General features: G+C 33.0%; 38 protein-coding genes, 9 long non-coding RNA genes, 3 other non-coding genes and 1 pseudogene across 137 annotated transcripts; 26 read left to right on the top strand and 25 right to left on the bottom strand.

Moving 5' to 3' along the window:
* Positions 1-1,975: 1,975 nt before the first annotated feature.
* On the bottom strand, positions 1,976-6,743 carry LOC141451759 (uncharacterized). Of its 2 annotated transcripts, none has more exons than XM_074123407.1 (2): positions 6,143-6,743; positions 1,976-4,580 (listed from the first exon to the last, which is right to left on the bottom strand). In XM_074123407.1, the coding sequence occupies exons 1-2, from the start codon at positions 6,593-6,595 to the stop codon at positions 4,569-4,571; spliced, it is 465 nt and encodes a 154-aa protein (XP_073979508.1). In that variant the 5' UTR covers positions 6,596-6,743; the 3' UTR covers positions 1,976-4,568. The 2 variants fall into 2 exon arrangements, with proteins under 2 accessions (XP_073979508.1, XP_073979507.1); XM_074123406.1 differs by having other exon boundaries at positions 1,976-4,660.
* Positions 6,744-6,952: 209 nt separating this feature from the next.
* LOC141451771 (uncharacterized) lies at positions 6,953-14,413 on the top strand. The gene is made up of 3 exons (XR_012457101.1): positions 6,953-7,090; positions 10,141-10,209; positions 13,900-14,413. It is a non-coding gene; the product is annotated as an uncharacterized lncRNA (long non-coding RNA).
* On the bottom strand, positions 7,199-17,030 carry LOC141451747 (uncharacterized). Of its 2 annotated transcripts, none has more exons than XM_074123377.1 (9): positions 16,618-17,030; positions 16,308-16,538; positions 15,645-15,967; positions 14,790-15,051; positions 13,318-13,809; positions 13,075-13,221; positions 12,198-12,342; positions 11,502-11,756; positions 7,199-10,671 (listed from the first exon to the last, which is right to left on the bottom strand). In XM_074123377.1, the coding sequence occupies exons 1-8, from the start codon at positions 16,768-16,770 to the stop codon at positions 11,584-11,586; spliced, it is 1,926 nt and encodes a 641-aa protein (XP_073979478.1). In that variant the 5' UTR covers positions 16,771-17,030; the 3' UTR covers positions 7,199-10,671; positions 11,502-11,583. The 2 variants fall into 2 exon arrangements, with proteins under 2 accessions (XP_073979478.1, XP_073979477.1); XM_074123376.1 differs by having other exon boundaries at positions 7,199-10,675; positions 16,618-17,028.
* Positions 17,031-17,339: 309 nt separating this feature from the next.
* LOC141451760 (protein LSM12-like) lies at positions 17,340-24,923 on the top strand. The gene is made up of 5 exons (XM_074123408.1): positions 17,340-17,526; positions 17,979-18,112; positions 21,533-21,642; positions 23,076-23,205; positions 24,446-24,923. Exons 1-5 carry the CDS (start codon positions 17,406-17,408, stop codon positions 24,683-24,685), a joined length of 735 nt encoding a protein of 244 aa, XP_073979509.1. The 5' UTR covers positions 17,340-17,405; the 3' UTR covers positions 24,686-24,923.
* Positions 24,924-28,548: 3,625 nt separating this feature from the next.
* Positions 28,549-32,694, bottom strand: LOC141451757 (uncharacterized). Its single transcript, XM_074123405.1, has 6 exons — positions 32,522-32,694; positions 32,248-32,405; positions 31,903-32,162; positions 31,648-31,824; positions 30,365-30,477; positions 28,549-30,284 (listed from the first exon to the last, which is right to left on the bottom strand). Exons 1-6 carry the CDS (start codon positions 32,613-32,615, stop codon positions 29,980-29,982), a joined length of 1,107 nt encoding a protein of 368 aa, XP_073979506.1. The 5' UTR covers positions 32,616-32,694; the 3' UTR covers positions 28,549-29,979.
* A 927-nt stretch (positions 32,695-33,621) lies between these two features.
* On the bottom strand, positions 33,622-122,148 carry LOC141451749 (protein gooseberry-like). Of its 8 annotated transcripts, XM_074123393.1 has the most exons (12): positions 121,334-121,404; positions 121,002-121,167; positions 119,782-119,931; positions 75,458-75,533; positions 67,700-68,018; positions 61,414-61,470; positions 56,776-56,885; positions 44,622-44,818; positions 43,479-43,659; positions 41,942-42,105; positions 41,168-41,321; positions 37,092-41,070 (listed from the first exon to the last, which is right to left on the bottom strand). In XM_074123393.1, the coding sequence occupies exons 5-12, from the start codon at positions 67,918-67,920 to the stop codon at positions 40,826-40,828; spliced, it is 1,329 nt and encodes a 442-aa protein (XP_073979494.1). In that variant the 5' UTR covers positions 67,921-68,018; positions 75,458-75,533; positions 119,782-119,931; positions 121,002-121,167; positions 121,334-121,404; the 3' UTR covers positions 37,092-40,825. The 8 variants fall into 8 exon arrangements, with proteins under 8 accessions (XP_073979489.1, XP_073979494.1, XP_073979496.1 ...); XM_074123395.1 differs by lacking the exons at positions 119,782-119,931; positions 121,002-121,167 and adding an exon at positions 122,127-122,148 and having other exon boundaries at positions 121,334-121,407; XM_074123394.1 differs by lacking the exon at positions 119,782-119,931.
* Positions 59,517-59,588, top strand: TRNAM-CAU (transfer RNA methionine (anticodon CAU)). Its single transcript has one exon. It is a non-coding gene; the product is annotated as a tRNA-Met (tRNA).
* Positions 63,744-114,927, top strand: LOC141451767 (uncharacterized). Its single transcript, XR_012457095.1, has 3 exons — positions 63,744-64,738; positions 71,192-71,317; positions 114,609-114,927. It is a non-coding gene; the product is annotated as an uncharacterized lncRNA (long non-coding RNA).
* Positions 122,149-122,312: 164 nt separating the features above from the next.
* On the top strand, positions 122,313-194,355 carry LOC141451742 (uncharacterized). Of its 12 annotated transcripts, none has more exons than XM_074123348.1 (40): positions 122,343-122,595; positions 125,541-125,642; positions 126,255-126,370; positions 130,064-130,135; positions 135,946-136,068; positions 136,506-136,636; positions 136,749-136,958; positions 140,806-140,933; positions 145,203-145,299; positions 149,629-149,856; positions 152,041-152,221; positions 152,868-153,197; positions 153,529-153,776; positions 154,947-155,468; positions 155,852-156,059; positions 157,962-158,057; positions 161,678-161,870; positions 162,149-162,386; positions 162,885-163,046; positions 172,427-172,590; positions 174,060-174,384; positions 175,076-175,318; positions 175,520-175,645; positions 176,533-176,738; positions 177,589-177,776; positions 179,511-179,815; positions 180,534-180,781; positions 180,854-181,127; positions 182,703-182,930; positions 183,623-183,891; positions 184,490-184,684; positions 184,908-185,061; positions 186,001-186,129; positions 187,921-188,321; positions 189,206-189,437; positions 189,745-189,831; positions 190,352-190,504; positions 192,252-192,399; positions 193,172-193,758; positions 194,113-194,355. In XM_074123348.1, exons 16-39 carry the CDS (start codon positions 157,979-157,981, stop codon positions 193,738-193,740), a joined length of 5,316 nt encoding a protein of 1,771 aa, XP_073979449.1. In that variant the 5' UTR covers positions 122,343-122,595; positions 125,541-125,642; positions 126,255-126,370; positions 130,064-130,135; positions 135,946-136,068; positions 136,506-136,636; positions 136,749-136,958; positions 140,806-140,933; positions 145,203-145,299; positions 149,629-149,856; positions 152,041-152,221; positions 152,868-153,197; positions 153,529-153,776; positions 154,947-155,468; positions 155,852-156,059; positions 157,962-157,978; the 3' UTR covers positions 193,741-193,758; positions 194,113-194,355. The 12 variants fall into 12 exon arrangements, 11 of the variants coding, with proteins under 11 accessions (XP_073979449.1, XP_073979446.1, XP_073979450.1 ...); XM_074123345.1 differs by having other exon boundaries at positions 149,629-149,847; XM_074123349.1 differs by having other exon boundaries at positions 149,629-149,842.
* LOC141451769 (uncharacterized) lies at positions 151,548-158,089 on the bottom strand. The gene is made up of 4 exons (XR_012457099.1): positions 157,726-158,089; positions 155,495-155,638; positions 154,455-154,657; positions 151,548-151,832 (listed from the first exon to the last, which is right to left on the bottom strand). It is a non-coding gene; the product is annotated as an uncharacterized lncRNA (long non-coding RNA).
* Positions 163,864-171,826, bottom strand: LOC141451755 (uncharacterized). 2 transcript variants are annotated; one of them, XM_074123403.1, is made up of 3 exons: positions 171,005-171,826; positions 167,461-167,876; positions 164,256-164,525 (listed from the first exon to the last, which is right to left on the bottom strand). In XM_074123403.1, the coding sequence occupies exons 1-3, from the start codon at positions 171,698-171,700 to the stop codon at positions 164,513-164,515; spliced, it is 1,125 nt and encodes a 374-aa protein (XP_073979504.1). In that variant the 5' UTR covers positions 171,701-171,826; the 3' UTR covers positions 164,256-164,512. The 2 variants fall into 2 exon arrangements, with proteins under 2 accessions (XP_073979503.1, XP_073979504.1); XM_074123402.1 differs by lacking the exon at positions 167,461-167,876 and having other exon boundaries at positions 163,864-164,525.
* Positions 194,356-194,423: 68 nt separating the features above from the next.
* Positions 194,424-326,744, bottom strand: LOC141451744 (anoctamin-7-like). Of its 14 annotated transcripts, none has more exons than XR_012457080.1 (26): positions 326,673-326,744; positions 326,051-326,154; positions 262,600-262,708; positions 229,062-229,373; positions 228,829-228,939; positions 220,403-220,539; positions 217,688-217,856; positions 215,406-215,565; positions 214,542-214,799; positions 214,233-214,453; positions 213,444-213,639; positions 212,433-212,599; positions 212,208-212,336; positions 211,187-211,277; positions 209,898-210,103; positions 209,583-209,807; positions 209,350-209,481; positions 206,444-206,869; positions 203,881-206,293; positions 199,696-199,775; positions 199,358-199,603; positions 199,112-199,243; positions 198,817-198,958; positions 198,363-198,546; positions 197,781-197,984; positions 194,424-197,218 (listed from the first exon to the last, which is right to left on the bottom strand). XR_012457080.1 is itself a non-coding variant. In XM_074123370.1 (18 exons), exons 3-18 carry the CDS (start codon positions 262,705-262,707, stop codon positions 206,462-206,464), a joined length of 3,030 nt encoding a protein of 1,009 aa, XP_073979471.1. In that variant the 5' UTR covers position 262,708; positions 326,051-326,154; positions 326,673-326,744; the 3' UTR covers positions 199,826-206,461. The 14 variants fall into 14 exon arrangements, 1 of the variants encoding a protein (XP_073979471.1); XR_012457077.1 differs by having other exon boundaries at positions 203,881-205,830; positions 206,141-206,869; XR_012457083.1 differs by having other exon boundaries at positions 203,881-205,435; positions 205,653-206,869.
* Positions 280,662-280,733, top strand: TRNAH-GUG (transfer RNA histidin (anticodon GUG)). Its single transcript has one exon. It is a non-coding gene; the product is annotated as a tRNA-His (tRNA).
* TRNAH-GUG (transfer RNA histidin (anticodon GUG)) lies at positions 301,518-301,589 on the top strand. Its single transcript has one exon. It is a non-coding gene; the product is annotated as a tRNA-His (tRNA).
* A 244-nt stretch (positions 326,745-326,988) lies between the features above and the next one.
* On the top strand, positions 326,989-351,082 carry LOC141451798 (uncharacterized). Its single transcript, XR_012457105.1, has 4 exons — positions 326,989-327,366; positions 332,596-332,714; positions 347,145-347,423; positions 350,885-351,082. It is a non-coding gene; the product is annotated as an uncharacterized lncRNA (long non-coding RNA).
* Positions 328,721-351,219, bottom strand: LOC141451774 (NACHT and WD repeat domain-containing protein 2). Of its 2 annotated transcripts, XM_074123427.1 has the most exons (31): positions 351,079-351,219; positions 350,109-350,197; positions 347,297-347,413; positions 346,430-346,633; positions 346,201-346,345; positions 344,932-345,157; positions 344,654-344,852; positions 344,160-344,402; positions 343,865-344,065; positions 343,481-343,620; positions 343,181-343,391; positions 342,625-342,869; positions 341,918-342,064; positions 341,721-341,826; positions 341,131-341,303; positions 339,588-339,611; positions 336,955-337,174; positions 336,664-336,876; positions 335,597-335,757; positions 335,346-335,510; positions 335,119-335,249; positions 334,277-334,499; positions 333,398-333,509; positions 333,134-333,240; positions 332,014-332,160; positions 331,700-331,908; positions 331,051-331,250; positions 329,964-330,133; positions 329,720-329,878; positions 329,142-329,331; positions 328,721-329,051 (listed from the first exon to the last, which is right to left on the bottom strand). In XM_074123427.1, the coding sequence occupies exons 1-31, from the start codon at positions 351,179-351,181 to the stop codon at positions 328,881-328,883; spliced, it is 5,151 nt and encodes a 1,716-aa protein (XP_073979528.1). In that variant the 5' UTR covers positions 351,182-351,219; the 3' UTR covers positions 328,721-328,880. The 2 variants fall into 2 exon arrangements, with proteins under 2 accessions (XP_073979528.1, XP_073979529.1); XM_074123428.1 differs by lacking the exon at positions 339,588-339,611.
* Positions 351,220-355,098: 3,879 nt separating this feature from the next.
* LOC141451772 (transformation/transcription domain-associated protein-like) lies at positions 355,099-398,848 on the top strand. Of its 4 annotated transcripts, XM_074123423.1 has the most exons (73): positions 355,099-355,220; positions 355,310-355,640; positions 357,433-357,543; positions 357,656-357,844; positions 357,924-358,127; positions 358,208-358,380; positions 358,829-359,064; positions 359,150-359,354; positions 359,848-360,027; positions 360,117-360,205; positions 360,280-360,434; positions 361,879-362,085; positions 362,167-362,480; positions 363,070-363,209; positions 363,313-363,479; positions 363,557-363,702; positions 363,903-364,047; positions 364,348-364,499; positions 364,612-364,706; positions 364,798-364,902; positions 365,183-365,352; positions 365,454-365,651; positions 366,192-366,374; positions 366,466-366,664; positions 366,895-367,184; positions 367,518-367,701; positions 367,783-368,015; positions 368,093-368,240; positions 368,471-368,604; positions 369,081-369,242; positions 369,322-369,579; positions 370,164-370,446; positions 370,519-370,724; positions 371,637-371,807; positions 371,906-372,076; positions 372,218-372,529; positions 373,294-373,416; positions 373,508-373,703; positions 374,413-374,564; positions 374,646-374,821; positions 375,419-375,657; positions 375,739-375,881; positions 376,585-376,617; positions 376,686-376,877; positions 376,965-377,095; positions 377,170-377,332; positions 377,981-378,231; positions 378,775-378,946; positions 379,570-379,737; positions 380,264-380,515; positions 381,018-381,297; positions 381,700-381,911; positions 382,346-382,510; positions 383,420-383,542; positions 383,623-383,662; positions 384,070-384,197; positions 384,773-384,947; positions 385,033-385,258; positions 385,356-385,449; positions 386,000-386,215; positions 386,345-386,533; positions 386,629-386,772; positions 386,865-387,006; positions 387,665-387,861; positions 387,955-388,098; positions 388,654-391,074; positions 391,681-391,943; positions 392,053-392,178; positions 392,786-392,925; positions 393,451-393,565; positions 394,257-394,360; positions 395,129-397,300; positions 397,960-398,848. In XM_074123423.1, exons 2-66 carry the CDS (start codon positions 355,497-355,499, stop codon positions 388,729-388,731), a joined length of 11,403 nt encoding a protein of 3,800 aa, XP_073979524.1. In that variant the 5' UTR covers positions 355,099-355,220; positions 355,310-355,496; the 3' UTR covers positions 388,732-391,074; positions 391,681-391,943; positions 392,053-392,178; positions 392,786-392,925; positions 393,451-393,565; positions 394,257-394,360; positions 395,129-397,300; positions 397,960-398,848. The 4 variants fall into 4 exon arrangements, with proteins under 4 accessions (XP_073979524.1, XP_073979525.1, XP_073979526.1 ...); XM_074123424.1 differs by lacking the exon at positions 355,099-355,220 and having other exon boundaries at positions 392,869-392,925; XM_074123425.1 differs by lacking the exons at positions 355,099-355,220; positions 392,786-392,925.
* LOC141451796 (cytochrome c oxidase subunit 6A, mitochondrial-like) lies at positions 396,915-398,886 on the bottom strand. Its single transcript, XM_074123469.1, has 3 exons — positions 398,721-398,886; positions 397,705-397,853; positions 396,915-397,066 (listed from the first exon to the last, which is right to left on the bottom strand). The coding sequence occupies exons 1-3, from the start codon at positions 398,884-398,886 to the stop codon at positions 396,980-396,982; spliced, it is 402 nt and encodes a 133-aa protein (XP_073979570.1). The 3' UTR covers positions 396,915-396,979.
* A 1,181-nt stretch (positions 398,887-400,067) lies between these two features.
* Positions 400,068-404,193, bottom strand: LOC141451788 (RNA-binding protein 48-like). 4 transcript variants are annotated; one of them, XM_074123455.1, is made up of 7 exons: positions 403,863-404,193; positions 403,576-403,680; positions 403,385-403,495; positions 403,063-403,256; positions 402,201-402,374; positions 400,743-400,824; positions 400,068-400,624 (listed from the first exon to the last, which is right to left on the bottom strand). In XM_074123455.1, exons 3-7 carry the CDS (start codon positions 403,490-403,492, stop codon positions 400,469-400,471), a joined length of 714 nt encoding a protein of 237 aa, XP_073979556.1. In that variant the 5' UTR covers positions 403,493-403,495; positions 403,576-403,680; positions 403,863-404,193; the 3' UTR covers positions 400,068-400,468. The 4 variants fall into 4 exon arrangements, with proteins under 4 accessions (XP_073979556.1, XP_073979558.1, XP_073979559.1 ...); XM_074123457.1 differs by lacking the exon at positions 403,576-403,680; XM_074123458.1 differs by lacking the exon at positions 403,576-403,680 and having other exon boundaries at positions 403,385-403,532.
* Positions 404,192-407,258, top strand: LOC141451785 (uncharacterized). Its single transcript, XM_074123451.1, has 4 exons — positions 404,192-404,395; positions 405,361-405,803; positions 406,412-406,645; positions 406,893-407,258. Exons 1-4 carry the CDS (start codon positions 404,262-404,264, stop codon positions 407,066-407,068), a joined length of 987 nt encoding a protein of 328 aa, XP_073979552.1. The 5' UTR covers positions 404,192-404,261; the 3' UTR covers positions 407,069-407,258.
* A 660-nt stretch (positions 407,259-407,918) lies between these two features.
* On the bottom strand, positions 407,919-411,543 carry LOC141451786 (uncharacterized). Its single transcript, XM_074123452.1, has 6 exons — positions 411,388-411,543; positions 411,265-411,317; positions 410,298-410,399; positions 408,843-409,024; positions 408,318-408,579; positions 407,919-408,212 (listed from the first exon to the last, which is right to left on the bottom strand). The coding sequence occupies exons 1-6, from the start codon at positions 411,416-411,418 to the stop codon at positions 408,102-408,104; spliced, it is 741 nt and encodes a 246-aa protein (XP_073979553.1). The 5' UTR covers positions 411,419-411,543; the 3' UTR covers positions 407,919-408,101.
* A 936-nt stretch (positions 411,544-412,479) lies between these two features.
* On the top strand, positions 412,480-418,205 carry LOC141451781 (BTB/POZ domain-containing protein 1-like). 5 transcript variants are annotated; one of them, XM_074123442.1, is made up of 9 exons: positions 412,483-412,521; positions 412,742-412,810; positions 413,185-413,301; positions 414,663-414,805; positions 414,974-415,178; positions 415,275-415,440; positions 416,213-416,454; positions 416,542-416,628; positions 416,706-418,205. In XM_074123442.1, the coding sequence occupies exons 3-9, from the start codon at positions 413,194-413,196 to the stop codon at positions 417,060-417,062; spliced, it is 1,308 nt and encodes a 435-aa protein (XP_073979543.1). In that variant the 5' UTR covers positions 412,483-412,521; positions 412,742-412,810; positions 413,185-413,193; the 3' UTR covers positions 417,063-418,205. The 5 variants fall into 5 exon arrangements, with proteins under 5 accessions (XP_073979542.1, XP_073979543.1, XP_073979545.1 ...); XM_074123441.1 differs by having other exon boundaries at positions 412,480-412,810; XM_074123444.1 differs by lacking the exons at positions 412,483-412,521; positions 412,742-412,810 and adding an exon at positions 413,036-413,110.
* Positions 418,163-420,099, bottom strand: DCTN6-p27 (dynactin subunit 6). The gene is made up of 5 exons (XM_074123463.1): positions 419,958-420,099; positions 419,712-419,882; positions 419,510-419,631; positions 419,294-419,436; positions 418,163-418,801 (listed from the first exon to the last, which is right to left on the bottom strand). The coding sequence occupies exons 1-5, from the start codon at positions 419,972-419,974 to the stop codon at positions 418,712-418,714; spliced, it is 543 nt and encodes a 180-aa protein (XP_073979564.1). The 5' UTR covers positions 419,975-420,099; the 3' UTR covers positions 418,163-418,711.
* Positions 420,100-420,294: 195 nt separating this feature from the next.
* On the top strand, positions 420,295-421,653 carry LOC141451791 (tRNA wybutosine-synthesizing protein 3 homolog). The gene is made up of 4 exons (XM_074123462.1): positions 420,295-420,477; positions 420,573-420,740; positions 420,979-421,119; positions 421,192-421,653. The coding sequence occupies exons 1-4, from the start codon at positions 420,295-420,297 to the stop codon at positions 421,291-421,293; spliced, it is 594 nt and encodes a 197-aa protein (XP_073979563.1). The 3' UTR covers positions 421,294-421,653.
* Positions 421,654-421,926: 273 nt separating this feature from the next.
* Dbp21E2 (putative ATP-dependent RNA helicase Dbp21E2) lies at positions 421,927-428,328 on the top strand. The gene is made up of 12 exons (XM_074123437.1): positions 421,927-422,274; positions 422,353-422,487; positions 422,563-422,712; positions 422,829-422,948; positions 423,411-423,608; positions 423,706-423,856; positions 424,527-424,633; positions 425,100-425,210; positions 425,299-425,456; positions 425,985-426,168; positions 426,239-426,391; positions 428,136-428,328. Exons 1-12 carry the CDS (start codon positions 422,182-422,184, stop codon positions 428,220-428,222), a joined length of 1,647 nt encoding a protein of 548 aa, XP_073979538.1. The 5' UTR covers positions 421,927-422,181; the 3' UTR covers positions 428,223-428,328.
* LOC141451775 (uncharacterized) lies at positions 426,402-583,423 on the top strand. 3 transcript variants are annotated; one of them, XM_074123431.1, is made up of 25 exons: positions 426,402-427,872; positions 430,011-430,105; positions 567,141-567,265; positions 569,673-569,950; positions 570,838-571,309; positions 571,437-571,690; positions 572,813-572,973; positions 573,062-573,186; positions 573,267-573,505; positions 574,118-574,221; positions 574,610-574,767; positions 574,853-574,959; positions 575,061-575,195; positions 575,542-575,791; positions 575,883-576,044; positions 576,135-576,228; positions 576,403-576,518; positions 576,611-576,754; positions 576,867-577,140; positions 577,232-577,372; positions 577,563-577,719; positions 577,816-578,042; positions 578,714-578,979; positions 579,551-579,700; positions 580,538-583,423. In XM_074123431.1, the coding sequence occupies exons 3-25, from the start codon at positions 567,150-567,152 to the stop codon at positions 580,737-580,739; spliced, it is 4,332 nt and encodes a 1,443-aa protein (XP_073979532.1). In that variant the 5' UTR covers positions 426,402-427,872; positions 430,011-430,105; positions 567,141-567,149; the 3' UTR covers positions 580,740-583,423. The 3 variants fall into 3 exon arrangements, with proteins under 3 accessions (XP_073979532.1, XP_073979531.1, XP_073979533.1); XM_074123430.1 differs by lacking the exon at positions 426,402-427,872 and having other exon boundaries at positions 429,674-430,105; XM_074123432.1 differs by lacking the exons at positions 426,402-427,872; positions 430,011-430,105 and adding an exon at positions 539,229-539,604.
* Positions 583,424-586,745: 3,322 nt separating this feature from the next.
* LOC141451780 (uncharacterized) lies at positions 586,746-605,034 on the bottom strand. 2 transcript variants are annotated; one of them, XM_074123439.1, is made up of 9 exons: positions 604,750-605,034; positions 604,535-604,649; positions 599,625-599,715; positions 596,739-596,856; positions 596,024-596,663; positions 595,209-595,402; positions 595,012-595,093; positions 594,499-594,932; positions 586,746-590,046 (listed from the first exon to the last, which is right to left on the bottom strand). In XM_074123439.1, exons 3-9 carry the CDS (start codon positions 599,710-599,712, stop codon positions 590,016-590,018), a joined length of 1,587 nt encoding a protein of 528 aa, XP_073979540.1. In that variant the 5' UTR covers positions 599,713-599,715; positions 604,535-604,649; positions 604,750-605,034; the 3' UTR covers positions 586,746-590,015. The 2 variants fall into 2 exon arrangements, with proteins under 2 accessions (XP_073979540.1, XP_073979541.1); XM_074123440.1 differs by having other exon boundaries at positions 604,016-604,649.
* LOC141451776 (uncharacterized) lies at positions 590,290-594,096 on the top strand. The gene has a single exon (XM_074123433.1). It carries the CDS (start codon positions 591,268-591,270, stop codon positions 593,284-593,286), a length of 2,019 nt encoding a protein of 672 aa, XP_073979534.1. The 5' UTR covers positions 590,290-591,267; the 3' UTR covers positions 593,287-594,096.
* Positions 605,035-605,129: 95 nt separating the features above from the next.
* LOC141451784 (uncharacterized) lies at positions 605,130-615,650 on the top strand. Of its 3 annotated transcripts, none has more exons than XR_012457102.1 (5): positions 605,130-605,432; positions 605,506-605,573; positions 605,702-605,953; positions 606,787-607,582; positions 608,984-615,650. XR_012457102.1 is itself a non-coding variant. In XM_074123449.1 (4 exons), the coding sequence occupies exons 1-4, from the start codon at positions 605,405-605,407 to the stop codon at positions 607,510-607,512; spliced, it is 1,074 nt and encodes a 357-aa protein (XP_073979550.1). In that variant the 5' UTR covers positions 605,131-605,404; the 3' UTR covers positions 607,513-615,650. The 3 variants fall into 3 exon arrangements, 1 of the variants encoding a protein (XP_073979550.1); XR_012457103.1 differs by having other exon boundaries at positions 610,974-615,650; XM_074123449.1 differs by having other exon boundaries at positions 605,131-605,432; positions 606,787-615,650.
* Positions 615,651-616,348: 698 nt separating this feature from the next.
* ArgRS (arginine--tRNA ligase-like protein) lies at positions 616,349-621,813 on the top strand. Of its 2 annotated transcripts, none has more exons than XM_074123434.1 (13): positions 616,349-616,510; positions 616,616-616,762; positions 617,606-617,828; positions 617,904-618,156; positions 618,875-618,995; positions 619,112-619,304; positions 619,405-619,509; positions 619,596-619,777; positions 620,428-620,596; positions 620,697-620,857; positions 620,932-621,093; positions 621,176-621,320; positions 621,603-621,813. In XM_074123434.1, exons 1-13 carry the CDS (start codon positions 616,478-616,480, stop codon positions 621,710-621,712), a joined length of 2,004 nt encoding a protein of 667 aa, XP_073979535.1. In that variant the 5' UTR covers positions 616,349-616,477; the 3' UTR covers positions 621,713-621,813. The 2 variants fall into 2 exon arrangements, with proteins under 2 accessions (XP_073979535.1, XP_073979536.1); XM_074123435.1 differs by having other exon boundaries at positions 616,361-616,510; positions 616,590-616,762.
* Positions 621,814-623,151: 1,338 nt separating this feature from the next.
* Positions 623,152-624,353, bottom strand: Pomp (proteasome maturation protein). The gene is made up of 4 exons (XM_074123465.1): positions 624,215-624,353; positions 623,996-624,093; positions 623,763-623,823; positions 623,152-623,530 (listed from the first exon to the last, which is right to left on the bottom strand). The coding sequence occupies exons 1-4, from the start codon at positions 624,215-624,217 to the stop codon at positions 623,267-623,269; spliced, it is 426 nt and encodes a 141-aa protein (XP_073979566.1). The 5' UTR covers positions 624,218-624,353; the 3' UTR covers positions 623,152-623,266.
* Positions 624,354-624,489: 136 nt separating this feature from the next.
* Positions 624,490-626,491, top strand: LOC141451787 (pyridoxal phosphate phosphatase PHOSPHO2-like). 2 transcript variants are annotated; one of them, XM_074123454.1, is made up of 3 exons: positions 624,490-624,631; positions 624,716-625,122; positions 625,902-626,491. In XM_074123454.1, the coding sequence occupies exons 2-3, from the start codon at positions 624,716-624,718 to the stop codon at positions 626,122-626,124; spliced, it is 630 nt and encodes a 209-aa protein (XP_073979555.1). In that variant the 5' UTR covers positions 624,490-624,631; the 3' UTR covers positions 626,125-626,491. The 2 variants fall into 2 exon arrangements, with proteins under 2 accessions (XP_073979555.1, XP_073979554.1); XM_074123453.1 differs by having other exon boundaries at positions 625,922-626,491.
* On the bottom strand, positions 626,415-630,372 carry LOC141451782 (uncharacterized). 3 transcript variants are annotated; one of them, XM_074123447.1, is made up of 6 exons: positions 630,237-630,372; positions 629,289-629,896; positions 628,963-629,150; positions 628,277-628,417; positions 627,603-627,753; positions 626,415-626,780 (listed from the first exon to the last, which is right to left on the bottom strand). In XM_074123447.1, exons 2-6 carry the CDS (start codon positions 629,734-629,736, stop codon positions 626,461-626,463), a joined length of 1,248 nt encoding a protein of 415 aa, XP_073979548.1. In that variant the 5' UTR covers positions 629,737-629,896; positions 630,237-630,372; the 3' UTR covers positions 626,415-626,460. The 3 variants fall into 3 exon arrangements, with proteins under 3 accessions (XP_073979548.1, XP_073979547.1, XP_073979549.1); XM_074123446.1 differs by having other exon boundaries at positions 630,205-630,275; XM_074123448.1 differs by having other exon boundaries at positions 630,201-630,273.
* A 104-nt stretch (positions 630,373-630,476) lies between these two features.
* LOC141451790 (RWD domain-containing protein 1) lies at positions 630,477-633,220 on the top strand. The gene is made up of 5 exons (XM_074123461.1): positions 630,477-630,748; positions 631,626-631,828; positions 632,329-632,472; positions 632,548-632,731; positions 633,043-633,220. The coding sequence occupies exons 1-5, from the start codon at positions 630,679-630,681 to the stop codon at positions 633,132-633,134; spliced, it is 693 nt and encodes a 230-aa protein (XP_073979562.1). The 5' UTR covers positions 630,477-630,678; the 3' UTR covers positions 633,135-633,220.
* Positions 633,221-636,531: 3,311 nt separating this feature from the next.
* Positions 636,532-644,498, bottom strand: Sirt1 (Sirtuin 1). The gene is made up of 13 exons (XM_074123436.1): positions 644,311-644,498; positions 643,097-643,133; positions 642,559-642,716; positions 641,044-641,174; positions 640,808-640,930; positions 640,533-640,726; positions 640,340-640,446; positions 639,502-639,642; positions 638,919-639,080; positions 638,708-638,825; positions 638,186-638,284; positions 637,252-637,454; positions 636,532-636,758 (listed from the first exon to the last, which is right to left on the bottom strand). Exons 1-13 carry the CDS (start codon positions 644,453-644,455, stop codon positions 636,658-636,660), a joined length of 1,719 nt encoding a protein of 572 aa, XP_073979537.1. The 5' UTR covers positions 644,456-644,498; the 3' UTR covers positions 636,532-636,657.
* Positions 644,499-644,777: 279 nt separating this feature from the next.
* RpS24 (ribosomal protein S24) lies at positions 644,778-648,305 on the top strand. 2 transcript variants are annotated; one of them, XM_074123466.1, is made up of 6 exons: positions 644,778-644,925; positions 645,075-645,143; positions 645,239-645,448; positions 645,531-645,647; positions 645,777-645,819; positions 648,184-648,305. In XM_074123466.1, the coding sequence occupies exons 1-5, from the start codon at positions 644,923-644,925 to the stop codon at positions 645,786-645,788; spliced, it is 411 nt and encodes a 136-aa protein (XP_073979567.1). In that variant the 5' UTR covers positions 644,778-644,922; the 3' UTR covers positions 645,789-645,819; positions 648,184-648,305. The 2 variants fall into 2 exon arrangements, with proteins under 2 accessions (XP_073979567.1, XP_073979569.1); XM_074123468.1 differs by lacking the exon at positions 645,777-645,819 and having other exon boundaries at positions 644,779-644,925.
* A 642-nt stretch (positions 648,306-648,947) lies between these two features.
* LOC141451793 (uncharacterized) lies at positions 648,948-652,341 on the bottom strand. The gene is made up of 3 exons (XM_074123464.1): positions 652,134-652,341; positions 649,317-649,470; positions 648,948-649,233 (listed from the first exon to the last, which is right to left on the bottom strand). Exons 1-3 carry the CDS (start codon positions 652,194-652,196, stop codon positions 649,019-649,021), a joined length of 432 nt encoding a protein of 143 aa, XP_073979565.1. The 5' UTR covers positions 652,197-652,341; the 3' UTR covers positions 648,948-649,018.
* On the bottom strand, positions 652,136-659,580 carry LOC141451789 (uncharacterized). Its single transcript, XM_074123460.1, has 7 exons — positions 659,091-659,580; positions 657,463-659,009; positions 656,121-656,292; positions 655,856-656,053; positions 655,701-655,768; positions 655,497-655,617; positions 652,136-652,678 (listed from the first exon to the last, which is right to left on the bottom strand). Exons 2-7 carry the CDS (start codon positions 657,535-657,537, stop codon positions 652,602-652,604), a joined length of 711 nt encoding a protein of 236 aa, XP_073979561.1. The 5' UTR covers positions 657,538-659,009; positions 659,091-659,580; the 3' UTR covers positions 652,136-652,601.
* A 187-nt stretch (positions 659,581-659,767) lies between these two features.
* LOC141451797 (uncharacterized) lies at positions 659,768-660,584 on the top strand. Its single transcript, XR_012457104.1, has 2 exons — positions 659,768-660,165; positions 660,262-660,584. It is a non-coding gene; the product is annotated as an uncharacterized lncRNA (long non-coding RNA).
* A 6,891-nt stretch (positions 660,585-667,475) lies between these two features.
* On the top strand, positions 667,476-776,335 carry LOC141451900 (uncharacterized). Of its 21 annotated transcripts, none has more exons than XR_012457169.1 (37): positions 667,487-667,990; positions 734,397-734,498; positions 736,195-736,327; positions 737,067-737,230; positions 738,260-738,415; positions 738,911-739,039; positions 739,870-740,067; positions 740,576-740,730; positions 741,422-741,563; positions 741,741-741,947; positions 742,754-742,891; positions 742,969-743,118; positions 743,217-743,357; positions 744,835-744,990; positions 745,123-745,221; positions 746,632-746,829; positions 747,571-747,754; positions 750,463-750,564; positions 752,688-752,819; positions 754,157-754,262; positions 758,063-758,131; positions 761,657-761,875; positions 761,954-762,114; positions 762,200-762,402; positions 762,484-762,688; positions 763,309-763,498; positions 763,584-763,719; positions 763,827-764,009; positions 764,618-764,762; positions 766,866-767,060; positions 767,298-767,488; positions 768,337-768,499; positions 768,790-768,891; positions 770,393-770,657; positions 771,894-771,951; positions 774,002-774,064; positions 774,181-776,335. XR_012457169.1 is itself a non-coding variant. In XM_074123686.1 (37 exons), exons 1-36 carry the CDS (start codon positions 667,892-667,894, stop codon positions 774,018-774,020), a joined length of 5,334 nt encoding a protein of 1,777 aa, XP_073979787.1. In that variant the 5' UTR covers positions 667,488-667,891; the 3' UTR covers positions 774,021-774,064; positions 774,181-776,335. The 21 variants fall into 21 exon arrangements, 16 of the variants coding, with proteins under 16 accessions (XP_073979802.1, XP_073979801.1, XP_073979788.1 ...); XM_074123686.1 differs by having other exon boundaries at positions 667,488-667,990; positions 770,393-770,596; XM_074123685.1 differs by having other exon boundaries at positions 667,488-667,731; positions 667,828-667,990; positions 770,393-770,596; positions 774,002-776,335.
* LOC141451911 (uncharacterized) lies at positions 743,202-748,195 on the bottom strand. The gene is made up of 3 exons (XR_012457175.1): positions 748,056-748,195; positions 745,904-745,995; positions 743,202-743,340 (listed from the first exon to the last, which is right to left on the bottom strand). It is a non-coding gene; the product is annotated as an uncharacterized lncRNA (long non-coding RNA).
* Positions 774,979-778,985, bottom strand: Had1 (beta Hydroxy acid dehydrogenase 1). The gene is made up of 6 exons (XM_074123718.1): positions 778,723-778,985; positions 778,439-778,636; positions 778,158-778,356; positions 777,928-778,085; positions 777,697-777,839; positions 774,979-777,591 (listed from the first exon to the last, which is right to left on the bottom strand). The coding sequence occupies exons 1-6, from the start codon at positions 778,758-778,760 to the stop codon at positions 777,386-777,388; spliced, it is 942 nt and encodes a 313-aa protein (XP_073979819.1). The 5' UTR covers positions 778,761-778,985; the 3' UTR covers positions 774,979-777,385.
* A 2,465-nt stretch (positions 778,986-781,450) lies between these two features.
* Positions 781,451-828,988, bottom strand: LOC141451902 (uncharacterized). 6 transcript variants are annotated; one of them, XM_074123702.1, is made up of 19 exons: positions 828,508-828,988; positions 823,253-823,453; positions 822,922-823,118; positions 822,528-822,754; positions 818,205-818,367; positions 813,137-813,225; positions 810,464-810,550; positions 804,975-805,211; positions 804,793-804,879; positions 801,250-801,357; positions 800,784-800,855; positions 793,191-793,305; positions 792,928-793,101; positions 792,381-792,448; positions 792,145-792,295; positions 790,889-791,070; positions 789,487-789,748; positions 785,307-787,067; positions 781,451-782,303 (listed from the first exon to the last, which is right to left on the bottom strand). In XM_074123702.1, exons 6-19 carry the CDS (start codon positions 813,203-813,205, stop codon positions 782,113-782,115), a joined length of 3,564 nt encoding a protein of 1,187 aa, XP_073979803.1. In that variant the 5' UTR covers positions 813,206-813,225; positions 818,205-818,367; positions 822,528-822,754; positions 822,922-823,118; positions 823,253-823,453; positions 828,508-828,988; the 3' UTR covers positions 781,451-782,112. The 6 variants fall into 6 exon arrangements, with proteins under 6 accessions (XP_073979803.1, XP_073979804.1, XP_073979806.1 ...); XM_074123703.1 differs by lacking the exon at positions 828,508-828,988 and adding an exon at positions 825,409-825,424; XM_074123705.1 differs by lacking the exons at positions 810,464-810,550; positions 813,137-813,225; positions 818,205-818,367; ... (2 more) ...; positions 823,253-823,453; positions 828,508-828,988 and adding exons at positions 807,248-807,362; positions 809,249-810,354.
* Positions 793,658-796,628, top strand: LOC141451912 (uncharacterized). The gene is made up of 2 exons (XR_012457176.1): positions 793,658-794,005; positions 796,443-796,628. It is a non-coding gene; the product is annotated as an uncharacterized lncRNA (long non-coding RNA).
* Pkg21D (Protein kinase, cGMP-dependent at 21D) lies at positions 823,884-863,987 on the top strand. 3 transcript variants are annotated; one of them, XM_074123710.1, is made up of 15 exons: positions 823,884-824,028; positions 847,693-848,318; positions 854,321-854,499; positions 854,720-854,862; positions 855,051-855,188; positions 855,280-855,449; positions 855,838-855,940; positions 857,043-857,181; positions 857,945-858,057; positions 858,933-859,143; positions 859,240-859,471; positions 860,424-860,590; positions 860,698-860,883; positions 860,969-861,035; positions 861,320-863,987. In XM_074123710.1, the coding sequence occupies exons 2-15, from the start codon at positions 847,695-847,697 to the stop codon at positions 861,413-861,415; spliced, it is 2,568 nt and encodes an 855-aa protein (XP_073979811.1). In that variant the 5' UTR covers positions 823,884-824,028; positions 847,693-847,694; the 3' UTR covers positions 861,416-863,987. The 3 variants fall into 3 exon arrangements, with proteins under 3 accessions (XP_073979811.1, XP_073979810.1, XP_073979812.1); XM_074123709.1 differs by lacking the exon at positions 823,884-824,028 and adding an exon at positions 829,158-829,346; XM_074123711.1 differs by lacking the exons at positions 823,884-824,028; positions 847,693-848,318 and adding an exon at positions 853,088-853,418.
* On the bottom strand, positions 845,214-853,026 carry LOC141451910 (uncharacterized). 2 transcript variants are annotated; one of them, XR_012457173.1, is made up of 4 exons: positions 852,855-853,026; positions 851,927-852,057; positions 847,039-847,139; positions 845,214-845,356 (listed from the first exon to the last, which is right to left on the bottom strand). It is a non-coding gene; the product is annotated as an uncharacterized lncRNA (long non-coding RNA). The 2 variants fall into 2 exon arrangements; XR_012457174.1 differs by lacking the exons at positions 851,927-852,057; positions 852,855-853,026 and adding an exon at positions 850,723-850,928.
* A 35-nt stretch (positions 863,988-864,022) lies between the features above and the next one.
* LOC141451904 (NADP-dependent malic enzyme-like) lies at positions 864,023-905,210 on the bottom strand. 4 transcript variants are annotated; one of them, XM_074123712.1, is made up of 13 exons: positions 905,110-905,210; positions 901,627-901,780; positions 874,418-874,576; positions 872,661-872,842; positions 869,108-869,288; positions 868,742-868,870; positions 868,210-868,392; positions 867,644-867,869; positions 867,285-867,427; positions 867,027-867,197; positions 866,504-866,627; positions 864,519-864,666; positions 864,023-864,444 (listed from the first exon to the last, which is right to left on the bottom strand). In XM_074123712.1, the coding sequence occupies exons 1-12, from the start codon at positions 905,193-905,195 to the stop codon at positions 864,545-864,547; spliced, it is 1,860 nt and encodes a 619-aa protein (XP_073979813.1). In that variant the 5' UTR covers positions 905,196-905,210; the 3' UTR covers positions 864,023-864,444; positions 864,519-864,544. The 4 variants fall into 4 exon arrangements, with proteins under 4 accessions (XP_073979813.1, XP_073979815.1, XP_073979816.1 ...); XM_074123714.1 differs by lacking the exons at positions 901,627-901,780; positions 905,110-905,210 and adding an exon at positions 890,710-890,857; XM_074123715.1 differs by lacking the exons at positions 901,627-901,780; positions 905,110-905,210 and adding an exon at positions 885,654-886,963.
* LOC141451906 (cytochrome P450 6k1-like) lies at positions 872,460-877,776 on the top strand. The gene is given in 6 exon segments (XM_074123716.1): positions 872,460-872,615; positions 874,797-875,685; positions 876,573-876,794; positions 877,047-877,187; positions 877,190-877,297; positions 877,466-877,776. Coding segments are annotated over 5 exon segments (1,476 nt in total). The 5' UTR covers positions 872,460-872,615; positions 874,797-874,799; the 3' UTR covers positions 877,585-877,776.
* A 2,050-nt stretch (positions 905,211-907,260) lies between the features above and the next one.
* On the bottom strand, positions 907,261-929,007 carry LOC141451909 (glutathione S-transferase 1-like). Of its 2 annotated transcripts, none has more exons than XM_074123719.1 (6): positions 928,848-929,007; positions 910,444-910,594; positions 909,870-909,928; positions 909,228-909,369; positions 908,210-908,374; positions 907,261-907,583 (listed from the first exon to the last, which is right to left on the bottom strand). In XM_074123719.1, the coding sequence occupies exons 2-6, from the start codon at positions 910,582-910,584 to the stop codon at positions 907,443-907,445; spliced, it is 648 nt and encodes a 215-aa protein (XP_073979820.1). In that variant the 5' UTR covers positions 910,585-910,594; positions 928,848-929,007; the 3' UTR covers positions 907,261-907,442. The 2 variants fall into 2 exon arrangements, with proteins under 2 accessions (XP_073979820.1, XP_073979821.1); XM_074123720.1 differs by lacking the exon at positions 928,848-929,007 and adding an exon at positions 923,893-923,904.
* On the bottom strand, positions 913,362-919,373 carry LOC141451907 (V-type proton ATPase subunit C 1 pseudogene; annotated as a pseudogene).
* Positions 917,537-920,718, top strand: LOC141451913 (uncharacterized). Its single transcript, XR_012457177.1, has 3 exons — positions 917,537-917,674; positions 919,367-919,539; positions 920,581-920,718. It is a non-coding gene; the product is annotated as an uncharacterized lncRNA (long non-coding RNA).
* Positions 929,008-933,389: the final 4,382 nt, after the last annotated feature.

Genomic DNA, 933,389 nt, shown 5'->3' on the forward strand with positions numbered 1-933,389 from the left:
TATATCGAAATAACATCACTAACTTTAATTTTATGAAGTATTATTAAAACCAAAATATTATTTTTTATTAATCTCGATTATTTAATTTAATTTTTTACTCTAGTCTGTATAATATTAATTTTTGTTATTAGTATTGTATAAGAACTTTTTATTTTGTTACCATATTTGTTTATTTTTTATCCTAATAATTTTTTTAAATTTCTTCAATTTTAAAACAAAAGTTTTTGTCAACTGAATCAGAAGCGTGATATTAATGTATAAAAGATTGTATTTGTAAACAGTTGGTATTTGTGAAGTGTTTTCAAGCAGAATAACTGAAAAATTGGATCTTCAATTGGAAATTGGTGGGTAAAATTAATCTTTACTTTTTTCTTAAGCCAAATCGTTTAAAGTCTAATGATTGTGAGTTTTGATGGGACCAGTACTTTTCTAAAACCATCACGAATTATTTCTAAGTTTATGGTCTTTGGTTACTTATGCATTTACTTCAAATGAATAAGTCAGGAAGGAGGTAACTAAAAGGAAACTTAGTGATATTAACAATAGCTGCAGAGCATCATAGTCGAATGACTTTGTCCAAAAAACTTGCCCTTTGCCAGCCTTACAACGGACGATTAGTGTTTCATTCGTGTTCATGTAGCATTTTAGTGCCCAATTTGCCTGAACACGCTAGAGGACTGAGTACGTACACGGTCAAGGATTAATATGGTATTCATACTAGGAGGTTACGCTCAGGGCGCGCTCATTTTGAACCACAATTGTTACTGTCCATGCTGAAGGACTATGCACGTATTCATTCAATGCAAAACTTTGTAAAAATACCACTTTTCCTTATGTAAAACGCATATTTTCTTTAAAAAATTAAAATCTACCTTAGAAATTGCATTAATGCAATATGTTTTCATGCTATTCCATTTATTAATATTTAAATGAAAACTGAATTTAACTTTTGAATGAAGACAGTCAAAGTAATCAGAGACGAAACTCGAGGAATAAGTGAAACTTAGAAGGTGATCCATTAGTTGGTACCCATCATATTGCACAATCCCTTTCCCCCGTAAAAATCATACCTACCATATGATCTGTAAGACATAGATCTGTATCTGCATAGCTAACTATAGTTGGTTTGCTGTCAGAGTAGTTTATTACTTACTTAATAGTGATAATTCCCTAAAAGTATTGTTGCAGAGTTGCAGATTAAGACATTAATTTAGCCTACAAAAAAAAAAGTTATATATAATATATTATATACTATTATATTAAAAATTACAAAATTCGTCCCTGCATTTTTTGTTTTTGTGTTTTTCTTTCTACTTAATAAATTGAGTAAAGATAACTTATGCCTTACACATATTATCTAGAACTCTTTATCTAATTTCTCTTTAGAAGCTAAATATTTTTATAAAAAAACATTTAACTATGCCATCCATTTGATGCCTTAGCTGATTTTAAATTTTGGTTATTTTGTTTCTAAAAAGTGTTTTTTTTTTTTTATAACTTAGCTATTTAGGAAATAAACGAATGAATTAACATATAATTCTAATTAAAGTTAAAAAAAATTTAATTTTATTACTTTAATATTTGTATGGGTTTAACTGTGATAACAGCTTGATAAACAAAAACAAAAAAAAATAAGTAAGTAAACCTTAAAACTTCTGTGTATAAGGGACAGCCCGATATGTTAACAACTATAATTCTATGGTAGCTTGCTGCATTCCTGCTTATGTTGTTAAGTAATTCATAAAGTAGCCCCAGTCCAATTAGGAGAAAAAGAACTTGACTTGCGCTTGGAGTATTGAAGGAATAAATAGAGAATAATTAACCATTTTAGCTTGGGGCACAAATTGATCACATTTATTAGAAAGATGCTACAATTGTAATGAGAGAATAAATATCAGATAAATTTTATTTCGCTTAAAAAAAAATTAAAAAATAATTTTCTTCAAATATTAGTATTAAAACTGTCCGGTAGGACAGTTGAATACGGGTTGATCGTCAAAAAGTGCACGAAAATAGTGTAACGCTGAAAACTACCCAACTTTGACAATTTTTGTTCTCTTTTTCTAGAAAAGATCCTTGTTTATTTTCTAGCGATCCTTAGCTACATATTCTTCTACCATAACTTTCCATTGCTCTTTTTGCAATTGTCCTTGGCCAGTCTTCTTTTTTTCTGCACACTTTGACTTAAGTTTTTTTTTGTTTCTTGACGGCCCCTTCTGTCGTTCGCTTACTTCTTTATTTGGTGCACTTATTTCATTTTTATATGACCGGTGAAATTTCAGTTGTGAAAGTGAGTGTTGCTGCTAAAATAATAAATTTTGTATGTGGAAAATAGCAGTAGTTCTTTCCGTAATAGGTAATTTTTTAAAAATTCATTAAAGCTAACGAGAACAGGCGCGTTGTACAAAATTGATAAAAATAAAATGATCTTGTCACTCTAAGCACTTTACAAAAAAAAAAAAAAAAAAAAAAAACTAGATAACTAGCACACGTGCCCCCAGTATTAACAGATTTATCAGTATATCAGATCGGTCGCTTCCGTTGGAAGGTTAAAGTAAGAAACACTTGAAGGCCCCTTTTAAAAAAACGGATTAAAATGCTTGACATTTTCTTTTTCTTTTTGCGACACTTGAATGTTCTTAAAAATCTTAAAGGTTCTTGAGAATCTTTCAATAATAAGCAACGCCGTTCTGCGTTATGATATGCTGTGGAAAGTTCTGTTAACTGAAAATGCATTCTGTTGTATCTAGTTTCAAGGATTGTTAAAAGCTCAACAGAAGCTATGCGGTTGAAGCTATCCATCCCCCTTTCAAAAATCTTTTTCCAATGGTAAGGAATGTCAAATGAATTTAATTTGCTATAAAGATTTTTCTGTATTTATTTATTTATGCCTGCTCTATTTGATTATCGTGAGCTCGGTTCCTGTTTCCAATAGTCTTTTTTTTTTCACCAATCCTGTCCTGTTTTTCTCCCACCAACCTTGAAGAAATATCTTTTTTTTGTTTCACTTCCCTTACATTCTAATTTATTATTCTTCTGGATCCTGTTAATTCTCTTTACTTTCATGCTTTGTATGAATTTCTTCAATACAAAAATTCTTATTTTTTTTAACGCAAAAATCTCTTCATTAGTCGCCTGCAGAAAAAGCGAATTTTGAGCTAAGTCTGTTTTTTTTAAAAATTGGGCTATCCTTTACACACTTCCATTTAGAAACAAATAATAATAAAGGCAAATACACTTGCACAAATTTACATAACCTAGTAATTTGTGGTATGTAATTAGGGGGAGAAAACTAAACCATTTTTGTTTGATTTTTTATCATTTGAATTTAATCAGCTGCTACATTTATGTCAAGCGTTACCTTCTTTTCTTATGTTACAATTTGTACGAGTATTACCACGTAACAATTTGTTTTTATGCTAACATAATGAATACTAATTATTTTTGTTAATGTTTTTTTTATTTATTTTTTTTACTTAAACAAGAAAAGTAAAAAATAAAATCTGACTGATTATTAAAAAAAATTTATATTATTTTGTGTGTTTTGTTTTTATCGATTAATAGTGATTCAAGTAGTCTATTATAGAAGATTCTGTAATAATAAAAAGTATTGTGAATTATTTGCTCTTTTCCACAATCTCCCACAGTTCCATCAAACGTTAAATTTTTTACTTTTGTAAAATTTTCTTTATTGAGTTTTCAGCGAAAAAAAAAAGTTTTGAAGCCAGTCTCCTGAGTCTCTAATAAAGTGGTCTTTAGAAAGTAATTACTTGTTTATGTTTGTGTATTATTAACTCTGGCTCACAAAACTTAAAATCGTAAGAACCTTTAAACAGGGGATTTAAGAAGATAAAATTCGAGTTCTGACTGTACGGATTCTGTGAGCAAAAACCGCAAGTGTGGAGATAGGATGCAAATAAGGAAGCTTTGCTTCTTCCGATGATGCCCAAAAGCGAATGGCAGGTCCTGTCTAGAAGTATTTGTGGGTACATCCATCTTTCTGAGGATATAAAGTAGGTATAATTTACATACATACCTCAGCACTTTATTTTAGAAAGTATTTCAGCTTCATTCTAATTTTATTAACCCCTACCAAATGAAAAACTCATTAAAAATGATCACTTTAAATCTATATTTGGATGGCAAATCATTATTTTATAAAGGACGATCACTTTTTTTTATCCGGCTTGGATTTAGTTTTTTTATTTTTCTGTTTACTTCCTTCAGGTTCTTGAAATGTTACTTGCAAGTTTTCTGATTTGTTTACATTTTTTTCCTTCTTGTCTTTCTTTGTTTTTGACGCTTCCTTTTTATTCTTTTTGAAAGGAGTTTTCCTTTTCTTTTCATCTTCTGTCATCAATTTTGGTACATTGTCAAAGCTAACTGGCAACGGAGTGTTCAATCTTTTCTCTAAATCTGTAATTCTTTGAGAAATTTCTTCAAAAGAGTTCACTTCAATAAATTTCAGAACAGTTTTGTCCAACAATGCTCTTATTGATGATTTCTGTGCAGCTGCATATGTTGAAAATTCAGAAATAGTTTGTAGAAATAGTGTCTGTTTTTTTTTCCTATTCGTCATTCTGGAAAATTGAGTACATAGAGTTGAACATAGTTCAAATGTTTCTTGCATTGTGGCACAGTAGAATTCAAGCCAAGATTTCTTTAAGAAAACAAGAGAAATAAAAATATATAAAAATCGTAACTTGGAGTTTACTCAACATATTTAATAAGAAAGAAAGAATATTGCCCATTTCAGTCACTTTTTTTTTATTTTTTGCCAACCATACGACCTAGGGGCTAGATCTTCAGAACTTATGCTATTAACACTTAACAATATTTTTTACATTGTTACATCTAAGTTGGTGTGTGTTCTGTCCTGAATGTTTGGGCGTTCCACTCTCTTTTTTGGATTAATGAATCAATCACCAAAAACGATGAACAATACAATATTTAACCATCTTCTATAATATGAGGACAGAAAAGTCATAGAGAGAAGCCAAAAAAGGAGTACCGGTTGAAGAATTTCAATGGTTGCAGTCATTTCCTGTCGTGGAATACAATTTAAATGTAGTGTTTCAGCTTTCTGGGCTAGTTTTTAGAATATTTTGTGCACACAAAGACGAAATTATCGAAAAACCACTTTTCCATACTCAAGAGGGCCTCAAAATGTATTTTCAAGTTTGAAAGATGATATCACGTAGGTGGCGGCCGTCAGCCGCGATGCACTCTTGAAGGCGAATTCTGAAGTTTTCAAACCGCTCTTCTGCACATTTCGATGGGTATTGCCGTAACTTCCTCTCTGATTCTGTCCTTAAGCTCTTCCTGGGTATGTGGACGATGTTTAAAAACTTTTTCCTTTATGTGCCCACAAAGAAAAAAAATCACAAATGCTCAAATCTGGTGAGCGCGCAGGCCACTCCACGTCACTCCTCAAAGAGACGAGGCGCTGGAGGAACAATTGCCTCAATTTCGCCATTGAAATCCTAGCAGTGTGGGATGTATCCCCGTCCTGTTGGAATCAAATGTCTCCCAGATTAGTTGCTTCACTCAATTCTTCCAGCTCAGGTTCAAAAAACTTTTCCCAACATTGTCACATAGCGCTCAGCGGTGACAGTGACGGTGCGCCCATTATCCTCGAAAAAGTAAGGGACCAATAATCCCAAATTGGGATACTGCACACCCTACAGTCACTTTAGGGGAGTGAAGTGGCCTCTGGTGAACTTAAGGATAGAATCAGAGAGGAAGTTACGGCAATACCCAACGAAATGGGCAGAAGAGCGGTTGAAAACTTCAGAATTCGCCTTCAAGAGTGCATCGCGGCTGACGGCCGCCACCTACGTGATATCATCTTTCAAACTTAATGTAATAAACTAGATTCTTTACTGAATTAAACAATATAAACATAATTTCTGTAAATTGAATTGTTTTTGTTTTACATCCCTTTAAAACCGGTTCATACCTTTTGCCCCACCCTGTAGAATACACCAGGTAAGAAGGGTCCTCTGCTTTAAGTTTTACACTGCGTAATAATTGGTATACCACTATGTCTATTCTATAGCCTACCCAATGGAAATAATTTCTGTACACTAGTGAAAAAAGTATATTCCATACTTGTTGAAACGTTCAATATGATTTTACTCACATAAACGTCCAATAGTTCAAATTCGATTTCTTTCAGTTTTTGATTGAACCACTTAGCTTGAAAAGTACTCAATTGCTCTTCGTTCAACTCTCTTTTGGTGGCACTTTTTTTTAGCTCTCGCAATTCATGGTCGATCGTATCATAGCGGAAATTATCCACACCAATTGGACCTTTACTCATTTTTTCCATAGTAGTCACTAAAGTGTCAACTTTTTGTAACAGTTGTTTAATATTTCTGTCCACTGAATTTTCATTATCAGAAATGTGTTCGTGTTTTGGTAAGGATAATTTTCGAGTTCGATGATCTTTGTAGGTAGATGGCAAAGTGTTGATTCGATTTAAAAATGCTCCTTCAGGGTTTGATAACAATGTTCGGATGTTGGCACTGAGAGCTGAGGCATTACTATTTCGAACTTCATTCTCTTCTTGTCTGAGAATTTCACTTTCAGACATATTTCTTCCACCTCTTGTTTTTTGTATTTTAAGGGTTATTTTTGGAAATCTTATTTCCGGTTGTTTTAAATACACTTGTATTCACATATTATTCAATTTTGAAATGTCTTACTTCCTTTGTTGCCAAGGTGCTGTTTTTAAAAGTTTAATTAATTAATCTCAGAAGTGAGTAATAGCTTCACAGCTGGTAACTCCATTAACTTTACTTTTTATTATTATTTTTATAATTTGAATTCTTAAGTTATTTTCGCAGAATTTACCATTTTTCTTGACAGTATACACTGTCAATATGATTTGATAAAGGTGGGTTTTCGGACATCAAACTTTGCTACCATAATGCATGCCTAATTTTTAGCTCTGGCACATAATTTCTTTCATGTTATCCAACGTAGCACGCATGTTCATTGTATTCCTGGACCAGTTTCGAACTTTTCATCTATTTATCATCGGAGATAGATTAATCAATTTGGTGTGAAGACGTCACTTGTTAACTAGGTACTGTTTTTATAAGTTTAATGAACAATTATAGCACATAATTCTTTGCAATATTTGTTTAATCGAAATTTTAACTACCAAATTAAAGGAGAAATGAACAAATATTGGTTAAATAAAAAAGACGACTAACTTTATTTCACAATACAAAATAAATTAGGTACATACGTAGTAAAATAAGTATATATAATTCATGATTATATTTATAACTATTTCTTACACGAGTATCTTTCGGAAAACGAAATTATTTTTGCATTATTTTAAGATAAAATCAATTGTACAGCTACTATTTTGTTCAATGTCCTAAATTGTATCAAGATTTATTTCAAAAATGGATCAAATTTGTAGCTGCAAGGAAAAAAAATTAAGTGAATTTATTAACGAATGGAGAAAGAGAATGATCATCGATGGTGATAGAAGAGAACTCTGTTGGAGATTATCTGGATGAGACTTGTAACATTGGGTCCCTAAAAGAGCATGAGACGGGTTGTTGGTTCAGGGCAACTAAAAGATCAAAATTAAGAATTACTTAGAAAGACAGGATAAAAAAAAAAGAAAAAAAAGTAACTAATTCAAATAAGCAGGTACTAAAGTGAAGATAAAAACTAGAAAACAGGATTGGGTTCGGACCTGATTAAAGAACAGAGAAAGCAGGGATACCGAAGTTAATGGATTAAAGCTGTTCTAGTGTAGGAGTAATATTGACTTATTCAAAAATGACAGAAAATACAAGAAAAGATATTTTTAAATAATAGCTAAAGTAATCAAATCTTTATAGTTGCACCATTATTAAAATCCTATGTTCTTTTGAAACTTAATCTTATAGACCAAGTTAATTAATAAGGCCGTATTAAGATGGTTGTCCGTTTTGTTCAAATAGATTCTTCGAAATTTTTAATTCTATTTTGAAGTAACTGCACAGTCTAACTGAAATTTTTGGATAACATAAAACATTGTCCAAGCAGTGGGTTTTGACTTTATCAACGCTCTTTAAACATAAAACTCAACGTATCATTTGTAAAGATTCCCTATTGGCTGTAATTACCTTACAATACTGTACCAATAATCATACATAAATATTTCATGTACTTTAATAATATTAATGGTAAAATGACGATAATACAAGATAAAGTATAATCAATAATTAATAATTTTTTAAAAGTAACTAGGCAGGAAATCTGTAGTATCTAGAAGATAATAAAAACGAGTAATTTTAAAATACAAAAACACTTCTAAAATATTTTTTTCAGTCAATATATATACTTTTTATATATATTTTTGTTTTCAAATCTTATATTCTTATTTACATATTCTTTTTTGTTTAATCAATTTTTTATTTCTCTGGTGGGAAATAATTATTATACAAAAATAACAATGTTATCATCTTTTTCAATTAAATTTCTCTAGTATGTATTATTTTTTGTGGAACAATATACCATAATTTTCTATCTAATAATTAATTACTTCTTTTTAATTTTTTGCGTCTCTCATGTTCATTTTTTAGCATATTAATGATAATACATAATAAAAGAAAATATGTCTTCCCTGCTGAATGAATTACTAAGATAGTTTGAAATAATGCTCGGAAATAGTACTACTCATAGTACTACAATGGTTCATACATTTAGAATGTGAGACGTAATAATAGAAAAATTCTATGAAAATATTTATATTTTCATAAATTGCACATTAATTTCAAAATTACCCATTCAATTAGCTTAATGCATGTATGAAAGCCTTAAATCTTTCCTGTTCTTTGTTCGTAGTTTTACTTTCGCTCACAAACTCGAGTAATAAATTAAAGAAATTGTACAAAAACTGTTGATGTTGACTATTATTTGAAATATTTAATATTCAATGCACGCTTTACTCGTGTTTTCCATGAAGAAAAGTAAACTTGACGTATTAAACAAGTGTGGACGACTCAGTCAAGGAACCTTCTCATAGGCAGACCACTGAGCGGATAAATAATTATTTCTAAGTGCATAAAATATAGCCAGTAAATAGCTGTCATGTGTAAAGATAACAAAAATAAACGCGAATTTTCCAACCTTCTGGGAAAACAAACAACAGGAGTATTAATATGTTATGTATATTTATACATATGTATTTTAAATGTAAACAGTTTTTTTAGACCAATATTCTATCATACGTTTGTTTGTGATCAATGTATGAAGATGTGAGGAATACAAACATTTGAACCTGACAAGTTTGATAAAAGTGTGCATACTATGATAACCATATAATTACAATGATATCTGAACAATACATATATATACTCGTATATGTAGAGATATATATATTTTATAGTACTTTGTGGAATTGATGTTATTTGTTTATTTCTGTATTATAATAGATAAAATAGAAGAAACCCAAATAACATCAAAAAATTCAGATATTCAAACGAAAGCTTAACAATAAATGTCATTCTAACTTTAATAATAATATCAATGCTTTTTGAGTTAACAGTTAAGCAAAATTTTAATTTTATACACAAATGTATAAAAACTTAATTTTAACTTCCTAATTTTATTTAGTAAGCTACATTTTTAAGCTTTTCAAATTATTTAAATCACAATTGTCTTTTCTATTCTTTTTATCTATAGCAGGGGCGCCAACTATATGAGCCTAGACATCTCTCCCGAAAAAAATAAAAATAACCCGACAGCTCCTCCGAAAATCAGAGGAAAATTACAGACAAGATGTAAGCTGACATGTTATTGGTGAAAAAGAAAGAGAGGATACGCAATAATTTAATTGATTTTATCCGTTCCAGCAAGTTTTTTTTTTTTTACAAAATTTAAGGCGCATCAACATCTGAGGGCATTGGCAGTGTTCTCTTATTTCAGACAACCCCGGACAGTGAGCTATAAGAAACTTCTAGGAACAGAATAAGGGCCAGCAGCTGAATTCGAACTCAGGATCTTCGCATGGCAAACCACTCAGCTAAGCTAATCGCCTTCCCTTGCAAAAGTTTGTTCTCCTTCAATTTGACAGGATGTGAATTTTCAACCTTATTGAGATTAGATCATCAGGTTTGTGTTTCTTTTTAGAAAAGAAAAAACACCAGGGATCACGGAATTCTTGGGTCTCAGGGGCAGACTTTTCGTCACCATACGGAGGTGAGATATCTTAGAATAGTATTTTTATTTTTTTTTTGAAGAATAGAAGTTTTAATTTCTAGCTTTTAAGATTAACTCGGCAATTTTCGAATATTGCCTTGCTCTGGGCGAATATTGTGTTCCAGCTGGCGCCTCCATCTAAATAGACCACTCAAAATTTCATTTATTTTTACCTTATCGGAAAAGTCGCACTTTCTTTTCAATACTGGGCATAAAAACTCAGATTTATATAAAATACAAATCTAAAAACTCTGATTACTTTTTCTTCAGAAAAAAAATAGATATACGTACTAAAATGGAGATTCGCTCATCTTTGACAGTACTGTTATATTAAAAAGCTAATACACCTAATCAAATTCCCCAACTCTGCTTCACTGGCCAGGCGTTGGTGACGCTTCAACTAAGGAAACTGGTACTGGTGCAAATCCTTGGGCGTCCGCAACTACAAACACCATTTCACTGCTACCTGGGCAAGGCAAGTAAAATTTTAATTAACATGGAAACAAAATAATTTGAAGAGAAAACTCATACAACTTTTTCTTATTACTATTCCTTAAAGTTTTCTTTACACACCAATTTTCTTCAATCTCTTAAACATTTGAGTTATATTTTTTTTTTCTTCATACCAATGTACAATTAGGAAAAATTGTACATTAACCTGAAATGTTACCATATAGAAAGCCAATAATACCTATCCCTTCCAGAGAAGAACTAATCAATAATTTTCAAACTCAAAAAGAACTCAAAATAATTAAAATAACTTTCTGCAATTTGTCGTTTTTAAAACATTACAGCTAATACAGATAACACATAAAAATTTGTAGGGTTCAGCAAAACCTACTAGCATATGAATCATACAAATTCATTTCAGTCTAAGTAACTTCGACAAGTAGTTGATGCTTCTTTCTACGCTACAAAACCATACTCTTCATAGAGATCTCAACATTCTTTACGTACAACAGCTCGCCAAGACAAAATGCCACACAATTCTCACAGCCCTAATCCTTGCCTAAAGCCTCTTCGACCATTCCTACAATTCACCTCGCCGACTGAACCACCTCGAGATTTCCTTCGGACTGACCTGTGTTACCTACTAGATCATTTTTACTCCTCTCCTCACATCTTACTCACTTGAATCTTTATACAGATGGTAAATTTACATATATAAATCAATTATCTATCTGATCATGCCAAATTTTAATTTTCCTTGCCTACTGACAAAAACAATATTTTATACTTAACTAATTTTTTGAGTTAAGTTTTACAAAATAAAAATCTCCATTAATAAATACCATTTGTGTTCGTTTGATGAACATTGGCTGTTGAGGTAGTTGAAGATACCGCAGGAGATGAAGCTGAGTCAGAGGCCGTATGTCATGCAATATGTTTCTTTCTATGCGACATCATTGTCGATCTTGAAACAAAAGTCTTTCCACAAAGATCACAAGAGTATGGTCTTTCTCCAGTGTGCAAACGTTTGTGTATGGCCATCGGTGAAAACTGGGTGAATCCTTGACCACAAATGTCACACTTGTACGGCCGTTCTCCTAAAAAAAAAATGATAAACGCGTAAAAATGACGACTGGCTAATGTTTCTTGCTTGTATGAACTATGATTGAAATATTAAAAATAAAGTTAAAGCAGGGTTATATACGAAGTTCAGTCAAGAGATTCACATATAGAAAACGCAATTAAATCTCTGGCAATCCGGTCCAGGAGAAATCATTCTAAGATCAGAACAAAAAGAAAAAAGCATGTATCTTATTAAGCTGGGACCATAAAAAAATCCATATTTATCGAGACTATTAAAAGCGTCTAAGATAATGATCCAGTTTAGTCTGAAAAATCGAAAGTGTGCTTGAGAAGTTCATCTCTAAATCAAAGTTATGTTGCACTTTAAACTATTAGAACAACAAAGAATAGTACTTTCGACAGTACTAGGTTACAACTTTTGTAATTAATTTTATACCTTAATCAGTTTGAAATACCTGTATGGCTACGTTTGTGACATCTCAGAGCGTCTCTTCGGGCGAACGCTTTACCGCATACTTCGCATACGAAACTTTTTTCACCAGTGTGCATAGTTGAATGTATTTTCAAGTCGACCCTTGTTAAGAAGCCTTTGCCACACACCTATTTTTGAATTCAATAATTACGTTTATTAGTCTTTCTTAACTTAAATACTAAAACAAAACTAACTTTACAAATGCACAGAAAAGAGACAAAAATGTATAAAAATTGATCAAATTGAAGCGAAAGTGGGTATAACACGATCAGTACAACTTTGACCTTTCATACAATAAATCATAGATAGTTCCATGTGGAAATGTTTTAATAGAATGCAGCCAAAGATAGATCATGATATCCACATAAAATATTTCCATTCAGTTGTAAAGACCAAGATAGAATGGAACTTCAGTGTTTATGTAAACGTCCTTACAATTCGCTTTATTATTCCTTGTAGGATCGACGAAGTCAAGCAATAACCTCCGTTTAATCAGCGGGAACGATTGCTTGCAACGAAAAACAGTACAAAATTATCTAGGAAATCGATGAGATCTTTTTTAGAATGAGGTTTGTGCTGATGCAACCAACGAATAGGACATTGGGGTAAACTTGTGATAACTTCCTTTCCTTAAAATTTTTGAACAATACAAGATAACGTGGCGTGTCTACAATTTAAATCAAGTAAGTTTGTAGTATATACATGAAATTAGTTTTGTTCGGTTCCTGTTAGTAACTCCTAAGTAATATTTCTTGAAGAGTCGCTCCTGAGACACAATAATCTCTATACACGCACTAGATTTCAATTTCTTGGAAGGAACATTGACAAAAAAAATCAACTAAAACTGAAAAAATACCTACCTCACACATGAATGGCTTTTCGCCGGTATGAATTCTCATGTGGGTGACTAGGTATGACTTGCTAACAAATAGTTTATTGCATACAGTGCATGGATACTGACGATTATCTGTTCCTGAATGTACCCTTTGATGGGATTTGCACAAGCCCTTAACAAAAAAAATTATGAAGTAAATTTCATGAATTACTTAATCGAAACTACCAATATAATGATTTGTTTGAAATAAGATCTAAATAAAACTTACCTTGGTGATAAAACCTCTACCACATGTTTCACATAAATATGGCTTAACACCGAGATGTCTATTCTGATGATCTAATAGACTCTGTTTAGTTTTAAAATTTCTTCCACACGTATCGCATGGATACGGTTTAAGATCGCTGTGTACTCTTTGATGAACTATAAGATACGATTTACACTGGAATCCTTTACCGCACGTATTACATGTGTAATCGTAATGTCCCGTATGTTTGGCCTCGTGTTGTGCTAAACCTATTTTCGAACGAAACGTTTTCTCACATGCACTGCACTTGAACGGCTTTTCACCTGTATGTTTTCGCATATGTTCAGCTAATTTATAGTTTGTCTTGTATTCTTTTCCACACTGATCACAACGCTTTCCATCGGTTTTACCTACTTTTTTCGATGGAGTTCCATTATCTACAGACGATTTCTTCTTCATAAATTCACACTCTTCGTTTTGTGCTTGTGGTACGGATGGTAGGGTGGAATTAGTCTGTAAAAAAAAATCATTTTAAATTCAATACGAAATGTAGTCCAAAATTAACGCATAGAAATTTCTCCAAAGAAAAGTTAACTGTTACAGTATAGCACGGACGAGATGAAATGGATGCCTAAACCTGCGAACACACACGATTTTCTCTTACCGCAGAGTAAAGAGCGGTTAGAGTTACCTCTCAATAATATATGTTTCCATCAAATTAAAGCGTGTCGAAGAATGGATACCATGAAACCGTATTTGAGCTTAACTTCAGCTCTACTAAAAACCCTGCTTATATAAGTTTCCTGTAAGCAGTTTCAAATAAATGTAACAGAACTTCATTTATATAGGGCTTTTTGAAAATTTATTTAGCAATTTACAAACTATATAAATACGTAAAATAAGTAAATAAGAAAGTAGTTAAGAAATATTGGTGCGTGAAGAGTAGGAGGAGAAAAACTACCCAGCGGTAGCACTCTCTACAGGATATCCGATGATGATCTTCATTCTGGACTCGGGGCCATTGACAATGTATTCGGCGTGGTGGATTGTTAGAGGAGGCGAGAGGCTGTACGAGAGGATGAGAGAAAGCAGAGAGAACCATTACGGAACTTTTGATATGTCTTGGCAGGCTGTTGTACGAACGGTATGCTGAGATCCCAATATGAAGAGTAAAGTTAATCACGCAGAAAGGAGCGTTAACTATATATCAGAGTAATTTTGATTGAAATGTCTGTACAGTTCGTGGGCTGAACCCCACAGCTCTAGTCCATACATCCACATAGGTTTGAAGATAGAATTATATGTCTATGGACAATTTGGAGTTTTAGTAAGTTTTGTTCATGCTGAGATAGCAGCTCGATCGCTAAGATTTCTTAAGAAATACCTCCTCTCGCTGCGGGAATCATAAAAGTAGCAAAGAATTTTGGCTTTTAAGCAACTGCCACATACTTTTAGCAATAATTTACTTATCATTATTACCAAACCAACTTTACCTGTCTAGGGTGTTCATCTCTCATATGATCCAATAAAGCCCCTTCATTTGCACAAGATACCCCGCAGATACCGCATTTCTTCCAATGTATTTCACAATGCGCTTGGAATTCTTCACTGTTATCAAACGGTTTACCACATATATTACAAAAAAACCATGTCTGAGATTCTGCTTGAGAAGTTACTATATAGTTTCTAGTAGGATGAATTACTTCCGTGGTAGTTGTCCCATTTTTCATCGGTCCTTCACCAAGTTCATGTAAACTTCCAATAAAAAAATAAAAAATAAATATTTGGTTCGTACAAAATATTTATAATAATGTTGGTTGTTGGATTCAATTCATACATACACCAGTAAAATCAATTTGGACGAGTATAGAGAACAACTTTGGGAGAAAAAATACTCTTATATGGCACCCTCTGGACTACTATTCATGGAAACACTTATATTGTTGGATGTAATGTGTAACATAGAATAATCCAGATAATTGCTTGATATATGTCTAATTGCTAGGTTCACACACACTATCGAAAAAATTACATCTTCAAGGATTATTTTGAGACACATTTAACAACCCTTGGTTTACCAAGAACACCCAAACACAGCGAACTCGAAGATGTTGCACTTTCACACTTAGTTGATGACATTACTAACTCACTGGAAGAAATCCTACCTAGACAATCGTCAACATTACTCTACCTCAAAAAGAGAGCCTTCTAGATTAATAAAAATATGACTTTACCAAAGATCTTTGTACAAATGACTTATTTATTATTATTGCAATATGAAAAACTCTAAGGGAGATGGTCACATTTCAATCTGTAAATAAATAATAATTTCCATAGGAGATACCTACCTAATGTCCGTGACTTCCAATCTTGAAGTTTCAATACTATCTCTGTGATCAATTGTATTAAATGGCTGCATCGTACAAGGTTCGTTTTGTTCGTGAACACCTAATGAGTCACTATCAGATTCACAACAGTCAGATTCTGTAGTAGTTTCTCCCTTGACACCACTACCTCCGGTATTGCTCCCTGTTCCACCGTTAGTTCCGTTGTCGTTCTTTATAGATGTGATATCAGATTCGCACTTAACATTATCAGAATCACTACTATTCACTGGTATTCCAATAATTGCGTCCAGATGTTCTGTATTATTATCCAAATGAACGTCAACCTACAAAAATCGTACTTATTCAAGCATTATTTAATAATAAAGTTATCAATATTTTTGACCTCCTCTTATTGCTGTTATAATGATTTCAGGTCCCTTGAGTTGGAAAGCTTGATTTAAATGTATATATGTGATCACCATAGCACTTAAACCAATAGCTGGTAGTTTAAAATTAATGCGTTGGAATTACTCCCATTAAAATTATTTTAAGACATTCTGCGAGTTGTTTGCCACAGAAAAATAATCTGTAAAATGCTGTTTTTGTATCGCTCAAGCACAATTGTTTTTCAGTTGCCTTTCCTCTCCTGCACAATAGTTTAAGGTTGAAGAATGTTTCAATTACCTCCACTGATGGTCTTATATGAAGACTATCTGAACTGATTGGAGCTGCGCACAATAATGTATCCATCTGTAAGCCAAGTTCATTGTTTACTGTAGGATTATACAAATTTTTCAGCATATTATTCAACACGTATTCGGTTTTCATACTCTTCTCACGAAAATCAAATAAAGCATCTAATTTATAAACACACTCTTCGCAGACCATTTTTGGGAGTTTATCGTTGTTGGTTACCTAAAAATTAACAGTACGATAAAAAGTATAGTATTAAAATAAAAAACAAAACAAAAATAAAGCATCAACAAGAACTTACTTGTATAGGAAGACATGCAGTAATTTTCTTATAAATTTGTCTTAAATTTCCTTCTCTTTCAAAAATATGTAATCCTAAAAGAACACTAGTTTTGGCACCACACAATCGGCACAATTCACTGAATTCTGATAACTGCATACTAACTGTTGCCATTTTTAAAGGATTACATTCAAACCCCTCCACCTTTTAAAGGCATTCAGTGAAAAAAGCCATAGACTATTTTATAATATCATTAAGCAATCCCACTTCATATTGTTTATGCATGAATCCTTACATTAAAAAAAAAAAAAAAAAAAATACATCTAAAAGATGAATGAAAACATTACATATTTTAACAAGTTAATATAGCTGCCTAAAATTATTTGAGTGGGTAATAGATCACTAACAGTATTGGTGGGGAAGGGCGAGGATAGTGAAGAATGATAAAAGTTTAATTTTTTATTTTAATATGACTTATAAAACTCCCGCAATTATTATATAACAAAAGATCGAATGAAATTAAGAAACAATTATTTATTTTTTACGTTATAAATCAAATTATTATTTTTTAATAAATAGTCTTTAATTTTTAAATTCTTTTTTAGAGTCATAACACAATATTAGAGAAAAACCCAGAACATTTATAAAAATATTTTTTATTTTTAGTACTTTCTAAATTAATTTTCTAAAAATAAAATGTATTATTTGCAGGTTATCGAACCCTATGGGCAGACGTTATCATAATGGTCTTTGCTCATAGTAGTGGCAATACGTACGGACAGCAGACAGCAGCAGTTGTAATGTAGAAAATGGCTGGCGTGAGTGAATGTTTTGCTATCGGTAGTATTGTAGCTTGTAAAACATGTTACAATAAAGTTATTGAAGGAGAAGTACAAGCCTTTGATCCGCAGACAAAAATGTTGGTATTAAGTATCCTTTAAATAATGTACTAAAAATGAATCTTATCCAATGTCACATGCCTGCCTTACTGGCTGGCATTACCGTTCCAACTTTTTAATTGATTACATTGATAAAACTAATAATTTTAAAAATATGAACATCGTTCGCGAATGCTGTGTATTTTTAAATAAGTTGTCATATTTTCTTCATTATAGTAATGTTATTTGATGTATTTTTATTCTTTAATTAAAACTATAAATATCAAATTATATGTATTTTATATCAGTTTTATACTTTTCTAATTTAATGTTTTTATGTATAAATTATTGTCATATAAGTACCACATTATAATTATTTCTTATATTTCCTTGTTAGCATTTTTTAAAAAACTAAATGCTTAATTTTTGTTATTAATTTTTTAAAAATGTGCCTATGATTGAATTTTTTCGTTTTTTAATTTTTTTCCTTAATTAGTAAATCAGAATGCCCTGCATCGAATAATAGGCCAAGTTGTAGCAATGTTTATATAGTAAATCTTTCATTAGTAAGCGATGTACAAGTAAAGAAAGAAGTTACAACGCCCCCTGAACCAACCAAACCACTGAATCTCCAGAGGGTAAAGTTGTTTTCTTAATATAATTTATTTGCTGTTTTATGCTTTTTAAAATAATTAATTTCTTTAATTTTTCCTTTCAAAACCATGCGTTGACTAGACGTTCTATTTTTCCATAAAATTTCTACCAACTAAAGGTGTCCTTAGTCGTTTCATATTACGACAGTGCGTACTATTACCTATTAGAATTATCATTGAGTAGGCGTTAATATAGGCTACATTGTTTTTTTTTTATATATATCTTTCTCTCATAACTAAGAACCTATTGATTTTAGGTACCTGTGAATGATCTGATTTGTAGGTGGTTACTTTTCAGAAATTTAGCCTTGCAGTTTACTGGCATAACTACTATTTAGTCTTAATCATTTAATCAGTGAAATTGTGATTAATTAATTTTTTTTAGTAATTTATTAATTTATTGAATGCACTTACAAGCAAAACAAAACTATTCTAAAGTACACTATCAATGTTAATGTTATGCCAACATAAACGTGGACGATTTTGAATCTGTTGAGGCTCCAACATTTTCTTTTTAGAAGGAATTATAGACACGTTTTTGCTATTTACTAGCCTGCAGGCCCTATTTTGATTTAGTAGATTAATCATATAATAAGGCGGTAATAACCTGATTGTCGATGCGCCCTTCCTCCCCCCAAAAAAGTAATTTTATGGGTATTTTTGGATGATATAAATCCAGAGCAATAGCTTTGAAGTTCTTCGAGAAGTTGGAAGCTCGGTGTATGTGCGAGAGTTACTACATCTTTCAGATTCTTCAAGATTTCAATCCAATATTTAATTCACTGGCACGTTGGAAGAACATATTTTAGAATTTCTTTCAGTCTTCGCACTAGAAATTTGGGAGCTACTAGACATTAAAAATTGAGTCTATTATTTCTCAGAATCTGTTTATTTGTTAAAAAAATGCCGATTTTAGGAAAATCTTCAAATTTTGGAATTTTTCTTGAAATTTTGTAAGAATCTTTTTTAAAAATTAAATTTCTGTACCTCCCTTTTTTAAATAGACGTAGTTGGTCGCGATTTATTGGCGCTTAATGAAATAGTCAATAAAAAAAAAATATCTTAGCCGTCATATCAGCGTTTGGGGTTATCCTTTGTCATGAGTTAGATTGCTTAAGAGTTGCAATTCCCAAGAGTTCTTTGGTCGTATTGGCATATATCTTAAGACACCTGATCGATCATCGCAGAATTAGGAATTATTGAGTTTTGGGAGTTACTCTAATTGAAAGAACTAGTCTGATATGTATGATCTTATGCTAATGACAAGACTGCTTTCGCTGTTTTTTTTTTTTTAATTCTTTGATCATGTAAAAAGTTCATTTGTTGAACACCATGTAATCTTAAAGATGATTTGCAGAACGTTCTTTAGCGGCAGTGAGTACTTTGAGTGTGGACAGTATGTCTTACAGTACTAGTACTTTGCGTTATGAATTTTGTTTTCGTTGTATCTTTTACGGTTTATTTATAAGGACCTACTTTAAATTGTTTGTAGTAAATTCGAAAGGGTTTTCAATCCGCATGTGTTTATTAAATCTACATAAAGTTAGTAAATAGAAAAATTTACAAAGTTTAGCACATGTCCACTTTTAATAATTTTTAAAATAGTTTATTACAGCACATTCATTTTAATTGACCAAAATTTCCATTTTTAAATGGAAGATGGTTGGTCATTTTTATGTTATTCAAAATGCAACATCAATGTTTTGCATTGTTGATGTTGTTATTGAATGTGCAACATTAAACTTGAAATACCAGGGCCATCTGCTTTAAGTAGAAGCTGTTTTGGTAGTATTAAATTTCATACAGTTAACAACTTGATTTTGTTTACAGGCGATCATATCGTATTTTGTCAATTATCTTTATTATCTCAATTAATTTTATTTAAATCTCAAAGATCTATCGTAGATTCATTCAGTGTTAGTATTGGTACATAGTGTGAAGTCTCTCTGTATATGTGTAAGCGTGGAGTAAGTTTAGTCGATTCGATGCGTTCACCGAATTTTCCCTTCAAAGAGAAGAGTTTCGGAATAGCTAATCAGTCGAATACACTTCGATCTTAAAAAAAATAAAATAAATTTGAAAAGGGCTTCTCTTTTTCGTCAAATTCTATTATCATATTTCGATATGGAACGATACAACGCTTGCTAGAACTGGAACCATTGATATATGATGTGACCAAAGAAGATTGGATACGCCCTTTTGAAAAATAGATACATAGCTACAGATGTATCACTGAGCTGGTGTATTTCCCTAGGATACTTCTACTCTCAGGGACGAAGAAAGAAAGGAAAAAAAATAAATATTTAAATCATTTTTCCTGCTTTTGGAATAGGGTGTGTTGAACTTGATTTAAGAATTTAAGTAATATGTCCTAATGATCAAGTATTATTTATTACTTTGAAGTATTTTATGGATGTTCTCTCTTATATGAAAAGATGGATGAAATACTAAATACTAATCTGTGAGGTAATCTGTCCAGCGAATGCAGTATTGTTGCAAAAAATATTCTCAAAACAATTATAGTGCTAATTAAAAATGACTACTTTTATTGCGGAATGCGGGGACAAAACATTGCTGAGTGATAGCTGTTGTTTGCTTGGATAATTCCGTAACATAAATTTATTCCATGCAGTGTTTCTTTTTTATTGCTGCTGAAATAGTTTTCAGTAACGTGATCAAGCATGGATACAACAGTTTATTTAAAAAAATAATGAAGTGAGGCTGCCTCACTTAGAGCTTTACTGACATACTGATAATAAATTCTGACAGGAAAACAAAGATGCTGATGTTGAAGGGTTTACAATCCACTTTCTTTTTGACTGGATGTTGTTTAAAAGTTGGTGATCTTTGTCAGTGTTTGTATTTGGAAAAGGCTAACATTTTTTATTTTTGTGTTTTATATTTTATTTGTAACAAAATGGATAGGATAACAGTTAATTGGCAAAGAAATGTTGCCTCTCAGAGGCTGCCTTGAGCACCTTTCGTAGAACTATAATATATGAATATGAATGACTGTGTATAAGCATTTTCGTCTGTCTATTCCAAAAGCATTCAATGACGTGCAAGCCTTGTTGTAAACACAACTCATTTTGTACTTCATTTTTAGTTTTAGTTTGAAAAGTAATAATTAAAAAGATATTTCGATATCTTTCTTTTTTAAATACAGATTCATAATTACAAAATAAAGCTAATTTAATGACTATTTTTCATTTATGTTTGAATTAATTGAGGTTTTCCGTGGTTATCCGGTCTGGAGGATGAATTTTGCAATGAAGTGCTTTTTTCTACATGCTTTGAAATTTAAATTTAATGTTAATAATTTTTTAAACAAAATATTTAATGACCTTTAGAATTCTAGGAAATTAGAAGCTTCTCTCATTTTATATATTTTATTCTTTTTTCCAGATAAGTAATAGAGTTCGAACGAATATCGAACAGAAGAGGTGCTTAATAGCAGCCATCAGAGCAGGTGTTACACAGGAAGGCATGATGCTCTTTAATACTATTAGTAAAACGTGAGTTCTCCTGATTAATACTTGCCATTGGTTCCGTATAAATTGAATATATTTTTCCTATATTATGACGGCATCAAATTCACCCAATTATATTCGTTTAAGTTAGTTTATGACGCCTGAAAGACAAATGTGGCAGAATGAACGAAACGCTGCTCTAACTGTAACAATGCGCTTCTTGGGACTAGATGGCATAATAGAGTAAACCACGCCATTACGAAGTCTTATTTCAGACCTTAATTAAACGTGTTCCGAAGAAGTGTACCCAACGGATGATCATGATGGTCCCCGTTATTTACGTGAACGCATTGGCTTTTAAAAAAACAACCGTACATAATCGATCCCACGGCGCAAAGCAAGGATAGAAATAGAAAAGAAATTTATTATTCTGGGACAATTGTCCCCTAAGAATAAATACAGGAACAAATAGAGGCCTTAATAGTTCGGCCTATGATTAAACAGAAAATAAATAAATAAGTATTTACAAAAAGTGAAAATATAATAAGTGAAAATGAAAGTAAAAATAAAATAATAAAACAGCAGAAATTAAGGAAATAAATTAAAACAATTAGAATTTCGGAGGAAGCTGAATAGAAAGTAGATAACTGAATAGACGGGATTTAAAGATGGATAGGGTAGGAGCATAGCGGACAGATGAAGACAAGGAGTTCCAGAGAGAGGTAGCACGTATTAGGAAGGACTTGTCAAAGGATGAGGTACGGTGAGAGAGGAAAAAGGATAGATAATATTTAAAGTAAAGCACAGCTTTATTTATTGGAAATACATTAACTAGTATCTCCCAGAGGTACAGGGAAGAGTTTAGTGAGCGCAATTTTGAGCTGATAAGAAATGATTTGAGGCTCGGAAGACTATCCTTACTTCGTCTCTTGATGTTTTCGACAAGATCAGTTTAGATCACAGTGCAATATTTAAATCGAAGAAAGAGACATTATCGATTCCCAGTTTCTACATTTAACGAAGAAATTTTGTGAATAAGTGAATTTTTAGTATGTTTTTACATCTTTTTTGAGTGACTTTAGAGGAAGAAAGATTATTGCAATTTTTAGTCAAAAAAAATTGTTTTTTAACCTCCAGGACTAAAGCTGGGCATTAAAACAAATCAGTATAATTTATGTCTGAAATAGGAAATAATCTTTCTTTCCCTTATATTTAATGTCCATATAAATGTTGGGTTTTCTTTATTAAGTAAAATTCCCTTGTGACAGATAAGTGCTTAACTTGATACAGTAGAGCAGCCCCTCTGACATTTTTATTCTTCATTTTTGCAAATAAAATGTTCCTCTCATAGAAAAATAATTTCAATTTATTAAGAATTTAATAATTCTTATGAATTTTTCTTATACCCTATTAAGGGTATATACCACTAAAATAATGTAGTAGTAGATTATAATGTTAATGCTTTTTTTTCATTTTAGGATAAACGAAGTAACTTGGCAGGGGCCTAACATAGTAGTAATGAATCAGGTAACAATCACACCTCCATATACACCTGACAATATCAAGGGGGACATTCATAGTAAAGCGTTTATCCATATTCGTAAAGTTGTAAGTAATCTTGATTTTTTTTTCTTTTACTCAATTCATTTCTTTACATAAAGTTTGTTATAAAACTTAATAATGTAAATTCTAGTTTCTCATAGTTTGATCTTTCAAGTCGCTAATTTAGCTGCAGGAAGAAGTGGTTTAGCAACTTCTCTAGGGTTATTGGCCACATAGCATTATGCTTCCCCTAAAACATACTAAAATTATTGCACTCCCTGGAACATTAAAAACCGTGAAAAATTGATAATCTCAAAACTGCTAAGAACTGAAATTGTTCTGTGGTAGTAACTCAAAAAAAGTCTCTTATTAAATGCAAGTTTAAATATTTTACTAGCATAGTATGTACATATTTGATTCTGATAGGTTAGTGATTTTTATTCAACTTCAAAAGTAGATTCATCAGTTTGAGTAGACTTCAATATAGCTTCTAACAACCCAAAAGTCATATGCTATGAAAATCTAATTGGAGCAATCTTTGAATGAGAGTGAAAACGCTCTACGAGTAAGAAAAAACACTCGTGCTTGTGGACGTCATTTAAAAAAAACTTTATTTACCTGTTTTCATTACAATTTCTTTTGAGTTAACAAAATATAAAAACAAATATAGTTACACATTTTAGACTAAATAGAGTTATTGCCTGCTCTCTGGTGGTAGTTGAGATCACTCGCTGTGGAAGTATCCCCAGGTAATAAAAACACTCACACAGGTTCACTTGGAAATTACTAGGAAGAGAAAGAAGCTACAGCCTGGGATAACCCCTCCTGCGTGACGTATGCACATTCCCGATAGATTAAGAATTTAAGAGGGCTTTTGGGAGTGCAGATGTTAATCAACAAAGTTCTTTAGAGACAATCACTTAGGAATCAGAGAGCCGAGAGATTGAGATAACCTTTCCTGGTGCCTAAACATTTCTCAAGGCAGGTTATACTCTTCTCTGTCATCCGTAACTACACATACTTTCTGAAAAAGAAGACATAATGCCTCTCCAGCCCGCGTTAGTTAGGAAAGGCTACTTACTTACTCTGAACTTAATTCCGCCAAACCCAAATAGTTCCCAGTACGTGTCAATTAATTTTTGCAGGGCCTACGTACATTGTGTGAATGTTAAGGGGTAATGTCGGTCATGTGGGTTGATAAAATAGATATTCTTTGCCAGAAACTTGAATTTTAATAGAAATATCATATTTCCACTCGTTAATTATTCACAATTTAAGTTAATTTTAATGATCATTGTGAAAACAGGTTGAGAAACATTTACGAGATACACAACTAAATACATTAAGACAACAGCAAACTAGTAGCCAACAGCAGCAAGAAGCCGGGGATAGTAGTTGCAGCAGTAGCGCTTCAGCAACAATCAATAACAACACAAACAGCAGCAACAATAACAGCAACAGTAACAACAACAACACTAGGATGACAGCTACTGTGGCGGCCGCCGGCTCAACTACACCCTCAACAGCGCTCGCTAATAGTCAGTAGACATTCACAGGATACGTATTTTTTTTTTCCTTTTTTCTTTTGTTTTTTTCTCATTTTAAGTAATAGTCGACAATATTCTTTATTTAGTCCGATGCAACTTCATACAGCTCTTTTTGTTTCGGGTAATGTATACTTGAAAGTAGTTTTTCGACACCAGCTATAATCCTGTAATCTGAACTATATTTTTTATAAAACCTAAAATTTAAAAAAAAAAAAAAAAAAAAAAAAAATTGAAAAAGTATTGAGAATTTTAAATGTGTTCTATTAGAATTTAGCTGCCAAAAGTTTTTAAAAAAAAATCACAAAATTTTGTCTTTTACACCAATTTTTCTATTAACAAAGTCTAGAAAGACTTTAAATCGAAAATACAATTTTATATTCCCCAATTTTTTGCTCAGTTCTCATAGAAAATTAAATACGTGAATTATTATTTATTTATTTAAGTCTTTTCGACTGTGAAATTGGATCACAATAATAAACTCTCTCTCAGTTCAAATATTCTTTATGTGCCAAAAGAATGGATATCAACGAAAGGCACATTTATATTTTTAGAAACCAGGTGATTTAAAAATATAAATTAAAAAAAGAAAAAGGAATAGCTTCACGAAGTGACTTGATCATTTTGTTGTCGTATTGCCATATGTTAGTTCTCAAGTTTTTTTTTTTTGGTAGGTTGTTATTTAGAGATCAGTCTAAGATCATCAACCTTTTTTCAAGTTATAACTAACACTCATTAAAATGGCCGTACTTTCAAATATGAAGCTCGATTATTTCAATTAAAATAAAAGAAAATTGCCTTAACTTTATTTGAATATTTAGCATTTTCTTCTGAAATAATTTAAACAACATCTTTTGCATTGAAGGCGTCACAGTTTTCTTATTAATATTATTTAATTAATAATTATTGAAATGAAATTAGAAAATGTTACATTGACATTTGTCTTGTTTACAAAAAAAAAAAATCAATTCAGATATTTCCAAAACTATTAATTCAAAAGTTAATTAACTCAACATGATTTTTTTAAATTACTTTTTTTCTTTACTAATTTAGATCTCTTTAATATTTTTGTAGTTTTTTTTTTTGTAATTTAAAAATATTTATCTTAATTTTTTGCCAGTACTGGTAAATAATGTGGCATTTATTCTAAGTAGTATGCATTATATGTTTCATTTAAAGTTAATTGGGTTGATCTTCTTAGGTACAAAAAATCAGTCTATTAAATATTAATAAAAATGTTTTTGTAAATTAATATATATTAAAATTATGAACTCAGCAGTAACTTTGTATGAAAACGTTATACTGCAGTAATGAATTACCAATTTTCAAATTGATGAATGATCGCCAAGAAATAAGTGAGGCGCAATTTTAATAATTCTTTAGAAAGAGAAAGCTATGTGGGCCCTTAACATTTCTTACTCCTTTTTTTAGTTCGGTGATTACCTCCTTACTCTGTTTAATAGTGACTGAATATTTTTTCAAATTATTTTTTCTTTAATGAAATCCACTGGTGGTTAAAAAAGTAGAACAGGCTGTAAAAGTATCATAAAAACTTTCTTTTACTGTAAGTTACAATTCTAAGGTATTAGCAAATGTCCCGAGCAAACGATCCATTGTGTATCATCGTCATGGTTGGGTTGGCAATCAATCGTAGACGCAAAATCAGCAATTAATAGTTTATTACATTTTTATTTTTAATTGACATTTTTTTGACAATTTGAACTCAATTGTCTAACTAAAAATTATGGCTGGTGTCGAACTATTCGATTTTCTGTTACCATTTTATTATCTTCTTTATAACAATTCAATGTTGAATAAAAATTCTATTAATTTTTGCTCTCCTCTACAGACAATAGCGTAGCCAAAAATGGAGTTCTGTGGTTTTTAGCATTATTATATTATTATTTTTATGTTATTGTTATAAAGTAGAAAAAAAAAAGAAAGAAATTATAAAAAGTTGGGTTCTTATAAGTTAAAAAGTATCGTAGTAAAACAAAAAAAAATTCAAAAAATTAATATTTAAGCAGCATAAGAAAAATGAAATATTTATATATAAGAAAGAAGAAAATCTGTAGTAACCAAGAACCCTAAAAGACATCCTCGCGAGAAAAATAAAGCACATCAAATTAATAATAATAAAAAGTGAAGAAGAGTGAGATGTGAAACGCTAAAAAGTAAAAAAAAAAAAATTGTTACCATTTTTGTAATATGTTGTAAAAAGAAAAACTAACAAACAAAATGCAGGGGTACTTTTGGTACATATAGAGACAACAAAAAAGAAAGAAAAATACTTTTTTTTTATACATTTTATAAAAAACGTATTAAACAAAAAAGCAGAAATAATACAAAATAATAACTTTTTCTTAATTAAAAAAATTAATAAACTTCAAGTATGAATTAAAGTATTTTAAAAGAAGGAATAACCGCTATGCTATCATGATATTGTAAACCGTTTATCGAAGGATCTTTACGATTTTTATATAATTTTTATTTTTTATTTTTTTTATCTCAAAAAAAGAGATATGAAGAATAAAAATCAATTTAAAAAAGAAAAATAAAGAGACAAAATTAATAAATAGGCACACTTAGGTGCAAAAGAAAAAAATAATGGAGCCCCTATTTATTTGATGTTTGCCATTATTTATCCGTCTTGAAAGGAGTCATTGGGAAAAGTATCTCTCTTAACCCTGTTTCAAAGCTTTTCATAACCGCCTGTGCTTTTGAAAGCTAGATTGGAACTCTTTATCATTATTAGATCATCATTATTTGATCCTTAAGGGTGAAATAGGCTGGATACTTTTTCGGGGATCTTGCATCCCATCGGGTGAAACTACACGGATTACATTCGATGCTTGACACCTTTCGCACTTACCCAATATATAAGATCTACAGAGGTAAGTAGTTGATATGTACAGTTAAGTTCTGACAAGGTAAATTCACTACTCACTATTGCAAGTGCTGATTTTACAATTTATATATTGAACACTGCAGAAAGCCCGACTCTTAGAGGAACTACAAAGCGGAGCTTTTTAGTTGCTCTGTGGATTTTTCTTGTATTAAGAAAACTTCCTATTCTCTGCATTTTTTTTTTTTTGCTCTTTCCAAATGAGCAAACTCCAGAACAGTGTTTCCTTTTCGGTAATAAATGAGAGGCAACATACTTGCTTAAACCGTGTTTCTCATTCAAGATTGTTGATTGAGTAGGGTAAGCTTAAAAATCAGATTTACGGATCCCTAAACGAACAATTGTGGTACCCTTAAGCACCAATTTTTGCCCCCCCCCCCAATATATGAATATGATAATATAATAATAAGCTGTGGGTCCCACATATGTACTTCAACTACCATTGCACGCCGCCCTTAAAGTGAATTGCGTCGAGTATTAGGATTTTCAAAATAAGTGTTATTCGTAGTAGACTGGGATAATATCCAGTGACTATGTCATGATTCCTCCTTCAAGATGTGGAGAGTCAGTTTTCCCTCAAAGTGTTGCCCTAAGTGTGTGAATGACGGATCGTCGCAAAAAGAAACATACATAAAATAAAACATTAACATATAGTATGTTGTAAAAAAAAAGGAAGCTATTTAAAAAGCACATAAAAGAATATTGAGAATTAATCGGAAAAAAATAATAATAAAAAAAAAACTGATTACAGAAAATGACGTATTAGGAGTAATTCTTTATCCCATATTGGGATCATCTTTCTTGGAAGACCCATTTATTTATTTTTAATTTTTTATAACGTCTTCAGTTTAAATTAAAAAAAAAAAAGAAGTATAAATTTTTTTGTTGAATGTTTTTATTTAATTTAAAAAGAAGATGTACTTCAACCTCAACCTTCAGCAATAATTTTGGAATTGTCCATTTTGTTTTTTTTTGTTTTTTTTTTTCAATTTAGTCACCACTTTTTTAAATTAACCTTACACTTTGTAACTTTCCTCAAGCAATAATTTGTATTGTTGGTATTACTTTACTTTATATCCCCTTTTTATTATTTTCCTTCCCCTTTCTATAAAAATTGTTATTTCGATCTTTATCATTTTTTTTTTTTGTAAATAAAAAAATATTATTTATGAATTGTGGATTTAAATTACAGCACTGTTAAATTTATGTTAGTTTTTATTAATGTTCTCTTCTTAATTTATTCTTTTCGTATAATCCAGGGGAAGTAAGGTCACGTTAACTAAGAGCTGTTTTTAGAAATTGATAGTTGAAACAGGTAATTAAAATTTAATATGTGTTTATTTTTTTTACGATAAATTAAAAGAAAAGAAATGGTGTCATCGCTTGCGTGTTATTTTATTGAATTTGAAGCTTATTTTTCTAATGTAGTTAGTTGGCTTCAATATTGGATCAAAAGTATCTTTTTTCAGCATAAATTTTTGTGAAAAGATTTCCAACTAAATATAAATAGTTCAAAGACACGGTCAAATAATTTGTTTCAATTTCGGAATTTTTTAACAAATAATTCTCATTAAAATTAAATTGGTGATGACTCCGTAAAATGCATCACAAGCCTTGGGCGAGTATCATTTTTAGAGCAAATGTAATTTTCAAAATTCAAAAAAAATAAACACTAGATCTTCGTAATTAATTAGCTCTCATATCTGTTTCAAATTCAACAATTAATGCCTTCAGATCAATAGCTTATTTCTTAATTATTTCAAATGATGGCTATGCCAAGTGTATCTTTTTATCAGTAAACCTAGTTTAAAAAGAAGGTAAAAATTTAAGTCAAAACATTTTAAGTAAGTAAATGTTTTGGTATTAAGATTTGTGTGCGTGTATATAAAAGAAAATTAACACAAGTTACTTAAATACCTTGTTTCACCATTTTGACTTACATAGATTCATGTTATCACGTTTTGTTTTTTTTTGTATATATATAAAGATGACTTGGTACAGCCATCCCTTGAAATACTCGTAGATGTCAAAAGAGCATAAGTTGAAAGATTATTGCTTAAAAAATAAAGAGATCGAGATGAAGTTATTTCGAACTTTGAAAATATGATTTCTATTTAATTTTAAGCTCTCAAATGATACCCTTTCTTATAAATAGGCTAAATAACATCATTATCTTTTACAAAATGTTATGCTATTTCGATTTTTGTAATGAAGTTTGCTCGAGGCTTGTTATTCTTTAGGAGTTACATTATATTATGGAAACACTTAAATGGTAGCTTAATAAGCATTATCTCGGCAAAAACGGATGAGAACATTTTTGTCGCGAATGAACTGTAGAATCAACTCCCATTCAAACATGGATATGTCAATCTTTATATACTAAGTATTAATCTATATTTTTACAAAATTAGCTAATTGCAAATTAGCCTTCTTCAGTAAATCTTGCTTTCTATGATTTTCTTCATCAGTTAGCCGATATAATTGCCTTAATAGGTCGGTTAACGATTCGTACAATCTATTCCAAGTTTTATTTTTCAAATGTTTCGTCTTTGCAGCGGTCAAATCTTTCTTTCTAAGTGATTTTTCACTTTCAATAAATTTCAACAGATCTGCCGAACTTGTAAATGGTTTGATTTGTTTCATAAGTTTTTGCTTTGGTTTTTTACTATCATTTAAACTTTCTCGAGAGATTACTTCTGAAAACAATAGAAAAATTGAAAGTTAGTTTTGAATTTATATTAATTCAAATGTTGGTAATAATTTTATAAGAATTTACCTCCCAAATCTTCATTAAAAAACATAGCCGACTTTGTTTCTTCATTTTGAACTTCTACAGCATCATCCGATTTCACTGCAGCTTCTTTACTCTCCGTTAAGGCACTACTGCAGCTACACAAAGTAAAGCAAGTTTTTTAAGAAAATTAAGCTATCCCCAAAGTTAAGTTTCAAAATTGAATTGGATTTAAGTTTAAAAAATATAGGGCCATCTTTTAATTCTGCTGCACTTCAAGAAAATTGATAAAACTCAGTTTAAAATTAAATAAAACTTCTATTTCATGACCAACAGTAAGATTCTCAAAAGCAATAACGAGACTTACATACTTTCCTGTGGAAAAATGGAGAAGTTTGAAGGACATAGAATTCTTCTGGCTGATCAAATTGCATTTTCTTATGTGGTGAAAGCCATTTTCTCAAGATGTGTACAGATACCGGAGAAGTCTGGACTTCCTGAATGCTGTTCTTCAGCAGTAATAATCTAAGGTAATATGTAGTCAAAGTTTCACAGTTTTCAGAGTATCCTTGCATCTGCTGATAAACGCAGCAATGGAACTTTATAGCTATCTTAAAGACTCAACTTAAGCAATTTTTAGATGTCCACCCAAAGTCCGTAGCGATTGTGCGTAGGCGCACATCGGTTGGTCAAGGTAAAACAAGACTTGGTTGGGTCTTCAGGGCAGGATACTATCATGCTTTTATTCTTCGTAGAACGAAGTTTTTTTCTTGTATTTTTGATCGGTTTCATCGAAGCTTAGATTATTATACAGACATTAAGGCAAGACATGTTTCAGTCACTTATCTACTTTGATGTTATGGAGAATTAATCAATGCTATTATTCATGTACAAGCATCTTGTCCAAATAGAAAATGACCCATTACTATCTGGTTAAATGAAATAAAACCAGCATTCGTAAGCCAAATTTTGTACGACACTTTAAAAATTGAATGATGTTTGCTTCGCTATAAATAATTCTTTCATGCTGTTATACGAGTATGGAGCAAATATTTAATTTTTCATGGTTACTTATCCAATACCAAATAAGTACATGAATTACTTAACTGCCTGAAACTTTTTTCACGATTAATGTGAGTAAATAATATGTAAATGTTTAAAAACAGCTTGTCTAACGCTAATTAGTCTAATCAAGTCTTGCCTTGAAGAAGTGCGCCTATCCTTATGAAGAAATCCGTATATGTAGTTAATCCGTAATTAACTTCTATATTAGTTCATTGGCAGGAGAAGTTACAGAGAAGATTCTTGTAAAAAAATAAAAAACAAACCTATTTGCAGGTTGCTGAGTAGGAGGAAATAAATTTTCGAGCCAGGTAGCTAAATCCTGAGGAAAATTATGCGAGGAAATCAAATAATTGTCTTCCATTTCATGTGCTCTTGGAATAAAACGTCCTAGTTGTTTATACCATAAACAACTTTTCTTGCGGACATGACAACTTAAGACCCTTTGAAAAAATATATATTAGTTAAATTTTTGAGGTAAGTTATATAGACTACCATTGGAAAATAACGAAATAGCTGACCACAATCGTCCTAGAACACCCAAAACAATTGAAGCAATGTTCCAGTGATGTCCAGATGATAGTTTATCGTTAAGATTGGGCACTGCAGTTGTACATCTAGCGATCAAAATATGCAACAAAGCTGCATAGCGTTGTAATGATAGCATGGCCCATTGTAGCATTTCTTTAGTAGGACCATTATTCTCATGTGTACAGTCATCAAGTTCTTTAATAGTAGAAGGAAGATTTACTTCTAAAAGACTAGTAAGGCACCTATTAATCTTAAACACATAAGAAAACTTCAAACTAATAATTTAGAACCAGAAATATAAAGGTAAAATACATCTAGTTCGTATTTTGGCTTACCTTTTGCATACTCTGCAATAATTTATCACGTCGAAACACTTTCTTCATTCTAAATATTAATCTAGAAATAAGAGCAGCATCAACGTCCAAACAAGATATTTCCTCTAAAGATCGTCGAATTTTCTTTAAAATTTTTGACAATTTTGCACTCGTTTCAGCTTAAAAACATATATTTTTCAAGTGTAGTTATATCATGGGCTAACTATCTAACGAAGTGTGAGCTGAGCTGTTATTTGTAAATATAATAAATATCAATGGGGAAAAAAAAATCTACCTGTATTTTGGCAAATTAATTGCCTGGAGATCATTGTCGGTGCAATTAATTGTTTTCTGTTCCAGTAAGGAATGTTAATTATATTTGTCTCCATAATAATCCCTTAAAAATATTTTTCACACATGGTTATATTATTTGTAACCTTCATAAACAAAACAGTGGAAGTAACCTTCCTCGTACGTACAAGTGGCCATTCGTCGTAGAGTACTCCAATAGAATGCATTGAATGTTTTTAGCGTTTTCTCGATTAGTATTCTAATTATCTACTAATAGTTTAGGGAAAATCACATTATGTTTCTACATTTTAAAAGGAAAACCAAGATGGAAAGGTATTAATTTAAAATATTTATTTTATTATAATTTTATATTCGGAATTATTGTTTTATAAGCTACACAAAAGGATAAGAATTAAATAGCCAATGAATTATGAAAGTATTTGATTATTAATAAAATAATTTTTTGCTGCTTTAATGGAGTTGATTACGAACTCATTTAAAACAGAAAGTAGACATTTTCAATGTCTTTATTTAACAAATTTTAACAATAACTTCATAAACATAATGAAGTTAATCATATTTGGTAAGTACGATTTTATGATTTAGCCAAAGATAATTTCTGAATTTAGCAAAACCTCATATAAATAGAAAATCATCTTAAGGTTTTGACCACAAATCACAGTTCTAAATGCCAAATACTTGCCCAGATAATTTATAAAAGTAAACCAAATTGACCTAGTAATTTTAAATAATAATCAACTTTTTTATGAAACGAATTGATTAAACTCGTCTATTTATAGTCGTTTTTGTAAAAGTATTCAAAGATTTCGTCCGATCTTAGAAATCAACTAAAAGAAGTTATAATTAGATTATTTTTTTCTTATTTTGGAGACTTGTAGTTTGTCTTCACATAAAAAGCTTAATGACCTAAATAATCTTCATTTGAATCTTGATGAAACTCAGAAACATATAAGAAGGAAGAAATCTCAGAAATTGTTCAGCATTGAGTCTACGTTTTAAATAATAATTGGTAAGTCAATTATAAGTTATATATTCGCATTTTTTAAATTTACTTTAATAAAAAAAGGTTGCTTTAAAAGCGAATGGAACATAGTTTGGTTGAAACAGGCTTAAAATAATTGAAAAAAAGGTTAGTTAAAAAAATGCTTAGAGCTACAAAATTACAAAAGTAGGAATTCATTTTAAATTATCATTTGAGGTATTAATTTGTTTTTTTCTCTTTGAATTCAGATCTTTCATCCCTTTGCCATCTTGAAGCCCCAGTACAGCACAGCTTTCATCTACAATGATTATTACTTTGAAGGCCCTTCTTTTCATCAAGCAATACGTCCGCTTATGTTGTGTTGAGTCGCATCCATTTCTCTTGTAGAAGATAAAGAGACTACCACTCTTCTTCAAATTTTGGAGACTACAGTCTTTGAAGCGGTTGTTCATCAGGTAGTCTTATCATTCATTAACACGTCTTAAGCATTATAACTGAAAATAAAACCATTTTATCACCGAAATTGTATCTTTCTCTTTAGAATGAGAAAAGATTCAATTATTTGAAAGAGAGTTTAAATGTCAGTTAAACCTTATGTGGTATGCATGGAATTTTAATTCATTATTGATAAAACGGTTTAAATTCTTTAATAAATAAAATTTACATATTAAGCTTGCAGTTTTAACTCAGTTACATTTAATGAATTTACTGTAATAAGTGATACCCAAACGCAGTATGGATAATTATTGAACTTTCTTCAATAATATTGCCCTAAATTAGATTTTTCTTTCAAGAAAATATAATGAAAAATTGTTTTCTTATGGCGAAACTAACATTAAATGAAAAAGTAAATTAAAATTGCTGAACAAAGATTCGTTAGCTTTTAAAAGTGATAAGTTTAATAGATAAAGCTACAGTAGCCATGTTATTAACGTAGTAACGTATACTTAGTATAATATTTAAAAAAATGTAGGGAAAAGTCACAGTCAATTCAATTATAAAAATTTAAATTGCAGGCATATGAAAATGACGATTCTTCCAAGTGGCAGAAACTATTCAGAGCGATCTACCGGCAAAGTCTACAACAACGTAAGAATAAATAGTTCTTAGTTTCTCCGCTAGATCGCATAGGTATGTAGAATTCATGTTTTGTATTTCACGAAATTCATTTTTATTATTTTTGGATTAACCAACAGTTCTTAATAAAACTTTTATCGGAACAATAAAATTTTTCATAATTTTTGATAATTATGGTAAAAATATTGTTTAAATTGATGGGTAATTTATTGTTTCCGAATATATTGAGCAAGTAACATTAAAATAATGTTTTAAGTCCTTGCAATCATTTTTTTGTTTTACTATTCAATGATTTAGGGTTACCTATATTTTCAGATAAAGTGATATTTTTAATTATAAGCTTAGTATAATAATTTGTAAGCATTATAGCTCAGCTATCTTTCGTGCTTGAAACTTTTTTAAGCGTTACGACAGAACATTACTTCAGACTTGCTGCTTAATAATATAAACTGTAAGTTTGGTTATGAAGCCCACTCAATTATTTATTTATTTTTGCAGTTCTCATCTTGCACAATTTTTTAATATTTGTTTTTTTATTATATTGTTGATTGAGGCAGTTCCGAAAGATTGTGAATATTAATAACATTTGGAACTTCAGCTTCAATGTATTAGCCTCAGTCAAAAATAGTTTCATAAAAGTAATAACTATTAATGATTAGTAAGTAAACCATAGAGTTAATGTAGTTTCCTTTTTCACTTTCAGCGTCTTCGTCTCTCGGCCCTGGCAGCCATTCGTAGTTGTCCTTGGGTACTCCTCCCTTAATCTAGCTGTACTTCTGCACTTCAGTTTTTACTTATTTTCGTTCTGGTTCATAAGAGGATCATTCAACCACTCATCCTAAAATGAATTTCAGGTAATCGCATATTATCCATTTATTATTAAGCGAATGTAATCACGTATTCTCCTGAAAAGGGTATTTCCATGAAAGTGACGTTAGAAAACATCTATCTAGCGAAAAAATAGTAAAACTTTATTATGAATTAATTTTTCCTAGGTCTTTAATAGAATTATAAAATTTGTTATTCATTTTTTATTTTATAATCTAGTTAAATGTAAGATTGTTTACTACAATGTTATATGTTTTATAATAAAGCAAAAATGTATAATTGATTGCAGAATAAAAAATAACAAATTAAAAAAACATTTTAATTTATTTCCTTTTTTTAATATAGAGTCAGTATTTTTATTAAACTTATAAAAAAAAAGTACTGTGAAAACTCAGAAATTAATCAATCACATTGTGAAGGATGAATTCAAAAACTGTTGAAATTGTAAAAATAAATTTAAATCAGAATAAAAGTAAAAATAAATAGTTCCAAATATTGCTACATGATAGCAGCACCTACTGTACTTATATGTAAAACTAGTTTTAATAGTGGCCACTAGAATGCACTGAACGTCTATTTACTTAACTGTAAGACAGAATTCCCTTCAGTACCATCTGTGTTGCGAGGGGGGATACATCTCGCTGTCGCAGCTCTCTCTAAATGAGTCTGTGATAATTGTTTAGTTCCAAAAATGTCCACCAGAGAGCAGTACCTAATGGACTTTTATTTATGAAACTATAATAAAGAATTTCCTTGAGTATCATCTGTGTTGCAGAGGAGAGTATCATCTACTCTGTCGCTCCAAATAAGTCTTTAGTTCCAAAAATGACCACTCGAGAGCAGTACCTACTAGACTTTAATATTTACAACTGTAATTAAAGAATTTCCTTCAGTACCATCTATAAGACCAGAGAGTGTACAAATCTATCTAACATGTTCGAAAGGGAGTTAAAAGATAATTAGAAAGGTTGATATAATAAACTGAGAATGTATCAAAAAGACAAAATCCCCTTTAGTATCATCTATCAATTAATGGACAGTCGCTCCAAATAATATGTTCTAAATTTAGATAAAAGTGAAGTTTAGAAGGTAGAAAGAAAATTGATGTAATAATAATTATATAGAGGATTATAACAAACATAAGGTTCTTTAATGAAATTTATGATAAACTAAAAAATAAACTAAAAAACTGAACGTCCCACCCTCCCACCCTGCGAATTAACTCACTTATATAAACTACATGTCAAAATGCTCTCTATCGAAGGAACTTTCATTTATTGCTTTTTTTTTAAACAAATACAATTTATTAATTACTAATTCTATTAGAATTCATTAATACAAACATAATACCACATAACAGAAGTTTTATTTAATTAAAGAAAGCTAATTACAACAATTAAATGAGAAAAAACAAGAAAATAAAAAGAATTCATTAGTTAGTTCATTCAATCGCACCCAGGTTGCAGTACCTTTCACATAATTTATTGCTTTGTCCATTATTTCTTTTTCTATTTTCATTTCTTTGTTCTTTATTCTTTGAATAAAATCAATGTTGAAAGAAATAAGACTTGCACTTCTATTTATTGTAAATAATTAAATAATCTATTAAATTGTTTTTGATTAATATAATATAAACATTAATGATAAGGGTTCTTAAAATACAAAATTTATATTTTGAATGATTTATTAACCAAAAAATACACTGTTTAGTCATATAATCTACATATATAAATATTCATTTTATTATAATTACTTTTTTACACCTAGTCTACTAAGAAATAAGTAGTTTCGAAAACTTTTTTTTTTTAAATAATAAAAAATTTTATTTTTACAAATTTGACATTTTTATTAATTATATTTGAAATTAATGAATACCAATTTATTAAACACTAAAGGTAAATAAATAAAATACAGTGTTTTTCAAGATAGGAACTATAAACGATTCATAATGTATGTTTTCGCACAATATGTCGTAAAAACATAAGTATTACATTTAATTGTAAAATACAATTAATCTTTAAACTTTATAAAACTTTATTTACAAGTAAATGTATATATATACAAATGGAGGAGTTTCAGATCATGTACGTACTATATATTCCCTACAAGGGCAATATTACTAAGAGTCAATTATAATGTGTAAAACTGTTTTTATATAGCCAACGTTAACATTAGTTTTCCAATCATCATCAGTACCTTATAACAAGTATACATAGGATATTTAAAATATCTGTTACATATCCAACTAACTAAAGTGATACGTCTCACATGAAAAAAAAAAAAAATGGTATCAAGTTAAATTAATTAGCTATTACTTTGAGGAATCTTGAGTTTTGGGCAGTTATAAATAAATAAAAAAATACGCAAAACTTTCAAATTCTATTTAGTTCATTTTCAGGTTTTAGAATTTTGGTTAGTATCTATCTATATGATGTAAATATTTTGTATCTACCCCAAAACTAATCAACCTTTGTAGTGGAATACTTCGTAGTCAATATTATGTGCAATTATAGATGGAATGGGTAGTATTTATTTATTTGATTTATAGGACTCATGTCCTGTCTCAAATACAATTGGGTACAGTATAAATTAATACAAATAAATACTGTTTAAATTTATTCTGTAAGTGCTATTTTTTAATCTTATTGGAAATGTGTATTTTATTAATTGTCCTAAGTTGAGCAAATAAACGTGTGTATGATATGGGTAATTGAGTAAGGAGATATTGTTGCGGGATCGAGCTATTGTTGTATAGCTGAGGGTAAAGTATAATACAAGTGGAGCTATGTAATCTATCCGAATCCTGATTTACAAGAAAGAAAGGGTCCTATATGTCCAAGTGTACCTAGGTCGTTATATGTCTTAGCCATTAGCGAAAAATCTCAAGTTATATTATGTGCAATTACTCTAGTACAATATGTAAAAGATAGGAACTAACCATAAATCTAAGCCCTTATAACTAATAAATCAGACAAAGGCACTACTCTGCCTAAGATGATATTAGAAAACAAAAATGTTTTTTGTATATTTGGGGCGAACACTATTTGAAAACAAACAAGCTATACGAATAACACAATAAGGGGTTTACATGCTGTTAAATGTAATGAAACACAATTGTTTTTGTCAAACCTACCTTAGCAACTTATGGAGACTACATAGAATGGAAGGATTTGCTAATGATGATTGTGAAACGATTTTAAAAATGCCAAGTTATTCTCGAGCATGAAATTCCAATTTGTCTGATGTACATCCCACTCATTATCGCCTGTCTTGTAAAGAGAAAATTAAATTTACTTTTACTTCCTCTTTCTGATTATTATATGTATCCAATCATTTACTTCATAAAATAAACTTTTTATAAGTTACACTTCACAATATTGGTCACTTTATTCACGTTCATATCACATCATTAATATGTGTTCGTTGATATTGTAATTTAAAACGGTGTAATTCAAACTAAACAAACAAAAATAGATCTTTCATAAATATATTTTTAATTTGTTTTCCCTAGTTAATGTTTCGCTAGATGGTATGGATACTGTGAGTAAATACTCTTGATGTGCTCCATAAATAAGAGAAACTGAAGTAAATTGGATACAGATACGTCGAAGTAGGAGTTCCTATGCTCGAGAATAACAACGTAGACTATATAATAAAACATTTCCACATTAATAACACTACTATTATTTCATGATTCAAGAATAGCAACATTTTCATGTTTTAGTTTTATACCAAATTAATTAATTACTAATAACACATTACTTTAAGTGTTTGTAGTTAATCTATAAAACATTTCTTTAACATACTAAGTAAGAAATCAATCGTCAAAAATAAATTAACCTGCACTTCGAATAATTCATCCAAGAAACCTAACTATAACCTGCGTTCTACTAAACACCGTTGCTAGGAGACAAAAAAGAAATTCCCTTCATTTCAAAGTTCACGATCAGACAAATCTCTATTTACCTATTAAGAGTTATAACTACATATAAACTGAAACTCCTTATTCTATAAACATCTTTATAAAAAGTTATAAATATTAATTAAAATAAACGATTTTTATTAGTAAATCCACTGGGGTTTAGTTGGTAACATTTTGTTTTTTTAAAGACAGAGTATAGGCACTCATTGGTTTCGTAGTACAATTAAAAATACATTATACGGTGGCAATTTATAACAGTTTGGGTATAAAAGAATGACTCAGGCATTTCTTAAATTAGACCCAGTACCTTAAGCATGCAATCTAGGATTTTACAATGTAAACACATCTTTGTTTTTGTTTATTTTGAAGTTATGGACCTTAAATACTTTTTAAAAAGATCTAATGTTGTACTTAAAAGGATTTAATAAAATCTGCATTGGCAAATATTTTAAATGACTTTTTTCTTTGTAATATTTATCAACTGCTTAATTGAATAACTAAACTACACTGTAACTATGGAAGGTCTCAACAAAGATTTACCTAGAGAATAATATCTTTCAATACGGCAGTGTGAATAGCTTGTTTTGTGATAATTATATAAGTTACAACACCATAAGAATTGTTTTTTGACTATCCTTTTTTACTGTTCGTAACAAATAGTTGTTATGAAAGGATATTCTTCCTAGTAACTTTACAAACTGATTAACAGTACAACAACAAAGAGATGTGTAACAATTGAAATGTTGAGCTCTGAAATCCAACAGGAAATGCGTTTGAACAATGTTTCAAATAAAAGTTAAATCTTTGTTTACAAAAAACAAATTAAAAATAATTTTTTTAAAGGTAGTTTCAGGGGAAGGAAGTTGTTTGAAAAGTAAATCCATAACTTTTTTACCTTAGACTACTCAGTTCATTTAAGATGTAATAAATTCACTTTCTTAATGGATGCTACAAAAAGGTTTTGGTCCAAACTAGTCTACCGGAATATCGCTTTTCTGAATTACATTTCTCAGTTTTCTTAAGGTATTCCCGAAAACGATTCCTAGGAATTTCTTAACGTTTAGTTTACTAATTGTACATAAATAGATGAATAACGTTAACTTGAAAGATTTATGTAGACAACTCAAATAAGAGTACTTCTTTGTAATTCTACCTTAACAACTTCTCTTTATAGGAAGGAAAATAAGAAAAAACAATGAAGATTTTCAAAGAATCTGTAGGAGGTTAACTCTATTTTGAGCGGACACTTCTACATTTCAAAAATGTAAAGACCTCTACTTTTAAGGCACTAAATCTCCAGTTAGGTATTCAAATTGCACAAAACTCAGGAAGAATATGCTTTAAATCAGTAACATTTTAAAAACATTTACTAGTAAGGCAATGCGCACTAACGGTTTTTTTTTTTACAGATAAACCCTATGGTGAGATGCTCTTAGCATAGGGACCTACCTGCTTAGCATGCTACTTTCAGAGGCTGGTCAGTACCATGTGTAGAAAGGCTGTGGACGATGCTGTGACGATACAAATGCAGTGGACGGAGCGTTGCTGTAGTTGGTTCCCGTGGGACTGAGTAAAGGTCCTGGACTGGAATGATGTGGTCCGCCACTTCCCAGACCAGTCGACCAGCTTGTGCTGCCTCCGTTGTTGCCTCCTGGGCTGTGCAAGGAGACCATCTCATTGCCAGAACTCACTACTAAACTATCGTTAGCACTTCCACTACCACCTGTAGAAATTACATCCATGAATTACCATCAACGTAATTTTTTACATTATCAAAAGATTTAGGAAGGAAAAAAAGAGTTGTTTTTTGCGCATCTAACCTGTGCTAGTTCCCATCAGAGATAAACTTGTTGGTACCGGAGACAGCATAGATCCAGGACTAATAGGAATGGAGTATACATTTCCAGGAGTGGTCAGTAGCCCGGGTGACACGCTGCCGAGATGCTGGCCACTTCCTCCGCCGATTGTCTGCATCTAATTACAAGATCAGGCGTAATTAAAATTGATAAAAAAAGAATTGAAACAAAATTTTCACCATTACGTCATAGTTCTCTTTCCCAACGAATGGTTTTTTATATATATGTAAAGGAGCAAACATTTTAGAGCAACTCTCAAGCCGGAGTTAAGGGGTTTGAATAGGTTTCCGTTTAAAGATTTACAAACTAAAATGTTGGAAAGAATTAATGTGGATAAAATATTCCCAGTTTGACAAATATTATTGAGTTAGAACCTTGAGAATAGCACGAGGAGTAATATGAGCGATCTGCTTTAATGTTATCACCCACAATGTAAATCAAATTACAATTGTTAATAAGTATAAGACCTAAAAATAATAGTCTCTAGATCGAAGCTTGGCAAGTAAACAAATACAAAATTACAACTGGAATTGCAAATAATCTTTCTTCCCTCTATATCTATTCAGATGATTAGTTTCTCTCAGACCCAAAAATTAGACATTAATTAAAGCAAACCCATCTGGCCAAAAGTCACGCTACATTCGGACGACCATATATAATTAACAATCTAACAGGCACGAGAGTAGAATGATTTACTAAATACTAAATAAGAGAATTGGCCGCGTGTGGCCGACTTACCTGAGATGAGAGCAGCGCTGCAGATGAAGAGCCGGTGTGCGGTGGAGGAGGAGGTGGCGGAGGGTAGGCTTGGAGGCCGTAGTTCTGTACAGGACTGGCTGCACGGTCTGAGTCCACGGGGCCCATCACGTGACTGCCCACGTAGCCGCCATTAGCTTCACCTACTGACATTCACATTTCAATAAATATAATTAATTTAATAAAACTACAATCCCTAACGTATAAAAGATCTGGAATGAATAATGCCTGGATTTTAACAATCCAGTAACTACAATAATTTTTAATTGACAAATATAATTTTATCTTAAATAGGTAAGATTAAACGTGCCATACAATACACTTCTAGTACCTGAATGTATCTGTATTATATTATATTCGGAAATCTGTTTTCAAGTTGTACTTATCGATGCAACTATGGAACTTCACTTTTTTTTGAAAATGAAAATGAACTTGCGATTGTTGGCAACAATACAAGAAATTAGCACGCCAAATTTAATGAAAATTTAGCTTTAAATAAGAATATCAGCAACTTCTGGTTAATTTATTTTCTATCATCAATGCTTATAATGCCTTCTGATACAGAACAGGCGATGAAACCGAAAATTATACTTAGTGGCACTTTTAGAGGGGTTCTTAAATGATAAAGTTCCCAGAGTACCCAACGAAAAATAATTTTTTTTTATTCTAAACTCGATTTAAACGTAATATTTTCAGCGAACTTGGAATTTTCAAAAAAATCTAGTTCCCACAATTAAAACTGTCCAGTACACAAAAAATGGTACTTTAATAGAACGTTCAACTTCCCACAAACGGAAATTTAATAATTTTGAGAATAATATTACTGAATTATACTTATAATCATTGATTATTCCCTTCATTTAAAGTTTCGTGCATTTTTAGTCTGATTTTCAAGAAAATCTCAAAAAGCTGGAAAAAATTGATGTAGTACGAGTAAAATGGTTAAATGATCAGATGATGTGATGTTCTAAATACAGCTTTTTAAGATAAACGCTGAGTCGACAAAGCCCCGCTAAGAAACCTATCAGCATGCGAAGCCTATTTTTACTCAACGTGCAGCATATCGCCGACCACTTTCGGTTGTTACATCCCAGGCAAAGTTATCCTGCCTCAATCCTGAAACGTTATTCCTAGAGCTCAGATCTCATGACTGCCACCGGTGTCGGCCTCTTACTTCGACAACATGCTTCGGTACTCAACACATAAGTGATTTAATTTTTCTCTGTTCTGCTCCACTGAGTTGCCGAAGCATATCCAAACAAATTTGTGAAAACCTATACTTTTCCTATACTTTGAGCAATTCAAAATGTGTGAATCCAGTGTAATGTCAAAATTGAAAATTGTATGATTACATAACTTTCTCAAGAGGTGAGAGAAAACAAAAACTAAATTGAAACCTCTAAATGTTTTTATTTTCTGGATGAAATATCTTCTGAGACAGAAGAACAACTGAGGCTAAAGATGATTTTAATTTACCAGAAGCTAATTAATCAAGTATCTATGTAAACGGAATGCTCACACTGTGGTGGCGGTGGATGTGAGAAGGAAGAAGGCTCTGACAGTCCTTGGGGCAGCATATAGGTGGGCGGTGCTGAACTGGACGGCGAGTAGCCCATCGGTAGCCCCATGCCAGGATATCCGCTAGTCGTATTGCTTGCCAACTGCTTTCTCAATCTGGCACGCCGGTTGCTAAACCATACCTATAAAATAAACCAGAAAAATTAAGTGATTTAAATTGGGTAGCTAAAGAAATGAATTTCCTAGGTTCATACAATTTTTCAAATTAAAAGATTAAATAAAAATAAAATAAATTTAATAATGAGGACGGTGAAGAATCTTACCTTATAAGACTAAGAAAGGTTTGAAGACTCACACATAAGGAACTGGAGTTACAACTTTTTAAATTTGCAATTCTGACATTAGATAGATGGTTTTTAACATTCAGTAATCCTCGGATTAAAAAAGTTTTAAAAAAAGAAAGAAAGGGTGCTTTAAAGGAAAGTGGATTAACAATTTTCTTTTAAGAAACGATCTGATTTAGGATTTAGTAGTAAAATAGAAATCTAACAGAACAGGGGCCAAAATATAAAGAGAGAAATCATTAATTGTAAAATTTCCCTGTTATTAACACAAGTTTAGAATAATTAGTATAACGCATTCTTTAAAATAAAACCTCATTATGCTTTAAAATTAAAAAAAATGCAAACTTGTACGTTTTTACTCTCAATTATCTTTCAAAGAGTTGGTACTTCACAAGATTTACTATTAAATAATAACTTGGAATATTTAGTAAATACTATAAACGCTGGCAATAGTATTAAGTAGTTATGGCTCCAATGAAAGTGAAAAGTCAATGAAGCTGAAGGAGGTAGTAAAAAGTAGAATGCCTTCATTAAGACATTACGACTGTTTAGCAATCATAGGCTCTCCCTACTCGTCTAGAATTATAAAACCTTCATGCACTGAGAAAGGTCATATAGAGACAATTACCGTCTCAACAGGTACAACCGAAAGTATTAATACGTTGATCGAAATGTAACAATAATTTAGGTTTCAAAAGAATTTACTCCTACATAGTACAATGCTTCGACAGTAGAATTTACTCTTACAAATAATTCGTCCATTTCATTGCACAAATCATACGTAACACATAAAAAATTACCTGTATTCTTGCTTCAGTTAATTTAGTTCTTTGTGCTAGCTCTTCTCTTGTGTATATGTCTGGATATTGGGTACGTTCAAAAGCTCGTTCAAGTTCGTCAAGCTGTTGAGCAGTAAAAGTTGTTCGACTACGCCGTTGTTTTCTTTTCAATGTAATACCTGGCTCTGAATCACAATCACTTCCTTCGCTACCTTTACCTTGACAAAAAAAAAAGAAGAGAAAATCTATAAAAATAATGTTATAGAAATGGGCAAAGAAAATATTGAATAATTTGAATTAGAAATGCTGGGCAATCATCTTTGATAACTTCAGCTTAAAATACAATTATGACCCAGTAAAATTAAAGTAATATTTTTATTTTATAGTTAAATAACCCAAACACAATAAATTTAAACAAAGTTGAGAAACCACGATATTTGATTTCTCTAAATGATAAAATTTGCTCCACAAAGCTATTACTATAAAAAATTACCTTGTGTAGAGTTTGTGTCGGAAACTATTATTATCACAAATGCGAACTGTCATATATTCTACAATATTTATGCACCAATCTCTGAAATGGGCGACATTCCGAAACTACAGATTGCAGAAAAATCAATGACTTTCTCAACAAATGCCCATGATAAGTTCATTCAAACCAAGAATTTTGATAAGAAATAAATACTAGTACTTATTTGGAGCTGTATTCCAAGAGAGGTTTCCAGTTAGGTACTGCATGTTCTATCATAGACAATAAGAAGACTGACCATTCTGAAAGACACCTAAGGTTAGGTTACCAGTTGTAACCATTAAATAATCTTACGATATAACATAACCGTAATGAAGAGTTGCCAACTGTTGGTGGATAAATTTACTAGGCAACTAAAAAGCAGGTTATTATTTTCTAGGCAATTTTTATTTTATTTAAATTACAAATAAGGCGATATTTTCTTAAAAGATAACTGTACAGGAAGGAACTAATTAAAGTGTTTAAAACACGAGACCTACCAATAAAATTGTTATTAGACTCCTTCTAAAGTGTAAAGACAAAAAGAAAAAGAAAGAAAGATTAGACGGTATAAAGTTGGGAAGGTAAAGGTTGTTGGGAAGGCGTGGCCAAAACAACTGTCGGTCCCTTTGGTGTATGAAGAGTGGCTCATTTGTCTTGTGAACACTCTTGATTCTTTTAGTGTAGCAGCGTGCTCACAGTATGTGGTGTGTTGCAAACCATATAGTGCGCTAAAGCATGCTCTCTTTCACGCTCACCCACTCTCTTTGTGTTGTCTGCACAAATTGTGCCCAGCTACTTTACTACACACACAAACATATTATTACTTTAGGTCTATATAATTTGCGGCATTACCTCTTCAAACTCTACTCGTTTGTGACTCGACTCCGACAGGGACCATTTGCCTGTCATAGCAATCTATTAAGCTTGTCCTTTTCTTATACTTACACTGTATATTGTAAAAGTAGCTTTTATAATTTCGAATCTAATCTATAATTAATTTCTTGACATTATTTAGAAGCGTATTAAAAATAAAAGTAATAATTTGGTCAACTTTTTTAGTTAAAGTTTAGATAATTCAAGGAGGAAGCAATTTTCGGCACTTAGAAACAAAGACTTTCAGACTAGAGCATCAACGAACTCATAAGGAATACACGATTCATGAAAATTCCTCACAGCATCTTTGAAACTCTTTTGGAGCCAAGTAGTGCAACTCCCTTAAACCTACGATCCCTTAATACTGTCATTGTAATCTTCAACTTCATCAAGGGTCAAACCGGCCCACTGAGTCGTCAGTGGATTTTGTCACTACTTTCTGCTCATTTCTTCTCAGCAAGTAGACATTGGTTACCCCGCCGAAAACTCATATTTTAGCTCACAAATCCTTTTAAAAAAACTTTTAGCAAATTAATTTTTAAATATAAATACATCCAAGGAGAATAAAAGCTATTCTTACTCTGAAAATAAAACGAAACCTTACTCTCCATAGAATTTCAATTTGATTGAACCGTGTAAATTGAGAGAGTGTAAACAGACTGAGTGAAAGAATGAAATCTTTTTTGGGTATCATTTCTAGTTATTTTGAAATCTCCAACAAGGAGTTTTACAACTGTCAGTATGACTGAATATCACGCTTGGTGTTGAGTTCAGTTTACTCGGTGCAGCCAAGGGACAAAGCAACTGAACGGACTGAATCTCTCGACATCTTGTTCGCCGATATCACAATATTGTTTTTGCAACATTTTAATCAAACAAACCAGTGATATCCAGCATTCAGGAATTTTATATTAAATTATTATAATAATCGGAAATGAAGTAATTCCAAAGTGAAATATCAAATTTCAGTTTTTAGTTCATTTACATAATTTGAATGACTAGCAACATATTGTATCATAATATTGTAAAAATATACTAGTGTTAAACCTGCAAATAACGTAATTTTAATGGAACTTATACAAAAGAAAAATCCCTAAAAAAACAAAATTTATTTAGTAGAGAGCAGTCCCAACTAGTGCTGCACGAGAATCGAGACAAATCTCGGTCTCACCGAGACGAGACTTGAGCAACCGAGACCGAGACCGAGACATTATATTTATCTCGTCGAGAAATCTCGGTCTCGTCCCGGTTTTTCAAATATTAATTTTTAGCTACAAAATTATAAAATTGTGTTCTTTATTAATAAATAATCATTACGGGTATTGAAATTATTATTAAAAGATACGATTTTATTATATATGTTCAATATTACTACATCTATTTGACTTCGAATTACATAAGTAATGTAAGCAAAGTAAAGTAATCGCCTATTTTTTCAGGCGGGGCTTTACGTCCAACTACCAATTAGGTGTCGCGGACGGAGGCGACTAGCAAACATACTTTACTGTAAATTTCTTGTATTAACCATTAAATTAAATCCAAGGCCTAAGACCGGGGATCGAACCCAGTACCACAATACATATTAGCTTCGCAGGTCTCGCCTCTAACCGCTCAACTACCGTGGCGCCCCCTTCGAATTACCTAATTTTTACATAAATTCACTAAATTTCACTATTCATATCATTCATTCATTCAATTTCATTAATTTCACTATTAATAATCTAATACTTTGAACTTAGATATTATTTGAATTATATTTTAGAATTAGTGAATTTGAAAAAAAAACTATTTATGCAACTAAAAAATATTGCCACAAATTTTCGTTTTTAAGATACTCTTTGCCCGAGCATTGATACATAAAAGAGCTTTTACTGAGTCAGAAGTTAGAGAAGATCTTCTATTGGTCATTATCAACGCAGCTTGCGAAAATAATCTTTCAGATGGCACTGAAGTTGAACAGATACTAAAAATATCTTTTGCCATTCTAGACAAATTTTGGTAGGAATTCTCAAGTGTTTTCCACCATTCTAAAATGTCAACGTCTACTGGTGCTTGGTCTAATTTGGTATAATTAATTATACCAAATTAGACCAAGCACCAGTATTGACGACGACGACGACGACTGCATCAATATTTTTGCACCATTTGCTCAAAAATATTGATGCAGTCGTCGTCGTCGTCAAAAGGTGAATCATCAGATTCTTTAACTTCACCAACAGCCATAACTAATGGAGCGGGAAGTTTGTTGGGAGATGTATTTTTTATTTCACTAATCGACTTGTTATAGGAGGCAGATATGTCATTTGGGTCTTTCATTTGGCGCGTTTTTAACAACTTTATGAAATTAAATAAAGATATATAACAGTAATAGTAACATATGATGCATTGAAGTGTAAGTAGTTGTCTTCTTTTACACACATTTTTTTTTCTTTATATCAATACCAATATAGAAATTAAAATAATTATTAGAAAATAATAATATTTTTTGAAAAGAGACCGAGATATCTCGACGAGACCGAGACTGCATAAAGTCTCGCCTCGTCTCGGTCTCGTGCAGCACTAGTCCCAACCAAAACTCAAATTCAGGGAACGAGGTCAAACCATAGAAAATGGAAAATAGTTTCAATTTTATGGCAGAATGTTTCAAATAATTTAAGCAGCGAAAATAATAAAGATCTAAAGATGGCGAGCCAAAGAATGAAACGTTTCTGTGCAGTTAAAATAATAAAATAAATTTTTAGAATATATTGGCTGGCGTTATTCTTCACTCATACTACACAAGATAGAATTCCAACATCAGGATTGTATGTATTATTGTTAGAAATAAATAATTATTTTGATCGGGAAGAGTGATCTTTTTTGTCGGTTTTCTTTGTTTCTATGTACTCTAAAATTGCTGAGTAAAAAGTTTCCATTGAATAGACAATCAGCTGAAGTGAAAGTGTAGAAAGTTGGCCGGAGAGGCGGAAAATTTGTTTAAAAGATGAAATATTCTAGGAGGAAAGATAACACATAAAACTGAGTCCCTTTTTTTATTATAACGGGATGTCCTCAATCTTTCTGGACTTCTTGGCTAATTCATCTGCGAAAGATGTCATAATATAACTATGAATACAGCTACTCAACATTGGTTTTCAATATTTAACTATAGGTTGGTTAAAGGTGAGGTTTCTGCATCGACCAATAAGTACCTGTTAATGATCATTTGAACTGGAGCTGTCGCAGCGTTTTAGGCTGCTATATTATGGCATCAAAGGTTTGCCGAAAAAAGGGATAAGTTCCTTTCCAAGTAACTGGTAACCCTCCAGATCTCATTACTCTTATGTTCAGCATGCTTGAGTACATATGTACCAATAATCATCAAAATGTCCATCCAGTCAGACTCCATCTCAATATCTGAGAAATATACAACCTTGGAATTGGTTTTATCTTATTATCTCAGCAGCAGAAATATCTTGCTCAGCTTGGAAACCTGTGGCCAGTTTTCCTGGTTATCTTATCACATATTAGCACATTTTCTTCTGCCCGCTTCTTCTATCTTAGAGCCATTCCAGAACCTCTCAGATTCATAAGCACATAGCGTGACTGGTAATAATTTGTTAATGTTCATTTTATAGCTAAAAAGAGTTTATGTTACCTAAATTATTTTTCTATGTACGAAAGTGATATTATTGTGAGCTAGGCCAAATAGTTGCAAAAATCAAAAGTAAAGCATTTACTTCTTAAAACCACCTTCCAGAAAAAAGTCTGCGTACGCCACTGCCTTGTTTTCCAACAGATTCGCCTTCCTCAAACGGACGTCTCTAGTTCTATCTGTGACTGACGTCAAGGATTGATGATTCACTTGGGATTTAGAATTTTAAAGCTTACATAAATTCTCGGAAAAATTAATTTATGGGATTTGTGTGACGACAGAGATTTGACTCAACAGTTACGTTCTAATTTTAATTTCCTTGCATATGTGACATGTATGTGTAGTTCTGTGGTGTAGACAAGCTGTTGGCAATGAGGAGGTAGTTGTCACTTAGCACAGCAAACCCTCCTTCTATAATAGCAGTAAGGTTTGGTATGATGTTTGGACGTGTACAGCCAGAAACGTCAACAGCCAGGGTCGGAACTCTTTTGATCAGTATGTCATCATAATTCTGTTACGGTTATTACAAGAAGTAGTCAGCCTGCATTAGATACGCTGCTTCCTTTAGTTTCTCTCACCATCAACCTCCCACTACTTACTCTTAAAAAAGACATTTACGCAGGCGCACTAAAACCTATGTCCGAATAGTTTTTACGATATGACAATATCAGCGAATGTAATGTAATCACCTATTTGTGTAACAACGGTCTTTTCTGGTAACCCAAATTATAATTCCTCCAAATATTCGTGCTATTCTAAATCATTCTTATTGAATTATTTCACTATTTATATCTGAATTAGGTTTATAGTTTTCATTGAAAACTATGGATTTTATTTGGAATTCCGTTTTTCTTCACTCACATATGATTTAAAAACTAATCTTCCTTAACCTACGACATCCGAGGTAATTTGAGCTTTTAGGAATTGTTCACCTTTCAGAATGTGAGATCAATTGCTTTAAATGTGATGAAGCGTTTATTACGGTATTTCACTAGTAAATCTCAAGTTTCAAGAAAGTGGCAGTACTTCCACAGCGTTTAACGAAACAAACATTCCCAAAATATAAAGTATCTTATTTTTACTTAAGTGTTAATATGATAGATTACCTTTATACTAGTGATTCACAATGGTTGCATGTGTGGGAAAAACTATAAAACAAATTACTAAAGAAGAGTAGTGTGTTGTTTTTGTTTCAGTAGATTAGGGGGGAAGTTTATATGATTGCAGGTTATTAGTAAATAGTAGAGTTCTCTTAATGGGAGAAGGTTGGTTATACTGTGGTAAAGGTGGCCCCCTCCCAGCACCCATAATAATGGGGGGTTTTTAGTGGTGAACTTCTGCAGGGCACCCTCGCCCGCAACTTCTGACTATGACAAATTCAACATCTCATTCCCTCCTACACACTATTACACAAACACACACTCAACCTATATTGTAGGCCCCACATTCACAGAATGCTGAAACAGCTATCTGACGGCCAGGTGTGGATGTACTTCATTACAAGAGAGGCCGACGGGTATCCCCAGGTTGTGTTAGGATTTTTTTTTTGTCAATTTTACCGAATTAAATGATTTTTTTTACCCAGACGTATGTAACAATGCAATGTTTATTATTTTTGTCCACTGGAAATCGATGTTGGAAGGCTTGTTTTACGAAACTTCTCTCGCTCTCTCTTTCTCTCAAATCCAAATTAACTTTAAGACATTTATGCTTCTCCGTGAAAGAACTAAAACTTTCCGTTTGTCTTTCTGGGCCTTTGGATTCAATGGTGTAAGTACAGAATTTGAACTGTTAGGCTCAACCAAGCGCCCCAAAATCTGAAATAATCCAGACCCTGCAGTCCGAAATTCTCCTAAAATCGTCCAAACACCCAGGTATGTAACCAATTTAAACTTCCAGACTGACCTGGATATTCCCTACATCAAAGATCTAGTCCGTTTCCCGGTACTAATTTCCATAAATCCCTATCACTCCACACGAATCCTCTTATGGTACAGCTAAACTCCCCCTCACATCCCAGGAAATCCTAGACGTCGGCTGAAACGCTGGACACCTCAAGACCTCTTCTACTGACAAATTATGGGAGATCGTCATCATTAGGAAGGCTAATCCTTTTTGATCTACCTGACAGTGATGCTGTACTAATTGTACATGTTATACAGGTGTAAAGTTCAAAGAAAAAATAATAACTCTCAGGAAATGCAACACTTGTCAGGTTGAGAAGTTTTATCTTTTTACAAAAATTGATACATTTTTCTAAAAAAAAAAACTTTCATTGCGCGTCAGCCTGGAACACGATAATTGAAGCATTTCTTGACCACACTGACCGAGTACTTCCCCCACTTCCTAGTCACCGACCAGCCATCTTGTAACCAACCTCTCAGACACGGACGACGACATTTCTTTACGCCCTACTTAATTTGGCGCGAGGTGGGGCGATGACAGTCTATCGCTGGGAAAGCCTCAATTCTCTCAGACAATGAAAAACAAAAGGCACGCAAATAGAAGTTTAAAGAGGAAATTAGACCCATGAGGGAAATGGGTTTAGTAATTTTAGGACTGTAAGAAAAAATAGATTTTCATGACTACCATTAAATTATCATTGTGCAGTTTGAGTGAAAGGGTACCTCTACGGAAGCGCCTTTAGGAAGTGCTACAGGAAGTGCGACTAAATTTGATCCGATTGTGATGCTTTCTTTTCAAAAGTAGGAGAAAGTAGGAAGTCATGATGATGCAGAGAGGGATGTTCATGGTTTTATTTGTTTCAATGTTTATTGCCGCCTCTGTTAGTATTGTTTTGGCTGCCAGGATGAGATATTATGTATAAGGGTAATAATATTAACAATTAAAAAATACTAAAGGAAGTGAGTGGTAGGAGGAAAAGAATTTTTGCAGAGCTAAGAGATGAAGGAGGAGTATGGGGGGGGCATAGGTCGGTCAAACTACAAAGCTGCTCACAGAATAGAGTCTCAGAGAGCCTGAAACACATGCACACTCTGTCGCAAAGAAGGAGTAGTAGGAGATCGCCACAGCGGTACAGACCTGCCGTAGTGGATGCTGTACAAACAGACCAACCATTTCCTCTACACTGTCTCACTTCTTCTCTCCTCTCTCTTACCGCGGGCCGCCACTTTATATAGCCATTCTTAAGTTGAAGTCGGCCACCAAGTCCCTCTTCCTACAGTGCGGACTTACAAAACTCCCTCCTGCTCGTCTAAATTCTTTATTACCGGAGACTTCAAAACTTTATGACTTCTTGTGGCCTCTCTGTTTAGTCCACTATCACCATCACACTCTTACTTCACCTATTGCCTCGCACACACACATCATTTCCAACACAACTGCACTCTTCATTTAATATCAATTACCTGCAACACACTTTAATTGTTCACCTTCAGCTTGGAGCGTACTTTTAATACTTATAAAAGTTTTTACAGCTTACTGTCTCATATTCTAAACGAATCGTTCTATTCGTAACATTTTTTTAAAAAAGTATGGTAAGAATCTTTTTGAGAACATCCAAATATATAATAATAATAAATCGCAGCATCTTCCCTTCTCTCAAATCTCGCAGAACTTTCTTCCGGTTTGTGTAACTTTCGGTTTTAACATTTCTGACAGACGGTATTCTTAAAGCTAAGCCAGTTCCAGCTAGTTCAGAAGGGTTCACAAATTCTTTGCGATAGGGAAGGAAACGTTTTAGGGAATAATTAAGATGTAATTTGCAAAATTCTAGCGATTTAGGTCAATAATCAATACTGTTATAATAACAATAATAAAAGCAATAAAAAATCAATAACATGACCCTGAGAAAAACGTAAATTTTCTTAAAAATTTTAAAAAAGAAAAGTAAACTTATTTCAAGTTTTGATGTAACCTAAAAACATTTGTGAATAGACTAGTCACTTGTTTTGGTTAGGTTAGGTTAACAGCTGATCTCAGAGCACAATTTGATGAAGGTTTTACACACACACTCACACGTACAAGACATAACTCATAATGGCCGAATGGAGTAGCTGAGAGTTAATTAATACGAACTCCTCAAAATAAATCACCTTTCAAGGGCTAGATGGGAGGATGGGGGGGAGGATGAGAGAATTAGAGATTAAACCAACAGAGCAAACATTGTTGTAAAGCTTCCCGACTGGACCATTTTAGAATCTACAGCGAAGCACACAGCTGCTCTGATGATTCTATATGAAACTGAACCATTAAGCGGTAACCTAAATTAAAAGTCTCAAACTCGTATAAATGATCATGAGTAAACCGGCCACTAGTAAATAACATTGTGTATATTTTCGATTTTGACCTTTACAGAGCTTTGGATGAGTTGGACCGTTGGTCAGCATTAATCAAAAACAGATAATCGCGGACAGATCGAATTTGATATCGATTGTGTTCCTAAGGTGCTATCAGATAATATGGTTTAGGACCAGAACTTCTGCCATATAGAAGTTCCATTTTACTCACTATATTTTTTTTTGTTTTAAAGATTTGCTCAAACTTAGGAGTTAATAAGGAGTTCCTTTCGGGGCAACCGGCCAGCAGGAATACACGATAAAATGATATCGATCGCGCTCGATCTAGACTTTTTTTTATTGTACTACAAATTGTCTTGTAACATTCGAAGTACAGTAAAAGCTCTTTCGCGGGGTATATGTTCCATAAATATGCCGCGAATACAGAAACCGTGAATACGGAATGGTAATTTATATGGGATTATAGGGGATAGTTCCTAGGTGACAAAATAAAAAAAAACATTTATATAAAAAAATCAATTTAATTGAAGTTTTTGAACATTTTAATTAATATCTTAAGGCTTAGACAATGGTTTGAAGAATTTTGTAATTTCCTCTTGCTTGGCAGTTTTTAAAAGCTTTTGTTTGCAGTCAAAGTTTGAACTTACCACTACAACTACCATCAGGTTCTTTAAAATGAGCGTAAAGATACTTTGCCTTTTCCCGGACCATTGGACCACTCAGGGGCACCCTTTTTTGGTTGCGGTCTTCGATCCATAATGACAACGCCACTTCCATTTTTTTCTATTGCTGGACCACGAACAATTTTCGCTGACAGTGAAGTTGAAGCTACAGACGATCTTATTTTATCTTCGGATTTTTTTATCGATCGTACAGTTGATTCGTTGACATTGAATGAGCGTGATATGGATGCAAATGACTCTCCAAGGCGTAAACGATCAAGCATTTCTATTTTCACTTTTAGCGGTAACACAGATTTTTTTCGTGTCGAAACTCGTTTCTCATTATTTTTAGTTGACATAAATTAGAAAAAGAGCGGTAGAGACGTGTTGATCACAATTTTTGTAACGAATGTGAAAGACGAAACAATAAAACACGCAAAGCGGCTTTTACTATAGAACGGAACAGCAACATTTAAAATACTTTATTCATCGAGTAATAAATAAGGTTGCTTTCATTCTGTGCGTTTACATTCTCAAAAACACCGATCGCGGTGAAGGCGGCTTATGTCAAAGTCCTCGGCGATATCATTTAACAACATACTTTAGGCAAAGTTGTAATAAGATCTATTTTACTCTTTTTATTAGTCCATTTGACGGCATTTACAAAGGATATTGGGTTGGATACCTATTGGAATCCTTTTATTATCATAGTGTACTTCCGCGAATATCCGCGAATATAGGAATTTGGTCGCATTTTTTTAATCCGCGAATAGTGAAAACGCGAATGAAGGAAGCGCGAATAAGGAGCTTTTACTGTACTATTACCGAGTAGAAGCAGGAAGTCACGTCTATCTCAGAATGTTCTCCTAGAAGGCTCTAGCCGGAAGCTAGGTAGGTAGTAAATACAATATTGGGTCCCTAAGCGCTCATGTTACCATTAAATAATAATAAAAATTTAAAAAGTATCCGCTAAATTGAGAAGGTCGTTTTTATTCATAGCCAGCATAGAGAATGCAAACACGCTACGATCCTGCCTGTGTTCCTCATCAACAACCCTCAGGACAGGAACTTAAGCTTAACCGCAACACCCTCCAGGAAAGCGGAACCCTCTAGAAATCGACTTTAGACTCAAAAACAAACAGTAATTCCTTTCATCATCAGTATAAATATTATTTTTGTGCTACATAATTGCAGAGTTAAACTAAGGAAATGAGTATTAAAAAAAAAGAAGAAGTTAGTTTTTCTTAAGGGTTATTTAAAAAAGTGGAAGGGCACGTTTCGTCGCGGTGCTATTGTCGGTATCATTAAGGGCGGCATCCCTTCAAGCCTCCCCTCAGCGGTGGCCGGAAATCTTTTACAAGGGTGTTAGTTTTTATAAAAATAAAATCAAAGGGAGGAGCTTTGCTCTTACGGGCCGAAACGCTCCACTCTAAAGAGCTGACAGAGAGAGAAAGAGAGAACTAATCCTGGCCCCAGTGTCGCCAAACTAATTTCACTTTCAAGGTAAAGGAAGTATTGCTATCGTATCAAATATTCCATATAGATTTCTAAACCGGAAATATCCTTTCTCTACGCCCAGAAAATGTGATTTTTAGTTAATCAATTGTGGAATATGAACACTTTTGAGTTCGTTCCCGGAAGCCGACAGAAACTTAGCGATATCAAAATATTCCAACCATTATGTACCCGTTTCATAATGTGAATCTTTAAATTATGTACCGACAGATTTTTCACCAAAGTGAGATTTATATCGGTTATCGGAGGATGGGAATGTTTTCTTCTAAAATGTTGATTTTTCGAGTACATTAAGTACGGGGTCACTTTTATGCTATGAAGGATTAAATTGATGCTTCTATTCCGAATTAAATGAAAAGTGGTAGAGGTTTGTAGAGCTAGTAGATAATCCATCTTAAAAAGTAACTTTATTGTATCCCTGACCGATTTCAGATCTTTATCCATTGTCAGAGATAGATTAATCAGTTAAAATTCTTCAATTAAAACTGGCACTTTACAATATGGATTTCTATTTTTGAAATTTTTCTCGGCACTGTCTAAAATGGTTCTCCATAGACTGCGCACATTGTTTAAATACAGAGGGATTTAACTCTCAGTTCATTTAACATATTCATAAACATATTTTGAAGGCCCCCCTAAATCTGAACGTGTATGACATATTCATTTTGGGTCATTAAAAATTAGGTTTATTCCTCTTTAGAAATAAGAATTCAAAACTTACCGTCGTGTAGTTTCTTATCAGGATCGTCAGAATCATTGCCTCTCAGCAGTCTGGAGATAGCGCTAACCGACGGGGCGTTGCCACGATCACAAAGTCCTTCTTTAATTAATCTGCAACAAGAAATACAACATATATATACATAATGTAAATCAATCGAGAGAGAGAGAAAAAATGCATTAAATTTTAGACGAAAATTTGATCAGGGAATTTTGAGGAACGGACTGTGACGTACTTCCGGATTTACGTACTTTGAATGAACAAAAACAGTTTTAAAACTCAAAACAAAATATTAAGTTTGAGATCTATACGAAGTTGATGGAAAGTATTGGTTCGAACCACGTTTTGGCGAGGCCACCTTTCTGAGTATCTCCATCAAAAACTATTCGATTTTCAGACCTGGGCTTCACAAGCAAATGATTCACTAAACCAGGTATGGTATGGCCTTTCACTCACATTTAACCGTGTTGGCGACTCACTAAACCTACATAGGATCTCGTATACTCTCATTTTACGAGGGGTTAAATAAGGTTTTCTAAACTTCTATTTCAGATATTTTAAGGTTTTACTAGTTTGGCTTGTAGTTCAGAGGGAATGTTAACAAGAAAAGTTAATAAGAAGAAAATAATTTTTGGGGCGTGATTACACTAGAGGTGGGCGTGGTTTCATTAGAAGTGGGCATGACCCGCCCACAGTCTGCCACCTTACTGCGCTGTGATTGGCCACTACTTTGAACTCAATAATTTCAATGAAATAATTAATTTAAAAATTATTTCTCAACATTTCTCCCATAGGTATTTGATAAACTTTCGATTTATGCAAGAAAAAAAAAAAAATCCTTTAAAAATACGATAAATTATATTTCTTTTGGAATAATACTTCATGTGTTATACTATTATCGTTAACAAAAACAAAATAGTTGAGAATTGAATAATCGTGAAATAGATAAAAGAGGAATGGGCTTATAGTAGACTTGTGAGCCGCCATTAAATAGGCTATAAGCTTACTTTATACTCCATCCGGTGGAGAACTCTAGTGGCAATTTTTGTAAACATAAATGCAATTTCTACATTTACATTTAACTATCTTGGAGACTCACTAGACTTTTATAGGACTGTCTTACACTCACATTAAACTATGTTAGTGACTCACAAGACTGACCCAGGTTCAACCATTTGCAAAGTTGTAGTTTAAAAATTTAACCACTTAAATTTTGATTAAATTAAAAAATTTAATCGTCCAAAGTGATAAATTTGGAATTTAAATCAATCAATTAAAATTTTGATTTTTTTTATTTTAATTTTTTGTATGATTAGGTTCCAATTGAAAGTGAATTTAATTCAATCAACTAATTTTGGCCAATTAAATTTTTTAATTCTAATCATGATTAAAATTAAATTTCGGTTTAATTCAATTGGATTTTAGTTGATTAAATTTTTGTCCATCTCTAAAACGAACACACACACACACATATTCAGAGAGCGAGAAAGGGGAACGTTCGAATTGGACCAACTTTAAAATCTATTTCGAACTCAAGAGACTTTGCTCAAGACGAATATTTCCAGTAGAATAGATTCAAATTTGAAAAGCTACACAATAACAGTTCCTCCCCCTTCTAGTCAAGGAAATGAGAGTAAACATGACCCTTAGTCCTTCATTGAGATGAAACTTGTCATCTCAGGTGATTTAATTATGAAAAAGAAAAAATCTTGTAACCATAGAAACACAATCTAGCAGTTTCTCTAGTTGGTAATAACTAGAGTGATTAAAGAGCAATAAATAATGGTAGATCCGTTTCTATTTCTAGTACTATTGTTGGTAATACAAAGCTCCATCATAGTGCAAGTGGGGAAAAAAAACTGATCTCTGGAGTCTTCACTGGCACAAAAGTGTAAGTATGGCTAATAGGAGAAGGCGATCACTTGTCCGCTTGTTTTGTTATCTACAGGATGATCTGATAGCTGGCCAAACAGAGACTGCCCCACCATAACTTCCACTTCTTCTTTATGAGAAAGGACTGACTGGCTGGCTGGCCACGCCAGCGTTACTTTCCCTAACGCTGTACACACCATTGTTCTCGAGATAAGTCTATTGTGGCACAAGCATTCCGTGTCTCAGAGCAGCATAATAGGAAGTGACTGTCGTGGTTATGTGAACTCCTTTGCTAGCGCTGTAGCTCGGAAGGAGTTTGCGAGATGGCAGCTTCTAAGAGAAGGTGATGAAGTAATTAAAACAGATAACAAACGTTTTTCGATTATGTCCAATTTTTAAAATCGATTTTTCACAAGAAATCGATTCCCATTGAGTCGGAAAAAGTGGTTTTTATAAAATATAGATTGTGTGAGTAAACAAATCTCTAGAATGAAAATTGAAACTTAACTCAATTTGGGTCCCAACAGTGGCCCTATCTGGTAACTTGGCGATCAAAAATGTGAAAATAAATTCAATATTAAAAATTAGGATTTTTATAGGAATTAGAGAGAGAGAGAGAGAGAGAGAGAGAGAGTAAAAATTAACACAACTGAAAAAGTATTTCTATTTTTTATTAAAAACAATTGATGGTATATGGATTCAATAATGTTATTCAATAATATTTAAAAAGTTTAGGTATTTTCTAACTATATTACAACTACTAGTTGAAGAGAATATTAATTAAGTAGTAAGTAACTAGGACAAATTAGTAAAACAGCGGATTCTTGTAGTACAAACTGGAGAACAGGTAATACTAGCCACCGCACAACCAAAGCAGAGTGGCGCAGTGGAAGCGTGCTGGGCCCATAACCCAGAGGTCCGTGGATCGAAACCACGTTCTGCTAGTATTTTTTTTTTTTTACTTGCGAATTCATATTTAGAAAATATGGTTACACATATACTTTTTTGAGTAAGAAATAATTTAAAGGCGGCATTAGTTGTTGCATCAAGCGCTAGGGCCTCCTTCAATGCAAGCGTCAAAATAAGTTGCAAGAAGAGAGAGGCATCTAGCGTAAGTGACCCCAATGAGTTTGGATGTGCGCCATCTCATTTTTCCTTTGTGAAATTTATCTTTAGTTTATTCAATGGTACCATTTGTTTACCTTATCCTAGATAGTTCCTAAAGCTAAGATACAATTATTGTACTACTGTGGCATGTCTCAACCAATACGTGCAACTTAAGGCTCCACTTACAAAAAAAACATTGATTAAGACGAGAATTTACTAAAATACATTCACTATGGATTCAAAAACAATCACAAAGCGAACACAAACAACAAAGCATATTCTGACAAGATTAAAAAGGAAGGAATTTGATCAAAAATTTAAATAAAATAAAAGTTACCTTCCGTCTGCTAAGAAAGAGCTATATGATTCCTCTGTGTTCGATAAATAACCATTCATTCACTGCCAATCCATTTTGTGAAAACCATTTATTCCAATTTTGGAAATCTCAAAATTGGTTGCCGAAAACTTGAACGATCTCAACACTTCCTTTTACGAGATACTAAAAATTGTCTAATCTTTTAAAGTGGACCAACCCAATAAAAATATTATAATGAATGAATAATAAAAACCTAAAAGAAATGTTAAGTATAATTATTTAGTAACCTTCCAACTATAATGAATTATGGGTAATATTTTCCTTAAACTGGACACGTCACTTAAGTCCCAATATGTTATTGGTTCAAAAGAATATATTACAAGTAGATACCGTGTTACCAACCATAGCTCCTATATCTTCTTTGCTTTCATACAACACACACACAGAAATGGAAAGAACCGTTTACACACTTGCTTCTTCTGTACAGACATTTTACCATAATACATACACTTCAATTGAGAGAAACGTTTGACAGTAGTAGTGACAGTGTGCTGTCGACTAACTGAGGACATCCATGTTCGCACAGTTAGAAAGTTCTGATTTATGGTACATACTCGGGGGGGCTGAACGACCTCTTTACAATGTTTACGCTAAAGATTCTATTCACTGAAACCTCCCCTTGCGTATAGGTTATATGGCCCATGACACGCTAGTATTTTTTTGGTTTTTTTTTTTTTTATGATACCTTGATCTGTTAAGTTGGTAGCTGTAATTTTGTTTTAAAGGTTTGGAATTAAACTTAGGTTCTAATTCATTAATTTTCTTCTAACTCAGAACATTTAAGACATATTAAATTCTTACCAAAATTGTGTAAACGAACATTTCACTAAAATTCCCGCGTTCCATTTTCGGGGGTTATAGGACTTGGATTTCTTTTGATGGCTATAATGATAAATTTATAGTAAAATATGTCTCCGTCCACGACACCTAATTTGATAGTTGGACGTAAAGCCCATCTGAAAAATCAGGCATTTCTCTCTTTTGCTGGTCCACCTAGAGATCTCTACCTAACAAATTTGAAATTTCACGAGATTTTCCATCTTGTCCCCTCGCACGACTTATCATTTTTGACATATTTTATTTAGGCACTGGGAAACTCAATATATATATATATATTTTTCTGTAACTACCGAAAAGTTTGTTTTAGAAGAAAAGTGACAGAAAGAAGAAAAACACGATTTTTTAACGTCTCTAATTTTCTCTTGGGTTTATTTATAATATTTAATTGAATAACAAATAATATTAATAAAAATAATAAAAATAAACTAATAGACTGGTTTACTCACTTGGCACTACATCCTCGGTCATTATCTATCCCTAGGGTGGTAAGTCGAGAAGGGCTTCTGTCAACAGAACATCATATTATAGTAAACCAATTTTGCGGGACTGAACTTGAGGAGGCCATAGAGTTTCTGTTAATCTTAAAAAAGTTATTTCTGAACATTTAGAAAATCGTGGGAGGGGGCTACTCACAATTTCGAAATTTTCAATATAATAACTGGATAATTAACACTAAAAAGTTAAAATATCCACCTTCATTGATGTACTTCTGCATTGATTACATTACTAAATAATCTGCCGCCATTTAATGTCACCTAAATCCAGGCGGGGCTTTAAGTCTAACTACCAATTAGGTACCTCGTGGACGGAGGCGACTAGCAAACATACTTTACTGTAAATTTCTTTTATTAACAATTAAATAAAATCCAAGGCCTAAAGACCAGGGTACCGAACCCAAGTACCAAAATACATATTAGCTTTACAGGTCTCGCCTCTTATCTGCTCGGCTACCGTGGCGCCTAAATCTTTTAATGCATTTTTTGGGGAAAAGGGGGGGAGAATAGATCGATGTAGTATTCATTATATATCGATACATATGTAGATAAAGGTAATAAAACAAATATATTAATGTCAGTTTCGTAATGACACACTACGTATTTCGATAGGGCGATTTTCTCAATCTAACATAGCATTCTCGAGGCTAAAACGAATTTTTCTAGAAAATTATTTGAATAAAACTTTTTAGAATCTTGAAATTTATTCTAGAATAGTTGCATGTCTAGATTTTTAGATAATTTTTGTCAAATTTAAAGTCAAAAGTTTGAACACGAATTTCACAGCCCCTTATCACACGCACTACCAATATTCTAATGAGGACATATTTTTGACTTATGACTCCCAAGTTCTTTGAGAGGGTCAATCAACCTTTTTTTGTTGAAAAACCGTGTAGACAGACCAAGAAGAGGGTGGGTATTTTTTTTGAGTAGGAGGTAAACAGATCCTTAAGTAGTAATATGTTACTTTCAGAGGTTTGTGGAGGTGAGGCAATAAATTTTCCGGCAGAACGGTTGATGGAAATGGGGCAGCATTGTTGTCGGTGGGTTTCCTTCCCTCTTCTTTATTTTCGGTCTGTGAGTGCGTGGTGTGTATTCTCCAGACATTCCAGTAACTCCAGCCCCTCCTCGCTGGGTATTTTAGGGGGGTAGGATAATCCTTCAGTAAATACTTTGTTATTAGACAAGCCCTTACAATGGAAATTACGAAATGGTTTGCATGTAAATATTATCGGACAGCTATATATAAATATTTTAGTTTGTTTACTAGAATGTTATTTGAGGGCAGGTGGGACCACACAAGAGGTAAAAAAAGTAAAAAAAGAGGGAAAATCCAACGTCAACACTTTTCTCTGACCAAAATACTTTTTGACAAATTTTCTACAAATACACAATTTTCGCAACATATTATCCCAATTCAAGTACCCTTCTTCCTTCAGGAACGCATCTTAAAAATCTAGATTAAGTTCTCAATATACGAGGGGGTACCCAAAAAAAACCGGAATTATTTTTTAAAAGCTATTTATTTACAAATTTTTTACAGAACAACCTTATCCTCTTCAAAATACTCTCCATTACAACTAATACATTTGTCCCACCGGTGCTTCCACTGTTCGAAACATTTTTTGTAGTCATCTTTAGAAATGGCTGACAGCTCCTTCTTCGTTTTTTTCTTTACCTCTTCAATGTTGTGAAATCGGTGACCTTTCATGCCCTTTTTCATGCGTGGAAATAAGAAAAAGTCGCACGGAGCCAGGTCAGGCGAGTAAGGTGCGTGGGGCAGCGGAACCATGCCATTTTTAGCCAAAAACTGTGTAACAGAGATGGCTGTGTGTGCAGGTGCATTGTCGTGGTGGAAGAACCAGTCTCATGTTTGCCACAAATCGGGTCTTTTTTGGCGAACACTATTGCGCAATCTTTTCAAAACTTCCAAATACAAGGTTTGATTGACGGTCTGACCTGGGGGGACAAACTCTGAATGGACTACGCCTTTGGCATCAAAAAAGCAAATCAGCATTGTTTTGATGTTTGACTTGACTTGACGACATTTTTTTGGTCGGGGTGAAGATGACGTCTTCCATTGGCTCGACTGTTGCTTTGTTTCTGGGTCATAACCATAGCACCATGACTCATCACCAGTAATGACCTTTGACAGAAAGTCTGGATCAGTTTCAAGCTGTTGTTTCAAAGCACGACGTGTTTCAACTCGATGTTCTTTTTGATTGTCAGTCAGAACTCGAGGAACAAACTTGGCAGCAACCCTACCCTTTTCATTCCCAAATCTTCCGTTAAAATTCGCTGAACCGAGCTCCAAGATAACCCACTACTCTCTGACAGTTGATCAATTGTCTGTCGACGGTCTGTGAACACCAGCTCTCGAATTTTTTCAACATTTTCGTCGATTCGGGCAGTTGATGGACGTTCAGAACGAGGTTTGTCATCAATCGACATTTCGCCATTTTTATAAACCGAGTAAACCACTCGTATACTTGAGTTTTTCCCATAGCGTCATCTTTGTAAGCTGTTTTCAACATTAAAACACTTTCAGCAGCATTTTTGCCGAGTAGAAAACAAAATTTCAGAGCTGCACGTTGTTCACTTAAACTTGCCATCATAAAAAACGAAAAAAGAACAAAACAGCGCTGGTAAAAACAATCACTGCAGATGAACAGAACAAGCCAGGCAGACAACACAGGCAGGACTGAACTGGCAAGGAATTGCGCTATACACGTCTAGCGGCAGAAATGCGTACTACATAAGCTCCATGCGCGGCAACGCAATTCCGGTTATTTTTGGGTACCCCCTCGTACAGTCAAGCTTCCTATAAAGGACACTCTCACTAGCGGCCACCTCCACTTACGGACAGTTTTTTGGATTTCCCCGTTTTACCCCTATACACTTTCTGTATAAAAGAACCTCCGTCTAACTCCTCACTCTACATAGCGACCGCGGACATTGATTTTGGAGAACGGATTATATATGTTTCACCTCCCACCAACGACCACCTTATTCTTAAAAGTTCGTTTGCCACGCTGATCAAAATAATTATCCCCTCTCAAGTTTTTCTTTTTTTTCTGGTTTTTCCTAAAGTTTCCCCATATAAGCTCATACATCTTGTACCATTTTAATCATTTTCCCAATATAACTTTGGGAACGAACTATATTATTATTTCCCGCTATGTCTCTCAAACGAAAGTGGTTTAACTCTAGAAGAGAAATTAAATGTGTTGGAAGATTTTGCAAAACCCAAATCGAGCCATCGTCAACTTGCCGAAAGGTTTGTTCTATTTTTCTAACAATAGATGATAGTATGATGATAATTTTACCATAAATTATTATTGTTATGAATAAATGTGATGATTATTATAAAAATTATTAATTAAGTCAATAATATGCAGTTTTTTGATACATTTTTTGGATAATTAAGAAAAACTTGATGCATATCATATAGCTGCAATAATTATGCAATTATGTACGTCTTTAAATCTATTAATAATAACCAATTTTTAAATAGATGTTTGGAAAAAACTTATTTTTTCATTACGGTCGAGAACCAATTTGGTCGAGAACTGAAACAATTTATCCCATAAGAAATAATGTAAACTATGTCAGTTTGTTTCGTTTCTAAACTCCAGAAATATTAGGCCGTTTTACTGGCCTAACTTTTATATTTTATGTAAAAACATGTATCTAAACAAGAAATAAGATCTAAAAGTGTAAATATAAGACACAACTCGGCTCATCTCGGGTGTTGTTCGAGTTCTAAATGTTTGTTCGAATTTCAGGACAATATTTTCTCGAATTTCTTGGTCGAATACCGATTTGTTCGAAAGTCAAGTCGTTCGAAAACCGAGGTACCACTGTATATATTCACAAAATTTAAAAACCAGCTAGTATTAATTTATGGATATTTTTATTAATTATTACAAAAATTAAAATATTTATTACATTGTACTCAATTAAATCAATAAAATAATAGCCTCTGTGATAAATTTTTTTATTACACATTTTAATTTTGTAAGGTTTTAATTGGTATATAATTTTAATTTTATGTCATCAAATCGTTAATTGTAACAATAAATTTTTTTTAAAATAGTGCCCAATCAGTTTTTGAAATTATCTATAATTACTTTTGATAATGATTTTATATATTTGTGGATTTTGTATTGAAGTTGATTATTATTGATATTTTTTTTTGTATCCGTCATGACGTAACATTCAAATTGGGGCTTTTGCTTTTCGTATTCGTATTGTAGAGCGGATGTTGTGACACCGTATAGACGGCAGAATAAAGAGCGCAGTTCAACAAGAATGAAATATAAAAAAAAGGAGCTTTGTTGTGCTGAACGGATGCCGTATTTCTTAAACGCTCATAAAAGAGAAACTGAAGCGGAAGTGAAGCGGATAAAGAAGAAAAACGGAAGAGAAAAACCAGAAAAAACTTCCTCCCGTATCCTGAATAAGTTCAAAGTACCAATTTCAAGATGCTTACCAAGAATTAGGTACTTTCAGCGCAGCCTGAACTTCCGCGCAGGCACTTATCCTGAACAAAGTTTTTACCATCGAAAAGCAATCAAGAATAACTTCGTGCTCAGCCTGGAAGACAGAGATGACCGCGCACCATGATACACGGACAGATGCTGACCTGTCTCAATGAAACCGCAACTTCAGACCTTCCATTCATTCTGGAACCATCCATGAAATGTCTTAGTAATTATCAAGTATCTTACCAGACCATCATTAATTATTTCTTTCTCAAGGCAAACCTAACTCCCTCACTTGAATGGTAAAAAAGTTACATAGGAGTTGAAGTACCTCGGCCACAAAATCTTGACGAAAGGGTCAAAAGAAGCTGATGATACAGGAAGGTGGAGAAAATAACAAAATAATCAATGATATGAATTAGATCTTGAAGAGCGAGAACAAGAAGATCAAGTTGAACACGCATGTGCCTCTTCTTACAGAGAAGCGCTAGACTAACCCCAAGAAAGCTGAATATTCCCATTATCTTGAAATAGCTTTTTGGAAAAGAAGTTGTAGGTATTTAAACTCCAGCGAGGAATTCAACACGGTTTCCAGGTCCAGTTTTAGAAGCCGAACACTCTTAAGATTATATTTTAACAGTTTTGTTACAATCACTGTCTTTTGAACCGTCCTTTAAAGCAGTACAAATACGATGAAATACGATAAAACTATGTGGAAGATCACTAGCCAAGAATTGTCCATCCACAACAATCCAATTGGTTGTCCACTTTTTAAAAGTTAATTAAAGGATAATTAAAATAGAAGATTACTTCAGTGTGTGTAAGGGGTGGGGATAGAGAGAGAGAAGGAGACAGATAGACAGTGCTACGTGCATGTGTTCGTCACATATTAATATCAGGTAGTCGAGGTAGGCTAACAAGCCAGAACGGCGTCTAAATATAGCCGAGGCGAGATTCGTCACGCCGTGACATGTGTGACGTCTACTATTTAAACATCTTTTAGAAGGAGAGAGCTAAGTTTAGCGCCCATCTCTCTGTCACTCTGCATCCAAATTGGTACTCCTCGGCTAAGGAGGCCTATAGTGCAAAAAAAGAGGCAGCAAAAGTAACAATCTCATATCTGCAGACACGATAAACAGTACGATTATGTGACGTACACAAAAAAAAAATCCTTTACCGGATATCCTCTACTAGAAAGTTATTCAGAATATCTACTACCTCGCGTTGTCGCGGGTGCCATCACTAACGCTTACCAACCCTCTCTCTTCTTCTTCCCAGGTTCCTCTATCTTGCTATCCCTGCATTTATGCCTCCATAGCAAATCCTAGCCGCTCACCTTTTACCCTTCTTTTATCAGATGTCCAAACCATTCAGCTTGCTTTCTCTCAGCATGTCCTCAATACGGGCAACAATTGTGGGTTTAGCGAACCCACAGACAAATCAATTCACTACAGCGTTCATTAACTAGTAACATTTATACTTCGCTCATTTTCAAGTCAACCGTTTGCTGAATACTAGGGTCTGACAATTAGGGCACAATCTCAACCGATTCGCTTAGATCTCAATGAAAGAGTCTGAATGAATATTCTCTCAGAAGAACCAACCAATGGGTAGTTCTCCCCTCATTAATTATTTTATCGTTCAGAACAGCTGTATTACTTATGGCAAAATTTATGAATCGTAACATTAAACAATAATTAAATCAAATTAAATTTTATTAAATTAAAATAAAATAAAATAAATATTGAACTAACCTGTCTCTAATTTCCCAGCTGAAAATTCCTGGATTTTCCCCTTTGTACTCTTCAATCCTGCGTTCAACATCCGGTGTAGCCACTCTTGGTTTACTGCCACCGATCACACCCGGACGAATACTTCCGGTCTCTTGATATCTATTCAATATTTTCGATACACATCCATGCGATACTCTCAACTGTCTGGAGATGACACAAGGGCGTACACCGGCCGCTGCCATTTCCACGATTTTCAAACGGATATGATTTGGCAAAGGACGTCCGTTGATAAACACACCTCCCAGTTGATTCACTCTTCCTTGGCCAGTCGAGCATACGTCTGTGTGATGGTGGTTTTTTTTTTTATGAAGTTGATTTATTTATTTTAAATTAAATAAATAAAGGGTAAACATTTATTTATTTTAGAATAAGAATAAATTTTGGAGGGAATTTGGGGCGCCATAAATACAAGAGCAATACCGCAATTTTTTTTTTTTTTGTTTACGTCACTCAACTTTGTGTTTAAATGAATGAAATAAAATAACCCGAAACTGTATCCGGGGGAAGAGGAGATATACGGCCATCATCATTGATAATGACGTCACTACTGTAAGCGGCGGCAAAAACTTCCTTAGAAGTGAATACGGGCCGGTATGTACAGAGCGAACCACTTAATCTTCATTCGGAGCATTCGACGAACACAAATACTCGCTTACTAATGGCCGCTCTCCGAGTTAAATTACTCTCCCCACGATCTTGTAACAAGAAATGCTTCGTTTTTGAGAAAGTAATTTTAAATAAAGTCTTTGTTAGATCTTTAAACAGGTCGACCGGCTAGATCTCTTGTCCATTCTGGATTTTAGTTAGTTCTTGATGGAAGGACATTTCTAGGTTAGCGAAAATCTTTGACATGGCCTTGTAGAAACAACAAGAAGCTAGGACTGGGATGAAATTGCATATCCAGTTCGAAACCACCTATCCACAGTACTCCATTCTAGAACAACAATCTATATTATCCACAGTACTCCATACTAGAACAACAACCTATATTCTTCTACAGAACTAAGATTCAGTCCTCCAACGAATCCATCCTTGTCCTTCTTCATTGCACTAACTCTTCGGGGGCTGAGGAAGGCCTCAGTTCATAGGGATATCCCATTTACCCACCAAATAAAGAATCAACCATACGCCAGAATGATGTCCGGGAAATTTCACAGATCTATCACAGATTCAGGAACTAGCGACGTCTGAGTAGCTCCACCTCAAGCAGATAGACCAAAGACCCTTAAATTGAAATAAGGATTAATAGGACTGCAGAGCTTGCGGATAAACTACAAAAGGACCAAAATGCTGCGCAACTGGAAGCAGGGAGATTAAGGGATTTACAAAGACTATATTTTCCTTGTCAACGGATTGATCCTGTGCATCAACTTTAACTAAAATTTATACCAGAATTATGTGATTTTTAGGTTTAATGGATTAGGTTTAATGGGATTTTTAGGATGATTAGGTTTAATGGATAGTGGAATTTAAAGTAATATACACAAAATTCTTATTTTCTATCCAATATTCATGAGACCTTCCTCCGTGTCTTTCTATGATCAGCGTTGTCTCGTCTACATGCACAAAAACAAAAGACTCTGACTCTTATAGAAATGCTCGGTAGGTCATTAATCGATATTAAGAACAAAGCTGGACATTGCTGAACCTTGAAGTACACAGAGAACCTTCAAGCACACCCGACTTGCAGCTTTAGAAGTGGTTAAAGCAGTTCTTGAAGAGTACAATTCGCTCACGGCCATGGACGCAACTTTCAAATCATTTGAGAGCTTAATATCAGGAAATTCTAGTTTTGTAAACAGGATTCAACGCGGTTAATACTGACGCATGCATTCGCAGATCACAAAGTAGATTACTAACAGCGATTTCTCCCCTTCTAAGGCCCCTCGAGCACCAATTTTTAAAATGTCTTTACCAGTTGATATCTTGTTGCCGGTACAGCGAATTACGATTAAAAAAAAAACTGTAATATGGAACAGTAAAAAGGTTCATCAGGCTCAAAAACAAATTCTCCACTAAAAGAATATCTCTTTGAGTACAAGAACAACTTTTACAGCCATTAAGTGATGAAGAAAAACACCAGTAAATAAAGAATGGTTTAGAATGTGGAACAGAGGCTTCAGAATTTGAAGAATTATGGAGGGTACAGATTGGACCACCAGTTAGATATTGGGTCCACACTGATCTTTTGCCAGAATCGTCACTTTCACTGATAAAATATTTTCATTAATAAATTAGCTACCTGAACTTGATCACAACGGTAAGCTGCACTTAACTGGCCAAGTGCAATGGTCAGTATCCTTGTAAATAGGAACTTTGGGCTACCACTTTCAGATGGTCCCTTCAGATGTAAAGAGAGCATCAAGGAATATTTAGAAACTTTTTGCCGCATTTATCCGATAAAAATAAGCCTCGGAAAATTCATTTTCATAGCCACGTGGTGTAAACATTTTTTTTAATGAAGTCAGTAGAAACGTTTTTAAGAGTGTTTGCGAATTTTCCCGCGGTTGTTGTTAGTCCGAAGCGGTTATTTCAGCAGCGATTGTTCATTTATTTTTAAAACAGATAACAGAATAATTCTAGCGCAGAATGAACTGTGAAGGTAATAGGCAATTCCGGTTGACTTGAATTAGGCGGAAAACAGCGCGTGAGATTTGCTGAACGATCCTCCACCTTCACAGGAAACTCAAATCCTGGAGGTATTTCTATTCAGGATATGATTTTAGAAAATTTGACTCCGTCATAATCGTAAGAAGCAAAATTCCACGGAATTCTGATTGCTGATTATTTTCAGCTAGAAAGCGGATGAAATTTAAAATTTGGCAACGATTAGACATTTTTTGGGACCAGATTTTACCAATTGGGTTTCAAATCTGGGATGCTTGTTATTTAAATTTTGGCCATTGTGATGGAGGAGTCTTTTAGGCTTTTAGATCTTATGCCAACAAGCTGTAGGCGATCTTCATCGACTTTGATCCCTTAGCGAAGATCCGGTAGTAGTTCTGGATCCCAGAATACCCCAACACACTATTTTTCGACATTCGACTAGCTTGTTTGTCATAAAGATTAGCGTCTTTGGTCGTAACTGTTGAGGAGTTCAGTTAAAATGACCTAGTCCCTTCGCAGGGAAACTGAAATAAAAAGCATTTGTGACCAAAATTGGCAATAATATTGCAACCCCTTGGAAAAATGAATAATTAAAGACAAAAACGAAAAATCTCAGACGGCTGTTTCGTGAGAAACCAAGATAAAGTCTTGATCTTCTTTTTCAGCAATAAAAGTTTATTTCTAAATCAATGTTGGGAACCTTTTATCTTCTATTTCTTATTTTAACGAAATTTAACGCAGTACTGGATAACGCTGATGAATCAAACCTGTTCCAATCAATTTTTCAGACAACCACCTGCCACGAACAAGTACTGATAACTAACTAATGCACAGTTTACCTTTTAGGTTGCAATAAATTTATTTTGAAAGCTATTCAAATCAAGAGAAACGAGCAAAGACAATCTGATTGTATTTAATGGACTTCAAAAACATCCAATTTATTCCGAGACTCTCTAAAAGAAATCAAATATTGTAAGTACTAGAGTGGTTTAAGAACTTTAAATTAGTTACCTAGAAATACGAGGCCCTAAGAGATCTAGCCCTGTTAACCTACCGTTGAAATTCCTTCGCCGAGTTTGTGCAACCACCCGACATGTAAGACCATTTTCTTGGAGTACTTTGTTTCGATTAACTACTTATTTTAGCCCAATCTTTAAGTAATACAGAATCTATAGTACAAATATGGTGTATGAATTTAGGGTTTAACAAAGCCTGCACTTTTTTTTTGTTCCTTTAAAACAATATTCAATTGCACTTTGAAGACTTTTTTCTTCAGTTAAGCAAAAGATTCTTGATAAATACTTCTTTCAGTTTATCTTAAGCTTCAGTTTCATCAGATCATCAAGAGAATCTACGCGATATTAACGACAGCCGGTCAAATTTTCGGACAAAGAGAAGGAAGGAGAACAAGAGAACGTTCAGATGTTCGATTTCGTTACCACCAAAACACAATTAATTTTCTGGTTTATCAGCGCGAAAAGCTAAGATGTATTGTTGGTTTAGCGGGTTCGATTTCTAGTCTAAACCTTGGATTTTATTTAAAGGTTTTAATCTTGTAAGGCGCCCCATTAGCCGAGAGGTTATAGACTAGACCCGCAAAGCTAAGATGTATTGTTGGTTTAGCGGGTTCGATTTCTAGTCTAAACCTTGGATTTTAGTTAATGGTTTTAATATTGTAAGGCGATCTTTTAGCTGAGCGGTTATAGGCTAGACCCGCAAAGCTAAGATGTATTGCTGGTTAGTGGATTCGATTCCCGATTTAAACCTTGGATTTTATTTAATGGTCTTAATCTTGTAAGGCGCCCCATTAGCTGAGCGGTTATAGGCTAGTCCCGCAAAGCTAAGATGTATTGTTGGTTTAGTGGATTCGATTCCCGATCTAAACCTAGGATTTTATTTAATGGTTTTAATCTTGTAAGGCGCCCCATTAGCTGAGCGGTTATAGGCTAGTCCCGCAAAGCTAAGATGTATTGTTGGTTTAGTGGATTCGATTCCCGATCTAAACCTTGGATTTTATTTAATGGTTTTAATCTTGTAAGGCGCCCCATTAGCTGAGCGGTTATAGGCTAGACCCGCAAAGCTAAGATGTATTGTTGGTTTAGTGGGTTCGATTCTTACTCTAAACCTTGGATTTTATTTAATACTTTAATATTAAAAATTAACAGTGAAGTATGTTTGTTAGACGCCTCCGTCAGCGACACCTAATTTGGTAGATGGACGTATAAAAACGTGTAAAAATTAGGCACCACTTTACTTTTACTTTACTTATAACAGCCGTTTAGAGTTGATTTACTGTCATTATAGATTATGGTTTAAACAATTGAACAAGGGTAATAAAAACTTCGAAAGTAAGTACCGTAATTAGGTAAGTAATTTGGCATTTTCAACTTAATCACACATCGCTAACAGTGAGTAAACCAGCGTTGCCTAAACAAAAGCTACTTATCATCAACCGGCAAACCTCGCAAGCCGAATAGCAACTTCAACAAAGTCTATTAAAACTCTTCTACCAGAAAAACCGAGTGATCTATCGTCACGATCAAAATGGTTTAGATCAGGGTAAACTAGCTGTATCTGTTTGCCGGGATGGACTGATTGGGTGGGAGCAGTGTTGCCGAGCATTTGATAAGACTACAAGGAACTGTGGATTCATTTTGAGTCATTGGGCGATTACATTCCATCTCCGCACTACCAGATTCCGTTTTTGTATGATTAAAAATGAAAAACAAAAAAATTTACTCCTTGAAGAAGGCTAAGGGGAAACCGCACAGCATCCACAATCAGCCAAGATCTTAACTTTTAAGCTTAAACAGCTTATCTCTCAGACCTTACCATCCTCTGATTAACACCCTCTTTAGGCTCAGTCTCACTATAAATACGAATGAAATTCAAAACGAGATAATCATAGTTTAAGATTGTTTCTAGAAAGATAGTTTTCTTTGTAACAGAAAGGGCCATCGAAGTGTTGGCTGGACAGATCGAGTTCACAAAATAGAAAGTGAACTACTTTTTAGAACTTTAAATGAAAAACGCATTTAAACTTTGTTAAACCCTAAAGTCGGTGAGGGCTTGGTTGGGCATAATTTGTTTAAAAATATATAAATAAAAATAATAATTTAAATTTGAATAAAAAAAAAAAATATGAAATGCAAACTTACCCATAGTTTTGTCAAGTAACAAATTGTGCATTGCCGCTGTCAGAGTCATAGTGACGATATTTTGATTGAAAGTGATTTTTACTATAGATTTACGCGAATAGTTGATTTTCAATTTAGGAAAAATTTTACGCACAATGTATTACTCTTGAAAAAAAGTCACAATTTTTTATTTGTTTACCATAAAATTGTATCATAAACACTTTAAAAACCATTTGGTTTTAAGCAATTTAAAAATCACTAGGTTAGTTACCTAATTCTTTAAGTACGCTAGAATTTTTTTCTTTCTTAAAAAAAAAAGATTTCTGGGATAAAATAAAACTTTTTTAAAATTTCTTCGAGGGGGTTAATTAATTTTTTTGGGCCACAAACGGATATCCAGTAGAAAAAATACTGGATTTATGGCGAAGCACAGCCAATTTACTGATTTATTTTTGTTTTTTGTTTTACTTGAGACGCTCACCTTGGAAAGGATATCCGGTAAAGCAGGGTCGCATCATGTCAAAATTGGTGACAGTCATCTTCCAATCAGTATCCAGTGCTGATGATGATGACGATGTGTCTAATAATGATTGATAATCGTATGATTGTTGTGGATGAAGTATTTTTGTAGAAGAAGAAATAGTAGTGGCCAATTGCCCACTATCAGCTGTGTCACCCAGTGTTGTCAACAAAAATTGAAAAAAAACAAAACAAATAACCAATGTAGCCAACTGAAGAAAATAAAATTTCGTTTTTAACTTGAAAGTGAGCTTCCCGGGTACGAGTTTTATTTTTATTTATTTATTTTTTGTTTTCTAAAATAATAAATGAAATTAAATCTAAACAAAGTTTACTCGGATTCTCTAACGTTGCAAACACTAAACACAAGTCTTTACCCAATACTAAACGTACCACCTACTAAAACCACACTGCAGGCTTAACCAGAAAAATCTTCCAGTCCAAAGTGGAGGGAGGGGCTAGGGAATATACTGACAAACAAACAAGCACAAGAAATTGAAAAATAAAAAAAAAAAACTTTAAAAAAAAAATAAAAATAAACCATAACTACTGAATCTCCTCACTTAGGTACACGCCCCCTTTACAACAGGCTAGCCAATCAAAAAGTAGATTTGGTTGTTACCTTATTGGACATCTACTCCCACCACACAGTAGAAGAAGAAGCACGCCCACTTTTATGAACCCCCATAGTATTAGGGACAGCTTGTCATCCGTAGAGAGGTCCCCCCCCCCACTGCCTTTGTGATGCTGTTCACTGATAAAATCGCTTTTCATTTAGTTCTTCATCAGAGATTAAAATATCAAATTTTGGGACCTTTATACTCGCTCTTGCTCACACAGTAAAATAGAAGGTATTTTAGGATCGTTCAAATTTTGAATTTTTTGTTTGTTGCTGCCAGAAATATTCTTTCCGTTACGTTAATCCGAAAAATAAGGCTTCGCTTTGGCCGAGCGGTTAAGGGCTAAGATGTACTGTTGGATAGTGGGTCGATTTCTGGGATAAATCTTGGATTTTATTTAATAGTTTTAATCTTGTAAGGGAACGGCTATAGGCTAAACCCGCAAAGCTAAGATGTATTGTTGGTTAGTGGATTCGATTCTTACTCTAAACCTTGGATTTTATTTAATGGTTTTAATCTTGTAAGGCGCCCCATTAGCTGAGCGGTTATAAGCTAGTCCCACAAAGCTAAGATGTATTGTTGGTTTAGTGGGTTCGATTCCTGGTCCAGGACTTGGGTTTTATCTAGCTGAGGCAGTCTTTAGGTTCAATTGCTGATCAAGGCAGGAGGCAGTTAGCTGACTCTCTACCATAAAGTTATCATGTAAACACATTACATTATAACCAAAGCCGAGTCTAGGCAATCGAACTAGTACCACAAAATACCTTATGCGACCCGAGCCTCTATATGCCATAAACTTCATTCCTCATGGTTTAAAATTGAATTTAAAAACTTACTTGCAGTAGATTTCCGTTCTGCTTCACATTTTCTTCATTTCCGCAGCGAAATTCATCCATTCCACACTCGTGTAACCTTAAACAGAAGTAATTATTAATTAAGGTTCGTCAAAGGCTGTTAGAAATAAGTTTTCATAGAAGATTTCTAATTAGGTAAGTTGCTAAGGCTCCTTTCCGGATTGAGAATAACATGGATTCGTTTACAAATTTACTAAAAGGAAATGAAGCTGAATCACGGAGTATTCTTGTCATAATTTTGGGATTATCTCCAGATTTACCATGCTTACTTGGTTGCTACAGAAATACAAGACTTGAGAAGATCGCTGAGCCGATAAAAGTGAAATTTCAAGTAAATTTAGGTCCGAAGACTTTAGACTTTTCGGGGGCGGGAAGGGGAATTTGGTTTAAGAAGTAAACGCATTCATTGTTGGTCCATCTAAAACTGTTCAGTCCATTCGGAATGCAACATGGTTTTAAGATGGGATGTTTAAAAAATAATTTGGGCAACTTGATCTCTTTTAGCTATAAAATAAACATTGATAGTCATTAATTAATTGAGCAATTTCTTTTAATTTTAACTCTGTGGTAGGTCTCGGTCGGCTCTAAGACAGAAGAAGGGTTAGGTTGCAGGGAGGATACAGTGCTAATCCGAAGTACGATCTTGGAAAGCTTAGAAAAACTGACCACCGTTTTCCAGACAAAGCTAGTTAAGTCTCTCCAGTTCCTAGAAAAGAGAGCGTAAAGCACGCCTTCTAAAGCAGAGAGCTTTAATGAGAGAACATGGTAAATTCTGTTCGGGATTCAATTACTTATTCAACCTATTGTAACTAACCAAAAACCATGAAATAATTTGTTTGATTTATTTATTATTATTATTTATTTTTGTTCCTAGAGAGCATCCGTTTTCATGAGCACTTCCGGTTCAACAAGGTCTTCTCGCTCCAACCATTGCTATTTCCGTTTTAGTTTTTGAACATTTTTTTTATTTATTTATTTTAAAAAAAGAAATCTCGAGTGAACAAACTTTTATTTCAATTATTTCAAACTTTAAAATTGTGAATAAATCATTAGTTGGCTTCAATTTTTGTGTGCTCAAGGGGCAGTTTCAAGGGAAGCTGACGTCCTTGAAACTTAAAAATTAAATGTTTTATTTGATTTAGGTGCCATCATGAGAGACTAAAATAATAAAGCTAAACGTCTGTCGCAGATTTCAGAATAGTTCGCCCTTCAAAAACCGTAGGAATTTTGCGACTTCTTTGGCCGAACGTAATCATAAGAATCTGGAAGTAAGACGCCTAACAGAAGACTTTTTTTCCCCCAGTGCCTCCGTCGGCACAAACACAAACGGACAACTTACCCAAACATTGTGTACATATAACCTCAAAAACACATTCGATTGTTTATAAATCTAGAAGGCCGGCGAAGTTCCTCTCTCTATTCAAACGGCCGAAAACAGTCCCCCCCCCCTACCAAACCATATTAATGATGTTTGCGGCTGGATAAAACACTATTTATTGAGGCCGACCCTTAATGTAGGGCACTTCACCCTACGTCATCAACCACTAACTAATTGTATCTCTAGATAAAGGATGTGTCTTCCTTTTTTGAGGGGGGTTCTAGGGGAAGTAGCCCCCTTTTCATTTATTTTATTTTTTTGTTTAACGCCTAACCTCCAAGGTGTTAACCCTGCCGGCTGAAGATGACCGTAATTCTTTTGTCGGCATCTTGCATTCTTATTGTTCACAGAAAATACGGCTGGAACAAAAGTTTTGCGGATTCAAGGGGTCGCGGTTTCACTTTGAAATTGTGTAAATCGAATAATTTTGTTCAATTTAATCAAAATAAGCATCATTAGCGGACTGCATCTCTTTGCCAATAAATAATCGATTCATTCCATCACTGTGAAAAAATAGGATATCCGAGATTTAAGGTATTCCACGAGGTTCCCCAGTAGTGAAGGTTCTATCAAGGAAGGTAGAGATCCAGTTGCTCGAAAAAAGTAATAATCCGTTGTCGAGACTATAGCGGTTAAAACAGAACTTCACCTTCAAACTGATTCGCTTAAAGGACGCTGATTTGGGAAACGGATGTCAACGGGTTACCATGCAACAGGATTGGACTCTTCTGTTGCGCCGTAACTTTAGGGTACATTTCTTCAATTTCTTGTCCCTTCTCAACATTGATGGTTTCCCTGGTTTTCGGAAAATATGTAGTGGATGACACCAGTCCACCACCCAACAAGGATACCCCAGAAACTTTGGAGTCTTATTCTTGCGCAGTAAGTTTCTTGAAACGTAGAATTTGATGGGAGAAATGGCCTTGAAAGTGCACTGACACTTCCGTTCTATCGGGTTTCTTTAAACCTATTTGAAATTTCCTGTTAAGACCGACGCACTGACTCTGTCCTGTTCTTTCATCCAGCGGCTTTTCCGCCTTTATATTCACTGTATTATCGATTCCCAACTGGATATATCTGGATTCGAGAGGAACTAACATTAAGGAGTGCAACTCAACGGGGCCTTAGAGCCATGGAATGGTTGAAGAAGTGAGCATAAACCAGCTCAATAGAGCTGCTAGCGTGTGGAGCTTCTCTTATACTTCATTAGACGCTGTTTCTGTACGAAAATTCCCCTACTTTCCATTGTGAACACATAATATTAAGGAAGTGACGTAATGGAAAGAAAAACTTTGTTAACGGATATTAATAGATTATTTTCGATGACACCTCTTTTCTTCTCAGAGAATAAATAAATATGAAAGATTGCGGCTTCCGGTTTTCTTGCAGAATCTGCTGTTCTTTTCAAACAGATTCAACAAGTGCAGGAAAAAAAGAAAAAGGAAATGAAATTAATAGAGAAAAAAGTTTCCTTTTTGTTGCCAACTTTCACAAATCCAAGGTATTCTATTGATTAGTATTATTTACTTATTTTAGTTTCCTTTAACTTCAGAATCTAATCTATAAGGCCTATCACTTTTATTGGCTTTTTTTTTTTCAATGGAAAAATGATTTTTAATCAAAGGATGCCAAAATTTAGGGCATCGGAATGAAGACTTCCTCTGAAATTGCCAATTTTTTTTCTGGCTACAGATGGCCACAGAAGTTTAGAAAGATTCGTAGGAGCTATTGTCGGGAAAAACTGAAGGAAAAAAGAGAAAAAGTCCATTCAGTGGAGCGGATAAAATCAATTTTCCAATCTAATTACTTATCTTTCTTAATTAAGGACTGCAAGCGCGCTATTGCTTCCGGGATATGTAACTGCATTAACACAATTCGCACTTCTGGTATTTTCTTCAAACTATAAATATTATTTCTCGATTCAAGTTCAGAATCAAGCTACGCTATTTGATTATAGTTTTTTATTATGCGATATCATACTTTATTTTTTAACATTCCCCGCAGTAGAGAATGATTGTCCTGTCCTATTATGTAAATAGTGTGTATCCATGTTAATGAAAGTAAGAAGTGCAGAGGAAGTGGTCTAGTCTTAAGATCCCGATGAAGAGTGGCACTTGAATGCCAAAGTACTCTTGCGGTCATGTTAGTGAGATGTTAGTCCACCAGACTCTTAATTGTTAATTACCCGTGACATTGTTTGCTAACTGACAAGAGACTACATGTTGGATGTTTTGATTACTGTTATGGCTACATTTCTTATGTATGTACATATAACCTTGTTTTCTTCTCTTTTTTTTTTGGTCACCTAATATAAACATAGGATATCCTAGAGGCATTGTAATCAGCTGTTTAAGTAAACAATAAAAAGCGCTACAATCAAGAGACAGTTTATAATTTTTTTTTTTTTACTTTTTGTTTCTTGCACAAATGAATAAATGACTAGGTAGCAATTTCTCTGTAATCTAGGTAGAAGGCAGGGAGGAAAATAGACCGGAAGTATATCGTCACTGTATAATGGAACCCGTTCCGCACTGATTAATTGCGGAGACAATTGGAGTGTTAACTGGACAATGTTTTCTTTTTTCGAAATTCGCATCAAACTTTTTTTTTCTCTTTAAAAAAATTAAATAGAAATACCTAGATGGTTTATTTGGACCCAATTTATTTAATTCCTTTGCGTAAAAGCAATCATGTTATATCAGTCTAGAAGGCTGAAAGTGTAGAAGGCCAAAGATACAGTAACAATGGGCTAGAGTTAGCCTTTCAATCATTTATCACCTAATCCTCCCGAATTGGGTATTAAAATAATCAGGAAGGACAGTTGTATAAGGATTGATCTGCACGAAAAAGCATAAAATGCTGAAAAACACCCAACTTTAACCATTTTTTTCCCCCTGTAAAAGATAAAAATCCCAAGTTGGGACAAACGCAAGAAATCGCAGAAGTCGTTTGGTTGAACCAGACAATCTGGTGGATTGCGATGACTCAGGACATTTGCACCGCTCATGGAGGAAAGACGAAAGCTCCTAAAAAAAGGTTTTATATCGAATATTCCAGGTGGGAAAAGGCCAAGACAAAGTGCTAAATGTTAGCAGGATGTACAGGACGATTTAGAAGCCTTTGGCTTTAGCAGAGATAACCACTGTTCACCCGGAAACTGCCCTGAAATGAATTTTCCTGGCGATTTTTTCCAAATAATGGTTACAGATCTATTCAGTGTCACTGTGCGAAGAATTTCCTCTTTATTGTTATTAATAATTTAACGGAATTCCTTCCTTAATCATTTTCTAGGTACTACCTTTATTTTTTTGTTCGCCTGTTCAATAGAAAATGTTCCAAGTTAGGCACATGGGTAACAGTGTTGGAGAGGTTAAAAGTAGAGAGGTGTCAGTTAAAAATTATAACAGAAGTAGTTAGGTTGTATATCTTCCTTGACTACACTACCAGATATATATAACCTATTCTTTAATAACCTTTTCTGTTTTTGTTGTAGTTGCTGTGTAGTTTGTCTTAGCATACGTATAACAGTTGATGACAAGTTTGTACTTACTAGTGCTAGTAGTGTATTGATTTACAACTTTTCAAGGACATTACTGTCTCTGTCCTAACTGAAAGTGCCCATAGATAGAGTGTGTCCAGTTTTTCCCCTTACAAAATAGGTACGTAATAAATGATAGACATCTAAGTTGTACACTAGTTTAGAAGTAGTTGGTACTACCTAGTTACCAGTAGTGCTCCTTCACTAAAAACCTTGACGAATTTTCTCTTAATAGTTAATAATTTTCCCTCCTTTTACACAGTAATTATTGAAACTTCTTACTGCACTCAGTTAACAATAAAAACTATCCTCAATATTATGTATAAAAGGAAAACTATAATCTGGAAGTTGTATAATAACAGATAACTAGATTGGATTGAAGTTATTTTCGCCTAGGACCTGATATCATTACAAAATAACTAACCTATGGGACTTTTTCATTAAATAACACCAGAAGTAATACAAAACAAATTGCAAGTGCTGTGTGGAAATTTTGGCAAACTTTAGAAAAGTAATTAAAATTGGCGGGAAATTGGAGCAGTTTTTTTCATTCCGGAAACACCTCATTAGATTTAAGCTATAATCTAGAAAAGAACAAAGGACAGGTTCCGTTCTCCAAGGTAGTGCATCCAAAAAAGACTTATTTAGGGGAAAGGGATACCCCTTTATCAAATGTAAAACATTCCCCACCTTGCAAAGTCTCAGAGACTTAACTACTAACTGGTTTGCGAAACCTCCTGGTCTTTAGAGTGCCAAAGAGCTCATGCTGCAACTTAGCGATTTAAAAACAGGGTGAGTTGAACCTGGGAGTCTGCTCAGAGTTCTGGGCCCTTCTCTGAAGAAGAGAGGCTGGCTGTAACCATCCCTTGTTGCCCTTATTGCCCACACGACTTCCTATTACCGCAGTTCACTTTTCTTTAAAACTTGAAATTAATACTAAAAAGTCAACTTTTCGTATCTTCACGCCAGGATCATATCGAACTCAAACCTGGAAGATTCCAGAGTTGAGTTTCCATTGCACTGAGACCCATTGCTTTCCCAGATTGGGAGTAAGAAAGAGCGATGCGGTCGCAGTGCACTACAACCCATTTTTTTTTTTTTTTTTTTTGTAAGCTGTCGTGTGTATATTTGTAGATGTTGTAACGCATTTATATTGCAATCAAACTGCCAAGTACTAGTTTTCCTTCGGAATCCAGGCATATGCAAAAGAAAAGCTGATATAAAAAAAACACACACACACAGACAGGCACAAAGAAAATTGAGGGTATTTTCCCTCCTCACCTCGCCCATTTGCAATATTAAAAAAAAAGAAACAGTCAGAGTGTTACCATAAGACATCAACACAAAGAAAATTGTATTAGCAGTTTTCTGGAGAGAGAGGGGGCGCAGAGGAAAACTCTTTTTTCTTTTCCATATCTCTCTGCTTTACTACACTGTTCTTTTTCGTAACTTATATTGCAAAACTCTTGAACGAACACACTGTACAGCTGATGTCAACGCAACAAGAAAACTGGTGTTCTGGCCAGGAGTCACTTCACAATCTCGGTGAGAAATATGGTCTCTCTCTCTCTCTCTCCCCGGTGGAGACTTGGTAGACTGCATGGCGCGCACAGACCGTGCTGTGATGATGTAATAGTCCGCTGACAGTTCACAATGGTGACGTAACAATATGGCCGACTTAATAGCTGGTTAGTATTTTTTTTTTTATTCTAGCATTATTATATAGAAATAGAGAGCTACAAAAAAATACTTGGATTGTGAGGGGGGGAAGATAAAAAAATGAGTCTATTCACAAAGGAAACTTGGGAATGTTGAAAGAGTAGTTCTGATTTTTCCAGGATTTTGGTTGGTACAGTGAAAACTTTAACAGGAGATGTTATATAAAACATACAACTTCATTTCGTTTAGATTTCCAAATAGATCTGGTGAATATTTCCATTGGCCAAAACTGGAGGAGATTTTTCGCCGAGGTCTTTGCAAGATATAGCGGTGGCGAAGCTTGCAGGACCCAAAAAGTTGGGAAAAGAATGTTAGTTGACGATTAGTTCAGCAGAAAAAGCTCGACCGACAGCACAAGTGCTAAGTCTCCTTTCTTTACGATGGCATTTCTGGATTTATAAATCTTTAAGTCTTTATACAAGTCTTTATAAATACTCCGATCGAATTGTACGAAGACAAGAAATCTGGAACCCTCTGACAACAAAGGAAGTTCCAGAAGAGCTAGTAAAATACCACCTACCATACTCCGGAAAATAGAAATTACAAAGCCAAGTATTAAGCTATTCAAATGATATCGTGTTAAATGCCATTATGGTGGGAAATCTAGCAACAAACGCATGGCATGATCGATATGTCTTTTTAAAGGAAAAGAGATGAAAGCAGAGGCAGTCTACCTCTGGATCATTGTAAGTGTGGTCAATGCTGTGAATAAAGAGCTATCCATCTTTGAGGCAGAACTCTTTCTTACCTTTTAGGGTAAAGTTTGGTTATAAGTAGCGTAATGTTGGTAAGAAATATGACTCAAATTGTACAGAGTTGACCAACCGTTCGAATAGTATGTAACAGAAAAAGTGTTAGTGTTTATTCAAGATTTTTTTTTCACATAATACATGTAACCATCGATATTTCGAAACTGAAAATATCGATCATACCAATTTCCTGTGTAGAAAAAAGAGAACATCAATGTTTTGTACTGATGTGTCTTCATTTTAAGGACAGTAGAGAGACCCCTGAGTTTCCCATCCCGAAATAAAAACAACTCACTTGGGCTTTGAATCATTTAAGGACTCCCACAGAGCAGAATCATTGCAGGAATCCTTTACAGATAACTTTAGGAATCGTTTACTGGCATAGAGCACGCGCATTCTCCAAGTAAGTGAAAACGGAGATCCATCTTTCAGAGCCTTAATAACTGTAATAAGAGAGATAACAGTGTGGAAAAATTTTCAAATTCAATTATGCACAGATTATTAGCTTAAAATGGCGTAAAATAAAAAACAAAAATCCCACGAGAAGAAATTAATGAAATTAGGCCAAAACTTAACAGACCCTCACCATTTAATAAATTAACCAGTACTCTTGAGATAGCATTAAAGAAAATTTGAGAGCGCGGTACATTATCTAGTTGTAAAAATAGGACGACAGTTAGCGGAATAAAGAAAGAGTCTTCGGGAAGAAGAGAGAAATTAGGCGGGCGCGGGAAGAGTGAGTGAGTGTGTTTAAGAGAGAGAAGAGGGCGCGGAAAAGCACGAACCAGACCGAAAGAGGGCGAATGGATTGGCCGAGACAGGTACCACTTGTCAGGCTGTGTAATGGGAAATTTCATGAAGGTTGGCAACGGTGATCAACAGTATGAAATTTGTGTAAACATTTGATTTGTCGGATCAAACAGGGTGGTCTTTTTATAGTTCCTAATACACACTTAAAGCTATCTTTATACTCGATTCCACCTTTAACTAGCTGCTATCTTAATCTACCACTTACACAAAGTGTAACGTCATTTCCAGTGTCGTATTTTATTATTTTATGCGCCAACTTAATAATGCGCTGTATAAATGCGCAGTGCTGCATAATATCGCTTATACTTCATAGCACGCGTGTTTTTATTTTTTTTGTGCATCCCTGACCGGTTTGGGGGCTTTCATCTTTGGGTGTTGAGAATTTGACTTCAACCAAACTACATTTTGCTGAATGGTAGTTCTGGTAGGTCACATGGAGTTTACTATAATATTATTTACAGTTGCCTGAATTTTGACCCAAGGCATGTTGTTATATGTACTTATTTTATACAATTATATTATTATTATAAGTCAACAGACTTTTGCTAAAATATTGTAGCTGTTCTGCATGTTTCAAAACCAGCTAATTAAATCTAATTTGATAATTAACCAGTTAAGCGTGGAAAATTTAGTTTAAAAAAAAAAACCAGTGTGCCGAATTAAAATCAGACAATGACGTGTATACACGTGTCGAACGCAGGGCAAAACAACCAAAAGTTTACAACGTTGTAATAGTCACTGCAAGCAACTTTTTCTGCAATTTCTGGGGAGCTTGAGATTACAGAGCATTCTGTGCATTTCAAAATCTTGCACCGCTTCACTTATACATTGTTCTAGTTAACTAGAGACGCAAGAGCTTTTACAAGTAAGAAAAGAGCTTTGAATTCTTTGCAAAATGAAACCATGCTCGTACTGAGGTCTGAATCTCTTATCTAAAAGGTAAAAACGGCATTGCACAAGGGTTGAGAGCTTCTAAATATGTGTCCGTAATTCCCAATCTCTAATGCTGAAAACCAAACATGTTCCAACCACTTACCATTTGGCTGACTCCCACCATCCCCCTTCGAATAAAATACTTGCCAGTTCTGTTGGTAAGATAAAGGAAACATCCCACCAAATATTCTTATTGTATTTTATTAAAATTTCAAATTTTTATAGTTAATGGCAATTTTATATTTTTCACGACGAGTACACTGGTTAACTGCCATTCATTTGAGTACCTATTTCTAAAAAAGGTTCATTTGAAAGAAAAATCATCAGAAGTCAAAACATTTCGTTTTACTACCTAATAAGTTTGCCGATTCCCACTCCGCTTCGTGACTGATCTACAAGGCATTCTCCTTCGCAGTTAACATGCAAGATTATTTGAAGGTAACATGTTGAGCCTGTGTCCCTGGAATTTCCAGGACATCCTTAGCAATCCTCATACTCATTGAGCTAACTGCTATAGGGGACTTGATAACCTTGTTTCTTGTATCATAATCTTAGCAGCACAAATTTACTGCAGCTAGCTGTGTCTGAAGGACTAGTATTTCTGGGCTTCCCGAGATATCACTCCTCGGCTGTGCATCGGTCAGATCGATCCGGCTACCTTCAACCAGGGAACCGTCCGAGCACCGCACTAAGTTTCAAGTTATTATTAATGTTTACTTAGGTTTCTAGTTTTTCTTGGTAGAAACGCAGCTTTTGTCTTAAATAAAATATGGATATATAACAAAATTCAGAGTTGTTTACTGAAGCAAAACTACATTCCAAGTAAGGAAGCCCTTTTGTTAACGGTTAGTAATATTATGGTTCTTTTTTTTTATTGTTTGTTCGCTAGAGAGAGTCACAACCATATTACTCTCTCTTTCCATTATTTTTTTCTGTTTCTTTTCTTTTTGTACTTCATCAACATCCATCCTTCCAATTTCAACAGTGCCTTCAATGTTCTTCATCATACCCACATACAGGTGTAAAAGAGTAGCCTTCCTTTCTTTTACTATAGATCGTCTTTTGACTTCCAAGAGAGAAAAGAAACCACCGATCCCACGCATAGTAGGCGCACTCACCGACCCCCACTACCAACCTAACCATCTTATTGGAATCTCAGAGTTCCTTTAGTTCTCTCTCTATGCCCCCCATTTATCACTACCTCCTTCACTCGGATACTTCATCACTCTTTCTACACCTTCTTTTTTTATTTATCTTCCTTCCCCTGTGAGATGATGCTGACAATGCAATAGTATGTGTACTGGAAGTATGCTCTATATACCAGATAGATATTCCTTGCATCTACACACCATCATCTAAAAAAACCTTCCTTGTAGAGGCTGAGATCCCCCCCCCCCATTACTTTGTAAGAGATGATCATCAAGTTCATTATACTTGTAGAAGAGGGGAAGACAAGGCTGTCTCCCTCCTGCCGAGCATCAAGAAGATTGGGTCTGTATAAGAGAATAACAATAGATGTTGGTAGCTGCAACAGGTTGATTCCTGATAGTGTCTAAAGTCGAACAATGGTGTCTGTTGGGTGTGAGTGAGATACATAGATAGAGCCACAATCGCTTTCACCATCCTGTGCTCTATTTCTTAGCTCCTCCCGCGTACCGCTCCACCATTATATTGTAGCTCCTAGTGCTTATAGTTTTGTTATTGTCTAGTCTTAGACTTCTATTGTACTATTATACAACTAATAAACACTAGTAGCATTAAATCTATTCCATGCTAATTACCAAACGTTAATTGATTGATAGCATTCCTCCCCATCTAACATTATTACTACTGGATCTCTCGCAGTATTATTGAAACCCGTACATCCTGGGTACCTTTTTTCCTCTTTACATTTTTTTTTATTGTATTGACACGTTCATCAATCACACAATATAATAATTAACTTCTATTTTTATATATACATGTTTTTTTATTTTATTATAATGGTACAAAATTCTTTCGAGACTTCTTGACAGTCTCTACAAACTTCCAATTCTAAACAAAATACTTTTCTATATCACCGTTAAAAACCCTATTAGCGCTGCCTCCTTAGTATGGTTTTAGTTATTAAAACAACCGGTAGGACAGTTGAATAAGAGAAGATCGCCAAAAAAGTGCACGAAAACGTAACCTTAAAATACCCACAACTTTCTACAATTCATTTTCACTTTTCCAATAAAAGATACAATTCAATCAAATTTCAAACCTTTATAACTCATTTCTTACTTATCAGATTTTAATGATTTTATTACCAAAATGTAGAGAAAAGAAAGCTGCATAAGTCGTATAAATGGCAATGTTCTACTCATGATACTTCGTGAGAAATTTATGATAAGAATTTTAGACGTTTTCTAATTCGTTTTGAATTCGTTCAAATTTCAAACGTATATATTTTTCTTCGTACTTGACCAAGTTGAATGAATTTTTCACCGAATTGTAGGAAATAGTTAGTTGTATAATTATTGCAAATAGCAATGTTCCAGTCATTGTATTTAACGAGATATTAAAGGCTAAATTTTGGATATTTTCAAATACGATCAAATTTCAAACGCTTGTAACTCATTTCTTACTTATCAGATTTTAAAGATTTTATTACCAAAATGAAGAAAAAAGAAAGCTGCATTTGTCGTATAAATGGCAATGTTCTACTCATAATACTTCGTGAGATATTTATGATAAAAATTTTAGACGTTTTCTAATTCGTTTTGAATTCGTTCAAATTTCAAACGTATATATTTCTCTTCCTACTTGACCGATTTGAATGAATTTTTCACCCAATTGTAGGGAATAGTTAGTTGTATACGTATTGCAAATAGCAATGTTTCAGTCATTGTATTTAACGAGATATTATAGGTTAAATTTTTGATATTTTCAAATACGATCAAATTTCAAACGTTAATAACTCATTTCTTACTTATCAGATTTTAATGATTTTATTACCAAAATGTAGAGAAAAGTAAGCTGTATAAGTCGTATAAATTGCAATGTTCTACTCATGATACTTCGTGAGATATTTACGAAAAAAATTTTGGACGTTTTCTAATTCGTTTAGAATTCGTTCAAATTTCAAACGTATATATTTCTCTTCGTACTTGACCGATTTGAATGAATTTTTCACCGAATTGTAGGAAATAGTTAGTTGTATAATTATTGCAAATAGCAATGTTCCAGTCATTGTATTTAGCGAGATATTAAAGGTTAAATTTTGGATATTTTCAAATACGATCAAATTTCAAACGCTTGTAACTCATTTCTTACTTATCAGATTTTAATGATTTTATTACCAAAATGAAGAGAAAAGTAAGCTGTATTAGTCCTATAAATGGCAATGTTCTACTCATGATACTTCGTGAGATATGTACGAAAAAAATTTTGGACGTTTTCTAATTCGTTTTGAATTTATTCATATTTCAAACGTATATATTTCTCTTCGTATTGAACCGATTTGAATGAATTTTTCGCCGAATTGTAGGGAATAGTTAGTTGTATAATTATTGCAAATAGTAATGTTCCAGTCATTATATTTAACGAGATATTAAAGGCTAAATTTTGGATATTTTCAAATACGATCAAATTTCAAACGCTTGTAACTCATTTCTTACTTATCAGATTTTAATGATTTTATTACCAAAATGTAGAGAAAAGTAAGCTGTATAAGTCGTATAAATGGCAATGTTCTACTCATGATACTTCGTGAGATATTTACGAAAAAAATTTTGGTCGTTTTCTAATTCGTTTTGAATTCGTTCAAATTTCAAACGTATATATTTCTCTTCGTACTTGACCGATTTGAATGAATTTTTCACCGAATTGTAGGAAATAGTTAGTTGTATAATTATTGCAAATAGCAATGTTCCAGTCATTGTATTTAGCGAGATATTAAAGGTTAAATTTTGGATATTTTCAAATACGATCAAATTTCAAACGCTTGTAACTCATTTCTTACTTATCAGATTTTAAGGATTTTATTACCAAAATGAAGAGAAAAGAAAGCTGCATTTGTCGTATAAATGGCAATGTTCTACTCAAAATACTTCGTGAGATATTTATGATAAAAATTTTAGACGTTTTCTAATTCGTTTTGAATTCGTTCAAATTTCAAACGTATATATTTCTCTTCCTACTTGACCGATTTGAATGAATTTTTCACCCAATTGTAGGGAATAGTTAGTTGTATAAGTATTGCAAATAGCAATGTTTCAGTCATTGTATTTAACGAGATATTAAAGGCAAAATTTTGGATATTTTCAAATACGATCAAATTTCAAACGCTTGTAACTCATTTCTTACTTATCAGATTTTAATGATTTTATTACCAAAATGTAGAGAAAAGTAAGCTGTATAAGTCGTATAAATGGCAATGTTCTACTCATGATACTTCGTGAGATATTTACGAAAAAAATTTTGGTCGTTTTCTAATTCGTTTTGAATTCGTTCAAATTTCAAACGTATATATTTCTCTTCGTACTTGACCGATTTGAATGAATTTTTCACCGAATTGTAGGAAATAGTTAGTTGTATAATTATTGCAAATAGCAATGTTCCAGTCATTGTATTTAGCGAGATATTAAAGGTTAAATTTTGGATATTTTCAAATACGATCAAATTTCAAACGCTTGTAACTCATTTCTTACTTATCAGATTTTAAGGATTTTATTACCAAAATGAAGAGAAAAGAAAGCTGCATTTGTCGTATAAATGGCAATGTTCTACTCAAAATACTTCGTGAGATATTTATGATAAAAATTTTAGACGTTTTCTAATTCGTTTTGAATTCGTTCAAATTTCAAACGTATATATTTCTCTTCCTACTTGACCGATTTGAATGAATTTTTCACCCAATTGTAGGGAATAGTTAGTTGTATAAGTATTGCAAATAGCAATGTTTCAGTCATTGTATTTAACGAGATATTAAAGGCAAAATTTTGGATATTTTCAAATACGATCAAATTTCAAACGTTAATAACTCATTTCTTACTTATCAGATTTTAATGATTTTATTACCAAAATGTAGAGAAACGTAAGCTGTATAAGTCCTATAAATGGCAATGTTCTACTCATGATACTTCGTGAGATATGTACGAAAAAAATTTTGGACGTTTTCTAATTCGTTTTGAATTTATTCATATTTCAAACGTATATATTTCTCTTTGTATTGAACCGATTTGAATGAATTTTTCGCCGAATTGTAGGGAATAGTTAGTTGTATACGTATTGCAAATAGCAATGTTCCAGTCATTGTATTTAACGAGATATTAAAGGCAAAATTTTGGATATTTTCAAATACGATCAAATTTCAAACGCTTGTAACTCATTTCTTACTTATCAGATTTTAATGATTTTATTACCAAAATGAAGAGAAGAGAAAGCTGCATTTGTCGTATAAATGGCAATGTTCTACTCATAATACTTCGTGAGAAATTTATGATAAAAATTTTAGACGTTTTCTAATTCGTTTTGAATTCGTTCAAATTTCAAACGTATATATTTCTCTTCGTATTGAACCGATTTGAATGAATGTTTCACCAAATTGTAGGAAATAGTTAGTTGTATAATTATTGCAAATAGCAATGTTCCAGTCATTGTATTTAACGAGATATTATAGGTTAAATTTTGGATATTTTCAAATACGATCAAATTTCAAACGTTAATAACTCATTTCTTACTTATCAGATTTTAATGATTTTATTACCGAAATGTAGAGAAAGGTAAGCTATATAAGTCGTATAAATGGCAATGTTCTACTAATGATACTTCGTGAGATATTTACGAAAAAACATTTGGACGTTTTCTAATTCGTTTAGAATTCGTTCAAATTTCAAACGTATATATTTCTCTTCGTACTTGACCGATTTGAATGAATTTTTCACCGAATTGTAGGAAATAGTTAGTTGTATAATTATTGCAAATAGCAATGTTCCAGTCATTGTATTTAGCGAGATATTAAAGGTTAAATTTTGGATATTTTCAAATACGATCAAATTTCAAACGCTTGTAACTCATTTCTTACTTATCAGATTTTAATGATTTTATTACCAAAATGAAGAGAAAAGTAAGCTGTATTAGTCCTATAAATGGCAATGTTCTACTCATGATACTTCGTGAGATATGTACGAAAAAAATTTTGGACGTTTTCTAATTCGTTTTGAATTTATTCATATTTCAAACGTATATATTTCTCGTCGTATTGAACCGATTTGAATGAATTTTTCGCCGAATTGTAGGGAATAGTTAGTTGTATACGTATTGCAAATAGCAATGTTCCAGTCATTGTATTTAACGAGATATTAAAGGCAAAATTTTGGATATTTTCAAATACGATCAAATTTCAAACGTTAATAACTCATTTCTTACTTATCAGATTTTAATGATTTTATTACCAAAATGTAGAGAAAAGTAAGCTGTATAAGTCGTATAAATGGCAATGTTCTACTCATGATACTTCGTGAGATATTTACGAAAAAAATTTTGGACGTTTTCTAATTCGTTTTGAATTCGTTCAAATTTCAAACGTATATATTTCTCTTCGTACTTGACCGATTTGAATGAATTTTTCACCGAATTGTAGGAAATAGTTAGTTGTATACGTATTGCAAATAGCAATGTTTCAGTCATTGTATTTAACGAGATATTATAGGTTAAATTTTTGATATTTTCAAATACGATCAAATTTCGAACGTTAATAACTCATTTCTTACTTATCAGATTTTAATGATTTTATTACCAAAATGTAGAGAAAAGTAAGCTGTATAAGTCGTATAAATGGCAATGTTCTACTCATGATACTTCGTGAGATATTTACGAAAAAACATTTGGACGTTTTCTAATTCGTTTAGAATTCGTTCAAATTTCAAACGTATATATTTCTCTTCGTACTTGACCGATTTGAATGAATTTTTCACCGAATTGTAGGAAATAGTTAGTTGTATAATTATTGCAAATAGCAATGTTCCAGTCATTGTATTTAGCGAGATATTAAAGGTTAAATTTTGGATATTTTCAAATACGATCAAATTTCAAACGCTTGTAACTCATTTCTTACTTATCAGATTTTAATGATTTTATTACCAAAATGAAGAGAAAAGTAAGCTGTATTAGTCCTATAAATGGCAATATTCTACTCATGATACTTCGTGAGATATGTACGAAAAAAATTTTGGACGTTTTCTAATTCGTTTTGAATTCGTTCAAATTTCAAACGTATATATTTCTCTTCGTATTGAACCGATTTGAATGAATGTTTCACCAAATTGTAGGAAATAGTTAGTTGTATACGTATTGCAAATAGCAATGTTCCAGTCATTGTATTTAACGAGATATTAAAGGCTAAATTTTGGATATTTTCAAATACGATCAAATTTCAAACGCTTGTAACTCATTTCTTACTTATCAGATTTTAATGATTTTATTACCAAAATGAAGAGAAAAGATAGCTGCATTTGTCGTATAAATGGCAATGTTCTACTCATGATACTTCGTGAGAAATTTATAATAAAAAATTTAGACGTTTTCTAATTCGTTTTGAATTCGTTCAAATTTCAAACGTATATATTTCTCTTCGTACTTGACCGATTTGAATGAATGTTTCACCGAATTGTAGGAAATAGTTAGTTGTATAATTATAGCAAATAGCAATGTTCCAGTCATTGTATTTAACGAGATATTAAAGGCTAAATTTTGGATATTTTCAAATACGATCAAATTTCAAACGCTTGTAACTCATTTCTTACTTATCAGATTTTAATGATTTTATTACCAAAATGAAGAGAAAAGAAAGCTGTATAAGTCGTATAAATGGCAATGTTCTACTCATGATACTTCGTGAGAAATTAATGATAAAAATTTTAGACGTTTTCTAATTCGTTTTGAATTCGTTCAAATTTCAAACGTATATATTTCTCTTCGTACTTGACCGATTTGAAAAAATTTTTCACCGAATTGTAGGAAATAGTTAGTTGTATAATTATTGCAAATAGTAATGTTCCAGTCATTGTATTTAACGAGATATTAAAGGCTAAATTTTGGATATTTTCAAATACGATCAAATTTCAAACGCTTGTAACTCATTTCTTACTTATCAGATTTTAATGATTTTATTACCAAAATGAAGAGAAAAGAAAGCTGCATAAGTCGTATAAATGCCAATGTTCTACTCATGATACTTCGTGAGAAATTAATGATAAAAATTTTAGACGTTTTCTAATTCGTTTTGAATTCGTTCAAATTTCAAACGTATATATTTCTCTTCGTACTTGACCGATTTGAAAAAATTTTTCACCGAATTGTAGGAAATAGTTAGTTGTATAATTATTGCAAATAGTAATGTTCCAGTCATTGTATTTAACGAGATATTAAAGGCTAAATTTTGGATATTTTCAAATACGATCAAATTTCAAACGCTTGTAACTCATTTCTTACTTATCAGATTTTAATGATTTTATTACCAAAATGAAGAGAAAAGAAAGCTGCATAAGTCGTATAAATGCCAATGTTCTACTCATGATACTTCGTGAGAAATTAATGATAAAAATTTTAGACGTTTTCTAATTCGTTTTGAATTCGTTCAAATTTCAAACGTATATATTTCTCTTCGTACTTGACCGATTTGAAAAAATTTTTCACCGAATTGTAGGAAATAGTTAGTTGTATAATTATTGCAAATAGTAATGTTCCAGTCATTATATTTAACGAGATATTAAAGGCTAAATTTTGGATATTTTCAAATACGATCAAATTTCAAACGCTTGTAACTCATTTCTTACTTATCAGATTTTAATGATTTTATTACCAAAATGAAGAGAAAAGAAAGCTGCATTAGTCGTATAAATGCCAATGTTCTACTCATGATACTTCGTGAGAAATTAATGATAAAAATTTTAGACGTTTTCTAATTCGTTTTGAATTCGTTCAAATTTAAACGTATATATTTCTCTTCGTACTTGACCAATTTGAAAAAATTTTTCACCGAATTGTAGGAAATAGTTAGTTGTATAATTATTGCAAATAGTAATGTTCCAGTCATTGTATTTAACGAGATATTAAAGGCTAAATTTTGGATATTTTCAAATACGATCAAATTTCAAACGCTTGTAACTCATTTCTTACTTATCAGATTTTAATGATTTTATTACCAAAATGAAGAGAAAAGAAAGCTGCATAAGTCGTATAAATGCCAATGTTCTACTCATGATACTTCCTGAGAAATTAATGATAAAAATTTTAGACGTTTTCTAATTCGTTTTGAATTCGTTCAAATTTCAAACGTATATATTTCTCTTCGTACTTGACCGATTTGAAAAAATTTTTCACCGAATTGTAGGAAATAGTTAGTTGTATAATTATTGCAAATAGTAATCTTCCAGTCATTTTATTTAATGAGATATTAAAGGTTAAATTTTGGATATTTTCAAATACGATTAAATTTCAAACGTTTATAACTCATTTCTTACTTATCAAATTTTAATGATTTTATTACCAAAATGAAGAGAAAAGAAAGCTGCATAAGTCGTATAAATGCCAATGTTCTACTCATGATACTTCGTGAGAAATTAATGATAAAAATTTTAGACGTTTTCTAATTCGTTTTGAATTCGTTCAAATTTCAAACGTATATATTTCTCTTCGTACTTGACCGATTTGAATGAATGTTTCACCGAATTGTAGGAAATAGTTAGTTGTATAATTATTGCAAATAGCAATGTTCCAGTCATTGTATTTAATGAGATATTAAAGGTTAAATTTTGGATATTTTCAAATATGATTAAATTTCAAACGTTTATAACTCATTTCTTACTTATCAGATTTTAATGATTTTATTACCAAAATGAAGAGAAAAGAAAGCTGCATAAGTCGTATAAATGCCAATGTTCTACTCATTATACTTCGTGAGAAATTAATGATAAAATTTTTAGACGTTTTCTAATTCGTTTTGAATTCGTTCAAATTTCAAACGTATATATTTCTCTTCGTACTTGACCGATTTGAGAAATTTTTTCACCGAATTGTAGGAAATAGTTAGTTGTATAATTATTGCAAATAGTAATGTTCCAGTCATTGTATTTAATGAGATATTAAAGGTTAAATTTTGGATATTTTCAAATACGATTAAATTTCAAACGTTTATAACTCATTTCTTACTTATCAGATTTTAATGATTTTATTACCAAAATGAAGAGAAAAGAAAGCTGCATAAGTCGTATAAATGCCAATGTTCTACTCATTATACTTCGTTGAGAAATTAATGATAAAATTTTTAGACGTTTTCTAATTCGTTTTGAATTCGTTCAAATTTCAAGCGTATATATTTCTCTTCCTACTTGACCGATTTGAAAAATTTTTTCACCGAATTGTAGGAAATAGTTAGTTGTATAATTATTGCAAATAGTAATGTTCCAGTCATTGTATTTAATGAGATATTAAAGGTTAAATTTTGGATATTTTCAAATACGATTAAATTTCAAACGTTTATAACTCATTTCTTACTTATCAGATTTTATTGATTTTATTACCAAAATGAAGAGAAAAGAAAGCTGCATAAGTCGTATAAATGCCAATGTTCTACTCATTATACTTCGTGAGAAATTAATGATAAAAATTTTAGACGTTTTCTAATTCGTTTTGAATTCGTTCAAATTTCAAACGTATATATTTCTCTTCGTATTGAACCGATTTGAATGAATGTTTCACCAAATTGTAGGAAATAGTTAGTTGTATACGTATTGCAAATAGCAATGTTCCAGTCATTGTATTTAACGAGATATTAAAGGCTAAATTTTGGATATTTTCAAATACGATCAAATTTCAAACGCTTGTAACTCATTTCTTACTTATCAGATTTTAATGATTTTATTACCAAAATGAAGAGAAGAGAAAGCTGCATAAGTCGTATAAATGGCAATGTTCTACTTATAATACTTCGTGAGAAATTTATGATAAAAATTTTAGACGTTTTCTAATTCGTTTTGAATTCGTTCAAATTTCAAACGTATATATTTCTCTTCGTATTGAACCGATTTGAATGAATGTTTCACCAAATTGTAGGAAATAGTTAGTTGTATACGTATTGCAAATAGCAATGTTCCAGTCATTGTATTTAACGAGATATTAAAGGCTAAATTTTGGATATTTTCAAATACGATCAAATTTCAAACGCTTGTAACTCATTTCTTACTTATCAGATTTTAATGATTTTATTACCAAAATGAAGAGAAAAGATAGCTGCATTTGTCGTATAAATGGCAATGTTCTACTCATGATACTTCGTGAGAAATTTATGATAAAAATTTTAGACGTTTTCTAATTCGTTTTGAATTCGTTCAAATTTCAAACGTATATATTTCTCTTCGTACTTGACCGATTTGAATGAATGTTTCACCGAATTGTAGGAAATAGTTAGTTGTATAATTATTGCAAATAGCAATGTTCCAGTCATTGTATTTAACGTGATATTAAAGGCTAAATTTTGGATATTTTCAAATACGATCAAATTTCAAACGCTTGTAACTCATTTCTTACTTATCAGATTTTAATGATTTTATTACCAAAATGAAGAGAAGAGAAAGCTGCATAAGTCGTATAAATGGCAATGTTCTACTCATAATACTTCGTGAGAAATTTATGATAAAAATTTTAGACGTTTTCTAATTCGTTTTGAATTCGTTCAAATTTCAAACGTATATATTTCTCTTCGTATTGAACCGATTTGAATGAATGTTTCACCAAATTGTAGGAAATAGTTAGTTGTATACGTATTGCAAATAGCAATGTTCCAGTCATTGTATTTAACGAGATATTAAAGGCTAAATTTTGGATATTTTCAAATACGATCAAATTTCAAACGCTTGTAACTCATTTCTTACTTATCAGATTTTAATGATTTTATTACCAAAATGAAGAGAAAAGATAGCTGCATTTGTCGTATAAATGGCAATGTTCTACTCATGATACTTCGTGAGAAATTTATGATAAAAATTTTAGACGTTTTCTAATTCGTTTTGAATTCGTTCAAATTTCAAACGTATATATTTCTCTTCGTACTTGACCGATTTGAATGAATGTTTCACCGAATTGTAGGAAATAGTTAGTTGTATAATTATAGCAAATAGCAATGTTCCAGTCATTGTATTTAACGAGATATTAAAGGCTAAATTTTGGATATTTTCAAATACGATCAAATTTCAAACGCTTGTAACTCATTTCTTACTTATCAGATTTTAATGATTTTATTACCAAAATAAAGAGAAAAGAAAGCTGCATAAGTCGTATAAATGCCAATGTTCTACTCATGATACTTCGTGAGAAATTAATGATAAAAATTTTAGACGTTTTCTAATTCGTTTTGAATTCGTTCAAATTTCAAACGTATATATTTCTCTTCGTACTTGACCGATTTGAAAATTTTTTTCACCGAATTGTAGGAAATAGTTAGTTGTATAATTATTGCAAATAGTAATGTTCCAGTCATTGTATTTAATGAGATATTAAAGGTTAAATTTTGGATATTTTCAAATACGATTAAATTTCAAACGTTTATAACTCATTTCTTACTTATCAGATTTTAATGATTTTATTACCAAAATGAAGAGAAAAGAAAGCTGCATAAGTCGTATAAATGCCAATGTTCTACTCATGATACTTCGTGAGAAATTAATGATAAAATTTTTAGACGTTTTCTAATTCGTTTTGAATTCGTTCAAATTTCAAACGTATATATTTCTCTTCGTACTTGACCGATTTGAAAAAATTTTTCACCGAATTGTAGGAAATAGTTAGTTGTATAATTATTGCAAATAGTAATGTTCCAGTCATTGTATTTAACGAGATATTAAAGGCTAAATTTTGGATATTTTCAAATACGATCAAATTTCAAACGCTTGTAACTCATTTCTTACTTATCAGATTTGAATGATTTTATTACCAAAATGAAGAGAAAAGAAAGCTGCATAAGTCGTATAAATGCCAATGTTCTACTCATGATACTTCGTGAGAAATTAATGATAAAAATTTTAGACGTTTTCTAATTCGTTTTGAATTCGTTCAAATTTCAAACGTATATATTTCTCTTCGTACTTGACCGATTTGAAAAAATTTTTCACCGAATTGTAGGAAATAGTTAGTTGTATAATTATTGCAAATAGTAATGTTCCAGTCATTGTATTTAACGAGATATTAAAGGCTAAATTTTGGATATTTTCAAATACGATCAAATTTCAAACGCTTGTAACTCATTTCTTACTTATCAGATTTTAATGATTTTATTACCAAAATGAAGAGAAAAGAAAGCTGCATAAGTCGTATAAATGCCAATGTTCTACTCATGATACTTCGTGAGAAATTAATGATAAAAATTTTAGACGTTTTCTAATTCGTTTTGAATTCGTTCAAATTTCAAACGTATATATTTCTCTTCGTACTTGACCGATTTGAAAATTTTTTTCACCGAATTGTAGGAAATAGTTAGTTGTATAATTATTGCAAATAGTAATGTTCCAGTCATTGTATTTAATGAGATATTAAAGGTTAAATTTTGGATATTTTCAAATACGATTAAATTTCAAACGTTTATAACTCATTTCTTACTTATCAGATTTTAATGATTTTATTACCAAAATGAAGAGAAAAGAAAGCTGCATAAGTCGTATAAATGCCAATGTTCTACTCATGATACTTCGTGAGAAATTAATGATAAAATTTTTAGACGTTTTCTAATTCGTTTTGAATTCGTTCAAATTTCAAACGTATATATTTCTCTTCGTACTTGACCGATTTGAAAAAATTTTTCACCGAATTGTAGGAAATAGTTAGTTGTATAATTATTGCAAATAGTAATGTTCCAGTCATTGTATTTAACGAGATATTAAAGGCTAAATTTTGGATATTTTCAAATACGATCAAATTTCAAACGCTTGTAACTCATTTCTTACTTATCAGATTTGAATGATTTTATTACCAAAATGAAGAGAAAAGAAAGCTGCATAAGTCGTATAAATGCCAATGTTCTACTCATGATACTTCGTGAGAAATTAATGATAAAAATTTTAGACGTTTTCTAATTCGTTTTGAATTCGTTCAAATTTCAAACGTATATATTTCTCTTCGTACTTGACCGATTTGAAAAAATTTTTCACCGAATTGTAGGAAATAGTTAGTTGTATAATTATTGCAAATAGTAATGTTCCAGTCATTGTATTTAACGAGATATTAAAGGCTAAATTTTGGATATTTTCAAATACGATCAAATTTCAAACGCTTGTAACTCATTTCTTACTTATCAGATTTTAATGATTTTATTACCAAAATGAAGAGAAAAGAAAGCTGCATAAGTCGTATAAATGCCAATGTTCTACTCATGATACTTCGTGAGAAATTAATGATAAAAATTTTAGACGTTTTCTAATTCGTTTTGAATTCGTTCAAATTTCAAACGTATATATTTCTCTTCGTACTTGACCGATTTGAAAAAATTTTTCACCGAATTGTAGGAAATAGTTAGTTGTATAATTATTGCAAATAGTAATGTTCCAGTCATTGTATTTAACGAGATATTAAAGGCTAAATTTTGGATATTTTCAAATACTATCAAATTTCAAACGCTTGTAACTCATTTCTTACTTATCAGATTTTAATGATTTTATTACCAAAATGAAGAGAAAAGAAAGCTGCATAAGTCGTATAAATGCCAATGTTCTACTCATGATACTTCGTGAGAAATTAATGATAAAAATTTTAGACGTTTTCTAATTCGTTTTGAATTCGTTCAAATTTCAAACGTATATATTTCTCTTCGTACTTGACCGATTTGAAAAAAATTTTCACCGAATTGTAGGAAATAGTTAGTTGTATAATTATTGCAAATAGTAATCTTCCAGTCATTGTATTTAATGAGATATTAAAGGTTAAATTTTGGATATTTTCAAATACGATTAAATTTCAAACGTTTATAACTCATTTCTTACTTATCAAATTTTAATGATTTTATTACCAAAATGAAGAGAAAAGAAAGCTGCATAAGTCGTATAAATGCCAATGTTCTACTCATTATACTTCGTGAGAAATTAATGATAAAAATTTTAGACGTTTTCTAATTCGTTTTGAATTCGTTCAAATTTCAAACGTATATATTTCTCTTCCTACTTGACCGATTTGAATGAATGTTTCACCGAATTGTAGGAAATAGTTAGTTGTATAATTATTGCAAATAGCAATGTTCCAGTCATTGTATTTAATGAGATATTAAAGGTTAAATTTTGGATATTTTCAAATACGATTAAATTTCAAACGTTTATAACTCATTTCTTACTTATCAGATTTTAATGATTTTATTACCAAAATGAAGAGAAAAGAAAGCTGCATAAGTCGTATAAATGCCAATGTTCTACTCATTATACTTCGTGAGAAATTAATGATAAAAATTTTAGACGTTTTCTAATTCGTTTTGAATTCGTTCAAATTTCAAACGTATATATTTCTCTTCCTACTTGACCGATTTGAATGAATGTTTCACCGAATTGTAGGAAATAGTTAGTTGTATAATTATTGCAAATAGCAATGTTCCAGTCATTGTATTTAATGAGATATTAAAGGCTAAATTTTGGATATTTTCAAATACGATCAAATTTCAAACGTTTATAACTCATTTCTTACATATCAGATTTTAATGATTTTATTACCAAAATGAAGAGAAAAGAAAGCTGCATAAGTCGTATAAATGCCAATGTTCTACTCATTATACTTCGTGAGAAATTAATGATGAAAATTTTAGACGTTTTCTAATTCGTTTTGAATTCGTTTAAATTTCAAACGTATATATTTCTCTTCGTACTTGACCGATTTGAAAAAATTTTTCACCGAATTGTAGGAAATAGTTAGTTGTATAATTATTGCAAATAGTAATCTTCCAGTCATTGTATTTAATGAGATATTAAAGGTTAAATTTTGGATATTTTCAAATACGATTAAATTTCAAACGTTTATAACTCATTTCTTACTTATCAAATTTTAATGATTTTATTACCAAAATGAAGAGAAAAGAAAGCTGCATAAGTCGTATAAATGCCAATGTTCTACTCATTATACTTCGTGAGAAATTAATGATAAAAATTTTAGACGTTTTCTAATTCGTTTTGAATTCGTTCAAATTTCAAACGTATATATTTCTCTTCCTACTTGACCGATTTGAATGAATGTTTCACCGAATTGTAGGAAATAGTTAGTTGTATAATTATTGCAAATAGCAATGTTCCAGTCATTGTATTTAATGAGATATTAAAGGTTAAATTTTGGATATTTTCAAATACGATTAAATTTCAAACGTTTATAACTCATTTCTTACTTATCAGATTTTAATGATTTTATTACCAAAATGAAGAGAAAAGAAAGCTGCATAAGTCGTATAAATGCCAATGTTCTACTCATTATACTTCGTGAGAAATTAATGATAAAAATTTTAGACGTTTTCTAATTCGTTTTGAATTCGTTCAAATTTCAAACGTATATATTTCTCTTCCTACTTGACCGATTTGAAAAATTTTTTCACCGAATTGTAGGAAATAGTTAGTTGTATAATTATTGCAAATAGTAATGTTCCAGTCATTGTATTTAATGAGATATTAAAGGTTAAATTTTGGATATTTTCAAATACGATTAAATTTCAAACGTTTATAACTCATTTCTTACTTATCAGATTTTAATGATTTTATTACCAAAATGAAGAGAAAAGAAAGCTGCATAAGTCGTATATATGGCAATGTTTTACTCATGATACTTCGTGAGATATTTATGATAAAAATATTGGATGTTTTCTAATTCGTTTTGAATTCGTTCAAATTTCAAACGTATATATTTCTCTTCGTACTTGACCGATTTGAATGAATGTTTCACCGAATTGTAGGAAATAGTTAGTTGTATAATTATAGCAAATAGCAATGTTCCAGTCATTGTATTTAACGAGATATTAAAGGCTAAATTTTGGATATTTTCAAATACGATCAAATTTCAAACGCTTGTAACTCATTTCTTACTTATCAGATTTTAATGATTTTATTACCAAAATAAAGAGAAAAGAAAGCTGCATAAGTCGTATAAATGCCAATGTTCTACTCATGATACTTCGTGAGAAATTAATGATAAAAATTTTAGACGTTTTCTAATTCGTTTTGAATTCGTTCAAATTTCAAACGTATATATTTCTCTTCGTACTTGACCGATTTGAAAATTTTTTTCACCGAATTGTAGGAAATAGTTAGTTGTATAATTATTGCAAATAGTAATGTTCCAGTCATTGTATTTAATGAGATATTAAAGGTTAAATTTTGGATATTTTCAAATACGATTAAATTTCAAACGTTTATAACTCATTTCTTACTTATCAGATTTTAATGATTTTATTACCAAAATGAAGAGAAAAGAAAGCTGCATAAGTCGTATAAATGCCAATGTTCTACTCATGATACTTCGTGAGAAATTAATGATAAAATTTTTAGACGTTTTCTAATTCGTTTTGAATTCGTTCAAATTTCAAACGTATATATTTCTCTTCGTACTTGACCGATTTGAAAAAATTTTTCACCGAATTGTAGGAAATAGTTAGTTGTATAATTATTGCAAATAGTAATGTTCCAGTCATTGTATTTAACGAGATATTAAAGGCTAAATTTTGGATATTTTCAAATACGATCAAATTTCAAACGCTTGTAACTCATTTCTTACTTATCAGATTTGAATGATTTTATTACCAAAATGAAGAGAAAAGAAAGCTGCATAAGTCGTATAAATGCCAATGTTCTACTCATGATACTTCGTGAGAAATTAATGATAAAAATTTTAGACGTTTTCTAATTCGTTTTGAATTCGTTCAAATTTCAAACGTATATATTTCTCTTCGTACTTGACCGATTTGAAAAAATTTTTCACCGAATTGTAGGAAATAGTTAGTTGTATAATTATTGCAAATAGTAATGTTCCAGTCATTGTATTTAACGAGATATTAAAGGCTAAATTTTGGATATTTTCAAATACGATCAAATTTCAAACGCTTGTAACTCATTTCTTACTTATCAGATTTTAATGATTTTATTACCAAAATGAAGAGAAAAGAAAGCTGCATAAGTCGTATAAATGCCAATGTTCTACTCATGATACTTCGTGAGAAATTAATGATAAAAATTTTAGACGTTTTCTAATTCGTTTTGAATTCGTTCAAATTTCAAACGTATATATTTCTCTTCGTACTTGACCGATTTGAAAATTTTTTTCACCGAATTGTAGGAAATAGTTAGTTGTATAATTATTGCAAATAGTAATGTTCCAGTCATTGTATTTAATGAGATATTAAAGGTTAAATTTTGGATATTTTCAAATACGATTAAATTTCAAACGTTTATAACTCATTTCTTACTTATCAGATTTTAATGATTTTATTACCAAAATGAAGAGAAAAGAAAGCTGCATAAGTCGTATAAATGCCAATGTTCTACTCATGATACTTCGTGAGAAATTAATGATAAAATTTTTAGACGTTTTCTAATTCGTTTTGAATTCGTTCAAATTTCAAACGTATATATTTCTCTTCGTACTTGACCGATTTGAAAAAATTTTTCACCGAATTGTAGGAAATAGTTAGTTGTATAATTATTGCAAATAGTAATGTTCCAGTCATTGTATTTAACGAGATATTAAAGGCTAAATTTTGGATATTTTCAAATACGATCAAATTTCAAACGCTTGTAACTCATTTCTTACTTATCAGATTTGAATGATTTTATTACCAAAATGAAGAGAAAAGAAAGCTGCATAAGTCGTATAAATGCCAATGTTCTACTCATGATACTTCGTGAGAAATTAATGATAAAAATTTTAGACGTTTTCTAATTCGTTTTGAATTCGTTCAAATTTCAAACGTATATATTTCTCTTCGTACTTGACCGATTTGAAAAAATTTTTCACCGAATTGTAGGAAATAGTTAGTTGTATAATTATTGCAAATAGTAATGTTCCAGTCATTGTATTTAACGAGATATTAAAGGCTAAATTTTGGATATTTTCAAATACGATCAAATTTCAAACGCTTGTAACTCATTTCTTACTTATCAGATTTTAATGATTTTATTACCAAAATGAAGAGAAAAGAAAGCTGCATAAGTCGTATAAATGCCAATGTTCTACTCATGATACTTCGTGAGAAATTAATGATAAAAATTTTAGACGTTTTCTAATTCGTTTTGAATTCGTTCAAATTTCAAACGTATATATTTCTCTTCGTACTTGACCGATTTGAAAAAATTTTTCACCGAATTGTAGGAAATAGTTAGTTGTATAATTATTGCAAATAGTAATGTTCCAGTCATTGTATTTAACGAGATATTAAAGGCTAAATTTTGGATATTTTCAAATACTATCAAATTTCAAACGCTTGTAACTCATTTCTTACTTATCAGATTTTAATGATTTTATTACCAAAATGAAGAGAAAAGAAAGCTGCATAAGTCGTATAAATGCCAATGTTCTACTCATGATACTTCGTGAGAAATTAATGATAAAAATTTTAGACGTTTTCTAATTCGTTTTGAATTCGTTCAAATTTCAAACGTATATATTTCTCTTCCTACTTGACCGATTTGAAAAATTTTTTCACCGAATTGTAGGAAATAGTTAGTTGTATAATTATTGCAAATAGTAATGTTCCAGTCATTGTATTTAATGAGATATTAAAGGTTAAATTTTGGATATTTTCAAATACGATTAAATTTCAAACGTTTATAACTCATTTCTTACTTATCAAATTTTAATGATTTTATTACCAAAATGAAGAGAAAAGAAAGCTGCATAAGTCGTATAAATGCCAATGTTCTACTCATTATACTTCGTGAGAAATTAATGATAAAAATTTTAGACGTTTTCTAATTCGTTTTGAATTCGTTCAAATTTCAAACGTATATATTTCTCTTCCTACTTGACCGATTTGAATGAATGTTTCACCGAATTGTAGGAAATAGTTAGTTGTATAATTATTGCAAATAGCAATGTTCCAGTCATTGTATTTAATGAGATATTAAAGGTTAAATTTTGGATATTTTCAAATACGATTAAATTTCAAACGTTTATAACTCATTTCTTACTTATCAGATTTTAATGATTTTATTACCAAAATGAAGAGAAAAGAAAGCTGCATAAGTCGTATAAATGCCAATGTTCTACTCATTATACTTCGTGAGAAATTAATGATAAAAATTTTAGACGTTTTCTAATTCGTTTTGAATTCGTTCAAATTTCAAACGTATATATTTCTCTTCCTACTTGACCGATTTGAATGAATGTTTCACCGAATTGTAGGAAATAGTTAGTTGTATAATTATTGCAAATAGCAATGTTCCAGTCATTGTATTTAATGAGATATTAAAGGCTAAATTTTGGATATTTTCAAATACGATCAAATTTCAAACGTTTATAACTCATTTCTTACATATCAGATTTTAATGATTTTATTACCAAAATGAAGAGAAAAGAAAGCTGCATAAGTCGTATAAATGCCAATGTTCTACTCATTATACTTCGTGAGAAATTAATGATGAAAATTTTAGACGTTTTCTAATTCGTTTTGAATTCGTTTAAATTTCAAACGTATATATTTCTCTTCGTACTTGACCGATTTGAAAAAATTTTTCACCGAATTGTAGGAAATAGTTAGTTGTATAATTATTGCAAATAGTAATCTTCCAGTCATTGTATTTAATGAGATATTAAAGGTTAAATTTTGGATATTTTCAAATACGATTAAATTTCAAACGTTTATAACTCATTTCTTACTTATCAAATTTTAATGATTTTATTACCAAAATGAAGAGAAAAGAAAGCTGCATAAGTCGTATAAATGCCAATGTTCTACTCATTATACTTCGTGAGAAATTAATGATAAAAATTTTAGACGTTTTCTAATTCGTTTTGAATTCGTTCAAATTTCAAACGTATATATTTCTCTTCCTACTTGACCGATTTGAATGAATGTTTCACCGAATTGTAGGAAATAGTTAGTTGTATAATTATTGCAAATAGCAATGTTCCAGTCATTGTATTTAATGAGATATTAAAGGTTAAATTTTGGATATTTTCAAATACGATTAAATTTCAAACGTTTATAACTCATTTCTTACTTATCAGATTTTAATGATTTTATTACCAAAATGAAGAGAAAAGAAAGCTGCATAAGTCGTATAAATGCCAATGTTCTACTCATTATACTTCGTGAGAAATTAATGATAAAAATTTTAGACGTTTTCTAATTCGTTTTGAATTCGTTCAAATTTCAAACGTATATATTTCTCTTCCTACTTGACCGATTTGAAAAATTTTTTCACCGAATTGTAGGAAATAGTTAGTTGTATAATTATTGCAAATAGTAATGTTCCAGTCATTGTATTTAATGAGATATTAAAGGTTAAATTTTGGATATTTTCAAATACGATTAAATTTCAAACGTTTATAACTCATTTCTTACTTATCAGATTTTAATGATTTTATTACCAAAATGAAGAGAAAAGAAAGCTGCATAAGTCGTATATATGGCAATGTTTTACTCATGATACTTCGTGAGATATTTATGATAAAAATATTGGATGTTTTCTAATTCGTTTTGAATTCGTTCAAATTTCAAACGTATATATTTCTCTTCGTACTTGACCGATTTGAATGAATTTTTCACCGAATTGTAGGAAATAGTTAGTTGTATAATTATTGCAAATAGTAATGTTCCAGTCATTGTATTTATCGAGATATTAAAGGTTAAATGTTGGATATTTTTATATACGATCAAATTTCAGACGTTTATAACTCATTTCTTACTTATCAGATTTTAATGATTTTATTACCAAAATGTAGAGAAAAGAATGCTGCATAAGTCGTATAAATGGCAATGTTCTACTCATGATACTTCGTGAGATATGTACGAAAAAAATTTTGGACGTTTTCTAATTCGTTCAAATTTCAAACGTATACGATATATCTCTTTTCCTACTTATCAGATTTCAATGATTTCTTTTGACAAAATGTAGAGAAAAGTTAACTGTATAGGTGGTATAAATGGGAATGTTCTAGTCATAGTAGTAAGTCTTGGTTAAGAAGTCAAAATTTAGTTTCAACTATTTGTGCCTATTCTGTAATGAGTGTGAATCACCTTTTATGTTTTCTTTATGTTCTTTCTCTGTAATCGTATAGTTGAGTGTGTCGCCGAGGAATTCTAAGTCTTTGCTTTCTTTTTTTCATTTTATTATTGTCTCGTGTTAGTTCATTCTTTGTTTTAAAATGCTGTGAAGTCAGTCCAATATACGGATAGAATGGATTGAATTTTGAATGATGGTTTTGGTTTATTTCGACCCGTTGTTGATAGATGATTTTTGGTGAATATCGAGGTGCGGTCATCAATAAAAACAACTTTTTTGTTTTATACCAACGTTTCGGATAATTTTTACTACCTTCTTCAGGGTCTGTACAAAAGAATATTACACTAATATAGATAAAATTGAAAAAATAAATAAAAATTATTTCTAAAACATAAATCTCCTTAAAAAAAACTTACAGTTTAAAAAGTTAAGTATAAGGGTTGATTAAACGCCAAAAGGTACACAAATCAGCAAGTACCCAACATTTCATTCAAGCTTAGTTGATATAATTTAAGTAATTTTGCTGCATTAACTTTTCCTTCACATTTTTTAGAATTTATTAGATGTCACAGACCCTTATGCTGGCCAGTTCGTTCATAATATTATTTGGTTATACTTATGATAAAATGTATATTATATCTTCGTTTTTAAATAGGTACTTTATTTTAACTCTATTCCAAATAATTATTATTCTTCTGATTTATCTTTAATATGCCCTTTATTCTGAAGTTGTCACATCTTATACATGCATGTTAAAGTAGAAAAAGACAAAGTTAGAGTCGGCTACTGTTTAAATTTGAATCACGGATGATTTAAAACAATATTTCAGACTTGAATTCGTCTAACCGAAATATTCGTGAGCACAAATAACACACAGTTAATAACAAGTAGATTATTCAACAATTATTCATTTCTCAATTGTAATTTAATTTTACTTACAGTAAAATACTGGAATAATTAGCTGTCCTAAAAGTATGCAATACTTATTTATTTTATATTACATAACATATATATAATAACATTGTGAGAAGAACAGCTACATTGAGAATGTAATTGAAGAAAACTATATTATTTGCGATAAAGCCAGGTAATTATTACCTATTATTATTATAAACGTTTGACTACTACATAAAGTAACAATTACTTTAATCGAAGAATGAACTTAAACAGACGATTTTTATTAAAAATAAAATAATCGAAATCATTGATGTATGTTGGTGTAAGCATTTTTTTAAAAAAGTTTTTAAATTTTGTAGCCTCGTAATTTTTTTTATTTTTTATAACGTTTTTTTTTAACCTGTAATTAATAGTTTGATTATTATAGATTAATAGATATTACAGTCAATCTACAGTGCTACTTGAACAAATTTTTTGTAGATGAAAATGGCCAGCATAAGGTTCTGTGACATCTAATAAATTCTAAAAAATGTGAAGGAAAAGTTAATGCAGCAAAATTACTTAAATTATATCAACTAAGCTTGAATGAAATGTTGGGTACTTGCTGATTTGTGTACCTTTTGGCGTTTAATCAACCCTTATACTTAACTTTTTAAACTGTAAGTTTTTTTTAAGGAGATTTTTGTACCTTTTGGATAGATTTTCATTTTTGTCTATTTTGCAAAGTTACATATCTGCTTTACTGTTTTTTTTAAATTTGGAATAAGCAATTCTAACATTATAACCTGATAAGGTGTTAAGTAGGAACCGTAACTACCACTGGAGAGATCTTTTTAAAGAATCATTAAAACTGTCCGGTAGGACAGTTGTATAAGGGTTGATCATCAAAAACTGCAGGAAAAAGCGTAACGTTGAAAAACACCCAACTTTGACAATTTTTTTCTCTTTTTCTATAAAAGATAAAATTCCCAAATTTTCTTTATAATGTAGGGCAAACCCTCCTTTATAACTGTAATTTTTTTGCAACAACCTAGATCTAATAGGTTTCGAGAAAAAAGTTGCCGAAAATGTGCAAAAACGGCATTTTCAAAAATTGTTGTTGTTCTTGTTCTTCTTGTTGTTGTTGTTGTTGTTGTTGTTGTTGTTGTTGTTGTTGTTGTTGTTACCTTTTTTGTAAACTGCGTAGCGCCTAAACGCGTGAACCGATTTTCATGAATGAGGTGTCATTCGATTCGGAATTTTATGTAGATGTGCCTTTTGGGGGTCTCGTCGCTGTACATCGAATGGGAGAGGAGTTAGCCCCCTTTATGTAAGCCCCCTCCAAAATTATTATTACTAATTACTCTGTAAATCTTGGCCCGATTTTGATAAAATTTGGTAGGATGATAGGGTTAGGGCTCCCCTACATAACATTAAAGCGACGATCTAATCTTACACTTGTTAAGGGGAAGTATAGCAATCGTTTCAAATTATCGACACGTGAACTGATTTTCATGAATAAAGTGTCATTCGAATCGAAATTTTGTACAGATTTGCATTTTAAAAGTCTCGACGCTACGCCTCATAAGGAGGGGAGTTTGCCCCACCCAAGTAAAGCCCTTTCTAAAACTATTATTACCAATATTTCCATAACGCTTAGTCCGATTTTGATAAAATTTAGCACGAAGAAGTGATTAAAGGTCCTCTACGTGGCAGTGAAGTGCCATCATGCTCTTACACCTACTAAGAGGAAGTCTTGCAACTGTTAAAATTATCAATGGGTGAACCGATTTACATCAATGAATTGTCGTTCGATTCAAAATCTTTGCCTCTTTGCCTTTTTGGGAGAAGTACTGTATTCGCAGTTTGTTTTTCTTACTCTTCTTAAAAGGAAGTACTGAAATCGCAGTTTAATTTTGCTAGTTACGTACAAATACCTTCCTATTTTATTCAAAACGCTTTCTCAAAAAAATTGTTATTGAGGATGGCAACTATAATCATTCTTTATAAAGATCTCTCCAGTGGTAGTTACAGTTCCGACTTAACACCTTTTCAGGTTATAATGATAGAATTGCTTATTCCAAATTTTAAACAAATCTGTAAAGCAGATATGTAACTTCGCAAAATAGACAAAAATGAAAATCTATCCAAAAGGTACAAAAATCTCCTTAACAAAAACTTACAGTTTTAAAAGTTAAGTATAAGGGTTGATTAAACGCCAAAAGGTACACAAATCAGCTAGTACCCAACATTTCATTCATGCTTAGTTCATATAATTTAAGTAATTTTGCTGCATTAACTTTTCCTTCACATTTTTTAGAATTTATTAGATATCACAGACCCTTATGCTAGCCAGTTCATTCATAATATTATTTTGTTATAATTATGATAAGATGTATATTATATCCGTTTTTAAATAGGTACTTTATTTTAACTCTATTCCGAATTATTCTTCGGATTTAGCTTTAATTTGCCCTTTATTCTGAGATGTCACATATATACGATATATGCAAAAGTAGAAAAAGACAAAGTTAGAGTCGGCTACTGTTTAAATTTGAATCACGGATTTAAAAGAATATTTCAGTCTTGAATTCGTCTTACCGAAATATTCGTGAGCACAAATAACACACAGTTAATAACAAGTAGATTATTCAACATTATTTATTCATTTCTCAATTGTAATTTAATTTAGACCCCCTAATTTTACTTATAGTAAAATACTGGAATAATTAGATGTCCTAAACGTATGCATATCTCATTTATTTTATATTACATGTATACAACATTGTGGGAAGAACACCTAGATTGAGAATGTAATTGAAGAAAACCATATTATTTGCGATAAAGCCAGGTAATTATTACCTATTATTATAAACGTTTGACTACTACATAAAATAACAATTACTTTAATCGAAGAATGAACTTAAACAGACGATTTAAAAAAATAAATAAAATAAAATAAATAAATAAAATAAACAAAATCATTGATGTATGTTGATGTAAGCATTTTTTCAAAAAGTTTTTGAATTTTTTAACCTGTAATTAATAGTTTGATTATTATAGATTAATATTAATAGATATTAAAGTCAATTTACAGTGCTACTTAAACAAATATTTTGTAGATAAATATGGCCAGCATAAGGGTCTGTGATATCTAATAAATTCTAAAAAATGTGAAGGAAAAGTTAATGCAGCAAAATTACTTAAATTATATGAACTAAGCATGAATGAAATGTTGGGTACTAGCTGATTTGTGTACCTTTTGGCGTTTAATTAACCCTTATACTTAACTTTTAAAACTGTAAGTTTTTGTTAAGGAGTTATAGTTGCGGTCCCCAAACCATCCTCAATAACAATTTTTTTGAGAAAGCCTTTTTATATAAAATAGGAAGGTATTTGTACGTAAAAAGCAAATTTAAACTGCGATTTCAGACCTTCCTTTTAAGAGGAGTAAGAAAAATAAACGGGCGATTACAGTACTTCTCCCTAAAAGGCAAAGAGGCAAAGATTTTGAATCGAACGACAATTCATTAATGTAAATAGGTTCACCAATTGATAATTTTAACGATTTCAGTACTTCCTCTTAGTAGGTGTAAGATCATGATGGCACTTCACAGCCATGTAGAGGAGCTTTAATCACTTCTTCGTGCTAAATTTTATCAAAATCGGACAAAGCGTTATAGAAATATTGGTAATAATAGTTTTAGAAACGGCCTTACTTGGGTGGGGCAAACTCCCCTCCATATGAGGCGTAGCGACGAGACTTTTAAAGTGCAAATCTGTACAAAATTTCGATTCGAATGACACTTCATTCATGAAAATCAGTTCACTTGTCGATAATTTGAAACGATTGCTATACTTCCCCTTAACTAGTGTAAGAGCAGATCGCCGCTTTAATGTTACGTAGGGGAGCCCTAACTCTATCATCCTACCAAATTTGATCAAAATCGGGCTAAGATTTACAGAGTAATTAGTAATAATAATTTTGAAGGGGGCCTTACATAAAGGGGGCTAACTCCTCTCTAATTCGGTGTACAGCGTCGAGACCCCCAAAAGGCACATCTACATAAAATTCCGAATCGAATGTCACCTCATTCATGAAAATCGGTTCTCGCGTTTAGGCGCTACGTAGTTTACAAAAAAGGTAACAACAACAACAACAACAACAACAACAACAACAACAACAACAACAAGAACAACAACAATTTCTGAAAATGCCGTTGTTGCTCATTTTCGGCAACTTTTTTCTCAAAACCTATTAGATCTGGGTTGTTGCAAAAAAATTACAGCTATAAAGGAGGGTTTGCCCTATATTTTAAAGAAAATTTGGGAATTTTATCTTTTATAGAAAAAGAGAAAAAAATTGTCAAAGTTGGGTGTTTTTTAACGTTACGCTTTTTCGTGCACTTTTTGACGATCAATCCTTATACATTTCTAAAACATAAAATTAAATAGATAAATATAATTTGGAAAGATTTACACTATAAAAAAAAAGGTTTGTGAAGTTTAATGTAGAGCTACGAGTATATCATCATAACTGTTGTTCAGTAAAGCTAATTTGGATCATTTGTCGAGTGGTCTCTCGATCAGTCGGTAATGTACGAGTAAGTGTCCTGTCGCTTGAGTTGGGTGTGCCAGTTTCTAGGTGATAAGGCATAGTCTGAGGTATTGTTCTTCATCTGCCGGAGAGATAAGTATGTGATTCAGATGTGAATGTGAGTAATTTACGATTGAAGGTGAAGATTAGTTGGTAAGATGGGATTGGTTGGAATAGAGAAAAAATTACGGGCTCCAAATTATGGGAAAGACAGGCCGAATCTAAACTGTATCTGGGTACCCGGAAATTTTATGTCAATCTACTACTGCTACTAGTCATGTGAGTAGTTCATACTAGACTTTTCTATGTGCAAGTCTTAAAGCGTATTGGGGGCAACCTCCAAAACGCTGAGACCTTTCTAGACTGTGAGGATCTTCTGGTGACCTCGGCACACTTTTATTTTTTTTTATTTTATTTTTTTGTATCAAGGTTTTGGTGAACGGGCCAAAGAAAAAGGTCATCTACGTCAATTCACCACTACATTCAGAATGCCCATAAATCTAGACGTCCATTATAATAATGCAAGTAAGAAAAAAAGAAGTCAACAACAATAACAGCAAAAAAAATAAAAAAAAAAAGAAATAAAAAGAAAATCTGAAAATTACCAGTAATTTTTTATCAAGATGGCCTTGCTTCAAGTTTGCAGAATTTATAGTTCACTCTTTTTTTTCGCTCTAGTAAATTATCGTATGTTTATAAATTTTAATTTTTCTTGAACACAACCTGTCTGATGGTACTTTCTTTTTTTACTTTAACGTCAATAATGTCTTTAATTTTATGTAAATAGAGTTTTATTATTATTATTATTTTCCAATTTAATTTGATTTTTAATAAGTTAATCTAATACAGAAAAAGTTTATGAAACATTATGACGTCAGGGTAGGTTTTAAACAGGACGCTAACTCAGACAATACATTGACGTCAGCTTTTATAAGTATTTTGATGTTTATTGTTAGACTATTTTAATATGAAAATACATTCCCCCTCCCCCTTTTTTTTTGTAATACACTAGATACACCAGTGCGACTAAAACTAACTTGGAACAAAAAATTGAGGGAAAAAGGGCCCAAGAAAATAGGCGGCAATGGGAAATGCTATTAAAAGCGTTTCTTTAAGGTATCGAGCAAACTATATCGATTTGTTTACTTCCACTTCCTCCCCAAAAATATGATGTGTACAATCACAATACCTTCTAGAGTTCTAACTTTATAAATTTTGAAACATATTATATTATTAATAATATTATTCAGATTATAAAAGCGCCCAATTAGAGACGAGGCCCCGCAAAGCTAAGATTTATTGTGGCACAGGGTTCGATTCTCGGACAAGGCATTGAATTGCAATTGTTTAATATGAGAACTTTACACTAAGGATACTTTACTTTATAGTAAAGTATGTTCGCTAATCGCCTCCATCCACAACACCTAATTTGGTAGGCGTAAAAACCGCTTTAAAAAAATAGGCATTACTGAAACAAGTACATTTGTGTGAAAACTAACAAGACCTTCCTCCTCCCAGAGGAGCTTTTAATAAGATTAGTCAAGAATATTTCAAATAAATGTAGACTACAAAGACTATAATATTTTAGACTACCAAGACTATAATATTTTAGACTACCAAGAATATAATATTTTAGACTACCAAGACTATAATATTTTAGACTACCAAGACTATAATATTTTAGACTACCAACTATAATATTTTAGACTACCAAGACTATAATATTTTAGACTGTCAAGACTGTAATATTTTAGACTACCAAGACTATAATATTTGTACAAAGTTGAACGAAAATTGTTGAGGTCATTTTCCAGTAAATTTTAAAAAACGAGAAAAAAAAACCACTTTTTCGGATTCATGGAAAACTTGTAAACGAATATTTCTTGTGAAAAACGACATTTTGAGTATTTGGCAAGATCGGGCAAGCTATTCTAGTAAGAGGAAGTTAAAAAAAGCGCGGTAAGAATGAGCGCGTAACATTAAACAAATTTCTAATATAAGAGAAATTAAAAAAGTAAAAAGGAAACTGGAAAGCGGAAATGAGTAAACACGATACTTCAGCTGGTGGGTGGAGAGGCGAGCTATTATTTCCTGTTAAATGTAGAGTATTATTTACTACAGCAAATTACTCGGTCATTGTTACTTCTGTTTTTCTAGTTTCATTATATATATGGGGTGAAGGGAAACAGCAAAATTACCTGATTGTATAAGTAACAGGGTGGGGTGCCACAAAGAAAAAAACAGGGAAATGCTAAGTTACGTAACTTAATTGGTGTCACCAGTTTAAAAATTTACCTGTTTTATGGAATTAGTAAAAACACAAACTTTTCTTTTTTATTTCAGAAATACTCTTCCGCAAGAAGAAGGAAGTCAACTCTAGGTACTTTTCCAGAGGTCTTAAGGTCACTGAGATAAAACTACAATTAAAAGGCTCTCTCTCTCAAATTTCAGATGATTATGTTTTAAAAATTTGTTCTTCCCTAAACACAACATTATCTACTTTAAAGAAGTCTTTTATTTATTTCCTACCAAAATAAACAATATTGTCAAAGGATGCCGAAGAAGTTGCGTCATAATCTTTCAAGTTTGGTTCTGGCATACTGCGTATTTTCTTAAGCGACATTTTTTATCCTTTGCATCATTATTTTGCCATTCATTGCCGTGGCTGTGGACGAAGAGATGACAAGAATCAGTGTTTATAGTTAGGATTCTATTCCTGTGGGCGCCTGTCAGTTCTGTAGCTACTGGATGACTATGGATGTTTTGCAACGGGGATCCTAACCTTATCTAGATCTTCATACTGAATACTCCCATACATTTGTTTTGCCATGAACAAAGTGTTCATCAGAAATCATCCAATCAATTAAAAGCAAAACAAAAAAATGCTTAAATTGTAGCAGTTTTCCCATATTGAGTTCAGCATACTGTTAACTGTTCTTTTCCAATTACCGCTTCAGCCACAAAAATATCATTTTCGAAATTAGATATTATAAAATCATACCTACGATCTGCCACAGAAAAAGTCGTGTGAATATTGATGTAGATTTTTTTGAATTACCCGGTAGATATCTACAAAAAAACAACAACTCTACATTACGTAATGCATGTATGGGGGGAATATTTATGCGGACGTCCATTGTATGGCGAGCAAAACAACAAACAACCGGAGGTATGTGACGGGATGGCAAGTCCGTCCGCCATGATGGAGTGTTCAGTGAAGCGTATCTTCAGAGCTCTCATCCAGACGCTTCACCAGCACTTGCCGCATCCATTGTATTCACACCCTAACAATAATCCGACAGGCACACCACTATTGAAGCTATACGACTATAATGTAGTCTCTCTTACATTCTACATATGTTTTGTACTATCTCCGATTACGAAAAGGGGTAGAAATATAATTACAATCAGAAAATTTCATCCAGCACCGTATGGATCAACCACCAATTTCAGGCTTCAAAATTCTCTGCTAGAAAGAAAGAAGTTTTAAAGAGGGTTTTAGGATGTGGACACCCATTCAGACCATTGCTTTATTATGCCCGCAAATGGTTGCAGGCATTTGTACGCGAAAACCTTATTTACGTATAGTTTAGACATTACCAGGTATTACCAGAACAAAATTACAGGTTTTCCTGGCCACTTTAAATCGCTTTCCAATTGTGGGGTACTGGGTTCGATTCCCGGTCTTGGCCTTGGATTTTATTTAATGGTTAAATGAGAAATAGTAAAGTACGTTTGCTAGTCGCCTTCGTCCACGACACCTACTAATTGGTAGTTGGACGTTAAGCCCCGCCTGAAAAAATAGGCGATTAATTTACTTTACTTAAATCGCTTTCCCATCATAGCGATAGTTTGTGTTACAACAGGAAAACCATAGTCTTGGGAGTATCCACACCGAATTGTTCTTTTTTACTTATTCTACTTCGTCTACGTGTAAGGAATGCAGTTGTGTAACGCGCTAGTTGCTCTCTTATGCACACCAATCTATAAACACGTGACCCTAATCCAATATCTACGTGAACAGACAGTTTGCTATGTCTTCCCCTTTTTTCTAGGGGATAAAAAACAAATCTAGTTTTTTCATGTTAGTTTACCTCTCTTGGGAGAAAAAAAGTATTACAATTTTTTTTTTTGGTATGTAGCAAAAAAATAAAGAAATGGTTTACATAATTATTACTTCACAGGTAGTTCGATTGCAACATCAAAAAGGAAAAGCTACTGGAAAAAAGATCGAGTCCAGTTAAAAGTATAATATTTAGGTTGTTTATTGATTTTAAACAGTTTTTTTCTTTACGGGAATACAGAGAGCTCTTATGTGATCTGCCTTAGGGTACGTTCACAACGGAGCTTTGAGCATAGATGATAGCGGAGATGATAGCAGTGATGCATCAGCGCTTATAGAATAACCTTGTACATTCTTATGTGAGCGTGCACAACGAAGCTTCGACTAGTGACACATACGCGCTGCTATAAACGAGCATAGATGATAGAATTGAATTTTTCATTTTTCTGCTAGCTGAACTCCAGTATCGGAGCTTCAAAATGGACGTCGAAAAATTATTTAGTGCTGTCTTTACTCATTATTTTTGGTTATTATTTTATTATTTACTTTTAAACAATATTTTGTTTTTTAAATCGTGCTTACATTTATTTTCATGTATATTTATTTGTTGTTTTTTTTTCAATAAAATCATTACTTACCTAAGAGTGATCAATAGTTTTACTTCTACGGTTATAGGATTTCCATGACAATTTTTCCAAAGTTTTCTTAATTTTGATCTTATTTTTTCTAAAATATAGCCAAATGTGCGTGGACCCATCCTCACATATTCAATAAAACGATCCGGGTAATTTCTAAGTTCCTTATATAAATAGTGAAATTCACCCAAAGTACTTCGTTTTTTATTTATGGGATGTACATGATATTTTCTAAAGCGTTTTTTCTTTAAAATATACCATTTTGTTGCTTCTTCACTACTCGACATGTTGCATGCATCACAGCTCCGTTGTGCACACTAATCAGCGATTATATTTTACTCTATCAGTTATCATCTCTGCTATCATCTATACTCACAGTTCCGTTGTGAACGTACCCTTTGGCTCAGGTTCTAAGCAGCGATGTGCTTCATGAAGCCTAATCTTCCTACATATGTACAAGAGACTGGCGATTTCCAACACCCTCTTCCTGGACATCACTTCCAGTGTCTACATCCATTCCAGGTAGGAAGTATACACAGCACATTGTCCAACTTGTACGAAGCAATTTTTGTTTTCCGGACCTCGGGTACATTAACTTCCGATGAAAACAGAAAAAAAATTGAAATTCTCCTCTATTGCAATACTTCTTCTTATTCGAAGTAAGAGAAAGTAAAAAAATTGTTACCGGAAGTATAAATTCTTAATTAAACCATGTGACTAACTAGACACGCATAGCAGCGAGTATTTTAAATGATTTATTGTTGTAATTTGTTGGGAGTGTTGCCACTCTCTCCTACAATAGAGTGTGCTCCTGAGGGGTATTTGTTCAGTAGTCAAACTTACCTCCTGTAATTGAGTGGAAACTCGCATACATACACACAGGCACAACGCTGAGCTTATGGTTTCACTATGTTTATATTTTTAACTCGTGGTGTACTTTAATTCGTCTCAGGTAAAGCATTAGTTAAAGTGCTTAAAAGAAGTACAATCTGAAGCATCTTTACTACTTTTAAATAAAACAAATTATGTGAAAAATCACTACACCAAAGATTTTCACGAATCCTCAAGAGAAACACGAATTTTCAGCGCACTTCCGGACTCTGAACAGTATTCTCTTGTTTTATAGACAATAGACGGTGAACTGTAAGAAGCTGCTAGAAAGAGAAAATCTAAGGGCCACTTGCTAGTCTCGAACCCGGTGTCTCAAAGTATGCTAACCACTGAGCTAATGCCTTCCTCTTTTTTAAATAAAACCCCCCACCTAAACCGAATTTTACTGGAGAAATTTTTCCAATAAAATTTGTAGACTACCATGAGTATAGGGGTTTGTTGCTGTGTAAAGAGAATCGATCGAGACCTTTTCGAGAAAAACTCCAAAAATCTGTCCAGTAAAAGGGTACTTCCGGTGGAAGGGCTTCATTCAATTCGTAATTTCAACAACCCATTTAATCCGCCTTAAGAATATTGAGTTAGTAGCAGACATTCTTCTAAAAATAACACTTTAAAAAGGTGGCTCCTCTAAATACCATCTCTCCTAGAAATGTCTTCGAATCATACAAACAGAATAATCTGGTTAGATAAAAATGTTCTTCAAAAATTCGGAAAATTAATGTAAATTTGGAAAGAACTTAGTGAGAAAGTCGTGTGAGTGACACACACAGAGATTTTTGGACATATTTTATTTCTTCTTTGCTTGTACACGTGTCTAAACATTTGATAATGCACTTGATCTAAGGGTCTGTTTGATAAACAACCAATATTATCCCCGGTAGATCGCAAAAACGCGTGCTAAATTTTCTGGTTTATAGTGTGAGAGTGATGAAGCCTATACTCTTGATTAGTAAGATTGTGTGGTAGATAGTAGCGGTGACGTCGGCAATGACGAGTTGCTTAGTGTGTGGTCCGACTAACTACCTTCTCACTATAACACGCTTGATCTTATCGCCGTACACACGTCATTAATTTCAGATGTTCGGCTGTTAGCTCTTGTTGACATCACTAATAAACTAATGTTTTACAGGAGGCGCTCTCTAGTTCCAACATTCATCATACAGAGATTAATACGCGTCAGCTAACCTCTCTTTACACCTAACTTCCTCTTGAACTCTTTCCTTTATACCTAATACTTGTAAACCCACCCAGTTTCACTTCCTAGAAAATAATTACGATCAAGCCTAATTTTCGAAATACAAATTTTTACAGGAAATATATGATTTGACATCCCTGAGTCTGAAAAAGTATTTTGGTGAGTGTTAATGTAGGAATAACCTTAGAAGATGAGAATTATAGGAATCAAAAACATCCTCGAGATCAAGGTACTCTAGTTAAACTCACAAACCCAAAATCCTTCTCAATATAAATATTCTGTAACCTCTAAGAACTTCCTCCTCAACCTTCCGAAGTGAAATTCCTCATTTTCCACATCTTCTTTAATCAAATCTTCTGAGCATGAACTATAATTCGCCATCTTCCCTAAACATCTTCAAACGTTGTGTTCCTAACCAAAATTCAAAATGTTTTATTGGTTGACGATTACTTTGCCGATCACAGATTACCATAGTTTCTCATGTAATGATCAACAGGATTACTCATTAAATATACTTAAGATAAGTAATCTCCTATTTTTCAGACAGTGTTATTAAATTTTTTTCTAAACTGAGAATCTCCCACTTAACAAAGTCAAGCTTCATCCACAATCACCCAGGAAACCAAGAATCTAAATCCTACATAGAATGGAAATCCCTAGAAAGTAATGAACCATTCTAGGATTTAGTATACAGGATAGCGTGCTAGAGATCAAGACAATTTTAGTACTGACCTAGCTATTTCTCCTTTGGAGCTCCATTAGTTCCAGAGGCGGAGTGAAAAGGTGGACAGCATCGGCATTGATGAAACACTGAGCAAAGACCAGGAGTGAACTGAGAAGGGACTCCGGATACCAAATGTCGCAGATTGGTGATGCGTCTGTCTAAAAAAAAAAAGTAATAAACCAAAACTTTAATCGTTTTCGCCAATTTTTGTTTGCTCAAGTAAGTTTCACGCTAAATTTTAAAATCATTTGTTTATTTAATTTTTTTTAATGATTAAGAGCGAAAACGGTCCATAAGCAAAGAGAATGTTTAAAGCGGCAGCTACGGTTTGATTGCGAAGTGAACTAAAAAAGGAAATGCCGACAACTCAACACTAGTCTCCTTCATGTTTCTCACAAATTTTAGGTAAATTTTTTTTTGTAATGTTAGCAACATTGTTTACACCTTGTTTTATGTTCTGGTCTTATGTTGTGGGTGGCCTAATTAGCCAAGTAATTAACTAAACAAATTGTCCGTTTAAGGCCCTAGAGGAATAAAGTGGGGCCGCTATGATGCCACCAGTAATTATCCCCAATGCACACTGCCGCTGGAAGGGCCTCATTAGTCGGCCCTAAACCATCAACCAAGAACTAACCAAAACCAACCTAGTACTGAGTTAACAAAAAACACATCCCCCTCCCCCTGTAAATGATTCATTTCAAAGAAAGTGCATCTAATCGAATCCTTTTTATTAGATCTATCGATTGTGAGAGGAAGTGTTGCAATCGTGTGAATTTATCAAGTTTTTTTGTTTGTCTTTTCAGGAAATATATATTATGAAATAACATTAACAGGAAATCGTTATTTGCACTATAATATCAACTAAAACGGAAATGCTCTAGAGAAACTAAGTATGTACTCCAAACAATCTCGCTCTCTTAATTTTAAACTCCATGTAATGACTTTACTATGATGTAACACAGGCAGGAAATGATATTGAATATCATAAGGCAAAGGATCAGATCAATTTTTTTGAAGTCCGTCCAAAAATTCACTGACAAAGCATGCTTTTTTTTTTATGGGTACGCTTAAAGCAAAGGCTTTTGCTGCCCAACTTCGACTTTACTATACTTATTCTGCACTTAGGGAACGAAATATAACAATAAGATTTCATGATCAGGATAATCTTAGCACTATATCTGTGTCTTTCTTTAAAAATCAACAATTATCGAACCATTATTTTGCTCACATTGTTATTTACTGCAATGTTCCAAAACAATAAAATTAACGATATTCATTATTACTTAAGGTCATCCATCATCAATTGGTTAAATGTTTTCAATGAATTTTTGGTTTCCAATTTGAACTAATTACTTATGTTGAAAATAATCACATATGTACATATATTCAGAAAACTGAAATGAAACAAATGTTGAAAAATATAGTTTTTTTAAAAAAATATTGTTTACTACTTCCTTAAATAGATTTCAATATTATTATTATTTTTAAATATATGTTACTTAACTTTTTATGATATAGACAAAGTAAGTGTTAAAATATGCTATTTGTTTTTACAAATACCTTTAAATTTTTCTTATGAGAGATAACAGTTTCCTGTACTATTGCAGAACATTCTAACACAACAGAAACACCACCTATAATTTAGGCAGACAAAATAAAAGATAAATTATTTCAAAATATTTATATATTTGCTTAATAATTAGGTAATTTTAAGGAAATTATTTTTATTTTCTAGTTGCTGTAAGTATGGTCTAATGCAATTTAGCCATCTTAAAATTGAACATATGCAAAATTGGACCATAACTTTTAATGACTAATTAAAGACACAATTTTTTTGTTTAAACTGAACAAACATGCACAATAATCAGCATGAATGTGTAATAATAATATATCAGAATTCGAAAATGAAATATGCAAAATAAATGCTTTGTTTTTACAATCACAATTAGTTAAGTAAAACTTAAATGCCCCAACCTACTTTTTTTGTAATGGCCCACTGAGTTGTTTTAGTAATCTGATCCAAAATCAGCCTTCTCAATACAGTTCACGAATCAAGATTAAATAAATCCATCTAATTCTTTTTAAAAGTACAGTATATTCCCGATAATTATATTGGATTACATGAAAAAAAGATATCTCTAAGTAGCACTTAATACTATCCTCGCCATATTTAATTTGATTAAGCCCTATTATCATCTTAATTGTCAAGAAATTATAGTACTATGTAATAAAAAAAACCAACAAATATGTACTTTAATATCAGCACTTTTTGATCCCTTCAATTAGTTTTTATAATAAACTCAATTCTTAAAATTAATCTTGATTTTAATCCATAAATTAATACTTTACTTACCCATTTGAATTTAGTTAACACGTAACGCCATAATGTAAGATTGATTGAGAGGGGGCATTGGACTAATGATCTAATCTTTTGTTTTATAATAAGAAACATTTAACACTTCATTTATATAAAATAATTTAAATTTAATTAAATTATTTCAAATGTAATTATAATTTTAAAAAATGAAAATATTTTTGTATGTAACAATTATATGTCGAAATTATGTCTTCTATCAGAGTCCTTTGATAAAGACGCCATTATGATTTGATCTCGTTTTATAAGGATTTCTGGACTTATTTCGTGTATTCGATACTTCTTATCGTGGTATAGGTGATTCCCAGTAACTTGTCTAGTAAAAATTGTGTGTAAAATTTGCAGAATTATTGCTAGTTTAATTATTATTTACAATGATTTTAATTAATTCAGTAAAACCATTCTTTTAAAATACGGTGATGACTTAGAGAACTGAACATTCTTAAGAGTATGTATACATTTCTTTTTTATTTAACTTATTGTTCTATTTGGGATTTACTATGCCATTGATCTCTTTTATGAAGTTTGGTGAACATATCTAACGTTTTTGATTGTTTAAGAAAGTAATTTTAAATTGTAGGGTCACTAACTGAAATCTATGAAGTATTGTACATATATCTTAGTACAATTGATTGATTTATCTACAAAATTATTACTTGGATGAAGTTTTTTGAATTTAAGCTCACATTATTGACCGAAAAGAAATCAGAAAACTGGTTAAAATTGAGCAGAATTTCATAAACTTTTTTTTCCTTTCTACCAGTTCTATTCCTAAGATGAGGAATTGTAACTTAAATTCATCCATGCTTATCAGTTTAAGTTTGTCATATTTCGTTTTATTGCTACCTCAATTATGCTTCTTGATTAGCCCGCAGTACCTTGTAATGTAAATGTGTCTGGATTTAAATTAATTAGTGACTATAATTAACCACAACTGCCAGAAAAACTAAATGATTGATTAGTTTGCTAAAAGTTTATTAGTTTTGCTAAAAGTGCTCATCAAACGTGGTCACTCATAAGTTCATGTGAGTGAGTGGAAGGTGTCCCAAGTAATTTTTGCAACTTCCGAACTTATTTTTTTTCTGGTTGTGTACTTTTTGGAAAACTCTTAGCCCTAAAAATGATTTTTCTGAAAATAGTAGGCGAGTAGAATATCTTAAAAATGGAATGTCACAGAATGCTATACTTGGTAATTCAGTTTTTGTGAAATTATCGTACCGCTAATAAGTTTTGGCTTCAATCCCTCAACCGAAAGTATCGGTATAAAGGTAAGGTCCTATTTCTTAGGCTTTGTAGCCAAAAGATGCTTATTGCCTTATTCTTCTTGTAGGTTCCAAGATTTCCTCCCCCAATGCCGGTCGTTCTTCTTGCTTATTTGCTTCTTTGTTCTTCAAGTTTCTAAAATCTTTCGCCAACTAGCGATTGTAATGCTTACTTGTTCTTTAAACCTGTTTTTGAACCAGGGAGTACCAAAATGAACGATCATTTTTAACAAGGTGGTTTTTAGATTCCATTCCCTATCTCCGTTTTGGGCTTTGTGCGCCTTCACTCAATAGAATCTTGGTGAACTCACACGACTTTTTCTGCATTTCTCATAGTTCGGTGACAGTATTCTAGGAATTTTCAGCATTCTTAACTTTTTAGTAGCATTTATAATATCACATCATTCTCTATAATATCATAATCTTACAATATGTGCATACATATTATAAGATTATTTTTTAGAGTACTTTTTGGTCTCAGAATAACCCAAAACGGATTTTTCGGTGCAAACACAGAAAATAAAAGAAGACCTACAGTGGATAGTTCCGCATTTTTAATGATATGTTTTTCTCAAGCTGCGTTTCTTTCTTCTAACTTTCTCTCACTCTTATAATTACTCTTGAGTTTTTCCAGCTAAAGGAAACCTTTTTAGCTTCTTGCAATTAATCGTGACTAAAGTCCTGGCTGCACTGTGGTCAGTAACGACAGGTCTCACTAGCATATCTTCGTCCCTCAGCTAATTTCGCTTTTCCGACGGTTTATATTCCACAACTACACTTCCACGTCACAAGCTTCAACTTACATTGGATTCGCTTCTAGCTGCCGCTTGAATATTGCTGTCGTAAAGCACACTCATAGACTTCTAGAATTTACAGAACCTATTTGTACTTGCTTATAAAGAAATAAACAAATAAAAATAACAATATCATAACTATATTTTCATAATAATAAAAAAAAAAAGCATATTTACAGAGTACAATACAAGTTTTATTGCATAAGTTAAGCGTTCTGATTCCCATGGGAAAATATGTCCAAGTTACGTCTCGGCAGTATAAAACTCTTCTATACAATTGGCAGGATAATCTCTAAAAAAAAAGTACATAAGAAAGCGATTATATCATTGGTCAAAAAAGAGGTGTTTTTGGTAGCTAAATTTAAATACATTGAGAGCAAAATAATGTTTTATTTACCACCCTACTTAAAATTTTATCAAATTTAAAATAAGTTCTCGGTAATTGGTTACCACCATTTTCTTTTTGTATATCTCAATACAGTTCCGGAAAATGTATTATTTAGACAATTCTGTTTATACATATTATTTCAATTTTCCATGCTACAGTAGAACTTTCTATTTTCCAGAATACTGTAAGAATACGTGTTCACATTTTCTTCCTGGTTGTATCTTCTTTCTAATCCAGGATGTTCCCAACAGTTAGAGTACTTTCTTTTGTTATTTACATATTCCATATAGAGCTAGTGTAGTTGAGATGTCAATTTTTATGACGTCTTTTCTTTAGATGTATATTTTTCTTTACTTTTCTTTTTCTATTCATATCAAGAAGTAGTGTGAGATATTTCGAAATTGAGTGGTCCAGCGAAAGTACACATTCTTATTTTTTTAAGGATTTTGGTCAAAGTATATTTACCGTAAGTGCTGCTTTAGTTCAAAAACAATGTTGAGCCCTGTCTGAAAAAATAGTCGATATCTTAATTCTACTTACTTATAACTTTCTCAAAGCTGCGATAAAGCACCGTTTAAGTGTTAGAATAGCACAGAATTCATGCTAAACTTTGCATAGTTTCATTTAAGGGTTAATTCTGTGACTTCAAGTTGCCTTTTAATTTTTTTTTTTTTTTTTGATAAATTTCTACCAATAAACAAGTTTAATCCGAATCATTTCGAGAATTAATATAAATGAAAAAACTTAAAAATAAATTCTATTCCGTAAAATTTTGTTTTTTAAAAATTATGTTTAACTAATTTTTCTCAGTCTTGGAATTCTATGTAAGCTGCTAAGCAGTTACTTGTTTTTTGCTTTATTTTATTTTTTAGAACAGTTGTAAACTTGAAATTTTAGCAGTATAATAATTTTCATTCTCATTGATTATTCATTGTCATTATTGTTACAGAATATGTGATCATACCGTTCTATTGTGAGGACTGGAGGACTAACAGAAGGCAGACCTGGGACTGAAACGATGGACCTCAAATAAGTTTGAATACTTAGTGCGGTAAGTTGACAGAAAATTGTTGATTCGTTTGCGACAAAGTCAAGAAAATACTGAATTATCTGATATCAATAATTTGAGCTGTTCGCTATGTTTTTCCATTTATAGAAACTAGGTAACAAGGGATAATATAAATACGTAATAATTTGTTACGTCATAGTTATAACATTATTTTATTATTATTCTTTTTAATTCTATCAAAACGAATGATTTTTTTTTTTTCTTCTATTATCCAAATAAAATTTAATAGATTATTTCTGGTTTATTAGTTGACAACAAAGGAGACAGGTTGGCCGGTCTCCGGCTTGTAAGTGTCGTGAAATCTCGTTAGTTACAGAGGAGATGGCGTTTAATGAAATACTTAAACAGATCAGCCACACTAAATAATCTCCAACTAAACAGCTAAACTACAGCATCTTCTTGGTCCCTGGGGGCTCACATCTCTATTAGATTTCTTCTTTTTTTTTTTTTTGCTTCTTTTTCTCCTTCATTCCCCGGTCTATTTCTGCTGTATTCGTGCAGATTTTCTATTGTGAATTTTCACAGCGGAAATACATATTTGCAGTAATAATAATTTTCACTCTAGTTTATTATTAATGCTCATTAATATTACAGAATATGTGATTCTACCGTTCTATTTTGAGGACTGGAGGAACTTTAGATGGAGCAAAAATTTGCCTATATCTTAAAACTATGGAGGTTACAGCTCTAAGAAGTTTGCTATTAGTGCGGTAAGTTTAACAAAAAGAATAGTATAGCTATTTGCGTGAAAATCAAGAAAACGTTGATCTGAGTTCGAAGAGATGTTTTTTGAAATTGGTCTGTGAGTAGTGCATAGTGTGTAAAAATCGTAAATAGTTATAAATATATTTATAAATTATCATTTTATTTTTTTAAGCATTCCTCCAGAAATGTATTTTCTGTAAACCTTGTGTGCTTACTATATTACGGTTTTCCGGAAAAATTGAATGGTGCTCGCTCACTGGGTGAGGTGCTCTTTCCTCAAAAAGAAATCTGTTAGGAACACACTTTTTTCCCTACCACTTCTTACAAGGTTCTACCTCTCTAGATTTCTGTGTGATCTGAACATTTGAAGTACATTTAATAGTTTCAAGAGATTTTACAGTTTGTGAAACTGTGCATTATTAGTGAAATGTGACCTTAGAGGGAACCCTACCTCGCCACTTCTTTGCAGGAAGTGTACAATTTTGTGGGACCTAGCAGAAATTTCGCGAAGAACAATCAAACGGAATTGTTTTTCACTTTTTCAGAAAATATAAAATTTTCGTTAGATTTGCTATATTAATTTGCTGAGATTGCAATGTATAGATATAAATGCCCAATTGTGAATGAGCGGTCAATCCAGTTACTTCTAGCCCCTGATTGCCAACTTCCCGTAATGGCCGCCAAACTAGAGCGTCCCCTTGGAAACAATGTGTACTGGCGAGAACGAACCAAGGGGGGGGAGCGGGGAATAAAAGAAACAGAGTGAATATAAAAAGTGTGAAAGTGAGCAGTCTATTGTTTGTTTGTCTGTAAATAGTGTTGCTCTGAGATTGAACAATAACAAAACAGTAACAACAGTAATAATGATAACAATGATAGTTTTATTGTTGGGTGCATGTTGGCGACCATAGTGAAACTGACATTGAGATTGTAGACCCTCGCCACTGCTAGAGCACAATTAAACTATTCTTAGAGGCGGCAGAGTGCACTATTCTGGAACTAACTGGTGCCAAATAGTTCTTGGCTATGATCTGCTTACATCGGGGGTCTAGTGTGGTGTTCATCAACGGAATGAGGACGGTCTACTAAGAACTATACAACTGGTTTGTAATGTCCTGTCGCCAGGACTGCTTTGTATCAATTCAGCCACGGGTGCCTTCTCTCTCTCTCTAAAGTATAATTTGCAAAGAATTAAATGGTACTAAGAATGAAATATCTTTTGAAAAACCCAGGTTTGAAGAAAAGGTGTTGCTGATGTGAAATGTTGGTTGCTCGAGATTTTAGTAAGAAAAAGTCAGGTGCCACGATAGCCGAGCGTTTAGAGGCGTGACCTGCAAAGCTAATATGTATTATGGTACCGGGTTCGATTCCCGGTCTTAGGCCTTAGATTTTATTTTAATGGTTAATAAGAGAACTTTGTAGTAAAATATGCTTGCTAATCGTCTCCGTCCGTGACACCTAATTTGGTAGTTGGATGTAAGGCTCGCCTGAAGAAAAAATTGTAAGACAACTTTTCTACATGACTTTGCTGCATTCTTTGTTATTGTTTGCAAAGCAATTGGTTGAGCAGTTAATGCAGATCGACATAGCATGGGTGCGGGTTGCTTCTATATCCTATCACTATGTATCACATCAGAAGTTTCCAAACAATTTATACTTACTTACGAGAATGACAACAGGTTAAAAAAAAATTAAATAAAATAAATTCAAAATATATAAAGAAATAAAGGTATAATAATAATTTTAAAGCAAAAAATAAAATAAAGTGACTTCTAAAAAAAAAAAAGACAAATAGTAAGGAGGTGTGGTAAGAATTACAGGCCTCGTGCCACCCAAACAAAGCACACAGTTCGTATATTTCGTAAAACTTGGAGTTTGGGTAAATTATATCTGCAGCACCTGTAGGACTGACGATGGTGTGGAGGAGGTAATTTTCAGGAAAGTTGCGAAAATGAGAGTGCCAAACCCACTGGCCGGGAAAATTACTTCTCCACCTTCCATCACATTTTCACTATCCACCTATATATATATATAATTGCAAAACACTTTTCCAACTGTTGGAAAACTGAATGTTGCAAGAGATGGAAATGTAAGCTTGTTGTTTTTCTGTGTGCGACCAAGCACGATGACTATTGTTTATGTGGTACATTGCACGATAGGAACAATAAGAAGGTCCTGATTCGGGATAGCCTAACTGTTTTGTGGATATTCATTAGTGCATTCATCGAAGAATCGGTACTTCCAATTGGTTGATTTTTTTTTTTTTTGGAGATTGCTCACGTTGCATTACATTTTCTAAGAAATAATAGCGATGACATTCAATGCCAGAGCTACGGGTGAAACCTTGTAATTTATAAAGCTACCCTCCTAAATTCACTTTGGTGTTATTCCAACATGGCTGAACGCTTTTGGATGATCATCTCCACCATCTTGATGGGCTACTTTGAACTGATGAAAGTCTGCGTTGCCTAGCCAAGGATAGCCTTTGAGAGTTTAGTAAGCTAGAAGGATTCACAGCATGTTGTTACGTCAGTGTGAAAAAACGTTTTCATTTGACTCTTTAGAGAAGAAAAACTCTTGCCTTTTACTTTGCTCCTTAGAATTTTATAGATTAATTTAAACAGGAGGCGGTCCTCTAAGCAATGGGTGCGTTACAGATCCTTGGCAGAGGCTTTCCAGCGAGCCATCTACTACAAAGTCCTACTTCGTGAAATTGTTTTTCCACTGATTTTGGGAAATTACAAAAAATATATATAAATATTCACTCATTTTTTTTTTTTTTTTTTTTTTTTTTTACACAAATTTCATTTCATTCGTAATCTTAGTTTTTATTTCAAGATTTTATTTTCTCCTTTGTCGGCAAGATTACATTGTCTTCGTGTTGAAAGAAAACCAGTAGATCGGAAAAATAACATACTGAAAGAAAAATACCGTGCTAAATTATTAGTTCATGTGAAAATATAATATTCTAATAATTTTATGTTACATAATAGATTTGCGGATGTGGCTTATTTTTTTTTATTCTAATTTAGTAAAATATGATTCTTATCCTAGAGTAATTGTTCTAGGAAGATTGTGTTTACACTTAGAAGAAATTAAATAAAAATCTAAAACGGAATTTCCTGTTTTTTCTTTTCATCGACATATTTCTGAAGGATATTTCAAGGAAACATGAAGCCATATTAAATAACCATTTTAACTTGCTATAAATATAAATATAATTTACATATATATATATTTTTTTAAATAATTTCTTCATAAGAGAGTATGTGCTTGTACAATTACATTGTGTTCCCTTCAGCACATTTTGTGGGCAGCAACCACAAATTCAAAAATTAAGAAGACATTTCCATCAACATGGTTGAATCAGGGAATCAAAAATCCTGCCCTGCGTTTTTTGGGGGTGGGGTGGGCGCAACGAAGAATGGAAATCGCTGATTATTATGGCTCACCTTAAATCGGCTAGCTGTAGTACATATGTGGAGAGAATGAATTCTGAATGCTGACAGAGCCCTGGAGGCACTAAGACTGATGGCGGATTTCAAACACCCAAAAATCAGCCGGATGCTCTTAAAACGTCGGTTACCTGTGAACAACTCAAAATTGAAAGTTATTTTAATAAGTGGTTCTTTTAAGTAAAATTTTATTATCTTTGATTTTATTCGTCACATGTTAATCTTAATCCTGACCTATTTCAGGGTTTCGTCCACCATCCGGAGTTTAACCAGTTGGGTGTAGAGATTTCTGCTTCACTACCTCTGAGGATGAATGTAAGTCCGATATTATCCAGCAATGAGGCACCTAGCCACGCTTTCAATGAAATTTTAAACTGTTAAATGTAATAAAGATCATAATTTAATAATAAGTACAAATTGTTTAAATTGACTGCAATATATAAAATTTAAAAAAAGTAGAAAATTTCGCGTTATGGCGGGGACAATATAAATCTCGGTGTGTAGTGGAAGTGGCGATAAACAGTTGCCGACTTGCCGGCAAGAAACCAATTGGAAACGCATGAAATTAATTTCCATGCTAGATATAAATTAATAATGCGAAGCAGATTTTTTTTACTTAGTTCTGTGGAAGATGTCTGTGTTCGCCTTAACTAGTTCTTCCTAGACGAGCTATCCGTCTTACGTTCTTACCCAAAAACAGAGCTAGGAAGTTTTCCTATGCGTTTTTCATTGTAGGTGATGCTTTTTGTTTTTTGTTTTCTTTTTTTGACATTGGCTTTCGCCATACAGCCAGCATCGTCTAGGTGCTTATCACTAGAATATCACTCACTCTCCATTCTTACTTATAAATACATTCGCTTCACTCATTCATCCCCCTACTATATACAACTATTTACATATACTACAACTAATGGATGGATCAGTACTCTGTGCTCCTGCCATCCTTATAGCTTAACCGAAATTAAAATCTCGTAATCCTTCTCCAATCGTTTTCTTCCATTCATTCTATAACTTTTAAATACATTCATGTTTCATTGCTAGCTCTGCTATAGGTTTAAGCACATAGATGTTGGTGGAGAATATTATGTCTTCGTAGCAAAATGGTGTATCTAAATACCTGTATATGACGTCAAACATTCGTTTCCTATGTGACGCATATTTTCTTTCTCGTAACGCTCTTAAAGAGAAGTATTGCAATCGTGCAGATTCCAGTTTTCACTGGAAATTTTCGAGTTTCCTGAGCGGAAGTACGAAAAATTATGATTTAGGAAATCTTTCTTCCGCGTGTCTTCAGTATTAGAAAGAAGGTCGAATTTTAAAAAACAAATATCTTCTTTTTTTTTTGGTGGAAAAATTAGTTGTTTTTTTTATTTCCTATTTTGAGTCCCTAATTCGTCGGAGACTGTGTGTAAACGCGCGAGAACGTGCATATGTGTGTGTGTGTGTTAACAGAGGATTCCGCTGAGTAATTTCCCGAGTGGGTTCCCACGCCTGTGTTTTGTCAGTGTGTGTGTGTTTTGTGTGGTCTCCAAAACTCCTGTGAATACACTACTGTATGCAGTGTACTGCCTGTTATTGTGTGCATGTGTATGTGTGGTTGTTGATGGAATGGTCCAGTCCTGTGTGAATCTTGTTCCCCCTTCTCGCACACTCTCTCTCTCTCTCTCTCTCTCGCGGACCATCCTGGTACTCCGCCATTGTTAGCCATCGCGTCAAACATCTCCCCCCACCCCCCGCGATACTCCTACAGCTAATATCCCCCTACTCTTATTCTCCCTCACAATATCTGATGACGCACATATGCACATATATGTCCATACGCGCGTCACTTAATACGATACCTGGTGTGTCAATTGAGTGCTGTAGCCTGTGTATCTCTCTCTCTCTCTCTCTCTCTCTCTCTCTCTCTCTCTCTCTCTCTCTCTCTCTCTCTCTCTCTCTCTGTCAATACATGGATATATCTTCGGCTGCTGTATTACTCACCATCACACAGGCATTACGTTTTGTAATAATTACAAAAGAGCTGCTACTGTGGTGACAGTGCTGCTACTGCAGTGGGCAGCACAATGCCTCTATGGGGTCGTCCACCCTCGCTTTGTAAGTTCTACTAAGCATCTCTAAGGCCCAACCAGATCTATCTACGTAACCTTATTTTTGACCAAATCTGCCTTCTATATCTATCGAGAAGTGCATGGAGCAAGAAGTTTTCAGTTTTCTTGGCGTTCATCTCAAGCTCAAAAAACCAAAAAAAATGTAACCATTCTTTACCCTCAGTTTACGGACTTAAATTATCTTGGAACCTAAAATTTAACTAAAAAGATAGTTGACTTCGATAGTATTTTCGTGTCCTATACTTAAATGATAGTGTTGAAAGAAGCGGGACAATCCCCAGATCGCCCCGACTTATACCTGTATTGTGCGCTGTTTAAGAAAAACTATTGTGACATCCGTTTAGACAAATTAGCAAGCTACTTCCTGTGTACTAATTCTAATCAAAACCCAGAATTTTACACACATTTGAGTGCAACTTAGGAAACGGTAATTTGGTTGAGTGCTAAACTTCGCTTCTTCCAAAAAAAAACGAGTTTTGTTACGAAAGAGAGCGTTGAAACACGCAAAAACGGGAAGCACCTGATTACCATCGTCATAGATTTGATCATCACTTTTTGAAGAGTTTCTTGTATTGTCGGACCAGATAAACTTTGGTCGAAATCAAGTAGCCGGAAGTGCCACTTTACAAAATCAGTTTCTTTCAGTTTTTGTTCAGATTTTCTCGAAAATGGCCCCTGATAATTTCCTTTAAACTGATAGAGGCTCAATTTCATTAAATAGACTTTTAGAATTGTAGGAATAGATTTTTAGAGTAGTAAATAAAGTAAAGTAATCGCCAATTTTTTTAGGCAGGGCTTAACTTCCAACTACCAATTAGGTGTCGTGGACGGAGGCGACTAGCAAACATACTTTACTATAAAATTTCTTTTATTAACCATTAAATAGAATCCAAGGCCTAAGACCGGGAATCGAACCCAGTACCACAATACATACTAGCTTCGCAGGTCTCGCCTCTAACTGCTCGGCTACCATGGCGCCCAAGTTTTAGATTAGTATTTAACTAATTTCTCGCAAATACCTGTAAAATGAACTTGAATAATTCTGAAGTAATTTAGTTTTTCTAAGTTTAAAAAAAAAAAATTAATTACGTAAAGCTACGGTAAGCGGAAGTGGTGTTCAAACTTGACTTTTTTTTATTTCTAACATGCCACGAGAATTCAGCACCACAGCCTTCGTAAATCTAAAACATACTGATATAAAATTATCCAGTTAACAGATGCGTTTAAAAAGGAAGACCCCAAACGAGCCAACACAATATAGAGGAAGCCAGTGGATCTGAGAGTTCTCGCCATTAATATCGTCTACCGAGCATAATCCGATATTATACGCTCATCTATACCGATCTTCTGCTTTTTTAGAAACTGTGCCAGAAATTATTTTAGAAAGATTATTATATTTTTCGTAGTACATTTCAACTTATTTAATAAACATAATTTTTTTTTTTGTTTAATGTTAAATTAAAATTTTTTTACTTTGATCCTTGTGTTTGATATTTGATACACGTGATTTTAAACTGTTTCTTGATAATAAAGTCATTAGTTACGGTGATAAAATAAAGCAATTAAAAGATCGTAAGAGCGCGATTAGTACACTATTAAAACATTGGAAATAAATTTGCTGTGCTGATTGAGGCTTTTTTGATTGTAGTAATCAATTTTGATTTTAGATTGATTCGATCATTACAGAAAACAACGACATTACTTCCTCAGCCACTTAGTCGAAATTGTTAGTTTCAAGGAAATTTTGAGTACGTAAACTGCGCCAAGGGAAAGTCGTGCGAGTGTGATCACACCGGATGCTGACCACTGACAAAGCGAAGTAATTTGTGAAAATCATCTTTTTCTCTTACCATTAAAGATGTATTTTTCTTTCGGGTGAAGGAAACACACAAAAAGAGGATGAATAGCTAGAGAACGTGTGCGCTATCTGGAAAAACTGATAGATAAACATTTCATGGTTATTTGACGCGACAATTAGGGGCGGTAATTAAACCGAAAAAAAATATATTCATTTCTTTTGCATCAACCGCCTCGTCCCTTCAGTGTGCTTCATTGAATGAGCCGCTGCTCTCGGTGTAGTAGGGTTAGTTGTAAGAAAATTAGGTGTGTAAAAGAGTCCGGAACCGCTGTGTACACACAATAATAAAGCACACAGAACTGTCTGTCTCTTGCCGACGACCGCTAGAAGGCGTCTAAATCTGATTTGTTCGCGCGCTTCAAAAAATGCAAATCGATTTGTACGGACAATCGGTAGCCGAGAAATTGTCCATTAGACTCATCTCACACGTACGTTCTAACACAAGTACACACACACACACACCTCTGTTCTTACATATTTCATTCATTCACTAGATCTACTTTAAACCCTTTCTCTTGAACTTGCGACGACACAACACAGTAACTTTTTTAAATATTTTATTCTATATTCTGGATCACAAAAAGTGGTAATTAAGAATTGATTCTTGTGAATCAGTTGTATGAATGCCTGTGGAGGGTGTGGTCAGCGCAACTCATAAAAGGAAAACTCACTGGACGTTCGAATTAAGTTTAAGTACGGTCATCGGATCCGATAGTAAGCATTTCATTCCAAGTTTTATATTCTACGTCTAAGTACCACAATCACGCTTGGTAATAAGGTTTTGGCTAAAAGTCAACCAACGGGATATTTAAAAACTCTAATTACAAAAGAACTTTATTAATCAGAAATAGTAATAATAATTGGACTGAGAGAAAGTGAGGAGGTTAAACTAGTGTTAATTGTGGCCAGAAGGCGGCTGCTGTAGTGTTGGGATGATCTGCTCTAGCAACTACAACATCATCAACTACAAAAACAACAAGCGCTCAGAGAGAAAACAAGCTATGACTATCTCCTGTTGGTCCTGCAGACGATTGGTTCCGCTACTGTTATTATTATTATTGTTGTTGTTGTTGTTGTAGTTGCTAACATATCCTTCTAGTTTAACTACAATGTACCACTATTATACTAGTGAACATCTATACATATATATAACTACATACATATACTCTCACGTACATGTCAGCAGCGCGGCCATGATGATTTCGTCGAACTCAGGTCGGTGTCATCACCTTTGTCCACCCACCTTGCTTCCTTTGTCTTCCAGAGTAGGTAACTATCTCCTCCTTCCTCACATGTCTGCATCAGGTAGCCGGAGCTACGTACACTCTTACCTAACTTTCATTTTCCTTTATCTCCTCAACGTAGATTCAAAACTGTCCAACAATTTCCGTTTTATTTTTAAGCCAGAATTCTCTTAGTAGTCGTTACTGTTCACTATATCATTTAGATTAAAATATAATAATAAGTGGGCGCTAATGCAATCTTAGCTTTCGATGAGCAAAATAATAATAACGGCGGACGGTCTCGTCCCAGCTGACCGAAAAAGATTCAGAGTTTCTCGGGAGCCGATTAGCCTAGAATGATTTGGAAAAATTAAGTCCGAAAAGTGCTATTGGTATCAATACACGCGTCTCAATGTTGAACTTTTTTAAAAGTACTTTACATTCGCTTAGCTAGAAGTTGTGTGCAGAGATACGTATTCCTGTTATCCTATCAGAAATGAAATGTAAGATAGTAGGGAGTATCTTCAACACGAAATATTTTTAGAAAGTGAACAAGAACTCTGCCGTGGGGACAGCGAAGTAGATAGGAAGATTCGAGGGCTGGACCATACAAAGTAAACCCACAAAAGACTTCAAGATCAAATATAACCCGAGGGAACAGATCCTTGATACCCCGCAATCTAATCATAGATTTCTTTAATAATATAAACCTTTTCTCTCGTATTATTAACAACTTGAAGTGATTTTCTTTTTTTTTAAAAATGGTAACCCAAAAGAAGAAACCAAAAACTAGATTTCTGTTGTATTGTTTGGACTGTTCTTAAAGCAGGCTAGTCGGCAAACATCACAAACGGATTTTTGTACAATGAAAACAAAATAAATGGTTTTCTGTTGGTGTCATTTGTATTTTTTTTTTTTTTTTCTTATTTACAGCTCTCTCAGCTTCTTGCCCATGGGCCTGTATTCTCTCAGCTGTTACCGCATTAACACTAGAATTGGTTGTATTGTGTTAAAGAACCATGTAGAGATGGCGCTTACAAGAACTAGCCGCTAATGGTACACAAATGTTTGCTAAATATACATTACTTCTTATAGTTAATGATGTAGTGTTATATATATATATTTTTTAAAATATTTTTGAAGATTTTTATGAGAGAAGAGAGGATAAGCTCCAGGTTTGTATGAGGATGCATGACTGGATCTGAACTAGAAACTTAATCCAGTGGTTTCCACAGGGTCATGTCGGTGATGTTAACATTTTTTTAAACTTAATACCAAAAAAGTATTTGACTTTAATATTTACACATGTACACTTTGAAGGTAGCGTTATGTAATGTGTCATGTGGCACTTCAGTTACACTTTGGTTACATAGTATTTCAAGATGTTAGTTGAATAATTTTGACCAAAACTTTTTCTGTGGGGTGCTCTCTGTTGGCACTTCATACGAAATATTTGCTCTAATTATTCTTGTGATTTTTTCTTGTTTTTAAAGTGACGGTGGAGAGTGAGAGAGAGAGAGATATCAATTTGTAAACACTGCTTTTTCGAACTCAGGGAACCTCAATGCGGGTATTCCAGTGCAAACTCAAAAATTGATGTCTGCAGGATTACAATGGATTAGAAGTGAGAAGAAGCTTATACTTATTAATTGACATTGAGTACATGTTTTCACTTGAATTACTATCTGTTGTTAAACTTGTTGTAATGATAACAATTTGTGCGTGTGTGTGTGTAGCGTTTACAAGATGACCATGACGGATGATGATGTCAAATGGACCGACTGGGCTGATGCCGAGAGAACGCGTGTGTCTAGGGTCTGACCTCAAGTTGTACAAAAGGCGCCGCTAGTTAGGGAGCTATTTGGCCGACAGAACTCCTAAACTAGGCCGCTGCTACTACAAATGTCCTACAATACTCTTCTCTCTACACTCATCTACTTTCAGAAGTAGTAGTTTTGTTTCTTTATTTATGATATTTTTTTTTATTTTCTGTTTCCCCCCCCCCCCAAAAAAAAGTTGTAGGCCTTCCAGAAGTAATGTGCAACATGTTACACATTGAAGTGGAGCACTTAATCCATGTGCTAAGTTGGTAAATCTCATGACCATGTGATTTAGTATAAGGCGGTGAATGGTTTACTTCAAACGAAATATTTTTTTTTACTGTTGATGAAGTTAGATATTTGGCTGTTGTTATGATGCATCATTCAATGGATACTTTTATAAAATTTTAAAACTTCATTTACAGTTCCTGAAGAAGGAAATCAGAGGTGTGTGTAAAACGTCGGACTGTTGGGGAAAATTTATATATTTTTTTTGCCTTGACCAAAATTGAAGTTGCAAATATTTTCTACTTTTATTTACGCTTTTTAAGAGGTATGGTTTTGTGACCATGCAGATTTTCTATTTTATCTTGAGAGTCTCTGAAAAAGAAAAACTAGATTTACAAATTGTTTTGTGCATGATGTGTCTCAAAAAAACGGAAACTCACATTTAGTTCTAATTTGATATTTCCTTTATATTAACGAGAAACCTGAAATAAGGTTTTTGGTAAACATCTTCTTTTTTTCCCCTGAAATTCCGCTTTTTCTGAATTGATTTTTCAGCATATGTACAAAGTTAACAGACGATTTCTGTGCACTGAACAACCAAAGAATTCATCAAGTCTATCAACCGGCTGCTACATAGATAGCGGTGGGGTTACGCCTCGTTTCTGGAACCAACATTTGACATTGCTATTATTATACATGTAGATCAATTTGTCATTGATCTTAATTATGTAACCCGTGATGTGCCCCCTCCCCTTAAACTCAATTTTTGTCTTGTCCCCATGGCTCCTTAATAAGATTAATTATCCAAGGGGTAAATATTTCCCTTCTAGTTCTGTTGTCTACATGCCCCCGCTGGGTTACCATTCCAGCAGCATGGCTGCAGACCATCTGGCGTGGATGATTTTAGGAAAAATATGTTTGTAGTGACGAGCACAGAGGGAAGCGGAAAGGTGAGTCTAAACAGGAAACACATAATCTATTCATCTGTAAACAGGAGCGTTATAAATGAACAATTGTTCACTGGTTAGGATGTTAAACATTGATGTTTAATCTCAGAATTTCGGGGAAGTCTTCTAAACTACTCATATCTACTGAAGTTAAAGCTATTATAGAGCTTGCTGGAAAGGAAGCAAACAATCTAAGGATAAAACATTTTCACTAACGAGGAAATAATGATTAAAGAAGAGGAAGTAAGTTCTTAGATTCATGGAGATTTTTAAGCATTGGTTGAATGAAGTGTCGCAAGATCCCAATTTCAATAGTTTTTTATTTATTTTTGCTGAGCTTTCAATCTGGGCATTAGGTCATCTTCAGCTAGGGCTTCTGATCACTGATTAATTTAAGTGGCGATTTTTTAAGTCTTTTTTTCAATCCCAGCCAGGCGTACTTTTGATGAGATTTACTCGACGATTGGAAGAACAGCTTTTAGTATCAAAATGTGTTTTAACAGAATCGATTCTGTGTGATCGATAGTAAGGGACAGGAGACTGAATATTATTCTCTGATACATTCGAGACCTCTCTGTTACTGCTGAGAGCATTCTCGTGCTGCTCCCCCACCATTTGCTTATTCGTAAAGGACATGACCGTTAGAAGGCAATCTGTCAACTCCGAATATAATAAATACAATGAAAGAAAGTCTTGAGTGGGTTTTTGTTTCACATCTCTCTTAGACGTAGTAACTGGAAACTTAGGTAGGTAACCATCAAAGCTGGAACCCAAAAATAGAAACTCCTTCGCACGGATTAGTAAAAGTAGTGAATTATAGTGACCACTCTTGGGTTTCTTGTGAAGAAATGGCCACCGTGCAACTAGCGGCGATGAAGAGTTCTCAGATTGCAGCAGTCTAGGATTGCGGTGTGCACTATTTTCAGATCTGTCCTGGCGGCTCTTTGAGCTCCTGCCGGTTGCGGCCTTTTTCACCCATTTGTCACGGCCGGCTAAGCCTATTTCTGTTGTCATCTAATTAGTCACGATAAGGGTACTCTAAGACAGCTCAACACTCCATCTTCGCCTTTGTAATCAATTTTAAGAATTATTTATATATAATTATCCGTATGGTGATAGACATAAATAAATTAATTTGTATTAAAAAAAAAATGTGGAGATTAACATTCACAGTTGCCTCATTCAATCATTCTGATATTTTTCTCCCAAAATTCCCATGTTTACTAAAAGTTGGGTTCAATATGAAGACGAAATGAACGAGTATACTGTTATAAACAAGGATATCCTCTTTATTTTAAAGAGAGTTTAAGAATGCTTTGTCATGCAGTTTTTGACGACCTTTATACAACTTTCCTTTCAGACAGTTTTATTTTGGAATATTTTTTGGAAAATTGGTTGCTAGATCATTCTAGAAGAAGGGAGATAAACTTTCCTTAAAATATCATTCGGAGAAAGATTCTGTTGTACAAAATGTCTAACGTTAAAAATGTGTTTAGGTCCTTAGTGCTGAATAAAATCAAAGATTTGTATAACTTTCATTAAGAATTAAATATGTTCTGAAATTTAGGGTTTTATAAGTATATCTTAAGTTATAACCTAGAGAATTATTGTAAGATAAAGCGTAGTGTCAACGTGGATTTTTTTTTCTCCAGAGGAGCGCAAAATATTCATGAAAAATAGCTTTAAATTGAAAATCTGCATGAATATAATGGTTCATCGTTGGTATTGTAAGAAAAAGTGAAAGAATGTAAACATTGTATGTTTATTCGACAATATCTTGTGCCATTTGCACGGCTGAGATTGTCCACAGAAAAAGTACACCCTACGTACGGCACTGCTGCGAAATAGAGAGAAAAAAAAAGTGGTATTGAATCAGAGTGCGTGGAAATTGTTGCAGAGAAGCGCTGGAGCTGTTACTTTCTTTTTCATCTTTACAAGAAATTGTACGTTGAGTGGTGCGACATTAGCGCTTAAGGAGCTTTTCTCTGGTATCAGCAATAGCCTCCTGCTCTCTTAGAGCCATGATTGACAATGAGCCACTGTTGCTGCACTCAATTGAAAAGAGAGAGAGAAAAAAATAAAAATAAGTCGCGTGTGTGGACCTGTAAACTTCATTATTGATTTCCCGCACACCATGTACCGGACAGCATACATACTGACAAAACTGTGCACACAAAACATGCACACGCTGTAACCACTCTTCTTTCTAGAGCTTCTTATTCACCATTGACAAGGAAACATCCGGTTTGAAATCCGTTGGATATGTAAAAAGTGTTTGTTTTTTTTTCTTTACAAATTGGTCTACAAATTTAACATCCAAAACTCGCTGGTAGTTCATATTTAATTTGGAAAAATTCTTTGTGTATAGCCTAGGAGTCGAGTAGAAAGCTACGCTTCTGGTTGCCACTCTAGTCAGACCACGCCACAAAATGTTTTCTATTTTTTGAAAGGTTTGCTCGAATCTTCCAGCGAATCAGTTTGCATACTTGTTGCTCACATTTCCTAAACACTTTTTCCTATCCATTTAGAGAAAAATTAGAATTTTGATGAAAATTTCGCAATTAAAGATTAAGGAATTGGTACAAATGTCCTTACGGCAACAAACTGGACGCCTGATATTTTGAAGGGATTATGTTTTATACTTTTATATATATAATGCTTCTGTGGGAACAGTTAGACGTCACGGGTGGCCTTATTCTATTTTCTTACATTCTACACAAACGTGTTATATATTATGTATTTTGGGGGAAATTGAATTATTTTATTATTTTTTTTATGTTTTTTTTTTCTTTGTGTAGTTGCCGCGCGGTGGTCCTCCAGCAGTCTCAGTTGTGATCTAGTCCAAGCTAACTGGATACAATGGCCATCAACGTCCTAACCACACAGGATCAGTTGTCGTGAGCCTACAGGTCGTACTTTTTTGACTGTTAGTTTCCAAGATTTTTATGGTTATTATGGTATAAGGTTGTGCAAGTATGTATACATGCATGTACATGTTGTATGTAAGAATTTTTTTTCTTTTCTTTGTTGTTGATTTTTGTAGTTGGTATTGAATAAGGGATCTCAGCTGTGTCAGTTTTTATCTCTATCGAAAGACTGAAATATATAAAGAATTCCAGACTTTTGCTAAAGTGTATTTATTATTCTGGATTAAGCTGATTTTGGATTATAAAAATCCGTAGACAGTCTCAAGGTTTTGACTGAGTATAGCTCTTGGGACTACTTTATAAAACTAAAGTGTTTTCTATTTTCTTAACCTTTAATTATTTCTTTCAAAACGTTTCAACGAACACGATTTTTCTTTACATTGTTTTTCCATTTCTCATAAAGCAGGTACTGGAAATCCCTTTTTGGGCTCTTTTACTTTACAGTCTCTCTTCACCAGTGATTTCACTGTAATTAAAATAACCAGCCTAATTCACGCGTAGTAAGGAGTAGAAAAATGACGAAATATACACAACAGAATAACAGTAGCTGATCCTGTTGAAACATGAGCGTTATCCAGTCAGAACAGGCCGAGAGAAATGTAGAGCGGGTAGTCTATCTACCCCAGGGGAGAAATACGAAAGAAAAAAAAACAAGTAGAGGATCTAAGTCAAGAGAAACGACCATTTTAGAATTAGTTACGCTTCTGTAATCATGGAGAAATATCACCGTCCCGCCCTCCCGCGCTGGTTTTGCAGGGCCTTATCAATCGGCTAAGATTTTTTTCTTTTTTTATTTATTCTGAAAGACTAAAGATAATTATTGGAACTCTTATAGATTTCAGTATCCTGGGAACCGTTTTTAGTTTCTCCGTCCAGAGCAAGTAATTAGCTGTACTCAATGACATAAAAGCAATACTTTGCTTAAAATATTCTGATTTATTTATTAAAAGGTTGTTTACTTTAATAATATACTTGGACCTTGTAAGAAATATTAAGAAGTTCGCAGCTTCTCCCTTAGAACCCCACCAACATAAAAAGTTTTGAACCTAACTGGGAGCCGTACGAGTAATTTGTAGACATATTTGAAGGCAATCGATTGTTCCGTTTTTGCAAATAATCACGAAGAACTATTCAGTTAGGCCGAGCGGTTAAGAGGCGAGACCTGCAAAGCTAATACGCATTGTGGTACTGGGTTCGATTCCCGGACTTTAGGCCTTGGATTTTATTTAGAGGTTAATAAAAGAAATTTACAGTAAAATATGTTTGCTAGTCGCCTCCGTCCACGACACCTAATTGGTAGTTAGACGTTAAGCCCTCCTGAAAAAATAGGCAATTACTTTACTCTACTTTTTTACTATTCAGTTCCGAGGCTTATACTTCACGCACATACTGAGTGAGAAAGAAAGAGACCAATTTGTAGACAGCACACTTTCTTGCTTAAGAGAACCTCAGATTCTCTTGGTTTTCTGGGGATACAATTTTCCTCTTTCGAGGGATAAAAGAACTTTGAAATATTTAGCGCGTACCTTCACCCGACTACTTCTTCCCAAAATTTTCCGACGTTCAAAATTCCACATTTTCATAAACGCGGAATTTTGAAACATAACTTATATTTTCTTTACAAACATTAGGCAGTAGAACCGGATGTTGCATTGAAATAACAGTTTAAAGAAAAGCAGACTCCCCATCCATTCCTCTAGAAATGCATTAAAAAGAATTTTCCTAAACAAAATGAGGAGAATAAAAGTTTTTAGATTGTGAGAAGCTTTGAGCAACTTCTCAGAACTGTTTTCAAAAAATAAAAATAAAAAACAGAAATTACCGGTGAAAAGATTAAATTAAAAAAATTATCATAATTACAATGTGCTAGTTAGAGAAAGTAAGTAATTAATAGACAGCGACAAGTGGGAGAGCCAGCGCGCAATACAGCTCACCGCACTCTCTCGACGGCTGTTTGTCGTAAGTTTCCAGTTGGTTGCATTCGACTGGGTTTCCATCTCGCAGGGATGCTGGCGTGTAGTTTTTTGCCTTTCTATGTGCTCCTTCTTACATCATCAACACTCCTCCTCTTCAGCGAGCTGGTGTTGTTAGGTTGGCCATTGCCGTAGGTTCCTATCAAGCGTCACACAGTTTTCTTTCTTTCTTTTTTAAGAAAAAAAAAGAAAAACATTGGGAAAATTTCACTAACTATTCACTGTAACAATTTTGCCTCAATTTATTTATTATTTTAGTAAACAAATGTTTATTATTAATAAAACTGTGAAGGACATTTTGTTTTTATAAACTTTATTATTTATTTGATATTATTAATGGGAAATCGTGCTATTTATATTTACTTTACATATTGCTATTGTAATAGATTTTTCATTATTTATGATAATTTTACGTTTTGAAAATGCCGGAATAATTTCTTTAGAGAGCATCAACTCTTTACCTGGGGTCTTAGATTGTGAAGATATTTGGTTTCCTTTAACCCAAAGTCGAGTGTAACAACATAGGAATTAATCTATTTTAATTTATTTTGAATGAATGTATCATATAGAGTACAGTGAGGGAGTTACAACTCAAAATGGCACATACGAGTACAAGATATCAATTAGTAATTTATATAAAACCAAACTTAATTACAATAATATTCCTAAAATATAAGAACATGACTTATCGGCTCTCTGTATAGAAGTGCCTCACTTCGCCTTCCAAAAGGTACCCAAGAGGGTTTTTAAAATTTGAAGTCAAGTTCATACCACTACTACTGCACTCAAAATTCTGAACTAAGTTCGCTGCTGTCGGCTTTTTCCAACAAATTTCTTTATTTATTTTAACGGTGCCCCCTCCTTGATCCATTGCAATATTTTTTGAAAGTGTAACTCTCATGAATCTCTCTTATCGCGATTAAATTTCTCTTGAAATTACTAGAGTTTTTACAAAAGATAATTGTCTTCATCATAAAATTTCACTCTGATAAAATGGTATTTTTGAAGTACGAGTAAGCATGACGTAACAGATCACCGAAACCCTGCATAAATCAATATTCTCTTTGAAAAAATTGCAAATCAATAATTTTTGACCGTTGATCTATCATAGCGTGGATTTTTTATCCAACCTCAGTAGAATTTGACTTGCACATGGTATTATGTTTCAGCCATAATTCAATTCTAATTCGACTCAGTCTCTACAATGTTGATTTTAATTAAACAGGAAAAGAAAAAAGAAATTGATAAATTAAAGTGAGACCTAGAGGAAAGATATTGATCAAAATCTCACGTACGGAAAGCATCATTCTTGAATTTTCAACTTTTATGAAATTGTTTCAAAATCGTGTGAGTATTTCACACCTCTGGTATAGACTTGGAAAGTTTATAATCTGGCATATCTATAATATTTATATAAGACATAATAACTTAAATTGGTGTACTATAATAAGAGTTTGACAACTACACCAGATCATTATTTTTATTACGTTTTAGTTGAACGAATCACCTAGATCTGTAGAACAATAGTTTGGTACTAGTATTACTTCATCTAACACCTATAAATAATATGAAATTATATGTATAGGTGTAATAATAATTTTTAGAGGTACCTACTGTTTCACATAGAAAATTGTTATAGTAATAATAAACGTTACACAAATTCCTAATTTGCAGTTGGAACAAAAGGCCGTCCGAAAAAAGTAGGGTTAGCGTATCATTGGATTAAAACGTGAAGATCACGAGATCTAATCCAATTGCCTACTCTTAGATTTTTCTCTTCTAAGGAGCTTCTTACAGATCACTCTCCGTCTGGAGATGGGCAGTATTGTTTGTAACGGGAGAACACTATCCGGAGGCCGACAGTCCACTAACACGAGTAAAAGCTTTGGGAAACAATGACTTTTAGACATGAGATGCGCCTTAAATTAAAAGAAAAAAAAAGAAGAAGTTTATTGGAACATTATTCTCGTTTTATTTTTTATGTACTTGCAAATTACTACTTTAAGTTCAGTACTTACTTCTATTTCAATTTAATTATTATATGGCCAGTAATCTTTGTTTTAATGAGACACTGACCGTAGAACATGCGTTGATGTTTTTGTAAGGGATTTGTATTATTTATTTTCCTTTCATGTTAATAAAACATGATCATTTTATTCTATTTATATTTGAATTGCAGGAAGATATCTGTTGTATATATATTTGGATTGCATTACTTCCGTAATATTGAATAATATCTCAATAATGGGAGAAAGTTGAAACATTTTATTTATAGAAATTATTTGTTATTTACAGAAATAGAGTCAACGCAAGAAAAAGGCCTTCGCCAGCTACTCCCACTACTGCTCCGACTCTCCCAAAAAGAAGGCGATATTTAAAAACTGAACACTGGGTAAGTGTAGTATTGTTGTATTGTCCATTTTATTGTATAACAATTACGTTTCTTACAGTAAAACATACAATTTAAAGATCATTTAAGTTAAATGAAACGTATTTAAGAAGAAAGAAATAGAGAACTAACAACAATAGAGTGTTGAGTAGAGGAGATCAAGTGGGACGAATATACAACTACCCTACTTACTGACCTTGTTACTTACTGTTTGCCGGGGATAATCCCCCTCCTGTAGGTGTATTGTCGGTGATCTCTCCCCTCGCTCCGCTAAACATTCTGACCACCCAGATTACTTGTGTCTGTCTTGAGCGATCTCTTTTCATTTCATCTACGTAAATACTTCCAGTTCTTGCCGACAAGAATTTGGCAAGACTTAGGTGATGTTTTTACATTGTATTGTAACCTTCTCTTTCTATAGTTTCCTTAATATCAAAATACAGTTGAAAAATATGAGTCAAAAAAGGCCTAAAAGCTTGGCAATAAAAACAAAATTTCTATACATATTTAATCCCTTTTAATATTATATGTAAATGATAGAATCCCACATTAAACTAAAATGGCTCGTTAGAGAAAAGAGTTCCATCCCTATTCCGAGATGTGGAAGCACACTTTTGGGGAAGCCCAAAATGAAATTCCGAGGGAAACTGTTAGAAATAATTGCAGATCCCAATATACACTGATCAGTATCCCATGATTAAGGAAGATCGTGAAGCTGTTACCGAAAAAATCCAGGGAGACTTAATATTCTATTCTGTAGGGATACACTCTTGTGGTAAAAGATGTTTCCCAAACTGGATTAGAAGCTGTGCTTTGAAAAAAAAGACCAGTTTTTTTTTTATTTTTATTTTTTAAAATAAATTACACCTAACAGTAATTCTGTCGTGGTAATAAAAGTAGAAAAGGTGTGAGTGAAAAAGCAATTAGTTGTGATATTAATGATTGGGCCTTAAAAACTACTTCTACAGGACTGGGAGATGTAAAAGAGGAGCATACAAAAGGGTCCTAACCGCAAACTATACATATACATGGACAGATGTGTGAAGGGACGTTTATAATCCCTATGTTCTCTACTGGGCCCTTCACCTCCGCCCGCAGTGGGCCAGTATTTCCTTCTACACCCTCCACCAACTTCCCCCCCCCCAAAGACAACTACACACAAATAAAAACAGTGAGCCATAGTTCCGGTTCGACGCGCTGAATTACCGTTCGACTAGTCCCGCTACATGTGATTTGTTATCTTTTGATAGGGAATAGGAAGGAAGAGAAGGAAATATGAAAACTACACATATTATGACGTTTTGAAATATATGTAGGAGCCAAAGAGGAAGCTGAGATGTGGTTGATCTGTCTGTATGAAACACTGGCGAGAGATGAATTAAGTAACAGAATGTCCCCGACTAGCTGTTTAGACAGCGGCTCTTCCGTCCTAATGATGATCCAACTGGAAGCTTGCTTTAGCTTAAATCTTTTCTCAAAGGCGCCATTTTGGTTAAGTACAATTGCTGACCCAGATAGCCATTCTGCTTGAAACTCTCGCAGGACTTTGATGATTTAATGCTAACCATCCTGCACTCCAGGCTTAGTAATAAAAGTCGAAAAGATGTTAGTGAAAAACCTAGTTAGTTGTAGCTAGTAGATAGTTATAGCTAATCCCATATTCATTCAAAAAAATTAGGCACCATGATAGCTGAGCAGATTCCGGTTTTAGACCTTGAATTTTATTTAAGGTTAAGTGAGAAATATAGAGTCCAAGTAAGTTTGGGTAGTCACCTCCGTTCACGACACATAATTTGGTAGTCGGATGTAAAAGCTGGCCTCAAAAAATAGGCATTACTTTACTTTGCTTATTCATTCTAAATCAATAATCTTCCAAATCTAGGACATTTATCTTCTTGAAACGATTTAATACTAAATTTAGGAAAAGAAGTACTAATTTTAATCTCTCCAATTGCGGTTAATTAGTAACTTTATAATTTCACATTAATTACACACAAATTTGCAAAAATCTGATGATACTTACAAATTTTCTTGGAACAATATAAATGAAATTGTTAAAATTTTTATGTAAATTGGCATTTCAAATCTATTTAGTTTCTTCACATTTGGAATAATATTTATGTATTGAATTCAGTAATGGGAAGAAAATATTTATGTTTAATTTCAAATTGGAAAAAAGAATAGAAACTGTTTTTTTTTTGGCTTTTCTTTGGAATTGGCTTCCGCCATACAGCCAGCATCGTCTAGGTGCTTATCACTGGAATATCACTCACTCTCCATTCTTACTTATAAATACATTCGCTTCACTCATTCATCCCTCTACTATATACAACTATTTACATACAAACTTACAACTAATGGATGGATCAGTACTCTATATTCCTGCCATCCTTATAGCTTAACTGAAATTAAAATCACCGTAATCCTTCTCTAATCATTTTCTTCCATTCATTCTAATCGGCTATAACTTTTCATTGCTAGCTCTGCTATCTATTGCACATAGATGTTGGTGGAGAATATTATGTCTTTGTAGAGAAATGGTGCATCTAAATACCTGTATATGTCGTCAAACATTCGTTTCCTTTCTATTACATAACGTGGACATATCATTATTATACTATGTTTGAAATCCTCCTCCTCATTGCAATCTACGCAATGAGATCTTTTGTTGATCCTGTGAAGATCAACGATCCGCACACCGCGTGGTTCGCTCTCAGCCTGCTTAGGCTGGAAACATAATGGAGCGGCGAGCCAAGCGGAGATGATAGCGAAGAGCAAAGCGGCGAAAACAAACACAAGTTAACATATGGGACCGCGCATAGTGGCGAGCAAAGCGAAGATAGAGCAACTCTATCTATTTCTAGTTTTTGTTTTTGCCGCTTTGCTCTTCGCTATCATCGCCGCTTTGCGCGCCGTTCCACTATGTTTCCAGCCTTATTGTCGTAACAACCCACTTATTAGTGATAGTTCCCTTAAACCATGGTTGTCTAGGTAACTGATCTGCCATAGTTTTATAGAATCTCCCTTTATTACCATTACTGGCAATATGTCTGGCCATTTTTGTAGTGCTGCTTTTGCAATTATACACTTGATATCGGTGTGTGTATTTCCACTTTTAATAAATATATTGTTTTTTTTTTTCTAAGCGGTTTTTTCGTGAAAAATAGTTTCAATGAAAATTTCATTAGTTAATCGTTGAAAGAGAAAGTCATGTGAGTGTTTCAGCAAACGTTTTGAAAATGTTTCTATTTTTGTGCCCGTTATTAATTTTTGCCTGGTATTGTTGATCACGAATTCTTCTATCATCTTCTTCTTCTAATCATCATTATTATTATTTATTTCATTTATCCTGTACCTCGTTGCCAAAGGCAAGGAATACTTAAATCCATTGAGGATAACAATAAATTTGAAGCAAATATACAAAAAAATTAGTCTCAGATTGTAAACAGATTTTTCTTTTTTGGAAAACCTACAAGTGTAGATAATCAAGTACAGCTATTCGGAGAATTTTTGTCTGTTTGTACGGAGTAGAGGTTTTCAGTCTGTGAATACACAGAACAGTAATAAAGAGAAGTAGTAGCCAAAATAAATGTACGTATTTGTGTATGAATGTCATTGGGTGAAAGTCAATACTTTTGAATAAAAAGAAGAACATCTTATTTGTCTAACTTTTGACAGCTAATGTACTCTTCTTTAATATACATGTCTCCTTGGAAGTGTTAACATCTTCTGAAATGTCCCCAGCCCCCAGGGGGACAGCGAAGGGGTGTCCAGTGTCCATCTTCCTTCCTTCCTTTCCCCGGGCCATTGTCAACAGCACTTTGACCTGCCACTAAATCAAACAGCTGTACAATGGTTTTAAATGGGCCCCTTTACTCCAAGAGAAAAACAAGTGTATGTACCTTGTTGTAAAACATTTACTCTTTGTTGTTATTGTACATAATAACAGTTTCCCCACCTAGCAGTTCACATAAGATTCATACATGCACACTCTACTACTGTTACAACTAACTCAACAATTCTTCATGAAATCGCAAAGAAAAAAGTAAATAAAGACCAGTAGTAAATCAGTTAGAGAGAGAAGGTTACCAAAATGGTAAGGTTTACTTCACTCCCAGTAAGGTAGAAGGTTATACATTTTCCACTACATCTCCCTTTAGTAATAGTAATGAACAAACAAAAAATGACCCAGCCCTTGAGTTCCGTTTGTTCTCCTACTTGTTACACTCCCCAGTTGGATGTTTACATGAAAATGGACTTCTTGATTTCTTTGTCTCATGGCAATTTTTTTTAAACCATTAACAATTTTTTTTTGTGCCTCTTCTTTTCAAGCTCATGGACATCGGAAGTCATTGGAATCTAGAACCAACTTAGCGTGCTCTGCCGGCTTGTGGAAAGTTTTCTCACAATCCAGACTATAGAGAAATTTTGAGGAATTGCAAGCCGAGACGTGTGTAACGCCATAGTTTCATAGCTTAAGAAAAGGTTCTGGCCGCTACATTCGAGGAATCAAAGGATGTCTAGCAGTGGGAAAGAAGGATATATTGTACGGTAATAAAAGTAATATCTTTCAGCATGTAAAACAAATATCTTTATTTCAGCATAGAAGTGTAAGAGTACAGATTGCAGCAAGTTAGTTGTATAGATCTATTGATGAGTTAAAATGAGGTTACATTGTGATGAGTGTAATGTACTCAAATGAGGTTTGAATTTTACTCAAAGAGGATGCAAAGAGGAAAATGTAGGGACCCACTCGTCCTTAGTCGAATTTTCTTAGGAAAATTGTTCAAATAAAAAATAGATTTAGACCACCATGAGTTATACAGTGTTTACGTATTGGAAAGAAAATTATTGGAACCATACCCGAGAAAATCTTGAAAGATTAAAATTGCATTCAGTAAAGTAGTACTCCGGTTGAGAGATATTGATCACGAGGCTGCAGTCAGGTCCTCCACTAGGGCCTAATCTAAATATAAAGTTTTAGCGTCCTACAATTCTAAGTTTTGTTTCATTTTCTTTTAACACACATAACGAATATTTTCTGTGGATACTCGATTTAAAAAAAATCGATGCGATCACTATAGTAAGGGAAAGTAATTATTTGAATGAAAATTTACACGATATAATTTAAAAGTAATGTTGGCCACACTGTTCAATGTTCTGGTGGTCTGTTATTACAGTTGAATAAAACAAATTTTTGCAGGAATCTAGGCCGAGGTTTTTGTAGGAAAAAAAAAAAAGAAAAAAGGTTTCATTCACAATCGATGCGTACACAATCGGAAATGATAAGAGAAGGTCATTCGATACTGAAAAATCAGGGAACTAGAGGAAAATCTATGTGGGTAAACTTGAAGCCCATCTCTCACGGTCATCGTATACATTTCCTTGCAGATCGTGTGAATTTCTATTCTCTCTTTCTCTCGCTCTCTCTCCGGTAAACTGTACTCCTTCCTGTAGAGTTCAAATATGAATACACAATACATACATGCTGGCCATACAATAACAGTGGTTTTATGATCAACTCTATAGTTGGAAAACGTCTGTTCACATCAGAACCAATACAGGTCTATCTCTCTCTTCTTAACAAAGTATAATAATGGCTACAAACTACTAACGTTACCAATCCACAATTCTCATTGATTCGATCTCATGGTGCTTTCTTTAAAAAATAGTCCATTTTTTTCGTGTGACGACACCATTCCGTTGTACTGAAGTAGCCGCTAGTTTGTGTCCTGTATTCTCAGGGAGAAAATAGCGAATATCGAGCAAACAAAACTATCACAACTAACACTAATAAGTTTCTGACTCTATAAATAATATAACATGTAAGTAGAGCTAAGAATTGATTGCCGACAATAACATTTAACATATCTACAGTTTCAACTTCGCCTACTGAGTTAAAACTTACTCCTCTTTCACTCTGTCCTTAAAAAAACCACTTAAAACTCAATTTTGCTGGTTAATATCGTAAATAATGATCCCTTCTCAGAGCTGCCATAAAACGAACTTTCTTTGGGAAAATTAGTCAAATAGAAGTTATGTGCTTTCCAAGTCATATGAAAATCGAAGGAATCATTTTCGAAAAAAAAAAGTCTCAGAGAAATGATGATTATTCACATTAAAAGTGTTGGTTCTGATCTTTGAATTTGGTTCACTAAAAAAAATTGCATTCACAAAAAGTAGCTATAATTTTTAAAAAATTATATTATATTACATATTAATAGAGAAAAACTATTTATACATGGCTGAATGATAAAATGTCAACGCCAAAAAATTTAAAAAAATCTTCTTAACAGCATGATTTTCTTCAATAAACTTGAACCACTTCTATCTAATCAAATAAATGAACTTATTGACAAGAAGTAAAAACCGAAAAAAGATCAGTTAAATGAAGTAGCAGTTTCGGCTGACCGTTTTCGGTCTCTTCTAATTAACTGATATGACTTGAGGGGTCCTGCACAGAGGGAGCCACAATAAACTCAATGATTTGCTTTAGCTTAGGCAGGACTGTCAATTCCCACGGAATCTATTTTAACCTAAACATAAATCAAATTTTTAGATTAGGGAATAAAGTTTAGAACGCAGACCAATAAATGGATTCATTTAGAGATATGGGAGATGAGAGAAAAGTAATTTAATTAGATTTTCAAAAGGAATTTCCTTAATCATTTTTGCAGGCTACATTTTAATTACTTTTTTTATGGTACATTATTGAAAAAGTTTTATTTTTTTATACATTTTCAGGGAAGTTCAACCCCTAAGCGATCTTGGATACGCCTTGTGGTACTGATAACGTCCTTACGCACTTAGTAGGAAGAAGAAACCAAGTTCCTGGTTAACAAGCCACCAAACTAACGGAATCCAATCTGCAGGAAGTAAATGATTTACATTGTCCTCCATCCGGACAACAGTCCAGTAAATTGCTGTAAGTAAAATTAAAAGAAAAGAAAAGAAAAGAACTAGTCACTAAGTGATTGGGAATACTCCGTAGGGAAGCGGTGGACATCCTGTGGGAACAGGAAACCAGTCACACGGCTGGTTATTATTTCCACAGTAGAAACAGGTCGAGGTCTTCTTACTCAGCAGGAAGTTTCCATTTTTCTCTTTAATTTTTCCACTTTTCCCAGGGTCAGAATAAAAATTACAATTTTTTTTTTTTAAACTAGTTTTTCCTCGATCCGTCCAGAAGTCAGTATTGGTAGGTTATCAATGTTTTAGGTTATAGTAATTTTGCGAGAGAATTAATTGTATTTTGTGTGTTACTATGTAATGATTATTGTTTGAAAATTGTTACTCTATCTACGTTGATAAAGCGACAATTTAAAGTGCCTCGGCGAGATTTTATCCGGGACTCTTTCCCAATTTCTTTTTATCTACTTATGCAAATTTTGAGCACAAACTGCATCTTATTCTGGAAAAATCAAATTAGAGAATTTTCAAAATTACAATACTTTCTCTTACGTCCGTAGAGTAATGAATGAAAAACAATGATACATTACTATCTGAAAAAGAAAATCCGTTCTCTTCCCCGAGCTATATGTCATAATGATAGTGAGTAAAACTTATTCTAGGAAACATAGTGAGTGAGGGGGTGGAAGAAAAAGGGCCTTTAAGAAGTTCCCACGGTCCAATAACAATAGACAGTAGCCGGAGAGCAGTCTTCTATTGTTCTTCGTTACTGGAAGACACCTACATAGTGCGTCCCTACTGGTCATTTACTTTCAACACCGCTGAACAGTCTTAGTGGACTGGCCAATGGAAGTCTGGAAGTCTATTACAACTCATCACGGCTTTCTCTTGCTGTTTGAATTTGCAGTGTTACTCAAATTTTTAAGATTTGAGTTCTGGCATCACCTTGGGTATATAAGAGTAAAAAGCTGTTAGACATCAGCCAACTGAAAGTTAGTGAATAGATTTTTCCAGATTTTTTAGGGGTTTACCCGAAAAATATACTTCGCTTTAATGTTTGAATTCATATTGCTTATATCTATATCTATATTTATTTGAAAATTAGACTAAGGGGCGCTTCAGTGCCATTTCACTCTTATTGTAGAGCCTAATCATTGGTAGCATCAAAATTTTATAGAAAGTAATGCGAAGTTGTAGAAATAATATAAATAAAATTTCAAATTTGAAGCAAATTGGCAACATTTAGCGTATTGTTTGGTCAATAATTTTATTGTGATTTGCTTATTGTTACATTATTCCAGTCATTTTTATATGTGGTTTTAGGAATTATTAGGAAGGTGAGAAATTAAATGCTCTTATAAAATGAATGCCATTCCAAGGACCAAAGGGAACTATACCTATAAAATATTTGCTATCATTAGATGTTTTGCCAAAACTCTTGATTAGGACAACATTTGGCCGAAGTACTACTGCTTAGAACTACTTATTCGAGTATTCTATCAATTTCCGAGAGTTGCAGAAGGGTCTCATATGAACTTAGACGTAACGATAGGTCCTAACACTTGGCTTTCGTAAGTTTAAATGAATTCTTAGTATTATGTGAATAATCGAAGTATTTTCTCTAACTGTAGATGTGAATTGCAAAGAAAATGTCCGTCCATGTTCCTTTTGAAGCATTCATGCCATTGCTGAAAGAAGTCAAGATAGGTACCATGTAAAAAAAAAAAAAAAAAGCTTTGGTGAATCAATACACTTCAATCTCTAGTAAACTCGAGCTTTGCGCCTCCGCATCAAACTTTGGACCATGTCCGGAGGCAGCTTTCTGCCAAAAAGAAAAATTGTAATTACGGTCAACGGAAAATCTTCTGGATCCAATATAGTGCAATACAATTTTCATTGAAATGTACTTAGAAGATTCAGCAATATGTCGAGACTGCTAACCAATTATACGTTCTTATGTCCCCTGTTATTTAGTGGAGAGGGGGAGGAAAAGAACGAGGTCGGCCAAGTGAAGGTAATTTCGTCGGAGGACACGCCCTTGTAGCTCTCTGCACATCTAGCTCAAGGAGAGCCACAAAAAAAATAATAAATACATCCTCCATTGTAGTCTTTAGGATGAACCCCTAGTGGTTAAAGCTTTCAATTGTACTCACAAATGTATGCATTTCTAAAATGGAGAGTTTACATTCCAAATTATCAATTGTATAAAATATAATAATATTAATTTTATTAATTAATTAATCATTAACCTGTACATAAAATGTTAATTTTATAGCGTTTTAAGCGCAGGTAAATTATCAAATTTATAACAAGGTTTGTCCCATCAAGAATGTGCGCTCAGTTGCCAATTGGGTTGTGATTATTCTTTATATTATTTTGAATTTTGGTTTACTTGGTGGAATAACTCTGCGCATGCTCGAAAAAGTTTGAAGAAACTTTCTTCGAAATCTTCCTACAGCAAACAAAAGAAGCAAACTATTCACATGTTGTTAACTGTTAGTAGAGATTTTTTTGGCTCTCTGGCAGCTCTAACCGAATAGGAATCAGTTTGAAGATGGTTTGGATTCTGATTGAACATCTCATTCTCATTGCGCATACTCCGTACAAATCACAAATCATTCAGAGGTTTTCATGGAACAAACCTAATGTATAATTCTTCCTCTTTGGAGAAATCGTCAAAAAAAAGTAGAGATTGATATCTCTGTATAATGTATATTATAGTATCGAAATTTCTGTTGCAGGACTTCACAACCGTGATGGGGTCAAAGAATTTAATATAAAAAATACTCCAGACAAATACAAATTAGTCCCAGCAGTCTATTTGTAAAACCCTACACACCCGAATGTGATGAGAGGAACGGGGAGACCCTATTGCTGGTGAATTGTTACTGCAAAAGCTGAAACTTCCTGCTTGGTTTCTTCAGTGACTTGAAAGTTATTTGATGTAGACATCAAAATAATCTGTTTAAAAATAGAAAATAAAACACTACTTTTTCATTAGGTTCAGAGCAAAGGGGATGGTTATATTAACATAATCCTAGCAGCTTTAGAACTCAGAAGTGCTAATGTCAAAGTTTCTGTACTAGGAAAAGTGATCAAGGAAATTGCCAAGTGAACGAAGTAGCTAAAGTTTAGCATTAGTATGTGAACATACAGCACCTGAGTTGCTTAATAAAAATAAAATGCTGGATTTCAAATGTGTCAAGAACATAAACAAGAATTAAGCCCTTCGTTAATATAATGATTGATAGGAGGATAGTAAGGTGAGTATTAAAATTAATCATACTACCCAAATTGTTGTTTTCAAATTTATTATCCTCTTATGTAAGCAATTATACAAAGAGATGGTAATTCATTTTATATTGTCATTCAAGGTTATTCTTATCATTACATTGCATGCTAGAATGCCATCTATCTTCCATAAATAAAGTACCTAAAAAGTGCTTCTATATATTATTGGGTGAAATGTTTGGTTAACTAAAAATTGATTGTTATGATAGAAAGTAGATTTCATGTCAAACTTGTCAGGTTATAACCTGGCGTCTATATAAATACTTCTATAGGTTGCTTATTTAATTTAATTGATAACTATGATGTTATATATCATCGTTTTTTTATTCTTAAGATAACAATTGTACAATTGCAGGTGCTAGAAAATCGTTTTACACCAGTTTTAATATTTCAAGCCAATTACGAGTGAGAGAGCAACGAGTTAATGATCTTAAGGATATCTTCAACTCATCCTTTACTCTAGAAACTTCTAGAGAGTACGACCAACGTGTAGAGAAGAAAGAATTAAGAGGCTAGAGACGAGCGTGAACTACGATGTTCTAGAACAAATCAATGTTAAACAGGTATTTACACGCTACAGCCTTCTGTAAACAGTTCTAGCCGACACTCTGATACATGTATATATCGTACAACATCCTATATTGAAAGTTTAAACTGTCGGTCGACAGATTGTTTTTTAATGTCTGTCCCGTAAAGCACTTTTCGCTAAATTACCAACACTTCTATTTTTTCTCTCTCTTGTTCAATTTTTCTTTCCACTTCTTTATGCTTAATTTTACTATTCATTACTACTGAGATCTGGCTTCAAAGAAATTGCAGCATCAAATTGCTTGTTAAAGTACTTAATTCTATTATATTTTATTGAAAGAGTAAATGTTTTTCATTTTCTTTCATGTTCATTTTTAAATGGCGAACAGATTAAGCAGTTATGATGGATCTTAATAGGCCTACGTTGTTTGTAAGAAGCAAAGTGATACAAACTGATAAGGGATTTTCTTCCTAATCATAACACGATAATTCATTGAACATTGGAAGTCATGTTTTTAAAAAAATGTAAATTCTATTAAGGGGCACTTTTAGGCAGCCGATTTTCTCAAAAATTTGGAAATTTAGTCCTCCTACATTTGATTCTTATTAACATAATAGGTGGCCAGTTATTGGAATTCACGGGAATGGCACATTAGAGGTACATTTAATCAAAAAAACTTGATTCAGTGAAGTGGTACTTCCGACTGGCTGATTTTGATGAAAACCTCATTGACGCGTTCTCTGTTGCTCCCTAACCGAAAATCAAATTAGAAATTTCGGCAATTTTTCTTTATCAAGACACGCTAACCACATTCTCTATAGTTATACATATACATAAAGACAAAAAAAGGCATTCTGGGGATCACTTAAGGGGGAAATTAACCAACCTTTAGTGAAAAACTCCATTTTGAAAATTTTGCATTATCCAAAACTTTCCTTATATAAAAATAGTTTGAGAAACTAAAAATTAAAGTAAACTTCTTTCAATTGAAATAGAGGTTAGTTTAAAAACTACAGTTTTTCCTTAAATGATGGCGGAGAGAGCCATCTGTGGTACTTGGGCTGCCGGGGTTGTTAACTACAATAACATCTGCGAGTAAAACTATTTGTAGTAGGGATAATTTTTATTCATAAAATATATATATATGTGCAACGATTTCACGCCACACCTGGCATTCTAACCACATATGACAAAATATGGTAGCTCCCCTACAATGTTTACAAGATATATAGCCTTTCATGTATTTTTTTCGTATGTATTAGAATTAAAAATGTACGAAAACTATTGTACTTATGCTAGTATACTAGTATTACTATTTTACTAGCATACTGGCATCTGTTTCAAAAATCTATAACTTTTACCGGAAGGGTAAATAAGGGAAATCATTTTTGGAATTTTCACAACTAAACTTGTGGATTCATTATCCGTTTGATTTGTTTTACTTCCTCTGGGTAAAAAGAGTGTTGCAATCGTACGAAGTTTTCCTGTGCTTAGTCGCAGGAATGAAAGTCACCTTGCAGCAGATGAGAGCTTTAAATAATGAGCAAATGATGTAAAAAATCTTTTAAATAGGAGCTTAAATTGCCACAAATAGGTTTGCCAATTAAAAGACTTGAATGAATCTTGGAAAATAGAAAAACAAAAACAACCTTGGAACTATAAACAAAGGACAAAATAACATGTGTAAAATAAATACGTACCTAGGTATTGTAGTTTGGATTTTTTATTTGATTGACTACTGATTAAAAAAAAGATAAAAAGTTTATTTTTTAATCCAATTTCGATTACATTCGTGTAATTAAATATTTCTCTGTTTCACTTCTTCTAATTAATTATTTAAAAAAATAAAATAAAAACCTGCCAAAAAAATTACAGAGGAACCCACCTTTTAGCTAATTAAAATATAGATAGAAAATAAACTAATTTTTCCTGTAAGGCCAATTAAAGGAGAAAATGGCAGCAAGCAAGAAATGGTGCAAAAAATTCAATGAAATGTTCCTAGATCAAAGTTTACTTGATGAGAAATGTGACGGTAAGTTTATTTTCACGACCCTAGCCTTAATATGAATTCTTTTAAAATGTAATTAAGTAAACATATGATTTTCATTTTATATTTAAAAAAATCTGGTGCGAAGTTCTCTTGCTTATTTTTCTTACTATATTTTTCAAGGTTGTTTGTTTTCCAAAAATATTTTTCCAACCTTGCAGACTAACGGCTTCCATCACTGGATGGTCATCGTACACTCTACTCATGTCCCTTGGTGCACATGCACGTGTATGATAAATGTGAATGCATACAGTATGTATGTATTGCACTATTTCACTCCCTTTCTTTCAACTCTTTTGCTTAATGTACTTGATTAATGTAGTAGCAAAATTAATACAAAAATGAAAAACTGATTTAAAAAAACAATAATTTTCTGACTCCTAGCATTGGTGTCATATTTAAGATTTATCAACAATATATAGTTTAACCGTAACCGTAATGGAATGCCATCATCATCTTAAAGGGAAGTCTGTCCCCGACACTTCTCCGAGAACTACCGTAAAACGATTTATTTTTTTCGGAAAAATGATATGAGTAAAAGTTTTAAATCAATGTAAACAGGAAGTTAAAAGAAAAGGTTAGGTACTGTTTTCGAGAAATTGGAAATCTATTGAGCACAGAGAAGGTACTTTTGGTTGAGTATTTTTGCTTTTAACTTGATTTTAGCAATACATTTTATCCGCCTTAACTGTGCACGAATAAGATCCGTTCATTCTCAGAAAAATGCACTTCATAAGGATTCGACTCCATTCTGCTTTTCCAGAAGAATCCTTATCGGATTTCCCGAGAAAAATGTTGTAGATCCTTATATGATGTAATGAGTGCTCTAAGTTGATAAACCAACAAATATTTGGAAAACATTTAGTTTTCGAGAAAATCTCAAAAATCAATCAATTGATTGGTTGGTTACTTTTGGTTGACCAATTTTTGTACCAGAACTTTATTGTTGCATCTTTTAGTTGTACAAAAGCAAATTTCAAATGTCTACATTTTGCTATTATTTTAGTTTTTTTTTTTTTAAATTAAGGTGAATATACACTCACACCACGTGCTGGTATGTACGAGTGTCTGAGAGTAGGTGGTTAAAAATCTTAAATTTTGATTGCACCCCATTAGGGGACCCGATGGGTTCTCTAACAGATAGAATTATTTCACTCAAACTTCGATTGAAAATGGCAACGTCGAGTTTCTCCAAACGTTTAATTCACACGTAGATCTGCAGCTTTTAATTTCCGTAGGCAAATTCATTTTCGAGTCGTTCTAAAGAAGGATGAGGGTAATTTCTTCTCTCTCAAATATTATTTCAGCGTATTTGTACGGTTCTACAAACCTTTTAATGTTTTTAAAAATATCTGATTAGAGCACTCAAATGTAGGGTTTTCTAAATATAACAGGCCGAGCACTTTCAGTTGGCCAACTTTGTCCAGAAGCTTATTGTCAGCTCCATGAATGGTGGCACCTCAAATGATAATAGAACTCTGTCAATTTTGTTTTTGTGTTAATCTGACTACAGACACAAAATGTAGTTCAATTAGTAAAGACCACCGTTTCCTTCGGACCTCGAAATTATATTTCCGATTTGTTTTGATGATTTTTTTATCCTATTACCGCGTATCAAAGTGTGACTTAGTTTATATGGAGGATAAAATTAACAAATATTATTGGTAAATTTTGTGCGAAAAAATTGTATTATCAAAATGTGGAATTCCAAGAATTTCATTTAGTGATTTCAACTTCCATTAAATTCTGTGAATTTAGACGTGCCCTATTCCCACCGTTGGGGAAGATAAATTGAGAGCTTCTTGTTATCCCCATTTATAAAGAAAAAAAACTTAAAAATTAGAAAAACATCCTTATATAAGAGCGAAAATAGAGACAAACTATTCTTGTAGTGTAGAACGTATACTTTTAACTATAGCCACCAGAATGCATTAATATCCAATATTGTACTACAAAATTACTTCCAGAAGTTGAGTTGTGTGCGATCTAGCGGTTGTTTCTTGAAATATCTTTCGCAAAGGTACATAAATGTACAAAAAGTATATAATTATATGTGCCGTTTATTTTGAAAGTGGGCAAATCCACTTTTTGTTATTTTGATATATTTAAGATTTTGCGTTTCAATAAATTTAAAAATATTGGTAAATATTAATAGACATATTTTTTGTATTTTGTGGTGTTAGATAATGTAAGTTTATAATCCAATAGTATTTATAGTGTTGGCTAAGAAAAATAAAGATTTATTATAACTAAATGGACTTGCCTCACTTTCAAAATTAATGAATTATTGTAATCGTTGATTTAAATGGATTTCAGTCTTATCAGTCTTTTTTAACAATAAAAACAAAGTACTAATCAATAGTTCAACTATTCTTTTTTTTAAAATCATTTTGGTTCGAATTGCCTTCGTATTCAGATTCTGATTCCAAGATTCTTCTTTTATTACCGATTGTCATCGGGTCTTATTTCTACAAACATAATAAAAATAATTAAATTACTTGCCAATGAGGATTTTATTGAAATGGCGTTATTACCCAGAAAAGCGTTTCTATTTTATTTTTGTTACCTACCAAATTCACTTTCAGATGCATCATAGTTATAATTACCGTTGTAATCGGTTTCAGCCATTTTTTTCTTTTTATAGAATAAACCACAATCCGTTATTAATTTTCAAATAATGAAACTTTTTTCGTACACCGAGCACAAAACAACACAACTTACTTGATAGCCGATAATATAAGTCGATTGTTTACAGTTTTCCAGAGCTAATAGTACTAAAATTTCCCGATGTTGGTGTTGTTATCGAAATAAAAAATTAACATGTACTTATTATTATTAAATAATGATAAATTTTATGAAATATTGTACAATCACCGATTGCCAATATCAAAGATAGATAGATAAGACATGATGTTAAACCGTCACATTTGCTTCAACATACAGCAACCGGAGTTAAATTGTGCTGTACGGTTAAATAATTTCAACCTAAGAAGGACTTGCACCATTTTCAAATTAAACATATTTACAATATTGTTAAGAACTAAAACTCCCATCTCCCAAATATTAGGATTCTGAATTTTTTTTGACTCTTAAATTGTTTACAGATAAAAAGAACATACTAAGTTTTATCTATAATTACCATTATCTTCATTTTTTTCAAAAATGGACTTGCCCCACTTTCAAAATAAACGGCTCAGTGACATGGAAAATTTCGTGATTATTTTTAATGTTCTCTTGTTTTTATTTCCTTTTACTGTACTAACAGCAGACAGTAAGTATTACATCAAGATTAAATTTTCAATGTCGACTTTACACAGGAATCCAAAAAATTGATCTCTCTCTCTCACTAATAAATATCTCAAAACCTGAAGAATTGCAGGAAGTTGAAATTTAACACTCCGATCCTGTGTCACTAGTATAAAATAAAGTTCACAAATAGTTGGAGATAAACATGAGAATGTTTAGGGATTAACAAAAATCCTGAAGCAAATTGTAACCAAAGGTTTTTTCCCCCTGGTTTGTTAGAAAATGCACAGATATTTGTTTCACAGATATTTATTTTTCTAAACTGCTTACAATACTCTGACTTATATATGTATTTACAGTGCATCCAGATAACTGGAGACCAGTTCCTTCACTAAATGAAATGATAAAGTGGAAGAAGTGGCAGAAGAGAGGAAAGTTAAGAGTGAAAAAGGAGTTTGCCCTGACGCGAGCAGCTTGGAGGAATGTAGTCAAACAAAGAAGACGTTATGTAGTGCAGATGCCTAAAGATTCAGCAACTGAGAAAGAACTATCGTTAGTTTATTTAGTTTTTTTTTTTACTTATGGTCATTAATTTTTCATTTATCTTTAAGTAAATGGTAGTAACTGAGGCGTTTTAAGGATAGTTATCACTTCTTGTGGGAGGATACTCCAAAAAAGTTATTTAGGGGGAGTAGCAAAGTTTATTGTTACTTTGATCTCTGCAGACAGGATGAAACTGGCCTGTTTGGCGATAAAAAAAATTAACAACTTTCAGAATAATTTTAAGCGAAAGTCAAAGTGAGTTGTGTTACCAGATATTTGTCTTTCAGTATACATACTGAAGACTCACAATATGAAACAGATCTCAGCACAGATGAAATATTAATTGCCGATGTTAGTGACGTCAAGAATAAGAAAGAGCTTTCTGAAAAAGTATCAGAAACTTTACTTCAACTATTGGATATATACCTTCCTGATGAAATCTATGGTGAATTCGAAGATACGGATGAGGGAGAAGAATTTCATGAACATCCGGGATCGCCAAAGGTTACGTTCACGGAGAAGAAGGTAATAATATCAAAAATTATGAGATTGGTTCTTATTATTGTATACACGATTTTGTCTTTGTATGTGTGCGTGCGTGCGTGCGCTATTTACCAAAATGTTCCCAAATTTGAGATTAGAAAATAAATTTAATGAATCTCCTTTGGTCATACCTGGTAGTTTTTTGCTAGTATATCCTGGGTTGTCCAAAATTGTAAACAAAGAGGGGCATTAACAGTAAATCAATTTTCAGTCAAATTCTGACAAAATAAGTTAGTGTAATAAAATGGTACGAAATTATGCATCAACTTAAAATCTATATTTTTAAGAATTAAATTTGAGACCAAACTTCCGAACTTGCAAGAATATTAGTTAACCCCTTCTCCCCCCCCCCCCCGAAAAGCAACTTTACTGTACGTTGTGACTGGAAAAGCTGTGCTTAAAAAAATAGAATTTGAGTCACATTATTGAATCGTAGAGGCAGCTTTAATTGTTTAATTATATACATTTCTATTTTTTTAGCATGAACCAACAGTAGAACTGGCCAAAGAAGAATTGCAATACCCAGAAACGATAGAAAGTAAAAAACGATACAGAACAAGATATTTAAATGAAGCAGAATATGAAAAGAGAAAAACCATTGAAGCTATTAAACAACGAATTGAAGAACTTAATTTGTTAAAGGTAAACATTAATTTGTGATGCTTCATTTTTAACTTAGATTAATTTAGCTTCTTATTATGTACATAAAAATTTGACTTCAGTTTTTGCTTTTTATACTTGGGTCTATATTAAAAAAAAAAAAGTTTAAATTTGTGTCCATAAAATATGAATACTAAATCCACGTAAACTAAGTGAGATCAGGATTAAATATTTGATTATCTTGGATTTTTTGACCCTCCAAATCATGTTTTGAATTAGGATAGTTCAGAAGAGGTTATATTTTCCACGAATGTATTCTGTAAAAACGTTTGAGTAAATATAAAGCAGAAAACTGTTTTTATAGAATAATTCAACTAAAAAAAAAAAACTGAAATCGTGTTTTTATAGAATAATGCAAACCCATTAAAGGAATATTTGTGCGTTCTGAAAAAAGACTAGAAAAGGAGGGTTGTTTTTCTGAAAATACAAAATTGCAAATCCCTTACGATAGGAAGAGAAAGTAAAAATTAAGGAAATCATTGAGGAATGTTAATTCCTTTAGGATTTTAATTACAATTTAGGAATGTTAATTACAGTTATATAGGTAGTCATTATTGTTATACTTATATATAGCCAAGGCTACTATTTACGCCAAAAATTATCATTAAGAACTTTAAAATTTTTTGTTCAGCATCGTTCTGACAATTAAGCCTCCTCAGAAAAAAAGTCGCCTACTCCTGATTTAGAATATTGACGATCCGCGACCTTTGAAACGAGTACTGAGGAAACAATAAAATAGTAATTGATAAACAAGATTTTCGCCAAACTTATTAAAATATAGAAATTAAAATAAAAATAAAAATATCTTTTACAGTAGATTTTATATTTGCTTTATCTAATAAAATTGTAATTTAATTTTGTTTGTGTAAAGAGGTGTTCATTTTATTTTTAAGTTTCTGTTTTTAAATTTTGATATTTTTCATTTATTATGACCATCGCTTCGTCACACGGACTGAGCTCTGTTTCGCTGGATGATTCCTCAGAATCTGGTGAAAAACTCTTTAGTGATGGACATTTTTTAGCTTTTCTTTCTTTTTGGAGGTTTTTCTTTTCAAGCATCCTTTTCAAGCATTTTTCATAATCATCTTCTTCGCCTTCTCCTTCTCCTTCTTCTTCTTCCTCTTCTTCTTCCTCTTCTTCTTCTTCTTCTTCTCCTTCTCCTTCTTCTGCTCCTTCTTCTTCTCCTTCTTCTTCTTCTTCTTCTCCTTCTTCTTCTTCTTCTTTACATTCCTCTATTTCTTGAAAGGAAAATTCCCCCAACTTTCTCACTATTGTTTCGATTCCAAATTTGTTTATTTTCTTCACTAAACTGATAGCAGTGTTTGCTAATGTGGTGGCCATTTCTTGTGAGTACATTAGTCGAGCACGACGTTTTTCTTTAAAATATTTTCCTGCACTTATTGGTTCCCAATTACTTCTCAGGTTGTATCTTCCTGGGATTGTTATGATTAAATACGTTTCCTAAAAAGAAAAAGGAAGAAAATAATGAGATAAAACTATATAAAAAGTAATAAGAGTGAGAAAAAGAAGTAAATTTAATCAATTACACAAGCACTTGAGAGGAAGTCTTGACTTCCTCTTGTATTTGTGAAACTCTAGATTTCAGAATCATATTTATTCCATAAGTAACATTCAGTACCTCCTCTAGGATATAGCCAGACATTTTTGAAATGTATTGAATTATATATATTTAATTTTAAATCGTGCCAAATTTTCATTATTGATTAAATTTTTCATCAGTAAAATACTCTATGAGATTTTCTGAGTAGGAAAGAGAGGTTTTTAGAAATCTCTTATCTTATTTCTGTCTCTCGATCGGATTTATCACTTAACTGTAAATTTTTTTTTTTTGAAACGTTCTCGAAAACAGATCGAATGATTCTTAAAAACTTGGTGACTGTTCACCGCACATGTATAGATGTATAATTTTAATTTGAAAATGCTTTCTGGAGAGATTGATTTAAAAAGTGATTGACAGAAAGTCTCATTTTTCGAGGGTTCTAGTGAGTTTCTTGGGAAGGGGTAAATTTGAGCACTTCTCCAATGTTCTGTTTAATGCACGGTTCCAAAATGACCTTGCTTCATTGCACAAAAAAAGGATAATAAACTTTATTCAATATTCAATGCCATCCGCATTAAATTTTGGTGATGAATTTCCCCAAATTCGATGAAAATCGATTTTTTCTTTAGCACTATCCGGAAGTGTTCTCAATAAGTTTTTCGTTTAATCTGAGATTATTAAGAAAACGAGTTTCTTTAAACGTGGTGTACTGATTTTTATAAAAATTTACTAACTTCTATTTGTAACATTGACCATGGAAAATTTACTTGTGGTAAAAGTGTGGGTGGATTCCTTCTACAATATGTTCCAAAAGTCCCATTACCCCCTGCAAACATCCGTGCAAAGTGTTCTTTTAACAGTATGTTTCTGTTGAGAGAAGCTTTGAAGTAGCATAAACAAATCACAACAAGTAACCATCATTTACTCCAGGCGTTGAGTGTGCACACCGTCATTTTCATGGCACAATATTATTCGCCTCCAGGAGCGATGTGAAGTACGCCGTAGCATTGCTGGAGTGATGGAAGCAAATGCTTACCGAACAGCATCTTTGAGATCTTCAGTTGTCTGATAACGAGTCTGGGTGACTTTTGTTTGATGTATCCCAATAATGCGTTATCACAGGATGTCAGATCAGGACTTCGTGGTGGCCATTTCAGAGGTACCGGTAACGCTGGCGATCCATCTGTCTCTGAACACTTCGTTTAGGTATATCCTCACACGAATTGCTAAATGAGCTAGCGCCCCATCTTCTTGGAAACCAGATTCGATCACGAAGCCCCAAACGTTCCAATAAACGGTACAAACCAGTCGCGTAGCACAGCGTTGATAAGTGTGCTCATTCACTGACACGGTCACATGAGTCTCAAGGGTCTTCGGAATGGTTGATGGTCTTCCAGAACGCGGTCTATCCTTAAAGGAACCAGTTTCAAATAGTTTCTTCTCCCAACGTAAAATTGTTGGTTTCGGAGGTGCTGCCCTACTAAATCTAACAATAAAATCATTTTGGATCTCTCTCGATGTTTTCCCAATGTGAGGTCGTTCATGAGCCGAGGTACTCAAGACGATTCATCAAAGTATCATAATTTGATTCATCAGACATTCTTTTCACGACCCAATATCACCAAGAACACAAAACATCATATAGCAAACAGTTAGATGGGGGGGTAATGGGACTTTTGGAACATACTGTATAGTGCGATTTTCAGTAATGCATTCATAACTTTTGTTTACTGCTAAAAGGGATTAAATATTTTGCTAAATTACAAGTTTAAAGGGAAGACCTTTTTGCTACCAGGATTGTTAACTTCCTCAAAAATAGCTTTTAGATTTTACTGTGCATCTATCTGTTATTTTAATGTGCAACACATAGATCGATAACTGCTGAATCTTTAATGGGCTACACATAGATCGATAACTTCTAAAATTTATCGTTTGTAAAATTCGTTTTAGGGCGGTTCTAGGAGAAGGGTTGGTCTAGTCTTACATATTTATTGGTCTATAAGGTTATATTTAGAGGAATTTACTGTCACAAACTATTTAATTTTTATAAAAATTAAATATGACTCAAATTTACTTAGTTTAAAGAAAATTAGTGAATTAGAACGTTGCGAGTAAAGTTTTTAAGTAGTAAGAGAAAGTCTAGTGAGTGTCCACACCAGCAACTTTCACTTCCTGTTACTAGTTAAGGAAATTACTTTGATCATGCCGAATTTTCCAAGTTAATTTTCCAACAGAATTATTCATTTTGATACCCTATTTTGATATTTTGATATAGTGTGTGCTTACAAAGTTACTGAAAAACAACAAAAAAAAAATCGCGATAAACCACTTTGTTACTTTGGTCTCTTTCAATTACATTCAGTTTCGTAATCAGTTACCTGGAATTGCGGTTTTACTTTGTGCGATTAAAGGGGTTTAAGGATTTAATTTTTACATTTGAAATCATACTTTTAGAGTAGCAGTGGTGGGCACCGATTGTGGCGAGCAGAATAACCAAACGTATCCACCTATTAGCTGAATATATTTAGGGCAGGACTCCTCTCTCTATCTCGTCAATAAGTTGCATTTTTTGTCAGAATTGTTCTCACAATGTTTCTGTAAAATCAGGTACTTTTTTTTGTGTATATGTTGATGAAGTATCGCTACTTTTTCTGGGCGACATTATATACGTTTTTTTTTTTGTATTCTGGTTTATCTCGATTTTAAATCTTTGGACTATCATCTCAAAAGAACTCATTATTATTTTCCAAAATTTTTATTAGGATTTAAACAATTATTAGGTTCTGTTTTTTTGTTTTTATAAAAAAAGAAAAAAGAAAAAATTAAAAGACTCACTTATTTCTTCTCATTGATTTATATTCTGATAGATTGTATGGTTTTCCTGGCTGTGGATATCCTTGTTGAGATCCAGCAGGACCCACAATTGATGCGGAGATGGGGTATGTTCCTGCGGACATGACACTACCGGGACAGTAGGCCGGATCAAGCGGAGTTAATATCCACCCTTGGGCAGGGAATGGTATGAATGGTGCTTGTTGGCTGGTCTGAGGTGTAGTTTCGTTCGTATATTTTGGCTGGCCAGATGTACGATTAAGCAACGTATCCTTTGTTGACCATTCACTCGCTTTGGAACGTACGTTACGTCTGGATAGTAAACGTTTCCTGGAGGAACCTCTAATACTTTCATCGAACAATTCTAAAGCACGATCAGTTTGTTCATCTAATTGCTGGATCAGACGTTCGAATTCAGCCTGTTAACAGTTTATTTTAACGATAATTTATTTCAATTTTAAATCGATTATTTACTTTTTCTTAACTTGCTTCAGTAGAATTGGTGGCTCATTAAAAAAGTGTGGCATTATCCCTTCCTCTTGTATAGATGAGCATGCTAGTTCGAAAAGTAACTACAAACTATTAGTTAACGTTACACTTCCGTTTTGACTATACTTTACTGCCAAGTATGATTGGGATGGGATTTCTTTAAATGGAGTGTCAGTTTCAATTTCAGCTTTTATATTTTCAATCATTCCAGCTTTCAATAATTTGTTTTTGTTAGCGGTCTAATACTTACACCAAGTTTGATACATATTTTATTGTCACGAACTATTCTGGGCCTAGAGAACTACGTAGTATCGGCGGCGTACTTAACTCCAAACTACTAGAATAAATCTGGCGGAAACTGTCACACGACTTTTACGACTACCTAGATTCTAAATCACAAAATTACTTCCTACTCAAAAATTAAGTCTTATTTAATATAACTTAACCTTCTGGGGAAACCTACCCCAACCTTCCCTGAGAACTGGAATAAAACCAATTTTGAGAAACAGTGTTTGAAAAACAGCGTTTGCTTCTTTTTTCTTTTTCAAGAAGAAAAAATCTGAGAAGTACCGAGGGTTTAAACAATGTTCAGGTGAAGAAGTATGTCATAGATTTGGATAAGAAACGTTTGATAGAAGAAATTTTATGGTTTATATTCCGTTAAAGTACTATCTGGATGCGAAAGAACAGCTAAGTGTTGTTGCATCTCTTGCAAGAAATGGATGTAAGTAAAAACTGGTAAAGCGAAGCGAAGAATTGTTCTAAATCAGAAGAATGTGGAGGCCAAAATTGAAGTAAACCATCGAAGAATCGATCGGCCATCAGACTTCCAGCAATTAACTTCGAAGAAACCATTATCAATTTTGATTCTGCATTGTGAAAGACATGATATAGGGCGGGCAATAGCAGAACGCAGAGCCGACTTCAATAAGTTATGCATCTTCTTTTCCGTTTTTACAGAGCTGTCATTGTAGGGATACCTCGTACTTCCAGAGGCAGATGCAACTGTTAGAGGTAGTCAAAAAGCCTGTTAGATCTCTAAAATATCTACAGAAAAATTCTGATAAAGATCTGTGACAAGGGATACTTTTGTCTTTAGTATATCCAAAGATTGCCCCTACAGATTCGTGTGCGTTTTTTTTTTTTTTTTTTTTTTTAAATTAATGCTGAATCAATCGTTGATTAACAATTAAAATCCGAAGAACCCGTCAGAAATCTGCATAATTGTTGAATCTGCAAACTGATGCAGCAGCATTTTCTAATTCTTGGAAAACATCATTTTGCTATCCTTCTGATAAAGGCAACAAAAGATAGATGCTAGATCATGTTATCAATTTTGGCCATGAATAACATGTAAAGTGGCGCCAACTAGGTGTTTATCCATTCCCATAATGAAACAGTTTTAGTTTTCTGAAATTATATAGTTTTTCTCCTGGTCAAAATGTTGTAATAAATAATTAATTTGCTTAAATATGAAACTGTACAATTGTTCCCACATATCGCAATAAAATAATACAATAACCAAATAATTAATTTTCGACAAATGCATAGTCTAATTGAAAAAACGCTCGTAAAGAACATCGTAACAATTCGTAACATCTTATTAGCGGAAAGATAAACTGACGAAGCCCAACTCTTTTGCTTTCAAGTTGTTTAAACCAGCGTTTCTCAACCTTTAGGTCACGGAAGCGTTAAAAAAAAAATAAAAAAATATTTAATTTCATGTAATAATTAAAAATGCATTGAATAACTATAATACATTTAATTTGATGTTCTTACTTATTCAAATCGCATATTTTTTGTTACGATTTTAGTCTTGCAATTTTATTTTTGAAAATGTTTTAACAATAATGACTGTTATTTTTCAGTAGAGGAGTGCATTGAATTTTTCTCATACAACTTTAATAAAATTTTTAATACTTTATTTTTATAATTTTAGATTGTGTTTTGTCTTAAAAACACTTTTTCAGCATTTATCAATAGAGCTTAATTAAAAATGTAAAGATTACCTTATAAAGTAAAATTATGTTCAGTAAATTGTAAGTTTGGTTTAAGGCCGAGTAAATGTAGTATCGTTCTGATATAATACCCTTTTTATGTTATATTATAAATTATATAATAATATGGTCACAGTTGGGCGCCAATAACCTCAGATGTTGACGCGCCTTAAAAAAAATATAAAAAAATCGCCGTGATACTTCAAAGAAATATGTTAGGTGTGCGGCAATAAAATTGAAAACCGGCTTTATCAATGTTACTAATTATTAACCTCCCCTACGAGTATTGGAGTAGGTACGTTCCCCTAGAGGCACTGGATGAGGGTTTTTGGCGACGTGGGAGTGGTGTATTCCAATCTACTGCCTTCCTGATCCATTATATTTCCCTAGAGAGTCTGGGATGCATTATCAGAGTTGCTGGGATGCACTCTTCTTAGAACACTCCCAACCTTTAATTTGGGGTTACTACAGTACTGATTGTTGTATCCATCTGGGGACGGTTCTGCGGGAAGGGATGCACTGTATTCCAGGGAGGTATCCCTATACCTCTAACTGTCGCCCCTTCTCTTTTCGTAGTACCTTCCTGGAGTGCTTAGTTTTTTTTTGTTTTTTTTTTTTAATCTGGGAGTGCCATCTTTAGAAGATAATCGGCATTGTTGATTCAGATGGCATCTTACGAAACCTGATTGTACTTAGTGATTTTATGAGGAGATAAACTGTTATACTCCCTGGCACGATGCCATTATTAGAGAAAGATTTCAACACCTGGGAAACTATCAGGTGCTGAAGAAGGGCATAGTTCTGGAATTCTCTCAAGATCCTGAATTTCTCCGATATCAGAGGCTGGAGAGAAGTTGTAGGAATTCGCCTTGCACCAGTGAAGGGGGCACAATAGATTTTAAAAGTCACAGCGCAGCATCATACCCCGGAAAAATTATTGGAGAAAATAAAAGTGGAAAAATATTGGCGATTGACAACTCCACTTGTGGCCATTTCTGAGGCTGGCTTAAAAATGTTTCATTGCACTAAGCAAATAAATAAGAAATAAATTATTTTTGTACTTCTCTTTTTTCTAATTCTTCATTACATTTTTCCAGTTTAAGTTTCAAAATTTTCATTTTATTTTCCAAATTTGGTTCACTCGTGCCTACATCTTTTTGTAAAGCGCTTCGCACTTCTAATATATCTCTCTTCAGTTTGATTGCCATTCCACCGTCCAATTTTAACAGACACAACATTTCATTCATACGTTGTAATATAGTTGATTTCAAAAGAACCGCCAAGGAGGGAATATTCGACAATTTAATTACCTCCCTGCACATCCCTACTAACTCGCGTGCTTCTTCCATTTTGTTTAAAGCACTCTTCCTGTTAACCGTGTCAATGATGCGTACATCATTATCCTGGAATATTGTAGTTGTCAATTGTGCTTGGAAATCTTCATCAAGGTTTTCATCAACATCTTTGGGTAATATTGCACTGGAAATTTTACGCAGTTTTCTTTCAAATATGTTGAATTTCCTTTCGAGATCTTCACTTTCTTTTTTGATCAGCGCACGTATGATAGTCATATCTCTGGCCATTTCGTGCGCCAAGACCATGTCACAGTCCATTAGATTGTTGAAAGCGTTCATGCATGATAGTATCCTATCACGCAGAAGGTCATCAATAGCCGTTGATCTTTTAGTCAGATGAATCACATTCTCCACAAGTCTGTATAGATCTACGTCTTCTAGGGCTGACGTTGTTAAAACCATTTTTGCTTAACTTTTTTGTTTAACGAATTACTATTTTATTTTTTGTTTTGTAAATATTTTAAATTTATTTGTCTATGAGGTCATGTCTTATAATAAAATGTGCATTTTATTTTTTTTTTTGGTCATATTTTATGCAAATCATATGTTATTATTATTAATTACAATAAGTACTTATCATTTAAAGTACAATAATAAACAGAAATTTATCTGATAATATAAGAAAAGAAATTATTTGTTCTAACTTAAAGAAAGTTTCGGACTGACCTTTGATTGCACGACCATTTACCAATCATATATCGTATGAGCGATCCAACAAGTTTTTAAACCAACCAAAACTTGCGTAACATTTTTTAAAAATACGAATTTTTACTAAAAACTTTGGTTGGCCTAATATTAAACAAATTCAAAGTTTTGATTACGTTTCCACTCCCCCCGAAATACTTCTAAAAGTTTTCTGAAAACAAAGTTTCAGATAAAAAATGTTTTATCTGCTACGAAAATGTTGCCAGGCTATATAAAGGTGGAAGTAGACGACATATTTCTTCTTTCGGTTCCCGTGATTGAAGGGCAACTCAAAGAGATGGCTGGGATTAGTTTTTATCCTGTGTGACAGTTTTCTAATAAGTTTTAGTCGGGAATGCCTAAGGCTAAGGAATATGTTTTCATCATAATCAGGTTAATTTAGTTTTTTTCTAATTAATCTGGAACTTATTTAATTTGCTGCAGGGTGAACTGCTGAAGCAAGACAGACTTTATAAATGTCACCTTGCTGACAGACAAAAAAAGGAGGAGGTTAGAAAGAAGAAATTTTTAGAGAAATTAGCTAAAGAAAAGCCGATGAAATTAGATATATTGACTCGCATCGGTGATAAATTATATAAAACTTATAAGTAAGTATTCCTTAATGTTAAATTTATTGTACAATGCAAATAAATTTAGAACTAAGAATTTAAATAATTGTCCCGAAAATATTGATTTTAGAGCATTATTGAGAGATGGGTACCCCGATATCTTCCTATCAGCAGAATTTAGGTTGGGTGAAGTTAAGCTCTCCTTTAATTCCAATTTCTGTGCTACTGTGTTACTGGGATTGATCCTACCCAACACGAAATATTATTTACATTATTAAATGAATCTCAAAACTTCTATTTTGGGGGGGGGGGGAGAATCTTTCAGTTCACTGGAAGTTGGAATTGAAAATGGATATTTTTGTTGCAAGTTTTCCTTAAATTTACCAGACTATCGCTAAAGATTTCATTTGAACTTTTAACGACTATTTGGGGGTTTGCTATTATTTTTCAAAACCCCGTTTTGGAGGGATTATGAGGGGGAGCTCCCTTCAACAATATTCATTTATTATAGTAAATATTATAATGTTGAAGTCAACGATTTTTTTTTTTTTTTTTTTTTTTTTTTTTACGAATGCTGTGTTTCAACTAAGAAATTAGGTAGTTTCGTGTTCAAATTGTTTTACGAGTATTATTATTGTGATAGATTTATTGCATTGTTACTACTTTATACGATAGTTTTACTCTATCTCTTTCCCCAAAATGTCCTGAAATGGATTATCCGAGGAAAATATTAAATTTATAGTCGTCTTACATCTATTGTTGATTCTCATGATGGATGTAAGCTAAATGCATGTAAAAGTGTGAACACTTGGCACCATATACGAGGGTCGTTTGAAAAGTCCGTGCAAAAATAAAAACTACTTAATTTTTTGGGGTAAACCTTTTTTATTTTTCAACATAGTCTCCTTTTAGGCTTATACACTTCGTCCAACGCTGCTCTAGTTTGTTGCAAACTCTAAATTCTTAAGTGAGGTAATGGTCTCAGGAGTGGTGGTCTGCCACCACTGGACAGAGACAGGCGAAGGAGTTTATTAAAGGCTATTCGCCGAGGCTGACTGCAGAATTAATCCGCCAAGGCCGTGGGGCTATCAGGATGATTGTAGGTCTATTAACTGGCCACTGCAGACTCAGAAAACACATGCATCGCATGGGCCTCGCAGATGATAGCCTTTGTAGGTTCTGTCAGGAAGAGGAGGAAACAGCACTGCACGTGTTGTGCCAGTGTGAGGGGCTTGTTTGGCTAAGGATGTTACTTCTCGGGGAGGAAAAACCAAGGCCTGTGAGCTTTACCCAAGAGTCGCTCTCCAGCATTAAGAGTCTAATTAAAAGGACAGGTCTGGAGGGTGAGCTTTAAAGTTAGGGAAGCCACAATAGACCCAAAGGGGTCGCAGTGGCGTAGGCCCTGAGGCCACCCAAATTTAATCTAATCTAATCTAAGTGAGGTAATACAAAATAATACGTTCATTAAGATTGATTTCATTTTTTTTTTTTTTTTTTTTTTTTTCCAGAGAAAATGTAAAGAATACAAGGAACGCTTACATGGAGTACCTAGACAAGGAAATTAAATCTATGAATTTAATATTGAAAGAAAGGTGTAGAGAACTAGACCTCAATCGTAATTTACCGAGAGAAAAAATCAGATATTCAAAATCAACGTTAATTGAGCCTCATCTGAATTTATCATCAGATTCTGAAAAGAATGAAACAATAATTAGAGAAAAAGTTCGACGTAAAGTTAAAAAGAAAATTAAAAAACCAAAGAAAATTGAAGAACTAGATGAAGTAGAAGTTAAAAGAAAACTTGAAGCAGAGAAGGCCGACGTTCCAAAAATTGTAAGCAACAAACCGGTTTTCCGGTTCCCAGAAATGTTGGGAAATACGTGCACGAAGTTCTATTATTACTAACAATTTATTGGCTTATTTACAGATTTACACTGTTCATTGTGCTCCCCCAGTGGTTTTTAATGGTTGAATTCTCCTCTTTCTATGTTTATGAAAAAAATATGAGGTGTGAACTCTCTCTCTCAACTATTCATTTACTATTCTCAATGTTTCATCTTACAAAATTTTCTTCAAACTCAGAAAGTTAAAGTTCCTTTAATTAGGAATACTCTTTAATTGAATTTCTGGGACAAATGTTTTTCAGTAAGAGTTGTAGATTAATGTGTTTGTAATCACTATTTAAGTTACTATTGCTACGACTATTTGTGCTTTGGCGTAAATGTCTTGTAAACTTTATTAAATGGGGTGTAGGCCTCCGCACTGTGCACCCTGGGTTACGCTGAAACTGAAGGTCTATTTGAATACGTCTTTCGGGCTTGTCTTCAAGTAATTTAATACAATTCATAAACCTTAAAGCTAGAAGTCCTCAGTTCCCAAGTTCTGTTTTACTGCAGTCCTTAATTTCTATGTCACAAAACTCTGTTGAGAATCCTTTGATGATAAGGAGATTCTTTAAAGGAGGAATAGCTTATGCTTGTGTTTTGCAATTCATACTTGACATGATGATATCATTGTGTTTCAGTCACAAGTTGTCGAAGAACAAAAACCAATAGAGTCGCCAGTTCTAGAATCTCTGACGTCTTTGCAACCACCATCTATGCCAAAATTAGTTTCAGTATTTGATCCAGATATAATAGACAAATTTAAGGAGTTAGATATTTTATTGAATGATGCTGAAGGCGGCCGAAATAGATGGTATGCGTCTATGGAACAGTTACCGGTGGAACTCTATATATCTACTGTTCCCAAATCCATATTGTTTGAGGTGGGTATTTTGTTTATTATATACTTTATAATTAATACAAAATGTATTTATCCTTAAGAATTTAAAAAAATCGTCCGATGCGACATGTTTGCTAATATATGTTAAACTATAGTACTAATATAAACTCCAAAATTTACTGGCGTTCGGAATAAAGATTAGATTATTGATTCTTTTTACAGTTATTATTAAATTTAATTTCAGAGTTTCATCCCATATAATATTTATAGAAAGAAGTTTACAATAATAAATGAAACTATACAAAAAATACATTTTAAACCGTTTGATGTTAAAACAGTTCCACTAACTAGTGACAGAGATTTGATCAAGGTAAGCACAATTTTACTTTTTGTTAATGAAAAAACAAAAAAAATTTTGAAAAATCTTTAGTTTCTATATAAAACTTTGTGCTCTAATTATTAAAACTTTTTGGTATAAGATGAGATGTGTATGGGTTGAGTGTCAAAAATAAAATGAAATTGTTGCTGTAGAATTATTAAAAAAAAAACTGTCATTTTTTTTCTTCTTTCTCTATAAAACGTTAAATTCCAAATTTTTCTTAATAATTGCAGAAATTGCAATTATCTTATTTTGTAAATAACGTAATGTTTCAACGCGTAAACCTATTTTCATAAGTGAAATGTTGTTTGGTTCGAAGTTAATACGTATAGATGCATCTTTCGGCTTTCTGACGATATACATACATCGTGGACGATTTAGCCTCACTTAATTGAATAAGCGCTAAAAATATTATTGAAAATAAATTACTTTAAATCTTAGCCCGAAGCTGATGGAAATTTACTAGAAATAAGAGGATAGGATTCCCCTACTTAAGTTCAAAGTTTAATCCTGTTCATGAGTTATTGCAATTTAAAATTTACAATTGATTTAATTGAATTTACGCTAACAATCATTAGTCGAAAATGAAAATATTAACATTGAAATGCGAGTATCCTCGGGTCTTCAGAAGTACCACGATTTATTCAACATGTCGGCAATTAGAGAAAACGAATTCCGTTGGCGTATTTAAGAAGAAGGATAACCAAAAATTCGTTAACCTTATTGTAAACAACAATTAAGTTATAAGTTAGCTGCTTAACGAGAAGCAATGCAGTGAGCATAATATAGATTAGATTATAAAAACAGAATTGTAAAGAATATGTTTTAATGAAGTAATGAGATTGAAAAAATTTGAATAATTAATAAATAAATTATAGGTGGAACCTGGAGATGACTGCTCTTTGTTGCCAGGGAAACCAGCGGTAAAAGAAATAATATTTTCACCATTGGCTGATACGCAGAACTTGGACGCTGAAGTACGATTTTTTACTAGACGTAGTCAGACTGATATCAGAGAATTTAAATTATTAATCAAATGTACACAACAGAGAGCTGTTCCCGTTCTCAGTACAACATTTATTAAGTTAGTAAAAAAATTTGTTTTTATTTCTTAAAGAAAGTAAAGCCTACGTGGAGTTTAGGATTGGGCTCTTAATAAATTTCTGGAGAACCCGCCTCCAGCAGAGGCTCAACACAGTCTTGATTCAACAATCATTCCAAAAACCAAAACTACCACTAACAGATAATTTAATAGATAAAATATATACTTTTCGATTGCACTGGTAAATATTATTGTACAGCAGAACTATATATTGCCCTGGAAAATTAACGATATTTTTCTTCTTAAAAAAAACAAACTTACGATAACAAAACTCATAACAGAGTTATTTATATTTATTACTAGCATGAAAGTTTTTAAAATTCTTCATGTTTAAAGTCTTAAATTTTAAATAAAACTATAGAGTTCACAGTTGGGTTTGCAGTGCAATAATGAATGGTATTGTTATCAATATAGTTTACCACTTTTAAGCGAATATTTGGCATTTTTCAATCTTGTATCCTTACAACCGGGATTAAATGATACTTTGTCCGGTACGCCGGGAGCGTACCTTCAAAACAGGACGTATGGTGGTAAGTTCGATTTTCTTGAAATTATTTAATACACTGAAACAAAAAAAAAAGTGTATGCCTAATTAAATTTTAATTTCTAAAGAAAATGGAAACCAAGTTGAGCAATAAGAGATCAATTTTGATCTAATACGCCTTAAAATGATGTCATTTTAAGAAATTAATAGAAAGTTCTTGTCTAAATTTGTAGATGATGATCTTTTAGATAGGTGTTCTTTTTTTTAAATAGATGCTAAATATTTGTAATTCCATAGTAAAATTTTATACATTCTTTTTAAATAAGATATGCTATTCAAATATTGCAGATTTCCTACACAGAAAGTATGGACAAAACAAATTCTAAGAAAAGTATTGACAATTACCAATATTGGTGGTCTACCATTTGTTGGCCATATTCATTCAGTCCACACAGGTTTGGAGGATTCAGCGTCTGAATCTATTGATTCATCTTTACATAGTACAAGTACTTCGAAGAGTACTAAATCTAATCCAGGTAAAAGTAATATATGTAAATATAAGTTTGACGATAGAAAAGCTTAATTTTAAAATAAATAATTTGAAATATCCATTTCAAGCTAAACTTTCTATTGAAGTTTGTGAATTCACAGTTCAATATTTTCTTTTACTAATAAAAACCAAAAAAAGAATAGAAGTCTTTTTATGTGTTTGTTTGCTTAAGCAGTAATTTTCTTCAGAAAAATGGACGCTAATGTTCTCGTTATAAATATAAAGGGTGAACCACGTAGCCACAGTTCCTCGGAGGTTATTTTTATGTTGAGGAATTTTCTTTATGCTCAGTAGCAGCATAATTGTTACAGATGAAAAATCTGATAACAAGAATTTTTAATCAATTTTAATTTAAATAAGTCAATTAGGAGGCAAATGTATACATAAAATAGAGTATGAATAGAAATACGTCATTTGTAAGGTGAGCGAGTGAAATTGTACTTCGGACTGTTCTTTAAGTACTACTTTAATTAAGAAGTTCAAGCGAACAAAGGCGATAAACATAGCGGCGCGTATGTGAGGAGGCAGAGCTCGACTGTGAGCAGTAAGTTACTGAAAGCGCTGTGATAAGGTGATTTCCTTTCCTTCGGCTTGGCCGGATACACCTGCAATTTTCGTTCAGAAATTGGAAAATTTCGTGTGAGTGGTAGAAGTTACCCGTGGAGGTGGACATTTCCTCAGTAACATTTCCCATTGTGGGGATTGCACTCGACGAAGTTAACTACAAGCGCAGGAAAAGCGTATGAAAAGTGTAAATACAATTTTACCCACTCGTAAACAAAGTAAAACCCAGGCCTGGGGTAAGTTGAGTATTTCTTTCTGTAGATTGTTTTGTATATAAGTTTCACGGGTTTTTCTAATTATATTTTTATATTATTGAGGTTCTCCTCATTGTAATTTTTTTATTGTTTTTGAATCCTATTAAGATATTTTTTTTGGTTTATTGTAAGAAGTGTTAAGGCCACAAGGAAGCTTCCGCCTTGTTTTTTTTTACCCTAAACAATGTTTTTTTTATTTTATTTTTCTTGTTTAAATTCAGCTACTACTTTAATTAATATATTGGATACCTTAAGTACCGTAATTATAAATGATGTTGTGTAAGAGGGTATACATTTGCCACCAAATACTTTTTTTGGTTTCTTTAATAATTTCTTTTTTTAATATACTGTTGTCTCCAAATCGCCTTTTTCTTTTATTTCTTCCCAGAACTTCCTCCTTCCAACCTATTTTATTTTTTTGTATTTATTTGCAGGCCTAAAAACTATAGTACATTCCTGGTAGGTTTCGCTGTTCCCTGCGGAACTAATTTAAAACAGCGTGGCGCCCTGAGCATATTTTCTTTTATTTTCCTCTCTTTTGCTCATTTCATTTTCTTTTATTGTTTTTCTTCCCCATCTTGACCCACCCCCTTCTCCACTGAAGCGACTAAATGGTAGCGTAACACATCACATCTTATTTATTTATGACAGATATTTATGTCATTCTTAATTGTATGGTAGTGGCGTGACTGTACATTACTCTTAGAGGGCAATTCAGAAATATGATTGTTCAATTATTAATTAAATGGAAATTCAACCAATTATTGTAATTTGACTTATAACCCATTTCATTTCTGCTGCCCAGTAGCAGTGAATTTGTCTTCTTCCGAACTTCATGTGGATACGTTAATTTTAATTTTCAAAATATTCTTAATTCTATCTTTTATTTGTTTTTTTAAAAGATTCAACTACACGATCAAGTATATTGTCTGGGAATTCTAGCAAAAGTTTAGAAAAAAGTCGATGGATAGCAAAAAAGAAAAAGAAAAATGTACTAACTAGTACAACCAAATCAATACTGGACGACATAATAAATGATGTGACCGATTATATTAGAGTACAACCAAAATATTTTCTACCAGTTCCATCAGGTGAACAGTTTAAAGTAGAAATACAGTTCTCGCCAAGCAAGGTACCATTTTCTGGTCCTTTAAGAAGGAATTATAAGTTCAATTTTGACGGGATTAATGTTGAAAACTCACAACAGGTAAGTTACTCTAGATGTGAAGAATTAGTTGTATTACAGGAGATGTAGTAACTGTAACACTGTTGATTTCAACTAAGATTCCACTAGGGTGAAACGGGACTGTTCATTAATTTATCTATTCAGTCAGATTCTTCAAATCTACTTCAAATTCTGATGGTTAATCATTGTCTGCCATGCGATTTGCCATTCATGGACTGTTAGCTTCCCCCCTATTCAAGGACAGTCCTGCCATTGTTATCATTGAATTAGAAAATCATTGATCACTGACGCATTTTTCTACTTTTTCTCCTTTTGGCTCCTTTTATTTATTCATTCTTGCCCTCGTCATATTCATTGCTCTTCGATTCTCTTTTTTGTGGTTTCTAAGCCTTTTGCTCGTTTTTTTTTTTAAATAAAAAGAAAAGAGAAATGGCAATGGATGAAATGTGGAATTTATTTAGGTGAAAATGATTACAGGCCGAAGTGATTCTAATAAATCTGCTGAAAACACTCATACAACTTTCTCTTGCTATTATTCCCCAAAGTTCGAACTCACAATTTTTTCTAAATTCTTCAAATTTTAAAATTTCCTCTTCACCGTATAGTTTTTTCGGTTTTTAAATTTTCTTTATCTTTACCTTTCAACTTCTTTTTTTAAAAAGCCATCTGACATATATTGTACAAATTAATTTTTGTCATTTATATTTAATACATTTAATTTTTATTATCTGAAACTCAGATGTTAACTATAGAAGCGAAAACGGAAGAAGGTCCATTTCAACTAGATACTGTGGCGTTGGATATGAAGACATGTGTCTCAGGTGGAGTTTTCCAAACACCGTTCAATGTGAAAAACAATGGATATTTAACTTATCAACTATTGGTGAAGATTCCAAGACAGCTTACTAACCACATGTGCGTGACTCCTAGCGCGCCAATTGTTAAACCTGGCTCAATTACGACGATTCTGGTCAAACTTGCACCAAAGTAAGTACATAATTTATAAGTTCGACTAAAAAATAAGGGATTAATTATGTTGTATTTTTATTTTATAAACAGATGGACATTTTTAATGGATCTTGGTAAATATTATGATCCAGAGACAAGTGTATTCGAGATTCCAATTAGGGTAACAAGTAAGAATGAAGAAGACACTGGTGCCCCTTTGGTCGTTCATGCTATAGGTTCTCTTTCACGTTGTATGGGAATACGCATATCGCCGAAAGACTTAAATCTGGGGGTTGTGACCACTTCGGAAACAGTCATTGCCAACCTGTATCTGTTCAACTATTCTACAGGAGCTTGCTACTATGGTTTCTTGAATTTACCTAAGGTAAGTGCGTTCCAAAATTATTATATTGAAACTCAAGAAGATATAAAGTTTACTTTCGATAGACAAAACTGTTGAACTCCATAGTGTTATATTAAACTTCGTATGATTTAGTTAGTTTTTTTTAGTTTAAATAAATAGTTTGATTTTTGGTTTTTATAAATGAAAGAAAAACCTTTATTTATCTTTAGACAGCATTTTTGTCTTTCAAAGTTATTAACTAAAATGCAAACTTTTTTTTTAAATACCCCCCCCCTTCACTAAATTGCACCAATAAGCCGCTAAGAGAACAGCAGTGCTTTTCATACTTTAATCAATTGAAAATTTCTATCAAGTTATGTTTTACATTTTGCTTTATTTATTTACATCTCTTAGTATTTTTCTGCATTATTTTCGAGATACAGGGTTAGGGTAGAAAGATGACGTTTATTATTTCATAAATTAAAAATACTATCTATTGCGAAACTCTTTTCGACTTATTTACGTCATAAATTATTGAATGAAAGAAAACTTTTCCCATAAAGGCTGATTTACAAGGAACATAAGACCGATAAAGAAGAAGAAGAAGAAGAAATAAACAAATTGTACTTAAGCTACTTTGAGTTTCAAATAAATTTTGTACTTGACTATGTATTATGTACAGTGAAATCTGCTTAATACAACATTTACCGAGTATAGATACTATTTGCCATTATCATTGCTAAAGTTAATCATACTTGGTTCTTCCATCGAAATTTGATCTTTTAAGTTCCACCTTTTCAATTTTTAACTTTTGTAATAATTTTTTCACTTAAAATTTGTATAAGACACTGCTAAATATGTTTAATTTTAAATTTCTTTAATGGTAGGAACATATAAATTTCTTTGTATGTTTAATTATTTTCAACTTCCGCAGTATATACCTTCATTATTAATATTTATTAATTTCTCCTTCTTATGGGTATTACTATCATTTCAAATTTTAGAAAATTCGAGTTTTCCTAGCAAATATCCGTTTTGAGTAGGTTTCATTGAAAATGTCCTTGCTGAATAGTTCTCATTTTACAGTCATAAAATTTTATACAGGTCTGTAATAAGTTATTTATTTATTTAAAATGACAACGGTCATTGTCCAGTGAAAAGCAAAAAGTTTAAGAAAATTAACTTCCAAGTTTAAGAATTCCAAAATGTTATAAACAAATGAATTAATCATTTTGTCTCTGAAAAGATAATCATTTTTAAGGAACTTCATTATCTTTTTGCTTTCTCTTTCTGCTCTTAATTAAGAAAGAGGGAGTGTTGTAACCTTGCAGATTTAATTTTTTGGAATTTCAACGGAAATCACTGTTTTGAAGCCTTCCGAATCTGAAAATGTAGTTTATATATATTAAGGAAAGGGTTAAAATGTTAATAAAATTCCGAGGTGGAAGAACATTTCCTTTGAAGATTGTGGTTAGATCTGTAGTGTAGGATATGTTTTTTTATCCGAGGAAGTACCTAAGTTTATTGCATCCCTTACAATGTATATATCTTAAAGATTTTTCAAAATATTCACAAGATTTTTATATTTTTATTTATTTATTTATCTTTCCTCCTCAGTTCATAATAATCCAACCAAATTATGGCTTTGGTAGAATCAACGGCAGCCAATCTGTGAAACTTCATATACTTTATTCACCAATTGTGGAACTGCTAGAGCGATCTGGACAAAGTGTACGACATGTGTTTAGCTTGTATTGTACAACTGTAGATCGTTTAGTGTGCGAACCACCTAATGTTGTCATTAGATTCGATGAGGAAGAAGAAAATAAGACACACTCTGTTTTTGTTAGTACTCTAGCTTACTATATATTAGTAACTATTTATATTTATATATATTTTTTTGTAGTGTTTGCAGGTGGAGAAACAAAACACGTTTTTAAGTCCTCTATGAACGATTTTTGTTTTAATTTTTGCCGTCTCAGTACTCTCTCTCTCTCTCTCTCTCTCTTTCATACGTGCACTTCAAAGGGTACCAAACTTGAACTAACATTATCCGACTAACATTCCTCAAGTTAAGTGACATATTAAAGAAAATTTACTTTCGTTTTACACGATTCTCTTAAAAAATGGCTAAAAACAATTTCACAGGTTTTTTTTTCGTAGGTTACAAATATAATTAAAATAACTCATCTATATTGTAAATATATCACAGACTGAATTTGATGGACGGTTAATAGTAATAATATTTTCAATCTCTGTAGTAATTAGTTCTTTGGTTGATTTCATTTGTATAATAACAGGTTGACAAATCTAAATCTAAAACTTTATACAATCTGTGACTTTTAGAATTATTAATATCGATAAGATCTTGTTTAAATCGATTGGACCTATCGAATTATCTGTTGATTCTCATAATTACATATTATAACCCTCATAATAAATTTACAAAATATATTTTGAGTAAATATTAAAAAAAAGAAGAAATAGTGATAGAATGTAAAATACTAATAAAACTTATTTACTTTGATCTTTACAAGGAAGTAAAATTTTCCGTGGAAGGATTTCAATCAACCCATCTGTTAAGTATTAACCCGCACAGTGAAAAACGAAGAAAACGAATGATACGCTCTTCTTCTGTAAATGGAATCAAATCGAAGAAGAATGTGTTTTCTCTTCATTTTCCAGACTTACATGCTAACACTTCAGGTACGGCCACAGGCTATAGTAGCGCTACTGATGTCTTAGTTAAGCAGAAAAAATCTAGGAAAGTTTTACCACCATCTGTTCGTATTGAATCTAAAAATGAGTGAGTAATTTCTTTTTAATGTGAAAATAGTTTGAAAATTGTGATGATCAGAAGGGCGAACTTTTTGGAAGGCTTCCTAAACTTATTTCACAATTTTCTTGACTCTAGTAACCATTTCAGCTGATTTCTTAAAACTTCGTTTACTAACAACTTGTGTAAATCGCTAAAATTTTGTTGGCATATTATATGCTTTATAGCGAAGTCCATAAGAACAAACTAGTTTATTGTATTTCCAAATAAGAAAAGATATGTGTAGTATGGCTAGTTTAAAAAAATAATTTTACTATCTATGAATGAAATATTTTTTTTTTTAAGTTTATAAATTTAATATAAATAAAATCAAACAACATGTGGTAATGTCAAACAATGTGTAATTTTTTACTGTAATTATTTATGTGTACGCAATGTACGTATATTTGTTATCGGTTTTCTATTTGTCTTTCTAATCTAGAAAGTTAAGGCACCTGTCTCTTTCTATTTATACAGTGAATTTTATTTTTCTTTAAACATTTTGTGTAAAGAAGCTGTTATAGCTTCTTGCACTTTGATTATGTAACTTTCATTTTAATTTTAAACTAATATTTAATTTTGAATATAGAGTTCAATTGGATAAATCAGAAGATATATCTCAATTTATCAATCCACCGACACATTGGGAAGTTCCAGAACCGTTGTATGATTCGGTAACCATAACAGCGATAATAATTGATCCATTGTGCGAACTGTCAGCACAGAAGGTTATTATGCCACCTACCCCCTACTATTCCTATAGCATGGCCAGTATTTACATCAGGTATATGTAATCTTTTTATAATAATAAAATGTATATACTTTGGGTTCACCCAAATAAAATTAACTTACTAGAATAACTAAACTGCTCTAAGTCGTGTTTCTAATTTCTATCTTCTAAGGCCACGATCTTACATTCGAGGCTTCTTTATGCACCATAAATTTATTCGAACGTATTTATGCCGTTAATTGAGATTACTTTTAATATTTTTTTAATCTTTATCTAGAGCTGTGGACTCGATTCCCTTCAATGGTTATTGTGGAAAAATAAAATCATTGCAAGATTATTCAACTTCTAATGTAATGGTCAGATACGAATTCTTTTCAAATAGAATACAATTAGAAGTTCAACCATGTAACGGAAAATTTAAATTGAATGAGGTAAGTCTGTAATTTTTCTTTGCTTTTTTTTTTTAAGTGAATTCCCTAGAAATGGAAAATTATGGCTTTTCAAAATAAGGCAAACAATTTTATTGTTTATAAAATACGGTTTTTCAGTATGTAAAAATCAGCGACGCGAACTGAACTACGTGTTATTAAGCACATGATTTTTTTTTTTATTATGCTCTAGTCATCTATTTTGGTCAAAGTCTAAGCATTCCCAAATAAAATTCGAATTGATTCCAAATGAATTCAGCGCTTTAATATTGAAATAGATAAATAATTTCTTGAATAAGATAGTCTCTGTCACTGATTGCACAGTCTCTGATCCTTGCTCAGTTGCAAGGATTTCTGCATTGCAGCTGCTAGAAAAATTTACTTGCCAGGTGCTAGGCTCAAAAAACTAGTCCTCAGTAACCTTAGAGGTGCTCTGCATAGTTAGCTTTGTTTTAAACAGGAATCCTAGAGTGGGGAGGAGCTGGCAGTAAGACCCTGGTTGGGATGGGCGATAGTTCTGACTGTGTTCTGTTTCAAGACCACACATCTTACACGATGAGGAGATACTCTTGTATGTATATATAATTTAATGATCCGTCTCTTAGCAAGAATATTGTGCTGTAGAGTTAGCAAGCGACAACGACAGGGCCGAAGCATTAGATGGAAAAAGTTTCTTACATTTCTTAAGTAAAAGTAAAAATGTAAAGTAAAGCCTATTTATTATTCCAGGCGGGATACTTTACCAAATTAGGAGTCTTGGGCGGAGGCGACTAGCAAACATGACTAATAAATTCTCGTATTAACCATTAAGTACAATCCAAGGCCTAGGCTGGGAACCCAGTACCTCAGTACTTTTTAAGTTTATCTGGGGGCCATCGTGGCGCCTTTCATTTCTACAATTACTCTTAATTTATTTATTTTCAGTTTTTTATTTTATTTTAGAGTGCGAAAATATTTTTTATTTTAAGACCATTCCTACATCCACCTGATATTGATTCGAATGCAAGGAGATTAAAAGCTGAGCGTGTGAAACAAGAATTAATTGAACAATGGAAGGAAGATAAGTTAAAGGTGGCATTTATGTATTTATCATGTACTTATTAGTTATATAAAACTAGGATTCAAAAAATAAAAATAAATACAATAAAATCTGGTATGAATAATTTAGAAAACTTTCTCTTAAAACTGTTCTCGAAATTCTAAGTTATACATTTTTTACACACCAATTCGTAAAATATAATAATTATTTCTTATATTAGCTATAAAACTACCTACGAGGTGTAGCTATTAAATATCCACCCCTCCCCTATCCTTACAACGCTCCATGCGGATTTACCATCGTTTGAAACAGTGCTGGAAGGCTTTTTCTTTGAGCTCCTGCATTAAGCGTGCCGCTTTTTCTTTCACAGTTTCAACGGACTGAAATCGTGTTCCTTTTTAATGGAGATTTGAATTTGGGGAACAGATAAAAGTCACATGGGGCCAGGTTAGGCGAAAAAGGCTAGGATGGCCTAAATCTGGGAAATTGTACTTGGCTAGAAACGTCTTCTTGACAGACAGTGCAGTTTGAGCCGGCGCGTTTGTCTTGATGGAGAACCCCGTGACTTGTTCTTCCACAAATCGGGTCGTTTTTTCCTTACTCTTTCACGGAGTTGAGCAAGCACCTCACGGTAGTAATGTTGATTAATTACAATCGATATTTTCATCCGTTTTAGGCGTGGAAGGGCGACCCGGGCGGTCATCATCTCCGACGTCTTCTCGGCCATCTTAGAAACGCTTCAAACCAATCAAAAACTTGCGCACGTAATAAACATTCATCGCCATAAACTTCTTTTAATAAAAGATAAGTTTCAGTAGCAGTTTTACCCAGTTTTATGTCTCGACAATTCACGACATAAATTTCACGACAATTCGTTGTTCTACTACATGTAGTAGTATCATGTTTTCGGCAAAACGAAACTAACACCTCTTACACAAACGACGATTTTCCGGTCAGACAGATTTTTCTACAAACACGTGTGACGCTGCAATCGAAAGAGAAGGCTTTACGCTGCACAGCTGTCGGTCGTTAGGGCGATTTGGCGCATGCATAGTTCTTCTGTAGTAGCATCACTCTCGTTATTTAATAGCCACACCTCGTATTACTCCGAAATGACACTTTTAGGAGAGAAAACTGAAAAATGCATTCAGTAATAATAATACATAGCTTTGTGTATAATTTTTCTTGAAAAATCGGAATTATAACAATACATTTAATCGTCCTTTGCACTAGACCCAGTGCCGTCGAAAGATGATTCGTACTTTTGAGGAAAGACTACCAACTCAAGAAGGGCTCTAAATTGAATTTTCCTAGGGAAAGAAGGGAGATTGGTATAATTCCCTCTGAAGTGCCATTTTTCTGAAATGTTCTGTTGCGACAATTTTAAGAAGGATGAAATGTGTGTTCAAATTCTGAGTTTCCGAGAAAAGTCTATAATCAATAGATCGTTCATTTTCTCGAAAATGGTTCCTACGCTTTTCTGTAGAGAGACAATAATACCAAGTTTTTAAATATTAGAGTCACGTGGATTATAATTTTTTTTAATCACTGATTTAAGGCAATCATTCGGGAAAAATTTGAGTTGAGGCTTCCCTTTAAGTTACAGTATATTGTAATTTAAGGTTACACAATAGTGGCTAGAATTAAATTTGACTCAAATGTTTTTAGTTTAAAGAAAGTTTCTGAGTTTTGAGAGTAGAAAGAGAAAGTCTTGTTTATTCTCACTAAATTTTATTTATTAGTCATTTAATATAAAAATCTGAACTTACTAAATTCACCATTTCCTTTTCTGAGTATTTATATTAAAAATATATTTTATATAGAAAGAAAAAATGGCTGAAGAACTAAAACAGAAGAGAGCTTCGAAGAGAGCTTCTAAGAGAATGAAGTTTGACGAAAAGGAAAAAAAAGAAAAGAAGCCAAAAGAGGAGAAAAAGGAACGTCGTGGGAAAAAGAGGAAGAAAAATGCATCAGTGATCAGTACCAAAGTGCCAAAATTTTTTTCCAAATCAGGACTGGCAATAAATGGGAAAGCTGACAATAATGATACGGCAGACAATGATGAACCACCAGAATTTGTTATAGATTTAAAGAAGCTGACAATAGACAAAAGAGATATTCTAACGGCTAAAGTTGATCTTCTAAAATCATTGGAACCAACTGGTTTTGAAGCCAGAGTTACATGTCTGGTGGAAACTAGTATGTTGGATAAACCATTCACTGTGTAAGGTTTGGCGTGGCCAACTATTTTTTTTTATACTCTTATTCCTTTTTACCTCCGATTTAATTTAGAGCTGAGGAATATTCGTTAGCCAAAAATCAGTAGTGGTCTAAATATAAATGTATGCTATAGAGCAGTATGGTTTAATAAATCTCCGCCGGTTAATTAGAGTTTGACAGGCTTGTCTTCATTTCAATGTAATGTTCGTAGTACAGGACAGTCTCTTGTCAAAGTTTAGGAGTAACTAAAAAGTATTAGGCGCCACGGTAGCCGAGCGGGTTAAGAGGCGAGACCTGCAAAGCTAATATGCAATTGTGGTACTGGGTTCGATTCCCCGTCTTGGCTTTGGATTTTATTTAATGGTTAAATGAGAAATAGTAAAGTACGTTTGCTATTCGCCTCCGTCCACGGCACCTAGTAAATGGTAGTTGGACGTTAAGTCCCGCCTGAAATAATAGGCGATTACTTTACTAAAAAGTATTACTGCAAAATTGTTGCTTTTTGCTATCTTGGCTGCTATTTGGCTTTTTTCAATTTCATGTTTATATTTTAGTTATAATTTACTCTCAATTTTGAACCAGTCTCGAAACTGTCCTAGTTTAAGAAAAAAATATTATGGTAAGCCTATTATTAATACAAATCGTATCTGGAAAATTTGATTACATGGTAGAAAAAGTCGCGTGAGCTTTTCACATTAAAAGAAATAAAATTAATCAATTCTTATTTGATTTTTATTTCCTCTAATTTTCAAACTTCATGCATCCTATTATATTACTGGCAATATTGCCAATTTCTGTGTATGTATCTGCCATTAGCTGGCCTTTACCATTAACATTCATCAGTACAAGATTTCTTGCATTTCTTCTATATCATCTTTATTGTTACAGGCGTCAAGAAGTCTTATACTGTAACGTAATATGCCCGATTACAATACCAAATATGATTGTAAGCACGGCCGAGGAAGGATCGGTTTTAAATTTTGGTGCAGTAGCTATTGGCACTAAAGCCAGGAAATGGGTTCATGTTCATAACACAAGCGGCCATACCATTTTCGTCAACAGGACTATTTTGGATACGAATGGCCTTTTCTATTGTCCATTTACGATTTCCCGTTTTGATGTAAGTCCTCGTTAACTTTATAGATTAATTTCATTTTAAAGTATTCTTAAGTTATTATTGAGGATAATAGTTTCAGTTAAGTTCTTTTTTCGTTTCATCTCCTTAAACCTAAAAAAAATGTATTTACTATTTAAGAGTAAGTGTTGATTTACAGTAAGAAACCTATATCTTGTTTTATAAAAATTGGTAGTACAAAATTTAATAAAATAAAATTAAAAGTTATTAATTTATTATTAGTTTTGTTTTAGATTAAAATATAAAATACACATTTTAAAGAATTATTTAATTTTCAATTACGATCAAACAGGCATTGAAAAATTACAGAGGTATAATGGTAGAGCCTGATCATACGCTGGAACTTCCAGTATTCTTTCAGCCTCAACAAGAGCAGACAGTAAGTACATGTCGTTATAATAACATAATGATATCTCAGTTAGAAGAAATAGTTAATAATATTTTCTAAGTGTAAAGTTCACAAGTAACAAGTCTGCTTAGCAGATTCACGGCAAATCGTGGGGTCAGTAATAGTTCCCAAGAAATGAGTTGGGAATACCTATAAGGAATTATATGAACGCTAACTGACCAGCCGAGGCAGAGTTCTGTAGCATATTTTAGATTGATCTATATACAAGACTAAGTATATATTTTTGTGTGTATATCTGGTTACCCATACATGAACATACATAAATCCAATCGGCTTATTGTACTGAAAATAATAAAGATGAACTAAAAGAAACAAAGGTAGAGTTGCATTAACCGAGTATCTAAATAATTTGACGATAGATGAAAATAATTAGCAATTTTCTGCACCTAATAAACTTTAAACTGATTGCTTAAAAATCGGAAGTAGTAATAGCCAGTTTTGGATGAAGAATTCTTTTAATTATTCTCATTTACTATCCTCCTTGTTACAGGAAATGAGATTTTTTGAACTGATCTCAGATAATACAGTAATTCAGTTGAAGGTAACTGGCAAAGGTGTGACAGCACATTATTCAATCAAACCGCAGTTTTTGTATGCTCACTTAAGCGCAGCGTTTGAAGGAAGAGAAGATCTTGTTGTAGTTGTAAGTGTAGTTATTTTATTATTATTTTCAAATCATTTTTGAAAAAATCACTGCGAGAGAAATTCATTTTACAATAAAGCACTTATACAACATAGTATGTTGTACGATCCTCAGATCTATTGCTTTCTGTATCACAAGCAGAATGTAATGCGCTATAAGTAGTTTTAGCCTGATGATCTTGCATTGGCCATCAGAAGGATCAGTAAAGTTGTTTCATTCGGTCTGTTTTCCGGACACATGTATACACTTCTCTCTTTACTCTCCAATATTTTCACTTGGGCCGTTACTAAAATTTCCTCAAAATTTGTCCCACCTGTTTTTGAGGTGTATCAGGTGATTCATATTTACATTTTCCATTTTCTTGGTTCATCTCCTTTTCACAGTGTTCGTCCTAATTTTCGTTTTGTATCATTGCTAGCAGTTCGTTTATGCAAAACATCTTAATGATGATGAGTGGTCACCTATGTATATCCTCTTTCTGAAATTTTAATCACATTGATGCTCCCTACAGCTGTCTATCTTAATAACGTTGTGGCATTAATAATTACTATTGTCATTTACAGCACTACTTTTTTCCAACTTGGATGACCTCTCATGAAGTAGGGATCTTTCAAAACTTTGCAGACTAGGTTAGATTGATTTCACTATAATTATTTGTTTATATTCTCAAGTTTCCCAAGCACTGCCTTATGAGTTTTTAGTTCGCGCAAATCTCCTTTTAAGAGAGCGAGGGAGTAGAAGTGTCATTACCGCAATATCTACAATATAAACTATTTGGCGATTTTTTGTCCCATTTGGCCCATTATGCACCACTCTTCTATCGTTTAATTAAATCGTATTTTGGCTGATTTATAATACTAAGTGTATGAGAATACTTATCATATTAAGATCTATGATGGTTAAATTATATTCCTTATTCATTCACAAAATTCTGTTAATTATTTTATTAAAGACACCAAGTTAAGATCACTGAGGTCAAAAAAAAAAAAAATGAAATAGAGATCCTGAGATCATTTATATAAATAATAGGTGTTAGTATTGTTAATGTTGCTAAATTGTAAATTGAAATGTTCAAACAATTCTTTGGAAGAGCATAGGTTACCTGGTAAAGAGTAGAATAATTCAGGCTAATTTTGTGTCTTAGTCATCATTTTTTACAATCATCTTTACTGTTTTCATTATTCATCCTATTCATTTAAGTTTATTTTAAATTCAAACCGGGCATCCGCGTTACTAGGTCATGTTTATATTCGCATTATGTTAACCAGGTAGATAATATGTGTACAAGCTCCACCAATTTCCCATAACTGTTAGCAAAGCCGTATTGTTATAAAATCTTCTTTTAAAAAAAAGATTTTGTTATTAATAATGTTCTGCTTTTTACTAGGTAACCTCTATTAAGTAAAATAATTTCATATTTGGACATAAATGGACTGTACAGCTACTACAAATTCCATGGTTTCCACAAATAGTCTGCCCCCTCGAGATAGCAGACCTTAGAAGCTTTCTTTACCAGCAGCATCGACATATCGTATGCATATCCAGGAACGGTTGCGTTCTTCTTCCCAGCTGTGTCCCGTTTCTCTGTTGCTGATCAAGAATGTAGCTTCCCATTAGCGTTAAGTGTTATTCGTTCCTCCATGATATCTTTCGAAGTTTAAAACTGAATTATAGAATAAAAAAAAAAAATGTTTTAAATGAATGCACAACAAAGCTGATTATTATTACTTTTTTTTTTGTTAAATAGATCGAGAACGATTGTGACGCTCCACTATCATTTTCGTTTAAACAATTATGCACCCGCGCAGGATATGTAGAACAGTTGGTAGTACCAGCCACAGAGCCCAGTCTTATAGAAAGAGATAAAGAAGATGAAATAGAGAAAGAAAAACAAGGTATATTTACGTAATTTCCCTTTTATTTATCTTTATTTTTCATTACATCATTGTGCTCCAAGGGAGATCGCTCTCCACCACCCACATTGGTTGACTAGGGAAGTTCAAAGAGCGATGGTAGCTGGCAGGATAACCATTTCCAGATGTCAGTGCCATTCATCCCTTAAATCTTAATGTAGAGGTAGGGGGATGTTTTTCCTTCAACGTGTGGTTAATTAACCTGGCTAGTTAATAGAGCGGATAGTCTCGGCAGTCAAAAGGTAACCATTCCAGCGTGCCTAATCTCTGCCAAGTGGCAGTGATCCACTGCTAAAGTCCCATTCTCTTCCAAGCCCACGTTAGACCGAAGGCTAAAAAAAGCTTCTCCCAGGGAAACCTGCAGCTTTTAAGCCTCCGTTGACAACACAAGTCACCTCTGTTTCATCCATCCATCCATCCTTCTGCGCGGATAAAACTGCAGAAGTATTACTTGACATGGCACTTTTATTGGATTGGGCTGTCCTAGAGTTTGTGAGTTCGCTAAACCAATAATAGTTCACACTTATCAGCTATCTCTAGGTGTAATGTGTTAGGGGATCAGTGTAGTGTATTGTTTGTGTTGCTGAGCTGAGATGCCCAGTAAGTTATTCAGTTAAGTTGCCTTTAAGAAAAGGCGTTCATCCCGTACAAAAACCTTCTTCAAAACGAATATATTTAAAAAAAAAAAAAAAAAAAAAAAAAAAAACTTTACCTTTCTACATTTAATGCATGAATTTAATTTTGTTCCATACAGGTGATAAAGAAGATAGAAGAGATACAGCTGAGAACAAAAGAAAAAAGAGGAGAACAACGATTAAAAAAGAAAAACCAAGTAATAAACATGTTGAATATTCAATGGGCATCTCAGAAAATTTGATCAGTTCAGTTGAAAGTAATTTTGAAGAAATAAAAACACCAAAACCATTATTCCTCTTTCCGGATGTAATAACTGTTCAGCCAAGAAGTAAAGAAAAATTTAGTATAGAATTTTTAGCACCACCTTTGCCAAAAGTGGAAGATCTTGGTGAAGAAATAGTACAAAAATTGAAAGAAAAAACACAACAAAGATCGAAGAAAAATAAAGGACGTCTGCACAAGAAAGGACTTCTTGATTTGAAACATGAGATAGCAATGGCTTTGGAGAAATTGGAGAAGAAAATCTATATGACAGAAATAAGATTGTATGTGGGCGACGTAAATCATGTATTGGATTGGACTGTGTTTGGTTACTGTGAGAAAGAAATTGAGGACGAACCGAAGCAATCAGAAACCTCAGGAAAGGAAGAAGCGGTGAAAGCCAAGAAGAAGAAGTTTAGGAAGTAGAATAACAATGCGTATCATGTAAGTGTACATGAACAATTACTTTGCACATTTTCTCTTCTTTAAGATCGCCTTCAAAACCAAGAGGCAAGCCTCCTCTATTTTTTTTTAAATGCTTCCACTGCACTCGAGGTCCTCTTCGCCTCCTACGACCTCTCAAGTACTCATCCTGTCCCTTCTTGTCTATTTAATCTCTACTTAAGAAATACATCTTCACTAATGCAACCTTATCGTAGCATTCTCCTTTCCATTGTTAAACTAAATAAACTAAAAACCTTATTTTTATAGAAATTTTGAAACAGATTGTCAATTTCAATGAACAAAATCATCTAAAATGATATAACTGTGTTTTTGATAAATTATATAATTTTGTAGGTAGGTAGACTTAAATGTTTGACTGACTGAAGATTGAAGGTTCCAAAGTTCAAAAATAATGCTTTTTAGAACTTACGATACAAGTACAATACAAGAACAAGAATAAAGAAGCCAAAGCTGGCAATGAAATTCACTTTACAGGGATTATTAAATTTAAGTAAGCTGTTCTGGCACTAGGGGCTGGCTTAATTTATCCTAAAAATGTACAGGTAAATCTATTGCTTTAATACACATTATACTAAACAGAACAGAGAAATTTTATTTTATGTTTTACGTAAAATAGTAATAACATTACCCTGAATAACCTTGGGGAAAAAAATCAGTTTTTTTCAAACAATTAGCAATCACAGTTCAGTTCAAGAACGTTTCTAAAGCTTTACATACATCCAAAGTAGTAAGGTCCAATATTTATTTTCCTTTTTTTAGCTTATTTTGTTTGCAGCAAAATGCCGTTCAATTTCTTTGATATTATTCGTTGTAGTAAGGCATGTTTAGAGTATTCCCTAACCGGACTCTTAACATCCTGGTTAGCATACTTATAAGAAAAGACTACAACATAGAATTCGGATTATAACAGTCTACTGGACACTATTATACATATCACATAAAAAGGTCTGTGACGTCTTAATAAATTCTAAAAAATAAAGAACATTAATGCAGTAAAATTACTCAAATGATATCAATGAAATATTAATGAAATGATGGGTACTTGCTGATTTGTGTACCTTTTGGCGTTTAATCAACCATTATACTTAACTTTTTAAACTGTAAGTTTTTGTTAAGGAGAGAAAGTTTAATAATTAATTGTATTTTACTATTAAATGGAATACTTACGTTTTTACGACATATTATGTGAAAACATACATTATGAATCGTTTATAGTCCCTATCTTGAAAGACATTGTATGTCTTAATTTCTTAATTTGTAATAACTCTACATTTTATTATTTTTCAAAAAAGTTTTCGAAACTACTTATTTCTTAGTAGACTAGGTGTAAAAAAGTAATTATAATAAAATGAATATTTATATATGTAGATTATATGACTAAACAGTGTATTTTTTGGTTAATAAATCACTCAAAATATAAATTTTTTATTTTAAAAACCCTTATCATTAATGTTTATATTATATTAATCAAGAACAATTTAATAGATTATTTAATTATTTACAATAAATAGAAGTGCAAGTCTTATTTCTTTCAACATTTATTTTATTCAAAGAATAAAGAACAAAGAAACGAAAATAGAAGAAGAAATAATGGACAAAGCAATAAATTATGTGATAGGTACTGCAACCTGGGAGCGATTGAATGAACTAATTAATGAATTCTTTTTATTTTCTTGTTTTTTCTCATTTAATCGTTGTAATTAGCTTTTTTTAATTAAATAAAACTCCTGTTATGTGGTATTATGTTTGTATTAATGAATTCTAATAGAATTAGTAAATAATAAATTGTATTTGTTTAAAAAAAAGCAATAAATGAATGTTCCTTCGACAGAGAGCATTTTGACATGTAGTTTATATAAGTGGGTTAAATTCGCAGGGCGGGAGGGTGGGGCGTTTAGTTTTTTTAGTTAATTATATTTTTCATTTAAGAACCTTATGTATGATTATAAGAATCCTCTATATAATTATTATTACATCAATTTTCTACCTTCTAAATTACTTTTATTTAAATTTAAGACATATTATTTGAAGCGACTGTCCATTAATTGATAGATGATACTGAAGGGAATTTTGTCATTTTGATACATTCTCAGTTATTATATCAACCTTCCTAATTATCTTTTAACTCCCTTTCGAACATGTCAGATAGATTTAGAGCGACCAGCGACAGAGAGATGTATGCTCCACTGTCTCATAGATGATACTATAGGAAATTCTTTATTACAGTTGTAAATATTAAAGTCCAGTAGGTACTGCTCTCTAGTGGTCATTTTTGGAACTAAAGATTTATTTGGAGCGACAGAGAGATACACCCTCCTCGGCAACATAAATGGTACTGAAGGATATTCTTGGTTACAGTTGCATAAATAAAAGTCCAGTAGGTACTGCTCTCTGATGGACATTTTTGGAACTAATCAACGTTTATCACAGACTCATTTAGAGAGAGCTGCGACAGCGAGATGTATCCTCCCTCGCAACACAGATGGTACTGAAGGGAATTCTGTCTTACAGTTAAGTAAATAGAAGTTCAGTGCATTCTAGTGGCCACTCTTAAAACTACAGTTTTACATATAAGTCCAGTAGGTGCTGCTATCATGTAGCAATATTTGGAACTATTTAATTTTACTTTTATTCTGATTTAAATTTATTTTTACAATTTCAACAGTTTTTGAATTCATCCTTCACAATGTGATTGATTAATTTCTGAGTTTTCACAGTACTTTTTTTTTATAAGTTTAATAAAAATTAAACTATTTTTGACTGAGGCTAATACATTGAAGCTGAAGTTCCAAATGTTATTAATATTCACAATCTTTTGGAACTGCCTCAATCAACAATATAATAAAAATACTTATATTTAAAAAAAAAATTATCTTGTGCAAGATGAGAACTGCAAAAATAAATTACTGAGTGGGCTTCGTGACCAAACTTACAGTTTATATTATTAATCAGCAAGTTCTAAGCATTGTTCTGTCGTAACGCTTAAAAAAGTTTCAAGCACGAAAGATAGCTGAGCTATAATGCTTACAAATTATTATACTAAGCTTATAATTAAAAATATCACTTTATCTGAAAATATAGGTAACCCTAAATCATTGAATAGTAAAACAAAAAAATGATTGCTATGACTTAAAACATTATTTTAATGTTACTTGCTCAATATATTCGGAAACAATAAATTACCCATCAATTTAAACAATATTTTTACCATAATTATCAATGAAAAATTTTATTGTTCCGATAAAACTTTTATTAAGAACTGTTGGTAAATCCAAAAATAATAAAAATGAATTTCGTGAAATACAAAACATGAATTCTACATACCTATGCGATCTAGCGGAGAAACTAAGAACTATTTATTCTTACGTTGTTGTAGACTTTGCCGGTAGATCGCTCTGAATAGTTTCTGCCACTTGGAAGAATCGTCATTTTCATATGCCTGCAATTTAAATTTTTATAATTGAATTGACTGTGATTTTTCTCTAGATTTTTTTTAAATATTATACTAAGTATACGTTACTACGTTAATAACATGGCTACTGTAGCTTTATCTATTAAACTTATCACTTTTAAAAGCTAACGAATCTTTGTTCAGCAATTTTAATTTACTTTTTCATTTAATGTTAGTTTCGCCATAAGAAAACAATTTTTCATTATATTTTCTTGAAAGAAAAATCTAATTTAGGGCAATATTATTGAAGAAAGTTCAATAATTATCCATACTGCGTTTGGGTATCACTTATTACAGTAAATTCATTAAATGTAACTGAGTTAAAACTGCAAGCTTAATATGTAAATTTTATTTATTAAAGAATTTAAACCGTTTTATCAATAATGAATTAAAATTCCATGCATACCACATAAGGTTTAACTGACATTTAAACTCTCTTTCAAATAATTGAATCTTTTCTCATTCTAAAGAGAAAGATACAATTTCGGTGATAAAATGGTTTTATTTTCAGTTATAATGCTTAAGACGTGTTAATGAATGATAAGACTACCTGATGAACAACCGCTTCAAAGACTGTAGTCTCCAAAATTTGAAGAAGAGTGGTAGTCTCTTTATCTTCTACAAGAGAAATGGATGCGACTCAGCACAACATAAGCGGACGTATTGCTTGATGAAAAGAAGGGCCTTCAAAGTAATCATTGTAGATGAAAGCTGTGCTGTACTGGGGCTTCAAGATGGCAAAGGGATGAAAGATCTGTATTCATAAAAAAAAAAAAAAAAAAAAAAAATTAATACCTCAAATGATAATTTGAAATGAATTCCTACTTATGTAATTTCGTAGCTCTAAGCATTTTTTTAACTAACCTTTTTTTCAATCATTTTAAGCTTGTTTCAACCAAACTATGTATGTTCCATTCACTTTTAAAGCAACCTTTTTTTGTAAAATTAAATTTAAAAATATCCGAATATATAGGAGAGAGGAAGGAATAGACCTAGGCCACGTGTGGGCCACTAATTACTTTATACCTCAATCCAATCTTACTTTCCGGGTTTGCACTAGTTACTTCTAAACCTATCAGTCTCGTTTAGTTTCGTTACAAATTCTATGGATGTAATAATAAGATAAGATTACCTGAGTAACAGCTCCATATGATATTGTGTTTGGTATGTAGATTTCCTTATGTGTTCCCTGACTCTAATATTCGAAGATATTCGAATCATCTAACGTTCGGGTGGAAAAGCTTCTGGTTGTAAATAATTCGCCCTTAAGGATGGCTGCTTAAGTCGGCAGAGGATTCAGATCCGAAAGCACTGAACTATACAAAAATAAAAACTACAATCAAAGTTTAGAGCTGTATTTGAACTGAATACACTCTTAAGTTAATGAAGTATTAAGTTTTTAGTTTTTTAACTAATCTTATTTAAAACGGATAAAATATTTTTTGATATACATATAAAGTACGCCTATTTCAACAAATTGAACCAATTTCACACAATTTCTTCGATAAAAGGTTTAATTTGTTCGAAAATTATTAAAATTTACTGTAATTAATTTATAACAAAGTGCAAATAACTAATTGACTTACCAATTATTATTTAAAAAGTAGACTCAATGCTGAACAACTTCTAAAATGTCTTCCTCCTTATATGTTTCTGAGTTTCATCAAGAATCAAAAGAAGATTATTTAGATCATGAAGCTTTTTATGTGAAGACAAACTACAAGTCTCCTGAATAAGAAAAAAATTAATGTAATTATAACTTTATATTAAGAAAGATCGAGTCGTTTCCAGAAATACTGCAAATAAATTCAAGAATTACTTTTAAATAAATATTTTTACTGAATTTATTAACTGATTTTAGATTTGCATTTTTATACTTACAATTTAGGTCATGAAAAAATTAGATTTCACTCTGGGTAAAGGTTGTGAATCTCTGCTTTGTCCTTAGATTTCACAGTATTGCGAGAATGGCAAATTATGATTTAAAAAGGCCTATTGAAGCCAAACTTTGTACTAAAAAGAAATTTAAAGAAATCTTAAAAAAAATAACTGAGAATGTACTATTTTCCCTTCTAGCACCTGGTTGATGTATCCCAGTAACTTGATGGGAACAATGTGTGTAGTTACCGTCAAGAACGTGAAGAAATGGCTAGTCCCGCCTACGGCCCTCATGATTCCCAGTTGCTGGATGCTTAGCCCTATAAATCACCGTTCAATGATCTTCACATGAGCCTTCCTGGTAAAGCTGCACAAGTCCTCAGTTCTAAAGCTCAGCTTTTCAATGCTATTGATGGAGTGATAGCTTTTATTCTTGCTTAATTACACAATAAGAGCTTTTCCGTTCTTGTATAGCTTCTTTTACGATACATTCATCTAATTTGATGAAGAAATTAATAGTTAATATTAGGATAGGATCAAAATCTGTTACCTAATAAGCCTACCAATGTTGAATTCATCATATCTACCCAAGGAGTTGAAGTGTCTGGACGCTAGTAAACGATTCGCTTTCCTGGACAACTGCCCCAGTCCCATTGGTGTACATTTCCTATTATACAAAAAACAAATATATGTATGTATAAATAAATCATGAAAAAGTCAACAAATTGGCCATTTATTTACATTGGAACTTTACAATATTTATTTACAATAATAAAACTTAAACAAATGAAAACTTTCTATAATTAATATATTTATCACATAACAATAATAAAATTTATTAATTAATAAACATAATTTATACATATATATATTTTTTCATATCACAGTTTGCATGCAAAGCAAAACAATTTCTTTTTGCAAAATTATTCAATTTTCATTTAAAAAATTTATTAAACTTATATTTATCTTAAAAAAAAAAAAAAGCGAAATAAAGTGAACCAAGCTTTTTAAATAGCATTAAGTATTCATTCATTTTTCAAAAAATTATATATTTTTAGGGTGAGTTTTCCAATTATTTGAAAAAATATTAACAGAACTTTATTTTGTCTTAAATACTTAATTCGTATAAACAATTTAGCTTTTTTTTTTTATTTGGATATGTATTTTAATTTGACTTAAGTCTTTGTTAATGCAAATCGAATGTGAAACAAAATGTATTTCATTAGAATTAAATCTTAAATATTAACAATTTAAAAGAAGAAATCTTTCGAAACCTGATTATAGTGTGACAATTAACGTTTATAAAATAATTTTTTTGAAAAATGTTTTGGATCAAGATGTTCTTTTTTACTCTATTAATATGAGCACGTCTTGTGTACAGTTTCTGAAAAGTTGTCTTTAGATGCTATGTGAATGACTTCCTTAAATTCAGCTCTTGTTTTGTTTGTTATTGCCAAGCGATTATGTCAGTGTAACCGACAGAGGACGATTCGAAGTTTCCGAAAATTTCCAGGTAATAGCAAAAAAAAAAAAAGCGTTCTAAGCCTGGCAAGGGGAGGAAATTAATAAAATTGAGGATTTATTTTTCAGCACGAGAAAGTATTGATTACGTACATACACCAGTCACTTCCGTTTAGCTTCATCAAGAAATAGCTCTCCACAGGAAGTTTTTCCTTTGAGATTTCTATGATGTAGTGTTTTAACGATGTGGCAGCAGGGATTAATGTTTTTTTTTTTTTTTTAAGTGAGGTTTATAACCTGTGATGCTTGCTACTTAACTTAGGGCCAATGACAACAAAACATTTGGATGAATTTGCTGAGTTTCTTAGGCAGAATGTTGGGTTCAGCTGGACTGGACGATTCTGCGCGCCTTTAGCGCGAACGCCAGGGATGTCCTCGACCTACAGACTATTTGATGCTTTGGGCTGGTTGTTTACTTTTAAATCCGGCATACTAGTTGTGCAAGTCCATTCCCTGCTAACCAACCTCTCAAAGTAACCAGACATCTGCCTATTAATGAAGTAGCATGAAATGGTCTGAATATGGCGATAACAAACGGCAAATTCAAAAAAATAAAAATAACTTAACAATAAATAAGTAAATCAGAATGTTTGAGAACGATAATATGTACAAATCATCTTGGTATTTATCAATATCATGAGTTTAACTGAAAAATAACCATCTAATACTAGTATTCTGCAATTTACAAACGTGACATTCTTATCTCGCACCTTCAAAAGTGCTTTACAATATCAACAAAGTTTGTTAAATCTCTTATAATCCTAAAATTGAAAATAATAATCCTTTTTTTTAAAAAATGTATGTGCTATTTTTGTATTTAATTCAAATTATGATATGACATATTTAAGATCTGAAATTCTTTAACGAAGTATGAATTTTAAAATGCTTAGGCCAATTAATTAAAGCATCCCCCAAAAAAACGCAAATCCCAAATTAACCAGAAACCAATCATGGACCAAGCATGTACGCTAAGGATTTTAAAAAACAACTGTTAAAACAACCCTAAAAGAAAACTAAAATAAAAAGTTCATTTAAAAAGAAGAACAAAAAATAAAAACTATATTCTTATTATATATGTAAGCTAAATGTGTTCACAATTATATTTGTGTTTCTCTATTGTTCTATTTAATTTTGAAAATCACATACTTATTCCATTAAATCATAAAGAATTAGTATACGTATTTATCTGTGCCAATAAAATTTACTTATTTTCACTTTTTCTACATCTTTTAATAACAACATCGAATAAAAATTCTAAACAATACTAAATTAGCTTATTTTAATTTATTTTCTATTCTTTCCTAAGTTTTATTTATTAATAAAATCAGCTGATCATTACAAGTGCTTTAAAATATCAACAAAGCTAAATTTCCTTGAGGCCACCGTTTTCATGTAAGAAAATGAAGTTTCATGTATACAAAATTTCAGATAAATTTTTTGAAAAACCTTTTTTTCAATTTAGTAATCAAAATATAGTTGTAACATTAATTTTAGAACTTAGATGACATAAGGAGGCATTTGCAATTGAAAATTGCAACACTGGCCAAGAAAATAATTGATAGAATGCAGGATTTGCTTAATATGTGGGCTAAGAAAAGAGGAGTAGGAAACTATCGGTTTTTAAATAGTTCCGGTTGTCCCGATTTTTGAAGCCTACGTCCACGACGAAACTTAAAACAAACAAAAATAAAAGAAATACACTATCATTAGCAAACATTCTACACTTGTTTTCTACATCACTATTATCAATATCCGATAGAATGCAAGTAAATATTTTATGATCTCAGTTTTGATAGTTTCCTTTAGACTAAATCGTTTAGTGCGATTGTTCGTAGTGGCGAAAAATTGTTCCGCGCGTTACACTAACTTTTCATTACACGTACCAAACGCGTCCCTATATACCCATCTTATGATTTTGTCCGACCAGCAACTGTGTTAAAAGGATAATTTTTTTTTTTCATCTTCATTGCACGCAGCTAAGCGACAGTAAGAAGACGAAGAAGAGGGGGGAAAAAAACCTGTTCATTCAGAAATAAACTAAAATCCATGAAGATCCACCAAATAACAGTTTAAGCTCAGGCACTTGGTTGCAAACGCGTCATACTTTGTACTGGCAAACTTCATTCAAATCCTAACTATCATCACAACCAAAGCCAAATGTTATCTTACCATTTTTTTTGTCGGCTTAACAACAAAATTACATCACAATCAATGTATCAATCTCTTAATTTATATAATTTTAAATCATATTTATAAGAAACGAATATTTTAATTATTTATATACAATAAATATTCTGGCTAACTCTATAAAAATAGTTTTTTAAAAGCTATCATATATCTTACATATATATATTTATATAAAAAAGAAGAAAAAACGTTTAAAAAACTGGAAGAAAACTTTTACTATTCTACTTAATTTGTTAATCATAATATAAAAATTAATGCTTTTTTCATTATTATTAATGTCATTTCAAAATACAATACATATATGTGTTGTGTGAGAATTAAAAAAAAAGTCATACATTTACAAAGTTAAATTTTAGGCAATATAAACATGACATTTTAATATATTATGTTTTGGAAGAATAACAAATACGAGTAATTGTGCGTTTTAATCATAAAATATATAAAGAGTAGAAGCAGAAATTTACTTAGAATTTTGGTCATCTATTTTCTTGGAACATACAATTATGGTTTTTTAAAAAAATTAAAGTCTAGTAATGAATTAATCTGCGCTTAGAGAATTAGGTCCCTTCATTTACTAATTAAAACTGTTATAATGTAACAACATAACGAGGGTATTAACAGGAGTAACCCTTATACTTATGTAAATTTGTACAGTGCAACATTGCTCGTTCTTTACTTACTGTGAGCATGCTCTGTTTTCAACAAGGTAAATACAGTAACTCATTTCAAGTAATCTACTAAAACCGCAAGTCCGCTCTTAACAATTCAGGAGCCCAGGAAAACAATAACTTATGTTTCACCTTTCAAGTAATTCTCGTTTATCTTGATTTATTAAAAGAATTACGAAGTTAATACAGATATTTTGAAATAGTAAGTAAAACGTTACAGTTAATGAATTTTACCAAATGACCACCATGAAAAAAGTAATACTAAAACAAACATACGTAAAAACGTTTTACTCAATCAATACATCAATACAGTTAAGCTTATTCATTTCATTCAGTTTCATGTAACAGTTTTAACATGATACCTTTTAATATTATAAATCAAGCTCTTTACATTACCTTTCATTCAGAGGTTCAATTGAATTAAAAGATCCTGAATAAATAACGTTCCTCTTTATACGGTTGTCACTAAACGCAAACGTTTATACGAATTAACCTACAAACCTACACCAAAGTTATAACCTTCATAGACTAACCAAAGCTTTCTGAATCAAGATCAGCCAAAACGTATACAGTGAATCTAGGTTGATAGAAATAGAAAAGAAAACGGGATGGGACCTACCTAGGTTGATACAAATTATATCAATGTATGTATGTAAAAAAAATAAAAAGATATGTATTATAATCTTCAATATGTGTGAAACAATGATCAATAATAAACAACTTTTTATGGTAGAGTACTATTACTAAATTTAATAAAATAATGGTGCAATCATAATTTTTTTTGCAATTACTTCATTTAATAAATACTATTTAAAAAATTCAAAGGAATATGTACTTTTTTTCAAGTATGTACAAGTCACATTTTACCTAAGTTCCTTTTTTAGTACCACGTTAACTTAAACTTAACAAAAGTACCAATTGAAAAATTAAAAAACGCATTAAAACACTATTCTTATTTTAACAATATATGCGTTACTTCTTTATGTCTAGAATACAATCAGTCGGATGAGTAGCATTAAAATTTATATATATAAAAAAAAGAAATATTTAAATAAATCTATTTTAATAACTCAATGGAAAGACTTAAATTGCTAGGAGTTTGACTTAAAATAACTATTAATTTGTTTTCTTTTAATGGAATATTTTTTAATTAAAGCTCAACATATTTTTATTTCAATTCTATTATATAAATTGGAAGTTTTTCTTTCATTTAAAATAAGTGTAATTTAAATAAAAATTTGTAAAAATCATTTACCCGGCTATTGAAAATGTTTAAGTCAGGAAATAATCTATGCCAAGTTCTTGAATACGTAGCTAGTTTTGCGGCTTAAAAGGGTAAAGAGAAGTGTTTAGTTCCTCAAAATCAGAGTACCGCAACTGGTGTGTCACGTCATTTTGATGGATCTTTTCTGAGTGGAAAAGGAAGAAAGAATATGGCCAATTTCAGTCATTATTTTTTGTATTTTTGCCAAGCTTTTCGACCCTAGGGACTAGGTCAACTTCAGCGCTTATCAATTTATAATATTTTTTTTACATTGTTACATGTATGGTGTGTGTCTTCTGTTCTGTCTGTTTATGTACTTTCAGTAGCACTATTGTCAACTCTGAAGATGACCTAAGCTCCTAGGTCGAAAGCTTGGCAAAAATACAAAAAATAATGACTGAAATTTGATTAATGAATTAGTCACCAAAAACGAAGAACAATAATCTTAATGGGCGCCAAATACCGAGTCTTATCTGGGGCTTTCTTGATGAGCCTGGGTAGTTATCAGTTATTGGAAAGGTAATACCTTATCTATCTAGCAGCCTTCCAGTTCCTTTCAATTCTTCAGCATTTCTTGATCAGCATAGAAGAACAGGTAAGAATATGGTGATCCCGACTGCCGGCTCTTGCCACTCTTTTTAGAGCTTTTCGAGAAGATAAAACCTGTGAGAGTTTTATCATCATCACCTGAGAAAGCAATATTATAATGGTCTCATGAATATAGGGGCTCAACAGAACTATTTTGGTCATAGTCCAGAATAGCTTGTTAATAAAAATAAATACATAAATAAAGAATCACGAAGGATAGTACCAGGATATCCCTAGTCGTGATCAAAAGATCTATTCTGGAAGGGCATTAGCCTGTCTATGTAACAATCTCAGTATGAGCCCAGTCTTGTCTAACCTGGTTGGAAGGTACAGCCCTTGAAGTTCGCTCTTATTACAAATTAGGGCTTTCATTATGTTCCAAGAAAATTTTGCCATCATAGTTTCTCAAGTTGAAAGAAAATTCAAATGGGTTCTGAGTTTCTCGTACAGTTTCAGAATGGAAATTTCAATGTCACATCGGTGATTCAGACTTCCTACGATAAACAATTATTTACAACTTCTGTAAATTTATAAAAGAATTGAAGAATTGAAATAAAAAATTAAATAATACAAATTTGTTATTATATAAAACAATATATAACAGTAAAAAAATATTTTTAAAATCTACTTAATAAAGTAGTTTTTCAAATTAGGCTTAATTTTTTTGTTTACAAATTTTTATATTTAAAGATAACATATATTGTCAATCAAATGGCCAATTACAAGCAGGATTGGCCATTACACCGTTCATGCAGTTACTTATTACTTATAGAATATATGTTTAATGCAACTGCTTAAACTCACCTTATCGTTCGCTGAAGATTAAGGTTGAAAATAAAAATGTATAAAATAGCTAAATAACCATCTTTCCAGGGTTGCTCCGAGGGGACCCATCAGTTAACATTCTATTTAAGTCATTACCACATTTATCTCACACTTTCAAACAAACAGAACATTCTGTATTAAAAAAAATATTAATTTATTTCAATTAAAAAAAAAAAAATTATAACAAAATTACATATAAAATTAAAATGAGAATAATTGTCTGTTTGGTTACTGAGTAAAGATTTCTAAGATTTATCACTATAACAGTGATAAAAGCCTTACTCAGAAGGCCGAATTGCGTCAAGAGCTCTGTCTCTTAACAATATCACGTCGTGGATTTTGTCCGCTAGTTTGAAAGTTGAAGGCTGTCGCTGAACGTTTAGGCGCTGATGTGTCAACATCGACATGATTAGCGCTAGTGTTTGCGACGGCCGCTATTTCAGAACTATCACCAGCAGAGGCAGAAGTAGCTGCAGCATCAGCTGAGGAAGTAGCTTCATTAGCAGCAGGTGTGGTCTGATTGTTGGCTCGGCTGTTCTTGCGATTCACTGTCGGCCGTGGTGGTGGTTTTATCAAAGACTCTCTAGAATTATGCGGAGTCTTGTCTGGTGGCACGGATATCTCCTCTTTACCGCTACCAACATCAGCTGTAAGATCCAATACCATGTGGCTGGATTTCTCACCAAAGTCTTCCACACCAGCTGCTACCTAGTTTCAAATGAATAAAATTATAAGCTACCAAAAATTAGAGAAACATAATAATTACAGGGGAGGAAGAAGACTGGATTTCTTGAGATAGATGAACGTATATGTGCTGGGTGTATTTGCGAGCTAAGTTTGCATGTGGGGGAGGGGCTACGTAATTTCCTACATTGTTACAAAATTCAAACACTACTGAATCAATCATCTATGTGTTGAATATTGGGTTTTTAATTTATATTCTTTGTTTATTAGACAGACATCTCGCAGGGACATCCCAGAAGTTAGAAGATCACATGGATATTGAGTTCAAGGTCCTTATTAATAATTTTATTGGCTGGATTAGGCTCAGTTAATTTTCAGTTTGTATCCAGCACTTAAGAGATTCAATTGAATTACTAGATAGAAAAGACTTAGGAAGTCCCTTTCTCTTCGGCTCTTGGAGCTTTTGGCTGAAGAGGTACTTACTTAGGCCCTGCGTGCGTCATGCCAGTCCATCCCAACTAAACTAGTCGCCTCTGTTTGTCATGCACTTGGAGATTAGTTGAGATATACGCAAAAAACGACTCGTGAGAAAAATCTGGACAATCTAGAGGTTTCTCCTTCTCTAATTTTCTATTAAACTGATCTTCTATAAAGGATCAGAAAAATAAGCCTCTTCTGGCTGCAGTGAATGGGGAGCAGACCCTCATCCTAATGTTATACAAGCAACTAAATAACATAAAAAATAACAAAGTTAAAATCTAGGGTATCTTTAATTTTCTCCTTCTGGAAGTGGAAGATCTAAATCCATAATAATGCAAATGCAATTATGGGTAATGTAGCCAAGATAAGATATTAGCTCAGGAGTCTGATAGGCTGGGGAGCGAAGTCTATCTGACGGCCCTTGGAAGTACGTTTAATAGAAGCCTCTTCTACAGGATTAGCCTTGCCTTGGAAAGGCACAAATTTTGACGCGTTTCACTTGAAAGAAAATTAAAACTGAGATGGTTTCAATACAAAAATGTAGCGCAATGGTGTATGGAGATTGTAGATCTTGAACAAATTATAGTAAGGCTAATTCAGACATCTCAGAGCATATCCCTTCGGGACTTGAGGTATTTCCTTCTTTTTTTTAAAAAACAAAAAAACGACAAGCCTAATTCTCTTCAAAGACGAGCTATCAGGGGAGAAAACTGACATGACGATTTTAATGACTGGAATGATTAAAAACTGGCCCTTTTCTAATCTTTCCTTTCTCCCGTTTCTATCTGAAAGGAGGCACGCCAAAATCAATTTTGCCAGTACAATATACTTGATTCATTTCAGATGGTATTAGTGTGAGTGGCTCCACCAGAAAAGATATGCATGCCATTATATCAATCTGATGCTTAAATGCAACGAAATTCATTCAACCTCTACTTAGGTTAGATTGAAATGAAAATAATACTGGTGATAAGAACTAAAGTTCACCTAGACATTTACTTAAGCTTTGGTCGGCATGTTACAATAGCCATTTTTTTTTGTTTTTCGTCCTTAATCTGTTCATTTCTTTTAAACAATGAAAAGTTTTAGGGAAAACTAAAGAAAAGAACTTGACTTTTACTTAATCTTATAAGGAAGGTGCTCTTCTTCTGTTGCGGCTCCATTTTCCAAGCGTTAACTTCAAAATTAAAAAAAAACTATTCAAATTTAAATTATAAGAAAGTGAATGTTAAATTTTAAGTTTACTTATTTACATTCTTTTAAATTTTAAAAACCCTTTAACTTTACTTAGTCAACACAGATTATAATTAGACTTTATAAAATAATGTCACCAAACGTATGAAGATATTGTTTCTCTAATTCTTAATTCTTGGATTAAAAGAAGAAAAAAAAAAGGTACACTAAAATGGAACATTAGAGGAAAGCCTATCCCCACTCTTCTAATAAAATAAAGCTCAAAATAATTTTTTCTAGAAATATAACATAAAGGTTTTAAAAGAAATTGCAGACATTTTGGTGAAATCTCAAAAAAATATAGAGACATTTTTTGTAGTTAGATCTTCGCTAAAAGCTTATTATCCAAGACAAAATGATAATTTAATCGATTTTCTCTTTTTGTGAATGCTGCACACAGATTATTAGCGAGGAAGACGGACATACAGACACACAAGCCAATTTGTCAAAACCACTTTTTCGTCGACAGCGGTTCTAAAAACAATTATGTACGACAAAACTGAAAACAGAAAACCTGATCGATCGCAATAATTCAACGTATATTTCAAAGTACTGCCTGCTAATTTCAGGCGGCCTATACGTTCGTCTTGGAATGGAACCAGTACGATATCTTCGCTTTCTGGTTAGCGTCTTTTATTTCTCAGGTGGTATCTGGATAAGAGAAAGTAAAACCGAAGCAAAATGACAAGGTGAACATATCTTGAAGGCCAGTGTGGGCTTTTATTCATGTAACCTTAAATTATAGATTTAATAATTTTGAAGTCATAAGAAAACATTATGACCAATCTTACCTTCATAATTGTATCCGAATCTTGAAGCGCTTGTTTAGCTAAATATCGTTCACGTTTTATCTTCAACTCCAGACTTTCTGGTATATCTGGCACCAATATATCAATCAGTCTACATACTCCAAAAACTACGTGCTGAAAAGAAATTGAATTGAACTTTTTTTTTTTTAACGGGGGGTTAGCGTCCAATTATTAAATTATTTTGAAATATTTATAGTTAAAAATAAAATAATTACCTCGAAAATGATAACAAAAGCAAACTGAACGGCTAACAATCGCCAGAAGAATGGGGTATGATTACCAAATTCATCACGTAATCCACGATATCTACACTGTTGGCTTAGCGTACCATTGGGTGAATAAGCTAAAGTGAAATTTATATAACCCTCTAAATTCCAGTTATAATCATATTGATATAATAGTTTTGGAAGAAATTCTGATGTAAATGCTATTAAAAAACCCTAAAACAAGAAAAAAAGTAGTGTTGAAAAGATGTGATATTTAGATTTAAAAAATTTTTAAAAACAGAAAAAAAATAAAAAAACTCTTACATTACTAATTACCGCAAGATGAGCAAGCATGTTCAAAATTTTGAACCATATGCCAATATTTTCTGCACGCTCTGCCACAATGCGACGTGTTTCACATACAAATTTTTGTGCATCCAATCTAATCTCAACCCAATTGTTCAAAAGTGCAAACAATGGAGCTAACGGAAATGCGGCAACAAATATTGTTATGAATCCAAATTGAAGTACTAGAAAAGGAAATGTTTAAATAACTGAAATTGATAATTAAAAGAAAAAATGAATGTTAAATTAAAATGGAAAGTGACGTGTTTTTTTTTTTCCTCTTTTGTTTTGGCATCGGCTTCCGCCATACAGCCAGCATAGTCTAGGTGCTTATCACTAGAATATCACTCACTCTCCATTCTTACCTACAAATACATTCGCTTCACACATTCATCATTCCACTATATACCGCTATTTACATAAACTACTGCTAATGGATGGAGCAGCACTCTGTGCTCCTGCCATCCTTATAGCTTAACCAAAATTAAAATCACGTAATCCTTCTCTAAGCATTTTCTTCCATTCATTCTAATTCGGCTATAGCTTTTAAATACATTCATATTTCATTGCTAGCTCTGCTATAGACTTAAGCACATAAATGTTGGTGGAGAATATAATGTCTTCGTAGCGAAATGGTGCATCTAAATACCTGTATATATCGTCAAACATTCGTTTCCTTTCTACCACATAACGTGGACATATCATTATTACATGTTTGAAATCCTCCTCCTCATTGCAATCTACGCAAAGAGGAGAGGACCTTTTGTTCATCCTGTGTAGATACGATCCGCACACCGCGTGGTTCGCTCTCAGCCTGCTTATTGTCGTAACAAACCATTTATTAGTGACAGTTCCCTTATACCATGGTTGTCTAGGTAACTGATCTGCCATAGTTTTATAGAATCTACCTTTATCACCATTATTGTAATCTGTCTGCCATTTTTGTAGTGCTGCTTTTGCAATTATACCCTTGATATCGGTGTGTGGTAATTTATAATTAGCCATTTAAGTGACGTGGTTAGAATCAAGTTAAATATTGCAGAATTATGTAATAATAATGATTCTCGAAAAAGTGGCTACTAATCCACTTCCTCATTTAAGATGGACCACAAAAATCTTCCGGCACATCATGCCTTCTACATTTTTTTGTCCAATGCATTGAAAATATATCTATTTCTATGATTTAGAAACACATTCTACGAAACACAAAAATAATTTGGGACACAATTCTTAAACATTCTTAGTTCAAATTTATAAGTATCCTTTACCCATTTCAAGATATTCTTCAAATAGACCTTCATTGTCCACCAACTGGTAATCTTCCTCCCATCTGGACTTCCTTCTTTTGGGCAGTTTCACCTATAACGTGTAACACAGATTAGATGAAATGCGTTGAAGATGTACTGCCTTGAAATGACAGTCGAACTATAATTTTCATTTTTTTATTTTGGCGATTTTGACACAAACAATGCTGGCTCAGTTAATGTTCACAATATCTGGAAATCACAAAGTGGTAAACACCCTTTATGGCTGGAAACATAGTGGAGCGGCGAGCAAAGCGGCGAAAACAAACACTCTCTATAGATAGCGTTGCTCTATCTTCGCTTTGCTCTCCACTTTGCGCGGTCCTCTTATGTTAACTTGTGTTTGATTTCGCCGCTTTGCTCGCCGCTCCACTATTTTTCCAGCCTTATGGTGTTTTTATGGAATGCTTGAGTTGAGGAGTTGTCTTATTTCCAGAGCTACCCAAACCTTGAATAAATAAAACGCTGATTTCTGCACAGAGGCCAAGGCCAATTCAAAAGCAAAATATGGTCATCTTTGAAAATATTTTACTAGTAAATAACTAGGACCAAGTTGGATGTCAGTTTGGTAAGAATGACCAGTGAAGGTCCAACAAAAAAAATTTAAGATATTCACAACAACATGTTCATCATCGTAAAATTGGTTCATATGGACACTTTACAAGAAAGTGTGATTTGGAAAAAAAAATCATTAAAAAAAAAATAAAAATTGTTTACAGATCGACTATTTGAACGGAGATGAGTTAAAATGGCCAGATCGTATTGTGGAACAAGTCAGATATCCGTGTTCAGATACCTTTTTAGCATGGAACTACCATATGTTCTAATCTAATCGCACCGATACATCCACAATTGCTAGCAGCTAGTGTACAGTTTATTATTTAGATCTTCACAGTTTGCTCTTACAGAAACTGGATCCATAAATTTAAATTAAACCAATCAAAAACCTATAACAAAACGATTGATAGAACAGTTAAAGAATTACCTTTCTGTGGTGCCACCAAGCTTTAATTTTTGGAACTAATATTTCCTGAGCATTATTTATAATTTGTTTGCCAATCATGATGACGGCCAACTGTTGTGCCAGTTCAATTAAACAGCCACCAGCACTGCACTGGAAATTATATTATTATCAACTCTTATAACTCTGGCAGAAAACTTATTTAAAAAAAAAAAGAAAAAAAAATTACTTAAATAAACAAGAACTTACATCTTCATTTCTTAATTTAACAATATGCGTATAATTGCCAGGATAGCCAACAAATCTTCCTTTAAAAAATGCTATATAAAATATGGATGAATAAAAATTTACAAACTGAAATATAAAAACTTTAAACGTTAAATTATCATCGAATTCTGTTTGTGTTCTGTGCATTTCTGTAAAGAAAAAAAAAAAGAGAAAAATATGTAGTTAAAAAGTAAAAGAATCTTTAAATAACATTCAATTAAACAAGTTAAAAAAATAAATAAAATAAAATATCCAGTAAAGAGCTGAATAATCATAGTTCATTTTAAAACTGGATTGATTCAGATCTTGATTGGAGCTACACGACAAAATTCCAGAGAAACTTACAAATATTAAATTATCACAACAAAGAAGTGCCTTTTTGAATAGTTTTGAATAAGCTAAAGTCTTAGAAAAGGAACTATTTTGTTTAGAACATTATCAAAACGGAATGGTCACTGTACGAGCACATATGTTGCAGCACAACCATATTAAAGGTCGAAAAACACACTAACTGATAATGATGAGGAAGATATCGCATGTCATGGGTCCACGTTTGAACCCTTTTTATACAATTTTTAGTAATCCAACTTGAAGGTTTGTTTTATACAGAGTAAATCAAAATGGCACCCTTTCTGTTTTGTTTTTCTCTAAGAACGAATTAGCTGAGTGGTCAGTGATTTGGACAATCCCACGTTCTAAGGGGGGGCTCCGCTAAGATTCTACTTTCTTAGACGCCACCAACAGTTCTGTTGAGGGATAGTAATGTGTATAACGAAAGAATACTGGGCAGGCTGGTAAGTAGGTACTGAAAAAGGCATCCAGGAGCACACGATCTTCAATTGTTGAAGCCCTTTTTTTTAAAAAAAAAATCTTTTTGGTTTAAACTAGAATAATCATCAATTAAAATGTATTATTCTGCCCTTTGCTCCAGAGTAATGGGCCTGTTTTTAAAAACTATTTTTCATATATTTATACACATAAACTAGTACCTACCCCATGAAGTTAATCTATAAGCCAGATTTTCATAAATTCTGCTCATCACCATGATGATAATTAAGTTCACCACAGCTCCAGAGACATTGGCAATGGCCTGAGCTTGTGAACGAAATGTTACATTTTGAAACAATGGTATAGATACCAATACCCTGTAGATTATTACTGCAACTATAAAGATTATTACCAGCGATATCTGAAATAAATATTTGATGTAAAATTTCACTTGCTAGAAAAATAAATAAAATAAAATCAAGCATGAACATTCAGACGACTTCCTTTCACTGTTAGGACCGTGCATTATAGAGACTTTTTCAAATATCTTAAATTTAAGTGACAAAGCCCTTGGTCCAGTCATAGCTTTAAATATTTATGATAAATTTTTCACATAATAAAAATTAACACCATTAAACGATCACATTTTTTTGGTCATTGAATAATAAATAATTTATTTCAGAGGCCATTTTGATTAACTACGTGCTCTAATGTACATCATTGCTATAATTCAAGTCAAATTCATGTAGCAGGCGCTGAATGATAACAGTGAATTTATATTATAAACGGAATTTTAAAAAAAACAAAGTACATTATTCCATCGCATTTCTCCACTTTTTGTTTTATGGAGTTAATTGAGTTGAACAGTGAACGGCTCATATAAAACCATTGGAGCTGTTTTCGAGAAATCCCAAGAGTAGAAAGAAGTATCTTTTCTTACTAGTAGAGTAAGAAAAATTAATGGGAAAGTAAACATTTAAAAATACAACTTTGAAAAATTGATTTTTGTTTTACCATTAGAAAAACAATTCCTAGACCTGCTGCTATTCGTTTATTCCTCAATGATTTAGGGAACGATGGCTCCTGTATTCCAGTGACTGGATTTCTTTCTAAAAAAGGCGCTCTGGCAGCAAACTCCGGCCTTGGTCTTTCAATTTCATCCTGGAATCCCATACAATCCCAGTGATGGGCTAATGAGGCTGATTTTCTTTTCCAGTATTCAAGGAATGTTACAGCTGGAATTTTTTTAAAATAAATGTAAATTCTATATTACATAAACTTACCTTTTTATCATTTATTTGTTTAAAAAAAAAAAAAAATTACCCCAAAATGAGACGAACACCGCGTAGAATACAGTGCCTGGATGATCGAATAGATATGCTAATTTAGAATAACCACAGATATCGCTTAAATCCCAATACCTGCAACCAATATTCTCATCGCATAATGGACACATTTTAAATGATCCCTGACTTTCACATACCTCTCTGGCCAGTGTGTTTGAATGCATAGTAAATACACCGTACATGAATACTAGCAGACCTACAATGGCTGCCGGCAACAACCATGCTGTATAAAAACCTAAACAGAAAATCAAATATAATGATAAGTTGATATATAAATTTTGATGCTTTAACATGAAAATTGTTTTTCGTATAATTCAGTTTAAATGGTGGTTATAAACTGTAGATCTTAGCTTCTGAAGGCCATAGCAGTGTATACGGTGTCTTACGATTGTAAGAGAGGTTGAGAGCTGAGCATACTTGAGGGTCCACTGCAACCCTACACTTTAAGTATCCCCTCTCAACTACATGCTCCATCTAAAGAAACTGTTAGAAACCTCTTTCTTAAAACTTTCCTTCTCTTAAGTAGAGTTAAGTTTTGCAGGACATCGATTAACCTCCATATTGACAATGGAGGTAACTGTGACTTATATGAAAATTGCAAACGGTTTGAATTCAGCTGGAATATTATACTCTCATTGCGCATGCTTCGTACAATCACAAATCAGTCAAGTGATTCTGGTAGGACAAAATTTTTAGAATATTTGCTAAAAATTATGTTGTCATTTTACAGAAGACATTATAACATGATGGTAAGGCATTGACATCATTACAATCAGCTGTGGAACAAACAATAACAGTTTCTGATTTAGATAAAACATGGTTTCTGTAACTACTTACTTACCCAACCACGCAAAATAGATGGCAATCTTCTCTCCAAAGTATTCCCTAATATGATCTAACGGTTGATATCTGTACCAACATCCCCATCGGGCCCAATATTGGTATAAAACTTGTCTTTGGTTCAAAGTGCAACACCTGCTCTTCTTTAGCTCGTAAGGACCCTGTTTGACCAACATACAAACCATTAATTTTAACATAATTATATAGGCAGAAAAATCACCTTCCAAGTTGAAATAAAATCTTTTAATGATCTTTTACTAAGATTATATATGTTTAAGCATTCGTACATTTGTTTTAATAGGATTCAAATCTAAGATTACGTTGCATGCACCTAATACTACTGATTCTTCCATAAATGTATTCAAAATTACAACTTAATTGTTGTTATTATAGCATTCTACAACTGTAAATTTCATCACAGATATTAATCCAAGCATTGTATTATCAGTACTGTCAGTAAAGTTGTAGAATTTATGTAGTTAATTCATTTTACCAGAAAAGTACTTTAATTTGCTCAATTTTTAAGATGAACACAACTAATTACTGTACACCTCACCCTCACCTTTCATATCACTAATGAAAAATTCATAATTACAAATGAGGAGATGTTTTCGACAATAGCCAAAGACAGTCTTTTGAAGAAATCTTTATGTTGTTCGACGTTTCGGGAACTATTGGTAGGTTTCGTTAGAAGCTTCTGTTTTTTTAAAACAGAAATTAGTACGATCCAGAATAAAAAAAAAGAGAGAAATTAATGATTGGATATTAACAAACACACACACACAAACACAAAAAAATAAAAAAACAATATGAAAAATTCACTGTCTAAATAATATAATTATGTAATTATAATTATACACGAATGTATTTGTAAAAGCAAATACAATTATAGCAAAACAGATTAGGTATTGAATTTTATAAAAAAAAAACTTCTCAGTGTTAACGTGCTCACACAGACTACCTGGAAAACCCAGTTCTCTATTTTTCATGCGAATGCTATAATGAAGGCAAAGATTTGCCTTTAATCCGGGTTGGACAAAAAGTAAATATTGTTCCTCATCCATGTCAGCCGAAGAAAAAAAAAAAAAAACTTCGAACACACAAAATAAAAGTCTTAAATACATAAAAGCAGGATTTATAAGTAGAGAATTTAAAGTTATAACTCTTGATATTGACACGAGTTATAAAGAACCACAGCAAACACATTTTTAGACCGTAGAACTGGTTTTAATTCATTTTATCTTTCCTCAGCTTCAGTTCTTTGCAAAGAACGTGAAAATTTTAACGATCAGTCATTCGATATCCAAAAATCCAAAGTTTTTTTTGCTGCCTTTATCGATTATTTTCTGGTTTATGGAGTGATTTAATGACTCGCAAACTACAATAACTTGTAGTGGTTCTTTCTACTTATGAAATTTAGGATCAGGACACTAAAATTCCACAATAACAAACCAAAATGAAATCACAAATTCTTCAAAGAACAACTTACATATTGCATTGAATGAAGAAGAAATAAAAATGACTACTTTTTCATTTTATTTTAAAGTTGTTTAACAAGTAGCTTTGTTTTTAAGTTAGTTTTTAAAACTTTTATTTTCCTATTAAAAGGTTAATCTTTATTTTAGATCGCGGAGATGAGAAAAGGAAAGATAAAGTATTACGATCGCGTAAATTTACGAAATTTTTACTGAACAGATCAGTATTGAGGAATACAAGTTAGAAAAAATGTTTAAAAAAAAATTGTTCTATTTATGAGTGGGAACAGCATTAATTCAAAAAAAGGAAAATCGTGAAATGCACCTAACTGGGAATTTATAAAAATCTACAACAGAATTCCGTACGTTGTATGACTTTATAATCAAGTTCATTTCGTTTTGAAGAAATGAAACTGAAGATGGTGCAAAATAGCTACGTTAAATGCAGAGAATTACTTTTTTGGGGGGGTCATCTTTTAGCTAAAACTTTTTATTGAAACTTCTTTCCAGGGTGTTATACCAACTCACAATCCAAGCCAGAATTCAATAGAAATAGGTAATGATTAAGATAAGTTATAAATAAAAAAGTTTGAGTCTCCTAAAAGTCAAGTGTGAAAGACTTACAATTTTATGAAAGAACAACTACGTTACTCAAAAGTCAGTATATTAACCGTTTGCGTATATTAACTATTTATTGTCTAGCTACTTAAACCATCCGAGTTGACCCAAAAAACTGTTCACTTTCCTAAACACTTTCCACTGAATCAAAACTGAAAATCAAATCAAAACGAAAACAACTATTACTTACATCATGCAATGGAAAAGCTGTAGAAAAGACGCCTTCATCGATCAAACGACAAATACCAACTTCTCCTTTTTTCTTTTTACCAAACATACACGTCGATAATATTTCATATACAATTCTACTTCTTTGAGTGTCTGTAAAAAATGTCTCCCTGTTTTCACTACCTAAAAATCTGTAAACAAATTTAACAGTTTTAAAAAAATATCTGCTTCGCTACACACACATAAATAGTACTTATTATAAAATGAAATAAAAATTAAGCTGTAAAGAATGATTTCTACAGTGATTTCATGATTGCAATCTTTTTGAGACTCAATTGATAAGATATTACCCAAATCTAGTTTGATAAACATAGGAACGCAATCCAGAAAATTTAACGAAAAGGTTATACGGCTTATGATCTTGTTATCTGCTTTAAACCTCCAAAAACTGCTATAAGTATGACGTTATTTCATGTTTCTTATAACTGTTTTTGTTATTTACCTAATTTAGACAGTCAATCATCCCTTTGATAAAAAAAAACTACCCTCTAATTTCAAACTAACTCTATTCTAGAATTAAGAACAAATTTCGCTTTGCTAAGAACAAAATAGTAGCTGTGGACATTAAATTTTGAAGACCATCTCTGGAAAAAACTAAGAATATTGTCATTTGGGGTTCTAAACTAAATCTAAGCCAGTAATGCCTTAAATATGGGTAAAATCATTCTGTACTACGCAACAGCAGTATATTTTGTCTTTGGAGGATTTAAGGAGCAGTTGGTTATTTAACTACTTTTTCATGCCAAAATAACATTGGTAAGAATGCAGAATTCTTATCTAAAGTTCTCGGTGTTACGGCTCTCCTTAGCTTAACAAAGTTAGCATTAAGAATTTTAATTAAACGTTTAATAAGATACTTTAACTGAAGCCTGATTCATGAGAGGAGATCGGCGATACGTACTACCAAGTCGGAACGAGATCATCAACCTGAAACTAAGAACTCCAGCACCCTACGGTTTTATAAAGGAATAAAAGGAAGTAAAAACACTGCAATAAATTTAAATAAACAAAGGAAATCGTTCTTGAAGAGTACCATGATTTATAAGAATACAAGACTAGGTAGACAGGTACTTCTAGTTCGAGGGGGTTGTGCCCTGTAATATGCAAACTAGTTGAGTACATCCTGGCTGACCTCCCTAACAGAATTATTTAATGGAAAAAGTATCTCCATGAAACAATTATCTGAATTCATTTAATGTTCCATGTTAAGGCAAGGAAAAACTTTTTTAAAATATTATTTTTTTATGATAATTCACTTTGAATTATTTGTTTGTCTTGAATTGCTTGTTTATACTAAAGTCTAACAGACAGATTATAGAAATCTTTTAAAATAGATTGTACCAAGAAAATGTTAAAATTGGATACGATTCCTTGAACAGAAAGTCCGAAGGGCCTATTATGGCATCTAATACTTAAAGCAAATCTTCCAGTTCTGTTTGATTAGTCTGAGAAGTGGTTCTTGATCAAAGTTGTGGGTTTTTCTTAACCAAAGAGCCGAACCCTGAGCCACATCTGGCATTCGCCCTGACACATTGCGGAGGGGAGTGCCGTTCACTCTACTTCTTCACAAAACCTTCAAAGGCTATCTGCTAAGAGACCTATAGAGGTCTCCTATAGAATGAGCTTGTAAAGATTTACTCCCCATATCCCTGAACTTGGGCAATATAAAGCAGGGAAAAAATAAATACATCAACAACCAAATTTGCTAACAACGGCTGCAATAAATAACAATCGTTATAAAAAACCAAATCCGCTAACCCCAGTTTAAATCAATAAAATACATAAATAAAATAGTAGTTTCTGGTTTCAGAAATCAATCATGAATCTCTAATCAATTGATACTTCTTACTTGTTAATTAAATATCAAATGATTAATATTTAACTTTCTAATCGAGGAAAACAATCTTAATTTCATAATTTTGCAGTTTTAACTATTGTCCAGTTTAACTGAATTTTATTGTCACTTAGTTTCAAGTATTTCTTTAACATTAAACTGAAATTCGCTGGACGTTTAGATAATTCAGTGAGCTTTTACCGTAGCAAATTTCGGGAACTTTTTCTCCAGTCCCTCGCTTGTAGTTTTCTTCCAAAATTCCAGCGAATTTTTTGATGGCTGCACTCATGGGGCATTTTGAAATGCCACAAAAGGTTTAGTTTCCCTAGAAAACGTCAATGGTTCCAACCCGTGACAAGTGATCTCTTCTGCTTCATTATCGCCTAATTCCGATTGTCCGATCATCCACGTACAGTGTGGTGGGCACGTGACAGAAACTTTATAAACGAAGGTCGAGAATCTTTATTCTGCACAATACTGATATTGGATGGAAATTCAAAACAGAACAGTCTAATGTTCCAGAACAAACGTGCTATTACTATTACGAATCAAATCTCAAGCTGCTCTCTGCGGATCCAACCACAAATTTTTCCCCTTCCCCTCATCAAAGAGCCTCAACTCTATGTTTATTTCCTTAAACGACTGTTAAATACTGTGACTATTTCAAAGCCTAAACAGCGCACTTCGTTCACACATACCACCGGAGTTAAAACATCCAACTAGCGCATTCTATCGGATATAAGCTGTAATCGAGCAACTATTTAAATTAATATTACATTAATAATATTAAAAAATATTGTACATACGTAAAGTAGATTTAAGTATAAACCCTTTTTTTTATACCTGTCAATTTTAGACTTTCTAAATGGGCATGTATAAAAATCTAACGGTTTACATGGTACGTCTTGGTACATAATATTTGGAAGCCTCAATGCCTTTAAGGCTATTTCAGACCAATTTACGGATGGATTTGGATGTGCCTGCAATAAATTACATAAATTAGATATTATCAATTATATAGTTTATTATATACTAAAAATTTATTCATTACAAAAAATAAATAATTTGTAATATTGACCAAATCAACAGAATTACTACTTTCAATGTTAAATTTTATCGAGAACCAATTTACTTATTACAAATATAAATAAAAGAAATGAATACAATAGAACTTAATTAATTAAACAATAAATAATAATAATAAAATAGCTTTATGTTTTACTGCAGCGCTACTTTTCATTAAGCAATATTTTTTATAGAGCATGTCAAATGATTTGGGCTGGTTCAAGAAAAGTCGCTTTGTGTTTTTGGATCAAACATGCTGACCAATATATTTTTTGAACTGATCTTAATGTAGACTTTCATTACTTATGCATGAAATCGGTAAAAAAAATCTCCGCAGAAACGCCACCCTTTCAACAAGGAAAAGGTCTGAGACATCGATTCTAAGATGTCATTACCCTCAAATCCTATATCCGCGAAAAGTGATTCTCAGTTCAAAGAGATGGTAACAAAAAAAAGTTACCTCATGATGTTTAAAAGAAAATCTCGAGGAACTTTAAATATTCCTAGTAGGAAAACCGCTATACCGGTTTGTGGAAGTGGAGTATCCATATCTACAGAGATCTTATCGTCCCTGAGGGTAACAATTTCTCTTATTCTCACAGAATAAGCTTAGTGGTAGCTGAGTGGTACGCGTAAAGAATAATAAATAACTGAAATGAGACTTTTCGGCAACACAGCTTTCGACAAGAAGTTGTAACAAGTCTAGCTCTAAGACATGAGATGAAGGATTAAGAAACTGCTTCTTCAGCGATAGAACACACTAAAACACTGGGCAGAATGCCGTAATAAGCTTAATAAGCTCTTGTAGTACCGCAGTCTTGGAAACAGGATCAACCCTACTGGTTTCAATTTATTCCTTATACCATCTCTTTTCGAAACAGCCTCATTTTTAATGATACTCTGCCCAACATTTATTACAAAACTCTATAAAAATAAATAAAAAAAAATAGCAGTTATTAAGTATTAATGTGTACACCCATTCACAGAGGCACATTTAGATTGATATAGACTCGTTTTGTAATTATCCTTTTTTAATAAAATAAAAATTAAAAAAATGAAAAACTAATTATAAAAAAAAAAAAACGCATACTTTACAAAAAAATAAATCCTACAAAAATTTAAATAACTCAATAAATAAAAATAAAAACTGAAAGCCATTCTTATCTGTTCAAAAACTATTTAAGATTAGTTCAACAAAAGCATTTTTTAGTATTTACAACTGTACAGATTTATACAAATACAAATCTTTGGTAATTAAAATTAGTAAATTTTGAAATGTTTATAAAGGTAATTCTTTATATAAAAATAAGAGAATGATTTTACAAAGTTGCTTTTAACACGGTTATAAAGGAGGTATATCTGGAAGAAAAAAGGCAGTCGACATGGTAGTACATTCAACCTGACTTAAATCTGTAAAAGAAGTCTAGGATCGTAGTCAGCTATGCAGTCAATACATCTTAGAAATTCGACAAGATAGGCATGTAATTCTTTAAAAAATAAAACACTTCGCTGTTTATTTAGGGCTTGAAAACTCGGCATTACAGTGGATCGATCAATATGTCCCTAAGATTAAAAAAAAAGATCAAGGTGTTTGGAAAAAGTATAGACTTCTTGAAGAATAATGTAGGTATATGTTTATGTTCGAGAAATATATCATACCTCCGAGCTGAAAGACTTAATGTTATGGTACAGACATGGAGAAATCATAGATATTTTGCAGTTACTTTTCAGTAATTTCTCTTAGAATATGTAACAACTAAACAGTAATAAACTAGATTTCATGTTAACTGTAACTTGTCTTATTTTCTGCCTGATTACTCACCGATACTCTCCAACATGTAGTAATTTACATGTTAGTGATACGCAACAAAAATATTAAGTGAATCGTCTTCCGCATTTCTAGAAAAATTAAGAAACCACTGCCCTAGATTACTACCCAAATGCAACTTTCTGTAAATGCTTTCAAGGAAGTACTGACCCTCAGCGCCAGCTAGTAAGCTAAGTAAAACTTTATTACTAGGAACATCAAATAGGGTTGCATTATTCTTGGGCTAAGAAGGACAGTGGCCTTCACCACCATCTTAGAATTCTTCCCCAAAAAACGAGAAGGTTTCACTCTGTCGTTTTGGTCAAAGTTCAATGCAGAGTAGAGCAAACAAACCTTTGTACCAAGTGTATTTGGTGGTCTTAGATTTTGGCTTGGTTTTCTATAATATCACTTAACCCTTCTAATATAATCTTGTCCTAATCTCACCCTTTACACATAGATACTCTTTCTCTCTTCTATCTTCAGAATGAAATTCTGGCCAGATGATTACTAGCGTAAAGTGAAAGAAAAACGATCTACGAGGGTTTTTTTTTCCATAATAAGAAAATGCACAAGTTGATTTTGACATTTATCTCCTGGAAAATTGGAGACAAACTTTATATTTCTCCATCAAAAGCTCTAACTACATAAATACCTTACCGTAAATTTGAGGAGTGGAGAACTTTCGAGAAAAAAAAAGTGTCTACAGAACTAACTTCCAACTATGTTAGTAATCTAGCTACTAAATAAATTAGACCAGCTCACCACAAACTATGACGTCATTTAAGGCTATCTCAAAGAGGAAGTACGCCCTACACATTCTCTTTAGAAAAAGTTTTTAGTTGATAAAAGGGCCTCAAACAGAACTGAGTTTTATTAATTTAACAACATTAACAGAACAGGCAGGAAATAAAACAACCTTTGCGTAACATACACACGCACACATGAATGTCTCCATTTCAATGCTCCGTGTTCCTTGTCATCATCGTAACAAGAAGGATGACATGGTGAAGGTGAGCTCTTTTCAATCCTAACTTAGTATCTGGTACCACTATCTGAATAGGTTCCAGAATCAAATGAAATTGTCACAAGATGGTGCCAGTTTAGCTGTTGCACCCAGTCGATGTTAAGCCTTTGGATTCCCCAGAGACCATCAAATGGAGCAGGAAAGAGAAAAGGAATCAAATGACACTGATAACAGTATATAAACAGCAGTGGTTCTCCATTTCTTCAAACATGAAGCTAATTCGCAGGCACTATTGTAACTAAACAGTGAAGACTGACAAGTCTGTAACAAGGGGGCAGATTTAGGGCAACGAGCATTAAGGATGAATGAGCAAGGCTATTGGCAATATTCTGTTAAGTTAGATAAGGGCATAGCTGTGGCCTAGGTGTTGCAGAAACTATACATAGAAAGAAGACCTATCGTATTTATTTTTAGAGACAACTGTTTTTTTGAGGGGTGCAGCAGGTAGGCGGAAACGGGGACTTAAGATTCTTAAGAATTTAAAAGAAATTTAGATGTAATGTAAGTTTACCAGGAGAGCGGACACACTGAACACACGAAAGTAGTCCTTAAGTAGTGCGCATTAGTGTCTTGAAGTGCTAACGCTACAAAGAGAGTGCTCACCTAGTTACGAGGAAGAAGCTGCTGCACAAAGTGAACCACAATTGAAGCACATACACCTTCCACAAGTACCCACATTTACACTGAACAGAAAAGCGCTTCTATTATCCAAACTCTAATACTTTCCATTACTATCTAGTAAAAACATTAACGGCTATTACCGTGAGGGAAAGGGCCATCATGTCGTGGTCTGGCTCTCCAGTTGACAAAACTAGGTCAAGGGATGGAACATATTTGGAAATGTTCCCAGGGTTTTAAGGTTTTTTTCCCCCCCTTTTCTATCCTCCAAGGATCTCCTGAGAGGATGCGGTTAGACCTCACAAATCTTACCTTCATCTTAATAACAATAATTTGTTTGATTTACAAGGTATATTAAACTATTTGGCTGCAGTACTAGGTTAAAAAACTAAATAAAGCTCAATAAAAACTAACCTACAACTACAACATGAATATTTCACTATTAAAAAAAAAAAACAATAAAATACTATTTTCTAGGATGTGACTCTGGTAATAAATTAATAACAGTACTATTTACTTAGCAGCTGTTTTTAATAATGCTCTGTTATTAATCGGAGCGACCCTAGCGCTGCCAAACGGTTGAGCACTGAATACTCCTCGATTTCAAGCAGTGAAGGATTTCTTTTTTAATTCTGATTGTAAAATAATGAGCGATTCTCGATTAGAGGTGTCATTTTTTTTTGGTTGAATGGTGATCTAATTTAAGTTTTGAGACTATGACCCATTAATTCAATTCTGAACTAATTATATCATTGAAGTGGATGAGTTCACATCCATATTTTTTACTAGCACTATGATTGGTTTTATTAGATGAGATTGCAGATCAAAAATCTTCATCATCCAATATAATTACGTGTATTTTAATAGGCATAAATAGGGTAGCCCCTTGTTTCTTGTGATACCAAGAAGAAATGAACAGACAATGGGGTCATGTTTTGACGGTTGTCATCATGTAAATGAAATGAAACATAGAGTATGCCTCAATGACATAACTCCATTAAGCTGCGAGTATCCGAAGGGGAATATACGCTAAAGACTTGGTGTTGGAACAAGAAACATTATTCCCCGTGGTTATTTATCATAAATAAGAGGTTTTAAAAATTATGATTCATATGTACCAGTAGACCTCACCGCAACTTGGCGCTTTTTTTCTTAGGCCATTTTTCTTTAACTTTACACACTCTAGTTAACTTTTATACGTTCTAACCAATAGGTCAGGCCATATTTTCGAATTATAAACGTTGCGAAATGAATTCTGTCAGAAAAATGAATACTAATTTTGCTCACAAAATTAATAAAATATGAAAGGAATTACCAGAGGCATGCGATGAATGCCCGTGTGCGTGATGACGTTGAGGTTTTCGTGACAATGCGGCGTGTGTTTTTGGCGGGGAAAGCAAATTTAGTGGTATTTATCATGTAAGAGAAGCCTGTATTTTTTTTTTTTTTTTAGGAGCTCCTAGAAGTTATACAGTTCGGATTTAGCCGTTAGTTCCACTTCCTGCGGAGAAGCTTGTATTCCCAGTGGGTGTAACGTTGCGGCAACACGATACGGCTTGTTTTGGTTTGTTCGGATTTGACTCATATCATTACTAGTAGGAAAACACTTCATTGGTGGGCGTTGAAATTATGCGCGAATAGAGAGCAAGCTTTCAATTCCATATGGTTACGTCTTAGCGATTCTTTCCTGATCACAGCAATGTAAACAAAAACGGAAACAATGCAATAGGTTGTGAATCAAAATATCTCCCAACAACGTGCAGAGCCTAGGGAGTGATTGCTCCTGCACTCCTGTTGCAATGAGATTCACATAATACCCTGTTTCCAAATGGTTTGGTGGGCACTGGCCATACATAAATGACCGGCACATTTTGGAAATAGCAAACCAGTTTCTACATTAACTACCTACTTGGATGGGATGAAGTTATTCTTGCCATTTCCTTACTGCATTTTCAGATTAACTGCAGGCACGAATGTTTGAATTTCAACAAAGTATAAAATACTCCAAATTTTGTGCCATTACTTATTTAAGTAATTTTAGGGCTACAAAACGAGGTTGATTGTTTTATCCCACTGCGTAGGCGGAGGAATCTATTTCCCTAAGTAAAATTAGTTTCTGGCGAGTTTCTTGAAGGAAAATATTTGTCTAGCATCTGGAACCAATTCAGGCTCTTAGAACTCCACTAAATAACAGCATCTCAGGTTTGTTTGGTGATATTTTGGTTGGTTATCTTACAGAATCTATCAGAAACCTCTTGTTAGTACTCGTTTTTCGTCCTGTACGCTTCCAAGTCTTAAATGTTGACCTCCAGAAATCCTTTCAGCAGTCCAAGCCAATTTTCGCTCTATGTGCAATAGACTTTTTTTGTTTTTCTAGGATCTCCTTTTACTAGTTAAACTATTCGTTTCTGAGCTTTTCTTAGAGAAAGACTGGGCCGCTTATCCAAAAAAGAAACAGATTCTGGTACTGGAAAATAGTGTTGCTAGGATGTAAGCCTAATTATTATTTTCGTGGTACCCAAAATAGGGTCTAAAATTAAACCCACAATACTTGGTAAAGCAATGCATGCAATGTGAAGTTCTATTTCCAGAAAAAAATGTTATTCCCTGCCTGCTAGAAATCAAGGAATATTTTTTTTGTGCTCATTCCAATCACAACTAAGTAGCTTAACCTAATTAAATTTACATATAGCTGTGCTCATTAAAAATATAATTTTAATTTTCAATAAAATTTAGCAAGTGCTTTTGATACAGAAATTAACTAAATCCAAAAAAAACGCCCAACCCGAACTAATTATTTTTTTGCTGCCAAAAAGTTTTATGGCATTTTGTGGCACCCTTACCTCAATCAATGCTTGTGTGTTCTTGTGGTAGGTACAAAGGAACAAGACAAACAAAAAGAAAAAGGTATATGAACATAAATAAGTGCGTCATTTATGACAGAAACAAAATTTTTCTTTTCTTTAAATGTTTTTTTCATGCAATTTTTCTCTTTACTCTGAGAAAAAGTTAAAAAATAAAATAATTATGGAGAGGGAGAATTAAATTGAGAATTGAAATGAAAGAAAAATAAGTAAATTAAGCGACACTAAATAATAAATAAATAAAAATGGGAAAATAAAAAAAAAGAACAGGAAAGTGGTTTATATTACAGTGCTACCAACTAAGCACTGTGATTTTTTTATTTATTTAAATTTTTAACTAGTGTTGCCATGAAATACGTAATATTTAAAAGTGAGTGTCGCATTTTCCTATTTAACTACCATTTCTATTTATCTAGTAATTACTTTATTCTTCTATTAATTACAGTATTATTACTGATAAAAAATTAGTTCTAAAAAATGATCTCAATGCCTCATAACTTTTATCACTTATTCCTTCTATGGTTGCGTCATCAAATAGTAAGGTGAAACAATTTACCAGTTCTTCTCATAAGGCGGAAATCCTAAGTTCCATTGACGAAAGAGAATCGGAAATAGTTTAGACCCGGTCTTAAGAAATGAGCTACCGCTAAACTAACTTCAAAAATATTAGTTATACTAAACTATGTCTGTAAATTAAGTAATGAGAATGATTTTTTTAAAAAAAAAATTTATTCAAAAAGAATTACAATTCCATATTGTCACCTTCAAAATAACTTCCTTCTGAAGCCACACAGCGCTGGAGACGTTTCTTCCACTCCTCATAGCAGTGCTCGAACTCCGATACTGGAATAGCCTTCAGCTGGTCGGTTACAGCCGTTTGAATGTTTTCGACTGTCCCAAAATGAGTTCCCTTGAGGTGATTTTTCAACTTCGGGAAGAGAAAAAAGTCACAAGGACTCATGTCAGGCGAATAAGGAGGCTGAGAGGAGCCACAGGAATGTTTTTACTGGCCAAAAACTCTGGTTTATTGAAATTGCTGTGTGACAAGGAGCATTATCGTGATGCAACACCCACGTTGTTCTTGATGTTTGGTCTCACACACGAATGACCCTCCTTTTTCGAAGTTTTTCAAGAACCTCTCGGTTAAAGTGTTGATTGACCGTTTGACCTTGAGGTAGAAACTCTTTGTGGACGATTTCGTGGATATCGAAAAAACAAATCAGCATTCATTTGATCTTCCACTTCGCCATCCTTGCTTTTTTGGGCTTTGGAGAGGTTGAAGTTTTTGGCCAGTAAAAACATTCCTGTGGCTCCTCAGCCTCCTTATTCGCCTGACTTGAGTCAGGAGGTGACAATATAGAATTGTAATTCTTTTTGAATTAAAAAAAAATTAAAAAAATCAGTCTCATTACTTAATTTACAACCTCGAATAGTGGTGTTTTAGTGGATTTTAGAAGGATTTAGAAGTAAAATTATAATGTAACAAACAACTTGAATAATGGCTTCGCTAGATGGAAATAAATATCTATATATATACTTGATTTTACATAGCCAGGCTGTAATTCCTGAAATAACAGTTTCTGCCTTTATGTAATTTCTGCAAGTTCTGAATGTAGCTACGGCAAGTGCGTTTTCTCATTAAGAGATGAAATTCGTGAAGCTGAAAGCAAAACTCAAAACCCGGACCTTTATGCTCTTTCAATACTTTAGGAACGTGTTCCCGCAAACATGTTGGGGGCAAACAAGCGGATTTAGCCCAAAAATTTCACGCTCCTCAAGGAATAAGTAGTAAGAAGTTAAGTGGTATTTGCGATGCAGCTGTTTCAAAACCCAATTAAATTTAAATAAAATTTACAAAGAAAACAAAACGCAGGAGGTCAATATTTACCTGTAAAGGTGCGCGCATATTTAGCTCTTCTGCATAATGACACAGTGTCGGCCATGTTGCATGCAGCTTTATAAAGCAAACTATTTTCCTATTGGCACTTTCTACAATTTCCTAAACATGGAAATAGATTTGATCTCTTTCATAAAGTTTGTTGAACGTTACTTTTTTTGTTTTAAAAACAAAACAAAACAAAAATTAGGGAACAAACTGACCAATAGCAAAGCCTTACTCACCTCCTCCATGTCCAATCCAGCTTTAATTAGATTCGCCATGAACCTCTGTCTCTGTTGAATCTGTTTTGCAGCTTTCTTGTCTAGAATGCCGATAACGTGCGGCCCACTCGATGTACCAGAACTGATAGAATATCTTCGTTCAGTGTTACGATCCAATATATCAACATTTCCTTCGTACACCATGACAAAGTCCACTTTCCTACGGCCATCTCTGAAGAATGACAACTTTTCTTGGGATATATCGCCTAATTGTGGCGTAGATTTGCCCGGAAATGCTGCATAACTATCTGAATCTTCATCCTCTGTGGTTGTCTAAAAAATTGAACAGAAAAAAAGAAACAAACGTTAAATTTGTAATATCCTATATCTTTCTAGTTCAGCGGTTCAACCTGGGGTACGCGAAAGATTGTTTAGGGGTACGCAAAAAAAAGTTATTATGGCGGAAGATATAAAAATTATACAGATATATAATTAATGAGAAAAAAATTATATAATAAATGATTCCTACAACTTAATTACAAAATTATTATAATAAAACTGAATAACATATAAATTGACGAGAATTAAGTACTCATTCGATACTGCAGTATTTTTTTAAAAAGTAAATATATTTGTATATCAAAAATTATTAAATGATTTCTTGAAAATGTAAAAATTTGAAAAATGTTGCCTTAGTTTTGACTAATATTACACATGGCCCGCATATAATTTACTTCTCCTTTATTAACGCTTTGCTGTTCCAATTTACGACCCCTGCAATAGTTATTGGTTTGAAATGTTCACCTATTCATAGATGATTTTTTTAATAGGAACATATCATCTTTACAAGACACATTATATTCAGATTGTTTTGCTGTTAATTTAAAGTTACAATACGTAAAATCAAGAATACGATGATTTATTTTACGTATAATATATACGTTAGGGGTACACACTAAGGATACAGTCAGGTAAAGGGGTACACTAATGAAAAAAGATTGGGAACCGCTGTTCTAGTTACATCATATTTTCACCATAAGAGGTGCAGCTTTTCACCGGAAGTTCATGTTCTTAAATCCTCCTGAGAACGCCTCCATGAGTGTAATCACTCTTAACCCAAAAACGGAAATCTCACAAAGTTCTCATTTAAAATTTGGGAGTAGATATGACCATAGGACCTACTATTGGTCCAAAACAAAGTAACCGGAAATGCCTCTTTTATTTCTACGAATTTTTCAGATTTTTTCTGATTTCATTCACAGAAACGCTCTGAAGTAAAAAGGTTTCCCTCTGAATTCTAGTTTTAAAGGAATGTGCAGCGTATCGCTTGCATTATAACAGCGAGCTGAAAGAAAAATTAAATGAGCAGAAATGTGCATTTAGCTAAGAGTTATTTATGTTTCACATTTTTCTCAAAAATAATTTCCGGTTTATTTCCTTAAATTAAGTGAGATCCGCAATTTTCACCCAAAAAATTGTTGATTATTTTGAATTTTGAACGCATTTTGAAGTGCAAGTGAAAAATTGAAAGAATTTGCCACCATATTTGGAATAATAGAAAATTAAATACTACCCAAAGGTTTTTTTTTCAAAATGGTGTCGTACCTGTACAATGTTGTGATAATATGCAAAGTGTTAAGGTTACACTTTGCTGAAGTTATAATCAGCTGATTAAAAGAACTGCCGCCTACTATATATTGTGTTTCTATTACAAGGTTGTATATTATTTGGTTTCAGTTAGTATTTGTAAAAGTATTCTATAATTTTATCTGAATTAATATCTTCAATTACTTGGTTACGCTTCACAGTTGCTGGTGCTGAAAATATTGTATTTGAATAAGACTTTATCCCATAAATGTTAGTCCATTCCGTTTGTTAAATGTGGTTGCTTCCAAGAAAATTATACAAAGTACCAAAATAGTCTACAAAATCGAGATCAAATCATTAATTGGAAAATTATTAATCACCCTTAATCGACCATAGTGATTCACTTGATTTTCTCTGAACAGCATTTAAATCTAGACATGATTTTAGATAATGTGGTCAATGCAAATTAAATCAAAATACGATGATAAGCAAAAATCTAAAGTAACGATTGCTATTATCAGGCTTTAGGACTAACTACTACACAGATTAAGTGTCATAAACGGAAGCGGATAGCAAAAATATTTTACTGTCAACTTCTAATAATAATAATAATAAAAAAATCCAAAGTCTTGTACAGAAATTAAAATCTGTGCCATAGAATACCTTAGCTTAACGTCCATCTTAAGGTGAAACGTAAAAAAATTGGTGATCTACTTTCATTCACTGTATTTCCGCTTTTAAAATTCCGTTTTTGCAAGAAGTGTGCTGGCGATGTTAAATACTGTAATCTATTCTCAAAATAACTAAAATCAATATTGCAAAACAAATAGCATAATTATAAAGAGAGCACAGGGAAATTCACCACATTCAAATTTTGTAACAAAAGCAAGTCTATAATCACTAGCACGCATGCTCAACTTTACTAAGTCACGCGAAATTGTATTCGGTTCAATTTTACGTTGTTTGTAGGGAGGAGGATCCATAGTAATTATTTTTATTTTAAAAAAAACAGTCAGCTATTGGTCAGCTGGAACTGCGTCATCCACTTGCTGGGTCAACCATTGGTAGAATGAAAGTGATGTTAATGCGCAGGAATCTGATTTGATACAAACATTTTGGTTACTCTATATTCTTACTGCCTTCTCATGAAGGGTGTATCCTTTAATTTTATGAAGAGATTTTTTAGGGATTCTCTGTCTTTTTTCAAGGTTTACTGGTTTATTCTCCTTAAAAGAGAAGAGAAGTGCTAGCGTTAAAGGGTAATTCCTCTCACCCGCCATTGATCTATTGTGCAGTAGAAGGAAGGACTTCAAGTTTATGGCAGTGACTGAAAAGACTCTACTTTTAACCAAGAAGCAGGTTGTGGTCACCTGTTTAGAAGAGAGGAAGATCGTCTTCCCAACTACATTGCCCGCAGAAGAGTGTTCAACGCTAGACGGTAGAAGAAAAGTTAAATGACCTAGTAGAGACTAAGAGACTCTGCCTAATCTAAGAGTGCACTTTTAAAGCCACCTCGTGCATAAATGACTGAACTAATCTAAGTTGCAGTTTGTTTCAAAAAGATCTGCAGCATCTTTTATTTCTGGAGGATCCCTTCAGGAGAATGTTATTACCTAAATCACTTTAGTCTTCTGTCTCCAATGAATAGAGCGTGAAATGTCAAATTGCCTTTAACTGGACCCAGTGTGGACAGTTAAGGTCCAAAGTACAAAAATAAAGCCATTTTCCACCCTAAGAAATAAACGGAAATGAATCTAGAACAGAAAATGGGAAGTATCTGTAATGATCCTCAAGCTGGAATGAGATGTGTAATGGAAACTTCCCTGTAAACTTTTATAGTTAAGTCGGACTCCATCAATTGACGTAAACTTAGAATTTGACCCCAGATACGAATCAAATTCTCTCCTAAACCAAGATGGTTGAACCCGGCCTTGCTCTTTGCATACAAATTCATAAATTTCCTAATTCTCTGCACTTTTTCTAAAGTTTCTCTGAATTGGAAAAATTCTAACATTCAGATAAAAATTTATTAATATTATTTTTTTTAGCCACCGATATATTATAAAAATAATGAAGACTATAAAAACCAAATTTTATGGAAAAACAAATTCTACAGACGGACAGACAGGCGTGATGGTTGCGTGTTCACGGGACCACATTAACATCATTCAATATTTATGTATTCAGTCAGCATAAGTAATGATGATTGATTTAGAGAATTATTTATTCATTATGAGGATTTTATTAACTTATTTAAATGATGAAATTTGACCATAAATAGTGGTTAATTAAGGCGCCACGGTAGTCGAGCGGTATAGGCTAGACCCGCAATGCTAAGATGTATTGTTGGTTAGTGGATTCGATTCCCCAGTCTAAACCTTGGATTTTATTTAATGGTTTTAATATTGCAAGGCGCCCCATTAGATGAGCGGTTATAGGCTAGACCCGCAAAGCTAAGATGTATTGTTGGTTAGTGGATTCGATTCCTCAGTTATAGAGTTTGGATTTTATTTAATGTTTAAATGAGAAATAGTAAAGTACGTTTGCTAGTCGCCTCCGTCCACGACACCTAACTGTAGTTGGATGTAAAGCCCGCCTGAAAAAAAATAGGCATTACTTTACTTTACTTTAATAAAACTTAATAAAGATACTTTGACTTAAAATAAGTAGGAAAATTAAGAGAGCATTGGACTCGACTGGAAAGGTAGATGAATTCAAATAATTATTTAAATAAGGTAGATAATCATTTAAATGCTAAATTTGCCAAGAAGGTGAAATGCTAAATTATATTTGCATCTAAATGCACTAGGACAAGAAACAACTTAAAACTTGTTTGAAGTTATACTTTATTTTGTTTCATTCTATTAGGGTAAGTTTTAAAGCATACTGTTGCTTATTATATTTTATTTACTTATTCATATTTTTAATTTAAGCTCGTCAACATCTGTGTGGCGCCCTGAGCTTTTTTTCAGCGCCCTGCCTCTTGTTAAGGCTGTTCAGCTGCGGACAATGAGCTGTAAGAAGCAGCTCCTAGGAAGAGAGAACATCATCTAAGGGCCGGCAGTTTGATCATAGAATGGAAAATGCTGATTACTTCAGAGAGAAAATTAGTTTTCATAAACAGTGGCTATCCTTGAATTGTTTCCGGTCGCCCAATACGAAAATCCGACACGGTGTCAGTAATTTCCTTTTTCCTGTATTTCACATTATGCTAATCAGTATTTCCGATAGAAAAAAAGGAAGAAGAGTTTCTTCAATTAAGTTAGCAATTGTAATAATTGTTGATTGCTATAAATATTAATGGCAAACTTTGCTATAGTATTGATTGCTTACAATTGTACATGCTATCCATTGCAACAGGTGTATTTTATTGATCGATGTTTAGAATACTTATTTTAACATGCAACTCTTAATTTTTATAACTTGGAAAAGTGAACTGTTTTGTTTGAGGAGGTCGGAGATCTGTTGCTAACACTTTAACTTTCTGCATGGACAGTTTCCAACATTCTAATTTATCTCAACTTCTCATAAACTTGGTGTTTTTACTGGATATTTGGACACTGTAATAAAGTAGATCTGCTGATTAATGATTGGTGTGAACTAGAACGAATTCATTTCTAAGGAGTTCCATTTAACTTCTTTTTTTCCCCAAAGCTTTGTGGTATTCCTTACATACATTTAAATTTTCTTTGAACCATTTCTCTGGGAAATCTACTCTGAGGACAGTTATGAGGGCAAGACTAGTTAAAGGGAAAACTTCTTCTAAATATAGATCGTCAAGTGAAATTGTTTCTTGAAGAACTTGAAGCTTAAGGAAAAAAATAAAGCTTAAGAAGGAAGTTAAAGCTTCGAGTAAAATAATTGAGAGAAAATCGAGTTTTCCCATCAGATTTTCATTCGCTGAAAATTCCTGAATTTCACTGGACCAAAGACAAACAATGAGTTTGGCTTTTTGTTTACAAATTGTTATCAGTTATTTTTAAAAAAATAACTGATAATACTACCAGTGTAACAAGTATAATAAAGTACAGTCGAGACACATAGCTCAGCACTGCCTCCTCGACTAGCAAATTGTTAGAACGGTGTAGAATGTCACATATAAGGTTGCCTTTGTTGTCACTAATTCGATAATGGTAATACAGTAATAATAATAATAGTAATATATCGTATTTAAGTGTGTGTAATGTTTTTGTGCCACCGTGGAATAATTTAAGAATTATTCAATCAATATTAGAGACTAAAATATGTTTATTTCTCACTTGTGACTTTTTTCTTTTCTCTCTATTAATTTCTCTCACCGGTATCTGTCAAGCAGGAAGTACTGTAATCGAGTCAAATTCACGATATCGTATTTTCATTGGGAATATCCGCTTTGAATTCCCCTGAGTCCCTGAAAAAAATGTGCATTTTACCAGTCTGTGCATGTGTATGTGCACGTATGTTTAATCCGGAAAATATTGAACCCACCCAGAAAATCAATTTTAGAAATATTTCGGCTACAACTTTGATACAAGGTAATAAGTGTGTGACACGTGTGGATATATGTATATACAGTTCAACACGTGAGATAGCCTGGGGACTATAGGTTCAATTTTAGAGTAGATAATACACGTATCGCTCCAAGAAGATTTTCTCCCACAGGAAATTCGTTGAATAACATGTAATATAACATGCATTTCCGGTGTAGTTTTGGAAAATGTAACACGATTGCATACTTCTTTTTTGCTAGAAATAAGAGATGGAAAAATAAATCAGAATCATAAAATATCACTCAACTGATCGTGGAACACGAGTATAATATAGATCGCACAATAAATTTTAGAACGACAAATATTATCGTTAAATGTGACTTTTATTTACATCCTCACGCGATAAATTCTGGTCTAGTATGAGATTATTACCACAATAAAAAGACCGGAAACCAACAATATAGACGTAAATACAAAATTGATATTTCATTTTACATACTCCTAAATAATAAATTATTTAGTAATTTCAGTACGCTGACCGAGCCATGCATTAGAAAAAAATAGTAATTAAAAAAAAAAGAATAAAATGAAATAAGAATGCCAATGCCTTGCAAATATTATTTAATTAGCAGCTGTTTAAAAATAGCAAAAGAACAGCTGTATTGGAAATAGTTTTCGATGTATTAAATCATAACTCAGCTGGGCACATGCCAACACGATTTACTAGCTGAACGGTAGACATTTTTTTACGGCACATATTGTTACCCTGTGTTCCGTTTGTTGATTGCTCCTTAATATTCTAAACGTTGTTTTGGTATGCTGTACGTTCTTGAGGAGGAAGTTATTAATAGTAGATAAATATCATAGTCTGAATTACAGGAAGGCGTATAACGAGAGAATTCCAGGGAGAATTCTGTGTCGCCTGGATTATTTTTAATACATTTCTGGAACCCTAGGATCGATCCTAAGTCTACAATCGCATGTTTTAGTGCTTTTGTTATGCTGTGATTTTCAGTTAAGCAGCTGATCTGAAGGAGTTGTAAAGGAATATGCTGCTGAAGGACACTTTAATAAGGATAAAACTTCAGAACAAAAATAGAAAGTTTGGACGCTTAAGGGGAGGACAGAGTTTCGATGCTTTCTAGCAGTGATGCTGTATAGAGCATCTCCATCTAGATGCTACGAGGTGTGGCTATTAAATAACGAGATTATTGCTGTAAAACATTTTACTTTAAATTTATACATATTTAGTTATTATCACCTTCAATATACACCCCTCCCCAATCCCTACAACGCTCCATGCGAATTTACCATTGTTCGAAACAGTGCTGGAAGTCTTTTTCTGTGAGCTTCTGCATGTCGCGTGCCGCATTTTCTTTCACAGCTTCACAGCGGACTGAAATCGTATTCCTATTAATGCAGATTTGACTTTGGGGAACAGATAAAAGTCACATGGGGCCAGGTCAGGCGAATAAGGCTAGGATGGCCTAAAACTGGGATGTTGTACTTTGCTAGACAATGCAGTGTGAGCCGGGCGACCCGGGCGGTCATCATCTCCGACGTCTTCTCGGCCATCTTCTTCGAAACGCTTGAACCACTCAAAAACATGCACACGTGATAAACATTCATCGCCATAAACTTCTTTTAATAAAAGATAAGCTTCAGTAGCGATTTTATCAAGTTTTGATGTGAAATTTCATGACAATTCGTTGCTCTACTACATTGTGTAGTATCATGTTTTCGGCAAAACGAAACTAACACCTCTTACACAAACGATGATTTCGGTCAGACAGATTTCTCTACAAAAACACGTGAGACGCTGCAATCGAAAGAGGAGACTTTACGCTGCACAGCTGTCGGTCGTTAGGGCGTTTTGGCGCATGCATAGTTCTTCTGTAGCAGCATCAGTCTCGTTATTTAATAGCCACACCTCGTATACTGCTATACTAGATGCTGTACAGCATTTTATACGAAATCAAGAAGCTTGTGGGATTGCCATTTCCTATCTCCAAACATCCGGTGAAAACTTATTGAGGAGAACCTCTAGCCAGTAGTGAAAGAAAAATTATAATAAAATAATAGCCTGAAACTGATTATTCTCCTATTCTTGTGTTGATGTCCTTGAGGAATGCAGATTTTCTTTCAAATCTAGTGCTATACAGTTCGCACTGTGGCATTTGAATACAGAACTATCGCGAAGGTCAAGAGCGCCTTTTTTATTATTCGATCAGCATTTCTGGTTCCCTCCAATATCCGAAATGTTAAATATTACATAAGAACCAGTCTTTAAAAGTTGATCATAAATAGAAAGCTGATTCATAAACTTACAACTGAAAATGAACGTAAATAAATAAAATAAAAATTGTTATTTTAAAAACGCGTAAAAGTAGTTAACACCAATAGAAGATCTGTAATTACCATAAAGTAATAAAATTTAATGTAATATAATCTGTAATTACTAAAAACCACCTGATTGAATGTACAGAATAATTTAGAGAAAACGTTTTTAGCCTAATTTGAGTGTTTGTGAGAGTAACGATATATGAAGTAAACGGGAAGTTATCAGACCGGAAGTTCTCAGACTTGTTAGCCCATTTTTTTGATACTATTATAGCCGAAATTAAAGCTTACCCAAAATATTTTGCGAAAAAGAAAACACTGCTTTTATTACGTTAAAATAGCTATTAGTGTTTCTCTCTAATGTGCCATTTTGGTATAATGTACAATTCTATAACTAATACAATGTTAAAAGATACAGAGAAGAGCTAAAAATAAAATAATTTCTAACCGGAAGTACAACTCCATTGATCAGTTTTCTTAATAAAGATTTTCTCGCAAATAGTTCCTGTGGTTTTCTTTAAATCTTGAAAAATACATAATATAAAAAGAGATTTTTCATTTTTTTTAGTTCTTCCGTTAATGATCAGAATTCCGCCAAAGACCCGTGAGTTCGCGGATTACCTTAAAGGAGAGAGAAATTAAAATCGTTTTGAGGGGGATTTCATGTCCGCTTATGCAGTCGACAATTCGGCAAGGCGAGGCACTAAGACACCCTTTATTGGAACACTTAAGTGGGATAAGCAAAGAATGGTGGTTAAGAGCAGTTCAAAAAGATCAGGGAAAGCCAGAATGCTAAACTTTGGGAGTGACCTTAAAGCCTGAGTTAGGTCATTCTGGAGCATCACTCTAAAATCCATCCAGGCAATTTATAGTCGGAATAGATCTGAGCATTGCATTAATGTTCCGCCAAATATAGGACCAGAATTTTCTCTCGACTTAGTGGACAGCTGGAATTTTTGAATTTTGAAAAAGTTTATTTATAATTTAAATTTTTGTTATACAAATATATATATAAAAGGAGGTTTCAGGCTGCAGTGCCTATATATACTCTCCACAACATATTAATATTTACATTGGTCGATATAAGTCGAACGTAATACTAAGGGCAAAAAACTTTAAAAAAACCTTACTACATACAGTTAATTAAAGCAAGATATGCTTAAACCTTTTTATGCTTGTATTTTTTATAATTAAGAGAACTTAAGTTATAGTTTACAATACGATACTTTTTACATGCGGGTAGGGACTGTGTACAGGAAGGTACAAATTTTTCCATGGTCCTATAGATAAATGTAGACACGTTGGCAACATCAAGTTGCTACATGCATGTACGAGTAGTCTATGGGACACCTGGAAAAACTGGGTCTAGTAACGTGTTAGCACTGAAAATTCCGTGTAAGCTTCCCTCTAAAATAAAATACAGACTTATGAACTATATAACGTTGGGTAGTAATTAAATGCTGAAAATCAGGACTTGGAAAGAACTTTAAAAATGCGATCTTGAGAATGTAGTAAAAGAAAATCGTGTCTGTGATTGTGTATGTTTGCACCGAAAGTTGACAACAGTTTCCGGTAAAAAACGGAAGTCACCAATATTTCCTACTTACAAGGGGTAAAAGTAAGTTATATTTTTGAAACAAACTGACAAATTTAAAAATGAAACTTACAGAATCCGCTGCCATGGTAACTAGGAGCTTTTGAAATCAAATCTACGCAAACACTAAACTTATTTTAGTAGCAACTAACGATGAACAGAACTGTTATGTTCCCACTCGTATGTGGACATATCTTATTGAACAAAGCGTTTTGTTCTTGTTTTTTTTCCCTTCACATAATTAACTTAACTCAGAGAACCGGAAGGTTGCAGGTAACACAACCATGCCGTGCAAACTATTTGGATGAAGCCAAGCATTGTCGTCTCTAGACTGCCCCCCAGATGTCACAAACACACTGCTCATAATAACACACACTCAGCACAAAGATACTGACTAACACTGAACTTATGCACGCGTGAACATGTATAACTCTACTGTGAGCCCCCTCCAACTTTATGCGCGCGTGTGGGGGGAGGGGAGTATTGTTGCGGAGACGAACCATATTGTTGTTGTTGCCGCAATCGCAAACTGTTACCCAGTCGCAATTAAATAAAACTAAAATTTATTTGCTTCCCAATAAATAAAATAAATTAATGGCTGTGAAATAATGGCGAATGGGATCACCATTGTTAGTAATTATTTTGTTATTTTTTCTATTTCATTACAAATGGAATTACTTGCGACAGTAAATTGTTCTTGCAAAGCTCCATTTGTACAATAAATTACACATTACAGCTGCTGTATATCACATTGCAATACATACATAGTTATTTATTTAAGAGAACTATCTATTTTGTTTTGTTTACAGAGTAGATAGTTCTCTTAAATAAACAAATAATTATGTATATACATGCACGTCCATTTTAAAAAATTGTATATTAAATTGTTACAAAACTATTTGCATATTAAATGAAACAAAAACAAAAAACTTAAAAGATAGCTATTCATAGAAACAGGTTCTAACAGGAAGAAAAGGAAAAGGAAGCACTTACGGTTTTTTAAAAATTTTCTTTAAACTCGAAATTTTTTAATTTTCCAAATATTGTGAAAGTGGTGGGACGCTATAAACACTAAAATGAGGCTTTAGAGGAAAATTTAACCATCCCCTCTCCCAATTACCCTGGAAAACTTTTTTAAATGAAAGTTGGTAGATCCTTTGTGTGCGTGTGTGCAATGAATATTGTTCTTAAAGAGGCGAAACCTGCGAAGCTAATATGTATTGTGCTACTGGGTTCGATTCTCCCGGTCTAGGCCATGTATTTTATTTAATGGTTAATATGAGAAATTTATAGTAATGTTTGGCGGTTATAAGCTAGACCCGCAAAGCTAAGATGTATTATTGGTTAGTGAGTTCGATTTCTAGTCTAAATCTTGGATTTTATTTAATGGTTTTAATCTTGTAAGGCGCTCCATTGGCTGAGCGGTTATAGGCTAGACCCGCAAAGCTAAGATGTATTGTTGGTTTAGTGGGTTCGATTTCTAGTCTAAATCTTGGATTTTATTTAATGGTTTTAATCTTGTAAGGCGCTCCATTGGCTGAGCGGTTATAGGCTAGACCCGCAAAGCTAAGATGTATTGTTGGTTTAGTGGGTTCGATTTCTAGTCTAAACCTTGGATTTTATTTAATGGTTTTAATCTTGTAAGGCGCTCCATTAGCTGAGCGGTTAGAGGCAAGACCCGCAATGCTAAGATGTATTGTTGGTTAGTGGGTTTGATTCCCTGGTCTTCGGCCTTTGGTAGTTGGACGACGTAAAGCCAGGCTGAAAAAGTAGGCGATTACTTTACTTTATTCTTAAAGAAGTACTTCGGGTTTTTTATCTTTAAGTTTAAGTCAGGTCCCCTGGTGGAGTTTCTAAAATCCACTTTTTTTCACTCAGGATTCTCAAAATGGATACTTCCGTTGTGAACTTAATCTCGGAAATTCAGTAATGATCTCAATAGTTCACTGACCAGTCTTTTAAAGGAAAATAAACCTAATTTTCTCTTGATAAAGATGTGAGTTTTATCGCATTAATAACAAAGAAAAGAACAAAAAATTATTCAAATATAATCAAGACTATGCAGATATAAGTGAGACCAGATTCAGAGATACAGGTCACGTGGTGTTCACGTGTAAGAAAGAAGGAGGCGTCATCCTTTTGAATAAATAAACAGTTCACGCGGCCCGGCTGAGCCAGATTTTGTACAGCACACTAGGGTGTGTTCTATTCTGCTTTCTGGACAGAACGTGGAGATCAAGGAGTGAGAGCGCTAGAGTGAGCGAGAGAGAGATCCAGAAATTGCGAGCAACTCTATTCCTGATGGACTCATGCAATCCTACACCCTGCTGCTAGGCAGTTCTATCTAAAGAATCACGAGCGAATTCTTTATTTCTTTCTGCATGACATCACGTCATGCTGTACGGCTATTCTACCAAACAAATACAGGCTGGCCATGTTTAAAAAAGGGCAATGCAGACAATCGATAAGCACTTTGTTTGATTATTTGAAGGTTTTTTGCTGGCTTTTAAAAGATTTGAGTAATTAAAAAGAACTTAAAAGTTAGATCAGTAAAACAGCCCTGGACAGTTTTCCTTCAAATTTACCCAACAACTTACGGTTCACTTAGTAACCAATCATAGCTCGAAGACAGAAGTTTAAGTTTTCTATAGGTGCGTCCCATTAAGCGCTCACAACGATAAAAAAATTTACCTTCAGCCGTTCCACATGGACGACCGCGGACATAGTGGTCGTGGCGAAAACGTCACTAATGACGTCATTATTTTCGCCTACGCGAAGCTCACAACGCCACCCACCTTGAAGAGCTGGGTCGAAGTGGGCGTTCAGAAATTTGGCGCAATTTTAAAAAAGAAAAGATGGCGACCATGTAAATGAAAGTATTATCTCATGTAAATAATTGAATGTGTTTCTCGCGAGTCTAAAAAAAAATAATAAAATGAAAAATTACTTATCCCTTTACATACTAAATCACTGAATAACGATCAATTACACTTTGATAGTTAATAATACGTGGCCTAAGTTTTCGCTTTTCACCATTGAGATTTTGTAAAATTGCATTCCACTTCTTCATCGGAACTAGACGAAGATCTTTCTAAAGCATTATTACGTTGCATTAATAAATATCCAACTGTTGCCACAAAAGACATTTTAATTTTATAAATACTCCCCTAAAATGTAACATAAAAAATTGAATTATATAATATATTTAATATAAGTCAACTTTACCATTAATTAATAAAGTTTATTATAACTGCTTACAAAAGGGGGTTAAAATTAAAAAAACAACCTCTTCAAGCTTCTGACTTATTTTCGAGGTCGCCATTTGTAATGTTAACATGAACGGTTAAAGCACCCCATAGTCCACATTCCACTTGAGGTTTCGATTGTAACGCTCGCAAGCAAGTGGAACGGGCAAAACCGTGCGCGGTCGTGAGCGTGATCGTTGTGAACGCTTAGTGGAACGCACCCTATGAGGATGGGTTTTTAGCGATATTCTGTTAAAAAACGCCTTGTTCGAGCAAACAAAATGACAATTAGACACAAACGAGAGTGTACGATATTTTTTTTGTTTTTTTTAGGGAAATTTAGTATGTATTTAATGTAAAAAAAAAAAGAAAGTAAAGTATTGCTATTATTCGATATAGCCTTTACTTCCAAATAGCGATCAGCTGTAGTGGATTGATTGGCTGAAGTACTCGTACAACATAAAATAAAATCCAATGCCTTGATTGTGTATTGAATACTAGTACCGCAATACATCTTAGCATTGCGGGTCTCCGCTTTTAAACGCACGGCTAGCGTAACACCCTTTCTTATTAAATACGAATTTCCTGTTTAAATTCATTTTGAAAAACTTCATCACTTCCTCTTTCTAAAAGTGAGAGAAAATAAGAATTAAATCCCAGAAGACTGGCCATAATGTGAAGTTCAAATGAAATGGTCTACAAAGGTTAAAAATGAAGGAATGTCCCCCAGTACGTATTCAGTCTTTCTTCATTTAACAAACACGTGAAGCTTGAATTATTTACAACTTATTGTACGTGCGTGTGAGTGAACGAGCTTAACTAATATATTCATTAAGTACAACTTGTTGAACTTAAATCAACAAGTTTGTCTAGGAGAGTGTCATGATTCTCGATTTCTGTTGTTTTCATACGCATTAGGGTTTGAAAGTTGCTGTAAAATATTGTTTCCGTTTAGGGAACACCTGATCTTGCTTGTTAACTTGTAGGTAATCTCATGATTGGAACATACGTAGGTACAACATTGTTACTTTAGAATTAAATCTTTGTACGGACGGCTGGGATTTGCAGCCCATAAAAACGAATTAAGTTTCTACCTCTGTTATTACCAACATTAAGACATTATTAAGCTTAAGATTTATAGACTACATCAGTCTTTTCCAACGTAATCTTTCTTAAAGTAAAATTAAATTCATCTTTTATTATCAAGATAAGAATTCTTTCTATAGAAAGTATTGAAAGTCTTTTTTCTTTCTTGATGGAATGCTTGAAAATCCAAACTTTTATACCCAGTCCAAGCTTAGCCAACAAATATATGAAATCTACATTACAAAATTTTTCTTTAAAGTAAAATTGCAATGAATGAAAATCATCTTTCAAATAATATCAATAAGAATTACGTAATTCCCTTCATAGACCAACTCTCCAATCAAAAATTCCATACTGCTCTTTCCACTTGCTCAAATCCTCTTGTACAGTCTCTCAGCCTCCTCTGACATCCCTAATACTCCTCGCCGACTGAATCGCCAGTGGCCTCGCGACTTCCTTACAGTCTGAAGAACTAAACGTCATTATTCTCCTATCTCTCCTCTCTCCTCCTCACATTCCCCTATCTCATATAGAGAGTGCTACCGCTGGGTAGTTTCTCTCCTCCTGCTCTTCCCGCACTAGTTCATCTTATTTACACCCTATTTACTTAGTGTATACTGTATACAGATTGTAAATTACAAAATAAATTAAAAGAAAAAGAATTACGTATTTAACTAGATTTCCAAATTGGAGGAAAATTTAGCTGACCGGAAGTGCCCTTTTCGTGGAAATATTTTGGTTTTTAGCGACCTTTTTGAAAATGGCTTCTCTAAAGGGAACTTGCATAACACTGGTATAAACTAATTTTTCGTGAAAAATTTTATGAAAAAACTTATTTTATTTTCGCTTATCACGCATGAACGTATCGCGAAATGATGAATCTCTGATTAAGAGATCTATGTTATATATGAGTTGGTTGGTGTACGTGGCCCACAAGAACAATCAATTCCATTGTATTGTCTTAGAGGTGTGCCAAATTTGAAGCTGCATAACCTAGTCTAGTCTGTTGCCAAAACGATTACTTCAGTTAGCAGACTGCTTGGCAAAACCACTGGTAACTATAACAACTATGTTCTGCCAACTATGCCAACGATAAAGGTTTTGTTTTTTTTAAAGGAAGAAGGTTATGAAGTTTTATTAGATTTTAATATTAATAGTATTAATATTTAATAAAAAAAGTAAAATTCATGAGTTGTGTACTCTAACGACTTTCTGTTTGAGTTGTTTTCGTAATTAAATTACACACGCCAAATATCGCGACCCAATAGACTTCTAACCCAAAGATTTGCTGAAGATTACTGTGTTTAATGGCTACATAAGACAAAATTCCCTAAACTCTAAAGAAATTACTAGTTTTCCGTCATATATTAAAGTTATAAGTAAACTAGTACTATCCTTAATGTTGTCAAATCCAATCTGTTTTCTAAAATATGATGGTAAAGTTTGATTAAATTTAATCTGTTTTACATATATATAGGGGAAATGAATAATGGAGAAAAGCAAGGAAGTGGAAAATCAGAATTTCCGGGATAAGTAAGAAGTTTTGGTTCGAGTTGAACTTCCTGTCTCAAAATTTATGTACGTGTGTTTAGGTGTGCTATTAAACTATAATTTCTGGAGTTAGGTGAGCAGGAATGGACATGTCCTCCGGGTGCCACGTGAATGAACTCCCATTCTGCTCGCCAAATCCAATTATTCTTTATTCCATTTTTATAATATTCTAAAAGTACTCAATTTGACTAGAAAATGTGAATTTTGATTTATATCAAACTTTTTTTGTTTACGTAGTATTTCGATTCCAAATATTTATCTAGCGTGGATTTTAGTATTTGGATTGGATGGTGAGTTAGGGAACATGTGGATGACCTTGTGACGTGGTGGGGTACTTGCGGACGGAGTTTGTTTACTTCCAAACGGAGTAAATATTGGCAAACAAATCCTACCGTGAGAAAGTTGTATCAGTTTGTAATACTCTAAGTTTAAACATATGGTATTAATGTTATTATCGCTAATGCTAGTTTATTAAATTAACTAATGTTTAATGAATTACAAATTCTAAATTATTTAAGCTTTTAATAATGTTTCCTTTTGTATACTTTAAATACTAAGGTCTAAATTAGTGGCGCCAGGGTAGCCGAGCGGTTATAGGCTAGACCCGCAAAGCTGAGATGTATTGCTGGTTTAGCGGGTTCAATTTCTAGTCTAAACCTTGGATTTTATTTAATGGTTTTAATCTTATAAGGCGCCCCAATAGCCGAGCGGTTATATGCTAGACCCGCAAAGCTAAGATGTATTGCTGGTTTAGCGGGTTCGATCCCCAGTCATAACCTTGGATTCAAAACTCAACAAGAAAAATTCGTCGCAGCCACTAATAAAGCGCAGTAAAAAAGAAGAGGAATGTAATAATGTATTAAATAAAAAATTAATTGGAAAAATGTTTCATCTAGAGAGAAAATTATTTTATTTATTCAGCGTTTGAAAAATTAATGGATATTTCAGAAAATCCAATTTTCCAATAAAAAGCAATATTGGCCGGCGACTGGAAAATATAAATAAACCTTTACAAGTCATACTTCAATATTGGTGAGCTAGGAAATTGTGGTCATGTTACAAATTTTCCAATTTCCATCGACATGGTCGCCAACATAGAGTTTTCTTTCTTTTTCTCTATTGTAAATAAATTCATGTTCAGTAACCAGGATGTTGCTTCAGTCTAAAAAGCTTTGTACAGTTAAAAGAAAATCTTTAAAAAGTAAAAAAAACGCTTTTTCTAAAATTTCAATTCCCGGTAGAGAGATTTTAGCCACTAAATTCAACATTTAACTTTGTACAATTTTTAATTTTGAACTAACTAATCTTTTCTGAACATCACCAAGTAGTTTTCCATAATTTTTTAAGAATCATTTTCCTTAATGCCGCTCGAATACTTCTTCGATATCAAAAGAAATTTGACACGATTGCTTTTACTTTGTCTAACCTAGTACGTAAGAGGAAGGAAAAAAAGTTTGCTCCGAAATGCCCGTTGGAATGCTCTGGCGGTTGTGAGCGATCGGAGAACTAACTGTAATATAAAGTTTGGATTTCTTCCTAACTTTTTTTCCGAATTTGAGCACCAGTTTCCACAAACTCGTACTCAATTTTTAAATGGTGGATATTATATAAAATTTATCAAATTCAATTATAATTCTGAAAAATTTTACTTGATGGTCAAATTGGTGTGGTAGATAAGTATCAAATATTCCATTGTGTCTGATTACAATAGGAGATAACATCTTTTCTTATCTCCGGTTCAGAATCCTGTCACTTCTCTCTCCCCTCATAAATATTGTAAGAAACATCCCAAGAGACCAGATTTAATCAAAATTCCTTGGATATTTTAATTCTGAACAAGGGCGGAAAATGAAGGGTCACAAGAAATTTATTTAAAAGTTATAAAAAAAGGGACCAGCTGGTAAAGAGATATTTCCTGCAAACAATGGAAGCGGGAGAGATTTTTGTTATTAAAAATTGAATTAAGTTTGACAAGAATGATAATAAAGTCAAAGGTTAGAAGAATTTCTTGATTCCTCTGTCTAAACCTTGTATTTTATTTAATGGTTTTAATATTGTAAGGCGCCCCATTAGCTGAGCGGTTAAGAGGCTAGACCCGCAAAGCTAAGATGTATTGTTGGTTTAGTGGATTCGATTTCTAGTCTAAACCTTGGATTTTATTTAATGGTTTTAATCTTGTAAGGCGCCCCATTAGCTGAGCGGTTAAGAGGCTAGACCCGCGATGCTAAGATGTATTGCTGGTTAGTGGGTTCGATTTCTAGTCTAAACCTTGGATTTTATTTAATGGTTTTAATCTTGTAAGGCGCCCCATTAGCTGAGCGGTTAAGAGGCTAGACCCGCAAAGCTAAGATGTATTGTTGGTTTAGTGGATTCGATTTCTAGTCTAAACCTTGGATTTTATTTAATGGTTTTAATCTTGTAAGGCGCCCCATTAGCTGAGCGGTTAAGAGGCTAGACCCGCAAAGCTAAGATGTATTGTTGGTTTAGTTGATTCGATTTCTAGTCTAAACCTTGGATTTTATTTAATGGTTTTAATCTTGTAAGGCGCCCCATTAGCTGAGCGGTTAAGAGGCTAGACCCGCGATGCTAAGATGTATTGCTGGTTAGTGGGTTCGATTTCTAGTCTAAACCTTGGATTTTATTTAATGGTTTTAATATTGTAAGGCGCCCCATTAGCTGAGCGGTTAAGAGGCTAGACCCGCGATGCTAAGATGTATTGCTGGTTAGTGGGTTCGATTTCTAGTCTAAACCTTGGATTTTATTTAATGGTTTTAATATTGTAAGGCGCCCCATTAGCTGAGCGGTTAAGAGGCTAGACCCGCAAAGCTAAGATGTATTGTTGGTTTAGTGGATTCGATTTCTAGTCTAAACCTTGGATTTTATTTAATGGTTTTAATCTTGTAAGGCGCCCCATTAGCTGAGCGGTTAAGAGGCTAGACCCGCAAAGCTAAGATGTATTGTTGGTTTAGTGGATTCGATTTCTAGTCTAAACCTTGGATTTTATTTAATGGTTTTAATCTTGTAAGGCGCCCCATTAGCTGAGCGGTTAAGAGGCTAGACCCGCGATGCTAAGATGTATTGCTGGTTAGTGGGTTCGATTTCTAGTCTAAACCTTGGATTTTATTTAATGGTTTTAATCTTGTAAGGCGCCCCATTAGCTGAGCGGTTAAGAGGCTAGACCCGCGATGCTAAGATGTATTGCTGGTTAGTGGGTTCGATTTCTAGTCTAAACCTTGGATTTTATTTAATGGTTTTAATCTTGTAAGGCGCCCCATTAGCTGAGCGGTTAAGAGGCTAGACCCGCAAAGCTAAGATGTATTGTTGGTTTAGTGGATTCGATTTCTAGTCTAAACCTTGGATTTTATTTAATGGTTTTAATCTTGTAAGGCGCCCCATTAGCTGAGCGGTTAAGAGGCTAGACCCGCAAAGCTAAGATGTATTGTTGGTTTAGTGGATTCGATTTCTAGTCTAAACCTTGGATTTTATTTAATGGTTTTAATCTTGTAAGGCGCCCCATTAGCTGAGCGGTTAAGAGGCTAGACCCGCAAAGCTAAGATGTATTGTTGGTTTAGTGGATTCGATTTCTAGTCTAAACCTTGGATTTTATTTAATGGTTTTAATCTTGTAAGGCGCCCCATTAGCTGAGCGGTTAAGAGGCTAGACCCGCAAAGCTAAGATGTATTGTTGGTTTAGTGGATTCGATTTCTAGTCTAAACCTTGGATTTTATTTAATGGTTTTAATCTTGTAAGGCGCCCCATTAGCTGAGCGGTTAAGAGGCTAGACCCGCAAAGCTAAGATGTATTGCTGGTTAGTGGGTTCGATATCTAGTCTAAACCTTGGATTTTATTTAATGGTTTTAATCTTGTAAGGCGCCCCATTAGCTGAGCGGTTAAGAGGCTAGACCCGCGATGCTAAGATGTATTGCTGGTTAGTGGGTTCGATTTCTAGTCTAAACCTTGGATTTTATTTAATGGTTTTAATATTGTAAGGCGCCCCATTAGCTGAGCGGTTAAGAGGCTAGACCCGCAAAGCTAAGATGTATTGTTGGTTTAGTGGATTCGATTTCTAGTCTAAACCTTGTATTTTATTTAATGGTTTTAAACTTGTAAGGCGCTCCGTTAGCTGAGCGGTTATAGACTAGACCCGCAAAGCTAAAATGTATTGCTGGTTTAGCGGGTTCGATTCCCCGGTCTTTAGGCCTTGGATTCAAAACTCAACAAGAAAAATTCGTCGCAGCCACTCATAAAGCACAGTAAAAAATAAGAGGAGTGTAATAAAACATTAAATAAAAAATTAATTGGAAAAAATGTTAATTGGATTAGAAGAATTTATCGTGGAAAACACAATTCTACTGGTTTTTCACAGATTTTTTCAGGAAAAATTTGCTGATGCTAATTGCGCTTCAAATAATCGATCCATGAGCTCCCAAATCTCAACACTGTTAATTTATACACCGGCGACATATTTACAGGCTAAAATATGTTTTAGCACGAAAGTGTAGCGCATCAAGAGGACGGTACGATCTCGTCTGCTTTAGATGGTACCAGGAAGTGGTTTTGTACAACGCGGCGAATAATAGATGGCCAAAGAATAGAAGTTTCTCGAATGACTAATCGATTAATCTCTTTTTGCAGCAATAAAAAACTCTGGGTGGTGACTCTTACGACTTTCTCTTAATCAAGAGAAATATTTTCTCAACTCCGTAAGTTTGACTTATGTTTCATTCATAACACCTTAGAAGGAAACTATCCAATCACTTTCTTTAAAAAGAGAAACAATTTTACAAGTAAAAGTTGTTGATTTATGTGTTTGTTTTCACTACAAAAAGTTCAGATAAAATCTGAGGAGCCGCTTGCGAGAAAATGTTCAAAAAAACACCGTGAAAAACATTTATTCAACAAAATGGCACTTCCGGTCAATCGATTTATCTTAAAATTTAGTAATTCCGCCCCACCATCGATTCATACTAGTACTATCGATGTTAGAAGATTGTAGTACTGCACACTGTAGCAGAATTTTACAGGAAACCCCTATTTCTTACAACCAAAGTATCGATTCGTGTGCACAAATTCAGGTGATACATATGTATCTCTGGTATCGTGTGTATACAGTTGTGTAAACATTTACAGTATCCCTAAAACCAAACATTGTGACCTTGTGAACTATGTCCCCAGGGTCTCTATATTTCGACCTACTTCGCAGCAGCAATCCAGGTGCCAATATTGTTAGAAATAGATAATTTAAGAGCTTTATAAATTTAAGAATTTTTATTTAAGCTTAAATTGTGAATGTTTATGAAAAAAATTTATATTTTTCATTGTGGCACTTTTTTTGCTCTTCCCTAGACTCTTACAAAGGAATAAATTTCCTTTTTTGGCGGGAGGGTCGGAGGGAGAGTTTTTCATTAACGTTAAATGTTACATTTACATTCACTTTTATCTTCTACTTCGTAAGCTAGAACTTAAGAAGGGTAAGGTTACTTTAAAGAGTATGGAACTCGATGACTGCATCGGCAAGATTATCGTGTGCGAAGGCGACTCCAGGGTAATTGCCTTAGGATATGCCCCAATTATTTTATTTTAAATCAGTACCAAATGTTGAGTATCCCTGTAGAAGCGAACCTTAATTAAGGACACACTTGTTCTAGAAGTTTTGAACAATGGTTTGTGGGCTCAATAAATTGACGTTAGCTTTAATGGATTGAGCTACTACTCAAATAGTAAAGTGAAGTAACGTTTACTATTTCAGGCGGCCTTTAGGTCCAACTATCTAATTTGATGTAGTGAACTGAAGCGACTAGCAATCACAAGTTACTTGTAAATTTCTCAGATAAACCATTAAATAAAATCCAAGGGTTAGACCAGGGAATCGAACCTACTAAACCAACAATACATCTTAGCTTTGCGGGTCAAGCCTATAACCGCTCAGCTAACGGGGCGCCTTACAATATTAAAACCATTAAATAAAATCCAAGGTTTAGACTAGGAATCGAACCCACTAAACCAACAATACATCTTAGCTTTGCGGGTCTAGCCTATAACCGCTCAGCTAATGTAGCGCCTTAAAAGATTAAAACCATTAAATAAAATCCAAGGTTTAGACTAGAAATCGAATCCACTAACCAACAATACATCTTAGCTTTGCGGGTCTAGCCTATAACCGCTCAGCTAACGGGGCGCCTTACAATATTAAAACCATTAAATAAAATCCAAGGTTTAGATTAGAAATCGAATCCACTAACCAACAATACATCTTAGCTTTGCGGGTCTAGCCTATAACCGCTCAGCTAATGTAGCGCCTTAAAAGATTAAAACCATTAAATAAAATCCAAGGTTTAGATTAGAAATCGAATCCACTAAACCAACAATACATCTTAGCTTTGCGGGTCTAGCCTATAACCGCTCAGCTAACGGGGCGCCTTACAATATTAAAACCATTAAATAAAATCCAAGGTTTAGACTAGGAATCGAACCCACTAAACCAACAATACATCTTAGCTTTTCGGGTCTAGCCTATAACCGCTCAGCTAATGTAGCGCCTTAAAAGATTAAAACCATTAAATAAAATCCAAGGTTTAGACTAGAAATCGAATCCACTAACCAACAATACATCTTAGCTTTGCGGGTCTAGCATATAACCGCTCAGCTAATGTAGCGCCTTAAAAGATTAAAACCATTAAATAAAATCCAAGGTTTAGACTAGAAATCGAATCCACTAACCAACAATACATCTTAGCTTTGCGGGTCTAGCCTATAACCGCTCAGCTAACAGGGCGCCTTACAATATTAAAACCATTAAATAAAATCCAAGGTTTAGACTAGAAATCGAACCCACTAACCAGCAATACATCTTAGCATCGCGGGTCTAGCCTCTTAACCGCTCAGCTAATGGGGCGCCTTACAAGATTAAAACCATTAAATAAAATCCAAGATTTAGACTAGAAATCGATTCCACTAAACCAACAATACATCTTAGCTTTGCGGGTCTAGCCTCTTAACCGCTCAGCTAATGGGGCGCCTTACAATATTAAAACCATTAAATAAAATACAAGGTTTAGACAGAGGAATCGAACCCACTAACCAACAATACATCTTAGCTTTGCGGGTCTAGCCTCTTAACCGCTCAGCTAATGGGGCGCCTTACAAGATTAAAACCATTAAATAAAATCCAAGGTTTAGACTAGAAATCGAATCCACTAACCTACAATACATCTTAGCATTGCGGGTCTAGCCTATAACCTACTACACAAAAAGTATTTTCTTTATTTTTTCCAAAGATATATTTGGAGAAACAGTCCAGGTTTTAATGAAGTGAAAAACTGAATGACGCAATAAGAAATGAAATGGAAATTTACTTCCAAATTTTACTCATCCTGAATAAAACGAAAAATGATCCCAGCTCTAAATTCCTTAAAATTGAATTTAGGAATTTTACTTATCGAAATGCCGAATGAGAGCTTTTCCAATTTTTCAAATATTTCCCTTTTGATAGTGTAAATAAAAGTAAAAAAAAAAATTATCCCGTTTAGGACCTTGGCTGCTAGATGTACAGTTTAAAGTGCTGGACATGGAGTGCGCAATGGAAGACGTACGTAATCGAGAAAATCAAGTTGTATAATAATCGATCGATGTTATTACGACAACATTCAGATATGAGGTCACAAACTGGTGAATGCACGCTGAAAACAAGACATAAGAACTGGACTTTAATAATTTAGTAAATTATATTCTGCAATAATCTAGCCAGGAAGTGATTCTGATTTGATAACAGTAACACTGATTACAGTAACCTTAGTAAAGGTTAATGTTACATCTCTTTCCATTAATTTTTTTTTTAATTAACAATAAAGAATAATGCTGTTGACCTTTGCAACCCTCTTCTAAGGTATGGGGTGAGAAAATGCAATTAACAGCACGAACTTTGTTAAGTTAATTCTAGAAAAAAGAAGTAGTTTCTGAATGTTAGGCGAATTCCTCGGCTAGAAATCAATATCCACTGATTACAAATTAGATTAGATGGTGCTCTACTGGGTGATTGATTTAGTTTTCTAGTTCTTTTTAGTTCTAATGAAGTTTAACATTTCAAATAATATATATTCTGCTGCTTTTAGAATGTTATTCTTCACCGTAAGTTCAAGTATTGATTTGATAGTTCTCTAGATATGAGCGAGTTGATTTTACAAAAAAATCGATGTTTATATCCACCACCGCACAAAAAAATAAATAAATACGAAAATATTTAAAATTTGAAAATGTTACGAGGGAGGGGATTGAAAAATGAAAATTTTCTTCAGTAAATTTAATGTTTGGATTTAATAATTGGTTAATAATTGATATAAATGGACCAATTATGTTAGTGGTAAATAAAATGTTGAACTACCAGGGGCCGAGTATATAGAGATATTGTAAGGGTGTGTGAAAGAGAGAGAGGAAGTGAAAGGAAGTCAATAAAAAAGAGTGGAATGTAAAAAACGATAACGATTTTGAGAAGAAAACAACCCATTAATTTCCGCCACGAGGCTGAAATAATTAATCTTGGCTTAATGTGGACAAACTGTCGCCGCTGAAAAGGAAATAGTTTACATTGAGTAAGTTTAAAAATTATTGGACATCAAGTTCCGGTTTCTAAAGTTCTTCGTTATTTTTTTAAAATTTTTAACAATTTAAAGAAAATTAGAACCATTTTCGAAGGGATTGCGAAAAATATTTACTAAAACGCTTACGTAAAGAAGCACGTCGAATTGATGTGGATTCGAGCAGAACCTAAGGTATCAATCACAAATCGATTGCAGTAGAACTATGGAAGTTAAATATGAACTTTATTTAATTCTTAACACTTTATAAACATTTAAACAATTACTGAAAACACCTTTTTCTTATTCTACTGGCCTCATCACTTCCATTTCCGGTCAATTTGGAAAATTTTATGTGAATCGCTAAACTATAATAAGAAAGGAAAATTAAAGTAAGAAAAAAATATGAACAACTTTTTTGACCTTAAAGAAAAGTTATGGCCCGCATAAAGCATAATTTCAGTTGATATGTTGCTTGTTGTTTACAGAGAACTGCACGGCCAAAATTTAATAACAACCTTGTAAGTTGTTGTTTTACGATGTGTAGCCAGTGGTTTTGTAAACAGATTCATGATTTTCACCTAAACTGGTGGCGAAGATATGGCAGCAATAAAAGCTTAAGTTGCTGGAAGCTCAAACAATATGTAAATGAGTTTTTAGATAGCTCTAAAAATATGGGAGTATAACCAGGGCCGGATTTTCCTATAGGCTAACTAGGCTTCAGCCTAGGGCCTCAAGATCAAGAGGGGCCTACATTCAAATTGTTAGCAAAATTAAAATTACACTATTCTAAAAACAGTGAACACTACGAGTAAAACACTTAACCGAAAATAAGGAGAATTTCTACGCATATGACTAATAAACAAACATAAAAATGTATTGGTTAAGATCAACGCGTTCGGCTCATTGGGTATGTTCGTTTGTATCGTACTAAATTGCACCAAAGTATAGTTCATACGTTCACTGATTGCTATGGCAAATATTGACGTCCTCATCAGAATTACTGAGCATGCTTCCTGTAAACTTTGAGAAAATTTTGTAAGGCCTTGATAGCCTGTAAAGCTGAAAGTCTGAGCAAGAAGATGACGACTCTGGGACCATCTTCATGATCTCTGCTTAAAAGATTGTTTCAAGACTAAAGTCGAATATTAAAAAAAAATATATAGTTACTAAAAATCTTGTTTTCCAATTAAAGTGGCCTCTAAACTTTATTTCCGGTGAAATCTAATCGATCGTAGTTTTTCTTTCGTCATTGACCATGGACATTGAACAGGAAGTTCGACCAGGATCAGTGTTTGCCGCCCGGAAGACCTAACCAGTGTTCCAAGGAAACCATAAAATCTCCGGCTTCCACATAGTTTTGATTAGAGAGCGAACTAAGTCTAAGCTTGTGTTTAATTAATTACAGAAGCAGCAGCAAGGGTGTGGGGGAGCCGCTACAGTTTTTAATTAGAAAACTTTACTTGTTCTAACATCCGGACTCATTATGCACCACCATACTTACACTTATCTGGGTCTCGCGAGTAAACATAAAATATTAAATAACTTTTAAAAAACGTGTTTTTTTTTTGCTCTTTTTTCTTTGAGAAAAATCTCAACTGATGGCAGTTTAGCTGTTGAGATTCTGCAAGGACCACTCTTGGAGATCATAACTGAAATTATAATGTGCTTTCACAGTATGTGTTCGCTTTTGGTTTATAAGTCAACAGGAAATCATTTGCAACATTCACACACACTCTAAAAATAGCACCTAGAGATTTGCGAGACAAGCTGACGATGGTCTACGACATCATGGATGACGATGGAAACTTTTTACCAATTGAAATGCCCAATTCGAGAAATAAAACTATGATTTTCACCTGATAACCAATCAAAATCATTGCTCTGAAGTGGCCTCTACAGATCACCCTGGACAGGAACAGCTGATTTCCCCAACTGATTGACCAAAAACTTTTACAGTATTATTAGTAAAGTGCATCATCATCAAATGCAGCAATCTCACAACAACCTCAAGGGAAAGCCTAAGCCCTTCATAGGCATTACCTTCCGCAACCTATGCCGACCAAAGGTTCTAAATCTGACCTCCTCGCAATCTAAACAACCCATCACAAGACCTATGAATGTTTTTTTTTTTTTTTTTTAATCAAGGGTAGCTCCAAACCTACTTCCGATGAAAAATTTAACATCACTGCATCACTTCCTGTAACTCTATTAAGAGAAAGTCAAAAGTTATTAATGTGCCAAATGTGGAATTTTTGTTTTAAAAGAAGTCCTTCATAATAATAAAATATCTTAATAATAACTACGAATAACTCACAATAACTTCTTTGTTTCAAATTATCGCAGCTTATTAAATAACTTCTTGCCCTTACAAACTTAATATAATCATACGAGCTTAACTCGTAGCTTTTAGAAATATGTTACCTAATAAAAGTATAGAAGTAAATTCTGTTTGTAGACATACATATTGTACTTTATTCTAAAGTATACATTGCAATACTTTGTTTGGCGAACTTTATAAGTTAAGTAGGAAATATGTGCTTAGATATGAGACATTTATGTTGAACGTTATGTCATATTAAATGGTATTTAGTACGATATGTGTTAGTTAGTGTTTAAAGTTTTTATTAGCGGTTAGTTGTTAGTTGTGATAAATAGTTTTAATAGAATAAGCATTAAATGTAATAAGCTGTAAATAAAATGAAACTTAATTACACTTGATACGAACAGCTCAAATAGTTAATAGGCAACTAAGAGCGGGAGAACAGGAGAACATCTGAGAACAGGAGAGTATCTGAGAGTGGGAGAACATCTAAGAACAAGAGAACATCTAAGAACAGGAGTACATCTAAGAACAGGAGTACATCTAAGAACAGGAGAACACCTAAGAACAGGAGTACATCTAAGAACAGGAGAACACCTAAGAACAGGAGTACATCTAAGAACATATAAGAGAACAAAGCTCTCTTAAATTGCACTTCTCTTAAATCCAATGTGGACCTATAGAATCAAACTATAGAGCTCTGCCATGTTCCTAAGAATCAAAAAGCAAAGCCAACCAAAATCCTTAACACAATCTTCAATCCATAATGACCTCAACATTCTCCTTCTTCTGTCCAACAGAATAGAAGAAATCCCACTATAGCTTATCTGTCCATCATAATCCCTTACTACGTCGCCTCATTTCCCAAAGAATTCGTGATATTCCTTAAGCGTCAATAGTCTCATCGTTTGCTGGAGTGAATCTATGTGGGTTAAACTAATTGAATCTCTGATGCGTGTTGCTACCACTGGATAGTATCTCCCCCCTCATTGATGGTTAAGATACGCAATCAAATCTAGTCACTCGTAAATTCTTGCCCTTTTTAATAATCGAAACAAATAAAAATAAACATGTCTCTTCTTATAGACCTATAATTTTCATATACAAGTGTATACAAGTATTGCTTCATAATAGCGTTGAAACTAATTTATACAATACAAAAACATATGAAAAAAGGGAATTTAAAAGGAGAAATGGAATAAAATCTGGTTAGGGTGTTCGTAGGGCGGAAAAGTGATCGAAGACTCGTTTGAGTTTAAAGTTAGACCAGGGAGCCCTTTCTCTCTCTCTGCACGGAGCCCTAGCGTGGGCCTTGGGGGGCGAGTTTCCCTCCCATTGTCGTATTGCCTGTATCGCCACCTCGAAGGAAACACCGCAGTAAAGTACACTGCACTGCTTTTCATTTTGGTCTATTGCGTGTCTGGACGTGGGCCAAAGAAAATTTACCTACTCACGAGTATTTATTTTCAAAAAAAACAAAAAATGAGCGCTCTCTAATCAAAATGTAACAGAGTTACCTACTTCAATATGCACGCAAAAAATAAATAATAAAGTTATGAATGGTTATTTATTATCTCGATGCATGGTCCTATTTTCTTTATCAAGGAAGGGAAAATGACTGCTGTGAAAAGTGGATTTTTTTTTAAATTAATTTCCCTTACTACACTTCTCAACGTTGTGATATATTTTCTTCTTTCCTAACAAATTATTGGTAATCGGGAATGTCAATTGTTAGGCCTATATATCAGCAGATGTTTTAGAAAGTTTTGAGGTGTTGTGAATATCCCGGAAAACTTTAAGGAAAAATCTGGTGTGAACGATCACCAGTCTTGCTCTTACAGTAATTTACGCCCTTTAATTTTCTTAGAGTTTTCACTAAAATGTACATACATCATGTTATTACATGTTAATCATGTTATTACATGTTCATCATGTTATTACATGTTAAAGGTGATACAAATGTTAATAAAAACTTCCGAAATCTATTGACTGGAATGGTATTTCCGGTATACCAATTTTTTTCCCCTAAATTTGTAATTTTGGTAACGTAGTCCCTATAAATTCTTAAAGGTAATAAAGTTCATATATTCACTGAAATAACAATTTCTAGAAAAACCCAAACACCAACTACACCTCCACATACCTGATATCTGCAGTAAGTAACAGGTCATTTGGGTTAGTACTTAGGGAAATAAGGAGGTATATAGTAAACCATTTGACGAATGAGGCAGCCTTGTCCCTTCTGATGGATATGAACTTCCGTTGCCCTGCTACTACCACATAAACAGCTCATCTTTATGTGTGAGGTCAGCAGTTTGTCATCAATCTAACTTGCTCGTAAGTCCGGGAACGGTCTCTTTACTGAGCATGGTTTTACCTAGGTGCTTATATAGATCCCTTTTTTTATTTAGGAGGAACAGAGGTCCGTTTTCATCTTAAGAGTTCAATGGATAGAAATAGAAATACGTTTATTAATGTCCTGGGACGTTAGTCCCTTAAGGACAACAAAAAGAACAGACATAAATATTTAAAAAATCAATAGAGACAGAGAGAGAGAGAGAGATTAAAGACAGTTCATAGGTCAGATCAATTGCCTTTTTGACGCACTATGCGCCTTTATCAGCAGCTGACTTGATACAGAAGTGTGTTACATGAGATCATTAAAACCCATGTAAAGGTTATAAAAAAAAACTCCGTTATGGTTACAGTTCAGTGTTTACTATAAAGGCCACAGCTGAGACTTTGCCTTCTTCATTGAGTTTTAATAATCTGATAATATATTTGGTTCATTTGTGGTTTTATTTACTAATTAATTGATCTCTGAATTTACGAGCCATTTCCGGTTTTTATTTATTAGTTCATAATTCTAGGGTTGTTGGCATCAAACGTAGTTTGAGCTTTGCGGACATTTACAAACGCCAGAAACTTAAAACTACACGTAACTACTGATAAGGGCACACATCTTTGGCAAAAGATTTAGCACGTACAACGAACGATCTACAACCAACAAACCAGGGTACAATAAATTAATAAAATAGGTACTCGATAGAGGCAGACAGTAGAATGGAAAAGCAATACTAATAAGAACTAGCTATAAAGAAGAATGGACGTAAGAAACTGAGAAAAATAACCTAAATATATAATAGAATAAAATTGGTACAAATAGTATGAAGAGACCCTGGTGGTAGATATAGTTACTATAAACACGCTGAGTATTGTCCAAACATATTGTAGGTTGGTAGCACTGAGTGTGAGTTTATTGTACCTTCAGAGAGCTACAGCTATACTACTAGTAGGCGTAGTGTGTTGGTGCTCCAAAGTTGTACGAAGTGCCTCCCTGGTGATTTGACCTTTCACCTTCTCTATTAACCTCTACACGCTAACCTCAACATAACCTCCTATTTATTGGTCCATTGCATTAATACTGAATATTGGGGAAAAGATATTATCTCAGAGAGGTGAAGTTTTAGACAGTAACTTAAGATTTTAGTGTTTGGTTAAGTTGGGAAATAAGATCTTAACCTAACTTAAATAATTTCTATGTTCCGAATAATGAAGTTTAAATTTAAATGTCGTTTCTTCGCAGTGGTACAGTAAGTTGTTTCGTGCAGTAGTTTCCGTTCGAAATTAGGGAGTTGTAATCAAAAATTTCGGAGTGGGAACAAAGAAGTTCTTAGAAGGTAACATCTCTCTCGGCTGATAGATCACTTATATTACTCCTCATAGAATAGATACGATAGATCATTTGGCTCCCGATTATAGGACTCTAGAATATTATTTCTCATATTCTCTTTCTTGGTTGACAAGTACAGAAGGAAGGCAGTCCTAGGCAACTTCATGTACATCAAAAAATCAGCATTCTCAATATTTCCTTGATTTGTTTCAATAGTAAGGCCCAAGGAAGATCTAAGAAACACCTGAGCAATTGGTACTCTAATTCTATATTTCTACATTCAGAACTGTCACTTGCAAAAATTCAATCCTTTTTTATTTTCTGGAACTCTTTGCCTCCCTTTTTTAATCCCTAAAACAGCAGCGTCATTTAATGATGAAGCTTCAAAAGTAGGTTCACTACAAAGCTAAAAAAGAGAAATAAAAAGTTCCAAAACGGAAAGAAAAATATCTTTACAAGAAGTGTATCCTTTACTTTGAGACAAGGAGTAGGGCTTTGCCAAATTAGAGAACTTCAAAAAAAGGAAACAAACTGTTGGTTGACAAAGAGGTGCTTAAAGTATTGTTTCTAATTGTTAATTTGGTCTTTAACTTAAATTAAAGTAAGGTAAAGCCTATTTTTTCAGGCAGGCTTTACGTCCATCTACCAATTAGGTCTCGTGGAAGGAGACCAGTGTAGTAAGAGCATAAATTCTGTACTAAAATACAAATATAATCTATGAAAAAATGGAACTTTATTTTCGTAATCTTAAAGGGCTCGTTCAAAAATGTGTATTCCCTGTGAAACTCTGAATCTAAAATCCGGTTTTTCCTCTCGCTAGGGGTAAGAAAGGAAAACGGAAGTAGAACAGCGACCAAAAAAGAGTTACATATATATAGGATCATTTAAGCGTGGGTAGATGCTGTGAATGGTTGCTATGGGAGACCTACAGCCATCATCACACATGCTACGAAGAGCCAAAGTGTGGCAGGGGGTTGCGCTTTGTACGAATTTCCTTCACCTACCCTGCCCCAACACACTGTGGCATTTCCACCATCCGGTGGTCTGTCTTAGCCCCGCTCATATCCTCTCTCTTGCCTTACTCGGTAAGGCTAACCTTTAGTAGTGGCCGGCGGCCTGCCCAAGTTCACCACCACCCACTTCTTCTTCTTTAGTGGCCTACCTAGCCGTTTGTACAAAAGAGAAAGCTACGACTTTACGTGATCTGATTTAGCAAAAAAGAATTTTCCACGTTTATGTCACAGTTAGAACATTTCCGTTCTTAAGTTTTTCTACTTCTTTAACAAGTTACTTTTTGAATTATTCAATTTTTTTTGTCACCATATCTTACTGTAAAGGTTATTAGTTTTTTCCAATTGAAGTTTGGGGAAAAACTGGAAATGTTAGGTTAAGAAATGTGGATTAGTGGAACTCTCCACCTCAAAAACGGAAAATGGCAGGAAGCCCCGTCTTTGAGTATTTCCAAGGAACCAATGAGAAATTCAGCAAAGAAAATTCCAAACCGGAAGTACAATTTATGAATGGAATCGCCGGTGACGGCGTCTGAATTATGACCCAAGCATTTATTTTATTGAAATTTAAGTTAAAGTGAAGTAATATTTAGAAAATTGAAAGAGAAATGGAAAACATGAGTATTTTAGTAGAAAAACCTGAATATTGTCACCTACCTTGCTCTTTGTTCATCTCTTATCAGATTGCATCATAGAAATTACAAGAGGAAATACAATCAAGCTTAACAAGGTTTAAAAACAGCCGAGTAAAGAGATATGATGACATTCAAATATATTCAATTTAAATATAGGTCAAAGTTGATGTTGCCTAAAAGAGCGACAAAATTGCACAAAAAGACCAATAAGTATACTGCAAGAGTGCCTGGGGTAACATCCACATCATCTGCTAGCGATGTACCCCCATAACCCATTACTTTTTCATGACTACCATTTCTCTACCTTATCTTTTTTCCCTTGAGGGTATTTCAGGTGAATAGGGTATTAAAAAATCGCTTGGGATTGTTCAGATCTATCATGAAAGTGAATTCAGAGAAGTGATTTTGCACAAGCGCATGCATTGTCATCATATTTAACACATAACTTAGGTGTCAGAAGCAGTAAAGACGTCCAAGTAATTGGAGAAAATATGGCAAGAACATTAATGTAACTTCTTCACACCACTGTACTTACTAATTGACAAATTTAAGGTTTCTCTTGGTCTTAGCGAAAAAAATATGATCAGGCTTATAATATGTCTTAATAATGAATTCCGTTAGAATTCCAATCAAACCTTCATCAAACATTTTGGAAAATAATAACTAAAACAAAGTTTAAAAAGTTACGTGTAAGGATTGATAAGTATAAGGTGAACTTCTTCACTAAAACTATTATCACTAAAACTTTGCCACTAATACCAGTTATAGAGCTAACTGTTCACTACAATTGGGTAAAGAAATCATTGAATTCTAATGAATACAAAGAGAGATATAAAGGTTTGAAATTTGAAGCAGATGGAAAACCCCTAAAATTTAACCTTCCATATCTCATTAACTATTATCACTAAAACAATGCCAGATAGAGCTAACTTTTCTTTACAATTCGGTAAAATAATCATTTAGATATGATGAATAAGAAAAGAGCTAGAAACGTTTGAAGTTTTAACGTATTTGAAAACCTCTAAAATTTAATCTTGTACAAGTATATCTCATTAACTGTCTCCTTAACAATAACTTACAGTTTACATAGTTGATTTAATTGTTGATACGTTTAACGTTTTAAATATGTTTTTAATGAATGCTTTAGTTGCGGTCTCTACAGAATCCTCAAAACTATTTTCTTGGAGAAACCATTTTGAAACATAATAGGAAGGTATATGTAGGTGAATAGCATCTTCCAAGAAAATAATTAAAAGTGTCTGGGTGGACTTTTTAAATTTATACTTCAACTACTAGTGCTTTTCTTTAAAAGTTTGTTTAAGAGCCAAAAATTAGTAGATACGGCTCAGCTTTCATGTATTATGATCAGCATGACGTCACCCTTTACTGTTATTTTATTTAAGCCCACGTATCCCACCATTTTTTAAAAATATAATTAAATTTATTTAGGAAGTTAAAATGAAAAAACTTTACCTGCAATATTCCTTGTCGATCTTGGTCTCGAATACTCCCATAATTCTTGGATTCAGCACTTTTCAATTCGAATCGTTCAGTCAGTCCTCGGCATCGTTTCAGCGACATACTGTTTAAAAGAAAAAAATAGAAAAATTAATCATTTTTTGTGGCGTAAAATTTAGATGAAATTACTCTAAAACTGGGGATGGAGCACAGATACGGCTGGTAATAGAGTCTTACTTTAATGATTCTTTTACAGCTCTAATGGCCTCATAGTGCCAAGAACCTCACATCGCAAACTAAGGAAAAACTTTATTAATTTTAAATGTTCCATCCAGTCGGAAAATTCATTCATCAGCTCCGGGAAATTGTATAACTATTTCCTTACTTTATTATTAGTATTTTATGTAAGAGAAATGATTAGATGGAGCATGAACATTTTCCACTCAATTAGATATTTATAGATTTTGGCTTCAAATTGGAAAGCAAAAATTAATTGGTTACTTTGATAGAATCTCTGTCCTTGTACAATGGCTAAAAAAGAAAAAAAATTAATCTTAATGATCTAGTCTTAATCTAGGTGAAAGTAAGTCAAATAAGAAAAAGGAATTTCTTTTAGAAATTCAGTCAAGAGAAACCGGAAATTAATTAAAGCGAATAAGAAGCTACCAATAACTGATTAATTTTGGAATAGTTCAAAATCACGTATTGTTCGTTACAATAGGCAGATTACAAATACAAAAATAATGAATGAAAACGTTACAATAGACAGATTACAAATACAAAATGGTGAGTGTTAAAGATGTTCTACTCTCTTGAATTATAGATATATATGATATCCATTGAATGTTCTGGAATGGTGAAGTGGGTGGTGATTACCAGAGACCTGGAATAATGGATTTCATTTCTAATCAAACTGATTTCATGTCTTGGCAAAGGATATCATAGGTTAAAGCCTCATTTAGGATTACCAAAAAAAGAGTTTATTGACTATTATGGGTCCATTTTGTAGAAAATAATATTTTGCACACATACGAGGTGTGGCTATTAAATAACGAGACTGATGCTGCTACAGAAGAACTATGCATGCGCCCAATAACCACCGACAGCTGTGCACCGTAAAGCCTTCTCTTTCGATTGCAGCGTCTCACGTGTTTTTGAAGAGAAATCTGTCTGACCGGAACCGCCGTTTGTGTAAGAGGTGTTAGTTTCGTTTTGCCCGAAAACATGATACTACACATGTAGCAGAGCAACGAATTGTCGGTGAAATTTCACATCAAAACTTGATAAAACCGCTACTGAAACTTATCTTTTATTAAAAGTGATGGCGATGAACGTTAATCACGTGAGCGAGTTTTTGAGTGGTTCAAGCGTTTCCAAGATGGCCGAGAAGACTTCGGAGATGATGACCGCCCAGGACGCCCTACCACGTTCAAAACGGATGAAAATATCGATTATAATTAATCAACATTACTACCGTGAGGTGCTTGCTCAACTCCGTGAAAGAGTAAGGAAAAAACGACGACCCGATTTGTGGAAGAACAAGTCACGGGGTTCTCCATCCAAGACAACGCGCCGGCTCACACTGCATTGTCTGTCACAAGACGACTTTTCTAGCCAAGTACAACATCCCAGTTTTAGGCCATCCTAGCCTTATTCGCCTGACCTGGCCCCATGTAACTATTTAACTGTTCCCCAAAGTCAAATCTGCATTAGAAGGAACACTCGATTTCAGTCCGCTGTGAAGCTGTGAAAGAAAAAGCGGCACGCGTCATGCAGGAGCTCACAGAAAAAGACTTCCAGCACTGTTTCGAACAATGGTAAATTCGCATGGAGCGTTGTAGGGATAGAGGAGGAGTGTATATTGAAGGTGATTGTAACTAAATATGTATAAATTTAAAATAAAATGTTTTACAGCAATAGTCTCGTTATTTAATAGCCACACCTCGTACACTGCTGCTCCAGAATCCTCACTGCAAAAATGGAAGCAACAGTATTCCCCTAAATGTAGAATAATTGAACCTGTTTTAAACGTTTAGCTTGGTCACAGCAACTAATAAATAATTAATATTATTAATGATTAAAATATGGGGCACACTGTGCTCCAGCATCATGGTGCAGCACCCAAATTAGTAAATAATGATCTAAATCTGGGTCTTTATTAGCTTGGAGCTAGTTATTGCCTAATTACTGTTAGGTAACTATTGAAAGGATTCGTACTTCCGTTTTAAAATTAGTTTCGAAAATTTAACCTCAACGTCATGCTTCTTGAAACTAGAAATAAATTAAAACTAAAAATAGAGTCTCACGTTTAAAACAATTAAATTTTACTATGAAAAATAAGGATCTATGTACTATCTCTCCTGAATCCTTACTGTAGTAGAAAAACACGTCACTTAGAGGGAAGAAAAAATAATCTCTTCATGAAATATTAATGAGAACTTACTGCATTCTCTTTCCTTTTTTTTTTAAGAAAAAGTACTCAGCTTTATTCAGCAGCTTTTAAAAAGGGGACTTAAGGGTTAAGAGGTCCACAAGGTCGTTATGACTCCGGTTGAAAGCTTACGCGATTCCGGTAGTCCAACGACAAGTCAACCCTCACTTCCTAGTTAGTGTGGACTGGTAACGTAGTCTTTGATGCTACGGCTAACGGGGCTCTGACGGGTCGGTGTGTCTCCCCCATCGGCTTCCCCTGTTCCCCTTCCCTTCTTCCCTTCTATTCTTTCCCCGTCCGGTTACATCACATCCTTCCTTCCCGTAGGGAGAAGTGGACTAGCCACTTCTTCAGGGAACCTGGCATCCCTGCGGGTGTCCCAGCCTAACAACATGAACAGCAACACTCATACAATTGTTACACTTATACATTTATACATTACACTTAGGGCCTTGTGGTGGTGTACCCCCACCCTAATCCTTAATCCTAATTCTACCCTTCCTTTTATCCTGTCTTTCCCTTTCCCTTTCTACTGTATCCCTACCCAAGCTGAGATGGGGACTCGTGTCGAGGCTGAATGCGTACAGGGTAGTAAAACATATGTGCGGTAACGATCACCTTGGGGCACCGGGCGAAACCCCATTGTATTTTAGCCTTCTTGTGGCAGTGGGGGTCTGTCACAGGTGACCGTTTATTCCCCCCATTTCTCGTGGGAACAGAATGGAGTTTTCAATTAATAAAAATAAAAAACCGAAATCTTCAGATGGTGGTGTTCCTCAGGTCACTGAGGAAGGAACACCGTCTGGATCTGTACTTAGAGGTGGCAGTACGCCAGACCCTAAGACTCATGCGACGGGTCCTCAGGAGAGCGTTCCTGGTGGGAGCGGTAACGCTAACCCACTAGAAACAGAGGCTCTCGCTAAGGTCTCGCGCAAAATTAAAGATCTACAAATCTCTAAAGGGAAACTGAGCGGGTCCCAGAGGAAGAAGCTTGCTAAGCTTAAGGCCTCTGAGGATGGCAGAGAATGGTTTCCGAAAAACGTCTGGAGGGAAAGGAGGAAAGCACTGCTCTCCTCCAATATAGTCCAACAGATGGAAGTACAGAGTGTAGCCCCTCTGGACACCTCGGCCGGGGCAGGTGAGAGGAGGGAGATGGATGTTGCTAAAACCTCCTCTCCCAAAGCTCCCCAGACCCCCAAGAGGCCCAGATCGGAGGTTAGCACTCCTAGTACCGGGTCTGAGAAGACGGCGGCGCGGGGGAGCAAGAGGGTGAGGTTCCCAGATAAGGAGTTAACAGGCTCCTTTAGGGACGCACTCTCTGCTCCCAGGATGGCCGTCGTTCTTGACTCCTTCCCGAACGACCTTCTTAGTACGGAGCAGGCAGATTTGTTAAAGCGGATGCTAGCTGAGCAAATCTGTAAAAATCCTGGTGGGATAAGACCACAGTTTAAGGGGTGTTATCTCTCCAGAGGTGCTCTCATTGTGAATTGTTACAATGAGACGTCACGACTCTGGTTGGAGAGGACAATCCCAGAGCTCCAAGTGGGAGAGGGAGCTGGGCTGAGGGTGGGTCTGGCCAGGAGGGTGACAAGGGTAGCCAAGGTGGCGATGTGGGTTTCAGGTGCCTACAAAGACGCCTCTCCATCTGCTGTTCTGGATAGTCTCAACGTTCAGAACGAGGGACTTGAGACGGCAGATTGGAGATTAATCAATAGGAAGGTCGAGCCCAGGGGGCAAATCCTTGTGTTCGATCTTTCGGAACAGTCCCTGGGAAGACTGAAAAGGTCCAAATTTAAACTATTTTTGGGCCTTGAGGTAATCAAACTCAGGGAAGTTTCGAAGCCTATTGGAGGAGCTGCGGATAATGACCCCCCCAAATCTTTGGAGGATGCTGCAGGTGAACCTCCACCACAGTAGGGGGGCATCGGCAGCTCTAACACACTTCATTTGCGACGAAGACATCGCCATAGTCCTAATTCAGGAACCCTGGCTAGTACGGGGGCGGGTGGCAGGACTTGGCGAGGCTAAAGGTAAGATTTTTTATGATCGAAGCCTGGATAATCCCAGGACGTGCATATACGTTAGGGAAGATATTACGTCTTTACTGCTGATGGAATTTTGTTTCAGAGACCAGACTGCAGTGAAGGTGAAACTACGTGCGGACGAAGGGGTCAAGGAAATTGTTGTGGCCTCGACCTATCTTCCTTACGATTCAACAGCCCTCCCTCCCTCGGAGGAGATGCAATATCTGACCATCCAGTGTAGGGAGAGAGGTCTGCAACTATTGATTGGGTGTGATGCTAACTCCCACAATGTGGTGTGGGGCAGTTCAGGGACCAATCAAAGAGGTAAGCAACTTCTAGACTTCATTCTTGCTAATAATTTGTTTGTCATAAATGAAGGAGAAGAACCTACTTTCTATAATTCTATACGTAGGGAGGTTATTGACCTAACTTTGGGGACTAGTTTTGTATCGACCCTAGTTAGGAATTGGCATGTATCAGGGGTTCCCTCGCTCTCGGATCACATGTATATAAGGTTCGACGTTGGATTTGACTGTAAGGAGGTAGTTACTTATAGAAACCCTAGGAGGACGGACTGGGATTCCTATAGACGGGATATTAGTCAAAACATTAATACAGTGAGGAACAACCTTAGGACCCGGACGGACATTGATGACGCTGCGGAGAGCTTTCAGAGCGTCATCATAGAGGCTTTCCGGGCTAACTGTGCGGAGACGATTATGCATACGAAAAGGAAGGTAAGCTGGTGGAATAATCAGCTGATGGGGCTCCGCAAAAAGGTCCGAAAACTGTTTAATGCAGCTAAAAGAAGGGGTACATGGGAGGAGTACCGTGAGGCCCTCACTTCTTACAATTTAGCCATTCGTAAGGCTAAAAGAGATTCATGGAGGAAGCTTTGTGAAGAGGTAGAGATGACCTCGGAGGGAGCTAGACTCCATCGTATCATTTCGAAGAGCCCAGGGTGTTCTCTGGGAACCATCAGAGACGAGGAAGGGGATTTTACGAAATCAGGGAGAGACACTCTGGAATGTCTCATGAGGATTCACTTTCCTGAATCGAGGGTGGTCGCAACTGAGCAACTGGGTGGGGAAACCATAGTGCCCGACGAGAGTCGGAGCACTAGGGAGAACTGGACCGTTGCTAAGGTCTGCATCACCTATAACAAGGTTGTGTGGGCAGTGAGCCACTTCAAGCCCTTTAAATCCCCTGGACCTGATGGTATTTTCCCTGTTCTTTTGCAGCAGGGAAAAGACATTATTACTCCTATTTTATGCAGGCTAATGAGGGCAAGTCTGGCCCTCGGCTATGTCCCTCGGGCATGGAGGCCTGTTAAAGTTATCTTTATCCCTAAACCTGGGAAGAGAACTCATACCCAGGCTAAGGATTTTAGACCAATTAGTCTATCATCGTTCTTATTGAAGGTGCTAGAAAAACTGATTGACCTGCATATAAGGGAGGTGGCCTTAAAGCTACGACCCCTGCATGCCAATCAGCACGCCTATCAGATGGGCAAATCTTGCGAGACAGCCCTCCATTGCTTGGTTAAGGAGCTGGAGGCCTCTGTGCTCTGCAAGGAAACAGCACTGGGTGTGTTTCTGGACATTGAGGGAGCGTTCAGCAACACTTCTTTCAGTGCAATTTCCTTGGCGATGGAAAGGCATGGCTTGGATTCTACAATTATAAAGTGGATTGGCGGCATGCTAACGTCAAGGAAAATCACAGCGACTCTTTTTGGGGAATCGCTGATGATAACAACTGTCAGGGGATGTCCGCAGGGGGGGGTCTTGTCTCCTCTCCTGTGGAGCATGGTCGTTGACGAGTTAATTGAGATGCTAGATCTCCGTGGGTTCACGGTCCTTGGCTATGCAGATGACATTTCTGTGGTAGTCAGGGGGAGGCACGAGATCATCGTGGCTGAGCTCCTGCAGGAAGCACTCAAAATTATAGAAAGATGGTGCAGAAGAGTGGATCTCTCTGTGAATCCTTCTAAAACTTCTCTGGTTCCCTTTACTAAGAGAAGGGACAAAGAGAGCTACAAAAATCTTGTATTTTTTGACAAAACGCTGGATGTGTCAGGCGAAGTTAAGTATCTAGGTGTCATCCTGGACTCTAGACTTACTTGGAAGGCACATCTGGATAAAGTTACACTTAAGGCTAAACAGGCCATATGTGGTATAACCAGGACCTGTGGGAAGACTTGGGGTCTTCGCCCAAAAATGACCCACTGGCTGTATACAAGAACAGTCATACCTATCATCACCTACGGAGCAGTGGTGTGGTGGAGGAAGACTGAACAACAGGCAGCCATAAAATCTCTTGCTAGGGTACAAAGGATGGCCTGTATGTTGATTACAGGGGCCTTTAGCAGTGCTCCTACTGCTGCGCTGGAGGTGCTGCTGGGGTTGCCTCCGCTCCAGTTTGTCATTCAAGCGGAGGCAAGAGCTGGCGCGTACAGACTAGTGAGGAATGGACAATGGAGGCGCATTAGCTCCTCTATTGGGCATATGAAAATTACAGACAAGGTCGACCCTTTGCCAGTATTAGACATGGTTGGGGACAGTGTCTGTCCTAGATACAGTTTCGAGACTCCGTTTCAGGTGATCCTCAGATCGAGGAATGAATGGAGGGTAAACTGGACCGAACAGTGCCAGAAGGGAGTCATGTGGTTTACGGATGGCTCCAAGATGGCCTGTGGGACCGGAGCTGGAGTGTATGGGGCTAAACCTAAGGCACTCATTGAGAGTCCTCTTGGGAGATATGCTACTGTATTTCAGGCCGAGGTCTTTGCCATTAGAGCTTGCGCTGGGGAAAATCTGCGAATGGATCTTAGAAATAGGGAAATTTGCATTTTTTCGGACAGTCAAGCGGCACTGAAGGCTCTTTCTTCCTTCAGAATTACCTCTTCCCTGGTCTGGGAATGTAAAAAGGCCCTAGATCAACTGGCTCGGCACAACAAACTCCGATTGGAATGGGTGCCGGGCCATGTGGGGATCAAGGGGAATGAAATAGCTGATCAGTTGGCCAGGAATGGAGCTAATACTCCCTTCACTGGTCCGGAACCAGTCCTGGGGATCACTAGGGGTGCAGTTCGTGAGGCTCTCAGAGACTGGATCTCGAGAGAACACGAAAAGTACTGGGTGATGCTTCCAGGGGTCAAACACAGCAAGAGGGTTATGCCCTTGTTGTGCAAACAAAGAACTAAAGTGACTCTAGGTTTAGGCAGGAATCAGATTACTCTGATTACAGGCCTACTCACGGGGCACGGAAGGTTCAGAAAGCACCTGCACAAGATAGGGCTTATTAGCTCGGAACCTTTGTGCAGATTGTGCCAGGAAGAGGAGGAAACGGCCTCTCACCTGTTGTTCGATTGCGTTGCAATTGAGAGACTGCGCTATGACATCTTTGGAACCTTGAGGCCAAAGGAGATAACAGCGCAGAAGGAACTAGTAGGGAAAGCTCTCGACCTTCTTAGGAGGGGAGGTTTCACCTACTAGGTTTAAGGGGAAGGCACAATAAGCCTCGTGTGGCTGCGGTGCCGTGGGGATAGGGTCCCGCCCCGTCTTTCCAAAATCTAAAAATCTAAGGGTTAAGAGATTCTCCACCTCTCTCTCTAGAGTTCCCACTTCTAAATGGAAGCAACAGTATTCCAGCAGTCTACTCTTTAAGCATGATAGTTGTGAGCCGGTTTAAAAAAAAATACAAGAAAATTAACTGATTTCCCAGGCAAATCCTATTAAAAGAAAACTCGGTTTTTCATCCTCAACGCTCTCACTTCCTCTCTCCCCCTCTCTCTCCCAGAGCACGGGTTTAAGAAAATCATAAGACTAATTATTCATTAAGCATTTGATAATCAATATAAAGGAGGACTTACAAATTATACACTTAAATTTATGCCTCACAGGAATTAGTTGTAAAGTAAAAGTAAAGTAATTACCTATTTTATCAGGCGGGGCTTAACGTCCAACTACCAAATTAGGTGTAGGACGGAGGCGACTAGCAATCATACTTTACTGTAAAATTTCTTTTATTAACCATTAAGTAAAATCCAAGGACTAAGACCGGGAATCGAACCCCAACACAACAATATGTATTAGCTTTGCGGGTCTAATATCTTAACCGCCTAACATACTTTACTATAAATATCTCATATTAACCATTAAATAAAATCCAAGGACTAAGACCCTGGAATCGAACCCCAATACCACAATGCATATTAACTTTGCAGGTCTTACTAATAAACTATTTTCGAACGGGTAGTATCTTCTTTGGATCATAGCAACACACAGCAAACTTTAAGATCTGTTTTGGGCCAATTATTGGTGTCAGGTCTCTTCAGCAGCTCCTCCATTTCCAGATATCTAAGGAATGCCAAGGAGGTTGTACCTCCTTGTTGTAGAAATGGGAGCTTTAAGCATTTGATAATCAATATAAAGGAGGACTTACAAATTATTCAGTTAAAATTCTACCTCACAGGAATTAATTGTAGAATTGGGAATCGTATCGATTGCGTCATAAAGGTTATAAAAAAAAATTATTAATTTCTTTTACATCATAAATTAGAATTAAACATAGTCCACAAATTTTATTATCTACCAGAATTATATAACCGATATACAAGGCGGATTTGAGCTGTGGGGCTTAAACCAAGCCACCAATTCCAAATGAATCCAGACCCTCCAGTCCCAGATGCTCCGAAAACTCGCCCAAGCTCCCCTGGTAAGTACCAACACACTGACATAAATAACATTCTCAGTGCAGATCTAGCAGCTTGATACTTTGTTTATTTGTTAGTGTCAAAAGCAAAAGGTTAACCTGCCCATTCTATGTTCAGCAATTTTTAATAAAGTACTTAAAAAAATAAAGCGCTAGCAGACAATTTTTTTAAAAAAAAACAGTCAATTTGTTTGTTGACCAAAGTTATTAAGTTCGGCAAGTCCGCTACTGATGGAACTGAATAAGTGAACATATTTCCTACCAAAGTGCAAAGAAAATATCATTTTTTTTTTATCCAGGCTGTTTTTCTTTCTCCCCCCCCTCCGTTTCACCATCACTCATGTTGGTCATTTTCCTCTACATTACCACAGTATGCTTTTCTGTTGACTCGCGCACCATGCATAGCTACCAACCTAGTTTTGTTACATGTAAATTTCCCACGACAACACAAAAAAAACGAAAAATACTCCCTCTACCAGATATGAAATTTTTATATACAATAACAATGTTACTATATCATCCACCAGTTGTAAATTGGATGTGTTAAGTCCTTGTACATTTTTTAACAGAATTATATCTCCTGGTTTGAGATCCCCTGGTGTGAGCACAAACAAATATCACAATAAAATAACAGAAATACTACTACTACTAATAATAATAATAGTAATAATAATAATAATAGTATAAATAATAATAATAAAAGTAAAGTAAGTAAAGTAATTGCCTATTTTTTCAGGCGGGCTCTACGTCCAGCTACCGAATTAGGTGTCGTGGACGGAGACGAATAGCAAACATACTGTAAATTTATTTTATTAACCTTTAAATAAAATCCAAGGCCTAAGACCGGGAATCGAAGCCAGTACCACAATGCATATTAGCTTTGCAGGTCTTATAATAATAATAATAATAAGGGAAGGAATTAGCTGTACGGTTAGCGTATTGGATTCCCACACGGAGGTCCCGGGTTCGAATCCAGCTGCTGACACTTAGATTTTCTCTTCCTAGGAACTTCTTACAGCTCACTGTCCGGTGATGGACAGTGGTGTCTGTAACGAGAGAACACTGTCCGGAGGCCGGCAGTGCACTGGAAAAAGCTCCGGGCGCCAATAACCTTAGATGTTGATGCGCCTTAAATCATTAAAATAAAATTTAAAAAAAATAATAATAGTACTAATAATACTAATTTTAATAATAATAATAATAATAATAATAATAATAATAGTAATTCACACGATCTTCTCTAATTCCAATTAGTTACAATATTACTTTGTAATTGTTATCTATTACAATTTTCTAATACCAGATATTATTGGATTTGTCTAGTTACCAATGAAGCGGTTAACCCTGTCATAATGTGCAGATAGTTGTACAACTTTTCACTAAATTAGCGTCAAATTTGAAAGCGGCGTTTTCCCAAGTTATCTATCTAAACACCCTCATAACACCCGAACTTAATCTGTTATAGATAATTGTTTCAAATAACAGTAATCAGATTAGCTCAGGTGATTAGTGTAGGTGGATTCCCAAGCGGGGAACCTTGAGTTCGAATCCAGCTACTGCTCCCTTAGATTTTCTCTTGCTAGGAGCCTCTTACAGCTCAAGGTCTGGTTATGGACAGTGTTCGACTGTAACGAGAGGACCTGAGCAATGCAATAAACAAAAGCCAATTATCTGAGATGTTAAAGCCGCCTTTAATTAAAAAAATTCAAATAAAAACATGAAAAATATGTAATTAATTTTTCTCTCGCTTAACTGGATAATCTGGATAATAGGATTAATAATCTGGATAATCAAAATCTGGGAGAAACTGTTTAATAAAGTTACATAACTATTGAAATCATTGGCCGCATTTCTTGCAAACAAAATTTAAATTAAATGTTCAGCATAGTGAGAGAGGAGATTTACAGAATGTTTGGCATGCAACTCCTAGACTAACATTCCTGCTGAAGGATACCCGGTGGTATGTTCCACATGTCCATGGAACGAGAGTAAGGTAGTTGTCTGAAGTCCTAACCATCTTATCTTCAGCCCTTATTTCAAGTCAGTTGGCCTCACACCCACATTGTACAGAACAAATTACCCAGAAATGTCTGTTGAGAAAAGTATTAAATGGAAATTATAGGTTTTAGTATGTAGAATTGTTAAGGTGAGCAACAACTGTATTTTTTTTTTTTTTTTTTTAAGTCTTCCCTATATACTTAAAAAAAAAGTCCCTCGAACTTTTTCTAATCTACTTATCTCTTTTTTCGCGTTTTTTACATTTACATGAAATATAAAGTTAAAGTAAATTACTTGAGAAAATTCTAGTCTAGAAAACAAAGTTAAAAGAATTAAGTCTTTTAGGGAATAGATCTTTTTTTTAAGGAATTTTCTAGAGATATTAAGAAATTAAGGTTCCTTCCAGAAAGACGAAGTAATACGATCATGTGAATTTTTTTGAAATAAAGCTTCCGGTATCCGGAAGATATTCTTCAAACTTCCTTGTACACTTTATCTAAACATAAATCTCCTTTTCTCATCTTTAAACCACTTGATTTCCTGCATGCCACTAATCACTCGGCAAACATGATTAACCACCTGCCTAGCTTAAAGTACCTACTACAATGAGATATAAAAAATTTTGGAGTATATCCTCTCTGGTCAAGTCAGTAAGTATTATTGTATTACAGACAAATTTTAAAATAGAATTCAAATTCTATAAAACCAATCTCTGATAATGCATGAATATCGGAAAAATGGCCAGGTACAGAAAAAGAAAAAGATTTGGGTTATACCTAATGGTTAAAATCAACAATATTGCCCAACTCAATCAGGCTCAAAACACGCAATGGGTTATACTTGTAACGCAATACATCAATGTGTTGCAAGTATAGTAGAACCTTACTGCTGCTAAGGCTCTCTTTAATACAAGATACAAGTTCAGTTTATCAAACTGTTGGGCGATATTAATTAAAATTAAAAATTGGAGAATTTTAATACAAAGTTAAGAGTTCTAAAAAAAAATTATTTGTGTTTTATGAAAAGAAAATTAATCTTATTTTTTAATTAATTTCTTCAAGTGGCTCGTAGGCAATTCTAATTAGCACGAATTTTATTTTAATATTTTCTTTCATTAATTAATGATTTATGTTACATTTTCTTGCGTATTAACGTTATTGCTCTAATAAATTATGAAAGCTGCATTACTAAGATGAAAAATAGCTACAAAAAAACTAATAAAACTGATGTTTTCATTTGTATAAAAATAGTTATGATTGGGTCAGCCTTAAAGCCTAACAGGAAGTTACGGTATTGGACTGGATATTCAGCGGCCCCCCTTTTTGTTTAATGCAACTAAATAAGAGCCCCCAAAGTTCCTGGGGAAAAAAAAACACCCTCAAATTTTCTCCAAGATTTATGAATGGTAAAATCTCATTAAGAAGCCTGTAATTCTAATAAGAACTAAAAGCTTTAAAGTAATGAAGAAAAAAGAGAAAAACCTCCCAGAATGTTTTGGAAAAAACTGTATTAATTTCCCAACAGCCAGTTTCCACTGCAAACACTCTGCAAAAGTTTTAACTTGAAACTTTTTCTGTTCTGCTGTTTTGCCCCCATGAGAGATTACCGCCTCTAGGTGACAATGTTTACAATATATCTTGCTGTTATCTTATAGGTGGCAGCACCATCGCCTACCGTGTTCATCTCAATTTAACTAAACTTCGCTGTTGCTTTTAATTTATTACTTTATTTTAAAAGAGGCCATTTTGCCACTTGAAAAATAACAGTAAAAATAAGAAGGTTATACTTAGAAAAAGATCAATTTTTGCTTTGTACGAGCATTGTCAGAATTTACTTATAATCTAAAATTTATTACGTTCCCATTTCCATCCGGTTTAAAATTCAAAATGGATTCCGGCTAACATTTTAATTAGAAACGCCACGATAGCCGTGGGTTAGAGGAGAGATACCGCAAAGCCAATATGTACTGGGCTCCATTCACGGGTCTAGGCCTTGGATTGTATTTAATGTTTAATTGGAGAACTTTATAGTAAAGTACGTTTTGTAGTCGCCTTCGTCCATGACACCTAACTTGGTGCCCTTAAAAACAAAACAAAAAATAGGCATTACTTTAATTAAGAGGCGCTGGCCTAAAAACTCACACAAGACTCTAAAAACCAAGCAGACTTCTTTTGAAATTGGAATTTATCTTGTCTTCCACTCTTACTAATAAACTAAAGTAAAGTAAAGTAATCGCCTATTTTTTCAGGCGGGGCTTAACGTCCAACTATCACAAATTAGGTGTCGTGGTCGGAGGCGACTAGCAAACATACTTTACTGTAAAATTTATTTTATTAACCATTAAATAAAAGCCAAGGCCTAAGACAGGGAATCGAACCCACTAAACCAACAATACATCTTAGCTTTGCGGGTCTAACTAACAAACTATTTTCAAACGTGTAGTTTCTTCTCCGGGTTAATGCAAAAAAAACACAGCAACCTTTAAGATCTGTTATGAGCCAAGTCCCTCCTCCAGGCCACAGATATCTAAGGGATGCCAAGGAGGTTGTACCTTACTAGATTCGTCTGCCAACTTCTTTGAACAATATCATCGCAGGATGATGTACTAGAGTTTCTATCATCTCCCCCAGAGATTTCTTACAAGACCATTACATTCCTAGACCCAGCTTCTTTTGGTGCTTTTTTTTTTTGAGTCGAAGATGCCCCGTGAGGAAACCAGCCAGTCTCGCAATACTTGCTAGGCTTAGTAATGCGAGGAAATGCTAAAAAATGGGTACTTCCAGTGGTTCTATTTTGGATCAAATTTCTAGCTGTTTGTTTCAGCTAGCTTGGAAGTATAAAAACAAGTTCAGTTAAGCTGAACAATACGCACAAAACAGAACTACAAGTTTAAAAAACTACGTTTTCGACTCAAGCATTTAATACGTAAACGTGGTGATTTACGAAACGAACATTTAATAAAAAACTTATAATTTAATGTTACAAAAGTAAGTTTTATATGATGAGTTTTCCCTGTTAAGTTTTATGTTTTAATGGTTAGAAAATACGAGTAAAATGGCTACATATGTAAATATGGCGAACAAGAGAAAACATTTAACGCTCAAAACAGGAAGTACAATGGATAAATAGTTTATTGCATAAAAGAACAATATGGAACAATGTTGTTCCAATGTACGGCAGTGTTAGCGTTGCTGTGGTTTAGTAAATGGTGTCACGTGTAAATCACGTGTAATAACTCTGCATTAGCCGGCGCCCGCGTTTTATTAATAAATAATAACTCCTCCACTTTAGCTAAAATCAATTATTGAAACTACCCTAATAATTTCATACACGTGCTTGAATATTTATATATTATGTATATTATTTGTGAATAATACAAATACATATACTCGTATATTTGTTAATTTAGTATATGTACCGCCGAAGCGAGTCCGAGGGCGTCAAAACCTAAGATCAATAGTAACCTGAGCTCTTTTCAGAGCACAATATTGACCACAATATTAAAAAAGTCTGTTTATAGAAAGAAATAGAACCGTTCATTATACTAAAAAAAAGCACTTTATTCGGGAACCATCTAATATCCCAATCATCTAATAGGAACCAAAATTAAATTGTTAAATCTCCTCTGTTAAGTGGGGTTAACTTCCGGTTAAGAGTTTGTAGCCAAAATGTGATTGGCTAGTCCTTTGGTGGACATACAAAGTTCCTGTTTCCTGTGATTGTTTCATTTTTGTGATATTTTGTTTACACACGAACAGAGAGAGAGACCTTTCCATAAATACAAGAATAACTTTTCGTTCCCTAGGGGCGAAAAAAAGGATATTCCAGAAAATTTGACACGATTGCAATACTACTCTCTTCCTGAAGTGGGAGAACGTGAAAATTATGTATAAATGAGCCTCTGTTTATGTGTATAAATTAATCATATTTAATTGTATATTCTCTTTTAATTAATTTCTATCTTTTACGCCCTCAGTAGAGAGATAAAACAACTTAAGACAAGTAATTTAGACGATATAATTGGTTGGTTAAATTTAGTAGAGGTCGGACGGGTCCGCAAGTTAATATATTTCCCGTCTATCTCAAGTTCAACACTCCAGAATAAATAAAGGAAAAAACCTACACAATGGAAAAGTACCCGTTTCACCATTACATATATATATATATACAAACCCTTCGACCTTTTTTTTTCTTCACAGTTAGTGTGAAATTAGCACGCGAATCCTATGCGGCAATCTACCGCTACTTCAACTTGTTCCACCACCTTCAGCCTTGCTCAATCTTTCTGTCGTCGTGTAAGTCACGGAAATTTTAGGTTTTTAACGATTTCCGTCTAACGTTACGTACTTGTATTACATTATTGATTTTTTTCCCCTATCTTTCCGCAGTGTGTTTACTCCTTCCGTTTATATAATTACGTATTCTAATAATAACTTCTGGTTATAAAGTAAGAAGGTTATAAGAAAGTCATCAATATTTATTTATTTTATTTCATTTTATTGCCAAGTTTTGGCGGCCCAGGAGTTTAGGCCATCTTCAGGGCTTATCTCCAAACAAATTGCCAAAAAATAAATGAAACATAATAATTGACATTTGCAATAATCTTTCTCATTCTGTGAATCATTCACCCAAAAAAAGATTGTCACTTTTCCAGAATTTAGAAATTAATTTATCGTGTTAAGTTTTAGGTTTGGTGATATCGAAATAAGCACCAACAGTATTGGCAAACCTTGCCAAAAAAAAAAAGAAGCAATAAGTCTATTAGTAAACAAATTCGATCTTTGGAATTCAATGGATTTCACAAATAATGATTTTTGGCTGGTGATTATACAAGTAAGGAAGTTTTCTAGTTGCCTGAAAATGGGATAATCCGTGGACAGGGGGAAAGAGAGGAGTATGATGGCTGAGACTTCCGCCCTCACAACGCATTCGACTTTTAGGACGGGCGTTAAAATGCCATAGATACGGTCGCCGGATGTGATTGGTTTGGCATTTTAAAAAGTGTTTAAGAAGGGCCACTTCCTTGTTCAACAAGAATTCAAAATATTTCCTATCTCCGTAAAATAATCCACATTTTCTTACAAAGATATCATTCGATATAACCAGTTAAGTGTGGAATTTAGTTTTTTTTAAAAAAAACCCACAGTGTGCGGAATTAAAATCAGACAATGACGTGTATCCACGTCGAACGCAGGAGGGCAAAACAACCATAAGTTTACAATAGTCGTAATAGTCACTGCAATCGACTTTTTCTGCAATTTCTAGAGCTTGAGATTGCACAGAGCTTTCTGTGCTCATTCAAAAATCTTGCACCGCTTCACGTATGCATTGCTATAGTTAACTAGGGACGCGTAAGAGTTTTTACAAGGAAGAAAAGAGCTTTGAATTCTGTGCAAAATGAAATCATGCTCGTATGGAGGTCTGAATCTCTATCTAAGGTAAAAACGGGCATTGCACAAGGGTTGAGAGCTTCTATTTGTGTGAGGTAATACCCAATCTCTAATGTGGAGACCAAACATGTACAAACCACTTGGTCATTTGGCTGACTCCCACCGCAGTTCTATTGGTTAGATAAAGGAAACATCCCACCAAATAGTATTCTTATTGTATTTTATTGAAATTTCGAGTTTTTATAGTTAATGGCAATTTCATATTTTTTCACAACGTGTATGCACGTCTAACGCACCTTAATAGAGATTTGGTTTGACGTGTATTCACGTTAAACTCGCTTAACTGGTTAAAAAATGAGTCATTTTTGTCGTGAAAATCTACCGAAGAATAAACTTCAAATGGAGCCCCATTTAGACCGACCTTTCAAATCATGGACTCCCAATTTTCGAATTTTCTTTTTCACCTTTCCAATGCAATTGATCAACCTCAGAACCAGTGTGGTTAATGTTCGGTTCCTTGGAGATCTTCTGAGATAGGTTAGCTTCTACGATATTTCTTTAAAAATCACCATCGATAACTGTAGGTCGATCGATACGTACGGCTAAATTGCACAGTGCTTTCCCTGACATTATTTGTAGGTACTCCAAACAGTCAATTCAGCAGTATTTTCTCCCAGTTCAATCACATAAAAGAAAAATCGTCGTTAAAAGTTACAAAGTTACAGGACAAAAATCTAAACACAATAAAGGTTTATAAAAAAAACAAAATGGCGTTGCCTTAAAAACTAATATATATTTGCTATTAGATAGCCAATCAACAACACGATAGTAAATAAATATTTCATTCAGATAAACGTTTAGAAAATTGCACCTGTCAAAACCTGCAAAACTTCCCAGACAACTATTAATCATAAAGAAAAAAATAATAAGGCCAATCATTATTTATTACCGATCATCAATGAAATTGTGTGCGGGGGGTGGGTGAGGTAGGCAATTTTACACTCCATAAATTAGGAAGTTAATTTTCTCTAAAGATATCGATCCACATCATGATGTCTCTGATAAATGCATGAATTATGAGGTGATAATGAGGTAATAAAAAGTTTCTCTGGCGGTTTCCTGTACGGTATAATTTTGAAATTTTACTGGTCTAAATTTATCATCAATGAAATTATTATTCTTCCACTCAATGGAATGAGAAATTTTAGAGTCATTTCATTCATCCAAGTAATTTCATTCAAAGTAATTCAATAAACTATTTCTTCATTGAGCATTAATTATTCATTAAGAATGTGTAGTAGAAAACGTTGAACGTAATCCGGATTTCCGGTGTTTTGTAAGTTAGATTTTTTTTAAGATACAATTTTGGGAGGGTCTACATCAGATTTTTTTTTTTTTTTTAAGAAAAATTCGAAAACTAGGTCTAACATTATAAAATAGAAGTAATAAATCCAAGGTGAACAGGTGTAAATGCAGGTAAGATATTCCACTACGAATAGACTTTCACCAGCTGTTCGATTTGCCGTGATCGTCTAGTGGTTAGGACATTGCGTTGTGGCCGCAATAACCCAGGTTCGAATCCTGGTCACGGCAGCGTTATTTTTTTTTTTTTTTATCTTTAAAATTATTTGAACTATAACCTAATTGTTAAGGTTTAATTTTTAATTAAACAAAAAAATGTTTTATTACTGCCACTTTCTACTGAAGGGGAACAGGAAGTAATGGCGTCAAATCTTGTATATTGTGATTCACCGGAAATACTCGGCCCACTGAATCTGTGTTCTAGATGTTTGTGCAAGCACGTATGTAAATTGATTGTCTCAAAATCTTAAAGAAAAATTGAGCTTTTGAAGTTATTCTTTTATTATAAGGAACAATTATGGTATTGAAGTCAAATTAATATCTTATTTGAACCAAATCTAAAATTTGATAACCTAAAAGTACTCTTCGTAGATATATTATTCTAATTTAAGAAACGCTTTATTACTGTTCGTTATTTTTGGTGACTGAATCATAGTTTCAATAGGATGAAATAATAACTGCCAGTTTCAGTCTTGATATATTTTTATAATGCCGAGCTTTCGACCTAAGGGACTAGGTCACATCTTCAGGGCTGTGGAACATGTTTACAGTGTGTTAACAATGAATATGTATAATGTAACGAAAATTTACCTAATTTACAATGTACTGTTTTACATCATTCCAGGGTTGGTGTATCTTATGTCATGAGTGTGATCGGTCTGTGTGTGATTGTAATTGGTTGTAAGGAAGTCAGTGTTGAAATCAGTGTAGAAATGATATACATACGTAAGACAGAAAACAGTCTAAATTTCCAAAACTGACACCAACAATTTAAACAACATTCGTATATACGCCAACTTACCACAAAATACTTGACAATTGGCAACACTGACTTCCTTACAACTAAACACATATCACACACACAGACCGATCACATTCAGTCCATGAACAGGCAAGACAGAAGACACACCAACCCTCTAATGATGTAAAACAGTATATTATAAATTAGGTAAATATTTTTGTAAATTTTCGTTACATTATACATATTCATTGTAATATAATTATTGTTAACACACTGTAAACATGTTCCACAGCCCTGAAGATGTGACCTAGTCCCTAGGTCGAAAGCTCGCGGCATAATAAAGTTTATATTGACTGAAACTGGCATTAATTTTTCATCCTATTGAAACGCTTTATATTGTGACATACATGCAAACAGACATACTTTTTTTTGTAAATATTCGCCTCAAAAAAAACAACTTTATTTTCATTAAAGAGAATCACAAAAGGGCATATTTAAGGACAAAACTAAAGTTTTGCTACTTTTAAGAAAGACAAGGAAACCCTTTTTTTACGTCCAATTTTATAGATACATTGTGGCAGTTTTGTTCTTTTGTTCGAGAACTTTTTCCCCTAAAGTTATTGGAAATTATTATTGTATTCAGTAGTTTTTCTTTTTTCTTCCTTCTTTTCTGACAGGAGAAAAATAAAAAAAAAAGTTTTAGCTACTAAGAAAATAGGGGAAAAATAGAGGAATAAACTAAAATTTATTATTACATTATCCCAAAAGACACTTTCAAGTTTAACTCTGTTTCCTGCAGCCATTTTGCAATAATAATCCAGGTTGTCCAACTTATACTACTGTTATTACATACTTTTTATCATAGAGGCTGTGTGTTTTGTATTTAATTCGGAAAGCTTACTACGGCAGTTATATTCTAAGTGGGTTTTATATCCGCCAAATTTATGATTACACTTTTGTGTTGGCATTTTCTCTGCGGAAAATTTCCATTAGTTAATTTAGTTTTGGTATTGATATTCGACTAATTTTTTTTTTTTTAATTTATTTAGTAATTTACAATCTGTATACAGTATACAATAAATAAATATGGAGAGAGTATGATGAACTGGTGCGGGAGGAGAGCAGGAGGAGAGAAACTACCCAGCGGTAGCACTCTCTATAGGAGAGAGGAGGATGTGGGGAGGAGAATGTGAGGAGAGGGAATAATGATTTAGGTCTCAGCCTACAAGGAAGTCGCGGGGCCACTGGCGATTCAGTCGGCGAGGAGTATTAGGGATGTCAGAAGAAGTGGGAGACAGTACAAGAGGATTAGAGCTAGTCGAGAGAGTAGTATGGAATTTTCTAGTATTTAGTCTTGGCGAGTTAGTCTATGAAGGGAATGTTGAGGTCGTTGTGAAGAGTGAGGTTAGTCACCGTAGAAAGGAGCCTCAGCTATCTGTCGGAGGAGTTTTGACTGAAATGTCTTGTACTGTCCGTATGTTTGTAGGTTTAGCTGAACCCCACAACTGTCCTTAATGTCCACATAGGTTGGAGGATAGTGTTGTATGTTAGGCGTTTGAGTTCTAAGGGCAATTAATTAATTGCCTAATTGGATTAATGAACTAATTAATTTTACACTTAATAAGGGTGAAAAAAAATTACAGAAATAGCTACAAAAAATTAACATGAATTTAAAGTCCAATTAAACATTTTACTAGCTTTAAAAGTTACTAAAGTATAAGAAGTATTGGTTAAAACAATTTGTCTTAAAACAAAAGAGTCCTTCTAAAATGCAGACTCAATCAATAGATCGGAAACAAAGGCAATTTAGATCAGCTGATCTCCTAAATTATGACGTGGCATAATTTAAACAAAAAGAAAGAAGTAGCTAATTGATCAAAACTATTAAAACCCAATTAAAAACTTATTACTTTCTAAGCTAAGCTCTCAGACTATTCTGTAGACTTTGCCACGGAGATGGACTTCATTGTAACGTTACTGTTTTAACTACAAAAACCATAATTTTGATTGAGATAATTAATATGGGTCAAATATTTTGACGAGTTTGAAAATAATTTATGAGTCAATCTTTAAGGAAGTCATGTGAGTTTTTACACCAGAATATTATCAAATATTAATTTACCCCCCCCCCCCCAAAATATGTATAATATAAATCAGAAAATACAAAAAAGAAACAGCGATAAGCTGTATCAAACAAAAACTTTGTGCATTATATAGAACTAAAATAGCGTAAAAGAAATGCGGAAGTGGTTTGGAGGTAAAGAAAAAAAAAAAATATCAACGGAAGTAATATTTCTGGTGAGAGAACATGGGAAGTTGCAATGGAGATTGTCAAGGCGGAAAAACATGCTAAGAGATAAGGTGAACAAAAAATGTACATATCACACAATCTAGGCTGGTGATCAAGACAGCTGTGCGGGGGGGCTTTCATCGACTTCGAAAAATTGATAGAACAACGTTTTGTCCCTTGAACTCTGATCCACATAAGTTTGCAAAAGGGCCAAAGTTTAGCTGCAGGGCACTTCCTTGAAGGGCATTTTCAAAAGAAGACTTATCTTCAATATGAATCAAAAGGAACCAATCTTACATCCAAGCTTACATCAAATTGGACCAAATTTTATCTCTTTCTTCAGCTTTTTAAACAAGCATTATCTTTTTCCTGAATTCAGATTTATTTTTTAAATATTTTAGTATATGTACCGCCGAAGTGAATATTATAGAACTGTGTGAGGTTCAGCCAAACCTACAAACATACGGACAGTACAGAACATTTCAGTCAAAACTCTTCCGACAGATAGCTGGCGCTCCTTTCTACGGTGACTAACCTCACCCTTCACAACGACCTCAACATTCCCTTCATAGACCAACTCGTCAAGACTAAATACCAAAAGTTCCATACTACTCTCTCGACTAGCTGTAATCCTCTTGTACTGTCTCTCGCTACCTCTGACATCCCTAATACTTCTCGACGACGGAATCGCCAGTGGCCCCGCGACTTCCTTACAGTCCTCTCTCCTCCTCACACTATCCTCCTCAAACTCTCCTCTTCACATTCTCCTCTCTCCTATAGAGAGTGCTACCGCTGGGTAGTTTCTCTCCTCCTCGTACTCCCCTCCCGCACCAGTTCATTATACTCTCCATATTTATTTATTGTATACGATGTATACAGATTGTAAATTACAAAATAAATTAAAAAAAAAAATTAAATATAAAAAATCTTTAGTATAAAATGCAAAATAGGAAGGAAGTAATCTTCATGATTGTTCAATATAATCATCAGTAATAATTAGGAGCTTTTGAGGGCCTCGCCCTCTATCCCGCTCGGCTATCGTCGTCGTGCTGGAGTCATCCGGTAAAAAGTACTGTCATAATGTTGGACAGCCTGTATGACATCCTAAGTGAGTCAGGCATTTAGTAAAACTATGTTTAATCGTAAGCGTGGCACCGCAAGATTCGCAAGTTAGTGGGGATAAACGTGTCTTGAAATAAAATAGGTTAAAAAAAAAAAGAAAAACTCAAAGCAACAAAATGACCCTAAGTTCTGTTAAAAAAAAAAAGTGTTTGAAAATAACTCCAGGGCAAGGAGGAGTTTTTCCAGCCCTGAAGTTGATAAGAAGGAAAGTACTTAGAGTTGTTTGAGGACTTGCCAACAGCCGTTAAAGGAGAAGGAGTACCAGCTGACAAACTCCTCCTCTCCTTAAGGAGCTTATCACCAATAACAATCACACTTCCACTTCAACACTACAAACCGCTTAGAAGAAATGCTCTTCTAAGTCACCTTTCTAATACATCAAGCTGAGAAGTTTGTATTCTTCTTACAAGCTTTTGATCTTTCTAAATAAACTTGGAGTTGTTATACCAACTTTAAAAAAAAGAAAAAAAAAAGCACGTTTTACTTGCCATTAACTATGCAAACATCTTCATTCTGATTGATTATCGATCAGTCAGCATAACTGAGCTATTAAGCTAGGCTTTGTTTACAGTCAGCTCAATCGATTCACCCGGAATTACCACTTCTACTGACTTAATTCCTCTCATACACCCACCCACTTAATTGTTATACTGTCAAAATTGATTGAACTTGATTGATTGAATTCAAATTAGATGCATCCGGTTTAGTGAAAATAAATCTTTCCGGGCTAGAATATTTCACTCAACACTTTTCCACAGATATCAATGATCCGTTGTTTGCACAAGAATTGAATATACTGAGAATATGCAAACAAAAAGTATTTACAATTAAGATGAACTTTAATAATGTCACAAAATGATTATTTTTTTTAAATCTGGGTTGAAAACTGACAAGACATCAGAAGGACTTTACGTCCAACTACCAAATTAGGTATTGTGGACGGAGTCGATTAGCAAACATACTTTACTGTAAAGTTTTCATATTAACCATTAAATCAAATCCAAGATCTAGAACTGAAGAATCGAATCCACTAACCAACAGTACATCTTAGCATTGCGGGTCTAGCCTATAGCCGCTTGGCTAATGGGGCGCCTTACAATATTAAAACCATTAAATAAAATCCAAGATTTAGACTAGAAATCGAACCCACTAGACCAACAATACATCTTAGCATTGCGGGTCTAGCCTATAACCGCTCAGCTAATGGAGCGCCTTACAAGATTAAAACCATTAAATAAAATCCAAGGTTTAGACTGGGAATCGAATCCACCAACCAACAATACATCTTAGCTTTGCGGGTCTAGCCTATAACCGCTCGGCTAACGGAGCGCCTTACATTATTAAATACTATTAAATGAAATCCAAGGTTTAGACTGGGAATCGAATCCACTAAACCAACAATACATCTTAGCATTGCGGGTCTCGCCTATAACCGCTCAGCTATCGTAACTCACAAGACGTTTATAATTCTTGCTTACAATTTACAAAGTGCCCCAAAAAAAACCAAACACTGCTATGCCCTAACACTTAGTCAGAGTCCACCTATCTATATCTTCCCACATTGACTAGAACGCCATTTTTAAAGGACAATAAATTTTATAAATATAATAATTATAAAAAAAAAGAACGTTAAAAAAGCCTATGTGCCACTGATTGTTTAGATATAAAAGGCACTGGCTTCAAAAGAATAAATGTAGGCATGTTGCCGGCTGCAAATCGATATTAGGGTCACCTTCGATGAATATATATATATTTATATATATAATACAGAGAGACAAAATATAAACGAAATTAAGATGCTTTTATTGTGTATTTAGTGAGTGTATAGGCAAAAATCATAATTCCAATTTTACATCCTTTTACTTGTTCTCACAAAGTTAGGGTAAGGAGAGGGAGGCGCCATTATTTTTCCTAATTTTCTTAATAGGTTCCCACAAACAAACGGAAGTGTACCACTGCTAGAGGAAACATCATTATTCTGGGAAAACTTGATTCAAGATGGGTTATAAATTTGTGTGGGTTTATGAGTTCAGGGTGGATTCCCCTGAGCAGGAGGAAACAATTAGTCGATTAGACGAGTTCACCACCCAGTGCCACCGCGTGGGTGCAAGGCGCCAGTGCATGAAAATATATATCAGTCCCCCTTCCCATTTGAAATTTAAAACTAATAAATAAATAGAAAGCCCCATTACCCAAAGTGGACAGAGGACTTTTTACGCCATATTCATTGTCAGCGCCCCTCGCAGCTAAGTTTTACTATTAGATAAGGAGTGCAATCCAAAGTAGCGACTGGATCACTCTATATGACAGAATTAAAAATTAGACTTAACTTGTGAGGTCTCCCGGAGCTTTTTCCAGTATACTACCGTCCTTCGGGCAGTGGTCTCAAGTTCTAGAGACAACATAGTCCATCACGGGACAGCGAGCAGTAAGAAGCTGCTAGAAAGCAGCTGAATTCCATCTCCGCATCCAGTACGCTAACCATTGATCTAATTTTGAAAATGTCCGCTGGGTTGGTTATTAATCTTTGATTTTATCTTTGATTTATTTATGTTTTCGTCTCACATTGAACTTGCTGACTCAATGCGAGTTTCCAAACTGATTACTCTATCTCTGATGGTGGAAGAGAGTCTTTGAAACCGGTCAGGGTTACCTTAAACAAGCGAGCTGTGACAGGTAAAATCAAAGATATTGATCCCCTTCCCAATGATAAGTTATAAGCTTTCTAAATTTTCTTTAGTAACAAATCCAGATCGTGCTTCGAACATGTTCTATCCTGTTCAAATCAATCAAATTTAAGAATTAGATTTTGCTGCAAGCTTCGTGTCCAAAAAGGAAATAAATAAATAACATCTAATGATCTGTAAATTAAACAAATCTGTGATTTCAGCAATCAATATTAAACGAAAGTTTTCAATAACATCAAAGCCAACCTCATGATGGCTATCCTTTTGAACACATTACAAATAAAACATATTTATCATTTTCTCTGACAAATTGAAATCATGAAGTCAATAAATGGTATAACGAGAGAATGTAAGATAATGATGGGTTTAGAAAGAGCAAAAAGAAAAGAAATGGGATAAAAGAAAAGCTGAGAGAAGAGGGGGAGCTAACTGCCTCTGCAATGAAGAGGAGAAGATACATCAAGATTTGCGAATGAAGAATGCTCGTTTGTAGGCAGTAAAGTGAAATTCTAGACTGACAGAAAGATCTGCGCCCTGGACCACTTATTGCAGCTGTGTGTCTGTCGTCTATAAGATCCCACAGGATTCATTTCCAGGATTATCACTAAGTCAATATTCTCTCGTGGTGCATTTTTTATCCTTAATTTTTTTTTATTTTATTCTAAATATTTATTTAGCTCTTCTTTTTTTACACTTTCCTCCAAAATGGCCACTTCAGAGGAATGGTCAGATCTATTAGATTAGGTTAAATATGTATTTTTGGAGATAAAATCTCCAAATAAATTGGAGACAATATATCAATCTATTCAATCATCAATTTATCAATCTATTCAACCTACAATTTATCAATCTTATAAATTATCATTTTGTTTGAAAAGTTGACAAGAGAGGAAGTCTGTAGCTCTGAAGAGGCGTTGGAAGGCCCAAATGACGATATAAAGACCAACTTCACTACTTTCTCCATGGTTATGAAATTTCCATCTCTGAAACTACTTCTACAATTTATCAATCTATTCAATCTACAATTTATCAATCTATTCAATCTACAATTTATCAATCTTTTAAATTATCATTTTGTTTGAAAAGTTGACAAGAGAGGAAGTCTGTAGCTCTGAAGAGGCGTTGGAAGGCCCAAATGACGATATAAAGACCAACTTCACTACTTTCTCCATGGTTATGAAATTTCCATCTCTGAAACTACTTCTACAATTTATCAATCTATTCAATCTACAATTTATCAATCTATTCAATCTACAATTTATCAATCTTTTAAATTATCATTTTGTTTGAAAAGTTGACAAGAGAGGAAGTCTGTAGCTCTGAAGAGGCGTTGGAAGGCCCAAATGACGATATAAAGACCAACTTCACTACTTTCTCCATGGTTATGAAATTTCCATCTCTGAAACTACTTCTACAATTTATCAATCTATTCAATCTACAATTTATCAATCTATTCAATCTACAATATATCAATCTATTCAATCTACAATTTATCAACCGAAAGTGCTAGTTTGCTGAATTGATTTTTCCAAGGTAAATGGCCCCCGGGTCTCAAACTTTACCTACACCTTGCTCACATGAAAATCTAAAATTTTATTCGAAAGACATTTTAGTTCCAGCAGATATTAGATTCAGAGTCACATGTACCTCTATTGTGGCTCAAAAATAAGTAAATAAATAAATAGCGCTCCTAGGAGCCTTGAGAATAAAGTTTTCATTCAAATTAATGTCTTTTCAGATAAAGTTAACTCAGTAAGATTATTAAGATCTAAAGTCACAGATTCCTAACTCAATTTTCAAAAGATTCAATTAAACTAACTACAATGAATTAATCAGATAATTTTTTTAATTATATTTAGCGTTTAATTAATAAATGTCATTTGTGAGGTCATTTACAAAATATCCAGCAATGGAAGTGGACGTAAAAGGGCTGAAATTAAGGCCGAACAGACGATCGACCTTCAAAGTGCGAGACTAACCCACCCTATACACCCCATCAGTGACGTCATCCGCTAAGAGCATCTCGTCTCAATTGTGTATAATTCATTTACGGCTGGGTGGACATTCTTAAAAAGTATTTTATATAAACATTTATGTAAGAGATCGTTATTTATATGTAGAGAGATAACATAAATAAATGTATGTGAATACATAGATATGTAGTTTGTACTTTATCTAAGTATATTCACAAATTGTTTGAATATATGAGTAAAATCTAACGGTATTGGTGGATTGGAGCAATTCAATTCTTAAGTTGAAACTGTAGTTAGGTTGGTAATGCTGGATAATATCCCTGATTTTATCCGTCGTAGCATGGCATGTTTATTGGTAACCCTGACCGATTTCGGACTTTCTTCCATTGTCAGAGGTAGATTAATCAAATCATTATCTATGGTGCGAGATGGTACCTTAAATGAAGACGATAAAACCAAAGATTGTCCCCCTTAAATGTTATTTTTATTTGAATGCTTTAATGTAGATGTTTAATGACGCTTCAGCCGTCTTGGTGAATTACTTGGAATCATATTGGGAAGTAGATGTTCGTTTTTATTGTTTAGTTGAACGTTCTCTGGGGGAGGATAAAATTGAATTCCGCTACATACCGGATGTAGGCGATTTTGAGGTCATCACCTCAAAACCTAACCATTAAGGTTATGTTTAAATAAAGAAACATTTACTACATTGAACTTAAGGTCTTAGGTTCGTTGACTAGTAGAGAACTTATAGGCCTTACTTCCGGAAATTATAGTCTGTAATTTCTAGGTTAGTTTATTAAGCATCAGACGCAAAAATGTTTTTGCTCATTACAGAATATTTTGAGCTTTTGATTCAATAAACAGTTTTGAGAAAGTTTTGTTAAGTTAGAAAAGACTGGAAAAGTGCATTAAAATAGAATGTAGCGGAATTTCCCTTCAGATTGTTTTTCATCTGTGTTTCCTGCAGCTTACACATCTCTTTGGTCATGGCATTTTCACAACAATTTATCGATTTTGTATCAAATTAATGGCTGCTATTCCATCAAGCTAAAATGAAACGCAGAGAACTTCCTGCGACTTTCATTATAACTGCTCGGTCGTGATTAAGGTCATTTACACACTTCCTCTCCCCCCCCCGCCTAAAAAAAGATTATCATCCAAGATTTTCTAATCGCATGGAAAAGCAATCAAAGTAAACGATTAACAACAACCATATTTAGACTAAGGTCAATTTAGGAATCGATTTAGCTCACCATTCCCAGGCAATACCATGTTATTGCCCTTTTGAAATCCTTTAGTATGATAAGTGAGTGGGTGTGACCCTTAATAACCACCCTATTCCCTAGAGAGTATGGCCTTGCTCGGCAGGCTAGTTCGTTAGGTTAATGGCCGGTTTGATTTAATCAGAGATCTGTTAAAGAGGAAGTGATTAGTACGGAAGGTGGAAGCAGGAACAGGAAGCAGCAAGGTGTGTGTGGTTAGCAATTTATATTTATTAAAGTTGCCTATTTTTTTATAATATTAATTTATTTTTTTTTATTTTCCACTTTATTAGCCACATTTACAACTGCAACAAATGTTGCATCAAGTAAATTTGATGAAACTGGTTTTAAGTTCTCATGAATGTCATGTAAGAGCAACCACCCATTGATGGAACTCTTTCTCAGTGGATATTACACTCACATCAGTAGGTCCTAGGGCACTTCCTCTTCAAGCGACGAGGAGGATTGTCTCCAAGGAGTTGTTGTACAAGAGGATTAGGATGGAGAGAGCTAGGAGGCTGTGAAAGTTGCAGTAGCCTTGACTTTATTAGATCGATGACAAAAGGGATGTGAAGGTCCAGTGTGAATGGGTAAGGTTAGAAATGTAGTATGGAGTATTCAGGATTTTCCTGTATGATTTAGACTGAAGTGTCTGCAGGCGTTTTGGAGTTAGAGAGAGTTTGGTTGAGCCCCACACTTCTGCTCCGTATGTCTGCATATGGGTCTTAAAACAGTGCCTTGTAAATTGTCGGTTTGTGATTCAAGTCGAGTTTGGATCTGTGGTCAATTAGCTTATAGCGTCTGTACACGTCTTGTCTTTTCAGTTGAGTATGTAGGTTCCACGTGAGTCTCTCTTGTCAATGTACAGTCCTAAGTATCGTGCTGGAGGAATCGTTACACCGTTCAGTTTAATTTATTAAAACTATTTTTATTATTTCTTTTTGAAAAATGAGAGAAAATCAGGATTTCTTTTTAAAAAATTTGTTACTTTATGGGATAGAAGCAGCATTATTTTTTTAAAAAAAGTAGGATAAGATCCATCATCTAAATAAATATTCAATATTTTATGTCATTTATTTTAGTAACTATTTATTTGTCAGCATTTTTAAATTAGGTTTCAAAATACAATATCTTCATGATTTCAATTTGACAGAGAAAATGATGTCCTTAAATTTGATTTGTGATGTGCTTAAAAAGGATATCCGTCATGATGTCTGTCTACTTGGATTTAGTGAACAGTAAAACTAGGCCTCTCATTTTATAAAATTTAAATTATATCCACCCTCTGATTGAATTAAGTACCAAATTGCCAGAACAATGGCAGACGAAAACCATTGATAAAATTCTATAAGGAGGGGAAGAAAAACGTTTTAAATTGTACCAGCATTTTGTTATTTGGCCTAAATTTAAAAACCTGATTACAAAGGACCAAAAACTGGTGCAATAATGGGCCATTCTTTCACAAAACATCCTGGCCTGAGTCCAATACCAACAGAAGGGCTGTTACTGCAGACATTGGATCTGCAGACAACCTTGTGTAGGGCGACACTTCTGAGAATCCATCGGTTTTTATTTACTTAAAGTTCATTTAAAGTCGCAATTTTTCCCTGATTCAGATAACTTTTATTGCTTCCTCATATTTCTCATTAAAGGAAGTATATAGCAATTATGTGATCAATTTTTGAAATCAGAATTTCTCTCAATTGTAGAGTTACGTCATTGTCTTCAATTGGTTAAAATTACGGTTTTCTGCCGAATAGAAGTTAAGATATTGCAGCTTGAAGTTTGAGAGTATCTGTATCTCCTTTAATATTGCAGCTCTAACGTTAATATTTCTCACAATTGTTGAGATAGTCATTACCTTCAATTGGTCAAAATTACGCAGTTTTCTGCCGAATAGAAGGTGAGATATTGCGGCTTGAAGTTAGAGTGTTTGTAAAATTCTTAATTTTTTAACCCTCTGTATCTCCTTTAATATTGCAGCTCTCACTTTAATATTTCTAGCAATTGTTGAGTTCATTGTCTTCAATTGGTCAAAATTACGCAGTTTTCTGCCGAATAGAAGGTGAGATATTGCGACCTTAATTTTTCCGAAAAATTCTGCATTTTCAATTACTTCTTAATTATCCACCTTAATTATCCAAAAGACAATGCTTTTTTTTTTATTTACAAAAAAAAACGTTTTTTACTTTTATCTGTAAAAGGATGTAGCAAAGAAAATGGCGGAGAAGTTATAGCCAGCATCCAGCTTTGTGTAAAAGTAAAAACTAGATAAATTATTCATCCTAAGTTTAAAAGCTTTAGAATTATTGATGAAGTAACCTTTTGAGCTTAGAAAGTAAAGTCTGCCGATCTAGACGTGGACAACACAGCCTTTGAATGGTGGTGACACATACAGAATATATATTTTAAACTAGGTGCTACAAACGAGTGGTTTTTTCATGGAAAAACGACAGAATCCCTGATGCATAGTTTAGTTTAATCGGAGCCAAAAAAGGTAACCAAATGGGTAGGTTTTTAGGTTTAATAATCCACGGATTTTCACTTCATTTTTGAGCGGTAGGTTTTTCTTTTTTATTTTTGCATATTTAGGCTAAGTCCAAGTCTATCGTGCACCCTCTTTGGACTTGCTCTTTTTATATTTTTTAGACAGAGAAATAATATTTTATTTTTAAGATGACACTTTAAAAGCATGCTTAAAGTATTAGTCCCACTGAAAACCCAATTTATTTTCCAATTTCCCAGCGAAAGCTTTTCCACATTAATGTGCTAGGTGTTTATATACATTTGATAGGCTTAACGTAGTACAAAGAATCGATTGTTGAAGGCATTTTCTCAAAATACTTTTTAAAAATCGCTTCATTGTTCTTCAGGTTGAATGAAAAATTCGGCGGAATTTTCCAAATGTTTCTGTTAAAGCCCTTTTCTTTTACTCTCTTTGCTTGGAGTAAGAAAAAATAAGAGAGTGCAATAAACGGTAGAAACCTCTAAATGTATATCGTGAAGTACTATCAGTGAATAAAAAGGAAAAACGGATAATGCTATGTAAAAGTTTAGTAAGAAAAACCCATAAATAAAGATTTGGGAAATTATTTTCTGTATAAAATTGGGATAAAATTTTTGGAAGAGGGGTAGGATAAGTTTATTGGTACCAGAAGAAGTTAGATTGGGAAAGGATTGGTAGAGAGAGAGAGATCGACCAAGAGAGAGTTACTGAAGCAGAAGGAAAATCTGGTCCAGAAAAGATACTAAATTTATAACCGTGGGTGTAGAAGGTATAAGGGCTGCTTAAAGGGGTAAGTCTAAGCTAGCTAGAGCTAGGTCCTTGGAAGGAGTCAAGGATGCTGCTGAACACCCACGCACAGAGACAAACTAACCACCTGATTTACAGGATGTGTAGGCGATGGAGAAGGTCCTACAGCCCCCAACTACACCATAAGCACTAAGAACAACATCCTTCTGCCCTATCTATTAACAAAAGGTACTCCCTGTGTTGACCAATCTAACTAACCCCCCCCATATCCAATTCCATCACCTTGTAGCTATCATTGGCTACATCTTGTAGTCAAATCTCTATCCTTTCTAAAACCAACCCTTTACGTCTAAATCTCAGCTATTCACAAGTCATTAATTTAACCACTACTCACACACAGCAGTACCGTACCTATCCAATTCTGTCTTTATCCAATAATGTTTATTGTTTTATTATTTCTAAAAATGAGTTTTGATTGTAGCAACTTCCTGTGACCAGAGAAGATACAAATAGATGCTCTAAACAAAAAAAAAAACTTTAAAGAGTTTTATTGGCCGGAAAATAACCCTAATCATTGCTAGGCTGGAAAATGGGAAATCAAGCACCAGGATAAAATCCGAAGCGTACGAAGCGCTGACTGTTTATATAAGTATTTATCTGATGAGGGTTACAAGCAGATAGTTACCAGTTGTGTGGATAGAGAGTGGGGGGGGGCTTCAGCAGCTATCTTCCTCCGGAAAATCTTCTTACTGTTGCATTATAGTGGGGGTGTATTCATTTCACACGCCAGTAAACAGTTTGTTTCCACCTCCACGGTTTTTCCGCTCTTTTCCTTTCTCCAAATAAGAATATTTTACGCGCGATATTAAAAAAAAAAATAAAATAAAATATCAGAAATATTGATTCCAATACTTCCTTCCCTATGGGAGTTAAAACGGATCAACTGTTCACAGGAAGTCTGATATAAGTGGAAGAGTAATACTCTAGACGAGGTTTTCCCCCTACCCTAGGGTAACGAGGCTACTATCCGACCCTATAAACATGTAATGAGAGAATCAGGTGACTCCGTGGCAGTACTACGCTTAGAAAACGGTCGCAGAGCGACAATAATGATACTACTTCCGGCTAAATAAAATACGATCCATTTGTTGCCTCTTACTTAGATTTTTGTTCAAAAAGAAGAAGTATTAGACAATTTTGAAAACGAATGAGTGAAAAAACAGATCTACTCCTTTAATTTCAAGTATTTTCACTTCCTGTATTAGGTTAAAGGAAGTGTTTCGATCTTGCCGAATTTTTCAATCGGAAATATCCGTTTTGAGGTCCTCTGAGTCGAAGAAAGTCCTTTCTCTCTCTCTCTCTCTCAAAAAAAAAAAAAAAAAAAAAAAGATGGTAGTCTTAACTGTGTTTCGAGAACGTTTGTACTTAAATTAAATTTTTATTTGAAAAACATTGTTTATGGTTTCCGAAAAAATATTTTGAGTGGACCAGATTTCGTGCCTTATAGGGAACTCTACGTCACCATTTGCCCCTAACTTAAATACTTGTCCTTGCTTACTTTAAGAGAAAGGATTTTTAGGAACTTATATTTAAGGGAGAAAATTTATTTTAAGTTTAAAAGTAAAGAGAGTAATGTCTATTTCTTTCAGCCTGGCTTCCAATTACCAATTAGGTATCGTGAACGGAGGCGACTAGCAGACATATTATACGTACTATTAAGTTCTCACATTAACCATTAAATAAAATCCAAGGTTTAGACTAGAAATCGAATCCACTAACCAACAATACATCTTAGCATCGCGGGTCTAGCCTATAACCGCACAGCTAATGGGGCGCCTTACAAGATCAAAACCATTAAATAAAATCCAAGGTTTAGACTAGAAATCGAACCCACTAACCAACAATACATCTTAGCATTGTGGGTCTAGCCTATAGCCGCTCAGCTAATGGAGCGCCTTACAAGATTAAAACCATTAAATAAAATCCAAGGCCTAGACTAGGAGAATCGAACCCACTAAACTAACAATACATCTTAGCTTTGCGGGTCTAGCCTATCACCGCTCAGCTAATGGAGCGCCTTACAAGATTAAAACCATTAAATAAAATCCAAAGTTTAGACTAGAAATCGAATCCATTAACCAACAATACATCTTAGCTTTGCGGGTCTAGCGTCTTAACCGCTCGGCTGCCGTGGCGCCTATTTTAATGTTAAGATTGATTGCATTAACTAATGTCAAAAGAAGTAGCTACATCTCCCTACTTTTTAAAGTGATTCTGTACATTCCCACTACTATTGAAGTAAAAGCAATCAATCACTTTGTCGTGGACCTTCCGCGACATTTGTTCTGTTTTTTTCTCTATAATACTCATCAATCAACAACGATCCGAACTAACCACTACGCAGAGAAAAAGAAAGAAAAGGGACAAATTTGTACAATGACTTATTAGTAGCCTTCTTATTTGACAAGAAGTACCTTGTTAGATGGATTTAACAAATCGCGAGCGAGAGCCACAGGCGTAAATTAATTTTGAGATTCTCCTCTAATATTTTTGGTACCATTATCTATGCATTCAACTCATTCAACATTAATTAATTGCGGTTATGCTGATTCTTGGAATATTGTAGCTAATGTTTAGGAAAAAAGGAAATGGCACCACTACTATTCCCAAACTAAATCCATCATAAATACAGGATAACCAACAAATCTCTGAAACCTTTCAGCCGTGAGAATATTAATAAGAAAAAAATCATGTGACTTTACCCGCCAGATAATTTTTCTCACCCGCAAAAAGTTTACACCAATAATTTAATATAATTCACAGAAGGTTCCGATTTCAATTTTCAATGTCATGCTCATTTTCTTTTTTGGCCTAAAAAAAAAAGAAAATCATTTTTCTCATGAAAACTAGGAAATAAAAGTAAATATGCTGACAGTTTTCCCGAGTGACGTAAACTAAACTAGTGCCACTATTTATCTTGTCGCGTTCAATTTTCCAGGCTATAACTTTCTTCTGATATTTCCTCACCAGGTTTCACTTCATGAATACTGATATTCCAGTCTCCAGAGAAATTTTTCTGTAACCTTTATTTGCTCAGTTTCAACGTGTTGAAAATTTATTGTTTACTGTTCAAATTTGGTACACTTTCAGGCTAGTTCTCAATAAAAAAGATCGATACGAGTATATAAGAATAAATTTTTAATTCACAAATTTCATTTCATTCAGAAAGTACCAATGCATAAATGTGACTAGAATTCTTATTACGCTAGTATTTCTAAAAAATAAAATATTGTGTTTAAACCTAAAAACATATTTATGTACATTCAGTACATAAATCAGAATATTCAGTTAAATAGTTTTTGTTCTTTTCATACTGAGAAAACATACTGAAAACGTGTAAAATACCTTAATTTCTGAAACTGGACACCTCATAACTTCAGTGGGAAAGTAATAAACATAAATCTGAGCCTCCCCCCCCCCAGGGGAAAACGTTATCAATGCTTTTTCCTTTTTTGTTTTGGTGCTAATGTGGTGGTAATACTGTAAATCATTCCGTTTCCATGTTCGGATACAATATTTCTTGAAGCTATAAATCAGGTTATTATCTAATCGAGGTATCAGCGTTACCATTGGTGGTTCTCAAGGTCATTATAGCATTTCCATTCGTCTATTGGTTTAGACTATACCATTTAAAATGCATAGATTTGTTTAAATAAATAAAAAGTATCCAATGGGAAACATGCTCATGACGTCATGACCATTCACAATTCACCAAACTCCGAACATTGAGTAATGAAATATATTTACCCCTTACTAACATAATACTCTTCGTAAAAACGGTACATTATACTGAAATTTAATCTAACGGGGAAAGCTGCCTGAAAATTGCCCTGAAATGAATTTTCTTTGGAAAATTATAGGAAAAAAAATGTGATTCTACGTAACAAGTACAGTGGAGTCTCGGTTATCCGTCACCCTTTTATCCGTCTATTCCAATTAACCGTCACTGTCCTCAGTATTTAAAAATTTAAAAAAAAAAAAATATATATTTTTTAATGCGGGCTCTAATTTAAGATTAGTGACGGTCACAACCCCCCGTTCAACGCAGAGTGTGAATATTTTCTTTTGAGATTTTTTTCCTTTGTCTTTTAGGTACATACTCGTGTCCATCATTCGACAGTTTGTGGGTTTTTTCCTAAAAAGATGAACCACAAACAAAACCGCCCACAAAACCGATTAGATGTCGCCGACATTGTATTCATTAATTTTAATACACAATAGAATGAATTGAATAATGAAAGATAGCTGACCTTTAAGGCTTAAGCGTATAAACGTATAAAATATGTATACCAGTTAATTACAAAGTTTTAAACAAAAGAATCTGGAAATTTTCCTGTTTTATTCCATTATCCGTCTATTCGACTATCCGTCACGTGTCCGGTCCCGGTCATGACGGATAACCGAGACTCCACTGTATGTACTTAGTATTAGAAGAAAAGTCCAGCTATTTCCCAGAAAGTAGACAATCATTGAATGAAGCAAGAGGGAATACTGGGGAAGAATGTTACAAAATCTACAATAATATACCAATGGGAAGGGCTTAACTAAGGAATCTCCCACGTAGGAGATCTTGGGTTTTTGTAAAAACCACTTTTAGCTCCCTCAGGATCTCAAAACGGGCATTTCCGGGGGAAATCTCCAAATCTGAGAATCAGCACGATTACTGCCATCTTCTATCTTCTCTAACTAGTTCTTATTCAGGACATAAGGGTAATCAGTCATCAGTCTGCCGTCTCTTTTAAGAAGACGATAACGCTGTCTTCCAGCAAGTTTTGGACAAACAAAAGTTCAGTATCTAATTCTCTCATTTAATTTTACCAAAAAATTGGATTATTTTACAACTACAGCTTGAAATGTTTACCAACCAAGCCGCTAGGTTTACAAACAAAATCCCATTTCTCCAGTACAAAACTCTCCGTAAAAAAAAGGCCCCAAGCACCCTGGAATTTCAAATTCAACCCACCACATTGACTTAGAATATTCCTTACATCAAAAAGACCTATTCCTTTCCCCTTTCTACAAATTCCCATAAATCACATCCCCGGAAATTCCTCTCACCATGCAGCTAAACTCCCTAATCACATCCCTAGAAGTTGACTAAAGCGCAAGTAGCCTCCTTAATTATTAGGGGAGAATCATAGTTGTATTATCACTCCACCTCCATGCTACACCTGACTGCAACCGCAGTATTATCGCATCCACTAATTATACAGGTGTGTAAATTCCAAAAGGTCAGGTTTCAATTCTGTAGCTTCTCTTCTCCAGGTGGTATTATAAATATTATTAATTTAATTGTTTATTCAATTATTATTAATTATGAATTAATTAACAGACAGCGAAAGTCCTGTAAGCGTTTCACGCCATTTTGTTTTTTTCAAAACTGTGCACCGGGGAGGGGCCAAACTAAAATTCGTAAATTTGTCACCTAAAGTCCCCTTTAGCCCCCTAACGTTAAAATTAAAAAAATAACGTGAAATAAATTTACAGTTTACGTACATTGTTTACTTTTTATCACAACAGAGACCAAAGTTCACGTTTTTCCAGAGAGTGAATAGAAGAATAGAAGACTGATCGAGATATGACGTCAGAGTGGAAAGTGAGCTAGGTAGTTTGTAAAATGCTATCACCGAAAACGTCATCAATCTCACCTTTATTATTTTTTTTGTAGTATATACTCACTGATTTCTATTTTTTATTTTTCTTTTATTGGTACCTTGACGTAGAGAAAAGTACACCTGGCTTCCATACACTCCTTCCGGTTCGCCCTTTTCCCACCGTATTCTTATTCAAATCGCTGATCTTTGATATTTTACTTTTTATTTATACAAACATCTTTCTTTACAAATCGCTATTATCATGATTTTATTATGAATATATTTATTTTATTATCAGGTGTTTTTGTTTATTTTTATTTTTATATTTAAGGTGCGCGACCACTTCTGAGATTATGGTGGACAGAACTTTTTTCAGTGGACAGTGTTCTCTCGTTACAGACCAAAAAACTAACCTAGACGTTTTAGTACTAGTTGTAAAAGGCCTACCGGAAACTGCTTGGTCTATTTTTATTATCACTATGAAGAATTTTAAGTAAATTTGTCACAATTAAAGTTACCAAGAATATGAAAGTTCCAAGCGTATTTAAGTATTTAAACCAGATGTATGTTAGTTACTTTATTTACAGCTAACTGCCAAGTTCTATTTACATGGTACGTTTTATCATTACACATTATCAAAATTAAGGAAGTTGTATGTGGAGAGAGCGCTGGTGGTAGTTTATACAAGCAACATTCTCTCAGAGTAACGGAGAGGAGATTCAGTGTGTTTGCAGTTGTAGGCGGAACTTACATTACACGATTGCATTATTATAGGGAAATACAGCCAACTGTATAAGCATTTACTAAATACTATTCTTGTAACACGCCAACTTTGATTAAACCATTTCCTGGCAATCCTGGCCAATGTTAATGCCGGTAATGGATAAATACCCACGTATTAATCAAACTACTAATTGTTGAACACAACAATTTGTTGTACACATTATTGTTTGCATTCGCTTTCACCAAAGAAGCACTGCCACATCTCCAGGGCGATCCTCTCTTCTTAAATTAAACTTCTACCCAAAAATGTGCCCGCCCACTCATCCACGGGAAATCCTTGACATCCTTTAACTTTATTACTCGAGCCGAGCACACGAATAATCATCTAAAATATTAGATTTTTTTCCTTAATTAAAAATGGGATTCATTCCATTAAATGGCATTTAACCATTCTCAGATTCAATTAAAATCTGGAGTCATTTTCTTTTATTGGGTATTTCCGCTTTTATCTCTAACTTGATGAGCTAATCAAGTTAATGAGTGTCTTGTGATTGGCTTAGCTACAAAAAGGAAAACATCCTGTTACCACAATTTCCACAAGTACTTTTCCAAGTAGTTTACAGATACACTTCCTTTAATCTATCAATTACAAACATATTCACATTCTTAATATATGAATATAATTAATTACTCCGAATCTAAGGCTTTTCCAGGCAATTAATTTCTGGAACTCCAGCATTTAGTAGATGTAAAAATTAAAATTATCTCCGCCTGGAATTTGTTGGTTTCCTTAAAGTTGAGACGTAAAATTAATAGAAAATCGTCGGTACTTCCGGTTTAAGATTTTTGTTTATTTAACTCGACTTTTAGCAACGCATTTAATTCTTGTTCATTTTAGTAAATTTTTATTCTTGGACTTTCTGATAATCGATACTAATAATAATAATAACTAAATTCTTTCAAAATTCCTTTAAATAGAATAATACTTTCACTTTAAAGTAGAGCAACAAGAAACCCCGAGCAGGACAGGATGTAATGCAGGTAGATACTGCAGTACGAACATACACTTTCACCAACAGTTCGATTTGCCGTGATCGTCTAGTGGTTAGGACATTGCGTTGTGGCCGCAATAACCCAGGTTCGAATCCTGGTCACGGCAGTGTTATTTTTTTTTCTTCTTAGAGGTTATTTCATTGCTTTTACTATTATTATCTCCCCTCCCCCTTAATGTGGGATACATTGAAGACCAAAACCTCTGAACACGACGATAAAGTTCGGAATCATGAGGAAAATCCGCGATCAGTGGAATAGTACTCGTAGTTTAAAGAAAAACCGAGAAAAACTGGAAAAAAAAATTCCACAGTAAATTCACCCTACCGTTTAAAGTTAATTATAACTGGTGAAATACCAAGTTCAAGCTTTCGTAGCTTTTCAATTTAAAGCTACGAGGGTCGTTTGAAAAGTCCGTGCAAAAATAAAAACTACTTAATTTTTTGGGGTAAACCTTTTTTATTTTTCAACATAGTCTCCTTTTAGGCTTATACACTTCGTCCAACGCTGCTCTAGTTTGTTGATCCCTTCCGAATAATAGGATTTGTCCAAGTCTGAAAAATAGCCATTCGTTTCTGCAATCACCTCCACGTTTGAATAAAATCTTTTTCCCGCCAGCCATTACTTCATATTGGGGAACAAATAGTAGTCCGAGGGAGCCAAGTCTGGAGAATAGGGGGGATTTCGTTTTTGGTCAAACGTGAGCAATCGCGGCACCCATCTTGCTTTGTCATGTCCAAATGTTGATGCAAAATATTATGTACCCGTTCATTCGAGATGCCCACAGCACTAGCAATCTCACGCACCTTTCACTCTTCTGTCATCCATCACCATATCATGGATTTTATCAATGATTTCTGGAGTAGTAACCTCAACAGGGCGTCCAGAACGTTCAGCGTCACTTGTGCCCATATGGCCACTCCGAAAATTTTGAAACCACTTACAAACTGTTCTAATCGAAGGTGCAGAGTCACCATAATGTTTATCAAGCTTCTCTTTAGTCTCCTGAGGCGTTTTGCCTTTCATAAAGTAGTGTTTAATCAACACACGAAATTCTTTTTCGTCCATTTTTTGAAAATCACTCGACTTCCTCGATTCAAACGAATGCCAAACACAAAGAAATAGACCGATCTGGCTGAAACTTGGTGTGTGTTCTTCCAAGAGATGCTACTAACTAAACATAACCTCGATACGCGCCAGGAGTGCTATCTCTCTGACTTTGCACGGACTTTTCAAACGACCGTAGTATTTTGAGTCAAGCTTACTGAGACACACACACACCGGCGTGCAGAAACTTGTTTACGTTTTTCAGAAACTATTTCTCAAAAAGTCTTGGGCGATAATCTCCAAGTATCAACAACATACATCAATAAATATGGATTTTAAAAAATTATAGAAACAATCTTCGATAAGTCCCAAATATGGCTATAAGGGAAGCCGTCGGTATAGATAAAACCATACTGGATAGGGTGGACGAAAGAAGGGTGTTGTGGTTTGGACATGCCCTTGGCATGAGCGATTTGCGCCTCCCAAAAAAGGCTCTCTGCTAGGGCAACCTGCTGGCAGACAAAGAAGAGGAAGGCCTATGAATAGCTGGCTTGCGCAGGTAAAGGAACTAATGACAGCGCGAGGTCTAGGCGAAAGCGACGCTCAGGATAGAGAAGGGTGGATGCTTGGCGCAAGGAACCCTGGTTAGTGAAACACTTGAAAGAAGAAGAAGAAAAATTATAGAACTCACCATAGGATTTCTTTAACAAAGCTGTTACCCATATTATGCTCCAGTGAAGATCTCTCTTTGGATAATATAATACTAATAAAATATACTTTTTATATCTTTGATGTTTTTAGTAGCAAATATTTTCCAGCAATTTGGCAAGGAGTAGAGTCTAGATTTGGAGTGGAGGCTGGAGATAGGAGGAATCGAAGTGATTTTATAGCTCGATCTCTCCTTTTTAATAACCTCCTTGAGAGTGTGCGTGAGTATGTGTGTGGAGGCGGTGAGATGAATATCATGGCTGAAATATGGTGGTACTTCAACCATTTATTTTTTTTCCTTAAAGATATATTTTAGTGATATTTATGGAGAAGAAGAGATACTTTTTCTTATAATAACTTTCCCTTACTAATCCTAAATGGTAGTAATGCGATCTTGCCATAAATCTGTAATACAGTTTTCACCCGAAATAGTTCTACTAACAAAATTAAGCAAAACAATTGGATGAAACGAATTCTCAAAAAAAAAGAAAAGATAAGTTACCATAATTTACGTTATTGCGTTCCTTCAAAATAATAATTTGTACATAAAAAATAATTTTGACTTCAAAATTATACACGTTAACTTTAATGGAACCATTTTTTAAAAATCGTGTATAAATAATATGAAGCAAAATTGTTTAAAGCACCACGGTATTCGAGCGGTTGTAGGCTAAACCCGCAATGCTAGGATGTATTGTTGGTTAGTATATTCGATTCCTAGTCTAGACCTTGGATTTTATTTAATAGTATTTAATATTGTAAGGCGCCCCGTTAGCTGAGCGGTTATGGACGCAATTCTGAGATGTATTGTTGGTTAGTGGATTCGATTTATAGTCTAAAACTTGTATTTTATTTAATGGTTTTAATATTGAAAAATTCAGGCGCCTCATTAGCCGAACGATTATAGGCTAGTCCCGCAAAGCTAAGATGTATTGTTGGTTAGTGGATTCGATTCCAAGTCTAAACCTTGGATTTTATTTAATGGTTAATATGAGATATTTACAGTAAAGAATGTTTGCTATTCGTCTCTATCCACAATACCTAATTGTAGATGGATGTAAAGCCCACTTGAAAAATCAGGCAATAACTTTATATACAAATGATTTTTTTGTAATTATTGTTTTTTTATAACATTGCTGCTCAGAATAACTAATTTTTACTAAAAGTAATCAAATGTTCCTCAAAAAAGTAATAATTACCAGAATCAGCTTTTGCGAGTTGCTTGAAAGAGCTTCAAATATTTGGGTTTTGTTTTGACATTATTTTGACAACAAAAAGAAAATTAGTGTATGTTAGATCAGAAATCAAGAACAAGCTAAGGGCCGCTACGGAAAGTAGTAAGTTTCTGGTCGCTATCCAGAAGTGAAGTGAAGTTGGTAGATTACAAGACCATATTAAGTATAATGTTAGCAAAACCTGGGTGATCACCAAAGAGTACTTCATCAAATGCTTAGAAGAGAAAGATCCACAGAAAGTTACTTGGCTCCATTAGAGAGAGACACAGAGAGAGAGTAAGTCGGTAACAATACCACCATAAAAGCAACTTTGAACATTCTCAATAAAGTGGCAAGCATCGCATATTCCACATAACCATTTACATAGTTATACCTGACACCGTTAACACCCATGATGAACAGATGATAAACGTGGAAGGAGGTTTAAACAATGTATAATAGAGTGTTGGTACACATGGTGCTGTGAACGTTTATTGGCGCCTAAAGTGGCTGATCATGTTGGCCGTGCAAATAATCATTATTTAGATTTATTGTTTTGATGAACAATTAATCTTCTCTATCTAACATTGATGTAGTCCAAACTAATCAGGTTTTCTCCAGTTTTAAGAGCTTATTTAGGGAAAAGGTTTAAGATATTGCTCTTGCTATGCTAGGTGAGAGGAAGTGCGATCGAGACCAAATTTTGATATCAAATTTAAGCCAGAAATCTTTTTTTGGGGGCCCCCCACAGCTGTAATTTTGATACAACTATTTTGGGTGCTAGGCATTGAGTGGCTATATGGACTCCAAAGTGAATTTTTTATCTTCTCTATCAAACATTTTTGCTAATCAACTGCTCGGCAAACTCGAGAATCAGAGAATAACGGTCAGTAATAAATAGCAAAAGTCTGGCCAAGAATATTGAATGAAAAAGGAACCCAAGTTTTCCATAGTTGATTTCTCTTTTATAGGAAAATGTTGACAATTGAAAATTAAAAGGAAAAAAAAGAAAAACTAAAACTTAAAGCCCCTTTATTAAGCTCGTAAAAAAAAAAAGTTTCTACATCTTTTCACTTTATTTATGGGCTTAACTTTTTCAGCCTTGGGGCTAAAGTAGATTAGGCAACCAAATAATGTATTGTTTTAGTTCTGATACTCAAACTTTTCTTTTATTTTTGCTTCAAGTTTTCATTTAAACATAAAGATAGATAAAAGAAATGTATTTAAAATTTAAATCAGCAAAAAAAGAAAATTATGGGAAAAGACTTTGCTTAAGATAAATTTCTCTAAGTTCTAACTTAGAAAATTTTTAAGTCAACTTCGTATTTCACATGAAGATTACTCACTCGAGCAAACGAACTTTGATTTTTATCCTTCGTAGCATGCATTTTCATTGTATAACTCCCCGGATGAACGTGAAATTGAAATTTATTTATTGCTTTTAAAATACAATTTTACAGCAAGAGTTCAGTTACTATACAATAATAAAAAATAAAAATAAAATAAACGAATAAGAATTAATAATATGCGTTTCTTTTTTTTTTTTTTTTTTTTAGATAAAACAAAGTTATTTATCCATCATAAATATACATAAATACATTTATTTAAACTAAATTTTCCTTCTTTTTTTTTCGTAGTTTAACTTAAGAACAGAAAGTTTTATAACATTGTTGATATTATAGATTAATAGATTACATATTAGATAGAGGACAGTGCGAAGTGCACATACAGAAATCACTTTTAAAGAAAAAAATAAATTCCAACTTATTACCCACATAAACACAGATAAAAATTTACTTACTTTTTTCATTATTTATTAATTATAATTATTATTTGCTTATAGCCACTGTTTTAGTTTATTTCTTATTTCCAAACATTTTTTAACATAATTATATAAATTGATAACTAAATCCATATTGGAACAATTTAATATACTTTCAAGAAAGTCAAGTTCTGTTTCATTAGTTAACAATGTAAATTTACTAAAATATTTTGCTCTATACGCATCAAAGGTCTTACAATCTAGCAAGAAGTGTGTTATTGAATCCGGTGAACTATTACAAAGCGCACACTGGGTTTCAGGTCTGAATTCGTAATTTTTATCTTTTATTATTATTCTGGGGAACTTATCACTTGCTAAACGGATTTGAGAAATTACTCTTACACATTTAATTGGCGCATTCACCAAAAGATAAGACTGTTTACAATTATAATTACTAATAAATCGAATATAATTATTAAATCTAGCATTGTAGAGTTTTTCAATGTCCTTACAAGAGAGATACAATTTAAAAGCATTAATTAAGCCACTTCTATTTCTAATTAATTCACTGTAATCTTGTGACTCCCAGAGATTTATTGCACCAATTTTTTCTAATGACAATTTTAAATATATGCACCAATTAAAAGGAATCTGCTTAGAATTTATTAACTTTAATAGCCTGTTAAAACATAATTTCGGAATGCGATCGTTTTCCATTTTGAGTAGAACTATCCACCATCCGATCATCCTTTTAAAGATAAAGAAATCTAAGTGAATTCTACTGACTTCATGTCGCAGCAAGGCATCGGGAGTCGATTTTGGAAGTAAAAGGAGAGACTTAAAATACTTTATTTGTACTTTTTCCAAAATATCTCCGTAAGGGGCAGACCAAACTTCTCCACAGTACAAAAGTACGCTAGCCACCATACTATCAAAAAGAATTTCCTTAGTTTCCCATGAATCCGATTTCCCCTTAGATAATAACTGTTTAACTTTTGTAGCTGCCGCTATGCCTAGTGTTTTATTATGTTCTGCTGTTTTTCTGAATTTCCCACTAGTTGTGAAAGTGATCCCGAGGTACCTGAATTCCCTGACTAATTCCACTTCCTTCCCATCAAAAACGAACTTCCTCTGTTGACCTAGTTTCCCTCCTTTTTGAAAAGGTAAAATTTTAGTTTTATCAATATTAACATTTAGTGCGTTTTGCTTACAATATTTATTTAGGAGATCCAATTTGAACTGTGCGTCTATCCAAGAGTGCCCCAACAGTACAATATCATCAGCGTATAAGAGTATAAACACATCTTGTCTTTCATTTATACTAAGCCCTACTGCACCGTGATCCCTGAAAAAATCTACGATATCCGCGATGAACAAAGAGAACAAAAGAGGGCTAAGATTTTCACCTTGGAGAACTCCCTCCGTAACATTAAACTCTTTTGTTTGATTACCGTCACTTTCAATAAATATTGAAGCCCTGTCATAAATAGCTTTTATTATATTAACAATTTTACCACAAATTCCTATTTTATATAACTTTTCCCACAATTTAACATGCGACAGGGAATCAAATGCCCTTTGCAGATCTACAAAGATTCCATAAACTTTTGCTCTTTTTTTCCGCAAGTTCAAATTAACTAAAGCTGATAGAGAGAAAATTCCATCTCTACAGCCCCTTTCTTGCCGAAACCCCATTTGTTCTTCAGGCAACATATTTCTACTTTCTACCCAGTCGACTAATCGTCTAGATAATATTCTTGTAAATATTTTAACAACGTTATTAACAAGAGCAATGCCTCTATAATTGCCTGGATCACAGGGATCTGACTTTTTATAGATCATTTTTAGTTTAATCTTTCCCCAACTTGAAGGAATTTTTTGTTGCTCCCAAACATTTTTATAAACATTAAGTAAATAATGCAACCAATTTGATGGAAGTAATTTAAAGCATTCATTCATAATACCGTCATTACCAGCCGATTTATTGATTTTAGCACTTTCTATGCTTGCTATTAATTCTTCTAGAGTTAATTCTTTATCCAAAAATGGATGGCTGTCAATTGTTGGAGTGTATGCAGTTAATGACTTAAATTTATACGTTTTCTCAAGAAATTCCTCCCAAGACTTTATTTCAATAGGACATTTTTTAACAGTTATTCTATTTTTTAACTTACTTAAAACGGGCCAAAATTCTCTACTATTTTTGGCATTTCTCAATTTCAATTTAACTGTTTGGAAATAATCGGTTTTTGCGGTCAATATAGTCTTTTTATAATGTTTTTTAGACAGTACGTAACTACTAACAAGATGTTTTTTGAATTTAAATTTCCGGCAGATTTTATAATTTTGTTTAACTTCTTTTTTTGCAAGAAAACATTCCTTATTAAACCAAACTTTATTTGTTTTTCTTGAAAAATTTATTTTTTTCCTGATTACTCTCATCCCGCTATTTGTTAAAGCCTCAGAAAGAGTCGTTATTAAATTTTCATTTAGGTCGTCCACGGAAGTGCTATAAAAATAAATATTATTAGAGTTAAATAAAATCTCTTTAAAAAATTCTATATATAAGGGTTCTTTGTTAAAACTGTAATAATTTAACTCGCAATCAGACTTATTTAGAAGCGCCGCGTTAGTAGAAGGGGTGTCTACCTTTAATGCCACTGGCAAATGATCAGAAATTTCCGGGATGTTTAATACTTCAAAACCTAAATTAGAATCCAGAAGAACCTGATTTACCCATATTTGGTCTATAACACTACAACCATTACTTGAAATATACGTATAAGAAGCCGGGTAATCTTTACAAGATCTGCCATTACACACGCATAGCCCATAGTTTTCCATTATTTCCAGAATTCTTCGGCCTTGATTATTTACAATTAAATCTAAAGATCTTCTAGAACCATAGACACAAGAATTTTGAAAAACATCTTCATCAAAAGAATTTAATTCGGAAATACGGCCATTGAAATCGCCAGCTATTATAATTTCACACTGACCATAATGTATAAATATTTCATATAAAGTTTCATTGAATTTTTCAAAAACACTATTCATTGAGTTTGGTTTAAAATAAACTGTTGCTATAATAATTACTCTACTATTGATTACACATTTTAATACAATCCAAAAATTTTTGCGATCAACAACCTCCACCTCCCTGACAGATGCTCTTTTAGTAAAAACAATTATACCTCCAGAAGGACGGCCTGCACACTCTTTTTTATCTGCTGTTACTTGAAAGCTATCATATTCAGAAAGAAAATCAGGGAAATGGAAGATACTGGTCGCCTGCCAAGTTTCGCACAAACCAATAACATCCAATTGCATAAAAGTATCAATATTCTCATTACCTAATTCATATAAGTTTCCATACCCGTTGATATTCCAGAATCCAGCTTGAAATCCAGTATTTGTGGGAAGACGAGGTTTCCTATTTTTCCTTCTTCTCTGGGGGACGAAAAAATTTGTCAATTTTCTTTGATCTTGTTATATTCTTAAGCTTTCTCTTTTTGCTGTCCTTACTCAATGTTGATATATCAGTAGCATCAGATTCGTCAAAATCAGTCTCTTCATAAACTTTCTCCGCCATAACGGAACTTGAACTCAAACACTCGTTCAGGTCGAAATTATTTCTAATTATTTTCGGGGTAGAATTTTCAGTAGTTTTCACAAAAACTTGCCCATTCCTTACCCATGCATACTTTAATTCATTATTTCTTACATTAATTCTCGCTTGTTTAAACAAGAAATTCAGTTCAGGCGACAGATATTCAGATATGTAAATAGGAACATCAGCACTTCCTTCCACAATCATTTGAGATGACAAACGTATTTTATTTTCTCTAAGCAACTTCAATAGTGATGTTTTGTCTTTGTTTTTTAGGAATTTAACTATGATAGGGGGAGGGTATTTATCATTTCTACTTTTCATACGAAAATAATCTTGTAAAAAATCTAGGTTAAATTCAAAATTGATTTGTTTAAATATCTTATCAATAATTGCTATTAAATTTTCATTTTCAGTTTTAGGAAAGTTAGAAATTTTAATCGCATTGTAGCGTATGGATTGTTTTAACTGTATTATATCATCTTTAAGTAGCTTATTCTCCTTCTTTAGGTCGTTATTTTCTTTTTTAATATGAATAATTTCCTGTTTAAGTTGAGCAAGAGATTTTTTTAGTTGATTTTCACAAGATGTAACACTCAACGAAATACGTTTATTTTCTTCACTGACTTTGTCCAGCTCTTTAGCTAGTGTTGCTATTTGAATGTTTATAGAAGCCAAAGAATTAGATATACCAGTTAGAACGGACTCTCTAATATTTAGAATGTCCCCACCACTAGTATTACCTGTGTTTACTGGATTATCCGTCATCTCTCCCCTCTACTCAAATAAACCAAATTCTCTAACTCACTTTAATTTAATGAAAAATGTTTGTTAAATACTTGCACAATTAATAGCGAACAAAAGTTAATCAAATTTTACTATAATGACTATTATTCATTGAACTACGTGTGTACCAAATTTTATCAATGAACTACACTGAAAACCACATAAATTATACAAAACTTTGAAGAGCGATCTTTACACTATGAAAGCTAGAACTGAACTCTCCCCGGATGAACGTATGATTACTCTATCTCTGATAATGGATGAAAAATGAGTTTTTGGCAAAGTAAAAACAATCCTGTGGCTCCTCACAGCCTCCTTTACTCGCCTGAATTGAGCCCTTGTGACTTTTTTTCTCTCTTCCCGAAGTTGCCGAAATCACCTCAAGTGAACTCATTTTGGGACAGTCCCAAAAACATTCAAACGGCTGTGTAACCGACCAGCTGAAGGCTGTTCCCCAGTATCGGAGTTCGAGCACTGCTATGAGGAGTGGAAGAAACGTCTCCAGCGCTGTGTGGCTTCAGAAGGAAGTTATTTTGAAGGTGACAATATAGAATTGTAATTCTTTTTGAATAAATTTTTTTTTTAAAAAAATCATTCTCATTACTTAATTTACAGATCTCGGACATGTGTAAAAGTTGGGAGAATAGCTAATCAGAGTAATATAATGCAACACAGTCTCTACTAATAGAAGTAAACAGCCAACCATAATTAGGAACAGGGAATAATTAGGATATAGTGCACTAACATAGTAAACTATGTTGATTTATGATTTAAGTAATGTTTAACCATAAACAATATTAATTTAACCTGTTAGACCTCATGTTAACTAATTTAGTATTAACACTATTATGTACGAAAATAAGGTAATGATTATTTATTTATTTGCAGTATTACATTTAACGTGTTGTTGGACTTGAGCTGAAGGCGGTTTATGACCGGAAATATAACATCAAATCCACGGAGTTTCCGTCTAAAATCATCATAAAGATTCTGTCAGTTTGTCACCACATATCTGTCCATATAGTGTAACTAATCAGTTAATGTGCTGTCAAAATGACTGACGTAACGTAATTAGGAAGTCAAATTTACCTAAACAAACACTTAAGATGGATTAAAATCCTTGTAAAGCAAGCATTGTAAAGTAATAAGCCTGCTATGAAGGATGGAATCATTAGCTTGATTAATTCTTCAATGAGTCTTTACAAGAAATTAAAAATAAAAAAAACTGCAAAAACATCTATTCTCTGACGTAATAACTTCCGGTTTGAATAGATGTCTTTTTTTTTTGGTACTTCCAATTTCCCCTCTTCTTTCAGTGCTTAGAAAGAGGACAGTCCTACAGGACAGTTTTAATAAGCCACCAACCCGAGGAAAGGTCAAATTGGGCATGATGAGAAGGGGAAAAAAAGCGAACTAATATGGGAATTGAACTCCCAGTTTGAATTAGTCCCACTCCCAGTTCAGGCCATATTGGTGTGGAGGGAGGGGAGGTAATAGCCTGCACACCTGTTCGAGCTGTAATTAGTTGAAGCTTCCGACAATGTCATTGAACCAATTTCAAATTGAAACCTATCATTTATTGCAATACCTGTCCAATCGACTAAAAGCAAAAACTCTAACATGACTTTTTCATGAATTTTGTTTACTTTATTTTATTTATTTTTTTTTTTTTTTTTTTTTTGGCGTATATTGTGCGTTAGCGCTATAGGTAACCATGATAACAGAGTAACAAATGATAAGGTAACGAGTGGAGAAGTTACCGCAGTGGTAACACTCTAAAACATTAGGTCGTTCTCTTCACTTGGGAGGAGATCACGAGGCCACTGTCTTAAGGCGTCTTGTCCGGGTTGTCAGGAAGAGTTCTTGAAGAACGATTTTGGAGCTAGAGGATTTATATGAGATTGCAGACTGAAGTGGAGTTTTCTGTATCTTGGGTGATAAAAGGAATGTTAAGGTCACGGTGTGTATAGTCCAGGTTGGGAGACATAAAATGGAGCGTTTACGATAGTTCGAAGTATTTTAGATTGAAGAGATTGAATCCTTTGGAGATTGGAGCGTTTGGTTGAACCCCACAGCTCTATTCCATACGCCCAGATGGGTTTCAAAATAGAAGTATAAATTAGTCTTTTATTGTCCAGAGAGAGTTATCGTCTAAGAGTAGAAAGAGAAGTAGTCGATAGCGTCTGTTTAGTTTTGTTCTTTTTAGTCTAGTGTGGGGGGTTCCCAGAAAGTCTTCGGTCTAAGTAAAGCCCAAGGTAGTGGGCAACGTTCACTACTGGTAGAGGTGTTTAAGTTATAGAAGACTGGTGGAAGAGTAACGCGACGAAGAGTGAAGGTGATGTTTTGAGACTTGGTTTCGTTTAATAGCACATCTCTTAAACCACGCCGGCAATTTAAAATTCTAAAAAAGGAAGTTCAAAAAAAGTCGTTAAAAATAAAAAGAAAGTCTATCCGGTAACGTGGCACTTCCTGTCTGCCGATTTCCTTCTAATTTCCTTTAAAAAGGAAACCCCAACTAACCCCCCTCACCCAGAATTGCTCCGATAAGAATTTTTCGAAGTTGTACAACTATTTAATACACAATTAATTTTAAGTATTTCCGGCAAGAACTGTAATTTGCCAAAGTTAGCACGTTTGTAATTCCTTGTACAGTATGTAGGAGAAAAGAAAAAAGAAAAAAATTGTTATTTCCAAAGAAAACTGTCCTCGTTATAGTGAAAATAAGAAGGGCAATAACAGTTTCCTTTCACTGGTCCAGTTTGGACAGTTATTAAGGGCCGCCTGTCCCTTAGTAGGGTTTCAACTAAACGTTTTTAAGACATGACTTAACTGTTTACGTGTACTGCACACTAATTAGAGGCTAGCGCAATGAGGACAAAGTATAATAAACATTCTGCTGCACAGATTACAACAATTTAGGAAAATCTGGTGAAAATCTTCAAAACAATTTTCTTTTATTTCCATTTTCACAGTCAAAACCTACTCTCAATTTGAGTATATCAAAAGTTCAGAATTTTGTCACTGTATGCTGGACTAAAAATATTGTTCAGATTTGCCGTTAATAAAATGAAAAAAAAGTGTAGAACTAACTAAAAATTTGTACAAATGGTAATCCAGTACAATAAACCAGTAATGGCACCTAAGAGGAATGCCTTAACACTCCTTACTCCCCCCCCCAATAAATGCCCTTAATCGATCCCAAGAAAAGTTATAGATTTATCGTACGCATTTGAGCACATACAAAATCGTAGGAGGGGATTTTTTATGAGAAAATTATTTTCATTAAAGCGATATTTTGGGTTGACCGTGTTTTACCCTAAACCTTATTTTTATCTATCCTATGGTAGGACCTCCATAGGATAACCTTAATTTAAATACCAAATTCAAATTTTCCGTAATTTTTCTTTTTGAGTAACAGTAGATACCATTCACACGAATACATCAGAGAAAAACAGATCGATACTCACAGACCAATTGATTAAAAAAAAGAAGCACTTTTCCGGATTTAAAGGACCTGAAACAGGGTACTTCCGGAGAAAAGTTAAAATCGAAAATCTGTTCGATTATGAAGTAAGAAGTAAACATTGAAAGCAAAAAGGTTCTTACATCCAGGGCTACTTCCTTTCAAAATTCGAATTGAGTCCCGTACATTGCCGATCAATATGGCACTTCTTTAGAGCAAAACATTAGAATTTTTTTTTTTTTTTTTTGAAAAAACGGAAATTACAACAATCACAACTTCCTAATCTATGGCGGTACATGTTACACACAGTTCTAATGTAGGGCGGTGAATAATTAACCCGCATTTACATCAGATGTATTGTTGTGTTCTAATTATAATCGAATTCTCGTGTAAACAATCGACTTTCTCTGTTGTTGAAATTTTTAACAGAAAGATTTCCGTTTATACGCCAGTACTTTATAAGAAATCTAACCAATCACTGGACAGTGTACTGTCTGGACAGATCATCACTGAGATGTAAGAAGAGCTCCTTGATAGAGAATATCTGAGGGCTAGCTGCTGGATTCGAATCTGGGATCTCTGAGTGGAAATCCAGTGTACGCTAACCACTTTTCCTACTTTTTTTTTGCATTTATTTTGTACGTAACTTAAAATTTTTATTCTTATTCAAGGAAATTCCTTCAAATTTGTCAAATACCTTGAAGAAAACTCCCTATATCCTAAAAGGGACTTCTTTGAAAAAACTTCGTAAAACGTTCTGAAATAGTTCATTCATAACAGCTTGCAAACTATACGCAAACATCTTTCAAAAAAAAAAAGAAAAGTCATTCATTCATAACACCAATGGGCCATTAACCTTGGCTTTTACAGAAAAATCAAAATGAGGTCATCAAAATCCTTTCAAGGAAATAAAAAAAGTCATTCATTCATAACACCAATGGGCCATTAACCTTGGCTTTTACAGAAAAATCAAAATGAGGTCATCAAAATCCTTTCAAGGAAATAAAAAAAGTCATTCATTCATAACACCAATGGGCCATTAACCTTGGCTTTTACAGAAAAATCAAAATGAGGTCATCAAAATCCTTTCAAGGAAATAAAAAAAGTCATTCATTCATAACACCAATGGGCCATTAACCTTGGCTTTTACAGAAAAATCAAAATGAGGTCATCAAAATCCTTTCAAGGAAATAAAAAAAGTCATTCATTCATAACACCAATGGGCCATTAACCTTGGCTTTTACAGAAAAATCAAAATGAGGTCATCAAAATCCTTTCAAGGAAATAAAAAAAGTCATTCATTCATAACACCAATGGGCCATTAACCTTGGCTTTTACAGAAAAATCAAAATGAGGTCATCAAAATCCTTTCAAGGAAATAAAAAAAGTCATTCATTCATAACACCAATGGGCCATTAACCTTGGCTTTTACAGAAAAAGCAAAATGAGGTCATCAAAATCCTTTCAAGGAAATAAAAAAAAATTGTATTTCAACATAAAAAGGAGAGGAAAGGCTATTTATAAGGCAGTGGGAGGCACCAAAAGCGTTAATATAGTCAAACTCATAGTTTTTACTCAACTGAATGAACCCACTTCCCCCTTCTATTTTCCGCGCCCCCACCACTCGTTAAGTTTAACGAGAAAATTAAAAGTAAGGTGATAAAACTGGATTGTGCAGTCATAAAAAACTGTCAGCAAGGGGAAGGAATCGTAATGGGCTAATGAGGGAAAGTAATTTTTTATTAAACAAAAAATGCATAATGAAAATAAAGTATTCATTCTAATCGATTCCACGGTTCCATATTTGATGAACACTATCGATTAATAAAGGAACTAAGTAATAAGATTTCTTTCTTTTCTTTTTTTTTTTTTTGTTAAATGTCAGATTTAGCAGCTGGACTAACATTAACAATTTAGTTTAAAGAGAAGGGATTAGCTAAGTGGTTAGCGTGCTGAATTTCCCCTCTGGAGATCCTGCTTACAAATCCCGCTCGTAGATTTTTCTTATCCAAGGAGCTAATCAGGTGATGGATAATGGTGATGGAGGTCGTCAGTTCATTGAAAAAAAGCTCCTTAGCGTTAATGATCATTAGAACAATTTAGAGCATTACATCATTGGTTAAACGTCATAACTTCAATGAGATTATTATAGGGTTATAACTTATAACTATTAAAAAACAATAGATCAATTAAACTCGAACAAAACATGTCCGAACACGATCAGTTACGAAATCCTAACCAAACAATAAATTCTAGAAAGAATTCTGTTCTAGAAAACATGTTACGATCGCATTACTTCCTGTTAATAAATCACTGAGGAAAATCAAAAAAAGAAAAATTGAAAAGAAAGACGTAGTTCCAACAGAAAGCCAAGAATATTATCATACATTTTGTGTGACCCATTTATTTCTTTGCTTCCTTTACAAATAAACAGCGCGCGCATATATAAAAATACTTTTATCTCTGGCCAGATAAATTTTAAAAAAAAATAATAATACTGTTAATTTTAAACTCGAGAACAAACGGAACACTGGACACTAGATTACGCACCGGCCATAGATCAACCTAATTCTGTACATATCCGCCTGTATGTAAAAATGATCCAGTGGTGGTAACACTGACAACCACTATGAGAGATTTATTTTGAAAATAAGGTAGGAAAGTATCTAAGTTGGTAGGACTGGATGCTAATTTTTTGAAAAAATATCTGTAGTAAGATAGCTCTTCCGGTATATTTTCTTCAATTTGGAATTATCGTCACTTTACTTATTTCCTCCTATTAATATTTCCCCAGATGATGAAACCGTTCATTATATTCTACACCTCTCAACCTTCTCCTCCAAGGAAAATCCCCTTCCAATAGTTTTCCGGTAGATTTTTCCTTTAGCAAAACTTTAGAAGACTTATTATTATATTGATTAATTTGGTAATAATATCGATAAACCAAAATAACATAACCAACGCCATAAATTTTGGCTAAACATTAAACTCATTGTGGTTTAAGAATTATGAATTTCAAACTTTTCTTACCTGAAAGAAAAGCAAAGAAATTAATATTATTAGGATTTCATGAAAAATTATCATTAAACAATTTTAATTGATAAGTTTACTGCAATCCTGGGAATTTTGAATTTTCAATACTTTATTTGCCCTTAATAAAACATTTAGATGTTGGTAGGAGTTACATATACAGGTTTTCTCAACAAAGATGCAGAAAAAGTTTGATGAAAAACATACTGTTTTCTCTTACTTTCTTAAATAATGCATTTATTTACAATTCTTACTTATTTTCTCAAAGCTGACTGCAGAATTAATCCGTCAAGTCCGTGTGGGCCTATAAGGATGATTGCAGGCCTATTAACTGGGCCACTGCAGGCCCCAGAAAACACATGCATCGCATGGGCCTGGCAGATGGCACAGCCTCTTGTAGGTTCTGTCAGGAAGAGGAGGAGGAAACGGCACTGCACGTGTTGTGTCAGTGTGAGGGGCTCAGTCTGGCTAAGGTTGTTACTTCTCAGGGAGGAAAAACCAAGGCCTGTGAGAGCTTTATCCAAGAGTCGCTCTCCAGCATCAAGAGTCTGATTAAAAGGACAGGTTTGGAGGGTGAGCTTTAGAGTGAGGGGAGCCACAATAGATTCAAAGGGGTCGCAGTGGCGTAGGCCTTGAGGCCGCCTTAGTCTAATCTAATCTAATCTATTTTCTCAAATGTAAACATAACTAGGACGTCTACATTTCTTCTTTTGTCTATCGTGTCATGTAAGGTAAAGAAAATTATGAAAGATGAAGGAAAGATAACTTTAATCTCATTTCCTTTTTGTGATTTTTGGAAGGGGGAGGTTGAAGAGGTTAGGTTCAGGATCTTCGGTCATAACAGCGGAAGAACATAGGTTATTGCGTTTCCGGTTATTGTAAAAAATTAGCCCTTTTTTTTAGAATAAACAATTTGAAAATGAAAATCAAGTTACATTTAGAGCATTGCCGTGATGATATTCTGTGAATTGGATAGATCTGCGCACTAACTTGATACAACTCGGTCCACCACTAGTACGAACCAGATTTTAGAACAATAGCCGACAAAACTCTCTGGTCATATGCTCTGTTAGCTGAGAGTGGACAAACAAGTGCATTTATATACGATATATATATATACAAACACATGGAAGATAGACTGAGAACGGAAATATACCAGCTGATAAGTGATAATACCAATCTAAACTTTACTCTAGGAACCACAGAACTGTCCCCCTGCCCTCACTCACCCGTGTTGTAACCAATATATTTCTAGCGATAGTATTGTTCTACCTCTCTCCTCCGGCAACCACGCACACATCCGGCACTGTACTCGTTTACTATTCAATGTAAACGATTTCAAAATTTACAATACATTTGTGCACACCTGTCTGTCAGTTTTAACAGTTAACCTGTCCAAGGAATTTCAGAGAGAGAAAGGGTTATCTCATCCAAGGGGGCAGTGAAAATGCATTTCACAGGAAATCTAACCATGGATATGACGTGGATCCACCGTAACTTAGTAAAACAAAGCACCGGATGACCCTAAACCAAAATAGGCGATTTCATCCGCTGGAAAGGTCATGGTCGATGTTTTCATGAATTGCTATTGTGACATAACTAGTTAAGATTACATAATGTATCGATGATTAGAAAGCGAGATATTGGGGGGACCTAAATTTCTATCGATATTTGGACTATGAAATGTTAAGCTGCAATTATCTCCTAAACTATTACGTACACCGTTAATCATTATATTCTTCACGTAGTACGATAGAGGCTCCTATTGTACATAACTCGGAAGGACTTCATAATGATCTGCTGATTGTGGAGCAAGAGATAGGGACTTATCACATCCGATCAAGTGGGGGAAAAACCATCTACTTTAACATAAGGTGACCTTTAAAGCGGTTATTTTCAAGGAAAACGTGATTGCGAAAATTTTTCATCATTTCAATACAGATGAAGTGATTTTAGGAAAATGCAATTGTTCTGTATGGATTTAAAGTACGAATTGTTGAAATATCCTCTCAATTCACCAGGTTTGACACCCTTTGTCCTGCACCTATTCCCAAATCTTAAGAAATTTGAGCCCGGAAAACGTTTTCAAGTCTAATCAAGACTTAATTTTTGGTCATAATGCTTTATCTAAAGTGAGGACTACGTAGAAATAATTAAATGCATATCTGAGCTAAAAATTCCTTTATCTAAATATGCTTCTATATTTAAATATCATTTACTGCCAGGTAGAGAGAGAATAGTTCACCTGGTTTTCGCAATCGTTAATCCTAACTCCACAAAGAAAATTGTAGATGTCAGTTAAATGCACTAACTAAATCTCCAAGAATTGTTTTGCTCAAACCCAAGAGCTTGGTTGGAATACTCACTGGAATCTCCTCCAAGACTTTGTGTGTACTAAGAGAGAGAGAGAGATAGAAACCGCCAGAGTCTGAATCCAATTACTCCATTAGCTGGAAAAGGTACGGCCGACCGGCCGCAGAACCACAAAGGTTTACAACGTGTAACAATTTAATTTGACATTTCAAAGCAAATAATGCTTTCTCTGCTTTGTAGCGTATTATATTCTATTCGCATTTAATTAGACTTCCGGCACACACACAGTTTACAAACTTCCTGCTGACCATGGTTATTACTTGAGGAGCAAAGATCAAATTAAAGGGAAACATTTTGGTAAAAAATTAATTATTTACTTTCTTAAAATCACAGAAACGTTCAATTTTGGTTTTAGATGCGAACACGAACACGACAAAAAATCAGCCAGGCGGAAGTTAAAAAAAAAAAAATTGATTGAGCACAGTTTGTGCTCTTTCCGCTTATGAATTTTACTAAACATATGGAACTCCTACTAGCTTTATACTGGCAAAGAGGCATCAAAATCTCTCTTCTCGGGGAAAAGCTTAAATCTTAACTCCTCCACAGCTTCTTTAAGAAGCTATTTCTTAGGAAATAATACTAATAAAAGTTCTAGATCTTATTGTTTCAACAAAAATCGTTTGAATAATGTGAGTCACTTCCGGTGGGATGATTTCGCCTAAAAGCTCTATTTCCGGGTAAAATAGCAGCAGCAAATCGAGGTATCGAAAGTGAACGATCAGTGATTTTCTCTTTATGGTTTCACTACACAGTGAAAACTCTGCACAATTTTCTTACTATGAAAAAGCAAAATTTTTTTTTTAATCTTTTATTGGAATTTACCACTGCAACGGTTGTTGCAACAAGCAAATATGGTACCTGATGAAAAAAAAATTAAAGAAAATCACTAGTGGAGAAGGCACCCAGTGGTGTCACTCCAGTAACGTGCTTTGCTTTCACGATAAGAGTAGATCACGAGGCCATCTTCTCTTCAATCTTCTTAGAGGACTACCTGGCGTAATGTGGAGGAAGATAGGTGTTCTATGAGAGGGTTAGGATGAACTGCTGTATAGTGGAATGAAATTTTAAGAAAACGAGTGTTAGCAAGATCTGTAATGAAAAAGGTATTTTGAGGTCATTATGGATAGTGGTGAGGTTAGATACATAAAACGGAGCGTTAAGAAATTTTTCGAAGTATTTTTGGTCTGTAATGTCCCTGGAGACGTAGTGAGTTGGAACGCCGTATGACCAAATAGGTCGCAGTAAGAGCAGGTACGATATAAGAGTCTTTTGTTATGTAGGTTAAGTTTCGAACGCTGGTCAAGTAGTCTGGTGAGAAGTTTTGTAGCCTTGGTTAGATTCTAGTCTTTTCAGTCTAGTGTGGGGGGATTCCATGTCCAACCGTTTGCTTCTAGGTGCAGTCCAAGGTAGCGTACTTAAGTAAGTAAAATTAAAATAAAATAATATGAGAAAATCTTCAGAGCCATTTTTGTGGTAGTATCGATTAAAGGATTTCCATCGGTAAGTTCTCACCTGGATGAGATCTGAACGAAAGATAAAGTTCAGCTTCCCGCACTTTGTTCCGGTTTCAAGATATTTTCTTCACACAAACTTACAGACAGGGCTTTCAGGGAAAACCACAGCAGACATTTCCGATGAATACTTGAATCTCAACAATAAGAAAACTGCCACACCCAGGAAAACATTATAGTATGCATTTTCATTAAAAATACGAACAAACATATGCGCTTGCGTGCTACAGAAAATTTAATTATTGTCCACCATTCATCCCACATAATAAAAAGAGACACCAGCAAAGTTTCCTTCAATAGATTTAATTGGCAGAGATAATTGTTGGAAAACGCACGAATTAACATTCTAAAAAGCGGTAATTTTAGGATTTAGAGCAGGTTCTCTATTTTAATCAATTCTAATTCCTAAAAAGGTTCCCTTTAGGTTGTGTTTGGAGTCAACCCACGCTAACACATTTCGTGTGCCTTTTTCCATTGCCATGTTAAATCTTTCAACTCCTGCAACTAAATAGAAAACTCTTGAATTCATTTTCTTTTATTACAATTTTAATTTTCCGAATAATTTTCTTGGACATTGTTTAGTTAATCAATTTTTCCACATAACATCAATAATTTTGCCTTTTTTAAAAAAATAAAAAATAAAGACCCTAAAATTAATTATCTCGTTGGGAAAAACCCAAGTAGCTTCTAGAGTTTCTGACAGAATGTTCGATCTTAAATAACCGAGCGTCGCACCCACCTCTTCAGCAACCATCCAGATAATGTTCAAAAGAGAAGAGAAGGTCTTCAGCGAAAGGAAATGGATCTTTGTAGAAGTTTCCAAAGATAGTTTTACCTTCTCTTACCACTACTAGAAGAATATCTGGCTATTTTGAACATCTGGGAGGTTGTTGTCATAAAGAGTACTGAGATACAGTACTAAAAGGAAGTAAACGTAAAATTTTCAATATTGTGTTTCTTTTTTTGGGCAAAAATGTGTATCCGTTTTGAGGATCTATTACTAGGTGTACTCAAAAATAGCTCGCAGATAGCTCAAACTTTATATTTACCACCATTAAGTTAGGTATCAAAAAGGCTCAACCTGATTTTTCACTGATTTTTTGTTTTTTTAGATTTTCCAGAAAATGGATGCAACGATTTTCTTTAAACTTGGCATGCTCATAGAAAGCCAGTAGATCTACAACTTTTAGTGGAAACTTTTTTTCCCAAGAAAATTCTATGAAAAGCCCTCCTGGAAACTGAAGTTGATAGATTTCGCTCTAATGTTTCTTTTCACCATAATCTAAGATACTGTGTCTTACATATAATTAAGAAGGGTTAAATATGTGGTGAAAATTTTCATTCTAAAAGAAAACCCTAAAAAGGAAACAACAAAATATTGGAATTTTCCACTTCTTACAGACTTCCTCAAAAAGAGGCTCAACTGTTTTTCTCTTACATCCGTTCAACCTTAATTATTATCATAGATTTATTAATCAAATATATCTTGGGATCTTGGTAACTGTATGAAAGCTCTCTTTGTGTGGAGCGCTTCTTTTGTTTCTATGCATCCATAAATTATAGATTAAGACTTTTCGTTCTCAAAATATTGTTTCCGTAGTCTTTTTGGACAATCAAAACACGTATATCCGGTGAGAATTTAGTGCAAAATAAAATTCATTCTAAAGTTTAACAATCACAATCACAATTGATCTTGAAACAGATTAAAAGTAACACGTACCTTAATTATTTTGTTGTTGCGTAAAATATCACTAATTTAAAAAGGTGAATATAAGAAGTAGTAGTAGATAAAAGTGAAGAAAGAAGAAGAAGAAGATGGAGACGATGATTTAGAAGACGGTTACTAGAAGAAACAGCCATCCGGGGTATCGGCGGGGACAATCCGGGTCGGCCACTGCACTGACTGAAGTGAAGTGTGCCGGCGCGCACTACTGGGGGTTATCTTGTTTCCCGCGCCCGCCTACATCAGAGCCACCCGCCGTCATACGTTCCGCGTTGAAACAATCGATAGTACCACCCACCTCCAACCGTGTTAACGTAGTATACATATACATAAAGTGTATACAGTAATCACCTTTTTGTGCAGTTTTCACTTGTGGAAAACAAAATTTTTTAATATTTTGATGCGAAATAATCAGTTTAACATAAGTCCAATGAGGGTACTTCAACATAAATACGATAATATATATTTTTTTTTTTAAACAGGTTTTAGGTTGGTAATTGGATCTCTACTTCCGCTTAGTCTCCCAAACAACTACTTCTAACTACGGACCGACTAACAGGATTTGTTCCATGGCCGGGATTAAGGGAATCCTGAATCGCAAACCTCTCCATCTGATAGGTATGCAAAAGGAGCCATCCGCAAATCATCTAGGTAGGAAATAAGTTTAGATTGAAAGAATGAAGCTTACGTCAGAGATGGGCATTGATTAAAAATAAAATTTAATCATAAATTTAATTGATTACATTGATTTTAAATTTAATTCAAAATTTAATCATACATACTTTTTAATCATAAAATTAATTAATGAACTCAATTTCAAATTTAATCATTAATTATCAAATGAAACAAAAATGGTGATTAAATCTGAGAATTTAATTGAACTAAAAATTAATCACCAAATTAATTTAATTTCAATCGTTAATCAAATTGATTTAATTGACTTTTACTAATGGTTCAAACCACGTTTTGGCGAGGCAGTACCTCTAACAAAAATTTTTTGAATAATTTTTTCAGGCTTGGACTTCACAAGCATAAGGACTGACTAAACCGTTACACTTACATTTAACTGTGTTACTAACTTCACTAGACCTACCTAGGACCACCTTATACTCTCTTTTTAGAAGGGGAAGAGATTTCTAACCGAACTTCCAAGAAGATAGAAAATCAATTCACAGGAAATGCTATTTTAAAGAAAAGCTTTTTCTGTAATTTACTATAAATTATCAAAAAGGTTTCATTTGAAGCTCATCGAATGGCGTACTTAAGCTTAAATGCTTAAGTTTGGCTTGTAATTTTTTCTCAATTAATAGTTCGGTTCAGAGGGAATGTGTCGCACTCTATCAACATTATTGTTAAATTGATCTTTTTTTTTTATGCAATTCTATGTTAAGACAATTCAATTATATTCGTAAATTATGGTAAGAAAAAGTAATGTGAGTGTCCATATGAGATTCTTTTCATGAGAAAGTAAAGTGAAACTGTCGAATATTGGCGAAAACTATTAACGATCTTAACATATGAAAAATTTCTTGAAAATTGAGAATCATTTTTTTTTTCAAATAATTTATTAGCATTTTTTTCTCAATATTTACGTAAGATTAATATTATTTCTAAAATAAAAATAAAAAAGTTAATAAAATATGAGAAAATAATAAAAGATTTAGAAAAATAAGTGAAAGGTATTGAAGCGCCATTGTTGAATACGCTTTGAACAGCCATGATTCGTTTTCATTGGACGGGGCGTGACTACAACAGAGGTGGGCTAGACCCGCCCACAGTCGGCAACTATACTGCGTTGTGATTGGCCACTACTTTAAACTCAATAATTTCAATGAAATAATTAATTTAAAAATTGATTTTCAACATTTCTCCCATAGGTATTTGATAAACTTTCGATTTAAGGAAGAAAAAAAAATTCCTTTAAAAATACGATAAATAATATTTCTTTTGGAATTGTACTTAATGTTTTACCCTACTACCGTTAACAGAAACAGAAAAAGTCAGAATTTGAATCGTTTAATCATGAAATAGATAAAAGAGAACTGGGCATATTATAGACTTGTAAGCCGCCATTACATAGGCTGTAACCTTCTTTATACTCCATCCGGTGGAGAACTCTAGTGGCAATTTCTGTAAACATGAATGCAGCTAAAAGTTAAAAGTATCACTTGTTACTCCTCCAGTAAACTAACTATTGGTAGTCCTACAAAAATCCTATTGATCATGGTGCCCTCACCAAACAATTGCTCCCGAGATACGCCAATAGAGACGTCATAAGAACGTATTCCAAAGACGGGATTGCGAGAATTCTCAAGCCACTCTCCTCAACAATAAATTGAGATGTGTACAAAGAAAGTCAACCTCACAATTTTTGGAGAAAGAGTCTTTGGAAACAGAAAGGGAACAATGTAGTTAAAGAGAAGATATTTCAAAAGTTTTTCCTAATTCTCCGAGTAATTTCTTCAATTAATGGCACTTCGTATTGGTAGAATGAAGTTGCCGAGTTTCAGAAAAGTGATTAAAGAAAAGACACCAGGCTGGTAAAATGAACACTTTTACGAACTCAGCAACATTCAAAACATGTGTATTCGAAAATAGGATTCTATGCCTCTTAACAGAAACGAAAAAGTATAAATGTTGAAACTACTATTATTTTTTGAGCGAGTATACGGAAGTAAATAAATAATAATTTGTAATTATCTTGAATGCAAATATCATATCTATTAAAATTAATGAAATGATAAAGCAGTTTGTTAATAATATTATTCAGTATCTGTTAATAATTAATTAAATGTGGATTTACATTAAGTTTACAAAACAAGGGCAAGTTATAAGATGCATTAAAAGTAAAAAATCACGTTCTGTACAAACAGTACTGCGCGTGCTATCTAGCGACCCAATTGGAAACTAACAATCCAGGTAATATTCAATAAATTCTTGTAGAGTTTGTATATTTCTACCATTTTTTTTTTAAACTTTAAAATAATTTCATTAAAAATATTAATATCTATTTCAATACTGATTAAACATTATTAAAATTAAATATTAATGACTATTTTAAGTGATTTAATGAGTAAAGTTTAATTTTTCCAAGATCTCTAATTTTTTTGTTAATAGTCAAATGATTTAAAAAAAATTAAATTTGAATTTCATCAAAACGTATTAATTTCCTACCATTGACGATTCTTTATTATGGCAGATTACTCCAAATTTTCTTTAATTAAATCCTTTAGATATTTAGATACTATACATTTTTTTTAATACTTCAAGAAGTATTTTAATTAACTGCTCAAAAATGTTATTCAAGAAAATTAGAAATAGCTAAGTATGATTTTGGACCTACCTTATACTTTCGGAAGTCTAAATAGACAGCTTCCATCATAAAGAATCTCCCAATTTCTAACATTAAACACTTCATCTCAAATGATCACTGTATCACTCACGCTCCTGAAAATTTATTAAGAATATTGTTTAAAAAAAATCAGAGTAAAGAATAAAGAACCTTTACTAATTTTTAAAAATATTTAATTGATATTTCCGACAGAATGATGGGAACTGAGCTTTTTTTCTTTGATAAAAAGGGAAATAATTCATTTAAATGTGTAATTATCATCTAAGTGCCAACGCCATGTTGAAGCTTTGAGTGTACCTAATTTCAAATTTATATTTTATTTTTTATTCGTACTAATTCACTTAATAGACTAACTTCCATTAATTATAAGTGATTTTTAATTCAATTGAAACTAATTGCAATGTGGATTATTTCTTCTTTAAAAAAAAAAAAAACACAATGAAGAATCTGTGTATCAAAGCCATATTGGATTTCAATAAGTAATCTTAGCAATCTAATTTTCTACAACTTCATTTAAGAAGTATTCCATCTTAAAGATCAATAAATTTTATGTATTTTTAATGCTCAGAGTCCATTTATCTGATTTCAGCATAAATTATGATAAATAACTTACATTTATCCAATAATTAATTAATTAAATAGATTCACATATTCAATTCAAATTAACTACGTAACGCCACGGCCAAAACTGGGAAGTGTTTCATAAAACGGATAAGCCAACATCATCAATTTAAAAATAAAACTATTTTTAAATTTGTTTATTTATTTTGCAACTGTAATAGAGAAATAATTTATCATAAAATAATAATATATCATAAAATAATAATACAATATATCATTAAATAATATATCATATATTACAATATATGTAAACCAATACTAGGTAGCCATGTAGAAAAACCGCCAATTTTCAGCATTAATTTGTAAGAAATTGATGGAACCATTTCACTTTAGATTAATGTTATTTACAACTGAGTAGTTACCTTTTCAAGTTCATTTTATTTTACTTATTTAAATGTATTTTTTTTATTTTTCCAAGACGTACGCAATTAGAATCCTTTTGATATTCATTGAACGGGTTAAACGATTATTTAATAGTGCAATCTGAGAACTTCTACTAATGGGAGACCAAACTTCTTTTAAATAAAAATATGATAGTGTATTATTTTTATATTTATTCCTTTCTATTTTATGATAAGCTATGGAAATTGAGTTTAAATCTTTTCAAGGGATCAAAACTCTCTGCTATACGCAAGCCTTCTGCTTATATCTTCTCCCAAAATAGGAACATCGCTATTTCTCAACAGGTATGTAGTTAATTCTTTGATACAATTTTAAGAATATTGAAACTATGCTTGAAATATTCACTCATAAATATTTCTTTATAATTTATAGTATTTAAGTTTCAAAATTTTAACAGAAGTCACTAGTTCATAATGAACTAATCAGTTGTATTAGTGCAATCCAGAGGTTTTATCCAACTGATAAGATACAAAACTATTATTTAGCTTTAGTGGTAGATCATCTTTTACCCATAGATATTAATATAGATCTCTCAAAAGATTATGCCAAAACAATATGATTTTATTTATTTAGATCTCAAAAAAACAAACTTCTGATTTTAAGACTACTTACAATCAGAGAATATAGCTTCATTAAAACTAGAGATGCTAAAACGATTTGTTTTGAGGCACTTACAATTTTTTGCTCAGCTTAGCTTAACTTTTTCTTACCAAGATTTAAGAATATAGAAATGTTGAGAACGACCTTCCATAAAGATCTTGGAATGCCACGTCTTCTTTACATCTCTTCACTAGAGAGTAAGTCATTTTGCATGGCCTTTTTTTTTTTCCATGAAATGCATCAAAAAAGGTTCGATATCTGAGAATATTCGCGAAGTCCCCTCGTTGGCAAATCTGTCGCCATCCTAGTCACTTTTCTACACCTTTGTGTCCAGCGATCATAGCTTATTTCTATTGTAGTTCACCGTAGTCTCATTTAGATAAGTTAATCGATCATTAGAGCGTGAAGAAGAGTTTAGATATGTTGTTTTCAATTCTTAAAATATTCTTGGGATCTACATTGGGCGATAGATAAAAAGATAAAAGTCCTCAACTACAAAAACAAGTTCATCAGCGAAATTAGAGAAATATTAGTGCATTCTCAAATGCAACACATACATTTTGAGGAATATTCAAGTACAACAGCTGCATTATCTAAAGTAAAAACCTTAAGAGGTCTTATGAAGAATTTTTGGACCAAAGCATTTCAGTACACATTCTTTGGTAACATTTTTTTAAAGGAAATATTCATGTTGAACTTAATTTTCTCCTTCTTACTAAGTATAGAAAGTATTGTTACAGTGTTTTTCTTCTAAAATACCTTTAGTTCTACTCCTTGGGAATGTTTTAAGAATCTTCCAGTAGAATAATTGTTGCTGCAATCGTTCAACAATTTTTGAACAAAAAAGGGTATTTATTGAAGTTATGAAAGGCAGAAAGTGGAACACAGATTGTCTTACAGAAAATTTTTTAATTGATCTCTTGCTTAGACCATCTTAATAAAAAAAAATTAGCTTGTTTTATTTCTTAAAAATGCTTCTTAATTTTTTTCATGCTGTAGAGGTTATTATTGGATAGGAATACACATAAATTCAAATAATTGATAAGAAACTAAATTCCTTTTTTTAATTTGCATAAACGTACTCAAAATATACATCCCATTTTACGCATAAAACGTACATCTTAGTAGAAAATCTGTTTTTTTTAAGAGATCTCTACATCCTTCTACCTTTATCTTAAGAGCCTATTTTAAAAAAATCCTACGGCGTTAAATTACTATCCTCTTCATCTTTAGAAAGACTAGATTCACCAACTTCGCCGCCACCACTCTCCTTCGTAATACTATCATATAGCTGGATGCACACCTGGGCTATTGACCCAGCTGCTCTGAATCTCTTAGTAGCCCGGATTTTTTCCATTTTCTTCTTCCACTGGAATCATTTAAACATTATTTTACATTGGATGGTATTATTTCATTGTATTAAAAGTAAAAAAAAATAGTATAATATTAGTTTACTCACCGTTTCATCACGTGAAGGTAAACCTTGTAGGAATTCCTTCATTTCTGGTTTAGTATCGTCAGCAAGCGCTAAAACGGAAAGACAACCATCAACTGTTCCTAGTATGATGCATTTACCATCGTCTGTGCTTTCTATTGCAGTTAATTCTGCTTGTACCCTGTAATTAGCTATCATTTCTGCATCGTTAGTTCTATTTAAACAGAGCAAAAGGATTCAGAATAAGTATAATGTTGTGTACCTTATTTGTCAGAAAACCAGAGATATTTATATGTCAATTAATATATAAGTATTCATATATTTAATTAAAGAATTATGCAACTGATTTAGTTAAACTTGAGAAAACAAAACTCCAGACTGTGGTTTATTTGAAACTATTTTTTGTAAACTATCTTTGCTTAAAAATAAAATAAAAAACACCATGTGGCCTATCTGAATTTTATCATCTTTCTTCTGCTTTCTTAAATCAATCTTTTTCTTTTTTTGAGTGCCAATTAAAGCTAAGACAGTATTGTACTTAGCTCTCAGCTATCACCTATTACCCCGACATGTAATTGTTTCCGAGAATTCATTCACTTTACCTGAATACTCTAATAGTTTTCTTGCCACTATGATAGTATAAAACATATTCATCAGTCTTATTAAACATACAGATTACTGAGAATACTCCTTCAGCCACTCTTGGTATGAATGTCCTCACTGTAGAGCCTCTTTTAAGTTCCAGCAATTCTAAACCTCCTCTATAAAAGAATAGTTTTATTTTCAGTAGTTATATTAGCTTATATTTTCTTTTTTTAGTAGTTTTTAAAATATAAATTATAATACCTTGAAGGTGCATACAGGCCGTATTTACCATCTTTAGTACAAGTGCCTCCCCATTTTGGGATAGTCCGTACGACTTTTTTTGTTTTAGTATCAAAAAGAGTTACTTTTTCTCCGCCAACTAAAGCTATATGAGTAGCTTTAGTTGGCATCGCTACCATTGCTGATACATCCTAGAATTTAAATTAAAGCACAGGATCAAAGTACTAGGAGCCTTCTTAGAAACAAATCTTTAGTATACATTTACATCCCTTATTACTAAAGGTATAAGATGTAACTTAATCGTGTCAAAGATTTAAAAAAAAAAAAAAAGTTTTTTTATAATTGCCAGAGTACGGGTGTGTACAAAATATCTTTAAAACAAAAATTGGCATGCTTTAGGTCTCGTTTAAGTTAGTACCAAGAGACTCGACAACAATTTAGTGATCAAACCCTTTCAGTCGGAAATAGCACTAAAAAGTTATCTTTAAACATGGTCATATAATCGATTGCATATATGAGATCTATAACGTTTTATTTAAAACCATTCCCCAGTGTCATTCGATTAACCTTTAGTAATCCATAGGCGAATCTAATTCACCATTCAATGAATTTTTACGACTTGAGTAGCGAGAACTACTAATGGAACGTAATTCTAATTCAGGTTTTTTTTTTGTAAGGACGAGCAAAAGAAAACATTTCTTTACAATTTTCGTAAAGTAAAAATATATGTAAAGGTGATACCATTAATGTGCATTAAAGGGTACCAACTAAAAAATGAACTACAATCGTTTTTTTGGTGGGGCTCACTGAAATTAGAATCTACGTCTAATAAGTCATGAATTAAAATTTTCTATTTACGATCCTCTACTCTAAATGATATTATGGAGCGCCTGAGTCAGATTTTTGCGTTTAATAATTAATTAGTTTGTTCATTACATATATTCTTGTAATAAATTTGTTTGCATGTATTAAAACAATCGGCAAGTTTCTAGATTCTTAGGTCTCAAAAAAGGATTCCTGTGTAAAGCATTAAGGGCGCATCTATTCTGCCTATGTAACATTATACTTCTGAAAGGAATATACGAGTATCTGGAACAATCAGGTTTACCTTGACCCCTGGAATACGTAGAGGTATTTTACTGTTGCAGACACCAGTCTTGCTGTTGAACACATAGAGTGCTTCTCGTTGTCCTTTATCAGCGGCTAGTGCTGCTATCAACTGTCCATCACAAGTAACAACAGCCTCTTTAAAATTTCCACCTGCTACATTTCGCACTGGATATTCAAACACATAGACTGTCTCACCATCTGAAATGGTTTAAATAAAATCAAAATTATTTTGTATTTCAAATCTTAAGACATGTTGCAATAAAGGTGTCCAAATGTAAGTCCAATAAAGTATCTAATCATAATTTGAGATGAACATTAACATTCCAATCCAACAAATAAGGGCCAGTATTAATATTTCCCACTTCTAATAAATATTTCTACCCAAATAATGACTGTATCCAGTTGAAAACTGGTCCGAGAAATTCTTTTAATTTAGATTCTACCCATTACAAAGGCTACAAATGCTAAGATTCAATTACCGCTCTTGCGCGTAATTGAATGAACAGCGTACATCTTTCGGTTACCAGCTTCTTGTAATTTTTAGCAAAGAAAATATTCGCAATAAGTAACGGTTACGCCGTAGTAAGTTCAGAATGAACTAACAAACCACTAAAATACGGTCCTCTAAAAAAATATCCTACACATACCTGGAATAGTTCTTAATATTCCTGTTGCCATAGTTTTCGGCGGTGCTTCCTCACCTGCTACTAAAGTAGGTTTGGATATTGTAAGAATCATAGTACCTTCTTCCAACAACATTATCTGTCTAATTCCCAATTGTTCCTCTTTATACAGCACTTGTTCAGTTATTCGATTCCAGACGAGAAAATTGCCAGATTCTGCTGATATTATGTACCTAAAAAAATAATAACTTTTAAATAAAAACACTTGCGATGACCTTAAAAAATCACACGTATAGAAATACAAATGTAAATAAAAGCAAAATAAGTCAACAACTCACTTCCCAGTTGACGTGATAGTTGCATGAGTTACGATGGCACCTAGAGGAGAATCAGCCAATTGTGATATAAGATGCCCCGCTTGGATATCCCAGACTCCGACAAAACCTCTTGTGACAGTAACCGCTAGACCAGCTTCTTGGCAAACACTAAACAATTAAAAAATTAACTGTATTAAATTATTTTTAAAACAAAATTTTGAATCATACCGAAATTATGAAATTAATCTGTTTATTATGTACTTGTAAATTTGAAAAATGGGTTACTGTGTGTAGGAGTTTTTATATTATCTCAGGTTCCGACAATAAGATTGGATAGAAATTCGCTAACTATTCAATGTTCAGTGAGATTTTTAAATAATTGACTATAAAAACTGTTTTTAACTCTATAATGCCAATAAACATTCGTTGATATGTCACTTTTCATTGAACCGTTCACCAAAAGATGGACTTTGGAGAAATTAGGCCGCAAAGCTATATCCTCTACTACTTGAAATATTGATAGTTCTTTATACTCTAGATTTTTTGCTTATAACAGCTTCCTAAAGTTTACATAACATTGTGTTTGTTTCATTTTCTTGTTAGGTTGGGAACTTGGATACCCAGATACTGAGCGAGATAACACGATTCCTGACGCTATTCTTCTTCATCCTTTGAGGATTCTTGAGAGAAAACTGTCATTAATGATTTCCGTTCCACTAAAGGCAAGTACAGTAAATGCATATGTGTCAATAATGTGTAGCAAATATTCAGGATGTTAGATGTGCAGAATATAAAGCCGAATCTTCTGGGGCATTCAATGATTTAATGTGTCTCTTCTTGATCGCTGTTCTGTTTTGAATAGTCGTCTTAGAGTGTACATCGTGTAAACGTGAAGGAGAACACTCCACACAACATGTATGGTACTAGAAGACCATAGCAAATACACAAGTATGTTTATTACCTACCATCTACACCTAAAACGCTCAAGTAGTACATAAGTTTTTGAGGAAATCCGTGTGCTACACCTTACCACGTACATTTTCCTTGAAGTGGAACTATCTTCTGCATTTTCCGATTAATCTTGAAAAAGTTTTTCTCTACACCTCAGTTTTAAACAAAATTGAAAGCTAAAAGAACAAACCTGATAGAATCAATCTGAAGTTCATGACGATCAATAACGTGTACCTGTTCAAAGATATTATTTATGTTCCACACTTTGACGGAGCGGTCAATTGAAGATGTTATCACCTAAAAGAAAAAAAAAAATCATTTATCCTACACTACTCTTTAAAGTTTTAATGCTCCAATTAAAAATTCTGAAACTAAAAACTATAGTCATTTTCTTTCCTGAGATATCATGAATATTTTGTCAAGAAATGTTCAGACAAAATTAAATTTTTATTACCGAATTCCAATTTCCAACCGTTAAAGGTTCCAATGATATAATTCTTCCAAAATGAGCATCTAATACTTTTACAAGTTCACAGGTTTCCATATTCCAAACATAAAGATTTTTCCTAAAAACAGAAAAGTTATAAGAATTTTTCCATGGAAAATGTTTCTCAAATAGATAGTCAAATTTTTAAAACCAGATTTTACCGGAAACACAAACTTTAAACCAAAACTATTTTCAATTAGCAGTAAATGGGAAATTTACGGTCAGCTGTTCGTAATGGATTGCACTCCGTTGATCGCTATGGGATAGAGGTAGTGTAACTCTTTACTTTTTATGCACACGGATGAGATGCATCGTATACGTTACAATGCGTACAATCGACGATCGTTGGTGTTTGGCACGGAAACCACCATGTGCTACCACTCCGAAGAACGCTATACGCCATACCGAATGTACAACGGGGAATATTTCGTATTCTAGGCGAAGTTTTGTGAAAGTGTAGGGCTGAATACTGGAATACAGTATTAATCAATCACATTCTGACCTTAAGCATCACACCATTTTTCAGTGCTTGAGGTTAAATTGTAGAGAAAGTTTTCATTTATAAAGTAAAAAAAAAAAAAAATTATGTCGTATGACGTTTAAAACAAGATTTTTTTTATTTACATAAATCGTTCTTAAAATGCAACACACAGCGGCAATTCAAGGCATTAAACTATCGATCAACATGCAACTGGAGCACGAACAAATATTTATTTATCTCAACTGAGATTTCTCATTCATTTTAGTGGAACACTCAGCACGAAATATATCAGTAATTTAATTATTTTTTCAAAATAATTATTTAATAGTCTGTATAGGTATCATTTAACCAATAAATGTGCATACCTTACTCCAGCCACTGCATAATCTCTTGCCGCTGAGATCATGAATGAATTCGACTGCATAACTTTTGTGGAAATATTTCGCATACCATGTGGTAAAAGCAACATTTTAGGTTCTACTTCGTTAGTTACATCCCAGACTGTAAATCCATTGTATGTAGTACCCAATAATTTTTCCTCTTTTATGTCCAGTTTTAACTGAAGTAAAATCTCTGTATTTTCATTATCTATAATTAAAACTTCATAAATTAATTGATTTATTACGAACTAAAAACTTCATACGACTATTATCACAATTACAGAATAACAAGTTTAAAATAGTGAATTCCAAAAGTTCCATTAAAACTTCTAAATTTATGTCAGCTTTCCCTGTAACTGGAAGGGAATGATTACATTGCATCTCTATCAGTTTACCATAATTTGCCGAACGTACTGATTTCTCCATAGCAAAGGATCCAGAACGTCCTTTTGAGGCGGGAGGACGAATCTAATAAGATAATTACGAGTGTCCAGATGCCATAAGTGGGGTACGGTAACATAAATATTGTAGCCAATATTAACAAAATTGAGGTGAAATCCGAAGTATTAATGATTTTAACGACAGTGTGATCAGTAAAACTAACAATGACAATAAGTTTGATCGTTTCGAAAGGGTTTTTTAGAGTATCGGATTTTGATCGTAAATTAAGGTCTGGTATCATTGTGGTATTTACCAAAATGGAACATAAAGTTACAGCTTACTGAGATTGGTTAAGCTTGCAACAGTTCCTCTTCCTGGTTGACAAAAACCAAATAATAATAAAGTCTTTCATGATAAAATGAACGAATAAAAATACGATAACGTACATGGCGAAGGATAAGTAATCTCTTTGGTCCAAGTTGTAGCTCCAATAGGTGCGGTCAATTTGCTTACACTGTACACATCCTCATCATAGCAACAGTAGATGATAGTTTTGTCTTTACTCATAGCCATTGCACTGAAAAAAAAATTAATAATTTTGAATTTTTCGTCACTTTTGACTTCTTCAACCTTATTATTAGAACTTTAGAGTAAAAATCCAATAAATAAACACCTATGAAAATAAATAGAGTCCAATTCCTGAGTTTCTCTAGTAACACGTAACAATAATTTTGGTTCATCTAAATTTCCACTCCAAAATGTAAATTGATAATCATCTAATGTTGTGTATTCCATGGATAATAATGGCCATTCACCTTGATTCTCTGGACTTGAATATCTATGGTTCAAAATTTGTTAACTTGAATAAGTAGTTAGTTTGATTATATTTTAACAAAAATAAAAAAGAAAATATTTATATATAACCTTGCTAACAATTCTCCACGCATATCGTATCGATACCAACTTCCTGGGCCGTGAATGAATAAGAAAGCATTCAACAAACAAAGTCCAACAACTTTTTCACCTTCAGGCAATGGGTTATCAATAACAACGTATTCACTGCTGAGAGTATTCAAAAGGACGGTCTGTAATGGAAATAATATCAAGGCTTATTAGAGGCAAATTTTTAGTTAACTATTTGAAAATACAATTAATTTTTTTTCATTACTACTGCATCCCTTAAAATTGTTATTTAATGAGGTCACTGATGTCCACAATCATGATTACTCTAGTATTTTAATTCTTGGTTCAACCGTGACTACACAATTATATTCTGTACAGGGATAAATTAAGCTCGACTTGCCTGATTCTTTTAATATTTTGCTTCGGTGAAGTAGTCACCTATATTTGGTCAAGATGCTCGTTTCATTTCCATGAAGCATCAAGTCACGAAGAGGTAGTAATGGCTAAATTTTAGTAATGTTCTAGTCTGGGATGCGTACTACATAAACTGGGTACTTCAATGGTCGTAGGGTATCTTAACTCTGACTCAAACTTACCAAGAACCTGTAGCGACAAACAGGCGACAAGATTCACACCGCCTATAGTTTGTGCCCCTGTCCCACTAGTATCTCTAGTCTAGGTACAGCACACTTCCTCAGAGTCTCACGGGAAACTGGCCGCTGATCTTTACATGAAAGCTTAATCTGTCTTTTTACCTTTTATCGCTAAGGATGGCTACAAGAAAACATCACTACAGGGTATAAAACCTTTTTATAATGTGACAGACCTTGATTTCATATAAATTCTGACTTGAATACCTTTGGCACTTGAAGATGAGAGGAAATAATACGTCAGAAGTATTGGTGGGAAAACCTTCTTTTAAAAAAAGAGGGTTGCAAGAGATCCAAACAATAAGCGTAAAAAAAAAGATGAATCACAAGGAAACGAAGGGATGAAGAAATCAGAAAATTATAATAAATTACCATAAATTAAGTTAATTATTACTATAATCGCTTAAGTAAAATTATAATCATGTAGTTAAGATATACCTGACTATTATTGGTAAAAGCAGCCGCATATCTGTTGTCTGGACTCAAATACAACTTTAACATGATTCCTTCCAGTCCGGGATTAACGTCACGGTTCATATCGCTTGTCGAGAGATCCCAGGTGATGAATCGATTAGAAATAGATACTATGTACCTTAAATCTGAAGTCAGTTTAAAGTCGAAAACTGCAAACTGATGTCCTTCCAAAGAGTACTAGAAAAGTAAAAACTTAAGACTTGCAATGGGCTAATAAAAAGATAAAATTGTTTATTTATTAAAAAAAAAGGTCACCTTTAAAGGGCCTCCTGGAGTGTGTAGGCAATGATATAACGGCATAAGGGCACAATGGGCCGGTCCTTCTAGATCGCAAGCACTTAGCAACATCTTGATGTTTGGATTTGTACCAATCTCTGGTAATAATCGGCCGACTAATTGTGGAGCCAACATGTCTGGATAAATACTCAATATTGCCCCGCCTAAACGGAGGGCATCAGCTACCAAAATTAATTCTCTGTAAAGTCGGTATTCTTTAAGATATCCTGCTAGATCTTAATACCTTTACCATAAAAATGAAAAATTAATGATAATGAAATTCTGGATGAAGACGTCACTTTAGAAGGAAATCCATAGCATCTGCCACCCCTTGTATAACCGTTCGAAAATAAATATGTCTTGGCGAGTTGTACGAATGAGATGTTTGAGGTTACTGTGCAGAGTTTAATCGTTACTTAGAAAGTCTTCTATCTGTTGGTGTAATTTAAATAGGAATTCCTGTGTTTGGTTCGTATGTTTGTTGGTTTTGTTGAAGGTCTAGGTTCTATTCAGTAAGTCCACAAAGATAGTAATAATTATCAAGCTAGAGAGTTGTGCGTACAGAAGTTTGGTACGTTTAGACATTGCTTGTCTTTGAATCTTTTATGTAGGACCCATGTGGGGATTTAAGTCTACAAAAAAAAAAAGAAACCAAGGAACCGTACCATTAAAATAGCAGTTTAGAGGATTAAAAGTTGATGAAAATCTGGATGAGGAGCCCCAACTGAAGAATAAACGGTGCCGAAATTTCAGTACATCCCACTGCCTCGCCTCATTCACATATAAGTGTCTCTAATTTGTATAAAACTGTGGGAAAAAGTATCAGTTAAAGCTTTAAAATGCAGTTAATGAATCAAATTAGGTACCCGAATCTTTTTTTTCATGACTTCCCCTAAACTCCATTGCCACAAAAAATTTAGAAACCAACTTTTTAATAAAAGATTTAAGGATAGCAAATGCTCCTAATAGAAATTCAACGTTTCAACGTTGTGGTGAATACATTGTGGTTACAAGGCTGGATTACTACAATAATTTGGCAACTATAAGTACTAAGTAGTAATCCAGTGGTTTTGGCCCTTGAATTTACCGATTTATTATTTATGTATAATAATGAGATTGTCTGTAACTGGCTGTAATTTCCAATCGACAGTTTTAACAAAGTTTTATCCAACCTCTAAAAAGAGTGGGATCAGGTGTTACTTAGTAACGGAAGTCGAACTTGTAATTTAAGCTTTTACTTATCAAAATTAACAATATATTTTTAAAAAAATTAATCTGAAGTTAAGTATTGTTGATGAAGTTAACAACAAAATTGTTTATTATAATCTTTACGTCAAATTCTAAAAAAAAAAAGTATTTGGAACAGTTTGACTATGTGAATTATTAATTAAAAAATCTATGTGTTAATGAAAAAATAATGTTTTCTAAATAATAAATAAATAAACTAAGAAATAATGTAAAAACAAAATTGTTGGCAAAGCTACAAATAATCTGTAGAGTGGTGTATTTTTGTACTATTGTTGAAGTGCTGTTGTATTACTTATCTACTTTGTAAAAAATATTTTGTAAATGACAAAATGTTTTACAACTACATAAAAACCAAAGCTGTAATAAAATATTAGAAGTTGTAAACTGTAATGGTTTACTTATTTTAATGAAGATAAATGTGCGTAAAGATGAAGAACAAAAACAAAAAATGGAGAAAAAGGAAGAAACGAAAGATAAAATAGAAAATTATAGTCCGAAATATTCAGGCAATTCAATGTAACTTTATTGGCAGTTAAGCTGGATTAACAAAAGGCTTGCTGAAAAAAGTCCAACAAAGGACTTGATCAAATCAAACTAAAAGGCAGTAGCTGATCAAAGAATTGTGAACGACTGGAGTGTAAAATAGGAACCAGTCTTATGGATTTGATTGATCTATTGGGCCTGGGATTTGATAGTTTGAACTAAGCCATAAAGGAAATTATGAGACCTTGATTATACAAACAATGAATTCTACATTTTCCTCACGGATTCAGAAATCAGCATAACTATATCTGTCAGCAGGGAAATGAGCAATTCAGAATGGAATGGTTGAAGACCAAAGATCCCTCCTGAATCTTCACGACATAAATTGTCACCACCAAAGGCAAAAAAAGAATCGATCAAGTATGATCCTTTTGGGGAGTAAGCAAATGGCCATTTTGTGTATAAACTGTAATGAAATCCTTTAATATTGATTGTCGAACCCAAATTAAGAATTTCAAGAAATAAATTAACGGACCATTACAATCTTTTTGCCAAGCTATTAAAATGGTTGGATTTGCACAATAGGCTGAGTGGTAGTTGTCAGTCAATTGAAAAACCATCCCGTTTTGGAAAATTACAATGGGACTCTGAATAAAAGAACCTAAAAAAAAGATGTTTGATGATGTAAAGCCAATCCCTCTAGGCAAGCACTAGATACGTCCTGGCGTACGTTCGCATTCTGAGGTTATAGAGGCCTGACTGAATATTTCGTATCTATTTCTAGGTTAAAATATAAGAATAAATGATAACGTTAAATGAGAATACAATATCTAATCAAGTATTTACATGCAGAACTCACTGTAATCCTTTAGTTCTCTCACCTTCTCAATAATCTTATTTCCTCCCTATTTATCAATATTAATATTATTTCTAATTTCCAAATAAGATTCCAAATATAAAAATGTTTTTTGAAAAATAATGCATAAATAAATAAAACCAATTACAAATAAAAGCAGAATCATTTAAATATTTTAAAAATTTCGTCGACTATGTAAATGTGTGTAAGATGGAAGACAGAAAACATTACGACAGAAATATCCTTTGAAAATTTGGATAAAGTTCATTACGTTCTTTGACTATCCTTTGATTCAGCTCCTCCCATTGAATTAGCAGAACTGGCTAGTAATTTAGATGGCAGACTCGTCTAAGACATTATTCTTCATTAAATAGGCCAAAGCTATAGAATGCTAGTATTTACATATTTAGCAATTAAACACTAGTATTGATTGAAGTTGATTAATTTCATAAAATCGATAATGTTTCCCCGTTATATTTTTTTCATGTTTATTTGAAATCCTACATCGTATTTCTAATTGAAATCAGTTTTTTTTTTTCTTTAATAACCTGTCAATCCAAAATGGGGAGAAAAAAATCATGTTCGCTACTTGATTATATGAATGGATATCTATCATGTATGATGGATGACATTACGATTAAATTGATTCTGGGATACGTCAATCATGTAAGAACATTTTCTATGTAAATCTATACGCACGCAGCACTTATCGTTATTACATTACAGAATTCCAGATCATCACTTGGTTGTCTGAAGTGTCACGACAATAAAATACATTTTTGGTGACAATTTGAAATGAGAGACCCAGAAATTCGAAATAGGCTGACGGTTCGTGATACAAATAAAAACTTTAAGAAAAAGTTATTTCAAATAATTTTTACTGAAATTATTTCATTCTAAATTTAACCATTTCTGTCATTTTTTTCCACCAACTTCGCTGAACTCTGCTAAAATAAATTTGATTTAATATTATGGATTAATGGTTAATTTAAAATTATTTACAGAAATAATAATTGAATGAATGAATGAATTGAACTTTTATTGCTTTAAGAGTACACTACTGATAGCAATGAGTTGATCATTACATAGCTTATTTACAATCAAATAAAAAGTAATATAAAACAAATATAAGGCAGTATTATTTAAAAAATGTATGATTAATACTTAATAAATTTAATAAGCAGAAGGAATAACTGAAAAGATAGTAAACTTTAGCCTTCCTTAAGCCTTTATATGAGCACATTTTAAACGATAGTTCTCCTTCACCTTCACCCACAGGCTATCTCTGGAGGCAGAAAGTCATAGCTTTGATCAATTTTTACTCTGCATGATTTCCTAGAATTTACATTTTGTTTGCGATTCAACCGAAAGAGCTGGACAATAAGCTGGACTGCTTTTTCTAATATAAAAGCAAGAAGATTTACGAGAGAAGTTTGGCAGAATGCGCTTCCACAAATAAGAAGACATCTGCTCAAGAGTCATTGTGAAGGCCACACAAATAAAAAAATATCTACTCTTTATCATTTCTTTTCTTTTGAGCAATTGAAACAAATAAATTTTCTACATACCTAGTAACATCTCTATCTTCAATATTAGCACATGCGTCTTCAAAATCGCTCAAAACTGATTGCAACGGACAAGAGCTTAGTTTAGCATGTAGCCATTGATAATTAAATAATACATTAGCATAAAGATCTGTAAAACGTTTAGATCTAACCAAATGGAAAGGTAATTCGCCAAACTGGAAAAAAAATAAAATAAAATTCACTATCTTCTGATTAGTGCTAATAAACTGTTTCATTTCAGTTTAAGAAACTCTGAAATTATTGATAATAATTGCAAACTATGGCTTCAACTGCTAAAATAACATCATTTTGCACAGAACCTACTAAGAAATGAAAACAGGTTATAAAAAAACCGGATTACGTCACTTTTTAATTTATGAAATAATTGTTAAAAAAATGTTTAAATTTTACCAGAATTGCATATGTGGCATCTCCTTATCACATCGTCCTGATTAATTCTCATTTAGAACATTAAAAAAATGTTTTCTAAGTCGCACTTCATGAAAAATCGGTAGTTTAAAGTTTAAAGTAATATTAAATAAAGCTACTTTTAATAACAGAGTATCTTACCATTAAAAATTACAAGTACTTACTTTTCTTAAATTATATCTCGATACTTTTCCATCTTTAGAATAAAATACCAAAGGTTGTACAGGTACTTTCCTATCTGCGGCACCTTCTCGATCTGTCAGATTGAACCTAAAATGATTTATACAAAAAGAAATATTAAATCCGGAAGGGAGGCAATAAATAAAAAGGTAACTCCATAAATTTATCTTGATAAAATCACCTGTGTCTTTGGATCTCCGTATACTTGAATGGCTTAGGTATTCCGCCACCCCAGATACCTAGAAAGTAATCTGCAATACTTGAATGAAAGTAGATGGCCATATTCATATTTTTAAAATATCTCTCTTTAGCTGTATCACGAAATTGTCTGCAAATCGATAAGATAAATAAATTATTACAGGAAGCGCATTTTTACTCGGTGATTCAGCCCACAATTCCAGTCAAACCCCGGTATGCCACGTTAAATGTCAATAGATCATTTTATACAGCTATTTCCCGTTTATGATTGAACCATAAACGAACTCTAACCTCACTTATTCCGCTTTGGGGCTCTTCCCGATAAATAGTGCACATGTGGGAGAAGGAATCAGAAGCGGATTTAAACCCTTGATTTTGGCATGCCCCCCAAGGAGTAAAGGCCGGGACATACTTTAGAAAGCCTTAATAGAAAACAATTGGAAACTACCTACAAATTTACAGCTGATATTAACAATAGCCAATTCAGTAACCCTCGAGGCAACATACAAACATATCTAAACTAACTAAATCCTCATGTAAATTAATTAGTTATCATCAGGTTTATTAAATATACCCCCACACCATAATAATAGCTAATCTGCGCGTACAGAAGGCCAAAACAAAATTATTACGGCATTTAAAAAAATTAATAATTTGATTTTATTACAAAATAATCCTTCCAAAACTTACCTGTGATACCAATTCATAACACTAACTCCATCGGCTTCTCGTTCAGATAGATAATTGGGTAAATCGTTACGTATACGGGTCCAAAGCAATGGGGGTATTCTTCTAACCGGCGGTAAATGGTACTGATAGACATCGTCCAATACGCGATCATCCAGAGAGATTAAGTCCTCAAGTTCAGATTCGCTTAGCCCGCTTTTCGCAGCTGTTATATAAGCAAGAGCGTGAAATACTAGAATTCGGCCGTGCTAGAAAAGAAAATATTTCTAGTGTTAAACACTTTCACAACTTTATTTCATTGTAATTATTGGTTAAAGAATAAACCTAAATTCGCAATACTTCGTCTTACGAGATAAGAAAACATCTATTTTAAAAGTTTCACTGGTGATGACGAATTCCAACAGAAAGTTTGAGCTTATTGCAATGTTTTTCTTTTTAATTTAGTAAATACAATATTCGCTAACTTTTTTCTCTCTCTTCATCTCTCACTTAAGAAATCGATTCGCAATTTGAAAGTAATATTTCAAATTTCCTTTTTAATAACAAACCAATAAAATACCTGTTTTTCAATTCTTTCGAACAACATCATTATTGAATCCATGACAGTTGAAGCCAAATGTGTATCTTGTGGTTTTGTGTAGCTTCTCCAACGACATATCTCAGCAAATACAAGTTTAACGAATATTGGCAGAGAACATTTATCAATAGCATTCGATACTAATCTCCATTGGTAATTTGTTAGATCTCTTTGTGCAGTTTTCATCCACATCCTTGAAATAAGGTAAAAAATAAAAATTGGATATGCGTAATTACCGGAAAAAAATTAAGTTTCTAATCATATCATCCGTGTAATACTGACTTAATAACTTGCATAGCTAGTTCTTCTCCAAGTGCCGTAACTTCAATAAAAAGTTCCTCGTTATCAATCATCTTCCTGAGGATATGATAATCTTTGGAAACTTCTGGATTATCTGCTTCTGATGCGCATGAAACAATTAACTGTAACAGTAAAACATTTTCTTAATTTGTATGTGATCTATGGATACCTTGTTATTCATTTAGGAGAAAATTCAGCGCTACTTGGTGCTTTTCTTTTTAAGGAGGGAGTAGCAAAATACATTTATACATCCGGTTAGAATAATAAATAGCGGAATGACAAAATGTGGGTCCAAAACCTCATTCGCTAAAAAAAATGTAAAATTAAATCTTCCAACAAATAATTGATTTTTATTTTATAAAATACTTTGCAATGTGGTGGCAGGCGAGTTGGTAACCAGGATACATGATTGGTATCCTGAGTACCAGTCAGCTGATCCACAGAATCCAAAAAGAAGATCATTGGCTGCGATGTTGTGGCATATGTTAATAAATTTTTAAAATGAGCCGTCAGCGGTACAATATCATCGGGTATATCATCAAACGGTTGCATCAAATTATAAGAGATCTGAAATAATTAATTAATATTAGTAAAGTCTTTGTAATTCATCACGTCCAAACTTTGAGACTTCTTTAAAAAAACCATAACTTTTTGAGGGCACCTGTTGGCAAATTGATATCAGCGTTGGTGTAAGGGCACTGCTGTCCGGTGTGGTCCCTAGAAATCGTATTATGCAAATAGGCTTGGCTCCAACAAACCATTCTGTGGACGTTAGGCCTGCACTTTTTGCTAGCAATGATGTTTTACCACAACCACCTTCACCATAAAGTACCATTGGCTTATCTGAATCTCCTTTCATGTAACTTTCAATTTTTTCCAATTCAGTTTCTCTTCCGTAAAATACCTAAAAACAATATTTTACGAACATTCACTACTTTAAAACGTAAAACACATTTTTTCAAACGCGATTTTCCAAGGGTACTCATATGAAGACGCGGAGGAAACTATTTTCAATTACCGATTAAAAACAAAGAAAATTCTGAATTTAAAATATTATAAATATTTTATTTTCTTATTTTTCTTATTATTGCAACAACAGCAAAAAGAAATATTTGCTTTAAAACTATCTTAAATTTGATAGTCTTGAAAATTTACCTTTACTGAATTATTACAAGCATGTAAATGTTGTAAAATTTCTGTTACAATTTGTCCTTGAGGACTAGAGTCTTCTTTACGCATTGCTCGGTCCACTAATTTCGTTATATTTTTATAAAAATGGGCTATAAAATGATTCAGATATTCTTCGTGAGTTTCATTATCTAAACCCTCTCTACCAATCCATTCTACCGTATATCTATAGAACAAAAAAATTATTAGAGTTTAAAAATTAGCATGTTTAATCGATACCATAATTCCTGCCCAAAAAAACATACTTTTGATAATTGGATTGTTCAATTTTATCTGTTAATCGTTCATCACGTAGATTTGCCAAAAGTCTAGAAGCTTCTGAATCTAAACTTCTGTTTATTATATCCAAAAAAAGTGATGCTTTTTTCAAATTTTGTAGATTTATATTGTTTATTATTCTAACATAGGCTAAACAATGGTTTTTTGTATTTTTTACATTCAATATTCCATTGATAACTTCTCGTTCCGTTACTAAAATTAAGACAAACATAAAATATTAAAAAAAAATGACAGTGAATTAATAAAAGTTGGAATTTTTAATTGTTGTTCCATACATTTGTATAAACGAAATACGAGTCTTCCAGCTATTGACCAATCAGCCTTTTTGATATGCTTTCAAAATTGGAAAATCTTATACTGGACCCAACAACCTCCATTGAACATAAAATCAATTTCAGGAAATCATTGTCAACAAGTTTTAAGTATAACCGAAAGAAAAGAAAAAGCATTATCACAAACACATCAAAGTTTCAGCTTTTGACACTGTATAGCATGACGAACTTCTCTACAAACTAGATTTGCTCCACAAACCACTATACCCTACAAGCAATTTAACGTCCTATCTACAAGGCAGACACCAGAAATATGATTAAGCACGGCCCTTAGTACTCGATGAGTTTATCAAGACCTGGTTTCTTAGGGCTCATTTCTTGTCTAATCTTTATATCTCGCCGACATTCAATACATCTATTTTTGCAAATTTAGCAGAGGACACTCTTCTTCATTCAATAAATCAAGACTTTCCGAAGCAGTAGAAACATACTAACATCATTACGACAAACAGAAGGCTCGGTCAATAAATAGAAACTGGACTTGAATGTTATAAATACAATGACCAAACTTTTTATCCTTTACATGTAGCAACCATCCTAAACACTAAAAAGTGACAAAATTGTCACACAATAGAAGAAATTAGACGAAACTCTCGACTCAACTCAACAACACAAAACTGGACTCCTATACGTTAAAACAGGCCTAAATCAAGACAGTTTACAGAATATAAGGTACCTAAATTAAGACAAGTCAGAAAGGAAGACAAGGCAGGAATTTAAGACAAGCCAACTAACACCTCTCCCTGTCATTAACCCTATGGACGCCTAAGAAACCACAATACAAACCAGACTTCTCCATATTCAGACGTTTACTGGCAGAAATTAGCCGCCGGTCAAATAAAGATATTTTTCTTTTGGTCAAAAATACATAAATATAAATTAATTCAATCAAACAAAGCTTACCAGACATGTAATAATTATGCATAATGTCTTTCGAAATTTTTCCAGCATTAAACAAACTTAAAGACGCTTTTCTAAATAATTTTTGCATTTTTCCCAATGTATCCCACCATACAGCTTGATCATGTTGTTGAAGTTTTGGTATCCTCTTAAAAAAAAAAAAAAAACATTTAATTTCATTAAACTTAATTAACTTTAAATTTATTTAGTATTATTTCTTATTTATCAATACCTTGTTATTAAAATTTACTAATATTGACGAAATTGGCTGCAATACAGATATTGGTGGTACGGCATTACTATCTTTTCTATACCACATATCTAATAGAGTAACATCCGAACCAGAGCTTGCTAGCTCATCACGTAACATTTGCAATTCTGACGATAAAATATAGGTGGGAATGGGTCTATAACCATATTTCTGTCCTAGAAAGACCTGAAAGAAAAATTGCGTAAAAATGTCAGAATAGATAAAAATTTGATTCCTTTCAGTTTCATTTACGAGTTTAAGCATTTTTTGAAAATAATTCTAGAACTGACAACTTTCATTTAGAAAAACCGGTTTTCCACGATTCCTTTCACAATGCACGAAGTAGAGTGAATTAGGACTTAATATGATCACTTTTCATATATAGATTCCCAATGTGAAATTTTCCTGCTAACTCACTTCAATGAAATTGCTCCTATGGTGAAACATGCCTTGAATGTAATCCTACATCAACTTAAGAAAGTTGGTTTTTCTTATAAATTGAGCACATGGTTTAATTATCCTTTTTAATCAATAAATCGATTTACCCGCAAAAGAGGAACTCTTATCTATATTTGGATGGGCGACAGAAAAAAAAAAAAAAAGTCCGAAAAAAATGATAACCTCTAGATATAGGGAGAATAAAGAAGTGACTTTAGCTTCACAAAGTCTTATTCTAACGCTTATTGTCATTTTGCAGGAATGGTACAATTTTAAATCTATAATGCAAGGTTTCTTCAGAAGATTTTGATGACTAGATGGTACAGCTAAAATTCAAGAAGAAATTAAAAGAATATAAAAAAAACTCCAGCCAAACTTATCTAGAAAGAAGAAGATTCAAGAAATACTTACAACAAAGTTTGGTCCCATTGATAACCTCTGACAGTTGGCAATTTCCCTCATACATAACTCGGTCGTCATATGATCGTCTGTTGCTTCATCTCTTACACCCCATCTCATGTCTACTACCTAAAATGAAGTTAGTAAGCTCAATATGTTACTGTAATATTACACTAGTAAGACAATATAAGGAACATTACTATGTAAAATCTTATGGTTGAGTCAAATTGAAATGATCACGCAACCGACTTACCATTGATAGCCACATACGAGTATGTTCGTCTGTCACTAATGAGTAACTGGAAGTCTTAAATTAATTAAGATACCCTCTTAATTAGGATAGGAATTTGTGAGAGATCTTATTAAACGCTAAGAGTTGTCTAAGGTTAGTACAAAAATAAATTGATTTGCTTAATTCGATATGAAAAACAAAAACAACTGAAATTGTACTAGCAGTAGTCCAATTTCCTTTGAAACCTGTAATTCCAGCCAAGTTTTCGGAAAATTGAAAGCAATACAAAGAATTTTTCCACCTGCCTAACCATTCTCTTTCCAGCTTGTTTGCATGAAAATTGATTCTTCGAGTTCTTTTCGATAGAACGGAAAATTCTAAACTACTATTCAAAACGTGGATTTAACGCACACATGAATTAATACACTTTATAAGAACTTAAATTGGAAAAACGCAAAAGGGCAGGGAAGAATTTTTGCAGATTTCCAATTCTTTAAAGGCTGGAAACCCTTCTTTAACAAACAAAAAATCACCAGATATGCACTTCGTAGGAGGTTGGGGAAAGGTCTATCCAATTTCCCAACAAACCGATCAGGAAGAAGTAAAAATAGATGCCAAAAAAGTTAGCTCCTGTTTTCAGCATCTAAGCCATTTATTTTTCTTATTTTTTCTCAGAAAAAAAGCTTCTGTACTTAATCTAATTTTTCACAGAATTTCAGTTTTAATGAAAATTTCAAAATAGACTAAGACTTCTAAATTAACATAGCTTATATTTTCGAACAATTTATTTTAGGCAAATAATTATTTGCTTTTAGTTTATTAGCATGAATTATTTTTAATAAAGGCGGTACCGCTTTCCAAAATAAGAAAAAATAAATAAATAAAGATTATAAGAACAATAAAAAATATAATTTAATGTCGGACCAAGCTTCGTACGGATTCGTGGAGTAGAGGGTACCTGCTGTCTAACTGAATTAATGCATAATGCGTGCCTTAATTTAGTAAATTTATTTTCAGGAATTCTTATCTCTTTAAAAAAAAAAAAATCTACATTTTGGAAGACAATTTGAATTTTTTGCTTATCGGCAAGTTTTTTTTGTTTATGAAATATTGTGCATTGTCAGTAATAGCAAATGTTTTTCCCCCCGACTTATGGCTCAGTTTCCACCCTCCCTTTCATCCCTCCGGTTCTTTCTACGTCATTATGTCAAAGTTTAAGTAGCAAGGTCAACAAAAGAGTTAGTGCTTTTATATCGATCACAATTCGTGACTATCCGTACCAGGTACGTCTGGGGGAATCGCCCAGACCTAGTTCGTTCTTCCAGCCCACACAGATTCTACTGGCACACAAAACAAAGCTGTGCAACTACTATCACCATTGTAGATAAAAACACAAAACTAGTCGTTCTCGTGTTACATTGTATCACCATCACACCTAGATTATATGTATATATATCCATTTGATGGGTGGGAATACAATGTGTATTTTTATCACAACTTCCGCTTTTACAATATTACTACTCTATTAAATGTATCTTCTAGCTTCCTAGTAGTATACGCACTGCGGCACACCGTACGCAACCATGCTATCAACCATTATTTATGACCATTATCGCTTTTATTGGGGAAAAGCGAATGCAAAGAAGAATGATGTGATGGGTGCATGAAAAGCGTGACTTTAACACTTTAAAATCAAAGCTATTAGTAAAGGATGTAAAGGCTAAATAATTTTCTTTTTTCTCGATTTATTACATTCTACATTTAAAAAAAAAAGAAAACGTGGGAATACGACTTCCGGTTCGACCATGGTTTACCTAATAAAATTTACTTAAAATTTTCACTAAAAAGTCCTTTAAGAATATATTTTCTTTAAAGTGATTTTATCGAAATAAAGAAAGAATAAAAACATCGAAACATCTATCTATCTATCTTTATTAAAGCATGAGCAATAACTGCCACCTCTCTACCCATTCTGAGGTTTCCTTGGGTAGCCGGGGGGAATAACCAGGTTGGAGAGTAATTGACCTTATCAAACATCTTTCCATTTTTTTTTTAAATTTGAAGGAAGTCTTCTTCAGAATATCTTGAAGAGCGTATATTAGCATGGCAAGAGGTAAGCCTTAACTGTGGACTCCTGCCGCTTTTCCTAGAACTTTTCTAAACAACCTGGGTGAGCGGGTTCACCACCTGTTGGTGCTATAGGATGAGTAGTTGCAGAGTAGGACTTATTAGATCAACTTTGGCTTACTAATCCAAAACAATAGACAAGAAACCATTGATGTTGGGAGTTCCAAAAATAAAGGATGAAACATTTCTGTAAAAGTAAACCAGAACTGAAATCTCTACGAAAATTTACGGCAATTGTGTTGAAAGATATGTACCTAATTTATGAAAATAAATGTTCTATAATGAAATCATGAAGACTTTTTAGCGTGTCAGAAGAAAGGAAACATAGAATTAAGTTTGCTGCGAGTTTAGTAACTATGAAACTTGAAAGTATTCCTGTTGAAATATTGTTTAATCAGGATCTGCTGGATAAGATTATTCTTATTTTTAGTTGTGAGATAATATACAAGTATTATACGCACTTACCTGAAATTCAAGTCCATGTTTCTCTCGACAGAAATCTTTTAGTTTTGGATAGCATTGTGCCATAAGAGTATTACGTTCCATTGTAGTATCTACAAAAGATAGAAGTACAAGTACTGTAGAGAGAAAAAATATGTAAAATAGTGCATTGTAAATTAGCCCTGAAGATGACCTAGTCCCTAGGTCGAAAGTTCGGCATAATAAAGTTAATCATGAATAATCCTGGCATTTATTTTTTCATCCTATTGGAACTATGAATCAGTCGCCAAAAATAATGAACAGTAGTGACAAAATATGTTGTAACTGATTTAATGTTTCATAAAAAAAAGTCATTTTAGTAATATCATATTTTAATGAACACCATTAAACTAAAATATTTATCATATTTTTCTCAAAAAATCCCTTCAGTTTACTAAATTTATGCGTCATTTGTATGATAATAAGAAAAAGTACGATATAAACGCATTAGGTATGGATAAACAAGTCACTTTCTACCATTCTAAAAAGGTATGATAGGAATAATAGGAATGCTTCATAATTCATGATAAATATCTTAATCTGTCGCCTTGTACTATAAATATCGTAAGTTCTTTTACTATTCATAGTTTTGTCAACGAAATGTGGTGATTTATTTAACGTATTTTCGGAAAAATAATTTCAAAAATTGAAGAACACAATTCCCACAATATGTAAACATGTTAAAACCTATCAAAATGCTTTTTAAGTCTAAGAATATACATCGGTTGCCATTAATCACTTTGTTCTTTTTCTCCTTTCAGCGTCCAGTCAGAAGTGTTGGAGATGAAGGGTGTACGACAAAACTTGGGACAGAAAAAGTAAAAAATGCGGAATGCTGAAGTACATATTCAAAAGATTAAAAAAAAGAGTAAAGTTTAAAACAATTATGTAAGAAATATTTTTCAGGTGGAAAAGAAAATTAATTATATATTATTAAGATCAAGGTAAAACATACCTGTAAATGTGGAACTTGTAAAAATGCGGACAATTTTAGAACTGACCGGGGGCAAGCTCTCTAAGGAGCCTGCAAATATTAAATCTACTGTACGATCATCCATTTCTTAGAGTTTCTTTTATTTCTTTAGTTGGTTTTTTAATTGGATTTCTGGGACGCCATCTTTTCTGTCTTAATACTCTTTTAGATTAGGATAGAATTCTGGAAAAATGTTAAATTTGTTTACAACTTTCCTATCTTCATCTACACCAATTTTATTTTACATGCGACATTCTGGATTTGAATGTGAAACCTCCAGCGGATCTTCCAACATGTGGAAGATCATTCTTTACATTTCTTCTTTTATTGGAAAGTTCTTTCGACTAAAAATCTTCATTAATAACTTTATTTTCAATTTATCGTAATTAAAAAAACTGCTACAATCATGCAACATTTCGGATATTCAGTTCAAAATCTATATTTCTCCAATATTTCGTCAGAATTGTGAGATTTAAGAATGTAGATAATTTTAATTATCTTAGATGCTCTAACTGAAATTTAATAAAAAATAAAAGTCCTGCTCTTTATTTAAATAAAATTATGTTGGTTATCAAATATCCAAAAATTCTTGTCAAAGACGCATCTGGCAGATAAATCTTGCAAAAAAAAGGAAGCAGAAGACGAAGTGATATTTTTAAATACCTTTATAGGTTTGTCATGATACAAAGAATTTATTTCTCTGAAAATAAGACTTATTTTTCAATCATTTAAAATAATACAGATAAATAAAAATGGAGGCACAAGATCTTAAACTTTTATAATAATATATTGTAAGGGAAGGCCGAGTTGATAGTGAATTTTGGATTCTAACGCGGAGATCACGGGTTCGAATCCAGCTGCTGGCCCTTAGATTTTCTCTTCCTAGGAGTTTCTTACAGCTCGCTGCCCGGAGGACCGGCAGTGCTTTGGAAAAAACCTCTGGGTGCCAATTACCTCAGTTGTTAACGCGCCTCAAATTAAAAAAAAAAAACCTTATCTATTTTTTTTTCAACGCCAATGATTTTTCACACACCGTTCAGGGTATATATTGGGCACATTTGATTTTCATCAAATAACCGGAACGAAATATCAATTTCGGGCGTCCTACTTTCTAGACGGAATGTATAGTAAGCTTATTTTTAAGTGTGCTTCAAATGTCTCGTAAACATTCCTTACAATCCAATTTCCGAATATGATTGAATATCCGAAACCAAACATAAAACTAAAGGAAACAAGGATGTTGCATCGGATGATATCATTGGTACAGATAAATACGCATTATTATTCATGGATATACTTATTTTTGCATATAAATCCCAGTAAAAAATTTATATATTAGAACGGTTTGCTTCATTTCTTTCGCTTGCCATTTGTCTAGCTTCCTATTTTTAAAAGATGCCTACCTCGCACACTTATTGGATGTTTTTTTCGGACTGGTTTTTTTTAAGATGTAGAAAATTCTTGATTATACAATGTTTTATTTGGAAATTGCAGAAGTCATGCAAAATGTGCTATTGAAACAAAAACAATGATAATCTAAAATGTGCGTTACAGGTTGGATTGCATGCATAATATTAGTTTTGATTAATCTTTAATTAGTTATTATTACAATATTCTTTGTACCTGTTTAAAACATAGTAGAAACACGTTGAAAATTATCTCGGTTTTATGAACTTAGTGATATAACCTTTGCCACCCATATCTACGCCCTCTCATAACGTTGTTCGGCGTTAGACTGGGTCAAACAGTACAGTATAAAGGCATGGCTTCAACAACTGGATGAAATGAACACGCGAATCATGGCATTCAACTGAAGAAGATGGTGAAAAAAAAGAGCAAGGGGGCGGCAATGAAGTTTAACCTCCCAACCTAACCAGACAGACACCCAGCACTACTTACTTCCTCTTCAAGTCTGTTCCACGTTCTGATACTCGCTAACCTTTTTTCTGAACAATACTATAAGTCCCTCCAATCGCTTTCACAAATAGTGTTACTAAATCGTGACAAAAGCCTAAAATAAAAAAAAATCTACAATTCGTATTAAATGACAAGTTTTTTTTTTTTAATTCTTATGTTGCGTGGATTGATGTGTCAGCACGCACTCTTTAATATTGTAGAGAAAAAAAATGCAGTTAGTGTCCACGACTTTTTCAACAACAAACTATCTTACACATTTTCCAATACATTAACTCTTTTACTTCCTCTTTTCTACTAAAATTATTCAAAATAGTTTCTTTTTTAACTGGCATATGACACGATAGACTGTCGAAAAAGTTTTTAGGAAAAATATTCCATAAACTTTAATTATGTAGTTGAAAAACTAACTAAAAGTATTTTTAAAAAAAGCTTCTTTGCAGACTAATAAGTAAAAAAAAAGTTATGAAAGTAAAAAATAAATCATTTCCTATGATTAGATTGGAACACGAAATTTTAGTGCTCGAAAAAATAACTTTTTTATCTAAGCTACCTTCCCAGTAAATCAGCTTCCAATTAGGGATTATGTTTTTTATTTTTTAACATAATAATATTATGTCCAAGAACCACCATTTTCTGGTGGAACACCAAAAAAAAAACTTTAAAACAAATTTTTTCTGAATCTGGATTGTTCCTAGAGACGGTACGTACGCAGCTCTAGTAAAGATCACCTTGCCTTCCACCGTCTGATTCAGTTTCTAAACTTTTTGATAACTATCAAAGATAAAAGTGCGTTCGTAGATTTCCCTTATGAAATTCTAAGATTCTGTATTGACAACGTAGAATCTTTCTCGGTTAATTTTTTTTTTTAAAGTAATAGTCCTAAATTCAATTGGCAACGGAAAAGACAATTTAAAATTATGAAAAATTATCTGAATTATCTGCATCTGTGATGAAATATCTGCAACTATGGTTGTTGTGAGCATTGAGGTACTTGTTAGATCTTCATTCTAAAAAGTGGTCTTCCAGGTAGACTCACAGATTCTCATCCCACCTTTGTTTCCTGCATTTGCAGGAATTTGTGTCTGAGCTGTGAACAACAGCTTTGACCTCTTTCTTTTACAAAGTCCCAGCCTTGATAAGATTTTTATTTTTTTCTACTAGGTGTCAGGAAATATTGCAATCATTACATACTTTCGATACCTAGATTTTATAAGAAATATCCATTTTTCGTTCCCTATATTACCAAAGAAATGGTTTTTGGAAAATGACCTTAGGGTATGAATATTCTTGTTAAAAACATATGAAGTACTGACTTTTTATTTCGTTTGAGTCTTAGACAATGTCCGCTGTCTGCCTCGAAATGTTTTTTGCTCTTCATGACATTAAATTATATGTTGATGGACTGGTTAATTTGGCCGCGATTAAGCCAAAAGCGTTGGGAGTGAAATGGATATATTAATTTTTAATTAAGAAATTTAAAGTATCATTTATGTTTAATGGAAAGAATAAATTGAACATAATGATATGATTTTTGATTAACTACATTTGGTTAATCTTCGTTTTGTAGATTTTTTTTTTTTTTGTAGGAAAATTCTTACTTTTTAAGTTGTACACTAACTCGAGTATTTTGAATTTAGTCTTTTAACACGGTTAGTTCACAAAAATAGAAGCGCTGTAGAACTCAGTTTTGATTTGCCTTTTTTCTTTTAACTTTAGGTTGTTTGCCGGCAATGTTATCTTGTTGGTGTAAGTACTTCAAAAGTTATGTACTTCGCTCAATCACTTTGATGGTTTAATCCTAAAAATAGCCTGATTCATTTGAATGTAGCGAGAGTATCAATGTCATTATCATTCTTCATCCAAGATTTCGCCCTTAGAAATAATTAAAATCATTGAATAGATCAAGATACTACTTTGAATTGTAACAATATTAAAATGAAAAGATTGCAAATACATATACATATCTATTGATTCGATAATCGCTAATAAATAACACGTGAAAATATTGGTTGTTAGAAAAAAAGCTATTAATTTTACTTTTCGATATATAGTAATCGGAAACTATCGATAGATAGTTACTATATTCATCGATTACAATGCTTATTTCTAACCTGCATTAACTGATGGGATACGTGAGGATTTGCTCGTACTTTTGTTTTTGAACTTTTTGTCGGATGCTTGAGGGGCAACTATTGCTAGAATTCACCGTAAATCACATTGTTTTAAAAAAATAAAGTAAATTATTTAGTTTTATAATTTAACTGTAGTTTTTCTCTATTTTTTTTCTCATTGCCAGGTTATGTTTTTGGAGCGACTCAATGTACACAACAGAAGTTTCAATTTTAAGTGGTATAAACGGCAAAACTTTAGACAACTTTTGAATGGACAATCAATCATTGTTTCAATAGTTGGGATGATTCGTTCTATTTATAAATGATAAATATTTAGTTCTTAAATAAGTACAAATTCGGTGATATTTCAAAATGCCGCCTCCAATACCAGGAACTTCAATGGATACTCAAACCCAATTGAATACCTATCGGTCTTATGTGACTATGTTAGGTGATCCAGGGGCAAAAGATGAAAGTAAACTACAAGCTGCTCAGGAATTAAGTGAAAATTTTGAGGTAATTTAATCTTTACTACTTTAATTGGAAAGATGTTCAGCTACAAGTGGTTCTTTCCCTTCAGTTTTTTGTTTAAAGGTTTAAAGGAAGATAGTAATAATTGCTGCTTTGCGTTAGTTCATGTAGCTATTACTAAAGACATTGTTTCAAAGTAGATATTTGTAAATTATAAAAGCAGACAGCGGTTATGTTAGTGATAAACTGTCTTTTTCTCAGAAATTATTTGTTGGTTGAGATTGATTAGAGGAATTATATTGTAATTAATCAGTCTTAGAAAATTAAGTGTTGAGTTCAGGTTTATATCGTTGATATAAATCTCCGGGGAAGATTAGATTAGATTCCACTAGCGCGGCCTTCAATTCCTATGCCACCGCGATCCATTGGATCTACTATGGCTCACATTTTTCTAGAGCTCGCCTACCAGTCACATCCATTTAATAAAACTCATAATCCTGGAGAGCTACTCCTAGGTGTAGTTCACAGGCCTTGGTTTTTCCTCCCCCATTAGTAGTAACGTTCTTAGCCAAACTAGGCCTTCGCTACTGACACAACACATGGAGTGCAGTTTCCTCCTTTTCCTGACAGAACCTGAAAAGGTGCCAGGCACATGCAGCGCATGCATCTCCAACCACACGGCCTTGGCGGACGAAGTCTGCAGTCATCCTTGACAAATAGCCCCTAATGAACTCCTTCGCCTGTTTCTGCCCAGTGGTGGCCCACCACCTCTCCTGAAACCTCCTTTGCGCCCATAATTTAATGGCCGCACTCCCAAGACACTTGGAGGCTCAAGGGAAATAAAAAGGGTTCTTCAAAGAGTAGTGCTAGGTCCTGTTAGACAGTTGGCTGGACATTTCATTTCTGAAGATCGGTGGTAATAGAAAAAAGGTTTCTTTTATTATATCGTCAAATTGGCTAGGCTAGCTTGACTTTTTCTTGGAGAAGCTCAAATTTAAGTATCTTTCATAAGTATTGTCTCAATTATAGGTTAACATTAAACAACTTAAAAAAAGAGTATTACTTCCCTTTTATAAATCTGGCCGAACTTTCAACTTGGAAGTACAATCATTCTGGTATTGAAGTAAATTTTTAATAATTTTGTCAACGAGGCCACTTTCCATGATTCAAAACATTTTTAGAAATTTGTAACTTTATTGAGCAGTGAATTGTAAGTCAAATTAATATTATATTGGGCTTCGAGTTTGTCTTTAGGCATAACTTGAAATTTTTCGCTGGTGGCTAAGCCATTTAACGACCAAGGTACACTTGGACATATCGGACCCTTAAAAAATACTATTGAAACACTAGAGGGTTCAAAAAAGAGTTCTGGTGGTTCTGTTATTTACATATTCTGTTTGTGAGTTTAAGCTGTTAATCTCGATTTAATGAGGGGTTTATCTTGAAACGAGGATAGTTGAACTTCCTAAAAAAAGGATGCAACATTTGACAATAAATTCAGAAACCTTAGATTGGAAGTCTGTAGGAATCATCACTTTAGACGTTTTTAAATACCTGTGTTGTATTTGCGTGCTTTGCATGACAAATCTACTTTCTTTTAACATACTAATTGAACTCTTATATTCTACTTAAACTAGATTTTCGAGTTTAGAAATTATTTATATTCCTTCGGTAAAATTGACGTACGGAAAACAAAAAACGTCAAATAAGAGTGAATTCTTTCAGTTGTTCTTAAAACGTTCTTGTTGCACAAGTGAATTATTATTTAAATTTAGTTACTTTTATACTAATTACTAGAATTACTTTTGTTAATTCTTACATATAAACATTCTTATAGGTAATTCTCGCCTCACCTCAGTATCCTTCTTTTTTGGATCATGCAATCAAAATATTTATAAAAATATTACAGGAAGGTGATCCACACTTCATTGCCGAATATAACATACATGTAAGTAAATTACTATCGATATTAGAATCTATTTATCAATATAATTATTAATTAACGGAAATATTGCTGAATTCACGTTGGGAATAATTATTTTGATTACTTTTTCTTACAGCAAGTGCGCAAATTACTTTTAGAAATGATATATAGGCTACCGACAAATAAATATCTGAAACCATACGTTGAATCAATATTGACATTAACGTTTAAATTATTGGAGTGTGAAAATGAACAAAACGTCTTAGTATGTTTGCGAATTATCATTGAATTACATAAACATTATCGTCCACCTTATAATAGTGAGGTAAAGACATCTTAAAATCTTATTTATTCCTATAAAGTAATATATATTTTTTAATTAGAATTTTTGTTTAAATTTACAGATACAACATTTTCTTCAATTCGTCAGAACTATATACCAAGATTTGCCTGAACATATGAATAAAATCTTTGAACCAAAAACACAGATCGGTGTCAAAGATCTTAGTGAATTGAATTTAGAAACTCTGTTAGGCGAAATGTATACAATAACTTCAATACAAAGTGACAAAAAATTGCCAGATGGTACTATATCTACTACTGAAACGGTAAGTTTTTAGTTACATTAATTTTCTCCAAAACTATCATATTATAATTTTTCTTTTAATTCTGCATTATTTTCTGTTAGTTACAATACAATATAATTCCAAGAGGCGTATTATCATTGAAAGTCCTACAAGAATTGCCAATTATTGTAGTATTAATGTATGAACTTTATAAAGAAAATGTGCATCAAGAAGTAAATGATTATATACCAATAATTATAAAAACAATTACTCTACAGCCGTTGAAACAACACAGGTAACAACATTTCATGTGATTTAGACCCCACTCTTTCTGTATTTACTTGCTCTTATACTCGTAAGAGATTAAAAATTCTCTTCATTTATGTGAATTTTCATTAGAAAAAGAAGATTTATGTTTCCTGAGTTTGAAAAGGGATGTGTTGCTATTTTGAAAATAAAAATGTTGCCATTGAAATAACCCAAAGAAGGAATTGCAACATGTTCATATATTTTTGGTTTAGATGTTACCATGGTGCTTTACAGTAAACTTTTGATTGATAATAGAATTACTTTTTGTTTTGATTACATATTCTGAGCCTCAAAAAGATATAAATTATGTTCAGAAAAAAATTGAAAAGAAAGATTTCGTAGATTTTTGGACGTTATTCTTTAAATATATTATTATTTTTTTCTTTTTTCAGTTATAATAAGTAAGATTTGTTATTCTATATCTTTGATTTCAGATTAAGTCCATCATTCAACCGAGAAGTTTTCGTAGACTTTATGGGCGCGCAAATTAAGACATTATCCTTTCTGGCCTACATAATACGAATATACCAAGAAGTTGTCGGGAAACATTCCCAACAAATGGTTGAAGGTATGTTGGGCATGTTAGCCTTATGCCCGATGGAAGTAACACATCTTCGGAAAGAGTTGCTAATAGCTGCTAGACATATTCTTGCCACAGACCTTAGGCTCAGTCAGTTTCTTTTCTTTATCTTGGTTTCAGATTATAATCTCATCACTTTAACATGTGTTTAGTCTAATTCGTTAATGTTTTACAGTGTTTGTGCCGTACATGGAACGTCTTTTCGATGAGGAGATTTTACTAGGACGTGGCTGGACTACTCATGAATCTTTAAGACCTCTAGCATACAGTACTCTAGCCGATTTAGTGCATCACGTTAGACAACAGTTGCCCATGTCTGACCTTGTTAAGGCTGTTCATCTTTTCTCTAAGAATGTACATGATGAAACATTACCTACTAGGTTAGTTTTAATTTATAAGTACATCTTTTCGTATCATTTTTCTTTTAAAAAAAAATGAAGGAAGAACACCTATTATGGGGTTGCCTAAGGCTGGAAACATAGTGGAGCGGCGCGCAAAGCGGCGCTGATAGCGAAGAGCGAAGCGGCAAAAACAAAAACTAGAAATAGATAGAGTTGCTCTATCTTCGCTTTGCTCGCCACTATGCGCGGTCCCATATGTTAACTTGTGTTTGATTTCGCCGCTTCGCTCTTCGCTATCAGCGCCGCTTTGCTCGCCGCTCCACTATGTTTCCAGCCTAAGCAATTAAGAAGAACCTTCACAATTGTTCTTTTTTTTTCTCTTCACCTTCCGGATATAGTATTTTCTATATTCAAATGTCATTTTGAGTGGGTGAATGAAATGTTTTTAAGATCTTTACTTTCATTTTAATAACACACGAATGCAGCTGATCATTCATCAAATAATAATCCTTATTTTATTGTTTCGTTGCAGTATCCAAACAATTTCGTGTAAACTGTTGCGGAATCTTGTCGACTGTATTCGCCAACAAAGTGAAAAAGATCCAGCTCAAGCCCAGACCGGCCAAGATTTATTAATGCGAATGCTTGAGGTGTTTGTTGTAAAATTTAAAACGATAGCAAAATTACAGCTACCATTGCTTGTTGCTAAAAGGCAAGTAGTTGGTTTTTGTATATATTGCATTAATTTCTGTCTTCTTTTTCTTCTTATTTTTTATTTGATTGTAATTATTTTCAATGCAGCAAACAGTGTGAATTACAAAAGCCACCACTAGCTGTACACACTGTTGGACTTCCGGTTAAAAAAGAAGAGCCTGAAGCACTACCGCTTGGTAAGTACATAAACAGTTTAAACATAAATATTTTCAATACGAACTTCTTTGATCATACATTTCATGCTCTTTAGATATAAATACACAAGCTAAACCAGAAGATAGAGAACCAACAAAATGTAAATTTGGTTTTCCTGCACTTCAAGCGTCAAATTATAGCGTCACAGATTGTAGAAGTTTAGTGAAGACTTTAGTATGTGGTGTAAAAACCATAACCTGGCGATTTAAGGTAATTTTTGTTTTAATTTTATTAAGTTTCCTTTCAAGTACTGCCTTTTATTTATTTTTTTTTTTTTGTCTTGCAAGATATTTCATTTTAAACTAATTTGCTTCGAGTAGTTTCTTTGGGTTTATAACTTTTTCTGTTAAAGAAGGAATGTAAGAGATCATTAGTGGAAATATATTTATTTTATGAAAGAGAAAAAAAAAAATCTAAGAAAATCGAAATAATAGCCGAGGCTTTTCCATAATCAAAAACTATTAAAGTTATTATTTTTATTAATAAAGTTTATCACAATACAGTGCATGAAGCTCTTTTACATTAAAGTTACCTTTAATTTAGCATAAATAATAATAGTAATAAATCGCAGTAATTATTGATTTAATTTTAATTAATTTTTTTGTCTGCTTTTTCTTTTCTCTCAAGATATTTCTTATAGATGTTATTGCGTTCATGAAAGTTCAGTACCTGTGATCAGAATACGTTTTTCTGGTTACAATTGTTTTCACTTATTTTATATTTTACTTTCTTTTACCCAGTATTGCGGTCCTGCAGAGTAAAGAATTTTATTTTTCATCGGAAAAATACTAATTGAGGTAACTGGACAGTGCGCTTCCTTCACCTCTTAAAGGCTCTCTGAAGAGACTCAGGAGATTTTCATAAAAGTTCTGAATTTGAGTCTCTCTCTTTGGAATATCTAATAATTCTTGAAACTTGTAAAGCTTTATATGAGATTTCAGCGAGAGACTAGTTTAAAGTCACTGAAATGCACAAATTTTTACTCAGTTATATGTATTAGAAAACTTTGGACCGTTTAGGTCAAATTTACTGGCCCATTAGAAACCCCCCAGACAATGGCTGGCGAAACTGTTGAATTTACAAATACTCGCAAATGATTCCTCTAACAAGACCTCATTCGGGAGACTGCAAGACTTCTTACTAGTTGTCACAGAGGCTTCAAGAAGCAAATGCATTGCAAACATCTAGAAGTGGTCTTTCATATTTTATCTAATAAAGGGTGGAACAAAGTCAAGAGGGTTTTATAAAAAAAGAGTAAAAAGTAAGGAATGAAGTACCTTGTGAAGGGCTATGTTTAATGGAGAAGATTCACTGTGTCTTCAAGCTTCACACAGAAGCCTGTCTTCTAAGTTTAACGTGGAAGAACTGGTGCGGATGCTTTATTTGTAGTTGCACTGTGAGTCCTACGGGGTCCATATGGTGAGGCTGAATAGCAAATCCTGCTGCTCCCATGCAAGTAGATCTTGGAATCCCTGAATTTCCATGATTTTCTTGCTTCCTCTGTTATTATTTCAGTGTTTTTAGTTTATTTTCATTTTATTTGAATGTTTAGGAATTTGTTTCTTTTAATCTTGCATTCGCTTGAGCATGTGTTTTTTCGACTAAATCTGTGTTTTCTTTTGTTTTGTTTTTTCTCCACATACGCATCTTACAGACCTTGAAATTGCAGTTATTTAAACCAAAAGAGACTGAAGTATTTCTAAGATTGGTGAAGTGGGCTTTACTAGCGTTGGACATATATACTCTGAGCATGACTCCAGCCGGCAACCTGGGCATGACTGCTAACGGACAACGAACCATACCTCAACAGACTGTACGAACTAAAGAGGAAAAAGAAGTTCTAGAACATTTCTCAGGAGTTGTAAGATTATTAATTTCTACTATTATTTGTTGTTTTTGTAGTTATTCAATTAAGAATTATTTACAAAGTTTTTTTAAATAGTTCTCAGTGATGAACGCCCAAACATTTCGTGAAATTTTCTCTACAACAATTGATTATATGGTAGAACGAATTGCAACTAATTTCGCCTTACAAATTGTTGGTAATTCTTTCCTATCGAATTGTGATACATCACCAATTTTCGCTACAGTATTAGTAGAATATTTACTAGGCAGAATGGAAGAGATGGGCAATGGCAATATGGAAAGAAGTAATTTATATTTGAAACTGTTCAAATTAGTTTTTGGCAGTGTTTCATTGTTTGCTGCAGAAAATGAACACATGCTTCGACCGCATTTACATCAAATTGTGAACAGGTATGTTCATTAGAAATACATGCTCTTCTTAAGGACAAACTAGCAATTTAACTATCCATGATTTATCCGTCATTTCACTCTTGTTTTCCTTGTTTTAATCGGTTTTGGACTTTTATTCCCATAAGAAATTAATTTATCAGTGGTTGTTATTAATTTATCAGGACCCAGTTACAATTATTCATCACACACACACATGCACGCCCTTGCTGGCAATCATTTTTTGTATTTTTCATGAATTCTTCAATTTCATTTTTTTATTTTTAAAACAGTGTTTTATTCACCATGTAAGATTAAAGCCCTTAGTTTTGAAAGTAATAATGTGTGGCTAGAGATTCTACTTATTCTGCAATTTTCATTGTTAAACTATTTCTAAAGACTTTTTATCTCAATTCAAAAGGGTATAGTGTTATAAAGTCGCAATTATTAGTCGATTATCAACAGAAGTAATATTTCCGTAAAATTCTTTCTAGTCCCTACGATATTCATATCTGTAACTTAAATTTTGCGTAAAATATCAACATTACAATCATCCCAACACTAAACAAATTTACCCATCCAAATTGTATGATTTACTATTTATTTTAATTAGGTCAATGGAGTTAGCGATGACTGCCAAGGAACCCTATAATTACTTTTTACTTTTAAGAACCCTGTTCAGATCAATAGGCGGAGGTAATCACGATCTTTTATATCAGGAGTTTCTTCCGCTCTTGCCGAATTTATTACAAGGTAACAAATGTTCAATTAATTTTATCCAGTTTTGTTATAAACTACTTCTTAATGACCATATTAATAAATCTTCAAATTAATTAAATAAAATTGAAATCGACAGGACTGAACAGTTTGCAGAGTGGTCTGCATAAACAACATATGAAAGATCTGTTTGTAGAATTGTGTCTGACAGTGCCAGTTAGACTTAGTTCTTTGCTACCGTACCTGCCAATGTTAATGGACCCGCTTGTTTCCGCTCTAAATGGATCTCATACGTTAATCTCTCAGGTACATGTCTCTTCATCAATAGCAATCAATCAGTTCAGATCTTTACAAATTCTTTTTACTTTTATTTATTTCATCAGGGATTAAGAACTTTGGAATTATGTGTGGACAATTTGCAACCAGATTTTTTGTATGAACACATACAACCAGTTAGAGCGGATTTAATGCAAGCTTTGTGGAAATCGTTGAGAAATCCGACTGATCAAGTTGCACACGTTGCATTCAGGTTGGTAGAAATAATTTTTGAATATAATAACAGAAAATGCCCCTTCTGAACAGGAAGTGCTATATCCTGTTGATGTTCGATTGGATCGGAAATCAAGTTTTGAAATCTCATATGTAAAAGAGGTTTTTACCAATTTTTAGCATTGAGAATTATTGTAATAGATAAACCTATGAATTTTCACGTCAGTTTTTTTTTTATAGAGTGCTTGGAAAATTTGGGGGAGGGAATAGGAAAATGATGATTGAACCTCAAAAATTAGAATATCACACACATGATTCTACCAGTCCTGCATTGGTAATCCAGTTTCTAGATCAACCAAAGCCAGTACAACTGCCGTTGGAAAAGGTAATTTATTAATAAAACAATGAAAGGCAAATAATATTCTATAATTAGTAATTTCAACATTCCAATAATTAAAGTCAGATAAAGTGGGGAAGGTAGAGAATTTTTTAGTTTTGTTTCAAATATTGTACATATGTGGGGTTGAATAGAGCAGTCTTGCATTTTATACGTATGAATTAATAATAAGTTTTAAAACAAAATTTAAATTTAGAGAAAAGCCTATTTACTACAATCCTTTAAACATCGTACGTAGAAAGCAAAATTCTTAAATGTTTAATGATTACAACTTTTTCCCCCTGTTAGATAATAGATGCAGCTGTAACGATTTTAAAACCATGTACTGTTGATATATTCTATCGTCGGAAAGCCTGGGAAATAATAAGAGATTATCTCGAAGCTTCCATGAAACTTGATGATGATAAGGAAACTGTATTGAAACTTCTGAAACATCCAGCGTGAGTATTACTTTTTATTCTTCTTGATGTCAATGAATATATTTTTGATTTTTTGTTTATTTCCGTGTATAAATATTATTTATTATTTTATTTACATTAAAGTAATTTACAGGTTTAAAGTGGTACCTGATCAGTATCCAACCCAGAATCAATCATTTAGAATCCCAGATAAACCGATTCATACGGTTCACATCAATGCTCTAACTGGTATTAACAAAAAATATAAAACCAATTTCTTGAAGTTTTTCAAGTATTTTTGATAAGTTTTTAATTTGTAGCACTTCGTACATTTTTACAGGAATGTTCCTTGCTGTAATTATTAAAGATCTTACGCCGGAAGTTCAGTCAACGTTTGAAACTATAGTGAAACATTACACAATGGTTGCAGTATGTCAACAAACGGGTAAACACTTATTTTTATTCTGAATTAAACTAATTTTTCTTGATTTTTTTCTCTTTCTCTTGTTTCTGGCAATGTCCAGTTCTCTTGTTTCCAATGTCGCTTAAGCTTCGAAAGAGTCTTATAATTATTTGTTGCGAATATTTTTAGCTGGTATAAGAACCCCTTAAAGGGAAACATGTTCTCTGTAGAAAAAAATAAAAATATTTCCTATTTGTTTAAAACCGCTCTAAAATTAGAAATTTTTTCTGACATTTTCCTTACCAACCTGCGGATTTTTCAGGACCATTTCCTATTGGCCCAAAGAATAATGACGGAGTAGATCCACTAGTGCTAATTGATGCTTTGGCTGCAATTATGGGACATGAAGAAAAGGAACTGTGTAAACCAGGGCAAACAGCGCTTCGTCTAATTTTGGAAACTTCTTCAATGATTGTCGGATCTGTAGAATTGGCAAGTTCGAATTCATTATTTAAAAAATAAATAAAAATAACTGTGAACTTCATCAAATGAAAATGATTGGACAGTAAACAATTAATCAATTCTATTTCTAGGCTTGCCGCCTACCACTAATGGAATATATAGCGGAAAGAATGTGCTCTTTGTGCTATGATCGAGCTTGGTATACGAAATTAGGCGGCTGTCTGGCTATCATGTTCCTATATCGATCTATGTCACTCAGATGGGTATACCAACATCTGTATGTATTCGTAAAAGCGCAATTGTTCGTTATGATGGATTTAAATGGAGAGGTAAATTTATGTTTTTTACGAATGTTACGATTTTTTATATTTTCACTATTTTAATGTAATGCCACAAATATTGGCAATCTATTCATTTGAAGGGAATTAGAAATCTTTTAAGAGGATTCAGAAATAGATTAGAAATCTACTATTTTTAAGGAATTCCGAAGATCTTTGAAACATTAGAATTTTGTGTTATGTGTTTTTCCTACAAGAGTTTTAGCTTCTTTGAAAGTAAAAATTAGATGAGAACGCGAAAAATCTTAAAGGTTTTCTTTGGTGCGTCATTTTCACTCTGGGGCAGTTCTGGAAGACTGCGCTCATCCGATGACCTCTTTTCACGAGGTTTAGGCAGGCTGAAAAGAAAATATGTAATTCATAATTTCAGTAGAATTTATTAAGTTCAAATTTGGGCACGAATTAAAAAGAAATTAAAAAAATTATTGTACATAAAATAGCTGTTCTACATCAGATTTGTTGTTCTTGTAAAATAAAAGAAGATACGAAAAAACTCAGTTTTCATTTATTAATAAATTGGTGGTTGAATAGGTCTCTAGCGGTGCTATAGATCAAGCAAAATCGAACCTTGAAGAGATGGTTAAGCTATGTGCTCCTTTACAAGAGAAAAGTGAGGATAAGGACTTGATTAAAATCCAGAAGGAAGCTTTAAACGCTGTCACATTGGAATTAACCAGACAAGTTACCAGCCCTACTGACCTTATTAGAGAACAGGTAATCACAACCCGATCTATGTTTGATCGCCTTCATTTTCTAACTACTTTTACTATGTAAATATATATATTTTTTAAAATTGTTTTTGCAGTCTATGCATCTGCTGAGAGTATTTGCAGAAACGCAGAACAAAACTGTTGTGGATGTTATGGAACCACATAAGCGGGTACTAGCGGATATGATTCCACCAAAGAAACATCTACTGAGACATCAAGCTGCAAATGCTCAGATAGGTTTGATGGAGGGAAATACATTCTGTACTACACTGACACCAAGACTGTTTACAATAGGTATTATCTCCATTGTTAATTCTGTACGTATGTAAGCAATGTTTGTGTAATGTACAGGAATACGCTCATCGACCTGTCTTCAAGTAAACTACCTTAAATGGGATCTCATATTTTCTTTAAAGTTATTGGCAGAAAAGTTGTGTATAAATTGAAGAAAATTTAAAAAAATAATAATTTAGATAACAAAATTACACATTTTTTGACAGCAATTTTGGTAATTTTAATTACAGATTTGAACATAATGGAACATAAAGTATTCTTTCGTGAGGTGATGTCATTGTGTGAAGCACAAGATTCTGCCCTTCTAAAGATGCCATGCTATAAAAACATCGGCAGCCTGGTACCGGTAAGAAAAGCAGCGATGAGAGCGTTGGCTGCTTGCCATTATGTGCCGGCCTGTTCTGAAAAGATATTCAGCACATTTCACATGTCTTTGGAGAAATCCAATCCAGAATTACAGGAAGCCGCTTTTCAGTGTATGAAAACATTTATTGCTGGCACTCAAGTGGACTTGAATACGGTGAGTGTTTTAAGTATGTGTTTCATTTCTCATGTATTTGATATTAGAAAAGTTCTTTTAGAAAAAAGAGGGGAGAGCTGGTAGAATGGGATACGCTTCCATTCCCTTCCCATGTGCTCCCTAGAATTGTGAAGACGTCATCCCCAAGAAAATTGTAGGAAACAGTCCCTTCCTAAAAAAATATATTGTTGAAACCTGTTTTTTAATTTTTTCCTGTAAACGTTCTTATTTATCAAACAGTATAGCCTGATTTTTAGTTTTATGGTAAAAGAAAAATGAAATCTACTGTTGTAGAATGAATTTTGGTTAATAAATTGAATACCGATTCGCTAGGTACATGAAAATATGAGACCTTTACTTTCAACATTGGGAGATTACCGTAATATCAATCTGAGTGGTGCACGCAGGTTATCGTATTTAGTGCAACTGTTTCCAACTAGTTTTAATGAAAAACTTTGCGAGCAACTGTTGCAACACCTGCAGAAGTTATTGGAAACTATGATGCAAACACAAAAAGGTAAGGGCTTTTATACAGACTAAAGCTATTTTGTTTTAATAAATGCAACTGTTGTTGAAACATTTTATATTCTAATTTTAGGCATTACTAAAAGCGGTGATACTGAAAAAATTATAGCTACAATAATAACAATATTCCATCAGATTCCAGCGGCTGGACCAAAATTTATTGAACCATTAAGTCAGTTGGTGTTACAGACAGAAAGATCATTGCTTGTCGGAGCTAGTTCTCCATTTAGACACCCTTTGTTAAAGTTTCTACTTCGTTATCCTCAACAGACAATTACTCTGTTATTGACTGATACAAATATTAAAGTTTGTATGGTTTTTGTTATGAGATTAAATTATTATTTATTTATTTAGTTTTAAACCTTGTTTGTTGAATTCTGTAGGATGATTTATGGAATAAATATCTAGAATATTTGATCAAACAAGAAGAAGGAAAACCATTTAGAGATGTCCTACAGAGTAATGTTGGTGTAGAGCGATTAATCGTGATGGCCTTAGCACCGACTACGATGCCGCAAAATTTGACACCAGGTAAAGTGGTCTCATCGTCCAGTTATATTTATTTAATAATCTGTTGTTCAACGAGACGTTCTTCTTTTCCTTATACCATCATAAGAGGAAGTTCTGCGATAGTAGATTTTTTTTATTTTTTACCGAAAATAATTTTTTTTTTTATATTCTCAAACATTTAAAAAACAAGTTAATTATGTTAATTGCTGAGAGGAATTAGTGATTGTTTGAATTGTTTATTTATATTGCAGAAGAATGTATTGAATTACAATTTCAAAGTATAAGGATTGTATCATTGATGGTGAAGTATGATGATCAATGGTTGTCAACCCAGCATCAATTAGCACAAACTTACATACAGATTTGGTGTAATGACCAGTATCAAGTAAGATGTTCGTTCAATTATTTACTAAATATTTTAAGCATATTAATTATTAGCGTAGTATAGCTGAACGCCGTACTTAAATCAAACCTACTCTGTCCATTTCAAAATATTTTTACCAAACTCCCAGGTTAAACGAGTATTGCAGACAGCGTGTAAGGTTTCAAATGTTAAAGTCATTGAATGAAAGTCATAGATCATTATACAATTCTGGTTTTTGTTTACTCTTAACTCCGGTTAAAGTATATTTAATCACTTTTCACGTCATATTCTCCATCTTATTCATCCAAAATTATGTATATAAAAGAATTTTTCCAATCTAATCCGTATTTCGGTTTCTGTCATGATTTTTGTAAGTGTAATTTTTAAACAAGCTATTTTTCCGGAATCTTCGTACGCTATCGCATACTGGCGTTAATGTATTATGTAGTTAGCTATGGATTAAACTTGTAAAGAAATATTGTTTTTTCCCCTTCTAGCAACGACATAAGAACATAGAAAGTGTTGAGTACGGACATTGGAAAGAACCAAAACTACTGGTTAAAATACTGCTTAACTTTTTTAGCCACCATCCTACAAATATTGATCTACTTTTTCAATTGTTGCGGGCTTTTTGCGATCGGTTTCTACCAGATTTCCAGGTATATATTTTTTATTTATTTTGTGTTTGTATTTTAGCAGATAAATGGTTCAGTTTTTGTAAATTATATCTCTTGGCAGTTTGTTAAAGATTTTCTAGACGTAACAGTAGCGCAGAGTTATACAGTCGATTGGAAAAGAACAGCTTTCTTCAGATTTGTAGAACTATTTCCAACAGCTAATCTTACACAAGAACTTAAGGCGAAAATTTTACAATTTGTCATCATCCCATGTTTTGCCGTATGTTTTGAACGAGGCGAAGGTGATAAATTGATCGGCGGACCTCCGTCACCAAATCAAGATTCATCTGATAATATTGTTTCAGTTTTCATTAACAAGGTATTTAAAATAAAACAAGTAAAGTAATTGCCTACTAGTTGGGGCGCAACGTCTAACTATCTATTTTAAATTGAGTATTTAAAGTTAATTTACAATAAGATTTGTGATTATTTTAAAGTTAGAATATTTTAACTAAATTTCTGGATAAAAGTCGTACCACTAGACAATTTTCTTACAACAATTCTTCGAGAGATGTGGACTCCTTGGACCGATTCAATAATTTTTTAATTTGCTAACAGAATAGGCATGTCTGGAACGGAAATGCGGTTTACCTTGCAACGCCTCTTGGTAATGGAAACCTTTGATTGGTTAATGGCAAGGCGCCTAGCAATTAACTTAGCTGACTCACTAGCATAAAATAATGTTTTATTTATAATAATGTCCATTGTAAAAAAGGTAAAGCGCTGGAGAAAGGAAGCTTTGCAGACTAAAAATGCAATGAACTTGGAAAATCAATTTTGCCTGAAATAAAATTGAAAAGTCGTTAACTTTTTTTACTTTAGTAATTGACGGAACTTTATTTATATTTAATTTTATTAATATTTTAAGGAGATAAACATGAATGAATCTTCTTTTTTTTACAGATCATTGATCCAGATAATCCATTCGGACATGGTGATTCAGTTCGCATTTTACTGCTTCAGTTGTCGTGCTTGTTAGTTGAACAAGCTTTGAACCATATCCATGATACAGCTAACAAGACACAAGGTTCAAAATTGCGCCGCATTATGACTTTCGCTTGGCCTTGTCTGCTTAGTAATAATTGTGTAGACCCAGCTACACGCTATCATGGTCACTTGTTGTTATCGCACATCATTGCAAAACTAGCAATCCATAGTGTACCTTATAAGAGAATCGTATTACAAGGTGAGCACCATCAATTATTATTGGAATTTAAATTCCTATATTTAAATTTTCCTCACCCACTTTTATTTATAGTATTTCATAGCTTATTGAAAGCGCACGCCGTAGAAGTGCGGCCAGTTGTAAGACAAGCTTTAGAAATTCTTACACCAGCTATGCCTGCTCGAATGGAAGATGGTTATAAAATGTTAACGCATTGGACAAAGAAGATTATTGTTGAAGAGGGTCATTCAATGCAACAGCTGTTTCATATATTACAGTTGGTGGTCAGACATTATGGAGTAAGTTCAGATTTGTACAGAATGTTGTGTTTATTCTTGTTTATTTCATTCCTGTTCCCTTCTTTCAGAAGAAATATTTGACAATTCAGTCGGATAGACTGCTGTTTTTAGATTTAGTATACAAAAGAAACGCCTGAATACCGCTCAGGTGATGTAGTTCAAATTGTCTACAAGGGTGAAATAAATGAAGTAAATGGTGCTTAATCAGGTTCATGCAAAATTCAAGGCTATGTAGCAGTTTTTAAACCATTTTTGGTTCGAACCAGAATGCTGACTAATATCCGTCACACTAGGATAGCAAGGATTCTTCTTAACTTTTGTATTCCACCGACCTCTTTGACAGTAAAGTAGAGAGCCACGAACCCCTTTGTCAAAATAATGAATCCGTAAACATATACAGCATAAACAATAACGTTATTAGTTTTACAAATTGATAAATTTGCTTTATCGAATTGAGTTTTTTCGTTCGAAAAAGTTTACATCTTTAGATATACATTCACAAAGCGCAGACGTAAGGCGTCCATTCAGTTTCGTTGGTACATGTTTCCGTTCGCTAGAAATTTTCAAAATATTATACTCGTAATAAAAAAAATATTTTTAATTAAGTAATGAAACATGCTTCAACGATGTAGAAAATTTAAAAATAAATCATGTGAGGATGTATTTTTGTTTTTCGGCCTTACTTTTGTACGATAGAAGAAATATCAAATATTATGAACTATCGTGACTATGTTTATCTCATCGTTCAAAATTCCTGTGAATCATTAAACATTAATCTTCAGGGATCTTGGAGTTCCTGCGGGCATTCTAGTCTAACATTTCACTTCTAACACTCGCCCAATATACATAAGATATTCGTTAAGAAAACACTCAGTCGTGTGAGTATTTCACATCTGCTTTTCTGTTTCATAGGTTTATTACCCAGTACGTCACAATCTTCTTCAACATATGGTTAGCGCTTTACAAAGACTTGGATTTAGTGCATCTTCATCTTTAGAACATAAGAAATTGGGATGTGAATTAGTTGAAGTCATCATTCGGTGGGAATTACAACGAATTAAAGATGAGGCACAGGTCGCCCAGGTATGTTTTTCTTTTCACAAATAATAATAATGAAAATTATTATATCTTGGCTAGGAAGCTGTACCAGTTGAAGATATTACTTTTTGTCTGTATTTCAGGAGAATGGTTGTACAATTGGACAAAAAAGATCTGGCGATCAAACTGATCAAGCATGGAAGAAAGGTCCAGGTGTTACAATCAGTATCAAACACGATCCTGATGAATTGAAACCTTTGGAAAAGTCACATGCAGATATATTGATTAATTTTCTCATGCGACTTGCTTGTTCGGTACAGTAACATGTCTGAATTTTTTTCTAATTTCCCATCATACGTACAATTTTGTACTAGAGAAAGTATAGTAATAATAATGACCATAGACGTCAATGCGCCTGAAAAAAAAATAATAATCATTTGCCCATTTTTCCCCAGGTTAATGAGATCAACCCACCTACAGCCGGCGTTGCTTCACCAGGTGAAGTACTGTCTCGACGTTGTTACAATCTTGTACGGACAGCACTGAAACCTGACGTTTGGCCTCATTACGTGATCGATTTCCGTCTTCTATGGTTAGATAAATTGTTTTGTTCAATTGAACAACCAAGTCCAAATTTAGGCAATGTTTGTATCGGCCTGGAACTGTTCACTCTGTCTTTGTCAGTGATGAAGAAGGACCAAGTGTTGAGCACTTGTAAGGCATTGCAGAAAGGAATCAATGCTTGCATTTCTAGCTCAAATAATAAGGTATCTAAAACAAATAAGTAGTACTTTGTTTTATTGCAGTTCACGTTTTTAAAAATTCTTGAAACGTAAAATTTTACTGAAAAGATATTTGACTTTAATATGTTTCATTTTCACTTTCACTTTTGATACTATCTCTGAGAAGCTTATCATAAAGATAACCGCCAAAATCCGTGATCTCTTGAGGAAAGCTAAAACACGTTTATTTCAAATTCAAATTAAACTTACTGAAGAGTAACTAGACAATAACTGAAAACTAGAAGAAGCTTGGGTCCTTTTACCCTTCCGGTAACGAAACAATTTTTCAGCTCGTAATTTTGCCTAAATATTTGATTCGCTCGCTAAGGAATCACAGAACACAGAGGTAATGAATTTTTTTTTTTTTTACCGGCTCGAAAATTTTGAATCATCGAAGGCGGAAACATAGTTGAATCGAATCCTCTACATCAACTGGTTGATGGATAAAACGAAATCTTCGTAACGAAACATCCTAAGAAATTTGAACTTTATGTAGTCTTCTGTTAATGCGATATTTTGTGTGCCACATACATGGAGGCCTGAACGTACAGTCATTTCTCTTAAAAACAATCATTTTCGTGGTTTGCCAAAATTTTCGAGAAATGAAACAATTGTAGTAAGTTTTACTTTAAACGATAAGAGAAAGAAACGAAATAGCCTAAAATATAACCATATTTTATAACCACATTGAAACCTCAAATTATTTTACTTATTTATAATTTTAATTTATAGCACTTGGTTTCTTCCAGGTTATTAGGCTGACGCATGCTCTTTTAACCCGTTTAATGAGCATTTTCCCTACAGAGCCTTCCAATTCAAATGTATCTTCAAAATATGAAGAATTAGAGTGCATCTATTCATCAGTGGGAAGAGTAATTTATCAACTTTTATTTATGACACTCTTACTCATGATGTTTTGTTAATTTAAATTTACCTCTTTCATTCTTTTTTTTTTATTTTTAGGTAGTATTTGAAGGTTTAGCTAATTACGAAAAGAATACTTCCGCTAATTGCAGTTTCCTGTTTGGTACGATAATGATGTTGAAAGCTGCCTGCAGCAGTAATCCCAGTTATGTTGATAGATTGATAATTCCTTTTGTACGAGTTATTCATAGAATGAGTCGGGAACATCTAGCGGCAACAGCGGAAAATTCTCCAGGTTTGTAATTATGTTTTATCTTTGTATATCTTGTTTAAATGTTAAGGGTTCATCAAGCAAATACTTGCACGTATTCACTTTGTAGATTGAGATATCTTTGATTTGTATCTAACACGCTTTGCTTCTAACTGACTGATTGTCAGTGTTTGGTTCGTCAGTTCCGAGTAAGACTTCCGTGGAGCCAAACTCTTGACGAGAGAAAAAACTAATAAATAAAACGAAATTACGTTTTTGCTTTTTTGGCATCTATTATTTGTGTACGACTATTAACGTGTTCCGTATAAAGTATATTTGTGTATCAACGAAGTTATATATTTTTAAATATTCAGTACAATAAATAATTTTTTCCTTATAATCTAGTCATAAGTACATATATAACAGGAGCTATCACTGGTGAAAGAGTGGTAGACGTTTTCAAACCAAATCCTGTGAGACCTAAAATATGTATAGTGTCTCTATTAGGTAATAAATTTTTGCACTTAAAATTTAATTGTCGTAAAGAGTTTTAAGTGTGAATTGGAATCGAGGGTTTGCGCCAGTGAGCTGGACTTTTTCCTAGGGTTACTTGTTAAGGGATTGTTCGCTACAAGTCTAGATCACTGAATAAGTAGAAGTTTATTTCCCCCTTACATAGGTACAACGTATAAAATAATGAAATCATTGACACATAATTTGACAAAGTTCCATAAACGTTCAACGTTCTTCACAGGTACTAGCGATCTTCTGATACTAAGCTTGGACTTAGTGAAAAATAGAGTTGGTGCAATGACCAGCGATACCAAAAAAACTTTCATAGGCTCCATATTGGTTGGTTTGATTGAGAAAACACCTGATATAAAAGTAATGAAAGCAATTTGTAAGGTATGCTAAGTTATATTTTCTGATTTATTTATTTTATTTATTTTTTCTTCTTAATTTTTAATTTTCTATATTATTTTACAGATGGTAGAAGAATGGATGAAATCCACTCGGCCTTTGACAGCTGCACCTACTCCTAATTATATGGGACCTAGCCTTAGAGAGAAGTCAATACTTTTAGTAAAATTAATGCAATTTGTCGAGAAAAGATTTCCAGACTTAAATACACAATTTTTAGAACTAGTTAATTATGTTTACAGGTAATTAGTATTTTATTTAATTTTTTTAAAGTCTGTGATTAATAAATTTTTTAAAACTGAATGTTCCCACCAGAAACTTATTTTGAAGCTTTAACCTGGTTTCCGTTTGGATTCGTAATGTCACGTCTAATTTACTTGTGTTTCCGCTAAAATCCATTAGCGGACGTTCGACTTTATTGTTGTTTCACGAAAACAACTCGTATGTTTTACTCAACTCCAGTTGCAAACAATTTATTTTACTTTTTTCCAAAGACAACTTTATTTTATGTGACTTTTCAGAGGTCACGAACACCACTTAAGTTTTGCTTTAATACAAGCATACACCTGATTTCTTTGTTCGAATTCCAAGTTGCCTTAACATACCTTGATTTGTTTAGATTTACAATATGTGAAGTTCCTTGAAGTTTTTCTGAACAGTCAAATAAACATCGACTACGCTATCCACCCACATAGGAACAATATTAGATTTTTATTATACATCTATTGAACATAGATTATTAACCTTTTTTATCCTAAATTTATCGATTAGTGCGTTAAAATGCAGTAAGGAAAGGTAAAAGAATATTTGGTAAAGCAGTATATGTACTTTTCTTTCAGAGATGATTCTTTTAAATCTACTGAGTTAATACCGAAATTAGAACCAGCATTTCTTGCTGGACTTAGATGTACCCAACCACATATTAGGGCCAAATTTTTTGAAATCTTTGACGCATCAATGAGGCGTAAACTGCATGAACGATTAATGTACATTGTGAGTTCACAAAATTGGGAAGCGATGGGACATCATTATTGGTTAAAACAATGTATTGAATTGATATTGGTAACAGCTGATGAAAGTAAGTTATTTTTGAATGGTTCAATCATTCAATGAAGATATGAATTCTGTTATAATTTTCTAATTGTTATTCACTTTACAGATATGCTTTTACAACTTTCCAATGAAACTCCACTTTTACCAAGCGTAACTTCTATAATTAATACGGCAGATTCGGCCAAGAGGGATGAATTTCTATTAAGTGTGCCAATTAAAACGGAACCATTGGATGATCATGAAGACAAGGTTGGTTTAATGTAGAGTTCTATGTCTAGCAAGGCAAATCAGTAAGGCAATTATGAATCTCTGACTGAAAGTATTACTTCCCCTTAAATTTAGAAGGCATCTTCAGATGTTTATAAATTTCAATGACCAGTGTTTTAACAACTGTTTGAAAAGCTGCTCAAGGGAGAAATTAGTGTAATGAGATTAGGAAGTTCTAGAATTCCTTTAATATATATTTATTTGTACTGTTATTTATTATCTTATATTAATATTACAGTATTCTTAAGGCTCAAAATTACAAAGGATCGATTACTTTGTGAAATCGATCTAACGAAAATTAAAACAAATTATGAAACGGCAGATATTTATTTTAAACTATGATGAAGGTTTTAATATGATTTACTTTGAAGATATTTCTCTCAATAGCCCAAAGTTTGTATTTTAGAATTTTTGACTGTTTTTGGTTATTTCTCTACGTTACGGGATTATCATTGTCGCCTTTCATCAGAAGTTTCTTAACGGTTTGGGAAATGTCTATGCTGTCACTTTTTGGGGAAGGTATAAAGGAAATTTGAATTAAGAAATTTTTAACATTTAATTTAATTTTTTGTAGTAGCGAACATATGTAACTTTTTTCCAAACTCTAAGTTCCAAGAAAATTCAATTATGTGAATTGATTTAAGAGAAAGACTTATTTATGTTCACACGTAATTTTTTTTTTTAGATAATTCTAGATGTACGACGTTGTAACTATCCTGTAAGCTGGAAATCAGTACATGAACATATCCAAGACAAACAAAAATTGTTTCACTCTCTTTGTCACAGACTCCTGCTGGGGGAATTGATACTTTGGTAAATGATCAAGCGGCTTTGCTGGACGATGCGAGAAAGAAGCGTCTGGGTAATTTCTTGGAGTGTGTTATCCAACTTTGCCATATGGATACCAGTCTAGCTGAAAAACTTTGGTTAGAATTGTTTCCTAGGATGTGGAGTATACTGTCAGACAGACAAAGAACGGTAAAATATGCCCACTTTGAAAGATCTTTTTTGAATTCATGGTTACTAGAAATGTTTGCAAGATTATGATGATTTTTTTTGTTTTAGTCTCTGTCTGGTGAAATTCTTCCATTTTTAGTAAGCGGTGCTCATGTCTGCCAAAAAGATATACATCCGAGTGCCCTTAGTACAATATTTGAAGCTCTTTCTCTGTGCAATCCTCCTTTGCAAGTGAAACCGTAAGTAAAAGAATCTTAGTAAACACAAATGTAGTTTCGCTATTCATAAATTCATAATTCGTTTCTACTTTTAGAGCTGTAATAGCTTACTTAGGTAAATCGCACAATCTCTGGCACAGAGTAACATTAGGATTAGAACAAATGGTAGCTGAGCAAGTGAATCAAGCGTCACAGAATAAAAATAAACGAGATTTATTAGATTGTTATGATTTCGAACCGGATGCTATCCCACAACAGGTATGTAATCTTAAATATGAATTATACAATTTTAGGCAAGAAGTCACATAATGTTTCGATTCAGAAAGCTTACAAAACATACATTATATTAATTACTCTTCAAACTTTAATTTACGTTAATTTGCAGAAGCATTTGAGTGTCATTGCAAACTCACTACACCTTTTTTTTCCTAATCGGAATAGCCGTGAATTACAGATTTACTGGTCGAAATTATAATGCGCTCTCAAGACCGTTTTGTCAAGAAAGGCTAGGTATACCGAGGAGTTGCCAGTCATGTTTCTCCACGTATCGTGTCTCCAGTTGGGCTGAGCTAGAGTTTGCCTGCTAACATGTGCTTACAGTTCGCTAAATCCAACACATCAACTTTTTCTGCAGCTTAACTTGCCGTTACTTGAGGTTTAGGGTTGTCGGAATTTTTTTGTTTTGTTAGAATGGATCCCCGAAGGGGTGCTAAGATATCTGAAGAAGTGGCTACTCCATTTTCCCAAGATAATTACGATTATCTTGATCTTGATTGTCAAGATGGTTTACTTACTTTCAGCGAAAGGGGGATTTATTTTGGAAAACGTTTTATTATTGTTTCTGAAAAATGGAATATTTCCTATTTAATATATTTTTTTATTTATTTATTTATATTTTTCTTGTAGACTGCCGTAGAATTATTAGCCGAAATGTATTGTCAGTTAAGAGAAGAAGACATGTGGTGTGCATTGTGGCAACGACATGCCCGTTACAAAGAAACCGGCATAGCTCTTGCTTTTGAACAACAAGGTTATTTTGAACAGGCTCTTGGCGCTTACGAACTGGTGTTGGGGAAATGCCGCCAAGACTATACTAATACTCCAGCACCGATCAGTATTTTAGCTGAAGAAAGGTTATGGGAAAAACAGTGGATCAGGTTAGTCAGAAATTCTTAATTCTCTCTGCTTGTAGCCGTTAGGGCCTTTCAAGGATAATTCCAAGGGATATTATTTGAAGAATCCATTAAGTGCGTTGTCTAATTGTGTTTTAAAATTATTTTTACTTTCATTATATAACAATCTAAATCCAGAAGACATCAAACGTCTTGCGTTTTTAGCTTTTTTCTATAATGACAGTAAAAATATATTAAAAAAAACACAGCATTTTAGTTTTTAAAGTAAAATTTGTTTTAACTAATCACTTCAAATACTAGTTTTGCTTCAATTAGGCCCGATTTCCCAAATTTAATGCACTCGGTACATTTTTTTAAATCATTTTATAAATCTCTTAAACTATACTAAAAATATTATTGCACACCGTTATATAAATGTCACTAATCGGTTTTAAGTGACCAAAAGTATAGTTATAATGAGATTTTTTTGATGAAATAAAAGGAAAAAACGCAAAAGGTCTTTGTTATACCCTAATAAAATGTGTATAATTAGAGAATGCTTGAAATAGATAAGTAACAATTTTGCAGATGCTCCAAAGAGCTGAATCAATGGGACCATGTACTAGATTATGCAAGGACTAAGGGTCATGTGAATACGTTCCTAATATTGGAAAGCGCTTGGCGTGTACCAGATTGGTCATTGATGAAAGAAGCTATTTCCCATGTAGAAGCAGGATGTCCTAAAGAATTATGTTGGAAGGTAATGTATATATAATATAAACATTTTTTTTACTTTCCATTATTTAATGGTTTCTTTCAGTGCTTATTCTATTTTCTTGAGCTTCCATCATCAGTCTATGCCTTAACATCATTTGTTGTTTAATTAGGTCTTCTTCCCCAGCAAGGAAGGTTGGGATAGACCGTTACCCACTTAGGTAATCTTCAAGGGCTCCCTTTGGTATCTTAGCGTCGTTTTTTGTAGCTATTGCAAAAAAATGTAAAGTTGCATATTGCAAACATTAAGTACAAAAAGTAAAGTAATGCCTTTTAACTTCAGACAGGTTATATACCTAACTACGAATTAGGAAACTTGGGCAGAGGCAGATAACTGCTGACATACTTAACTGTATTGTTTTTTTTTATACAAATATGGCCTAGTTCAGGAATCGAATTCATTACCTGGATATATGTTACATATGCATCGTGCCTGTAAACTCTCGGCTTTCGTGGCACCTACATGAAACAATGATGCCCAAAAATTTTCTAAAAATTCTTAATACTGCCTAAACATTTTCTAAACAAAATTTTAAAAACGAACATACTTCAACAAGAATAAAGTTCACTGTCCTGGGTTGTAGTTTACAAATCGCCTCATTCTTGCAGGTTCATTTATATCGTGGCTATTTGACTATCTGTCATCCAGAAGAACAGCATCTGCCTATTGTCGGGAGATATGTGGAACTAGCGAGCACTCTGTGTATGAAGGAATGGAGACGACTGCCACATATTGTTTCCCACATTCATTTACCTTTACTGCAGGCTGCTCAGCAGGTAATGTTTTGAATCTTTCTTATTAAGTAAGAATAAGATTTTTATGAGAAAGCGCAGAAATGTTTAGGTGAAGATGCAAATAATTTTAGGAGAAGTTCAATGTTTACCTCTTCTATCCCTTCCAGGAAGAACTTATTCTGAACGTATCAACTTTGAAAATTCCTTAAATGTGTACTTTAGCGGTCTAGTAATGTAACCAGGCAATGAAAACAACAATTCAATTTGTTTTTTTCAAGGCTATCTTCGTGCCTGAGAAGAAAACTTTTACTTGAAACATGTTCGTAGGTAAAGTACTATATGTACTGTAAAAGAATTTACTGATTACTTATTCTGGGTTATTTCTTGTCGCGAATGAAATGTTCTCCTTCCTCAAACTAAACTTTTGAATTATTGAATTTTTTTTTTTTTGTACAAATTCTTTTTAAACTAATTAAAAGTAAATAAGAATTTAAAAACCTGAAAAGATTTTATTTTAATTTTATAATTTGGAATTTTAAGTATAATTTGCTTCTTTCTATTGTTACAGATAATGGAACTTCAAGAAGCTTGCCAAATACATCAAGGTTTATTACATGAAAAAACTAATTCATTGCACGATATGAAAGCAATTGTGAAAACTTGGCGTAATCGTTTGCCAATAATTGCGGACGATCTGAGCCATTGGAGCGATGTATTCACTTGGCGCCAACATCATTATCAGTTTATAACATCACATTATGATAGCCAACACGATCAGGGCACCAATCCTAGTATGTTTGGTGTGCATGCTTCGGCTCAGGTAAATTATCGTCTAGAATTTTTTAGATTTCCTAAAACTGATGGGTGAATCGTCTTATCCCAGAGTGTAGTGTCCAGTTTTGCCTTGATCATTGCTTCGTTTCCAAATTTAGCCGTGTGAATTTACCCAAAAAACTGAAAACTTTTTAGTCACACACTTTCTATTAAAGGTAAATCAGCGGTAAGACCACTTTATGAAGTGGTTCTCTCTAAAGTGCCGCATCAGATTTGGCATTTCATTAATTCAACCTGGACCTATAGTGTGTTGTTAGGCCATTTTAGTTTAGCTGTGAAAAAATTGATTATAAATGGATTCTAAGAGATCTCAATTCCATTAACAGTACTTTTTCGTAACTTATTTAAGCTTGAGGTAGATTAATTGAAGATTTAAAGACAATTTTTAGGTTACTTTTAGGTTTAAGATAGTTTTCTTACATAAATTGGATTATAAAAAAAGTTGTAAGAGTGTTACCCATTAATCTTTTTTTTTTTTTTCTTTTTAGGCAATTATTCATTTCGGCAAGATTGGAAGGAAGCACAATCTAACTGGTGTCTGTTTAGATTCATTATCTAGAATTTATACAATACCAAGTGTGCCCATTGTGGACTGTTTCCAGAAGATCAGGCAACAAGTGAAATGTTATTTACAAATGGCCACCCTGACCGGAAGCAAAGAACTACAGGAAGGTTTAGAAGTGGTCGAATCAACTAATCTGAAATATTTTAATAAAGAAATGATTTCAGAGTTTTGCGCATTGAAAGGAATGCTTTTAGCGCAGATAGGTAAGTGTTTTGAGGTGTTAAATCTCATTCTACATCTTATTTGCGAGAAAAATCTGAATGGACCTATTTTATATATTTTCGGGCGAATGATGTTTACGACCACCTTCTGTCCTTTATCGAGTTGATCTTGGTGCACCCTATATGAGGAAACAACTTTTTTTCCGTTAAGGTTCAGGTTTTTATCGGCAATAGCCCCAAAGTTGTTTTGGAGAGCAATTTCTTCTTTGTGTCTCTAGGTTTTTGATTGGAGCCTTTCGACAAAAGATTCTGAAAATTTGTGACAAAACTACTTTTTTTCATTATAATTACCCTCCTTTTGTTTTGGGCCTATAAAAATCTCCTTAATTAACCGTCATTTGATCATTTGCTATATTTTTATTAAGTTTTCTTTTAATTTTCTAGGTCGTTACGATGATGCGAATAAAGTATTTTCAGCTGCAGTACAATTGCACGACACTCTGGTAAAAGCATGGGCACTTTGGGGTGACTTTTTAGAATCGCAGTTCACAAAATGTAGCGTTCCGGATATACCGCTGGGTGTGGCGGCAATCACTTGTTTCTTGCACGCTTGCCGGCATCAGAATGAATCTAAATCAAGAAAATATTTAGCGAAGGTGAGTAGTATACACTTCTATCACTCCTAGCATCTATCTATCTAGTAATACAAGAATGAGGGTGTAAAGTTCGCAGGTCTAACCTGTTTCTCAGGAAAAGTATTGGAAATCATATCAATATCTATTCCAGTTTTCATAGGAAACATACTTCTGTAGGTCTACTTCTGAGTCCAAATTGGTAAGGGTCTCTGTGAGTGAACATTCAAACTCAAAAAAGACGAATCACTGGAAGTTTAGACATTATATTGCGCTTGAGAACCTCCATGAGATCTGAAGCTTACTTAGCGAGGAAAATCCCTCAGCAAGAAGTACCACTTTTCACAGTTTTCTCTCCCACTTTATCGAGAATTTTTGTGATAAAGGCAGCAATGTTTTTTTTTAATTAGTTATCTTTTGAGTGATCATTGATGAAATTTTTGGAAACCCATTTTTAGGTTCTTTGGCTGTTAACCTATGATGATGAGAAATTTTCTCTGACCGAGGCTGTGGATAAATATGTGGTCGGGGTGCCGCCTATACAATGGTTACCTTGGATACCGCAATTGCTCACTTGCCTAATGCGCAATGAAGGGAAATTTATGTTGAACTTGTTGAGTCAGGTAAACATTTTTTAATTTGAACAAATTATTATATATAACGATTATTATTGTTAAATTTATATTTTACATATTAGAAATATAGTTCGGAACCAAGAAAGTTTCGGTTTAACCTCTTTAGGTAAAGATGAAACTTTTCTCACAATTCTGCCTAATATAATATCAATAGTAATAAGCCAGTTTTTCGAGTCCATCATTGGTATTTAAAACCTGTAGTCTGTGAAGTAGGCCTGAGGCCTACAGTGGATTTCACAATTCAAACCAAGAAAGAAGTCCTTCTGTTGTGTCACCAATTTTTCTTAAACTAAATTTTAAAAATTTTGAATAGCGACTTGTGAACTCGTCTTTTCAGCGAAATGTGTGGATAAGTAGTTAAATGAGTGGAAGACCAGTCCCTTTAAACTTCCAGGGAACCTAGAGGATGTCAAGGAAATCAGCAGATTTAGGACAAGGTCTGTTTGCATTGGTAGTGTACGAAGGTTTAAGCGGAATTTTGGATACGGCTTGAAGCTTTACGTACGGCTTATAAATTATTAGTTTTCCAGTATACCTACTAAACTCCTTTTTATCAGATCAAGTAGACCTCATTATATAGACTTAACAAATGCTTTTGATTCAGTTTATCATTGTAACCTTCTCGTTAAACTCAGTGAATTGGAGCCATTGTTTACTTTTTTAATAGCTAGAACGCTATCGGTGAATTTCAGATTTTTAAGATTAAATCATACCATCCCCTCCTTTTCTTCTAGTTCGGGCGTCAGTTACCATGCGATCTTCTGAGCTTGTATAAGACAGGAGATTATATGAAAAAAGTTTATTTATATAAAAGACATAAATAGTCTTGTTTAGAATGATATATAAACTATATATATATATATATATATATATCAAAGAAAATATTTGTAATTTCAGGTCGGTCGAATGTTTCCTCAAGCAGTTTATTTACCTTTGCGGACTTTATATTTAACGTTGAAAATTGAACAGCGTGAAAGATATAAAAGTGCAGAATTGGCTGCGGCTATTGCTGGAAAGCAGGTAAACCTTTGTATTCATTAAATATTCTCTTGAAATAATAATAATTATTATTTATTTATCTATTTATTTTTGTTATTTAGACCGCCAGTACTTCAGCAAAACCTGCTGATCAACAGCAAGGTATGTACAGTTTAAACCGTAAACATTAAGTACATATATTATACTAGTATATTTAAACCAGTAGTGTTCCGAAAAATTCATCTATAACTTTGATGAATCCTCTCTTACAAGCTCCTCTCTACAGTTCCTTGTAACTTTAGTTTAAACTTTACTTTTGCAATGTTAATTTTAGTGACAAGCTATTACGTCAACAGAAGCAAACAGAACAAACAGAAGCAAATTACACTTTCCACAGTAATAGTGAATTCAATAATCTTCTTTCGTATAAATTTTAAATTTCCAGAAAATTTACTTGCGTTAATTGCCGCAAAATGAAGTCTAATAATAATAATGTACCATTAAATAGTAGTAATCTGAGCAATAGGCAGACATATTTATTGTAAAACAAAATTTATTGTCTAATTTAGGAGGCGGTAGTGATGGAGCAGGTCCTATCCGAGCCACTCCTTCCATGTGGCGATGTTGTAAGATTATGCACATGCAACGAGATACCCATCCTACAGTGCTAGTCTCTTTGGAAGGAATTGTTGATCAGGTCAGTGTTTTTTAAATATTTATTAATACATAATCTAAAAAAAGTTTTTTGTGCTTATATCCTGAGATTTTTTTTTGTTTTGTTTTGACTGGTTTCTGGATTTATATTTATCTATTTACAGGAGCAGTCATTTTGCAATAAACTGTATTAGCTATGATAACTTAATATGATGATAATATAACTTTTTTAATAATTCCCTCAAGTCTAGAGTTATTTCAGTGTATTGTTGTACGGTTTTACCAGCTGCATAATAATTAGAAAAATGAAATAGTACAAACAATTCTGAATCAGTAGATAATAAGAAACCAGCAGAAATTAAGTAAAAGGAAGACCAGTGGGTTTTTATGTCATTTGTTTTTTAAAATTATAATCTCTAATAGAGTGTCATTACAATTTGAAAGTCAACATTAGCTTCCCAAAGCAGACTCTGGTGATGGCTGAACCTTCTAAACCATATCGAAACATGAAAAAAGAAGCATGCCCTTAAGTCGGACGCAATCTTTTGTCCACAGCCCATTTTATACTCTATTCACTCTTTCTGTTAAATAAATAATTAAGTTTTTTCTCTTCTTTAGTTGGTTTGGTGTAGAGAAAGTTGCTATGAGGAGGTATTACGTCAGCTGAGGCAAGGATTGGCAAAATGCTACTTCATTGCATTTGAAAATCGAGGCGCAGTCACTGATGCCACTATAACACCACATATGCTACATTTTGTCAAAAAGTTAGTGTCTACTTTTGGTATTGGAATTGGTAAGTCAAAAAGAATAAGTATTCCAAAATATTCTTCATTAAAAGAAGGTGAATTTTTAATTATTTCTGTTATTATTTTTTACAGAAAATATTGCTAGCTCAGAGAATTCGTCAGTTAGTAGTTCAGCTTCGGAAAGTATAGCTAGAAGAGCTGAAGTCACTAAACAAGATCCGGTTTTCCAGAAGATGAAAGTACAGTTCAGTGCTGATTTTGATTTTTCAGTACCTGGTGCGATGAAATTACAAAATCTAATCCATAAATTAAAGAAATGGATCAAGATTTTAGAGGCGAAAACTAAACTTTTACCTAAGTAAGTACGCTCTTTATGATTATTATTAATTATTGTTTATTAAGTTGTTAAATTAAGTGTATCAATATTGATTTGCTTTTATGTAATCATTTTTTAGATCGTTCTTAATTGAAGAGAAATGCAGATTTATTAGTAACTTCAATCTTCAAATAGCTGAAATTGAAATTCCTGGAGAATTTTTATTACCTAAAGTAAGTGGATTGTTTTGGTCGTTTTCTAAAAAGTTCTTTAAGAAGGAAGAAATAAATTTTATTGGAAATTTTTGTACGAAAAATATATTGGTTAATGTTTTTATTGGTTGAAGTGTGGAAATAACTATCTCCAATAGGATTAGTCCTGATTCTCCAAATCAAAAGAAATTTGCCGACTGTTTTTTTATTATAAGTCCAACATTTTACTTTCTCTCTGAATATGACAAAACAAAAAATCATGAGATAGAGGAACGGCAGTGAGGAATATCCACACTATAGTCTAATTCTCGATGCCCTCAAATCTTCTGAGGATGTTGACCTTTGCTTTTGTCAAACACAAGGTATTAGTTTAAGATTTAACTAAATCCCAACGAAGGATAAATCCTCTGTTAGCACGACCTGATTATTACCTTTTTCGACTATTGTTCGTAATTAATCAAATCTTACTTAAGAATATTTAGTGTACCTACTTAATAACTTGCCTTTTTTCTCTTTTTTAAATATTAATTGAAATTTCATTACAATATACTTTGCTTTTTATAATAAACAGCACTCCCATTATTACGTGAGGATCTCCAGATTTATGCCAAGAGTGGAAATTGTACAGAAACACAATACAGCCGCACGGAGACTCTTCATAAGGGGACACAATGGTAAAATCTACCCATATCTGGTAGTAAATGATTCAGGATTAGGTGACGCTCGCCGAGAAGAAAGAGTTTTACAGTTGTTAAGAATGTTGAATCATTATCTCGGGAAGCAAAAGGTATTATTATTATTCTTATTATTATTATTATTATTATTATTTTACGTTTATTTAGTTATTTTGATTTGTTGTACTAGTTTCTTTTAAAAATATCGTTCTACACGTTTATGTTTTATCCATGATTATTAGGAAACCTCTAGAAGATTTTTACACATGACTGTACCAAGAGTTGTAGCAGTTTCACCTCAGATGAGGCTGGTTGAAGATAATCCTGCATCGATTTCATTGTTGGACATTTACAAGTCAGCTTGTTCCAGTCACAATATAGAACATGATGCTCCAGTCACTAAATATTATGAAAAGCTAGCAAGTATACAGGTACAAAAAAAAAATATATATTATATATAATTTTTTAGTTTTCCAAACTTTATATCTGACGATTATGGTCTTGTTCCGTATTGAACCCAATACAGGCAAGAGGTATGCAAGCTAGTCATCAGATATTGAAGGAAATATTGAAAGATGTCCAGACCACAATGATCGATAGGAATTTGTTGAGAGATTGGGCCCTGAAGACATATACTTCGCCAACTGATTTCTGGACTTTTAGAAAAATGGTGCGTAATTATTTTTTGTATTTTTGTAAATATTTTTCTTAAGATTTACCTTAAATTCAAATTTTTGTTGATTGAATTCTTCAAATTCACAGGTGACTTTACAATTATCCTTAGCCTGTTTTTGTGAATATGTGCTGCATCTGACCCGACTAAATCCAGATATGCTTTACATTCATCAAGATTCTGGGCTATTGAACGTTTCTTATTTTAAATTCGATGTTGAGGATTCTAAAGGTAATATTTTTATTTTTTTTTTTTAGCTGTTTAGAGGACGAGTTTCCTTTTATTTTTTTTTCCAAATCTATTTTCTTTAAACCTGGCACATTGCCTAATCCTGAAATGAATTTTGCTGGAAAAAAAAAAGTTCATGTTAGTAAATAACTTGCTAAGCTTAATAAAATGATTTTATGAAGTCTCCGTGGATATTCAAAATCAAAAGACTGCCCACGTTTGCAATCCATAAAAGTAAGAATGATTTTGAAAATAGTAAAATCGAAAAAATGAAAACTGCTGTATTAAAGAAAACAAGCTTTCCATGCAGGATAAAATCAAGCAGCTTTGGAACATACTTTTATTATTTTTAAAGGAATCAAAATTATTGCCGATTTCATTAATAATTTTTTTATTATTGTTTGCCTAGCTTTCGACTTGGGACTAGATCATCTTCAAGGCTTAATAATATTTTTTACAGAAGATTGATGTGTCTTCTGTCCTTTCTTTTTAAGTACTCCTGACTGAAAGTTTGGCAAAAAATAATACAAAAATTATGATTGAAATTGACAATAATTTCTATTCTTTTTGTATCAATGATTCTGTCACCAAAAACTATTAATAATATTGTACTTAATTATATTAACTAACCCATATATTTTCTTACTGTTATTTAAAATAGGAGAACTAGATGCCAATCGACCAGTACCCTTCAGACTGACTCCAAACATTCAAGAACTGTTGACGGAGACTGGTATCAGTGGACCACTTACCGCCAGTATGATAGCCACAGCTCGATGTTTTGTATATCCAAATTTCAAAGTTACAACCATATTACGTGCTATACTTAGAGATGAAATGATTTTTGCCCATAAAAAAGTGAGTAGTTATACAATTTTTTCCCCTCCCCTTGTTATTTATGTATAAATCATAAGTTTTTGTAAAATTTAATTGTACATTTCATTTGTGCAGAAACAAGAAGAAGATCATGATAATTTGACCTCACCTCCAGCTGATGTCGCCGGCGAGCTAATAATCACCATGGTAACGCATGCAGTAAATTCCATCACCCAGAGGCTTTACAGTCTTACTAATTTCGACGGAACGGAAAGCAAGGCAAGAAGCTTTAGTTAAATTTAAAAGCCACTTATTAAGATCCTTTTTTTTTTTAAGCTTTTGATACAAAAACTAAAAAATCCTGTGTGAATACACACCTTTCTCTGAATTCTGAAGTCAACTACAGTAATTGGCTTTAGGGTTGGGGAAAATCAATCTTATTAACGAATACTAAGTACTTTATTCAAAAATTTTGATTAATGAGTATTATAAGCAGTATTCAAATATATTTTATTGCAGAGAATTCTAAACAGAACTAAGACTTGCAATTATAAGTACTGAGTACAATACTCAGTTATCAGAAATAAGAATTTTATTACATTTTGTACTTCTTACTCGCTTTTTGTATATATAAATTTTTTGTTTCTTTTGTTTTGAGTGCTTGTAGTGTTTCTTTATTAGTTTTTTTGAGTTTTCTTTTCACTAACAACCCTTTTAGCAATTTTCTCACACTAGCCGAATGTGAGTGGCCCGAAGAGCTCAGTTTAAAATGATCAGTTTTCTTAATTTTAATGTTTATTTATTCATTTTTTTTTAAAATGTTTAATAATATAGGTGAGCACATTAGTAGTTGCAGCCAAAAGCCCGGATAACCTGTGCAGAATGGATCCAGCATGGCATCCTTGGCTGTAGAAGAATTGCTTTTCTTCCAGATTTTTGTAATATTTCATTTGTAGATTTTTTTTTGTTATAATTTTTTTTTATTATTATTAGTTTAAGAAAAGTAGACTTAAAGAAGTATTACTTATACGAAGGTAAAGAAAAAAAAATGAAACTAGAGCTTCTGAAAGAGGTAATAATATTCTAAGTCTCTGATGTTAAGTTTTAGAGTGCAGTACAATAAAACTAAGGGATAGTGTTTAAAAAATGAAGAAAATATTATATTCTGTAACTTTATTTTTTTTTGTACATATAGATCTATGTATTGTGTACAATTTTAATTTAATTTAGTTTTTAATTTTTTCTGTTACTTTTATAAACAACGTACAAAAGCGGGAGGTTCCTCAGACCTATTGATAATTCCCTTGCTTCGTTTTTAATTTCACTTCTAACCACCTTCAGAATTCATCGTGTCTTCAAAAGATTAATTTATCAGGTTTATTTAGAGAATATTATTTCCATTTCCTAGCCTCCAGAGCATTGTGTTCAACAAGTCCAATACCTTCTACAGGAATGGGAAATTTTAACGTGTGTCAGAATCCTGCAAGTCTTCCCAGCCTTTCTTAATGTGAACCCTATCTTCGGCACTTCTACTTTTGAAATTTTCTCCTACCATACAGACTACTACCCCTACTCAAAATCTAATAAATTAGTCTTTTTGAAGATAGATGAAAATATCTAGAAATCAATTTCTAGATTTTAAGAAATCAAAGCATCTAATTTGGTCAGTTAATGATGAAGGGTTATTCAGAGACAAGGGCCATTCAGATTCACTGGAAATCAAAATCTAAGGTTATTCTTGCGGCAGGTACGTTATTAACATAATTTTAGTTATGGCAAAGAGAATATAAAAAATTGTATTAATAATTAAAGTAAAGGGAAGTGATTTCCTGAGTGGTTAGCGAAATACTGGATTCCAACGCATAGATCGGTGTTCGAATCTAGCTGCTGTCCTTTAGATTTTCTTTTCCTAAGAGCTTCTTCCAGCTTACTATCCGATGATGATAATGTCATCGAGAGAACACGGTCTGGAGGCTGGCAATGCGCTGAAAAAAAGCTCCGGGCGCCAGTAACCTTTGATGTTTAGGCGCCTTAAATATAAATATTATAGGATCCTTAAGTGTAGTATTTATTAGTTGATAAAAAAATACTTCTGCAAAAAACGAAATTAATTTAAAAATTAATTTATAAGATTCATTCAAGTACCTGATAAGAGAAGATAATTTAAAACAAAATTTTTGGAAATGTAATTTTGTGTGTGCCTATGTGTACTTGTAAATAGATTATAAATTGTAAATATTTCTCTTTTTTTTAAGTACAATTGTGATTTTTATATTTGAATTTTCATAGCATAATTAAAGGAAAAAGAGGGTATTTTATAGATTTGAAATATTTTGTTTTTCTGACTCTCTCTCTCTCTCTCAAAATAATTGAAAATGTTTTCCTTTTGAAATAAACTTAAAAGACTGTTTAGTATCTTCTGAGGTTCTACGAATAAAACTCTTAATGTATTAAAATCCCCCAAAAATATAATCATGGGCTCAATAATAATAATGTATAATTTAGCTTAGAAACCGCATAATTTTAATTGTAATTTCATTTAGGTTTATCTAAACAAAACTTTCTTTTTTGTTTTTTCAATTTGTCTTCGTCTAACAAATAAGTTTAGACACATCATTTCAATACTTTTTTTTACCTTTATAATGCAAACGTCCTTTTTTTTACACATATTATGTTGAATATAATTCCTCTTGTTTTCTCTGTTTGAAATTCTGATAGTGTTTTTTCCTCTTTTTTTTAACCTGCATATTCAATAAAAGCTATTCAAAAATAGTAATCTTTTACATAATTATATAAAATGTCCATAACGTTCTTTATTTTTATGAAATTATTTTACAAGTAATTTTAAAATTTTTCCTCTCTTGTTTTCGTAATGACCATTGAAGGTTGCTGCAATTCGATCGTCCTCAGAATCGTATTTTACCTCATATTTCACCCAGCTTTAGATTGCGTTCATTTCTTCATGATGATAATAAAAAGAAAGGTTTTTGACTATCTAAATCTTAACTAAGTACTTCTGGAGGTGATTATAATTCAGGCCCATCATTTCGACATGACTGAAGAGGATGACATGTGTTTTTCGCCAAAAGCTGGACCACAGTTTCACCTCTAAGTTGGTCCTCGATGTGTAGAGAAAAGGATTTATTTTTTTCCAACAAGGTTTTTATCATAAGACCAGCCTCTAGTCCACCATGAGTATGACATTTAATGAAATGGCCACATCGTACAAATCCTAAAGAATACGGAATACAAAAGGTAAGTTTGCTGTCTTAAAAGATATATTTATTGGTAATTTGTTCTGTTGCGCTCGGATTGTGTGTGTGTTCAAGTCTGAATAAATATGAACATAAACGATGAATACAAATCAGAAGCTACTAAACCAAGAAATAGGTCTCGTACTTTTCAGCATTGCAAGAGTTCAGTACTTTTATTAGCATTAATAAATATAAACGATCACATGCTTCTCTCCCCTACCTTGTGTAAAATACAATTCTATGTAACAAAAGTACACATTTAATTACGTACTTTCATTAAATCTTTACTATCCAGAGCTTGTATTGACATGTTTTATCTAGCGAAATCCTGTTTCCCTGATTTTATGGTTTCATATCATTTTATAATACTTAACATGTATAATAATATTGAAGAATTACTTCATATTATATTTTAGTAAAAATAGTATATTTAAAGAAAATTTAATAAATACGTAAGTTGTGACGATAGAAATTTGTGAATGATCCCACCAGAATTCGTTGGTGTATACTAAACATCCAAGACGTTGGTACATCCACTAAACTAAATTTATTTCTGGGCAATCTGGAGCATCTTTATTATTTCCTTGTAAATGCTGTTTTGTTTCAGTAATCCGTTTGCAGTTATTCTAGTCTTTAATAAGAGCAATGCTTTAAGAGCTGAAAAAAATAACAAATTAATTACAGCTGGTTTTGATTGAATATTGGACACATTTATAAACTAAATACATTTAAAACGCTACATTGAATAATCTCAAAGATAGGTTGAGACGCTTTGTTCTAGAAAAGATTGCGAAGTCTTCCTGTGGTAATGGTAAGACAAAATTAATAGTAAAACTCAAATTTTCGGTATCGAGCTGAGTAAAGTTTTTAGTAAGTATTAAGTGATATTGTCATTTGATAAAAGTTTGACTGCAGTGCATTTAAGTTCAAGTCACCTTTGAGCCAATCTATTATCACCTTCAATGTATTTTCATATTAGCATAAAGTAATTGCGGAAGATTAAAGACTTAGTGTTGATTGATGGATACAATGGATTAGCATGGCTGAGGAACATTAGATTTGTTGACAACCTTTTACTCCACATCTTCAACTTCTTATAAAAAACGTTAGTTTTTATTGATTTACTTTTTGAAATTTTAGTCACTTGTAAATAGTGAAATATCAATACATCTTATGGATATTTATTAAGAATTTTCCTCGCTTGTTGTACCAATATTATTGTCCCATAATTATTAAAATGGTTTATAAGATTGGTTGGTTCTATTATACATAGCTTGTGATGAGAGAGGAATTTATAAATATGTTATTTTGGTATTTGCTCTATTTAAATCAAAGAAAAAATCAGAAATTGAAGTCCTTATAAGTCATGCCAATGCTATCTAGCGGCAATAGCTTGAACTAGAAAGATGTAATTACAAAGGAACTAGTTTCAGTGGTTATCGCTAGGTAGCATGAACATGTACTTTGACACTTAAAATAAACATTAAATAACCTCCTAACGAAATAACAGTCCAGTAAGGCAGTGGGGTAAAAAGGTTATGTATGCGGTTATGTACAAATATACTTCTACATCATATAGCTACAGTAATATTTTGCTTTATTTATTAAATGTTCTTCACCCACGTTGATAAACATTTTATCGTCAGTATTTTAAAAAGTTCAAAATTCCCTTTACCTCATAATTTGATGGTTTTTTTATGTATGATTGGTAGTTTTAAGTTGATGTTGCTGTAACTAAGTAAGTGAGAACTTTGCATACCTTAAAAAACTGATTGTATTATCTATTTGGATTAAGCGTTAACTTCCTCGGAAATTGTTTTTGCATCATTACTGCGTTAAGGACTTCTTGCAGGTAAGCAACTTTTTTTGTGTATTCTTTTATTTTTAATTACGAGTTGATGTGTTTAGAAGTGTTTATGAAACTGACATGTTTCCAAGACAGTTGATAGTAGATTCATTTTAAGTGTATGCGTGTAATTTTATAATGTTGATTTTAGTATTCATTATTTTGTTTCATAAAAATGTTTTAACGGTAATTAGTAGATAGATTTAGTTCGTAACATGTTAATAATTTTTGGTCGTCTTCATTACTGTAAAAGTAAATTGCTAATTACGATTATGTATTTAGGAATTATGAACTTCCAAGTAAATATTCACATTTCTCTCATTTAAAGGAGAGAGTAATCTCCATGAAATTTAAACTAATAATGTAAAGTTTAATAACGTCCTAGAATTATGGACCTTGGATTTTGCAAGGTTCGCACCAGTAGTTTTAATTCTAACTCATAGAAAAATGATTTTTTCCTAAATATTTGTAAATTACAATGAAAACAATTGTATAAATAATAGTTTATATAATTTTTAATTTTGTTCTCAGCATTCTTTGACATTCTAATGGTAATTCTAAACTAGTTCAATTCAAACAAATGACTGAGTTGATGGCATTATTGACATTTTGACCAGTGTAACACATTTTAACTCCAACAGCAACAGTAAGTACATGTTTCCAGCTTACAGCTTGTTGTTTCTCAGTTAAGATATTATTTCGTATTGTCTAAAGATAAATAATAAAGTATGCAGTAATAGATAAGATACCTAGTAAGCGTAATGATTTGCCTAAATTCAAACTATTCAGAAGGTACATTAACTTACATTTATGTACGTTTTTTTAAAAAAAGTGGATGTGCTTACACTTTTAATGATTCTCTTATCATCTTAGGGCCTTTTAGTGATCAAATTGGTTTACTGAAGTGAATTATTAAGAAAGATTAGTGCTGCACAGATTACACATTCAGAATTTTAATTATACAACTGCCCTACCGGACAGTTTTAATAATGTGATTGGTCTTTTTACTTCTTCAAAACTGAACTGTTTGCAATAATTAAGTCAAATATCTCAAATAGGCAGGTAGGGCTTATTGTCTTCTGCTATTATAACCCATGTTTAATGAGTTATTGAATGAGAAATGGTTTAATTGTTTCAAAAAGACTTACTTTTCAAGGGGAAATGATTTCAATTCTTGGTCAAGTTTAATTCGTTTATTCGTTGAGGCATTGTTGCTACAATTTTACAATATTGAATATTGTTATTAACTTAGGATTGAATAGGTATAAATAATTTAGTGAATTTTAATGTAATTTTTATGATTGTTAATAATAATATCTTCGTTCGTCTTTCTTTAGGACCATTCTTTAAATCCAGCAGCCACAAAAGTTGAGGTGTTTCGCAATCCATTTCATCATTCCAGGGAAATCAAACCAAACTATCTTATTGGGCTATTTTTCAGGTAAGCTTTACTTTTATTTGTACATTACCTTGAATAGATAAAACGTTTTTTCAGATGAATTAAATCTTTCCCTTAAAGATTTAATTTGATTGAAAAATACTATGTTCAATCGTTGTTCGTGAATACTGTAGTTTCTTTGTATTTGCTCTATTTAAATAGAAAAAAAAAAATCAGAAATTGAAGTCCTTATAATTAAATTAAAGAAATTGGGCAACCTAATTAGAAATTCTACACTTCGTGTTCTTACTTTAAAATTAAAAATGGAAAAAATAGAGGTATGAAGATCATGCCAATGCTACCTAGCGGCAATAGCTTGAACTAGGCAGATGCAATTACATAGAAACTAGTTCCAGTGATTACCGCTAGGTAGCATGAACATGTACTTTAACACTATTAAAATAAACATTAAATAACCTACCAAATCATCTGTCCAGTAAAACAGTGTGGTAAAAAGGGATTACAATCGGTATAACCAATATTCCCTTTATCATGTAGCAACAGTAATAATTTGCTCTATTTATTAAATCTTCTTCATCCACGTTGATAAACATTTTGTATCGTCAGAAAATATATTTCATTTTCTTTGAAAGAAAGGGTTAGATTCTTTAAAAAATATTTAAACTTTCATTTATTCTCATTTATTTAATTTTTATGAATACATAATCAGTTTCTTTTTTTTTCTAGGTTCCTGTTTCAAGCTAAACTCAGTAAAAACTAATTATTTTAAGTACATAAATATTGTGGATTGTACATAATGTTGATTTTCAGATTAAATACCTCGTGATACTGGAGTACTGCCTGCAAAACTGGTTATCAGTAGAAGCCCAAGTGAAATAGACGTAAATCATCTATTCAAGGAAATTTTTGTGAAGAATCAATTAATAAAACAAGTATTATGTACTTACTACATGCAATGTGCACGTTAATTTCACAATGTAATGTTAAAATGTTTAATTTTTTTGCTGTATAACAAAAAAAAAATTAAAAAAGAGTCTTTATTTATTCTCCTTTTCATCTCAAAAAAAGAAAAAAAGAAAAGCGTTTAGTTTAAAAAAAAAAGAAAAAAGGAAAACCTGAAAATAGGTTAGAAATAGCTGCGAGAGTGGAAGGAATAAAAAAGGAAACCTTTGGAAAAATTGGAAATAGTCTCTTAATTTCACTGTAATACTGCTGTTTCTGCATTTGATGGGTTAATATGAAAGGCAATCCTAGATTGTGTGTGTTGGGTCGTTTTGTTTTGAAAATCAAGAAGTAAAAACCATTTGAAAAAGTAATAAAGGAAAATTAGTTTAAAAAATGGCCACAAGGTTGCAGCACTTACTGGACTTATCACTATATAAACACATTTTAGTTCACATATTTGCCACCAGGTAGAATTAAAACTACAACAGTCTAGATTTCTCTTCAGTACGACTTGTGAGTCAGGGGGGAGTGGATCGCTCTGTCGCTCGTCACCATTAACATATCTACTTTAGTCTCACATCAAATATGAAAGAGGTATGATCACATATGGCTATCTAGTCAAAAATAAAAATTATAATAACAAATATTCGAATCAAGTAGGAAAAAGGTATGATGGTAACCTAAGTCAGTCTCGTCTAAAATTCACTAACATCAACTTACATGAAAATTCTTCTGTAAGAATTATTTAAAAAATCTTCGTAACGTCAAATATGAAAAGTAGTTATCATGCATGTATACATAAAGAAAATATAAAATCCCCGCCCCCCTCCCTGCAAACTTCACTTACTTATATAGTCTGGATGTACTTTTGCACAGTCAACAAGGAAAATTCTTTTTTGCATTATTTTAAAAAAAAACCAATTTGTTTCAGCTCACTTCCAGTATCATTAATTAACACTTACCTAATACCATCTAATTGCCATAATGACTTTTTTAAAAATCACACAGAGAAAGAGTAATTAAAATAAACAAAGAAAATTATTAACTAATCAACTTTAGTTCATGCTACTTCTCCCAGGAAGCGGTACAATTACTGTTTATACTAGCATTTTTCAAAAACCATTCTCATTAATATTTGCATTCACCTATATAATAGGTTCTTAAACGTAATGAAGTGTACTATTGTCTGAACGAATGTTAAACTTGTTCATGTGTGCGTATGTTCAAAAACATTGTTAAATCTAACCTTGAAAAAACTTTGGAAACGAAGAATCGTTATATTAACTTTTTTCTGTATCCATTTTTCATTTGGAATTCAAATTAATAATTATAACATTGCAAGAAAAAAAGCTTTTTAATCTCCTCTTCGTATTACCTAGTTTACCAGAAACTTTCCATTGCTGTTAAGTCATTTTCATAAGTTAATTTCAATAATATATTTGGAATTTTTGTAACAAATTATTAGTCTAAAACTGTATAATTAACATTACCATAGTTCGTAAGCTCTTTATTCTAAACTTCACGTTCATGGAAGCAGCAATGTTAGTTAAGTTCAAGATTTTTCGCAGGCAATTCAATTCATAAAATGGTAAATTTTTTCTTTTTAAAAAAAATAAAATTACGATAATTATAATTAATAATAAAGATTCAGTGATGGTTGCTGCTGTAAATTTATTTAAAATATGTACTTTGTAACGCTACGTTTTCGCTTTTGTTTCATTCACTAGATTCGTATCCTTCTTTTAGAGCGTTTTTTCTTGGATTGTGAAGCAAACTATGATTTCCATCTCCCCAAGGAAATTTCTGTGAACAAAATCTCACGAATGAGTATGAGTTCTCTTTTGGATACCATAAAAATTGCATGTGCACCATGCTTTTTTCTAACTTTCATATGTAACATACATTATGTTATGTACTGTATAATATGTGTCACACAACACTACTTCTTTGAAGGTCTTACTATTCAAATGGTATCCAACTTAAATGAAGAATCGACAAGGAACAGTGTTCAGTTGTGGTATTTTCATAAATAATAAGGTTAGCAAGTTATCATTATTTCTTTATTTTACATTAATCTGTTTAATACAATTCGGTGTTTATTTCTAAACGCTCGCCGAAAATTAGATCTTATTTAATTTCTCTAAAGAATTACAGCTAAGATTTTGTAATTAACCTAACCTTTACTGTTGGTTTGAATTCATATTACCATTTGAGTGTTTTATACTAACTAATATTTGGTTTAGATTCTGTCTTCCTTATTTTCAGTAAAAGATGTAATATTAATTTGCAAATATGGTATTATAACACTTGATTACCGTATTGCTACATATACGGACGAAAAATAACTAACGAAACTTTGTATTTTTTTTAAGTAAAACAAAATGTGAAAGATGAATTTGTTATTTATGAAACATTCTATACGAGAATGAAATGCACTATACCTTTGTGATGTGATGAAGATATGGATAGGCGACAAAAGGTGGTGTCTCTTTTTCTTCTTTAGAAAACAATAATAAGTATCCAGAGAATAATGCAATAACTGGTACTCCCACCATCAAACCTAGTACTTTATATATCATATACGAACCCTCTGCGAATGAAATTATTAAAAATATAACACTGTTAAGAAGGTAGTTTATTCAGTATAATCTATGGATTTCATCTTCACAAGTAATTCTTACTTTATTAATTGACAGGTAGAAAAACGCCGGTGATTAAGGGGTATCAGGAATTAATACTTTCACCCTCTCTTGTAAACAGTTAAAACAAACCTACTGATGCAGTAATAACTTGTTTATTTCAAAAGAAACGAGAATTCACAACTGAAAATCGTGCCTTTTATCAACTAGTATAAGAATAGTTGTAAAGAAGAGTACTATAACCATTTCGAATACAATAATCTGAAAAAAATACTTTCTAATTATTGGCTTACGTTTTTTTTTTTGGAGGGAGGATTCTCAGCACTTTTTTTTTTAAATCAGAATGTGACTTTTTAACAGTTTGGGTGGGGAAACTTGCCACAAAATAATTTGGAGAAAACTAAAGTTGACGACACTTTAGTGCACTAACCACTGAGTAAATTTCTTCCCTCTTTTTCGTAATTCACATCATGATTCAATATTCGATGCAGAACTCATGAACATTTATTTTTTCTAGTACAGTACGATTTTGAGGAGTTACTGCGTCTAATAAAAAGTATTAGCACAATTTACTACAAGCTAAAAGATGGACCCTAGCTAACGTTAAGACATGAACCAATAGACTTTCTTTATGAGCACAACATTTAGCAGTACAGTCCCCAGATTAGGTACTAGTGAAGGATGGAGGCGAACATTCCAGGACTATTATGTTTACAGCAGCCACTTTTTTTACTCAATGGACAAAATACTTATATGTTGTAATAAAAAACATATTATATTTATGAAATAACTGTAAGTTCTCAAACTATCTCACTTACGATGAACATGTGTAGCAAATGGATCTTTTGGTGGTCTGGTAGCAAATGGATCTTTTTTTTCACATTTTTCCAATCTTTTAGCACTTAAACTAAAATATTTTGGATATAAACAAAAATTGGAAGGATTATTTTTGGAAAAAGGTATTTTGTTGAGTATGTTTAACATGACTGATTTTATTCTTTCTTAACTGTAGAAAACAAAGCAGAACTACTTATTTATTTTATTAATATTTTATTAATACAGATGATCTGCAAAATTTATTTGTGTCACATGCTACGTCTGAAGCGCTATTTCTTTTCTAGCCTTCCTTGCACAAATATTTTATTACTCTGTGATGTAGACCAGTGGTTTTCATCTGAAGAAATAACACTTTTTAGAGCGGGCTATCAGAAAATCAAATGCAAGCAGATCAAAGCAGAGCAAAGACAATTGATAAGAGACTATAAAAAAAAGATATTCCTGTATTCTATAAAGAAAAGAATGACCATCATTGATCATAGAGACATGACAGTGATTTGAGAACAAAAGGATAGCTTGCAAATTGAGACTGCAACAATGTTACATAGAATGTCGAAAAAATTGCAACAAAAAAATAAAATAATACAAATTATATTTCACAGCCTACTGGCACTCCATCCTAATCCTCTTGAATAACAACTCTCCTCTCCTCACCTTCCAGACAATCCTCCTCGTCGCTTGAAGCGGTTGTGGCCTAGGTACCTGCTGATGCGAGGCGCCACGGTAGCCGAACGGTTAGAGGCGAGACCTGCGAAGCTAATATGTATTATGGTACTGGGTTCGATTCCCGGCCTTAGGCCTTGGATTTTATTTAATGGTTAATAAAAGAAATTTACAGTAAAGTATGTTTGCCTCCGTCCACGACACCTAATTGGTAGTTGTACGTTAAGCCCCGCCTGAAAAAATAGGCGATTACTTTACTTTACCTACTGATGCGCGTGTAATCCACAGGGTGATTGCTCTTACATGATTTTCAAGTGAACTTAACCACTATGAACAAATTTACTTGATGCAACATTTGTTGTAATTGTAAATATGACTAATAAAAAGAAGTGAACAAAATACAAATTAAATGTTTTTAACTCTTCATAATTCCACTCCTTCTTCTATCATTTAATAACGACACTTCGATTTCGCAACTTACCTTTTTATATTTTTCTTCGTGCGCACTCATATATATGTACGTGTTCACATATGTATATACAGTAGTAAACACTTTATATGATGTACAGTGTTTCTTTCCTTAAAATGAGTCCCCCTGATTGGGCTTTACCATAAATTAGCGATCTAAATGCCGAGCAGATTTAAGGCAAGAAAGAAAACAGAGGTCAAATGTTCAAAAAAACATATAATAAATAAAGTTCAACAAAATAAATAAATGAAATAAAATATTCTTCCCACTATGAAAATTTATATGATTTACAAAGAAAAATCGCACGGACTATTAATTATTTGTAACAAAGTAAGGGAAAGTTTTGTCAGAAACTGACTTCTATTTAAATTTTTTGTATCCCAAGAATGTATTCCTTCTTTTTCTATGTTGAAAGATGTTCAAGAGAAAGAGAGGCTGGCTACATTGTAACTTGGCCAAAAACGCGCAGAACTAAGAGTGAACCCTCTTTAGTCGAATCGACCAACGATCTGCTGCTTTAGAGATTTGTAAGACAAAGTAAATAGTAAAAATTATTATATTAGAAAAACAAAAACTTGAAATATGTTTACTTTCAACTCATTCAGAATTATTATTTTTGTGAAAAACTATTCTTGGAATTTTCTTCGGTGGTTCTTCTTTACAGTATGTTTTCTTTTTTAAAATTGGCACAGGGATTAATGTGGGCGGAACAGAGGCCAACTGCGGTACCTTCTGATTATCCAAATTGGGTACCTGGATTAATAATAATAAAAAATAAATATCATCTTAAAACAGATATATTTATTTTAATAGAAAAAAAGCTGAAGAAAATAAAATAAATATCTTTTTTTTTAAGTACTCCTAAACTTACCAAATTTAGATAACTTGTTCCTGACTCTTCTACGTAGGTAGATTCTAAAATAGCTGGCCGTTTTTTAAGAATTTTATTGAACCTGAAATAATAGATAGTTAAGAATAGAATAGAAAAGATAAATCAGAAATCTCTCCTTTCTTTTACATGGTCCATAGTATTACCCAAAAGTTATTATTTATTCTCCAACATAAACAATAACTGATTTATCTATCACAAAAGATCTGAATCTAAACATATTCAGATTATGGTAATAAATATTTAAATATTTTGTGTAGGTACCGAAGTTCGTTACTAAATATCTATGGTGAAAGATTATTGAAACTTTAAAATATGTTAAGCATTACGATTTATATAGTTTTTCCTGAAGCTGGTAAACTGGGCAAGCGTACAAAACGTACATAATACTTCGTATCTGCTACAATTGCATAGCATGCTTTTCCATTATTAATTCTATATTATCAATTGTTGTAAGAGATTTTGTCTACGACTGCCAGTCAATCGCGCTTGCTTAAAACTACCATCGGAAGATTATTTAGTAAGAATGGCTGTTTTCCTTTTTATAACAAATAAATGATAAATTTAAAATGATACATAAATGATTTTTATATAAATAAAGTTTTGAGAAATAAGTTCAAAGAAAAATTAAAGTTCGTTAGGATTCTAAATACAATGGTCACTTTTTCTACAAACATTGTTTTCTTCATTTATGTTTTTCCATTCTTTGTCTATCCATTTTTTACGAAGAGAGATTTTTTTTTGTATTTCTGAATTTATTTGAACTTGAATTAGAAAGAAATTACCGTGGTTGTCCCTAATCAGACAGACATTTAACTTTTTAACAGCTTTCAAATATGTATTAATATTGGCCCTTTCATGAGTCTCAACCAAACTTCGGCCACAATCTACACGGATGCTCAACTTGTGGACCATTGAAAATGTTTCTGAGCCTAACATGCCATGTAAAAAAGAATAAAGGCAGATTGTGTGGGCGAAGGCACAGCCTTGTCCAGTTTTAAGACCTTCAGCCTTTTCTCAGCGGAACCTTGAGTAAGTACGCCCAACAGAGGCTAGTGGGATCAACTTCCACCTCGCATGCTGGCCCTAAGTAACTACCTCTTCAGCCTTAAAGCTCTAGGTACCACAGAAAGCAGGCGTATCCCTCTGTACACTCGAGTCTTCGCCAACGGTTCAGTTAGAGATCGCCAATGCAGAAGATGAATGCACATCGACCATCCAAGTCGTTTCTACATCAGCTTAAACTTTAGTTAGGTCTAAAAACGAATCCCTGCAATATCTTCATTACAGCCAAAAGGACAAGCAAATGATGGGAGAAATTTAGCAACTTTAGATAGCTAATTTAGATACTTTTCACAATTTTTTTTTTGCGTTTCATAAAAACAAATTAAAATCAGTACCTCATGTATCTAGATAAAGAGAAAGAACAAAAAAACATACCTAGAAGGAATTAAAGATTTCGTCTTCACTTTTCTGCCTGTACGAACTGCGATCTCGTTTCTCCTCGTTATCAACTTTAACCGAGTTTCTTCTAATGTTTCTTTTTCAGGTGCATAACAAACATGCAGAAATCCACCATAGAAGCTTCGATTATCCAAAAATTTCTTTGCATATCTAAAAAAAAAAAGTCTATATTTAAAATTAGTTCGCTCATATCTCAAAACTGTATTTACATGTAATCATTTCAAAGGCGATACAAGTGAAATACCACTATTCACGGGTGACTGGTATTTTGCTTTGTTTAATAAAAATTAGAAATTCAAGAAACTTTATTATAGGATTAATGATATGCACGTAGAACTATTATTTTTTTGAAATAAAATTTTTTACCAATTAAATTAAACCTTTATGTAAAAACTAGTTTATAAAGTTTAAAACAAAGTAGAATAACCTTGGTGACTAAGCAAATAGGATAAATAAAGATTCTGGGTTTAATTGTGTATGTAGTATAATAATTAAAAATAGAAATCTGATATTTTTTAAAAATATGTAAAATTTCACCTATAAAAAACATAAGCATTAAATTTTTAAGGAAAGAGCATAGATTTTATGAACGTCCCTAGGTGTCGCATTTCTTAATTGTGACCTTATAATAAGTATGAGCATTATCTCTTTGTCATAATTAAAATATTTAATTCAATGATGTTATTAATTCAAATTATCTTTGTTTCTATAAGAGAAACATATGAGTTAAGAGACTATATGATGTAGAGTAGGTGTATGAATAATGTTATTACACGGCTTTTAAATCAAGAATGAAAAACAATCAGTCCAACTTTATAATAATAATAAAATACTCAACCTGGCACTTGGCTCTTTTAAATAATTCACATGAAATACATCGGTAAATTCTTCTAATTCAATTCCTTTTGCTAATTTCTCAAACAGAGCTAATTTTCCAAATCGTTCACAAAGTAATCGAAGTTCAGTGCTGAGATTAATTGCAGGTACATTGAATATAAGGAGATGAGAAGATTCTTTGCTAACAGTGTAAACCTGTGAATACTTGCTTTGTCAAGGAAAATATATAAACTGTACAAAAAATAACATTGAAAAAACAATTGCTAATCTTGTATAAAAATCTTAGCATTTTATCTTTGAGTAGGATACAGTTTTGATGGTACCTTCACAGCAGTAAGTTTTTTTCCTTGTCTATATATTGCTCTGCTTCTACAAAATTCCTCAGGTACATGATGAGGGAGAACAATAGCATCTTCGTTATTTTTGTTCATTATCTATAAGTTAAGGAACCAAACAGCTAAACAAAAATTGCTAAACAAAGCAAAAAACATAAGTAAAAATTACTTAATTTTACCCAGTTAACTGTGTCTTCTCCACAGTTGAGTTCCAAATAAGTAAAAATTGCTACAGAAACTTGAATTATATAACCTGCTGTACGAACCAAATTTAAGTTTGTCTGCTAGATGATGCAAAAAAAGAAATACTTTTTTTGAAATAGTGACTTCCGACGTCAAGAATAATAATAACAAAATATAATAATTATGGCCTCAGTGGTTGATGCAGCCACAAAAAAATAGAAAAATCTTAATAAAGTAAATATACATAAGCACTACTTAGTAGAATGAAATAACCTTTTCTCACCTTAAAAAGTGTACATTCAATTCTGTTAAGTTAGAAGGCATGTGCGTATTACTGCAGTAAGATTTAGAACTGTCAAAAACAAAACCTCAAAACGGTTATCCTGGTTAAATTATTTGTGCTGCTGTAGTTGTTTTACGAACTACAGGCGAGATGAGAAATTACGTTTGAATGTTATCAAATGCCTACGCGACTAAGAATTTAAAGTAACTCAGATTTGTTTACGTGGTTGTATAGTGTACCGGTATTTGTAGTTTACAACCGTATTAAGTGTTTTAGGCTTATCAATTTGTATTTACTATTATGGAAAATAATAATTCACACGGTTTCAGAATTCTTGTCAATGTAGACAACAATACCGAGGAGCTTCTTAAATGTTTTATTTATATAAACTACAAAAAAATGAAACTTATAAAAGACATTGAAGAGCATATCAAATCAATTCTTAATCTAAAAGTTATTACATTGTTTCTGAACGACGCCTGGCTACCAAGTAATGAAACTGTTAAAATAATAAGAGAGGATGATATAATCGTGTAAGTGGTTTTATGACTTGATTTCTAATTTAATATATAATCTTGCTTTCATAAAATGTGTCTAAAGAAGATTTTAACATATAGTACTTGTACCATCAATCTCTTGCTTGGTGCTGAATTTTGGTTATTCATTTAGTAGTGTCATTTAGAAATTATTAGAAAAACCTTTAGCAGTTGCAGAAAAGCCCCCTAATAATGTGTGTGACTGTAGATGAGGAATAAATACAAATAATTTTCATATTCGACGTGTTCTCCCTTCTTGTACTTGGGGCATATTATGATCTCAACAAAATTATCCAATTGAGAGTGAAGTACATTTCCTTCATACTTTAACAACTTAGCACGGAGCTTGTCATCTTCAGGGGTTTATTACTCTTTATTACCAGGTTTTACCGGCGTATAAAACCGCTTCTAGCCGATGATTTTTCGTGAAATAGACTTTTATTTATTTTATTTTTACTTTCAGGTAAATAAATGCCTAATTATTTTTACAGATGTAAACGTTTTTGAAAATCCTTTTTACTTGAATATTTTTGCATTTCTCAGTGTATTGGAATCGGCTTTTACCTTCCAGTCAGCGACATTGACTTGTCTACGTTTACTCATTGTATGAATAATACAATCTATATTTTTCCAATTTGTACCTACTTACCTTCTAATTCCAAACCCATTTACAATCTGCTAGTGGGAGTACTCTAATATATTTATAACCGACATCATCGATATTTCTGCCTTCATAACATCTCATTATAACGTTCATCCCATCTGAATATTACCGTATTTAGGGGATGCCTCTAAATAACTTGTATAGACTCGCGTATTAGGCAGACAATTGCTTTATATCTTTTCGCTAACATATACTTCGTTTTAACGTAATTTATCTTTATTCCTTGATTTTCTTTAGTATAGTTTTATTAGAATTCGCAAGTATTTCTCTGAACTATGTACAGATTTCTATTTTTCAGAGTCAAGTCGACCAGTAGCCCTGAAATCTTACGTAGTGTCCCAAAAATATACAATTCTGAAGAAATTAAAGAAGTGAAAAGAAAAAGGAAGAACAAAGACAAAGAAGATGAAGATGCGAATCAATCGGTTTTACTTCTACAAAAAGAATTAGAAGAAAAAAGAAATGAATTACTACAAAAACAGAATAAAAGCCCAGCAGAATTAGAAATAACTAATGACACATTTGACGACATTAATACATTTTTACAGCCTGGTATCAAAAAGAAAAGAATTAGAAAACATAAGAAAAAAGCTACTGTAAGAAATAGTACTCCTGTTGTGGTATTGCAACCTACAATTAGTGATTTAAAATGTCATAAAATACCGAATTTACGTTATTCTGGAGTACATAAAAGATTTTTAGATGAAAAAGAAGAAGAAAAGGCAGAGGAATCTTTGGAAGGTGTTGAATTCTTATCTATAAGTATTGATGTTCTGTTATCCTGTTCTATTGAAATTGTTATAACAATTACATATTTAAATTAGAAAAAATATCTGTAATTCTAGTGGTACCAACAAATGCTTAATTTTGTATTAATGAATTATTATTACTATTGGGGAGTTCTAAACACTACATTACGTGTTTTAGAAGTGCTAATCTTTCTAAATGTTTTTCTTATTTTTTTTTTTAATTTTCCGCTATTTTTTCGAAAACCAAGGGACCTGCTCTTTAATACATACCAAAAAAATCACATCAGAATTATTGGTTCTGCAGAATTCTTTTTTAGTAAAAAATTTGCTTTTGCTGGGGATCTATAGGTTTTTTTGCCCCTTGTAAAGCGCCATTTTTGGGAATTCTATAATCTTGCATTTAATATTTAAATAAAATCTTTGAAGTAGATGAACCTTGAGCTTATCTATTGGGTAAGCATTGGAATTTCTCTATTAAAGGGAACAAATACATTTGTAACGCTTTCCTCTGTGGCATTAAAAAAATTATTTTTTATTTAGCTTTTTTAGTCATATTTGTGTTTTTTATTTGTCTTTATGTCCTATTTTCTACTTTTGTAGGAAATAAACCCAAGGAAATTGAATCGTCAACTATTAACGAAAACCTAGAAAAGGTAAAAAATGTTGACCATTTGAAAAAAGGAACAGTTGAGATTGTGGAAACATGTCTGCGCTCTCTAGATACTATCAGAAATGAAAAATCCATTGATATGGAAGTGTCTGTTCAAAAAACTACCGACCGCCTAAATCAGAGTAATGAATTTGAATCTCAGATGTCTCTGTGTACAGAAATTGGTAGTGTATCATTTTTTTTTAGAATTCTTTTTTGTTTTTATTAATTAATCGTGTTAAAAAAAAAAAAACGATTATAATGATAAAAGCTCAAGAATTAGAAAACTGTTTACTTCTAATCAGTGAATTTAGTTTTTATTATTTCTTGTCTTAGTGAGATCGCTGGGAGTGAACTGAATATATTCTTGTAAATTAAAACATATGAGTTCAGTTTATTTTTTTAACACTTTTTTTTTTTAACTGTTTTAAGGTATTCAAGATAAAGAAGACTGCACTGTATCTGAGAAAAATGATGGGACTCAAGAACTGTCGGATGAAAATTGGAAAGTGAAATTGTTAAGTTTAATAAACAAAGACTTGGAATCTAAAGTGTTTCATAGAAAGGTTCCTACGCAAGAACTGCAAGATGTAGTACAGACTGGATAGTCTTTTAGTCTTTATTTTGATGTTTTTATTGTTTGCTCCAAATAATACTTGTATTTTTATGACAAATTGAGATATGAATATTGTCTGATTTAATTTTTTTATGCTTTAATACAATATTCAATTATATCGATTCATAAAGTTTCCATCTATAAAGAATCAACTTATAGAATAAACATTTTTACTACACAAATTGTGTCATTTTTAACTTAACTGTTTCATTCCGACAGAATTCTTCAATTAAATCAAAATTAGGCACATCAAAATTGAAATAAAACATGTTCTGCATTCATTCATAAACCAAAGTTGATGGTGAACCGTAAAATAAATGTTCAAAATAATTTAAATTCGTTTTTGCCTAATTTCATTCTTTATTAAGTACCTATAGAGGGGGAAAAGTGAAAAAATTGCTGAGTACATTTCCTTGAGCCTTCTCTTGACATTTTCATGCATGTAGAATATTATTCCATATAACATTCTGTTATTCAGAACTATGGCTCCGCCTAAACAACATCAATAAAACTAACAACGTTTAAATCTACTCGATTAATGTGTTAAAAGGCTTGTACTCGAACAGGGCTATCACTTGAAAACTATTAGAAAGGAATTAAGAAATAATAATAAAGGAATGAAAAAACGTTCATTCATTATTCAAGAAGTACCCATGTTGTCCAAAAGTGTGAACAGAAGTTACCCATTTAACTAGTTATTACTATTTAAATACTTAATATGTAAAATTTAATTCAACATTAAATAAAAAAAAAATTACATATAAATAGTGTATTTCTGAACGAAAGTCTGTTTGAAGTAACATTCTTTATATTATTATTCATAAGGAATTAAAAAAAAAGAAGATGTTTTGAGATATTTAATTGAATATTTTTACATTTATATAGATTTTTGGGTTATTTAACAATATTCATTGCACTCCTTATTTAGTTAAAACTAAATGTTTAAAAATATTTAGAGAGGGGACATAAAAAAAAACACCTCGTAACTTAGATTTGTTTGTTTTTTCAAATAAAGCTCCTCGATTTCATCTGATTTTTGCCCTTATGACAATTAATTTCCAAGTAGCTGCTGTTACCAATACAGCTAATAATAAAGTCAGGAGGTTGTTCTGTTTATGAGATTTGTTAACTTTGATCTTCAAATAAAAAATAAAAAAATAATTAATTTTTTTAATTTCATAATAACTCTTCTTAAAATAAAAGAAGATGTTGGCTTAGTGCAAGAAGTAACGGCTACTCACTTTTATAACATCATAAATACGAATTAGTGTAGTTAAATATGAGAATGCTTTCTTATGCGAAGGATTGCTGGTATATTGTATGGTGTTCAATGAATGGGTGGTCCACTGTTGCAACTTGGGAGAATTTAAAAAATCATTGGTAAAACGGGCTAATAGTACAGTTCGTGATATTGATTGTGAGGATGGTTGCAAAATTTCAAACGCTTCTGCAGCGTTGCACGTTAAGTACTTGTTAGATTGCATTTTCACAGCACAATCCTTTCTAGAAAAATACATTAACAAAAAAATTATTTCATTCTTTTATTGGATCAATAAATTGTCAACTTTAGGGTACATTTTTTTTTTTTTTGAGGAGCTTCTCGTTCCTGCAGTTACACATTTCGCTGAAGTCTATGTAATGCGTGGGTAGTTTTTGGAAATGTTTTTTAGGAGGTGATAATTTGGATATCGCAATATATTAACAGCCACCCAGAAATTCCATTCAGAATCTAAAATTAGACTTCAAAATATTTTCTTTATAAATACCTGAATATATTTCGCTGGATGACTTTTTGTACATCAGTTCTCATAGTACCTTCACTCAACCATTTAGGTAACAATTCTTTAGCATCATTAATGCTTATCTTCTTTTCAACTATCGTTTTACATAATTTTATGTCACTTAATTTTTCTGGTTTACTTCTGATATCTGTTATCTCTTTATTTTCCTGGTTAATAATTATTTTTTTAAAATTTGTTAAAACAAAAATTATATAAATGCTGCATCTAATAAAACATTGTACTTAACAACCTTCCAGTAAATACGATCACTTCAATACTTCATCAAGATCTCCTTAACAAAAACTTACATTTAAATAAAATGATTTAACGACAAAAGGTACACAAATCAGCCAGTAGCCAAACATTTCACTCATTCTTCAACTCGTAATTTCAGCGAATTAGATTGTTAAAAAAAGTTTATGAGTTTTATTTAAATTTGTTTCTAAATTTTCTCCTATTTTCCTTAACATATTTCTTTTATTAATATTTGGGCTTCAGGAGTACTTTAACTTTCTCTTGTGAACGATCTTTTCTTGTGAACCCTTACAGAAGATATTAAAAACAATTAAAAAGCCTACGAGCGATAGACTGTGTTGAGCTTTCTTTATAATACAAGTTGCATATAAAATGGAAAAACTATGAATACAGCCCTAGATCGCCCGAAAAGTGTGATTTTCAATCTCAAACAATCATTCACTGGCACAAGGCTAAGTGTTTCATATAAAGTCTTTTATTTGTATAGAGCAGTATCAGGAACAATGGGAGAGGTAGGAATACTGGCTTAGAATCAATTATCCAATTACTAGAGCAGGGCTGAAAATTACAGACCAGGACGTCCTTTTTTTTAATTATGAAAATTAACAGACTGTGGACAAAGTCGGATTGCTTGTCTAGATTCATTAATGAAACTGATTTTTCATCTCATATATCCATTTACTGAGGCAGAACTACATGCAATACACAAGGACGTCTCTTTTTAAAATGAATATTCAAAAAGAAGTGGAAAAGTAGAAATCCTGGCCTACATTCAGTGAAAAAACAAATCTTCCATCTCTAATATCTATTTGATAGGGCAGGACTAGATGTAACAAACTAGTTCGTCCTTTTTTCATGAATTAATATCGAAAAATAGTGGACAAAGTCAGAATGTTTGCTTAATTTCGGTAAAGGAACTGATTTTTAATCACAAATAACCGGTTAATGGGGCAAGCCCGAAAGTTAAAGACCAGGTCGTCCTTTTTTTCGTAATACAAGTTCAAAATCTGTGGAAAAAGTCGCACTCCGCCTTAATTTCAGTGAAACTACTTATTTTCTAACTCAATAATCTGTTAATTAGTGCAGGGCTAGATGCAACTAACTAGGTCGCCCTTTTTTTTTCCATGGTCATTAATGAATCTGTCACCAAACTTAATTAATAAAAAAGAAATCTATTGCACTCACAAACAATTTTAACAATGGTGGCAGGGCTGTTGAATTTCTTGATAGGAACATTTTCGGACCGCCTGAGATCATTATTCCATTGGTTATAAATCCAGGTATTATCTGAAAATATAATTAGTTTCATAATTAGTAAATAAATGCCGGACTTTAACTGTGGTGAGCTAGATCGTGATAGCTTCCTTCAGAGAAATATGCGAACAACGAGATAATATTCGAGTCAACAAAATAAGTATTTTTAGTTTTGTAGATTACAGCTTGCTTCAAAGAATCAACGAAGAGTAGTACTAATTCTATTGTTGAAGTATTTCCTTAATCGGTGCGGTGACATAGACATTCACCTAGAAAAACAAGACAAAAGCTAAGAACAATGGAATTGGATTTCTGTAGAAGGTTCAATTCATTTAATGAAGTCAGTTTATCTAGGTGAGCTACAAAATAATTTAAATTATATAGGCTCGTGAAAAGATGAACCTGAGGCGATGACTTAGGAATATGTTGCAGTGACGTAGAAAGATCACCCGAAGCTGCACTAGAGAATGTTTGGAGGATGAAAAGCTAATAGAGAAATGAGAGGTAATATTAGAAAATTGAATGAAGATCAATTGAGTGAAAATGGTAACCAAACTGTTAGGGAAAATGGTAACCAAACTGTTAGGGAAAATCCAAGAAAAGAACTGTAAAAAGAGAAAACCCAAGAGAGGGCTTCTTTTTGGTAAGGAATGAAGCGATAGAGATGGTAGAGTGTTTTGGAGTGAATGGGCAAACTTTCCAAATGAGACCTTTAAGCATTAGAGGCTATTTCTGGATGGTTCCCAAGTTCAAGATGATTCCATATAAACATGGATGAATTAATTATAAGTTGCGAGCAGCTGAAGGAGCACGATATTCTCCTAATTTTCCAAATCAGCCTAAGATTCTAACAATATAAAGTGTCCGTAGTAAACCGATCTCCAAAAAGTTAACTTACACAGTGTTTTGGTAAAGTTAAAACACATTCTTCCTGTAAGCATTTTCTTCTATCTATAACAAAAAAATAATTAGCCACTTTTAAGAATTTAAGAAAACATGTAGCCACAATTTTAGCACTAACCGTTCGGATAATAACGTTCACTTAGTAACATTTTACTCAGTAATTAAAAGAAAAACATTGAAAAACAAAATATACACAAATATATAATTTTCCCTTAATTATATAAAACTTTGAAGGCAATAGAATGTTAAAAATAAAATGGATAATTTTTTTAGTTACATATGATTTTATTTTTATATTGTTACTGAATAAAATTGTAATTTAGGATAAAATCTGTTGCGAAACGTCGACACATCCTACATTTTTTTTGTTTGTTTAATTTAAGGTAGGCCAACATCCTAAAGTTATTGGCGCTCAGAGCTTTTTTCAATTCACTGCCTGCCTTCGAACAGTGTTTATCTTATTACAGACAATACGGTGACCAAATAGTGAGCTGTAAGAAGAAGGAAAAGAAAATCTGAGGGCCAGCAACTGGATTCGAACCGGCGATCTCCACGTTGGAATCCAGTATGCGCTAACCAATGAGCTAACCCTTTCCCTCATACAACCTACTCTTACAGCAATTTTTTTTTTAAAAGGGATCTCAACGTGTGAAGAAATGAGTATCGGGTGTTTTTTTTTCTGTGCACTGCCAGCCACTGGATAGTTTAAATTCGTTACGGGCAACAAAGTCCATTACGGGGCAATGAGAAGTTCCTAAACAGAAAAAATCTGAGGACCGGTAGCTGGAATTGAACCCAGGATCTCCCCGTGGTAATCCATTACACTATCTCGTGAAAGTCATAAATATTTATGGTCAGGTGGAAAATTAATTCTTAATTAATTTCTGACTTTTACCTACGACCACCAATCAATCTACTGGCTTTAAGTTATTGCATTGTGCAAAAATTTTGGCAAGATTTAAGTGTAATCGAGAGCTGAACTAGTTTAATTTACTTAATTTATTCATAAGTCATCCAGTTAATAATTCTAACTTAAACGAGTTCCTACTTAAAAACCAACAAAACTTCAGAATTGACAAGCTTACACTATCTAGCGGCAACAATAGTAACTAAATTTATTCTAGTTGTGACTTTTAGTTTACTTAACTTTTACTAGATAACACTACTAGTTCAATTTAAACACTAGTTTTTAAATATTTGAACAAGGCTTGTTTTGTTCCATTCGGTAATCCCTTCTCTTCCTAGGTTTTAGGTATCAGTTTATTCTTACAATTACAAACAAAACTTTAACAATTATTCATTGAAGTAAATATTTGAGAAAAAAGTTTTTTTTTAGCTTATTTCTCTCTCTCAGTGATTTATTTTCTTCTTAAAGCGGGTTAAGATGCTTTTAAGCATCAGAGCACATTTAAGTTCATGCCAGTTTTGGAGTTCCTTCCTTCTTACAATTAATTTTTGTTCTGTTATTGTAGTATTAAAAAATTTTGGACGTCTAAATCCATCTCTGAAAGCCCATTAGTTGGTGAAAAAAACGTTTAAAGGTAAAATACAGAATCAATAAATTTTTATATTATGCTTAATAACTAAGCGAAGTGATCTTGTATCATATTTTTCTTATTTTTAAATATTAATCAAATATTAATTTAAAAATATAAGTCACAAGAACTACATTTTACTTGATTAGTAAAAAGATATCTGGAAAAAGAACACTCCATTAATAAAAGATCTATTATAAAAACATACATGTTTTATTTATGTGAGAAATATGTCAAGTTCAATAGGGCAAATTTTCTCTTTTAGTAATTGTTGAATACGGTTTCATTTTCAATTTGTTCTATCCAGTTAGTTGTTCTCAACTAGTATTTTAGGAAACATTAAAAGAGTTTTTTAATTTTAATTTTATTTTATTTTTTAGTAATCAATCATGGACGTGGATTGGCAAAATAAATTCACAGATATTAATCAAAGGTTTATTTATTTACATAATTCAGAATTATATAGTGATTGTGAATTTATAGTAAGTGAAAAAAAGGTAAGTTTTAATTTGAGATAATATTATTTGTTTGTTGAAAGAGACATTGTTATCCTATCAAATTATTCCCGTAAGTTCTATTAACCAGTTATTTTGTGACTTTTCTGATTAGTTTTACTATTAACCCCTTAATGCACAGTTTTTTTTAAAAAAAAACGCTATATTTTATATTTGAATAAGTAATTGTTAGAGCTTACAATCCCATGTAAATGATAAATATCTATAAAACGATTGCTTTTCTTTGCTTTCACATTATTTTCAATTCTCGATTATATTCGAGAGTGAAAAATTATAGTAGCATTAAGTGCAACGCCGCTCGAATTATCTCGAGTGTGAACAGTTTGGCCAGTTTAGCGCGCTCGAGTTAACTCGAGCGTGCACGTTAAGGGGTTAAAGTAGATAATGGCATTTTCAATTTGTTTTTATTTGTAAGTTTTAATTCTGTTATGTATCTGTGAGATAAGTTATATTCTCAACTTATCTAAGTTTAGTGCGTATAAATTAAACGTCTGAAGGTAAATTTATCACATTTAGAAATGTAATTATTGGAGTAAGTCGAGTGTGTATTCATTTCATATTATTTCTTGTTCGAAGGGCTTCAAAACGTGTATTTCTGTCATGGAAAACTAAGATGAAAATACATAATGGCTTTTAATATTTTGTTTGATGACTCGTGAAAATGGCAGGTGATAATATTAGGGTAAATACAAGGGCAGTGCCACTTCACCTGAGGGATTTTTCACTTTTTTAAAACGATTTTCTAAAAAATAACTCATAACGATTTGGTTTTAAACTTTTATTTAAAGGGGTTGTAAGACACCGCTAAAGCAGTAGTGTCCTGAGTGTGTTCTTCGTTACATCGCTGTTCCGTAAATTCGCCTCTTGAGTGACAGACATCAAAGTGTACATGGGTTTTAAAGGGAGTTTTGTCCAGCTGTCTGGCTTCAATAAATAACGCTTTCCAGCAACACTTTTTTATTGTTTATTACAAATATTAATTATATCTAAAAGAATCTTAAATATGGTGTTAAAGCAATCAAAATAATAGATTCATGTTATTGTAACTTTTTTAATTTCTTCCAAATTACTCTCCAATTCATCAACACATAATACTTTATATTATTGTAAGTTAGTGTTCCGCAAGAAAAAATATCAAGTGAAATCTCTTCCGCACTTCTAAAAAGATTCTATTACCATTTTATTGCAATTAATTTTTCAACTCTAATAAAAAATAAGACGAAAATTTAATGACTTGCCAAAATTCTGAATTTGAAGGTAATGGCATTTCCAAAGAGTAAATTTCCTGATTAGTTTTTCAAAGACCAACCAATAAAAATATTATTTTTAAATAATATTTTCAGATAAGATGTCACAAACTAATACTGGCGGCAGGAAGTCCTGTATTCGAGGCAATGTTTTATGGTAGTATGTGTTCCCACGGGGATCTGTCACCACCGATCCTTATTCCAGATATTGAATATGATACTTTCAAGCAGATGATTTCGTTAGTAAATGTACTACGCTAAAAATAACTAGATAATAAAAAAAATTTAACTTAAGTATCTGCAATAAGATCTTATCTTTGTCAAAAACATCTCTAAACATCACAATATTTTTATTCTAGTTGCCTAAAATTTTAAAAGAACTTACATTTTTTCCACACATCTTTTAGATACTTATATGGTGAACAACCAGGACTAATTTGTTGTAGCAATGCATGCGATTTGTACGGAGCATCGAAAAAATACATGATACAAAATTTAACCAAAAAATGTCTTTCTTATTTATATGAACACATTAGTCCACAGAAAGTATTATCATTGTATGAGTTTGCTAAATTCCATTGTGAAGATTGGCTCGAGAAATTATGTCTTAAAGTATGTTATTTATAAATATATGAATTTTTAACATGTAATTTACGTATTTTAATGGGTCTGATTTAATATAATAATAACAAATAGTATTTTTAATAGGTAATCCAGATGAACACATCCGTTGTGATTAAAAGTTCTTCATTTTTGGATGCCTGTGAATCTACGCTAAATGTTATTTTAGATATGAAGAGATTAAATATATCGTCTGAATTAGAGTTAGTGTTGGCTGTGGAACGTTGGGCAGTTGCACAAGTTGATAGAAAAGGTTAGGATTAAGTTTTTTTAAGAGCTTTATGAATATTATTTTTCGTTGGGGAAATAAGCTGGGTAATACCAAGCCCTTTTAGGTCTAGGAGATGTCGCTACCTCTGTGTGAAAATGGGTGGTGTGAGCTTTACTTTGCCTACAGGTGCTGTTCCAAGTCTTCTAGACCTTAAGATATATGATGTATAAGATATAAAAAGTATGACCTTAAAAAATATTTTAAAAAATTATGCATATACGCATCAAAAATCTGGACGATGAATGCAAGTAGGTATCATTGGAAAATACTCCTACGATTGGCGAGGTTCAAACTCAAAAGAAATAAAAGGAGTCTCAGACATTAAACTTTAAATGCCTTCAGCACAAACAAATTGCTAGCAAATTGATATTTCTTTAAAAGTTCGGATGAGTAGTCGCTCAGGATATAAACATAGAATTAGCCTTAATCTCAGGCTGAACGTTGACTCCAGTCTCGTTAGAAATCACATCCTAATACATAGCAGTACTATTTTGCCGATGAGGGGGAGCATCAAATTTCCAAAACATATGTTAGGCTAAAAAGTTCCATGTCCCTGAATTGTAATTGATTTTTTTTAACAATGTAGCCGTCACAATGTGAAGGCTGGGTATATACATGATACTTGAGCCTCCTAGAATTAGCATGCTAAATCAAATTATTTTTACACTTCTTAATATTGAGCCCCTTTTAGGGAAAGTTTCTAATCCTTTTGGAAACCTCTGTCATTAAACTAATTTAAGTCTAATTTAATTAGGATATAGTACTCCCAGAAATGCAGCCTCACTTTTGGTGCCAAGATTACGTTTTCTAACGCTCACGGTGAACGAGTTTATAACTGGACTGATGAATTCAAAATTATTAAATGAATCGGAAAAATTGGAAATTCTTTTGAGAATAATCAGACCACAATTACCACCAATGGGAAACCTTTTGTGTGAAAAAAACGTTAAAAGAAAAGAATATAAAGATAGATGTTTGGCAACTCTTAATATCAAGGTAAAGTGTATGAAATGAAATTTCATTGATCATTGATTTTGATTTTTTTTAAATGTAAGATTTAATGAAATTTAAATGATTCGACAGGAAGTGCTTGAAGCTAGATGTGATGGTACTGAATGGCTTACTTCAATTTTCACTACAGACTCAAAGATAGATATATTAGGAGTAGAAGTACGTAGTATTGTGGTAAATAGCTTTCATTTTTATAAAACTTGATTAATTAAATTAATTTTTTATTCCCCTTTCAGTTACATCTTCAAATTAACGATACTGATATTTACTACAAGGAGAATTTAATGGTAAAAGTGAGTTTAGCAAATGAGCCGGAACATTTTGCCGATGGAACACTACAGAATATGGTTCGTTACAACAGCAAAGCGGAAATTATGTTCAAAGAAGTTGCCACTTTGGAACCGTTCCAAGAATATGCTATTCACATATTCTTATGTTCTGTTGGAGTTTATCCATTAGGTAGAGAGTCAAATGTTACATGTGAAAATCAGAATGTAAATATTGATTTTTTATCACATTCATCATGGGAAAGATCTCAACCATATGATATGACTGTGCTCAATGCAATCATTTTTTCAGATCCTTTAGATTGATTCATGAAGGAAATGTTATATATATATTTAATTAGATATACAGTGCCGAACAAAAGTCTGCATACAACCTGAAAATTTGTCTTTTATCTCGGTCGGAAAGGATATCTCGCGTGGCTTCTTTGATTGATGTTTGCAATGTTACGATATGAAAATCCTTGATTATTTAATTTAACTATTAATCTGCGTTCTGGCACAGGAATTTCCTTTCTTAAATAATAATAAATTCTTAACTAACTCAGATCCGCCTATATTCACGTTTCAACTATAACTAATAAATTTGTAAATATTAAGATTTACCCTAACTAGTAAGTATTATTATAATATTGAATTTATCAATTCTGTGGGTGGACTTTTGTTCAGGCGTGAACTCCGTTCTTTTTATTTATATGCAATGGGAGATGGCAGAGGTTTTTTCATCTCTCATATATATATTTAGTAACAATAGTTACAAATGTTTAAATCACATTTTTTACTCTAATAATTCTTTATTTTGAAAATTCCCGAAATATTGTGGTGTATGTAGACTTTTGTACGGCACTGTATATATATTTAAAACATACATATGTTTTACATACTAATAATTGATGCCTAACTTAGGATCTTGAAATTTTATAGCATACGATGCGTAACAGTATGGTCAACTTGGAGTTTAAAGGTACCAACGCGTAATTTCCCCATTATCAATAATTGTAGCTTTATTTAAAATCAGTAACAATTACTATCCAATTTGCTGAATGAGTGTACCGAAAAACAAGCTAGTTCTCCGTTTTACAGTTTTTTTTTTGTTTTTTTTTGCAACTCGACTATCAGAAATGTCGGCCACACAACTGCGAGGAAACCAACCTGTTTCTTTTTTTACTCTTTTCAATTCTTTTGAATTGAAAAATTAATTTAAAATAATAACCTGCATATTCAGAGGCTCTAGAAAGTAGAATGCCACAGATGTGTAGACAGAAGTTTTAAATATGCAATTCTGTAAAATCAATATCTGGAGCTAGGCGAAAGCCGAAATCAGCAAAAACGTTTTAAAGGATACAATTTTTAAGAAACATGTTTTAATGGGTAATAGAACTTATTTATTTCAAAATATCTATCAAATTGTCATAAAGATAATAAAATACACGTTTATTTATTGTTGGGTTATATGTAATACATATTTTATAATGTTATAAATATTTATTCCAATACACATATTTCCCAATGACTTAAATAGTGCTTTTTTCATTAAAGAATAAAATAAATAACGCTGTTACTACGAAAAGCTATTTGGGTAAAATAAAGTGCAACGAAGCTGACCACGGCTTTACATACGTTCGACTGACAACAGAATTTATAAGCAAGATTATTTTTAATATTTAAATCATATTTTCACATATTTGTATTAGTATATGTGCTCAAGGACACTGGAAAGAAAAACCATAAACTTCATGTTTGATATTGAATTTGTGATCATTACGTTATAAATTAGACATGAAATTTCAAATTAGATTAAACCTCATACCATTTCTTTTTATATTTCAGTCACAGTTATTTTAATTTAATTTCTGTAAAGCCAACTTTTTGAAACAGAATTGCCTTATAATTGAAATATGACAAATTTGAATGATTTATTCTCCCGAATTTGTCATACTTCAATTATAAGGCTTTAATCATAAAACGTTTGGTCTTTCTTTTGGCTTTCTAAGATGATGATAATTTGGAAGTACCTTCATTAAGAAATCCAATTGTAAAGTTTGTGGCTGGAAAAACGAAAAGGTTATCATTTTATTTATTTAGCAAATTAATAAATAAATTATGGGTATACGGGGAAAAAGGCACACTGGCAACTTTATAATCTTGGTTTTTAATTTTTTATAATCAGTTGATATTAGTTGGATGCGAGTGTACAAAAATATGTAATATTTGACTGTTGAGTGGCTAACACGAAAGGAAAGAACTGAGATTAGTCGAACGATTGACTGGTGGCTGTGTAGTCATAGTATTTAATCATTAACGAGCGCGGACTTGCCGGAATATGTGCATCCTCCTATCATTGAAACTTGTAGTTTTTTTTTAGTAGCAGCATTTACTAGAGATTCGCCAACGCTCAGTCAACTCTGAGAAGCTTTTATTGAGTTTAAGTCGATGGATACAGCTTTCCAGGATGCTCCAACCCAAATTCAATGAGATTAAATCGATGGAAACAGCTTCCAGTATGCCCTAACCCAAATTAAAAAAAAAAAAACACTTACCGGTGGTCGATCAGCTGCTATAGTCCTATTATAGTTTGTCCCAGTTAAGATAATATTATCAGGAAGTCTTTCTTTAGCTGTCAACTTCACTCCTGCCCCTATTATACACCCATTCCCTACCTCAATATCAGGGCCAACATAACCTTAAAATATATTTTATTTTAAAAACATACATAACAGTTCTAATAAATATAAACAAAAAGTGCCAAAACATACATTTTGATTCAAAAACATTATTATCGCCAATAACTTTTGCTAAAACTGTGCAACCAACTTCAAATACATTATTAGAACCAATCATGAGAGTATTAGGTCGATCTTTTTTATCAATATCCACTCTAAAAACAAAGCAGAAATATCAAAGAAACTGTTGGAAATATAAGATTTAATGACACACTTGTATACGTTCAAGAATTACCTGTGCTGAACAATGGACTGTTCTTCAAATATATTACTTTCTCCAATGATTATTGGCCCTCCTTCAGCAATGATAGTTGATTTAGGATGTAAAAGAGATTTAGGACCAATGGAAATACTTCCTACCAGTTTGCTGTCCAAACATACTACTGCTCCTTGGCCTATTCTGAGACTAAAGATATGATATCAGTGAAGATTTAAGGTTTTAATATAAGGTTCCATTATGTTTGAAAAAATATAATATTACTCTTTGCTAGAAGACATTATTTTAAAGTCTCAGTAAAAAGTTGAACTTGAATTAGATGAAAACCACCACAAAATGATTATTTTTGAAAACATCAACATAAAAATGCAAGAGGACTTTAATAATACTAATAAAACATATGATGTGCAGTTCAATTTACCACTAACTTAATCACTTTCTACCCTATTAGATTTCTCTCAATAAGTTAATGTAACAATTCTGGAGGTTATTGTTTGCCAGTCTGCAAGGCTCGAGATTTTGTTTGAAGCTGGAGGTTACATTCTGTGCTAGTAGTTTCTTCATTTGACTTAACTTGCATAACCGTACCCTTACCTTAAAAATGGATAATCAGCTAACGGAATCAGAGTTTAAAAAAATAAAATGTGAAATTATGAAAGCTAGCGATTTAAGTCTCAAAGGCAGCATAGACGAACAAATTCTAAGCCTAATAGAAAAAATAAATTCTCATGAAGATTTCGTCACTACTAGTTCGTGTTCTGGAAGAACTGTTGTACTATCTAAGGTATAGAAGTGTATTGTGTCAATAATTTTGCTGTAATATTATTTAGAAAAGTGTTATTAATATTAATTGTGAATTATTTTCAATGTCATTTCTAGGACGATGATCAAAAAGCGGGATGTAAATGGGTTTACACAAGCCATTGTAAGGTAGATGAAAATGAATTTTTAGAAAGTATCCTTAAAGAAAGTGGTAACCTTGTGGTTAAATTCGAACCCTTTATTTTACATGTTCAATGCAGAACATTAAAAAGGGCCAAGTTCATGGTAAGTTGAGTATTTTGTTTCTTAATTTCGGCATGAAAATTAAAGGATTACTGTTGGAATGTCGTTTGACATTATTATTACAGTTTTAATTATTCGCACAGATGTTCACGTAATGAAATTTAGGTAAGAGTTGTGGGCCAAGAGGCTCTCAATATGACTCAACCATCACTTAATTGGCAACTCCCGAGTAATCAGCGATCACCAATACCTATCGTTGCAATCTACTGTTTGATTTTAGCTCACATGTGCATTAGAAAGTGGTTGTAAAAATTCTGGTTTCACCCTTGGAAAAAACGGAAAAATTACAGTCGCAGTGAGAAGTACTTTAAATTTGGAAGTTCCCATATCATTTATGGGACAATTACTTGTTGATGAAAAGGTTTGTTTTAATATTTCAAAACATTTTACACAATAATATATTTTTATTTATTGATTTATTTTTTTTTTTTAGTACTTAAACTTCCTTGTCTCTAAAGCTAACCAAAAGATGGAGAAAAATCAAGAGAATATTCTGAAATTTGATAATTTATTCAGTAGATTATTTAATAAATGATAAACTCGGTTCCCGGATTGATTTTGGTGTTACATGACTTAAAAGAATTCTTTGTCAATGAAGATTGAAAAGCCACTTCGAAAGCGCAGAAACGGATTCCAACCGAAGATTTTGAATTAATAATGTTTAATCGTAATAAAATCAGCTTGAACTTGAGAAGGGTAATGCTAAAAATAAATACGATAAGTTGGAAGAGAAGAAACCAATTCTTATGAGAACACTTCGTTACAGCAAATATGGAAAAGTAATGTGATTGGAAAATATTAGGAAAATACTTCATTTTTATAATCTGATATTGCTTTTTTTAAATTTCGTGTACTTATATGTGTAAGCGAAAAAAACTACATAGCATTTTGTTTATTCTAGTTTTTACCTTATCCCACATTTCCTAGTAAAAGTTAGTCCAAAATATGGTGGAAACACTTCAAAATATTAATAAATGTTGATTTGATTAATATACGTGACTAGTTTCATTATAACGAAATTTTAATAAGATTAAATATCGCGAGGTGTTAAAGAAAATTGATTTATTCTGTTTTGCTTTGTTCAAAAGCTTATTATTGGTAGTCACCGAATGAGTAGTTACCAAATCTGAATATTCAGGGAGTTTTTTTTCAGTGAAACAAAGAAGTACATAACAGTTTCTAAAAACAACTTTTTCGTACTTAAGGAACTTAATAACAGCTTGCATTGCAAAATAACTATTGAGAATCTGCATAATTGCTATATTCTAATAATGCATAAAAGAGTGCATTGTATAGCGACAAAAGTGCTTCAATTTCAAATTGAAATATTAGCGTAAAAACGTTCACGTGATTTACTAGATACCGATAGTCTCGTGATTGCTGGAAGGTTATGATCATCGTTTAAAGCAGGTAAACAGGTTTAATGGAGTTGGTTAGACATTATTTTTCTCGGGTATCTTTTCAAGGTGTTAACTTAGTTCTCTCAAGAAATGTTAAAACAACGTTAAAAAAAAATGTGATTACCTAGAATTCTTAAAGTGTAAAGTTTACTTTTCTTTGCCGTTTTTCATTTGATTTTTTTACTTAATTTCAGGCAAATTTTTTTTCTACAGAAACTGAGTTGCTAGATATATTTGATCAAACAGGTCCACCAAAATATGATAAAGTGTTTACCCCGGAACCTAAAAAGATAGAAACTGTGAACGCTTCGAAATTGAACAAAAAACAAGTAATATTCTAAAGGTATTTGATTTTGAATTGTTATGAATTATTGTGTTGGACATTCTTTTCTTTTTTTTATAAGGAAAAAGTGGTGATAAAATGCAAGAGAACTGAATTTAACCATTATAAAAATCAAAAGTATGATAAACTTAAACCTATTCCACTCGCGTCGAAAGGTTGGAAGCATAGAAAGTCAAAAGGAGATTTCTTTACAATTAAAATATATGATGAGGTAATTGGTACATTTAATATCCTTCATTAACATAAATTATCAATTTTACGAGCCAGTTCTATCCAATGAATGAATGTTCAATCAACTCACTTTTTTCTTTTATTTTTATCTTTTAGAATTATGAACCAAATTTACTGTATTGGGATGATGAGAAATCTTTTTCCGACTTGAAAATCCAAGACAATGTAATTGAAGCTTTACAAACCCAGGGGATAACAAAGCCCACTAAAGTGCAGGTACTTTTTTAATAGTTTATTTTCTTGTTCAAATGTTTTAATTTTAGGTTTCAATCAAGGCTTCGTTTATTTATATTAGGACAATTGGCGTGAAACCCCAAAAGTCAGATTAAGACAAGCACGGGCCCAAAATTCTTTTGCACGGTAGGCCACAGTCTCTTCCAAAAGAGCTTAGAAAGAAAAAGGTTTGTACAGATATGATTTGAACCAAGCGAGAAACCCTAAACAGCTTTTTTGACTGACGCCCTAAAAAAAAAATTGGATCTTTAAGGTACAGGCATTTGCAGATTTTCTGGCGAGATGGAAAAAAATCTTATACGTAGGACAGTTTACGATGTTTTCATTATGGGAAGATTTAGATGCCAGAGTAGTTTTCTCTATTCAGGCATCCTCCCTGATTGTGAAATTTGTCCCTTAGTAGTTAACATAATATATTTTAAAAATTAAGATTTAATTTTACAGGTTGATAGTATTCCTAAATTATTGTCTGGCAAGAATTGTTTAATTGCGGCTGAAACAGGTTGCGGCAAGACATTAGCCTACCTCTTACCAATGATAGAACAACTGATGGTATGGAATAAAGCAATGGGTAGCAGACCTCCAAACACTCCTTTAGCTCTAGTATTGTGTCCTCATAGAGAATTAGCTTTACAAATAGGAGTATGTATTGAAAGTGTTATTTATTATTTGTATCAATTCTTTGGAAATTATTTTATAGAGGCGAGTTTAAATAAAAGTTAATTTGTTTCTCTTTTAGGACGTTGCCAAAATAATGTCCTGCTGCCTTCCTTTTACATGTACTACGTTAATCGGTGGCAGAACAAAGAAGAAAATGTTAAATCCTGAATTTGATTATGTAGATCTTTTAGTAGCCACGCCTGGCGCTTTGAGCAAGCTTATAAGTACAGGTAAGAATTAGTATTAACTTAAACAGCACATTAACACTTAATCTCACCTGCTTCGCCACTTCTTCTCAAACTTGCGTGTATTTCGGGTAAAGTAGGTTAATGCATTAGTACTTCTCAATACTGATACCTCCAAAACTCATAACACGCAGTGTTAACAATTTCTTGGGTACCCACTGGTAAACTTGAACTCATCGTCACTCATTCGCATTTATTCGTAAGTGTAGAATCTGTAAATACCATGTATTATGTACAGATGGTTGGATAATTTTTAGAATCATAGTGGAAAGTAGGCGATGTTTCTGTTTTCATTTATGTGGCTGTCGTAATGTGTAGAGGTAGCAGGATAAGTGGAAGAATGATGTGCAAAAACTTTTGGCGGAAAATACTGGAAATGCAAATAAAAATAGTTTGACCCAATAAATTATTTTTACATTAGTGTCAAAGTAACAAAATCCATCCCATAATCTAAACTAATGTACAAACTCTGTCCCGTAAGGGAACTGCCAATAGGTTTCTTAGGGACTTCGCTTTTATTAACATGCTTCTTCTTCAGTCTAATTACACCTTTTGAAAGGCAGCTGATGCTCTTCTGCTAATTTCACATATTAAATAAGGAAATTAAATGGTTGTTTAAGTCTAGAATTGATTGTTTTTTGTTACTCATTTTCAGGAATATATAATGTGAATGAAATAAAGCATGTGGTTATAGATGAAGCGGACACTATGTTAGATGACAGTTTTAATGAACTACTTCTTCGGATACTCACAAAGTTGAAGGTTGAAACATTTAATAAATATTTTTAAATTATTGATGTAATCAATTTAAAGATGAGGCGTGTAAACATCTGAGATAATCAGCACTCGGAGTCTTTAAGCACTGCCAGTCTTAGGAACATGTTCTCACACTATATCATTGGACAATAAGCTGCAAGAGATTTTAGGTAATGAAAGTAGTAGTAGGACCGTTCATTTCAGAATTTCTAAAACAGGCTTATTGTATCTACCAAACACTTTTCTCGTAACATTCACCTATCCTGATAGTCACCCAGCAGTCTCACTCATTTTCTTATAATCGGATAAGTTTTTCACCGAGTTTGATTTTTCACAAAATGCATTATCTCTTGGAGCTTTGTTTTTGTAATTTTATTAAATATTATATCGCGTAATCAGATTACAGTGATAGTAACGTTGAAATATTAATTAAATTGGAAATATTAATTAATAAAAATTTATAATATTGCAGATTGGTTACCAGAATCCGTCCACTGGTGCATACCCTGAAAATTGCCAGCTTACCCTAGTTAGCGCTACAATGCCTAAAACCATTTACAAGAGTTTGGAGGGCATTGTTGACGTAAGTTGTCTTGAGCCAGTTTGAATTTTTCAATTAATAAATTTAATGGGATCTGTTTTTAAAATTATTTTGTTTTTGCTTATTCCAGAGTGACTCTTTAATGGTAATAAAATCTAGTCGCTTGCATAGAATATTGCCACATGTGGCGCAAACATTCTACAGGCTTGCTGTATCGGAAAAACCAATCAAACTCTTGCAAATGGCAAAACAATCGCTTAAAAAGAAACAGCCAACTCTCATATTTAGGTAAATTAGAGGTTTTATTATTATTATTATTATTCCTTTAAAACCTTCTTTCATTACATTGGTATTTTTTAACATTAAATACGTTACCTACCTTCTGAGATGAAAAAAATCGCTTGACAACAACAGAAGTCGACATGTTTCCCCAATATTTTCTTGATAACATTTCAAGTGTGTTTTCTTGAACATTTATTTAATAATTATTGCTACAATGACTTACCTAGTGAAAATGATTTCACGTTTTTGATTACTTTTTGATAATTATTCACTTCTATGCCTTCGGTTCACACTCCACAATACGGCGTCGTCCTACTTACTCGTATTATGCTATTCTTATTGTTTGCCAATGTGCCAATGTGTCTGAAGATAATTCCTAACTAGTTCCTAGTAGCATTGTAGTTTGTAGTAGGATGAAAATCATGATTTTTTTTTATTTTAAGTTGTTACGAGACGTAACTGTGTAACCCAGATTTGACTGAAAGATCTGGAGACAATGCTGACCTGAATTTTGAAGAACTTAATTTTTTTCAGTAATAAATCTTCAACTGCTGATTGGATATCATTAATGTTAAATGAAAACGGTGTACCTGCAGTGAATTTAAATGGTGAAATGAATTATGCTATAAGATTAGGAAAATATAAAGAATTCAGAGACGGCCGAGTAATGGTACTTTCTTGTACAGACGTAGCCTCTAGAGGACTCGATACCACGCATGTAAGAATTATTCCGTGTACAAAATTTATTTATTTCCTTCCGTTTATTGTTTCGAGTCTTTTTTTTTCAGGTTAAACATATATTGAACTATGACTTTCCAGTCTACATGGCAGATTATATTCATAGATGTGGTCGTACAGGCAGATGTGGCAGTCCTTCAGAGAATCTTATTACTAATTTTATTACTAGATTAAAAGAAGTTGATCTTTTAAATAGCATTGAGGTAAGCATAGTATTTTATTATTTACATCATTTATACGTTGTGGTAAATATAAAAGGTGGACAATTATTCAAAACCAGTCTTTGAAAAGTAAAATATGAACACGTCTTAAGTATGGAAATGGTTTTTAGATGAAACATCAATTTAATAAGCTTTTTTTATTTGCCTTACTCTTCTTAAGAGATAGTATTGCAATGGTTTTCAGTTTCAATATACGTTTTGAGATTCACAGAGTATGAAAAAGTGGCTTTTATAAATCAGTTCATTTTATTATCAGAAAATATGTATCCGCTTAATTAAAATCAGAAAATCACAGGGTTCAAATTTTAAATTTGGTGTAGGTGACTTACTGGGACCCACATGTAAGCCTAAGCCTTTTCGACAAATTCATTCAGCTGGAATTAGCACTTAACTGAGTAGATTATCTGTGTTTTTAGCTATTTTTAAAAGTAGTTAAAGTGATTTTATTAAAAATTTATCTGCAGATAATCATACGTAACATAAATTTAGGAATGTTACTCTTAGTTCTAACATTCTATCAGAAAACGTGAGGCAAGTTTTGAGTTTTAACCTCTCCTTAAAGTACCATTTCATTATATTACGGTTCTAACAACTGTATATTAATAATGTGTAGGTAATGTCTAACCAAAAGTTCGATATGGAAGAATTTCAGACCTACGAAAGTGGCTTTGATTTTAGTGTGATTCTAATGGGTTATCTTGCGAATTGTCATGCTTTCTTCAAAAGTAAATTTCACCGCAATGAATTTATATTGAAGTCAAAATATATTTTTACTGTGTAGGAGTTTGAATTTAACTCCTAAGCGAAAAAAAAATCATGTTTTCAGTTTAAATGCCAAGTTTATTTATTAATAATTTCTTTACAGACCAACCAAAGTTAAGATCAAGTAAAATTTCTTATATTTATGAAAGAAAGAAAATTTATGAAATTTCAATGTTCTAAACAAAATGTTAAAAATGTGAAGTTTTAAGTAAATTTAATTACTTAAAATTCGTGAGTGTACATACAAAATTTCTTCCTTTTCAATCAAAATTTCATATTTATTTTTTCAACTTTATTAAATAATTTTTAAATAAATTAATAATAGCCAAATAGTTCTGCAATCCATTTAGTTTTCAAGTAGTAACCGGGTTGAAGGTTATTTATAACAATTCAGTAGATATTATCAGTAGATCAAATGACTAACTAGATACAGTTAATCGCATGTTAATGAAGAAGGCAGTGGATTTGTTCCTTCAGTGAACTTCCGAATCTCCATTTTAAATCATTTCGACTATATCTTGTAGTATTAAAAGGTGAATTAGAGTAAAGTTAAAGTGAAAAAGTGATCAAATGTAATTAATAAAATAATATATTCGATTAAATGAGTAAAGAATTGTCTGGGTTTATAGTTTGTGTTCGGATTATTGTTTTATTAAAGGCAAGACCGTTTTACTGGCATTTAATGGGATAACTTAACTACTGTAAGTGAAATATTTCTTAAAGTTATATTTAAATTCTTAAATTCATGAACTTGTATTATTTGTTCACAAAAATGTTTTTTAGGTATATTTTTATTTAGCTTTATCTATTCTTCTAATGAAGACTCTGGATAAATGTTAACTGTTTAAAGACTAGTTTTGAATTCGCCATCTTAAGAAAGCCCCAAACATTTTTTTTGTATTATTTTATTCATTTTAATTTTTCCATTATCCGTTTATCCGTTGTGGATAATTTATGTTTGTAGATGGCGGTCCGTATTCAAGGAGATCTTCCAAGAGTTGATGGCAATATCAGTAAACTGATAAGTAGGAAATATGAAAAATCTTCTTAGCGGGATGATTTTATTAATCAAACCTAGAATGGGTTCCATTTCTTTCTTCAGATGTGTTTCTTTTTTTTGTATTTTACTTTTGTAAATAAATTTTTAATGGAAATTATTTATTTTTTCATAGTAACTGTTGGATAAAATCCTAAAATTAACTAGTTAGAATATGGGATCATTTTATTTGGATTTTTTTTACTTTACTATTATGTATCTTACTGAATGGTATTTTTCACTCTTTGATAATTTTTTTTAATAAGTTTTCATGGCCAAGTGTTCAAATATGGTACACCCGTTACGCTTTTCATCTATTTTTTTTAATTTTAAATCTGAAGTTCTGGATACTAGCGCAGACTTGTGGACCAATTTATAAGTTTTTTCTGTTGCGATTTCAAAAAGGCATCTAATATTTTCTGTTTTTTAAACTTTTTTTTTCTTTCACAAATTGAAAACAATTTGACTTCTAATTATCTATTTTATCTTTATTACATTTATAAATAATAATATCTGACTTACGTACTTTTTTTTTTATTTGTGTGTTATTGTTTACTTAAAGAAGAGTAAAAGCAAAACTTGAAGCTATAAAGAAATAGGAATACGAGAGTTTAAGACTGATAGAAGTTGAGATTTGGTTATTTTTTTTTGAGAGCAATCCTATTGGAGGGCACTAGGGGGATCAATGTACTATTAGATTGGTGGAAGCTGATGAGAGCTTGAAGGCGTTCTCTCGTTAATGGACTAGATTATTCATCGCCGAATAGCCATTAAAATAGTCACCGATTAGAGAGCGGTAAGAAGCTCCTATATAGAGAAAATCTAAGCAGACCGCTTAGTTCTTTTGAAAATTTGTGTGAAATAACTTCTTATATAAAAAGGCAAAAACATTTGTTCAAAACTAATTAATGGGGTTAAAGTAGGTATCTCTCTAACGTGCCATTTCATTGAATTCTACGATGTTATTAACACTGTAACATTATTAAGAATTACGTAAATGTTTTTAAAATTTTAGTTTGAAATAAATTCCTTGACCGAAAACATGATTCTTCTAAACGATTCTTTTTAGGTTGCATTTATCTCCCAAGAACAATAACTTTGAAAATTGATTGATTGTTCTAAGACGTGAAGTTATCTTTTAAGTTTTTCTGAATATAAAACTAAGTAACTTGAGTATAAATTCTATTTTTTTTAACCTTAACCTTTAAACCTTTAAAAACGGTGGTGTTTTATACGATATTTTTTTTTAAATTATTTTGAAAGCATATATCAATATAATTTTTTATATGCATTAATTGCCCTTAACTATTGGTAAAAACAACTTAGCCTTCTAGAAGTGTGGTTAACAAATTTCTGTGGTAAGATTGTGAGTTTTTTTGGATCAAGCAAGTAACAATAGAATGCGCTGTTTCCCGCCTTTATCTTTTAAACCACGTGACATTTTCAGTATCGGTGGGGCAATGAATAGTGGGGTTCTGTTCAGAAAACAACACAGAATCTTTTCAGTTGGTAAAGTAGTTAAGGAGCAGTAGGAATGGTTGTTAATATTAATCTTTAATTGTTTTTAAACTTATCAAAGCTATAATTTTGTCGTCTTAATTTAGTTTAAAACGTGCATACTTATCAGTTTACATTAGCCGTCTTTAAAGTAGCTAGATTATCTATTAAGACAATAATTATTAGTGTTGGATTTTTTGTTAGTTTGGAGTGTGATTACCTACCAAAACAAATTGTGTTCATTCAGATAACAGTATTTAAACTAAGAAGTAATTGTTACTTTTTTGTCTTGCTTTTGCACCCTAGAGGAATCGCTTCTTTTCTTGGATTAAGGTGCTACAAAAGGCTTAACCCTGTTTTGTGTACAGAAACAAAGGCAATCAACAGCCTCAGTTGAAGCGGTAAGTTTTATTTTGTCTGTGACTTAATTTTTTTATGATTCGTCATGTTTATTACGTATGCCTTACTATTTTCATAATGCGCTTTTTATTTCGAATTTTGAGTTTTTGTAGCTAATACACGTTTTGATAGTTACGAAATCCTTTAAATAAGTTTGTCAAAAGATTTAGCTTGGTTTGGTCTATCACTTTTTCATGTTTTACTGTCATTAAGTAGTTGCGAGCCGACTAACTTAGCGATCAAATCTCTTTAAACGGAACTAGCTCTGCACAGAATGGATCTCTCTATCTGTGCGAGATTTTCTTGTAAATTGGTCCACTAACGTTCCTTGAATTTGTTTTCAGACTACACAAGTGGGTTTATAACTTTCTAATTGTAACATTTCCCTAACGAACTTCTATGAAGAGTATTATGAAAAGATGGGTAGGTTTTTTTTTTTTTTTTTTTTTCATGAAGTGCTATTTCTGTGTTATGTTGCCTAATGCGATGGTTGCGTGTTGCCACGGTGTTTAACTTAGTGATTTAGGATGCCCATAGTTTTCTCTTAGTGTCTGTCTGTTATGTGTAATTGATGGCCAAAAAAATAAACATAACCAGAAAAAAAACGAAAAATTGCAGAAGGTATAAAGTTGATGTTTTTTTTTTCACGATGCCATCAACTAAAGATTGGATTTAAAATGGATTTTCTGAAAACTTGATATGCTAATTGCACACTTGTTGATCTGTAGCTTTTCTTATAAAAATGCTTTTTAAAGTAAGCTCTGAAAGTAAGGTTGGCTCCTCTCTGAAGTGTAATTAGTGGGCTCATTATCTGTGCAGTATTTACAGGAAGTTAAATCCAATCGTAAAGAAACATCGGTTGAGCGGATGTGCTAGTTGAATGTATTTTATAGTTATTAATTGCGAAATTATTGTAAGTAATTGATTGTTTCAGAATTTTTTTGTTGGTTTAAATTTAATATTGTCTCAGAAAAATTGGTTTTCGGCTTTTCTGTGGCTTTTCGGTGAAATGTAAGTTTTTAAAAACTGAAAAGAACTTAGAACCTTGATAAGTACGATGAAAGAAAGTCATACTTATCACATTGTAAGACTGTTTATCATACTTTTTTTTCGATACTCTTATACAGAAAAATGTGCAGTTTTTATTATTATGAAGCTCTCTGTAACATCCCACGGCTACCAACTTATTTTAGAGTGGGGGCCGGGAGATTTATGTTAGAACTCTTGAGGATTTTGGTAGGTGACAGGTTGGGTGGTCGTTTTTGTTGTTTGCAATCTACGTCATTAACCTAAAAGGAGAAGGGGAAACTTAATAAAAGAATACGAAGAATTGGAAATCTTGTGTAAAATGGTCGCCTAGAATAAGACCTTCTTCTGTAGTGGTCATTGTATTATTTATTTCAAGACCAGTTGGGAACCCCTGAATTGACTATAATTCTTCTCTCTACCACTGCCTTAGTGATTAAGACTGGTTTTGTTATTGAAAAGCATTATTATTATTTTTTTTCTTAATTTCAATTCTTTATTTAACTAACATAACAAAAAATAATTTAGCAGTTTATCAGTGTGCTTGGCGTACTTCACTACACTGCACACCAAAGTATTGAGATCATGTTCGTTTATTCTTTTTGTCTTTTCATCTGAAATATATCCATTTTAAGAACTTGAGTCTAAAAAAAATGATTATTAGAATATTTCCATAGGATTCTGTGGGAACTGTAACGTGTTGGTTCCTTAAATACGATTAATCCATAAATATAAGGGACATAACCTTTACTGTCCCTTTGACAGTAAGGTAAAAGGGTCATGGTTCTCCCTCTCAGAATGACGTAATTCTTTAACGCATTACAGCATAATTCTAATATTAGTTTCCCCGATTGGAAAAAAAAAATGTCTTACCATTTCTTATAATTTCACTCAATGGGCAGACTCGAGGTGAACTTTTCTTTGTGTTAGCTTCCGTTCGCCGGATCAAAAAGCAGTGAAGCTCCTTCACAAATTCAAGTAACGCACAAAAAATTAAAAGTGAATTTTTTATTTAAACTAACAATAAGCGATTTATAATGAAGTTAATAGTTTTGAATTCATACTTCCCATTTTCCTATAAGTGCCATCAAGTATTGTAACTATAAGAGAAATATGCGTATAGAGGGAGTTTTGAAGCTCTTAATTACGTCTAAAATGAATTTATAAAAAAAAACACTTGTAAATAAAGTATTACAAAGTATTTATTTTTAATTACGTATTTATCTGGTTCAAGGAACTATACAATCGCAAGGATACGGGTCTTATTCTATAATTATGGATTTTAACGCCTAGTTATACGACTTTCTCCCTGTTAGCGTGTTACTGCGATCGTCTTCAATCCTTTGTTTTAATTGAGATTTTATAAACAATTAGTTTTACGTTTCCTGATAAGGGGGAGAGTGTTTATTTATGAGAAAACTACGAGTAACTCCTGAATTTTCAAGAAGTTTTGAGCTGATATTGGGTATCACCGTCGTAGCACTCATTCATGGTTTTAGTTTAAAGTCCATCAACTAGACAGTGACTTACTTTTATAGTAATTGTTTTGTTCAGAGAACATTCGTTTAGGGTACCTACTTCTAAGAGAGGAAAGAGCGGTACAAATCTCTCTCTCTCTAAAATATCTTTCTCAATATAATGTACGGTGCTGTTATATATTATAAAAGTGGGGGGGAATGTATCGCTACAATTCTAAGGATATAATAAAGGATTTCCAAAGCGGAAGTGCGATTTACTGTAGGATTTTTCACCTTTTTTTTTAAAGAACTTTTTCGTTAGTGCCTTTCACAATAAGTGGGTATACACTGCAAACAGGTGGATCTAGAACTATATGGGTGCAGGGGTTGGGTTAGAGCAGCGTTTCCCAACCTTTTTTGGCTCACCGTACCACTTGGTAGTACATCGTGCTAAATTCTACCACTTCGTAAAAATGATTTGTATTTCGTGAAATTTGTTATTCCCGAGTGTGTTATTTTATTATTATTATCAACTTTATTTGTATTAAAACTGTCCGGTAGGACAGTTGTATAAGGGTTGACCATCAAAAACTGCACAAAAAGCGTAACGTTGAAAAACACCCAACGTTGACAATTTTTTTCTCTTTTTCTATAAAAGATAAAATTCCCAAATTTTCTTTAAATCTTACTCCAAACCCTCCTTTATAACTGTAATTTTTTTGCAACAACCCAGATCTAATAGGTTTCGAGAAAAAAGTTGCCGAAAATGAGCAAAAACGGCTTTTTCAAAAAATGTTCTTGTTCTTGTTCTTCTTGTTGTTGTTGTTGTTGTTCTTGTTGTTACCTTTTTTGTAAACAACGTAGCGCCTAAACGCGTGAACCGATTTTCATGAATGAGATGTCATTCGATTCAATATTTTATGTAGATGTGCCTTTTGGGGGTCCCGACGCTGTACATCGAATGGGAGAGGAGTTAGCCCCCTTTATGTAAGGCCCCCTCCAAAATTATTATTACTAATTACTCTGTAAATCTTGGCCCGATTTTGATAAAATTTGGTAGGATGATAGGGTTAGGGCTCCCCTACGTAACATTAAAGCGGCGATCAGCTCTTACACTTGTTAAGGGGAAGTATAGCAATCGTTTCAAATTATCGACACGTGAACCGATTTTTATGAATGAAGTGTCATTCGAATCGAAATTTTATACAGATTTGCACTTCAAAAGTCTCGGCACCGTGCCTCATAAGGAGGGGAGTTTGCCCCACCCAAATAAGGCCCTTTCTAAAACTATTATTACCAATATTTCTATAACGCTTAGTCCGATTTTGATAAAATTCAGCTCGAATAAGTGGTTGAAGCTCCTCTACGTTGCTGATTCTCTTGCTCCTACTAAGAGGAAGTACTGCAATCGTTTAAATTATCAATGAGTGAACCGATTTAAATCAATGAATTGTTCGATTAAAAAATCTTTGCCTGTTTGCCTTTTAGGGAGAAGTACTGCAATCCTAGTTTATTTTTCTTACTCCTCTTAAAAGGAAGTACTGAAATCGCAGTTTAATTTTGCTATTTACGTACAAATACCTTCCTATGTTATTCAAAACGCTTTCTCAAAAAAATTGTTATTGAGGATGGTTTGGGAGCCGCAACTACAATCATTTTTTAAAAAGATCTCTCCAGTGGTAGTTAACACCTTATCAGGTTATAATGATAGAATTGCTTATTACAAATTTTAAAAAAATCTGTAAAGCAGATATGTAACTTTGTAAAATAGACAAAAAGGAAAATCTATCCAAAAGGTACAAAAATCTCCTTAACAAAAACTTACAGTTTAAAATGTTAAGTATAAGGGTTGATTAAACGCCAAAAGGTTCACAAATCAGCGAGTACCCAACATTTCATTAATACTTCATTAATATTTAAGTAATTCTACTGCATTAATTTTCATTAATAAGTTATTTTTTAGAATTTATTAGATATCACAGACCCTTATGCTGGCCAGTTCATTTATATTATTTTTTTGTTATAATTATGATAAATCACATATACGTACGTGCATGTTAAAGTAGAAAAAGATAAAGTTAGAGTAGGCTACTGTCTTGAATTCGTCTTACCGAAATATTCGTGAGCACAAATAATACATAGATAATAACAAGTAGATTATTCAACAACAATTATTCATTTCTCAATTGTAATTTAATTTAGTCCCCCTAATTTTACTTATGGTAAAATACTGGAATAATTAGCTGTCCTAAAAAATATGCATATCTTATTTATTTTACTCTTTAACAAAAACTTACAGTTTAAAATGTTAAGTATAAGGGTTGATTAAACGCCAAAAGGTACACAAATCAGCAAGCACCCAACATTTCATTAATTCTTCATTAATATTTAAGTAATTTTACTGCATTAATTTTCATTAATATTTTTTAGAATTTATTAGATGTCACAGACCCTTATGCTGGCCATTTTCGTCTACAAAATATTTGTTCAAGTAGCACTGTAGATTGACTGTAATATCTAGTTATTTATAATAATCAAACTATTAAATACAGGTTAAAAAGAAAAACGTTATAAAAAATAAAAAAAAATTATGAGGCTAAAAAATTCAAAACTTTTTTTTATAAAAAAAAATGTAATATGTAATATAAAGTAAATAAGATATGTATATTTTTAGGACAGCTAATTATTCCAGTATTTTACTATAAGTAAAATTAGGGGGACTAAATTAAATTACAATTGAGAAATCAATAATTGTTGTTGAATAATCTACTTGTTATTAACTGTGTGTTATTTGTGCTCACGAATATTTCGGTAAGACGAATTCAAGACAGTAGCCTACTCTAACTTTGTCTTTTTCTACTTTAACATGCATGTACATATGTGTGATTTATCATAATTATAACAAAAAAATATAAATGAAGTGGCCAGCATAAGGGTCTGTGACATCTAATAAATTCTAAAAAATATTAATGAAAATTAATGCAGTAAAATTACTTAAATATTAATGAAGAATTAATGAAATGTTGGGTGCTTGCTGATTTGTGTACCTTTTGGCGTTTAATCAACCCTTATACTTAACATTTTAAACTGTAAGTTTTTGTTAAAGAGATTTTTGTACCTTTTGGATAGATTTTCCTTTTTGTCTATTTTACAAAGTTACATATCTGCTTTACAGAATTTTTTAAATTTGGAATAAGCAATTCTATCATTATAACCTGATAAGATGGTAAGTCGGAACCGTAACTACCACTAGAGAGATCTTTTTAAAGAATGATTATCGTTAAGGTCCCCCAAACCATCCTCAGTAACAACTTTTTTTGAAAAAGCGTTTTGAATAAAATAGGAAGGTATTTGTGCGTAAATAGCAAAATTAAACTGCGATTTCATTACTTCCTTTTAAGAGGAGTAAGAAAAATAAACTGCGATTGCAGTACTTCTAGGCAAAGAGGCAAAGATTTTTTAATCGAACGACAATTCATTGATTTAAATCGGTTCACTCATTGATAATTTAAACGATTGCAGTACTTCCTCTTAGTAGGTGCAAGAGCATCAGCAATGTAGAGGAGCTTTAACCACTTATTCGAGCTGAATTTTATCAAAATCGGACTAAGCGTTATAGAAATATTGGTAATAATAGTTTTAGAAAGGGCCTTATTTGGGTGGGGCAAACTCCCCTCCTTATGAGGCACGGCGTCGAGACCTTTATAGTGCAAATCTGTACAAAATTTCGATTCGAATGACATTTCATTCATGAAAATCGGTTCACGTGTCGATAATTTGAAACGATTCCTATACTTCCCCTTAACAAGTGTAAGAGCTGATTGCCGCTTTAATGTTACGTAGGGGAGCCCTAACCCTATCATCCTACCAAATTTTATCAAAATCGGGCTAAGATTTACAGAGTAATTAGTAATAATAATTTTGGAGGGGGCCTTACATAAAGGGGGCTAACTCCTCTCCCATTCGATGTACAGGATCGAGACCCTCAAAAGGCACATCTACATAAAATTCCGAATCGAATGACACCTCATTCATGAAAATCGGTTCACGCGTTTAGGCGCTACGTTGTTTACAAAAAAGGTAACAAGAAGAAGAAGAACAACAACAACAACAACAACAAGAACAAGAACAAGAACATTTTTTGAAAAAGCCGTTTTTGCTCATTTTCAGCAACTTTTTTCTCGAAACCTATTAGATCTGGGTGGTTGCAAAAAAATTACAGCTATAAAGGAGGGTTTGCCCTATATTTTAAAGAAAATTTGGGAATTTTATCTTTTATAGAAAAAGAGAAAAAAATTGTCAAAGTTGGGTGTTTTTCAACGTTACGCTTTTTCGTGCAGTTTTTGACGATCAACCCTTATACAACTGTCCTACCGGACAGTTTTAATATTACATATATACAACATTGTGGGAAGAACACCTAGATGGAGAATGTAATTGAAGAAAACTATATTATTTGCGATAAAGCCAGATAATTATTACCTATTACTATAAACGTTTGACTACTTCATAAAATAACAATTACTTTAATCGAAGAATGAACTTAAACCGACGATTTTTATTTAAAAATAAAAATAAATAAAATCATTGATGTATGTTGGTGTGAGCAATTTTTTAAAAAAGTTTATGAATTTTTTAGCCTCATATTTTTTTATTTTTTATAACGTTTTCTTTTTCACCTGTAATCAATAGTTTGATTATTATAGATAAATAGATATTACAGTCAATCTAAGTTAAATGGTGTGCTACTTGAACAAATATTTTGTAGATGAAAATGGCCAGCATAAGGGTATGTGACATCTAATAAATTCTTAAAAAATATTAATGAAAATTAATGCGGTAAAATTACTTAAATAATATCAATGAAGTATTAATGAAATGTTGGGTACTTGCTGATTTGTGTACCTTTTGGCGTTTAATCAACCCTTATACTTAACTTTTTAAACTGTAAGTTTTTGTTAAGGTCTGTTACAAAGCAGTTCAAGTTTATGTTCACTTCATAAACTTAGTAAAGTGTAAGATCTTAGTTTTAAAACCTTTTTTAAATTAAATTTAATGTTGCTTGGATAGAGCTTACTCATTGTAATCAAGTCTCTTTAAGCAGATATTTATATAGTTATAATTTAAGATCTTTAAGTAATTTTATTGATAATGATGTAGCTTTTCCTAAATTTTCTCGGTAGAAGATGGTTTGAAATCCAATTATCATTTGTGTTTTCGGGTTTTGGAAAATACTTCATGAAAGACAATTTTAATCTTGTTAAATGTGCTATTATATTTTCTCGTATATCTTGATATAGACCAACCTTATTACTGCACTTATTAACAACTTTACTGTATAATATTGTTAATTAAAATAATTTTTATGAATTATAGGGGAAAAAAAACGTTTCTATGATATTTTTATGATTTAATTTTTTATGTCCGCCATTGTTGATTATTTTTCGCGTACCACCAACCAGTAACTCGCGTACCACAAGTTGGGAAACGCTGGGTTAGAGTAAAAAATGATTTAGATGTAATTTTTTTTAAAAAAAGCTATTTAAAAATTAAATATTTATATATTAAAAAAAATTTGCTGTTTATTGAATATGAAGATGTATGCAAAAAGCTTGGAGATTGTCGTTAAAATGTTCGCAAAATTTTTCTGTTTAATCAGCTGTTATTTATATTAAAGTATACATACGCATTCTATCACTTTTTTATTTTTCAAAGAGGATTTTTGTCCCCCTCAAGCTCGCTTTATCTCTTGTCACTCACACCCTCTCTCTCATCCTTGATGCTATTTATCCATATTTATCAAATCCTGAAAGACCGCGCGCGTGTATACCATAATACAACCAATCACTTTGTTCAAATATGTTGACGGAATCCTCAACTATTTTTTTCCATTTCATTTTATTTTATTACCCCAACCACCATCTTTGTTTGTTTTTATACGAGTACAGACAGTACAGACACTACACACATCGTAAGGCGGTCGGTATTTCCTGCCCTCCCATTAACCACAAACTTCCTGTATACCGTCGCTAACACATCCCCCGTTTCAACCAATATCATCCAGTTATGTTGCACAAAAATATTGATCATCTCATTAATGATTTCATTTAATTGGTGGCAAACAGTAGCTATTGTCGGCCATTATCTCTATTTATTTGCATATAATGTCGCTTTATATGCACTTTTATTGCAATTATATTCACTGATCATTTTTTTGCATTCTTTTTTCTAATGATAAGAGGTGGTATTGCGATCGTGCTGCTTCTCTATTTTGAGTCTTCACCTAAAATATCGCTTTTGTGGTCTCTTGAGTATTGGTGTTTCCCCTGGGTACTAACAGATGGTAGCACAATAAGTTCTGGTCAAAATTAGTCAGCTGGAGGTATCACTTTAATTGTATGGATTATTTTTATTATTATTATTTTAGATATTCTCTTAAACCAATTCAAAATTATTTTTCAGTAAATCTCTAACTTATTTTTTAAACATTCCTGTTTGATTATTAATCGGTGCAGTTTAATCTCTTACGTGAAAGTGGGCAATCGATTCCCTCTAAAGTGCAGTTTTCATTCAAAGTAATGGTTCGAACTCTCGTGTACTGTTAAGTGGGAGTGGTTAAGTGTTGTTTAAATCGAATTTTTTTCAACCGGAAGTACCTGTTCGATTCAGTGAATGATTTTCTCCTATTTCCTACAGGCATTACTGTAAACTTCGTAAATACCTTTACGTTTACTAAATCGATTTTATCAACCCAATTAGCTTAGAAAAATAATTCGTTTAGGGCTTTCCCAGGGGTGAGGAGCGAGCCAATTCCTGGCCCTCTAGAATAATTCTAATTATTATAAATGTTAATAATTGAATAGGTAATAAATAGAATAGTTATGTTTTGTAATTAGGTCGGTCTCACAGTTAACTACTAATTTTTTGGAAAATAGTTTTAATAGTGTTAGTGATGAGATGACCTCGCTTGCACTTTTAGTTGAGAAAAGTTTAGGCGATAAATTTTTCCCTTGACCTAGTAAATAATAGTAGTAGTGAAAACATAGAAAAGTGTGCCAACGTTTCTTTTAACCAATTTTTCAAGAAAAAAAAATTCAAGTAAGTAACTGTTGCGTTTTCACAGGAAATGGTCCTGGTTTTCCGGTTTCTATATATGTGATAGTTGCCTTTCCTCTCCAATCATGACGTGAACATCCTGTTGTTACCACCCACACGACTTCCTCTTACCACACTTAAACACAAGGTTCTAAGTCATGAATTTTCTTTAAATCTGTGAGTTCGCATGTGATTTTTAAATTTTTTCGTCTTTTTTAAAGATTTTTTTTTTTTTTTTTAAATCTGTTCTCATATCGATTTTTTGTTTTGTTTTCCGCTGATATTCATTTGTTTAAAGACACTTAAACTGGACATTAGACTAAGGAGGCCATTCCATGTAATAAAGAGACGACGATTTTGTGTTTACAAAATAATAGTTACGCTGACCACTCCTTTATATAACCAGTTAACAAATACGTACACACACACAATGTTGTCGAACAGTGTGTCCAAACCATTCCACAATGATGTGATTGTTTTTCCATGCCATTGTTTTTTTCCATTCTTTTATTTTGTTCTTTGTGCTTTTGTGTTTTGTTCATTTTGGTAAGCATCGGGTGAAAGTATTTCCTGTCTCAGGAGTTGTTGTTGTTGTTTTTTTTTTTTTTTTGTTTAACTCGCATCAGTGATCGATGGATCGATGGCTGTTGGTGTTAAGGTCACTTCTTTTTATCAACACTTCTTTCAGCTGCTAGATGTCGAAGAACAATCTGGACTGACTGCTCAGTTGAATCTGTGGTGTGAAAGTGCCTATTTCTGTACAATGTACGGTTTCTGGTCGGCTTGGAAATCATTGGTGACGATTTACCTCAGGGTGTTCCAAGTACTTAGTCCAGAATCATATTTTTCTTTTCTAAGCACGGCCAACACCATCAGATTGGCCATTTAAAACTCTTGTTTAATAGGGAATCTCCCATTAACCAAGCCCTACTTTGCCATCGCCTTTTTGCTCTAAGAAAACATCAAAATATCTTAGATTATCTAGCAGCATCCTTACTGTTTATAAAGCTTTTTAAGAATATATGTAAATCTATAGTGCCAACGTTTTAGGAATAAATAACAATAGTTTTTATTAAATGGAATGTTTTCTTTTTTTTTATTATCTCTGGAGCTGGAAGTATGGAGAATAGAGTTGGTAAAGAAGAGAGAGACAGGGGTGGAGATGGAGTTTGATGGATGATGGTCCAGATAGACCGGAGCGGAGTGTGTGGCGACATGGTGGCGACATTTTTCCTTCCAGTTCGATCTGGTCCGGAGCCCATTGTTTGTGCAGTCTCTCCACATACCGCCTACACTCCCATCTTAGTTAGCCATCAACTCCAATTCTCTCCTAGACAATAGAGATACATATCCTCCCCAGAATGTAGTAATAAAGGGAATGAAAATAAGGAAGCTCCAAATTCTCTAGAAAACGGGGGGAACGCGGCTTGGACCCCTCTTTTATGGCCGGCTCTCCCTCACCTCCTGCCTCTTGGAGGACATCTTATTTAAGCCTAAAGGGCGCGCGCGGTGGTTCAGTCCAGTCCAGGACATCTCTTTATTCGACACGTAATCTTTCCTTTTTTTCCCCCTAACAGAATTGGGATATTCTATGTTTTCGTCTTTGCCTTTTATCTCCCTAAATGGGACAACCTATATCTAGAATCTACAAGGCATTTCGAATTCTTATTGATTTTCCAGTTCAGTGTGAGGTCTACATGGAAACACATTGTATTAGAAAGTTTGGAAAAAATATTTTCTTTAGTTTTGTCAGTTTGTAGCGTTTAAATTACTGCAGGAATTTCCCTCTTCTTTTTTCTGTGTCTTACACTCGTAAGAAATGTGACTTATAAAAGTTACTGAGCGGGTGTTTTTACTAAAAACACCTATTTTCTATCGCCTATTTTTTTCAGGCGGAGCTTAACGTCCACCCACCAATTAGGTGTCGTGGACGGGGGGGGGGCGGAAGCTCATACTTTACTATAAACAATTTTTTTCTAACCAATTAAAAGTCCGCTCCTAGGTGTTTTTCTTTACTAATTATGCGAAGTTTAAATTTGATTTCTTGGACCCAGGTGTGTCACTTAGTGGACTTAACAGTAAGATTGCTGATTTTATCGAAATGTAGTACGCATGCGTATTGTGCCCCTGACCTATTTTGGTCTTTCTTCCATCTTCAGAAGTTGATTTTGTTCTTCTCCGTCTTCTTCTTCTTCCCATGGTGCTACAGTCCCTATAGTAGGACTTGGACCTCATTCAAGAGAAAGAGTGCCACTCTTCCCTAGGTCCTCGGCTTTTAGGCACCACCTTCTAACACCCACCTTTCGCAGTTCTTTTTCTACGTCATCCAACCATCTTATCCTAGGACGAACTCTACGTCTTGCCCCCCCCCTCCCGCCCGGGTGTCCATATAAAACTTTTCTTGGGACTCGATGATGGGGCATCCGTTCAACATGGCCGAGCCAACCTCAGCCTGGTTGATTTTGTTAAAAACAAGTATTGAAAGTTTCGATTAAATTCAACAGAATCGATTCTTCAGTTTCTGGAATCTTTTCAAAATGGCTCCCTTCATTTAAAAAATATGACGTACGCATTTCATAGATTTACGTCTATAATTTGTATTCGCGACATTTCTCCAGTAAAATTAAATTCAAAACAGTTCCGATATAAGGGGGAGGGATACGCTGTCTTCAAATCTGCCATTTCAGTGTAAGGTACGGTCATATCACCTGAGTGAGTAATATTAATACGAATTAAATGTGGGGGGGGGGCAAAATTTTTTTCGAATATGGTAAACCGAAAGTACGACTAAACCGGAACAGATGTTTCCGTTTTTAGCTATTTTTGCGATTTCCTGTTTTACTTTGTAAAAGAAGGTATAAGTTTTGTAATTGTGCAGATTCTTTTTTTTTTTTTTTTCTAGGTTTTTTCACTTTTCACCGGAAGTATTCGTCTCTTTGAGCTCCTCTAAATCTGTGTAAATCGACAAATCTGCGCGATTACGAATTATTATTATTATTTTTTTTTTTGCTGAGTGACGTTCTAACAAACTTTCAGTAAAATATCAGCTTCCGGTTGGCAAATTTAGAGCGACATTTTTTTTTTGTAATCGGAAACTGCATTGGTGCCTAAACGGAAGCTTTAAGTTTAAAGTTTTTTTTTTTTTTATGTTGCGAGATTTCTTTTTTCCTTTTTTAGTTGAATTCATTCATAAAAACAAATTAAAGAAAAAATGAATCTATTTAGAAAATTGAAAATATTCCATTCATGACTTAACAGTTTTAATAAATAAAGATGGAGTAAATATTAGCGGTACCTTGTTTAGTATATATATATATGAATTAACGGAAAATTTTAACCTTCCTCAGACAGGACAGCACAGGTCTAAGTAGGCCAATTTTTAACTGTTTGAAATCATTTTGCTGAGTAGGATTGTGTTTGTAGTAGTTGTTAGTTTGAGTATTCGTTCTGAATACGCCCACTTTTGCTGAACATATGCTTACCGTTCTTACCAGCTGTTCTAATTTTAAAAATAATATTGTTTTGGTCATCTAGGTGGCACTGGTTTCTTATATTTATCTAAAAAAACAAAAAAAAAAAACGGAAAATCATGAGGCTTGATTGTTTACGTATGGATATGACTCTAGATAAGACTTCCGCTAGCCAGTGAGCCACTTTTTGGTTTTGTGCGATCTGCTTCGATCTATTTATTTACAAAATAGAAATATAGGCCATCTCCCTTCGGGTGTTACACGCACTGTTGAAGAAGTCGATATACTAAAATCAACCAAGTTCTTGGCATAATCTTAGTTTCTATCTCTTTTTTCTTTTTCTTTTTTAAAGATATCATTCTTTAAAAATATAAGTTATAGTATAATATCTCCATATTGGTGCATTTAGACGCCTATTTCATAATCAGTGTTTTGTTTATCTAGAAGCAATCAGCAAAATTAGTTTATTTATTGCCCATTTTGCACTTATTGCCATATGCAAGTCGACATTGACCATATCTTCTACTGAATATATTTTTATTATTTTATTTAAGGCCTAATCAATTAATTATTAAAATATTACACGACTATAAAATTTTTATTATTCATAGAGAATGAAATAGAGCGATTTTTGCACCGGAAATACGCATTTTAGTTTATTTGACTTCGATTTAAGAGGCGGATCTGGTATTAGTAGATTCGATGGGGCAATTAATTTTATTTTAATCGTTATCTATTCGATTCATTTTACATTTAAAGTAATCGATTAGGTAGCTAGTATCTGCACAAATTACAGCATATCGCTTGTTAGAATTTGCCGTGTGTGTGTCACATAATCGTTGTACTCAACGAAATTTAAGTGATATTTTTTTTTTTTTTCAAATTCGTATTCTTAATATTGATCTCTTTAACAAAAACTTAAAGTTTAAAAAGTTACGTGTAAGGGTTGATTAAACGCCAAAAGGTATAAAAATCAGCAAATACCCAACATTTCATGAATACTTCATTGATATTATTTAAGTAATTTTACAGCATTAACTTTACATTAATATTTTTTAGAATTTATTATATGTCACAGACCCTTATGATGGCCATTTTCATCTAAAAACTATTAGTTGAAGTAGCACACGATCTAACTTAGATTGACTGTAATATCTATTTATCTATAATAAACAAACTGGTTAAATCAGAAGAATAATTTGGAATAGAGTTAAAATAAAATACCTATTTAATTGCCAAGATATATTATACATTTTAACATAATTATAACAGAAAAAGTATTATGAATGAACTGGCCAGCATAAGGGTCTGTGACATCTAATAAATTCTAAAAAATATGAATGAAAATTTAATGCAGCAAAAATTACTTTAATAATATCAATGAGTTGTTGCAAAAAAAATTACAGTCTTAAAGGGGGATTTGCCCTATATTATAAAGAAAATTTGGGAATTTTATCTTTTATAGAAAAAGAGAAAAAAAATTGTCAAAGTTGGGTGTTTTTCAACGTTACGCTTTTTCGTGCAGTTTTTGACGATCAACCCTTATACAACTGTCCTACCGGAGACAGTTTTAATGATAAATAATGCTCATTTACTCTCTATATATGCTGATCAGATCCATGTAGGATCAAATTTATTGTTAAAATTATGGGCACATTCTCAATAAAATTGAAAATAATTACTTGCTAATTAATATTCATTAAATTGTAATTAAATCCTATTTTAAGAGCTTTTTCCTGTGTACTGTTTAGCCTCCGGACATCTATTTCCGGTAAAAATCTCAATTTAGAAACTTTTAACACGTTCATGAAGCACTTCCTCCCTAATCTAGGGATATAATAAACATTGGTATCTAAATATCATCCTTCTTCATGCCCAAACTGGGTTACACTATTTAAGATCACAGTGCAAACCTTTGCCAACCACTATTTGCAGAATGAGATTTCAGTTCCTCTGTTGTCTGTTGATAGGGGAATAGTCTTCTCAACAACAATGAACAGGTGGTTGTTATATTGTGTTATATCTCTATAAAAGTTGTACTCGATAGTGAAGTTATTGGTTGCTAATTATTACAGACTGGTCCGCTCTTGTAACAATACCCGTATAACATGCTAATGGTTCGCTTAAAGTAAACTACATCCTTATAAAAAACAAAGTTCAATGTCCTCTTGAATTGGTACGTACGTACGTATGTGCTTGTATTGTTAGTAATTCTGAGACTGTTGTTTACTTCTTCAACAGCTGATAGAAAAATCAGTCTAAAATGTAATAATAAAAAGAATAATAAAAATAAAAATAATAATAATAATAATAATAATAATAATAATAATAATAATAATAAGGGAAGGGATTAGCTATGAGGTTAGCATACTGGACTCCCACGCGGAGGTCCCGGGTTCGAATCCAGCAGCTGACCCTTAGATTTTCTCTTCCTAGGAGCTTCTTACAGCTCACTGTCCGGTGATGGACAGTGTTGTCTGTAACGAGAGAACACTGTCCGGAGGCCGGCAGTGCACTGGAAAAAGCTCCGGGCGCTAATAACCTCAGCTGTTGATGCGCAAAAAAAAAAAATAATAATAATAGGAATAAGAATAATAATAATAAGAAGAAGAAGAATAAATAATAATTATCGAGATGAACATCCCCACGAAATTCTCATCTTTTGAAATATAAACAATTTTTCGTTTTTCCTCCTCTACATTGACTAATTAAAAAAATCACTTTTCCGTATTTCTGGAACCTCACAACCGGATATTCCCAGTAAAAATTGCTTTATAGGAAAATTTGAACACGATCGTAATACTTGGTGAGGGTTTTGGAATTAACATACCTATAAACTTTCTCGAACGTAAAGGAGAACCACAAAACATGTATTTCCTGTGATTAATAAAAAAAAACAAATCGGAAACGACCTGCAATAAAGATCGAAACACTGATAAAGAAATAGAATGAAATGCAATGATTTCCTGTTGTAATTAAATATGAGAAGCATATATCTATATCTATATTGCATAAATGAACGACACTTGACTTATATCTAGATATTGCATACACAGTTACCGAATTATTGACAAACACTTTTAATAATCCAGTCGCTGTATTATGAAATGTAATATTTAGTTGCCACTCACGCTCTGATTGGCGACTCCTGTTTCGTAGTGGGAGGGAAAGTGTGCTATTCCGATGTGGTCCGCAACAGTTCGGTCTTTCACTTAAATGTATGCATACATAAATAACAGAAGAAAGTAAATAAAGTAAATTTCAGAAATTAGGTTGATTTTTACATTTAGTAGAAAGCAAAATGGCTCCTCTGAGAACGTCAGTGCTTCACTGCATGAGACGTGCTACATAAATAGTAGATGGAAAACCTGATGCGATAACAATGGATACACTTTCCATGCTTGGTTGTGATCAAGCACGGCGCTTGGATACTTCGTTCTTTCCTTTGCTTCTGTGGTATTGAGACCTTGAAATGTTGCTTTTAGCAGGAAGTGTTACCAATTATTAGTATTATTATTAGTATTCTTATTATTATTTTTAATGTTTTAAGGCGCGTCAAAATCTAAGGTTATTGGCGCCCGGAGCTTTTTCAGTGCACTGCCGGCTTCCGGACAGTGTTCTCTCGTTACACTGTCCATCAACGGACTTACTACTGTAAGTAGCTCCTAGAAAGAGAAAATCTAAGGATCAGCAGCTGGATTCGAACCCGGGACCTTCGCGTGGTTGGAGTGGAATCAATATTGTTCGTGTAACACTAGGATCCTTCGGGTCTTGATGAAGAAGTGGCTTGCTTATCCACTTCCTCTTTGCAGGTTAACTCCTGGTGTAAGAAAAGGACTTTTAGTTTTTCTTCAGAATTTTGCCGCGCAAGTTAATTTCAAACATTCTTATATTTACTTACTCAACTTGATGGGCATTATAATTGGGCAGATGTTCTGTTTAGGGATTTTGCCGGAAGTAACCGATTTATAGGCCTCTTAAATACGAAAAGTTCCTTTTCTTTTCTTTCACAAATTGGCCGCAAATACAAATTTTTTAAAAAAAATTATCCACCGGAACTCAAAAACAAAACAAAAAACGCAATAAAATGGAATTCGTTATTTTTCGAATGTACACAACCGGAAGTACCCCTCCACTGAATTTGGGATTTTTCCTTTACTTTCTTTCGCTAACAGCAATAATTTGGCTCTACAGCTTTTATTTAAAACGTTTTCCCCGTAAAACTCAATTGAGGGTTCATCTTATTTCCGGTTGCAGCCTGATTTCGGAAGTTTGCCACGATTAAGTGCAGTGTTCTTTTATGATTAAATTAATTGGAAGTAGCCTGACAGTTTTATTTGAAGCCTCACTTAATGAATACTTAGGACTTTTCTGTAGAGATTCTTTGTCGATTAGATAAAACGATTGCATATTTGTGCACTTGCTTAGGGAAAATAAAAACACCATTTATGGGTGCATTCCAGAGAGATGGGTTATCGACCTCTAACTCATAGTATTGCGTTTGTTTGCCGCCGCCAATTGCATCCAACCCCCCACCGTCGCTGCTCCTCTTTTTCTCCTTAGTTCCCTCTAAAAAGAAAAGAGAAAGAAAACCGCCAAACAGTGGGAGACTGGAATGTTGTCCTTGGTACACAAACCGCCAAGACCCTGCAATGAGTCAGGTCAATGGAGCGTCGTCATCTTAAATCTCTCTCTCGCTCTATCTCTCTCTTTCTGTTCAGATGAGTTATGATAACCTTCTGTAGCTCGTAGTATTTGTATTGTCATATTGCCTAGCCCCATTGAGAATGACTCAGAATTACTACCACTGCCTCCTTCATCGTCTATATTATGGCCGGACTAATTTCTAAGCATTCTGAGTATAACACGGATGTTCTAAGTCTTCCATTTTTAGAATCAATTTCTTATTGCATTATTATTATTATTTTATTTAATGATTCCTTCAAATTGGAGAAGTGTTCAAAGTAAATTAAGATCATGAGCGGTTATAGGCTAGACCCGCAAAGCTAAGATGTATTGTTGATTAGTGGGTTCGATTTCTAGTCTAAACCTTGGATTTTATTTAATGGTTTTAATCTTGTAAGGCACCCCATTAGCCGAGCGGTTTTATAGGCTAGACCCACAAAGCTAAGATGTATTGTTGGTTAGTGGATTCGATTTCTAGTCTAAACCTTGGATTTTATTTAATGGTTTTAATCTTGTAAGGCGCCACATTACTGAGCGGTTATGGGCTAGACCCGCAAAGCTAAGATGTATTGTTGATTAGTGGGTTCGATTTCTAGTCTAAACCTTGGATTTTATTTAATGGTTTTAATCTTGTAAGGCGCCACATTACTGAGCGGTTATAGGCTAGACCCGCAAAGCTAAGATGTATTGTTGATTAGTGGGTTCGATTTCTAGTCTAAACCTTGGATTTTATTTAATGGTTTTAATCTTGTAAGGCGCCACATTACTGAGCGGTTATAGGCTAGACCTGCAAAGCTAAGATGTATTGTTGATTAGTGGGTTCGATTTCTAGTCTAAACCTTGGATTTTATTTAATGGTTTTAATCTTGTAAGGCGCTCCATTAGCCGAGCGGTTATAGGCTAGACCTGCAAAGCTAAGATGAATTGTTGGTTAGTGGATTCCCCCGGTCTAGGCCTTGGATTTTATTTAATGGTTAATATGAGAACTTATGTTTGCTAGTCGCCTCCGTCCACTTCACCTAATTGTTTCTTGGACTTAAAGCCTGGCTGAAAAAAGAGGCATTACTTTACTTTACTTATACAAATCAGTAGATTAAATCTGAAAGAATTGTTAGCAATAAAGTTTGAAGAATTAAGTCATTAGTTAATCAAAAGATTGTTGCACATTGATTGGCTGGCTAGCAATGAGAATGTGATTGTGTCATCAACTGTCATCGAGGAATGCCAAAAAAAAAACGTGATTTCCCCCCTCACCCAAATGGTTGGACAGAAATTAAATTATAGCGATAGGGGCGGGGGCGGGGTGAGGAATACATTTTGGAGAATTTGTGTGATTCATTTATGAAGTATGCTAGCCGTTTCTATTCAGTAGTATCCTTGTACGTCACATTCAGTTCGTTGGCGGCATGCGATCATCATGTACGGGTCTTATGACGTCTGCTGAATACCAAGAGCCTTTGCCGCATACCATTCTGCGTCTTCCCTCTCACTCACACGCTCAGTCCCATGAACATGTCCGAACAGGACATATTGTCACATCTTTAGTTACTTCCTGTTCTTCTTCGAAGAACGACTTCTCACCACAATCTTCACTACCTCCAGTATCCTTTCTATTACCCACGTAAATATTTTCTGTAAAGGCTTACTTTCTATTTGAACGCAATTTGTGCAAAGCAATGTAATCCAATGAATCCAAGTGAACAACAAAAAAGTTTTTGTTTATAAAATGTTAAACATACCAACCAGCTGATGGATTGCCACATCCGAATTGCACATCCTTGACCTTCTATAAATATAACAATCAATGATAATTGTTTCGTAAATGATAAATTGATAATTTGCCACGCCCCTAAACAGCTAGCCAACAAGTCTCACGTCACACGCTATCTCTGTCTGCAGTTTGTTCTCCTTATCTGCATTTTGGGTGATGATGATTTAATAAAATAACTCACCACCTCTCCGCCCACTCTACTCTCACTGTCTTCTTCCGGAGCACTACCTCTAGTTGGGGAAACTAAACCTCTTTTGGGGATTACTTTATCGCCCAAATCATCTCAGGTTTATCTTCTTCTGAAAATATTATCTACTTCTGATTTATTGGACAGACAACACCAAGGCCAGGGTTTCCTGTCACGAATTTAAACAGTTAGTCATGTGAGAAAATGAAGCTAAAGTTACAAATTTCTGGGAAATCGTTTTACCGGAAGTGAGTTTCTCTCGAATTTCTGCAGTTTTTTTTGTTATTTAGAGTTTAGAGCCGCCAGAGATCATCTGGAGGAAACAGCTTGTGTTTAGTACTCCGACTGGCAGACTCTCTTAAGCATTACTAGTCTAAGGTGGGGCTTTAATAGTTGAAAACAAGTAAGCAACTCAAAAAAAATGCGTGCATGAAAATTCGTCTTAATTAAATACTCAGCTTTGATTTAATTTTAGCGGAAGTGGTGAAAAGTAACTTGACTGTTTAATTGAAGAAGATACGTCATGAAAGAGTTTCAGCTGGCGGTTCTCTGCAACGTACTCTAGCAGCGAGTATATAAAACCATTTTTCTTGATATCCGGTAGGATGTGTTCGATTTTAGGCCTGTTTAATTCCTTTTTTTTTAATCGATTATACGTAGCACTCAGTGATCCATTAATCATATTATATCGGAGGCGGCCTTTATACTACGAGTGTTCAGTTGATGCTTTAAATAAGGAATATAGAATGATAAATTAGTTTGATTGTACTGTATTTATTATATTTTTAGAATGAATAGGTTTTTCGAAAAATAAACATCTTTCGTACCTGTTAATTAAATAAGACAATAATTAAATGTTGATATCACCACTCCTTCCTTTTTCATCTTAATACAATTCTTAAGATTAAAAAGAGGATTTTTGGCCTAAGTCTAGTTTCTTCTTCGCTTTCAAAAATTGAGTCAAGAATAAGCTTTTTAAAAAACAAAAACTATTGGGACTTTAGTCTGAATAGAAGTTAGACGTTACGGATGCTTTAAAAGCTAATAGTTTATTCAGATTCTCACATCCGATTTGGCTATCTGTTTAGATTCAAAACTTATTTGAGTAAGTAAAGTAATTGCCTATTTTGTCAGGCGTGCTTTACGTCCTACTATCAATTAGGTGTCTTGGACGGAGGCGACTAGCAAACATACTTTACTGTAAATTTCTTTTATTAACCATTAAATAAAATCCAAGGTTTAGACTAGGAATCGAGCCTCTAACCAACAATACATCTTAGCATTGCGGGTCTAGCCTATAACCGCTCAGCTAATGGGGCGCCTTACAAGATTAAAACCATTAAATAAAATCCAAGGTTTTGACTAGAAATCGAACCCACTAAACCAACAATACATCTTAGCATTGCGGGTTTAGCCTATAACCGCTCAGCCAACGGGGCGCCTTACAAGATTAAAACCATTAAATAAAATCCAAGGTTTAGACTAGGAATCGAGCCTCTAACCAACAATACATCTTAGCATTGCGGGTCTAGTCTACAACTGCTCAGCTAATGGAGCGCCTTACAAGATTAAAACCATTAAATAAAATCCAAGGTTTAGACTAGAATCGAGCCTCTAACCAACAATACATCTTAGCTTTGCGGGTCTAGCCTATAACCGCTCAGCTAATGGAGCGCCTTACAAGATTAAAACCATTAAATAAAATCCAAGGTTTAGACTAGGAATCGAGCCTCTAACCAACAATACATCTTAGCATTGCGGGTCTAGCCTATAACCACTCAGCTACCGTGGCGTCTCAAAACTTATTGATTATTCAGGACTTTTTTCATAGATGGTAACCTCAGTACAGTGCAGTGGAATAGTACGTTAGTGGCCATCTCTACCCTTTATTTTCTTTAAAATCAATTTTCTATTGACCTAAATAAATTATGGCCACTTTATATCAATAGAATACTAAGAGTTTATAGAATGCAGCTGAAATGTTTATTTCCTCTTTGGAGAAAAAAAATCGTGGAAAACCTGGACGAACTTTTCTGAAAATCTACCACTTCTGCTTAAGAAACATTCTTCAACTTGGCCAGTTTAGAGCGACTCATTTAAACCTCATTAGTAGTACCAGGACCGAATTAAATTGCCACTTTAGAGAGTATTTTCTGCACATTAACCTCTTTGGAATAATATTAGTCTTTTCCATAGAATCTTTCGAAAAGAAATAATAATAATAATCGAAAGTTAAATTAAAAGTAGTACTTCCACTTGATCGAATTTGACCATAACCTCACTCTGTAGGCCCTAAATCAATTAACAAAATTTTAAGTATCTACAATTTCAGTGTTCGATTTATAATGAATTTGAAAAGACTTTATAATTAATATTACAGACAAAACAGTTCAATTTTCTAGAATTACTTATTTCCAGATGACCAGATACAAGACGTATGCACTTCCGGCAAAAAAAACTCATTGCCCAAATTTGACCCGATTGTAAGACTTCCTCTTAGTTAATATTGCAGAAAAAAAAAAAAATCTTTGTTTACGGAAGTTCTTTACTTTGAGAGGGGAAAAAAGTGTACATAATTCTGCATACACCATGCCTTCTCAATAATACCTTTTTTTCTTGTATACATAACAATACAAAGCAGTATACATAACACTATTTTTGCTATTGTTAGTGTTATTATGTATGTGTAGTTGATTTACATGCATACATACATGTTGGCAGATTTAATACGAACAACTGACCATTCTAAATAGAACATACTTGTGTCCCTCCACACAGACTCACAAACAGACACATAAAGCTTACACTTATACTGACTCCCACACAGATACTGGACATACATATTTTTTTATTATTATTTATTTACCTACATATGAAAAATTTTTATCATTTGTTTTTTTATAACCTAGAAGTATTTACCTTTTATAGTGTGTGGATATACGTATATGTATAAAAAATATGTATTTTAGTTTATTTGCAATATTTACTTCTTCTTTTTATTTTTTGTTCTTTATTTTTTTGGTTGAAGAAAGATTCAATTACAAAACAAAATGGTGGCGCCATAACCTAAATTGGGCATATTACATACCTACTTGATTCAGCCTACACTATTTATGGTTTTTTATGTTAATCTGATTTAGGACGTGAGTTCATCTTTTGATATCTTGGTTCGCCCATTTTCTTGTTCCGAATGTTCTAGATTTCGCAAGAACAGAGAGAGATAAGTATCAATACAAATCTGACGACGTAAACTCTCTCACACATAGCTTAACATTACCACTACAAAAATTATACATTAAAATAAAGTAAAGTTTAGTAAATTAGTTATTTTCAAAGTAAAGTAACATATTTTTAGACTAGAAATTTAGTTATTTTCAATATTCGCGCACACACATACTATAACAGAATGATACAGTAAATACAGCTTCCTCTAATCTCCGTAAAATTATAAAAAAATGTTCAAACGATAAAAGTAATTGATGGACAAAAGTTTAAGGCTTTCTGTCTAAGGCTGGTAACATAGTGGAGCGGCGATAACAAACACAAGTTTAACCGTATGGGACCGCGCATAGTGGAGAGCAAAGCGAAGATAGAGCAACGCTACCAAGAGAGAGAGTAGAGCAAAGCGTTATGTCATGTTTGATTTCTACGCTCTCATCGTGCTCAATTTTCTAAGATTAAAATGGATATTGCTGCATTTATTGGTGTAGTTTTTTTTTAAAGAAACCTCTGTGAGACCAAAAGGATCCTCTACATCTCAACCTATTTTTGTTGGATAAGAACTGGGACAGGATTATTGGGGTTAACACTGAAATTCGTCCAGTTCTTGATTAACATGCCTTCAACACTGGTTAGTATGTAATCAAATGTTGAAACAGACATTCGAAAATACGTATGAAACTTGCCAGGATGCTCCCGAAGTTGTTGGTACAATGTGATGGAATTCACCAAGTTTCATGATTAGCCCTGTTTATATCAAGGAACACTGCAGCCTCCTGCTACTAAGCTGCTGTAAATACCAAATATTTTCAAGGAAGAATTTTCGTATAGAAAAATAATTCCTCCATCATGTCTCGTCGAAAGGAGAAACGCGACTAAAAACTCGTCACTATGTGCATGCGACTCTTTGCTCGCTGCTCGTCGATCTCTTTGATCTGAAGCAACTATCATCGCCGCTCCACTATGTTTCCAGCCTAAGGTTTTCAAAAAAAAAATAAAAACCTCCCTCTCTTTGCGACTGAGTAGAAAATTACCGAAAACTGATTTCCTCTTAACAGGAAATCTTGACAACATTCAATTGGCTTAAATATTATTCGTTAACTTTAAAGCTTTTTCCGGAGAGAATTCAGAATAATCAGGGCTTTTCAGGACGACGGGAAGTCGTGATGGGGTTTTATTTTTTTTCCCCATGATTTTCATCACTTCCTTTAAGTAATTATTGATGAACAACTTACTTTTTAGTACGAATCCCAAGTTTTAAGAAAATTTAATTAGGTAAACTGTAAAGAGAGGAAGTCGCGTGAGTGTCAGTACTTGATTTTTTCTTTTAATTTGCGATTTCCGTTTGTTGCTTTGTAATGGACATTAACAAAGTCCAAATCCAGAAAACTATTTCATCGTGTTTTCGTTTCCTCAACAAATACGTGCAACTTCTCTTTAAAATCAGAACACCCAAAATTTCCAATACTTTGTTCCCAACTTTAGCTCACAAATAAAGCGACCTCCCTCTTCAAAATTTTTTATTTGTTCTCAAAGTGTACTTATAGTGATGCTTTAAAGTTTAAAAGTGGTGATATTTATAATTTATTAACTCCAAAGAGATGTTTTTTTTTGTTTTATGGCTTCCCCTGTAGTAACTGTAATTACTAGCATAGTTGAACGTAATTTAGCCTCGTCTGACGAAGAAATAATTTTAGTTTTGGACGTAGAAACGACTGTAGAGTAAGAAACTACTGGTGCGTTCATGTTGTAAATAATAATGCCCACTATAGGAACATAGTGGTATTCTTAGAAGACGCACCTGTTACTTATAAAGAACACGATCCTCAGCTTCCTGCCTCTTATTGTGAACTTCCGCCCGCACTGGTTGGATCAGTTTGTGTTCTTGGTTTAGTCTGTATTATTTATTAGACTATACCAAGCCTCCTCTATCCTCTATTATTGGTTCTTCTTTACATTGCATCACATTTAGACTCACAATTTTTTGGGTTATGTACAAATATATCACATTGAACACAAATTTATAAGTGCTATTAGTTTAGTGCAACGTAAGCACGAGTTGAACTCCATGCTTATGTCTTAGCACTCTTCCATCGCGCTATATGCAGCCTAGAGCTTAACTGAAGCCCAGAAAATGATTCTTACATAAAAAAATATTACCAATGGCATAGCTTCCTTTTAACATCCATCGCTAACTCTATCCAAAAATATTTTCTCGTAAAACCCCATTTGTGGATTATTGCTTGTTGGTCTTGAGAACCCGGAAGGTTAGTCTTTCGGCTATTTCCGGGAGTTTTTGGGTGAATGGAAACGCGTAAAGTTTAATCTTACTCATTTTGAGCCAAAAGAAACTGTATTAAATATTACAGTCCAATCAGCATAATGTGTTCAATTAGGAGCCATGCTCAGTTCATATTAGGTTCAGTTCATGTAGATAACCTTATCGTTGCTTTCTTGCTGTATTAGTGTGTAGTTCTTCCCTTTTTTTTAACTTTAGGGATTAGCCTTTAGATGAACAGGGATTCAAATTTAAAAATTATATTCGGGAGGGAATTGAAAATTGGTTTTTACTGTTAAATACCACTCCGCACTCTCTCACTGTTCCAGAGTTTCTTGTCTCTCCACCCAGACAATCCTGGTCGCTGGCTGGATTTGAGATTTCCTTCGGGACTGACCAATTGGGTAGTTTCTCTCCTATTCTGGACACTTTACCCTTCTCAGATCTCGTTTTTATGCAGATTATAGAAGTTAAATGAATAATAATATTAATTATTTCATTTTAAATTATTAAATAATACATAAGTTTATTTAATATATATATGTCTATTTAGAATACATTCATTGAAGATTCTAGTTCTAGTACGAATAAGAGACGAAGGAGTATTACGTCACCGGAACAAAGAGAATTTAAAAATATCTATTCTAACGATAATGACAGAGGAAGATTAAGACCTTTTAATGAGAAAAGATTATTAATTAAAATTAGTCGTTTGTTTGAGGAGAAATTGAAAGATCTTCCAAAAAAAAAGAGGATTTTGATAGATTTAAAGGTGAAATTGCGGTAGTTTTAAATGAAAAAATGAAAATTTAAAATGTAGAATTTGAGAATTTAGAGAAAACAAAATGAGATTTTGTATGGGAACGTGGAAAATTTAATGAGAAAAAGTAAAGATAAAAATTTAGTTTTTAAAGGAGTGATGGAAATGATGCGGAAGATAAGAGATTTATGTATTACGACTTTTGGAATTCAAGAACCAAAAAATGGGTAGAATTTGACATAATTCTTAAGTTATTTTATGTTTTCTGTAAATTGCCGAAAAGAAATAATCCTTCTGTTACATCGGATTATGTAAAATTGTATACCCCCCCCCCCCAACATATCTCGTAGATTGTGTCTTACTTAAAGTTTTAGAGCGTCTTCAACTCAATTCCCATGAAAACGCAATTTTTGTACTCAATTGTACACACGAACTGTGATTACTTTCACTTCCTTAAGAGTGAAACAAATTACAAATCTATTTCTACAAAGAACAAATCTTTAATCTTTGTTGGTTGCTGTGAGGGGGGTTGGATAAGTTGTAGAAGGAAACCCCGTTAGGTTCTTTGGATTTCTTCTTTGTCGCTACCGGTTACTACAAGCAATTGTCGTCGTTCGTCTAACGGATATAAGAGCTACCAACCAAATTGTGAATTCATGACCAACAATAATTACGGTACGCTATGAAATTTTTCACTGAAACCTGGTTAACTTTTCTACTCTCTCTGAGAGATATCGATTTTTCGAATATCTATTACTCAATTTCCTATATTCAAATATACTATCGCCTGAGTAAGTGTAAACAAAATAGAAAAAGAATATTTTTGGTTTTTTTTCCTTGTACATAGTCACGTGCTCATTTTATCGCCTACCACTACAATAATCATAAATTGAAGCACCAAAAAAATAAATAGCTCCAACTTTATCATAATAATGAAGTATTTTAATGAATATGTAAGTAAAAAATGGAGACTGCAAAGAAAATGGCGACCTGCTTTAAATTATTATTTATAAACGTAAGGCGCCACGGTAGCCGAGCGGTTATAGGCTAGACCCGCAATGCTAAGATGTATTGTTGGTTTAGTGGTGTTTGATTCCCCGGTCTTAGGCCTTGGATTTTATTTAATGGTTAATAAAATAAATTTTACAGTAAAGTATTCGGCGCTTAATAGACTAGACCCGCAATGCTAAAATGTATTGTTGGTTAGTGGGTTCGATTTCTAGTCTAAACCTTGGATTTAATTTAATGGTTAATAAAAGAAATATACAGTAAAGTATGTTTGCTAGTCGCCTCCGTCCACGACACCTAATTGGTAGTTGGACGTTAAGCCCCGCCTGAAAAAATAGGCGATTAATTTTTATTTATAAACGTGTTATTATTCTGGGACAAATTGTGTTGTTTGTCTTAAATTTGCGGAATAATTTTAGTAGGGATAATTTGAGAGGAATTGTAAAATCATTTACCTGTTTTATAATAAACTGTAATTGAGTATTCATTCCACTTTTCTCCCGTAAATATTTCTGGATCGTTAGTCGGGAAGAATTTCTTTTTTTCTTTAGGAGGATCTTTTGAGATTAACGTTGAATGTTATTCAATCTCTTTTTTTCGATCTCAGAATTTTTAGTCGATTTTTTTTAACTAACGTCATTCAGATTCCAAAAAAAAACGTGCAGGTTTCACCGAAATGAAACTAACTTTATGGGAATTCGACTAAATGTCTTCAAAATGCAACTTCAAAAAATTTATTCACCTTCAGAGGTTTCCTTCTGGTTTTCAGTTTTTCTTCCAGTTCAAAATTTTAGCAACTCTTTTATCTTGTTTATATAAATATGTAAGACACAGATCCGGTACATTGTATTGAAATGACTTCTTTTTTTATAGAGGGAAACCGAATCACTCACAGAATTGCTCTTTAATAGGATTTTTCCCAGTAAAATGTTTAAAATTTTACGTTAATATGAAAACTTTATTGAGTACAGTGCTATTTCCGGTTTGAGTATTCACTTCCGCTCTTACATGAGGGGGCCCCTTAACGTAGTCTGAAGCTTTTTCTTGAGAGTTGTAACCAAGGTTTTATTATTCATCTGTACGGGGGGAAATCTTACGCTTTCCAAGCCCCCTTCCCGTTGCGTACGTCATGGTTTTCCAAAGATAACTTACTGCAGTTTACTATTTACGTCATTATTTTTTTTTAAAAAAACTTGGAATTGTTATTGAACACTCGGTTATAATGTTCAATATACAGGATGATCCATTTAAAATGCACCAATCGCTAATAACTTTTTAGGAAAATGGAATTCCGAAAAAACCCACGAAGTAAACTATATGTTTTTTTTGGTCTAGTTTTCAAATTTTCCACCCCCGATGCTGTATCTTCATTTTTGGCGGAGTTACGGCTAAAAACCCGATTAGGGTTTCATAAGGACCACGGGTTTTGACAATGATTATGAAAACTACATAAAAAACTGTGAAAAATGACGTTAATTCCGTTTTGATATCCCTAATATTAGTTCAGATATTTAAGATCAAAGTTACAATTTTATCTATTCGTGAACGGTTTTCAATATTAATTTTCCACCAGAAATACACGTTTTGGGAGGTCCTCTGATTGTAAAAAAAATTTATTTGTGACGCAAAGAACAAAAATAATAATTGAAGATTTTAAAACATGTAGTTCTAATGTAATGGTGGTGGGTGAATCAGGATAAATTTGTTTTATCATCAAATAAAAGCAATCATCAAATCATTTTAATGCACCCTGTTTGCAAGACTTCTTGACTTATGATTACGGCAAGAATATCTTGCTAGTGATGGGCGGTTGTTGGTCTAGTGGTCATCAGCGTGGCTTTGTACGTGGAAGATCCCCAGTTCGAATCCCGCATACTTTTTAAAAAAATGTATTATGATTATTTAAGTAATAAGAATGACTGGCATACGTTGAAAAACACCTAACATTGACAATGTATTTCTCTTTTTTCTACAAAAAGGTAAAATTCCCAAATTTTCTGTAAAATCTAGGAAATATTTTCGTTTGTAAGTTTTTTGTTTTTTAAAATTCATTTTCAGAAAAATGTTCTTGTTCTTGTTCTTACCTTATTTTGTAAACAACGTATTTTACTGTTGAAGGGAATCGTGACATCTCTTCCTGGACCACAATCAAAAATCTATATCCCCTCCAAAGTTACATACCTGTACGATAGCCTAACATGGTTATGCTTAGTTCAAATGAAATCTTCTGGGCAACAGTCATGGTAATCTCAAAAAAAAAGAAACCTTGTATCCCAACTCAGATTTTGAGCTTTCAATCTTCCTTCTATGAGGAAAGCTTTGATGAAGAGTATTCAATATGTTTATGACCTAAAAAAGCCATACCATTCAAGGATTGGGTAATACGAATTGTTGGTAAGTTTTTTTTTTGGTTAGGGGGTCAATGACCTCTTGGATGAGTTCTAAATAAAGTGTTTCTGTTAAGATTTGTTTTGGTTCTAAGCACGTTCGATCAGTCGTGCATTGAGGTATTACAACATCTGTCAAACTTGTATTTTGAATGAATGACAGTTATCTTTCTTTCTTGTATTAAATGATTTAATTGTTACATGTTGTAATCATAGATTATACACATCTTATTCATTAATAAATTTAAAAATAATAAAATAAAAAAAAAAACAACCAAATACACTTCCGGCGAGAATATAAATACATTATGGAAGGTAGTAAGACCAGTTTTCGTATATAATGTTACGTGAACCTCGGCCTTACTACAAAAAATGGGGTCACCATTGTAAAACGGCTCTGCTGGTTGGTTATATCGTCCTCAGCTACCTTGACTTTCAATAACTTCACGAGTCTTACATTATTTTAGAAATGTATTCAAATATATACTGGTATATTTATATACTATATTTATTTATTTTTTTTTTATTTATTTACTTGCATTTACATTTACTGACTGTCCGTACGTACTACGGATACACTCGTATATGGATGATTAATATAAAGCTCAGACACCATATTGATCCTTACAGATTTCTGTTTATAAAAACTGCTCTAGTAAGACAGAGATGATCCATAACAACTACTCGAAAAAGCCTAACTTTGAAAACACATACCTTTGACAATTTTTATCCGTTCAAACAAATTTTAAACCTTAATAATACCTCCTTTCATATTAAAAATGTCTAAATGAGCCATTTACCTAATTGTAGAGAAATGCTAGCACTATAACTGGTATGATTGGCAATGTTTTAATGATAATAGTTACCGAGATATAGAACGTTAAATTTTGTAGGATTTCGACAAATATTATAGTTCAAATTTTAAACGTTTCTTTCTCCCTATGTATTATTCAGATTTGTATGATTTCTTCACCGATATGTACAGAAAAGTTAGCTCTATAACTGGTATAAGTGGCATTGTTTTAGTGATGATAAAAACTGAGATATAGAAGGTTATATTTTGTAGGTTTTCGAGAAATGATCCAAATTTCAAACTTTTATATCTTTTTAAATATGGTTCTTATTTAAATGAATTCTGTACAGAAGTGTAGAGAATAGTTAGCTTTATAACTGGAATAAGTTGAATCGTTTTAATGATAATATTTATGGAGATTTAGAATGTTAAATTTTGGAGTTTTTTTTTGTTAATTTGTTCAAATTTTAAACAATAGTATCTGTCTTCGTATTATTCAAATATGAATGATTTCTTCACCGATATGTACAGAAAAGATAGCACTATAACTGGTATAAGTGGCATTGTTTTAGTGATAATAGTTATGGAGATATTGAAGGTTAAAGTTTGGAGGTTTCTTAAAAATTTTAAACCTCGATATCTCTCTTCCTGTGGTTTCGATTTTAATCAATCCTTTACCAAATTGTAGACAAATATTAGCTCTTTAACTGATATAAATAGGAATGTTTTAGTTATAATAGTTATGGAGATATTGAAGGTTAAAGTTTGGAGGATTCCTAAAAACTTTAAACTTCTATATCACTCCCCTGTGGTTCCGATTTTAATGAATCCTTTACCAAATTGTAGAGAAGTATTAGCTCTATAACTGTTATAAATGAGAATGTCTTAGTGATAATAGTAATGGAGATATTGAAGGTTAAATTTTGGAAGTTTCCTAAAAACTTTGAACCTCTATATCTCTCTTCCTGTTGTTCTGAATTTAATGATTCTTTCACCAAATTGTAGAGAAATATTTGCTCTATAACGGATATAAATCGGAATGTTTGAGTGATAATAGTTATGGAGATATTAAAGATTTAATTTTGGAGGTCTCCTAAAAAGTTAAACCTCTATATCTCTCTTCCTGTGGTTCCGATTTTAATGAATCCATTACCAAATTGTAGAGAAATATTAGCTCTATAACTGATATAAATAGGAAAGTTTTAGTGATAATAGTTATGGAGATATTGAAGGTTAAAGTTTGGAAGTTTCCTATAAATTTTGAACCTCTATATCTCTCTTCCTGTTGTTCTGAATTTAATCATTCTTTCACCAAATTGTAGAGAAATATTTGCTCTATAACTGATATAAATCGGAATGTTTGAGTGATAATAGTTATGGAGATATTGAAGGTTAAATTTTGGAAGTTTCCTATAAATTTTGAACCTCTATATCTCTCTTCCTGTTGTTCTGAATTTAATCATTCTTTCACCAAATTGTAGAGAAATATTTGCTCTATAACTGATATAAATCGGAATGTTTGAGTGATAATAGTTATGGAGATATTAAAGATTTAATTTTGGAGGTCTCCTAAAAAGTTAAACCTCTATATCTCTCTTCCTGTGGTTCCGATTTTAATCAATCCTTTACCAAATTGTAGAGAAATATTAGCTCTATAACTGATATAAGTAGGAATGTTTTAATGATAATAGTTATTGAGATATTGAAGGTTAAAGTTTGGAGGATTACTAAAAACTTTCAACCTCTATATCTCTCTTCCTGTGGTTCCAATTTTAATGAATCCTTTACCAAATTGTAGAGAAATATTAGCTCCATAACTGATATAAGTGGGAATATTTTAGTGATAATAGTTATGGAGATATTGAAGGTTAAAGTTTGGAGGTTTCCTAAAAACTTTCAACCTCTATATCTCTCTTCCTGTGGTTCCGATATTAATGAATTCTTTACGAAATTGTAGAGAAATATTAGCTCTATAATTGATATAAGTAGGAATGTTTTAATGATAATAGTTATGGAGATATTGAAGGTTAAAGTTTGGAGGTTTCCTAAAAACTTTCAACCTCTATATCTCTCTTCCTGTGGTTCCGATATTAATGAATTCTTTACGAAATTGTAGAGAAATATTAGCTCTATAACTGATATAAGTGGGAATGTTTTAATGATAATAGTTATTGAGATATTGAAGGTTAAAGTTTGGAGGTTTACTAAAAACTTTCAACCTCTATATCTCTCTTCCTGTGGTTCCAATTTTAATGAATCCTTTACTAAATTGTAGAGAAATACTAGCTCTATAACTGATATATATGGGAATATTTTAATGATATTAGTTATGGAGATATTGAAGGTTAAAGTTTGGAAGATTACTAAAAACTTTCAACCTCTATATCTCTCTTCCTGTGGTTCCAATTTTAATGAATCCTTTACTAAATTGTAGAGAAATACTAGCTCTATAACTGATATATATGGGAATATTTTAGTGATAATAGTTATGGAGATATTGAAGGTTAAAGTTTGGAGGTTTCCTAAAAACTTTCAACCTCTATATCTCTCTTCCTGTGGTTCCGATATTAATGAATTCTTTACGAAATTGTAGAGAAATATTAGCTCTATAACTGATATAAGTGGGAATGTTTTAGTGATAATAGTTATTGAGATATTGAAGGTTAAAGTTTGGAAGATTACTAAAAACTTTCAACCTCTATATCTCTCTTCCTGTGGTTCCAATTTTAATGAATCCTTTACTAAATTGTAGAGAAATACTAGCTCTATAACTGATATAAATGGGAATATTTTAGTGATAATAGTTATGGAGATATTGAAGGTTAAAGTTTGGAGGTTTCCTAAAAACTTTCAACCTCTATATCTCTCTTCCTGTGGTTCCAATTTTAATGAATCCTTTACTAAATTGTAGAGAAATACTAGCTCTATAACTGATATATATGGGAATATTTTAGTGATAATAGTTATTGAGATATTGAAGGTTAAAGTTTGGAAGATTACTAAAAACTTTCAACCTCTATATCTCTCTTCCTGTGGTTCCAATTTTAATGAATCCTTTACCAAATTGTAGAGAAATATTAGCTCCATAACTGATATAAGTGGGAATATTTTAGTGATAATAGTTATGGAGATATTGAAGGTTAAAGTTTGGAGGTTTCCTAAAAACTTTCAACCTCTATATCTCTCTTCCTGTGGTTCCGATATTAATGAATTCTTTACGAAATTGTAGAGAAATATTAGCTCTATAACTGATATAAGTGGGAATGTTTTAATGATAATAGTTATTGAGATATTGAAGGTTAAAGTTTGGAAGATTACTAAAAACTTTCAACCTCTATATCTCTCTTCCTGTGGTTCCAATTTTAATGAATCCTTTACTAAATTGTAGAGAAATACTAGCTCTATAACTGATATAAATGGGAATATTTTAGTGATAATAGTTATGGAGATATTGAAGGTTAAAGTTTGGAGGTTTCCTAAAAACTTTCAACCTCTATATCTCTCTTCCTGTGGTTCCGATATTAATGAATTCTTTACGAAATTGTAGAGAAATATTAGCTCTATAACTGATATAAGTGGGAATGTTTTAATGATAATAGTTATTGAGATATTGAAGGTTAAAGTTTGGAAGATTACTAAAAACTTTCAACCTCTATATCTCTCTTCCTGTGGTTCCAATTTTAATGAATCCTTTACTAAATTGTAGAGAAATACTAGCTCTATAACTGATATAAATGGGAATATTTTAGTGATAATAGTTATGGAGATATTGAAGGTTAAAGTTTGGAGGTTTCCTAAAAACTTTCAACCTCTATATCTCTCTTCCTGTGGTTCCGATATTAATGAATTCTTTACGAAATTGTAGAGAAATATTAGCTCTATAACTGATATAAGTGGGAATATTTTAGTGATAATAGTTATGGAGATATTGAAGGTTAAAGTTTGGAAGATTACTAAAAACTTTCAACCTCTATATCTCTCTTCCTGTGGTTCCAATTTTAATGAATCCTTTACCAAATTGTAGAAAAATACTAGCTCTATAACTGATATAAATGGGAATATTTTAGTGATAATAGTTATGGAGATATTGAAGGTTAAAGTTTGGAGGTTTCCTAAAAACTTTGAACCTCTATATCTCTCTTTTTGTTGTTCCGATTTTAATGAATTTTTAACCAAATTGTAGAGAAATATTAGCTCTATAACTGATATAAATAGGAATGTTTTAATGATAATAGTTATGGAGATATTGAACGTTAAAGTTTGGAGGTTTCCTAAAAACTTTCAACCTCTATATCTCTCTTCCTGTGGTTCCAATTTTAATCAATCCTTTACCAAATTGTAGAGAAATAGTAGCTCTATAACTGATATAAATAGGAATGTTTTAATGATAATAGTGATTGAGATATTGAAGGTTAAAGTTTGGAGGATTACTAAAAACTTTCAACCTCTATATCTCTCTTCCTGTGGTTCCAATTTTAATGAATCCTTTATCAAATTATAGAGAAATATTAGCTCTCTAACTGATATAAGTGGGAATATTTTAGTGATAATAGTTATGGAGATATTGAAGGTTAAAGTTTGGAGGTTTCCTAAAAACTTTCAACCTCTATATCTTTCTTCCTGTGGTTCCAATTTTAATGAATCCTTTACCAAATTGTAGAGAAATATTAGCTCTATAACTGATATAAATGGGAATATTTTAGTGATAATAGTTATGGAGATATTGAACGTTAAAGTTTGGAGGTTTCCTCATAACTTTCAACCTCTATATCTCTCTTCCGGTGGTTCCAATTTTAATGATTCCTTTACCAAATTGTAGAGAAATATTAGCTCTATAACTGATATAAGTATGAATATTTTAGTGATAATATTTATGGAGATATTGAAGGTTAAAGTTTGGAGGTTTCCTAAAAACGTTCAACCGCCATATCTCTTTTCCTGTGGTTCCGATATTAATGAATTCTTTACCAAATTGTAGAGAAATATTAGCTCTATATCTGAAAAAAGTAGGAATGTTTTAATGATAATAGTTATTGAGATATTGAAGGTTAAAGTTTGGAAGATTACTAAAAATTTTCAACCTCTTTATCTTTCTTCCTGTGGTTCCAATTTTAATGAATCCTTTACCAAATTGTAGAGAAATACTAGCTCTATAACTGATATAAATGGGAATATTTTAGTGATAGTACTTATGGAGATATTGAAGGTTAAAGTTTGGAGGTTTCCTAAAAACTTTAAACCTCTATATCTCTCTTCCTGTTGTTCCGATCTTAATGAATTTTTAACCAGATTGTAGAGAAATATTAGCTCTATAACTGATATAAATAGGAATGTTTTAATGATGATAGTTATTGAGATATTGAAGGTTAAAGTTTGGAGGATTACTAAAAACTTTCAACCTCTATATCTCTCTTCCTGTGGTTCCAATTTTAATGAATCCTTTACCAAATTGTAGAGAAATATTAGCTCTATAACTGATATAAATGGGAATATTTTAGTGATAATAGTTATGGAGATATTGAACGTTAAAGTTTGGAGGTTTCCTAATAACTTTCAATCTCTATATCTCTCTTCCTGTGGTTCCAATTTTAATGAATCCTTTACCAAATTTTAGAGAAATATTAGCTCTATAACTGATATATATGAGAATGTTTTAGTGACAATAATTATGGAGATATTGAAGGTTAAATTTTGGAGGTTTCCTAAAAACTTTCAGCCTTTATATCTCTCTTCCTGTGGTTCCAATTTTAATGATTCCTTTACCAAATTGTAGAGAAATATTAGCTCTATAACTGATATAAGTGGGAATATTTTAGTGATAATAATTATGGAGATATTGAAGGTTAAGGTTTGGAGGTTTCCTAAAAACTTTCAACCTCTATATCTCTCTTTCTGTGGTTCCGATATTAATGAATTCTTTACCAAATTGTAGAGAAATATTAGCTCTATAACTGATATAAATGGGAATATTTTAGTGATAATAGTTATGGAGATATTGAACGTTAAAGTTTGGAGGTTTCCTAAAAACTTTCAACCTCTATGTCTCTCTTCCTGTGGTTCCAATTTTAATGAATCCTTTACCAAATTGTAGAGAAATATTAGCTCTATAACTGATATATATGAGAATGTTTTAGTGACAATAGTTATTGAGATATTGAAGGTTAAAGTTTGGAGGATTACTAAAAACTTTAAACCTCTGTATCTCTCTTCCTTTGGTTCAGATTTTAATGAATTCTTTACCAAATTGTAGAGAAATATTAGCTCTTTAACCGATATAAGTGGGAATATTTTAGTGATAATAGTTATGGAGATATTGAAGGTTAAAGTTTGGAGGTTTCCTAAAAACTTTCAACCTCTATATCTCTCTTCCTGTGGTTCCAATTTTAATGAATCCTTTACCAAATTGTAGAGAAATACTAGCTCTATAACTGATATAAATGGGAATATTTTAGTGATAGTACTTATGGAGATATTGAAGTTTAAAGTTTGGAGGTTTCCTAAAAACTTTAAACCTCTATATCTCTCTTCCTGTTGTTCCGATCTTAATGAATTTTTAACCAGATTGTAGAGAAATATTAGCTCTATAACTGATATAAATAGGAATGTTTTAATGATGATAGTTATTGAGATATTGAAGGTTAAAGTTTGGAGGATTACTAAAAACTTTCAACCTCTATATCTCTCTTCCTGTGGTTCCAATTTTAATGAATCCTTTACCAAATTGTAGAGAAATATTAGCTCTATAACTGATATAAATGGGAATATTTTAGTGATAATAGTTATGGAGATATTGAACGTTAAAGTTTGGAGGTTTCCTAATAACTTTCAATCTCTATATCTCTCTTCCTGTGGTTCCAATTTTAATGAATCCTTTACCAAATTTTAGAGAAATATTAGCTCTATAACTGATATATATGAGAATGTTTTAGTGACAATAGTTATGGAGATATTGAAGGTTAAATTTTGGAGGTTTCCTAAAAACTTTCAGCCTTTATATCTCTCTTCCTGTGGTTCCAATTTTAATGATTCCTTTACCAAATTGTAGAGAAATATTAGCTCTATAACTGATATAAGTGGGAATATTTTAGTGATAATAATTATGGAGATATTGAAGGTTAAGGTTTGGAGGTTTCCTAAAAACTTTCAACCTCTATATCTCTCTTTCTGTGGTTCCGATATTAATGAATTCTTTACCAAATTGTAGAGAAATATTAGCTCTATAACTGATATAAATGGGAATATTTTAGTGATAATAGTTATGGAGATATTGAACGTTAAAGTTTGGAGGTTTCCTAAAAACTTTCAACCTCTATGTCTCTCTTCCTGTGGTTCCAATTTTAATGAATCCTTTACCAAATTGTAGAGAAATATTAGCTCTATAACTGATATATATGAGAATGTTTTAGTGACAATAGTTATTGAGATATTGAAGGTTAAAGTTTGGAGGATTACTAAAAACTTTAAACCTCTGTATCTCTCTTCCTTTGGTTCAGATTTTAATGAATTCTTTACCAAATTGTAGAGAAATATTAGCTCTTTAACCGATATAAGTGGGAATATTTTAGTGATAATAGTTATGGAGATATTGAAGGTTAAAGTTTGGAGGTTTCCTAAAAACTTTCAACCTCTATATCTCTCTTCCTGTGGTTCCAATTTTAATGAATCCTTTACCAAATTGTAGAGAAATACTAGCTCTATAACTGATATAAATGGGAATATTTTAGTGATAATAGTTATGGAGATATTGAAGGTTAAAGTTTGGAGGTTTCCTAAAAACTTTAAACCTCTATATCTCTCTTCCTGTTGTTCCGAATTTAATGAATTTTTAACCAAATTGTAGAGAAATATTAGCTCTATAACTGATATAAATAGGAATGTTTTAATGATAATAGTTATTGAGATATTGAAGGTTAAATTTTGGAGGATTACTAAAAACTTTCAACCTCTATATCTCTCTTCCGGTGGTTCCAATTTTAATGAATCCTTTACCAAATTGTAGAGAAATATTAGCTCTATAACTGATATAAATGGGAATATTTTAGTGATAATAGTTATGGAGATATTGAACGTTTAAGTTTGGAGGTTTCCTAAAAACTTTCAACCTCTATATCTCTCTTCCTGTGGTTCGAATTTTAATGAATCCTTTACCAAATTGTAGAGAAATATTAGCTCTATAACTGATATATATGAGAATGTTTTAGTGACAATAGTTATTGAGATATTGAAGGTTAAAGTTTGGAGGATTACTAAAAACTTTAAACCTCTGTATCTCTCTTCCTTTGGTTCAGATTTTAATGAATTCTTTACCAAATTGTAGAGAAATATTAGCTCTTTAACCGATATAAGTGGGAATATTTTAGTGATAATAGTTATGGAGATATTGAAGGTTAAAGTTTGGAGGTTTCCTAAAAACTTTCAACCTCTATATCTCTCTTCCTGTGGTTCCAATTTTAATGAATCCTTTACCAAATTGTAGAGAAATACTAGCTCTATAACTGATATAAATGGGAATATTTTAGTGATAATAGTTATGGAGATATTGAAGGTTAAAGTTTGGAGGTTTCCTAAAAACTTTAAACCTCTATATCTCTCTTCCTGTTGTTCCGAATTTAATGAATTTTTAACCAAATTGTAGAGAAATATTAGCTCTATAACTGATATAAATAGGAATGTTTTAATGATAATAGTTATTGAGATATTGAAGGTTAAATTTTGGAGGATTACTAAAAACTTTCAACCTCTATATCTCTCTTCCGGTGGTTCCAATTTTAATGAATCCTTTACCAAATTGTAGAGAAATATTAGCTCTATAACTGATATAAATGGGAATATTTTAGTGATAATAGTTATGGAGATATTGAACGTTTAAGTTTGGAGGGTTCCTAAAAACTTTCAACCTCTATATCTCTCTTCCTGTGGTTCGAATTTTAATGAATCCTTTACCAAATTGTAGAGAAATATTAGCTCTATAACTGATATAAATAGGAATGTTTTAGTGATAATAGTTATTGAGATATTGAAGGTTAAACTTTGGTGGTATCCTGAAAACTTTAAACCGCTATATCTCACTTCCTGTTTTTCCGATTTTAATGAATTCTTTACCAAATTGTAGAGAAATATTAGCTCTCTAACTGATATAAGTGGGAATATTTTAGTGATAATAGTTATGGAGATATTGAACGTTAAAGTTTGGAGGTTTCCTAATAACTTTCAACCTCTATATCTCTCTTCCTGTGGTTCCAATTTTAATCAATCCTTTACCAAATTGTAGAGAAATATTAGCACTATAAATGATATAAATAGGAATGTTTTAATGATAATAGTTATTGAATTATTGAAGGTTAAAGTTTGGAGGATTACTAAAAACTTTCAACCTCTATATCTCTCTTCCTGTGGTTCCAATTTTAATGATTCCTTTACCAAATTGTAGAGAAATATTAGCTCTATAACTGATATAAGTGGGAATATTTTAGTGATAATAGTTATGGAGATATTGAAGGTTAAAGTTTGGAGGTTTCCTAAAAACTTTCAACCTCTATATCTCTCTTCCTGTGGTTCCGATATTAATGAATTCTTTACCAAATTGTAGAGAAATATTAGCTCTATAACTGATATAAGTGGGAATATTTTAGTGATAATAGTTATGGAGATATTGAAGGTTAAAGTTTGGAGGATTCCTAAAAACTTTCAACCTCTATATCTCTCTTCCTGTGGTTCCAATTTTAATGATTCTTTTACCAAATTGTAGAGAAATATTAGCTCTATAACTGATATAAGTGGGAATATTTTATTGACAATAGTTATGGAGATATTGAAGGTTAAAGTTTGGAGGATTACTAAAAACTTTCACCCTTTATATCTCTCTTCCTGTGGTTCCAATTTTAATGATTCCTTTACCAAATTGTAGAGAAATATTAGCTCTATAACTGATATAAGTGGGAATATTTTAGTGATAATAGTTATGGAGATATTGAAGGTTAAGGTTTGGAGGTTTCCTAAAAACTTTCAACCTCTATATCTCTCTTTCTGTGGTTCCGATATTAATGAATTCTTTACCAAATTGTAGAGAAATATTAGCTCTATAACTGATATAAATGGGAATATTTTAGTGATAATAGTTATGGAGATATTGAACGTTAAAGTTTGGAGGTTTCCTAAAAACTTTCAACCTCTATGTCTCTCTTTTTGTGGTTCCAATTTTAATGAATCCTTTACCAAATTGTAGAGAAATATTAGCTCTATAACTGATATATATGAGAATGTTTTAGTGACAATAGTTATTGAGATATTGAAGGTTAAAGTTTGGAGGATTACTAAAAACTTTAAACCTCTGTATCTCTCTTCCTTTGGTTCAGATTTTAATGAATTCTTTACCAAATTGTAGAGAAATATTAGCTCTATAACCGATATAAGTGGGAATATTTTAGTGATAATAGTTATGGAGATATTGAAGGTTAAAGTTTGGAGGTTTCCTAAAAACTTTCAACCTCTATATCTCTCTTCCTGTGGTTCCAATTTTAATGAATCCTTTACCAAATTGTAGAGAAATACTAGCTCTATAACTGATATAAATGGGAATATTTTAGTGATAATAGTTATGGAGATATTGAAGGTTAAAGTTTGGAGGTTTCCTAAAAACTTTAAACCTCTATATCTCTCTTCCTGTTGTTCCGAATTTAATGAATTTTTAACCAAATTGTAGAGAAATATTAGCTCTATAACTGATATAAATAGGAATGTTTTAATGATAATAGTTATTGAGATATTGAAGGTTAAATTTTGGAGGATTACTAAAAACTTTCAACCTCTATATCTCTCTTCCTGTGGTTCGAATTTTAATGAATCCTTTACCAAATTGTAGAGAAATATTAGCTCTCTAACTGATATAAGTGGGAATATTTTAGTGATAATAGTTATGGAGATATTGAACGTTAAAGTTTGGAGGTTTCCTAATAACTTTCAACCTCTATATCTCTCTTCCTGTGGTTCCAATTTTAATCAATCCTTTACCAAATTGTAGAGAAATATTAGCACTATAAATGATATAAATAGGAATGTTTTAATGATAATAGTTATTGAATTATTGAAGGTTAAAGTTTGGAGGATTACTAAAAACTTTCAACCTCTATATCTCTCTTCCTGTGGTTCCAATTTTAATGATTCCTTTACCAAATTGTAGAGAAATATTAGCTCTATAACTGATATAAGTGGGAATATTTTAGTGATAATAGTTATGGAGATATTGAAGGTTAAAGTTTGGAGGTTTCCTAAAAACTTTCAACCTCTATATCTCTCTTCCTGTGGTTCCGATATTAATGAATTCTTTACCAAATTGTAGAGAAATATTAGCTCTATAACTGATATAAGTGGGAATATTTTAGTGATAATAGTTATGGAGATATTGAAGGTTAAAGTTTGGAGGATTCCTAAAAACTTTCAACCTCTATATCTCTCTTCCTGTGGTTCCAATTTTAATGATTCTTTTACCAAATTGTAGAGAAATATTAGCTCTATAACTGATATAAGTGGGAATATTTTATTGACAATAGTTATGGAGATATTGAAGGTTAAAGTTTGGAGGATTACTAAAAACTTTCACCCTTTATATCTCTCTTCCTGTGGTTCCAATTTTAATGATTCCTTTACCAAATTGTAGAGAAATATTAGCTCTATAACTGATATAAATGGGAATATTTTAGTGATAATAGTTATGGAGATATTGAACGTTAAAGTTTGGAGGTTTCCTAAAAACTTTCAACCTCTATGTCTCTCTTTTTGTGGTTCCAATTTTAATGAATCCTTTACCAAATTGTAGAGAAATATTAGCTCTATAACTGATATATATGAGAATGTTTTAGTGACAATAGTTATTGAGATATTGAAGGTTAAAGTTTGGAGGATTACTAAAAACTTTAAACCTCTGTATCTCTCTTCCTTTGGTTCAGATTTTAATGAATTCTTTACCAAATTGTAGAGAAATATTAGCTCTATAACCGATATAAGTGGGAATATTTTAGTGATAATAGTTATGGAGATATTGAAGGTTAAAGTTTGGAGGTTTCCTAAAAACTTTCAACCTCTATATCTCTCTTCCTGTGGTTCCAATTTTAATGAATCCTTTACCAAATTGTAGAGAAATACTAGCTCTATAACTGATATAAATGGGAATATTTTAGTGATAATAGTTATGGAGATATTGAAGGTTAAAGTTTGGAGGTTTCCTAAAAACTTTAAACCTCTATATCTCTCTTCCTGTTGTTCCGAATTTAATGAATTTTTAACCAAATTGTAGAGAAATAGTAGCTCTATAACTGATATAAATAGGAATGTTTTAATGATAATAGTTATTGAGATATTGAAGGTTAAATTTTGGAGGATTACTAAAAACTTTCAACCTCTATATCTCTCTTCCTGTGGTTCGAATTTTAATGAATCCTTTACCAAATTGTAGAGAAATATTAGCTCTATAACTGATATAAATAGGAATGTTTTAGTGATAATAGTTATTGAGATATTGAAGGTTAAACTTTGGTGGTATCCTGAAAACTTTAAACCGCTATATCTCACTTCCTGTTTTTCCGATTTTAATGAATTCTTTACTAAATTGTAGAGAAATATTAGCTCTCTAACTGATATAAGTGGGAATATTTTAGTGATAATAGTTATGGAGATATTGAACGTTAAAGTTTGGAGGTTTCCTAATAACTTTCAACCTCTATATCTCTCTTCCTGTGGTTCCAATTTTAATCAATCCTTTACCAAATTGTATAGAAATATTAGCACTATAAATGATATAAATAGGAATGTTTTAATGATAATAGTTATTGAGTTATTGAAGGTTAAAGTTTGGAGGATTACTAAAAACTTTCAACCTCTATATCTCTCTTCCTGTGGTTCCAATTTTAATGATTCCTTTACCAAATTGTAGAGAAATATTAGCTCTATAACTGATATAAGTGGGAATATTTTAGTGATAATAGTTATGGAGATATTGAAGGTTAAAGTTTGGAGGTTTCCTAAAAACTTTCAACCTCTATATCTCTCTTCCTGTGGTTCCGATATTAATGAATTCTTTACCAAATTGTAGAGAAATATTAGCTCTATAACTGATATAAGTGGGAATATTTTAATGATAATAGTTATGAAGATATTGAAGGTTAAAGTTTGGAGGTTTCCTAAAAACTTTCAACCTCTATATCTCTCTTCCTGTGGTTCCAATTTTAATGAATCCTTTACCAAATTGTAGAGAAATATTAGCTCTATAACTGATATAAATAGGAATGTTTTAATGATAATAGTTATTGAGATATTGAAGGTTAAAGTTTGGAGGATTACTAAAAACTTTCAACCTCTATATCTTTCTTCCTGTGGTTCCAATTTTAATGAATCCTTTACCAAATTGTAGAGAAATATTAGCTCTATAACTGATATAAGTGGGAATATTTTAGCGATAATAGTTATGGAGATATTGAAGGTTAAGGTTTGGAGGTTTCTTAAAAATTTTCAACCTCTATATCTCTCTTTCTGTGGTTCCGATATTAATGAATTCTTTACCAAATTGTAGAGAAATATTAGCTCTATAACTGAAATAAGTAGGAATGTTTTAATGATAATAGTTATGGAGATATTGAACGTTAAAGTTTGGAGGTTTCCTAAAAACTTTCAACCTCTATATCTGTCTTCCTGTGGTTCCAATTTTAATGAATCCTTTACCAAACTGTAGTGAAATATTAGCTCTATAACTGATATAAATGGGAATATTTTAGTGATAATAGTTATCGAGATATTGAAGGTTAAAGTTTGGAGGATTCCTAAAAACTTTCAACCTCTATGTCTCTCTTCCTGTGGTTCCAATTTTAATGAATCCTTTACCAAATTGTAGAGAAATATTAGCTCTATAACTGATATAAATAGGAATGTTTTAGTGATAATAGTTATTGAGATATTGAAGGTTAAACTTTGGTGGTATCCTGAAAACTTTAAACCGCTATATCTCACTTCCTGTTTTTCCGATTTTAATGAATTCTTTACCAAATTGTAGAGAAATATTAGCTCTCTAACTGATATAAGTGGGAATATTTTAGTGATAATAGTTATGGAGATATTGAACGTTAAAGTTTGGAGGTTTCCTAATAACTTTCAACCTCTATATCTCTCTTCCTGTGGTTCCAATTTTAATCAATCCTTTACCAAATTGTAGAGAAATATTAGCACTATAAATGATATAAATAGGAATGTTTTAATGATAATAGTTATTGAGTTATTGAAGGTTAAAGTTTGGAGGATTACTAAAAACTTTCAACCTCTATATCTCTCTTCCTGTGGTTCCAATTTTAATGATTCCTTTACCAAATTGTAGAGAAATATTAGCTCTATAACTGATATAAGTGGGAATATTTTAGTGATAATAGTTATGGAGATATTGAAGGTTAAAGTTTGGAGGTTTCCTAAAAACTTTCAACCTCTATATCTCTCTTCCTGTGGTTCCGATATTAATGAATTCTTTACCAAATTGTAGAGAAATATTAGCTCTATAACTGATATAAGTGGGAATATTTTAGTGATAATAGTTATGAAGATATTGAAGGCTAAAGTTTGGAGGTTTCCTAAAAACTTTCAACCTCTATATCTCTCTTCCTGTGGTTCCAATTTTAATGAATCCTTTACCAAATTGTAGAGAAATATTAGCTCTATAACTGATATAAATAGGAATGTTTTAATGATAATAGTTATTGAGATATTGAAGGTTAAAGTTTGGAGGATTACTAAAAACTTTCAACCTCTATATCTTTCTTCCTGTGGTTCCAATTTTAATGAATCCTTTACCAAATTGTAGAGAAATATTAGCTCTATAACTGATATAAGTGGGAATATTTTAGCGATAATAGTTATGGAGATATTGAAGGTTAAGGTTATGAGGTTTCTTAAAAACTTTCAACCTCTATATCTCTCTTTCTGTGGTTCCGATATTAATGAATTCTTTACCAAATTGTAGAGAAATATTAGCTCTATAACTGAAATAAGTAGGAAGGTTTTAATGATAATAGTTATGGAGATATTGAACGTTAAAGTTTGGAGGTTTCCTAAAAACTTTCAACCTCTATATCTGTCTTCCTGTGGTTCCAATTTTAATGAATCCTTTACCAAACTGTAGTGAAATATTAGCTCTATAACTGATATAAATGGGAATATTTTAGTGATAATAGTTATGGAGATATTGAAGGTTAAAGTTTGGAGGATTCCTAAAAACTTTCAACCTCTATGTCTCTCTTCCTGTGGTTCCAATTTTAATGAATCCTTTACCAAATTGTAGAGAAATATTAGTTCTATAACTGATATATTTGAGAATTTTTTAGTGACAATAGTTATGGAGATATTGAAGGTTAAATTTTGGAGGTTTCCTAAAAACTTTAAACCTCTATATCTCTCTTCCTGTGGTTCCAATTTTAATGAATCCTTTACCAAATTGTAGGGAAATATTAGCTCTATAACTGATATAAATGGGAATATTTTAGTGATAATAGTTATGGAGATATTGAAGGTTAAAGTTTGGAGGATTCCTAAAAACTTTCAACCTCTATATCTCTCTTCCTGTGGTTCCAATTTTAATGATTCCTTTACCAAATTGTAGAGAAATATTAGCTCTATAACTGATATAAGTAGGAATATTTTATTGATAATAGTTATGGAGATATTGAAGGTTAAAGTTTGGAGGATTACTAAAAAATTTCAGCCTTTATATCTCTCTTCCTGTGGTTCCAATTTTAATGATTCCTTTACCAAATTGTAGAGAAATATTAGCTCTATAACTGATATAAGTGGGAATATTTTAGTGATAATAGTTATGGAGATATTGAAGGTTAAGGTTTGGAGGTTTCCTAAAAACTTTCAACCTCTATATCTCTCTTTCTGTGGTTCCGATATTAATGAATTCTTTACCAGATTGTAGAGAAATATTAGCTCTATAACTGAAATAAGTAGGAATGTTTTAATGATATTAGTTATGGAGATATTGAACGTTAAAGTTTGGAGGATTCCTAAAAACTTTCAACCTCTATATCTGTCTTCCTGTGGTTCCAATTTTAATGAATCCTTTACCAAACTGTAGTGAAATATTAGCTCTATAACTGATATAAATGGGAATATTTTAGTGATAATAGTTATGGAGATATTGAAGGTTAAAGTTTGGAGGATTCCTAAAAACTTTCAACCTCTATGTCTCTCTTCCTGTGGTTCCAATTTTAATGAATCCTTTACCAAATTGTAGAGAAATATTAGCTCTATAACTGATATATATGAGAATGTTTTAGTGACAATAGTTATTGAGATATTGAAGGTTAAAGTTTGGAGGATTACTAAAAACTTTAAACCTCTGTATCTCTCTTCCTTTGGTTCAGATTTTAATGAATTCTTTACCAAATTGTAGAGAAATATTAGCTCTATAACTGATATAAGTGGGAATATTTTAGTGATAATAGTTATGGAGATATTGAAGGTTAAAGTTTGGAGGTTTCCTAAAAACTTTCAACCTCTATATCTCTCTTCCTGTGGTTCCAATTTTAATGAATCCTTTACCAAATTGTAGAGAAATACTAGCTCTATAACTGATATAAATGAGAATATTTTAGTGATAATAGTTATGGAGATATTGAAGGTTAAAGTTTGGAGGTTTCCTAAAAACTTTAAACCTCTATATCTCTCTTCCTGTTGTTCCGAATTGAATGAATTTTTAACCAAATTGTAGAGAAATATTAGCTCTATAACTGATATAAATAGGAATGTTTTAATGATAATAGTTATTGAGATATTGAAGGTTAAAGTTTGGAGGATTACTAAAAACTTTCAACCTCTATATCTTTCTTCCTGTGGTTCCGATATTAATGAATTCTTTACCAAATTGTAGAGAAATATTAGCTCTATAACTGATATAAGTGGGAATATTTTAGTGATAATAGTTATGGAGATATTGAAGGTTAAAGTTTGTAGGTTTCGTAAAAACTTTAAACCTCTATATCTCTCTTCCTGTTGTTCCGAATTTAATGAATTTTTAACCAAATTGTAGAGAAATATTAGCTCTATAACTGATATAAATAGGAATGTTTTAATGATAATAGTTATTGAGATATTGAAGGTTAAAGTTTGGAGGATTACTAAAAACTTTCAACCTCTATATCTCTCTTCCTGTGGTTCCAATTTTAATGAATCCTTTACCAAATTGTAGAGAAATATTAGCTCTATAACTGATATGAATGGGAATATTTTAGTGATAATAGTTATGGAGATATTGAACGTTAAAGTTTGGAGGTTTCCTAAAAACTTTCAACCTCTATATCTTTCTTCCTGTGGTTCCAATTTTAATGAATCCTTTACCAAATTGTAGAGAAATATTAGCTCTATAACTGATATAAATAGGAATGTTTTAGTGATAATAGTTATTGAGATATTGAAGGTTAAAGTTTGGAGGTATCCTGAAAACTTTAAACCGCTATATCTCACTTCCTGTTTTTCCGATTTTAATGAATGCTTTACCAAATTGTAGAGAAATATTAGCTCTATAACTGAAATAAGTAGGAATATTTTAGTGATAGTAGTTATGGAGATATTGAAGGTTAAAGTTTGGAGGTTTCCTAAAAACTTTAAACCTCTATATCTCTCTTCCTGTTGTTCTGATTTTAATGAATTTTTAACCAAATTGTAGAGAAATATTAGCTCTATAACTGATATAAATAGGAATGTTTTAATGATGATAGTTATTGAGATATTGAAGGTTAAAGTTTGGAGGATTCCTAAAAACTTTCAACCTCTATGTCTCTCCTCCTGTGGTTCCAATTTTAATGAATCCTTTACCAAATTGTAGAGAAATATTAGCTCTATAACTGATATATATGAGAATGTTTTAATGACAATAGTTATGGAGATATTGAAGGTTAAAGTTTGGAGGTTTCCTAAAAACTTTCAACCTCTATATCTCTCTTCCTGTGGTTCCAATTTTAATGATTCCTTTACCAAATTGTAGAGAAATATTAGCTCTATAACTGAGATAAGTGGGAATATTTTATTGATAATAGTTATGGAGATATTGAAGGTTAAAGTTTGGAGGATTACTAAAAAATTTCAGCCTTTATATCTCTCTTCCTGTGGTTCCAATTTTAATGATTCCTTTACCAAATTGTAGAGAAATATTAGCTCTATAACTGATATAAGTGGGAATATTTTAGTGATAATAGTTATGGAGATATTGAAGGTTAAAGTTTGGAGGTTTCCTAAAAACTTTCAACCTCTATATCTCTCTTCCTGTGGTTCCAATTTTAATGAATCCTTTACCAAATTGTAGAGAAATACTAGCTCTATAACTGATATAAATGAGAATATTTTAGTGATAATAGTTATGGAGATATTGAAGGTTAAAGTTTGGAGGTTTCCTAAAAACTTTAAACCTCTATATCTCTCTTCCTGTTGTTCCGAATTGAATGAATTTTTAACCAAATTGTAGAGAAATATTAGCTCTATAACTGATATAAATAGGAATGTTTTAATGATAATAGTTATTGAGATATTGAAGGTTAAAGTTTGGAGGATTACTAAAAAAATTTCAACCTCTATATCTCTCTTCCTGTGGTTCCAATTTTAATGATTCCTTTACCAAATTGTAGAGAAATATTAGCTCTATAACTGATATAAGTGGGAATAATTTAGTGATAATAGTTATGGAGATATTGAAGGTTAAAGTTTGGAGGTTTCCTACAAACTTTCAACCTTTATATCTCTCTTCCTGTGGTTCCGATATTAATGAATTCTTTACCAAATTGTAGAGAAATATTAGCTCTATAACTGATATAAGTGGGAATATTTTAGTGATAATAGTTATGGAGATATTGAAGGTTAAAGTTTGGAGGTTTCCTAAAAACTTTCAACCTCTATATCTCTCTTCCTGTGGTTCCAATTTTAATGAATCCTTTACCAAATTGTAGAGAAATATTAGCTCTATAACTGATATAAGTGGGAATAATTTAGTGATAATAGTTATGGAGATATTGAAGGTTAAAGTTTGGAGGTTTCCTACAAACTTTCAACCTCTATATCTCTCTTCCTGTGGTTCCGATATTAATGAATTCTTTACCAAATTGTAGAGAAATATTAGCTCTATAACTGATATAAGTGTGAATATTTTAGTGATAATAGTTATGGAGATATTGAAGGTTAAAGTTTGGAGGTTTCCTAAAAACTTTCAACCTCTATATCTCTCTTCCTGTGGTTCCAATTTTAATGAATCCTTTACCAAATTGTAGAGAAATACTAGCTCTATAACTGATATAAATGGGAATATTTTAGTGATAATAGTTATGGAGATATTGAAGGTTAAAGTTTGGAGGTTTCGTAAAAACTTTAAACCTCTATATCTCTCTTCCTGTTGTTCCGAATTTAATGAATTTTTAACCAAATTGTAGAGAAATATTAGCTCTATAACTGATATAAATAGGAATGTTTTAATGATAATAGTTATTGAGATATTGAAGGTTAAAGTTTGGAGGATTACTAAAAACTTTCAACCTCTATATCTCTCTTCCTGTGGTTCCAATTTTAATGAATCCTTTACCAAATTGTAGAGAAATATTAGCTCTATAACTGATATGAATGGGAATATTTTAGTGATAATAGTTATGGAGATATTGAACGTTAAAGTTTGGAGGTTTCCTAAAAACTTTCAACCTCTATATCTTTCTTCCTGTGGTTCCAATTTTAATGAATCCTTTACCAAATTGTAGAGAAATATTAGCTCTATAACTGATATAAATAGGAATGTTTTAGTGATAATAGTTATTGAGATATTGAAGGTTAAAGTTTGGAGGTATCCTGAAAACTTTAAACCGCTATATCTCACTTCCTGTTTTTCCGATTTTAATGAATGCTTTACCAAATTGTAGAGAAATATTAGCTCTATAACTGCTATAAGTGGGAATATTTTAGTGATAATAGTTATAGAGATATTGAACGTTAAAGTTTGGAGGTTTCCTAATAACTTTCAACCTCTATATCTCTCTTCCTGTGGTTCCAATATTAATCAATCCTTTACCAAATTGTAGAGAAATATTAGCTCTATAACTGATATAAATAGGAATGTTTTAATGATAATAGTTATTGAGTTATTGAAGGTTAAAGTTTGGAGGGTTACTAAAAACTTTCAACCTCTATATCTCTCTTCCTGTGGTTCCAATTTTAATGATTCCTTTACGAAATTGTAGAGAAATATTAGCTCTATAACTGATATAAGTGGGAATATTTTAGTGATAATAGTTATGGAGATATTGAAGGTTAAAGTTTGGAGGTTTCCTAAAAACTTTCAACCTCTATATCTCTCTTCCTGTGGTTCCGATATTAATGAATTCTTTACCAAATTGTAGAGAAATATTAGCTCTATAACTGATATAAATGGGAATATTTTAGTGATAGTAGTTATGGAGATATTGAAGGTTAAAGTTTGGAGGTTTCCTAAAAACTTTAAACCTCTATATCTCTCTTCCTATTGTTCCGATTTTAATGAATTTTTAACCAAATTGTAGAGAAATATTAGCTCTATAACTGATATAAATAGGAATATTTTAATGATAATGGTTATTGAGTTATTGAAGGTTAAAGTTTGGAGGATTCCTAAAAACTTTCAACCTCTATGTCTCTCCTCCTGTGGTTCCAATTTTAATGAATCCTTTACCAAATTGTAGAGAAATATTAGCTCTATAACTGATATATATGAGAATGTTTTAATGACAATAGTTATGGAGATATTGAAGGTTAAAGTTTGGAGGTTTCCTAAAAACTTTCAACCTCTATATCTCTCTTCCTGTGGTTCCGATATTAATGAATTCTTTACCAAATTATAGAGAAATATTAGCTCTATAACTGAAATAAGTAGGAATGTTTTAATGATAATAGTTATTGAGATATTGAAGGTTAAAGTTTGGAAGATTACTAAAAATTTTCAACCTCTATATCTCTCTTCCTGTGGTTCCAATTTTAATGAATCCTTTACCAAATTGTAGAGAAATACGAGCTCTATAACTGATATAAATGGGAATATTTTAGTGATAGTAGTTATGGAGATATTGAAGGTTAAAGTTTGGAGGTTTCCTAAAAACTTTAATCCTCTATATCTCTCTTCCTGTGGTTCCGATTTTAATGAATTTTTAACCAAATTGTAGAGAAATATTAGCTCTATAACTGATATAAATAGGAATGTTTTAATGATGATAGTTATTGAGGTATTGAAGGTTAATGTTTGGAGGATTACTAAAAACTTTCAACCTCTATATCTCTCTTCCTGTGGTTCCAATTTTAATGAATCCTTTACCAAATTGTAGAGAAATATTAGCTCTATAACTGATATAAATGGGAATATTTTAGTGATAATAGTTATGGAGATATTGAAGGTTAAGGTTTTCAGGATTCCTAAAAACTTTCAACCTCTATGTCTCTCTTCCTGTGGTTCCAGTTTTAATGAATCCTTTACCAAATTGTAGAGAAATATTAGCTCTATAACTGATATATGAGAATGTTTTAGTGACAATAGTTATGGAGATATTGAACGTTAAGGTTTGGAGGTTTCCTAATAACTTTCAACCTCTATATCTCTCTTTCTGTGGTTCCAATTTTAATCAATCCTTTACCAAATTGTAGAGAAATATTAGCTCTATAACTGATATAAATAGGAATGTTTTAATGATAATAGTTATTGAGATATTGAAGGTTAAATTTTGGAGGTTTCCTAAAAACTTTCAACCTCTATATCTCTCTTCCTGTGGTTCCGATATTAATGAATTTTTTACCAAATTGTAGAGAAATATTAGCTCCATAACTGAAATAAGTAGGAATGTTTTAATGATAATAGTTATTGTGATATTGAAGGTTGAAGTTTGGAAGATTACTAAAAATTTTCAACCTCTATATCTCTCTTCCTGTGGTTCCAATTTTAATGAATCCTTTACTAAATTGTAGAGAAATACTAGCTCTATAACTGATATAAATAGGAATATTTTAGTGATAGTAGTTATGGAGATATTGAAGGTTAAAGTTTGGAGGTTTCCTAAAAACTTTAAACCTCTATATCTCTCTTCCTGTTGTTCTGATTTTAATGAATTTTTAACCAAATTGTAGAGAAATATTAGCTCTATAACTGATATAAATAGGAATGTTTTAATGATGATAGTTATTGAGATATTGAAGGTTAAAGTTTGGAGGATTCCTAAAAACTTTCAACCTCTATGTCTCTCCTCCTGTGGTTCCAATTTTAATGAATCCTTTACCAAATTGTAGAGAAATATTAGCTCTATAACTGATATATATGAGAATGTTTTAATGACAATAGTTATGGAGATATTGAAGGTTAAAGTTTGGAGGTTTCCTAAAAACTTTCAACCTCTATATCTCTCTTCCTGTGGTTCCGATATTAATGAATTCTTTACCAAATTATAGAGAAATATTAGCTCTATAACTGAAATAAGTAGGAATGTTTTAATGATAATAGTTATTGAGATATTGAAGGTTAAAGTTTGGAAGATTACTAAAAATTTTCAACCTCTATATCTCTCTTCCTGTTGTTCCGATTTTAATGAATTTTTAACCAAATTGTAGAGAAATATTAGCTCTATAACTGATATAAATAGGAATGTTTTAATGATGATAGTTATTGAGGTATTGAAGGTTAATGTTTGGAGGATTACTAAAAACTTTCAACCTCTATATCTCTCTTCCTGTGGTTCCAATTTTAATGAATCCTTTACCAAATTGTAGAGAAATATTAGCTCTATAACTGATATAAATGGGAATATTTTAGTGATAATAGTTATGGAGATATTGAAGGTTAAGGTTTGGAGGATTCCTAAAAACTTTCAACCTCTATGTCTCTCTTCCTGTGGTTCCAGTTTTAATGAATCCTTTACCAAATTGTAGAGAAATATTAGCTCTATAACTGATATATGAGAATGTTTTAGTGACAATAGTTATGGAGATATTGAACGTTAAAGTTTGGAGGTTTCCTAATAACTTTCAACCTCTATATCTCTCTTTCTGTGGTTCCAATTTTAATCAATCCTTTACCAAATTGTAGAGAAATATTAGCTCTATAACTGATATAAATAGGAATGTTTTAATGATAATAGTTATTGAGATATTGAAGGTTAAAGTTTGGAGGATTACTAAAAACTTTCAACCTCTATATCTCTCTTCCTGTGGTTCCAATTTTAATGAATCCTTTACCAAATTGTAGAGAAATATTAGCTCTATAATTGATATAAGTGGGATTATTTTAGTGATGATAGTTATGGAGATATTGAAGGTTAAAGTTTGGAGGTTTCCTAAAAAATTTCAACCTCTATATCTCTCTTCCTGTGGTTCCAATATTAATGAATTCTTTACCAAATTGTAGAGAAATATTAGCTCTATAACTGATATAATTAGGAATGTTTTAATGATAATAGTTATTGAGATATTGAAGGTTAAAGTTTGGAGGATTACTAAAAACTTTCAACCTCTATATCTCTCTTCCTGTGGTTCCAATTTTAATCAATCCTTTACCAAATTGTAGAGAAATATTAGCTCTATAACTGATATAAATGGGAATATTTTAGTGATAATAGGTATGGAGATATTGAAGTTTAAATTTTGGTGGTTTCCTAAAAACTTTAAACCTCTATATCTCTCTTCCTTTGGTTCAGATTTTAATGAATTCTTTACCAAATTGTAGAGAAATATTAGCTCTATAACTGATATAAATAGGAATGTTTTAGTGATAATAGTTATTGAGATATTGAATGTTAAAGTTAGGAGGATTATTAAAAACTTTCAACCTCTATATCTCTCTTCCTGTGGTTCCAATTTTAATGATTCCTTTACCAAATTGTAGAGAAATATTAGCTCTATAACTGATATAAGTGGGAATATTTTAGTGATAATAGTTATGGAGATATTGAAGGTTAAATTTTGGTGGTTTCCTAAAAACTTTAAACCTCTATATCTCTCTTCCTTTGGTTCAGATTTTAATGAATTCTTTACCAAATTGTAGAGAAATATTAGCTCTATAACTGATATAAATAGGAATGTTTTAGTGATAATAGTTATTGAGATATTGAATGTTAAAGTTAGGAGGATTATTAAAAACTTTCAACCTCTATATCTCTCTTCCTGTGGTTCCAATTTTAATGATTCCTTTACCAAATTGTAGAGAAATATTAGCTCTATAACTGATATAAGTGGGAATATTTTAGTGATAATAGTTATGGAGATATTGAAGGTTAAAGTTTGGAGGTTTCCGAAAAACTTTCAACCTCTATATCTCTCTTCCTGTGGTTCCGATATTAATGAATTTTTTACCAAATTGTAGAGAAATATTAGCTCTATAACTGAAATAAGTAGGAATGTTTTAATGATAATAGTTATTGAGATATTGTAGGTTAAAAATTTGGAAGATTACTAAAAATTTTCAACCTCTATATCTCTCTTCCTGTGATTCCAATTTTAATGAATCCTTTACCAAATTGTAGAGAAATACTAGCTCTATAACTGATATAAATGGGAATATTTTAGTGATAGTAGTTTTGGAGATATTGAAGGTTAAAGTTTGGAGGTTTCCTAAAAACTTTAAACCTCTATATCTCTCTTCCTGTTGTTCCGATTTTAATGAATTTTTAACCAAATTGTAGAGAAATATTAGCTCTATAACTGATATAAATAGGAATGTTTTAATGATGATAGTTATTGAGATATTGAAGGTTAAAGTTTGGAGGATTCCTAAAAACTTTCAACCTCTATGTCTCTCTTCCTGTGGTTCCAATTTTAATGAATCCTTTACCAAATTGTAGAGAAATATTAGCTCTATAACTGATATATATGAGAATGTTTTAGTGACAATAGTTATGGAGATATTGAAGGTTAAAGTTTGGAGGTTTCCTAAAAACTTTCAACCTCTATATCTCTCTTCCTTTGGTTCCGATTTGAATGAATTCTTTACCAAATTGTAGAGAAATATTAGCTCTATAACTGATACAAATAGGAATGTTTTAGTGATAATAGTTATGGAGATATTGAAGGTTAAAGTTTGGAGGTTTCCTGAAAACTTTAAACCTCTATATCTCTCTTCCTGTTGTTTTAAATTTAATTATTCTTTCACCAAATGGTAGAGAAATATTTGCTCTATAACTGATTTAAATGAGAATGTTTTAGTAATAATAGTTATGGAAATATAGCTCTATATTTATAGAGAATAATAGATAAATAGAGAAATATTAGCTCTATATTTGATATAAATGGGAATATTTTAGTGATAATAGTTATGGAGATATTGAACGTTAAAGTTTGGAGGTTTCCTAATAACATTCAACCTCTATATCTCTCTTCCTGTGGTTCCAATTTTAATCAATCCTTTACCAAATTGTAGAGAAATATTAGCTCTATAACTGATATAAATAGGAATGTTTTAGTGATAATAGTTATGGAGATATTGAAGGTTAAATTTTGGAGGTTTCCTAAAAACTTTAAACCTCTATATCTCTCTTCCTGTGGTTCCAATTTTAATCAATCCTTTACCAAATTGTAGAGAAATATTAGCTCTATAACTGATATAAATAGGAATGTTTTAGTGATAATAGTTATGGAGATATTGAAGGTTAAATTTTGGAGGTTTCCTAAAAACTTTAAACCTCTATATCTCTCTTCCTTTGGTTCCGATTTTAATGAATTCTTACCAAATTGTAGAGAAATATTAGCTCTATAACTGATATAAATAGGAATGTTTTAGTGATAATAGTTATTTGGTTACTCCTTATCCTGAATCCTCATGATTGCATTAAGCGGTTTGCCTTCACTAAATTGGTTTCACTATTCTATCTATCGGAATCAACTAAATTTTAAGTTCAGAAAAAAATTGAGTTGTATGTATTGCGAATAGAATTGCCATGTGATGTCTTTTGAGAACATTTTTTTGAGAAAAAAATTAAGAACTCGGTAATAGGAAGAATCAGTTTTGGATTATTTTAATTTTGCTGTTTACATTTATAAATAGAATATTTTAAAAAAAGAAAAGGAATAATCTGTGAGATAATTGATGACTGTGTTGGTTATTGACATGAACTAGAACCGATTGGCTGAAATAATATTTATAACTGACTTGGTGGTGGGAGTTGTTGGCAATATTTATTATCGACTTTTACGCTTAAGTATATTACATTCATCTTTTAATTAATACATTTAAATATACAATTTTATTTATTTATAGATTTTTATCAATAATTGTTTAGGCTTTGTTGAAGAATAAGTTTTTGTAGTTATGTTAAAAATTATCGAAGTAATTAATAATTGTAATTGATTTAACTAATCGATTCAATTTTTTTTTTCTTATTGTTCCCAAGCCTTAGAGACTCAAGTTTTTTCCCTAATACTATTTTCAGAATCGAAGTTTTTTGTTTTATTTCAGTTTAATGTAGGTCTCTGTGGAGTATAAAACTGTTGCTCCGAATTGAAGAAGGTCTAGAGATCAATAGTGTTAAATGATGAATGGAAATCTTGTACTCTCACCGTCACAACATCATCAGCATCATGTTCCATCATACTACTACAGCAGTTTTTCATTTCTATAAAACTTGATGAAGTTAAAGAAGTAGTTTTGTTATTTTTTTGATAGAAATCGCGGACTACATCCCCAGAATAAATCTTTTTAAATCCAAGGGTCGTCTGTCAATCTGTCGGTGTGAAGACCTTGTCTATATTTATGTGTGGAATAGTCTTAGCTAAGTCAGCTGTAAATTAATAACCTTTATCAGTTAGAAACTTCCCATGCACATTTATTTCTGCTGCGTAATTGATTGTATTTTATTGCATTTATTGTTTATGTTGGTAATTATTAATTTCCTGTTGGTTTCCGTTCTACATTAGAAGACGTAGAGTTCCAATGGCGACGTTTCACTTCTAGATTCTTCCATTTTAAATATTCATTATTTAAAACTATTTTAACATTTTAGAACTTAAGAAGTTCAAATTATATAAAACTTTGTTTTATCGTTATATTTTTACGTCATCTTATGCCAAATCCTTAATAATTGAACTCCCTCACACCACACGAAATCCATTCACCTGTTCGACAAGAAAACATTTTATTGGCTACAGAATCTGTAATGGGCCAATTAAAGTTAATAGTGTGGTTGGCAGTACTAGATAATGGATATCAAATGGAGTAATAGCGAAGTAATTTCAGAGGGCACCCTCCTAGCTCAATATTCCCTTGATAGGGAATAAAGATAAAATACAGAATAGTAAAACTTCACTTGATTTATAGACAATTGAAATAGATTGAATTAAATTACAGATAATTGAAGCAGAATAGTGGACCGGAGAAAAGAGGTAACTGAAATTTAGTAACAGAAGAAAGACATTTTTTGAGACTGTTGGAAATTCCGTGAAAAAGGAAATGATCCAGATTTAGGATTTAGATGACGCAATGATAAAAGGAATTTTTTTTAAAGGATTTTCTACTCAAAAACTTCTCAAGTCTTTAATTGCATGTACCAGGGGTCCCCAAACTATGGCCCGCGGGCCACATGCGGCCCCCTGAGGACATTTATCCGGTCCTCGCCGCACTTCCGGAAAGGGCATCTCTTTCATTGGTGGTCAGTGAGAGGAGGAGCACTATATGTGGCGGTGCCGCAAAGCGCTGCGTCGCTCATGTACTACTTCCGGTGACGAGGGACGCACGCGTCACGGCTCCGAAAAGTAATAGCAGAAGTAGGAAGAAAGGAAAAGCACTATAACTAAACCGGACTTTGACCATCTCATTAGCCAAAAGCAGGTCCATAATTCCCACCAGAAATACTGGGCACTTCGGTGATTTAAATTTACTTGTTCTTTTATTTGAAATATTCTATTGGTTCCCGTTTTGTTTTTTTTTTACTTTAAAATAGTTTGTTTTATAGTCCGGCCCTCCAACGGTCTGAGGGGCAGTGAACTGGCTTCCTGAGTAAAAAGTTTGGGGACCCCTGGCATAGACAATGGTCTGGAGGAGTCAAAATTCCCACTTGGCTAACCTGGATGAGCGAAGTGAGGGATGGGTCCAGTAGATATGGCAGACGAACTTCCGGTCTATAGATTTCACTTGAAATTTTTAAAATTTTGAGTTTCTAATTAGTTAACGGAACTTTAAAGTCATTTGAAATAATAGTTTTGAGAAGAAATATACATTTCCTTTCTCCGTGGAAATCTTTAAAATGGATTTACTCTTTCTCTTACAGAAGTAAGATAAAAAAGATCAAACCCCCCTCAAAAAAAAACATCGTGGCTGCATATATCAAAATATTACAAGAAGTGGAGGGGGGTCTTCTTCTTCTTCTTCTTCTTCTTTGAGTACGCCTGTGTTCGCGTATATTATAAGAAGGATTGTGACCTAACCGCCGTGCTTGGATCGTGGTTAAAGACCGGTTTGCTGACGTCACACACACACACACACACACACTACACACTGGCGCGCTAAGTATGTATGTTCATACGATGTGGCCAAACAGGCTCCCAGATTTGTAGTAGTGTTTGTAGAAGAATGGCCAAGTTCATGAGGACAGTCTTTCACTCGGTATCCATCAAAGTGCATACACATGCATATAGTTAGTTAGTTTTACAGATACGCCATATTTTAGTTAGCCGAAGGGCCTTAAATTAATCTCGTGCAAACTATATCCGCTTCGCTCCGGATTTCCGGTCTTTTTGCTTCCTAAATTTTTCGTTGTTATTTAGTGTTATTCATTTTTTTAAAGAAGTTTTCAGTTACTTGTTAATCCTTATTTAACTTGACAGTTAATTTTTTCATTATCAGTTAAGTAACTGTAGTGGAGTGTTCCCTCTTTAGGGTCAACATCAACTTGATCCTATTTGGATATGACGATTTTCCAAGAAGGTAAATACTATTCATACTTCATTACGTTCAGGAATAGAATCTTTTAAATCTTTAATCGATTAAGGCAAGAAATAGTCGATAAAAGCTAAATTGCTACCAAAAATGTACATACGCAATACGTTCTTTACTTTAAAATTTAAAGAAAAGTTCTTTTAAAGTATCGATAACTTATATCGATTGTGAATATTTTATTAAAATCGCCTAATTAATAAATTAATCTAAAAATACAATTAAAAAAAAAACTGTAGGAGTTGTATTGACCAGACGGGACATGTTCCTGTAGATTATTTTGTAAATTCCTCCTCACTCGATTCCCGTTATAACCTCCATCTGAGTTGGTTTGTGAGTGTGTTAGTTACACGGTGGTTGCCTCCTGTTTTTTGAAATAGAACTCTCTGGAATATTCCTTTAAGTTTTATTGCTATTTTTATTGACGAAGGACTCTAGAATAGTATTGAAATTTACGTAAATTAGTTAGCTCCGGAAGTTATAGGTTCTAGATGAATTCAAGTTTGCAGGAAATAGCGTTCGATAGCAATTAAAAGCGTATGTTGGGTAAACCAAGAATCCCAAATATGAAAACGCTCAGCTATGCGCTTCAAACTTGTAGGCCTATCATATTTGATTAAATTTGCCTTTAATAATGGCGTCGTAGACAGCGATGGAGTTTGTCCCATCTTCCCCACAAAATGAACAAGTTCCAACACGTTCTAGGGACCCATCTTCATCAGGTTCCCCTCTGATTGGACATTGCCCCATGAGTTAGTCATTTTCTAAGGATGGATTTCCAAAGCAAACCAGGTTTAGATAAGAGAGAAGAACCTGAAGTCAAAGCAACCATTCCTTACAAAGTCCTTCTCATATATTCCAGAATTAGCCCTAAATTTAAGTTGGAAGTGCTCTAAGGTGTATGTACTCAGCCCTTCAGCCCTGGTAACCGGGTTTCGGTAGTTTTGATTGACATAAACCACTTCCCAAGCAGGTACAAAACCATCCCTCATCACAGCGATTTCATTAAAGGATACATCCCACCTCATCATCCAGAAAAACACTCCGAGTAGGCTTTTGATGATGATAACCACTCTCTTAACCTTAACTCTACTTCGCCTACAGCAGAGAATATACCCCCTCCACTGCCCCACATTCAGATAGGCTTGCCAGGTGGGGGACGGAAGGTCAAAATGTTTTTTTTTTTCGAGCACAAGTCAAACTCCTAGAAGGTACACAGTAACTCTGGTCCCGAAGGCTCCCGTTTTCTACCCTTTCGACACGAATCGCTGGACACCTTGGATTGGGCTCTTGGGAACAGCGGGGGAGCAGCAGACACTTTAGAGCGGAAGACATGTTTCCTATAAAGTGCTAGATTACCGGAAGTGAAAATTTATAAATTAATTCTCTTAAATTGTAAAGTTAACTCCCTGGAACAGTTTTTGAACGTCTTCTGTAGCAAATTGATGTGTATCTGAAGCAGATATAGGCCTATTTAATTTGGAGACTGTAGTAATCTCAATATACAGGGTGAACCAGTAAGTATTGCCCATCGGCCTACTGTGTGTAGTCCAACTAAAGTGGAGTTCAATGACGTATTGGCCAACTTCATATTTTCCACTGTTCTTGAGTGACGTCACTTTAATTTTTTTTTCTAAAATCATTACTTTTTTTTGCAATAAAAATGTTATTACTCAGAAAGTTTTAGTCCGAATTCGATTCTGGATGACACGGTTAGAAAGACAGATAAATTTTCTAAAAATTGATACCATTTCGAAGCATAAGAAGAAGAAAACTCATTAGGCCCTTACGTGATCATTATCCGACCTAGGTGCTGGCACTTTTTATAAACGTTTCCTTGTTTAATGGGCTTTCGAACGGTATATCACTTTTCCAGGATTCCTTTTATCTTCGTATGAGAAATTACGTTTATTTTACAAGAAAACGTGTTCATGAGCACTCCAACAGTGTTAGTTATCAAGTTGTTTAATTCATTGAAAACTCTTTTAGATGGACCAGTAGTCAATTTTTAAAGTAGATTGTCTTAAAATAAGGAAGTCAAAGGTCACAAATTGCACTTTTGTAATTTGGAGTAATTACATATGAATTTTTGTTTATAAAAATAGTACTTGTTTAAAATATTTCCTTAACATTTTCTCGAAATATTTCAGAGAGATCAGAAGTAATTTTTTTTCCCCCCCAATAATGATCACGTAAGGGCCTAATGAGTTTTCTTAAAATATTTCGATTACTTTTATTTTTTCAGCATTCGGAGGAAGATTGAGGCTGTTTGGAGAATAACTTATAACTTCGAAATGGTATCAATGTTAAGAAAATTTATCTGTCTTTCTAACCGTGTCATCAGAATCGAATTCGGACTGAAACTTTCTGAGTAATAACGTTTTTATTGGAAAAAAGTAATGATTTTAGAAAAAGAAAAATTTAAAGTGACGTCACTCAAGAACAGAGGAAAATATGAAGTTGGGCCAATACGTCATTGAACTCCACTTTAGATGTACTATACACAGTAGGCCTATGGACAATACTTACTGGTTCGCCCTGTGTAGTAAAGAAGCAGAATTTTTTGAAGAAAAACTCTTGACAATGATTGGTTCTTTGTCCTAGAAGTTTAATTGGTTGAGTAAATATAATTTGTCACCTTATACGTATAATTTGTCAGTCGCCAGCCTTGATTTCTGAATGAATTATTTTCCAAAAAAATAATTGCAACCCTGTGAACACCACCGTTCATTCAATGATTTATTATTACGTTAACATACACGGACAGTGTTAATGGCGACTACTTAACCAAGTTATTGGTCGAACTAAAAATGGGGATATGAACTATATCAAGAGAAAAATGCACTATTATGATTTGCAGTTACCTAATCAGGTTTTTTTTTTTTTTTTTTCTTTAAACGCTATCTGTATAAATAAATTTCTCAAGGTGTCTAACCTAATAAAGAAAACCTTTATATAACCTTTTCAGCTGATTAGCACGACTACTTCCTGTTTATTTTTTAATTTCATTCCACTTTTATTGTTGCGTATTTTTTTCCTTTATTTTACTGGACCAATAAGATTGTTAGTTATCGTAATCGTGTGTATTTTGGATTTCGTCTTTTTACCGGAAATATCTGTTCTTTTGAGGTCTCCTTACGAGTTTTTCTTACAAATTCTGTCGTGTCTGTCCGTGTGTATAGAAAATTTGTGAGCCCCCCAGAACTTTCGAAAGTCATTTAAGCGCGCGCTCCCCATTTATATTATTTCAATTTCTTCATTGAAAACTATTTTTATAATAGTTTGCGTAATTTTTTTTCTCTTTGTGGTTTTAGGAATTATTTTGAAAAGTTGTTATTCTCTCTCTGTATGAACTATTTTTAGTTTAGTGTAACTACTCCTTGCTAAATATGTTTTAAAAATCTATTTTATGTGTCTTTAAATGGAATAATTGGTCAGTCTAACAATGAGAACAGCTGGGACATCTTATTCTTAGTTCTTGTACTACACGTTGTAGAGGTGTCTTCGACAGTTCGTCCCAGAATATCAACAAACTAATTCTACTAGTTCATTATATTCCTGTTTTTATATTCTCCTCACTTTTTAGATACCCATCATCAGATAAGGAAACGATCTTAGCCTATTGTTTCTGGACACCTCCCTCCCTTAGAGGGGATGTTAATGAACGTCATAAAAAACATTCACCATGTTTCCGGTTCTTTACGAAATAAATATGGGAAATACTTTTTGTTTAGTAGAACAATTTGACTTGAGCTTTACGTAAACTTACTCATACAAAACTAACTGAATTCTTGATATTTTTTTTAAAAAAAAAAATCGTGTTAAAAGGAAGTAACGTCCACTGTCTGAGGTGTGGCTATTAAATAACGAGACTGATGCTGCTACAGAAGAACTATGCATGCGCCAAATCCTAACGACCTAACAGCTGTGCAGCGTAAAGCCTTTTCTCTTTCGATTGCAGCGTCTCTCTCGTGTTTGTAGAGAAATCTGTCTGAACGGAACCGTCGTTTGTGGTGTAAGAGGTGTTAGTTTCGTTTTGCCGAAAACATGATACTACACATGTAGTAGAGCAACGAATTGTCGGTGAAATTTCACATCAAAACTTGGGTGAAACCGCTACTGAAATTTCATCTTTTATTAAAAGAATGATTTATGGCGAAGAATGTTGTATCACGTGCGCAAGTTTTTGAGTGGTTTGGAAGCGTTTCCAAGATGGCCGAGAATACGTCGGAGATGATGACCGCCCGGGTTGCCCTTCCAACGTCCAAAACTGATGAAAATATCGATTATAATTAATCAACCACCGTGAGGTGCTTGCTCAACTCCATTAAAGAGTAAGGAAAAAAACGACCCAAGATTTGTGGAAGAACAAGTCACAGGGTTCTCTCCATCAAGACAACGCGCCGGCTCACACTGCGTTGCCTGTCACAAGACGACGTTTCTAGCCAAGTACAACAATCCCAATTTTAGGCCATCCTAGCCTTATTCGCCTGACCTGGCCACACCCATGTGACTTTTATCTGTTCCCCAAAGACAAATCTGCATTAAAAAGGAACACGATTTCAGTCCGCTGTGAAGCTGTGAAAGATAAAGCGGCACGCGGCCATGCAGGAGCTCACAGAGAAAGACTTCCAGCACTGTTTCGGAACAATAGTAAATTCGCATGGAGCGTTGTAGGAATAGGGGAGGGGTGTATATTGAAGGTGATAATAACTAAATAGGTATAAATTTAAAATAAAATGTTTTACAGCATCAGTATCGTTATTTAATGGCCACATCTCGTACTTGATAAATTAATTATTAAAAAATTGATTGGTTAGCATAGCTCGAAAACGGTAATCATATGCTGTGTACGAAAATACCCATTTATAGCCCTTTTTTTCTATGGAGGTAGGCTGACCTTTAATACTCGTATTTCTGGATAGTCTCATCACCAGTAAGCGTAAAAAAACTTGGTGCAATTACGTATTTAAATCTACAAACTTTTTGTTTCCATCAAAAAGGAAATATTCCCCCACCGGAAATACCACTTCACCCAATGTTCACTTTGTGCTCATCCTGTTCTACGTCATCATTTTTCATTGGAAAATTCTTCTATTAAGGGCCTATTTTCCAAGTGATCAGCTAGTTACTCTCTAACGTTTCATTCCAGTTTAAAGTACGATCTTGTTATAAAGAAGGATTCAACGTGTTTTTGTAGGAAATTCCATTAACCGGAAGTATGACGTCACTGATTGGATTTTTCACTTTTCTATTTTCCAGTTTTTGAGCAATACCGGACCACTGTTCAGTATTTTCATAATTTTTATTTGAATAATGTTCCTTTTTTAGTGAATTCAACTTAGAAAGGGCCAGGAGGGTTGGGAAGTGTAATTTTGGATGAAAATGGTTACGTCACCATTTTTTGCTAAAAGTAAGTTGTGCTTGCACAAATTACTACTGCGGTCACCTAGGTGATGCAAATAATTCGTCTTATTGATTTACATTTTAGTCCTATCCATTGTGCTGCAAGCTTTGGTCACGGAATGGACGTTTAATTAATGCACTTCCTCCTATGCACTATCACGCTCCACCACCTTCGTCCAATCAGAATTACTCCCTTAACACTCCAATTATTCGAGTAGAAATAATCGATACTATCACATTATTGTTATTCCTTTCTTTTCATTCCTATTCCACAACTTCTTTTATTTGGCCACATTTCGATTGTTAAATACAGATATTCAAATATTTTCAAGGTAAATAAATCTTGAGTACATACGTATCTTGAGTGAGATATATAGATGTCCGATAACTGTGTGTTCAGCGGCCAGAGCGAGCTAGTATTCTGTGTGCACTGAGATCATAAAGCGTGAATCCTATTTTTCCACTGCCTCTACAATTGTATTGTTTCCTCTCTCTCACACACATATTTACCTGTTCATACCTGTTGTATTATTATTATATATACGTTTTATATATATAAAACATATAATAATATATATTTTAGTACATAAAAGCATTAATTTCTCTTACTAATAAAGAACATTTAATGATCTAGTCGAATTTTCTGTATTCGGTGTTCACCGGATATCCTGTGTGATCGACAAAGTGAATTTTAGAAAATTATCTGTTTGTATGTTAACAAAAAAATTGTGGTTGGGGGGGAATAAAACATTGCAGGATGCCTAAAAAACTTAATATTTCGTTTGGATTAGCGCACTTCCGGTATATATCTTAGCGTTCTTAATCTCTCATCCGGAAGTCTCCCTTCGTGAAAAGGAGTTAAAAAATTTTTCTCGTACATAGCTCTAACTTTATTTTTTTATTTTTTTTATTCTAAATTTGGGTTACTTGCTCACACATTTGAATCTACAAACTATGGTATTATTTGAAACGTTATTTTAAGAGAATTTCAATTTAACACATTGCCGACCGCACGAGTTGCAACTGAATGTAGTTGAATCACTGTCTGAATCTTCCAAATTACTCTCTAAATCGCTTGAAATTATTCTACGAATAGATCTATTTCCTGGTTTGATAATGGTCCCCTATCATGGATATCAAAATTGTCTTCTGAACATTCTGATGCAGTATCAAGATGAAATTCATTAAAAGCATCTTCAATTTCCTGGGACATTTTATTTAAGGTCTTTTATTATATTACAAAATAGATATGGAGTTGTTATGCTGAATACAAAAATTGTAAGACTGGAATTGTAGATGTGACCATGCTATCAAATGTAATCCAATATGGCGTATATTTTTTTTGAAAATTTCATGGACCGTTTATCAGCATTATTTTTAGCAATATCTCTTTCTCTCTCATCTCCTAATTCTTTTACTCTATATTATTTAAAATATATAGTGATCAACGAAGAGAAGCGGGTGTCTAATGTTGTTATTGTAGGTTAGTTACTACAATAACAGAATGTTTTTTTGGTACCCTCCCCTCCAAGAAATCAAGACACCCAGAGAGACGTTCTTTAGTTCTTAGATTTGTTATCTGGTGGGTTGGAGGAGACTGGCTGGAGAGCTCCCCTTTCTAATGGGGACAAAAAGAACTAGACCAGTTTGAGTAGATATCATTCGAGATACTAGTTTTGGTGTGCGAGTTTGAAGGGAGGTACCAGCAAGCTGTCCGTTGTCTTCCTTTTCCTCCTTTCCTATTTAGAGTGTCCTCCTATATCTCTCTCTTTCTTTCTGCTCGTCCAGGACAACAGAACAGTGGTCCAATATCTATACCCCTGGCTGCTCACGGCTCCAGTATTTGGCCATCAACACAATATACTGACAATGACATTCTTTCTGCTTTCAATCTTATCTTACCTCGTATCTTCTTCTTCTTGTTGTATAGGTCTACCCTCTATTTCTGAGCAAGCTTCCTCTTATCTTCCTTATCAGTTCCTGACACTCTCTCTTATCTACTTCCAATATATCGTATAACTAAAATCTGTCCCCTGTTTGTAAAGAATATTCTTATTTAACAAAATCAAAAAATATTTTAAATATACAATAAAATTGTAATAAAAATTATTGAAACCAAAATTTAAAATTTACTGAGAGAATTTTCAAATTTATACTTTGTTTTTCTTTATCGATTTTTATTTATTTATTAATTATAGTGATTTCGATTGAGATTTTCGAACGGAAACATACGTCTTCAGGTCTCCACGGTCACAATAAAATTATTTTCAAATTAGTCTCTCCATTTAAAATTTACTGAGTGAATTTTTAAATTTATACATTGTTTTTCTTTATCGATTATTCACAGTAATTTCGATTGTTAGTTTCGAATGGAAATATACGTCATCAGGTCTACTCAGTCACAATAAAAGTGTGATTTTTCAAATTGGTCTCTCTTTCTCCTCTCCCCTTTTGTCTTTATGTGAGCATAACTCAAAAGCGCGACAATTTCAAAAGGAAATTCAAATTTGTGATCAACCTGACAACAAGTCTTTTGATGGAATACTATCGATCTGTATTATTTCACTTCCTGTTACTGTAACTAGGTAACAGGAAGTAATATAATCGTGTCATATTTTCTTTTTCGAATTTTCTCCGGAAATTAGCCCTTTAAAAAAAACAGTATACAGGAAATGCCCTTATACTGAATCAATTTTTCTCCAATGTTTTAAGATTTTCTCACGAAAATGACTCCAACCAGATTTTCTTAAAAACTGGGGCATACTTAAAACGCTCTTATACAGTTATAAATCATTTTCACCCGGAAAATTCAATTAAGAGAGCACTAATTGGGCGAGAAAAATGGTTGGGTTTTCCTGTTGTCATTTTTTTTTTTTTCCAGTATAATGTTTGTGGAAGTCTATATTAAAGGAAGTGCCTTGTCAGTGTTATAGTTTTTTTAAAAAATGTTTAATGTTAAGTTTTTCGAAATGATTATTTATATTATTGAAATCAACTTCCTTTTTTTAGTAAAAATTCTTTGTTTTAAGAAAATTTAATTTCTGGAACTTTTGTAAGGAAAAGTCTGCAAATTTTCACGTCAATTTTATTTTCAGTTCTTTTTACTGGAATTGATTTAGTGATGCCAAAGATATTTTTGGCGTTAGACTTCTTTGCAATAGTTACGATTATTTCCGACAATTTAAATAGAAAATTCCATTTCCCCCACCTCCTATTGATGAAAACGGAAATAAAAGAAAGTTACTTTATTTTTTTTTTTACTCCAAATTTTACGCACTTCTTTTTTTGGGCTTCATCTTCATGTTAATTTTTGAAGCGTTTCTCTTCTTGATCGTTAAAAACAAAATGTCTTAGAATATAAATTGGGTAATTTTGTTTTACTTTCACTTCGGCTCTCTCTTCTCTTTTATTCTTCTCTCTGTCTCTCTCTCTCTCTCTCACTTCTTTGATGTTTATCCGTTTGTGAGTTTGATGGAAAACCAAGAGGAAACAGGAAAATTATAGTCACTCAAATCTTATTTCCGGTTAGTTTTTCTCCCTTTTTTTGTCCAGTACTTGTGCACTTTTAAACTAACTATAAAACATGGTTATGAGAAGAACATTAAGAGTCCTTTTATTCCCTATTTTTTTTAGGGAACCAAGCAAAAACAAACATAAAATATTGTTTTCTGAATTGTGTTTACAAAAAGTAACTGAAAGCGTCCATTCACTGAAGATCATAAATCTTAACTAAACATCTGGTTTATATATATATATAAAACAGGACAAAAACAAAAACGACCAAAAAAACGGTTGTGGTTATAGTACGCATTTTGAGATTGTTAATAAATAAATGAATAGAGTATTGTAAAGATTTTCAAACTGGATCCGTTTGTTGTTTGGAGATACACAAATAAGCAACAACAACGGAACCTAGTCAACTAGTTTTACATAACGCTGTTTGTATGTATACATATTATGTATGTTTGTATATTTATATATATACATCTTTATTATATAAACAACTATCTACTAATAATAGTAGTACTAACTTGTTGACTAATCATGACTAATGTCCGTAACCTTGAATATATATTATACACTTCTTTAAAAAAGTATTAATTTTTTTTTATATATATTTATAATACTAAAAATCTGTATTTATTGCAAACTGTAATCCATTACGTTCGGTGAAAGGGTCGCAGCACAGTTTGAAAGGTTTAATTTTCAGTTAGGAATAAATTAGAAAACTTTTTTGTTTTTCATACATTAACTTTCTCTTATGCGTAGATTTTTTCACCGGAAGTTAAAAGAAAATTTTTTCGGAAAAATTTTAGTTTGAAACTCCTGCCAAGATTTCCTGTCCATCATATTGGTGAGGTGGCCCCTCGTTCTGGGGTTTTCTTTTATCTAAGTTTTATTAACTTGTAAAATCTTATTGATGGCCATTTCTTTGAAGGAGCTTTACCGGAAAAACTTCATCTGCTGGGTTACAGTAATTATTCTATTGTAAAAAAAATGTATTTGGAGTTGATATAATCTTGGTAAAATGAAGTCTCAGAAGTTGGTCTTCTTGATCCTGGTCTCCCCTCACGAGACGATTCTTTGTTATAACTATAAGATATTTATAATAATATTTTGACATATTTTCATAATTTTATGCTAATAAGTTTCGAATTTTTTTCTGTTACAGGTAAGTGAGAAAGTGCTTCATTGGTGACTAAATCATTTATACAAGGTAGGTTTTTCTATTAAAACTAATTCCGGTAGGACAGTTGTACGTATAAGGGTTGATCGTCAAAAAGTGCACGAAAAAGCGTAACGTTGAAAAACATCCAACTTTGACAATTTTTTTTCTCTTTTTCTATAAAAGATAAAATTTCCAAATTTTCTTTAAAATATAGGGCAAATCCTCCTTTATAAGTAAATTTTTTCGTAATAGCATAGATTTATTAGTTTTCGAGGAAAACGATTCCAAAAATGGGCAAAAACAGCATTTTCAAAAATTGTTCTTGTTGTTGTTACCTTTTTTGTAAACTCAATACAATAACCTATCCATTGTGACAACATATTTAGTAGTAGAAGGAGAAGAAAATAAATTGATTATTCTGGGGCTATTGTCCCCTAAGAATATGTACAGTTGGAGGCTCTGTTGGTTTGGCCTAACTTTTCAAATATTTATAAATAGAAATAAGTATTTACAAAAATGAAAAATTAAAATTAATAAAATAAAGCGATACAATTATAGTTAAGAAGAAAACTTCTTTAGAAAGGAGATAGTTGAACAGAAGGGTCTTAAAGATGGAAAGGGTTAGGAGCATGACGGACAGATGAAGGTTTAAGGAGTTCCAGGAATGAGGTAGTACCTGTTAGAAAGGATTTGTAAATAGGAAGATTTGTTAGGAAGTAGGGTTTAAGGGAATATAGAGATCAGAGGAACGAGATCTAGTATTACGGGAATGGATCGAGGGATTTGAACTTAAAAGAGTTTGAAAATATAAGATAACCTTTGAGATTGGATGACTTGGATAAGGAATGAAATCCCTCAGAGGAACGAGATCTAGAATTACGGGAATGGATCGAGGGATTTGAAGTTAAAAGAGTTTAAAAATGGCCTTTGAGATTGGATGACTTAGAATAGGAATGAAGCCCCCCCCAAAAAAAAAAATACTGGCGGCTGTAGACAGGGAGGAAAAGCCACATCAACTCATCATCATAGTAGAAGTGCGAAATGTGAGTGTCTCTCTGGGGAATGCTGAAAATTAATCTTAATGAAGCAGTTCATGAGAGGCGCTTGAGCTTAGCTTCGAGATCACCAGAAAGACCACGCCATACTACTAAGGCAACCATAGTCGAAATAATTTATTTATTTATATCAACATATGAACGTTTCGGATGCTGTGCTAGCACACTCAGGAAGACAAGTAACTTAGTGGACAGACAGACAAATGTTCTGAGACTGAACTTGCGGGCCTCCCCTATATCCTAGCTCAGCCACACAGGTTAAGATGAACTCATGTGAGCAATGAATACGAAAGAGTAACAACAGACAATTCAAATCAAACAAAATAAATACCTACCTAAATAAATACCTACCTACTTACTGTTTGTTTCAAATTTTAGTAATAAATTTAAACAGCTGTAACAAAATTTGTATATTACCTAACAGTTTGTAAAGTTTTCAAATTTAAATTCTTTGTCCGGATAAATAATGAATTTAGTTCGCCAATAACCTTCAGTATAGAGGTTCTTTCGTCATATATTTTTGTAACTATATTTAAATTTTATCTTACCAGATCTTCGTGTGTATGTGTTGTTTACTACGTTAGTTTTGTCTGTGTTGGTGTTCTTTTTTTATTTTTGAGATTATTTTTGCCCTTGGTGCATTTAACTATGTGAGACAGTGACGTGTATTTATTTATGATGATAGTATGAGATGACGTTACAGCTTTCTATTTAGCTTGATCAAAAGTGCAGTTAAAAAAATGACCTCATAAATGCATGCTTTTTGTTTTTTAAATATCAAAAGGACGGTTATACTTTTCCGTCTTGCAGGAAGGAAGTATAGTAATCGAGCAGTTTTTCGTTAGTTTTTTTTTAAAAAAAAGGTTTTACAAATTGTTCCTTCTCTCTCTCTCTCTCTCTCTCTCTCTCTCACACACACACACACACACACACACACACACACACACACTGTTACCGGATGCACCCAACTAACGGGTCAACCGGAATTTTGATTTTATAAAAAAGTTTGTTCAGTTTTTCTTTTTAATTAGAAATCGAAAACGACTTCTACATTCTTCTTTTTTCATTTCAAACAATTCGATCGATAGATAACCTTTAATTGAAACAATTTTCCAACAAAATTCGATTAAAGCAATTCTGTTTGGTAGTTAGTGGTACTTTAGAGGCTTCTCTCTAAAGTCCTATCTCACGTATATTGTACGTGATTAATGTCTGGCTAATATGAATTAGAACTAAATATGGAACCAAAGTTCTGAATATAAAGAAATTACGTGGACCGGAAATAGTTGAATAAAAAGTTAATTAAAATTGAATTTTTCAAATCCGAAAACGTTCCCAAAGTTTTTCTTTACAACAGTAGAGCTGTAATTTCTATTTCAAATATTTATAATAGAAAATTCTTTTAAGATGAGCAAGGAAGGCAAAGTTTCCTTTGTTTTTCTCCTGATCATTATTTGTAGTAATCTTTTTTCTTTTCTTTTATCTCTCTCTGAATCTAACTTTTCATTGCACCGCTGTTCAATTTTCCTTTGCACTTTCTACTGTCACAGCGTTTAGATCACTTTCTACAAACTTGTCTGTCCTTAGATTTTCTCTTCTAAGAAGCTCTGCGTACCGCTCCTTAATGCACTGCTCTTCTTTGATGGTATTTCTTAAAAGAACTCCATCCTGAAGACAGACAGGGGTCCTGATGACCTCTCAGCTAGACTTTCCAAGTTTTTTACGAGTGTTTTAAAGGAATGTGTAGGTGGAGATACTCTATTTGGGAAATTAAATGAGTCCTGCGTGGGTTTAAAAAAAAAAAAAAAAACTGTCTGACTAAAAACAACATCCGGCTGCAGTTGAGAGTGAAATAACGGAAGTCACGTACAACTTCCTCTTTATTTGGGCTTACTTTATATATATGTATTTGTGTGTGTATTTATTTAGTTATTCTTTTGTTGATGTTTGTACACACCGAGACCGAAACTCCGCTTGACGAGCCGCTGTATTTGTAACTCCCACTATCAATTAATATTGTACACATTATTATAGAGTATATAATAGATTATAATGGAGCTTAATGATATTGTCTGATGAACTACAATGGACGTACATACATACAAACCATTTTTTTTGACCGTCATTGTTGAAACATTTCCGGCAGATAGTGGCCAATGCCGCCATTGTTCCGCTACTATATCCAATAAGAGTAATTGTAAAATTGGGAGTTTTATTTTGTTTTTTTGTGTGAGTGTTTTTTCTTTAGTCAACAGTATGTTTACTGGCCAATGACATCACTCTGTTTATCAAGACATCATCAAGATTTACGAACGCTCGAAACTTGTTTTTCTTTTCGACTAGCATTCACAGGAAAAAAAAAATATTCAGAAGTTTTCCCAACAAAACATGAAAATCGGTACTATTAAAGTAGCTCTCTTTCGATTAACCATATTTTCCACAAACTTGGAATTCCAGGCCCTGTTTCTATTGTATAAGTGCTGGGGTAGAGGGGAATTATAGAACGGTACATTTGTTCTAAAGAGAGAGGGTTTAACAGAAGCAACTTTATTGTTTTTGGTACCAAGGGGAGCCCCCCTGCAATTACTTCATTTTCCTGGAAATTTGTAAAATATTTCTATTTTAGAAAGGGACTGAAGGTTTTGTAGGAGCCTTCCACTGATCTTGGGAAACTATCGATTCACTGACCAAACTTGAGATATCCGGAAGTCGTCATGAATTTCCAAAGAAACGTAAATTTATTTATTTACTTTTTAAAAATCTTTTATTGAAATTTGCGACTGCAACGGTTGTTGCAACAAGCAAATGCGATGTAATATGGTGTCTTGATTGAAGATTGGCACCCAGTGGCGACACTCCATTAACGTGAATAAGATGCACTATACTGCTCTTATGAGGAGAGCAGGTCGCGGGGCCATCTTCTCTTCAATCTCCTTGAAGGATTGCCTGGTAATGTGGAAGAAGATAAGTGTTCAATTAAAGGATTAGGATGAGCTGCTGCAGTAAAGGAATGAAATTTTAAGAAACGAGTTTTAGTAAGGTCGTTGATGAAAGGGATTTTGAGATCGTTCTGAATTGTGAGGTTAGAAATGTAGAATGGAGCGTTAAGTAGTATTTTTGATTGCAAAGTCTGGTTGCGTAAAGAATCGGAATCCCCATACTTCGATGCCGTGTGACCAAATTGGTCGCTGTAACAGTAGAAATAAGAGTCTTTTGTTTTGTAAGTTGAGTTTAGATCGTTTGTCAAGTAGTCTGGCGAGAAGTTTTGTAGCGTTGGTTAGTTTCTTGTCTTTTCAGTCTAGTATGGGGGGATTCCATGTCAACCGTTTGTCTAGGTGCAGTCCAAGGTAGCGTACTTTGTCCACAGTTGGTATAGGAGTTTGGTTCAAGATGTTGGGAGGTTGGATTTTTCGTCTTAGAATAGTAAATTTATTTGAAAAATTACTTTTTATCTTCAAAGAAGCAACATAACTATCAAAACATAAACATGATTTGTAAACAAAAACAAATATTGTGTAAAAAAAAAACTCAAAACAAGGCCATCAGTGAGCAAAAGAGTAAATACGTAAAATACACGGAGGGGGAGACCCTACCACATGTTTAAGAAGATAGCGGTGCTATATTATACACACTATAAATATAATAAAAGGTTTACCACTTCAGAGAGTATGGGTACGGTTATAAGGAATATATAAGATTTCTAACGGGCAAACGAGGAGGAGACGACACATGTACGTGTAGACAGACAAACCGACTGAGATACACGCTGAGAGCTCTGGAGAGGAAGTTTTGTTACTATTTTTAGATTTAGTAAGAGGTTTTAAAGTGAAATAGTTTTGGTTATTTACCAGATTGTCTCTCTCATCTCACCTCTCCACATTCTACACTCTATCTAACTTCTATTGCCAGTTATCAAACTGAGAGTCGTATTTCCCCCCCCCCCCAATACTGAAATGTAAACGTAGACGTAGTTTAAGAGTTCTCAGCATCTTATAGTTTTATAATTTAGATCAATTTGATGTAAACACCCCACCCGTCGTCTTTCACCTCACTACAGTTCTCAGGATGCTTATTTATACCTCAAGATGCTCGGAAACAATTTTCCCACAAAATTTATTCAAAGAAAAGCTTTTGATCCAAAAATGAGTTTAAAGAAAATGGTGTAAAACATTCCAAAAGAAATATTATTTATCGTATTTTTAAAGGGAAACCTTTTTTTTCTTCCTTAAATCGAAAGTTTATCAAATACCTATGGGAGAAATGTTGAAAAAAAAAATTTTAATTAATTATTTCATTGAAATTATTAAGTTTAAAGTAATGGCCAATCACAATGCAGCAGTATGGTTGCAGACTGTGGGCGGGTCATGCCCCACCTCTAGTGTAATCACGCCCCCTATCCAATGAGAATGAATCATGGGCTGGTCAAAGCGTATTTAACAAATGGATGGTGCTTCTATATCGTTTTACTTATTTTTTCCTAATCTTTTATTATTATATTAATATTATATTAATATTTTATTAACTTTTTTTTTTTTTTTTTTTTTTTTTTTTTTTTTTTTTTTTTTTGTGTGTGATTTTAGAAATATTAATTTCACGAGGGAAGGGATTAGCTATGAGGTTAGCATACTGGACTCCCACGCGGAGGTCCCGGGTTCGAATCCAGCAGCTGACCCTTAGATTTTCTCTTCCTAGGAGCTTCTTACAGCTCACTGTCCGGTGATGGACAGTGTTGTCTGTAACGAGAGAACACTGTCCGGAGGCCGGCAGTGCACTGGAAAAAGCTCCGGGCGCTAATAACCTCAGCTGTTGATGCGCCAAAAAAAAAAAAAAAAAAAAAAAAAAAATTAATTTCACGTAGATATTTGTGAAAAAATGCTAACAAATTATTCGAAAAAAGGAGAAATCATTCACAATTTTCAAGAAATTTTACTTAAGTTAAATTACTTAAGTAGATAGTTTTCTACAGTTTCTCTTCACTTTCTCATGAAAAGAATCTCGTATGAACACTCACATGACTTTTTCTTACCATAATTTACGAATATAATTGAATTTTATTGTAACTTTGAATTGCATAATAAAAAGAAAAAAGAGATCAATTTAACAATAATGTTAATAGAGAGCGACACATTCCTTTTGAACCAAACTACTAATTATTGAGAAAGAATCACAAGACAAACTGACATTTAAGCTTAAGTACGCCATTAGATTAGCTTAAAATGAATTCGTTTGGCAAATTCATAGTAAATTACAGGAAAAGCCTTTCTTTAAAATAGTATTTCCGGTGTATTGATTTGCTTTCTTCTTGGAAGTTTGGTTAGAAATTGAACGAGGTGGTAAAACCTTAAAATATCTGAAATAGAAGTTAAGAAAACCATATTTAACCCCTCCTGAAATGAAAGTATACAGGTGGTCCTATGTAGGTCTAGTGAGTCACCAAAACGGTTAAATGTGAAGAGTTAAGGGTGGACCTATCTTTGTTTAGTGAGTCCGTATGCATGTGAAGTCCAACTCTGAAATAATCGAAAAGTTTCGGTTGGAGATACTCAGAAAGATGGCCTCGCCAAAACTTGGTTCGAACCATTAGTAGCAAAGTCTCTGCTAAGTAGTTGGACGTAAAGCCCGCTTGAAAAATTTGAGTACTGATTCAAAAAAACAATATATTTGTTTTGGTCATTCTAAATTTCGTTGTTTCCTCTAAGTAGTTTACTGTAAACATCCGTTATATACACTATGGCTAGGTGAATGAATATTACGGGCCCGTTTAATGTGACTTCATATTTCGTGTGTATGTTAGATGTGGATGATGTACAACTACGCGCATGCGTGCATGATATGTCCTTATTTCATGCTCCATGTGCACCGTTATTTCCATCACCAGATTACCATTAAGTAAAAACAATTAACATTAATTATTGTACATAATTAGTATGGACCTACCTCCTTCCCCTTCCACCATACATACCTCTGGCCTTTTGTTTGTCTAGTTTCCAGGATACAATAGAATCCAGGATTCTACATATCCTGTTACAGGAAATAGTGCTCTACTAGAATTTCCCTTCATAACAATTCTCATTTAAGAGCGGCATGATTAATTCGAGTAAAAATGAGATTTTTCTTTCTTGGTTTGGTAGGGAAGCTCAGAAGGGTGTTGCTAATTGTGACGACTTGTAAGTATGAAGGGAAAAACCTATCTTCACCCCTTTTACAAATTCATTGGGCTAGGAAAATTTTTTTGCATGAACTTGCTACCGATCTACGAGGTGTGGCTATTAAATAACGAGACTGATGCTTGCTACAGAAGAACTATGCATGCGCCAAATCCTAACGACCGGCAGCTGTGCACAGCTTAAAGCCTTCTCTTTTGACTGCAGCGTCTCACGTGTTTGTAGAGAAATCTGTCTGACCGGAACCATCGTTTGTGTAAGAGGTGTTAGTATCGTTTTGCCGGAAAACATGATACTACACATGAAACTAGTAGAGAAATTTCACATCAAAACTTGGTGAAACTTATCTTTTATTAAAAGAATGATTTATGGCAATGAATATTTATCACGTGCGCGAGTTTTTCGAGTGGTTCAAGCGTTTCCAAGATGGCCGAGAATACGTTGGAGATGATGACCGCCCGGGTAGCGTCCTTCCACGTCCAAAACGGATGAAAATATCGATTATAATTAATCAACATTATACTACCGTGAGGTGCTTGCTCAACTCCGTGAAGGAGTAAGGAAAAAAACGACCCGAGATTTGTGGAAAAACAAGTCACGGGGTTCTCCATCAAGACAACCGACGCCGGCTCACATTGCATTGTCTGTCACAAGACGGCATTGATAGCCAAGTACAACATCCCAGTTTTAGGCCATCCTAGCCTTATTCGCCTCACCTGGCCCCATGTAACTTTTATCTGTTCCCCAAAGTCAAATCTGCATTAAAAAGGAACACGATTTCAGTCCTAGTTGAAGCTGTGAAAGAAAAAGCTGCACGCGTCATGCAGGAGCTCACAGAAATTAGACTTCCAGCACTGTTCCGAACAATAGTAAATTCGCATGGAGCGTTGTAGTGATAGGAGAGGGTGATAATAACTAAATATGTATAAATTTAAAATAAAAATGTTTTACAGCAATAGTCTCGTTATTTAATAGCCACTCCTCGTATTTCCTAGGATTTTGTTCAATCATTCGTTGGAGCCACGCTCAGAAAACTGCTAGGATTGGAGTCGCTAGTTACGGCTCCACCTCCAAGTGCTTTTTCTGCATAAAGTATGATCCTCACTTAAAGAGTCAGCATGTACGTATGCATAAAATCAAGGATGCATAAAATCAACAGGAGAATTGGCAATGTTTCGACGATTCCTAGTTCAAAGTAAATCTGTGACCGGAAGTAATACGTTAGAGCGAATTTTATCGAACATGGCCTTCTACATATTTATATTTGGTACAACAAAAGCACCTAAATACCTCTATGCTGATGATTTTCAGATTTACATATCCTTTTCCCCGTCGGATTTGTTTGAAGCTGTATTTAAACTTCAAGAAGACCTCAATAACATCTCAGCATGGGCCACGAACAATAAGCTTACCCTGAATGTAGAAAAGACCAAAGCTATAGTTATTGGCTCCAACCCACTCCTTAAATCATTGGCTCCTCTTCCTAATCTTTTCCTTTACAATACCCCAATAAAATATTGTTCCTCTGTGAAAAACCTTGGTATCACTTTCGATCAAAACCTATCCTGGAAAAACCATGTTTCCCAAATCTCTCGTCATTCCATCCATATCCTTAAGCAGTTTAATAGTTCCCGTCACCTTTTTCCAATTAAGACCCGGCAACTCCTAGTTTCCTCTCTTATATTCCCCCATTTCGACTATGGTTGTTTAGTGTATGGCGGTCTATCTGGTGATATTGAAGCTAAGCTTAAGCGCCTCATGAACTGCTTCATAAGATTTATTTTCAGCATTTCCAGAGACTCTCGCATTTCGCACTGCTACGATGAGTTGAAGTGGCTTTTTCCTGTCTATCGCCGCCAATATTTTTTGGCTTCTTTCCTTTTTCAAGTCATCCAGTCTCAAAGGCCTTCCTATATTTTTCAACTCCTTAAGTTTAAATCCTCCATCCATTCCCGTAACACTAGATCTCGCTCATCTGATCTTTATATTCCCTCTCACCGTACCTCATCCTTTGACAAGTCCTTCCTCATACGTGCTACCTCTCTATGGAACTCCTTGCCATCATCTGTCCGCCATGCTCCTACCTTATCCATCTTTAAATCCCGTCTATTCAGTTATCTCCTTTCTATTCAGCTTCCTCCGAAATTCTAATTGTTTTAATTTATTTCCTTAATTTCTGCTGTTTTATTATTTTATTTTTACTTTCATTTTCACTTATTATATTTTCACTTTTGTAAATATTTATTTATTTATTTAATTTCTCTATAATCACAGGCCAAACTATGAAGGCCTCTATTTGTACCTGTATTTATTCTTAGGGGACAATTCTCCCAGAATAATAAATTTCTTTTCTATTCTATTCTATTCTATTCTAAATACGTTTATGTGTTACATTTTTCCATGAGAATTGGTTTTAGACCAGATTTGAGGAGGAGCGGTAAAGTTCATCTTAAAAAGTACCATTTCATTATAATGTTCTCTTATAAAAAAAATAAAATAAAATGAAATATATTTTTACGATGCAGAGTTTTACAATACCGGAAGTACCATTTTACGGAGGCGGAGTTTTTAATTAATGACGTATCAAGTGGTGGCCATTACAGTTAATTTATGTTTGAAATCCTAGAAGTGACGTATGTAAGTCTGCCTGTGCTACGGTTGCCTACCTACACGTGTCCAGAAGACCATTTTTTTTTTTAAGGAGAGAAACAGTTAAATCTCTCTGAGAGCAGATTCTCCCCCACAGCAGAACACTGGCGTAACCGTTATCTCTCTCTCTGTCTCTGCTGATGTAGCTTACCATCCATTTAGAAAGCACAGTTTTATAACCAGTAATATAGCCAGCCTCCTTTTTTAACTCGCATCTCTCTATTACTGCCTAGCAAGTTAGGCAGGCTATCTATCATTTTATATATCATGCCATGACCATGACGTCACAGTCACCCTACAGTTAACTGGTCCGTCTTATCAAATTCATTCATCTTCTCTTTTCTCTTCTCTAAGAGACAGAATACGGTATTGTTCTATTATTTCTCTAGCAAGTTTCGATTTAAAATAAATTGTACCAAGTAATCATTATTGTTATTATTAGTATTTTTACTATTATTATTATTATTATTATTATTATTTTATTTTATTTTTTTTTTATAAGTGAGGAAATCCTTCATAAAGGCACCGACACGAGCGGTTATGTGGGATTCGTACCCACTAAAAAACCTCACTTCCTCGATTTTCTTGATGGACCCAGCCCGGGACCATCACATTACTTCCGGCTGGACCAGGCACACAATACACTCCGTCATTTTTCCCTCATTTCAGCTGAAGTTTTCCTTTTTCACTTTCTTCTTTTACAAAAATATCGCAGACGGTCTTGGTCCACCTTAGTCCAACTAGGATCTCTCGGCTAACATTTTGCCCACGATATTCTCTGGGGGTAATGCTCCTCCTATCTCCTCCAACTGCATTCTTTGTTGGTCCCATCTCTTACACTCGAACAATGTGTGCCGAGCATCGTCCTGAACTTCCTTACAATAAACACACTAAGGGCTTTCTACTTTTCTCATGGTGTTCAGATACTTCCTGAAGCAGCCATGACCTAGTTAGAAACTGTGCCAAGTAGCCAGTTTACTTGACCATGTTTTCTATCATACCATCCTTCAATCCTAGGAATCAACACTCTTGTCCATGCTGTCTTGCTTACAGGATTCCCATTCTTCTTGCCACTTCTTCAGAGTGTCTCGTCTTGCCTCCATTTTAATTAGCCATCGGTTTTCTTCTGTTCTTTCGTATATGGCCTTTCGCTCCTGAGCGAGGAGGTAGATCGGGATAACCCCGGCCACCATCATAATTGCCTCTTCCGAAAGTGTTCGGTATGCGGAAGCTATCCGAAGGACCACACTTCGTAGCACTGCAGACAGTCTTATTATTATTATTAATATTATTTATTTTTTTTATTTTTATTTTTTTTTTTTGGCGCGTCAACATCTAAGGTTATTAGCGCCCGGAGCTTTTTCCAGTGCACTGCCGGCCTCCGAACAGTGTTCTCTCGTTACAGACAACACTGTCCATCACCGGACAGTGAGCTGTAAGAAGCTCCTAGAATTAATATTATTATTAAGAAGTTTATCGAATCTTAATGTAATAATAATAATAAAATCACTATTTTATTATTATTCAGTTTAAGAAGCGTCAATATCTGAGAGGTTGTTAGCGCCCTGAGCTTTTTCCAAAGGCATTATCGGCCTCCGGACAGTGTTCCTCTCGTTACTGACAACACTTTAAGAAGACAGGAAATCAGAATCCAGTACAACACCCTTAAACACACTGATCTAATCCCTTCCCTAACATAATTTTTATTTTTAAAAATAGAAAGTTCATACTTACGAATTCTATTTAGTTGATCTAATCTGTTGTGTACATATTTATTAATAGTTAGGGCTGTTTTCATTGGTTCAAGGCGGAACACATGTCAGACCTTGAACTGGGTTCAACTATATTTTTTTTTATATATATATTTATCCAGCTGACAGCTGAACAATGAGCAAGCAATCGTTCAGCTGTTTAATAAAATAATTATTGTTATGAAATATGTGCGCGACGATGAGCGTAATGTTTTAGTTGTTGTCTGATTTGTACTCATAATAATTGGGATCAGTTGATTCCATGCTTCAGGAAAATTACCTGAAGTGTCGTCACTGATTTTGAACATATTCTAAATTAGTGGAAAATGTTGAAATTTATCTTTGATATTATTCGTAGCAGCACGCTGTTTATTGTATCCCTGACCGGTTTCCGGACATTCATCCGCTCACTTGAATAATCTACCTCTGATAATGGAGGAAAGTTCGAAACCCATCAAGGATACAATAAACATGTGCGCTAGGACGGATAAAATGAAAAATAAATTTATTTGCCATATGTAAGATCTAGGTCTCTCCAGGCGTCACGGTAGCCGAGCGGTTATAGGCTAGACCCGCAATACTAAGATGTATTGCTGGTTTAGTAGGTTTGATTCCCCTGGTCTTGGTCTTGGATTTTATTTAATGGTGTTAATGTTGTAAGGGAACGGCTATAGGCTAAACCCGCAAAGCTAAGATGTATTGTTGGTTAGTGGGTTCGATTCCCGGTCTAGGCTTTGGATTTTATTTAATGGTTAATATGAGAGATTTACAGTAAAGTATGTTTGCTAGTCGCCTCCGTCCACGACACCTATTTGGTAGTTGGACGTTAAGCCCTGCCTGAAAAAATAGGCAATTACTTTACTTTTTTTTTACTTTAGTGTATTTTGTGTGTATGTGTGTGTAGAGGAAAAGGAAGTTTCTCATCCTTCGACTACTTTTCAGCTGCTAGATTACGATAATTAAGATCCTTTAATTTCAAAACGCAAAAACAATTATTGGATAAATAAAATTTATCTAATTAACCCAGAAGACCGACTGTTGCTCTCTATTACGAAAGAAATTACTCATGCGGGCGGTATTACCTTACAGTTTTTTTTTAGATAAAGGAGCAGATATTAGAAGGTGGGGATAGTTGTAGCGTCTGCAAGAAGTAGATAGTGGTTTTTGAAACAAGTCTTTTAAAGAAAAAAAGAAAGAAAATTCGTTCAATGCACTTATCTGGTGTAGTTGGCGCAGCGCAGACCAACCGTCTTAGGAACAGGATATTGTGAAGAAGTTGCTAAGAAGTCTGGCTGGAAGTTGTGGGAGGTGGACTGGGGAGGAACCATGTTAGATTGGTTCTGGCGGGAGCCCATTGAACTCGCGATGTGTTCAAGCTCGTGGTCTGATCTGAACGCACTAGTGATGCAGCTTCTTCTTCTTCTTCTTCATACTTACCGCGAGAACAGCGGCTAAACGTGTTAGCTGTAAAGTGGCCTATCCCTTCCCTCCCATCCGCGCCCTGTTCTATACACAATAGACATTGAATGTGTGTGTGTGTAACGCAGTTTTGTGAATACAATAACACTGTGACAAAAATGTTACACTGGTTTGTTACTACATGGAGAGCTCTTGACTGTGGAGCTGGAGCCGGGGGTGTCAGCTACTGGAGATGGATCATCATTTCTTAGCCATCTCCTGCGAACAATAGAGCTGACTTGGAGATGCACGTCATCACTACAATACTCTTGCCAGCCAATAGCGATGATGTATTACAACAATATCTAGATTATTCTTTTTCTTGCCTTTTCTTTCTTTCATTTCATGGTTTTATCCTTTACTCTCTTCTCCAGCTTCCTTTTAAATTGAACACTCTTTAAGTCTTTGATTGTTGATATTACTTAAGGCGTGATTCGATTTCAGTACGTAAGAAAGTTGTGAAACTATGCAAAAGCGATTCAAAACCTCTGAACTTGCCGAACTTGGAACATATTGACCAGAATCGAAAGTCGTATCACAAGTTTAAGAAAACGGAAGTGTGGATCGAAGAGGAAATGCTTCAGAATTTGGGGGGAGAGAAGATTCTCAAAAAACAGGAAGACGATCTCATTTGTGCTTTTGTTTAAAATTATATTCATAAAAATTAATGAAATAAAAAAAAAATTAAAAATTTAGGTCGAAATCAATCCGTAAACCGGAAGAAGGTATCTTTTCGACATTTTTATCTAATTTCCCTTCAACCAATCCTTTTTCCAGCTCACCCATCCGATTGACTAAACACTAATTATTTCGAAACCTGGTTCTCAGGGCATCAAAACTTTAAACGTACTTCTTAAAAGCTCCAAAACAAGATCAAGTTTTTGGAGCCTTTGGAATATCAAATGTACGTAATATTCGAATCATTCCTAAAGTTTCAAAACGGAAGTGCAGAAAATTATTTCTACAAGAAATTATTTTTTCTCTTTCTGTAGAAATAATTTTTTTTTGTAAATCTACTTCCGGAATTGTGGATGACGTAGGTGCTTGGTTAATAGTTGGAGTAATACGTAGTAAAAGTCTAGCGAGTGTTCCAAAAAATTTCATTTACTGCTCATGATAGATAGATAGATTAAACTAGGACGGCCTCCAAGGCCTACGCCACTGCGACCTCTTTGGATCTATTGTGGCTCCCTTCACTCTAAAGCTCACCCTCCAGACCTGTCCTTTTAATCAGACTCTTGGAGAGCGGCTCTTGGGTAAAGCTCACCAGGCCTTGGTTTTTCCTCCCCGAGAAGTAACATCCTTAGCCAGACAAGCCCCTCGCACTGACACAACACATGCAGTGCCCGTTTCCTCCTCCTCTTCCTGACAGAACCTACAAAGGCTAATATCCGCCAGTCCCTTGCGATGCATGTGTTTTCTGAGTCTGCAATGGCCCAGTTAATAGGCTTACAATCATCCTTATAGCCCCACACGGCCTTGACGGATTAATTCTGCAGTCAGCCTTGGCGAATAGCTCCTCTATGAACTCCTTCGCATGTCTCTGCCCAGTGGCTACCACCCTTGTACTGCTCATGATGGTTTCCTTTAGCTGTCTTAGAAGAACCATCATGGCCTTCTTGATCACTCCTTGATGAGCTTTGCCTCTCTATCTCTCTCTAGTCAGTTATATTCTTTGATCTTCCAAAGATCCTCTCCGACTTCTTGTAATCCAAGTCATTCTTTGCCTTTCACTCTCTTGTGAGCGACCAGGCTAGGCGCGTGTGTACTTTTAGGTGTTCTTTTCTCTGGGCCAACTTCCTGGTTAAGGTTCCTGCAGAAGACCAAGGTGTTAAAGGTCAGTAAAAGCTCCGGGAGGAAGGGCAACACACCGTTTTGGTATAAGGGTCAAGTTGTTGATAGTGTCAACAACTACGCTTACCTTGGAATTCCTTTTGCAAGTTCCTCTGTGTTCTCGCAGGCGGCCGATTATATGTACAGGAAGACCAATATGGCAGTGGGCTCGGCGCTATCGCTCCTTGGCAGATCCAAAGTAAATTCCGGGGACGCCCAGATTCGTGTTTTTGAGTCGAGTCACTAGTCAAGAGTGTGCTAATGTATGGGGCATCCACATGGAGCCTACGTTATGTCCATCACCTCGAGAAGCTTCAATGTGGCTATTTTAAGAAATGGTTAGGTCTTGTGCGCTCTATCCCTTCATTTGCTATTAGACTTGAAACGGGTACGTTCCCTATGGCAAGAGACGTATTAAAGGCAGTGTTGGGATGGCTTAAGCGAATTGGAGAAATGGATGACTCGAGATTACCCAAAATATGCTTCAAAAGGTTATTAGAAAACCATAAACGGGACAAAAAAAGTCTAGCCAGGTATAATTGGGTTACCCATGTTGAGCAACTTTTTGGGAATTGTGGCATAATTAATATAGATTTCCGATGCCCGGAGAGTTTTACACGCGGGGCGATTGCGTCATCTGTAAAGATGGATGAATCCTATCTGAGAACAAGGGATCTTGAATCTCTTGCCAATTCTAAATTCAACAAGTTTTATAATCTCTCAATGGTGATGGACGCCGGCCCACAGAGGTATTTTCTCAGTGGAGTGCACTTTAAAGTATCTCCGATTATTTATTCAGATTAGATTAGCTGGGGTACATATAATGAGGCTATCGGCAGGGGAGAAACAACATAATATTTTGACCGACCGCGAGTGTTCCTTCTGCAGCCTGGGTGCGACGGAGGATCTGGGGCATCTGTTATTTAGTTGCCCAAGGTATGCTGCTGTTAGGGAGGAGTTTCAGATCCCTGCGATGCTGAGCGAGAATGAGGCCATTAGAGAATTTGTTAATGTACGTGGTGATACAGATATGTACAGAGTTTTCAATTTTATAGGTAAACTACTATGTTTGAGAGAAAAGTAAACTACATATTCATGTGAAGTATATTCCAGTGTAATATTATGTAAATTCTCTTTAATTTTTGTATTTGCTTTTTACGTATTACTACTCTTTTAACCAGCATGGCTGTATTACAATAGACAAATAAATAAATTTATGTTAATGGTGATGATGGCAGCAATTAATTCAGATTTAATAAGGACGAAATTAGAAATTTGAATACAAATACATAATTATTCGATAGAAATAATCGAACGGTTTACTAGTGATAAGTCAAATCAACTTTCATTATGCTAACCTTGAAATCATATGTTTTGTAGGATGTTGATAAATTGCTTGTGTTTGTTTTGTGTCTTGTCTTTCGTGTGACCTACATTAAAATATGGTTAATGATTCATTAAATTTTGTGCATGTAGGGGCGCTAAGGGTGGGGGGACTTGTGTGGTCCGTTATGCAATCTTTACGACCACGTACCATTTTTTTTTTAAATTATAATTAAGTTTTTGGTTAATTTCATTTTTGTGGTAATGAGTATGGTTCATTTTATTTTACTTTCCTCTAAAATTACCATGGTTACCTTTATTGTGATTGGGTCAAATTTTTGGAAAATGAACGATCAAAAAAGGTTTTGGCGGATACTCGAACAACCGGAAGTCTTGACTTTGGCCCAAGCGATTGTTTGTTCTGTTCAATTGAAACGATTCACTATTTTTTGAAAAACTTTTTCTTCAGAAAAATTGGTGTTTTTGGAAAGGTTGATGATGTTCTTCCAGTAAGTGTCCCTTTCCCCGCTGGAAACAGAAACACTGCTGGAATTTCTTCCTTCCTCTGAATCCTTTCCAAAAACACCAGTAAGTATTGTCCATAGGCCTACTGTGTGTAGTACATCTAAAGTGGAGAAAAATATTTCCTAACATTTTCTCAAATATTTCAGAGAGTTTAGAATTTTATTTTTTTTAAGTGCAATTCGTAACCTTTTGACTTCCTTATTTTAAGACAATCTACTTTAAAAATTGACCACTGGTCCCCATCTAAAAGAGTTTTCAATGAATTAAACAACTTGATAAACTAATACTGCTTTGTGCTCGTGAACACGTTTTCTTGTAAAACAAACGTAATTTCTCGTACGAAGATAAAAGGAATCCTGGGCAAATGATATACCACGTTAGAAAGTCCACATTAGACAAGGAAACTTTTACATAAAAAGTGCCTGGCACCTAGGTCGGATAATGATCACACATAAGGGCCTAATGAGTTATCTTCAAAAATTTCGATTACTTCTATTTTTCTAGGTATCCGGAGACAAGATTGAGGCTGTTTGGGAGAATAACTTATAACTTCGAAATGGTGTCAATTTTTAGAAAATTCATCTGTCTTTCTAACCGTGTCACCAGAATCGAATTCGGACTAAAACTTTCTGAGTAATAACATTTTTATTGCAAAAAGAAGTAATGATTTTAGAAAAAAAAAAATTAAAAGTTACGTCACTCAAGAACCAGTGGAAAATATGAAGTTGGCCAATACGTCATTGAACTCCACTTTAGATGTACTACACACAGTAGGCCTATGGACAATACTTACTGGTTCGCCCCTGTATATTCAGAAAAGGTTTTGTTTAAAAAATAAAAGCCATACGTCACTACTTGGATTGTAATGAGTTTAAAAGTAGAATGGAAATTGTAAATATCGCCCTCCACCCAAAAAAAAAAAAAAAAAAAAGAGAGAGAAATGGAAAATCAACTCAATGGTACTTCCGCTTGGGACATTTAAAGAGATTACTGATGCCAAAATATACGCGATACTTCACGACCACTTTTTCTCACTCAAGGTTGCAGTGGAAAGTACAGTGTTACCAATATTAAATCATTTTCAATAAATTTCCCATTTTTTTTTTTTTTGTAATTTTTTACTTTATTACCGCCATTCATTTCTCAAAAATACTTTCATAAAAGTTTATTATTAATAATAGTTGATTAATTTTAACTGTTCAATTGTTAAAAACAAAACCATATTATTTTATATTCTATTAAATCAAAAATAACCTACGCTTTGTAAGTTTCCAAATGATTGGTCCGCCCTAGTTTTTTATTAACCAATAAGATGTAAATTACAATAAAAGATTTTTATGCTTATTGTGAAATCAAATTCTTCCACACGTCCGTTAATGTAGTTATGATTTTATAATAATTGAATTTTAAGTCGTAAATTGTTGCGTAAAATTAAAATTTATATTATTTTCCATTCATTTTAATTAAACATTCTATAATTTAGAAAATAATGCTTAAATTGACTTAATTTTACTTTTTAATTAAGATTATTGTTTTAATGGTAAACTCATTTTATTTAGCCGTATTGATTTATTTATTTATAATAAAATACATCGTAAAATTAAAACGGATGCTGAGAGAGGAGGGGAATTTTATTTAATTAATTTTAATATTTAAATTTTATCACTTCCTGATTCTGTTATTTCATGTTTTTTGAATTTACTCGTATTTTTTAATTAATTTATCTGTGTTTTCTGTGTATAATTAATCATTTATATTAATCTTATTTCCGGTTTAATGTGCGAATTCGAATTCAAATTAGAAATGCAAGTTTTTTTCGTGTTTGAATTGTACTTAACGGATACTTCCGGTGTTAATTCAAACTCAAAAATCTGCACGATGTTTTTTTTAGTGAAATTGATATTAATCAAATTTTTGTCTTTTATTTGAACATTTTACCATTAATTTGAAAATTTGTAGGTGGTGGAAATTCATCAGGAAAAAATACTATTGGTTGTTTTCGTGCCTTTTCCCTTTTTTCCATTTTCTATTTATTTCGCTCTACTTATGGTAGCCTGTATAATCTAGATTCTAGAATTTTAAGACGCTTTCCTTTATTCACAAATTAATTTCATCTTGATCAGATAATGTCTGCGTGCTTGTATACATTAATGTTCTGCACAACAGGATGTAGTATTAATATAGGACGGGATTAATTCAAGTGAAACATTGTCTAAATTTTTTAAAAACAAAATCTCAAAACATTACTTTCACTCTTCGACGCCTCACTCTTCCTCCTGTCTTTTACAATCTAATTCTTTTTAGTCAACGTGGTCCGCTATCTTGGGCTTTACCTTGTCAGAAGACTTACATGGAACCCTCAGAGAACAGAACTCAACAGACGCTTCCAACAACTTAAAAGACTACTCGACAGCAGATCAAAACTCACTCTAGACAACAAAAGACTTATATATAAGTAAGTATATTAAAGCCAGTCTGGGACTTATGGCATCGAACTGTGGGGTTCAACCAAACGCTCAAATCTGCAAAGGATCCAGAGTCCTTTCAGTCTAAAATTCTTCTGCTCTATAGTAAACGCCTCCTTTCTACGTCACCAATCAAAAGCATTCACACAGACTTGAACATTCCTTTCGTGCAACTCAAGTGGCTGAAAACACGATACAGAAAATTCCATCTTAACATTCAAACACATCACAATCCCTCACTGGTGCCAACATCTATCTTCAAGTACATTTTCAGACGTCTTTAAAGACAGTGGCCTCGCGATCTCCTCTCTGATGAAGAGAGTCACTAGAATTTAGAATGTTTTTGGAGTGTTACCGCTGGGTAACTTCTCCACTCTGATATGTGTGAATGTTATTTATTGTTATCATTGTTGCTTATAACCCAATGCGTTGATTGTAACTAAATAAATGTCTTGAAATTTTTTAGTTTTATTTTTTCCTTTTAGCGATCTCTATTATAACTCCATATTGTTGAAGAATTTATTTGAATTATTGGATGCTGTGTTGTCTCTTATTAGATTTTTTTTCAAAAATCTTTTGTACAGCAGCTGATTGCTGCTACGCGTTACATTCTCCTTAGAAGAATAGATGTCGTTGAAAAAGGGACGCATCTGTATACCATATATTTTGCACACAGCCTTCTGGTAAACGGGGGGGGGCGGAGGGCGAGATTGAACACACTGGTGATGTTGACACAAAGAACGGGCTGGTCGTATGTGCAACATCTGTCAGACATAAGTTGTGCTGACATCCTTTTCTCTCCTGTAACAAGGCGAGCAACATACAACTCCTTTCTTAAATATAACTTGCCTGCCGCCCCCTCAGGGGATTAACAGTCTCCTCCAGTATTTCTCCAGTCCTCCTTCTGGGACTGCTCCATTATTTCCTTTTCACTCTTTCCTTTCACAAGTTAATCGCAAATACGAACAACACACGTCTTCTTTTTTTTTCTTGACATGCGCAGACCCACAAAATTCGGGCGCCGACCTCTTCTTTGCGGTAGTTCTACCGGAAATCTTGATTAGAAAATATTTCCTTATTATTTCTCACTACTACTACTACTAAGAGAAGTTATGGAATCGATTATTCGTTTCGAGGTAATCTGAATACGAAAAAGTAGTCTTTTTACAAAATAGACTTCCTGTAGCCACCGGAACTCTAAACCCCCCCCCCAGCGAAAAAATCGCAGAACGTTGAAATTTAGTATTTATTAAATTAAGGATTCAAAATTTGGCTAGAAATCGGTCCAAATAAATAACAACTCCGTCTTTTTGCCAACGTTTCGACAAATATACTTGTCTTCTTCAGGGCGTGGCTGTGCGGGTTGATTAAGTTATAGAAAACTCAGTTTTTTTGGTTGGCAAAAAGATGGAGTTGTTGTTTTTTATTTGGACCAATTCCTCGCCAATTTTTGAATCCTTAATTTAATAATTATACGGTCACGAAACCTATTATATTCATATTTGATATTTATTTAGGTTCCTACAGAGATTACCTGATAAGATTTTTAGGCGAAAAATATTCAACCGGATGTACACGTCACGGAAATCATTTTCCAGTTTTTTTTAAAGATCTTCTGTCACTTCTACGCTTTGGTCCAATCTTTGTGCACCCTTGATGTGAATACGTACACCCTCTTTGAGCAAATATTTATTACTTAGAGGGGGATTAGGATTGGCTGTTCCCTTCTGTTATCCCTCCCAGTCCTTAACAAGTATTAGTGATTCAACAAATGGAATTAGATGTATTTTCCTTCGATAATACTGCACTAGGGTTCTTCCCAATTCCAGTGGGTGGTTCCCGATTTCTATCTTTCCCTCTCTCTCAGCTAGTTCGACCAAACAAACTCATCTATCTTTTTTAGACTCAGTACGGAAATAGTTCTCCTTCTAGAATTTGACACATCTCTCTTAGTTTCAAAGTTACCGTCTTTTACACGTAAAAGGAAGAACAATTGGTAATGAACGGATAATGTTTATACCTTCTGAACAGCCTGATAAAGATTGGCACTCAGGTTTCTGAATGAAGACCCGCACAATAGTTATCAGCGGGAGTGTTTTGGCCTTGATCACTGCAGTATACTCGTATGCTGGTACTAAGATAATCCAAGCCATCACTGTAGGAAGATTTACCTCCTTAAAACTAGTATGTCTAACCATCTTACAAGAAGGTTTCCCCAATCGGCCCTAATTTTGGTTAAAGGCTATTCCCAAACTAAGGAACCTATCCTCCCCATAAATACTATTCTCTAGAAGTTCTTCGTGACGCTCGACTGTTGCGGAAATGAAGGAAGTATCGCCTTTCTGTCTGCCCTCTTTCTTGAACAATACCATTTATTGTGGTAGACTTGCGTAGTACTAAAAAATAAAATGTCAACTGTTATTTTCAGTATGAATTATTGGTTGAAAGGAAATGACGTAAGAGGAAGTCGTCCTGTTCACATCAGATTCTTTTCATTCTCTACTTCTTGTCAGTTTCATTAATCTTTTATTTTGAAATTAGTTCATTCATCTAAAAAGAGAGAAAAATGATTGATTAGAAAATAAGTTTTAACGTGAAATAAATAAACGTTGAAGAGAGAGAGGAACAATAGCGTATTTAGTTTTCTTTCCCACTGCCTTCTAGATAATATCTTGGATTCGAAGCAGTCATTTATTGTCTAGCTGGGATTGTGCTATTTCTTAAATTATAAAAAATTACAGACGGTTATCCTTGGTTTAGAACGTAATCACTTTTCTTACAATATTTCTTCTAAAAATAACTGATAGAACAATTAGTGTTTTTTTTTTTAAATTATTGTTATTTTATTGACCATGTGGTTTCGTGTCCTTTGTATCATATATAATACGACATTGTTCTTCTGTTCACAATAAATATATTATCAAATTTCATTTTATATCGCTAAATCATTGTTAAAAAGACAATCATGGTTCTATTTTGTGGTAATACTTTGTGGAATTATTAGAAATTATTATTTTTTTTTTTTTTTGCATTCTACAGTCGTCGTCTTTTTTTTGTAACAATCTTCCTGGTAGATAAAAAACGGGAACTGAAAAGAGGTAGGTAGGCCACCAGGATGGACTTAAAACAATTGTTAGGAAGTAGGGAATCAGTTTAGTGGTTAGATAAATTTTAATTTTTTGAGAAATCCTGGCTGTAAATGAAAATATCGCACTGTAGGTAATGGACCCAGGCCAGTCCCCAGGTCCCCACTATTTAAATTTATTTGTCTCTAAGTCCCAACTAAGCTCTAAAACCTTCAACTAGAACTCTTAAAATATTTATGAACTCCTGTGGAATGTTTTGAGCGTCTATAAACTTAACCAGTTGGATGAAGAAAAGTTTCTTTAACTTTGTCAAAAGAAACCAACTCGTTGATAAATATCTTCTTCTTCTTCTTCTTAGTCTAATGCTGTTATGCCTTCCAGCGTCGAGCTTTAGATAACTTAGGCCCTTAACCAACGGGATGTACTCTTCCCTGTTGTTGGCCAATTTTTGGATAGAAGACCCTAGTTTGACCTTGCTTTTGTGCCAATCGCCCGATGTAATCCAAATAGCCCAATCTTGGTCTACGGCCTTCAGATTTGGCCTCTCTTCTTCTCCTCTTCACTTCTCCGAGCAGACGTGGCCAAACCACTCCAAACTGCCGGATCCTCCAACTTGGTTACGAAGGGTTGAATCTCTAAGCTGCTCCTTATTGTTTCATTTCTAATTTTATCACGCTTAGTTTTCCCTTCGGAGAAATCTCATTTCGGCAGCTGTAACCCGGCTTAGTCCAGCATAGTCCACATGCCCCATACTGAAGAAGAGGTAAGTAAGACGGTCTTGAAGACGGTCATTTTCACTTTTTTTTTTGCTGACCTCTCTTTTACCGACCACAGTATTCCTGATCAGACCGTAGGCTTTATTGGCTACACCCACCCGATTCCAGCACCTCTTTATCAATTCTTGATAAATATCAATTGTAAAAACTCGGACATGAAGCAACACTTCATCTTGCGAGAAGAAAGAGGAAGTAGAAAATAAAACGGAAGAGAGTAGGCGCTTCTGTAAAATATGACAGCCGGATGTAACAAAGAAGATCTTAGCTAATCAGATAATTATCTTTATGAAATATGGCTTCCTAGAAAAGGGATGGATGATATTTCGATAAAGGGAACAAAGCAATGATAATTAAGTAATTACGTCATCATATTAGTTAATAACTTTACTATCTAATATCCGGTAGTCTTTATATAGTACATAAATGATACCTAAACACAGCGTTAACTAATTCTGCAGTAACCAAATGTAAAATTAACCATATATTTGTGTGCTTATTTGATAATTCGTGAGGTAAGCGGGTTCTGAATCAGCTTAGCCAGGTGGTGTTGCGCGGGTGAGGGGAGCTGGTTGATTACTTAAGGAAATAAGCAGAACCTTAATATTGTAACGCTCTCTTGGCTTGTCTCTCTCTCTAGCGCGCGCGTGTGTTAGTATGATATATAGGCGCTACGTGATTCAGGCCTTAAAGGGCATCTAACCGGACATTAGATCTTAATACAAAACACTTTTTCCCAGCTTCACTTCGTTTGTAAACTCCACCTACTTCCGGGAGTATATATCGAGATCAAAGGAAATAGATTACTGGTGAATGAATGAAGATATTTTAATAAATACGAGATATGCTAGACGCTGTTCTAGAGGTTGTATGTTTTGATAACCTTAAATTAATTTTATGTCAGTTATCTGTTGAGATTTGTTACTGTGTTTACTTCTCTGCTTCTTCGAAAGAAATATTTGGTATTGCTCTGAACAGGATTTAAAATTGGGTTTTCATCGGACCAATTGTTCTGATGTCTAAAGATTGGAAGGAGGGGCTCTTCTTGAGAGAAATGAGATCTTCAGCTTCCCGGTGCGCCATCCTCTCCAATAACTGAAAGTAAGAGGGATGCTCCCTGAACAGGGGGATTGTGGTAGTCTTCATTCTTCTCCGCCTCATATTGCGACCGAGGGGTGGCTAAAGGCAGCTATCTTCAGAAGAACTGGAGGAAGTCTTCGGCCAGGAGAGGAGAGATACCTCTTGTAGAACTTCCCCTATTTTCGCGATCTTCAAGATCTATTGGGCCCCCCTACTCGGTGACCTCCAGTCTAGGATATCTGAGAACTTTAAGAATCTGAGAGGGTTTCTAGTAAGGGTAAAACCTTCTTCTCCAGTATCCGGGTTAACATCCCATGTATCTTAATCTTGCTTGGATATAAACAACACCGTCAGTCAGGCATTATATTGTAGTTTCCTCCATCTTCATAAGGAATCATCAACGCAAGTGCCATCGCAGACGACCCCCCCCCCTTTGAGGAACCCTTTTCAGCTATATAAACACCTTATAAACTACCCCCAGGCCACTCTCCAGCAAAATTTAAAAAAATTGACCCAATAAATTGTTACATCCGGTTAACCTATTTCTACTAAAGCGTCATTGTTGTTGCACCCAATCTTGCACTTTTTCTGTGATTATTCGTTTGTTTTTTTAAATCACTATGGATGCACATAAATACAAACCAATTTGTAGAAGTCGTTTTTTTCGTATTCAGGGGACCATTAAAACTGTAATTTTGTAAGAAAACTTAAAGTAGAAGGATCTACAGCAGTGATTCTCAACCACAGCACGCAAAAGTGCCTCGAAAGTTTTGAAGTGTGCCGCCAAATTCTAGAAATGCCTACGATAAAAATTACATATCAAATGTAGAAGACGATATGAGAGGAGCATTATCATTTATACGTCCAAATATAAACTGTAATTATCAAAAAACACCAAGCTCAAATTTCTCATTAAAAGTATTCTTATTATTAACTTGTAATTAATCCCTTAATTAGAACATATACTGTTGTTTTTTGCAGTACATATTATTTTATTTTATACTGAAAATAAACATAAATGATTTTTTGGTGAATATCGAGGTGCGGTCTTGAATAAAAACAACTTTCTTTGCTTTATACCAACGTTTCGGTAATGTTTACTACCTTCTTCAGGGTATTATAAAAAAAGTTTGTGAAGTTCAATGTAGAGCTACGAGTATATCATCATAACTGTTGAAAAATAAATATAAACTATTTTACACAGTGTATTATGGGATAAGTAAAATACTTTTAAACTTATTCTATTATTAGTGTACCGCCAAATTTTGAAATTGTTAAAATTGTTTGCCGCGCCAAAAAAAAGGTTGAGAATCCCTGATCTACAGGAATGTGCACTGCTTTCTCTAATGTGAGGAAGTTAAATAAAATAAAACAAAACTAAAACATCATTATTTCCTGTGAGATTTAATAAACTAAATATCACGCAGAATCCGCCATAAAATTGAATTATTATCTTTTTAAGCAAGTTATTTTTACTCATGAATAAAATTAACAACTCTTATTGGTTATACGTCACAAGCTTCACTGCTAACCGTTAATTACAAGGCTTTTTTTTTTATTATAGCCATAAAATTAGTTTACAAAGTCTTGAAACATGTTATAACAGGAAAAGTTCCACCATTATGATGACTTCATTACGTTGAAGAATCATGTCACTTTTTTTTTTTACAAACTTTCATTTGATTATCATCTCCAGATTTCCCAGTTTCCTGTACTTTCTGATGCAAGATCATAACATTACACTAACATAGTTTAATAAACTGTAGGAAACTAATCTTGATGGTCATCATCTTTCTCCACAGCCTGTGTGTGTGTTTTATCGTTGGTGGAAACTGAAGGGTTTTTCCATTGGAGAAAATTAAGGTCACAAATCGACACGCTTTCAGATTCATCCTTTAAAAATTAACCCCCTCAGCCCAGAAAAAAATATTTAGATGCGTCATTATTGTTTAGGGAAATTAATTATTAAAAGTTGTTACTCATATATATATATATATATATATATATATATGAGTAACAACTTTTAATAATTAATTTCTTATTTCAGAAATAGATTCCTCTATTTTTTTTATAGAAAAATTTACTTGAACGGTTTTTTTCTGTGAGCGATATTCTACAAGTTATGAATGATAACATGATTCTTATAAGAAATGTCAAAATGATAATATTATAACCCTGTATATGAAATATATATACAGGGTGTCCCAAGCTATATGGATAACGACTTTTTCTCGGAAACTAGGATAGCTAGAAAAAAACTAAAAAATACGTGTTCCCTTAGTTTTTTGTTAGGAATCCAAATTTAATTTGTAAATTTTTTTCGGTGCTTCCAGAAGCGAGATACAGGCACCAACTTCATTTTTTCAATTGGGAAGGTGCGCTTTTTATTTAAGAAATAGATTCCTCTATTATTTTTAAGAAAAATTTACTTGAACGGTTTTTTTCTGTGAGCGATATTTTAGAAGTTATGAATGAAAACATGATTCTTATAAGAAATTTCAAAATGATATCATAACAGTTTTTTGATTGAATAAGAAGAAAAGTACTATTTTATCATAAATTTTACTCCTCATTAATATTGCAGATCATGCTCGAAATGGCCTCCACCATTAGAGATGCATAGACATGCTCTTTCCTGCCAATTGCCCCTTACTGCCAAAGAAATAGATTCGGCTTTAACCGACGAACAGGTATCTATTATTCTCTGCTTTAGTTCATCTACAGATGCCAACCCGGCTTGATTCAGATGCACCTAGATATATCACGCCCATCAAACTGCCTTTCGAGAAATCTCTTTACATGCCTGATGGTGTTATATCGAAACGGGGGGCTATTCAATGACCATCTCGTTCACCGGATTTGGTCACATATGGACTATTTCCTTTGGGGATACCTGAAAAACAAGGTGATTATTCATAACTTTTTTCTTTCTTTCCTTATTTCTGCTTACCTAAAAGCATTTCTAAATCTAGGTGTATCAGAATCAAGCCGGGATTGCATCTGTAGATGAAAAAGTAGAGAATAATAGATACCTGTAACTCGGTTAAGTATTTCTTTGGCAGTAAGGGACAATTGGCAGGAAAGAGCATGTCTAACCATCTCTAATGGTGGAGGCATGATCTGTAATATTAATGAGGAGTAAAATTTATAATAAAATAGTACTTTTCTTCTTATTCAATCAAAAAACCGTTATAATATTATCATTTTGAAATTTCTTATAAGAATCATGTTTTCATTCATAACTTCTAAAATATCGCTCACAGAAAAAAACCGTTCAAGTAAATTTTTCTTAAAAAAAATAGAGGAATCTATTTCTGAAATAAAAACCACACCTTCCCATTTGAAAAAATGAAGTTGGTGCCTGTATCTCGCTTCTGGAAGCACCGAAAAAAATTTACAAATTAAATTTGAATTTCTAACAATAAACTAAGGGAACACGTATTTTTTAGTTTTTTTCTAGCTATCTTAGTTTCCGAGAAAAAGTCGTTATCCATATAGCTTGGGACACCCTGTATATATATATTTAGACAAAATCCCCTTCCACCCATACTTCTCAATTAAAGACTTAATAGGAGTAATCATTACTATAATACTTTTCATTTTATTAAATCTTTGAGAACCACGAATCCTAGGGGACCTAGAAAATTTTATCCCAGCAAACCTACTTGTAACCTCTGTACATATTCAACCAGAATGATATTTCTTATTTGCTTACGCCATTTTACGATCAATTCCTAACAAGTTAGGAGGAGTGGCCGCCATAGTTTCTTCAATTCTAATTATTGTAATCCTTCCATGAACAAACTCATGCAAGTTCGTATATAAAGCTCGTGAACAATATCAACCAATCGGAAGTGTCTATTAACTTTTCAATTTTTTTGGTGCAACTTCCTTATTTTGAAAAATAAAAAAAGAAAATGTCAAGGGAAATTCGAGGGCACGCTACCCTCCAAAATTACTATTTCAGTATATTCTACGGCACTGCTTTTTTTTTTTTTGTAGATTATGAATTTTCCAATCCGAATGATACCTCTGTTAACGAATTTAGGCCCTACGTTGTTTTTTTGTTTTTCTAAAAAGGTAACATCAGCAACGATGGAAACTATTGAAACAGTAGTTTTTGCTCATTTTCTTGAAATCTTGCAAAAATACGTTGCAAAAATCGAAAGTACCCCTAATGAATTTTCTAATGTATAAATTCTATTTGTTTGGCAAGACACTGATTTTATTTAGGTGGCATGTCTATAGTTCGATGGTATGAGTTAGGAAGAGCATGCGATGACGTCAAAGACGCTTGTGACGGAGGTGTTAGTAATGTGGGGAAGGTCCGTTGGATCACTCGTATTGTGGGAGGAGGGATTGTGTCAAGGGTCACGTGCTGCACGTGTTTGTGGAACTCTTGGGATGGAGGGTACGTGATGATGGTAGAAAGAGAGGTTGGTTGGTCTTCGTGTCCCACGTACATGATACTGTGTGACTCCTTCAGCTTCTTTCCCTTGATACACAGGGCATTGTATTATTTTATCGTATTTCCGCTAGTAAAAATATCCCCAATTTAGTTTTTATTGATAGGAACTAGTGCGAGATGGGAAATTGCGGGAACAAAAAATCCTATCTGAACGAAATTATTTACTCTCAAGTTGATGAGTTGCGATTGTGAGGAGTTTCAATTTTGATGTGAACCCGTAAGTAAGAATTTTGAGTCTCCTTAAAACACGCATGGTTTCCCCCCCCCCTATTTCCGACAGAAATACTAAATTTGAATTTATGCGATATTTCATTAGTCCAGTTCCGGTGCAGACACGCTGCAATCACAGGCATTTCCGGTGTAATCTTTACTTTAAAAATTTGCCACAATTGGCTGTAGTTCTTTTCACCAGAAAATAAGAGAAAATAGAAATGTTAACCAGATTAGTGGTAGACAATTTTAAACACGTGACATCCAAAAAGTAATAATGTCAGCTGTTTTGGTTTCATTCTCACTTTTTTGTGACGTCGCTCTAATAACATGACATTTTAAATAGTCGATTATAATAATTGTGGTGCCTGAAAAATCGATAGAATGAAAGTAAAAGTTTATTTAATTAACATCTTGGAAATAAATAAATAAATAAGGAGATAGATATGTTGTTTTAGGGAACTTAAATCTTTTTGTTGTTTTGGATAAACTACTTTCACTAGTGGATAGAGGAGAGTAGTTTACTTATCTTTTTTGATTTTTAAGTAGTTGTTAAGGAAAAATATTTGGTTTAGCAGTATTCGTGTAGTGATAAAGTTTGTACTGAATATCTGACAGACAGACAAACATTTAAAAAAACGGCCGCTTTGCATGAGTTTTGGGAGGGTGGCGATAGGAAAGAAGGCGGGGGTCTCAAGTCTGCTACACTATAACTTACGAATTGTCGTCAGACTATCGTCGTCACAACGGCCATTAAAACAAATAATCTAGTATAATGACCTCCCTGCGAAATTCTTTTACTTCGAATAGTTTAGTTATTGATGCTGGAAATGATCTCCCACAAGAGAGGGGAGGTCAAACGTTCTGATTTGCCCGATTTACTGGAGGGCATTATCAGAATCCGGTTTCTGGTAATAATAATTATAAAAATGCAATTATTATATTATAATAATTGATCTATTGCTAAGATTTGGGGTGCCTACTCCTTTCCTAGATCCGCCTGTGTAGACCAGTCCGTAGTAAGGCAATTTTCCAACTTTTCCTTTATCGAAATAAAAAAAAAACTTCTAGGAAATTCTTGAATAAACTATTCTTGTGATAGTTATAACTATAGATAAACGAACTTTTTCCTTTTAATAAATAACCTTCCCCGTTAAAAATAAAACCCTGTTATAGACTCCTTAACAAAAACTTACAGTTTAAAAAGTTAAGTATAAGGGTTGATTAAACGCCAAAAGGTACACAAATCAGCAAGTACCCAACATTTCATTCAAGCTTAGTTGATATAATTTAAGTAATTTTGCTGCATTAACTTTTCCTTCACATTTTTTAGAATTTATTAGATGTCACAGACCCTTATGCTGGCCAGTTCGTTCATAATATTATTTGGTTATACTTATGATAAAATGTATATTATATCTTCGTTTTTAAATAGGTACTTTATTTTAACTCTATTCCAAATAATTATTATTCTTCTGATTTATCTTTAATATGCCCTTTATGCTGAAGTTGTCACATCTTATACATGCATGTTAAAGTAGAAAAAGACAAAGTTAGACAGTGCTACTTGAACAAATTTTTTGTAGATGAAAATGGCCAGCATAAGGTTCTGTGACATCTAATAAATTCTAAAAAATGTGAAGGAAAAGTTAATGCAGCAAAATTACTTAAATTATATCAACTAAGCTTGAATGAAATGTTGGGTACTTGCTGATTTGTGTACCTTTTGGCGTTTAATCAACCCTTATACTTAACTTTTTAAACTGTAAGTTTTTGTTAAGGAGATTTTTGTACCTTTTGGATAGATTTTCATTTTTGTCTATTTTGCTAAGTTACATATCTGCTTTACTGTTTTTTTTAAATTTGGAATAAGCAATTCTAACATTATAACCTGATAAGGTGTTAAGTAGGAACCGTAACTACCACTGGAGAGATCTTTTTAAAGAATGATTATAGTTGCGGTCCCCAAACCATCCTCAATAACAATTTTTTTGAGAAAGCCTTTTTATATAAAATAGGAAGGTATTTGTACGTAAAAAGCAAATTTAAACTGCGATTTCAGACCTTCCTTTTAAGAGGAGTAAGAAAAATAAACGGGCGATTACAGTACTTCTCCCTAAAAGGCAAAGAGGCAAAGATTTTGAATCGAACGACAATTCATTAATGTAAATAGGTTCACCCATTGATAATTTTAACGATTTCAGTACTTCCTCTTAGTAGGTGTAAGAGCATGATGGCACTTCACAGCCATGTAGAGGAGCTTTAATCACTTCTTCGTGCTAAATTTTATCAAAATCGGACAAAGCGTTATAGAAATATTGGTAATAATAGTTTTAGAAACGGCCTTACTTGGGTGGGGCAAACTCCCCTCCATATGAGGCGTAGCGACGAGACTTTTAAAGTGCAAATCTGTACAAAATTTCGATTCGAATGACACTTCATTCATGAAAATCAGTTCACTTGTCGATAATTTGAAACGATTGCTATACTTCCCCTTAACTAGTGTAAGAGCAGATCGCCGCTTTAATGTTACGTAGGGGAGCCCTAACTCTATCATCCTACCAAATTTTATCAAAATCGGGCTAAGATTTACAGAGTAATTAGTAATAATAATTTTGAAGGGGGCCTTACATAAAGGGGGCTAACTCCTCTCTAATTCGGTGTACAGCGTCGAGACCCCCAAAAGGCACATCTACATAAAATTCCGAATCGAATGTCACCTCATTCATGAAAATCGGTTCTCGCGTTTAGGCGCTACGTAGTTTACAAAAAAGGTAACAACAACAACAACAACAACAACAACAAGAAGAAGAAGAAGAAGAAGAAGAACAACAATTTCTGAAAATGCCGTTTTTGCTCATTTTCGGCAACTTTTTTCTCAAAATCTATTAGGTCTGGGGGGTTGCAAAAAAATTACAGTTATAAAGGAGGGTTTGCCCTACATTTTAAAGAAAATTTGGGAATTTTATCTTTTATAGAAAAAGAGAAAAAAATTGTCAAAGTTGGGTGTTTTTTAACGTTACGCTTTTTCGTGCACTTTTTGACGATCAATCCTTATACAACTGTCCTACCGGACAGTTTTAATAAATTATGGGCTCGGTAACAGTTTAGTGCTGATGTCATGATGACGTTATAAGTTAGGGTTAACTGCATACATATATTTTAGTTCAGAGATAATGACGTAGACTGGATGACTTGGGATAAATAATTTATTTTACGGTTGGTTTAAGATTTAAAAAACATAGTTGATAGTCTTAGTCTTATATATTGAAAAAACTATATATTAGCAAAGTTGCAATTCTGGTTGAGCAATATTTATTTTATTTTATTTTTCCCCACGAAAAAATGGATTTTCCCGAATTTTTCTTGGGAGTCTATCTGGGTGATCAAAAAAAGAAACTCGTAGATACTTCCAAAATTGATATTTCGTTTGAATGCCATCACCTGGGGTACCCCACCTTTAATAAAGTTATAGTTTCATTCATCATTCATCCGGAAAAAGCTCCATTACTGCATATTGATTATCTGGAAGACGATTCCAACGATTATCTTTTAACTGAATACATCGATTGCATTCACGCTTATTAAGCTGCAACTTTATTTTTAGACTTGCAACGTATAGTATGTCCGGTCATGATTGCAACAGGTGGTCATCAGATCTGGGGGGTTTATAGCTTTTTTTTTGGAAATTAGCATCTTCTTTCTAACTTCATTTATAAAAAGTAACACTTCGGTTCATGTTTGTTAGGTGGAGAACTCTAGTAGCCGTTCTTGAAAACACATTTAAACTACGTAAGTTCCTACAAACTTTCATCTCCTGATACTTATCCTAATATTTTATTAAAATTCAAATATAGCAGCGCTTTTTAGTATTCTAATTATATCAAGATAAAGCTATCATTAATAAGTTTAAGTCTACTTTATTGTAATATAAAAAAAAATTTATGGCAGAATTAGATTATTTATCAAATACTTACGGAAGAAAAATTAGTAAAAAAATTCTAAATTACATTTTTCTTAGAATCAATATGTTCTGAAAAATCATTTAAATAAATTGTATCTACGCAAACGTAGTAAAGGGTGCAAAATCTCTTTGATCGTAACTCGCTTATTTATTAGATATAACCGCTGACCGGTTTCAAACTTAAATTCACCATCAGAGGAAGAGTAATCAGTTTGATGTAGAGATTTCAATTTCACTTGATGTTTCTGCTCGAAACCTGTGATGAAGGTGAAATCCAAAACCGATACAAGGATAGGCCAGGCTCCGCTCAAGGTTCGCAAGCGAGAGTCGTGTGAGGTAAAATTCAATAGTCTTGTTTAGGGTGGGAGGAACATCATCAGGTTCAAATTCTGAGTCAGGGAGATTAAAGGAGTATCAAAGAGTTGGAGAAGGAAGGCATTCAAGGATCTTCCAGGCTAAAGGTTTATTAAGTTTCCGTTTCCTCTGAATAGGATGCAATTAAGAATGGATGGACGTCCGGTTTTACTAGAAGAGGAAGTAGAACTGTCCAGGTAGAGTTTCGTTCTCCTACTTAGTAATCAGCTCTCCAACAGCAGTTAAGTACAAGTGAACATTCAGAAGTGAAACCATGAAAAATAGTAATGTGGTAATAAAAATGAGAATCTTTTCCAATAAAAATATGAACTGACAGCGGAATTGCAGGCAGACGCCATTTTCCCGAGAATGTTGCCATGATAAACGGACTCTCCAGTCTATGGCAACATAAAACTTCATAATAATATTTCTTCTGTCAAGTATTAGTAAGAAAAGAAACTAGTGGAGAACGGTTAGGAACACTATGGTCTTTAAATCCACTTGTGAGCACAATGACATCGGGCGCCTACTATTGTACATTGGAAGAAGTAGCTTCCTATGGAGAGTGGCTCTTGTGAGGAGAGGGATTGTTGCAGACAGTTCAGGGACAGGGAGAGCTGCTCTGGTGTATTCTCTCTCTCTCAACCAAGTGGTGAAGGAAGGGTCTCCCGGGGGAGTTCGGTCCAAATTGTCCTCCTACTCAGTAATCACCGACTCGTCACTCCTAAGTTCTCTCAGTTCATCTTCACTCTTCTACTTCCGCTTGCCAACTTCTCCACTTCCCCTAACGTCACTGCTGACCTATTTTTAAGCTGCTGTTACTAACCCTTCGACTTAAGTACGTTCTACTTTAACTAACAAATTTTTATCTGCCTGCTTTTTTTTTACAGCTAACTTATTTGCCCTGATCCAGGGCTCCCATTTCGAAAGCAATTCCCTTCATTACTCTATATTTCGTCCCTCTCGATTTTTTTTCGGCAACTTATTTCTTTAAAATGTCTTTTTTTTAGGGCAATGGACCTGGTGATGTTGTTGACTTCATCCGTCGAAGGAGGCATTTCCTGCCCAGATACGGATTCACTTCCGTCAATAGAGATAGATAAATCAGTTTAATGCAGAGATTTCTAATACACGTCTGTTTCCGCTGAACGCAACTGACTGAAGACGAAATCTCTACATCAGATTGGTTAATCTACCTCTGATGATGTGAAAGCAGATCCGAAACCGATCAGTGATACTTTTAAACATGTGTGCTTTAGATGGATAAAATCGCAAGGAATAATCCAGCACTGCGCACCTAATAATATTTTCAACAGTATCTGGGTGATGTTTAGGTACATTTGATTGTATCCTAAAGGAGCATTGAATTAATGAATTCCTCTAGAATCCGGGGTTCCCAAATGGGTCACAACCCAACGATTGCTACATCAGCTATCTTATAGGGGGTTATGAATCACTTCCGGCCGTTACACGAAGAGCTCCTACAGACTTCCTTTACATTTTTCTGGATTAATGGAATCTGTGACAATAAATTTTGTCTTAAGCTGATGTTACTACAATAGTTTTGCTGAGCTTCAGAGAGTAAAACTCTTGATAGAAGGCAATCGATATAATCGATTATATTAGTTGGGAAAAGTTAAATAAAAATGGCAAGTTTCAAGAAAATTTGTGTAAAAAAAACAAAAAAAAAAACGAGAATTTAGTTTTAAATACAGTTAGTGTTGTATCTGAAGGAGTTGATACGATAATAGTCTTCTAAGCACGTTAGCTTTACCACGAGCAGACATCTGCTCTGAAGAAAGTTCCCCTCTTTTTTGTTGCAGTTCCCAGTCTGTATTCCTTCATCATACTTTACGACCCTTTTTGCATTCCTTTAGACCGCGCACAGACAGACATTATGGTACAAAAACAGGGCCTCAGCATCCCTCACATTCCAAACATCACTCGATCAAACATTGAGCCTCCCTTTATAGATTGACGTTTTGACCGAAGGTTTTTGTTTAAGGTTTCACAGTTTTATCGAAAATAATTTTTACTTTTATTTCCTTTCGAAAAATTAGAATTCTTACTAAAAAATATTTAGAATTAAACTAGCCAGGATTCGGTCAAAATTTAGAACAATAACTCCGTCTTTACAGCCAACGTTTCGACAAATATATTGGCTTCCTCAGAGTTGGTTGTGAGTTTTTTGAAAACTCGGCTTAGGAATCCAGTGTACGTTAACCACTTAGCGAATCCCTTTCCCTTTGTAAATTTATAAATTATAATATTATAAGCTGGATGAAATGAAGCCATCTATTGAGAAGGATGGACACTTCAAAGTCACCAAATGGATTCACTAGGATAAGGTAACGGATTTCTAATTAGACACCTGCCTTAAAGTTCGGTCGAAGTTCACAAAGAAAAAGGAGACAGCCTCATATGCTTTCAGATTGCTAATTGCTCTAGAACATTCTAAGGAGCTTGCCATGAGGTCTAAAGAGCATACCACGAGGGCAAAACGTCCCCGTTCAGTCCAGTCACGATGTTCTAAGCCAGGCTCGCGAGCCGCATGCAGCTCTTTTATCCAAATTGTGTGGCTCTTCAGCCTGTCCAAAATAAATTGTATATTTCAATTTTATTGAAACAAATGAAAATTTCATTTATTAAAGTAAAGATATTTTGGCCCGGAGCCCTGTTTTGGGGTTCCGAAGTGTATTAAGACTGCGACCATTAACTTATGGGTGCAGAGTAGGTCTCAGGAGTGGTGGTCTGCCACCACTGGACAGAGACAGGCGAAGGAGTTTATTAAAGGCTATTCGCCGAGGCTGACTGCAGAATTAATCCGCCAAGGCCGTGGGGCTATCAGGATGATTGTAGGTCTATTAACTGGCCACTGCAGACTCAGAAAACACATGCATCGCATGGGCCTGGCAGATGATAGCCTTTGTAGGTTCTGTCAGGAAGAGGAGGAAACAGCACTGCACGTGTTGTGCCAGTGTGAGGGGCTTGTTTGGCTAAGGATGTTACTTCTCGGGGAGGAAAAACCAAGGCCTGTGAGCTTTACCAAAGAGTCGCTCTCCAGCATTAAGAGTCTAATTAAAAGGTCAGGTCTGGAGGGTGAGCTTTAAAGTTAGGGGAGCCACAATAGACCCAAAGGGGTCGCAGTGGCGTAGGCCCTGAGGCCACCCAAATTTAATCTAATCTAATCTAAAGATATTTTTTTCAAAAAGAATTTTAAATGTGATAGGTTTGAAACTGAATAGAATTATATTAAAATACAGTACGTAATATATAGGACTGCCGCCATTTTCATTCAAATACAGGTTTAGTTATTATTTATTCGTTTATTTACTTTGCAACATGTGAAAATAAATATAGAAAATTATCAAAGTTGGGTGTTTTCCAACGTTACGCTTTTTCGTGCAGTTTTTGACGATCAACCCTTATACAACTGTCCTACCTGACAGTTTTAAAACATTTAAACGTTATTGAATATCATAAAATAATAATTTGTGAATACCAATGATCTACAGAGGTTTTTTACACTACCATCCTTGCGGCTCTTGGTAAGATTTATTAAAATTATTTAAGGAGTAATGGCTCTCTACTTGAAATAGGTTGCCGACCCCTGTTCTAAGCGACAAACAGTGATTGTGGCTAGTTTTCCGGTTTATTTATACCAATTTATACAGCTGTTCAAATCAGTTTAATTAAAAGTTTCGCGTGCTAACAACAATAGCTTTGATTTGATGTTTGTTTTATCCAAGTCAAATCAAATTGTTATCTGGTTACAATATTACAATAAATACTGTGCAAAAAATCTTACGAAACAGATTCTCAAATGAAACCTAATTAATTTACTCAGAAGAGGAATACTTAAATGGTAGCCTCATTTTTTTTTTTTGATTAATTATATGGGAACACTTAGCTAATCAAAAAATAAGTACGAAGTAATTGGGGAAAGAATTATTAAAAAATTATCCTGTTGTAGGCGAATTGACCTTCAATTACAGTTTACGTAATATCTACTTTAGTAATTTTGTAAAATGTAATTGTCTATAAATTCATTATACATGTAATATAATCTATTAATAGTTTTAAGTGATGCTATTTTTCTCTCTCTAATGAGATGTATCTTTTTAATTATTACGAATTATTAAAAGAATTCAAATTAAAAGACAATTTCCGCCCCCCCCCACACTTAAAATGGTAGAAATTCCGCAATTGTGTAAAAACTTATAATTTCTGATTTCACTGGAAATTATATCTATCAGGGGTCTTTGAGTTCAAAAAAAATTATGTTGGTTTTAATACGATGTATTTATGGATATAATATCCGGGAAGTGCGTCATTTCTTCTTTGGAGATCGTATTAGAATCGTGTCAAATTTTTAATTTCGTGAAATTTCACCAAAAAAAAAAAACAAAACACGAAATTGGCCGACCCGGAAGTATACAAAAAGGAAGTACAAAATATCGGAATTATTTTTTGCAAATGAAATCTCTACTTCAGTGAGTAGAGAAGTGTTCAGTAAGTAAATTTGATATTCAAATATCTGCTCCAAGGAGAATGAGCGACAAACAGACAGACAAAAAAATCCCATTGTTCAAACTAAAACCGGAAATAAATTTATATACTTACAAAGGGTCGCATTCTTAATTCATCCCGTGAACTGTAATGACGTAAACAAAACCTAAACTCCCTTTCTATATTGGATACGCTAGTATTAGTTTACATTGAAGCCTTTCTCTTGCCAGCTAGCTAATTACAGGTGGTAACTTGCCGAAGTTTCTTCTGTAATGGTTAAGTGTAATGTCTTGTAAACAAATTTTATATGTACATTTGGCTTTTGTCGCTGGTATTGGGAGCCCGGAGTTAGTAGTTGTTTCTCTCTTGCGCACTCTCTATTTACTACGTACGTAATGCAGTTACGTTGCCAATTAGTAGGTACTTGTAAATGTGTACACAAAGTAGACAGTATTACATTGTTTTATTTTTAACTTCTTTTTACGTCATTAAAGATGATCCAATTGCATCATTGGATTACATTACTACAAAAACTTTATTATAAGTGAAAGATTTTGAATTTCCTTATTCTTTGTTTCCCCCCCCCCCTAATTAATTAAAAAAAAATGAATTTTCCACCAGAAGTGTTTGGCTAAAAAGGAAAATTGAAAAATGCCAAGAATTGCCGGAAGTATTTTCTAAAGTAATTCGATTTTCCATGAATCCTCAAAACTATTATAATCTACTCGTCATAAGTAGCAAATCAATAAGTCGCTTTACTCCTAATATCTTTTGTTTTACAATACAGTCGAAGCTCTCAATAACGGACACTGGCGGGGGAAAGCAAAGTGGCCGCTGTTTGGAGGTGGCCGTTAGAAGGAGGTAGGCAAGTTTCATAATGAGAAAATATGGGGTTTTTTCCAAACATCTATTTAAAAATTGTTTATTATTAATAGATTTAAAAACGTACATAATTGCATAATTATTGCAGCTATATGATATGCATCAAGTTTTTCTTAATTATCCAAAAAAAAATTATCAAAAAACTACATATTGTTGACTTAATTAATAATTTTTATAATAATCATCACACTTATTCATAACAATAATAATTTATGGTAAAATTATCATCATACTATCATCTATTATTAGAAAAATAGAACAAACCTTTCGGACCAAGTTGACGATGGCTCGATTTGGTTTTTGCAAAATCTTCCCAACACATTTATTTTCTCTTCTAGAGTTAACCATTTTCGTTTGAGAGACATAGCGGGAAAAAATAATATTGTTCGTCCCCAAAGTTATATTGAAAAATGATTAAAAGCTGTACAAGTTGTATGGAGCTTATATAGGAAACTTTTAACGAACTTTTAATAATAAGGTGGTCGTTGGTGGGAGGTGAAACATTTAATCCGTTCCCCAAAATCAATGTCCGCGGTCGCTATGTAGAGTGAAGAGTTAGACGGAGGTTCTTTTATATTGGAAGTGTATAGGGGTAAAACGGGGAAATCCAAAAACTGTCCCGTAAATGGAGGTGGTCGCTAGTGAGAGTGTCCATTATGGGAGAACGTTTTTTTTTTGTTGGTGGCCGGATACGTATTTGCGTCATTTCCGGATTTGTGTATTGTGTCTGTTATCCCTAATTAGCCGGTGCTGAACATCTGAAAACCGGAAGTGATTACTGGTTTATGTCAAAAAAAATCGCCAATCGGGAATCCATTTTTGGTTTTGAGGTTGATTTAATTCTATTTTTTGTTTTTTTTCCCTCACGAGAATCGTTCTCACAAGTCATCTCTCAAGTCAATTAACTTCTCACTAAGAGCGTGTTTTTGTTGGTTCTCGTCAGTCAAGAATTGGTTAGATATCAGCCAGCAACCCGGTAAAAGAAGTAATCTCTTTAGAGCTCATTAATTTTGAGCTCAAGCAGAGCAGAAATAATATCTTTTTTCTCTGTCCAAAAAAAATTGCTTAATTCATTGAAGCAATGCTAGTCCAAAAGGTGGTACTAGCAAGATTTGGAGTGTTCCTTTTTTTGTGGTTATTTTTAAAAGATCGTAGTGGCCGTGGCCAGTTTCGTTCCATTTCGGACCTATAATTGTGTTCAATAGTTTCTTTCTTTTTCTCTGAACAGTACCCCCTCCCCCACTCTGCGTTTCCTCCCCACACTGTATCAGACAGAAACAGAAAACAAGCCGGAACGTGAACTGTGGAGGGTGCGACTGAGATAGAGCTAGCCCCACAGCTGTGTATACCTCTTGGCTAGTGGTGGGGATTAAGAAGAAGCAGATGTATGTATATGTGTGTTGGTGACCTTAGTTCTCTTTTATCTGTGTATGTGTTTATTGTTCACTGCAGCACTCTGGCGGAGTTGTAAAGCAGCTAAAAAGAAAAAAAAGTGGGAATATTTCCTGTGTGTGTGTGTCTGTGTGTGTATGTAAACAGTCCAATCCAAAACAGTTCCAGTTGAGTGTTGCCCATCCGTGCGGCTATTTCACCCACTTCTCCGTACAACTAACGAGACCATATTCCTGTCTGTTTAGTGCTTTTAGGTTCCGGTGGCGTATATATATTATTAAGAGAGATTGAAAACTAGATTTCTGCATTAGTGAATCGTGTGTTCAATAGTGCGGTCAGTTGATTCTAATTACCTTTGTGAGTCTCCTGAATCCTGAATCAAAAATGGACATTTCGATTATTACTGAAGAAAAAGGTAAATTTTGTTCACACAAGATTACAGTGAGGCTCTTTGGGGGGATATATATGAATTATTAAAAAAAATATTAAATATTTCAATTTTAATAAAATAATTGTAGGTATGTCGGTAAATCTGTAACTTTAAAAACATTTTCCTGAGATAATTCCAAATCACGTATTTCCGGGGGGATGTACGTGATTTGACGTACCTCTAAAATGCCATTTTTGTTGAGTGTACGGTGCTGTCACGTATATACTATTAACGATGTTAAATGTATTGCTGAAATTTGGATTTTTTAAGTTAAGTTCGATGAAGGGTACTTCCTGGAGGGACAAGTTCAGACAGGCTTCGCTCCCCCTAAACTTCACTTTAATTGCCAAGCCCTGGCCCACCTGCGTCGGAATTATATGTGTAACCAACTAAAGTTTACGCTATTACCAATCTATGAGTATTAGCGAGAATTATAAATGGTTTTGAGTTTCCATAGTAATAACTTTTTTTAAGGTTCTTTTCGTGAACGAAAGAGAGAGTGCTTTGCAAGTTGGTGCTGTAAGCACAGTATAACTGGAAAACAGAAAATAGTTGGGACTTAAAAATTTGGTATTTCGAATCGATGCAATCATGGGACTCACTTGAAATCTGGTTTTGAGCACAATCAACCAACCAACCGAAACACAGTTTCGATTTCTTTCGAAGACAGCTGCAATTTTTTTTCCCCCCACTTTCAGATGATCATTGCACGCATGTGGATTATAAATTTCAGAAGCGCCACGATAGCTGAGCGGTTATAGGCTAGACCCGCAAAGCTAAGATGTATTGTTCGTTAGTGGATTCGATTCCTGGTCTAAACCTTGGATTTTATTTAATGGTTTTAATATTGTAAGGCGCCACCGTAGCCGAGCGGTTATAGGCTAGACCCGCAATGCTAAGATGTATTGTTGGTTAGAGGCTCGATTCCTAGTCTAAACCTTGGATTTTATTTAATGGTTAATATGAGAAATTTACAGTAAAGTGTGTTTGCTAGTCGCCTCCGTCCACGACACCTAATTGGGTAGTTGGACGCAAAGCCTGCCTGAAAAAATAGGCAATTACTTTACTTATAAGACAGTTGTGGCGGGAAATGATTTAAATTTCCCTCTAAAGCAGCGCTGTTTAACCTGGGCTCTCAGTGGGAGAGTCAGAACAATTTCGAACCTTGGTGGAGCCATAAGCCCAATAAAGGAGCCACTTTAAACCCCATCCCTTGACTTTCTATTATTCTAAATATTTTGCTGCAACAATTTCAATATTAATTTCCTATGTGAAGAAACAAAATAGTTTTTAGCGTTTTGCATAATTAGACTATTGATTCTATTCGCTAATTGAGTTATTACGTAATAAGTGTCAGTCTACTGTACAAATTCTGCATTTTTTTTTAGTGATTTCTTCACCCAAAAGGGTGTAAAAAAGAAGTCCCTTGCGATAATTACAGCCAATTAAAGTCGTGTGAGTACCCGCCCTAGATCAAATTTTGATTGAATAAAACTTAAGTTTCCATTTGGTTTTTGTTATTTTTCATCCGTCTTAGCACACATGTTCGTTGTATTCATGGCCGCCAGTTTAGGACTTACAACCATCATCAGATGCTTTTTTTAAATCTAACTCTGATGGTGAATGAAAGTTCGAAACCGTTTAGAGATTCAATAAACATTCGTACGGAAAGTTATTATCCAGAACTGTGGAGCTAACCTAATTTTTCATCTCTTTTAAGCATCATCATCATTGCTTTAAAGTATCATTTAACTGATTGGCCTCATTATCTGTGTAATATAAATATTTGTAGAAATTTAATAAATTCCAAATTTGACGATCTATACTGCGGAAGTACCATATTACGTAAAGGTTTTTGTATAATTTATAATAACCTTACAATATATATTTTTTTTGGTTTTTAGTGATGGACACTGTTCTTTTTATATAATATAAACTTGAGAATATATATATACGATTGAACTAAGTTTCCCACATAATATAATACATAAAGTATAATTAAATAGGTTTGAATGTAATTCCCGCCGCAGAGATAATTACCCAGAGAGCGCTTCTTGACTACAGTAATTATCCTCCCGCCAGAATGAAATTGTAATATATACAACTCACAGGATAAAACATGCTGGAGAGTGTACACTATGTAGTGGTAATACGTATAATTACTTATTAATATCATCTCTCATCCTGCCATTTAATATTACATATTATAATGGGAAATGGAATCGCTTGGTGGGTTGGGGGGAACCTTTAAGGTGCAACTCGCCGCAGTTAGCTCAATTCACTTCTACTTTCTCGGCTCTAATGGCCCACGATATTCTCGGCTCTTATTATAGCCCACGATTCTGGTGACTCTCGGCTCTTATGGCCCGCGATTCTGGTGATTCTCGGCTCTTATGGCCCACGATTCTGGTCATTCTCGGCTCTTATGGCCCGCGATTCTGGTCATTCTCGGCTCTTTTGGCCCATGATTCTGATGATTCTCGGCTCTTGTAGCCTAAAATTCTGGAGATTTCAGTTTAATTTCATTTATAAGCAAATGAATCGATTTCCAGGGATTCGTATTGTTACGTATTTTATATTAGATCAGTTTATCAACTCCTTCTTTAGAGAAAAGAATATTAGTAATTGCCAATTAAATGAAAGTTAACTACAAAACTTTCTTTTAATGGGAACTAGTTTTTAAAATTTGGTAAAAATACGTTGTTCTAACAGGTTTTTGTTTTTTGTATTGAAATCAGCTGTAGTCTCGAGTAGGCGTGAGTTTTAGGCTTCCGGATAGAGTATACTCTCGCTACAGACAGTATCCATCACCGAACTATCCGGTTTGATGTTTCCTGGTGATTAGAAATTTCTATCTGCGTGAGTTGTAGTTGTGTTGAATTGTACTTGGGTGCCTAGGCGGGGCTTTACGTCCAACTACCAATTAGGTGTCGTGGACGGAGGTGACTAACAATCATACTTTACTGTAAATTTCTCATATTAACCATTAAATAAAATCCAAGGTTTAGACTAGAAATCGAATCCACTAACCAACAATACATCTTAGCATTGCGGGTCTAGCCTACAACCGCTCAGCTAATGGGAATGGGGCGCCTCAAATTGTGCTTGGGTGTGTTGTAAACTCAAAAACTAAGGAAATAGTAAAAGATTCAAATTTGATATACTTAGCTTAGGTACAGAGGAAATCGCAACAACGGTTTTGGTCAGATTCGGAAATTTTCTCTTCACTGAATCCAGTTTTCCAATTTCTTGGAAATTTTTCCAATCACTTTTGTCTTTTTACTTAGTTTTACAAATTTTATATACGTAATTTAAAACGTTTTTCCGGTAGGAAATCTGATTAAAGGTAGTTCCGGATGGATTCCGTCTGAAGAGCTATTTTCTGGATACATAGATACTCTTGAGTACCTTTATATGTTAAATGTGTTGCTGAAATCGAGTTCTAAGATACATTCCTCAACCGGAATAGGTTTAACAAACCATAATTAAGTATGACTCAAATATTCGGGAGTGTGGCGAGTTAGAGCCTTAATAATGGCAGAAAGAAACGTCGTACGAGTGTTCAGACTGCGTGTGTTCCACCGGAAATGGTACTCCCCTTCAAAGTAAACATGTTCGTAAATCTGCGATAAGAGGAAGTCAGTGTCCGTTCACGCCAGATTGCTGCTTCCCCTTCTTGCCAATTCTCCGCTAAGTACATCATCCTCCAAGAATGTATTAATTTTAATGAAATCATTCTTAATTAACATAATATCATTAAGATTTTTTAATAAAGTACTTTTTTCACCCCCCGCCAGCTCCAAAGTTCTACTTTATTACTCGGTTGGCCAGAGCTTGAAGTTGATGGGCGACGTGTGGCAGACCGAATCACGTCCGTCCACATTTTTCCCCAGAGTGGAGGGCATATCCGGTGTGTAGTTGTAGCTTGTTACTGTTGCAGTTTATTATTGTTGTGTTGTTTAGCCGGTCCTTCCTTCCCTTCACCATTGCACCAAGTTTAATATCCCCTACAATTAAAAACAAAAGGCTACTGAACCTTTTATATTCACTCAATTTATGCGCTTAAAATATTCAAGGCAAGAGTTGAAGGCGGCCGTAGAAATATTTCTGCCGGAAGTTCAGGAAGTTTTAAAAGGTTGAAAATGTTGCTTCTTCGAAAAAAAAATTTCTAAAATGAATTTCCACGATCCTGGAATGAATTGTTAACCAGTTTAGCGTGGAATTTAGTTATTTAAAAACCCCCCACAGTGTGCGGAATTAAAATCAGAACCCATTAAAATACACGTCGAACGCATGAGGCAAAACAACCACAAGTTTACGTCCTAATAGTCACTGCAAGCACTTTTTCTGCAGTCTCTAGTGCTTGAGATTACAGAGCATTCTGTGCATTTGAAAATCTTGCACCGCTTCACGTTTGCATTGCCTAGTTAACTAGGGACGCAAGTGCTTTTACAAGGAAGGAAAAGAGCTTTGAATTCTGTGCAAAATGAAATCATGCTCTGAACCTCTATCTAAGGTAAAAACGGCATTGCTCAGAGGGTTGAGAGCTTCTAATTGTGTGCCTAATTCCCCAATCTCTAATGCGGAGACCAAACATGTACCAACCACTTATCATTTGGCTGGCTCCCTCCACTCCCCTCCATATAAAATACTTGGCAGTTCTATTGGTAAGATAAAGGAGACATCCCACCAAATAATATTCTTATGTATTTTATTATTATGATAACCTGGGATAGAATTTTAAAGTTTTTGTAGGTAATGGCAATTTTATATTTTTCAAAATGAGTATATCACGACGAACGCACCGTAACAGAGATTTGGTTTGACGTGTATACACGCTTAACTCGTTAATAAGAACAAAATTGAACAGATGGACTGCTTTCCGATAAAATTCTCGCCAAGCGGAAATTAACTCTTCGCAAAATTCATACTTCCGTCCAACTATAATCTTTAAACTTTTTTTAAGTGAACAAACAAAAATCGAGTAAATTAGTGCTTACTTTATACTTTAGTAGTGGAAATCGAATGTTGATCGATTTTGTCCCAAACTAAAGGCTGGGTTGGTCCTAAAAAAGTTCCTGATCCAAACTTTGATTTGATCGCTCTAGTTTCTTTTAATGGAAGTAATAAAGTCAAAACATCCATAATATTTTGTTACTACTGAATTCATCATGATGGCAGTGGAGTAAAAAGGAAATTCTAACTAAAGAAAACCCCATAAAATGTCAATAAATTTTTTTAAAAAATGTACCTCTCCCCCTCCCCAAAAAGTAGTTCTAGTTGAGAGAGAGAATAGATCCGTAAATGTTTAGATATTCCGGAAATTTGTGATAAAGGAATCTACATGGTGCAGAAATTATGGCTTCCTCTGATCCTCTCACCCAGTGATGCTGCAGGCGTGTAGTTTTTCCTGTGCTATTGACAAGAACATATTATAAAGTATTCCAGGGGGCTTGTACAGGCGTATTTTTATAAGTTATAGGCGATATTATTGTAAATGGAAAACTTATGTATGGAAAGATAATATAACTTATATATTTCTGCCTGCAGAGGGTTTTTCTTTTTTACTTAAGGTAATATCCGTCCCCTGAAGTAGGGGAAAACTACCTCTTCATTTTCGGTCTAAAGATGTCTTTAGAGAATTTGATCCGGTGTGGAAAACAGATTTTTCCAAATTTTCTCTTGTAAGTTTCACCTTTCATTTTCACTTCCTAGTTTTTACAATCTGGCCAACTGTTATAAGGTATTAACTCGTAAGAAGTGCTTGGGTTTGGAGAGAGAGATGATTATATTAACATATAACAATCTAAAAAACATACGATACCATTTTATTTGGTTATAAAATATGTCAATCTATTCGTAATATTGTGAATTTTATATAATTCAAGCGGATTGGTTCCTTCATTGTTATAGCCAGTCTAATGTTTAGCCTAATTCCAAGATTATTCTAAATTATTATTTATTCTGACCAGTCATAAATAATTCTACAAACGTTTTACTTATACCCCAGAATATTATATTTTATTTTCTGATATAAATAACAAAATAGTAAATTACAGTTTGATTGCCTTGGACTGTACTGTACGTGTGTGTATTGTTTTGTAATAAAATAATACATAAATGGCTAAACTATTGTATTTTTGTTTAATAGAGAACATAATATAAAACTAGGTTACTGTTTATTTGTATTTGTGTAGGTTTTCTAAAACCTGGTAGATTATTTAGGTAGATTCGATAAAAATCGCCATTTAAAAAAAAAAATTAAAAAATTAAGTTTTGAAAATGTTTCAATTTTTGGAATAAATAATTTTTCGTCTACTTAATTTCTAAAAACCAAATAATATGAAAAAATATATAATAAAACAGGTTGCAGAAATATAATTATTAATACGCTTAAAGAGTTCTAGTATTAACATACCCCTAAATAGAAATTGTACTAGTTAATTCTGCACGACCCGCAATGCTGAGTTGTATTGCGGTATTAGAGTACGATTGCTAGTCTAGGCGTTTTTGTTTGTTCATGTTGGTTTTTGTATGTTTATTTTAAAATTATTTAGGTACATGTAAATTTAAATGTATTAAAAAGAACAGTTAAATTTATTGCTATCGTATTGAGTTACACAAAAATTCCATAAACCGGAAGGTCTACGAGGTGTGGCTATTAAATATCGAGACTATTGCTGTAAAACATTTTATTTTAAATTTATACATATTTAGTTATTATCACCTTCAATATACACCCCTCCCCTATCCCTGCAACGCTCCATGCGAATTTACCATTGTTAGAAACAGTGCTGGAAGTCTTTTTCTGTCAGCTCCTGCATGGCGCGTGAACGGACTGAAATCGTGTTCCTTTTAATGTAGATTTCACTTTGGGGAACAGATAAAAGTCACATGAGGTGGCCAGGTCAGGCGAATAAGGCTAGGATGGCCTAAAACTGGGATGTCTTGACAGACAACGCAGTGTGAGCCGACGCTTTGTCTTAATGGAGAACCCCGTGACTTGTTCTTCCACAAATCTCGGGTCGTTTTTTTTCCTTACTCTTTCACGGAGTTGACTAAGCACCTTACGTATAGTAATGTTGATTAATTATAATCGATATTTTCATCCGTTTTGGACGTGGAAGGACGTTACCCGGGCGGTCATCTTCTCCGACGTCTTCTCGGCCATCTTGGAAACGATTCAAACCACTCAAAAACTTGCGCGCACGTGATTAACATTCATCGCCATAAACTTCTTTTAATAAAAGATCAAGTTTCAGTAGCGGTTTTACCCAAGTTTTGATGTGAAATTTCACCGACAATTCGTTGCTCTACTACATGTATAGTATTCATGTTTTCGGCAAAACGAAACCTACACCTCTTTCACAAACGACGGTTCCGGTCAGACAGATTTCTGTACAAGCACGTGAGACACGCTGCAATCGATAGAGAAGGCTTTACGCTGCACAGCTGTCGGTCGTTAGGAGTTTTGGCGCGGGCATAGTTTTTCTGTAGCAGCATCAGTCTCGTTATTTAATAGCCTTCACCTCGTACTACATTTCTCTGTGACGTTTTCTGTAATGATTCCCAGCATTTATTCTCTCTTAAACTTTGTAGATACTTAAATCTTATAACTTTAATTGTAAAATTCTATTAGGAAATTTGATTTAGGGCATTCAACACGCGTGGTAGGGACGGTTTAGTATTAAATAGGTCCTTTTGGGCTATATTATATAGTTTGGATAATTGTAGTAAGAATTAAAGTGTTTTTTTTTTAATTTCAAATTGGGTGGGGGAAAAATGAGTTATAAACCAGCAAAGTGGTTAGCTTACTGGATTTCCACGTGAAGATCCCCGGCTTTGAATCCCAGCTTTATCGGCTGACCCTTAGATTTTGTTTTTCTCTTCCTAGGAGCTTCTCTAGACCTAGTTCCACTGTCTTGTGATGGACAAGGCTTGAGAGAACACTGTCCGTCAGTAAACTCTGGAAAAAGCTTTGCAGTACCAATGACTTCATCAGATCTTGGTTGGCAAGCTTTAAATTACCCCACAAGGATTGTAAGGACGCAAGTCATATGGAGTGTTCCCACTGGAGTTCCTGTATATTTTGTCTCGTGCAGGACAATGGGAAATCCCTGGGAGTGACCTTTTCCATCAGTTCACTAAACCTTTGTTGCTTACGATGTACAAAAAAAATACACTTTCTGATCACATCTTTTTGTCTCCCCTCCCCCCCCCCACACAACAGGAAAACCTAACTTTTTTAACTTCCTGTTTGCAGCGTAATGGACGAACAATAATAAAAGTGAATCTGCAATTTTCTAAAAGATAATTTCCATGTTGTATTTAGTGTCAGAGAGAGAGAACAACAAAACAATTCTCTATTGTTGGTTAAAAGAGTGAGTGCGTGCGCGCGCAATTGTGCGATGGATGCGTTTAAGAGGAGCGCCTAATGACATTAATATTGCATTTATTGTTGCTTTTTTTTTCGATTTGAATGGAGGAAAGTGGTAATGAGTCGAATGTTTAGACACAATAATCGTGTATAGTTATAGATATAACTTGACAAGAGATTTCCATTAAGGCGAGGTCAGTTTGCTTTGTTCTATTTTGTTCAAGGTGCATTTCGATTTAAGTCAATTAAATATATTAAATTACTAATAAATAAATCTCCTTAACAAAAACTTACAGTTTAAAAAGTTAAGTATAAGGGTTGATTAAACGCCAAAAGGTACACAAATCAGCAAGTACCCAACATTTCATTCAAGCTTAGTTGATATAATTTAAGTAATTTTGCTGCATTAACTTTTCCTTCACATTTTTTAGAATTTATTAGATGTCACAGACCCTTATGCTGGCCAGTTCGTTCATAATATTATTTGGTTATAATTATGATAAAATGTATATTATATCTTCGTTTTTAAATAGGTACTTTATTTTAACTCTATTCCAAATTATTCTTCTGATTTATCTTTAATATGCCCTTTATCTGAAGTTGTCACATCTTATACATGCATGTTAAAGTAGAAAAAGACAAAGTTAGAGTCGGCTACTGTTTAAATTTGAATCACGGAGGATTTAAAACAATATTTCAGACTTGAATTCGTCTTACCGAAATATTCGTGAGCACAAATAACACACAGTTAATAACAAGTAGATTATTCAACAACAATTATTCATTTCTCAATTGTAATTTAATTTTACTTATAGTAAAATACTGGAATAATTAGCTGTCCTAAAAATATGCAATACTTATTTATTTTATATTACATAACATATATATAACATTGTGAGAAGAACAGCTACATTGAGAGTGTGATTGAAGAAAACTATATTATTTGCGATAGAGCCAGATAATTATTACGTATTATTATAAACGTTTGACTACTTCATAAAATAACAATTACTTTAATCGAAGAATGAACTTAAACCGACGATTTTTATTAAAAATAAAATAATCGAAATCATTGATGTATGTTGGTGTAAGCATTTTTTTTAAAAAGTTTTTAAATTTTGTAGCCTCGTAATTTTTTTTATTTTTTATAACGTTTTCTTTTTAACCTGTAATTAATAGTTTGATTATTATAGATTAATAGATATTAAAGTCAATCTACAGTGCTACTTGAACAAATATTTTGTAGATGAAAATGGCCAGCATAAGGGTCTGTGACATCTAATAAATTCTAAAAAATGTGAAGGAAAAGTTAATGCAGCAAAATTACTTAAATTATATCAACTAAGCTTGAATGAAATGTTGGGTACTTGCTGATTTGTGTACCTTTTGGCGTTTAATCAACCCTTATACTTAACTTTTTAAACTGTAAGTTTTTGTTAAGGAGATTTTTGTACCTTTTGGATAGATTTTCATTTTTGTCTATTTTGCTAAGTTACATATCTGCTTTACTGTTTTTTTAAATTAGGAATAAGCAATTCTATCATTATAACCTGATAAGGTGTTAAGTAGGAACCGTAACTACCACTGGAGAGATCTTTTTAAAGAATGATTATAGTTGCGGTCCCCAAACCATCCTCAATAACAATTTTTTTGAGAAAGCCTTTTTATATAAAATAGGAAGGTTTTTGTACGTAAAAAGCAAATTTAAACTGCGATTTCAGACCTTCCTTTTAAGAGGAGTAAGAAAAATAAAAGGGCGATTACAGTACTTCTCCCTAAAAGGCAAAGAGGCAAAGATTTTGAATCGAACGACAATTCATTAATGTAAATAGGTTCACCCATTGATAATTTTAACGATTGCAGTACTTCCTCTTAGTAGGTGTAAGAGCATGATGGCACTTCACAGCCATGTAGAGGAGCTTTAATCACTTCTTCGTGCTAAATTTTATCAAAATCGGACAAAGCTTTATAGAAATATTGGTAATAATAGTTTTAGAAACGGCCTTACTTGGGTGGGGCGAACTCCCCTCCATATGAGGCATAGCGACGAGACTTTTAAAGTGCAAATCTGTACAAAATTTTGATTCGAATGACACTTCATTCATGAAAATCAGTTCACGTGTCGATAATTTGAAACGATTGCTATACTTCCCCTTAACTAGTGTAAGAGCAGATCGTCGCTTTAATGTTACATAGGGGAGCCCTAACCCCATCATCCTACCAAATTTTATCAAAATCGGGCTAAGATTTACAGAGTAATTAGTAATAATAATTTTGAAGGGGGCCTTACATAAAGGGGGCTAACTCCTCTCCCATTCGGTGTACAGCGTCGAGACCCCCAAAAGGCACATCTACATAAAATTCCAAATCGAATGACACCTCATTCATGAAAATCGGTTCACGCGTTTAGGCGCTACGTTGTTTACAAAAAAGGTAACAACAACAACAACAACAACAACAACAACAACAACAACAACAACAAGAAGAACAACAACAATTTCTGAAAATGCTGTTTTTGCTCATTTTCGGCAACTTTTTTCTCGAAATCTATTAGGTCTGGGTGGTTGCAAAAAAATTACAGTTATAAAGGAGGGTTTGGAGTAAGATTTAAAGAAAATTTGGGAATTTTATCTTTTATAGAAAAAGAGAAAAAAATTGTCAAAGTTGGGTGTTTTTCAACGTTACGCTTTTTCGTGCACTTTTTGACGATCAACCCTTACACAACTGTCCTACCGGACAGTTTTAATTTATGTATAAGTAAATTATTTAGTATATTACAAAGCGCATTTGTATTTGTATTTGTATTAATGTTAAATACAAAACCTGTCATAACCATCCCTCTATAGAAGACGTCGCTCCAGGCTACAGATTATTATTTACTCCAGAATTCACTTAATCAATGACTGCCGCCATAAAGAGAGAATCTCATCCCCTTACTTAATCAAAGTCCATCAAAACTTATTTCACACACACACATACATACATACGCACATTTTCTAGATCCTCAACAACAGCAATTTTGAGATTTTGGACAAATGGAGACCAATCTCACAATTTTTTTTGGAGAGAGAGGCTTTGGGAATAGAGAGAAGATATTTCAAAAGTTTTTCCCGATTCTCCGGAGTATTTTCTACAATTAATGGCACTTCGTGTTGGTAGAGTGAAGGTGCCAAGTTTAAGAAAAGTGATACTATTGATCTAGGTGAGACACCAGGTTGGTAGAGTGAAGATGTAAAGCAGGGTCCCTAAACTACGGCCCGCGGGCCACATGCGGCCCCCTGAGGACATTTATCCGGCCCCCCGCCGCACTTCCGGAAGGAGCATCTCTTTTATTGGTGGTCAGTGAGAGGAGCACTGTATGTGGCGGTGCCGCAAAGCGCTGCGTCGCTCCATGTATAGTACTACTTCCGTTGACGCGGGGTGCACGCGTCACGGCTCCGAAAAATAACAACCAGAAGTAGGAAGAAAGGCAAAGCACTATATAACTAAACCGGACATTGACCATCTCATTAGCCAAAAGCAGGCTCATAATTCCCACAGAAATACTGGGCAGTTTGGTGATTTAAATTACTTGTTCTTTATTTGAAATATTATATTTATTCTAAGGTCCTCAAGACACTATAGGGCAAAAGTGAATATCAAAAATATCTTTGAAAGGTTAAATTTAAATTTCTCCATCAGTAGGGTGTCCAGAAGGTCCATATTACACCTCTAGCAGCTAGTTTGGGTAGTTTAGTGAACAAGTTGTCCTAAATAGGACAGCCAAATTAGGCTAATACTATAATTAGGTTAATGTAATTGTTAATGTCGGTCTCAATTATTGTGGTAATTTTAATGAATAGCTCTCCAAAACTCGTATATTAGTTGGTATTAATTGTAAATTTTAAACTAATTGGTGTTCAGTAATTAATTAAATAATTTGATATTGGCTAGTCAATTGTTTGAATTAGTATTTGAATTAACCTAGTATCGATAAGTGTGGATAAATAATGTGATCGATAATAACTTCTTTGTTTTAATTAACCTTCAGATAATTCTCGTGAGTAGTGACTCCCTCATTATGAAACGTTCTGCATTTTTTTGTGAATGAACTTTTAAATAATTATCTTCTCTTTGCACCTTATCTCTTCCACTTAAAAGTTCCATTTCTCACGTTTTTTTTAAAAATAATATTCCCAGATAAGATACTATCTTCTTAATCGACTCACTTTATGTACACTAATAATATTCTCCTTTTAAAATACAATTATTGTTTACTTCCTTTTTAACAATGCAAAGAGGAATTATTTCGTCACTAATGGTGTTGGCTTTTTATGATAAATTAAATAGGCGCGAACTAGTTAGTTAGAGACTTGTTTGATTCCACTGCACTGTGGATGTCAGCATCTTTATTTGGAGATGCTGATTCTCGTGGGCTGGTCATTTTTTGTTATCCTTTAGCTATCCCAGCTCAACCACACAAACTACACACAGCTGATTCCTCCTCCCAAAATTATGATTTTTTTATTATTGTTTTCATTACATCAAACTTAGCTAAGTTCAGATAATAGCGAAATCCAGGAAATTCTGTTCATTTTATGGCAAAGAATACACTAAAACACTAAAATAAAAAAGAAATAGTCCGTGAGAGAGTGTATGGGTAAAATGACAATAATTTTACGTAATTTTATTATGTGTACGTATAATAGCGTCTTAGTATAAGATTGTTTGTTTATATAAATGTGTTTGTTTGTCTGTAAGTAGAAAAATCTTGTGTATAAAATAAGAACATGAGAATTTTTAAATTGTGTTGAACACGCAATCTAGCATATAATACATACGAGTATTATATATGTATTGTACTACTTTACAAGGTAAATATCCAATAGCTCCTTTCCACGGTCAATTATGTACATACCTCTTTTTAAGTTTATAGAAGTAATTATCAATACGTAGTTTGATGGTTTCCTTTCGCAGTACTATAAATTCAAACTACCGATTGGTAGCGTTTATTCTGTTATGGTTAGTTCTAAGGAGTCACTCTAGAGCAGTGTTTCCCAACCTTTTTTGTGTCATGCCCCACCTTAACCTTTATAAAATTTTTATGCCCCCCTATGTAACATATATAATTTTTAACATTAAAAATTGATTCGTTCACTTAAGAAACATAAATGATAGGTTCTAGGAAGAAATCACTCTGAAATTGTTAACAAAACACAGTAAGTAAAATTTCAAAACATATAATGGAGAACTGAAATTCAAATTCCAAATAATTTTAATACAGATTTTTCTATATTAATTTATTATTTTAATTTAGTGAGATCCTTGCGCTTGATGCTTGCTGCACGGAGATTTTATATAAGGTTCCAATTTGGTTAGCTGCAGTCTCAAGTCTCCACGTTGTGTTATATCCAGCCGATTTCTTTTTTTTACCAGTAAATCATTTAAAGCACTAAATCCACATTCAGCTAAAAATGAAGATGGAAACGGTAGCAATAGTTTTCTTGCACATTTGGTTGAATTTAGGTATTTGATTTCTGTTTCCTCACAAAGCCATGCCATCGCTCCTTTTATATTAAATAAAGTTTTAACTGACTCATCATTTTGCAATTCTGCGAGTTCTTCTTGATACTGCATATTTGATATGCAGCGATGGGCCAATTAAGTGCCAACAACTGCGCTGTTTAGCGAGTTTTTAAAACGTCCGGGGTTCCCCGCGGCAGACTGCACGCTCCGCGGTGAATCCCGGACGAAGTTTACTTGACGACGCCAATCACCCAGTTGATATTTTGGTCTCGTCAAACGGAATTATACCTAATAATTATTTACCGCAATTATTTAAGAATTTGCTTTTTTTGTTAAATTTGGCACCGATATCTAGCATTGCATTTAAATGGTCCGGAGCGAAAGGGTTAAAGTCGTGTCGAGTCCATTTTCGAATTGCCCCCCTTAACTATCAAATTGCCCCCCTGGGGGGCGTGGGCCCCACGTTGGGAAACACCGCTCTAGAGGGTGTTCACTTCCGCTTGCCTTGATAAGGGAACGGAAGTAAATGACGATCCAATCAAGTTTAATTCGTTGTCAAGTGTTGATTTAATGTAGGAATCACTTCCTGTATATGTACAGTATGTTGTTTCAAATAGTTGCGATAGAATTTTGATTTTTTTTCATTGGTTAAAAATCCATTTAGTCGGTCAATTTTGGGTTGGGTGGGGGAGAGGGAGCATCACAGCTGCTGCGGTAATCAGCGCCAGTTTGATTTCATTGTTGCTAGGAGACCAATTAAGTCGCAAGTCACAACAGATTCATTTTTGTAAAAAAAAAAAGTAAGTAGAGTCTTTAAAAACGGAAGTAACCAGGTAAAACTTGAAATTGACAATTAGACAGAAGTCGGTAATATTTTTAAAGTAGCTATTAAAAAGGCGTTGAATTAAATCGCTAATGAGATTTTCAGTGATACCTTATCTAAGAGGAGGTTAGATTAGATTAGACTAGGGAGGCCTTAAAGCCTACGCCACTGCGATCCCTTTGGATCTATTGTGGCTCCCCTCACTCTAAAGCTCACCCTCCAGACCTGTCATTTTAATCAGACTCTTAATTCTGAAGAGCGTGACTCTTTGGTAAAGCTCTCAAGGCCTTGGTTTTTTCTTCCCCGAGAAGTAACATCCTTAGCCACACGAGCCTCTCACACTGACACAACACGTGCAGTACCGTTTCCTCCTCCTCTTCCTGACAGAACCTACAAAGGCTGTGCCATCTGCCAGGCCCATGCAATGCATGTGTTTTCTGGGGCCTGCGGTGGCCCAGTTAATAGGCCTACAATCATCCTTATAGCCCCACACGGGCCTTGACGGATTAATTCTGCAGTCAGCCTCGGCGAATAGCCTTTAATAAACTCCATCGCCTGTCTTTGCCCAGTGGTGGCAAGCCACCACTTCTGAGACCTATTCTGCACTCGTATAAGTTAATGGCCGCAGACTTAACACACTTCGAAACCCCAAAACAGGGCTTCGGGCCAACGACGTGTCCCGCAGAGCCTTTCCCTGCCAATAAATCTGCCGCTTCGTTTCCCTTATGTCCTGAATGACCAGGTACCCAAACCAGAAAGACCTTATTTGGGTTGGTCTCTAATTTCCTTCAGGGCACCCAGACAGTACCAAACCAGTCTTGAATTGACCTGGTAGGAACTTTGGAGTAGGTTATTTGAGGTTTTTTTTTCTAAAATAATACATTTGACTTTAAAATCTTGTAAGTACTTGACAGAGCTATCTTTCGGCCATTCCTACAGCGGATGTAGTCTCTCCCCGGAGAGTTCTTGTTCCTGTTGTCGTCATGAAGACGACCTTAAATATTTTAAACTCTCTTTGGCTCTCATGATTATATTTACATAAATTTAGCCATGCATAAATGATATTGTTGTAGCGGCGAATATATTAACACTTGAATAAATTTTCTAGTAACTCTATTTATTCTTCGCTACTTCGTTTTGTTAAAATAATGTATTATGATGCAAAAAAGGATTCTTTTTTTTTATTATTATCCTTATTTTTTACGGGTTATATCAGCTAAGTTTAATCACAGGTAAATCTGTTCCTTTTGAAGTTATTAAATCCTTTTTAAGGGAATCAATTTCCTATTCATTGGGTTTTATATAATAATTATAATTTTTTATAAACTGGTAAAAATAAATCTGGAAAAGACTGGAAAACAATATCTGAGTTTGTCCAGGATAAAGTAACTACACTTCGGGACTCCATGACTAAAAGAATAAAACGTGAATCCACAGAAGTTATTTAATATTAAAAAATTGGATTTTGTTTCTTGTGCGTCACGCGTAAGTATTCCCATAGAAGACGTATATTTTTTGTAAATTATTTTTGACTTTGAACTTGTCAAATTTATGTTGAATTATAAGCAAGCGGCTTTATTTACTTGGACATAATTTGCCTATTTATTTTGGGCGCCCCTCTTTCTAGGCGAATGGCAGCGCCTTGAAAAGTCTAATTTAGAAGTCAACAGTTAAGTACACACACATGTCTTAAATGAAACCCCCTTAATTTACATGGCAGCTTGCAAGAAACATATGCAAAGAAGCTCTTTGTTGTCTTTTTGTGATGCAGGTATTGGACAAATCTTAGGATATAAGGGTGGAGACCGTTTCTCCTCTCCTCTCCTTTCAGGGCCAGGCACTGGAACAGCAGGGCCCATCTGGGAGTATAAAGGTTTTCCTCAGCTCTAACCAGAAAACAATATATTCACCAGAAAGCAGGGTCTATTGTGGCAACTAATCAATTAGAGGCACTCCTCTCCAGTTATGTCTAAGCACTTAAATGTACAGACTCCTGGATAAAGTATGATGGCCATAGATTGTTCTTGAAGGAAGCGAACCCGAAAACAAACTAGCCCTTCACACAATACGCACAGTGCGCTGTTTCATCTCCTTCCTGACTAGTTGTCCAAGGACACACCCGTGCGATGCTGGTCTTCCATTCAGTCACCAAAGGTCTAAGACGTTTTCCTAATGAAATTAGACTACTCCTTCCTCTTCGGCGCTAAAAGGACCAGGGTCTTCTCCAATCCAGGCTCTCCACTGAGCACTCTATCAAGAGCCTTCAGTCTCCAGAAATTAGGCTATTAGCTGGTGATAAACCTTTTTTGCCTGCCTCTGGCCTGGGGTCTCCTCCTGGATACTCGTCATGCACCCTTAGAACGTAACAGTTCTTCCCCCAATGGAGTAAATGAAAGTAGAAATTTGAACAGACCCTTATAAAGTTACTAAAAATCTTTTCACTTCCAATAAGATCTCTTGGGGGTAACCATCTACATCGATTATCATCGATTATCTAGTTGCCAGTAGCCGGAACTTGCTAATCAGAAATCAGTGCAGTGATTTACAACATATTGTTCTGTTCCTAATTAGTGCATTTACGTTGGTTTTTTTTTTTTGTTCCAATTAACACTTTTATTAAATTTTCACTTTTTGTGTACATAAAATAATGGATGTGAGTTTATTTTGTTAATTTCTTTGTTTCACATTGTTCTCATAACCTAAATGTAACGCCTTGCATAGAGTTGATTCGCGGCTTAAAGAAAACTTTCGCTTGTCCTGTGCTGTAAGCCTCTCACTTAAAGTTTAACTTTAAAGCTCTTTTCAGTGTAGTTGCTAATTATTCTAGTTGCAAGTTGCTTTTTCTTTTTTTTTAATCTGTAGTTCTAGTGGTAATTTTGAACAGGCCATGTTGTTCTTCATAGTTTGTATCCCGTAGGGAAGAGTGGACTAGCCTAGCTAATTCCTCAGGGATTTGGGATGTCCCACACATTATCCAGGCTGCAGTCATTTATAATACATATAATTTCACTTCAACCTCACCGTTATCTCTCTCACAATATTGATTGAAACCTGGGTTAGCTTTTAATATTGAAATGTTATCATGAATATTTAAAATTATGTATATATATAATGTATTATGGGCAACAATATGCTTTTCAGTAAAACTTCATTCTATTTACTGAGCTGTAGATATTGTAAAAGTTAGGAAGCCGCCTTTTTCCCATACTTCAACTTCATCATTCTCAAGTTTCTATAGGAAAACTTTTATATACTTTTCCGAGCCAAAAAAAAAAGAAAAAGTTGAAAGAATTTTCTACTTGTTTATACTTTATAATGAGGTCTTAAAAATTGGTTGTCATGAGAGTTTAGTAAGAATTAATCAATTGATATTATAGTTTGATATAAAGAAAGGCCGAGGAATTAAGGAGAATGACATCTTAGTTTCTTGTCGGCCAGTAAGTACCTTTGTCATGATGAGACTACAGTTAGAGAAGTGTATCGATGTTAATGTAGTAACGTGTTTAGACAAGCGCTAGGTCGTCGTGACGACAAAATGACAAAAAAAAACCTGGTTATTTCTAACAGTTCTCGATCATCGAACTGGTGGCCGCCATTTTCTTTTGTCTCTCTCTCTCTCTCTCTCTCTTCTACATTGTTAAGCTCAAATTATTTTCTTAAAATTCGGAACTTTTACCCAAAACAGTAGTACTAATCTCTCTCACGCTAATTCTCTTAGATAATTCATACAGTAAATCCGTAGAATTCTCAGAAATGACTCCTTTAAGAGGGATGCCCATATATTACTTCGGAAAATCAATTTTAAGAAAACAAAAAACCGTTTCAAGTTACCCGACTCCTTAGTTTCTTAAATCTCAGGTAATCAGACAAGAATATCCATTTCTATCACACTTAATTCAAAATTTAAGTACTATATTCAAGTATTTAAGTTGCTCGACGCTGAAAGGCATAAGAGCGGAGATAAAGAAGAAGTATATTTAAGTAGAATGACAAAATTAATGCCAGTTTCAGTCAATATAAACTTTATTATGCCGCGAGCTTTCGACCTAGGGACTAGGTCACATCTTCAGGGCTGTGGAACATGTTTACAGTGTGTTAACAATTATATTACCAATTAATTATATTACAATGAATATGATATAATGCAATGAAAATTTACAAAAATATTTACCTAATTTACAATATACTGTTTTACATCATTAGAGGGTTGGTGTGTCTTCTGTCTTGCCTGTTCATGGACTGAATGTGATCGGTCTGTGTGTGTGATATGTGTTTAGTAGTTTAGTTGTAAGGTAGTCAGTGTTGCCAATTGTCCAAGTATATTTTGCAGTAAGTTGGGCGTATATGTTGTTTGGTGTCAGTTTTGGAAATTTAGACTGTTTTCTGTCTTAGATATTTATATCATTTCTGAAGATGACCTATGTAGTCCCTAGGTCGGAAAGCTCGCGGCAGAATAAAGTTTATAATGACTGAAACTGGCATTATTTTTTTTTCATCCTATTGAAACTAAGATTCAGTCACCAAAAATAATGAACAGTTGTTATATTTAAGTAGTTTTAATTTTCAATCGTTTTAGGGCAACTTTATTAAGCCCCCGTACTTAATAAGTCTTGGCGTTTGACACGCGGACTCTGTGACAATTATCTGCGTCGTTAATAAGTTCAGATTGCCGAATAACTGCTATTCAAGATTCTACTCAGTGAATTAGCATTTCCGGTTCACTTACTTCCGGTACCCTAAACGATGGTGCTTTCTGTAAATGTTCCTTTTTTTTCAGCTAGTGTCACTTGTATAAATACCCAGTTTTCTAAAAAATAACTTTTTGGTGTAACAGAGGGTCTCAAAACGGAAATACTCCGGGATATACTCGAATTCGAAACTTTGTCTCCATCGCTATTCCTCTAAAAAAATCATGATTAATACATTAATATTTCATCAATGACTATGTCATTCATAAGAAATTAAACTATTTAAAAAATAATAATAATAATAAAATAAATACTTGAAATGATTTAACTCATGTACGTATTTTAAATTTATCTTTTTAGTGTTGATTTCTTATTGGCTGATTAAGATAGCAGTGTTGATAAAATATTAATGGGGAGGTTATTTTTGTTTTCCAAGTATAACCTTGTAGGAAATTCTTAAGGTGCTTTTGATTTTTAACAGTGTTTTGAGTTAATTAGTTTCTCTTTTTGGGTGAAATATTGTTATTTTTATGAAAGGTTTTTGTGCCGTCATATTGTTTGAGATTATTTCCTAAGCTAGCTAACAGCACATTTTATTGTATAGTCTATGGTACTACTTGAATTGAAAACAAAAATGTGAGTATAGCCATATATTTTGTGTAGGAGCGCATACATTCTGCGACAGCTTTAACATATTAATGATATTTCATGTTTATGTATTCACTGGTTGTCCTGATCACCAACCAACCTGCATTGGTGATAGATCTCTTAGGTACGTATTGTTTTACTAGGTGTGACTACATTTGGCAGCTTTGAGCTTTACTGGTTCTCTCTCGTTTAAACGTTATTATAAATAAGAGTAGAGAGAGAGAGCTTAATGCTGGGTCTGTTAAAAAAAGTTTCCGAATTTTTGTATTTAAGAAATCTGAAGTGTCAGACTCAAATTGCTACATCCAAACAAAGCGATTCATCTAAAAAAAAATTCTAAGCGATTGGTAAATTCCTAGACCTTCAATATTCTGGTAATAATAATAATAATAAAGGAGTAACGAATTTACGTACCGTAGGAGCTCATTTTTCTTTTAGGAGCTCACATTTCTATGTAAAATTATTTTCAATTCAATATTTTGGAAATAAAAATAAATAAATGAATGAAGTTAACGAACTTACGTACCATAGGAGCTCATTTTTCATTTAGGAGCTCGCATTTCAATGTAAAATTATTTTCAATTCAATATTTTGGAAATAAAAATAAATAAATGAATGAAGTTAACGAACTTACGTACCATAGGAGCTCATTTTTCTTTTAGGAGCTCACATTTCTATGTAAAATTATTTTCAATTCAATATTTTGGAAATAAAAATAAATAAATGAATGAAGTTAACGAACTTACGTACCATAGGAGCTCATTTTTCATTTAGGAGCTCACATTTCAATGTAAAATTATTTTCAATTATTCTCACATAATATGGAAAGTGAAAAGTGTAACAACAATAAACAAGCCATTGTTATCTACATCTGGCTTTGTTAGTTTTTTTTTATTTTTATTTTAAAAATCAACCAAATCGAGCATATCTATAGTGCAATAACATTTTTATCTAATCTGGTTTTTGGTGTCCAGATAGACACTTCTCCCACCTCTACAGACCTCCACCCTCTTTGGCTTCCTACTATTATTATTCATTCATAGTCTTATCTCGTTGTCTAGCCTAGACAAATAGTATTAGTCTGAAACATTATTATTATTAATAAAAAATGAATAAAAAGCAATTGATTGTGCATTAATGTTCTTGCAGAATTTATTCTAATTTTATAACTTTTCTCTTCGCCGTTAAAATAATATATGTATCGCAGTGTTTCGATTTTATGGCTTTTAACAGGAAATATATGCTATTCCAGTCTGCGTATTTAGGACAGACTAACTCGAAGACAGAGAATTTCCTGTTTTTATTTTATTTTATTATCAACTTACCAATAAAGGGATTGGCTGAATTATTTTTTTAGGTTTCAATTTCATAGATTTCTGATCGCTAGAAATCGAGATATTGGTATCTAAAGTTTTGGTGTATTGCAAAACTACCAAATTTCAAAACGCTATATCCTCTCTTCTATTGCAGTGAAAACGATAGGATTTCATACAATTGTAAAGATCAATGTTCTCTATAATTGTATGAAATTTCATAGATTTCTGATCGCTAGAAATCGAGATATTGGTATCTAAAGTTTTGGTGTGTTGCAAAACTACCAAATTTCAAAACGCTATATCTTCTCTTCTATTGCAGTGAAAACGATAGGATTTCATACAATTGTAAAGATCAATGTTCTCTATAATTGTATGAAATTTCATAGATTTCTGATCGCTAGAAATCGAGATATTGGTATCTAAAGTTTTGGTGTGTTGCAAAACTACCAAATTTCAAAACGCTATATCTTCTCTTCTATTGCAGTGAAAACGATAGGATTTCATACAATTGTAAAGATCAATGTTCTCTATAATTGTATGAAATTTCATAGATTTCTGATCGCTAGAAATCGAGATATTGGTATCTAAAGTTTTGGTGTGTTGCAAAACTACCAAATTTCAAAACGCTATATCTTCTCTTCTATTGCAGTGAAAACGATAGGATTTCATACAATTGTAAAGATCAATGTTCTCTATAATTGTATGAAATTTCATAGATTTCTGATCGCTAGAAATCGAGATATTGGTATCTAAAGTTTTGGTGTATTGCAAAACTACCAAATTTCAAAACGCTATATCCTCTCTTCTATTGCAGTGAAAACGATAGGATTTCATACAATTGTAAAGATCAATGTTCTCTATAATTGTATGAAATTTCATAGATTTCTGATCGCTAGAAATCGAGATATTGGTATCTAAAGTTTTGATGTATTGCAAAACTACCAAATTTCAAAACGCTATATCTTCTCTTCTATTGCAGTGAAAACGATAGGATTTCATACAATTGTAAAGATCAATGTTCTCTATAATTGTATGAAATTTCATAGATTTCTGATCGCTAGAAATCGAGATATTGGTATCTAAAGTTTTGGTGTGTTGCAAAACTACCAAATTTCAAAACGCTATATCTTCTCTTCTATTGCAGTGAAAACGATAGGATTTCATACAATTGTAAAGATCAATGTTCCCTATAATTGTATGTAATTTCATAGATTTCTGATCGCTAGAAATCGAGATATTGGTATCTAAAGTTTTGGTGTGTTGCAAAACTACCAAATTTCAAAACGCTATATCCTCTCTTCTATTGCAGTGAAAACGATAGGATTTCATACAATTGTAAAGATCAATGTTCTCTATAATTGTATGAAATTTCATAGATTTCTGATCGCTAGAAATCGAGATATTGGTATCTAAAGTTTTGGTGTGTTGCAAAACTACCAAATTTCAAAACGCTATATCTTCTCTTCTATTGCAGTGAAAACGATAGGATTTCATACAATTGTAAAGATCAATGTTCTCTATAATTGTATGAAATTTCATAGATTTCTGATCGCTAGAAATCGAGATATTGGTATCTAAAGTTTTGGTGTATTGCAAAACTACCAAATTTCAAAACGCTATATCCTCTCTTCTATTGCAGTGAAAACGATAGGATTTCATACAATTGTAAAGATCAATGTTCTCTATAATTGTATGAAATTTCATAGATTTCTGATCGCTAGAAATCGAGATATTGGTATCTAAAGTTTTGGTGTGTTGCAAAACTACCAAATTTCAAAACGCTATATCTTCTCTTCTATTGCAGTGAAAACGATAGGATTTCATACAATTGTAAAGATCAATGTTCTCTATAATTGTATGAAATTTCATAGATTTCTGATCGCTAGAAATCGAGATATTGGTATCTAAAGTTTTGGTGTATTGCAAAACTACCAAATTTCAAAACGCTATATCCTCTCTTCTATTGCAGTGAAAACGATAGGATTTCATACAATTGTAAAGATCAATGTTCTCTATAATTGTATGAAATTTCATAGATTTCTGATCGCTAGAAATCGAGATATTGGTATCTAAAGTTTTGGTGTGTTGCAAAACTACCAAATTTCAAAACGCTATATCTTCTCTTCTATTGCAGTGAAAACGATAGGATTTCATACAATTGTAAAGATCAATGTTCTCTATAATTGTATGAAATTTCATAGATTTCTGATCGCTAGAAATCGAGATATTGGTATCTAAAGTTTTGATGTATTGCAAAACTACCAAATTTCAAAACGCTATATCTTCTCTTCTATTGCAGTGAAAACGATAGGATTTCATACAATTGTAAAGATCAATGTTCTCTATAATTGTATGAAATTTCATAGATTTCTGATCGCTAGAAATCGAGATATTGGTATCTAAAGTTTTGGTGTGTTGCAAAACTACCAAATTTCAAAACGCTATATCTTCTCTTCTATTGCAGTGAAAACGATAGGATTTCATACAATTGTAAAGATCAATGTTCCCTATAATTGTATGTAATTTCATAGATTTCTGATCGCTAGAAATCGAGATATTGGTATCTAAAGTTTTGGTGTATTGCAAAACTACCAAATTTCAAAACGCTATATCCTCTCTTCTATTGCAGTGAAAACGATAGGATTTCATACAATTGTAAAGATCAATGTTCTCTATAATTGTATGAAATTTCATAGATTTCTGATCGCTAGAAATCGAGATATTGGTATCTAAAGTTTTGGTGTGTTGCAAAACTACCAAATTTCAAAACGCTATATCTTCTCTTCTATTGCAGTGAAAACGATAGGATTTCATACAATTGTAAAGATCAATGTTCTCTATAATTGTATGAAATTTCATAGATTTCTGATCGCTAGAAATCGAGATATTGGTATCTAAAGTTTTGGTGTATTGCAAAACTACCAAATTTCAAAACGCTATATCCTCTCTTCTATTGCAGTGAAAACGATAGGATTTCATACAATTGTAAAGATCAATGTTCTCTATAATTGTATGAAATTTCATAGATTTCTGATCGCTAGAAATCGAGATATTGGTATCTAAAGTTTTGGTGTGTTGCAAAACTACCAAATTTCAAAACGCTATATCTTCTCTTCTATTGCAGTGAAAACGGTAGGATTTCATACAATTGTAAAGATCAATGTTCTCTATAATTGTATGAAATTTCATAGATTTCTGATCGCTAGAAATCGAGATATTGGTATCTAAAGTTTTGGTGTATTGCAAAACTACCAAATTTCAAAACGCTATATCCTCTCTTCTATTGCAGTGAAAACGATAGGATTTCATACAATTGTAAAGATCAATGTTCTCTATAATTGTATGAAATTTCATAGATTTCTGATCGCTAGAAATCGAGATATTGGTATCTAAAGTTTTGGTGTGTTGCAAAACTACCAAATTTCAAAACGCTATATCTTCTCTTCTATTGCAGTGAAAACGATAGGATTTCATACAATTGTAAAGATCAATGTTCTCTATAATTGTATGAAATTTCATAGATTTCTGATCGCTAGAAATCGAGATATTGGTATCTAAAGTTTTGATGTATTGCAAAACTACCAAATTTCAAAACGCTATATCTTCTCTTCTATTGCAGTGAAAACGATAGGATTTCATACAATTGTAAAGATCAATGTTCTCTATAATTGTATGAAATTTCATAGATTTCTGATCGCTAGAAATCGAGATATTGGTATCTAAAGTTTTGGTGTGTTGCAAAACTACCAAATTTCAAAACGCTATATCTTCTCTTCTATTGCAGTGAAAACGATAGGATTTCATACAATTGTAAAGATCAATGTTCCCTATAATTGTATGTAATTTCATAGATTTCTGATCGCTAGAAATCGAGATATTGGTATCTAAAGTTTTGGTGTGTTGCAAAACTACCAAATTTCAAAACGCTATATCCTCTCTTCTATTGCAGTGAAAACGATAGGATTTCATACAATTGTAAAGATCAATGTTCCCTATAATTGTATGAAATTTCATAGATTTCTGATCGCTAGAAATCGAGATATTGGTATCTCAAAATATAATATATGAAATTTCAGAACGCTATATCTTAAAATATAATATAAAAGTAATCGCCCAAGGGTGCACTATGGCGCATGTTGGGATCCTTGTGGAAATCGGAAGGCATTGATGTTTTTATGAAACGTTTTAATAGTTCTGTTTATTCAAATAGTTTTATAAAAGCAAAATTTATTCTCGTAAAATATTTTTGGGTAGATTTGGAACTACTTTACTTAATAGAAAAAATAAATCATACATTTGAATGGTCTTATCAGCAATGTTTATCTGGAGCAAAGGCAAAAGCGTGATTTATGGAGTGTTTGTAACTAAATGTGATACTGTAACTCCTGCAAGGCTACTGGCTGCAAACAGCCTGCTGCTGAAACGGTTTCAGTAGGTGTCTGTAAGTGGCGTGTGTTTGAGAACTATTGTTGGTTTAGAGTATAATATTACTACTGGGTACACTTTTAGAAACTAGCACCCAAGTTTCTTCTTAGTAGTTGTAGGTCTACTACAGCTGGGTCAGGGCGGCACAACAGCTGTACACGATCTTTTATACCCTGGCCCGTATGACCTAGACATTCCTTCACCGTAGGGGAGTAAAACTTGCCCCCTCAGCAACCCCTCTGGATGCACGCGCGTACATTCCAACCCCCTTCCACTTCCTGACCTCACCAAACACAGCAGTGCAGCGTCTACTACACTAAGAGCAGAATTGATACTGTTGATTCTGTTACCACAGCCTTCAATAAACTGAAGATATCTTAAATATTAAAAATCACTAACTCGCTGCTAATATCCGTCGCACTTTGTTTTAAATCTAATTAAAATTAATAAAATTACAGCTGAAATCGTAAGTTTTACAATAACTGGAAAGCCTACTAGCTCTGAGTAGAATACCACTGTAAAACCTGTTCGAGAGTGCGTGTACAAACAATTTGAGGTACATACTTAGGTGGATGCAGCAAAAGAACTACAAGAGGGAAGGTATAATCTGAGGCTTCTCCAGTTGACCTGCGATTTTAGCCCTTTGAACTCCACAGTACGGCTAGCAACTACGCAAAAGTAGAGAAGGCTAAGTAATCTGTATCATTGCCAACCCCACCAGCAGTATAGTCCTGGAGTTCTGTAGGAACGGGTTCCCAATCATTGCCTTATTGCAATGATGTACTGCCTGTGGAAAACCTCTTAAGATAATGTATCCGCTGAAAGTGGAAAACGTCCATATACTCGTATCACAGTGAAATTTGTCTCTTTAGAAAAATCACCTCCGCGCAGTATTGAGTGTCGAATTGATTTCATCCACTGTTAGTTGGTCTTGTTGCTTTGTTACAAACTTTTGTTGCAAATTATTTAGATTAAGAAGCGAACTTTATTATTTACCTAAATAGATTTTATTTGAGATTGACCATATGTATAAATCAAGACATATCATTTATATCTTAAGTTGAGTTTATTAATTAAAAAATAAATTGAAATAATAATAATTTTTAGGGAAAGGTATCATTTTATTTTTATTTATGTTTATATAACTTTATTTTTTACATTATATTCATTTCAAGTAGTACATTGCAGTTTATTTATATTTAGCTAACTCATTGCAGAAAGTTGTAAACTTACAAGCAATAAAGTTATTTATTTATTTATTTATTTATCTTAAACCAAGAAAATGGACGCAATTAATGTCGTATTTCCGGTCCTCTGTTAATTTTTAAATATCTATAAAAATCTAACCTTGGCAGTTTACACTGAGTTGTTTATTTTGTGATTGGGGGAATTTTGTTTTTCATTGTTTTGTTAATTGATGAAAGATTCTTCCTCGGAAACTTGGAACTTCCGTTTTTGTGCTGCCGGAAAGTTGAAATCCGTCTGACGGATAGTGTGTGACATTATTGATGCGATGTTCCTTGAAAAAAAAGAGGCTGAATGCAACTTTGTGATTTTTTATTTTTTTATCTTTCTGGAATAATTAAATTCGTTTTTTTGTGGGAGATGGGAAGTTCTCAGGTGTGGCAATTGTAGCGAGAAATTTTGATTCAATCAAAACCCAAGTTTTTATCTATTTTTTAATGAAATAATCATGTAAAATTGATGAACTAATGACCACGTTTAATGATTTGTTACAGGGAGATGGGATGAACAAAGTTGAAGAGCCGACCGGCTCTAGAACTATGCAGGCTTTGGACTATTATAACAGCAATGTGTTACGAAGCAAGGTGTCGTCAGCTCTCCGAAGCTCCTGTAATGACAGGTGACTGACTATCTTCTAGATGTATACCACCAAGTAAGAGGATGAGTAAGAGAGAGAATGGAGGTGACTCTGAAGATCCTGTAGAATATGTTTGGGAGAAAAAACTAGAATTATGTAGATTTTTGGGCGCGCAGGTTAGATGAAAAAAAAAGGTTTGTGTAGACACGGGAGCGGCGTTGTAAGTTAGATTGGATATTCATGGCAACTACAGTAGCGCTGCTGTCTGTGCAAGACACCTGCTGCTTTTGTTTTTGTTTTGCTGGACTCTCCCCTCTCTGATCGCGTTGTCCCTCTACTTCTTCCCGGAAAGTATTCGAACAATAGATTTTTTGGGGGCCCTTTAAATCAAGGCATGGAATTAGGTGCTGTTTGTAGGCCAGCTGCTCCAGTCAGGTCTTAGAATTCATTTTCTCTTCATTCTATACTTACACCTACTCATTACATTCTTTTAATAATATACTTTTTATTAAATAAATACATTAATTAAATACATTTTCTACTTTCTCTCTCATTTGGTAAGGAGATTATTGCAGAATACATGAAAAACGGAAAGTCGCTTTTAAATCAAAACTTGGTATTCCGTTTTTAGTATTATTTTTCTCGCTTCAAATACCAAGATTTTAGTCGAAATCTAATTACCGGAAATACGAAGTCAAGCGATTGTTAAGGTTATTTTCATTTCCCTCAAAAATGGTCCTATCTTGAAAGGGCCGTCTTCATAGTAAGACATAATTTCTTGGGCCTATAGCATTCTATTATAGGAAGTATTAAAAGAGCTGAAAGTGTGTACTCCCTTAGCGTAAGATAATACCACTAATTCTTCGCAACACGCTGGTTTAAGGCTTTCAGCTGTGATCAGAAGTAGAATAATCAATTTGGTGATGAGAATTCGACTTTACGAATGTTTCCGTCTGCTGATTCAACTGACTGAAATCGAAATCTCTACACCAAATCGATTGTAACTGATCGATAGACTGATGCGATCTATTGTAGGCAGAGTATACTTGAATAATATGCCCACTTAGTGGAATTTTTCGTTTGTACAAATTATTAAAAGTAGAAGTAAAGTAATCGCCTATTTTTTCAGGCGGAGCTAAACGTCCAACTACCAATTAGGTGTCGCTTACGAAGGCGACTAGCAAACATACTTTACTATAAAGTTCTCATATTAACTATATTAACTATTAAATAAAATCCAAGGCCCTAAGACCGGAGAATCGAACCCAGTACCACAATGCATATTAGCTTTGCAGGTCTCGTTCAAGTTATTAAATGCTACTCTCGGATTCGAATAAAAGCAACATTTACTCACAATTCAATTTCTATAGTTGTATAATTCACTATAAGTATCTAGATTCTACATACTGATACATAAATTTAGTAATTTGGGGCTAAATAACAGTTAATTTTTACTTTCCCAAACCGCCCTACAGAGAAATCGCTCCAATTGATGGGTATTGTATAGATTTACCTCCCTTACAGTACGTACAATTTGGGGAGAATAATGGTTTAATGGTTATGAAACGTGAGAGTTTCCCGCGTATAGCTACTAATTATTTGTTATGTGCTTCCGCCCTTGTTCGCGACATTTAATTGGTACTTGGGACTTTAAGCCCCGCCTGAAAAAAAAAAGGCGAGTACTTAACAATTAGAAATATGGCTAAAAGTTCCTGTATTTAAAGAAAAGCTCTTAAAGAGAGAATTTTCTTAACGGCTTTTCAGTTTATTTTTTCGTTGAAAATTCGATCGATTTCTTGAAATATCGATTTTTCTATAAATGTACTCTTTTCTTGTAATGTTTTTTATTTCCCTTTGTTATAGCTTCCTTTTATTTCTGCTTTCCTTACAATTGGGTATGGGCACTCAACCAAGAAGTGTCTAGTGCACTTCCCTTTTAAAAGGGTTTCCACATCAAGGCCTATCAATTTTTATTTAGAAGTTTTTCCAAGGAAAATTGATTTTTTGGTATTGATTTTTCAGGGATTTGTCAGAAAACTTTGATTCTAAAATGCCCTGTTTATCACTGTTTAGAGTTATGCTCCTATGTAAATATTATTATTTTTATATTTAAAAGCAATAGACGAGAAATATCTAATTACCCTATGCGATTATACAGAATACAATCCCACATTCAGAGAGTTTGGTTTGCTTGCCTGTAGCACAAGACTGACTAGCTGCTTGTCGAGAAAGTGGACCATTCAAAGATTTAGCTAGTAATTTTGTTATTAGAATCTTGCCAGCTAAATTTATGGTTTACTTTTAAGGTTATATTTGAGAAAATTTGTAAATTTATTATGTAATAATTCCGTCAAAGTTGGGTGTCGTTTTTTAAAACCAAATTTTTAAATTAAAAAATTATATACATTTGAAATATTATAATTTTTTTTTATTCATTCATTTATTTTAGGCAAGGAGGTGGTGGGCTGGACCACTGTCACTACTCTAGTCACCATCGGAGAACGCACGACTCCTTGTACAGAAGTAACAGCAGTTTGGAGCTGATGCATGACCAACATATCTTGCTAAGCAACAGCGGAGGAAACGGCGTTGGACTTAAACCGAACACGCCAGTTCTTAGGAGAGAGTATGGCTCTCACGGGTCTATTGATGTGATCGCAAGTAGTGACAGGTCGTATGCGGCTGCTGAATCGCTTATAGATATGTTTGCTGAATATTCTAAACCTGGTAAGTGATGGTCTGAATCCAGTACTGAATGATCTACTAAAAGTAACTTGTAAACTTCTCGGTTCCTCATGTGCAAAAACCTGTTAAGTTAAAAATAAAAATAAAATAGTCAAATACACTAGAAAAGGAATACAAAGATGTAGCATTTTCAAAAACGAGGGGTAATGAGTCAGTAAAAACCCAATTCTTATAGTTCATCAGAAGTGAAATCCACAGAGGTGTGAAGATTGCCACCATAATATTCAGAATAAAATATCTCTTAATAGTATAAGTGAACTTTGTATAACTTTAAGTTCCGCAGAACGAGATGCTGATTTATAGTTTCTGAGTGGTTTAACTCTACAAACCCTAATCAGTAGGATTGAAAGAATGTTCATGATTAGCGACCTGGAAGCTGAAGAAGAACCCTGAAGTACTTTTGCTTACTCTATCGAGATTCTACCGTAGTAATTTTATCTTCTTTGGCTGGGGAAATCGTTTTCTTGTTACACTCAACACTTCCAATCGCCGCAATGGAGGGTAAAAAGCTCCTAGGGCAGGAAGAACTCGGGAGAGCCGGGTATCTCTCCATGCAAGATTCCCGTGGCTTCACCACTTAGCTAATTTCTTCTCCCCATAGCGATTATTGCAATGATTTTGTGTTGGGATAGTCATTAAATAATGTCTTTGTTGCTGTTGGTCGATATGGAATGGTCATCAGTGTCAATAATAATCCTTAAAAAAATATCCATCACGTTGGATTCTAAGTCCATTACGAACAGACGCTAAGGTCCATGTTCAGAATTTTTTATAATAAAACATTTCTGTTATAATTAAAACTTGAAATACCTATATCAATTTTTTACGTATTGCTTTCATTTGCCTAATCAAGAAGATTTTTATTTCAGGTGGCAACAAAGATTCTACTTCATCATTAATAGAAGATGAAAAAGCTACTAGTCCAAAGGTTAGACTGAAACTGGGCAGGTTTTGGGGCAGTAGCAGTGGTGGAGGAGGTAGCGGAAGTGGAGCTACTGGAGGCGGAACTAATGCTGGTGGAAGCGGGAGCGGCAAGCAGCAACGTCAAGGCAGCGTGGAAGAGGCTCTATTGGTGGCCGCTTCCAGTAATACGACCACTAGTCATCACAATGAAGAGGAACGTCAACGAAGGCGAGCTTTTGCCCATTATGATTGTCGTTCGGTGACCGCGAATCTAGGATATGCTGCTAAAGTGAGAAGTATTTTACTGTCCAAAAGACGTAACACCACTACTGGAGCTTCAGCTGCTTCCACACTAGGAGTCAGATCTTCTACGCCGGATGGTGGCGATTCCGGTGATGAAGACCATGGTGACGGAAATTGTAACTCTCTTGTTGAAAGGTTGCTCTAAAATTAATAACTTTATTGTTAAAAAAAAAAAAAAAGTTGTGTCTTTGATTTCATTCACATTACATTGATTACTTTTATTGAATTTTATATATTTATATTTTTTTTTTATTCTTACCAGCTGTCCATATTTCCGGAACGAGCTTGGCGGTGAAGAGGAACGTGTAATTGGTCTGATGAGAGGAACAAGATCCGTGAATGGAAAACTACGACCACACAGACCAGCTCTAGCGTGCGGACTGTCTGTTTTAGAATTTCCTTTAGGACAATCACATTGGACTCACGGTCCAGTGTGTCCTTATGGCCAGACGCCAAGGCCTATTGAATCAGTAGACCATGGTGCTCTCTATTATAGAAAATACTTCTACCAACAAGGTGAAGATTTAGTTATTATTTATATTTATTGTTTTTTTTCTAGGACATTGAGTATAAACTTTAGCTCAACTCTTGGATGATCTAAGTATTGGAATCAATTTGTACCAAGCTACAGAAATCAATAAATTGGTTGCTAAATTTAGAGACGTAATACTTCACATTTTCAGTAATAAAAACTAGTAATTGCTCACTTTATGACTATGTACTCATAAAAATTTGCAGCCCCTTCTTTAATAATTAAAGAAATAAAGTTTAATTATTAAACTATAGTTAGAGCGGCATTTACAGTTTGTAATACTGTAATTCCATAAAGAAATTTTAATTATATGCTGGGGTCAAAAAAAGAAGAGTCCTGCTTCTAATCAGTATATAATTTTTTTAAGCTACGTTTCGAATACTTTTGATAACCTTGACTGGAAAATTGCATTTATAGGAAAGTATCTACTACAGCAAGTTTGTGGGTGCAGACTTATTGATTGACCTTTTCTTATTTTGTTTGAACTGTGTACAGATCCTTGATATTATTCGTCTTTCTCTGTTTGCCAAACGTTTCGGCAGTCAGCTGATTGCATGTATATGTCCAGCACCCGCTGAGAGAAATGTCTTCTGCTAGCTGGGCAAACACATTTAGAGAGAGGAACCTGACAGATTGTATAATTCACTTAATAGTGCTTAAAAACTTCTGCGTCCGTCAAGAAATTACTCCGAGGGGGTGACTGGTGCGTCGGAGGCTCCACTCTTGTCTCAGTCATGCTTGTACTGTCTAACTTTCAGCTCCGGTCGCTTGCACCTATGATTGAGCATCAAATATTGACAAAGGCTAGACTTCCGATTAAGTTATTCTGATATTTAAATTAGCTCTAGACAAATCCCCACAACTGCATTAGGTTAACTGAAGAAGAGAAGAGAACCGTAAATTCCTTTACTATAGCAACGTCCTTTCTTTACAGGAAATTGCCGAATCTTTTTATGAATGATACCTATCTATCTAGATGCTTAGAGTTCCTGAGTTAGAATGTAAATGAGAATTACAACAGCAGAGCAATTTTTGGGCATTTACTCTGCCCATATTTTTTGATGAAGAAACAATAAAAGTAGTAAAATTACATTTTTTATGCGCAGAGCACCAAAATTGGTTCGGCATGGATGATAACTTGGGTCCGGTAGCGATCAGTATACGAAGAGAGAGAGCGGAGAAACCACCAAATAGTTCAACATCAACTGGAAACAGTAACGCCTCAACACATTTGTACAGATATAGACTTTTAATTAGAACTAGTGAGGTAAGTACCGTTCAAAGTAAGTAACTAAACTGACGTCTAAAAATCTGAACAATTGGTTAATTTTAGAAATGTATTTGATGTTTGACAGTTGTTGACATTACGAGGTTCAGTATTAGAAGACGCCATACCAAATTTAAAGCCAGCAAGCTCATCAAAAGCGTTGAATACAAAAGAAGTGTTGGAATACGCGTCACCAGAAGTACAAATATCTTGGTAACTGTCTTAAATTAAAATTATTGAATTCATTATTATTATTAAATTATTTTATATTATTATAAAACTACTTGTTTCAGTCTACGACTTGGAATAGGTGGTGCTGCCACCGAGGAGGCATTGTTAAAATTAGACGAACAAGGACTATCAAGACATTATAAAGTTGGAATAATGTATTGTAAAGCTGGACAGTCCACCGAAGAGCAAATGTACAACAACCAAGAAGTAGGTCCAGCTTTGACAGAATTTTTGGATACAATTGGAACAACAGTCCGTCTTAAAGGATTCGAACAATATAAAGCTGGACTGGATAATAAGAGTTAGTTCGTTTTGCTTCTTTGTCTAATTTATAGTTCAGTACCCCGGAGGTACACAACACTATGTCCAATTTTAAATTTTTTACAGGAGAGCAAATGAAAGAGTTTTATCGCGGTTTTTCTCTTACTTATAAGCCCACGGGAGTTATTTTGCTTAAATCTTTGGTCGATAATAAGAAACGTACGAGTAGATGCACCATAAGTGATGGTTAGAAACATTAAAGAAATAAATTTTGAAAAATGGACCTAGTGTTGTGTACCTCCGGGGTACTGAGTTACTCTCTACTTTTGGCCACTTCTTCGGCGTCCTGTTTAACACGATGAACATGGATCCTTCTTTCTTTATTTCTCATTTGTACACTCCGAGAGTTATTAAAAGCTCCTTTCCAGAGTTGAATGTCCAAAAAAAAAAAAAGGCCTTGTTAAAAGCTAGATCAAATTGAACAAGATCTGTTTGTGTTCACTCTTGCTTTCAATGTTCGGTAGGCTTGGGTATGGCGAAAGCATCTAGAAGTTTATGGAAAAATACAAAAGCTCTTCTCTAATACTGCGCTTATAAAAGCTGAACTTCCTAAATAACTTATCTCATATTGACAATGTCCTCTTTGTTGCAGCTGATTCAACAGGACTCTATTCTGTGTACTCTCAGTATCAGGATTGTGAGATAATGTTCCACGTTTCTACGATGTTGCCCTTCACACCGAACAATAGGCAACAGGTAAATTATTTTTTGGATTATCAAGTTGTTCGTTGTGGTTGGTTTATTTTTGCGGTAGAGGACTAATTTAATGTCATCACTAATGTAGTTAAAATATTTTGAAAACAATTTGCTGTTAATAACGAAACAATTATTACTTTGCGGGGCGTGTATTTCAGTGTAGAAAATAAACGTTGTGTATGTCTCAATGATTCCATTGAGGGAAGACCAAAAATTAACACGTCATCTTTAGAGAGATCTTTTGATGATGTCAATCGCTATGTCTAACTTAAGAAACCATGTTGAACACTTCCTTCTCACTTTATTCGCCACAATAAAATTATTAGTAAACACTCCTTTTCTCTTTTCTTCACCCATAAAAATTGATAAACCATTTTTCTGTTTTCAGTTATTACGAAAGAGACACATTGGCAATGATATAGTGACTATTGTATTCCAAGAACCTGGAGCTCATCCTTTTACGCCAAAAGTTATAAGATCTCAGTTTCAGCATGTATTCATTGTGGTGCGAGCGATTTCACCGTGTACGGAAAATACGCGTTATTCGTAAGTTTTTTTTTGTGAAAAAGAGTTTTTGTCAAGAAATATATTTTTGAACTTAATTATCATCTATATTATCACTATCTTTTAGAATTGCTGTTGCAAGATCCAAAGAAGTGCCAATATTTGGGCCTCCGATACCAGAGAACGCCACTTTTCCTAAGTCGAAAGCATTCGCAGATTTCCTTTTGGCTAAAAGTTAGTAAACAAAAAAAAGAAGACTAATCGATTATGCATGCATGATTGTTTTCTGATTTGATTTTGAATTTCTTAATAATATACTCTGTTTTTCCCTTTAGTAATAAATGGTGAAAATGCGGCTCATCAAAGTGAAAAATTTGCAACAATGGCCACCAGAACTAGACAAGAATATTTAAAAGATCTTGTATCAAATTATACTACAGCAACAGTAGTCGAACCAAATCAAAAATTTTGTAAGTAAATTTTAAAAAAATTTTGTAACAATCATTGAAGCAAATAAATATTAAATTTTTCTAGAACCTGTTGTCACTGATAGATAATAAGCTATCACTTTGATACATTAAACAAAACTCTTGAGCTAAGAAGCTTAATGTATTCGATTACAGTATCATTGTAAAATCCATCAGATTGTAATTACTTTTTCTTGATCATGAGAAAGTCCACAAAAAAAAAAAATATTTTGTAACCTCATTTTCCGAAATAAAACCTTCTCTACCCATATACAATAAAGGAAATTTATAGAGCTAAGAGAAAGTCGATGTAAGAATTCATACCAGATTTCTCGCTCTTTTTTTTCAGCAATGTTATCATTTAGTAGTAAAAAGAAAACGGAAAGATGGCGACCAAGATTTGTGCCAGGAGATGCTGTGACCCAAAGTGGTGCCATCGTCTGGCAGGTGATTGTAGATGATTGTGGCCTTTCCCATCAGTTGGACGCTTTTCTAGCCATTTCCGCTGATTCCATAGTTATAATTGAAGAAGCGACTAGAGAGATTGTCTTTGTTACTTCCTGTAAATCAGTACTGGGATGGTCGGCAAATGCCAATAGGTAAGAAGTTCTTGAGAAATATAGATTTACTTTGAATTCGGTTTAAATATGGTTACTCATGTCCCTTTTACTTTTTTTTTTTTTTTTACAGTTTAAGACTCTATTTCCATCAAGGAGAATGTATTACATTTCACATGCGAGAAGGTGGCGAACGAGATGAATTAATGGAAGTTGTTGTACGACTCAGAGCTGTAACGAATGGATCTGTTGCTCAAGAATTCTCTTTGAAGAGGAATCCATTAGGACAATTAGGGTAAATTCTTTTGTAAATTATTTTTTTTGTAAAATGCAGTTGTTTGCCCATTATAATTATTCTTATTTTTTACTTTTTTTAAATTTAAAGATTTCACGTTCAACCGGATGGAGTAGTAACTCAGGTAGAAAACATGGGTTTGGCGTATATGGCTGGTCTGAGGCAAGGAGCAAGACTTGTTGAGGTACCCTTTATTTTTATATTCATATTTCGAAATATCCTTATTACTTAGGTATTAGTTTTAAAAAAGATAATTAAAACTTCAAATATCCAAAATGTTCTGCTGCTTCACATCATTTTTCTTAATTTCATCTTTACTCTTCAGTTGTGACGACAATGCGTTTTTTTTTCTATTTAGATTTGCAAAGTCGCTGTATCCACTTTGAGTCACGACCAGATGGTAGATCTGTTAAAAACTTCAGTGGCTGTAACTGTGACAGTGATACCTCCATTAGCCGATGGAACACCACGCAGGTAATCTTTCACTCCGTTTATTATTTTAATCTCCGAACTTATTACAAAAATGTCTATAAATTAACATATTCTTATTTTTCTTCCTATCGTAGAGGATGTTCTTTACAAAATTGTAAATATAACACAACCTATGAAGGTGACTATGAAAACGTCAACAACAACTCGAATGATACAACCTCTAAAGCAAACAGTAAAACTGCACGACAGCAAGCAGTTACCGGGAATGTCAGGAAAAGGTTAGGATTTAAAAGTTTTAATTGTAAACTTCAGAACAAAAAAAGCGGAAGTTTGCTACTAAGAATACTGAAAGAAAAACTCCCTTAATGTGAACTTCCTTTTTTTAATTAGGTACGAAAGAAGTTTCTCCCCACCAAGATCAAGTAACAGTTCAGGATATGGAACCGGAAGTAGCAGTAAGTCATCAGCTAGTGTTGATCGATTTGCAAATATCGAAGGCACCTTGACCAGTTCTTCTAGTGGCCACTCTTTGGATGACCGATGGTACGAAGTACTAGAGAGCGGCGTGGAAGGCGGTGAAGGTACGTCCCCGCCACCCCCACTTCCGGTCAGACTCAACAATCCCTATATACATCCGGCGCACCCCACCAACTCTCATTCCAAGGTATCGACCCTAATTATGAATAAATCACGTAATTCAGGTCTCCTTTCTTTAAAAATTAATAAAAACATTCATTTATTTATTTAATTAATAGATGAACGGTTACTCAATGTTGGAGCCAAGCCAGCATGAGTTTAAAGTTGGTGAAAAGGTTACATGTTTGATAAAAGCTGAACGAAGTCATGAACTAAGAAGACAGATAGAGAGGAATCATAGTGACTATCATCTAAACCAGGTAATTTACTGTCATTAGCCATTACTGCCGGTACTGCTGGTGATGTCTTATTTCTATCATCTTTACAGATTGCAATCGATACTGAGCGCTTCAGAAAGTTGCGGCGTCTCCTTTGGAATCATTTTAACAGAATATTTAAAAGGTTCTTTTTTTAAAAAAATAAAAATAAAAGAAATTGTAAACATTTCAGGTGGAATATGGACATTATCAGTTGACAACATCCAGTTCTGTTGATGAGAAAACTCTTCAAGATAGTGCCAGCAACATTAGCCGCCCTCAGAGCGACGGTGGCCATTCCACAGATACTAGTTCGACCAGTGATAGGATGTTTGGGCTACCTAGTGAAGGTCTGTAACATATTTAGTGATGTTCTTCTTAACTGGTTAAAGAGGTTTTTATTTTTAATGTAAACTTCATTTTTTTACTGGATTTTGTGGTTGTAGATGACTTATCCGGTGGTAAAGGATCTCCAGTTGTACGACGTAATAAATCACACAATAAAGAGGCAACAGGACAACAGCAACAAGCTAGATTAAGACAGATACCTAGATCACAAAGAAATTCGGCCAATCTTCAATCCAGTACATTCCAACAGGATCTGTTAAGGCTGATTCATCCGGATTACATGGAACCAAATGATTTACAGGCTATTAGCACTTCATCATTGAAGGTAATTGTCTTATTAGGTTAATTAATTGAGTAAAAGCTTAACTTGATTCTTTTAGAATTAAAATTATCATCGACTTCAAGATTATTATCATCATAGTCTGAGAATGACCCCCTTGCTTTTAGTAAAAGTTTTTGGGTTGTCCTCCGAGGAAAGTAGGAAAAATAAGAGCATCTTATTGCGATTATGACAGCAAAGTTATGTGTAGTAAAGGGTTTTCGAATAATGTCTCAGCAAGTATGGGAACGTTCTGCAAGCAACAACTTGGGTACAATGGGCTCTGTTTTTCGTTTTACTATTGAGCCAAGTAGTCAGGGCTTTAGAGATTAAAGATCTCTGCCATCCTCTTAGAGATGTTATTGCCTAGGCATTCGGAGCTGGGGTAATTAGTGAATCTTCTCTCTGTCGTAAATCGTGATAATCTATTTTTTAAAGTTTGCCAAGGAAATAGTAAGTATCTAGGGTTGAAGTAGATGGTTATGAGGTGACAAATGAACGAACTGTTTGACTGTACCTATAAAAAAGAAATGAAGTGCTAAACGAACTAAACCGTGATCTTATAGGTAAGAGCACAAGTTACTCACTCTTCTAACAGACCTTGTTCAATCTTAGGCAGTTACGTAACATTTAATTCAAGTAGAACCTTATATTAAACAAATTATTATTATAAACAGGAAACTTATGGAAAGATTACCGGAAACAGTGGTGGTAGTCTGTCAAATTTAACCAGCGACAGTTCAACGACCACACTTTGTAGCGATGTGAACATTGAAATTAATAAATCTAGACCGCACAGTCCACCTACCAAAGATAAACCATCTCCAACACAACCTCAACTGGAAACTATAGTCACCCTGGCAAGACCGGCTACAGTCATTTCAAATCCTTCTACAGCTTCAAGCCCTGCACCTTCAGAGGCTAAAATGACAAAAGAAGAAAGGTCAGTAAAAATCCAAAATTTTGAATAGCTTTTATATATAAACATTGGTATTGAATTTTATTCCTTGGTTAGAATGATAAAAGAAATCCTTCTTCTATTATGTATTTTATTTTTGAAATGTAAAAGAGGTGTTTTTGCAACAAAGAAAAGTTATTTAGAACTGGGGACGAATAGAATGCGAAAAGCTTTCCCGAATTTAAAGCCAGGCAATGATAGCTTTCTAGCTGATCATAACAATTGGTGGTACTTCGTAATTACTTTTAAATAATTGTGAGCGCATGTAGTTCTGAACTTTTACTTTTTCTAAAATTTGTTAATGCCAAAATATTTATAAACTTTTTTACTATTAGTTATGTAGTTTTTAATTGTAACATAATAACCATCAGACTGTGATGTGCAGTTATCGGTATTTTTTTTAGCAATGTAACAAAGTTCCGAATTAGTTTTTTATATGTATATTTAATTTATTTATAAATAAATAGTTTCTCATATAGTGAATTTATAATTTGAGATTGACAATGTAGAAATTAGCGTGAGAAATCATAATTACTCTTCTTTTTTTTACTTCCAGGTTGTCACCTAGAGTAAGCAAACCTAGCCAGGTTCAGTCGAAGGGTCCTCTGTTACTTCCTGACAGACAGGATATGGATTGGTCCAGTTTGGTGGATACGGCTACTAGAGCGATGTTACATGCAGATTTAGAACCAACTGACTCATCTTCGTAAGTTACACTTAGTATAAATTTCTTTATATATTTCGTAATGATCATGTTTTTTTAAAAAAATTAAGGAGAATGTAGCCAGTAATTTGTTGGTTTTAATTTAGAAATTCCACACCTCTTTTTGTTGGCAAACCAATAATATCTTATCCTTTAAATATTTACCTTTCCGAATTTTTATATTCAGATTTTGAAGATTCAGATTCAAAGCTATAAAAACTAGGTTAAACTAGCTTTTGTCTTTAGATTTTCATGAATAAGAGAGGAAAAATCACTTACTTTTCTTTCTTAGGTAATTTTGGTGCTCCTTAGTCTTGTAATTTGTAAGGAAAGTACACTATGACCAAAGAACTCACTTGCAGCTCTCTCTTCTAGCTTTAAGGAGATAGTGGGAGTGTAAAATTAACTCACCTCACACTGAGTTAACTTCTTAATACAGTGTATTATAATGATGTAGCTTAACGTTAAACTCCATAAATTTTACAATACCCTGAAGAAGGTAATATATTTACCGAAACGTTGGTATGAAGAAACCAAAATTTGTTAGTGAATTTATTGGCCATTTCCTCAATATTGCCCAAAATCATTAGTTTTGGGCCTAAAGTTAAGCCTAAGTATTGAAATTCTTTTTTTTTCATGGTAGAGAGCCACAATTTACTATAGCAGCATGTTAGAATCAGCTCCGTTTGTGTTATGAATAGGTCAGATTCTTCACTTCTTGAAGTATTTAAAACTTTTAGCAAGAGCTACTGATATGGATAATAGTGTCAATTCTGAAGGAAGATTCAGTCACCAAAATCTATGAGTAAAATTGTTTTGTTTTTTTGTATGTTTCAACAGCCCGAGAGAGGAAGAACTAGCCAAACATATTTCCCAACTAGAAAGCCGTCTTTCTAGAGAAACTAGACGACGTCTTTCCTTGGAGGAAGAGGTGAGAGGATTAAGGGAAGAAAATCGTAGACTACAACAAGAGTCTCAGAGTGCTGCCCAACAATTGCGCAGGTTCACCGAATGGTTTTTCCAAACTATAGACAAACAATGACCCAGGTCTTCTTCGTCAGACTTAATATTTTATGTCTGATTATGAATGAATGAACTCTGCTGTAAGTTTAGTGTTTGTATCAGGGTTTTTTTTCCCAGAAAAAGAATGAATGAAAACATCTTTTATATGCCAAAATAACTTCGAAAATGTTTAGTTTTTTAATTTTTAAAACTACTTACTATTCATCTACTTCGATTGTTTATAAATTTACTTCAAAATTTCGTTTTTTTTTTTTTGTTTTTTTAATATTCATTATCTTACATATTTTTTGCTTTATACACTGGAGCCATTTTTACTATCACAGATTATAAAAACCCACATTATTCTTGACGTTAACATTCTTAAAAGAAAAGACAAAATTTATTACAAAGATCTTGGATGTTGTACGTTTATATATAACGGAACATTCTAACATACAAGGCAAAACATATTTAAAATTGTATGGCTTTGGATTTTCAAGCTTAACCGTTTTTACAAAAGGGTTGGAAATCCATATTCTCGACGTTGATTTGGACAATCAGTGCATCAGCTGTGGAATTCCTCCAACGATCTCTCGGCACCACTTTGCTCCTGCCTTACTACATTGCTTCGAATATGAGATCCGCGCAGATCCTAAATGCAGCAGAAAGCCCAAGACTCGTAAAGCCTTTATATTTATATTTGCGATAGATAGTATCCTTGCCAGTTATATATAATGATCCATGACAATACCAAGTTCACTCTTCAGTGGATAGACTAAAGTTAACTAGAGTAAGTGTATCGCTTCCTGTTAGTGCCCGGTTTGGCTTCTTTTTTTGAAAGTGACGGAAACGCAGTGGCTTTGGAAAAGTAGCTGGCCGTAAATCCTGTGCCACTTAGATCACAGGATATCCATCGAATTTGATAATAAGTAATATTCTTCTCATCTTGTCTCCGGTGACACCTAACTAAAAACCATGAAAGAACAGCATAAGTTTAACGATAATAGAAGGTAGAAGATCTCTCGCCTTTCTCCCAATATCAGCATTGGCTCCCACTTTTTTGGGTGAAAAAGAGGCTAGAGAAAATTAGGCTAGTTTTGAAAGTGGTATTTTCGCTTCCTTACTGGATCCAGACTTCCAAACTGGGCAAGAATAATTAAAAAATAATTATTTGTTATATTACCTACATGTAAGGACATCTATTATATACATAATGTAATTATAAAACACACCAAAAAATCATGTACGATATAAAATAAGTATAGTTGAACTTTTTTTGTCCAGATTTGATTTAATATTTCTTGAGTCAGAATGAGTCGAAATTCAATGTTTTTTGGTTAAAGTTTATGTTCGTAGTCTTTTTTTCAACGTTTTGAAAGTTCTTTCCTGATCAGAAAACTCGATATTTTTTAACAAATTTGAATTTTCTTTTCATAAAAATCAAACATATTTGTGTACTTCGATTTAACAGAAGTATAAATTTGATTTATTTCTCTAAAACCTTGGAAGAACTGTCCTTTTCTTTGTGCATGATTGGAAAGTTCTCAAGAAAAATGGTTCAATCGATCTGGTTTTGTTTTATTAATTTTCTAATCTAATTGGATACTTTTTTTTGATATTCCATGATTGAAATAGTAAAAGTTATGCCTCTACAGCTTATATGTGGACTCAATGTCTGGGATTTTTCATTGGCCTTGAAAGGTGTACGAGTTGCAATTCTTTAAAATTCTTAATAAACTTACACCCACTAACATTCTTTAATGAAGAACCCATAAAGTTTAACACGAGCTCCTGATGTTTTGCTGGATTGGTAAATTCTTTTATTCTCTGCGAATTATATGTAAGCTTGAGATGCTTGGAGCGTCCATGTCTACTTCAATATCTATTAATTAGATTCAAGGCTTTGAAAAACCCTTCTATGACCATATATTCAAAGAGAAATACTTCAAAATTTTGGCCACCTCTGCTGTGAAGTCATAAGTACTCAAGATTTCAAGCCTTTAGCAAATATCCCAGTTACTTCTCATTAAATTGATCTTCCAATCTTGCGATAGTTTTGTATACAGAATTGTGCATTACGATCACGTCATTTTTTCCTGTAAATAACTGTATTCACCATTTATATTTAGAATATTATTATTGTAAATCGTTTATTCATAAATTTGTTTAAATAAAAAATACAAAAAAGAAGAAAGACAAAAATAAATTACCAATATTAAGTTCAGGGAGTAAAAAATCTTTATGAAAATCCCATAATAATTCTCAAATAAATTTTACCAAATATAATCTATAGATATTTGTCTATATAATGTATCTATCGATCTAGTCAAAGTAATTACACTTAAAGAAAAAGTTCTTTAAATTGTCAATATAATTTAATTAAAACTGTTTTCATTTTATAAATAATTGATTTTTGTTTTTTAAAATCGTAAGGATGTTTACCTCGTAGCTCCTATTTCTTTCTATATTTTTTATTAATATTGTCTAAATAATTATTTAATTGTGAATAATAATTACAATTATATAAGTGTTTATTATTCATGGCTTATTTTTTTTCTACAATTTAATAACAATATAATATATTTATATATATTGTTTGTGCGTGTTTTCAATATATTTTTCTCCTGTAAAAAAAAATAAATATGAATAGTTTTATTTTCAGAGCCAAATTGTTTGTGTAAATATAATATTATTTTAAAAATAAAAAAGACACAAAAAAAATAATATTCAAGAAAAATTTATGTTATTTTCCACATTTCGAAAAACAACATCTTTATGACTGCAAACGCCTCATTGATTTGTGAAATGTACGGCAAGGCGAAGGTTATGGTGGTTATGATAACCTACACTAACCAGTAAGTACCAGTTAAATACGCTGAGAGTTCATTAAAAGAAAAGCAATAAAACTTTTGGCTTCAGACCGTCGAAGGGAACTCCACCGAAGGTCAATTGACCATGGTGACTGTCTTGTTTATTTATAAGTAAGTTAAATATGTAATATTCAAGGTATTATTATTCAATAAAGACTATTTACTACTACGACCGCCGAAGGGGATACATCTCTCCGACCATTATCCGAACAACATGACACATCATTCTTTGAGGGAGACAGATGTTAAACTAGATGTTTAGAGTGACCGTCAAAAGAAACACATCTCGTGTCAACAATGGTTGATAGGGGTAAACGACCCCACCAGATGACATTATCATGGTTGTTTGAGGGAGAGGGATAGATTAGATAGATACATTTGGAGTGACGAGCGACAGAGTGATCGACTCCTTTACCTCACTTAAGTCGTACTGAAATAAAATTGTGATAGCTGTGTTTATAGAGGTTACAGCAGAGCTGTCTATTGGCAAATACTCAAACTACTTTTTAACTGTCTAATAAGTAGCGCTACCTCACGGATTTTTTTAAAACTACTTTTTTATATATGTTTTGTAACACTGAGAACCAAGTAAAGCTCTTGCTAATTACTGCCACCTTATTGGACTGGATGTAAACATAAATGAAACTAAAGCGATTGTTTTCCACAAAAAGGGCTTATAAAAAAGTTGGTCTTTGAATCATCTAGTATCTCGTAGATAAAATACATAGTCATTTGAGTACTAAGGGGTAACATTCAGGTATTTTTAGACTGGCTGCTAGGAGTTTTGTCAACAAATGTCGAAAAATTTTAGAAGACGAAACCTTCCTTACTATAGAGATGAGGACTTTCCCTATTAGGACTTTTTGCGCTACTATCTCCTTTGGTCTCCCAAGGTTTCTTACCGCTATCACTCGATTGCAACACAATCGAACAACAAGTAAGAGGCCGTTAAATAATTCCCCAAGAATAATGCTTTCATTTTTATTTAATAATTACCTGACGTTTTAATGGACTTTTAACTGTAATGCCCTTATAATTGAAGAATCTACTCCAAATAATATACACACATTAATATTTTTATACCTAAATACTTTTTAGATGTCGCAAGGGTACACACTTTTTATAATAATAGGTTTCGTTTCGCAGACAGGACTGACTGAATGTACTTGGAACTAATGGCGACAGTTGAACTCTTGTTTCATCAGTGCTGTCTCACTTCTGCGTATTTTTTTGAGTTTTCTAAAATTAAAGCTTACAATATAAAAATGCAAATGACATCAAAATTAATACCTAGTACTTTTGTCCAAAATTGAAAAATAAAATCGTGCAATATAAAGTAACCCTTCAAATCGGCATGATTGCTATACGCCGAATGTTTCAGTATATCAACTTTAGTCAATCGTCGAATAAAATTTCATATTGGAGGTTCAGAAAAATCTCAGCAAGATGTGCTATTATTTCACATCTAACTCTGTTGATATTAATGAAAAAGATTAATTTTAGACTTCAAAATTTTATTTTATTATTAAAATGTTACACACAGTTTCTATTTTGTATTAATTTTTTTAAAATAATACCTAATTTACTACAAATACTTTTTTTAACTTTCTCACCTTTATTTCATCAAAATCTTCTTTGATGAAATCTTATCACGACTCACTACAGTCTCGTAGTAGATTCACCAATATAAAATATTTTATACACCTATATTATTAAAAGCTATATTTTTCAAAAATATTCTATAAATTATAACTATAACCATGTCTGTAATAAATAAATATAAAAAAAAAAACTCTTGATCGAATAAAATTTAAATATAAATATAAAACAAACAAAAATCTACAAATCAGAAAAACAAGAGTTATTACTTCAAATAAAAATACATAAGCGAGTATTCATTTAAATGACTAATGTCAAGATTAACTGGGTAAGAAATTGATAACTCGATTTTACGGCCTTAATAATATAAAACAATATAAAAAGCTTTGTTTGCCGATATTAGTTCCGAATGTGATACAAAGGAGAAACATCTTTTAAAAAAAATACATAACTCATTAGAAAAAAAAAACTAGTAAAAGTTCTGAGTTTTAAAAAAAAGGATTAAGCTGTTCAACATAATTTTATGGGATCCATCAAATAAATTGGCACATAAAAACATAAACGAAACAAAACAAACTTCATTTCTGAAACGATTTTTGTTTTTAATCGTTAACGTTGATGCCAATTTATATTTTAACATCAATTACAAATCGTATTTTTCTCTGGTTTTCTTATAAATGATGGATATCATTACATATATATAAGTATGCAAAAGGAAAACGTACATGTTACCATAATGGAAATAGACATATTATTAAAATACTCTTTAAGCAAGAGTTTCATGCAGTTAAGTGAGTATTTTAAGTAAATTACCCCAAAATTACTTGAAAATGATTCATTAATCAAGTTATATATTTTGACTACGTACAGTGTAAAAATTTAATACTTGATTAAGAATGTTTGCCCACCATACAAAAAAGAAAACATGAGAGAAAGGTAAAGCTGGGTCATTTGTTGTGAACACACAATATGTTTTAGTTAGTAGTAAATAATGAAAAGACTTATGTAGGATGCGAAATTAGTTTCAATGCTGGACAGACTGTTCTTTGCAAAGCTAATGAAGATTTAAAAATTATAAAGATGAGAATTTATTCAAAGCCATTATCGCGATCACGTGTCAAATGAGGGTTTCGTGAAGTTCCACCAGAAATATCCGTTTTTATCTCCTCGGTTCCGAAAAATAAGAACATGAATTGTGGTGAACAATATGTCAAAAAAAAACTAAAAGGTCAAAATAAAGAAAAAGTTTTTCATATGAATAGCATTTCTGGGAAAATGTTTCTAAATTGTCCAACATCACGGAGCAAAATAGTAAGAAGTTTTGTGTCCTGTTTTCACGTCAGACACTTTTCCACTGTCCATTGGGTTAAATTTTGTTCATAAAATTCTTCAAAATTACTTTTGGTATCTAATGTTTTTTTTATTTTTACTTGAAAGATGTCTAAACTGCACATATTATTTATCCCACAAACATGGAGCGTTAAGAGAAAAATTAATAAATGAAATAATTTTTTAAATCTCACTTCTTGCAAAAAATCCCAATTAAACTGTTATTATTTTTGTTTATCGAAGTCATATTTTAAAAAAAAACTAGTGTTTTCCATCCAACAAAGAAAACCAAAAACAACACAGTCTTTTTAAGGTTTTTAACGAATTTTTGTTAACAGTTTTTCACTGAATTGGTAAGTTATGTAAGTTATAGACTAGCCTTTAGATAAATCAATCCATTTACATAAATTATTCATCACATCAATATTGCTGAATGATTTTAGTAAACAATAGTTATTATTACTCAATAATTATTTCCAATCAGCTAAATACGTAAGAGCAAACATGCGAATAAGGTAAAATTTTCTCCATTGCTGCAAGTAAATAATAACTAAAAATGAATAAACTAGTTATTTCAATGAAATTAGTTACAAACTTGAATTTTAATTTATGATTAAATCAACACGTATTACCTGAAAAAGTTTGCATGTTTTTTTTTTTTAAGTTTCATACTTCGACATCTTTAGCACATACTTTCATCTTGATTCTTTTTAGAGTTTTAAACTGTCTTGAATTGTAATAATCAAAACAACTAATAACAACCGTACACAATTTTACATAACTTCATATCCACCTGGCAGTATCTCGCTTTGTCTTCAAAATGCTTACAATTAACACTTAAACAGGGCTATATAGATCTGAATCATTAAACTCACATATTTTCTTTACAATATATTATATATATATATATATAAAAGCTTTCTTTAATGTGCGGAGGGTTGTTTGTTTTCTCAATAATCATGTGTTTTCAAAATAATTTCCCTACAAATAAGTTTCGAAGAAAAGATTTGAAACAATTAAATTCTTTCTTATTATATTTTAAAAAAAAAATACACTTTTTTTACAAGTACGTAATATTGAAGCTAAAACTGGTTCGAATTAAAAGTATTTTCACTAAATATAAAGCGCAATGCTTAATTATTGTTTACTATATTAGTCCTTTAGGTTCATAATTACAAATTTTAAAGGGGCTTCACTTTTTATCTGGTTATTCAATTTAGCAAAACACTTGTAAACAAATTTTGACAATTCCACGATTTGAATGTTAACTAAAAAAAATGTAGGTTTTAGACTCACTTTATATGAATATATACTTTATATGAGCCCCAGAATTAGGGAAAAGATTGGGATCTGAGAGCCTCTTGCTTTTTTTATACCTTCGTAAGTAAGCTTGGGCAAGTAAAGCGATAGTTCAAGATCATTGACATCATGCTTGAACAAAGAGAAATTACTAGAGCCTACAAAATGAATAGAAGTTTTGATGTTGGAAATTATAAAAGAAATCGAAAGGGACATTTTTTTGCCACACTTAATCCTCCCCAATTGTAGCAGGTGATTTAAAATTTTCGAAAAGTGTTCTCTTCCAAGTTAAGGGAAAAGCTAATCTTGCTGGTTAAGCAGTTAAAACTAAAATGGGGGAAAAAAAGTCAATAATCTATTTGGGAAATGAGATATCCCAGAAAAATGAAACTCAGTTTGACTTTTTTCCAATATGAAAGACGTACAAAAAATAAAAAAAAAAATCGAAAACAGGACAAAGATTTTAATAACAACGCTACTGCTACTTTACCTTTTTATGTGGGATTAAAAAAATGCAGCAATAATCACCTATAAAATTTACAGAGGAAAAAATTACAATGCACAATGCCTTTAAATAAATAAAAATACGTGCGAGATAGGTTAACATGCAGTTAACAATTTGAGAAACTTAAAAGTAAAATACAAAATACAGTTCACACAAATAGATGAGAACGACATAGCTAAATAAAATGAAAGCGACCGTAAAATTAATATAAACAAAAATTTAGGGGGTTTGCTTTACCACACATTTGCGCCCCTTAACTTTCCCCATTGGAAGTAGTGTGTAATCTATACAACTAACTTCAACTATTAACATTTCTATATCACTGTGTTAAAATTATTGAGTGAGGTGAACATGTAACGAAAAAACTTGAATTTGTAAACATACTGAGAGGTTATTAAATGGATTCAAGATGGTGGTATTGCTGAAAGTGTAGGAGGAATGATTGGCTGACGATGAATGCATGTTGATAATCGATTGATGGTATTGGGTGAGGTTTTTTTTGTTTACTTTCTCATACTTGTTAACATGAGAAATTAACAAAGCGAGTGGTATTCCTTATGTGTTTTGAAACAGTTGTCTGATTAAAAAATTTTGGACGAAAAGAGTATTTAAGATAGTGATAACTTACTTCACAAATGAAAACATGTCCAGAGAAATTTAAGAATTTAAATTCGATTGTAATCGATGTATCGATTTGGTATTGATTTTACAAACAGCTAACCAGTTAGGCTCATTACCTAATGAGGAATTTATCATAACCTTAGCAACAGAGTAATTACAAGTTCCCCAACCACCACATTTATGTAACATATATATATTTTTTTTATTAATAATAAATGAATTTATTTATTAAAAAATAAATTATTACAGTAAGAGAAAGTCTAGTGAGTGTTTAGACAAAATTTTTTTGTTTTTATAATAATGACTAGTTCTCATGCAGTCTAAGTCTTACTCAGAACAATATTTTGCTATTTTATTCTGTTCGTATTATTAATACCCAAAAGAGATTTCTAAGTGTTTACAATACATCATATCCCATATCCAAAAATACCCACTTTTTTGTCTTGGGTAACATTTCGCTGCTGATGTCTGTTCCCGTTTTCCCAAAAATAAGGGAGGACTTCTCCCATATCAACCCTCCTCCCTCCTCAAGGACCTTCCCTTTCTACAAAGGGCCATTTATTTTGCGAGGGATTAATACAATCTCGCTACTTCTCAAATTTTCCTTCACTCCAGTGCCACGCACAAGCTGTTCCGTTCGCGTCTATTTGCACTAAAACCTTAGAAAGTATATTCTAAAGAGATATAACAGTATATAGACGGGATGGAAAACACGACAAAATCTAGGGCGGCACTTTCCTTGCATTATTAAAAACAAAAACCATTAAATCATTATACATATTTTTTTTTCATAACTTCTCTTTCTAAAAACGAAGATGATTAAAAAAGAAAAAAATTATAGACTAAAATTAATAAGATATTTCACAATAAAAAATACATTTATTTAAAATAAAAATAAATTCTTGACTAAAAAAAGTTTAAAAAAAATTACCAGCAGTTTCATTTTAAAATTCATTGCTCTCCATTTTTAAAAAACTTGTATCTTTTTATTTTTTTTTTCAACTTTACTCAATAAATTAGTTTAAAAATTGGTGTCGTTGTAAAATATAATTTTTTTTCTAACTCGGCCAAGCAGTATTAGTTGAGAAATTTATCAGAGCCGTCTCCGGAAGTACTCCCTACATCTAATTAAAAAAAAGTCGATAAGAAAACAAAAAAATATATAAAACTCTTAAATAATATTAAGTTTTATAAGTTAATGCTTATTTATAATGTTTAATTACAACAAATATATGTATATGTATAATCTTTTACTTAAATCTACCATTATTTTTGCTTTCTTTATAATAATATATATAATACAAAAATTAATTACAATTTAATCAAAAGTTAGAGAGCTACTTTTATATTTTGTTTCAAAACTTTGCACACGCGCTATGTACATTAAAAGTATAATGAGAATTAAATTTTGATTATCTTAATGAAAACATTTTGCCGACTATCACAAGAGGATACGACTTATTGGACATTTGTTGGTATTTATTATTTTGCTCCTAACAAAATTGCGTAAAAAACAAAATATCTACTTAAATTAATGGGGGGGGGTTTCAGGTAACACAAAAAAATCTTTCAAGAAAAAAGTAAAGAAACCTATTTAAGAAAGTTATTTAATAATAACAAAAAAAAAAAAACTAAGAACAACAGATTTACGTTTTACACCTTATTTCGCACTCACCGAAACGGAATTTACGCAGATTCTTACGCCTGAAAAGTGTTACGGGAAGGCATGCAGCAGGATGTTCGTGCGGAACTCAGTATTCACCGATTTCATCGTATACGGTACTTTTTTCCCCCCCTCATGGTGCGTCAATATCGTGAGGTCATTGGCGTTCAGACCCCTTTTTTTTTTTTTTTTCAGCGCACCAACCACCTCCGGTCAATGCTCTCGCACTACAGCACTCACAGTTACCACCTCCATTTACACTCCGCCCCATCGACCCCACTAACTACGGCTGGCTCACACTACGCTGCGCACAAAATGACTAATATCAATCACCAACTAGAGGTTAGTTGCGTCATCACTAGGTAATGGTGGTTCGCTGGTAAATTACTTCATACAATAATGAGTGATTAGTCATTGGGTAGTTAATAATCATTACATGGTGAACTTTATTTTTCCAATATTCATCAATTTTCTATAAACGGTGTGGCTTAATCAAGTCTAAATTTTTAAAAATATCCCGACCATTTTACTTTTGCTATTGCACAAGTGGTTAATTTTGGTATTTATTCTTTTGTCAGTTACTCTCTGAAACCTAAATAGAACACTTATTGGATTTATTTTAGTTCAAATTAGTTACAGTTTAGTGTGATCGTCCGTATCTTATCTGTACAGTGTTGGAATCATGGACTTAGCTGGTTGTTCCATCGTAAACAAAATCCAAATAGTGGATGGCCAATTTTTTAAACTCATACCAGACAAGTGTAGTGCAACAAAACTGGTGGCAACATGCGTGAAATGTGAACCAGAGAATGTGCAAATCAAGGGCCACCGTAAATCATCTTCCAATTTTCTGTGCCATTTAAGACGAGTGCATGGAGAGGCTGCTGTGGCAGAATATAATGAATACGTAAGAAATTCAAGAAGTGCTCATTCTAAACAAAACAATTGGCTACAAATTCGCCATAGTGTTGGTCAAAAAGCTTCACTTCAGAGAAAATTTGATGCTAATGTTTTTAATTTTACCATCCAATCAATGGCACCAGTTGGTATTGTAGATGATCCTTACTTTAAAAAAATTTTTGAGGATTTAAATATTTCTAGTAGAGGACTTAATATTATTTCAATTCGTGCACTAACAAGAAAAATGATAACTTTATTTGAACAGACTATGGAGATAATAAAAGAAAAATTGAAAACTGTCACACATGTGTGTACGTCAGCGGACATTTGGTCTGGTAGGAGATATAGTTTTCTTAGAATTACGGTACACTGGTTAAATGAACAAAATCTTGAAAGAGAATCGGCTGCAATAGCCTGTAGAAGGTTTCTCAAGGGGAAACATTCAGCAGCCACAATTCTGAAATTTATCAGCGAAATTCATAACGAATTTGGTATAAATCCCCCAAAGATCAGGGCTACTCTTACTGACAATGAAGCTGACTTTCTCAAGGAGTTTAGGGAGTACACTGATAAAAAAAAAACATATGACTTAGCCGAAGATTACGTCTGTCAAGATGCTGATGATTCCGAATGCTCCAGTTTAGAAGAAGGTGAAGAACAGTTTCAAAACGCCAGCATCTCTTCAGGGGCGAGTTGCAGTAAAGGTTGCAACAAAATTTCAGTATTTCCTGTCACATTACCAAATCATATCAAGTGTTGTGCCAACTTGCTTAATTTATGCGCTTTGGAAGATGTAAAAAAGGCTATTATTGCTACGCCAAATCTGTCATCTGTTCATCAGAGAGTAATGAAAAAATGTAACCAATTGTGGCAAGCTGCGAACATACTAAATAATATTGAAGTTGTACAAGATATCTTGGGATGTACATTAACAAGTCCAAAAGACACACGATGGAATTCTTTATACGATTCTTTACAAACAATTCTTCAAATGCGTCATAAAAGCCAGATCGTAAGTCAGGCACTTAATTTGAATAACTGTTTAACTGAAGACGATTTTGATTACTTAAAAGAACATTTAGAATGCGCAAAACCTGTAGCTGAAGCACTGGACATTCTACAAGATGAACAATATGTTTATTATGGGACCCAAATTTCAGTTTTGTTCGCTTTGCTTCCCAAACTAGAAAATCTGAACAGTAAAAAGTGGGAATATTGTAAGCCAATTGCCCAAAGTTTTTTGGACAGTTTACTAAATAGATTTAAGGATTTCTTTCATTTTTCCAGTGATGAATCAATGAATGCAGCTATAGCTGCGATTTCACACCCAGCATTCAAAAACCGGTGGATGGTACGTCTAGACTTGGCAACCCAAAATAAAATCATGCTAGCATTTACAGAAGCTGTAACCAGGGAAGTTAATGCACTGGAGGAGGTCAACGTTTCACAAAAATCAAATACCAATTCTGGAAAGTCGAATTTCTTTCATTACGGTCAAGATGATATAGAAGAATATGCGCCCGTGACAGAAATTTCCAATCAGATATTGCAGTTCCTTAATGACGATTATCGGGAATTTAGTATGCTTGACAGGTATCCGGCAGTAAAACAAGTTTTTCTAAAATATAATACACCATTACCTTCCTCTGCTCCCGTTGAACGGCTGTTCACTTATGAAACAATGATGAAACTGCTTGATTCTAGTAAATTAGACAATAAAACACTTGAAACAAGGGTTTTATTAAAAGCTAATTCACACTTTTATAAAAACAATTTATGCAATCAGAATGAACTATATTGAAATTGTGAAAGAAAAAAAAAAAAAGAAAAGAAGATTAATGGCATGTGTTGTTCATGGTTTTTGGTGACTAATTCATTAATCCAGAAGTAAGAAAGAATAATGGCAGTATATATTATTTTGTCGAGCTTTCGACCATGGGACTACTGGGTCATCTTCAGTGGTATGGAACATATTTTACAGTAGAGTTATAATAATTGTGATACTAATGAATATGTTTGTAATGTAGATTACAAAAAAATTATTTATATAAGTGTCTCTCAAAAGGTGAAGCGTTGTAAGGAATAAGATTATACGAGGAGGTATTCAAAAAATTGGAAAGAAAGAACAAGAAATAATCATTTTATTGCACTGTCTTGTCACCAACCTTTCTCCAGAAAGAGAAGGACAACCACAAGAAGGAATATAGAAAATTAGGCGTCATGCTTTTCTTCTAGGACTGATAGTGAATCAAGAAAGAGAAAGATGAAAGAAAAAGAAAGACTGTTTTTCTTTTACAAGTTAAATACGACTAAAATCTTCGAGAGAAACTTTATGTACCAATCGTACAAATTTATAGAATAAGGAAGGAAAGAAACAGTATTAAGAAATATGTAATTTTATCATTAATACAACAAAGTGGAAATTTTTCTACTTTACTCTTTCTAAATAGATACATAGAAAATAATAATCGTATGTGATTCGTATAAAAGACAGGAAAAATTAGGCTTTCGCACATCGTCTTGTGAAGCGGCCATTCTACTTAGTTTTAATAACTTTTTTTATCAACTTTCCAAGTTTTACAGTGCATTGTGCAAAGTTCATCATTCATTATTTAATCCTCAAAAATGTTCACAAATATTGTTTTTTTTAGGTAAATGTTGTGAAATGAACGTACTGTAAACTTCTGTAATGAAGTTTTTTTTTGTTTTTTTTAATTTAAAATAAAAAGTTTTCAAAAGCTTATGTTTCATGAACAATTAATTCTATGAAACGTCTGTTTTCTATTTTTTTTTTTTTTGCTCAGTTAGGCTTTATTACTTATGTTCAAACATGTTTCTCAGCCATACAAAATCATTATAAAACCTCAATCTTCTAGTAATGTTTTGCTTAAATTTTATAAAAGACATGTTAAACTTAACTTTATTTAATATATTTATTAACTTAACTTTAAAAATAAAAGTATTATAGTAAAATTTATCTTTTATAATAATTAAATATTTATAAAATACCTACCTATCATAATATGAATCAGAATCCAACCAATCTTGATATTTGTACCACCATTGTTCCCATTTGATATAGTCTTGCAGTGTTAGATCTCTGAGATACCCGTGTTCCTTATAATATGTATATCTAACTCGTACATCATCCCAAGAGCCGAGCTCGGTGACACTACTCGGCGGATATGGTGGTGAAGGAGGACTGTCCATTTCCACGGTCAGCCGGTCGCCAGCCGTTATTCTCAGATTGCGATGTTCCAGATCTCTATCCACAGACCATTGAGCCATCCTACCAAATCTTTCGGACAGACTGAGCTTAGGTCCACCAGTTAGTCCAGGTAGCCGTCCTCCACTCCCACCTCCACTGCCGGCAGTTCCTGCTCCTGTACCACCGCAACTTGAGGATTCAGATTCTGATTCCACTTTTATATAATGTGATCTGTTCACCTGTTAAAAGCAATGCCTCCATTAATATCCTGAACAGTACTTTAACTGCTATAATCAATCACAATTAGCACTGCCTGACCTTCAACACAGACTTCTCTTTTCTTCTTCTCTTATTTCTTTTGACTCTCTCACTTCTTCTTGTTAAAGAGTATGACCTGGATCTGCGCATACAACACGAAAATGTTAATTTACAGATACAACTGATGATAACCATACTCTCAGGGTATTTCAAACTCACCGTTGACTTACTCTCATATTACAAAGGTATTTACTTACCTAGATCTATCTAATCTAGTTCTCACTGCGTCACCCATTCTTCTACGATCTAATCGTCTTGATTCTTTATCAGATGAATCTCTTCTACTTCTAGTTCCTCCAGCAACAGGGCTACGTCCTTTTCTTGAACACACTGAACAAGATTCATTTGAACAACTGCTGCTGGTTTCAGATGAACAACTTTCTGAACGACACTGTAAAATTTGAGTAAATTTAAATATGTAAATACATAATGCAGAGGCAACGATGATGTTACGTCTAAGGGCTATATAGACATAGTGTGACTTAAAAAGAAGACGTATTGAGAGATTTAGGATTATAATACTAGAACAGAATATGTACTGGATATACACACTCAATTTTAATGCAGGCTACAGTAAACGCAATTTTCTTATAAAAAAAAAACGAACTTGCAAATGCATGTATTAGTAAAAGGATATTTTAAAGTAAGGAATCGGTCTCTTGAAACAATAATTAAGGGACTGAAATGGAAAATAGCATTAGCTAAATTTATCATCTCCTTAGATCGAAGATACATGTGAATTCAAATTTATGTGTGCGAGTTGTGATGATTATATTTTCTCTATAGGTACGCTGAACTCAATAAATGCATTCACTATCCACGTCTGAATGCATGTTAGTTTGTTCTGTAAATATATTAGTAAGGGGGACAACATTTTTCATGATACATTAGAATAAGATGTTTTAATAATTTTTTGATGAGATGAGAATAAACTCTTTTATACGGTTGATAACTGTACACAAAATACCACAAAGAGAACCTATAAAAAAAAAAAAAGTCATAGAATAAATACCTTGGGAGAAAACGGCCTTCTTGTAGGAGGTGACCTTGGTCGTGGCGATCGAAATGCGGGCAATCTTCTTCTGGTACGAGAATCCCTTTCCGTTCTTCCTCTCGAATCTAACCTTCTTCCTCTAGAATCCCTTCTGGGCGATCTCCCTCTTGAATTTCTTCTCAAAGATCTTCCTCTTGAAGTCCTTTTTGGCGATCTACCACGAGAATCTCCCCTTCCCCTGGGTGACCTTCCTCTGGACTCTCTTCTAGGTGATCTGCCTTTAGAATCACCTCTTATACGCCTTGGTGAACGTCCGCGTGAAATTGATCTTCTATCTCTTGATGCTGATCTGCTGGGCGATCGCGTTTGTGATCTTGATTTAGAATCAGATCTTGCTGGTGATTTAGGAGATCTAGGTCTTGGTCGTCTGGGTGAGGATATTGGACGGCTGGGACCTCTAGATGGAGGTGTCCATCCAGGAGGCGGTGATCGAAGAGTGGCTGATCTTGATCTTGACCTAGAGTGAGAACGAGATCTTGACCCTGACTTTGACCTAGAACGAGATCTAGATCTGGCAGAATCATCACCACTGCCAGATTTTGACCTTGATGATCGTTTCTCTCCGTGGTACAACTCCTTATATCCACTGTGGCGCCACCTATTCATGATAATGTAAAAATCCATATTAAAATCCTGTTATATCAAGTTTTAAGAATACGTTTTAAATACAAACCTATTAGGATCTTTTTCTTCAGCTTCCAGTAATTTCTTATTCCAATATGTGCTCTGGGTACCATTCTTCCTTGCTTTCTTCATTACTGAATCTATTTCACGATGTCGTGGAGGTGTACCTAAATAATCAATTTTTTTTTTAAAACTTTTTGTTTTCAGTTTTTCATATTATGTTTGAAAATTAAACATTAGTCAATGAAAGGTCATAATCATCGATAGAACATCGATGGTAAAGCATGTAAATAATTAGATATAGATCAATTTTTGTCAGGAAGTACTTTAATTCATGAAATGATGGAATGTTCATCAAAAAGAAGGTAGCTGCTTCTAGGAAAGACATAGTGCAAGTTCTTATAAATAAAAATAAAGAGTCGTTTGAAGGAGGGTCGCTAGTACGCTCGGACAAGCAAGACCACGGTACTTTCGGGAAGCGATCCATGCTTAAAAGCTCTTAAAATTGGCACTTTAAGTAATTATTATTTGCTACTTACCCCAATAACTATCTAAAAACTAAAATAAGACAATTACAAATATATCTATGTATACGAATTTGGATCTGGCACTGAAATAATATACGTGGATTTTAAAAGAATTGACCTTTTTTTAAGTAAATAAAAAAAAAAACTTTCAGTTGTATAATGCTAGAAATCGATAGTACTCCTCCATTAAAGCGGTATCAATTCTAGTTACTGTCTCAATACACTTGCAACTTATATTATTCTTTAGAAAATCTTAGCGAAATCCCCAATTGCTTTAGCATTTTAGCCACTTTCCTGAGTAAAAATTGATTGAATTTAATGTCATCTATAACCTTAGATTATTTAACTAAACATAGGTGCTAACGATTTTAAAAGTGATGAAAATTAAGCATTTAAAATAAATCTTGATTATATATGTAGAAATGGCGGATCTTTTATCTAGTTTGTTATTTATTTTACAATTACCAACTGTTTAATTTATTCCTCATGATTTAATTTTATATTTATATTAGCAATTTGTTAACGTTTTATTTCACAATACAAATATTTTTTAAAATTTCATTTCTTTCAATAAATTATGAAAGAAAAAATTGAAAAATTACGTTAAGTTAGTACATGATCTATAACTGCTTAAGAGTAACTAAGATTTTAAATTTGTTTGCAGCATTTTATTAATTTCGAAATTTAAATTTTCTCATTGAGTTAAATATATTTCATAATCTCTTAAAAGAAAGCATAAAGGAAGTTTAGCTTCGAAGCAGAAAAAGTTATGCTTTTAAGTTTGATATCTTTTACAAGCTCAGGAATACTTAGAATATCAACTAGAAGCAACCATTTTTTTTTTTTTCTTTACTTTATTTTAATCCTTAATTTCTCTTAGTAAAAAGGAATAACTTTAGAAATGATAGGATTCATCGAATTGCTAAAACGGGGTTTTTCACAGAAAATAGGTTTTGAAGCCTGCTGAACTCGTAAAAAAAAAAAGGTTTATGGCGCTGGGTCTGCTAGATTTAAACAGAATATCTAACTAAGTCCCGAAAATATCAAACTTAATATTCTGATTTGGTATTGTCTCTTCAGATATGTGGTTAGCAATGTGTGTGATATTGGTAATTACTTTAGAAATGATATTGAAATTAAAATCGCAGCCCTGATTAAATAAAGATATTAATAACAGCATTTCTATCTGTACAAAATGTGGTCAAATTTTGAAGCTGTTCCTTAAGAAATATACTACGGCTTATAAAATACTTTTGTTACTTCAATTTAAAGATAAAATAGAAAGCCCCGTCCAACGTAAACCTTAAAAACTCTTGGTTTTCCTTGCAATATGCTCGTCTAATTTATTTCTCCCAGTCAATAATACTACTTAAGTAAGGCAACAAATATATAAAATTCTCAACAACAATTTTGATGGGCTACAATTTAAAAAAAAGAAAAATACAAATCTTAAAGATGAGCAATAGGCCCCAAAAGATGGGGTATCTCAGCTTCTTAGATACTAAAACGGCTGGAACAAAACCCTTAATCGGAAGTGGGACTATGGAAACATTTTTTAGTTCCTTTTTGAATTTCTCTAAAACGACTCTAACGACTTTCTTTAAATACAACAGCTGATTTTATCTTTTTAATTAAGGTTATTTTCTTTAAACTTCGAATATTGTGTATATACTTTAGGGCTACCCTTGTTTCTCTATTTCCTTAAATCTCTAGTTTCCTGGATTTCTAGTTTTTAAGGAAGTGCAAGCATGGACAACCTCTAAATTGGCAGTTAGAAACAATTTATGGTTTTGCCAACCGTGTAAATAAGAGATCTGATCAAGGATTAAGCGATAATAACTCAAACATTACCCCGGGCACCCCGCTCTTTCCAGAACTTCCTCAAGAAACCAGAGTAGTCGTTTTATCATCTGAAGGTAGTAGAACGGTGACTGATCTCTTCTAACATTATTGAGAGGTGCAATATATAAACTAGTCATCACTGGATTCCGATGAAATGCTCAATAAGTAGGATTTGTAATAAACCCAAGGAACACCAAAACGTGTATTCTCATAAAAACTCAACATTCGTAAATTACGTGATACGTCCAGATTTGATTCCTTACCCTCGTTACGAACATATATAATAAGAACTGTGGACCTTATTTGCATGGAAAGATCTGTTTTATCTAAGTTACCGCAGAAAACAGACACTTCCCAGGCCATCAAATTAAGATGGCTAAAATAAATAATAAATTACTGAACGAATGTATTAGATTTTAAAGAATAATTAACTAGACAACGTATTTTTCTTTGTAGGTAATTTAAATTTTAACACTCTTAATTCAAATGTGTAACATTTTAACTAAGAAAGAATTTAATTTAAGTTTTCTTCAATAAATATAACAAAATTTTCGGCAAATAGATACCTTTATTACGTCCATTTCGATTAGAATATGCGTCCATTCGCAAGCGTGGAGAACGATCTCTCGTAGATCTTCTCGAAGAAGATGACATTGCCTGCACACAATCATAGAGAAATATCTTGTTTATATTACCACATTAATTTACCTTCGAAGGTATATTATACTGAAATAAATTGAAGTATATTAAAAATTATATAAACAAAAACAAAATATATTATTTATTACTTGCATTTTCAGTTATTATTATTTTTTTTTTCCATTCAAATGTTTAAAAAATTTCAGCGCTTTTCCATCATTTCATTTTCTACGATCGATATCTTAAGTCGATTTTCAATAGCAAATACTTCTTTGAAGTTAAATTAAACACAATTATTTCTGTATCACATTAGGTTAAAAAAAAAAAAAATCCTCTGTTAAATTGTAAACCATGGAATAAAAGGGTGGTAAATATGTTTTTAGGGACTCAAAATCATGAAATTTGTATTTTACCCTTTGCCAGTACTAAGTAATAAAATCAACCAAATACAAATTATATATCTAGAGCAAATAAAATTTATTTAACAAAAACAAAATGTGGTGAGAACACAACTTTTCTAGAAAGTTTAGATAAAATCATCATCAGAGCTGTTTTCGTGAAACACTAAATAAAGTAAAAAAAAATCCTTAAAGTCCTTTCGGTTTATGATTCTTTATTTTCTAATCCTTTGTGTAGAACATCTTTAAAACCGAACGGCATTTAAGAGGGAAGCAATCCATAAGTGACCATATCTAATGTTCCTAGAAGAATGTTTCTAATAAAACTAGTAATATCTTAGATGTACGCAACTAAGGTGCTAAGTTTAAAGAAAAGTTGGACCCATTTTTTTGAGAAAATCTCAGCAAAATAAAAATAAAAAATTAACTATTCCTTTAACTTCGGATGAAGATTTTGGTAATACCAAACCTTCTCAAATAATAAGAGACAGGAATCTTATAATGAACTGAAATAGCGCTTTAAAGGAAACGTATCCCCGCCCTTCCTTCAGGAGTGCTGGCAAAAATGATTCAAAGAAAAGTTATAGATGTGAATACCAAGTGAGCATTTACCAAGATTTAAACAAATAAATAAATACTTAAAGCTATTTGTGAGAAAATCTTGTAAAAAACCAGCACGATTTAAGGATTTTGAGTGCTAAGTTGAAGTCACACTAGTGAACCTAATCCAAATATAAAAAGATGGAGCTTGCTGGATTTTTCAATTTTTGAAATCCTTTATTGAACAATGTGACAAGACAATTCCTAAAATTTACTAACTCTGAGGATCACAAAAAAAAAAGAAAATTCTCCAGTGGAAAACTCATTATCAAAATTTGATTCGTTCAAAACACTTTCCCATAAATAATATTTGGTGTTAAGAAAAAGAAAAAAACTTATTAATCTGCTGAAAACTCTCACACCACGTTCTCTTAAAACAAGTCTTAAGGGTTTTTCTTGAAATCGGGCATTTCGTGAAAGTTCTGTTTTGAGTGCCGTTTTCTTTTTGTTGTTTATGCCACTCAGAAATGAGACTTACAAGACAGTCATAGAAAATTAATCGAAATTACTACTTTAAGAAACACTCTCTAAACTTCATAGTTTACTCAAGAGTCTAGATCCTTTTAATTTACATAAACTCTTACTATAGCTGCCCTACAACTCAAAATCAAATTCCCTCAAATGTATGTGACTAAAAATATCTGTTGATTTGTGAACAATGTTTCGGCATTTCGAGGCAGAGGGAGTTACAAAACTGATCATTGCAATATAAATAAAAAATGTAATAGAATGCATGGTGGAACCACGAACGTACATTTACACACACATTTTTTTTTTTTAAATAGATGGGATCAATTCAATAAATTTTACTACAGCATAAGTGGTTTGAAGGAGGGGTCTAGTTTCTAAATGGAATTCCCCCAATGAAGGACCAGAATTTTAATTAAAATATAAATATTAAAAGAAGAAGACATTTAAAACGTACTTCTGCTTTTTTTACTAAAAAAAAAAAAACACAGGGACATTTTCTGTGAAAACCCGAATTGAAAATATTACTTGAAGACAATACCTTCCAAGTAGGAGAAAGTAAGAAATTATTAAGGTATAAAGAATTTAAAAGAAATAATGGCTGACTAGTAAATGGGTAGGTACAGGACAAATTACCTCAAAGTCGCTGCTGCTTTTAAATACTGACTAATAAATGGGTAGGTACAGGACAAATTACCTCAAAGTCGCTGCTGCTTTTAAATACTGACTAATAAATGGGTAGGTACAGGACAAATTACCTCAAAGTCGCTGCTGCTTTTAAATACTGACTAATAAATGGGTAGGTACAGGACAAATTACCTCAAAGTCGCTGCTGCTTTTAAATACTGACTAATAAATGGGTAGGTACAGGACAAATTACCTCAAAGTCGCTGCTGCTTTTAAATACTGACTAATAAATGGGTAGGTACAGGACAAATTACCTCAAAGTCGCTGCTGCTTTTAAATACTGACTAATAAATGGGTAGGTACAGGACAAATTACCTCAAAGTCGCTGCTGCTTTTAAATACTGACTAATAAATGGGTAGGTACAGGACAAATTACCTCAAAGTCGCTGCTGCTTTTAAATACTGACTAATAAATGGGTAGGTACAGGACAAATTACCTCAAAGTCGCTGCTGCTTTTAAATACTGACTCATTGGCAATTTTTTTTTTTAATGATACCCTTTCACAAACTATAAAATGTTTGTATTGTTTTGTTAATCATCCACCCATGTTTAAAGTTTATTAACTACTTCGTAGGTTAATATAAGAATATTTGATGTATAAAGAATGTTCTGTTAATAATAATAAACCAAAAATAGAACAAACAAATAATATTCTGAATTCCTCCAACAATTCCTTTTACCAACCAATTATCTTTTTTCAAGGTGCTAAAACTAATCAGGAATTTAACTATACCTATTGAAATTAAACTGCTGTCACAAATCAATATGTCAAATATTAAACGCTGCAATATATATATATTTTTTTAAAATATCACAATATTCTATTTTGATGGCATCTGCAACAGTGCTTAAAAAATAAAAATAAATAAATATACAGTTCACGTATTTTTAGAGAGTGCCCAACTTATTCGATTCATCCAGGCAAACATTTAAGCAGCAAAATTAAAATAATATTCTGAATAGATTAGATCAGGCGATATAACTTCTAAAATCACGTATCTTATTGAAATTACCGTTTGGTTTTCCGTATGCAAATGACTATTTTGAAAACCTGTTGGTACAGCCTAAATTGTACATCTTAATATGTTGAAACATACAACGCAGAAATGAAACTAGTCAAATCCAAAAAATAAATATTGTATGAACAATGATACACTTCTTTGTAAGAAACAAGTTCGTGGTTTTACTAAAAAGCTAGATCACTTGTTTCGTATTGCACAAATAGTTCGAACTAAAGAGATTTATGAATTTAATTTAGCTATTACTTTATACCAGATTTTTTTTTACTCAAACCATGTTTATTTATCGTATTTTTCCAAAAATTGGGCTTTTTTAAAAAAAGGCAGAATTTTGAAAATGATCAATCTAAGGGCATAGAATTTAATTCCTTAAATGCGCAATTAATATATACTATTTTATTCTTGCAGAATATAATAGATAAACGCAGTGTTTTTTTTTTTTTTAATGATTTAAGGCGCGTGTCAACATCTGTGGTTATTGGCGCCCGGAGCTTTTTTCCAGTGCACTGCCGGCCTCAGGACAGTGTTCTCTTGTTACAGACAACACTGTCCATCACAGGACAGCGAGCTGTAAGAAGCTCCTAGGAAGCTAGTGTTTCTATGAAATTTAATAATTGATTACAGACATAAAAATTGGAAAATTTAAGCTTGCCTTTAAAAAAAAGTGTGCCTTACTTAATAATACGCGAGCCTATTATGTGTTATTCTTGCCGTAAAAGAATATATTGACACAAGAAGCAAAAATTCAAATTGGAAAACATGATTAGGTAAACATAAATTTTGCTTAAAATAGATTTCTTCATTTACTAAAATTTAAAACGATTATTAATCAACTATATACCACATAAATAGATTCTTCTCAATTTTTATTTTTCGATGTTATGCTCTCTTAGTTTTGGCATTTTCCTCAACAGCTGAAAAAATATAACACAAATATCCTCTTCTTTTTACAGGACTACTCAAACTTAGTTTTAATAAAAATGTCTGTGAAGAGGAAATTAATTATTGAAAATAAATAAAGCTTAAATGAAAATAATAAACTTGAAGTATTTTAGGATATTTCCTACGAGATTTAAACAATAATAAAACAAATAAAATATAGGCAATTTGTTTTTAAATCTATGATTATAAAAACAAGACCATACCTCAACTGCAGGCTCAATTCATGGCACGGGTAACAGATCAGACCGTATATTCCAACCGTGTAAACCGAAAACCAACTCATCTGATGTAAATAAGATTCTCTTGCAAAAATGCATATCATGTTCCAGTAGAAAATATCCATCTTTTTATATTATTATTCAATTGACTTAATATTTTAACATTATATTCTTTTGAATTACATCAGCAAAGTTGGAATTCGACTTTACAATACGGGTCCGCGGTATCATGCGAAAACCGCTTGTCCACGACAAACGCATTTTAGCAAAGGAAAAAAATAAATAATACAGTAATATAAAAGCATGTAACACAAATGAAAACAATGATATGTATAGATTTTTATGTAACCGCACCCGAATCACGGGAATATTTCACTTGCGTAATAGATATCGCGTTTTTCCTTTTCGGATAAATCGGTAAGGCGAAATTATTTAAAGGCATTTTTTTTCATGTATACAATCCCCGAGAATTTAACCGTAATTCGTCACGACTGCAAGACTTACATTCACACACGTTCTCGTATCTTAGTCTAGGCACGATGTTTCAACTTTTTATTTCCTTGCTGATGACTTCTATAATTAGCTTTTATAGGTCTCGGATTATCAGTTTCTTTTGGACCTGAAAAAAAGTAAAAAACCATTACAAATTTAATTAGTTCAATGTTTGTGAGATTGCAAGGATCAAAAACGTTAATAAAATTTATAAAAAGAACCATTACCAGTGTGAAGTAGAAACCAGTCACTCAGCTTCCATCAAATTCCATCTACTCCATTTTGCTTTTAGTCCATCTGCTTAACTGCAATAACAATTCCAGAAATAGAGTCTACGTACGTTGTTATCTTTTGTTTCCAACTAAACGGAAAAGAACTAACGGATAGACGAATATTTTTATGCACTTTTCTTTGGTGAAAATTGTTCAAATTTTTAACACATAAAAACACTAAACTCCACTGTTTTTTACGACCCTTCAACTGCACATCACATACTCCCAATTCCTAACCCACCTACGAACTCAAAGCGTAAAGCGTCAATAACCAGGGCTACCAATGGAACAATTCGAACAACGCTAAAAAAAAAGGTTATTCCACTTCGTAAATTAATTAATACCCTCTGTTATTAACAGAGTAGCAAAAGGTTATCTTGCGTTAAACTGATATTATTATGTTGTGTAATTATCGGTGTTATTAAAATATCTTTCAATTTCTCTGACTATCTATAGCTGTTACGAAATATCAAGTTGCAGTGTCCAATTTACCTATGCATACGTTTGTTTTCTTGACTTTTCTTATCGAGATTTTTCTAAAAGTTTGAAGGTGTTCTAAACTTGTCTAAAAATGATATTTTACGCTAAGTTTAGATAGCGGACCTCGTAAATGCATTGGCATTATAACTTTTTGGCAGGTATGTCACAATCTTAAAAATAGTGCTTATGATAATAAAGAACATCAAATGATGCAGTTGGTTTATCATTCAGAATGCTGCAAGATGGGCTGTGTAACTAGCAAGAAGGATATCAATGATTTGCATCCTAACATTTTTCAGGTAAACTTAAATCGTTAATAAAGAACAATACACTTACCATTTCTGTATTGTCATTCAGTGAAATGTTATTTGAAATCTTTATAAATGAAAAAGCTTTTATGAATATAATGAATTTTATTTCACATTAGGTGAGCAATGTTGACGACGTTGGTAACAGGTTGAGTTCTGGCCAGTTGGAAGTTAACGACACAGAATTAGTATTGTATCAGAAAGGCAAACCACCAGTACGGTGGCCTTTGAGGTCATTACGTCGATATGGACATGGTAGTCAAGTATTTAGTTTCGAAGCTGGAAGGAGGTGTCCTACTGGATCAGGCATTTATGCTTTTAGTTGTAAGCGAGCTGACAAACTGTTTGAATTTGTGCAAGCCAATGTGCAGGTAAGCTTGCTTTATTATGTATCTTACTATTCGGAGTGTCAAAACAAAAAATGAAAGTTTATCAATTTAAAATATTTATTTTTTAGTTACTAATTTTTTGAAATTTTGTGATTTTTGTAAAGAAAACCCATGGAAACTGTAATAATTCCTTGAATTTGGAATTAAAAATTTCTGCTCACCAATTTTAGCTTCGATGAAATTATTAATTGTTCTCGTGTGATGAATGTGCCATGTTTAGAACCTAGGAGTAAATCAAAAAACGGAAACGGTGGATGTAAAATAATGTAAATATCATTAACTTCATTTTTTTTCTTGGTACGACCCTAGATATTTCTGGAGCAAGTTCAGGAGTATTTTCGATTAGACTAGACTCAAGATCTTCTTTTCTCAAAGAGATTCACAATTATATGGATATTAAGTTTTTGAAATCAAGTCAGGCAGAACTTGATTGTTTTAAATATTTTTTTTTTAATGAAAATTGATTTAAGGAGGTTATATTGGAGAGGTGGTACTAAACTGAACAGAAAAAGTTACTTTTAGTTTCGAAGGAGCTTGCGCAAAGAACGTTCTAAGAACAGCTGAAGGGATCCGTTTAAAGTTTAAACCAAAGAACACGAATACAGTATTTGCTCTTATTCTGGCTCTGGATTTACCGTGTAGAACTGAAATTTTATTAATCGGGGTAGTTGTATGCGACAGACTCTCTCCATTAGAGAGGTACTTTTGCAGTAGCAATATTATCGTTTTTTAATGAATTCTAATCGATTTTATAAGAATTAAAAAAAAAAATCTCGCATCTCTTTAAACTGAAGAAGTAATAAATGTTTTTTCAGTTGAGGAATAATGAAGACTCAGTTTCAAGAAATAATGAAGATACTACATCTAGGGACACTGGTACGCCAGCTCAGACAAGGCCTAGTTCTGGAGCCTACCTTGAACCAATACCTTCCACTAATATAATGACGAATACAAGGCATTCTAGTCTTCCTCGCCTCACCATACAACCTGCCACCCAGCATTCTCGTCTGAATAGTATGGGCTCCAGCAGTAATGGCTGTGTCTCCCCATCGCCACCGCCCCAATTGAACAATAACAATAATAACAACGATTCTATGTTCCTAATGGATGATAGCACAACTTCGCCGGACAGTCCTCCGCCCAGTCAACTGTATATGAACGTGAGTTGTGGAAGTGGCATGCCAGCAGCTTTGGAAGAAGAACCTGAAGAAGATGAAGAAAATCACCACATTTATGCCAACCTGGCCCCTGGTGACACTGTACCACCACTTTCACCTGCTCTACCGCCCGAACCAAGATCTCTTACTTATTTGGTTCTGGATTTAGACGGAGGTAGTACAAACGGTAATGGAGCAGGACCGGAATCGCCAGCACCAAGACCTTCTGAAGGTTATGTAACTATAGACTTTGATAAAACAGTTGCATTATCACATTCAGTGAATCCAACATTCTGCAATGAAGGTTCTAGAAAAACACGACACAGTTCTACCATAGGCGATATAGTTTTACCAAGACAGAGTCCTTCTTCTTTGTCTGATTGAATTTATTTTTTGCAGTTCAGGATATCCATCTCAGCACCTCTATTTGGAATTTTTGTTTCCTCCCTTGTGGGTTAGTTACTCTTTTTATACATTCTTTTATTTTACCAAATAACACTTTATTTTAGAAAATGACAAAAACAAGAGATTAGAATTACAAAATCAATCAATCAATAAAGTAATTTAATACTTTAACAAAAACTTTATCTTTTCTTAAGTTGGACACACAATTTCTTTCTGTCAGTTTTAGGTACGGAAAGAGGCGCAATTATCAAAATTTAAACTTAAAAGACAGATATAATAAAACGTTTAATCCCAAAATTAACAGTTTCTCGTACTGGGGTGGTGAGTTGCAAAACTCTTCAGTTCCTCATTAACACTCACAATATATTTACTTTTGTTTCAAAAAAAAAAAATAAATTAAAGGTATGGTTATTTTCGAGGATTATTTTAGAAGTGAATAACATTTAGTATTTTACAAGTATGGAGCAAGAGTTTTGACTGAAGCCTTTCTTAAAAAAGTCACTTTTCTGGAGCAATGTTGGTGCATGTATTACAAAATACTTCTTTAATTCATATAACACACGTTAAGGGAGAATAGAACGCGATCTTTCATCATTTTATTTTATTATTATCATTTTTTTAAAAATCAAATATGTATAAAAAGAAAAGTCAAAAACATCTAAGAAAAAGTTATAACATCTCAACAACATAATATGATTTGGGAAATACAAATAAAAAATTAATATGCACGCATAAAGAAAGGTTGCACAATTTTTAAGGTTATAATTTAGTAAAATCAGAAAAAAAAAAGGAGGCAATACTGTGAACATGATATTTTTTCGGTTTTACTATGTGACGCTACATTCTCTTTTTTTCTGTAACTCCTTAAAGTTCTGTTTTACCTTAGATAATTCAGGGCGATTATTTATTATCTTGGTCATCATCTGGCTTAGTTTGCGCTGAGAGAGAAAAAAAACTTGTTAACATTCATCATTCAACGAACAAGCTTTGAAGAAAAACCGCGACTTTTAATGGAAAAATTAGTAAAAGTAAGCAATTTGGCCCCTTTCTTATTACAAAATTCTTATTATTTATTTTATTTTTTGTTTGAAAAAACTTTCACCAGAACCTGCTAATTTCGATTTTTGTAAATAGTGGCAGGAACGAGTTTTACAACCCACTTCCACCAATTTTAGAAATTTGTTAACTAAAGGCTTATAGACTTTTTGTAAAAAGAAAAAAAAAAAAAAGATTATCATTTTTAAATGGTAAACATTCCCTGTGTTAAAATTTTATTTTAAAATTCATGTATACTTTTTTTTTTGGAATTAGGGAAAGTTAGTTTTTCCCTGTGTGCTAGTTTTGATTAATTTAATATTTATTTAAACACTTTTTGTTTTGAATAAGGAACTTATCAAAGTATTTTTTTTAAATATTAATTGATAATATTGAACTGTGTTGCAAATTTAAGACATTTTTCCGCGGGCCTAAACACGGAAGACTGATGATCAACCAAACTTTTTGGGATAACTTCTCCAAAGAATATTGTTAAACTTAAAATAGAACATGCCATCGTTATCCTCATTTATTTTTATTTTTATTATTTTTTTAGTTTTCTTGCTTGTAGCTTTTGATTTATAATGTCAATGAAATGTTCTGTTTGCAATAGGTGTAATATAACAAAAATTGTGGGGGGGGGTAACAAAATTGTGTAGGAATTGTGCGCTGATTGTTGGTTGATTTAGTTTGAAGATTTGACCAACATTAATATTAAAAACTCCATTAGATTTATTAACGACAATATTTTACTCCAATTGTTTTTATTTATCAGTCAGAAGTCTTTATAGTGTTCTATTTTTTATTAAAAAGTTTCAGATAAAATATTTGAAATTTTAAAAAATAAAACTTAATGAAGTATTCAGTCAGATGTTAACGTTAGAATGCATGTTTCTTAAGTTATAAGTTTTGTCTGAAATTTTCTACGATTATTAAGTTTTGCTTAAAAAAATATGTTGTGTACTTTTTTTTATTTTTGTTTTCTAAATTATTGGAATGAATCTCTTTAATTGTTGAGTTGGTTTTTAATTGGTGACGTATTTATTTAAATTTTACCATTTTAAGAAGAAAGTTTGCCACCAAAGATATTTTATTTATAGAAAAATTTGTATGAACTTGACATTAATGTTAAGTAATTTATGATTTTTAAATTTCATTTTAACTCTCTTTTAAAATACATATATTCTTTTCACTATTACAATTCAAGTTTATAATATTTTGTTTATAAGTTATTGGAAAATGTTATTTTCTTAATGTTTAATAATAAGATTAGTAGATATTTTTCTTTATTTAAATGTGGCAATTGAATTTATTCTAAGCCTCTAGGTCAATAACCTACTAAATAGCACGGCGCAGGTCACTAGGGTCAATTTAGCGGAGTTTTATTGAGAATTTTAATATTAATAAAAAATTGAATATTTAAATATTCAGGGTAATTTACTTATTTGTGACGTTAGGCAACTAATGAAAAGAAGTGAAAAGGTGCTGTGCTAAACGTCACTAATAAATTAAGATTACTATTTTTGATGGCTGATTTGTATAAATCACAGCATCTTTATACAATCGTTTTATTTTTCAGGGCTTTTTAAGAAAGCCAAACCTTAGGTGGGATTTGAAGTTGTCATCGTTTCTTAATCCTTCCTATTTCTTGGCCAAGAAATATTTAACTTTGTCAATTGATCATTATTCCTTTTGATTGTTTTTGTTAGGTAGATATTCTTTGCATTTTTCTATCATTATCAAACTTTTTTTTACATTTGATATGTTAGCAAAGCCTTTTACTTCACGATGGTATGGTTAAATGTTTCCAAAGTTGCCTGAATCTCAGTTCACTTGAGTCTTTTTTGAATGTGCTTCTCTGCGTCAGATCCTTATTATTGTTATTCTAACCAATTGAGATTTTCATCTTCGAAGTTCATTAGGTTTTTTTGTACAGAATTTGGCCGCTGTTTTAGAAAGTGTAGCTTCCGTATAGTTTGAAAAGGTGAGGTAGTTCACGGATTTGTAAGTGACAATCAAATTCTGTTAAAGATGACATGTATCTTCAGGCCCTGAAAACGAGTGAAAGACCTTTTGATTTTCTTTGAGTAGAATCAAAACTTTCAATAAACTTTGGTTTTTAACCCGCCATATAGGTTTTGTTTTTACTTAAGATATTCACTCTGCCAGTTGTTATTAATTAAAAAAAAAAAAAAAAAAAAAAAAAACTTGCTTCTTGGCCCTGCTGATCCTCCTGATTAAAAATAATAAAAACCAGGCTTTAATAGTTTCAGAAAATTTTTACTTTAAAAATATAATATATGTAACCAAAGAATTATTATTTGAAAATAACATGCATAATTTATTTCGTCTGTATTAAATGCCATTTTCCTCTTTGAATAATGTCTTCCTTTTTTTCTTTTAAGAAATGAAAACATAGAAAATAAGAACTAAACAGTGTGTGATTCAGATGTCCAGTATTAAAGAAAGTCCAAAGTAATATTGAACAAAAATAAAATTAAAAACAAAAATATTAAAAATTAAAGTTTGATACCAAGGTGTGGAAACTATATAATACAAATAATAATTATTGTTATATTATTTATTATTAATAGGTACTTTCTTTTTATTTGGAAATGGATGTGCTCAATGTAAAGTGCACTTTCATATTTCTGTAATGTTTCATTAAAATATTTCAGTGTGTACATATATAAATAGAGACATAAAAATATTAATTATGAAGTAGTATAAGAAATACCTGTGCGAATAAATGATGACGTTAAAAAAAAATGTGTTTTTTACAGAGTAGTAATAGTTTATTAAACCGTTATTTATACCATCGGTGCAAAAAAAAGAAGAAAAAAATAGCATTATTTATTTGAGATATTTTCATTACTGACCATCAGCGGGTTAATATATTTCGCCTAGTCTTATAAAAAAAAAAACTCTTCGCAGACGTTTAGTGGCTGATAGTAAGAGTAGGTCTAATGTGGCTGAAACCCACTAATTGTTTCTAGGCGAAATGAGAACTCATACTGAACTTTTAGCAGTACTCACAATATTGTTCAAATTTTTTCATGCGTTCTTTTAGATTTAAAACATTTGTAAAGCGACTACAACTTTCGGACATTTTGCTGGGTTTTTTTCTCTTTGCATACTACAAAAATTTACGAGAGTTAATAAAAACCCTATCTCAGATATTCAATTTTTTGTTTTTTGCATCCGAATTGTATTTATTAAAACCATGGGTATAATGTTCTCTCTGTTGATTTGTACAGAAAAAGAATGTTTTATAAATCATACGATATATTATGTAAAATATATGTCACTCATTTTTATTGCTTTATTGTTCACAAAATGAACAAAAATATAAATGTGAAATAGCTTATAAATAAAGGGCCTAAATGTTTTAGAAACAGAGAGAGTTTTGGAAAGGATATTGTTATTAAATACTATTTTTTTTTGTATGCAATTGTATGTATACACACAAAAATTTGTGTATAAAAAATTAGTAAAAGAGACAAATTATATTATCGTGATTGTTGCGTCGCATGATTCATGTTTTTTTAAAAAAAGGTAAGGGAGCTTTAAAAATTTTAAAAAAGTTTTTGTTTTTTGTAAAAAGAAAATGAGATAAATGCTTATTACGTATTTCAATACATTAAAAAGAGTAATGTATAAATTACTTTCACTTTATTTTTTATTTATTATAGTTTTCAATTAAAAATAAATTTTAAAAAAAAATCATATCACACCAAAGAATTGAAAATTAAAATTCACAATTTGTTGCTATTATTTAAAAAAAATCTATTATTTATCAATTTGTTTGTTTAAACATAAACATATTTAAAAAAAAAAAAACAGAGAAAGACTGATATGGGACTTTTTTAATTTATACACTTTATTTTTTATTTATTTATTTTTATTTTATTTTAAAATTTTAAAAAATATACAAAAAGAAGAGAATAAAGTTTAACTTGTATTCTTGTTAACTTGTTTAATTCGGTGATGTCATAAGTTCTGCACTTAAATATGCTTAAATAGTGGTGAAAAAATTACTTTACAAAAAATTTAAGCATTTTCGCGTCTTTTTTTGTTTTTACCCTAATATACGTGATTAAATTTACTTGAAACTTTAAATTTATATTACTTGAATTTCAAATAGAAGATTTTGAATTTCAACGTGCATTAAGTATACCAAGTGTTTAGAAAATTCCAGGAGCCTTTTTTGGAACAAAAAAACTTAAAAATAAGATTCAATTAAGTGGGAATTCCTGTTTAGCCGATTTTTTTTACCAATTATCGCACTAAATGTTACTTTTTTTCCGTTTTTGTAGGTACTGAAATTGTTGGGTGATATAACATGTGCACTAATCAATTTGTAAAAACTAATTTTTTTTTTTCACTAGCCTTGGTCTTGTCTTAATTTATAGCAGCGCAGCCAGTGGGAGAAATTTCCTATCAGATCTTTTATTCTTCTATTTCAGCATCACTAAAATTCTAGGACCAAATTAGGCCAATTTTCTTCTCCGGGCTGTCTTAGTAGGTGACCGTACCAAGGTAGTGTGGAACAAAGCTTTTACTTTTTACGTCCTGAATGGCGTTTGCTCATTGAAAGTAAACCATAATAAAAATTCTGCTAAATAGGCATTAACCTTTTTACATAGGTGCGCAGAACTTATGACAAAACTTCATCGAAAAAAGAAATACAAAATCTTGCATTTTTTTTCAAGTGTGTGTAAAAAAAATTATTTATGTAATACAAATATTAAAAACTCGTATTTTTTTTAGATGTTTTATTGTTATCTTTAGTTTGGTTTTTTTAAATAGCAAAGTTGCTATTGGCTTTTATTAGTTCATTAATAATTTAATTTATGTTAGAAAAGCCGTAAAATTATTATTATTTTTTAATTTATATGAATAACAAATACTTATTATATGCACATGTGTAATATTTAAAAAGAAAGAAAAGATGCCAAATATTTTTTTAGAGGAAAAAGATTTTCTAATGAAGTTTTCTCATATGAAACGCATATAAACATTTTTAAAATGTAAAACAAAACTGTAATTTTAGTAAAAATACAAACAAACGTGAAAAAAATTGAAATGCAGAAACATATAAATAAATAATAAATTGTAGTTATAATAACAATATTAATAATAATGAAACACGTCGATTTATTTTTTTACGCTGCATCATCCTCCTTAAAAAAAGAATTGCAGCACATAATTATATTTTTATGTATTTTTTAATGAAAAGTAAGATAGTTATTTTATATGTAATATGAAATATTAATTCAATAATGTATTAGTGAATATTTTTTAATGCACATCTCATGTATATGTATATATTATAAATTAGTGGCCATAATTTAGAAATTACTGGAATGATTTGAAAAGGGAAGATGAGAAAACAAAATTGTTGATTAATTTAAACCAATTTTTTTTAGAACAGGAATTCTCTCCAACCTTGATTTGTGATCGGTGTGTCAATTTCAGTTTTTAAGAAAAATGTTTTCTCAAGTCCATTTCCTTTTTTTGCATTACAATGATAGATGCCTTACATTCGAATGATTTGATTCCTCCATCAAATGAAGCAAATATACACTTTTGGCTAATTGAAATTCACATTTGCTTCATTAGATATAATATATTTTTAATTTTTTGACTGTACAAAGTAAAGGCCATAATGTTCTGTAACCATCATATCTTTGTTCCGATGCAAGGAGCTCTTTTTGTAAGCAAAAACACCAAACTAGCTTTTCGTATTTGTAACTTGATGGTATGGCAATCTTTTATTCTTTACATAATGTATAACACCTCGAGATTCATTTGATCTAATAACCCATGTTTTAATTGTAAAAAAAAAACTTTTTAAAGCAAGTAAAATCGTTTGATAAGTCAAAAATCGCTCAGGTTTCGAAGGACGATTTACACATTTAAGAATAGCGTACATCTTGCTAGAGCCTAAGTTGATGTGGAGAAACGATCTATTGCGGATGTATAGATATGTGGTACACGTCTAATTCATCTTAAGTTTTCTCATGCGTAGGTATTAGCCGGCAGAAAAGTGAAATAAGAATAAAGGATGATGATTTTATTACCCGTTTCACATCATCGTTTCTTATAAGTATTTAATCATCGTTGGAAATTCCTGATCTAAAGGCTCATTTTGGAGCTTATTTTGCTCATTAAGTTTAAAAACAATATAATAATTGTTTCAATGATTTGGTATAATTAATAAAGATGTTATTGTTCCGAACTAAAAATACTCAAACCAACAAAAAATGTTAAACTTTCTAAGGAGGTAAAGTTTGACTTGGAAAAATTCATTGTTTCAGAAGATAACTGTTTTTCTTCTGATTTTGTTTGTTTTTTGTTTTTCTTCAAGGGTCGGATTTTCAATTATCGTAAACAAAAAATAAATTTATATTTTGTTAGCAATTCTGGGGGAAAAACTTATTTCTGAGGATGCGTTTCCTTAAGAGCAACTGTATTGCGATAATTTGCTTTGAATACAATCTGACGTTTATCTTCCAATGTAGCCAAAAAAACAAAAATGTCAACTAGTGTCTAGGATTTGGAGCTCGTTTGAAGTGAATTAAAAATGTTTATTTTAACAAGCAAGATGTTAATTTTTTTTTTTTTAATATTTGTAAATAATTGGTTTTAATTACTAGGTAAAAAACACTCATATTGGAAGTAAGATTAATTGAAAAATACGATAATAGGATTAAGTGTACGCTGTGATATTCACACTTCCCTTTTGTATTATATAATATGTAAATTTATAAAAATGCAATTAATACAATTTTTTTTTATATAGTATAATTATAATACTCGCAGTTGTTTTTTTTGTTTTAATGCAGGTACCAAATATTCTTGTTTTATTTACACAAAAATCTATGTTGTAAAAATTTATTTTTTTGTAACACAAAAATTGTGGTTAATCCATAAATACACAAATCCCTGCTACACTACAACGTATATCTATATTTGTATTTGAAATGCTAATTGTAAGTGAATTATATATATTTTGAAAAAAATGCAAAAAATAAAAATGTATGTAAAACATAAAAAATAAAATAAAATGAGTTACCATTTTATGTTTTTATTTATTTACTTTTTAAAGACCATAATTATTAATAGCTTTTTCAAATAACCTTTTTGGATAATCCCTCTTAAAATACTGAGTTTCATGTTGAGCAAATAGGGGCCTTTTAAATGGGCTAAATTCTATTACAGAATCAAAGGGAAGATACGTAAACTGAGGTTCTTTGACCAATTAATGCATAGGCCTCTGAAAAAATTGTAGAAGCAAATAATTTTTATCTTAAAATTCCTCAATTGTCAATTTAAAAGTTGAAAGAACAGCAAAAAGAAAAATAGGCGATTATCAAAGTGGAACTATAAGGATCCGTTCCAAATGATGTCTTCTCCAAGAGAAATTCTGGTAAAGCGTACGAATTTGTTTCCGGAACCTAGAACTAAGGCAATTAAAGAACCTAGCAGTCCATGTATGGGGATAGTAAAGATTGTAACAAATTTGTAGGTGCATTAAGGATTCTTGGATCCAATACCAAAAAAAAAACTTATTTCATGAAAACATCGAAAAGACCAGTAGTAATAATTTGCCGGTTGCAAAGAAGAAGTCATTTACCGAATAATTAAACGTATGCAAAATTACCAAACGGTTTGGTTTTTGATAAAAAGAATCAGTAACAGAACCTCATTTCTTGTTTAATCAGAATTTGTGTTCCTTGCAAGTTCCGAATCTGGAAGGTTGTAATAATGTTATATTTATTAAATATGAAGTTTATAATACTGTTACATAGAGAAATGTCAGTTGGTATATATATAGATTCCACGTGCTAACAGGCTGGATAAGTTTAAACATTAACCAAGCTCCAAAGTGTTGTCACTACTTAAGATGGAGCAATTACTTAAAAAAACCGAAAAAGCTGTGAGTGAAAATTTACGTAGTTTTTTTGGATCCACAAATGCTTCTATACCATATACTTCTAACTCTTTTTTTATCGTAGTTTTTTTTTCGAAAAAATTTGTCTAGGAAGCTGATGTTGCTCTTTTGTACCAGAGAATTGACAATTTAAAAAGTGGAAATTATAGTACGGATGCTGAAGCAATGGATGAAGAATCAAGAGAGCTTATTATTAAAAATCAAAAGTTGAAATATCGTATTGGAATACTTAAGAGGGTAAGTGTTAGATTGTCATATTTAAAGTGAGTAGAGGTTGTGAGGAAGAAAAAGACATTTCTGACTTTTTTGAGTAAATAGTTCGCGTTGTTGTATGACACCATTAAATTTTTAGTAAAACTCTACTTCATTATAAGTAATTTCATGCTAGACTTAACCTTGTATAAAAATGATATCACTTTTAGATACCTCCGAGTTGCTTAAAGTTAGTTCCAAAAGGCTAGGATCAACACTAACCGCCTCTTACATGCTAAACCCAAACAGTTGCATCAACTACCTCTGTATTGTGTAAATATTGGAGATATAGTATACTTTTCGAGTTGTTAGACTATCTAAGTAGTCGAAAAAAACTTATCTAGAGAAACCCCACATCCTTAAGGGGGCTAGTCCTCTTCCTCCTATGAAAATGTACCAATAAAAGTGGATATACTTGTAATAATTTTTGTATAATTTGTAGTAACTTCCAAGAAAAATTCGTTTTGAGGATGATTGGTGATTCTTGTGTAAGCCCATCATCTAAATGAAATTGAGGGTTAAATGTATTGCTAGAATCTTAAATTTGAAGAAATGTAGATGAAAGTGCAAATTTTCTGAACGGATTTATGTTTTCCTCCATTTTCTAAAAAACAATAAAAATACTGTATTATTTTCAACTTAACATCCATTAAATTTGTACTGTAGTATTTGTTTTTACTCTTTCACATTTCACGTTTAGTTTTTAATTTTGTTTACCAACTTATTGTTATAGCTTGTCCATTTCTTACAGTTGTTATATTTAAGGGTGAATGTTAAGCCTAGAACGTTACTTTAAATTATACTATTAATGCTCTTTTTAATGACTAGGCTATTGAAGAAGAGAAAGAAAATAGTAAAAGATGTAAAGGAATACTAGAAAGTGATTTTAACGGGTTGAAAGACAACCTCACAGTTATTTGTATGAAAGCGTTGAAAACAGCTTATCCAGATGTTGATGTGCAGCAGGAAGTTCAACCGTCTGGTAGACCACAGTTTGGAGATTATCAATTTAACGCGGCAATGCACCTTTGTAAAATGCTAAAAACCGAAGGTAAACCAAAATTTCTAGTTCAACTACTTTCGAACTAAGAAAAAAATCTTAAGTTGTTTTAATTTTCCTTTCTAGGAGTTAAATGTTCACCGCCAGAAATTGCGAAAAATATCGTATCACACATAGAAAGTTCCACACTTATCGATAAAATTGAAGTTGCTCCGGCAGGATTTATTAATTTATGGTTAAATAAAGAATTCTGTCAAAATCAACTGACCAAATTAGTTGCTGAAGGTGTAAAACCTCCTACGTTAAAAAAGAAGTTGAGAGTGGGTGTCGATTTTTCTTCGCCAAATATTGCTAAAGAGATGCATGTTGGACATTTAAGGTGCATTATTTGATAATATTATAAAATTAATAATAAAGTATTCTTACTTTTAGGAGGCTACCCCAATATCAGATTTTTTCCTTTTAGAGCTCTTCCATTTACTTCTCAGTGCGAAGAGGCTTCCAGCCATGATTGTCTTCTTACCTTGTCAACTTCTTGTTAGCCCTTCTAAATCGTAAACTCCATCTTAATCCAGTAGCGAACCCTGAGATATTTAAACGTCTCTTACTTTTTATTTTTTCCTCCTGCTTTTAAATCTACATACTATTTCCTTCTGTAATCACATATTCTGTTTGTAGGTATGTTTATGAGTATCCACAATTACTCATGCAGCCATTTACCGTACATTCCAAATTCTCCTGTTTCTGAGTTTCTAAGTAATTTAATGCTCTGCAGGAGTAGGCATGGGCAATTATCCTTAAGAGGCAGACCATTTCTTTTACAACTCCCTCTCAACTATTTAGTGCTGAATAGTGAATTTTAAAATCTTCGGAGCTGAATCGCTCGAAGAGGCTTGTATCCTATTGAGAAACCTGGTTATCTGGTTTACATACGTAGTTCCCTTAATCATTTTCCATCTAGCCTTTCTAAGTTCATTGCTATAGCCGCTTCTTTTATAGGGCACCCAAACAAAAAGAGATATTTTATCGTAGGAGTTAAGTCTTTTCCAGATTTTGAAATCTTATTAATTCTCTGGAATATTTATTTTGTGTTTTAGGTCTACAATTATTGGGGATAGTATATGCAGACTTTTGGAATATTTAGGTCACGATGTACTTAGATTAAATCATGTTGGTGACTGGGGTACGCAGTTTGGAATGTTAATAGCACATTTACAAGTTTGTGAATTCAGATTAATAATTTTAATGGACTTATTGTTTTAGTTGCAGAATATTTTATTTATTTTTAGTAATGAGTTGGTTGCATGAAATTTATATATAATTTTTTTAACCAGGACAAGTTCCCAGATTATTTAAAAATCTCCCCACCAATTGCTGATTTACAAAATTTTTATAAAGAATCAAAAGTTAGATTTGATAATGACGAAGAATTCAAGAAAAGGGCCTACCATTGTGTAGTTAAATTACAACAGCGTGAACCAGATTATATTACTGCTTGGAATCTAATTTGTGATGTTTCACGTAAAGGTATTTTAGTAAATTATATATCTGTGAATTATCTAAATTATAAAGCGGTATTTTTTGAAGGAAGATGTATTTAGAAAATTCAATCATCTTGATTGTTTAGAGTTTCAAGTCATTTACGATAAACTAGACATAGAAATTATTGAGCGAGGCGAATCATTCTATCAAAAGCACATGGAAGCTCTTGTTAAAGATCTTGATGAAAAAGGTCGTTAAATTTTCACTTTTTATAGATATTTGTATTCTCCCACATAAAAATAGTGAAAATTAATTTTAATTGATTTGAATATTCAGGATTACTAATAGAAGATGAAGGAAGAAAAGTTATATTTGGGACAGAAAAAGGTTCAATACCTTTGACTATAGTGAAATCAGATGGTGGATTTACTTACGATACCTCAGATCTTGCAACTGTTAAACAGAGAGTGCAAGAAGATAATCTAGATTGGATTATATATGTAACTGACGCCGGTCAGGTTAGGTTGTGTTCTATCCATACTATTTTTTGCTCCTAATGAAATACTTTAATTTAGGTAAATTTTAAAAGTTCTTAACTCAATATTTTTATCTTATGACAAGTCACTTTCGACTAGAGCTTCTGCAACCTGCTTTTCATCCTATTCACTCACACTTTATATTAAACCTGGACCGAATTTTCGAAGCTTTGGGGGTAGTACTTGAGACAGTTAATTTCCCTATGATTCTCCATTCTCATGACAATCAACTCTACCCCGGTTTGTAATTTCATGACTGTAAAAGGTTTTTACTGTTTTGAATCACATGGCTTAGTGCTGGACCTTATCGTGGGTTTAAGAGATACTCTAGTAGCTGAAGTTCCTCTCCGTACTCCTTAGTAGTAGATCTGACCCATGGTGCTCATGTTTCGTTAAGAAATAAAAAAGAAGTCCCCAATTTACCTCGCCATTATTTTCAACGAGATAACCTCTTTAATCTTTAACAATTATCTATTTTTAATGGATTCTTTAGAAACATGTCAAATTAGATACCATGATATGTTGCCGAATCGCCCCCAAGGAGGGAGCTAGGGAGCTTATTTGAGTGAAAAGTTATTAAATTTCTCTAGTCAATAACAATTTATTACCTTCTAATTTTATTATGTTTGCAGGCAACTCATTTTAAGTTAGTTTACAATGTTGCCAAGAAACTTGGCCTATGGGACCCGAAAAAAGTTCGCATGGATCATGTACAATTTGGTTTAGTGCTTGGCAGTGACAAGAAAAAATTTAAAACACGTTCCGGTGAAACTATAAAATTAAGCGAACTATTAGAAGAAGGTAAAAGTTTTTCCTTCATTCAAAATTATCATTTAGTAACAAAAACTGGTTTTAGATGAGTTTAAGTAACGAAAACTGGTAACAAATGTTAATATTGTAGGTTTAAATCGAGCTGAACAAAAATTAAAAGAGAAAGAACGAGATTCTGTACTTTCAGAAGAGGAATTTCAAAAAGCCAAAGAAGCTGTCGCTTACGGGTGTATAAAATATGCTGATCTTTGCCACAATAGAATAAACGATTATGTATTCTCTTTTGATAAAGTTAGTACAAAATTTGAAATCTTCATTGCACATTTGAAGTTCATGGTATTAATGTTATTTTATTTATATTTTAGATGTTAGATGACAAAGGAAATACAGCCGTCTATATGTTGTACGCGTTAACTAGAATTCGATCAATAGCTCGTAATGCTAACATAAGTGTTTCTCAGTTGCAAGAAGCTGCTAAAGATGTAAAAGTATCTGTTGAACATGAAAAAGAATGGAATCTAGCTAAAGTAGATTATATTGTTGAACTTATATGATCTTGTTTAATATTCTTTAATGTATCACCCATTCATATAAATATGAATATTTCAGATATTGTTACGATTTAATGAAGAACTTAAAAAGATTGTTAATGACTTGCATTGCCATCATTTATGTGAATTTCTATATGATATTGCCACAGCTTTTACAGAATTTTACGGTGCTTGCTATTGTATTGAAAAAGATCCTAAAACAGGTTTGTTATTATAAATTTTGCTAAAAAAAAAAAAAAAATTGTTGAGTAGAAAAACACAACTTACTCTTGCAATTTTCAAGGTAATCTTCAAACTTTACTCTGCCGGTTGCCTACAAAAATTGTTTTTTTGTGGGGTACGGAGGGTTTTACGGAAATCCTCCTAGTCGTGGAGGTTTACAAACGCTTAAGAGAAATATTCAACGGATTCATAATTCTAATACATTTTTTTCTTAGACAGTAAATCCTATCGTATCACCAGATTTATTTACTTTTTGTTCCCAGGAAATATAGTGAAAGTTCACATGGGTCGACTGTTATTGTGTGAAGCTACTGCCATGATTATGGAGAAATGTTTCCATCTGCTTGGATTAAAATCATTATCAAGAATGTGAAAGTTTTAAATGTTGATACATTAAGGTCTGTAATGTAATTAATATGTAAGTTAACAATTGTGTGGGTATATCTTGATTAAAAAAGATCAAATTATAAGAAAGCATTTTTTTATTTGCTAATTTCCTCACAAAGTGAATTTAGGACGATTATGAGGTTACTTTATAATTATTTCTAAAAAATGTTTATTTCTAAGGAGCCTAAAATTATTTGTGATGAAGTGACCTTCATCACACGTTTATTTTTCGGATGTATTGTTTAATTTGTAAAATGTATATTTTAAATATTAAACTATTATTTAATTAGAGTTGAAACAAATTTTTCATTTCCCTTTTTTCGTATATTCCATTTGTTAAAACTGTAAAAAAATGGTTATTTTATAATAAAAACATTTTTCTTCTGCGTAATGTATTTTTGTAATTAGTTTAAGTCTTTGAGAATCCTTTGGTAGGAAATTGCTTAGCCAAGCTTCAAAGTTTATATATCTTCCTACTTACGTAAAGAAAATCTAAAACTCCAAAATTCTCAGAAACAATTTGCGGTTTGTTGTAGCCAACTCGTATAACTTACCATACACACTCATTGTACTCTTTTCGTTCCTTAAACCAAAACTGTCACTAAAGAGAACCATATTAGATGTCTTGTACATAGTTAACATCATTATAACTTGAATGTGGTAAGACTTGGGCTACGATTCTACGCTTCTGGTTCCCCAACTGCGCATCCATTCAGCTCAAAACAAATTATGTACCAATTGTTGCTCGATAAAACTTGATTTTAGACACTATTTTTTGTAACCTTCCAGTCATTAATGTGCCTTCTCCTTTATTCAGAACTAATGAACCTCTTTTTAGTGAAGTCGTACTCGCTCAAAACACTATTTCTGTACGGATGTTTGTTCTGCACGATCTAGTTAAAAATATGCTAGTTGATGGGGCATTATATTAAAGTTTAAACAATTGTTCAAATCTGATTTTTGTGAAGCTGTGAAATTTTAGCGCTCTATAAATCGAAGAGATTACAAGAGGCCTTATCAATTTGTATGATTTCGTGTTTTTATTCTTAAATGTGTGAGTACTCTTATAAATGAAGTTTTCGCTGAATAGCTGCATGGAAAGTATGTACTATATTATGACGAGTTCGCAAAAATTTCTTTTAGAAGATATGTGTTTCAAAAACACGTTAGACTTAAAGACTAACAAGAACAAAAGTTCTTATTTTAGTACGTTTTTGGGATGAGAACAAAAAAATGGAATAGGAAATTTATGAACGAGATTAAGTTAAAGTAAGTTAATATATAGAACTTGTAGATACTTATAGCGAATCAACAATACATAATGCTAGCACGCCACATCATGCCCAGTTTTACGCTGCCTCCTTAATGGACGATTCGGTCCACAGTGACTTTAAAAACGCATTTTTCTCAGTAAAATAAAAGTAGTTTTATTTATAAACATTAAGTTTTATTCATCAGTTTAATATGAAAAAATAATAGTAGCAATAACACAAAAGTAATTTAACTTTGTTTCACTTAAATGAAACCTACTAACTTAAGCTTATAGAATTCCCAACTTATGTTCCATAACTATATGTGGGACGAAGAAGCGTTCGTCTTGTTCTGGCAGGTTGAGAATATCCGTAAAATCTATGGAATCATCACTTGATTTGATAGTTGCTGTTGACAGTCCACTGCTTTCCAGAAATGGTAGGCGACCAACTGCCCTTGTTGCACGTAATTCTGCTGCTAGTTTTATAGGCGCATGTAAACCTTGAGTATTTCTCAATACATTCATCTGCATTTTTTCCTCATTGGATGCGTACTGAAAAATGTAGTTTTAAATAAATTTTGATGAACTTTTTTACACAAAAAAATAGTCTAATAAAGGAAGGACCTATTTTCTAACTGAAGAAGGTTCCGTGGCTTTTAAAACCCATGCCTGACGTTTACAAAAACAATATCATAAATCTCTGTAGAATCTATTCTATACTTATGCAAGATACAAGACAAGAGCAAATCGCTATTTTAAAATTGTGTAACAGTTGTTTACTTACGTATTTCTCAGACATTTCTAGCGGATGACTAGTCTCCAAGTTGTTTTTAACATTTGCCAGCCTGCAACATGAAATGAAATAAACAATGTATTTTGAAAAAAGATATAATACCAAGAATATACACAAAGGAAGATAGAAACTGTGCTGAGCACCAATCTGTGACAGAGAGAAATTACACCTTACGAGGTTTTTGCCGTAAGTTATAATTTCTGTTTTGTTTTTTTTTCTCTTACCCAAATAAGAAGGAGTCATGAACTCCGAAATTTCCTCTACGGATTCCGAGATCATTTTTCTCTTCAAAGCCTGCTTTAAGAGATGGAATTTCGAAATTCTAAAAATGTTAAAACACTGGTATAATAACTTCTAAGTTTACACTGTTATGTTGAAAATATTACTCGAGAAGAGGAAATATATGAAAGCTTTTTTTTTGTATGAATGCTGTTAGTACTTACCATGATATTTAATTACTTTTCAGTTCACAGTTTACGAATGACCAAGCAACACTAACTGCTCTTATAACCTTTTGGTAATGTAACCTACCCTTAAGTTGGCTGATTCATATTTGAATGCTTTTTCTAATCATATTTTTTAAGGTCGCTGGTGTATTAGTTCTTTAGTTCATATGAATATGTAGCCAATTTGAAGAGATATGGTAAAGTACAGCTTTAGGATTTGTTGTTAAATTATTCTTCATGATGAAAACAATTGTCTTTTACGTTATAGTTTAATTTGAAATGTATATTAGAAGAAAACCAAAGCGACCCTGTTGAAACAAAATAAATTTATTCTATATTTAGTGTGAATACAAATATTGTTGAAAAATAATATTGTAATGAATAATTTCGCCTAGTCATCGAGGAAAATCAAAAGTAAAAATTTCTAATTTATAACCGTAATTCACATTTTGCAAGTGTAGATGATATTTAACTAATATCAATTCTCTCACTCCACAGATGCAGTTAAAATGCTTCCTTGTTGCATTCGATTTCGACTATACCGTAATCGAGGACAACAGCGACACAGTGGTGCGAAGCCTACTAACAGAAATTCCCCAATCAATTGAAGATCAGCGTGAAACCCGAGGTTGGACCTTCTACATGAACGAAATTTTCAGGTTGCTGCATGAAAATAAAATTGCAGAATCAGACATCATAAAGGCTGTGGTTTCCATACCGCCGACACCAAATACAATTGAAATGTTAAATACGCTTAAGGAAATGGATTGTGAGGTGATTATTATATCAGATGCGAACACAGTTTTTATTGATGAATGGCTGAAAGCACATGGTGTAAGCAGTTGTGTCCATAAAATTTTTTCTAATCCAGGAAAATTTGAAGAAGGGCGACTTACTATTAAAGGGTATGTTGGTTTCGCTAGATTTAAAGTAAATTCAAATATAAACCGGATTGTCGACCCACGGAGGAGGTGATAATAATAGCATCTTAGGGAAGGGATTAGCTATGCGGTTAGCATACTGGACTCCCACGCGGAGGTCCCGGGTTCGAATCCAGCAGCTGACCCTTAGATTTTCTCTTCCTAGGAGCTTCTTACAGCTCACTGTCCGGTGATGGACAGTGTTGTCTGTAACGAGAGAACACTGTCCGGAGGCCGGCAGTGCACTGGAAAAAGCTCCGGGCGCTAATAATCTCAGCTGTTGTGCAAAAAAAAATAGCATCTTAGCACCACATAAACCAATATGTTCCGTAAAACGTTATCTAATGCCAAAATTCGGTTCGGATATCAGGAACATTTTTTGTATCACTGATACGAAAAACTACAATAAATTGTAAGGTTGTAAAATGAAAGTCACTATCCAGTCGGTACATGTACCCGGTGAAACGACTGTAAATGTGAGGCCTGCGGGATGTATTGGTGAACTTGCTATTAACTTGGTTAACTCTTAGATTCCAGAAGGACGGCTACCGCTCAAATTCACTCTTTAAATATCCTCCTTACTTGTTTCTCCACAAGCTTGGGTTAATGAGAGAGGCATTGGCGTGTCAAGACTAAGTTTTTAGTAATTTTATCTGTTAAAAATGAACCAGATATATATATATATATATATATATATATATATTTAATCCGGTTAATATTTGAATGAAGTTTTTAGATTGTATTTTTTGTTAGTAATAAAGTAGGGTATGGATTTTGTTTCCAGTTACCAAGAACAAGATTGGTGCCGTTTATCAGCCAGAAATATGTGTAAAGGGTATATACTCTTGGAATATGCAATGGAACGAGAAAAAGCAGGCACCGTTTTCAGATATCTTGCTTATTGTGGCGATGGTAGAAATGATTTCTGCCCTGTGCTTAGATTGCGTAAAGATGACTTTGTATTCCCTCGTAGAAATTTCACTTTAGATAAGTTATTGAAAAAATCCGATAAAGTTAAATGTAATATTATTCCCTGGAGTGACACCAACATTATAATTGAATCATTACAAAAACTATGTTTAAAAAAAAAATAAGTTTTTTTTAATACATTTAATGACGAATAAACCAGTTTTTACGGTAGGTAAACTCAGCTGGAAGTGTTTTGGCTGTTAAAAGTTCAAGTTCAAGTCACAATTGTACCATTTATACAATTTTTGTCTGTATTCTCGCCTTACAATTAACAATATTGTTTCCAATCATATTTACAAATCATAAGATAAAAAAAGCAAAAAAATTGTTTTTATTTTTTAAAAAAAATTAAAATTACAACAGATTTTGCTCATTGTGTAAACTATTTTTCGTTTTCTTCTTTTTCCGCTTAGATTTCCTCTTTCTAATCATTCCATTAAAACAATCAAAAGGATTGGAGATACTAAAGTTATTTAAAAAGTATCTTGGTTTTTGCCGTTGCTGTTCATTTTGTTGAAAAAATCTCTTCTTTTTGTATGATTGCTCATCACCGCTGTCATATTCTTTTGACTTTCTTGATCTCTTTAAATATGATCTACTTCCAGAATGTGATGAACTTGCACCCTTTGAATTTAACTCGTGTTGTGGGATAAGTTGCCCGTCCAATCCATTATCTGAAAATTTGTATTAATGAAAATTTGCTTTAATAAATATATAGGTAACCTATTAAGATTTGTAAAGAAAATACAGATTTGTTAGCTGCACCATTTTTTTTTTACGATTATGTGAATCTTCCTTTTGGTGGTTGCATAAATTAATTTATTGATGAAAATGGACTTATGAAAATTTGGCTATTGTTTTCTAATCCAATCATATCAATTTGTAAGATCATGTCTATTTGCAAACTTGAATTACAGAATGTCAATTAGTCCTGTATGTCCACCCTGTTACGTTTAACATGGGATCCTCAGACTAAAGGGTACTATTACTTATTTTTCGAGGGAGGAAGAGGTTCAAGCTCCGATCTATTCCAAGGGGAGGGGGCAATTTTGACATTACTGATTCTCCAAACTTAGGTAGTTTATTGTTGTACGTCTTGGAATAATTTGACCTTTACGGATTCTTGGTAAACCACTCGTGATTGGCTACGGTGATGAAAAGTGACAATTCCAACTGCAAATTATTTACTTAATTCGTACGATGTCTTTTAACGTTTAATTTTTGACGTAAGATTGTTACACCCACCTATCTATCTTATGACGCATTGTTTAGGGTGTGAAAAGACTAGAGTAAGGATCTGTGGTAGAAATAGCTTGACGTGAGAAGCTTATGCTTTTTCCCTTTAAACTTGTTACTTAATTTGTAATTAGGTCTTAATATGTATTTATTTAATATCGGTATAGAGCCATTCTCACAGATATGGAACTCACTCTCTAACAGAAGAAACCTGAACAACTGTTTCAAAAACAAGCAATAATTAAGATAAAATATCTTACCATTATAGGAAGTGACAATAAAACTTGTGGGACTATAATTAGTCCAATATCTTTCTGGACATTGCTCAAACATATGTCCTGGTTTCGCACAGTTACAACATTGAATATTTTTATTCAATTCTACTTGTGAGGTGTTAATTTCTTTGTTTACCTATAAATAAAAAGAAAAGTATGATTTTTTAAAAGAAGCTTGAAATGTAAAATTCAATGTGTGAACAATTACTACCGAAACCAAACACGAATCACTGAGTATCAAGGCTTGAAAAAAAAATGCTTACATTCAACAGTAAACCCATAAAATATGAAAATGAGAGTGGGCCGCAGGCAAAGCCCTTTTTAAATTAAATTAAGAAACCATTATAGATCTGGTTAATTTTTTTTTTTTTTTTAAGCGAAAATGTGTGTAGATATCGGCTGAAGTGGTTGGAATCAAAGTTTCATTGTGTTAACAGGAAAACTGTTAAGGCGTCAGAGGTAATTTTAGAACTTTCAACTTTAGGCTCTTAAATAAATAAATAAAAATAAAATCATAAACATGGGCGAAAATACTTCAATAAATTATGTTTACTTTTCAGATATTTTCTTTCGTTTAAGAACTAGTTCAAAAGTGCCCTGTTTAAATGGGTATTTGTATACATATATTTATTAAAAAAAACAAACAAATAAATACTAACAATAGTGCAATGAAAACGTCTCCATATATCAGGGCAATTTTTAATGGCATGTCCGTATCTTTTGCAGCTTTGACACATTTTGGCTTCCTCGTAATAGCATTTACCACAGCGATCATTAAAATGATTTGAGGGTGCTCCACACTGAAAGTTAAAACAAAGCTTATATAATTTTTTTTAATTAATCTTTCATTGGTTAAGGGGTTAGTGTAGTGATTATGTAGCGTGAATTTGTAAGTGAGAGTGCCACGTGCAGCTACGTTTTTATTTGTTAGAAAAAAAAAGAAGCTAAAACAGCTCTTCGCAATGTGGACGGTGAAGAACAGAACATTCTTTGCCCATAATATCTCTCTATATTAGCGATAGACCCACACAATTCATACAGGAAATGACAGTAAAGCTGTGGCTATCCAAATCAGAAAAATCCCTCTCGGCAACGTTCGCTCGAGTCGTGAATTGTCCACACTCTCTCCAGTCATAAAAGAGCTTTTACAACAATCAGGAAATTTGAGATATTACTTCTTTTTTTTCATTTTTAATGCAAACATACTAATTTATGAAAAATTAAGCATTAACACAAATAAAATTAATAAATTTAGGTTATATTGTTTCATACACTATTTCAACTGAGCTTTATTGAATTTATTATTATTAAATGAGAAAATTGCAACAAAATATTCACCACTCACATTAAGACACTTGCTTTGAGGACAATTAAACCTCAAATGTCCCGGTACTCCACACATAATGCATATTCTATATTTTCGAGGACAAGTTTTTGACAAGTGATCTGACTGTCGACAAATTAAACATCTTCTTCGTCTTATTGGAACTGGATGAATATCTTCTTGTAATATACGCCACCTAGAAGGTGAGCCTGCAATGTAAACATTTAGTTGAGAGAAATATGTCAGATGTGATTTAAGAAAATGAAGATATTTCATTGCTGTAACGCTCATGACCATGACAAGGCGTTTTAATAAAATAAATATAACATTAAAACATCACTACTTACCTGCACGTATGGTTTGTAAAACTTTTTTCCAATCAAAATATCGTTGGCGTTTGCAAGGTTTATTGTAATATTTTCTCATTTGTTTCGTCCACCCACCAGGACTTGTCACATTGTTCCATTCTACCGTAACTCCAGTGATTACATCCGATACATTGCAATCACTTTCATCTGACTGAACATTAAGACTGATATCGTCAGTAAGATGACTATCACTTAATTCGTCACTTGATGAGATCAGTAACTTATTATTTTGATCCATATGTTTGTTACTATTACAAAAGTTTTCCTGTCGAAAAAATTCAGCTACTTCACTTTCGTCAGACGAAGATGAAACACTAAACACTTGCTTCTTTGATTCTTGTATTATTGTGACGTCTTCTTCTCCTGAAGAGATGGAGAAAACTGCATCATTTCTGTTTTCTTGTTTACATGACCCTGGCGAATTCATGGCGAATTACTTTGTGTGTGGTTGGCACTTGTCATGAACGTTACACTATAGTTTATAAAGCGTAAGTAAACACAAATTAAGAACAGTACATTCTACTGGCTAGCATTGGATTGTGGTGTCATTCGGTAGTGCTATCGCTCAGACAAGATCCATTCCTTTTCTACAAAATAAAGAAAATCAATTTTCGTCAAAATTCATTTTAAAAAAATAAAAATAAATAGATGGCAACACTATTTCTCTTTTCTATTTCGTATTAACCTAAAACATAAAATCCATAAATTTAGCCCGCTTTCAACAGCTTTTACTGCTTAATAAGGCATTACATTTCCTAACAAACTGTTGCATGAATTACGTAAAAACACTGTTCAGATAAAGTCACGAAAAGAATAGAAAATAAGGATTAATTTGAATAGGTTAACATAATTAGATTTTCAGTTTTTTCGTTAATAAATATAAGAACTTACTCACATCAAAAAGCTGCTACTATTACTATTACTAACCTTTATAAGTTGACACGAGGTTAAACATTAAGAAACCTCTTAGTGCTTGAAAAAACTGGATGTACATATGTAATCTTAAAATCCGAATTCCCGCAATTAGAACTATCATTTCTCAAACATATTATTGAATGATATTTAATTTTATAAATACATGTCATGTATGTATAAATTTAAAATGAACATAATTTTTAAGTTTTTGGTAAACAAATAAAAGTATCTGGCGCGTTATATCTTAATAGGTCTGTTGGTATATATATACATATATACATTTGCCACATTTTTATTTAGCAAACATTTGTTATTACATGAAGTAAAATTCTATTGGCAGTAGGCAGAATTAAGATTTCAGAAAGAACCTAACATTGCACATTGCATGTTATTGTAACCTGCTTGCTCGAAACGATTTTTAATTTTGAATGGATAACTTCTTTTGTTAAAAAAAATGGATCATCAAGAAGAACAAAATAATGAAATTGAAGCACTTGATTCAATATATTGTGGTGAAATGGAAAGTGAGTTAACCATATTTAATTTTTTTTTTTTGAAAAATTTTGATTTGGAAGACAGTTATGCATTAGTAATAATTACTTTGTATTCAGATTTTTTGTATCTTATTCATATTTTTTTTGTAATTATAGAGGGCCTTTCGTGAAAAGCGTTTGCAGCTTTTATTTACATTTATCACTTAGTATTATTAAATGTACATGCTCTGCTCCAAAAGCATGCTGTAATTATAGATTCACAAACAAGACACTGAGAATCTTAATAAAAATATATTATTGTGGACATGTGTATTTTAATGATGGATTCAAAACAATCGTTTAAAGGCAGGAGCATCGGTTCACTGAATTATAATGGTGATTGTAAATCAGAATGACGATTTGATTAAAATATTTAACATGTTAAATTTAAACTACTAAAAAAAGTTTTAAAAATGTGGGTAGGAAGTTGAAAACATGGTTAGATTATCTATGCTTCCCTCCCAATATCAATTATTCTGTCAAGGCTCGATTATTCTTTTTTGTTATGTTATTATTTCGTATTTTCATCCAGCTTCAAGGTTATCAGGTTCATGCAGGGTATTTTTATTTGTGTAAAGCTTCTCTTTCTCAAGACTATCTCAGTTCGAGACATCCGAGATGATGAAGGAGATAATGTGTCATTTTTACTAGTGGAAGTCAAATTTTTTTTTCCTTGAAATCAGACGAAAATGTGAAACCGGTCAGATTGAAAATAAAAAAGTATGCTCTAATGACTAATCTTCTTAAAATATGTTTTAATTGTTGCAAATCAAATAACAAAAAAAGAAAAAGAAGCTAATTTAGGCAGTTGTGCTTGTGCTGATGATTTAAAATTTCGCTTATCAATAATTATACTTATATTTTACAGTTTTGACTACAACACCGCATTATGCATTCGCAATTCCAATCAAATCTGATGATTACGAAGAAGGTGTTTCTGGAATACATTGTCGACTTAGATTTGATTATACATCACTGTATCCTGAAGAAGTCCCTTTAATAGACATAGAAGATGTTGAAAATTTAGAAGTGGAAGTTATGGAGGAATTAAAGGATCATTTATTAAAGCAGGTATTTCTTAAAACTTGAAAAAAAATTCGAAAAGCTAACTTACATTATATTTTACAAATATGAAGATTTGATTACTAGTTTCTATCCACCTTTTAATCCAAAGCTTCAGTAACGCTTCACATGATAGTTTGTGAACTTATGAATAAAGTTGAAAGTAAGTATATTTGGATCTATTTTTACAAATGGATGATACTTCTCGATTTTATGTAGCTTTTATGTATTGTATTAGAAAAGTTGCAAAATTTTCGAGTTTGTAGAAATTTTGTAGAAAATTTGTTACTTCCAATTATGAAAAATGTAGCATGAGAAATTATAGCCGTTTACTAATGGGGCAGTACGATTTCATGTTCATACCTTCTTTAATCGCTGTACTCAATGATTTGTTTACAATCTATTGAGACACCCAGGTATTCAACCTGTTGGACTCACTCAAATTCATTGACGTGAGCTAGATAGTGTTGTATGGGTATTTTACACCAGATATTCTTTTTTTAAAACAGGCGCAAGAAAATATTGGAATGGTAATGATTTTTACCTTAGTATCAGCGGCTCAAGAATGGATTAATTTAAAATCAGATGATGTAAGAATACAAAAGATTAAACGCGAAGAAGAGAAAAAAATCAGAGAAGAAGAAGAGGAAAGAGTATGTTCAATTTTTATGTTTATCTTTTATTTGTTTGATTAATTTTGTAATTGATTTTTTTGTCCTTAATTCTAGAAAAAATTTGAAGGCACCCGCGTCACAGTAGAATCATTTTTAAATTGGAAACAATCGTTTGATCTTGAAATAGGTCAGCTTTTCAAAAAAGATAAAGATGATAAGAATAAGAAGTTAACCGGTAAAGAATTATTCATGCAAGATAAATCTTTGAATGAAAGTGATCTCAAATTCCTGGAAGAAGGTAATTATTGTAATTTTAATATATTATTTACAAGAGAATCAATACGATTACAATATTCTTTACTATATTCCCGTTGAAAAAAAAAAAGCGTTATAGAGAAATTGACTCGATCATAATATTTCCTTTTAGGAAGCCTTAGAGAATGTATACAATGACCTCCGAAAACTTGTTCTACTGACATGCAAAAAATCTGTGGAAACTTTAGTCATTAGTTCGATCTCACTCACTCACTTTCATGCTTTAATTTCTCTATTCATCTTGCAAATATTAAAAAGAACAATACTGTCAATAATAATATGTTTCTGTTTAAGGGGGTGAATATGTGAAAGTAGATGAATCATTATTCCAAGACCTTGACGATCTCGGACTAGATGATGATGAATTTATATCAGATGAATCGTAGTATATCGGATGGTTGGCAAAAAACCTTATACTGCTCATTTTTCGTTCTTGTTTGCATTGTATTATTAAAAAAGATTTGTATCATAATGTCTGTACATACAGTTTTTTTTTTTTTTTTTTTTTTTTAGTTCTTATTTATAAATTAAAAAATATGTTATTTATTTATTTAAATATCTTTTATTGCAATAATCGTAGTCTTATAAGGCGTTGCATGAATTGTAACCAAAACTCCATTATCAAAAAAACTGTGAAAATATTTCCGCTGCCAAGACCTGATGACTAACTAACTGCTGGTCTTATAAGTTGAAATTGGTCACAGTTCCGTCAGCATTCTCAAGAATTTTTTTTTTTTTAAATGTATACTAATGCATTCAAATACATTGTGGTTCTGGGTACGATTCCCAGTCTTTAGGCTTTGGATTTTATTTAAAGGGTAATAAAAGAAATTAACAGTTTAAGTATGTTTGCTAGTCCACGACACCTAATTGGTAGTTGGACGTAAAGCTTGCCTGAAAAAATAGGCATTTTACTTTCACTAACTTCGTGTGTGTAAAAAACATACCTCTTTTATTTGTTACACTTTTCGTAATATAGTGTACAGAAACATAACTTTATTTTCAGCTGAACTAAATTACAAATAGTAACTGATAATTATTAATTGACGTATAAATTGTGACTCTCGAACCGTCTAGATGTTAAAATTTCAAATGTTAAAAGTATTTTACAGTTAACTAGCAAAAAAGCTCAAAAGTATCGAGGATGGTACCTCAAATATATGTTGTTTTTTTTTAAAACGTAGCGACTTTTAGGCAAAAATTGACCGTATTTTTTGAGTCAATATCATTAAACTACAAAAAGAAAAAAATCGTGTTTGCGAAACGTTCTTTGCGTAATTCCTTGTATCGTTCAATGTGCCCTAAAGAAATTTTAAATCTCCTAGAAAGTTATCTCATGAAGAAGGCAGGCAATGTATGCCAAAATCGAAGTGTATAAAAACATGAAGTTAATATTTTGCTCTAAGTAACAATGCAGCGTACTTTTGAAGGAATCAGTTTTTCTGGATTTTTGACAAGATTCCAGATCCATCTTAATCTATTACGCTTTACGATCCCCTCTATGCCTAATCACCGAATAAATAAGATTGCTCCCTATTACGGCTTCGCAGGATTCAATGTGCTCTTTTCTAACTGGGATGAGAATTGTTCTCGAGAGACTTGTTATAAGGCTATAAGGACAAGTGGGAGATCCCCAGGGCGAATCACCCTTTTTATTAATCAGAAAAAATGATAACAGGAAAATATGTGCTTCCGCCACATCCATGTATTTGATTTGTTTGTGGATCTTAAGCCCGTCCTGAAAATTGGAAATCACTTTCATTAGAAAGCCTTCTTCACCAACATTGGTAGTAACTAATACAAATATCGCTGGCGTTCAAACCACGGATTTAAGAAGTGGATTTTAAATGAATAATTTTGCTTCTTTAAAAGCAAAAATACCAAGTTTGAACATGATATTTTAAGTTTAAACTGACGCAGGACATACAGCCCGTGCGCTACTTTTTTTTTGTGTACGAGGGGAGCTCAAGAATATCCGGAGAAGAACAAACATTGAAAGAGACAAAAAGCTGCCTTGCCGTAACATAAAAATCTAATGAAAATAATTCAAATTAAATAAACAGAAAAAAAGGTCACATAATAAACTCCATTAAGGACATATAAATTTTTTTAATTTTTAGTAAAAAAATGTAACACAGCCATAACATTGTATGGATAAAAAAAAAAAAAAAAAAGAAACGAAAAAAATAATTGTTTTAAATTTTTTTAAAAATACAACTAATACCTTTTCGTATATCTTGTTAACAAAATATATTTATTCCACTTAATTTTTCTTATTCTTTTTCCTTTTATTTATTTTTGTACAAAATACACATAAAATAGAGAGATAAAAGAGGTACCTTAGATTCATTATTTATTTAAATTCTTTCATAATTAAAAAAAAAAAAAAAGCCTAAGAAGAACTTAGTTAAATACAAAATAAATTAGTTATTTTATAAACTACCAAAATACAAAAATAATATTTAAAATAAAATTAAATACCTGACGGTAAAAATGAAGCATTTATTTATTTTTAATTAGAAAACAAACAAACCGAAACTTAAAAGCCATAAGTAGGATAGAAAACTACAAATTTTAAAAAAATCTAAGGCCTAAAGCATAATTCAATTGTTTATAGATACATGTTATAATGTGTATTTTATTGTACCATACATAAATAATGCTGCAAAATACTTAACTTGCTCTTTCTGTAGACTTTAGCGATGAATAGGCAATTCAAAAATTATTAATTACAGGGCTTTTTCAAGACTTCTCTTAAAAGAGTCCACACTCAAAAACTTTTTCTTTTTTGCCATTTTTTTGTGCATAGGCGTGTCGTTTTAAAAGCCTTTTACAGAAGTTTGGTTGTAACCAGCATATCTTTTTTTTTTTTTTTGGATTATAGAGCACTCGTGAAACAATCCTGGAAATATCATTTCTCATTCGCACATTAAATTCACTTAGCAAAGAAAATAAAAATCAAAAAACAAAATGAACGCAAAAAATGATTACTACCACAGTCTAAGTGATACTCACTCCATGTGAGCACTGAGGAGCGCATCCACTTTATAAAAAAAATTATAGAAACAAAAATAAAACTTCCGCGAATGTTTACATTTCGCTTGTTAGTAAAAATGGGAAGGTTCATAACAGGTTGCTTTTTTTTCCTTAAGTTCACAGCTTACGCTAATCTCTCTCTCACAAGTTAATAAACAAAAAACTACAACTTTCTTTTTGATTTTTTTCTGAAACACAGAATTTTCCATTTTACTTTAAAAAAAAAAAAAAGAAGAAAATAATTATATTTATCGACCGTTAACTATACTGATATTAGATATAATAACTTATTGAAATTTACTTGCATACTAAAAAGAAAAAAATCAACACAATACATTGTGTGATAAACAACTATTGTAGATCATTTTAACACAATATCATCATATCTAACCACATAAAAACACAGCCAAATGTACCACCTTTTATTTTATTTCATTATTATTATTATTATTATTATTTAAATATTGCTATAGAATTTGTTTTTTTTTGCATGAATTATTTCTACACACACTATTATTAAAATTATATACTGTAAATGTTAATGAGGCCTCCACATTTAAACACCTGTACAAAATACATATTACATGCACTCACATTCTATAATACGTAATGCTTAATGAGGAGAAAACTAAACAAGATATTTACAGTTTTTTTAAAAATATTAAACTTAAAATGATTAATAATAATAATATAAAAAAAATCATTAAAAAATTGGTCACATTATTACAAACTTTTTCTTTCTTTTAAAAAAAAAAAAACCCTGATAATATCAGAATGTCGAAGGTCGATATAAAATGAATGTGAATTATTCTATTAATATTATTCTAAAAGTTTTAATTTTATTTATTTAAAGCTGTCATCAAAAAAACAACTTTAGTTTTCTGAAGATGAAGTAGGCATGTATGCTGAAAGTCCTAAAACTTCAGCTCCGGGAAATATGTACCTTCTCTTCCTTTGGCGGTAAAAGCAGTTTTCTGGAAAAGAAAAATTAAAGGATAAAATATATTAGAAAATCTGTTTTCACAATTACAAAACTTATAATTATAGATGTTCTATGCAGTTAGTGTTATATCGCTGTGTTATAAATGTTTAAAACAGTAAAAAGACTGTGTTTTGACAGAAGCGTGACACAATTCCCTAGAACTCCACTATATATGTTTAAACTAAAGTCAAGATTTCTGCAAAGAGGAAAAATGTACATGATAAGAGGCAAAAAATACATAAAAATATCAATATCTTGACCTTAGTGAAAAAACATCGATTCTAACCAAGATTACTATCTCAACAATTTCTAGCTCCCTGAACTTGCAACTAGACGCTGCAAAGTACAATGCGAGGTAACACTGAACTAATTCCTTCACCTTTAAAAATATACTGAGACAATACGATGTACTTTCTAGTTTATTTATAGGCGAAACTTTACTTAATAGCAGCAAAGACAATATTTTAAAAAATTATATGGCCAACCTTGAACATTGGAAGATGGTGGCGGACTGTCAGTGCTGTTATTACTTCCCTCGCCTATTCCGCTATCTCTTGATGAATCTAAAGAAATGTGTCTGGAATTATCATCATCATCCGCTATGTGTCTCTTTCCAATGCGCTGACATTTTACTGGTTGCGGATTTTCGTCAATTATTTCCACATCTTCACTATCTTCTTCGCTGGATCTAATAAAAAGTGACAATTAATTGAAAAAAATGGTTGGGGGGTTCCGCAGTATAGTATAATATTTGATGATGGAGGGGAAAAAATGGATTCTGTGATGCACTGGAAATTCGTATAGTTTCGTAATTTTCCCCGTCCTGAGATCGTAAAATTTGATGTGAAATCAATACCTTCTCATACCGTTCTACGACTTTACAATATTCACCATTTTCGATAAAAATTCACCAGATTTCATTACGACTTTACAATATTCACCATTTTCGATAAAAATTCACCAGATTTCATTAAACTCTTCTATCTCGAAAAGTAATAGTTACATTTTATAATTTTTGTTTTAAAACGTTTTGTTTTTTTTTGAGAAAATTTTGCATATTCAAAAATATTAGAACTCCTGCCAATCTGTGAATCTCTTGAGAATGATGTAAATTATTTATTGAAGATAAAATTAATACATAAAATTAGTCTCTTCGTTTGGACAATGTAGTTAGTTCGGAATCAATAAGATTAAATCTTTCTTGCAAGAGTTGTGCGAGGCGGTAACGTAAGCAAAGCCGAAATCTCTATTCAAAAGTGTATTAATCCAACCTCTGATAATGGAAGAAAGTCCGAAACTGATCAGGAACACAATAAACACAGGTGCTACTACGAATAAAATAAAATAAAAATATATAATTCTTTAACCACATAAGATAAAATATATTCAAGTTGGTAGGATTGGTTATTTTCTACTTACAGGCTATCAGAACTGGAATTTACATGAATTGGAAGTGATTCTGTACAATCTGTCAATGGTACATCTCTCCAGCAAATTTCTTCCCAATCGCCTCCAAGGCTGAAAGTTACCAAAAATTTAAATTAGTCATCTTTTTTTTTGCAGGCTGATAAATTTATCCAAAAGGGATGAGAAAAGAGCAACAATTTTTTTTTCTCTAAGTAAAAGAAAAGTTTATCAATAATTAAATCCATTCCTCAAGACGTTCTCATTTTAGCGAAGGGGATAATTGGTTCACAACATTCTTTTCTTACTAAACTACTCAAGGTTTCTTAAAACTTACTACAACTAAAACTGTAAGTAAGTTTGTTTTGCTAAAGCGTACATACACCATTTTTTTTTTTTTTTAACTAAAAGCAACCTTAGCCCACTTATTTCCCACGAAAACTTACTATCAAACAACTAAGAGTTCACAATATTTCCTCTTCTAGAAATAAATTTAAAAAAAATATGTTCAATTAAAAACAAGGTTTAACTACATACATGCGACAAAGATGGTCCACAATCACATCTGAATCGCCCAACAATTCTACGTCAAAATTCATGTGGGGCAGCCTTTCACGATTGATAAGAACTTGAGGAATATGGCCAGGCAAGGAGCCTAAAAAAAAAAAAATGAAGACAGTAAATCACAAATAAAACAAAATTCTTAAATTCGTAATTCTTAAAAAAAAAAAAAAAAAAAGTTGCGTACTTGGAATTAAAGCCACTGGACGAACTTTAAGTGATGAACCAATTACAATCAACAGATCGCATTTATCTTTATCAAATGCCATTGCATCATGAAATCTCTCAGGCAATCCTTCTCCAAAAAATACTATGTCTGGTTTCATGATTCCTCTATCTGTCAAAACTCCTGCGGATCAAATAACAAAAATAGATAATGTGGTAAAGAAAAAAAAAATCGACATAATTGCATAAATAGTGAGGCGTGTAATAGAAAGAAAAATAGTTGTCCCTACATTATGGTAGAATATGCCAAGAAATAGGCTGTAGAATATATTGAATTTATCTATATAACTATGATGACGGAAAGAAATGAATAGACAAGAAAATTTAATTCTTAACCTGAATGGTGGAAAAGTAAATTTTTGTTCAATTTCACAAAATTTTTACTATGAGTTGGCCAGTTCTACCAAGATAGACTAGCAAAAAAAAAAAAAAAATCAAATTATAAGAAATGCTTAATTAATAGGTTAAACTGAGCACATCCCACTTCTTTACTTCGTTTCCTCAGAATTGAAATTTTTATATGTCAACAAAAAAAAAAAAATTACCTGCTTCCAAAGTTGTATGCTCTTGTGATGATTTATTACACTCTGGACAGAATGGTATACTCTGATTGAAAACATCTTCTTTTATATCATCGGAAGTCACTTTGTGGCCGCAACGAGTGCAAGAGGCAGTGGCAAAAGAACCTATTAAAAAAAAAACAACAAACTATTACTTGTATAAAGTTTCAAAGAAAATTACGTACAGTAACCTATATTCTTACTGAATCTGAGCTAAAGATACTTCAGTTACAAGTAAGTAGATTTTAGAAGTAGAAAACACAGTGAAGACAGTTTTACTGTAAAAGTTACTTCGTTTTGACTTATTGTATTCGTTAAGGACTATGTAAGACGAAAAGCTTTACATTTTAGATTTAAAGGGACAAATAGGTGCACAATAATTTAAACATTTAAGTGTTCTGCTGTGGCTATAAATTACACCTTCCTTTCTTTAAGAGACGTCACAAGACGGAACAGTAGTAGATGGTTTTCAGACTGAATCTGATGTACCGAGTACTTTATTTTTTTGAAAAAAAAAAGCTTATTTTTTCCAGAAAATTACCAATAAATGTTAAATGAGCAAAAAATAAACATTTGATGCATTAGCTAAAAACTCGATCAACAAGGAGCAGGAATTTTTTTTATCAGTCCGGTGAATAAAAGAAGTATAGTCACCAGCTCGGAACTAGCAGAAGATTTCTAATCAGAAGTAGTCTTCAGGATATAATAAATGTCTTACTAACATAAAAAAAAAAAAATACTTTCAACATTAATTGGACTTCGAATATGCAATTCCTTTATGTTCTCTAGCCTACAATCTATTTCACAATGTAATCCATCTTACCATGGCATTCCACGACATTTTCAATTTCTGCAACTTTTTCTAATGTATCAATATTTTGTGTATAATTGCGCAATAACTTTTTCTGCTTCTCCAACATTTTTATAAACCTGGAATAAATATTTATGACCAAAAAATAAATTTGTGTTAAAAAAAAAAATTTGAATAGAAAAAAAAAATGGAAAAAATTAACTACCTGTGACAAGGTGATGGCTTAAATTGGCCAGGATAGATTTCTTTTGCAAATTTAAAAAATGGTCTAGGATCTTGTCGGAAGTATGTGATATCAAACATTGCCTGAGGGTCTGGTAGATTAGGAAAATCCACAGCAAGGCGAGCATATACTCCATCTTTACTACGGAAATCAGGGATTCCGCATGAAACTGAAACCTGGAGAGAGTATTGCTATAAGTAATAAACAGAGGCACTTCTTGGAAAGAGAGTGCGAAGAAAGTGCGAATCTAAACTTACTCCAGCTCCGGTGAGGACTATGATTTTAGAACAGGTTTGAAGCAATTGTATAACATCTTCTAAGGATGTTGTTTTAGCTAAGCGACTTCTTCTTGGTGGTTCAGTAAGGTATGAAAAGATAACCTTAAAAAAAACAAAAAAAAAACGGATTACTAAAAAATATAAGCGGTTATTTGTAGTGTCAACAGAAACCTGATTTCGAATACTAAATTAAATAACAGATAAAAAAAAATTACCCTCCATAAAGCAGTGTCGCTGATGGATTCTGGAAGTTCGGTTGGTTCGCCGACTAATTGGTTGAAAACCACTCTTGGACTTACACCATTAATCATCTGCTTTTCAATCCAGTTCATGGTGCCAATTAAGTCTAAAAATATGTTTAAAAGAAGAGTTAACTTCTAGGGAAGTTTTTTCTTAGTAATTTAATCAATTTAAATCTTAAATTACTTCGTGATTTAACTTTCGAAAATAAGACAAAAGTTTGTGACGTTCAGCATCAAAATCGTCAAAAAATTCGACAATTGCAATTTTTTAACAAATGTTAACAATATTTTTTTGTTTTGTTTACATAGAAACTGCAAATAAGTACATTTACAAATAAAAATTAATTCTGTCATAAAATTTCATTTTTTTTTTTTTTACTTGTCGTTGAAATGGCCCTCTGAGGCAAAAAGCATTGAATAAGGAAATTTCCAGGGGCTAATTTTAAGCTACTATCCACGAATTCCTCTAGCAACTAAGAATGACGATGGAAGGTTGTCTACTATGTTCCTATGTAATGAATAATAGTTCTATCATAGCTGCGACTGCATTGGATCAACTGAAATGATCCAAATTACCTCAGTATAACGACGCAATTTAAACAAATGACAAAGACCCTAGACAAAATATTTTTTAAGTCTTGGATTAGGGGAAAAAACTTTTTACTTTTGTCGCAAATTCTTTTTTATTCTCTTGAAGTACCGCATAATTTTATTTACATCGTTTGATAAACAAGCAAACATTTAATAATGAGTAAAACTCCTTAATAAAGAAATAACGATTAAAAATCTCAGTTTTTGTATATTGGATTTCGTCTCGGAAACAACTCGTTCGGATCCAGCTGCTAGCCTATAGATACTCTTACTAGAAGCTTCTTATAGCTCACTGTCCGGTGATGGTTGAGGAACGGTTATTTAGAGATTGGCAACTCTAACTCACCTTTTCCTAGGGTTGACTGAGGGGCCTGGGTTAGAAATATATCCTCTCTGGATTAGGGTTGTTTTGGTCCCAAAAAAATGGTTGGTTAAGGGTTGGGAGCTTCTTACGGTTTACTTGGAGAGTCTGGGTAGTCACGATGTAATGTTTGATGGTAATACACCTAGTTGCTCTCCTGAAACTTCCCGATTCCATAAAATTTGGGTGAGTGTTCTTTAAAATTTTTGAGAACACTGAATGAGAGGGATTAGTTGGGCACCAGAGATTATCCCTGACTTCGATTCTCCGTTTACCCTAGAATGTCCCTTGAGAACCTGGGTGAGTGGTACCACCTGACACATAACAAAAACACACCACATACCAGCAAATCCATTCCTTGAAATCACAGTTATCTTAAATGGAGGCATTAAAATAAAGGAAAAAATTAGAAATTAAAATGGAAAAAAAAATATTAGTTTTTTAAAACAACATTATATCTTGATCCTAAAATGTTACCCTTTATATTTATATTTTCTATATTTATAATTTAGAGAATAAATCAATTAAAATCTTACTGCCAGCTTTCCACTGATGTCCACTCATGTCTGACAGGCAACTGAAGTCTGAAACATTACTAACAGTAGAAGATGCATCGTCTTCGTCTTCGTTATCTTCTTCATCGGCCAGTTCACCATCAACTTCAACTTCAATTCCATCTAACGGTCTCTCAGCTCTGTAAGCAAGTATTATCAAAATGTTAGTTGAATCTGAAAAGTTGGACTATACCAGAGTTATTCGGTCATCTACAAGTTCCAGGATATCTCGATTAAATGTGTTACAAGATTAACAAGGCACCACAAAAACTTCTGATGAAGCGTAAAGAAATAAAACATATCACACCGACAAAAACTTCTAGAGTTAATTTTGCTCTTGCAGACAAAATGCTGCAAAAGTGGAGCTAGTAAATCTTAAACCTCTTGAGCATAAGTTACCGTAACATTTGAGTTACGATATAACCACAATTAACACTACCCTGATCATTAGATAAAACAAAACATTTAAGACACCTTTGCACATTTTTTTATAACTAAAAAAATAAATTGTATAACTCACTCTGTATTGCTGTTTGATGCTACATCGCTAGAGTCATCTACAAATGCAAAAAGAAAAACGAGTTTTAATAAATAATTATAACATTGGGCAACAGTACAATTTTTCACCACTTCACTGAAAGTTATCTTAAATGGAGGCATTGAAATACATGAACAAATTAGAAATTAAAATAAAAATAAAAAAATTAGGTTTTTAAAAACATTGTTTTGATCCTAAAATGTTATCCTAAAACATTTTATTAGAATGAAAATGAGAGCAAGTATTCAGTAACTTGAGAAGAAAATTCAATTTAGAACTACTTGAGGAAACTTCCCATTTAATAGAATCTATTACTTTTTCAGTAAGTGTATTTGAGGTTAGAAAAAGACTTTTCAAGCAAATTCAATTATACCTTCATATAATCAAGTTCTACAACTAGTTAAATATTAAATAGAAGTCTTAAGTAAGGTAAAGGGGCGTAATAAAACCTAAAATCTTTATTTCAAACAAATTTATTTTTCACATTACTGTTTCTAAATTTACATTTTTTTTTTATAAGAACTCGTACAACTTTCTCTTGTAAAATAATAGACACCCAAAAAATAATAAGCATCCCTATTACAAATCTATAGTAAGGTAGTCAACACTTAACTACTAAGAGCAGTGAGATTTAATATAAACAAAAACTAATTGGAAGTGTCTCTGACGGGTAGGAGAAAATTTTGTTTTATAAAGACAAAACAAAATGTTGGTAAAAAACAAATATTTTATTTATTTTATCGTACAATTTTTAATTTAAATTTATTTTTGTTTTGGATTAATGAGAAAATTACTAGGAAAAATAATATTGTAAATGGGATTTTAATTTATACAAAAAAAAAAAAATTATAAATACATACTATACTATACATCGGAAAATTTTGTTTATTTACAATAAAAAAAAATTATACCTTAATAAAAATCAAACGACAATTTCATTTTGTTATTTAATTTATTTCAAATACATTTTACATTTAATTACGCAATCAACACTACAAGAAAAAAAAATCTTCACCATTGAGGGACAACCTTCCCGCAATTTTAATATAGTCAGTATCAGGAAACATGTGACAGGAGGCATTTAAATATATTACCACGCCCCCTTAATTGACGGGATTCTGCACGAAAAGTTACGCCATTTTGTAAAATGAGAATGGGAAACTTTGACAGAGCCCAACATATTTAATGCAACTTACCAATTAATGGCTTCATTTCAGCGTTTATATTGGTATCCACAGATGAAATAGGATGAGTGTCTTTCAAAACGGGGTCCATATTTTCCCAATCTAATTTAATTCTCTTTGGAGATGTGGAAAATGGATCATTTGACACTAGGGCCATCTCATAACAGCTACAGCTAGAGACTGACTGATGTGCAATGGCTGCCAACAAACGCGGAAAATAAAGATAATTGTTCAAATTTATAAAACATCCTATAAAATCCTATTTAAAACAATTAATGAAGTAGTAAAAATTATTTGATAGTGTTTAAGAGAAGTCCATTTCATAAATGACATAACAAATTAGTAAATTCTTGTAAAGGAATTTTTACAATCCTTTTTTTCTGTAAGATATTTAAAAAATTAAAATAATAATCTAGAGAATATAAATATTTTTATGAATAGAATAAAATTATTTGAAGGTCTTTTAATGATTTTATAAACTGCTGATTTATAAAATTTCTATTAGTTGGAAGTTGCCATTGTTCACTAGAGGTCGCCATGCTGGTTCATGTATAACCCTTACTATATTGTACCGGAAGGAAAGCTGTGTTTTTTTGGTTTACTGGGCGTTCTATTCCTTTCGAAATGGTAATTTTAATCTTAAATTATTTGTGCACAAGTTTGTCATCTGCGATTTTTACGTATTCAACTTATTTAATAAGTTTTCTGGTATATGTTGCAAGAAGCATGTATCTCTTTTCTGTTTACATTACTAACCTTTATGCTTTAAATTTCAGACCGAGGGAACAGTTACGGTGAAAACTAGGAAATTTATGACAAACCGTTTGTTATGCAGGAAACAAATGGTAAATATGTGTATCTTTCAACTTACATTTAGTTACAAATATTTTGTGTATGTTTGATCATTTTGAAAATGATGTACATATGTATTAATTTTCAGGTAGTTGATGTTACACATCCAGGTCAGCCTAGTGTTAAAAAAACAGAAATAAGGGAGAAGCTGGCCAAAATGTATAAAGTAACACCAGATGTTGTATTCTGTTTTGGCTTTAGAACCAATTTTGGAGGTGGGAAGTCATCAGGTTTTGGACTCATATATGATACGTTAGATTTTGCTAAGAAATTTGAGCCAAAACACAGACTAGCAAGGGTATGTCAGTTTAAAATTTTGGGAGTGTAAGTTTGTTTATTTAAAAGTGAAATTAACATCATTGCCGTTTGTGTGAACGTAGCATGGACTTTACGAGAAGAAACAACAAACACGTAAACAGAGAAAGGAGCGTAAAAATAGAATGAAAAAAGTACGGGGTACAAAGAAAGCCAAAGTTGGTGCAGCATCAGGAAAAAAGGTATCGTTAATTATTTTCATTGTACATCTCTCTAGTGGAAAAGATTGAATCCAAAAATACGACAAAATTGTTAAGGCTAGTGAAAAATATTTCATTCTATTAAAAATGTTTACTTGATGAATTTTACAGGGAAGGAAGTAGAAATAAAAAAAATACTGGTGGGATTTATATGGTATGCAATGAGATTAATTTCCATGGCTTGAATTTGAAAGGGTTTTCTTGATTTGTTAGTTTTTGTACTTTGAAATAACTTTTCTTTTTTTTTTTCTTGATAAGACATTAACCAGCCATGATTTTTGTTTTGTTTTGATTTTTAATTTACTTATTTACAAAAAATTAATTCCCAGTTCGTGCAGCGACCTCCATTTCTTTCTCAAGTGTTCACTCATATTATGATCGAGCCACGCTTCTTATAATTTCATTTATAACAATCTTTTTACAAAAAACAGCTACAAAACTATTGATGAATTAAGAAAGAAACAGATTGTGTGATCACAAAATGTTTAATTGCTGCGTTTCTGTGGCAACAGATTCCTTATTGAAATCAGAGTCAGTCAAAGAAATTAATTACTTAATTTGGTACACAAAGGCTCGTATTATTATTTATATTATAAACTGTGAGTTGCATCTTTCATTTTAAAAGGAGTGCAAGTTTTGGAAAACAAAAATTAGCGACATGATGTTTTCAGTTTTGCTTTGAAATGTGTGTTTTTTTTGGTGAATTTTCCAAAGATAGATTTTACTTTTTTTGGTACTTTTCCGTTAGCCGGGCGCAAATGTCGCCAATTGTGAACCAAACGCGAGCCAAGTCAACGGAAAAAAGTCGAAAACGTTCAACTATAAACAAATATTAATTAATAGTAAGCAAAACAAGTTCAACTATAAACAAATATTAATGAATTGTAAAGAAAACAGTTTTACCCAATACTGTTTTTCCACTTGCGCCCGGCTAACGGAAAAGTACCCTTTTTTTTTTTAAATTTTATCATTTTTACTTTTTTTTGTTAGATTTAATTCAATAACTTTTTTTAATATCCTTGTGGGCATCTAGTATGTATTAACCACTTACATATTTATTACACTTATTTTTGTTACTTTTTCGTAAATCAGAATTGTGGATTTACTTGTGGAATTGGATACAAAATTAATTTTTATGGTTATAAAGATACATAGGTATCCATACACCGAATCCAAAAATTTATTGCGGAACAAATTATTGATCCATTATTTCAAAATTCTTTACTAACCTTAGCTTACAGAAATTAAACTAAAGCAGTAATTTATAAAGAATTTTAATATCGTTAATTCATCATATTTTAAGATTTATCATTATCGTTATTGCAATTTCTTTTCAATCTCAGATATGTAACAGCAACGTACGAGTTACCTGCCAAGCACATTATTATGATCTTTAAGATACCCTTTTAATTTAGATAATTCATTTCTTAATTCTTATGAATTTAAATTTTACAGTTAATGCTGAGCATTGGGTAGAATGATATTTAAATCGTTTGTTTTAAAGATTCATCTCTTAAAGAGAAAAAATGTCAAATTCCATGTTAGAATTGTTATTCAATTAGAACAACAGTTTACAGTTTAAGGGACGCTTTTTATCTATGTTATCTGAGATTAAATTGAATTTTAATGGTACGCCAGTTGGAAGGGTACTACCTAACCTAATTTCCTTGGTAAAAGCCCATTAAAGAATGCTTCTTCGGCAACATTCAGTACTATCACGGTTAATATCTACATAATTGAAAAAGTTTAGGACATCTACAACGGAGATGTTAAGCAACAATTATCTCCTGAGTCACATAAAAATAGGAACGACTTTCGATTCGCATTCTAAACAAGTAAGTCTATAGATTTGAATGTAGTTGTGCTTGGTAGCTAGGTTTAGACCTGACAGCAAATTTTTTCGAGAGTGTACGGTAGGAATTTTCCTTCAGAAATGTTTTCTGAGCCTTCTCATTGGTTTTTTCATGATATTAGAAACTGATTTTATGTATTACTAAATCAATTTCAGCCTCTGCTTGGTCGAAGGTCACATCTGCTACTTTCCTAATATGCAGTTGCGGTGTGAGTTATATATTTAGTTCTTTGCGGCGAAAAAGAGATCATGTTGCATTGAAAATTGGTTGACCTTGTAAGAAGGGGTGTTTTACTTATCCATTGTTAAGACCTTCAGGTTGTAACTTGTGAGGAAACAGGACCACCTCGAAAATAATTAGTAATTAAGGTAGCTAATTTTTTGCCGAAGTGGGGTCAGTAGAAATCATACTTTGACGTAAAGTGAAAATGCATTTTGAACTCAATAAAAGAAGTATTTGCATATTTTATATCTTTTTTTGCCCACTGAAAAAATGTATGCGCAATCTTTCTTTTATTATCACAGACATCTGGTATACGGAACTACTTGGTATGAATGCTTGCCAAGTAATGGTCAGAAGTCGTAATTTTATAAAAATTACCTTAAATATATCATTTTATTTATTGTCATATATCTAATAATATATTTGTTTTTGTTCATTTGCAGTGATGGAGTTTTCTTTACAAAACTGGTGGAATGCCTTTACGCTCTCACTTGCCTTACAAGACTTATTTGTATATATTTTTATTGTGGGACATGTGACGGAATAAAAGCATTTTATTTGTAGATTTACGCATTTTTTTTTTACCCTCTACAAAGGTTAAGATAATATCTATCTGTTAACTGTCGTCGAAACTTATTTAAATTTTGCTTATTGGAACGACATGTTGTTCATTAATAAGATTTTGGTGGTAACGTAAAATCTCTTTGAAATCCTTCCTTGGCTGCTAATTATTGAAAACGTAGGTGCCACGGTAGTCGAGCTGCTATGAGGCGAGTTCGATTCTCGGTCTAAGCCTTGGATTTTATTTAATGATTGTTAAAAAGAATTTTTAATAAAGTACTTTTGCTTTACTTTATACTTAAGTACTGTACAGTAAGCTAAGTAGTAATTCTAAATAAAGTCAATAAGGTATTAAGTTGGCACAGAATTGAAATCAAAAGCAAAAGTAAACTCTTTTAGCCCAGATCTAGGACTAGACGTTTTTCGTACCTTCCCATAGAAAACAAGGAAGAAACCATAAGTGGAAAGGCAAACTTTCTTTATTCTAAAGTGCCCTTTGTATTAATTAAGGTTCTACCAGTCATATGATTGTTGAAGACGGGAAAATGTGTTGCGGAAGTTCTAATTTTGAAGAAAATTCCTGTAAGTAATATAAAATCTAATACCAGCGTTTTCAAGTTGCGTAACCTACATTCATGACAAAGAATTAACAAGTAAAACATTTTTTTATTGTATTTAATTTATTCAATTATTCTTTTCAACAAACAAACTTAAGTACTATTGTACATCGTTTGCTTCGTCAGGTATAATTTCTGCATCAGGTTCTGTAGGAGGCACATACTCTGGAATGCTTGGTAATTGTGGTGACGGGAAATCTGGTGTTGGATACGGTTGTTCTTCAGGACAGTTTCCGTTCATTCGACATAAGCCCCTTCTAACCCAGGTTATCATTCTCGTGAAAACTCCACCTGGATGACCTCTACTTTCGTCTGCTGTAATGAGAAAAAATAGTCCTTTAGAAATCTCTTAATTATACTATAAAAATGAACGATTGCTCATGGATCGGCCATCTTACCATCTCCAAAAAAGAAGTCCATGACGCTCTCAAACCAATTTTTACATTCTGTGGTTTTATTTACTCTATACCAATTATCTGGTATTCTCTCATCAGGTTGTTCATTAAATTGTTCATAATGTTGTACAACTTTATATTCTGGTACGTCATTTTCCTATATTTACAAATAATATAAAGAGATTTAATTAGTTGCATTTTATTTTGATGAAAAACTGGAAATGAATCATGTATTTCCTGCAAAATGTAACAATACATTCAATTCATTGTGACCTTGAAAAAAAAAAAAAAAAATAAAGGTGAACTATTTGAAATAGTTTTGTGTTATATTTAATATCAGTTACAATTAGCTACAAAAAATGTTCCAGAATTTCATTTTAAATTTGTTTAAAACTATTTTTTATACAACACTTTGACGGTATTTTCCAATGTTTGCCTAATTTGTTTTTTTGAGTTTCTACTTGAAATAATAACAACAGTTCAGTAAATGGAAAATTCTAGAATTAAGAACTAAGTTTAAGATGAACTAAGGTTTTATTTATTGTATTTAATGAAATAAAATTCAGTATAAACATACTGAATAGTAAAGAACTGTTGAACATACCTCAAATATTATGGGTACGTGCTACTTGAGTAACAACTGTAAGCTTTCATCCGATTAACTTCAATTCTCGAAGACTTATCTAGTACATTTCGTTCTAACTCCCTATTTTTTAAACATAGTAACTGAAATAACATCTTAAAGGAAGCGTATAGTATGCCTAAACTATCTAGAACTTCTTTTTTTAAAATGGTGAACGGACAAAACATTTTAATTTCTGAGTTACGGAATAGCAGTCCTAGACATATCTTTCATTCCTATTCTCTTATCGAATTGACTATTATACGACTTTATAATCGTTGTTGGAGGTGAGAGGATATATACTACGTAAGAACAATGTGTAAAGTGGCATCAGAAAGTGTTTTGTTTAACTGGTACATCCTTAAGAGAGAGAACTTAATTTGAATTAGTATCCATCCTGTTTTTTTCAATTCAAGATAAGGCATTCACTAGTGATACATCTTCAGATCAATCTGGAGGAGTTGTGGATAGCAGGTGATTTGCTGGCTTCAGGGAGTAGCTATACCTCCCTAAGGTTTTCTAGATATTCTGGGCAGTAACTGGCATGTGCTTCAAGTTTATGTATTTCAAGAGTAGGTGGTGGCAGTGCGTTTAGCTGGCCCTGTGAGTGATGTTCCCTAAATGCAAGCGAGATTAGGTCAATGGTTCCACCTGGGCAAGATCATAATACTTACTCAAGATATCTTGCTACGAGAAAGTGGAAATGATTAAGCTTAAAGCAAATTGTGAGAGGAATTAAAAATGAATCAGACTGATGTATTTGTGTTGAATTAATGTTAGTTGAAATTCTGATTTTCCATAATTGCCTATACAAATAAACATTATTTTTGATATAGTACGTATAAGGCACAACATCTAGAGGGAAATCGCGGCTACTAGCCCATCTCTGGTTTCCGAGCAGATACTCTCGCTTCATAAAAGTATTTCCCGAAGGAAGAGGAAACATCTAAAGACAACATCAACTGGCCACATAAAAGCACTTTTTAAAGTTGCTTTAAGAGAATTTAGGATGTCTACAGCAACGAGAGGACGCTTTTAGGTGATTGCTTGTTAGATGATAGAAGAAAACATCCGAATGGAAGGAACAAATTTGAGAAAAGTAGACGCTCTTTAAGGAATATCGCTACCTTTGTTGAGTGAATAATTGTTCGAGGATTATGCCAAAGTTTTAAAATTGAGTATCAATAGAATATTAAAAGAATGCGAAGTAATTTTTTTGAGTTTTTAAAATAACATTAAAATTTATTACAACTGATTTGTTTTGTCATAGAGCATCGAATATTAGAGCAATATCAGTAAACTGCACTTAATGGCTAATAAAAGGTGCAGTTAAAATGAAAATCTACAAAAATAAATGAGTAAAATTTTAAGTAAAGCTTTCAAGGTTCAAAACATAATCAGAATAGTAGAAAATATATTTATTTCTTCTAATTATATATGAGTACCTTAGAGGTATACAACACTATGTCACAATTTTAATTTTCTACAGGAGAACAAATGAAAGATTTTGTTCGTGGTTTTTTCCTTACTTATAAGCCCACGGGAGTTATTTTGCTTAAATCTTTGACGGATAATAAGTAACTTAGATGCACGTTAACAGATGGTTGGGTAATAATAAAAATAATAATTTTGTATTAGAAACATTAAAAAAAGAAATTTTGAAAAAAATGGACTTAGTGGAGGGGTCGGCAACCCGCGGCTCGCGAGCCGCATGCGGCTCTTTTATCCAAATTTTGTGGCTCTTCAGCCTGTCCAAAATAAATTTTATATTTCAATTTTAATGAAATAAATGAAAATTTCATTTATTAAATTAAAGATATTTTTTCAAAAAGAATTTTAAATGCGATAGGTTTGAAATTGAATAGAATTGTATTAAAATAAAGTACGTTAACATATAAGACTGCCGCCTTTTCATTCAAACACAGTTTTAGTTATTATTTATTTGTTTATTTACTTTGCAATACATGAAAATAAGCATATAAAACATTTAAATGTTATTGAATATCATAAAATAATAATTTGTGAATACAAATGATCATTGGAGTTGTTTACACTATCATCCTTGCGGCTCTTGGTAAGATTTATTAAAATTATTTAAGAAGAAATGGCTCTCTACCTAAAATAGGTTGCCGACCCTTGACTTAGTGTATTATACCTCCGAAGTACTGATATTTTTTATCAAACAAATGCATACTTACTGCGCCACTGTATTTAACAAGAAGTAAATAAATGAATAAACAATACGAAAATTTAAATATCATTTTTTTTTATTATTATTTACTTTACAACTATAAAATTAATTGAAGTTTTAGCCGTTTACTTTGCACAGTATACTCCACTATGTTTGAATATACACTGAAGAGTCAGATTGCTGCTTGATATCAGTAACTAGAAAATGTATACGTATATATATATATATATATGTCTACAGATATATCACTTCCTGCGCTTTGTACTACTTTTATAGATATCTTCCTTTTTTCTGTTATTCACAAAAAAAAATAGTATTGCGTAACATTTGCAACAATTTAAGAAGGGGGAAAAAATCCTAAATGATTTTTTTAAGGGAATAAGTATAGGGGAACACTTCTTTTTTTTTTTTTTTAGGGATGGTGTGAAGTTCCATATCATTCTGATTGTCTTTAACCATATCTTCCACCAGCTGATTAAGTCAACAATCTCTCCAGAAATCCAAGAATCCAATCGGCTAATCTGGTCAACCAACCGCGTTGATCATTTGGACCTACACACACCAAAAAGAAAAAATGTAATTGTTTTACACGTTAATGAAATTGAAAAGCAAAATCGAACCTAATGCCTGAAATACGCTTAATTTTAACAAACTGGCTCTTTATACTATAAAATTTAAACTCGCATAAATTTATGATCAAGCATTTTAATTCTAAAGAAGCACTAAACATACATGGAGTTTTATTATATGCAAGTATTAACTGCAACGCAGTCAATTTTATTGAACTACAGTTATCTCTCATTCCCGGTGGATCCCCGAAAACTAGATGTAGTAGGCTAACAAGAAATAGTAAAAGGACTAGTCCTACAGCCAGGATTATGATAAGCCTTAACCCTTCATTTTCTACCACCTTAATAGCCGTGTAAGAGGAATACTCCACCAGAATAAGTTGGAAGGGCATTAATACGGAGAGATGAATTGGATGAAACATTAAGGGAGGAGCGGTCATTCCTTACTGTCGGCACTCCCCTTCCATCTAGAACTTCCATGGAGATTTTTTGCATTGTTGGAGAAGAAGAAATCTTCCCAAGAACTATCTGATTCTGAGATTTAGAAGGGTTGGTTGGATGGCGAGTGGCATACTCCCAGAGCTATTGGTATCCTTAAATTAAACTAATTTGGACGCAATTAGATGTACTCCGTTTACAAAAACTTTGGGGGTGTCATTGCTGTTGCGCAGCTATCGGTTTTTCCCCAACGGAACAATTTGCTCCATGAAGTTAGCCCATTACTGTTCAATAAGGACATCATGCGCACAATCCATTCTCAGTATCAGTAGCAATTCTACTTACTACTTACTGCGAGGAATAAAATAAAATGTTTTAGACAGATAAAAATTAGAAAAGATAATTTAATTCTAGCAAAATTGAAGACAAATCCATTTTCTTTTCATTTTGATTTATTTATTTTTGCTATTATGGAAATAACCTAGAACCTAGAACTATCGCTCAATCTTGGAAATAATACAAACATGATGTGTGTGAGATTGTAATGAGCAGTAAGTATTTGCGGCGATTTTACGAAATCCCCAAGTAGGCAATAGTTTACCACACTACTAAGCTACTATTTCGGTCTGTAAGTTAATTATTAAATTAACGTTTAATTATAGTTAATTATTATAAGCTTTGTCCTTGTAAAAAATGTTCCGTTCTTTTTTCCCACTATAGGGTCCCATTTACAAATATCTGTAATTAACGCTTTAGAAAATGATATGGTCTAACTTTATTTTTCATTTTTTAAGTCAAACGGTCAAAATTATTTCAATAATTTGTCAGAAAATATAAAAAAGTAAGTTCATTCATATTTTACGATATAAAGTGCTTATTTTAACGAGATGTTTGTATTAAAGTTTTTTTAAATAAGTTAAGTGAACAGTATTAAAGATAATTCAACAACCGCTTTAATTAGATCATCACAATTACTTCTATGATAATGGAAACCGTGATTATGAGTTTCTTTTATCAGTTCTGTCGTTTCATTCTATTTTTTTTTTATTTAAAAAATCAATAAATAAATTTAGAGGGAAGTAATTGCCAATTTCAGTCATAATTTGTTTCATTTTTTTTTATTTTTCAGTTTTGACCTATGGCTAGCTAATCTTCAGTACTGTGGAACATAGTTTTTACAGAAATAGCTTACTATGTACACTGATGAAGACAATTGATTTAATAAATTTGTAAACTAGTTTTTAAATAATATCAAATCAACTGAAATTTTCAATAATCTTTCTCCCTTTAAATTGACCAAATTGAGTAAACCAAAAAAAGATGAACAATATATTGATCAGTGGCAGGCAACTGTCTAGGTTTACCAAATCAATGACAAAATCCACCCACAAACTACTCACACTTTCACTGTCAGTCATGGAAGTCTAAATAGTTGTTTTAGATCGTGATAGATGCGGCTTTGGAGTCACTTCTACTACAATCTATCAACTAATCAATCAAGTTTTAAAAATAGTTAAAAGGCGAAGGCATTTCTGAATACATAGTCATGTAACCAACATTTCCTTTGTTAAGACTATTTTAAAGGTATTTATTTACTCTTGCAAGGTCAAAAGCTTCAGGTGGGAGGATCTTTTCTTTTTCAGCAGTTAAAACAGTAAAAAGAAATAGCCCAATGCTGTTGTAGATACTGAACAATGCTACAAGAATTATTATTGATAATTTTGCACTCAAAATAGTCAAAGAGACTTATTTTAAACTACTGGATACTTAATAATATTATTCTATTCTAATATTAGTTAGAACTAAATATCCTTGTTCAAATTCTATGACTGAAGAGAAATCTCTTGGCTGTTAATGTAAATTTTCAAGGCTATGTATTTTTATTTTTGCTGTACAAAGAATCTAATAAAATATCTTTTTTCATTTGTTTGAAATTCTTTTCATGTAAATAAATTATTGTAAGAAACATTGTCGGCAACTGGGCTTTCAAGTTTCCATAGATATAAACAATTTTATGAACGTGAACTTTTACTGAAGCGTATTAACATATAGTACAAAATGCGTAATTCGAAGAAAATGTTCGAGAATTGTAAAAAAAAATAGAAAACTATGGAATAATAAGCACAAAAATTTAAAAAAAAAAAAAAAAAATGCAAAAATTAATAAAAGTTGAGGTTAAGTTAGTTACAAAATCCGTCGCTAGGTAGCACATGCTGCTTGTTCATGAAACTTGAATTTCAAAAATTTACGTTAACGCTATCTGTTGTGAACTGTGCATAGGTTTGTTTGTAGGTACTCCGTTCGATTTTATATATTATAAAAGAAAAATAAGTACGAAATAGAATTATTACAAATTAATTTACCTCGATCAAACAGTTCTTTAAAATATCCTTTCAAACGATTCCAGACTGTTTCTTTACTACGATCATCTTCAGTTTCACTTTGTGGAGATCGCTTTATTCTTTCCTTTAATTTATTAAGTGGCTGAAATTGATTTAAAAAAATTTACATATTAGTGCAAAATTGTTTAGAGTAATTTTGTAGATTTAAATATTATTTATTTTTACCGTCAAGAAATCTTTTCCCACATCAATACTTCCTGTGGAACCTGCTGAAGAACTTACTGAAACGTCACCTTTAATGGGTATTATTTAAAGAATTAGTTTAGAGAAATTTATTTAAAAGATGTAAATATTTATTGATTACAGTTTTTTTTTAATACCCATAGTAAATGTCCATTTATTTGGGGTTCCTTCAAAGAGAATGTGGTTATTTTTATTACATAAGGTGATATTCCATTTTTCTTCAGGAATTTGATGATATGTTGATGTCCATGAAAGTTTTCCATCAGAGTACAACCAATTAAAATAAAGTGTAATGTTTATTTCATTTAGGAAAACATTTCTACCAGTTTTTATTCCTACAAAATTTTAAAGCTTCTGGAATTTTCCTTTTTGAAAACAAAATTTACTTATAACAATCTTTACCTGAAATTTCTTCCTCTTTGTAGAGTACATCCCAAATTCCCGTTTTATTTAATCCTGGCCAGATCCAATTAAATGTATTAGTAATCTCTCGTTCTGTTTTATTTATAAAGCTATAAAATTCTGAGTGCTTAACTGGTGCAGAATTTGATTGAACTCCATTGCAAGTAAATGCCTAAATAATGGTATTTTTGAAATTCTATTTAAATAGAATAATATTTACAAAAGTACTTTTTATTGAATCATTTTTTGAATTTTCAGATTATCGTAAAAAAGGAAAGGGTTGCCCAGGTGAAGGACTTATCTTACACTGGAGGATATGAAGCTTCAGCGATCTGGAGATGTGATAATTTACAAAGGTGAGTTATTTTAAGAGATATATCAACATAATTTTTTTTTATTCGAACATTCTTAAAAACTTTTGTATCATCACTTTGTAAATGTTCATTTTTATTTAAATAAACTTTCATGAAATTGATGAATAATGTGTATTCATCAAACTCTACAAAAACCATCCGGAACAGCCGTATTTATTTGAAGATGTTTCCTAGGCAACAATGCACAGTTAGAAAGCTCGCGAATTTCACATCATGTTTGTGAAGAGGGATTTTTTTTTTTTAAGGATTGCTCCCTTTTGTTTTCTCTTGGGTACAGATTTGGGCAATGAATTTCCAGCAGAAAATCGTTGTCTAGAAGAGGGATATCAATTTTTTTTCTGACTTTAGCCCGAGGCGTTTCAGGCACAGAAAGTGGAAGTCCCGTTTGAAAGGATAGAAAGTTTAAGAAACACAACCAATGTATAAAGGATATCACTTTAGGCCCCTCGCCATACAAAGCCATAGACTGACGACAACCCGACAACTCCATCGAAGATGAATGAATCTACAAATCTGGTACTCTGTCCAAGGAGAGGCTATCTTCACATGCCCTAAAATTGCCACAAGAACTGAAACAGCTGAGCTGGCTGAGAATCATTTTACAAGTTTTGAAGGTGAAAACTCCCCGTTTCCCATAGACTAAAATTACTTTTAAAGGTCAGTTGCGTACCCGCTTACCCGAAAAACAAACCAAGAATTGCCCAAACATCAGCCTGGAAAATTTCTCTTTCTAAGGCAAGAGAATCAATAAATGGTCTCCAGCGTCACAGTCTTCATTTTATAAGTATCTTCAGCCATCACCCCCAAACAATAATTAGCCTTCCTTTAGAAGGCAACCTTACACACAAAGAAAGGCACAGATGATGAAAATTCGATCTTATCTTAGTACAAAAATCTTCTATACTTCCTTCCAAGGGCGTTTGGAGTTTATTGAAATTACTAACCAATTATAATTCTTAATTTCTTACCTTGTAAGCGATTGAAAACCCATTAATACTATTCACACAATAAATTACAAAATAAAATGCTTTCATGGAATACATGATACAAAATGAATCGTTCCACTAGTATTCCAGCCATTTATAAGCTCATCCTAATGTTCTTAATTTGTTCAAATAATAATAAGAAAATAAAAAAAGCGAATTACCTGGGTTAGGGGAAGGTTATAAAAAAGATATATACATATATATCTTTTACGCTTAAAATTATTTACGTTAATATAAACCGTATCCATTTTGGACAATGGAAAATCTTGTCCTTCATCAGTTTTTCATTTTTGTCCTCGGATGAATTGGATCGTATCTTTTTTGTAATTATATCGTTTCTTTAGGAAAGTTTAGAAAAATTCTTTAGAATAGATTAAATAATAAAAATGTATTACCATAATTAATGCTTTATTGCTATCTGTATATTTTGGAATTTAAGTTTTAACGCTAAATACAATATTTTGGGCTTCTCCAAGTACGAACGTTGGTTTTTAGAAATGGGTCTGTCCATGTTTTGTCAATCAGACTCCAAAAAGGTCTTCAAATTTTTGATATTTCGTTTAATAGTTGCAAGATTACAGATTAGCTTTTTAGATTTTCTTTTGTTCTTGAGATTTTCTTAAAACGGATCTAACATTCTATTTTAATCTATATGTATCTAGTTTCTGAATATATAATCTAAAAATTTATTTTTTTCGATGAAGTACATTTATGAAAAGTTTCTGAAAAACTGCAGACGTTTAGGTTCTAGTTTAAAAGAGTGCTTACAGTATTTGATCGGTTATGATTGGAACTAAGAAAAATAGTGACAAATTCACTCAATGTGGTTCTGTTTTTCCACTTAATGCAGAATTTTCTCCAAACTGGAAACTTTGAAAACACATTTAATCTCGCTTTATAGTAAATAAGCAAGAGGACCGTTTATTAAGCAGAAATTTCCCTTTAAGAAAAGGGCGTCCTTATTTCCCTCTATCAGAAGTGTTCTTAATAGAAAATTGATTTAAATAAAAGTTGTAGTTCTAAAGGAGTGCCATTAGTATACAGAGTTTCAAGAAAATGGAGCTTTACACATCCCGAACTAAAGAAATTAAAATTTATATGGATAAGAAAAATGTTAAGTTAAAAATAATAGTATGATAAGAAATACCTTAAGTGTGGGTTTAGTAAATATTTTTCAGCTTCTCTTACAACTGAAAACAGGAAATGATTCAAGTTTTCGTAGTGGGTGCGGAAGCTTGGGCCAAAAAGTAATTTGTTTGTCTGGGTTCAATTGCCGTTCTGGACTTTTAGTTTTAATTAATTTGTTGTTCCTGTTCGTAATTTGTTAGCCATCAGCCAGCGTCCATGAATTTTGGATCAATGTTTGGTCGTAAAGCTGGCCGGAAAACATTGGTATTATATGTCTTGAATTTTTTTACACTTTTAAGTTTCGCTTGTTTGGAAAGTGGCTTCGAAGCTTACAACTCACAGGCCGGTGATAAGCAGTGTTATTTGTATCGAGTGAACATTGTCCGGAGGCCAGCAGTGTACTGAAAAAAAAAAGCTCTGATGTTGACATGCCATTACAACAATAATAATAATAATAATAGTAGTATTAAAACTAGAATTACCATTTTTGAAAAGATTTTTTGTGTTGATTTGAGATTTCTTCATCAAATTATCTTAGTACGTTATCTGTAAACGTTTAGGTGGACAACTTTTATTGAAAACCATTTCCAGGTAATTTTCATGTAATGGCACTTTCAGATTTCTCGTATGGTCTATAACAGTATTATAGTTTTACCATGAAGAACCTGGTAATCTTCCAAACACTACGTTTTTTTGGAGACATTCTCGTTAACCAATCATTTCAATGAAGTACACTGATTTCTCTTGGATTATTTCATCATATTCTTCTTTCGAAACTTCGTGGGATTGATTTTTATGATTTTTGGTAGATAGAAAATTTTCTTGAAATGGTTCCCGAGATTGTGGAATGGGTTCAGCCTCTCTGTTGGAAACCTAAGCCTGGAGGTTAGCAACGTAGGAATGTGAACGGTATAAGCATGCAAGAAAATTGTTTGGTTCCATTGTACGTAGTATTTGTATTCATTACAATTCTATTTAGGCCAAATTAAGTTTAAAGTAATTAAATAGTATCGAATTTAAGACTAAAAGAAGTATTTGTTGCTACTTGTGAAGTGAAATGTACTGACTAGGTACTCATCGATTTTATATTTATTTAATTCAATGCTATACTGGATAATTGGCAGCCAATTATTTATTTAAAAAAAACTTTCAATGTTGTGTCATTAATATTAATGCAGTCAGTACAATTGCATTACACAGATTTAATTTTGTGTACATTGAAAACAAAATACCAGGGAGGGGCGGTCTTAGTTACCTTGATCGCAGGTAGGTAGCACTGGTGGTCTTGCTGGAATGCTGCCTAGTGGAGTGGTTTAGTATGGAGGGTTGTGTTTATGTTTACTGCTTTGCGTGGGAGCTTGCGTATAGCCAACGATTTGTGTAGCAGTATTAGTCAAAGCTTTAACGGTGCATGTAGTAATGCAGAAGGTGCTTTAATCAACAAATTTATTTATTTAGTTTTTTTCCGATTTTTCTGTTGTTTCTCTTTCGTTTTTAAATCTGTTTCTGTCGATAAAGGAAAATCGTTATCTCACATACCGGTACCAAAAGAAAAGTGTAAGTTGCTTAAAAAGAAAACTCCAACCTACAGTGCATACAATTGGCTAAATTTTGATTATTTTATTTATTTTTTTTTTATGAAAAATCCAATAGCCGGTCGTGATGATATTAATCACGTAATTTTGAAGCTAATACGAAAACATTTCGAAAAATTAAAATGCCGACAGTCGAAACTATTATGGCCAACGAAAAGGAACCAGACAAAGCTCCGGTTGTTAATGGTACCGAAACTTTGCCTAGGCCAAGCGGAAAACAGGTAATTGTTTATTTATTTATTAATTTTTTTAAAAAACAGGAAGTCAGTTTTTACGCTTTTCTTATCGAATCATGATAATTGCTTAGTTTTCATGTTTATTGATTATGTTTTAGTTAGCTTACAAGAAACTTTTTTGAGTTTGTTTTTTCATTATTTAAAAGCTTTGTTTAAAAAAAGAGGAAAGCTTTTTATTAATCTATTTTCCACTTATTCTAATAGTTTTAATTGAAAGTTCATTTTGAAGAAGGACCCAAATTTTGGTTTATATTTTTAAATAACATCAATCTAATTTTTAAATTTTGTGATGTCAGCAATTTAAAAAGGAAAAAAAGTTATTTTTAGAATTCACGACTTAAAAAAAAAAGTTGGAATTGAATAAGTGCCTTCTAAGCTATTACTTATAAAAAAAACATTAGTCCTTGACTTATTTTTTGATTTTTAATAATTTTAAAGTATCATACAACTTTAACTCCTCAATTTTTGAACTTCAATAAAAAAAGATCTTTCTGAAATTGGGTGTAAACCGGAAATACTTCTCTTTAGTTCAATACTGTTGTTTAAAAAAGAATCTCTTGCACTTCTCTGGCCTTCTTTATAGAGGACCGTGCTTCTTATAGACAATGAGTCACTGAACTCTAAAAGCAATATACTTCGTGGTTTGCAGACAAGACTCTTAGTAGTTTTGTTACAGTTATATGTATATTTATATTTCTTTTTGGAATTATTTTTATTAGACAATTAAGTGACATGATTGATGAGGTTGCTAGAGAACTTTGAACTGTTTTTTTTGTTGCTGTTGTTGAAGGTGATTTGTAGGAAATATTTGACTAAAAATAATTAATCTAGTCTGAGTAATATTTTGTTAAAAATTACTTTGTGTAATTGTTTTAAAATGCTTAGTCTACGCTTTTGTCTTTTCTGTGAAATTCTAAGCCTTGTCTACGTTCTTTTTTTCGTTTTTGGTATTTCAAGGTTGCAGCGTAGTCAATTTTCTTTTGGTTCATAGCTGATATTGGACTAATTCTTATTTGAATAAACTACAAGTAAGCGCTTTAATTAGTTTTGACCAATTAAAGAGCTTTACAATTTATGATTACGTAATGAGATTTGTTAAAGTAAGGAAACATTGTCCCCGATAAGGAAATGCTTTTCTATAATCCAATCAAATCGAGTACCCTGAGCAAAATTTGCTTAGATTTGAAGTACTCCCAAAATACTTAAATCAAAAAAGGCTCCGTATAGTTCTAACAGGAATTTGTGTGGGTGTGTGTGTGTGTCTTTTTAAGGTTCCCACGGTTTACCAATCAGATATTAAAGGTATTATCACCTCGGATATCGAAATATTAGAGATATCTCAAGTCATAAACTAGCTTTACAACACAAAGAGGACATGGGAAAACGGAACAGTCTCGTTTCCAGTCACTGTGAAAAATGTTTTCTGAAGCTCATCATTTCCTGCTGCAATAACATCAGTTCAGATAATGTCGGCCAGGTCCGGCAATTCGCGACCATTAGGATGGACTTATCAATCAATCAATCAATCAATGTATTTATTGCTTTTTAAATACAAAACTTATAAGCAAGGAGTGGGATTTCAAACAAAATACAGGTTTACAAAAGCTACAAGATTGGGTAATTAAATATAAAGAAAAAACACGTTAGTTCAAAATTAAATTACAACCAAAAAATTAAAAAGAAAAACTTGGAAATAAAAGATCATCCTACTAAAAATAAATAAATAAGCAAATAAATAAATAAACAAAATAAAATAAATAAATACAAAATAATAATAAAAACCAAAATATCAAATAAAGAATACATTAATCAATTAAATAAAGCAGAATACTTTCCAGTAATATTAATATTTATCTACATTAATCCCTTCTTTCTCTTTTTTCCTTTTCCCCTCACTTCCTCCCCTCTCTTTTTCCTTTTTTCTCCCTTTCTTCCCTTTTTCTTCTTCACTCTCATTTATTCTTTTATTTATTCCCTCCTTCTATTCAAATTATGTTATTCCTTTAATTATCCATTCTTTGTTTTTCATAATTTGTTATTTAAAGATTTATTGGAATACTTGATCCGCCCTTTATTTTTAAACCGTTATTGAAGTACCAATATATATTATTTATCTTTTCTAAATTCATCTCAGAAATAAGATTTTCCAAATTTTCACCCTCAGTGAAAAAAATTAGGTAATTAGAAATAAACCTTTTTCTAATATCAGTCAAAGCGGAGCATTTAAAAAGAAAGTGGAGCAGAGTATCTGATTGCTGGGATCGGCATAACGTGCAGATATTATCATGCGAGAACGAATATCGCATGTCTCCACAAACAACTACACAGTGTTTATAATGGGTTAACCTGATCTGGCTTATCAGTCTGATTTTGTTTATATGACATTTAAGACCTAAATAATTTTCACGATTGCCCCAAGAAGAGATATTTCTGTACCACCAATTATAAGATGAGTGCAAAACAAAGTCTATATCTTCGCTGACTAAATGGTTTGCTAACTTAGACAAGATATCATTTTTCGAGCTTTTGAAGACGTCAGGATCTTGTTTCGCCCAAATGTCGTCAGCGCCAAGTAAACAAAAGTATTTGTTAAGTTCTGAGGTCCAGTTAAAGGGCATTGAGGAATCATTAATAAAATCTAATAACCGCAGATAACACATTCGCGGAAGTCTGTTGCCAGGCATCGACAAAAGCTTGCACCACCAATTAACCATTTTTTTAAATACTTTATATTGTAGTTTTAGCCGTCCAGTTTCTAATCTTATGAACGCATTTGGAGTACTAACTGGGAGTCTCAGAAGTTTCTTGAAAAACCCCGTCTGGCATCGTTCCACTACCGCCAGACACTGGCCACCCCAGATCTCTGACTGGTATAAGAGAACACTTTCAGCCAGGGTATCAAATAAATACTCTTTACTGGACCATTCATCCGATTTAGAAACCCTCAACAATTTTAGCACCGTAGAATTAGCAGCAGTACTTTTAGCCAAAAAATTATTCCCAGCATTAGAAAACTTTCCAGAAGAGAAAAAAGGCACCCCAAGGTAATTAACTGAGTTAACCACATTAATTTTATTATTTTTATAATAAAAAGACGGAAACTTGGAGATCCTACCTCCTTTATGAAATGGAACAATTACGGTTTTTTCAGGATTGACAGCAAGTGATTTCGATGTACAATATTTTTCCAAAATGCGTAAACATGACTGGGCTTCATGCCAAGAAGAAGCTAAGACTGTCATGTCATCCGCATATAAGATCATAATCAGATCTTTGAACTTATTAATATTGACACCGCGAGCCCCATTGTCAGTAAAATAATCAATTATATCCGAGATAAAAAGTGTAAATAAAAGTGGACTCAAGATTTCACCCTGCAGGACCCCTTGGGTAACGGGAATTTCATTAGAAGAAGCAGAGGTCTCTCCGGAAATAACAAAGGAAGCCATTGAGTACATATTGGAGAGTATTCTTATTACTTTTGCGCTGACACCAATCTGAGCTAATCTTAACCAGAGCTTGGTATGATCTACAGAATCAAAAGCACGCTTCAGATCAATAAATATACCAAACACTTTCCTTTTCTTCAATCTCAATTGTATATTTACAGCTGCCATTAGACAGAAAACAGCATCTGTACAACCTCTGCCTTTTCGGAAACCCATTTGTTCCTCCGGAACGAGACCACTAGCTTCTGCCCAACTCAAAAGCCTATTATAAATTATAGATGTAAATATTTTAGTGATGGTATTAAATATTGCAATTCCTCGGTAGTTGTTAGGATCTGAACGAACACCTTTTTTAAAAAGTAACTGCAGTTTAATTTTACCCCAGGAGGGTGGCATAGTTTCATGTGTCCAAATACTATTAAACAAATTTAGTAAATAGGCCGTCCAATTGGGGGGTAAGGCTTTAAAGCATTCGTTAGGGATCATGTCCGTGCCAGAGGCTTTATTTAGTTTAGAATTACTAATACTAGAAAGTAACTCCTCGAGAGTAATATCACCATCTAACTCATAAACAAAATTACTAATGAAAACAAAGTCATTGTGTACTGGTGGTGGGAGAATTTTGCGATAAAAATCTTCCCAATCTGCAACAGAGATAGGACATTTCTGTTGAGGTTTGAACTGAAGGCGCCTTATACAATCCCAGAACTGCGACGGATTTTTAACATTACCAATAGATTCCTTTATATGATTATAATAAGCGTCTTTACTAAATTTAACCAAAGCCTTGTACTCCTTTTTCCTAATAATGTACTTATTTAACGAATCCTGCCGAAAGTTGTCTTTTCTACACACGTTAAAAGAACTACGTACTTCGCGTTTTAATACAACACAGTCCTTAGAAAACCATGGTTTGTGCATTTTTCTCGGCCCGCCGGAATATTTTTGTTTCAATAAGTTCATATTAACTAGACTATTTCGGACTGTAGAAATAAAATTATCATTAAGAATTATCGGAGATTCGTTAGAGAGATAAACATTTTCTGATAATTCAATAAAAGAACCGAAAGATGAACTATTAAAAACCTTTTTATTGAAAAGCCAACGACATCTGGGATTCTGAACAACTAACAAGGGAGCAAGATGGCCAATGTCAGACAGCGACAGGGTGATGGAGCAAGAAAGGTGGTCGGATAAATCAGAAATGTTTTTAATTTGGAAATTACTTACCGGAAAAGAAAAGCCAAAAGAAAGCCAGACCAGGTCAACGGTGCTACATCCCTGTTCCCCAATGAAAGTGAAACTTCCAGGAAAATCTAAACACGCTCTGCCATTACACACCAACATACCCAGGGACTCCATAAGCTCCACCAACTTTTTCCCTCTGTTGTTAACTGTTTGGTCTAAAGAAACTCTATGGCCCCACAACTCATCGCCTAAAGGAATACAATTATCTAATTGATTTAAGGCCCCGATTCGAGAGTTGAAATCACCCCCAATTATTACATCAACATCACTATACATAGAGATTACATTAAACAACTCTTTATAAAACAGCTCACATATCACATCTTTTTCACTACCAGGTTGCCAGTAAACTAGACCGACGATTAGTTGAGAATGTTGAAACTTGAGTAACAAACAGAGGAACCAGCTCTTAGAGACCAATACCTCTATAAGTGACGTGACGCCCTTCCTGACGAACACCGCCAGACCACCGCTAGCTCTCCCTAAACTGTGAATTTTGACGGCCTCCCTGTGATGGCAGACATAATTTTCCAGGAAAGTCGGTGGACAAAGAGTACTATTTGTATGGATCCATGTTTCATTTAGACAAATAATTTCATGATTCACCAGTTCATCAATATCTTTTGGGCATAGACTAAACAGAGTGCTAAAGCCGTGCACATTCCAGAAGACAATCTTAATTTTATTTTTAGAAACTATGTTATCAGAGCGAACAGAGGATAAAAGGTTTGAAGAATTCGCAGTGGTCGGAGGGGATGAATTTGGTAAGTGAGACGAAATTAACTGCTATTCCGGACTAGACTCCACTTTCTTCTTTTTTGACGGGTGTGTGTTTGTCTTACTGCAGGTCGGAGTTTGAATGAGCCATTTTCTCAGCGATTCAGTGTCCTTATCCGGTTTTTTTTCTTCGTTCTTTCCTTTCGTCTTTCCAACTTCATCTCGTTTTTTCATCTTCTTAACTTTCCGTCCAGGATTTCTTCTTAACTTCCCACGCTCCTCTGACTCACTTCCGCTAGATGAAAGCTTTAATTTTTTGAGATTTTTCAACTGGTCCAATGTAAACTCTTTGCCACCAATAACCAATTTGTCGAACTTGAAAGTGCATTTCAGACCAGACTCAATGGCGTCTTTCCTATATGGTAATAACTGTTTTCTAATGCTTCTAATTTCCGGTGAAAAATCGTCAGAAAGGCTTAATACAGTACCGGTTAATTTTTTCGAGGCCTTTAAAACTTCTCTCTTTCTCGAGAAAGAATTTAATGTTATCAGAATCGGTCGAGAACTATGCGGGGCACGAGAACCGAGGCGTTTCAACCATTTAATCTCTGATTTTGCTATATCTGTCCCTAAGTTGTTACGGAACACGTCCATAACTTGCTTTTCAAGTTCTTCATAATATTCATTTACTATTTCAGGGACATTATATAGTAATACATTGTTCCTACGTTGCACCTGAGAGGGGATTTTATTCTCTACCTTAGTCATGCGATCCTCCAAATTGATCACTTTTTCCTCCACAAGTTGAAGCTTATTAGTTAAAGGCAAAAGAGAAGAATTTACCACCTCAACAACCTCAGCTTTTGTACTATCTATTTTTTGTTCCAGAGTAGCGAATCGACAGTCCATTACCTCTAACTTTGCCATAATTTTCTCTAATTTCTCGGCCATACCATCCTTTAAATCAGTCATAATTACTAATTATACTTCCAAAGAGTTAGAGATTCGAAATAGAACTAAGTGCAAAATAAAAACAATGTAAAAATAAGCAGTCTTTCTTGTAGTATTGAGAGAAGCTTATGTTTAAAGTCCGAGCCAGTTCAAAGCCCGGTAAACACGGTGACGTAGAGGGACGAGCCCCTGTTCAGCTGATTGACAACAAGAATCTCTCTTATCTTCGATGACGTTCGTCTCCCACTCAGCTATGAGTCATACAAACTTACCTAGACTTGTGAATACCGGACTGTGCACCTTTAACTTTAGGAATTCTTTTCACAGTTACTGCTCGATGAAAAATTTTAAAATTTTTCACAAAAACTGACAACACAACGAACACAAAATATGACAATTTGTAGCACAAAAAACTGTCTAGAACTCGATAAACTGGTCACTTTATACGGACACGAAGTGAACAGGTAAATAGTGCAATCCCCACTATTTGGCAGCCAATTATTTATTTAAAAAAAACTTTCAATGTTGTGTCATTAATATTAATGCAGTCAGTACAATTGCATTACACAGATTTAATTTTGTGTACATTGAAAACAAAATACCAGGGAGGGGCGGTCTTAGTTACCTTGATCGCAGGTAGGTAGCACTGGTGGTCTTGCTGGAATGCTGCCTAGTGGAGTGGTTTAGTATGGAGGGTTGTGTTTATGTTTACTGCTTTGCGTGGGAGCTTGCGTATAGCCAACGATTTGTGTAGCAGTATTAGTCAAAGCTTTAACGGTGCATGTAGTAATGCAGAAGGTGCTTTAATCAACAAATTTATTTATTTAGTTTTTTTCCGATTTTTCTGTTGTTTCTCTTTCGTTTTTAAATCTGTTTCTGTCGATAAAGGAAAATCGTTATCTCACATACCGGTACCAAAAGAAAAGTGTAAGTTGCTTAAAAAGAAAACTCCAACCTACAGTGCATACAATTGGCTAAATTTTGATTATTTTATTTATTTTTTTTTTATGAAAAATCCAATAGCCGGTCGTGATGATATTAATCACGTAATTTTGAAGCTAATACGAAAACATTTCGAAAAATTAAAATGCCGACAGTCGAAACTATTATGGCCAACGAAAAGGAACCAGACAAAGCTCCGGTTGTTAATGGTACCGAAACTTTGCCTAGGCCAAGCGGAAAACAGGTAATTGTTTATTTATTTATTAATTTTTTTAAAAAACAGGAAGTCAGTTTTTACGCTTTTCTTATCGAATCATGATAATTGCTTAGTTTTCATGTTTATTGATTATGTTTTAGTTAGCTTACAAGAAACTTTTTTGAGTTTGTTTTTTCATTATTTAAAAGCTTTGTTTAAAAAAAGAGGAAAGCTTTTTATTAATCTATTTTCCACTTATTCTAATAGTTTTAATTGAAAGTTCATTTTGAAGAAGGACCCAAATTTTGGTTTATATTTTTAAATAACATCAATCTAATTTTTAAATTTTGTGATGTCAGCAATTTAAAAAGGAAAAAAAGTTATTTTTAGAATTCACGACTTAAAAAAAAAAGTTGGAATTGAATAAGTGCCTTCTAAGCTATTACTTATAAAAAAAACATTAGTCCTTGACTTATTTTTTGATTTTTAATAATTTTAAAGTATCATACAACTTTAACTCCTCAATTTTTGAACTTCAATAAAAAAAGATCTTTCTGAAATTGGGTGTAAACCGGAAATACTTCTCTTTAGTTCAATACTGTTGTTTAAAAAAGAATCTCTTGCACTTCTCTGGCCTTCTTTATAGAGGACCGTGCTTCTTATAGACAATGAGTCACTGAACTCTAAAAGCAATATACTTCGTGGTTTGCAGACAAGACTCTTAGTAGTTTTGTTACAGTTATATGTATATTTATATTTCTTTTTGGAATTATTTTTATTAGACAATTAAGTGACATGATTGATGAGGTTGCTAGAGAACTTTGAACTGTTTTTTTTGTTGCTGTTGTTGAAGGTGATTTGTAGGAAATATTTGACTAAAAATAATTAATCTAGTCTGAGTAATATTTTGTTAAAAATTACTTTGTGTAATTGTTTTAAAATGCTTAGTCTACGCTTTTGTCTTTTCTGTGAAATTCTAAGCCTTGTCTACGTTCTTTTTTTCGTTTTTGGTATTTCAAGGTTGCAGCGTAGTCAATTTTCTTTTGGTTCATAGCTGATATTGGACTAATTCTTATTTGAATAAACTACAAGTAAGCGCTTTAATTAGTTTTGACCAATTAAAGAGCTTTACAATTTATGATTACGTAATGAGATTTGTTAAAGTAAGGAAACATTGTCCCCGATAAGGAAATGCTTTTCTATAATCCAATCAAATCGAGTACCCTGAGCAAAATTTGCTTAGATTTGAAGTACTCCCAAAATACTTAAATCAAAAAAGGCTCCGTATAGTTCTAACAGGAATTTGTGTGGGTGTGTGTGTGTGTCTTTTTAAGGTTCCCACGGTTTACCAATCAGATATTAAAGGTATTATCACCTCGGATATCGAAATATTAGAGATATCTCAAGTCATAAACTAGCTTTACAACACAAAGAGGACATGGGAAAACGGAACAGTCTCGTTTCCAGTCACTGTGAAAAATGTTTTCTGAAGCTCATCATTTCCTGCTGCAATAACATCAGTTCAGATAATGTCGGCCAGGTCCGGCAATTCGCGACCATTAGGATGGACTTATAGTAACTATTCTGATATATGCCTTCAAGAGCTTCTTAAGTTGAAGATACTCAGTTGAATCTAAAGGACATGGCTACTGTGGGTTCAAGTTTTTAGTATTGGATTTGAGTCCCGCTGAGTGCGAACAAGTAGTTTTTACAGATTGGATTTCCCTCTACACTTTGTGTGCAAAGAAATGTTAGCACCTTCTATTGTAACAGGGCGATAAGGTTAAAGGTTATTGTTTACCAAATTATGTTTAGTGATCCCACTCATATAAATCATATACTGAGAAGTTAATCCCCATTTACAGCGTCATTAAGATTAACTGTTCCGATATAAATTTTTATACATTTGAGGAATACAAAAAAATTTTGATGAGGAAGTTAAGATTTTAAATTGCAGTTTTATGTAAAAACAATGGAGGATGGAGAGGTTTGAAGTGTATCGATCTGATCAGATATGGTTCTGCTTTATCTCTATGTAAATAAGATCGTAAACAAGTCTGCTTAGATGTTTCTTATCATCCAATATATTACGTAAAAATGGCGCTGAGATAATTTGGTGACATTTATCGCCTACTCAGATATCGCTTGGTTTTTTACATTCCACGCTACTGGTTTCTGCTAAATGATTTTACGACGGCTAGGGATGGAACTCTAAATTATTTTTATCATCTTTTTCTGCAATAATCGAAAATAGTGATTCATTGCTATTCTCCACAGGAAGTCGAAATTTTTATTTTTCGATTAAATCGATTCAATCACTGCTCAGAAGATTTTTGTAGAACAAAAAAATAAATGTAACCTTTCGACGAAGCCTACCCCCCTATAAAGCGTCACTCGTCTCGATTTTGACGATCACCTCATTAACGGGTCTACTGATAGTTAAAAAAAAACGGAAGTACATATATGCTTCGAACGTCACAATAATCTTTTCTGAGGAATCCGAATGCCCTCTTTGCAGGAATACTCGGGATAGTCTAATTCATACCCTATTATCATGTCCAATTCTTTCCTCTTTTAGGGACACGTATATCGGGAAATACATAGTCATTCAAAATTCTGACAGAGAAAATTTTCTGGATCTACTGTCAGCTGAGAATGACAATAATAAAATGAATAATATTTATTTTTTTGTAACGAAAAGCTTAAAACTTAGAAAACTATTATTAGAGTTTTAATTAATTTACAATTTTTCATTGATAGCCTATTTTTAATTAGCTAGCTACTTGCCTGCCGTATCGAACCTGTTTAATATTGTTTATCAGAAAATTAGTTTGGTTCATGTAAAGCTCTCCGTTTTATTTATTTAAAAGAAAATTCTTGTTTCATTTGTTTAACATGACGTCCAAGGTTTTCTCTTAATTTGTATTTAGTATTAATGTATCTTATTGTATTAGAGAATCTTGATTTCATTTATTTATTTTATTTTCTGTTATTTTTTCTGTTTTTCATTTATTTACTTTTATTTTTTTTTTCTGTTACTCTGTTACAAACTTATTCAGTATTTGTCAATTTAATTTCTATTACATAAGCTACCTACCTTATATTAGTTTCATATTAAATTCTATTTTATTGTAAAGAAGTTTGTATTGGTCAACTCATTGCTATGAGTTGTGTAAAACTCTATAAGCAATAAAAAATTCATTCATTCATTCATTCATATATGCTTCGAACGTTCACGATTTTTCAGTTATATTGGATCAATAATTCCAGGCAGAATTACCAATTAGTGGAAAACATGTATTTCCGGTGGAAATTTAAAACAGGAAATCATCACGATTACTGACAAGACTCGAGAGAAAGTCTTCGAAACTATTTATGTCTTATTAAAATTCCATAAGTATGATGGTTACATGTGTCTCCAATTTCTTTAATGATGGCGCCTCTTCTATAAGAAGATAGAAATCATTCATTTCCGGTAAATTAGCATATCGCTGAATGTATGTATGTCATAGAGGCTGTAACTTCGTTAATTTTAATTTTTTGTTTTTCGTAATGATTGTTATCAAAAGCATTTTGTCTGAATAGTGTTTTCTCTTGTGGAGGGGAGATAATTGGTCCTTAGTCTTAATGATGTTGAAATCCCTTCGTCAATCTGGAGATTTCGTTTTTATCTCCTTATCTGCCACTTTTGAACAGGAGTCATGATTGGAGATGGATTTAACAACCTTATTTATAATAATAAAAATAACTGTTATCAAAATGTATTGTAGATTTTAAAAATTTGAGAATATTTAAGATTTAAGACAAAATTCTGTACGCTTAGTTGCGTTAAATTTCCTACAATAGATCTGAGAAAAGTGCCCTACCTCTTTACTGGATGACCTTTCCCTGAAAAAATTAAGGATCATCAGGGCATTTTCATCCTAAAGCTTCATTAAAACAAATGTTAATGCCCAGAATAAAGTTCAAATGCTGGGTTTTTGGATGCTGTAGAGTTTAGGAGTAACGTAAAAGCTCCTAAACTTGCTAGAGAGGGGGTCTACTACATCATTCTACCCCGTATCTACCTGAATCGGAAGAGAGAGAGACCATCGTTTTAAAGGAAATTTTTTTGACACAAAAGGGAGCATCACGGCCAGTTGTAATTTTCCGATTCTGCATTAAGATCGGCAGACTGATGAGGGGGGAATTTAAAGGGATTTAGGGGGGTTAGAAAGAGGCTTTGCAACTAAGGTCCTGAGCATTTTCGAAGCCACGACACCAATTCACGATCTTTTTCATGCAATTAACATTTATGGGAGATTACAATAATTGCGAGTTAGGCGCGCTCCATTAGCTGAGCGGTTATAGGCCAGACCCGCAAAGCTAAGATGTATTGTTGGTTTAGTGGGTTCGATTCCTAGTCTAAACCTTGGATTTTATTTAATTGTTTTAATCTTGTAAGGCGCTCCGTTAGCTGAGCGGTTATAGGCTAGACCCGCAATGCTAAGATGTATTGTTGGTTAGTGGGTTCGATTTCTAGTCTAAACTTTGGATTTTATTTAATGGTTTTAATCTTGTAAGGCGCTCCGTTAGCTGAGGCTAGACCCGCAATGCTAAGATGTATTGTTGGTTTAGTAGATTCAATTTCTAGTCTAAACTTTGGATTTTATTTAATGGTTAATAAAAGAAATTAACAGTAAAGTATGTTTGCTAGTCGCCTCCGTCCACGACACCTAATTTGGTAGTTGGACGTAAAGCCCGTCTGAAAAAATAGGCAATTACTTTACTAATTGCGAGTTTAAGAATTTTCTTTTTTAAAAAAATCGGTAAACATAATCCTCAAAAAGTATTAATTAAATAATAATACGTCTCTATTTGAGCTCTACGGGAAATGACCGAAAACTGATTGTCCATGAAGTAATTATAACTACAAACGGAAGTTAGTAATTTGTATTGTATGTAAATGAGTAAGGCGATCATAGATTGGTCTAACGTTGTTCCCTCTAAGTATTCAGTTAGGTAAGGATCCATTACCAGTTCTCGTCGTCTCATACACTTGCGGCCGGCTAGCCGTTTTTGAAATGATCTTGTTCAAACCTGTTTATTAGATCGTTTCACTTTTTTTTTTTAGGGAGGAGGGGGCGTGGCAGGGGAAGGCTAAAAGTGATAGTAACGGTTCTACTTAATATCATTTTGCTTTTACATAGTAACATATATAAATATTTTGGGTAGGCTATTATCTGATAGAGAAATGGTGCCTATTTATCCATTTTTCTCATGTGGACTTTTAAACACGGAAATGAATAATTTCGTTTTGTTAGTCTGAACGTTAATAGTCTAGAACAGCGTTTCCCAACCTGTGGTACACGAGTTGCTGGTTGTTCTTATCAGTAATGGCGGACATGAAAAATTAACGAAAAAATTAAAGCATAAAAATATCATAGAAACGTTTTTTTTCCTATATAATACATAAAAATTATTTTAATTAATAATATTAAATAATATAACATTAAAGTTGTTAATATGTACAGACAAGGTTAGTCTGTCTCAAGATATACGAGAATATGCAATAGCTCATGTAACTGGATTAAAATTGTCTTTCATGGAGTATTTTCCAAAACCCGAAAACACAAATGATAACTGGATTTCAAACCCCCCTCTATAAAGAAAATTTAGGAAAAGCTGCATCATTATCAAGAAAAGGATAAAGAAAATTTAATAGAATTATCATGTGACAGAACTTAAATGATAACTATGTAAAGATCTGCTTACAGAGACTGTAATGAGTAAGCACTATCCAAGCAACATTAAATTTAATTGGTATTTACAGGTAGTTGAAATGCTTAAAAGAAATTAATTTAGAAGATTTTGGGCACAAATATAATAATCCTAAAGAAGAACTCTGTAAATTAATTAATAATTTTGAAGAGAAAAATATGTACGCATTTTTAATTATTTAAAAAAAGTTTTAAAACTAAGATCTTACACTTTACAAAGTTTATAAAGTGAACATGAACTTGGAACTTCTTTGCATCAGGTACATTGTATCTCTATACAAAATAAAGATAGTAAATAGTAAAATACCACATTCGGAATAACAAATTTCACGAAACACAATCATTTTTATGAAGTAGTACAGTTTGGCATGATGTGGTACTACCAAGTGGTCTAAGCGAGCCAAAAATGGTTGGGAAACGCTGGAACATTTTCTGTTTTTTAATCTTATTTTCCTTTTACTTAGTTATACTTTGCATGCATTACACGAATGTAGTGCGGGTTTAGATAGATAGACTCAAATATCTGCAGGATTGTGCGTCTATTTTACTATTGGAAAGCCTTCTTGATTTAACCTTTTGGTTGAAATCGTAACAATTTTAAGTTGTAGAGTGAACAATTCTCACCCAACTTCCTGGGCGCTGCGATAAACCAATGTTGAAAGACGTATAATTGATAGTATACGCTAAAACTTCCCTTCGTACTTAGGCTATTCGGCCTACTTGGTCTATTTTCTTTTTAGCCGGTTTTTCCAGCTACTCATACTTGGAAAAATAGTTAGAAAAACAGTTGGGGCAAACAAATTAAAAGTATTTTCGTTGTATTTTTCTAGGATCTTTCTTTTTTGTCGCTATAAATTTAGTAGAATACTTTTCTCTGTAGCAGAACTTTGAAAGTTCTACTTTTTTTTTTAAACGACCTTTTAAAAGGAATAAACTTTTATCACTTCTTTATTCCCCAAAACTTTGGACTCTCCCAGGAGAGGAGAGGAAGAGGTGAGAGATGCTGCAGATGTCTCTTTCTTTATTTGGCTCTCTCACAGGAGAAAGTATTTCAAAGTAAAGATGGTTCGACCGGAAATACTTGTTTTTTTGTTTACAGGTCGGTTCCCTGCCAAAGAAAAATTTGTGTCAATGTTTGTTTGTTGGTGTGAATAGGGTTTTTTTTTTTGCAGGTTTAAACAGGCAGAAACAGGATAATGGACATTCTCCCACTTTATTGCGAACTTCTTTTTATATTTAAGGTTCCTCCATTAAATTTTTTTTTCTCCTGTTAGAAAGAAAGGATTTTATTTAATTCTCTAGGTTGTCGTCTAAGGTGTTCTGGATAACAATGGACCAGTCTGGTGTTACACGTTGATCTCATACATAAGGTAACATTATAGGGCTGGTCTGATGCTTCTTGTGCCGAACCCATTCTCCGTTCTAAAAGAAAATGTCATCTCTTGTACAAGGTCTAGGGATCTTCATCAGCCGTTTTGTTGCGTATTATCTTCTCGGGTCAACAATAACTAGAGTTCGCTACTTACTGATTTTTAGCGACGTCAGACAGGATATACAGGGTGAACCAGTAAGTATTGTCCATAGGCCTACTGTGTGTAGTCCATCTAAAGTGGAGTTCAATGACGTATTGGCCAACTTCATATTTTCCACTGTTCTTGAGTGACGTCACTTTAAATTTTTTTCTAAAATCATTACTTTTTTAGCAATAAAAATATTATTAGACGGTTAACCGTGTCATCAGAATCGAATTCGGACTAAAACTTACTCAGTAATAACATTTTTATTGCAAAAAAGTAATGATTTTAGAAAAAAAAGTTAAAGTGACGTCACTCAAGAACAATGGAAAATATGAAGTTGGCGAATACGTCATTGAACTCCATTTTAGATGGACTACACACAGTAGACCTATGGACATTTACTTACTGGTTCACCCTGTATAGGTCACGTTTACTCTCCACTGGTCAGGTTCCGCCCAAGAACTAGACCAAACTAATGTCCCTCCCCCTGACAAAAATCCACCAACATTTATGCAGCAAACGTACCAGTCCAAGAAACAAATCACTACTTCCTCTTTGGGCCACCACGGAATCAAGGAACTAAAGAGAGCGCCACTTAGGCATGTACAGGTTATCCATTTTTGGCCTACTTGATGGAAATCTCAGGAATTATATGGATTTTTCCGGAATGGATAGACGGGCTGAAGCAGTGGGCTATTTTAGAATGGAAAATCACTTGTCAGTCAGTGGCTCTGGGTTTAAAGAACAACTGTCTTTCAGGGTTTTAGTTCTTTGAGTTCGTATTATCTACAATCTACAGTTACCTTACCATTACGTGTTGGGTGGAAAAAAAAGAAATGTTTAAATAGAAGATGAGGTTTCCAGCATTACTTCTTGGCTGGACCCCATAGTTTACTCTGTACAGAATCCTATAGACCACAGGCTGTGCCTGTTTAACAGGTAGAAACAGTTGGCGAACTGGAAAACAGGGCACCCTACCAATCAGCACAGAATCAGCTATTGTTGCCAAGTTCCAGCGGGTTTGTGTGACATTATCAGCGCCAGAGCCTCTCATGTCGTAGTTCAGGGGTAACATGTCATGGACATCTACTGCTATATTTCGTTTGACTTCCTCTTTGACTTGTCACTTCCTTCCTTGCTTGCCACTTTTTTCTGCCAGGTTTGTTTTTTCAAAAAAACTGTTCTTTGTTTTTTTTACCTACTCTGATTTGTTAACTTGAAATTTCCAAAGTTGACTTTTCTCGACATTTATCTTATTTTCCCGCTGAAAACCAAAAAAAGTGGAAATTTAATTATAAAATGGTACCAAAATCCCAATTTTACGTGGAAATTGAATGGAGGATATGTCGAGCCGAATTTTTTTTTAAAAAAATTGTTCATTACTTCCGGTTTTGGTCAAAGAGACACTTCCCGCGATCGAGTAAATGGGCTGCTTAACTTTGTTGTACACAAAATCACAGCTTTCCCATCTAGCGCAAGACAATGCTAGATAAGACTGGCGAAGTCAAAAAAAAAAAAAAAGATTTTTAAAATGGGTGCATCAATAAGTGAAAAGTTACTATCTACGAAAAGCGTTTTCCTCGAGAGTCTCGAACGATTTGGACAATTTTCCCCCTTCCGCCCTTTAAATGACGATTCTTTTAGAGGAAGTGAAGTTGAGCTGTACTCTCTCAAGTGGTGGTTTGGTACATTGTACTGTTCAAATACATGTGCAAGATGTACGGAGGAAATCAGTTCTCCGGAAGTGAGGCTGTGCGATAGGGTTCCATTTCTTGAAAATATACGTAGTAAAGCGAGTGTAGTACGAGATGGTAACTTAAGTGAAATCGAAATCTATTTCACCAAATTAATTAATTAACCTCTAATAATGGATGGAAATCCGAAACCAGTCTGGGGATACTACAACGAATACAATCACTTATACTTGGACCTAATATACGTTAAAACATCACTTCCCGGGGATCATTTAATTTCTGTGGGATTGTGGGAGAGCTAAGGCCACATTCCTTTCAGTAGAATCATCCTGTAGTTATACAGGAAGCGACAATAACAGTTTCAAGTCTTCGATTAGGGGGAAATTTTCATTTCGAAGACTTGTACACGCCAGAGATTTTTCGGTTAAAAATCCATCAGATTACTCTAAAACCAAGGGTCCCCAAACCTTCGGCCCTCAGGCCATTTATCCAGCCCCCGCCGCACTTTCGGAAGGGGTATCTCTTTCATTGGTGGGTCAGTGACAGGAGCACTATACGTATGTTGCGGTGCCGTATAGCGCTGCGTCGCTCATGTACAGTACTACTTCCGGTGACGGGGGACGCACACGTCAAGGCTCCGAAAAATAACAGCAGAAGTAGGAAGAAAGGCAAAGCACTATAACTAAACCGGACATTGACCATCTCATTAGCCAAAAGCAGGTCCATAGTTCCCACAGAAATACTGGGCAGTTTGGTGATTTAAATTTACTTGTTCTTCATTTGAAATATTCAATTTGTTCCCGTTTTGTTTTTTTTTACTTTAAAATAGTTTGTTTTATAGTCCGGCCCTCCAACGGTCTGAGGGGCAGTGAACTGGCCCCTCTGTGTAGAAAGTGTAGGGACCCCTGATCTAAACTGTTCCATCTCGAAAAGTAATGATCAGAAATTTTACCATTTCCGGTTTTCTCAAAAACCTTCCCCCTCCCAGAAAATTTTGAATATATACAACAAAAAATATTTAAGCCCTTGCTAAAAACTGTGTGTGATCTCTAAAGGACGATGTAAATTATTCATTGAAGACATGAATACAAAATTAGCAGCTTCATTTAGGACAATCTATTTAGTACGTAATCAAGAAGACTCTGAATCTTTCTAGTTTTACGCTGTAATTGGATATATTTTGGACAAGTGTTGAAATTCTCTCTTCCAACTGGCTGGCCTATTATGGAACAAGTGTACTTAGCCCATATTGTGGCCAATTTCAAGTGATAATCATAAAATGTTAAATACGTATCATTTCCTGTTTGCCAAGGACCCTTTTTTATGTAGGTATATATTATCATGTTAGGCTGGCCAAACATATAGGAGACTAGATTTGTAGTATAGCGCGTGCGCTGTTTAGCACTGCGGAGAGCTTGTCCATCACATTCTGTGAGTATTTCTTTCACTTATTACGTGTATTGTCGACTTGCTAAAAATTTCTCACTGTTTCCGGGGATGGACAACGTTGTCTGTAACGAGAGTACACTGTCCGGTAGCTGGCAGTGAACTTACAAAAAAAAAAAAAAAAAGCTCTGGGCGCCAATAACTTCAGATATATTGATGCTTCTTTAAAAATAAAATAAGAAAACTGTTAAGGTAAAATGTCTCTAGAATTTTGGTCTCATCCAAAGTAGATCTTATCCACATCTTCTATTCAAGAGCATTATTATGGTCTGTTTCATTCTCGGTATTGACATTCTGAAGAGTCTGCGGCCAGTGAGGCGAGACTGTTTTATTGGGTCTAAAATCGTTTAGTCTGACTAGAGGAAAATAACGATTTGTTGGACAGTTTTTCTTTTTTTTTATTAGGCAATAGAGTTTTCCTTGCATCCATTCTCTGATAGAAAAGGCTACCAGGAAATACTCCTGATCATCTCAGATTTTTTTTGTAATTGTTTTTCATCGGAAATATATACAGGGTGAACTAGTAAGTATTGTCCATAGGCCTACTGTGTGTAGTACATCTAAAGTGGAGTTCAATGACGTATTGGCCAACTTCATATTTTCCACTGTTCTTGAGTGACGTCACTTTAAAGTTTTTTTCTAAAATCATTACTTTTTTCCAATAAAAATGTTATTACTCAGAAAGTTTTAGTCCGAATTCGATTCTGATGACACGGTTAGAAAGACAGATGAATTTTCTAAAAATTGACACCATTTCGAAGCGTAAGTTATTCTCCAAACAGCCTCAATCTTCCTCTGGATGCTGGAAAAATAATAATAATCGAAAAAAATTTAAGAAAACTCATTAGGCCCTTATGTGTGATCATTATCAGACCCAGGTGCTGGCACTTTTTATAAAAGTTTCCTTGTTTAATGGGCTTTCAAACGGTATATCATTTTCATTGGAAAAAAGTAATGATTTTAGAAAAAACCTTTAAAGTGACGTCACTCAAGATCAGAGGAAAATATGAAGTTGGCCAATACGTCATTGAACTCAACTTTAGATGTACAACACACAGTAGGCCTATGGGCAATACTTACTGGTTCACCCTGTATATTTTAAGGGCCCCTTGAGTTCTTATATGCTCTCACAATGAAATGATGCTGATGAATGAAGCGAGACGTCATAGATCCCCCCCTAAACTCAAAAATTAAAATTGTAGGAGCCGATAGCGACGGAAATACAGATAGGTGGCACATCCGGTCAGCGGATTTTATGGCAAGCCAGAGCAGTAAACAGTAAGGACACTTCAGACGAAAGTCTAACCACTTCTTCTTCCAAAAGTGTCCTTTATCGAATTTTCCTAAAAAAAAAAGTGTTCCAGAACACGTTGATTTCCTGGGAAATCCCAGAAAACTTGTAAAACTCATTTAGTAAAGTGGTACTTCTGATTGATTGAACCTATTTTTAATCAAAACGTTATTTTGGTCATCATCCATCTGTTGGTACTTAAACGAAATATCAATTTTAAACTTATTATCAATAAGAGAATCGTTGCACTAAGCCACATGGTGAATATAACCATAAAGAAATTTGATCTTTACGTAGTAATACTGCCAGTAGTATAAAGTTTACATAGCCAGATATTTTAGCTGAGTTGTCAGGTTTTACACAAGTTTAAAACGTGCCCTAGAACCAACGTATATTTCTATAGTTCACCACGTATAGTTGCAGCTATGTACGTACGAAGAATACAAAACTACTTCGTCGGCACATTACGTATTAGTCATTTTTACCACGAATAAGAGGAGCACTGTCTTTTTTTTTTTCTAAAGATGCTAAACATATCTTTGTTTAAATCGCTTTGTATTCACTTAAAGAGAAGCTTCTTGGTTTTTAAAAAATTCATCTGTGACTGGAATTATTTTAAAATTTTCAATTGTCAATCATCGTTTAACGGGAGTTTTTTTTCCGAGCAAAATTTACGTAGTTGTTTACCGGAAGTCCCCATTTTAAGAAATAAATGGTTATATACAGGGTGTTCAGCATAAGACTACGGTAACTTCGGGAAGCGATTCTGGGCATCATTTGCAACAAAAAATTCCATATAAACTATGGCTCGATTCGGCTCCGTTTTATAGATATTTTCAATTTTATGTTTTTTCAAGATGTTACTACTTTTTAGCAAAAAGTTGTCTATATTTCTCAAACTATTAAAGCTACAGCTATTTTAATAAGCTCATTAGAAAGAAGGTTAAATTTACGCAATAAACTTTTGGAACTAGGAGGTTGAGAAGAGGTAACAAATAAGCCGAAAACATACTTATCGCTCTAATCTCCAAGTTAAAAAAACAAGTTTTATCCTATTACGGCTTATAAAAATAAATAAATACAACAAGAAGAAAAGATAGTTTACATTTTCATTGTGTAGTTCAAGATAATCTGTGTTTTATTCACATATTTAGCACATTTTTTTAATCTCCTTAACAAAAACTTACAGTTTTAAAAGTTAAGTATAAGGGTTGATTAAACGCCAAAAGGTACACAAATCACATCTACATAAAATTCCGAATCGAATGACACCTCATTCATGAAAATCGGTTCACGCGTTTAGGCGCTACGTTGTTTACAAAAAAGGTAACAAGAACAACAACAACAACAACAACAAGAAGAAGAAGAAGAAGAAGAAGAAGAACAACAACAACAAGAACAAGAACATTTTTTGAAAAAGCCGTTTTTGCTCATTTTCAGCATCTTTTTTCTCGAAACCTATTAGATCTGGGTGGTTGCAAAAAAATTACAGTTATAAAGGAGGATTTGCCCTATATTATAAAGAAAATTTGGGAATTTTATCTTTTATAGAAAAATAGAAAAAAATTGTCAAAGTTGGGTGTTTTTCAACGTTACACTTTTTCGTGCAGTTTTTGATGGTCAACCCTTATACAACTGTCCTACCGGACAGTCTTAATTAACTAAAGAATAACACACAGATCTAAACTCGTTAAACGAAAATCCTTTCTTTCGAATTTGGTACCTAACATCATTTAAACTCATATCCCATTTTCTTCTTTTAATTTTATTATTTATATGTTAATTTTATATTTTCGAATTTAGTTCTTAATATAAATTAATTATTAATTTACATGTTTGCAAAAATCCGTACTGGATTTGATGATTCTGATCAATTATATTCTTAAGGAAGGAGAATTCCTTTCATAATGCCGACGATGTTTTGAGGCCCACCTTTTTGCAATTAATCACAGATTTCTGCATCAATTTTTAACATAACCCCAATTATTGTATACCGTTCGAAAGGTGATCGTATGTAGATGTTTTTCCTGAATAGTGCACGGTTTTTTCATATAAAATGTTTTTGAGAAAAATGAAGTCAAAGTTTTTGGAAAAAATTAGAAACGCTATTTCTTATGTTTGGGCCACAAAATAAAATACTTAATATTATTATTTTGGAATACAAATTTGCTTATTTAAAAGGAAATTTAACCTTCTTTCTAATGAGCTTATTAAAATAGCTGTAGCTTTAATAGTTTGAGAAATATAGACAACTTTTTGCTAAAAAGTAGTGACACCTTGAAAAAACATAAAATTAAAAATATCTATAAAACGGAGCCGAATCGAGCCATAGTTTATATTGAATTTTTTGTTGCAAATGATGCTTAGAATCGCCTCCCGAAGTTACCGTAGTCTTATGCTGAACACCCTGTATATCTACCAGTTATACTTTTCAAATAATTTATATCCCTCGCTATTCCTTAATTAAGTGTTAAATTCACTAAGAAGCTGTAAAAAATATCTTCCCAGCGATCTGTAAGTTTTCCCATTATCTTTTTTTTTTTGAAACTTTCCGTTTTAATTGTTAATTGTCGAAAGAAAATTTCATTTTAGACAGAAATAATTTCTTTCTTCTAATTAATTCTTTAAATAACACGTTTACAATTTACAAACAAACAAAATGGATCTACGTATGATAATACTTTTGTTTTAAAATATTTACCAAATATAAAACCATTAATTTTAATTACTTTCTAATAAAACTTTAAACTTTTTATTAATTTCTGTTCAAATTAATTAACTAGCATTATTAAAATACCCCCTCCCCCACACAAACAAAATTAAATTAATCCAGACCTAAGAGAAATTGTCTATAAAAAAAAAGCATTCGCCATTTTGTTTATAGCTAGTGGTAACACTGTTTGCCGAACAGTGTTGACACACTAAGTTTGTGTAAAAAAACAAAAAATTAAATAAACTTTTAAAATTAATTAGTTTTAACAATATAAAATAAAAAAGTTTTTTTTTATTATTTTTTATTAATTATTATTTGTTTCCAAAGTTATTTCGTCTCGATTATGAGTTATCTTACAATTATTATTGACAACACTGATATACGAGGGTCGTTTGAAAAGTCCGTGCAAAGTCAGAGAGATAGCACCACTAGCGCTTATCGAGGTTATGTTTAGTTAGTAGCATCTCTTGGAAGAACACACACCAAGTTTCAGCCAGATCGGTCTATTTCTTTGTGTTTGGCATTCGTTTGAATCGAGGAAGTCGAGTGATTTTCAAAAAATGGACGAAAAAGAATTTCGTGTGTTGATTAAACACTACTTTATGAAAGGCAAAACGCCTGAGGAGACTAAAGAGAAGCTTGATAAACATTATGGTGACTCTGCACCTTCGATTAGAACAGTTTATAAGTGGTTTCAAAATTTTCGGAGTGGCCATATGGGCACAAGTGACGCTGAACGTTCTGGACGCCCTGTTGAGTTTACTACTCCAGAAATCATTGATAAAATCCATGATATGGTGATGGATGACAGAAGAGTGAAGGTGCGTGAGATTGCTAGTGCTGTGGGCATCTCGAATGAACGGGTACATAATATTTTGCATCAACATTTGGACATGACAAAGCTATCCGCAAGATGGGTGCCGCGATCGCTCACGTTTGACCAAAAACGAAATCGTGTGAAGTTTTGCAAGGACGGTTTGCAGCTATTCCAGAAGAATCCGCAGGACTTTAAGCGTCGTTTCGTCACATGGATACATCACTACACTCCTGAGACCAAAGAACAATCTAAACAATGGGTTACCAAGGGGGAATCTGCGCCAAAAAAGGCGAAGACCGTTCCTTCGGCCGGAAAGATTATGGCGACTGTCTTTTGGGATTCGCAAGGAATAATCCTCATCGACTATCTGGAAAAGGGTAAAACTATTACAGGGGCATATTATTCATCGTTATTGGACCGTTTGAAAACCGAGCTGCAAGAAAAACGCCCACGATTGGCCCACAAAAAAGTCCTTTTCCATCACGACAACGCACCAGCTCACACCTCAGCAGTTGTGGTCGCAAAATTAATGGAAATAGGGTTCCAACTCGTTTCACATCTCACCCTATTCTCCAGACTTGGCTCCCTCGGACTACTATTTGTTCCCCAATATGAAGAAATGGCTGGCGGGAAAAAGATTTTATTCAAACGAGGAGGTGATTGCAGAAACGAATGGCTATTTTTCAGACTTGGACAAATCCTATTATTCGGAAGGGATCAACAAACTAGAGCAGCGTTGGACGAAGTGTATAAGCCTAAAAGGAGACTATGTTGAAAAATAAAAAAGGTTTACCCCAAAAAATTAAGTAGTTTTTATTTTTGCACGGACTTTTCAAACGACCCTCGTAAATCACATCACAACCACAAACCTGTAGGAAAGATGTCACAAACATTTTGGGGGCCCCTCCATTACTGAAATTAAAAAAAAAAAAAAAAAAAATTAAAATTAGCATTGTTCTCTTCGAAAAATAATTGGTGCGGGGGGAAATGGTATTTTCTAAATGTTATGGTTTCCCACAGATTTTTCTTTAATGATGTTCACATTATATAGGGAGTTTTTCTTCGATTTACCGAATTTATCGAATAACAGTATCGATATTTCTCTTGTAATATTACAGGTATTCAACACTGATACCTTTTTTCCAACTACAATTTTGGTATTGTATATTTTATTTATGGATAATTTATTAAATTTTACCAAAACTGTTGCTTACTAGAGCTTCTGAAGAAGAAGCCTAGAAGTTTATTGAATTGAGCATAAAAAGCATTCTTTACCTGAATGTAGACCTAATCTTAAAATTTAGCTACAAAAAAAATCTATAATCCCCACCACTCAAATCTGTGGCGTTGTACACTTTTAAAGAATTTTAAAAGATTGTCAAATTTTAAATATCTAGGGATTTTTTTTGTTGTTTTAAAGGTAATTTTTTTGTTTTTGTTTTGGTAAACAAAAAATGGCGTGTCACCACCCACACGTCACACTTGTAAATATTAATTGGGCATTAATAGTGAATCAGCGGAGAAGGAGAGTGGGTGTTTGTGTGGGTTTTCTGCTTCGAAGCAGCCACTTGGACATTGGCCGCTGAAAATTGCCACAGCTGAAATGGTTTTTCTGCCTTCATTTTCCTACCATTAGAATATAACTTATTTACTAAACAATTTGATCAGCCACTTGTAAGATTTCTAGCATTAATGTGGACATCAGGAAATGTATGTTATTAATTTACGATAGCGATGAATAGATTCCACAAATGTCCGTAGGGGTTTTTCTGAAAGAAATTTCTTTTCAACTTTTTGAATCGTATACTTAAGTTTTTCTTTTTTCTTGACATAAGGATTTTCTTTATCTGATAAAGGTGGGGGCCCCACGTACGACAATTTATTAGGAACATCCGTTTTCTTTTTACCGTATTCCAGTACTGTATTGTTTTGGACTCTTGTAGCCTCAAAACGTATCACGCAGCTATGTGACGTAGTTTTAACTTTGATAATCCTCAAGATTCGAATCCCTTTCTTTTTTTACAAAGAGTAAACAGGAAATGGTACAGGTTGAACAAGTCGTGATCAGGTCCGCAGTGTTGGTTAACATCTTTTTTAATAACCATCGTAGCAAGCGTGTTTATTGTATCTCTTCAACAAACCTGATTAAAAAGTTAAAATAATCGCCTGTTTTTTCAGGCTGGGCTTAACGTCCAACTACCAAATTAGGTGTCGTGGACAGAGGCTACTAGCAAACATACTTTACTGTAAATTTCTTTTATTAACTATTAAATAAAATCCAAGGTTTAGACTAGAAATCGAACCCACTAACCATCAATACACCTTAGCTTTGCGGGTCTAGCCTATAACCGCTCAGCTAATGGAGCGCCTTACAAGATTAAAACCATTAAATAAAATCCAAGGTTTAGACTAGAAATCTAATCCACTAAACCAACAATACATCTTAGCATTGCAGGTCTAGCCTATAACCGCTCGGCTACCGTGGCGCCTAAAACCTGATTAATTTACTTCTGATAATGAGTGATAATCCGAACCAAGTCAGCAAAAAACAAATAAACATGCGTTCAGCTATTTAGGGACAAAAAACTAAGAAAAGTTTCTGTATGTAAAAATTCTATAGATTGTGTAGACTATAGAGTATGCAGTTAACGTCTTACTTCAGTATCCAAAAAAGTATTCTCAAGTTTTTTTGTTTTGTACATAGTTCATGGTTGTGTGATTATTTTTCCAGCTGTCGCCCGCATTTTATTCAGTGGCAGTGGGTGGAAGGGCGGGGGCGGGGATGATGTCTTGTGTGACGGAAAAGTTTGTTGTGCAGAAGAACTTTGTTTCAAGTAAACAAAGTTTGTTTATTCAATGATGTACATTCTCAATGGAATTTAACTGATAGTTTTGTATCTTCGAACTAGGTGATCCTAATGTTTTATATTTTTTCGTACCTTTTTTCTTGGTGAAAATCCCATATTTTTGGGATCCTGTCCAATTTCACTAGGAATACGAGGAATTGTTTTGGTACTAGAAAATAAACTATGATTTGGGTACTTGGATATTTGTTAAGGCTTTGAAATAGAGCTAGTAAATAGGTTTGAAGCATAATTCAAGCAGTTTCTTTTACCTAGAACAATAATTTGTAATCGAAAGTGGACATAGAATTAACCAACCGTCTATTCCAGTAATGGCGAACCTTTTGAGCTCGGCGGGTCAAAATTTTGGAAAACCTTGCCTAACCTCTGATGCCGTGTCCAATATAGAAATATTCATAATTTTTTGATATTTGCAATCATAGTAAAAACAAAAAAAAATTATTATATGACTCACTTTGTGGTAATTGATCTGAGGAAAGTTTGCCAGATACTTATTCTCAATTATTACCGTAATTTCTCAAAGTACTCCATTAATTGCGATGTTATTTAAAATTATATAATAATTTTTTGTCTCTCTGTCAATGCGTGTCACCCAAAATGAGTTTGCGTGTCACCTTTGACACGCGTGTCATAGGTTCGCAATCACTGATCTATTCCCTTCTATTGGGAACCAAAAACCTGTTTAATTTCTTGAAAATACTGCGCTAGGTTTGCTCTAAAAATACCCTTCAAGGAAATAGTAGAGATCATTTCAATAGCAAAGATCTTCATTTGACTGTAAAAATGAATTAGTCGGAAAGGGGGGCAACATCCGGGGTAATAAACTCCTATTGTGTGACATGATTGGCTATTTTTTAGTTGAATTCCCACAATAATGGTGAAGCTGAAAAGTATTAAATTATTTTATTAGTCAGTACTGACTGTAGTGGGGGGACCTAAAATCAGTCGTAAGTGGTGAACTGCTTGTTCCACGCAGCCACGGCCTAATGGACTGATATTGTGGGGAAAACGGGAATTGCGTCTTTTTTTCGGGGCTCTTCCGCTCAGGAAGGAAGTCTTGCACCTCAATTGGGACGTGGTGACATTTCCTGAAACCAATCGCTGTGGTTGCTTAGGGTGAGACTGGTATACCCGCACAGGGTGGGGAATTGTCTAATATACCTGAAAGAACACAGAGTGCGTCAACGGAAAAGATAAGAGGGGATAGAATGCTGGAGCATGGTTTTCTTTGGGGTCTGGGGGTAAGCTGCAGCCTGTAGATGTGACTCCCTAAATGATACGCAGTAGACTTTCTACAATAGGGGGGCCCCTGCTCAATAACGGTCAATATTAATTCAAACAAATGTTTGTTAGAAGCATTAATAAAAAAAAAGAAAAAATAAAGTTTCCCGCCGTTTTAGTGCTTACAGCTGATTTATTTTTGCATTGGCCCGCTTACAATAGCGTCTTGGTTAAAAGATGGGTTGAACGACCCCCGTAAACACTTAGCGATTTACTTCTTTGCTCATACAAGTTGGGCGCCCTACATCTTGATGCTCCCCTTCTATAGTCGGCCCAATTGATTTGGACCCTAATCTATTTGTTAAGTGTACATGCAGAGAGAGAGACCCTAATGCACTTTAACCATCTTAAGATCATTTGTCATTAAATAAGTGTTCCCCCAAGATGGCGATATTATTATTATTTGCATCTAGCAATACTTACATTGGCTCTTTTATTCATCTTGCCTCTCATAACATAGCATTTACATGTAATGGAGTCTGATTTTATCTGTTCACACCAGTTTAGAAAATATCTCTAACCTAGTCTCTAGAGAGGGGATTGACTAGTCAGTGCCTAGTCTCGGACGAAAGCTCGGCACAATAAATAAATATCATGACTGAAATTGGCATGTATTTTTTCATCCAATTTATTGAAATAATGAATCAGTCACCAAGAATTATGAACAGTAATCACTAGTTGTAATAAAATGGTCACTAGTGATTCTGGATGAATCCTGCTAGTAATAAAAAAAATCAGATATTTACCTTCTCGCTAAAATTTTCATAAAAACTCATTGCATTTATTCTGGTAATAATAATAATAATAATATAGGGAAGGGATTAGCTATGCGGTTAGCGTATTGGATTCCTAATTCGCGGAGGTCCCGGGTTCGAATCCAGCTGCTGACCCTTAGTTTTTCTCTTCCTAGGAGATTCTTACATTTCACTGTCCGGTGATGGTTTTCTCTTTACAGACAACACTGTCCGGAGGCCGGCAGTGCACTGAAAAAAGCTCCGGGCGCCAATAATCTTAGATGTTGTCGCGCCTTAAATCATTAAAAAATATTTCTAGCTAAAACAATAAATACAAAATAAATTTCATTTTTAAAACTTAACAAATAAAAGACCACATACAGTGGGTCCAAAGACCATCCATGGGATTGTTGCCTACAATAATATATTTAAACATCACAAAAATAGGCTTTAAACTTTAATTATAATTTAAAAAAACACAAAAATATTACTGTATATATTACAACATAGCATTATTTATTACAATTTGATTGAATTAGATAATTGTGACGAAAATTCCATGCTAATTTACAAAAAATGTATAATTGGTTTCCATTTAAGATAACTATTTAGATATGTTATTAGCTGCTCTTTTGTGAGACCTATTCAAAAAAGTGAATGCTTATTTGTATAAGTGCCGGACACTCAGCGAGAAAATGATAAGTATTCTCTGGCAACGATATATTGTTCAATATTGCTAATTACATGTTGAATACAAATATGAAGGGGTTATACTAAACCAACCTTGCCTGAATGTGTTGCGTTTAGATGTTCTTTTCTATGTTGGCCTTACGGTTCTGGCAGATCAGCCTTAAGGCTAACATAGAATAAACAAAAAACATCAAAACGCAACACATTCAGGCAAGGTTGGTTTAGTATAACCACTAGATATTTCTATTGATCAAGTAATTAGCTATACTCAAACTTCTGTGTACGGATGTAAATACGAGTAAATAATAAGTTAAATGTTTAAAGTTTATAAAGTTTAAATGTTTAAAAATAAAATGAAACCATCAGTGGTTTCATTAAATGTTAACTTCTAGAGAATGAAATAATAGTTTTTATTAGACTCCATTATTATTCTATGGCAGTTCTAAAATAACCATTCATAAAACGATTACCATTCAAGTCACCTTTCTGACGGTTATTAGACCACGACTGCCCCTTATAGTTCTCTGTCGTTTTAACTCATAACACATTTTGCACAACTAGTGCGCATGATTAATCTTTTGACATAGTTCTCTTTTCAATTGCCAATTTATTAAGTGAACTGTCATCCTCAATCAACAACTTTAATATGGCCAGCAAGTTGCTTTATGGTTTCATGTATTTCCTCATTATTTCAAAATTTTAAAGAATTACGTCTTTTTATGGGTGGTATTTTGCCCTTTACAGGATATATTTACTCAATTTTACTATTTGACTATCTCTAGAATTGAGAGTATTGAGGTGTATGTAGATGCTATAGAATACGAAGTATAGAGAGTTAAAGTTTAGTAGGTTTTCATTTCCCCTAAACTTTAAGTACTAATATCTCGATTTCTACTGCACGGAATTCTATGTACTTTTGCTCAATTATAGTCTTTAACTATCTCTAGAATTGAGAGTATTGAGGTGTTTGAAGATGCTATAGAATACGAAGTATAGAGAGTTAATGTTTAGTAGGTTTTCATTTCCCCTAAACTTTAAGTACTGATATCTCGATTTCTACTGCACGGAATTCTAGGTACTTTTGCTCAATTATAGTCTTTAACTATCTCTAGAATTGAGAGTATTGAGGTGTATGTAGATGCTATAGAATACGAAGTATAGAGAGTTAATGTTTAGTAGGTTTTCATTTCCCCTAAACTTTAAGTACCAATATCTCGATTTCTACTGCACGGAATTCTATGTACTTTTGCTCAATTATAGTCTTTAACTATCTCTAGAATTGAGAGTAATCAGGTGTTTGTAGATGCTATAGAATACGAAGTATAGAGAGTTAAAGTTTAGTAGGTTTTCATTTCCCCTAAACTTTAAGTACTAATATCTCGATTTCTACTGCACGGAATTCTACGTACTTTTGCTCAATTATAGTCTTTAACTATCTCTAGAATTGAGAGTATTGAGGTGTATGTAGATGCTATAGAATACGAAGTATAGAGAGTTAATGTTTAGTAGGTTTTCATTTCCCCTAAACTTTAAGTACTAATATCTCGATTTCTACTGCACGGAATTCTATGTACTTTTGCTCAATTATAGTCTTTAACTATCTCTAGAATTGAGAGTATTGAGGTGTTTGAAGATGCTATAGAATACGAAGTATAGAGAGTTAATGTTTAGTAGGTTTTCATTTCCCCTAAACTTTAAGTACTGATATCTCGATTTCTACTGCACGGAATTCTAGGTACTTTTGCTCAATTATAGTCTTTAACTATCTCTAGAATTGAGAGTAATCAGGTGTTTGTAGATGCAATAGAATACGAAGTATAGAGAGTTAAAGTTTAGTAGGTTTTCATTTCCCCTAAACTCTAAGTACTAATATCTCGATTTCTACTGCACGGAATTCTAGGTACTTTTGCTCAATTATAGTCTTTAACTATCTCTAGAATTGAGAGTATTGAGGTGTATGTAGATGCTATAGAATACGAAGTATAGAGAGTTAATGTTTAGTAGGTTTTCATTTCCCCTAAACTTTAAGTACTAATATCTCGATTTCTACTGCACGGAATTCTATGTACTTTTGCTCAATTATAGTCTTTAACTATCTCTAGAATTGAGAGTATTGAGGTGTTTGAAGATGCTATAGAATACGAAGTATAGAGAGTTAATGTTTAGTAGGTTTTCATTTCCCCTAAACTTTAAGTACTGATATCTCGATTTCTACTGCACGGAATTCTAGGTACTTTTGCTCAATTATAGTCTTTAACTATCTCTAGAATTGAGAGTATTGAGGTGTATGTAGATGCTATAGAATACGAAGTATAGAGAGTTAATGTTTAGTAGGTTTTCATTTCCCCTAAACTTTAAGTACCAATATCTCGATTTCTACTGCACGGAATTCTATGTACTTTTGCTCAATTATAGTCTTTAACTATCTCTAGAATTGAGAGTATTGAGGTGTTTGAAGATGCTATAGAATACGAAGTATAGAGAGTTAATGTTTAGTAGGTTTTCATTTCCCCTAAACTTTAAGTACCAATATCTCGATTTCTACTGCACGGAATTCTATGTACTTTTGCTCAATTATAGTCTTTAACTATCTCTAGAATTGAGAGTAATCAGGTGTTTGTAGATGCTATAGAATACGAAGTATAGAGAGTTAAAGTTTAGTAGGTTTTCATTTCCCCTAAACTTTAAGTACTAATATCTCGATTTCTACTGCACGGAATTCTATGTACTTTTGCTCAATTATAGTCTTTAACTATCTCTAGAATTGAGAGTATTGAGGTGTATGTAGATGCTATAGAATACGAAGTATAGAGAGTTAAAGTTTAGTAGGTTTTCATTTCCCCTAAACTTTAAGTACTAATATCTCGATTTCTACTGCACGGAATTCTATGTACTTTTGCTCAATTATAGTCTTTAACTATCTCTAGAATTGAGAGTATTGAGGTGTATGTAGATGCTATAGAATACGAAGTATAGAGAGTTAATGTTTAGTAGGTTTTCATTTCCCCTAAACTTTAAGTACTGATATCTCGATTTCTACTGCACGGAATTCTAGGTACTTTTGCTCAATTATAGTCTTTAACTATCTCTAGAATTGAGAGTAATCAGGTGTTTGTAGATGCAATAGAATACGAAGTATAGAGAGTTAAAGTTTAGTAGGTTTTCATTTCCCCTAAACTCTAAGTACTAATATCTCGATTTCTACTGCACGGAATTCTAGGTACTTTTGCTCAATTATAATCTTAATCTATCTCTAGAATTGAGAGTAATCAGGTGTTTGTAGATGCAATAGAATACGAAATATAGAGAGTTAAAGTTTAGTAGGTTTTCGTTTCCCCTAAACTTTAAGTACTAATATCTCGATTTCTACTGCACGGAATTCTAGGTACTTTTGCTCAATTATAGTCTTTAACTATCTCTAGAATTGAGAGTATTGAGGTGTTTGCTGATACAATAGAATACGAAATATAGGTAGTTAATACAAATACAAATTTACAAATTCTGTATCTAAAGTATCTTAAAAAAATTACATCATGGATGATGAGTTTTAATTTGTAATTATTTTTTAATGAATACAAGTAAGCTTTCATTACTTAATTCTTCTGTTGCGTCACATTTAGCCTCATTATATCGTCATATGTTAGATACTAACTCTCTCATTTTAATTGTGCGAATAATTAATTGTACTCGTAACAAATAATTATTTGTTCATCAAATTCCTTCTGCCACGCCGTAGTATTGTTCTAACTATCGAATTATCATTTAAGTTTCTTGGAATTAAAAAAATATTTTTGATTATTAGTGGACTAAAATTAGATAATTTTGGTAGATTTCAGGAAATACCGTGATATATTTTTGAAGATTTTTTGTTTTCCCTAAATCGGCAACCGGAAATATTTGTCTGTTTCCTTTTTTTAAAGTGACGTAATAAATATCCTATCACTTATATTTTCCAAGGAGGGACGTTTTCTTTATTTTTGGTGCGCTTCTTAGAGTTACGCCTCAGTTTAAAGCTGAGTTGCTTTAAATTGAGAATCCCAATAAGAGACAGTCTTGTGAGTCTTGACTGTAGATTTCTGTACATATTCTTCCTGCAAAGTAATCTTAGAAGTAGGGAGTAAAATTGGGAACACAAATTTTGGCACTTCTATGTTATTTTTTTTGGGAAACAGAGCGTTCAGACGTAATATTAGCTTCTACATCTGTTATTACCTCGAGAGGTCTGTTCTGTTCTTGTGGTATACCCGGCCGGTCTGTCGGAAATACCTGGTTCTCCTGCCACTCTATCCTAAAATGTCATACCTACACACGAATATACAATGCCCTCAGTATCCCGTTCTGAGTAGTTCTTTCTTTTAGACGGCTGGTGTTTATTTTTCTGTTTTTTCTTTAAATTCTCCTTTTGTCTCCACCCCCGCAATTTGGCCTTGTTCTGTTCTAAGCCAGAGTTCTTAAGAAATTATTTCTTCTTTGTCTTGTTCTCACATCTGAGATCAATAATTGGTTTTTTGAATTTTGACTTCTTCATTTTAATGGCATTCAAAGTTTTACTTACACGTTTTACCTAAGTCACGTGCTGCCGTTCATTGTTTGTCAAGATTTCCATAATTTTGTAGGTAAATGGTTTCTGTTGACATTAAATACGTTACTTTGCTTTGAAACTTTCGCACAGAGAGATTAATTTCGGTTCAGATAAAGAGAGAAATGGCGTCACCAATATTTTTAGTAAAATTCCAAGTTTACCAAAAATAATCAATTGTTATCGATAGTTGCTTTAATAGAATGTCATGCGAGTATTTACTATTTACTTTTAGGATAGATTGTTTCAAAAAAGAATAACATTACAAATCGATTAGTACTGGTTTAAAGGTCGATCGATAAAAAAAAGGTTAAATATTACCTTGATAATGGAACTGTGACAGGTATAAGATCATTATCGATATCCATTTATGTAAATGATTGCATTGGAAATGTTTGTAAATAATGTTTACATTGGTGATCGATGTGAAAGCTAGTAAAATGCGTGGGTTGTAGTAGGTAAATTGGTCGTAGGGCTAGTTTAGGGTGATGGTTCTTGATAGAGATTGCTAGTTAGAGAATGTGTTGTTAAGTAAAAGTATTGGCTTGGGGAATAGTTGTTGGATGGAGAGAGTATGGAGCCATATAGAGAAGAAGATAATAACTACAGCATCATATGCTCCATTTTGGGAGAGAGAGAGGTTAGACTGTCTCTATCTCCGAATATTATGAGGTCACGTGACTCTTTCTCTTAACATCCTAAAGGAAATTAAAGAGAATCTATTGCGATCCAACAGATTTTTAACTTTCTCACCAGAAGAATACGTCTTTAAGATACTCTCCCAGTTTGTCGTGGACGGAGGCGACTAGCAAACATACTGTACTATAAATTTCTCATATTAACCATTAAATAAAATCCAAAGCCTAAGACCGGGGAATCGAACCCACTAAACCAGCAAAACATCTCATCATTGCGGGTCTAGCCTATAACAGCTCATCTAATAGGGCGCCTTACAATATTAAAACCATTAAATAAAATCAAAGGTCTAGACAAGGGAATCGAACCCACTAAACCAACAATACATCTTAGCTTGGCGGGTCTAGCCTATAACCGCTCATCTAATGGGGCGCCTTACAATATTAAAACCATTAAATACAATCCAAGGTCTAGACTAGGAATCGAATCTACTAAACCAACAATACATCTTAGCATTGCGGGTCTAGCCTATAACCGCTCATCTAATGGAGCGCCTTACAATATTAAAACCATTAAATAAAATCCAACTAGGAATCGAACCTACTAAACCAACAATACATCTTAGCTTTGCGGGTCTAGCCTATAACCACTCGGCTACCGTGGCGCCTATTGGTAGTTGGACGTTAAGCCCGCCTGAAAAAATAGGCGATTACTTTACTTCTTTACTTTTTTTTTTTTGCTCTCAGTTTGTTTCCTTTTTTATTTATTTATTTTCCCTTACCAAGTGAAGAAAGTTTGATTGCAATCATCTCCAAATTTTGGAGATCGATTTTTTCATTGGAAATATCCGATTTATGGATTCCAGAGTCGTAAAAAAAGTCTACTTTATTCGCATTTTAAGATTTTCTCATAAAAATGACTGCAGCCATTTTCCTTTAAACTTTGTTCAGCAATTACAAACACATAATTCTTCAGTTTTTACTGGAAATTTTATTTTTTACCCGCTGGAATTAGATTTAAGGATCGATAGATTCCTTTAAAAGTGATAAGAATTAAAATTGACGCAAATATTTCGAGTTGCAAGAATATTACTGAGTTCGAACCTTGACCTTGAGAGTGGTTAAAGGAAGTCATGAGAGTGGTCACACCGGATGTGTTTATTATTAAATTCAGGACAAACTATTTTCTCCCCACTCTTGGACACTTTCTCATTGTATAATTTGGTTTTCTCCTTCCTTTATGCAGCAATTTGACCTTTAAGAATGTGTGTTTTCTTAACGTTCTCCTTTAATGTTGCATGCAAATCATTGCCCCCTCCCTCCAGCCACCCAGTCACTGGGGCTAATCTTCCAAGTTTCACTTCTTTAAGTTAGCCCGGTTATCACATGCTGGCGATCCAAATCGGCACACTTTTTCTCCTCCAAATTGTTCCTAGTTCTCACGATCTTTCCCACTGTTATTCAGCCTGTGTATTGAAACTGCAACAAACTAGCCAACCCCTAGAGGGGCTTACAATAGAAATCAAATAGATTACTATCATTGTTACATTGCGTTTGTAGACGGAAATAGCTTTGCTTACATGCAAATTTTCTAGTTACAGATAGACAAGTGGGGGTTGTTAGTAGGTGTTGCTCTTTTACTTTCTCTTGTCCATCAAAAAACAGAATGTGATGAGTTTAGTGAAGGTTTTGTAAGTTCGCGCCGGAAATGTAAGTTTTACTGACATCCTCGAAAATATCAGAGATAGTGAAATGTTTTTCAATAAAAAATAGTATAACCAAAGTTGCAAATTTTAAGTACTCAGGCTGTCCGGAAAGACCTGTGTCGAAGTACAAAGTTACAGCTACCCATGACTAGTAGTTTTAAAAATATTTTGTAATCACATACTTACAGACACGCTTAGACCATTTTATAAAGTCTTATTGTCGATTTCAAGTGGCCTTAAAACGGTTATTTCCGTTAAAAATTAAATTTCGAACATTTAAGGTGATCGCAATACTTCTTGTGATCTTGTAAGAACATACGGAAGTAAGGGAAAATAATGAATGAGTAGGTATATGATAGACAGACAGGTGGGCGACCTACTTCTATCTAACAAAGGGCTAACAATCGGCTGGGTTTTGATATTTTGGTGAGCCACATCCGGCAATGGATGAAACCCACCCTAGACTTGTGTCTGAGTTGATAGAGCTTGCGGTTCTACCATCACACACACCACATTCTAAACGTTCAACAAAGAAAGCAGCAAGGATGTAGCGTACCGGTTTACTAAATGTCATAAGGTCTGGACTAAAACACCCCCGGTGCCCGCCCGGCGGGGCAGGAGAGGAGATTTCTTCCCTAGAGCCAGAGAGGTTCATGGGACTGTTCATTTTCTTCAGAATTTCACAAGATGTATTGTTATCGCGGCGGTTACTCTTTGGAGAAGTTGGTTAATTGACAAATGTTAATGAAAAAGAAGTATGATTTAGCCAGCTGAAGCTCCAGACAATGTCTACATATTGATAGTCTTTGGTGAGCAATCCAGAGGAAGCTATCAGATGCTCAGAACAGTCCGCGCTATCCAGGATACTAGTTTGATGTTGGGGGTGATGTTCTGTCTGGTGTCAAGATGAGGCTATTCATCCTATTTAGTCCTTGCAGGCCACTTTTCCAAGCATCTGAGAAGATTAAAGGGACGGCATTTCCTTCTCTATCATTCTTGAAGAATCCTCTAAACCTCTTCCTGAACGATAGCCTAGGTACTTTAAATAGCTCACCAAGTGTACGATCAAAAGGGGAATGAAGTAAAAGTAATTGCCTATTTTTTCAGGCGGGGCTGTACGTCCAACTACCAAATTAGGTTTCGTGGACGGAGGCACTGGAAAACATACTTTACTGTAAATTTATTTCATTAACCATTAAATAAAATCCAAGGTTTAGACTAGAAATCGAATCCACTATACCAACAATACATCTTAGCATTGCGGGTCTAGCCTATAACCGCTCAGCTAATGGGGCGCCTTACAAGATTAAAACCATTAAATAAAATCCAAGGTTTAGACTAGAAATCGAATCCACTATACCAACAATACATCTTAGCATTGCGGGTCTAGCCTATAACCGCTCAGCTAATGGGGCGCCTTACAAGATTAAAACCATTAAATAAAATCCAAGCTGTAGAAATGGAACCCACTATACCAACAATACATCTTAGCTTTGCGGGTCTAGCCTATAACCGTTCAGCTAACGGGGCGCCTTTAAAAGGTGAAATACTTCAGCCTTTAAGCAATATTACCCTATCACCATTTCCCAATCCGCTATAAATCATCATAAATCTACCAGCCAGCCAAGAATTACCTTGATATCGCTTTAAGCGACCTCAAAAAGCCGTTTGTAAAATGTGTAAAAGTAATTATAATTTTGTCATTGTATTCAGCCTATACTCACTAATAGATTCAACAAAGTGTCAACTGAATTATGATATCATTAATACAATGCATTTCACTGTTGTAAGTTTATTTTTATCCAACACCTTCCATTGTATTATTTATTATAAGATGGTAATAAATAAAAAAAAATATATCAAAAAATTAGGTCAGATGTTGAATTTAGAAATGAAATAATAATGGTATATGCGAACATGACAATTGAATGATGGCCTTGAACCAATGTTACCAATGCTGTTTGCTTAGGTTTTTTTTAGAATGCGCTTTGCTTTTAAAAAACTCATGCGAGTCCTGTAGAAGATAATAATAATAAAAAATAAAAACAGATGAATCCCAAGGACATAGTTTTCATTTCTACATTGTGCTTTGCCGGCGGGATAAAATCCACAGCCTGATTAATTAGGTGAAACGGAAGTACCAACCTTGAACAATTGTTTATTTTTATCGCGAAAGATTTTTTTATATTTTTTTTTATTATTACTCTTTCCCACCAATAGGCTTTCGGCTATTATCTTGTTAAAAAAAATTTGCAACCAATTTAAGTTTTAATGATACTTATGTTAAGTTAAAAATCACTTAATTCTCGCCCACTAATTACTCAGCTGTTAAAACACTTCAGAGTTTCATCAATGCACTTTTTGATTTTTATTATTTCTTATGAAAAGCATCCCCCTTCTGAAACAAATATTACATTAAAGAATGGAGATGATCTTCAGCTTAAAGAATTCAGAAAAACTGTGAACAGCTTGAAAGTCCATTGAGGGACTTGGATTAGCTACTTCTGCAAGGATCTTTGGATTAGCCACTTCTGCAGGGATCTTTGGATTAGCCACTTCTGCAGGGATCTTTGCGTACCCGTTGAGCCACTCTAAACAACACACAAAACGACAGAACTAATACTTACTGGAAAGTAATGCAATTCTTCAAAGATAGGGACGGGGTCCCCAATGGACCTAGAACTTTTACGTCGTGTGAAGGTGGTGGAAGATATAAAAGAACAAGAAGAAGTGAAGTTAGTTCAAAAAACATTCATTGAAGAGGTACACAAAGATTAATTACGTCACCCTGCACTGAGAGGGGGGGTAAAAGCGAGATCACTCACTATTATCCCCCTCCTAAATTGTGAACATATATGGGGCTAACTCCTCTCCCATTCGATGTACAGCGTCGAGACCCCCAAAAGGCACATCCACATAAAATTCCGAATCGAATGACATCTCATTCATGAAAATCGGTTCACGCGTTTAGGCGCTACGTTGTTTACAAAAAAAGGTAACAAGAACAAGAACATTTTCTGAAAATGCCGTTTTTGCTCGATTTTCAGCAACTTATTTCTCAAAATCTATTATATCTGTGTTGTTGCAAAAAAAGTTACAGTCATAAAGGAGGATTTGCCCTATATTTTAAAGAAAATTTGGGAATTTTATCTTTTATAGAAAAAGAGAAAAAAATTGTCAAAGTTGGGTGTTTTTTCAACGTTACGCTTTTTCGTGCAGTTTTTGACGATCAACCCTTGTACAACTGTCCTACCGGACAAGAGATGTCTCAGAGTCTGGGACAGTTCTAAGGAGAGGAGTAACTTCTTTTACAACGTCGGATAACTATCTAAGCATCCAATTCTTTTTTGTAAAATGGGTTCGTCGCCCATTCTTGGAGCTATATTTAAGTCGCCACCATCTCTTCACCAGAATCTGCGGAAGATAAATCATGTTCTAAGACCCTGGTTTTTCCGGTACCTTTCAAGTTTAACCTTTCCACATGAGAATTAGTTTTTAGCAGAGCATCCATTGTTTCAGATTATTTCCAGCCTAATGTCCACACATGATGACGTTTGTATGAGACCTAAGAAAAACGTCATAACTTTGCTCCACATTCTTCTTGCATTCTTGCATTCTTGCAGAGAGAATCCCGAGGAAAACTCCGAAGTGCTCTGCCCTGCAAGGGTGTCAACTACTCTGAAAACGTGTAAGGCACCAAAAGTAAGGTGACTTTATTGTCCTGGCCATGTTCAAGCACATTCAGTTTGCCAAAGCATGCTTAAATGGTTTTTGAGGTGGTGTTATCTTTGCTCCGTAGTTTATTGGTACCTGACAATGGGATAAGATTCTGATCCCATGATTTTGGTACTGTTTCCTTTCCAGTAATTAAAAATGGACTCATCTCCTTATAGCCCGGAAGATACTGGGAAATTGATCTAATCTTTGGACCCAGATAATTCCCCTAAATCCTGTCTCTTCAGGAGTCTTCGACTAAAAAGAATATAGGTCATTCACTAAGCACTTTTCTTTCATTTTCAGGGTAGATAGAAAACAAGAATAAAGTCTTCTGACAAAGAAGGAAAACCACTAACAGACACAAGCGAAGAACTTGTCTTTCCATTCGAATACCGTACATATTCTCCATGGTACAGACAAAAAAAACCATGGCATAGTACCATAACTTTATTATTACATGCTGACCTATATATTTTAGCGACAACTACAATACGGCTGATTGCTTACTAACCCAGTGGTAGTTTTCAGAAATAAACGAGACCATATTAACAGGTCGGTCGCCTACTTAAAATACAATTGTAGTTAAATGTATACAATGGTGGTGGTTGTGTCCAAGTGTGGGTGTGTTGTGACGAAAGTAATTGCTTCCACTGAAGAGTAGTCAATGTGATCTCCGACCCAGGCTGCTCTTTGTGCCTCCTTAAATTGACCCAATGAACGACTTGCTTATATTTCATTAAAAAAAATAAACCATGTCTAAACAAAAAACAAAAACACCGCTAAAAAAAAGCAACCAATAAAAATGAACACAAAATTAACATTAATATTTTATGCAATTTTTGTAGATGCATGTTTGCATTTATTCATTAAGCATTCATTTTCTCAGCTACATTTAGTGATGACATCATTACGGAAATTTTAACTATAGCAGGTGGTTTGTAGTACTTTCTCTTGCTGTTAGAATCATTGATTTCATGTTTTCTGCCATCTTTTATCCGTAAAACATGGTTGAGGTAGTAACCGTATCTTAGGATTGACATCCCCGAGATTAAGAACTAAGAGATCTACCAATCACTGGGAATACGTGGGTTGGTCATCAGAATGAAAACGGCCATTTTGGTTTTTTTTTTTCTTTATTTCTTATGTCGCGAATTGGTGTTTGAGTAGGGCGTCACAGATAATCAGTTTGATGAAAATCTTACGAATATTTTGTCACTTACAACTGTAAGCGTTCTCTTACAACTGTAAGAGACTTTGGTTTGATGTACCTCAACAGATTTTTTACCTCTCCTTGCTAATAATAATAAGAAGAATAAGAGAAACCCAGCTCTAGTGGATAAAAGAAGAGATAAGACTAAAATGATTAGGGGCGCTAATGACCTCAGCAGTCGATGCGCCAAAAAAAAAAAAAAAGAATAAGAGAAGGGATTAGCTACGCGGTTAGCGTATTGGACTCCCACGCGGAGGTCCCGGGTTCGAATCCAGCTGCTGACCCTTAGATTTTTTCTTCCTAGGAGCTTCTTACAGCTCACAGTCCGGTGATGGACAGTGTTGTCTGTAACGAGAGAACACTGTCCGGAGGCCGGCAGTGCACTGAAAAAAGCTCCGGGCGCCAATAACCTTAGATGTTGTCGCGCCTTAAATCAATAAAAAATAATAAGAATAAGAATAATAATAATAGTAAGAATAAGAATAATTTACATGATTTGATCAAGTATTAGCGAGTGTTCATGTTGAGACATGATAACGAAACATTTTCGCCTAATCCGAGTTTCAACTGATCATTTGTTTGGTTTCGAACCTACAAGTATCAGCGAGAGGAATTTACGTAAGTAACTCCAAAAAAGAATGCAGCAATATTAGAGAGAGACAGAGAGCGATATCATCTGAACAAGCTTTCATTGATTATTTAAACAAACATTAGACACATTTACATACGTATAAAACTATTATCCTAAACCGGAAATGCCTTACCTCATATGTTAAGCAATTTCCTCGATAGCTCTATTAATAAAATACCTAACCATCGAGCTCAGGTATTATTTTGTTTTTAACAAGGTCATCTTAAACATAATATATTTTAAAATGAAATGTCTTTTATTTAAAAAAAAAAAAAAAAGTTACAAAATAAGTCAAAATAAAGGTTTTTACTTTCTACCATTGGGACCGGAAGCTCTCCACTTATCGCACGAGTGTCAATATTTTTTTTAAATGAAACTGTTATTTACAACTACACTTTTATTTAAAGTCTTTGAAGTGTGAAAATGACGATATTTCGGCTGTAATTGGTCTGCTGAACTTGTAAATAACCACGCGAACACAGGAAGTGCACAAATTTGATATTCTGTTTAGATAATGTAAGCGGTGGAAATAGGGAAGGCTTTTTTTTCCAATTGAAATCATAACATTAGAAATAGCGCTTTTTCTCCTCCCGCCAGAATAGATTAGATTAGACTAGGGCAACCTCAAGGCCTACGCCACCGCGACCCGTATGGATCTATTGTGGCTCTCCTCACTTTAGAGCTTACCCTCCAGACCCGTCCGTTTAATCAGACTCTTAATTCTGGAGAGTGACTCCTGGATAAAGCTCCTCAGGCCTTGGTTTTTTTTCCTTCCCGAGAAGTAACATCCTTAGCCACACGAGCCCCTCACACTGACCACAACACATTCAGTGCTGTTTCCTCCTCCTCTTCCTGACAGAACCTACAAAGGCTAGCCATCTGCCAGGCCCATGCGATGCATGTGTTTTCTGAACCTGCAGTGGCCTGGTTAATAGGCCTACAATTATCCTTATAGCCCCACACGGTCTTGACGGATTTAATTCTGCAGTCACCCTCGGCGAATAGCCTCTGATGAACTCCTTCGCCTGTCTCTCTGTCCAGTGGTGGCAAATCACCACTCCTGAGCCCTACTCTGCACCCATAAGTTAATGGCCGCAGACTTAACACATTTTGAAACCCCCAAAACAAGGCTCCAGGCCAACGAAGTGTCCCGCAGAGCCTTCCCGGGTCAATAAATCTGCCACATCGTTTCCCTTATTTCCTGAATGACCAGGTACCCAAACTAGGAAGACCTTATTTTGGTCACCAATTTCCTTCAGGGCACCCAGACAGTCCCAAACCACTCTTGAGTTGACCTGGTAGGAACTAATTGCCCGTAGTGCAGCCAGACTATCCGAGAAAATTACGACCTTAGAATTAATAATTCCTCTCCCTTTAATCTCGGTAGCGCAGAACCTAATTGCAGCTAGCTCAGCCTGAAAAACTGTAGCTAGTTTTCCTAGGCTAACCGAAAAGCTACATTTCGGTTTCGCCCCGTACACTCCCGCTCCCACGCCCTCCTCCTTCTTGGAGCCATCCGTGTACCTCCTCCCGCCAGAAAGCAGCTGTTCTAAAAATTATCTGCGATTTTTTTTTTTAATTACAATTATGGCGGTTTCATTAGAATGTACAGTTCTAACTCCGAACTTAATCAAATTTTACGTCTTATTTCCCCCCCCCCATTTATGCTGCTCACCGTTGGGAGTTAGCGGAACTAAAAGTTAAGTAACAATTCCAATTTTGAGAAAAAGAAAAATTTTAATATTAAGAAAAGTATTCTGCTGCATAAGAAAGGCTCTTCTAGCTGTTCCTGAAACATCGCAGCCAACGGAATTCATTTTCTCGTTCCAGGGCTTGGACCAGTTTCTGCGCAGTTGGTAGTTTACAATTCTTTATTGTACACTCTCTCCTCAACGGAGCAAATTCAAAATGAAATTTAAAAATGGAATGAGGAAAAATTATTTTCTTTTTTACCAATAAATTTGTATTTAAATAAATAAATAAATAAGAAAAATAAATCACGATTATCTTTATTGAGCAATAAATCAATTATAATATGCGCAAATATAATAATAGCTCGCCATTTTGACTGCAGCTGTTATCAAATCTTTTATCACTAAACCATATTCTCATTATTCCCAGTCTAAGTGGTAGAAATGTCTGTGGGCTCTTGATTATTCAAAACATTAACGGATGCGGAAACTGTTTGATAAAATGATTGTACTTTTAAGGAAACAAATTGTAGCGGTTAACCTGTGGCCGGCGCCAAGCAGCGTTTACTCAATAATTTAAGTAAATAAATTGTTTACATTTCCTGCCATATTTTCGTTTCCGGAAATTTTCGCACAACCGTTGATGGGCTGTTCGAGTAGACTATAAATAAAACGGTAAATCTAATAATAGAGCTGGGAATGGAACAAAAAATGGCGAACAACTTCTGCGTTTGGGAAGGGATTTGCTCATGACTGGATATCCCAGGTTCTGAATCCATCCAGCTACTGGCCCTTAGATATTATTCTCTTCCTACGAGCTGTCCATAGGCCGGCCGGTAATGGCGTTGAACAAAAAGCTCCGGGCGCCACAATAACCTCCTTATATTAAAAAGATTTTCTGTATTAGGGGGCAGGTACTGTTGAAGACTTTAAACATCTGGGAACTCTCCAGTACATCCTGAGGTTAACTGTGACCTTACCTTATTATACGAACAGTAAGACATTTTTAAGACTAGAGGAATCATTGTAAAAAAACAGAACGATTTCTGGGCAGCTTAAAGAATCAACCACTAAATTATCCGACATTGTGTTTCCAGAGATCATTATTTAGGTAACGCAATGATGAGCAGTGATGAAGCTTTCCTCTAGGCTCCAAGGTTTAGTCCATTCACCTAGATTCACCCCTAGCTTCAGCCTGTCCAGATTTTAATTAAATAATACGCTGCACTTCTAACGATAAAGACTTGCATTCAGTTCAGGTAGCCTGGATCTAGGCTTAGCTTCATTTTGGATCTCCAGGGATACTGTACGAAGTGTGGCTATTAAATAACGAGACTGATGCTGCTACAGAAGAACTATCCAAATCCTAACGACCGACAGCTGTGCACCGTAAAGCCTTCTCTCTTTCGATTGCAGCGTCTCACGTGTTTGTAAAGAAATCTGTCTGACCGGAATCGTCTTTTGTGTAAGAGTTGTTAGTTTCGTTGTGCCGAAAACATGATACTACACATGTAGTAGAGCAACGAATTGTCGTGAAATTTAACGTCAAAACTTGGGTAAAACCGCTACTGAAACTTATCTTTTATTAAAAGAAGTTTATGGCGATGAATGTTAATCAAGTGCGCGAGTTTTTGAGTGGTTTAAGCGTTTCCAAGATGGCCGAGAAGACCATCGGAGATGATGACCGCCCGGGTCGCCCTTCCACATCCAAAACGGATGAAAATATCGATTATAATTAATCAACATTACTACCATGAGGTGCTTGCTCAACTCCGAGAAAGAGTAAGGAAAAAACGACCCGATTTGTGGAAGAACAAGTCATGGGTTCTCTCCATCAAGACAACGCGCCGGCTCACACTGCATTGTCTGTCAAGACGACATTTCTAGCCAAGTACAACATCCCAGTTTTAGGCTATCCGCCTTATTCGTCCTGACCTGACACCATGTGACTTTTATCTGTTCCCCAAAGTCAAATCTGCATTAAAAGAAACACGATTTCAGTCCTTTGAAGCTGTGAAAGAAAAAGCGGCACGCGTCATGCAGGAGCTGACAGAAAAAGACTTCCAGCACAGTTTCGAACAATGGTAAATTCGCATGGAGCGTTGTAGGAATAGGGGAGTAGTGTATATTGAAGGTGATAATAACTAAATATGTATAAATTTAAAATAAAATGTTTTATAGCAATAATCTCGTTATTTAATAGCCACACCTCGTAGTGCTCCAGAAGTTTTTTTTTCGGAAGTGAACTGTATCCTGAAGGAGGAGCGTACTATCTACAGTTTTGTTGGGAATACTGGGAATCCTGCGACCTTAATGGTACTCTTAATTCCGGTGAAAGTATTTTATTATTTCCGATTTCTGAAAAAGCTAAGATCAAATTATCATCCTGAATTTGAATTATAACCATTTCCTTTTTCTTTTTTTATCGAAATACGCACTTCCTTTTTGTTTATTCTTTTAGTGAAGAGCCAAAAATAAACGATAATTTATTCAAAAAAACTGTAGAAATCAAAAAATGATGATTGAACATTTTATTTATACATTAGATTAATTTGTCCACGTTGATGTTGGTGATTATGTTAACGGAATGCATGTGTTTGTGCAACTCCAGGATGTTCGCTTCATTACCATAACAATGTCTGCCAGTTACTCTCTAACTTGATGAACAAAACAGTTACGTCGTAGGGGGATGGCTAATTCAACGTGGTACTTGCAGATCTGATTCTCTGAACTGTTAGGTTCATCTTTTTAATTCGTTCTGTGTTATTATTTAGCTTTTTATAATTTTTTTTTTTTCATTTACTAATCCTTGTAAAACGCACAAACGGAAATGCTAATAATCTGTGGCGGAAGTGTGCTGTTACTAAACTAGAGAAAGAGAAAAGAAAATCACACTAGGTTATTGGAAAAACAAAAAAATAGGCCACCTTGCAATAATAAGAACCCCACGTAGTTGAAGTTGGCTTTCTGTTATCGTGCACAACAATAAATATGGTTGGCATTTGAATGACGTAAAACGCAGATAAGTTTTTTTTAAAGGGAAAACTCTACTTTGTGTGTGTTTGAAAAACAAACGATATTTTCCTTCATTTCAAACGTGTGGAAAGCCTGAGCACAGAACAGGCTGGAAAAACAGTGTCCTAAATTATTTTTTTGTGGCCTCTTTTCACCCCCCTCCAGCCCGGTGGGTGGGGGCAGTTATTGTGTTTCTGTTTCCAAGGTGAATGTTTATTTAACCGTGGTTCCTCTTCCAACAGTTATCATTCAATATATATATATATATCTCGATAGATCGATTTTTCTGTGGTAGAGAAAGTTTTCAGCGGGAAAACAGTTTTAGCCGCCATTTTGTCCTTTTTATACCAAAAAAAAATTTTATTTCCGTTTTAGATCATTCAATAAAGCAAAAAGTGACCAGTTGGTTTTATTATTTGATGACCTATTTACTAAATTTTATATAAATGAACTCACTTAGTGAACATTTTATTGTAAATCACTTAAAAAAAAGAAAAGTAATCGCCTATTTTTTCAGGCGGGGCTTAACGTCCAACTACCAATTAGGTGTCGTGGACGGAGGCGACTAGCAAACATACTTTACTGTAAATTTCTTTTATTATCCATTAAATAAAATCAAAGGTCTAGACACCGGGAATCGAATCCACTAACCAACAATACATCTTAGCATTGCGGGTCTAGCCTATAACCGCTCGGCTAATGGTGCGCCTTACAAGATTAAAACCATTAAATAAAATCCAAGGTTTAGACTAGAAATCGAATCCACTATACCAACAATACATCTTAGCTTTGCGGGTCTAGCCTATAACCGCTCGGCTAATGGGGCGCCTTACAAGATTAAAACCATTAAATAAAATCCAAGGTTTAGACTAGAAATCGAATCCACTATACCAACAATACATCTTAGCATTGCGGGTCTAGCCTATAACCGCTCGGCTAATGGGGCGCCTTACAAGATTAAAACCATTAAATAAAATCCAAGGTTTAGACTAGAAATCGAATCCACTATACCAACAATACATCTTAGCATTGCGGGTCTAGCCTATAACCGCTCGGCTAATGGGGCGCCTTACAAGATTAAAACCATTAAATAAAATCCAAGGTTTAGACTAGAAATCGAATCCACTATACCAACAATACATCTTAGCATTGCGGGTCTAGCCTATAACCGCTAGGCTAATGGGGCGCCTTATTTCTTTCTTTATCTCTGGCATATCAACAACTCGGTCAATAGCACCTCCAGATTAGTGTGTTTTTATTATGCCAGCCTGGGCAAAAACACTGGGTATCCCCAGTTAGACCGTAGAGGTTTCTGACTACATGACCATTCCTTCTTCAAAATCTAACTTTAGAAGAAAGTGAGCGACTTGAATGGACAGCTGGAACTTGCTCACGAAGTGCAATAATACTTTTCCTTTTTGGTCTAATGGCTCAGAGAAAGTATCGATATATTTATAAGGAAATAGAAATCTAATAAAAAGTCCACTTTTTAATATTCTAGACTCCACTACAAAGCATGTTTTTACTTTTATCTTTCCTTTTCAAATGGAAGTAAACGAATTACTGTGGCCATTATAGAATACTCCCACTCAGTTCCAACATCTACACCATTGGAGTAGTCCTTGAGTTATGCTGTATGGCGCCGTAGTATCTCCCCTCCCCGGAGGGGGAGCCGCTGGTCACGCTACTGGCCCCCGACCGCAATGCCACTCTGCTTAATGGCCAATTAGCCCACATCCCAGATGCACCTCAGTCAGTATCGCAGGCGATGTAGGTATTTATTAATTTTAGGAATGATCTCTTTTAATGCTCTTTTTGGAACAGATATTGTTCACTTCCGATTGGCTTCTTCCTTTTGTTTCACTTCGCTTCCTCTTTCTCTGTTTTATTAGAAAGTATGCTTTTTGATTTGTTTTGGCAAACTGATGAGTTTAATTCAAATAAGCTTAAATATTGAAGAAGCTTTAACGGACGGTTTAAGACAGCAGATATCGCTACTGAATAATCGGCCGTTCAAAGCCATCCCCCGGCCACCACGAACGATTCAACGCCCAATTAGGGAAATCTCGATTCTTTCCTAGTCCGCTTAGTAACATCATCTTGAACATTATCTTTTCTATACAGCTTTAGGCATCTTAAAAACTTCACCATTAAAGATTGTTCTATATGCTAAGCCTTGGACTTGAGAATTTCTTGGACTTGAATTTCTTTCAAGCATTCTGAAATAAATTGTATAAAAAATGCAACTGGACTATCAGATGAAATGTTTATAACCTTGCTAGTAACAATAGTATAGGTTATCTTTTTAGTAATCACCAGTACTAGGTGTGGCTATTAAATAACGAGACTGATGCTGCTACAGAAGAACTATGCATGCGCCAAATCCTAACGACCGACAGCTGTGCACAGCTTAAAGCCTTCTCTTTCGATTGCAGCGTCTCACGTGTTTGTAGAGAAATCTGTCTGACCGGAACCTGACGTGTTTGTGTAAGAGGTGTTATTTTCGTTTCGAAAACATGATACTTACACATGTAGTAGAGCATTGAATAGTCGTTAAATTTCACATCAAAACTTGGGTAAAACCGCTACTGAAACTTATCTTTTATTAAAAGAAGTTTATGGCGATGAATGTTAATCAAGTGCGCAAGTTTTTGAGTGGTTCAAGCGTTTCCAAGATGGCCGAGAAGACCATCGGAGATGATGACCGCCCGGGTAGCGTCCTTCCACGTCCATGAAACGGATGAAAATATCGATTATAATTAATCAACATTACTACCGTTAGGTGCTTGCTCAATTCTGTGAAAGAGTAAGGAAAAAAACGACCCGATTTGTGGAAGAACCAGTCATTGGTTCTCTCCATCAAGACAACGCGCCGGCTCACACTGCATTGTCTGTCAAGACGACGTTTCTAGCCAAGTACAACATCCCAGTTTTAGGCCATCCTAGCCTTATTCGCCTGACCTGGCCCCATGTGACTTTTATCTGTTCCCCAAAGTCAAATCTGCATTAAAAGGAACACGATTTCACGGTCCTTTGAAGCTGTGAAAGAAAAAGCGGCACGCGTCATACAGGAGCTGACAGAAGAAAAAGACTTCCAGCACTGTTTCGAACAATGGTAAATTCGCATGGAGCGTTGTATGGATAGGGGAGTGGTGTATATTGAAGGTGATAATAACTAAATATGTATAAATTTAAAATAAAATGTTTTACAGCATTAATCTCATAATTTAATAGCCACACCTCGTACTCTGATTCGGTGAGTACATTTATGATACTTCGTTATGGAATTACAATCTTCAGAATAAATTAAATCGCCCTAACACGCCATCTATTGACTAGAATTGAAATTTCATTGTAGAAAAATTCAGGACTACCTCAATTAAATGAAGAAAAGTCATATTTAAACATGAATGAATATATAAATACACAAACACATATACATATATATACGTACATACTGGAAAAGAAGCCTAGTTAATATAAAACAGGTTACTACATGTCTGTTTACAATAAATCGCGTGACTATTCTAGGCTAAATCGCGTGCCTACTTAATCACGAACAGATGTACAAACTGGAGTAGCCAGCCGGCCCCCTCCCAATTGTGTACAATAACAAATTTACTATTAAATCATGTAAATAAAAATTATAATACAAAATATCTGTGTAGTACTCGTATACTACAACCTACGCATGCGCTTATATTTAAATGTAAATTTATGGCAAAACCAATTCATAAAATTGTTGCACAAATTATTTGTATTGAACTAGAAATGAGATCATTACCTTTTGTTCTCTTTTTACTACTTCCGATTTAGGATTTTTCGTAAAGTTGGTAATTACTGTTGGGAGTTGAAGGTTATCAATCCAGCATCATAAGTGGGAGGTGGAACCATTCAAGTTAAGCAAAATTAGATGTTGTATGTTGCCAAATATAGGGTTCATTTGTCTGAGATGCTGCCTGTGCTTTCAGTGTTGCTTTTTCTTCTAGATCTTTCTTTGCTAGCCTTCACCCTTCAACTGTAAGAGCTGCAAGGTCTTGATAATCGTCGCACTTACATCATGATAGGAGTCCCCTTTCTTTTGTTGTAGAAGTTCCACTTAATGGTCCTCCTGGGAATTTATTGATCTTTTAGTTTTCTCCAAGCTGAGAAACGATATTGTAAAGAACAAGATTGTTGAGTCTTAATTACTGTTTTAAAGCTGTTAGAAGTTTAACAAGTAAACTCGAGTCTTTTTGAAGTGATGTTCCTCTCTGATCAATTGCCGTATCACCGAGTTCCTAAAAAAGTATTATATGGACATCCGGGTGGGCGCAAGACGTAGATGTCGTCCCTGGATAAGATGGTTGGATGACGTAAAAAGAGATCACCCACCTTTCGGGTGTTAGAAGATGGCGCCTAAAAGCCGAGGATAGGGAAGAGTGGCACTCTCTCTCTCTTGAATGAGGTCCAGGTCCTACTAAAGGACTGTTAGCACCATGGGAAGAAGAAGTTTCTCTCTGATCAATTTGATGGATCAATATGGATCTTGAAATAGCAAATAAGATCCAGAAACTTGAGGAAGTGGTAGATGAATTAAAGACAGGAAATTGTAAAAAAAAGTCCGGGCAGAAAGATTGAGTGCAAGCCCAATCGTGCTCCAAGATAGCCAATGGTGGTATCCACTCGTCAGATCACTTCCTCCAGGGTGCTTATTAAGAGAATCAGGTGAAAGGTGATTTTGCTTTCATTTTTTTTGAGGTTACCTCATAAAATTGGAGTGTGAAAACATGGAGAGGTGTGATGGCAATACTCCCCTTTATTAGGAGGAGAGAAAAACTTTAAAAAGTAGGTACCATTGCGAGTTTTCTTCATTGATCATTTCTACATACACTCAGTGACCATCCGCATTAAGAATTTTGTCTCCAAACTCAGTGGAGCTCCAAAAGAGATTCGATTTACCAGAAGTAGCGACAGTTTTGGTCACACGAAGGCCAAAATTCTCAAAATGAATACACCGACTGTCACTCTCCGATGTACCTGTGCATTGATATGAGGGTTGCGTTTTGTTATCAACTTTCACTTGGCCTATGTCATTGCCCCAATGAGCTGGGCACATACACCTCTTTAAACATACTGCTGGCTGCCATTGATATATGGTTACCTAATTTCTTCTCTTTCGCAATATATTATCTTAACTTTTCCCCAACATGCAACACAGACAGAGGACATACACATTTATCTGTGCGAAGAAAATGAATGATGTCATTGTTTTAATATTCACGCACTATCAGCGGCTGTTAAATTCGATCAGTGTTCTACTAGACTCCCACCATATTGTTATAGCCGTTTCTACTAAATATCACTTCTACCCAATATGGTTAACAATTGTTACCTTGTCCCCGTTTATTCACCTCATATCAAGTTTGGTTTTTAGTTTATTCCACTTCATAACAACACACACACACACACACACACAAAACCGTTTTTAATTGATTATTATATTACCCTATATAATTAATATTTCTATCAATTTTTATTTACTAAAGATAAATTTAAAATTAATTTAATTTATAATCTCAAATTTGTGGTCAGAATCTGAATTTTAAAAAAATTGTTCATTGAGATTATACTAAATTTATTTTTACAGTTTTAGCCAGATTTTCTGGAAAACGGCTCTTCGAATTTTCTAAAATCTGGAAGAATTAATTCATACTGTCATTTAAGATCGAAAGCCATTTTGAACCAAAAAATTTAAAAAAGTTAAGAAAAAAAAATTTAGGGAACAACAATTTGAAATTTTATTTTATTTTTGTTAGAAAGGGTTACTATTTATTTACGATCAAAATAAATCTATTAATCCCCCCCCCCATTCATCCTTCAGTAGGCGCCATGGTGGCAACCGAGCAGTTATAGGCTAGACCCGCAATGCTAAGATGTATTGTTGGTTTAGTGGATTCGATTCCTCAATTCTAGAGCTTGGATTTTATTTAATGGTTTTAATTTTGTAAGGCGCCCCATTAGCTGTGCGGTTATAGGCTAGACCCGCAAAGCTAAGATGTATTGTTGGTTAGTGGGTTCGATTCCCTAGTCTAAACCTTGGATTTTATTTAATGGTTTTAATTTTGTAAGGCGCCCCATTAGCTGTGCGGTTATAGGCTAGACCCGCAAAGCTAAGATGTATTGCTGGTTTTGGTGGGTTCGATTTCTAGTCTAAACCTTGGATTTTATTTAATAGTTTTAATATTGTAAGGCGCCCCAATAACCGAGCGGTTATAGGCTAGACCCGCAATGCTAAGATGTTAGAGGGCTCGATTTCTAGTCTAAACCTTGGATTTTATTTAATGGTTAATACAAGAAAAATTTGCAGTAAAGTATAGTTAGCTAGTCGCCTCCGTCCACGACACCTGATTTGGTTGTTGGACGTAAAGCCAGCCTGAAAAAATATGCAATTACTTTACTTTTATCTTTTAGTACCCCCAGACAATAAACTATTTTCCTAGGGAAGTTCTAGGAAGACCAATGGAAGCCGATCCACCAGTGGTTACTCCGAATAAACCCTTCAATATATTCTCCTGGTTAACCACTTATGCCAGTGATTCTTAATCGGTGTTTAATTTTAAATGTATTGAAATTTAGAAGCTTAGGAAAGGTACGAAAAAAAAAATTGTTCCTTTTTTTTTAATTTGAATTTAATTTTAAGTTCTTGCTAAATACCGAATTTCAAATTATTTAATGTTAGTGTTCCGCGAGAAAAATATATAGATATAATTGTGTTCCGCGTCTATGAAAAGGTTAAGAACCACTGATATAAAGGGTTGAAAATTTTTTGGGTCATGCAATTCTGTAAAATTATGACCGTTCTATATCTCCCACTGTGAACCACGTATTGGTATGGAATTTTCTTCTCTTGTACACTTTGTTTTTCTCAATTATAAACTATAGTTATTTTGTGCACAGATCTATAGATGTAGAAGGTATAAAGGGTTAAAAAATTTGTGGGTCATGAAATTCTGTAAAATTATGGCCGTTCTGTATTTCCCACTGTGAACCACGTATTGGTATGGAATTTTGTTCTCTTATACACTTTGTTTTTCTCAACTATAAACTATAGTTATTTTGTGCACAGATCTATAAATGTAGAAGGTATAAAGGGTTAAAAAATTTTTGGGTCATGAAATTCTGTAAAATTATGGCCGTTCTGTATCTCCCACTGTGAACCACGTATTGGTATGGAATTTTGTTCTCTTATACACTTTGTTTTTCTCAACTATAAACTATAGTTATTTTGTGCACAGATCTATAAATGTAGAAGGTATAAAGGGTTGAAAATTTTTTGGGTCATGCAATTCTGTAAAATTATGACCGTTCTATATCTCCCACTGTGAACCACGTATTGATACGGAATTTTGTTCTCTTATACACTTTGTTTTTCTCAATTATAAACTATAGTTATTTTGTGCACAGATCTATAAATGTAGAAGATATAAAGGGTTGAAAATTTTTTGGGTCATGAAATTCTGTAAAATTATGGCCGTTCTATATCTCCCACTGTGAACCACGTATTGGTATGGAATTTTGTTCTCTTATACACTTTGTTTTTCTCAACTATAAACTATAGTTATTTTGTGCACAGATCTATAAATGTAGAAGGTATAAAGGGTTGAAAATTTTTTGGGTCATGAAATTCTGTAAAATTATGGCCGTTCTACTCGTATATCTCCCACTGTGAACCACGTATTGATATGGAATTCTCTTCTCTTGTACACTTTGTTTTTCTCAATTAAAAACTATAGTTATTTTGTGCACAGATCTATAAATGTAGAAGATATAATGCAGTGGTTCTTAACCGGTGTTCTGCGAATATGGTCCAAGTGTTCCGCGAAATTTCAGTTTTAAATGTATTGAAATTTAGAAACTTAGGAAAGGTACGAAAACAAAACATTGTTCTTTTTTTTTAATTTGAATTTAATTTTAAGTTCTTGCTAAATACCGAATTTCAAATTATATAATGTTAGTGTTCTGCGAGAAAAATATATACATATAATTGTGTTCCGCGTCTATGAAAAGGTTAAGAACCACTGACTTAAGCTCTCCAAGGAAACGCTAGGAAGGGCAGAAAGTCGGCAGTTCAGGATAACCTGAACTAAAACTGCCCATCAGTATCCTCCTCCTCCATTATCGATTATTAGTCGACTGAATTCGAAAAATTACTCGAAAAAATTCATTGTTTCCATTTTTATAATTTGAAAATGAATTCACCTTAAAATAACTACAAAATGCAGCAACTGTTACGTGACATTACGACTAGATAGCGTTTCTTTAACTATCACCTTTCATTAAAGGTACTTATCGACAATTTTCTTGTCGTTGAATTAATCATGGTTTAAGGTCGACTTGTTGCAGTAACGGTACTAACCGATCGTTCACGATAAGTACGTGCCTTGTGATCACAATTATTCATTGTACTGTGATTGGTTACGATCGATTTGATTTTTTTTTTTTTGTCTTCTTGCGGTTAATCAAAATCAGTTACAAACTTATGATTTCTTGATACATACTTGATCTACTTTCAGCATGTTGCTAGCAACTCGCTTGTGCTTGTATAGAAGTACAATAGCGTTGCCAGAAAGTTGCTAACTACTCCCATCATAACGTTGCGTTTGTCCAAAAAAATTTGCTTGGAATCTCCGTTATTGTTTTATTTTTTGTTACTTCCGCCCTGCTGGACTTTAGCTCATTGCTTTATCACTGACCCTTTGCAGACCTTCATCCATCATCAGCGGTGGAGTAATCAGTTTGGTGCAGAGATTTCCCTCACGCACTACACTTGCTGCCAGTTCTCTTTGTAAAATCGGCCTGAAATTTCGGTACTTCCGGTTGTAAAAAAGAAAAAATGGACCAATTGTGCCATTCATCCTTCACCAATGAAAAATCTAGAAAAATAAAAGGAAATCCTAAGATGAGCTCCTTTCCCAGGAGAGTGATTATAACATTATTTCCTCGGAGGCTGTAAAACGACGTGACTTGGGCGACAAAAATGTAAGATGTGCAATATACAGTTTTACAGTTACCAATCCTCCTCTTATCTCTGGTCACAGAGCAAATAAGCTGAGCTCTAGCCAGAGGGAACTAGCAACTGAGAACTGGATTTTCGTTTAACTATCGTATCTTGATTCGCCAAATTTTTAATTAGAATACACAAATCTGTAATATCAGTTTTATTCCATTCTATTATCATCCGCAGATGTGGTCAGTTGTCTTGAGAGAGGCTAGAGATTTCCGATCAGCTTCCGCCATTTCAAATTATTCAAATATGCTTAAATTCAAAGCGAATGGGCAGCAGCAGTTTGAGTTTGAGTACGGTTTTAACCCATTTGTCTGCGACATATACACAACAGCATTAAAACTTTTATTGTGAATATTTGGCTCCACAGTGTACTTCCGTTTGTTATGCACAGTTTTGCCAACTGCATAATGTTAATAATTAATTAAAATTAAAAATGTGCTGCTAGTAATTTGGGTCAGGTTATACACAACAAGATATTTGTTTCATACAATGTGTGTATTATAGTGTTCTGGTATTTTAATTGGATTGCTGTTCTCTAGCAGACAATTAAATTTGTTCATCCATTAAAATTGGCCTTTTTTAATTATTTTTATTAAAATTGTCATCAGTACAGTATTAGCAACATTTTAATTGGATGAATTAAATTCAATTCGTTTGGTCACATGTGTTCGTAGATATTACAAATTGTTGTGTGTTCATTTGTTTGGAGTCAATATTAATTGCGGAAGTAAATTTGTTAGTTCAAGCTGAGGCGGGGGGGGGGGGTAGTTGCTTTATCTAATTGATGACGTATTTATTGGATTCATTAAAATTATGCGCTTCTATTGCCCTAAGTCAGGGATGGCGAATCTTTTTGAGACGTGGGTCAAATTTTGTTCATTTTTTTTTTAGTACTAGCTCTTGGGTCACTAATGCCCATTTTGCACAAGAGTTAAGTTTAAAAATTTTTAAAACTGAATATTTTCAAAACTAAACATCTTTAAAATTCAAAGTTGGCTTAACTGGGTAAAACGGGGACGAAACAAGGTGCTCTGGAAGTCTCTTTTTTACAAACATAACTGAACAAACCTGAACAAAAGTGTGTTTTATCTGATGAAAAATTCGAAATATGGTTACTTTGCTTTGGGTTGTCGATTTTTTTGTAACAAACAAAATATGAGTAAAATTATAAATTTTATTTTGATATTTTGTAAACACTTTTTTTGCTTTATTTCAAATACTACAAGTAGCATTTGTTGTCATTTGCGTTTTTAGAACTGTAATGATCAAACTAAAGGTTGTGTAGATAGTATTTAAATTGCTTTTTTCTGCAACCATGTAGGGAAGTTCTCATTACTCAATTAAAATCAGCTGTGTAATGCCCAACTTCCCACACTAGTGGGGGGAAATTCCCATTAGTGTCACTTTCCGCACAAGTGAGTGGAAAAACTTTATTGTGCTTCCTTGATATAAGAAGTTTTGTTATTTACATAAATATTTTCTGTAAAACTTTAATAAGCTTATTTAAATTTATTTTATTTAAATAATTAAAAAACGAATATTAAAAAATAAAATAAAAATTGAAAGGAATATAGAAATAAAAATAATACTTTAATAAATAATTAGATATTTTTAATTATAACAGTTAAAAAGGTTATAGTGTTACCTTATAGATATTTAAAATGGATTCTAGTGATGCCTGTTTAGAAAACACTCCTCCATCAATAAAAGAAACAGCAGAAAATGTAATAAGTAATGTAAATACGTAAGTAATGTAAATAATTGTAATGTAACAATAAATGTTTATAATAAATAAATTACTTTTTGTAGACTGTAAAAATGAAATTTTTAATTTTATTAGTTAATAAATGGTTGCAGAAAAAATATAATATTTAACTCTAGTGTAAAGTATTTTCCTCACACTCGGCAATTTGCACTTGCACTCGCATCGCTTCGCTCACTCGTGCGTGCAAACCCTGCCTCGCGTGAGGAAAAGTACTACTTTCCACACTTGTTAAATAAATAACTATTGTGTCAATGCGTGATTGAAAAAAAATACAGATAGAATATAAATTATCCACACAATTAGAAAATCTAAATCAACCCGCGTAAACAAACAAATGGTTGCCTAGCAATTGTGGGTCAGTGAAAAAACTTGCGCGGGTCATTGGTTCACCATCACTGCTCTAAGTTCTTACAATGTTGAATCTACGTAAATCCAAAAGTTTAGGGAGAAGCCCTTTTTACTAGAGTGCACGATTTTTGGAACCGCCAAAACCTCCTTGTTACAAGTCCAATCTTAACCACCTTAACATCGCTCTTTATAATTTATTGTCTTAAGGAAGTACACACGCTAACTAATGTTTCTTTCTATCTGTTGCAGGTATGTTCCTTTCGCTTTTTTATACATCCTGTGGTAAAGTATGGAACTCTTATTATTATTTCTTCCTCGTACTGCCCTTGTCTGTACTGCAACCACCCATTCCCCATTGCACTGAATATCGAATGCACTTAAAGTGATCCCTAGAAGTGGTGGCAGCGCATGGTGAAAGCTCCTATCAAAGAAGAAACGGTCGTGCCGATTGGTATGGGATTGCCGATGCAATAATACCGGTACTCCAGCCCAAACTTGGTGCACACTGTAATTCCTGTTTCCTGGCTTGTTCTCCTCTCTCTCTTACTGTGGCTGCCCGATCACAGTGGCAGTGGGAACCAAAAGAAAGTTTCATTTCTTGTTTCCTAGCTAACCAAACACGCTTCCATCTTGAATTATAATTATTTACTTTCTTTACTTTCTCATACTGGGTTAGGATCGTTATTGTAGTCATTGTGGAATTTGTATTTTTATTGGCGATTCTCTCTCTAATTCGCTCTCTGTGGATGGGGGGTGTTGTGAGAGAAGAAGAGAGAAGAGATGCGGTAATTACGTAGTCTTCCACTCACTTTGAAGAGTCATTTTTATTTCTCTCCTTAATTTGTGGTAAGGTAGGTAATGTTGGCTAGAAAGATATGATGTCAGAGTGTAACTATTTGGTGACCTCATCGCACGCTCTCCTTCTCCTTGTTACTCTACTCTTTCACAAGTGCATTTTGAATTGATGTGAAAGAGTTTTGTCCCGCAAAAACTGACCTGGGTAACTTCCTAGATATACGAGGTCTGTAAATTAAGTAATGAGACTGATTTTTTAAATTTTTTGTATTCAAAAAGAATTACAATTCTATATTGTCACCTTCAAAATAACTTCCTTCTGAAGCCACACAGCGGCTTTTCAAGAACCTCTCGGTAAAAGTGTTGATTGACCGTTTGACCTTGAGGTAGAAACTCTAAGGAGGACGAAACTTCGAAAAAGGAGGGTCATTCGTGTGAGACCAAACATCAAGAATAACATAAGTGGGTGTTGCATCATGATAATGCTCCTTGTCACACAGCAATTTCAATAAACGAGTTTTTTGGCCAGTAAAAAGCCATTCCTGTGGCTCCTCAGCCTCCTTATTCGCCTGACTTGAGTCCTTGTGACTTTTTTCTCTTCCCGAAGTTGGAAAAATCACCTCAAGGGAACTCATTTTGGGACAGTCGAAAACATTCAAACGGCTGTAACCGACCAGCTGAAGGCTATTCCAGTATGGGAGTTCGAGCACTGCTATGAGGAGTGGAAGAAACGTCTCCAGCGCTGTGTGGCTTCAGAAGGAAGTTATTTTGAAGGTGACAATATAGAATTGTAATTCTTTTTGAATAAATTTTTTTTTTTAAAAAATCAGTCTCATTACTTAATTTACAGACCTCGTATGTAGATATATACAAAAAAAATGACATATCCGGTTTTGCCCCCCCCCCAAAAAAAAATCCTTCCTGTAATCCTCCCTCTTCAAGTGAGGAACAATCCTGAGAATTAAATGAATATTTTTGCAATATGATTTGGCTTGATGGTGTACAACGTCTTTAATTGGAAATTGGTTTAGATCCTGCTAACAGACAAACTTTTACCTAAATATGATTTAGATTAACTCAGAATCGGAAAAAGAAGGAAACGCTGTGAAAAATCTTGGATTAAAGTCACCAGAGAGGGGGTACGCATGGCAAGGGATCTTAAAAAGGAAGGAGTTAGATGTCTTTTTCGTGGGGCATTAGCTGATTCAATTCCCAAATTTTGGTATAGTCTAAAATAGGAAAAAAAAACCATTTTCATCTGTGATGATACATAAAAATCCCAGCCGACATCAGGAGGCAGCAGAGAAATACTGGCATCGTCAGGCCTGTTGTGACCATTCTTGTCCGTTCATGTAGGGACTTCGCTCTTCCTTTGGTATCGTTGAACACCACGTTGAAGTTCTGTTTCCCAGGTTCGAGCACAGTGAAGAGGTTTTATTGCAGTTCGAGGTCTCGCCTTGAGAGTAAAGTAATGCTTAATTTTTCAGGCGGGCGGACGGAAGCGACTAGCAAACTTAATTTACTATTAATTTCTTACGTTAACCATTAAATAAAATCCAAGTCCTAGACCGACTGAATCGAATCCAGTATTTGTTATGTTTCAACACACACAAGTTAGAGTCTCTTCTTGGTAGGTGGTGATTTGTTTTCCACCGGAAGTTTCGCCATCTTTCCTTCCTCTCATAACAGTATGACTATTAGTTCCTTTTCTACAATTTAAGTATCAGTCTAGAATGTTGGTGGTCGATATATTTTTACGAAAAATCTTCATAATATCACACTTCCGGTTTGACTTATTTTGAAAAATTAAATAAATGATATATCAAGATGGGGGTTCACTTATATTTCGACCTTTGTTGGTAAAGAGAAGAAATAAATGTTGATATTAAAAGCGATTAAACTGATGACAGCTATTATAGTGACAGAACCTAAATAGGACAGAATAACAGCTGTAAAATAGGTCATGTCTGTTGAATAGAGAAAACATTCGAGTTGGTGGAGCTTGTTGGCGGCGAGCGACAGGAAATGGTATTTAGTTTGGGATGACGTCGTATGTGATGACACCATTCCATTTCATATTAGAACATGCATATTTCTAGAGGCTAAGGAGCAAGCTCCGATAGACATTGGTAACTAAGTCACTTGCTGTAAATTGCTCTGATGCACCTTTACCAGCCATCAATTTATCGATTGAAATTTGTGAGGGCCATCAGCCCTGCGCTGTAATCTATGATGAAGAAATTGTTTGTTAGACGATGAAAGTGGTACAGTAATAGATGCTTGATCTATTGATCTTCTGCTCCTTAAAGTTAAAAGCTGAACATAGTCGCACTTCGTGAGTTAAGAGTTCACTGTAGAGACGACTTGTTTCCTACTTCAACATTGTGTTCTAATCTTTCATCTGGTATTCAAACTAGACAGCTTTCTGGATTGAACTAGGCTACTAACCACTCCGCAAGGAAAAAAAAAAAATTTTTAAATTATTTTTCACCGGAGTCATTTGTTTTAAGATTTTCTAAATCCGGAAAAGTGTTAACATACAGAGTGTTCATTTTAAGTACGGCTCAAATGCATTTCATGCTTAAACGGTTGATCTGAGCAAAAAATAGTAGAGGATAAATTTGTTGCCCGTCACTTTTAGAAACCTGCGCACCTTTAGAAAGTGATCTTGACTTGATTTTAGATTACTGTCCGCATTCGCGGTTGACGCGCGACCAAAATTGAGGGATCGCAGTTGTCCCCCATTTTTATATAGGTTTTAAAGAGTATAAAAAGTTATGAAAGAAACCGGAAAACGCAATTCGATATCTTCAAAATTAAAGGTGCTAGGCCATTTCAAAATCTGGTATTTATTAATCATATTTCAATTTTTAAACTTGTTATCAAAGAGAAAGAAGAGCACGCGATAGGTCATTTTTATGTATTTTTTCATCCCCTTTCTACTAAAAATATTGCCAAGGCAGTAAAGCTAGTATTTTTCTTAATATCGGGGAATAAGTCGTTTTCCGAGTGATTTTTCTAAGAAAAATCAAATGTTAAGAGCTTTAGATGTTCTCAAGTATACACAAAATGGCTAAAAATTAATTTTACATCTGTTACAAACAAGAAAGTTTAATAATTATTTAGTAATTTTGGGAGAGTTGCGTTTAATTACCAAAAAACTTGGAAACCTCCTGCCACATATTTAAGTGATCAATATCTTTCATGTAAAGGATCAAACTTATTCCTTAATTTATCACTTTACGCAACTTGTGCAGCATGTACTGTGCCTTCAAAGGTGTCTCCTCAGATACAGAGAGCAGTTGATAACCTCCTGGCTAACCTGGCTTGCTAGCCAGGGGAGGCACCTTTGAAGGCACAGTACATGCTTCACAAGTTGAGTAAAGTGCATTATTTGATAAATTAAGGAATAAGTTTGATCCTTTACATGAAAGATATTGATCACTTAAATATGTGGCTAGAGGTTTACCAAATAATTATTAAACCAAACAATATAATTGTTAACACATTGTAAATATGTTCCACAGCCCTGAAGATGACCTAGTTCCTAGGTCGAAAGCTCGACATAATAAAAATGTATCATGGCTGAAACTGGCAGTTATTTTTTCATCCTATTGTAAATACACACGAGTATACATAAAATAGCCAGTGTATATGCTTAATATCTCAAAACCAAAAAAAAAATAGGAAGCTGTCAGAATACAGGAAGTTAGGGAAAGTTTTCGTAACTAAACGATTAAAGTCCTTCTTCCGGAAGTACTACGGCACTAAACGGACGAGAGCGACTACCCTGGACATACCTCAGTAAAGAGCTTTTGGAAGTGTAAAATATATAAACACATTTTATAACTATCCGTGCTTAAATTTTTTGGTCCAGCTTAAAAAACAAAAAAAACTGCGCTTTAAAAAGATCACTTTCTAAAGGTACGCAGGAGAAACCAGATACGACATTAAAGGATCTCATTTTATAATCTCTCTCTCTCTCTCAGAGATAAAAAAGAAAGAAACCTGCGTGCCAAGACTAGTTTAGTCTGCGGTGTAGAAAAAAAAAAAAGCCCAAGGTCCTCACGAGTGTGTATTGATGACGTAACAACTTGCTGTAGTTGATGATCTCATACGAACCCCCCACCACCACTAATGGGCTTGCAGAACAGATTATCTACATCAAGAATGGTGGCCCCCTCAGTAAAGTGGCGAACTTGCACATAACAAGTACTCCCAAGAAGGGTGGGTGGTGGGAGTTCTTTGTATTCTTTTACTGTTTGGAATAGTTGCATCGCCTTAGGGTACGCGAGTTCCTTTAGAAGTATATTAGGACGACTCCCTCAACAACCTTTTCCATCTCCTCTTATCCCTAATATAAGGCCCAGATACTCTTGGCTTTTAGTAATCTAGCTCTGCGCTTGCCCACCATCCTTTCTAATTCGCTCCCAACTCCCACTGCTTGCAAATCCTGCGTACCACCTCTTAAGATTGCAGTTTCTCTCCTCGTATATATTATTCACTTTGCTATTTATAGTATATTGGTAATCAACTCCAGTTACTTTCATACATCTAAGACTCCAGACTAATTGACTAACTTTATTTTTATTTCTTTTCCAATCTCAGATATCCTCGTATGTAATAACGGCTGTTTTTTCCAGTGCATTTCCTGGCTCCGGACAGGCAGATCTAGATTCACCTTGAAGAATTTATCCACCAGACGTTACGAATGATTTCCTCTCAGCATACTAGAGATATGAACCGATAATCTAGCGATAGCGATGCCGAGAAACAGGAAGCCCATTCCCTCTACCCTCGTGATGGTATCTTTAAAAGAGTTCTTAATCATATTACCCTGCGGCAGAAAGAGGAATCCTTCAGTTGAAGGATAAATCTCAGCCCCACTTTTACAGAGATCACAGGATTTCCTAGCAGTCGCTTTTGCGTATTATCTCCTCCCCGACTCCAAGAGGCCTTACATAGTAAATCAGCGATGGCAGTGGAATCAGCGTCTTGTTGATATTAAGGCTGAAAATGAAATAGAAATGCCTGTAGATTTTCTTTTCATAGAATCCTCTTGCTCTCTATCGGTGATGGAACAATGATGATGGCAACTGGAGAATTTGTTGCGGTTTCTCTCGATAACGGTGGTTTTCTATTAAACTCGATACATATCGATTTGAAACATTTATTTAAAATACAGTTCCATTAAAATTCGATTATAGGTACATCATGAAGAGGAGGTGATTACGCTTCACCCCCAAAAGTGCCATTTCGATGTAATGACTGGATCGTATCCCTAATTTTAGAAAGAATTGCTAAAATTCTCAGTTCAATGAACTCCGACGTAATCAGAAGTGTGAATAAATGTTTCACTTTTATCGATTACCAATCGAATTGCCAAACGCACTTAATTAAATATTCGAAATGCTCTTCTACATTTTAGTAAGCTAGGCAGGCGCCATGATAAGTATGATGATGCGTAGTAAAATGTTTTGTTCTTGTTCGGGCTGGTGGTGGTCGATGAGCATCTGTTTTGTAGAATATGTGGCGGCCCAACTGGGAAATGATTCATCATAAATTTATGTCACTAACATTTGTCACCATAATCATCATTATTTACAATGTTTAATGCTAGTCTACTTTTATGTAGTTTCAAGGTTTTGTTTATATTCTCCTTTTCTCCTTACTTTTTGAAAATAAATATTTACAATAACTTTCATTATGTAAATGAAAATGTTTATTCCAGAAATTTTTTCGCGATAAATAATTTCTTGATTAAAATCGTTTTGACTTGTTGACGACATTGTATGGTTCAAAAAAAATGAAACTGATTTAAACATTCATTGGACTTTCATTTACGTCCATTTATGTGATTTAAGGGCGCCACGATAGCTGAACGTTTACAGGATAGACCCGCAATGCTAAGCTGTATTGTTGGTTTAGTGGATTCGATTCCCCCGGTCTAAACCTTGGATTGTATTTAATGGTTTTAATATTGTAAGGCGCTCCATTATTCGAGCGGTTACAGGCTAGACCCGCAAAGCTAAGATGTATTGTTGGTTAGTGGGTTCGATTTCTAGTCTAAACCTTGGATTTTATTTAATGGTTTTAATCTAGTAAGGCGCTCCATTAGCCGAGCTGTTATAGGCTAGACCCGCAAAGCTAAGATGTATTGTTGGTTAGTGGGTTCGATTTCTAGTCTAAACCTTGGATTTTATTTAATGGTTTTAATCTTGTAAGGCGCTCCATTAGCCGAGCGGTTATAGGCTAGACCCGCAAAGCTAAGATGTATTGTTGGTTAGTGGGTTCGATTTCTAGTCTAAACCTTGGATTTTATTTAATGGTTTTAATCTAGTAAGGCGCTCCATTAGCCGAGCTGTTATAGGCTAGACCCGCAAAGCTAAGATGTATTGTTGGTTAGTGGGTTCGATTTCTAGTCTAAACCTTGGATTTTATTTAATGGTTTTAATCTAGTAAGGCGCTCCATTAGCCGAGCTGTTATAGGCTAGACCCGCAAAGCTAAGATGTATTGTTGGTTAGTGGGTTCGATTTCTAGTCTAAACCTTGGATTTTATTTAATGGTTTTAATCTAGTAAGGCGCTCCATTAGCCGAGCTGTTATAGGCTAGACCCGCAAAGCTAAGATGTATTGTTGGTTAGTGGGTTCGATTTCTAGTCTAAACCTTGGATTTTATTTAATGGTTTTAATCTAGTAAGGCGCTCCATTAGCCGAGCTGTTATAGGCTAGACCCGCAAAGCTAAGATGTATTGTTGGTTAGTGGGTTCGATTTCTAGTCTAAACCTTGGATTTTATTTAATGGTTTTAATTTTGTAAGGCGCTCCATTAGCCGAGCGGTTACAGGCTAGACCCGCAAAGCTAAGATGTATTGTTGGTTAGTGGGTTCGATTTCTAGTCTAAACCTTGGATTTTATTTAATGGTTTTAATCTAGTAAGGCGCTCCATTAGCCGAGCTGTTATAGGCTAGACCCGCAAAGCTAAGATGTATTGTTGGTTAGTGGGTTCGATTTCTAGTCTAAACCTTGGATTGTATTTAATGGTTTTAATATTGTAAGGCCCCGCAAATCTATGAAGTGTTGTTGGTTTAGTGGGTTCGGCTCCCGGTCTCCTAGACCTTGGATTTTATTTAATGTTTAATAAAAGAAATTTACAATAAAGTATGTCGCCTCCGTCCACGACACCTAATTTGGTAGTTGGACGTAAAGCCCGCCTGAAAAAAATAGGCAGTACTCTACTTATGTGATTTAATTTTCGTGAAGTTCAAAATTAAAAAAAGATTGGAAATGCGCAACAATTTCTCTTTCTCTTCGATGAATCAAACAATCATCTAAATTGGTGAATAGTACTCCAAATTCTGTATGATGTTTGAATTAAGTTACAGTACTTTGTTACTAGAATTCAGAATTTAAGAAAATGTCTAAAAAAATCTGAATCTTACCTCACGAAAAAGTCGTGTGAGGATCAACGTTTTATTTAAAAATGATTTTTTTTTTGTTGAAAATTGAAAATAATTAGAATTTCTTTGTCAAGTTAATTCTAGTTTTAAATTCCCCACAGAATTACCCAGATTACTGAAACCCACGTTTCAGCCTGGAAATCTCATTTCCTTGTTCTTGTACGTGATCTTGAGGAAACCCATTGTGATAGCCTATTCCTCACGAGCTGCCGTTTACTTTAGACCCATGTTAATGTTCATATTGACGAAGGTTGCGTGGTGTGGTTTACCCGTACCAGTTCAATGTTAAGGTCTCATGACAAACAGACTCCTTATCTACCACCTACATCGCCTAGAGTGGTAATTAATCCCGCCCACCCGTTGGTGTTAACATGGTCTGTCTATAACTAAGAAGACATCATTGCCTAGCAAAGACACCGTTAATTATTTCAGTAATTACAAACACAAAGATGTGAACTCAGATTGGAGAACTCTGATATAGATAATTATTTCCTACTATAATCTCTTCAGGTCCTTAATTAGAGAGTAAAGGCAACAATTAGACCCTGATTACATCCTCCGAAAGCAGTATTGCCATCAGTCATGTTCTTCTTCTCCTTTGTGCAACAAAAGTTCTTTTATTTTTACAAATAATCTTTATATTGGTTATTATAACATGAAGAAGACAAAATTATGCCCTCGGAAATGTTGGGAGTAAATAGTAGCCGGAATGGCAATAATTTTTATTAGATTTTAGATTGTGCAGAGTGAGGCGCCACTGTAGCCAGGCGGTTACAGGCTAGACCCGTAAAGCTAAGATGTATTGTTGGTTTAGTGGATTCGATTCCCAGTCTAAACCTTGGATTTTATTTAATGGTTTTAATATTGTTAGACGCCCTGTTAGCTGGGCGGTTACAGGCTAGACCCGCAATGCTAAGATGTATTGTTGGTTTAGTGGATTCGATTTCTAGTCTAAACCTTGGATTTTATTTAATGGTTTTAATCTTGTAAGGCGCCCCATTAGCTGAGCGGTTATAGGCTAGACCTGCAAAGCTAAGATGTATTGTTGGTTAGTGGATTCGATTTCTAGTCCAGACCTTTGATTTTATTTAATGGTTAATTTGAGAAATTTGAAGTTAAGTATGTTTAACATGATTCTCGCCTAAAAGCGCAAAGGATGGACATGGACACAAAGCCAAATTCAGTGTGATGTAAAGGAGTTACCCTCTAAATGCCAGTATTATTACGCAGAAATGATGAGATAGAGTTTGCCTGTGGTTGTGCTAAATCCAAATAGTTTTGTGTCTAAATCCAAGCTAAACTTTCTAAATTCGCAGATTTAAGGCTAAAATGTGAAAGATAGTTTGCCGTTAATGCTAGGATTCTTTTTAAAGTTGACGCTAGTTTTATAAATATAATTTTTCTTCCTTTTTAAGTATTTTTTTATTTTTCAAGTGTCTAGTTATACTTTTTTCTTTTTAAAGGAGACATGCATGATGAAGAAAGCCGTTCCCCTCTCTCTCCTCTCCGCGCAGGACATCATGCTCTAATTCTTCCCTTGCTTGACGCCAAAGTACTCTCTGTCGTCACTCCTGCTAACTCTTCTAAAAAGGAATAGAGAATATGTTCTTTTCCAGTGGTGTGTGTGAGTGAAGCAAGCATAATCATCTTTTACTGGTATTCCTTTGATGTACTGTTTAGGGAAAAATGCCTCATAGGGTTTTATGAGAAGGAAAGTCTGGTGTAAAAACGCTTTGGGTTTTCACTTTTACATCAATTACTGCAATTGCTGTAATTGTAGCTTTCTGCAAGAATAGACATGTGTTTAATAAATGAAAATAGATCACTGAGTACTTCTTCTGCAGATTTAGATGTGTGGCCTCAATGAATCTAGAGCTCTCAATGCATTTATTTGGATCCTTGTGCCAGAGTACTCCTCGATAAGAAAAGAAAATGAAGTAGGCTTGGCGAATTTCGAAACACGGGTACAACATTTCTGATTCAATAAAATAGAAAAAAATTCCTCGTAATGAAACATAATAACGTTACAGTCTAAAAAAGGTTACCCTAAATTTATTTTCTGAAATAAACTGAAAACTTTGTGGCATACTCGACGAAATGAAATACAGTGGTACCTCGGTTTTCGAACGACTTGACTTTCGAACAAATCAGTATTCGACCAAGAAATTCGAGAAAGTATTGTCCTGAAATCCGAACAAACATTTGGGACTCTAACAAGCGAGATGAGCCGAGTTGTTTTTATATTTACACTTTTAGATCTTATTTCTTGTTTAGATACCTTGTTTTTACATAATCTATAAAAATTAGGCAAGTAAAACGGCATATTTCTGGGGCTTAGAAACGAAATAAACTGACATAGTTTACTTTATTTCTTATGGAATAAATTGTTTCAGTTTTCGACCAAATTGGTTCTCGACCGCACTTCCGGAACGAATTATGGTCGAGAACCGAGGTACCACTGTATAAACTTTAATTTGCCGCGCATGGAATACCGTTACGGGACACAGCTATAGACAACGAAAGCTATTGTTCTGTAGTGGTACTTCAAAAGGGTGCTTAAGGTTATGGTTCGCTAAGTATCTTGGAGAAAAACCAAATTTTCCCAGGAAAACATTACAAATAAAGGGGCTTGGGTGTTTAGGGCGGGAAATAGTTGAGTAAGTATTTAAAGAAAAATCGTTGCAACTATTTTTGAACAAAAGAAAAAAAAACACTTTGTTAACTTCCGGTTTAGCGTAGTTATCGTGATGAATGTGTCGTCATTCTTCAACTTACCACTGACTTCTTATTTTAAAGAATGCCTTTAGTACAAATGTTGCAATTTGCATATATGTATTTTTTTCCCCTCAAAAAGTTGTAAAAATTTCTACTTCTTTACTATTTCTTATTTTTAATTTGCTATTATCTTTAGCCATGACCTCATTTTGCATTTAGTCAAGATCACTATATTTAAAGTCAATTAACGACTGACAGGTTGTTAAAGTTATGGAAGCTTTTTTATCACTTACTTTACAAGCAGTCAAGGACGGCGGCGGACTTGGTTACTTAACTCCTTCTTATAATACTAATTTATATATATAAAAAACAATTTTTAATTTCTAATTTGCATTTTAAATAAAGTGTGAGGAGGGGGCGGGAGGAAAAGAGGTATTGCAACAGCTGATTCTCCAGAATATCGCGCGTAATTCTTAAATTTAGAAATCTACCAATATTTTTAATGTTCGTTGTAGGTTATTTACAAAATAGATTGTTTTTAAAAGAATGATAATCAGTGTAGCGCAGTCTGAAGAAATTTTGAAGTTTTTGCCATTTTTGGGTGGGGATAAACGCCAAAAAAAGGGAAGAAAAATCGCCTCAACAATGGTCTCTCTTCCGGTGGAGAGATTTTTTTGGCTGAAGCCTCAGTGTGAGTAGTGGTAATAATACCAAGTCTGAATTTTGCAACTTTTCGTTTAACTGTTCATACTCATGCACGAAATTTTTTTTTGTTTTCATCATGAAAAAAATTTATTTGTAGACGTTAAAAGATGTACTTCCGTTAAAAACACAATCTAAAAATTCGACACGATCGCGCAATACTTCCTTGGAGAAATAAGAAATCTAGGAAAGAGAATGTCAGTTTTAGTTAAATACCAAATAAGTATTATTAATGGACACCATTGTTGCAGTTTTTTTGCAATTGTAAATTTTAAGGACAAATAAAACTAGTTTTTTTTTTTGCTTTTTATCTTTAAATAAAAGTTACACAAAGACTGAAGTGGAAGATAATTAGTCTTCATATCTTCTACACGCTTTATTCATTTTATTATAACTTTTTTGTTTTGTTTTTTAATTAATTATTGCAAACTATTGTGGTAGCACCTCACAGCAGTTTTATTTTTTAAAAACTTTAAAAAAGCCCGCAAAAGATAACCACAAAATTGGAGGTTAACAAGTGAGCAAGGAAGCAAGAATTCGCGGACGAAAAAAAAAATGGCCGGCCCAGACGTCATTCCCATTTACATTTTTTTTTTTTTTTTTCTGAGGGGGCGCTTAAGATCTCACCATTAACATTCGCCCGCTGTTGGCAATATATAAAAAGTCCCTTGTAGAAAAGTCTGGATCTAGATTCTCAGGTTAGCTAAGCCATCTTGCGTAGATCCCCACCTTTTTTTTGTTCCTGAGGATAAAGCTATGGTTGGAATAATGTTCACATTTCAAATAATATGGAATTTCAGGAAGTAAAAGTAGAAAATGCAATGGCTAGACGTAATCATAGTTTGTGTTACCTTATTATTTTATTAAATAATGACTTAATTGTTTTATAGTTTGAATAGTTCCCTTAATTAAGCGTCATGATTTTTTTAGTGAATGTGAAATGTTTTATGGTGTTACCTAGGCAACAATAATTGCTCGTCTAAACATTTTTTGTTTTGTTTTTCTTTATTCTCATAGTTGGTTTTTAATAATAAACTTTTATCAAGTTTTAACAAAAGAGAAATAGTTGCATAAAACAACTTGTTTTTGTACAAAAGTTCATTGTTTTTTTTTTTTATTTTAGACAAAAGAAAACCTTTCTTCTTTTTATATTGTTCTATTTTTTTTTGTACTTTTCGTTGTCAGCACTCTCTAGTGTGCAGTTTGTTAACCACATACATATAATTCCAAGTTGAGTAATACGGCCTCTAACCTCTACACGTAATTAATGTGCGAGCTTTTTCTTTGTACTCAATTATATTATGTAGTATTGTATTAGAAAAGTAACTTTTTGTGTTTTGTAGGTGTTCTTTACAAACATTTTGAACAATATACAAAAAAATTAATTCTCATGGTGAGAAATTAATGGTTTGGAAGTTTGTTTACATTTTTTCCCTCCTAATTAGTGTTATTTGAAAGTTGATCGTTTGAGGGGTTTATTTTGTTAAGTATTAGTATATTTCTAATGGTCTCTGTGTGTGTGTTTGGTCAACATATTTCTAAAAATTGCGTTTAAATTATCATTTAAATTTGATAATTAGTTATGTGGCGTCCACCTTGGAGTTTTGACAATAAGTTCTGCGACTGACTAACTCTGCAATCAGTAGCGACATACGAGTATTATCTCAATAGAGTTCCAGGTATTTTTCATCTAGAAATTTAGATCTATAAATTTAAATATTAACAGAAGGAGCACTTTTATAGCAATTGATATTCATAATTTATTGCAATAAAAGGTCCAATAAAAATATGTGCATTTATTTCTTCTTTTAGAATTTATTACAAAACTAAAAAAGAAACATTTACTGACTTATACTTGCAAAACTAGTTTTATTGGCTTACTACTAGTGTATGTAGTAGTTTTAAATTTCTATTTATTATGAAATAAAACTATTGTTATATAAGCATATCTTTGACATTCATTTTCCTTATACTAGTACCTCTGTATGTGCAAAAAATAAACTTTTTAGATTTTCCCTTCTTTTAATATTAAATGCATGTATTTTTGTTTTCATTACTCATACTCGCAAGTGAAAAAGGAAGTTTTATTTCGTAAAATTTTATTTTTTCAGTGGAATTTTTTCCGGAAACGCTTGTTTGGATTGTCTTCCATTTAAAAAAATCCAAAATATAATATTGAAAAATTGTAAATTTTAAGTTTACATTTATGGTTCTACATTCGACGTTTTAGAAAAAATGATTAGAGATTAGACAATTTCTAATACATAAGTAAAAATTATCCGGTTCCTAATTTGTCAGACCTTAAATTACAAGTTGAAATATGTTAGGCAATGGCCAGCAAAATGTTCAAAAAAAAAAAAATTAAGGGTGTTCATCCTTTTCATTGGTGCTCTCCATCAGGAACTCTTTTGGGAATTGAAATTGTTTAGTGCACGTTATAACGTGTGTTAACATTTTAAAAAAGCGCATGTTTTATAATTCAGTTATTTTAATTTTTAAATATAAATATGTAAATAATTTTTCTCTAGAACTGCCTTTTAATACATGTATTTTAATTTTTGAATAAAATTACATAATTACAAAATTGTCTTGAGTACATAGAATATATTAACGTTTTAACATTTCTTTCGCTTCATTAAAAGCCAAACATGTGTTCTTTAAAAAAAAATAAAACATATGTTCTATAAAATATTATCATGTGATAACATGTGACGACGAGCTTCAAATAAAATGTTCCTTCAGTTTATTTTATGATTTAAATAAATTTAAATTCTGTATACATTTATTTATATAAAATATATATTTCGTGTTTATTTCTATGATAAGTTAACATTTATCATTGTTTATAATATCCGTCAGCTGTAGTCCATTATTCAACACTTTTACAAAAAGTGTTGTAGGTGACTTAGAGGAAAGGAGGTTACCACTTCTGTTATCCATAATAATAGATTGCGATAAGAAGGAGAAGTGTGAGTTTTAGTCCATTAATTAGAATGGCATTGCATGTTTAACTCTAATTACACTGTTTTTGACCAGTTATTACTTTGAGTGCCCTTCTAGCTTCATAATTTAAAAGTATTTTTATTAATACTTTAAAGTTGCATCTTGTGCTTCTCAAAACTGTTAAATTTTCTATAGTATTTCAAAATTTTCTGATTGTTGTTCTGTTACAAATCTTTGTGAATTTGTTGAGGATTCATTTCAAATATAAAAATGTGTTAACTGTAGTTACAAAATTATGTGATCTACAGCACATCAAAGTGATCAAACGAAATCGCTACCATTTTTTTTTTTTTTTAAAAAAGCCAATCATGTTTAACCAATTAGTACTTACGGAGAATTTAGGGGGAAATGCGAGTTTTTCAGTGCAACTGAATATGCTGATATTGTGTTCATTTATTTGAAGTTTATGCTCTTCATGCTCCAAGAATATACCAACAGATATCCCGGAATAATCGTCGTTTTTCTCATAGAGTATTCAGCCATGCATGCTTCAAAATCTCAGATATTATTGTGCTGTAACAATTGTGGCAATCAGAGGGAAGACGTTCACAATGATAGACTATTTTTATAATCAGTACTTGGCACATTGCAAGGCAATAATCCTTTCGCTTAACTTAATATGGAAGATTATGGCCAACGTGTGGAGTTTTGCAACTGGATGCAACTTGTATGGTTGCCGAAGATTATCATCTATTGTCGCGATTTATACATCGCTTTATTTATAACATCTGGGCTAGCGATTTCAACAGCCCGTCCCCTTGTTGTAGAAGCCTTACAAGACTAAATTCTGTAGTATACTCGTATGTACCTTTTCTATTCTAAAGACTATGGTATGTTATAAGATCCTCTACTTCAGATGCAGTAATAAATATGGCACTAACACATTAAAATTCTTTTGAAGCAATATTATTTTAAGGAGAGGTTCTAGTTCTACAACATCTTTCTCAGGTAAATTTCTTGAAACCTTTGTATTCATTCTGTAACAGAAAATGCTACCTAAAAGGGTTATTTATTCCCCAACTCTTTATTTGTGGGAAACTAACAGTTTTTAGGGAAATTTTCCATTGTAGTAAATAATTAGAGGTAGCGGAAGCGGAAATGATGGAATATATTCTAGTTTATGCGGCTCCTCGTCATTTGCCAATCCCTGATCCCTGGATATACACCAAACTTGAGTCTAGATAAAAAGTGGCTCGACTTCTGCAAACTAATATACTTCAACATAGAAGGGAAGAGCGTGAGTGAGAATAAAGCAGGAGGTGCGCATGTTTACCTTTACAGCAACAGAATGAAGACAAACACTGATGCTTGTGCCCAGTTTGTCTTGTCAACTCTGTTATTCTGACCTTGAATTGTGACCTGAATACAAAGATCTCTCTCTCTCTCCTTTCCGCTCTTTTATCTCTCTTCAGTTTCTCTTCTTTACACTCACTCTCTCTCTGGTAATCGATATTCGGACATCCAACTCTTCGCATAATTTTTTTCTCTTTTTACTAGGGTGTCACACCATGCCTATTACAATGTTTACACCAATCTTATATTGGTTACTTCCTTTAAAATCTGGTTCTTTACATTTTACTTTTGATACAAAAATACGACCGTAATTTGGCGACCGGATAGAGTGTTTGTAAATAGAATGTTGAAACCTGAAAGTACGGTTTTTCTGAATTGAATTTCAATTTTTTTTGGCGGGGCTTCTCGAATAATTTTATTTTTAGTTTCATATTCAACTTTACCTCACTGATTAGATTAAAATATGGTGAAGTTGATGCTGCTTCCTCATCTAATTCGTACAGAATAAACCTTGACAAAAATAAAAATCTTATCTTTCCAGTTGTTTATACGTAATAACCTCCTCTGGACACTAGTTATGCTTTTTAGTATCTATAACCACCTTTATTTGAAAAAATGATTTTGAAGAAGTTTTGGTGGCGATAGATATAACCAGAAAAGTTCTTTCAAATTTGTTTGCAAAAGCTGCCAGTTGGTGATTGGAAGTGTGTAACTACCCTCTAGTTTTCTGCAGTGATAGGTCACTTAGCCTAGGAGAAACTGCATTATTTGCTAAATCAACTTTTAATTGTTCGTGGACGTTCTAGGATTGGCTGAATCAATCAACAGTCAATTTCAACTAAATATTTTTAAAAAAACAGGGAAAAATCGCTTTCGCAAAACCTGTAATGTCATTTAATTGTTGAAAGTTCAACTAGGTGAATAATCCATTTATAGAACAGACATAATATGCAATAGTTTTTAATGTGATGCCATCATAAATTAAAAATATAAATATTTAGTGATGTCATTGTTTGCCATTATTTACATTTTTTTATTTTAATTTATGCATTTACTTATTCAAACTATAGCAGTCCAAAAAAAAGGTATATACGTATCTTTCTCTTTAATATTATTAATATTCAAGTTAGAATCTTGTGATTCAGGAGATATTTTTGTGATTTATCTAATAACATAATGACTAATTTATTAGATATCAGTTAGTATTGCATCGTTTGACTAGCAAGCGCTCTCAATTCACTTATCCCGCACTTGCTAAGTTAACTAGAATTGATAATTTAAGCAAATATGCCCGTCTGAGGTATTTGATTAATTTGATTTTTATTTAAATTCCAGTCAGATCCGAGTACAAGTTTCTTAAGAGCAGCCCGAGCCGGCCAGCTGGACAAGGTGCTTCTGTTAGTGGAACAAGGAGTGGACATCAACACTTGCAATGCGGTAAAGTATCTTTGTCTACATATTTTAATTCGCATTCTCTCATAACTTTTTAGTGGTATGTTGATCGTGCCAAATATTCGATATCAGTTAATAAATGCCAGTGCATCTTTTGAGACCCTCTGTGACGAACAAAGTAATGTTCAGCAGCAAATGCTCTGTGTGAAAGGCTGTATGCGTGAACAAAACAAAATAATCCGCAGGGTACACAAACTGTATATTATGTTCAGATTCACCTAGTGGGATCTGAGAACAAACTTTGTGATGGAAATCCTTGAACCATCACTTAAGGAACACTTTAAAGAAAACTATTTTTATAAATCTCCATTATTTAAAAACTTTTCATCGCGAAAATTCGAATAAGAACACTTCAGGGCGAGAAGGGGAACACTTCACGAACCTGTTGAATTAATATGTAACAAAAACTCCAAATTTGAAGAAAAATTGGTGGACCAGAAGTGCTTGTTTAATGTGGGCATTTCTGGTGCGAATTCTTCAAGGTTAATTCCTAAGTGTTCATACATTTGTAAAATTTATTTCATTTTATCGAATTGAATATTTGCGTAACTCAAATAAAAACTGTCATTCTAAAGCGCTTTCAGTCAAAATTAATCATTTGAGTTTCAAAATAGTGGGTTTTACTTTAAAATTTGTGTTAAACGTACATGAAATTGTGGGAAATCTTACCAGAGATTATTAAGGCAGAAGAAGAGGTTTAAAGCTGTGCAAGTCATGGCTGATAGTGTGGAAATTGTTGCAAGAGAAGACAGGTAGGAAACAGCAGTCTGGCTTAGGTGCTAGCCGAGTACGGAAATGAGGTAGGGTAAAGCGCCCGTCAGAGGAAATGGAGTTAAGTGGATGAATTTTTGAATTGCTGCGCTATTCATTTGCCGATGGACAGGGCTTGTAATGTTTTAAATTGTACTTAATTTAAGTAATGCTTACTGATATTGTTGATTTTATCCAATCATAAAATGGTTTATCGGGTTTCTGTCCGGTTCCGGAATTCATCTGTCTTCAGAGGTGATTGATTGATCAGTTTGGGGGTGGAGGTTTCGCTTATATTTCCGCCTCGCACTACCGCTGCTGACTCATAGACGGAAACAAAGGTGAAGTCGAGACCTCCACACCAAACTGATTACTTCACTGCCGATGATGCATCTCTGATGGAGCTACGGCGGGTAAAATCAGGTACAATATCCAGCTCTGCGGGGCCTAACCGTATCTTCAATGTTAGTAATACTTCGTTTTTTTTTATGGTGATCGTTGCAACTGCAGACTTCGGAAACGTGATCACACCCCGAAAACACGTGGCCGCACACTCCAGCTCTGGTTTATTCGGAAACCACGGATCAATCCGTCATCTTTTTGGCACGTCCTTTAAACAATCTAGTGTATATTGCTTCGTTGAAAAGGTCTTTATGAAGCTGAATTACGGTTGCAAACGGGCGATGACTCAAAACTCCCTAACTGGTTTCAAGTTTATTATGTGCAATATTTTCAAATAGCCATAAAAAAAAAAAACAGCATTGAGTGTTATTGAGAGTAGGAGGATGATTCGTCACGTGATGCTGTCAGATAATTTAGGACCCCTAATTTGCTTATTATCCAATTTGGTTCTGAGCTCATATTCATGAGGTATTATTTTTAAAAATAGTCATTTAATTGAAATTATTTTTTTTGTTTACTGACTTTGCAGAACGGATTGAATGCTTTACATCTAGCAGCAAAAGATGGACATGTGGAGATCGTGCAGGAGCTGCTCAGCAGAGGCTGCACTGTGGATGCTGCGACTAAGAAAGGAAATACAGCTCTGCACATTGCCGCATTGGGTGAGATTTAATTTTAATATGTAGTGTTTTGTAAAGCATTTTTTAAAGTAAATATATACTTGACTCCGATTCATAGATCTGTTGTATCCCATTGGTCGCAGATTAGTCCACTCAATTGGCTGTCTGGAGAATGAGCAGCCAAGGAAAGCTACTTTCAGGAGCAACATATCCCTTCCTTCTAATGCTCTCTGCAGATATTCTGATAAAGATCACCCAAAATTAGAACCTGGGATGGTTGAAGAGAGGGAGAATCCCAAGAAAGAAGGAAACGCCAGTTAGGGATAGCCTCTGCCTGGTACCAATACTATTCTCTCCTCACAATGGCTTCGTGGATTAATTCCCACCGCAAGAATTTCATATACCTTAAAAGGTCTCCTCCAAAAGTGCCAAGTCAGCACAATGTAGGCATTGCAATATTTTATTCTTCTAATAGGAAATATTTAGGAATATGTAAAAATTATATTCGCGGAACTCCATCTTTCAAGAAATACGGTTGACTAAACGGAAGGAGATCTTCTAAAGGCTTTTAAATTGAAGCCTTGCTTCCAAATTGGACCGTAGCGCTTCTTGAGGAGCATTTTACTAGTCACGTTGAGTTACCAGGTCCACACCTCTGAATTTATTAAGTATACCTGAAGATTAGTAAAATAAAATATGAATAATTAAAGTAAGAAAAAGACTTGTTGTGAGGTTTCGGATTGTAATATTTATTTTTTTAAAAAAATTAATTAAATTTCAGCCGGCCAGGAAGAAGTGGCAAGACATTTAGTCGACAAAGGAGCCAATGTAAACGTGCAGTCACTAAATGGTTTCACACCTCTTTATATGGCGGCACAAGAAAACCATGACGCTGTTGTAAAATTTTTATTGAACAAAGGTGCCAACCAAGGACTTGCTACTGAGGTAATTTAACTTTTTTACATTTTTCATTTTGTTTGTATAAACAGAATGTAATTTTTTTGACATTTTATTTGAGAATCTAAATTACCCTATGTTTATGAAGAAGATATACCAAGCTGACTGGGTTTCTAACTAGGCCAAATTCGACTTAAAATAATCATGATTCGAAGGCCATTAAGAGACCAGAGTGCCACTAACGGCCGAGCTCGGGCACCAAAAGGAGGGAGATATCGAGAATTACAAGTTTAGAGAAGGTTCAACCTTTCGAGAACTATTTTATCTTGTAATTTACTTCCTTGATTTATTTATTTAAGGCGTGTCAATTTTGGCGGCCTTATTTCAATGTATTTCTGACCGTCGTGCAGAGTATCTATCCTTTTTACAGCCAATCAGCTCGGTTCGGGCTTCTGAGGCCCACACAGACGAACGTCCGAATACGTTACGGCTTATTTTCGACCAAGAATATCTTATACAAATTTGAATAAAATTAGGGGCACTTAACGCCCGCCCCGTATAGGTCAATTCCCTACCTCTGAGCCAATCCGTTCCTTTCATTTAATTATATTATTTCTACAGTCATAAACTTTGCCTTAAGTACGGAGCTATCAGTTCTTTAGATTATAATTTTAATTTATCTGAAATTACTACATTAAGGGGAAATTTCTAAATTTTCGAATCGGTTTTTAATGTAAATCCATGAGAAAACTGTAGGTTTTGTCTCGTTCTGTTTGTGATCCATCAGCATTAAATTCTCCCTTTTTAAATAAATTACGAAGAGTACGAAGTGTGGGCACTAAATATTGTTGCTCAATAAATTAGAAAGGTGTACGCTGACTATAAGGGCCGCCAAAATCTAGAAAGTGGTTGCTTTCTTTTAAAAAAAGAAAAACTTTTCTTCTGATAGGCTCATCAACAAGAGTTTGATGTTAGAAATTAAAGAATACCAAATATATGCTTTTAATATATTCTATAATAATACAACCTTGTGCATTAGGAATAGAGTTCTTATCATAGATTTACTTTTTTCAACAGGATGGTTTTACCCCATTGGCTGTAGCAATGCAACAAGGACATGATAAAGTTGTAGCAGTATTACTTGAAAATGATACCCGTGGTAAAGTTAGACTGCCAGCTTTGCATATAGCGGCGAAAAAGGACGATTGTAAAGCTGCTACGCTATTGTTGCAGGTAAATTATTCATCATTCAGCTTAACCAAGTACTTAGTTGTACTTAGAAAGAAGAAATAAGCAATCCTCCGCGATCAAGTGAAAATCCTATTTGCTGCTCTCAACCTTCAAGTAACTGGCTAGGTTTGGTACCGGCAGGGACGACAAGGTCCCTAAAGAAATGGCCACTAGTGAAATTTCGTCTATTTTTTAGTATTTTTAAAGTGGAATTTTCCCACATTGCCAATCTAAAATAATAAATATCGTTACGGTGAACTACTCTCACTGGATTTTTTGAAAATAGCAACCAAAAAATTTGCTGAAGACTTTCACAATATCCACATCCTTCAATTCGAAAAGATTCAAATGCTTATTCATCTATTTATGTAATCAAGTTACACTCTATATTTGATTTTATCAGTACTATTAATATTTGATTTTATTTTGCTTATTTTAAACAACATTATTTATTGGTCAAATCAAAACTAATTATTTTGACCCGTCCTAAATTTTTAGAATGATCACAATCCTGACGTTACTTCCAAAAGTGGATTCACGCCGTTGCATATCGCAGCACACTATGGCAATCAAAATATTGCTAACTTGCTTCATCAGAAAGGAGCTGATATTAATTTTGCAGCTAAGGTAATGTATGAAATGCATAAAACAAGAATTTTTTTTTTTTTAATAAAAGAAACCTTATGACTAAAACGGTTTTTTTAGGTCATTGTAGTTCGCTTTCTTAAGTAATTTAACTTGTTTATTGTTGTTCTTTTACCAGATTGGTGTAAAATTTGAATTGAAGCAATTTATGCATTCAAATTGTTACTTTAATGATGCCGTATTGCGATTGTGACTAATTTTAAAATTATTATTACTTCAGAAAATCAAAAAATAATATTACAATATTGGAGCTTTAGTAAATGGAGCTCACAAAATTTTATATTCTGTTAAAATCACCACCATGGTGGCATCTGATTTCTGAAGATTTTGTCAAAATTTGTCAACTTGTGCAGTGAGGCTTTTACTGAGGAGTTTTTTTTTCCCTCTAGTTTTTCGCAGTTTTCAAGAAATAGTTCGAACGATTTTCATTTGGTATTAAAAAGTTTTTATGGTTCGTAAGCACATGTAGACACCTGTACTTTTCACCCAAAACGGCTACTTGTATGAATTTTCCTCGGAAAACGTTTCATGTAAAAGTTTTATAAAAGCAATTAGTATAAATTTAATGAAAAGCTTTAGAGCCGTATTTTTTCTTTTTACTGACAATCCAATTCATAAAAAAACAACTTTTTCGAACCTCATGGGACTTCCGGTGAAAAATAAATGAGGAATCTGCAAAATCGCAATACTTCGTCTTTATTGCAGTAGAGTAAGAGAAAGTAAAAAACATTGTTAATTCCTGTTTATAGCGAATGATTCATGCTGGATATTAAAAGTGATATATGTATCTATTTTTTTTTTTAATGTTACAGCACAATATAACACCATTGCATGTTGCCTGTAAGTGGGGAAAAATGGCAATGGTCTCACTGTTATTAGACAAAGGTGCAAATATAGAGGCCAAAACCAGGGATGGTCTGACACCGCTGCATTGTGCCGCCAGATCAGGCCACGATCAAGTAGTTGACCTTTTAATTGAAAATAGGGGACCACTCACGTCTAAAACAAAGGTTATATCATTCAATTATTAATTATCTCTCTCTTATATTCTCTAGTCGTAATAATAACCTCTACTATATTTATATCTTAAGTCTTGTTTTGATTTCATTTTAGTAATAAGAGATTCAATACAATAAGTTAGAGATTATGCCGAAATCTAATCGGATGATCTTAGTAAGTTTATTGTAACCTGTAATTTCCTCAAGGTTACGTCCTTGGATCACTCCTTTTTCTTATTTTTTTAAAAATAAATGCCGCAGGAAAATCATTTTCTGGAAAAAAAAAAGGTGTACTCTAGGCTGATATCTGAGAATGAACGAGAATATAATTGAGTCAACGAAGGTGGCAAATCAAAACATATTACTTTTTAGAAAAATGATTATATTGATTATCAGAGTTTAAGGGGTAGATTCCCCCTTATTGCTTGTTGTTTCGCTGTAGATATTTATTAAATTTTAATGTTTACATGTGATGTAAATAATTATAAAGTAAATCTAATTTTTTTTTTCTTCCATCTAGAATGGATTATCAGCTTTGCATATGGCCTCCCAAGGAGATCATGTAGACGCAGCAAGGATATTACTATACCATGGTGCTCCGGTTGACGATATAACCGTTGACTACTTGACGGCGTTGCATGTGGCTGCACATTGTGGTCATGTTGCTGTGGCTAGGTTGGTAAATATAATTATGAAATTTAAAATTATTTTTAGTAGTAACATCAACAGGCAGTATTATTATGACTTATTATTTAACAGGCACTGGTCAGCTTTCTCTAGATTTCTATATTTGTTACCAAATATAATTTATGGCGGACGTGTAAAAAATATCAATTAATCTGTTACCATAATAAATAGAATGCGAGCAAACCATGGTATTTGTAGGTCATATTTGTTTAGAATAGGTAAATTGGTCTCTCCTCTTTGTAGGAGATGTAATGAGACGAAGGATTTTTGAACACACAGTCATTGGTTTGCCCTAATTACAAAAAAAGAAAGGGAAAAGTTTTTCAATGAGATCACAAGAGATTGCACTGTTCCCCTCTATTTTAAGGAGATAATATTTTCAAACAACATCTATGTGTATTCTTCTTTGGTAGAATTTATTAAACATTACAATATTTAAAAACCTACCAGCCAGTTATTGCTAAAAGCAAATACAACTGGTTGATTGGTTAAAAGTGTAAACATTGATAGCACAAAAAATAAAAAAAAATATAAAAAAATATTTTTTCATTCTATAAGTTTATTGAAGTTAAATTATTTAGGGAACTGTTAATAAAAAAGGTGGCTGTTATGTTCAAGCATTGTTTAAATAACAGTGATCCAAAAAACTATCAATAAATAACGTATTTTCTATTTTCAGGTTGCTTTTAGATCGAAAAGCAGATCCTAACGCTAGGGCATTAAACGGATTTACTCCACTCCATATAGCTTGCAAGAAGAATAGAATTAAAGTTGTAGAATTACTCCTTAAATACGGTGCTTCCATTGAATCTACTACAGAGGTACTTTATCTGGTCTTATGTTGAAATCTCTTTGAATTCCATTAATCTGTTGTTATCTGTAAGTTTGTTATGATAGAACCAATCAGCTTTTAAACTAGAAAACAAAATTGTATTTCCATCTGTATAATTTCTTACAATAATTCAGTAATAAGTGAGTTTATGTAATATATTTTCCAGTCTGGTCTTACTCCATTGCATGTGAGCTGTTTTATGGGCTGTATGACGATAGCGTTATGCCTGTTGGGCAAGGGTGCTTCTGCAGATGCTACAACGGTGCGCGGTGAGACTCCGCTTCATCTTGCCGCAAGAGCTAATCAAGCTGACATTGTTAGAGTATTATTAAGGCATAATGCTACTGTGGATGCCAAAGCCAGAGAAGAACAGGTAAAAAACTTGTAACTGAAATGCTTCTCTTTGAAAGTATTCTCTTGCAAAGTTAAACAAAAAAGAATAAAAGTACCTAGCAGTGATTCTGTAATTTGAGACTAATTTGTATCAAAACTTAAAGGTAATTTATCTGTCATTGAAGAAGTCCAAAAAAGTTTTCGCTCAGTTTGGGTGCACGGAGGCGTCTCCAAAACAATATGTAACCTTGTTTCGCTGAAGTTACTTTGGCGTGTGTTTTATAGTACAGCAATAACAATAGAACTTGCGATAGATTTGGATCTTAGGTGTTTTCTTCCCCTAAACATCTATAAAATAGTATCAAATCTGTGTTTCCTATTCTATTTAAAGCATTCAATCAAAATCGAAAGTCTTGCATGCCTTTCTAGATTTCTACTAATGAAAGATATCTTGAGAATTAATTCATTCGTGCTGGATACCGGATTTTTCTTATTTATATGCGCTGAGGTACCAATTCACTTAGCAGACTTCAAATATGGAAAATCGTAGAAAATTAAAATCTAATGTTTGGTCATCTTAACTAAAGAAGTTAGTAGTAAGATTATTCCTATATTTCAGGAAGATACACTTGTCACCAAAACTTTTAAACGCTTCTTTCCCAGTTTCAACCATTACACTTTTAAGATTTCTAAGTTTCTTTTGTTCAAGGATACTTCATCTTTTATTTAATTTTTTTTCCTCAAAAATCCGATATAGCCATTTCATTTATACGCTTATAAAGATTGATGCATAGAGGCCTTTGCAGAAAAACCAAGTTGAAAAACTCACTTTTCATTTGTTGATAGACTCCTCTTCATGTGGCAAGTAGATTGGGTAATGCTGACATTGCCATGCTACTTCTACAACACGGTGCTTCCCCTCACAGTACAACCAGAGATCTATATACTCCATTACATATTGCCGCCAAAGAAGGCCAGGAAGAGGTAATTTGCACTTCTTTTTTTGTATAGCTTTTAAGATGTTAATTTGTTTGCTTTTAAAATAATTACGTACTGTTTAGGTGGCAGCAGTGCTTCTTGAAAATGGTGCTTCCTTGGATGCTACTACCAAAAAAGGCTTTACTCCCTTACATTTGGCCGCCAAATATGGTAATATGAAAGTAGCTAAATTATTATTACAAAGAGATGCTCCAGTTGATGCTCAAGGAAAGGTACTTTATTATTATTAATTATTAAAGTAATGTTTATAAAAAAAATTTACAGCTGCTTCTGTTGTCTTTTTATTTGTTATAATTTTTTTTTTTTAAAGAACGGAGTAACACCATTACATGTGGCCAGTCATTATGATAATCAAAATGTTGCTCTACTACTGTTGGAAAAAGGTGCTTCTCCTCATGCTGTTGCCAAAAATGGTCATACACCGCTACATATTGCTGCCAAGAAAAATCAAGTAAATTAATTTTAAGTAATTTCATAAATAAGATTTTTTACTTTCTCTTATGGGCTAAAATAAAGTAATCCAGCTGTTTTTCGATTTTGAGTTATCAAAATGGAAATTACATCAATGTATTGTACCTATCTTACATAGTTTCTTTTGGTTTTTCTTGAAACTATGTTTAATAACAGGCAATAAAAAAGAACTACGAGGGGGTGTACGATGACGTTCTGTGCCAAAACTTTTATCTTTATATCCAGGACTAGTTTGCGATGTCTGTTATTTACGAGGTGTGGCTATTAAATAACGAAACTGATGCTGCTACAGAAAAAACTATGCATGCGCCACATCTTAACGACCGATAGCTGTGCAGCGTAAAGTCTTCTCTTTCGATTGCAGCATCTCACGTGTTTGTAAAGAAATCTGTCTGACCGGAATCGCCTTTTGTGTAAGAGGTGTTAGTTTCGTTTTGCCGAAAACATGTTACTACACATGTAGTAGAGCAACGAATTGTGAAATTTCACATCAAAACTTGGGTAAAACCGCTACTGAAACTTATCTTTTATTAAAAGAAGTTTATGGCGATGAATGTTAATCAAGTGCGCGAGTTTTTGAGTGGTTCAAGCGTTTCCAAGATGGCCGATGATGACCGCCCGGGTCGCCCCTCCACGTCCAAAAACGGATGAAAATATCGATTATAATTAATCAACATCACTACCGTTAGGTGCTTGCTTAATTTCGTGAAAGATTAAGGAAAAACGGCCCGCTTTGTGAAAGAACAAGTCACGGGGTTCACCATCAAGATAACGCGCCGGCTCACACTGCATTGTCTGTCAAGACGTTTCTAGCCAAGTACAACATCCCAGTTTTAGGCCAACCGCCTTATTCGCCTGTCCTGGTCCCATGTGAATTTTATCTGTTCCCCAAAGTGAAATCTGCATTAAAAGGTGCACGATTTCAGTCCCAGTTGAAGCTGTGAAAGAAAAAGCGGCACGCGTCATGCAGTAGCTCACAGAAAAAGACTTCCAGCACTGTTTCGAACAATGGTAAATTCGCAAGGAGCGTTGTAGGGTTAGGGAAGGGGTGTACATTGAAGGTGATAATAACTAAATATGTGTACATTTAAAATAAAATGTTTTACAACAATAGTCTCGTTATTTAATAACCACATCTCGTAGTTTAAGACTTTTCTTTTGAATGTTCTGGTACCTACTACTTGTGTGGGGAATGGTGTCTCTCTGCGATCGTTGGGCATGATCTGGTCAATCCCCTGCACATGTCCTGTTCTCAGCATTTTTTTTTTCCTTAATTGAATTTTTGCCTTAAAAAGTTGATTCTAATTGGGAGTGATAGCTTATTGGTGCGCCATGAATATTGTTGCTACACGAGAAAGTATTTTGGTATTCCATGATAGATTATTGTTTGTTATTAATATGTTTAAGTTGAATTTTATCTTTCCTTTTTAAGATTATAATAATAACTGTTTAATTAGATGGATATTGCAACTACATTACTTGAATACGGAGCAAAAGCTAATGCTGAATCTAAGGCGGGCTTTACACCTTTACACTTGGCCGCCCAAGAAGGTCACACAGATATGGCTACTCTGCTAATAGATCATCACGCAGACGTTAATCATCATTCCAAGGTAAAATGCTGCTGCTCTTAAGTCGTGAATATATTAACTCGGTTAAATTTGATCTACTATCTTAATAATTACTTTTCATCAATTGTTTTATTGACTATTGTTTCTTTGTTTGTTATTTTTGGAAAAATAAAGAATGGTTTGACACCTTTACATCTTTGTGCACAAGAGGATAGAGTAAAAGTTGCACAAATACTTGGGAAAAATAATGCAACAATTGATGCTGTTACAAAGGTTAGTTAATTTTTTTTTATTTAATCGAAAATTATTTAAAAGAGTTAGTACTTCACAGCTAGGCGTCCTTTTTATGTACAAATTATTAACTCCTTATTTCAATTCCCTACATAAATATTAGATCTAATTGTAGTGCTTCAATGCAAATAAGGGAAACCTCGTGTTGTCTGTTCAGTGAATAAGTTCATTAGTTTTTTTTTCCTGTGAAATGAAAACAAGTAATTTTCTAGTCCAATTTTTTTCAATAAATGAATTTTTAATACTAATTTTTCTTACGATATCGTTTAATGTATCTGTCGGATATAATAACATGGTTTTAATCTTCAATCTTCATGCGTTTCTGCATGAAATTTTATTATCTCTTGTAAAAATTTACTCCAGCCTTTAAAAAAAAGCCTTAAGTCTCTGTAAGTGAATGAGAAATTCTCGAATTTGCCGAAAACAAGGCAAATCATGGGTCCACTAATGAGCAACTTTCTTTTGCATGTTAACTGGTGTTTGTATTTAGGCAGACACTACCATGAGCAATGATTTCGTCTCCCGTATTAATTTTCCAAATACTCATACAAAATACCAACAATTCATTTCAAATAAAACCCTTTAAACATTTTGTTAAATAAATATCATCCGGTTTGAAAAGAGCAGTGAAAGTAATTCTACTCCAAATAACTTTTGATTTTACCATCTGTGGTCAGGCGTCGTCTAATACTTGTTGTTCAGGAGGGGGAACCGATGAATCCGTGGACTTTCTCCTCGGGAGTTCCAGACAGGTGACTGTAGCAAAAGTAAAAGCAACTATCAATGCAATTGTTTTTACAGAATGCGCAACTTAGGTGCGTGAATGTTCTGGTTTAAATATCCATGATTAGAAATCTTAAATGCAGTAATCCATACAATAATTAGGTGATGTTATTAGAAAATAAAGGTTTATTACACTTCCTCTGTAGGGACTCGAATAAAAAATGAATATGTATTCTGTTTTTGAGAGGATACTTCCAATAGAGTAATCCAACATATAGAGTGTTAGAATAATGTTTACGACTTGTTTTGATTGGGTCGATTTATTATCGTGATGGTGTTTACATTGGGTTTATAAATGAGTGATTGCCGACATTTTTATATGTGTTTTAATCGTTTAAGAAGAAAATAAAAAGTATTCTGTTTGTAACATGAGTCTTTGTTTCTAGTAAATAAGTACGGTCACATGACAGACACAAAAGAAACCATTTTGTTTCTTTGTTTTAAAAAGTTTAATCATCATTACGATGCTAATAAATAGTTAGTAACAAAAATTCTGTATATATAAAGATATATTATATACATAACACGACACCAAATACTATAAAATTGCAATAGATTAACTTGCTGAGTTTGTTTTTTATTACCTATTATTATGTGTTTCATTTCTAGGCTGGTTACACGCCGTTGCATATAGCTTGCCATTTTGGACAAGTGGCTATGGTAAGATGGTTGCTGGAACAAGGGGCTAACGTTGAAAGTAGTACTTCACTGGGATATACTCCACTACATCAAGCTGCCCAACAGGGTCATTGTTTGGTTATAACATTGTTATTGCAGTCAAGAGCTAAACCTGATGCGCTTACGAATGTAAGTTAACATTGTTTTTCTTATTTTTTATTTTCGTTTTATAACAGTTATTTGTACATCGATTTATTCTAATTGCATATGAGTTTATCTTCAATATAAGGTCAATTTTCTTTAATCTGATCTTTGCCGAATTCTGTCCAACAAAGCGATTGATTGATTAGTTTTATTCGGTTCAGAAATCCGTGCTATTGCACCCTGTGTTCTGAAAATCTTAAACCTAATGATTGATATTCTATTATAATTATATTAAGGTAAAAAAGAGAGCAGTGGCATAACAAGAGAGAGACTATCGATACCCTAGTTTTTGTTCATTTTAAAATGAGTAATACCTTTATTAACTACAGTATATTTTAATAATTAAAATAAATGGTACTTGAAACTCAAAACTCATATTTATAGAAAGTTATGATGAAGAAACTTGGTCTCAAACCGTTGAACTGAAGCAGTACTCAGTTTTAAAATTCTGTAATAATAAATGTAGAGACGCACTGTGTCCGTACATTCTATATTTTATTTATTTATTTTTAATGGAATGACGTAATAGATTTATAAACAAACATCCGTTAAGATATGATAAAGTTTGCACCAGTACTTGCAACTACTTCAATATTTTTTGGTCAGTTGTTGTTAATACGTAGTAGGTTTGTGAGTTTAAAAAACTTTTCAGTATTTTTATTTCCTTTTTTTTAAATATAATTTAAAATTTTTTAATAGTTAATAACAATTTCTTTCAATATTTAGCAAGGATTAACAGCGCTTGCAATTGCCAACAAATTGGGCTATGTTACCGTTGTAGAAACGTTGAAAGTGGTTACCGAAACCACAATCACTACGACAACCACTGTCACAACTGAAGAGAAATATCGTGTAGTCGCACCAGAAGCAATGCAAGAGACGTTCATGTCTGATTCAGAAGATGATGGAGGTAGTTTGCGTATTTTTGTTTGCACGTTTTTTAATTATTGCTTTTTTTTTTGCATGCAATTTTATTATTTAATTTGTTTGTTTTTTTCGTTTTCCGTTTATTATTATTATTTTTTTACTAAAAACCAAAAATATATATAATATATACGTTTTATAAACTTTATTTTTTTGAATAATGATTTTTGTATATTTTTGCCTGTAGTAAATGTAATTTTTTTTTCTCCTTGCCGAAAATATACCAAAAACATAAATAAAACATAATATACTATTGTTATTGCATGGATTTTCATAAAAAAGATTACCCTTGTTTTGAAGAAATGTCTCTTCTCTGTGATTCTTATATTTTCCCTATTTCATTAATAATATCAAAACCTTTTGAAAAACTAGCACTTCTTGTTTTGGTTATTTCCATATGTTAAAATTAATGAAAAATTCTATAACCTTCCTAAAAAAACAAAGAACTTTTGATTCTCTTTAGTTTTAGCTCACTTCTTTTTACTAGTATTTTCATGTCCCAATTAAAGATCAATTCCTGCCTTCTTTCATCAAAACGTTCTTTCTTTTAAAATTAATACTTTTTGTGAGTATCAAATTATCACAACTACTTTTTATCACTTTTCGTGATAGAATTTCGAATATCTTTTAAGCTTATTAAAAAAAAAAATACAGTATTATTGGAAATAATCCATTTGATTTGACGACCGCTTACTTTCTAAATTATGTGAATATAAATCTTTGTCTGTAATAAGCAAGTGATCTTATGAACTTTTCAATTTAGTGATTACGTAGTACTTTTTACTTTGAAGAACTCTGTTGTAAAATTATGAAGGGGTATTTTAATTTAAAATAATTGTAATAATTAAAAATACTGAATTTCAACAAAAAATAGCCTAAATGCAGTTTCAGATGATTTATTTAATTTTTACATTGGCGGTTTAAAAGTTGTTTGTTTATACCATAAGTTAACAGATACATAAATATGTAGCAGTTTTTTAACTATACTACTGTTTACAGAGTCGTATTAAACTTCATTACTCTAGAATGAGTGTTATCCCCTGACTTGTCGACCATATTATGTTTTTATTTAAAAAAAAATAATTGAAACCATTCTTTAGTTAGTATCTCGACCATTTTGACTTATCATCTATACATAGAGAGATGTGGTATGTCATGACGAGGAAAGTATGGCCAACACACTTTTCTGCAAACTTCGATAACAGCAGTCTAGGTTAAAAATATTAATAATTTTAGCCAATGATATTCAGCCTTCAGTGTTATCGAGATCACTTTACAATAAGACATATCATTATAGAAATCAATGTTTACTGCTCTTCTCAGAAAAAGTATACGTTCTTTCCAGATATAATCGCAGCTGTATTTACTATACGAGGTGTGGCTATTAAATAACGAGACTATTGCTATAAAACATTTTTATTTTAAATTTATACATATTTAGTTATTATCACCTTCAATATACACCCCTCCCCTATCCCTAAAACGCTCCATGCGAATTTACCATTGTTCGAAACAGTGCTGGCAAGTGTTTTTCTGTGAGCTCCTGCATGACGAGTGCCGCTTTTTCTTTCACAGCTTCAACGGACACTAAAAACGTGTTCCTTTTAATTCAGATTTGACTTTTGGGGAACAGATAAAAGTCACATGGGGTCAGAGGTCAGGCGAATAAGGCGCGTATGGCCTAAAACTGGGATGTTGTATTTGTCTAGAAACGTCGTCTTGACAGACAATGCAGTGTGAGTCGGCGCGTTTTCTTGATGGAGAACCCCGTGACTAGTTCTTCCACAAATCGGGTCGTTTTTTTCCTTACTCTTTCACGGAGTTGAGCAAGCACCTCACGTATAGTAATGTTGATTAATTATAATCGATATTTTCATCCGTTTTGGAAGGGTCATCATCTCCGACGTCTTCTCGGCGATCTTGGGAAACGCTTGAACCACTCAAAAACTCGCGCAAGTGATAAACATTCTTCGCCATAAATTTCTTTTAATAAAATATAAGTTTCAGTAGCGGTTTTATCAAGTTTTGATGTGAAATTTCACCTTTCAATTCGTTGCTCTACTACATGTGTAGTTTTCGGCAAAACGAAACTAACATCTCTTACACAAACGAAGGTTCCAGTCAGTCAGATTTCTCTACAAAAACACGTGAGACGCGCTACAATCGAAAGAGGAGGCTTTACGCTGCACAGCTGTCGGTCGTTAGGATTTGGCGCATGCATAGTTCTTCTGTAGCAGCATCCAGTCTCGTTATTTAATAGCCACACCTCGTAACCGTGATAATCAGTAATTTGTGGTAATTTGAACAATAAAGTGTACGTATTTGTTGATTGAAGGTTTCACTTAAATTGTAGTATGATTCAAATTAGTGACATCTATTGAAAAAAACTTTATACATCATCCTTCCAGGTAATGAAATGGTTATAATATTCTTTTATTTCTTTCTCTCTCTCTCTCTCTCTCTCTCTGAAATATTCTCGCGATGAAATAAATTTCTACTTGTAAAGTCCCAAAGGAAACAAGTTTGCAAGATTTATAACCATACAGTTGTTAAATACGCGCAGTCTTATCAAACATATACAATAACAATGGTATAAATGTACAGCATTAAAATGAGATAAAACGTAAAGTGATGTGAAAAAAAGAAGAAAAGTTTGTTTGGCTGGGATAACAATCTCTCTCTTGTAATATTTAGGTGGGGATGATGTAGTTGGTGTTGCGATGAATGACTATGGTAAACCGACACATGCTCAGCATGTCTACCTGCCTTACTACCAAGGGCAAATGTTATACACTCGTAAGTTCTTTCTAAAAACAAAAACAAAAAGAAAAACTTCTTTTTTTAAAAAATTACATTTATGATTTCCTAAAACTTTTCATATTTCTAATTAACCACGCTAAATCATACACACACAAATCACAGTTATTTTATTATTATTTAATTTAGATATTGTTATGCGGTGATCAAATTATTTTAAAGAAATTTCAAGGGCTGCTTTTATTGTGGAAAGGTTCATTGCTTTGCTTAGCTTTGCAAATACTTTGTGGGGTCAAAAAAAAAAAAAAAAAGAAGAGTGCTGCGAAATGAAGTGCTTGATTTTCTAATTTTGTTTTATTGGGAAGTTGCGGTGAAATCTTTACCCCATAGAATCCTATAAATTATTTTAAGCGCTGACTCTTGAAGCTGTTCATCTTGGTTTTATTGGTAACTAAATTTCAATTGGGAAATCAACCTGTTCCAAAAAGTTTTTCGAAATTGAGAATATGTCAAATTCGCGATTCTTTCGCTTACCCATCACCTTTAAAGAAAAATTAAATTATCAGATTTTCTTGATTGAAATAGACCAAACTTTCCCTATAAAGTAATAAGGTCCTCAATTACTTTGAAATTACTATTTCTATGAAATATTGCTTTTGCGTTCAACTTGCACAGTTCACTCAGGCCGTGAGCATACTCGTAGATGATAGGAGTGATGATGCATCAGCGCTTAAAGAAAAACATAATACATTCGAATGTGAGCGTGCACAACGAACCTGCGACTAGTGACTCATACGCGCTGCTATAGACGAGCATAGATGATAGAATTAAATATTTCATTTTTCTGCTAGCTGAACTCCAGTATCGGAACTTCAAAATGGACGTAGAAAAATTAATTAGTGCTGTCTTTACTCATTATTTTTTGTTATTATTTTATTATTTACTTTTAAACAATATTTTGTTTTTTAAATCGTGCTTACATTTATTTTTATGTGTATTTAATTTTTTTCCCTCAATAAAACCACTACTTACCAAAAAGTTATCACTAGTTTTTCTTCTACGGTTATAGGATTTCCATGACAATTTTTCCAACGTTTTGATCCTCACATATTCAAAAAAAAAAAAAAAATTCCATCCGGATAATTTCTAAGTACCTCATATAAATGGTGAGATTCACCCAAAGTACTTCGTTTTTTATTTATCGGATGTACGAAATGATATTTTCTAAAGCGTTTTTTCTTTAAAATATACCATTTCGTTGCTGCTGAACATAAAAACTCTTCTTCACTACTCGGACATCTTGCATGTATCACAGCTCCGTTGTGCACACTATTACAGCGATTATATTTTACTCTATCAGTTATCATCTCAGCTATCATCTATACTCACAGTTCCGTTGTGAAAGTACCCTTAAGAAACCAATGGAAGCACTCAACTACTTGCTTGCTCAGTTATTGTTTTTACCTGTTGCATTGTCTTCAGTTCTGTTTATCGAACCCTATTTTTTTTTAAAGTCAACCCTATTTAGGGTAAAAAGTAGGATAATACCCCACCCAAATCCTGGACAGTATTTTTATCCAATAACTACTTCCCTCTAAAAGAAAAGGTTCAAGTGGCTTGAGCTTTCTTTGATACAGTTTCATCACCCTGATTCTTTTCTTTATTTCAGCTTCATTTGATTTAATATTACCTTCCTGCATTTATAGTAATGGCATGCGGTCGTTTGGGAATATCTATAAATGTTTTCTAGTCGCCTTTGTACTTAATGTATTGTATTTATTTATTTTTTTGTTTTATTGTTAATAAAATGTGTTTGAAAAACAAACAGACATGATGTGGTGACTGTTTTTAAAAAAATAATTATTAATGAAAACTATTCTTGTTATCTGTGAGAACCGCTTTGTAAAAATTATTAACTTGCATGTTCGTGAAAACGGATCAATTACCAGCACAATAAACTTTTATTTGACTAAATAAATAAAAATTAAAAATTACAATTTACAATTTACGATTTAAAATATTACATTTAAAGAAAAAATTATTCTTTATCAAGAGAAATATTCTGTCCAAACTAACATATTTTAGTTGTGCTTATATTTTTTTCCCCCCACCCGTTATTTTTTATTATCACTTTTAGTTAATTTGTAGTTCGATTATTATAGGTGAAGACCCGATGTTAAGTGACCAACAACAGTACAGATACATGACTGTGGATGATATGAAAACTTTAGGAGATGATTCAGTTAAAATTGATGTGACGCGTGATGAACATGATCATAACAGAGATTCATTTGGTAAATAATTTTTTGTGTATATATTATATAATTTAGATTTATTAGACCAACTAATATTATAGACACATTGATGGTTATGTTGTCGACCGTGATAACTAGATGAATGGAAAGGATTTCATTTCGCTCTGTTACTAAATTAAAGGAATCATCTCATTTTTTATAAGAACAAAAATGCTCTTAGTAAATGCTCCTACGGCTTAAAGTTTTCTCTACAGCTGACCCAAATTTGGTAAAACTTCAAAAAGTTGTTGATAAACTGTTCAGTTAGTGGCGACAATTTGAAAAAAAAAATCTTCATAAATGTAAGACACAATTTTCTGCACAGAACTCCTGAAACCGATCACAATGAAAGAAACCAATCAAAATCATTAAGCCCAACATTATGGTCTCATGAAAGAATGGTTATCGTAGAATGAATGTATTATTATTAATGGGTTATGTCTCAATAAGATTTTACGATATAGGAACAATAAGCAACGATTTTCATTGTCAGCCAGAGTGCTAGAAATATCTGGCGTTTAATTAGAATTTTCCTTAATAATTTGCAAAAAATAATCTTATAATAATAATTACTTTCTGTCAGTATTGTATGAACTGATTGGCTGAATCTGTATCTATACGCTGAGGTAGTCATTGGCGCCCTAAGCCTTATTCCACTGCACTACTTCAGTCATTGTTATTACCCTGTATTGCGAATCAAACATCTGTTCAGCGCAGTGATCATTACGTACATATGTAAAAAAATATCTCCATAGGAATAGGTAAATAGGCATCCCCTTCTTTGTACAACCTGTGACAGCCTAGAAGACATGGAGCACATTGTTATGTCGTGCTCCAAATATACATACCAAAGAGATCTGTTTTTTAAAAATTTAAAAAATCTATTGCCGGGTGATATAACTTACCCTGAAATTCTAAAAAAAACAGGAAAGCCTATGAGGAATTGGTACACTACATAAACGCTATTAAAGCCTCCCTAAATAAAAATTAAGAACTAATTAAGAAAAGATTCTGGCTAATAGTGCAAACTGATGCCAAAGGGGGAAAAAAATCAGCAATTATAGTAAATTGCCTATAAACTATTTTTACAATGTCTAATATCGGTACACTCCTTGTACACTGTTCTTCTTCTTCAACGACTCCACAGTCCTTTTTGGGATCTTGGTTTGTTCAGGGAGCTAGCTCTATTCAAAACTTCTTTTTATTTAATAACTTTGGCGATGATTGTTTTTAAACATTTTTGTAGAAATTTTAGTGGAACTATACACGTACTTGAGTTAATACTACGTAATCTAAAAATTATAGCTACTTTTATTTCTTTGTAAATTTAATTTCAGCTCCTGGTGACGCCTCCGCCATTCATCTTCATAAAAAAGAGCAATATTTATTGAATAGTAGCCAACCAGACAATGTGGACATCGTACAAACACCCGTTCATATTGGGTAAGCTGTCTTACTGAATTTTTATTCACACCATCGTGTAAAGAAAATCTAATAAAATTTATTTATGATTTAAGTTATAAATATCCAATCAGTATTTTTTTTTAATTATTAATATTAAAGTATTTTATTTTTACGAATACCATTGTAAATAATCTTTTTTTTGTTCATTTTACAATTTTTCTTTTAGTTCAGTATTACTTCTTTGCATTTATATTCTCTTTGAACACTACTTCTACTTTTAAAGAAACTTGTAGGGTGAGACTGCAGAAAGTTGCATAAAGCAAAAGTGAAGCGATTGGTTTAGTACCCCTTCCGTTTTGTTTATCAGGCGTTTGATCTGAACCTAAAATATTCGTGGTTTACCTTGACAAAGAATAGTTAAAATTGCAACTTATTAAAAATGTACATTTCTAAGTAGGGTTTAGCGTTACCTCAATTGATTGTAAGTCACATTCATATTTTGAGGCTAGCCAGAAAAATTATTGTTAGGTAAAAGCTAGTTTTCGGGGGAACGCTTGGTGTACCGTTTTACGTATTTTATAAATTTTACAAATATTTAAACTTTCTCGAATTTCCATCACACTACATAATTCTTTGTGTTTCTCTCGGCAGAGACAAAAAACTTAAGTACATTCTTCATCTTTTCAAAAAATGTCACGCTCTGTTACTGGCCTAGTTTTCGTACCATTATTTGTAGCAAATATTATCAACTGGATTAGTTTAGCTCCTTCAAATCGGCACAAATAAGAACAATTGTGAACATTCTCAGCCTTCATTGAAATATCTACAACTTTTATTTCGTCTTACTTTCATTCTTAAAAAAGCTCCTACAATTTTCAACGAAATATGGTTCAAGCCTTCTTTTGTTAAAGGTTATAGATTTTTTTTTTTTTTTTTTGTAATAGATGTAAGTTGAATTTAAGTAATACTGAACTGCTAGCCAGCATATTTTGCATATTTCTACACCATACTTCAGATGAGACAATTATTTATTTGTGATTAAGAAAATGCAGAGACCTTTCATTATAAATATTATTTCCTTTTTTATTTATTTATATTTAAGTATTAAATACACCATCGCATGACTGTACAGCACTTTGAATATACAATTTTTTGGGTGTTGGTAACATACTTTAATAAAATATAAGTTTAAATGAAATATAATTTTAGTAATCTACTTTGCATGAAATTAAACAGTTATTATTTATTATTATATACTTAATGAACAAAAAAATATTTAATCAAAATTTTAACGTACGAATTTAAGAATTATGATGAAATACAGAAGCGATGAGAGCTGACAAAAAAATACTTTTAGTAAATTGCTTCAAATGTTATGAAATTTCCGAATCTTGCTTGAACGTTTTGATCCGACAGAGATATAAGGTTAGATTATTAAATATTTCGAAAACTATAGATTTTTGTAACAGTTTAAATGCATATTAATGTATAAAACATATTTAATACATACATATTATTTTTAATATTGCACTTTTGAAGAAATATTAAAGCATGATATTCGTAAAATATCTTCTATTATTTTTATACATATATTGGTGGAATGAATAGGGAAGTCCAAAATTCTAGTAATTATATTGTTAAAACTCTTCACGTTGAGAAATGATAACTTCAATTTCAGTAAACACTAGTGATGGGCTATTAGAGCGGACTCGTTCCACTGGAACGAGTCCGATGGTGGAACGAGTTGATTCAAATACGACGATCAAAGTAATACTGAGCTAAAAAATAGTATTACCTAACTGGATTACTTACTGCTGTATCCCTCCCACTCTATCACCTACTTCACAAACATTCGTCGATTGGAAATGGGTTGTAGTTTAATATTCGTTTCATTTGAAAACAAAAAACATTATAACGCTTTCTCAAGATGTTTTTAATTTTTAAAAATTTGTTTGTGTCCATTACTCTTATAATATACGAAGAATTTCGAATAAAATATAATATACAAACACAGAATGATCTAGAGTGCAGGTGGAGTCAGTCGTCGTTGTCATGGTGATGGAACCGTTTAACGACTCCGGCCCAACACCAGCAATTTCATTGGTTAAATCCACTGGAATTGGTGGAGTCAAATCCGGAGTGATTTAAATCCTTTTGAAACCGGACTCGTTCCATTTTTTCGTTCACTGAATCTAGCCAATAGAAAATGCTGGAGCTGGAACCGGAGTCGTTAAACGGTTCCATCACCATGACAACGACGACTGACTCCACCTGCATTCTAGATCATTTGTGTTTGTACATTATATTTTATTTGAATTTCTTCGTATTTTACAAGAGTAATGGACAAAAACAAATTTTTAAAACTTAAAAACATCTTGAGAAAGCGTTATAATGTTTTTTGTTTTCAAATGAAACAAATATTTAACTAAAACCTACTTCCAATCGACGAATGTTTGTGAAATAGGTGATAGAGTGGGAGGGATACAGCAGTAAGTAAACCAGTTAGGTAATACTATTTTTTAGCTCAGTATTACTTTGATCGTCGTCATGACATGTACACGATTTAACATTCGCCAATGAAGTTAAGAGAAAGAGCGTCCAGCCGCTAAGTTAAAGATTTGGCACACAGCTTTTTCTTTTTGTAAAATAATAAGCTATTTTAAAAGCTTGATATTAATTCATAGTAAATAAATATTTCTTTCTTTATGAGTAATTATCATTTTGTTTGAAGGGTTATAATTTTTTTTTATGGGAATAATTTCCTACCCATTTGCGTTTTTCTTCTTGAATCAAGTTAACTCCGGTGGTCAAGCTAGATAACGACAAAACTGCAGTTGCTTTAATTTTTATATTTGACTAGCCTATTTTTGTTAATATTTGGTTACGTTGTTAATTTTATATTTATCAGATCAATTGGAAATTAGGGAACTACTTAATGTGTGTTAAAGAAATATAGTTTTGTTATTATCTGGAAAAGCTAACTTTTAATGATTTATTTAATTACAATGCGTGACATTTGTACTAATGCATAGGGTAAGTACAGACTGGAATCAGTGAACGAGTTGTTGGAATCGATTCCAACCCTGGAACCGATTCAAATCCAACGACTCCAAACGCGGACTCGTTCTGCCCATCACTAGTAAACACACATGTGAGTAACCTGCTAATCCAGAACCTTACAGCAACAGCGCATATTTTCGAAGTTTTATTTTTTCATTTAACTATAAGTGTGTATCTAGTAAGTGTAGGTGGTAGTAATTGCAATTTTTATGAACGGATCTAACTAAAACCTTCTTTTTCCATTTTCGAGTAGTTTCCATATCAAATCTGTCATTCAGATCTTAGAACTTACCAATAATGATTTTATCCAGACAAATGTTTAAAATGAAAATTGTTTTTTCTGCAAAAAAGAATTTCCTATTATATAGGCGTGGCAGTGTGTATAAAAATAAAAAGGTTTTAAAAAAAAGGGTTTGTTTAATATTTACGGTTTCTAAGTGCTTCAAAAAAGATTTCAATTTTTTTACGATTTTGAGATGAATAGTGTCCAAGAACTAGTAGAAGAAAAAGATTTGGCATTTCTTCAGATATCTTCGAAAAAAAAAATGCATATTTTTTCTTTTTCTTTATATTTTTCGTAATTATTCAAAGGACTTCCTTATTCTTGATTAATTGTAGAACACAATTATTGGTTAATGGGTGAATAATCTGTGAATTAATAAGCATCAATTTGGTCAAAACGGTGGAATAGATTGTGATCGTGCCCAGGTGTCGGAATTTTTTAGAAGAACTCTTTAAAAATCATTTAGTTATAAAGAAATATTATTTTATTTGATCAGGTTACATAGCCTGAAACAGTCATTTCATGGGACAGGGCGTACGAGGAACTCAGGAATGTGCAGAGACAGGTACACGCTTGCGATGGTGTTTTTTTTAATACGTTGTTTATTTTAATATAATTATTTTGCTTTATTTGCTTGTGTTTTATTTTTACAGATCCCCATTATTTATATAATAATTGACTAGTGGTACTCATTTAGTGAATCATTCTAACAAATAAATATTTATTTGAATGATTACCAATTAAGAATAAAACCAGTAAGGTTTTAATCTTTCTACGAGATTTCTTTTGGAGAAATAAAATAATTCTTTTGTTTAATTTCTTGTACCAATAAATAATTACTTTTTGTACTTTTTCTTTTTGTTTTTTCTTTTTTTTTTTATATGCTCTTTTGATTTTTGGGTTCTGTGAACACTTAAAATACGAAACAGCAAAGGTCAATGGACAAAGTAAGTTTTACTGAACAATCTTCAGTAATGCCATGTTTGCTTGGTAGCTGTATTTTTATTTTTTTTTTGCTGCCCGTTTTTCTTAACAAACTTATTTTATAGTTCTTATTTTTTAAGTGTGTAACAGCGTTTGCTTTGAGGTCGTTTTTGTTTTTAATATCAATGTTTAATCAAAATCAAAGGCAGGTTTATAACTAATAATTATTCCTCTTTTGAGTTGCAAAAGCTATTTAAATAGTTTCTATAAGATAGAGTGAAGTTAAGCTGTTAGTATTATTTGAGCTGAACGGTTACTTAAGTAAAACAAGGTTTAAACTGCCAAGAGAGTCAGACTGCGCTGAAGGCTTTGATATTCTTAAATTAGTTCCAGCAGCTAGGAAAACCATCTGTCGTGGACTTAGTTCACTCTCTATTCCAGGTCCTATAAAAGTCTCTGTAAGTAAAAGATGAGACGGATAGAATGTCCAAATTAAATTAGCCTACCTCTTCCATTAGACACTAAACATATGTTTGTCTGGCTTCCAGACAAAAATAAAAGGTCTACGGAACTCCTTTCTCCGGATGAGCTCTGGGTTGGCAACAATCAAGAATTGTAATAATGAATGTTTGCTGCATTTGTTAGGAAAAACTGACTTGATTGTATCTAATTGAAAAGTGAAACAACAAAGTAACCTCTCATTTATCAAAAGATACCGATATAATGGTTCTTAGGATATTATTTTTTCAGTATCTTCCAGTAGACAGGTTGTGTTAGGATGTTTTTGCTTTAAGTGATTCCTCCATTCTTTCAGACTGCAGTAAATCTAGAAGTCTTAGGTCTGGATTTATGTCCTTGTTGCTTGATACTTTTGATGTTTTTTGGGCACTTATTTGAACTGTGAAAATTATGAGGTTTAATCAGTCCCCTCTAGATGAATGATCATCAACAAAAAGATTTTAGAAATGAGTCTGCAGGTTTTTGGTCGAATTTTGCAACATGTTTTCTTTAGAGTTTTAGCAATTTTGCCAGGGAAATCAGTGACAATTGTAAGTGCACTTTTTCCGTTTCTGATATATTAGCAAAAGTATATGTGTTTAAAGATCTCGTGAGCAATAAAGAGATCTATTCGAAGTTTTCCTGTGATTGTTTATAAGGAAATTATATGGTTTCAGTTTCAGCAAACAATTCTAGTGCATTTGTTGTTCCATAAACGAGCCTTAACTGGAAAAGCTTAAGCCCTAGAAGCACTAAACTAAAATTATTCGATTTTCTAAGTTGAATTCGATTTCTACATATTTCCTCTTATTGCCTTAGAACCTTTTTTGCTTCTCAAAAGAGAAATATTCCTTATAAACTTGCCTTTAAAATTTTTATTTCAATTTTTTTTAACTGCGTTATATGTGTTAATTAAATCATTGCTCTTATAAATGTTTCCAGAACTTATCAAAAGTAAAAAGTGTTTCTTTATTATTATGAAAGTAATCATGGTAAAATATATTCTTATGTAATTCGAAAAACTGCATGTGAAGAAAATCCCTGATGAATAAAGAAAAAAGAAAAGAGAACTAGTTAACTTTAAATTTTCCTTTTAAACGCTAGTTTTTCTCGAGAAAAAAGAATGCCCATTATTTTTAATAAATATATATTTTTTTAAAAATTGTTATCTTTAATATCACAGCTTCTTTAGCTGAGCACTGCACTTAATAATTTTTTTAAAAATTGTTTTTATTATTTTAGATTCTAGAGAAAATAGAAATTCCAACGTATTTGTTTTGAAACTTATTATAAAATAAAGCTTTTTTCTTGTCAAATAGAATCCTGCATAGGATTTGATGAATGATGGTCAATCTAACAATACTAGTGAAATATGGACGTAGAGAATGATTAGGATCTAGATTTATAGATGTATTAAAATTGCATTGGTATTTTTAGTTTTAATTTTTTTTTTTTGAATGATCAGTGTTACAATTTTAGTTTTTTATTTATTTATTTGTTATTTTAGTCTATTTAGTTCTATTTTTTGCCACTTTACTATTCTAAAAATATGTTAATTCTTCATTTCGGTTACTTAAGTTTTCCCCTTTTTCTTTTGTGGCTTTTAAAAATAAATTAAAATTCCATTTTTTGCCATCAATTCAGCTCAGAATTGGTTACGTCCTAGTCACATTAAGAAGATAAAAATTAGAAGTTCATTATTAAAAAAAAAAATCTTAATTTCAGTTGTATTCAGTAAATTCCACTAAATTTTCACTTTATTCTCAGCGCAGTACTAGTTATCTATTTTTGCCGTTCCTCATAGCACCTTATGTTTCCCTAAATGCAGTCCGCCTAACTTATGATCACATTTGTTTGCGAATTAAAGAAATCCATTGAACTAATTCTTGAGATTTCTGATGAAACTAAACTTCGCTAAGTAGTCGTTCAACAGTAAAGGATTTATTTTTTCTAGCCAAGTCTTGTCAGAGTTTATCAGAAAAAAAAAACGCTCCTTAAATTAATTTCTTTCTTCTTTAAGATCTCTCTTCTTGAAGAGGTGAATTACCCAATACCACATAATAATGGTTACCTTTTCATATTGGGAGCTTGCCACTTTTGTGCTATCTTCAGTTTTTAATGTAGGAACTGATTCACGGCAATTAATCACCATTTTCGAACTCAAGGTTTAGTAATTTGACTAATATAAAAAAATTAAAAGTAATCTCCTATTTTTTCAGGAGGGGCTTAACACCTCTCGTCGTTGACGGGGGAGGGGGCCAAAGCGAAAATATCTAATATTGACATTTGCCCAAAATGAAAAGTAGCTAGCTACAAGCGGTACTTGATGTGGGAATCTCCTACCTAATAGTCCGTTTTAATAACCGCTACACCAATCTCTGGGCCCATGTAGCATGTGCTGAGTGTATTTTAGTTGAAGTATCAAAATACGCGAACATTGCTCAATTTGACTTGATTAGTTAAGTGAATGATTTGTACTTGTTTAAAATTTGCATATTTATCCCCATTATTATGAATTGATTTTTTATTTATTAATTTGTTACAAAATCTTTTAAAAAAATTGTTATTAAATCATTGTAAGCATTAATTGTAGTTAAATATTTATTAGTTTCATTTTTGTATAATTCGTATAATATCACTGAGGAATTTAATTTTTTGCTTTCAACAGTTTTCTGGTATCATTTCTGGTGGACGCTCGTGGTGGTGCTATGCGAGGTTGTAGACATTCTGGTGTGAATGTGGTTGTTCCACCAAGATCTGCGGCTGCGCCCTTACGTCTTACCTGCAGGTATCTAAGAAATCGAAATATTGCTCCACCGTTATCAGAAGCACAAGCTTTAGCCACCAGGGTGCTGGAGCTGTCGCCGGCTGGAACAAAATTCTTAGGGTAAGAATTGTTGTTGAAAATTACTGATATTGAGTTATGATTTAATTTATAAACAAATAACAAATACTGAATTTGCAGACCTATAATTATTGAGGTGCCACATTTTGTATCGTTGAGAGGCAAAGAACGAGAACTTGTTGTAATGAGAAGTGATAATGGAACCACATGGAAAGAGCATTGTTTAGAGGAAAGTCAGAATGCTGTGCAACATATTCTCAATTATAGTTTTGAAGGAGATGGTATGGTTATGTTTGTCATTTGAAGTACTCTTCACCATTTCAGTAGCTTCGAAGTGCTAATCACATATTCTAACTAAATGCGTAGATTTTGACGAAGCACATACAAATCGAGTTACCAGAATCGTGACTACAGAACTGCCACAATATCTTGCTGTAGTTTCACGTTTGCGACAAGAAGTTCACGTAATTGGTCCTGAAGGTGGTGTAGTCTCTTCCACAGCGGTACCTCAAGTACAGGCAATTTTCCCACCAAACGCCCTGACAAAGAAAATTAGAGTTGGACTTCAGGTTAGATCCTTGTTCCATTTTTTTACCTTTATTTTGAGAGGATATGTTTGTATAATAGTTCTGTTATGGCGCTTCCACTAGGCTCAACCTATCAGTAATGAACTAGTAACAAGATTATTAGGAAATCGTGTTGGAATCTCTCCTATTGTGACCGTTGAACCACGTAGAAGGAAGTTCCATAAGCCTATCACACTTACACTTCCTGTGCCAACCGCAGCCAACAAAGGCATGATCAATCAGTACAACGGAGAAGCTCCGACGTTACGTCTTCTTTGCAGCATCACAGGTAATGACGCAGAAGGGAGGGTAAGTTCTTTTGAACTTTTATCAAACGCTTTTAAATTCTTCGATTTCCACAGAACTACTAAAATAATGTATCTAGTTTAATGTTGCTAAAAAAGCTGTTGATTTCGAGTTAAATAGTAGAGCCTTTTCCCAAATCTCCCCTTCCATAAAAACTTAAGCTATCCTCAAAAACTGTACTTCCGAATAACAAATTTTCTTTGACTGAGTACTCTATCTGTATTCAAGATGGTGAAATATTAAACAGCTCACAGAATCATAGATGGTTCAGTAGTGGCGCTTTATACAAATGCCTTTGGTATTGTACTCCCAGGAGATACCTCTAGAAATTACTTTTCTTAAATAGTTTCTAATAAACGTGGCAGCTCTTTATGTGAATCGTAGGGTAAAAGAAAATCTTTTGAAGCATTTTCTTGATTATTGGCAAAAAAAAATCAAATTCAATATTTGGGTTTTCATTGATTATTAAGTAAATCAATATTAGTTTTGAAAAACATGATGAAATTCCGATGGAATCCTCAGTTTAGAAAATTCTACTCAATAGTACATTTTACTAAGGAATAGGAGAACGTAAAAAATATTAATAAAATCTGTCGCCCTTAGGTGGAAATGCAAAGGCACAGTGGGAAGACGTCACCGGATCAACTCCATTAACATTCGTCAAAGATTGTGTATCATTTACGACAACAGTATCGGCTAGATTTTGGTTGATGGACTGTCGTAACGTAAGCAATGCTACAAATATGGCTTCTCAACTTTATAATGAAGCAAGTCATGTACCATTTATGGCAAAGTAAGGCATGACTTGACTAACTTTATTAACTTTTACTGTATCTGTGTAGTATAACACTTATTATTTGAACATATTTTTACTTTAGATTCGTGGTATATGCCAAGAGGGTTGATCCGTTGGAGGCACGTTTGAGAATTTTCGTCATGACTGACGATCGAGAAGACAAAACTTTGGAACATCAAGAACATTTTACAGAAGTGGCAAAAAGTAGAGATGTTGAGGTCGGTGCAAATTATTATTATTATTATTATTTATTGGTGCTAAATCCTTGATCTTACAAATTATATTAAATATTTATTGATTTTTTTTTTTGTCTTTAACTCAACAGGTGCTGGAAGGGAAATATATTTATTTAGAATTTGCTGGAAATTTAATCCCTGTGACTAAATCTGGTGAACAACTTAGTGTAAATTTCGTAGCGTTCCGTGAAAATCGATTACCTTTTACAGTTCGATTAAGAGATCCTGACGACAAGCCCGTTGCTCGATTGCTTTTTATGTCTCAACCAAAGGTATGTCTCCTGTTTCTCTGCTGTATTTACTTATTACTTTACATGAGTAATATAAATAATAGATATTATTTACATAAATAGGACCAATTCAATTAGTGAAATAAACAAAATTTGGACTTTGATCTTACTAAATTGTAATATTAGTTTAAGATAAGTTAGATAGTAACAATTTATAAGTTCAAAGTAATGGTAAATGGAGATGAGGTAAAGATTTCGTCAAAAATATCATTCTTGATAAGCTGCGTTATTTTAAGTAATATATTTATGAAACTGTTGACTGAAAGTTATGATTACGGTTATTATCCATAAAGGATTTAAAAGAAGAAGTGCTGGACAGTTACATAGCTTTGAAGGAGGTTAAAAAATAAAGCTGGTATCGGATTATTGTAGTCTGCAGAATAATTTTGGAAATATGAGATGCGTCAATAGGCACAGTTTCGTAATCAATATGGCTTAGATTAAATGGCATAAAGTTTAGAAATTTAATATAAATAAAATGGCATTCCTATGGTTTCTCTTTCTACAGTTCTCAAGATTTGTCCGACTTTTTTTTTTTTCTTTTTTTTTTTTTTAATTTTAACAGTAGAACTCGCAATTTAATGTTCAAGGTTGCAAGAGGAGAACCAATACAATCTGCAGTTTGCACCTTAAACATCACCCTACCAGAAAATATTGTCAAAGAGGGAACACCTTATGGAAGTGATCTGTATTTGAGCGACAGATCTTATTCATTACCTCGCAATATGACACCTGGTAAATTATAACTTTTCCTTAAAACAATCATATTTTAAATAAACGAATGGCTTTTAGTATTATTTCTCTCATATTTAACGATAAAAAGTATAATTTAGGCTTAATTTTTTGTAGGCTGCATATTTTTTTAAATAGGTATATTGATAAATTTGTTTTGGATAATTAAAATGTTTATATTTAAGTGTATAAATAGCTTATTTGTCAATTATTTTAGATTGCATTATAGCTTTAATCAAAATAATTCTGCTGAAATTTAGTTAGCTATTGAATTTTAAAAAAGGGAAATCTTATTTATTTAATTTGTTAAAAAAAAACAAATAAGCTTCCGGTTTATTTACCTTTTTTATGATCATTGCGCATGCGGCATGGATATTATAGTACGTCAGTATTATATTTAAAGAAATAGAGCAAAATGACACCCTGATATCCCCTTATATAGGCCTCCAATTGTATAGAAGTATTTTATAAATTTATTAGCAAATTAAAAAAAAAAAAAAGAGTTCTTATTTATAAGTAAGTATAATTGTAGATTTTTAATTGGTATTTTTGCCTCCTTGCATTTTGTAGACTAGTTCACACTTTTTTTATTTATCAAAGTAGCAAAATTCAATGTAGTTAGCCTGTTTCCTTTAATAAAGCATTGAAGGTTTCTTCGGTGGAATCAGTGACGTGACGGATTGGTAGATTTCATGTGTAGGGGGGAGGGGTTCTGTTTCCGCATTTTTTTATCAGAAAGATACGCACTGACTTTCCCATTTTATAGTGCAATATGATTTTGGAGCTAGTTAATGGAGAGTAAATTGGCCATTTTCGCCTCGTGAGTTTTGACAATGGTTACGTACTTCGCACGATTATAGTCGTTACTAGTGGTACAACAGTAAATTTAGGATTGTTAGCCTAAATCAGGCAATTGATTACGATTCTTACCCTTCATTTAATAGCAATGCTAGCATTTTCTCTAAATGTCTCCCCAAATAGAGTATGCTTCAAAATGGTAGTATAAATCCTTCAATCCAAATATAATGATAATGATGCCCTAACGGATCCTAGAATCTAGGAATGAATGAAGTCCTGACAAAGGAGAGTACTATAAGAGTTGGATCTCTTTTGCGGGGTCCAGGAAGGCCTTAGGCCTGCAGAGCTATAGCCTGGATCATCTTCTAGAATTGAGACAGGCAAAGATCTGTTACTACAGTTAAAACAACAGTGATTGGTTTATGACGTGGATCTGAATAATTTCAAATCATGTGGTCTCCAATAAACCTTGATTAACCAGAGTTTTTCATAATTACGGTCATTTTAATAATGAGTGGATGGAGTATTAGTTGAAAAGGGCAACAATTCTCCAGTAATCTCCAGAACGTTTTTACCAATAGGAAATTAATTTACCCATTTTCTGATTTAATTTTTTGATAAGGAACTTTGAACTCTTTTTCAAGAATTGAAAGAGTTGAGAACACACCGTTGGTTGGGGAATTAACGGGTTTTAGAATAAAATGCGAATTTTGAAGACCAAAAAAAAAGAAGGAAGTTTGACTCATTTCTTATACAAAAAAAAAATGACGTTTTGGCGATAAAAAAATATTTGGATGCCCTCCCATTTTCGAGACACATTTGGGACTCAATCCTCGATTATAAAACATTAAATCTAAACATCATTCAATTTTCTAAGCTCACATAAATGCACTTTTTTTAAAAAACAAAACCAAAAAAAGCACAATATTTTCAAATATCTGTAGTTCAGATTTAGTTTTACTCCTACGAAACCCTTCTGTGCACGCTCTTCATCGTTAACACGGACTCTTAGGAGCATTATTTGTGAACTAATCCTACAGGAAAAGAATTCACCAAACTTATCTAATCATTTAAAATCAGCACTAAAGTATAATATTGCATTGAAATTTAAATAAGAAGTTCTTATAAGTAAAAAGAATTAATTTAAGTTTTTTAAAATTCCTTTTCTTAATGATGCATGTTTACAAAACCTTGTGAATAAACAAGAAAAAATAATACATTGATGCAATTGTAAATTTTATTATCAGCAAAAAGATTGAACATCAATTAGTTAATGAGAAACCATTTATTTATTATAATTTTTTCCAGAGACTATGGTGAGAGGAAATATGGTATTAGCAGATTTGTGCCAATATTTAGGTGATGATTGGGAACCATTGGCATTACGATTGGGTATTAGTGAAGAGGATGTGGAAATCATAAAACAGGAAGTACATACGTCACCGCAGCGAGCTAGTCTTGCCTTAAAATTGTGGCAGAACAATCTTGGCGTGCATGCTACTGGTTAGTTCAGGTTTCGAATTTTTTTTTTTTTAAACTGTGCCTAAATTTTACTAACCAAGCTTCAGTTCACAAAAACCAAGTCCCTATTCGTTCAGTCAACTACACTGCAGTTCCTGCTCATAGACTCAAAACTTCCAGCCATAATAAAAAAGATAATTACTCGAATACCACAATCATTTTACTCACCTAATCATTTCTGTTTAAAATCAATTCTGTTTATAATCGAATCTTTTCCAGGTAACAAACTGGAGAAGACATTAAGAGAGATTGGAAGAGAGGATATTTTAGATAAATGTGTGAAAGATATGCAAGTGATCACGGATGATATGGAAAGAGCCATGGCTTGTGTAACCTTAGATCAGTCTGGATTTGATGCACTCAGTACTGGAAAAGATAGCCTTTTGTTGGACAGTTTCCATCAAAATCAGGTGTGTATGTGTAGTTAAATTATGTTTATTACATTCATATCTTATTGCTGAGAAATATTTGAATCTATTTGTGATACTTAAAAGGATTTCCGGCGTTTAATCTTTACCGTACAACCTTTAGCCGGATTTGTTGTTTTTGAAGCCCCGGTATCTCTCATGAGATGACGGGTGGGCGGGGAACAATGGGCATTTTGGATTGCCTGCGTTCCTTCCCCTTTTTGGTGGAACCGCCCTTCTAATACAATTTTTACAATCTACAGTCTTTACCTTAAATGAGAATTTAGCTCAATAATTTCGAAGGAGGTCAAATTTTTAAAACGTATGTAGATTTTAAGTGAATACATTTCAGTTGAAGTTAGTCCTAACTTTTAACAACTTCCAGTCGAGATTTCAAGAACTCAAACAAAAAATGAAAAAAATTCTAGTTTGAATATTCTGTTTAATTTTCCTCAGATTTCTCTCAATTTAAGTTTAATGTACAAAACTTACTTCAGCACTTAACTTCCTTCTGGGAATATTATTCCATATTTTAGAAAAATCTTCATTAATTTTTTTTTTTTTATCTTGTGCTCAATTATTTTTGCATTCTTACTCTACAACATCTTCAAGAGAGATAAACCTATAATGGAGTCCAATAGACTTGAACACAATCTTACGAACTGGGGAAGAAATCCCGTTTGAAAAAAAAAAAAACTGAAGCTTGGAGTCGAGACCGTTTTGACCGATTTATCGTTCTCTAACGATGGCTTGCAATTCTATTTCACATTACAATTGTTTTTGATGCCTTTCAGGATACAAAAAAAAAAAAAAAAAAAGGAAGGGATTTATTGTATTTTATTTTTTTACAGGAGAGTGGATATCTAGAAGACATGAGTAATTCGAGTACAGTGGGCGGCGTATTGAATTCAGAACCTTTTGACAAGTATGCTGGCGAAGAGAAACAGATCACGGCGGACTTTCTGTCACACGAAGCTCAGGGTGTTTCCAGCGACACTAACCACAGTACAAACGGTAATTGATTTATCAGGTTGAACGCTATTATTTTGATGGGAGCAAAAAACTATATAAACGGGAGTGGTTATTGGGATGGAAAGATGTTCACGAAAATGATAAATTTTAGTACATTTTAGATGTTTTTTGGTTAATATTCCTTAATTTCTCTTCCCTTAAAGAGAAAACTGTAGAAACAATATTTGCTAAAAGTTTTAGGAAGTTTATAAGAAATGTTTCTTATTGTTACCAAATAAAATATACAAGTTTTTTTTTTCTTTTCTAATCTTCCTATTTCATTTGCTCTGCAGGATGGACTTCCAGTGAACAGCAAAAGATGAATGAAAACATAGGAAGATGGAAGCAAGGAAAAAGTATTTGGCATTCTCCTTCATTGGATGGGATGCATGATGGTAATTAGTTAGCATTCGCTCTGGTGATGCTGTTAATAACATCTTTAACTTTTCTTAATCTAGCACGCATGTTTTCTTGCAAAAGCACTTTTGCGGTGATCATTTTTAACTTACTTTTTCGGTTATACTTACTATCTGTTTTAACAATTCAATAACCCTGGTTGTTTTATTTTATCTCTTATCTCGTAGAATTGTAGAATATTGTTTTATCGTTTTTGGTGATTGACTGATTCATTCATCCAAAAGGAAGAAAAGATATATTGCAAATTTCAGTCATATTTTTTAATTTATTTTTTGCCAAGTTATCCATCCACAGATTCTGACGAGTCATATCAGGGCTTCTGCTTGTTGACCGCTATATTTTTTTTTTTTACATTTTTAACACCAAAGGTTGGTGGTGAGGCTTCAGTCCACCTAACTTTAGAGAACTTTCGAGGTTAAAAATGTAAAAAAAAAAATATAATTGTCCTTCCTTCTTAGATCTATAGATCCTTTGCCAATTTTTTTAAATTTTCTCAAAGATTTCCAATATTCAATCATTGTTCTTAGGAGACAACAATCATGCTGTCACCAAAATTTTTCAATTGAATTAGTTTTGTTGCAATTCTTAGGAGGTAGAGCATAGTTTTATAATTTAAATTTTAGATCCATGAGTGGAGTCTAAAGAGTGATTCATATAGACTCGATATTGTTTAACCCTATTACTGAACACTTCACACTATATGAGGCACTATATGCCTTATATAAATGTCTAAAGTACTAGTTACTGCGTCTATTATTCATGTGTAATTAAACATACAGCGGGTTAATATTTTATTATTTTTTTACGCTTTATATTACAATGACTAGGTTTATTATAGTAAAATGTCAGGTAGATAATAGTTACTTTTTGAAATATAATAAGTGCTCAATATAAGGTCGTGTTTGTTTTGTGTTTGCATTTTTTTTCTAACTCTTGTTAATTTAATAATTTCAAAACGTAAATTTGTTTAACAAATAATAATTTTTTAAACCTACTTGTTGTATAATAGACATTTTATAAAACGTGTTGATATTTTGTAGTATGATTGTTTACAATGCACAGACAGATTGGTAAGAAATATTATGCTGTAACTGTGTTTTATGTAAAATGCCAGTATACGTCGCTGGTAACAACTTTAATGTTCTAAACTTCATAGTGTTCATGTTTTTCTTTTTTACTGACATTCATTCATCCATCCTTAGAGGCTGTTTTTTTTTTGCAGTAGATGTAGATTTCCACTTACTATGTTTCATGAAACATTAAGCTTGTCGGCCTGTGTTTAAAATTTGTCGATCTTCATGTTGAATGCGTAATCTTTGTCCGCTACGTTTAGTTTCACTTCAAAGATGTAATATCTTCTTCAATATCGTTTCTCGCTTCGTATAAGATTAACATAATATTTATTAGCATTAGCTTCTATGCTTGGTTAATATTCTGCACTTTTAGTTTTACCACTTGTTTTTCACTTTATAATAACAGATCACCCACTGATATCTGGCGGTGGCACGGTCTGCGAGGGAGGTATATTGAGCAGTGACAGTGAAGGAGGAGGAGGCGGCATGCTTGGCGAAGATAATGGTAGCATGAAGCGTGGAAGTAACAAGTCTAGGCGTACTTTGGGCAGTTCAAGTGGTTCAGATGTTGCATTGCATGAGGGAAATGATCTTTCTGACTCAGATCCTGGTGAGCCACATCATTAACCAATTTAAGTTCCAGATTCAACTCAAAGCGTCACAAATTTAACGTAACTAACATAACAAATCAATCTGCTAATATTTAACCATTATTAGAAAGAGTAATATTTTCATTATTTTTTTTGTTTTTAGTATGAAGAGTGAGTGAACTATGTCTATATTCTTTTGCTTGGGAGTGATTTATAATCATTTTTAGATTCTAGATAATAGTGAATTGATCTTATTTGTCCAAAATTTTCAGTTATAGATATTTTCGGTAGGCTTGGAGTGATGATGGTTTTGTTTTGTAAACTTATTATTGGAAGTCCTTTGTTCCCGTTAAATATTTCTAATCCAGTTCTATTCTGTGTTAACCAATCTTCGATGAACTTATGGTTGAAATACCAGGCAATGTGAATTATTTCAGCCTCCATAGCACGCTTGTGCTCGTTCATTCTGATCCGTTTCGCATTTTCTTCAGGGTGTCCTCAGGGTGTGAATCAACAGCTTTGTGCAGGTACTATAACTTGCACAAAAAAAAAAAATTAAAAATAAAAAGCTTTCGTTTAGATTTTCGTAACTTTATTCGAACAATTTAGCAAAGATTTTTGGAGTTTGATTTTTGCAAATATACGATGAGGTTCGAAGTTGAAAAACAACTGCATTCTTTTATTCGTTCGTGAGTCTTGAAATTTATTTGAGGAGAAGTATTCGCCAATAATAAAAAGAGGATATTCGAATTAGAGGAAAGTAAGTTATTAGAAGGTCAACATTTTGCCTTTAAAATCCATTGGGAGTGACGCGGATTCAGCATTTCATTCAACTGACTTAACTGGTGTTAGATCAAAATTGTTTGTTTGGATTAGTGTTTTTGTCTATAAGAACGCTAGTTATTTTCTGAATTCTTTTTTTCTGTTGTTAATATGTTGTGTTTTTCTGAAGATGTTGTTGTTTTGCATTTAATGTGGATGGGTGATTTATCTTCAAACGTTTTTAATAAACAAAATTAAAAAAATTGCTTGCTTTTTTTAAAAAAAAATTCTTGTCCAGCATGTATTTTTGTCCTTTTTTCTTAGATATCATAAAATTATTATAATTTCAATAAACTTACTTAAAATAGATTTATGTAGTTGAGGAACATCTGTAGATAGGTTACTTTTGTAGTACATAGGAGAAAATTAGGAGGTTTCAATTTTTTCTATCTACTTTTTTTTTCATTTAGTTAAAGTAGATTGTTTTTAAAATTCAATGAAGAACTCATTTCCATTTTCTTGCATTACTTTGTAGTTTTCTTACATTTTGTTTAGGTTCTGACTTAATCCAAGAATCTTTACCAAACATTGGAAGCCAAGTAGACATGCATAGGTAAATTATTAATTGTAAATATTTATATTTTCTTTGTTACACAAAACATTAACCAAAACATAATTTCAGTTTTTCTTTTAAATAACACTTTTTATTTTGGTTGGGATTTTTATTTCGTTACGAATAGTCTAGATGATTGAATATGCCTGTAAATCCAGATAGTATTTCTTTTTGTGTGTGGAACATGATTGAAAATTTAGTAATAATAAAAGCAGCTTTCTGATGAACTTAAATATCTTTAGGATACAAAAAAGAAAAAGGAAATTTCAGATTTAATTTCATCAGAAGAATTTTTGTTTTGTGGGTTGTTCATTGGTTCAAAAAAAGTAAATTTTTCTCGGCCATGTTTCGAACTATACTTAATCTTCATTAGGGCTGCGAGAAAGAGATAGTTCTGCTTTTTTGTTTTACAGTGGTGCAATAATTCGAATAAAGTGTAAAGAATAAAAAGTCTTATGTCGTAGTTGGTACAATATCATTAACGTAACTAATTCTTGATTTAAAATAGTAATAATAATGAACTAATAATCCTACAAGTAAGAAAACGAGCCATGTTTGAAAGTAAATAAGATTATGTTTAATTTTTGTATACTTTATTGTTTTATTATTCAATTAATAGAATTATTTGTTATATATTTAATATTATTTATCGTAGTTCACCATTTTAATTGAAAGACTCCAACATAGTGTTTTACTGTTAACGAGTTTTTCCATGGTAATTTCTCTAAGTTATTAGCTCTGATGAATAAGTAAATATATTTCGAAACGACGCATGTCTTCGTATAACCGTTGATCTTAAAAAGCTTCTTTTTTTAAAAAAGTTAATGCAATAAAAGATCCTGAAATCTCCTTTTCAAACACTTAAGTGTAAAAAGTTAGCGTTTGTCTAATGCAGTCTTATTAGTGTCATTAGAGTTGGTCTGTTACTGTTATTAGAATCGCATAGTTAAAGAGAACTTTCAATCTTGAATTTGTCTTAAGGCAGAATACAAGAGCCCAAAATTACGTGCATTAAAGACTAATAAATAACTACTTGTAATAATAATTTATTCGTAAATGATAATTAGGAAGTGTTTTTAAAACATTAGTTGCTTTTTTCTTTCAAATTTGTAGAGATTAGTTAACTATCACTCGTATTGAGGGCAAATAGAGATCCTGTAATACGTACTAGCGAATCATTATTCTTGAACGATCTGCAACGCTGGACAAAATGAAAGCTTTCTTCATCCTCTCTATGGTATGCTTAAAAAAAACTTTAAATATTTTTTTTGAGGAAGTACTCTAGGACCTGCAAACTGTTCGTTCTATATCAATTCCTGTTGATGGATTAAAATCCCGAAATGGGTTATAATAAATAAAAACAAAAACACTTTATGACAGATAAAATCTTACTTCATAAACCAATTGAGGTTCTATTGAAAATTTAGGGGAAGGGACATATTCTTCATCATTCTCAAATATTATTTAATGTATTTATTGGTAACACTTAATTTTACAAAACATACTTTCATTTAATCTAGTATCGTGAAAAATGATTTGTTTTGTTCTGGGAACGTTGAAACTATTGCATGAAAGTTTGAAACTAATCTGACTAACGAAAAACTCATAATTGCTAGTGTTCAGTTAAGAATAAAAATTGTATTTTGTTAGAAACATTTGACTTTGAAGTTCAGGGAACAATCAATGTTGCCATTGGATATCGTGATAATATTTACAATGTGAAAATTTTTGCTAAAAAATTCTTGGAACCTCTTATAGTCCCAGGCAACATACTATTTATAGAATATATTTTACTTTTTTTTTTTTTTAGATAATTTCGTGCAAAAATCTATAATTATAAAATATTACTATAATTTTATTCAAAAATCTATAATTTATAATTTCTTGCGCGCAGATTGGTAGCGCTGATTTTTGAAATTTGCTTGTTTATTAGGTAACATTAAAATCACATCTAGGTTATTATAAAAGCCAGTTTCAGTAACTAAAATGAAACTTATGAAAAGAATTTGTTGTTTATTTAATGATTCTAGTTTTTTATTATATTTTGCAGGTTATTAACATCGCCCTGATAACACCATTCATCATCGTAATCTTCCGGCAATCATTGCGTATTGTATGTGAATATTATAATTTATTTATATTTTTTAATCTTCCTATTATAAATAATAAATAATCAATCATACACCTAAAATTGATTAAAGTAATATATTTCTTGTTATCATTTTTCAGAGAGACATTATTTATTGAAAAACAATACAAAAAGAACTTGTTATATTTTTTCTCATATTCTTAGGTAAAAAAAAATGATTTAAAAACAAAAAATATTATATATATTTAAAAAAAAATTCTCTAAAATATTAAAATTATTATAAAATTAGAGCTATTTTTGTAGGTAAGAATTTAAAAATACTGCATAGTTATATAACCAAATTTTTTAAAAATTGTTATTATTGTTTTGAACTAGAACAATTCTATGTCTGTTAAATATTTAAAAAAATATTTGAAATTAAATAAATAGGTAATGATAATTATATTTGTCAATTTCATTGTTTACAACTTTGAGATTTTATGGAGTATATAAATAAAAATAGATCAAATAACATTGAGGGAGACAAAATACAAAAAAATACTATGCATCTATTGAAAATATATATAATATAATGAACGGATGTGTTCATAAAATGAAATTAGGTTTGTTTCCAGTAAAGTCTTCGATTGGTTTGCGATTGTCTGGAGTATGTACAGTGAGAGGATAATAGTTCCAACAAGTTCCAAATTAATTTCCCTATGTGAAGTTAGACGACCTAAAAAGATGCAACAGTTAGTTTGATTATTAGTTTTTCGATCGGAATCAAAATAGTCCGAACGGATCTAGCTAAGGATGTGCACAGTTAGTACATAATTACTTTGACTTCAAGAAGACATTAAGTGTTTTAGTCTTAATATTAAATGAAAAGACTTGGAAATTCAGAACGCGATCTAAAGGCGTTTTTTGTCTGAGTTCTAATCAGTATAAGTTTGCTTACGTTAAAGAGTGATTATAAGTTTTGATAATGAATGGTATTTTTTTTTTTTGCTCCTTAGCTAGAATTCAACACTTAACAAAGCTGTTTCAAGCGCATTGAGTTCAGTTATTTAATATTTTGTTTTTGTTTTTTTAACGAGATTACATTGGAAGTTTTTGTGGTTATATGACTTCATGTTTATGGTGATGGGAATGAACCTAGTCTAATAAGCTGTAATAGCTGATTATTAAAAAATATTTAATTATTAACTGAGGGATACGCGTGGTTTAATGGACGACGTGAGCCTGCTTATGTTTGTTTCAAAAAGGTAAATTTATACGCTTTTCAACTACCACTGGGCAGTTTTAATGGGGGATTAAGAATAAATTCACATCAATTGTAATTATTGCTTTGAAAATGTTTTTTGCACACTTTTGCTTGGTTCACCTTTTGATTTTCTTTAGTATTTTATTGTTTTGACTAATCGGCTAGTCCTCCAAAACATGTCTAAATTTAACAAACAATTTGTTGGAACAAAACCTATCCTGAATCTTGGTAAGTGGTTATGTTTTCTTTTGATGGAGGCCTGATTGTGAATTCATTCCAATCTGTTCTTAATTTAAAACAATTAAATATATTTGGTTTATCGTGTTTATATATACGTGAAGTTGTCTAATTGTTTTACTAAAGTGTGCTACTTGAATAATTTTTCTAATGTTTGGGAAAAATATATTTTTGGTATTTACGATCGAATAAATTCTATAAGGGTGTTTTATTTTTTAAGACGCGTATATTTTTTTTATATATGTATATTTTGCTAATTAACTTATTTGTAGAGGTTGTAAATTTTAAAAAATAGTTTACTAAATAAAATCTACAAAAGCCCCTAAATAAAATATTGCTATAATTATGGAAGACAGTATTATGTATGTACTATATATTTGCCTAAAAAAATGATACTAGCACATTTGTTGTTACTAATAATTATATCTGTATTTGAATATAATATGTTGAAGAAAAGAAAAAAAATTATATATTTGAAGAATTGAGAATATAACATTTTCATACCGTTGGTTATACATTAAAGAACAAAAGATATATTATATATAGTCTTTATAAATAATAAAAAGGTTTGCGGAAATTAATTATATAATAATAAATGCATTAAATTCTATAAATTATTGTCTAATTTCTTTTTTGTAATGAAGATGTTTTGTTTGTTTCGCGAAGAAATTTGTGATATTTCTTAAAAACATTAAAAAAGAAGCAAGCAAACAAAGTTTCTGTAAAACTTTGCACTAAGCATTTGTATAATTTATTTTCTCATTCGAAAATTGTCTCTCTTCAACTTTTAGCAATAAATGATTTTTTTTTTTAAAGTATATATATTATTAAACCTATTTTAACATTTTTAAATCATAAATTGATTATATGTTATAGGTTTAACTTGGAACGATGTTAGAAGCTCTTGAAAATTACATCAGATAAGATCTGCTACATTGATAAGGTTTAAGATTTTTTAATCACCTTCAAAAGAATTTGTCTTCTCCAATAATGCAAGCTAAGTTGTATTGTCTTATTCGTAATAATACTGCGACCAAAATGTACTATAGCTCCTCCCTTATTGGGGTCAGATCAGATTTACACCCTCTACAGCCTTCAAAGTATTAAGTTATCTGAGGGGATCCGTTTCTCAGGAAAGGATAACCTTCTGTATGACCTTTTTATTACCAAGCAACTTAAAACATTTTTTTGGATTTAGTATGCTCATTTTGTATTTGGCGAAAAGATCGCAGGGGTTTTTATCGAAATTGGATTCCTGTTAATAAATAACAAAATTTAATTAATTTTATTTATTTAAAATGTGGTTTAACCCACAGCTCTAGATTATACAGCTGATTTTATCCGTTATAGTACAAAAGTGTTCTTTCTTATTCCTCACATCATCAGTATGTATAACAACAAAATTATTACAATTATTTCCAAATACAAATTAATCAAGTAATTCCAAGTTCCCACCTTATATAAAATACAGCTCCAATTTTACAATTCTAAAACATTGCCTACGCACAAAACATACAGAACCCTTAAATGCATACTATGTTTCATTTCATATTCATTTTTTGTTCGTTATTGTATTTTATGTACATTTTACATATGTGACACATATAACCAACATTAACCTCCCGTTACTTGTAACACGTAAGGTACAAGCAGTGTGGAACAGAAGAGCAGTAAAGTCATTGCTGTTAACTCAGTTGAAATCTGAACACAGATTAATCAACCTCAGATGAAGGATCAAAGTTCGAAAACGGTAAGGGATTACAAAAAAAAAAAAAATATATGTGCTACAATAGTTAAAATCAGCAATACATATTTTTTTGCCTGCAATGTCACTTTCAATAAACTTAACGTGTTAAATGTTTTTATTAAAGATTTTTCTTCAACTGTGATAATCCCATTAAACAATGATCCCTCCAGTCACGCCTCTCTTGCAATTTATTTAATGGTACTTTAGCGACCAACTGATTGTTCATTTCTTTTACTAGAGAACCTTCAAATTTCGGTGGAGGCGGCATAGTTTGACAAACGTTATATATGCTATTTGAGTAACGTTCGCAATAATTGGCCATACCTGCAACGAGAAAACGTGTTTTAATAAAGAGGATACGGTCTTGCACAAAATGTTGGCATTTATGATGAAGGAAAAAAACCTTGCTGCAACGTAAGACTAACGAACCTTCAGCATTTAAATGAGCAGTTTCTAATGGGCCTAAGAAAGCGTATCGCATGCCCAAACCTTCAGTCATAACTTTATCAATGTCTTCCACATTTAATACTCCTTCCTTCAGTAAGTTCCAACATTCATTAAGAATTACATATCTGTGAATATGCGGTTTTTAAAAACTTCATATATGAATACAAAATAATAATGGAAGGGTTGTACTTGTTTTGTACATGATTAGCTCACTGAATTCTGTTCAACGCAAATCCTGGCAACTCTTTGTTTAATAGTACAGGTGATTGCCCAATTTCCAACATAATTTCTTTAGTTTTTAAAGCAACATTACTTTTGGTCCATGGAGCTGGCACTATTTCCACTAAAGGTACATAATAAGGAGGATTTACCTACAAAAAGAATATCATATTCTCTTCAATATTTTAAACTTTCTACAGGGAAAACAAATAAATATGTCTTACTGGATGAGCGACGACGACGTTTTCTTTATGTTTCAAACCTTCTGAAAAGAGGGATGGCAAAAATGTTGACGTCGAACTTGCTAATATCGTTGTGTCATTAACTATCATATCAATTTTCTGGAATAATTCCTTCTTCAAATCTAAATTTTCTGGTATACATTCTTGTATGTAGAGGGCATCTCTTAAACAGTCTTCTAAACTGTAAGTACATAAGTTTTATGAATTTATTTTAACACAATAATTTGTTATTTCTCAAGAAAACACTACAAGTTTTATATTACTTTAGAGTACCAGATATCAATGCTAACTGTTGTTCTGGCGACAATTTTCCACGTAGTAAGTTCTTTTTTTCTAATATTGACATCTGTTGTTTGATATCAGCTAAGGCATCTTCCACTTTCTGAGATATAACATCGTAAATCGTAACATTGTATCCAACACTTGCAAAGAGCATTGCCCAACTACGGCCTATCAAGCCACTATAATCAAAATTTGCTACCTTAGTACGTTAACAGGTAAAAATACTAAACAAATCAATCACATCATTAAAAAACATTCTATTTACCTTCCAATTATTCCAATTTTCCCTTCTTTAGGTGACATTTTTGTATGCTATGTCAAACTAGTAAATTTGAGTGTCCTTGCATTGGCACATAATGCGATTACATAATATAATTATGAACAAGCAATTGTCAGATAACAGTAGTTTTAAAGAGGTCATCATAGGCAGGTATGAAAATTTAAAACAATACCATTGAACACTGCAGCTTTTACTATCTTTTTTTGTGAAGTATAAATTTTCGTTCCAATAACTACGTCGATACCATTAATTTCGATGTATCGATCATTTGTTTAAGTTATGGCAATTTTAGTTTCAACATGGTTATTATTTTCACCTCGATTTTATATAAATTTAATAAAAAAAACTATATTTTTTTAAAAATAAAAACGAATAAATTAAAAATATTGTATTTATTTTTCCAATTAATCTCTGGAATATGTAAACATATTAAAATAAAACTAAAAAAATTAATAATATTGTATTTAACTTTCAAAATAACGTAGAAAATACAAAGAAATTAAAAAGGAAACCTAAACAAAAAGGTTAAAACTGGCTGCTGGCAGGGTCTAGAGAGCGTGTAAGGGCAAGGTAAGAAAAGTTACAAAAAGGAGCAGCGCGAGCTATCTAGTGGCAATGTACTGGACTAACTGGTCGTTGATGCTGTCGCCATGTTGAATTTATGCACTATATAGCTAATTTCGTCACTGGTGCGGGGTTGAACATTTTGCGTTCTGACCGTCGAAGGAAACACATCTCTTACGAATATTTTAAATGGTTACTTTGATACAATGAATGAAAAAGATGTTAGAGTAGACAGGCGCATACATTGTGTGATACCTTCAAGTTTGATGATAGAGATCTAGCAGTAGACTAGGTTCGTTTGGAGAGACGATCGACAAAGCGATTTGACCTCCTGCATTACTGAATTCCTACTGAAGAAAAATAGTACTTACAGGTGTATATAGTATATATATATTTGGATGTTTAGAACTATGTACCTCGTGGTGAATACATGAACTAACTTACCATTTTGAGTACTGAGATAAAAGGGGAATGTTTTTTGAAAAATGCTAGTAAAAACAGTGATTGTACCGCTTCCTGGGAGAGGCAGAATGAACTAAAGTTGATTAATAAATAATTATATTGGTTTCTTTTAATTACTCTTTCTCTGTGTGTGTTTTTTTTAAAAAACATTATGGAAATTAGATGGTATTAGGTAAGTGTTAATTAATGATACCGGAAGTGAGCTGAAATAAGTGGTTTTCTATTGAGAATAATGCAAAAAAAAAGTATCTTCCTTGTCGAGTGTGCGAGAAGACATTCAGGCTATATAAGTAAGTGAAGTTTGCAGGACGGGGCCAACATATATAAATAGTTATAGATTTTAATTTATTCAAATCCGATATTATGAAGAAATTGACCATATTTTCCCATGTATCTAGCGAAAGTCAACGAAGACTTCTCTTAAGGTGCGATTATTGCTCATTGAAACTCACCTTAAAGTACCCTTATTAGATAGAATTACCGTAGAAAAAGATTATTTTTATTTTAATTATCCTTTTAAATTCAACTTTAGACATTACCAATAATTAACTTTTGTATGAAATAACAACTGGTTTTTATTATTTTGTTTTACTGCCGCAAAAATAATTTTTAAATTGCCTTAAAGAAATAATATTTCTATTATAAGACGTATGCCATTACGATTCTTTGAGGGAGAGAGATTGTAAAACCAGATACAGGGGGTGGACAAAAAAATGGAAACACTTGACTTTTGGCATCATAATGTTTGAACATGTTCAAATCAATCAAAACTTGACATATTTTAATGTTTTTTTTTTTAATTCTGTTATTTGATATGGTTTTTTAACCTACCTTTTTTTTTAAAAAAAAAAACAAAAGAAATTTAAGGAAATTGTTTATAACCTTCTAGAAATAGCAGACCTCTCAGACTTTCAAAGAGGCCAAATTGTTGGTGCTCGAATGGCAGTGTAACAGAATGTGCCCGAATATTTGGCGTTTCAAGAGGTAATGTCTCAAAAGTAATGACTGCTTTTGAAAGAGAAGGGAAAACGTCCTCAGCCAAGCACAGGTCTGGTCGAAAGTCGAAGTTGTCTGAGAGAGACCGTCGGACTCTAAAGCGAATTGTTAGAGCTGATCGCAAGACCACAGCGCCTAAAATCACTATTGAGCTCAATAGACATGTACAGAACTCAGTTTCCACAAAAGTATTTTGATGATTTTTCAAGGTGTTTCCATTTTTTTGTCCACCCCCTGTATGTTTAAAGTGACGAGCGACAGAGAGATCTACCCCCATCCGGAATCAAGTCATACTGAAGAAAAATTGTGACAGCTGTATTATGTAGTGGGTACAGCAGTGCTGTCTAATGGCAAATATTTGAACTACTTTTTAAAGTGTCTGATAAGTGGCGCTCTATGACGGATTTTTCTGGTACTACTTTAACTTTTTTACTTTTTACGTTTTTTTTGCTCTCTGACGACAGTTTTTGGAACTAATTTTTTTTCCCGCTTTTTTGACAGCAATTTTTGTACTTTTATTTTTTATTAAATATTTGTTATATGAAATATCTTTAATTAATGATACTAAGTGGAAAGAGTTAACAAAGAAAAAAAGATTTTAATTGTGTACCATATTTTGTACACCTTTTCAGCACGGAGCCTGGAGCGTTCATCACGGTCAAGAAGTGGAAGTGAAATAAACAATACGGAAGAAACTGATATTATATTTATTTTTTTAAATAAAAAGAAAAGAAAAAGGACATAATTTTCTTATTATAATAATGCGTAAGTAAATTTTGCAAGAAAAACAGAAACAAAAAGAAAAAAACTGGTAAACTATCAACACAACAATAATAGCGTAAACAAAAAAACTAACGTAAATCCACCATTTCTTTTATTTAATTTTAATAATTTACATTTTGTTGTATATTTTTTGTAAGTGAAAACTTAGAATAATAAGAAGAGTAAAATTGTCCATAATTCTTTACAAAAATAACATAAAATTACATAGTATCTTCAATTCACCTATCCAATCCAATAACAAAATGGACCAGCAAGAATGACGCAGAACATCTCTTCGTAGTCGTAAAGTTGCATCATTTTTAGTTTTGGTTTTTAAATTAATTGCAAATCAGAGAATAAGCAAATATTTTTCTCTTACAAAATTACTTGTTTGATAATTTCTTTTAGTATTCGCAACATATAAGTCAAAATGTGATTAAAACATTATGATAATTAAGAGGGTAAACAAAATAAATGACAACTATCTTTATTATTCCCAGGGCACATTATAACATCATAGATTCATTATAATTTTTCCTTACTTTTAGGAAAGGATTGATTACCTTCTGCCTAATATTATCCCTTCAACTACTAGAAATCTGTATAAGATTTCGTATTGAAAGTTACAGGCCTATAATAAGACATACTACTTTGCCATCCTCTTGGAGCCGTGTTGAAGTTGTTCAGTGAATTATAGCTGATATTCGGTTGAACTTCAGCTGGCGGCGCGGATTGTACTGTTGGTGGTGCCAATGTGGGTAGGCTAGCAGTAGGTTCTTCTGCTGTGGAAGACAAAAAAGAAAAAAAGAAAAAGAAATTAGAATTATTTCTTAAGTGGATTACTTAAATGGTATTCCCGCTTCTTAAGACAGACAATCCTGATGGTCATCATATCCTACTTGGTCAATTTCCAAGGCTAGAGTCGGGGGACTGATTACGAGACTCTAGCAAGAATTGGCAACTAAAGAAAAGTTTTCTTTAGTAACTAGGTGATAGAAACGCAAAAGTCTACATCAATTAGCAGCGATTCTATAAGGCCCACTTGAGGTTTGAATCCTTCTTATCTGGCATTTTCAAATGCATCATAATGTACAGCAATCAAAGCTGGATAAGCAAAAGTCGAAGTTAAAAGCAAGTTGAAAAAAAAGAAAAGGTTCTTTATTTGCCTAAGCATACTTTACAAGCGAATAAGCCTAACAAATTCAAGTGTTATGCGGCACTGATTGCAGGTTCAGATTGGGCATAAGTAGGTAAACTAAACTTCAAGCCCTGCAATGCTAAGTGCAACTCTTTGCATCGTTGCACAGCACATTATCAAAACGATGTGCACTCTCCGTCTACAAGTTTTAAGCCAGGTATTCTGGGCACTTAAGACTCAGGTTTCAAGACTAGACAAAGAGGACTGAAGGAGGTGGGTTCTCTCTCTCTTTCATTAGATCCTTCGGTCGCGGTGGCTTAGGCTTTTCAGGCCAACACCCTTTAAATCTAATATATCTTCATAATTCTTTTATTGGTTTCCCACAGAACAGAAAAAATATTTATATCAAACGCCTTCAACTTGTACTTAATTATTCTAAAAATTTCTCAATTACATTAGTTATCTCGTATTTTGTCTCAAATCTTCCATCATACTTAATGTCCCTCAACAAATGCTGGTAAATTCCATTTAGCTATTTCCGAACTTATTATAAAAGAAAGAAGGTAATATAAAGGTAGAAACAATGAAATATGATATTCAAGAAAATTGAAACGCCCTCGTAGGATAAACAAAAATTATTATCAAAGTAATTGACCTTACAATCTGCATTTCCCAACATTCTCGACTTAATTTTATAATAAATATCACTCTTAAATAAAATATCTTTCTTGAAAGATGGAGAATTGATCTCTTTAAAAAAACACACCAAAAAATAAAAAAATAAACAAACAAAATAAAACTAATACAAATGCTGCACAAGTATTAACAATTTTCCTTTAGGGCAGATTTTTGGAATGTATGAGATGAGATTGTAATAAACAAGAATGCAGGTCTTAAAAGGAAACACCTCTTAAAAAACATTCTAAAATCAATATTTTGGTTAAATAACATTTCTAAGATACTGGGAAAATATAAATGAACATCAAACTTATTATAAGTAATTATGGCTGGTAAATAAAAAAATTTAAAAAAGTAAATATTACGCCGATTTTTGGCTTTTTAATTTTCAGTTGAAATCATATTCTTAATATATAAATTATTGAATAATACTAACACTATTTTTATTTAATTATTAAGTTAGTAAGACCATTATTATCAAGTTGTCAAGTCAATCCTTAAGCACTGCCGAAAGTGGAAGCACACATTTGTAAGTTTTCGGAAAGGCTAAATTTAGAAAAAAATCGAAATGCCATAAGAACATGAATTTCAAATAATTATTTTCTTTCTAATATAGAGTAAGATGCACCAACTTTGGCCTGCGTATATCTACCACGTCATTTCCTGAATACCCCCTACATCCTGGATAGAGTAAACTTCTTCCAGTTAAAACAGTTTACAGTTTAAAAAACTAACTTCATAGTGAAGGCAAGCATAGTCTAGTTATCCCAAGAAATACAAATCCATTTAGAAGCCTGAAACCTCACCCGGTTCGACCGAAATACAAAAAGACTAAAATAAATCTCAGCTTGGAAGGCCATTTTTCAAAGGAGACGCCACTAATGAATGATTTCCTGACTCAAAATAAGTCGGTGCTGCAGAAATCCCTTCCATTCTAAAAACTATCCACATAACACCTGAGGTAGTCCAAAACACCGATCGACCTATCTTTATTAAATCATTATAAAGAAATTAATATTACAATTAACATTATTAATGGTTGAACATGTAAATTTTTTTACTTAAACATAGGTGACAATGGTCAGTTAGGTCCTCAGTTCTGGAATATCTTTGGGATGTTGTCCGTCGTAGCAGCAGCAATGTTTATTGTATCCTGACCGGTTTCAGATTTTCATCCATCATCAGAGCTGCAGACTCTAAGTGAGGGAGGTTACATGGTGTGTGTACATGTGTTAATTAATCGTAAATTATTCAAGCACATACTAGGTTTCATTAATTTTTGTATCATTATTTTTACAAAATGTATTACGATTCATTTCCAATAATATACATTCATACAAATCTCACTCACGCAATCAACAAGTGCAATGCAATGAGAAGGAAACATAAGTGAAGTTGAAATTTCTGATTAGTCTACCTCTGATGATGCATGTCAGTCTGAAACAAATCAGGGATACAACAATCATGTGTGCTACTGCGGATAAAAATCAAAGATGATGCCAATTGTTTGGTAGAACCGTACACTGTGAGGGTGCAAAATTTTAGTTCCAACCCTTGTTATTAGAAACGTTTTTTCTTTGTCCAAAAAACATACAGTAAAATTTCTTAATCTGTAAAATTAATACAGGGGAAAAAATAAAAATCACATTCCAGTTCAAAACAAATCTAAATAATTAAGATACAAAATTAATCCTTAATTCAAATAACAATTTTTTTATGTTTAAACGCATGGAATTAAATTGGCAGGTAACTTTAACATGCAATTTCCAAATAATTTCATGCTTTTTCCTGCAATAAATATTAGTTTGTCAAATCTTCCTTATGCTCTCTGTTAAATGAATGCAATAATTAAAGAACAAAAAACAAAATTAAATTATCAAAATGGTGGAAAGGACTGTATCATAAAAATGAACATAAATTTATGATAACACAGAAGACGTCCGTATAAATTTTCTGATATTAAACTCACTCCTCATCGACGAAGAAAACTTAACTAATCCCTCCTGGAGGCAAGGATGTCCACCAGCTTCAAGTATGGAGCTTTGGCTGGCTTTGTAAGATGACATCTGTTCATTGGTGGATATGTAATTGTTGTGTTCTGTACTACTGACAGCATTGTAATGTTGTGTCAGTGAATTGGTTATTGAACTACTAGCTAGTTGGTTACTGTTTGTCGAGCACTGAACTGTAACGTGGTTACTGTTCGTCGAAGACTGCATTGTACGCAACTGTTTCATTTCTTCTTTATATTTTTGCATCTGTTGATCATATATATCTCTTTTATGTTTCAATAGATCATAATTTTGTTGGATTTTATCAATTTCTTCTTTATCCATTTGATTTGCCTCAGTTTTCTGGGAAATAAATGCATTATTCTCTGTTTTATTACAGCTATCGAGTGTACTAACTGAAGCTGAAGTTACTATGTCAGCAGTGTACATTTTCGTTGTAGCCGAACTAGTTGTTGTATCTTTCACTTCAGTATTCATAACTTTTGGCTCCTCAAAACGTACCATTTTACTAGGCGATTGTATTGGCGGTATGGAATCCTGGATCTGTTTGTACTTCATCACTGGTCTAGTGCTCTGTTCAAAGGAGCTTATCAAGCTCTTCACTGGAATCTTTTCATAAGGCTTATCTAGCCCGTTGCTATTGTTCAATGATAAGTGTATGTCTACAGCTTCACCAAACAATGGCTTCGCTCCAGGTACCATACTACCCGGCTTTTTACGACACTTTTCTTCTTGTTTTATTTCCACTTTTTGTTCTTCCACTTTTTGCTCTTGTTTCAGCGTGCTGTAATCAGCTGTTGGATCGAAAATAGGCATGGCTCCGGCAACCATAGCAGCTGGTTTCTTGATCTCATGTTTATCTACTTTTTCATATTCCAAGCTTAATTCATTGAATTCTCGTTCACATAGATCTTGTACCTCTTCATCCACTGACATTGCATCTTTTTCAGTAGTTAGTTTTGTTTCAATACCACTGCGATTATTAAATTCTGCCAATTCTCTTTCTATATAAGATATTTCTGTTTTCTCCCTTGTACTTGACATTTGTTGGGCTGAACATTTTTTAGTTTCTACATTTTTTTGTTCTGTCGTTTTTGTACATTCATTTACAGTCAATTTTTCCTGTGAATTCTGTACATTATTTTGTACGGATTTTTCAATAGATTCTACTTTTTGTTCAGCCTCTTTCAGAAAAGTTTTTGTTTCTTCAGCTACAGTTTCTGATACTGCGAACTGTTCTTGTTCAGCTTTTACCAAACTTTTTGTTTTTAAATCTTCACTTTCTGATATAATTTCCGTTTTACTTAATACTTCTTTATTATCTTCTTCATCTTTTGGAACAGCATCTAAATTAACACTGATACTTTCCACTTTTTCTTCTTGAACTTGTTCAACATTATTATATTTTTGAATATTCTGTTCACGTATCTCACATTTTTGTTTTTCTTCTACTGATTTTTCAGCAGAATTTACTGTTGAAGAAATCGTACTAACAACAACTGGAGTGTTATATATTAGAAATTGGTCCGGCCTACGTAATTTCTTATCATGTAATATGGACTGATCGAAGACTTCATGACCAGCCAATTGTACCGCAATGGCTGGAGTCTGTTCAACAATGACAGGCTCTGTACTGATTGTATTCGTGTCTGGGTGATAAGCCAAGCTCACCGGTGATTTTGGTGAACCAGCAAAGATTTTCTCCAACTTCACAGAACCTAATCACAAGATAGAGCAACTGCTAATGAAACAATTAAATAGAATTTTAATTAAATCTGTTTTAAAAAAATAACTAACTAAGCTTGTTTAAACTTTTAAAAGATCTGAAAGAGAGTTTGGTGCCCTTTCGTGTACCTAATTACTTTTGTGAAAAACATTTATTGAAAGATATCCTATATCTATTTAAAAAACAAAGCCATTTAATAGTTATCTTGCATTACATGTTTTTAATAAATATAATTAAAATTAATTTGTTTTTTATAATCTTTTAACAGCCAATTTAATTTTTTAATTAATAAATTCTTTTTTTAAATAATTTCAAACAATTATGTTCGAAAAGAAGTTTAATAGTGTTGCAGTAAATGTAAACGTGGAGCCTTACTATTTTTTATAATACTCCCACAAAAACTTAATCAACTCTGGGGCTATCTGGGGCTTCCTGAGCAGCTTGGGGGTAGTACAAAAGGTGTGGAAGGAAATATAACGTACCTAGAATCCTCTTGAAGGATTGCTTTATCACCCAGAGTAGGGAAGGGCGAATAGTGGCCACAGTAGGGGCCAGAACAGATCTCAAAAAAGGGTCAAAGTTCAGAATACCCCATTATTAAATTGAAATAAACAAAGGGGCTGCAAAAAATGTGTAAATCTGATTACCCCAGGGTAATATTGGGTTCCACGTAAACAAGTGTGGAGAAATGGACCCTATACCGGAGGATTAAGTACACGTGGACATACTATGGATGGGCTATCTGAAGGTTCTTCGAAGAAAAATAAAAGGCTTCACTATAATAGTTCATTTATCGGAGAAGACTATTTTAATAAAATAACAAACCATAATGAACAACGGAGGTACATATTGGGTGCGTTCCACTAAGCGACCACAACGACCACGCTCACGACCGCGATTTTGCCCGTTCCACTTGCTTGCGAGCGTTGCAATCGAAAACCCAAGTGGAACGGACTGTGGGCGTTTTAACCGTTCATGTAAACATTACAAATGGCGACCTCGAAAATAAGTTAGAAGCTTGAAGAGGTTGTTTTTTAATTTTAACCCCGTTTATAAGCAGTTATAATAAACTTTATTAATTATTGGTAAAGTTGACTTACATATATTAAAAGTATAAATATAATTCAATTTTTTATATTACATTTTAGTGGTGTATTTATAAAATTTACGTTTAAATAAAATTAAAATGTTTTTTGTGGCAACAGTTGGATATTTATTAATAATGCTTTAGAAAGTTCTTTATCTAGTTCCGATGAAGAGTGGAATGCAATTTTGCAAAATCGCAATGATAAAAAGCGAAAACTTAGGCCACGTATTATTAGCTATCAGTGTAATTGATCTTTATTCAGATGAAGAATTTAAAAGTTATTTCAGGTAAATGATTTTGTGTTATTCAGTGATTTAGTGTGTAAAGGGATAAGTAATTATTTATTTATTTATTTTTTGTAGACTTTCGAGAAACACATTCTATTATTTACATGAAATAATACTTTCATTTACATGAGATAATTTTTTCGGTCGCCATATTTTGTTTTAAAAATTGCGCCATATTTCTGAACGCCCACTTCGACCCAGCTCTATAGATGGGGCGTTGTGGGCTTTGCGTGAGCGAAAATAGTGACGTCATTAGTGACGTTTGCGCCACGACCACAACGACCGCGGTCCCCAAGTGGAACGCCTGAAGGTATGTTTTGGTCGTTGTGGTCGCTTAGTGGAACGCACCCATTATAAAGAGAACATTGCAGTTTACGTGTTTCATTTTTAAAACATTTCCACCAACTCTCACGAAATGCCCGTGGAGTCGTTGTTCATCGGACAACCCTCTTGTATTTGTGAGAAAGGAATATTCTTACTGTACATTCTTGGACGAAAGGTTAAACCCGGACAACGGGCAAGTTTTACAGGAAAACAGGTCGAAAGGTTTATTATTCTGGTTCTCCAGAGCCTCCAAAAACATCCCAGTTATAAATATTATTTCTACTTTATATAAGCAGTACATTTTGTTTAGGAATTTATCTGTTCTTTCAAAATTAGTAACTACACTAATATAAAAGCAATGACATGCAAATTAGGCTAACTAATTTTTACTTTTCCTTAATTTAAATTAAAGAAACTAGAGCCGATTGCCATTTTTAATAGGAAATCAATGTTATTGGAAAAATATTAATTAGTAAAATTATAATTTATTTACACTTTGTTCAGAAAAAAAGTTGGTAAATAATTCTGTTTTTACTAACCTTCAAAACAACTTTTGTCAGTCATTGTTTAGGGTTTAATATAATTAGAGCTTCGAATGGATGATACATAGTTTTTTTTGTTTTTCAGTCAGTGTTGTAAGGCTGATTTTTATGGGGTGAAACGTAAAAATTGATTTAATTTTTTTCCATCTAAATTAGGTGGAATATACTTACTAAAAGTTTTACAAGTTGGCTGTGGATTCCAAGCGCGTGGTACTTTAGGTTTGTATAGTTCTTCTTTGACAGGTGGTGCGCAGTGTGTAGTCGGTGGAAGTGGTGGCGTAGGAGTGGCCAACTTCCTCAACGTGTTTGGCGTAGGCGCCATCACCATACCTCTAGGAGTGTTTATCTCCTGGAAAGCTGATTCTACGCTACCCTCTAAGGCAGCTTCCCATGGAGATTTTATCATCTTTAGACGAGGTAACGTGAAACGTTCCTACACGAAGGAAATTAAAAAAAAAAACATTTATTAGTTACAAATAAATTTTTAATTTAAATCAATTAATGAAAAGACCTGTCCCTAATTCTGATCAAATCTGAACAAAATTTGACTAAATTTATGAAGACTTTCGTTGATTTAAACAGACTTTTCTGATTTAAAAATTGCTAAGAAATGAGCAATAACGCAATGTCATAAAACACTGAAATGTTTATTATTTCTGTTTATGGTATAGATTGTGTGAGAGGTTGGCTTTAGCATTTACAGATTTAAAATAGCTAATAAAATACAAAAAAGAAGGTAAAAAGATTATAAGATGGAATAAATAAATAAGTCAAATGAATCACTTAAACTTGATAAGGAGAGAGAGTTTAATATATGTATAGTAGTACTGTAATGACAGGAATAATATACACAATTAATAAAATAGATAAATAATTTGAACAGTCCTGTGGAACACTGTAAATTACCTGTCGTAGCACGCATGTTTATTGTATCCTTAACAGGTTTCGAAATTACATTTTATCAACAGAGATAGATGATTATCAGTTTGATGTAGAGATTTCTACTTTACTAACAGTAACCGTCTCGCACTTAGGCGCCACGGTAGCCGAGCGGTTAGAGGCGAGACCTGCAAAGCTAAGATGTATTGTTGGTTTAGAGGGTTCGATTCCCGGTCTTAGACCTTGGATTTTATTTAACGGTTAATAAAAGAAATTTACAGTAAAGTATGTTTGCTAGTCGCCTCTGTCCACCGACACCTAATTGGTAGTTGGACGTTAAGCCCCGCCTGAAAAAGTTAGGCGATTACTTGACTTTACTACTTTACTTACCGTCTCGCACTAAACTTGCTGACTGAGTGAAGGGAATGAACTGAATTCAAGATGAGTGGTACAACATTTTGTAAAAATTATGAAAATAAAATCAATGAACCCTACCTAGTACTTGTTTAAAAGTTCTGTACGTTTAGCGTATTGAAATGTATCCCGTTTCACACATTCGGGAATATATTTTTACTTCATTTCCAGTAAAAACAAAGTTTTCTTTGAGAACCAACTATCTCTTTAGATGACCTAAACTCTTATTAAGGTGAAAGCAAAAATTTATGGTTAAAAACCGCTCGTTAAAGGTTTTTACCTGAATCTGATTCATCTTTTGTACATTCTCTACCCTATGAGTTGAATCTTTAAGATAGGACGGTGGTGGTAATTTACTCATTGGTGTCGAACTACCGCTGTATGTTTCAACTGTCTTCACATTGTTTTCATCGATTATCCATTTCTCGGATTTCTTACGTCGCTTAGCGAATAATTCCGCACCTGCAATGTTAATTTTTATAATTATTACTTTATCTTAGAGTACTTTAATAAGGTTATAGTTCACTCGTAACAGCTTAATAAACCCTTACAATTAATCTGTTTTAAGACAATCTCATTACTTCATCTTTACTCCAATTCTGTAACTATGAGTTTCAAATATTATTTGTAGTTCAAGTCCACTCGGGATCGAATTATTCATAGGTACCTAAGCTATCAAGGAAAACTGATCTTTACCTTAGATTATTTTAAGTAAATTAATTACAGCGGGGGCTGCTAATCAACTTTTACGTTCAGGCTGCTCTTGTGCCATTCAGCGCTTCGAACTTAATTAATTGTGAGATACAGCTAGGTCAGTTGATGAGAATCGTAGCCAAAACAAAGTTCACCTTGTCTTAGAACCTTAATTAGAATTAAACCGTTTTGCTGAGTAGTACAGTACAATCCAATTATGAAACGTGGAAATTTCATGGCGCAGGTGGACGAAAATGTTTAATTGGATACTTAACTCTGTTTCCTGCAGAGTTTATACAAGAACCGTGTAAAGCCTGCCGAGGTAAGGGTAACAGGTTGTTGGAAGAGGAGGAAACAGTGAATACAATATTTTACTATGAGTCCCAATCCAGACTTCAGAGTCTGGTTAAATAGAGCTGTGGAATTCACGCTTTAATTGTGGATACTACTCAAGATCAATCCACTGGATTACTGTAACAATCTTTCTAAAAGAATTATGGTGATGATTAAACATTCATAGAAGATACTAGAAAATATGTTTTCTAAAATCTAACGAAGAATAACAAGAGAAATTGCTATTTTAAACAAAACCTTGGCCACCAAGCCTTCGGCCATTTAGATACATGGTTAATTTTAAGATAAAGGTATATATATCTTAAAATGTAAATTCTAAATATGAGTAGACGAATTCCCCAAAGAAGACTGAAATACCTTTGGCCACGTGACTTCCTGCATACATAATGATTCGATGGTTGTTATCATTCAAGGCTTTTCCTTCTTATTATTTTCTTAATTACATCAAATTTACTTCGCAGAAATGCAGATACTAAAAAAAAAAATTACCCTTTCCACGTGGAGCGTTAAGATCTCTGACAAGATCCAAACACACTTCTGGGCTCATGGGCTCAAAAGCGAATCCTTGTTTCCTAAGTGTAGAAATATCTTGGACTTGCCCTCTTGGGTTCATCACTAACTTTAATGGTGGTTTACTTTCCTGAAAATACATGATTCCATTTAATTTCCATCAATATTAATGAATTTAAAAGTAATACATTAATAAATATGTAGTAAATACCTACTTTTTTATTTTGGGGAGCCGGGGCAAAATTTTCGTTTTCTGAAATTTGTTCGGGAAGTTTTCCCTCTCCTGTTAAAATTCAATACACAATCTAAGTAATCTAAGATTAGTAGAAAATCTAAGAATAATGATGGGGTAATAAAAAAATCTTCTATGTCAAGATAAAATCTCATCTTGTATCCTCCGTATTAATGACTTATATCCACGAAATGGACACTAAGTATGATCTGCTCTGGAAGATCTCAAGGTTACCGGACTTCGAAGAAAATGTTAGTATTGGAAGCACCAGTAGTTAGTTAAAGTAACTCACGTTTGGATTTTTCTTTTATGAAATATTTCTTCTACGGCTCGCTAAAATTACTCTTTTTTTTTAAACTCAGATCATTTCATACTGATATTTCAAGGTATAATTATTAAAAATGAGTCCAACCCTTCTTAATGTTCATTATAATAAATGAATTTAAGAACCCAAAATTAAATACTGGAGTTCAACAAGTTTCTTACTTATTTTACGATAAAAAAGACGGAGTTATACGTGTATAGATTACCTTCGTGTACCCACTTGACTGATCTCTTTTTACGATTCACATACATAGACTGCCCTTTGCTCTCTTTGTTACTGATATCACTTAGAGAGTGTGATATCCGTCGAGCAAGTTCGACTTGTTCCTCCATTGTTGGGTGATAGGGTGCATAAAAACTAGATGAAGCATACACTTTTCCTATAATAAAGAAAACAACAGAAGAAATTTAATTATATCCTTAAACTTGTTCTTGTCTTACACATAAACTGTAAAAAAGAAAACCTTACTATTTTTTGACGGTGTGATTTCTCCAGAATCTGAAGCCGGTGTGAACAATTTTTCAAGATCGATCGGTTTAGTGTGGAGACCATCTTCAAAATTAACCTTGTGTCCACTTGCTTCCTATAAGCAAGAACAAATTAATTAAAAATTTTTTGAAAGATTAGAATAAATTTGTGTTACCTTGGTGCTACGAAATCATAGATCGTCTAAGCGATCTGTCAATATTTTCAGAACTCGAGTTTTCAATAGGGCAAAAGTTCCCAGAGCCCGAATAAAAGAATTTTTAGGGATCAGAGAGGGCGAAAAGTATTTAACAAACAAAAAATCGATGGTTTTGGTTTTCGACCGCTGTTAATAGATTTATAGGATGAATTTCCAAAGATAAACTGTTATTTAAGTTCGCTACCATTACACTACATCGCAAAGATAAAAGGTTTCATGTTATTAATTTTAAAATGTAATTAAAGTTTGATTGGTTAAGTGAGTACTGTGGATATCACTATTGTTGTTTTCTGTATGAAATAGCAATAAATAGTTTCAAAATCTTTCTTTAAACTCCATAATTAAGTTCGAAATAACCAACTTTACTTTCACTTTCATTTTAAATATTTTTCAAGAAAAATTAATTGCACCAAAAAACATCTTACTGAAGCCGATCAAACTGCCGAACCTGCGATCCACTGCCACTGGCACGTGATCTGCGGCTCTACCCAAGTTTACAAGCGTTTAGGCTATTTTAAGAAGATTATCTATCCATTTCTTATAACCTTTCAAGCAGATCCTAAAAGTCAATTTTTCAATAGAAATGTTTTCAAAAAATGTAAGTAGAATATATTTTGCACATAGATTGAAGTCCAGATAAGAATCACGAAAATTTCCAAAAAAATGTTTCACTAATTTAAATAATTTAAATTAAGTCTATATGTAAATAAATTCATATAAACTATGTTAACGAAATACAGAATGTTATGAGGAAATTATTATTATTTGGCAACACTTCAAATTAGAGCCAGTTTAATAAAAGTTTTATTTAAAGTTCGAGACAAATCAAGGTTGGCCTTGGCAAAACGTATTTTTATGTTAACCGAAATATGTGTCACCGTAGGTACCCAAATCCTTTTTATAGTATATGTACGAATAATAATTCCCAAATTATGTGATTGTAGAAAATCGGTTAAGCGAAGAATTTAATGGGTGATTTTTCTGCAAAAAAAAAAAACTACTTAACAACCATCAAGTTTTATTGGAGCTTCTGGAAGGGGCAGACTTGAGAAACTGCCGGCCCCGGTGCTAAGTTGTCATATGAGAAGTTTTATTAGTAATAAACACTAGTTTCAAACAAAATAATATTGAACAGCTGGTTGCGTGTGCAATGCTAAAAAAATATCAATAATTTCATTAGCATTTTCATTTCATTCTAATCTGTTTTGGGTTTTCATACACTTAAAATAAAACTCAAAATAAATAAACTTGAAAGCTCTCTGGAGTTTCATTTTCAATCTTTAATACTTTATGAAACAGTCATTGGCGTCAGTCTCAATATCATTATTTATGTCACACTTTTCTCAGAAAAGAAGAAGAAGAATTTTATACGTTTTCAGCAATAATATTTCTTAGTTAGTAACGTAATTATCAAATTTCTAATTTCGTAACATGATTTAAATCAGAGAAAAAGCAAGTTATTCTTAGCTATTTTCACAAAACTACATTTACCTACTAGCACTGTAAAGGATTAATAGACCTAAATAATAGCTTTTTAACCTTAAGGTTTCGTACATTTTTTCCCCTTAAATCATAGGATTCTCGGCAGTAAGATTTCTCTCCAAATCATATTACGATTTCATAAAACCATCAAAGAATATGCTACAGCCGTCCAACAATTAAACGTAAGCTATATAAGGTCAAGTAGTTTTCAATTTAAAGAATGAACTGTCAAAGTCAAGCTTGCTTTCTAATAATAACTACTTTTAAAATACATACAAATAAACGCCATGAGTTAGTATATAGAAAAAAAAAGTATTGAAAATAGACCAGACATAGAATGAGAGCCTCTGTCAACACATCATGCTGACATCTTTTTAACACTTTTTTTAAAATAACGATTAATGATTATACTTTTATAGACGAAGACAAACTAACATTTAACCGTTTTATAAAAATAAATGAGCATGTATTTTTATTTTTATTTCTTTTAAATGTGAAATAATAAGAACACTTCATTCATAATCTACTGGCCAACAAAAACAACTATTATTTATTTAAGTTTTTCATTTACAGGAGGTTATTTAAATTTGAAGAGGGCTGCCTTGCGTTCAAGGGGCATTCTTTTTCAATTAAATACTTTTCAACCAAAACAATGCCTACGCATTCTGCGTTCCATATACGTTCCAGGTATATGGAGGAACGTAGTCAGTCGGCGTGATCTTGATCAGTATTCCTCTTTGTCAAAAAAAAAAAACAAGGAAATAGCGAGTTCAAAATCCCTGGTTCTGATAATGAGAGTTGTCTTTACCAATCAGATATACAGAAAGCTTTTTTGGCTGCAGAACCTTGCAGAAACAGGACTCGCCATGTATTCTTATCTAATCTACTCTAAGGATTTGTTACTTCTTGCAGTAAATGATTGTAAAATATTTATTAGTATTATTTTTCAATGACTAATTAAACGTTTTGTTTCCAATAGTTAAATTAATCTGTTAATTAATTTAAAACCAAATGGTTGCCAAGACCTTCTAAAATTCATTTCATGACGATTTTCCTCACTCTCTCAGTAAAAAATATTACCATCTGATCTGCCAATTTTGTTTTTAAAAAGAACATTAAGAAAACAAGAGGCTCAGCTAATTTTGGTGCTAACATGAAATGTATTTTAAATAATTAAATACCATACGACAAGAAAAGCTGACTAGATATATAGTGCAACACAGAGTTCCGGGTGGAAGATAAGGGAAACTTCTGGCAAACAACAAATATTAATAAATGGCTTTTGGCCAACTTTATTTTTGAGCAAAATTAAATAATGTTTTAGAAAAATTAAACTAATGCTCTGGCACTAGGCCTTAATTTACTGTTTTGAAAATCTGTTAATAGATATTTTTCTAATAGAGATCTTTTATTGAATTTCGAATAATTTTTATCTTTCTTAGTTGGAGGAAATTATTAATTTTTGTTTTTTCGTTAATTTAAGGCCGTTAACATCTGAGATTATTGGTGCCCGGGGCTTTTTTTCATTGTCTTACAATGTTCTCTTGTTACAGATAACGCCTGCCACTGCGGTAGGATTTGGCAGGACACTGAGGTGCCAGAGACTCCTAAAACAGGCAATCTAAGAGCATGCTGAACTTGAACACAGGATTTCCGGATTAGAGTCCAGAATAATAACCACTGAGATAATCCTTTTACTAGAAATTTCCGCTCTGAAAAGTGACTTGGAATTTTTTTTTTTAAAAGAAATTCGAGAGATTTTTAGAAATTTTGAGAATTGTATTAAGAAAGAGACGTCTAAGTTATTAAACCAATTCTTGTTTGTCTTTGTCAACGCATTAAGGAGTTGTACCTGAACTCATGCGCATACATATCCTCACAGAAAAAGTAAAAATGCGGACAGCTCAACTTTGTATTACGATTTGTAACTGTACTCGCAGAAAAGACGTCTAGCTACTTCTTCACGGATCTTGGTAGTCTATGCGAATTTTTCAGTCTAGGGGCAAGAACATTTATGCTAACAAACTCTAAAACTATCACGTATTAGACAATAAACAGAGACAGCTTCTTGGATTAAGCGTACCACTGGCAATCTCTCATTCTCATCCCTCTCTCTTTCATTAAATCGCTCATGAACGCAATACCTTTTAACATTTTACAGATGTCTACAATTACGCCTCAACTCTGAAACTTTAGGGGGCCACTTTAGATCTTGCGACGCAGTTTTGCTTATGACCACAACCTAAAGGGTAAACTACAGTCTACTACAAAGTTTTTTTTTCAGGAAAAAAATTTGAGAGTATCAATAATTATTAAACTAATTACTTTAATAACCAGAGTTTTTCCTTTACCCTTTTATAATCGATTTAATGCCATGACATTGCTGTCACAATATATCAAAGGTGTTCTAGAGCATAACATGTATAAATCCAAAAGATTTACTTTTATTTTTTAGTATTACTTTTTTTTATTTTAAAATATCAGAGTAAGGCGCAATGTAAAATTGGTTTCTTTAAAATCAAAATTACAGCCTCAAAGGTATCGCATAGTTTTTTTGTCATAATTAGATTTATATGCAACAATTAGAGAAAGGGAAGTTATGGGCCTTCATAAAAACTTCTACGTAAATTCTGGCCCTAAGACTTCAAATGGTTTTGTAACCTGTACTACATCCACACAATATGTTACTGTTTAGATTTTTACTATTAATTGGTTCAGCGTTTCCAGAGGCAAATTCTAGCTCAGTTACCACTTTACCACACTGACAGCTATTCAAGAGAACTACAAACAGCAGTAGTACAAGGAGCCAAAATAAACTGCATATTAGCTGGATCATGGAGTCTTATACCTATCAATTAATTATTGCTAAAAAAAATTAATCTTCGCCAAAAACTTTTTTTTTTTTTTTTTAAATTCTTTAACTCAAAAAAAGGATCCAGAATATATCATTACTATAATTCAATTTTATCGTACAAAATATCAAACAAAACTCGAGACAAAAAAAGCGTTAGCAGTTCAGTTAGGTTTTTAAATAGACAGGTGATTGATGAGTAACAGTGGTGGGATAGTGTTTTTTTTTATGCATATAATTATTTTTAACTTCATCAAATAGAAGAACAATCATTCGCCCTTTTTTACAATAAATAACAGTTAGTATTATTTAGGATTGAACAAATCTTACCAAAGATCGACCCCATATCTTCTGCGATAGATCGGTTAGAAATTTAGTTGTTCTAGGATTTTGTGTATCTGATGGTTTAAAACCACGGCTAATAACAACTTCACTGGAACTTCTTTGTATGGACTGTGATTGATGTTGTTGTACAGATCTGAAGCTGATATGTGTTGAACTTTTACTTGGCACTAGGGCGGACATTTTTTTTTGTTTCTTATATATTTTTTTTTCCTTGAAAGCAAAGGGAACAATTATAGCCTAGCCACGGGGATAATAGTCAGAGGAGATGAAAAGAAAAAGGGTCAAATTCTACGAAAACAATTGTTTTGAAACTCGCCAAACCTTTTGCGGCACTAACTGTATACTAAGAATTAAAGCATGTTTGTTTTTTATTTGAACTCCTTTACATTAAAAACTGAATTACCGAACACAACTTGTAAGTATGCAAAAGAAAAACATTTCTTAAAAAAAAATATATCCGTAGGTAACACTATTATTAAAAAATGGTGAGGGATTAGTTTTTTCTTACTAAGTAGTGGACTGAAGACTTTTTAAATACTAGTTGTACAACAAGAGAGAGGAGAAGTTGAAGATGTGCGCGCGCGAAAGCTCTACTTCACAGACTGGCAGCAAAAAAATTGGCTAGATCCCAAAAAAATAAAGAGTTTGCCTAAAAATAATCTTTACAAATCGTAAATAAGTTCCTTTTATATAAAGCTTTGCCAATCTTTTATTGTCTTACCCAATTATTGTACTTGATTAGTACAATAGTCGGTGTTTGTTAATGAATCATATTTGTATTTTTTCGCTTTTTAAAAATAAAAAGTTCTCCCTTCTCTTATGTTTTATAAGCATTTTACTTGACATACTATGGGGCATTATTAATTAAGTTAGGGCTTCAGTATGAGTAAACTAAGATACAACAAGAAGAACGTGACGTGGTGTCAAGGCAAGAAACTTAGATCTGAAGGGGAACCATCTAAATACTGTCTGATCTGGCCCAAACTATCTTCAACAATTTTTAATTATTAAGTGAGCTCGAAAGAGATAAATACTCTTGGCAGCACATAAACAATTATACACAGCTCTTACTTCATTTTCTAGTAGCAAAATTTTCAAAAAGCCAAAGAATCTAGAAAAAAAGAAATTGAATTGAATAAGCTGATCAAGTTCGACACTCTGAATGAAATATCTGAGCATGATTGCTTACTTCATTTCTCAAAATTGGTTTTAAATTTCCATCTTCAGCTTGTTTCATCACGACTATCTCTGAGTAAATTAAACAGAATCTCTTTAATAAGGGAAAATCAAATTTGAAGATATATCGACTATAAACTCTGAAGATATATCCTGGATGGTTATCTGGTGTGAAAAGGGATAAAATTCTTCAATGAGGAGTGAATGAGAAGAGTAATAATAATTATTTAACTGCCGGTTTATCACTAATCTCCAGAGTGGAAATTAGAAAAGCATATATCCAGGATTGTACTCTTCTAAATTCTTAATTTAAACAAAAGGTGATGAATTGCAGGGAAAGGAACATTAACACCAGAGATGTTTTTCCCTGACTGCCAAACTACTATCTCTTTTCTTGGAATTTCCCGAAAGAGAACTCTTGGTTCTCTAAATTTGGGAGCAACTTCCTCAGAACATCTGGAAGTGGCTGAAGGGGCGGGGAATTACACCAGGGAATGTACTCGTAATACACAACTTTCGGCTTTTGGGTAAAAGTCTTGCATTTGCCGACAATGGATAAGAAAAGAATACCGAATTAGATGCCCAAAGAAAGCTGTCACTTCTTATATGTACGGTGATGGCAGAGAAGGTCCACTCAGCACACGATATTATGGACAGTTGGTGTGAAAGGTAGTAACTAATAGTTATTAGTAACAAATTTAGTTTAGATGAAAAATTAGCCAACTAATCCCCAAAATTGCAGTATACGTTCTGCTTTATATACATATATATATCTGTTCCCAACAAAAAAATAAAAAATAAAGTGACAACTTTGTCCTAGAGTACAGTGACTAATTTTTTCTACCAACAATCCTCAAGATTACTGAAATTACATTCTCTGAAATGCCACATTAGAGAGGCAAAAGCCCATAGAAGCCATCAAGGAATCAATACAATTTAAATTTTTATGGTAAAAAATTTCAAACAAAATTATAGCGTTTTATAAGTGCACATAGAATAGCAACTTTAAAGAAATCCATTACACATTTTTTTGTTATAAAATCGCAAAAAACTAGGAAAGCTTTGGCCGCTAATGATGCTATTTTGTGTAAAAATTGGAATTTAATATAAAATTGGAACGTAACTATTACTCCTTCAAAATGTACAGATGTTACTATGTTTATTACTATTATTTGACCCCCTAAGAGGAAGCCTACAGAATTGTACGGAAATGAATTTTTCTAGGAAAATGTTTCTAATAAAAGTTAAAGAATCTAAGTGTTTAAAAAAAATCGTATCACTTTTGAAAAATGAAAAAAACTACGCTGTAAAGAGGTACTTCATGTTCAGTTTTTTTATTAACTCAGTCGTTGAATTTAGCAACATTTTCAATCATTTAATTGTATTATACATCAAGCATACATTTTCGGAACCAGAGGACTCTCAAAACCCATGAAAACTCAAATCTTAGAAACTGAAAACATATACACAATACTCTGCTTACTGCGACTAGTTAAGAAAAAGAAAAATTGCAAATAAATACCTCTGCCGAATCTCTTTCTTGTTCTTTGTCGCCAGTACTGGCTGCTAAAGTTTTTTCTAATTCACTAGCTATCTGTAACAAATTTTTGTTAAATAAATATGATTTAAGTACCTCAAAAATGTTTACATTCTACACTATTCCAATTGCTCACTAATTTAGGTATCTATTATGTATTTACAGATCCACAGCGTCAAAATTGATCAAACTTATGAGAAAAATTGTTTTTTTTTTTTAGAAAAAGAGAGTGCAATTAATAAATTATCAGAGTAGATACATATTTTAAGGCAGTACGTTTACTTACAGTAATCAAGAGTTCTGGATAAATAAGATCAATTCAAGTTGTAAATTAAATCATTACGAAATAAAACTTTGTAATATACTTAAAAAATTCTACATATTCAATGCTAAGAGAAAGAGTTGTTGAAGAGTGCAGTAAAATATAAGATGTTATAAGAGTTGATCGTACCTTTAGACTGTGCCAAAGGTGAGCTAAGTTTGCCGGCATAGAATGAGGCCTGATGCCAACATCTCCCTTGGTTAACAGGCATAGCAGTGCTTCTGCTGTACATTCTTTCTGTAATGCAGTTATGTATTTTTTTTTTTTTAAGTTAAAAAAACAAGCTTAAAAAAGGTATAGTTCTGGGAATAAAAAAATATAGAATTTAAATGTATCTTGCTGAAAGTGATCATTCAGAATAAGCTTATTTTTTTTTTTATTACAAATCTAATTTAATGCACGAGTTTAAAACCGATATTATCTTAATCTCTAATCTAATAATTCCTTTTTAATAGTACTTATTTCAGTGATATCCCACAACTAAAAAGAATTTGATTTATCACACGTTCTGCGTGGTCCTTATGTAAACAATATACCTAAAATCAGTACCCGGTCTGAGCTGATCGGGCCACTATTAGGGGGCGATCTTTGGGCTTTCTGACAGACAGTGGCAATTACGGCTAATCTCACGCTACTTCAGCCTTTGGAACTCTACTCATTTAAGATTTGGATTGTGCCTACTTCAAATAATTACATATTACATTAAAAGATATTTTTTTCAAATGCCTTCAGAGCATAGTGAAGTAAATTAAAACATATTTCTAAAACAATGAATAAACAAAAATCGATAATGAGGAAGTGCAAATTTACGTAATAATTTTATGAATATATCGTTAACAGCTTCTAAAATTTACATTGAATCAGTACCACTGAAAAAAATGCAAATGGTTTAGCCGTATTATTCCCAGGTTTCGCAAAAAATTTAGATTTCTGGCTAAATATTAAAAAAAAAAAATTAATGACACCTCATTTATAATTAATACTCTGTAAAACAATAGGCAGATGCAATTATGCGTTTATTAATATCATAGAGCTAAGTGTGAGTAATTGTGATAGACAAAGTATACAACCTTGAAAATTACTAAATGACTAGTGTGAGTCATACTATACTATTCATATTCAGTCATATTTTTTTTTTTTTGGCAACTAAAAGTTGACAATTTTTTTTTTAGTTACCAACACAAAAGAGGCAGCTAAAATTTATACGGTCACTTAAAAAAACAGCTCCCAATTTGCACCTTCAATATAAAATAATTTTTACCTACGAGTCTTGAGAATTTTTGTTTCCACATTTTCTCCTACAGACGGTTAATTTCTAAATGAATATGATTGTTTCTAAAGTTAACTAGATTTTCTTTTCTGCATAAAACTACAAACTCAACTTTATATTTTCATTTTAATATTCTTTCTATAGCCAAAATATGAATCTGTAAGACTAGTTACTTGTACTTCCACCATTCCGTAACAAACGTCAATCTTGGTTATCTCAGAACCTCCTTAATTGTTTAACTCCTAAAATTTTCACTATGGTTACCAATGTTAAGTGTCAATGTTGATGTTAAATTTCTAAATAAAATACTTAATGCCAGGGATTTAAATAATTTGTATTATAATCATTAAAAAAAAAATAGGCAACAGAGAATGTTAGTGAAACAATTTAACAAATAAAGGAAATGTAATGTTTTTAAGAAGTGTTTTATTACTTCTGGGGAAAGGGGTGTTTACGCCTTCCTCAAAAGAGCTCTTTTAGAATAGACAAAGCAAGATACTACATATCAAACATATCATGATTAAAGGATTACTGAAATTTTTAGTTTCAAGAAAATTGCTTTATCGAAAGTGCAAATTTTATTAATATTCCTTTTTCACGATTTTCTCAACAATTTACTATTTATGTAAGTACCAATCTCTTTTTCGTGAAAATTGATTTTAGTATAGACACTTGGGATGGACGAAATTTGGCATCACTCTAAATTGTCGATTTTGTGCAATTTTTAAATTTTTATTGTTACGGCGAATTAATTTTTTTTTTTTTTAAATTCCAAGTTTGCAAAATAGAGGAAGAAATTTTGTCAAAGCTACTGTGAGAATTGTAGTAATAGAAAGTTCTGTGATTGATCCATTCCAGTTTATTTTTTAAACATGAATACAATAAAACCTTAATTCTTTGGCACTTAATTTTATAAATAAATAAAAGAAGGGCAAACTGACTACAGTATTTATTTTGAATCTTAGAATATCTTTAGAATAAAAGATTTGGAGGCAGCAACATTTTTTATAAGATCTGCTAGTATCTCGCCTTTGATGATGGTAATGTTGCTTTCATCGAAAAGTCAGCAGCAGAAGTTGACAAAGAATCCTTCCAAGATATTTGGCGGAAAGTGCTGCGCCTCTCACAATTAGATTAATTTGCGAAAGACTAAATATGTGATGATCTCAAAAAAGAACAGGTGCAAAAGGGATAATTTGTTACTTTATTTGTACCAAAGAGAATACGATTTATCATTGAAAATGCTGCAAATTTATTGCCTAAAGGATTCAATATCACTATAGTAATTTTGGTGTTGATAATGATTAATGCACTCGATGTAATCGATTAAATGGCAAATAGGAAGCTAGGGATAATTCTGGCAAAGAGTCCCGGAATGTGTTCTATATAGAGACGAGCTAGCGGCAATATCATGTCGCTAACTACCCCACAACTCAGACCATGTGTTATAAATAAATCTAGTAGATTATCAAACATTCAATTAATTAGTGTGATATTTAGATTTCAGATAAGTCTAGATTAGGTGTGAATAAATTGTTGGTCAAGTTTTAGTTCAAATCTTCCCTATTAGATTTGCTGCAATGTACTCTTATTGCTGCAAATTGACAATATTCTTCTTCCTTTTAAATATAAAAGTCTTAATTTGAAAATAACTTTCAAAAATTAACAGACAAACTTACACAGACCATTTTCGAAAACCATTTTTTGGCATTCAAGACAGCTCATAACAAGACACGATTGATTGCACTAATTCCTCTTACTTGCGTAGTAAGAGATAAGTAACAATCGTTCGGAATCAAACTTCATGACAAGAGATTTGCATTTAAGTGTAAATGGTAGCAACATATTGCATTAAAAACAGTATACTAAATTTGCACTCCACTGGTCAGTCCAAATTAACCTCCACCACCTGCTGAAGTGAATTTTACAGGAAGAAAAGTAACGAACAAAAATTTTAGCGTTCTGAGTAGTTAATACACCAAATTTAAAGGATTCGGGGAAGGGGGAATCTTCAAGAAAATCGTGGTAATAAAAAGAAATTTGGAATTTTATCATGTTCAATATTATATAAGCAATAGGATCTTACGTTACACTAAGAAATGGTACTTCGGAAAGAAGCTTAACACACCCGTACCCCCAAAACTGTGCTAAAATGAATGAATGCAGTTTTTAGTCGGATTTTGATAGCTAAATTGTGTCCGGTACCATGGTTAGTATTCAACCATAATGTAAACTTTGACCTTACGAATTTTTCATTTTTGAGACATTTTGTTCACCGTTACACTTGAGAACATGTGAGAGATCTCGAGAGTACTCCAACGTGTACTTCCAATGACAGCTCATTTCAGCACAACTTTGATACATCAATACTAAATAGTGCTAACATTTTCATAAAAACTTACCTGTTGTTCTTCTAAAGAAGTAGTTGATGTTTGTCTATCAGTCATAGCCAATCTTTGACGCGCTAGATCTGATAACTTATCTATTTCCTGAAAATTATTTATCAATTACTAAGAGAACCTGAAAAATATTGTTCAGAAGAAAACAATACCCCTTAAAAATTTAAAGAAAAATCATTAGTCACCTTTTGTGTTTTAATTTCCTCTTCAATATGACGAGCGTTATTCTCCTCCAGTGTTTTAATCTCATCATCCATATGATGAGGTGGTAGATGGTTTTCAATTTCTGAAATTATTCCTTTCAGTGTGGTTTTAATTTCTTCTGATTTTATTTCTTCATTATTTGTTTTCCCTCTCACTGATTCATTTCTCACTTCTCCAACTTCATTAACTTCAGCCGTATTTATGCCATTTTCATTTAACTATTGGTGTATAAAAAAAAAAAAGAGAGAGAGAATACAATTTACTTTTTTTTTGTATTCTATGTATGTATTTTTTATAGATAATTTTATCCACATTGCTGAAAATATTTCAAAAATCTAAATTATACAAAGTTCAACATTTTATTTTTAAAAAAACTTTCATATCGTGTCGAATTTACTACTTTGTAGAATTTATTTTTTTTTTTTCGCATTTCAAAAGAACAATTACAGCCAGCTTATTGGATCTCATGCATGGCCACAGTTGTTTTTTTTATTCTATATTTTATAAATGAGCAACTCAATTTAATCAATTTAATTTAAAAAAATGAGCCCTTCATTGATGGGGAAGTAAAATCCGTAAAGTGTTAAAACAGAAATATTTTTAAAATAATCCTTCTCCTTAATCGAGATTGTAAAATTTCAATGCTCTCATCTTATCTCCCTACCGCCCTAAAGAGACTTGTACTCTTCTACTTTTTTGAGGCCCTGAACCCTGAACTATATTTGATAGTTCATGTCTTTTACAAACGAAAAAAGGTTACAATTTCTAAATTATTTTCTAATTAAAGGAAAAAAAAATCTAGAGAAAAAATAAAAGACTATTACTTGCCTAAATACGCAAGGATCTGTACTTGCACGATACTGAAGAACACGAATGTAGTATACTGTAATATAGTACATTTTTTTTTTTTATTAATTAACCTCGAACGTGTGTTTTGTAAAACTAGTACCCTACCTCACTTCTCTAACAGAATTAGCGTCTGCATTAAAGGAAGATGATGTGTGAAATATCAGTAAAATTTTGATATTTAAATAAGTCAGCCCCGGTGTTCATTCTCTGAGCCAAACTTACGCTCTCTCATAATTGGGCTGAAATAACTTTTAGAATTCACAAGTACATCTCCAAAGTAAAATTGTTCGACCGTTCACAGTTCTCTGAACAATACACTGATGTAAGACTTTCTGGTATAAAACTGTAAATTAACATTCCAGGCACAACGTTTTTGTGGGTATTATATTCTTTTTATTTAAACATTAAACAGTAGAAATAGTTGAAGTGTCTAACTAGTTGGAATAGACGAAACTAAATTAAACTCTAGCTAGCTAACGTTCACTCTATTAAACTTAACAGACGTCACCATTCTAAGCACTTAAAACTTATGGGAATCTCAACAGACACTTTAGGTCACAGTGCATTCGGCTTAATTCTAGAAAATCTATAATCTATTCGTAGTTTTAGGTACCAATAATAACTTAGTTTATCTGATGGAAAGATTACCTAAAGAAAGCAATTCCTAATTGTTTGCAGCTAATTGGCAGCAGTACTTACATTTTAAGTAGTTTATTATACCATTTACAGTCATTAAATTACGAGTACAGGAAGGCTCCAACTACATAGCTCTGTGGCCAATAGAGACTTACCATGCCAACCTCTAGTAATTCTAGAAGGAGAAACCTCTTCTCTTTTAAAACTAGGTTTTCTAAGTTGTAAAGATCCACTCTTTCTTAAGATTCTTTAATGAAAAGTTTGATGCCGAAACCACGCGGAATAAAAAAAAAAAATTCAAAAGTGTTATGATAAATAGATAAACGTAAATGAATGAGGAAACACATGCATGGCAACGATAGTGTTTATTGGTTTTGTAAGGAAAACATAGGAAACGGCACTTCGGACATTTTATCTTTTGACAGCTTAGGGTTCGCATCTTTGGAGAAGAAAACTCAAGTCTTCACAAGTCTAATATCCTAATTCATCTTTTAAATTAGACTTGAAATGGTGCTCTATTAATCGGTACAAGAGGGCTTTATGGAATCCTATACGTCAATCAAATCCGTAAAGAAAATGGGCCTGTACTTACACCTACAATTACTTGATAAAACTTGTTTTAAATTTAAACCTAATTCAAGGTTATACGATAACCAACTCATTGAATCAAACTTAAGTAACCATCCGCTAGATGGCAACTAGATGCTCTAATACTCAAAACTGTATCCCACAAATATTTCTTAATTTATCCTAAAATAATGGGACTTACCTCGCATAATCGTTAAATAAAATAATTTCTATAATTCTGTATGATGTATATTATTTAAAAAAAATTTAATAGAAGCAACTTTTGCGCAAAAACATTTTCTACTTGGGTTTGGATTCTGAAATTACAAAAGAGAAAAAGAAAAATTAAGCTATTTTTTGTGGTATTAGGATTAATAGCTTCAAAATGTTTTTTCGGCAGTTCTCATTTTAGTAAAATTAGTTCAAAATTAAAAATAAAACATGAAACTGACATTTTTATAAATAGGAATGTGATATCTTTTTTAATTTCTAAAATTTTATGAAGAAACATTTTGAAGCTAGTTTATTTTAAATGAAAACATTTAATTCATTTTTTTTTAAAATAAGAATTTTTACTTTATTTTCACAAAAAAAATTATAAAATAAAAATTATAAATTGTTTCTGATGCATTAAAAACATTCCTATTGTATAAAAATGTATCAAAAACAATCCTTATAACTAAGAAAATAAGAAGAGATAAATTCATGCTGTTTTATAAAATAGAACCAAGCAAAGAATAAAAACATTGTTTTAAGAAAAAATACTAGTCATTTTCTAAAAAGATTGAAATTTGGATAAGAAAAATTGCTCAGAATTTTTTATAAAAAAATATGGGAAGTTTCTTATTGGAAAGATAATTATCTACAATTCAATTTTAAATACAAAAATATTTTTTATTAGCTATTTTTTTTTTTTTTAATTAAATATTTCAGTGGTTTTCTATTAACAAATTCTATGTTTTCTTTTAGTCTTTACTCACACATTTCTTCTCTACAAATTTCCTCATGAAATTTAAAAAAAATGATTCCTGGAATATTTAAATTTTCGGGATTTCAACATAAGATTTTTGTATGATCCGGAGATTTTTAATTTCATGTAAAAGTTAACAAGTGTACATCTCGTTTAACATACTTTCATTCTGATCATAGCGACCAAAAAAATAGGCAAGAGACAGCCCTTACAAACCCATTTTGGGTTTTTAAAAATTGGCGAATAAAATAATAAAATTTCCTAGGTTATTACCACCGTCAGATGGCTTATTTGCCTTGAGAATGAACCAGTTGTATTTTGTTGCAAACAACGTTAGGTTTATCCAAATGAAAGCTATCAAGAGCTTATATCTATCGTTGAAATCGATCTTATTTATAAAATATTTGACCTATAACAATTTAGCAAGAAGCTTTATTAGAAATGGAAGGTATTATTGTATAACAGCAATAACACAATCCTCTCATACCTTTTTAAAATTCACGTTATTTTTTTGGTAAGAGATCTAACGATCTACATACACCATAGCTAATGAAAAGACGTAAAATAACTTGTATAGAGAGAAAAAGATTATTTACTTCTTGATCACCGAGTGGATACTTCTTAGATGCATGTCGCTTCACAAAAACAGGGACTATAAAAAGCGAAAGAACAGATTTGAATTTTAGGAAAAGAAGTATGTATACAGTAGAGTAGAAAGGACCGGCAATGCAAACTTGAGGCGATAAGCTGGTATCGCGAGCCCCAAGTTCGTATGGGCATCATCTAATGTTTGAAAGAAGATTTAAACAAGTGAGTTTTGTAAAAGAGAAGGTAATTAGCCGGTAGGGAGTGATTTGCACAACACAGAAAGATTTCCATCGTTAAGGGTAAGCGGATCAGGACACCTGATCAGAGAACCTAACGTTCCCCTACTATATACCCCTACAACACGAAGAATAACTTACTGTGACACTACCAATATTCACACAATATTCCTAGTACATAAAAACCATAGGCTCTTCATAACATCAAATTAACCCCCCATAAGGAAACCACAGATAAGCTTATATTCCACACCATTATCAGTCAACGATTTTTTCTCAGACAAGATCAAATAAACTCCAATTACATTTCATTCTACAATGTACACTTACAGCAATTAAGTAATACGGAGCGATTGGCAGTAACAGCACTTATGACTGAAATTATCAAAAGAATTTGAAAAGAAATTACCTTATTTATGAAAATATTATTAGTATTATTATAAATTCCATTTAATAAAACTTGCTGTTAATATCTGATCTTCTAAAAGTGTTGTAGTGATTTTAAGTACAAAATTAACACCAGGAATCAGTTTTTTCGATCGTTTAAAGGCCATTCTTTAAGTAAAAAGTTACAATTCAAATACCCAAAGATTCATAACCAAAATCTGCAAAGAATTCAAATCTCTTTTATTGCTTACATTTTTCTTTTACATCAAAACTAATTTAGATATCACTATTTTTAAAAAAATATTTTTATTAACACATATAAATAAACTATAAAGTATAATCTAAACTAAAATATGCTACAAAAAAAATAAAATAACCTTAAATGGAAAAATTCTTTTTTAATTAGTTGAAACAAAATAAAAACAAAATAGTAATAGATAATTGTCTTTTCATGTGGGAATTATCTGTTTAGCACAATGTTTGGAATAAATATAAGGTTATAGTTTTTAAGGTTATAGTTTAGCAGTCTATGTATTGCGGAAACTTTTTGCCCTAAGTAAAGTAAAATTTAGACAATTACCATATATAAATGGTATTCCGCACAAATGTGGGGGGGGACTGCATCAACATTTTTTTTTTTGTAGTTAGTATAAAGAAAAACACTATTGTTAATAACTAATTTTTAATATATTAATAGAAGGACTGTGATTTTCTAAATAAAATAGTTATTTAAATAGAAAACACACCACAGTAGAAAGCGTTTTGTCACTAGAAGATTTTGCGAAAGAAGAAAAGCAGTGGAATAAACAATAAATTATTGCAGAAAACTAAAACTGCCTCTATTATTTAATTGGAGCCAACATTAAGGGAATTTAAATAAATAATAATGTACAAGATTTATATTAAATAGAATTGGTCCTTGGTTATGAACTGGGGAAAAAAAATCGAATCAAAGCTAATCGATATTAATTGCTTGATAGTTGAATGTAAGCAAAATTCTAAATAATCTATTAAAAAAGCAAAACAGAAAAAAAATTACTCCTTAAATAAACAAACTTATGGAATAAATTCATTTCAATAAAAGAAAATATAAGAAAGAAGATAATTCAATGAAAAAAATCATTCAATCAAAAGTGAGTGATTCAGTAGTTGAGCTGGAAGTTGAAGAGAATGATTGGCTAACTGAAGACTTTTTGACGACACTGGAAGTAACTACAGATGATGACACTTGACTCACCGATTCAGATAGCAATTTACTACTTTCTTCTGATGCAAAATTCGATGATTTCTGTTTTACGTGCATACTGCCAACATCTTTTTCAAACTGTAAGAAAAAAGTATTTTCAGATTAAAATATAAATAAAATATCACAGCATTGGTGGGGGAATTCAGAAATGTTTAATAAAGTTATAAATTTCACATTTCCATGATATCCATATCCAGGTTTAAATTCATTTTGGACTTTGGTTCTATTGGAAGACTAGTTACTTTGTGAAAGCCCGAAAAATTTTAAAGAAATTTTTGTGAAACTGTTCAACAGACAAATGAAGCGACCTATTGCCGTATGTTCTAGTCAGTTAGTACATGGTTTGGTTCTCTGGCAGCTCTGATCGATCACAAAGGTGGTTTAGTTCTGTTAACATAATAGAAAAGTAAGTAATATGATTCTATGGTTTCAATCTTGAAATTAATCTCTTTTCTGTCCTAAACTGAACGCGAAGGAAGTAAAGATTCCCTAGCTAAATTATGACCAATTATATCAAAAGGTTGTCCTACTTTTTCAAGTAAATTTAACTTACACAAACAAATTCTCAAATACATAAAAACAAAAAAAAATTAAACACTAATTTACGGTTATTTTAAAAAAAAGACGAAATAAATATAATTTCAAAATCACTAAATAACTTGACACAGTAAATATTAGTATTTTGTGAAATAATATGACAGTAAGAAGACCATTTGTATTGCATATATATTATGGATGACAAGACATATTTTTGTGTAATATATTTGTGACTGGTATGTGTGGGGCTTGTCCTTTACAGTCATTACTTGGCACTAGAAATGACAAGTCCGTAATTCTGAGCACATCTAGCCCACGACTAGAAGTGCAAAAAGAAATGAAAACATGAACTGATCCGTCTAATTGGTGTTACGCACCATATAACCTGCCAGAAGCGTTCCAAACTCAGCAATAATAATAATAATAAGTGGATCAAATTTTGCACCAGGGTGCAAAGGAGGATATACTTTACGTCTTCAGGAGCTTTCTCCAGAAATTTAGTGAAGGCAGTGGTGTGGTGGATGTGCTAAGGAAGTGATTAGCCTTGCGGCACTACTGCCAAAAGGCTGATCTAGGTTCCAGGTTCTTCCCCACTATTCTTCGTAGGTAAAGTTATCTCCTATATGGTAACTGCAAGGAGCCAATCATCAGAGATCGTAATCTTGCGAAGTAACGCAATAAAACAGGATGTGAGAAATCGTTCCTATTATGGCCTAAATAGTTCATTAGTTAATACACAGAATTTTAAGGAAATCGTGAAAACGATATTATAAAATCAATAAGTATCCAGCGGAAGAATATGACAAAAACTTCCAGGGCTGGTTTCCCCTTCTACCGTCTGCCTCTACTACGAGTATTTATTTTTCTTCTCAACAATATTGCTCATCTAAAAATTTTTTTGTAACCTTGAGACCGGGCAATATCCAACTGGCAAAGTAAAACGAATCACACTAAAAGTGCTTGTTTGAACTTTTATTAAAAATTGAAAGCTACAAAATTAATAATTACAATGCGAAAAAAATAAATCAAGTTTGTGAAATAAACTCTTTCCTCTCATTTAAAATCGTGTCCAGTAGATATACAAGTTGCACATACAATATTCCAACCGACATCCTGATAGGGCACAGGCACTTTGCCAAACGAACATGGTATTCCTGACCATTTATTTTTGTCCTACTTTAATATTCCGCATAGAATTTTTTATTGTCTCCGCTCGTTCACAATATGTTTATAAATGTATATTATGTGTTTTAAACTGATAATAAAATTGTAATTAATTATTTTATTGACAAGCAGAAATGAAACAATATCACATATCTACTCTTTGAAATATTGCGCTTTAATGAGTTCTAACTAAGAGTAAGAAAAGTTTTAAAAGTGCCAATAACTAATTTGGTCGATAGGCACAGCTACAGATGTAAAATTTTCACAAAGTTTGGTTTTTGTTACTATTTCCTCCTTGAGTGGGGAAAACAGCGCACTTTTCGTTGCTGCTACACGTGGCCTAAACTTCTTCCCTATAGAGACGTCATATCCGACTCGATTAAAGAATAGTAACTCAAGGTTATCATCTATTACAATTTTTTTATTTTATTTTATTTTATTTAGGAAGGGCTAAAATTGGAACTACCAAAGTATGTGTTGCCCAAGAAGAGGAAACAGCACTGCACATGTTGTGTCAGTGTGAGGGGCTTGTCTGGGCTAAGGATGTTACTCTTCGGGGGAGGAAAAAACCAAGACCTGTGAGCTTTACCCAGGGAGTCGCTCTCCCAGAATTAAGAGTCTGATTAAAAGGACAGGTCTGGAGGGTGAGCTTTAGAGTGAGGGCAGCCACAATAGATCCAAAGGGGTCGGCAGTGGCGTAGGCCTTGAGGCCGCCCTAATTTATCTATCTATGTGTTGCACGGCAGACGAAAGCTTATTCTTTAGGACAAACAATTTGTTAACAAATAAAAACCTAGATACAGCCATAAATCGAACAGATGATGTCCCATTTGTTCATCAAACCACAGCAAACCACCTGCTCCATGATGCAATAAGAGGTTATAAAAATGATTTTTAAAACCTCAAAAAATAGTCCTCAATTTTTTTACTCCATAGAATAAATATACAAAAATTATTTCTTACTTCCTCAACAGATGATTGTTGCATCGATGTAGCTTCCTTGACTACACCTCCAGCTGGCGTGATCTCCATTTTCTGCTTTAGGCTGGTATCTAGAATAATAATAAAATTATAAGTGGAAAAAGAATCTAATTTGAATAAAATAATGGAAATCTTAAATTCTAATATGAAACCAAAGAATACAGAACGAATCATTAATAGTAATTGCAAAAATCAGTAAAATCAAATTAATTTATAAACATTTTTTAAGATCTTCATTGACGTTTACAATTAAGAAATAGAGTACACACATTTGTTTTATTTAAACCAGTGTTTTAAAAAAAATACACAAGAAAGAGTTTCATAATTGTATCTTAAATACGTTTACTCCTAATTATATAATACTACTAAAATTTGGCAGTATCCGGGTGCAATTACAACTAAAATCCCTTCAAAACTTGCAGCAATATTTGTAACTTATTATTGTTTTCAAAAAACAGTTTCGAGAATTTGTAACATCAAGAATGAAGGGAATTTTGTGTAGCTTGGAGCATCAATTACTAGTCTTCGAAATTTCTTTTGATTCGGCTTCATCTTGTACAAGTACTTTGTTACAAAAGATTAGAAGTACTAAAACTTCTTACTTACATTTGTATCTAAGTCCGAATTAAAAAAACAGAAGGCCTTGCCCTTTTATAATGTGTCGAATAAATTAACAGAGTCTCAAGACATCATTTATTTTAATTCAACAGCCTTAAAAAAAAACTGAATTAATTGCTTTCAATTTAATAAAAAACTGTCTGGGATATTGCTATTAAAATTTGGATCCTCTGAATACTAAATATATTAACCATCTCTTAACTTTTATATGGTTTTCTGTTTAAAATTCAAGTATCATCGAAGATTATAATTACCAAAAATGTTATTAAATTTACTCCAAGATTCAACAAAATGCTGACTTCGTCTTCACTCGTTTCAATGGCTTTAAGTGACTTTAATTATGTATAAGAGTGGTATATTTGATTTAAGAAATTCGTGTTTATTCCATATTTTTCAAGAATTTAGCGGATTTTTAAGTCTAACAAAACATAATTGTTCCAATTTTAATAAAACTTTTAGATTTTAACCGACGTTTTGGAAATTCCATTTGAATTTTTCTGTCGATATGAATATAAGCTTCTCAGGAATAAAAGATCTGCGGATTATAATATTGCTTGGGATTAAAGGTTGGTAACGAAAACATCGGGAGTCCTCACACACTTTACACAGACCTCTCAAAAGTAATTTTGGCTAAACGATGTTATGGCCATCAGTGGCCATGTCCTGGACCGGAATCCCATCCTCGAAATTAAATTTCTATTTCAAACAAAAGCGATTACCTTTGGTGAATTTGTAACAAACGAAATCGATACGAGTTGTATCGATGATACAACTTCCGAGAAAATTACGAAAAACTGGGAAAAAAAAATCACCAAGTACAGACCGTTGATTGTTTCTCAAAATAAACCGTAGAATTGAAAAAGAAATCAGTAACCCAAACGTAATACAAGGTTTGAGCTTTCAGCAACTTCATTTTTGAGGTTATGTTGTGGGATTACTTTTGAGAGATTTCTTTTTAAGCAATTCAAAGAACATCTTAATCGAGCCGTTTAAAAAAAAAAAAAAAAATTAAAATACTTGCAAATCCCTCCTGAACATCTTAAAATGTTAGTAAGAGCACATCTATGGTAAATTAAAAATATCTCAATTTTATTCAAATTACTAGGTCATTTCCCTCAACATAATCTCTCTTTCTCTGCCAGCAAATGCTTCCGTAATAACAAGAAAACATTTTTGAAATATCTCTCTCTAAATTTAGTTTAAGCTCTTCGTATGATAGCTCTCTAGAGTTACGTTTATTCACCCTTATTACAATTTTTAATAAGTAGGTTGCATCAGTTTACACTCAAGTTTTTATACTCATAGAAAGAGTAAATAGAATTTAGATTAAGTATTCTGAAAGTGTGGAAAATTCGCACGAGGCTTAAAATATGGGATTCTGTTTGGATATTCTCGGACACCCATCTGTCGGAGGAGTACGAGATTGGACTTTTTCGTCATACATTCTTTTTAACCCTTACATACTTAAGAGGCCCCCCATCAGTTTTATCTGAAATATTTTCCAAGAAAACTTTTCTGGGATTTCTCAAGGAACTTTATGCATCCCTCTAATGTGCCAAGCCAGAAACAATTTTATTGCATTATAACATGAACCAACAGGATTTTAAACAGATCTGCATTAATTTCAGGAAATCTCTAAAGTCGGAAGAAAATTGGTAACTTGTTGCCATTATCAGTGAGTAGAGGGGTGACCCAACTATCCAAGCCTATCAAATCAAGCCTCTTTAAAAATAATAAAATTAATTTAATATTATACCCTAAAAAATCATTCCTTAAATTGTATTTATTTATAATATTTTCTTAAAAACTGTAAATATTTTGATATTATTTTGTGTGCTAAAGAAAATAAGTTTTTTTTTTTGTTTTTTTTTAACCTAATGTGAAGACAATCCCCAGACAAAGTCAACGCACTTTGGCAAATTGACAGAAATTTCATCACAACTAGCAAGTTGTTATAGAAATAATATTTTATACACACTGAATTTTCCTGCTGCAATGTTTATAAAATAAAATTCATAATGATTGTAAACGAAATTTTAAACTATCATAATGCTATTTTTATGTTTTCATTATATTTTTTAAATAGGTGAAAGTGAAATATTCACTTTATTTTTCAACGTCTGCAATTTTTTTTTTTTTTTTGTTACAGAATAAGCACAAATATTTTGTTATGTATATACATTTCTTTGTTGAGCTCTAACTAGAGTAGCTATAATCTATTTTTGTAATTTACAATCTGACTCTACTTCCCAATGAGTAATTTGTTTTGATTTTAACCCGAATTTTGGCAATGTTGTAAAATAAATTATACGAGCTACTGATGCTTTTTATAGACTTTTTTTTTTTTTAGTACGTATCAAGGAATTTAATTATGAGTAAATAGTGCTTTAAAAATAAAATTAATTACAAAATCTGGTTGTTAATACTCGTATGACTTCCTCAAGGTTCTCAGTCATGAATTTCCTTTAAATTCAGAAAAAAAATGGGTCATCCTTTTAAGTCTTATTAATATTATGCTGTTTTTAAACCCATAAAATGTAATATATGACTTTACAGGATAGGCTACCAGAGAACATCGCGGTTTTCACGATAGAAGTAAAAGCTATAAAAATGTTTGCGGTATGTAATGCAAAATCCGAAGGGTATTTATTCGAGAAAATCTCAAAAAGTGAACTCTCAGTTAATAGGTGTATACTTTTTTTCTTTTTTAAAAATCTTTTACTGAATTTACAACTGCAACGATTGTTGCAGCAACAAGTAAATGTGGTACATGTTTTTAAAAAAATACGTGAAAATAACACGATTGGAGAAGGCACCCAGCAGTGTCACTCCATTATCTTGGGCATATGTATGCACTTATGACAGTAGATCGCGAGGCAATCTTCTCTTCAATCTTCTTGGAGGATCACCTTGGTATTGCCGGAAGAAGATAGTTCATATAAGAAAAGGTGTATACTTGTCCTAACATTTTCGGTAAAAAACGTTTAAAAATAGTTGTTATAAATCTAATATGTACAAGTAAAATTTATTAGAACAAGTTAAAGATGAACGTAGGACCTCTTTTCGATAAAATTCCAAAATACAGAAACATGTGTTCATCAAGTGACACTTCGTAGTCAGCTGATATTTTTCATACTGAAAATTTGGTCCCACATTTGATTCTTAATAATATTATAAAGATGGCTTCCGAAGTAAAATATACAGGAATGGAGACTAACTACGCTCTCTTCTCCAGAAGTGCTCTTAATCGAATTTCCCTGGAAAAGTCTTTTAAGTGAAAGTTATTAACCTACATAAATAAAATTAGTACAAACACTTAAATTAGTAAATGTGTAATTCAATTTTCTTGAACATTAAAGTTTGTACTAAAAAGAAATTGAACTTTATGTAAGACACATTACATAAAATAAAAGCAGACACTTTTCAAGGAGATGCATAAGGAGACAACTTCTTCCAGAACCCACTAAAAATCAATGTATCCAGAAAAAAAAATCAAATCAAAATGAGATATAGACCTAACATACTCTTATATCCAACTTTAAATTAAATCCTTAGGCCAGTGCCAAGAAAATATTTAATGAGTCGTTCTGCACAGTCTCACTTGTGATGGAGTTTTTCCAGTTTCCTTGAGACATTTTACATTCATAAATATTATTTAGCAAATTTTGCCTCACTAGAACTGGGGCAATGGTAGCTGGTACATACTCGGTTGCTCAAATTAGGAAATTAAACCTAAAATTAATGGAATGAAATGGGAAACTACTCTAGTTTAGCTAGGGGGAAAAAAATGCAAATTTTGTATCTATAGAACTATAAGGGCAATGGTAGCAACCTAACGTTCATATGGTTCAAAACCAACGGAATCAAATGTGACATACTGGAAATGATAATCATAAAAGACTATAATTCTTCAATTTTAATTTAGGACAGACTGTAATAACCTCTAAAATTCTTACAATGACATCCGTGTAACCATAAATTAATCAAATACAGTTCACACAATCGCTTTGGCTTTTCAAAATCTATTGTTTCACCCCTTAGTTTAGTCCCGAATGTAACCGCTGAAACGGCACTCTAGATGAGGTCTGGCCTTTTTGCCGGTCTCTGGACAGTGTTCTCAGACAATATAGGACGGAGAGCTGTAAGAAACACCTAGGTAGAGGAAATCTAACAGCTGAATTTGAGGCCAGAATCTTCAGGACTCTCTTTTAAACGTGTAAATCTTTCGCTATTTACATAAATATGTACATTGTTTTCATGAAAAGCTTATGTTTATAAAAATATTCTGGGAGCTACATTCTCCTTTTAATGAGCCTTTTATTATAGCGTAGTGTAGTAAATTTTTGTTTTTTTTAGTTTCAAGAGGGGAGGAGCCTCAAACACCATATTTAGTAAATCTCACTAATAATTAATAAAAACAAAATAAACTTACATCAGTGAGTGTGTTGATTATTTGTTCGGCCAATTTAGATCGTTGTGTGCTGATGATGTAGGACCACACTGCAAAATAATTGGATGTTTTCCCCGAGGAGAGCGCGCCAGAATAGTCTGTTCAGCTTCCAACTGGTAAAACGAAATCTGACGAATACAGCCGACTGAAACCGATATTCAATTTATATTTAGACTAAAAAAAAAAATACATATATTTAAAAAAAAAAGTGGGTCTTTCTAAACTTTTTGTCCCTTCACTGTGGTAGACAAAGACAGTATGGTAAAAGCGACCCATTAAACTCTCTAACTTGTCTAGGAGAGTGATGGTCTGTGACTTTACACAACCCACCCAATGAATTAAGTCTTCTTTCTAACTGGACCCATGAGATATGATACAATAATTTGTTTAGACTGTCTCTTCTTCATAGCAAACTTTATTTTGTCCTCACTTTTTACCTCATACTTCATATTTTTTTTTCTTTTTTGCTATCATTGCGTCTTATTTTCTAGAAAGCAATAACTAAGAATTTATTGCACAATATTTGAAAAAACAACATACGAATAAAATTTAGCTAAAACATAAACAAAGAAAAACAATCTCCCTTTTACCCAATCGTATCTTCTTTTTTTAAATGTTATTATTTCATTTATCATTTCTATATTTACAACACTGAAAAATCTACCTGCAACATGACGATTTTTATGGGAGTCACTTAATTAATCAAAAAAATCAAGGATGTCACATTGAACTCAAACTACTTCAACCCATAAACAGACCATAGCAGAACATTCCACATTGTATCCAGATAGAATCCTATATAGAATCCAAAATTTAAAAAACTCACCGGTTCTTCTGCTATTGTCCGGATTCTGTTTTTTCTTACAACAATTTGGTGTTGGAAATTTGACTGCCACTATGTTACTACTGCCACACACTACGCTAGTTGAATCAAATTCTGGGCGCCTGAAACTTTCTGAGACATCAAATGTAATATGTGACAGAAACATGGTGGAAGTCAAATTTTCGACATCAAACTGGTTCAACCTCTGATGGATAGATGAGAATTAGAAACAGACTATAAACAATTGCATGCTAAGACGGATTAAAACAACGAGATATTACGCAGCATTTGGGAACAAAATTTTCAATACAATTGGAAAAATCTGATGAAACTGCATCACTGTCACATTAAAGCCTGTAGAAGAAGCCTTCCAGTACACCTAATAATTTGACAACAACCGTCAACTCACAATTTGAGAAGAGTTTAGACGCACGATAAAATGATTAATATGGGGCGATATTGTGATTGGAGTTTGTTCGTGGATATTTTATGTAATGGGAAAGTGAAAGGTCTTCCGATATAGGGTATATTCGTTCAGGTCAATGTGGAGGATTAAATTAGATCGCGAAAAAAAAAATCCAAACGCTCGCTTAAGCCCCACAATTAAATTTCATGAGTTCAGTTAAATACTTTTTTACGATTGTACTGAAATAACCGAAAGGAAAGCACCAACAACTACTTCTTGTAATAGATTATGGATCATGTTTTTCCCAGATCTGTTTAGAAATAAATAAAATTCTATAGGAGCCAAAACTGAATCTATTCCAATGTCCTGGTGACCTGTTTTGTTTATTTTGGCAACTGCTGTAAGCAATGAAATATTTACCTTGGTCTTACATTCTTATTACACCCTCTTAGAATGTTAGTTTCAACAACAGACCACTAACTCACGTAGCATCAACTATGTAACCTACAACAGAAATCCATTTCGGAAATTATTGAGAAAAGGCTGAAGAAAACCATACAACAGTGGTAGTAAAACTATTATTATTTTCTTAAAGAAGCTGTTTTTGAGATTTTAAAAGAAAATTAAGCGATTTTACGATAGACTTTATTTGCCCCTTTTTTTTGTTTTTAAACTCTCAAAAACAAGTGTTGATAGTGCTTTAAAAATCAATCAACGTTTTGAAATAAACCAGGCATGTCTATAAATATTCCATGTTTATGAAAATTGATACTGGAGAAGGGAGTGGCATCCTAAGGTGATTACTTCTCCGTCGAAGCATTAGTGTCTGCGATTGGAACATTTCTCTCCCTTCTCCTTACTTTACTTAGAAAGAAGAGCTTTTGTTAAACAATTATAAAAAAAATTATTGTAACAACTGAAATAAGAGTTCAATCAAATTTTATTAAAAATCGTTTTTAAGTAAAAACGAAAATTGATAATTTATGAATAAGTGGTTTGCCTATAGTTTTTGTAATTGAAAAGTATTCAACATTATTCTAGGCAGGTCTAATATTATGATATTATTCTAACATTATTCTAGACCCCTAGCCTTGCATAATCAGAGTGCCATTCTTCTTTTAACCTTTAAACTCCGAGTTGTTATTATTCACTGAATGGGGAGCAAGAACACTATTAATAATTACTTGCTTTTTTTAAAAAAATGAATTATTCAACATAAATATCTAAGTCCAATAACCAATTAGGATACCAAAAAAGGATCTACGTACAAACATTTAAGACGCTTTTGCTCAATGGTTTCTAGAGAAAACTTCATGAAATAATATGATTGCTACAACAAAAGTAAGGTTGAGGAAATGACAGAATATCATGGAAACCTAGATGAGCATGTCCGTCTATCGTATCTCTTCCAATGGTTTAACTTCAAAAATCAGAACCAATGGTTCTAGTAAAGATTGTAATTTAACGTTTTTTTTAATTGTTTTTTTGTATTCTAGGAGGGTCGGTTCGTGTGAAAGTTCTTTAAAACGCAGAAGAGAACGTGGCGTGAAACGAGGACATTTAGCTGGACAAGAACTAGAGTCTCAAAACTCTGGAGAGAAGAATATCGCTGTTTCTTTGTTATACTAAAATGGCGGAAATTTTGGCCCTTGCCAACAGCTCTTTTATACTCAATTCCTGGACAAATACGGTTTGATAAGGAATAGTAAGCTCATTATTTATAGAAGTAGATAGTAGAATTATAATTGCCACTTAAAGAAAGGAAACAAATAGACTGAAAATTTAGGAAGGAAGCGAGCAACCCGCCACCTAACTACAAGCTAAGAAAAATAAAAATAATGCATGCTAAAGTACAACAGACGAAAGCCAAAGGGTGTGAGGAAACTTACTGAGGAAGAATGGACATAACCACCTTCCCATGGGAAGCCATTACTTCCATCTTTTGGCTGATATCCCTGTACAGGCGCACCTAGTTAATAAAAAAAAATCAGTATGAAATACCACCATATGTGCCCTCTGAGTAAACTATAAGCGATTGACAAACGTCCATCTGGCAACTAGTCCAAAAACTGCTGCTGACTATGAATTTTGCCAGCCCTGATTACCGACGCCAGGATATTGAGCTGCAAGATGGAAAATGGGATCGATTGAATTGTTTTCTGGTTATAATTAGTGCAGTAATTAGCCTTGCTTAATATTATGTTGTATACATTCCGCTACATATTCTGTTAAATGACTAAATGCTAATTTATAAGGCATTTTAATTATATTACGTAAAAATTAGTTTGTTAAAACTAATTATCAAAACGTTTATTGAAAGACTAAGAGATAAAATACAGATTTAATAAGAAAACATTAAAGTTGACGGGAAGCAACTGTTAGTTCCTAGTTTTTTTTTAAAAAAAAAGAAGGGAGATTTTGACATCCTGCCAGATTTGTAGGTATGTGGATTCTCGTTATCTGAACTACGTTATTAAACAGCTGTATTGTATTTTTTATGAAGAGAAAAAATTAAAGTAACCTCAACAACTAATAATCAATTTGGCAGCTTCATTAGTTTAATTAAATCTGTGACTATCAACTCAAAGCGATAAATATTGTCAATGTTAAGCCCCAATAAGCTTTGCTTTTTGACAAAACTTATCACAATTGTAAGCCCTTATTAAACTAACTACTAACAAAAAGCCTCGAACATTCACAACAATAATTCAATTCTCAATTCAGATCTGAATTTAAACATTTTTTGAAAACTATAGATTTCTGAAACCTATTTAATTCTTATGTAGTTGGTTAAGTGGTATACTTCACTGACATGGATACTAAAAAGAGGACAAGCGATTGTTAGTCTTCGCCCATAACTATCAAAAAATGAATTGAAGATCTTTTTTGTGTTAACTTGGAAGAAATTTAGCGAAAATCGTAGAAATGATGCGAAAGAAAAGCTTATATTTGAGGCCAAATGTCATGAATAAATAATGTCACTTCAGAACCATCAATATCTTAAAATTATAATAGATCACAGAAAAAAAACTCTCCGGGATTCAATTTTAAATAATTATAATAATTAATAACTTACCATTTTCGTTAAAATCAACTTTTCCAATTTCTGTTGAAAAGGCGCTCAATGATTGGAACGGCGAAATTCATTATCGTGATCGATGAACGCTCAAAATGGATACAAGAGGAATAATCCTTTCTTATCGCTTTAGTGTAAATGATCTAAGCTTTCTCTGGAAGCTAGAGGAGTACGTAGCTAATCGCCGATTAAGATCAGGAAATTATACTGCTTTACACTGCCACCAACTAAAACGGAAATTAAAGATATGTTTCAAATGAGTTATAAATTTTTAGGATTTTCTTTTGCAATGGAGTGTAAAGGCTGAAGTTACGAGCAGAAGACCATAAAAATACATGTTAATATTTAAAAATACATAAATAACAACAAATTCATGTCTTTAAAAATTACTCACAACTAATGAGCTCAGGATTTGCATACTCCTAAAACTATCGTTGGTACCTCACAAAAAGTTAATCACTCACAGCAGTGGATGTCCATCATCCAGAGGTTCGTTTGGGGCAACCAGCTCCGCCGTAATATCATCGTAGATTATACATGTTACCCTAGTCTTGATTTCTCCATAATTACATTTCTGCATGCCAGTTCTTGCTAAAATAACGCCAAAAATAAATAAATAAAAGTAAGAACGTAGAATGTTATCTTGGTGGTTTTCTAAGGCTTAGAAGCCTCAAAGCAATAGCCAGATCAGAAAAAAAAAGGAACAACCTATGGGTTTCCCTTACCTTGTAAGAGCTGCTTTAAGATTAAAGCCAATCATCAATATTTTTAACCATTCTTTCTTTACTTTCCTCGTCCATAAAGGTTAACCACTTAGTGTTTCCCTAATAGTTGGATAAGCACTACTCAGAACATCGTCTCGCCACAAATCTGTACTCAGCTTACCTGCGAAGATCAGCATCCTTCGCAATTCACGTTTCAATTACCTGATGGAATTGTTAAAATTAGGTAAACAAAAACTTCGTAAAAATTTGTAGTAAATGACCAAAATTCATGATACGCCAGGGACTGTTACTGAGTTTAGTCCCAAAAATAGTAAGGTCAGAGGACAAATACAATTTTTATTATGAAATAAATCCTGACCCAGCACTTCTAACCTCTAAGAAAGAATAGATCATTGAGGAATATTTTAAAATATTTAAAGAGACAATGATCCTATTTCCATCTTGCCGGCACAAAGTGTCAATAATGAATGAACTTGGTAATCCAAACACTGCTTATCTAGTCCTACGTGTATTCCAGCCTCCCGCTCCAGTCTGAGGAACAAACAGATATCCAGTGACAATATCTCTTTTACGTGTAAGTCTGGTGACGTATTGAAAAAAAAAAAATCTTTAAAATCTCCCCTCCCTATGTATTTTTATCTGCAAAGTGTTTACTCTCTGCAAGACAGTTTAACACCTTTGGTTATAGTATCGTGATGCTGACAGTACCACTTGTTGACTAAGTACTCTTATCACTTATCTGCCGGGCATTCACCAACAAATACTATACTCTGAAGGTAACAAACTACTAGTTTTAAAGTGCATTTCAATATTCTGTTTAATTTTTGCCCAAGAAGTTATTATTTTTACAAATCTAGGATTTTGTTTTCCCTTATTTGTCCAGTAAAATAGATTTTCACTCAAATTTTCTTCAAATTTAAAAATGCACATACACATTGTACTTCTATTAGTATTATAAATGTAGTGAATCCATAAAAGCTTCAAAACACTACTTCCACATAACTTTTGTAAAAACCACGTCTTCAAAAGACGTGAAAACACAAAATAAAAACGGATATGAAGAATCAATCAAGTAGCCCTCACAGCAATTTTCACCCGAATGAAAAGTGTTGCAGAGAGAACATTTGGATTTGAAAACCCTACTAATGCTCAATTATCTTTCTCATCAGACAGCAAGTTCTTCTCTTAGCTGCTTTCTCACATATTAGGGTGTAACGTTTTCTATGTTATTCGTGCGTGGTTCAAGTTTAAGAGTCACAGTTAACTGGGAACTTAAAAGTTGGTTAATATTTATATTATTAACCATTAAGGTTATAGAAAATGAAAATTCAACTAGGACTAACACAATTCACTACTTCTGCGTCCTCAGGGGGAAAACGTATTCTTCCAGAGAAAATTAAAAAAAAGCGTTAATCTGTCCTTAATGCTTTTTCTTACGAAAAACGATAAGTGATTTCTAGTTGGAAAATATTTATATAGTTTACTTTCTTATTATAAGAGAATTAATTTCAAAATACTTAGCAGCGTGAGAGAATGTAAAAAGTAAATTAAATGGGCGAAACGTCGTTCTGAATAATTTTTTTTTTGAAACCTTAAATCTCTTGAAATTTACCCATTTGTCATTTTAACAAACTCAAGATACCCAATTTATTTCTTATTGTTAAACAAACTGACCTTCATCACTCTAAGGCAAATAGAGCATGAACAACTTTTTGAATAAAAAGGATACATAACGAATATAACTACATATTACCTTTCACAACTTACCCATTCATTTTGGACTTAACGATAATGTACGTTAAAATGACACAGAAAATTAACAATACATATTCAATGCAAAAATGATTTTAACTCATTCATCAAGACTATTATCACTTACTTTCTTTTGTTGTCCTTATTTGTTTTATTTATCTTTAGCTTATCTCTGTAGTTTAATATGTATGGTTTTACTTGTTCAGGTTATTTATTTATTTAGTTTAATACTGACTGCACAGTTACGTTATTACTAACCCCCTTTTTAAAATATAACCTCATACATAATAAAAGGTTATTAAACTCCTTGCGGAGCTGCTAGAACCTTGCACCAGGATCAATCTAATGCATACGCGAAATTTTTTAACCAAAAATTTTTTGTAATGCTAAAAAATATTTGTTACCTGCAGTTACTCTTTTTTTAATTCTATCTGTAATATCGCTTTGTACAGTGAGAACAGAACCAATATATGTATTTCAATTGTGGAGTTCAAATTTTTCCTAATTCCAAATGCTTTCCATGTCCGTACCTTAATGCTACCTGCCTGTAAACAATTTTTTGCAACCTGATTACACAACTGACTCCATGAAAAGATATGATCAGTATGCTTTTTTTTTCACGAATAAATCATTTAATAAATTCTTTCTGCTTTTACAAATATGAACATATTTTTAACACAAAGATGCTAGTACATTCTAGTTTAAAATTAACTTTAAAGAATAAGTGATGTTAATTTCTAGAAAAAAATTAACACAATACTATTAGTGTTAATTTTTACACATAAAGCTCCCTTATGTTCTAGGATAGAGTTATGTAATTAGATAAAAATAAAATTTATCGTCAAGTTCAATTCTTTAAAACCCATAAAATTCACTAGATTTTTTGCTTTCTTTTATATGTATTTGATTAGAAACTCACCAGTGCCTATCACTGCTATGCAAAAACATTTTTAAACTTTATTCTGAAAAATTGATTTCTCGGGGATTCTCATAAACTTCAATCTTAAGCTTTCCTCTAGAGAGTGAAGACCGTCCTAAACAGTTTACTGCTCTGCACCAGTAAAACTCGTATTTTAAGTTTCCTGTATTTTTTTTTTAAATTGACTGGAAAACGTCTAAATACGCTTCTACCTGTATTTATTATTTTAGAAATCATAGCCATAGACTTTTAACTACAGTTCTCACAATTATTTAAGCGATTAACTCTGAATTTCGCAGAAAAATCCTAAATTTATAGGACTGTGGAGGACGGGGGTAGTGTGGTCCATCATTAATGTGTACAAATTCTTGCCCTCATACTTCAAAAGTTTGTGCACCCTTGTTCTAGATGGTCTGAACATTTTCAGGCATAAATAGAGAGAGATTAGCTTAGACAGTTACGCAGATTAACGTAGCCAGTGAACGATACCGCTGCAGCGTTCCGCCTTGTCCAGCTCAGAATGTATAACAATTTAAAGAAAATTCGTCCATATGAAACACTTTAAACATTTACCAACTTTTTTTTTTTAAATTAATGGTAATGAGCATTAAGGTGAACAGCTAAAAACTAAAAATTCAGTTTAGTTAGCAAGGTACATTTAGTGACTAATATTAATTATCAAAATTGTTGGCAAACTCGGAACAAGATTAATCTACGTTTAGCTACTGAACAAAACGTTGAGTATGTAAATTCAATGTGTACATATGTCTCTGTTTGCCTATATATAGAACTAACTATGTAATATTATTGCCCTGATAACGAATTCTTTGAAAAAGTAATTAAATATAGCAATTAGTAAGCAATAAAGAGTAATGTAGGGGATATATTCGTTCATTTTATTACTATTTATTAAATTATTTTCATACTGAATTGTTGCAGTAATTTTTCCCTTTTTCCTTACTCTTCCTGAAAAAGAGGTATCGACAAATTAGGCATAAAGTCTCTTTCTCTGTATGCTAGGTCAGCCGATTTTCTTTTGGTTTCGAAATTAAGTACAAGATTGTATACTTATTAGCATTATAGAGTTGGCAACAAAGTACAATTAACAGTATTGACGCTTTAGAGATGTTAAACCACTCCGCTATCCTCGGTTGGCTCCGAACTGGAATATTTGAACTTTCTTTATTTTTATATAATAACAATTTTTATACTTAATCGTTATAATTTCATTATTAGAATAATGAAGCTTGTCATCAGCAGTGACCTAGCTACCTGAAATTGTACATAGATGATTTCTAATTTGATTCTAATAATAATAATTTATTATTTTAATCTACTCCATTTATCTATTGAGAATTGAACAGAAATTAAAGGTAAAATGCGAATTAATAGATGGCACCAACATCAAGTTCCAAGAATAGATCTATAAAGACATTATTAACATTCCTGGCACCTGTACCTAATTGTCACAAGGGAGAAACCAGACATTTCATTCAGCATACAAACACTTGCATTTAAATCAAAGTTTTAAAAACAACTTTTCGTACTCAATCTCAATGGGGCCACAAAAACCTATTTCAAAACAGTATACCTACTAAATTGCACTTTCTCATACAAAGAGTTGAGTTTCTTTTAAAGGTCTCACTTTACTAAAGACCAGTACAAACGAGGCGATCAACAAAAAGTTATGGCGTGCTTTTCCGTAAAGGAAACATGGCTGTTGAAGAAGCAGTGTGTATTTAGGCTTCACTATCCACCTGAGGAAATTGCATCAGCAAATTCGGCGGAGATAGGCGGCCCTTTACACACGAATTGGGAACTAATAGAAGCTAATGGTGGCGAAAGATAGTGCGCCTATGAAACAATCCTTACAATAAAAAAATTGTAATTAAAACAATCAAGGCAAAACTGATCTCAATTAAACTTTAATCGAATGTAGTTCAATTTTTATTCTCCCTACGATAAATTAATGACCAAACAAGGTCGAAAATTAAGGGATTTACTACGCAGAAGTGAACTATTACTAAAAAATACTAGGAAGAGAAACTTTTTTTAAAATCGAACACCAGCATTCTACAAGCTCAATCAAGGCCCATTCTATGTAAATGATGTAATTTGCGAATGAGTAACATTCATTAATTCTATGTACAATTTCAGGGAGCTAGGTCACTGCTGATGACAAGTTTCATTATTCTAATGGGTATAAACCACAGACATTTGTTTTGTCAGCCAATGACCTACATCTTCCCAACTACCCACACAATGTAACCCAGTTTTTTTTTGTTCTTTTAATTATTAATATTTTTCAACTATCACAATAGCATTAACAAGTTATTACTGATATCTTTGAAATAAAATAGCTGCTAAAATATACTAAAATTCTTAATTCCTACACCGTGTTTTTAATAATTATTGATACTCGGGTGAACCCTAAGTATTTACGTTATTTTTATTGTTTTACTTTAGAGTGTGACACACTTAAGTGTCCTTATTGCTGAGCTGACAATATGGGAGGCAAAGTAACACAGATTTGACACTCCAATGTAATGCAAGTAGCTATTTATCATTAAAGTGAGGCACTCACCAACCTGCAAGTCTTCAAATGCTTTTACAAGGATTCGACTTCAACAGGTTCAAGGATAAAGGGACTGTGGGACGCTCCTGATGTCTTGCCTTACTTGATCTTCTCCACAGAAATTTTGAAACCAAAACTGCTCAGCATGAATTGATAAAGTAAAGACTCCTTAACTTTACTTAATTTCTTGAACTAAACCTGTTGCTGTGGAAGACCTTTTCACATGACAATATAATATTTAATGCTTATATAACGCCGCGAACTTGCAAATTTTAATCATTTATTAATAATTATTTTAATTCGACTCACTTAAATATTGTTACGCACACACTGAATGTTAGGTGATCGAAGTACAATAGCACCACCACTGTTATTGATAATAGATAGTACGCTGACTATTGTATTTAATATTCACACTAAGGAAAATGCACTACAAAATTTTGAAACGAAATAGAAATATCCGTAATAAGATTAGTCTATTAACTTCAGAGCAATTATCATTCATTAGAATAATTTTTTGTAGAAGAGCAATCTAAGAATGGTTTGAGGTTAGATCTCCCTAAAATTCATTGATCACGTCATTTCGGTGAAATGTACAATCCAGCTGATATTAATAAAAAGTTGAACGCATTAAAATTCGGAGTTAGGGGAGGAAAAATAAATAAAAAAATATTAACCTCGTGAATTGTTTGTATTAAGTGAAGAAGAACAGAGATTTCCTACATGAAATTAATTAGTGATTAAAATGGTAATACAAGTAAATAGATAGTTAAAAAGTCAACCAATTTTACACACCGAGAAGATATTTGTTACCAGTGATAGTTACGACTTTAGGCGATGTGCCAAAAGTAAGAAATAGTTAGCTAGTCTTCATTTATTTTATTTATTTATTTTCCGAACAGAGGGTACGTCGCTTTAATTTAAACCGATAGTGGGGAATAATGTTGTAATCAATAATGGTGGCAAATTTGGCGTGGTCTTAAATAATTAACAAATTTAAATTATATTCACTAGTGAACAGCGGTAAATGTACCCTTTCATTTTTTTATTTTCACTTAAAACAGAATATGCTGTAATGTTTTTTTTTTACAGCATGGCGTCAATCAATACAAAAATATTCAATACCTTTACTCTAAAAGAATTCTCTCACATAATTTTAAGTGTCCAGCGATAAGAGCAGCAAACATTCCTTTCATCTTCATCGGGACTTAACAAACGGTTATCAAAATATTAGCTTGCGTGATGTCCACAGTAACATGCACTTTCACCTCTAGTGTGTTTACATGCGACAGAATATTTTACCATAGTTTTTCATTAAACGTAATAAAAATAAATAATCTTTTTTTTTTTTAGTAAACAGAAAGTTTAAGGTTACATTTTTCGGCCAAGCTTTCTTGATTAAATGTGCTGTTTATTATACTTTTCAATTAGGATTATTAACTGAAAATAGTTTGGAGACATTATTAACAAACTTAGACACCTTTTCTGAAAAGACGCACTTAATTTTTGTTAATCGAAATGTGGATTTTCTTCTCAGTAAAGTAATTGCCTTTTTTTTCAGGCGGGCTTTACGTCCAACTACCAATTAGTTAGACGCTGACGGAGGCGTCTAGCAAACATACTTTACTGTAAATTTCTTTTATTAACCTTTAAATAAAATCCAAGGCTTAAAAGACCGGGAATCGACCCCAGTACCACAATACATATTAGCTTTGCAGGTCTCGCCCCTTAACCGCTCGGTTACCGTGGCGCCTCTTATTGCCTCTTCTCTTACTTATTATTTGATACCTATAAAGTCAATTAGGGTCAGATGGATTGGTGCGATGGTGGTGGAAAAGGTAAACAAGTTTCCCACACATGTTAAGAAGTTTCATTCTTAAAGAAAGGTTCTAGGGTACTGTAGTGTAAATCACACTATGTATTAAAGAATTTGAGCTTGCAGAAAAAAAGAGTTAAGGATTATTTATATTGGAATGTTGAGGCTTCTGAAAAAGAACGTAAGGCGCCACGATGTCTAAGCGCTTAGTGATAAGAACCGCAAAGATAGGTTGTATATTAATAGTGGATTCGATTGCCACATTTGCATTGAAATTCATGTAATGGTTAATATTGAGAAATGTAGAGCAGAGTGCGTTTCCTTAAAGAAAATGGAAGAAATTGAAATTTAAAAGTATTTGGAAAACCTCCAAAATTTAACCTCCTATAACTCATTAACTATTATCACTAAAACATTGCCATTTATACCAGTTATAGCGCCAACTATTCTCTACAATTGGTTAAAGAAATCATTGAATTCTGATCAATAGAAAGAGAAATATAAAGGTTTGAAGTTTGAAGCAAATCGAAAACCCCTAAAATTTAACCTTCCATTTCTCATTAACTATCATCACTAAAACAATGCCACTCGAACCAGTTATAGAGCTAATGTTTCTTACAATTGGGTAAAGAAATAATTGAATTCTGATCAATAGAAAGAGAGATATACAAAAAGTTTAAAATTTGAAGCAAATTGAAAACCCCCTAAATTTAACCTTCCATATTTCATTACCTATTGACACTAAAACAATGCCACTTATACCAGTTATAGAGCTATGTTATCTCTACAATTGGGTAATGATTTCACTGTTTCAAACGAAACTAAAATTTAACTCTACATATCCCGTTAACTATTCGACAGATTTTTACGAAATTTTATACAGTTATAAATAGTAGTATCCATGTACAGGTTAAGGTAAATCTTTACAATAGCTCCCCAGAGGCGTGGCCTAATTCGAAGTGATTCTGATTCGCTGTTACTATAGAATCCGCCATATTCAAATATAAATATAAAACTATTTATTTATTTTATATTCACACTTAAATCTAGCGGGTTATATGGTAGCACCGAATCAGAATAACTTCGAATTCTTTATTTATTTCTTAATGGGGGGCTTCGCCCCCCACACCCCCTGATTTTTTCTTCCCTCCATACCCCCTCCTAACCTACCTAATCACCCTCAATTTTTTAATTTTTGTCACAACATTCATTACAATAATTACACAGAACAACACAAAAGAAACTACCTTATTCTGTGGAGTCCTTTTCCTGAGGAGGGTATACTTGTCGAACTCCATTCTTACTCACACTACAATCATGCTTTAATTTAAAAAAACCCGCAAATTTAAAACGCTCATACTCATAAAGTTACAAAAAAACGGCACCTCCGGTCACATACAGAACACTCGCGGGAACTATTAATACATTAATCAGGAAGCAGTTGCTATGCAGTATGTGTACTGCGCATGCGCGCTAAACATAAGCGCTACGAAATTCGCACCATCCGCACATTGACGGGAAGTAGTTTTTATTTTCCCCGGTAGGTGCTCTGCACTACCCACACCCTAAAAAAAACAGGCCACGCCTCTGGGGAGCTATTGTAAAGATTAGCCCAGGTTAAATATAAACAAAATCTATCGAGTAGTTTTCCAGATATTTGAAGTTAATGATTTCATTGTTTCAAAGGAAACTAAAATTGACTCTAAATATCTCGTTAACTATTCGACAGATTTTTACGAAATTTTATACAGTTATAGGCAATAGTAGTATCCATGTACAGGTTAAATATAAACAAAATCTATCGAGTAGTTTTCCAGATATTTGAAGTTAAAGATTTCACTGTTTCAAACGAAACCAAAATTTAACTCTAAATATCTCGTTTAACTATTCAACAGATTTTTACGAAATTTTTATACAGTTATAGGCAATAGCAGTATCCATGTACAGGTTAAATATAAACAAAATCTATCGAGTAGTTTTCCAGATATTTGAAGTTAAAGATTTCACTGTTTCAAACGAAACCAAAATTTAACTCTAAATATCTCGTTAACTATTCGACAGATTTTTACGAAATTTTATACATTTATAGACAATAGCAGTATCCATGTACAGGTTAAATATAAACAAAATCTATCGAGTAGTTTTCCAGATATTTGAAGTTAAAGATTTCACTGTTTCAAACGAAACCAAAATTTAACTCTAAATATCTCGTTAACTACTTGACAGATTATTAAGTAATTTTATACAATTATAGACAATAGCAGTATCCATGTACAGGTTAAATATAAACAAAATCTATCGAGTAGTTTTCCAGATATTTGAAGTTAAAGATTTCACTGTTTCAAACGAAACCAAAATTTAACTCTAAATATCTCGTTTAACTATTCAACAGATTTTTACGAAATTTTTATACAGTTATAGGCAATAGCAGTATCCATGTACAGGTTAAATATAAACAAAATCTATCCAGTAGTTTTCCAGATATTTGAAGTTAAAGATTTCACTGTTTCAAACGAAACCAAAATTTAACTCTAAATATCTCGTTTAACTATTCAACAGATTTTTACGAAATTTTTATACAGTTATAGGCAATAGCAGTATCCATGTACAGGTTAAATATAAACAAAATCTATCGAGTAGTTTTCCAGATATTTGAAGTTAATGATTTCACTGTTTCAAACGAAACCAAAATTTAACTCTAAATATCTCGTTAACTATTCGACAGATTTTTACGAAATTTTATACAATTACAGATAAAACTTGTCTCCGTATTTTAATAGCGATTAACTCACGAACTATTACCACTAGAAAATTGCTATTTATACTACTTGTACAGCTAACTTTACTCCACGTTTTGGTACAGAAATCATTGAAATACGATAAGAGATATAAACGTTTGAAATTTATATTTATTCGAAAACCTCCAAAATTTAACCTTCAATATCTCGTAAATTACTTAGTCTAAAACATTGTAATTTATACTAGTTACACAGCTAACTTTTCCCAACAATTCGATAAAGAAATCATTTAATTCTGGTAAATACGAAAAGAGATATGAATGGTTAAAATTTGAAGGAATGCGAATCGAATTTGAATACGACCAAATTTCAATATCGAATAACTCACGAACTATTATCACTAGAACATTGCTATTTATACTACTTGTACAGCTAACTTTTCCCAACAATTCGATAAAGAAATCATTTAATTCTGGTAAATACGAAAAGAGATATGAATGGTTAAAATTTGAAGGAATGCGAATCGAATTTGAATACGACCAAATTTCAATATCGAATAACTCACGAACTATTATCACTAAAACATTGTAATTTATACTAGTTACACAGCTAACTTTTCCCAACAATTCGATAAAGAAATCATTTAATTCTGGTAAATACGAAAAGAGATATGAATGGTTAAAATTTGAAGGAATGCGAATCGAATTTGAATACGACCAAATTTCAATATCGAATAACTCACGAACTATTATCACTAGAACATTGCTATTTATACTACTTGTACAGCTAACTTTTCTCTGTTTTGGTACAGATATTATTGAAATTTGATAAACACGATAAGAGATATAAACGTTTGAAATTTGAACGAATTCGAATCGAATTTGAAAACGACCAAATTTCAATATCGAATAACTCACGAACTATTATCACTAGAACATTGCTATTTATACTACTTGTACAGCTAACTTTTCCCAACAATTCGATAAAGAAATCATTTAATTCTGGTAAATACGAAAAGAGATATGAATGGTTAAAATTTGAAGGAATGCGAATCGAATTTGAATACGACCAAATTTTAATCTCGAATAACTCACGGACTATTATTACTAGAACATTGCTTTTAACACCACTTATACAGCTAACTTTTCTCTATGTTTTGGTACAGATATTATTGAAATTTGATAAACACGATAAGATATATAAACGTTTGAAATTTGAACGAATTCGAATCGAATTTGAAAACGACCAAATTTCAATATCGAATAACTCACGAACTATTATCACTAGAACATTGCTATTTATACTACTTGTACAGCTAACTTTTTTCTATGTTTTGGTACAGAAATCATTGAAATTTGATAAACACGATAAGAGATATAAACGTTTAAAATTTGAACGAATTCGAATCGAATTTGAAAACGACCAATTTTCAATATCGAATAACTCACGAACTATTATCACTAGAACATTGCTATTTATACTACTTGTACAGCTAACTTTTTTCTACGTTTTGGGTACAGAAATCATTGAAATTTGATAAACACGATAAGAGATATAAACGTTTAAAATTTGAAGGAATGCGAATCGAATTTGAATACGACCAAATTTCAATATCGAATAACTCACGAACTATTATCACTAGAACATTGCTATTTATACTACTTGTACAGCTAACTTTTCTCTATGTTTTGGTACAGATATTATTGAAATTTGATAAACACGATAAGAGATATAAACGTTTGAAATTTGAACGAATTCGAATCGAATTTGAAAACGACCAAATTTCAATATCGAATAACTCACGAACTATTATCACTAGAACATTGCTATTTATACTACTTGTACAGCTAACTTTTCCCAACAATTCGATAAAGAAATCATTTAATTCTGGTAAATACGAAAAGAGATATGAATGGTTAAAATTTGAAGGAATGCGAATCGAATTTGAATACGACCAAATTTTAATCTCGAATAACTCACGGACTATTATTACTAGAACATTGCTTTTAACACCACTTATACAGCTAACTTTTCTCTATGTTTTGGTACAGATATTATTGAAATTTGATAAACACGATAAGATATATAAACGTTTGAAATTTGAACGAATTCGAATCGAATTTGAAAACGACCAAATTTCAATATCGAATAACTCACGAACTATTATCACTAGAACATTGCTATTTATACTACTTGTACAGCTAACTTTTCTCTATGTTTTGGTACAGATATTATTGAAATTTGATAAACACGATAAGAGATATAAACGTTTGAAATTTGAACGAATTCGAATCGAATTTGAAAACGACCAAATTTCAATATCGAATAACTCACGAACTATTATCACTAGAACATTGCTATTTATACTACTTGTACAGCTAACTTTTTCCCAACAATTCGATAAAGAAATCATTTAATTCTGGTAAATACGAAAAGAGATATGAATGGTTAAAATTTGAAGGAATGCGAATCGAATTTGAATACGACCAAATTTTAATCTCGAATAACTCACGGACTATTATTACTAGAACATTGCTTTTAACACCACTTATACAGCTAACTTTTCTCTATGTTTTGGTACAGATATTATTGAAATTTGATAAACACGATAAGATATATAAACGTTTGAAATTTGAACGAATTCGAATCGAATTTGAAAACGACCAAATTTCAATATCGAATAACTCACGAACTATTATCACTAGAACATTGCTATTTATACTACTTGTACAGCTAACTTTTCTCTATGTTTTGGTACAGATATTATTGAAATTTGATAAACACGAAAAGAGATATAAACGTTTGAAATTTGAACGAATTCGAATCGAATTTGAAAACGACCAAATTTCAATATCGAATAACTCACGAACTATTATCACTAGAACATTGCTATTTATACTACTTGTACAGCTAACTTTTCCCAACAATTCGATAAAGAAATCATTTAATTCTGGTAAATACGAAAAGAGATATGAATGGTTAAAATTTGAAGGAATGCGAATCGAATTTGAATACGACCAAATTTTAATCTCGAATAACTCACGGACTATTATTACTAGAACATTGCTTTTAACACCACTTATACAGCTAACTTTTCTCTATGTTTTGGTACAGATATTATTGAAATTTGATAAACACGATAAGATATATAAACGTTTGAAATTTGAACGAATTCGAATCGAATTTGAAAACGACCAAATTTCAATATCGAATAACTCACGAACTATTATCACTAGAACATTGCTATTTATACTACTTGTACAGCTAACTTTTCTCTATGTTTTGGTACAGATATTATTGAAATTTGATAAACACGATAAGATATATAAACGTTTGAAATTTGAACGAATTCGAATCGAATTTGAAAACGACCAAATTTCAATATCGAATAACTCACGAACTATTATCACTAGAACATTGCTATTTATACTACTTGTACAGCTAACTTTTTTCTATGTTTTGGTACAGAAATCATTGAAATTTGATAAACACGATAAGAGATATAAACGTTTAAAATTTGAACGAATTCGAATCGAATTTGAAAACGACCAATTTTCAATATCGAATAACTCACGAACTATTATCACTAGAACATTGCTATTTATACTACTTGTACAGCTAACTTTTTTCTACGTTTTGGGTACAGAAATCATTGAAATTTGATAAACACGATAAGAGATATAAACGTTTAAAATTTGAACGAATTCGAATCGAATTTGAAAACGACCAATTTTCAATATCGAATAACTCACGAACTATTATCACTAGAACATTGCTATTTATACTACTTGTACAGCTAACTTTTCTCTATGTTTTGGTACAGATATTATTGAAATTTGATAAACACGATAAGATATATAAACGTTTGAAATTTGAACGAATTCGAATCGAATTTGAAAACGACCAAATTTTAATCTCGAATAACTCACGGACTATTATTACTAGAACATTGCTTTTAACACCACTTATACAGCTAACTTTTCTCTATGTTTTGGTACAGATATTATTGAAATTTGATAAACACGATAAGATATATAAACGTTTGAAACTTGAACGAATTCGAATCGAATTTGAAAACGACCAAATTTCAATATCGAATAACTCACGAACTATTATCACTAGAACATTGCTATTTATACTACTTGTACAGCTAATTTTTTTCTATGTTTTGGTACAGAAATCATTGAAATTTGATAAACACGATAAGAGATATAAACGTTTAAAATTTGAACGAATTCGAATCGAATTTGAAAACGACCAATTTTCAATATCGAATAACTCACGAACTATTATCACTAGAACATTGCTATTTATACTACTTGTACAGCTAACTTTTTTCTACGTTTTGGGTACAGAAATCATTGAAATTTGATAAACACGATAAGAGATATAAACGTTTGAAATTTGAACGAATTCGAATCGAATTTGAAAACGACCAAATTTCAATATCGAATAACTCACGAACTATTATCACTAGAACATTGCTATTTATACTACTTGTACAGCTAACTTTTCCCAACAATTCGATAAAGAAATCATTTAATTCTGGTAAATACGAAAAGAGATATGAATGGTTAAAATTTGAAGGAATGCGAATCGAATTTGAATACGACCAAATTTTAATCTCGAATAACTCACGGACTATTATTACTAGAACATTGCTTTTAACACCACTTATACAGCTAACTTTTCTCTATGTTTTGGTACAGATATTATTGAAATTTGATAAACACGATAAGATATATAAACGTTTGAAATTTGAACGAATTCGAATCGAATTTGAAAACGACCAAATTTCAATATCGAATAACTCACGAACTATTATCACTAGAACATTGCTATTTATACTACTTGTACAGCTAACTTTTCTCTATGTTTTGGTACAGATATTATTGAAATTTGATAAACACGATAAGAGATATAAACGTTTGAAATTTGAACGAATTCGAATCGAATTTGAAAACGACCAAATTTCAATATCGAATAACTCACGAACTATTATCACTAGAACATTGCTATTTATACTACTTGTACAGCTAACTTTTCCCAACAATTCGATAAAGAAATCATTTAATTCTGGTAAATACGAAAAGAGATATGAATGGTTAAAATTTGAAGGAATGCGAATCGAATTTGAAAACGACCAAATTTCAATATCGAATAACTCACGAACTATTATCACTAGAACATTGCTATTTATACTACTTGTACAGCTAACTTTTCTCTATGTTTTGGTACAGATATTATTGAAATTTGATAAACACGATAAGAGATATAAACGTTTGAAATTTGAACGAATTCGAATCGAATTTGAAAACGACCAAATTTCAATATCGAATAACTCACGAACTATTATCACTAGAACATTGCTATTTATACTACTTGTACAGCTAACTTTTCCCAACAATTCGATAAAGAAATCATTTAATTCTGGTAAATACGAAAAGAGATATGAATGGTTAAAATTTGAAGGAATGCGAATCGAATTTGAATACGACCAAATTTTAATCTCGAATAACTCACGGACTATTATTACTAGAACATTGCTTTTAACACCACTTATACAGCTAACTTTTCTCTATGTTTTGGTACAGATATTATTGAAATTTGATAAACACGATAAGATATATAAACGTTTGAAATTTGAACGAATTCGAATCGAATTTGAAAACGACCAAATTTCAATATCGAATAACTCACGAACTATTATCACTAGAACATTGCTATTTATACTACTTGTACAGCTAACTTTTCTCTATGTTTTGGTACAGATATTATTGAAATTTGATAAACACGATAAGAGATATAAACGTTTGAAATTTGAACGAATTCGAATCGAATTTGAAAACGACCAAATTTCAATATCGAATAACTCACGAACTATTATCACTAGAACATTGCTATTTATACTACTTGTACAGCTAACTTTTCCCAACAATTCGATAAAGAAATCATTTAATTCTGGTAAATACGAAAAGAGATATGAATGGTTAAAATTTGAAGGAATGCGAATCGAATTTGAATACGACCAAATTTTAATCTCGAATAACTCACGGACTATTATTACTAGAACATTGCTTTTAACACCACTTATACAGCTAACTTTTCTCTATGTTTTGGTACAGATATTATTGAAATTTGATAAACACGATAAGAGATATAAACGTTTGAAATTTGAACGAATTCGAATCGAATTTGAAAACGACCAAATTTCAATATCGAATAACTCACGAACTATTATCACTAGAACATTGCTATTTATACTACTTGTACAGCTAACTTTTCTCTATGTTTTGGTACAGATATTATTGAAATTTGATAAACACGATAAGATATATAAACGTTTGAAATTTGAACGAATTCGAATCGAATTTGAAAACGACCAAATTTCAATATCGAATAACTCACGAACTATTATCACTAGAACATTGCTATTTATACTACTTGTACAGCTAACTTTTTTCTATGTTTTGGTACAGAAATCATTGAAATTTGATAAACACGATAAGAGATATAAACGTTTAAAATTTGAACGAATTCGAATCGAATTTGAAAACGACCAATTTTCAATATCGAATAACTCACGAACTATTATCACTAGAACATTGCTATTTATACTACTTGTACAGCTAACTTTTTTCTACGTTTTGGGTACAGAAATCATTGAAATTTGATAAACACGATAAGAGATATAAACGTTTAAAATTTGAACGAATTCGAATCGAATTTGAAAACGACCAATTTTCAATATCGAATAACTCACGAACTATTATCACTAGAACATTGCTATTTATACTACTTGTACAGCTAACTTTTCTCTATGTTTTGGTACAGATATTATTGAAATTTGATAAACACGATAAGATATATAAACGTTTGAAATTTGAACGAATTCGAATCGAATTTGAAAACGACCAAATTTTAATCTCGAATAACTCACGGACTATTATTACTAGAACATTGCTTTTAACACCACTTATACAGCTAACTTTTCTCTATGTTTTGGTACAGATATTATTGAAATTTGATAAACACGATAAGATATATAAACGTTTGAAATTTGAACGAATTCGAATCGAATTTGAAAACGACCAAATTTCAATATCGAATAACTCACGAACTATTATCACTAGAACATTGCTATTTATACTACTTGTACAGCTAACTTTTTTCTATGTTTTGGTACAGAAATCATTGAAATTTGATAAACACGATAAGAGATATAAACGTTTAAAATTTGAACGAATTCGAATCGAATTTGAAAACGACCAATTTTCAATATCGAATAACTCACGAACTATTATCACTAGAACATTGCTATTTATACTACTTGTACAGCTAACTTTTTTCTACGTTTTGGGTACAGAAATCATTGAAATTTGATAAACACGATAAGAGATATAAACGTTTAAAATTTGAACGAATTCGAATCGAATTTGAAAACGACCAAATTTCAATATCGAATAACTCACGAACTATTATCACTAGAACATTGCTATTTATACTACTTGTACAGCTAACTTTTCTCTATGTTTTGGTACAGATATTATTGAAATTTGATAAACACGATAAGAGATATAAACGTTTGAAATTTGAACGAATTCGAATCGAATTTGAAAACGACCAAATTTCAATATCGAATAACTCACGAACTATTATCACTAGAACATTGCTATTTATACTACTTGTACAGCTAACTTTTCCCAACAATTCGATAAAGAAATCATTTAATTCTGGTAAATACGAAAAGAGATATGAATGGTTAAAATTTGAAGGAATGCGAATCGAATTTGAATACGACCAAATTTTAATCTCGAATAACTCACGGACTATTATTACTAGAACATTGCTTTTAACACCACTTATACAGCTAACTTTTCTCTATGTTTTGGTACAGATATTATTGAAATTTGATAAACACGATAAGATATATAAACGTTTGAAATTTGAACGAATTCGAATCGAATTTGAAAACGACCAAATTTCAATATCGAATAACTCACGAACTATTATCACTAGAACATTGCTATTTATACTACTTGTACAGCTAACTTTTCTCTATGTTTTGGTACAGATATTATTGAAATTTGATAAACACGATAAGAGATATAAACGTTTGAAATTTGAACGAATTCGAATCGAATTTGAAAACGACCAAATTTCAATATCGAATAACTCACGAACTATTATCACTAGAACATTGCTATTTATACTACTTGTACAGCTAACTTTTCTCTATGTTTTGGTACAGATATTATTGAAATTTGATAAACACGATAAGATATATAAACGTTTGAAATTTGAACGAATTCGAATCGAATTTGAAAACGACCAATTTTCAATATCGAATAACTCACGAACTATTATCACTAGAACATTGCTATTTATACTACTTGTACAGCTAACTTTTTTCTACGTTTTGGGTACAGAAATCATTGAAATTTGATAAACACGATAAGAGATATAAACGTTTAAAATTTGAACGAATTCGAATCGAATTTGAAAACGACCAATTTTCAATATCGAATAACTCACGAACTATTATCACTAGAACATTGCTATTTATACTACTTGTACAGCTAACTTTTCTCTATGTTTTGGTACAGATATTATTGAAATTTGATAAACACGATAAGATATATAAACGTTTGAAATTTGAACGAATTCGAATCGAATTTGAAAACGACCAAATTTTAATCTCGAATAACTCACGGACTATTATTACTAGAACATTGCTTTTAACACCACTTATACAGCTAACTTTTCTCTATGTTTTGGTACAGATATTATTGAAATTTGATAAACACGATAAGATATATAAACGTTTGAAATTTGAACGAATTCGAATCGAATTTGAAAACGACCAAATTTCAATATCGAATAACTCACGAACTATTATCACTAGAACATTGCTATTTATACTACTTGTACAGCTAACTTTTTTCTATGTTTTGGTACAGAAATCATTGAAATTTGATAAACACGATAAGAGATATAAACGTTTAAAATTTGAACGAATTCGAATCGAATTTGAAAACGACCAATTTTCAATATCGAATAACTCACGAACTATTATCACTAGAACATTGCTATTTATACTACTTGTACAGCTAACTTTTTTCTACGTTTTGGGTACAGAAATCATTGAAATTTGATAAACACGATAAGAGATATAAACGTTTAAAATTTGAACGAATTCGAATCGAATTTGAAAACGACCAAATTTCAATATCGAATAACTCACGAACTATTATCACTAGAACATTGCTATTTATACTACTTGTACAGCTAACTTTTCTCTATGTTTTGGTACAGATATTATTGAAATTTGATAAACACGATAAGAGATATAAACGTTTGAAATTTGAACGAATTCGAATCGAATTTGAAAACGACCAAATTTCAATATCGAATAACTCACGAACTATTATCACTAGAACATTGCTATTTATACTACTTGTACAGCTAACTTTTCCCAACAATTCGATAAAGAAATCATTTAATTCTGGTAAATACGAAAAGAGATATGAATGGTTAAAATTTGAAGGAATGCGAATCGAATTTGAATACGACCAAATTTTAATCTCGAATAACTCACGGACTATTATTACTAGAACATTGCTTTTAACACCACTTATACAGCTAACTTTTCTCTATGTTTTGGTACAGATATTATTGAAATTTGATAAACACGATAAGATATATAAACGTTTGAAATTTGAACGAATTCGAATCGAATTTGAAAACGACCAAATTTCAATATCGAATAACTCACGAACTATTATCACTAGAACATTGCTATTTATACTACTTGTACAGCTAACTTTTCTCTATGTTTTGGTACAGATATTATTGAAATTTGATAAACACGATAAGATATATAAACGTTTGAAATTTGAACGAATTCGAATCGAATTTGAAAACGACCAAATTTCAATATCGAATAACTCACGAACTATTATCACTAGAACATTGCTATTTATACTACTTGTACAGCTAACTTTTCTCTATGTTTTGGTACAGATATTATTGAAATTTGATAAACACGATAAGAGATATAAACGTTTGAAATTTGAACGAATTCGAATCGAATTTGAAAACGACCAAATTTCAATATCGAATAACTCACGAACTATTATCACTAGAACATTGCTATTTATACTACTTGTACAGCTAACTTTTCCCAACAATTCGATAAAGAAATCATTTAATTCTGGTAAATACGAAAAGAGATATGAATGGTTAAAATTTGAAGGAATGCGAATCGAATTTGAATACGACCAAATTTTAATCTCGAATAACTCACGGACTATTATTACTAGAACATTGCTTTTAACACCACTTATACAGCTAACTTTTCTCTATGTTTTGGTACAGATATTATTGAAATTTGATAAACACGATAAGATATATAAACGTTTGAAATTTGAACGAATTCGAATCGAATTTGAAAACGACCAAATTTCAATATCGAATAACTCACGAACTATTATCACTAGAACATTGCTATTTATACTACTTGTACAGCTAACTTTTCTCTATGTTTTGGTACAGATATTATTGAAATTTGATAAACACGATAAGATATATAAACGTTTGAAATTTGAACGAATTCGAATCGAATTTGAAAACGACCAAATTTCAATATCGAATAACTCACGAACTATTATCACTAGAACATTGCTATTTATACTACTTGTACAGCTAACTTTTTTCTACGTTTTGGGTACAGAAATCATTGAAATTTGATAAACACGATAAGAGATATAAACGTTTAAAATTTGAACGAATTCGAATCGAATTTGAAAACGACCAATTTTCAATATCGAATAACTCACGAACTATTATCACTAGAACATTGCTATTTATACTACTTGTACAGCTAACTTTTCTCTATGTTTTGGTACAGATATTATTGAAATTTGATAAACACGATAAGATATATAAACGTTTGAAATTTGAACGAATTCGAATCGAATTTGAAAACGACCAAATTTTAATCTCGAATAACTCACGGACTATTATTACTAGAACATTGCTTTTAACACCACTTATACAGCTAACTTTTCTCTATGTTTTGGTACAGATATTATTGAAATTTGATAAACACGATAAGATATATAAACGTTTGAAATTTGAACGAATTCGAATCGAATTTGAAAACGACCAAATTTTAATCTCGAATAACTCACGGACTATTATTACTAGAACATTGCTTTTAACACCACTTATACAGCTAACTTTTCTCTATGTTTTGGTACAGATATTATTGAAATTTGATAAACACGATAAGATATATAAACGTTTGAAATTTGAACGAATTCGAATCGAATTTGAAAACGACCAAATTTCAATATCGAATAACTCACGAACTATTATCACTAGAACATTGCTATTTATACTACTTGTACAGCTAACTTTTTTCTACGTTTTGGGTACAGAAATCATTGAAATTTGATAAACACGATAAGAGATATAAACGTTTAAAATTTGAACGAATTCGAATCGAATTTGAAAACGACCAATTTTCAATATCGAATAACTCACGAACTATTATCACTAGAACATTGCTATTTATACTACTTGTACAGCTAACTTTTCTCTATGTTTTGGTACAGAAATCATTGAAATTTGATAAACACGATAAGAGATATAAACGTTTAAAATTTGAACGAATTCGAATCGAATTTGAAAACGACCAAATTTCAATATCGAATAACTCACGAACTATTATCACTAGAACATTGCTATTTATACTACTTGTACAGCTAACTTTTCTCTACGTTTTGGTACAGAAATCATTGAAATTTGATAAACACGATAAGAGATATAAACGTTTGAAATTTGAACGAATTTGAATTGAATTTGAAAACGACCAAATTTCAATATCGAATAACTCAGGAACTATTATTACTAGAACACTGCTATTTATACTACTTGTACAGGTAACTTTTCTCTACGTTTTGGTACTGTAATCATTGAAATTTGATAAACACGAAAAGAGATATAAACGTTTGAAATTTGTATTTATTCCAAAGCCTCCAAAATTTAACCTTCAATATCTCGTAAATTACTTTATCTAAAACATTGTAATTTATACCAGTTCTACTGCTAACTTTTCTCGATAATTCATACCTATACTATATAAAATGTTAGGATAATTAATTTTGAGCGTACACAATTTTATTCGAATTAATTGCAGGCAATTTTCTTTGCACTTTTCACTTCACTTTCCTCGATGTTCTTCACTTCTCTTTCTTTGATGTTCCTACGCCACTCATCATAGACCTTGGATTCATCTTTTCTGTAATAAACAGAAGAAAATGAGTTATATATTTCTAAAAAGAAGATGCTTTTTCAAAAAAGTACAATCAACTGGGAATTCGTTCTACTTCTTAGTCGTCTATTAGAAATTCTAAATTGACCATCCCCTGAAGAATATGATTGTGTGGATTTAAAAGTTCTTAATGATGTCTATATAGACAACCGTATTACAAAAAAATAACAATAACAGAACAGATAGTATTATATACTGTTGTATACTTTTAACTATAAAATTGCACTACACTTTGGTTAAATGTAACGAAGTACGAAACCAAATGCCCGATTTACGTGCTGTTTCGTTCTTGCATGCTAATTGTGTGACTAAAGTTACGTCGCGAATTGCTAATGAGGTTAATAATCTTCTTATTTCTTTTTTTTTTTATTACGTCACAAATTCTTTGTGTAATAGCAAGCAATTTTACTAGTATGGTCTTACTTTCTGAGGATTCATTCACGATTGTTTTAATACGTACTTTAATTTTCTTTTAAAACTATTGTGAGAAATTTAGCCTTACAGAAGTTATGGCATATTATGTCCAAAAATTTTAGTTGGGGTCATAAAAAAAAAGAAAAAAAAAAAGTGCTATCAAATAACCAAATAATAATTTTTTGGGAACCAGATTGTTCAATGGGAAGAGCCTATTTTTCTGATTGGTCATTTCTGTTCGAGTACATAAATTTTGTCTAAGAAATTCATTTTTGGGATGTTCTGAAGGAGGAGCAACATTAATGAATCAAATTCATTAAAAATAACCTCTGAAAATCTTTTATCTAAAGAAAGTTTGTTTTAAGTAAATACTTTGTTCCCGATTTTTGAGAATTTTTCTAGAATAAGGAAGAGGAGAGCCAAGAAAAGATTTATTACATCTTACTGGAAGGTAGGTAAAAATAAGGAGGGATAAGAAGGGGTGTGGATGCTCTGAGCACTTGCATTGGAAGAGTCGAAAGAAGAGATTACGGAGGTTTTTTGATGGTTTGGCAGAGGAAACTGCTAAAGAAGTACTGGCAATGGTAGTAAGGTTAAAGTCAATTCAATGCAAGATATGTCTGGGACGACCTAAGCATCCCTGAGTGTCCCAGAGATATAAATTATATTAAGTAATAATTCATTAAAAGTTGAAGTTTGTTTCCAGAAAAGAAAACCAGGCATCATAGTAATTAGGTAGGTAAATTTATGGAAAAGATTAGTGGAGAGTATTTATTTTTCAGGGAAGAAGGTGTCCTAAGAGGACCTCAACATTTTAAGGGATTTGTTCTGGGATTTGTTCGTTTTGATTCTTCCAGGAGAAACATAACAGGGACAGGTTTTGTCGTCTAAATATGAACGGCTATTTTTTTTTTTTTTTTTTCTGCGAGATATGACCCATAATGTGCTTATCGAGTTGTTTCTAATCTAATCTCACGATCAGGGAAACCTGACCGACCAAAGTGATTTTAATTTAAACAACAGTTGGGTCATGTGTACTTCTCCAAAAAACTTATTTTTATTAAAGTGCTGCCAATATTAGCAACATAATTTGTGATATATTTATTCTGGATAGAGAGTGACAATTTAAATAATAATAGTAATAATAATAAGGCAAAGTAATCAAGGAATTTATTGATTTTTGATGCATGATTCTCCTAGAAGGTAATAATGAAATGTTGATAATTTTTATTTACTTATTTTCTTATGGCATTCTTTCGGGTGTCTTTTCTTGGAAGCGGTCAATCATCTGAACTTTCTTCTAGGCTTAGTACATCGTGAAATTTATTCACTCCTTCTGGAAAAGAAAATAATAATATAAAATATGAACATAAAATAATATAAAAATGCAAACTTATAAGGCATTATAAACAATTTACAAATTAGAATAGTATGTTTTGATTCTGTTTAATAATCTCAAAATTTAAGTTTCTATGACTTGAAGAAGTAATAAGTTTCACGACGTATAGAAGTTTAGTTTCCCAAGAAAGAAACCGTAATACTGAAATCAAAATAAAGGCAAGTTTGTAAAGATTGGCATTTGTAAAAAAATATATAAAAATCGAATTTACAATATTTTAATAACTGTGGGTGTGTTGATGAGCTAGAGTTTGCCTATAAACCAAAATCAACTTCTTCAGCGTGTCGTGTGAGATTTAGAGATGTCAGTATTGATTGGTGTTTGGCCAGAACGATTTTAGCCGGAAGGACGCTAAGTTCCCTGTAAAGAAGTTATGCTTCCTTTGAAAAAGACCTTTTAATTAAATGTTTTAATCTACTTAAAGATTAAGGAAATCTAAGATTAAAATAAAATTAAATAAATGATTTATAAGAGTTATTTTCCTTTGCAGGTATGGCACTAGCCGGGACGATAAACTCAGAGACCGGGAGACAATTAACTGAAGAAGATCTGGAAATAGAAGAACTAAAGGAGAAAGTGTCCGAATTAGGTAGGAACAGTTGGGCAGGAAGAAATGTACGCTTCAAGTTGGTGGCTCCAAAAACGTTAGCCGTTGGTAAAACGGCTGACCTGGAGAGAGGGTTTACAAGAGCCAGACACGAACTAGAGCTGACACGAGGAGGTCAGTCCATAGCGCAGCTTAGTACTGCCACTACAAATACCCACACAAAGTGGGGTCCGTCATCATTTGATAGTTCAAATGTGTCGTATATTACTAGCAGCGCAACCACTACGAATAACAGTGCCAAGATAACAGCGACAAGTGAAGCGCCACCAAATAGGCACGTATGCAACAGTTGGTTCGCTTCATGTCCGCACTCTATACAGAATAACTATCGTGTTGTTACACCCTTATATAGTTCTATAAACGCCACCATTACAAACAACAATAGTGTACAAACAAATATGGGTAACGCACCGCCAAGTAGACACATGGAGATACTTAACTTGAAGAGAGAACTGAGGAAGAGAGATCAGATGGTCACAGCGCTTCAGAGGGAAGTACACAAATTGAGGGTAAGTAGCGTGCTAAATTTTGAAATTCAAACTTTACACCTACCCTAAATATTAAAGAAGTTCAAAGTAATGAAAACGTACTTCACAAAGTCTTTCACCAAAATCTAAAACCAAAGTCCCCCTCCCTCCATAAAAAGAAATATATCCGGTGACAGCACTCATACGTCATCCTCTTACCGCGTAATTCGCGTACTTAAATTTTCTTGAAACATAAAATTTGTAAAAAATCAAATTGAAGTGTCCATAGCGTGAATTTTCTAGAAAAAACGTTGTATATCTACAGATATGCAATTAATACATCAAATTTAAAGGAAATAATCGGAGCTCTTATCGACGAGAACAAAAATCGATTAAGCAAAACATCAGAGGCAGACTGGTTTTGGGGAAAAACCTTGCTTTCAGATCCCCTAGTGGCACCTAAGCCAAATCGTTTCATAGACATACGTAGATCGGCAAATACGTCGCTAATAAACTGACCAATTTAGAAAAAAAACAAACACTTTTTTGGTTCTCAGTTAAAATCTGGTTAAAACAAAATAATCAGAACAATCTTATTTCCTTCTCTAAAAAGGGGTCAAAAAATCTGAGTGTTTGTTCTGGCTTGCTATAGAGCAAAAGTATATTTACCAAAAGAGTTCATTGGTGGGTATCGTAGTTCATAGTATCTGTTATGATCGGCACAGAAAGCTCAAGTGATACGTTTTGAACTTCTACAAAGCTTGCTTTTTTACAACTTTATCTCCAAAACTCTCTAATAATAATTTTGGAGAAAAGTAACCCACACAAAAATGGTCTACTATTTCAAGAATATTTAAAAAAAAAAAAATCCTGAAAAACCTAAGTAAAATTGCACTTTTCTTTTTTTTACAGCTTTTCTTTTAAACTTGCAATTCTAGCAATGCTTTTATTCAATATCCGTTAAAAATAAATTGGTGGCAGGAAAAGTAAGCTGTAGGAAAGAACGGAGTTAAAAGAAAGCTAACATCCGCTCCTTCCGAACTATCAAAAATAAATTTTCATCCGGTAAACTTTGCTAAGATGGAAAATTGATTAGCCTATATGCGAGTTAGTAGTATACGGTATTTAGAGAAAATCGCCAAAAATCGACACTTCAAAAGAAGTAATAGAGAATATTAGAAAATAGAAATTGAAAAGAAAGCAGGACAGGACCTATACCTCACGGCACCGCAGCCACAAGTGACTTATTGTGCCTTCTCCATTTGAATCTAGTAGACGAAACCACCCCTTTTTAAAAAAGGTTGAGGGCTTACCCCTACTAGTTCTTTTTGCGCTACTATCTCCTTTGGCCTCAAAAGATCCATAGCTTTTCATAATCGCAAAACGGAGAGTATTAACTGACATTTAAAACCATTTTCAAAAACAAAGCCATCACTAATAACAATAAGATAAAGCGAATAAGTTCAGGGTTCAAATGGAATATACACTTTCACATATAACTTGTCATGTTTCAGAAAATTTATCTCAAATGTGATAAAAAAAAAAATGTTATAAAATGTGAGCCAACTTAAAAACAAAAGTCCTGAGATAATCATTTTGTATTTTGTATTATTTTTTTATCTTTGTCAAACAAATGAATCGTCAAGCTAAGCTAAGTAAATAAAGATAAACAGTCACCTGGGCACATAGCAATCAGAAAATAATTATTGGTGGTATAAACAGTCCTTTTTCACAGGTATATAACGAGCTTTCACCAAAAAAATAAAGTTTTGTGGGCCCCCCTCTCTGTAAAATGATGAAAACGAACTCTCCGCTGTTGTGAGTGTGTGTTTATTTATGTTTTGCATCTAAATGTGCATCATTTTAGTTTTATTTTGAAGTGCCATTAGTGAAAAGAATTTTTTTATTATTATTATTATCTATATGGTGTTGAAAAGGATTAAAAGCAAGTTTAAAAAAATCAAATGATTCCGATGAAACATCAATAGCTTCGTAAACTTCGTAAACATACGAAACCCAGAGAGAAGGTTATAGGGGTTATCCTTAAGTAAATACAACTAGAAATATGTACATCAGGAATTTGGTGTGTAAGAATACATTAGAAAATGCTAATTATTTTTAATGTAATTACACGACTGGCATTTTCTTGTAATTGCAAAAAAAAATAAGATAATTAAAAACAGAAAATAAAATATTACGCGACATTTAACGAGAGCCCTAACAACATGAGAGGTAATAAAAACTAAACCAGATTAGGGACGCCTTTAAAGTTTTACCGTGAAGTCGTCTTCTTCTTCAAGGTTTCCCACAGGCAGATCTTGGAAAATTATGGAGCAGCGTATATATGAGATATGATACAAGTGTTGGACACGGTTGGATACCATTTTGACTAAGTATTGCATAAAAAAAAAGTTATTTTGGATCAAGAGAGATACAAAAAAGTTACCTCTGCTTTATTTTTTGTGATTTATTAAATCTCACTTTCGCATTGCAATATTCTTTTGAATGATTGAATCATAATAAATATGAACATATTGCTGAAAACCCATAAAATAGAAACAGACAATAAAAAAATATTACAGCGAATTGAATTACTCTAATATTTTCGTCACTCATGATAACACTATTTAATATTTCATTCATTAATTTTAATTAATAATGCAAATTATAAAGTAACATATGATTATGTTGGACGTAATTAAATAGAGTGTTAAGATTAGCATTGTTTTATTTTTTTAATGATAGGATAGAGAAGAATACAGTAAGTAGGCGGTGAGCAGTCAAGATAACATTAAAAAAAAAAAAGCAAAACAAATAAACAGTTCATGGACACTGTTAACAGATTATAGTCAACCAAACTGGAAAGAATCATATGCTACCTGCAATAACTTAGCAATGCTGCTTGTATTACCAGCATATTTTATTTTACTCTTGTTCAACTAGGGAATAGTAAACCGATAGCATAACCAGGTTATTCTATCTGGATTGACTGTAGCCAAGGTGAACTTTCAATTTTATAACAATAAAACTTATCCTAACAATCTCTAAAAAAAAAATCAAAGATGGATTTTTAAAGAAAATGGCTGTTTTCGAGAAAGAAGGAAAAACGATTTAGAACATTGGCACTTCTAACTGGTTAATTTTACCCAAAACGTTGTCGACGCACCCAGAGATGGCATCGTTTTAAAATTCTTAAGTTTTAACATACCGCGAATTTCAGTTTTAGAAAAAACATACAAATCAATTTGTAAAAAAACACTTTTTTCGGTCTAACGCAGCCTCACAACAATATTTTCTTCGATGAAGCACTCCAAAACTGATAATCTGAACATCTCTGATTGACCTAATCTTTTTTCCCCCAAAACCTTTCTGAGCATCCCATAATTTAAACCTATTCAAAAATATTAAATTAGGAATTAGCACGATTTATTCCGTTTTTGGGTCCCACATCATTTTGTAAAAAAAACTGCTTTATCATAAATAAGGGAAACTCATCTGTTGTATTCTACGCGTACAAGATCTGACGAATGGGGTCCATATTGTACTCGCTTTAAGCAGCAAAGGTAAAGTAAACAACAAAAAAATAAACATAAAATTAGGCCCGGACCTACTTGGCAAACTTTTTTTCTTTTTTTTTAACTTAAACTCACTTTTATTTCTCTTGACCTCAAGATAATTTGCCTGATCTTGATAAGTCACTACTCCAGACTGACATCGTATTTCTGATAGCGTGTTTCTTATCTTGATACTGGTGAAATTAGTGGTGGTATCTTGGTAATACCTGCAGGAAAATAAGCCAAATAACGTAAATTAATGTTTCATTCATTACTTTTACACATTCTTATTTGCAACAATTAAAATTTGATAGAATTCTAACAAAACTAATTCTCCAACAGGTCGTAGGAAAAAGATAAAAGTTCAGATCACTTTTTTCTTATGCATTTCATAAAAATTAATAATTTGTGGCTATCTCGCAAAACAAAAACTTTTACCCACCTCAAAAAAAAAAGTAAAACGTTTGTTTAAAGTTAAGAAGTACCATCGTTAAGTTCCAACGAAAAAAAGTGGCTTATGCGTGTCACGATGAAGTGAAGCTGCCCCATCACTTTCTTCAAAGTACCATGAGAAATTTATTTCTTGGTAATAAATATTTACTCGAGTTAGAATGTTTAATAATTCCCCCCCCCAAAAAAAAAACCTTTAAGAAGACTTAATAAATCTTAATCTCTCTAAAACAAAGAATTAACTTTTTAAATTTAGATAGTGAGCAGAGAATCTCAAACATTCCATAAATCATTTTCAATTCACCATAAGCCAGCAAGGAAATAATTTTATATAATACGAAACCTTAGTCTTTGATAAAGATTATATTGTCACAATTTTGTTTTTTCCACTCATTTTTCTAAGCATAAAAACAGTCATTGCGATTACCTTTGACTACACCTAGATTAAAATAAGATTTTCTTATTTTATTACACTAGATTTACGCGAAGTTTTATATACTTTAAAGATATTTTTTAAGCAAAAGGACAAGTATGGTTAAAACTGTACGTATCTAATGATATGTGATTCGCTTACCGCGTCAAGAAGTTAAGAATTACATTTTCTTCTTTATGCTATGAACTCTTGATTTGTCGGGTGCACGTACCGTACGTTTAGGCAAGAATTCAGGCCCTCATCCAGTGGCTGATAATAGAATTAATACAATATATACATATTTACATTGATAACTACGTTATCTATGGACATTTAAGATATATTATGTTAAACTAATGTGGTCACAATCAGGTATCTGTATTCTGTAATGGCAGATAAAACCACTGCCTTTTTTATTGCATTTTGTGATTACTTTTATTTTTTGTGTATTCTATGAAGTTATATACGTTCTTATTGCATGAGTATCATCTTTAATATATTGCTTTTGTTTTTATGATATTCTTTGTCCATAATTCTTGAGTTGTTAATCTTGAACTAATTATTGAGTGTTGTGGTACGGTATATTAACTAATCTGTGTTAAAAATTAAGTAAAGTGTGGAAAAATAGAAATAGTCAAGTTTTCCCAGCGAAAGCAAAAAGAGGAATTTTACAACCTTTAATGGAAATAAATCATTAATTGCTCAGGATTACATTGTCTATTTCAGGTATATTCTATTAAACTTTAAGAACTTTTCTTTTTATTCCATCTACTTATTTTTAGGTTTATCCCTAATAATAGGATTACCGTTTAGGTCAAGAGCAGCATAATTCCGTTTCCCTCCAACCCTCAGACCATGACCAATGTAAACCATCATCCAGAATTGGTCCGAGCGAACTCTCTTCCTTGGGGCTGTAGGGCAGTTATCCCAGCTTTTTTGGGCACCTTTCTTGCTTAGGGCCTGTACCATCTTCTCCTCTTGCTTTGTTGAAAACTGTTCATTTTCAAAACTCTTTCCTATTTCCTCCTTTCTTACTCATCTCTTTGTGTATCTACTTCAGAGTACCATTCCTTATCTTTCATTATAGACTAGCTATGTACCTCTTCTAGGAATCTTGGCGCTCAGCTTAGCAAAAAAACATTAACTTACTCTGACTTTCCTGAAACTCATCACTCTATATTGGCTCTGCAGAGATAATTGCTGTATGTCAGTGAACTGGGTTTCACGTGAACATCGGCTAACTCAGTTCTTACACATTTATACCCTTCGCGAACGACTCATTTATTTAACAAAGAAGCAGGCGTCTTTTAGGTAGTAGTGGATTTAGGGTTTTACTCAACTCCATAAACAAATCTAATTTAATTTATGTTTTGCCATGTTTTATGGGAGATCTTCGCATCTTAAACGAGGGTGCTCCTTTTGTTTTAAACATTTACTAAGAATATTTTGGGTAAAAGATGATGTTAGGCTCTACTTTAAAAAAAGAAAATACCTAAAATCTGAAATTGAAACAAATCATTGGACAGAAAGTGCAACTAGCCTGAACTTTATGCTAAGAACATGTTGAAAATAATAAACACTGTATTAAAATTCTCTAGTGGAAAAAATAGTAACAGGAAATGTTTTAGAGTGTACTCCAACAGACGACCAAATATCGAGACGAGGAAGTATTATGCAGTTTGCAACAGTCACACGGAATGGCCGGACAGGTGGCCATCAACAAGAAACAAGGTGTTTCTGCGGAAAGTACATCCGCTGGCCAATCACCAGCCAGTATTCAATTGATCCGACATGATAAAGATTTCAGGTAAGATTGATACAATAGATATAGTTTAGAAATAAAGTTCATTTAGCAAAGGTTCTTGAGTTCTGAGCGGTCAACTGTCTTAATGGTTTTGGAAAATATAAATTTCAATCAGCTGCTTAAAGAGACTCCAAAAGGAATGTATGAGAAAGCTTAAAATAAATATATTAATTTCTGATATTGTCAGTATAATAAATAATGTATGTATGTGTACATATTTTAGGTCTAAACAGCTTATCAAAGGTGCCTTATTAGAGAACGACTTCTTGAAGAATCTTGAACCGGGCCAAATGAGAGACATCATTGACTGTATGTATTCAAGAGTATGTGTCAAAGGGAGTTACTTGATCAGAGAAGGAGATACTGGTAAGCTGAATTCTAACATTCCAACAGTCCTGTTGCTTTCTTGACTTTTAAAACTTTCTTGGTGAACATAACTACAGCAGAGAAATGTTAAAGGAAAAGTTTTATAAAATTCTATCATACAATTTTCCTTAGCTACATCTCAGAATTCTTGTTTAGAGATTACATTTTAATCCTTCACATTATTACAGGAAGTCACCTCTACGTTTCTTCTTCTGGGGAATTCGAAGTAATAAAAGATAGCACAGTATTAGGTACTATGGGTCCTGGCAAAGCATTTGGTGAATTGGCCATTCTTTACAATTGTACTAGAACTGCTTCTGTTAGAGGTAATGTCTTATTTACCAATTTGATATAATTTTCTTGTAGAACTTATGGCAAACAAACAAAAATATTAGATGAAGCTTTCATTTGTTTCAGTCGTTGAAAATGGTGAAGTATGGGTACTAGATCGTAGAATATTTCAGAATATTATGCTGCGTTCTGGTCTACAAAGATTAGAAGATAGTATTTCCTTTTTAAAAAGTGTTCCTTTACTACATAATCTAAATCAGAATATACTTAGCAAAATTGCAGATTCAATGCAGCTGGTAAGTTTTCTGAATATTTAAACTGAAAAACTAACTGTTAACTAGAATTTTAAATATTTTAAATTTAAACTAATACTGTTGGTTGGGGAGCCAGGGTGTAACATCCCTAAGGAAACAAAGAAGATAGATTTGGCAAAATATGTGTATTTGCTTTGGTTACCTACTGATCCAAGAGTCCATCTCATCTTACATACACTCATGCACACACCCAGACACACTCACTTACACTCACAGAGGGATGGGGCGGCTAAACTATTTGTCGAAAGCTATAGAAACGATGAATCTGAACAAATTTACTTAACGAACTTATGGATAAAAAATAGAGAAAATGGTTAGAATGTCATTGAAAATATACTTGTATCGTATAACTAATGAGAGTTTATTTCAGGAATTCTATCCAGGAGGACATTATATAGTACGTCAAGGAGCAAGCGGTGATACGTTCTACATTCTTAGCGGAGGAACCGTCAAAGTGACTCAAACTCTTCCAGGTAGTTTTTGATAGTTTTTTTGCTACAAGCAATTTTATATTTGAGAAAGATAGTGTCCTAGGATAATGTAAATATTAAATACTTTAAATTAAATCAAAGTATTCAAGATATTACCTCGATAGATATAAGGAAAGAACGGTTGGAATCACTGTGCTAAATACAATAAAATTAATATTAATAATGATTTCATCCGTTAAGCAAGCTTGCTTCCTTCCTTTCATTCTGACCTGTACTACACTTGCATCCTTCTTCAGAGATTAGAGCGTAAGGTTTTATAAAGAAATTATACTTCCAATTATTGAGCGCCCGTCTCTGGGTCAGATGTACGGTATCAAAATTACATACGTTTTGATTTACGTTACAATTCGTTTTCCTACCAGCTCTTGTGCAGACTGAGACAGAAGAAGAGGAAAACGTCTCTTACATTCATTGCGTTGTATTTATTTGTTAGCAAAATGAAATTTATTGACTTTTCGAGACCTGAGGAAATGACTGACTGAAAACAATTAAAGGGTAAACCTTGGATCTTTAAAAAAAAATAAGTTGTTCCTGTAGATCTAGAAGAGGTCGCCTCAACCGGCTCGCCCCAATATTCTAGTCTATGTAAGAAGTATGATAGACATTTTCTCAAGAATGGCATGATTGCATAAATTATGCCATAGATTTTATGAGATCAATTCAAGAAAGGAAATCATGATCTAAGATCTTATCGTTTGGCTGCTTTCTTTAAGAGCTTTCTCAGTAGATCATTTTGGGCTAATCAGAATGCATTATAAATGCAATATTCTTATTGTCAACCCCACAAATTTCAGGTTAGATGACTGGGATCATCAAGTTTAGGGTTAGAAAATTTCGCCTTTCTATTTGTCTAATTTTATGAAACAATACTATCATTAGAAAGTTCCTCGATTAAACTTCGCTCAAGATCGAATAGAGCATGTTTTGCTACATTCATCTTTTAAAATTCCGTACGGTTCTGCAAGTAATTTAATGAATTGTTTGGGCCCTCGTCATTTCCCAGTTAATCTAGCCTGCTCTAAGTCTAAACTCTTTAATCAATTCTATGTTATACATAATTTATCTAGTAAACAACAATTTGCAGGATGTTCTGAAGAAGAGGAAGTTCGTACTCTGGCCAGAGGTGACTATTTTGGTGAACAAGCCTTGCTGAAAGAAGACTGCCGCACTGCCAATGTTATTGCCTTACCGCCTGGTGTGGAATGCCTTACTTTAGATAGAGAGTTAGTTTCCAATGTGTCACGTGAGGTAGCACTGTTAGTAAATCTATACGTAAAAAAAAAAGGAAAACACATTTATTTTAATCGTTCATTAATAATTATTTTATGAATGTTGATTATTATAATCAGTTAGTTGATTCTTAATTATTTAGTTTGGACATTTGTTCAAATCTTGAGCGCAGAAAGGTGGCAGTTTATAAGCTTATTTTAGCATATTACAAGCATTTCAGGAGAGCAATAATGAAGCCGTTGCTTGTAAACTTGTAGATTAGCATTTGAAGCAAATTTTTGTTGAGGTTTGGATGGTTCTAAGGTGTTCGTTTAGAATTCAGAAGTGGTGATTCAACTTGCCAGTTCATCATAGTAAATTAAACGACCTGCAGGTTCATTAAAAGTACTAGAAGACAAACCATTTCGCCTAGTTTCCACAAGTATGCGTGTTTTGTAAATATCCAGCTTCCCTTGGCTAGCTGGATTTTTTTGTATAACACTTCGGTACTCTCTCCTGAGCTTTAGGATTGTCAGGAAACAATGGCCGTATTGCTTGCTTTTCATTTTATCAGAAAGCAGAATTATTATTGCTTAAGATGTTATCAAAAGTTTACTGTTACATGGGAACAAATGATTCAATAATTAGCTTCACAAAATCCTGAACTTTTAAAATTTAATGGAAAAACTACAGAAATTATGCAATGGTCTGCTAGTTACAATCATAATGCGTGTTCCTTGTAAAATTAATATGTAGTTATTGATTTCATGTCCTTAGATCTTTCATGCTATTAATTGGAGATCTAAGTGAACTACAGGAGAAAGATTATGGAGACAAAGCAAGACTGTCCAGGCCTCCAAGTGTTAGCAGTTTCACTGAATCTGATACCGGTAATTTTTACTTTTATTCTATTTTAACTGATTGCTATAATCATTACAATGAATTTTAGGCATTAGGAAGCCTAAAAGTTCATAAATTGTATTAAAGATGATACAAATTTCAAGAAGCTTATAAAAAAAAACCTTAATTAAGTTCACGTTCATTTTTGGTAAATTCAAAAACTTAACAACTAGATTCGTGTTCAAAGAAATTTACTTCAGAATCGAAAGATGGAAATAACCATTATGTACAAGTTTATATAAACTTGTACGACTATAATTATTCGTAAATAGTAGTTTATAAACTTCAAAGAATATCTGTAGAATTTTTTTTTTTTTCAAAGAAAATCCTAAATAGGTGAGAGAAAAACAAAATATTTTCTAGTGCATTTAAACAAAAATCATTCTAAATATATTCGGTCGCATCTTACAGTCAACGAAATGTTTGAATTGTGATTTTAGCTTTGTCTATGTTATATGTAATTGCATTATAAATATGCGGAAGATATGTTGTGAGATGTTGTCATGTCTCAGACGAACTAAAATGTTTCTATCATCTTAATATTTGCCAACTTATATTTTAGGGCTAGAATCTGTATTTCAAAACGTTGAGTCCACTCAATTCAGGTGCTCAATGTTCGATCATCTGTAGATTTTAAGAAAGTAATATGAATCAAATATAATTAAAATGTAACTTTAGATTTATAGCATGGGTTTATGAATAATAAATATTTATTGTTCCGACTCCTTTTATTGGAGAAACAATAAAAAAAATTGGCCATAAATAATAAAACGAACGAAATTGAGTACAAAGGGTGTAGTTTTTAGTTTCCGCCAAAATGAAGTATTTTGTTTATAATTAATTTTTCTTTTTGGATTAATAATAGATTTTGAACCGTTGGACCTTCAAGATTTGGACATAGTTGCAACATTAGGTGTTGGTGGATTTGGAAGAGTAGAATTAGTTACCACAATTAATGGCGCTACGTACGCCTTGAAATGCCTTAAAAAGTGTCACATTGTTGAAACACATCAACAGATACATGTTTATAGTGAACGTAATATAATGTCCTCAGTTAGGAGTCCATTTATCTGCAGGTTAAACTTATTTTATCTTATTGTTTTGAAAGTATTTATTTAAAAAAAAATAAATTAATGTTATTTTCTTTTCTGGTTTTGTTTTCATCATTATAGGTTATACCAAACATTCAAAGATGCCAAATATGTCTATTTACTGATGGAAGCTTGTCTTGGCGGCGAAGTTTGGAGTTTACTGAGGGATCGAACTTGTTTTGACGATACGACAGCTTGTTTTATCACTGCCTGTGTTATTGAAGCTATTGAATATTTACACGCAAAAAATATTGTCTATAGAGATTTAAAACCAGAAAATTTACTATTAGATGCTACCGGCTATGTAAAATTAGTAAGTTATAGAAAAACAAATATTGAAAATTGCTATTATTTATTTGTGGTAACAGATGATTTACTCAGTAATGAAATTTTCTGTAATAAATTTCTCTGCATGGATTGAAGAAAATGTTGTTTAAAATTGAAATTGCTGCAGCAAACACGTTCACATCACGTTGACTTTAAATCAGATTACGTCTCCTGGCGTTGGATGAAGTGTGTTGTCCGAGACAAGCGTTGATATAGGATGTACTCAAGGCGGAAGAGGTCGCATTTGATATGATATGCAAAAAGTGTAGTACTCAAAAGGGTGGCGAAGGTACTTTTGTTTGAAGGCAGAAGTTGACGTGAAACATTTCTTTAACAACAGTATGTTGTAAGCAGACCTGCCAGTCTGGCGAAATTTATTGGTTGGGGAGGCACAGAATGATATACGTTTCAAAAGCATTGATGAAAAAAGAAGCAAAACTTCTATAAACTTAGTGTTTGTTTCAATAAGAAGTGGAAAGCACTTAGTTGAAAAATAAATTAAAACAGTCGGTAAGGAGATGGAATGAGTTTTCTCACTTTTGCGACACAACTTGGTTTAATTAAACCCTAAAGACAAATCATTATATCTGCTGGAAGGAAGTATAAATTTTAATCATTCTTGAGTTTTCTTTCAGAATTGCTTGAATTTTATCTGTCATAGCATTCATATTTTCCTAATTTCTGATCGTTTTCACATTTTCATCCGTCATTAGAGGTAATAACTTAATGTTGTATCTAATTTTTACTGGACGAAATGACACGACGACATGAATTTCGAGCATTATCGTGCTACTCTGATTTCAATCGTCAGTTATAAGCGAACTTTCTTAAAATAACATTATAGGCTGGAAGTACTTTGAAGAATAAGACATTTCAGTAAACATTTTCATAAAAAAAAGAAGAAGGTTTTTAAACGTTTTCCTGCTTTTTTTATACAGGTAGATTTTGGATTTGCCAAAAAATTAGGAACTAGCGGCGGCAAAACTTGGACATTTTGCGGTACACCTGAATATGTTGCACCAGAAATAATACTGAACAAAGGACATGATAAGGCTGTTGATTATTGGGCACTAGGAATTTTAATGCATGAACTATTAATTGGCGTGTGAGTTCATTTTAAACAATGCTGCTTAAGAAGAAGAAGAAAAAAGAAAAATACAAAAGTTGGTTGTGTTTTATTTAAGCGCTAATAAATTTAGGCAATATTTTTAGGCCACCATTTTCAGCAACCGATCCAATGAAGACTTACAATCTGATATTGAAGGGAATTGATAATGTTACATTTCCTAGACATGTTACTAGAACTGCACAAAATCTGATTAAAAGATTATGTAGAGAAGTGCCTGGCGAACGACTTGGCTCTTATCATGGCGGTGTGGCAGATATTAAAAGACATAAGTAAGACATTGTGTGTAGAGCATTTATAGTAATATTCAAGTTGAGTAATAGGCCACTATTTAGATGCCTTTACTTACTTTTGCAGATGGTTCCAAGGTTTTGACTGGAGTGGTCTTCAAGCAAAAACTGTCACTCCGCCTATTATTCCAAGGGTAAGTGAAAAAATGTATTTCTTTGGCATTATTCAACCATCAACGTTAAAATTACAAAGAACCTTCTCATTTATAACTTACTCTAGCCGTTAGATGCTAATCAGTTTTGACAAAAAAGCAATTTCAGTGTTGAATTAAAAAAAAAAAAAAAGGGTTTACAATATTTCATAAAATAGGCTATATTTTGAACATTATTTTCTAACTAATAAAAATAAATAGATTTTTATCTCCATTATTTACGCATTTATTAACTTTTTTTCAATGTAATTAAAAAAACTTTTCAGCTAAGAGGACCAACTGATGTTTCAAATTTTGATAAATTTCCAAAAGACGAAGAAATACCTCCAGATGATCTATCTAACTGGGATGCAGATTTTTGACATAGCTTTCAGTTATAAATATAGGAAATATAATTTACCTTAAGAATTGTGTGCAAACTGATCTAATAATAGTATTTAAATTTGAATTAAAAAAAGAAAAAAGATGTGTGGATATTGTTGAAGTCTGCTTGATAGATAAACTTATCTTCTTTTCACAATGAAACCGCATCATGGCTGCATCATTAAAGTTTATGAATTTGTCTGGCAAGTGTTTAATGAAGTTAAAAAAAGTTTTTGAATAGTCTGAATATTGAAAGCTGCTTTATGGCTTTGTAATGTTCAGGAGAAGAATTCCATATTTCGCAATATTCAGAGATTCAGAGACGCGTTTTAAAATGACGTTTGCTTATGAATATTAGTGGGAAGTTTAAATTTAATTTAGAAAAACCGTCATTATTTGAAAATAAAAAAAGTAAAATGTCCCTTGATTATCACAGGATAGATCATCCAAAGTAAGAAGTGGAACTATAAAATTAAATAGTAGCCCTTGTGAAGATGAACTAGGTTTGCGTTGGATGTTTAATTTAGAGGTTGAAGATTTGCAGGAATTTTTAGTTGTACACATTGAACAAAACAGTTGATCTTTATAATGGAAAAAACTGGAAAACAGTGGCTAATTATTGGAAATCTGCATATTTACGTAGGCAAAATTGTTTGAAAACTACTTTTTTTATAAATATTGATCTTGAAATGCCAATATAGTTTGATGAATTGTAATTTCCATTAAATGCATTCTGTTTCTCCCTTCTATTTTCTTTTTTGCTATAAAGTGTTAATTTTAATTGTTTATTTTACTTCTCTGTGAGAATTATTAATATAATTATTATGATTGATTATTATTATTCTTTTAACGATGTTTGTACCATTTTTTTTAACAAATTCAATTTCTGTTGAGGTTTGTGCATATGTAATTAAAAACAATTATTATTTTTATTAAATAATAAATACCACAGTTAAATAAAAATATTCGTTTTAGTTTAAAAATTCAATTTTAATCTTACCTAACCTAAACCAATTTGAATCATTGCTATATTTTAATCAAAAACACCTCCTTTTGGATATTATCATTAAACCAAAACATTTTAGTTTCAAAAGTGACTACCAGGGAGCAGAACCTACTGCACTTCTAGTCAAGGAAAATTGGGCTTTACAAAGGTATTAAACTATTAATAATGCCGTGAATAGATAATACAACAAGCAACAAACCTAATTACAAAAATACGAAGAGGCAGAAAAAAAAAACCATGTTCTGGAAAGATGAAAACTAGTATTAACGCCGGGAATAGATCGATCCAACCAGGATGAGATTGATTAGGAAATAAATAGTGTAAGAACGAAACAAAACTTAGAAACTGCTTGAGAAAAAGAAAGGAAAATTAAAGAGCTACCAGCTACTTTACCCAGAAGGGTTTTTGAGGTTATTACAATCTCTGACGTAATAAATGATACAGTTGGGGTAAAACTTTTTCTATTCACTCACTGCTAAAAACGATGGAAAAATAAGAAAATATGTGCTAGTTTGGCCAAATAAATGGAGTTTTCCGTCATTAAGAACCAAAATACAAAACAACCCTAGATATTATAACTAGGGTGGATGTTTTTCTATTCACACACTGCTAGAAACGATGGAAAAATAAGGAAATGTGTGCTAGTTTGGCCAAATAGACTTTTCCGTCATTAAGAACCAAAATACAGATCAGCCCTAGATATTATAACTAGGGTGGATGTTTTTCTATTCACACACTGCTAGAAACTATGGAAAAATAAGGAAATGTGTGCTAGTTTGGCCAAACAAATAGACTTTTCCGCCATTAATAACCAAAACACAGAACAGCCCTAGATATTATAACTGGGGTGGATGTTTTTCTATTCACACACAGCTAAAAACTGAAGAAATGAAAGGAAATGTGAGGTAGATCGGCGAGAGAAATGGTGTTTTCCATTAATAAGTATAACTATACGTACTTGCCAGCAATTTATGTTACAACTAGTGTCGGATCATTTTCTTTTAGCTCATAGTGAAATAAGGTATAAGTTTAGGCATTATGTTCAATTTATTTTCTATGTTTGGTAGGAAAAAGAACATTTTGTAGGCTAGCATTATGTTTTATAACTAAAGTTGGCTTAGTTTTTGATAACATAAGCTCTTATTTAGTATGATTTTTTGCACACATTCATTTCCAAGTTTAGGATGCCTCTATCTGCGTTCCATCTAGGATTGTTGTGTAGTAGTTTTTGGTCTCGAGAAGAGTTGAACATACTAGTTGACCACCATTCTGATGTTAAACCTGCTAAGAAGTTGGCCTTAAAAAAGCTTGCTTCAGTTATTGATTCTTGTTTCCAAGACATTTCCTTGTCTTTCTAGTGGAAAATTAAGGTAAATTGAAAAATGAAATAAATAATATGTATTTCTTTGAAATATAAACTTTTACAATAAATATTTATTTAAATATAAATAATAGTAATTAAAACTTATAAATTTAAACAGATTGAAGTTAACGTTTAAAAAAAAAAGTTATAATCTTAAGAACTTTTTTTGTGCTTAAAAATAAAACGTAAGCTCAATGTAAAATTATATCAAAAATATATGTAAATTATCACTCCTTATTTTGTTCTTTTTTTTTTTTTTTTTTTTTTTTTTTTTTTTTTTTTTTTTTTTTTTTTTTTTTTTTTTTGGCGCATCAACAGCTGAGGTCATTAGCGCCCGGAGCTTTTTCCAGTGCACTGCCGGCCTCCGGACAGTGTTCTCTCGTTACAGACAACACTGTCCATCACCGGACAGTGAGCTGTAAGAAGCTCCTAGGAAGAGAAAATCTAAGGGTCAGCTGCTGGATTCGAACCCGGGACCTCCGCGTGGGAGTCCAGTATGCTAACCTCATAGCTAATCCCTTCCCTTTTTGTTCTTATTATTAACTTTTGTATTATTAAGTAAGTTCTTCTGCATATATCCTAGTGAACAAGAAACTTGCACCATTTTGTTGGTTTCAAAACTTTTATTTAAGAAATATAAATTGGACCTCTTTATTTGCCTACAAAAATTAATTAGAAATTAGTTACTTTTAAGGGATTATTATGAAGGAATAAATTAAGGGCAAAATGTCACCTGTACGTAAACCTATTCTATATTTTTTAAAGGTTTGAAACTGGCCAATCGTATTCCTCAGGAATAGCAGATTTATAATGATAATCGTACAGTTGTTCCTTGATGAACTCTTCTTTATTTTCTGGTTCGGGAAGAAAACTTGCAATTCCTGGAATGATTAATTCGCCTATTAATATGCTTTACCAATAATACCCTTAGAGCACTTACGAGAATAATTTATGGCAAGGATTTGTGACATTTTTTTTTTTTTTATGTCAACCGTTGTTTTGTTAAGTGACAAGCGGTATACTTGTAGTTTGTTCAACCGGAAGGAAATCACCAGCCAAATAAAGCAGTAAATTCCATGCGGGTAAAGAAATTTCATTTGGTTTGTACAGACTTTTAATGATGGTCTAAAAAAGGAGTTGGCAACTTAAAATTAGGGTTAGGATGATTCGAAATGAAAGTCAAAACAAAACAAAAATTCACTCTTACATCACGTCAATCTTGATTTCCAAGATGTTGAAGGTAGAAAGGTTTTTTTTTATTAGAAATAAAATGCGATTGCCTTCTTAGGCTGTAACTTCGCAAATATATACTGGCATTCTAATTATAACCCTCAAACTACTCGATATTAAACAAGCTTCTTAAGGGCTAAGAAATTACGAGGGTCGTTTGAAAAGTCCGTGCAAAGTCAGAGAGATAGCACCACTGGCGCGTATCGAGGTTATGTTTAGTTAGTAGCATCTCTTGGAAGAACGCGCACCAAGTTTCAGCCAGATCGGTCTATTTCTTTGTGTTTGGCATTCGTTTGAATCGAGCAAGTCGAGTGATTTTCAAAAAATGGACGAAAAAGAATTTCGTGTGTTGATTAAACACTACTTTATGAAAGGCAAAACGCCTCAGGAGACTAAAGAGAAGCTTGATAAACATTATGGTGACTCTGCAACTTCGATTAGAACAGTTTATAAGTGGTTTCAAAAATTTTCGGAGTGGCCATATGGGCAAAAAGTGACGCTGAACGTTTTGGACGCCCTGTTGAGGTTTACTATTCCAGAAATCATTGATAAAAATCCATGATATGGTGATGGATGACAGAAGAGTGAAGGTGCGTGAGTTTGCTAGTGCTGTGGGCATCTCGAATGAACGGGTACATAATATTTTGCATCAACATTTGGACATGACAAAGCTATCCGCAAGATGGGTGCCGCGATTGTTCACGCTTGACCAAAAACGAAATCGTGCGAAGGGGTTGCAAGGACGGTTTGCAGCTGTTCCAGAAGAATCCGCAGGACTTTAAGCGTCGTTTCGTCACTGTGGATGAAACATGGATACATCACTACATTCCTGAGACCAAAGAACAATCTAAACAATGGGTTACCAAGGGGCCCGTTCCTTCGGCCGGAAAGATTATGGCGACTGTCTTTTGGGATTCGCAAGGAATAATCCTCATCGACTATCTGGAAAAGGGTAAAACTATTACAGGTGCATATTATTCATCGTTATTGGACCGTTTGAAAACCGAGCTGCAAGAAAAACGCCCACGATTGGCCCACAAAAAAGTCCTTTTCCATCACGACAACGCACCAGCTCACACCTCAGCAGTTGTGGTCGCAAAATTAATGGAAATAGGGTTCCAACTCGTTTCACATCCCCCCTATTCTCCAGACTTGGCTCCCTCGGACTACTATTTGTTCCCCAATATGAAGAAATGGCTGGCGGGAAAAAGATTTTATTCAAACGAGGATGTGATTGCAGAAACGAATGGCTATTTTTCAGACTTGGACAAATCCTATTATTCGGAAGGGATCAACAAACTAGAGCAGCGTTGGACGAAGTGTATAAGCCTAAAAGGAGACTATGTTGAAAAATAAAAAAGGTTTACCCCAAAAAATTAAGTAGTTTTTATTTTTGCACGGACTTTTCAAACGACCCTCGTATATGAACAGCTGGCGTTTGGAAAAAGATGTACCCCCACTTACAAGAAAAAAAAAACAATAAAATACCTTTTTCATAAGCGTATTCAGCAACTTTAGCAGCAATTTTCAAAGAACATTCTTGAATATTTTTTAATGGTGGATATAAACGTCCTTTTTCCAGATCATCTTCGGATACTAGTGCAGCCAATGCCTGGAAACGAATTGCGACTTAATTAATTTTATTATTTGATTGATTCTCAACTGCCTCAATATTCAACAATTATTATAAGAGATTTATCAAGTTTCTTTAACCAACAAGTATCCAAATGTAAGTTGACCCTATATGTATATAAGTCGACTCCGCGTATAGTTCGACCAACCTTTAAGAGAAGGAAATGTAGGTAAAATAAAAAAAATATTTCGATTTCTATTCAGGCAAATATAGTATGTTAGCTGTGGCATCTACAATCCTATCTTTCTGCAGCACTGCCTTTTAAATTATTCTAAAACTAATTCTAATTCCGGGAGCCAAGAACCTCAGATGTGACGATGAGCCTATATAAGACATACATATCTGTAAAATAGTCAAATAATATTCAAAGAGAATTACCTGGGCAGATATCAGAAATACTTCATCACTGATGTACCTCACACCGGCACAGATCACTCCTAGAGCAACCCCGGGAAAGATGTAAGAATTGTTTCCTTGGCCGGGATAATGAGTCTTGCCATTGTAGGTAAACGGTGGGAATGGAGATCCACTAGCAAATATACATCTACCCTGAGAGGAATTGAAGTAGTATTATATTACATTTTATTGCTTTTATCATACAACGTTCAAGGACACATATCCAAAATTGTAACATACTTCCGTATTTGTATAAGCATCTTCGGCCGTACATTCTGCCTTGCTTGTTGGATTGCTCAGGGCAAATATAATTGGTGTTTCATTATTTTTTCCCATTGTTTTTATGATTTCCGGAGTAAAAGCGCCGCCAATTGCTGAAGCGCCTGGAAAAAGTACATGACAATAATAAATGAAGTTAATTTAGAAGGAAGTGTTTTGAGTTCGAAGCATGGAGAAAATATTTCCGAATTAGTCTAATTAGGCACTTCCCAGTCAGGATAATTTATGGATGTGTCAATCCATAACAGATTCTATATTTTAGATTGGGCAATCAGCAAATTGTTGAACGAATTAATTCCCCCTTTCCAATGATTACTCACCAATTAATACTGATGGCTTGACAGTCTCTACAACTTCAGATAATGTCTTGATTGGTGGATGGACTTGCGCGAATTTAGCTTTATGCACTGAAATACCACCATCGGGACGATCTTTCACAATAAGTCCTTTGGAATCAACCATCCAGATTTTCGCTCTGGCGTCCTCCTCTGATGTTCCTTCCACCATCATTGCTTGTACACAAAGTTCAGCAATGCCAATCGAAGCCTTGGAAAAAAAAAAGGTTCATTAAAGTATTGTATTAATAAAATAAATCTATTAAATCTGACTGTGAGAATAAGTTACACAATCTATTGAGTTAATCAAGTAAGCTAGTGAAGCAGTGACTTTTCTTTTCCAGAGACTCCAGCACCAAATCGAGGTGCATATAAAAATCGAATCGACTTTATGATCTAAGTAAGAAGCAACAAAATACCTACTGAATCCCATCATCCAGTGAAAATGCTTTTAACTTTAATCTGCGCCAACTGTATGATCAGGCGTTCACTAAGATGTTTAGCTACAAAAGGTTTCAATTTTGTTATACAATAAAAAAAAAAAAAGTTACCTCTCCAGCTCCTTGAAAGAGAATGGTATTGTCTGATAATCTCATTTTAGTGATCCTAAGCGATGCCAACAGTCCTGACAATGCTACGGCGGCTGTTCCTTGAATATCATCGTTGAACGTGCAATAACAATCTCTATACTTTTCAAGAAGGCGGAATGCATTTTGATTACCAAAATCTTCAAACTATTAAAAAAATTATTAAAAAGCCGTTAAGTATACATATATTAAGATATAAACTACAACAGATAGTAATCAAATCCCCGTCCATTTTGAGAATATCAACTTTACGTGTTTGAACATATACTATGTTTCTCAGTAACGTAGCTTTTAATTAGGTTCCTTATTCGAAATTTATTGACAAACAACACACTAAATTTATAGATAACCTAGTCAAAGGGAGGGATATTTTTTTAATTGCATCTAGTTCAATAAAGTCAAAATGAAGATAATTTAGTAAAATCATCAGATAAGGGAAATCAAGAAAATGTTACTGGTCACCTGTTGTTATAAGAAAGGTAAATTAAAAAGATACCTGTATTAGGACATTCCTTCCAAATCGTTTAACCGTGGCTTCCATGAATTCATTAATGAACTCATCATATTGCTCTCCAGTGACACGATTTTGCCGGAGTCCTATATAGAATGGATCATCCAGTAATTGCTGAAAAAATAGAAAATATATATATATTTTTAATTGCTTTTTCATGTATTTGGATGCTGAACCAAAATATGCCATCATTACATATCTACTTATATAAGGTAGACATTTTTTTTTACGGAGGAAATGAAAGCAATGGCACAGTAATTCTTCAGCCCCCAAAGAAACTATTACAAAATCACAACCCCCCTTTTTTTTAAAAAAAAAAAATAACAAAATTCAATAAAACACTGAACTCACCTGATTATTGGTGCCAACGTCCAACATAATAGGCAAACATTGTCGGGGATCAATGCCAGCAAGGGCTGTATACAGGGCTAACTTTCCCACGGGGATGCCCATACCGTAGGCTCCAAGGTCACCCAATCCTAGTATCCTTTCGCCATCGGTTACCACTATTGCTTTTACATCATGTTCAGGCCTGGAAAAAAAAAAAAAAATGGAAAAAAGTTGAAACTTGAGACATTAAATTGATTGGTCGTGAAGAGTTTTGCGGGCCAGAAATGTTGAGCATTTAATAAAGTACATCAGAATTTCTGATGAGTTATGTGAAGGCAGGAAGGGTTTACAGTTAAGAGTAAGGAGTAGGGTGCCATAACTAGGTGCTGATTGGATGGGGTGCATCTAGCTAAGACAATATTTAAGATACTAAGTATCCAATTCTTACCAGTACCCAAAATACAAGTTAGCTAGCTGTATAAAGCTACGATTACGGCCCCTCCAAAAAAGTATCTGACTGCCGCTGACAATATTCATGATTTATTCGTGGAAAATCTCACAATCATAAACGCACAATGTCACAAGAGAAAACTGGAGGGGATTCAGCCTATATAGTCACAGGAAATGGGCACTGCCTTTCAATAAGTGCATTATACACTAGAGAGCCTAACGCACCTTTAATAGCACTCAATTGCAATTCAGCCAATCCCATTGAATGTTGAGAAATTTGAGCCCCAATAACTTGTGGAAGAATTAAATTTTGTACAAGAACTAATCTACCTAAAATAGACTTGATCATTTCAACTTTAGAATAGAGTAAGTTGTAATTAATTTTATTATTTAGTTGAAATTTTATTTTTTAACGCGCGGCTCTCACGAAGATAGTGGAAATTTTACGGGGAAAAATGATCTCAGTGAGTGAGATCTGACAGTCCAATTATCTTCTCAAAAAACAGCAGCTAAACTCGGTACTCCTCATGGCCGGTACCGTTCAACGTTTCTGGTACCAAGATTGACAGAAACCGTTTTCATTTTCTTAGCTTACATAACCACTGATTTTTTTTATTTATTTCCCAAGGAAATTAGATTTTTCTTTTTGAAGAGGAGAAGTATCGTAAGGGAACAGCAACCGGAAACGATAAAAAAAAAAACAGGTTTCAATACTCTAATGACTTCCTTTCATTACAATTATCGAGATTTTAACAATATTTTTTTAAACATAATTACTTTAAGCGTCGTTTCGTCACTGTGGATGAAACATGGATACATCACTACACTCCTGAGACCAAAGAACAATCTAAACAATGGGTTACCAAGGGGGAATCTGCGCCAAAAAAGGCGAAGACCGTTCCTTCGGCCGGAAAGATTATGGCGACTGTCTTTTGGGATTCGCAAGGAATAATCCTCATCGACTACCTGGAAAAGGGTAAAACTATTACAGGTGCATATTATTCATCGTTATTGGACCGTTTGAAAACCGAGCTGCAAGAAAAACGCCCACGATTGGCCCACAAAAAAGTCCTTTTCCATCACGACAACGCACCAGCTCACACCTCAGCAGTTGTGGTCGCAAAATTAATGGAAATTAGGGTTCCAACTCGTTTCACATCCCCCCCTATTCTCCAGACTTGGCTCCCTCGGACTACTATTTGTTCCCCAATATGAAGAAATGGCTGGCGGGAAAAAGATTTTATTCAAACGAGGAGGTGATTGCAGAAACGAATGGCTATTTTCCAGACTTGGACAAATCCTATTATTCGGAAGGGATCAACAAACTAGAGCAGCGTTGGACGAAGTGTATAAGCCTAAAAGAAGACTATGTTGAAAAATAAAAAAGGTTTACCCCAAAAAATTAAGTAGTTTTTACTTTTGCACGGGCTTTTCAAACGACCCTCGTATTACTAACATTTTCTAGATTGTAACAATTTGCACATTACAAAGGAAAACTATACAGAAACCCTATATGTCACAGATTACTCTAAAAAAAATTTTTTGTAACAAAAATTATTCAAATAGTGGGTAGTTACGGATCTAAAATTTATGAAACGTTACACGAATTTTAGGAAAATAGTATCATTTTAAAAGAAAAATCAAAGAAGTTAAAAACCAATTCAGTTAAGCGATACTTTCTTTTGAGGAATTTTCTACCAAACTCGGCTCGTCTTTTAAGAGTTCCTTCTTTTTAGTGTAAAGCACAGAAGAATCTTACATGATATTTAGGGAAACATTTTAAGCATTCAACACTCTTTTTTATTTGATTTTACAACAGTCAAATTTTGCCAAGAGTAATACAGCTGTTCCAGAATAATATTTACAGTTAATGTTGGGAAGAAACTCAATCCAGTGGTAGCAGATCGAGAAAAGAGATTCAATATCTTGAACGCTCCTTAGTTTCCAGTAAATTATCTAGTCATAGGTCCTTGAGTATTCCAGGAGAAATTGTTCGGGAAAGAGAGGAGATAGTCTAAAGGATTCTGATGTCCGTATAAGGAGTTGAGGATTTTTTTTTTTAATGAAGCGGATTAAGGTGTTAAGTCGGTCAGGAGAGGAATTTATAGGACATTATGGTTGGATACATAGCATGGGAGCATTGACAATTGTGCGGAGAATTTTAGAATGTAAAATTGAATTCTTAAGGCAATTTAAGCAGAATTTTTTTTAGCAATTAAGAATATTATGGTTTACTAAAGGTGATCATAAACAGCAATTACCTCCTAATATTATACGAAGAACATGATAATTTATTTAAGAAATAATTTTTCCTGCCACAATAATTTTTCCATCAACTGCTCAAATACTATATATTTCAGTATATTGCTGTAATTAGTGCAAATGATAACGAAAAAATATTCATAATTTTTTTTTTTTAAAGTCGACTAACTTTGCAATTAGTTTGATAAATCCATAAATACTATCGATACATTTATTAGAAATTAGATAAGCAGTAAGAAGTTAAGGAGGGGAAGTGAGTCAGTCCATTAAATCGATTTCTAATTTCAGTCTCAAAAGTTTAAAGGGAAGGGATTAGCCATGAGGTTAGCATACTGGACTCCCACGCGGAGGTCCCGGGTTCGAATCCAGCAGCTGACCCTTAGGATTTTCTCTTCCTAGGAGCTTCTTACAGCTCACTGTCCGGTGATGGACAGTGTTGTCTGTAACGAGAGAACACTGTCCGGAGGCCGGCAGTGCACTGGAAAAAGCTCCGGGCGCTAATGACCTCAGCTGTTGATGCGCAAAAAAAAAAAAAAAAAAAAAAAAAAAAAAAAAAAAAAAAAAAAAAAAAGTTTAAATACGCGACCTTAGCAACCGATTTGTGGCTATCGATTTATTAAAGATTTTTCAATTTATTTTAAACACGTTAGGTGAGGTTACTCTTAGTAGAACAAATTATTTGCTTTATGTCTAATTGTGCGGATAAAATTCGATCAAAATCCGAAGTCGCAATCGAGAAGGATTAATTTATGGTTAACAAAAATAGTATTATTAAGGAATACAATTTTGCCCAACATGCTGCTGCATTCGACTAAAGGTAGTAAAACTACATTAACTAAAGTAACTTACTATTTCTACTCACCAATTGTTAATCACATCTTGTACATGTCCTTTATCATGTATTGTTATAAATAAACCTTTTGGATTTCTTAAGATTAGGCCATAATTTTGGCATGCCAAACCAACCGTCGGTGTATATACAATTGGCATTATATCTTCTACGTTTTCAGAAAGGAACCTGTAGAATAGTTTTTCATTTCTTTCCTAGAAAAGTAAAAAGAGAATATAAGTAACTCTTGAACACTTTATTGCTTAACACTGAGAAAAGTAGGTTATGTACGTGTATCTGTCTGGTAATTAAGTTACATCAGTTCATATTTCAACGTAGATTTGAAAAGGAAGCATCCCTCAACAATTAGCGTAATTACATTAAAATGCTATTTCATGGAAATGGCTGCGGAAACATTTTCGTAGGATTTGTGGTCACTGAGGGATGAAACTCTGTATTCATCTTCTTCTATGAGAGAGTCAAATGCGGCTGCTAAACTCCTAACCAATCCCAAAGTTTGGTTCAAGTTCAGAATTTCTCCCTCATCTCTAACTCTGGTGTTTCTGGATAATACTGGGATAATGGAGGAGCTTTACAGGTTGGGCCAGATTGCAGCATAGATACATCTTCTTCACCTTAACACACGTGAACTAAATTTTGCAAGCTCCCCGGGGAAATGTAATACTCATTGCGAGGCGATATTTCCTAATGTCTTTAGTTCGAAAAAAGTAATGTTATAACTTTTGGTTTACATAATTGAAAAAATGAATTTGTGCTTGTAATTTTTATAATACTTAATAGTAAGATGACATCCCTAGCGATTTGTAGCACACCTAGACAATGCATGTTACTACATGCAGCACGTACTTCGATTATTTTATTAACTTTGTAATGAAACTTAATCCACTTGTGGTTACACTCTATCTCATCCAGGTTCCGATTGATGAAGCAAAACGACCCCTTCTAGAATGTCAGGAAACTGTGTTAAAACTAGAGATATAGTTACTCAACTCGTTTACATATGTAAATGAGGAAAGTTCACAAGCGCCCGGTATGAGGGGCCGCAGAGAATGACGGTCTAGTAACTATGACGCAGTTAACGTGTCAAAGTGGCCTGGATTCTAAATTATATTAGATGAAGGAGACCTAAGCCCTAAGAAACAAGAAGACTATTACATCAAGCTCGCCTAGGAGCTTTCGCAGTTAAACGTTCTTGTGCTTCCATTCCAAACTCATGACCAACGTGGATGTCCCATACGATGAATGCTTCTTTCTATCTAGAAAGAGCTAGAAGTCAATCAGCCATCTACGTTCCCCATTATTCGATATTCCTGGGAAGCGCAACATGACTAGTCAAACCTTAACCGTTCCAATTGCAGTTTAACTACGTTCCCTCATTATCCAGACCATAAATTACTTTTCTTCAGGACCTCTCTTTCTCTCTCCAGCTCTTATCTCATTGCCGCTTCCGCATTTTCCTTGAAAGAACCGTGTACCAACCTACTTTTCTAACAATAATGGGAAGGTATCAATTAACTCTTTGGGTAAACCAGCATTTTGTTGTAACCTCCCTAGCGATGGTCTAGTCCATAAGGCCCGTTTAGCTAAAACACAGCCTTCCCGTCCAAAAACTTAGGACAGGCAACTAGCACGAATGTCCACAGCTCTCAACTGATCTAATTCTTTAATTTAGCAACAATGTTTTAGATTCTAAGCAACATAGACATCATCTACAGAAAGCCTTGTCTTAAAACACCCCAACTTCAATAAACTAAATGATATTAACTCACCAACAATCCCATTAAATAAGTATATTTGTTAATAGGCTCAGTATATCTATCTACATTATATCTGATCAATTCCATCTGCTTCTCTTGACTTCGGACCACAGGCGGCAGCAGACCGTGTATTCCTAGGACCTGGCGTTCTCGCAGAGTGAAACCCATCCCCTGTAACATAGATAGAAGACAAAACTAATCATTAAAATGGTTCAATGAATCAGTAACGCTGATTGAAAGTGAGAAATGAGTGGATTATTTAAGAGGTCACCATCTGGAGGCTGCCAGAATTGAAAAAAGGATGTGGTCACCATGAACTCAGTAGTGGACGAGCCTTAATTAAAAATAATAGTAATAATAAATAAAGTACTGAATATATTTCTTGTTTCAGAGAATGGTGTTGTTTGCTGTACTTGTGATAACTACATTGGCACTACTCTTCCACTGGCAGTTCATTAGCATTTATGGATACTGGAGAAGGAAAGGATTTCCACATCTACCGGGAAGATTTCCATTCGGCAGCAGCCGCGATATGGCATTACTGGGCCGATATCAAGGCCACGTACTGCAAGACTTTTACAACAGATTGTCACCAAATCCATTTGGCGGTTTCTACATATGGAACTATCCATTCCTATTGTTGAGCAGTCCGGAAATGGTACGCATTGTCATGGCTAAAGAGTTTCACCATTTCCGTGACCGTGGTCGTTTAGAAGCGTCCTCTAATTCACCATTAAGTAATCATCTGTTCAGTTTGGATGGCGACCTTTGGCGAGCCATGAGGATCAAGCTTACGCCAGCGTTCACTTCGGGACGCTTGAAACACATGTACAGTTTGTTTGATATCTGTGCCAAGAAGTTCGAGGAAAGCTTGCAACGCAATGTAAACGAAACTGTGGACATTAAAGCTCTAGTGTCAGGTTACGCCCAGGAGACAATTTCCTCGTGCGCATTTGGCCTTGAATTGACACCAACCATTAGTGAACAATTTTCAAAAGTTACTCAAACTATATTTCCACAATGTGTACACATGGAGAGAAAAATTCAAATAGCCTTAGTACTTATGTTTCCGTTTATAGAAAAATTAAGTGCATTCAACTTTCTGAACAAAGATGTTGATGAATTCTTCTTGTCATTAGTAAAGGATACTGTGAAATATCGAGAAGAGAATAACGTTAGAAGAAATGATTTTCTTGATTTGTTGCTACAGTTGAAGAACAAAGGCACGTTGGATACTGGTGACAAAGAAGTGGCTGCGAACACTGAACAATCCAATGTAGGTAAGTCGATGAATCGATATTCGGGATTGTATGTCTTTGTATAGCAAACCAAAATGAAGAAATTCGAAATGTAATTTTCAACTATTAAACAAAATGACTCTTTTGAGAAGAGCATGATGCTTCAGCTCTGTTAGAATACACATTAGATGGAAAACTGTTTCGGAAAACAAAAATTACAGATCAAGATATAATGTCTTCTAATAAAATCCGTTATTGGGACTTAAAATAAAATAAAAATCATTTCCTAATTTTGGTGACGTGGAATACTGAACTATGACCGACTTTGCTCCCCACTGATCCTCCAACATTCCCCACGTCATCCAGGGAAATTCTAGGTGTAGAAGCTACTCTATATGGGAGGTTGGTTCCCCAAAATGAAGAGAACTAGAACTCCCTAAAAAGTTTAAGGGAGAGATGTGAGCCAGTAGACAAGAAAATCTACTTTCCAGTGCCTGAGGTATTACCGGTTACGCTGTTTCCTGATATTCAGGACAGATGGTATTTTTACACTCCCTGGAAAACTCCTAAGGGATAGGGGAAGCGGGTACCTAAAGAAAACTTGTCTCTGCAATCAGTTCTCCCCTCTACTGATGCCTTCAGGAAGGATTGTGAATCCGCTGGCTGTCTGTGCGGGGGATAGGAAGCTCTAAGAAGTCATGGGCAGATGGGACAACTACTTCCTGATGTTCCAAAATTCAGAGTACGCAGAAAATAGATCGTCTCTACAAACGTGCATCTTTACTAAATAATTTTCTCGAAATTTTTCTCTTCTTTTGGTTATATTTTTGTTTTTGAAAAAAAAAATGAAATAAAAATTAATAATAAGAGCAACTAGAGATTCAGTAAAAACTCATGTTTTTTTTTTTTAAAGTAATTTCTGTTCGCAGAAATGACCCCAGCAATGTTGGCAGCGCAATGTTTTGTATTTTTTGTGGCCGGTTTTGAAAGTTCCACATCAATTATTAGTAACTGTTTATATGAACTAGCTCTCAACCAGGACATCCAACAAAGAGTACGTGATGAGATCGATTTAGTGACGAAACGATACGAAGGCATCGTTACGTATCAATCGTTCCAAGAGATGCCCTATCTGCAGCAAGTTATTTCTGGTAAGACCTCAGGTTTTAGCCTGCTTCACTGCAACCTCTTTGCCAATCCTACCCAACATATTTTTCTTTGGAATGGTAGCACTGTTGTTCAATTGTTTATTTTTTATTATTTAAAACATAATATAAAAAAATTGTAACCCCTAAAATACAACAAAAAAATGTTCAAAATTTATTTGAAATTAATTAAATGAATTCAAAATAAATTTATTATGAAAAAAACTTCAGTAACAGCGGTTTTTCTTTTTTCCCCAGAGGTGATGAGAAAATACCCAACACTGCCCCTGGTGACCAGAAAATGTACTAAAAGATTTCCAGTGCCAGATACTGATTTAGTAATTGATGAAGGTACAAAAATCATGATACCATTTTACGCTTTCCATCATGATCCAAAATTTTCCCAGAACCAGAGAAATTTGACCCAGAACGGTTTTCACCAGAGAATAAATCTACTATTGAACCATATTCGTATCTACCATTTGGTGAAGGACCAAGGCTTTGTATTGGTTAGTTTGTGAAGTATATATACGATTTTTGTATGATGATTTTGTAATTTTTCTAATTGTGATTTGAAAAAAAAAGGTTTAGACATTTTCTCTTTGACAGAATTGTCAAATTATTCCAATAGCTTCTTTTTTTATAAAAATCATTCATCTTTATTTTTCTTATTTCAGGAAATAGATTTGGTTTACTGCAGATTAAAGTTTGTTTATACACATTTCTACGAAATTATAAAGCAATATATGCCAACAAAATTGACTTTGGTGCCAACGCCATTGGCAACTACTGTTAAAGAACCAATCAAATTATTGATAAAATCTAGAGAGGTCTAGGGAATTGGTGATTGGTTGGTAGAAGAATTATGGGAGTAAGAGGAAGATATTGATTGGTGGAAGAGTAGCATTCGCTACGTTTTGAGTGGTGGGAGAGTAGTGTTTATGAAATAGATGAAGTTACAGTTAAAGTAATATATAAATATAAGTTTCGACCATTTTTTTTTTTTAATTTCCTATTTAGTACAGCTGTTAATGATGGCAGTATAAATAGAATCTTCTTCTTAAGAATTATGGGGCGAAATAGGACTCGAAATCATTTTCGTGGTTAAGGATGAAGTTGCTCTAAAGAAGGCTTTGGAAGCGATTTGTGTCAATTCGAGGATGAAACGCGAAAAAGAATAGCAGTCACTTTGATATATATGTATATTTTGTTTTAAATAATGCGAACCTTGAAACAAAATTGAAGTTGTAACCACAAGTGTATTATAACTTACAAAAACGAACCAAATAATTAAAATCTCAGTTTCAATTCACATTAACCTAAACAATAAGTGTTGCACAACACTAAAACAATACAATGAGTGAACAACTATGCAATTCTTAATAGTTTACTAACCACCGCAAAAACGCTAATAATTTGGCGATCATTAAAATAGATAAAAGTATAATTTAAGGGAATGTTAATAATTGTTTTTCAGTTATGTTCAGTCACAGATCTGTCTAAAATTCTTCTTTCTTATTTTCGTGGCTGTGGTGATGTCACCGAGGGGGGCAGAGATTACTCTTTTAGAGCTAGCTATGTCTGCTAATTCCTTAAGTTTAGGTAGTTTTGGAGGAAAGGCTCATGGGTATCGTTGGGTATGCAGCAGTGGGCGATTCCTGGAATCCTAGTGGCAAAGACTAGGCGACTATTCCTAGTGACTGAGGCCCTGCGAGCTTTTTGGATTGAAGTAGTAGTTATGCAGCCAGCATTCAACCAACAAATCTATTCCATCACTAACGTGGCACACGTCCTCAAGAACCCTGAGATAGGTAACTTGAACCGGATTCTTGCTTGGAGTCCTTGCCTTTTATAGGGAATGGCGGCTACAGAATGTCCCAAAGTTAATGGGCCAATTGTCGCCAGCAACGTTGCAGACAGGAACTAGTGTCCAAAATCCTGATTTTGTTCACGAAATCACTAGTTTTGCAGTAAAAGTTGTATTTGAGAGTTTTCACGAGGCATGACAGCAAAGAAAAAATAAAAGTTTCAATAAGAGAAAGTTTCATGTGGGGTCAGGGTCACACCTTTGAAAAAATATAAATAAGTAAATTACTAACTTAAGTTAATTATAATAAAACAGGGCGTAACATATCGCCTACCTAGGCGAAGAAGCCACTCCTTCGAGCTAGAAAACGAAAAGTTGAGAGAGGTTCAAGTCCACCTTGATTGTATCTATCTGGTGGGGACGCACCTAGTCCTCATTATCGTGTTCACGAGCTGAGATTAGAGACAGCGGAGACTGCGCACGCAATCATAATCAGTAATTTAGGACGTTGTGGTGTGTGCATGTACCAACATTAATTTATACTGAAAATGGTTTTCTTGAATGAATACTAGAAAGGGATGCTGTTCATCTGAAGGTTATCTTAACTTTTCTCATTGCTTCTTTCACAAGTACGTATGGAAATGTAAAAAATATGTTAATTTTATCTTTTTGTTTATGTCCAAATTAAAATTTTTTATTTTAACATGGAATATGTTGTAATTATAGCCCCCCACACTAAATGAACTGACCTAGTTATGGCCACGTGGAGATAAAAGGGACAAACAGCTTTGGGAATTACTGGCGGTAGGGGATAATACTTTCAGAGCTAGAATACGCTAAACCAGAGGTTCCCAATCTTTTTCGGTTTGCGGTTCCCTAAATAATCGGATTTTTTCCGCGGCGCCCTATAGATACATAAGATTTTTTCTAAATTTTTGACTTTCTTGAAAAATTGGAAAACGTTTCCTTTTCAAAAGCGATTACCCATTTAACAGCGAAAAATTAAAAACAGATACTATTTTCCTAGGGATAATATAAAATATCTAATTTCAACTGTTCCGGTAATATCCATATCGAGACGGGACGACCACCATTTGGTTAGAAGTTAGTTGAAACAATAAATTAAACACGAATTTTAGATTCACAGACAATTTATTGAACGTCCATTGATGATTAACATTATTAAAATTATTAATGAGATGGATGGGCTTGATGTTCACTACACAGCTTCTTTAATCTCGGAATAGATATGGCTACCCTCATTTCTTGTTCAACGTTAATTTTCGAGCGATATTTATTTTTTATTACCGCGACCGCCGACAAAACCAGCTTCGCACCAATAGGATGTTGCAAATGGAATTAATACTCGTAGAGCTTAACCGCTAAGCAGTGGATATTCCTTTTTTTACTGATATCCAAAAATCAGAAAGTTCCATGCTACCAAATTGCCGATGTGTTTAATTGTGAATATTTCGCGGCGCCCTTATGACGGCACCGCAGCGCTCCGGGGAGCCGCGGCACACACTCTGGGAATCACTGCGCTAAACTATTATTCTGCTCAGTCACAATTTCAGCAAACAAGGAACAGCCCTTTTGAAGTAATCGTTATCCCCCACAAGAACAAAAAAAAACCTTCTCCCAAGAATTTTGCCCCAAAGGAATAAATAGTCCTTAGAGAAAATGGTTAAAAAACAAAAAATGAAGGTTTCGGGAGGATATTCAATTAGACCTATGTAGAATGGTGATAATGCTTCACAACAAAATTATATTTTTCGCTATTTGAGCGCCCTCACAATAAATTTATTTTATTTATTTAATATTTTTGTTTACATCTTAAGAGCCGATAGTCAGCACATTCGGATGGAATCATTTTTAATGCAATAAATAATTATGTAAACAGATAAAGATACAAACATAAATAAATGGGCGTGGTTTACTTGATTGAGCACTATAAGAAACAATTTTTTAACTTTCTTCTTTTTTTTTTATTATTACAAAAAAAGAAGTTAAAATTTGAATTTCGTTAAAATTTTTGGAAACTCGCTATTTTGTTTATTTCCGGTTTAAAACATTCTATAAAAACGAGTTTTTGGTTTTTTTTTCCAGGCCTTTTCTGTAGCAAAATTTGTATTTAGTGTGATCAGAACTGATTACACTAAATAGCTTCTCGGAATACATAAAGAAGATATAATGACTTAGGAAAGAAAAACTTCGGAAAAAAAAAACAGTATTAGAACCGGAACAGGAACTTGTAAAATACCAAGCTGCTTCTAATTCACACTAAACTTACGAGGGTCGTTTGAAAAGTCCGTGCAAAAATAAAAACTACTTAATTTTTTGGGGTAAACCTTTTTTATTTTTCAACATAGTCTCCTTTTAGGCTTATACACTTCGTCCAACGCTGCTCTAGTTTGTTGATCCCTTCCGAATAATAGGATTTGTCCAAGTCTGAAAAATAGCCATTCGTTTCTGCAATCACCTCCTCGTTTGAATAAAATCTTTTTCCCGCCAGCCATTTCTTCATATTGGGGAACAAATAGTAGTCCGAGGGAGCCAAGTCTGGAGAATAGGGGGGATGTGAAACGAGTTGGAACCCTATTTCCATTAATTTTGCGACCACAACTGCTGAGGTGTGAGCTGGTGCGTTGTCGTGATGGAAAAGGACTGTTTTGTGGGCCAATCGTGGGCGTTTTTCTTGCAGCTCGGTTTTCAAACGGTCCAATAACGATGAATAATATGCACCTGTAATAGTTTTACCCTTTTCCAGATAGTCGATGAGGATTATTCCTTGCGAATCCCAAAAGACAGTCGCCATAATCTTTCCGGCCGAAGGAACGGGCCCCTTGGTAACCCATTGTTTAGATTGTTCTTTGGTCTCAGGAATGTAGTGATGTATCCATGTTTCATCCACAGTGACGAAACGACGCTTAAAGTCCTGCGGATTCTTCTGGAACAGCTGCAAACCGTCCTTGCAACCCCTTCGCACGATTTCGTTTTTGGTCAAGCGTGAACAATCGCGGCACCCATCTTGCGGATAGCTTTGTCATGTCCAAATGTTGATGCAAAATATTATGTACCCGTTCATTCGAGATGCCCACAGCACTAGCAAACTCACGCACCTTCACTCTTCTGTCATCCATCACCATATCATGGATTTTATCAATGATTTCTGGAGTAGTAACCTCAACAGGGCGTCCAGAACGTTCAGCGTCACTTGTGCCCATATGGCCACTCCGAAAATTTTGAAACCACTTATAAACTGTTCTAATCGAAGGTACAGAGTCACCATAATGTTTATCAAGCTTCTCTTTAGTCTCCTCAGGCGTTTTGCCTTTCATAAAGTAGTGTTTAATCAACACACGAAATTCTTTTTCGTCCATTTTTTGAAAATCACTCGACTTCTTCGATTCAAACGAATGCCAAACACAAAGAAATAGACCGATCTGGCTGAAACTTGGTGCGCGTTCTTCCAAGAGATGCTACTAACTAAACATAACCTCGATACGCGCCAGTGGCTGACTTTGCACGGACTTTTCAAACGACCCTCGTAATATCCTCTTGTCTTAATTACAAAGATGTCCTTAACAAAACCTGCCTGTATAAATTCTATATAATAATTATTAAAAAATCATAAATTTAGGTCAAGTATAATAATCACGGAAGGTGAACAACTTCTAAAGATAATAAATACGAGAGGTTGAACACGTAAAAAGAAGAAAAAAAAACTTATTTGAACACCCGTACAATTTCTCATACGTATAAAATGACCAATTTTTCATAACTTTTCGAACAATTTTTCTAGAAAAATAAATTGTGATTGTGAAGGTCACCAAACAGTTTGAACTTTGAACTTTGTAAAAGGAATCGTAAGTTCATATCAGTCTCCTCCCCCACCATGCGAACCATGTATTTCGAAAATTTGACATGACCGAGAAGTACGATACATTACAAGAAAGAAGAATATAAAAAACAAATAAAAAATAGAAATGGAGCGATATGAAAGAAGAAATAACATTCCAAACCAATAAGATCACAAAAAAAACAAATTTGACAAAGAAAAAAAATAATAAAAAATTTAATTTAACGTCACCAAAGAAGCACTCTTCCTTTCAATAATTTAATTACAACTTCCACCACTTGGAGTCTCTACTTGTAGTAGTTGTTCGTTTAGTTTAATAGAAAGACTTATTCCCGGATCTCTAGCTAAAGGGAATTCCCGCTTCTGAATAATATTTACTCAAGGAAAATTTACATTTTAAACTTTTTGAACAGACTTCCCAAAAAATTATCATTTTAAAAATGAGGCGAATCAAAATAATGGGCTAAAAAAAGATAAAGAATTTCTATTTGTGGTATTAACGTGAAAGAATGTAAATTACTCCATTATGACGCAAGTTAAGTAATGCTTATTTTAAAATCTGTAATACTTCCACTCGTTTTAACAGCACTAGTGGAATATTTCCAGAGTTTGAACACGTTTTGATAAGCTTAAATAAACCAAGCAATAGGAGCACTAGGGTGTACTGTTTTTAAGGAAATATGAGGAAAATTAAAGGTCAAGTTTTCTAATATAAATTAAAAAGTGTAAATGTAATAAATACATACTACATAAATTACATATTTAGCAGTTTCAGCTCTAGTAGGGCAAGATTAACTTGCTTAACTCTCCCCTACGTCTTTATAGGCACATGAATCCGCCTGTTCTCTAAAAAAAAATTAGACCTAAGTTAAGTTTAGATTACATTTCGCCGGGAAAATTTGTTAGAGACTCCTGGATCAGCGAATTTTTCTTCCTCCAAAGAGCCAAATCAAACACTCCCTGAACATTGATAGGAGGCAAATAGACAATCAATTCTTGTAACAGTGACAAACCAATACAGGTTCTAGACAGGCCCATGCAATGTCTTTACTCAGTCTGCCATCAAGAGGCAGCAGGTCGTCTTTTGAGGTCTTATGAGAGATCTAGAAGCGGAGTTCATATGATTAAATCTGGTCTGAGGTTTTCACCCACCCACGCTTTCACCCAAGAATGTGGCCATTTTTCCCCCCCAGAGCTGAACATGTGTGCCTGCTACGCAACCCTTACAACAATTACTTCAAGGCAATCAAATGATTGATGGTAAACCGTCAAAGCAGTCGTAGTAACGATTCAAGTTAAGGGTAAAAGTTAGTGTGGGTCATCAATCGAGATTTTATTTTTCTTTCAGTTCTGCACAAAACTACTTCGTATTTGTAGTGAGCGATACTTACTCTAGATTCAATACAAGCTAAATCTAACGGAAACCAACCACTTTCCAGTCTTCTTACATCCATCACAGCCATGTGGTCACGTTTTGGCGAACGGAAATAAGCACTCACGCTAGACCAAAAAAAAAAAAAAAACACCGTCTGTACACTTGGAAGAATTTAGAACTAGTGGCAGTTTTAGGAGAGGAATGTAGGAGAGACTCCGTACCCGGCACTGGTGAACACCGTCTACACTTGACGTCAAACTTCACTGCTTTTGTGGGAAGGCTGGCTAAACTAGGAACCGATCTTTAGTTCGTAAAGGTCACGAAAGTCTCGCCCTTAGTACATCGATACATATAATTTGCTTTCCAAACATTACATCCACTTTCGATTCTTAAGCATATCTTGGTTTTTTTAAAAATTACGTTTTCGAGGTTCTATCGTACGTGTTTCAAATTCCGAATTAAGAAGGAAATTCATTTACAAGTTTGGAGATAACAGTAAGAAGCTTAATCAAAAAAATGTTAATAATTAAAAATAAAATAAAAAATAGGAAGAAGGGAACGTTCCAAAACTTCCGGTAAAACTCGGGATTTTAGCAACACTAATTTATTTATAATTATATTAGACAAAGATCGTAACCTTCCCTCCTAGAATCGATAGACCTAATCGACTTTTCAATAAAAAAAAGAAGTATTTGGCCAACGTGAGTCCAATGAATAATTTAAAGGAAATGTTGGAGCATTTTTCAGGAAAATGTGGGGGAAAAAACAATGCAAATTCCATTCAGTATAGCGGTACTTCCGCTTCAGGAAGGTCACTTGGTGGGTTCATTTGAAATATTTTACATAAACAAAAACAGGAAACATAACCAATAGCTGCAATTAAAAAGGAATCAAATTTAATGAAAGACAAATGATGAATCGACTATGGGACAAGAAGAGAGAGAAAATGATCACGCTCCGAACAATAGGGAGTTGACAATCAGCACCAATGTTACCAACACACTTTCGGGCCACTAAATGGATATTTCCGGTCCACTACAAATCGTACTCTCTTTCAAACTGATCTCGTTCACAACTGCTCATACTCACACGATTTACCCTAACCTTGATTTTTGTTCAAACACTTGTTGAAGTCACCTAACCTTGTAATATATCAAATTTTAATTGTTAGCGAATTTATTTTTGGTCTTGTTTCTGAGCTCTATAGAACCACACACTCCAGATTGGTGAGGAGTAAAAGTGAAGTAAAGTAATTGCCTATTTTTTCAGGCTGGCTTTACGTCCAACTACCGAATTTAGGTGTCGTGGACGGAGGCGACTAGCAAACACATACTTTACTGTAAAGTTCTTTTATTAACCATTAAATAAAATCCAAGGTTTAGACTGGGGAATCGAACCAAGTACCACACAATACATATTAGCTTTACAGGTCTCGCCTCTTAACCGCTCGGCTACCGCTTAGCGCCTGATTGACGACGACTCATTCGCACAAACTCAAGAATTTGTGAAAAACCACTTTTTCAGATTCAGAAAACTAGATATCGAATATTTGTCTCGATGGTACACTTCCTTTTTTTTCTTACTTAGTAGTCAAGTAGGAGAAAGTAAAAGTTACATGTTTAAGGAAAAAGTATCAATTAAAAATCCTAAAGAAGTTTAGTAGGAGTAAGTGCTGCGAATTTTCACGGCAGTTTTCTTTTATTTAATCCTTGAGGTAATCCGAAAATTTGTCATTTCAGCTAAACACTCAAATTGGAATATTTTTGCAGTAATACAAAATAATATTTCTTAAAGTAATAATTTATGGAAGGAAAAACATTTTACCTTGAAAAAACTTTTTTTGTTCATTTTCTTTTTGTAGTCAAAGCCGAACAACTTTCTTTCATGCAGAGTAGACTGGGTTTAACCTTACACTGACTTATATACACTGAACGCCTTCTTTTTTTACATATGTTTACTTTTAACCTCAAAGCACTGTTATCTTTGAGAATAAAGTTTGCTGGTAAATAATTGGAGGGGGGGGCGGGGAATGTTTGAAATATTAAAGGAATGGAATTAACTGATAAGGACATTATAGGGAAAAAAGTTGAACAATACAGAGAGTGGGGGAACTAATTGTCACTTGGGAGATAAAGACAAAGTGAACAATTGCGCTACTCTGTGTGGTCCCAGAATGCAATAACACATGGCAATGTGTTATTAATCACATGTTACTGCTACAGCTGATTGTCCACTACCTGATGTCATCATACACTCAATATAATATTGTAAATTTTATTTCCAGCCTTTATTATTTATTTTTGATTTATTTCCTATGGTAGTGTTTGTGGAAGTGGACTAGCCACTTTTTCAATGATATTAGCGTCCCTGTGGGTATCCCCGACCTCTTAAACTCATAAAACACGCAAGATTACTTCCAAAAAAGGATTTTCCGCATAGTAATTGATTTTCTGTTAGAAAGAAGTTTTTCTTTCATTTTAGAAGGAAACTTACTTACTTATTTGATTACTTACTAGATTTGGCTGAAAAAAAAGTAGGCATTGTGTTCACACGAATGAATCCAGGGATAAACATTTCTATCGCATTCAGGGGTTCCCAAAAACATTATATTTCCAAGTTCCTACTTGAGAAAACTTGAGCAAGTATTATTCTATAACTAAATAGGTCATCAAAGAACTAATGAAAGGAAAAATTAGTCATAGAAGAGGTGTGACCGTTGTATTTAGACTCAAGGAAAAGTGAAGGCACGTTAGCAGCTTTTCCCAGGTCATTTCTAAACAGGTTGCATGAAGGTTATCCCCTAGTTCTGGACCACATTTCGTACGTCAGCAATTTCATAATAGACGATCTACGTGTAATTGTACAGGACTCAAAATGAAAGGAAAAAAAGGGATCCTTTCAGAGAGAGAGAAAAAATCCTTGTGAAAGTGGAAGTCCTTGGCCCGGAAACTGTGGAAGACCTAGGGCACTCCTCCATCTTATCCTGGTGGGACACTCCCAACTCTCAATCTGGAGTATACACTCTTAGTAACGTTCTCAAGAATCTTATCTTTTCAAAAAATCATCTAGAAATGCTGCAAAGAAAATTGATCGATCCACGTGTACTTAGTATGTTACCGGTAGTGCAATAAAACCCTCAAAGTATGATCATATCTTCAGGTCAAAGTAACAAAAATACTTGCAAATCACGTTGACAGGTAATTAATTTGACAAACAGAAGTCACGTAAATGGAATAAATATAAATTGCCTTTTATTTAGTAGTTGTTTTATTTAAAGTATTTTATTCTTGATTATCAGAACATTTACGATGATATTAACAGAAGTTGTTAAGAAATCATTTAGTTAACAAACCGAATGGAAAAGAGAAATACGGCGATGAAATTATTCCAGATTTATAAAATAAAAATTAATTCAGTAAGAAAAATCACCTGCTCCCTTTTGACTGTTAACTCTTAAGCTTGAATTAACCGTTTATAACATGGATAGTTAAATAAATACGTGAAGTACATGAAGTGCCCATGAACAATACATTATAACCTTCACAACAATAGAATGGGGAAAGCTTAAAATATGAAGGATACAAAATGCAGGGAAAAAGGAAGGAAAGACCTGCAGCTAGAGAAGAGAGTTAGAGAAGGATGTGTTTTAGTCTTATTGGTCTAAAAGATACAAGGATCTTCTACAGATAGAAGGATTTGTAGGAGGCTATGTCGCGGCAGAGTGGATTATAATGACAGTAAAGTAAAAAGTAAAGTAATCGCCTATTTTTTCAGGTGGGGCTTAACGTCCAACTACCAAATTAAGTGTCGTGGACGGAGGCGACTAGCAAAACATACTTTACTGTAAATTTCTTGTAGTAACCATTAAATAAAATCCAAGGTTTAGAGTCCGAGAATCGAACCCACTAAACCAACAATATATCTTAGTATTGCGGGTCTAGTCTCTTAACCACTCGGCTACCGTGGCACCTTATGGCATGACAGTCTAGCGTGGAAAGGAGTTTCTCAGGCTGATGATTTTTGGATATAGAAGTGCTACACAGGGATAATGGATGCAGTCTCCGTGGAGTGAGTCATGTAACCTCAAAGAACTTACCCAAAGATGCCAAAGTCTTTTTTATTTTTCAGAAAATATTTAGAGCCTATCAAAGAAAATGACGTCACCAATTTTCAAGTAAATATTATACAATGATTTCTCCATAGAATGATTCAACAATATCAAGCTTTTTTTATAGTAAAAACCCACTTTAAACTTATTAAATTCATTAAAAGAAGTTTTCAAGAGGCTGAGATATTTGCAAGGCTGTACTCTAGTCGGTGTCATCACAGTAAGGGCCAATGTGAGCGCCTCTGGCTATTATTCTAGAGGTTGATTATGAAATGCAAGATAATGGTTCTAATTTTTTTTTCAAGAAAAAACTTGCAATAAAAAAAATCATTAGGTTTGAACTCTCCCAGCGACGACTTCCTTCTACTGGAATTCCCGAAGTTTTAACTCTTAAAATCTTTCTTAAAACCTCAGAGTTTTAAAACACAAACTAATGCCTATCATTATCGAAATTTGACTTAAGAAGATCCCTAAATTTATCCTTAAAAATGCGCTTAAGAAAAAGTTATCCTGGAAAATTGATTCAATCAAATAAGTTATCGATATCTACAATATATAATCGAAGTTGGAAAAAAGGGAAATCTCAAAAACCAAACAATCCGTTCAGTACAGCCCTATTTGAGGTTCCAGAAGGATTTCGGGATTGCTAACTTCCTGTCAGGTTCCTGTGGAAGTTAGACAAACAGGAACCTAGATCTAGATGATATTGCTCGCATACTCAACAGGAAATGATCTAAAATTCATTTCTGATTTTTGCGGGGTGGGGGTTAAAGGGACCTTAAATCGTGCATTTCCGGTGAGTTACACAAATTTGGCATGATTGGAGAAAGTAAAAGATTTCAAGTAAGAGCTGCGTCCAAAATTTTATTAAGTGGCCCCCCCCCTCAAAAGAAAAGAAAAGAAAATGTAACGTAATATTCCGAAATGATAAGAGTTGAAAGGTTTGTTTGTTTTATTGTCAACAAAAAAACATTAATTTAGTAGAGCGGTAACCTCTCCAAGGTTTCTTTGTTCAGATTGCCAAATTGTGGGTGCCAAGTTTGTTTGCTTTCCTTTTTTAGCATTTATTTACTTTCTTTACAATCTACAAAGTAAAAGCAATGAGTGCGTGCCGTTATCTGAAAACTGGCTAGTTCTGGTTTGGAACAGGTAACCTCTGGCCCTTGCCGGGCAGGGTTACTCCTCTTTCTCTTGGCTGTTGGCTGTCAAACTCTCGGGGGATTCCCACAGAGATCGTCAGGTAGCTGACGTGTGGGTTTTTTTTTATGAATGACTGGTTTGTCGAGGAATCTTTGGGTTTATCTCTGACTTTACAACCGCAAAGACGAATTTCTTTAAAAAAATATCTTTTTTCAAAGGCAAGCAAAAACCAAATCTTTAGTTTAGGACTCACAAGACTTCCTGTGACTCCAGTCATCACCAATAACTAATGACTTATATGACGTCAACGCGATCTTTGTAGGGATGATGTTGATAGTATTGATCCTGCAAGATTAAACGACTTGGTTGCGTTTCAGGATGAGATAGCTTTATTGGCTTCAGTACAACAGACAACCGCCGCTTCAATGTACTTCAATTCCAGGGCCCAATTCTAAACTTTTCAAAGTCTGGTCACTTCATAATTTTGTTTATAGCTTCATGTCAAACTGTTGCAGTGCATTTGTGCTGCTCAGATTATAAGAGGAGTGTCAATGACTTCTCAAGTCGTAACTCTTTTCGGCATTTAAGTCCTACAAAGTTAATTCCAAGATTGTGTGAGGCATTACTAGGAGATATTAATAAGCGCCTGGATGAGTGTAGTACTGGGAGAGAGCAAAAACGTCATGCGACGGCAGCCTGTCTGGTCCGGATTGCTTCCTCACAGGAACTAAGCCATTTATACCGCAACAAAATGCTGCAGAGTGTAGCCAACCAGATGTGGACACACAAATTGTTGCAGTGGTAGGTGAAAGCCAACAATGGTGGCAGACGAAGGAGTTCCGCTATTAGCCACCCTTTTCTACGGCACGATCAAGTCCGGGAGGAACATTCGGACCATCATTGATCTTGGACAGGCCAATGCAGCACCGCTTACCCTCAAAAATGACCTTGTGTAAGTTTGTCTGCAAGAAGAAGAAGGATCTGCCGGAAAGACTATTAGCTTAGGTCTTAAAATTGCTCTACAGATAACCTTATCCTGGACCCTAAAACACCTGACCCCGTCCGTCAGGTTCTGATGCATCCCTGCTCCCCAAAAAAAACTCCCCTATTTTCCAAAAACCGTGAAGTGTTTTGAGGAGGATATGCACCCTCCTAACCCTGCTAATCGCTCAGACTCTCAAGGGAAATGCTAAGGTTCGAGAAGCCGGCAGATTGGGATAGCTTGAACAGCCTTTCCACCTACAGAGAGTATATCCTCGTCCACTACGAAGTTCAAATGCTATCCAAAGCCCGTCTTATCTAGACGGAAGGTTACCCACCCAAAATTACTCTGTGCTGCCCATTCTTCAGCAAGATAAGATTTGACACCTTATCGAAGGCGTTTTATTGCATAAAATATAACTTCCGCATTCTCCAGCGAATACTGCATTCAATCGATACAATGCTGATGAGTGATCATCAGAAACCTGTAGGCCCGGAATAGCGGACTCATCAGGTCCATCATCATTGCTTCCCTGAGTTTATTTCTTTCGAAAGTAAACCGCAGTACAGGCATAGTATTCCCCGCATAAAGCTAAGACTTAAACTCACAGTAATTAATAAAAAACACCAACGACTCTTAAACGTACTCACAGCTAAACTGGGTTCCAAGACCACTGGTGACATGATTTTATTCTGTATACGTCTCTATAGTTGCACAAATCTGGCGAGAGCAAAAAACTCTTTGATTACCCGCATAGATTACTGGCTTTGATTTGACTAAACTTGTATAAAACATTGCGAGGAGTTTATATAAAAAAAGTAGGAGCTACCAAGTGGGGATAAAAGGAAGTGTTAGACAGACTAGCTGGAGAGGTCAGCCAGTAATTCGACCATTCCTCTCGCTGTCAGTCGATATTACTCCAGAACAATATGTCAGTGAAAGTAAAGTTATCCATAGTTCTAAAATAGTATACCCGTAATATCTGTAATTATTCTTCAATTGATTTGACGTAGACTAGACTATTCGATTGGAACAGGTCGAAGGAATATTGGAAATAGTATGAGTATGTGTGCCAGTCACGTGATCAGAAGTATGATTTATGCATGATATGGCAGTAAGAATGTGCATGCACGTCGTGATAAGAATAATGACTGATAGTATTGCAACTTTTGTATTACTTCACTATGTTTTATTTTTTACTTTAATTTTGCCTTGGATATTTACTCTTAATATATTAGCAGCTCTGAAATTCAGGAGATCCAACCAGCTGATAAATAAAATAATATTTTAAAGAAGTCGTGCAGAGAAAAACCTTAACATATCCCATTAGGAGAAGTTGATCGATGTGTGGAGGTGTGTCCAGAGGTCGGCAGTATCCTGGAAAAGATTCTGGACGCCAATGACCTCAGATTTTGGTGCTCCTTAAATTAGAAAAAAAAAAAAAAAAACAAATAAATTAAGGTAGCCTATGTGCATTACACCGAACATGCTTCGTAGTATTTGGAGAAAAGAATGGAACATGGAGGACATGGAAAAATAAATAAATCCATACAGCATTCCACGGCTGAATAGATACAAATACCGAAACCAAATGATTAAGAACAGAGAATAACCTCCACCTGCAGCGCACTCTACTCATGTGTTAAACCTCAAAATCATATCGGTCTCTGATGAAGGTACACATCCGTGAACAATAGGAGAAAGATAAGTGCTCTCTCCAGATCTTCGTCCTCAAAGGGCTTAAACAATGAAAAACGTTCATTTATTGGTATTAGCTCCGACATCAACAGACAACCTTAAAATGCGGAGAAAGTGAAAAAAAAACAAGTGTCAAGTTCAAAATTAAAGTATTAGTAATGGCGCATGCGCGGTGAGAACGTTGGCGGTTTAATAAAATATTAAGAGCAGCGAAATGTCCTTGACACACAAACCTAACTAATACGTATGGGAGCAGCACCACTCCCATCGGCCGACACTTGTGTGATCGTCACAGCCATCTAAATTGGCTAGAATGGGCCGGTCTGTACGCAGTGAGCGCGCGAGATCACTGCCCCTCCACTCACCAGGGGTATTCCCTCCTTTAAATCGATAACAATCACGCGTACTACTGACTCTTCCACTCGAGCAAACTTTGGCCCAGTTGCTCTAGTTTTGTCCACCCCTCCCCTCTATACTTATATATTTGCAAATAGTAGTTCAATGAACTCAATTAGGACTTTGGTCGGCTCAATATGTTTCACTGCATACTGATGCGCACACAGTCGTCCGCCGCACAGCGGCCCGGCAGTTCTTGAAGGAAGGCAGAATAGCGCTTCGTTTCCTAATTGAGTTAGCCAATCTATTGAAATATCTCTCTCCTTTACCCACTCATTTTAAGAAAATAAAAAAAAACAACTGCTGAGTACATTCCCTATTTGGGCCAGGGATTTCCACGAGCCTTTAGGGTTTTTACGTCACTTATTTACAGATGAAGTGGGTTTTAATGCAGAAGTTTACCAAAATTAGTTGAATAGAATTTTTATAATTAATTAAGAAGTTTTAAAAATGCAAGTTTTGATGCTAATTTACGGAATATCCACGCCTTCCCACCAAAACTGATTCCAGTTCGTTTAAAGTCCGTCTCTGAACACTTCTTTACAGTTAATTCTACAAATAAACTAGGGGATTTATAGCCTTTTAGCAAGCAAGCCGATCTAGAAGTCGATAACAGTATCGCTCAATGTGGGCCTAATATAGTACAGCAATAAGAACAAAATCTGGGCTGCAACCTGTCCAAGCAGACTGAGCAGTAATCGTCATTTCGAAACAATGCGATGGTCCGAAGTTATCCGCAGTTGTGAAGGAATGAGATGCAATTTCTCAAGATTGCCGTATTAACATCGTACATATCCAAGTACAATTTCCAACAAAACAATTACCCTTAATTCCCTTTACCCTTTAATACCCTGAAATACCCTTTACCGAAAACCGTAGGAAGCTGTTTCACTTCTAACTTCTACTCCTCCAAAGACTGGCACTTCCATTTTGCGACGGCGATACAAAATCCGAATTATAATTCTTATGATTTTTTTTCATTGCGGTTTCATATTGATGGAAACTTGTTTCCGGCACAATAATTACAAATACTTTGAGCTCAGAAAAAAAGAAAAATTGATTAACTTCACTGCCACTGAATATTGATTTGGCTACCAGAATTGTTCAAATATAATGACCTAATAATTTAAAGGTTATGCATTTTTTACGTGCCTTGTTTCGTAGTAGGTCTCTGTTGACAACCAGTGATAATTTATGAGATAAATCCCACTTATTTATACTTTTCTTGTACAAAAATAATAATTTAAAATAACTTTGTTAATTAACACACACAAAAATTAAGTGTCAAGAATTTTAGTTTCTTTTACTCCATATACAATAAATAAAAGTTTAATGGCCTCCTGCGATCTTAGAAAATTCTAATGGTTTAATGACATGCTTTTATTTATTAATGTTAGCCATGACACACCCCTTTTTATAGCCTAATCATTTTATGACGCAATCTACAACTCGTCTACTATAATAAACAGCTGTAAAAAAAAAGAAACCTATTCGACTGTTATGTATCGACAAGAGTACCAATATAAAAACCAAAATTTAATCTACAGCAACGCCATCTCTGTGCAAGGTCGAGAACTTTTTTTTAGTTTTCTAAGCATTTATAATTATAGTATACAGTTTATTAGCACGTCAACAAGTAATAAGCTAGAAGATAATTTTAAAATATTGTAATAATAATGGAGCGGCCATGTTTTGGAAAAGAAAAAAATTGAACACGGCTTTTCCTTCAAAAAAAGTGCTGAAATACAACTATTTTTCCCAACATGTCAGAATGTCAGAGCTCTGAGTCACACGGCCATTGTTCCAAGGTCAATTTGATAGAATTTAATAAATACTATAAATATGCCTGTAATCTATGCGAGTTAATTGTAAACAATATTTTCTCGCATTTCAAATTTATGCTTTTCAACAATCTATAGGCACAAAAATCTCACTTACACTAAATAGGCACTAAATCACTAACAATAACTAAACCTAACTCATCACTTTAAGTTAATTTGTCAGTATAAATTTCCCATCATCAAAAAAATACAGATATTTTTTGCGTAAATGTAGTTTAAATTAGTTTATTAATTATAGGTTTACTTTTAATAGTAGGGGAGAATGCATAAGGAAACATTTCTGACGAAACATTAGTCCATCATTTCCATACCACAATGACGGGCTAAAATTGTAACCCTCAGTTTTGCTGTTAAACTTGCTGAATCATTGCTTGAATTGGGATCCTATCATAATTGTTAATTTTATTTATATCATAAATTTTTGTTTGTATTATAATTAAACAAAATATTTTAACGGGAACATTTAAATTGTTCCAACAACTTGGTTACACATATAATGTTCAATCTTTTAGGTTTACAAAGAATTATTAAGATCGTGTTCCATTTCCAATATTCGAATTAACACCAAAAATACGAGTTTCAGCGCACTATGTGTGTAAAACTTTTGAAATTATTAAGTTAAGAGAAATTTCTTAAAAAATAAAATAAGATTGTTGGTTCCAATTTGTTTTTTAAATCACCCATTTCATTCGTAAATAAGTGAAATAAATTACTATAAACATTTAGTAAACATTCTGAGTTTCATTAGTTTTAATTTCCTTGAAACTGCATTAGTTTGAATTTCCTTCATAAGGGTTGATCGTCAAAAACTGCACGAAAAAGCGTAACGTTAAAAAACACCCAACTTTGATAATTTTTTTTCTCTTTTTCTATAAAAGATAAAATTCCCAAATTTTCTTTAAAATAAAGGGCAAATCCTCCTTTATAACTGTAACTTTATTGCAACAACATAGATTAAATAGAATTCGAGAAATAAGTTGCTGAAAATCGGGGAAAAACGGCATTTTCAGAAAATGTTCTTGTTCTTCTTGTTACCTTTTTTGTAAACAACGTAGCGCCTAAACGCGCAAACCGATTTTCATGAATGAGGTGTCATTCGATTCGGAATTTTATGTAGATGTGCCTTTTCAGGGGTCACGACGCTGTACATCGAATGGGGGGAGGAGTTTGACCCATGTATGTGAGGCCCCCTACAAAATTATTCTGTGGCTTGGTGCAAGAAGTACCAATGCCAAAAAAAGGAGTGTACGTCCACTTTGGTTTACCTGGAGGGCGAGAAATATTGACGCTAAATTTTGACATTGGCACTAGTAAGTTTTAGTAACTCAGTTACTGCTTTGAACTTGACTTCGGCACTCCTTGCAAGAAAAATTCTGATGGTTAATATATCAAAACAGATTTGTTTTACTCACTTTTACCAAAATCTGACATTGGCACTTCTTGCACCAAGCCACAGTATTATTACTAATAACTCAGTAAAACTTAACCCGATTGTGATGAAATTTGGAAGGATGTGATGGGTTAGGGCACCCCCTACGTAACATTAAAGCGACGTTCTGCTCTTTTATAATTAGGTTCTGTTAAAATAGATTTTTCCACCAGATTTTGTTTATTTTCTTTAAATTCGAGGGCAAAAGAGAGATATTTCAAAAAGTTACTATTAGCTAACTCAATTAGGAAACGAAGAAGGCCGAGTATCATAGTTAAAGAAAATCGTGAGCTCATTCACACCAGATTTTAATCGTTCAAATCACACATTACGAAAATATGTGTAAAATTATTTAAAAATAAACAATAATTATAAGATATAAAGCTAGATAAAAAGTCAATAAAAAAGGTTAATTTGATAGCTAGTAGCAGTACAGGGACTTTTTATTGTTTAGTCATTATTGACCAAACACAATAATTACCAATCGATTACAATAGAAATAAACAATTCATTGCACATAAATAATAATCTGACCGGACAAGTGTATAACCACAAAAACTCATTGAAATAATCATATTTCAGAGAAATAATCGATTGTAATCACAAATAATGTTTGCATAAACAAAACAAAATAGTGTTGGCTAATAAATTCACATGTTTCGAACTCAAACATAATGCAATCACAAGAGAAAACTGTTGCATAAAAGGATGCAATATTTTCAGAAGAATTCGATGTGAAGTAAAAAAATAAATATGGAGAAGATGATGATGCTACAACACTGTGTGTGACTGTCATGTTTATCATGACCTTGGCAACTATACTGGAAACAACAACAACAATTAGAATAGTGCAAGTTCGGTACTAAATACTGTGCAACAGCTAGTTGTGTAGAGTATTTAGGGATTCGAGAACATTTTTTTACGACTTATTCACTAATTTTGGGCATTTAGAAAAAAAACTAGGAAGTCAAAAAAATTATAAAATATTTTTGTTCTAAACCTTAGATATGATCGATTTGATTAAACGGTTTTTACAAATTTGTTTTTTTAGCAAATTCTGCCAACATCCACGGTAGCCGAGCGGTTAAGATACTAGACCTGCAATGCCAAGATGTATTGTCGGTTAGTGGGTTCGATTCCCGGTGTCTAGGCCTTGCATTTTATTTAATGGTTAATATAGGAGATTTACAGATTAGGCGGTTAGTCGCTTCCGTCCACGACACCTAATTGGTAGACGTAAGGTACGCCGGGGGTGGGGAAGAGGCGTTACTCTACTTCCTGCCACCGCAAGGGCAATTTCATTGCGAATAGATTTTCAATTTTTTCGGAGCTTTTCATGAAAACGCCTGCACGATTTTCTCTGTTTCTCAGCGTCCCAAGAGTGTATTAAAATTAATGTTCACAAACACACACATTTTTCAAACCCCCCCTTTTTTTTTGACAGGGAACCTTAAAATTTCTGGTTTTCTCATATTGTAATTCAAATTTATTCATATTCAAATTTTTGAATAAAATCATACTTCCCACATAAAGAAGAAAAGCAATTATTTATTAATTTTGTAACATCATACGCATAAATATTCGGAAGCCTCAGGTCATGCGTCATTAATTTTGCAAGTATAATGGATCATAGTCTTCAAAATCACGTAACTATTCTGCTCCCATGCTGTACATAAATCACCACACATGTGAAGGAGTGACGTGAAAGTTCTCTAAGATCACTCTCATTGGCTGACCTACTTTCTCACAACATTAACCTTCGTAGTTACAATTTTTCCACTTTTTTTGCCAAACATTAATAAAAAAAAATTATCTTTTACAGAATCACTAGCGCTATAAAGCAACTACAGGAATCATACTGAAGCAAACTAACGCTGGGCTGCTAAAAAATATTCATCATAAGTTAATTAAATATCAATATTACCACTTATTTTCTGTATCTCCTATGACGTAATGAATTTATGTAGAAATTTAAAATTTACAATGAAAAAATATAAATGTTCAATTTAATGGAAGAAATCGCTGAAAAGATTAAAACAAAAATCAATCAAAAATCTATTTAGTAAAGCGACACTCGATCAATCAATCGATTTTTTTTTTCAATTTGGAATGTAGTTTATATATCTAATCCTTATTTAAATAAGTGATACATTTAGAATCAGCAAGTGTAGTGAGAGATGGTGATGAAAGTGAAAATCTCTACGACAAATCGATTATTATATATCTAGTGATGGATGAAACTACGAAACCGATCAGAAATACAAAATGCATACTGAGATCGATAAAATCCAAGATGTAATGATTTTACGTCTAAAATAAATAAGAAAAAAAATCTTAAAAAATAATTAGTTGTTCCCGAAACCCGCCCACAAACTTGTTACGCTTTCTACCTTTCTTTGGAAACAGCTGATCTCCAAGGATTCCTTACGAAACTTCGATTATCTGGCTTCTTTTCAGATTAATGCCGTAACTCAAGCAACATTTTTAGCCGCCCAGTGATACCTAGGATTTCTTGACGTCAATTTTCTGTTGAAGTTCTTGTATTTCTGGGGTTGGAATCAATTTCCGGATGATCTCTTTTATAGTAAAGTGACACTTCCGGTAGGCTAAATTTCTGGAGGCATCTAACTATAGAGTTGAAATGTAAAATTTCTGTGATGTCTTGTATTTCAATAATGGTTTTGATTTATTTGCGTCAATCAAGCGACAATCTCAAGTTGGAAAATGCTCTATCGATCTAAGAAAGCAAAAGCACACTTAAAACGGAACTGACGAAGGCAATAACAGATATACTGAAGTGTACTTCCTGTTGTCAACAGTAAATCCGCGCCGACACAATCTAAAGAACGAGTGTGATAAAGTGTATATTTCTCTGGTTGCATTACACTGGCTCGGTTACCTAGCAACCACACATAAATCAAGCGATCAAAAGAGATCAGCTGTACATCACTTGGCAACGTTGCTTAAATAGTGTTTTCTTTACATTTTATTTTTGTGCACATTCCGTACTATGTAGTTGATATATTTTAAAAATAACTCGCTGTAGCGGAATTCACTAGATGGTGATCCTGTCTTGGGTACGATGCTTTGCTCTTTGAGCCAATTAGACTTATGTTCCTACAATAAGACAATTAATGTGCTCAGAGGACAATTAATACGATTTCGCATTTAACAGATTCAGAACTTTAAAATGAACGTCTTTTAATGCTAATTAAAAGTTCAAGAAAATTTAATTACGTCATAGGCGGTAAAATAAAATAGTAATAAGTGGTCACACGAAATTGTTTTTATAATTCGGTTTCTGGCGGCCTCGGCCATGTTTCAAAACAGTCATTGTTTTTATACAATTCAATAGAGCGGCCATTCTTAAAGAATGTATGCATTTTATTATATTTAATTATCTAATTGTAAATTTTCCTTTGTCTGATCACCTTTGCTTAACCTTTTTTCACAAGTTGTACGTACGCTAAATTATTCAAACATTCATTCGGATGGCCATTATCGATTATTTACAATTTACTATAACCTAAACATTTGTTTTGTTTTTACCTGTTATAAAACTAATCCCTTTTTTATGTGAGTTATTTGGTGTCATATAATCTCCTTAAATGATAAACTCTTGTCTTACCAGAGGATAATGACGGTGGACTAGTAGCAGAGATTGCCAATTAATAACAAAGTGAACTAAATAAGAGAGTAACATTCCAAAATTTGAAGCAGATCGATTTGTTGATTGAATGTACCTATGATTACAGTTGAGCAAGTCAATCGATTTTTTTTTCTCCAAATTTATCTTAGTTGTACATTATGGCAGGGCAGTGCCATAAACAAAACTAGCACTTTAGAGCTACGCCTAACCTAGAAATGCCCTTAATCGAACTTACCTTGAAAATAGTTGAAAAATAAAAGTTATCGATCAACATACTTACAATTAGTAACCAGAATCAATGAAAATCGTTGAACCGTTTTCAAGAAAATCTCAAAAATTTTTGAAAAATCGATTCAGTGAAGTAGTTCTGCCGACTGATCGATTTTTTTACCAAAAATAAATCTATACCGCCCCATCGATATCACTCCATCGAATTTGTGGCAATTATTTGACACAATTATGGCTGAAAAATACTTTTGATTATTACAGTTTTCCTGAATTCTAAAATCTAGGAGTTTCATCTATTTTTAGAACAGGAAACCAATCCCTGATTACGTAGTATGTGCCTGTACAGTACAGAACTAAATCCTTACATCCGATAGAGGGGTAATTGTTTTGTGTTCTTATTGTGATAAAGCATGTTTTATTGTATGTTCTAATTTAGTTTCTTGTTTTAACAATACTATTGTTATAAAATTAAATACAGGAAGTTGGTGTACTGTTTTATCTGCTATCATTATATTTATAAAAAAATATATAATAAAACCTGATACAAACATTCAGAGATTTGCTCTTATAACAAATTTTCGAGATTCTAACATATTTCATTCAAATTAATTGCATAGAGAATTGCTTTTCCTGTACGTCATTTGGTTTTCTTAATTTTGGTTTGATCAATTAGTCAACGAACATTTTCCAATTAACTTGTGGCTCAAGATTTCAATTAAGAAAACTGAATTAATTAAAAGGGGGTGACATTTATTTCTAGAGGAGGGGGCACATGAAGATGACGCAACCAGTAGAATGGAGTTTATTGACACATTACTGGACGAAGTGCTCCAATAATACGTAATGATTACAGGATGTTAATTACAGTAACTTCTAATTAAAGGATTTTCCTGTGCTAAAAGAAAAAGGAAAAAGGTTATGAAACATTCATACGACGACTTTTTCTTGCCCCAGCTTAAGAAATTAAATTTTCACGATATTTAGACGTTGTACAGAAAAAAAAATAAAAGTTCATTGTAAGTAAAAAAATGAAATCCATTAGACTGCATAAAGAATTGCCAAAGACTCAAAAGAAACTGTACTGTCGCATTTGGGAATCATAAGTACGGTAAATTCCCAAGATCAGGGTAACAGGTTTTGTTCTTAAGACTGAGCTATGAATAGTTGTCAGAAAAATGATTCCTTACGTTTTGGTAGTTGACAGAGGATATGGGCTGATATAAACCATGGCTTAACTAGGTCTCTTTTTCTTGGTGAGCTTTTGTGAATGACTTGTAATTTCTGGAATGGGTAGTTTTGGAGGCAGTAAAAGAATTTCTAAGGGTGTGGTCCAGAGCAATGGTTAAGTTCGCAGTTTGTTGTAGGTTATCAATGTCAGGTTGAGGAATGAAGACAGAAGGAAGTTGAGACGTTTTTTCCTGATCTGATTCGGCCAAGGAATTGTCATGGAGATGAAGGGTGTTGGTTGGAATCAGAGCAATCGTTAAGTAGCGTTCCAGCTGGAGTTCCAGTGATTTGTCTATTGGTAATTTTTTTCATTTATTTTATTTTTTGTTTAGGCGCGTCAACATCTGAGGTCATTGATATCCTGAGCTCTTTACAGTGAAATGCCGGCCTCCAGAAGTTGTTCTCTCATTACAGACAACATTGTCTATCACCGGAAGTGAGCTGAAAGAAACTTCTAGGAAGAGAAAAATCTAAGAACCAGCAGCTGAATTCGAACCTGGAATTCCCGCTTTGAAATCCAGAATACGCTAACCACGCAATAGCTGATCCCTTACCCATATTGGTTATTATTAATTGATTTCTGTTTCTGTGTGTTGTTGTTGCAGTTGATTAAATGCTCAATATTCTTAGAATTCCAAAACTCATTCAATGCTATTTTATTTCATCTATAGATTTTGTAGATAAACGATACCTCATGCAATTTTTAAATCGTTTTTTATGATCGAACTAAGGCCCAAACTTTCGACACAGAAGTGACGATACTCCAATGCAAAGACTGTTCGCAACTGTTGAGCTTCCGCCGACGTTTTTGTTTAGACTGTTTTGTACAGAAGTATCAGCATAGTGATGTAATATTAAGCGTTTTCCTTAAAAAGACAAAGGAAGCCGACATAGCTGTCGGTTAAGTGTGTGATGTAAGATGTACATTACATTTTTTCGAAGTGAAAGTTTAATGTTAATTACTCTGTTTTCTTTACAAACATTTTAAAAAAAAATGATAAGTAATAATTTTTATCTGCATAATGTTAATTATTTCTGAAAATTAAACAGTATTTAAAAAAAAATGACTAAAAACATTTATTACATAAACAAATGTTACCTTATTTATAGACGGATCGGTGAGTCTGTCGACGCCCCTGATTATCGACGGAGGAGGTGGCATTTTCAATGGATAACAACCCTTGACTGACTGGCGGCTGGTGTGCACCTCCGAAGGTTCCCCAGTCTGAAGGTACTGTGGCCATCCTAGTAACCTGCGCACATCGCCTCTTGTCAGACACTCTCACCTTCTCTTAGCCAACATGAGGGGAGCCACTCTCTCACTAGGCGCAGCACTGTCAGCCAGCTGACGGCAACACGCCGCGAGTGGCATACTTGAATAAAGACTGAGTAAAATTAATTGGCGTAGTAATATTTGGAAAAGAAATAAGTGGGCACACTCACAGGTCTTTTCTTAAGATTCTAATTAGTTTTTAAACTCCAAAAATGTAAATCTTATACAATTTTTTCTAACAGTAATAAGTTTATAATCAAATCTTCTAGAAGAATGGTTTCAAGTCAAAGCTATAGTTTCACAAATGGGCAATTAGTACACAAAGTTTAACAAAAATCGCCGTCTTTGAGAAAATACTAAAAACCCTAATGAGCATCCAATTTTACTCCCACACATGTAAACGTAAAACTTAACACTAGTATATAAATAGAACAGGAAGTGCGATAAACGACTCCCTAACGATTTGGCTGATAAAAAAAAAATTGAAGCGCTAATAACCTAGTTTTGGTTTATAAAATTTGAGTGGAAAAGAGGTTTCCCATAAATCGGTCTGCATTTTGCCTGAATTCAATAATAGAAAATTTTGTTAAGTTCAAATTCAATATTTCGATTTAATACCAAAGATTTTCTTTAAAATTGCACATATTTGTTAATGAGATAATAAAGTTTTTTCCGAAAACTTTCGCCTGGAAGTATTTTTCAGAGTATAAACATCAGTATTTCGTAATATTTTTAACTACATGATCACTTAAGAAACACCAAGTTAAACAGTAATCCGTCAAAATGTTAGTTCATGAGCAGTAGGTCTCAATTGACTTTTCTGATAAGTTGAAATTATTTTTTTTTTCTATTATTGTTAACTAAATTCAAGAATTGTAAAGTATTGATGACCTTTTTAGTGACTGATCTATTCATCCGAAGGAAATAGAAATCTTTACCAGTTTTAGACATTTTTTTTTTTATTTACAATACCTAGATAGGACCAAGAAACTTTAAAGTTAACACACGTGAAAAAGAAATGTTGTAATTGTTAATGATTGTTAAAATGATTTCATAAAAAAAGTTGTATTTTAAAATAGGCTTAAAATTTGCATAGGCAATCTTTTCAGTCAGTTAATCGAAATAATTACCGTAAAAAGGGAAGGGATTAGCTATGAGGTTAGCATACTGGACTCCCACGCGGAGGTCCCGGGTTCGAATCCAGCAGCTGACCCTTAGATTTTCTCTTCCTAGGAGCTTCTTACAGCTCACTGTCCGGTGATGGACAGTGTTGTCTGTAACGAGAGAACACTGTCCGGAGGCCGGCAGTGCACTGGAAAAAGCTCCGGGCGCTAATGACCTCAGCTGTTGATGCGCAAAAAAAAAAAAAAAAAAAAAAAAAAAAAAAAAAAAAAAAAAAAAAAAAAAATTACCGTAAAAATCTAAGACGCGTAAAATTTAACCTGAGAAAAGGGCTCCAACATAACTTTTTCATAAAATACGATCTTTTCAGAATAGTAAATAAGTGTAGGCGCTTAATGACTTGATTTATACCATCACTGAACGAAAAGCTACGCACATTTTTTTGGGAGTAATACATTACTAATTATTTAATTCAAGAAGTTATTTTAAGTTGATTAACATTACGGTCGGTAACCTAATGAACTGTACAAGAAAATCACATATGTAAATCCTTATTGGTAGTACTTACTCAGCTTAAATGTATTAGATTATTTCAAGACAAAATGTATAAAAATTAATTTATTCCTCACAAACTCAATTTTAAATACATTTTATAATATGCTAATCTCATTTGATGAGGAACTAACGCAACCATCGTTTTGGCTCCCATTTTAGGGTTAGGCCAATGCTGCCAAATTACTTAAACAGGAATATTTGTTTAAATTCAAATGATTTTGTGGGGTTCAGTCAAAAAAAAAAACTTAAATTATTTTTATGTTTCAGCAAAGATTTCTATCTAATCTAAAGTTTAATTAGAAGTAATATTAAATACTTCTTTCTAACTAACAAATTTGTACCAATCTATTGATGGCTGCATTGATTAGTAATTTTATAACATTACTTTAAATTTCCATTTGCAAAATTGATTCTTATTTACTGAACTTAGATTGTATATTATGAATCGTATATGAATAAATTCTTATTGCTCAACCATTATTTGTAAGTAATTTGGTGTGCAACAATTTGAAAAAATATGAGTGAAGCTGATCAATGATCGATCATAAATTTAAGGGCGCTGAATCCAAAGCAATATATAATATAATAATATTTCATAATCTACCTACGATCATGTAAAATGTTTTATTTATTTTAACATTACTTATAGTGATTAAATTGGCATTGGCAACAGGACGAAAAGTTTTAGCTGTAGTCATTTTAATAAATTGTGCAATTTAAATTTTGTTGAATGGCTCGTTTCTAAGGAAACAATATGTTAGTTTGCAGTTTCTGGCCCAATTTTATCTTGTACTAAAATTGTATACTTTCATCAAACAAGTAAACGAAGAGAGAGTGAGTTGCAATAAGCTCCAAGGAAAAGAAAATCTAAAAAGCTGTAACTGGAAAATGATATTTGTAATTGCTGAAGATAGTTATCGTAGGTTCAAGAAGGTGCTTTGGAAAGTCGAATATTGAGATTAATCTTCAAGTTATTTGAGAAACTTTTTTGGAACGTTTAAAATAATTTTGTGTACTTTATTGCCGATCACCTGGCTGCTCCTTCGAATACCCAGTCTTACCCGTGTAATTTAGAAGTGTAACATCAGAGCAATTTTTGCCAGCATAAGGATAAATGGGCGCGAGAAACAATAAAGTTCTCTGCTTACGGGCAAACATTCCACCATCTTTGACATGGACATATTTGTGCAAGAATTGAGTACCCTGAAAAGCTCTAAATACCACCACCACCGGCATTCGTTCCATCTTGGACAAATAAATAATAAAAATATGTCCCCTCAGCGAACAGAAATATTTTTGACGCCATCTACTTTTAAGAATTGCAGGAACTTGAAAACCTTTTTTATAATGAAGTTGCTAAAAGAGATTTGTTTGCTCATTGCTTAGCAACTTTCACTAAAATAATAGCAATCGCGAAAGGGTAAAAAAAAATTTTTTTGCAATTTAAATGTATGAAGATAAGCACCAAATAGTTTTTTATTAGAAGTTGTTCACACTTTGAGCTCATGCTAATCGCCCCCAACACTCATTAAATACATTTAAACAATTTTAATTTATAGTTGATATTTCTTTTTATCTGTGTAAATGAAACTACTTTAACAACACTGCTTAATAAAATTTGAAATTACCTACTCGCGAAATCTATTGACGTACTCAGCAAAGGTATCTTTTACATTTCCACAAACTATAACATCCTGGCCGGTTGATTTCTCAGCCATTTTAATAACTTTAGCAATTTCAGTATTATTATAAATTTTTGAATGGCTCGTTTCTAGGGTAACAATGTTTTTTGTTAGTTCACAGTTTATGACTTAAGATTTTTTCCTTCTTCTTGTTGTTGGAGGCATTTTCACATAACTTATTAGTATTATTCAATGATTACCATTTTTTAAAAACGAAATTGATCTAGCAATCAATCAATTTTTCCAGATTTTCTCAAAAATACTCGTAAATATGGATATATTTCTTATGCTTCCAGCGTTAGTACATGTATTTTTATTTGCAACGTTCTTTTATGAAAATTCACTTTACGATATATCTAGGTAAGAAGAACGGTTAGATTTCCCTCTTAATGCACCAGTTTAGTGTAATATACTGAGCTACAACTTTTAAAAAATTAATGAGATTTTAAATAAGATATAAAATTGTTTTTTTCAGGAGGGTTTCGGGCTTTGGAACCATTTAGGCTTCATTCTAATATGTCATTTTGTGAGACCTGTACATTAAAACTGTCCGGTAGGACAGTTGTATAAGGGTTGATCGTCAAAAACTGCACGAAAAAGCGTAACGTTGAAAAACACCCAACTTTGACAATTTTTTTCTATTTTTTCTCCCAAATTTTCTTTAAAATATAGGGCAAATGCTCCTTTATAACTACAGTTAACCCTCCTATAACACGGTGAGTGCGTACCGCGTTGTATGGAAACCGCGCTATAAGAAACTCAGAATTAGTACAAATCACATCATTCGTACCGCGTTATATGGAGACCAATAAATACAAAAGACAAGATAAATTATAAATTATTTTTATTGAATTGAAGAGTTCATATAAGGAAATGAAAAAAAAAAAAAAAAAAAAAATGAAACAAAAATTGAAAGGAATATAGAAATAAAAATAATATTTTAATAAATAATTAGATATTTTTAATTATAACAGTTAAAAAGGTTATAGTGTTACCTCATATAGAAATTTAAAATGGATTCTAGTGATTCCTGTTTAGTTTTTTTTTTTTTAGTTAATAACCCTAATGGTTGCAGAAAAAATATAATATTTAACTCGACTGTAAAGTATTTTCCTCACACTCGGCAATTTGCACTTGCACTCGCCTCGCTTCGCTCGCTCGTGCGTGCAAAGCCTGCCTCGTGTGAGGAAAAGTACTACTACTTTCCACACTTGTTAAATAAATAACTATATTATTATTATATTAGAACAAATGAAGAATATTACTTGCAGTATTGTGTAATGTTGTCCAATTATAAACCACAAATAAACCGTTTGAGTGCCACGGAGCGATTTTGCGCTTCTTCGCTGTCGCTAGAACAGTGCCAGCAACAAAATTTTAGAAAGAATTGGTCACCAACGAAACGTACTGTTAAAGAGCTCTGAGACGACTGAAACCGATGTCGTAAACGGCTAAGCGATAAGCTTGAATGTTTATATCAACATATCCAGTTAAAATCATTCATTGGGTGCACGGAAAGAACTGATGGGACGTTATTGAAAGGGAAACCGCGCTGTAAGAGTACCGCGTTATAGGAGGGCTGTCGCAATTTCAGCTCCGCGTTATATGGAAACCGCGTTCTGAGAGTACCGCGTTATAGGAGGGTTGACTGTATAATATTTTTGCAACAACACAGATCTAATAGATTTTGAGAATATAGTATTGGCTACAAATACTTTTTCAATGATAATTTAACAGGTTGCAAACGTGCAGTGTCCTTCTCCAAGGGCTCTAATTTTATAGAAATCTACTCAGCCATTTTGGGTACAAACAAATCTGCTTGTGGACGCCATTAGAGGAGAGAACTCCTGCCCTACAATATTTGTATTATTATATACTTAACTTCCATTAAATATGACAGGTTTCAATTGTTCATGAATTTTCAGAGATTCGTACTTCAAATTATAGTTTCAGCAGCAATGTTCGCTGGCTCTGTCACAAATAATTCACGGTTCATACTTACAATCTTTCTTCAAATCATATCCATTCTTATCTTCCAAATATTTCACAAAATCTTACGAAATATTCTACAGGGATCTATAAGAACAGAATCAATAAAACATTTTTATCAATTTTTTTTATTGTATTTCAATAATTTGTAGTATTACAAACTTGGATATATAAGTTATTTTGTTCACTGGAAGAACATTAATATATAAGTGATATATAATATATAAGTGATACATAAACATTATATATAAGTGATGATATATTTTGATTGCACAAATGTGAGAAATAAGGTTTCTACTTTTTGCGTGATTCAAAAAGTGCTTTAAATTTCAGTACACCTTCTTCGTTAGTTTCTGCATAGCTTGGGACTGAAGATTTACATTTAGCCAACCATTTGGTCACGTTAGGATATTTACCAATATCAAATCCGCATACCTGCAATAAAAATTTCATTTTAGATACACTATTTGGTGTTTTTTTTAAAGCAAACATTTATTTGTATATATTGAAAGACATCGTACAATTTTTTTTTTTAGCCTATTTCATGTAAATCTGAAGTTCATGGTAGTTCCATTTTTCTGGAAATGTGAAAAATCCCTAATTTTGCCTACACTGAACTGTATTTTGCTGTTGTCTGAGGACCATTAGGTAATTTCAAATAAGGAGTCATCTGGAATTGGTCCTAATTTATACCTATCTTTATAAGATCAGCATAGGCTACGTCTACACTGTACTTCGGTTAACGCAAGAAGTCATAATCGTACATGAGATTCCAGAATCCTGGACCGTAGCAGCAATCTTTAAATATCTCAGTAACAATTGTTTCAGTTTTTTGTGCTCCTCAATAAAGCGAAGAGCACGTTGTTCTGCACTGCACCCCAGCTAGGACCAAATCGGAACTCCTAAGGTCTACTTGTGCACGGAGGGCAGTGGCCAGCGACCATCACTTCAAAAATCTTCCATCAAACAGTTCTTAAGCATATCACGGAGCATGCTTGAAATATAAGTTTCCCATATTTGGTTACTTCTAGAGCGGAAGGCGGAGAAAAAGTTTTGGTTACCTCAGCGGTAGTTACGGAAGCAAGCAGCGACAAATCAGCCACAGTCATATGGTCTCCAGCAGCCCATGCGGTCTTTGACAGGAAATTATCAAACTGTGCGTAAGCATCCTCCAATCTCTTGGCTTTATCAGCATTATGTGGTGCACCTTCGAAAATCATTGGGTACTGAAACAAAAAAATTTAAAAAACTCATTGGTAAGATGAATATTTTTATAATACTACTTCTTTCTATGATTGAAAAAGGTATGATTTGGGCTGGGATTAAAGCTGATGCTCGTATTGAAAGCGCACGGAATTTTCCTTATCCTGAAAAAGTTTTCTCATCACGGTCATTGCCACGTCATGCACGAGAAGAAACAAACTTAAGAGATGGGAAATTTTCAAATATCTTTTCCGGATTTCTAGTTTACAATATTTCTTTTTTACATCCATTTCAAACTAAATTAGGTTCATATTTCTGTTCATATTACTTGTAATTCATAGTCAAAATAAGTTAATTAGTTAATGAGCATACAATTTTAAGCCAACGCAAAAACAGGATTGGCTACTTTTTTGTCGCTTAGTATGTGTAACAGCCTGTAGATAGCGCGGTAAAAAATAATTTTATTTTCATATTGAGTTTATCTCTTCATCTTAACTTTAAATTTAATTAGTGCATAAAAAAATATGGAATATCATTTATAAAGATAACTACTACATGGTACAAAATATCATCAGCCACAAATATCGCTTATAAAAAATAATTAAAATTACATTTAAGGATGACAGATTATTCCCAACTTCAGTCATAATTTTTTATTTATTTTATTCCAAGCTCTCGACCAAAGGACTAGATCATCTTCCGGTCTTACGTACATTAACAATAATATTTTTTATGTAGTTAACATCCCTAAAGGTTGACCTGACTATTTAGAGGGAATGAATAAACAATTATGATCTTTCAGAATAATCTTTGGCAATAATAATCTTTCTTCATTTTTGTGATTAAAAGAATCGAGTCTCCAAAAACAATACTTACGTATACTTCACCAAATCTTTGGTAAAGTGTTCCCATGTCGAAGAAGAGTCTCTGGTCTACGATGGCCTTCTTCTTGGGATCCTTTGGATATAGTGAATCATCCTTACCATACTGGGAGACCAAGTAAGTAGCAACGGCTCGGCTGAAAAAAAAAAAGAAGCAGAACAATAAATTGTAACTGTTATTTCTATTTGAAGGTTTTAAAACTTGGATCAAAAAAATGTTTAGAAGCTTAGACACTGTAGATTCCTTTAGGCATTCCAATGAGTAGTTTGGCGCCCGTAGTAGCAGCAAATGCTTGTGCCGGAGAATACTCGAAATTCTTCCAGCTATCAACCTCCGCAGGCAAGCAAGTTAAAATTATAATGTGAATCTTGCGAATGACACGAATTTCAATCTACAAGGGAAAAAAGACCTCTTGGTGATTTTTAGTGATTCTCGCGCGGCATTGATGGCAAATACCTCATCAACTCTTGTCTTTCTTTAGAGGATACATCAGACACTGACTTCAACCGAAGATCAAAATTATACTGCAATAACCATCGATGAAGAAATAAACAACCTCTCACAAAAAAAAAAACCATTGGTTTATCTGAAGCCATAAAACAAAACTCGTATATTTTGAAAAGATAAAATAAATACCTTTCAGTCAAAGTTAAGCCACCATCCACGATGCAAGGAACTGTATGCTGGGGGTTCACCTGAAATAAAAGAAACAGCTGTAAATAAATCTTAATTCAGTAATTTATCATTATAGTTTCACAAAATTGTTGAATTGCAATTTTATCTTTTACTATTTATGAACCTGCCCTACCCTGCAAAACCTTAATTGGAAAATTGAGGAGGCTTAAGGCCCCTTCATAGGATGAAATGCTAAGGGAAAAGAAGAAAGTATTTTTGCATGATTCCGCATGAAAGCCGAAACTGATGCTACAAGTTCTCATTTTACGATGAAGAAAATACATAAAACTTTTCCAAGTCCAGAGGGTCATTGACAGACAGATCGCCAAGGCACAGATCTGACATTTTTCAACAGAATATCAGCAAAAAAAATGTTTTTTGGTCAAAATCGGAAACGTTTTAGGAGGTGACACTTAACTTTAACGTACAAATAGTTAGGATGTCACAGAAATTCATGAGATAAATGATCATTTCTAAACTTGTGCATTTCCCTTCCCTCCAAACTTTTGACGTATGAGACAATCAACTATTTTACCTTAACATATTCTGGAGTCAGGTGTTCCCCTTTCATTAGGTCAAGATGTTTCAGATTCAGATCCACTCCAACTGCTTTGGCAACCATTAGCACGGTTCTGCATGGTGCACTTCCTGGAGTGTAATAGTAATCGATTCCCATTTTAATGGTTCTGTAAAAAAAATAAAGAAATTCATGAATAATTTTCTCTATTAACTATAATACTATTAAGAAAAAATTGTTGCGTGGTCAAAATAATTATAAATTTAAAAAAAAAAATCGATGTCAGAGTATTCTGTTTATACAGATTATCGATTTTGAGTTTTCAACAGAAATATAAGATCTGAGGTCCCCTTAGTTAAAAAAAGTGGATTTTTACAAATATTTTTCTGTTTGAAGGCAGTATAAATAAAAAAAAAAAAAAAAAAACGGGAAATCACTGAGACTTCAAAATGTTTTGATATCTCCATACGGTGCTCCAAGGGAACCCGGCAATCACTTTAAAGTATCGATTTTTCAGTTTGTTTGTTTTCTGTTTCCATGGAAACGACTGCAAAGCTTTTCTCCAAACTTTGTAACTCCTTAATTATCATTTAAGTGTAATTAACGGCCTTATTAATTATGAAATATTAAATTCAATTCAAAGAAAAATTGGCTCCGTGTTTAATAATTAGTTTATGTCATTTTAATCGTTTGTTTGTGCCAATTTTGAGTTACATAACATCTATGAACTATATTCCTTAGACTTTGTGTAACAGCGGTTGAGTGCAGCGAACCAAAGTTGTAACTTGGTCGTAGTGATACAGACAGTACGTTTCATCGGTGTGTGTGTGTGTGTGTGTGTGCACATAGTGTGTTCCGAGTGTTATTATTACCTTCAAGTTTTCTTTTCCTTCAATTTTAAGAGGTAAGTTTTCTTTAAACATGAACTTGGATTGTGGGGGAGTATCGGGAAGGCCACCCGATGAGGTGGAGATGAAGTGGAAAAGACTGGATAAAGGGGTAAGTATTAACGACGCTATTTCAAAGCAGACAGTGCCCGTAAGTTAAAGTACAATTACGATGGAGTATAGAAGTACTGATTTAGGGCCATTTCACATAATTATTGAAAGTAACAAGCGAGATCAAAAAGGGATCGCTAGGATACATCCAATGTCCATTGGAAAAGTACTTTTTGAACATCACCCAGAAATCTCTCAAAATATTGACAACGTAAAAAAAGTTGGCATAAATAGGTTAAGGGTTGAATTGAACAATGGAGTCTCAGCCAATAAATTGCTGGGATCTTCATTGCTCAAAGATAAAGGATTTAATGTGTACATACCGAGATATCTATTGCAAAGAAGAGGGGTAATTAGGGGAGTGGATACCGAATTGTCTGAGGCTGAAATAAAAGAGGTTCTTAGAGGTCCACCTGGGATTCATTACGAAATATTAGAAACGCGAAGATTGAAACGGAAAGTTACAGATAGGGAAACTAACAAAGTGAAATTGGTGCCCACCCAATCTGTTTTGATTACAGTGAGGTGACAGCAATTACCACAATATGTATATATTCATTATGTAAGGTGTGAAGTGAACAACTACGATACATTCAAAACGTAGTACAGTGTAAAAACTGTCTTCGATTTGGACATTTTCAGGATCAGTGTAAAGGGAATAAAAGATGCGAGAAATGTGGAATGAACCATGATGTATCTGCATGTTCGGAAGATAACCAGGCCAAATGAGTGAACTGTAGTAGTGGTAGTCATAGGGCATCTAATGTGAATGCTTGCCCACAATATAAAAAAGAGAAATTGCTAAAGCAGTTAATGGGAGAAAAGAATATCTCATATCTAGATGCTAAACAATTGTTGGCTAATAATTCTTTCGCTGCCCTAGCGGGGAGGTTGGCTCCAACAGTGGATAGTCTTAAAGAATTTCCCTTATTAAGCAAGAGTGGCGGGAGTAACAAACCTTCGGCTTACACCACCTCATCTAAGAGAGCTAGGAAAAGGAACCATAGTGTAATCTCCCCTAGTTTTGATAACACAGTAATTAAAGAGTTATTGATCCAGCCAACCGAGAAAAAAAATAAGCCGGGGGGCCTAATATCAGCAAACCCATACCATCCAAAGCAAATAATTAAGGACACCAATCCTTTACAAAGCAACTCAAACATAGATATTCTTTTTGAAGCGGTTTACTCTATTTTAAAGAGTATGAACAGTACTGAATGGAATAAAATGCCTGATGACAAATTAAAAACAATTATTAGGGATAGAGTTATAAATTTGAATGAAGCTAAATAAGTTTATAGAGAATATACAGACGCAACTAAGTTTCTTCTTTCAACCATAAATAAAACATGTTTAGAAAATCAATATTTAAATAAAATAATAAATTTGAAGAAATTTCTTGGTGCTAAAGAGCCATTTTTATAAATAAATGTAATGGTTTTTTGTTTTTTTTTTTTGACGATTTCTGACGTTCACATTCAAAGTTTTAATAAAAATGGCATAACATAGGTAATTAGCAGCCAGAGAAAACAGTGTAAGTTTTCGCGCCAGATTCTTCTTGTAACATAACCTTTGGGGAAGGTAATATTTCCAAAACAAGAACAAGAACTTACAAATTTTGTTTTACTTGTAAATTAGCTATAATTTATTAAAGAAATATCTCTGTTCATCCCAATAGTATTCCTCCTTCAATATCTAAATTTCGTTTAATAATAGATGAACTTATTGGAAGAGAATAAGAACCGTTCTAGAATATCTATGCTTAGAATTTAATAGAGCTCTGTTAGCTATGATAGGAATGAAGCTTGAAATGCAGCTATGAAATGGGTTGCTGGACTTACAGATAATTTTTTTTTTCTTTCTTTCTTCAAATATGGCTACCATTTCTAATATGGATCAGGAACATTCAGGATATTCAAGAAGTTATTGAACGGAATCGTACTTCCGGGTGAGCTCTTTTTTTTTAAAGATGGATTTTTTTTTTTTTTGGCAACTCATATTGTTCTTTTTGATATTATAAAGAGCGTTCCGCTAAGTTCCTTGGTGATCCCCAGGACAGAGGTTACGGTCCAATGAAAGAGTGCTACCTTTAGTTTTACTTTAGTAGATCCAAAAATTCCATCCATTAACGACATATTTATTTTTGAACAATATATGATCATGTATGTACATAAACTAAACTGATAAATAAATTTAGTAGCGTGTAAATAAATTTAAATATGTTAAAGTAGAGATTACTCTTTATATTCTCGAAAAGTCTACATTAATTTTGAAGCAAACATATGGGTAATACTCTTGCGCTTGTGGTCCTAATGAAGTGATCGCTTCCATGTTTGTAGGTTTTTCCATTTCACCGCTAGTCATATCCAAATGTTTGTACTGATGATATAATATTTCTTTTAATTTTTTAATATATTTCTTATTTACAACGATTACAGCGGCGCCAAAATTTGCCGGCAGACCATATCTTAGTACACTTTCCACAAACAATCTACACGCTTTAATATGGACAAAACTTTTAAAGACTTCACTAAAATAATTTTTCAAACCATGCACCAAAGGTGAGAATAATAATTCTTTTTTTTGATGTATTTTTTTAAAATTTTCTTTATAAAGACTTTTTGCATTTTCATCGTAAACAAAATCGCGTACGGTGAATTTGAATTTTCTAGCTAAATCAGTAAACTGTTTTACCCGTTCTCTGAACAATGTTACACCAATTAAATAGAATTCATGATCCTCGGTAATGACCCTGGAGGATTTTGGTATAACCGTTTTATCAAAATGTTCATAAGTACGTAACCAATCGCTATATAATTTTTTATTAACTACAACTAATACTGTGCACAAAAATTCTGAATTCAATACGAAATCATTTTCAGTGACTAGTTCATTTAAATTTCTTGTTAATAGGTTACCTCTATCATTTTTCTCCATATTTTCAAAAGTTCCTTTAACAAACATATACTCTTGGAAACGTATTTTATACTCATTATCAATGTGTAAGGCCTGTTTTTGGGTTAAAAGTGCTAACGATTTTATCGTCTGTTTTGGCGGGAATTTTGTAACATCCCATTTAAAGGATATCAGATATTCATGGACTGTTGTATTGTCTACACTAAATGATTCCTTCCTTAATTTCTCTCCTTCTAATATAGCCTCCAAACTGCTTAATAACCTGCTTATCTGTCCTTCAAGTAGAAACTCCAGTTTTACCAGATCATCCGAGTCTGTCAACAATGTATCCAAAGTGCCTACCCTTAATGGCGGTACATAGAATTTGTATGCTTCACAATTCTTCAGTTTCTGTATGGCTTTGCTCAAAATTTTCCAATTTTCCGCCGAATTTGGTTCAGCCGGAGCTGAAATTAACCAATATTCAGTCATTTTCTATAAAGTTCCCGGTTTTTATTAAATTTTCTTTCCCAGTGCGGAAAAATTTCTAATCACAATAGAAAGTTTTATAAATTTTCAAAATTGATTAGAAAGACTTAATTCATGAAATTCGTGTTCGTAAAACCACATAATGACTGATATGATTGGATAAATTAGTTATGAAATATTATACTCGATAATTTGTGCATTTGATTTGTAACGTTGGAGATTTAATACAAACCATGGAAATGCTTCTTCTTCTTCTTCTTTATTGGCCATATGTTCCCTTGCCATTATTTATTGGTCTTTCTTTAAATGGTGGGTGGTCTTTCTTTAATACGCACTTCAAAATAATTTTCAGTATAGATGCGTGAGATATTTTAATTTGGTTAGTCTGTAAGTAGTAATATAAGTCTAGGTAAATGATTGGGTGTGGAAGTTGGCCGAAAGTGGGCAGCATTATATGGGGGGCTGGTGTTGGTCTAGTGGTCAAGAGCGTGGGCTTTGTGTGACGAAGGTCCCCAGTTCGAATCCCGCGTATGACTACTTTTTATTTACTAGAAAAATTGTTTAAAGTATGACCCTCCACCCCCCCCCCCCGTCTACGACTCCTAATTGGTAGTTGGACGTGTTAAGCCTCGCCTAGAAAAATTGGCGATTATGTTATGTTACTTTACTTAAGCCAGCAATATTGCCCTCCACAGCCGATCCATACCGTTCGTATACTTTCTGCAGAACCAAAATAATGCAGAAAATGCTAGTTATTCGATAACATTTATGAAAGAAGAACACTAAATCGCGGGGTATAAACTCAAACGATATTTTTTTTTTTTACATTTATTACAATATAACGAATTTTCCAGCGGAAGTTCAATTTTTCTAAATAATTTAGTTTAATAGCAGCGTCGTAAAATGCAAAATTATGGACGTCACATGCAGCGCCACTAATGACTAGTTATGTTTTCATATCCAATGAAATTAGCCACTTCTTCTCAGGATTCTTGGCGATCTTGGGTTTTTTTTTCCAGCCTGAGAAGATAAACAATTCTGCGCTGATACTACAGTACTCACAAAATATACCAAATACAGCGTCTGAAAGGGATAGTTGATATTGAGTCATCAGCGTCAGAGCTCCACTTCCTATTTCTGGATTTTAAATCCAGGGGAACCAAAATCAGATTATCGCTATTGTAGAACTGTGATTTTCTGCGTCTAAAAAAGTTAATAAGAACAATAGTTGAAATGAGTACCGCATTCGAGTATAAATATGAACATCCGGTCTCCTTAAAATAGACAACGGCCTAAGAAAAGTCGATGCCAGTCGCCAAGATCTTATACAATTTTTTTTTTTTTTTTTTTTACTTTTTCTAACTAAACTACGACAGCGGAAGTATTGCGGACGTGTCAAATTTTCCAAATCGATTTTTCACGGGTTTAATATCGATTTTGAAAGGCTCCAGTTTAAATATGTATGTGTTTGTTTGCATCGTGAGTGTGTGTTAGCATAACATAAAAACGAAATATCCGGTTGTAACTGTTAAAAATGTGGTTAAATTTGCAGCAGTATTGGATAATTTCTTTGATTGATTTAGTAGTGGCGAAACGGTAACGAATAAGTGAATTCGAAATCTCTACATCTAACTTATTAGTTTCAATCTACAGCTAATGATGGATGAAGGATCGAAACCGATCAGGTTGATACAATAAACATGCGTACTATGGACGGATAAAACACGTGATATTGGGCTACAAGAGACCATATGTAGAACAGGTTGCGCATTCTACTGAGCATTACATGAACTAATGCCTGCATTGTGTGGGATTATTATCTCAAGTTATATTTAGTGCAAACAAATTCATTGACCTCCATTGCTGTGAAATTTAAATTCATCATTCTTTCTTTAAAAAAATATAAGACCCCGATTTGCATTTAATCGCATAATTTTCTATCAATTTTCTACAAAAGAAAAAAGAAATTTATTTCATAAGAAACCTTGAGCCAGTTTATTTATTCAAATTAGTTAAGTTCAGTCCTTCAAAAGTGATTGTTAAATTTTATGCTATTTAGTTGATTATATATACCGTAAGCCTTAATTAACCTTCTGACAGAATTTTGATTTTTATCTGGTACACATATAAAATAATGTTTTACCTAATTTGTCAAAATAATGCTGATTTTATTTTATCTTAATCCGTATAAGAGGAAGTTATGCGTAGTTCCCAGTACTTCCGTTGTTATTGATAGTATTTGAGGGTACGATGGCCTACGAACTGCAATAAGATTTTATTAAGGTGACATTTCAGAATACCTAGAATGTTGTAACGGTGATGATTCATAAAGATGCTTTCTTGAAGTCCTCATCCATTCCAGAATCCGGTCAACAATTTTCCTCACAATATTCTCCTTAGCTACGTATAGGGGCTTGGCCAATAGTCCCGGAAATGAACTAGTTATTCCCTAACTTCTTAAAAAACCACAATATAAAACCCACATCTAGCGACTACTTCAAAACTAGTATTTTTCTAAACGTTCAAGCAAATCTGTAGAAAGAAAATTTAGTCATGCTAGAGGAGTAAAAATCACAGAGCAGTTGCGGCTAAAACAACCTTGAACATTTTATACTATATTTCCTGATTGTTCCTTACATAATACTAAATATTACTTTTGTAACTGTATTTTCTACAATTATTTATTGCACAAAATCTTGCCATTTGAAGGTTGCAGAAGATTGTTTTAGCTAAAAAGAATTTGTTTTTACTTTTTTTATACCCACATGTACTAATTTTCAAGTTTTCATCGGAGACATCTGTTTTAAGGTCAGCTGATTCCAAAAATGTGGTTTATACTAATTGAAGTGTGGACACATAGAGAGAAAGTATATTCTTTTATTCATTTTAATCGTAAATATTTAGTCTATTTTATTACAATCTTGCCGGAAATGTTAGAATAATTTGATATTTCCGGTGTAGTCTCCATGTATTCTGAGAATAAAATGATATAAAAAGATATTTGATTGCGAGTGTTATATACATACATATACATATGTACTTACATGTGTATGTAAATCGTACAATGGAGAGAGAAAAAAAAATTACAGTAAATAAAAAAATATATACTGTTTAGACTCTTTAGAGTGTTTAGACAATGTTACCCCTGCAATTCGTCAGTTCACCTGCAAGCTTTTGATTTCAAAAAGAATTAATATTTGTGATGCTACCGTAAGTTACATTCATACCGAACGAACTGCAGCTAGAGCAAGATCAAGAACTGTAATTATGTGCTCGTTTGGTGTAAACATATTCTTTTAGTTGTTTTTAGAAAACGTTTGTTTCTGCAGCGGATGCTCTTGCAAATCTGCTGTAATACGTTGAGTACACGCCCAAACACCTTGGTGTAACATTTTATTCCAGTCCTTATAACTGGAATGTGGTATAACAGGAAGGCAGGCAACCATCCTACACACTTCAACAATCTGTTGCTTTTCTATCTTTGTACCGGAAGTTGTTATCACTTCACTAAGATCTGCACCTGCTGCAGAGAAGAGTAAAACCTGTCCGAATTTAGTACCGGATGGCTGACAATTTGTGGAATTTTCCATTGTCATGGTGACCAGCTAAATGTCCCCGTTGCAATTACGTTGTAATTACATATTACGTGACCTTATTTAGAATTGAATAGCCTTCTTTAAATACATCCAATATCTTTCCAAATCAATACGTAACACACACTCACTAGGCCTTAGATCAAATAACTTCCCGGTTTCACAAATGGAAGTAAACAGAGATTAGATTCCAAAAAGGGTTTGCCTGAAAGCCCCTTAACACTGCGACTGTGTTACATCTGCTAATTAGAGCACCACTTCTAGTCCGGTCGGTTTAATTGAAACTTAGGGGTACTAGTGAGGAGTTCCTCAGCAAAGCATGAGGAAATGGGGTTTTCTTCCAGGAAACGTCGAACCCTGGAGTCATACCCTTCCATGACAAACCTACGTAATCTAAAGTACGATAAACGCCTGTCCTTTCGTTAAAAGCGCTGCGTTAATTCAGAGCGATTGATACAACCTTTATTTTACGCCTGCATCTTATTCTTACCATCCGTGCATGGTGCACTAGCGAGGCACTGTGCAAAAAAGAGTTTCGGGTCCGGAAACAAACACTTTCTTTCACTTCCTGGACAATGAGATCTGCCGCATCATTACCCCCCTTTTTCCAAGATCATATCTTTGATGTTAATAGCTTTTTCAATTTAACGATGAATTCACGCAAAAAGAAGGTACCTAAAATCCCCCCTCCAAACTTTTACGGATCCATGCGTTCAGTATCTGACCATGATAACGTTGCTGTTGAAACTCTTTCGTAATAGTAGGAGGCAATTAGAGTAAGAGGACTCGCCGTGGTAACAACTACAAGGTCACTTTGATTACGTCATCGTTAGTTGTTTTTTTGTTTAAAACAAAAATAAATTGCAGTACAGGTTATATTAGGAAGGTTATCCTTTAAGCTTTAAATGACTAATGCATAATTCAATAATGTTTTCTATCGAATTTTGAAGAAACCAATTTTACCAGGTTATAATGGAAGGACAATACTAAAAGCTGGAGTCTGGTGTGGACGTACGGACGGATGCTTGCAGCATGATGATTAACATTCTTTTACTTCGCCGCACTTCCGCCAGAGTTCCCTCGATGAGATGGCACATTCTCGCGACTGCCATAGACAGCATTCTCTTCGTTTTTTAAAGGTAAATAACACTTTCCGAGAATAGCCGAGTACGGACGACAAATCTACGCGAATCATTCACACGGCTTTCTCTAACCACAATTCACGTGATTTAATGTTATGGAAAGACTATTTATTATACGTGTTCACTGTAACAGGAAATACTCTTAAAGGAAATGTGACGTCACATCACACTGTATTCTCTGAGAAAAAAAGTTCGTATCATGGTAATAAATAGGTCTATCACACGTTTTGTCCACGTTCAGTTGAATCCCTTTGCCTTGGAAATTTTGCAAAACATGTGGAAAAAAAACCTCTGATGTGTCCCATTTCCGGTGAGCTGGATATCCTTCATACCGGAATTACAGAGTATCACCGCTTTTTCCCTTTTAATCACTTTAAGTCCCCGTTTTTGGAGTGGGAGCAGTTTGCAAGGCTTAGGAAAGCTTACGTCACCGACATTTTCACAGATTCATGGAGAATTGTTCCATTTTTGTTTGTATATTCGCAGCTTCTTTTCTAGGGCTTAACAGTAAAGAGCATGACGTCATGTTTCCTCAGTCTAAGCCCTTATTCTGTGAGTATTCCCTACTACAGGTCCCGGATCCGCCAGTTGAGTGGACATGCGAATTTAGCGTACCATCTTTTCAAATGCGTCCTTACCCAGTCGCCAATTTGCGCTGGCTGTGGTGAGTCCAATCAGAGACTGTGCCGCACTTTGTAGAGGTGTGTCCAGTTTATTCTAAAACTAGGATTCCTCGTCTTCGGAAGGTCAAATGTCTCCCTACTGGAGATTGTGGCATCTGATTATCTTCACCAGAACTTTCTAGGTTTATTCAGTGCACTGTAGCGATTGAGTCGCCATGCTCTCTAGTGTCCTGTTACTACTTTATTAGTTCATTATATTAGCATCTGGCAACTTTTAGCCGGATTTGTTGTTTTAAAGTCCCAGTATCTCTGATGGCATGAGGGGTGGGCGGGGGAACAATGGCTATTTTGGATTGCCTGCGTTCCTGCCCCTTTTTGGAGGAACCGCCCTTTTTAATACAATCTAATTCCCTAGTTACAGGCAGCAGCATCTTTGACATTCGGAAAATCGCACCATCTGAGAGTTTCCCACTTAGGGGAAGGGGAAACTAAAAATGCACACTTCCGGTGAAGCTTTCGTCTTCAAATTCTGATTTTTTTTTTTAATGTGCCGAAAAACTAATACACAGGAGCAACGCAAATGACTAAGAAGTTTTATTGTGCACAATGCAAGAATCAACAGTCTTTTGGTTCGGCAAGAAATAGTTAGCAATCTACTTGGGAAATGATAGTACAGTAGTTTGTGTATTCAAGGTCACCGCTTGTGAATCCCACGGAATAGTATGTTGCATTCATTCACTCTGCTAGATAGTTTTTTGTTCATTCAAACTATTGAAATAAACACTTTACCTAAAATTCATCTGAGCATGCGCTGATTTTGATTCAATATTAAATATTATAATTTTTTATAGTCTATACGTAATTACGTACGCAAAACTAAAATTACAAAAAATTTCATTAGAAAAGCAAGTTGTCTTCGAGTGTTTTGAAAAGTAATTTTAGTTCAGATACAATAAAAAAAAAGCAGACCGTTATTCCCGCGCATACAGGAAACGCGTAACAGTGAAATCGAAGAAGTAACAATCCACTGGCGGAAGTGGAACTACGTGTAATCTAGTAGCCAGAGAGTTCTATTATAATGAATAAAATTACTATTCTATTTACATACAACGAAAATAAATCCATCTATTTTTACGTGTACATTGTCCAAATTTAGGTTTTTTACTTTCACCAAATCCCGAGCTGTAGTCACGGATTGTTTTTTCTAATAGTAGTGAATTTCACTCAAAAGGAAATATTGCTATCGGGAGACAAATTTTCTAATTTACTTCACTTCCGTCCCACACACTTTCGTGAACATACACGATTTTTTCTCTCAACACACTTACAGCATCCCAAGAAGTTTAATTTTTGGATAATTTGTTCATGAACAGAAACTTTTCTGAAATAATCACTTTTTCTTGAGTTTGCAATAATTTCGTTACTCTAGTAAAAGAAAGTAAAGTGTAGCTAGTTTCCGGATCTTTGTAGTTTTAATGAGAGAGAACGATGATCGTCGTGTTTTCAAGCGAATGAACCAAGCAAGCGACCTGCAGGATTTCACGATGGTTGTGGTCAATTTAATTTCCGATTCCCCCTCCCTCCATCACCTGGAAGTAATGAAGCAGAAAAAAAGAGAACAGGATGAAGTACATATAAAGAAAACAAGGCGAAGTAATGTAGTGCTGGCTTAGTATAGAGAGGTCAGGAGAAAGGCGTCTAGACACAATGAACTCCTCAGACAGTCTGCGTTCCTGTTACTCACTGGACCAATAGATTCTACTATTTCTAGTTCAACAACAGAGATGGGCAAAAATTATTATTATCGATTGAATTAAATTAAATTATATTTTAATTCAATCAATCAAAAAAATTTTAACCATAAAAAAAATTAAAATTAAATAATCAGAATTTTAATTGATTGAATTAAATTCCAAATTTAGTTTTAATCACTTTTGACGATTAAATTTTTTCATTTAATCAAAATTTAAGTGGTTAAATTTGTATAACCAAAACTTTGACAATGGTTAAACCAGGATTGGGCCAATGCACCTTCATTCTTATACCTAGATGGAGCATAATACCACTTTTCTGAAACTCGGCAACTTCATTCTACCAATACGAAGTGCCATTAATTGTAAAAAGTACTCGGAGAATTAGGAAATACTTTTGAAATATCTTCTCTCTCTAACTATATTGATCCCTTTCTGTTTCCAAAAGATCCTCTCAAAAAATTGTGAGATTGACACCCTTTGTCCACATCTCAAAGTGTTGTTGTTGAAAGAGGTTGAGGATTATCGCGATCCGTTCTTAGAATAAGTTCTACGACGTCTGTATTGGATGTATACAAGTATATTGTCTAGTATATAAGTATAGTTTAGTATAGTCTTGTATTACAGGAGCAATTGTTTTGTGAGATGGCCGTGATCAACAGGGTTTTCGTCAGTAAATTCTGTAAAACAAATAACCATAATAGATAGTTTACTGGATTAGTAACAAGTAAACTTGCAAAGTGTTACCAGCTCACGGAGAACACTGATAAATGAGGAATAAAACAGATCCTCTCTATCCGCATTGAGTAACCAAGTCGGTTCAAAAAGATGATAAAGAAGGGTTACATTAAAGTAGTATTCGATTACTTTTATAAGTGGCAAGTCAATCCAAGATTGGTTCAATGTAACATAAAGTGAGAAACTGTACGGTAAGCATAAGTCTGATACAATTACTTACAAATTAACTGAACAATGTAGCCATACGTGGGATCTTTCTGGTCCAGAAACGTCCAACCAAACGAGGTTCCGCCAGAATGGAATAGCAAAGGTGCAAAAGAAGTAGCTCAAATTACTGCACCAACATGGAGATGTGTAGTAAGTAGATAGATTGACAAAATATAGACTAGTACATAAATAGGTTATATGTAATGCGGTAAAAAATAAGTTCAATATGAGCGTAAGATAGTCCTATATAAGTCTAGTGAGTCGTCAACATGGTTCAATATGAGTGTAAGATAGTCCTATATAAGTCTAGTGAGTCGTCAACATGGTTCAATATGAGTGTAAGATAGTCCTATATAAGTCTAGTGAGTCGTCAACATGGTTCAATATGAATGTAGAAACTAACTACATTTGTGTTTACAGAAATTGCCACAAGAGTTCTCCACCAGATAGAGTATAAAGTAAGCTTACCGCCTACTTAATGGCGGCTTACAAGTCTACAACATGCCCATTCCTATTTTATCTATTTCACGATTAATCAATATGAATTCTCAACTTTTTTGTTTCTGTTAACGGTAGTAGGGTAAAACATTAAGTACAATTCCAAAAGAAATATTATTTATCGTATTTTTAAAGGGAAATGTTTTTTCTTGCTAATTTGGAAAGTTTATCAAATACCTATGGGAGAAATGTTGGAAAAAAAAATTTAAATTAATTATTTCATTGAAATTATTGAGTTTAAAGTAGTGGCCAATCACAATGCAGTAAGGTAGCAGACTGTGGGCGGGTCATGCCCCACCTCTAGGTAATCACGCCCCCTATCCAATGAAAACGAATCATGGCTGTTCAAAGCATATTTAACAATGGCGCTTCAATACCTTTCACTCATTTTTCTAAATCTTTTATTATTTTCTCCTATTTTATTAACTTTTTTATTTTTATTTTAGAAATATTATTAATCTTAGATAGATATTGAGAAAAAATGCTAACAAATTATTCAAAAATAAAATTCCCAATTTTCAAGAAATTTTTTATTAAGTTAAGATTGTTTTCGTATAGTTTTCGCCAATACTTAGAGGTCGTAAAACCTTAAAATATATAAAATGGAAGTTTAGAAAATCTTATTTAACCCCTTATTTAATCTTAGTAAAATGTGAGGTATCACACGGCATGGAGGATTTTTGGAATGAATGGTTCTAGGGCTTAGGCAACAGGATCGAGCTGAATCGCTGAAATGTTTTGGAAGTTACGGGAAGCGAGAATAGATTAACATTAAAGCGAAAGGATATTTAGGTATTTGTGAATGGGAAAATGTGAGATATAGTAGGCAGCGTTGACAACATGACGCAGAACTATAGAATGGAGTCATGGAAAGATGGATGGCTTCGCCGAGCCTCACAGTTCGGCTCCATAAGTCCAGATAGGTCTCAGAAATGGTTTGAACAGAGTTGGTATAGTTTATGATTTATATCTCTGTTACAACAGTCGACATAGTTATTCGTAACGTCTGTTCAATTCTTGACTTTTCAAGATGGTATGCTTCTTCCATGTTAGTAGAGTGTGTAAATACAATCCGAGGTAGCGTTCTTGAGTGGAGATTGGTATTTCTCTTTTGTTGATGTCCACGGAACGACAAATTTACTAAGATTCAGCAAAAGTAATCTTGTTAGCATTTGCTTTAATTCAGTCTTACTCTACATGTTGTGCACCAAGAGCCGATAACCTCGGAAGATTTTCTGGGGCAATTGAGGGAGCTTAAACAGGATTGGAATTAGCAGTGTGATCAGTCTAAAAAAAAAAAAACTGTTCTAAGTTGTACTTTTTAGAGATAATCTTGAAGTTTTTGACCAAATATAAGATCTTCTTCGGGAAATTGCAAATAAAAAGTGAAAAGAGAAGGAACAGGAACACAGAATTACATCTGAATGCAAGCAAGATCACAATCACAGCTTGCACTGACGCAGCAGGAAAATGGCAATTGTTCCATTGCTCAATCTATGGCGTTGAGTAATACAGGATATCCGGTTTTCATAAAAATAAAATTACGAAATATAAAAATTTTCCATCGATGGCCCTTCGTAGTTATTAAAAGGATAAGCTTTTTGTAAACGGACAAGAAAGTGGAATAAAATGAACTTTAAAAATTGGATTCTGTTTAAGACTGCTTCTTCGACGTGTTAATCGAGATGGGCCACAAGGATGGTCCAATGTATTCGAGTGAAAGGACAGATAACGGATCGGCCAGTTTATTTGAAGTGTTTCAGCAACTTTCTAATAGCAGACGTGCTACGGATTATATTTTTTTAAATAAAAGATGCCGACAATGAGGAAGAGATAGATAAGGCATGTTTAATTCAATAATCCTACTTCCTTTGAAACGCAAAATGATACCAAATTAAAGGAAGTGGAAAATTACCTGATCCCCAATCATTACTTACTTCCTGGCATTAAAAGCGAACTTTTACACTACCTCTAAATTCTACTACTTGCTCTTATCAGTAAGAGGACGTAATCATGCAGATGTTCGATTTTTACCGGAAACATCTGAGTCTTTTGAGAGCGAAAAACTAGTTTTCAACTAATTGGTCTTAGTATATGTGTGCGTACGTAACTCAAACACGAAAATTCGCTGGAAGTTAACACTGTAATATTTCGTTTAAGTGTAACCACTAGAAGAGGTAACAATAAGGTTTTGGCCAACACAGGTAAACCGGAAATTTCACTGTATTGATTCGATTTTTCATTAAAATCTCCTTAACAAAAACTTACAGTTTAAAATGTTAAGTACCTTAAAATGTTAAGGTGTACCTTTTGGCGTTTAATCAATCCTTATACTTAAAATTTTAAACTGTAAGTTTTTGTTAAGGAGATAACAGTAGGCGCCACGGTAGCCGAGCGGTTAGATGGCGAGGCCTGCAAAGCTAATATGTATCGTGGTAATGGGTTCGATTCCCAGTCTAGACCTTGGATTTTTTATTTAATGGTTAATAAAAGAAATTTGCCCAGTAATGTATGTTTGCTAGTCGCCTCCGTCCACGGACACCTAATTGGTAGTTGGGCGTAAAGCCTGCCTGAAAAAATAGGCAATTACTTTTATCTCACAAATTAAGCGCCTCTATATTTTGCCTTTGGAAACGAAAACGGGACCACCAGGTCGGTGCCTGAGATTATTGAACTGCTAGCTGGGGCGTCAGAGGTCTTAGCTGGTGATTTCAAGCATTACCTTTATCAATGAATGGGTGTGGATAAGTTGTTATATAAATTAGTTTGTGAGTTTCTTATCTTATAGTTTTTTCTTTCTTTAAATATTTACTTTTTATTTATAACATTAATAATCTTATCATTGAAAAGATATCTTTGAATTATATAGTTAAAGCAGATACTGGAATAAGTGCATTTGGGTAAAATTGATGAAATCTAAGAACTGAACCATCATTTGAAAATCATACAACGATCTGTGAACGCGTCCACGAGGATCTGTCTAAAATCTGTCTGCAATTTTAACTAAAAATTATCTATTTACACAGAATTTTTACAGAATGTATTTATTAGTTGTCTTCAGCAACAAATTAAAGAGCCTGCTTACAAATTGTTTCTCAGATAAATAAAATATGTAGTTACTCTATTTACCACCTTGCTCGCAGCGCCAACCACAAATTCCCCCCTTCCCAAATGTTTAAAGTAATAGTTTTTCAGCACAAAAAATGTTCTTAAATATGTTTTAAAACTTCTGGCGCTTAATGGAAATTTATGAACCATCAGCTGGTCACGCCAGATTTACCGTGTTTGTGGGCCGCAAAAATTAGTTTTTCCAATAGAACACAATTAAAAAATGTAACGTGATCACAACACCTTGATAAGGAGTTATGCAGAGAGTAAAAAATATTTAACGATAAATAATTAAAATAATGATACAAAAGAAAGAAAGCAATTGTTAGCAAATAACAATAATATAGATCGCTTTCTATGGAAGTTATAAACAAAAAATGGACGATAAGTGTTCCTTTTAAGCGATACTATAGATAAAATAAATTTCTGTGAAAACATTAAAGATAAACCCGTACTTGGCTGTCATAAATAGTAAATTTAATAGCACTTTCATTATCTAACTTTAAAATACAGAAACAATGACTCTCGCAAAAAAAAAGTATATTGTTTGATAAGATTAGTTTAAAAAGTAAACAACTCAAAATGAATTCAAAAATGAAAAGAAATTGTCGCCTTTACATAATAGTTTACACTTTTAAACAAATTAAATTTTACTTCCAACATTTGCAAACTAATAGAAGTTGATTTTTTTTAGAACTGCCTTAAATAGAATTTTTTATGTAAAATGGATTGAAATAAAAGTTGAAAAATCGATGTATATGTGATCGATGTATCAAATTTTTAGGCATTGGGGGGCCTCCAGTTGAATGTAAAATCCCATTCAGTGATGTAGTACTTACGAATAAGGTCCTCCCCCCCACCATCACTAATTTTAACCTATAAATTTAGTCCTTAGTATTATGTAGCAGAAAACTTCAAAATGTCAATTTGGATTAACTAGAAATTATTTTGAAAAACCTTTCAGAAAAGTGAAAAATCTATTCCTAAAGAAGTATTTCTGGATGAGGACTTTTTTTTGTTATTATTTTTGCTTATAAGTTAAATCAGGTACCATTAGTTATTGACCATTTCAATCAAACATTTTCTAGTAATTACTTTATTTGGGTTTTAAGCAGGTTAAAACGAACATTTCTACAAAAAAAATCGTAATGCAAAATTTGCTCCAAAAATAGGTTATTGTCGTGTTGCATGCAGCTGAAAATATTAAAGCATCCTGCGAGAGTTTAGTTTTGCTAACGTACAGATAAATTTGTAGAAAATAACTTTTTCTGTCTTCTTGAGGTAAGAAAAGTCATGGTGAACCATGTCTAAAAATTTTTGAAATTGACTTTTTACACGGGAAATATCGGTTTTTCAGTCAGAAAAAAAGTGATTGTTAAGAAATATTCAGATGTATTGGTCTGTTTGAAGAAAATAGGAATTCTATAATTCACTATTTTTGCCCCCGGGAAAGTTTATTAGCAATGAAAAATCCCTCTCCAATCAGGAATTACCAATTTATTGTATGAATTTTCCATTTTTTATAAAATATTTTCTTGAAATTAGTACCAAAGATTTCCTTTAAACATGTTATGCACATGCAGGATATACCCAATTAATTTTTTACAAATTCCAAGGGAAATTCGATCATGCAGGATCTTCTATGAGAGGGTTTCTATGACGGTTTCCCTTGAAGATGAAACGGGAAATCTACGGGATTTTCTCTAAACTTTGTAGTTAAATTTCATGAAAATAGATCTAGAATTTACATTTGAATAATTTTTTTCATTTGGAGAATTCGTTTTGGGGCAGTTCTTGTGGGGGGGGGGCAGAGTACAATGCATGATGCCCTCTGGGTCACTTTTTCGTAATTATACAGGTTTTAGAAAGTGCATAAAATCAAGGAGGGGTGGGTTAAGATTCTAAGTTTTGAAGAAAAATTCATGGGTTAGAACTTTAGGAGTTGTAAGTAAGTAAAAAAGTCAAGATTGTCTTTTCATGCACACTTGAAGAAGACTTATATCTGCATACAAACAAATGTAATAGCCTTTAAGGAAATTCCTAGCAAATACAATGAAAATTCGTTAAATGAAGAATATAAATTCGCATAACAATGGAATTAAATTTACGAATTTCGTTCGAAAATATTGTTAACCTTTTAAGTATTAATACTATACGAATATGGTACGAAATTATAAGTTCTTTGAAAAACAGATATCAAACCGGTACCAGCTAGCGTTAAACTGGTTACATTCTATCAGTTAGGAAGATATGAACATATGAAAATTATTTTAGAAGTAATTGTGTTTCCAAAAAACAAATAAATAAATTCGTTAAATATTAAATATAATTCAGCCTAAAAACTAAAATTATGTAAAAGAAAAGAACAAGTGTTACTCACTTAAGTTAAGAGATGTTGCCTGCGAGAATGCTGGTCACAGAATGGAGTTAAATAATATTCCAACGAAATAAAAGCCGGTTAAAACGACGTGGCCTCAACGACGCTTGTGTTGTTTGGTGCCGGCATCTCTCACACGAACGCATAATACAAAGTTGGAGAGGGGATACCGTTCAGCTTTTATAACCAATCATTCTTTACATTTAAACACTTATTTTAAAAATAAACTTTTAATTAAAATTAACGTTTATAATTATGTTCTTTCTTATAACCGTTAATGGTGAAACATGTTAACCTTCTCAGCAACAAATTTTACAATCGTACATTTCAGCTTTTACCAAAAAATAATCGCTTTGAAATAAAGTAAGTACAAATAAAAGGTTTTTTAAAATCTTGAGTCTAGGTTTATAACCTCTAACACGGAACTCAAAACCATAACTCAAACACTGGATAACTCCAAAAAACGGAAAACCGTAAAATATTATCTATCTCTTGTAACTATTTTTTATTTCGATCGAGGTTGTACACAATCAGCCCATCAAGATTGCCAAGTTACTGAATGTTTTCTTCTTTCTTTCACTTGTAGTTCAATGAGATTGGTATATCGTGCCGATTTTTGATTTTCTTAATATTTTACTCATACGTAGGGATTGATATAACCTATAAGTATTAAAGTTTCATAAAGATCTGAAGAATGCGGAGGGAGAAGGACTTAAATTTAGCTGCATCATCTCCTGAACTAATTCATTGGTACAGTTTATATTTTACTGATCTATATAAGTCTAAGATTTCATAAAGATCTGAAGAATGTGGAGTGAAATATTAAAGACTAAAATTTAGAGCGTCTTTTGACTCAGGAGTTCATCGTCTTGCACATTCATGAGGATTAAGATTCTGTCATAAGAAGCCTATCTGCTATACCGTTCGTTCATGAAAACTCGATGTGTTGCTCTGATAAAATCTTTCGTCGCACATTCACCGTTGCTACAGATTTGCCCTCTATCGTTTTCCTAAGCATCCATCAAGGTCCAACCTCCCTAATAATCAGGGATAAGCTGGATATAAAGGAAGAGATCCTGTATGGTGTAATTAAAAAAAGAAAGAAAGTGAAATTGTAGATTATAATGAAAAATTTGTGCTAATTATTAAGTATACTTAACATTTTTATAGACTTCAAGATTCATTGTGTTGGTACAAAGCTATCCGTTGAATATGCTTTAACCTAAGAATTGATTAAAGAACTAAATTCAGTGCACTGACTCCTACTTGGTTAGTCACATTATCAGACCGCTTCAATGACTATTACAGATATTGATCTGTTGTTCCTGATTGAAGCTATCTAACAAAAAAGATGATTTATTATTGACGTAATCAATCATTCTGTAGATAGTTAATATTTGTACGGTTACTACCTCATTTCAATAAATCATACTAGGAATATTTTGAAGTGTTTTTTTTTTTTTTTCAATAGCAAGGATATCGAGTTATTTTGGTGTCAGGAGATGTTAGGTAGAAGGTAACGCAATGGCTGACACTCTGTTAAGGCCATGCTCTATCTACCCAAAAAGATGGAAGAACTCAACAGAGCTGAGCTCTGGAATTATGTCCTATGGCAACTGTCCAGTTATATCCAAATAAACAACCTGAGCCTAGAACTTGCTAGTGTAAATTCTGAAGGAGATGGAGATTCTTATACACTCTCTGACGGACTGTGATGGCTACCGTTCATAAGAAAGACATTTTAGATGTTAAAGAGATATAACCTTCCAAATCACTTTAGTGAATGAGCTTTTAATTTTTTGAGATTTTGAGAAACATTTATTTGAGAAATGTTACGAACTAATACTCGATTAAAGAGGCTTTGGAGAGGGAATCTTTTTCTCTAAAGTATTTTTTCCAGTAAGATGTTACAGCAATTTTTAACAGTAATTAAAATTTATTACTACAAAATTGTTGCTTTTAGGTAACTATGTAGGTCCGCTAATTGATGTTTTCCATTTATGCCTTATGAAACATTACAAACTCTCGTAAGGGCCCTGGTTTGTGAAAAAAAAATATATATATACATATGTATATATTATTGTTAAGTGTACTTATAAAACTTTTCACTTAAACTAAAATTTGTCAATATCTGTGAGTTTTGTACTTGTAGAACATTCTAGCGGTAGACTTCTGAACTAATCAGCTCTCTTTAAATTCTACTCACTCTATTGTTGCTATTATTACTAAAAAAATTACTAAGATAATTAATAAAATTAATAATTAATTGAAATTAATTTTTGTAGAAAACGAGAAGAAAAAAAAATAAAATGAAAGAATTTTACAAAATAAAATACATCAATGGTAGAAACCATATGTGGAGGTCGATACAGACATTAACTAAAAAATAATTGCACAATATGCGGGCAATTATTAAGTGTAAATAATTAAGAAAAAGACATAAAAAGTTATGAGTAATCATAAAAAAATGAAAAACAGTTAAATTTTATTGTAATCTTTTATGGGAGGAAAAAAAATGTCAAAGTTGGGTGTTTTTCCAACATTATGCTTGTTTTGTTGCAGATTAACCCTACTTCTTTTTGTGTAGCACTAAACGCAGAACCCGTGCCATTTAACAGCTTCACAAATATTAGGTTTAGAAATAGAAAAGAAACCCAAAAATTAAGCCTACTGAAAATGGCCTAATGTCCTCCTCACTAGCTCGTAAATTGAAAATAGGTCATCTTTTGCAAGAACTAAGTCAAAGAACTAAGCTCACTTAAAATTTAAAAAAAAAAACAGCTTTTTAAAAAAATCAAACCGATTACTGATCAAAAACTAAAAATAAGTTTGTGTAAATACACATAAATTTTTTCTAACAATTCTCGATTTTCTTTGTGTTTATTTTTTCAAAGTGTAATTAGTAAAACTAATTATTACTAACATTTGTACACCAAAATGGCACTTTCAAAATGAGAAACTCTCAGAAAAATGCCAAAATCCATTCAGTAAAGTACTTACTGGAGGATTCTCCAGACTCGGAGATATAACTACGTATTAATTGATCTTTTAAAGCACATTGAGTCTAACCATAATTGTGAGAGTAAATTGGTACTTACCAGTTTAAACTAATTCTGGCTAAAACTTTATTATGGTATCCTCTAATTTCTGGTACCTCAGCAAAATGTCTAAATTTCTACTCTTTCTTCGATTTTACTTTAGTTGTTACTTTGTTCTAGAGCTATACAGATGCTGTTAGCCAAACAATTTAAAGAAAATCATAGAAACAATTTTGGATAAAATCTTAGAAAAGATATACTAGAACATCTATCCATTTTTATTGGGCTAGTCAGCTCATTTTCTTCATATTCGGAAATTGCGTTCTAAATTTTGTTTCTTGTTAATGAAATTTTTGATCATGTTATCTGAATTGTTATGTAAACAGATTCTCTAAAATAATCTCAAGAAAAAAAAAAATCATTTTAGTCTAATTAAAGTCAATAATTTTAAAATTGTACTTCACAAATTACCCAGGGTTATAACCTCGATGAAAAAATATAATAATAATAATAATAATAAGGGAATGGATTAGCTATGAGGTTAGCATACTGGACTCCCACGCGGAGGTCCCGGGTTCGAATCCAGCTACTGACCCTTAGATTTTCTCTTCCTAGGAGCTTCTTACAGCTCACTGTCCGGTGATGGACAGTGTTGTCTGTAACGAGAGGAACACTGTCCAGAGGCTGGCTGTGCACTGAAAAAAACTCCTGGCGCCAATAACCTTAGATGCTGACGCGCCTTAAATCATTTTTTTTTTTAAAAAAAAAATAATAATAAAAGCTTTTTTTACGCCCTTTACAGAGAAAAAGCCTCTCCTTTTAGAGGTTTGCTCAGTAAGCTGTAGATCGGAATAGATAACGTTTTCCTTAAGGATTTTCAAAACGGCAAGCCAATCCCCGAAAGAACTTGTTCTGGAACAGCCTTATTGTCATAGAAGCCATATTGTATCTTGCAAAACGGACTCCAAATTATTGAAACCATATTCCAGAAGGGATTTATATAATGTGATATATAAGGATGGCTGTCAGAGAAATTCCTCGTGTTCCTAAATACAAACCCAAGCATTTGTAAAGATTTGATCTTCTGATTCTATTTCATGAGCTCCATAAAATCCAATTTACTATTCTAAAAAAATGCTATTAAGGGCCCTTCTATGAGGGTGAAGGCTTCCCTCTGATGTGTCTGCGAAAATAGCGGATGAATACGTGTTACTTACACCTAGATCTTTACCTTTTATATTAAATATTTTTTAAAGGAGATTGTGAGGAGAGAAGACACTAGGATGAATAGAAAAAATGTTCTTTTGGTGTAAACGACACGTTTGAAGAGCATTTGATGCAAGAACACTCTAAGAACAACCAATCGGAAATCCATTTTACAACGAAGTCATTCATACCCTAAAGCTCTTACGCTCCTCTTTCTTCTTTACAGGTTTTATGGTTACAGTATTGTCATTAGAAGTTTAAGTGATATTTTTTTTTTTTTTAATTTCTGCCTGTACAAAAT

The sequence above is a fragment of the Rhodnius prolixus genome, unplaced genomic scaffold (assembly GCF_049639745.1).
Source record: "Rhodnius prolixus isolate KJV_2025 unplaced genomic scaffold, Rpr scaffold_14, whole genome shotgun sequence".
Lineage (NCBI taxonomy): Eukaryota > Metazoa > Arthropoda > Insecta > Hemiptera > Reduviidae > Rhodnius > Rhodnius prolixus.

What these genes read in the sequence shown, in the direction of transcription:
- LOC141451759 (XM_074123406.1), bottom strand. Translation starts at nt 6,595, where the DNA reads ATGTCTGAAAGTGAAATTCTCAGACAAGAAGAGAATGAAGTTCGAAAT. An exon ending in TTGAACTATTGGACGTTTAT is followed by an intron (nt 4,661 to 6,142) that starts GTGAGTAAAATC and finishes GTTTTCTTAAAG; the next exon opens with AAATCTTGGCTTGAATTCTA.
- LOC141451747 (XM_074123377.1), bottom strand. Translation starts at nt 16,770, where the DNA reads ATGGCAACAGTTAGTATGCAGTTATCAGAATTCAGTGAATTGTGCCGA. An exon ending in GTAGAGGTTTTATCACCAAG is followed by an intron (nt 13,222 to 13,317) that starts GTAAGTTTTATT and finishes TTTTTTGTTAAG; the next exon opens with GGCTTGTGCAAATCCCATCA. An exon ending in TCACAAACGTAGCCATACAG is followed by an intron (nt 11,757 to 12,197) that starts GTATTTCAAACT and finishes TTTTTTTTTTAG; the next exon opens with GAGAACGGCCGTACAAGTGT.
- LOC141451760 (XM_074123408.1), top strand. Translation starts at nt 17,406, where the DNA reads ATGGCTGGCGTGAGTGAATGTTTTGCTATCGGTAGTATTGTAGCTTGT. An exon ending in AACCACTGAATCTCCAGAGG is followed by an intron (nt 18,113 to 21,532) that starts GTAAAGTTGTTT and finishes TCTTTTTTCCAG; the next exon opens with ATAAGTAATAGAGTTCGAAC. An exon ending in TTATCCATATTCGTAAAGTT is followed by an intron (nt 23,206 to 24,445) that starts GTAAGTAATCTT and finishes TTGTGAAAACAG; the next exon opens with GTTGAGAAACATTTACGAGA.
- LOC141451757 (XM_074123405.1), bottom strand. Translation starts at nt 32,615, where the DNA reads ATGGAGACAAATATAATTAACATTCCTTACTGGAACAGAAAACAATTA. An exon ending in GGTGTTCTAGGACGATTGTG is followed by an intron (nt 31,825 to 31,902) that starts GTCAGCTATTTC and finishes ATTTTTTCAAAG; the next exon opens with GGTCTTAAGTTGTCATGTCC. An exon ending in ACTCAGCAACCTGCAAATAG is followed by an intron (nt 30,478 to 31,647) that starts GTTTGTTTTTTA and finishes TACTTTGTGTAG; the next exon opens with CTGCAGTAGTGCCTTAACGG.
- LOC141451749 (XM_074123388.1), bottom strand. Translation starts at nt 74,021, where the DNA reads ATGACTGTCACCAATTTTGACATGATGCGACCCTGCTTTACCGGATAT. An exon ending in TAACTGAAGCAAGAATACAG is followed by an intron (nt 43,660 to 44,621) that starts GTAATTTTTTAT and finishes TTTATTTTATAG; the next exon opens with GTATGGTTTAGCAACCGGCG. An exon ending in ACATCCACCGCCACCACAGT is followed by an intron (nt 42,106 to 43,478) that starts GTGAGCATTCCG and finishes TGTGAATGTCAG; the next exon opens with TAGGTGAAGCTAATGGCGGC.
- LOC141451742 (XM_074123348.1), top strand. Translation starts at nt 157,979, where the DNA reads ATGGCAGCAAGCAAGAAATGGTGCAAAAAATTCAATGAAATGTTCCTA. An exon ending in CTCAGTACAACATTTATTAA is followed by an intron (nt 176,739 to 177,588) that starts GTTAGTAAAAAA and finishes CAAATATTGCAG; the next exon opens with ATTTCCTACACAGAAAGTAT. An exon ending in ATGGCCAGTATTTACATCAG is followed by an intron (nt 184,685 to 184,907) that starts GTATATGTAATC and finishes ATCTTTATCTAG; the next exon opens with AGCTGTGGACTCGATTCCCT.
- LOC141451755 (XM_074123402.1), bottom strand. Translation starts at nt 171,700, where the DNA reads ATGGTTTTAACAACGTCAGCCCTAGAAGACGTAGATCTATACAGACTT. An exon ending in AAGAATTAGAAAAAAGAGAA is followed by an intron (nt 164,526 to 171,004) that starts GTACAAAAATAA and finishes TTTTCTTTTTAG; the next exon opens with GAAACGTATTTAATCATAAC.
- LOC141451744 (XM_074123370.1), bottom strand. Translation starts at nt 262,707, where the DNA reads ATGTCGCTGAAACGATGCCGAGGACTGACTGAACGATTCGAATTGAAA. An exon ending in CTGGATTGGACATGGAGGAG is followed by an intron (nt 228,940 to 229,061) that starts GTGAGTAAGGCT and finishes TTCCATGTTTAG; the next exon opens with GAAATTGTAGAAAGTGCCAA. An exon ending in CTTTTGTTATCATTTTCGAG is followed by an intron (nt 209,482 to 209,582) that starts GTAATTATTTTA and finishes ATTTCTTTTCAG; the next exon opens with CACGTAGTTTTTGGAGTATG.
- LOC141451774 (XM_074123427.1), bottom strand. Translation starts at nt 351,181, where the DNA reads ATGGATGATCGTACAGTAGATTTAATATTTGCAGGCTCCTTAGAGAGC. An exon ending in GAACAATCCAATTATCAAAA is followed by an intron (nt 344,853 to 344,931) that starts GTATGTTTTTTT and finishes TTTGTTCTATAG; the next exon opens with ATATACGGTAGAATGGATTG. An exon ending in GACTCTATTTATTTTCATAG is followed by an intron (nt 335,250 to 335,345) that starts GTGTTTATTTAT and finishes TTTTTTTTTCAG; the next exon opens with TGCAATGGCTATGAGTAAAG.
- LOC141451772 (XM_074123423.1), top strand. Translation starts at nt 355,497, where the DNA reads ATGCCGCCTCCAATACCAGGAACTTCAATGGATACTCAAACCCAATTG. An exon ending in CTGACCTTATTAGAGAACAG is followed by an intron (nt 366,375 to 366,465) that starts GTAATCACAACC and finishes TTGTTTTTGCAG; the next exon opens with TCTATGCATCTGCTGAGAGT. An exon ending in TTTCTAGCTCAAATAATAAG is followed by an intron (nt 372,530 to 373,293) that starts GTATCTAAAACA and finishes GGTTTCTTCCAG; the next exon opens with GTTATTAGGCTGACGCATGC.
- LOC141451796 (XM_074123469.1), bottom strand. Translation starts at nt 398,886, where the DNA reads ATGTTAAACATACTCAACAAAATACCTTTTTCCAAAAATAATCCTTCC. An exon ending in ATTTGCTACACATGTTCATC is followed by an intron (nt 397,854 to 398,720) that starts GTAAGTGAGATA and finishes TTTCATTCGCAG; the next exon opens with AGGGTTCGTATATGATATAT. An exon ending in ATCTTCATCACATCACAAAG is followed by an intron (nt 397,067 to 397,704) that starts GTATAGTGCATT and finishes TTTTGTTCACAG; the next exon opens with AAATTTCCTTGGGGAGATGG.
- LOC141451788 (XM_074123457.1), bottom strand. Translation starts at nt 403,492, where the DNA reads ATGAACAAAAATAACGAAGATGCTATTGTTCTCCCTCATCATGTACCT. An exon ending in AAATCTTTAATTCCTTCTAG is followed by an intron (nt 400,825 to 402,200) that starts GTATGTTTTTTT and finishes CTATTATTTCAG; the next exon opens with GTTCAATAAAATTCTTAAAA. An exon ending in GAACAAGTTATCTAAATTTG is followed by an intron (nt 400,625 to 400,742) that starts GTAAGTTTAGGA and finishes TTATTAATCCAG; the next exon opens with GTACCCAATTTGGATAATCA.
- LOC141451785 (XM_074123451.1), top strand. Translation starts at nt 404,262, where the DNA reads ATGAAACTTATAAAAGACATTGAAGAGCATATCAAATCAATTCTTAAT. An exon ending in AGAGAGGATGATATAATCGT is followed by an intron (nt 404,396 to 405,360) that starts GTAAGTGGTTTT and finishes TCTATTTTTCAG; the next exon opens with AGTCAAGTCGACCAGTAGCC. An exon ending in GGCAGAGGAATCTTTGGAAG is followed by an intron (nt 405,804 to 406,411) that starts GTGTTGAATTCT and finishes CTACTTTTGTAG; the next exon opens with GAAATAAACCCAAGGAAATT.
- LOC141451786 (XM_074123452.1), bottom strand. Translation starts at nt 411,418, where the DNA reads ATGTTACTAAGTGAACGTTATTATCCGAACG. An exon ending in TAACTTTACCAAAACACTGT is followed by an intron (nt 410,400 to 411,264) that starts GTAAGTTAACTT and finishes TTATATTTTCAG; the next exon opens with ATAATACCTGGATTTATAAC. An exon ending in ATCCAGCGAAATATATTCAG is followed by an intron (nt 408,580 to 408,842) that starts GTATTTATAAAG and finishes GTATTTTTCTAG; the next exon opens with AAAGGATTGTGCTGTGAAAA.
- LOC141451781 (XM_074123441.1), top strand. Translation starts at nt 413,194, where the DNA reads ATGGACGTGGATTGGCAAAATAAATTCACAGATATTAATCAAAGGTTT. An exon ending in TCGAGAAATTATGTCTTAAA is followed by an intron (nt 415,179 to 415,274) that starts GTATGTTATTTA and finishes TATTTTTAATAG; the next exon opens with GTAATCCAGATGAACACATC. An exon ending in TAGATATATTAGGAGTAGAA is followed by an intron (nt 416,629 to 416,705) that starts GTACGTAGTATT and finishes TTCCCCTTTCAG; the next exon opens with TTACATCTTCAAATTAACGA.
- DCTN6-p27 (XM_074123463.1), bottom strand. An exon ending in TAATGTTTTTGAATCAAAAT is followed by an intron (nt 419,437 to 419,509) that starts GTATGTTTTGGC and finishes ATATATTTTAAG; the next exon opens with GTTATGTTGGCCCTGATATT. An exon ending in TAGCAGCTGATCGACCACCG is followed by an intron (nt 418,802 to 419,293) that starts GTAAGTGTTTTT and finishes TCGTTTTTCCAG; the next exon opens with CCACAAACTTTACAATTGGA.
- LOC141451791 (XM_074123462.1), top strand. Translation starts at nt 420,295, where the DNA reads ATGGATAATCAGCTAACGGAATCAGAGTTTAAAAAAATAAAATGTGAA. An exon ending in GAACTGTTGTACTATCTAAG is followed by an intron (nt 420,478 to 420,572) that starts GTATAGAAGTGT and finishes TGTCATTTCTAG; the next exon opens with GACGATGATCAAAAAGCGGG. An exon ending in AATTACTTGTTGATGAAAAG is followed by an intron (nt 421,120 to 421,191) that starts GTTTGTTTTAAT and finishes TTTTTTTTTTAG; the next exon opens with TACTTAAACTTCCTTGTCTC.
- Dbp21E2 (XM_074123437.1), top strand. Translation starts at nt 422,182, where the DNA reads ATGGAGTTGGTTAGACATTATTTTTCTCGGGTATCTTTTCAAGGTGTT. An exon ending in GGATACTCACAAAGTTGAAG is followed by an intron (nt 424,634 to 425,099) that starts GTTGAAACATTT and finishes ATAATATTGCAG; the next exon opens with ATTGGTTACCAGAATCCGTC. An exon ending in CAGCCAACTCTCATATTTAG is followed by an intron (nt 425,457 to 425,984) that starts GTAAATTAGAGG and finishes AATTTTTTTCAG; the next exon opens with TAATAAATCTTCAACTGCTG.
- LOC141451775 (XM_074123431.1), top strand. Translation starts at nt 567,150, where the DNA reads ATGAACAAAGTTGAAGAGCCGACCGGCTCTAGAACTATGCAGGCTTTG. An exon ending in TTTTAATTAGAACTAGTGAG is followed by an intron (nt 572,974 to 573,061) that starts GTAAGTACCGTT and finishes GATGTTTGACAG; the next exon opens with TTGTTGACATTACGAGGTTC. An exon ending in CCAGAAGTACAAATATCTTG is followed by an intron (nt 573,187 to 573,266) that starts GTAACTGTCTTA and finishes TACTTGTTTCAG; the next exon opens with TCTACGACTTGGAATAGGTG.
- LOC141451776 (XM_074123433.1), top strand. Translation starts at nt 591,268, where the DNA reads ATGGACTTAGCTGGTTGTTCCATCGTAAACAAAATCCAAATAGTGGAT.
- LOC141451780 (XM_074123439.1), bottom strand. Translation starts at nt 599,712, where the DNA reads ATGTCATCTTCTTCGAGAAGATCTACGAGAGATCGTTCTCCACGCTTG. An exon ending in GAAGGCCGTTTTCTCCCAAG is followed by an intron (nt 595,403 to 596,023) that starts GTATTTATTCTA and finishes CAAATTTTACAG; the next exon opens with TGTCGTTCAGAAAGTTGTTC. An exon ending in TCTGATTCATATTATGATAG is followed by an intron (nt 590,047 to 594,498) that starts GTAGGTATTTTA and finishes TTTTTTAATTAG; the next exon opens with ATGTAGGGAGTACTTCCGGA.
- LOC141451784 (XM_074123449.1), top strand. Translation starts at nt 605,405, where the DNA reads ATGCATTGGCATTATAACTTTTTGGCAG. An exon ending in TGCATCCTAACATTTTTCAG is followed by an intron (nt 605,574 to 605,701) that starts GTAAACTTAAAT and finishes ATTTCACATTAG; the next exon opens with GTGAGCAATGTTGACGACGT. An exon ending in TTGTGCAAGCCAATGTGCAG is followed by an intron (nt 605,954 to 606,786) that starts GTAAGCTTGCTT and finishes ATGTTTTTTCAG; the next exon opens with TTGAGGAATAATGAAGACTC.
- ArgRS (XM_074123434.1), top strand. Translation starts at nt 616,478, where the DNA reads ATGGAGCAATTACTTAAAAAAACCGAAAAAGCT. An exon ending in ATGTATTCTCTTTTGATAAA is followed by an intron (nt 620,858 to 620,931) that starts GTTAGTACAAAA and finishes TTTATATTTTAG; the next exon opens with ATGTTAGATGACAAAGGAAA. An exon ending in AAGAATGGAATCTAGCTAAA is followed by an intron (nt 621,094 to 621,175) that starts GTAGATTATATT and finishes TGAATATTTCAG; the next exon opens with ATATTGTTACGATTTAATGA.
- Pomp (XM_074123465.1), bottom strand. An exon ending in CATGACTCCTTCTTATTTGG is followed by an intron (nt 623,824 to 623,995) that starts GTAAGAGAAAAA and finishes TTCATGTTGCAG; the next exon opens with GCTGGCAAATGTTAAAAACA. An exon ending in TAGAAATGTCTGAGAAATAC is followed by an intron (nt 623,531 to 623,762) that starts GTAAGTAAACAA and finishes TACATTTTTCAG; the next exon opens with TACGCATCCAATGAGGAAAA.
- LOC141451787 (XM_074123453.1), top strand. Translation starts at nt 624,716, where the DNA reads ATGCAGTTAAAATGCTTCCTTGTTGCATTCGATTTCGACTATACCGTA. An exon ending in GGGCGACTTACTATTAAAGG is followed by an intron (nt 625,123 to 625,921) that starts GTATGTTGGTTT and finishes TTTTGTTTCCAG; the next exon opens with TTACCAAGAACAAGATTGGT.
- LOC141451782 (XM_074123447.1), bottom strand. Translation starts at nt 629,736, where the DNA reads ATGAATTCGCCAGGGTCATGTAAACAAGAAAACAGAAATGATGCAGTT. An exon ending in GACGTTTTCATTGCACTATT is followed by an intron (nt 627,754 to 628,276) that starts GTTAGTATTTAT and finishes TTTTATTTATAG; the next exon opens with GTAAACAAAGAAATTAACAC. An exon ending in TATTGTCACTTCCTATAATG is followed by an intron (nt 626,781 to 627,602) that starts GTAAGATATTTT and finishes ACAAATTTTCAG; the next exon opens with ATAATGGATTGGACGGGCAA.
- LOC141451790 (XM_074123461.1), top strand. Translation starts at nt 630,679, where the DNA reads ATGGATCATCAAGAAGAACAAAATAATGAAATTGAAGCACTTGATTCA. An exon ending in ATATTGTGGTGAAATGGAAA is followed by an intron (nt 630,749 to 631,625) that starts GTGAGTTAACCA and finishes TATATTTTACAG; the next exon opens with TTTTGACTACAACACCGCAT. An exon ending in GAGAAGAAGAAGAGGAAAGA is followed by an intron (nt 632,473 to 632,547) that starts GTATGTTCAATT and finishes CCTTAATTCTAG; the next exon opens with AAAAAATTTGAAGGCACCCG.
- Sirt1 (XM_074123436.1), bottom strand. Translation starts at nt 644,455, where the DNA reads ATGGCCCTAGTGTCAAATGATCCATTTTCCACATCTCCAAAGAGAATT. An exon ending in ACATCAGTGGAAAGCTGGCA is followed by an intron (nt 641,175 to 642,558) that starts GTAAGATTTTAA and finishes ACATATTTTTAG; the next exon opens with ACTTAATTGGCACCATGAAC. An exon ending in GCGACACTGCTTTATGGAGG is followed by an intron (nt 640,931 to 641,043) that starts GTAATTTTTTTT and finishes GTTTTTTTTAAG; the next exon opens with GTTATCTTTTCATACCTTAC.
- RpS24 (XM_074123466.1), top strand. An exon ending in TGTTATGCAGGAAACAAATG is followed by an intron (nt 645,144 to 645,238) that starts GTAAATATGTGT and finishes ATTAATTTTCAG; the next exon opens with GTAGTTGATGTTACACATCC. An exon ending in CAAAACACAGACTAGCAAGG is followed by an intron (nt 645,449 to 645,530) that starts GTATGTCAGTTT and finishes GTGTGAACGTAG; the next exon opens with CATGGACTTTACGAGAAGAA.
- LOC141451793 (XM_074123464.1), bottom strand. Translation starts at nt 652,196, where the DNA reads ATGATATTTAAATTTTCGTATTGTTTATTCATTTATTTACTTCTTGTT. An exon ending in TTGTTAAATACAGTGGCGCA is followed by an intron (nt 649,471 to 652,133) that starts GTAAGTATGCAT and finishes TTGTAAATATAG; the next exon opens with GAAAATGACGTACCAGAATA. An exon ending in GGACTTCTTTTTTGGAGATG is followed by an intron (nt 649,234 to 649,316) that starts GTAAGATGGCCG and finishes TTCTCATTACAG; the next exon opens with CAGACGAAAGTAGAGGTCAT.
- LOC141451789 (XM_074123460.1), bottom strand. Translation starts at nt 657,537, where the DNA reads ATGTATTCCATGAAAGCATTTTATTTTGTAATTTATTGTGTGAATAGT. An exon ending in TGGGAAAAGATTTCTTGACG is followed by an intron (nt 655,618 to 655,700) that starts GTAAAAATAAAT and finishes AATCAATTTCAG; the next exon opens with CCACTTAATAAATTAAAGGA. An exon ending in TAAAGAACTGTTTGATCGAG is followed by an intron (nt 652,679 to 655,496) that starts GTAAATTAATTT and finishes TGGTGTGTGTAG; the next exon opens with GTCCAAATGATCAACGCGGT.
- LOC141451900 (XM_074123684.1), top strand. Translation starts at nt 667,892, where the DNA reads ATGCCGACAGTCGAAACTATTATGGCCAACGAAAAGGAACCAGACAAA. An exon ending in CAATTGATGCTGTTACAAAG is followed by an intron (nt 745,222 to 746,631) that starts GTTAGTTAATTT and finishes TTTCATTTCTAG; the next exon opens with GCTGGTTACACGCCGTTGCA. An exon ending in CACTAACCACAGTACAAACG is followed by an intron (nt 768,500 to 768,789) that starts GTAATTGATTTA and finishes TTTGCTCTGCAG; the next exon opens with GATGGACTTCCAGTGAACAG.
- Had1 (XM_074123718.1), bottom strand. Translation starts at nt 778,760, where the DNA reads ATGTCACCTAAAGAAGGGAAAATTGGAATAATTGGAAG. An exon ending in TTGATATCTGGTACTCTAAA is followed by an intron (nt 778,357 to 778,438) that starts GTAATATAAAAC and finishes ATGTACTTACAG; the next exon opens with TTTAGAAGACTGTTTAAGAG. An exon ending in ACGTCGTCGTCGCTCATCCA is followed by an intron (nt 778,086 to 778,157) that starts GTAAGACATATT and finishes TTCTTTTTGTAG; the next exon opens with GTAAATCCTCCTTATTATGT.
- LOC141451902 (XM_074123702.1), bottom strand. Translation starts at nt 813,205, where the DNA reads ATGGAGATCACGCCAGCTGGAGGTGTAGTCAAGGAAGCTACATCGATG. An exon ending in AACAATCATCTGTTGAGGAA is followed by an intron (nt 810,551 to 813,136) that starts GTAAGAAATAAT and finishes TTTTTCTTACAG; the next exon opens with TTTGAAAAAGATGTTGGCAG. An exon ending in GTTTTCTTCGTCGATGAGGA is followed by an intron (nt 782,304 to 785,306) that starts GTGAGTTTAATA and finishes TGTCTTCCACAG; the next exon opens with CAGAAGAACCTACTGCTAGC.
- Pkg21D (XM_074123710.1), top strand. Translation starts at nt 847,695, where the DNA reads ATGGCACTAGCCGGGACGATAAACTCAGAGACCGGGAGACAATTAACT. An exon ending in TTGCAGATTCAATGCAGCTG is followed by an intron (nt 855,450 to 855,837) that starts GTAAGTTTTCTG and finishes AGTTTATTTCAG; the next exon opens with GAATTCTATCCAGGAGGACA. An exon ending in AGTGACTCAAACTCTTCCAG is followed by an intron (nt 855,941 to 857,042) that starts GTAGTTTTTGAT and finishes AACAATTTGCAG; the next exon opens with GATGTTCTGAAGAAGAGGAA.
- LOC141451904 (XM_074123712.1), bottom strand. Translation starts at nt 905,195, where the DNA reads ATGGCTGAGAAATCAACCGGCCAGGATGTTATAGTTTGTGGAAATGTA. An exon ending in TATTTCTGATATCTGCCCAG is followed by an intron (nt 866,628 to 867,026) that starts GTAATTCTCTTT and finishes ATTCGTTTCCAG; the next exon opens with GCATTGGCTGCACTAGTATC. An exon ending in TGAATACGCTTATGAAAAAG is followed by an intron (nt 864,667 to 866,503) that starts GTATTTTATTGT and finishes TAATCATTCCAG; the next exon opens with GAATTGCAAGTTTTCTTCCC.
- LOC141451909 (XM_074123719.1), bottom strand. Translation starts at nt 910,584, where the DNA reads ATGGGAATCGATTACTATTACACTCCAGGAAGTGCACCATGCAGAACC. An exon ending in AAAGATTTGGTGAAGTATAC is followed by an intron (nt 908,375 to 909,227) that starts GTAAGTATTGTT and finishes TTTTTGTTTCAG; the next exon opens with TACCCAATGATTTTCGAAGG. An exon ending in CTTCCGTAACTACCGCTGAG is followed by an intron (nt 907,584 to 908,209) that starts GTAACCAAAACT and finishes TTTTTATTGCAG; the next exon opens with GTATGCGGATTTGATATTGG.